Here is a 1,153,433-nt window from a genome sequence, read left to right on the forward strand (position 1 = left end):
CCTCTCTAAGTCCCTTCCCTTTTACTGCTTCTTCCTACAGAAAAACATTATGCTGGATTTGTGACACAATTTTCATGACTGCAATGCCACACACAGGATTATGACTTAACCAAAGGATCAGGCAGAAAATAAACTGTGAGGGGAGGCTGTGAGCTTTTCTGCTGGATTAAAGCACAAATCTTCAGCAGTAGTGCAAAGAGCATCAAGACTGCTAACCAAGAATGTTGCTTTTCCTATCAACACTCTCACCCAGACTTGCTCCACCATGACAGCTCACTTGATCACCATCCAGGTAGATAAAATTAGAAATGCCACAGACAGCCTGACTACACCTATTGTTTTTTTTTTCTTTGCTACATTTTTTTGACCCATCTGACAAAGGATTGTTCCTGCTCTGCAGGACAGAGAGATTCCTTCACCTCCCAGTTCTTGCTTTACCTCAATATCAATGTACAGCCAGGACCTTCAAGCACCTCCCATCCTTGTACTTCACTACAGATTAAAATCTGGACTTCAGCATTTGATAACTAATAAAGAAACTGTAGCAAATTACCTGTCTGCCTATATAATTTGTCCAAAAGTAACAGTCACAGAGATTTAAATATTTACTTCTGTCTTTAAGGGTAAAAAAATAAATCTGAAGTCTTCATTTGAAAGTGAAAGCAAGCTGTGCTCACAGATAAGAATGTTCTGTGTTATGAATACCTGTGCACAGGGTTAGAGAGACTTTACACACCTATTAGTCTCCTTCACAGGATTTAGAACAGAGGAGCTGTGGGTCCAGAGAGACTTTCCCAGGCTGTCACAAGTAAGAATAGATGCTGACATTGAAAACTGGTGCTTTACAAACTACAGCATTTAGGTTTAGCATGAGTTGCCAGAACCTGCTTTGTCAGTGTCTCGAGCAGAAAGGACAGCACAGTTCCACTTCTGCTGGTATAATCTTCATGTGCAAATGGCTGCTTATCACACTATGAAATAGCCTGCATACTGAGAATTTACAAGGAGGTGTCCAATAACAAGCTGAGAGGTTTTTTGCCATGTAGGATTACAGGTGCATTGGGATAGAGGAGGCTGAGCAGGGTCATAAAAATGGAGAAATGAACCTACACAGAAAAATGGAGATAAAATGCAATGCTAGATTTCATAATATATGTATTAAGTATCCTGAAGGGTGCACGGTGATCCAATCCAAAAACACTTGTGCAGTGTCAAGTCAACAGCTGAAGGGCATTTTTTTGGGTACTCTTATGAGATTTAAAAGGAAAAACCCAAGGTAGATGCTTTATAAACTTTTAAGACTTCAAACCACCCAAAGAAGGTAATATCAATACAGCACAAAATTGTCTGCTTTTCACTAAGCTACCATGGGAAACTTATTGAGGAAAGTCACCATCACTAGGCAAAGCAACAGTACTATGAATTAACAGCCCTATTGTTAAACTCACATATGGAAGAAATTCCAATACTGAGGTAATAGAATCAGTTGCAAGTCATCAAAAACTGTGAATTGTTACACAGGACAAGAGGGTTTTTTTCCTATGCCTTACCTAGTACCAAGGAAAGTAAGTAAGGTCTCCCCAAAAGATATTCAGAGATTAATGCAGTGAAATGAGTCCTATTTGCAAGGAATTAAACTACTGTTAAAGCTCCTAGGGTCATTCAAAAAACTTCAGACAAAAAAGTCAATTCTAAAGGAACCACAAGCAGAAACACCGAACTCATTTTAAGTATCATGCAGTGAATGGGTAAGTAGGAAGGAAAAATGGAGAAAGAGTAAATTTTTACCCCTTGAAAATTATAGCAAGAAAGATCCACAAGTTGACCTTCTCTAAAAAAGATGCATTGCTTCTAAAAGGGGACAGATATTAAAACAACAACCCTGAGCTTACACACCTCAGAATTTCAAGATTTTAAGAATTTACTAAATTGCAATAACAACAACAAGACATAAGGATTGAAAAGATTCCTGTAAATAGAAATACATGCTTTATAGGAGTTTTTAGTTTTGGTTTCAAGGATTTTACTTACTCCCAGATGAAGACTCCACAGCGGTTTTCATGCAGAAAGAATCTCCAGGATATCCTTGTAAACATTTAACCACAAGGGGTTCTAAAAGTCCAGCTACAGTAGTGCAAAACAGCAGCTAATTTGCTCTAACCATGACCTTTTCCATCTTATTGTACACAGATATAACAAGAATGAAAAAGGCTCTTACTGCATCTTCCCCTTCCCAAAGGTTTTGGTAGCCCCAGCTCAGGGCTAAATAGAAAACAAAAGCAGGAGAGAAAGCAGGTGAGCATTAACAAAGTCCACACCCCTTCCCTGGGATCTGCTTTTAAACTGAGGCTCTCAGGATTGGCTTCAGCTGTAGATAATACACTACACCTGTGTTGCAGACTTACCCCAGCATATCCATCCATCCATCCATCCATCCATCCATCCATCCATCCATCCATCCGACTCTGTTCTTGGATCTGTTTTATCACTCTAACGTTTCCCCCACCCAGGAAATACGTGTGACTGTTCCCTCCCCTGATGCTATCCCAGCCCAAGGGCTGATTTTGGGGCTGAGCTCAGGGCCATCATCAGGGCCTGGCCCAGCCCAGGTCCCCTCCCTTCAGTGGGTGCTGTCTGGGGAGTGTGGGCACTGCACTGTCCCCAGGCTTGGCACAGCAGCCCATGACGTGGACCCTGGCACAATCTGAGCACTGCTCATCCCCAAATCGTCTTCTGCCGTGGTCTGAAACTGAACCCAAATAACACCATAAAAATTGAAAATAAGAATCTGGCAAAGACTTCAGATTTATCCCTGATGATGAGGAAAGGTCTAATGTGCCAAAAATATTGTTCCCTAAATCCCTGTGGATACGTATCTGCCTCAGTCAGCAGCTGGACTGACAGGAAACCATTTTCCCACTTTCTTTGGCACAAAAAGAGTGCCACTGTCATAAAACTGATAAACCAGAATTTCTTTTGTTTTATTTTATACCGAACCAAAATTGCAGACCTAATAAAAGCCACAGAGATGTACTTGACAGGATGATAGTGAGTCAGTGCACCATTCTCCTACCTCCAGAAATATGAGGGAATGCCACGAGCTTAAGCTGCAAGTTAAATGAGGGCAGCGAATTCATCCTTGTCTACTCTAACTCACATGATGCATTTCTCCTTGTACAGCTATTTAAACTCCTGTACCTCCATTCACTTCAGTAGATTTCCTCCAGAATCACAGTGGAGAAAGGCACATCTAGGCTTAGGATTGAATAGAAATGTCAACAAAGGCAGTCACTGTAGCCAGTATATAATGGAAGAGTTCCCAAGGACAGTGTTCAAAAATGGGCTGCAATGGTTCATTTCATTGTGGTGTAAACTAGAGGGCATCCAGCTTGCATTAGGGTTGAATTTGTCTGTCAGATTCAGAAAATTATTCAAAGAAAGATGACGTGCAATTGCTGAAAGACATTGCTTGTAACTCCTGAGAAACTGAGTGATGCTGATCACACAACAATTTATCTTAAAGAAGAATTTGATCTGTAACTTCCACAGATAATAAGAAAAGCATCACCAGTAGCTATTATATTGCGGCATTTGTTCCCATTAATTCGATGAAACAATTCACTATAGCACATCAAATAAAAAAATATATCCAAAAGCCCATATTTTAAAGCTTAAATACTTTTAAAAAGACTTCCAATTTAATTAATGGGAAGAAACTGTAGGCAGATTTGACGTGCTAGTTTAAAGGTAATTCCATACAGACAGCCTTTTGGTGCTAATATGCAATTTAAAACACATGCTCTATAAGCTTTAGCAAGACTGGGTTTTGAAACAGAGCACAGGCATTTTGTTTTTCTTCCAATTAACCTTTTATGTAGGTATTTGGTTGCAAAGCCCAATATGTTAGAAGAGTTTTGTGTCTAGAATGGGATCAAATAAAACGACAGCAATGTATATTTACATATTTAGAAATCAGTTTGGGTGAATCCTACATCATATCAGTTGAGAAAAATATTGTATTGTTTTTGGGGCTAATAAGATCAATTCCAGGCAATCATGTCTTATGTTTCATTGTAGAATCAGTGGTTTTTCCATGCTGAGTCTTTGCACAAAGTGTGTGAGATGCTGACACAATCAATAGCCTGTTCCCTACAAAAAATAGTTCAAAAGCCAGTTTATGTGAATAAAATTGTCCTATTTTCTCAAAATCCTTCCTACCATCAAGTAGTATGGCTGCAGAAAGGGATTCCAGCTGATTTTTAACATTAAAACTAAATAAAATATGAGGGCTCAGCAGACCAGCCAGAAGCAGAGAAATTACGCACTCCTTCCTGAAATTCAAATGATTAAAGTCAACAATCTCAGATAATTTAGGGTAACTAAGCCCTAACTTCTTAGCAATAATTCTTGAAGAGGTCTTCACTCCTAAAAGACCAAGTAACATCTGTCATCACCGATAAAATGAGAAGGAAGGAAACCTGTTTCTTTTTGTTGGTTTTATTGTGGGTTTAGGGGTATTTTTTGTTTGTTGTTTATTTTCTAATGGCAAAATAAATCATAAAAAAATCATAAAAATAAATCTCTGGTCTTTTTTTTTTAAATGTATGCATTCAACTTTTTTGTCAATACTTATAATTTTTTTTATTTTGCTGTAGGTTTTTTTTAATCACTTTTTTGCTATAATTTTTGATTAGACATGCTGTAGAGACACTTTTGATTCTGAAGTAAATAAGGGCTTCTTTTATTCCCCTGTGTGTATCTGGACTTAACTGCTTTGTGAATGTACATGGGCTGATATTCCAAGCTAAATAGGTCAATATTTAGTCTAAGTCTAAATCTATATGCTCCTTTTAATGAAAATGTTTGCCATATTCATTACTAAAGCATGACATGATTTGTCCAATGAAATTTTTTATTGATTTCCTTAAAAAAAGGAGATAAAGAATCATCCAAAGAATGTTTCAAAGCTATTTAAAATATAATATAGTTATTTAAGAAAAAAGGAAAGAGGGAAATTTTCTACCTATGGAAGATTTAATTTGTTTTGAAATTTTTTATTTCTCTCCAAAATAAATTTGTCATGTTTTCAGTTCAACAGAAACATAAAATTAGACACAAAAGTTTGGTTTTAGACATAGAAATTATACAACTTTTCACTGCATGTAGTGATGATTGTCAGTAATAAATGGCAATTTTGTCTACAGTTGAAACTAATGATGATGGGATGTATTTGGGAGTTTAATTTTGTGCACAGGCATATCTACTCCTTCTGTATTCTTATATTTTTCTAAATAAACCTGGACAGAGTTGCTCAGGGGGAGAGTATTTCAGAGACCAAATGGTTGAGCAGGCTCACATCAAGATGCTCGTACTAATAGGGCCTTGATTGGGTCATGAAGAGCTTCTTAGGAATGAAAGGGAATTGGGAACTCTTTGTTGGAGCTTGAAAATCCTGGATCTCCTCTAAGCAAGGATTCATTGGGCAGGGGAAAATGGTACAAAACCCATTATTATTCCACTTTTCTCTTCCCTAATAGACGAACATTCTCTGTTCAAAAAGGTTAAATAGTCTACCTCATTTTCTAGTAAAAATACTTGAAGTATTTCACAAGCCTTTGATCACCATTAATTCATTTTCCAAGGGACTGGAGAGGCAACTAGACATACATTTCTCAAAGTTTTGACCAACTTAGGTATTACAGGAGTTGCAAAATCACATTAGGGGAAAAAAAAATCATTAACATTGTAGTAGCTCTTTCCAAACTAATTCCAAGGCCCCAAAAAAATTCCAAGGTCCCAGGATAGTTTCAAACCTAAAACAGGTTTTCTCAGTGTGTGATGTCAGGGTGTAGCCCCAGCCAGCTGCTCCTTCACTCCTCCCTGGTGGGATGTGGAAAGAATCAGAAGAGTTAAAATAAGAAAACTTGTGTGTTTTCTTATTTTAGGAGAAAATAAGTTTTCTTATTTTAGAAACATTAGAAATAATGTTTTCTTATTTTAGAAGGAAAGCAAGGAGTTCATCCACCACGTCCCATGTGTTCAGCCATCCCCATCACTGGGAAGAGAAATGCCATCAACTCTGAGCCTCTCCCCTGCTTTCCTCTTGTTTCCCCAGCTGTATACCCTGAACACAATTCCATTATGGCCTGGGACAACCCTTGGGTCGGTTGGGGTCCCCTGTTCCTTCTGTGTCCCCTCCCACCTCCTTGTGCCCCCTCAGCCCACTCGCTGGTGTGGTAGAGGGAGAGGCAGAAAGGGCCTTGGCACTGTGTAAGTGCTCCTCAGCAGAAACAAAAATATCCATGAATTATCCATGCTGTTTCTATTAAAAATCCAAAGCACAGCCCCACACTAGCCACTGTGAAGAAAATGAACTCTATCCCAGCAAAACCAGCGCAGATGATAAGTACCAGAACTAGCATGCAGTTAAAAAAAAATCCACCAAAACTCAAACAAAAAAAGACCAAACAGAACTAACACTACTTTTCATATCCAAGCTACAAAAGCTGTGTCACTTCACTTTCAAAAACAAAATTACACAAGACAGCTTGAGCCAATCTAACACCTTGTCACTGCTCCCTACTGCATGCTGTCTCTGTTTACCTTGCTTTAGCTGCAACATATATCAGGCCTCTCCATGAGGCAATTTCAGATGGTTTTCTGCTGGGCTAGTGCAATCAGTCTTTTGAGCAATGATCTTGGGTAGAGCCTAAAAAGGAGCAGAATGACACCGTGTGTGGGAGGGAGGAAGGGCTGCTGCTGCACCCATCTGGCAGTGGTCAGTTGTGGGACCAACTCAGGATCTCACATGATTCCAGCTGGAGAGGAATCAGATTATTTGGGAACTTTAGTGCTCAGTTTTGGGAACTTTAGTGCTTAGGATTTACAAGCTTGAGAGACACCTAAATAGGTATCATGACGTTGATATAAATAGTGATGTCGTGATATAGATATAATGGATATGTTCATTCTGTTGACTAAATTAAATTAATCCTTTTGCTGGTTGATCCTAGCATACAGAAAGACCATCAGATGCCAGGTTTCACTGCCAAAATTTCAAGAACCCCTGAAGACTGCTGTTGGTTATGAGTAATATGGCACTGCTGATCTCAGAAGTGTAAAAAGTTATTTGTTATGAGAGCATAGTAGAATTCGTGCTGCCTCTTCCATGGGCAGCTCTCAGAGGGCAAGAGCCTCCTCTGTTTTGTAACCATCAGACTCTCTCAGATGCACAAACAGTAGGTTGAACTTGCAATGCCACAAGGTACAACCTCTGCTATCTTCCCACAGCTCTATACAACCACCCAGCAGTGGAAAAATCATGAGAAGAATTAATTTAAAAAATGTGCTAGTAGAAAGACAGAAATATGGAAGAAAGGAGTATCTATCTTTATATATTTATGTCTAGATATGCCTTTAATTGCTAAATTGCTAACATTGCTTTTTAAGATTATCTAGATTTTTTGTAAGCGAAAACAAAAATAATTTATAAGATGTTACGTAAATTCTGTATTTATTATTAGTGAAATCACAGTTTTATTAAAGTTCTATTGGTACAGGGAAGGTGAACTCACTAAATTCAGGTGACGCAATTTAAAAGCTCTTAAAAGATACATGATGGATTTCAGAGGAGGTTAGCTTCAGAATTTTAAAATGTTCTTATAGCATAGAAAAGCTGCAACAGGCAAAGATCGAAGATTATACTGAAATGGATTTCACTGAAGAGGTTAAATCACAGCTTCCCATATTAATTTATTTACCTCATATCAGCACAGCTGAGGGTATACCTCTTTAGATTATGTCAGATCATGCATATCTCAAGAGCAGAGCCTCTCTCATAGACCAGAGGACTGATCTTTTCAGAAATGCAAAATAAAGTGATGCGAATATGTCTGGGCATAGAGTGGGATAAAGAAGGCAGTAACTGATGATGGAAAAAGTAATTGTAACTATGCATTTTTTTCACTGTCTCAATGGCTCCCTATTAAGATATTTGCATACTGAAAAGAAATGGAAATAAAGACACTGAAATACAGCCAGATTCTTTAATGTGTCCTCGTTTTCTGAATCTCATTTTTATTGGGATACATACACAACATTCTAGAAAGAAAAAAACAGCAGCCCAAATACTTGATTTATAGAAAAAAAAAATCTAATTTTCTCTATGCATAATGGTCTTGGTCCCATATAAATCCAAATAATGTCCCCAGGAGTATAGTGCAGAAATATTTCAGAGGGAAGCTCACCTTTCATATTCAACTCTTGGAGATATACATTAAAAAAGACACGAAGAAATCTCAAAATCCACTGCCTAATCAACCATTTTGCTTCACAGGAACAATCATATCTGAAAATCACCATGTCTGTTTCAGTCACCAGGTGGATGTGGCAGTTACCAAAGGCACAGTCAGCCCTTTTTCCCTCCGTGGGACTCCATAACATGCAGCACAGTTTCCTGGCATAAAACTCTAGAACACTGTGACACAGACATATCTGTAAAAATGAAGTAAACCCCACTTCCCAGCTGGCAAAAAACAATTTCAACATTTTCAGAATTCTACAAAGGCTTTTTTTCTCATTTAAAGCTGTAAATAACTAAGTACACATCCATCTTGGCAAGTGGAGGCTTTTGCATTTTTTTAACAACACCTGCAAAATGAAAGAGAAGAATGACAAACTAAACTATGTGTGGGTTGATCACATGTTAGAGGAATGGTTTTACATCCACTATATGATTTTTAAGAAATGAATTCATTTCAATTTAAAGTGATAAACATTTCTTTCAAAGAAAACTTTGACAGAAAATATCATTTAGATTTCCATGTTCTAAAGTTATTTTACTCTGAACTACTTCTCTGCAAAGTTACTGCAAACAGCATTTTACAGTAACCTAAACTAAAATATTTATTATATGCAACTGATCGTTTGTGACCTATTTCTGTATAGGTCTCCACTTTGTTCACCTATCACCTTAAGGTATATCCAGAATTTTTTCCTTTTATCTTTCACTGAACATGCCCTAAACCAAAAGACACTTATATAAATCAGAATGATCAAGAAATGTGTTTGAAGTCCAACATTTTTAGCATCCCTGACATAGTTTGTCCATATTAATATTAAAATGAAACAATCTCAGTGAACTACAATTCAATTCATGGAATAATTTAACTCCATAAATATTTTAGGAAACAAATTATTAGGTCCGATATGTAGCTTATGTATTTGTGTGATCAAAATAATTCTAATGCTCTGGGAAAATCTGTGTCCTCCTGAAATGAATGATTTGCCCTACTTAATGATATATTGTATGTTATGGAATTACAACCACCTTATTTTGTCCCTTAAAAACAAGGTAAGAATTCACTGCCAATATGCAATTCCTTTGCTATGTCAGTAACCTAAATCTGCAACATAAATTGTTCCAGATGTTTAGCCCACAAAGTTGCTCTAAATCTAGAGCGTGGGGTATTAAATATTCAGATGGAAAACTTCTGATGTACTAGACTGGGAGTCAAGAGATTCAGGTTCTGCCTGTTTCTATGTCACTTCAGATGCTTACCTGATTTTTTTTATGTTGCCTGCCTGACATGTCCTCTAAACATATATGATGAGTCATGCTTGCCCATCAGGAAGGAATGATTTTATTATTGTTTATTCCAAAATGGGCTCCACATCCGGGTGTTACACAAGCATCTCAGATATGAAAAAAAAACCCAAAAACAAACACCCAAACATTCCAAAAAAAATATCCTGCAAATCTAAATCAAAATGTGATATATGCTCAGATAGCAAATTTTATTTTACATTGTCATATTTGCCTTTCTTCCATAAGCCAGCATGCAATCAATAATTAAAGAGATACAAAACCCACTATTTTCTTGTAAGTAAAGCATTAGCCCATTTCCCTTTTTTAAACTTAATTTGATTTACCACCACTTGGCAGACCTGCTTCATTCTTTCACTAACTTCAGGCTCCTGAAAGTGATGTTTCTCTCATTTACTGATCTATGAACAAATAGAAGCTGTGATAATTGCCAGGATGCTCCAAGGAAAGAGCATGAATTCCAGAACAAAACAGCAGGGTAAGAATTCCTAAGTGTCTGTCCTCCTTAATGTCCTTGGCAATAAAAAGGAAACATTACAAACCAGAAAATGTTGATGGGATTTGTTGGGTTTTGCACAATGCTTTTTGTTTAATTTGCATTCCACATCCTTTCCTAAAGCTATCCTCAACTATTTAACACTTACAGGTGCCACAGTCCAGTTCCAGCCAGCCTGCAGAATCACAGGGACTGTGATAGAATGGTTTGGGTAGGAAAGAGCCTTAGAGATCATCCACTCCCAACCCCTCTGCCATGGGCAGGGTCACCAGGTTGCTCAGAGCCCAATCCAGCCTGGCCTTGAACACTTCCAGGGATGGAGCAGCCACAGATTCCCTGGACAACCTGTTCCAGTGCCTCACTGCCCTCACTACAAATACCTTTTTATTAATATCTAATCTAAATCAACCCCCTTTCTGTTTAAAACCATTCGCCCCTTCTCCTACCACTGCAGGATCCAATAAAAAGTCCCTCTCCAGCTCCATTTTAAGCCCACTTCAGACACTGGAATGCTGCCATAAGGTCTCCTCTGAGCCTTCTCTTCTCCAGGATGAGCAGCCCTAAGTGTCTCAGCCTTTCCTTGCAGGAGAGATTCTCAAGCCCTCTGATCATCTCTGTGGCTTCCTCAGGGCTCACTCTAACAGGCCCACATCCTTCCTGTGCCAAGGATCTCAGAGTTGGATGCAGAGTATTCCAGCTAGGCTAGTCATGAGAGCAGAGTGGAGGGACAAAGAATCGCTGGTCAAACTTCTTTCAATGCCATAAAAAAGTCTCTTTGGAACTGGAAAACCTTCAGAAGTGACATTCATCAGAAATATATCATTTTCAGGTGAAGCCTCAAGGGCAGAAGGGAGGGACTGTTGCAGTTCTACCACTCCTTCAATCACCCTGGAAGATTCTCCTCACCTAATTTATAGTCATTCCAAACCTCCCCTGACTTATTACCTTTGTGGGGCTTTTCTCAGGGGCTGCCTGAGAAAGGTCAGTTCCTGCATCTGACAACCAGCTGTTCAGCAGCAGAGAACAAATGAGATGGGCTTAGCTGGCTCTTGAATGAGTTATCCTGGAAGGAAACTAGAAGGGAAGAAAAATGGCTGAAACTGGTGTGCAAAAGCCACTTCTGCCAATCCATTCTGAGTGGTGGAAAAGGAGGGAGAAAAACTGTCCCTCCTGCAAGGGTCAGTTGTTCTCCCACCTCCTTTGTCCAGCTGAGGAGCATCTCAGCGCTGCACTGCAGATGGCAAGGGGATTATCAAGCTGCCCACTTCTCCTCCACATGCTGGGTAGTAAACTTGAGCCTAGACCACCTCAAAGTACCTCAGCAAGTCTGTGTGTTGCACCCATTGCTGTAGCCTCCCTCAGAACGGATTTTAGCAAAAACTGCTGCGGTCACTGCTGCACTCTCACCTTGGAAGTGTTCATCCTGGATCTGTGGTATTGAGAGGCTTTCCATAAGTTCTAACAGTTGTTTTCTTTATGTACAGCAGCTGATGGCTCACCTAATCAATTCCCTGTCAAACACAGCTCTGTGAATGGGATCTTACTTCAAAAGTCACCAGGAACAATCTCTCTTACTTGGCTTTAACGTTTCTCTGACAGTGAAGGCTTTTCTCTGCATAGTATCTGCAGCACTTGTTACACAAACAGAAAGTCAATGATTGATAAGACTTGACTTATTAGTTGTGCAAAGGGACCAATTATAATAGATTATTAGGATGAACCTTCGTCCCTGAAGATGTTGAGACTAGAATCACAGGAAGTCAAATATTATGACAACTATTCTTTTGGGTTTGGCTAGGAGCTTGAAAGTTATTGAAATAAAATATCAATGGCTAGACATGCATATAATGTAATTAAATGTATTAAAATAATGCAGAAGTTCCCAAAATATGACTCATACTTCCGAGCTACCAACAAAAGAAAAGAACTGCTGCTACTGGAAGGAGCAGTTGGCAAAAAGAGTCGGTATACAAAAGCAACCCAAATAAATAGATAATCTTCTCAAACAAGAAAGCATGCAGCTGGATTCTTCTATCACTTTATGACTAGTGGCATAATAGGGATGAGGAATGGGATACAGAATTCTTTGCCTTATACTTCAAAATCTTAGGAAGGATTTCAAATACTGAAGAGCTGTTGCTGAGATGAAAGAAGCCCATGTTCTGCATTATCATAATGCATCAAATAAAAAAGTTATAGGTTATTATATGTTATAATTAAATTCAAACCAATCCAACAGCTCACTTGAAATTGGATAAAATATCACTAATATAAACTGATTTCTCTACATGCAAATCTTAAGTGCATAGATCACAAACCAGTGTGGTTCCAGAAGGCATGTTCAGTCTGTAACACCGTAACCACCTAATGTCAAGCAATATACAAAATATTACTCACAGTACAGTGATGTTTTGATGCAGAGTGTGCATTCATGAATTTTTAAATTAATTAAATAATTTTAGTACATAGGCCTTGCCAATGCCTCTGTTTCAATGGCTCAATATGCATTTTTCTTCCTTTGTGGCTGCATTTCTTCTTTTTAGTTGACACTTCATGGGTACACAAGTCCAAAAAGAAAAAGTTGTTATGCATAGAACTCTGTGATGGACAACCAAAAATATATTATCTCTATGGTAAAATAGAAAATGAAAGCTAGAAAGATGGAAATATAGTCAGAATGTGGCATAAATTTATTGGACCTTGCCATGTAATTCCTGTCAACAATTTGAATGTATATTCCAATGGCATAAATGGTCCAGTAACAGCATCTGCTTTTGACTGTTTACTCAATAGGTACATAAATGTGTTTCTGAATAGGAAATTATTAATTTTTTCCTCTTATCTTTTCTCATATGCAAATAGTTCTGAGAACCAGGCTGCATTCTGAAAATAAAATTTATTTAGTACCTTGTAAAAATTCTCTATAAAATGCAAAGGAAGAGTCATATTAATCTTAAGAGGATTTATGAATATGTTCTTAAGTATTTTTCTTTCTCATTGCTAACTGTAAGCTTTAGTGACCATAAACCATTCATCTAAAAGAAAAGCCTTAAGGTTGCATATCCCCAGTTTTACTCTGACTTACAATCTTTTCAAAATTGAATTTGAAAATTTCTGAAGGAAATGCGTGGACAAATATAGCACAAACTTTTATCAGAAAATTATAATGGATATAGTAAAATCTTATCTCATTCATCTTGACATTCTTGTACCTTTTTTTCTGTTCCCATGTATGTGACAATTACCTTTTGTTATTGCTGTTGCTGTGAGTAAGACAATAGAGGTCACTGCTGACGGTGTAAGTTGAGAGTTGGCCTGAGGTTCCCTTCTTGAGGAGACACTATCATCTGTCCTTTTCAGAAAAAAGGAAATGCTGACATTTTGTAAACAAAATCAACTGGCTAAGCTGACAGCCCCTACAGTGCTCTGTATTCAAAGATGCTTAAAAGCTATTATCTGATGAACATTTGTGAAAAAATGAATATTACGATATGTAGCATTGTTTTACCATTTTACTGAGGATATTTGCATATGGCAGAGACGGGGAGGTTTGTACACAATGTGAAGCTGACATGTTGGCATCACTGAAAAGATAGGGACTAGTCACTTTTGAAAGGTCATTCTTCAAAGGAAATTATTTTTCTCTGTTATCTCGCACAAAATTGTTTAGTTTTCAAACTTTCCAAAGGCATTCAGATTTCAGTATAATCACAATAGTGCATTCCATTAACTATGAAAAAGATTAAGAATGACCTTTCATCAGGCAAAAGACACAGCAAAACTGGCAGCTTTATGTATTTGTTTTCAATTAGATCTAAAAATGCAGCAATGTTCCAATTTTCAGCTACATTCTTGCACAAAGGCAGGCATTTCAAACTATGCAGGTACTCAGAAAGTGTGAACATTGAATGAAAAATAAATGTATATGAAAAAGTGAGGAATATTTAAAGAAAGAAATGAAAATTTGTTGTGCCAGCAGTGAGAAGATATGGTGTATTTAAACAAACAAAGCAAAGAAAGTAAACATCTATTTATGGTCATTGCCTACAGAACTTGCCCTTTTTCATCAAGGTGCTCCCTTGTTTATGCCTTTTTTAGGTACATGTAGCATTCAAGTAAGAAAAGCCAAGCCTGACCCACAGACACCCTTTATTGATGCTCCATCAGAACACAGGCTTGATTAGTCCTGGTATCTCCACAAAGTTTATCAGCTGGTCATAAAATACAGATTTGATGAGGTGTGGGCTGAGGGCTCCCATCTTGGCACCTTGATCTGGATGACCTCTTCTCACCTCCCAGGGTTTTTTTGCAGTGGATGCCTGTCTGGGAGAGGATAGGAACAGAATGAAGGGAGATTAAGGAAATGGTGCACACCCAACTCTTGTCACACAGGTCACAGCTTCCAGTTTCAGGTTGTATCTGCAGGGCAATAGCTCCTTGCAATCTGCTCCAAAACCTCTCAGACAGCACTGGGTACTCAGACAATTAGCTGTGGTGGCATGACATTCCTCTTTGGCAATATTGAAAACTTCATTATCTTTGCTCTGTAATCAGCTACCACTGCAGCAAGAACACACTAAAGGGTTTGGTTATGAAATCCTTCTGGATCCATCAGATTCATCTCAACCAGTATGCAGACTTCTCTCAGCTTTCTCTTCCTTATTAAAGAGTTCAGCCATAGGCAGGGTAGGGAGATTCCTTGAGTAAAATATTTTGGGTTAGTTTGCAGCTCCAAGCTTTTCTGGAAAAGATTCCACAGCCATTCAAAGGAGTATTATTATGAAATAAATCTCAGTAAAACAGTGGTCAAACTGAATCTGGAGGCACATGATCTGCATGGCAGGAATGACCCTAAATCTTCTGAACTTGTTTGATGAACACCCCCCCTGAACACCATCAATGGCCTCTGCAAGGGGCTCTGCTAATTGTTTTTGGGTTCATGCAAAGAGTGATGAGCACATTCTGAGTCAGGGGAGCCAATGCCAGCCCAGTAGCACTTGTTCACTGTTCCCTGGGTTCATCTTGCAACAGGCTGGGATTTTCCTTGTGAGAGAATCATTCATCTGAAGTCGTCATTCTTTATGAAATTCTAAAAGATCAACTGTGATATATTGTGAGTATTTTGCATTATTGCTGTCATAATACCAGTTTGGGCAGCAATATAGGATTACAACTGATTCAAAGAGCAGGAAAAATTCATCTCTGCTGGAGAGATTTGTTTTATAATAACTTCCTTTCTTTTCTGACAGATATCCAACAGAGAGGAATTCAAGTACTTTTTAAGGATCTCTGTCAAAATTAAACTGATGAAAGCAACACTGAATTAGTCCATTTCCTGGATGACCTTTATTTTTCCTTTTGTCAACTCTGCCTATTTGTAGAGCACTGAAAAGCTGTTCTGACACTGTGATGGTGTTAGTACTGTTAGACACAGGCAAAAAATATGTGATTTTCTTTGTAAGAACATCCTAGCTCCAAGGACTGGAATTCAAGCTGTTTAAACAACACAAAATTCTAAAAGTAAGTTGGTCAATGGAGTATTATACCCAATATCCTCATTATGTTATCATCTAGCACTAACACAAATGAATTGTGATTTATCAGAAAAAAACCACATATATCCAACTCCTATATCAGACTTTGGAAAGTTTGGTTTTTGCATATAACCATAGTGGACAATTTCAGAACTCGTATTCTAAGAGTTTCTACATCAGCAAATGTAGTCAGTAGAAAAGAATAGCTCAAAAAAGAACACAAACATTAAAAAAAAATCCCAGTGTCACTATCCCAGCAGTAGCCAGACACCTTCCATATAAAAGGATGGCTGAAACAGATGCTGGCTTTCGGTCTGGCTTTTCACAATTTAAATATGAGATCTTTACTTCAAGGAAGCTTTTGGTAGAGAATTTTTTTTTTAATTTAGTTAATTTATTTGTTGTAGAAAGGGGGGGAAATTGCTTGAAATTTTCAGGTTGAAGTGAGTGACAGTGGTAGCAGTAGCAAGGCCTCATAGAAGGTTTTGTGTTTGCTCTGAAAACAAGTCAGAGTGGATTCATGTAGGGTCCTGGCCAAATGTGTTCCCTGGCAACTTCCCTTTGACTACAAAATAAATAAAGAAAAGAAAGTGCAGTGAAAGCCTTTATACTTTTAAATTTCAAATCAGTTCTAAGCTAAATTTATTTTGTTGTATCATTCTGCTCTGTCATATGTCAGCATTAGGTGTACTACTTAGGATAAAAAAAAAAAGAGCATTTAGCCATTTTAGAAGCTCTGTAGAAAACTTTTTTTGGTTAAAACGACAGGTAATAATGAATGGACTCTGATTTCCCCTAGAGACAAATTCCTTGTCCTTGTGCCAGACCTTTTGCTGTAGCAGTTTGATATTTCCTCCAGTGGCACAAAGCTGGCAGGGCTGGATGGCTCCCTGCCCTGGACTGTGCACTTTGAGGCACAGTAACCAGGACAGCACAAAGCTCTGCTCTGCCAAGGCAGCCTTGGTGGGGTGGGAAACGTATCCACTGGGGGTCTCAGTGGGCTGGGAGTGTCAATAATAGCAGCAATAATAATAATAATAATAATAATAATAATAATAATAATAATAATAATAATAATAATAATAATAATAATAATAATAATAATATCTGTATTCTATACGAATTGCAGTGGAAATCAGGGTGGGACAGCCAGCTTCTTGCACACCCACCAGCTCTTCCCAGACCAGAAATGATCTCATGACACTGTTTGCAGTGTTCAAACAATTTTATGCTTATTTGTAAAAGTGTAGCATAACATGCTCTTGCAGCACTGTCTAATCTTTTGTGTATGTGTTAAGGTGCAGAGACTTCTGCCTAGACATTCATCAGCTCTCCCTTCTTCCTCTCTTTCTTTGTCATTCTTTGAACTGGAATTTGATGATTCTTTAGGAATCCAAGTCCCTGATCAGGATTTTGGAAATGTGGTTTATTCCTATCATAACACCAAATTATTTATTTTTTTGGGCTTGAAATACACTTTTTCAGCATTACTAATAGTAGAACTCCTAGTTAATTCCATATTATGCTCCATCAAAATTATTCTGATAATATTACAGTTTCTACCTACGTAAAATTTTCATTTATATTTATGCAATATTACCATTTCTACTTATATACAATTTCCAAATATTCTGAAATCTTTTCCTCTTCTAATCATGGCTTCTTTTCTATTAAAGCAGGATTAAAGTGCCAAATTTCCCTTAAAATGCCTGTTCTATTGGTCTTTTATTCAGAGATCAAATAGTTATGTTCTACACATACACACACACACACAAGGGATTTAATTACTCACTGCCTTGCACCTAGTTTACATATTTGTGCAAAATAAGTGATACATATGAATGAGCAGAATTGGCATATACTGATTTTCATACAAATAAATGCACACACACACACACACATAAACAAAAAAGGAGAATCAAAAGGACAATACTTACAAAAAATGCAGGAAAGTATTACCAAGAACACAGCCACCTTATCTAGACTGATATGAAAGGACTCATCAGAATTAGCCAACAAACACATTTATAACAGTAATCCTAGTCTAGACAAGGTCTTATAATTTAAAAGAAGATTTTCAGAATCATCTAAGAGCTATTAGTCCTCTTAAGTATCAAGATGGGATCCCAGAGGCAGCAGTTTCAGGTAAGAGCAAAACAGTTTAAAGAGGTCAGTTTAGAACAAACAAAGTGAATAAGATACTTTTAGCTTTGTGCTAAACTCAAAAACACAAAAAACCCCACCCAAACCCAAGCTAAAACCTGAAAGATTTAAATATCAGTAAGAAATTTGATTTTTAGAAAATCCTTGATATGTGTAAAAACTTTGTACCTGTATTGAAGACTTTTGAAAACAAACCCCCCAAAATTTTTATAGGAGATTTAGTTTCCTAAAATAGATTAAAGCAAAAATTCACCTGTATAAATCAAGTTAAGACTAAAGAAATTATGGAAGACAATCTTTTTTCCTATAAGTAAGTTGCCAGTGCCTGACAGCTTTCCTATTGATTTTTATTTTAGAAACTGCTTAGTTCCCCTCTAGCAGTCACAGGTATGGAGATCTTATTCTCAGGATGTTTCCTAGATACTTTTTTCTCCTACACTATTTTTCAAAAAGGGAAATATATCAAGGAAAGCAATTCCTATAGGGTGGTGTCCACAGTTAAAAGAAAATCTACATCCTTGCTAAAGTAAATGACACCATCAGAGACTTCTGTTTCTGGCAAGAGCAGGAGAGATAAAAATTACTTTATTTAAAAAGAGACTCCTCACATTAGATGGACATAGAAGATGATTCAATCTCCCCTCTACAAATGCATCCCCAGACACACTTGATTTAAATCTTACAGAGGATGAAAGAGTTACTGAAAGTTATATTAACCACAAGGTTTTCTCCAACACCTGAGCTAAAATGCTTCAGTGCAAAGAACTGATGAGTTTCAGAAAATCTGGTAATTTTAATACTAACTGAGACTAACAAGTGCTGTGGTTACGGATGGGTACAAACAATGTGCAGAAGGAAGGAACCAAGACAGAGTGTGGTCAGGGTTTCTATCTCATCTCTTTGCTGCTCTCATGAAAAATGAGCATGCTAGACCATTTTTTTCTGTCAGAAGTTTCTTGCTGCCACCTTGCTTTATAAAAGTACATTTATTTAGTCAGGCAGCTGACCTCAGGAGAAGGAGAAAAGGCTTGTATAAATCTAAGTGTGAGGCAAATATTCCTTCTTTTATATTCCATAAGATATTTTCAACAAAATATTAAGTGGATGAACTTCCTCTCAAATTATATTTTGGATAACACACTAATTTCATTGTGGTGCCCTTCACATTCCATCAGTTTATGCTATGTTGAATAGTAAAACATTAGGCACAGGTCATTTATTTCCACAATAATCATCTGTGTAGCAGCTGAAGAGAATGTTACCTCTTTAACAATAGCGACAGGATAACACATCCCCCTTCCCTTTCATTTGGCTACAGAATTGTTGCTCTGCACTAAAAGGATTAAGCATTGCATAATAATTGCAATATCAAGATAAATGTGGCTAAGGCAAAGCACATTAAGGCTGTTTCAAGGCACACTTTCTCATCTAATCCTTACAGAGAAACTCAGAAGCTCAGCTCTTGTAACACATACAAAACTGGGAAAGATTTTGGAACATTTAATAGAAAATATAAACGTAAAATTTGCATTATTGCACGTTAATTCTGGACATGCAAGCCGCCTAAAAATAATTTTTGAAAAAAAAGAAGTATTAATAAAAAAATATTTTATCTATTTGGGCACCACGTGTAATTTTAATATAGTACCTGATTTGATAGAACTGAAATATTTTTTGCAAACTTTTTGATCAGTCATCAGTTCCTAGAGATAAGCACTAGCAAAGTCAAAGGCTTATATATTCCAAAACTTTTGGATCTTAAGTACCTATTTCACAAAACTCTTTCCAGTGGTTATTTTTTCTCAAAAATAAACCAGGCCTTTGAATTTTAATTAAGTTCTTATTTGAGCAAAAATTACTCCTGCATCTGAGATTTTCAGTAGGGTCAATATAATGATTATATCAGTGATAGGTTATTGTATTTCCTTTCCAACACATTTTTACCTAAAAAATCCAAATTTTCTCACATTGGCCCAAGAGCTACATGTTGCATTTTTGAAAAAATTGACTGTGGTGTTTTTGTGAGAGAAAACCCCACTTTTTTCTTGCAATCACATCATTCAAATAGAAAACCAAAAGTGAGGAACCTGTTGAATCAGAATTTTTACATTTGAATTGAAGAGGCTTGATTCAAATTTTCTTTAATTAAAATGACTGTAATCTTAACCTACTTAATCCTATATATGTTTGAACAAAAGTATAAACCACAAAGGTAGTAAAAATTGTCAAGTGAATGATACATTAATGAGAGAATACTAGCAAGATGACAACCTTGTAAAAATCACAATCAGTGTAATTCTGAACTATTTTTTTTAAATTATTCATTCAAAATTCTAGATTAAAACTTTAAAAATCCATGACATAGGAATACAACATATGGGAGTGCTGGTCTTTTTTTTACCTGTTAACTATTTCATTCTATACACTCCTTAATATTGTTTTTTGTTGTTTGTTGTTTTGTTTTTTTTTCTTGTGAAGAGAGAGAATTCTTCAGGACCTGGGGAATTTCATTGATACAAAATTACAAATTTGGCATGACTTTGGAACTATGATAAAATCCAATAAATACCAACATTTCCGTTATGAAAGTTTGATGTTGTTGAGAGATCTTTGAAAAATACATTTCTCTAAGATCAAAAATCCCTTTTCCTGTAATGCATCAGCGCTGAATATTTTCACTTAAAAGATTTGCCAGTTGCTTCAAACACAGCCATGAGCCTTTTGTTTTCAATACCTCTGCAATACCAAAACCTTCCACAGCCAGTGCTGCATAACTTATTTCCATGTATGTGAGTTCTGAAGAAAAAACATGTTGATAGCAAACCTGCTAAGTCACCTAAAGGAATTTTAGGGGGTTTTGAGGAGGTTGTGGTGTGGAGAACTTGAGACTCACAGGACAAAGACAGCACCTGATGACAAGGCCATGGTGAGGAGCCCAACGCCAGCAGTGTTGGGCTCCTCTTGGAGGACTTGCCTTCAAGAGAACCCATGGACACTGGGGAGTTTGCTACAGTGCAGAAAACCACAGCACTGAAGGACTAAAATGAAGTCCAGACCCACAAGAAGACATCCTGAATAGGAGAGGAGTGTATGAACCCATTTTACTCTGATCTGGTCAATTTTAAATTTGAAATCTTACTCATTTTTATAGCAACAGCTGTCTTTAAAAAGCTCCTGATTTTAGAACCTCTTTTGTCTTCCTTGGGGATCCAGGACATTTAGTTTTGTTCATCTCAAAACAGGGGCAAGTTTCCCATCTCGCCAGGCTGCATGTTTGACAATTTTTGGAGTTTTATTTCTATAATATTTTAGCTTTACTTTCCACTTTGTCAAGGAGACTCTCTCCTTCATAATATAAATCCAGGAAGCAAAATACTCTTAAGCTGTTTGCCAAGACTTTCAGAAAACTGTTCTAATGGTGCAAGATGGCACAGAGATATTCTTCTGTTAATTATTAACTGTAAATTCTTTGGGGAGGTGGGAAGGAAGATACTAATATTAAACTATATCTATCTATGAAATTTAAATATATATGCTGAATTTGGGCTAGACCTTCATTTGGTAAGGTCAGCATAATTCTTCTGACTTCCCTCCAATCCATCCAGCATGTATAAGTTGATTAGCCTGTTCATTAGTGTTCTTTTCCATGATTACATCTGCCAAAGACAGACTCCAACCACAGCCTCCATGCACTCCATGCTGGGTTATTCCCTATTCTCCAAGACTGGCCATGTAAAGCCCTAAACTTGTATATCCATCACTTTTGATGAGAAGTCACACAGGCATAGGGGTCCTTGTGCCCAAATGTCTTTCTGGAGCTGGAAGAGATTTTATGTTTATTCTTTACAAAGTCGATACTTACCAAACTCTACAGATTGAGACTATTTTGTTTTTCAGAGCAGCCCTTGTCACATTCATCAGAGTAGCTGACTACTTCTTCACTCTTTCATTCATCTTTTTCTGTTTTCCAGACTTTTCATTCCATTGTAGCAGTTGCAGTGGATCAGAGCCATATGGCTCTGACTTTTAACTGCTGCAGCAGGCTGCTCTACCACCTGGCAGAGGAGTGATACAGACTCTGCTCCTTATTTCCAGAAATTCCGTGTCTCCTTTCACAGTGACTAGGCTTTTCACAAAGCAGTGAAAGGAAAGAATTAATCTGAACCCACTTAACAGAAAACATACAAATTTTTATATTGATATTTATTGAAAATATGCGTCTTTGAAGACTGCATGCAGTACAGGAATTAATTTCTTTTTTAACATCTTAACAGTGCAAAAGTCAAGGATAAATATAATGATGACCAGAATGTGCTTTGTAGATATTTCAAGTAATCTTGCATCCAAAAGCAGATGTGGCATTTGATCTTCAAATACCATATATTTCAGAAGATCAATGGCAATGTCTTAAAAATAAAAAATAAAAAAGAAAGCCCTCTCAATTTTTTTTTTTAATTTCTAAGACAGTGCAATAGAACCAATGTTTATCCCTTCACTTTAGCCACCTTTCCATATAAAATGCAAAGGTTAGACCATGTGGTCTATCTCAAAATATTCAGTAATGTTTACACATTTTTCTTTTTAATACTTCTAAGTGAAATCCATGTGTCATTAACATTTGTACTGTAACTGAGGAGCAGCTTGAAGATCCACATGAAAAAAGAAATCCACCAAAAACACCACAAGAGCTTTTCAAAAAAAAAAAAAAAAGGAATTAAATAGAGGCTCAGTGTCTACTTGAGGGTGCACTTTGCTGCACATGGAGCAGTGGTAAGCTTCATAAACGGCTTAAAATATATAAAGTTTCTCTACATGTGTTATAATGTCAAAGCTTCACATTCATCAACATCAGCATTTTGTGGAATTGCATTTTCACCCTTGGAAAATCTGGATGATCCTTGATTTTATACTATGCAGATTCCTTGGGGCTTATTTTGTTTGCAATTCATTGGTCATAACCTAAAGTAACTGAGTAACAGTCCTACTGATTGAAATGCATGCCACATGAAGAGGAACTATTTGTTTGTTCTCAAAGATTCAACCAAACTGTCATTTCTTGTGGGTAAGAGAATACTTGGTGAGTACATCTTCAAGGAGTCAAAGGTGAGGGTGGAAGAGTTCAGTGAAGATAATTCCTCACATTAGACCATAAATCACTGACTGCATATGTTTTATAACAAGCCATTTGGGGAAAGAATAAAAAAAAAAAAAGAAGAAAGATGAAACATGGAAAGACAGAAAAAGCACTATGGAACAGAAGGAGTGTGAGGATAAATAAGGAAGGCAGGAAGGAAAGACTACAGCTTCAAGAAATGGAGAGTCCTGGCTTGCCTCTCAGGAAGGGAACTGTTTATGTTCTAGAGTCTTGGTGAAGGAACAGAATGTGGACTCTGCTACAAACAGTTTCATATAACCACAAAAAAATGACATTACAGTGACTTCTAACATCTCCAAGAAACTGGAGGTCCCTAAAAGAAAACCTCATAAGATTGGAGGAGTGGTGCAGGGCAAGTTAAACTCCTAAGAAAATTATGAGCCCCAATGATTCTGATTAACAACCCATCTTTCATTACTGCTTTGTCGTGTGCTACTGAAGGCTCTTTTAAATTTCAGCTCACTGCTTGCTGCCAAGTTATAGCATGTTTTAAAGGGAGTTTTGACTTGAGTGAAGCCAAACAAACTGAGAAATGTAGAACCCTCCCTAAGGTACAGGGGAGTTGCATTACATGCTGCTGCACAGTGAATTTCACCAGCTCCTCGCGATGTGCTGTTAAAGGACACAAAAAGAACTCAGGGGCCTTTTATCCTCTGGAATCCAAGCTGAAATCCAGCGTCTTTGTGACACCAAATAGAAATAATTCAGTAGCACTTAGGAAGTGGATACTTTTATCTACTGCTCTGACACCTTCTGGTCATAAGTAGCCTTGACTTTCAGTCCTTGTTGATTTGAAGGAGTTAGATACTGTCCATTTGTACTGTGACAGAGGAGGAGCTTTTTAGAACTTGGTTTTAGTCTTCAGCACTGCAAAATGCCTATTTTAATGATGTCCCAATGGAATGGACGAGGCAATTAAAAGTTTTTTTGCTGAAAATCCTGCTGTTAAATTATTAACAGGTGGCATTCACATGGAACAGTGTTATAAATTACCCTGTCCAGTACCTGTCATTGACTTCACATGCACAACAAGTTGTTTTACTGTATCATTCTTGACTCTGATGCTTTCATTGTTAAGGAAGATGACTCACAAAACAAAGATTTCCCTCTTTTGCTCCATCTCCAAGTTCTTCCTTCATCCCATCCTACTCCCCTTTCCAGAAGCATCAGATTGATCCAGTGTCCAAAAGCAATATACACAAAAGATGAATAGATCTCAGGAGCAGAGATTAAATACCTGACTCATTTACACTTGCTCATTAGCTATTTAACTGGCAATTTAATAACTGTTTAGCTAATTTCAGTATTTGTGATTTCTGTTGTGAACCAAATCATTGTCATGGTTACCACGCATTTGATACACTTCACACACAAACCTCAATTTTTTACAAATTTTTTACCACATCTGGGAAAGAATATCAACAATAATGGATTGGTGTTCCAATCCAAAATACAGAAAATCCCCCAATACAGGAATGTTTCTCAGGTGGATTATCTTCTAGAATCTGGTAACTACCCCACTTGCCACATTCAGTAAGCAAATTATACATACCAGATGATTTTTCAAAGCATGAAATAGGTTCCTCCAAATGTACAGGCCACAGGGATGTTTGAAAATAATGAGGAAAAAATGCAGGATGCCCAAAAGACAGAAGAGGCTATTTGCAAATTAAAGGGTAAGAACAAAATACTTATGGGAAGCAAATGAAAGTTCTGCCATAACTGGGCAGAAGTGGGCAATGATAAACTAAGGTTTTTTTGTAAAGGCTTGACACTATTATCAAAAGGAAGAAAAAGATGCAGTAATATAAGTTAAGGATGCATGATGATCACTGAACTCTAATTATGGCATGCTTTTTTTTGTTCTTTCTTTTTTCCCCTATTTTAGGCAGAGAGAAACACACATTGCAAAGTGTGAAGAATATACATTTAGAGGATAGAAGTTAGAAAATGCATGTCTAAACTTGCTGATGCAGGCAAAATATTAGGTGCTCATGCACCTCTCTGTTAGCCTAAGAGTTTGGTTTGGATTTTATGAACAGATTAGTGTAAGTATTTTAAAGGAGACATACATTATTTACTTCATTCAACTACAGCTTTAAATTGTACAACATGAAAGCCAAATGATTTTTTAACGTCTCAGTGTCACTATAGCACTGACTTATGGTAGCAAACTGACAGATGAAAAATATACACACTTGCCTGAGTCAGTGAAATAAGGATATGATAAATATTAAAAACTATAGCAACTTCACATAGGCATGGGTTTATGGGTCCTTGATCAGAAGGGAGGAGAGGAAGTAAAATCACCCATTTGATTATTAATATGATGTTTCTATAACAATACATATTTTGAAATATAAAAGGAATAAAACCTTCACCTTCAGAGATGGCTTCAAAGTGAACCTTACTCTTGTGTGTCCAATAAAAAGCAGATACAATATAATTTAAAACATAAGCTTGTGGTCTTGCATTATTATCATAATCAGCTGTCTTAAGAGACTGTGAGGGGTTTTAATCATCCAACATGAAACAAATTGGCTCCTTTATTTTCTTGCTGATCAGTGCTTTTCCTTCCACTGTCAGTACCTCATGTATTTTAATTTCTACTTCTTATTGATTAGATTAGTGCACAAACAAAAAAAAAAAAAAAAAAAACAAAAAAAAAAAAAAAAAAGAAAAAAACCAAAACAAACTATCCCTTTCTGAGAGGCTTTCTGCTGGTTTATGAGTTCCAGGTTCATACTTTGGTGTAAGGAAAAGCTTGACTGTCAGTTTCTGACAGAGGTATCCCACTCCTTTTTTCTGGTATCATTGTTGAGCAGCAAATGCAGTTAAAGAAATTTTTTTTTACCCTCCTTTTTCAGACAGCAAAAATTTACTTCAGTACAGCTGGTGACTTGTTCTTTTTTCTGAATTTTTCAGCACTTCTTCATACTATATTTTTTCTAAGCTATGGTTTGGTTTTGTGGCCTGTGTTCTCCTAGCGGTGGAGATCTGAACTGGAACTCTGGGAAGGTTCCCAGATGGAAGATATGCCTGTCTTCTCAGAAAACTTCTAAATCCTTCATTCATGTCCCCAAAGATCCCAACACCATTTCATTCGATGTCCATATCCTCAATCTTATTTTTTCTTCCCTTAAATTTTCTCAGTGATTTCATCTCTGTCCTTTCCAGGGTCCTTGCTAAGTTACCTCTCAAAAACCCTGAGGTAGAGTTTTACAAAATAATCCATTGGGCAGCTTTGTCAATAATGCACTTCTTTTTCCAGACAGTCTTTCTTTGAATCTACTGATTTCTCAGGAATTAAAAGTTCCAAAATATCTTCATTTTTGAGAAAACAACTACTGGCTTGTCACACTCAACCTGAGAGGCCTTTGAAATAATATCCAGCTTATCTCACATAGCTCTGCTTTTGAAAAGAGTAGAAGACAGACCTGAGGACCACATGGAGATTGATCTCATCTTTATTTTAAGGGTGCATAAAGAAAACTTAGTCTGTTTTATGATCTGGAAGACAGTTTTCTGAATACCATGGAATTCTGCACTAAAATTTCCACACGGAGATGCAAGAAATTCTATCAACAATTATTTTTAAAAATTTTTTTTAAACCAAGATAACGTTAAAAATTCTCATAGAAAATTTTTATATTGAATATATGTCATCTATCAATAAAAATACCTTCTGAATGTAGCATGGGGCAAAGCTTTTTGGTGAAAATGGTTTTGTATGTGCATATTTAGTATTTCAGCAAAACTGCATTCTCTCTTACCACCAGTTAGTGCTATGACAGTTTGAAGAATGTCAAACACACGTAGAGAAGAGGGAATTCATCAACTTTACAAAAGTGTAAGCTTGTTTTGGCAAAGGTCCACACAAATGGCCATGAATTTATCAGCTTTAAAAAAAAGTCACCTAATGAATCAGATATGAGCAGATTAATGGTTCTTCTTCCCTTTTTGATAAAAGTCCAAGCTGCCACCAGTGCCAGGCTGGCTCTCACCTAAGCAATCTGCCACCTAGGACTAGGAAGGGGAGGTTCAGTGAGAGGGTAAGGGAGATCCTGCTTTGGAGTCATAAAATTATGTTTTCCTCACAAGCAAAAGACTTCCCAAAAAATGAAATACACAGTACAACGACTGCAATGTGCATTGGAAGAGAGCTGATGGACAGTATATGACAATTCCTGCAGTAACCTATTGCAGATTATATGTGAATGTAACTAGCTTTTTTTCAGATTGCTCATCCTTCATTAAAACAGCTGTTCAATAATTTGATATGTATTACAATATGAATATTACCCCTATCAATCTTACTTATCTCTCTGATATCTAACTGATCTGATCTGCACAATGTAGAAGCTGAACTATTGTTTGAAAAAGAACAGGTCTGGTTTTGAAAAAATCCTACGTTGGCACCTTTCCGTGTTTTCCAACTTCTCTTCATTGCAAGAGTACTTAGATAAATCATAGGATCATGTGATCCACGAATGGACCATATCAAGGATACATTTTAAATACAATCAGCTAACATACAATCATGTAAAAACACAATCGTGCTCTGTCCTGTCTGTCAAGGCCTTTCCTTTCAGAATGCAAACACTCACGTGTTGAAACACCTGCTCATCTTTCATAATTCCATTTGATGGGAAATTTTTCCAATCATATTTATTATCATATTTATTATCCGCAGAAAAGTAATCTTTCTTCTCCCCCCACTTCTTACCCTAAGTAAGAACAGTATGACAGATACACCAGGATTTAGTCTACATCTAGAATAAAATAAAGCAGCCAGAAGTTATTGCTGCTAAATGTGTGTTTATTACACTAAACCTCCTCAATACTTAAAGTAATGAGTACACATCCTCTCTTCCAGTCTAGAGGGATATCTTTGCAAGCTGATCTGTCTGCAAAACCTCATGGACCATGCTCAGCTTCCAAAACAGATACCTAAGATAGTGACCACACACACACAAATCCTAATCCAAATTTGCCTCTTAACAATAATCATGTTAAAGAGCACTTTCTGTAAATAACCCAGTTAGACGCACGGCTACTCCAGTCAATACTACCTGACAGAACAGTCCTTTTAAGACACATGGGGAAGTAATCATTTGAGCCAAACAAATTAAAGGGAATTAGACATCTTAGAAATCGGTGGGAATTAGTGTTCGTACCGTTACAGTTTCAGGGGTTTTTTTTTCCTTCAAGTGTTCTACACTCAGTGGAAAAGGGGATTTATTTGTCAGCCTATAGCATCAAGGTTCCTCGGTCTGTGAATATCTAACAGGAGATTGATTGCAGCTGGATGTACAGATTCATTACAGAGGGATGTTTAAAGAGAGTCGTGATGAAAAAAGTCACTCAGAACAAACAGTAAAGCCGGGGAAAGAAGGATGTTAACAAGATAACCCACAGAATGTAATTATATGGGCACAAAAAAATTAGAGGATCACAAATACAGAAGTTACTTTCATCTGTTGACACTCTTTAAACACCAGTCAACTGAATCCCTAATTTCCATCTAACTGTGGAGCTTGTTGACACCAGGTGACTCTGTGTAAGCACAGGTGCTTTTGCCTGGCCAAACAGAGGTTAATACCCTGAGGCTTTACATGCACAGGAAGGCTTTTAAAATCATATGAAAGAAGTTATGCAGAAAACCTGAGTAAAAAAAAAAAAAAAAAGTAGAAATAAAAAGCAACTAGCACTTTCAACACATTAAGTACACTAAATTTCAGTAGATGATGACCAGAAAAGCTGAAGAAGGAGATTTTAAAACTTCACTCAAGATTTGAATGCCTTGAGTGTTCTGCATCTTTGCCACTGTTTAAAGACTGAAAAGTACCAAGGACATAATACAGTTATTTTCCCTACTTAACAGAGTTAATTATTTACGTCTGATACTTTTTATGTTAACATTATATTCTTGAAGTAACACTTTGAATTCATAAGAGCTCTCTGGTACAAGGTCTCTCTCAATTGGAGAATGTCAAAAACCAGCCCCTACTTAATCAACATTGAATTACTAAAGCTTTATTCTGTATTGAAAACTACCATTTCTGCAATCAGGAGAATAGACAAGCAAGGAAGGGACACTAGATGAAAAAACTCTCAGAAAAAAGTCTCAGAAAAAAACTAGCATTTGTCATGACCAATTTTTCAAAACAGATAATAAATGCAAGCTTTGGCAAGACTGGATGTCATTAAGCTTGCATAAACCAAGGATTTATGAACTAGATGGGCCAATGTAAAAGTTTCTAGTTATGGAGATAAAGCGTGGATCACAGCTAAACAAATCTTACAATGTAGGAGTATTTGTTAATTTGTGATGTTTGGTCTTTCTTGAGAATACAGGAATTTCATAGTGTTTTTTAAGTAAAGTGTCTGAAATAATTTGCATATCATGGCTGCCTTTTGAGCTAATAAATCTTTCCTGTCCTTCTGCTAACTGAAATGACGTAGCAGGTGAGAATAGAAAATGTTCTGTTCCTCTCTCCCATGCAGACATAAAACAAGATATAAACTGGTGATTAGATCACTGCATAGAAAGAAAAAAATTGGAGTTTGGACACTACATCTTCTAGAGAGTCTAAGCTTTTACACACATGTGATGCCTATTCTGACTAGATGAGACCTCTTGCAAGATCCAGAGGGACAAACATCTATGTCAGGGGCAGATTTAACTGCTATCTAGCTCAGCACTAAAAAGACTGAATCAGTTATAGGTCTGAAATGAAACTCTGCCTAATCCCATTACATGTAAAAAAGTAGATTATGTATCTATCTATTTTATCTCCCCATTTTTAATCTGTGCCTTCACATTAGGCTTTAGCTTTACTTGCTTTGAAATCAGTACTAAAATCCTTAGACTGTACAATTAACCTGCTAAAATTCAACTAGGCCATTAGAAAACATAGCAATTACACCTACTTTACTAAAAATGTTCTTTTGTATAAGTATAAAGAGGTTTTAGATACATATTTTGCCTTGCAATCTGCAATCAGAAGAGAGGCATTGGTAACGAAGCCTCAAGAATAAGGAACACATTTATCTCAGATATAAATTAATTCATTTATATTTGGCTTCCTATGTTCTGTCTCAACAGTTTTTTAAAGAACCTCTCACTGTCTTCCATGTTCCCAAAGAAAAGCATCATTTTGTGAGCAGGGGGTAGATTGCTTCCACACGGAAAAACTAGTGAAGCCTCTCGAAATTGCTGATTCACAAATTGTAGTGATTGAAAGTTAATCTCAATTATAGTCCTGAGGTGTATTGTTGCACAGTGTGATAATGGTATTTGCTGCCTTAAGTGGATTTTGATTCAAACACCAGCTTCAAATAAAGAAAAGAGAAAAAAAAGAAAAAAAAAAGAACCAGACATTTACTATAAGCTCATTGTAAACCTAGTAGACAGGGCTTTTTTTATATTTACAGAAGGTACAAGGACACCTGCACAGAGAGCAAAAAGTTGTTTGATTTTTCAAGGTATTTTCTTAAACAGCAACTTTAAATATTTTTAAGAAGAATATGTTGCCATACTAACTTGAAACTAGTTTGTAATCATATAAAAGCTGTGTCTCAGTTAATTATTTGAAGAAGCAGAAAATAATCTACGGATAGCTTGACTGTTGTGTACAGAGGTCAAATAGAGGAAATAAAAATAAAAGCAAGATTATGCCCTAAGCTAAACGTAGTTTCTAACTCCAACAGAAAAAGTTTTAAAAAGGAGAAATCCCAGGAGCAGTTCAGCAGTATTTCCTTGCAAAACAAGTGTTAAAATAAACAAATAAGTGTTGAAAAGGCACAACCTGGAAATAATGCAGTACTATAAAGTTTACTACAATAGGGAATGTAGGAAATATTGCTGCACTCCAGATACAGTACCCAATTCACAAATCCCCAGAGTAAATGGTCAAATAACCTACTATAAAGAACAAGCATTCACCTATTTTTGGTCTTTTTCTCGGAGATTTTCTTTTGCAGTCACTGTCAGAGAAATAACATGGTTCTTGACACATCTTTGGTTAAAATAACTATTTTACTGGAATATTTTAAGCTGAGCATGAATCAAGTGTGACTTTGCTTTTTGACATTCATTAGAGCACATTATATTATTCATCTTAAGCGCTGCCAGAAGAGCCTCCTCCTGTCTTCCAAAGCATCCCTGCCTTTCCACCTTCTGAGTGAATTTTTTCTCCTCCTAAACAGATATTTGGTACTTTTGAACTCAGTCCCAGACAGTGACAAGATAACTTGCTTAGACCCACAGTATCTCCCTGCAACACTACTGCCACCAGCAATGCTCTCATACATTAGCAGGCTTTAAAAGGGGAACACATTGTAAGTGAATTAATGGAAATTTCAAAAGATGGATTTGTCTTCAGGTGAGCAGCCAGTGAACTAAGCACACTCTGAATTTCTCTGCAAATATGAGTTAAGCAAGAGAATGGAAAAAGAACATTTTCAACCAGATTAATTCTGCTGGATACTGAAGTAGCTCCCAGCAATCCATCAAATGAGGCTTCATTTCACCACATGAGGATCCATCCCCACGAATACAAATTTAAGGTACTTTAAATGTTACAACAAGGAGAATAAATTTGCAAAGGACAGAAGGGCAAATCATGGTCTGGAGAGAGAAGTGAGCCAGGTGTTTGAATTCCTGCAAAGGAGGCCTAATTATCCAGAGCAAGGAGCTTGTCTTAAATGTCAGCATTCATAAACCTGGAATGTCTGTGACTGAGGAACTCTTTAGAAGCTCTGCAGCTGAAATGTATCCAGAAAAATGTGTCTGGAGAGCTAGATGTCATTTTAAACAGTATTATATATTTGGGTGGGGGGGGGAGAGGAATGCTGTTGGTAGGAAGTTAAATGCTAGAAAGTCTAAAGTGTTTTTTGGTCTGTTTTGATTTGTTCATTTTAATACCATTATTCTACTTTTACGGAATGGCAAACAAAATAATAAGTCACTAAACTCCATTGTTCTTAACAGAGGAGGATATAAAATTGGTATTCTTCCCTGAATTGAACATATTGTAGCTGATTATCATTGCCAGGCTGAAATCTGGATTATTGTTATAAGTAGATACATGCTACCTTACCACCTTCACAGAAATTGCATATAAAGAAATCCTATTTTACAATCATTTCAATAAAGAATCATAAGGGTCTAATATAGATTGTGTAACAAATATCAGAATTAAGTACAGTGATGCAGCCTTCACTTGCCCTGCTTGGCAAAGCCAACACATTGCTGGGAAGTGAGTCACATTCACAGTTAGAGTCAATGCAGGCAAGGTCAGAGATCCAACATTTTTATGCAGAAAAGCAGTGGAATTGCTTGCAGAAGTCCTTACATGTCAGAATCCTGCTCCTGTTCCTGCCTTTGCCATGGATAACTTCATCACATTTTAACTTTATCAGTGAAATAGGGCAGCACTAGGCTGAATCTTCCCAATTCCTTAACTGTAATTATAAGACTAGCACAAGGACATTTTCTTAACCAAGATGATGTTTGGACAGCAGCTAGAGGGACAGAATGCATTTTGTGAGTATTTAACTGTGCACAGACTACATAGGAAACCTGGTGGAGTTTGGCAGCATTTTCTCTGAATCTGGCCTGTACCAAAGCCTTTGGTCCTGCAGCAGCTTTAGTGAGGATTCAATGCTCAAAAAGATCTTATCAGCCCCTGATGATGCCCTACTGAGCACAGGTTAATTCTGATTGTCAGAGGTTTATACCCCAGCCAAATCAAAAGGAATCTTCATAGAGATAGAAAAAGTCTCTTTGACCCAATGACTGTTCTCTGCCCAATTTTGGGTACCTACTGCAAAGCCAAAGAACCACACTTCAAAGAAATTATTTTACAAAAATCTGGTACTGGCAAAAGGATCTACTTGGCTTAAGCTATTGGGCAAAGTATAATTGTAAACTATAATGGCACAAGGTGGGAATACATTTTTACATCAGTTTAAGATTCACTGAAAATGGAAAATTTCAAGGTGAAAAACTGTCAGCAACTTTATGCTCATCTTCTCAAAATAAAAAGGGTAGGGGAAAAATTAAACTCCAGTAATCTTTTAGTATTTCCTTTTCCCTTTTGAATTGATAGCTTTCCATTTCATTTTGGGAATGTTTAAAATATGGTCTGTGTTTAGCATCAAACTTTACAAGGAGGTGGAAGAACATTAAATAATACCAACATTAAATTAAATAGTTGATTCTTACTTGTATTTAAAATCAGTTCATAAAAAACCCACAAATTTTTACTTTCTAAAAAGGAAAAAAGCTTCTATTCATCCTCTACTATTTCTTTCCTTATTTATTCAGGTTATCAAGGAAGCTCACAATCTACTTTCGTGACACCTGGACGAGTGCCTTGGTACATAATTTCACCAGGAAATGCAAAATAGCTTCTCTCAAAACTGCCAAAAGTTGAGATCCTTTCCCTGCTCTTAAATACCTTGTTTACCCAATGCTGGCTCTGGTCCTTGCCAGGCTGCTGCACTACTCCATTCACTTCACTAAAATGGCATAATACAAACAACTGGGGGTGAGGAGGGGTGGTGAAAAAAAAGTGGTTTCCTACTCATTTAGTATGTAAAAGAAACCATCACAACTGCTGAGCATGTAAGCTTAGGTTTTTTTAACATTTTTTCTGAACTTAATAAATTAGAGGTTAAATTATACACATTCACTTGTAGAAAAGTAAATTTCTAGAACAAAAAAATGAAATTCTGGGTAAAAACAGGGTTATGTTTTCCAAAAAATATTTCCCAGAAAAACATGATGCAAGTAGCTATTTTTACACTTTTCCAGGATATACTTTCATACTTACTCAAAACATGCAAGTTACACATTGTGTTAAATGACAGCTCCTAAGAACTTTTTATATTTCTCACATTCCTGTTACAAATTTTTCCAAACTGAAGTGTGGCAAGCCTTTTTCCTTCACTAGGTCTTAATTTCAGACACTTTGTTTGCAGTGATGGGTCTGAACTATTTGAATTTGACATGAATATCTGGCAATGGAGGCAAACAATCATATGTCCATCAGCCTGAACCAATAGTACCAGGCACTCTGTTGTGAATTTACCAGTTTCTGCAGTCTCAAAAGAAAGGTCTCTGTGCTGAAGCTGAGATTATACACTGTAAGAGCCACTAGGGATGATGAATGCCCAAGTGAGCGCTTGCTGTTGGCCTTGGACTGTGAAGCTGCAAGAAACACTGATATGAACAAAGCTAATGCAATTTCTGCTACTTTAGGAGCATTCAGCTGTCTGCTGATGTGAGCAGAGAGTTGATGGACACAACAATCTCTGGCTACTTGCTCCCAAGAGGCAAATAAACTTTACTTGCAGTTCTTTATTGTCCTAAATTTTTAATCTGAGAATAGTGGTACAGTCCAAGAATCCCCCGGAGGATAATGATTGAAAGTGAGAAAAGTACAGCAAGTTTATTAATTGCTCAGCCGAGCTGGGATGGTTTTTGTTGTAACTGTTTTCTTACATTCAGAGCTTCCAATGAGTAGAAACGTGACAGATGTTTACAGGAGCTGAACAACACCTCTTGCAATAGTTTAAAATTAAAGAATTCATCATGAAAAGTTGTTCCCACCTGAAGTCCAGCAGCATTCTCTGTGTCTTTACTTATGGCTCATAATCCTGGCAGCTGGAGGTTCAAGGTTCAGAGGATTAGTCCCCTGTCAAAGCCTTAAGGGAGTGTGCTCCTTTCAGCAGCATTAGACAATCTGAGAAAGCCCAAAGCCTAATTGCATTTAGGACCTCAGCATCGTTATCTCTGTCTGAGGAAAGAATAGCTGTCTCAGGCTCCCACAGGTGAGTCCCACAGACAATGCAGTCACACAAACAATAGTCCCACAGAGAGCAGTCACCAGGCTGCTGCACAAAATCCATGCTGCAAAAGGCACACAAACCATTCAGGCTGTCCCTCTCCGAAGGGAGCCTTGAGGAGCCAAGTTTTTACAGTTCTAGCACCAGCAGAGCCTGGCTTATCCCTTTTACAGTCTCCCAGCAGTCTTCATTTGTTATAGGAATGGTTCATGAAAGCAATTTGAATGCAAAAATAGATTAACCTCCATGTGACTGAAAACTGTACATAAACCATTAAAAATATTTTTGAAAATGTCAGTTCTTTCTCAGTTACTGTTTTTTAGGTGCATGGGTGTGCTGCTGGTGTCTATCAGATGTGAGTGAGCAACTGATAAATAAATTATTTGGCTTTACTATTTTGCCCTATAGAAAGTCTGTCTTGGACTGTGTTAAATTTTAGCTACTGAACAGACTTGTGGGGGTTATTTTTTCACATTGTTTAAATATTGTTCACAAATTATAGGTATGAGCCATGGACCAATATAGCCAAAAGATGATGATGAAATCTCCTCTTTCTTTTTGATGAAAGAAGGGATTAATTAGTGCTTGATGACTGCTCATGTAGCTATATCAAAGTCCAGTTATTTTTAGGATTTCAGAGGATTTTTTGTCCTTTGGGTTTGGAGATTTTTATTCAGCCAAGCTATCAACACTGAGCTCTTGTGTTCCTCTCGCTACTTTTACCATTTTTCATTTGTTTGTTTATTTTCCCCTTATTTCTTCATTTCTTAATTATATGGGTGAAGTTGAAGCTGGAAGGACAGAAAACAAACATAATGGCACAATAAATTGTGAAGTGACCAAAACAGTGTGGAGAAAGACCATCTGCAAGCAAGGAAAAAATTGGCCTCAGTAAATGTAAAATATACTGAGAGAAAATAAATAGCAGAGATACTGAATGAAAGGATATTAACAAGCTGCAGAAACAAGTGGATTTTTGTTTAATTCTGTTTTAGTAATGCTTTTTCATGTCACCAAACACTATTAACCACAGGTAAAAGTGGTTGGTGTTCATAAAAAGTTTTGTTCTTTACTTTCTGTGGGAACCAAATACAGAAATAACAGAAGAGTTCAGAGATTTTAGTACTGGTTGAGATCTAGAAATTCATTCTTAATCCTGCAATATTATTTGTAGAAAACCAAAGTGCAGTTAGGCCACTTTTATCAATGTGTTATTTTTTTAGATATAAATAGCTTTCAGAAATATACTGCATTTGTACAAGTATTCAGAAGTTACACATAAAAGGAGGTTAGGCATTTCCAACTTTATTCCATCTGTACATCCCAGGTCAGCAGGAAGAGTGTTCGGCCACCAAATTCATCAATTTTGTGCCTATTATACATCCTTGACAAATTTTCTGCTATTTCTGTGGTGTTGTGATAAAATGAACTCCAGTATGCAATATATTTATCTCAAATTTATTTACAGCATAGAGGCTGGCAAACAGCTTTCTGATGATAGCAACATTTTATTCAATATAGCCTTGTGAAAAAGGTTAACAGCTTCCAGATAACTCAGTGGCATTACTCCAGCAGATCTTGCATCCCAGGGGTTTATGAGTGAGTTTAGTAGATTTAAACTAGTACTTTTTTCCTGGCCTTTCCAATATGTACCTTATCACACAGATGCCTTTCTTAGATGTCCTCACTTACATGCCCTTAGTCATTTAGGCTCTGCATTGTAGTCCCTGGAAGTAAAGACCCTAAGTAGCCTGATGGTGGTTTCTCCTAATGCCACTTTACACCCTTCTAATGACAACAGAGCCATAAAAATGATGTAAATATAAATTACTCCTGTTTTAATGCCTCCTTTTATTACCAGAGTGATGTGGAGTGCCCTTCTCACAAATGAGAATGAGGTCTTGGGAGCCTGAATTGATGCAACTCTCATGCTGATGGGTGAGATGGGAACAAAGCAAGCAGATTTAAATCTCTCAGTTCTGCTCAGGGCTGGTTTAATGGGCACCTTCTTGTACTTTCCTTTGGCTCCTTGGGCAGTACCTCAGATGCCCTCATGCTCAGGCAGCTTCCAAAGAGGATGGATAAGGAGTATGATTCTCGGGGCCTTTCTGGGTTGCTGTGACCCCGAGATTCTTAAAAGTCTCTTTTCCCAGCCTGGGCGCTTGAAGAATGAGTCAAAGTTCTTCAGTTCTCATTCTCAAGGTTGTTTATCGTGTCTTATCTATAAAAAATTTTCCTCTGCCCTGCTGAGGTCCATCCAGCAGGACAGTTCCAGGCACTCTGCCTGCCCCCAGGGTGGTGTTATGTCTTTATACTAAAAACTACCTATACAATGCTTACAATTACTTTCCAATACCTATCAACTATGTTAGACAGTGAGCTTCTACTCTAGACCAGTGAACTTCTACTCCAGAATGTCTCCATCACAGCAGAAGATGGAGGCCAAGAAGAAGGAGAAAGGCTGGACACACCCAGTTCCCTCCATCTTGCCTCCTGAACCCTCATACCAAAAATCCTAAAATCTACTTTTCCACTCTGTGATAATGTCACTAATATTCTACCTAAACTGTTGAGGCTTGCTGATTTTCATATAAGGTTGTTAATCTGCTCCACGGGTCATAATCAAAACCATAGGCATCTAAGGCTTCATGCCAGGGCTTTGAGCACCCTGGCAGGGGTCTTGGCCATTCTGGACAGCCAGAGGGATGTTCTGGGTTCCCACATAGGATGAGATCTTCACCTCTTGAACACAGCTGTGATTCCAGCCCAGCACCTCCTCCCCTGCCACAGGTCCCAAGAGCAGAGCTGGTGATGAGGAAGTGCAGATATTTTGGTGCAGAAGCCAGGGTTTGCCTCTCCAGGGGCTGTGGGATGGGGAGGAAGTGCAGGGCCTCTGTGTTCTCCTGATGGTGATCTGTGATTTATCCCCTGAGGGATAAATCACTGTTCCCTTCCTCAGAACCTTTTCTATTATTGCTTCCATTGAGAGAAATTGAGTTCTTTGCCCTACTAAGAGTAACACTTTGAGTAGGTGTGTTACACTGCTCGTTTTGTCAACATTCACCCTTTGTGTTTGCTTCCTGTTTAAACATTTGAAAGACAGACAATATCTTTGGTCACAAGTGTTCTGCTCCATAACAATATCAAAGAGTGGCTGAGTGACTGTTGAGCTGTAAATAGAAAAATGCAGGTATTTTAACTAAGTAATTAAAGATTTTATTTCATGCAAAGCTTTCCATTCCAAATACAAGTTGTCATTAAATGTTTATTAAAGCCAACCACAAACTCATAGGAAAACAGCAAATTTTGATATTTCCACAAGTAGTGAAACTTTTTTTTTCCCAAATCTCACAAATTTCAAAAGCATAATGCTTGTAAGTGTTGGTGAAATATCAACATGTATTTTGATTATCAAATCTACTTGTGCAGTGTAAATATACATAATTTATTATATATTAGTATTAGCCATCATTATCATCCCTTAAGAGATAAAAGCCCTGATAAATCAAGTCTGGCAAAGTAATGAACAGATACCATCACTTTCTCTGTTCAAACAGAATAAAGAATGATATCACGTCAGTCTAATGCTAGAGAAATGTTGTTTCCTCTGAAATTGCCTGTCATAATCGTTCTTTGAAACTCTTTTTTTTTTTTTTTTTTTTAATAGCAATGCCCTGTGGTGTCACTACAATTTGCCTGGCATACAGAGAGCAGCTCAGGAATCAGGGAACTTCTGTGCTTTTACCACATTCCACAGCTTTTACACAACAACTTCAATATTGCAAATTAAACATGGCCTGTTTAAGGATTGTAGCTGAAAAATTTGGTTTCATACCAACCAATGTTATCTTACCACTCTTCTTTTAAGCAGTCACAAATCAAGAGACAACTATTCCAGCAAATTATTTGGGAAAAGAAGAGCTCCTATCTAAAAACTGTTGGTCTCAGTTCAATAATTTTAAAACATTGTTTCCATAAATCAAAAGTTATCTTTTATTTTAAAAAAGTAGTACTTTTAGGGGACAGTACTGAAAGTCAAGCTGGTTTTTTTTTAAAGCATTTTCCAGGGGGCTGCAACTGCAATTCTGTCACCGTATCATGCAAAATATTTTGGAGTTAAATGGAGTCATTGTTCCTAAGGTTAGGTGAGTGTTTAAATAAATCAAGACATGAGGTACAATGTTGCAGTTTGCAATGCTGAGCCTCATAGACATGTTAGGAATGTGGTGCTCATCTTACTTGGCTATTTAGGCAAAATTCTAATGCAGCTACATTTACCCATATTAATAGTGGTATCCTAAGAAAATCAGATTCACGGTAGGGGAGGAGCAAGTATTTCCTGTGCTCAATAAAAACTTAGAGCAGACTTGGGTCAGTTTCATTTTTCCATATTGTATTCAATGTCTGAAAAACTGTAAAATATGCTTGTCTTTTTATCTTTGCAAGGACCAGAAAAGAAAGGCCACATTTCTCTTTTGTGACTGTTGGCTCTTCACTCTGATCCAGAGAATAATGTGATGAACCTCTGGACCACTGTAAGAGGTATTTTTATAACAAAAAGCAAAATTCAACATAAATCAAACGTATTATGAGATTCTAAATTGCCTATGTCTCTAAAATGCCTTGAGCATGAAATGTTTCACCTTCAATTTTGGAGATAGTATGTAAAATATTTAGGATGTAAAATGAAGACTAATTCTGGTTGCTAACCACGGTACTTAAACAATTTACTATCTAATGTCAGCTTTTAATTGGTCTCTAGATATGTCAGCCTGTATAATGATATGGTAAAAACAGGAAAGTGTCAAACATGGGGAGCTCATCTGGAGACGTTTCAGGTCTAAGGCCTTGACAATGCAAACTTTGTGCATTAGTAATTTATGAATCTTTGAAACTGCTTTGGCGTCAAGGCCAACTGGAATGGGGCAGACACTGCAGCACATTTTAAAGACTCTCAGCCTCCACAGCAGCCTGGATGCCTCCAAAGTGTCATTTGAGAACATTTCCTGTCCAGGCTGATGCCTGGGCTGTGCCTGGGGATCACTCAGGAGGGTGCTGCATGTAAAGGACCAAAACCTTGTAAGGGACAGGTTACAAATAGCATTGGCAGCTGAGATTCCCATGGTTGATAAGGTTCCCTGGCATTTTTTTAATTGCTTGTATAATAGTATAAACTTATGCCAACAGCTTTACTCAAAGCCTTGAAGAGAACAAAGAAGGTACATTTCATATTACCATGTCTGAATCAATTGTTTAATAAAATTGCTATTTAACTTCTCTTTCATAAAATATGTAAATTATATTCTTTGGTTCTTTCATTTTAAGATACATTTTCCACTTCTATAATAATTGTCTTAGCTTTATGAAATCTTCTCAGGCTACTGACTTTTTTTTAAACTGGAATCAATGAGAAATAAAAAAATTATTCCTGAAGAATTACTTCAGTGCCAAAGACAAACAAACAAACAAAATCCCAAACAAACAAACAAACAAAGCAAACAAAGAAAAAAGCAAAGGAAGCCAAGATGGCATTCATACAATGTCTCGGTCCCTCTGCGAGCCTCTCAGGAGCCCTGGGCCCGACTCGGCAGACACCGGGGGGCAGCCCCGACACGGCCGACAGCGGGGAGACACTGTCTGTGTGTGCCCCGAGGGTACTGAGGGCACCTGGGCTGGCAGGGAGACACTGTCTGTGTGTGCCCCGAGGGTGCTGAGGGCACCTGGGCTGGGGGGAGACACTGTCTGTGTGTGCCCCGAGGGTGCTGAGGGCACCTGGGCTGACAGCAGGGAGACACTGTCTGTGTGTGCCCCGAGGGTGCTGAGGGCACCTGGGCTGGCAGGGAGACACTGTCTGTGTGTGCCCCGAGGGTGCTGAGGGCACCTGGGCTGGGGGGAGACACTGTCTGTGTGTGCCCCGAGGGTGCTGAGGGCACCTGGGCTGGCAGCAGGGAGACACTGTCTGTGTGTGCCCCGAGGGTGCTGAGGGCACCTGGGCTGGCAGGGAGACACTGTCTGTGTGTGCCCCGAGGGTGCTGAGGGCACCTGGGCTGGCAGCAGGGAGACACTGTCTGTGTGTGCCCCGAGGGTGCTGAGGGCACCTGGGCTGGCAGCAGGGAGACACTGTCTGTGTGTGCCCCGAGGGTACTGAGGGCACCTGGGCTGACAGGGAGACACTGTCTGTGTGTGCCCCGAGGGTGCTGAGGGCACCTGGGCTGGGGGGAGACACTGTCTGTGTGTGCCCCGAGGGTACTGAGGGCACCTGGGCTGGGGGGAGACACTGTCTGTGTGTGCCCCGAGGGTGCTGAGGGCACCTGGGCTGGCAGGGAGACACTGTCTGTGTGTGCCCCGAGGGTGCTGAGGGCACCTGGGCTGGCAGGGAGACACTGTCTGTGTGTGCCCCGAGGGTACTGAGGGCACCTGGGCTGACAGCAGGGAGACACTGTCTGTGTGTGCCCCGAGGGTGCTGAGGGCACCTGGGCTGGGGGGAGACACTCTCTGTGTGTGCCCCGAGGGTGCTGAGGGCACCTGGGCTGGGGGCAGACACTCTCTGTGTGTGCCCCGAGGGTGCTGAGGGCACCTGGGCTGGGGGGAGACACTGTCTGTGTGTGCCCCGAGGGTACTGAGGGCACCTGGGCTGGGCCCCTGTGCAGCACAAGAGACACCAGAGACATCGGTAGAAGAGAAAGGGCCGACTCTTAGCAGGGGTTAATCCAAGATTTTATTAGGATCCCAAAGGAGCTCCTGCACCTCAGGGGCCTCCTGCCGAGAGCCCGGGAGATATGCCAAGGTCACATTTAAAGGGAGGTGGAAACCGAAAGTAGATAACATCCTTACAATAAGTAACTCTAAGGGATGGGTACTGGGGGATGGACATTTAGGACAGCGTATGGGGCAAGGCTGGGGGGGCTGACCCCTGGCCTCTGGCTGATCACTCGACGACCTGGACCAAAACTTCTGCATGGAGGGGATGGGAGGCTGAGTGATTGACAGAGAGCCAGGGTGGGGGTTTGGGGATGATCTCATCCCAGGAGAGGAATTACACAGGTAAAGGGAGGGGAGTACAGTCTGGGATAAACCATTTGGGAAAAATATGGGAATACAAAACAAAACTACTTCAAAGTATTACAAAATATAAAAACGCAATACAACAATACAACTTGATATCTCTTTCAGACTTTTTCTAAGCAATTACATAGCAATTGGAGCTTGATTTCAACTCATTATTTATCAAGAATGCAAATTTTTTGCAGTTTCCATCCTCCGGATATAGTTACATTTTTTTTTATTTTTAAAGATACAGTTTTATATTTTGACATACAAAAAAATGTGTTTCTCCTTTGCAGCCATTTTACTAACAATGACATATTTGTCATTTTTACTGCATGCTAGTCCTCTGGCCCTTGTCCCATCCAAAGATGTTATCAAGAATGATATTTTATTCTAATTAGTTGTTCAAATTTTAAATTGTGTAAAGAAATGAACACACCCTTTTGGGTCTTCAGCAGAAATAGGCTTGGAAAAATTTAAAAAATATTAAAAACCCAGGGATATAACTTAACTTTTCTGGATATGACATGACGTTGGATACAGCTGTTTATTTCTTCAACAGAAATGATTTGTTGAAGATAGAAAAGTTATATTATTGAAATATATGTAGAAAAATGTTTACATTCAAAAACTATGTGTAAGCCTCTCCATTTCAAGTTTCTACATCTTGAAGCAATAGCACTGATATCAGCTGGAAAGCTCACAAAAAAAGTGTGTGTTATATTTTACACAGTTAGTAAAGAAAAAAGTTCAGTCTTGTATTCAACCTCATTTCCATATGCAGAATAAATTGAGGACATTCTTCAGATTACTTTCAAACAGGAAAAAAGCATAAAATCTATACTGAAATCTGATATTTATTTTAATAGCGTGTTGCTAAGAAAATTACCTGCTGGCATTATTTTTATGAGATATTATGGAAAATAAATTCTAGTTAGGTTGGGTTTTTTTTGTGTGCAAATTGCAAAGCTAAACCAAGAAAACCACAGGTTTTGAATGTGTAAACAAGGTCTATAATTTCACCATGTGTGCCACACCAGCTGCTCCATAGGGGAAGGGCAGCCAGGGGACAATCAGGACAGGAGTGAGAGCACCCACAGCCAGCCCAGGGCTCAGTGTGGGTCAGACAATGAGGATGAGGAAGAGGAGGGGGCAAAGCAGTTGAGTGGCAAAGAGGCAGAAGTGGGCACAGGGAAGGGGGGACACATCTCTCACACAAACCAGAGCCAATGCTGAGGAGCCACATGCCAGCACTGACCTTGAGCAGGCAGCAGAGGAGCAGACGTGACCTTGACTCGGGCAGCAGAGCCTTCGGGGTGTGCTCTGGATCTCCATAGGCAGTACAGACAACACAACCCTATTTTAGGAGGGAAAAAGGCTGTGGGGATGCAAGCTGTGTCATGTCACTTGCCCTCTGGGGCAGCAATTGGTCACGGGGTGCTTGCTGGCACAGACAGAGCCTCCAGTAGTTGTTTGCTGAAAAACTTGTGCAGCAGAACAAGTTTTTGTACAAAATGTACAACCTGTACAATTAAAACATGGTCTGTCCAGGTCCTTGCTACAATTTCAGTATGCAGAACACCCATCTGATCCATTGAGCAGATTTAATTCTAGCCCACAGTCAGGGGAAAAGCCTGCAAAAAGTTGAGGTAATCATTCAATGGATTTCTTGCAGCTTGTTATTTGTGGGATTTTTTTAAAGAAATGCCTCCCAAATTGCCTTGCTATCCAGACGGACACGACTGCACTGCTCGTTTCACATACACTTGGCAGCTTACCTAAGGTGAAAATAGATATCTCAAGATATCTCACACACCTCAAGAGATGGATGTGTTGACAAAGAGAAGATGCTGGAAGGTACAATACCTTTTCATACCTCCACAATCTGTGATTTGTCTGTTTTTGTCTCTGGTTTTGATCTTCGTTGTCATGTACCATATTGAGCAAGAAGATCAGCAAAGAGCAAGCAGTGCGTGGCTTTCATCAGCACATAGATGCAATTTGTCAGTGTTAGCATTTCAGGACTCATCTCTCCTCCAGGTTAATCTGATTAGACTGTGTGTCAAAGCTTCCTGTAAGTCAGCTTGCTGCCAATAGAGTCCAGCCAAGGAAGAGTTCATTCCTGCAAAGTGTTCTGCTTCTCTTTCAGCTGGAGTTCCAGTGTGTCATCACTGACATCAAACCAGTTTTCTTCTCCTCTGGATAAAATTCAATAATGTGCATAAATAATCACATTAAACTTGCCAGTTTCCAAAGCAGAGTTTCAGTTTTAGACAAAACTTGGAATGGTTTTGAGCACACAATTCTTTGAACATTTCCATGCTTTGTGTTTTTCCTGTTATGCAGCTGTTGTGAACGGTTTTGGGCAGATCGAGTGACCTGTGCAGCAGTCAGCTGAATCACAGCAGAGATTTAAAAGTCACTCCCATGGGTGATGAACAGGCACAACACAGACCTTCCTAATTCCTCTTTGTCCTGGCTGGCTGCTGGAACATGGTGCTGGGTCACAGCTCATATGGGAGATGAGGAGGCAGATAACTCTGCCATCAGCACAATCTGCTCCTTATCTGCTCACAAGGCAGAAGGCCCTGTTCCCCATATGCCCACTGAAGCCTACCAGAGGGAGAAACCCCTCAGATATGAAGACATCCAGCTCCTGTTATACAGACTTTCTCTTTTCTCTTCCAGGACTGACATACTGCATGAATTGCACTCACATTTAAGAGGCATCCCACAAAAAATAAAGATCATATGCATTCAATGATGATTTATACCTCAACATATTTTTTATGGTGAAGTTTTGCTTCCAGTAATTAATTTCATTCCATTTCAGAAAGCCAGACACCGGAAGATTATGTTCTTTAGAAGTGATTACCTCCACAACAATTGCATGCCTATTCAACAAGTTGATTTTCCATCAGTACAGTAATGTTTATTGCACTTGAAGCTTGCTGTTTGCCAGGGAGGTACAGAGATTCAGCTGGCTTTGGACTAACCAATACTCCTTAGGCATTCTAAGTCATGCCAGTTACTTCCTTTGATCACCATTGCAGCACTTTATATTTGGTTAAATAACATCTTTATGTACATAGTGCACTATCCTCTTACTCCAAGTATGGTATAATATCTTCTTTTTTTAATTAAACTTACAATTGCTTTCAACTCTTAACATCATACATTAAGTCCTTAAAGTACCTCAAGGAGCAATAACATTTTGTAAAATTATTTCATTTCATGAAAAAAAAGAATGATACTATGTGATAGATATGGAAAAATGATGAAATCCCTTCAAAATGTAAGATAGAATAGAATTCTAGAAACTATTGTTAATTTTTGGTGATTAATTGCTAAATTTATACCAAACTATAAAGCAAGAAGTAATTACTTTTCTACATTAACTATTCTATATGTGTATGTGTCATTTTTCCCAGTATGGTGCTGATCTCATTCTCATCCAGATCAATAGTAATTTTTCAACTTAGTTCAATGGGTGTTAGATAAGCTTTTCTGGGAAAAGTACTTTCCACAAACCTATTGAAAACAAAGACATTTTCCATGTAAAAAGATATCTACATGATTATCCATTAAAGTAACAATGCAATTCTTATATTACAGGTCACAGTTCTAAGAACTTGCACCCAAAGTAGCTGCATTCTCTTGAGACATATCCTCTGCTTTTTGCAATGCCATTTTCTAACATTTCCTTGGCCTAAATGCACAAAAAATTTAGCAGCAGGAGTCACAGTCCTAGAAGTGTAGTGAACACATTTCAGGGTTTTAATGGTAAAGTACCATTTTGCTTCTCAGTGGAGAAGCCACTTCAGTATATTCCATTATTAATTTAAAAATTAATTCAGATCAAGACATCTTCTCTGAAGGACTCTTAGTTGAAGCTATAAATTGGGGGCTTGTTACATCTGTTAAAAAAATATCACTTCACTTTCATCAATTTCATCCTTCATTAAGAATATTTTTTAGACTTTAAGAAAGAGAAAGGGAACTTATCTCTATGTATCAGTCATCTCTTAGTATGTCTGGTACATGGATTTCTAAAGCAGCATTTATCATAGGTTTGACTTAGAAGGGACCTGAAATATCTCCCAGTTCCAAACCCCCTGCCCTGGTCAGGGACACCTTCCACCAGACCAGGTTGTTCAGAGCCCCATCCAAGCTAGCCTTCAAAACTTCCAGAGATGGAGTACCCAGAACTTCTTTGGGCAACCTCAGCTCTTTCAGCCTGTCAAGTCTTTCCATCTATCTTTATGCCATGCTAATATCCAATCACAGACCCACATGCTGACTTGATAGCAGACTTGAATACAAGAATTTGGTAAAGTCACTACCTTAAAATGAAGATGTAAGAGTCAAGAGACTGACAGATCCTTCACGATGTTCATATAAAAATATTTGTAGTTGGATTTAAATATAATATAATCCCAGTCTCTGATGCTTAAACCTCAGGAAGTTTTTTATCCAATACCAGGTGGGTGATCTGGTTCTGTTTCTTATGAGTTAAATATTAAAACACTCCAGTATCTCTCCCCAGATGAAAAGGGGGGGTGATAAAATGACTTTGGCAGGTACCTGGTGTACAGGTAAGGTCAACCCACCTCACTCCTTTAAAACTTGTATGCTATTTGGGACAATCTGTCCAAACTCCTCTAGGTCCCAAACACACCCCTGAGCCCATCCTACTGTGAACCACAAGTCTGAGCAAACTTATTCTTGGATTACCGTACCCCTTGTTATCCAAAAAGAGGGAGAAATAGAGTTTTCATTAAGTGTCTGAAATAATATTTTCAACTCAATTCAGTAACACTGAAGCTTCAACTCAATTTTCTCATTAGCACCCTGACTCAGAGGGGTAGGTTCAGTTGTTAGATCAGGGAACTGTGACACCAAGGATTATAGCTTTGTTTATGGATTAGGTACTCCTGTACTTAGTGTGACATGAAAAAGGCCTTTGTGGAGTTAATGATTCATCCAGTGATTTCTGAATCACAGAATACCACTGATAAGCACCTAAGAAACGACAGTTCCAGAGGATGAGGGAGTATTCACAGTGTAATAAAAAGCAGAGTAAAGTGCAATTTGGGGGGTTGTGTGGTGATATTTCTGTTGATACTGCTTCTTCAGTGCTGAAACCCAGCTCCATAATCTATAGCTCCTTGAAGAAGCATTTTTTTTATTTGGCATTTCAGTTTTGCATTCAATTAACAGGCTGTTTTACCCTGGAAGCCAGACAAAGCCAAGGCATTGTCTCTGGAACCTGCAGGTTTTGATGTGATATATTTGATCCGACCTCCATTCCCCAAGCAGCATTATCCTTCTGAAAACAAAACAATCCAAAAATCACGTACATGACAGAGAGACATTTTCCTCTCATAATAAAGTGCACATCTTAAAGCTTGCTGAGATGCTATTTGGCATTGTGAAAAAAAACCCCAACACTGCAGCACAGTAGGCATCTCAAAGAGAAAAGGGACATTGAAGGCAAGAGAAAACTGTCTACAAAATCAATGAGACGAAAAAATAAACACTCCAGCGAAGCACTGAATGTTCAGTGTGTCTTATACAATTCTTTTAATATAAAAACAGAAACTGACATTTGATTTAACTGAGGAATTAGATAATTCTGACTTCAAAGGAGGAGAAGAAGATTGAACTGACAGATGAAATCAGCTACAAAAGGGTGTTCTTTACCCATCATCAGTAGAAAAGGAACTGAGGATTGAAATCCCTTCCCAGAAATCACTGCTGGCCAGAAAAACCCAGTTTATTAGGAACATTCTGATTTTGAAAGTGCCCTAGTGTAATGTTTAATCTCATTAAAAATATTATTTTATTCTTTTTTTCTTTTTCCTAAATTAGGACTGACACCCCCACAGCTGTATGTTCTTGTCTAGCTCTAATGCAATCTCCCTGTTCGTTTCTCTAATTTTCCAAAAAGCATTCAGCACCTAGCAGGTATCTACCAAAAGCTTTCTTTACCTGTCTCTGAAAAATGAAGAGTCTTGAAATTCATGAATGTAACTCAGTGAGCTGTTACATTATCAGAATAATTATAAGAAAGTCAGCATAGGAATCAAATTTCTTCTATGCATGGCAGAAGTAAGGAAAACTTAAATTCCCTGAGACATTTGATTTGCTGCAGCTGTAATGATTCTTAGCTAGGAAAAAAAAAGGAACAGGATTTTTCTGTTTGGCATCTACTTAGAAAACAATAATGCTACTTCAATTTAGTTTTTTTAATATTATTGAATTTCCAAATCCTATATGAGCAGAAACAGGCAGGGGGAAAGACAGATAAAAAACTTTTTCTCTATTCTAACTTGTGGGTTTATTGATTTTACTTTTATCTTAACATGTGTACTTTCATTTGATGCAAAAATAAAATAACTTCCACATAATCTTAGAAACTGATGCAATGATTCAAAAAGAGCTTTTTTTAACACATGTAAGAAATAATTATACCTTAATTTTTCAGGAATGATGGTTAGTTGGCTTATATTTTCTATTTTCATAGCAAGCACAGAATATGTTTTTCTCCACAGTTTTGCTGACATCTGCTTTGTATGCATCACATCCATACATCTTTTTGACTTGTCATCTTTCTCCTCCTTGTCAGAGGTGAATAAAGGACCTGACCATAAACTTAACTTTAATATTAAATATTTGTGCCAAGAATCCCTGCTCTGATTTCTGAGCACTGGAGAGACTAGTCCAAACCCAGGTCTTTTGAAAAGCAGTGCTGATTCTTCCTAGGCTGCAGAGTGTCAGGGATGTTTTCCTGCCTGACATTAAACAGCAGTTATGTTTTCTTCTACTTCTATTAAAAATTAATGAGATCAGAAGGACATAAAAAGCTTTGTTGTTCTAAATTGCTTCTAAAGTACTTCCAGAACATGGCTATGTGAGAAAGCCTTTTAGCAGCAGAAATATTGCCATTTGAGAATCTAGAACCCACTTTCCAGAGGTGGTAATGACATTTCCCAGAAGAGTGAAAATGTTTGAGGAAATTTTCTTAATTAGATGACAGATAATATGCTCAAATTGTTGGGAGATAGTTTGTGCGGGAAAGGGAATGAGAGAGGAGAGAACAATCCAGAGTAGGTGCAAAGTAACACAGATAAAACATTTCCTCCAAAGGCTCTCAGAAGTTAGAATTTGAGATCTTGTATAATCCATGGGATGCAGGAGGCTGCCCACAGCTCTTGCTTGATGGAAAACAGCTGGGGAGGATTTGATATCTCTATCCTATCTTATAAAGAAAGGATTACTTATTGGGCTGAATTTTGGGCACTAGAGAAGAATAGAGTGCTTAATTTTACATATTAGAAAGAGATTCATTGGTTATACTTAGAATTATTTTAAGCTGCTTTTACGAAAAATATATAGCAAAAAAGATAGATGTTAGACTGGAGATGCATATGTTCTGTAATAAAAATCCTACATATGATAATAATTAAGGTTTCTTTAACTCTTAATTTCACACTAAGTAGATGAGAGCACTTCTTTATCTTGCACTGAGTAGTTTTACCAACAGCAGCAATACAAACAGTGCAGAATTTTCTTTGTGTTAACCTCCTGTCAAACCAAAACTCTCTGGTCCATCACCAGGTCTAATTCATGCAGTGAAATTAATATACAATATTTACTCATAGCAGTTCTGAATTTTCGATATTAATTTTAATTAGAAAATCAAAAGTGAAGACAGATTCTTCATGATGTAAAGTAAACTGACCACAGTAATTAAGAAAACTGACATCTTATGCCTCATGTGCAAGTCACAGAGGATCACAGAGAGAAATCCTCCTTAAAATAAAACTGACAGAAGATGCTGTAAGAGAATGTAATAAAAGTCTAGGAAACAATGAAAGTGCACTGTGCATCCTTCCCAACAGGAAGAAGCTGGTTCCTGCAGATCTTCAATTATATCTCAAAACATAGTTCTTCAAGAAGAAGCACACTTTGAAAGATCCACAGAGGATGTTTCTGGGAGAAAGGATATCTAAGATCAAAGTTTTGTCTCCATAACTGAGTCTAAGGACACAGATAAGAATCTACAGGCAGAAGACACAATTAGAAACAAACCTGAAGGTAAAGCAAGCCACTACATTTTGTTACGGGAGTTAATTCATGACAAAGGAACTAGGACGATTTTCAAACACTTAGAGATGAAAACCAAATATTATGTTTTGCTGCACTGTTTCTGGTCATCCTGAAAGTCTGATGGAGTTGGAAAAATCTAAACCACATGGAACCATGTTGAAAGAAAAAAACCTCCTAGATAAAAAAAGACAGACAGACAGACAGATAGATAGATGGATAGATATAGATAGATGAATAGCTCTTTGAATTACCAACAATTGGATATTTATTTTGATGATAATGAAAGACCAGCTTATATACAAAGGATATTACTCCCATATTTAGTTTCAACATTTTACTACCAGAACAGGCAGCATTAACTTAGACAAAAGCAGTGTTTGGCTCCAACAATACTGACCACTATTGATATTTCCAGACAATAAATAATAACATGGTTTCTGCTCACAGGATGAAAAGTGCAACTCTTTTTTTGCATGGCTGATGAATTCTCTTTTGCCTTCACACAAACATGAGCATTTTCATGATGTGTAGTTCTACTTTTTCTCTGTATGGCATGTGCTTAGAATTCAGAAGAAAAGAAATAATAACTTTAAAGAGAACACAATCACAGAATAGTTTGGGTTGGAAGGGTCCTGTGGAGATCACCCAGCTCAACTGCCCTGGCAAGGAGGGGTCACCTCAATCAGGTGACACAGGAATGTGTCCATACACATTTGGAATATTTCCAGAGAGGGAGAATCCAGGACCTCCCTGGGCAGCTGTTCCAGTGCTCTGCCACCATCATGGAAAATTCTTCCTCTTGCTGAGATGGTGCTTCCTGTGTTTTATTTTGTGGTCATTGCTGCTCCTTCTGTCACTGAGCACCACCAAAAAGAGTCTGGCACCAACCTCTTGGCACCCACCTTGGTGGAATTTATGTGCATTGATGAGATGCCCCTCAGGTTTCTCCAGAGGAAACAAGCCCAGCTTCCACAGTCTCTCCTCATTAAAAGTCATCCAGACAAGGATGAGTTAATTAATTTCTGTTAATTAATTGCAAAGCTTGTGATCTTAGGGAAACTGCTGAAAATTTTTCAAATCTGAATCCTCACAAAAGAGCCTATTTTTCAAAACTCAAACTCTTCATGGGAGAAAGCAATTTTAGAACTCTTTTTTTTCCTGTGTTCCAAAATGACAGTTCAAAATTGTTTCCATCTTGATATATCAAAAGGAAATAAAAAAATCATCATATTTTAAAGTGTATGATTTTTTTTCTTGTGGGGGAAAAAAATCATATTTAGATATTTTAAATTTGCATCCTAAAGGGAACAATGAAAAGGCAGCTACATGGAAGGGATTCATTGGACAAAGATTTCCAGGGGAATTTGAGGGAGCTATGCAAGTGGCTCCAAATGAAATTAGGATTCAGGAGCCCTGGGGCTGGCAACTTCCAAAGAGGTTGGGTCTGTAAGAGATTCAGGAAACTTGAAGTTCCTTTCTTAAACTGCATTAATTCAAATACAGGAATACTTCAAGTATTCAAATACCTCAATATTCAAATACTTCAAGCTAATTTCATAGAGCTCTATCAAGGAAAGCTATTTTCAGACAGATTAATTTGGGCACATAATAGCACCAGAAACACTGTTGGTAAATCAATGATAATGGTAATTATGCTGCCTTGACTCTTGTCACAGTCCACTACCTTTTGTACAACTGCAATATGTCAGTCTCCTCACTAAAACAACTTTCACTGCTCTGTGCCTTGCTGACCAGAATTGTACTAAATGTGGGATGAAAACAGTGTCCATGTGGAAGCAAAGAAGTGGCTGTGGAAAAACTCCAAATTGTGTTGTTACTAAACAAATGGCATTATCATAGGGAGTAAAAATATAACAATAGCTTTTGTTTCTCAGGATTAAGCTATGTGCAAGTTTGTTACTATGCTGATATTGTGTATCTACAGGATTTAAAACAAATGCAGCCTTGCAGGATTGCCAGTGAAATCACTTGTTCCATGCTCTCACTGCAGGATGCAAAACATTATCTACTCAGTTACATAAATATATCTTACATACCCAACCAGATCCCAACATGGGTACAAAAAGATCTTGCCTGTTTTGCTTATAAGTTTCTTTGTTTCATTTTCAGCATTAAGAGCCCAATTTGCAGTATACATACTGTTCTTAACAACAGCAAATGTTTGCAGCAGCAGACACAATTATAGAAATGTATTAAGAGAAGGGTGTTTCAGAGCCAAATTCCCTGCTTCTTAAAAATGTCTGGTTGCTGGATCAGGGCTTTATTGAATGTATCTCTCCTCAGTGTTGAATTTGGGGACAGCATAACCTATGAAAATAATGATAAAATATAGTTTACCCATTAATAATATAAAGATTAACTAACCAGAAAGGAATTTCCTTTCTGATTGCTAATTTATTCTGAAGTAAGAGCTGGCGCTTCCAGGACGGCTGAAGCCATGGGATGTTCTGTGCTGCTCCACAGACCTGATGGAAATAACCACAACAGCACACGTCAGATGCACCATGGTTGTACAAGGAGTGGTGCAGCCTTCTGCATCACACTCAGCTGCCCACATTCTCCCAAAACCAGGAAAATTTGCTCTCAGCCATCTGAAAATGGCATATGTCTACACAACAGGTTATGGCAGAGTGAAAAGGTACCCAAAGATACAAATGGGCTGCTCCAAACCCATCGGCAGCCCGGCTGCAGCGTTCAGCAGCTCACTGTAACTGAAGTTATCCTTTTTGTTTCCAGACATTTCCTGTGAAAGCTCATAGAAAATCAAAGTGTCTCAGAGACATTTGCTTCAAAACAAACTGTCTCCTCACACAAAGATCAATATAGCATAAAGGAAGGAGTGAAATCTTGTTTATAGCTACCAAAGATTGAATACGTATTTCTGTCTTTGCTGTATTTAAGGCACTCTTGCCAAGTTCTGAAAATCAGTTTCCTTCATTACTGGTTTGGGACTGAGGACTAATCATTGCAGGTTTTGTGCTTCTAGCTGGCAGAATCCTCTCTAGGCATCATGGATCTAGAGATTTTATTGTTCTAGTTCATACCTATTTCACTAAAATGTGAAAGCCTTTGAAAATAATTCAAAAAAATATTCTGTGTGATGGTTGGACTACTGTTTTATTTGTATTTACTTTTGTTGCAGTTTGAAAGGCCAAAAAATATTTGAGGTTTTCCATATCAACAAATTGAACATATTTGGCCTGGGTAACAAGGAGCACAAAAGAAGGAAACACTGATTATGGCCTGGCAGATGAAAATGCCTTGAGCTGCCTTCAGCTAGAATAGTAAATGGTTGAATAGCCCAAGGCTCTGTTAAACAAATGACCAACAAAACTTGTCAGCACAAGTAGGTGACTTTTATTTTCAAATAATTAAGTATAGCAAAATAAAAATCAGTGAACAGGTATGCAACATGGTTTTCCTGATATCTTCAAAAGACCCAGTGAAAAAGGATTGAAGAGAAGGAAGAAGAAACAATGTATACTCTTCAAAAACATTCAGTAGCAAAATAAAAATTTTGGGAAAAGAATGAAAGAGAGAGTGAAAAGTGATTTTTTTGTCCAAATGTCAGTCATGTGTTAAGAGAAAATATAATAACAACTGTGCAAACTTCAGCTTATTTTTAACTTCAAGTCTGTGAAGGGGGGGAGAAGATCACACTGTGAGATAGAACTGTTTGCTAGGAAAAAAAGTTAACAATCAATCTGCAATAATAGTTCTCATGGGCTACAACTGAGAAACTGCTATCCCATTTGCAGCATGTTTTCAAAAAAAAATCTCATTATGTCCTTCAGACAGAAAGAAGTATTGAACTTAAAACCCAAGACTGAACTCTTGGAGCATATCAAAAAAAGTGCAGAAAGGGGAGTAGCATAAAAGGTGTTGGTTGGATGAACAGATACACATCTTTCCTTTTGGTCCTTCATGTGTATCCTTCTATGTCAAGTACATATTTCAGACCAAATGGGATTTCAGTCTTCAGTCTTTCTATCCAGTACACAGTTCATCAGCTGCTGGTTTTTGTTTTAAGGGAGAGAAAACAAATGAGCAGACACAAAGCAGAATTACGAATTTTTATTCACTGAGGGTAGTGGTCAGCTTAAGATAAGTAATTTTGCATGAGAAAGATCTTGTATTGCTCTGTGCATCTTAATCCTCCAAAACTGTGAAACACAGGAAGGGATATGCAATCTTGCTTCTTTCCTGTTGAATTACCTGTCTTGATGGGGAAAAGCCACTTATTACAGATGTTAATTCTTTGTGTGGAACCCATAAAATGTTTCTAAAAGAACCAATTAATACTTACTGAGGGCAACATATAATTTGTATCATAATACTAATAATAGAGAAAGAGAAGAAAGAAACTAGAAATTAAAAATAAAATCATTATTTTAAGTGGGCATTATTCCATTGAAAGCCTATGATGATATTTCTAGACTCTGCATTCAAGTGTTATTAAAGTGTTGAAAACAACTAGGAAAAAAATAGGTTAAACTTCCTTTATTACCCCACCAGCTTTCATAGTGACTTTTTTTTCCTTGCCCCCTATTTTTCACTGTTTATGCCCCTCAAGAGTGATGCCTCAAGGTCAAAGTAGTGCAAACTCATGCTCACTTCACCACCAGTTTTGCTCTTCCAAGCAGTTCAAAGTAAGCTCCAATTCTAGTTCCAATTTGTCTCTTGTGGGAAGGATGTTGAGTGTCATTTTTTTTTTCCTCAGTACTGTGATGTGAAATAGATGTGTGTTGTCAAGCTTCTGAGAGATTTGAGGAAAGGAAGCAACTGATTTTTAAACCAGACTTGTGCATTTATTACCCATCAACATGAAAGTCACTGGGAAAAAAATGGGAAATTCCAAGATATTGCTGTCCTCCAAAAATGCTGAAAATTCAACACACTCATCACAAGAATTCTGTGGTTTCCACCCAGTTACTTGGTGTTTTAGGAATTTCTGACTTTTTTTGTAATAGCTACTAGCTAGTTGGGGCAGATATTGTTTTGCTTATTTTTGTGCAAAGACAGTTGTTTGGTTTGAGCTTTTTAAAAATTTTTCTCAGGGCACTGTTCCTTTCTTAAGTGTTTAAATGTTGGAACTATCAGCAGCCATATGCATAAGGATGATGGGCACTTGCCCTTTTGCTTTTAACTCGCCTTATTTCTCCAGTACATGTTCTTTTTAGGAATTTTGCTCTTAAATGACCTCTGCCTGTCTTTCTCCAGGCAACAGCACAAACAGGATTTCCCCAATAAATTGAAAATTATGCGAATATGGCCCAACAATTCATTCAGTCCAACAGGTAGGAAAATCATCATTCTCCAGTGTGACAAAAAGCTGTCTTTTGTCTTCTGTGTCACAAAATGAAATGACTTCAAAAAATCAGTGTCAGGAAGGAATCTCATGGGGTGTTCATGAATACTGATCTTGATTTTTTTTTTTTTACTGATTCCTTTTAATAGCACAGCCTTATGCTCCTTTACATGTTTTGGACAGAATTTACTCTAAATCATGGCACCTAAAAAGCTGGAAAAGGGACTTGAGGGTATTGGTAGGCAGCAAGCTCAGCATGAGCCAGCAGCATGCCCTGGCAGCCAAAAAGGCCTCCAGCACCCTAAGCAGCATTAACAGGAGCACAGCCAGCACAGCACTGCCTGAAAAGAAACCCCAAGCATTTATTACTGTATCAGGCAAAGACGAGGGTTGGCAAGAGCACAGGACAGTGCATTCCACCAGCAATTCGCTGTCTCAAAAAGCCTCCTGGTTGTAAATGCTGTCATGTAAGACACACCCCATGGATCATGTCCTGCCTGGTGCTCTGCTGGTGCAACCTCTGTAGTTGTAGATGGCATTTTAGTTCAAGAGTTACATAAAAAGCCACGTTTACACGGCCATTCTCACACATTTCTTACCAACTGAGCAACAAGAGCCATTATGATACAAAAGGCAGTCATATCTGCTGTTAGCATATACAGGCAATAAAGAAGTTCTGAGTATTGGATCTTACTGATTTTTTATTTAGCTAGATCAGCTTGGATACAATGGGCAGGCTGAATAGGTAGAAGGTATAGCAATTGCAGTTTTTATGTCTGTTTTTCAAAAATATTATAACATATTTCTCATAAATAGAATATTACATAAAAATATTGTGAACTGATAAAAGACAGAAAAGCTTCATCCTAAGATAAGAGATTCAGACAGAAGTATCTTCCTCTGGTTTCCAGCATTGGCTTTTCCAGAAAGGATGCATGACTGAGACCCAAAAGGGGCCCAGAAGTATGGACACAGGCCCACGGTGAGCTCAAAAGCCATAGCCTAATCTCTTAAAGAGATGCTAAGATACACCAGTATGAGTTCCTACCTGAAAAATATTTTATAGCTCATATTTATATAGCTTTTAGCTTAAATTCAACTGAAAAGCTCCAAGGACTGAACTGGAACAACTCTTCAACCCTTACTGGGAGCCATTTCTGGTCATCTGGCTAATTATGATGATAGTACAGAAAGTCTCTGACTTCTCAATCAAATGTAAAACTCACAGCACTTTGCAGACATAATTTTCTGGAAAGAAATAGAAGCACAGTCAGCAGTGATTGCCATTCAAATTAAAGGTGAAACATGGCAGGAAATATTCTGGCCATTAGGAAACACCCTGACAGCAAAGATATCTGAAAATTGTTGCAAATCTAGGCATGCCATTAAACATATATTTGTGATAAAGACAGTGAAACAACTACAATTTTCCATTTTAGAAGCTCCAGTATGATTTCTTTTCATCTTTTCTGTATTGTCAGATTACAAAGTTCGTATTCTCAAACTATTACTTAGCAGTCTGGTTTTGGAGTTAAATCAGAATCTAGTCATAGCGACAATCTCACCACAAAAATTTTTAAAGACCATTTTAGCAAAGGATCTTAAGTAAATGTTTAGCTTGAAAAAATACTAGAAACCATCACTCTTTCCAAGAAGCTGTATATTGTAAAATGGTTTTAAGGAATATATTCTTGCAGACTGACTTCTGCCTCCTAAAGACATGCACATATGGAATGATGTCTTATATAAATACCAGATTTGTGTGCACAGATGCGCGTGCGTGTCTGCAAACTCAGATCAGTCTTCAGTTTTCAAAAATTCAGCACTGGAATTCGTGCACTAGATTGAACCTTTCCTATTTCTGCAATGCAGGGTTTCATTTCAGAAGTGTTTTTTTCTAGGCCATTGTTCCCCAAACAGGTGTAGTGGTGACATAAGTGCCTCTTTGCTCAGGCACATTTCTTTCTTGGGAATAATTTCATGGATGCAACATCTCATTTGCCCACTTGAATCACTGGTAATGAGAAAGTGTGGAATGCAATGTTATTTCTGGAACAGGTGTCAGCCACCCAGAGCCCATTGAAAGACTCTAAGAAGACTACCCACAAGCTATAGTTTTATTCCAGTATACAAGGACAACTTCCAGTTCACACCATTATGTGTCCTAGTGCTTCTTGACCTCTTGTCACCTCAGCTCTTCACACTGATATGATTCCATGGATAGAGAGCTGCCTTGTCTATTCCCTTATAGGTGGAAGAAAGAATGGTTCCATGACTTATATCTGCCTGACAGGGCTGGTGATAAGGTCATGTCTGCACAGTAAAGAAGTTTCTTTTTCTCCTATCTCCTACATCCCTTTGTGCAGATGATCAAGATAAATCCATTTCATTTGGCTTTCTAGAAAATAAGTTTATTATAAAGCTTGGCCAGAAATACCATAGCTTTTTCTATTATCTCCCACATGTTCCCATTGTCCTTTACCCTTGCACTTCTGCTACTTTTCACTTTGCTAAATCCTAAACACCACACCATAAAACAAAAGGAGCTACAAATGTTCATACACAAATGATCAGCTGTTATATTTCTAAGCTAAAAACAGGTGATGCCACTTAAATAAGAATACAAAGTTGCGGTATAACAGTTTCAGGCAAGTAAAGACATGGGAAATTAAGGAAATTCATTGGACAGGGTTTGAACCTTGCAGCTGGATGAACAAGATAAATGATAACAAGCTTTAGTGAAAGCAAGACTAAACAACAGCCTTCACCAAGGAAAAAAATATTCTGAATGCTGTATATCAGCAATGCACAAAGTCACAGAACAGATGATCCAGGAGTTTAACAACAATAAAATTAGCTTTAGAATCTCCAGAGCTTTACAAACAACATTATAATAAAAAACAACAAACCAGATAAGGTATTTCTGCCTGCATATAAACAACCAATGCCATACTACTCCTTTCTTAATGTAGAAGTTATGATTTATTTGTAAAATAAAGATAGAATCCATATTCATGGAAGTGGAAACACTGCTATGCATATTATGAGAGAGAATTTGTTTATTTAAATGGTGAAAAAAAACCCAATCAAAGCTTATGCATGTAAAACATTAATAACTACTCAATATGCCACATGCACCCAAAACATTTGAACCAAACAGAATAGTCTTTGCTGGCCAACCCAACCATCTTTGTGGGATGATATTTTTTAGTACCAGATCCTGCAGATTCTCACTTGAATGGCATTTCAGGTACACTAACTCAAAATGAAACAACAACATCATCAACCAGGATGGTCTTTTAATGCCTGTTTTGTGGCCCACGTTAAATCTTTGTTGGTCTAAAAATATAGATAAAAGACAAAACTTGTGACCAACTTCCATTTCCATTGAGGAAGCCAAAGACTATTGGACAGTTTATCTTTGCTCACACAGTACTGTGCCTTCAAAAGCAAAGTACAGATTGATTAAAACTTCTACAAAACGCTCCTTAATTCTTGAGATAGAGATAATTACTCCAGAGAAGACCTGAGACTCACCAGTAGAACAGTGTACAAAAAAACCCCCCAAAATGTCATTACTTGAGTTCAGTGTACTAATTAAATAGAGAATTATGCTTTTCACAGCTGTTAGTCCAGTACCTTTCAATAGAACATTCAGCTCAGGTCTTGTAGAGAGAAAGAGCTCCCTTCACAAAATATGGTACTCAATTTCAGAAAAAAAGTGATTCAAATACGTAGAAAAAATTAACTGTCCATTTGTAGGATTATTTCGACAGGCCTTCAATGACAATAAACCAAGATTATTGGCAGAAGCTTGACTCTAGCTTCAAATTATTTTTTAATAGTAATCAGATAAAATTTCCAATTTCATCATCCTTTATTTTGAAATCTGGTTTCTTAGCTATGAGGTGGCATTTAAAACTTTTGCCTTTCTCCTAGCTCACTCATGTTCATAGGTTTAAAGCGTTTCAAAATAAAAGAATGATTGTCACTGGAAAATGAGGTTTTTTTGCATAGTCATTGTCCTTTTTATTTGCTAGACAATCTCATTGTGATATGATCACATCTTCCCTTGAAACTTTCCAGGGACACGAGATCATGTTTGTAAATGCTTTCCATTTCAGTGTTGTAAAGCCAAGTCAAAGATACAGGGATAAAGAATATGTGGAAGCATAATAACACTCTGAAGGCACTAAACAACAGCAGCATAAGAGATCTTAGAATATTAACTATTTTTCTTCAACCCAGCAGGAAGATTTTTAAAGGAGCCATGTTGTAAAAACATAGATCTTGAGAGCTTTTCTGGCTGAATTTCTAGCCTTTTCTTTTTTCTCACAAAGGCTCTTAGAAAAAAAAAATCTTTTCTAGGACACAAAAGAGAATTGAGGACTAAAAACTGAGTAATTTGTTTGACCCTGCAGAAATCTTGCATTACTTCTCCAGAAAACCTGCTTTGTAGGAGGTTTTCACTTACCTCATTACATACAGGGCAAGATGCATCTTTGTTCTGAATTTCATTTGAATCTGAAAACACCATTCATAAGTTTCTAGCAAAATACCCTCTCTTCATCAAATCAGGGACATAGTTGACATGACTTGTGGTTCCACAGTTATTTACCTAAAATCAAAATTGGGAAATGATTACAGGAAGGTTCAAGCTGGAGATGTGTCCACAGAAGCCTGAAAAAAACAAAAAAGCACAAAGTGAGGCAAATCAAAATTAAGTACAGTAAGCAGGCTACAGTCACAGTGAGTCTTTGAGTTGTAGAGTGAAAAATAAGTATTAATACTAAAACGTGGATATTGATGGAGACTTACAGGCAATTTCATTTTTTGTTTGCATAAAAATGGAGACTAGAAAAAAATCAAATAAAGGAAAGGGAAAATAGTCACAAAAGCAGGTTTGCAGTTACTGGTGATTTCCTCTCACAGGTTAAAGAAATCATTAGATGTGGAAATATTATGGTTAAAAGGACAGAGTTCTAGTGTAATGGCAAAGAAAATTATCTTCCAAGGACTTTGGAACACAAGTTCTGAAAAATAGTGCTGCTTAAATGTTTCAACATTCGTTTTCATTCCCAGTACTACAAAATTATACCTAGAAATGTTCTTTAAAAGTTTAAGTCTTATAATGCTATTAATAAACTTACTGTACTTTATTTTATATACTTTGAAAAGCAATGGAAGGAAACAGCTTGCTAATAGAGAAAATAAACTCATTATATATTTTTGATTTTTTCACACACACAGAAAAATTTCTTATTTCTTTAAATGTACTTGGTTTTAGAAAGAAAAAAATCATTAATTTAAATCTGACAAGCAAGAAATCATACACAGTTTTCAGGGCCTAAAATGTTACCCAGTCTGGGGGTGTATAGAGATCACCACCTCCCCTTGGAGGTGGTCCATGTCACAAAGCCTGGATAGAGTCCAAACTCTCACAGAAAGCCCCTGAGGAGCATTCAACCCTGTTTAGGAAAAGTTATGTGCAGCATGGAATGGGATAAAAATTAAGTTATTTTCATAACACAAGAGGGTGTAGGACGCAGCACTTCGAGCGGTCAATAGATGCTGCTAATTTTGATTTTTCACCTCCAAGAGCCAACACGTGATTATGTTTTCTGTTTTTTCAGAGCAATTTGATTTTCCCAGACTATTTGCCACTTGCTCAGATGATAAATTACTGTTGCAGTTCCTTGTTTATACACCTCTTGGTGGCATCTCTGGGTGCCTCTGGCATCTAGATTCCCACAGTTGTCATTCACACAGTTTCCAGATGTACTTCTCAAGGACTTCTCCAGGAAGTTTCCAAGTCACAGAGCTACTTCCAGGCCCAGCTTTCAAGCTGAGAGGCCTCCCTCTGTCACTACTTTTCAGATATTTCCCCCAGTAATTTTACCTATTTAACCAGGCCACCTTATTCCTGCTCACATCAACATGTTCTAGAGGGCTTAGGGGTTATCTTGGAAGCATTTTCTGCTGCCATCAATACTTAGGTAGCCCTAGCAAGGCCTGATCACCTAAGACAATCCAGAAAATCTAAGAGGACGGGAGGGAAAACTGAAAATATTTTAAATTGAAGGTGCACAGATTAAGTAAAAGAAACTCCTTCCCATATTGATTAAGCCATTATTAGAGACTCAAAAATTTTTCTTTTCCTTTCAGTAAAGACTTCAACCCTCAGCATTTGATACTGAATTTTCATGAATTTGGAAATCCCACTGAACCAGAGACCGGCCTATCAGAAAAAAATCTGTGTCAGCAAGTTGGAAGAATGAAACTTTTTTCTTTCTATAATCATCTCAGCATTAACAGGTGCATGTTTGACAATTTGCAGACAGAATAAAGACTAAGGAAATGGAGAAGCAATTGGTCTAACCATGCAGTCATTTACCCAAGCAAGCTATTTCCATTTAAATCAAAAAGCTTTGCTTACCTGAGCAAGTATTTCCCACCTACATAACAACTTGCAAAAATGGAACCGAAGTCATCCCAGTAAAGTATTACTTCTGAGTAAAGGGAAAACAGATGAATAATGTTTCAATGAGATAAGCAAAATTTTAACCAAATTTTATATTTGACAGTATATTAAATGTATCACAGAGCAATCCTCCTGAGGAATCAACATTTGAAATAATCTCTAGGCAACAGAGCACTTTCTCCCTGCTGTAGTTATTGTGATGTCTGGTTTTTGAGTTGCAGTTTGTTTGTTTAGACAATTTAATTAAAGAGCTGAGTTTGAAACAAACTTTTCTCCATTGTGAATTCTGTCTAGGATACAATTCTATCCAGTTTTCTTGTCTTGAAAAATCTACTTGGGAACATAGCTGGAATGAACATGTATATACCTTACCAAGTTTGTCTGAGCATATAGATCTTCATCTACTGAAGAGTTTCTAACACTACATGAAAACCATTTGTGTTCAAACAGTGAACTAAGGAGGAATGCAATTGTGAATTTTGGCAAGAATGGTGTTTCTGTTTTAATAGAATTCCCACAATAGTTGCCTAATTAAGAGCTAGCTTGAAACAAAAGGCACTAATATTGAAAATATGGAACATTAGGAGTTTCAGGCATAGGAACATTATGATATACTGGCATCAAGGGATGAAAGTGTATTCTTTTTGCTGTCTTATTTTCAGGAGGTTCAGGAAACCTGAGGGCTGCTTCTGGCAATTCACCTGGATGCCCTTTTTCCCTTTTATCAGTTTCATTGTGTTTTACAGAATGTACAACGGCCTGTGGTGGCATAAGATCACCCACAGCGCCTAAATCTGAGTCTAGCAGTGCACAGAACACACATATGCAAGGCATCCATCTCAGGAGGGACAGAAAATAACTTCAGAATAAAAAGCAGAAAGGCAGATTGTGACACTGGCCTGCACCGGAGGGGGTATGAAATGCCATTTTCTTGTGGGAAAACACTGAGCCTTCCTGATTTCCATAGGAGTTCCCAGTTCTTTTTAGATGGTGTGCTTATACCATCATGCCCTGGTATTTTAGTCAGCTCTTCCCCATGTATCAAGCCAACCATAACATCAAAGGCAAACCAGAACAAAGAACAGCCTGAAGTGGTGTCACACACACAGGTGGCAACAAATCCCTTTTTGCCTTCTTCATTCCTGTGGGCATTCATCAGGGCCAGGAACAATCTGTTGTTTCTCAGGTTCAGCTACACAGGTTTTTTTTATTAAAAAACCCAAACCCCACCTACTTAGAAATAAACCACAGCAAACTAAGTCACCATGAACTCTTTACATCTGTTCAATACATAATAATGAAGTGCAGGCTCATGGAATTCCCTTGTTTTGCCAAGTCATTAGTTACATTGGCAAAGATGATTTCAGGGAAAGGCAGTGGTGCTGGATTGAAAATGATGTTTACACTTTTGTTCTGTTACAGTGTTTTATTATTACCGATGTAAGTTCCTAAGCCTCAGATTTCTGGTGTCAGAAAATCCACATGGACAAGTGGGATGGAGGAGTGCCTGTTGCTCCTTGGGAAAAGTAGGATCTTGCTTCCACTGCAGAATGAAAGTGTTGAGAGGAAAATTAGGTAAATATATAACAGCATGGAACTTCATGTTAGCAAATTCAGGAGGTTTCAAAGTAAACTGGCAAAAGGTCGGTACCTTAAACAGCTGTGCCTTGCTGGTGAAAGCCCTTGATTTCACTAATGGCGCTTCCCACTCAGTCAATTCAGGCATTTGTCATTTTGTGGTAAAAAAACTCATGCCTTTTCACTCAGAACAACAAAAAGACACACACAAATTTTGATAAACAACAAACAGGTGAGAAAGTATGTAAACAGCAAAGCACAGAACAAGGAAGCCACGCAGTTATTTGTAGCTGCAAACATCTTACTTAGAATAATAGAGGTGGAATCCATTGAAAGACAACTCTGAAGGGCAGAGGAGCCAAAAAATTGGCAGGTCTTTAAAGACAACCTCCTCTGAGTACAGCAATAGTCCATTCCAACTGGTAATATAAATAGTAGGCATTATGAGTTGTCATTTGATCTGTAAATTAGTTCTAACAGAATGGATCATAATTACCTTTGTATTATTTAAATAAACAAACTAATCAAGGGAATGACAGAAATACAGAAAAGAAAAACAAAAAATCTCCAAAACAAAAGAAAAAACAAATACTCCCATTCTACAAGGCAAGAAATGTTGACTTTGGATAATGTAACATCCTGGTTTTTTTCTCCAGAACATTCCCCAAATAAACAGACTTGAACTCCTCTATCAGTAACTCTCCACCTTTTTTCCCCCCAAAGTTTGCTCTCACTGCTGGGTTCTCCACCACCCCCATGCCAGCACCTGAGCTTCTCCACCCTCCCTGTGCTGTTGCTGTGACCATGGGTGCTCCTCCCCCAGCTGCTTGGCCTGGCCCAGTATCCCAGATCACCGACCATCACTCCACAGTGTTACACAACATGCTTCCAGGTGAAGGGTGTCTCCTCATCCCAGAGCTCCTCTTGCACCCACCACTGTCTTCATAACAAGTTGCGTCAAATTTGCACCTTCCAACTAACTCAAATTGACTGTGTGCTCTTTCCAATCCAAACATGAAGAACTACCTCTCATTCCCTACACAATCTTCTAGACATGTTGCCTTTTTTTTCCAAATGGCTTCCAAAACCTTTGGGGTTTTTGGGTTTTGATATATTGACTTTTTGGATGTTTGGTTTAACACTGACAGCTGAGACAAATTTATTTTAGCACTGGACCCAAGAAAGTCCAGGAGTTGTAAAAGACCTACAGATAATATATTCTTTAATGAATTTTGTCACTTACATCATTCTGCTATAGGATCTTACAAAAGCAGACTTAAATGAGCACAACATAAAAACTTCTTCTATGATGACTATTACAGTATTATTAATAAAATGACATTCTTATTTTTCAGTCGCAGGAAGAGCACTTTTCTCCCCCATATATTCTACATATGATACATGTTTAGATGAAATACGTTTCCTATTTCTATAGTTGTAGGATTAAAACACATCCTCCATCTGAGGAAATTCACTCTAAAGGAGTTTATCAATCAAAACAAAAAAGCCACATGTAAGAAGTCAGCCACAGCAGAACTGATACACTGTTTGGAGTGGTTGTCTTTAGATAACAGTAACTTACATGGATTAACATTTAGAGTTTGATTTTAACAAAAGAGAATCTTGGAAGCAAGTGTTTGATGAACTATTTAAACCACTGAACTGGTTTTTTAAGTATTAAAAAAAAAAAACACCTACCACAGAACTCAAGAGAAATTGAAGCACAGAAATCTCATAAGATGGTTTACACTGGGGGGAGGAAAGAAGAAGGGGCTAAGAAGTTCAAGACAGAAGAATAAGGTCCTGTGACTCACAGACTCTTCCTCCAAAACCCCTATGTTTGATTCATTCGGTTCCCTCTCATCCAGGGAGAAGATCACGATCCATACTGTGCAAGCCCTATGATCCCAATAATAACATCTATTGTCCTAACCAAGCTATCCTAACCAGGCAGGTGATGACAGCAGGGGCAGGAAGGGAATAGCACCGCACATAAATCACACAAGACTAGCAGAGAAAAACAAATTATTGAGGGATTTGTTGCAAATCCTGTGCACTGACTTCTCTCCCAGTAAGGAAAGGGATCTTGGAACTGGTTCTGATATTAAGGGAAAGGGCAAGAGTTGAGTTACAAGGCAACAAACAAGGTGCTGCAGAAGTTCCATCAATGGAGGAACAAGCTCCAAGGAGTTGCAAAAAACAAACAAACAAAAAAAAGCTACACAAAGAAATTGAACTGTTCTATGTATAGCATGATAGCTAGAGAGTTTAACAAAGTGTTGGAGGAATAAACATTTTTCCCTAAAGCAGAAATGTCAGTGTATCCTCACTAGACCTAGCTGTGTGCCAAGAGCTTCAGCAGTTTCAAGAAAGTGCACGACAGTATACAGTCTATCATGTTAAATATAAGAAGGGATTTTCCATCACTGAGGCCCAATATTATAATCTGAAGGTCAAAAGATTATAAAAAAAATACAACATGCATTACTTCAGGTAAGAGGTCTGAAAAGGAAACAGAGGGAGTGCAGAGAGAAAGGAACAGCACTGCATGGATTGTTATGAGTTTTGAGTATGAAAATACCAGTAAACACCAGCAAATTTATCTTGAGAAGTTCTCTGTGGCAAAAGTACTCTGCAAGGCAGCAAATAGATGGAAGGTGTATTTGTTGTGAAAAAAGTTTACAGCCTAAATGTTGACACTGCATTGTGTCAAAGCAAGCATTGTACAAGTTACATGACTATACAGGAAAGACCATAGATAATTAACTTACTCTGGATATTAATAAAAGACTAAATATTCATGTATGCAAATTATTAATATTTAAAAACATGTTATTACCTGCTTAATTATCATAGATTAATCAATGATAATTAACCAGTGATTAATCAATGGATCTCTATAGAATTGAAAGAAAACAAGTTCCCACCTGAAAACAAGAATGTAGCTAAGCAAACTTCCCAGAAACAACTGAACACAGAGATGGTGTTTGGCAAGAAATATAATTGAGCCCCAATCCACAGATAAGTGTGAAGACTGATATCCTTCCAGAGATCTGTGGAGTGGAGAGAGCATGGCAGAGGCACTGCCAGAGCACCAGGCAGGGCTGAGATTGCACAGAATTATATCAATAATTCTGAGAGCAGGGCAGTGGAGACCCTCACGCCAACCAAAGCTTAGTGCATTTAAATGTGAAACTCAAACTACTTGACCCAAATGGATGTCAAGTGTGCTCAGTGGTACAGTACAGTGGCAACTGCAATTCATTCCTCAAAAAAGGCACAAAGTGTTCAATTTCCTGACAAATTTCTATTAAAAAAAAAGAAAACAAATCAGGTTATGCCATAATATCTGCTGAAGCAGCAAAATGGCTTCAGATATTCAAAATAGGTGCAGGTGCACAATTCAACAGCTTTCCTTCGAGGTGATACAGATGGTGCTTGGCAAAAACTCTGGCATGGTAGCCAGGGGTCAGGCAAGGCCAGCTGAGAGCACACAGCAGCCCCAGGATGCAGGGGACACGTGCATAACACAAACAGCAGGCAGGGAAGCACTGGGTGATGGAAAGGGGCAGCAGCTGACCAAAATTGCAATAGCTCTTGGGGAAGCACACAGCCCTTAAGAGAGCTACATAAGAGAAATCTGCAGCTGTGATGAAGACACAGAGGACCCTAGGAGTCAGTGCCAAATCAACAGCAGCCAGCTTGCACTGCACCCCCTCCTTCTGACCAAAACGAAATAGAAAATATTCCCTATGTAAAATACAAATCAGGAGGAGAAACCTGAGTGGGTCAAAATCAATCTTCTCAGTGATGGCCATAGCAAACAAAATCCAGAAATCATATTTTACACATCCAAGTGTTTTAATAATAAACTCTTGTATGAATACAACAGCCACCACTATGGGCTGCCATGCTAAGACATTCAAGTTTCTACTCAGTGTAAAATGTGAGCAGGTGATGCACTGGCAAATGAAGCTGGATTAGAGATGCAGCCTGCTAACCTGCAGCACATCATTTGGCAGCTGCTGGTTCTTCTAAATGCCCTTTGCATCTCATCTGAACAAAAGGGGGATTCTCCTCTTGCTTCTCCAGAAGGAAGCACATGAGGTGCTTAAAGGACTGCACAGAGTGCAAGCCATAACTGACAAAAACCCCAAGTATAAATTCACAAGTCAGCAATACAACAAAAAAATTCATAGCACTGCCTCAAAGTACTGTATTTGCTGCATACAGCTGAGTCTGCACTCGTGAAAAAGCAAGAGGGAATCACACACTTCAAAAACATTTTAGGGAAGGAGAGATCAGACACAAAGCAAGATGAAGGGGAAAATAATCATCAGATTTCCCAACACATCTATAACTTGTTAAATATTTTGTAAGAGAGTAAAAGTGCCCAATGACATGACTTTGTCACATAAAACTTGACATTTGCCATAGCATCAATACTCAATAATGAAAATGCCCAAAAGTTTAGCAGTTCTTGGTGTATCCTGTGGTCCAATAAACATCATTGTCTCTGCAGGTCTGTGCTTCCTACTTTTTGTTACTGCTTTCTACACATGGCATAAGAAGCAAGGGCTGAAGGCAGAAATAACACTTTGACTTGTGCACTGCTAGAACAGTGACTTCAAAATACCTGGTAGACTTTGGGGTAAAAGGATACCCCAGAACAAATTAGCTTTGTTAGGCTCTTCCTGCAGAAAAGACTACTACAACTGTTTTTCAAATGTATAGAAGCTTAAAACATTTCAGAAGTCAGGAAATTTACAGAAATTTGGATTCTGCTGTTGCATAATTACTTTTCACAATCTTTATCTCTACCATACTTTAAATTTAAACCCTATGCTTCCTAGATTAAAGAAAATAGATTAATATGCCAGCCCTAAAGAAGATTTTCAAGCCTGTTAAATCCCATTAAATTAGACAATCTTTTCCAATGTATATCACAGTATTAAGTAACTACAAAAAAATATTAGTTGCTGTGCCATAGATTTAAAATTATTTCAGAGGCTAGAGAGATTAGCATTAGCTTTCTGAGCAAATCCATCATTGAGGGTAGCCTTAAAAACATTCGGTTGCAAATAAAAATTGGAGAAGTAGTGGTTTGTCAGTCAAAAAAAAAAAAGGATTTGGAGGAGAATTTGGCTTCTTCCAAAGGAAAGGTATGGATTCATAATCAGCATTCTCTGGGAAGATGGGCAAGTTAACAAGGAATAATTTCCATTTCCAGCAAAGACATACATAGGACATCAGGAGAAATATTTTCCAACAAGAAATGTTGAAATACAAAAACAAGTCCATAGCTCAGAAAAAAACCCCACAGAGATGGGTTAGATAATTTCTTTGTCATTGAATAGACTTAAGATAATCACTTGAAGCAATTTTGAATCCTATGTTACTGTAATTCCCAGAAGAAATTCTGGGTTTGCTACATTTCCTTTCATTTAATAATTAATCTTTTAATAAGGCATTTTTTGTTGTATATTTGAGGATATTTCTCTGCTACTGATTAATGTTTCCCCTTTTTAGCTATATCTTTAAACATGGAGATTATATTAGAGTTAAAAATACTTTTGTTTTGACTTTTCATTTTTTTTACCATCAAATTACTAATAAGTAATTCTACTTCTAGGTTTGTCACATTTCTTTCTGAAAAAGCCTCATATTTCTGAAAACAGTTTGCAAGTCTATCCACTCCTTATGACCTTTTACCTCTAAGGGCATTATTTATTACTGCCTAAATATATTCTCCATAAACCCATAAATATTCTCATTAGCACATACCTTTGCTTTTAGTTTCAATTTTTGATGGTTTAAATTATCATTTGTTTACTGGTAAAGAGAAAAAAATTATTTCATTATCAGCCAAATCTTAATCTACTGCTGCAGCTTTGTTAAACTTGGCAATAATCTGTGTACAGATTTTATCTACCCATCTTTGAGTGCATCTCAATTTCAGTATTGCAGTCATTCACTCTGAGTGTAAATTTATTTTAATTAATTTATTTTAGTGATATAAATGTAGTCATGCAGCCCTGCTACCGCTGATCTTTGTTGTTGACATGTAGAGAGTACTTGGCAGAGAGCTGGCACAGAAGAGAAACTTAGCAAGGCAATTTTGTCTTCTTTATTTTTTTTATATGTAAAACTCATAGAGACAGAGCAATCTCACTTGCAGTAAAATTCTGGATAGCAAGATATAAACACAAAATAAAAACTTTTTTCGAGTACTCCAAGTAAGACCTCACCTCCAGAGGAAAGGAGAGAGCAAACACATCCTTGAGCAGAGAAGGATGACACCAAAACAACCAATTCCACAAGAACAGCTGTTATCCAGAGTGAACAGCAAAGTCAACACAGTCTGAATCCAAAGGAAGCAAAATGTTAAAAGAAATAAAAGTGTTTGCAGAGCCAGGGCTATTTTTCAAGACTGTGAAAGAAAGGAAATGGATTAATAGTAGGTTTACTACAAATCATACCTAATGCTTTATTCTTCCCTATATAGAAGATTCTCTAGAAAATGATGATGAAGAAATTGAGTGAAGGATTATGTTATCTGTATATTATTACATAGAAAATCAAGTTTAATGTTCTATGACTGTATAAGATTATTACCAATAGAACACATAGCATGCTTAAGGCAGGTGCAACCAGTACTGGGGCATGAACAGCTTCTGTGCTTGTCACAGGGGCTGGAGAAGCCACAAATAGTTGCCAAAGCCTAAACAACATCTGAATCACATTCAAAAACATGCTGGTTCCCAGCAATAAGGCCATGCTGGTTCAACAGTCCAACAACACTCAAATTTTACAAATTCTCAACTGCTATTGCAATTAGCCTGGAGAAGAAGGGGGACATAAAAAGAAACATTTCATGTAATACCTAAAATTATGATAACTTCAAACAATACGTTACAGAATAGCAAATCCTTCAAGACTTAAGCCTAATAAAATCAAAGGTACATAGACTTAAAACCACTATTCACATTCAGTCAGCCATACTATTAACTTAGTTGGATATTTTTCATGTTGAATAGATTCTGCTCATAAATGTCACCACAGGGATATTTATTCACCAGAACGCGTGCGAGCAATTTCAAACCTTTGAGCAAAGGTCCCCTGTTGTGGCACTTCTGCTGCATTCAGGATGTCAGTGGGTTTTGGGATTGCAGCTAAAATCCTGGGTGGAGGTGAAGATTAATTTACCAGTTTTTAATAACTCAGAAAGAAAGGAAGAAAAGACAGATTGACAGAAAGAAAGAGCAACTAACTTCCTGCATTGAGCAGAAAGTTATTCCTTAAAACAGTGGACACATCTCAGCAAAACATACCAAAGTCCCTTACCTCGAGCACCTTTCATTTTGAAGCCAAGTGACCCAGATATCTCACCACAAATAGGAATTGTCATTCAATTAATAATAGGCATAAAGATGCATAAGACTGTATAACAGTTACCACAATGCTTGATTTGTCTGATTTATTCTCACTGTTTTCTAGTCAGTGTGGAATGATGAATTCCTTCTTTTCATTATTGTCTGCTTGAAGTTATGCTTCTAATTTTCTCTCTCGACAAAAGGTGAGAATTCATGTTTAGCACAATTGAATTATCAAAAAAAAAATCAAACATGATTTTTAACTATAGATGAATGTACTATTCTTCTTTATTCCTACCTTCTTTCCCCCTGTGAACCCCTGCCAGCCCTTCTCCCACAATGACAGCACCTTCTTTGCATGAGCAAAATAAAATAGAATGAGTTACAGTTTTGGTTTTTTTTTTTATTTAGGGGGATTTCTAGTTACAGAAATACTTAAAACAGCTGTTTTAGACTTAGGGTTTAATCTGCTGTGAAGTTTATGCATTAAAAATTCTATCAAGAAAGAAAAGGGTGATTTTTGGTCTTTTGGTCTATCTTTTCTGGTGATTTCACTGGATGATAAATTCTCTCACAAAGATGATATTTTTTATTCAAGTGATCCAGTAATTGAAAATTTTCTAGTCTTATAAATAATTTTACTTCCAGCCTATGTGTGATTTCACAGGGCAGGCTTCATGCAAATTAGGTGAGTGCAAAATCAGTTTCCAAATTTTTCAAGTCAGCCTAACTAATGATTTTTGTCTTGATCTTTTGCTGAGCTTCATGCAATGAATTCTCAGCATAAACTAAGACCCAGCAGTATTAGCACTGGCTTGGGGGCTGTACTTGTTCTTCAAATCATTGTGCACTACTGCCAATTAAATTCACTGGACTGAAATCAAGATGGCATTTCGAGAAGTTGGTATGGTTTTCTGTGCTTCAGAAACCAAGTGAGAAATTCTGAGAAGGGAAAACAAATGAATAGAGTGCAGTGTGAGCAGCAGCAGTATTCATCATCTCCTCCTTCAGTTTTCCTCCCGGTGTTTCTACAGCGTGTCCAAACTCCCACATAATCCCCTCTTTGACTTGAACTTTTCTGCCAACGTTCCCAGACCATGACATCTTTTAATCTGTCAGTACAGTCTCCAATTTTTGAAGCAGACTAAATACTGGAGACGTAGCTTTCGTTTTAAAGGAAACAAAGGGAAATGATTCCTGCCTTCCTAAGAAAACAGTTACCCCTTTAAAAGAAAGCAGAGTTGGGATTTGTCTGCATAGTGCCAGGGTGGCTTTGGTTCTGCTGAAAGCTGCTTACAGGACAGGTAACATTCTGTGACCGTGCCTCTCTGTGTGGCTGCCAGCTTTGTGGGAGAGATTGCCAGGGCTGGCTTGCAACAGAGCTGGAGGAAAGAACCACATAGATGTCAGAAGTTTAGGGGACATTTCTACTACAATTTCTTGAAAGGGAATCCTTTAGGCTTTTCCTTGGTTCTTCTGCTACAGTTTAGAAGTTCCAAACCCCTCTCTTAAAACCAGCACAGAAGGGCTGAAAGTCCCCTTACATTTCTTGAGGTGCCCCTATGCAAATACACTGATAATTCCATGTAACCAATTATAATGTCTGCCTCAAACATATACATTTAATTAAAAGGTCAGCAAAGAGTATTTACTACTAACTAAAAAATGCATAGCAAGAATTCATTGCGTCTTTCCAATCTCCATACTCATGCCAGCTGTTTTCCAATTACCCATGTCCACCACAATCTTTCTTAGTCTCATTTGCTCAGTCCTAGGCACACTATTACAGTATGAGTTACTCTTCCTTTCTGCTTGTAGGACAGAGAGATAGCTACTGCCTCTTGATCTTTTATCCACTGCTTCTTGTTCCCTTTTTGAAACCGTAACAGAAGTTCAAGGTTCCACCTTTGGGATGATTTAAACACCTGTAACTGCTGTCACTGCATTAAGATGTGTGACTGCCCCTGCTGTTCCCTAACTGTTGTCCAGGACTGTCATCCCTCCACCAGAGAGTGACCCCAAAACACATGCTGCTGACAAGAGGCCCTCATTTAAGCACTTAGGCATTAAATTACATGCCTTGGAGGAGGCACAAATACAAACAGCATTACAACCTCTAGAAAGATGGATCTCAAAAAATCTATTCCTATTCTTTCAGTGAAAGAAGTCTGTCTCAGGATATAATGGCCAGGTGCATGGTTCAGAAACCAGAAGCAGGCATACAAATGGATTACAGCCACCTTGTCAGCATCTGTGATGTCCCACCCTGAACGGGAATGGAGCACTGAAGATCCATAGATGCTCAGGGTTGAAAGGGAAAACACAAGTGAGAGGGTCCCAAATAACTCAAAGTTTTGTTAGCAAATTACACACTTGGAAATTGCTAGGTGAGTCCCTGAGATGCTACTTAAGGGGTTTGGATAAAGGGGTAGGGCAAAGGGAAGAGAGTAAGTAAGAAAGGGCTTCAGGGGGTTTTGGCAGTCCTATTCCTCTCTAGAGTGCATGCCTACTTCTTGATCTGATGCCTTAGAATCCTGGAATTTAACTGAGGTTATATGCCTGATATACCTTTTGTATTTTTCAGATTCTGTGCTGCTTTATTGTGTATTTCTGAGCTTCTTACTAAGGGATGGCAAGCTCTCTTCACAGAGCAGCTAGAGAAATAAATTCCTTCTCTAGCCGGGGACCAAGGACAACCAACCCAAATTTCAGGCCCAAGAGCATAAACAATATGGACTGAAAAGAGATAAACAAGAAGGATGAGACTTCATAACCTACAGCTGTAATTGGACAACTAAATCCAATATGCAAATGAACCAGAATTTATAAAAGTGCAAGACCCTGTGACCAGTCATCCACTTCTGTGACCATTTTGGGAGTAGCCCTGGCTGGGCTCTTGTACTGCCCAAGGTGGATCCATTGTGGCCTTTTAATTAAAACCTACTTTATTCTTTAACTCTGTCCAACCTCTGTTCTAGGTCAGCCCTTACAAGGCATCAGATCTCATTGCTGTGCCTGTACTGTGTTGTACTCATCTGTAGGAACAAGAACAGGGTGTTCGTCCCAGAAAAGTGCTGCGCTTCCTCCCAGTGGCTCCTTTCTCCAGCCACATCCTGCTCTCTCTCACAGTTTGCTATTACCAACTATTACCTTGGCTGCTGGTTTGGTAACAATTCCTGTTTGGCTTCACAGCCATCCAGCTACTGCTGTTTGAGACATACACAAAAGTCTTCTGGGCTTCCACAACATCTTAACAAGACACGTTGGTATTGAACACCAAAGAGAGTGATGATGCTACCACAAGAATTGTCAGTCTTGACTTTTCATATGATGTATCTTGCAGGCAGGTAATGTGTTTACATACACACTCCCACACAGTGAGCACACCAGGCATGTAATGCAATCCTGGAATTTAACTGAGGTTATATGCCAGCTTTTTAGCAACGCACAGTATCACTATGAAAGCCATCTGTTAAAACTGTGCTAAGATTATAGGCAGTTAAACGGCTAAATGTTATTTGTCCGTCTTTTTTAGTCCCCTTCTGTTCACTGAGACTCACTGGAGCATGTGCAGGTGCTGCAACTCCCTGAAATAGGAGGGACTGCAATCAGACTAGTCTCCTATCAGGGGAAAACTATCACCATGTCATTTCTCCCAAGATTTTTCCTTAAGGCTCAGAAAAAATGAGAATGGTGCTACCTGCAGGTTTCTTGTCCCTCCAGCAACAGCCAGCTCAGAATTTGACAACTTACATGTCATTACTCATTCCAAATATATGCTTGCTCTTGAGGCATGAAGAAAGGGTTAAGTCAGTAAAGAAGCACTGGTTAAAGACTGTTGTAGTTATATTGCAACAGTTCTATTGTCCTTACATTGCAAAGGCTCCAAATTGCTAGAGTTTCATACCTTCTTGATGTTTCCTGTAGGCAGCTCCTCCAGGCACTGACTCCTCCTTGTCCTCCAGTTCCCCTCAGCCAGCCAACCCACTCTTTTATAACACTCTTCTGATTTGGCTACAAGTGTGGTCTGTTAAAATCAGGCCTGCTCCCAATCTCTAATAATTGGCTCAGCTGCAACTCCTTAATGGGGTAAGATTACTTGCTATACTACCTTTATTTACCTATATTCTATTCCCCTATACAAGACATATCTGAACTGCTGGATATCAACTCCGCTCATCTCATCAACATTTTATTCATATGGCAGTTCTCTAGAAAGACTGGTGTAATCTCCTTCAAGGAGATGGGTGACCATCTGCTAATTAATCAAGGTAGCTCAACAAAACCAAACCAAGTTGAAAGGAAAACAGCACTTCAAGAGGAAAGCAGTGCAATTCAAAACCAGCACATTGTGAGTTTTCTTCTCTGTATCTCAAAGGAAAACTCTAAAAACTAGACAATAAAAGTTACACAGAGCAGTGACAGCTTTAAGACTAAACTGTGCTATCTCTAAAAACCAAGGGCACTTATGGAAATTGCTGCACGCTTCCCATCTAAGAAGCTCTAGGAGGTTTTATTTGCTCCCCAAATAAATTACACTTGTAAGAAGTGATCACTCTTAAACATTCAATCCATCCAATGCTTAATCTTAAATCCATGCTTCTGTTTGAATTCCTCTACAAGATAGGTGAAATATGCTTAAAAAACTGAAACCTCATTCTCTTTCAAGATATCAGCTAAACTATGAGGCCTAACACAGAATCCATACTTTGTAGGTAAGATATCAAATGTTCCATCACCAGGGCAGTTGTAAAATATAAAGCCCCACATTTTGAGTGTCATAATTAAAGTGAGCCCTTTCAACACTACTTGCAAGTTTTTTTTTCCCAAAACTTAGTATCACAGAATCGAAAGTTAATGCAAATCTGCACAAAATGCATTGAAAGCTTAGTTTTTAATACAGATAAAAAAAAAAAAGGCTGATTGCATTCATCTCCCTTTTAACTATGGAAAGAAAACAAGAAGAATGTGAAATAAAGACATGGCATCTTGAGCTAATTTCAGATTGCACTAGCTACCTCTTCAGGCACTGCCAACACCAGCCTTGCTTCAAATGTAGTCTGCAGACTACTTTTTACAATTACGTCTTCAAACTGTTTGAGCACATTTCCACTAGAAACAGACCAAAAAAGGCAGGTTATAGCTACATTCTATTTGAGTCCTTCAGTAAAGGGACACCTACAAATGTGAGTCACTGAAACAAAAGAGCATTTTCCATCAAGGTCACAGGATTTTCACAAAGACCTTGCCAATTGCTACAAACCAAGGCCCTAACCTCACAAATTTTAACACAGTCTCAATTTCACTCTTGTGCATTCCATTGAAGTGAGTAATGCTTTCTGAAGTGGGAAGTAGATGCATAAATATTTACAGGATTGTTGACTAACTCTGCAGAGGAATACTTGTTAGATAAGGAAAGAAGAAAACAAGCACCCTTGTAGTCACATCTAGGCACAGAAAGTGGTGACATATATCCTAGTAAACTCCTGAGAAACAGAGTGGCACAAGCAAGTTTTATAGAACCCCTAAAAAAACCACCAGACCTGTTCTCTGACAAGACAAATAATAGGCTTATGTTTGCCTGAAAAGGACAGGTATGGAATTTGAAAATAAGCACCAGAATTGAACAAATTTCATATGCAGAGGGATTGGCAGGGTCTCTCTGTCCACTAAACTCTGTGGAAGATACAGCAGAGTACACGGATTTCCTGACTTTGTACAAAGATGTTTCTTTACGTAAGATGAGCCAGATAAATTCCAACTGTTCCAATGAGAAATTAAATTCTTTATATATACTTTTTGGATAAGAAAGTAGCTCTGGAATCCTGAAAAACTTTAATGATTAATGTTTATGGTGTCTATACATGTACCTCTCAAGGGCAAATTTTTTGCATGGTTCATTATTAATGGAAATTGCATACCTAACTCACTGTACACCATGCAGAAAATGTACTTCTTTACAACTATCCTGATACAAAAAGTAGGAAAATATTTATTATCCTATTTTAAAATTATATTCAAAGTACCTCTGATAAGAAGCTAATAAATTTGAAAAAACAGCTGGAGAGAAAAATAAGCAAAAGTGGAAAGAGGTTCTAGCAACAATTTATTCTTAACACAATAAGATGATGTCCAATATCTTAATGTAAATAAAAGCATTCTTTAAGGTTGTGTCTTCTTATACCTGCCTAAGACAGTATATTTTCTTGGTTTCTCCCTTAGTAATTATAGGAAGTTAGATAATGCATATCATGTATTCAAAATTACTCTTATAGAAGAAAAAAAAAGCTATCTTTTTTAAGTGTTACTGAAACATGGGAGCCTTGACAGACAAAGAAGGGTGTAGAACCTCTTTTTTTTTTATTAAGTCTCAGTGTGAGGGAGTCGCTTATATTTTAAACATGTTGACTCTTGGATTGGTCAGGTTCCCCTTCAAAATACTAGTAAGTGATTTAAATGTTCAGTTTCTCAATAGCACTGCTGAAGTCCAAACCAAAACTTATCACTGCCTTACATATGAAAAAAAAGTGAAAAAAACCCCCACAGAACCATGAAATATCTCAAGTAAGAAGAGACCTGTAGGATCATGACATCCAACTCTTTGTTCCTTACAGGACCCCCTAAATGTAAATCATAAAAAGACTGTCATCCAGATGGGTTTTGAACTCTGACAGCTCAGTACTGTGATGGCTTCCCTGTGGAGCCTGTAGTAAAATAAATGTGAGGTAAGTGCCACGAGGTAAAAGAATGTGTCATTTAACTGACAGAAACTGCAATATCACAGAACATCTATCACAATATTAAGCAGAACATCAAACATATGGCCTGGGAAAAGAGGTGTTTTTTCAGAAATTAATAAAATATTGTTTACAATAAGAAATACGCACAAATATACCATGAAAAAAATCAGATAAATGACAGTAGAGGGCAGAAAACTATTCCCCAAAAACTAACACAGTAGCAGAAATAAAGACTCAAAGTGGGATACCCCAGGACCAACTAGAATCAAACCATGGTCATGATTTTCCTATGGAGGATGGGGTGGGGGAATGATGTGGAAAACTCCCTGTTGTATCAAAGTAGTGAGAAGAGGCAAAGCTAGAAGAGATTCCTTACAATTACTGCAAACCTACTGCCTGCCTGATTGCCAAGCTACTGCCAGACATTGAGCATCACTGCCCAGAGAGGGATTCTTAAAGCTGCTAAGGATGATTCTGTTAGATGCTAATTAAGGAACCTCAGTGTCATCTTCACACTCTCCTATGAAGTTCCCAGCTCCGATAAGAGCAGGCTAAAGCCAAATGTTTTAGCAAAATCAGTGAGGAAAAGGGAAAGGTAAAATAACAAAGCTCTCATTAGGGTTTTGCTTAAGAAAATCAAGTAGAACTCAGTAAAAGGTATGGAAGTCATTGATCTGTTCTAGAACAGAACAGATCAGTAACCATGTCTTGTAATAAGCCAAGTTTCTGGATGGCCTCTGTATGTTACACTGTGTTATATAAACTATCGAATCTTGAAATATCCAAACAAATCTTAGGCTGGCTTTATTTTCTTACTCTCTGGATACCCAAACACTGGAATTACTTAATTGCCCTTTTTAAGTGACTTCTGGTTATACAAAGCAAATGAGAAAGTTCAGTCATAAATTCCTCTAGTTTGGAACTCAGCACTACAAACCATCTTAACTTCCACAGCAAACAAAATTAATTCAAATTACTTATTTTGACTAAACCCATGTAGTAACTTTTCATCAGCTTTTTTTTTTTAACATCATTAAAATTCTGTTTGTGACAACTTCTATGAAAGTACTAAGCAGCATGAAATTAAACAGTAGCTGTAACACACGTGCAAAACTTAATCCGCAAAAAGTTGAAGAACCTGATATTTCCATTCCAATTTCTGTCCCCAAAAGTAAGCATGGTAGTTACCCTCTTATTGCAAAGTTCCCATACCTTCCTGGTGATTTCTCATGAGCAGCTCCCTCCAGCACTGACTCCTTCATCTTCATAGCACAACCCACAAACTCCAACTTTCTGCTCACCCAGCTAACCCACTTTTTTGTAGCACTCATCTTATTGGACACAGCTGTGACCTGTTAAGGGCAGGCCTGTTCCTAATCTTTTGGGATTAGTACAGCTGCAACTCCTCAGGTGTGAGATTACTTTCTGCACAATCTTTATTTTCTTTCATACTACCCCCCCACACATGGTGGTTGAATGATGAAGTAATCTGGTTTGATATGGAAAAGGCAAAAATTTCTCCCTGTTTCTCTTGAGTATTCCAGAGCTGGGAAAGTAAGAAAAAAAATTGCTGAGAGTTTATTATTTTATCTAATTTTTCTCTCTACTATACTTTGTCAGAACCCTGATTGAAATATGGTCTCTTTGTTACATGAATTTATTTTTTGGAACTAGAAGTTTTGGTTGACTGAGAGACATTGTAAATGCCAGATTCTCTGCACAACCAGTCCCAGTGGTTATCTAGAGCCTCCATTCAGATTAACACAGGCTACATGCTGGATTTCTGGCTGTAAAAAAGTTTAACACATCAATATTTAAAACAGTCCACAGCCAGCCCACACCTGTAGAATTTTCCTTTTCTGACTGAATTTCCCATGTACATCTCCACCAACATTAGGACTTAAATGTATTTTAAACCCACACCCCAGTCCTGACCACTGCTTGGTCTTTAACTGGAGCAAAGGAAGGTGCAAGAAGGAAAAGTAGCAGCAATTGCAGCATCCTCCTTTTCTTGGCTCTAGTTTCCCATTCTCCCACTAAATTCCAGTACCAGCCTGGTTGGTACAAAGGGCTTGAACTCCACCTAAGTGGGATGAGGATGAAGACTCCAAAAAAGCACCCACAGCTACAGAAATCAGCATTCCTTCTTTTTCCTGACACTTAGGCCCTGGGAGCTGTGCTCTTCTGCAAAATCTTCGTCTCAGCATCAGCCCCGGCCTCACCCCGAGCCCAGGGACACCTCTCAGAGCTGGTCCCAGCACGAGCCCATGTCTGCAAGTGCCACATCCACACAGTTGTTAAACCTCTTTCTGAACACTATTCTGTGAGTGAAAAAAAAGTGTACTGAATTATGTACTACAGCCATGGATGCATCACAGGTAATGCAGAAGAAATTTCTCTGTGGTAGGATAATTTCCAAACTGTACTTGAGTATTTTGTATAGCCCTTGTCCCTTTCACTAGAACTGAGAAATTGTGAAGGAAACCACTGGGATGCAGGGAATCAAAATTATTTTTCACTCAAATAGGTAAGAAAATTTACATCTTACTTAGGAAAAAACCCTAAAAATCAGGAAAATAAAGTATCAGCTAGTGTAGTAGCAAACCAGATGAATTTTCTTTTAATGATCCTCTTTCTGCCATGTACCACTGCATGACAGTGGCTCTAATTCTTAGGCAATGCTTTGAGGAAATGAGGAGCCCCTTCATACTTGTAGGGCTCCTAAGTAAGAAACACTGAATACCTGGTTTAGAAATGCACAATTTGCCTCAGTTTATTATTCTTAGCTTTGGAAAGTAATATCAATACCAAAAGCAACAGGAACTTTTATCACTGAACACTAACAAGATAAGTTTCCTGACAAGGAATTTTTAGACTACAACATTATTGTGCATCATTTGTAGGGCTGGAATTCTAACACAACACATTCCTTCCACATGCTGAGATCCTCAGATGGGGAGCAGAGAAATTCTCAAGAAACATAAAAGAGCAACTTCATAGCAAAAAAGTAATTAAATACTCAGAACCAGATGGGAGAGAAGCTGGTAAATCGAAATGACAGCTTGATCATGGACAAATGTACACCAAAAGAAGAGAGCTTAGCAATTTCAGAGAAATTTCTGATTGTTTAAGCGTGAACCTCAATGAAATCGTGTGGAAGGTGGATGATACATCTGTGCATCGCTGACTATGTATTGCTAAGCCTTTTTCAAGAGGGACAGATAGCAAATGTCAGCTGTATTATACAACAGCCACATTCAGGACATGCTTTAACAACACTCTTCCATAACAAAAGGTCACAAAGACATCACTTCAAAAGGGAGGCCCTTCTTAAAGCATTGCAAAGAAAAATCGACTCTGTCAGTACAGCAGACAAACAATTGAGTTGCACAGTCCAGTGTGAAATAATGGTGCCTTATGCATCTAAGAATGCAAATGTTAAACATTTAAAACCAGAAGTACATTTCCATAGCAATTATTTCCTAATAAAAAAAAAAAATTCAAAAGATCCCAGAACTAACTTATATAGACTGGAAGCATCACCAGGGACTACCAATTGCTCAGTTATGGACTATTACATCCTATCCAGTAAATGTTTCTCACTATTTTTTGTTCATGAATTCAAATATCTCAAATGTACATTTCCATAGCAATTATTTCCTTCATTAAAAAAAAAAAATAATAACTTATATAGACTGGGAGCATCACCAGGGACCACCAATTGCTCAGTTATGGACTCTTATTACATCCTATCCAGTAAATGTTTCTCACTATTTTTTGTTACTGAATTCAAATATCTCAAACATAATTTTATTACTTTCATGCAAGGAAAGTTCATCAGTCTTAACTTCTCAGTATAAATCACATACTACACTGAGGTCAATATATTTCAAGAGAATGAGTTTACTTCATACTACTGTATGAGCACTTGCATGTCAAAATTCATGCTTTCAGAAATCTGAAAAGTTGAAAGAAAAAGAGTTATATGTACATTACAAGGCTAGATTTTTTTCAAGACAAATTTGTATTTTCCACAACAAAAGGAAAAAGCATTCCACATCTTGACTTATTAAAATTATTCTAAAAATTGCAATCCAAGATGTTTTTCTATTGCTGGTTTAATGAGGTTTGTTTGGATTTTATAGAAAAGACTTATGGGCATATCAGCTGGTCCACTAAGTGGACACAAGTGCGTGGCAATACCTTGAGTATCTGAGAAAGAGAAATTAATATAAAAGCAGAGAGAGAATGTGTGCCCTAACAAGTAATTTGTAAATTTCTCAGTGGAATGGCAGTCAAACCCTGCTGTGAGGACAGTCATAATTTCTGCAGCAATGAGAGAAAGAGAGATGAGAGATATAGAAGGAGAAACAATTGCCACCTGAGCTACAGATCCCGTTGGATACAGTTTTCAGGAAATAAATGAGATTCCAAGCCAGAGGATCACAAAATTCCCAGTGTAAGTGAAAGGGGGCTTTTCTCCATTCTTTGGTAAACTAAAGAAAAAATATTTTGCTTAAACTGCTCAGTGCCACAATATCAAAGCTTCCACCCCACAACAATCAGCCAGGGTCATCCCATTCCCTGTGGGAAAAAGCCAAGGTGAACACAAGCATCAAGTGATGTGTGTTTTTCTTATAAATATTCAGTACTTTCACTTCAGCTTTAAATTCTTCCTCTATTGAGCTATTATGGCCACACATCTATTATTTGCTTGCTCTAAGTGATATTTGTTAAAATTCTGTATATTAGTCTTAATACTCCTTGCCAGTTTGCAGGATTTTAATCAGCTTTCCAAGACACTCTGCTTCTGGTGGAGTGAGTGATAGTTTTTTCCAAAGAGGGTCCCAGGCAGATCTTGGTCACAAGTTGGTCGTGCAAAAAAAACCAACAACTTTCCAGCTCATGATGACCCAAGCAGCACAAAGAGAAGAGGGAAAAAGCTTAGGCTAATTTCACTAGGTGAAGTAGCAAACTGTTTTCCTACTGAGTCTGACATGAATTTGAGCTGCTACTTGGAAAAATCCAGCATCTGATAGTTCTTGATTTTCCTATGTTGAAAATAAGGAGGCATTTAACTCATTTGCAAAGTCCCGTGGTCTGTGAAAAATAAGAAACCAAGGAAAAACATGTTTTGAAAAGAAATTAATTTAATACAACTAACCTTCTGAAGGCAAAGTTCAACTCACAATGAAGAAAGAAAATTTCCTACTAGGTCCCACAAAAATCTTTGCAAATCTAATGCTTTTTTTGTTCCCCCTTGAATTTCTAAAAAGCACCAAAACCCCATTATGCTTTCAATAATGAAATTTATACAATACAATTCATTTGAAGAAATCCCTGTAAGTAAGGATAGGGTTATGCCACCAAGCAAGAAAACACAATAAGAATGGCTCTGCAGAACAAAACCATTCATTTTGAAAATAAGCACATGGGTGCAGGGGGGTTCCTTAGACTAACTGTGGTTTTGTGTATTAAAAAACTCATGAGGTGGTGAAGTGTGTAAACTGTGTTCTCAAGCTTGCATTGTGATTTAGTTTCATAAAGAAGAAATCCAGCTTTTATAATTCCAAGTCCACTCTCTGAAGCTGCACAATAACTGTGGATGATCTGGAGGTTCACACAGGATCAAAAATAACACAAACCAAGGTAAGCACACCCTAATGTTTCTAGACAGTCAGAATTTAGAAAAAGGTCAGCATAGCTTTAAGTACATGAATGGTCTCAATAGTCTTAGAAGAGTTTGGCTAAGTTTATATCTATATGCTTTGTTAAAATACAGATTCAGTTGGTTAAAACGTTTTTTACATTGCAAGCCCATGTAGAATTTTAAGCTAAATTATATATTTTGAAATTCAGAAACACCCTGCCCTTTCTTAAAATTTATGTAGAATGTTCAGTTACCCAGCTATTATATTTCCCTTACAGTTCAGAAGTACTTTCAGGACAGAGGTCTTAACAAAAACAGGCATAGCAACATCCTCCTGATCTTCTCTCAAAATTGTTAATGGCACAAAACCTCAAAATATTTCAATTTCAAGACACTCGGGGAATAAGGGAGATAAGTTTCTTGTATTTCTCCTTTTTTCATCATCTGTAGATTCATGTGGACTAGCACAGTCATCAGGGAGTATAGCCAGGAGTATAATTCAGGAGTTTAATTCATCCTGTTCAATTAGTTTCAAAATGGTAACATTGTGCTGGTGAATGTCTGTAGGTACAGCATTCAAGTCTCCAGCTTTGCTACACCAAAAAAAAAAAAAGTGTTACTTTATACTACTGATCCATATAGCCAGACAATGAAACTGTGGAAACACTACAAAATGAAAATAAAGACTGAGAGTGAGCCATTTCATGGTCACATTTGGAAGTGCAAATTATGGTCTTTGAAGACAAACAAAACACTTTTATTGGCACAATTCAAAGTGTCAGACACTTGATTTCCATATGCTATGACACAATAAAAATTGTAAATCTTCAGCCTTACTCATGACTGTAACCAACAGTGAGTGACTAATGATAACACATTAACATCACAGTTTCAACTAAACTGACTTTATATGATAATTTATGTAGTTCAGATAAATGTGTTGGCTAAATGTAAATAAATTGTTTCATGGAATAAGTCAAAGACCTAATGCTTACTGGAACTTGCAAAGTTTCATCTGGGTCTCTTTTTTCCAGAATACTATCCAAATTGTAGTTTGTCAGAAGAACTTAGATATTTTTATCAAATTAGACTGTCTAACCTCTCAAAGAGGTGGTGGAGTCCAACAGTCACAGGCCAGAGAGGTCAAAGAGATTCCTTAAACAGCATGAACTGCAAAACCTCACTCAGCAAACATATCTCTATAATTCCTGGAGAAAATCAGGCCAAAATATACCAGTGAGCATAGCTCTCATAAGGTCAAACCCCTGGAAACTCCTTTGCCTTTCTAATTTTGTTACTGTTCCCAGTATAAAAGAATAGTGAATGATGTACTTAAACTACCTGAAACTGCTGGATGTGATAACCTACACAAAAACTTAGATGAAAAGTTATGCTTTTTGCAAATATTTGGCTGTGAAGGCCAGGAAATTCCTGAACATGCTTAAGCTAGGAGAGAAAACTAGACCTAGCAGCTACAGTAAAATATAAAATATAGACAGCTTAGCAGCTGTCCCAGATTGTTCTGGTGCTTTCACTTACAGAATCCTTACAGTCATCTTGAAACAAAAGGGGTTTTGGTCTTGGCCTGTTCCTGTATTTTGTTAACATCCTCAGAGTATGCTTGCAAATGGGAGTCACAAAAGGAATGTCTCACATCAGCCCAGATTCTGATGAGTCATTTAGCAAATTTCATTCCCATTCACAATCCATCATCACTTGTGGAAATGCATGTGAAACTGTTATGAGAAACAAAGAGAATCCCTACCCCATCAGTTTAATCTTCATTAAATATCTGAAATAAAAATAATTACTTTTTTAAAAGTTTAAGCCTGTGTTTCATAATGTTATATTACTGTGTTAATGTTATAGTGATAATTAGTTTCGATGTGATGAAGCTTTTTCATATACCAAGCTATACTTGGAGTATGAATACTGGAAAAATATCCAGTCTTACCTTCTATTTTCCACATATAAAAGATGCCTTAACAGAACATAAGAACTGAACATAAAGTTTCTTATTTTTCTTCTTCAACTTACCTTTTATATAGTAAACAGTTATTGTATACTGTTAAAGTGAAATATTGAAATTATTTAATTAACCTTTTTTGACCTCTGTAAAATGTAAAAGCTATAAATATGGAGCAAATCAAATTGAGTTCTGCTGTAGGCAAGAAACCAGCCTCCAGTGGATTGCCTGCTGCTCAGATAGCATTTGCTAATTTCAGTCTTTATACTTCCACAGGAAAAACTGAGGGTACACACGCAGTACAGTTGTGTTTAGTGATTTTCAATAGTTTGGTGTTATAAAAATTATTCTGATCTTAAAAAAGGAGACATAGCTTAATCCAATTAATTCAGGCACAGTTAAATCTCTGTTGTAAGTGAAAAGTTTCAGACAACTAAAATCCAGGAGAAGAATTTTTTAAATGACATTTTGTATGTGTGTCTACTTACCACTATTTCCATACACAGCCTCTGGCAAGGGATAATTTTCAGCTCATTCTAATCTTATCATCTGTCACTGGGAAAATCACTGACAATAGGCTACAACACAGTCCTGATATTAATAAAAAAACCTCAGGACCCATAATTTAGAGCCTTAAGAACAAAAAAATCTTACTTTACATGTCATTATTTTAAAGTTAGTACCATCTTCTAACAACTGAATTATTAATGGCAACTGAATGCACTTGCCAAAAGCCAACTTTGTGATTATTAGAGAATTTAGATTTGCTTTAACAAGTGCAAGCACCTTGAAAACCTTTTTATGGTTTCTTCTGCTCCTCTGTCATAAATATGTTCCTTTCTAACTCTTGTATCTCACTGTTTTAGAAACTTGAATTTTGGAAGCTAATCCATTAAACCTTCTGTGTTATAGTTTTTTATGGCTGCAACACACTTTTTAAAAATTCTTAATTCTGTTTTTCACCTAGGAGCAAACTCTGATTCCATTGTCCTTTATCACAATGGCAAGTGATATAATAAATCACTTTACTGCATTGTTATGTTTTCAAAGCATTAAAAACTATGCTGTGTTCACTTCTTCATAGGCCATGTTCCTTAAACAACACATTAGCAGGTCTAGAACCACATTTCATAAAAAATAAATCTGGAAAACTTACAAACTTATGTATTCCATATATTTCTGTGACTCACATGCATTTCAATGTGATCTTGAATAACAGCATTCTGCTTTAAAATTTTTTTTTTAAAAAAAGGTTTATCTACATGTAAAATAATGTAGCAATTACAGTAACAAACACCTCTCACCTACTCTGAGACAACAGTTAACAGACTGACAAGTTGTTGAATTTTGTATAATTCCTTCTGGTTTACTTCTTTCCCAATATATTTCCACTGTTTCTCTTCCAAAGATGGGTGAAGTCAGTTCCATAGTTTGAGCCAGTAACAAGCTGCAATGTAAGTCATTATTTATCTTAGTAGTCATAATGTCTGTGTCTATTTGTGATTTATTGGATTAATACAAGAGATGCACACTCTTCAGGGTAAAAAAAAAACTAATCCTGGAACTTTCACTGACATCATTCATGCTTCTGAGATATAACAGATTTTAAGCGTTAGGCAAATATTTCAGAAGAGCAACTACATCAAAGCTAGTAAGCTAATTAAAAAAAAAAAAAAGTAAATACTTGAATCCTAATAAATGACCAATAGGTATACAAAGCCATATTAACATCACTAAAATTGAAAAATCAAAGGCTTAAGAAATGCCAGGATTCAGAATTGCCTATGCAACTTTAATTTGTCCTCGTTCTGCAGATACATTATAATGAAGTATTTAATTAAGATTAATGTCAAAGGTAACCACTAATTCCAAGTGGCCAATTTTCATTACACAGCTCTGCGTGTTCTTAGTCCAGTTCACACTGGCTTTAGGATGTCTGCAGTACTTCACATTTCTGCAGATAAGACTCTTTGGTACGAAGTTAGGAACTGAGAAAATGAGCATTAATATCAATTTATTAGCACTGTAAAAACATTTGGTCTGAGTGACTTACCTAACATCAGAGAGGAACTCTGAGGCATAGTGAAACATAATCCAATTCTCAAAGGCCTCATTTAGTTACTCAGAGACTGTCTTTTCCTCTTTTCTCAGACCTCTGCCATATTGAATACATATTTTCTGTTTTTTCTTCAGTTAATGAATTAGAGGTTCTATCTATCAGTGCCTTCCTTCTCCCCAAACCCATGAATCATCCCCAGAGCCTCTTCTTGGGCTGACTGAGCCCAAGGCTTTGTGTAACGTGGAGGAGGGGTAGAAGAGGACAACAGATGGACAAGGCATGGAAGAAAACAGACGGAAGAGCTGCCAGGCAGTTTTAGTTCATCATATAAAAATGCAAAAGCAACATAAAGTTTGTATAACTAACAAGTTCATTTCTTTCGTTATGACCATCTCCTAACTGTAAAATCCTTACAGTAAATCTATGTATTTCCCTAAAATGTATGGAAGTGAACAAAGAAGAAAAAATGTTAGCACATTGATATCCATGCAGATCACCAGAGGGCATAGAGCCTTTAAATCTACTGGACATCTCTTCATTTGAGCTCATCAGTTAGGGAGTGGTATAGAAAATTGCAGTTTCCTAGAGGAGACAGTAACTTCATAAATACTTGATCATGAATCTCAGATATTTACTGAAAGCAGATGCATTATGAAAGTGAGACACAATGAGTTTCAGGCCCTGCAAAACAATTTGGATACCGACATTTCTTCCTTTTATTTAAAACCTGAAGTTTTGTTATTCCCCTTGTTTATCTCATCTATCAGTAGCTACTTTTATCATTCCCCTTTCCATTCCTCTGGCTTCTCATCTCATGCTAAGTTGTACTATTTAAATCTTGATTTTTTTTTCTTTCTGTGCTTTGTGTCTTCTTTTTTCTGCTCTCACCTTTTTTACTGTTGCACTTTATTTTCTGGTTTTTCATCACCACACAGCTGCCTTTGTTATTTGTTTTCTGGTCTTGACTCATGCTCCCCCTCCCATAGCTCCTCAGTCAATTTTCTGGACTCAGGGATTCTAAGTTCCTCTTTGAAGCTTTACTCTGCCTTCAGATTTATCTTATCCTTCTTATTTCCTAGATAATCTGGTCCTAAATTCCTCACCTGGATGACACAAACTCCTTCCATTCTGGGGTCTCAACATGTTCTCATCACCTTGGTTGTCCTTACTAACAATTTATCTTCCCTCAGATTTCAACCTCAGTGTTATGCCAGCCTTTTCCATACATTCAACCTATAATTTAAAGTCCTAATTTTACCCTGACCTTCCATCACACTTGTACTTTTCTAGAGCTAGTCTCCCAAAATAATTTGTCTGAACATACTTTACCTTCCTCCCTGGTGGATTTTTCCTCTGTTCTTTTTTTTTTTTTTTTTGTACCACATGACATCCTTTTGATTCTGCCCAGCGTCAGCAGATCAAAAGATGACACAAATCTCTGAAACCAAAGACCTGGATCTATTTCCAACTCCTTGGGAACTGTGGTCTCTCAGACTACATCTGCTGGGAATTAACAGGAGCAGGACTGCTTCCCAAGGAAAGGTGAGCCAGGAACACAGGGATGCTCAGCATCCACAGTCCAGTCTCACAGTGCTGGAGCAAGGACAGACCCAGAGGTTTTAGCAGAGCCCAGCCAGGCTGTAAGGCAACATCAGAGTACAGGAGCAGGTCAGAGATCATACTGAGAAGGCCAAGGTTAGGATCAGTGCTCACAGCATCAAGAAATTGATTGAAATCTGGCTCAAAGTCTTCCATAACCAAATAGGAGCAGGACTAGCTGGAGACATGCACTGTCCAAGCACAGCTCAGCTCAAACAGAGCTCCTGAGTGTGGGTGGAAAGCCCAGGTGAACGGGATCATTGGGGGTTATTAAAGCCCTCGGAATCCTGACTGAACAGAAGAGCAAAAACTGGAGCACACAATTTCTCCTATTCCCTGGTTTCTTTGGTGTGCAAGCCAGGACACAGTAAAGCAGGTCTTCAATAAGGGTGATGGTGGCATCAGAGCTGGTTAGACACAGGTCAAACAGAGTCTGCTCTTCCTGCTCCTAATTGTGGTACCTAACACCACCCATCTGACAGAATTACAGTCTCATTCCCATTGCTGGAAAGAGCACTGGCAATCCAGTCTAGCTGTATTTCATTGCTAGATCATCTAATTCTTAGGAGACTGTTGAGCAGAGGCAGAATGCATAGAAATAATAAAGGCTATTATCTTTAAAGTCAGTTGTGTGCATTTTTTTATTTCCCTGAGGCTTATGCTGTGGGCCAATTTTTATAGAGACAGCAAAAGAAATGCTCTTTTCAGAAAGGTCCTCTGAATTCTTACATCCTGGTTTTAAAAAGCATAGATGTGCTTGAACAAATATTTTAGGAGTCTTTAGTATGGGCAAACTGATGTATTTGTTCAATTCTATGAGTCTCACTCTGGATCAGTTAAAATACTTTGGCTTGTATTTGAAAACATTTTCAATTTAGGATGCACTAGTATGAAAATCTTAGTCTCAAAAAAACCCAAATGTTGGATCTAAATATCTAGAGCCTCCTTTTTACTATCAGAACACGTGAGAAAGTCATTGTACTGGTGTCAATAATTGGAGCTGTTCTTGAGAAAGTAAAATGGATGGCATGATGTTCTACAGAAGGAGCAACTCCCTTCTTACTGAGTTTTTGAAAACTCTTTTGTCACGTCAGCTGCGTGCAAGAGAGGTTTTGTGCAACACATCATATAATCTCTGCATATGTAATAAAAGGAAAAGCAATTAAAAATTACAAAATATTAGAAATAAAAAAAAATAATTAGATAATTGGATAAATACATGTTCCAAAGATATTAGCTGGGATGTATTCTAAACTATATGTAAATCTGTTCAAACACAATTATTGTCTACTTAATTCCATGTATAATATGTTTTTGTGGCTAACTGTACCATGCATTACACAGAATCATAGGAATATCCTGCATTGGAAGGGCCCCACAAGGATCATAGCACCAGAAAATCAGAGAATATCCTGAGCTGGAAGGGTCCCCTCAGGGTCCTTGAGTCCAGCTCCTGACCCTGCACAGGACACCCCAAGAGTCACACCATGTGCCTCAGAGACTTGTCCAAATGCTTCTTGAGCTCTGTCAGGCTTGATGCTGTAACCACTGCCCTGGGGTTCCAGTGCCCAACCACCCTCTGCATTCCACAATACGGCTGGAATATTTTAAAAATCACAAGGAAATAATGTTATAAAAGCTGTTAAAGTTGTATAACTCCCAGGTTCTGTCGTTTTGGGTAGGGAAGTAACATTTCTTCAAGTAGTTGCTTCTTGGCTGACGGTGAGAAGGCATAGGAAAGCACACACTTCTGCTAATTATCAAACACTCTAGGAAGAGGGAGACCTAACTAGAATTTATGGAGAATCATGTTAACAGCACCATTTTTTCTGTGTCTTCATTCCACAAATTATATGGATGAGAGGTCAGGTAATGAATAAGATAATTCTGCCTCCACTCATCATTGGTAATTCTCTTCTGCAATTATATTCACCAACTCGAAATGTAGATTAGGTATTTTTCAATGAGAATGATACCAGTGAGGTTTGACCTTGGTTTACTTTGCATTGGCATTGCATTGACAGGGTTGTTTTATAGACTTTTTTCTACTCCAAAAGTCTGTGAAATATCTCACATTTATAATTGCTTTATAAATGGGACTTCATCCCACACATATTTTATATGTAGTATTCACAGCATGCAATTCCTTTTACTTGCTTCATCTTACTAACTAACACAGAACAAAATTTCACTGAATTCATAATATTGCTCTGGAACTGATACATTCTGTATATTTACACACCAATATGTTTTATGGAAATGAACACATTTCTTCTCTGGAGCATATTTTCAAACTTCAATTGCTCTTTACTGAAGCCAATTTCTTTTTTTTTCAAACAAAAAAAAATGTGCAATGCGTTTCATGTCTATATATTTTTATTCACGCCAATATATTTTCACAGTTGGATAGATTTAACTAAATTAGTAGTTACAGTATTTGTTCAAACCATTGCATTTTTGCTGGCATCTGGTAAGTAAATGTTATCTGGGCTTTTTTTTATTTTAGTAATCATCCTCCACCAAACCTAAACCATTAAAAACAGCAGCAACTTACCTCTACCACTCAAAATTTCTCACCCCAACGAGCAACAAAAACAAACAAAACTCCAACTCTTCTGCTGCAGCTGCTGAAACACAAGGTAAAAGGCAGTGCAAAAGGGAAATGCACAGACTCCAGGGATGAACCCTGGTGCTCTGATTTCCACATAGGCCAGGAATGGTGCACTGGGCAAGGAAATGCCCTTCCTGTGATCCCTCCTGGATCTAGGGACCCTCCACATGAGGGGAGCTCATGGTGGGGCAAACAGAAGCATTAAGCACGTGTTAAGGACCAATGCAAGAGGCTGCTATACAGCCAGAGATTTCTTCAAGGCTAGGGGGCAGCTGCAATGGGGTTTCCTCACAAGATTTTTTTCTACTGAAACATGTAAATAAATCTTACATTCCAAACTGCTGTTTCAAATGTGATCATGAGTGATTAGCAGTTTTGCAACTCAGGATAGGATCTGTCTCTAACTTCTGTCACTAGCAGCTTGCCTTCTCCTTATTTCCTGTGGGGTGTTTTTACTTGGTTTTGGTACTCTGCAACCATATTGTGACTACTTCTTCGCTACCCTCTAGATTTTTTTAAAACAAAATTTACTTTAAAGCATATATTATAGGACATGGCACAGAACAATTGTTTCTAGAGTGATGTTTCCCAGCTTGTAACACTGGAAGTTTCTTTCTCCATAAATTATCTATACATCTTCCATAGTTTGATGAATTCCACAAAACCATAATATTTTGCCTAATATGTTTTCCTTGGGTTTCCCCTCCCTAATCACTGACTAGTGATGCTATCAAGGAGCATCAATAAAAAATCATGATTATCCCTTCAGATTTTGTTTGTCCTCCAGGGCAGACTCTAGAGGTTCTCTAGAAGAAATGGAGTTCACCTGTTGTCTTGGGGTGGTTTTATGATAAGTTGGGGAACTTGCTATTCACCAATTAGTAAGAGGAAATACCTGAGAACTCCTTCTGATCATGTTTGGGCATTAAACTATTTTGCATCAGGAATATTTGTACATGTCAACTTGATGAATAAGAGGATAAAGCAGAAGAACATTTTTCTGCTTGTGCTAGAATGTTTGCCTTCTGCACCTGATTTTCAGAGTTATCTCTTATTGGTATTTTAGGATATTACTCTTTACACTGTCCTGAAGTGTGTTTCCTGAAGAATCCCTCTTGCCATTTTGGTCTGGATCCAAGGGAGCCTCTGGCCATGCTGCCCCACAGACCAATTGCAAAGTTGGTTTAGATATCAGCTGCCACTGGATGTCACAAGATGCGCTACTATGCCTACAGAAACCATCAAATTAACACAGCTGAGTTAATTAGGAGAAGTATGGCATCATATCTGGCAGCTGTAATGATTTTAATCACACATGTTTTCAGATATATAGTCAGTAAAAAAAAACCAGGGACTTTTGTTGGGAATTTTTTTTTATTTATCAACATGTTGCTAGCTCATTTCAGACCCACCTGAGCCAGAAAAGAATGGCAAGAACCAGCATTTTTGGTTATGCTCCTGACACGAGGTGTGACATTACGTCCATGTCACTGAATCCTGGTAAGAAAAGGTGTTTCTAAATACTCAGATCAGCTTTTCCAAGTGTACTAATATGGCAAAGACTTGAAAATCCTACTAAGTACAGACAGGCACTTCATTCCTAACCTGCCAGAGGACCCCTTTCTACAGCTTTTAATCACTAAGTTAGGAAGATTCTTATATCTTTCCTATAATGTTTCCTGGAACAAGACTACAACCAAAAGTATGTCTTGTCAAAAGTACAGAGCTATCAGCTGTCATAATTAATGCAAAAGCACTTCAGGGTGGATTACAGTCCTGCCTTAGTGAAGGATTTGTGGGAATTGTTTTTTAATTTCCTCCACCACCAACCAAAAAAAAAAAAAAAAAAAAAACCCCACACCAACATTTGCTGACATTTATAGGGCTGCCTTAAAAATGATGACTTGATCCTTTCTGTAAGTCTTCTAAAATATTTTGATAATCATGCCTCATTCATTGCTGCTGACCCTGCACTGAACTCTAAGAGTTGTAAAACCTTTGCCCGTTGTGTCTTTTTTCACTAAGAATAAAAAAAAAAAAAGAAAAAAAAAAGAATAAAGAAAAAAAAAAGTAAAGCAAATGTCTACTCATGCATTAGAGGAAGACTACCAATGCTTCCCTGTCCTAGGGGGCATTCCAGTGCTACATCCTCTATAATGTTAACATAACCCTCCAAAGGCATGGAGATGGATGTGATGGTCCTTTGCTCCCAAACCATACGAATGCTAGAACTTTAAAAGGCGATTCTTTAATTTGATTCTGCATTTTATGTGAGCATCTTTTTGGAGATTGGGGGAACTCGGTAAAAATCCTGATGCAGTCTCAACTGCTGCCAGGCATAATCATCACTTGCTAATGAACCAAGTGGAGGATATGACTGCAGAATGCATAACTTCCCTGATCCCACTCCTGTGCAAGCTCTTCAAGGTGAAGTTGACAACTGATTGCACTTCCTTGATGATCTGAGACCGTGCCCCCTTCAGAGAAATGAGCTTCTAAAGAGCTTCCCTCTCCTGTAGGGAAGACTATTTCACCGCTTATCTCCACAAAGCTCTTTGCTGTCAAAGCCTGGGACATCAAGGTGGGAATTCAGAGTTACTGAGGGAAACATGCTGCATGGTGTCGGAGAGAAAACCTCAACAGGCAAAGGATGGAACCAGACCTGGAGAAATGCCTGGTCATTATTTGGGCACAGGGAAATTCTGCTTTCTATGGGATAAAAGGCAGCACAATTCCTCCACTGGGTGTTTACAGAGACATCCAGCAACTTCCAACCCAGATATTCTGATTTCACTTGTGCAAAATGCTGTGCTAAACACCAGCTACACAAAGGTAGGGTGGCTGCCTGCCTTCTTGCATTTCTCATGGCATTCAGCGCTTTATCTTTCGGAACATTAGGAATTCCAGACCACCAGCTGAATGCCACCAACCCTCCCGAGAAACCCTCACAGAAAAAAACTTTCTCCACGCTACGCAGAGTCCGCCCAAAGTCCAGGGAGATTTATCGCCATTGCTCGGGGCTGGATCTCATGGCCGCCGCGGTGAGGGCACCTGCACGGGATTCGCCCCCACGAGCACGGAGACTCAGCCGGCGCTTCTTTCATCCGCTGTTTTCGGGGAGGAAGAGCCGAGGGAGGAAAAGGGGCTTTAGGCACGGAGGGGCCGAAGGGGCCGCGTCCCCCACCGAGCCCCGGCCCGGGTCCGCGTCCCGCCCGGCGCTGCCGCCGCTTCAGCACCGGCCCTGGACAGCGCCCGCTCCCGCCCCGCCCCCGCCGCTCTCGCCGCCCATTGGCTGCGGCGCCGCCGCGCGGCCACCGCTCCCCGCGATTGGTCCGGGCTGGCCGTCACTCAGCGGAGCGCGAGGCGGGCCCGGCGGCGGGGCGCGGGCCTTTGCTTTGTAACGCGGCTTCTCATTGGCTGTCCGGCCAGCGCCGGGCTGCGGCCATTGGGCAGCGCCGTGCGCCAGTCACGTGCCCGCCCGAGGGGCCGGGCCGGAGGTGAGGGGCGGGGCCTGACCGGCGGGGGCGGAGCCAAAGGGACCTCGGGGGCGTGGCCGCGGCGCAGGGAGGGCCGGGGTGTGGCGGGAGGGCGGGTCCGAGGCGGGGCCAGGCGCAGAAAGGGGCGGGGCGAGCGGAGGTTGCCCTTGTGTCTCGCGCCGGGAAGCGGCTGGAGCGGAGCGGGAGCGGAGCCGGAGCCCCTGCGCATTCCCCCCGCCTCCGCCGCCCCGCGGCGGCACGGCACGGGACAGCCTGCCACAGGCCAGCGGAGAGGCGGACGGACGGACGGACACGCCGGCAGGGGCAAGGGGAGCCAACGGGGGCACCTGGCACCGCTCCGCGGTGGGAACCTGAACCTGCCCAGCAGCGCCGGAGCCAGCGGAGAGAGCCGCTCTTTCCTCCTCCTCTCCTCCTCCTCCTCCTCCCTCCCCAATCCACCCCCGCGACCCTGGTCCTCCTCCTCCTCCTCCTCCTCCTCACCCCACTGGATACAGCGAGGGAGACACTGCGGCGGAGGCGGCGGCGGCGGCGGCTCCTGCGGGGGGAAGGAAGCGCCCGGAGAGCGGAGCGGCGGGAGGCTGCGGATCTGCGTGCCTGGCGCCCACCCAGCCCGAGGGGAGCCCCCAGGATGCGGCTGAAGCCCGGCGCGCTCCTGCGCTTCTACAGCCTCTGCGGGATCCTCGTACAAGGTACCGCCTCCTCCCCACCCCTGCCCCACGCGCGGGGAGGGAGGGACGCCGGGGGGGCACCGCTGCGGCCCGGGGCATCCCAGATTTTCCCCCCCGCCCCACTCCTGACCCGCTCCCTCCCTCGCCCCTCTCCCGGCTTCCCCCCCCTCGCCGTGCGCCCCCAGCCTCCCGCTCGGGTAGCGCTATCCAGCGCTGAAGCGCCGCACGGCTGTTAACCCTTCCTGCCCTTCCCTCAGCAGCCTCTTCCCGCCCTCCTTCGCCCTCCGCGCTTCTTCCTCCACCTACCCCGACCCCTGCAGCCGCCCCCCGCCTGGCCGTCACCTCGTCGCTCGCCCGCCGCGAACGTGCCCCTGAAAGTGCGAGTGCGGCCGCGGCAGCGGCGTGTGGGCTGCCACGGCATCCCGAGGAAACGTGCGGGCTCCAGCCGTGCTCCCCCGGCGGGGGGCGGCGGGATGGGGGGGTGCCCGCGCCTCGCTGCGCCGCCGCCGCCGCCGGGAGTGCGTGTCTGTGTGCGAGGCATCGAATGTGCGCGTAGGGTAATCGGATGAGCCCGGATCCCTTCGCCATCCTGCTCCAGGCGGCTCATCCTGCAGCTAGTTTGCAGACTGGATGTATTCCCCTCTCCCTGCTGCCCGCCGCCGCTCCCCCTCGTCCCCGTTATCCGGCCAAGTGCGATGGAGCGGCCGCCGCGCAGGGAAGCCCCGCGACGCGCTGCGAGGTGACCGCCCGCCGCGGCTGCCTGCGGGGGAGCCTCCGCCAGCCTCCCCCATCCCTCTCCCGCTCCATCGGGAGCCAGGCCGGCCGCCGAGCCCGCTGAGCTGCGCTGCCGCCGGGAGTTTGCCCCCTCGCTGCCGGGATGGCGGGCGGGGAGCGGCCCCGCGGCCCGGCGGGTGCGGAGGGGGCCGGGGAGCCACCCCGCTGCAACTCGCCGGCGGACCCCGCTCCTCCGGGAGGATGCGGGGCATCTCCCGGCCCTTCCCTCGGTGTTTCGGTGTGGCAAGGAGAAGCGAAGAGTCCATTAAACTAAGTGGCCTTATAGGTTTTTTTTTTTTTTCCCTTCTATTCTTTTTTTATTTCTCCCCCCGCTCGCCTCCGTCATGCCATTCCACGTCAAGTTTAATATATTTGGCGTTTCACATGGCTGCGTCATGTGTCGGGCGATCTCTCCGGAGGCAGCCGCGGCTGGCAGCCCGGAGCGCGGGCACCGGCAGCCGCCCGGGTTCCCGAATCGCGGGAGCCTCCCCCGCTGCCATCCCCATCGTCCCGACCCCCCCCGAGTGCCCCCGCTCCACCTCGCGGGGAAGTTCCCGGCCGAGGAGGCGAGAAGGAATGGGAGGGGAAGGGAGTGCGCTGGGCAGCCGCGGAGGACGGGGCCGTCGGGCGGATTATTTGTATTCTTTCCCGATGTTTATGGGTTGCCCGGTACGTCACCGCACAAGGAGCCGCTGTGTTGGTGCTATACAGGATTATTTATGGGGGCATGTGCGGCGCGCTGCACCTGGGGGCTCCTCTCTGCCTTTTACATTTCCCTGTGAATTGTCAATTCATTGCCCTGCAACGGAGCTGGGGGTGGGAAGCCTCTGGACTGACTTTCTGTCACCAATAAAATCAGGGTTGCTGCTGGAGGAGGAGGATTTGATCTTTCCTAAGATGCAATCAGCCGCATTCAGCGCGGCACAGCTTTAAGAGTAAACCAGTGATTAAAAAGTGATGTCTTTCACTGCAGTTTAGAGAGCGTGCCAGGCAGAATGTAACTCTGTGAACTGCATCAGGTAAAAAACGTGTTGCAAAGAAATGGGGTGTAGTGCAAAAATCTGACTGTGACTGTGTGAAAATAACCAGATTGGGCCTGTCCTTGCAGATGGGGAAAAGTGATGCCTAACACATTACCCAGCTTGCCCTCTGCGTGTGTAAAACATCTCCCCTCCCTTCAGTTTCTCACACAATTATTTTTTCAGCTCCTGATTAAAACTTCAGTCAGAAATGCTTAGGCTCTCTGTGTACCACACTTCAGCAGAGTGTTCTTTCAAGGGGATATAAAGAACCTGTAACACTCAGGCAGAAGTGAGAGGAAGTAATTTCTCCAACCCTTGTTTCCTGAGGTAAAGGAGAATGGAGGAGATGAATAAATATATTCCGTAGGACTGTCCTCAGTGGCAGCTGTATCCTACAGAATATCAAATTCCTTCAGTCCACCTTAAAGTGCAACTTTGTAAACGTTGTTTCGGTAGTTTCTGCCATTTATTTTGACAGAAGTAGCAGACACAGTTACCATTAGACACATTTCTTGGTGATAGCTTAATAGCTGTATTTAAAAGTAGTTTCCCCTTTGGCTTGATTTACCTGCCCAAACTGTATTGTGAAGAGGCTCAATGGATTTATTAGATTCCTCCAATTTTTTGTTTGTGGGCCATGGGACATGCAGGTTTTTCTGTCAGCTCTGATGGGAATAACATCTTTGTCCTGAGGATCTGCAGCACTTCTGAACGGTAATTACCGATGGTTTCTGGTGGTGAAACTGAAGCTAATTAAAAACAAGGTGACAAAGAGTCAAGCTGACACGTGTCCTGTATGGAAGTTTTCCTTTCTGGCAAGATCTGTGGAGAGACTTGCTCAAGGAATCTGTCCTGAGTATTGATGAAGCATCAGCTGAGGGAAGAGGACATAGAATAATGCTTCTCAGCTTGTGCATGGAATAGCATTAGCAGCAAGCAGTCCCTTCAGAGAGGAGGCAAACAAGAAGTAAAAGAGCCCAGTGTCAGCTGCTTGCTGTGAAAGGGGAGCCACAGAGGTGGGAGAGGGAGTAAGAACATGTGGAGCTGGGGAGAGGTTTGTCAGCTGAGTTCGGGGATGGTATTTGTCTGCTCTGCCCTCTCTGGTGTTTGCCGTGAACAGAGTGGGGATCTCTGGCTGCTGCTGTTCTTAACTAGAGCGCTGTAATGAGCCTGGCGTACTTAAATGATGTCCCAGGAGGTTAACCTGTTATTTATTTTTACAGACAGCCTTACTTGTTTTTTTTTTTTTTTCTTTCTGTTCTGATTGTCTTTTGACTTCAAGAATGTAGTCTGAAACAAAATTTAACAGTTGTATGGGAGGCATGTTTTTAGAATAACCAAGTGCTTCATCTGAGCTGTTTTTATGCAACCTGACGAGTAAGCTCGTCATTGTCAAGAGTGGCCACGTGAGAAACTGCTACAATAAAAATAGTTCTGCTGGATTCATAGGATACAGATACAGGTTAGGATTATCCTGGAATTGTAGCTGCTGTAGCCCCCTGCTGTGTGATAATGCAAATGGCATCTAATGCCTTAATGTGCTCGGCTCTGGGCAGTGCCATGTGTGGGAGCAAACGATCCACGTCCAAGATTTTGCCAGCACTGGGCGAATCTTCTCAGTGCGGTTGCTTCAGACACTTCAAAGGCTTGCAACCTGTCTACTAATGAAAATAATATAGGGACTCTTTAATTTGTCAGAAACTGTGGCCACTGATGCAACAAATCAGCCAAGACAGGTAATTGCTTGCGGGTGAGACTCTTTTCATTAGCCCGGATCTGTTACAAGCAGAATAAAAAAAAACCTGCAAACAAACCTGGACAAACATGGATATGACTGCTTACGAGATGGTCTAAGCTGATTTAAGATGAAGTTGTTACACATCACTCAATATCTTGTGTGTTTAGACTTTGTTTTCAATTTTCAGTTGGATTTCTGTTAGCAAAACCTTGGCAACCCAAGGCTGCCTGCACAGGGGTTGTCTTGACAGCTAGGCGTTCATATGCTAATACAGTGTACAGCAAGTCAAATGCATGGAGTTTTAATTCTGTTGGTACTGTGAGGGCATACAAAATTGCATAATAAAATACAGTAGTAGTTCTAGTACAGTCTCTATGTGGAATATTTTAAGACACAAGTTGAAACAACATTTTTTACTCGACTTGGTTGTGTCTGTCTTTATATGACTTCCATCAATCTAACCAGGGCTTGGTAGGCTTATTAGCTGCTTAGTTCTCAGGTTGGTTCATATTTTATGAATTCTTTTGCTTGATTTCTTCGTGGCTTTTTATTGTTAGTCATTTTATAGCAGTTCAGGTTTAAAACATGAAGTAACTAAACAATCCATATTCCCATTGATGATGACCCACAACTTCCCTGTAGAGTACATGAATAGGGATTACTCACTCAAATATTTATCACTCTTGCACTCCAAGTATTTATCAAGTTTCTACCATGAAATTAGCAATAAACAGTTTTGAAGTTTGTCACCAAAGAAATAACTCCATGGAAGTGCTCATCAACAGAAGCACCTCTGTTGAAGCAAATGCATTTTTCTCTTCTACTTGCCTGTTAGTTTTTTGATTCTTTTTAAAAAATCTTGTTTCAGAAATGTAGGACAGTGAATCTGCCTGCTTTTAAATTTACTTGTCAGTTGCAAATCCATGATAATGTACTGCAAATGTCTCTAAGTTATAGTTTATTGTTACAGAAGCCTTAGTTCTCATAATTAGCTTTCTCATCACTCTGGCCTGATCCTACTATTGACAAAATGTGTTGAATGAGATGACCCTTATTCTTTCCAAAGAATTATTCTCTTAATAGGAGTTATTCTTTTAATATTGCTATATAAATTGGAGCTTGGATTTTGAGGTGGTTTTGGTTTGTTTTTTTTTTTTTTTTCCTGTTTCTCTCCTGTGCATTAGACATGTTGATTAAGTAACTGGTAACAGCAGTTATGTATGGTATGGATGTGGACATCAGGTGCTTGCCAAAAAGAATAGCAGTATAACCAACCAGAATGTGGTTGACTGAACTAGAATAGTGACTCCCTCTCCATCTAACACTTAAAAATGTACAAATAGGAGATGTTGTTGTTGTCCTCTTAATGCCTTCTCCAAGAGAAAGAAGGATTACTTTAATTTTGTTTTGAGTGGAACAGCAGGCAGAAACTCCCAAAAGTTAGGGCCTCTCAAAACAATGCAGGGTCTTCTGTAAAGAGATTGCCACTGACATGCTTTTTAAAATACACATCCTAAAACAAATGCAGAATGGTAAAACTATTAGACACAGTTTAGTGTGTGTATCCTCTGGGATTGCATTGATATTAAGTATGATCTTAATGAGCATATCCCACCTTCCCAAGGAGTTTTTGCGGTGTGTTTGAAAGGAAGAAAGGCAAATATCACATTTCAGTGGCAAGGAATGAATTGTAAAATCATGATTTCTCTCAGGAATTTGCCCTTCTATATAATGAAAACATTTTGGAAAGAACTGAGTATTTTCAAAAATGAATGTGTGTCTTTGCCAAGATCCTTAATGTTGTAGGGTTGGTTTTTTTTCCCTTTTTTTCCCCTCTGAACCTATTTCAGGGTCTTTTCCCTTCATTTTATAAATGAAAATTAAAGACGAAGCCCAAATGTTTGCAGTTGCTCTTATGTTAATGCATACTAAGCTCAGGATGGGTGCTTTAAATATCAATGCATAAGCCACTATCATTATAGCATTCTAAGGGGGTTGAAAGAAGGAGAGAACATTTATTTCAGGGACAAAAACACTGGGGGCTCTGTAGCTGTTCTTCTGGTGCTCTCTTTAATGCTGGAGTTTGGTGCGTAGGACTTTGGAGCATGTGGAACTCAGAACAGCTACAGAGGGGTTAGTGAACAATGTAGGTGGCATGTCTACCTATTTTCCCTTCTCCTTTCTCTTTAATCTATAAATGTGAGAAAAAAAAAAAATCATACTTGCATCCTTTGCTGTCCTTTTATTTGCAAAAGAGAGACCTTGGGACCTTTGTAAGTCTTATTTAGGAATGCTTTTGCTGTCTTGACAAGTTGAGGATTTTTGAGGGAAAGACAATTTCCTCCCAGCAGTGAGTTGTGTTTACTGGTTTCTAGTTTAATCAAATGGCTCTTGGGGAGTGTGAGTGCTTCTATAACTTTTGCATTCAAAGTAGCAGCAAATCAATTTTAATATAGATTTACATTACTATAAATTCATGCATTCATCTTTTTTTTCTGTTTTTTTAATACTCAATTTAGATTTATCCTTTTTTCCTTAAACAGCTGATAGAGATTATTAGCTGTCCATAGGCAGCTGCTCTTCAGTTTCAGAAAAGTAATTATAGTGTATGTTTCTGAATTCAAACCCCTCAAGTTCTTTCAGAGCTGAACATTTTGCTGTATAAATTTTGTTCATGTGGAGATACATTCCTGAACTACTCTACAGTTTTTCCTTTGTTTTTTTGAATGGATTTGGCAAGGTTTAGGTTTTTTGTAAAGCAGTGTATGTCATCACATATCCAGTATGGTTGTTTAAATAGCTTTGATATTCCCTCTATCATCATCTTTGTGTAAACAGTTTGTTGGGAAGGATAGTGCAGGAGAGATTGTTTTTTATGTTAGAGGTAAAAATATCCTGGTGATATTTTAAACCTCTTATATGCCACAGTATTAATCAAACAATGCTTCTAATCATGGTAATTCAATTACTAAACATTAGGTGAAGGAACCAGAGTCTGCTGCTACATGCAAAAAATATCTGTGACCACTTATGAAGATACAGTTACACCTTTATCATCCAAGTATGATGCACTGCATTATTGCTGCTGCTTCTGGCAGAAGCTGAATAGGCAGTGCAGCTGCACACACCCATTGGAATCTTAAAACTTTTGGTTTTTTTCCCAAGTTCAGCACTGGAGATTCAAGAACTGCCACTGACTGACAGCTCTGAAGAGAATTACTTCACAGCAGCAGTTGTAGTAGGCACGGGCACTGTGGTATTTTCTGTCTGTTCAGATATTTATCCCAAACTGACCTACATTTGCTGGATTAACAGTGTAACTTGACCTGCTTTTATTCCTGCTATGCTGTAAGGCAGGAAGGCTGTTCTGGTTAGTCCCTAACCAGGGGAAAAGCTGTACTAGGTGAAGCAGAAGCAATCAAATTTATTTTAATTAAAAGATTGTAAAAAGTATGTTCTAGCATCAAGTTCATTTCATATTTATCCTTTTTAAAGATTTTTTTTTTTCTTCCCTGGGTGTTAGTATGTTTTTATATGTGAAGTTAAATCTTGACATGCCAGTTGGTGCTTTATTGTGGTACACTGGAGAACAGTGAAGAATTCTCCATTGATTTGCTCAGTTTATACAGAGAAAGAAAGGCTGAATTTGATAAATGAAAACACTTATTTTCACTCTTGAGTTTCTTTCAACTGAATGAGATTTTTTATGTCTTCAAATACACAAAAACATTGAACTGCAGCCATTTGCAAATTGGAGAATAAATGCAGTGACTAGAAATATTACTCACTAAACTGATTACTAATCAAGGATTAACAAAGTATCCCAAATCTGTGACAAGTCATCAGATGGTATAATATGTTGAAATATTCCATTTATATGAATTCTTTTGTTAGCAACTAAGATAATAGTAGTGAGAATGAAAGAACTTCTTGTCTTTGGAGGAAACCTTAAACTAACATGCCACTTCTTAAATGACATGTGAAGCATCTTCTTGGCATTGCAGTTTTCTCTTAACTTCACAGTTTTTTAACTTTTCCATTGCAGGTTTCTAATATTGTTACTGATGTCTTCAGGCTTGTATCATGTAGCCCTGTAACACTATGAAAAATAGGTGAGATTTGGGCTGATATGGAGCAAGACAGGAGTGCCACCTTGTTCAGTGATGATTGTGGTTAATGACAAATTCCATGCGTGCAGTCAAAAGGGAATCCCTTCAATTTTAATTTAAAACCAATTGTAGCAAAAGTGGCAACACCCAACACTGAGAAGCTTTTCAGAACTTAAATATCAAGTGAAATAATTGACAGGACGTTGTATATTCAAAGAGTGTCTCTCATCTTTTGGTATAAAACCAAATTAGCAGTGAATTAGCTTTAAAGACTGTGTTTTCTCTGAAGGCTGGAGTCCTCAGCCTAACATGTCTTAGGCCAAATCTTGACTGCTGCTTATATAAACACAGTCAAGATAGTGTGGTTCTGAACACAGGCAGCATATAAGTAATTTAAGTATGGGTTAAAATGACTATTTGCCAATCTTCTGCAGAACTATTTGCCATTCTTCTTATTATATGGATTTTTTGTCAAGTATGTGACATATCTCTCCTCAGTAAATGTAAGGGTTTTTGTTTACCAACTTCTGGTTAATGCTTCTTTTTGGTGTGTAAAATGCAAAATTGGTTCTTAGAGTGAATAAATATCATTAACTCCTTAAATAGTAGTCCAAAGCTCACATAATTTCAGTACTTCCCCCATAAGATAAGCCTGAGTTTTAGAATTGGATCAGAATAAAATTAAAATATTTTCAGCTTCCTAAGCCATCTTTGTTTTGCAGATTATAAATCATTACTGCTTTGCTGCATTCTGAATGGTGAATTTGGGAGCCACTGGGAAAGCACATAATCAATAGAATTATATGGGCCATTTGTTTTTATTTATGATAGATAAAAAAACCTCACTGGCTTGTAGACTTATTTATGGGACTTTCACATGCTTAGCACATAAGATTAATGTAATTTCAAATAGTTTGGAATATAACATTGGTTTAAGTGACTAGACTTATATATTTTGTGGAAGCAATATCTGGGGACAGGGAGAGGAGAAGAATTCTTGAAAACAATGGGATTGTTGAATTTCCCAAGCTGTCTTTGGATTGTGAGAAAAAGAGATACGCCAGATTTTGTACAGATCTGCTCTTGTCTGTTAGAAGTGATACTTGTGTTCTACAAAAGAACAATTTCTTCCTGATATGATGCAAAATGGAATAACAGGAAATCTGGATAAAGAAGGCAGTTGAACATGTGCTGTGAAGGATATTCTTCATTTACTGTGGTAGCTGTACCACAGGATTTGGAAGCGCAGATGCACTTAAAGTTCATTAGACTATGCCTGTTGCAAACTGAAATATACCAGAAACCCCAACAGGAAAACAGAATCTAGTAGTCTTTATCATTTCAAGTAAACAAATGAAAAGTTTTTGTTTAGAATTAATATCATAGGCTTTTTTTTTTTTCCTTTTAATTGGTTGAACTTCTTATAGAAAGTAAATACCTTCAGAAATAAATGTCAAAATATGTGACTGGCTGGTCACAGATAAATGCAGATTAATCTCCCTCTAGGCCTTGTCTGTGCAGGATAACTGCCAATAAAAAAACAAAACAAAACAAAAAAACCAAAAACAAAACAAACCTTTTTTTTCCTTCTGCTTGCTGCTTCAAGGCTTATGGTGAGGAAACAGCAGTAGCCCTGCTCAGTATGCATGAGGGATTTGCTTTCTTAAGATTGTGAGGATAAAGGCCTCAAACTTGGATCCTGTCTAATCTGTTTACATTGATGTGTCAATTCTGCAAGGAGTGAGCTGTGCCAGGACAGAGCCTGCGTGTTCCTCATGGATGATACATGGATGGATGGATGGAGGACAGGGCATGTGGACAGCTCATTTTCTTCAGGAATTAAACATCCCTTTCTGCAGTTAACACAGAAGCTGTGAAGGACCAAGACATCTGTGAAGATCAGGCTGGAACAATCCCCTGTATGACTGCAGGTTTGCAGGATGCATGGGACTCTCCACCTGTCTCCTGCTGTGATTTTCCACCTCTTCCCCTCTGCAGGAAATGGAGAAATGGAATGAAACAAGTCAAGATTTTAGGGGAAGTGCATTCTGCAGAAGCTGTGAGAAGACAACCTTCTTCCTACTTTGAGGAGAAACTACCTGAGATGGATGTGACAGCAGGATTAGAATTATTTCCCCTTTTTTTTCCCCTTTTTTTGTCCTTTTTTTTGGGAGTTTGGTTTGGTTTGGTTTTATTTTTAATTATTGGTGTTTTCTGCCCACTACTTCTCTGCCTTCCTCAAATGTGTACTGACAGAGGTGAGGAGGAGAGCCAGTTGGAGTCAGTCCCTGGCACTGGAGCCTGCCTCCTGCCAGGGACACTGGTTTCAAATGCTTTTTATAGGGATGGTCATAAAGCTCCAGTCTCTTTTGTCCATTCACCTGATTTTTTTTTTTTTTTTTTTTTTTTTTTTAATGTCAGCAAAATGTGGAAGATTTCCTGCAGGCATAAGTAGGACAGGGTAAATATGAGAACTGAAAATACTTCAGAAGTCACCACAGGAAAACCAGGAATTGAGATGAATTTCTGCAGATTGGTACAAATGTACTGCATGAGAGCATTTCAGCATTTAATTTTCCTCATTCTGAGTTAAGAGAGATCAATTGCTTGATTTGAGCATCTCATTCAAATGCAGCTAAAGCACTTGGTAGGTGCAGTTAACTCCCATTTTCTCTCTAATGTTACAAGACAAGCCATTTCACTGTAGAATGCAGTAGGACCCAGAATGCTCAAAGCATCAATGTCACTTGTGCTCTGTTTGAATTAAGAGGCTTACAGAAAAGATTCAGTGAAATATATGTTAGTATGAGAAATTGGAGTTGACTTAGGAATATCAATGTCAAAACAGAAGATAGCTTCAGAAATACAGTTCCACTGCTATAATGTCCTCTTGATCTGAGTGAGAACTTAGGAAATCTAGCATGCCTAGAGAAATGGAATTACTGCTCTGCATGTGTAGCAACCTGCTTATCAAATTTAAACCTTAGCAGCCAGGCTACTTCACCTTGGTAAGATGTTTGAATAGAAGGAGTAGGCAGTTTCTTAGGTGCTGCTCTTGCCTCCTGGTAAACTTCTGGATTGTCTCAATACACACCACTCCTTCTCTAAAAGGGGAATTTTTCACATGAAAAATTCAGTTCAGCTAACACCTGAAATGTCCACCCCATTTCTGAAAGGCTTCTGTTGCTTGCAGAATAGAGAAGTAACTGTGAAGCAACTGGCAACAAGTTTTTTAAACACATTGCTGAGGCTGTGGGGCTGTCTGTATCATGAATATATTTTCTGTATCTGGAACATGTGGAACACTATTAAGTGTCAGGCTATTTTACAGGGGAATCAATACAAATGCAGTGTTTTGCCTAAATTAGGGAATAGTCCCAAGAGTAGAGTTAAGAAAAGATGAGCAATCCATCCAGTGTTTCTGGTGCTTCAGAACAAGATTTGTATTATTGCAATTCTCTGCCATTCTTGCATGTGCAAGTTGGTTTTGATTTTTTTTTTTTTCACAGTATACCCTTGTAAAGCATCTACATCAGATGCTTTAATAACTCCTGACAAACTTGTTAGTATTGTTTCCTGTGGCAGTGTGACAGATTTTATTGCAGAATACACATGCATATGTGAATTTAGATTACAAAAATAAATCAATGGATGATGATATTTGAAAACTTTTAAATAGAGAACTAGGTGGTGCTGTTCTTTCATCTTTGTTGCTTAGCTGAATTCTTAAGTATGGACTGAGAACACCAGGCTACTACTTTTCATGAATTTAGCTGTCTTAAATGTTAGAAGAAGTTATTTTTTCAGATTTCATTGAGAATGCTACTTCAACAGCTAATAATTTCTCAGTGTTACACTTTTTACTTTATGGAAAAGAACTTTTGCATTGAACAAATGATGTAGTTTTATTCAGCCTGGTGATATACTTCCTTTTGTTTTCAGTTTGAATGACTTTGGAGTTAATTCAAATAACTTTTTAGACTCTATACTTGGTGTTATATTTAGGATTGTTTGTTCTAATCAGTTTAACTTGTTTAGTTGTGTGAACCTTTTTAATCCTTTTCCATTGTTGGTTTCTTAAACACTTTGGGACTAATTTGCTAACAGCACAATGAGATCATCAATAATTGCTGGAAAAAATTTGTTGCAATTCTGTAGTAGCAGTATATAAACCACAATTAATTAAACAAGAAAACCAATTTATTAAGTTTTATTCCATTTACAAAAAATATAAATTTTTAATCACTGTCTTGTCTCAATGCCATTAATGCTGCAGTAGGAAATAGTGAAGCTAGATTATAATGAACTGCCTAGGAGCGAGATAGATTTGTTTTATTAGTGTTCAGTGTTGCAGCAGAATAATAAATGTCTAATTAGACTCCAACTCCAGTATGTAGCACTTCTGTAGAGAGTGCCTCTCATTGACCACTGCTTAAACTAAAACACTGAAAGAACAGATGGAAGATAAAGAAATAAGGGGAAAATGTACTTCTGCACTGAAAGAGAAATGAAAATGTGCTCTGGCTAGGTCAGAGTTATAAATGTGTTTGCTCTAAGTATGTAATTACTTACTCAAAAAATAAGCTGCAGCTGTTAATGGAGGAGTGTGAAAACACTTTCTCATGGCATTTGTTTCCCCTATTCCTCTGAAGTGCTGCAATACAGAGTGGAATCTGAAACAGAAAGTTGGATTTTTACTTTATGCTTAATAACGAACCATCAAAAAATGCTTTTACTTGACACAAATTAGGGATTTAGTCAAATATCTAAATAGTACCCATACAATTGCAAATTCGTATCTACCAATGTTAAAAGCAAAAATTCATATTATGTTAATTTTTGTGAGATTTTAGTGTCACCAAAGTCGTTATTCCAATGTTTGAAAAGCAATGGAAGAAGTTTTGATTTATTTCTAAAAACAGGACAGGAACCCAAAACAACTCCAATTCACAAAGAATTTTAAAAAGTCCGTTTTTATTCCTGACAAGCAAATATTCTTAGCTCTGAAGCAGGAGTCACATTTCATTATGCTCTGTGTGGCAATGGCCTTGGTACAGTGTTTTTGGTTTTAGTTTTTACCATTAAAAGCTACTAATAAAAACTCACTGCAAGAGTTACTTCAGGGCTTAGTGTTTGCTTATTGCAGAATTGCATCTCAGAGATAGTGCTTCCATTTGCATGGGTTAACAGACTATTTACTTTTAAAAGGGGTGTGTTTTATAGATTTAGTGTTCCTAACTGTAATTGGGTACAAATGTGCATAAGGTTTCTGAATGTGTATTATAAATTTAAAATTATCAAACCAGCTACCTTCAGAAGTTTCCACTTTCTCCCACAGTCCATAGTTTGGCCTGCAGATCAGCACATACTCACAATTATTGCAAATACTTAATTTTTACAGCATTTTCCTCTTTTTTTCTCAGGAAGTGTTGGACCCCTGAATCAAGTGCTTCTATGTGCAAGTGTTCTCTTAAAGAAATATTTGACTGGAAAGAGAGAGAATTGATCATCTTCTTTTCAAGTGTTGTGATTCAAAACCACCAAAATTTATTATTTATGTACTGTGTTGGAGGTGGGGTGTCAATAAATAAATGAAGGACCACTTATAAGTCTTTCTGCACCAGCCCACTCCTTTCAAAGCAAGCCAAGCATGAACATGTGAAGGAGTGAGGTGTTAGAACTAGAGCTGCTGTTGTTTCACTGATTTTTCTAAATTAGAGATGCTATTTAATAATCTGATTTAAGCCAGGTGCTCTGAAAATGTCCTGTGATTTCTACAACATTCTGCAACACTCCAAATTAACTTTTAGAAAATGGATGCTGCTTGATCCTTAGATGGGAGGGAGAGAGAGGGGGGTATTATTATTGCAAAATAGAGAAAATATGATAAAAATGATCTTTATTTCTTTTGTTCTGCTTAGGTTCTGGGAGGCACAGTGATTCCAAAAGCATGAGAGGTGTCCTTGCCCATGGCAGGGAGGTTAGAAACAGGTGATCTTTCAAGTCCCTTCCAACCCAAGCCATTCTCTGTTCCTGTGGTTCTGTGATCGCTAACGCTCAGATTTGCTTTCTTAGTACATTAAAATAATACCAAGTTCTTCTTTTGTTTTCCCTCCCTAGTGAGTGTTACCAGTATGGGGAGAGAGCTGAATAAGGTGCTGAGTTTTAGGTAACTTCTGTTTGAAATCATTTAGATTGGCACAGTAGGTTTTTTCCCTTGGCTTACATTGCAATCAATAATTTATACATGAGGTGCAAGATGACACTGTATCTAAGGTTACTTTTCTAATCCAGGAAAATGCCACAATGTAAAGGAGCCATAAAATACTTTGCATTCCTATTTGTGAGAAAATGATATTGTTTTTTTCCAACATTCTTTGATTTAGGTTTTGTATTCTACTTTCAGGTTTTCTTCTCTTTTAATCTGTGACTTTATCTATTCTTTCTCCGTTGTCTGAGCTTTTACTTTTTTGTTCTGTTCTATTCTTATGTCAATTGCCATGAGCCCTGATATTTTAAATTTATTCAATCAGATGAAGAATAATTCTGATTAAACATGAAATTGCTGTGTGTTTTGGGCCAAAAGCATGAGGAGCCCATTGTCACCTGTCAGTAGTGCGGTTTTTTTTAAATTTTGGTGTTTGTTGTGGTTTTTTTTCCTTTTGTTTGGATTTAAGTAAGGATAATGGGGTAACACTAAACATTAATGTCTGATTTGGTAAAAAAGACAACTACACCCAACTTAACTTCCATGGTATCTATGGAAGGGTTGTAAGAGTGGGACAATAGAGAACTACCTCATTTTTCATAACAATATCTCAGATTTTGCTGCTTCTGCACCACTTTGAAAAATTTTTTGATACTTTCTTTTGATATTTACAAGTACTTCCTCTTTGTTTTCATCATATTTCAGTTGCCACAGTTACAGTAACTGTTTTATTTCAAATATAGTCAAAGCAAGACTCTCTATTATGACTTCAGTGTAGGGTGTGACTCTGGTTTATTTCTTCAGCACACTTCTGGACAGCTCACTCTTCAGAGCTCAGATGAAAACTAAACAGATGTGTAAATAGAGAGAATTTAACCTCAAGTCTTTCTTCCAAGCATGGAATTTAAAGGAAATAATTAATATTTAGAGTAAATATTAATTTATGTAAGTGTTTACTCCTCTTTTTCCCTAACAATGGGATCTCAGAACCCTTGAATTTAACTTTTTGAAGTTAACACTAGCTAAATTGAGTTCTAAGGCTACTCTAAGGTTTATGATAGTGATACAATTTTTTGAGAGTTGTTTCATAGTATTTGTCATGATTAATTCATCTTGAAAACCTCTATCTGTGCATACATTGCAGAATTAAATGGAACTTATGAGATAGGCACAGAATTGTTTGTGTACATCTGTTTATATCCATAATGAAAATAAGTGATCAAGAAGATAAGGCAATTATTGCATGACATTTGATGAACCTAATTCAGGTTTGTATCTGACTCTATGCAAATATTTCAAGTAACCAGAAAAGACATTTTTGGGATATTTTTTTGCCAACCACCATTCTCTACTTCCCTAAAGAATTTGAAGTGTGCAAGAAACTTTACCAGCAGCACTTAAAAATACAAATAAAATTCTGAAGTCCAGCTCTTCTACCATGAAACAAGTTATTTAAGCTGGAGCAAAGATGATTGTGTTTTTCATCTCTGTAGGACTGTATTATTTGGGATTCTCTTCATTTTCATTGTGAAACATGTAAGTAATAGCTATCAGTTCTCAGATAATATCAAGGTGATTTTTTTACTGTAATCTGTGTGTTTTCTATGATTTTTGCAGTTGGAATTGTAGGCATGCCCATGTTTCTGCTCTGTGAAAATCCAAAGGTGCTGTCGCAGCATGTGAACAGTCATTCAGTCCCACAAGTGTGTTGGCATTTTTCTCAACTTGCTGAGGGCATAGGCTGTAAATTTTAAGTAATTGCCATGTAGAAACCTCATGCATATAACAGGACCATTTTATCTATGCCTATTTGTCAGCAGCTGCATCCCAGAATGGATTTGTTAAAAAGTACCACTGTTCTGCAGTCTGCACTTGGACGTGCTTTTAAGTTGCCTGATGATCTCAGCAAATCAGAAACTCTTCCCCCACCCCACCAAATAGTCTTCTGAGATTATGGAGGTACTAAAATTTGTTCAGAAAAGTGATAGAATGTTTTCAGCCACCTATCTTTTGACTTGCTGCTGGCTCTGCTGGCAAGTGTCTTTCAATATTTTCATTTTTGGGCTTTCTCATCACAAAACGCCTTGACAGACAAAGTATCAAGTAAAGTTGAGCTCATCCTTCTGCACTAACCCTTTGAGTTGAGCCTGTCTTACTCCATATGAAGTGCATCTTCTGAGCAGTTACATTTTACCAGCTTATAGCAAGGGTAAGGGGCTGAAAGAGGAGTTCTCCAAAGAAGTCCTTGAGCTGGAAACATCATGGGGCTGTGGCTGGGCTAATTAACCTTGTGTAATTCATCTTCAGTAGACTGGTTTTCCTTACTCTTCTCTTTGCAAGCACAACCATTTACCTTTTTGGTTAATACATATCCCATTCTTCTCAGTGAGAATTTTCTGTATCATCTGATCCTAGCACTGTACTAAACTAGATCTACTCAATAGTCTTGGTGTAGGCTGCTAAAAATGAATCTTGATATCCAGAGTTTTGTGTGAGGTGCAGTCCACTTAAAAATGCAACACCCACTGTGGTTAGTAGAAATTGATATTTGCATGTTTGGAAAAAAGGTTGTGTTTTCTGTTATTTAAGGAAAAAATACATGGTATAGAGGTTGCATTTATTTCATATGTTTTAACTATATTTGTATGTAAACATTTAAACTGAGTTTAACTCTGTATAAATATATATATATATATGTATATATTTCATCACTTGATTTGCACTGCATTCAAAGCTAATAAATAAAATGTCCATGCATGAGTTGGCTTCTGGCGAGAAAGTTGCCCAAAACCAAAGACAAATTAACTGCACTGACTGAAATGTTCTGAAAGTGAAATGTGAAAACATCCCCCCAAAATGTGTGTTTTTACTCTCTCTAAATGGAAGCCACATTAAAAAGAAATACGATTTTTTTTTTTTTAAGTGTTAATGTCAATGCAGCTGAGTTATGGAAGACCTGGTTGTTCAACAGAGTCAGAATTATGCTGTTCCAGGTCACTGTGGGTCGTCTGGTTAATGCTGGATGTGAAAGGCTGTGCTACATTCCAGCCTTTGTCCTACTTTCCTGAAACAGATGCTCCTCACTGAGGAGACACAATTCATTTCTATGAAATGGGTGGGTGTCTGCTTGCCATTCCTTAAATGCAACCATTTCAGTTAGTTTTGCTTAAATCCTTTGCTGTTTGTAGCTGCAGGAGTTCATATTTTGAGGTTGTCAATTGCTTAGACTCCAAGAGAAACGGAACAAACGGAAATACAAACACCTAATATAAATACTTGCGGTGCTTTTAAGCTTTTTGCTTATTTTGCAAGCAGTTCAGCTTATTAACCCTGAAAAAAGTAATCTGAAATGGTAACAAATATAAGTGTTAATATGCAACCTCCTCTTTCACAAAAAGAACCTGAAATTTGCAACACCAGGTCACTTGAAAGACCTCTAGTTCCACACTGAATGTAGTTTAATGAACGTTTTCTTTCTTTCTTTGAGTGTTTTTTGTTAAGCAGCAATTCTCCTGTAGAAGATTAAGCTATTTACTAGCAAGAATAAACGGTGAAACATCTAAAAAACTTGATGGCACGAATTTCCTTGTGCATGTGAAGTGCATCCAGCAAATTTTCAGTGGCAGATGTGCTGCTTTTATTGTTGGCTTCCATGGGCTGCAGTGAGGGGAGCTGCCAAACCAGATCTGCTGTGGGCAGCACCTTGCTGCCCCTGGACTTTCAAGGCTAATCTCAGTCACCTACAGGGCTGAGTGTGCACATCTGGGTGGGGGAAGCATCCAGGCAGGGTGTGCGAGGCTGGGAGGCACCGGTGCAGTCGTGTGGAAGAGGCTTCAGATGGAATCTGGGCTTGGATTGGTTTTTTCCTCTGCTGGGGCAGCACACAACTGGATTCACACTGCAGCTTTGGTGGGATGTTATGGTTAGGAAATGGGGAAATTCAGAGTTCTGAAATGCTGGATGGAAAGGAGAGGGATAGGACTGAGGTACAATAATAATAGGGTAGAAGGGAGAGGAACAGGACGTGTGAGTTGAGGCATGAAGGGTGGACTGCCTGTTGTTAAAAATAGGGAAATAGCATCATTTCAGATGTGTGCAAAGATCCCTGCCACGTGTAACTGGTTCAGACTCACTACACAGTTTAGGCCTAATCAAATTGCAACTTAAAATCTAAGTTCTTAATTAGAATTAAGAAATTGCATGTCTCGAACATGCTTTAACTTCACATATTTTCTGTAATAAAAGAATGAAATCCTTTTCAGGGTGAAACATTAAGTATCAGTGTAATGGCATTAAATACCAATGATTATAAATAGATTTTTCTTTAACAAATATGGTGCAAATTTATATTATCTCTTTTATCCACCTTTTTTTTTCTCTGTGGAATCTCTTTAATAATATTTTTGTTCCTGTGGTTGGTTCCTCCTGTGCCTGATTCTGAGTGACTTCCTCAATTCAGTTTTTATATAGTGACAAGTATCTCATGCTTCTAATCCAAATGCTGTGTGCTTGACTAGCCTCAATCCAGAGGGTGAATATCCTGCTATGAACAGAGCCTATTCTGATAGTTTTCAGAATATATATCTGCACTATTGTGCTATTCTAAGCTGCTACATGCTATGGTCCCTTTTATGAACCAAGAATTCATTTATAAATAAGATTAGGAATTTATTGTTACTAATCCTTCCTTATTGTTAGTGTCCACTGCTGCTGGATTACTCTGCTTGTCATTTACAGGAACTGTAGTATTTGGAGCTCACATTTTTCATTGTTTATTTGTTTACATTTTTGGTTTTTTTCTTTGCTTCTAAGTCTTAAACCAGAAACTTAAAACAGGGAACTCTCTGTATCATGCAGAAGGAATGAACAGCTATCATTTCTCATTTCAGGCTGCTGTACTGCCCAGTATTTTAAATCATGAAGGTTTTTTTAGATGTTAAATTGTGCTTTTTTCTCTACACTGATAGTTCTACCAAGTGTATCATCAGTCAATTCAATTAACACAGTCCTACCTATTTGGTAATTGTTGCTTATGGGAATGTTAAATTAATTTTAGCCAAAGATCAAGCTTAGGTTCTTCAGAAATAAGTAGAAGCCAGTAGAGTTTGATTTCCATTTCATATATGGAATATTTATTGTCTTAGGAAGATCTGAGAATATTTGATTTCTACCTTCTATTTGTGTTAAAAAATGATAAGTTGGTTTTTTTTTCTTTGTATGTCCAACATTGTTATTATCACACTAAAAATATTTGTCTTCCGATACACAACTTGAAATTTACTTTATTTTTAAATCAAAATTTCATTCATGTTGCATTAAAAAAAAAATATACAGATGGGAGTATTTTTCCTTCTTCAATCTTCCTTACATATTTGTTGCAAGGCCTTACTTGTTAACTGTTCTTTTCATCCTCCTTGTGAGCATTAATTTATTCTTGCCTTGTTTTATTTTTATGATTACATTTTTTGTAATGTATTCAACGGGTTTTGGTGAAAATTTATCAGAGAGATCTCTTGATATAGTTGTCTGTCTATTCATTAGAGTCAGAAGCTTCTCAATAGGTTTTTGGGTTTCTGCCCATGGACTATGATAGTCTTTCCAGACAAGCCCTTGTGAAAGTGCTGACTTTGAGCATTAGCTGCATCTCATTCTAGATGCTTCAAGTCTTCATTTTGTCTTTCTAAAATGAAAAGTTTTTTGTTTTTTTTTTTTTGTTCTAGTTTATCAGAAATGTTGTTTCTAGTTGTGCAGTCCAAAGTTATGTATTCTGTCCTCTGATTTAGCTACTTGACAAAGCAATGTGTGAGATAAAATCAAGTCTAGTTGATGCTTTGTGGCAAAAAAACACCAAAAAAAACCACCCAACAAATCCCATCTCAATCAGATTTCTGTATTCCCAGTACTGGTACTCAATGTTTTTGAATGTATATCTGGAGAGTTGAAAATATATTAATTTCTAGTGGTATCTGCTGACAGACCAAACCCGCCAAGCAGTCAAGAGATTGAACTTGAAAAGGAAGCTTTTCTACAAGACTTGCCAAGTTCTTCTGTGTGTTGAAGTCACAAAAGAGAGAGAAGAGTTTGCATTTTATTTTTGCTCTTCAATTAACTTTAAGCATGTAAAAAAACACGTATAAACATGTAGAAACTTCTGCCTTTGAATAACATTTTTAAATATGGCTTTTGCAGACCTGCAAAATTATGGCTTTGGAATATCATGTAGAGTTATTTCACAGCAGAATAAAGAAATCACTCCTTAATATAATTTTATTCTTTTTATGAAACCAAAGCACTTAACCTGAAATATTATTTTGGCATTTTATTCATTTAACAAGACTTCATTGAGTCTTAGTACGTGTAGTTTTGAACTTGATTCTTGACTGTCTGTAGTTGTTTTGTGTAAAAAAAAGTTGAGTTGTAAATTTATAAAAGCTTCTTATGATAGATATTGCATTAATGTGGTACATATATATGTGTGTGGTTAGGAATATGTGTTATATTGAATTACACTTTTTTTCATTTTCACTCTTCTCAGAAAGGAAAATATGTCTTTGAATCTCTTTACTCATGGCAGTTTCATGTAATGTGACCAAGGCTGAAGTTTTTTTGGCTTACACTTCTTCCCCAAAAGTTCTTGACAGTTCATGAAGAGTAACTTTTAGAAAGCAGGTAATGGACTCAAATAATTTAAATAACTCTAAAGTGCTTGTGTATCTTCTGTAGCATACAGATATGAAGTGTGCATACATATGTAAACTCTCTTAGAATATTTTGCAGGCATATTATTGAACATTTAGTTTAATAGGTATTCAGGAGCAGTCTTCTGTTTCTGCTTTGCTTAGTCATACTCCTAAAGTGCTTCCTCTGCAGAGCCTATTACAGCAAATCTTTTGAAGTGTTTCATCAGAAGCTGCAGGTGCCTAAGACAAGTGAGACACCCGAATAGCTGCCTTATGAGATCTGCTCATCATGTGGTATTCACACAGATTCATGTTTGTTTACAAGCCAATTTAAAATTCAGTTCTTGCAGTAAGCACCAAGACAATGGTTAAAGATTTATTTCCATCATAGTTACTGAAGAAAGAAAAACCAATAGGATCAGCTAACTGATCTATTTCCACTACACTCTTTTCAAAGATTCACTTCACTGTTGCAGCAGATGAGGAAGCAATAGCTAAAAAAGGCTCAAAGTTGTCATTGTTTGCTGTGTTTACCACAAAGGGCACATGCTAAAGCCTTACTAAATCCAGGTGCACATTTAAGAAGTCATTTAACTTATTTAAATTATTAGACCGAAGATGACAAATTAAAAGACCGATTCGTTGTTTATTTTCACAGCGCCAGTTGCCAGAAAAATTGCCATCCTCCTAACATTGTTTCTAAACATTTTTCCTTGGGCGAGTGACCAAATTTTTCATCGTTTCTGACTTTGCCAGGATGCATTTGTTCTGCGACTTAAAGCTGTTAGATATGCTCTAAATACTCTGGAAATTACAGATCGCTTGGATGGCACTGTTAGTCAGCATCTTCAGCTGCCCTGGCTTCCAGAAGCTGCTTCAGGGTGGAGCACACAGCCATGCTCAGCTCTTGGCTTTGGCCCTGTGCCTCGGTGGGGGTTTTCCTGCTGGCATCCTTTGTGTGCCTGGTAGCTCTGAGAAACCCAGAGCTATCCAGAGGGAGCAGGTTGCTGCATCTCTGTCCCTCGGATCGCCCATCTCTGTCCCTTTGGATGCCCCATCTCTGTCCCTTTGGATGCCCCATCTCTGTCCCTCGGATCACCCATCTCTGTCCCTTTGGATCGCCCCCATCTGTCCCTTTGGATCGCCCATCTCTGTCCCTTTGGATTGCCCATCTCTGTCCCTTGGATCACCCATCTCTGTCCCTTTGGATCGCCCATCTCTGTCCCTTTGGATCGCCCATCTCTGTCCCTTTGGATCGCCCATCTCTGTCCCTTTGGATCGCCCCCATCTGTCCCTTTGGATCGCCCATCTCTGTCCCTTTGGATCGCCCCCATCTCTGTCCCTTTGGATGCCCCATCTCTGTCCCTCGGATCGCCCATCTCTGTCCCTTTGGATGCCCCATCTCTGTCCCTTTGGATGCCCCATCTCTGTCCCTTTGGATCACCCATCTCTGTCCCTTTGGATGCCCCATCTCTGTCCCTTTGGATTGCCCATCTCTGTCCCTTTGGATCGCCCATCTCTGTCCCTTGGATCCCCATCTCTGTCCCTCTGGATCCTCCATCTCTGTCCCTCGGATCGCCCATCTCTGTCCCTCGGATCCTCCATCTCTGTCCCTCTGGATCCTCCATCTCTGTCCCTCGGATTCCCCATCTCTGTCCCTTGGATCCTCCACTTGTACATATGCAGCTGGGGTAGGGGGAAAGAGGGTGGAACAGCTGCCTTTGGGGGGTTGGGAAGGGTGGGAGAGGAGGTGTAGGGAGGAGGAAACACAATGGTGCCTGCAGTAGAGGAAAACGGAAGAGGATATGGCAGTGGGACGGGATGAGAGCAAGAGGAAGAGAAGCTGCAGGAGGGTGTGGTGAGGAAACAAGGCTCTGTGGAATAGAAGGAGGAGGAGGATGCAATGGCCATGGGCCTCTTTAGAGAAAAGCAGAACAAATCACTCAGACACTGCTTAGAGCTGTGTTAGAACCCTGCTCCATTTGTGTGTTCTTGCACTGTTGTTGTCATCAGCATTAAAGTCATTCAAGCAAGAGCACACACAAAGATGATGATGTCTCCTTTGTCTCTTCTAGCAACATGAACAGATAACCCCAGCCTTGCTGGAAGTTTAATCCCTGACTTTGGAGTTCAGGACACAGCCAGCCTGCTGTTGTCCTGGGAGTGTGTGTCTTCGCACTTGGAGAGGGTTCTGGGACACTGATGGTTTTGCTCCAAATTTACATCCTAAATTATCTCTTTTCCTGGGTAGAACAGTTTTACAGCTGCCAATATTTTCAAGCTTCACACCATCATAGAGTTCGTTTCACATGTGCATTAACTTCCTAAGTGTATCCTAACTAGGAATGCTAAAACTTTATATGTCTGTATGTCCATCCTTTTTTTTATTTTGAATTGTATTGCTTAGACTGCTTCACACAAAAAATTCGATGTAAATGAAAAGCATAGTTGAATTGAGACTTTGGCAGTGTGCCAAATATGATTGAGTTAAAAAAGTATTAAACCTGTTTCAAATTTGGATCTTGTATTAATTTGAAAGAATATAATACATAAAATAAACCAATATTATTGTTTCATTAATGTATGTATAGAAAGAAATTATTTCTATAAGTGTGTATTTATATAAGATTCTGAGACCTTATGCCATTCTAAACTGTGCAGTAAACACAGTCATCCTGCAAAAATCAGGAAGAATTTCAGTCTAGCTCTTTTTTCATCTTCACGTCTGGCTTTTGCATGAGCTAAGAATACTCTAGTTATCTCTCCTTGGAGCCTGTCTGAAATTGTCAATTTTAAAAGTTAAAAAACCACAAAACATCCAAAGCTAACACTTCCCTCTCCTTCCTTTTTTGCATAGCTTAGATGATTTAGGTGAAAGTGAAAAATACAACCGTAGAAGACAGAGCAAGCTCCCGTCACTGATTTTCCCCTCATTTATCAGTGTGATATTTGGGAGGGGACAGAGGGAAGCTTAATGTATCCTTCTGTGAATGCAGCTTCCTCCTGGCTTATGAGAACTATTTTGCCAGTTTTATTTCTTCTTTTAGCTGCCTCCAAGTTTATGGCCCATCTGTTGGACATAAACAAGCCAACAAGTTGTCTTGGGATGCAAGAACTGCCTGATTCAATGGCAATTTGAAGCAGAGCCCGCTGTTGGACAGGGAGGATGTTGTGTGCAAGGATTGGATGTGTGCAGCATTGCAGAGGCTTTTGTAATACAACAGGTATTGGGGAGTAGCAAGTTTGAGTGACTTGTGGATAGAAAAAAGGAGGAGGAACAGATTCTGTTCTTTCTTGCCATGGTCTGTTGTCAGAATCTCTAAATCAGCCATATGCAGGCATCCTTGCAAATGATTACCATCTTGAAGGTCCTGAGGAGAAATAATTGAAGTATTTTATTCAGTTGCAGGGCATCAGGATTCAGCAGCTTCATAAGTTTTATGAAGTCAAAAAGCTTTTTGCCATTGCTCCCTGATGTAAAGAATTGTATGGATTATGTGGAATTTAGCTGCAGCTCCAAGGCCCTGTCCTTCCCCGTGGTGGCCTTGCAGACAGGTGTTTTGATGCTGAAAGTGTTGATGCTCCTTCTGCTGCATCTGTTGTCAGCTCCATGTGCCAGCACCTTATTGGGCTGTAATGCAAGGCCTGGAGAGTTTTATTTATGAAATAGCCTAATTTTAATACTGGTGCTTACTTGGTTTGAAAACTCTCAAATCGTCCTTTGAGAATGGTGGTTTTTTGCACAGTAAAACTGCTATAGCAGAATAATTTTATGTAAGAACATACTCCATATTTGTTAGGATAAATGTATTCAGTACACTGACAATGAACACTATTAGCTTTGATAGTAAACACTTTTAGCTTTGTTGCTGGGCCCCAGTGGTTGTAGGCGATCTTTTTGGACATTAAGCTTTTGTGTTTTGGGGTTTTCTTAAGATTTCAAGGTTTTCTGAGTCACCTTAAAAAGTGCTTCAACCTGCTATCAGTTGGTCGAATAAAATACAAAATACAGATAAGTAAATTTAAGGTAGTGCAGATCTGGAACTTGCATGCCTGGGACAGAGAGGTCAGTATTTACATAACCTAAGAAATCAGAGGTGCCTAAAGAAACACGTCAAAGACTTACTCTTGCATGCTAGAATATGCACTGATTTCTCATCATTGTGCCTGAATTTGTAAATTTTGATTTGATGAAAAGTGGGCAAGAACTATTTGCTTATTCATACAAAGGCAAGCTGATGTTAGCACAGTCCAGAAAAATCATTGCTTTAGGCTGATGTGCTCATTGTATCTACAAGTTTGAGGCAAATTCTGTATTTTAAAACTTCCCTTATTTTCATTGGGGTTTTTTTATTTGTTTGTTTTGGTTGCTTAATTAGTTTCATTCTTCTGAGGAATTTCTTCCCATCAGGTGTAGTATTTAAGCAGACAAAAACTAACAGGGACATTTTGTGTAATCTTGAGTTTTCTGTGCAAACCAGTTTCCTTGACCCATTTCCCAAGTAGTTAGATCTCTTCTTTTAGTGTTTTCAGGGGTTTTGTTTATTTGTTTGGGATTTTGCTTGGTTACTTTTTGTTTTTTTTTTTTTTTTTTTTTTTTTTTTTTGTGGTTTTAATACTTGGCTTTTACTATTCTGTGCTATCACAGCAGCACTGAGAAAATTTTTAAGCTACAACTTGCCAAAACAGAAGATCATGTTGATGGTTAAGTGCAGAAGTGGTGTCTCATCTATACTTGCTACTGTCAAATTGGTGTCTGTAATTGTGTATCAATTCACCTTTCTAGCTTTTGATATGGAATTGACTATGTAGTATTTTGAGTGGCTTTCTTCCATTTACTTCTGTTTTCAATATTCCATTTAATTACTTGGCTTAGACTAATACATGGTTTTGTTCTTACATCCAGAAAGTATAGTTTTACTTTAATTGTTATATCTGATTTCACATTAGTGTGCTGTATCCTAGCAACTTAATTCTGTGGTAATTTTTCTTACTTTGTTGTTATTATTTCTGCAGTTTGACCAACCTTTTATTTTCATTCTGTTGCAATGAGAATCTAAATATGGTTCTGTCTAATGTGCCATTCATTTCTTCAATAAAATGGAGAATATCCCGCTATGAGAAATGGAGTCTAGATTAGTCAAGTCTACTGAAAACTGATGCAATGTGGATCTTCTTGCTGTGTTAATGGATTTCTATTCTTTATTGTTTATTCAGATGAGGTAAATGCAGCTTTTTGCCCTGAATTCTCTCTTGACCCTGAAAAACTGTTTTTTTTAATCTTTGGTGCATACAGAGTTACATTTTGCAGAACTGGCATTCCCACTGGGGAGGTTGTCCTCACAAGTGTGTGTTTATATCTCCAAGGCTGTTAGTTTGGGAAACTAATTTGAAAGAACTCTTATTTCTGCATATGCCTGATGTGGTAGCAAATAGGTTCTGTTTAGTGAGTATCTATACAGGTTTCTGTCAGACTGTATTTTCATTTTTTTTATCTTGTAGATTTTGCATGTTTGTAGTGATTGAACATGTCTATTGTTGAAGTGACACATATATATATTATAATTTATTTAGCATCACTTTTCTTCTGGGCAGTCCCTTTATCAGAGTACATTTTGGGAAGAAAATTGTTTACATTTTGCAATAGAAAGCAAACATCATCCTGGATGTAAGATTAACATCAAGCTTGGAGAAAATAGGATTGGAGTGCTGTGAAGCTGGAATTATTTGAAAGTGTATTGGGCTGAGGAATTAAAGGACAGATGTTCTTCCATGTAAACTAATATGGATGTATTAAATATGAGAGCAGTGTTGACATGTTTATAAAAATAAAAAGTACACTATATATGCATTTTTATACTGAGAAGAATTTTGAACCTTTTTTGACATTACAAAGTTAAACACCAAAATAAATAAAATTTGTTAAACCTATGCAAAATATATTGTTAACAAAGTACTCACTAATGTGGGGCTCATCTTCACAACTGTAGCTTGATTTATTGAATTTCACTCTTTGGCTATAAGGAATTTATAAATGACAAAGGGGACAAAGGTATTTCTGGGAACAGGGAGAATGCCTATGCTGATTGATAATTTTTGAGAAATAAAATTCAAAATATCTTTGGGGAAGGGGTGCCTTGTTAGAAAAAGCACTGCTGTAAATACCTGTTACCTCAGTATACTTGTCCTAGAGGCTGTCAAGTCAGAGACCCACAAAGACTGGAGTTGTTGAGAATCCCTGTGGTCAGAAGCAGATGTACAGAAAATCCCAACTGCCCCTCCTGGCTGCTGTGGGCATTGGGAATCCTGGGGGAAAGCAGTAAAGCATAGTAAATTTTATGTCACAAATCTGCTGTGGAAGGGATAAGGCACTGCTTCAGCTTGAACTCTGCAATTCTGTGCTCTGCAAACGTAGACATGACTATAGTTTGCCTTCCCTATATCCCCACTTTCCTGAGATTCTGGATTTTTGTCTTTGTGTATAATATCTACTCAGTAATTAATCTTTTCAGTTGTTGGATTGAATGCTTGTGCCAGTTAAGGAGCAAAGTAATTTTTTTTTTAATCTCCCCAATGGAAGACTCCTCACCAGTCCCTTCTCCTTATGTTTTCAGTACCAAGAGTATTTTAAAAATGTGTAGTTATTATTAGAATTCCCAGGAAGAGAAAGAAAAGTTTATCTGCATGTTAGGATAAGGATAGAAAATAGTCAAATAAAAAAAAAATAATAGCAATCAGGATATTTGCACTTCCTAAATTGTGGCTTTTACTAATGAAATTTAATGTAATGTATCAACATATTTTTCCAGGCACAAATGAAGAAAAATAGAGATCCAGTTTGTTTTAATCAATTTTTATTAATTCTGCCCTGAAGCTCTTCATGATTTCAGCATGGAACACAAACATGCAGAGCAGCAGACAGAGGGGAAATCTGTCTCATTAATCTCTTTTGGACAGAGCATGGTGGAGAGTCATTTAGGATGCAGACAGGTTTTATGGATAACATGCTGTCTGTGTTTCCACCAGGGCCAGAAAGGCTTCTGTGTCCTGGTCCAAAAAGGTGCCAAGCTGTGAGTACAGAGAGTGCAGTCAGGGAAGGGGTGAACAAAGTTTCCTGTCTTCATCTTGGGAGGTGGGGGGAAAAGGCCAAGGTCCCTGGATTTTTCTTCTATGAAAGGAGTTATTGATATTAAACTATGTAACTGTGTCTTATCAGAGGCCTTCAGTGCTAGTCACAGGCATCTTTATTTCTAATTCATGAGAAATATTTGTAAAACTGTAAATAGCTGGTTTTAAAAGGTTTATTTGTTTAAGTTTTGGTTTTCCAATTTGAGATTGAATATTTTCTCATGTTTGCTTTTAGGATTAAAAACTCCAACAATAATAGAAGAGAAAAATATTATGGGAAATAGCTTTAAAAAGACAGAAAATCAAAGCCAACACAGACCCCCAAACCTGGAGGAGATGGCAGTCGGTGTTTTAATGAATAACAGATTTTAATGTGCAGCAGATGGGAAGAACTTGATGTGCTGAGTACTTTGAGGCTTTTTAAAGCAGTTTGCTCAGAGTTATCTACAAACTAGAAATCTCCCAGTTCTTCAGCCAGGGGCTGGAAATCTTCATATAGCAGGCTCCAGCTCTGAGCTTTCATGTGCTCTTGAGCAGAGGCACTCTCAGATTTCTGTGCTCCCAAGTGCATTTGGGCTCCCTGTTCCAGGGAAAAGGGACACAGCAACTTGGGCACAGAAAGGCTCTTCCCTGCCAGTTCTCATGAGCTGATAAATAATTGCTGATGTGATGCCACCATGTCCAGGAATTGCCAGCATGGGAAGGGCAACCTCCCCAGCTTGTGTGCCCTGAAGTTTCTGATTTCATAAAAGGTTAATCAGCTTTGAGACATTTTGCTAGTATTTAGAGTTTTCCAGAAATCCATTAGAAAATGAGCAGCTCTGTTTAGAATTGGTACTGAAATGCAGCATATTACAGCTGTGCAAAATGAGGTACTAGCCTGTCTCTCCAATGTGGAATACAATTTATATATTACATTTTATAAGTATTTTCTGAAGGAAACTAATTTATGATTTAGCTACAGAAAGCCTATCTTCTGTAACAGACCACAAAACTCTTCTTGTTCTTACAGGGAAGCACAAATTGAAACTTTGTGTATTATTGTCTATACACTGTGTATTCCTAATCTCTACCCCCAAGAAATAGCTTTGCTTCATTGAAAGTTAAGGTTAGGAGGGGGAAAATCCCAGCTGACAGCTCCCTTTTAGTTTGGCTTTATAGATAATAAACTGGTTCTTAAGTATCTGCTTGTTTGTTTCCCTCCTCTGATATTACTGAGTTCATTTTTGTTTTAATGAGGGAGAAAAGAACCATGAGTACAGTAACAGTTCCTAGTTTGATAGAGGGCAACTGAGTTATAAAAGTAAACCACTGAGAATTTACATGGAAATTTGCAAGAAATTTGCTTTTTTTTTTTTTTTTTTGCTATATCTTCTGTGTTACAACTTGCATTTTGGCTTTGGAGACTGAGTTTGCTGTCATAATCAGCCTTTTTTTTTGTAATGTGACTGAGTGCTAAGTCACCATTTTAAACCCTATTTACTGCTACTCTTCTAAAAAGTTAATGTAAAGGAGGATTACAGCCATCATCTTTTGATGTTTCACTACATAATATTATAGAAATTGGCTGTCTGAGTTCCCTAAGTGTCTTTCCTGCCAGATGAAAGTCATCAGGAAACTTTAAGTGTACTTTTTTGGTTTAGTCTGCTGCCATCTCTTTCTGGGCAGGAAACTCAAGCCCAGACTGGCCGAACAGTGCTGGTGTAGGAAGGAAATATCTGAGGGATGATCTGTAGTTCCTTGTCCAGGATTCTGGATATGGAGGAAAATCAGAGTGCACTAGATGAGCTTCTGAACCATCTCCTCCTGTACAAGAGAAGGGACCACCACTTTGATATCTCATTATCTCTTTGATGCCAAATCAGAGAGCAGACTCCCCCATCAATCATCAGGGGCTCCTGGCAGGTGCCACCTGTCTCAGATCAGTGCTTTAACCAGAGGGCTTGGAGAATGCTGCTCCATGAGCTCCCTCTCTAGAACAGCAGGTTATAAAGTGTTAGCTACTCAATGTTACAATTCTGAGAAGAGTGTGAAGTAAAATAACTTACTTCACTTGCTAAAAGAGCTTCATATTCCCTTGGTGAGACAGGATGGATTTAAACTCTTCTGTCTGAGTAGTGACTCTCTTCTTTACCATTTTTTGATTATTTAAACCACTTCACTTTTGGGATTCCATACATCCCTCATAAATGGCAGTGGATCAGCAATACTCTGTTCCCTTTGGCTTTTGGTGATGGTTATTTGAAATACAAAAAGGTTCTTCATTTTTTTCAATTCCATTTCTAGTGATGGCAAATTCTAGACCTGCTTATTTGACAATGTTTGATTCTCAAGATAGATGCTTAAACCTCCGAGACCTGTGGAATGAAATGAAGTGTTTGCTGTCATCCAGCTTGTATATTTTCCTCTAAATTGCATCCTCTGCTCTTAAATTGCTCTTTCCCCTAATGCTCTATGCAAATTGGACCCTTCCTGTTGACTTGGACACCACACTTAAATAATTGCAGTGTAAATGCTGAGTAACATTACTCTGAAGTACCATAGTTACCTGACTTTATTAAAGATGGCTTTAGCAAGATTTAAGGTATTAGCTATTTTCTTTTGTTTGAACTTGAGAAGTTCTTCATAATGTCTTCATAGTCTTCTCAAATTTTACATTTTTCATATTTTTTTTCCTGAAAAAGCTAATACCTACCTAATGAAGTGGTGTGATTACTCATCACAGCTAAGGAAAAGAATTGTCTCAGTTCAGTGCAAACCCCAGGTAATATTTGTACAAAGAGAGAAGCAAAAAGAGAAATGAGGAGTTATGATAATGGAAGTTCTGAAAGGCATTTGAAAATTCAGTCTACAGCTGTGATGTATTGGGAAAAACAAATTAATTTTCCATAGAGCCTGCTGTAATGGTATAAGTTTTTTCTTCTGACCACCAAAGTGAATGTTCCAGGCTTATGTTGCAGCATGATTAACTCACTGGAATATAAATTTTCTTGTAGAGGTGTTTTTAAATAGGTGCTGGCAGCCTAAAAATTACAAACCAGTTTTAAGTGAGATTTCTGTGACATTTTTCATGGTTCAATACCTTCATTCTCTACAGGTTAGCTATCCACCATGGTTTGTGCACAATGGAAGGACACTGAGCTGAAATTGCCTAAATGAGAAAGAAAGAAGAGCTCCTATGATTTTTCTTTGGGAGGAAGAAATTCCTATCCTTTGGAATTATTCTTCTTTTCTTTATGAGGCTCCTGATTACAAAAAACCCTTTCTCTAGCCAAGGCATTTAAAGGAAGCAGTCAGTGGACTTCTGAACCAAACTCAGAGGGCTTATTTCAAGGATATTTTCATTATTGTTCTCATTCTTATGTTTTCAGCAATAAATATTTGTCAGTATGTTTCAATTGAAATAATTTACCTGACTGTTAACTCGAGTCTTTTTTAGGTGTTCATGTTGGTGGCTTGCACTAACTTACTGATGTGGCTTCAGAATTATATATATTTTGTAATTCCATTTGATCTAGATGTATTCACAACTCTCATAAACAATATCTTGGTATCCTAGTTGGCTGATTAAAAATAAATATGAATGAAAATTCTGCCACTCTTCTCATATCCTTAATTCATACAACATTCTAAAACCATTCACTTCCTAAATATTTTTTAAATTAGTTGGAACTTGCAAATTGTGTGTTAAGTTTATGCAATAAAGTCTTTTATATTAGAAATGCTCTATAATTACATTTTTTCAGTCGTGAAAAATGAATTAGTGCTGCATTTTATGTGATGACAAATTTTCCTGTTTGTTCTAATTTTACTGAATAGCATGCTGTAACTTCTTGGCACAGCCTAGAATAACTCTATTTAGCCATGAAAGTAGGAACTGTGCTTACTACCAGAAAAGGCCAATATTGTGTGTAAACAATTAACTTACATGAAAGCAAAGCAGAGCTGCTGTGAGAAGGATGGCACGGGGAATTGGCTATCAGACACCAGTACACCAGTTTGTCCAGGCAACTGGGATCAATGAAAGTGCCTGAAATGGAGCTTCAGCAGCACTGAGGGGCAAGTGGTGCAGATACTTTCTCTTCTGGGAATATCACTTTATCCCTGTCTCACTTTGTTTTGATGGTGGAGAAGTAGGAGATGGAAGACATCAGGGCTTTTTTTCTTCACTGCTGAAAAATCTGATTAGAGACATAGCCAAGCTTATGTTTCATTTTGTCCTATGGGAAAGTGTTGTTTTTGTTTTGTCCATTCCAGATGAAAACGAAAAATACCCGAGAGACAAATTCTCAAAAGAAAACACATTTTGGTTCTGTCAAAACACTTTGTTTTGATAAGTGTGCTCTCCTGTTGTATTGTTTTTAACCTTTATTAAAGATTGGTAATCAGGTTGCCTGCTATTTGATGTAGTCTCTGTAGCCATTGTTCTTCCTGACGCTTCCTTGGTTCTTGTGAAGTGTCAGATGGAGCCAACCAACCATGTTCTTGTTGAACTCCAGAGAATTGGGAAACTTGTCAAACAAATAAACAAACCCACCAGTCTGGGAACACCCAATCACCTCCATTTAATGCAGCTTTCTGAACTAGATCCAGCTAATAAGTGAAAAGGAGGATTTTAGACAGGAGAGAGAAAGAGATAATAATGACTATTAATCTGATTCCTCAATTAGACTGCTCTTCTGGTGCTGCCTTCTAATGCTCAGGTTAATATCTAGTTATTTGCTTTTCTTTCTGCCCTGTGTGTGCTTTTTGCCATTGAGACACCCTGCTTCTTTGTAATAAATATATAAAGTTCAGAACGCTTTTGTATGTTATTACTAATGTAATAAATGCATCGTTCAAATAGGACAGAATATTCCATGCCTGTGTATATTATTTGTGATGCCAGATGAATCTCGAGTCACTTAACTCAGAGTTTTGACTTGTCAACTGGAAGGCTTCCTCAGCTTTTAAGTGTGAATGCTGTGTCAGACGTTCAAAAGCTTTCCAAAAGTCAATGTACGTGGCATTCACTGTGCTTCCCTTATCTGCATAGACAGTCACTTTGTCACAGGGGGAAATTAGGTTGGTCGAGCATGATTTGCTTTTTGTAAATCCATGTTGACTGCTCATGATTGACCTTTTTAAACATGTTTTGAAATGAATTGTGAGGATTTACAATCTGTGGCTTATGCCTTTCTTGTTATCTCAGGTGGTTGCCTGATTTCCTTTTAAAACACAACAAACCCAAACCCCATAATGAATGATTTTGGCTTTGTTTAAAAGCCTTTGAAAATCTTTGTAAATTCCTTAGATGGAACATCATTAACCTTGTGCTGTTGTTCCTCACAGAACTGCATTATTTTTCCAAGCTTTTCTTCAAAATCCCATGTTGACTCTTCCAATATAAATCACATTTATCCACACATTTTACTAACTCTACTCTGTGTTCCTTGCCATTTTGCCTAATGTAGCGATCAGGATCTTGGACCTACAATTCCCTTAATAAACCATGGAATAATTTAAAGATTTTTTTTGTAATTATTTTTTTAACAACTGTCATTTCCACTTTATAGATAGGAAGGTAATTTTAAATGTCATTTTATTGTGCAAGCTGTGATGTATTGCACAGCAAGCAATACACTCTGCTAGATCGGTGGTTCCCTACCAACTTCAGCATTTGTGGGAGTATCTTTGCTGGGTTTTGAAAATTTTTTAACTGAAAAATATAGTTTGGACTGCCTTGAGGATCCATTATTAGTTCCTGGTGCTTATCCAGACATTCATTTGATCCTGGCTAAATATGATTTTTAAAAAGTAGTTTCCATCCTAATTTAGCAGCTTCAGGCTGTTCCAGCAAGCCTAAGGTGAAATATGTGATGCAGTTATCCAGTATTAGTGACCAGTGGAGGACAAAAAGTGCTTTGGACAGGAAAGTTTATGATGTATTTAATTTTCACAGACCAGAAGAGGCTGTCAGCACATCAGACAGCTCAAGCACTACAGAAGCAGAAATCTTCACAGCACAAAACCTGTCACAATATAATACAGCAGAAGCAGTTTTGTAAATATACTAACTAAAACAGCTGTCTCCATTACTCTAATGTGACCTCTCTACTAATATATACAGTTTAAACTGAGTCTAAATTAATTGGATAAGTAGCCAAATGATGCAAGCAATTTGAAATTCTCTAAGTGGTGCAAAAGCAGTCTCACTGCAATTAGGTGCCTGCCTTGCCCAACGTAAGACACTTTTTTTCATCTTTAAATATTTTTTTTTTCTTAAAACAGGATGCATATTTCTAGCTGAGTTTAATGGGTAGTCACTTGGGAATTTTGTGCTGCTCCAGCTGATGTGAATTCCAAATCAGAATCTGTTGGTGGCTTTTCCATATGGAATTTAAGACTGGTTGTGCCCACAACAGGAGTAAAGAAAAGATGGCAAAAGAAATCAAAAGCAAGGTGAACATCTTTGGTGAAACTTCTCTGGAATATTATCCTAATCTCCAATAAATTATGATTAAGATAGTACCTGTGTTACAGGTGGTATTTCCTCTTTAATTAGGTGTTTGGTTCATGTTCAGTCATCTTATCTTCAAGAGCTGACTTTAATCAGCAAACTTGATTGCTTTCCTATTCATCTCTTCTTTGAGATAATTTAATAATGGACCATCCAGTTACTATCTTGGAGCACTTAATTGAATATCTCCAATTTCAGTAGCAATCCTTGCAGAGCTCCACCAGTGACTTCTCCTTGCTGTGAACTGTGCAGTGTACTGCCCTGCTCCTTAGCCAGATATTTCCTCCTCCTGGATTTTACACCTGGTGGCAGCTTTGTTCCTTTAAGCACCTGGGCAAGGGGCATTTTTAAAAGCCTTTTGTATAAATACACCTCTGTCTAGTGCTTTTTGACGCCTTGGCAAGACCCCAAGAGCTTTCTGAAATATCAGTCCCCTTTACAAAAGCCAGGAATATCTGGCTTTAAATTAAAATAAACTTCAATTTTAATAAGATTTTCTATTAATCTACTCAAAAATCACATAAAATTCATGAAGTTATAAGGGTTTGTTTATCTCTATACTATCTGCAAGGATGCACTCTTTTGAGCTTCCTTTCAGCTGCTTTATTTTTTTTTTTAATCAAGTGCTCTTGCTCCTTGACAATTAGCCCTACAGGAATATTGCTGATAAAAGATTAAGAAAAATACATAAAGCACTCTTTTGGTGCTAATCCTCATAGTTCATCTGCTTAATGCATGTTGTGGTGTTTAAATGGCATTTTATTTCAATATTAATTAAACCCTGCTGGACAGAAAGGTCCCCCTTTAAACAAATTTTGTCAAAACTCACTTTAATTAGTGGTGAGTGGAATAAGCTAAAAAAAAAAAAAAAAAAAAAAAGAAAATCTGTCGGGGCCCCAAGGGCACTGAGAGCCCTTGATGGCCCTGAGCAGCCTCACCTGGCACTGCAGCCCCACCCTCTGCCCCTGAGCCATGGAGCTCCATTTAAGCTCAGCCCAGCACCTCACCCTGCTCTGAGTCTGATCCCAGCTTTGCTCCTGGGCATCAGGGGGATTTTTCTGCTTGTTCTTGGCTGGTTCCTTTCCCTGCTGCTGCCTAGGGTGTGTTGGTGGCACCTGTGGCCACACTTTGTGTCCCTGTGTGCTGTGTCCAGGCACTTCAGGGCTTTTCTCTTCACCTTTTGTGCTGGCGTCGTCCACAGCTCCTTGCTTGGTGAGTAGCCCAGCTCTTGCTGCTTTTTGCCAGTGACTTTGGTGAATTTTATGGATTTAAACTAACTGAACTGCCATTAAATTTGTTTGTTTGTTGGTGCTTTTTTGGTTGGTTTTTTTTTGTGTTTGTTTTTTTTTTTATTATTATCAAGGAGGATTAGCTTAAAAAGCAGCTGTGGCAGAGTGTTCTGTGTCCTGTGACTTGAATTAGTTTTTTTTCCCCACTTTCCCACCCACAAGCTCTGGGTACTGAAGCTTAGTTTACTTTTAATTTTTCTTATGGATGTCTTTTGTGTCCATTTTGGGTTTGCCTTAGCATTGTTACTATTTATTTTTCTCAGAAATTTAACTGAGAGTGTATCATAAGTGTATCGTTTTCAAGGGCCTCTATCAAGAGTTTCTAGTTTTGGGCTCTCATTTTTCCTCCTTTTGTTGTCTGCATTTGCAGCTTCTGTAGATAAATGAAAAGGTTCTTGTGATATTCTCATCCATACAGGCAGTTATGTTCTAGGTTGTTCAGATAAGAAGCTATTGGACAAGAGGAAACAGTCTCAAGTTGCACTGGGGGGGTTTAGATTGAATATTAGGGGAGCTTTTCTCTGAAAAGCTGGTCAGCCATGGGAACAGACTGCCCAGGGAAGTGGGGGGATCCTTGTCCCTGGAATTGTGCAGAAAATTGCTGATGCTTTTCACAGCTTAGGGACATGGTTCATGGATGTGCTTGGCAGTGTTAGGCTAATGGCCAGGCTGGATGATCCTGGAGCTCTTTTTAAACCTAAAAGTGTCTATGATTGTGTTTGCTTTTAATTTTTGATGTAATTAATTTTTTTTTACCTTTTGATATATATATAACCTCTGAAGGGTTAGTGGTTACACAAAAGGCTCTAGGCATCACTGAGAGTGGAAAATCAGGAATGTGCTCTCCATGGAGTCCTGTTAACTGAGCAGTGAGAGCAAGAGCTTCAACCCTGTCCTTTATTGAGAACAGGTGAGCAGAGGTGCTGATCCAGTCTGCAGGATATCTCCTGGCCTCTTATGATAGTGCAGGGCAAGGACTGTTTTCCTCTTCATAAACACACCTTAGAGAAGGTTTCAGTGACTTAAAACTTAGCACTAGTGTTTTTGACCAGTATCTCTTAACACTTTTTTTTCTTAGGCAACACTGCATAAATTGAGTTTCTGTGTTCTGTATGTGATACTGGGCTGTGTAAATTCAAGGATGTATATTGTGGGCAGAGATGAGATGGACTTTGCCTGCTCTGAAAACCAGCTGTAAGCAATGGATGTTTCAAGTGATGTGTCCTGTGTTTCAGCTTGAATTACTGCTTTTGGTCTGACATTGTCCATCTGCTCAATGGGCAGAGCTAATGCTGGCAGAGGGAATAAGCTCATATCTGCCCACAAAAATCCATTCCAGGCTGGGCTGTTTGAGTTGTGTTGTAAAAGTTGACAATGCAGAGTGAGTCAAGAATAACTTTCTGTGTTTTATAGTAATTAAATAAAAAAGCTTGGGTTCTGTCATGATTGGTCCATGCTCAGGAAATGCTGGAAAGTATGTATAGCTCCAAAAAAAAAAAGCTGCTGCTGTTTAAAACATGCAGGTGAGCAACTTGGATGCACAAACATCTCTGTAATTGAATAAATGCAGCATTAGAGGCAGTAGAAGATAATTGAAAGATGATGTTCCTTTTTTACCTTTTCCCTCTAATTCTTAGTTTTTAGCTTGGCAAAAGTTTTCCTGAGTTCTCTGAGACTTAGTTAAGCCTGCTTCAATTTGGGAACAATCTGCTGCTTCATCCTGGTCCCAAGCTTCTCCCCTGGCTGCCTGTGCTGCTGCTCTGTGTGCTGAGAGAGAGCTGTGTCTGTGCAGGCAGGGTGTGAGCGCTGCCTGTCGGGCTGTACTTGCAGCAGCTCCCTGCAGGGGGAGGTTGCACAGGCAGCAGCCAAGAACTTGCACTCTCTGAGAGATTTTTGCTGTGAATACTGCAGAATAGACCTGACTGAATGTGCGGGCTGAAGTTGGTGCAGTTGCAGGCTAAAAATAGCTTAATCTTTTATTGTGAACTGGACAGTCTCCTTATGTTGCTCCCAAAAGTAATGAAACAGTCCAGGTTACACCCTATAGTGTAACCTCAAAAACTTACTTTTTGAGGTAAGTTTTGTGGCTTAGGCTTGTTGTTGATATTTTTGAAAAGAACAAATTTTGCAGGGGTGTCACACAACTACCAGAAGAATGGACTACAAAGCAGTTTGCTCTGTTTAAAAAATTATGTCATATGCTTGTCTGAAATCAAGGAGTAAATCAATCTGAGAGTAAATATAAAGTTAAAATGAATGTATTAAAGCAAGCATACAACTAAAGAAATACAATAAAAAAAACCCAAAACCCTGCAACTTTAAGTGAGGTGTGTTTCTACTTGTAGGAACTACTGGCACATGAACAGCTCTGCTTTTGAGTGCTTAGACACCTTTTGCAATTCCCATTGCTTTCTAACTATGGCCCTGTCAAACTTGAAGAGGGATTACTTAAAATGGATTACTTAGAATAGCAGGGTACTTTTCATTTGTTTTCCTTCCACATGGAGTTGTCAGAGCTTCTCCTTGCATTGCAACCTCTGCTGCTCAGAATTAATCTGTGCCCATTATTAAGGGTTCAGTTGCCAGCAGGAACTGAAGTTAAACTGGTGTTGCTCCCAGTCATTCATCAGACTAGGCTTTGACATTCTGATAAAAGGCTAGTGGAAAATTTAGGGAAATTCAGTAGAAAATGTGACTTCCTGCACTAAGATGTGGAGAAGTCTCTTAATTTATTCTGGCACCACCTCCTTTTTACTATCACCTACGTTCTTCTCCAACTCCTTACAGCTGTGGAGAAATCCCTTCTCAAGCAAGAGATTTCTCACCCAGATTTTTTTTTTTATTTTTCAGTAGAGCTAGGGATTTTGAAAATACTGTATTATATTGCAAAATACTTGCTCTCTTCAAGCTCTTTAGGTTTTAGTCCTTATTTCAGCTAATGAGTGAAGTATTTTCAGTCAGTACTCAGTGATGCTGTATTTGTTTACATAAATTTTTAAGCATGAACTATTTAATATGACCTTTTTTTGTTTCTATGAGTTTATTCAACTTCCCTCATTAATGGGTGGGCATTTCAGTAGATGTCCAGTAAAACCTTGTACAACTCATGCTTTGTTTCAGTAGTGAGAGCCACAGCTCCTACTTACCTCAGACTGTGCAATGTGCTAATACTGCAGCTATGTAATTGTGGAGGGACAGAATGTAAGAAAATAAAGATGGTGCAGAAGGTGGTCCCACACCTGAGGAGCTGCAGCTGTACTCAATCACCAAAAATGAGGAACAGGCCACAGCTGTGGCCAATAAGATGAGTGATATAAAAGAGTGGGTGAGCTGGGGGAGAAGGGAGTTGGGGTTTGTTGGCTGTGCTGTGAAGAAGGAGTCAGTGCTGTGAGGAGATGCCCATGAGAAATCACCAAGAAGGTAGGGGAGTTTTGAAATAAGATGGCAACATGTAATTTTGACATGTGTGTTTCTTAGAGGCTCATTATGATGTGTATTTGGATTTGGTGCGTGGCTCAGGGCTTTAAATATAAAAGGTTAGAATCTGGCAGCCCTTGCTTCAAAGACAAATTATATTATGAAGTGATTTCATGTTTATTAGCTATTGTTTCTTGGCTGTCACTGCTGTGGTATAAAATACTGTCTTTGAAGATTATTTCTTTTAATTGAACAGTTCTTCCCCTTCTCTTGAATAGTTGTTTGGAGGTCTTTAAACCTATCATAGATGGTTGTTTCAGTGGTTTCTTTGATTTAAAGATGCTTGGTTTAGGTCTGTGTGTACAAGCAGGATGACCAAATTATCTGAGTATCAAAAGCTGGGTGAGAATTTCTTACTTTGTATATATGCTTCAAGTTTTAAATGTGGAAAAATATGTTTCTTGTTGTCTTGCATTAATTGGAAGAGCAAATGCCATCAAAATAAATACAGAGTTAAAATAGAACATGAAAACTTGCAAAAATGTGATGTGTAACTCTGGCTTTTTTTCACTACAATCACAGACACAAGCTTTTTTCCAAGTACAGTGTTTGGTTTTTTTTTTTTTAAGAAGCATTTTTGGTTGGTGTTCCAACAGCAAGGCCAGAAAAAGTATTTCTGTGATGGCACAGCTTCTGAGAACTTGCAGATTAAAGCTAATCATTCTGCTAGGTTATTTTGTGTCTGGATCCCTTCCACAGTCCAGAAGCCAGCAGCCAGTGTAGGTGGCACAGCAGCAGGAATGAACAAAATGGAATTACAGGGAGAGATGGAGTTCCTTATGGTGTCTAAGTTGATGTGGTGTTACAAAGTAAAGGAGACAGAAGAGCTCATCTGACCTGCCAAGTCAACACTTTTAAAATATGGGAATGCCTTACATTTCTCCTTAGGATTTTATTTCTTTCTGCCTTTGAAGATTTATGAAGAAATACTTAAATTTTCCTTTGATAAGGGCGGCTGGCAGCTTTGAATTTCAAATATCCATTGAAGGTGTATTTCAACACCTGATACTTGCAGTTAAATTAGGTTTTCATTTGCTCAGGCATAAGTAAAGACTTGGACATGTTCTCCTCTGATTACTGGTTGGCATTTTTTATTAGTTTGTTTTATTATTTCTTCTTCTTTATTTAAACAATGCAGCTGCATTTGAATTGTAAATACTCTGGAAGACATCCAGTTGAAGCAGATGTTTCTACTGTAATCTGTTTAATTACAAAAAAAAATAGTTTAATTGATTTTTAAATTTGGGAATTCTGAAGTTTTAATTGGCCTGGTCATAGTTATTTGCAAATACTTTGATTTAAAACAAAAACCCAAAAAAACCAACCCACTTAAAATTGGGAAATATCAAGAGACAATTGAATATTTCGTGTTCATTTTCACTACTTTAATGAGACTAACAAAAAGAGGATGTCACTCCCTTCAGTTAGTCAGCAGTTTCAGTTTATTTAATACTTGTAAATAAGAAATTGCTGTATTTAGTCGTATTAAAAATGTCCTGCTCCTCAGGTATTGCAAGTTAATGGATAGATGACATTCAATGGAGAAAATATTTTGTACCTACAAATTCTAATATGCTAGCACAGGGTAGGATACTTCCAGTTGGGAGGTTCCTTTGGAGGTTTCTAACTCATCCTCCTGCTTTCAAAGCAGCATCAGCTCTAAGGTCTGACTGGTTACTCAGCTCTTGGTCCAGCAGGAGCTTGAAAGCCTCCAAGGACTGAGATGGCACAGCCTTCCTGGGCTGCCTGCCTGCCATCATCAGGAGGGAGAGTCTCACTGTAGCCAGTTTGGACCTCCTTTATTTTGTCCCTTTTGTTCTAGCAGGCAGCACTGCCTGCTTTGTGCATCTGCGTGCTCTGGTGTGGGATCCTCCCCGGGCTGCAGGTGGGTCTCTGCATCCCCGAGCCCTCCCTGGGCTGCAGGGGCATCTCTGCATCCCCGAGCCCTCCCTGGGCTGCAGGTGGGTCTCTGCATCCCTGAGCCCTCCCCGGGCTGCAGGGGCATCTCTGCATCCCTGAGCCCTCCCTGGGCTGCAGGTGGATCTTTGCATCCCTGAGCCCTCCCTGGGCTGCAGGGGCACAGCTCCCTCACTATGGTCTCACCAGGGGCTGCAGGGGGATCTCAGCTCTGCCACCTTGGAGCACCTCCTGCCCCTCCTTCCCTTGGTATCTGCAGAGTTGTTCCTCATCCTCGCTCCTCTCTCTCACGGCTGGTTTGTGCAGTGCAGGTTTTCCTTCTCCTCTTATTGTGCAGGTTTTCCCTCTCCTTCTCAAATCTTTTGCCTTGGAGTTGCTGCTGTTCCTGACTGGCTCAGCCTTGACCCCAGTGCATCCACCTTGGGCTCACCAGAGCCTGGCATTGGCTTTGTCACACATGGGGGAAGGAGCTTCTGGCAGCTCCTCACAGCAGCCACAGATGTAGCACCCCTGGCTACCAAAAACCTTTCATGGTTTTGGTACCCAACACAGGCAGGTATTTGGTTAGCTCTGGCCAGTTGTTTTCCAAAAGGGAAGAATAAAACTGCTGAAGTCATTTGTGTGGGTGGTGTTGCTGGGTCTCAATGTACATCAGGAAAGGTGGTGTGTTGTTTTAATAAGGATATTTGGTGGTTTCTGGGAGTCTCTACCTGAATTCTGTGAGGATAAAAACAAGAAAAAGACTGCTGCGACTGTAATAATGGAATAAAATCTTGAAATACGCAGTAGAATGGGGGCTGGAAATTACACAAAAGAAGCATCAAAAACCAGTTTTGTGTAAAAGATTATCACAGCCTCTGGATGGGAGCTGTGTCTCCTGTGAGAGCATTTGGTGCACGCTGCTTATTACAGCACAGTTGTTGTCTTGGAGCTCCAGACAGGAGTACTTGAAGCTGCACCATCCTCATAGAGGCTGATCACAAGCAGGCTTACTGCTTCCACAGCTGCTCCTTGGAGGATCAAGTGGTATGGAGGTGGATTAATGAGGGTGTAGTGCTCCTCTGGTTCTCCATTCCTTTTGCCTGCTAAGACAGCTTCATAATAGGGCATCTGACTGTGTAGCAGCCCTGTGGCCCCATGGCTGCATCATGGCCATGGCTCTCTGTGTTTGTCAGCATTTTGGAAAATATTTGGTATTTCTAAAATATTATGCAAAGTGATTTAAATAAGCTTTTTCAGTAAGCTATACTGCCCATTCTAAAAAAAAAGAAGAAATCATGACAAATGACTGTAATGACTGTCATGAAACACAGAATTGTTGAGATGTATTTATCTTGTGTATTACCTCTTCTGAAAAGCCAAACTCTGACCTAAAATACAAGCAGTCAAATAGATCATGGTTATATTTCACACTGCTTCATTTTCAAACTCAGTGAAAAAATTTATGCCAGGTTCTCTTTATGAGAAGTCAAGTTTAGTGTGTGTGTATTTATTTTTTTTGCTTCATAGTTTGCTACCACTATACACTTTTTTTACAATCAGTTTTTTTCCCCACTCTTTCATACATGCAAAATTGCATTGCCTTAATTGTTACACGCAGGTTTTCTTAATGAAAATCATCTTTGAGGAGTTATTGAAGCAAAAAATGTCAGGGACTTCAACTTGAAATCAGTCAGATTAGTTGCAAAAACAAGTGTGTTCATGAAAGTTTAAGGTTTTGTTTTTTTTTTTTTTAGTTTTCCTGCCTTTTCAGTGGAAATGCATGTTTTATTGGGTGATTATCTTTCAGTGTTGTTGGATGGTGTGGGAACAAAGTATATTTCAGTCCCAGAGATGTGTTCTGCATAAGTTGTTTGGTATTGTCCAATACAAGAGAGGTAACTTGCTTTTTATGACATAAATCCGAGAAAACCTCTTTGTCACTTTTTTCAGTGACTTCCCCCCCGGGCAGTTTTTCAACCTTTTTGTACTGGATGCATGGTTCTGGGGTTTGGTTTTCATTTTTTCAAATTTGCTTCTGCCAGTTTTTAAAATGGTGTCTTATGCTAAAATTGCTGAGAGATAACTTTTTAAGGAATAACAGGAAGTAAGAACACTAAAAGACAAACAGGGAAGGAGAGACCTTTGCAGCACTTGTCCAGATCTGCAAGTGGCTGTGTTTCCCTAAAAGCCCTACCTCTGCTTTTGCTGCCAGCATCTGTGGATTTATGCCACTTGGATGTGTCAGCCTTCTTTATCAGGACTTCAGATCCTTTTCCTGCAGAAAGGAAAAGGCTGTGTGGAGTCAAACCCTCTGCTAGTGCAGTATTTAGTGCAGATGAACCTGTGCAAGCCCTGGAATTCTTTTGCCTGCTTGTGACCCTGAGTGCTTTGGGGAGCTGCCACTGCCAGGCTGGGTGCCCAGTCCCAACCTCTCCACAGGGCTGGGGACAGCCTGGCCTGTCTGCCACCTGGGAATAGCACAGCAGTTTGCACCTCAGACTTAGGGGTGGCATTGCCACTGAAAATTTGTCCCTATCCGTGGCACAAGCTGCCAATGGTGAACTTCTGTGGAAGCCTGGGGAGAAATGAAAAGCAGGAAAAGGGAAACAATCAGCACTGCACTTTCAATATCACTTCATTCTAACTGGGATGAGTTTTAAGTTTTATAGGAATGCTGAAAAAATTGATTTAAGATGGAGCTGGTGACATCAGATGTAGGAGCCTGAGCCACAGTGCGAGAACACCTGCTGGGTGGCCAGGGCTGCCCTGTGCTGGCCACAGCTGGTCCCAGCTGACCCCACACCTAGGGCACAGTTGAGCTGAAAATTTATAAATTAATATATTTATATTAATAAAATATATTTTATTAATATAAATCCTCAGCTGCAGTGGTCATGCCTCAGGGACAGCTGGATTAAGGGAGGGCAGCACTGCCTGGTGGTGAAGGGAAAAAATATGAGGAACAACTTGGAGAGCCCCCAACACAGGGACAGGGAGAGCAGGAGATGCAGGAATTGCTCTCTAACTCCTGGTGCAAGTGTTGGGGGGACAAATATTCCCTGGCAGCTGTGGACAGACCATAGCAGAGTAAATCCCCCCATGGCATCCATGGTGGGTCCCCACAGGAATATTTTTGTTCCTGCAGCCATTGGGAGGGTCCCATGCTGGGTAAAGAGCAAAGTGTGAGGAAGAAGCAGCAGCAAAGAGGAGCTGGGGACTGACCTTAAAATGCTGTTCAAGCTACTCAGGGAGAGTGGAGATAGAGGAGTCAGGAATGAGGGAGCAGAGGTGAGCAATGAGGAGGGGAAGGTGCTTAGTTTTGGTCTTTTTTCTCACTGTGTAACTCTCATTTATTTGCTAATAAATGAATTTTCCCCAGGAACAGTCTAGTCTTTGTGATAGTAATTTGTAAATGATCTCTCTGTCTTTGTCTCAACCCATGGGCTTTTCCATTTTATCTTCTCCACTGGTGAGAAGGGGGAATGAGAGCAGCTGGGTGGGTGCCTGGCAGCTGGCCAAGGTCACCTCCTGAGGAACTTAAAATCCATATGTGCTCTTGAGGGTATTTAGCACAAGGGTTTAATTTCAATTGCTTTCCTATTAAAGCATTTTCATAATTCGTGTGTTCTAATGTAGCATATCTGTGAGATCAGCAAAATGTAAGTGGTGTTTATTTAAAATTTTGAAGAAGCTCTTGAACAATACATCCCTTTCCAGCTAAGGCATGGAAAAGGCCATTCAGTTCTAGGGTGCTGTGCCAGTTAAAGTTTGTTCAATAGAAGCAACTCATGTGTTTTCATAGCTGATTCCAACAAGATAAATTAATATTTGGCAAATGGAGAGAACTTGATGTAGTAAATAGCTTCTGGAGAGGTTTGAAATAAATATTGTAATAAAAAATATGTTGAGAATTGTCCTAGAGTGTCTCCATTTACGGAGAACAGATGGCCTGGAGATTATTAATGGCATACAAAGCTTTTTACCTCTTGGTCCTGAGTTTGAACTGCCATGAGGCTGGACACGATTGAAAGTTGTGGCCATCTGTCTAATGGCCTACATGAAATGAGTTACTTGTCCAAATCCAGTTGCTGAAGAGCATCACCTTCATCATCACACAGATAGCACAAAAAATATCCAGTTTTGTCTTTGATAAGTTTTCCTTTTGAAAAGTAAATAGCTTTCAAAAATAGCCGAATCTCCTATGGTTTGCCAATTTATTTTTGCCATAATTTAACTTTGCTTTGTTTTTTTATAGATGTGACTGAACACTTTAATTAAAAATATCCTGGTTTTAAGGAAATATATTAATGTGCTGGTTTATTATGTTGAAAGAGGCATTTTATTTCTGTTGGCAGCTGCCAAGAGTCTTAATCTGACTCTGATCCCATAGTGATGCCAGTGCAGTACCTTTGCTGTGCCCTGTCTCCACCCAGATGGAATGCTCCTAAGGTTTTAAGGCGGATTTTATTAACTTTCAACTTAAATTTCTGGCTCTCTACAACTCAGAATGATATTAACAAACTCTGTACTTGGTTCACCTTGCAAAGCAAATGTTGCTGTTTTTCTTTTGAGCACTTGATTGGTGTCAAACAAAACCTTTTTTTCTAAGCAGATGTTTGTAAAAAAGCCTGATATAAAAATCTGAGCCTTTTGGTTCTTTAGCCTTTATATCATAGGCTTAATTTGCAGACAGGAAAAATTCATAAATGGGGAAAAATACAGCCTTGAGAAGAAAAGCAACAAAAAAACCTTTGCACCCCTAACTGTTGTCTTTGATGTGTTTACTGTACGCACTGTTGAGAAGGATTTTTATACAGAGATGGAAAATTTACTAAGATATTTGACATATTTCATTATAAATAGCTTTGGAAAGGCTTGAAATGCTGACTGCTTTCTTTTAGAGGATTATAAAAACACAACAGGTCATGCTGAGGATTCCTATGTTCTGTCTGGAATGCTGATATGCCTGTGCATGAAATCTATGGACTTCACTACTCATGTGCATCAGTGCTTATGTTTTTCCTGTTTTTTAGTGACCTGCTTCTTAGTAGGTTACCACATAGTGAAGGAAAGAGAAGTTATAAGGGGATAGGGAGATTAATATAAATCCACTTTATCATAGCCAGATGCTTTTATTTCACTTCAAATATTTGTGAGCACTTGTTACATTAATGAGTGAAAAACACAACTGAACTCAATAGATGTAATCCCAATTAATAATTTGTTCTTTTACAGTTTGGTCCTAACTAACTTGTGCTTTTTCACTCTCATTAAGACAATTTTGTAAAATATGTGTAGCATACTGGTTTTGGGCTCAATAAGTTGATGCCTGCACTGGCTATGCATAGATGGAAGGAATTCTGAAATAACCAGATTTTCTGCACCCTCAGTGTCTTCCCTTATTTAGAGTTGAACTTGTACCATATCCAGTGAAAGGGAGGCTTTTCTGGTGTGCTGAAGAATAATTGCTTCAAATAATATTGCTTCAGATAATAATAACACTTCAGATAATATTGCATGTTCTGTAGCCACTCTGCATTATGAAGAACAGGGGGAGAGCTGGGGATGAGCTTGCTTATGTTATCAAAACTAAAATTGTTGCTGGAAAATACATGGTGAAGCGAGGGGTAATTGAGTGTTTCCCCCTGAAAAGTTGAAATGCCTATTTCAAAGTTACCATTACTCCAAGTGGGGAAGAATACTGATTACAACCTAGGCAGAGTGATAGTTTCTTGCAGTCTGAAACCCCTTTTCTCTATTTCTTCTTTTGGCTGTAATTCAGTCAAAAAAGCTCCAAAATCAATGAAAGAGGAGTTTGCTGAAGTTGTAAAGAAATCCTGCCACAATGCTGTTAGTTATGTCCATCCACTGCTTCCTCTGAATCCATTCTTAGGATTCAAGATCATGGAGAGGCAAAATACTGTTTATTTGTTCTTAAGTAGTAGACTTGGTAGCTGCAGTACCATGAAAGGGAAAGCACATAGCTGATTTTTATACCAAATGAAAGCCTCTGATGTCACTGTTTCTTTGTCTGTCATGATACTCATGGTCAGAGATGATGTTGGTTGTACTTTGCTAGTGGTTAATGTACTTCAAGTTTTACTCTGGAATTAATATGAGAGGGACATTGCTTGGGGGGCATCCTCCTCTCAACTCCAGAAGCATCAGTGACATTGTCACAACAGGACACTTCTCCCCTAGTCCATAACAAAATAAAACCTGTGTTAACTGCCTAGATCTAACATTGTTAGTACTTTTTTTTTAATGGTCTATTTGTAGATCAAGTCTAGATGGTTTTCTAATGTTTGTTTTTAGTGGTTATTGATCAAGTTACAGGCTCTGTTAGGGACTTTGGCATCTTATGTGGAGCACTCTGAGGGAAGGCAGATCTTAAAGGATTCCTTTGGTTTGAGCATGGTGCTGATAATGCCAGAGTTGTGGTTTTGATCCCTGTATGGGCCATTCACTTAACAGTTGGACTTGATGATCCTTGTGGGTCTTTTCCAACTGGGGACATTCTGTGATTGATGGCAGGTAAAACTCCCAAATGTGTGTGTGTTCACTTTTCTTTGTGTACTCCTCCTGACTAGAACGGTGCAAGCAGAGTTTCCCTGTGATCATGTGCAGGATTTCTTTAACCTGGCACTGACAAAGCTGTGTGTCAGTGAGAACCAGCTGTTTGAGTTTGCAGGAAAGAAACTCTGTGTCATTATCTGGGAATGTTTTATGAGGCTTCTGAAGCAGCATTCAGCAGTGCCAGGCAGCGTGCTCCGTGCTGTCTGCAGCGTCGGTGCTGTTCTGCAGCTGCTCCGAGTGTCAGCCTTCAAACACACTGCAACTTCATCTGCTGCTGGGACTGCAATAACACAGTTTTGTTGCTGCAGGTGGAATGTTGGCCATTAATATGCAAGCAGATAGCCAGTTATTATTTGTCCTGCTGTGTTGGGTTCAGGCAGGCTGTCAGTGCTGGGATTGGGAACAAGCTCCGTGGTGTGAAAGGTCTCTCTGATTTGTGAGCAGCTCTGACATGCACACTGGCTTTGTAAGCCTTCTTCAGTTATTAGGCAGAGTTAAATGTATTGCTTTTTTTGGTAATTTTGAAGGTGTTTAAAAATGAATTTTGCTACAGCATTTGAAATAATAGTGCTAATATCTTTGAAGGTACTTGATGTGTTGCTATTTTTTTGAAGTGACTTAGAAAAGTATGCTGATAAAATGAATATAAACTAGGAACAATAAAAGCGTCTCAGGTAGTTGAAAAATACAATTGGGTTTTGGCTGAGTCTTAAAACTGCTTAATTAGAAGTAATGCAAGTTAATATTTTACAGTTCCTTGTGAGCTGTGTCTACAAAATTATCAGCTTCTGTAAAAATGACTAACTAGGTGATGCAGAAAATACGGGTTAGCTTATTAGGAACTACTAGTGGGGGAAAAAATCTGATGCTAAGCAAAAATACTTAGTCTTGGTCTAAAAAGCACATGTAAAAAGTTTCATTTGTCTGCCTCATTTCCAGTCTTGAGCTGGACTAGATGCATGTGGGCTTTTTTCAGGTTTTTTACATTGTTCAGTGGTTTCACTGATGTTAAAACTTGTTTCCTTCATGCCAGCAACAAATTTACTGGGTAAGAGAACCAGCCTTGTACGTCTGCAAACATAGAAATAACTTTGTCCATGTTAGAGGACTTCAGGCAAAGATAATTTTTCATTTTAAGTTCTTCAAGTAACTTTTTAAAAGAATTACTGTATTGGCTTAAAACAGATAGTTGATTTTTTTTTTCTTGATCAAGGATAAGAACTGTAGCTACTAAGCATGTTTATTGTTCTTCTGTCAAGCCTTGTCTTAGACAGAATTGCCTACCTGAGAGGATTTTCAGGGTGTGGGATATTTTTTTCTTAAATGCACAGCAAGATGTGGATTTTACTTCCTGAAGAAAAGGTTGTTAATTTATTTCACTTGGGAAAGAAGCTGATGAGGCACTGGTAGTCATTACAACTCACCCTACACTTGTACACAGGAATCCTAGTAACATTCCTCTGACTGATGAGTTTTGCCCTGAAAGAGTAGTTTTGTGGCCAAAGTTTGTCATGGTTTATTACCACACTTTCACAGAAGCTTTGGAGGGCATTTTGTATATTTTAGGTTGATCCTGGATAATGACTGAGGCATCTGTCTCAGTGATTAAGCTTGCCAGACCTTCCTGCTAAAAATGTATTTGTGCTATCTTGCTTTGCTGAGGAGATGTACTTGTTGGGATTTTCCAAGGTCTTTGAAATTTGAGATCAAATAGATTGATAAATAATTTTGGAGCTGAGGCTCTGCTGGGTTTTCTGCAGCCCTTACTGAATTAATGGGAACTTTGTTAATTTTGAATTGCATTGAAGCAGGTAGGCTGCTATTTGAGAAGGAAGTGTGCTGTTTGGGAAGCACTCCCAAATGTGTCTGATGTTTTATTTTGAGCAGAGTGGAGCATCATCTGCTGTAAGAATGCATTCTGGCTCTGGGCTTTCACAATTCATGATGCTGTTTATGGTCCCCAGGTAGATCCCTAAAGAATTTTATTTTAAGGCAAAATTAAATAACATCATTTCCTTTCCTCTTGATGACTTTGATTCCTGTTAGAGCTGTGAAATGTAACCCTCTAAGAGAAGTTTGATGTTAATCTGAACTCTTGATCACAGTGTTTACAGCATTCCCAAACTATTTATAGTGAGCAGGTCTGTTTATCACATTCTAAAGTGATTTCCTTCCTTATCAAAGAGGTTCTTGAGGTTTTGTTGGAATGATCAGTAAGTAAAGCAGTGAGATAGTGAGGAACATAAAGTTCTCTCCTATCAAATATGTGATAAGGTGTTACCTCATGTATATAAAAGGTTGTTAAACAAATTTGGCTTACCATGGTGAGGTTGGCCCCATTTATAGTCTTACAGTTTTTGCATCATCTTTTGGCTTCAGATGAAGCAGAATGTTAAATTTAGCTGTGAATATCTTCTGAAACGTGGTAAAATTCAAGTGATAAAAGGCACTTTTTTGTGCCTTTTTGTGGCTACATCCTTTTTAAACACAATGTTGTCTAATTTTGGGATATTTTTAAGCAAAAGTCTAAAAGATACCACTACACAAGAGCATGAATGATATGATTGAATGATATGATTTCTTACTTCATTGACTTGAGGTGGTGTTTTTTGTTTTTAATTTTTTTAATTTAATTTGAATTTAACACTGCTTTCTTTTTAATTTAAACAGCATCATGGAATTTAACACTGCTTTCTTCTGAATTAGTTCAGAAACTTAGTTATGTTCATAGAATGCTGGTCTAACTCAGATGCTGAATCTTGTCTGGTAATCTGATTTGACTTCTTTAGTTTCTCTCATAGTACTTAGTTAAATGGATATTTTTTTCTTTTTGAGTCCAAAAGAGATCAAAATAGATTTACGACTCAAGGAGAAAAAAAGAGAAACTATATCATTGCAGCTTTCTAGTTTAGAGAACTCATGAGTGGTGATCTGATATAGTTCATAAATCTATAAAAGATAATTATAAGAATATAAAATAATATATTTAAATATTAATATGTAATAATATATTTATATTATAATCTATTCATAATAGATTATATTTTAAATATAAGTAATATTTATGTCACCTATTTATATAAAGTCTAGATCCATAATCTATTATTTATATAACTATATAATCTCTTCATGTTTGTCTAAATTTCATGTCACGAGATGGCATTGTGACAGAAGGTGCACCTGTCTCTCTAGGCTGGCTCTACATAACTACAGCATTTCTAACTCCAGTCCTCTGTGGTGAAAACCTTTCAATGTCTATCCTGTTTCAAACATTGCAATGAGCATCAGACATCCTTAACTATCACCATTGTATGGCTGACATGTTTACCTACAGTGTTTTCCCCAGAAAGATCAATTCCAAATGAATTTCAAAAGGAGCTAAATCATGTGGAAATTGGAAAGGATTTATTTGCCCTTTTTCTGTTGTGCTGTCTCTTGCTATGGACAAAAAGGAATTCACCATGTGCAGACAGGGCCAAGAATTTGCTGTTAGTCCTGATAATATTATAAGCAGTCTAATAACCCAAACTACTTAATACAGGAAAATCTCAAAAATAAATGCTGTCTTCATCTGTATCCATGTAACCAGTAGCCTACACCTATCAGAAAAGCAGCAGTGGATTTGGTTTTGGTGTGGTAGATCAATCTTCATCTTGCAGCTCTTTTAATGAGCTTTATTTTATAATTTGTATGGTGCACTTATGGGCTGGGGGCAGAGAGGGTTGAGTGAGTGATTCTGGCTTCTATTGAGAATTTATGAACATAACAAATGAGGGCTTGTGCTGCTGCAGGTAGCAGCAGCCTGAGAGCTGCAGCTCAGTGCAGCTTGCATCCATATTTGAGGGAAGAGAAAAGAATGATGGAAATCAGACATTCAGGCACAAAGTGGGTAGCTGCTCAGGTTGTCATTGTGCATCCACAAAACTTCATTTGACTGAATTTCAGTGTGTGACTTACTAAGCAGATGTTATTTCATGGGAGCACACCTTGTTGGTATGGTGTTGGGTCAGTTTAAAATAGACTGTTTCAGTTTAGATTTAAGTAGAAAAAGGTAAAAATTGTGTGTTTTTCTGTTATACAACTCTTAAACTTATCAAGGTTGATGGTGCGATGGAGAAATCCTATTCTCTCAATGGTAGAGACATCAATATAAAAAAGGACCAAGTGTTTCTAGTTTTTCTTTAAACAATCCAAAATATAATTGAAACCTGTACCAATGTGTAGTTCTGTTTCTTCCTTGAAAGAGGGTTGGCACAATAGGTTTAAATTATTTGGGATGTTGTGCCCTAAGCTTGTTGGGTATGTGGAATGAATCAAACTTTGTCTGATGAATCCCTTGACAGCTGTGGAAGGTACTTTTTTCAAGAAAGAATTAATATATGAGTGGGATCTGAATCTTGTACTTCCATTATTTAGGAGAATGATTTACTAAACTTGTGGCAGGCCTTTCAGAAGCTTCATGGCCCCTGTCTGTTGTGACCCAGGTGGATCTGAATTTCTCTGTAGCTCACCAGGATATGAAGAAACTTTTGGAAAGTAATAGATCTTGCTAGTTCTTGACTATGTTTCTGCAGTAATATAAAACAAGTAAGAGGAATATTTCTTTAATTTCTGTTTGGGCCTTTTTTTTTTCTTTTGAGTATTTGGGATTTTTTTCTTCCTGTGGTGGTTTTTTGGCTTTCCAAACCTCCATTTTATAGTATGACCACTCCCCAAAACCACTAATGGCCATGTGGGTTTATGTACCATAGTTGTGTTTTCAGTCAATGGTTAAAAAAAAGAAAAAGTTGAATTCTAGCACGGGACAAAGAAGTGTTAGTAAGGAAAGAAAAATAAGAAATATGCAGATTAATTTCTGTAGTTGTTAGAAGTCATTTTCAAAGGGAATAAAATGGTCTGAAACAGAGGGATCAAATGGCAGGAGCAGTGGTGTGAGTTAGGGAAGAAAATAAAGAGTTAAAATGTGTTGAATTATGTGTGTTTCAGATGTTCAGGTGCATAGGTTGCAGCTTCAATTTCTGAAGTAAAGATAAATTATGCCAACTGAAATAACAGGGATCAGCAGAGGAAATGCTAGGATTTTTGAGCTATGAAGAGTTCTCAAAATAAGGCTTGTGTATGACCTTTGCTGTAAGGGAAATATTTTTAGGGTGGTATTATGCTGATTTGGAATTTATTTTTATGAAGCAGTGAGAAATACTTGCTGGGATTTAGACTTGTGAAAGAATGTGTAATGAGCAGTATCTACCCAGACAGTGGCATCACACTCTGAACCTTAACACTTAACAGGATCACTGAGTGTGGATACTGAGTTGGTAAAGGAGAGCTGGCAAAGAGTATTTAATATACAATTATTAGCTTCTTGAAGCTCAGACACACTAGTTTTGTTGGCTGTTAGCCTGCAGCCATAGTTAAGGTGACAAGGGGCACTCAGGATAGTTGAGAAGTGCAGAGAAACTTTGTTTACTCATCAGATAACACTCTCTGTAATCTGTACAACTGTACTGCACTGAAAATCAGATCAGTGCTGCTGGCACCAGTCTGTCAGGCAAGCACAGAGAACACTGGCAGAGCTGGTACTTGGAGGCAGCTGGTGACTTGCTGCTTCATCTGAAATTTCAGTGAGTCACACCAAGGAAAGTGTTGAGCATGTAGTTCTGTGAAACAGCCTCTGATGATGGGCTGCAGCATGTTGGAGAGCAGCTTCAGAACAGCAGGGTCAGCATTGTTTTACTGAACTTAAAATGACAAAAAACATGAATCAGTCAATTGCATAGAGTTAGCTTTCACAGCAAAGGTTGGTGACTTAAAATCTATGTAGAAGATTTTAGACCATTTACTATTTAAATAATGGTTATGGGCTTAGTCGGCAAAGGATGCTCTCATGAAAACAGAAGACTCAGTTTCTCTGTGCTCTGTCTGATCAGACTTGTTACTAATAATTGGAGATGGCAAATTTCAGTCTGGATAATTCAGTGAATAATGCCTCCCTCATAGGTTGTTTGTTTTATTGACTAAAAACATGAATGTTGACTGAATCTGGTTAGCAAAAAATTTGAAGATCCTTTACATATAACAAGGAATATGCACAATTGTCTGATGATTGTTGCACAGCAAAAGTGATGGTGTGCTTAAGGCTTAAAGCCAAAGTTGGAGTCATTAAATTGTTTGTCTCAGTTGGAAAAGATGTCAAAGGTCATAATCTTCCTTTTTTGTGTGTATGATTATAATAAAAATATCACGGTTGAGGTACTGGGTGGGGACTCTTCATAAATGAACCACGCTGCTTGATATTAGGTCTTGAATTGCATCAAGAAATTCTGAGCAGAAAGAAAGAAAAGCTCATTTGATGTAATTAGTGACTACTAGGGAATCCTCATTGAAAAAAGTTACTGTAGTACTGCACCTACAGAAAATGTCTGGAACAATTGCCAAGATTGCAGATGTTTTGCTGTGAGAAGAAATGAGCCTAATGAGAGACTGTCTCAGCTGACTGAAACAAAGGAAACTTCCCAGCAGGTAGCAATTGAGGCAAATAACAGGGTTAACATGTGAGAACGTGTACTGAGGTTTGCTGGGTGAAATGAAGCAGTGCAGTCTATTTCTGATTTCTCAGTTTTCAGATGTTAAGGTGTGAGATCAAAATATTGGGTTTTGCTTATCCACTAGGAGAAGTAGTACTTGTATGGATACAGTGGAGCATTAAGTACTGGAAGTAGTTGCTAAATTTAAAGAATATGGAATTCTTAGGTATCCCTTTTTTCTGAATTGACATGGCCACAATATAGTCTAAATTAGGAATATGTTACAGAGTTGACAAAAACCGCTATTATTCATTTCTCCCACTTCTTTTTGGGTGTCCATAATTTTTTTTCTCTTGTATTGAGCTAATAGTAGGAAACTTTAACAGAGGGTGTCTTTAGTTCCAACTGTGTTGCCAGGTTACACAAAAATACAGGAAAAAAGGAGGCAGAAATGCAGAGATGAAATTCAACCTGCATTTTTCCTTCAGCAACTCATCCCAGAGTTTTATCAACAACTTTATCAAGCCAGCACAGTCCTTCCACATCTACCTAGAGAAGAAGAATTCAGATGACCTACTTTTATTTGGAAAATGGGGAAGTAGGACTTGTTAAATGCAATTTTGACCTAAAGAATAATTACATTGTCATAGGAATGTTCTACATTTGGTTTTTTTCAGAGAAGCTATACGAGAGGTCTGAAGTAGTCAGATGACCTAAGTTTTCAAGGCAAACTAAAATGTTTAAGCAAGAAAGGTTGCTGGGCTTTGCTTTCAATCAACAATGTGCTTGGGAGAAATTCTGTACTCACTTCAAAAAAAGAGCCTGTAAAACAGAAGCCAAGCAAACTGACAAACTCTGTTTTCATATGGTTATAGGGTTTTTCAGATAGATCAGAAAAAGCTCTTTGGTCTGAAAATTGTGTGGGTTTTTTTTTTTTTTGGATTAGGACAAATTGTTCTGTTTGTTGACAAAGACTAAGAAAGCACAAGGTGCACAAGGCTGCTTTTGCTTAGTGATTTGTAAATACTAGCAAACTACAGAAGCTGAAAATTGTTTACTTTTTTGATATTTACCTCATGTAGGGCAGTTTGTGGTTGAAGTGGCCCATCAGTCTGCGTTTCACTTGAGACAGGAGCTGATGCTGATTTACAGCTTAAATTTTTCATCCTGCTTTGTGCTCCTAACTACCAAAGTACAGCAAACTTTGTAACTCAGATACAGAAGAACATGTCTGGATTGAATCTGGACCATCTATCATTCTCCTGTTTGCAGCAGTGAGCACAGTAGCCTAAGTATTTGACATTTCCCTTAATATCCTTATCTTAATTTCATAAATTTCTAGAGCCAGATGTGGAGGTTTACATAATAGGCTCTTCTCATTTGATTGTCTTCCATGAACTTGCCTAGCCCCTAGTGTAATATTGAGCTTTCCCTTATCTTTTTGCAGGGACTACAGTGAGTTTATCACCCATTGCAAGCAAACTGCTTCCCTTTGTTTTAAATTACAAATTCATTTTGATAAGTACTGGCTAACATGTTACAGTGTACAGTGATACTCAACTGCGCTCTGTGCCATGGGTGACTATGGAGAGTTGTAGCCATGGCTTTTAAATGAATTAGCTGCTGCTACTGCCTAATTTTGTCTTTGCTGTTGCTCATGGAGTTCTTCCCAATATTTTTCCCCCTGTATCCTTGCAGATGAGGTGATCAGAACTTAACACAGTAGTCAAGATGCTGACAAATTTGGTTTAGACTATAGTTCAATGATAACCTCTGCTTTCTTTGGTTTTTCTAATAATCACTAGCATTTAGTTTATTGTGAGGAAAAGAAGACAAAAAATACTGGCTTGAATTTTTTTTAATAGTATTATTTAGCATTATACAAGAGCCTCATTCTGGAATGGAAATAATCAATTTAACCTCCAAATGTGCTAACATGAAGTTTAGGATTTTTGCCATGTGTATAATGACTGGTACTGAAATTCATGTACTGTTTCACTGGAAGTCACAAGCTCTCATGAAGAGAATTTGCAAGTCTGTGTTTGCCCCTTGTACTTACTGTTCAAAGTAATAGCAGCATTTGTTTTCCCCCCTTTGTCTACATCATTTGTGTGCATTTTGGTTTACTGCTCTCTATAAACTGGACTTGTATAAACCCTGGGATTAGACTTGTCAAGATGGTAATTTACGAACTTTATGGCATGGGTCTCTGTCCATGGTGTTTGTTCAAATCCCTGAGGTTGTTTTTCCTGGTTGTTCCTGCTCAATATCAAGGTTTCTCTTGGCCCTTTATACTAAGCCAGCTCCATTTCCTGGTTGTTTGCACTTAGAAACTTTTTCCCTCACTGTTCTTCAGGCGTGTGAGCAGCTCTCCTTCAACATAAGGCAGCTGCTTCACAGCACTGCTCTCAGTTGCAGATAAGTAAAATGCTTTTCCAGTGACTCCTGGAAAAACAGCCTTTGACTAGTTTCAAGTCATTACGTCTTTATTCAGCTTCTGTGAAATTGCACTGAAACCTCTGCCTGATATTCTGTTCACTTCTCCTCAGGCACAATCTCTTTTTTGGCGTTTTAAGTTTTTTTAATTTTTTTTTTTTTTCTTGGAGATGTGTTAAATCAGTAGGCATCATAGTAGGAGCCTGGTCTGTGTTTTATGAACTCTCCTGCCACAGGTAAATGAAGTTATCAAGAAAGCAGCAGCTGCCACTGAATGTAGGGGAAGACCTTCTGTAATCATGTGCATTAATAAGGATGCTTAGTGTAGTTATGGGAACTGAGATTGTAATTTTATCTCTGTTGTGCCATTAGGCTTTCAGGTAAAGTTAGAAAAAAAACCAACAAAACAATTAAGTGTTTTCTCTAATTTGTTTCCTAAGAGATGGTGATGTGAATTATGAACAGTAAGCATGGTAGGAGCTTGGTTTTATTTTCCTGCACTCTTGTTTTTGGGGATTGGCTTTTTACTTGATCTGAATGCTTAAATGTTAGTAGGATTCCTGAAAGATGCCACATTCATTTGTAAAGAAAATCAGCCATCTATGAGTTCTATGTTGAAGAGAGGAAGCTGTTGGACTGGAGTGAGGCTGCATTGATGTTGGAAGTCAGGTTAGGTGGTGGGGTGCTCTGATTTGGGTGAGGAAATGGGCCTGCTATGCTCAGCTGAAGTGGGGAACATAATACAGAAGGGAGTAAGCCACTAGGAATTGAACAACATTATTATTTGGGAGTGATCATCTTTATTAGGAGAGGCAGATGCAAAAGGTCTTGAACTGCTTGAAGAATCTGGAAGCCAATCCAGAATTCCTGAGTGTCAGACTTGGTCAGGTGTTGGCAAGTAGCCATGAAATCCACTAACAGCCAACACGTGCTCCATTTCTCTCTTGCTGGTTCACACACTTGCTGCAGGTTATAATCTCGTGTCAGTCAGGACTGTCAGCATTCATGTGACTCCTTCAACTTTAATTTGCCCCCCATTTTCCCTGTGAGTATGTATTATAATTGTCTTTAATTACATGTTCACAGCTTGCCTTGCATTGGATCCTTACTCAATTTAATGGGTGGTATTTGGAGAATGAGAGCTGTACAGTTAATGAAGCTGTTGTCTCCAGGGTTTCTGCTGTAGCTTGGGGTGGGAATAAAGTCATGCAGTGAATGAAACAGATGAATTAGGGAGAAGAAAAATAATGGTCTTCCAATATAAAGCATTCCAGGTCACTTTTCTCATGGCTTCCTATTCTGAAGCTTATTTTGCTTCCTATTCTGTAGAAACCAGTTTTTCTGGTTATATGTCTCCAAAGCACTGCTCATAAAAGTGGCTTTAATATCTTGTCACTTCCATGGAAGGTGTCTTGGAGTGGCTTTCCTCACAGGGAGAAGGACTTCAGTTACCTTGCTGGATATCCGAAGGAAAAAAATCTTTGCACTCACAGCTACAGATGGTGCTGTGTTGTGCCAGAGATCACAATCTTAAACTTGTGGGATGCTGATGAAGCCATATCCTACTTCAAGAGGGAAAGGGGCTTCAGGGATTTCTAAATCAGAACTGTGACTATTTTTTTTCTTTTTTCTTCATATCAGTTTTGAAGGAAACTCTAAAAGTGTGCCCCATCCTGTTCTAGGCTGGTTTATCCTTGAGGTGTTTTTTCATATAAATCCAGTGGAAGGCAATGAGAAAACACACCTGTTCATTACCCAGTTTTTAATAGTAGAGGGTATTTGGTGCTTTTGTACTCCTTGTGAAACAAGTATATCTACATGAGAGTGGCATGAAAGCTAAATGGTGGATAGAATGACTCTTCTCATCAGATTTAGGTATAAGCTGCATTTGCATGATAAAAACAGTAGTATTTATGTACTAAAAATAGATTTCTTGATATCCCTTTGGAATTTTGTAGCAGCTGTGCTTTTGTGCCAAAATTTTAGGTTTAGAAGTGCAGAGGGCTACCCAGCACTGTTCCTTGGCTCTAATTCTAGAACCAAAACACTGCCAGTCTGGAGTTTGGGTTCTCCAGCATGGATCCCATCACTCTGGGGCTTTCTGGCTGGAGGACACTTGTTACCCTGGCATGAAGTCATGCCATGCTAAATGGAAGCACAGTACCCTTCCTCACCATCCATGTCTGATCCTGGCTGAGCTGAATTGAGCTGAGACTGCGCTGACATCCCAGCATGAGAAGGAAGGCAAAATAAGAGTGGACTGTACATGTTACATGTTGTGAAATTGCTTTTAAACTAGAGTGGGTTTTTTTCTCACTTTTTGTAAATTCTATTTTAAACAGTGTGTGGAAAAGTACCTGGTAACGAACCAAGCAATTGTTAAATCTTCCTGAAATGACCTTCACAAAGGCCTTTTCTCTGGCAAATTTTTAGAAATGCTAGCACATTTGTACCAATGCATGTTGAGTGTTCATAACTTTAAGAAAAGTTAAATCCAGGAAGATGTTTGCTATGAACACAGAAAATAGGTTCTCTGTAGTGTTTGTATATTTGCATAGTTAGTGGCTGTGAGGTTACAGAAATTTTAATGGCCAATGTGAACATCTTCCCCAGTATTAACTGTGATGTTATATTTTCCATATCTTTGGAGGAAGTTAAATCAACATATACCTTTAGTTAATGGGAAATTTTGGTGAAAATAAATAATAAATAAATGAAACGTTTCCAGAGTGCTGAGATGCATCGAAGACGGATAAACACAAGTGCTTAATTCAGAGAAAGACAGTTATTTTTCAATAAATGATTTATAGGAATGCATATAAGGATGAAGATAATTGTAAGGTTTATCTGTTTTATGGTCTGAATTTTCAAGGTTTTCTTATGCAATAGTCTTCTATTTTTAACAATTAATGTGTTTTATATAACACACATAGGTGTAAGCCTTTTTAAGAAATTTTTCTCTAAATTTGTGCGGAAAAAGCAAAATTTTGATGATGGGTAGTTGGGCTTGATGACATGCCTTTATTTTAAAGGGAACATGAACAGAATGTATACTTTTTAATGGTACCTTATAATTTTCTTTTTGATGTCATTTAGAGAAGAAATAAATAACCCCCTCTTGTAGGTGAAAATGTGAGGAATTTTTGCTTGCAAACTATCTTTTCAATTATTTTCTTTAGATAAAATTCTCAACTATTTTTAACCAAGTTGGAAGAATAGACAATAGACAGACAGTAGCACATGGAGAATATAAGCAATAAAACAGAATGTAAATTTTCAAATATTTACAGACTCCAACTGCTCAATTATTAGGGGGCTTAGAATTTTTGTGGATGACCTTTAGTTAAGTTGTTAACCAGTTCTATGCAGTTTTCCTCTAATTAAATGAAGAGCACTTCCAACCTGATATTTCAAAGTGTGAAAAAATCAAAGCTAACCTTTCACCTTGTTTTAGGCTTATTTTTTATCATTAATGATTTTTGCTTTTTCTCAAATTGTCTTCTGAATCACTCACTTGGTTTCAAAGCGATAATACCATTGTGTATTGACAAAGTGGTTTCAACAGAGTTGGTGTTAACCTGCTCTTTGTTACAAGTTTGAGGAAAATTAACAGAATAAAGGAAGGGGCTGTGGTGTTTTGTGAAATGGAGTTTATTTTAAGGAAGGAACTTTACTTTTGCCAGGATTTCCCTCTTTTCCCTCCACAAACAGGAGTGTGTTTGCATTCCCTGTCAAATATATGCACAGCAAACATGGCTGTGCTCAAACTTTGTGCTTTTGCTGGAAAAATTGTCTGTATAAGAGAATTTTCAGGAGTTGCTTGTCGTTTAACTTTTTAAAGCACACTCAGTCCATTTCAGTTCAAGCTAACTGGAAGTTCTGGCCACAATAACCACACTGAGTACCTCCAGGTCCCCTGTGCAGTTGGTGGCAGGGGACATCAGCTCCTGTGCCTGCACGAGCACTTCCAACTGGAGTTTTCAAACACCTTCATCCTCATTAGCACAACACACTCTGGTGCATTTCCTGGGAAGATGGAAAGGGATGTGTAGTTTTCCTCAGTGTGTTAGGAGTATTTTCCATGTGTATTAGGCTCTGTATTTTAATTTCTGCAAGGCTCTCCCAGAGAAAAAGTGTTTTGCATTTTGGAGCTGTCAAAGGATGCCTCATCTGAAGGTGTGCTGATTTTTCAAACCCTAGATATTTATGGGGAGTAAGCAAGTTGATTATTCTTTACCTCAGAATCCTGTGGTGGCTTTTTTGGGTCTGTCATGTCTTTTTCAGTCTGAAGGGTCATAGTTATTTATTCTGCAGAGAGAATTTGGTACCTAGTTAATCTGAAGTATATTTCCAGCTCAGCTGCTGGAAGAACAAACTTTCTTAGTTAAGATGCATCTTAAGATGCATCTTTGGCTGGGTCAGATTTTGAGTACAAGTAGGGGAAAATGAGATGTAAGGCTTACCAATGCCTTTTAGCTCCAGCTGAAGTCAACAGTCATAAAAATATATTTGTCATTTATTTTTCTTTCACCCATCCTATTCAGGATATCACTATGGATTCTGATGGAAGCCTTATCCACTGTGAGCCAGATCCTAATGTGGCAAGACTGGATCTTTAGCATTTGACTTGACCACAGTAACAGATTGGAAACAATACTCTAATTTTTTACTGGAACTTAGTTTAGCCTTGTTGCTTTACCACCTGTGAAAGACTGAATTTGCCACTGAGAACATTTGACTTCCTTGGCTAAAAGTTTCTGATATCAACATAGGTCATTTAAAACCCTTCACAGGAGTGAGCATCTAATAACCAGTGAAGTCCATAACAATCAGTGTTTTTCCTGAAAAAATTACTACTGTACTTAAATGCACTATAGCATTTTGATTTGTGATGTTTTAGGAGAAATAAGAGCACAAAATATGAGACTGAAGTGCTTTGTGATTCTGAAATGAAGGTAAACATAGACACTGTACTGCTTTTCATTTTGGAGTAGCAAGTAAACAGAAAGGGAGGTTAAGGCAGTGAAGGTGTGCCACATTTTGTACATTAAATATCAGATTAGCTGCAAACTAAGCAGAAAAACCAAACTAAGATATGGTTTTTCTTTTTCCTATAGTTGTAAGATGAAATTTAAGAAAATCTTTCTGAAATTATTCTTAATCTCTGCTCCACCATTGTTATCATGTTGCTTTCCATTTCATAGTTTGCATTAGGACCAACAAGTGATACAAGTGAACTATTTCCAATTTCAATATTTGTAAGGCCTTGAACTGTTAGAAAATCAGATGAATGTTGAAATCTAACAGGAAGAAAATGAGATTTTAAGTTCCCATGCAAACTTCAGCTTTCTGGCTTTCCTGTGTTGTGTTAACATTTTACTATACAGGTACTGGGGAGAGGTGAAGTGCTCAGCCTCATGTCCATGTAGCATGTGTTGAACTATGAGGTTGTATCTCTTCTCAGCCTCCTCTTCCTTCTAAACATCAATGTAAATATTGCTTATGGGAAGATTTATGTGCAAAACAAAATTTTATATAGCATTAGGAATCAACTTTGAGGCAGGCTGGTAATTTTCAGTAATCAATCTGCTTTTAAAAATGAAACCGTAATGTTTCTTCTATTAAAATTCTTTGGTTTTGTTACATTTTTGTCATGACTGTTATGCTCTGAAATAATTTCAGTATTCAAAATTATTTTAGTGAATCTGCAATTGAGCAAGTCAAATTTATCTCTTGTCCTGCAAACCAATTATAGTAAATTACAGTCATTCAGAACCTAAAAACTGTAATAACTCTGACAGAATTATGAGCAAACTAATGGGTCATTTATTATCAGATAAGTTTGCTTTCATTGAAAATGAATATATACTTGGCTATTTTTCCTTCTAACTCAAGAATGGCTGTTAAACCAAAAAAAACTTGAAGGAGGATAGCCTGCTATATTGCTGTAGTACAGTTCTGCCTCATACAGTGCTAACAAAGATCTATTAGATTGGAATGATATTTCACCTCTAACAGAACTGACCAAGTTAATTTTTATTTCAATGGAGCACTTGTTAATACTTGATAGTTTTCTGTCAGCCTGGATAATAATACCCAGGGGAAAAAAATATGATCCAGTTTTACTGTTGCTAAAAAGTGTATTTGTATTAAAGACTCTTCTTGCCATTGCAAATTGTATTGCTCACCAGAAAGGGGAGGATGGTTTTGTTTAGTAGCTTTGCAGGGTATATCTGTGGAGGGAACTATCAACATCAAAGCAGTCCTCTTGGAGGTAGTATGGGATAATTCCCCTCAAATGTGGCAAATTAAATTATCATTGTTTTTGTAGATCAATTTGAAAATGCATGTATTGATAGCAGATAGGAGTGACTCATTGTTTTTTATACATCACCATGTGTAGTAACACATGCAAATCTGGATATACATTCTCTAACATTGCTTTGTACAAAAAGCTATAAGACACATAATTTAGGTTCTGAGTAATGTCAGTGTTTCTATCCATATTGCTTTTTGGGTTCTGGACTTTCCTAGGTGCATACTGGGCTGTTACTTTAAAATTCAAAAGTTTTTCTTAAATCTGTGATGCCTTGAGATACATTTCAGAGAAACCTGATGCTTCTTTGATCAATATATTTGACCTAATTTGAATTTGAGGTTTGAGCTTTGTGTTTAATTGTGTGCCTGGGAGGGCAAGAACATCAGTTGTCTATAGCTAGAGGCAGTTTTGAGCAATGTTTTAATAGGGTAATCGATTGATGTGATCAACCAGCCTCATCTATAAAAGCTCAGGGAGATGGAAGAGGCTTTTTGAGTAAAGGATAGGTAACAGGAGGGTTCAAAAAGATCAGCCATCATGATTAATATCAGTAAGTGCCAGGAGAATCTAAGCCTCAGAGTGCCAAGGAAATAGTTTGCTGAATGTAATCCAAGGGGGCTTCAGGCAGGATGATAGAATTTGGAGTTGTTAATAATTTTTTAGATTCAATTTATGAGACAGCAGGAAAGTAAACAAGGGGTAGAAGGAGGCATGGGGATGTAAGTAATCAAAATACCTTTTTTTTTTCTTCCAAATTATTGGAAGAAATAAAGGACTTGGAAGCACCAAAATACTGGGTATGGAATGATACCCAAACAGTGCTTGAAACTAAGGTGTCTGACCATCACCTCACTTGTGCCTAAGAGCAGGTACAGAGGAAACAAAAGCCTGGTTCTTATTAATTGTGGCACTGAGACATCCAGCTTGGGAATGCCGTGTGCTGCTGGATGTGGCAGTGCCTTTTCCTATGTAATAATTCTGTGTATTGCTGATAAAAACTCACTGAGACACTGTCAGTTTGCCAAGATGAGGGAAAGAAAAACACCTCTCAAGAAAAGTAAATTTTAAGGGACAAGAGGCCTGTGGGGAAGAGGTCTATGGTGAAATGGTTGTGTTTATCAGCTGGGCTCTCTGGGTAACTCAAGTCTCATCTGACCTCAGTTAGCTCAGGCAGAGTGATGCCTCTGGTACAGGTGTATTTGCACTTCAGTTTTGCTCCAAGTTCTCTTTCTACTTTGTGTTTTTTTTCCTGTTCTTTGTTTCTTTTTTTTTCTTCGTGTTTTGGGCTTTTTCTTTCTTTTTCTCCTCTGTTGCCCTTCAATACTAGGGCTCTCAAACAGCTATAATGTGTGTAAATGAACATATATTTTATGTGCTCTGATTTTTGACTAATAAATTTTTTTCTTCCTCTTAGTTTTATGTGGCAAAGTAACCTATATCAGTGTCACATTGTGGTAAAGCTTTTTATGCAAGTCTGTGCATTTTTTTAATCACATTGGTGTTTTTATTAGCATCATTAGCTGTTAATGATGTAAGTGGAAAAAAATCAGGGAAATTAGAGTTTAGCTGGTATTAATATTTAAATATTTTTCATAAAGGCATGGTAAAAAAACATGTTACAGACCACTTTCATAAGCAATTTTATTTTTGAAAGAGAAAATGAAGTGGATGAAGTTTCAAAATTGATAAATTCAATCTCCAAATCAATATGAAACACCAAACTTATCTGTGGTTAAATTCTTTCTTGCTGATAATTGGATATTTGCGGTGGTTTGCTGATTACACTTGAAATTAATTTGACTGTAACATTTAGATAACTCTAACTATTTTCTGCAATGATGATGAAGCACGACCTTAGTCATCATTTAGTCATTCCAGTAATTATTGTTATGTAATATTCTGTATCTTGTACATAAAACTCATCATTTAGCTTATAATGAAAGAACAAGGGGTTTTTCTTTTTCCTTTTACTCTTTGGAGTTTTGAACCATTCTTCAAGTGTTTACTTAATTCAATGATTAAAATAACTTAAAGCTGCATTTCTGGTTATTGACACTCATAGCTTATGATTTTTGGGAATTAGTTTTCATTCACAAAGAAAACAAATACTAAGTGCCAAGCTCAGTTGCAATATGGATCTTGAGTTTCATGGGCAAATCATTTACTGAAATGTCTGCAAAATATTTAGTCCTCAAATGCAGTGTAAGCCCTAGGAGAGTATAACCTTTGATTATTTTACTAGCTTTTAAAGGCAGGAAGGCAGGAGGAATCTATTGCTAAAGCTGGGTTTTTAAAATGATGAGTGGATAAACTGACAAGAATTCTGTTGCTGTAGGGACCATGGGCTATAGTGAAAATATATCCATATATTAAATAGGTGATAACAGGTGTAAAGAGAAAATTAGGCTTTGAAGGAAAGCAAGGGCCCTTGCCGACTCCAACTCTCAGATTTTGCTATTTAGAATTGGGCAAGCTTGTGTTATGCAGCATTTTCATCATTAGATAACTGAAAGACAATTGAAGATGAAGATACAAAAACTAATAATATAAGAATTAATTGAATAGGAAGAATTTAAATTATTACCAAGAACTTAGGGTTTTTCAATGGACATTATTTCAAGTTTTTGAGAAGAGCAAGAATATAGATGTGCACATGGTATCAATGTTATGCGTGTGTTTTTGTGTTTTAGTTCATTTAATGGCTAAATTCATTCAGAGTCCTTTATTTCAGGTTTTTGGGAGACTGGGTGAAGTATCCTACATAGTGTAATTATTTTCCCACTCTTTTATAATTATTATAGTTATTTATTTCTATCTGAATACATAAATAGCTAGAGAACCATCAAGTTGACCTTCTTCTCTGCGGTGAAAAAAGCTGAGATAATATTCCAAGCCAGAAGTAAGAATGTGGCTGTCTAAATTCCAAGTCCATGGACCAAACACTGGTGGTCAGTGCCATCTCTGTCTGTGTTTTTTAGGCATTTGGAAAATGCCCTAAATAATGTGTTTTCATGTTTGCTCTCCCTGAACTGGTCAGGCAGTTGGACTAAGAGGTCCAGCTGAAAAACGCTTTTCTATTCCAATTAACACTGTTGTTATCTAACTCATAGGCTGAGAACAACCTTGTTGAGCCATGAATTACCTTTAAAAACAGAAGGGGATGCACAAACATGCTGACATGCCTCCAAAGTGCCTCAGGCTTGCTTAGTTTTCTTTCTTACCTTTTTCACAGTATATTTATCAGCAGTGATGTCATTGTATGTGTCTTAAAATGACAAACAATGCCGTTATTGAACTGTTTTCTTCAATCAGAACTGCTTGCAGAGTGGTAATATAGCTTATGGTCACTTTCTCCTCAAGCTGTCTTATTTTTTTTTGGTATCTAAACATCCATAATTGCAGCTTTTCTGCCTGACAAAAGGCATACTTAAAAATGGAAGAGAAAATGGAAGACTCTCACTGAGAGCAGATAATAAGTACAAGTTTTGTTTTCTGCGCTTTTGGTTTAAAATAGGAAGTGAACAAGTCTAAGATGACTATAGACAAAACTTATTTTAGGGCAGAAATGTAGAACTTTATGCTCACACTAGATCAATACATACAATCAGAATCTCTATTAAGTCCCACTACAATCAACAAGTGCATTTTTTTTCTTTTATTAGTCTCTTCTGTTTGACTGTAAGCTGTTTTACTTTTTCATACATGGCTGTTTTTCAGCAAATCCTCTCTTGATACCATGGATCCAATTACATTTTCCTAGACTTCTTGTACTTTTGTTTCTTTTTCAGAAGTCTTTTTCCTTCATATTTTAAGAGGTCAAGTAGCATTAAATTTGTTATTATTTTGATGATGAATTAGTTGTGTTTAGTCAAAGAATTTCTATTTTAAATATTGCCTTGCAGTTTTTGCTATTACTGAGAACTGTATGCAGCCTATTAGTAATTGATTATTTCTTGTCTCACATTGACATAAGTATTATTCTTTTTGTGTCATTCAATAATGAGTTAAGCATTTTGCAGTCAAAGGCAAAAAGGAAAAGCTTTTCAGCAATGGTTCTGTTGAGTCTTGTTTTTTGTAGTCATTTGCTGAAGTTTGGCATGACTTGTTTATTTCAAGTTCCTGGCACTGTTCGTACATTTCTAGGTGTGTGCCATTGAGTGGATAAATATTTTCAATAAAGTTTAGTGTGTGGATAAATCTTCCTCTTTATGTAACATATTTTTAGTGTATTATGTGTTGTTAAGAGCTTCAAACTAACTTTCTTTGGTCAGATCTGCCACGAAGCAGAAACACTGATGCACCTCAAATAGATACTTCAGTGAGAGTTTAAAGCAATTATGCAAGACATTAAGCTCTAGATTACACCAAAATGCTGATCATAACCTTGTAGCAGGACTGTGTTCTGATTGCCACAATAAAAACAGCTTCTGTTAGTCAACCACAAAATATTTTTAGAGAAAAGAAAGATGCACATTTAAGCAAAGCCAGAGTCCCAGGAGAGATTATGTGCATATAGGAAGATCTAATCTTTTTCCTTGGGAACAGTAGATATGGTGTTTTGCAGTAAACAGAAACACTAACATTTTAGTGCTTTTCATAGTTGATATACACTAGTTGAAAAAAAATGTAGAAAAAGAACATGATGACTGTGCTTTTACTTTTTGTATATTAATCTTGTTTAATTTTAAGAACTGAGGTGTCATTCTGTAAACATGGGAAATGCTGTGTTCACTGTTTGGGTTCTTCTCATCTAAGCATATAAACAGCTTTTATTTTTTTTTTAAGCAAGTCACCTACCCAAGTAGCTTTTTATTTCTCTAGAAGATGGCAAAAGATGCAAGGACTCATGGCAGAGTACACAAGTGGTGAGAAAGAGTGGCTGCTGCTAACTGCCTACATGAAACAGCTTTACTGAAAGATATTTCCATGAAAAAGCTGATGCCTCCTCCTGTGAACATTTGGTTACCTGGATAAATGCCTGTTCTTTGCACTTAAGGCTGCAAAACCTGCAAATATATCCAATTACCCATTGACAGCCTCTAATGGCTATGCTAATATGATTAGTGAGATTTGAAATTTTTAGTGGTGTTTTAATGGTTTTTTGGCAGGGCTTTTGGGCTGGTGACTCACATGCTGTGACTGCATTACTTTTCTTTCGTTTGGGTTCCTTGAGAGGTCTCTGGCATACATAAATTCAATGCTGTTTTGTTTTCAGGTCCCCTTTCCACGTGTGTTTTTCACAGTTAACAGTGTGATGTGACCTTTGCATTCCTGCACATGCTGTTGCTGACACTGTTTGGGTTTCTCCTAGGCTGATCTTGAATCTCAAGGATTCTGCATAGGTAGCAATTCTCTCTAGAGTGTGATGTGTGTATTATTAGCCAACAAAGCATGTTTGTCTGCAAAGTCCTGACACTTCTGCACAGTCAGCTGATTTATTTTTTTCTTTGACCTGTCTCTCCACTGTGCCTTAAAAGAGGAGGTTAGAACACAAAACTGCTGGGTAGCAGTGCCTTTGTCAAACTCGCTTTGTAAGTTGTTTTTTTGCACTGTTTAGCTGCATTTTGTATTGGCTTGCTTTTAGATCAGCTTGGAGGGATCTAGACCATTGTTTGTAGCCTGCAAACCATTCCCATGGAGCACAGATCTTGTGTGGAAGCTGCTCACATCATGTCAGCATGATATTGGTCGGTGTTCACTGCCCCATGGAGGCAGGTGGTCACCTGGGGCTTTGCCTTTGTCATGGCATTTTCAGGTCAGAGTTGTCTTGTGTGAGCCTGGATGTGATTATGTTATAACCAGGAGCAGAAGGAGTCCTGCCAAGGAGCCCATTTGAAAGAAAATTCTGATTCTGAAGCAACTGAGATATTTTTCTAATTTTAGGGGCTAATTTTTTTTTTTTTTTTTGTGAGGGCTACTTGCGTATTTTGATCTGGTATATGTGTAATAGGAGATTCTGAACTCAGACCTCTTGTTTCCTTTAATCCGAATACTTACTATAACTTCTGTCCTCTGTCCTGAATTTCTGGTTGGTTTTGCATGGGAATTAGAGTATTACAGGGAAAACATGCTGAAAAAAAGGCTGTGTTAGTTTGGTGCATAGTCTTCCTCCTCCTAAATTACTGGTTTTTGCTCCAAATCACCTCTTAGCATGTTATCTTACATACACTCCTGTCTCTTCTTCAGAAATCTGTTTCTTGTGTCCACACTGCCATTGATCTGTCTTTAAGAACAGTTGTGAGGCTTGTTGTAACAAAGGCAGAGCAAGCACAAACCCTGTAGGCTGTGTTTTGGGAAGGTTGTCAGCTGCTGTTGTGCTTCAGAACAGATGTTGCTTCAGTAGGCAGCTCTTCTGAAAGGAATGCCTTTAAAAAAGGAAGTAAAATGAAGTGCTTGGAGTGAAAAAAAAAAAAAAAAAAACAAACCCAAAAACCATTAAGCTCAATGCAGTTATGATGAGATTGCCTGATAGCACTGGGAGGAAGCCAGGCATAAAAATTAAATGCCTACTGCTTTTTGTCTTGGAGAAATATCTTAAAAGCTGGTGTGCTCGAAATGACCAGAAAAATGATCCCGAAATGCACCATTGCTACAAAAAATGGTCCTTGCTGCCTTCTTCCTAGGAAAGAGCTGCTTTGCTGAAGCTGTGTTAGATTTTCTTGTGTCGTGCCTCAGCTCAAGTTCTAAATGTGTCAAGTACGTGGCTTCCTTGGTTCTCAGCCTCCCACAAATGTTCCCAGCCTTGTGCAGAACAGTGGCTTCTTCAGGGAGACAACATTTTCTAGGTTACTACTTGTACAGACCTCAAGCTAATATTATTTAGTGAGATATAAATATCACTAGACAAAGAACTTACAGTACTTCAGGAACATCTATCCAGCTGGTTTTTATAGGCATTGCTTTAGTTTTGTGGATTCAAAAAAATAAATTGTTACCCGTGTGTAATATACCTCACAAAAAACATCTTGTTGAATGGCTTTAGACTGTATGTCCAGGTGAACAGATTTTAGATTTCATCTTGGTCTAGAGAAAATTTAAATAATTTTCAGGTTCTTGAGACTATAATTATCTGTTTCAGAAAGAATGAATCAGAATTCTTCTGTAGTCCTGTGCTTCTGTATGTGGTAACTTTTGCGATGAATTCTGCAAAAATATACAGCAAAATGGACATTATAGTCAAGGAATTTCTACATCCAAACTGGGTACATCTCAGTTTTTCTGCCTAACAGATTTGCTGGGTATGGGTTCTACCAGAGCATTTCAGGTTCCTAATTCTTTGCTGGACTTGGGTTGTCCATGGTGTGTTAGAATTGCCAGTGAGATAAGTGTGGGGAACGTACCCAGATGACTTAAAATCATTTGTACAAAACACATTCCACACATTACATTGAAATCCAAGGTAACAGAACAAAAGCTTTGCTTCAACAGAAACTATAAAAAAGAAAAAGTAAAAAAAAAGAACAAAAAACCAAACCTGGGTAAATTAGTTTGGTTTTTGGTTATTGGGTTTTGATTTTGTCTTGGTTTGGGAGTGTAATTTTCTTAGTACTTTTTTTAAATGTGAAAGGTTTTTATTTGGTGGGGTTTTTTCTTTTTTCTTTCCTTTGTAAAGACACACTTCAAGTTTAGTTCTTGCTTCTCTAATGAGCTGTAGTTTATGCAAAGGAAACTAGTGCAAGGGTAAACACCCCAGTATTGAAGAGATCGGAGAATGACCCAGTCCAAATTAAAAACAAACCCCTTTTATTTGTTGAATATACTCTAAAAATTTATTATAACACCCTGCTTAAGCGTACTTGTATTTACCTGAGAAGCATCAGATGTGTGCTGTGAGATGTAGGCAGTTATACACCGAAATACCTAAATACATCTTTCAATACCTTAAAGATAAGGTTATTATCTTTAAAAAAGGGAGGAGAGGAAGGAAGTAGCAGAGGCTGGGAGGGGTTTCATGGGCTCAGTGTGTGTGGTACTACACCAGTACAATGTGATTTGTGGTGATCTGATTAAGCCTGAAGATCACTCCTAGGTAGAAGAGGAGGGAAGTGTACAAGAGTGTAGTGAAGACCAGCTCTACACAGAGATTAGGGCTGGTAAATGGGAATTCTGTCTCCAGTTCAGAAGCTTTTGTGAATATTGGGTTTTATAATCCCATGAGAATTTGTAATAAAAATTAATTGGGAGAAGACATGATCAGTGGCTTCTGTTAGTAATGGTTGGCCATAATAGCTACCTGAGTAAATGTCTGCAAATTGCTTCATTCAGGAACTACACAGTACTGGAAAATGCCCACAAATGTGAACATGTACAAGAATATTCCTCCCTCACTTTGGTGACTGATGAAGAAATTTTTTATTACTGTGTGAAATGTGTGATAGTGGCTGCTAAGATATGTCCAGTGCTCAGCATGAATCCTGAATTGCTTGATGGCACTGTAAAGTTTTCTGTGCTAAACATTTTGAGGTTCTTACTCCATAAATTAGGGTACTAGAACACTGAAAACAGTCTAATTTCGTTTTCTATTCCCTGAAAATATGTGGAAGTCCTGTGTATTTCCTTTAATAAGTTTGTAATTGTTTTTGTTTTAACTTTTAGCAAGATATGCATGGTAAATGATCTTTCTTTAGTGGACTCAAGCAACACTTTAGGTATTGAAAGGATTCCTGTGTGTTGTGTGGACAACTTCGATTCAAGAAGTAGAAAAACAGCTTAGAAGTTTTTGAGTAAGAAAATCTGAAGCTCATGCTAAAGAAAGCAAGTGTAAGGAAATCTCTATTTAGTATATTTTCGTAGTTTGCTTGGTTTGTGATGATAGTGTGTTGTGGGGTTTTGGCTCTTGTTGGCTTTTTTCAGGGGGAGGAGGGGTGTTTGAGATTTTTGCTTGTTGTTTTCTGTTGATTTCTTGTTTGATTGGGTTTTTTTTTTTAATTTTAGGTTGAATTATAATAGGTTTTTTTCCAATTCTATCTAGTCTGTAAGCCCTAGATTGTCTTTTCTGGTCAAACTAGACATTACAATGAGCAAGAGGAAATAAAGAAATAGAGACACTGTTCTGTCTCTTGATCCTGCTGAAAAGTGGGCCTAGCATTTTTGAGTCATTTCCCAGCAGAGTTAGGCTGTCCTTGCTCCTATCCCTACCCAGGCCTAATTTTTTCAACTTTCAAAATTTAGTATGTTCTGAGGTTTTTTTTTCTGTTTCAATAATGAATTAATCAAGTGAATTCTTTAATGTGAGTATTGTAGATGCAGACTAAAATTAGCAGTTTTTGAGAACTATTACGCTGTTAAAATTACAAATACTAGTTTAATGCTTGTATTTTTACAGTGTTATTAATCTCACAAGTTTTCACTTGAAAATACTTAGTCTTTCAGTATTGAAGTTCTGAGAAGCTGCAAAAGACCCCAGAAGCACTGTAGTAAATGTGTGAATAAACATGTGAAGGAGTTTGAAATCCTGCTTAATTAAATTCTGTGACTTGTGTATTCATGGAGAGGATTTGTCAACGTTAATTAGTTCATTTGCAAGACAGTCATATTGGCAAATTATTCCTTTCTTTTTATAGGGTCAGATGTTTAAGAATAGGTAGGGGAAACCTAAGACTGCAGCAGTAGTTTAGCAGACCTGTTAAGTCCTGGTTCTATGCACTTACTGCTGGACCATAGCCCTGTATATTTTCCATGCTGTGCCCTGTTTTGATAGTGACCTAAATCATTGGAAAACTTTCCTTTTTTATTTTTTTTGACAAGTAAGAAGTTGAAAACCGAGGTTAGTTCTGATATGCTGAAAAACATGAGCAGCAGAGTTTCCTCATTCGGCACACACTTTATAGAACATTTGTACCAAATTTGTGGCATCAGATTAAGAAACCATGGCTATAAGTTTATAATAAAATAGCAGGAAACAATTTTAGTTAGTAGTTGTAAATCATTCAGAGGCTGCTGGAGGGAAAACCTTGTGCCTCCTAATTTTGTTGGTTTGTTTTTTTTTTCCCCATCCCATGATGATTTAGAAGTGGAGAAGAGTTCTAGGGGAAAGAAGAAACAGGTTGCTTCTTCCTTCATTTAAGGCTTAGCACATTTTTTCTTGGAATTATTTGATATCCATTAACATGTGTGTGTTAGTACAGATGGTGATTTAATTTGCCTTCCTACTTTTCACTGAACCAGCCTGCAGTGTTCAGGTCAGAAGAAGCAGACCTAGGCTTGCCTTGAGCTCCTCTGAGTGCATGGCTCCAGTCTGACAACCTGAACCAACGTTTTCCAAGTCAGCTCTTGTACATTCCTGCTTTGCAGGAATTTCCAGTGGTAGTTCTTGGATTTGGGGCAACAAACTGAGGGTTTGTTGAGGGTTTTTTCTTAAACTGAGGATAGATCAATCCCCTTCCTTTCTCACCATCTTTATTACTGTTTCTTTTTGTCTGGAAAGCAGTGTTCTCAAATTGATCTCTTCCCTCCCCCCCCGTAAACTGAATATTAAGTAAACAGCACAAGCACATGTAAAAGGAATGTTGTGTTGCAGCTGTTTCTTCTTACTCATTGATGTAGTTATTTCAGACCAGAGAAAATCAGATTACTTAAGCAATACTATGCTTTCATTATCAGATCTGTTTTCATTTTGAATATGATGGTCATTTATCAGCATCCCTTTTTTCAATAATAAACCATGTTTCCTGTTTTTCAGGCTTGCTTAGAGTCTTAAACTGTTTTAAACAATTATCAAAACAGTCACAAATTTTGAGACAAGGGGGAGATGAAGTGACTTGACTGTGGTGTCAGGAACAGCAAACTCCTCTCTTGAACACTGTGTGCCCTTTCTTCATTTAATGCATATAAATACCAATTTATTACTAAAGATGAGCTCAGAATACCAGGAAAGAAACCCCCCCATACAGAAAATGGGAGGTGTGTACATTTCTGTGCTGTCAGTGCTTTAAAAGGAGGGGATGACAAGAGGCAATGCATGCTGAGATCAGACAGAGATGGTGTTTTTAAGCACAGGTGAAAAGGTGCAAGGTTTTTTCTCTAAGTGTGAGTGGGAGGCTTGCTTTTCAGAGCTCCGACCTTCAAAGCACAGTGACTTGTAGAGCCAGGGCTGTTGAGTGCCACCACTCAGAGCTGATCAGGCTTGGGAAGGCCTTTTCTTGCCTGGCACCCCAGGGTGGATCTAGCTGTTAACTAGTTAAATATGCAGTATCAGGTTTTCTGTCCACTGCACAGGCAGAAAATGAAAGTGGCTGGTAGCAGGTTACATAGCATCAGCAAAAGCCAGTTAAAAGAAATTTGGACCTTTAGGTAGGTCAAAAGTAGGGTGGGAAAAGAGAAGGAACCAGAATGAGCAAGAGAAAAATGGATGGGCTGCCATGTGGCCACTGGGCTCTCAGACTGAGAGGTGCATGATGGAGTCTTGCCCTGATTTGTGATTGGGCTGTGATAAAGGTATAATTGGTCAGGTACCTAATTTTTTTTTTTTTTGTTCCTTCCATCATTTTGACCTGCATTGACATTGTCTATGTGAAACTATTTCCTGTCACCTGCAGGAGTTCAGAGTGGACAGATCTGGTAGTCCTTTCTGGACTTCAAATTATATATATAATGTGTATAACTTAGATCTATAATTTATATATTATTATATGTTTATATATAATATATATTTTATATATATATGTAATATATAAAAATATATCAAATGCAAATAAATTAAGGGCCCTTAGTGAGACTGAAGAGTGCACTGCAGATTAGACTAAGTATTAAATGTGGATGTTTTGGCTAGGAAGCCTCCTGAAATTAGAGGAGGGTTGTGGGTTTAGTGGCACCATCTTCATAGTTCTGAACTCAGAAAGGTCACACAAACATTCTCAAAATAATCATAGCATCTCAAAATAATTGTGGGTCAAAAAGACCTAAAAACATGATGCTGTTAGTGTGTTTGGGGAGACTCAAGCCTTGTTTCCTTCCAGTGTGTGACAGAGCTGCTGTTTCCCTGCAAAGGGATTTGTTTGCTCCTTGAGCCCACGGCCACTCCTTCACTTACCTTGAACAACACAGCTGTTGTGTTATGTAGCTGTGACTACTGAACCATGGTTCCTTCCAAGAGCAGAGGGAAACCCTGGAGCATATGTTATTTAGGGATTAGTTCTTGTGTGAGTGTTTGTTTGGCACCTTTTATTGTAAATCGGTGCTTTTTGTGCTCTCCAAAGGAAGAGCAGGGTAGGTGCTTGTTGCTGCCTGGAATTGTGCCTGTCAAGTATGTGTTTACACATGGAATTATACCTGTAAAATGATGTGTTTACACATGCAAGTGTCGACTTTCATCCTATAGCTTTAATATACTCTGTTTTATCTTGTGGTGTTGTATTTGTTAGTGTTTTTGCGTTGCGTTTGTTTTGTTTAAGTTTCTTTCAGGGGTTGTTCGTTTCAGTTCTTATTTTCCTTTTTTTTTTAGGTCAAGTACAGGTGATGTTCCACTCTCTTGGGTCCTTTACCATCAAGTCTTTCAGCTATAGCCAAAATGATTTTACAGACCTTTGATAAGATGGTGAAATTGTTGTCTTGCACACTTAACTAAGGATGGGGAAACAAAAGGTTACGATGTGGCACTTGAGCTGCAGGGATCTCAGAAGAGTGTTGCCACAGATAGAAAAGCAGTTTGTAAAATGGGGTTGCTCTTGGGAGGCTCAGAGAATCTAAAGAACACAGTCAAAAATGGCATTTGGATGATAGGAATGAATGACTGGGAAACAGATTTAAGAGGATGGAGAAGGAACTCACTATTTTCTCCTTGTTTGTTTCTGGCAAAATAAGTTGGAAAATAATATCTGTTCTGTAGGAAATCCTGTTTTTTTTAGTTGTCACTCAAATTCAGAGCAAGAATTCTGTTTATCATGGAAATAATACACCAATAACTTAGTTTTGGGTCTGTTGAAGTCTTTTTGACTAACTGATGTTGAATCATTGTTTTAATTTTGAAAAAATCAAATCATTATAGACTGAAATACATGAAAAATGAAACAGAAAAGTTTATTGAAACTAAAAAATCCTAGTCAAGTGTTTTAAAACTTAGAAAATGTTTTCAAGCTGTACTTGAACAAAACCAATTTTGATAAAAACACTTTTTTTTTATGAAAAAGTGTAAACTTTCTCTTACTGTTTTTAAGTCCTGTAGGCTGTATCACACAGAGATGAAAATGAGGTAGTGGAAACTGTTATCAGACACTTGTAGCTAGAAAGGTGGGAGGCTGAGATGGCATCCTGCTTCTGCCACATTTCCATGTTGCTGCTGAGCATCATTTAAAAAGGAACAACAGTTCTTGTATGGTTCACAATAGACATCAGCTCCATGTTGTAAAGGACCTGACTTGCAATGTTGAACTGAAATTTTCTTGTCACAGCAAGAGTTTCAATGGATGACAATCAGGCTGCCTGTAGAGAGTTCCACAGAGTTAGAGTTTGTGTTTATGTTTGTCAAAAACAACTCGAGGTGAGCGAGTGCTTTTTTTGCCTAAGCAGCTTTTAAGGGATTAATGTAAGGAGATCTCCTGCAAAGCTGACTGGAGAACTGACACAGAAACAATCAGTTCTATGTTTGTGTACTTTTGCATGGAGTTGCACTGTCAACAAAAGCAGTGAAACAGATTTTCCAAATTTGTACAATCCCTGAGGAGTATGCAGAAATTGTACAGTGCTGGTGATGCACTTAATGATGTAGGTGTATATGCAAATAGGAGGAGCAAGTTTTGTATCCCTGCTGTAGAAATAGCAAAAAAAGAAGAAAAAAAAACCCAGGTAAGACCAAGAATTCCTGCCTCTTGTTTCAAAACAAGGTTGTTGGTAGTAGATGGTATCTTTAGGCAGCAGTGAAGAAAAACACTTTAGAACTTTTCATAGCAGGTCAAACTTCAATTTGTAGAATGGAGCTTCGGAATTTATTTTGGGGTTTTCTGTATGTGTTTCTTTTCTTCTGTGTTGATGTAGTTTGCCAAGATTGCTAATGGAATACATTGGTGGGAAATAAACCACCAGGTATCACTCGGAATGCTCTGTTATCTGCCCATTCCAGTCAGGTTTCATTAATGTTTCTGTGCTGAAATTTTAGGATACAACTTTGGGTAACTGTCATTATACCTTGTACTATAAAGATAAGACAACTACTTATATATATTGTGTATGTGACTTCAGCCTATGTAACAGCAATCAGATAGAAATGCAAAGAAATTCAAGTGCCCACAAGTACTGACTTGCTTATAACTTGGCTGTAAGTATTGTATAAGCAGACAAATAACTTCAGATCATGTTGATAAACCAGTGATGATTGTCTTTTAGTCTGTCTTAAGAGAAAAAATAGGTGGTAGAAGCTTATTTCCCTAATTGTTTCCCTAAAATATCGATTATTTTGAGTGATTAGCAAGCCTTTATTAAGTACTAAACCCTATAAAGAAAGCCTCAAATCCCAAAAGTTGAAATACATTTCAAACATTGAAATGTACCATAAATTAACACAGAGTCTTGAATATGGTTCAATTCTATATCAGTTTTTGCTGTGTTGGTTTCTGGGGGGGATTCATGGTAATTTGGTGTGTTCTGTGTTTGGATTTCTAGAGTTGATACTATGGGTGAGGAGTGTAGTATTAAGGTGATGAATGATGTTTGCTTATATTCTTCTCCAATTTCTCCTAACTTTAATAAACTAATAGGTATACCTAGAAAAAGGCAAGCTGCCAATCCCTACCCTGAACACAGTAATGCTGTGTTTGTAGCTTTTTATCAATCTCAAAAGATAGGTAAAGGTCAAAAATATTGTTTTGCCCTGGGAGATATCTTTATTTGTTATGTCATGGGCAACCTTACAGTCCTGTTATTTCAATAAACTGTCTTTGATTTCAGTAGAGATTACACTCATTTCAGGAAGAAAATGCACCATTGAAAAAGAATTTATGTAAGTAGATATAAAAGAAGTGGTGCTTTACTCTGTTTTCTCAATAATTAACCAATTTTCCCACTCTGAAGCAAAATGTTACTAAATCCTTCCTGGAGCATTACTTTAAAACATTCACACTCAGTGTATCGTTCATTTATATAGCTCTTGTTCATTTATGAACAATCTCTTAAGATTTAATAAAAAATATTTTTGATCAGTTGATGATTTATAAATAACATTTCTGAATTTATTTAGATTGAATCGGGCAACTTAGGAAGCTTTTAGTAGACAGCAATTATTTTAAAGTTAAGGTCTTTGGTTGTAGATTCCCTAAAGAAGAGAGTGCATTAATCTCAGTCTCTTCGATTGCTTTATTTTTCTGTTCAGAAAGTCAATTTTTGAGAGCGTGCTTTTCTGAAACATTCAGCTAATTCTGCAGAGATGTTTTACTGATAATCCAAGTCCTTTTCCTAGCTGACTTTTTTTTTCTTTTTCTATGTGAAAACCTTGATTCTGAGCAGAGGTTTAACCTTCCAGCATGGGAGATGTTAAGGGGTTCAGCCACAGTCTGACTTTTATTTTCTCAAGAGAAGTAAACCCTTAGGTAAATAACAGGAATAGTAATAATATATTGGAAAGCCCACTAATACTTTTGGAATTTTCTGAACCTTAATATTTTGAATAGCCTGGCCTTCAAATGCTTTTCATACTCTGTTTAGTCATTATGAAATTCAAGACTGTTTATTCTGCCTATATAATTTTACAAAGAAATACATAGAGTTTTTCAGTGTGATTGTCACACTTGTTAAGTGAATTGGACCTTTAATTGAAGTACCTATTCACTGCTAATGCTGGTCTTCCTAAGAGATGTGGAGGTAGAGAAGAAAAAGTTTCTACTGGATCTTTTGCTGCCTAGGATAAGCTGCATCAAAAGGACAGCTCTAGATGTGTTTTGCAAGTAAATCCTTTTAATTTATTATCTTTTATGTATTTTGCTTGTTCCACAGCCACACTTACCTTACCACAATCACACTGAATGTGTGGAAAGCAGTAAGATTTATGGTTTGGTTTTCATCCTTTTAGTTGTTTTGTTTGTGGAGTCCCAGTGCAAAATTGAGCGGGGGCATTGAATTGTAGTCAGGGTGTGACACATTTGTGGCCTTGTTGGTGATGCTGCCCCAGACCTTGCACTGCCTGAGAGGTCAGACTAATGTGTTGTGACTCTCTTGAGGATGGAGGTGGTTGGACTGTGAGAAGACAGGAGTAAACATTGTTTCTGCTTTACCTAAATTGCATTATTATATATATTTATTATTATTATTATTACTGCATTGTTATGTCTGAAAGTGGCAAGTAAATTGTAGCTGGATCCTCATCATGGGGGAATGCACACTCTCATTCTGGGAAATGTGGTTTTTGCAGAATCTTTGGAAGGAAGATTCTACTTTTGGAAGGAAGATTCTACTTTTACAGTGATATCTCTTTTCCTTTGTTACGTCAGCAACTGGGCTTTCTGTTAACTACAGCAAACTTTAGATATTTTTCTCCTGCTTTACTAGAATGTACTTGTTTGCTGGGAGGTGGAGGTTAACTTGATTTCTGACTTGAATTGAAAATCAATTCAACTACCCCTTAGTCATAATGCTATAAACTACATTTGAGAAGCTGCTCTAGTGTTGAATTATATGTGAGTTTGTGCTGGGAATTGAGTCCTAGCTTCCTGAAATGGAAGTTTTCATACAATGGCAGGCTTTTTTCCCCCCTTTTTTCTTTTAAAAGCATCTGCCTTGATGAGAAGTAACTATAAATTATATTTTGCCAAAAGATGGAGGAGGTAGAATTTTATGACTGTGCTTAGTTGCAGTTTTTGGGGTTTTAGTTGAGTTTTGGTTTTGGTTGTGTGGATTTTGCTTGCATGGATACAGATTATTGCAATTTTTATTTTTTAAATCCATATGTGTGTGAGCCTTTTCTGAGGGTCTCTTCATTAAATGTTTGTGGTCAGGTTGCAGCTCATAAAGACAAATTGAGTAAACAAGCAGAAATACTAAATGGAAGAGTAGTACTTGAATGTCCACAATACAGATATTTTTAATTTGGGGGGGGTTTCTTGTTTTGACGATGTTCGGGCTTTATTACTTGAACTTGTCAGAGACTAGTTTTCCTGATGAATTTTTTTGTTACTTCTAAAACAAATCTGAGAAGATTAATTACTTCTGTTGGTTTTTGTTCTTTCTTTAGTCTCATCTGCCAGTGACCCTGGAAGTGAAGTTTATGCAACTCAGCCATTTGAGTCCTTTCCCTTTCATGCCTTGCTTGGTTTTTTTGGTCACCTTGTGAACTGGCATAGATTTGAGAGAAAATAAATACTCCTCTCAGTTTCAGTGGAGGTCATAGTTGTTGGCTGTGTTGGCTGCTGTCTAATTGCATCCATGATGCTCCATGATCCAGGATATCTGTATTTTTGAGTGAACTGTGGCAGGCAGAAGGTGCTGCACTTCAGGGTGTGAGTATGAGTGGTGGAACAGATGAGGATGACATGCAAGCTGGTGGGAATGAAGTGTGTTGAGGTGGAAGAGTTGATGGAAGAAGTTGTTGGTTTTTTGAGTGGAAATACAGGATTCAAATCCAGAGGAGGCTGAATTACTTCAGTTTGATTGCTTACACTTGGTTGGAACTGTGGAGTGCCTCTGGAGAAGTTACAAAGTCTGTGTGACAGTGGGCATCTTTACGGTTTGGGTACTCTTCAAAGTGTCTCATTTCTTATACATGTGTGGCAGTGAGAGGCACAGAGCATAAGCATGAATAGCATGGGGAGCTTTAAAGAGAACAGTGTGTTCAGTTTGCTCTCTAATTACATCATGTTTGTATCAATATAAGTCAAATTTATAGAAGAAATGGCAGTCTTTATTGACTTGATGGCAGTCTCCAAGGATATATTCTCAGTTTTATGCTTAAATGTATTCATAGTCAGCTATGATATAGAATATGAATTTCTGCTGATTTTATTTGGGTAGAACAGAACAAAAATATCAAGCACTGATGAAGTTTGCAGCCAAGTGTTTAGCTCTGACCTGTTTTTTTTTCCTGATTTCTTCAAACTGTGATCTGGAAAATCAAAGTTACCTCATAGATCATGGTGAGCTCATGCTATTAAAAAAACCACAGCGGTATTATCATGAATTTGTTGTGCTGTTGAATTCATCTGTTTTGCTCTAATATTTTAGCTGTGACAGGCAGGAATTAATTTTTGTTAGGTCTCATTACCACAAACTCAACTCACATTCTGTGTTTGAAGGCACCAGAAGTTATACATGCATAAACTACTTGTATAGCATTTCTTTCCCAAAAATCCGCAAAAATCTACCAAACTGGCCAAAGCAAGAGACCAAAAGTTTTGGGTTTTTTTAATTTTAATTTTCTAATGGCTGTTTTGTCTGTATTTTTACTGATTCTCTTGTATGGTCGATTCTCTTCTGTTTTTTGTGAGTTTAATAGCAAGAGGTAAAAAAAAAAACCAAGAAATAGCTAGCCCAGATATGTTAAGATGATTTTCTTTGGTTTAGTAAAGTCACTCTGATTTGATATGTTGTAAATGAGGACAATTTGGTCTTTATGACTAGGAAAAAGCCACTTGATGTTTTTTGGTTTCTCATCTGTTAAGGGATGATTGCTGCCTTTTATCACCTGCAGGACAGTAATACTTAAAATACATCCTAAAACATGTGCTTGTCAAGTATTCTATGGACTTTTGTGATTTCAAGCACCATAAAAATCCAACTTAGTTATAGTAGTTATAAGAATGAGAAGTGAATACCTTTATAATGTTGGTAGCATATGGTTGATTTAGAGCAGTGAGTAGTTTGAGTTTTTTAAATGGATTGCAATACTCACTTGGCCTAAACTGTGTTATCCACCACTTCTGTAGACAAAATTTTGTGCAGCTACATGAAATACCAATATAAAAGGCAGTTATTTCATCTTGGCCTTTTGTCAATTTGTTCATATTAGTGAAAATCATAACCACATCTCCCTGCGTTTTTCAGGCTAAGAAAAACCTTGGTCAAGTAGTTTTAGGTTGTTTTTGTTTTGTAGGTTAGTCAGGACTTTTTGTTGTTGTTTCTATTGTTTTTGCTGAGTAGCTTCAATGCACTTGTGAAGTTCTCTGGGCCTTAACAATTTTTGTGTACACAGTTTTGATTGGAAAACCCTTTTCTTTCATGAAATAAGAATAAAAAAAGACGACAACTGATGTTACTGTATATTCTTGCCTTATAAAAAGCAATTGTATTGGCAGACAACCAGTGCAATGACTTTCTGCTTTATTACCTGTTTTGGCTTAGTAATGTTGATTCTATCCCCATGCAATCTACTTGATTGTCTTTTTAGGACACACAATAAACACAGAAAGCCATTTGCTATAGAGCTTTATAAGGGAACACTTGTGGTAGTGGTATATCATACAACTTCAAATACTGTTTACTGCATAAAGCACAAGATTTATTCCTTTAAATCTCATAGTAAGTAGAAAATGCAAGTGATTACAAAACTGAATCTTGATCATACATCACAAGGTGACAAGTTCTAAAAAAGACCAAATTTTAGGATTTTATTATGCAGGATGTGTTCTGAAATTTTAAAATAGTTCATAGGCAATATCTTCATTTGAGTCTTCTTTGTAGAGCTGAAATAACTGGCAGTGTTAGTATTTTCTCATGTTTACATGGTTTTAGAGGAGTTATGTTAAATAGCTCTTTTTACTTAATGAAAAGAATAATCTTACTTTTGTTTTTTTTTTTAAGAATGGTAGTCTCCTTTCTCCCAAACTGTAGAGCCTGCTAGGAATTGGAAGGAAGACAGCAGTCTAGTCAAAGTAACCTTCTCTCATATGGTTCATATGAATTCTGATTCTTTTGTCCCAATTATCAGTGACAATCAATGACCACAGGAGTCAGGTTAGATTACCCTTTAGAAAGTGGTGGGGGGGTTTTGTTGGTTTTCATTGGGTTTTTTGTTAAAAGGGAATGTAGGCCATATTTTTTTTAGGAATATTAAAAAATAATGCAAAATCCTCTTGAGCACAATGTGCAGTAAGTGTCCTTTTAATTTCAAGAAAGAGATGGTGAAATTAGAGAAAATGGGGAGAAGCTGGTAATATTATCAAGGGTGTGAAATAGCTGCCAGTGAAGAGAGGAGCCTCAACATTTTAGTCTGAAGTGAGGGATAGGACTAAAGTTGTTTTTGTTTTTTTTTTTTAAATCATGTAAGTGGTAAGGCAAATGCAGAACTGATTGGGAAATCATGTCAGTACTGGGGACATCTGATGAAATGAGCAGGGATGTGTAAAACAGATTAAAAAAAAAGTATTTGTATTTACACTGACTTTGTCCTTCTGGAAGTTACTGCCACAGGATGTTTGTGGGAAAAGGTGCCAGTGTGTTCAAAAAATGATCGGATGAATTTGTGGGCAATTGGTACAGAGGGGATACCAAAAGGCCTAGGCAGGGGGATATACATAGTCTGGAGTACACCACAGAATCATCAGGTATGGAAAAAAAACCTCAGAGATCTAGTCCAGCTTGTGACAGTGCCATGCATGTGAAGCCATGTTGTGAATTGCTGTGGTCACTTGCTTTTGAACGCTTCCAGGTGAGGAGTTGAGTATAAGAGAGGAACCCTGGGTAGGGGTTAAGTTGGTGTGCTTCTGCTGCTGACAGAACTGGGTTAGCTAAGCTATTGGCTTGATCCAAGAGAGAATTTCATAGGTAACAATCAATACATAGCAGAACTTCAACAATGAGCTCCAATTCTTTTGTCTTTAATAAAAGTTTTTCAGCATCAGGCTGCATGTTCTGTTTTTTTGAATACTAAGACATCTCAGGTGTCAAAGGAAAACTGCTGATGTTTGAGCCAGAAGTCTCTGAAAAATACCAAACCTGCTATTGATTCAGTAGGAGGCTTTCTAAACCTCTTTCCTAACAATTCTACTTAATAAGATTTGGCGACACCAATCTGGGATTTTACAGTAGGCATTGTTCAAGTTCAGGTGTTGGGAGGTGAAATTACTTCTCTTTCCTTCTCCTATTTTGAGGCTTTGATTTGTGGAAATCTTGGAAGAAACCTTGGAACCCTGTGAGCTTTTATTTATCAGTGCAATGAACTCACTAGCGGGGGAAGACTGCTCTTCATAGCCCCAACTGCAGTGTTCTTGCAGTACGTGACATTTCCTCCTTTTGGGTGGTTTGTTTTTATAGCGGTGCTGTGGTTTCACCCCAGGCAGCCACTTGCTCACTCCCCCAGCAGTGGGATCAGGGAGAGAATCTGAAGGGTCAAAACTGGAAAACTCATGGGTTTAGGTAAAGGCAGTTGAATGGGGAGAGACACAGCTTCACACACCAGCAGGATAAAACAAAGAATTGATTCCCCACTTTCCATGGTTGGGCAGGTGTTGAGCTGCTCCAGGGGAGCAGGGACCCATGACACATAACAGTGACTTGGGCAGACAAATGGCATCACTCCCAATGTCCCCCACTGCCTCCTCCTTTCCCCAGCTTTTACACTGAGCATGATGCCACATAGTCTGGAATATCCCTTTGGGTCACCTGTCCTGGCTGTGTCTCCTCCCAAGCACCCCCAGCCTCCCTGCCAGAATGAAAATCAGAAAAGGCCTTGGCCATGTGTGAGCTCTGCACAGCAACAGCAAAACCCATCTCTATATTATCTACCCTTGTTCAGCCCAAAAGCAAAACACAGCCCCATACCAGCCCTTGGGAAGAAATCCAGCTCTACCCCAGCCAACACCAGCACACAAGGCCTTTTTGATGGGTATTATGAGGGCAACGGCCCCTTTTTGTGATCCCTTCCCTGTCAGATTAATTTTGGATCTATTAAAGCTGACCTGTTAGTTCCTCCATCAAAGTGGAGCCCAGGAGCTGCAGAACAGGATAGAAAGAGTTCTTGCTGGGCTGGATTAGCAGTAGGCTGTTTATTGATTGATGCTTCCATGTGGTACATTATTTAAGTTAAACTGCATCCATACTATTGTCTGCCAGTGTGGTGTTCAAGGCAATGACTAATTTGAACCACTTGCAGATATGTGGTTTGAATTTATTAGCAGTGTTTTACCTGAATATAAAAGGATTCCTGACTCAAATGGGCGTAGTTTGAGAAGCTGTGTAACTGTTTTGTTTGTTGAACAGTACATCCTATTTTACTGTATTTCCTTTCAGTGTCTTTTGAAAACCTTTTCAGGTGTTCAGTAGGAGCACAGCCAAATCTACACCAGACAGGAACAGTAGTTGAGTGCACTTAGACTTGTTGTTGTGTGCAGTACATCAAATATAATGGGAACATAACAATATACTGTTGTATACAGTGATTTCTTTTTTTAAAAAATTCAGCCTCTTTAATAATAACTTTTAATGTTGTGGTTTTCGTAACTTAGGGTTTGCTGTACTATTCTTTTTCTAAGTCTAATACTTGGTTCCCTATAATTTCAAGAATTTGAAATTGCATGCTGTGTGGTAGGCTTTTTGGTTTGTTTTTTTTTTTTGTAAACAAAACCCTCTCATGTGAACAAGTCATTAAAATTATGTATGTAGGTGTGATGTGTTAGTGTTGTCTGTATTTGATTTAGTGGCTTTTTCATATTTCATGTGCCCTAATGATAAAGAAAAAGAAAAGCTTATTTTGGGCAGAGGGTTTAATAATGCTAAATGTGGCCTCCATTCTTCTGTTAGAGCCGTGAGCCACTGGGGAACAGAATTGATATCAGAACTGTGGCAGGTGTCTGCTTGCATGGAGGTTACTGCAGAAATGGAGCCCTAATATTTTTTCAGTCTTCACTTCTTCATGTATTACATGGGTTTATTATTTAAGTCAAATGTGGTTTTTCCATGTTCTGCGTCAGGCACTGTCAAAATCTGTTGTACATTAGTGTAACACTTTGCTCACTTAAAAGCAACTTGCTTTGGGGACTAGATTTTTTCAATCATTCTAGAGCACTACCACTGCTCACTAGTGTAAACATTGAATTTCCATCTCTCTTTGTTTAATTCTCCTTGAATTGATTTTGGATGACTTTTCCTTGCTGCTTCTTAATTAATGTTTCCTTTATGTTTTGGATTTTATTTTTTCTCATTTTGAGGTTCTTAATTTTCTAGGAGTTGGTTTCATATCAGATGTGTTCAAAACTGTTTTTAATTCTCTTTCTTGAGATCTACCAGAGGAACCCTTAGTTCTGAAGGGAACTCACAAATATGAAGCTGTTTATTTCAGCCTGCATTTTAAGGCTTGGTTCCATGCAAAATAGAAAAGATTTGCTTCTATCCATTCCTCTATTAAATACCCTCCAATATTTACAGAAAAGACCAAGATATGTTTGTGTCACTGAGGCATTTTAGGCAGTTTGGGTGGGAGGTAACCTGTATGTGGCACAGATCCCAAAATGGGACTCTGGCCTTGGAAAGGGATTTTTTCTGTCTCCTCCAGAGACATCAACTTTCCAACTGTGTGTGAATTGTAAACTTCGAGGGAGTGGTCAATTACAGGCAGAACAGCTTTGATCTTTTTAACTGGAGGATTTTTTTCTCTGAATGTCACAGCTCTGAAGGTGAAGGGGAAAACTGTTTCATTGTGTGATAAACTAAACTCTATTAGTGTTGAGACCTTGGGTATGTAGTAAAGCCTGAAGGCAGAATTGTAAAAAGAATGGACATGACTCAGAACTCAAAAGAGAAATTGCTTCATTTGGCATTTTTATCATTTTTAACCTAATCATGAAGTTAAACTGCTGGGAAAACTGCAAAATTATTGGACTATGGGAATCTTAAAATATTATATTACAAATGTTGAAACAACTCACACTTGCTCAATGGGATATTTTTGATCCCTGAAGCCTGATGACTCCAAGATGGACCCACTGTTGGCCATGGTTGAGTCCATCAGCAAGGGTGGCAGCATCTCTAGGATGAAATATTTAAGAAAGGAGAGGTAGAAAAATGATGTTAAAGTAGGCTTGATAATAAGATACTATAGTAATCAGTCTCTAAATTAGCTGCTGTTATTACTTGAGGGAAACCCCCTTGCAGACATTATAGACAGTTGTCCAAAAACATCAGCCTAGTGTTTAGCTCCCCTTACTGAATTTCATAAGGGAGCTGGAATCAAGAAGAAGGGAAGAAAGATCAGTACATCATTGGAGATTCATGAGCAACACTATCTTGGAAAGTCATAAATTAAAAATAGGGAAGTTGTGCACAGCAGGATAAGGAAGATAATTTTGGAAAGGTTTCCATTTCAGGTGAGATTAAACACTGGTATGCACTATGACCTGGAGGAGGGGCACCTGAGAAGGGTGTAACAGTAGTGTGCAACTATGAAGTACGTGGAAAAGAGGAGCAAAGAAATTTTATTCACAAAATAATAGCTATGATAGAAACAAAATATCAGGCAACTGGCTTCAATTTACAAGTGCCTCTTCACGAATTAGGCAATTATTGTGGAATTCACAGATTCAGAATACTACTGTTGCCCAAACACAAACTCAGAAAGCTATTATAGAAATGAACACAGACATCTGCTTAATGAGTATTCATACCAATTACATGTGTGTAACTGAACTGCAAGTTGTTTTAAGTGGGGGATAATGCAGAGCCCTCTGTCACAAACGAACTTTGTGTTTTAGCTAATTTCTTCTTTGGGCACCTGTCAAGGCATGATTGAGAATGTGGAGGTTGGTTTTCAGTCTGTTCCTTGTAGAGGAAATTATGCTACTTAAGAAGAATAAGTGTTGCTCTGAATTCCCACTTCACCCATACTTTGGCCACTTAGTATAGATTGGTAGCTATTCAAAAGCAAAATCTGCCCATTATTATACATTCACAGCTTTTGTAGGACTGTGGTGCTTGAATTTTCTGTGCAGAAAAGCCAAGAAAGCCTAAGAAAAGTTATTAAACTCCCAAGGCAAAATAGTATATGAACGGCATCATTCAGTTGTAACCTGGTGAGCAGGACTGTCAGTCTTCCAAGTATTGCTTAATGAGCCTTAAAGTAAGTTGTTTTTCTTGTACTAGATAAATCTTGAGTCAGTTTTATAGTTCTAAAGCATGCTGCAGTAAAAAGAAGAATTGAAAATTTCATTTGGGAAGCAGAGAAAAACAATCATTTGCACTAAGTTTGCCTCAAAAAAATTGTGTGCTGGGTGAGAAAAGGTGTTTGGTTTCTGCACTTGTTTAGTTTACTGCTGTACAGTTGGAGGTTCATATAACAGCATAAGATTAACTGCTCTGTCAATCTTAGTTTATGTAATTGTTTCTGCATCTTTCTCTTGATGAATTCAGCTCTACCAAGTATTTTCTCAATTGAAAGGTCACCATGTTATCTATTCACCAGCTTCACTTCCTCTAGTGCTAATAAACCAGAGAGCCCTTCAGTGTGAACACAGCCTTGCTGTTGTGTGCTGGTACAGAACACAGCTATCAGCAGCATCAAACTCCCTTCCTGAGTGGGAATTTCAAGCATTGGCAGAGCATGGGGGTCGGTAATCACTAATTTTTTTCAATGTTATGTATTTAAAAACAAACTATGTATTTATTTTATATAGCTTTTACAGATCCTGAGAAGCCTCTTCCTGAATATAGAAGACTATCTTTTATTTGTTCCTTGTAGTTTGCATTTTGATGATATGAGCATGTTCGTAAAACCTAAAATATGAAAATCTGAATAACATTTTCCCTTCTAAGTGATCAGAAAAAGCCTAATGGAGTACAGGAACATTTTAAGACTAGGACTAAGGTGTTAAGAATAAGTAGATGGAGTGCTTTTTGAAATGTTTTAGCATCTGTCTTGTTAGCTTGGGTTACTATGATGGTAGTAAGAAAATAGAAATACAAGTATGACTTTTTGAATTCCTGAAGCTCTGGGAGAAACACTCCATGTCAAGGAAAGACCAAAACTTTTTTCATTGCAAATAGTTTAAAATGAATTTGCCTTGTTGTAGAAGGGCACTTAGGCAACTCAGTCGGATTCACAAGAGTAAAATAAAACTTGTGACCAAGTTCTTAAAATGGAAGGAGAAATAAATTAGAAGATTAGACAATTGAACTGATTGTCTTAGAAGTGGTACTGAAGCTCTTAGAAGTGGTAAATGATCTTCCCAGTTTCAGTAGGAGTAAGATTTCATCTTCAGCCTTCGTGATAGTGGCTATGTTGTAACAAAGCAAACCTGTACTTAGGTTGAGGAAGTTTATTTGGCATTTTCAATATAATGAAAATCCCAATGATTGCGTACCTACTACTGGTAGCAGATGTGATATGCTATACTATGGACAAATTTGTTTTTGTTCTTTTTGGTCTTTAAAGTTGAAAACTGGAAAAAGGGAGAACATTTGATAGGCTTATCAGAATAAAGGAGTTATGTGACTGCATTTTGGTATGCATACAAATTCTCACTTATCACTGAGAAGACCTTGTAGGTATTTTTAATATGCCTGCATTTCTGGAGATAGTGTTTTGTGGTTTTTTTGTAGTTGATAATTGGAATGTCTGATCTGTACCTGTTTAAAAAAATAAAAAATTAATTCAGCTGGATCATATAGACTAGCAGTTGGAATATGTTTTCAAATTTGTTTTATAAATTTTTTAATATGTTTTAATTTGCAAAACATGATCCGTCAAGGTTTTTCCCAGATGATACAAACAAAAATTATTCTTTCAAATTTAAATATTTAGCTTAGCAGAAGTTGCAGCGTGGATAGAGGCAGAGGATTAAAACATTAGAGGTTAGAATCTGTCAGATTTGGTTAATCAACAGACTCATTTATTGAACCATGAAAACATGTTTATTTTCCATGACAGAATCGCTCATTAAAATTAACGTTGTACATAAATAGCCGTGTCACACAGAAAACTGTAAAATGTTTGTTCAATATGTAGTGTTTGGCTCATAATTGTAGCATTCAGTCAAATATTGTGTTACAATATAATTCCAAAAGAAGCACTGCTCCAGAATTTCTTGTATCCAATGAATATTCTCACTTGTTTACAAAAAGGCTGTAAAATGACTTATCTTTCATTATATATGCATACAATACCTACATGTAATTTTCAAGAAAATGCAAAGCAGAATGCTAGGCAATATAGTAAATTAATACAAAATTTTCAATCACTTTTGAAAGAATATCAATAATATATGTTTTGAACTAATATCAATAATATGTTTTATAATTTTTATCATTTAAATAGTAATTTTTAAAAAATTATTTATTTTTATAATTTTTATAGTAGTGTATTTTTATGCCAAAGGTTAATAGTTAAGTGGAAATACCATTGGAGCAGAATATATTTAATTTGGCAGTAAGCAAGCTAATAATTAAAGATCATGTCCCCTAGTTGGCCAAGGGTAATTAAGACAATCGAGCTAATACCAACTTCTTAAAAAAGAGGTGCCAAACAAAACAAACCACCCAAACAAGCAAACCAAAACAAAGAAAAAAATAAAAGAAAAAAAGGGGGAAGGACAACAAAACCCAAAGCCTTGTAAAAACCAGAAACCAACCTCTAGAAAATACCTTATTCTCTGCTGCTTGGTATCTCTTTGAGTGTTAATCAAGTGGGTCTCAATAAAATGCTTTGGTAAAACTTCTTGTTTAATGTATTATAAAAACAAATGAAAAATAAGTTGTTCTGATTTTTGTTGTTGTTGTTGGCTGGGTTGGGTTTTTATTTGGTTGTGTGGTTTTTTTGAGGTTTTTGTGTTCTCAGACTTTGCTGTCACTTATTATTCGAGGACATTCTGGAAACCCTTGTTCATAACTCATTTTAATTTAGAAGAATGTTTTGTAACTTTGGGAGAGAAAGGAAGAAATGGAAACTTTGGGCTTCCAGGAGCTGCTTTTGTTACCCAAGCACTTCACCCCTTGTCTAATGGGTATTTCTGGTGTCATCTCTGACGTTCAGCTGCTGTTGTGCAGTGTGTTCCAGGTCACTTTTGGAAGCTGATTCAAAATGCCTTTGACTTTGTTCAGTTGGACAAACTGAAGAGGTGAACAGCCCTTAGATTTGGGAGTTCTGGATGCTTTGTCTTTTTTCCTTTACAGAGAGTTGTGTGGAAGTTGCAGAGATGTATGGGGAAGGGTAGGAAGAGTGAGGCTGTAGGGCAGAGAGGTGAGGAAGGCACTTTGAGTGGTAGATGCCTGGGTGGGAGGTTGTTCTTCAGGGCCTGCCTTTCCTGTGTGTTATCAGATTTGTGGGTGTTTAGTGGTCTATTGTCATTCTTCTGATAAATCCCTCAGTGTGTACCACCAGGACTATGTTTCCAATCTTTGTGGAGCCAGGGGGCTTCAGTGATTCTCATTTACTTTTATTCATTGCTTCACTGTGTTGGAATTTCAGGTACCGAACTGTAATCTTGAATCAAATTAAGACGTCTCCAGGAGTTATGAGGAAAAAAGTTTTTTATAATGTACAACAACATTTGTATTGTTTTTTTTTTCTCATAGAAGGTGGCAAAATAGCACATTTCTCGAAAGTAAGCACTGTGGAAATTGTGACGTTCGTTCATCGTTATTAAAGTCAGCATTACAGGGAGGAACCATGAAGCTGATATTAAAATAACTTCAATAATTCTTTTTGTTAGAAACTGCTGGGTTTTTTGTCAATCTCAGAAATTAGATAGCTTTTAACTTTTAAAAAGTAAAAGGAAAACTGGCTCTAAAAGGTAAATATTAAATATAAACTATATGGATGTGCTTTACCACTATCAATAACATTATGTTAATTGAACTACAGCAGCAAATTAAAAAGTTCCCATTGTAATTCTTTGCTGCTCAACTGTCAGGCACCACAGTAGAGATCTGTTCACTTCCTATTTGATTCCTTGGAGCTGGGTGTTTTAATCTTTTAGAACATCATATCCATGTAATAAAGAATTTATGAAAAAGAATGCTTAGGAAATTTGAAGGAACAGAAGATGTCACTAATTGTCTGTGGGGAAGATAAGAGGTTACCAAGTCCCACGACAAAAGAAATTAGGGTGAATTTTCCTTTACATACAAGACCTGGTGTCTTGTATGACACCAGGTCTTGTATGTAAGACATGAGTCTTATATACATGTATGTATAGAAGAAGAATCCTTTAAGTCAACAAGTTGGTACTCTTTAGTAGTTGAAGTAAAACTGCAAAACCAAAATGAGTTATTTGTTAAAATATTGATCAGTAACAATATTTCAGTATCACAATGTGCTCAATTTTGGTGGCAATGAACAATCAATTGTGTTACCAACATATATATGTGAAAAATTCTATGACAAGAATCCTTTAAGTCAACAAGTTGGTACTCTTTAGTAGTTGAAGTAAAACTGCAAAACCAAAATGAGTTATTTGTTAAAATATTGATCAGTAACAATATTTCAGTATCACAATGTGCTCAATTTTGGTGGCAATGAACAATCAATTGTGTTACCAACATATATATGTGAAAAATTTGCACATGGGAGAAAATAACATTTCTTTAGCATGTTTTGTGGTTTTATAATGGTAAAACTGTGGGATGACATTGGGTACCCAATTGCATAATATTATTCTACCCAAGCTGTTAATGGATTTTTCTTCTCTAACATTTTGAGTCCTATCAAATAGAAGGAAGTGTGATTCTTATTCTGTACACAAATATGGAAGCAGTAGCAAGAAGAAGGTTAAATGAGATGATTTAAATATCTAGGAAATCCTATAACCCATCAACAACAAAAAATAACAATGAAAAAAGGCCTACCCAAATAAACACAATCAAGAAAATCATAAAACAAAAATAACCTCATACAGGTAAAAGCAGCTATTTCCAAGTATTTCTGGTCAGGTTACAAATAAAAATTTTGCATGATTAATTCATAGTCCAAACACAAAAGATAATATTTTTATTTTCTTTTCAGACTCATTAAAGAATTATTCATGTCCTTGCTGAATTACACAAATACTGTTATATTAAAACAGAAAAACAACAGAGAATTTCTAAAACTCAAGTTCAGCTTTTTTTCCTTAACTGTCCCACCAAATGAGTAGCATTTTGTGATTTGAAGTGATACATATTGTCTGATTTCATTTTGAAAATTTCAGATGGTGTTTTGCCTGTTAAAATTTCTTATTGTAGATAGTTTAACTTGTGTGTTCTTGGAAGCATTGGTGTGTACTCATGGCTTGCTGGTCCCCTGTATGAATTGAAGGTTTACCATTTTGGTAGCACATTTCTCCCTCCCTGTGTAAAACATAAATACGTAGTAGTTGGAATAATTCTTCGTGGAATAGTTCTTAATTATTTTTTTTTATCTCAGGACTCTAAAGGAATCTGAATGTAGTTTTAGGCGTGATGAGCCTTTGAATTATCTCTGTCATATCAGCATGTTAATGCAGTTAAACTTCTAATTTGAAGGCAAACAAATGTGTTTACTGAAGCTTGTTCTCACCTGTTGTGGTTACTAAACCAGAAATACATGAAATGCTTGCATGCTAAATGACATAAAGACTCTGTGATAATGATATTCATGGAGTTTAACTCTTGAGCATGGTGAGTGCTTTGCTTGAAAGGCACAGGTGCAAAGAGGGTGTGTAACATCAGCTTTGCTCTGTTCCAGTTGCTGTGCACGGTCTTTAACACAGTAAAAAAAAAAAATCTGTGAAGCTGTTGACAGGGCAAGAAATCTATATCTGGAATACTATGAAGTAAAAAAAAAGCTCAACTCACCTTTTTGGGTTGAGAAAAATTACGTTCAAACTTGCAACTGTAGAGGTAAGTTTTTAGGGACTTGGTATTTCTACAGTTCCTGTAAAGAATTAAGAGTATCTAAGGTGAGAGATGTAAAAGTGTAACTATAGACAGAAAAAAGCCTGTGAAGGAGTAGAACCTTTTCCACTGAAATCCAGACTTAAAGGCATGCAGGAAAATGCAGTTAAGAAAACAGCAGCAGAAATGTAGATTTGATCTAATGTGTGTCAAAATATTTCTGCATATTTTCATTGCATGCTTTTAATTTTCCTCAAATACCATTAAAGAAAAAGTCTATGTGCTTTAATTTCTGCACTTAGTTTGTACGTAAAATGTTGACTTCTTTTGGCAGAGATTTCATTATTCATGAAATTACAATATACTGCTTATAACCTTTGAGTCGTAGAGTATCTTAACTTATAGAAATATTAAACAAAAGAAATGAAAATTGAGACTAAAATATATATTTTTAAAATAGATGTTTTCTTTTTAGTTAACTTGAAGTGGCTTGGCCATTAAAGAGCCATGAATTTCTGTTGGTCCACTTGAATTAATTTGTTGGTGTTCAGAGATTCAGACCCATTCAGTCTTAAAATGGCTCTTCCCCTATGGCATTTAGTTCTAAGACTTCTCCATTCAATAATGGAAGGAAATGAGAATTGGGAAGGCAGTGATTAAATTTATTGCTTTCCTTCATGGTTGAACTGTTAGGGATTATAGAAAGTTGGCATCAATGCTTGTTTTCCTGGAACCGTGCATTGGTACTAATTCAGTTGATTCTTTACATTTTTTGTGCGCATCTATTTATTTTTGTCAGGGAATTTTCAATTCAGGTTTTCAAATTTGTCAGAATTTTCAATAAATTTGGCACAGAGCTAACAGTGTTTAGATGTTCCACTTGCACAATTCCACCCTGATTTGGAGACTTTTTTGAACAAAATGACTGTCTTCTCTGATTTTTAGCTATACTTTATCACTGTTTTTGGAATCCATGTAGACATTTCAGAATGGGAACTTGTCATTCTTGCTTTATTTTTTTAAAGTATCTTTTTACATGTACAAACATGCATATATATATTTGCAGTCTGAAGATTGCTTTATTTCTTATTCAGTGTTTATTGGAATTACAGGTTCTCAGTTGTTGACAGAGGTGTGTTGTGTTTTTGGGTTTTTTTTTGTGGGAGGCACAATGTTATAAATGACTTGGGATGAAATGCAGGTAACTATTGGAGAGTCAATTGTTTTTAAATTGCTGCCCTAATTGTGTTCTGGATGTTGTCCTGGAACTGCCACAGGAACAAAATGCATTTTATTACTACATCTCAGGGCTCTTGAGGGTCTTAAATGATGAGGTCTTCCCTGACTAATCGTGGGATTGTGTTCTTGTTGCATGCCTAGATGGGACCCTGAACCAATTTCTGAAATGGTTGTTCTAAAGTCTTGGTTTAACTGCTCATGCTCAAGTTTTTTTTCTGTCTTTATCAAGGTGTTGTTTGAATGGTCACATTGAAGTATAGTGGTATCAATGAAGCAAACCTCTAAGGCCCTATTTACCAGAACTAATAGGAGTTCTGGAGCTCTTCCCTTGGAATCCTCAGTTACAGGAGCTGTGAATGCCTAGGGTTTCCCTATATTGACTTGCTTCTTGGCAGAGCACCACAGAGATGATGTGCTGGCCAGCTGTGGCCAGTTGGTTCCTTTTTTGCTCTTTTCCCAGAGTACTTTCTTTGACTCCAGGTTTGTGCTTTGTTTGGTCCTTAGTGTGATCTCTCAGGCTTTAATATCCTTGTCCATAGCCCTTACTTAGTCAATAGTTGGAAAAAATGAAACCACCTTTTATCAATCAATATTTTTCTCCTTGTTGACTATCCCTTCATAAAAGGGATTTATAAATCCAGGAATTTTAGAACCTTTCTATTGATAGCAATTGAGGGCCTAGGATCTGTTCCAATGTATTTAAAATTCTCATTGTTTTAGAAACTCACCCCAAAGACCTAGATTAACTTTTCCCCTTTTGTGGATTTTATTATTAATTTTATTTTTTAAGTTGTTTTTTCAAGTAGGAAAATCATTTGATAAAATGTTAAGTCATGATCATGTTTCAGGTTGGACTGAGTTTCCAGCCTGAACTGACCTTAGAGCTTTTTGTCCTATTGTTTCACCCAAAATAACAAAAAAAAGCACCAAAGAAACCAAACTAAAAAAAAAAAACTCTCAAGAAAATCCCTGAGTCAAACCCACTTGAATAAATTTTTTTCTGACTACCTAGAACTTTTGAAATATCATTAAAAAATTAATAAATGTGATGAAATTCTGAAGGTGATCTATCAACTCATCATAATATATTCAGTAACAATAAATAGAAGGAAAAGCTAATGAAATTTTTCACTAGTAGTTCACTAGGCTCTGTGTTGAATAATGGATAATTTAAACATCTGCATGCTCAACAGTAGGTTCAGAATATGAGATCAGCTGTGCTGTTCTTACATGTGCAGGGTGGTGTAGCTTGCCTGCTGTGAGTTCAGACACTTGATTATACTTCAAGCCTGAGTAATATGTCCAGAGTAATTGTTTTAAATTCATCTTTCTTTTTTTTTTTTTTACTGTGTTTTGCCATTTAGTGAGGCAACCATCCTGCTAAGCAGCCTTTCCACATGGATATTTCAGTGACTCCTTTCAGCACTTTGATGTGAAAATGCCCAGCATCTTAAGCTTAGAAAATGTGCTTACTCCTTTGTTATTTTTTGATACATTTCACAATGAGTTTTTTTCTACTGCAATACGAAGCCTGCAGAACTGACTTCAGCCTTTTTTTCTTGGTTTGGCGTGGCAGAAACTTGAAGGTTATGTCAAGTTGCATTTTATCTGTGATAAATAAGCTCTTCTAAGTTTTCTGGTTGGATTCAGTACAGGGGACTTTCCAACTGGACACGTGGCTCATGCAGTGTGGGTTTTGGACTTGTCGTGAAGATAAAGCTTTGAGATCTTCCCCAGTGTGTGTGATACTGGAAAAAAAATGAAAAAGAATGATCTGGAAGTCTCTAGCCTAAAAGCTGCCATCCCCAACCCCACAAAAATTTCTCCTGCCCAAAGGAAGTTCTAGAGGAATAAAGAAACCACGAGTAAAGGCATGTGAGAGAGAAGCCAGAAGCAGTGCAGCAGGTTCATAGATTTAATCTAAGGTTTCCAAGTCTCTTGTGTGACTCCTGAAGCTTTCCTTTATTATTAAACTATTTTTTTCCTACAATAATGACTTTTAAGAGTTTATTTCAAAATCTGGAGACTAAAAGTTAAACACACACTCTGTATGTGTTATATGGATCCAGATCAAGTGAATTGTTACATTTTTGAAGGTGATGTGCTGTGGCAGAAATGAAATAAACCAATCAGCTGGGCTGCTTTTTGTGAGAGGCAGATGTGGAACAGGGAATAAACCAGATGTTTGGTCCAAATAGTCACTGCAAATACAATGGAAAAAAAGGTAGAGTTTTTTTAGTACTTGTATGAGAGTGCAGTAAATATGCTGGTAGTATCAAACCAGGTTAAAGTAATTAAAATTGCAGAAGAAAATACTAAATTTTAGATTCCTATTAAATTTAGATGTAAGTGAAGAGAAGTAAAGGAAAAAAAGATCATGTGGTGCTTCTAAGTGGTAAATTTCAGCTGTGACAGGCAGTGGGGGGGACAGAACCTCCTTCCTGAGTAAAAGATTTTGTAATTCTCTTTAGTAACTTTGGTTTATTTTTCTGGGGATTCACTTGTTTGGGTTTTTTGGATGGAGGTTTTTATTTCCACCTGTTCGCTTTTTGTGGAATGTTAATTCCTTGAGATTGAACTTAGAGACTTGCAAGCATACCAAGAAGAGCAAAAAAAAATTGCCAATTAAATCTGTTAGCACGACTCATATTGCAACCAATTTATTTGGGAAAACTCACAGGATAGGCCAAGTCATCATGTACTATCTGTGGTGGAGGTGGTGGTTCTTCTGTGAAAGATCTGGTTTTGTTTATGTTTACATTTCACCCATTAAGATCTTCAGTTCAAAAGGTCTGAAAAGTAACCTGGCCAGTGATTGGAACCCAGTTTTAACAATAGGAGGGTGGAGGAGTACAGAGGAGGAGGGGTTGTTAGAGATTTGTAAAGAATTTGGACAACAGAAAGGTGCAGAAATATTCTGAAGTGGCGAATAAGGAGTGAAAGGTTAAGTGATAGGCATATCTGTCGCTTTCCCATACAGGAAACTAACTTTTTTACTAGCTGGCTCACCAATATGTACACAAAGTAGAAAATTAATGCAGCAGAAAGGCAGGTTTTTTGGGGTTTTTTTTGTTTGACCTTGTTTTCAAGTTAGGTTGGACCCATTTAGTCACGTCTTTTCAAGAGCTTATAACTGTAATGTTCATATGTGAAATCACTTGAAAGAAGGGACCTCAAAAGTTAATTTTTTCCCATTATTGGGGAAAAACGACATTTATCTGTCAAAGCTATTTCTCTGTATAAAACATTGCTCTAATTTGGGTTTTTTATAGCTTTTGTGGTTTTGCATGGAAATGTTTGAAAGGGTGTGAACTTTATAAAAAGAGAACCAAACACAAACAGAAGAGCAGGCAGCCTATCTGGGCCTGCTGTGCTGTGGAAATGGCCAACAAGGAAATTGGGGCTGAACTATGTAAAAAGGCATCAAACCAACAGCAGTGAAACCCAGGGCTGGCAGCAGGATGACAGGAGCAAACAGGAGCAGTGTGATGTCTGTGAAGATTTTACTAGATTAATAATAAATAGCTATACATAAATAATTAGATTTTGACAGTTTCAATGACAAGTCATCCAAGGGAAAAAAAAAAATCTGCATATTTGAGTTGAAAAATGACAAGTTGGAGATGACAGAAGGAAAGAGGTGGTTGGGAACAGAGACAGGCAGCTTGTCTAAATATGTGTAATGCTAAATACAGGTGATTATTTTATTTGAAATTAAAAATAAGCTTTTGGTTCAGTTATTTTTAAATTGTTAGGCCTTCTCAGCTGCAAATTTTGCCAGGTGCTAGAAGTTCTAACACCAAGCACATTACTTATTACTTAAAAGTGACATTCCTAGGCGTCAGTGAATATCTTTCTACTCATGAAATGCTGTTTAATGTGGTGGAAAATAAATTTCCCTTTTTTCCCCCCATGTAATTAAGATAATTTGTGGAAGTGTGTGATTCAGAAGCAACAGCAAGGTTTTTAAAATATTGCCTTTTTCTAATTAATATATCAATCAATTTGGTAACTTGTATGTGCTATGGAATTTTTTTTTTTTGTGGCTATCTAGAGCTGAATGAAGAAATACCTTTTTTTAGCTTGCAAACAGTGCTTTAAAACATCACAGCCTGACAGAATATCCAGAGTTGGAAGGGACCCCCAAGGATCATTGAGTCTAACTCCTGGCCCTGCACAGCACCATTCCCAAGAATCACATGATGTGCCCAAGAGTTTTGTTCAAGTGCTTTGGGAGCTCTGTCAGGCTTGGTGCTGTGCCTGCTTCCCTGGGGAGCCTGGCAATCTCACATAAATTTGTAAATTTAACTTTGTTTCCCATTGTTTTATCTCAGCAGTCTCACTCATCTTACTGAAACTTAAAACGCTGTGAAAATCAATAGGCAAAAATAGAAACCTATACTTAGCATTGACACATGGCTCCTAAAAAAAATAAAAAAATCTAGGTATGTAGAGAACACTCTAAATATGTAAAACCCCCTTTGTTATTCCCTCTTTGGCCTGTTACCAGTGGGATAAATTGATTATTGTTGGAAAGTGAAGTCAAGAAAGCCTCAGGAGTTTCACAGGAGTGCAGGTCTAATGTCTGTGCTGTCATGGAGCCAGAAAAAGAGAGATGTTGGAGCAGTAGTGGTGGTAGCAGGTGAATCTGCTCCTCATTATATTACTTTATAATGCCCAACTTTGATGATCCCAATGTGAGTCTGACAAAAAAGGAGGAAGGTTTTGTTGCTGTCTGGAAGATGATCGTACCACCTCATGTTGCAGGAGGTGGTAGTAAGAATCCTCTTCCAAATTTCTTTTTTTTTAAATCTTGCTATTGAAAACTTAAGAGGCTTCTAAGGTCTATAATGAAATAAAAGAATATCTTTTATAAATACCTAAATACTTAGAGATTTTTAAAAAAAGTACCTTTTAGGTAATGATGGGTGAATATGTTATCACAGCACGATGCAGTATTCCAGCATCTTATCTCAAGACACTGCCCTCAGTTTTGATTGGCAGCAAGTAAAAAGGTCTAATATATTTATCTGTTGGAATTTTTAGTAATGACTTCAGGTAAGCTTGTTTGGTTATCATATGTGTCAGGCCTCCAGTTAGCTGAGGATTTACTTCAGGAGGTTTGTTGTTTTACTTAGAGATGTGTCAAAAAATGAACCTGTGAAGGTGATACTTCAAGAGCCACCACCCATAAACTTCTACGTGTTTTATTTTTGTGTCTTGATTTGAAATGTTATATAGTAAATACTAAACTTAGGAAGAAAACCTGGGCTCCCTTTTAATCTTTGACTTTAAGTGCTGTCAACTTTCAGAGAGCAAAACCTATTGAATGTCTGTGTGTGTTTTTGTGTGATGCTGATCTCACTGTGGTTGTCACTAGACTAAAGGTTTTATTTAGTGATACAGAGATCTTTCAAGTATCAGATCTGGTGTGTCTTAAAGAATTCCTCTGTAGCACTGTGTGTGTTCTTCTGGCTGTGTCTGAATATACATGAGCTCTTCTGTATTTTTATGTTGTAGAGTGTGTTTCCAAATAGATTTTGACAAAATTGTGAAAGCTTTGATCAATACTTAAATTTCATCAAATATTTGATCTTTTGATAATTGCAATTTTTTTCTAGTTTACTCATATCCATGTTGTGTAACAGATGAAAGAAGCACGTTGTGTTTGGAAAAGACAGCACAAAAATAGCCTTCTATCTCTGAAGATTATTATGCAAAATATAAGGAGTTAATATTCACAAAATTATATTTCTGAATAGTTCTGATTACTTTTAAGCAATTATTGCAAAGGATTTTAATGTTTAGAAAGTGAGTTAATGTAGCTGAAATGCAAAGCTTTCAACTTGGAATGGGTTTCAACTAGAGTGAAGTAAGAACTTTTTATTTTAGGTTTGTGTTGATTTGTCTAACCACTTTGTAAAACCTAGATGACCTTCCCACAGAATGAGTTAGCTAAGTAATGAATTTACTTTTTGTGGTTCTGTCATTAACCACCAGCTTCTTGTGTCATAAGCAGATGACCAAAATGAAGTTGATTTGTCATGGCCCACAGCAAGCCAGGCTTTCAGTTCCTGTCATGCACCTCAGCCCTGCTTGAGGGGGTTTCCTCCTTCTCAGGGCAGTGGTCTGTCATTGCTGCTGGTGCTGCATTCCATGGATTCTGAATATCCCATAACACATGACAGCAGTTCTGCTGTGGAGCTTTGCCAGGTTTCTTGCACGAGTGAAAGAGGAGCTACATCCGTAATGGCATATACCTCTTGTTGACTGAAAATTCTGTGTTTAGTGTTTGATAGAAAACACATAGTTAATTAAAAAATCCCATCCTTGCTACTTGTTGCCATAAAAATTAGTATTACAGGCAGATGAAATCAATAGTTAAATTATGCCTGATCCAAGATGACATGACAAGAGATATTATCCATTTTGGAAGAGCATTGGTGTGTGGAAATTGTGTGAAGAATGTCACTGCTCAGCCTTTTGTGAAGGATATATGTTATCTAGGACAACTAAAATGATATTCATTTGTCTTTAAATCATTAAAGTTTTCATTAAGCTTAATTGCACTGGAAGTTTGAAGAGTCTGTACAAAGATAATTAGAAAAGAAATGTACCTCTTAACAATTTTTCGCGGTCTTATAAAGAACTTGCTTCAATTAGTTAAATGATTTCTTAAATATCTAATTGACTAGCAAGTTTTTGGGAATTAACCTCTGCCATTAATATGCAACTGTCACATCATTTTTCATATATAGACAGCTGAATTCTGGCTTTGAGGTGTGCACCTCAACCTAAATTCTAGATTTCTGCAGTTGAAGGCCACATAACCTGGAATATTTTCTGTTCATATTTCCACATTGCGTCATCTGTTGAGTAGTTAACTTTTCTGTCTTTTCCACTGAGCAGATGTTTACAGAAGGTACCCTAGTGCTTTAATGACTTCCTTAACTGCCTCTACACTTTGTGAAGTTTAAGTTTACAGATTGGTACCTGAAAAAAAACCCAAAAAACCACCCAAAAACTGTCTGGTTTTGATCTAAGTTACAGCAGAGAGGGAATGCTGTCTGTCTTGCTCTGGTTTTACTCAGAGTGTGATTCCTTGTCTTATATGACCTAGACTTAGAGCAAGACAGTGGGGCTAGAAGATGTTTAGAAGCAAAACAAAAATCCTATGCCTTAAGATGATGGGTGTTTTTTGTTTTTTTGGTTTTTTTTAAGATCAAAACTTGAAGTGTCACTCTTTAATGCTGCATACAATTACTTTTAGATTAAAGTAGTAATGTAAAACCTAAAGGAACTGTCATTAGAATTAATTATGTTTCTTTGTTGTTTCTTTCAAATGCTCAACAATTACTAATAGTGACCTTTAAAAATTATTGTCATTTCCTTATAACGTTATAGATGTCTTTAGCTCAAGTATCCTTTCATTTGAAAGCTCATTTTAGCCCTCTGGGTGTGGAATTTATCATTGTGGCAATAAGATTAACTGTAGATATGTGTCTCTTCCTTCAGTGAAATTAGACAAGCAATATTTACTTACAGGAACACAAAGAGAACTGCTAGATAGTCCAAAAAAACCCCAAAACGTTTGAGAGAAGTAATGTCATACACCTCTCCTCTCTGAAAAGTTACACAGACACAATTTTGTGCTATCACTTTTTTTTCATCATTTGCCTGTTTTCCCACTTGCCCAAGAAGAAAAGAAATAAAATTACTGATTTGTCATATTGTGTCCCCTTTCCTCCCCCATCACACTAAGCTACACAATTAATTGAAGTTTTGATTAGAAGTGTGAAGTTGAGCCAGGTCTCTGGAATTTTTTCTTTGTGATAAGTGCTTTTGGAATTACAAGGCTTTTATATAGTATTCCAATTTAAAAAATGTGTGGATAGTTAAAATTTTAATGTATTATTATCTCATATTATAGCAATGCAATTGCTGTGCATGCACCCCAGTAGCATGGTAAATTTTCTTGATCATCTTTACATTTTCTGAATATATCTGTGTGGCTACACTTCAGTTCAGATTTCATATATAGTCCCACATACACTGGGAAGTTAAAAGTGAGTACAGAATTTTAAAAAAAGTTATGTGTGAGGTGTAGTTTAATTTTAAATTAAAGTATGATTTTATTTAGTCAGGAGCAATCATAAAACAGCAATTGTTTTGGCTATCAATATTGTACAAGACAGTCTCAAGGTCACTTTAAGCATGTAAACCATTTTATTCACTATTTTTGACTAATGACTACAATTTGCTGTCACATTAGTAGTCTGACACTGGGAAATCAGGAAAGCATAACATTGGAAAATTCAGTTGCTTAGGAGATTTTTCACTGCAGCACTGATGTAATTTTAAGGACTTTATAAAAAAGTTAGAGGGGTCTTTGTCTCTAAATTAAATTACTGTATAGCTATTGATTTAAAGAGTGAGTTTTATTTAAAACAATAAAAAACCTATCTCCTTGTAGTAATATTGCATCAAAAAAATAAATGTAGCATATATTAGAACCTCACAAACTCTTTCTTTGCTGGTGAGTGACTTTTTCTTTGCCCTTATGGAAACTGGATGTAGAGCACATTTCATGGTTTGGTTTCATATTAGAAATTTGATGTATAACATTGAGCCACGTGGTAATGGTGAATAAATATTTTAAATGTTTTTCTCATTGGTTTTCAGTTGCTTGTGTAGGCAAAAACTTTGTCTCACTAATGCTTTATACAACAGCCATGAGTTTTTAATGCTCTGAAGTTAGATAAGCCTTTTCCTTGCAAACTTAGATTACAAATATTGTGGTTCTGGAACATAAACTGGATGAATCCACAATTATGCTGGAACTGACAGCATTTGAAGGACTTTTTGCACATAGTATTAAACAAGTTATAAGGAGTAAATAGATGGTTTATGGGTACCTGTTTAGTTACGTGATACATTCAGAAGTTCCACAGCCATCGGCAGAAATTAATTCTCTCTGTATGAACAGGGCCAAGTTCTGTGCTTAACTGGATTATTACCTGTTCAAGTGAGATACTCAGGACTCAATTCCCTGCATTTTTAAGATTTACTTAATAATTGCTTGAAGTTGTGCCAAGTGAGTTTCTGGTTGGATATTTGGCAAAATTCCTTCACTGCAAGAGTGGTGATGCGTTGAAACAGGCTGCTAAGGGAGGTGGTGGAGTCACCATCCTGTGAAGTGTTCAGAAAATGAGTGGATGCAGCAATCCATGCTATGGTTTAGTGTCCATGGTGGTATTCAGTTGAAGGTTGGACTTGATGATCTTGGAGCTTTTTTTCCAGCTATAATGTTTCCATGAGTCTCTCTTGGACTTTTAGCCGTGCATTTTTTCTGCAGTCTCTTCTTAAACAGTGGAATGGTGTGGGCCTGATCTCAGTCTAGACCTAACTTATGTTCTTAGGTCTTAGATCTTGAGATGCATCATTATGAACCTTATTAAAGATTATCTCTTGCCCTGCAGGAGTACTTAAAATTTCTGTCATGAAACATGCTATGTCCTTTTTCATATGTTTACTACACTATTCCGCTCAGCAGTTATGCTCTAGAAACATGTAAAATAAAAAGAAAACTGTTTTAGGAAAACCTTGGGTGTGTAAGAGCCTACAGTGGCATCTAAGAGCTGCTGTGATGGAAACTTTTGTTAGATTATCCACAATGTTTTCAGGTTTTTTTTTTGCTGAAGAATTTCTGCAAGAGAACTGTGTTTGTACAATGAAGGATGGCAGGGGTACAGCAGGACCAGTTTGAACAGTCCTCTCCACACCACTGGAAATTCTTGTGGATTATGCAAAGCACCAAGTAATCCTACTTGGTCTGGATGGCTTTGCATCTCACTTTGCCTTCAGCAGTCTGGGTGCTAAAGTGGGATTTGTGAGATGCACTGGAATGTCCAAGTGTGTCACGAGTGTCTCCTGAGTGGGCAGCTGGGATGCTCTGGGGCTTTGTGAGTGACATTTCTGAAAAGCTATGTTTTAGGTTGCCTATGGTTATGACTACACATTCGACTAATGTGATGTAGTTAGGTTTTTTAGATATGCTCAGTTTCTAGCAACTTCCAATTTATTACGTCCTTTGAAGTTTAATTCATTGGCACATCTCCCAAATTTGAAGGCACAGCCTTTCCTGAAGCTAATGCAATTTTGTGTAACATACTGTAGGAAGATATTCATGTTTTTGGTAAAGGTTTTGCTGTTTATTTTTTTCTTTCTATGGTAAACATGTGAGATCCCAGACCCTTTTTAGCACATGTAACTTATGTGTATACACTGATGAAGAAAGCTGTTATTCTTATATTTATAATTTCTTTCCATTCAGGCTACTCATTAATAAATGCTGAATTCATTAAATCTCTGGAAGAACATTTCATAGTTAAAACTCATTTGGCATTACCTAAAGCACAGTGTGTTCTGCTAAAGAGAGAATACACTAAAATATGTAAATGTGCCAGTTCAGAAAAGTTGTCTTAATTTTATCAGGCAAAACTTCAGATCTTCCACCAGCTTCCCTGAAAACCTTGAAAGTGAATATGGTAGTCACAAAAATTAATTACCTTTGTAACTGTGTTCTGTTAAAATGTTGCTTTAGGCAGTGTGTTCTGAGCTCAATCTTTATCCATTTTGTTTTTCAAAGATTTTGGCACTCCTCTTGTTGTAGCAGAACAGAATCGTGTCAGTGCTCCAGCTGAATGAGCTGCTTGGATTTTACACAAATGTGACTTCTACCAAATTGTTGTTTTGTGATCCACTTTGCTGTGAAACATTTCCATCTCCATCCTTTAAACTTGAATTCAAAGACATTTTAATTCAAAAATCTCATGAACATGGAACTAATGTGCTTTCCAAATTAAGTCTGTCGTGTTCTTCCTTCCACCAAGTGTGCTTATCCCTTTCTCTTCTTTTTCCTAGGTGAGTAACTGAAGGTTAACAGAATTCCTGCTTGCCAACTGTGCTCATTGCTTTTTTGTAGTATGTGGTGGGTAAGTAAGCAAGATACCATTTATTATTTTCTTGGCTTTTTTTTTAATGAGTACACAACCAAAAATGAATAATTTATAATAACTCCTGCCATGGCATTTCAATCCTTATTGGTGTGTGCCACAATTGGCTGCTACATGAACATGTCATAAAAATGTGCAGAAGATTTGAAAATACATTTTATATGGGGAAGGTTGGCTTGGACTGGATACTCATTTTCATGGCGTTGTCTGACTGTGGTGTCCTGTTGTTGTTTAAAATATGTGCATAGGGCAGGCTTGCAAACTTTTACAATTGTAGATGTGAAAATTGTTTGTATAGGAACAAGTGTTCCATGAAAGACTAAGATTCACAGTCATAAAAACTAATTCAGAAAATTATTTCACAGATTTAGATAACTATTTTGGGCTTGTGGCTGCAAAACGTATGAATAAATGTGATGTATTTTGAATTTAATTAATGTTTAGCATTATGCTTTGGAGTTATATTTCCTCTGCAAAAGCTATTAGGAAAAAAAATTGTTTGTAGGTTAATACTCAATTTATATATTTCTTCATTGGGATTTGCATAATATATATTTTTTTATAATTGGAAAAGTTTTTATTTTTCTTTTTTTTTCTGGAAGACTTTTAAACAAAGTGACTTGCCTATGCTGGATTTACTTCTTATCAAGAACTGAGTGTATGATGGGAAAAACTGGCAGTAAAAGACTTTTGCTGTAATCCCAGCCCTGCTGGATTGAGTTGTACAACATTACCAGGGTCAACAGTTGTCATTGGAAATGTCTGTTATATCAGTCAGAAATGACAATTAATACAAACATAGTTGTAGAGAAAAACACTTAAACATTGCAAACTCATAAAAAAATAATTGACTTCACATTGGTGGAAATAGTTCTGACTTCAAATCGTGTTTATTTCAATGTTTGTTAAAATGCTTAGTTTGTGGGATTTGAATTTTTTCATGCTTATTTAGTGGTTCTTTTTTGTCTGAAAGTGTGTTAGCAACATGGATGCTTAAATTGTCAAATGCCCAGTTGGTTTAAATGATGGAAGAAGGAAGGAAGTGTTTAAAATAAGCCTCAGACGAGGTTCCAGATTCTCTAGGAAGCCTGATATGTGTTCTAAACTGGATAGGGTTTATTCAGTTATACCTGTACAGTGATATTCAGGAAGCATGAAAAAAGCATGCTTCTAGGCAATGAGACTTTTGAGGGGGGTTTAAACCTGGGGAACTTTAGAAGTTTATTTAGAAAATGCTGAGTAGTCCCATGTGATGCATATCATATGTATAGAAGGATGCATGAGTAGAGCCAAGAGCACAGAAGCCCTCAACAATCATGGATTCAAATCCTCAAGGCAGAGGATTTATATTAAAAATGTAGTGAATGGGATAAATTCAGGATGCCAGAGAGCCATTTTGTTATGGCTTTCTTATTTGGGCTGTACCACATGTTGGCACAGCCATGACTTACTAGACTGTTTAACTTTTTCTTGAAATGGTTTAAAGCAATTTTTACAAAAGGTGGAAGAAAGGTTATAGAGATATTTTATGTCTGGTTTTATATTATTGAATAGCAGAAGAGCTATTTCTTTCAAGAACTATTGAAACTACTTCAAAGTTCAGATGTCTTGCAAAAACAATAAGCGATGTTTTCCTCTAATTTCAAGATTTTGGTTTTGTAAAACTTATGCTACCAAATCTTAAAATGATTGCTTCAATTGACAGACAGAGAAGCCAGTGATAAGCTTTATGGAACTGAATGGAAATCTTGATTTTGAGGGTCATTAATTCATCTGATGGGAAAGCATTGAGTGGTTTTCCTTATATTTTCTTTGTTTTTCATTCAATGATTCCTTAATTATTATCTACAATGTATAGAATATGTATGGAACTAAAAATGTTTCAAAGATGACAGTAATTTATAGACTCGAAATGTGTTTTTGAATAATTTCCATCTGCCTGGGTATCTCAAGCTACCAAAGGAAGTAACTCAAGTGTGATTTATTGTCTGCTCTCTTATCAGTTCTGTCGGGAGCTAGTCACAGTTGCATGGATCTTATGAACAAACTTAAAGCAACTTCATGAAAGGAAATATGAAGACCATTGATTTATGTTCTAGGATGGATTGCATTTAGAAGCATGGCTTTGAATATGGTAGTCCTGGAATAAGAAAATGAATGAGGAACAAAAATCTATCTTATTCTAAGAGTAATTGCTAACATAAAAGCAGGACTTCAAAAAAGCTGGAATTTTAATGTCAGCATTAATTAGCTACTGGAGAAGCCTCTGATAGTATAAGCATAGATCCAGTTTTTGGTGACTTAGACCTCTTGACTGTAGAATAGACTGTATTGATCTTCTATGCTGTATTGAAATAATGTGAATTGCATTTAATGAAGTTGAAAAGCTAAGCAAAATACAGTGAAACTTTAACATAGATATGTTAATAAACAGTATTAGGAACAAATCACTTGCAAAATACCAATGCCATTTTCATTTTAAGTAACTACTAAATGTGGATGGATACCATGTGTAATCCAAATGCAGAATTTTATAAATAAGCTGAGTGGCATTTTTAAAATAATAGCTACCTTTAAAAGTTTCTGTAGGAATATCTTCTGACACCTTGATTCATTGCATCAGCTTTGCTTACATACTAAACTTGGTCTTTTTATCTTTCTATGAGTTGACTTCTGTTACTAATTACAGCAGTAATGGCTTTTCTAAGTACTGGAGACATTTTATTGTCTTATTTAAAAAAGAAAAAATAGTTTCAGCTCCCATTTTTGTAGCCAGGTTGCTATTTCTCTCTACATAAAGCTTCATGTGAACCCTTCATTGGCTTGTAGTTAACCCTGCTTAGATCTTTGGCTGTATAAACCAGAGCATATCCATCCTTCCACCCTACTGTTCCTGTTCTCTCTCCTCCCCTAGCCATTTAGGCTTGGCTTGAGGTATTAATTGACCCATAAAATGCCTGAAAATGAGAATCACTGATGACAACAGGAGCGTCGTCCTAAATCTTTTGATGAGCAGATTTAAAATTCAGCTGATAGAGAAACAGGCATGGCACTTGCTATCAAAACCCAGAGGCATTGCATTTCTGCTAACTCCCCTGCAGCTACAAAGTCAAGGTGCAGCCAACCTGCACAATTCCTCAAGTACCTCAACCATTTGAGCAGTCAGGACCATGTCTAACAAATAAGGTGTGTTTCAAATATACCTTGATAAAGGATTTTCCCATCTGCAGGTAACTTTAATACTTCATTATTTGCCCCAGTTCGAGATGAAATTTGAATTTAATAGGGTTTTGAGTACTATGACTGTGCCTTTTGTTGTATTCTGACTGAAGGGAAATGAAACTGCAGAAATAATGTTTTGATAATCTGTTACTTTTTCTTTTCCTCTTGTAGCTGGCTTTTTGCTGATTTTTTTTTTTTGTTTGTTTGTTTGGAGGTAGTTTTTTGTGTCTTGGTTGGTTGGAGTTTTTCTCCCCCCCCCACCCTTCCAAACAAATGTGCATTGTGCATTTAAAACAAAGACTCCCCCTCCACCCTCCCTTTTGTTCCTAGGGCAAACAACTTCTTTATAATGCCAGCATTGTATTTCAAAGTGAAATTATAGAATAGGAAGTCTAACACTTGAGACTTGATAGGGTTTTTTTTATATATGCAAGTGCTACTTGTGGAGCAATTCTGAGATCTCAGCAATTACAAACCAAATTATTTATTCAATAGTATCTGCAAGTCCTTTGAAAGAAAAATCAGTTTGAAGCTTCTCTCTTTTATATACTCTGTAAAAGACAACTTTGACATGAGTTTTGTTTGTGTATTCCTAAATAAAAGTTGTTCTTTGGTTGTATTCTCTAAGTACTTTTCTGCTAGTACATAGATGTACAGAAGAGAGGTTTTGTAGAGTGCTTAAAATCAGATTTGATTCCTTTCAATTGCTGCTTTGTGCATTCAGCGTGGTTTTCTTTGATTTTTCTTGTTTGTTTATTGTCTTGATGAGTTTTGTGTATACAGCAGATAGAATATGGTAGCACTGGTAATTCACCATGTGGACTAGCAAATCTAAGCTTGCAGGAGATTTTGTGGCTTTCTGTTGAAAATTGACAAATCAGCCTTTAACAGTGGCAAGTTTAAGCTGCATGGAGATGAGCTGTTTGTGTATTATTTCTTATTTATCTGAAGCTGACTCTGTCTGGGGTTTCATGTGCATGATGTAAGTGATGTAAATGACTGAAGGCAGTCACACTGGCCTGGGAAACATGGAATACAGCAGCTAAGTGCAGCTCTAAATATTTTTCTGTATCAAAGCTGCCATGTAACAACAACATGAATTAAGCAGGGTAATTACTAAGAGGAACTTCACCAAGATTTGTCATGACTGCAGCATTTTTCTGTGCACTGAATGGGAGGTGTTGCTACAGGGCATGTTGTACTTTGTCTATGATCTGCAGCTTAATTAATGGAACATGTATTTTCGTTTTTTGATTACTTACAGTGCAGAAAACCTGCTATGTGACTTCTAATATAAATAAAATATGTTGTCTTTCCTTCAGCTTGCAAGATGTAGTGTAGGGCAGGAGATAAAAGAAGCCAGGAAAGGGAATATAAGTGAGGTACTATTCTTTGGGAGCTCAGAGTGTGTAGTATTGATAGAAAAACTCTTGATTTGATGTTCAAGAAATAAATAAGTGAAAATCCTTGAGGTTTCTTTGGTTTCAGAAGTTACACATCTTCCAAAAGACAGATGTTAACCTGGTCCCTGTGTTAGCTCAGCAAAGGCAGCAGAGCAATTAAGCTGCCACAGAATATCTTGAAGCTGCTGCTTGTTCTTGCAGCTAACTCTAGTCCAGTTTGTGCTTTTTATAAGGATAGAATGAAAACTGCTTAATGAAGTTGCCAGAGGGTCTCTCTGGATACCTGCATGCTCTTTTTTATGGTGCTCATACATTTTGTTTGCAGTGGAGACAGATACAAAGCCCAGGTGTCTGTGGATAGGATTGTGATTGTTAGGTGTCTGTTCAGTGATGGTGAGTGAGCTTTTTGCTCACATTCCTCACTCCAGGCCCTTCCTATTCTGTTTTAGCTTTCATCTAGTAAAACCCTTGTTGTGCCTTCTTAGTTGCCTCCCATGCCTTAGTTTATATGCATTATTTACTTGGCTTTGTTTGCTTGTTTTTGAGGGATTTTTTTTAAAGGAAGGAAGCATAAATGAATCTCTTTTGGCAAGGAATCAGAAAAGACTTAGTTTATTTCTGCCCAGAAATTTCAGTCTCCTCTCTTCTTGTATAGCTCCAATCATGTGAGGCCACATAGGAAGATGGAGCAGATAAACAGTTTGGTACTTTGCTTATTTGTGTTGTGTGTGGAAACTTTGAGACAAATAAAATTTTTTAGGAAGTGCCAGGTGCTTCAACAGGAATGAAAGAGGCTTTTCAGAGAACAGTCAGCAGGTCCAGGCAACCTGTGTGTATGTGGATATCTGAGATTTTAATGCCTTCCTGTGTCCCTCAGAATAGGAGCCAAAACATGGTTTTCCAAAATTCAAGATCATGAGCAACTTGGTGTTAATGCTGGCATGAAGTAGTTTTATCTGTGCTTTTGGACAGAAACTGACCAAATCTAGTTTTAATTAGAGAAAGATTTTTCAAACTGCTACATTTTCCAAATAGCAACAGCAGTAAAAATTATTGGAATTCAAAAAATAAATAGTATTTTTTTAATGGAAAAATCATGGTTGATTTAATTGTCATATTCCAACAACAGTAGTAAAATTATGCATGGAGTTGATCTTCCTGTCCTACTATGCTATAGATACAGTATATGGGGTATTCTATATCTCTTGATTTTTAACATTAGAACAGTTAAATATTTTTACTCTGAAAATAATTTAGGCTTTTCCATACCATTTTCAGCTGCTTACATTGGTGGTTTTTTTTTGCAGGCTTAAAACCATGAGCTAAAAGTAGAAAAATATAAGCAACTTAATTTTGTGTTATCCAGGTCCCTGATTTCTTGCACATAATTGTTTTCTGAAAGGCATCTTGATGTTGTCTTGTTCTACATACTTGAAATGTATCTACTAAGCATGACTGTTGAACCATAGTCAGGAGATGAGCTGTAATTTATTGGCAAATCAATGGCGTATTTATGTTATCTAAGTTACTGTTTCGGTTTATAGAACTTCCAGGAAAAGAAAATAATAAAAATCACTATCCAGTATTTAAAAGAAAGAGACCTATGCTTTTACTCATGTGCAACAGACTTGCTTAAGGTCAATTGTTTTTTTTCTTTCTCTGCTACAGGCCTGCATGGGTTTGTTGGTGGTTTTTGGCTTTTTTTTTTTATTGCTGTGTGTCAGGTGGCTTTACTGACTCTTTTTGTCCCTGCTAAATAACCTGTATGAATGGCATCATTTCACTTACTGCTATTTTAGGGAAGTAATAACAGGTTTCAGATATGATTGTGGTCTCTTGAATAAAGTCCATTAAACAGAATGAAAACCAGGGCCCTCTTTGATAATATTATGTATGGTTTATTAATAATATGTCACCCCCTTATTGTGAATATACTCAGGAAAATTGCCTTGAGCTCAATGTGGCTGAATAAAAGCATTGACATAGCTTCAGATGTATTTACTGAACTGGGTTCAGCCTAATGAACTCCTGAGCTTTTGTGGGACAGATAGAAAAAAACCCCAAGTGACTCCATGCAGATCCAGTTTGTAATTAGTTTCTATTATTATACTTCATATACTTATTGTTTTTTACTGGTTGGAGGAGGTTCTTTTTGCAGTCAATTCTTATTACTCCTTCTCATAAGGTAAATTATTCTAGGTATTTCCTGGCTCTTCATTTAGACATTCAGTATTTCATTTTTGTCTTTGAGATGACTGCGCTTGATGCAGTGTTATAAACTTATATATTGCAATTATATTTTCTTGTGATATGTTGTAGCTTCTTAATCCAGTGGCTCTATTCCATTTTCTCTGTACAAATTCTGACACATACTTCCCTGGCTTTCTGAGTTCCTTCTTTTATGCTTTGTAACAATGCTCTTTCTGCTATTTATTCATCATTGCTCCCTAGCAAATTTTCATTTTCCTTTCTCCTCTTCTATACGTGGTGGCTTTATTTTTCTAGACTGCTTTGTAGTTTCAGCAGACAGTGAGAAAAAGTAATTGAGACTTTGATCCTGCATTAAGCAATTCTCTCATTATTTGAGGGGGAAAGTGACTCAGTACAGAATAAAGCTGCATAATATTACATTTATTTCATGGATTAAGTAGTGCTGAAATGTTAACTGTGTTAACACTAAAGATCACTTTTTCAATTGTTAACTTGCTTAGTCCAATGTCAACTGCTATCATACATCTATTTTTTAAAATTATTTCAGCTGCAACAATAATATTGGGACAGTTGACAAATCAAGTCTATCTTGAAATGTTTCTTATCACATTTTTGAGGCAGAGGTGATAATTTTCTGGGTTTGATTGTTCTATAATGTAAGACAAGTCTTGCTTTTGAAGGCTTTCTGGGTGGTAAAAGTCTCTGTGAGCTAAAAACTTTTTTTTCTGATCAAGGATTGTTTCTTGAAATTAGAATAAGGGAAATTGATAAAAATTACAACAGAAAGATGTTTTTGTTTATGCAGTCACCTATTGGCAGATTTGCTTAGGTAACCAAAGCTTAACACATGGTTTTTCTACAGACTGGAAGCCAAGGCACAGAGTTGCCAAGCTCAATACATTTTAGGGTGGAGACTGATTATTTCTCTAAAAGTTAAATGTATTTCTTTAAAATGTCTGCCACCTTACTGGTGATTAACACCTTTGTAGCTGAATTAACCGGTTGTCTGAGTTTTTGTTCCTCAGATCAGAGTACAGCTCCTAGCAAGTCCAAATAACTTTGTGCTGAAGTGGCCAGACTCTGTAATGAGCATCTGGTGCAGTAAGTTTTCAATCATCCCAGCTCACTGTGCCAAAATTCATCTTTCTATGCCCTTAGTCATCGATTTTGCTGGGCTTTTTGCTCATTGACTCATGGCAGTGTTGCAATAGAAAGCCCTGACTGGCTAAATCAAAACCCTTTTCACAAAGGTAGTCATGGAATGAAAAGATGAAGAAAAGAGGAAAAAAAAAGAGATAAATGAAGGGGAATCTGAGAGAGGGCAGAAATGCTGGTGTTAAACTCTGGATCAGTTTCAGAAAGGAGCAGAAATCAATAGGAGCTCCAAGTACTTTGAAAACCTCTGCATCCCCCTCTGGTTTGTTTGATTTGGACTAGCACAAAAGTGCCAAAGACAGAACAGCTCTTCCTCAAATCCCAAAAGATGACTGAATGGCAAGAAGGGTCCTCTTTCTTCTGCATTTTAGATATGTTTTCATCAGTGCCAGCCTGGAGTAATTTTTGTTTGTTTACATCTGGGACAAAATGCCAGATTCAGGGTATTCAAAACCCATCCTACTCTTTCTTCTCTTGACTCACTACTTAGGTCACATTTTTTTAACACTTGGATCATGGTTTTTTGCTAGTATTTTTGCTATTATGCTGTTTTTGTTGCAACCACTTTTCTGTTAACTCAGACTCAATGGTTTTTCAATAGGAAAAATTCAATCTATCATTATTTTATTGTGACTGCTAATTGAGAATTTTGACTAGTGCAAAGTTGAGTAGCACAGGTTAAAAGCAGCCATGCTAGTTCCCTGTTAAGTGACTTGGTCTACCAGCTTTGACATGATCATACATTCACCTCACGTGGCATCCCAGAGATCAATGATACCTTTCTCTTGCCTTCCTTTTCTTTTAAATGAAGATTTACTCCACAAATAAAGTCAAAGAAGGATGATGCTTTCCATTGCCACAGTGAACTCTTTAAGCAGATTATTCTCTTATGCTCTGAGAATCTGTTTTGGATTAGATATTCAGTAAATAGTCTCTAATGCATCATACAATTGGTAATGTCGAGTGGCTTTTCAGCAGTTTGGGTTTTCAGTCCCTGTTGTTAGTTTGGGTGGTTTTTTTGGTGTTTTTTTTTTTGTTTTGTTTTGTTTTGTTTTCCTGTGGGTTTGTTTTACTTTTGAATTGGGGTGTTTTTTCTAATAATAATTCACTGTTTGAAATACCATGAGCATGCTTTATATAATCAAGACCTGACTCCATCTTAAATTTTGTATAAATGCCTACTATAAATTTGCATGTTCCTATGCTCCTGTATTCTCTTTTGATTGCACTGTCTCCTCTCACTGGAAAAATCTCAATTTTCTGGGACATTTTTATTTAGGAATTCCACTAGACTTGGAAATATAAGGGAAACTAATGTTCTTAAATCAGGCAATTACCAAATTTAGCCAATCACTGATAAAAAAAAAATCTTAAGGTGTGTTTTTTTTGCTTTTGTTTTTACTTCTGAACCGATGTCTGTGGTGTATATGTATGCATAATGAATTATACCAAGTTTGTTATTTTTAAAGGGGGCTCTTTAGTCTGTTCTTTTTCTCTCCTAATTTGGTGTACTAAACTTACACTAAAACACCACTTATGTTCTTTGAGGTTGGTTTTGTTTTTAGTAAATCAAAGAGAAGGAAGTTGGATGATTTTGCCAATGCTGTGTTGAAAAAGATTTTTTTAAAAAAAATATTTTTGTGGCTGCGATATTGCAAAAAAAAAAAAAAAAACAAACAGAAAAAAACCCCAAAACAGTTGTAGTTCTACTCTATTACATGGAAGAATTGCTGTCCACTGCATGGGTGGACTTCTCAGTTACTTAAAAAGCTGAGAAAACAATTACCTACTGGTTTCCTCCTTTAAGCACTTCCATGCACTACACCCAGGGAGATTGTTCAGCACACAGTGAGCACTGCAGTTGCTTGCAGGTGTCTTCATTTAACATCCAGCACAAAAAAGACAAACAAGAACAACAACAAAAACCCACAAAAAAGCCAAAAATAAATAAAATAAAAAAAAAAAAAAACAACACCCAAAAAACATCAAGCAGTTTGACACATCCATCCAGAACCAAACTTTTTAAATATAAATATATGTCTGAGACTCTTAGTAACTTCAGGATACATTCAGTTTTGGATGAGTTGGTGCTGTTATGGTCTAAAGGTTGCATTATTTGCTGTGTCTGTGAGAGGACTTGTATGTTGATGGCTACACACTGAACCAGTTTTTCACTAATCATCTGAAAGAAACTTACTTCAAAGGCAGGTGATTTATAGATGCTAAATATCAGGGGAGTCCTTAAGTGTCATGGTCAATACACCTCAGTGGCCTCTGGTTCAGTTTGTGAAAATAAAGGGCATGTTAGGACAGCCTGAGGTCTGCTGACTCTGTCTCCTGAATAGGCTTTGTTGTAGTATTTGGGAGACAAAAATTGTCTGGAAAAATGCCTCAAAAAAATGTATGAGATGGAATGAAAGGATTCATCCAAAAATTGATCTGGCCCCGAGAGTTGCTTGTCCTCCCACGGTGGGGAAAAAAGCTGAATTATATTGTTCTTGCAGAGTAACTTATTAAAGAACAGCAGAGCTTGGGTATGTGGGGAAAATTATTTTCCAACTGAGAAATTTCTCAAGAAATATTTACCTCTGATGGTTACTGAAAGTAGTTTTAAGCTCCTATGATGTGCTATATTATAAATAATTGTTCGTAAGGAAGAGAGTATAAGAGTGTGACTTTTTTGGTACTAAAGTGGCTGAGAGCCCTCTTCTTAAAGAATAATAACATTTTTATTGAGCAATGAAAATTATTTCTGTATGCGGAGAGTAGGCAGGGGTTTATCAGCTCTTTTTATCCTTCTTGGAGACCCAGCTGTTCATGGCGGTCTTTTTGTTAGCAGTCCTCATTTCCATTAAGGAAAGAAAAGGAAAACTTCCAATCTCCCTGTGCCCATACTTGAGAATGCTTTTATAAGGAGTAGAAAATGTGGCTGAGGGGTATTTGCCTGTGGGATTTAAGGGCTGTTCCAGAGTGGTTTGACAGGGAGCAATAACTGGAACTGTCGAGGGAGGTGGATTGGAGACCACTCACTCTCTTGCTCACCTAAGGTGTTTCTGCAGCTATTCCAGGTGCAGGAGTTTATTCAGAAATAAACTCCCTGGAATACTTGCAATTCCTGAGTCATCGAGCATTGGCCTCACTCTGGTAATCCCTCAGGAAATCTAATTGCTAGCAGCTTCTTAGAGGTCAATATTATAGATTGCTTTTTACAGAAAGATCAAGGAAAAGATCAAGCTGTACTTCTTGTTTGAAGATGGGAGGGGGGAAGGACAGGTAGGAAAGGGCAGGGAGCTCAATAAGAGAATGTGATCTGTGCACTGGGGCACTGAAGCAGCTTTTCATTGTAACCTTGTATTTGATTATGGTGCTTCAGAAGTAAAGCCCAAGGGTGAAAACAGGAGAGAATGATTAAGCACCTGCTCTGTTAAACAAATAATTTCCCATGGAGAAAGAGTTTAATGGTGAAACTTTTTTGTTTTCTTATTCAAACAATTTTTTGTTGTTGTTTTCTGCATCCAAACTGTATTTTCAAGCTCAGTATAATTTTTAATTAAAAGCAATTTAGATCCTGTTAGTTTTTGAGGAGGGGACTCTACCCTCTAAGTTCTGTTTGATGTGGCAAATATAGAACATACGTAGATTTATTGAACACTTTCAAAATTATAATACCAAAAATGAATTACATTTATTCTTGCTCTAAAATTATGAGGAATAACTTATTCCCTAAGTTAGATGTGGATTTTGTGGTTTTTTTTTTCCTCTTCTGAATTTTTAGTTCATTTATTGTGGGAGTGCTTTAAGTAACCATATGGGTTGTGCACACAGTATTGAGCAGTAGTGGCAAGCAGATAAAGTGAGTATGCAGCACAGATAAATAAGGCCACAGGAGAGCGTTTTTTAAAGTTACATTGTTAATAACTGCCTTTACTTCTCCTTATCTGAGGCTGTATTAAAAGGTAAACCAAGTAGCAAACTTAAGCTATGAAAGTGGTTGCTTTGTAGAATCTCTTCACTGATTAAGTATTTCAAGAATAAAGTACTAGTAGGTAAGTACTTGAGTTTACATAACCAAAGTGAAATCATCTCCTGCTCAATGGAACAAAAGAGCAGTTGTGATACCAAGAGCACAGATGCTTTGAGTTCTGCAGCATGGCCAGGCCAGCTCTCAGCTGGATTTTAGTAGAATATTTTAGTAGATTTTAGTAGAATATGTCTGAAGAATGCTAGAAAAACAGTTTTAAGCTCTGTTTTCTGTCTAAAAAAGAGTATTTGTAGAATGGATTGATAAAGCATAGAGAAAGATGCTCATGTTTAATCTTGGGGTTTTTTTTTAGCTTTTATGGTGAGATAACAGAGTTTGATATAGGTGTAGTTCACATTTAAGGGGACAATTTAATATTATGAGGCCTGTTTTCTTGTCCATATAAGAAAGCACTGAGCAACACAGCAATAGCTCTGTAATACCAGAATTGTGCAAGTATCTTTTGTTGTCATGAATAATTTTGATTGTCACTGCAGTTTTGAGATAACTGGAGTGCTAATCCTGGGGCTCAATTGCCCCTGTCTGGCAATATCTGGCCTTTTATGCCTGATTCCTTTTCTTTTTGCCTATAATCCAGCCTGGAGGAATGAATGCAGCAGCTTCTTTGCAGTGAGGGGCTGGAGACAGATCCACTGCTCTGGCATCACTGCCTGCCTGCTTTTTCCTCAGAGCTGTGTCCCTCTACAGCTGTTGTGTGTTTGGGACTGAGCTCCTCAAGTGGAAGGAAGAAAGGAGAGGAGGGTGGGATGTGATGAGCAGGGGGATGTGGTGTGGGAGAGATCAGTACTATGAAACATTTTCAGTTTTTACTCTTCAGTACAATGTTTGGTCAAGACCCCACCTTCATCTTTTTTATGCTGCCCAGTGAAATTAGAGTCATACCATGCTCCTCCTGAAAGTCTTAAGAACCTTTTTCTTAATGTTGAGGTGTACCATTCAAGTTTGACCTAAAATAAATTAAAGAATATAAAGAAGTAAAGTTTTTCAGTGTGCACCTACTTGGATTTGAGAAACTTAAGTCCTCAAGGATCTCATAACAAGCAAACAAATACAAGGTGATAGGTTTGAAAGGGTTCACAGGACATATCACCAGACAATACCACAGCTCCTCAATGCTCTACAATCAATTTTATTAAAGCCTGAAAATCAGAAATTTCATGGGACAGTAAAGAGAAAAAGTACAAAAGGCCATCATTGGTATCTTGTGTGCCTGCAGATCCAGGACCCCATTAGGAAAATCAGAGCTCATTTTAGCAAGGACCAAACAAATCTGCAGGGCTGAGTCTGTTGTGCCAGAACCACAGGGAGGAGGCAGGGAAGGCAGGAGATCCCAGTTTATGAACAGTTATAATTTCAGGGGCTTCCCTGGACATTTGCTATGCTTTGCTTTCACAGTTAGCAGTGCTGTCTTGCCATCCCAGGCTTGATCAAATCTTTCCTTGAGTGAACATTTTTCTATTTGCCATTTTGTTCCAATTATCTTTGCACAGTGCATCTTAAATAATGCTTCTCTGTAAGACAAATATTTTTCAGGTACAGTGATCTGTCAAAAAACGTTAGGATATCATAGTGTAAATTTTATCACAGGTGTCTTACATGCTGGCTTAACTAGTTTAGCATTTATTGTGCTGTAATGATTTCCATTTTCTGCTTGTTCAAATAAGCTTTTCTATTTCATGCATCTAAGTTTTGACTGATATTGGATATTTACTCTAATATGCATTTTGATCAAGTATAGAGCAATTAGAAGGAAGATGACACTTATGAGAGAAGACAGGTAGTTTTCACTAGACAATATCATTTATCATGCTTTTATTAGAAAAAGATAGAAAAGCTGTGTACAGTTCTGGACTGAGGGCAGTGGAGTGTAGACCCATGTGCCCCTGTCAAATTGATAGAGTAAAGATGTTGAGGGAGATAATGGAAACTTTCTGTTCAGTGAGGAGTGGAATAAAGAAACCATTTCTAGTCATTCTTCAGCATTGGTTGCCTTCATGCTTTAGGCTTAGATCAGAATTTGCACATAATAAAGAGAAAGTTGAACAAATATGGAGATCCAGTTTGGAAAATGTAGTTACATGAAGCTGATCCTTTGGTAGGGAGACATCAGGAAAACATTTAGCATGGAACTTGATTGCAGGTGGTAACTACAGTGGTGATAACACAAAGGAATAAGTGCAGGCAGTAGCACAGATAAAACATAAAGCATTTAGTGTGTAGTGGAATAAATGGTCTAGTGCAAAACATATGGTTCCATATTTCTGCTTTGACCTTATTGCAAGGCAGCAAAGCCACAGAATAAACCTACACTTCAGCTGTAGCAGTTCATAGTGGCTCTGTATTTGGGTATGTCAGGATTCACTTCAGTTTCCTTCACAGCTGGCTGTACCAGTCAGGCATTTGCATATTCTACAGCTGCTCCTACCTTGCCTCTGCAATCACTGTGGCAGTGATTTGTATATTAAATTAATCACTTAGCAATTTTATTATGCAACCTTCTGAAGCTTTAGTGTACTATAATCTTCAAGCAGTGTCATTATGGTTACCTGCTGGGGCATTTTATGTTCAGTTTTTATGATGCCTTGGTATTCATTATTTGTAGTTTAGGGTTGTCCAGGAGACTGGATTTTGCAAGGCTTTGTAAAAGAACACAGGAGCACAAAGACTTGGAGTCAGAACATCGGAAAGCAAATGACAGAGAAGAAAGCAATCAGAACATCTGTTGCTGTAACATGCTCAAGAATTTGCTGTTCCTGCATCACACTTAGATTATTTGCAAAATATTAAGTTGCTGTTAATTGACACTGGTTTTATTAGCCTGGGGTCAGAAATGTTCATTACAATAGAAGTGGTGATTGCTGTAGCTGAGAATAACTTAGAATTTCTCTGAGTCACACAGTGCAGATTTCATCAGTTGCCTTCTTCTACACAAAAAAATCTATGAGTTGGTGTGTAAATGGAACAGAAAACCACCTTAGTATTACGAAAAATATTTCCTTTTTTCACTAAAGGGTGAATCTTTGAAACAAGATTAGAAGAAACAATTGCAGGTAGCGGTAAGAGAGTTTTTCACCAAAACCTGTTTCTTAATGGAGAAGGCTGAAACTAGAAAAGAAAAAAAAAAAAAGAAAAAAAAGAAATTGTCATCAGCAAGTGTTAATAATCTAAGGGTGAAATACAAGTTGAATTATTCAAGTTTTGTAATTCTTCTGAACTATTGGGTTTTTTAGTGGAAACAGATCAGCTGGTTTTTGTGATCTTTCTTTTTCTTTTTTGTCCTTGTCCTCCTCTTACACACGACAAGATTTTTTAAAAACTGTAGGAGATAGCAAAATTATCCATAACCAAATTTGTTACTATGTTCACCAATGGATCTATTTTTATGTTGTTTATTTCAATTTGACATTGGAGGAAGTAAGGGAGAGAGGTGAATTGTCAGACGAGTTTCATGCATGTCTTTTGTTCTTTAGCCTACCATTAATTGAGAAAACACGTCCTTTGGGTAAATCATATTTTGACAGCACACTTCAAATGGTTGTTACCCACCAAAAGTTGCCATTTCAAGTGTCTATTTCCCTCTTTTTAGGACCAGCTGTTTTTATTCCTTTTTTCGAGTCAGAATCGGGCCCTGTCTCACTTGTATGCTGTCTTTTTCTGCATTATTTTCAATATTTGCTCTTCAACTTTGCAAGAATTTTTATGCTTTCATGTTTCAACTTGTAGGGTTTCTTCCCTAAATTTTAACTGAAAAATAGAGTGTTTCTAATAAGATTCAGGCTACTGCAAGCAAGCAGTATTTACAATATAGCTTGTAAATAGAAATATCAGAAGGAATGAATTTTCTATTACAATCTCCCATTAGCAGAAATTCTTGTATTAGGCTAAAACCCTTGTTTCCTAGCATGTTTTTCACTGTCTTATGTATTCCTATTAATTAGTATTTTGTTATATGCTAGGGTATCTCTGTATATGTGCATGGAATGAAAGAAATGAGTAGCCTACATCTAATTAGTTCCTGTATCTAAAATCTATTTGAGAAGAAATTATTTTAAGTGCAAAATAAGCACTGAGAATCAGTACCCTTTTAAGCATAATTATGAATCATGGCAATGGGACAAAATATTTGTTGAAGACGTGATAGAAATACTAAACAAGTGGAAATATAGTAATGAGACCCAGTATATTACCCAGGAATATCCACTCTTTTTGCTTTATAAAATTACTTTTTCTTAAGTAGCTTTATGCACTTCAGCCTTGTTGTGTCTTGTTTACCTGTTGCTTTAGTAGCATGTCCCTTCTACACTAAAGGTTACTCTGCAGGAGATGCATAAGGTTAACCTTTATATAAGCCTAATTTGTGAACAAAGGTATTCATCTCCCACTAAAACAAGCAAAATATATCAAGGAATAATACTTGATATTTCAGCTGTTTTCATTGAATAGTTTCCTTGGAATGCCTCATAATGCTTCCATCAGTGATGGCAGCTGGTATTGTTGGAGTACTAACACATACTGAAGAGTAAAGTATACTAGAAAAAATCATGTTTTATGAGATACTTGGCCTGGTTTTGATGTCCTTGAGATACAAAGAATCAACCTCCTGAAATTGTTCAGTGTGTAAGGAGGGAGGACTTTCAAGGTGCAACTTGGGGGGACTTGTTATTTCTGAGAGCCATTCAGTAATTAATTCAGTTGCTAACAGTAAGAAAAACAGCCAGAAACAGGAAAATGGAGGGAGAAATGGGGGGGAAGAAGTAACACAATTTTGTTCTTGAGGTAATATTAGCTTTTTCATTAATTTAATGACTTTTATTGTCAGGCATAGTGTGTTGTGATAGTCTGAGTACAATGTGTCTGTTGCTAGTAATGACCATTACACCTGTCACAACCTTAAATCTGAGTTGGTAAGCGAAATAAAATATCCTTTACGTAGGTATAAAAGAAAAGTATTTGGAACACAGGAATAGGAAGACAGATTGACTGAGTTCTGTTTTGTTTAGTTTTGCCCAGAGGAGGGGAGTACTGAGTTGTTAACAATAGATTCTGCAAGAATTTTAACAACTTAATACTAACAGTGTTTCTCACTGCTAAAGCATCTCCCCTTGATTTGAGGGAAGGCCACTCTGACAATCATTTAGTTCTCTGAGATCTCTGAACTTTATCTGTTTCTAAGAAGTTGGGTGAAAAATGCATTTGCTGACCTCCACTAAGATGTCATTTGGCTTTTTCTTTTTGATTGTTTGTCTTATTTTGATGGGATTTATAAACTACCAATTCTATTTTATTGGACTCTCATCTTCCACTTACCCTATCTTCTTTTATTGGACTTTTACCACCCTGCCATGGTCTTTATTGGATTAAATTATTTTTAGCCTGAATGTTTCCCTCTTGTAAAGGAAGGTGGGGAGATGGCACGGGGAAGAACATTTTTAGCAGGATGAAGATGTGTCTCTGTCCTGATGTGTTGGGCTCTCCTGGGGCAGTAGATCAAAAGGAAGCTGTTTATGTGAGCTTAGTGATTTCCTGACAAATAATGAAAAGTTAGCTCTGTGATGTTCAGCAGAGCACGTTGTCAAGTCCTGAGCTTCTTGTGACTTGTCACAAGTGTTCCTTGCCACCAAACTTGGTGTGAGTTGAACTTCTCTTTCTGGGGGAGCACATCAGCATATTTCCCCTAATGTTATTTGGAAGCTAGACTAGCAGAATACTTCATAAGACTTGAACTGTTCCTTTATTAGCTTACTCTAAAGACTGATTTCCTCAATTTTTTTGCTACTGTTCTGTATTTTTGGCCTTGTATTGGCCAAGGTGACTGAGATAGAGCCCTCTTGAAATAACTGGGAAAATACTGGTAGCAGTTTGCAATTGTGAAGAGACACCTGACTTGAGATTTTTCTCTCTCAATTCTACCAGCATCTGAATTTGTTAAGCTGCCAGAACACAAGTTCACTCTCTCCCTTCCCTCCTCCCTGTTTTCTCCAGCCCAGCACGTGTAAATACTCTTTTTGTGTGTTGATGAGGAACAAGTGGCTTGAGAATATTCTTTGTTGCAGGCAAATTGCTTTGTGTTTCTATTAGTTTAATATAGTACAGACATGTGTTTAATGGCAGTTTTTTAATGGATTTGGGTAGCAACACAAACTTCTGAAGAAAGGAAAGGGCTGACTCCTTTCAATGTGGGGAATTGATAGTCTGGATTCGAGGAGAGGGGGAAAAGTGGCTTTCATATGTGTGCTGTCAATCTGATCACATTTTCAGTGGGTAATGAGTGACAGTTGTTACCAGCTGATGGCTCTGTGGTGACCTGAGTGAAAGCAATTGCAATTGTGTTTGATTTCAGAGTCTACAGGTGCCCACACTGCAGAATAAACCAACAGAACTGACAGTAATTGGCATTGGTTTCAGCAGGCTCTGCAAGAGGTCAAGGACAATCCTACATTGCTGGGGCAGTTTGGAGCTGTTGTCTGAGAGAATTTCTGTGGTTTTTCCAAGCTCTAGCTCCACTGAGGATCAAGAGTTTTGGTCTGATGAATGTCAGTTGCACATGCTTCAGAAGGACTGTATTTCCTTTAAAAACATAAACAGGGAGGAGGGCAAAATAATGATCTCATTATGAAAGTATTGATTCCTTTCTATAAATACCCTATTGGAAGGGTATCTTTCACTTTCCAATAAATCAAATTGGAAACTAGCTTCTAATAGTGGTTTTGATTTCCATTTTGCTTAAGAACAATGAGATAGAATAGCTGGTTTTGTGAAAATGTGTATATGTATGTGTATGTATATGTGCAAACACACGTGGGTTTTGTGCACAGCAATTAAGCTCAGCATATTGTGTGTAATTGGTGATTTACTACAGAAAGTGGCACAATTAATAACAATTAAATGCCAATAAATGCTTAATTGCACCTTATGCTTTATATAATTGCTCAGCAGTTTCCTTTTGTATTTACTGAAGATTCAGCTATCAAAAGAACTTTTGAAATCCCTCATGGACCTGTGTATTTTGTGGGTATAAAGTGATTTTGGGAAATTTATTTTTCTTGGGTTGGAGGGCTCTTGCTTTGAGTTTCAGTTCTGAAAGATGATTTCTTGGTTATTTTAATTAGAGAATAGATTAGGGGTTTTAGCCTCACCCTTGTTGTCTTGTTCAGTGATAGTTGAAGAAGTGGTAGCAGAATTTGCCATTTTCGTATTTAAGTGCATCTATGTTGGACTTGTGGCAAGGACAGATGGAAGAGACTCATCTGGTGTCTAATGGATCATTCTGCCTTCAAATACTTTTTATTCTTTGAAGAGAAAGACAGACAGTAGAAAGAGAAGTGAGGAACTTGCTCCTCTCCAGTATAAACCAATGAGTTTGAATGAATGGTTGCATCAGGGTACTGCTGACCCAACCTCCTGCAAGATGATCAAGCCTGGGATCTTTTCAGCTGAGAAATCTTCCTCTTTTCCAGGTGTTTGGATTAGGGTTGAGCCTAATGGTTACAGCCCTCCCCCTTTGTGCAAGACAGTTATGGGTGCATTCCTTACTCCAAGAATTTTATGTCATAAAAATTCATGTGACATTTTAATAGAATCAGCCAAACAGATATATTAATTCATTCATTATGCATTTATATTTTTCTTTTTACTGCTGAGTACCACAAATATTTCATCAGCTAGCTGTAAGTACTCTTTGAATCAAAACTTGTGCCAACTCTTAAATCAAAACATACTTTCAGAAAAGAAGAAAAAAACAACACCATTGGAAATAGAAGTTATATCTGTCACAATGATTATCTTTTATGGCTTACCTTTCCTCCACAATTTTAGAATCCCAGAGGTTACTGCTAAATTGGCAGGGCTTTTTAAAAATCCTTTTATGTTTAAGAATAAAATCCATCTGTCTTTCTACTGTCACGAGTTATCTTTGGTACATTTTTTTGTCACGTAAGTTGAAGATTTTAACTTGAACATTTAGCATATAATTATGTGTTTATAAATAATAGTATTAACACATAATGCTAAAAGATTAAGCTTTTACTGAACCAGGATTTAACTCTGAATAGAATTTGGTGTTTGAGTCCTTCAGGTGCCTTACATAAATATTAATGTAGCCATTTAATAATTTGGAAGCAGTAACTTCAATTTTCTTCCTCTTCCTTCCTTCTCCCAGATCTTTTCTGTCTTTGTCTTCCTTCTTTTTCCTTTTCACTTTTTAACTGAAACACGTAAACATTGGTGGGCTTTTGTAATGGAATAGTGTCATTAGAAGGGATTTTATTAATTTCTAGTCCCATGGCATACGAAACAGGTATTTGTGCTAGATTGCAATTGAAGCAATAAAGCAATTTTGGCACAGTCTGGATGCTTACTCACCTTCCCAGACCTGGCATGAATTTTATTTTGTGTTAGTTTAGACAACTTAGGATGAAAACACAGTGCATCCAGGTACTTCTCACTGTTAAAGAATTCACTGAAGAAGTACAAATAGCTGTAGGCTGTCAATGTTATTAAACTATTGATGCATCTAATTCAAGTGATTCACATCAATTTTATCTCTCCCTTTGTGTTTCAGTGCTGAGCAACATCTTATTTTTGTTACTATGCATTTACATAGAACTAATAAGTGCCTTCTAGAAGTATATTAATGCTGTGGTTTTGAAAGATATTTTAAGAATTTGCTCTATCCTATTATAAACAGCTTATAAACAAAACAAAGAAAGTGCATGAAAAAGAAGCATTTTCTCCTGGTGTTACTACCTGTAAGAGATCTATTTTAAGATATTTAAGATTGACCCGGGGGACAGGTAGGGAAGGAGAAATGTATTGATGTAAGAGAACAGAGATATTTCTAGAAATATAAAGCAGTGCTCTCAAGCCAAAGTAAGGAAAATGAAATATTTGGGAAATACATTAAAAAAATCATTGAAAGAAAACTACTTTGGATGCATGTCCAGTCTTTTCTGTGTGCAGAACTAAGGCGATAAACTCCATTTCAGGGCTCAAGAGGAGGTTTGGGGAGCTTGGATGGACTGCAGGGTTTGGATGGTGGAATAGAATTCCGTCCAATGGCAATTCATTCCAAAAATAGCATTTTAAGAAGGGAAGGGAGTAAGACTTTGTTAAATTGTGTTACTTAAAATGATGCATTCAGAAGTCTGTTCTAAGCCTGAATAGCTCACCCAACAAGAGAACTCTAGGGCATGCTAATCTTCTGTAGGGGCTATTGGAGAAGAAAGTGCTATGATCATCCTTTGATTTCTACAGTTAAATAAGCAGGCTCTCATTCATGTGTGGATTAAAAAGGAATAGTTTTTCATGTAGGTTCAGAGCAAGGCTGATGCATGAGTGACTTTGTGGTGAGATGCATTTAACTGCATATTACTGAGATAAAAAATGAGTTTAAAGGTAGCACAAACTTATTGCAGCCCTTTTCTAATTGAACTGTGTTTGCAGAAATTTCAGTCACAAGAGAAATAAACTGTTCTGATTATGAAGTGGCATATTATAAACCTACCATGGATCAGTACAAAGTAATACATGATATAATTTGTAAATATGTGCTCTGTCATCACATATAAGTGTTAGAAGAGAACATCTCTTTGCCTAACCTTTGCCTTCTTCTTTATTTTTATTTTGAATGTTTGAAAAAATATGTTTTATGTTGAGTAACCTCTTTGCTCTGATAACAGGTGTTTTACTTTCTTTAGTTTTCTGTGTTTCTGTGTTAGCTCAGTTCTGAGTCTTTGCCAGTTTTTTTCTTTGCCAATTTATTTTCTGTTTCTGACCAGCTGATTTGATACATAGCTTGTATTTCTGAATATCTCACTTGGATTGGAGGAAACCCAGGTGAAATTCATTTTACTGCTTGCATGCAAAGGCATTTTGATTCTTGTTATATTCCTTGAATCAATTGTATGTTTTTCTCTGTTTGAACTTGATGCTACATTTTTCTATAATATTTACAGATAACCTGAGAAATCTTTGATCATTATCAATTTTGTTCCCTTGTGGACTGGATTCTACCTTCTCTGAATGTACCACAAAATCAATCATTACATTAAGTGGTCTTTTTGGTTTTCATTTTATGATGAGGGAAAGCTGATTTTATCACAATTGAGACAGACCTGATGACATTGCAAACTTGATTATGGAGGATCTTTTTCCCCTTCTATTCATATGGAAACATGTTGTTTTGGAAAAAGTAGAATCCAAGTTTAAGACTAACAACTGTATAACTTGGATGTGTTTTCAAGTGGGTCTCTGCTATTATGGTAGAAATTAAGCAGTCAGAGTTATATCTGTAGATGAAGGGATTTTATTTGAGTTGAAGCAGCCCAGCCTTTGTTACAGGTCTCCCTCTCTTTTGTGGTCTCTGAAGGAGAGGTAACCCTTGTTCAGCTGGTGCTAGAGCAGCACAGAACAAGAGCTGCTGAACAGCCCAGTAGATTTTTGAAGCAATTCGGGGTTTTAGTAGCTGGATATTCTTCCTGTGCTATGCTTTAGGAATTGGCTGCTAGATATTTTTGTTTTACACAAGTGGTTTCATTTACGTGGGTCTAAGTGGTATGGGGCTGGAGAAAAGAGTCAGTACTGCCTTTTCTCTGTTAGGCAGCATCTTTAGAGGAAAAGTCAGACTTCTGAAATCCGTTGACTTAGTGTCTGAGGTTTTCCTTTTAATTTTATTAACCTATATGTTTGATTTTTACTTTGGATAAAATATCACGTGAGAAACTTAAACAATTCCTCATCTTTTTTTATTACTGTGTGTGAAATTTCAAAATTATTTACAGCAAGAAAATAAATCTAAGCTACAGAGGTTTTTAGGTTTCTTTATTCAGTATTTGAAGGAAAACTTAACAGCTCTTTGTGCTGTTTGTGAATCAGAGTGTACACATGTCCAAATATATATATAAATATGCATATTGTGTCCTACTGCCTAAATGGCTGGAAGACTATAGAAGTATTTTTTTGTAACCTCAAGTAAAATGTTTTTAGAACATATGAAGGTGATTCCCTATATATTTTATTTATACTCATGACTGAAGTATTTTATGTGCAAGGCCCTTGATCATCTTCCATGATGTAAGATATGTTAAAGGTTTAGGACTTAACTCTCCTCAAGCAGTGCCAGTTAAACATGAAATGTACTGCAGATATTGCTAATTAGTCATTATTATTCTCAGATGTTACTGTGTTTTAACTATAGCAATGCTTTGAAAAGTTGTGGTTTCCCCACTACAGTCATCCATCACTTTTTATGTATCATCTTCTTTCATTGCAGTTTATTGTGACATGTTTACTGGGATGTCTTAGCTCTGATTGCTATCATGCCCTGCTTGTGAGTTGATAGCTTTTATTGCATTGAAGATTTTTAGGTTGGATGTTATAAAATATTAGCCACAATTGAAATATTTCTTCTTTTAATTTCCATTTTTAATGTGAGTGCTTGATCCTCTGAAGGCTAGAAACAGCTGTTTGCAGGCAAGGACATGGCACTTGGGCTTATTTCAAGACACAGCCCTCTAACTTCCTGCCATGACTGCAGTCACTCCTGCTGTGTGTGGCTTTGCATTGGATAACTTCTGAATGTCCCTTCCAGTTTAGTCTATCATTTTTTCCATGGTCAGGGAGTTGCCAAAATCCTTAAGGAATTTAAGCTTGTACACACTCCTGGCAGTAAAAGCAAAAGTTGGCACAGGAATTCTTCATCTAGCCCAGGTCAGTGCTCAATTGCCCTCAGTTCTAGATATTTTCCAAATTCTATGGAATAATATTGTTTAATGCAGGAAATGTTTACACACAAGAAGTTCAGCCATTCTTTTTCTCTCATTCTTCTATATATTCATCAGGATGATCCAGATTTTGGAAGGATTGTTGTTTCGCTGCTGTGATTTCTGTTTCATTGTCATTTCATTGCTGTGGTTGTCTATGGGATTCTGAGGAGAAGTTTAAAAACATGAGGTAATGCCTGTCTTTGAGCATGCAGCATTTTTCCTCTCTGGTAATAGTTTTTGAAGTTTGAAACGGAAGTTTCCTGCCCAATATTTTTATTTATGGCACTTTATCTCTTATAGGTTTTAACTTGTTATCTCTATTTTATTCAGAGTGGTTTGTACACCTGCTGTAATATGCTAGGCTAACTGATTGAGACTATTTGAAATCTAATATTTCCTTAATGGCTTATTTTAAAATAAAAACTGTTGAAAGACATGATGGGCACTGCAATTTATTTTTGACAAATAATACTTATTATAATGAGCCTAGAGGTCATTGTGTGTGAGGTAAAATGGTATATAAATGTCTACTACTTTTTTTTTATTACTGAGGAATTTACAATTCCCTTGTCAGACAGTGACCCATGTATGAACATCTCTGTATACGAGTCAAAGCAGATCTCTTCTTTCACAGGAAAAAAAAATCATCCAGTTCTCATTGCTTTACAATATTCTCTGACAAAAGACATTATCATGAAATAATTGATTGTGCTGGAGAATTACAAATGTTGCAGCACCACCAAGGTCATCTAACCCTCAGCAATGTGGGCTACCCAACGATAAGACTGCTTTGTTCAGAAATATTGCTATTGCAAAATGGTTTAATAGTAGCCCAAAGAGGATGTTCAGGATTTGAAAAAGCTGTGTTTTGAGAGAAATGCTGCCCAGAAGCAAAACTCATCCTGACAGTGGTAATGGTTTAGTGGGACACTATGGGCGATGGAAATGCTAATGACTACAAGTTAAGTATCCTATAGCAAGTCCATGCAGTTTGCAGTCTGATCTTAGCCTTTTGAAACAACTTGGATTTATGAAGAATCAAGCTGTATACCAAGGTGTTCCAGGGGCAGAATGCATGCTTAAACTTTCTAAATTTCAAATATTGAAATCCAGTGTGCCAATGATTCTAACAATAGTCTGATGACATTTAAGAGGTCAGAATAACTTGGTTTAATTGGCAGGATTTCTGTCATTCCTGAGTAGATAATTTACTCTAAGTACATTGTAATAGCAATTCAAGCTGTGGCAGATTCATCTCTTTGTCTGTGGCAGCAGAGAGCACAATGATTGATTTTAGTTGTGTCATTAGAATGTACTGATAAAAAGGAAATGTTATAACCAGGACAAACTTGGTGTGCAAAAGCATGTGTCACAGGAAACTAGAGGAGAGGTGATCCAATTCATTTATTTCTCTTTTCAAGAGACAATTTGTCTACCTTCCATATACTTAGAATGGAAAATTAATTTAGCTTGAATATTCTTCTGTGTAACTAATACTGCTACTGCCATGAGCATCTCTAGTGGGGTCCTGATTAATGTAAAAATACTTTAGCATTCAGAAACTTATGCTGATATATGGTGCTTTTGTTCCATGCTTTCTGCAGCAGGTGCTTAAACAGTTTTGAAATTAAGAATTTATACATAATATTTTTTAGGGTCCTTATTTATGCCCTTAGGACTCCTGTGCATTGATCTTGTATCCAGCAATTAATCATTTTCATTGAGCAGCTTTCAAAGCTGAGTTCTGAATTTTTTTCAGAGCCTGTATTTTCACCTTTCAAGATCTGAAACCAGCTTTTTATCAGAGTCTTTCTGAACAGAAACTATATCACTCTTTAGTCCTCATGTAAGACAATATGTCAGTTTTCTGATGTTCCTCTTCACTCATTCAGGTTGGGATGTTGTGGGTTCTCTCTTGGCCAGTCCTGTGGAGTTCTTGCTGATTTATTTGCAGTCTTGGTAGGTGTGGAGAAGATGACACAAGGGCTGAGTAGACCTTATTTAACTTGATGTGCCGAATGCTCCATTAATCGTTGTGCTCACATGGAAACTTGAGGTAGCAGGTTTCTTTGGGAATGGGATTTTTTTTTTTTTTTTGTCATTTATAGTATTGGGAAGCTTTGTCTTATTCTGGGGAGGAAAAAAAAAGCGAATAAACAGATCAAGCCAAGATGCCAAGAAAAATGACCAGACTGTGAAGCTGAAGTGAAAACCTCACATGTTTTAGCTCTTTCTCAGGTATAAATTACTTATTTTTGTTTATAAAGGTAATTTAAGGGGTTGTCTCTTTTTGTAAGCAGTGGTGGAACCATCTTTAAAAAAAAAAATCATTACCAGCATGCAGGTTGAATTTCTGTTATGAGAGACTTGACAAAGATAGTGGGTTTGTATGGCAAAAAGTAGTCTCAAGCTTGAGGCTTCTGAGATGATTTCTGATGGCAGTAATGTTGATGGTACACAGCCAGGTAGCAATGGTGAGAGGGTGGTCACACACAGCCTCAGTTATTTCAGCAGTTACTGTTAGCAGGGTCTGAAATCACTCATTTCTCTGTTTGTGTTACTATCCATTCCCACTGTAGAAGTCTTCATTCCTCCTGATCTTCTACCTTGTAGGCTGCGGTTTGAAATTAGAAATTTTACTGGTAAAATATTTTGATTAGCAAAATCTTGAAAACCATGATTAGCAGTAAAGGTTATGAGTATTTGTTTCATTGAATTTCTAGTAATACTTTTAAAAACTGCAGAAATCACATGGCTGGGCAGTCACCGGCCTTATGAAGTTTAACAAGGGCAAGTGCTGGGTTCTGTACCTGAGATGGGACAACCCTGGATGTGTGAATACCCTGGGGAATGAGGGGCTGGAAAGCAGTGCAAAGGGCCTGGGGGTCCTGGGGAGTCAGAAATGCCCTGGCAGCCAGGAGGGACATCCCTGTCCTGGGGCCAATATTATTTCCTACGTTCGTTTTTCAACAAAATCTTTATTTACTCTTGGAAAGTCTTACTGAATTGTTATTCTGTCATTTTTCTTTACAGTGATTATAGATGTATTTCTTTAAGCATCTTGACCCTATAAGTTGAATCTTCATATTTGTTTTAACTTAGTTGTTTAATATCATTTGATTATCCCAAATAGCAGAATCCTTTAAAAGACATTTCCTACTCTTTTTTTTTTCTGATGAGCTAAAATTGCTGGAAGATAAATCTTGGAAGATTGCACTGTTTAGTTACTATACATGTTGACTGATTATATATTATTTTCTTTATTGTTATTCATGGCAGAGATGACCCAATAGAACGTATGCCTTCATATGTAGTGATCCACTGGAGTGGAATTTCATCCTCTAATATTCTATGATTACACAGCACTTCCCAGAGTGTTTTGAACTTTTTATCTGTAGAGTTCAGTGGGAATACAGCCATGCTCATTGCCATCTTGGTAGAAAGGCCTTCAACGGAAGATGGCTTTTCACAACAACTAACAGAAAGCAATATTGCTTTTTGAACCTTTGGCAAAGAGTCAACACTTGTGAGAAGAGCTGCTAAACGTGCTTTATCTTCTGCCAGCAGAGGAAGGGAAAGGGTAGGAAGTTGTCCAGATTGATTGGAGCTCCTTAGGAATGATGTCCACACCAATAGGACTGGGGAGTCTCCCACCAGCCAGCAGGTGCTCAAAGTCTGTGCCAAGCCATCCAGATGACCACATGGGTCCACCTTTACCAATGCCAAGTCAGTGTGAGTTTGGTGGAATTAATCCTGTGTTTATTCTGGAGTTCTTAAGGGTTAGCAGCCTATGCTGAGTCAGACTCAAGGTTTCTGAATAACAGCCTTTGTGAGCTCTGTCGCTCGGTTTCATACCAACACCTGTGCACATCTGCCTTCCTGTACTCTGACTCCTCCATCTACCACCTCAGACTAAAGCTGTCCTTTATGGGAAAAAAATACCTCTGAATACACTTATTTAACAGTGTTTCTTTTCTCTAAACACTTCAGGACTAGAAATAAATGCCTTTTCAGTAGCTGAAATCTGTTGCCATTGTACAACAAAGCTTAAGCCTCTATTGTGACTTTGCTTTTCCCCTTTGTCTTTCTCTGCAAGCTGGAATAAACCAGGTGGGTTTGCTGTGCTGCATCTACTGATAGGCCACCATCTTTGCTTGTGGAGGACTAAAAGCTGCCACTGCAAATCTGTCACTTGGCCATTCACTTGTTGTGTTTTACTAAGCTTGTGGAAAAAGGAAAAGTTACCAAAACCCAATGTAGCTCCTAGCCTTGAGATGAATTCTTATCCCAAAAGGTGTTTTAGAGCAAGAAAACCCTTTTGAAATAAACTACTGACAGTTTGCTTTTCTTATTGGAGCTTATCCTTCCCTTTTGCAGAGACAGGGAAAAGTTTAAAAATGTTTGTAGACTGCCGCAAGAAGCAGTGTTAAAATGCTTCTCATGACTTCAAAACAACCTTAAAATACTGTCATTCAATAATATAAAGCAGAGTCACTTTTAGTACAGAGGTAGTATCTGTTGTTCATGTTCCCTGTTTTGTTAATGTGAGAACTATCAGCTTGTCTTAAATTCTTCCTTTTCCTTAATGTGAGTGAGAGAAGAGTCACAAAAGGTGATTCATACATTCATATTCATGTGTACCTTACCTAGACTGCAGTAATTCATCCCAGAAAGAGTTGTTGTTTCATGTTTACTCAGTAATGGATACAGTGTTTTTAGAGACTGAAAAGCCTAAAAATACTACAACTAGAATTATAGAATGCAGTTTTAAATCAAATTTTAATGTTGATCAAAATAACTTTTGTTTTGGCAATATACTTAATTTCAGTGAATGTGGAAAAAGATGTGTAAGATCCATTCAAGGATTTTTTTTTTTACATTATGTACACTAAAATAATCTCTCTAAGCAAAGATTAGTTTGTCAAATAAAATTCGTGTTATATGGATCTAGTAGCTTTCATCCAAAGCAAATTATCACTTGTCTAGAGAGGGGGACAGGAAAATGGGATAAAAGAAATCCTGAGATGCAGGCGAAAATAGCAGTTAGACCATTTTAGCTGATTAAGAGAATATGAGGACCTGTTTCCTGAGTTGACATCTGCCACCAGTGAAACAAAATCCCTGCATGTGAACTATAGGTGCATCCCTAAAACTGTCAGATCACATATAACAGGTGCTTCCAGATACCTGTTTCTCAGGGTGTAGGGAGAAGTATGAATTCCAACTTTGCAGACAGAAATCAGCATAGATCATCTTTAACATAAAGGGCAATAAATAATAAAAACTTACTGATTGAGAAATCCTTAAGACTAGGAAGAAAATGAAGCATTTTTCTTTCTCCTGTGCAAGTTTCACTCCAGAGAGGTTTTGTGGCTGTGGTCTAGAAAAATGAATGTCTCTCTTTCTCTCTTCTCTCTCATAGTTTTGCTCATTTAACAAAACAAGAATCTGAATTTGCCAGTCTTTTTACCTTGTTTTTTTTTTTTGTTTTTTTTTTTTTTTTTTTTTTGCTTCAGCTTTGTATTCACTAAGTATTTTGCTCATCCCCAAAATATCTGTAGTTTGCATGAGGGGCAAGTTTCTCCTTTTCTCCCTTTTTCATTGCCATGATAAATGAAGCCTACTTGAGGAGTGATTCACTATAAGAAGGGGCCTTTGGGTTATGACAGAAATTTCACCTGGAATTGCTTTTGGATTTTGCTGCTGCTCCCAACTAGTAATGTGGGAGCACCTAGAAAATGTTTGTGTAGTGTAGTCCAGTTACCAACCTTGGTTCTTCAGCCAGTTTTGGTCCATTTGGTCTATCAAAAGTCTCAGACTTAAAACAGAAGATGTTGTTGTTGGGAGACACCCATCCAGATAAATCCCTATTTGTGGAAAGCAAAATTCTCAGAAATGATCCTACACCAATCATTCCTCATTGCTGCTAGAAACCAAGTTGTATTTTGCAGCTGTTGGAAGTCGTTTTGTGTGGAGCAAGGCTAACTGCAGTCAAGTTCATCCATAATTTAAAATTTCTTGCATTACTTCAGTCATAAAGTCAGAATCAAAAAAGAAGCAGCCTTTGGGTTAGGATTAATGAGCATGAAAAGGAGCAGAAATGAATCAGCAAGTAATATTGGGATAATAGTAAAGCTTCTTTTTTTACTGAAGTTGTAAATATAGCTGTAAGTTTTTACATTAATTTGAAATACAGCTGGATTCTGTATTATTTAGATGCAGAATTTTAATTCTCCTATCTCTAAAACAGCAATATGTAAAAGCTTAGTTATCTTTGTTATAATTTGATATCATGGACAGTTTTTAAAGAATGAAATATAATTGAGACAAGTTCTCTCATGTAACATGTACCAGTTGATGAAAATATGTTTTGTGTATGGAAGCTTTTTGTGAACCACAAAAAGGACTAATTTATCTTTTTTTTTTTTTTTCTCATCCTCTAAGTGACCTATACTGAAAAAAATTTTGTGGAGAGTTTCAGGGTTGTTTTTTCTTAATTTTTTTTTAAGAAAATGGCTGCAATTTTCCCATACTGTATGAAACATGAAAACTTGAAGAAAATACCTGTCTAAGGGAAAAAAAAAGTGTGGGTTTTTTTCCATCATACTTTAATTATTGAATTTTCTAGTCAATATACTGTAACATGATGAAACCCTTAAAATATAAAGGCATAAGAGCCAAGTGGTGGAATATGCATTATGTTGATGTTCATATGCCTTCATATAATAGACACATAATTTTCATTCTATTTCTCCATGCATCCCAATTCAGAGTTTCACATATTTTATATCAGGATAAATTGCCCAAAGTAGTGATTTACAGCCTTTACTAGCTATGATTTATTTCCCACAAATTTCATTTCAGTGGAATGATGTGCTGTAATGTGGCATTTAGCGTCACCTAAAAGATCTGCTTTATTTGGCTAAGAGAAATAACATTTTCTGTATATCAACTTCCATTTTTAATTTTTTTTTTTTTTCAGTAGCCTAAGTGTTAAAGCCTGAAAGGATTTAGAAAGCTGCAGTGAATGTGTTAAGACTGTTAATGAAGCCTCTGAATCTAAGGACAAAATTAGCTCTCACACCCACACTGCGCAAAGTACAGCAACTGTCTGATGGAATTGCATCATGACTTTTACCTGGGGACATGGGTATTATGTTCACTTGAAATGATGAAATTGGGAAGACAGATGTCCCCAGCGGACACTTTAAGGAGTTTGTACCTACATAAATTGCTCACCAAAAAACCCCTGAAATTTGAACATGAAACCTATGCAAAAATGCGTATTAAGTGTGAGCGGTGGGTAATGCATTCCCTTGTGCAATATCTGCTTTTAAGAGTGTACAGGAATATACTTTTGATACTGAATAACCTGAGAAAGAGAGAGAACAAAAGGAACTTTTGACAGCAAGGACTTTGAACTGCTTTATTTTGTTGGAGGCAAAGATAAATCTGCATATCAGACTCTGATTCCTCAGAATCAAGCTCTAGAGAATGAAAAAGGATCAGGTTCTCATTTCCTCCATTTCAGTGAATGGGAAGGATGCCTGTGGCTGTAGTCATGGAGAAGGAGAATCTCCAAGATCTAGAATATCCTCTTCTTCTCACCTCTCAGCCCACACAAGTTCCTTTTTTCAGGTGTAGCACAGCCATCAGGCTCAGGAGATGAGTTAAAAACAAGACCAGGAGAACAGCTATTCCCTTGAGAGCACATTGCTAGTCCTGTGTTGCTGATTTAATCTATTTCTTCTTGATTTTATATAAGTTGTTTGTGCAAGATCATGACTGAATTGCAGTTGGCATGATCCTGCAATGTAGGCTTGGAATAGGATGTGAGAAAGCAGGGAGGAAGGGATAGGACCAGATTGCCACAGAGAGCACTGAAATCAAAATGTTCTGGGTAGAGGTCAGTGTTGGAAAAGGAATACAGATATGCCTGTGGTGATAGGTGGCAGTATAAAAGCATAAAGTGAAATTGCTAATTACAAGAAAAAATTACGATTACAATGTGTTTGTACCTGATGTTCTTTGCAGTAAGTGAAATGGTCCCTCTTCACCCACTTGACCCAGAAATGCAGGAAGTGATCTGCAGATCAGATGCTTGCCAGCAACACAGTGGTGCTTGTTGTCCAGAAGAAGCTCACAGATAAGCAGAAATGATAAACTCTTTTTTTCTCTTCTTTTAACAGAAAACTTAGTTGAATGGGAGTCTTAAGGAGGCAGTAATTAAAAACCTTAGTATAGATTAAAAAAAGGGGTATTTATAGGCACTTAAGAAAATTAAACAAGCAAATTTGAAATCGTCAGCCTTCAAGATTAAGTACAATCTTCATAATGGGGTAGTGAGTATGCTGATGACAAGAAGGAAGCACTTCCTAAAGAAAAGTTTATGTATTTCTTCATGAAGTGTGTTGACTCCAATGGCACAGAACTAAACATTTCTGTATCATGCCTCCTCACCTATCTCCAACTTCCATAGTACTGAAAAACCCACTGGCTGCTTCCTTCTTGAAAAGGAAAAGGTGTTGCTTTTAATCAAAGTAGCTGCATTTCATGTCCAATAATTTGGTAATTCTTTTTGAGAGAGTCTTATGTGTATCAAGATAAAATATCAGACCTTTGTTTTATTCAAGTGAATATTATTAAAACTACATAGCCCATCAGGGTGAGACTGGAGTTCTATATCTGATTCTTGTGGTTCTTCTTAGAACCCGGTATAAAATTAAAGTGTGTTTGGAGCTACTGAATGCTGTTTGCAGTCATCAAAATTCAGGGTGATATTGTATAATGTAATACAAGGACGTCAAAGTTTAGACATTTGTTTCAGAAAAATTTTAGAAATATGGAGTTTAGGACGGGAGAATAGTAAAACTCAGATGTTTTAGAAGAAGGTGATAAATGATGACTTATCACTGCTTTTTAGATGTAGTATTTCATAAACATGACAATAGGGTGAAGTCAACTAAAAATCTTCAGAGATTGCTTTTACAAATTTGGGTTAAGGCATGAGCGCACAAAATCCTAGACAAGTTATCAAATATAGGAAATCTCTCACCAGGGATACTCAAATCAATTTCATGTAGGACTCTTTGACAAGGAAAATTGAGAAAAAGCATTTATGATTAGAAAATGCTTAAGTTAAAATTGTGTAAAATAATTCATAATTTACAAATAAAAGGCAAGAAATTGAATAAATTAAAAATGCCTGTTAACTACATGTACAGTCACACAGGAAGGTGCATATATTCCTGCTATTGACATATATTCTGACTTTTGAAATTTACCTTTACCATTTCTGACATGAAGGCTGGATCTCATTTACGTTGAAAATGGATTAGTTTGGTCTTAATTCCATTTCTATAGAGCTACAGTATCCTACAACTTATTCAGAAATCCTGTCAATGGTCATACAGATGAATTTCCTAGCTAAACCTTCTTTTGCTTTCTCTGAGGAGCCTGAGGCTATAGTCCTTACCACTCTTTAGTCATCAGATCAGTACTTGGCAAGGTAGTGTCTACTACAGCACTACCTATCACTTCTAAAATATGAGAAGCTATGAAGGAAATGTAAAAAAAAAAGCAGGTGTAGTACTAAAAATTGTGTACAAATTCCAAAGGGTATGATAGAACAAATATAAAGCATGTAGCTGTCAATTAAGTTGGTGAATAAAGCTTACTCTTTTAATTGATTCAAAAACCTACAAAATACTTGGGGGAGGCGAAAGTAGAAGAAATCAGTGCAGTAATTTTGGATTTTTACAAAAGCTTGGGTGTTGCTTTGCTAAGCCTGACTTGCAAAATTAATTCAAATTGACTTGGATAAGAGCACTGTCATGTGGATTAAAAGCTGGCTGAAACACTACAAACAAAGGGTGTCTTGAGGGTACCACAGGGATCACTGCTAGAACCAGTCATTTTTAATGTCTTTATTAATGATCAGGGAGAGTGTTTAACAACATGCTAATAGAATTAACATGTAGTGCTAAACTACGAGGAGATGGAAATACTTGAAAGTTTAGAAAAAAGAAAAATATGCCAGGTCCACAGAGAGATGAGGAACACTGCAGAAGTACCACAGTGAGCTTCAGCTTCAAGGAAATGCAGTCCAATTAGATCTCAGGAGGAGAATTTGGAAGATGGATAACGCACTTAAAGGAACTTGGAAGCAGTTAGGTAGGGGGGAAAACAAAAGGCTGAAAGGAAGAGTGATAATCAACAGCAAACCCAATGTGCATAAACCATGTAAGAGGGTGGCAAAGGAGGGTGTGATGGCAGCTGGAGCAGCCCAGGAGACCCTGGGGCTGTGGCTTGGGCTCTCAGCAGCTACTTTGGAATTTTTCAGTTTGTTAGAGCAGGCAACTGGTAAATGCTGCAGTGGGGAATGGCCATAAAAGGACAGATTAGTTGTTTGTGTTTTCTTCCTACTTTCTTTGGATCTGCTGTGGTGTTCTAAAGTGCACATTGCTTAAATATTGCAGCTGTGACATATGAGCATTTAAGCTAATACTGAATAGTGATGGAGCTAAATTATTACTCCTAAAGTACCAATGGGTAAGTATTTGCAGCATCTTCAAGTAATAAATCAAATCACAAATAAATAATGGAAAATACAAAAGTGTTGAATACGCCTGGGAGTGAAAGCAATTTTGTGCACATAGAGCATCAACTAAACAATCTTCAGATCTCAAGAATTTGATATTTCTGTATGTGAAATATAAACACTTCTTTTATCAGAATAAATGATGACTGATTCATGGTTACATGACATAGTACTAAATTCTTGAAGAAATAGATTGATTTTCTATATATGTTATTCAGATCACCTCAACAACTAATGAACTGCTTTTGGAAATCTTCACTTGCAGTTTACCAATTTACAAGTCTTTAAAATTGTATTGTGAAAATTTCTCCCCCCACTTCAACTGTGTTAGTGTGGACCGGCAGCTTTTGTTCTATTATACTACATATTTATGAGATTGGTGTTTATAACTGGGAAAAATAACTTAATGTATTGGAGGCTGAACTATCATATAAAAACATATAAATGATTATATCTGCATTGATCATTTAACTAATAATGTCTTCATTTGAGACTTTTTTTTATTTGGATAAAATTCTACTTTGTTTCCAGCTGGAATAGCTTGCATGCACACTGACAATGAACTTTGCTTGATGGGAGCAGGTGCTTCTTGCTGGTTGTTCTCTTAGTTATGTTGAAGGAATGATTTCCAGACTGTTTGTTTTCTCTCACAGACCTCCACAAAATTTTGAGCATTCTGGGTTCTCCTTATTTGTAACCTTTTTTAATCAGAGAATCAACCCATCTACGTTAGTAGTCAATTGCATAAGTGTTTTTTAAATATTAGTGTTATTATTTCTCTTTGAAAGAATCTTTCGAATAAGTTGTTTGAGTTGCAGTACCAACAATCTGTATAATTCTCTAGCAGTGTTCAGTGTGGCTTTCCAGCTTCCAACAGCTGATGGGAGGCAAGATTTGTTGTGGACATGTGTGAGACACAGATAACAGATCTTGTTTGCCAGCTGTTTCTTTTTACATATTTCCTTCCAGTTGGCCCACACTTCTTGTTCTGGACATGGCCAAACAGCCCACATTGTTGGAAAAGCATTTGCATTGATTTTGAAGCTCTTCATTCACGAAAAATGTTTGAAGGAGCAGTGATAGGCTGGGAAACCTTTACTACCTTAATTGTTAGTGGAACAAAAGGTGAAGTATATTGAAAAATTGATCTGTCTGAACAGTAACCAGTTTTTTTTTTAATTTTAAAGCAGTTCATGTAGCGTGGTTAGGCATGAGATATGGCCTCAAAGAGAGGTTGTCTCCTGTAGCTCTGTTACTTAATGGAAGAGAAGCTGGAAGTGTCTGTCACCTCTGATGGGATATGTAGGCTCCATTGAGGCTTTTTGGGGTACAGGGATGGAATTCTAAGGATTTTTAACACATGCATTACTGTGAAATAGCGAACAGAACCTAGAGAAGAAAATGCTAGGAAAAAAACCATTAGTGCTAGCTCATTTATCAGCTCTTGGTAAAATAGCAGAAGTTTCCATCTTGTGTAAAACCCTGAGAATGAAGTCGGCACCGCTCGGAGTGGCGTTGGTTGTGGTTCCAGTCATCTGTTTAGTATTCTGCTGAACCCTGAGGCTGTCTGAGTGCCCTCTATCAATAACAAAGGCTCAGTTGTTTTATTTGCTTAGCAGTTTGCACCAGCTTTAGTCAGCACATTGAAATCTACATTTTGAGTGCTTTTTTGAAACATTTGTGAAATAGATTTTTGCCTTCTGTTGATGATTAAGGTAACATGGTACACTTCCAGACTGCAAGAAAATGCAATGGGTTTTATTTGTGATTAAATAGATGCAAATCTGCATATATACTTTTTCACCATATTTTTTAACTTCAAACTGTGAGGCTACTTGGTCTATGGGCATATTTATTCCACTGTAGTACTGGTATAAGCAAATAAAAAGCTGGGCATGAAATTAGATTTTGATCAGAAAACGGAGTTCTGGTTATGTATTTTTTATGTGTGCAGTAGTATTATAGATTTACAATATTTGAGGGGACAAATATAATATGCATGCTAATTTCCGAAGACTGAAGTATATCTTTGTCACACCTGTAAACATAAACAAATTGAGTTCATGAAGTGAAGTTTGTAAACAACTCAAACTTGCAAGGTCACTTTGCAAGTCTTTTAAAAGTTGTGAATCTTTTACAAGTTATAAAATATTAGCTATCTAATCCTTTCAGAAGCTCAGTGAGGAAAGCAGTGATTACAGTCACACCGTTGAGCTCCAGACAGAGTGAGGTTCCACCACAGCACCCAGCAACTTGCCTAACTCTGGATTTAAGCCCTGAGCTGGTCTCGGCTTACTGTGGCATGGTGTGATTTTGAGGTTTCCTGGTTTTGGAGCTTGCCTGACTCTGGTTTCAAGCCTGTGCCCCGATTCTGAGTTGTCCTAGGCCTACTTTGATTTTAAGGAGGGCCAGTGCTCATCGCAGATGGCAAAAACCATGGAGCATCCTCCAGAGAGCAACACCAGCCCTTCCCACCTTGGAGCCTCATCCTGGCTTAAAGTTACCCAGGGCAGATCAGAGGCAGCCAGTGAAATGAAGTGTCATTATTCCTGTTCCAGTGGAGGGTTTTTTATCCAAGTGTTTAAGCAAGGAAGCAATCACTAGGACGTTGTGCTTGTTAACAGCAGTGATTGCTCTTTCTTGAAGACTGTGTATTGCTTTTACACACTGACATACTCTAGAAGTATGACCTGGTATTAATGAAAAGGCACTTGGCAGAATCAATTAACACAGATGTTTGTTTGATTTATTATTTGTTGCTCTTTGTTGTTCCATCAGTTATTTGCTGAACGTGGTTGATTAGCCTGTTGTCCTTTTTTTCCATTTACAGCAGTAAAATCTTCTGAAGAGTTTGTTTAAACCTTTCACTTTGACACATAAAGCTAATAAAACTAAGATGATGCGCTGTGCAAGATCTCTTCAGAAAATTCTCTGCTGTACTGCAGAGTTGAGGAAGGCAGGTTAAACCATCTGATTTTGCATTTAATTCACAAAGGAGAGTGCCAGACATTGGTGGTTGTCTGGAGAACTGGTGATAAAAACAGGATGATATTGCAACTGATGTGCCAGATAAAATAAAACATAGGAGGACAAAGACTGGCATCTCTAGAAGGAATACAGATTACTTAGTTTATCACTGGAGAAGACACCATCTGTTTTCTCTTTTCCCTGCGAAGAGGTAGGAACATTGTATTTGTGGGTTGGATATTTATAGTTTTATATACGTGAAAATCTTCCTCCAGCTCTTTTTTTAACATGAGGTAACATCAAGCCTCAAAAAGGGGAGAGAAAAAAATTGACAATTGCTTTGGCTGAAATTGGTAATAGAGCATTGCTTCGGTCATTTTTGTAATGTGAAGAATTGTACTGTGGGCACACTGGTGCTGTAATGGTTTTGGATTTAAGGAATTTTGGACTTAGCCATTGTGTGCGAGGTGTGTTGTTGCTTTTAACAAGTTTTTATAGGTTTTGCTGTTTGATAGCATTTGCTAGTAATTTCCTTTGGTTGAAAGAACTGTGTAGCATAAAACCACTTCATATTGTATTCTTTAATTGACTATAATCAACAATTTACCACACATTGTTTGAAAGGGACTATGTAATCTCAGCTAAGGATATTGCTTATAGGATGAAGCTCCTGCACAAATTGCTTTCTCAAAATTGTAATCAGTTTTAAATATCTACAACAAATTTTTTGAAATTATGTGGTGTTGTGCTCACTGTGTTATAAAAGTACCTTATTTAAATGAGTGGGATATTTGAATGTTGGTAGCACCTCGTGGGGAATTTTATTACAGAGTAGTTGAGAACTTGGAGGTTAAGTGGTATTTCAAAATAACAATTAAGGTACTGTCAAAAATGATGGCTACATTTGAAAAACAATCCGAGTTACCCATATGGATAATTTGTGGACAGCCCTGTTATCCATAGGCTCCTCAGGCTATGGTTTATGTAGGAAGGACTGGAAATATTCTTTCTTAGTCTCCAGCCTGTGTTTGTTACCTCCTGGGTGCTGCTGGACCAAGGGGCACCAGGTCTGTCTCACTGTCTGTCCAGATTCCCTCTGGAGGAGAGAGCTGTGCTGTGCCCGAGGTGGCTGCTCCCAGGGGTGAACAAAACATCTTAAATACTCCTAGGCTTGAAATAATGAAATGCAACCAGATTTAAGTTGGTGGAGAACCAGGGCAAGGCCAGCGTTTTGTGCTTCATTCACTTTACATGGGTGTTGTATTCTTTTTACGAGGGTGGGTAGTTATAAAACAAAAGGTAAGGTTTTCAAGCTTAAAGAGGGTGGGGTTTATATTAGATATTAAGAAGAAATTCTTCACTGTGAGGGTGGTGAGGTATTGGAATAGGTAGCCCAGAGAAGCTGTGGATGCCCAATCCCTGAAGGTGTTCAGACCAGGTTGGGTGGGGCTCTGAGCAGCCTGGTCTAGTGGAAGGTGTCCCTGCTCATGACAGGAGAGTTTGGGACTAGATGATCTTTAAGGTCCTTTCCAGCCCAAACCATTCTATGATTCTGTGATTTGTGTCCTGTTTGGATGATGGCTGCTCTCCAGCCCTTAGTATCAGTACCAACATAATTTGATAACCAGTGTACTGTAAATAAGAAGGGGAAATCATTTCTTTTCCTCCAGGTCTTTGTTTCATTGATTCCATTGGTCCTATCATGCAACAGCAGGCAGTTCTGTAAATTTATGTGTTTCACAATAAGATAAATAATACTCTAAACCCTAGGTGAGAAATTATTCACTGCTCCTTGCCATGTCCAGCAGCCTTTGGTAGAAGGATGATGTTGCCTTCTCCATGCACTGTACAGCTCCTTGCTGCTGCATTCAATAACAAGAGATTCACCGGTGACTTTTTCCCTCTGTCGTGTTCAGCGGTGGAACAATTAATGCTGACTTTTGAATCGTTACCGTTTTGCATTTTCATTAGCACCTGCCCTGGCAAACAGGATGGGTTCACACCTCGGAGTGGCTGTGCCAGCCTGTCTGCAGCCCTCTGCAGGTACCACTGCAAACCCAACCCTGTGACTGCTGCTGTCTCTGTACACACTGGAGAATCTGGGATTGCTGCAGCTAAGGCTGTGCAGTGGAATTGTGAAGGAACCTAAACTAGGAAGGATAATTAAGAAGGGCTTTTCTGCCGCTGCGTAATTGCTTTGTACAGCAGGTCATGGCTGTGCTGCAGTAATAAATTGTAATGTTGTCCATGCCTTTTAAAACGTTATCTTTGCTTTTGCATGCGAGGAAATAACAAATAAGATGTATTCCAATTTGCAGGTAATCCAGCTCATTTAATTCTAGTTTGCATGCATCACATTTTAGTTGAATTTATCACCGCTACCAAAATCACTTCTTAGAAGGACAAGTCTGAGTAATTCTGCCTCATCTTGGCCATGGCACAAGCAATGCTTTTATTTACATTTGGTTTTGTTGCTACATCTAACTTCTCAATTTTTAAAAAAATATTTATTCAAGATTTTTTGTATTTATTTCTGCAGCTTATAGAATCAATCTCTGTTTCACAATAAACCCTGTTTTCTTAGAACTGTTGTTTTTAGGATATTTGGGAGCAGTTCACTAACAGAATCTTAAAAGCAAAAACCCATACGGTTCCACGCCACCCATGGCAGCATACTTTTAGCTATAAAAAATTCACTATAATTTGAATTATTTTAATACATATTTTAGGATAGTCTTACTATCACTTATATCACTTCTGTGATATTTTTCTTTTCTAAAAGTGAAATTGTTCCTTTTATTTTAATAGAGTTTTAACTATTTAACAAATGCTTTTTCTTATTACTGAACATTTGATTCAAAGCTTTTGCTTTAGTCTCAAAGTTAATAAAGTTCTGAAATAACTGAATTTAAATGTGAAATGAAATTTCATAATACGTGACTATTCCATTTTCACTGAAGAACTCTACAGTGGAAAAGTAAAATATGCTAAATTATCATCTGTAATTTAAAGCCAAACCTATCTCTAAGTGTTGTCTTGTGGCATTTAATTATCAGAGCTAATGTCTGTGCATTTCCCTTGGCAAGCTGTATCAGAAGAACCAACAGGGACTTCTGTCCAAGCGTGCAGGAATTGTTTCTGCTGAGAGGGGCAAAAATAGGGCTGTGTTGGGGTATTTTTGTGGTTTTTTTTATTTTTTGTTTTGTTTTTCCATGTACATGTCATCACTCTTTTATGTCCTATTATTAATTTCAAGTACCTAGTTAAAATTTTTCTCTTGTTGGGTTAGAAAGAGCTTTCCCCATAGCAAGGGAACCTCAAACCTTTATTGGTTTCTATAGAGACTATATATATGTGTTTGGTTAAAAAAGAAATAAAAATCCCCAAAATTGAAATGAAAGCCTTTACAAATGGGTAAAAGACTGCCTTGGGGAAAATGTGAGTTTGTTTGCCTAAATACTCAGCATTTGTATGGTAAAAAAATAATCATCATTTCTGCAGCTTGATAGCATGGGTAGGCTTATCACTGTCTTATCTTTCTCCTATATGTGTGCTAAGTCTTATCTCTCTCAAAAATTAAATTAGACAACCCAAGTTACTTTTCTGGACTCCAAAGAAGCTCTGACCTTTTTTCTTGTTGTCTCCTTAGTATTCAATGTTCAAATGTTTTTAAGCTTCCACGTTTTCACTAGGCAAGTGAAAAGGAAATTTAATATGGAAACATGAGACTCTGTGTCCATTCTTGAAGTACTTAATGGATTTAGCAACTCTGCTTCAGACTGACTGCCCATTTTCCAGTAACTTCTGCATCCACTTTCTTTCGCCCTCGAAGGGCAGACACCAACTTTCCTTCCTCCCTTGGCAAAGACTGAAGAGTAGGTGCTTAGATTGAAACTGCTTTATTTGTTGTTTTGCTGTTGTTTTTGGAGTTTCTTTCCAGCAGTTTTAATGCAAGTAGTATCTGTTTGAGGGGTCCTGCCCTGCTGTGGTTTCCAGGTTTTCCCAAAAGTTGGCAGACCTCCCTCTTCCAAAGAAATGCTCATTTATGAAATGGATGGTTAATTTGCTTGGTTTGTCACAATTATTTTAGAAAAAGCCTCATCTTTTAAGAACTGCCTTTTCTGTGGATGAGGGTCAAATCAAATTGCTACTCTGCAGGTAAAATCATCAGTTCATCTACGGCTTAAACTTTGCCCAGCTGTAATGCCAGGAACACAAAACTGTGAAAGAAAACATTATTTTTGTCCTCCTCTTCCTAAAATTTTCTGTTCCTATATCTACTGACTACACAATTTCAGATGCTGAATATAGCAGACTATCTTCCTTCACACTAAGAAATAAACAATTAATTTTCTTTCAGTTTGTATAGTGACTCTGTCACTGAGTAATTGAATCTGAATTATTCATATACCAACTAGTGGCATGAAGTGTGTTACAAGTTTTCCAAGTATATATAAAATATATTTTTCCAAGCTGTATTGTATTAATTTGTGGTGAAGGTAACAAATTCAATTTGCCTCACTGAGAAAGCAAAGCAGAAAGTTAATTCTGGTTTCAGTTAGCATGTGAAATCAGTGGAATAATAAAACATAGGAAGGAAAAGCAAATCTAAAAACTTGTTTCAAAACTAGAGAAAATACTCGAGGGAGAACAACTTGGGGGTCATGCAGCTAGAAAAAGTACATATCCAATAAAATGTGTGGCATATTCTGGGTGAAAATAAAAGATGAGGGGATTTTGGAGAAGACATGGGATGCTTGTGGTGTTGGGCTGCAGTATTGGGGATTTTGGAGAAGACATGGGATGCTTGTGGTGTTGGGGCTGCAGTATTGGGGATTTTGGAGAAGACATGGGATGCTTGTGGTGTTGGGGCTGCAGTATTGGGGATTTTGGAGAAGACATGGGATGCTTGTGGTGTTGGGGCTGCAGTACTGGGGATTTTGGAGAAGACATGGGATGCTTGTGGTGTTGGGGCTGCAGTACTGGGGATTTTGGAGAAGACATGGGATGCTTGTGGTGTTGGGCTGCAGTGTTGGGGCACAGGGAGCAGTGACAGCAGCCCAGCCCATCCATGTGGCTGCTGGGCCACATGTGTGGTGGCCAAGGGGTGCTGAAGCAACACTTGAGAGGGTTGTGATTAACACAAGTCAAAGACAGAAGCCTGAGAAAGAAATTGTCTTGTCTGGAGGAAATGCAGATTTGGAGACAACTGGTGTAGATAAATGTTATTTCAAAAATAAGGTATGGACTCCATTGTTGTTGCTCAGAAATCCTCTTTTTCTCTTTAATATGACCATATAGGGGTTTTTAACAACTCATCTCTTTCATAGAGGGGAAAAACATAGATTTGTTGATCCTAGGATTTTTGTTGTGTTACTTGGTTTCTTGGACTAAGTGAAAGAAAAGGGTAATTAACCATGTGCCAGAGTGAAATGGACTTTCTGAACCAACAGAATTGATGCTGTAACATACACTGAACATGGGCAAAGGAGAATCTCAGTCAAAACCCCTGAAAAGTCTGACAAAGAATCAATGTGTGTGCAAAGTGCTTGGAGGACTAAATGGATCTGGATGGAGGGATCCATTCTTTTGACTAAAGAATGGGACAGATTGCTCCAGCTCCTGCTGTTGGGGATCTGCAGACAAATGTTTTGGAAGGCCTGTAAGGCCAGCTCCAAGAACAAATGCTAATTTATATCCAAGTTGTTTCTCCTTCAGATTTCTCTCTTAAAAAATGCTGGGAAAAAAAAGTTAATTTAACGTGCTGGGATCTCTTTCACAGTGATTAAAGAAGAGAAATTCCCAGAGTAAAGAACCTCTGGTCAAAATTTATTAGTAAAGTTTTAGACTTATATCTAAGGAAATGTTTGGTTTTGATAAGTGGACATCATGTTGTTAGGAGAGATAGTTATTTAATAAGCAGAAAGTTGGAAACATTCTACAGTGGAGAAAATAACTGCTTTTATCATCAATGAAATCTAAAATGTAAATTGTTGCAAGAATTTTTTTTATTTTTCTCCCTCTTTTTTTATGTGTGAACCTGAAGCTTTACAAGTGCTGCCATTTTCCTTTCCTTGTAGACAGGTAGATATTTAACAGAAGTAAGAAATTAAGCAAACCAAACTCATTCAATACCAGATTGAATGCTTTTGTGCCTGTCTCCTCTGCAGCAGCTGAAGTAAAACAAATGGAGTGTTTCTGGTCGCACTCAGTTTGTCAAGCATAACAAACTTTAACAAACTTGTATTTCAAGTAAAATAAAACTGGCACCAGAACACCATAAGCCAGGATGGTGCTTGTCTTGAGCTCCATGACATTAATTCTAGCCCAGAAACATTGTCAGTTCACAGGTCCTTAAAATAACCTCTTTGCCTGTGTCTCTGACTAGATGAAACTGCATCTGCTTATTAGTTTCAGCACAGAGAAGTGAAGAAAAGCTCAGCCAGAGTTTCTTTTGGTGGCTAGCTGTGAAACACTTCAACTGTGTTCTGCCTTCCCTCCACCATGAGCACTGCTGGGAGCTCAGGCATCTTGATTGCAAAACTCCTGAGAGGGTATCAGAGATCAGGTAGACCATCATATCATATTCAAGGGAATTAGAATTTAAGAGGTAATATTTTTTTTTGAACTGCACAGACCATTTATTTGTTTTGTCAGTGGCTGTATGAGGTGTACCAGGTATTTAAACCATCCTAGAAATTGGATGTGATTGACTTGACTTTAATCTGCCCCAGTGGTTAAAGTAGAAGTTCAGTTGTGTGCCTTGCCAGGTGGTGACTGATGGGATGTGCAGGCTTGTCTTGAGTACAAGCAATCTGCCCAAAATACCCAAGGCAAAGTAATTGGCATTTCCCTCTGTCTGCTCAGTCTTGTGACTGCTGGGCCCAAAGATCCATCAGCAGGAAGGCAATTATGTCAATGCCTGGAATCCTTTCTGCCCAAAGTGGTTTTAATCAGCATGCAAATAATGGAAATAAATGCAAATGTGAGCCACTCAAGAAAAGAAGCCTCACCTCACTTGTTTTTTTCCTATTCATTTATTGTTATGCCTGTGTTTATGCCATTATGTACCCATATCATACCATTCCTTTATTCTTTTTGATTTTGAATGCTTTAAATTTGGCAAGACAAGTTTGTGCACAAATTGCAAAACCAGTATGACCTGAACTAATAAATTTTCAATGAGCTGGGCTCACTTTCTTACTCAGCTGTAAGAAATCTACTCAAAATATGCTTTTTTTTTAGTGTGTTGTGCTAAGTGTAAACCTTTGATCAGACAGTACATGAATAAGGAATGTTGTTTTTCTGCATTAAGTGGAAATGAGGCCTAAGGCAGCCTGCTGTTAGGATCATAAGTACTAAATAAAATATGAACTAGTTAAACTTTGCAACCTTCTAAGGACAGGCATAATTTAATATATTGAAAGAAATCTTATGTAATAAATCAAGCTATTTGTTTTAGATCGTGTCATGTTACAGCTTCAAATACAAGATGGAAATTTAAAAGTGCTACAGTCTTAGAATATAGATTTATTTTTGTAATCGACTTCCTCTGTACTAACTTTTTTTTAAATTATCATAATATTTTTTTACCTTTGTATTTTTTGGTCATCTTTAAAGAAAATGCTTTGCAGTTCTGCTTGTATTCCGTTCTTGGCAGCCTAAAGGCCTAACAAAAAGAAAAGGAGTTGATTATTGAATATTATTTGTGTTTTACATTCTTTTTTCTTTTATTTCCTGTGGCTTGCTGCTCCAGCAAATTGGAGCAGAGCTGTGTCTTGAAGATGTGATGACCAAAAAGTAAATGAACAATTTGGCAACATTTTTTCACATTCTTGAAATAATTCTTGAAACTATTATGATTTTCAGCCTGGGTATTGGGGAACCATTCAGAGTCTTCTCTTTGAATTTATCACCTTTGCATTCTTTACATTTTCTTAATATTCCTCTGCTGTTGTTTTTCTTCCTCCTGTTTGATGGTCTTTATATTTCAGTTTTACCATTCCTCAATATATCAGCTATTTTGTGGCCATCGGAATTTTGGTGTCAAATGCTAAGATTTTTCAACTTTGATGTAAATTATTCCATGACCGTGACAAGAATAGAGCAACTATTCTGTACAGCTCCCCACTCTCCCTTCACATATGACCACAGGCAGCACCTGTTTTGTTTTGGTTTTGTTTTATTTTATTTTTTTAATTACTTTTATTATTTTGATTACTTCATTTTATTTTTTCATTACTTTTTATTTTTTGTTTTCAAATTTTTTTAATTCTTATTTTTTATTTATTATTTAATTTTTAATTATTTATTTTTTATTTTACTTTATTTTAATTTTGTATTTTATTTTAATTTTTATTTTATTTGATTTATATTTTTATTTAATTTCATTTTCTATTTTGATTTTATTTAATTTTTTTAATTTTTTAATTTAATTTTCTAATTTTTATTTTATTTTGCTTTATTTTCCCAGGTATGGTTAGCTGGATACATGCCTTCAGTGTCTGTATAGGCTTACACAAAATGAGGTGTCACTGAAATCCCTCAAGACAAATCCTCCTGTATTTCTTTGGCTACTCAGGTAGCTGGAAATATTCTGGTCCACTCTTTGCTGCCTTGTTTCTCTGATGTGGTCTTATTGTACCTTGTTTCATCAGTTTTTCACCTAATGCATTTTAGGTATAGTTTGTGGTTTTTTACCAGCATTCTAAGTATGTTCATTCATTAAATGCTTTATTAGAAATATTTCATTTTTAATACAGAACTTTCAAACTAATAAGTAGAAACTGCTGCAGGTGTTCTAGCTCCAAACTGGAGATAATTATCTGTAACTTTGTGTCCTATTTTTATTCTGTGCACCATTTAGATAAATTATTGCCCATTATGCATGTGCTATTTTAAAAGATCAGTAAATATGTGCAATATTTTCTTGTGCTGCATTATCAATGGCAGTTCATAGAAGCTATTTCTCATTTCATATTAGAGTTTTTAAAGTTTCAGCCTCCCATGAAAACATAGCCCATAATTGTAACTCATATTAAGTTTAGTGTTTTTCTAATGACAGACATGTTAAAAGGTTTTCATATGCAAAGAAGCTTTGCTTGCTTAATCTAATAATCCCACCTTAATAAAATACAAACCCACTTGAGACAGGGCTTTATCACTTAAAGGAAAATAAGATAGCTTAGGTATTGATTAATATTCCTGTATTGTTGTCAATAATGCCAAAATATAAGTACAAATTAGCTTGTCATCTTTAGGTGTAACTGCCATTTATTATGTTCTCTGAAACTGCTATCACAGCCATTTTATTTTATTTCAACATTATTGCAGTCATTATACTCTGGGAGCTTTTCTGAGTGTGGAGAAAAAACACATGTGGTTGTAAAGATGGTGACAGTGACAGGGCTGCCTGACCTTTCTGCCTAGGACCCCTCCTGCTACTGCTCCTCTGTGGAGTTTGATACTGTGGTGACAGAACAGTGTGGGACAGGGGATGAGGAGACTGAAACCTCTACAGATGGTCATTAAAACCTAAAATACTGCCTTTATTCGCAATTTTGATCTTTTTCAAACTAGTACAAACCAAATTAAACCAGTTTAAACTGATTTGAATGCTTGGATCTGGTCAAAACTGGATTGAATCTTTCAGAACTGGTTGGATGTGATCTGAACTGGTTGGATGTAGATCTGGTCCAAACCTGTAGAACTGGTTGGATCAGATCCGAACCAGTTAGAACTGTTTTGAACCAGTTAAAACCTGCCTGAAGCAGTCTGAAACGGTCAAATCTGGTTTCAACTGGTTCCAACCAGATTTCAGAGCCAGTTTTGTTCTGGGCTGAACTGGTTTGATCCTGTTTGAAAACAGTCTTAGCTGTTTTGAACTTGTTGACTCTGGTCAGAACCGGTTGGATCTGGTTGAAACTGTTCAGTTTTTCATTACAGATTCCATCAGGGAAGAGATATAGTTCTTGGACACTGTTTCTCTTAAGGAAGGTGTTCTGGAGAGCAGCCATCAGCTTTTTCTTCTAATTCATTAATTTGTAGGGTCAAAAGGATAAAGATCTGAATTGGGCTTCTGAGCAAGTTTATCTCATCTCAAGCCACAACTTTGCGTCTTAACTATAATCTTTAAGGGCGGGGTACATGTCAAGCACCCTGTGTTCATGTGGCCTAAAGAAACACACTGTAAATGCAAAACTAGCACTTGTTCTTCATCTCATTAAAGTCTTAAGTCTACTCAGAGAACTATTTGTCTTGGTATAATGATATTAATTCTTATAAACCAAATGATGCAACTGTTAGAAGTCATTCCCAATAATGGGACAATCAGAACTGATAGAAACAGACATTCTGTGTGTATTCCTTTCTCTAGCGTTAACCTCACCTTTCGTAAAAAGTCTCAGTGCTAAGATTGATGGTAATAATTCAGTAGAAAAGGAGTATGGCATTATAGGGAGTGGTCAACACCTCACTTTCTACACCAGAAATCACTGATATTGATCATTCTTTCTTCTCTTGGTTGGGAAGAGTGGGGTGTTGACTTAGAGTATTTCTTCCCCCATGGCTGGAATCTGATTTGGTTCATTTATATTGTTTGGCAAACATAGTTTATTAACTTGATTTTTATTGACTTGTAAAACCATTCTTTTTTTTTGCTTCAGCTCACAAACTCATGCTCCCTTAGTGACTATAATTGACCATTTCTGATTTGTGTTTGGAGCCCTGGCAGCTTTGCCATTGTCTTGTGCGCTCTCTTTCATGGCCTTTGCTGTCACCTGGTGTTTGTACTTTTGGGAATCTGTTCTTAAATATGTTTTTTTTCAAGGTGTGGTTTTCTGATAGCCTAAATAAGGTGTCACTGTTACAGACTCATCACATGTACATCTTTTTTCCTAACACCATGAGAGGGACCAATGTATTTATGCCTCAACAGATGTTACACATGAGGTAAAAGTCAATGCCTACCAAGAGCTGGGGTTCTTGTGGTAATGCTGTCCCTGTCTTCTTTCCTCCTCTCTCTGCTCCTTTTCTCCTTTTCCTATTCCCCTTTAGTAGGAACACTTATCCCCTTTTTTTTTTTTAAATAAATTGTTCTCAGATGTAATATTGCCACATTTGTGCTTTATATTCATCTGAAAAATCTAATCAAAAGAATCCTCCCCGACTCCTGCTTTTATAGCAGCATGGGACACACCAGTGACAATCCACTTGACAACAATGATGATCTGTTTGAAGACACTCATCCACAAAGTAACATAAAGACTTGAAAATATTTTTTTGCCAGCATTGCTCAAGCCATGCTGTTGTTAAAAGGAATACGCTTGAACCACACCTTTATTCTGGTCTCGCAAATGTCTTCACCGGTGTTTAGCATGGCAGAGAAAGTGCAAAGATAGAGAGCACAGAATATGGGCAAGGCTCCTGACAGTCACAGGGAACTGTCAACAAGTGGAAAGCAGGGGTGGAAGATTTTGTGCTAAGAAAAGTTTGCAGTTCTGAGATGACTTTGAGATGCATTGATTTATAGGAAAACTATGAACAGTGACAAGTGAACTAGAACAGTAAGAAATGCCATGTGAAAATAACTTTTTTTTTTGTTTTTTAGTTGCAAGGTGATAATTTTGTGCATCTATGTGTGTTTTGTTGTTTTTCTAGGTTCATATTTTCCTTTATGCTACTAGGTAAAGCTGTACTGGGTTTTGTAGGTATTGTGTTTTCTTTCACACTGAATCTAAAGCCAATGTGGACCAGAACTTGTTGTGTATTATTAGAAATAAGGTCAACACTGGTCTTGGAGGCCTAAAACAGTTTTCCTTTTGGACTGCTTTCCAGCCAAATATTAATTGGCAGATGTCACAGCCAGGAAATATGCCAAGAGGCTCAGGATTGAACAGGGGGACAGCTTAATATAGTAATCTTGTACACTGTGAGACAGCTTTGGAGTCGGAGGCTTTGTAGCTTCAGACATTTTATCCTCAGACAAAATTATGGGTGTACAACCTGAACTAAGTATCCTTGCTGGAAGCAGGGCTCCATGGCTCCTCAGAGCACTGGGAGATAGCATCAGCTCTGGCCTTACCATTCCCGCAGAGCTTATTTGGGAGTTGAACTTGAATTGGCAGGAAGACACCCATTCAGTGCTGCCTGCAATCCACAGGAACTTCAGCAGCTCTGTGAAACAGGAACAGCTCATCCATCTGCTCTTTGTGTTGGAAGTTATGAGGAGAAAAGGGAACAAACAAAGGTCTTGTGGTGGTTCTGCTCAGTACTTCCAGCTTGTTCAGGTTCAGGCAAGCATGGCTGCAACACTGCAGTTGAACTGTGTCTTCAACCAGCTCTACATAAGCTTTATTTGTGATCAAGGAGCCTTTAAACATGTTTGGGGTATTTGGTTTTGCTGGCAATATATTTGGTGTTGGTAACGTGATTTGTAAACTGCAGATTGAGGTGCAGCTCGAGCTCTGGGTGTGGGAGCCCAAGACACAAGGCCTTGATAACAGAGGGCATGAAGATGTGTGTCCCAGCCAGGTGGATGGACCCTGGGAGATATAGAGCAGGAGAGGAGAAGAAGAGTAAGACCATGGCAAGCTTGGACTGTGAGGGGATAAAAGCCCAGGGGTTCTTTTGGGATCTCTCCTCAGAGGAACCAGCTCAGGCTGTTTGTGTCTTACTGCAGCTTTATGGAATGGGATGGCTGAGACTCTGCTTTGGGAAACCTGGGATCAAGCTGGTGAGGAAACCTGGCCTGACTGTGTGAGTGGGGAGACCTGTGGGAACCCACCTGGTCCTGGGGCCACCACTGTGAGGGGGCTTTGGTCCCAGCAGTGAAAATCTGTGACATTTGGGAGTGTGGCAGTCAGGGAGTCCTGTGAATGTTCATAATGGTCATACTGGTCACACTGGAAAGTTTCCTTAACAGTTTTGTTGTTTGTTTTTTTGACTTGGTTTTTTTTTTTTTTTTCCAAAAGCAGAAGGATTTTTAGCGTTTTTCAATGTCTATGTAATCTGCAAGTTTTTTCCAAAAGCTGCTCCTACATCAAGATTTGAGCTTGTGTGTGTGAAGTGACTCACTTTGAGCAGCCTGGCTTTTGGCTGTCCCTGTGGGACAGAACCTCTTCTCCCCACTTGCTGCTTTGAACCACAGCAACACCAGTAATTATGGGTCACAGTGTGAAGACCTAACATTATAACTGTCTGTGCAAGTAGAGTGATTATAACTGAGTCACAAGTAATGTTGGGAGTGTACCTGAATATTTTTCTGAGAAAACAATAAAAAGTGTCTGAAGGATATGTAAGGAACCTTTTGTTTTTATGCTTCAGTAAATTCTTCCACATTTGTCTTCATTTTTTCTTTTTTTTTTCTTTTTCAGATATTTTGATTAGCTGATATTAAATGGGACACTCAGTATTATTTTTTGTGTTCACTCAGTATCTTTCAAGCAAAGGTTTTAAAGGGCATCACGCATTTGTGGCAGAACCCATGACTGAAACTCAAATTTCCTGGCACATTTAGCATCTAATTAGTGGCCTTGGTTTCAAATGGATGCATGTGGGTAGGATAATACACATGTATTAAACTCTGTAGAGCAAAACAGATCAGAGCTGAGTATTTACATTTGTATTTGCAGGATCAGGTTCCAAATTTGCTTTTATTTTCTCAAATATTGTATAACAGCCACTGAGAACAGGAGAAGCAGTTGAATATGATTAACCTGTCATTGTGTTAATTCTATACGGTGCAAGATTGGATGGCAGCAACAACTCATCAGTTTTGTTTCCAACACAAGTCCTTCTGACAAGTGAGGATTTACTAAGTTTTAATTCCATCACACATGCTGAGGTTAAGCTCAGTTGGAAGAACTTTATCCCTGAAATTTTTAGTCAAAGCTTAATCACTCGATTAACTTCCTGAAACTAGAGGATTGACCTCAAATCCTCATCCTTAATAAGAACTTTGCAGTAGATAAGATTCAGCAGAAAACACTTCTCTATCTCCAGAAAGGCTTTTCTTTACATTTCTAATGAAACTGGAATGATGCAGTTACCCTTCCATTATCAAATCAACCTTCACTGAAATTCAAACTTCATGACTGGTACCACTGAAATTGAAGTCCACTTGTTATTTGACTTTTCAGACTTCTTACTGCTTCTCAGTGTGAAAATACAATTGCTTGCTTACCAGTTAATGCTGCCTACCTCAGTTCAGTTTAAGGGATGCAGCATTCACAGTGCTCTTAGTCACCAGTTCCTTGTTGAGACTGAAACATTGCTATGAAGGTTCTTGTGGTGCCCTACAATATTCATCATGACTAAGCTTTGGGATGCTTTTTGTGGGGGAAAAAAAAAATCAAAACTATTACCCACCTTTGAAAAAATGTGTCAGAATCCATATTTGCATGTGTTTTGTACTGTTATTTCCTCAGCTGAACTGATTCTCTAGGATCAGATGAGGCTTTATTCAACTGGAGCTTTTTCAGATTTGATGGCATGCTTGGGGCTGCTCCTTCAGCTTGAGATTTGCAGAGCAGAACGTTGGAGTTCATTTGACAGTTGGGTAAATGATTGCCTTTGTTTACAAAAACAGCAGAAGGGTAGCTTGGCCTGAGTTGCCAGTAAAGCAGTTTTGTAGTATTATCTAGGTTTTCCCTCTCCATTTTCCTTGTTGGTTTTGGTTTGGTTTTTGTTGAGAATATTCTTGCTATTTTACCTGAAGTTAAAACTTATTCTTAAAAGTACTTTGCAGTTGGTTTTAAGTTCCATTATGTTCTCTTCTTTCCCGTCTCTGTAAAACATTTACTGAATCTTTCAGGTTTGATGATCTGTTGCTTCTAAAATGCAGAAAGGGAGAGCAAGATCTCTCTCCTTAGTTTACTTATCTTTCTTTGGAGTTACACTTCTTTTTTTGGAGTTAGCAGCTTTTTCTTGTCGTCCTTTACAGTGTGGTGTAACGTTTGGAGTGATCAAAAATCCCTAACTGTTAGGTACTTGGATTCCACTTAATTACGGTGAGATTTTTATTCCTAAATCACATAGTACAGATTGCCATATTCCCAGGCATTAACCCAAACCAGTCAGCACATCTGAAGAAGCATCTACTGGGCCAGAAACTGGACTTTTTCCAGCCAATTAGCAAATGCTAATTAGAAGATGAAGTAGGTCAAATGAGAATGAATAACTTCTCGTGCTCATCTTTGCTCAAGTTCTTTGAGTGGGCTCACAGGCAAGGCCTGGGAGGTATCACAGCTTCCACAGGCAGATGTTTTATGTGCCTTGGCTCATTTCACTACAGCTCTTCTACACCATGTGCTTCCTGTCACCAGGGCTCATCTAATTTTTTGTGTGACTGATAATTCCTCCCAGAGTCCCTTAATTCACACTTCCTTCTAGTATGGTACTGGTAATTCCATAGGTCATTCCTGAGTGCCTCCCAAAAGTTGAGCCAGACTGGAATTGGTATGGGAAACCAAATTTAGATCCAGTAGAAAATAACACCTAAACTTATGTGGTAGTAAATGAGACAAGGAATGCACTTCTGTGGTTTGTGGGCTATGTACAGTTTTAGGAAAATCGTCTTTATCCATCCAGTGAATGATATTCAAGAGTGCAATTTGAAGTGTATAATACTGAGTTTGCTATGGAATTTGGGGTATTTAGAAGTTTTGATGTTTAGAGGTGGTCTAGTTGTACAGAAAACTTTGAATTTCACTCATCTGTATTTATGGAGTGAAGGAGTGCGGAAGGTGTTGGAGCTCTGTAAACAACTGAAGCTTTCAAGATGTTGTCTAAAAAGTAACATAAAAAATTAGAGTAGGTTTTCATGCTTTTTAGTTTAGATTTCAGTTTCTGAGTTTTATTTTCAATAATACTAAGGTTGTTTTCTGCTAATTGCTACCTATATAATGCCATTTCAATAAATTACACAATTTTACAGAGTTCTCCCACTTTTATTTATGATAGCTCTTTATACTCCTCAGGAAGGCCAAGACCTGTCCCTCCCAGAAGGAACACAAAAATATAGTTTGGTTTTTTTTTTTTCCCTTCTGCTTTTCTTAAATCCTGATCTTGTGAATTCCTTTGGGGATGGTGGTTTTATTTGGGTTTTTTTTTACATTTTAACTCTAGTAGTTCTAAGTAAAAGAATTTAAACTTGATCAACTTTAGAACAATATTCAAAAAGAAAGGTCTTGAAGGGAAAATGAAACAGATGTGAACACATTAAATTTCAAAAATGATATCATTTGTCTTTAATTTTTTTTGGAGAGAAAGCATGACATCTGTTAGGTGCCTGGAGTTGGGAAGAAAACTCCCCTTGAGACTTTCTTATATCTTCTGTAACACCTTATGTCAGTGTCACAGATGAAGCATCCTATTAGGCTTCTTATACTGTATTTTTTATATTTTATCTGTGAAATGCAACTCTAAAGGAATCATGGCAGGAGAAAAATAGCACATCTTGAAATACAATGAGCTCATCAGTGTGTAAGCCTTTAATAAGATTAGAAATACGCATAAATATCTTCCTGAATAAAGTCCATGATATGTAAAATAATGTAAAAATCCTATTGAAATCCTTCCTGCGTGAATGAGAGATCACTTTTTTTATTTAGTACTTGGCATTTTATTTCTTTGCTTGGCACTGTTGAAATATCTCTATTTTTAAATTTGAACACTTTTTAAATGGTAGTGTTTTTGGAGCATTTTGTTGTGTTAAAGTAGGCGGGGAAATTAGTCCTCCTACAAGTTCTGTCACAACAAAATTATGGGTTTTTTTCATCTGGAAGTCTAAAAGCAAGGACTGAAGCTTTCTGCTTTTATGATGAAAGGCAAATGAGTTGTTATTCTAATTATAAATTTAAAATATCAATAGAAGTACTCACTAAGTAGCAATAAACATCTCTCTTTAAATTTCCTGTTCTATCGATTGTATCTCGTATGATAACCCATTAACTGATTGCTGTTGATCAGCAAAATGAAGTGAGATTATATTTATTGCTTTTCAGTGGTGGCTCTCATAATAGATTATTATGGTAAGCGTGAAAGGCAGAAAAGAGTAATTGCTACTTCATTTATGTTAATTATTCATTATTTTCAATATCAAACTCTTAAAACATATATATGGAATAAATTAAATCACCGGTTTATTGGACAATTAAAATGCAACAATTGTTTGCTTGTTTTAGGCTTTGAAAATAAGTGATTTTTTTTTTTTTGTCATTTTGCTTCCTACAGTTCTGCAGCTCTCACATTACAGGATAGGTCAACTTATTCCTATGTCAGGAGCCAAATGCTAAGAATGATAATGCAGCTGCTGTGCATATGTGTAATTGTTGACCTTGGTGACACTTGAGTTTTGCACTGACAATCCCGGCTTAGAAGGTCAGCCTGCTAATTTCCAACACTGGCAGAACATAAACTTACTCTGAGCTTTCTGAGCTACTTTATTAGCAGGCTGATTTGTGGAAGAGGCTCTGTTGCCTTGATGGATCCATTTTTCTGTTTTGCTCGGTCTATTTTATGTGCTATTGCTGTCGTTGCAGTCTGCAGAGATCCTTGTATTACCCTCACCTCTGTCACCTGAATGTCACCGGTCACATTGCCAGAGTAGCCTGTTTTCCAGGCACTGAACTAGTGCAAATGCAAAATAATAAAATATTTGCTTGGCTTTTTGTGCTTGGGTCAAATTCAAATGTCCTGCAACTGACAACAGGAAAATACATGACCAGGCCATAGTGAATTTAACTTGTGATTTCAGTGTTGTGCACTTACCCATGTCTGGTGTATCAAAAATCATTTTGTGTACTGTGAATTACCATATTAATAAGGTCTTTTAGAACAGAAACCAGTAGCTAGGTCTTCATTGTCACCTGAACTGGTTCTGAAGCTTTTCACAGTGAGCACTAAAACTGTTATTTATGTCTTTATCTTCCATTGGAACTAGATGATCTTTAATGTCCCCTTAGTTGTGGGTAAAATTGAAGCATAATTCCTATATTTCACAGTGTAACTGGTGTGCCTGTACCTTTCTGACAAGCAGAACAAACAAATAAAACCATCACTTATGTTGAATTAGCACTTACCCCAGTGGCAGCCAAAGGTAAGTGTAGTTTTATGTCAGCTCTAGGAAATCCCTCTCTGTGTGAACAGCAGTACACCATGGGCTGTAATGGGAATTTTACAAATCCCTCCCTGCAGGGGTTTACATTGTCAGTAGTCTCCTGCATATAATATGCTGTAATTGAAAGTCAGGTTTTTTCCTCCAAATTATACCATAATATTGTTTTACATGTCTTGTGAAAGTATGTGTTTTCATGGTTTGTGTATATCTACTTTCAGCAAATCAGAAAGTGGTGGTAATTTTTTTTTTTTTTTTGATGCTAAGTATGGTTTGTTACTTCCTAAACACTGTGTTTCATGCCACGAGGGTGTTTTCCATAGCCTACATAGCACTCTAGCTTAGTCAGAAACAGATATAGCACTGAAACCAAAGCTGGCTGGACTGAAAAGAATGGACTATCACACAGCTAATTTTCAGTGATGTGTCAGTCAGGGTCTTTTACCATGCATTTATTTCTGGCAGAAATGGATATTTCCAAGCTACTGATGGAATAATTGTATTTCTTAAATTGCCGGAATTACGTATGCTTACAGATGATGAAAGTGTCTAGAAAACTTGGTAAACCAAAATGAGATTTAAAATGGTAAGAAATTACTGTAGAGGTTGGAAACCTTGACATATTTGTGGTGATCACAAAGATTGAATTCTTGGTTTGGCCTATCAAGGCAAAACAATCTTGCAAATTGAATAACATGTTCTGAAAATCGAATCACTGATGGGCCACATGGCCCTTGTGGTTTGTCATCAGTAATTTCTGTAACAGGTTTTTCCTGCTGCTGAAACCCCAGGATCATGTGAAATTTGCTCGGGCTCCAAGGAGGAAGCAAATCTCAGTGGAACAATCTATCCACACACCTCTGAGGACAAAAGATTGAGAGCCAAGCACTGGGAAGTCGTCCCCAGCAAGCTGTGGTGGTCTGCAAGTGTGCAGATTTGAGGGACACATTTTAGAGCTGTCCTGCAGGAACACGAGCTGGGAAGATGCTCCACAGCTCTGGGCTAACCCTCTGGTGCCAGATTTGGCTTTGAAATTTTCTTTCCCAACAGCAGAGTTAGGAGAGGTGATGTTGACGTCGTGCCATTTTAGTGTGAACCACCTCAAGGGCACCTGAGAGGGGTTTGGGAGAAAAGAAACACAGAAGACCTGAGAAGAAACTTGAGGTTTAGATCTTTGCATTTTACTGTAAGAATTGCTAAAAAACAAAAGGCCAGATCTTGGATTTCCTCCTGGCTTGTCAATAAAGGGTTTAGATGACAGTAAAGGAAACAAACTTCTCAGATGGCTGAGTAGTTTGCCCTGTCCTTTCTGGGTTTCTCAGCACCTTGGAGTTCCATCAAGAGCCTCATCCAATGAGGCCTATTGTTACTGTTCTGCTGGATAATCCACTGTGGGCCTCTGACCAGCTTTAATTGAATGATATACAAGCTGAAGGCTGGTAGATGGAAATTAGGAAGGTCATGTTGATTTTGCAGGTAACTGCTAAAGCAGTTACTGTCATGATATACCTATTTTTCAGTATCTACTCTTAAAAGTCTTAAGAAATTGCAAAGGTGACAGAACAGAATTACAGAATTACAAGATGTTTTAGGAATGGAATTCATTTAACTGCAGTCTAAGGAAACTCCGTGCTCAGTTTATCAAGGGAAGGAACAAAATATCTCTTTTATAACCATTTTTCTGTGTATTCTGTGGTGCTGTATGTGTAGACTGCAGTTGTCTCTCCTGGCTTTAAGGTTTTCTGAATTTTATTTAACTCAAAAAGACCTTGTGGCAGGACGTTTTATACAAACTCTCCTATCTGGGAGTATTTCTTGACTTGTAAGGTGGGCTTCTCCTTGTGTGTAGAAATTGCCTGTTGAAGGCTGAGGGGAGGTGCTTAAAAGTGTATTAATGAAATAACTTTGGAATAAGAAACATGCTAACAGAGGTCTGGAAGCTGCAATGCTCTGTCATTCCTCATCTGCTTTCCTGGTCTTCTGCAGAACTGTCTTGTTTACCCTTAATAGCAACAATTCAGTGTTTGCACATAAATGGTTATATTTTCTTCAGCAGTTTATAAGCTGATGTTACTTTTTTAATTTGCTGACTTTGCATTAAAAAGAATCTTATATGCAACACTTAAGGCAAAGAAAATAGAACTGATTTTTTTTAACCCTTGAGAGTTCAGTTTAATTGAATTTTAGATTCAAGTTTGTGATCCATGTAAGGGAGGCCTTTCAAAAAGTCTTCAGTCAAAATGAATATTGCATATCTATAATACTTCTATCTATTGCATTTCTATAATACTTCTCCACAGGGACTTGTGTTTAGATTGCACTAGTCTCCTTTAAAAATAGGAAATCTCAGAACCATAGAATCATGTGGGGTGAAAAAGACCTTTAAGATCACTGAGTGCAGCCATTAACCCATCATTGCTGTGTCCACCGATAAACCACGTCCATAAGTCGCATGTTTGTAGATCTTTTAAATACCTTCAGGATTGGTATTTAGGACCTCAGGACTCAGTCCCCTCCCTTGGCAGCCTGTTCCAATTCTTGACAGCCTTTCTGGTGAAGAAATTTTTCCTAATGGCTAAGTTTCCTCTTGAGATTATTTAGTCTTGTTTGTTACCAAAGCCCCACACCATGATGAAAATAAATGTGTTGAGCAGTGAAGAAGTACAGTAATTTCATATTGGGATAAAAGTAGGAATTTGAACTCAGCTGCATATGACTTAGAAAAGCAACATATCTGTTCTAAAATGTATTGCAAGAATAATTGGATTTCTGGGCATTAATTAGTTAAATTCACCATAGGGGAAAAAAAAAGTTTTTAGCTCAGATACAGGCTTATAAGATTTAAAAGATGAGTTGGCATATCTTGTGCACTTACCTCAAGATTGGTACTTCAGTAAAGGAAACACACTGTTTTTCCCCCAAAGTAAAAATAAAGCAGAAGTTGTGGCAGATTTTTAACAATGTTTTATAATCTTTAGAAATAAGAGGATTGTGATACGTTTTCTACAAAATCTGTATTTCCTCACAAGAAAGTTTCTAATTCACCAGAGCATATTTTAAATAAACTCCTTTAGCATAGGGATTACTTTAAGCCCAACATAAAATGAAAATGCCATTCATATTTTTCAAACACTGGCATATTACATATTTTATTTTTAAAATGGTATTAAATGCATGCTACAGGCAAAGCAACCTCTAAAATGCTGAAATATGCCATCACAGGAAAAAAACACACTTTTTTTTCATGTCAGAATCTTTCTTCCTCAATGCCAGGAGCAGCCAAATTATATTGGTAGGAGACCTTTCCATATTTTTCCCTCACAGTTGGCTGTTTTAGGGCCAGACTAATGTGGTGGCATGCCAGGCAGTCAGCAAGAAAACAGCGGACAGCATAAAAAACCTTGAAAATAGCCACGCTGTTGGGATGTGCAGCACAGCCCAGCATGAAAGCTGTCATATGGGCCCAGCTTATTAGTGCTGGCTCCGTTCCATGCCAGCAGGACCCAGGCTGGCTCCTGCTGGCTCATCCCCCCGTTCCCTCTGTGTTTTGGATCCAGAAGGAGCTTATTAGCTCAGGTGCATTGCCTTGCAGGGCCAGGTTTTGCCTGGGATTAAGTGGAGGCTAATAGGAACCCGGAGCTCTCCGGAGTCAGCTGAAGCCTTGCCAGGAGCAGCTGTGCTGCTGACCTGGCCCAGGCATCTGCTCAGAGCTCTGCTAAAGCCTCCTCCTGCTCCAGGGCTGCCTCTGTGTGCTGCCAGCTCTGATAGCTCAGCAGCTGTGGTGCGCTGTGTCCGTGGTCCAGAGGAGCTGTCCGTGGTCCAGGGGAGCTGTCCGTGGTTCAGAGGAGCTGTCTGTGGGGATTTCTGGGCTGAGGGTGTTTTAAAAGACCTTCAAACACCACTAAACCATCTCTGACTCTTTGGTGCCTTCCCCTTTCTCCTGTTGGCAGTTTGTAGCTTGACTGGGTGGGCAGTGAAGGCTGGGCTGGGATCAAGGAGGCTCTGGTCAGTGCCTAATTACCAGCTAGTTCATAATTACTCCAAGCCTGTGTCTAGCTGGGAGTGCTTGATGTTGCTTAGTCATGTTTGAGGCATTTTGGAAGCTGAAATTCATGTCTGATCTGGATATTGCCATGAGCTGTCTGCTCCAAACCATTTTGAGATCAATAAAGTAAAGGTGTATGTGACAGTGTTCACAGGGCTCCGAGGATGAGGGAAGAGAGGAGGATCTGACTCCATGTTTCAGAAGGCTTGATTTATTATTTTATGATATATATTATATTAAAATGATGCTAAAAGAACAAGAAGAAAGGATTTCATCAGAAGGCTAGCTAAGAATAGAAAAAGAAAGATAACAAAAGCTTCTGTCTTGGACAGAGTCTGAGACAGCTGGACTGTGATTGTCCATGAATTAGAAACAACCACATGAGACCAGTCACAGATGCACCTGTTGCATTTCACAGCAGCAGATAATCAATGTTTACATTTTGTTCCTGAGGCCTCTCAGCTTCTCAGGAGAAAAAAAATCCTAAGGAGAGGATTTTTCATAAGAGATGTCTGTGACAGTGTATTCGCCTGCAGTCTGCTAAACCATGCACAGTGTGTGGATTCATGTGCCCACGTACCCTTGTCATATTGTAATAGTTTATTACTTCAGTAAATCTGTGATTCAGAAATTAAGCTTATCTCAGTTAAATGAATAAAACTATCTTGCCACTTTGGTAAACTAGGCAGCTCTCAACTCTGGATGTTAATAGAGAGAAGAGCAAATAAGGGTGTTACATTGGTGTTGTTGAGTTAGGGATGGAATGAAAGATTTTAGTTTTTATAAGGTGAATTAGAAGGCTGAAGGTTAGTTTAATCAAATTAGTTGTTTTTTTAATAATGTGACTTGTTGAGGTGAGACTTGGTCTCAAAGTAAAAACTTCTTCCACTATTGGTGAACTATGAATAGTACAGTCTGGAGAACTGTATCTATAAGTAACATTTACAGCAGGACAGAGAATAATTGTTTTAATTTTTTTTTCTAAGTTTCTCAGCTTCCCAGGAAAATCCTGGGACAGTGATGTCTCTGTTTAGAGGATATGTGATTACCACATTACATTACTTCAGTAATGCAAAGATGATCAAAGGGGATGTCTTCTACCCCTTCAATGATTTAAAATCTCCCTGTCATAACATTATGTATTATTGTTGGCATAAAATAATATTATATATTATTATGGATGCCTAATAATAATTACTAAAACCAAGATTAGTTAGAGGAGAATAAAAAAAGCTTATAATTATGTTAAAATTAGTTCTGTTTTTCTTTTAAAGCACTATTAAAAATAGCTGGAACTTAGTAGTTAAGGAGTATGAATAATCATTTTTACTCTCCCTAGCTTCTCTTCCAGATAACATTTTCCTCTTGCCTTTAGGGAACATTAGCTTTAAGAGTGATTTGCTCATTTTTCTCTGCTTACTGTGCTTTTGAGAGTACCATGAGACATTAAACACAGGGCTGATCACAGCAGTTAATGTTTATATTGGTGGTTTCTGTTGTCCTGCCAAGTCTTGCTGAATCCACAGGTGGCCTGAAAGTTTGGACAGTTTTCATTTTTTTTCAAAATCAATATTTTATACTAATGAATGCATAAAATAATGTAATTAGATATATTTTGTGAATTATTTTCCGCATCCTGCTAATTATTTGTTTCCTAAAAAGATACTTAAATTTTCAAAAGCATGTCTAAAAATAAACATGCAAAAAACTTATGTTGAGGGGATCCAAGTCATTATTTTCCTTTGATATAGAGATTTGCTGTATACAAAGTGTTTTCTGTTTCTATTCATAACCATGGGATTCTTAGAAGGGGAATCATCTATTTCAGATAAGATGGTAAAAAAAACCTGTCTCTTGTTTTTAAAATTGAATTTTATTATTGTAGACACCAGTACAACTCTCATTAGCAGATTTTCAAACCAATTTGCCCATTTTTGTTTTGCAGACTCCTGTATATTCTAGTTGTCATTCTCAGTAATTTTGGAAAAAAAATCTTGTGAGAAGGAAGGAGGGAGAAGCAATTTTATTTTAAAGTGTGACTCCTAATAACATTTCTGTGGGTTTTTCCTCCTTTTTTGAATATCTCCTGATGTTATACACTTAATATAATGTGAGTGCCCGTTGCTGCTTCATTCTTTTCTCTTCCTTCCACCTTTCATTATCTAGTTTACTTTTGTGAACATAAATTTCCCTCTCTGCAAAAGCAGTCATGTCAGAACACTTCCTACTAGGCACTGATCTATGGTGGGATTCTATTACAATCCAAGGGATTGCTCTTTTAAGAATCTCATTAAAGTCTGAACAAACAATATGAAATGAAAAATCCTTCCCCAAGGCACAGAGGCTATAGACAATGCTGCATTGCAAGGCCAGATAGGTGAGGTGATACCAGACAGGTGATAATGAAAATATCACAAAGATTTCATAGCTAAAAATGTGTAACAATTAAGGTCAAGGAAGTGACCCATTTTCTGATTTTAAAACTTAAATATAATTCAGAGATGAGAGAGCATAAACACAAAAAATCTTTCCTGATGTGGTCAGAGGTGATGTTTCACACAGATTTTTTTTTGTACATCTACTCAAACTTTTACAGTGATCTTTACTTTAAATATCCCCACCAAAAAGATACCAAAAGTTGGATTTTAATATCTTTTTTTTAAAGAAAAATAGTTCAAACAAAAAATGTTGTTATACTAGCATTTTCAAGCTCACATTCTATAAATACTAATGATTCATGCACTAATACTAATTTTTCTGAGACATGGACATACTATAGAAGATCTTGCCAGTCATTAATCTGTGAGTAACTTCTGCTAGTCTTTAAAAATTTGTATTTAAACACAAAGACTGGTCTATAACTGAGACTTTAATAAAATTTTATCTGCACTCAGGATTTAACTCAATTTGTCTTCCTGAATAGCTGTTCTTATGATAGCTGAGCAGTTTGTGACTGTAGTTGTTTCCTGAGAAGGAAAGAAGAGCTTGAAAGCTGTTATTCCTGAGAGGGTGGTGGGATTAGATGGATGCTCCAGAGACAGTGGGGGGAAAAATATGTGTTTTCTACATTAGACCCTTTGTAAATTGTTGTGTTCTCTTGGTACTGAGAGTTTTAGCTGTGGGGTTGATGGCAAATCCTGGACTCTCCTGGGTGGCCAGATTCTGGCACTGTTCAGAGCAGACCTGTGAGTTGTGCATTTTCCTTCTGTTTGCAGTTTTGGGTGGAAGGCTGAGTGCTTTGGTTTTTGTTTTGTGGGGTTTTTTTTTGTTTTTTTTTTTTTTTTATAAAGACCTCATTACAAGTATTCATTGCCTCTATCATCTCCATGTACGATCTGCTCTTGTTTCTGTAGCTATTTATTTGCCATGAAGACCCCAAGGGAAGTTAATCTAAAGCAATGGTCCCTAAATTAAAGCTTGAAAAAAGTGGTAATGAATGTTAAAATCCATAGCTTTTGAATAGGGATACATGCAGCTTGCTCTTGTGCACTTTGGACAGTTAGGATTTTTATTTTGGGGTAGAGTGCTCTTTGTCTCCATATCCCACTAGTGTGGAATTTCTGGATTTACTCTTAAAATATAAACAAAGCGTTTATCCACAGAATTCATTCATTGAAAGAGGGAAGTTCAGCTGTTTGAGACTTACACACTGTCAATTAAGACAAATAGTTATTGGCTGGTGGGAAGATTGTGAGCAAATAATTACAAGAGATGCTCCCTGTTGAACCACCACATATAATCCATCAGATTTCACGTGATGTGGATTAGGATGATAGGTGCAACTGATGCAACTCAATTTTTCTCCACTAAGGGCTCTTGCACTTTTAAAATTTTGTTTGCTTTTGCAAGTGGGGAAGAAAAATTTTCTTAAGCAAGTCATTTAAGTTATTATGAACTGAGCTGAGAAAATTATATGGACTCCAAGTTCCTACTTAACACCTGGTTGGAGGCTGGGCTGCCCATGTGTGGCTAGGAAATGCCATTTGCTCCCATCTCCTGTAGACCAGAGCAAGGGCTGCAGAATAATCAAGATGTGGTAATTGCCTCTTTCCAATTAATTTCTTAGCACAAGGCAGGCACTCCAGGGAAGGCAATTCTTTTAGCCAGGGGCCATGGGTGAGTCAAACCAGGCAGTGACTTGCTCAAAATCCCAGAGTGATTTATTTTTGTCTGCTATTCACAGAAAAAAGGTGCAAGTAGAGTTTTGAATCTGCCCTGTGAAATTTTCATGCTACACATCAGTTTAAAGATTCTATGTTTCCACAACCAAATATATTAAAATCATTTTATATCTTTAAAAGGAAAAAAAAAGTAAAAGAAATATTGACAATATTAAAGACACACCAGTCAGAAATATCACTGAAAGTACAAAACTGTAAATTTTTTCTATGCCCTGACAATTTTTTTTCTATTTAGATAAAAATCACTGGCCATGTAGAATTTGGACATGAACATATCCACAATCATTATCAGTCCCATATAAATGAGAAGATATGATGGCATTAAATGCTGTCTCACAAAGGTTATTTCTTTAGTGTTCATTGTTGTGGCTATAAATGGAAATAAAAATGAACTTATGTGCATTCATGTTGTGGAGTAAAAGAAGTAAATATTAAAAACTAGAATTGTAAAAAGCAGAGGATTAAAAAAAAAAATCAAGTGACAGCGAATGGATACATCTGGCACTAATGCGTTAAAGGTAATTTAGTTTTTGTTTGTAGTTGCAAGTGAAAACCCAGACCCCACCAGTCACTCTTCTATGTGACTGTTCACACATCTCACACCGTGTATGAACACAGCATACAGGAAAAGGAAATGTATAATTTCATGGTCAGGATAAGAAGTCTTAGGCCAGACTGGAGCCTTTGCACTTTTTTTTTTTAATCAGTGTTTAGAGCTTTGGGGACAATAAGGAGAAGAGAAATGCAGGCAGAGACTCATAGCACACCTCTTGGCTTCAAAGGGCTGCTGCATTTGCCATAGATATCTTGGATTTTGCTTAAGTGAAGACAAAGTCAGCTGTGTAATCCATCCATGAAGCTGAGCTTAAATTTCCCAGTGGTTCATTCTCTGCTGGCACTGACAGGAGTGGTGTGAATAGAAAAGATGGCCTTGATTCAGGGTATATTCACCCAGACTGTGGGACTGCTAATTCTTAATGGCCTTATAATAAAGTTTGAATTGTTTCTGACTAATAGTAACAATTCTGTAATTTCTAATTGTTACCAACTAGTTACTCTGAGGTTTTTGGTGGGGTTTTTTGTTTGTTTTGTTTGTTTGTTTTTGTTTTGTGTTGTTTTAAGGGTGTTTGTTCATACCTGCCTCTTACGATGCCAGGTCAAACTGTGGTGTCTTGATTAGATGGAGATTTTTTTTTTCATATGTCTGATTAGGAATACATGGATAAGGGCAAATACAGAGTTTCCCTTGTTCTATTTTGTAATAAATCTGTTTCAGGAATGTTATTCTGAACTCTACGGGCCATATAATACTGGATTATTTGCATGGTATACAAAATATCTGGTTTTTTTTAACAAGACACAAATCCTGTAGGGCTGGATCAACATGACGCCTTTGATTTAAAGGGGTGATTTTCTAAAAAAGAGAACTTAGGAGATGATCCATCTGTGTAGGCATATTTTGTGTCCAATAATGCAGTACAGTATCAATATATCTGATTTTTAGTGAGAATGAGCTATACTTTGTGTTTAGACCAATCTATAAATGTATATTTTTTTTGTCTAAGCTACCCTGTTTACTCTGGGAAGTTGGGTTGTATAAATGCAATGCAGTGGATCCACCTGCAAGCCATACTGGAGCAGTTTGTGGCTTCTGGTTTGGAAGTTAGGTTTTTTATATTCCTTACTTTATTGAATAAACGGATGCAATTTGGTTGAGCTGTAGAGACACCTGCAACTAAAAGTTACCAAAAACTGGATAACTGAGAAATGAGGTTGTTCGTACCTTTGAGTGAGATTTGTTAAGGTTTCATTACAATGTTTTCAGGACTTTTCCTGTGGTTTTGGGAGCCTTGGTTGATTTTAATTCTGGAGAACCTGAAATTGGTGCCTTGTTACAGAGGAATCTGCCACACCAATGATTAAATTTAAGGCCCTCTGACACTGTCCTAGGATGTTGAACCACCCAGCACTTTTCCCTCCCCATGTTTTGTTGAGTACATTAAAAGGTAACCAAACACGCTTTCTCCACGTGTGATAGCAATAACATGTCTCCATATACTGTAGGTATTTACATTTTCAGAGTACTTTTTTATGGATCAGACTATTTTCTTCCCCCCCCACCCTGAGTTCTATTGTGAAGTGAATTTGGATATAACCTGAGTACATAATCAGTGTGTTGTTCAGTTTTTTTTTAAATTAAAATCTTAGTCAGTTAGATCTCATTAGGCATCTTACATGTCATTAATTTATAAAGAAAATACTACATGTATTAAAATGTAATTCTGGTTAATGCATAGCAACTAAAATTATTAATGATTTTTTCCTTACAGTAATTTCTTTTTGAACCTCTTTCTCTGTGGAAATTTACAGCAGCTGAAATAACAGCACACTGTGTGAAGTACAATATTTGTCAGAAATTACTGAGGATGTGCCACAGCGATGACAAACATCTGTGATAAAGCTCCACCATCTCAGTTCTGCTTCAGCAAAGCAGGCAAACATCTGTACACTGATTTTGGTGCATTTATTTAGATGTGTATGAGTGCTTTGCACATGGCTAGATAGGAATGCATTTAGGAAAAACAGATGAAACTTAGACTGCAGTTTGGTGGAAAACAGGTTGATGGAGAAGTATGCAGATGAGGAAGAAAATTACTCTATTCCAGAGTGTTACCATCATAGTTCACTCTGTGAGGTGCAATTTCAGTTCAGATTGAAGCTAACAGATACATAGATGTAAAAAGGTATAGAGATAAACCCAGCTCTTGCAGGCTGCCTCCCATTAGTCACAAGTGAAATACAGAATATCCTGTCCTTTTTACATAACCCCTTTATTATTTCAAAAATGATTTCAAAGTTTTTCACAGCTACTTCGACCAGGCTCTGTTTTGTACATCCTGGTGGAGGTGTTGGTAACATCATCACTGACTTCAGCAGTCCAAGTGACGTCTCCTGCCTCCTGTTTGGAGATAAAATATTGTTCCAGCCGCTCACTTGGAACCAGGAGATTGCTTCTGCAAAAACAGGCTATCAGCATTTATTAGCATGACATTCTTCACAAGCCTAAGATAAATGAAACATTTAAAAGGAGCTGAGCATGTTGGGTTGCTGGTTCCTGTTTCTCCTGAGAGGGAGAGGAGGCCTTTCTCTTTGATATACATATATATAATGTGCTTCCATGTATGTGCAGACCAGGTAAAACTTCATGTTTATAATCAAGGTTTCCTTGTTGGCGGGTTTTACTAACTCAGAATTGTTGTTAGATTGTTACATTTGAACACTTTGAGCTTGACCGTGGTTTTGAAATTAACAGTGCATAACTGTTGGAAAGGAAGTAAAGGGAGTTTATGCCTTAATTGCACTGTAATGTTCATATTAAATATATTTATATTTTAATATTCCAATTTTAAGGAGATTTTATTAGAAGCTGAAGCTGATGAGGCAAAGCAATGCAAAAAGGCTGTTCCAGATGGCATTCATCCAGAGGGACACATTTGTGTATTGACAACGGTGGCAATATATGAAAAGAGAAATAAACAGTGAGTGTGAGACTAGTGAAGAGAATCCAAGTGAGAATAGTCCAGGACTCAATCTGTTGTTGCAGGGAAAGGAGTAACAGTATTCTTTACATGCTATAATCAGATCCCAGGGAAAGATACTGAAAATAGTATTTCAGTCAAGCAGTAGGGGAGTGGAGCAGTGAGTCAGCAGGACAGTCTGAAATTCCAGTGGAAGAATAAAGTTTTGCAAAGCTGGGAGAGAAGAGGGAAGAGGAACTTAGGGTGAAGCTCAGTTCTGAGTGATGATAGATCATTTTATGGATTTCTTTCATATAAAGATGTTTTTTATGGGTTAAAATCCAAAAAGACTACATTATGTGGGGCTTTAGTTACTCTCGTGGGTAATTTGGTGAATGGGGGATCTAATCTGGCATGATGGTTATTCTTCCCTGTGTTGGAGGATACTTTTCTTCAGGGGAACCTCTCTGCAAAGCAAAATGTTTACATTTGACTTAACTGCATGTAGTTAAAAAAATAATTGAAAGAAAGATAAAAAATATATTTAGTGCTTAAAGTCTTTCCCATTCCTTTTTGATGTTGTTTCAAGTGACACCACCAACTCTAGGAAATACCTTATAACTAGCTCAGGCAAAGGTTAGAGCTAAATATTGTGTCAAGGAAAGCAGGCTTTTTAGCTAAAAGCAAAAGCCAGCTGCTGCCTTTGATTTTAGAGGAGAGCTTTTCTTGCTAAATGCCTCATTATAGTGTTGTGTATCTGCTCCCCTTCCATGCAACGTTTGTTCAGGATCCCTATTCTGAAGTTCCTTAAGAAATTATTATTCAGTTTTCAGCCCAGTGCTATTTGGATCTTTTGCTTTAGGTATTAATTTCTTCCTCGTGTGCTGATTTTCCTCTGTGCTGTAGAGAGCCCTCAGTGTCATGCCACAGGCACAGTGCACCAAGGGAGGCATTTTTCACCTCCCCAGTGACTAGCCAAGCAAAGGCTCCCTGGGAAGACTCTTGGGAGCATGGGGAGTTTCATAAATTGCAGATTAATTAAGAATTGCCCTGCTTGAGAAAATACATGTGCTGCCTTGTACTTGTATAGCTTCCATCTGCTGTCTCCTATCCACCAGGGCAGCATCCTCACACTGACTCTGCTTGGCTGACCAATTCTCCTTTGCAATTCAGATTAACAGAGAACATGGAGTTTTTGTAGTCACCTTCTGCAAGTAGTAGAGGTTTTGGTTCTGCAGTGGAAAGTAGGTTTACTTTGTTAAGTGCAAAATTTAAAAGAGTAAATGCGGTGAATTAAAGTCTGCAGTTTGTAACTTGGAACTTAAAAAATACTGGAGCCTCTTTTTTTACTCTGCCCAAAAGAGTTACATCCCTTATGAAGTTAAAGCAAGTCTGTTTTATAATGAAAATAGTTATGAGGTGGTAGAGACGTGGTTCAGTGGCTGTATAATTGCCATCTTATCAACTTTCTGAAAGTGCTATCCATCCATCAGCTGCTGATTCATTTTTTCCTTATTAAAAAGACACAATGCAAAAAAATACACTGATACATTAAAAAAAAAGAAAAAATCTGCTAAGAGAGTGGATTTTTTTTCAATCAGAAAATGTGGGTTTTGTGTTATCCTAGTTTATTGTATATAATAGTGTTTATTATATAGTATTGTGTATAATAGTGTATGTTATATAGTAGTCCTGAATTTTTAGCACATTTCCTTAGTGCAAGAAATATGAAATGCAGCAAGATTTGGTTGACAGAGTTTTTTGCAGAGAATGGACTGTTTGAGAAACCATTCTGAGCTTAATCCATTGAGCTTTTGAAGGGGAAATGCTTCAAGGGCACAAAGCGAAGGGAAGGAGCTCAACTGTCCTGCCATCAAAGGGGTTGAATGGAGGCAGGGTTGCAGGTACTGCCCCAAGTCCCACATGGGCAGGGAAATTGTTTCAGCTCCCCTTGGGAATCCCAGGGCTACTGATGGCCCAGACATGGGAAGGAAAAAGGAGGGTAAGAAACAGTATCCATTTATAGTGGGGGAAAGAAACCACAGAAAAATATTTTTGTTGATATTTGCTTAAACAGAGCTGTTTCTTAGAGGACGATGTCTTCAGTGTCATGGCGTGTTGGATATGGTTTTCAGTTTACACTGATGTAAGCTGTAGGGTCTAAATTATTATTGCTTGACTGTACAACAAAAGTGGAGCTGCCCTCTGAAAAGAACCTACTAATGCAAGCTTGTAATTTCAATTTTTCAAGCATTTTTCATTCTGTGTTTCACTAAAAATCCAATCTACCCAATCATTGCTTTAGGCTAATAGCCTCTAATACAGTATAGTTCAAAAATGTCAAACTTAATAAAAAAAAGAAAAGAGAGGAATCATAAATGTTCACTGAAACCACTTCTTTGAATATTTTTTTCCAGAAGATCTAGGTTTTGTGGAAATATGTACTAATCATATCTGAAATAAAAAGGGAAAGCTGTACAGCCATGAGACTCTCCCATGGCTAAGGTATGTATTAAAGCTATAAATCTACAAAATCTGTTTTTGAGCAATCATTGACAGAAAACCTAGTAGAAGGTTTTATGCTGTGCACGTCAGATATAGTTTGCTGTATCCTTGTTGAGAACTTCTACTTGACCTTTTTCAAATGAAAACCTGAATTTTTTTGCCGTCTGTTGGGCAAGGTGGTCGAATTCTTTGCTTTTAAAGCACTTCAAAATTTCTGTTGGAAATTTAGAAGGAGAGAAGGAGTAGATTCTACAGTATTCATGCTATTTAATTGCAACAAATAGTTTAATTTCCTGACTCAGCCGAGTATGACAAACCCCTGGAATCTCTGAGGTGCTATGATGGTCCATGTGAGATGAAACACCTGCATGTCAATAGTTGGCTCCATTTGCATAACTCCCTTAAACAGGGAGGCCATGGAAAAATCAGCAGCCGTGATTTAACCAGTCTTTGTGTTCATTGCTGTCCTTCCATCTCTCCCATTAATATTTGTTTTGTTTTTCTCCTTCATGCTACAGCAGTAATGCTGATGATGCAACCCCAGACAGTCATTTCTGTGTAATAGCTTTGGGCATGAAATGCTTGATTTGCACTCCTGAGCAGCTACCATGGGCTCTGCTCCCCAGGTCTGGATGGATGAGGCATCAAGGAAATGAGGAATTATCGTGAACTTAAGGGTGGGGGATGTAATGCACAGAGTAAAAAAGGAATAGAGTGAAGGAATAATGCCACCACAGCGTGACTGAAATAAGGAATAAGAAACTTTTTGCTTAAACTAAGAGATATGTTTGATTCAACTCTTGGAGAAAAATAAGCCATACCAAAAAAAAAAAAAAAGGAATATTCTTATACCATATACTTATATATAAAGGAGTATTCTTATACCACTACTCTACCATATCTAAACTCTTAAAAAAAACAAAACAAAAAAAAATCCCAGACTGTACAAATAAATAATAACTTTTTTATTTTCTGGGCAAGGACTGTCTGGACTCATGGCAGATTTCTCCTTAGTTATTTAGGTAGTAAATGCAGAACAGATTTTTATATGTCAATACATTAAATATTCTACTTTTGAAAACTCTCAAAAAGGTCAAGAATTATAGCACTGACACTTGTGGTTTTTCTTTCATTTATAATTTCACAACTTCCTCCCCTTCCCTCCTTCTGCATATGTGTTCAAGAGATTTTGAAAGTTTCCTTTAAATCCTCTGTAATGGTCTTAGCTAATACAATAAATGTCAAGTGTCTTTGAAAAAGTTCTGAGAAACTTGTGTCACAAAATGTATTTGAGGCTGAGGAATTTGAATCTTTTTTGCTGTCAATGTAATTGAAACTTCAGCAGAAAAAAAATGCATAAATAAAAATTAAATTGGCTGTTGCAATACATCAAATCATTTGACCTTGGTGAAAATTAGTCCATGTGCAGAGGGAAGAGCACCTGTCATTTTGCTTGTGGGTCAGAAACAAGGCATGATAACTAAGAGTGTGCCAGTAAAATATATATTGCTTTTATGTCACTCTGCTCCTCTGCCAATACCGAGGAAAATGTGCTGTATCCCCAAAATGCCCTAATCAGCAATCAGCAGAATTTAGTTAGATTTGTCCAGGTTTTTGGGTTCTTTGTTTGGATTTTTTTTGTTTGTTTGGTTTTTTTTGTTTGTTTTGTTTTGTTTTTGGTTTTGTTTCGGGGTTTTTTTGCCCCACAATAAAGGGTGGTATTTTGAAGAAATATACTTATATAACTATAAGTGAAAGCATTCAGTATAAAAATTCAAGCCATGGGAGTAACACAGTATACAGACATCAGTAATACCATTATTCTCCACTGATGGCATTTCCAAATATACTTTGTTTTTATTTAACAAGGCCTGAAAATTGCTCTATTTTCACTTTTCTTGGAAGAAATATCCAGACTTTGGTCTTGAGCTTGGTTTTATGAGCTTATCTCCAACCCCCATCCTCATCATTAGTTCATCACTAATTGGGAGAGTTGTGAAAAACTCAATGATGAGGTTATTCTTAACCATCTGCCCAAAATGTCTCTTCCTTGGAAGTTCACACGTGCATGCACTGAGATGCACACCACAGGGTCACTGTCCTTCTATAACAAGCTACTTAGGCACAGCTGAATGAGCAGGACTAACTGCATTTCTCTACAGACATTTATTCCTGCTTGAAGTTAGATGCAAACTCAACTGATATCTTTATGAATTTAATTCAGTACTGCTGGATTTCCACAGAAAAAAGTTTTTGTTTGCTTTAAAACAGAGCTGGCTGCGTTTTCTGTAATTTTAAAAATGTTTTTATTTGGTTAAAGGGCACACTTCTGAGTAGGAGTTCCTTGGGGGGACTGTTGTTCCAAGAGTGTTGCTTCATCATGTGAAGGTATCCCACCTTCTTGACCAACAGGCATTCACCTGTTAAATAAATAAGTTTATAGTCAGTAGCCTACCAAATAAATGGCCTGACTTTGGGTTTTAATGAAGATTTCCTTTTAGCCTTTGCTAAAAGGGAAGGAGGCTGGTTGAATAATTTCTGCATCTTTCAGTTTATTAAACTGTTAGCAGCATTACTCAGATACTGCTTTAGAGCATTACTTATGGTAGTATCAAAATGTTGTATTCATTAAGAAGTGCCCAATAAATTCCTTTGACTTCAGGGAAAGCTAGGGTGACTCAGCATCTGTGGCAAACTGGCTTTAAAACATGCCTATGGCTGTGTATTTATGTAGAGGACATCAGAAACCTAAACCATGCCAAATCCATGGATCATTACATGATGGTATTTTAACCTATTTTCTACTAATTAAGACCATGAGCATTTCTAAATGAAATGCATCTTTTAAGTGAAATCAATATGCCAGAGTCTATTATAGAATGCCAAAGGAAAGAAAAAAGGGATTTGTTACTGTTTTTAGGTTGGGGTTTTTATTTATTTGCTTGAGAAATTGTGGTCTAAAATGAAGAGCCTCTTTTCACTATAGTACTTTGTAGCAGGAATGAGAAAAAAAAAATGAAAGAACTAGGAGGTTCATATTTTGACTGAGGCAAAGCCTTCACGTTTTTCTTAACAAAAAAACCAAAAAAACTGGTGCAGATAAAAAGGAATTTGATCCTAAATAAAAATTTTAATATTATACTTTTAATCCTTATCTTTTAAATCATAAATTTAAGAAAATTTCAAAAAGAGGTTTTATTTTAATGAGGTATTTATCATTTTTTCTTATGTTGATATGAAAGGTTAAAAGCAATGAGAAACTTTTTGTTCATTAAGGATAATGTAATTCTTGTCAGAACTATCTTAGTCTCAGGAGGCAAATATAGTTATCACTGAATTCTTGAAGAGTGTTGGTGCTCTTCAGTTTGTTCATAGTCCTTTCTAGTTCTTCATGGAATTTCTTTCAGATATAATTAATGTATATATGATGACACCGTACACAAACCTGTTGCAATGTAGGAAAAAACCTGAAAATAGAAAGAACTAATTTTTAAAATTTTCTGTGGCTGTGAACAGTGGTAACAGAGCAATTAAACTGTGATATCAATAGTGTATCCAACAGAAAAAGAATCAATCAAAGGCTGATCAGCACCAATATGTTTGTTTGTGTTTTGTCAGTGTTTCAATTGAAATATGAAAATTTGTGTGTATATGTATATATCTCTTTACACTAGGAGGGCATTTTTGTGCTGTAACCATTGTGTTGTTGGGAAGAACATCTGAAATTAAGTTGGCAGGTGTGGAAGTATTCAAAATATGAGCTAAGTAAATGATTTTCCTTCTCATCTAAAATAAAAAATAAACAAAAAACAAGCATACAAAAAAAAAAAAACAAGCAAAGAAAAGTCAAAACAGTTGGTGTTATGATTGCAAAAAATACAAATTAGGTTTCCTTTTAAATATGGACTCAAATGCAGCTTGAGAATGCCTTCAGTCATTTTTCTGAAATCACTGTTGCAAAGGCATCGATGTTTCCTACTTCTGTGGAAAAATATTTTTGAGTTAATTTCTTACTGAAGGATGGGATTTATTCTTAGATCTGAATAAAGTTTTGGGATGAAAAGGTGAGGAGGTTGATTTCCTGTCTGAAGTACAAGATGCAGAATGTAGGCTCAGTTTTATTTTTTCAATTTTAACTTAGATTATATGGTTTGACTTGATAGTCATGCCAACAAGATGCCTTTTTATAGCTATTTAGAAGTCACTTTACAATACTGAAATCTTGGTACAAAACCACATAATTTCAAGAACAAATGCTCATAAGTGCCATGGCATGTTCTTTTCACTATGTAGGATGCATAAAATGTCAAATTATAAAATTATATGCATTATAAAGTATATGTTACTAAGTAGAAATTATAAATGTACCCTTTTGATGTATAAGTATCATGATGTGGGTGTGTTCTGGGGGATAGGAGTGATGAATTTTTTATTTGGTGCAGTGGTGATCACCGAGTGGGAGACTTGAGCTGAGGATAAGGTGCTGCAATGCCTTTGTGTGTTTTGGGGTGCTGGAGATTTTGGTGGAGGTGTCCTCATCCTTGGATCAATTGAGTTATTCTCCTGCCAAAGTGTTGGCAGAATATGAGTTCAAAGACAGGCTGAGATGTGTTCCACAAAATTGCCAATAATTTTACCACTAATTAAATCAATTTAATCAATCCAGTGGTTTTGAAATTCTGTTCTTCTCTTGATTTCAGGGACATTGTTGAGATACCATGTTAAAAGAATAAACCTGGTAACAAACCCCCAATATATTCAGGTGCTTTTCTCTTATAAGGATAAAATACTTATAACTTGAGGGATTAAGACAAAAATTTCTTTATTTCTCTCAGGTCTTCACTTCTATCATCTAAAAGAGAAATCATTAATAATTTATTATGACTGTGAAGAGGTATTAAATTACCAAGAATTTCTCTCTTCCATTACAATAATTTTATTACTTTCAACTGTGTTTAAACCTGAAATTTAATTTTTGAATAAGTAAATAAATGTAGTTTTTTTTAAGATTTCTATTTTTTTGTGTTTGATGCAATATATTTCAAGCAATTTTGGAAGGTGTAGGGTTTTTTAATTTTTATTTTTCAGACAGGGCTTTCAAAAATACATGTTACATGCCGAAATGGATGGAGAAATATTTTTACTTTTTAATGAGAATGGGCTGTGAAATATTTATAGTTACAGTTTTTATACTAGACACAATGTAGGTTTTTTTTGGTTTTGTGGGTTTTTTTTGTTTTTTTTAACTCTTATCAAATATGTAATGCACTAAATTTTTGCTGTCAGGAATTATAAAAGAGCAGACATCATTAGATGGACAAAAATGGCAAACTATGGGCTTTGGGAAGTCTTCAGTTCTGGGGTGCAGGATCTTCTTTACAAAGAAGTGGAACTTGTTCTGGGAAGAATGATCCAATCATTTCTTCTCTCCTGGACTTTCTCTGCCCATAGTTTCGGTTATCTGGAGAAATTAGAGTCTGTATTACAGCATTAGAATTAGGGAAATAAATGATAGTATAGCAACATTAGCAAGCCAGTTGATGGTGGGGTGTTTGGGGTGGGGTCAATTTAGATTAAGTGAAGAAACTCAGGATTTTTGCCACATTCTCAATTTTCTTCAGTCAGCTTCCCAAGACTGGTGTGTCCTTGCCTGTCAGTTGTTACTATGTATTTATACATTGTTTTATAAACATAAGGACTATATAAATTTGCCTGAGGAAAAAAAAGAGATGAGGCTTAAGCTGACACACAGAGAAAGCATAAGTAGACTATAGGATAAATAAACATTTTATGTGCTCTAACATTATATATGTATAAATGGAGTCTGTGTTTCTGTGACATATCTATGAACCTGAATAGTTAGAACAGTGTTGAATCATTTAGGGGCTGAATCTTTTGCTTTATAATAGCACATACATAACAATATCAATTGTCATTCTATGAGAGAATGCCTACATTGGTCATTCTTTTTTGAGATTTAGCTGAAATAGAAAGGATATTGCTTAGATAGCCAAAAAGGAAAGGTGTTAGAAAAATATGTGGAAATTCAGGTTTATAGAACAGCCTCTCTAAACTCCAGGAAGATTGAAGTTGAAGAAGAAATATAAATCCTAATCAGGTTTCATCCCAACATTTCTTGTCTGTGATAGAAGTACTGAGAAGTATTTCAAAATAATGTTTTAGTCTTGTGGCTGCCCTCCAGTTTCCTAAAAATGAATCATGAACATTTGTGGCTCTTGCTAAAATTCAAGTATTGGTGCTGTTTTGTTCAACAAAGAAGTAGTTTGGGCATTTTCTTCTGGTTGTAGATAGTTTAGAAATAGCATGTTCAGTCTCCATTCTTCCTGTACCTCAAGTTTGCTTATAAAAAAGAGTACAGAGCAGTTTTCAACTATGAAGTAGTAAAGTCTGTTGGATGGGTTTTTTTCCACTCTGTCTTCTCTACCTCCTGTTTTCTTTTTTGCGTGTTTGTTCTTTTCCTCCCGTACATCCTACAGGTCAAGCTACATTAGAGTGTCTGCTAGGAAACATCAGAGGAAAACCCTGAATGCTTGTTGAGTCAGATTAAAGACTGTTTCCGTGGGGCTGCAGTAGCCTCAGGTCAGCTCCTCCTGATGAGATTTATGGGATGGTTCTCCTGAGCTCGCTGCACGCTCTCATTAAACCCGCTGTGCTGACACGGTGTCATGGACAGAATCGAAAGGTGGGTGTGCAAGAGCCACCACAGCTGTTTTCTTGTCTGAAACTCCCAATTCAGCTGACCCTGGGCTTCACTCCCATGCTCATGAGGTGTCTGGGCAGCATTGACACAGTACTGGACAGGCTATGGCCGTTGGGTGGATTTGGCAAGGAGTTGCTTGCTCTGGGCTCCTGGATGGAGCAGCTTCATCTTGTTTTAGCTGACAACTTTCTCTGTGCTTGCATAATCAGAGTGATTAACTGGGTGCCTGCTTCAGAGTTTCAAGACTCTTTCTTGGAGTTTAGCTATTTTAAGTTTTGAGAGCTAGCAGAGGGACAAAATACCAGCAGAAAGTGGTGTGGCCATTGCTGTGAGTGCCACATCAGTTGTCATTGTCATCATCATCAGGTAGCCTGTGGTTTCTAGGTTTTCTGAAAACCTTTTCATGGGGGGTACTAAAGTCAGCACCACAAGAGCTGCAGTAAGAGAGAATTCTAACAGAAGGGTATATATTATATATGATTATATATTATATATGATATATGTATATATGATTATATATCTAATGATGCCACTAGTGTTACCTGTAAGAGAACTCATGAGAAATCGTGTCTTCTATGTACATTTTTTTAACGTAAAGGTTATTTCTAAAAGGAATTCTCATCGTTTTATAAATCAGGGATAGCTACTTTGTAGAATTAGCAGGGCATACAGAGAGATTTTTTACATCAGAGGAAAAAAAAGTCTGCTTTTAATAACTATCTTCATTAAAAAAAATGCAGTACTTGAACCATTCTAGTTTCAAACTACACCCACTCAATCTATGCCCCATACCCTGATAAATAATTTTCTGTGGGGATTTCCTGGTTAATTTTTTTTTTTTTTGGTGGGGTTCATATTTGTGTCTTTTGTGGGGGAAGATTTTTAAGCTTAAAAATATGTCTTGTATCAGTTTTGCATAGGAAGGAAATTTTAACTGTATGAAATCTGGGGTACACAGTAACCTGCAAGTCTTGACAGAATTAAATCAACTGTCTGGCTGACATTGATGGTGAGGATTAACATTTCTGTTTGCCCTGAAATAATTGTGTTACTTGCAGGAAAGGAATTTTCCTGTCTGCATCTCAAAATGAAATACAGCACATATTGTAGTACTAAGCTATGTTTATTTTTCACAAATTTAACATGGAAAGCATTTGTAATAGTTAAGCATCAAAATGTTTACGAAAGCTGCACATTCAGATCTTTTTTCAGTAAGCCTGCACCAATGGAAAATCCCATAGGTAGCTGTCAAAATGAAGCTTTCAGGGACATGAGTCATTATCAGCCAGGAATCTTTATAGCCTTTGGATAGTTTGCAGTCATTTGGATCTGCAGTCTTAGTTCTTTATTCAAGATCATACATATATTATTTAACATACACCAAACAGCCAGCTTTCTACGTTAATTCTTTGCTCTCCCCAGCTTCTCAGTTTCTCTGAAAACAAAGCATTGCAGAGAAAGTCTTTGAGATAAAACAAAATAACTATGTGGGAGAAGTGGTGCCAAGTAAGGCCAAAAGTGTCTTCAGGCGAACTGTATTGATTGGCATTTTTAGAGTTTGATAGATAATAGTTTAACTTTTTTTAGCACAAATCTTCTGATTTAACATGACAGCCACATTATTAATTAGCAGAAATTGGAATGAGCAACTTCAACGAACTGCTAGATGCATAATTTATTAATTTATATACAGTATTAATAGTTCTGGGTGTATGCCAAAGGAATTAATAATCATAGGAATAATGTCACGGAACATTCATATCAAGGAGACATGGTAATGCTTTATTACAACATTTGAATTAATGTGAAAAATTAACATCCTTATTGTATTCTATGTTTATTATAATTTAGGGAGAAACTGATAGTGTTACAGACCTCGAATCAGGAGACTGCAGCTCTGGAAAACACACACAAATGTAAAGGTTACCTTTCACTTTGCAATTGTGGAATATCTGTAGTGGAAGGAAGCCTAACATTATGTTCTTTGGTTGGATGCCTGATGATTAAAAAAGAAAACCACAAAACCAAACCAAAAACCAAACCCAAACCTGCTATGAATGGCCTCTATTTATACCTTATTGAGCTCCTACATGTCTCATAATTTTGTGAGTATTAGGGAAGAAAGTTAATATTTTGCCACACATGCTTAGCTGATAATTATGCTAATAATATTTGTTATTTAATGGGTGGGGGAGATTGGCATATTTTTGTTGTGTTTTGCATTCTCTGATGTTTGAGTCTGTGACACTTCAATATTCTAATGAGTTCTGGTTATTAATTTCTGCTGTCCAGATTTAAATAACTCACTTTTGAAGTTCTTTGCCCATTTAATTATTACTTCTCCAAGTAGACTATATGTAGAAACAGGACATGTTGCAGGCAGACATCACCTGGGCTTTTAATCTGTGTTCTGTTATATTAAATCATTATTTTGCTCTCCTTTGATGGCACACAACAACTTTTCACATTCTGTTTTCGTCTGCTCTGCAAGACAAAAAATTTTGTCGGCTCTTTTCTGTCTGGGCTCTCTCATATGGTCACATCAGAAGCCATACAATGGAGTTGAGACCATATATTAAAGTTGTGTTTTGTCAGCATCAAAAATAATGGCAAATAATGGCTGCCATAACACTCCTAGGAGTGCTATGAACTATCTGTGGTCAGAACCAAGTCAGTATATGATGATATATTGAAAATCTACTTCTCAAAATCATGTGCTTATTACTTTCCCAGCTGTTATCTAATGGATGGGTGAGGTTTCTTTGTAAGAGTGCACTTCAAAGTTTTTATCTTGAGATTCTAAGAAATTCTCATTGCAAGGGATCTATGCAGTCTTTTTCTTTGGGAAAGACTGGAGAAATCGACCCTCAGTAGGTGGATTTTCAAATGCCTTTTCTTCTGTGGAGCATGTCTTTTACCTCTTCTCCTGTTATGCTGTGATTTTACTGTGCTTTTTTATAATTTTTAGTTTGTCTCCATAGAAGAATTACTTTTGTTTCAGACCTGTTTAGTGCTGTATTTTACTGCACTGTTTCCTTAGTATTAATTAAATCCTTGCATGGAGTGTAATTGTAGCAACTTTGTGAAGTTTGTAGATTTCCAAGAATAGCGAATAAAATAGCTTTTGTTACTTGGCTATCTCTTAAATTCCCTCAGACTGACAACATTAGAATTCATGTAGGGCACCAAAGTCCTACAATTTTAAAGAAAAAAATTACAAAATATGGAATTCTTAATAAGGAATCAGATGTGGCTCTTTTATTCCAAGGCCTGGTGCTGAAGCTGATAGAAATAAAGAGAGAGGTAGAAGCATCCAGAAGGCAGCAATCTATTTCTCAGCTAAGTCAGGACAGCTCACAGGGTGATGCTCCTCTGCATGACTCACTCACACCTAATTATTAAATCATCACCACCTTTGCAATTAAAGACTTCTAACAGACCCTTTGCTTAGTTAATCCGCGTCTAGTAAAGAGCAATACTCAAGACTGTAGTCCTTCTAACCTTCCTCTTCTGGTCCATTTGTTTGGCTTATTCCTTCTGATCATCTCAGAATCACATAACACCGGTTTGGAAGGGACTTGGAGCATCATATTCGCAGAATCACTGGGTTGGAAGAGACCTCCAAGATCATCGTGCCCCAACACCTCAACTAAGCCATGGCACCGAGTGCCACATCCAGTCTTTTTTAAAACACATCCAGGGATGGTGACTCTGCCACCTCCCTCACCTGCTCCAGTGTTTTTTGGCAAAAGCACAGTCTAGACATATTGGCCCAGCCTCTGTCCAGGTGGATTTCAAGGCTTTGGTGTTGGAGATTGCTGCATTTCCCTGGGGAGGTTTTTGCAGTCACTGATTGGGCTCTTTTTGAATAATTGGCCTCTTGTGCCCAACAATAATCTCTCCAGAAGTAATTAGCATCCATTACCCTTCATCTTCTCCATGGGACTCCCTGTAAAATAGAATTTCCTTCTTCTTTTTAGGCACCCTTTGAGCATGGTGCCAAGGCCTCCCCTAAGCCTTCATGTCTCAGGACTGCTCAAAACCAGTTCTCTCACTCTCTTACATGCCAGGCTTCCCAGCCCTTTGCTCCTCTTTGTGATTATGCTTTTATCTTTGTGGTAATGTTATTTTATTATGATCAGGAAGATTATTTTATTTTTGCTCTAGAACAATGGTTTTGACTGAACCTTCAGCAAAATGGTGTGTTTTCCGTGGGTTTATGTTGTACTGCAATTACTCATTTTGTTCTGATGAGTATTTTGAAGCTTTGAATATCAGGTTTATCAGTGAACCTTGAAATTAGGTTTATAATTTCTGAGGGAAAATGGAAATTTTTAGGGTACTACTTCAGTCTTCTTTTAAGATCAGACTGTTTGGTCCCATATTTAAGAAGCTATGCTTTTGAAGTTGAATTTGAAACTAAATATGCCAAAGGTCAAGAAAAGTGCCACTTGGGATAGGAAAAAAACCTTCTCCAAGTGCTTATAAAATGCAGTGTATTATATATAAGGGAATAGACTTTCAAGGAAAAACAAACCACAAAGAAACATACTGAGTGATTGTCTTCATCACTTCTTAATAGAGATATTTAATCATGAAATATGTTTTTGAAAGACAGAATTTTCTATTAACGCTTGTAGAAATAAATATTATTTTGGGGTTTCCCTCTGGCTTTTTGGGGTTTTTTTTTAAGATGTAAAGAACTTGAAATTGTAACCTGAAGTTTACCTCTCCTTCAGTATGTTCTGTGCTACTTTTAGACAGGTAATCACAGAAACAATTAGGATGTTGTCCTGAGCCTCCTGTGCTGCAGGTGCAACTGTGTGATTGCTGCTTTGTAATTACTGTATAATTTTAACCAAGCATATGCATCAGATAAATTGTACAGTGTGCTTCAAATAAGTGAAAGCCCCTTCTCAAGCTCAAGTAAGTACTTAATAATTTAGGTTGCTCTGTTATTAAGTCTCAGATCTACTCCTTGCTATGCTTTTTTGGTTTGTGCAACTCAGAGCTAATGGAGAATTTGTCATGCAATTGGTTAAATTGTTGCAGAAAACTGTTGAATAACAGTGCTGATTAAAACACTGAAATTAAAATTCCTTGAAATATGCAAAAAAGCTTTAAATTATTACAGAGGCAATGCCAACTTTAGTATTTTTGTTTTTGAAGTCTTTGAAGTCTGACTTTGCAGAACAGATTGTGAATCCCTGGCCCATTACACACCTGCAGAGATTTTGGTGTTTTATTTCTCTTGGGTGAAACAGCAGAAGCCCAAACCATGTTAATCACTGTCAGAACCAGTTGTATAAAATGCCAAAATGCAGTGAACCAGGAACTTCATAATAAATATGACAATGCAGTTTAAAGTGTTGTTTTGTTAGGCTTGCAATTTGTTGTAATTTATCACCTATGATAGTACTTGAAGGGGAAAATATCTGGGACTTTGAAGTGATCCTTTCACTTGGAAGAAATGTTTCTGTATCTGTATGCTGTTTTAAAGGTGAAGGAAGGAAAAAGGAAGTGCAGCTATGAGATATGTAACACATGGGTTTGAAATACATAAAATTAAAATTCACTACAATTACCTGTTAATATCTACTTAACACATGGTCTCTATTGCATCTTTTTTATAGAAAGGGGCCTATATCCTGTTATCCTTTTAAACAATCAGCAGATTTATCATATGAGAATATTGGCTTTTGTATTACAAAAATGACACTACTAAAAGCTGAAAAGAGGAATGGTGCACAGCTACACGAACAGAATCTGCTCTCTTTTGTAGCTTCAGTATCTGTACTGCTCTGTTAAGTGAATTAGTTTATCAAAAGTTACTTCTCAATGTAATTTCGGTGCAAATTATAAAATAATATAAATTTATATAAAATATATATAAAATTATAAAATAATTTTCAGAAGATTTTCTGGAAAAGAAATTGCTCCATTTCAGCTGCTGTGACAGGGAGTGACAGTGTTGTTCTAGAACAGAACAGGATTGTTTTCTTATTCCACTGTCATACATAAAAGTACAGTTCTTATCCTGTGGCATGGTGAGTTCTTGAGTTACCCGGGTGTTTACCCAGGTTTTCTTCAGGGGTGTTATCCAGTGGTGACAGAGTGCTCTAATACAGATTTCAGTGAGAATTCAGATGCTTTATGGCTGATTCTAACAATTTAGATTCGGATTCTGATCTTTAACGAGCACATGTTTATGCAGATATTTAATTTAAACCACAAGAGTGAGCTGGTTTACTTCACTGGAGTGATATCTGATTAGCTAAGAGTTTGCCAGATAAAATTTCTAACCTGCTTTCTCCCATGCCTTTGCTCTTGGCTGTTGGCTGCACATTCCAAAAGTACCTTGCAGGCAGCTGTTGAAGTTTCTTGCTTTGTTCCTGCAGGAAGTTTTCCCTGTTTCTGGCATAGTCCTAGTGGAACTGCTGGCCACAGAATTGGCTCTGTCAGTACCTCTGTTTGTTGTTCCTCCTTCTGTGACAGCTTCTTCCATCATTTAGCTGTGCTATGCTCCTCCTGAAACCCCTCTGATGACTCTTGGCATCATTGTAGCCCCTGAATCAGGTCATTGGGAGTTTAAGCACTAGGGTATGGCATAATTTCAGAGGTACTTGTAGCTCCTGCTCTCAAATAAGTGATCAATTGCATGTTTTTTTAAGTAATTTTCAGTAGGGAATCACGACACAATAAGAATAAGTTAAACGTGTCTTGGGGAAGAGTACACATGATTGCCCTGGGAGGGAATCATAAGAAGAAAAATTGTTCAAAACTTACCCCTGAAATAGATTATCAGGTTGGATGATTTTTCTGTGCTTTTATTTTTGTTTGTTTTGGTTTGGTTTTGCCTGAGAGGGTTTTCCCAATCAGTTGATCTTGTTTCTCTGCAAGGCAAATAATTTTTTTTTAATTGTTAGAATTGTTACTTTTTGTGCTGCTCATTTCCATAGACTATATCCCAAACAGAGCTTTGAAATGGATACAAATGATTTATTGCATCCTGAGTTGACTAGGAAGGATATGTCCCTTGGAAGAGTGGTGAAATAAGTTCCCATATCTATCATGCTTCCCAGTGGATCTGTATTAGTCATGTAGTAGAATCCATCACTCTTCAAAACCTCCGGCAAGTCCTTCATATGAAGCCATAATATTATTTATGATACTTAGCTGAGTTTTTTTGTGGAAATCACCTGAAATCACTGATACTTGATGAAAATATGACTAAGAGTTTGCACTGTGAGCATTCTTGCCAAGTCCAAATTCAGAATTTTAGGTCAAAAAACAATATAGATTGAACAGTTGGCCTCACTTAACTACATTTGAGATCTACAACTTTTTCAAATATATCTCTATATTAGAATAATCCATTTGGCTTCATGTCTAAGAGCTCTGGCTTTTAATGCAAGAGATTGACAAGATATTTGTCACATTGCATTCTTGAAAAGAAATGCCCCTCATGAGAGCCTCATGTTCCTGGGCTTGTTTCCCAAAATTTTCTTGACTTTTGAATGTTGCTAACTTCAAAACTTTCTTCTCCCACAAGAATAATTGGAAGGGTGCTGACTTTCTCTCAGACAGTCCCTAGAAGAACCAGTCTATGTTCACTAAAGAATGGCCCAAGAAATCCCCCTGAGGAAGCCACTGCAGTCATCTGACTCTGTCTGAGGCACATGGCTTTTATAGTTGTCCCTTTTAGCATCACCCGTCATTATGACTTTTAATAGTTTCCTTCCTTGAGAAATAAGTGCTTTCTAAGCCAATAATTTGTTACCAGAATTATTTGAATATGCTCTGAACAGGCAAAGTTTTCATTTTAGGAAGCTTTCATATTCACAAAAAATTCTTCTTGGTTTTCCTACTAGGGTGAGACCTACCCTTACTTCATTCATGATCAGACCAGTGAAAGTAAATTGTGTTTCTGTTGTTTTGCTGAAAATCTTCTCTCCTAACAGAATAATGGGGTAGAGCATTCACTTATTACCTGAACATCTGTTCTGGCATGGCAGGTTCTTTGTGATTTCTCCTGAAAGCCAGAGAAGATTTTGCTGTGAAGTAGATCTCTGCTGAATGGAACTGAGTTGTAACAAGGTCTCAAGATAGTGACTTTAATCTGGTTCCCTGTTTGCTTCTTGTTATCTACTTTTATCTCCCATTTTGTCAGAGGTGTGATTTTTTTTCCCCTTTTTTCTGTTACATCTGCTGCACCTGTGTGATAAGGTCTCTTATGTTTGTTTATCTTTTGATGAATGAGTTCTAAAAGTCTTTTGCTTGAAAGTCAAACAACAGTCTTGTTTGAAAGTGTCTTGTCTGAAATACCATTTTGGGATCCTGCTGTTCTCTTTGAATTTGGCTTTAAATGAACTCAGGAAAGGGTTGAATATCTATGCCAATGGCTGCCTGACTTTTTCCTTGTTTTTTTCTGAACCTTTCACTGTTAAAATCCCTCACTTCAGGGGGGTCAAAAAAAAAAACCTCTATGTGATATGCTTATGGAGTATGCATGCAGTCTAGGATTTACATGTTTAGAAAATATACCTGTGTGACAGAAAGCATGAGCCTGTTAGGCTCTATAACCAAGAAAATCAAAGGGGAAATGGCCATAGGGTACTGAACTTCTCTAACTTGGCCTCCTCCTCAGCAATCTCCCTCTTTCTAGAAGGTTCCTGCCTCAGCATGGGCTATAAAAGCTGAAGTGAAGCTGAATTGCAACTCTCCAGCAGAAATGTGCTTTTAAACCAGCACACCACTGGTATGAGGACCTCCTTGCTGCAGGGATTTGTAGATGCTGAAAAGTTTGTGTAAGTTAAAAATGCAGCAGTTGAGTTCAAGATGAGAAAAGACTCTCAGAGCCGTTAGATTGAAAGATACAAACACCAGCACAGCATATCCTGGAGTGACACCTTTCTGTGTGATTGCTGAAAATTCTAGGAAAGCTTTAAAATTTAAGTTCTTATTCAAACAAAAGGCATTTTTTTCATTCTCAGGTGTGTTTCCTTGTGTACCTCTAGAAATTTGCAATGATAGTTGCGGTGGTCATGCTGAATTTTCAATAATAAGCCTTAAACATGGACCAATTCATACCAATTCGTAAAGTCTGGCTTGTGGTCCCTACTTTCCAATAATAAATCAGTAACAGATTGTTCAAAAATGTAATTATTTACAGTACAGTATGTAAAAATTGATCTAATTTAATTTATTCTGAGTGAATTAATGTATATGAAAGAATCATCCAATTGAAGATCAATTTGAATGTATCCCTAAATGTATTTGCATCTTAATTCTGACTTTCTAATACTTTATTAAAGTGATTATTAAAACACAATTTTCCATTTTAACCACGTCTTGAATACTGTTACTGTTCAGATGTCTCACCTGCACTCCAGTCAGGGTTTATAAATCTACTGTTGAGCTGTGACAGGACTATTGTGCCCTTCACAGGCCACTAGCTCCTGATAATCTCATTTTATCTCCAGTGCTTGTGTACAAGAAGGATCACATAACTGAGGTGCTATTGAGGGATGCCACGATGGCTGAGGAGGAGGTGTTTGGGGCCAGGCTGGTGCTCCAGGATGAGGATGGGGAACACTCCTGTGTTAGGAGGGCTGAGATGGGAGGCTCCCCAGTTGCTTTTTCAGAGTTAATTCTTTCACTCAGGCTGTCTCCCTGTGCTCCCAAAAGGCTTCACATCCATGGTCTTTTCTTCACAGCCTCTTTGGAGTCATCCTCTGCATCTTTCCCGCTGTAATCATGGTGGAGTCTGACATTACTCTGACATTGTTTTTCTCCTTTCTTAAATGAGATTTTAATGTCAGTTACCACCAGTAATAGATTGATTGTTGCTGATGCTCAGTGCAAGTAACAGTGAACAGCAGAGAAGTGTGGGCTAAAATAATTTAATGTCAGTGTTTCAGCATGCTGTATGACTTGAGAACATCTTAAACCCTAAACTTTGGTACAGAGAGGACTGCTGAGTGAAGGGAAGGTGAGAAAAGCTTCTCAAGGACTGAAGGCAGCTAAAGGTAAAAAATACAGTTTACTTGGGTGGAAAACTAAGTTTGGATTAGTTATAGCATTATTCAAGAGAGTGGAGTTTTGATGGACTCAGTTCTTTTTGTTCTTGCAATCCTTTGCCAAACATTTGTGTAACGAAAGTACTGTTGGTATAGATGGGGTGTAAGACCTAAGCACATGTCCACATAGACACTGAAACACTGGTGGAAGGTCAAGTTGATCTAATACTGTGGTTTTAAAGGAATATTTGACAGTTTATGGGATGGATAATTTGATCTAGTTCTTGAGAGGAAAAAAAAAAAATGAAGGCCGTTACTATGGCTCTGGAATCAGAAAGAGACAAGAGTTGTATCCTGATATGCCCTCTGTCTAGAGGGAAAAAAAAACCCCAAAACTTAGGGGAGAAAAAAAAAAGAGGAAGAAAAAAAAGTAGAAGGGGTAAATGCAGACCAAAACCAAATTTTAGCCATCAATTTCTGGGTAAAGCAAAAAGCTGAATGACATAAGTAGGTTATAAAATAGGTGATGTAAATATCTTTCAACCTTGAATTAAAAACAGACCAAACAAAAATCCCTATTCTGTAAATATTAGATGTTGAGCATATAATATATTAAACCTCTCAATCAGGGAATTTTTTTAATGCATTTTCTCCCTTATGCTCCCTTGACACTATAATAATGAACAAGTTATTTAGTTAATGAAGAAAGCATCTTGTATTTAAAGATCTACATATTAATGTGACCTTCCTTTGTTCATGGCTGTTAATATTTATTGCCTTTTCTCATTGAGATTTTATTTGGTGTTCTGTGACAAACAAGAGTATGATTAGTGAAGCTGTAAAGTTCTCATGGTGGCTGCCTGTGCTCCCAAGATAGCAGCATTAGTGTCTGCAGAAGCAGTTAATGCTGTTTATCATTAGTGACAGAGGCTGGGAAGGACCTTCTGTAGCTTTTATCTTTCACCTTGCCAACAGAAGTTGATGAGCTCTGTGATTTAAATGCATAGGTGATATTGTAATATTTATATTCATTTCACACAGACAGGAGCACAGGTAAACTGATCTTGTTGATGGAGATTAATTAAAACCATGTTACTGTACAACTGGACCGGCTATGAATTGATGTACTTGGGAAAAAATAGCCATCAGCACTTAATTTACTTTTCTCTTTGATTAGGCTGATGTTTTCAGAGCTTGTAAAAAAGACAGGTTGGTATTTTATACCTGTTCTTCCACTGGTTTTGGGTTTAGAATCTTGAACTCTTCATCTCACATCCACAATTTAGAATAAAAGAATTTTAGCAACTTGTTGCAATGGACTCTATGTTGGAAAATAGATAAAATGTCACATAAAATTATGTGCCTTATGGACCTTCATATTCAGAACTCCTGTTGTATGTAAATGTCTGGGTACCTTGCATTTCTTCTGTCTCCAATTCCATGCAGGATGCTTCAGCATTCAGCTTGCCCAATATTTAACTGTGCATATCTGGGAAATAGATGATAAACACTGCTGTTGTGCCAAAGTCTCATCATACAATTCTCCTTAGTCAGAAAAAGTTGACATTTTCTGAGCCTTTTACTGCACTCCTGAAATTCCTTTTCAAAGTAAAATGTCTGTCTACATTTAGTAGGATCTCGTTTTCAAAGGAAAACTTGTAATTTAAAAAAAAGAAACTGAAAAAAACCAAAACCACCTTGGATAACAAAAATAGTTGCATTGTTTGTATACATGTTAATGTAGACTTCAAAACAATCCTCGAGCTGTTTCAAAAATGCTTATTTGGAGAGGAAAATTCAGGAGGTAGCCTTTCAGGACTGCTGCCCAAAGGAGGTACAGACTGATAACTTTGCTGTGATCCTTACTTGTATGTTGGGAAGAACAGGGCATTTTATTGGTTCCATAGTAATGCAAGAAGATAAAAGGTGATATATAGGTGATAAAAGGTGATGCTATCTACAGGAAATGGTCTGAGCTGAGCTCCTTACCAAAAGCTAAGCATAAACCTGTATAAAGTACATGGGCTGTTCTTATCAGCTCAGAGAATAAGGTACCAGGGTAGGAGACCCCTTTTGTACAAAGTACCTGTTTTTGGTGATAGTTATCCTTTTTCTGGGTGCAACTGCTTCAAGCATTGATGATGTACAAGTATTTCTAGTTTGGTGATTATAATAATCCAGAGTATGTCTTGTGCTCTTTTTTCCTAATTATTTTAAGCAGATTACAGATGAATTATTTAGCCACATAAATAATGTATTGTTGCCTATAAATTTTTTGTGTCTAGCTGGCTGTAGCTGCTTTGATAGTCAAGGTGGAAAGGAATTAATATGATGCATAGGGTGGAGGATTTAGTGATATTTATGAAGCAGCAGCACTTAAAAATGAAAATTAATAGTAATGTTTCTTGCCAGTTTACATTATTACAATATTTCTGAATTTGTGTGAAGGACAAACTTTAAGGACCAAACAGTACATCTTTTTGTAGCAGCTCAGTTTGACAAGGCAAAGTATAACAAAACAGTATTGCAAAAGAGAGAAATGGGGTGAAATACACCTAAATATAATTGCTGATGTACTGTATTATTACAGGTACTTCATATTCATTTCTTCGTATTTCCAAATGCTTCTCCTTGCTTCGATATTTTAAGAGTTAATGTTTTAATTGCCTCTTCTGTGATGGCTTTCACAAGGTAGAAATCAGGCTGAGTGATCTTCTAGTGCATCCCATGCCAACTGCAGAAGCAAGGCAAGCTTTCCAACCTGACATCCATAAATTAGAGTCTCATCTTTGCTTAGACAATATAATTCTGATGTTTGAGGGGGTGAGAATTTTTCCACGTTCCTCCTTTTGCTGTTAAACATCCTTGATTCTACACAGTCTTCCAACTTTTGCATTTGTAAGGGTAGTTTAGGCAAGAAGCAAAAGTTTATTTGCAGAAGCTCCTTTCCACCAAGAATGCCACTTCCTGCGCTCCTGTTGCAGTCAGTGGTGAAGTGGAAGCTTCTCTATTGAATTACTTAAAATATTTGAGTTATGCCATCACCTGGATATTGCATTTTTTGGGTTTTTTTTTCCTCTTTGGGGAAGACAGCTCAGTTAACCTGTCACTGTATTCAGAACTCATAGCCAAGAAGAGAATGAGGCCTACATGTCTTAAATATGTTGATAAAACATTTTAAGGCTGATAACATATATGTAGAACAAAGAGTGCATTTACATGAATAGTAATATATCACTACAAAGGCAATCAGAAAGATAAAAAAAAATTATATTCTAAGCTTGGACATTTACCTGTAGGATTACTGGCAGATGACCCTTCTGTTAAGGGAAAAACTGATACCAGCCTTACCTAAATGGACAGATTAAATGGCAAAGAAGGTTTTAAAGTGTTTGCGGATGGAAATCTTTGCTTTAATCTATCTTTAATGCAGGAGGAGCAGAATATCAAGGGAAAGCCTGTTTTAATGATCATGTCGCTAATAAGAAATTGTCTAAATTTTATAGAGAAGACAAGCCAATGTTACTAAGCCAAGCTTTTACAATGAGCACCTTGCCTCAGTCAGCTTTTCTGTTGAAAACTCCAGTTTGATTTTCATTTTGGTTCTTTTGATTTCTGAGATTTTTTTCAACGTTCCTTTTTTTTGCTAAGCCATCAGTATTCCTTTTAATCTCTTTCCAGTGTTATTTCATGCTGTCTAATAAGCCAGGGATGAAAGATTGAGGTTAAGAATGTTCTATGCTGCTCTGCAGTTTGGTTTTTCGCACTGAATCTTCTTCTAGACAGAAGGTGAGGGGAAAAATCTCAGTCACAGTAATCTTTTTTTTGAGTACCCTCACTTGTGGGCTCATAGGGTCATGAATCCAGTACCTACAGCAGAAGTAATTTCTTTCCAAGTGGTAGAAGACCTTTGGTCACCTCAGCCACTTCCTTCAGCTTGCATGAAAAGGCCGGTATTGATAGGGGATGTTCTGTTCTTTGTTTGATAGAAAGAGGACTGAGAATTCCTAATGGCTAGGAATTAAAAGACCATTATGATAATTTGTTGAGCTTTGACTGGAAAGTGAATTATTGGCATTTGCAAGTTTAGAAAGCGGTTGAGTTGACTGAGGATAAATAAATGTAATAAATTTGCTTCTGAACTCATATAACTAATAATAGCTAGAATATAAAATACCCATCTGGAGGAAAATATAGCATAGTCTTACTGCATTTTCTCACAAATATTTTTTGTTAAGTTCAAGATAAAAGTCTGCACCCGTATGCCACAATAAATTTAGCTGCCAAAGACTCCAGGTATTTTACCATCCGGAGCAGAGGCAAATGAAAAAGAGCATTATTCTCTGGTCTCAATTTCTTTTCCCTATTGTAACATGGAAACATTTGATTCTATCTCTGGCAATGAACTGGATTAATAAGGGTAATTATTTTATAAAACATTTCCATAATCTTTGTCTTTCACCTCCCTATTCCACACAAATAAATCTTTGTTTCTTTCCTTGTTCCAACATAGGCCATCACCTAAGTTGTTAAACTTTGCTCAGTCATATGACTAAAGGGTTTATGGAAAAAAGTTAGTAATTTGGTTTTCATGTAGAACTCTTTAATCACTTTATATTCCATTGTTGTAACAGGGATTTAAGGTCTTTAATTATATAAGCTTTTTTTGAATAAATTACCTCTGCTCTAATCTAATTTAGAAGACTTTATGTGGTTGGTGGGGGATTTGTAGATAACAATTAGTCTAGGTAATGCCAAATTTAATGGTAAGAGGAATGGAATTCTTTAAGGTCAGTGCTAACGCTATATTAGTTATGCCTGAAATTGATACATAAGGGGAAAACACTGAGTTAAATGAAATTTTAATGTCAGTTACCACCAGTAATAGTTTGATTGTTGTTGATGCTCAGTGCAAGTAACAGTGAGCAGCAGAAAAGTCTGGGCTGAAATAATTTAACATCAATTAGTATTTCAGCATGCTGTATTTGTTTATGACTTGAGAACATCTTAAACCCTAAACCAAATATAAGCAAATTTTAATTCAGCAGGGACAAGGGAGGGAGTTGATGCTTAAGCTTTTCAGCTTCTACGTTTTTTAACTATTTCAATACAATCAGGATTATAAATAATGGTTCAAAACCAAATTTCTACATAATCTGAGAAAAGTCAATGCTCTGAATGTGATACTTAGATTTTTTTATTAAAGTACCAGCCTACTCTTTCTCCACAGAGAAACCAAGATGTCGCCCATGCTGCTTTGTTTGAAATTATCTCATTTCTTTATCTGGCAGTCACTTTGGCAGTCCATTGTAGGAAGAATTTAATCTTATTTACTTCTGGTTTTTTTGTGAACCCTTCAGTCACTTTTCCTTTTTTTGACGAGTTCCAAAGCCATGATGAAGTTCATACTGTCTCTTTTTTTTTTTTACTTTTTGAATATAGATTTATGGTGCTTTTAGTGTACTTTCTGCATCTCCACTTTGTGTGAGGTGTTATAAATAAGAACCTGCTGCTCCTTAGCTGGTTTAGGGAAGGCTCTGTGGAAGCCTCCACCATCTAACCTGGAAGGGCTTGCGCTCGCTTCCCTGGCGTGTTTGCTCCGGTCACTGCCCTGATGTGGAGGAGATGGCAAAGCTCTTCTGTCCCAAGAAGCTGCTATTGATATAAATTATTTCCTAGCTAAAATTCATAAAACATGCTGGTAAATAGAGGAGCATTTGTGGGCTGGAGTCTAAGGAAGTTTCTTATTTGTCAAATCAGTTTTATCAGGATTTGCTTTCCACTCGTGTTTTCATGGGAGCTGACTGTAGCACTTATTTAAGGAATTGGAGAGGAAGGAGGAAAATAACTGTCCATTATCAGATATTAATAGTTTGGGGGGTTTTGTTAAGTTTTTAGACATAAATGGGAGAGGAAGATGATGTCTCAGTGATAAAAATGCATCGTATATCTGAATGTGGAAAATTGCCAAATTGTTGCTGTTTATGGTAGGATGTGTTCTCTTTAAGAGGAAGCTTTCTTCCACGTTGAACCAGTGTCTTACATTTTTTTCTGCTAAATCTCCCCAGGATACTCTTGGAACAATGGTGAACTTTATTTTTCTGTTAAGTACTTTAAACAATTTCCTTTGTGCACAGGATTAGCAGAATGCCAATTAGAAAGAGTTCTTCAGAGGGAATTTTTTCTTTTTCCCTCTGCATCTTTTTGAACCTGTCATTGCCCAAACACAGCTGCTTTTTGATGTAAATACCTTTTGTTTAAAATGATTGTATAAAACTGCCAGTCAGCAACATTGTGATCAAAGAATAAACCTGAGCTCTGGGTTTTATTCCTGTCATCTCTTTGAATGGCACATATGAGTAGCTTCAGCCAGTTGTGGATGCTGATTTTTTGTTTGAGAAATGTGCTTCGAAATCAAATACTTTGTGATTTTCTTAAAGTTACCATTTAGAGGAGTCTTTGTATTAGCACACATTAAATTAAGTAATTCAAGGTATAGTTATATTTGATTTGGTTATATCATGTATTTGACTTTGTCATGTTAAGAAGCAAAACTTTTTCAGAGCCATATGAACCACTTGAGGAAAAGAGACTGCAGAATTGGATGTAAGATGGAGACTTATAAATAACTGTAATCTTCTGGTCTGCATGGAGTAAAAATCCTTTTAGGCATATGAGACTATTTTGGGAATGCCAGTAATTGATATATAACCAAAGCTGACTCATTGGTTTGTATTTTGGAAGTGAAATAAATTTTTAGAAACATGCAATTCTTCAGAAGCTGATACCAATACACTATTTCATGTTTTATCCAACTAATGACTTTAATGCAGGATTGTAGAATAATATCAGTTGGATGGGGGAGACCTCAGGAAGTTTCCAGTTAAATCTCTGGCTCAGGCAGGGTTGGTTATGGGGTCAGACCAGGCTGCTCAGGGATTTCTTCAGTCTGGACTTGAAAATCTCAGGCTGTACAACCTCTTTGGGTAGCCTGCTTCACTGTCTGACTGTCCTCATCACTGATTTTTTGTTTTTTCTCACTACTCGATGGAATTCCTCAATTAAATTGATGCCTGTGGGGGGAAAAACCCAAAAAACCAAACCAAACAACAACAACACCCCCAAAAATAATAATAATAAAAACAAACAAACAAAAAAACCCCAGATATCATTTAAAAATCTTATATTGCAAGTCTTTCTATTTAATGTAGAAGTGAAGAATGCAGGAATAAGTTCTAAGGATAAGTAGAGTTTGAGATTTTTCTTTTTTCTGCTTGTGGTGTTTGTAGTTGGTTTGTTTGTGGTTTTGGGTGCGTTTTTTTGTTTTGTTTTCCTAGTTGTGTGTTTATATGGAAAGGCAATATATTTCTATGTTCTTCTAATATTTGGTAAGACTGCCTAGAGTACATACCTACGGATGTAGATTCTGTTTGCTCAGTGGAATGACATTTTGGAACTGTTTCCTCAAGTTTCTAGATGACTAAAAAAACACCCTCTAAAACCATTTAGGAACATCTTTCAGTATATTTTATTTTGTATTGGTACAGCCTGGAGTTTTACTGGTTCATTAGAGTTCATAGGCTGGTCCTTCCATGTTAGAAAGCTTTGGTGTATGTAGCAGAAATGATTATTTTCAAGACAGTAAACATTTCAGAGATCTCAGTACATTTTAGGATTCCTAGTAGAAATCAAATGGTACATAGAGTTAAATGAGATTAAGCTGTCAAAAAAAAAAATTACAAACTCATGAATGAAACTGCTGTTTATTTGCTAAATGGTGGGGGGGAAGATTTTATCATGATCATATAAGCCACAGTTTATTTGTGGGGTTTTTTCAAATCTTTATGGCAATTTGATTGGTTTTCCTGTATTTTATTGTTTGTGAGGACTTTAATTGTTATTTAATATTTGAAACAGAAGGCATCTCATATAATTAGAATTTGGGTTTTTGCTCTGGGGTGTGAGGAGGTTGAAAGAAAGCCAAACTTGCTTTTTTTCCTCTCCTAATAATAGGGTCATGATATATCTTGGGTGAAGCCAACAGCTATAATTCTCTGACATTAGTTCATTCATTTGAAGCCTGCACACTGTCCTGGTTTTTCATGATGATCTATTAGCTGTCTGTAGTGAATTTGAGTTCAGTGTGTATTTTTTCTCAATTAGATTCAGATCATTTGATCTTGAATAATATTTATGGATCTATGGTACCTATTGCTGTCTGTGTTCTGCAACCTATGTCTAAAGAGTAACCAAAACAATTAAAAACACAAGAAAAATAAGTACTGGCAGTCCCTCTGAATTGGGATATAACTGTTGAAGGGTGCCTCATATTTAAGTGTTCTCTTCAGAAGAGAAGAATGTCATGGCTTCTAAGTAAATGCAAGTTTTTGGTTTGGTTCTTGCTAACCAAAAAAGCTGCTGAACATTCCCCCTCACCTCCCAGAAGTGGAGGATCCTACATACACCTGTTGTGGTAAAATCTCTTGCCAAATGTAGAGGATGCTTAGGAAATACCAGGGGCAAACAGTCAAACACATCTTTTTACAAGCTCAGATTCCTGGGATGCTGCAGTTTAGGATCCTCCTGAGGTAGAGAACATTTGCCTGCACCTTAGTCTTGGAGAGATTTTTATGCCATGACCCGAAGTCAATTCTCTTATGAATCTGTGGCTGTGTTTGTCATCCAGAGCTGTGTGAATGACCATGACTTGCAGAGTTTGGCTCCACATTGTGTAGAAAAAGGACTCACTCCCACCCTCCAATACTTGTTGATTTCTTATAATGGTTTCCAGTTTTGCATTGTGGGCAATAGTGAGTTGCTTATTTTCTCATTCAGTAATAAAGATGATATACTCTGCCATATTCAGCATTAAAAATGTTAAAAAAATAAAAGAAGTTATGTTAAACATACCAGGCTTTGAAGTGAAAAGACCTTCATCACATAAAGGCTAAGTATAAAGGAAGTATGCTTGATTATTTTTGAAAAACCAATTTATCTGGTTTCATATTGCTATGCATTATTTTTAGATAGTGGTGATCTCAGCAAAAAGTGTGATTAACTCAAAGCTGACAGCCATTATTTATATGAAAATCTACTTGTATTCAAGAGTGGCATCATCTCTCATTGTTCCTGGGATAAGTGCTGCTTCAGCAAGCCTCAGCAAATGAGAATTTCCACAATTTTGCAAAGTACCAAACACCCATTGTGGTGGTTGTGCTTTTGTCTCTGCTGGCTCTAGCTGTTGAATTAAATGAGTTTACATTTGGAGCAGGATGAGATCTTGTACCCCATCAGCTGCAGAGCTCCAGGTGACAGGTGGTAATTTCTGAAGCAATAGGAAGTTGCATGCCTTTGATCCATACCCTTTGCTTCCCTGACTGCTGCAGTCCTTGTTGGAGTCCTCCCAATTTCAGATGTCTATAAACTACCCATTTCTCACAGTAAAATCACAGTCTACTTTTCCCTGGACTGTAAGTCCTTTGTACTATGCAAAACATATTCAGAAGGTCTAATTTTGGGTCAGGACTTCTTCTTTCTGCAGGATTGCATTAACTCAAATTCTCTTACAAAGGCTAAACCATGTATTAGTAAGACAAATTATTTTGGAGAAAACATATCTTGAAAAAGCAAGGGAAACCAAGGAATCCTAAATCAGTCTGTACAGACACCAACACCTAAACAATGGCCTTTTTTGCATAAAGAAACTGGAGAAATTGAGATACAAGGCTATAGAGGGGTAGTTGGATATCTAATGTAACTAAAATTAAGAGACACTTCTCAAGATGTTTTAACTCTTTACAAACTTCTCTTCAGTGTTTTCCTGGGTCAGCTCTTTCTCAAAATTTACAAAAATGCCTTTGAAATCTAATTCTCCTTCCTCACAAGGATTTGTGTACTTGAAGGTTTCTCCCTCCTTATGCTTTCAATGTAGCAAAACTTATTGGTTTAATATATAGCTAGGGAAAATGATGTTGTCTTTCAAATCTGTGCTTGTCAGTTGTTTTCTTGAAAGAGGTGGCAGTGTCTTCCTGAGCAGATTGCATTCATTTTAAGAATTATAGGCATATGGTGAGCATCCCAACTGTTTTAGCATAACATATTTAAACCAAAAGTGTTGGTGCCTCATCATAGTCACATAGTTATCTCACAGACTACATTCATAAAATTGTTATATTTCAGTATGCATAATGCTGCTACAATTTCCATATCCATTATCTTTCTATATAATACAGTTTACAAGAATCCTGTTTTCAATATCAGTGGAGAGGCTTTTAACATTTCTGATAAAAGTATAAAGGTAAAAGGAAAGTCTAGAGATTTGTCTTCATGGAACTATGCAAGACAGTCAAAAGAACTCAACAAAACTAAGAGGAATACAGATTACTTTTCAGTGAGAGGGAAATTTTTAGGCATTTAAAAATGCCATTTTGGAGAGGGAGACAGTAAAAACATCAAGTTATACTTGTTTTTGTCAACTACTTTTAGTTATATTTCTTAGGGGAGTGGTTCTGATTTCAACTAAGACTACTGAAGCTTTGATTGCAGTCTCACCTGGCCTGTGGCTGCTTCTCTGAAAGGGTTGGAAGGGTGAGAGCCCCTACAGTCCTTTTATCATGGGCAACAGAGGGCAAATCCCAGACTGGGGTGGGCAAGGCAAAGGATGCTTGATGCCTGCAGTTCAGGCTCTAGTACTGCTTCAGGCTGTTTGTCAGCAATTCATCTCAAGAACATCACCTGTGAAGTCTTTTTTTTAAATTATTTTTCATATTGATGGTTACAACACAGCACAGTCCCTCCCATCCTAATTCACTGCAGGGAAACAGAGAATATTTCAGCAAGTTACTCAGTTGCAACAAATGTACACAGCAGATGTCGTGTGAATTTTCACAGAACAAAAAGAGGTTGTCATGTTTATACAATCAGAGTATCTTGTAAATGACCTGTAGATGGATGGGTTCAATTTTAGAAGTGTGTATCAATTTTAAATATCCCATTTCTTCTTTATAGAATAATGCAATGATTCTGTTCTACATTAATTACCTGTGTATTTATCCGGTGGTTTCTATGTTAACAACCTACAACCTATCAACCATTAGGATTAAAAAAAAAAAAAGGCAGGAAAGGCTTTTGTAATTTTTTTTTTTTTGTGAAGAGTACACAGACTTTGGCATAGTCAAAGTTCTGAGCTACAATATTTGGGACTCTTTTAGGACAGGGGTCACCTCTGACTGATTGCATGATTTAAAGGAGACGGGAGCAGGGATTCAGCACATAGAACAAATTGCAGTACTCTAGTGCTGGGGCAGAGGAGAAAACTTTGAGTGTCAAGATTTGCTGTGGAAATCTAAAGAACCAAGAGGAAGATTTGTTTCACAACAGCTGCTTAGCACAGAAGATGATTTCTTAAGGCATGTCTCGTCATGTAAAGCTTGACCGTTGACTACATTTTAGGCCCTTTAAAAATAAGAACAGTTATTGCTAGGTGTGCATCCAAAATTGGATCACAACAATGTTGAGCCTGAGAAGCAGGCAGACTATTTGATGATTTCTTGTTTCTGTGCCTCTTTGAAAAGCAAAGCAGTGCACAAGTCCAAAGTGAATTGAATCTGACATTGATATCCATCCTCCTTTTTCTCCTTAAGTCTACTTCATGGCGACTATTGATGTTCAGAAAGACCCTGCAGATTTATGAGTTCAGACATTTGTGAAACCACTGCAGAGTGCTTTGTCTTTAACTCACCCAGAACCTTCCAACAGTAATGCAAAGGTTATTTGGAACTTGGTTCATGAGAATTGAATCTAAGTTGTGAATCAGGCTGTGGTTGCTTTCCTTCCTGCTTCGTCACTGGGCCCTGACCACTTCATTGGTGACTCTGAGCAGGAGTTACCAGCATCCTTCTGGAATTAGAGCAGTGCTGTTGAGCAGGGTCCTCTGAAATGCAGTTTCCACTGGTCTCTCAGGAGTGTGTTTAAGAGAAGGTTTTGTTGGCAGTACTGACTGCATTCATATTCTATTCCTTTAACTTTTTCCAAAGGCATGAGACCAAATCACTGAACTTTACTTCATTAGTGAGGGGGGCCATTGAGCTGAATGGAAGATATGAGGCAAAAATTGTTCCCAAGGGATTTCTAAAGGGGAGAGGATTTAGAAAAATGGCATTAAAGCATAAGTTTACACCCCAGTGTCCTCAACTGACTGCAAGGCTGTGAATTAGCAACATTCAATTAAGATTATCATAGATATTTGGTTACATTATTTCAAAGTTCTCTTTTTTAGATCCCCATCAGTGACATTTTACAACATAGAGAAGCTTAAATGAAGTTTAGAATCAAAGTTTCTGTAAGTATATAAAGCTAGATCCCACAAGATTCATAGAGGCGTACAGCTCATCCTGTCTGGAGTCCTGCTGCTCCCTCTGTGGCTCCATGTGACAGTAGCATATCCCCCATTCAGAACACAAGATAATGTCTTCTTTATACCAAAGGAGATATGATAATTAGCATGATTTATGTCACAATTTAATTTGACCCCCTCAGCTGGTGGGTATGAAGCTGTAATCCATTTCAAGAGGGAATTTTTAAAGTCAGACAGGATTATTAACCCCCTTACTACTGCTGTGCTAAGTCAGCCACCCTCACCTATCACCATGACTCCTTTCCCATTTCTCCTTTTCCTTTTCTCCAATCCCAGGGAACTCATCACCTTCCTCCTCTTTTGTGCAGGAAAACAAAAAATCCTGAATCATGCAATCTACAACCAAAACAAAATCAACCCAAAGCAATCAATGTGGACTCTGAGTGGGAAAGGGGGAATAGAAAGGATAGTAAAGGGTAAGGATTAAAAAGGAATATGGAGGATTCTCCTGGTGAGTCACAAAGTTCAGAGTAGACCCCTGGGCTAAAATGAGCCCCCACTTGCCAACAGTTTATGCCTAAAGTCCCAACAGCACTTAATCCTTTCCAGAGTGGGGGGTGATCAGCCAAAGATCCATTGAAGTCAAAGGAAGGTAATGCCTCATTTATGGAATTTGATTATTTCTGCAAAGCATTTCCCATGCTGCTGTTCACAACTTCCATTTAGCTGACGGAAATTCCTTCTGACATGCCAGTTTTAAGAAAATAGCTTTAAAATTCTGTTCATAAGTGGTAATCTCGTCTGGTCTTTCTGGGAAGTCTAGTCCTAGCAGCTCATTTGAAGAGACCCTGAGATACAGGTGGTGCTTTGAAACTGAGAGCAGGAGAACTTGCAGATACACTGTTTAGTGTGATAGGAATTAATTTCATTATGTCAGAAAAAGAAAACTTTGAAAAGAATCCATTGCAAAAGGCATACTTATGGATTCACAAATTGATGAATTATTGATTATGCCTAGCAACGCAGAAAACAAATTAAAGACAAGGGGGAAAATGTTTGGAAAGCATGCTCATTCCAAATGCATTATAATCATGGTGTAAATACTTAGAGAAAAGCTCAAATATTTTTAAAAGGCAAGACAGTCACACTGCTTCAGATCCATCTTTCTGGCAGTTGTTAAGACAGCTGCTATACATGAAAATGCATTTTGAAATGGTGCGTGGATATTTGACAGGAGAAAAGGCTTAATGTTAGAACACAGAATACAAGACTATGAGAGTATAAAATTAATTAGAAGTGAGAAGGAGGTGGTTCTTTCTAAACAGGCATGCACGAGAACAAAGTGTGTTTGCAGCTTCCAGTCCCCAAAGAGTTTGGTTATGGAAAGAGGCAGGCTATGAACATTTGAGAAGTGCACTCTGAAAGTGATTCCAGTATTCACTGCACTGTGATGAGGCCCACACAGGAATAAAATAATTACAGAGGGAAACTACACCAGTACAAAGAAAAATGGTAACCTCTTCTCATCTATTATTTGCAAGAACTTCCTGAAGTTCCATCGTCAGCACTTTTTTTTTTTTAAACAAAATATTTTAAGTGAAATATCTTTAATATAACTGACATAGCTTCATTTTAGTGCTGTATGTTAAATAGAAATGTCATTTATAATTAATATATTTGGAAAAAATCCTCCTTTTTGCAGTCAAAATGTACTTTTAAATATGTCCATTTGTCTTACAAAGTCTTTCTAAGCAATGTCAACCAAACTGATTTGAAACCTTGTCAAAAAAGAAAATACCTTATTTTAGTCTGTATTTAATTTAATTCTATTTACACGGAAGCTGCTAGAGCATATGATGGTTTCAAGAGTGGGAATTTTATAACACATCTGCAAATTATTATGCATAAAATCCATCTCTTAACTAATTAGCAGTCTCAACATGTCTCCTGAAGTATAAATGAATTATTAAATGTTGGCTCTGATGAGGAATGATTGAAAAGAGATAATTATTTCTTTAGCCATTATGTGAATGAGGATCAGAAAAAGGATAAGCTAATTCTACATCAATAAATAAATAAAAGGAAAAGTGTAGATCAGTTTGGTTTTGTTGATTTCCAGCTGTGCTCCCCAAAAGAAGCATTCTGCATCTGTCCCTTTGACAATTCTGCCCAAAGAAAGGGTTTCACACAGAAATAAAATTACAAAATTCTGAGTTAATACCATAGCACTCATTTTTACATATTTTCTCTTATACAATTAACTTTTTATAGAGTTCACTTGGTCTTTTGAATACAAAGAGTAATAATTTGGCTGCTGCTACTTTTTTTTGCCCATATTTCAGAGGGTGAAATATGTAAAACCTCATAGCTTTATGGTTGTTCTGTACAAGGCTGATCTCCACATTTCCTGCTTGTTTGGTCAGAGGAGCATACTTTTCTCAATGAATACTGAGCTCTGGCATAAAATGATAATTTTATTAAATACATGAAAATGAAGGCTGGGCTGTGGTGCAGAAACAAATCTTGACTTTACACTTGGGGTTAGGGTCTCACCAGAGGTTGTTGTTAGGGCCCAGCTCACCTCAAAAATGCACACTGGCTTTGAAGTAACATCACTTGATGTCCTTGCCTGTACCATAGCTCTGATCAAAAATCTCTTTGTCACTCTGTATTTGGTGAAACATTCGATCTGGATCCCTTGAGGGGTGATCTTTGGCAAGAAACAGTGTTCCACCACCAGTAAATGGCTTTCAAATGGGTGTTGTTCTAGGGCAAAGAGAAGAATTCACCCTGTAAAAAGTATTCATGCCAAAAAATGCACTGTGGGAGAGCAAGCTCTGTTAGAAGGCATAGTTTCAGTATGGTTATAATTTCAGATAAAGACTATATATTTTAAGGTAATGACTGTTGGTGTAAGTGGCACTGCGTATTTTAGTACATTATCCTTGTTCTTACTAAACTTACTTGATACTTCATCTTGATCTGGTCATTTATTGTTATCCTCTTTACTCTGCATCCTTATGTTGTTTATCAGCATTGCTTTTAGTTATGATTGGCTTTAAGGGGAAGCACTGGAAAAAAAACTCAGTTCCTCTAAAGTAATTCTCTAATTCATTATTAATCTTAGAAAATTCAAAGACTTGCATTTTTAACTTTTTTTTAACCTATAAACTTTCATGTAAACAATATATGAACTATGTTCATTTTGCATTGATTTTAGATCAGCTGAGGATAATCAGGAAGGAAATCATAAGGAAATCATCTTACTTGAACTAGAGACTTGTAGAGAATTTCTATGTAATTTGGAGAAACTTAAAGTTTTGAGGAGTGTTGATGTAAATCATAAAGTTTGATTTTCTTCTTGATTTGATAAAGGGATGTACTTCATATTTTAACAACTTTTTTAAAGGTGCAAGAGGTCTCTAAAGAATAATGTAGTAAATGTAAGTGAATCTTATTTTTGATCAGTTCTGTCATATTCTGTGTGAACAAGGAAGAAGGATCTAATGCCACTTAAGCATCTAAGCTTAGTTAAGAAGATTATATGAAGGAGAAATACAGTGTAGCTGTCAAAACAATCTTGCTGCTGATCTTACCTTTGAAAAATAGAACTTTTTGGATTGTTCAATATTTTTGGTCATTTTCCTTTCTAATAAGTCCAGGCAGTAAATGCAAAGTATTTTTATTTGCTCTCTCATACTAGGTAAAGTCTTTCAATGCAGTTTTTCAGTTTATAGGTTCTAGCCAACATTTGGCTTCCTTTTATATAATTGTGAATAAGGATTATTAAATATGCTGCTGGGTCATGGTAGAAATTGATTTAAAACATCAACCACTCTTCTAAGTTTCCGGGTACTTTTTTGTTTGTTTCATGTTGTATTTTTCTTTTAATAATTATATTTGGGTTTTGCATTTTACCCTACTAACAAAATTTTTTATGACTTGGATGCTATTATATCCAGCCAGAAGATGCTTGCAGTTTTCTCTTCCTTTTCCCATTTTCAGTTGGAAATCCCCTCTGTATTTTGGGTTAGCAGTTGAAATAAACCACTGTGGCCTGGTTCTGAGTGTGAGGTGTTGAGCTGCCTGCCAGGTTAAATCACCTCAGTCTTTCCAGGAGGGTTTTCTACCCCAAAGTGACTAAGAGGGCACTCTGAGGAGCTCCAGGTGATGCTGCCATCCCAGCAGCCTGCTTTGCCAGGGTAGGGTAGGCAGGGAGGATGGGGGAGCACAGCCATGGAATTTTATTCCAGAACACAACAGCACAGTTATTTCTGTGGAGGAGTCATTTTGTGAGTCCTGGGCACGTGAATCACTAATTATGAAATCCAGCAGCATCACGTTGATATTGATGCAATGGTGTGCCCAGGGTTGTGCTGTCCAGAGTGGAGCAAAATAGAACAGAGTATCCACTTTGGCCTATGGAAATCCTTAATGTGCAGGCTCTAAAATATGTACAAAAGGTACCAAAGATAACAAAGTGGTTCTGTCTCTACTTCTGTTATTCACATGAGCTACTCATGCAAAGAAAGCAATAAAAATAGGAAAAAAAAAAAAACCCAAAGAAACAAAAAATAAAAAAACCAAAACAAACAAACAAAACAAAAACCAACCAAACAAAAAAAACCCCAAAAGGCATGGGTGTAGTCCCCATTATCATAGGCAGGACATGTTTTCACATTTTTCTTCCAAGGCATTGCACTGAGTGCTTTATCTTGGTTAGCTGAGGTGGAGTGCTTGTAGAGCTGTGGGAACAGTGTGTGTTCAAGCAGCAAAGAAGTCCATGGCATTTTGTGTGTTTTGTCCTTTCAAGAAATAATTCTGCTGGTGACCAACTTGTGTGGCCTGGTTTTTTGTGGGTTTTTTGACATTTCAAGATAAATCGTCAGCCTTAAGAAATTTTTTGTTTGGTTTTTAGAGAGAGAAGGTAAACTTAGGACAAGGAAATCATATCTTGCTCACCCACAGCCTGATAAAAGTTGTCAGATTTGGGAACCTTAGGAAAAAATGTAATTTTCTTGTAGCTTTTGAGGTATTGCTATTTCTCTGTAAGCAGTAGAAACCAAAAAGCAACATATCTTTTTGAATTCTTTTCATTTCTAATGACCAAGAGACTATAAAATATAAATACACCTTCCATTTAAATTGTAGAGTTTGACTCAGGAAACATAATAATCTCTTTAGAGGAGTAGATAATAGTTATTTTTGCATTAAAATTTTTTTGTTTGGTTTATTTTTAATTATGTATTAGTAGGGTACATTCTGTAAAATCTGAGGTAAAATTTTATTTCTGTAGCCATTTTCATTTCAGATGTTTGAATGCTTTCTATGTAGGGGAATTAATTATATTTTTGTTTAGCTTGTGCATGACCAGCAGTTGGCAACTCTGTTCCTATTCCTTCTCTTCCTGAGCTCATTAGGTTATCTTTGGCAGCCCATGCTTCTGTCTACAACCACCACTGGATTGCTGAGGCTGGTCTCAATTTAGGACATTCGGGTGAAAGTGTACTTCCCTCAGAATTTATTAATAACAGCAGGAAAAATAAAGTGACAATAAAAGAAAATAATTAAGAAAAATAGCTCTATTTGAAAAAAAGCAAAAACGAACAACAAAAAGTTTTTGTACGTATTTTCAGAGTTTCTTCTATGATAATTTTATCCAACTAAAATTAGAGTAATTTTGTGGCTCGTGGATCTTCCTCATTGTAAATGATGTAGTGAATCAGGATATGTGCTTTATCAGCACACTCCTGTCTTCAGTGGGAATTTATGATACAGCTGTTAAGCCTCAGTCTCCTTGCAAACTTCCCTGAATAAAGGATTTGTTTTTGTGTTGGAAGTTATTCCATCCCAATACAAGCAAACCTTTATTCAGTGATTTTGTTTGTGTAGCACTGCATAAGAGATTTTAAAAAGTTTACTGTGAAATCTTTTGGGAGAATTTGCATTTTTTTGTCTTCTCAAAAAGCCACAAAGTCCCTGACTGGAGAGGGAGCACCCCCGAAGCAAATTTTTTTTCTGATTAATTGGTTTGTCTCAGTGAAATGTTTAAGGAAAGGGGGAGGAATCAGCCTGCTGCAAGGAAGAGAGGTTGTTCTTTTGAACCAGTGCTTAATGTGACACTATATCACACCATCTGTTTTATGAGCAGCAACTCCAGGAGAGCAGATTGTAAAGGTACTGAGGGCTGGGGTGTTCAGGGATGGAAAAAAAACCTGCTAAGTTTTGATGTCTTGGGGGCTAATCTTCAGATGCTGTGAAAGCTGTTTATTCTTTTGACTTTAGTGGAGCTCTAAGGATGTCTATCAGTTCAGGATCTTGTTCTCTTTCCTGTCTGTATTTCGACCAAGTCAAGTGAGAAATAAATCCTTGCTGAAGAGGCAAGCATTCCCTTTTATTCCTCTCTTGATTTGGATAAGATCTGGCACTTTGAAGAATTTATTAGGTTTATAATGTCCTTTGGTTCTCTTTTATGTATGGCAAGAATGGCATCATTTCACCTCCATTCCTGTAGGGTGTTTTGTTATAAACAATATGTGCACCTATTACCAGGTTAAATTTAAGCTGAGATGAATATTTTTCTGCCAGCGTGTTCTGTTGTTTGACCAAGGTTTGAAAACAAAAAAAAAAATCCTCATCTAACCTCTAATTTAGGAAAGAGGAAACAGTGTATAAAGGATTGCATCAAGCACAAAGCCTGCTTTAATAACAAATTATTCCTAACTGCAAGAGTCCTATAAAAAGATTTTCCACACTGCAAAATGTATCACAATTAAAAGGATGTAGTTGGTCAAAGTCAAAAACGGACATTTACATTCAGGGAGGAAAATTATAAACAAAATTATTAAATACCAAATAATCTGTTTTTTAAGGGGAATATATGGTAAATGTTTAAATAGTCTCTCAGAAAAAAAAAAAATATTGCAGAATTTTCTTTTGGCAGGATTCATGTAAACATTCTTTTGCTTAAAATAAGGTATCTAATGCCACGTGAGATGCTTTAATGTAGCCAAGAGTTGTGCCTGGAGTAGATCAACATGACACAACATTTTTGTGAAGCTTGAGACTGTCTGGTCAAGATACCCCTGGCTCTGTTTTATGGCACAGTACACTTGTGTTTGAGCAGCAGAACCACTCCCAGAATAACTCAATCACTGGATAACCCTTTGTGTCATCTCTGCATTTTAATTTGCAGAATATTAAATAGTAAATTGTGTGGTTTAAAATTAATTCAGCTTTTAACATGTGTTCTAATGTTCACTTTCTTGTAGTCTCAAAGTGAACTTAAAAAAAGCTTTGGAAGTCTTTGGATTTCCCAGAAACCAGGGCTATAGAGGAAGCTGTTTTGATAAATGAAAGCACAGAGCTGAAAAGAATACTAGCAGGACAGAAAGGCACAAGCATTGTATCAAACCTGAATGAGCTGATTAAAGTGCTCCCTGTGATGGGGATAACTACTTTGCAAAAAAAAAAAAAAAAAAGATGAACCCTGTGTTCTGCTCTCAGAACATATCTCATCATATTCATCAATATCTCTGTGAAGATAGAGCTTCCCAAAAAATCCTAGTCCACTTTATGAATTTTGAGTTTTGCAGGCAGTTTTCATGCTGCTTAAATGGTGTTGTTCATTCATTAATTGAAGAAGTGTGAAAACCAAACTATGGCACTTTCAGATGAGAGATATTTTCCTATCACTAATACTTTTGATGTCCTAGAAAGCATCATAAAGTTTCCTGCCGATTTAGACATGTGAGAAATGTCTGTTGACATGGGAAGTGATATATCATCTGCATTAGCGGTAGTGGAGCAAGAGAAAAAAAAAATAAAATGAAAAAATTTTCTTGTCAAACAGATGACTGTCAGAGCAGTCTCTCACCACATAAAAATCAGGGAGGCACATGAATTATAGCTGCCTGATCATATGTAATTGGGTCTGGACAAACATTTTGGAAGAAATCATATTTTAAATATTGAGTGCTATCTGTCTTCTAGAAGAGAGGTCCAACCACAATCCAGCTCAGAGCTTGGTAATGTGTTAGCCCCCCTCTACAGGTAATATATTCTAAATCTTTGTTTCAGTTCCACAAAGCATAATTCTTATGAAACCTGGCACTTTTTTCCCCCAAAACATTTTCTTCTCAAGGTATTGTTCTATGCCTAATAACTGTCATTTGTTTCTCATGTAAAATTAAAATATTCCTTTCCCTTTATATTATATTGAAATATTGATGAAATAGTGTTCACTGGAACGCTGACATTTCTTCTTACAATAATTTTAAGTTTCCATGTTTAGTCAGAACTCACTGTGTCGTCCCCTAATATTTTATTATTTTCAGAAGAAAGAAGTAAGACTTAAGTCTGGTTTAAAGCAATACTTTTCTTTAAATGAATCATAAGTTTTCTAATTTATTTTAAGAGAAAACAAGTAATACTTTTGCTTTTTTGGTCATAAAGAAATGAATGTATTTGTGTCTAGATGTGAATGTGAGAGCCAGCATGCACGTGCATGAGCAACAGGAATTGTGCCCACTCTGTATCCTGGTATCCTCTGTTTTGTTGATTCTTCATTCATTATGTGCAGTCAAATAACAAGGGAAGTTAGTTAATTAACTATCTGTAGAGAGTAATTATAACAGTGAACAGGAAAAAGAAATAGAAAGGTATATTTTTTATTTTTTAACTACTGCTTTGCACTGCTTACCATTCCTCTACTAAACATTTTTGTTTTCTGTTTTATCTTCAAGTGTAATGTTTCTGCAGAAACCTTTTTTGGATTGCCTTATGCATAGTGGTTATTATCCACCTGTCTCTTTCCTGCCTGAGTAGGGAGATTGCAGAAACATGTTTGACTCTAAAGTTTTTCCTACAAAAGCCTTCACTCTTATTTGTAACCAGGCCCAGGAGTTCTTATTTGCAAGTGTCTCTTGGAGACACCTTTTTTACTTTGGGTTGGCTTGGTTTTGCTTTATTTCCTATGCTGGAATATTTTATAGATTACATCAGATTGAATCACAGACTCAATTAGGCTGGAATAAAGTTCTGAGACTATCACAGAGTCCCACCCATGCCTGAACACCCCATGTCAACAAAACCAAGGCCCTGAGTGCCACATCCAGTCTTTCCTTGAACACCTCCTGGGACAGTAACTCCAGCACCCCCCCTTGGCAGCCCATTCCCATACCTGATCACCTTCTGTGTGAAGAAATTCTTCCTAGTGTTCAACCTAAACTTCCCCTGCCATAGCTGAGCACGATATCCGTCATCCTGATTTTCTGACAAATGATCAGTTCTGCTTTTGGAAAGTATTTGAGTAACAAGCACAATAGATTTCTTATGCAGAATGAAAAAATGAGGAAAATAAACTGAATTTCTGACACCTTCAGATATGGTTTTGAAGAAGCAAGCCTGGAGAAGTACAAGGGAGCAGTAGATTGTTTGAGCATCAATCTCAGGAAGCCTCTGAGACAGACAACTAGCAAAGAGTATAAACCCAAGGGAGCGCCAGGGACTGTTCATCCCTTGATGATTTATATTTCAGAAATGAATATTCTATCTTTGCCTGGCATCTTTAGTCAATTCAGTGCAAATAGCCCATGAACATGAGTATGAAAGACTGTATATATCTACATAAAGCCTCATGAAAATGTGCCCTGCTCATTTTTTTTTTTTTTTTGTTTTTAATAATACTGTTTATGCCTTTAACAGAATAGAGAAGAGGGTTCTTTATGTTTCTTTAATGTGCCTTCCATTTTAATGTTGTTGCACTAACAAATGCTAGCAATCCTTCTTTCTGGAAAAATGATAGATAAACCTATGCAAACCTTTCTTCTCTGTCTCTGGATCTTTCTGGCATTTGGGTTAACAAACAGGGCCATGTCTTAGCCTGGCACTTTATTTTGATAAACTGTTACTTTTGTCTTGATTATTAAGTTATTTTAACCTAATGTACCCTTATCATCAACAGCAAGTATCAATAATTCCTCTGTCACTTTGGCCTTGGAGACACCGGTGCCAGGGTCTGTAGTCACCAACTGAGTGATTTCTCCTGGCTTCAGCACCTCAGCTCCCCAGAATGTGTTGTCACAGCTGTGCCCTGAAAAATTATTTGGAGCACCCCATGGCAATGATTTCATAGGAATTATGCTTGGAAGAGGTCTTCCTTGTTTACAAAGAAGATTGTGTTCAGAACTGAGGGTATCATCACCAGAAGAAATATAATTTAGGTGTGAGGGGCAAAGGCTTCTGTCCTATCTGTTCCACTGATCTGGGGAAGGGTGGAGAGATATTTCTCATAAAGCTTCTATTGTTTTGTTTATTTTTTCTTTTCCTTTGGACCAAGGTGATTTTTAGCCTGATAACAGTTCCATGATTTGAATTTTAGAGTTTATATCTCCCCTTCATACCACTAGCCTTTTCAGAGTTTATCCTCATACATGTGCACACCCTACAACCCCTGGGGCTGACGCCAGAAAATCCCTTTGTTGCTGAAGTTCAATTTCCAAAAAAAGATCATCTCAGACTGCAAGGCCAGTAAAGTCCATCTCTCTCTGTCCTCAGGCTGCAGAAAGGCCCTGAAAGGCATGGGAAGGAAATATTGTCCCACAGCTCTGTCAGCTGTGACAAGGGTGGGCTTGCTGATGATTTGGCAGGTCTTACAGGAGCTGATGGATTTGATGCAGGTCAGTTCCCAGCTCAGGCTTCCAAGTTCTCCAGACACCAACACTGCTTGATGGAGGAGCCTGAAAGAATTCAGCTCAAAAAGAAATCAACCAGAACAACTTTTCAACCTAAAGGGAAAAAAAAAAAAAAAAAGGTAAATATTGAGAGCACTCTCTGGAATGCACTTGATTATTTCAGAAATATGAAGGAATGATAACACTAATTTAGCTTCTGCTTTTCAAAGGCAGTTCAAAATTATGCTGCAATTTGGAGGGTAGATGTATTAGGTAAATTGAAAAGTAAACAAAGTTTAACATGTATTAAACAGGGGGAAGTCTTTATCAACTCTTTCAAACTGAGGACAAATCTGTAAGTTTTGCCTGGGTAATTAATAATCCTTCTTTTTAGCCATTATGGAAAAGTGATTTTAAGGCAGAGAATACAGTGAATTTAAAATTGGGTATCGAACAAAGCAGATGAATCAGTCTTTGTAGTCTAACCCTGGAAATGAGATTGTTACAATGCTACACAGAGGGTCCAGCTGCAGGAAGCTTTTGTTGGATACATTCTCTTTAAATTGTAATCCTATATGAACTCCCAGTAAACTGTAACTAATTCAATCATCGATTATTTGGAAAGAAAACCGCACCCTTTATTGGTTTTCTGCAGGTCATTATTTTGTCAAAATGAGCAGGCATGAAGGAAAGGGGGTAATTTTGATGCCAGCATTCTGGTAGTGCTGCAGCCTGTCTTGCTGTGCATGGCTGTGAGCTGAAGAGGTTAACATGAAAAACAAATTACTGTGCTTTTCTGTACTCTTCATTAATGATGTACTTCACCAGAAAAAGAAAGCGACAACAAGTGGGAATGGTACCAGCTTTGCAAGCTGAATTGGTATTCTGCTCTGCACGGTGCTTTTTACTCACTGGCAGCAAGAGGACTTGTTTTTTCCAATTTTTGGTGCTAAAGGGTCAGGAAACAGCATTAGCTAAGGCAAGTGATTAGAAAGAATTAAATTGAAAACTTTTCTCTGCCCAGCAGAAATCAGCATGAAAACTTGCTTGCTTTGCTCAAGAGTGATTTATCATTTCTTTCTTCCTCTCCCCCAACCCCACAATGATAAAACCCAAGTGCCACATGCACAAAGGATCTAATTTGATCCTCCAAGTTGTTGCTTGTTATTCAGGCAGGAAAATGTTTCTAATAGCATATTTTGAGGTGTTTCAAATGTTCATTTTCTTAGGTGCAATAAGCCTTGCTTTAGATCTTATAATTTTTAAGGAATGATGTAATATATTTCATCATTCCTTGTATATCTAAAAAAATATATTTTTTCTGACCTCTATATTGTCCAACAACTCAGCATTCTGAAGACTATTTGGGGAAGTCAATATGGCAGCAGATACAGAAGAATAGCAGCACTGGCTTCCTTAACACTCTACTGTTTCTTTTCTCTCCTCAGCTTGCCAAGACTGGCACAAAATTTTGTGCTTTGTCCTCCTGACAGTTTACATTAGACATTTTCAAGTTTCCTTTGTCCCAGATCCTCTTTAGTAATGGTCTTTTTAGAGAAAAACTCCAGGAAGTTTAATCTTTTATTTTTTCTGTCAATGTCAGTATTTTGTTCTTCTGTTTAAGGTGAAAAATGCACAGGGGATTTACACTGGGTTTTCCAAACTTTACTGTTCTTGTATAATGAATGGCAAGGTTATTAAGAAATATTGAATTAATGCCAATGACACCTTTTACAATCTTTATATGGCAGGTTTTATTAGGGTGCAAATTTCACCTTTACAAATTATAGTATTTTGATTTCTCTGTTTTCCAGGAAAATACTTTTAATGGAATTACCTTTTCTCATTTGATTTCCATGTTTACATTCTTTGGGTCATGGAGGCAGGAAGGGTATTCTTTGTCTTTTCCTTCTATTAGGATTTAGGTTCAGTATATGCTGAGGTGGACGAGTAATAACCAGATCAGCTCTTCTAAAATTCAGTATTGAAACAACTAATCTGTTTGGTTTTGGGTTTTTTTTGTTTTGTTTTTTTTTTTTTTTTAAACTGACTACACTCTCTACCTTTTAAAATTACTTTTTTGGCACCCGCCACCCACACACGTACCCCAAATGAACATTTTACAAAATTAAAGCATATAATGAAGGAAGAAGTAGTTAATCCTGTCAGTCCTAACACTTTCAAGAACATAAAATTATAAAGAACATTTGTGCTATCAAATAGTCTTTTTCAGTAACCATGGGAACTAGAACTCTGCAGTATTCCCCTTAATGCATTTGGGGGTGTCCACTATAGGCAAAAAATAGATAAATAATAATGTTTGTCGTTCTTTTAGGAAAAAAACCCACTTTTTTGTTTTGTTTTCTTTGTTTGTTGTTCAGAAGAGTCCTCAGAACATTTGATTCCCTGGTGGTTTTGCAAATTAAAATTTTCATTTGTGAAAAGGAAAATCAAATTCTTTAACAAGATGTTAGGGAGGAATTTTTATACTGTGACTAGGGAAAGAAAACCCCAAGTTTTCAATTAATGATGAATATTTGTTCAGAATTTATACCTATAGATTACTAAAGATGGTGCTTCCTCATCAGTTTTTGTGTATAATTGAGCAGAACTTGAAACGTGAAGAGATGATTTTATCAAAACCTGGTCAAAGAAACACTTTCACAGACTGTGTGCTGCATATGACTGTGTGAAACAAAAGCATGGGTGCCTTCTTTAGAAAATAAGATTTTACCAGGTTGTCTTTTAGTGCTTCTTGTCACAGATTGATTTTAAAAATGCAAAACTTATTTGCTGGTTTGTCTATTTATAAATACATTGCTCTTAAAAATTCAAAGCTGAGGAACTTCATCTCCTCCTAACTTCTGTTTAATCACCAAATAAAGCCTACAATGGATTCTGTAAAAGAAAGCTTCCCAAGCAGCCCCCATCACCTCATGGATGCCCAGGCTCACAGCAGATCTGATGGCTGCCAGTGGAAATGAGAATTTTCTCTTGCTGTTTATACTTTGCTTTCCCATTGTGTTGCTTACTAAGGGGTTCCTGGACACCTCCCAGGCACAAATACATAAAGGTAAATAGAGAGGGGAGTCAGTTAATGCTGAGTTCCATTTAAATGGTTTCCACTTGTTCAAATCAGAACCAAGTGGTAAAATAAATTCAGCAAGGTCCTTCTGGAGTATTACATCTTGCAATTAAACTGTGGGTTTTGTTAAGACTTGCAAATACAATTGATTTTCTTTTAGTAGCATAAATTAAGGACTTTCCTATTAAACTGCATTTATTAATAAGCCAGTTGACACGTTTCTAATAAGAATTTGCATATTTTAGTCACAAGTTATCCTTGCTGTGCCTAAACAAACTACCTCTAAATAGGAAAAGCACTACAAGTTTCAGAAGAGAATGCTGAACCCAAATTTGCTTCATTTCCCACTCTGTCTCTTGAGACCCTTAATGACTGCTCTCAGGCACTAAAACCATTTTTCTGTCACTGTTTTGCCCTATTTAAAGAAATAAATCACCTTGCATAGCCCATACAGACATGCCATTTAAACTTGGGATTCTTTTTTTTTTTTCTCATCTAACATTTTAGTATTTAATAGAATTATCTACTGGGTGCTTTCCCAAGAAAAAGCAATTCTGGGAAGGCTTCCAATTCTCATCACCTCTTACTTGTGGTGGCTACCACTACTGAGAAGAAGGATAACATTACTAATTTTGTGCCAGTCTTGGCAAGCTTCCATTAGTTCTAATGTAGTCATGAGATTGTTGTGGATACATAAGCTGCTTTTTACTTCCCTTTGTAGTCTTTTGGTCTTTGAGTCTATTTCCTTCCTCCCCTCTCCTCCTCCCTTTATGTCAGGTAAATTCAAATTATAGCTATTATGATCATCAAGCTGTGCTTTTCTGGTGACCATGTGTATTAAACAGTTTCATTCAAAACTGCCACATACAAATCCCTCCACAGCAAAAATTGACACATTTCCCCAGTATGGAAATAATTTTTTCCAGATGACTTTATCTAAGGATGTGAAGATAGCAGAAAGTTGACAGGTTTGCTTTGGCAATCTGACTCCGTGATGCAAGTTTTCATTCATGAGGTGCAGGTGTAAACAAAATTAGTCAAATTAAGTATTTTTTTCTCCAGGTAGTCAGTACAAACACTTTCTTCTTCAGGCATTCTTGTTTTCCAGAAGTTGTTATACTTGTGAGTTTAGTTTGATGCATAATGCCTGTATTCTCAACCCATGTTTCTTCTTAATGAATAAAACAAAGCAATAGTGCCTTCCTTCTAAGTACTGGCTTCGTCAAGTAAATTGTAAATATTATCAGATAGTGTGGAAGATACAGAGAAACTGGGTTTTATCATGAGCTTGCCAAATTTCTGCAGTAAACCTGAATTTTGATTTCATATTTTTAATTTTAAAATATTGTTACTGGAATATACTGAACTAATTTTGGAAGCAAAGTTTTAGCCTGCCTCTTTTCCAGTGTGCTCTGCATGACTTCCACCACTTCTGCCCAAGACTGAGGGACATGAAAAAAAATTCTTAGCCAAGAAGGTTTCATTTTTTCTGAGACTTGAGAGCTCACAGGGACAGATGTCATGCATGATTTTAAGTGTATACAGAGTTTTAGAGAAACTTAGCTAAAAAGACACAAATATTTATTTTGAAGAAAAAACAAATAGATTTTGGAATAGATTTTGGATTCCATGATATCTACTGCAGCAAGATAATGCATCATGTTATTTTAGAGAACTTGGGAAATTTTGCAATTCAAAAATAATCACATTCTGAGACACTGTTTTGTTGATCTATTTTAATCTCTTTTTAAAATCAGTTCAATGATTTGGATATGAACACTCTATGCTGCTATTGTGCAGAAACTGCAGTGTCAGCAAAGTTATCAGAGAGGTGAAGCTTGTGATTAGAGGTGGAGATTTTCTTCCAAAACCAGATCTGGATCACTAAGGTGATAAAGAAGCTGAAACACAAAGTATTAAAGCTATCCTAAAATTAAAGTCCAATGTACTTTTGTCTGGGGTGCTGAGAAATAAAAGAAGAGCTTTAAGGCTTTTGGATAAATGTGATTGCACTTTATCACCAGCTGGTCCTAAAGATAGAGTTCAACAGGTAATTAACACTTAGCAGTAACCCAAAAAGAGCTTTTGGAACTGTCTTTGGGGGTTAGGAGCTGAGTTAACACACAAGTGACAAACGAGTGGGTTGCAGTTAGTTGGAAACTCTGACAATATATTTATGTCTCTTTACATTTTCTCCAATATGCTTGAGCATGAGGTTCACCCACCTAGTAATATGTATCTAAAAAGAATAAAGTAAATGAAACTTTTCTTTTTTCCCCCAGCTACTCCTCCAAGTGGCTTTACTTTGATGCTGCAGTGGCTATAAACTTGCATAGAGTAAAGTAAGATCTGTCTCCTCATCTTAGCAGAGATCTTCTGTTTCCCTCTTCAGATTTGTCATCATGTCAAGGACTCTCGTAATCTTTAGAGATGTCTTCACTTCATACATCACCAAAATTTTTGCCCCAAATGTAGCACAGGTCTGTAATGCTATACAGAAAAGACAGAAAAAAACCCCCCAAAAAACAAAAACAAAAAACAAACAAAAAAAACCCCCAAACAAACCAACCCCCCAAAAAATCCCAAACAAAACTAAAACAACAAAAATAGTGTAGATAAACACTGAATTTTTACATTACTCTTTTTACTCTCAGGTGGAGTACAGATCTCCAAAAATGAAATATAAATTGTTTCCTGAACCTACAGTCTACATCCTGGAGATAATCTCATGAATAAAGGTGATTCATGTATATTTTTGTTACACCCTTAGGAAAATGCATTGTACTGGCATCCTTCTAGAAGGGAAAGTGCAGCACTGCTTAATGAGACTTTTGAATATACAGACACAGCATTAAAATAAACTAGAAAGACTGTTAGCATTGCCTGCTTTACTTCAGAGACAGAATAATGGTACACTTTAAGCCATCATCAAATACACATTTTCTGCTTGGCAGCTGGAGATATCAGACTGTGTAGAGCTGGTGAGGTGCATTTGGGAGAGATTTGTCTGGGTGTAGTAGGCAGCTTCACAGCCAAGGGGGTTTGTGGCTGGAGAAAGGACAGAACTGGAGGACAGGACCAAAAGCCTGGTGAGCAGGCAGGCAGGGGGAGGTGGAAGGGTTGCTCAGCAACTTAACAGAAAGAAGATGCAAATGCAATGATGAAATTCATACCCCATCAAGGGGTGGTGCAAAAAGAGTGGGTGAAAAGTTGCTTGCTGTCCCTGGAAGTTAAAACATAAAAAGCCCCACGTGATGCAATTTCTTTAGATATTTCTAGTAACAAATGAAACTGTTAACATTCCAGAATCAAATTGCTGTGCTTGTTTGTGGAACTGAATTATGCCATATAATTGTGTTTTGGTTTGCATATGTTTTTGAACAAGTGTCAAGTGCATAGAAAATATCTATTGTCCTGGCTGCAGAGTAGATGATATCCTTCTCTTGAAAAATGCTTGTGAAACCTAACTTAGTTTCTTCTTAAGAGTCCTCTGGGTTTTTCAGTAACTCTCATATTTGTAAATTTTCTGCCCTTTGGGGGATATATAAAACCTTTTTTAGAGGACAGTTAGTGTTTCCTACTCACTGTTCTCAGTCACAGCTGGGCACAGTTATGTGAAATAATGTTCAGCCTCTGGACAGCTCCAGATGTTTGTCTGCAATGGAAAATTACCTATCATTATAGATGCCTCTCTCTTAAAATTGCTGTGGGAATACTTTTATTTGTGACATTACAAAAGTATTGGTTATAATGTGCAAGTTCAAGTGTGATATTGGCACAGATTAAAGTTTGTCACTGACATTGTGCCAGAGTTGCTTTTGTTCTGTTTTTCCATACATTATAGCCACACTACATTAAGCAGTTCCTCACTTTGCAAATGGTAAGGATAGAGCATATCTGTTCCAGTTTCTACGAAACTTGAATATTTACACCCAGTGAAAACTGTTGATAGCTTCAGCAAACAGAATTTATACATTATTAATTTGCTGTAATTAACTGGCTACTAGCCAGTGATGAAAGCAAGAGATCAGACAGCGTGTCAAAATTTTGCTTTATTTCAGTTAATAACTTTGGTAAACAAGCATTTTATACACCACTTTAGGACTCAAAATATTTTTCCTTACTTTTTGGTGCTTTACACTCTAACAGGGGATTCATGACGTTGCTTCCTTTGTCTAGAAAATATCAGCTCTTTTTGGCCCTGCTTTCTGTGTTCTTCCAAAGTCTGACATGTAACTGTTGTGATGTAATTGCATTCCTTTACTCCCTGAATGTGTAATCCCTTTCAAGACTCTGATGGGAAATATTGGATCTGGAGTTGTTAAATGGTCAAGTGTATAATCATATACTCTTAGTGCACCAATCTCTTGATTAGGCCCAAAAATTGGCACTGGTAAACAAAGTTCTAGAGATGAAGGATGAAGTAAAACAGCATGGAATTGTAATTATCTGCTCATGACCCTGAACTGTGTGTTCTTGTCTCTGAAGCTGGAGATCACTGCATTTATGTTATGATTTGTACTGGGGTGTTTCCTGGGAGCTGCAGGGATGAAATTGAAGTGCTTTGAGGAGTTGATAGTGGCAAAAATTAATTTTCTTACCATGGGATAGAATAGAGACCTGTCCTTACCAGCTGAGAAAGAGGAATATTCCCAAACTTCCCCCACAGTGGGTGACATGGGATTAGGACATGTCTGCCTTGCAACTCAGTGTCACCTCCTGTGCCAGGTGCCTCTGTCCCTTTGCTTAAGTAGCTCTTCAGCAGCAGGGCTGCCTGCTAGTCCTTGTAGCTCTTTCTACAGCTGCAGTGAGAATGAGAGGTGTTGAATTGTCCTTTTTTTTTCTTCCTCTTGTCATACCCTCTATATTGAATGTCTGGGGTAATGCCTGCCTGCCTTCCTTGGCTGCTAAAGAATCCCTCCTGTGGGAAATCTTGTTTTGATTATGCACTAACTTCTTAAAGCAAGCAGCATGCAAACTAACCCCCTCCCCACTTTCCCTAAAACCTGAAAGTTGTTAACAAGGTATTGCTCAGCAAGTCATCTCATCCATACATGTTACTGGAGGACAAAATAGTCTCTGGAGCCTCCTTCCCATCAGTTTGTATTTCCACAAAATTTCCTAAAAAGAAAATGAGACTGCAGTTGCAGAAGAAAAAGCAATCCAACTTTCATGCCATGTCTGGGATTTTTTTTTTTTTTGTTGTTTTAATTATGTATTGTCATGGAAAAATGAACAGTCCTAATGATATTCAGGCATCCAAAATACAAAATCAGCCCCACATTTCATCTCAATTACACCAATTCTGTTTTCAGTAGCCCTGTCTCAACCCTGTAATAGAGGTTTTGGAAGTCCCAGGTCAGGCAGGCTGCAGAAAGCACAGACCAAATTGTGATCATGTCTGATGAAGCCTTTGCAGAGTGCCTGTAAGGAGGAAGTCCCATCCTGGCCTACCAGGAGTGGAGATCTGATAGTGAGAGCACAAACCAAAGTTACACATGGTTCCAGTGTAAACACAATTCCAGTATTAGCAGATGCATTTCCCAACAAGATAATTGTCTTCCAAACTTCTGCCTATTTTGTCTGAATTAAAATCCATTTAATATTGAAATATTAGAATATGAGATTACTTTGGAAGTCTGAGCGTTTGTTTTAGCTTCAGATCACTAAAGGAGTGACCTTGAAAAGAAATAAATCTGCCTAATCTGTTCTCCTCAGTATTCCATAAATATGTGAAGGAATAAAATGGCTGTCAGAGATATGAGACTCTACCAGCAGTATTAAATGCACATAGAAAGCCAGGAAGGAGGTTTTGGAGCTTTGGTTTTGCTGCCTCCTTTGCTTTTTGAGGGAATGAATGGACCGGTTTTAACCTTGATCTCTTCTGCAGGATGGTTCAGAGTTGGATCTTACTGATGTTTAAATTCCTGTTGTTTGATAGTCTTGCACAACGCCTACTTAAATTATTTTTTTAATGGCTAATAAAAAGAGTAGTATTTGTAAGATTTAAGTATTGTTTTTACTGTGATGCAGATTTTAAATGATTAATGCTATTTTAACTTGATCTCTGCATAATGGCATGAATACAGAATGAGCAAGGAGGTGAATTTAAAGTTCGACATCTATGCTGCATTTACAAGGTAGATTAACCCCAGCTAGACAAGGTGCTTCTGGGTCAAAGTAAGAGCTGTGAGCCATGAGCTCTGTTGAATCCTGATGAGCAGATGAGGAGGATCTGGCTGGTGTCTGTCCTTCCTGTCCCACAGCTGGCAGGTTCTTTCCCAGGAGTGGGGCTGAGGGAACAGTGAGAATTCTGCTCCAGAGCCATGGTAGTATTTGGGTAAACCAAGGGACATTTCAGTTTTTATGAGAGACAATGAGCCATGGCACATGAGAGGCTGACTCACAGTCCCTGCAGGATTTAGCTGGAATGAGGCAAGAAATTAAGTTCTGCATCCTCTTCATTTGTTTGAACTCTCTGATTGGGATGGGACAGTAACCTCTTCAGCTGCTGCAGCTTCATCAGGCACGAGTCATGAACCAGAGCCACAGAGCTGCTCACCTGGCAATTAGGGAAGTGGGGCTCATTTACATTCTGGTTTATTCACCCAGCCTTGGGTGGACTTGCCCCAGATCCACAGTACCCAGTTGCTGGCTCAGGGAGCAGCAGCTCCCTCATGAAGCCAAACTTGCTAGCCTGTCAGCCATGCCAGATTGCAGCCCTGCAGGAGAGAGGGATGCAACTTGTACCAGCTTCAGTGGGCCAGGAGCAGGCACACAGGGGAAGGGGACAGTGTCTGTATCCCGTGGTTTTGAATGCTCTGGGTTCTCCCAGAGGGGCTGAGCTTTGTGGGAGATCAATCATGCAACCATTTACAGTGAAAAAGACCCCTAAAATCACTGAGTCCAAGCAGAACCCAGCACTGCCATGTTCACCTCTCAGTCCCATCCCCAGGCACCACATCTACACCTCTGTTGAATGCCTCCAGGGATGGTGATTCCACCACTGCTGCCCAGGGCAGCCTGTTGCAATGCCTGATCACCCTCCAGTGAAAACCTTTTTCTCAGTACCTAATCTGAACATCCCCTAGTGCAACTTGAGGCCATTTCCTCAGTGACCAGGCCACTTCCAACTCTGACTAGGTTATTGACTGCCTGCCAGGGTTGAGTGAGACCTGTTTCAGAGGAGCAGGTCAATGGAGAATCCTTAAAGAAGGATCTTCTATCTCTTGTAGAGTGACTTAAGCTGACAAAATGGTTTTCTTATTCTGTACGTGCATGCTGAGTGTGTCTGAAAGAAAGACTTGTTTGGAAATTCAATGGTTTGGGTTTTTTTTCCTCAATTATTTTATTTGTATTGTACAAAGACAATATAAAGATTCAGGTGCTGTAAATTTCACATCACGTGGTTCCGAGATTGAATTTTTCTTCTGTATCATACAAACTTTTTTTTTTTTTGAGTGTGAGTAGATGGGTTCTTGACATGGCATTAAGGAAATGTCAAAGTAGACATCTATTCCTAGTCTATAAGTCATTATTTAACAACTTCAAAGGTTTGACAACTACAAAGAAATGAAGCACAAACACCTTGGTATTGATTTTGTCTTTTGCTTTGTATCTACTCCATTAAATTCTATTGGCATTGACAACTGCTGAACTCTTCTTCAAAATTCTGTGAGCTTTCAGTCTTTAAGGACAGCTTTATTTCATTTTTCACACCTTTTTCTTTCTAAAATCTCTCTGTCATTAAACTATTACTGCAATCTCAAGAAGAACTCTTTGAAATGAAAATTCTTGAAGATTTTCCTTTCCTCATGTCTGTGCTGAAACATAAGGGCATGGTACCATGTCATTGTTGAGTTTAAGGGTGCTTGCTATCAATGGATTTTTTATATTAGATTAAGTTACCCAATGTAAGGACTAATCATTTGTCACAAATGTCTGGTTGCATATAAAATAGATGCTGTAATGAATAGTTCCTTAAAAAAGATGTTTTCAACTGTATTCCAAAGTGCATATGATAATACTAGTTGGGAGGGGGAAAAAAAGTTATACTTAACTAGAAATCATTACAGTAGTTTATAGATTGCTAGCTGGGATTATATTTAATTTTAAAATGAAGAATAAGTAAATATGAGTAAGCACTTTCAGATATATCACCTCACAGTGCAGGACAAGATGACCATCAAAAACCAGCCAAGTCCTTGTATACACTGCAAGCCATTTTGCTCTGGGTCTCCTCCACAATTTACAGTGTCTGAATCTGTAGACAGAGCTGGTTTTTTACTGCCTAAGGTCCCACTGCATGAAATATCAGGGCTCTTTTGCACTCACCAACTTTTCATTTTGCAATATGAATATCAAAGTATGTGGTGCTCTGTGCTGTGGCTGGAGTCAGAGGACACAAAATGTGCCAAGTTGGTTTTGAGCGATTCTCTTGGGTGATGGGAGGCAATTGCCTCTGATGTTGCCTGTGCTGTGTCCTGAGAGCAGAACTGGGAATAAATTGTCTGGAAAAAAAAAAAAAAAATGGACAGAGGTTTTGCTTTGTGAATAGCTGGGTGTTTCCTTCCAGAAGAGAGTCTGGGATAAAAGTAACAAGCAGTGTGAGTGACCAGGGATGATTCAATGCTCAGTGTCACTTCTGGACGTGTTTTATGTTCACTGCAGATGTCCCTTCAGGGATGTCTACAAACAATTTTAATCTGGAGGAACTCAGAGTGCTGCAAACTATTGATAAAACAAGCATAAACCTAGGGGTAGTCTGGAAGCTGTGGCTGTATTTTATTTCTTCTTGTTTTAGGAGAAACTAAAGATGGTTTTGCACTAAGCATCTATCTCATAATATGCATGTTATTTCACAAACCTTGACCTCTATAAACAGGAAACCCCACAACATTGTCACTGAGCTGGTCTCACACTGCTCACTTTTGGAATAAGGAATATGGTGCATATGCAGTAGGAAAACCAGAGATTTCTCATTCTGAGAGGAAAGAGAGATGAGATGTATGTTAAGGTGAGCAAAAGTAAATATTTCTTCCTGGGTGGTGAGAAGAAAAGAAATAGCAGGAGGTGGTATTTGCAGATTATATTTTAACTGCCAAGTTGAACAACTGTGTCTGATTTTAATTTTCCCAGCCCTGGAGATACTTCAAATCATCTTTCTCTAGTTTTGTGAATCCAGAACTGCCTTTGCTTCCATTTTTCACATTTAATTTCATATCAACTGGAACATATTAGGAAGGGATAAGCCTTTACTTTGGAAAGGTGAAGATGAGAAGAAAGAAATTAGAACTTGTAAACATAAGTGTGATCTGATCAAAAATTATAATTGAAGTTTTTTATTTGTTTGCAGATGAAACAGTAGTAAACAGAGACCTGCTTACAGCTATAGCTTCCAAATTCCTTCCAAGTTTCTTCTGAGTGAAGATTTAAGTGCTCCTTATGAATTTTATCATTCTTTATTTTATGGAGCGACATTGGAGTCACCAAGAAAACACTGTAGAATGGTACAGTAAGCTGTGTTTTGAATTGCAGAATAATTTTTAAAGGGGTTGTTTTTCTGATAGTAATATTTATGTGCAATAGGAAACACTTGAATTTCAGCCAATAACTGACTGTATTTCAACAGTTTCTAGCTATAAGAAATGTAGGCATTTTCATTTCTGTTTTGGGTGAAGTTTCAGTGACTGTGGATGAAAAAGAAATTGCTTTTTTTCAATCAGTGTTTTACCTGCATTCCAGCCAGAATGAAACAAAAGTAGTGGAATGAACACTATAATGTCTCTTTTGTATACCTACCTACATGATTAAAACACTGTGAATGAAAAAAATGCCTTATTTATCCATTTGTATGGAAATGACCATAATTCCCCATTTCCTTGATCTTTTCCAGATAACAATCTGTAAGGGCTCAATGGATTTCTTAGCAGACGTTTCTGAGAGTAAACTTGTATTGGGTACTGAGGTGTCAAAATCTTTGAAATGTTTCTAGTAGTTTAGGACATAAACATTTCTGTGTGCATTTTATAACATCAAATTAAATAAGACAAATATTTTTAAACCTAACTGAAGCCATTGGCTTATCTCAGATTTTTTTTTAAATTTATTTCTGAAAAGAGTAGCTAGCTAACAGAATGAAGTTGCTGGTATTGGCAGCTATATGGAGAGTGTAAATTGTTTGTGATTTTTTTTTATTATTATTTTAGAGGAGAATCTGATAACCTTTCCTTATTTTGCCTATTATTTTAATTATTCTTCAATTTAATAATTGATAAAGTGACAAAATCTAATTTGGATATTGTCATGAAGTACAAAGCAGTTCAATCATTCTGCCTAATTCTTGTGTCCTTTAAGAAGGTGCCATTGTTTGGATTTCCAGAAAGGAGGGAACTGTAAGCAGAGAAGCAGAAGTTTTTTCAGCTGTCAAATGGAAACCTACCCTAAAATCTCTTAGGCCAGATTCAGAATCATTTAAGTTGAAAAAGACCTCTAAGATCACCAAATCCAAGTAAATCTAACCCTCTCAAGTCCACTGCTGAACCTCATCCCTAAAAGCATCACTTGAGAAATATCAGTGAGGAGGTACAAAGGCAGACCGTCTTGAAAAATGTAGCAGAGTTTAGAATTACAAATATATAAGATCTAAAAGTAACCTAAATTTGATTCTGTGTTTTCAGATAGTTAATTTGAAACTAACCTGTAGGAATCAAATGCTTTCTCCTGGCCAGATGAGTTCTTGTCAAGCTGGTTGACAGATGAAGGGCTGCTTGTTTTGGGAGGCAGGAAGGAAGAACCTAACACTAAGTTTTTAGGGGGGCTGATTTAGCTTTCCTCCCAGTAGCTTGGCTAGAAGCACTTTGGTGTTCATCTGGCTTGAGTTATGCTTTCTACTTACACCTAAAACTCCTGCCTGCATCTCATTCTGCTGGAAAGATGCAGAATTTACTTGCAAGCAATGAGCGACGGGAAATTGGCTCTTAAAGCAATTTTGTTCTGGCATTTACATTTTAGGGACCTGAGGGACAGATACTCATACATGTCACAGCATCTAGAAAGTAGTTTGCTAGTTCACACACCACTTGATAGACTGCCTCATCAACAGGAACTTGTGTTGCTGTTTGTCTAATGAGAAACATCATCTCTTCTTAGACCCAAAATCCAAACTTGCAGCAGGACTTGTTTCAGTTCCTTTAAAACGTGTAGCTTTGCACACTTGCTTCTCTATCATACAATGTTCACAATCAAAGGCATGCTTTTTTCAACCTAAACAATTTCATTCTAATTGCCTGTGAATAATTCCTGCTTATGGAGTCTGAAAGAATAACATTAAATTTTACTGCACTTTGTTTTGGTATCACAGTTTTTGTTGGTTTTTTTTCTTTTTTTTTTTTTAAGGGACTCAGCTGCCTGTAAGAATTACAAAGGAATAACCTTAATAAGCTGCTCAAAATATCAGCCCCAATTTTAACATTCAAAAGCTTCCTTCAGTTTTCTAGTATAGAAGGCAACCTAATATCATTACAGAAGAATCAATAAATCCAGGCTGGGGAGCTAAAGGGACATTCAGTTTCTGAGTCAAGGGGCTTTAACAGTGAATGCCCTTCTAGGAGGTCTCACTTCACTAAATTGACAGAACTCTAGCACAAATTTCTCTGCAGACAATCACACAACAGAGCAAATGCCCCTCAAGTACCCTTTTTCTAGTCATTTAAAGGTCAGAACTAACTCCTTTGGTTTCATTTGAAAGCCCACAGGTGTGGTAAGCAGCTTAGGTTACAAAGCTAATGACTGATAAAGTTGACTCTGCATGACAGAAGGAATACAGAGATTTCTCAAACAGGCTTTAGTTTGTTATCTCCATTGCTAGCCCTGCTATTTTGACCTCCAGTAATTATGTGACAGCCGTCCAGATTTGCTAACAGATGTGTGAAAGTAAAGCAACTTCTTGCACTTAAGGCTTGGCTATTGAAACGAGGCAGGGGTGTGGAGAGGATTAGGGGAAGAGATACCACTTTCTTTCTAGCTATAAATAGGTGTCATACACAGTTGTGCAATGCAGAAAGTTTTCCTCTCCTCCATCTGGGCTTCTCTGTTTCCTGTCATGGTTGGTTTGCCACAGGGCCTCCCACCATGGTTTGGTTTCTCAAGTTTTATCTTAAAGAAAAAAAAAACCAAAAACACAACCAGTAATTCTTAGAGTAAGGAAAGCATGAAGAAGAGGAAACCTTTCTGTAAAAATGAAGTGAATTCTGGTCCTGAGTCCCCTGGTGAGACTGCTGGGACACCTGGGGACCTCAGCTCTGCACGGCCATACGAGGCTCAGAGCTTGGGAGCTGACCACTTCCACCCTGGCTGTCAGCAGAGCTGGGGGATTTTTAGAACACTGGGAAGTGAAATTCCTCAGGGGCTGGATAGACACTCTGTCAAAGGGCCAGAGAGGATAACTGTCAGGAATGGCCCAGCACTGCATTTCATTTTGACAGCTGAGTGCCTTGGCTCAGTAGTGACGGACCTGCAGGGTCTGGTGGGCAAAGTGTCTGGTGGAAAATCCATCACCAGTTCCAGCAGAGGGATGAATAGGTGGGGAGGGTTCCCCCCTTGTAGAAGTGGCAAATCTGCAAAGCCTCTCCCCTCTCTCTGGGTACAGTTGTGCTTTTTCCTGAGCCAGTCTGGAAAGTTAAGATCTCACTAAAAATTGCTGAGTTATTGGTTGGCAGGAAGGGTACAATGAAATTTCACCCGGCAGGCAAGTTCACTTTTTAATCAGGGATTGTGATTGAAGAAATCTGTTAAAAGTAGTCTAAGCTAAAGGCAAAAAGAGGCAGAAGTTGCTTGGTGAATGGATGAAAACAGAGGAGGAGAAAAGAACTGCAAGAGGAAGGATTCAGTGAGCAGAAAGGAGAGCCAAGTTGCAGTTAAGGAGGCAATCTGAGTCCTACCCTCTTGTCTCTTTGTGTTTCCCTAAAAAAATCCTTCTCTGTCCTTTAAAAGTTACTAGCCTTGTTTTTTCCAAAGTATTGCAGCCTCTAAAATGGGTTACCACACACTGAATACAGAAACTAATCTTTGTAGTAATTTTCCATTTTGTTAATGCTTTCAGTGATTAGCAGACTACTTTGTTTTCCCAAGACAGTATTTTAAGTTGAATTTATTTTTATTTGAACATGGCTGATTTTTTTTTTAATATTAAATCCTTTTGTGGTTGATGGTGATTGGACATTTGAGATTAAGAAACTGCAACAAGGGTCACTTTTTTCCTAGTTAGTGTCATTGGTTTTTTATTGCAATGCAATTTCATTGAGGATACTTAGAATTGTGACCATCACGGATGATCAATTACCAGAAGTGGTGACTGACCAAATTAACATATAGAAAATCACAATATTGTAAATACATTGAAGTATTCTTATAATGGGAAGTGTTTAAACATAATCCAATGACTCAGAAGGCAACAGCCAAAAGCACCATAGTAAATGAAAATGTAGCATTAACAAGAAAGTGTACCCCAGAGCTGTCTGTATGGAAAATCAAGGCTCACCAGAGCAACACTAGCCAGTAAGTTTAATTACTTCTCATGTATTTCAAACATTCAGATATGACAACCAAATTTTCTTTCACCACATTGTTTCTGAGTGTATAGATGTTTTATCCTTGTCTGAGAAGCATGAGGTTGAGAGGTAATCAGTATCTTTACAGCTGTCTTTGCCAGGTGTGAAGGCTTGAGATCCATTATATGGGCTTTAATACATATTTATGTGTATTTCCCACTTTTTATATACATTTTTGTTGTTGTTGGTTGGTTTTTTTGTTTTTGGTTTTTTTTTTTTTAATGTTCTGATAGTTCTTCTTTGATTCTGAAAGAGAAGTGTGAGAAGCACCACAGAAGAATTTGTTTCCTTATATTTAATTTATTTAATTCAAAAGCCTATAGTCTATTGGAGATGTTCTGGTGATGGAAACATCAGAAATGCTGTATGTGATGGCTGGGAATCCCATATGAAACAGAACACACACCGAGTGGCCTAGCGTTCTTATGTTTGCACATAAATTAGATTTTTGTTGAAGATTGCAGTGTAAGTAGAATGATGTGAAAGATAAGAATGAATGTCAGCTGAAGGCAAGAAAATTAATAACTCTTGGTCAAAATCATGGAATAACACAATTTTTCATATGCTACTCTAAAGCATATATGTGAGTATGTGTGCACGAATAGTTTGTGTGCACTATTTTATTAATGTGCATCAGAAACAGATTAAATGCCAGCAGTTGGAAAAGCAAGAGTGTTGTTTTTATAGTGACACTAAAAGTCACTATAACGACTTTTAGGGATCAGTCAGCCTTTATAAAGATTTGTGTCTCCAGGCTGAGCTGCAGTATTCTTTCTGTTCTGTTCCTGAATTAAGGCAGGGGAAGGTTTCAGCTTTTTTAATTTCCTCTCTTCCTTCCCTTAACATTGTTGGCACTGATGTACAGCATCTCTGTTTAGGAAAATCCTATCTGGTCTGTATGGTCATGACACTTGTTCCAAGATGATTCATTGGTGCCTTTTCTTGAAGAATATCTCCACATCTCTTTTTTAGCAGAGCTGGCCATCCCACATTGTCTTTCCTAACAAATTCTGACTTGTAAGGTAAAACCAGCCTTTTGTTGACCTCCCATCCTCAATTCCAGGGACTGGGCTGCTGTCTAGAGCCACAGTGATTACTTGAAGCAGACAAGGTTGGACAGGAATATATCTTTTCAAGGGAATGTGGGTTTGCTGGATGGCAAAGGGAGGGAATTCAAACGAGCTCTGGAGAAGCCAGAAGCAGGGCTCATCAACATGCTGCTCATCAGGGGGAGCAGGGGTGGCCCTGCAGCTCTGGGCTTGTGCCAGCACTGCCAACAAAGGCAATAATTGTGATGAGCCCCTTGATGGGATGAACTGTCCACCAACACCAGTGAACAAGCAGCTGCCACACAGGAAGGATTTTAGGTAGCTAATACCTGTGGCACCATTTGAAATTACAATTAGCTGCATTGTTGGGAAGTGCTTCCCAATTCCAAAGGATATCTACTTCCTTTTTTTTTTTCCTACAATTGCTGACATGTGGTTATATCATGTAATTTTTCTGAAATTTGTTTTTTTTTATCAATGCATGCTAATCATTTACTAGGTCTGCTTTTGAGGAACTAAGAAACTTTTTTCTCTGGATGTTGAACGTGGGTTTGATTTTTCCAGTGGCATAGCATGAATTGAGATGTGTTTTTTCTTGTTAGCATGTTTGAATCCTTTCTTTTCTTAGGCCATGAAGCATTTGCACTTGTGACAGAATTGTTTCATTTCAGAGAATTAACACATTTAAAATATAAGTGCATCAATGAACTATAGGCGGGCTATAGGCTTTCTGTTTTTCTCACTGCAATATCTACAAAAGGAAGAAAGAGAAAAGCAGCATTTTCTTTCTTGCAGTGTATACCCTTTAAATAAGGGCCAAAAATGAAGGTACAGTAGCTGAAATGTCCACAATTCTGGCACTGAAGGGGAAACAGGTGGGTTTGAGAAGCTGTAATGAGGGAGTTTCACAATTAGACCAATTGAATTGCAATATGTTTGTTTGGTTTTTAATTGTTGCTGGCATTTTTCCATTTGACATTTAGTGATTTGTTAACATCCAAAGAATATTCTAGCAAGCGAGCATCTCTCCAGGTCGTGAGATTCCCTTTTAGTGCAGGGACAACTTGGAGGTCCTGTGAAGCAGCTGCATGACCTGCTTGAATTGGTACCTGAAAGCAACAGCAAATCTGAGCTGAATTCTGATCTCATATTTCTTCATCTGCATCTTAAATTAACTCAGAGCTGTCTCAGCGTTCCCTTGCAATTTCTTGTGCGTTCCTGAGTGAGGTGTGGCAGGCTCTGTACCTGGGCTGAGCTCAGTGGGACCTTGGAGCTCCTAAGGCTCCCAATGGATGAGGAGCTGCAAGGAGTCAGTAAATACAAACAAAGGAGAACTCCTCACTCTGAAACTTCTTGAGCTTCCAAAAAGATTTTTTTTTTTCCCCCCTCACTGGGACAAATGAAACCTTTTCAAAATGGTGTGTGTGAGTTTAGGGGTGGGGAAGTAATTTCTGTTTTTGTTTTGCTTTGATGTGAAGCAAGACAATGAAGGAAATCCCCCTGCTGAAACTGTGAATTCATAAAGCAGAAATGGTAACAAATGTTCACCCAAGTGCCTGTCTTAAAAACTGCTTGCTTGCTGACTAGATGTGGGTATCCCCTTTTAAATTTGAACTTGTTAATCATTTGGAGATAGTAATTAGCAGATTAATCTTTAGAAAATCAGAGGTATTAAATAAAGTAATATAATTGTTTCTATAGTAGAAGTCCTGCTTTAAAAAATGTGGTATTAATCCAAACTTAATAATGGTGTGGAGCATGAAAGTTCTTTAAAATGAAACTTTTTGTGTTTTAAAGCAAATACAAAGCAGTTTGGATCTTGTTTTTATCTCGGTGCTCTGTCTTTGGGGAAAGAAAGTGGAAAACAAACATGACAGTACCTTAATTCATTGTTTCAGTAAAAGATCAGATACATTCAAAATGCACACTTGTTTTCCTTCTTTGACTTTATTCAGTGCAATAGGGGAAAAGACCAGCTTTCTGGTACTAGATGAATGTTGCAAGTACATAATAAACCCAGATCTCTAAACACATCAGTCATGTGTCATCTGAAATATGCATTGTGTCTCACATTGCAATTGCTTCCCCAATATTCATGAAATATTCATGCTGGATATATGCAGTACGTGCCACATGGATGGATGTGACACGAAGCAGCAACAATAATCAAGGGCTTGGGTAGAAGGAGGCCAAAGCAGAAGCAGAACAGCTTCCATTTCACCTTTGCATAAGGAAGAAAATGGGTTAGAAATGAAGTGTGAAAGGCTTCCCTTCTTACACCTGTGTGTGGACACAGGAATACACAAATACAGGGGCACAGAGGGGCTCTCTCTTCTGTCAGTCAAGTCAGTGAAGAGTTCAGTGTCTAGTAAGATTTTTTTTTATCCCTTACTAAAAGGGGATGATGTGGCTCTCTAATCATGGAGCAATCTTGGTTGTTAATGGTGAGTTTAGCTTCTTAGTGCTCATGGAGCAATTGGATGTAAAAGAACATGCACACCTTAAGCCCACTATTTGAATTGCAGCTCTCTTTTTCCTGTTCATTTAGTCTGTCCTGTTTATTTTGCTTGGAAGCTGAAAAGAGAAATGAGCCTGTGCTGTGTTTTGTCATCACCCATAAATCCTCGGGAGGATGGAGTAATAAATTTCATTTCATAGGTAGATGGTGGAGTTTGTTTTTATTTAAATTATTTTTATATAGCTTCATGCCTAGATGCCAGGCACATTTGGGTGACCTGAAAGAATTTCCAGGTGTCAAGGTCTGGTCAGATTCTGTAGGCAAAGCCCAGGGGAGCTCGACTCAGCCCAGAGGGGTAGAAATCTTTGCAGGTGTTTTCAGTTATAAATTTCTAGTTTTGTTTTAGAAAACCAGAAAATAAATCCTAGCACTGAAAAAGGGCTCTGAGTCATGGCATTTTATTATCCATAGTGCTGTTGCCTTCCTTGAGTGTTCAAATATTTTCTCTGGTTTTATCAAGTGATCTAGGAGCTAGAACCTGAGCTACTTGTGAAGTACTTGAAATTATTACATCCCATTTTAATCCTTTTTGCAGATAAAATAGTGAAATGGGATAGGATTGGAAATGTCTCTAATAGTGACAGCTGATGGGCACCAAACATGACTGCCCTAAAAGAGACTTGGAAACCATCAAGGGTGACCTTCCAGAAGAGAAATGCAACACTTCCTAAACCAAACTTTTATTGGTGGCACATGGCCTTTTGAAGGCCAGGTAACATGGAGGGGGACCCAAGGTTTTATCTGTCTGTATTGTTCAGTCCTTGTCCTCACAGCACATGTAATGCTATAAGTGTAGGTTTTTTTAACACAGTCTATAATCTAATCCCCAAATCCACATTTAATAAGAATTATTATAGATTTTACCTTGCAGCCATGAATAACAAAATAAGAAATAATAAAATATTTGTGAAGCATTACTTACTTCAACAAGAGAATATTTTTTTTCAAGAGAAAAGTGTTAGTATGACTTTTTCAGATGTATAACCCAGCCATTGATTTTTACTCCCCCAGTGGACAAAGCAAAAGAGATGTTTGCTCATTTATACCACTGAATTCATAATAAGGGGCTTCCTTCTATGTGGAGAAAAGTTTTCTAAATGTTGAGTGCTTGTCATTCTTTAACTGACTTAGGGAAGGCATTATTTTGAAAATTACCATGTCAATTTAACTGTGACAGTAACAGAGGCAGGTACCAGCAGTTTTCTTCTGATTATGTTAAAATCTCATCTATTATTTAGTTTGAAACTGACAGCATATATTAAGGCTTAATGAAGGCTTTCAGTAATTTAAAAGATGAGATTTATCTTTGCAGATTTTGGGACATTTCTATCATTTATGAGCTCTAGGGTTCTAACAAAAGCTAATCTTAGGAGGAGTTTCAGCCAAATTATTTTTACTTTGAAATAAGGAACTTTTAATTTACTAAAAGAAAAAGGTTTTTCAAAAATTTCTACCTCTAGTCTAGTTTGAAAACCCACCAAAATGGTGGCATTTTTTATCCTTTCTCTTTTTTTTTTTTTTTAGGGATATATTAAAATAACATTAAAAAGTAATAGAACAACATGAGCAAAAGTTGGAAGTTCAGACTGGTTTATGAAAATGAATCTTCTACATAGACTTCATAGTGCTCATTAAAATTGACTGAATTTAAATGAATATTTCTCCTGGAGTAAGGAGAATTTTTGACTTTCATACTTCTGAAGCATAGCTCAGAGGCAAGACAGTTTCCATTTTATTTGTTAAGGTAACATTGGTTTTGTTGGCTTGGTTGGTTTGGGGTTTTTTTAGTGGGATTTGGTTTTTAAAGGAAGAGTTGTTCAACCCTTCACTGTTTGTGACTTTGCATGGCTCTGTCTTCCTCTGAAAATATCCAAAGCTTTTGGCTGATTTCAGTCAAATTTGACAGAAGGCTGCAGGTCCCTGAGGTAATTACGTTTATTTCGATTTCATAAAGACAGTCAGAAAAAAGAATGAGCTTTGAACTATAATAAATTTGCCTCAAGAACTTTTGTTCTTGTTTTGGGAGAGCAATTTTAAGGAAATAGGAAGTAATTATATTGGGAAAAGGAGTGAAATGTATAAGCATATGCAAAATTGATGAAAAATCTTTACACGATAAAGTGAAAATGAAAACCAAACAAAAGCCATAAAGTGTTAGGAAAGCAGGGGCTTTTTTCCCTCATTTTACTGCATTGACTTATTTTAGCAGAGGAAAGGGAAAAGTTAGTGCAGCTGCCATAAAACATCATTAACTCATCTTATGAGAGAGATAAGAACTGAGATATGGAGAGGATGACTTTTTTATGAACTGCATTTCTAAACTAAGGCAGTACTTGACAGAAAAATAAATTCCGCTTTTGAAGAGTGTTATCTTGTTTCAAACACTCAGAATTCCATATCTTTTCTAATTGCATACTTTGTATGATGGCAGACATATGTATTAATCTTTAAAATTGAGCAAGAATTATGGTTCGTATTTAATTTTTGCTGTAAGCTGCGGAGAAAAGGAGCCACAAGTGGTTATGAATCTTTAAGTGCTTTTTATAAATAAGCAATTTCGAGATTAATATCTGGGAAGAAGTGAAACCTGCATTTATGTTGTACTTCTGCATATATTCCTGGCATTAGCACTTCCTCTTTTGCACAGCAACGCACAGCTGAATTTCAACCTTATAGACACTGATAAATCATCAGAATTGACCTTGCATGATGGGTTAAGAGTGTTGTAATTAATGTGTGGCCAGCATACTCCTATTTTTTTATTCCTTTTCCTTTTTTTTTTTTCCTAAGCAAAGCTGAAATTCCTTGGGAGTTTGTGTAGTCTCAAACCTTGGAAACAGTCAAAAGCCATCTGAACATGGTTCTGAGCAATTAGCCCCAAGTGGTGCTTTTTGAGGCAAGGGGTTGGTCCAGATGACCTCCAAAGGTCAAAGAGATTCTGTGATTCTGTAAAACTTATGTGGTTTTTTCCTTCTCTTGTCTCAGTTTCATTTTTATTATTCAGCAATGAAAGAATCAACCATAAAATGCTTGGAATATTTGAGATTTGAAAGGGAAATAGCAGCAGTCAAGAGGAGCTGGGGCTTGTGATGTGGATTGTGTAAGGTCATTTGCTAATCCTGCTGGTAGCAGGTATCTGGGATGGCAAGTAAATATGGATTAAATATGCTGAAATATCTGTAGAATGAATGCAGAAACAATGAGTTTCACTCACATGGTAAGAAAATATGTAGGGCATATTTTTAATTTTATCTTATTTGCTGTACGTTATAAATTTCGAAGTTGTATGTTTCATTTATTTTGTGAAATCAAAGAGCTGATTAATAATTGAGTTATCCTGTGAAACTTCTTAATGAAAGGGCAGCTCCCTCACTGAGCAGCCCCTCTCCCAGAAGTGGGAATATCAGCCACTGCTGCTCACAGGTAACCTTCACATCATGCCAAGCTTCAGTGGGATGGCAGCTCTCTTTCCCAAAGGCTCCCTGTGTCTTCTGAGGGATTAGGGAAATAAAAAGGATATCATCGTCTGGTAGGGACCAGTTAGTCCCTGCCAAAGCTGCCTTTGTGGACAAGCTATTGCCTTCCTTGATCATGGACAGGAGTGGAATAACTACAATTTCAAGACAGTCAAAATTTTGACTATGATAAGGAAAAAAATATTTTTGATTGTATTTTTACTAAGTGCTTCAGTTATTTCAAATTATGCAGAACACTGGAAAACTAGCAATTTGTTAGTGAAAGAAATAATACAGAAGTGAGCAGGCGCAGAAGCACAATTCTTATGAGACCCTGTGTTTAATTATGTTTAATTCATAAGCTAAGTGACAGATTTAGTTAAAATCCTGAGAAAATTCAATCTTTAATTACAGTGTGTCCTTTGAGCGGTGAAGGTGTTATAATATATCCTTCAAATAAAACAAAGAGGATAATTCCTTTTTTTTTTTTTTTTTGAATACAAATATCTGAAGTCAATCTTTATACAGGGATTGTTTATATAATATGACATTAAAAGGAATGAAAATTAACATATGCCAAGGCTACTTCAAGGTGGCAAGGCAAGCTCTGGCAGCCTAGGAAACACTGATGAGGATTGCCTATGCAACCCTGATTTGTCCCCTGCAGGCAGGGACACTAATTCAGCCTTTAATTACCTGCTCACAGACTGGTGTCACCTCACAGCGTTTAACTTCTGCTGAGGACTGCATGAGCTGCTATTCAGAATTTCCTTGCAGCTTCCCCATTGCCTTCCTGCATGTAACATTTACAGCTCTCAGCCCAGCCTCCACGCTGAACACAGACGGAATTATTGATTTCCTTGTGTGCTTTTTTCCCAAGTATTTCAGCTTTTGTATCTTACAACTAGATCCTCAAAGGGACAAAGGTATTTTGCCTAATTTGCAGGTGTCTGGCTCTCTGCTTAGCTTGTACAACCCCGGCTTAAATTCCCTTTTCAGCGCACGGACACCTCGGGGTATTGCTGCCACAGGCTTTTCCACAGAGCAGGGAATCCTTGGCTGGCTTTAGGTGACAGGAATACTTGCACTGGTGCAGGCTCATCAGCACACATCCAGCTTCCTCTGCTATCCTTAGATTTAGCTCCTGGTGCCCACTGAGGGGTTGGGAGGCAATTCATTTCTGCATAGGTTGACCATTGGTGTTTGTACATATAAGGGATGTTTATGTGTGTTGGGTCTGAACCCAGGTGTCTTTAGCTACTCCTGGCTCATTGAGAGATAACACATCCAGGGCTGATTGCCTGAAGTCTTTATTTGTATAACAGATTGCCCAGGGAGGTTGTGGATGCCCCAGCCTTGGCAGTGTTCAAGGCCGAATTGTTTAAGACAATGAGCAAACTGGTCTGGTGAAAGATGTCCCCGGCCATGGCAGAGAGGATTGGGGCTAGATGATCTTTAAGTCATCCTTAACATTGTGTGATTCCATTTCTGCAGGAAAGGAGGGTGATTCTGGCTCTTTTCCTGTAGGGATGTTAAAACCTCTGTCCTCTTGCTCACCTCTTACACATTGGCTCCTAGTTAGACACCCAAACTGCAGGACACCAAGGTTTACTTCTCACCTTTTTTGGATGAGCTTTCCTATCTGCAAGTGCAGCCTTCTGGGAATAATCTTGTTAGTAATAACCAGATGCTGTTGGAGTGGGAACCCTGCCAACACCTCCTACCAGGTGCCAGCAGAGACCACTGCTAAACCTGAATGGGGCTGGGCATCACTTGCAGCCTGAAGGTGTGGGGTAGGTGTGGGAGTTGAGGGACAGCAACAGAGCTGGAGGTGGGCTGGGGATTAGGGTCTGGGGGTGCTTGGCATCAAGCCTGATGGTTCTGGGGTTGAGCTTTGTTCCCCCTGAAATCTTCCAAGTGTCACAAAGAAGAGATCATGAGCACCTCATTGCTTGTAAGGAAGCAAACCTCAGCTTTTCTGTTGCAAGAGAATTTTATTGTAAAATACATGTCCGTATGACAAATCCGCTTTTAAAACAACTCTGTGATTTGAAGCCATATTAAAATTATCCTTAAATTGTGCAAGGCAAACACAGGCATGGACAATGTATGTCCAGCAACTTAAAAGCATTAGTTGGGTATTTATTGGGACACTCCTAGCACATGTGTAGAGGTTTATGGGCTGATAGCAGCATTCTCTTTGTTTGTGGTGTAGTTGTGAGTGTTTGTGTCTGCAGATTATGTCCCAAATTAATTGCCCCCAAATACAGAACAGACAATTAGCAGCTATGAGGAGGACTTTGGATTAATATTTGTTGATTACAGGGTAGAGGTAGAATAGATTGCTGCTTTCAGCCATAAGATGATTCTTCTATGGTTATTACTTCTTTCTTCCTCACTGGACAGCTGTGAGCTCCCTTATGGATGTCAATGTCATGTGGATGGTAGAGGTTCAGTCTTTCCCAGGTGATAGTTCTGCTGTAAATGGGCAGAATTCCATGTAGGGAATGGATGGCTTGAACAGAGGCAGTCCAGCTCTCAAAGGAGCTGAACCATGACTGTACAAAGGAGCATAGTGCTGGTGTTTAGGTCAATAACCACATATTGTTTAAAAGTAGTTGTTTTACATAACAGTAGGTAACGTCTTCTGTGTACAACAGCAATCTGTTCTTTGTTTCATTATTGATATCTTTTTGGGGGGAAGTTGTATAAAGAGACTTATATACCTCAACATATATAGAGAGAAAGACACAGACATGTAAAGGAAAAGAAAGTTTTAAAGGTGCAAATAGAAGATTCACTCATCACCAAGACTTACACAGCCCCACCTGCATTTTACAGGCCAAAAACATAACTGCTGAGACCTACAGCTCTGCCAAGCACTGTCTAGAAAAGTCTGAGATGATGTAAAAACACGGATTTTCAGAGGGGTTAAAATGTTAATTGCATTACAATAAGAAGGGAGAGTGAGAGAATTGGAAATGCCCTGGGTATGTATAACGAGTGAGTAATGGGAAAGACTGAAATGCATTAATATTAAACCTTCACTATATAACTCATCCTTATTGGACACAGCTGTCGATAAAATATGCCCTTACTCTTGACAAGTAGCTCCTGTGTTTTGCTTGTAGATTAGCTTGCAGCCCTGCTCTGTATTCTTTATCTTCATCACTGCACCAGTCCTTTAATTAGGCAGTGAAATCTTCTGCATAGTGATTAGGAAATCACAGTTAAGAAGGTGTTACAAAGAGAGCCTCTGGAAGCTGCTCAAAATAGCTTTCAGCTTTGGAAATTCCTCCATCTACTGTGGGAATTAAATGCATGTAGGATCCAGAAAGATGTGGAAAGTAACCTTTGCTGAGTTGCTGCAGAGAATTGTTGGCCTTCAGTATAAGGATATCATGCTTAATAAAAATTATCTTTGTGTTAGGAGCTAGCAGTTGCTCACTCAGAAATTAATAATCTTAGAAATTTTACTGAGATTGCATATAGGAACTAAAGATGTGTTTAACAGCTTCGTGCTGATGAAGATTTTTTTGATTTCAAGAGAAATCATCTGGCATTCTATCCAAATTTATTCAGAGCTTCAGCTGTTGGCACTTAAGTAAAATCTAGATTTGTTCTTCATAGCACTGCTTCTGGTAATGCAACCCACTGTAATTGGTTGGATTTATTTTTTTGCTTTTGGAAGCATTCGTACTTCAGCTCCTGGCAATTGGCTTCTGTTAGTTTTCTAATTCCCCAACTTAAATCATTGCCTACTGGATATGAAAATTTACACATATATGGAGAAGCAGAGGAATTGGATATAAAGAAAGTGCTGTCAAAAAAAACCCAAGTCTTTGCTGTTGAGCTTCATGCTCATATTTTGAGAAAAAGGCATACCTGTGTGGAGGCAGAAGATGATGGAGATCATTTGTTGAGGGAGAAATTCATGTTCTTGCTTTAAGTATATGTGGAGAAAAAGAGGAAGCCACCATTTTACAAGTTATCTCCTGCCTTGCTTTGTTTCATGTTCTTATATCTACATGTTCCCTGTGATTAGGAGCATATAAATGTCTGCCTTTACCCTTACTCCTATTCTGTGCCAGAATATCTCAAATCAGAAAACAGAATGCTAAAATGCACATTTAGCAGTAGAGAATTCTGGAATTCTCTGCATTAATCATATCTGGTATGAAACACATTCTTTGTCACATAATGTTTTAAATTCTATCACATTAGATGGGGAATTTGGACAATAGAGAGTCTAATTTAAGGAAGCAACATGCTGAGCAATAAAGTATAGCTCAGAGTTGGTGCATAAGACCTATACTTCTGTGTTGAAGAGGAAAATATGAAAAAGCGTTGAGTGGAATAAGAAAAAAAGAAAATGGAGAAGGTGCTGATATTTTTTATCCATTCCTGGTATTAGTGCCAATTTGAAGACTTCCTTTTCCTCCTTTCCTCCTTTCCTTCCTATTCCCTGCATTATTAGAGCTACTGTAGGTAAGTTGCATTTCATAGGAAATGCTCATTTCTATCATTTTCTAAAGAATGTGCCATTTTTTTAAAATACTATTAGTAAAATACATAACAATAGAGATGCCAAGAGTTATGAACCAAGACTTTATATTTAGGCTTCTGAATAATAGTGATTTTTTAATAACAAACTTCATCCTACAGAAAATGTTGATTTCTGGTATAATTTGCATTTAGTTAATGCAGTGTGTGTTGCAAAACTTAAAAAAAAAAAGCCCTCTTAACCAAAGGAAAAAACAAAATCTGATTTTTGAGGCCAGAGCTCATAGAAATCCTTGGACTTTTTCTCTAAAGTTACACAATAACTTGTGGCAATTTTACCTTCTGTTTTCATTAACCTCTTCACCAGGAATGTTAAACATCTGAAATATCTTAGTGTGGGCAGAGGAGCATAAATAATGTTGTGCTGTTTTACAGCTTGAAAACATAAGGTGTTGAGATGTGATGTCTTGGCCAAGAACTGATTTTTCACACTTGCATTTTAGGATGGTAGTTTCTTTTTGAAAAGAGGACAGTCAGTGCCAGACTGCCTGAAAGCTTGATTGCCTGTATGGAGTCTGTTGGAGGAAGTTGAGGGCAAATAGGGCAGGGTAATTCTGCATACACTTGGTGACAATGCTCATAAGTTTTTCCTTTGGAATGATGCATTAGTTGGATAACCTGGGAGTATCTTTTTATGTTGCTGCTTTACTTCAGAAAACATTAGAAAACAAATGAAGGAATGCTTCATGGCAATGTATGTTTCTGTGTCGAATTAATTTCACTTTCTCTCTGAGATTGAAAAGGAATAGATAGTGGTAGTGTAGCCTTGTAGCAGTTAGACATATATATTGACAAAAAAAAAAAAAACAAACAAACTGTGTGGAGTCCAGTATTCCTGAAAAAAAACTTTGCTCTACTGTCTGTCATTGAATTCATGCACAAACAGATTTTGTTAAACGAAACATTCACACTCAGATATTCACAAATATGTTCTGAGGCTGTGTTTTTTTCCACCTTTCCCATCAATATTGTTCCTTTTGAAGCTTGTCCCACATGCTGTTTTCTTTAGTAGGTACTTGTGTGGGGTGAGGGTGAAAGAGCCTGATCTTCTCATCTTCCTTTTAGGATGCACACTAGACCTTGATGACATTACTCCAAATCTTATCACATTTCTAAGCCAGCCTAATGAAAACATTTTTTGCTACTCATTCAGCTTGATAAAATTCAATCCTTCAAATATTATAAAACCACATTGTCTACAATAGATCTTCCATGCAAAAGATTCGGTTATGTTGTCACACTCAGCTGCAGCCGTATTTTATTTTAAAATTTATGCGTCTTTTTGAACACGCTGTATGAAACATAATAAATTTCTCTTAATTAGGCTTTGCCAAGTTCAAATTTTCCCAATAACAGAAAAAATAACTTCATTTGCACTCTAAAAAAGTACTAAATTGAAGCAGTCAGCTGCTCTGCTGAGTCATAAAAAATTATGTGAAAATGCTCTTTGGCCTCTAGCAGGCAACAGTGGAAAATAGGTTTGTCACTCAATGAATTGAGACATTTTGCCTCAAAGCACAAGTATTAGGTGTGCATTTTGCCTGTCTTCAAGGTTAGGTGCCATGTCACTTAATACTCTGGTTCTTTCTTTACTAATGGCTGCAGTGTACAGCTTCAAGTTTACTTTTTAAAGTTTTGTTTCCAGTAGTTGTTGATTGTCCAGCTTTATTTGCCTGGTTTTATTCTTCCAGTTATTTAAGTAATATCATTACAAGTCTTTCATCTCTACGTGTCTTGACAAAGTAAATGTAGCAGAAAAAAAGACATTTTTCTCTAAAAACTCAGTTAAACTAATTAAAAATAAGCCATATATTTTATTTTTTTTTTATTGCAATGTGCCAGTCACTGCTGTTTCTCATTGCTATATAGCTCTTCTAGATAAAAGATCCACATGGAGTAGTCATTGGGCCAGAGTACATGGAGTTTCTAGCACTGCAGGATGCACTGAATGGCTTAATAGCTTCTGGAGAATGCTTAGGGCACTTTCAATAGTGCCATTAAAATAATTTTATGTTTAAAGTGAATTCCACTCCACACATCAGATTTTAACCCTGAGTTGCTCCCACACTTTGAATGTAAGCCTGCTATGAAAGCCTGAAACTGGACAGTGGAGTTTTTTCCTTGGATCAAATGAAAAGCATTGGAGATAAAGTCAAGTCATTGTTGAGGAATTATTTTCAATAGATCATGAGAAAGATGTGACAATTATGGTAAAAAGAAAGGGTGGTGAAGTAGAATGGATGATGGCACAACTATTCTTAGTCCTAGTTCATAGCCCTAGTGCGTAGTGGACAAAATTGGCAGAACAAGTCACTAAAATGGCTTTCTGGTGGGTTTAACTCCTTGTCCTAAATCTGGAGGTGAAGATGTTGCATAAATGAGGACGATAGATAATTTATTTGCATATTTTTAGCAAAGTGGTTTTGACAATTAAGACTGGAACTAAGTGCAGCTGAAATTAAATATTCATGTGCATTTAATGGCTTGATCATTATTGTTACAGAAATGATTTAACCCTTGGGACGTCAGGTATTTCTGGCATTTCCATTACCAGCCAACAGCAGGCCAGTCAGCTGCCACTGCAAAGTATTTGTGTGCCAGAGATAGGATTTATTTGGTGCAGACATAAATATCTGGAAGTCACTTTCTTGGTTTTTTTAGGTAGATGGAGACTCCTCTAACCACTGAGATATAAAAATGCAAGCCTAAGTTCTTTTACTTCCTCCCTTCCCCCTCCCCAAAGGTACTAGTTCCCTATTAAGCATTGCAGAATAAATTCAGATATTTTGAATAATGCTCATTTTTAACAATAAACAGAGAACCTTGGCTGTGCAGAGATACCTAATAAGCATTTACTCCTGGAAAAAACTTAGCTCCAATGGTTAATGGCAAAGCATCTCATGAGGCACTCTAAAACTTTGGTTTTATTCTGGGTGTGGTTGTTATATGTGTCCAAGTCATAGGCAAATTAGAAGTAGATTATCTTGAAAGCATATTAGGGGTCATTTAATGTGGTGTACCTCTTTGTATCTACTCCATGCTACTAAATCACCCCAGAAACCATTTGGGGTTTTCTGGGGAAAAAAGCACTGCACTATTAGGTGGTACGCGTGTCTATGCCATGCTGGAGGTTTTGTGCTGCCAGTTATTATTTTTCAAACCAAGCAACTTTTGTTATAACCTCAACTGCTGCTTCCATGAGCAGTTTCTGTCGACATGAGGGCTAGAATGGTGAGATAAGCTACAATAGAAGCAAGTATTTGCTCCCAAAAGCCGCCACATTTCTTAACAATTTTCCTTTTCAAGCACATAAATCCAAATCTAAGTACTTGTGCAGATGTACTTACAAAAGGAGTACTTAAAGAAACTAGCATGTGTCCTGAGAAAAAACAAACTTTTAACAGTGGAGAGAGAGGAAAAAGAAGGAAGAATAAATTCACTGCACTCTTTTTGTGTCCTGAATATAATTATGATTCATTAAAATGCCCTCATGGTGTATCATGGTGAATGTGATACACCAAATATCATGTGAATCCCAAATATCACTAAGTCTAAACTATGAAACCCACAGTCTGTGTTCACAAAGCCACAATTCCACAATCTGGAGGAGGGAAAGGGGAGAGAAGAGAGAAAATTCATCATCATGGTGAGATTCTTGGGGTGCCCTGCATGAGGCCAGGAGTTGGACTTCATGATCCTGTTGAATCCCTTCAAACTCACTGTATTCTATGATTCTATGTTTTTAAAAGTCTGGGCCAGTGAAAAGAAATAAAAACAGTTGCTAAACTAGGAAGAAAAAGGATTTTTTTTTTTTTCCTAAAAGCAGTGTATCTAAAGCTAGCAATGGTAGAAAATTTGTAGAGAAAATGAGAACATAGTGTTTAAGCAGCAGCCAGCAAGGACAGTCCAGAAGGAGTTTAAACATATTAGGAGCTAAAGGAATCCTAATGATTTTTATTATAAATAGTAACCTGTTAAGAAGGATGTGGAAGAGGTAGAAGGACTAGATAATGCATTTGCATTTGGGGGAGGAAGAAAAGCAGACAGCTAATGCAGTCACATTACAGGCTGCTGAAATACTTTGCATTCTAGGAGGTAAGGGATGCTAATGGCTGTGCAAGTAAAACCCTACTGGGTATTGCTCCCAAGTGCCTTAAGGGGAGATGGGGTTGGTCACACAGTCGTGCAGCCAGCATTTCTCCCTTTCCTTCATTCCTGTGCTGCTTTGCTCTATGAGTTCAGCCTAAGAAGATCTCCAGGTCTCTGGGAAGAAACAGCCAGAAATCTCTCTCTCTTTTTCTCCCCTGCACACTGGTTTTATCCACCTTTGTGTGAGCTCATCCAGCTTCTCCAGCCCCAGCCTGGATCTGAAGGAGCTGCCTCTAATTGGTGATTAGCTTGCATCTATCAATCTTATTGTTAGGAGGATTGACACTTGAGACAGATGTCCAAGCTTAGTCAATTAAAGCTCCAGTGGCATCCATTGCCAACCTTATGTCAGGTCAGTCCCTTCAAATGCAATTTGCAAGGCTTCAAGCAGCAGCTTTTTACATACATTTCCAAACCTGTTCTCTAAACCATGTTTTTTGCAATTTTCCCTTAATTTTTCTGAGTGTGGCTGGAATCTAAATTTAATTTTGTCTTCATTTTGTTCTGTGCTGGTCTAAAGCATAGATTCATTATATTTTTGCAGCATGAACTCACTTAAGTGTGCCAGGTTAATGCTTCATGATTCCGTAGTCAATATCCATAGATGGCATTTCCAAAGGTATTATTACCTACTGCAGGTAAACAATGCCTTTTATTTATTTTTAAATTCAAATCCTTTATATGAATCCCACAAAAGAGATTAGTTTCTCATTGAAATAAATGAATCTCTAGCAAGATAAAATCTACTTGCAGCGTGGCTATTAAGGTGGTGAGTAAATGCCTTTTGAACATAAGAAGGATTTCATTAACAAGTCAGAAAGAGCATTTTGACTTGTTTCCAACTCGGTGGAGGTCTTTTTCATTCTAACTGATCAACACAAAGACAAGCAAGAGGTTTTTCTTCATAATGTTTCAGAAAGCCACAACAAAAAGGTGTATGTGTGTATTTTTTAAAAAAATTACATTGGAAGGGGGGGGTGGAGGATGAATCTAGCTCAGTTTTTTTCTCCTGAAAAATTTTGAATTATTTCAAAAGCACTGTAATTCTTTTGCAAATGTTTTGTTACAAATGTCCTCATGAGCAGTCTCTTGATGTCATTAGCCCTCTTTGTGAGCTGGAAGGAAGCTGTATCTCAAAAGAAGCTGAAAAGGATTAAAAATGCTAAAAGAAAAATAAGTAGAGATTAGAACATCAATGATTCTTCTTTTTTGTAGAATGCTGGAGTGCTACAATTGATGAAAGTAAAAGATGCAGCATAACATTGCCTAACTCTGAGGGAAGTGATCTAACAGGTAGCTGAACTGAGAATAATAATTCCATCCAGAGGCATTCAGATCACCATTTTAATTCTTCTTTCTTGTGTTCACTGTAGCACCATCACATTGTTATATTTTCAGAAACAACAAAAAGCCACATTTTAATTTGGTCTTTTTGCCTTCTTTTCTACTGTCCTTTCTTCACTCAAGGGGGCTGCAGAGAAGCAGAGAGCCTGTATATGTAAATTATTTTAAGGGTTTGAGTGTCTAAAGGAAGGGAAAGGAGTTGAAAGAGGTGTTTAATTTCATCTTTGTACTGGTACCAGGCAGTTCAGCTGTATCTGTAAAGCAGTCACTGGTATGCCTATGTTGGATAATTGAAATGCTCAGTGTAAAATTCCCTGCACAATGTATTTGCAGCTATTTCATTTTCCTTTATCACGTTTCCTTGAAAATCCGGTTTCATTTCATGTCGGTGTTCTAGTTTGGGTTTATGGGTATATCTGCTTTTTCTTTTATGTGATACAAGTGTTCTATTTTTGGAGACTCATTTTTCCTTAGACTGAACTGGAGCTCTAATTGGTTCCATAGCTCATATCTAGCAACATCTTTCAAAACTACCACAGAAGTTATGACTATATCCGACACTGCTGCCCGCTGGACTTTAATCAAACTCAATTTTAAATATATTAAAAATACAATATGCATCATGCCTTAGCCTCTTTAACTTTTTAAGTTGTATCAGTAATAATGTCTAGATGAGTTAAAAAAAAAAAAAATCCCTTCCTTGTTGATATGAGGTTTTTTTTTTTTTCTCATGAGTAGAAGTTTTTTCTGGGTTTTTTGGTTTTTTTTGTTCTTCACTTTCAAAGTAACCTTGAAAATTTATAGGCTGAACAAGCAGGGCATACTTACTGACAGTGTTCAGGGTCAGAAATTGAAAACTTGTTGTTTTATAGCATCCCAGGAGTTTATGTAGAAGTTTTATGTCTTCCTTTATTCCAGGGTACACAAAGCTGCCTGAGTTTTCTGTTAAAGAATAACAGCATTGGATTTTTGTGCTTTTTTTATCCTTGTGTACAACCAAAGCTCAAAGGCAAAAGAGATTTTTGGATTAGTTTTGTGAAACACCATGAATTGGTTTACCTGGTTATTTTGTGCACATGTGTGTTGCTTCTAACCTCTCCCTGTGATGTTCACTATTTGCATGGGCGTTGTTTATGACAGGCAGTACCTGGCTAGGGACAGTGAAGAGGTTAAAAAAGCTCATTGGCATTTCAATAGGTCCATTTGGACACCACAGTGGATAATATAGGGAAGAAGCTGGCCAAGCAAAGCAGCAGCTTTGCCAAGTGGGCCAGCGACCAGCTGAGGGTTCATCTAGCGCGCTTGACAAGAGGCATTCTGACAAAACTGGCTGCCAGGTTATTTGACAGGGACTGGACACGCACAGTTTGGGGAGGGGAGAATGCTGGACACAAGCAGAGGTGCTAAGAGATCCTCCTGTTTTAGAAGAGAAAGCAGGATGTGCACCAAAATGAGGAGAGTGAGCACATTTACTGATTTTGACCACATGCTGCACTGCAGCTGGGGGTAATGAGTGACACCAAGGTAGCAGTTGTAAATGTGATATAGTTTGATCACATCTGAGCAGTATGGCTGCATTAAGTACAACTGAAATGAGAACATCTGAAAATTACTCTCTTTAGATTCAGTAGAGGCTCAGAAAATTTAGCTACAAAGCCAGAGCTCTGGTTTGCAGTGCTTAGTTTGCTGAGGTTTGTAAGTAAATACACGAGAGTCCAGAAAAGCTATTGCTGGTCTTTTTATTTTTTTTTTATCTTGTTTTGTTTGATTTATTTTGTTTTTTATGATACTGGGAGAAACTGAAAACTCTGTGGGGTTGTTCTTTTGTTTTTTTTGTTTGCTTGTTTTTGTGCATTCTTTTTCATGAGAATTTCTTCTTAAAAACTTCTCTGGAAATCCCAAAGTCAGAGACTGCATCTGATCTCTTTTCACACTGAGGAAGCTTAGCAGTAACTGGATCCTGTCTGGGGCACAGGCATAGCAGCACAGCCAGATTCAATCACAGGGAAGCTTTACTAGAACTAATGTCAGGCAGAGGCAGAATTAAGCTGCTTGTTTCAGCTCTGGAACAGAACATTCCGAAACGCGTGGTTTAAGACTTGTAAATTCCCAACCTCAGTCGAGTCACTTATTTTATCCAGTTACACTCAGGGCATTCTAACTTCAAAAGCTTTATTGGCACAGCAGAGCAGCATGCTAATGTGGCCAGGCTGCTTCCAGAGCAGGACAGATCATTTCCAGCAGTGCTGTGTGGACTTGCTATTCTGGGACCTCTCTCCTGATCTTCCTTCCGTGCTCTAATTACATGGCCACTAATTCATCTGCATCCTTCATTCCGAGAAGGGCTCTGTCGTGCCACTAATTTAATAATATACACTGCTTCTTCATCATGTTTAAGGTGCTTCAGTCAGTACTTCAAAATTTAAGGAACTGAAATCAGCTGCTGTAACTAGAAACCTGATCATTTTTAATGGTTTGGGGTTTGTTCAGGTTGGGGCTGGGAAGGACAGTGTGAGGTGCTGCTCAGGTTGTATTTCAGCACATTAGAACTGCAGGTGGTCAGTCTGTTGATACACAGGTGACAACATAAGGGTCTAGGAATTTAGCTTTAGGCCCTGTATTTTGTATTTCTCTGTGTTACTTTTTTTTTTTGTCAATTATGAATGAGAACACAATGATGTAATTCACTGGGGTGTTAATGCCAAATTCAGGGATGCTTTTCAGTGACAGCAGCAAGGACAGTGCAGTGTCTAAGTAAATAGATATAACTTCTGAGCACTGTCTGCTCTTGTAGAACAAGAGGGCACTTGCATTACATGAACTTGTGTTTTAGCTGACACTATGTACAACTAAAGTTCAAGAGGGTTCCAGTCACCACTGCCTGAGTGCTTAATGGCCACATGGTAAAGATAACATTAATTTGTCTCAAAAAGCCATCAGCTTAGGCTTTAAGTATGTTTTTAGTTCAAGTGAGGGAGAGCACATGTATCTGAAATAAGGTCTAATTTATTTTGTAAGCAAATTGAGTTTGTAAATTGAGTTTTTCCTCCCTTTTTCTTCAGACTGCTTTAGAGTTCTTGTAATATCTTGCCACCAATGAAATCTCTCATTAAAAAAACACAGGGATGGAAGAGTGGAATTCGAAAGGATGGTGCCAAGATCATTTTGTCTCCTGTTATTTATACATTTTTGCACTGCACATATGATAGAGTTCACAAGTAAAAAGTGAAGCATTTCACCTGTGGTAAAAATCTGATAAGATTGAACCGTGAGCTTCTGGGTTTCTGTGACTTAGCTGGGCAAGAGCCAAAGAAAGAGCTTGTTTTGCATTTATTCCTCCCTACTGTTCATAATGCCAGCTTCACAGATCCTGTGAAGAGAGAGAACTGTGTAAATGGTAAAATGTTAATGGTAGGGTGGTAAAACAGGCTCTTGTATCTGAAAATTGCTCACACTTTTTATAGTGGAGATTGCCAGATGTATAAGACTACACAAGTTTGAAACCAAGGTTTATGATTGCACTGTTTTTGCAAGGACAGTATTTTGAGGGGGAAATGGAATTTTCCCCTGCTAAACCCAGTGCCTCTTGCTGAGTGGAAGTTGTCATTTACTTTTGGTCCATGATTTACACACACACAGGTATAAGACAAAAAAAAAAAAAATGGAGAGCTTCCTCTAAAGGTGATTGTGGATAGGTCCTTGAATCTCATTATGGTAATTTTCTAGTTAACAGACAATTTTCAGCAAGCTTGTGCTGTGAATAATATTTGGTAGAAGTGGCAATTGCTGAATGTCTGCGGTCACTTCTGCTTTGGTCCTGAAGAAGGCACAGTCTGTGCCAGCTTTACTGAATAGCAGAGGAGGTTTGACTCCTTCAGAGTTTTTGGCTGTTTCTCAAACCACTGCACACCCTCTAGTTCTCTGTATTCCTGCCCCATGGGAAGTGGTTGCTGCCTCATCACTCTATCCCTGCATAAGGACTTGCCTTGAGTTGGAGGGAGTGTTCAGGAGGGAAGGTTGTGAGCAGAATGCAAGGTTGCTTTGCAGCTGAATTAGTTCTTCATTGAATACCAGTGAAGCCACCCAAGTGCTGGTTTTGATACAAAATGGTGTTATGGGGGCCAGAAGAAACAGGAACAGCAACTCCTTTAGAAGAGTTCATTGGAGAAAGAGCAGTTTCAGCCATCACATAAAAAGGCTTGTTAGTATATTAATTAGTCTATTGTTAGCTTTTCCTTTTCTTCTGTCTTAAAAGGGCACTGAAACTGTTCTTGTTATGTGGTCTGGCAATCTGCTGCTGGGGGTTATCCATGAATCCTCATTGTCTGCTGCCCAAACCACCTCCACCTATTTCTGAGGTGTTTGGCTTCTGCCTAATTACTCACCAGTTCTGCTGATCCTCCTCCAGTGCCTCCAGAAATCCAGCTTCTTACCATAAGCTCCTGCTTTACCTTAATATGTCCAGACCCTCTCAAGAAACAAAAAATTATCTTTGCTTCTGCTTCTTTTTCTCGTTTGCCTGCGGAATTTCAGCCTTTCCTGAAACCCGCTCTTCATTATGCAGGTTGAGGCTGCTTGTTGCCTCAGCCTCTCACCTCAGCTAACAAGCTGGCATCCATTTACTCCTTAGACACCTGCAGCTTCCATTTGCTCCATCCAGCACAGCTTGAAGCAGTTTGTTTTGCTATAAATTGGAGTTTATGGTAACATACAATGCATTTGCAAATGTCACAATATTTAAATAACAAACTTACATAGCCGTAAATAACTAAAAGAACTATAAGCAGTGGTAACAATAGGACCCTGTTTCTGCAGTCTTAATGAGTTACATAGGTCTTTGTAACTGAAATCTCTTTAGGAAACCATAAACTTTTGATTTATTTCTTAGGTCTCAGATCAGGCCATATGGTTTTAGACAGGCTTCCAGACCACCCACCATCCATCTTCATCTCCTATTTGTTTGTATTGTGACAACTTCAAATTACATTTTTCCTATTTTATTCTCAGAATTTACTTTGCTTCTACAACAATCTCTTTAGATAAAGTATTTACAAGGAAACAGATGGTGGTCTTATTTTCTGTGCTGTGAAGGGACAACAGTTCTTAGTTTAGTGAGCCGAGTGAGATCCTCGGGCATTTAGAAGTTGTATTTAGAGGGATGAATCAAGCATCAGAATGGAGATAGTCCCTTTTCCATTAATCACTATAGCACCAGCTATATGTTATTTCTGCAAAATGGCAGAGTTGCATCTTGCCAGTTGATACAAAGCAAGAGTCAGTGAAGCCACACTGTTCCCACTTACCACTGATTCATTTTCAGAAGGGAAAAAAAAAGAACATTTGTATTCAGGAACTACCACTAAAACTATTCCATTTAAACCAAAAGAGGGCAAATTGGCTATCAGGGACAAATTCTCCTCTGTGAGGGTGCTGAGGCTCTGGAACAAGTTTCCCAGAGAAGCTGTGGATGCCCCATCCCTGGAAGTGTTCAAGGCCAGTCTGGGTGGGGCTCTGAGCAACCTGGGGTAGCGGAAGGGGGGTAGAAGTTCATCATCTTTAATGTCTCTTCCAACCCATGTCTTTTCCTATTCCATGATGATTTATGACTCTTCCCTTTCCTATGCTGGGAGCACAAAGCATAAAATACCAGTTCACCATGGGGTAAAGCACCTTGTGGTGTACAGTATCTTTACAGATGGCTGGGTTAATTCTGGTATTTTCTTTATCTTAAATTTCAACTAGGGAAATAGAGATCCCTCTGATCATGAAATATAGCTTATAAAGAATGCTGTTTCTGAAAGTCTGTTCTGTAAGAGGAAAATCTGGAGAATGAAGATACTTGATCCTTTTTTTCCAATTAAATCACTTAGATGTTTATTCATACTAAATAAATTATGTTATAGGGTTTCTTTCTGGTTTTGTTAACTGCTATTCCACATCTTGAGGTGATATACTTTAAAATAACTAGGAAATGTTTTTTTTTTTTTATTCTTGCTTTCATCTGAAGAGTGTCCTTCTTAATAAAAACTCTAAAAAATAAAAAGATGTAATGCTCTTCATGTTTTTACACGTATATAATTATATATGAAAGCCTAACATGTCTATTTAATTTGGTTTTGGTTTTTTTTGGGGGGGGAGCAGATTGCGTGTTTTAGAAGTCACACCAAAGGCAGCTTATTGACTAGAATGCAGTTCCCAAGTGTCTGAAACTTAAAAAGAAAAATTAGGAAAAGGTCTTTGTTTTTAAAAAGAAATATTTTAAACCAGCCTAAAGTTAAACATGAGCTCCTGTGATGGTGATTGTGAAGTACAATAACTGCAGATGATAAAAATAATAACTGCTTTGCATAGTTATATGTGATGAGAGACATTGTAATAAATATCCCAGCACATTCAATAACAACAGTAGTTGTTATTCTTGGAATAGCTACTCCTTCTTTATTCAAGGTGAGATTTAAGAACAGTGTAAATATAAGTTAGTGCAACAAAGAACTGTGCTTGCTATCCCAGAAGATGTGTTTGTGTCAGTCTAAAGTCAGTAGGATTTTGTATTTAGTTTCAGCAAAGATCTTGAAAGGGCAATTTTGCAAAATCATGGCCTGTGACTTTACCAGCTTTGACTAGTGTAACATATCTGATAAACACTGCAGCAATTGCTAAACATGATATTAAATTGAAATATATTCACAGGGGTTTATTTCCTTCCTGTTTGCAGATCACTTATTTTTTATATATGTCTTTTTTTTTTGTTTATAATTCAAGACTGCTGCAAGGCAACAGAAGCATTTTTAGAATAGACATCTGATTTTTGTTCTTAGGTGCCCAAACCTTATTACTGAGTTTGGTTCTTCTGCTGAATGTGGCTGACAAAAATATGGGTTTGTTTTGTTTTTTTTTTTTTTTTTTCATGGTCAGGACTATTTATACAGACCCAAACCTTTTGTGCATGTCTAATTTTATAGTAAAATTAGTCTAAAGTGCTCTGCTATGCCTCTGCCTGAGAATTTGCAGAATAACTCCTGCAAGTTTATTTTTTTTTAAGTTAACTTATTTATATAGTTATGGACTCCATAGATTCCTATAAACTGCTTCCACTAGTGGCTGGATAATTACTTCTAAACTTTTAGTTCAAATGCCCATTGACGAAATAAGGGAATAAGGAGAAAAAAATAAAAGAGCTTAGAATTTTATTTCCTGCTTGTCTGCATGGTATTAATCACTCATCTAAAATTGTTGACAAGTTATCTTTTCTGTCTGACAGCAGAAATGGAACTTATCTCAGAGTTGTGTATGCTGCAGTCACAATTAGCACGTGAAGTCACCACTGTTCTGCTGCCTGTGTTTAACTGCCTGTTATTTTAAATAATTTCATGAAAGCATATGTCAAGTAACACTTAATGCAAAGTCCAGCAATGACAAAGTGGCAACATAATCACCTCATTATAATATATGGTGTAGCTCCTGGCCTCAGGAGAAATGCAACCAGTTAATTTGCTTAATGTATTTTTCTGACAAAAAGATCTGCGGGAGCTCTGCTAAAGAAACTTAGGAATGGTTAAAGGTGCTAAAAGATCACAGAAAATGAACTCGGCGCTCTTGGGATCCTGAAGCTTTTGTCAGCTAGAAATATGATGATATTTACTGTAGCATTTTATTTTTTGACCATCTTTTGCCTTTCTGGGACTGAACTTGATTTGCCAGTCAGCAGAACTGCAAAAAATGTTACCTTGAGATGTGTGTTTATGCACTTTAGAAAAGAGGAATTGTATGAATATTACCAACACAAGGTAGACAATTTACTTCATAAAGTAGAAAATTGAGTATGTATTTGCTTATTTTATGCTACTTTATAGTTATACAGATGTGTGCATATATCCACAGCATTGCTTAGTAAATGCATTATGTGTAGAAATAGGGAGAAAATGGACTATTTTAATGTATCAGTGTTTTTTATAAAATGTATTGATACATTAATAGTTCATAAAACAGTATTTCTCAGAGGAAAGTGTTTTAACTTGTTTTTTGCAGTCTTCTGCCTTTACCCACTGAGTTGTAGTCTTGAATATAATAATATATTATCTTGTACTTATTTTGTTGAGTATGAAAATATAATTTATAATCTTCTGCCAATTAGCTTTTCTCCTTAGTTGTATTTCGAAGGCATTCGTTGCTGTTCTAAAATTCTATTAAGATAAGACAATACAGACTGTTGGACTTCTTTGCTTAATTTTCCTTAAGATTATGACACAGTGCTTCTCCCAGTAAGCCAGGAGGAGAGAGAATGTCATTTGTACTTTGCAATGCTTTTGATTTGAGCTGATTGGTATATTCTTTGCAAAAAAGGCTGAGTAAGTTTTATTACAGTACAAACATGACCTTCAGGGAAAAGTTAAAGATAACTTCACCAAACTTCTTTCCAAAGCACTTCTAAAGAAACATCTGAGAAATGGCTGTGCTCAGCTCCTCAGGTGAGCAGCCCTCGTTGGTTGGCTGGTACTGGCACGATCATTCTCATCAAACATTTGCTGTTATTGACTCTGGAACAAGAACACACAATCAACAAATGAAACTGAAATGCCAGAATTAAGATGTTGCTAGTTAACTTTTATAGCTAATGGGGAGATTTTTGTGGTCGCACTGGTAGTTGCAAGTGGTTTAATGGGATCCTTTCTGGGGTTTTATAGTTACAAGATCATGTGGGTAATTTATTTCAAGCATGTTAATGTGATCTTCATTCTTTTCACCTTTCACACGAGGAGACTCATTACTTTTCTCCAGGGATCCAGTATGATAGACAAAATGTCAGAAATAATTAAAACTGATGATCGCCACTGACAGAGAAATGTTGAGTAGGGATTCAGTCTATCTGGCATCAAGAATTCCCCCTGGAAACTTGAAATGGAATTCTTCCCAGTTGAATTTGGAGGCTTTCTCATCAGCCTCATGGTTTCATCACTTTGATAGTGTGGTACTTCTTTGGCACCCTGATTTATTGGCTTGTGGGAAAGAGGTCAAACACTTGATGGCCTTGCATTGTTTAGGCTGTTTTTATAACTCCCTGGATAGAATGATTTTTTTATGACAGGAGTGCCTCCAGTTTAAAATCCAGCATCCTGAAATTTGTTGTCATGGTCCCCAGGTCCCTTTGGCAATAAGAACTATGCTTCTCTGTGCTGTAACTTTGAAATGGCTTTTATATCAAAAATTACTGTTGTTTTAAAACATAAGTTGGGATTATTTGCAATTCTGACTCATTGTATGTACTCCAGCAGTTTTACCTTCATTAGAGTCTGGGCAGATTTTCATAAAGTCCATATAAGCAACAAGGTTTTCTATAATACTAAATAGTTGCAACATAGTACTCCACATATAAAAAATCTTGACTTCTGATTATTATAATTCTAAAAAGGAATTATAATAAGATATTGTCTTCAAGTGGAATATGAACACTTGGCTCTCAGATTTTTGAAATCTTTCCCTGAAATTGCTGATCCTGTTTCTTAGCGCTGCTGGTAGCTCAGGCAAGCTGTGATTGGTAAGAGCAACCAGATTAATAAAACCAACCAAAAAAACCCTATGAGTTGAAAATGAGAGGCTCTGCTGGTTTTGGGTGGATATGCTGGGCCAAGGCCATTCAACACAAGGTAGTTTTCATTTGCACTTCTGAACTTTTCCCTCACCTCTGAGAGACAGATGCCACTTCATTTGGTCATGGGATAGGGAAGAGCTGCAATTTACAGCCAAGATTTTCAGGACATCTGCTTGTCTGGCACATCTGTTTGCTTCAAGCCTGGAACCACAGTGTGGGCAAGGAGTGATCCAGCTGTGGAACTAGGGATGAAGAACAAAAATATCAATTTCTGTTGATACTTTGAGGTGAATTTTGTCCCTCAAATTTTAAGTGTTGGATGCTCTAGTTAGATTGATTTGGATTTAATATTTGCAATATGAGCTGTATCTTGCAAAGCATAATTGTTTCAGGATCTCCACTGGAAATCTTGTTTCTGTGATTTCTTAGCTAATGTGAAAAGTCTAGGAAAAAGAACGAAGCACGACACTACTTAAATATTGGTTTTGAAAATAATGTTTACTTTAGCTTCTGAATCTCCCTTCTCAGGGACCAAAATTGAGAAACTCTAAATCCAAGTGAAATGGTTACAAATGTTCTTAATTCCAAATGCATAAGAATCTCTGAGTGCATAAGTCTATTTTTGTCTTTTTAAAATTCATTTCACCTGTTTCATATGAGACCCATACAAACAAAGCTCAGAAGGTGGAGTATTTTTGAAGACTGAAATATTACCAACTTGGTTCCTTGCATACTTAGACTTCTTATTTGTAATATCTGTCATTTTTATTGAAGACTTATTAATACAAGTGAAGTGAGCGTTAAGAATGGTCCTTGCTTCACCCAGAGCTATCAGGGCTCCTTCCCTTTTCCAGTGTTAGGAGTAGTGCTCATTTATCTTGTGATGCTGAATCCCCATCTTTCACACTTGATGAAGCCTTGCTTCAGGATAAATCTTGTGTCACCCTGCCTCTTCTTTCATAAATGAAATGCTGTTAATAAACCAAGTGCACCCAGGTTGCATGGCAATGCTAGCAATCTACCCTATGTATCTACCTGTGGGTTTAACTGATGTTACTTTTAATTTTGCTTATCAGATCTAACCTCTCTCCCTGTCTTTCTGATGGCTGTGACTGCAGTGGAAATTGATTCTAGCTTTTAAGATCACTTTGTCATTAGGTTTGTGTTGCTATATTGAAAAACCACAGATAAAAGGGTCTGATGGACGAGGTGCAAGGATTAAAACTATGCCCTGTTTGTGTGTGAGGCAATAGATCTAAAAGATTGAGTTTATTTTCTTCTTGCTATTGTTAATGCTGTTCTGAAAGATGAAAATAGAGCCTGCTTCTTCTTCAGTAGTTTTTTTCTTCAGTGCATTTCCATTTGTGAGATTGTTCACCAGTGCTGAAACTTCATGCCTTTTTTCTTTTTTTTTTTCTGAACAAAAAGCAGATTTAAAAAAAAAAAATATTTCTATCTGAAGAGCACTACCAGAGAAATGTAAGAGAAAACACAGGAAGAGTATATGAAGTTTTACCCTCAGCCTGAAGGTGAAGCACCAAGCTTCCAAAAATGGAAAAAAAAAAAAAAAATTAGCTTTGACTAGAGAATATACAAAAAAAAAAGTATTACTGACAGCCTAAATAGCAAGTCCCACTTGCACCCACACACTATGAGCCAGCATTGGTTTATTCTTCTTCCATTTGGAAGCCTAAAATCTTAGTTCTCTTTGCCTTCAAGTAAAGCTTTTGCCACTGCAGTGCTGAAGAATAGATTGTGGGATGTGGTTGAGTTCAGACCTTGAAAAGAAAACAAAATTGCTCAATTAGACCCTCCAGAACAGGTTCATTTGTTGTAGTGAATTACATTGGTCACTGGCTACCAGTAGGAAAGGGAAAGGGAAGGAACAAGGGATCAGACGTTCAGAACAGGTCAGATTAAACCAGACAGAAAGGTTCATGGTGTCATAAACATTGCAGAGAGTGAAAAAGGACTTTGATAGCTGATAACTTAATTATCTGCCACCATCAGTTTGGAAGGGCTTTTAAACATGTCCAAAGTGTCTACCAAAATTTCCAGCAGGAGTGACAGCAGATTTTTAAGTAAGGATAAAAATGCAGCAGTCTTCCTGGAGTAAGAGTCTGGCAGACTATGATGAATTACCTTATTATAGTTGTTCGCATGACAAATGTACTTGATCAGTGTTTCTTCTTGGGAATAGTTGAGCTTATCCAGAGGCAAAAGTTGAAAGGAAATGGAAGCTAACTAGTAATCCAAAGTGTAATACATCAGAATTTCTAGCAACAGAAGCTGAGAAACCTAATCAATTATTGTGTATGTCAATAAGAAAATAATCTTCGTGTCCCCCATAGTGTTACTTCTTCCTTCATCTGTTTAGTCTTATTGATGGAAATTTCACATACACATACTTTTATAATTGACTCAGAGGTCCACTTAAAGCAAAATGCTGGATAAATAGAAAGATTTAGCTTTTTTTCTCAGCTGCAGGAGCAGTCACAGCACTAACTCAGAGTACCTATCTTGTGTGCAGAGACTGACAGAGGAGTTGAGATTTGTCATCTGCCTGATGACAAATTACAGCTGACTGTGCTGCCCAGCTCCCCCAGAGAATTTGCAGAGAATCCCGGTTATGAAGCCAGTTTGGGGCCTGCAGGTGGCCAGGCTCTGGCAGCCAGAGCTGCCCTTTGCTGTACCCAGCAGGATCCAGCTGACCCAGAACAGGGCACAGATGAGCCCACGGCCAGGATTGTGAGGAAAAGTGTGACAAAGAGTCCTGGGAGAGCAGGAGGAGGTGATCCATGTTCCCCTGTAGACCCCATGGAAAACCCCATGCTGGAGGCAGGGAAAAGCATGAGGAGGAAGGAGTGGCAGAGAGGAATTGTTGTGGAGTGATCACAGCTCCCATTCCCCAGCCTTGCTGCAGTGCAGGAGGCGGAGGATTTGGGATTGAAGACGTGAGTGCTTTGTGCTTTTTGCCTTTGTTTCTTACCATCCAACTCTGTTTTAACTGCCAATAAATTAAATTAATTTTCCCTGAGTTTTTGTTTGTGGCAAAAAAAACAACAAAAAAGAAAAGAAAAGAGCATCTTGATCATCTTCCTTCCTCCCTGTCCTGTTTTGGACATCATCAGCTGGGTGGGCAGCTGGCAGCCAGCCAAGGTCACCTCATCACAGCTTCTCTGTGTTTTCCTGTGTCTTGCTATTGCATCTCAATCCAGGCCTGTATCTAACACACACCTATTTCCTCTTATTATTTCCCAAGTGTTTCTACATTAACATAAGCCATAGTGTGTAATCTAGAATCACATTCAGACTTTGCAGCTGCCATTTCTTAAAGTAACTAAAGTTTGTATATCAGTATAGATGGGACACAGTAGTTATTACTGTTTTAATTTCTGTTACTAATACTGTTTTAATCCTTTCAGAAGGAACTCATGGCATAGGACCTAATAGGTGATTATTAGAATTATCCTAACCTGTAGTTTCACAATTTGCCTACCTCACAATTTAAGCATGAAAGTAGTGGAGATCCTACTCCAGAAATAAGAGTTGGCAAATAAGCTTTTAAGCACTGAATTTCTCAAAAGGTTTGAATTAGGCTGTTACCCCAAATTACAGTTGAGAGCCTACATCTGGCCCATCTGGCTTGGAGAAACAAGGCTACAATCCAGTCTGTCAGGACACAGAATCCACATAACAGAAGTGTGAAGTTCAGATGGAGAAAAATACCAGTATTTTTGACCAGTTAGATATTTTGTGTTGACTCTACTTTTTTTTTTTTTAACTTGGCATGTGCATTTAAAATACTCTCAACTTTTTTGTTTGGTTAATCCTTAAGCAAAGAATATCTGGTTCTGATATCTCCTAACACTTCTGACAAGATTGTGCCATAGTAAGTTGATTAATATACTGAAGGTACATTTTTTGTGATGCTTATATCTTTGATATTTGTTTTTCTCTTAATGTATTATTAGTGTTCCTCTGAATTAGTCATTGGCAATGTTTTCTAGCCAGCAGTGTGAACTGGGGGCATTTTCCTATGTTTCTAGTTATATATAATTATTAATTTGTTCCAAGGCATGATTTGAAAATCAACCATGCATGCATGCAAAGAAAAAAGCTTGCACTGTAGTTTATCTTAGCTTTAGAGGACAGATAAGTACATCTGCATCCAAGCTTTCAAAACTCGTCAGAAAATCATTTAATAAAGAAGAATTACTTCTGTTAATGCTTACTTGGCAATTGTGGAAAATAGGAGTTTGTTATTGCATGTGCTTTGCAATACTATGTAAAGTGCTCAGCAAACTTTAATGTCCTTGATTACATTAAAATAATAGAGTTAATGGGAGATGTAGTCAGCAATTTTGAGAGCAACATTGATGGTATAACACATTTTTTCTCATTGTTTTCTTTGATTTGTTCTAGTGTTTCTGTGATTTAGAGGACAGGAGTGGGACAGTATTTGGATCAAAAGACAAATCTATTTATCCCCATGAGTGTCTTTGCAGACTTTGAGTGAATATGATGCCTCTGAGAAAATTAGCACCTGTCACCTTTTCCAGGAAGTGACAAGCTATAGGTTTTACTAAGTTTGCTTGATTACTGGAAGAATGTCTCCACAACAACAAGGGATTCTGTGGGAACATAAGCAGAAAGTGTTTACTCAAGCACACTGTTGGTTTTACCTTTATGGGGAGGAAAAAAAAGTGGAAAGAGCAAAGTATCTTTTCCTCCACAAAGCACCAGACTGATCATCACCCTTCTATAGAAACATACTCCTAAAGGTTTACTGATCATCTGCTTTAGACTCACCCATGTTTTGTCTTACCTCTTTTCCTCTTACTCTAGGTAGCTTTAGGAAGTGAGAAGTGAGTTCTTGCATCCTTTGGTTAAAAAAGTACAGTTGCAGCAGCTATCATCTCTACTGAGACGTTAGTACATATCTATAATAATTAAAAAATCTGTCTGAAAACTAAAATGTTCTCTAGTTTCCATACCAACATTTGATTGGTGTTCTTTTTTGATCCCTATGCATCTCAAGCAACATTTAAGGTGGATTGAAAGAAAGGGAAGGCAAGTGGGGGTTCCTTGACGTAGCTGAGGACAAAACTGCAGCACTTGACCCTGTTTAGGACTGTTTTCATATCATAATTGGGCTCACATGTTATTTGGGTTGTTTCTATAAAAGTACAACAACAACAAAAAAGAATTGTTAGCTTCCTGCAAGATCTCCTATGCCTTTTTTCCAGGAAGACTTTTATAATTTATACATTTGCTCCTTCTTTTAGTTCTTGAGTATTTTTCTGTCTGTTTATGTAGGGGATTTTTTTTTTTTTCATGTGTTTATAAAATAACGTTTCAAATTGCCAGTAAAGAGCAAATGCATACATTTAAAAGTGAACCAGAAAAAGATTGAATTAGTTTGTTTGTTTGTTTTTAGTGGGTCTTGTTGTGCAGAATTATTTATTTTGTCCTTTATTTCAGATATTTATCTTACTGATGTGTGTAGCATAAATTCAGTCATATGGTACTGCTGTTGAAATTTTGACAAAGCAGTTAAACAGAAGAGTGGGTAAAACTGCAAATTAATTGAATGGATATACTTGGGTCTAATGCTTCTTTAGCTGTCATTTGCTTGTTTTGTTCTGCTTAATTTAGCTGCTTTTCAGCTCATAAACTTCAAAGTCAACTCAAAGTCGAGCTCAAGGAGAATTCATATGATGCAAGCAGGCCTGATCAGCCTGAGAGCTGTGAGCAAGGCTTGGCTCTGTGCAGTCTGCATAACTGTGGTGAAGATGTAAATATTTATGGTTTTGTATTCTGTATTTGAGCTCAAAGGATTAATTTGTAGTAAGAAATGAAGGAGGCTGCGAAGACAGAATATATAAAAATCACTATTTTAAAATTTTAAATGTCATCTGTTTTAATGGAAGGTAATTTAGTCATTTGACTCATTAGTAGTGATCACAATCATGAGTTTTTCCCACTACTGTGGATTATTTTATTATGGATTTTCCCAGCTGGGTTTTTAGAGCAATGTATCTGTTTATTCAAGTCTACCCTTGTACTCTGCTATTTGTGTAGGACTGCTGTTGATTTCTGACTGGTCAGATATTTGTTGAACTCAGCTTGTTCCTGGTTCATTGATCATAAAACATATAACTTTCTATTTACACCTTAGCTGTAAAGCTCTGATCTCTCTAAATCATATGGAAATTAACTCTAAACCTTTATAAAAATATCCAGTGATGCTTTATCCTTATGCCATTCCCTGTTTCTTCAGTGTACATGACACAGAATTCTTATTTGGTCTACTTTTCTCTGTTCCCTTTGTGTCAAACCAAAGCATGTCAGTGCCATTTTGCTATCCCACACTAAAGCTACTTTCTTTAGTAATTATTGAAATTCTTTTCTAATACATTGAAATCACTTGCTGCTTAGTTTCACAGCTGAAAAAACAGGCTATAATATTATACTCTATTTTTTTTTTTTTTCTCTTACATATGTCCCAGCTACTAAAGCCTGCAGATGTTTTGGTATTTCAGGTGACAGCAATAAATCCCTGTGTACACCCTTAGAATCTGCTTCTCTTTTCCAAAGACCATTTTAAGTTTTCTTTCACACGGCCTGAAAGAGACCGTGCTGGTGGCTGCACTTGTGAAACAGAATAGAAGCAGAATAATACACACAAATCCTAAGTTAAACACATATTGGATTCTGCAGATTGATAAGAAGAGCAGAAAGGAACAAGAAGAGGGATGCAACAGAAAGAGTCTAAGTCTGGAGCTCCTCTTTTTCTTTTTCCTCTTTTGTCTTAGACAAATGGCACAGCCACTGAATAGGGAGGATTTTTAGAGCTGTGACTACATTGGCACTAGCAGAACTTCCACATGGCAAAGTCTTCCTTTCTCAGAACCCTCTTGGCTTGCCCTGATGGAAGCCCAATTGTTTTTTAAAATCTTGAAATATTTTCAGATGACAGCACTTTTGCATCCTTCTTCCAAGTGTTTCACAATGTCTAAATAAAATACATTAACATTTGAAGATGTAAATACTTCGCTGTTTAACAAAACCTAAGAGTTGATATTCTTGACAGAATAATCTATAACTCTTCAAGTGTAGTAAAACCTTTGCTGGAATTTGTGAGGATGAAGCCAAGCAGCTTTTCTCTGGAATAAAATCTGATAGACACTAGAAACCATTTACCATTGGGAATGTTACCTTTTTGCCTCCCCTCTTCTCTATCCCAAGACCATCACTCAGCCCAACTGAGTCACAGTTATCAAACAAAATCTACAAAAATAGCTAAGTTAGTTATTAAAAAGATAATGAGCTCAACAGAGGGAACGGGAAAGGAATTGGTTTTAAAGGAAGTTCTGTTCCACTGGTTTCAATAGCAGAGGAGAAAAAAAAAAAGTTAGTTTTGCTGTCCCATAGCTGTTCACTGAGAACATCATTTGGATTGCCTAATGGGTAAACAGAATTAGGTTAAAGGAAAGGTTGGGATCATCTGCCAGCAAGGCTTTCTCCACTGAGAGTTGTCACACTCTCTGTTGTGCCATTTCAAGCATTGCTATTACCAGAAACTAACCCAGAGCTGTCTAAATGATCTAGTTTAAAAAGTAAACAGAAAACTGTTTTTCAAGTTTAAATGGTTTGAAGTTTAGAGTGGGGAATGTCACTGAGAAGTTTTGGGTCAGTGCATGGCTGCACAAACAGAGCATGGAGAAACTGCAGCATCTGGGGGGAGAAAGGGAGAAGCAGATCCACAGTTGTTGGTGCTGGAAAAAAAGCAATGTACCCAGGCTGTGCTTGCTGGATGTGTCAGTGATACTGGGCCAGGACCAGTGATAAATATTGTACTGCTGGATTTTAAATCATCTGAAAACCTTTGTGTGTTGCAGACATACCAAGTTGGCTGGATTTGTGTTCATTTTTGCTGTGTTACTCATAAGAAGTTAAACTAAATGTCAAACTTAAAATTTAAAATCATAAATATGATATCTGATGGTTTATGGCTGCAGCTCTAAACTAAGATCTTTTGTTTCCTTTTTGTCATAAGGAAAATGTCTGTGAAAAGTAAACAGTTCTGTAGTCTTGCTTGAGACTCCAATAATGCACACAAGTGTTAATAAATAGCTTGTAGGAACAAATTTTGAGTTGTTCCAGGAATCCATATATTCCATAGTTCAAGCAGTTGGAAGAACTTGTAATTTCTTTGTTGTTGGCATCATCAAGGTAAAATCACTTTGCTTAGAATGTATACCATCTAAAGGTTAAATTGCTTGAAAACATACATATTTACTAGTTTATAAACACTTTATGAACAGCAAGTGCCACTACTACTTCAGACATTCCTTTAGCTTCAAGGTACTGCTGACAAAAACTTAGAGGACCTTTGTCATGGTTGAAAAAGCAAGTGGAAGATGAAATTAAACCCAAGTATTATGATAGTATCGTTACCCCAGAAAAACAAAACCAAAACCAAACAAGCAAAACAAAAAACCCAAACAACAACAAAACCCAAACAAACAAAAGAACAAAACAAAACCAAACCACCAAACTGCTCTAGAGTGAGGTTTATAGAAGCCTTTGAATATCTATTTTCAAAAAGCCCGTGTATATGTATGTACGTTTGTACAAGTGTACATTGGACAAAGTTTGAAAGTTAAGAACCTGAATCATACCAAGATAAATGCAAACATGGAACTTGGATTTTTACATGGTTTTTAACTTTCCTGGATGGAAGAGACTGAGATTTTAATCATCTAAGGAGAAAAAATGGCTAAGGTGTGAAAGAAGATGATGCCGAATATCTTGGATTTATTTAATACTAAAGACTATTTACCACTAAATAGTCAAAACCGAATTTGTTGGTTCTATGTAGTTCATTTTTCTTTTATTTGCGAAATGTATGATTTGAACAATGCCATAAATTAATCTAAAATTCTCTTTTGTGTTCTAGGTAAGAGAATATCAGGTTTCTCACACTATAATCAGACTACAGCAAGGTAACATATTTCAGGTATCTGAATCTTATGATGGGAATATAATTTGTGAGTGTGTGTGTGAACATCAGATTCCCTTCCATATGGAAAGTGTCTGAATCAGTAAAATATTTGATTTCCAAATGAGAAGTAGCCAACCTTAGCAAATATTTAACAAACCTTGAAAATAGTTTTTGAGCTACTGTGTCATATATGTAGCTACTGTTATAAATATATATTCTGAGCTACTGTTCTGCTTTTCTTCTGTGAAAATGATTTAATTCATATTGTTACCATACTGGATGTATTTTGTATGTCTATATATTTACAAAGCAAGGATAAGGCAGCAATAGTGTCACTTTGTGAAGTGATTTTGAAAATTAAAAGGAAAAAACGAAGAAAAAAATTGTTTGATGCAAATAGTAACAAAGTAAGGAGTTGCACATGTAGTTCACAATATCAAGATTAATGTCAAAAGATCCTGAAATACCATTGTGCCATAAGGATGCTTCATACTCATTTCTGCTTGTAGACACTATTTATAGGCTGACATTTTGCTAAGAGGTGGGATTGGCACAGCTTGGCTGTGCTGCATAGACTGATGTGCTCAAGCATCCAAAATACTTTTTATTTCAATTTAAGTTAATATTGGACATGGACAATTCGAAAAACAAACCAAACAAGCCTGGTTTCCTTTTACATCCTAGGTGTTAATCAAGATTTATGGATATTAATTCTGTAAGAGTCTTGTATTTTTAGTTGACAACTGAACCTCATTTATTTATTAACCTGTGATTATTGACACAAAATGCAATGGATTACAGTAGGTTCAGCCAAGATCCAGTACTAGAGTGTCTGTCATCTACAGCTTTCTAAGAGTCTCCTGGAAAACGTAATTAAAATTGTTTCATGTTTTTCCCCTCACCAACAACCTGTGCTTTTGTGGTCCTTGATGTGGCTGTTTTCCAGCAAGAGTAGAGTGTAGCCTCTTGAAAACAACTGGAACATTCAGAGGTCTTTGTTTCCTTGATTGCATCCTGCCTTTAAAAATGCAACTTTGAAATGGATGATAGTGCTGGGGTATCCTTAATAATGTTGTATTCACATTTGAGCACTGATTTTTTTTGTTGTTGTTGCTGCCAGTATCTGCACTGCTGGATACTGGGATACATAAAATCCTGCAGCTACACAAAGACAAGTAAACAACATAAATCCTTTACTGCTAGACAGAATGGTGTGATGAATCTAAATGGCTTTTTAAAGGTAAGGTTTGCTGGGATGTCCAGAGGTTTCAAGATTTTCGTTAAATCACCCAGAGTTCCATGAATAACTTTGGGATGGGAAGGTCTTTCCTTGTCCAGCTGCATTTTGAATGCCTTGTCAGTGCCACTGGATCAGCACAAGATTGATAATTATTTGGTGTAGTAGCATCTGTTGTTCTGCAGTGTACTTGGAGCAGATGCTCTTGCTTTAAATGTAATAAGCTATTTGTTTTAATCTTGGAGCATGTTACCTGTAGCAGATGAATGGTGCTAAAGCTGAGGTGCAGCTTTGAAACCATGGATTGTGTATCTCTGATCAGATTGATACCTGTAAATTGTGCAGAGCATCATTAAGTTGGATAAGGATGGCAGTTGGAACAGTTTCTGATTTATTCCTCAAATTGGCATAGCCAATCCTTCTGACTGTAGGGGAATTTGTGCTTTCATATTTTCTTTTTATTTCCTTCTCTCTCTGCCCCTGGTAGCCATTCTTCTTTTTGTTCCTGGTGAATTCATGAAACTGCATAGGCACAAATTTGTCACTGTTTTTCCCTCTCACACCATATGAAGAGCAGTAAAGAGAGAAATGTTAAATGCTCAAATCTGTCACCTAATTGACTTTGCATACATAGTATGCTGGCAAGTGGTCTAGACTAAGATAATCATTTTAAGATAATCAGTGTTTCCTTCTTTATGTAAATGCATGATAGTGCATATTTATTTAAGATCAAATGGAGATGATACCAGGCATTTCTGTAGTAAAAGGAAAGTTTTTGGTTAAAAAAAAAAAATGACCCTTTTCCGGTGGGAACACTTCAACTAGAATATTGCACAATGCAATGCTCTTAAATAAGTTTGCACAGCAGGCATCCCATATTTCTTGGTGTTAACAAGTCCACTTTGGAACTACCATTTGCTTTTTCCAAAGAGTGGCTTGCTATTACTTGTATGCAAATCCTGTTTTCTGTTGCAGAGTTACAGCAATCAAGATAGTCTCACATAATGATGGCATCTGCTGAATGTTGTTAAAATTCTTCATTCAAGCACAGAAAAAAAAAAAGGAGTTGATGTAGATGTTTCTTTGAGTGTTGCTGGCTATATCACCATTGAGCAACCTGAAGTTACTTTCCTGTTTAAATTTTTTAGTGACTGAATTATTTTTAGCCATAATAACTCTGCAGGATTGTGTTTTACCCAAAGAGAATGCAAGAAGCTGTATAAGGCAATTTAGCAGTTCCTTTTCCTGTGTCTTTCTCCACCCCAAAGTCTTTGCTCAGTACACTCCAATATGTGTTTTGAAAATTTGATCTCTTTTAGGGCTCTGTGGGGAAGCAGAAAATTCTAGAATTTCTTTGACTGTAGGTAGCTCAGTCCAGGCTTTATATGGGTTTGGTTTTTGTTGTTGTTGGGGTTTTTTTTTTGTTTGGATTTTTTGGTGGTTTTGTGGATTTGTTGTTTTTTTTTTTTCTTTGATGAATATTAACTCTGCTTCTCAGTCAAGTAGATATTTATGTTATAGGATCTGTCTTCTTGGGCTAAATAGTCATCTACCATGTTGTAGTCTAACCCCAGCCAGTAACTAAGCATCGAGCAGTCATTCATTCACTCCTTCCCTTCCTCCCAGCAGGAATGGAGGGAGAGAATCAAAAGGGTAAAAGTGAGAAAACCCGTGGGAGTTGAGATAAAAAGAGTTTAATAATTGAAATTATATAATAATAATAATAATCAGATCATTTGTAAATAAAAGGGAAATAACAAAGACAGAGAAATAAACCCCAAAGAAGGCAAGTGATGCCAACAGGAGTAGTTGCTCACCACCACCTGACTGATGTATCCTCTCCCAACTTCTTGTGCACCCCACCCAGCCCTCTTCTCTGGGGTGGGAAGCAGAAAAGGCCTTGGCTCTGTGCAGGCTCTGCCCAGCAGGAAGGAAAATATCCCTGCATTATCAGCACTGCTTCCAGCACAAATCCAAAACACTGCCCCATGCTGGATACTGTGAAGAAAATGAACTTTATTCCAGCCAAAAGCAGCACGCCCATACCAAAAGAGATGTTATTAAAGTTCTTAGGAGATCTCTTGCTTTGGGTCCATTAAGATTAATAGAGGTTTTGAGCAGTTTGATGAAATAGCATATTAATGCAGTATAATGTTATAGAAAGCTACATGATGCCTAACCAAAAGTACTCAGGATAATTTGTGACAAAGACTATTATAATCCATTAGCCATTATTTCCAAGGCAATTCTCAGTCACTTTTAAGTTGTGACAACAGTTTGTGCTGTAAATTGTTATATGAATTACAGAGATTCTGGTGTTTTTGTATCATTTTCACATACAACTGTGCTATAAGCACTGATTTTATAGGTGAGGTTATGTTAGCACAACTTGGTTTTTTTTGTCTCTACCTATTGTGAATGGAGGTATGGTCTCTTTGTGATAAAAATGGGTAGGGATAATGGATAATCCCTCCTTTCAAGCTGCATCTCTAGTTTAGGAAAAAGTCATTAAATATAAGACTTGAATTCACAAGTAAAATAAATTACCTTCAGTCTATAAGATTTCTTGACAGTGCAGGGCTTAAATGAAATTTAGGAACCATAAGTAGATTTATGAGGTTAAAAGCACATGGAATTTCCCCTTCCTGTAAACTGTCTTTGCCATGAATGAAGAGGGAGTTGTGCAGAAACGCTAATATAAGATTAAATTGTTAAAGCACACACCTGTATTAAATATTAAATATGTATCACAGGGCAGGTTATGTGGGAATTGTGGGGCTTCTTTTTTGCAAACCTTATTTTTGTACTTTATTTTTCAAAATTTAACATTTTGCATGATGGTTTCTGTGCGCATTTCTTAATTCGATCACCAAATTAAGGTTTTCTTACAGAGGATGAACCATTAAGAAGGAAAAGAACAAAGTTCTAAATGGCCTATTATATGAGTAACCCCAAATCCTTGGCCAGAATTCCTCCAAAAGCCATGTCCCATTGCATGGTCCTTGACATGGGAGACATTATTGTATCCCATTTTAGCTTTTAGTGAAAGACCATGAAATCCTAATGCATGTACACACAAATCAAAAGCAAGCTGAAGCAAAGCTCATTTCTAGAGTGATCAAATTATTCAGTAGAAAAGCTGGCAAAATTACTGTACTGTTGTGATAATAAAGAAAAGCACATTACTTTTCAAACTGCACAATTTTAGTAGAAATAAAGCTAGAAAGCTAAATCAAAACTGTTTTCATATCAATCAAACACCAGTTAATTTTTAATGAGATTATTTAAGAAGAAACCTTCACAATTAAGCTGCTATTAATGTATTAAAAAGTAAATGCAAATATGTTGCTTTCCAGATGATAGAGTTTCAAATCAAAAAGCAAATTCTAGTGGAATGCAGTCAACTAATTTTTCCTCATCTGAGTAATTCAACTTTTCATCAGTCTCTTTTTGTTCCCCTTGATTTGACTATTCAAAAATTCCGTTGCTGTCACCCAGTGTAATTTTTGTGCTCTTTTTCCTCTTTTTTAAAATTTTGTTTGAAGAAGTTCAGTGTAGTAAAGTGCAGCACCATGGTGTGTTTTTTTAAGCCTTTTGGATGTTCCCACACAGGTGACACTAGGATTGAAGGCATGGATATCTGATGAAATTGCTCTGGCCAAACATGTGATGTTGGTGGTCTTTTTTGGGTTTAAATCAATGCAAAATTATTTGTGAATGAAGGCAGAAAATATCTTAGCAGTCTTTTCTAAGGATGTTTCCCTCTACAATTATTGTTACTCATGTGGAAGATGAGTTGGACAATAAAATGATTTACAAATAGGTGAATAAAATGCTCTAAGAGACCCAACCCATAAGTTTTTAATGTTATATTTCATTATCTAAATCTGCATACCCAGAGCTTTTTTTTCCCAGAATATTCTTGCTATTTTTGTTGAAAAATTGGCCAAATATTTCAGTTATTGACCAGGAATATATCAGGCTCCAAGGAAACCTACCAATAATTCTTGCATTGTCAGAAGAAAATCTGATGAGTTTATCAGAATTACCACTTGAAGAAGTAAAAGGGTTTTTTTTAAATTTTCTTTTTTTTTCTTTTTTATTTTTATGTTCTGCTCTAAAATACCAGCAAGACTGTGTGCTGAAAACTCTTCTGCAAAATGTTGTTCATTTCTTCATTTCTCTTTGGTAGGAATTAATCTAAAAAGAGTTGAGTTCTGGTATAATATGAAATATCAAAGAATTGAAACCTGGAAGGCGGCTACTACTCCTTAAGATGAAAACTATGCATTGAGAACTAATAGCAAATGTTTTACATTATGGTGCAGAACTCCTCCAATAGTTCCACTCTCCAGTCACCTTTCTTCATTAAGTATTCTTTGTTGGTATTTTAGAGCAGTGATCCTGGCCCCGTGCAGCTTCAGCACTGACAAAGGAGCAAATGACAGCTCCTCAATGATTTTCAGTTAATCAGTCTAATTACCTTTCACTCCCTTGCAGTGGCAACATCAAGCTTGTGAAGGAAAACTCTTTGAGGAATATCCAGGTTTCTCCTGTTGTGCTTTCTTCAGGCAGGCTCTGTTGCAGCAATTCATTGTAGCATTTATTTCATCCACTCCCCAAGGTCACAGGAGTTACCAACCTGTTTTGATGTCCTCTGAGGGATGGAGCAGGGTACTGAGGAGATTGCCTGAGCTGCAGTCTAGTAGTGAGGATGGAATTAAAACCTTTGCTTCACAAGTCATGGGTGGGCCAGCACAGGATTAGAGAATCATTGAACATTTTTTGAGTTGGAAGGAACTCATAAGGATTATTCAGTGCAAGTCCCTGCTTCTCACTGGCGTCATCTTGTCTTTGTGTCCCCTTATCCTCACAGAGGCTGAGCCTTTGGACAGTGAGGCAGTCTGGCGCTGACCTGGCACGTTTTAAATTCAACCAGCAGTAATTTAAGTCCACATTTTTACATTAGACTTGCCCAGAGGTGATGAGGGAGGGTTTTCAGAGTCTGTGCTGTCTGTTCCAGGTTTGGCCACATTTCATTTTTGTGGACGCTCACAGTGAAGCCGCACATGGCAGCCATTGGCTAATATGTTTGTAGATATATTATCTGTGTTTTATATTTTTTCATATAACCTCACAACCTTCATTAGTATCTCCTGGTTCAGTGGCAGCTCATAAAAAATTATTTTGTCCTTTTTTACTTCTGCGGCCCTCACTGTTCTTTCACGATTCCAGCAGATGTTTGTGTATTGCTCCCTTAAATCTGCCTTCTTCTGTCATTTTAATTTTGCTGTAGCTCAATTTAGTGATAACAGTTAGAAAGGAAGTAAATTTTTTGTTAACAGTGCAAAATCAGAGGATGAAAGCTGGTCATAGTAAACACAATTGCATAATTTGTGATATTCAGACCAAAGTTAGAAGATTAGTAAATAAGCCTGAAATCAGAGATACTTCTCTTTATCATTACCTGACCTGTTCTGGATAGTTAGTTATTTTTAACAGTTATTTTTGAAAATTGATTTTCTAGATGACTAAAAAAGCCTATGGCAGAAACCAAATGATTTGTGAGTGTTGTAAACTGTCTTTGCCATGAATGAAGAGGGAGTGATTTCCTGAGTGTTGTATTAGATCCACATTTGTCCCCATTTGTGAAATCTTTGCTTTGACCCATTTATTTTGATTCTCTTCTCAGCATGTTTTCACAGGCACATAAACAATTCAAATAACAATAATATGTGTAAAGAAAGTACAACAAGATACCTCAGGTGCTCTATTTGGATAGAATATGCTTCTAAATTGATTCAGAAGTAATATGCACTTTGGCAAAGTGCCACGACTTTCAGACTTATCTGTAGGAAGAATCGGCAATGAAAAATAATCAAGAGGAAGAGAAGACAAAGAAATCTAGATTGTCTTTTTGTGCATGCTGAATTAAAAAAAAAAGTGTATAATTTTTTTGGAAATGCACAGTGATGCAACCCAGCATATTCTGTTAACCATCAGCAATACTAATTCAGGCTCTTGGTGTGATGCCTTCTGTCCTCTGTATTTGAGTCAGTGGTGGTCAGTTTGTACGTGTAGATGCAGGGAAGTCCATTTGGGACTATCCCACCCAGCCCACTGGTTGTGCATCACACTGGACCTTGCACTTCTGCCCTCAACAATCCCATAATTTCCAATTAGAAGCTAAGGATGGTGCCAGTCCCATGGTCACCATGGGAGAACAACTCTGCAGCAGTGTTGCCCCTGTGACTGCTCATAAGCTGATGCCTGTGACCTGCACATTGTCCCCAGGCTGTTCAACACCCCATGGCATGGGCAACTCTCTGCCTTTCCTCAGATTCCCATTCCTTCTGTTTTTTACCTCCTTGGGGTAGAAGATAAACCTGTGCCAAAACCTGGAGGATTTACCAATTCTGCCACTGTCTTAAAAGAGGGAGTGAGTCTTTGGGAGCAGTAGGAAACCTGAGAATAAAAATCTGTCAAAAGAATAATGTTCTTTTTAAAGAGCTCTGTGCACATGACAAGGTGATAACTTGCTCTGTCATGCACATTTGTGTATATTGTCTGTCATATTTGTTATACACTTTAAATCCCACAGAATGTTTTTGTCTCTCAAGGTGCTCTTTTAAAATGCTAACAATATTTTTAATTTAAAAGTGTTTGAGATAAACCCTCATCGTTTAAATACTATATTCAATGATAATTTTATTAGCTTTGCAAGGCCTCTTAATTCAATATAAAAATCATAAACACTACTTTTTTTCCAGTTTATACTTTTGTGTAATTCCACAAAAATCCTGGTAGATTTTATGAATGCTGTTACATCTGCAAAGATATGTATCATAAACAGTGCAGAAGGACAAAATCTCAGTTTCTATTGACTGGCACAGCCTAAGTGAAGCTAGAGAACAAGTGGCAGCATGGGCTGTGGCCCAACCATTCTAACAAAGCAACTTGCTGTATAAAAATCAATTGTTAACTTCCCTAACTGCACAGTCAGTATTGCTGATGATTTAAAGTTGGGTATAATGTACTTCAGTCACTGATCAGCAGACAAAAGTAAAGCTCCTTAATTTTTTGCCTTCAAAATGAAGCATGCAAAGGTTCTTCTTATGCTCTTTTTTTTGATTTTTTTTTTCTGACTTTACTGTTACTGTATTTTACTCTTTGCAGTCTATAAAACTGCAGTATTCACTGAGAGGATATTTGTATCTTGAAGTGTTTCTCAGTTGAGATCTTTACCTCTAATTTGTGATTTTTGCAGTAGTTGTCAACTACAAGATAGTCATACATTAACATGAAAAATAGGCTGTAATTTCCAAGAAATTGTAAAGGATTTAGGTCATTCTTGTTTGCAGATTAAATTCATTTCTTCACAATTACTTGAGATCCTACTTACTGGGTTTTTTTTTGTCATTGAGTACCTTGTGTCTTTAGTGCCTTTTCTCCTCCCCTAAAGGTAAAGCCTGATAAAAAAATGGAGTAGAGTTCATTAAACTTCTGTAATGAATTGTTTCTCTTGAAAACAAGAGAAAATTGATGTGTCCTGCATACAAATGAGATCCTACATTTATACAAGCAAGTTTAGGTTTTATCAGAGGTTTCACTCCAGTAATTTTTTTCATTATTCCAGTTAGTGAAGACTTCAAGGGCTGTGTTTTTTAGTAAGTTTTTTTTTAGTAAATACCTTTGTTTGGCTTTAACAGAGGCCATCTGTCTTGTCATTCTTGTTTCCAGTCTTGTTTGTTGTTGATACTTCTTTCCATGTGTGAAAGAGACATCCTTCCATTTCTGGAAATGCTGAAGAAATCATTTCTTCACATGCAGAGCATTTAATGCATTGCAAGCCCCAGCTTTGGGAGAAGAACTTTTGTAATTTATAATGAAAATTAGTCTTATATTTTGCAATTTCTACTGCCTTTTTTGCAGTTATAAAGTGCCCATGTGCACGTGCAGGACATACATATTCCCTATTCTGTGTTTTATTGCCCAGACTCTGCTTCTTTGACCCTTTTAACCCTGAAAAAGGTGCACTGTGTGAGAAGCTGGATACTCTGTCCTGCTCTGAAGCGTGCATGTACATTCAAGAACACATTTTTATCAAAAGTGAATAATTTTCCTTTTTTATAGCATTCATCTCTCATTCATTAGGTCATTTGTTTCTGTGTTAAGGCTGGCACCGGGCTTTAGTGATAAAAGCAGACTGAAGGTGAGCAATCAAAGAAACACAGGTGCGTGTAGCTAAAGCAGCAACTTTGTTCTCTGAAAAAATGATGTGACTTTGTAATAGCAGATTTAGCATGTCTGTTCAGTAAAACAAAGTGACTCCTGCAGTGATAAGTCCTGTAATGGTAATGAATGGTGTTTGAGGGCTCTTGGGTTTTCTCTCTGCTTGTTGAAGTACCTGGCATGGCTGAGCACCTTGTGAGTGCATGCCTGCTCCCGGGGAGGGAGAGGCAGAAGGAAACAGGAGTCTGCTTAATGGGAATGTTTACTGAATTTCCTCAGTCAGACTTTTCTGTGGAAGAAAGTGTTGCAGGTTGAGCTATTCAGACCTTGACAGGTTATATAGCCCCTCAGCTCCCATTTAATTAACGGAAAAGAACTCGGAACAATATTTTGGTTTCAGAACCTTCACAAGAAGAGGTGTCAGAAGCCAAGCCTATTATCCACCTTATCTCCTCTCTAATCTTCTGTCTCCTCTGCCCATCAAGCACAGATTCAGTGCCTCATCTTTCCCTTTGGTGCATCCTTCTGACCCACAGGGTCTGCTTCCACCGTGCTATGGGTCAATCAGTCATGGATGGATTGCTGACTGCGCTGCAGGAGGTTAAAATGTTTCCCAGGCTTCGGTGGTGGGATGAGAGAGAGGAGGCAGGGGAAGTCTCAGGTAACATACATTAGTGCAGAATTTCACTCAAAGGGGTGTTTTAATTTAAATACTTCTATTAAGAGTTTAATAGAGTTGTAGCTTCTATCCCCACTGTGCTGACACATAACTATTTTTCTCCCTGTCTCTTCACAGAGACGCTATTTACACTCACTTCTTCTCAAAAAATGTCTTTTTCCTTGGATTAATAGAGATATACTGAAATTGCTGTGTATCTCTTGTAAGAATTCGAATCATAATAGGAAATATTTTGGCTTTCAGAAACAAGCATGTGGAAGAGTGATGCTTAAAAATCAAAGAGGATTTTGTAGGCTTCAAGGACAACTCTGTGAGGGCAAGAAGTATGCAAAATTGTGTTTACTAAAAGGAATAGAATGAAAATAGTAGAGACAAAGGTAAAGAGTAAACATGCCTCATACTTCCTTGAAGATAGAGTCAGTTAGCTCTCATTGAAAAGAAGGCTGAAATTAAACGGAGCTTTTCTGTAAAGTAGATAGCTAAAATGATAGGTAGCTGCTGCAGAAAACATGACTTGGAGGTAACAGTGAGATAGTATGGAAATGTAGGGGAAAATACTGGCAGAGAAATAGGAATTTTAGGAAATAAGTAGAAAGAACCTAGTAAGAAAGCCTGTCAAAGTGTCACAGAAACACTTGTACCATTACTGTAAGTGGGTTAAAACAATTCTGCAGATTAGTATTTCCTGGTATGTTGTTTTCTCAAGACCAAATGTGAGGTTCCTGTTGTATTCAGAAAAAAATGAGTTTTTCACAGGCTCCCTGTACATATCAATGACTTCTGTATCAAATAAATAATAATTGGATCTTCAGCTTCCCCTCCAAACATTAACTGTCTGGAAGATCCCAAGCCTTCACTGATGCTCTGACTCAGATCTATCAGCAAATTCCTAAACACTTGTACATTCAATTACCGTTTTCAAAGTTTGTTTTAGCTGTTGGATAATCTCATCCACAAACATTATGCTTATACATACACCCCTGAAGTACTCTTAAAAAGAACTTGTGTGTGAGAGACTAAATTTGGTCTTGTTCCTGTAACCATTCTGAAGCAAGTGTGGAATTCAACTTCCAAGTGCCTGCCTTAGCGTATCTAGCCAAATTCTGAATAATTATAAGGCATAAAAGGCCAACATGGGGCATTTAAAGTCATTTGCTTTGTGTCCCTGTAATGTTTCAGTGTGATCAGGTAGATTATAGGATGGAGTTTGTCAGTCTTCTGCCTTGTTTGACACAGGTAGTCGAATATATATATTGTTATGGAGAAAATGTTTATGATATAAATTTGGGGAGTATTCATTCTACTAAACCAGTCGTGTTCCTGGTATGCTGAGAAATAGGAATTACAGGGCAAAATTCTCTTCTGCTACAAGGAGGGAAATGAGGGTTGCTCATTTTGAAGCAGAGGAATAGTGGGGCAAATTGTTATATAGACTTGGGTCTTATTTTAAACAGACTTGAGTGTCTGCAGAAGGAGCTGTGCATGCAGTTGTGAAGAAAATGTGGAATTTTTCAAAAGATCTACAAGTGATGTTTAAACACCAGGTCTCCTGCAGGTGGCCTGTGCTTCTAGGCACTGCCTGCTATTCTTCAACCTAAAACTTGCCTTTGTTTTTCTTTCTTCTTTTTGTACCTCCCTGTAGTATTTGTTACCTCTTTACTCATTTTTCTTCTTTCTGACAACAGCATTTTGACTTGTAAAGAAGTCCTGTGTGTATCATGGGAATGTGCACATGAACAAAAACACCAATAACTCTTGAACCCCCTGTGCAAAGCCAAGCCAAGCTGAGCTACAGTTAGCACTACAGCTCAGCTCCAGCTGGCTAAAATGTCTGTATTTATGTGAATTCATGCTGCATGTTAGAGTTCCTATTTCCCAGCTTTATGTTGCATCTTTAATTAGTCCTAGCTCTCTTCGAGTCATAAATTAAAGGCTGCCCTTTCTTCTGTTGACAGGAGCACCAGTTACAAATTTCAGTAGCTGAATCCTGTTGCACTGTAAATCAACATTAGGCAAATAGGTTTTCAATTATTGACTGACCAAATCAGCTTATTTTGCTTCACTGTATTGTTTCACACACTGGCAGCATCATTAAATTTGAATTAGTCAGTAGCCTTGAAACTCCTACTGCTTAATTTGTGAATGTGACTTTCCTGTGGTACATTTTAACACAGTCTGGACAGTGTTTTTTATTCTTTATTCTTGGTAGATGTGTTAATTTGCTCTCTCTTTCTTATATGGAGCCCCATGCCATGTTTGCCTTACCTTTCATTAGGAGTGTAGTCCTGCAAAGTGGCCAAAGGGTAAGATAGTGTCCTCTCCACCAGGTTTTCAGTGATCTCCGTGGAATTCCATGTATGTCTCACTCCTTTTACATAATCAGACCTGGAGTTCACCCTTGGAAAATACTTTGGGCACTGTAAGAGCATTTCCCTCTTCTGGAGGGCAGATCAGAGGCTGCCTCTGCAGCTGATCTATAAGGAGCTCTGTAGGTCCCCTACAGAATGCTGCAGCCTGGTATCCTGTGTGCTGTGATCCATGGAGAGGGAAATCATTATCTCTTGCTCTATCTAAACTACTGCATAAAACAGCAAGAAATTCAGGGGTCTAAAATCTTTCTCTGCAGTGTGTGTGTGTATATATATATATATATACACACACACCTACACATACACATACATACACAGAGAAATATAAGAAATGGAGTTCATTATGTCCTCAAGCATTTGGAGTTCATTTCGTATTTACAGACGCTTACATTTTAGATGCAAATGACTCATTATACTTTAGAAAATGAATATATTAATTTGATTAATTTCTTGCCTTATTTAAATCTTTGGAAATGTCACCTGCCATTCAATCTACATGCCAGTTATGACAGAACAACAAATATGACAAAGAGGTGAAGCATTAAATTTCTCCTAATCACAAGACAGACACGACAGGTCTCAGTTTATGCACACAGACATTGCTGAGTGTTCTGAAAATATGGAGATATTTAGCTCTCTTTACAAAACTCATTAGAATAAAACCTTTGGTTTTAAATCTGTAACTGAAAATGTTTTTTTCTGTCTTGTGGAAAACAAACACAGGGTTCTATAAATTTTCTGGTGAGAGTGTGGACTAGATTTGAGGGTTTTTTGGATAAAGCAAAATATACATGAACTACTGAATATCTGGAAAGTTGGGGAGGGGATTGTTGGGTTAGGGTTTTTTAAGTCTATGCTTTGCTGTGGCCTTTTAGAAATTTTGTGTCTGGAGTTTGATGTCTACTAAGAAGAAATAAATTCCTCTATCCTTGTGTCTTCCCTGGGGTATCCAGTGGGTAGCCTGTCAGTTCCATTATTGCAAGAAGGTTTAGCCCAGCAGTCATTAGCTATCCCTTATGCTTTGCTGTACAATTCTCTTTAAAACCACTTGAATTCACCACCTTCTCTATAAGAAAACAATATTTTTAAGCTTTAGTCCAGTATTTAGAGCTTTAACATCTAGATTCAGTTTTCCATACTGGTTTGAGACAGGGCAGAGTAACTATTCCAAAGCTTTATTAGTATGGCATAAATTATTACAGGAATTTTACAAAATTTTAGGAATTTTGTGAAACCTAATGACTTTTAATACTTCCAAATTAGTTTGCTTTTTTCTATGCAAGTGATGCACAATTCTAGTGTGATAATAGTATTATTGTGATGGGTTCTCTACTCCACTGGAGGCTTGTGGTGCTAAAACTCACTGCAATCTTCTGTTCAAGACATTTGAGTCACCAAATGTTTCCTGAGACTGGCAAAATCCAACATGAACTTGCATTTAAGCTTGATACATGCATGTAGAGATTTCTAACCACATATAAAACACAGCTGCTGACTGAAACAATCTCAGAGCTTTTGAGAAAGTGATTCTAGGTTTGAGTGTTTTATGTATTATTTTCTTTCTTGAACAACTTACTTATATCACTGAAAATATAAGTTAAAATGACCTTGAGTAGAAAATATGCAAAGTTTCCTTAGTTAAATATGCATTTGAGAAAGTTTACTTCAAAAACTACTCCATGTGAAAGTAATGTCTACCTACATTAATAGTTTTATTATTAATGGCTTTGCACTATATTATATCATTTAATTGGTGTTTATAAATAGCTTCCTTCCCTGTGGTTATGAAATATAACATTTACCAAACTTCTTCTTTGATGGAATTTACATATGGCACATCATGATGATTAAAAGCCAGCCGTCTTTTCACAGCATGGCAAGAAATAGGATTTGATTTATCTGCGTTGCTCGCCTACCACTTGCTGTGACTGTACTTTTGAAATTTTAATATTCTCATTTCTCAAAAGGAGCTTGTTATGTAAAGTATTATGTAAATATCTTTTATGCTTTGTTTTTTGCCTTTCCGTGTAAAAAAATTGAAATTTTAATGTGATGAGCAAACAAAGCATGAAGGTGGGAATGAAAAGTCTCAGCCAAAGAGATTTTGTGTCAAAAGAGGCAGATTTATTTATACATTCAAATCTGAAATAATTTAAGTACAGTGTAATGTGAACAGTGTTTTGGGTCCCTTTCATATTGAACTACTGATCAATAATCAGTTGAAATGTGTCACTTCCAGATTCCCAATCCTTTTATAGATTAGTACAGGTACAGTGTGGTTTTCCAAGACGAACAGGGGAGTACAAACCTATTGTGTGTGGGCAGACAGATCCCTTTTCCTGCCCTCCTTCCTCATGCTCCCCTCTCACAAATGACTCCCCAGCAGTAAATATGTGAGTCCAGAGCTCAGGCTGGTCAGGCAGTGATGGGATGACCTTTATGGGATGGAGATGCAGCAGCTCCATCTGCATCTGTTAGAGCAAAGGAGATTTAAAAGAGTAGGGATTGTGTATTCCTGTTGCATCTGCTCAGATTTTAACACTCCCCCTTTTAATGTTGGCCTTTCCAACACAAGAGATTTGATCAAGGTGTTCTTCAAAATTCAGTACCACACTGGGAAAGTCTAGTATAAACCTGTTGTCTGTCACCTCCTAATTCTTTTTAAGCAATTAAGCACCTGCTGATTCTCTGAGGTTACACCAGAATTTTTACTTTGATTTTTTTCTCCATATTTTAGCTCAGTTCTTTTCTTCTGTTGATCAGTTCAGCAAGGGAGCTAAAACGACTTTGACTCTCCTCCTTTCCCCTTCTTGTGAGGCAGCCTGAGCCTACTAAACATCTGCTCCTTAGAAAAATTAAAATCAGGATGAATTAAATGTACTCAGTGCTACAGTTTAGAAAGCTGAACACAAAACTATGTATCCAATTTAAATAGAATATTGTCTAAAACTGCACACAAGAGAGAGAATTAACCAACGCCTGTACCAAAGCTTTGAAACAGGAGGTGTGCAGTAGGTGGTTCATATCAAATGCAACCCACAGATAGATTGGGATTTTTAAAAATTTTTTTTAATGGATGGGTTTTTTTCTGGGTTGTGTATTTTTGTTAATTGGTTTTTTTGGGGTTTTTTTTGTGGTTTTGTTTGTTTGTTTGTTTAATGTTTTGGACAACCTCCTTAAAATTTTCAACGTATTTAATGTGCCAAGGAAGTAGGAATAAGTAGACCAAGGGCAAATTATATATATACACACATATATAAAATATGTTTTAGAGATGTATATATACGCACATATATAAATATATATATATATAAATATATATATATACGTATATATCCATATATATAGTTCTGACAGTTTGAACTGGTAAAGGTGAAGAAATACTCTCCCCTGTAGAATACAGTCCCACTCTGATACAGCATTACAAAATAAGAGGAAGCAATCCTATCCCTCTCCTGATTTTTAATAGAATATTTCATATACTCGTCAGTTTTCTTTGCCAATTTTTAGAAATTAGTATGGCAGCATGAGTAATTATCAGTTCTAAAAATAACAGATAAAATCATCCCAGAAGTGGAGGCCTGCTGGGGCTGTAAAGCTGGTTAAAATGGGGTTTGTCTTGGAATGCTCTCAGGCCCTGCCCCATGAGATGTTGTTAAATCCTGTTGGATTTGAATGGTAAAAGGGATTAAATATTCTGCAAGGCAGAGTAAATGACTTCCTGTCTCAGGAAGAATAAACATATAAAATGAGTGAAAAATGTCTTTTTCTTGCTCTGTGCATTGTTATAAATGCTATTTTTTGTGATAAACAATATATACAAATAGATTGTAACCACATTACCTTGACTGAAACTTGTTTGCTAACTATAGAAGAAAAAAAAATGAGGATTAGGTAGGACTCCTTAGGATTTAGTTTACAAACTGTAAACTGTAGCAAATCTCCATTTTAATAATTCTTGAAGAAAGCATGACACTCAAGAATTTAAAATTCAGAAGTTTCTCACTTGCTAGCTGGGTTAGCAGCTCATGCTGTTTCCAAAGAAATAAAAATATTAAGCAACAGGCTGCTCTGTCTTGAATGCTAAAGGCTTCCAGTCTCCAACATGGTAATTTCAGACACTTCAGATTTTTTTTTCTATATCTTTTCAATTAAATAGTGGTATAGAAGACTGTAATTAAGCAAGAACCTATGAGCTGAACTATTTACTAATTAAGCTAGTAAATAGATTGTCATTTATTGTCTTCAACACACACTTTCAAATCATAGTGAAGACTTTCAAGGTGTTGGTTGTGTAATGGTAAATTATAAGACACTTGAATATTTTTCTGTGTCCAAAGGATATGCTATAATGGAAATAAAACAGTATAAATGACCTATGGTTGATCTTTTGTAGTCTTTAAAAAGTGTTGTAACAAATTAGAAAAGCCTTTCTTTTGTCTCCATTGTAGTTTTATACGATGACTGTTAGGATGCTGAACTGGAAAACATTCAATTTCTGTGCAGGCATTTTAAAAGTTGTTACATAATCCTAACATTTAATCTGGGATAAATATCTTTTTATTCCAAGCATACATTCATTTTTTTGTTGAAACATAAAAAATGAGCTTATCTTCTTCTTGCAGAACAGAAAAATTTGTATTTACCATTACTGAGGAGGGCTTTGATTACACTTGTGCAGATTAAGATGCTGATGAAAAATGAAGGGCCTTTTCATTCCACATGCCAGGTAGGGCACAGACTGCACAAGCATGCTCATGGTGTTCCACTGCTGATCTCAGCCATGCCCTGCTCCAACAGAGGATTTCTTCTTCCTACAGAAGAAAAAATAGGTGCTGCAGTGTTTCTGGTAATTCTGAGCTTTGTACGTGGGGAACAATGAAGTGCATGTGGTCTCACAGCAGCAGGAATAGTAACAAACAGATGGCTTTAGTTTACCCCTGCACAGGCTGCCCCGTGAGCACAAGTGAGTTATATTTTGCCTTGTTTTTATAAATCTGTTTCACTGCATTTGTTCAATATGTGAGTGGGCACAGAACAGCAGTAACAAGAAATGTATAAACAAAGCAACAAAACAAAAAATGCAAGCAACCAAAGGACAACCCCCAGGCCTATTATTTCTAATTGTGGGTTGTTAAATGAGTGTAGTGCTTCTCAGGACATCTGTACAGTGCTACTAAAATAAGAGTATTGCCTGGCTTGGTCGTGGTCTGGATTCATGGTAGCCATCAGCTATCCTGACACTTGGATGTGTCCCTCGGGTGTAATTGTCACCATCATATTTTCTCAAAAATCCCTTTGCCAGGATTTCTTTTCCTGGGAAGCCGAGAAGCCTCAGAGAAAAATGAAACCAACAATTATCTGATTTGCTTCTCTTGTGTTTTGCTGCTTTGGAATGTGGTTTGGACATTGTTTACTAACTGGTCATTATTTGATTGGTTTCATGTGAGTTGTTTTAACTTAATGGCCAATCACAGTCCAGCTGTGTTGGGACTCTGGCTAGTCACAGGTTTTTAATTAGTATCTTGTTAAGCTTTCTGTATCTTCTCTCTATTCTTTAGTATAATATTATATCATAAAATAATAAATTAGCCTTCTAAGAAAATGGAGTCAGATTCATCCTCTCCTTCCTGCCACGGGGGACCCCAAAAATACCACATGTAATGAAGTGTTTTACATTTCATTGCTTTGCTTTGGGATTGAAGCATTGAGTGTTCTGACCTTACAGACACTTGGTTCAATCTGATATGTTTAGCTAAAATGAAAGTTGTTTATCCTATGGCTCATCTTACAGGTAAAATCATGCTGAAGAGAGCTTAGTATTGATTAAAAGATAGAGAGAAGAAGGAGGAGAAATACTTTTCCTGCTCTTGGAAGCTTGGGAGACACAGGTAGTGTCTAGCAGTTGTTTCTAAATCAGGATTATCTTTGGCAATTTGTTTTAAGAGTTTTGCATTGCAGTCTCAATAGTCATATGTGTTAAGTGGTGACACTTCCTACACCTTCTGCTGTGCTCTGATGGGACATTTGCCATCCCCTTTCCCTCTGGGGCCGTGACAGGTTCAGGCAGGAATGGAGGGAAGAGTGGGTTGCAGTGAGTCATCAGCATTCTGTGCCCTTTACTAGGACAAGTATTTTATAAATGCTTTTATTTCCCCCTCTTGCTGGAGTTCATTTGAGGCTGATAGAACTTCTTGCTGCAACATGCTGCAACACCTTATCCCTTTTTCCACTTCTTTACATCCTAGCTGATATGTTTTACAAATATTGTATTTTTGTTCTTTTTTTTTTTCTTATAATCCAGATCTCAAGGTTGCATCTGTTAGTGACCAGTAATTGATTATCAAATATTTTTTCTACAGTCCTGGATATTCTGTCTGTACTTTGAAAGCCTTTGCTCTCGTTTCATGACTTCACTCCTCTATCTGCATTTTTATGCTAGATTCATAAAGAGCTTGCTAGATGAGGACTAACAAGTAGCTACTGTTTGCATTATTACTGAAAATATTTCAGGGTATCAATAACAGTGGGGTTGCACCCCACCACTGTACAAAGCTAAACCAAATCAAGTGGGAGTTACCTGATAATGAGAGGGCTGCTGTCACTGTTCATTATGATAAAATAATGCTCTTGGTGAGCCTAAAACAAGCCTAGACAAAAGCTGTTACATCCTTGCAAAGTCACCCAGCAGTGGTGACAACTTTACTGGGTTGGAGAGCTGCAGAGCAGCTTCATGACTTGAAGCCTGCATTGCCATTCAGTACTGCTATTCACATTATTTCATCATGAAATCACATCATTTTGTCCATCTTTGCTCCTCCCTCTTTGTAATTTTTGGTGTTGCTTTTCTGTATTTGGAATTTCAGATTGCATTAGTCTAGTTCCTATCCCATTCTGAAAACATTAGATAGCAAGTCAACCTAGGAATATGTCTGCTGTGCCTTAATTTTTTTGGGGTTTTTTGTTTTGTTTTGCTTCAAATTGGTATATTTCAAGCTAAATCAATGCAGTAATACCTTGAAAAGTTAGTCCCTCCACAGAACCTCAAAGAAATAATAATTGGAGGTTGCCTTCTCAGGTTATTTCAGTTGCCTCAAGCTGACTGTCAATAGAGCTACAGCCCTTCTCCTTTCCACCCCAAATAGGCCAAAAAACTCCCTCTGTGGAAATTCTCTTAATGTGTTTGTCAAAAAAAAACCAAAACCAAAGCAAACAAAAAAAAAAAAAAAACACAGACAAAAATCATCAGCCTTCACTAACACAGAGTTTAAGTTACCTAATTGCATCACATCTCAGGACACAGTTCAGAGAAACTCAACATCAGGAAGAAATAAATGGGCAAAAGTATAACAAACAAACAAAAAAAAACCCACCAAGAAAAAAAAGAAAAACCAAAAAAAAGTACAAACACCCCAACTTTAATCCTATGCCTCTTGAAGTCAATAGGGAGCACCTGTGAGCAATCCAGCCCTGCATTCCAGGTGGGAATTACAACAGCTTGGCAAATCAGGATGTGATGGGAAACACATGAGAGCATGGTGCTTTGTATGGTCACTAAAAAAAAGGTGTGTGCCCCTAAAAGAGATTTATTAGCTCATTTTCAGAGCTGCTTTGTGTGTCTTGGGCCAGGGACTGAGGCTGCTATCATCTTAAGAGCTTTCTAGCAATTAATCTCTGCATTCTGGAGGCTTAATGCTTGGTAAGTGAAATTACAGATTTACATGGATTATGTGCTTATGGGCAAGGAAGATGTAGAGTGGGAAAAATACTTGGAAAATATCTTTTCTGTGGAGTGGGCTGGAAATGAGAGATGAGTGAGGGAGGAGCTGTAACAGAGAGGAATATTAAAATACTGAGTCCTTAAGAAGAAGTAGTAATGTTAAAATTAAACTTTATGGTTTACTTTGGGTGCTGAATGATGATTTCTTGGTTGTTTAGGAAATGGGCAATTAGGAAAAAAACAAAAGAGTACTTTTTTTCTGTTTAAAGTAAAACTATTACAACTTGTTGCTATAGAGTATTATGGATGGTCAAAATCTGGCTGTACTGGAAAAAACTCTAAACCATATAGATAATGGAAAGGAAACACAAACTCACCAGGGTTTCTTAACAGAAAAAACTTTTTTTTTTTTTTTTTCCTGGGGACTCCTTAGACCTCAGACTGTGTGGAAGCTACTAAAAACTATTTTATTCTTACAGTCCTCCCCTGCTTGTTACTTGTGGTGTCTAAGACTCACAGCTCCTTGTTCTCATGGGGAAAAACTGAGATGCAGGCAGCTTAATATTCCCCTCTTTATTTTTTAACTTTTATTTATCCTCTTTTCCAAGATTTATTCTTTAGTCCTTGGCCCCTAGTCCCTCTCCATATGTTCACCTGTAGTCCTATCTCTCATTTCAGCTTTCTGAGTGCCCTTCCTTTTTTGCCTGCCTGTGTCCAAATCCTAATTCATAACTGGATAAACGAGAGCTATTTTGTTGCAAATAACTTAATGAAAATTAGCTAAGGTTTCTTTGAAAGAAACTGTGTGGACCCCTTGTTTTAAGGGGGAAAAAAATCTGTAAAATATTTGTGAAATAAGGCAAGCATTTTCCCTCAAAACCAAGAATTCTTTCATCAAGACTTGCAGAGTATTTTCACAGGGGCTGAAATCTGTACAAGCAGGTTTTCAATCTTTGGCACCTGTTGCAAGATTTATGAAGTAGGTTCCCATTTCATTTTAGAAATGCCTGCCAAAGGTAAGGCTTGGGTAGACACTTTTTTTTTTTTTCTGAAGTAAGCTGGGACACATCAATGTGTGTGGGTGAAGCAATTTACACTATTAAACTTTTATGTAACAGCACTGAAAGTGGAAGAATTTTGTGGCACACTCTTTTTTTTTTTTTATTCTGCCATAGGCTCCTTCTTTTGGTAATGAGCAGAATCTATCCGCTGCAATCAATGAACTTGTTAAAGAATAATTATCCACATCTGTGTTAATGTACTTGGAGTTAGTTGTGTGTTTGTTAGAGGTGCCACAGTATTGATGTCTCCACTATATTAAACAGAGGAAAACTAAAATAATAGACAGCATTTTAACTGTATTGAATTGGAATTTTGCTGACCTCAGGAAAGCAGAAAAATCCTCCAATACAGTGATAAAGTAACAAGGCATTTCTGTATATTTGAGTGCTGACAGTTATTGTTTAGACAATTATTATTAGAGGAATACATTATATACTGTAGGAGTTAACTTGTCAATTGCACGTACAGCACATTACATGTGCTTATTACTTAAACCAAAAATAAAGGCAGAAGGAGCAGTAAATGTCAAGTTGGGATTTTTTTTGCAACTATAAATTGGTTTATATTTGGAGATGTATGCAGATATTTTGCATGCTCAGCTTAGGCACCAAGCTAGTCTGCTTAACCCACTTCTACAGGTGATGTATGTGGACTATCAAATGATTGGCTCTAAGTGAAAATACTAATCCATCAAATAAAAGGCCTAATTTTCTAAACAATAAACTTTATCTCCCCTTGCTGGCTGTCATTCACAGAATTCACACATGGGCATGACTGCTTGCAGAGCTTGTGTGGAAAAAAATGAGAGGAAAGGCTCTACTGCCTGTATGGTTTTGCAAAATGATTCTTCAGTGTTTGGACTTCATGCACATCTCGTAACAAACCAAAGTTTATAAATGTCGAAATGTTGAAGCTGTTAAAAATGTTGTATCCAGCTTGACAAGTAACTTGGAGTCTTTTGTTTGTGGATTGAGGTGTTAGTTGAAAGTGCTGTTTTAAGATATATGTAAATGGAGGAAAGCACCTTTTCCAAATCAGGAATAGGAACTAACCTTGTAGTATATACTTGATTGCCACTCTTACAAGTTTGAACCTGGAGTTGGAGCTGAGTAGAAATTGCTTGTGTTACCCTCTGAAATTTCTGACATCTTGGGGCTTGTGGAGTCTGTTTCCCCATGCTAAGAGAGGCTGTCAGGCCATTGAAAGCAGTTTCTTTGTGTAACTTTTAGTATTATGATTGATTTGTTTTTTATTTTGGGCTTCCTTTTTGCAAAGATAGAGCTCAAGATCCTCATGATGTACTGGGCCAAGTCACTGGGGGTGCTAAGTGTGTCTTTGTTGGCTATGATAGTTGAGCAGAATCTTTAATGGTGGGGTTAGTATGTTTTCATGCCTTTTTCTTGTACTCACACTTAGATTTAAGTGACTTTTTTTTTTAATAAGTCATGTCTATTGACAAAGATAGCTTTGAGTAATGGCCATGATATCCTTTATATGGGGGGCACATCTGTTATTTGGAATCAAGGCATCTGCTACCTGCTGGCTTGTGCTGTGCCCAGAACTCTTTGTGGAGATTCAGTAGGAGGCCTAAGAATGTCAGGTCTTGGTGAGCAGCACTGTTTACCAATGCAACTCAAATTTGGCTGAAACAGGGGTTTCTTCCCAACCTAACAAAACAGGAAAATGTTGGGCTTGATGCTTGAGCCACTGCTTCTATTTGGATATGTCTGGCTCCCCAGAGCTCTCTCATTGCTTCTCTGCTCAGCAGCTGAGTTTCTGACTGGGTCAGTTTTGCTTCATTTCTGCAGCCTCTGCCTTCAGTTTTTTCTGGCCTGATTGCCAGCTTACACATCTTGGTCTAATTTCACATGTGAACACATGATCTCAACCTCTGTACATCACTTCCTTTTCTCTTCTCTCTCCCATCTACTTATGACTGCAGCAGTTTTGAACAAAAGTTGATAAATTCCATGAAAGGGATTTTTAACGTGTATTAATGTCCACGATCTTCTAATCATAGCAGGCATAAGAAAAATGACTTTTTGTGTCCTCATCTGTGCAAATAGGTGGTTACTGCTTGTCCTTCCTGTGCTTGCTCCCTTAGTTCTGAATTCCCTGGGTTTATTTATGACCACGTGCTCTGTGCTGCTGTTACAGCACATCCCAGGCCCTTCAAGGGATCAGCTTGTGTTTGTACATCTGTTGGCACAATCAGGATATGGAGCAGAACTGTCTGCACTGGCAGGATCCAATCTGATGGGCAGTTGGGTTTTTTTAGGCCATTTTTCTCAGCAAGATATTGAGTGAATAAGTAAGTAAATTATTTTTGTTTTCTTCAATGTGTTTTTCAGCTTTTCAAGTCTTTAACTTGAAATAGAACTTGTAAAAAGGTGAAATGGAGAGGATAAAGCCATACTGATATTGAATGTGTATTTTAATCTGAGGTTTTGATAGTACTGTACTGAGAAGAGTATTTTAATAAATCCAATCTCAGCTGGATTGCATGGTGGGTGATGAAAAAAAAAAAAAAAAAACAAAAACCAGAAAACAGAAAAAAAATACCACAAACATTTAACCTGCTTGTTATGTTGAAGAATTTCAAGGCATATTAAAACAGAACTTAGCATTTACTTTTATTAGACAGCAACTAAAACTGTATTGTGCTAAATAATTAAAAATCATAAGTTTTCAGTAATTTTAAGTTATTTTGTAATAAAAACCCAAAACCTAGTCTCATTGAGATGTTACTAATGGCTTGACCAATTGTTCTTATTGGCTCAGTAAATATTTTTTACTGTCTGACTATCTCCAGTTATTTGCTACACTTGGGTGCCCAGCATCAGAATAGTGCAGCTCCGGATATGACTGATAGGAGCTGAAAATTGGTTTCAATGAGTTTCATCAATTTAAGGACACTGGTGTTTTGTCTGACAACACAGGAACTTAAATTGACAGCTATAATTTCAGCTATAGCCCGTTCAGCTGCAGAACAATGAAATCCTGCTGAACGTTTCTTTATTTTTTTTTCCCCAACTGGCTTTGCTTACAACTTTAAGTGTTATGAAAGTGGAATATATTTCTCAAACTCTAATTCAGCAGAAGCACTGAATAAAACAAGTCTCTGTTAGATTGACAAGTGAAGTTAGCAGCTAAAGTCATTATGTGGAAAGGCAGCAGACCTTTGCAGCTCTAGCAAGGCTCATACTTAAATGGTTTGGGTGTTTGTTGGTTTTCTTGATTGGTTTGTTGAGTTTGTGCTTGGGGATTTTACTGGGGTTTTGTTTGGTTGGTTTTTTTGTGGGTTTTTTTTTTTTCTGTTCTTTATTTGGTTGGGTTTTTTTGCTTTTTTTATTATTTGTTTTTTAATTTTCTATAACTTTTTCCACCTGGGATATCAGGACAGAGACAGACCACCTGAATCTTTTTTTTTCTTGTGTATTCTGTGCTAAGGCTTTGTCTGTAATGAATAGGTAGATCTACCCAGCTCAACAGAATACACGAGCTATTGAACATAAATATGAATATTGCATTGTAGATATGTCCAGAATGCAAGTGACACTTAATGCAATGAACATAGATCATGCTGATATAGTACCTCATATTTTATTAGAAACTTAGACAAATGGACTTAATGAGTACTACTTTTAAAGTTATCAAAGTGTGCACTATTAAAACCAGGAAGTTCTGCTAGAGAGAACTCAATACTAAATTGGCTTTCATCAAAACTGTGCAAAAAAAGAAAATCAATTATAGCAATCATATTATCTTTCAAGTATGTCCAATAACGTCAGTTAATGGATATAATTTATTCTTTATGGAATTACTCTTTAAATGTACTGGAAGGCACTTAAACACAGGAAACACTAAGGCAATTAAGATTTCACTTTGTATGAAATTCTCAGTTTATGAATGCATAAACAGCCTAAACTGGATTTAAGAGTTCTACCAAAGTAAGTTTTGTTTCAAAGAAAACATAAAAAAAAAAAAATCCACACAATCTGTAGCTACCACTTCCTTTGCTTGATTAAATATCCTTAATTATTATATATTGCCTCAGGTAATAGATTTTGACAATTTTTCCCACTTGCACTCTTCTCAGTCTTCCTAACTTTTTCCTGAAATAGTTACAAGTGCATTTATCAAAGTATGTCAGACAGTAAATTACTTAAATATTTTACAATTTTTTCCTCCTTTCTCTTTCCCACGCCTCTTTTTCCAGGTGAATTGGGAGTAAAGTGAAATTAGGCAGCCTCTTGTACCAATCGTGTTTATATTGGAAGCTAGGAAGTAGATGAGAACTGTAACTACTCTCTGGTTTTTGTTTGTTTGTTGGTTTTTTGGGGGGGCTAAGGTGTTCAAACTGATTCTTTGCTTGCCCCATTTGAAATATTTTCTGGGTAGAAAACCAGTCACATTAGAAAATGTGCAAAATTAAGATGTCACGTGGAGTGACTGCTCTTGGAATGTGAGATTCTGTAGTGTGAACAATAAGGTCAGATAGTTGAAAGACAAAGCTTCAACAAGGAAAAAAAATATTGAAAACGGGCTAGGGGATATTGAGAAATAGAAGGGAAGAAGGTGGGGAATGAGAAAAGCTCATCAGGCTGTAAGTAGGAGTACAATGATGCCATGTCCACTTGAACTTCCTGGTTTTATGTTCATGCTTAAAAAACATATATATTCATAATTATAAACAAGTAACAATAGATGTTGTCAAGCAGTGGAGTCCAAACTTAATGAAAAGATTACTTATTATTATTATTTTATACTCTATTGACAAAATATGCCTCCCACAGTCCCTTATGCAAAAGGTAAAGTGGCAAACACACATAGCAGAAATGCATTAGTTTACCTTTTTCATTCTTCTGCTGGAATGTATCACTGCTTCTGCTCAATTCCTGGGAGCTCTGAAGTTCACAGAAAGGCCTTGATACCTGTTCCTGCACAGAAGTTTGCCTGGAGATTTGCAAATCAAGATAGGCACTGACATTTCCAGCCTTAGAAAATTGCTGCTCTGTGTCCATGTGAATAAATTTTGACCTAGTTTCCAAGAACAAACTTAGTCCAATGAAGCAAGGGTTTTATTCATGAATACACTTCATCACTGCTCAAGAAATGTGCCTAATATAGGAAATATGCCTATTGAAATATGCTATTTGGTTGATATTTCAGCTTTTTTATCCTCATGTTGTTTTGTAATGTGCTGCTGACTGCACAAATCATGTAAAACTCAAGGGACAGGGAGAAAAAAATCTGATAAATAAGTGTAGGTTGTTTGGGTTTTTTACTTATATCAGTTTATTTATTTTTTTCTCTATCCATGTTCTGCAGTATAGATTACTTGTTGAGTAGATTTATATTACCTTTGCAGACTGTAAAGCAAGAAGAATGCATAGCAACAAACAAACCATTGAAGGGAAGTTGGTAATCTGCCCCATACTTTGGTTTTGCTTCACAGTAGAGTATTACTAACACATTGTCCTACCATTAAATAGAATTATAAGAGTTTAACAATGAAGGATATATAGTCTCAGTTATAGCTTTTGAGCGGTTTTGTTTTGTGTTGTGGTTCTTTTGTTTGGTTGGGTTTTTTTAACTTTTAGAGGGCCGTGGTTTTTATGAGCATTTCTGGAGAAAGCAAAGCAAAACATGTAAAATATATGACTGGACAAAGATGATTTTTTTTCCTTCTCTTTCAGTAGCCTTAGTATTCTGTATAAGGTCTTCATTTGTAGTATTTGCAGTAAAATATACAATTAAACTGAAAGATGTTTACAGTGCCTCATGTAGTGTACAGATGGCATCTTTACCCCAATCTGTATCCTTGTCCTTTCAAGGATATCCCTCTGGGTACCTTGCCTTCATAGAAACCAATTCATTTTTGGAAAGAGGTGGTCTTTAAAATTTAATTTTAATCAAAATAAACTGGATCTCTTGAGTCCACTATGTTTGCCAGAAACTAATTTTATTCATTTTTCATTCTTTTTTTTTTTTTTAATTTTTTTTTTTATTTTGTAGCCAGGCATGTTTGTAAAGGCCAAGTAAACAATTGCTAACTGTGCATGATATATAAGAGTTGGATAGAATTACCATTTCTGTCTTGGCTGTGGAGTGTTTTGGCCCTAATCTTCCCATGAATTCCAAATAGATGGACAGCTATTTCCCCACAGTGGAAAATGAGTCTGGAGCAAAGTGAGGTCAAGTTACTGTCAGTTCATTTCTGTGTCATGGTTTTTTTTTAGGGTTTTCTTTTTTTCATGTGTGACTTGGCAAAGTTGGGTTTGCTTTCTTTGTCTTCTATTCTCCTGTGATGATGTGGTTATAGATTTTAATGGTTTGAGACTCTGATATCCTGAGGTTCCTCTCAACTGTTTTTAGCAGGATGCAGGTGTGTAAATTTGACTTCAGTTCAGTGAGGAAATAGGGTACAACAGGAGAAGCAGGTAACCTCTCTATTTAATAGACAAATACTTAGTAGCTAAAGCTCTTTCATCCATAGAAGAAATAAGTTTTGAGCTGTATTCTGGTCTGCTGCTGGTTGAAGTGACAGAGAAGACCAAAAGTTGATGAATTTCTAAAAGGGATTAAATCTTACCTGTAATATTTCGAGTTCATGTCTGCACAAGGTGCAAAGACACAATGGCAAAAAGGCTACGAGTATCACAGACTTCTGGGACTGTGGGAATTTGTTTCAACCATGATGAAATGCCAAACAAGAGAAATGTTTGTCAAGGAAGGATCAGCAGACCTACGATGCTGAGGTTTGGGGGAAAAATGTTATATCTACAAAATGTATCACAAGCCTGCTTGCCCCAGTGAAAGATCAGGAACTATATGTGGAAGGAGATGCTAAGGATCAGTTTATCCAAGCCATCAAAATAATGAAGTAGGGTCAAATAAGTGGAGAAATTATTATAATTTTTTTATCAGCATCTTTTTTTTTCAATTTCTGCCACTACCTCTTCTCAGCAATTCAGTTTTATTCACTGATCTCTGTTTCCATTTTGGAAAATTTCACTGGTGAAGAAAATCAAGTTGGTCTCAGACACTTTTTCTTGATACTGACTACATCTGTAATAATCAGTGTACTCTTAGAAAAGGGTTTAGCATGTAACTTCTGTTTTCTGGAACAGTGTTCTCTGACCTTGTTGGAAGTGTAGTTGCTGCTGATGTAGGAGTAGACCCTGTACACTACATATTCTTTTGCCCTTCTGAATAATTTAATTTTTCATTAAGTAGAGTTTGTTAAATCAACTCAGCTTTTTACGTGAACGACAATAAAGTCCTATTTGAAGAAAATTAGCCTCTTTATGCTGAAAGAAATTAGGATGCCAGGAGATGAAATAATAAATCCACAAACTCTGCATGAATGCTTATGTTTGTGCACAACCATAGCACTGCAAAACTATTGAAAAATTGCTTTGCTGGAGAACAGATTTCTCCCAGTATGATTTTATGTATGTTATAGGAACATAATTATTGAGATGTAAAGGCACAAACCCCTCAGCCCAATCAGACAAACAGCACTAATAAATCTATTCAATTTTTTTTCTTTTGGAACTGTTCTTCTCTCAGTTCTTAAAGAAAATGGGCTTCAGATTGAAAGGAAACTAGGCATCAAAAGCTGTGGGCTGGTCTGGAACTCTTGGGTTGATGTCCTTCATGGCTGGGATAAGTGGAAGACTTACTGTGGGCTTGCTCATTTTCTTTCTCTAGAGAATTAATTTACTAAATTAAATTGTCCATGCCAGGAAACACAGAGAATCTGAGATGGCCTTTAGTAAACACTTGGGTCTGCATTTATTTCTTTGCTCAATGCTGCTCTGAACTATCCCACAGTCTTGGCATAGATGTTTGGCTTTGTTACTGTTCTGTGTTTCACATACTGAGGTCATATTATAGGGTTGTGGTGTTCTTTTGTTGTTAATGCTTGTTTGGTTTGGTTTTATGTTTGTTGGGGTTTTTTTTGTTTTTTTTCATTTTTTTAACTGCATTATCAAATTATAGGATATGGCTTAGTTTTTTTTTTTTTCTTCTTAGTCAAAATTTGCACCAGGAAGCCTTTCACAATATAAAGCTTTACACATTTAGCGTTTATACCATATATGTAATGTGTGGGTGGTTTTGCATTTGACATAATATATATAAAAATTATTTTCGAGGGAAAATCACACAGAAAGATATGCCAATAAAGGGCTGGAATTTCAGGCCCTGTGGCTGCAGAACAGGTCAGTACAGTAGGCATTTGTATATTTATAATGTTTGGATTTTCAGCATTGGTTATTTTAGTTAATTATTTTTTAACACACAGATGCCAAAATATTGTTTTGGCACTCATGGTGTTAGGCAGCAGAAGTGAGTTTTGTGTACATGGCAGCAAAGGCCAGTGGTGCCTCTCTTCCCTCACTATCCCCCTGCAATCTTCCTGCTCAGCAGTTCTGGGATCAGTACCTGGCACTCCCTAAAGAGAAAAGGAATTAGGATGTGCTGCTGCTTCTCTTTCTGGACAGCCTTGGAGTAACAATTGGTTTATCCAAAAAAAAAGTCCCTTCTGATAACTGTAAACTGCACTGGTTTTACACTCAAACTAGCACTGATTTCTTTAATAAAGGAAGAAGCAGCACTGCTGGATGGAAGGAGGGTGGAGGGAAAGATGAAATGTGATTTATCTGCACCTTTCCTGTTTAAACTCACAAAATGCAGAGGCAATGCAGCTGGAGATCAAGTGCCCATTCCCTGGTAGGAAAGTAGCAAATTGAAAGTAGCAAATTCAGGATCTACTTCTGGAAAAAAAAAAAAAACCAGATTTCATGTTGTCTGTGCTGTCCATCAGGTGTGTCTCTTCCTTATTGGTCCATAGTATATTCGAAGTTGAATCCTCTTTCATCGTTCCTGTTCATCTTGTGCTTTTTTCCATCCTCGGTTGGCTTACAGTTACAGTGCTCTTTGTAAACAAAAGCAGAGACTGAGGGTTTTATCAATTTGAGATTACTTATAAAATGGGTACAGCAGAGGAAAATTTCTGATATTTTTCCAAGGCTTCATTAAATTAAACAACTGAGTGTAGGTGTCTTAATATCTTGGGCATGAGGTCTGTGCAGGTGACCTGAAAGAATGCTGCAGTGTTCTGGGTGTGTTTTAAGCTGTAACACTCAATGTAGTTTGCCTTATTGCTGAACAAAAATGATTATTTTTGTCCTTGAAAATCAAATGTCAGCTATAAAATAAAAATAACCACTTCTAGGGAAGGCCTTCTCTCTGCCACAATTTATCTACAGCCCAGAAATGGAAAGAATAGGGCCATAGTTGGGGAGAGAAGGAAAATATGAAGAATAATTCTGTATATACAGAACAAGTGGGGTTTTTGTGGTTCTGTCTTCCCTTGCTTTTGCAGTGCCAGTATGTTTCAGTATCTTGCAAAATTTTCCTTTGAGAGCCTGAAAACAGAAGCACCAAGTACCTTCTGGGTGACTTGTTAAAGCTCTGCAATTCTTACAGTGTCTTCCTGTTAGAAATGATAAATGTGCTCAGAGGAGTTGAGTGAAGATGCACCTTCAACAACCACAGAGCTCTTCAAATTAAAAAAACAAAACAACACAACAAAAAACCCACCAAGAAACACGAGAAAAAACCACTGCAGTAGCCTGCTGAAACCAAGTCCTAACTTTTTACTTCTGAAATATAGATGTATTCAAATCCTTCCAGAGTGTGTGGACAGAAGTTACTGGAAAAAAAGAACAAGCAGCTGCTTGCTTACCTTCTGTTATCCCTGAAACTTTAGTTTGACACTCAAAAAATACCTTGAAACACATCTGGTTGAAGGAGGCATCTTTGTCTTGGCAAGCTGTCACCTATCAGTTGGCTGTCAGTGAAACCCCTGCACCCTGCTGTAGGTAAACATGTTTCAGTAAATAACTCCTGCAGATGGGGGGAGTCTGAGGCAAAGAACACAATTCTGTAGATGTCCATGCCTGTTCCTCTCTCAGGATGAATGTGATGACAGTCTAATGGGAATATGGAGCACAAGGCAGTGAAATATTGCTCAGAAAGAGGGCCTTTACTGCAGACTGTACATAAACAAATTTTTGACACCTTGTGTAGTTGTTTCCATTTTGATCAGTTTGTTTTGTCATTATATGAAAGGTTCTTTAAGTTGAGTTTATCTAGAGATTTTGGGGTGGTTTTTTTTTGTTTTGTTTTCAGTCATGCTTTACCAGACAATCTGGAGGAGAAGCACTATTTTTTCCCCTGACAGTTGTGAATCAGCAAATGTGACCTTACAGCAGGAAAAAGTACTCTTAGTGCTAGAATCTCCTGTGAATTTGTTCAATTGTTTGCTACTTTGACTCTCAAATACAGAGGCCAAATGATGTATACACCATAAGGCTATTAGCTTGATTCATCCTTCTGACTGGTTGTTAGAGGCTTTTGGAGAGAGTAGTATTTAAGCCCTTGGTAAATGGAAGCAGTCAATGGATAATGTTTCTGGATGTGAGGGGTTAGTGGTTTGTATCAGGAAGGCAAATCTAAGGAAAATCAACAATGCAGAGTGAAGTTGTTATTCTTTTGTATATGGAAAAATCATAGGCTCTATGAGACAAATATTTTAACCTGCCCAGCCTCTAGATTTTCTGTCTTTCTTTCCATGGTAAATGTGAAAATGCAGATAATGAATTCTTTATTTAGCCATGTTTTCCAAAGAGGCCAGCTGAGCTCAATCACTGGAAGGCAGTTCTTGTGATTTCTGTCAAGATGTTGCCTGAAACCTGTGGAATTTTAAATGATTCTTTGCTGGCTGAAATGCTTCCTTCCTTTGCTGGACATGATAGCAACAAAGGTCAAATGGTGAGCTGGCAGTAACCATCTCTTTGTGTATCCTATGAAAAAGCAAAATGACAATTTGCTTTTAATGAAGGCATGGTTGTCAACTCTGCCACGTCTCTTCTGTGTTTGTCCATCTAATTGCAAATTTGTTTTTACTTCAGACTGTGGTAAAACACATTTTTGGTCTGAGGTTTAGACATGGTAAGAAAACAGAGAAGATAATACCCTCTAGAGAACCTGCCCATAGGGAATTTTTTAACTAAGTTTTATTTGATTCCCCTTCTGTCTTATGCAAAAGAAATTATAGAGCAATGTCAGGGGGATGATTATAAAAAATACAAATGAAAGTATCCATATGATCAATGAAAAATCACTTAGCACTACTCATGCAAATATACATGAGAATGTAACAAATACCAGCAGCAGAGCATGGGGGGGAAGAATGATTCAGATTTGCTTTATTATTCTCTTAAATACAACTGATGCATTCAGTCTTACAATGTAGAGGTAGAATTTTTTTTGTGTGTGTGTGTGTTTTTCCTTGATGATTTTTCACTCATTCTCTTGTACAGAGTTTGAAAAATTAATATTTGATCACTTGCACTACTACCTAGGTCAGGTAGCTTGGCCTTCTTAGTAACTTACTAGTGGAATGCATGTTAGCAGTACACCAATTTTCAGATGGTTATTTTGGTGTCATGATGGACTTGGCTTGATTCAAGGCCACCTCAAGTACAAAAAAAATCAGTCACAAACTGCAGACAATGAAAGTTTTTTTTGGTTTTTATGGTTTGATTTTGTTTTGTTGTTGCTGTGTGTTTGCTTGTCTATGGGCAACAGTTGTAATGGATCTTCTGGAGGAAAAGGGAAACATTTTCTTAGGTTATAACTGGCATAAATAGTTAAAAGCAATACTTTAAGTGAATTTGAGGGGGCTATGCAAATTTAAGATATTTGACAGTTTCCTAAACCCCCAAATGTAGTTAAATAATTTGTTTGACTTCACATGTTTTTATTCATCTTAGTTGGAATTCCTTTTCATAGCTTGTCCTATGCTCTATTTAGCAATTAAATTGTACTGAATGCATCATGAGAAAAATGCCTGGACAGAAATAAACAAAACCCTCTTAATATAAGCAAAGATGAATGAGTTGTATTAACAAGTTCCTTTTGGCCAATGTTCTAGTTTAATTTGGGAAATGGCTCTTCCTTTGGTGATCACCAAGCCTTGGTTTCCATTTTTCCAGTGCTATGTACTTGAGGAACTCCAATGCACAGGACATAAGCAAGAAAAGAAAGCTTTTCTCTCACACTGCATAGGAAAGGCCAAACTGAAAATATGTGCACATTATTGCTGTGAACTCCAAGGCCATCTCTGCCTTACCAGGTGGGATTAGAGAAAGGGGGCAGTTGATTGAATGGGCTGGTACTGGGACCTGCTTTGTGCCTTTTTGAAAGCTCTTGTTGCATGGACTGGAGCATCTGTCAGAGCTTGGAGAGCACTCCAGGTGTTCATGGAGTAGATCCAGTTCAGTTTCATCCTCAAGAAATCTATTTGTGCCTCTCAGGAATGCTGGTAGATGTGAACCAAAGTAAATGGGAACGATCAGATTTGTCCTGAGAATGTTTATATGAGCAGCACTAACACAGTTGCATAGGACTCACCCAGAGATAGATGTGTATGAAATTGGATTCCAATCCAATTCTGTATTCAGATTACAAGCAAACAGGTGAATGTCTGAGTTTGAATTTCTGCCTGCAGGAAGCAGGTTGCCAGCCAGAACATTTTCTCAGCCCATCTAGATAAAGACCACTTCTAGAAGAATTGTCCTGATCTATTTAGTGTTTTCAGTGAGCAGTTAGCAGAGGAAGCTCAGAACAAAGGATGTAAGCCTGACTTTGCCCAAGTCAGCTGTGAACTATTGTTGACTTGAGAGGCTTGTGCTGAGAGATGAGTTCTGCCCTTTCTCCATCTGCTGTGGTTTCAAATGCCAGGAAAGTGTCCTGGTGGCTGACTGGCCCTATTTCAGATGTTCTGGGGGCTTTACTTTCACAGTCCTGATGGAATTAGGGAACCATTCCTCCTGTCTGCTAAAATTTAAGGTTGATCCTTCCCCTCGCATTTCTAAACTTGAAATAATTTGAATTTACATGTTGTTGTTTATTTATATTTTTCATATTCAGTCTTGGCTTTCTTTTTCGTCTCCCCTCTTCTTCCCCTTCTCTGTTTATTATTAATGAAATTTTTTTTTTGCTAGGAAGAATGTGCTGTGGTTTTGGGCTTGTTTCTTTGGGGTTTTTTCCTGAATTATTCCGTGGGATTTTTTACCCCTGGAATAAGTATCAAATCTCAAAGGCAGTGTAACTAGATAAAGCCAAAGCGCTGCCCCTGTACTCTGTGTCAGTTTACATAGTGCAGAAATAGATGATTAGAGGAAAGAAGAGGCTCCTTTTGGCTTCTTTACCACTTCCTATATTTTGCATCCAATTTTGGCTACATCAAGACTTGTGGAAGCATTGAATCATGATATAATGGAGAAGAATCTGCTCAGAGTTTCCCTGATTGGGAATGTTTGAATGTTCCAAGTAATGTTTGACCCAGGGATCGGATAATGTAAGGGATGTTTCTCAGGGCCTCAGTTTGATGGGAAATTGTTTCCTCTGATTATAAGACTCTGTCACTGATGTGTGACATGACAGTATCATTGGATCAGGCTTCCTTTTGAGAGGAGGTAATATTGGGAAAGTTTAAAATCTATCTTCTTTAGTGCATTACCCAAAGTGTTTAGGAAGAATGGGTTTCCTTCCAATTACATCTTCAAATAGAGAAATTTGTGTGAGGAGAGTGTAAAATTTGTATGTGAATACAGAATGCAGGCAGCTGTCAGCCTGAGCATGCTTCAGGGAGGCCTAATATTCACATTTTGGTTCTGCAGATTGGAGGAGCCTGCAGAAAGTCAGTCTCACTGGGTGGTAATATTAAACAGTGGAGCCTACAAGCCCACTGATCTCCAGAGACAACTTGAAATGCACAGGGAATACACCCATGTTAGCTGTATGACAGTGCCAGCTGAATCTCTATCATGAGAAAACTGAAACTTGCCAGATGTTTATATCTGAAACTCACCCCTAAGACATCAGAGTGATTATTGTGTCAGAGCAAAGGCCTTTGCAGTATGTGAAATATGCTTTTACCATCCAGGTGGAGGTATTTCAAGAAAGAGTAACTGATTCTAGTGGGGTAAAGTTGCATTTTCTCATTTTGTAGGGAGGGAGGCAGTGGAAATGGATGGCCTCTAGAATCAGACTCACCAACTAAAAGCTGACCTCCCATGTGTTCTGCTGATGTGGTTTAGGACACATTGTTGGTAATGGGGAGACTTGAATGGAGGCTGTGCCAACACTTGGACTGCATGTGCTGACTTGTACAATTAAAGGATTTCCATGCCTTGCAGGAGGAAGGGTGATCTGGCAGAGAAGTTGTGTGTGTCAGCATAAGGATTTTACCCAGAATATGCTCAGCCTGATTTCAAGGTCCCCTGGCCCATGCCCATTTACTTGTTCTCTTTCAGGGTACCTTTTGTTCTTTCTGTGTACCCTGGGAATCTTGGATACCCCCAAGTTTAACTGAAGCTGTTCCCTCTGTGTGTCTCCAGGAACACTTTGCACAGTGTCCACTCAGTTTTTCTCCTGGGGAACCTCTCTGGCTGCTGTCACTCACCCATCTGAGTGCTGTGGTACCATGACAGTCCTTTTTTGGTTTTGATGCCATGACTAAAGACTGGGAACTGGGCTGGCTTCAGCAGTGATGATGAGATGCCCTGGCAGCAGCTGGCTCTTTCTGGGGGTTCCTGTTGCAGGGGATTGAGGTGGCTGGTTCAGTTTGAGGATCAGATTCACATCCCCTTGTGCTTCACTGGTGACAGTGGTGCTCCTCCAGGCCTTCTGTTTGTGGGTGAGAACACTGTCACTCAAACAAATGCAATGACTCAGGATCTCTATAAAACCTGAGTGCACTGTAGGGAAGAGGAAGCTAATGGAAGATGAGGATGCCTCTCAGTGAGTTCATTGGGCCTTGAAAAGAAATGCTGTTCAGTTTATTTCTTTTCATGTGTTTTAAACATCTGTGAAGGCATAATGCTACTAGCAGGTATAAAAGTGCTATCAGTAGCCAAAATTCAGTTATTTAATCCCCTTTATGGAATTTGCAGTAATTTAGTTTAGAACTGTTGACTGTTTTCCAGCAGTGACTGAGTTGTTACAATGTACCCATTAGTGTGCATTTTTTTGTTGCTGTATGAACAACATAGAAACTCTTTAATAAAACAGTTTCACATATTAGTCCCCTTTAAGATAATAAGTTATTTATTAGTTGAAAAATGGTAGGAAAATGGACCAACTGAAGTATAGGCAGAAGCTGGTTCTGTTTGTTCTGTCAGTATAGCAACAGCTGAATTGCAAATGCAAGTGATTGAAGCAAAGCTAAGTGTGAAAGTAATAACAATTACAATGGTATGGTGTGTGTTTATGCTTCTTTTATCTTTGGTTCAAAAGGTCATACGCTATCTCTGTAGCTATGTCTTGAAGAGTTTTGAAATATATTTCAAAACCCTTGGAAAGGGAGTCCTCTGAATTGATATGAAAATGTTATTTATTGTGACTGATACAGTGTTTTTAGTTTTTTGGTGGTTTTTTTTTTTCACTATCCAGAGTATAACTTCAAGAGATACCTGCTATAAAGCTATTTTTTTCAGTGTTTTGTGTTTTGAAGTTATTTTGTTTTCTGCTATTTGATTTAAAACAGGATTAAATCATCCATGACACTGCAATTAAATAATGAGGCAGAGAAAGAATAAAAGGCAAAATGAGGTAATCAATGTGTATAAACAGTTAATCATGCAGGTGTCTGATAGGGACTGACATGGAGGGTTTCTGCTTTGGGTGGCTGTGGCTCATAAAGAAGGTTTGCAGCGTTGGATAGGTCTAGAATTGAGGATGTAGGTTTCAGGTGAGGTTTCCTCTGTAGTGTTTTAATCACAGCCAGCAACCAAATACCTCAAAGCCCCTTACTCCTCCCTCCCAGACAGCTGAGCTGCCCTGGTCATGGTCGTGCTCCCTTCCAGCCCCTTGTGCCATTTCTCACTGGCAGAGCGTGAAAATTGAAAAGGCCTTGATTTAGATTAAGCACTACTTGCTAACAGCTAAAACATCAGCATATTATCAACATTATTCTTACTTTAAATTCAAAATGCAGCTCAGCTACAAGGATGAAAATGAACTCTATCCCAGGTGAAACCAGGACACCCTACAGATGTTCCATGTGGCTGCCAGAAACTGGGACTTAGAGCACAGCTGTAACACAGATTCAAGAGTAATGCTAAATTTCATAAAAAAGGTTTTGAAAATGAGTTTGTGAGGTTTGTGAAGTTCTTAAGTACATCAGCAGAACATGGTAGGAATGTTCACAAAGAAAATAATTTTTTTTATGTACCACATAATAGATACAGGTTTGTGATTTTAGGCACAGGGCTGCCTAGTGAGCACAAGGATAAAAGTAAGTTTGTAGGGATTTCTTGCACTGCAATATGCAGGAGTCCTGGTGACACAAGGTAATATTTTACTCTTCAATTAAAAATAGTATTATAGTAGACAAGATTTTTTTTTATTTTTATTTTTCAGGCTACCTTGAGTCTGGCATTTCCTCCTTTTGAATATTTTGCTTAGCAACCATTTCTTTATATGATTTTGTGGAGGCAATTTAATATTTATGTAATGGTGGTGCCCATGGGCTTGATCAGGATCAAAGACTTGTTGTACTAACATGCATATAGACACAATTTCTTTGCTCTTAACTGTTTCTCCACTGAAGCTTCTAATTCAGTGTCATCACGTTAAAGCTCCAGGGAAAATATGTCACCTTACAGCTGGTTTTTAAGTTAACAAAAGTGCATTATGACTTTTTAGAGAGTAATATTTACATTCTGTGGAAGGGACTTGGGATAGATGAACTTCCCTGAAGGTGAAATTAAGGAGTGCTGAACACAAAGGTTCCCCATAAGAACAAAATGACTTTTTTTTGGCAGGGTTGCACAGGGACAACTATGGATGAATATCTGCTTTAAAATTTTTCTTTCCTATAAGATGGTTAGCTGGAAGATAATGGGCTGCAGATTTTCAACAAAATGGCAGTGTGGTTTTTTTTTTCTCTTTGCCTGCTTGGTACAGCATGAAGTTGTATAAAAAACTTATTACTGCAAGTAGAGTGAAAAAAAGGTGTTTGAGCTTCATGTACATTCAAAAGACAGAATCCTTAGCTTTTTGGATTCAATGTTTAGATCAAATCCCAGGCTGAAGTTTTCAGTACTGATCCTTAGATAATTTCTCTTCAGTGGTCAAAGAGAAGAAACGAAAAAATCATACCAGGCTTCAAAGATTTAATTTATGAAGGAAGATTAAGAGGCTGACTGAAAATGAATATATTTTATGGGTATTTTAGTGAAATTTATGTATTTGAGGGGAGGATGGTTAATGTTAAATGAATTCTTTATTCATGCAGAAAGCAAAAGGGGGGAAATCAAAAGGTATTAAGAAAGGGTAAGAAAAAGCTTGAGTGAAAAATTTTTACACGTAGAACAATAAAAGTACAGGAAAAAATACTGGAAAGTTTGAGGTGCAATCATTGATGGATTCTACAGGTGTTTAGTTTCTGAAGATGAGAAAATATGGAAGCAAAATAATTGAGTACCAGTGAGGAAAGCATAAATAAGATGCCAAGTTTAAGTTGTGTCATTTGGGTTTTTTTACCTCTTTTCTTGAAATTTAAGTATTTGAATTAAGGGAAATGTATTTTAAAGAAAATTGTTCTGTTTTTCTCACTTTCAAACCCTTCTTTAAAGATGGAAGCAAGATTTGAACCTCTCATGCTTACTGTTCTTTGAACCTTACCTCTAAATCTTGGCAACTGCCATAAAATATTATGACAAATTATGACACAAAGTATAATGGAAGACATTTAAAGAAGATTTTAAATTAGCTAATTGTATTTAGTTACTTGCAAGCTCTATGTGAATGGAGTCCAGTCAAAGTTTTCTGTATTGTAATAACACATGTAGGCCCATGACACTGAGAACCTCAAAATGCAAAGAAAAATCCACAAAATGCTTAAAAATAGGCTGCAATCAAAACTGTGTTTAAGGAACATACTGAAGTAAGTAGTGGTATTTATATGTGAAATATTGGCACTTGACAGCAGTTTTGTTGATGCAAGATGTTTCAGTGCAAGGTTTAAATCATTGGGGGTTGTCTTGCTTCTCTTTTTGGGTGTAGTAACACAGATTTTAAGAACTTGATACGTTGTTCTGCTTGGTAGACCAGCAGAGCAATGTAGTTCTCAGTTGATATCGTGATGTTTTGTTGGTCAGGATGTGTTTGTTTGCATGAAGTGGCTGGAATGGGGTGTGTCTGGACAGCAGAGTGTGTTTGAGGTCAGAACTTGTGAAGAAATGCATTAAATTTTTGAACCTGCTGCCTGATTTGTGTCTCCCAGGGGCTCATGTAATAAGGGTCTTTGAATCCAATGGAGAAATCCCAGATTACAACCTCATGGTTTTAGAGTTTTGAAATGTCCTCAAAATGTTTTGTCAGCTATTCAGATGTGCTGGAAATCAGCACTCAGACCAGCATCTTCTAGCCATGGTGTTAATTTTGGACCTTTCCTGTCCCTTGCCTGCACATAGAGCTGAAGTAATCCATCATCACACTAAAGCCAGGGAAATTCCATCCATCACTGCTGGATTCTGATACAGGGCTGTAAGGGGGATGCAAGTCATCTTCCCAGTAGTAATCAAACAGCTGTGATACATGCCACTTTAAGCCTGTATCATCCCATAATAGATGGGTTTCTTCTACATGGGAGCCTGCTGCAAAATCTTCTGACAGATGGACTGTCTTGCAGAGGTTTCTTTTTGCAGAATTTAAGGCTGTGAACTAGTTATTGACAAATACTACATCATCAGTTCCAGCTGAAGACACAGACTAATAAGTAGAACATTGGCACTAATCCTTATTTAATCAGCCTTAAAATGGTAATTTCAAATTGATGAGGGCATAGGGAATAGATTTTATACTTTTAAAGTGCTTCTAAAAATACCAGGAATGTGTGTGTACAACCCAAGGATGAAATTAAAGTGCATTCTGCATGTATGGTGAGTGAAGCATGCTACAGAAAGCTGAGGTTGGAGTCATACTGGCACCAAAGAATTTCTTGTTTTAAAAACAATGCATTCCCACTCTGGGTTTCAGAGTGTCTGAGGGAGCACTGTTAAATTATTTTTGGTCTGTGGCTTTTTGTTATTTACTCAAGCCCTTTCAGAAGCTGTTAAAGCATGCTAAATCATTAACAAACTTGAATATAAAAAGCCCCAAAACTATGGCCAGCTAAAGCACCAGAACTCATTAATGGGAATTCAGTTTTCTGTCTAATACAGCCTCAGTATTGACAAGAATTTCCCACTTGTCTTTACTGTGTATTTAGAGAATCTGAGACTGATAGCTAAACCTTTGATTTTTGCAATTGAACACACTGATTTCTATAATGCTTTTTTTTGTTTAATAGTGGTACTGGCTATTATTATTAAATATGGCCAATTCATATGAAAGCATAAATTATTTGTAGCCACTTTGAGAGTTTCAGCACAAAGAAACACAGTGCAGCAGGAGATGATTTGCTGTTCAGGTAGAGTAATGCAAATATTTAATAGGCCTTACCGAGTGCATTAATGTGCAAACATCAATCTCAATCTGTTTTGAAACTAAGGAAAGTAAGCCATGGAACATGTATCAGCCATGCAACTGCTTTGGTTGGTTTTTGGGCATTATGAGCTTGATTTAGATGTGAGATTTATCTACATACAGTTAATTAATCACCTAATGATGAAAAGTAGCTTTGTGGAAACTGAGACCAGGGGTGTTAACAGGCACCAAATTAAAGGTGCCCACAAGATATTTAAAGTATGGGAGTTGTCATTGCATAGGCCTGAGCTATTGGAGTGCAAGTATTCACCTAACCTGAGCAGAAAAAGACTCAATCTGGGCTGCCTTGCTCTGGAAAGTGCTGGGGTCAATTCATCCAGTGCTGAAGTCTGTGCCCCTTGAAGAAGTCTACTCTAAGCAGACATTAATTTATTTTCAATTTATTTTATTTTTTAATGTCTTTAATCTAGGTTAGAATAGCTTGTTACACCACAGCACAGAGTCATTCTGGGGTAAGGATGGACAATGCAGTGTCTAGAAATTACATTAGTATTTTTATGTAGAGATAGTTATATGGATAACAGATCATATTGCTGTGGACAATATTTTGCCTGCTCTGTGAGAAAATGAGACTAAATCAGTATTAACTTTTGCAACCTTTTCATTTAGCAGCAGTTCAAAACAAAGAATTAAGCCAAATAATTTGAAAAAGCAGCAAAAAAATGGGGTTGTGTTAATGAACTGAACCCTCTCTTTTCCTTTTAGTTCTTGTTCCAAACCAGCAAGCAGAGTTAGAGTGTTTTTATAAAGCTTCTGATCGTTGGTAAAGAAAATCTGCTGGAGATCATTCTGAGCTCTTAAAATATATTTAAACTGTATCTTTTTTTCTTCAGTGAAATAACCAGTAGATTTACTTGCATAGATTTTTATCTATGTGATAATCTCTCCATCCAGCAGTTTTGGAGTTACCTTACAGACACAATTACCAAAAGAAGAAAAGGAAGTGCACCTGAACCTTATTTTCAAAAGATTGTACCAGGAATACTGGGAGATGGAGAAAGCCTAAAGCAATTGATGTGACACCTGGGCTACTGAAGATAACCAAAGGAGATAGGGAGGAATGGGTTATGCCCTTTGGTAAGCAGCAGAATTTTGAAGGCCTGTTATAAGCTTATGATGTGCTTTTCTCGCTCTCTCTTTTGAAAACACTTCAAACCTAACAAACATCCAGTATGCAGGCAAAAAAAAAAAAAATCCACAAACTAGGCACTTGTATTTTGAAAAACTCTTGGAATATACAGGATATGACCACCTTCTTTGGCAGTATCTTGCTGTGAGTAAAAACAGGTAAATGCTGCCCACAAACAAGTATAAAACCCCTTTGTTGTTGTGGGTATATTTTTTGAAAGTCTTTTAGAAGTACAGCCCTGGTGTATCCATTTAGACCATCACCATCCCCAGCAATTTCCCTCTATCTTCTGCCTCTGATGTCACCTCATGAGAGGAAACCTGAGGCACTGTGTGGAATTATCCTGCTTAGGGTGTTATCCTTGTTTTGTAGAAAACAGGAGTTTGTACTTTGTAATTGCTTTCTAATCTTTGAGGTGAGAGTTGGTTGTGTGTCCTTCCAAATAGTAAATGTAGATCAAACAGCTTATGGGAGCTGAGGGAAAGGATGAAGAAGGAAAAAAATGTGATACACCAACTTTGTGTTTTACAGAATGTTACAACTGTAGCAGTGGTTCTGGTAGAACAGAGGAAAAACAGTGGCAAGCACTTCTGAAAAGATGTTTTAGTACTTAGGGCATAACAAAAAAACTGGGAATAAAGAGGAGATGATTTGTAAGAGCAGATTCAGACTTAAAGTGAGAGCAATTTAGGCAGAATATGTATGTTGAGTAAGCCTCTAGAACTAACAAACAAACTATGAAATGTTTTTAGCAGTAGTACAATTAGGTAGGAGACACACCGTATTTCATATTCATAGGTTGGAGTTCAGGAAAACATACTTTTCCATGCTGTAAAAAAATTAACAAGTGAGTGAAAAATTTCTTCCGGGTCTTTTCTGATCTATGTTGGTTGATGAAAGCTAAGGCTTTACAATCTATTATGCAATATTAACATTTTTTATTTTCTAGGTACAGTTTTCATTAATCTTTTTAATCAGTTGTCATTGAAATTTTTCCTAACACAAGTATCATAAAATAATAACAAAAATTATTGCATGCTAACCAAAATAGAACAGTTCTAGTGCTTTTTTCTAGTTTGTTTAAGCCATAGGACCAGAATTTTAGTAAATTGGTTAGATACAGGATAGTGTGGTAAGTTGCCTTATTTTGATGTATTCTATCATGAGTTTATATGAGCACTGCACAGGTTGGTTTTTCTACATTTCCTGTCCAAAAAACTTGAAGTCACATGATGTTGAATACTAAACAAAGAGACCTTGTTACCTCATACCACACTTCAAGGATGTTATGAAGATTGATTTGTTCATAACAGTCTCCAGTTCCAAGTATTTGTGTATTAAAAGGTTGGTTTGAGCTTAGAAAAGGGCAAATTAGCTTTTATCAAAGGAAATATTCCAGAAGCTGTAACAATTTGCTCACAGAAATTTAGACCTAGGCTTGGCCCTGATCCTGCTTTATTTGGGTTTTTGTTTGGGACAATACCACCCAAGTAAAACCTTTTCTAAAGGTAGGTTGATGTGGTCCTCAAAGGACACATTTGAATTCAGTGACAACTTTAAGATCTTGTGGTTTACTTTTTTGAGAACATCTTTGAGGTAGTAACTCAAGTAGAGTGGTAAAAAATATTTGGGGTTTATGTTTAAAATAAAAGCATATATTTGAGGTTTTGTCCTTTGCTGCAATGCCTTTTTGTAACCATTCTAGGTTGTGAAGTCAATTGATGACTTTTTTTGTATGTGTTTCCAGGCACTAAAAAGGCACCGTCTCTCTAATAAAAAAGACAGGAAAGCTTCTTCCAGAGTCTCCTGAGTTGCTCTGACATGTCATTTATAAACATTAAGCCTTATTTAGTAGGTCTAAAAGTTCAAGCTTTTGAGAAAGCTTCCAAATTGCTTCCATGCCTAACTCATGAAAGGCTTCTTATAATCTAGAACAGATAAGACAGCTGCAAGGAGTGCCTGCTAGCAAGGGGAAGGGTTTGATTCCAGATAATGTGCTTGGTGGGAACTGCCAGAGATCTGGCTCTCCCTCCATCAGGAAATATCTCCATCAAGATAAGATCATGATAGTCAGCCTCTGAGCCTGCCAGGGGAAGGCTGCTGGCTCTCATTGTTCATCTTTAGAAGGAATAACTTCCAAGAGCTGCAAATATTTCAGATTAGCTATCAGGGAGCAATACTCTGCTCTTTTTAGTCTGACTGTTTGGTGCAATTTCCCTGTTAGCACTGTGAAAGTCAGCAGTCAAATTCATTTAAAATTTCTGTGTCTGCATAATGTCTTAAGAGGGAGCAAAGAAGCTGGAGAGGTTCTTTACCAGCTTTGGTGGGGATGTGTTACCATCTTAAAAGTAAATTCAGAGAAGTTACTCACATCTTTGGTAAGGATCCTTTAGTATTAATAAAGCTTGTTCTAGCTTCCTCTAATCTCTAATTGTTTGGTTCAACTGTGTTTTGAGAACTCTCCTATGACAAATCCAGAGAAGGAAGTTTGAAAAATACTAATGAGTCCTGCTTATCCACACTGAAGATAGTTCGAATGTAGATGAAAATATCAGCACAAAGTTTGAGTGCCAAATAAATTCACTTCTCCTAAGCACACTCACTTCCATCTCCTGTCTGATGAAGTAAAGTTAGGATAACAGATGAAATGTGAGTGCAGGGATGACTTTTTAGAAGCAGCATTTATTTCAGGTGTCAATGTAACTAATACTCTAAAGCCTTCACTTTCATGTAAGACATGCATGTCTTCAGCTGATAGTTCTCTCTAATGGCATAAAGAACTCTCAGTAATTAGAGGGAGTGAAACTTGAGTGTTCTGAAAAATGAATTTGGTTTATGTAGAAAACTCTTGTCTCTTACTGACAGTTATTTTCTGTGCTGATTCATAGAAGTGTGTGCTCCTGTTGGAAAAGGTAAAGGCAACAACTGTTGATGGGAAAAAGATTGGTTCATTAGTTTCACTGATGCTGCAAAGTTTACATCATCTTTCTCAGGAGCACCAGCATAGTATCTATATAACCAGATGTCTTGCAAGAGCCTGGCTGTTAGTGCTCTATTATTGAATAGATAATCTACATATTAACTGGATTTTTTGTTGTTGTTGTTTTTTTTTTTTTTGTTCTTGTTGTTTGTTTTTTTTTTTTTAATTCAAGTTGCTCAGTATGCTGGAAACTATCTAGGTGGGATCTCAAATAGGCAATATGGTTTTGCAGAATTTCCATTTAGAGGTTCTAATTTTCTTTGGCAAGTCCTGCCCCAAATCTCCTCAAGCCCTCTGACACCTGGGCTGTTTATACCACTGCAACTGTACTGAGATTGTGGAGGAAGTGCCAAGAGTTGCACTGTAATTAAACCTGCATATAAAGTAAGAAAAGGTTGTAGAGGGGAGAGAGAAATTTTGGATGAGAACTCAAATGGAAAAAAAGGTTATTTTTAATATATTTTACTTCACTTATTTATAGCTGCTGTGAAATACAAGAGGCAGAGGGACCCAACTTTCACAGTGTGCTGTTTGATGAGCTGGTATTTCTGTGCTGCATTCCCTTTGTGACCCTGTCCCCTGGTCACACAGCAAAACTCTGACTACTACATGTTCCTTCAGATCTGCATGCCAAATTGGTGATGACATTTTATCTGAGTGATGGAAGTCAGGGGAACAAAAAAAATCATAGAGAAGACTGGTGATTGTGTCTGTCACACAACCACTGACTTTTCTTGCTCAGAGTCACTGTGTTGGGTTTTCTTTGCACTTCTGAATTAGAGCATCTTTATGAGCTGCAAGGCTGAGGACTAGGATGAGCTGCCAGGTATTTGACAGCTCTTGAGGGAGAAAATGAGAACTGCAGAAGAGGAGGAGGAGAAGGAAGATCCAACTTTGCATGATCTATAAGTTCTCTGGAAATATAAGTCTTTAAAATTTGGTATTTTTGCTCCATACTGACTAATACCCAGATTAGATTTCAGAAAATTAATATCCTCATTACAAGATAATTTAGCAACATATGGGGAAACTTCAGGCATTGGAGATCTTGTGAGCTGCAACCTATTGGTAGCTCAGTGCTTAGTTCCTTCTTACTGGCTGTTCCTCTTGCTTATACAGGATGTGGAAAATGTGCATGGTGGAAATTGCATTCCAGGGAGGGATAGCCATTTATAAAGTGCCTCTTTTAAATAACTTTACGCATTTAAACAAAGGAAAACTTTCTTCATTTAAACAAAAGAAAAAAAATACTTATATAGTGTAGTTATATTAGTCCTTGGCATTCTTAATAAGTCACTGCTTTGAAGGTCTAAAGAGCTATCACATTGATTTTCTTCATTAGCCATTTTTTGGTCTTTGTCAGTCTAAGCATTGTTTAGCATATTTATATGAATAAATATTGTGTGTATATATTAATCGTGTATGCATACAAGTTTTAGAAAGTCCAAGTTGTAGAGCCTAAATGGAAAAAAAAGTAAACAAGAAAAATCTAGTACCAAGAAAATGCAAAAAACCCAACATTATCTCTATCTCTGCTGGGAGATGGATCTTAGTTTATTAAATTGTTGTGGTCTGTAATTTTTTTTTTTTTTTACTTCCTTTGAGAGTCAAGTTTGAGGGGGGACCCTGTGTTCATCCATGTGGGACTACAGTCTTTGATAAAATCAGGAAGTGTGAAGGATGATCCTCATAGCAGAACAGCAAAAAGACGAAAAAATGCTACGTGGTTAACCAAAGGTACAGTAGTAAAAGGCTTGTTCTGAATGCTCCAGCTAACAATATATGTTAACCCCAAAGTGTTCCTTTCCCCTTCTCCTCCCCTGGAACTCCTTTTTCATGTTATCTCTGCCTCAAACCTCTCGTGTCTGCTCCTTAAGCTTCAGCATGGAAATCATAAAAAGGCAGGAAGCTGTGGCTGTAGAAGCTTGAAAAGTGCAAGAGAATGAGACTAATGCAGTCATAGGGACAGAAAGAAATTATTTCCTGGGGGAGTGAGCCCTGCCCCCATGTTTATTCTTAAAGTTGTTAGAGGATGCAATAACTCACTGGTGAATTTGATAACAATTTTATTACCCAAGACTTTAAACTGACTATTTAGGACTTTCAATAATGTTATGCTAGAGATGGTGGTTGCTTTAATGAGGAGTGCATAACCTTTTCCCCAGATAAAAAAGATGTTACATCTGAGTGTGCTCTTTTTATTAAGAACTTGTTGACAGTTAAAAGTCAGAAAGTCTAAATCCAGAGGGTGTTTTTCTTATTTTTATCTTGGTTCTCTGGGGGGGAAAAAATTACTTTGCTTAGTTTTTTATGTACAGATCATCACTGCAGAACTTAGTTATCCTCCTGCAATGCAGCAGAAGCAAATAGGACCCTGTGTACTTCATGGTGTTAAAACATTCATTTGCATCTTTTGAGAACAGCACAAAGATTACCAAAAATTGAGTAGGATGAGCTGAATTAAAAAGTAAAAAATGGTTTCCATTTTAGCTAGAGAGTTATGCCTGATGCTGTTTTTAATGCAACTTCTAATGTGATCATTGCTTTTAGATAATTCAAGTTCTAAATTTGTAAATGTATAATGACTATGAACAGATAACCTGGTATTTACTGTTAGATTTATCTAAGAGTTCAAAAGGAATAATCTTTGAAAAGTCGTCTTTAATATAACTAGTTTGTGATTGTTTGTTGACTCACCTCTTCCATATAATGATAATGGGAAAAGCCTTAATCTTTTTTTTCCATCTAGCTAGTTCCAGGGAAGGGCAGATTTTGCTAAATTAAAGTCCTCTGCACTCTAAAAAACACCCATATATTGTGTGCTTTACATGCATTTATAAAATGTAAAGCTCTGCATACAAACACAACAACAGCATAAAGAAGATTACATAACAGTAACATAAAGAGGGTTTCAAGAACTCTCCCTAAAAAAAAAGAAAAAAAAAAATAGAGAGAAAACAAAAATTGCAAGCAGAACTGGAAATGAAAATTTACTAGTCTCACTGTATTTGAAAGTTCTTAATAATGAATGGTAAATTGTGCTTTTCTATTAATTGCAAAATAAACATGATTTAAACAGCTGTTCCAGGAGGGGAATCTGCAATTTGTGATGCATGATTTCATTGCTCAAGAAGAAACTATCACTTTGAATCTTCTTTCTTGAATCAGCTTCACCAGGCAATCCCAGCTTGAAATTACTTGTTTATTTTGTTGACAGAGTGTTTTGAGAGGGCAGTGAAATGAGGAGGAGCAAATATCAACACAGAGATCAAGTGTTTGCTTCAATCTGTGGTCTGTAATAGCCACAACCCAAATTTTGTATTGTTGAAATTAAAATTAAGATTATCTGTAGTGGCTAGATCTCCATTAATGGAAGAAGAACAGAATATATTTCAACAACAAAAGTATCTCAAAGAATTTTTACTCAGATCATATCAGAAGATCCCAGTAGTTCTCCAGTCTTTAAAGAAAATTGAAAAGCACAAAAGTAGCATCAAAAGTATCTTTGGTACTAAAAAGCAATCTGGCAAGAGAAATATGGCCTTGTACACAAATTTTGAGCTTGCTTAGCAAATGACCTATTATATAATTTTTTCAACAAGATCAAGGAAATTAAGTGTGACATTATTAGAATAGCGCATACTGTGGGTTTAAAACAGCTACAATAACCAATATTTATATGCTGACTTACATCAAAATAAAAATGTGCAAATTTAAAAGTTTTAATTTTGACACATCAAAGCCTTTTCATTCCCGGTAAGTGTTGTTTCCTGTTTTGCACTAATCATCACTTCCATGGCATTTTAAAAGTTATTCTTTCTTTTAAAAAAAGCTCAAAATAATAGTAGCCCGCAGATATTCATATAATTGCAAGTGTCAGTCACCTTGTCATGTGTATCAAATTCATTTTGAATCCAGAACCTTGTTTTGAAGTTGTAGATTTAATTCTCCTGCATTTTTCTTTTTGCTGCTGTTATGCTGAATCCAGCTACCATACACAGGGTTCAGAATTTGTGTATTGTTGGATCCTCAATGTGCTTAAAAATCAACAAAACTGTTGCAAGTAAAAACTATTGTTAAGCAAGTAATAACTTTTGGCAAATTAATAGTATATCAAAAATGTAGCAGATATTAATTACTAACCTGACCTTCTCCTCAAGTTCAGCCCCCAAAAATGAAAGAGTAGCTTATAAATAGGGAAAAAATTAAAAATCTGAATTTTCATTTAAAGCTTATAATTACATGGGGGGGGGGGGGAGGGAAGGAAAGTAAATGGTTTTTACTTTAAAATTTAATCTAGATACTTTCATCTTTAGGAAAGTTTCTATTTCTGCAGATGGCAAGGGATGGCAGTGGCACTGGGACTAGGAAACAAGCCGAGACAAACTTGTGGGCAGAGGCAAATACAGACTAATAATAATAAATATATCTGAAAAGGGTGATTTTAGAATCATCATACATACCTCTAGTACTGTGTCAGGAAAATGAAGATTTGTTAAAAAATCATTCTTGTTTTGTTGTTTTGGTTTTTTTCCCAAATACGGTGCTCAGGCTTTGTCCTTTTTTTCCCCCTATTTTGTTGTTCTTTTAGGGGTTTTATTAAATAAAATAATAACAGACAGTGGTTGTTTCTGAAATGGCAATTTTCATTATGTGAAAATTAAATATATTCATTTAGCCTGATGATAAAGTGTCTGTACAGCACACTGCCCACAGGGAGACCAGCTGCCACATGAATTATCTGTCTCCCTTTGCCTCTTCTGGGGAAAGCAAAGCAAAGCTGTTCTGTGACTGGTGGAGGAGTCTGAAAAGATTTTATCTCCAATGAACACTTCTCAGTCTTGAAATGGCTATCTCAGATATAAGGGAACATCTTGCAAAGTTTTGGGGGTGGGGTATGTCTTAATTTTTTCCTGAAAATTATTTTCTTCAAATTGGGAATCCAGAGAAATGTGCCACTAATACAGGGAGCAATAGAAATGCGAGACAAATATTAAAAGCAAAAAGTATATTTTGTGTTTTTCTCAGAAAATGGCCCTCTTTCCTGAGGGAGAGGAGTTCCAAAGCAAAAGGGTTTTATGCAGTTCCAAAATGCTGAAGAAATAATCTTCTGTCCAGCCAGTGACTGTTATGGAACAGTGCCACATATAGATGGAAAATGGAGAAATAAAACTCTATAGGACCTATCTTGGTAAGCCTTATTGTGTGTGTATATATGTATATATACACAAATAAGGCATGTATGTATGGAACAGCATGGCATGCTAGAGGAAGAACACACAATTTCCCCCATGGCTCTCTGTTTGGATCTACAGTAAGCTGATTCACTTGTGTTGGCTCAATCCTGTGGTAATCCTAGAGACTTTCACTTCCTCCATAATGGAAAAGTTATTTTCTTCACCTTAGTAATGTGATGTGGTTTGAATGGGTGCTTGTTTTTAAAGCAGTCTGGGATTGCATGAGTTAGAAGATTCGTAATTGTTTGACAAAAAGGTTAGAGGTCTTCAAAATGCTGCTCAGAATACCACGAAAGGCACCAAATTTGTACTATCTGACTATGGCTGAGGTGAAAAGAATAAATATTTATATTTTGTAAAAGAATCATTATTTGTATCATTATTTGTTGGAAAGAAGCTGCCTCACTGGTCAGTATAAATATCCCAGGTAGAAAATCAGCTCCTGCCTAACTAGGGCATGTGTTGGATCTCTCTTCAAGTGGGTGTTCCATGGATAAAGAAATTTCTGTGTCAGAGGAAGGAGATTTAGTAAGAAAAAAACAATTCTGTAGGAATACAGTTAGTTTTTCTCTCGAAAGAAAACTTGTTTAAATCCTTTGTGAATTGGAACCCTCTGGAAAATTTTATTTGGATTTTTTTTTTAGGAGAAGGGTAGAGTTATAATTTAAATTGGAAGGAACTCCCAATGGCCATGAGGTCCAAGTGCCTTTCCCAGTATCTCATTAGGTCAGGTTGCTCAGGATCAGCTTGATGGTCCCACAGTGATGATCATTCCAGTATCTTTCTCATACTGGGAGACTTAAGGACTATTTTTGTGTGGCCTCACATAGGGAAGCGGGCTCGCTTATCTGCATTTAGAATTCTCTAGAATTCTAAAAAATGGCCCACTGTAAAAAATAGCCCATGCTGTTCTTACACAGGAAATAAAAAATGGAAGTCACTTCTCTTTTTTTTTAATTTGGTGAAGGGGACCTTGGACGGATTTTTTATTTCTTCTTTTTAATTTTGCACATTTGACTTGTTTTAATTAAATTTCTGATAAATTTCATTCTATCCATTTGTTGGTGGAACATATTTTGTATTCTAGAACGGTCACCTGCAGGCATGTGGGAGATTTTTTTTTTTAAATATTCTTCCACCCCAGTGTGGATGTAAACCACATCAGAGCATTACAGTGTGTTCTGTTTTAGATCACAGGAGCAGTAAATTACTTTTAAGCTGATGCTGGACACCAGTTTGTTTTTTAACCTTAAAAAATGCTTACTTTATGTGCTTAAGAAAATACTTCCAGTGAAATCATACTCTGTGTCTGATGATTTTTTTTTTCCTCCTTTCCTCATTATTTTTACCTATTCATTAAAATCACCAGCTGGGTAGCTTCTTTAATTTACTTCTGAATCTCTTCGGAAAGCTCTTCTAACAGTAATACTTCACCTCATGCATATATAAAAGCAGCTGCTGACCAGAGAGCAGCTTATGGCTGACAGAGTGTCAGCCTTATGTGCAACACCTGCCTCAGCTTTTTATGTGCTGTAAACAACAAGGTGAGAAATAAGCACACCATGGAGCAATTGAAACGCAAAAGGAATTCTAATGCAGTGTGGGTAACTCAGACTGGGGGGGAAAAACAACCCACAAAGGTGCAAAATAAGTCAGTAAAAACAAAAGGAATGTTTTGTGCACTCTCCACCTGCATTTTCCACTGTAATGGCAAAGTTAGTTTACTGTATCTTTTAATCCTGGTATATAGGTAGAAGACTAAATTCATTTTTCTAACAACAAATGTTACCGGTATTTAGTGTAAGTCTTTTGGTGTTATTTGAGGTTTTTTCCAAACCTGGATGCTCCTCCTGAATCACAAAAAGTAAGAGTTGGATGTGGCTTAAATGTTTACTTACCTTAACCCCCTACATAAACATGGAACCTTTATATTGGTTGTCAAGAACATTCAGGAAGAGAGATTGTGCAGTGGGTTGAGATCATCTCTTTGATTGCTTTAGTTCTTTTATAAATGGATTTTCCTTCTCATGTCTTCCAGGCAGTCAAAAAGGGAATCTTTTATTACAAACCAGGTCCGTCTTTTTGTGCCCTCCAACAGAGAAAGGGCAAAGAATTGAACAAGTGTTCTCACAACTATTTGTGTATTGGGAACCTTTGAGTCCAAAAAGCAAACATTTTGAAATGCACACATACATAAAAAAAAAGGTTTCCTTTACCTTTTCTTGAAAAATCATACCTTTTGATGAATGTGTAATTTGAAAGCTTTTTCCTACGTAGATTTACATTTGCTTCAAGGAGTACCACGTAGAATTAATATCTGCTGTGTTGGTCAAAAGATTACAACATTAAAGGGTTTTCTGCATGTTTTGCACATAGTAGTGGACAGTCAGCAAGCCATGAATAAAGAATATTTAAGGCTGACTCCTACCTTGAGAATCCAGATCAGATTGAATAATTTTGTCATGATTGATGCCAGCCTATTGAGTTTGAAATTTCTTGATTGAAGACATGCTAGTTGCTAGTTCAGTATGCTCAATTCCGAACTTTAACTGTCTGATTAAAAGCTTACTCTGTGTAGCATGGATATTTATCCACAAATACCTTGCCTATTTTTTTCTTTCACCAATTTCATTTATTGTGGTTATTTTGTTTGATTTCTGTCTGTAAAGCATTTTACCTGAACATACTTTTTTGGAGGCAATGCTGGGGTTGTTCTTTTTCTATATGTAGATGCCACTTCTGTGTAAAACCAATTATAGTAAAATTCCTAATTCTAGGAGCCTCCTTAAATATAATTTCCTATAAACTTTTTCCTCATATGTATTTAAGAAATCTGGCTCAGTGGCAGATTAAATGATTTTCAGATTAAATGAGGCTCTGGCCTCATTTAAGAAATCTGGCTCAGTGGCACATCAGGTACACATGTACCTGATGTGCCACTGAGCCAGATTTCTCTTTTGAATTCATTTCCATATCAGAATCTCCATTCAGGCTTTCAGTATAACGGGGACAGCACCAAAATCAGTGATTTATTGCTAGTCAGAAGGTAGTGTGACCTATCCAAGCTGTTGCATATCTGAGCAGTTAAAATTAGCTCCTGTCTGGCCATTTTGGCAGGTGTGTGGAAATAACAAAACAAGTTCAGACTCTTTCTGGGTCTCTGGTAGAACTTCCCATCTTGTGACAGTATTGCAGACTCATGCTTACATTTCTGTTTGTATCACTGGAGAGCCAGTAAACAGTACAGATTATTAATTTAAGAGACGTATTTATATGCAATCTAAATAGCCATTATTTATTACTGAAACCTCAAATAAACATGATTAGAGAGGCATTTAAGAAAGGTTGTAAGATTTCTTAGTGCCTCTGCTCAAGTCTAAAAATCCTGTTCAGTGTGAAACTTATCTTATTTCTAACAAAAAATCAAGTATTTCACATTTTATTGTTACTATTATATTTTTCCACTAAAACATTTTGTGTCAGTACCAGCTCAAGTGTTTTCAGGACACAAAAACCCATGAAGAACTTGAGAAGCATAGGGCTTTCAGAACTTTCATTGATTCTATTTTTTCATGTCATTTGCTTTATCTCCAGATATTTGCTAATGAAAGTCCTCAAAGAGTTTGTGGGGGCCTGAAAAGAATTTTTCTGTGTGGCTATCATTATTTCAAGGGTAAGAAATATACAATGGCAAAAAAAAATTTACAAAATATGCTCAATCATGCCTTTTCCTGCCACTCTTAGGGTAATTAGAACATTTTGCACGCTCTTCATATTTTTCAAAGCATTTCTTCTAAAAAATGTCAAGTTCTAAATCAGTCTCAGTACTTTTAGCTCCAAATCGAACAGGTTTTTGTGTACATTTCTCTAATGAGTAGCCAAAATCTGGCACTTGTTTTTCTTCTTTTACAGCACATGCTTTTTATGAACTTCAGGTAAACCTCTGCACTGAAGATTTTCTTAGACCTGAAGTAACCAAGAAATTCTTTGATTACTTCAGAATTCCTATTGATCTTCAGGGTGTGTTTTCCCTTGCCTTGTAGGGATTTGCTATTTTGTTAGGGTGACACAGTAATGAGATAACATTTTCATTTTTGACTCTATGGTGTGTGTTCTTACAGAATGAACATGATCACATCCTGTGCAAAATGAATTACTGGTGAAGTTTTGCTGTGTTTAGAAGCAGCTATACTTAAAAAATAGGAAAAAAAAAAAGAGCAGACTAACATTGTCAGCATTGCATTTCTGCTTTTGGTCAATGTAAATGAAAACTTCACAGAGATTTTGTATTTTTGTTTAATTCAATCTACTCATCAGTTCTATTGAAAGTAATATAAAGTGACAATTAATTCTATCATATTTGGCTAATATGTAACTCAGCTGTCATGCACCCAGAGAGATTCTTTAGGGTGTTCAGCTGTCATGTGTAATTTATAATACATTTCTGTTGCATGACAGAGGCAAATTTAAAGCTGAATATATTTGGTTTTGTTTCTCTGAATGGAGAGGAGGGATCTGATAACAGTCTTTTTAAAACTGGATTTTCCTATATTTGCTTTGATAATACTGACCTCGGACTTCTATAATGACAAAAAAAGATTCAACAACTCAACAAAAAAGGATTCTTGCAAAAACATTCTCTGTTACATGCCTGCTGTTGGGAAGAAGAGGTCAGAAACAGTAGAAGAGATCAGATTATATCAAAGTAGCCACTCACCTAATGAAATAATGATAAACAAAGTCATTCATGTCATTCACTGAGAGTTGGATCTCTTTGCCAGCTCTCTTCGTAGGTTTTCCTATGTGTCCCCTCCTATACTTAGTACTCAAAATATTGATCTGAACAGTATAATTTATGATCAAAGGAAATTAATCTCTGTGGAATAAATCAAGTGTGTCACCCATGAAGGGTAATCATCTTTCATTTTATCAGCTCTTGTTCCATCCTGGATTTCTTTCTTCTCATACTTGTGAAGTAACAGATGCTACTTCTATATACAGTAAAATAAACATTTCAGCATTTTAAACACATTAAAATTATGTTGAATGAGGAGAACTGATAGAACTTCTAAAATTACTTTATTTTTACAATGACCAACCTGTGTTATTTATAAAATTTTCTTTTTTTGTTTTAGTTTCTAGACAACTTTTCAGCACAAATAAACCAGACTCTCATAATAATGTATTTCAAGGTTCTTTTGGTACTTCATTCCTCTGTTGTGATTTTAACAATTTATCCAACCTCAAGAACAATGTCTGTAGAAGCAGCATGTAAGAAACTACATTTCACCTGTCTTTCAAATCATTCTTGATAAGCAAGACTAGTTTTACTGATATCACACCACGTTCTGTGTTCCTGGAATGACAGATTTAGCATCTGAGTGATGGCTGCCCTGACCCTTCATACACTGCTCTAAAACATCTTTGCTTCTTAATCAAGGAAAACAAACAAAAAAACCCAAACCCACCCAAAACAAAACAAAAAAGACAAAACTGGGAAGAAATAATGATAATACCCCCATTTTAGAGAAATAAAATATAGGATATGTTTAGCAATATTGGCATTGTTTTTTTTTAATTTCCATGACAACTTTTGCGCTATGTTACTCAGATTTTTAAATGTTGTATTTGCATTATTAGTCAGGAAGAAAACACTGACATCATTAAATGTGCCAGGGGTGTTTTTCAGTTGCTTATTCCAAATGTAAAGGGAAAAAATACAGGGTATTTTTGACAGCATTGTAATATTGAGTCGATATTCATGTTACATTTATAAAGGCAATTAAATACTTTTCCACTGAAAGTATAGATATCTGTGGGATTTCCAGAATAGATTGTGATGGATTTTTTTTACTGATATTCAGTGTTGAAATGAGATTTCAGTTTTGATCTTTTTTTATGTAGTTATTTTTTTACTTTTTGCCCATTTAAAACCTATATGCAATTCATAATCTGTGTTCTCTCAGAAGTGTCTCTTTTCTACTGTGTTTTCAAGTATGTTTAGCTTGGGTAGGCTTCACTTAGAACTTCTATATTCTTGCAGATAAAAATCAGCAAAGCAGAAATTGTTACAACTTCTGATTTGGTGCCACTAACTGCCGAATGAGGAAACACTTCCATTCTCTTAATTTATGTCTCAAAAATTGTTTACATATTTCATATACAGAGGAATAATTATAGCAGGTTTCAGCTCAGAATATCTTCACACATGTTAATTAGGACAATTATTTTGCTGTAGTATGATTACTCAGACCTTCATGTTCTGTTAAATGAAAAGCAAAGATGTGATATTTTCGTGAAGTTAAAATATTTGCGCTGATTTCCAATAATATTTTTGATCAGCATTTAATTACACGATCAGATTGTTTTGACATGAGGCATCTTGCTAGATACTTGAGAGATTAACATGGATGTGAGCAAGCAATTTATACAGCTGCTAAGAACTGGGTGACTTACTGTGTTAACAAGTGTGTTAAAAAATTAATTTGGAAAGGAGGAGGAGATCTGTTTGAGGAGGAGATCCTTAGCTTGCTTTCAATATCACAGCATCATGTTCTGCCACACTGTAGAACAGCCAAACAAGAACACAATGAGATCTTATTGGAAAATAACTGATTCACTAGAAGTAAAAGTATTTAGAATTTTCTCTCCTAATTTCCTGCTACATTGAACCTGTGATTTCTGAGTAGAATTGCCACGTGTGGAACAAAAACCCACAACCCAGTAAAAGGTGTAAAGGTTGTTAATTTACCTCTGTTCAAATCTTGCTCATAACTTCGTCATTACCAATCTGATTGCTATTGGGAAAAATAGTTTTTTGCGTCTTCCTAATATTCTTCAACTTTATGCTCTGGTTTTTCCTCCAAGTTCCTGAAGGGAAATGTTAGAGATTAGGTTTGGAGGCTTTGTATGAATTTTTGCATGCCTCTGGCTGTGTATTACCAATGTATCTCTTAAACTAGAAAGCTTCCATTTGATTAGTTTAGGCTGTTAACAGGAAATTGGTTTTTAACTAACTTAGGATTTGAAAAAGGTTCATTGGGAAACAAGGATTTCAATTTGAAAAATTGAAAAAGTCACTTCACCTCAAAGGATGTGCAAGTGTTTAATGGAGAGTAATGTGAGAAAATACCTGAGGCACTGAAGTATTTGAATTTTTTTTAAATCCAGGTGAACTCTCAGAATCACCAGAAATATTCATCCAACCAATGTATCAACAAATGTGCAGTAACATGAAAAAGAGTTCCATCATGATGTTTATAGACACAGATGCATAAAAACTAAATTTTTACCAAACTTTTAGTCACTAGTTTGGTTGCTAATAAGTAGAGTGTTTATTTGAAGGTAAGGGAATCATAGCAAGCTTCATTACTTCTAAATTTCCTATGAAATCTGATGTATAATTCATGATAAAGGGTCTGAAGTTCATATCTTGCCTTAGCATAATTTCTTTGTTCTTCACAAGTAAGCTTGTCAACATCCTGATTCCTCACTTCATTTAAGTTATGATTTTTGTAATAGATTATAGACACAAATCATTCCAGTGATTTGTTATGTGGACTGCCAGAGGGAATTATTGGAGCAATGGCTAGAATGAAGACTTGGGAGAACTGTTTTTCTCAACAAATAAATTGAATTGGCTGGGAAAATTTGTTTCCCCTACAAATACAACCCGTGCTTTTCTGTTGTATTCTGGCTTTCTACAAGAAAAAAAAGCATAAACCCCATCTTTTACTGCTTTTCTGGTTTGATACCAGATTCTCTTGTTTAATCTTTTTAAAGTTTCTTCATAGAATACATCCTTGTTTTTCAGAACACATTCATTTTTTGCAAAGGAGGACTAAAGTTGCAGAGACCAAATAGATGGATTGAGTTAAACCACTGGTGTTTGGCACTTGATCACTTAATACTCAAACTGAATTGTAGAGTTGTTTTCCTCTTTGATGGACAGGAGTGCTTGTGTTCTAATTTCAGACAGATACAATCTTGAGTTTTATTTCCTTGATGTTTGAAAAGTAGCTGCTTTAATAGATATCATCTCATCTCTATTTTTCAAGTGCTTTGAAAACTGCGCCTCCCTCTGGAAAATTTATTTCTTCCTCAAGTTTTACTTCAGTAAGAATTAAGTTTTTAAGTTATACTTGCAGTGTACATCTAATTTATACTATAACTTAAATTTGAAAAGACACATTTTTTCATTAGTTGGCTTAGACCTGGGAGTTAAGGTGAATGCAGAACATTTCATCAATAGAATCAGCAAAGGAGTTTATGGGAACAATATTTCTTGAAGGGCACTGCTGGCAAAACTAAGCAGCACTTTCTCATGTGGATTCCATTGAAATGCCTTGATAATTTTCTGACTGTGCTTTTGAAATAACTGCCAAAATCACAAATAGCCAAGTTTAGACTGTGCCTGTGATAACAGCAAATTAAAGATTAGGTATTGGTTTCCAAGTCCTTTAATCTTGTGTTTTTAAGGATGTTTTGGAAAGCTTCTGGTATTTCTGTTCTGAATTTTAGATAGGAAATATGCACTTGATTAAAAATAAGTGTCATATTCAATACTCTGTAATGAACAACACCTCTAATATTCTATCAGAGGGAAAATGTTTAATCCATTTCATTTGCACTTGAAACTAGCTTGTGTTTTTGTTGTAGAATATAATATAGGGTATGTCAAATGTCACAAAGTCTGCATTTCCATGTTTTGTGAAGTTTCAGAGTTACCTTTATTAGTTTCTGTTCCCAAATTCAACTTGAGGAAAATTAGGAATACATTTTATGCATAACTATTTTACAGAGGGAAATTAAAGAACAGGCAGGCAGAATGTGCTTGCCATGATTTCATGGCAGCTGATAAAGAGAATAGAGATTTCCTCACCTTTTAGATTTTGATTTTTATTAAGATATAACAAATGCTGTATTGCTGAAGCTGCAATTACTTTTTTTTTTCTATAATTATTATACTGATGATGAATTTGTAAAACTTTTGACAGTAATAATGGTTATGAGTGATCAGTCATTTTTGTAATGAGAGACTCCAAGGCAAGGGTGCTACTCAAAATTGGAAATCCGTGACACCAAAGATTTGGTGGCACTGTTAGTGTCTTTAGGGTTTACTTTCCTCTGTCAAAACCCTTCCACTTCTAAGGTTCCAGCATTCAACTGAAAATCAGAATGGATAAATGAGAGGAAAAAACCAAAGAATTAATAACAATTCAGTTAAATCAGCAACTTTTAGGAAATTTTTCTAGAGACAAAGATTATAGACAGAAGAGACACTTTTTACATCCCAGTATCAGTTATTTTTGTTTGCTAGTTGCAGCTGGCTAGATAATTTATTTCAGGGGGGATCTACAAAAAATCATTCAAGTTTGTAACAAAGCCTCACGATTTGAATTTCTTCATCAAATGATTTATAAATGAAGTATTAAAAATTTCTTTATAAAGAATCATAGTAATTTTTTGGGCTTAATGACATCTTTCAAAAGTCTATCATACAAAACCAAGATGTTTAAAAATGAGAAGTAATGGTAAAAGAAAAAAGCTAAGTGTTTTGTAGGAAAAGCTCCAAGTAAAATGTTTTTGACAGGCTCTGAGTATGTTTTTTTTCTTTGAAATGTGTTTTCTCTAAAATCAACCCATTTATTTTACGAATTTAAGCTGCACTTTATTTAAGATTGAGCCTCAGTTGTTTCTGACTCCTTTTTTCTCTCCCAGTATCTTATGGGTATTTAGACCACAGTGGGGTATTTAGACCACTCTTTTTTTAGTAAATCAGATATAAATGACTCTTGGTGTGCCCCTTTCCCCATCTGAGGGAGCTGCAGCAGTGCCCCCTCGTACCTCTTTGTCCTTTCCCCTTGCTGTGGTTCTGCTCTGCCATGGTGCAGACCTGCAGGTCTGGAAGGGTGGAGCTGGAAAGGAAGAGGCAAGCTGTGCTTGAGGATTTCTCCTCACTGAGCACGTTCTGTTCCCTCCTCTGCAATGCCTCCCAAATGATTTGAAGCTGCTGTTTATGCCCTGCTGCTGCTCCCCTGCTCATGCTCTCCCCATGAGTTGTGTTGGAATGGAAGGGAGTGTGCATTGCACGAGGAACTGCATAAAATGCGTGGCTGGGGGGAGATGGGGGTCTGGAGTGATAATCCTTGAAGACACAGGATGGCTTGAGTAACGTCAGTCTGGTGGCTGCATCACGTGTATGCCAGAGGAAACATAAAGAAGGGAACAGGAACTATATTGTGGCCTTCAGCTGCAGCAGGGAGGTTTAGGTTAGACATCAGGAAAGAATTCTTCACTGGAAGAGTGACTGGGCACTGGAATCATCTACCCAGGGAGGTGGTGGAATCACCATCCCTGGGTGTGTTTAGAAGCAGACTGGATGTGGCACTCAGTGCCATGGTTTAGTTGAAGAGGAGATGTTAGGTCATAGGTTGGACTTAATGATCTCAAAGGTCTTTTCCAACCTGGTTGATTCTATTATTATATTGTAGGGAAGGGGTTTTGCAGGGATATGCCTAATCTGAGTTTTGTCTATCAGAGCATGTTTGGACTTTGGTCAGAAACTGGTGGTGTGGTGGCTGTAATGATATATTTTTCAGGGCATTAGCTTTCCATCTATCTCTTAGTGAAATTCATGTAGGAAGGATCTGCAGAAGCCAGGCAGTGAGGAGCAGCAGAGAGTTAGTGGGTCTAGAAGGCTGCCCTCAAGTCAGATAAGGAAAAATACATGTAGATAGTGCATACTAAGAACTCACAGAAATAAAATAGAGCATAAATTCATTCTCTTTCCTATTTCTCTTTTATTTCAAAAAAAAAAAAAATTAGTCTGAAGTTCATGATTCTGCTTGAACATTATCCTACATAATGTAATTTCTTTTTTTTTTCTTCATGGGATGAAGTTCTACTTCTACAAGTTTACCCTGAAAATTCTGGTTGTTAAAATTCTGGGTTGCTTTGTTCATCCTTTTCCTTTTTTTTTTTTTCCTATGAGAACTTATGTATTTTAATTGCAATGTATTTGTTTAATGTAACATTACATACTCCTTGATCTTTAATGTTAGTAGTAACAGAAATTCTATCTATGTTTTGTTCCCTCTCAGGCCACATACAGTTCTATGGAGTTTTTATTCAGAGTGCTGCCACAATAATGAAAATTAGGATTGTTGTTAAAAGTACTGAAATAGGAAAAAAAAAATAATTATGAGGATGTAATGCACAATATCAGTTTCTTTACACTAAAGTCCTGATTTTCAAATGTGAGTGAAAGATTAACTTTACGTTTCCAGAGATGATTAGCTGCCAGCTCTAATCAAATTGAGAAGTAATTAGCAAATCAAAACTTGATTAGCTCCCTGCTTGATTTACTAAAATTACAGTTTATGCAGTTTAAATGATGGGGGAGGGGAAATGCCTCTCCTCTGCATGCATCCCACTGCTCTGTACCAGGGGAGCAGGGGATCATGGCTTGTGCCGCTCAGCTGTCAGCTCCCCAGCACCAATACTTGGGTGAAAGTGATGCTGGAGAAGCAAAGACTTCATCCCTTTCCATCTGTGGAGTAGAAGTGTTGTGAGCAGCTGTGGAAAGTTGCTGGGGATGCAGGTGACCCAGATAACCTGAATTTGCATTGCCAGTGCTCTTCTTCCTTCATGAAGTGCTTCAGTGTTCTTACACAGTTATTAAAATGTGAAACCTGTGCATATGATTCTGCAGTGGAATAAGTTATCTAATTGATGCATGTGCTGTAACAATACAGGCAAGGTTGAAAGTGACAACAACTCATCCTGACAGTGTGAAAATTCAGTTTTCATCTCTGTCACCTGCTGGTTGTGGGATATTTGCCTTTGCTTAATCTCTGTTTTTCCTCTCTGTGGGGCAGGTAGCATACATTTTGTTCTTTTACCTTGTTGAACTTTGAATTTCTGATGGAAAAATAAAGAATCAAAATGTAATGAAAAATGCTCTAATAGGCACCCCTCTAGCTACATAAATCAAATACAAAATATTATAGTTCTACCTTCATGAGACCAAAACTATGTCTGTTTTTTCAAGTGTGCAGTTATTGGAATCTTCCTTGTCTGTGTTCTCCTTGAGATTACATGGCTGTAATGCTCTCTGCATTTACATTGGGACCAAGACACGTTTTAATGCATCTTTTATACTTGAGTCTTATTTGTTACTGAAGTAACTGCAGTGGAGAGCTTCTCAGAATTAATTTAATGGCAGAATTAGCAGGCAAGCTGTAATCCCATTGAAGTACCTAAAATCTGCACTTTTTGGAGGTAGCTTTATTGAAAAGCAAGAGGTTTAAAACAAATTCAGAATCGAGTGTAAGATGCTATTTTTTCCCCCCCCGGAACTGCTGTGCCAAAATCTTAAAAATAAAAAGTACAATTTAATTAAACAGAAGACTAGAGAGATAAGCCTAGTGATATTACAGAATAGAGTATTGCAGAACTGCTGATAGAGAGCCCAATTCTGCTCTTAAATGCTAGGTATGAAGCACTGATTAAAGCAAATGGAATCTTTGCTGTGTTTGTATATCTGAGAGCCAAATGGTTTTCTCATATAGTATACATTTCAGAGTACATTCCAGAAAAGTTGAAGAAAAAAATGGATGCTCTTTTCAAAGGACTTTTTTTTTTTATTTTATTTTTTAGGGCACTTTATTTTCAGACATGGGTTGTTTATATAGCAATTTAATATATTGAGTATTTTTGCCTCAGGCTGCAAGGTTGTGGCATGGCAGCTGATCTATTTCTCTTTTGGATTAAGTATTTAATCCATAAAATTTTCCTTACTCTAGGGGACTTGAGTAGCTTTAAACATTACTCTTGGGCTTTCCAGCCTGTATAGACTATTAAATGAACTGCTGTGTATTTTTTATCAAAACCTTTATTTACTTTTTCTTGAGCTCTCAGGAACTGCACTGCACTTACTTCCCCTGGCTCCTTTCCTCCTGTAGACTCAACCTGCTGTTAGGAACATTTTGTCTTTTCCTGCATCTGCTGATAAGGAAACCTTTTTCCCCTAGGGCTGAAGAGTGGCCCCACCATCAGCTGGCAGGGATTGTCACAGGATGTCACCTCCAGGGCAGCCCTGGCACACAGGGAAGCACAATTTCTTTACCTCCAGCTGGAATGTGCTGTTGGAGGAGGCAGATCTCAAGAGGAGCAGGAGTGGCAGGAATCCTTGACAAGCAAAGCTGATGGTTGATAGCTCTATGAATGGGATTTATATGATGTGTGCTGAGATAGGGGAGGGATTAAGCTGATCTCTCTGATGGCCCATCCAATGCTCAGTTCAGGTGCCTGATAGCTGGAACTTCAAGCTGAGAGAATTTGTACACTTAGAAGGAGAACATTTCACTTAATAATTTTCAGATTAAGTTCTTAAAGAAATAAGCAGAAAAAAAACCCAAACAAAACCAAACCACCAAACCACACTTTTTCTGTTTGTTTTTTTGTTTGTTTTTGTTTTTTGTTTGTTGGTTGTTTCTTTATGTAAAGGCAATGGATCTGTTGCAACTGTGTTGCTGTCAAGGCCGATTTTAGTTACAGAAAACTGAGTTTTCATTTTAAGGCATGTGGAGTTTGTCTTATTGCCTGGAAGTGTTGTGATGGGAGACAGCAAGATTGAATAAAAGTATGTATTTGTCAAAGAATAGAAGATAGTGTTTTGACAATGAGAATGAGGAATATGTAACTGAAACTAATTTCCAAAACTGTTTGCTATTGTTTTCTCTCAGTTAGTTTTATTTGCTTACATTTCCAACTGCTTACAGCTCTTGCTCTGAATTACACTGTTTGTAGTCATTGTTTTACTGATAGACTTTTTTTTTTCTTAATATAAAAAGAATAGTTTAGCTAATTTCACTTTTTTAAAATAAAAGGTTGGTCAGAAAAGCTTTGGAATTAATCTCAACTTTTCTTCCAGGCTTTGGAGGTCTGAAGGACAATAAGAGATCTAAGGAATATTCTTGTCTCGTGGGTGGCTTGGTTCAGGATGTTTCTATCACAGAAAGTTGCAATCATTTAGGCTGATTTTTGGCATTGTTTTCGTATAAAGGTGGCTTTTTTGAGTTGAATGACTGTGTTTTCCATTAAATTTGTACTGGGACAAGTAGCTTTCTTCAGAGCAGCTCATATGGTGCTGTGCTTTGCGTTTGTGGCTAAACCAGTGTTGGTAAAATAGTGATATTTTGGTGTTGTTTAGTGCAAAACCTTGGTTTTATCCAGCCCCACAGAGACTGGAAGGCTGGGAATGGGCAAGAGATTGGGAGGAGGCACAGGACAGCAGGGCCTGGCTCACCAAGGGGATATCCCATCCTATCTCATCCCATCCCATCATTGGTGTGCTCACACAGAAAAGCTCAGGGTAGGAGGAAAAAGGGACATTCAGGGTTAAGGTGTGGTGGTGAACATCTGCCTCTGATGGGAAGCAGGGGATTTTGCTGTATTTGCACACAGTTTTTGCTTTTCCCTATTAACCTGCCATTGTCTTGTTCCACGAGTCTTCTTGCCTTGCTTCTGTTTTCTCCCTACCCCGCAAAAGAGAGGAGTGAGCAAGAGGCAGGGTGGGTGTTTGGCTGCTGGTCAGGGTCAGGATCTTGCTGAAATGATGGAGGTGAAAGAAGTTGCTCTCCTTGGCTGGCTTAAAGGAGGTACTCACAGCTCTCAAGGGGACATCCCTGGGAAGTTCCAGGTCCTTTCCTCAGTCTCCAAATTTTATTTTTTCCCTAGTATGTTATCAATATGCACTTCAAAATGTAAACTCGAGTTCTCCATCAGAAAATCAGCCATAGTCAGCACCAGCTGTAGCTGCAGCCATGAAATTGTAGTGGCAGAAAAGGTCTGATCTGTTCTGATCTGCTCTGGCCCTCAGGCAGCCACTGCTACAGCAGTGCTGTGGCCATTCTCTGGGACCTTCTCCCTGGATGTTCTATGGTTTCAGTGGGAATTCTCTGTGAAATAAGATGATTCCTTGGTAAACAATGCAGGTTTAAGGAAATGCCAAACTCCCATTTATAAGTATTGCATTACAAGTCTGATTGTAATGGCATCCCAAATTTCAAATATGAGCAGCAGTTAAGTAGGTAGATAAAAGTCTGAGAGGGTTTCAACCTTACAAACATTGTGACTCAACAGATGTGATGCTGCTTCTTGTTGTGTGTTGCCGTAATTAAGAAGCATTCAGAGGCTGTTTCTCTTTCAGAGATTTCAGACATGTTCTTGTGATTCAAATTTTAGTGAGGATCATAACCTGTACTCCAATAGCACAATTAAGGTAATTGACAAAGGCAAAACTAGTTTGCAAAGTTAATTAGATTTTTCCAACTCCTCACTTTCAATTAAGCTTGTTGGTCTGATGCATTTCTTCCTGTTTAATTGGCTTTTTTTTTTTTTTTTTACACAGTATGCAGGTTGTAGTAGTCAGGTAAATAGTGGTTATTGAAATAATCATGAAGCTGAACTATTTTTTCCCAAGTTCTGATTGTCCTCCTCTGTTTGAGCCAGCAGTTTCATAATTAATATTTACTTCATTTATGTAGCAATTTTGATTTGTGCTTTGAAGTACATTAGTTTTTTTGTTGTGTGAGGATTTAATTTTATTTTTTTTTCCAGACAACAAGAACCCTACTGTATTGCAGAAACAGATATAGCACATTAAAACAACTACAATTACAGCAGATGAAATATTAAGAGACTACAAATCCTTTAAACTGTTCATGGTTTAGGTTAGAAATTATAGCAGAGCTGAATGTTAAACCTGACAGTGTCAGAAAAATATTTATGGCTTGGGTAACACAGCAGTATTAAAAGTTGGATTGCTGCCCTGCAGATCATACAGTTCTGTCAAACACTTTTCATGGGCAACTATGTTAGGATTCAGCTGAATAATTCACTCCTTTCAGAATATGTAGTGGTTTACAGCACCATTGATAAATTTATTCTTTTGATTGTCATGCAGGTGAAAGGAGGACAAATACAGCTAAAGATTAGATGCAGATCACAGCTAGTGTTCATAAAGCATGTATAAATACATATTTTAAATCCAAAATGTTTGTTCAGCATGTGTATACAAGCATCTGTCCAGTCCCTGCAATCATGAGATACCAGAATACCTTGGTTCAGTTATGTACCTTGCAGAGAGCAAAAAGTAAAATTCATTATTCTCCTAAACATGATGCCATTTGGGCATTTTAGTGAAAATCTGTGGTTTGACAGGTTTGAGAACAGAAACAGCAATTCATATGGCAATATTCTCCACTGTGCTCTTCTCTCCTGTGTCTTACACCTCTCAAGGCTGCACTGAGCTTCCCTGCATGCTGGTATCCCTTCATTTAATGCACCTGGAAGGGATATTTACCCTCCTGTAGCTGACTCCACGTACACATCTCCATCCCAGGGGTGACTCAGCATTGTGCTGTGGCTGCAGCTGTCCTGGCTGTGCCACAGGCCAACTCTGAGGCTGCTGCTGCAAAATGCAGTCCTGTCATGTCAGCTTTATTCCACAGGAGTCTGTGGGATGTGAGCCTTGCCATCCCATGGGCCATGAAGTGGCTTTCTGCTGATAGTCTGGAGTTCTCACAAGGGGTGGGAACTGCAGCTGGGCAAATTAATTCTTGTCATACCACTGAGTGGCTTAAGATCCTAATGGAAAGCACAGCTATGTGTTCATGGTTTATCACTATTTTATTTTATTTTTTTAAATTAACCTGGCTTTGTGTTGTTTCATTTGTAAACCCTCCCAGTCTAGCTCCCTAAAAACTGTCGGATTACTGTCGTACACATTGGTCCAGGAGTCAGCACAGGTGGAATTGAACAATCTTGTGGGTAAAAGTACCTTGATGTTTGAGTAATATGCCCTTTCCATTGTCAGAATCTGAATAGTTTCTGAGTCTAATCTTACCTAATAGAAAATTATTTGCATCTTTGAGACTAGTCCTCTACTCAAGGTGGTGTAAGAACACGTAAGGGCAGATGATTTTGATATTTATAGGCATTTGCAGGGATACATACATCTTTAAAATAATTGAGTGTTGGCTAGGCAGCTAGATTTGTATTTCAGCTGTTGTCCAGTACAATTTAAGGGTCTGGATTGCTTCTTTAGTCAGTAGAAGGGACTGCATAAGACCATAAGAAGGCCGATGGTTTTTATAAATGTTTCCCTAGATAAGACGGATGAAAACAGGAAACTTGATATTTTCTGTTTCTCTGATGAATGCAGAGATCTTTCTCAGTCACAATGTTGACATTCATGGTGATCCATTAGGCAATTGTCTTGCCTAATTATATGTTCCAAATATGTGTTGACATGTCAAAAATATTTAGCTTTCATCCTACATTTATTCAGCTTTCTGAAGGACTGTGATCTTCCCTTCAGGAGGATGTGCTGGTCAAATTAAAAGGGCCAAGGACAGTGGTTTTGAAAAACAATTGGGAAGTGTACAGTTTGCGAGGCTTTTGGTTTATAGGGTTTTTTGTTTCCAACAAACATGTTTGACTTTCCATGCCAGATAGCTAATAGAGAGTCCTCAGGGAATTAGATGTACAAGCAGGGGGAGCTGGGAAACCTTAGAAATTTTTTCAGACTTTTGAATTCCTCTTGGGCAGTGATGATAGCTCAGAAGTGGATTGATCTGTGGCATGCAGGAGGGAAGGTGTTTCTTAAATTGGACATTTTGTGGAGTAAAAACCTAACCTGTTTTATTTTGGGGTATGTGAAGGTGAGAGGGCACATCTCCATAACACAAGTCAGTGAGCATTCTTTTCTGCAGATGATATCAGCTGAATCTATGTCAGCTCTTTTTCCAAGCTGAATTTGTCATGCCCTATATCTGTGCTGTTCAGACGGCTGGTTTTGTTTTCTTTATAGCATTGATTAGATGAGAAGTTGAAACTCCATAAAGATCAGCAAGATGAAAACCATATTTCTCAAGCAATCCCTCTAAAGATGGAAATGCAGGGGTTCTGAATGCTCAAACTGTAATGCAGGTAATGCACTGCTAGAACAGGCTCTTTCTCTTGAGGGCACCATAAATGGACTGTGCTTCTGGGTCCTGCAGAAGAGACCATTCAAAAGATTCCAAACAGAATATTACCTTCCTGTTATCAAGGTATCAGTCTGTTTACCTCACTTAAAAAGGCTTATCAGTGTGTGATCCACTGACTACTTTTCCTCAGAGTTTACCTGGCAGACACTGCTGCTATTTTATGGGTTGAGGGAAGGAGCACCAGCTTGTACACATTCCTCTGGTGGTTTAGTTTATTAGGGAAATGATGCATTTAACACCCCTACAAACAAATAGGCTGTGTCATGGGATATTAACTTTCTCTTGCCTGAATTAATGAAATCTGTTTGAGGATATTTTTTTTTTGCCCAACCTCAAGTGCCTTAAACAGAAGGTTATTTTCTGGCAGAAGAAAATGCAGTTCACAGACGCAATAAACTGCAAGGTCTAGTGACTGAACCACAAAATATTAAAGCTAAAATGATGTTGAATGTTAATTCAGAATTCTCCTCTATGGAGTAATTCCATGGCAATCTGGCAGCCATGTCAATATTTTGTTTCTCTGTGCAGCAGTTTTAGAAGAACCTGACTTGAAAAAAGAAAGCCTGGAGGGAAGGGGAAATAAGGCAGAAAGGGATAAATCTGTCAATTTTTAGGCAGACAAATGCAAATATCCAGAAAACAAAGTGTAAATTTTGTGTTTAACATTACCTTCTGCACTAGCCACTGCCCAGGGAACCAGTGTAGGAGAGAGTTGGTTTCTTGTACTTCTCATTGATATTCCTGAGTGATACTCATGCTTGTAGGTCAAGTAAAAGGTCACTCAGCCAAAGCAGGAGAGAAGATGCCTGCCAGCCTCAGGTTAGTACTGCCTCTGGAGGTTTATATGTCAGCCACTTGGATTTCACTGTATACCTTTGGTAAACACTAGAGCTGCTATGCAGGCATTCAGGAATTAATGAAAATTGTGTCATCACTTGTAAATACTCCAGGTATGTCATAGTTTTGATGTATGTGACTGACAATGTGTCTGAAGTTTGAACTGCAGGAATTCTGTATCCCTTTGTCTCTTTCTCAAGAGCTAAACCAGAGATACTTATTTAAATACCAGACTGAAACTTGTTAATCAAAGTTCTCTGGAAAAAAAACAAAACAGACAGATTTCCAAACTGAGTATAAAGTTTGAGATATCAGCCAAGCCACAGCTTTTGACTTTTTGTTTTGTTGCTGCCATATTGTGTTCTTAACAAAGCTGGGAAATAGATGGAGCAGTCAGCTGCCAGCAGAAATCTCCAAAGGATTGCTTATGTTTGCTTCCTCAGCTGCTGCCAGTGTGGGGTTTTCCAGTTTGTCTCTATAGGAAAAGGTTCAAAAAGGGTGTGAGAAGAAGAGCTGGTGTTAACAGTGACCTGTTTGGGTTCTATTCTGTTGAAAATAAAGCCTCCAGCATTTATATTTAAAAGTTACTGCATTAAAACCAGAGAAAACATACAAATGCATGGCAAGAAATCACCAGGCTTTTAATAAGCCTTTGAGAGATTTAGGAATAGCCCCAACTATTGTAAAAATACAATGAATTTTTGACTAATCTTTTAATGAGCACCATTATTCATAAGTACTTTTTACAAACTTGGAAATAAATTTGAAAATCTCTGTTAATGTCATGTTTATGAGTAAACTCAAACTGATTTTTCTTTTCTTTAGAAACTTTAGGGGCTCTAAACTCTAAGTCAATGGAGAAAAAAAAGCATTAAAGGGAGCAACAAAATAATGGGAATAGAGGAAAGCTAAAGGCTGTCTGTGTTCTAATGTGCCATTGCAAAGTTTAGGTTTTGGTGCTTCCACTACAGAATGAAAACATTAGTATCAGTGGAGAGATTTCCCTCAAGTATTCCTGTAATGATATTTGCTGTCCTTGGGAGGTACAGACTTATATGGGAAATAGGAAAAAGAATTATGGCTGTAATGATAGAACTGCTTAAGGTGATGAGAAGGACTATCTTTACCTTTGCTTCTTTCTTAGTGCTTTAAGTGCTTTATGCTATTTCAATCTCTGTGTTAGTTTGGGATCAGGATTTTTTTCCCCTCGTTCTGGGTTCAACACAGGAAAAAAAATATAAAATCCTTTTTTTTTTTAATGATTATTGATGTCATATTTAAAAGAGGAGAAGGAAGCATAATAAAGTAGTACACAACTTTGGGTCACCTACAGAGGCCCCACCTCTCAGCTTTCAAAAATCCACCTTCAATTTCATTTGTGAAAGAAGGTTTTAAATATCTGCTCCCGTGATTAAAAAATCTTTAAGCCTGCCTTTTCAAATATACAGAATTCGAGAGTCAATTAAATTGTTGTCCTTGTTAATGAATTTCAGGATACCATTTCTGTATAGATGTACATTATATGTTCTATAAACTTATTTCTTGTTGTATCAGCTCAGATTATGCTAATTGCAGTTAAAAATAGGGCGCATTTATGGTTCAGTAAGAAAGAAGATATAGCTTGTACAGAAGATGGACTTCCCTCAGTTCTTCACTTACTTGGATTCATTGCAGTGTTCTTTTATTCTTTTAATAGCAATGTTTGTTTTTTTGTAGTTTAAGTGTTAGTTCAGTCCTAGTTTTGCTACTATATTCATTGAACAACACTTATTTTGAATTTTTCTTCATCCTGACTCTTATTCCCATCAATACCAAGAGCCAAATGCTGTATTTTGACCTCTTATTAGTATTCTTACCATACTAAACAGAAGAGTATTTCCTCAATAATTGATAAGATAAAAAAAAAATGTAATGTTCTGCAACTACCTCATTTTTCCTCATTTGGCTCCCTTATAAAGAGGCTGTGCAGCCATCTTCCTAAGCAGAGAGCACATTCCTTGCCTAAGGCCAAAACAATTATCTGCCATCATAAAGAAGTTAAACCAGTGTGGACGAGGGGGAGAAAAGGCTTGAAGTGCTACTTATAAATTCTAGCAGCAAATCTGCAGGAAAGTGAAAAGAATCCATAAGGGTACCTCTTGAAAGCAAAGCCATGTCCCATTTGGCATAAAAAGCTCTGGGCTGCTGAGTTAGGACAAGCTGAAAGGGTAAGCCTGCTGCAAGGTCTTTGCATGTTTGCTGTTTTAAATGACTTGAGAAATAGTTTGGCTGAAGATAGACGTGGTTTTAGATCTCTCTGTCAAGTTAGGCTTATAGAAGAGTAGCCCTGCCAATGAGAAACTGTGTCTTCATGTATTATGAGGCAGTATTTTGGCTTATGAATCAATTTGTCCTTTACTGGTTTAAGTTGCTGTGTTATTTTTGTTTCTTTTTCAGTTCGAGCATTTGAAAGAATGCCTTTGTCACTGCTCTTAGGCATAGGCTTGTATCTTAATGAGCAGTACTTTGTGAAACAGCAGAGTTACCAAAAATACAGTGTTGCTTTCATCTATATGATCGTAGAAACTGAGGTCTTAAGAGACATTTGTGTTCTTGCAAAATTTGTCTGCTTTTCTTTAAGCCATGTATAAGCATGCTAATCAACTTTGTTTCTTTTTTTTTTTTTTGTGAAGGAGATTTCTCGGTAGTCCATTAATTTTGTTGTCACATAGCTGATCTCATGGATAAACTGCTTGTTTATGGATGCTGAATGTCTAAATAATCAAGAGACCAGAATATAAAATACATGATGAAGAACTTTTTTTTTTTTTCTTCCTTGGGATAGAAAGTTCTCGTATGAGCATAAATATTAACTGTTGACTACACTGTCAGCTAGACATAGCTTTGAAGAGAAAATATTTAAGAATCATTTTGCTACAGAAGAACACTGATTTTACAAAATTCTTCCCTTTTCCCCCCTTCCTGCCCTCCCTTGCCTGTTTCTGATATAAATGTGCCTAATATTTTTATATAGCTTTTATTTTTAAATAAGAGGTTGTAAAATATAAGTCATGCTCTAGCTGTTTCTCAGACTGGTTGTATTTTTATTGAGATTAAGCAAGGTCCTGTCACAGTCAGTTTTTTAGTTAATTTACATTGCTATTTTCCATTCATTCACTGTGTAAGTGAAAAGGCTGTGCTGTACTACTTGATCTATAAACACAAAAAGGTAATAGATGGTCTGTGTCATGCAAGAATAGAAGAGCTAGCTAAAAAGTTAAAAAAAAAAAAGATCAAACAGAGAAATAGACTCAGTAAAATGGTGATACAGTCCTGTTTGGCACAGTGGGCTGTAGGCTGAGTGGTGTAAGAACCTTTGTTGTGATCCTGGCAGCATGAGCAAGGTGGATTTAAGGGGCTGTTTCAAGAAGACCAACACTTTAGGTTTGTAGAACTGCCCTTTCTATTAAAATGGGTTTTGGAGTCTTCCAGCTTTGGTTGAGAAGTAGAAATTGGTATCGGTGTTGAGGTGGAGAAGGGGATAGGACAACAAGGCTTAGAAAATGAAGAAAGCTTGAATTTAAGCAACAAAGAAAATTATGTAAGTGTCTTTTCCAATGCATTGATGCACAGGTGAGATTCCTTGGGGCTCTACTTAGTTCTAGTGGGGTTTGGAATGCAAGAGTGTGCTGCTACCCTGAGCTGATCCAGAGGACTCTCACTGGAGCAGCCACTGCTAATAGGGTACTGCAGTATTCATCTGCACTGCTAAATCTTTTTTTTCTGGTGGTAGCCACATCTGGAACAGATTTGAACCAAGCAAAACTGCACTGGTTTAGGCCAAAGCAAGGAATGCAGCCATGCAGAAGATGGGATGAGCTTTCTTTCTTTTCTTTTTTTTTTTATTTTTTTTTTCCTTTTTCTCTCTCCAAAAAGATTAGAAGGACTATATTTCAGAGATACTATGTGGCAAGCATCTGTGGACCAAAATGGCAAAGGATTTATCAGAAGGTATAAAAAGTAATTTAAGTCCAGTTTAGAAGGCTGAGATGCAGGTGGTTATTACTATAGAAAGTATTCATGAAAGAGATTTTAAAAGGGGGGAGGTGGAAGGAAGGGATGGCGCAGAATTAAAATCTTCAGCTGAGGTGTAATATATCGGAAATATATGCTAGACATCCATAACAAAAGGCCAGAGGAAGAGGCTAATGAGATTTTAATTTGGATGTGGTGGAACAGAGAGGGAATAAAGAGGTAGATTGGTGAGACAAGTAGTTAAAGCTGTTACATGCACTCGTGTCATGTGAGTTTCTGGGTGGGATTATGCACAGGAGGACTCTGTTAAGTACAGTGGGCTTGGAGAATCCTGCTGAGAGCTCGGGGGAAATAAGGAGGCTTTTGATGAAGGTCACCAAAAAAAAAAAAAGAACAGAACACAGAAATGAAGCAGTGAATAAACAAGGTGTGACAAAAGTTTGTTTGTTTGTTTTTTTTTTTTTTTTTTTTTCCCTGAAATTTAGATTATCTAGACTTGAAAAACTTGGAGAAAAGTGCTGCAGCTGGAATTAAAACAAAATGGGAAGAGGTAGTAGTTGAGTAGTTAGCTTTTTTTTCTTTTTCTTCTCTTTTTTTTTTTTTTTTTTTATTTCAGAGGCAAGAATTGGAGCTCTTCACTGGCCCTCAGAATTCAAGATAAATGTGTAAGGAACAAAGGCCCTGCAAAGGAAGTATTTTATGTAGGATTAGGAGGGAGTTTCATATTGTTCAAGTAATAAATACTTGGGGTTTGTTTGATTTAGGAAGCAAAATGATTATTCTGAATTTAATATTTATATACCTATAATAAATTTCCATAATTATTTTTATTAGCATCTTATTTTGTACACAGCCTCTCTAACTGCTGCAGAGAATCTTGCTTATATAATGAAAGGGTTTCTCTAAGTAACTTGGCTATGACTAATAAGAAATTTGCTTGTTTTCCTGTTACACTTGTTTAAATAACCTCTTAAAATACAGTTGCACAAGGCTTTGCCAATTTATGTGTAAGCCCATAGGATATCTAATAGGTTATAAATACAAAGCAAACATTAGAAAAGCTTTCTCTTGGTATTTTTCTATTCCCTTTTTAATGGGCTTCATAAAACCCATCAATAATAATGAAGTCCAGAATTTGTTTTACAAAGTATTTCTTCAAGTTCAGCTATGAATTCATGACTAAATATTCTAAAAGCTCTTAAAATTTTGTAACTGCAAGACTTTACATTGGAGCAACACAAATTTATGTATAAACATATCTGTATATAAATATATGCATATATGTAGCATATGTAGAATGCATAAAAAGTCTGTCACATTCAAAAGACAAAGACTGCAGAGAAAAATACCAGATTTTCATGCTAATAATTTCCTCCCAAATGTGAATGCTTTGTCACCTGGAATACAACAGATATTAAAAAGTGAGAATTTTAGAAGACAAAGATGAAATAGTGAATAAATGCAAGATGCCTGTTGTTCTCATCTGTCAGGAAAAAGTAATTTGAAGCATGACAGTGATTGAATTTTTAATATGCACTTAATTCAATAAATTGTGTTAATGTGTCCAAAATGCATGTCAGACAAGGCAACAAGTATGATTATGTCAAATTTGGTTACAATAAATATTTTCCACCACCCTAATACAACTGGCATTACATAAGCCTGGCTCTTCTGAAACTCCTGCTTTTAGAACTGAAAATGTCTTTTCACATAAGATAACTGCACCTGGGGTTGTTTACCTGAGATTTTCATAACAATTTTACATCAGAGTTTCTGGGGCAGATTTGCTGGTTTTAAAGTCATTGTTTGGCTTAATATGTTAATAGTAAATGTTTGTGAGTTTTACCTTATTTCTGTAAAGTGGTCAAAACCTTTGTCTAAAGCATTATCCCAACCTCTCCCTTTCTCAAAACCAGTGTTTTGATTTCCAGCTATTTCAGCAGTTTAGGGTCATCACTACCATATTATCAGGTCACCAAGATTTCTGGTTTTATAGTTGTTTTTTTCTTTTTTTCTTTTTCCTAATTTATTCTTCCATTTGCAAATTAAATTTTATGTGTGGGCATGAAAATTACTACATCATGTAATGCTATCTTGAGGCAAGTCATCATTTGCTGATGCTGTCCAGTTGCTCAGTACTGGAGCTGGAAATGTCAGTTTTTCCTTCCATCAGCACAAACCCTATTTTTTATTAATAAGCATGGTGTGATTAAGACACAACATGAAATTAAATGCCTTTTCCAATTTTGTTCTTTTAACACAGGGAGAGCAATCTCACTCACCAGTGCTGAATGCCAGTGCTGTTCCTTTGGTAGGGAATGGAGACCTGATTTTCTCTCTCTCTCTGCACGTGTAGAGGGAGGCTGAGTGTTTGCCCAATTCCTTTGCCCCTTGTTAAGTTTTCCTCTGTCAGTGGAAAAAATGGATCTGCTCCAAGAAAATTATTTTCCCCAACTTAGAGGGGAGGGAAACAAAGAGCTATGATTCATTCCTCCAGGGGTTCGTTAAAATGCATTTTATATGACTGTGGTGGTTAAATATTCCGGTTGCAGTTAGTGGAAGTTCATACTGGCTTTGGAAACTTTCAGGTAATAAATTTTTTTACTCTGAAAAATCCTTCTTTAGTTCTGAGTATGAAGTTCAAAGTCTTTTATTACAAGCATAGTGCTCCTGCAGGGAATTTGTTAGAGCACAGAACCAGGCCAGTGAGGAATGCAAAAATCCTTTGGTTTGGTGGGCAAACAACAGGTTGGGGTCGTTTGTGACCCCTCAGCCCAAGCCTGGCCAGGACCCCATATCCTGGCTGCCCTACACCAAGTTGGGGAAAAAAAATTCCTACTTGTTATTTTAAGCTTGTTATGAGGAGTTAGTTTGCAGGAGAAAACATAAAATTAATACCCAAACTAGGTTTTATAGCTTCCCTCTAGCTTCTGAAGTGTTTGCATGCAGATGAGAGTGGGATATACGTTTTCAGCAGTTGGCTTCCTGTCACTCATAAATATTTTTTCTCCTCAGGGTATCCTCAATCAGTGTATCTTCTTATTGAAAAGTTTGCTTTGGATGTCTGAGCAGGAATGTCAGGCTTAGTCGGAAAAATCTGATGCCTGTTGATTTTGATGTCAGAAGGAAAAAGCAAACTTATCTGTAGATGCTTTTAACAAATCCATCCGATAGTTTTGGATTGAGAGTTCCTGAGCTAATGCAGTATGAAAAGAGAGAGCCATCAAATTGGGTCTTTGGTGGAGATGGATTTTATTTTGTGAAATGTAATTGGGTTTCCTCATGTCAGCCATAGATGATAGTGCCATTGCAAATTAATGTTTCAATTTCCTTGACTACAATGGTGAGAAAATCAGTGGTTAACTCTTGTTTTGGTTTTTTATCACAAATATTTTTTTTAAATATTTAACAGAATTTTTTTTAAACTGTAAATTGCAAACTGATTTAGGTTATGATGGTAATAGTATTTTCAGAAATATCTTACAGAATGAACAATCAAGTGACTAGAGCTCTTATATCAGTAGTCAATTTACTGAAGAAAAAAGTCAGGTAATTTACAGTATACCATAATATTGCAATTTTTGTTAAATTCTGTGGTTATTCTGTGCAAATAGTTATCAAAAATTTTGTATTATTAAAATCTGCTTTGAATCTAAGTGTCTTTCAAGAAAAAAAAAAAAAATCACTCTTATACTCTATGTAAGGCTCCCTTGCCAGAAGCCATTTAATATCACCTTGACTAACTCTGAGCTTTGCATCTATTTTATACTCAGTGAAATTTTGCTGGTTTTCTACTGGTGGGTGTTCCAGAAGTACAAGTGGGAAAAAAAACCCTCTTTTTTTGTCAGATCTGCAAGAACAAGAATCAGTAGCAACAAAAATTTTTGGTGACCAGATGCAACAAAAATTTTTGGTGACCAGATATCTTTTTGTTGCTGAAAAAGATATCATGTAGCTTATTACAAGGTCTCATAAAGGTTTGGTTTAATGGAATAATTAAAGCTCTCTCTACAAGGTGGTGCCATGGAGCAGGAGTACTGGTGCAGGCACAAATGGATAGCACTGAAGAAAAGGCAGGAATCGCTTAAGAAATACTGGGAAGAGTTGAGTAAGGAGCTGAAATCAGAAGCATGATTCTGTGACATCTTGAATAATGAAATAGGCAGCCTAACTTTGAGATTAGGTTGAGAATTTATTATGATTATAATAGATTTCATACACCTGGAAGGAGGCTTTGACCTCAAGGAAGAGACAAGTTTCTATATTAAACTGTGGTGCAAGCAGAGTGTGGATATTCCCGTTAGAATAAGGTCATTCTTTGTGGCTTCCTCATGTCAATGACAGGCAAAGCAAAGAGCAGAATCAATATTCTGAGCCCAGCTGTCTTTATGGAGCAGATTGGGTCACATCTCTTTCCACTGATCACATGGCTTTTCACTTTGCCAGTGCATCAGTGTTGAAAAATTAAAAAGTAATTTTGGACTCTTGTTGTCAGTCTCTGGCTTCATGTGAGACATACTCAGACTTTAAATGTGAAGAGAAATATTAGACAATTATGGCATCACCATTTCATATTACTTAGGAGTATAGAATTTATACAATAGTGACCAACTTGTGAAGTGGTAAACTACTGCTCCCTTATATTTCTCTTTTATTCTCATCTTCCTCCTCTTTACATTGTACCAGTAAGAACAAAGCCAATAAGTAATTTGATTTATTACCTTCAATTTGTGCATCAGTATCTTTTGCCTCATTTCCAGTAATGGATATTTTTGGGTCTTGTCCTAACTGTAATAAACATTCCAAAAAAATACACACTGTGGCTTCCCCATTCAGAATTTTTGAGGTGGAACTATGACAGATTACTTATTATTTTTTCCACAAAAGAGAAATCCTCCTACCATAGCCTGTTCCTTTGATAAATTTTACCCAATGAAATCTCTTTCCAAGCTATTAATTTGCTTGCTGTCCTTTTATTATTAGAGAAGTTTCACTGGGGCCTAGCTCTTAAGGCTCTGATATTTTACCAGTTTTAGTAATTCTTAGTTCCATTTATCTTTTTTCTTGACAGAAGATTTATAGTTTGGCTCTAGATAGACCCTTGCACCAGCTCTGCCTGGCTTGGAGTTAATTTTCTTCATAGCAGCCTTTATGGTGCTGTGCCTTGAGTTTGTGACTGAAACAGTTTGTGGGCTCCTACTGAGCAGTGCTTGGTTTGCAGTTTTTTTCCCTTTTCTCCAATTCATTTGGAGCTTGGTTTGTTCATTTATTTTTCTTCCCTAAAATGTTTTTATTTCAATGCACTGTTTGTTTGTTTTTTCTTGCTTTTGTGCATCCTTTTCTCTCCCCCATCCTGCTGGGGAAGAATGAGCTGGATGGAGGCTTAGGTGCTGTTGGGGGTCAACCCATCTCACCATTCTTCAGACACCTGGCATAAAGGATGATTAGGGTGCCAGAATCTGGAAAATTCATCCATTTGTCTTCTCCTCAGAGAACAGTTTATCCTGCAATCATATTTAAGAACAAAGCATATCTTTGGTTATTTGGTGGTGTCCTTCATCTTACTTGTTAAGGTGGCTAATACATTTGCCTTGTATTATGGTCATTTGTTTGAATAAATGTCATCATTATACTGATTAATGTCCTGCCTTTCAGAAAACCAATAAAATTTCCTGTCTAAAATCTCAGTGTCCTATCTGCAGTGATGCAGAGCTACTATTTTTCATATTTAACACACCGAAAATCAGCTTGGGAAAAGGACTTAAAGGAAAGGAACAAACTTTTTAAAAATTGTTTTATTCTTAGGAGATATTGAAATAAGGCCAAAAGGTGAAGAATATAGGCAGCTGCTAAAATCTGGGCAACAGAGGTTTTGCCCTTGTTGCATGCTGGAGTCATGATGGAACACCCACAAACTCCCTGGAGGTAGAAGGTGCCCAGTGTAGCTGAGCACAGATTTGAGCAGACCTGAGCTGGGCTGCAGATCTGGGCACAGAGGGATTGATGTGAAATTGGCCTGCAGTTGTTCATGCCCCATTCTGCTGTCTGTGATACTATTCTCCACAGAGCATATCTGACAAGAGACATAAAGTCTAGCATGTCATTTCAATCCAGCTCTCTGGCCCTTCTGCACTCAAGGCAGCTCTGGAGTTTAGTGTCAAGAGGACCAAGAGTACCATAATCGAGCAAGAGAAGAGTTTAAAGATTCCAAACCTGTCTTTGACATGTTTATAACAAAGGAGCTAAACTGTTTACATCTCTTTGTACAAACATGTATTGTCAGATCTTTTGGATGACATGATAGCTTATGACAGTTTCAGCAAACAAAATTTTCCCTGATCAATTTGTTGTTTTCTGCAGAGGATAAGATTTTAATGTTTTCTGTCTCTTCTCAAGGACTTCTGCTAAGGACTGAGCCCTGAGTCCTTTGTGTCTCATGCCCTACTTTCTAATGTCCAAATATATAAATGAGGAGAGAGTTTTAGATAACATCTGAACGGTTTTAACTTCGGTGGATCCTCAGTGGTCTGAAGTTCTTTGATGATGCTTTGTTCTTAACCAGTCCTTTGAGCTTTTGTTTGCTTTTGTAGCACAGTGGGACAACTGGGTCTCATGGCTTACAGATGGCAGCAGCAAATGCTTTTCTTGCTTCAGGGAATGGCTGCTGACCATTTCTCCTGGGTCAGCTGCTGAGTCCAAAAGCATGGACACAGGCTTCTCTCAGCAGCTTCTCCTCTTTGGGCTGAGCTCCAGTGGTACTGAGCTCCTCCTGCCAGTGCTTTGTCAGCACAGGCTCGAAATTGCTCTGCAGAGGTGTCAGGCAGATTTTGCACAGCAGTTCTTGCTGCTCTTCTCTCCTCTCCTCTCCTGGCTCAGTGCATGGGCTCAGCTGCTGTCAGCACTGTTGGTTGAGCTCCTGCTTAAAGCTGTGTGAGCTCCCCTGTCTGTCTGGAGGGCAGGGACACCCCATTCACACATTTCCATGCTGGCATTTTCAAAGCTGCTCCTCAGCCCCCACTTGGCTGTGGGCTTCCACCTCTAACACTAATTAACCATACCTCTGTGCTTTATTCATGTTCCCACTACTGTTTTAATTCTGATGGTTCTTGCACTAAAGTGTGTTTTATTTCTTCCCTCATTGCTTCTCCATAATGTGCCTCTCTTATAATGCCTGCCTGCATTTTTCTGATCAAATTGGAACTCTGCTCTTTCAGATAGGGATATATAAAAAAATTATGGAATTGGGTGCTTACTGTGATTATAGCTCCTAAATTAATTCTTCTGCTTTTTTTCTTTCATGAAATGACTTCCAATCCAGAATATGGTTTCATAAATATTGCTGATGGTAGTTATTCTGAGGATAATAATTTTTTCTACCTATTTATTGAAACAGAAAGATATCCTTGCTTGCTCCCTTAAGAATGGTGAAGATGTATTCTAGATCAGATGGTTTTAAGGAAGTAAGAATAACTTGAAATTTCAAAACTTCAGAGTCTGAAAATTGATAGTCCTATGATAGATTTCTTTTCCTGAGTAGATAACCTGTTAGTATCTTTGTAATTGGCCCTTAATTTGTGCCACTTACTTATATCCTTAAATTGTTCTGTAAATGTCTGTCAGTGAGAGTGTGTATGAATATGCACTGTTTTCCTCAGATTCAACAGCTTTGAATATTCTGGTTTTGTTAGCTAATATCTTTGTTTGTAGTTTGCAATCATTTAAGTGTAGTTGACAAATTCAGGATGCCATTTTTTTGCGTATTGCATTGAGCTTTGTCTCATAAAAAGTAGTTGTCTGAGTGCAGATATTAAATAATTCCTCAAAATATCATAAATAATTACTGCTGCATATGGGGATCATTTAGGGATGTTCATACATGAAATAGTGATTTTCATAAAAGTATATCATAAATAAATAATTGCACTAATAGCAATTCCATATGAAGAAATATCAATCATGGGCAGTGTTATTACAGTGTGTTGTGTTCATGCAAGCGGCAGAAGTGCATTATAAATGCTGATTAAGCTGGGAAATAAACTAAGAGGAAAGCCCAAAGCTGAATGTCACTGCAAGCATATTTATGAGAGTTTTTGATTGAATCTTGCCCACTAAGTGCTGCAGGTGAAATGAGAGGAGCTTCCACCTGTAGAGTTATAGTGATATTTAATGAACACATTGGTGTTTTAGTCACTGGAGGTCCAATGAATTTCAGTGTGTTAATCTTTATAAAGCAGAGCTTCCAGGTGTCTCCATGTTGCAAAGCAGTCATTGAAAGGCTCTTTAAAGAAATGCAAAAAAAAATTCAATGATGGTTTTAAATACATTTTTACTTTCATAGGTTTTTTTCCCCATACATAAATTTTATTTTCCATCTTGTAAATAGTTAAAATATAGGATTTGGCAGATTATATTTTTCTAAGTGCAACAGCTTATTTTAGCCACTTTAGAGTTACAAAGATCCATCATACAACATATGTTCCTCTATGCTACAAATAATATTTGTAAATAGAAAGCATTCTTCAACCTGCTGCCACTGAAAATGGTATAGCTGGCTGCAGCTTCCAGTGAATCTGATTTTTGTCAGGCAGGAGTAGAGGAATAGCCCTTTGTCTCCTGTTCTAAACATTTCATTCCCTGTGCATATCTGATGGACATATGCAGACAGGCTGACAACAGATTTCTTATCTACAGGCCAGCAGAAAAATTAAATAATACAAGTAGGAGTCTAAAGAGGAGTGAGTGTACAATAAAAACTGACAAGCCCTGAAAAAAGAGCTGAAAGAAAAGGGAAGCTCTTTGAAATCCTGGCCTTTGTTGGCCTACTTTTTTTTTTTTTTTTGGATACAAATATTATTTGAACAAATAGTTAAATTAAAACTCTATATAAAATGTTTTGCATTTCTAGAACAAGCATACTTTTTTTTTTTCTCCCTCTTATGTGCTATTTAGAAAAAAATCTTAAGCTTTATTAATGCATTTAAGTATTGTCAACCTCTTGGCTTGCTGTGCAGTAAAGGAAGTATGAGCAACAAAATGGGGATGTGCTTATATTCAGTTGTTGTTAATTCTGGGACTAGTGACCTTTAATTGGTCTAAGGGTCTATCTGTATAGATCTTTGCAAGGAGGTGCTTCCTTTGCCTCCTAACTTGACAGGAGGATAACCTGTCCTTAGAGTGTTTTACTTGTGGTGATTATTGCACAATTTTATTATAATATTTCTTAGCTAAGAAATATTTTTTTTCCAAATAATAACTGGTTAAAGCAGTCTTAGAGGAAACAAGTTGCTATATAAGACAAAACATCTACAGAGGTAAAACATACACTTGTTTCCTGATTTTTTTCCCAGTTTCTGCTCAACATTCCTTTGCCAGGCACAGGAAAAAAAAGAAAAAAAGGTAGTTCATGAAGAGATGCCAAAGGATTTCAATAAAGAAATGGCACATGATTTTCAAAGATGAACTTGTGTATGTTGTTTTGGATAATTTTGTAGTAGGAACCTAATTAAGCAAAGGCATGCTGGCTGTGGTTTTTAGGCTTATCATGTGTGAAAGTGAGGTGAAAACTGACTTAGAAAATATGGATTCACCATCACTTACATTTGTATTTATTATTTTTGCACAATTTCTCAGAAGTTTCAAAAATGCCATGACCCCTCTTCAGTAAGTTTATTTGTACAATGTGTCCAAATCATTGCAATAGCACACAGAAAAGATCATATTTAAACCTGGGATTGGTGTTTCCATGCTTTGATGCTGCCCTGGCTTCCTTTGATGAGAGTTGAAGACGTTGTCAGGAAGCTAAGCAAAAATTCTGTAGGAAATTATTTCATGTTGCTCAGACCTCTGTTTTCTACTGTGTTCACCCTTGTTCCTCCCAAGAAGAATAAAGAGAAAACCTTGAGAGTGACTCAAGAGAGGCTTAGACTTCTCAGGAACATGGTTAGGGGATGAGCTTCTAGAGCCTGACATTATTCCACTCATTATTCCAGATATTATTCAGTCTAATCCAAGTCCAGGATTTCATTAAGGGTTTTTATTAACTCTCATTTGTTTGGTCACTATTGAATCTGAATGCTATTGAGTCTCTTTTTTTTCCTAATCCATTTACTGGAATATCCTCAGCCATATTTATCCTGCTCATTTTCTTGTGTTCTTCTCTGCTTTGCTTTGTAGCAATCTTCTGCTGTTTTCTGCACCTCTTTTACTCAGAAACACCCTTCTCATTGCCCCAGTCATACATTCTGCTCCTTTCTTGTAAAGAAACATGTGCTAAGGCCCTACAGAACTTTCTTGATGACTTGGCTCTTTTGGGCAGTGTTAACAGTTTTTAACAGGGATTAACAGTTCTATGGACAGGGATTTTCTGCCCTGATGTTTGTAGAGTGCTCAGTGTAGTAAGATTTGGAGCCATAGTGAGATCCTTACCCTCTGCTGTTTTGCACATGGAAGTGAGCATCCAAATTCCAGTTTACAGCCAGCCATTTGTTGCTGGTTTAAAATCAATTAAGAAGTTGCAGCCTGTTTTAACCAACCACTTCAGCTGTGTGCATGTATTTCTTGCAGTTTGATGTGGAGACCACATGACAGGCATTTTTTCAAGGTCTTCCTTCTTTGCTAGAAATTGGTATTGAATGGTGGAGTCCTCAATGTCTTAAAAAAAATTAAAAATTAAAATAACCCTTTAATGCCATAAGCACATTTGAGGAAGTATCCATGTCACTTTGCCATGAGGAGGAGGAATTTTGAGAGATCTTTAATAGACTGAGAGACAGGTTCTTCTGAAGGGCAAATTGGAGAGGAAGCCTAAAATGAGACTCTGTTTTTCCACTGAGTAAGCCACCTTTGGTTTTGGGGGAATTTGTTTGTTTTTGTGTTTTGTTTTATGTTTTGAAAGTCAGGCATCTCAGTGAGGTGGCTGAGTTTGAGTGGCACAGACAATGCTCCCCTTTCCACATCTTTCCATCCTGCTCACCCAAAAAAGTTCCAAGCCTGGCCCCTTATTCCCAGAGCAGCCAGAGTTACACTGGATGAGGATGAGTAAGAAGCAGGACAGGGATGAAGCACGACCATAGAGACACGTGGGGCTATGCTCAGTGCTGGAATCTTGCCTTTGCACCCAACAGGGCAATTCCCCAATCTGCAAAGAAAATGAGCAGATTCATCTTGCATCGATTTCTACAGCCAGGAGACTCTCCTGTCAGGTTTCAATATATTCCAGGTGCTTAATCAATATCAGTGTTAAACTGCCACCCATAACCATTTCCAGGGATATTTTTCTTTGCTTTTCTGACTTTCTCACATAATGCCATATGTGTCTTAGTGGATTAAAAATTGGAAGAATACATGTGTATATGTTTTTGATGAATAGGATCTTTAGTAGAAATTTAATAACCTCAAATGTAAAATATTGATCTTGTTCCTGCTCTTATAAATTCTTTTAAAACTTAAGTTTTTGGGGTTTTTTTGGTTGGGTCTTTTTTGGGTTTATTTTTTAGTTGCAAATACATAGGAAGACAAACACAGTCTTGCTACCTGTAATCTAGCATGTGGCTTGATGCAATACACATTTTTCAGCCCTGAAGGTCAGGAACTTGAATGTTATTTATTAGGGAGAGAGAACGTGTCAGGAGGGTGTATTTTTAGAGAGAAATGGAGCAACAGGGAGAGAATTCATGACATTTTCAATACCATGGACCTTGTTTAGTGGCTTTGGAAATTAAGTACATTGATGAATTTTAGTAAAAGCATTGACAGAAACATTAAGAAATACTTGAGTAGTGTGTGTCACGTATGCTGTGGAAGCATTTGATGATGAGCATAAGTTCCCATAAAATTGCTAATAAAATGCAATGCTAAGCAATGCTGTGTTCTGGGCTGCTGCTGGTCATGGCATGAGAAGGGATTCTGGTTTATCTGAGCTGGTCTGGTGGATCAAGTCAGCCTTTGAGGCAGTGCAGAGCATGCTGTTGGGACAGTATAACAATTACAGCAGGGGCAGTAGGTGAACTTTGCTGGAGTTTGTTTTGTTTCTTATTTACTACACCATGGAATGGAACTGTTTCAGGTCTCTGTAGCTGAAGTCTTACCTGTGGCTAAGTGTTACCATCCTTCTAGTAGAATTCTCCATCACCAATGCCCAAAATGGCTTGCTAGCACCCTTTTATACTTGGCTACTCTGAGGAACAGTTTGATGCTATTGGCACTGCAAGACTGTTGAGTCTCTTGGGTCTTCAGATTGCCAGACTTTTGGCTATGAGATGCCTCAGTGTTTGCTTAGTACAGTAAATCACCCTTAACATAAACTAGTTTGCAGTTTTGTGTAAAATGAAAAATGATATAAAAGTTCTAACCATGGAGAACATAATTACACTTTAACAGAGCAAATACCATTCTTATCTCTTTCTAATCTACTGAAACTCTGTATCATCTGTCTAATAACCTGTTTGTAATGCAAGAGAAAAGGCTGCTGCTTATCAAAATTCTTAATTTGCCACCAGAGGGGGAAAAAATTCCTTTTATACGCAACCCCACTTGAGGTTCTGTGCCTATTAAAATCTTAATTCAATCAAGAATAATATCTCTAAATCCTAATATAATTCAGGAGTGGCTTTTTTTTTAATCTTAAAGTGTTCACAAATCATGACAATTAGTAAATATTAGAACTGTAATTGTATAGGGAGATAAAGTATTCTTTTTCTACTGTGAACAAAAGTCATATTAGTGTCTCAGTGTACCTAATATATAATTTATTAATAAAATACCCAAGGCGAAGAGTTGAAGATGAGTTCATTGTGTGTAAAATGAAGTGTCTCTAAGAAACTGAGGTTCTTGAGTCCCTTTTGCATCCTGTTTCAGTGATCAACTACCCTCATGAAGAAAGTTTTCATTTGCTGCAGGAACAGCCCATGATAATGACATTTTGTGAGGTGAGGATTGCCTGGAATACCCAGCTCCTCTCCCACCCAAGGATCCCATGATGGCACATGTGTAGAATTTATTAAAGAAAAAACCCTTAGCACTGATGGTTCCAATGCTCTCAAGCCATGAGCAGCTTCCCTGCCCTGGGTGTCACTGTGCCAGGATTGAAGCTGGCGTGTCTGCAGTCACACAGTGCTAAGAGAGAAATAATGCTTAGAGTTTAAAAAGAGTTATAAAACTCAGGTGGAGATTAAAGGATGGCGGTGCTTTCTTATGAGCCACAGCACAGCCTGGATATTCTACCACACTCTGCTGACTGCACACTGATTTTATTTTTTAAAGCCCTCACCAGCCTCAAGAAGAGCAAGAGTGAAAACTCTGAGCTATCCCCACTTGACTGATGCACTTTTATTTCCTGGTCCTTTTTTTTTCATTAATGGTGAATGCATGTTACTTTTTTTCCATGTCTACAAACTGATTTTAAAGATGATTTTTTTTCTCTACCTACAAATTAGAGGAAATTCCTCTTGCGTTGTAACAGAAACTTCATCAGAGTCACAGAACAGTTCAAATTGGGATAGACTTTGGGAATCATCTGGTCTAATTCCTGGCCAAAATATTTTCAGTTATGCAGCTGTTGTCAGAGATATATGAAATTAAACACTAAAAATAAGTGTATGTGTGTTTTTCTTCTATGTTTGACATAAAAATAATTTATAATCCCTAGAATAAAATTAAATAATCAGCTGCTATAAGAGAAAATGTTTTGACCAAGCTCCTGAATTTTAGTCCAATGAATGGAGTGAACAAAGCTCTGAATCTGGGTGTCTGCTGAAAACTGTCTTTTATATAGATCTGATAAAAATTCTGAAGGTCACTCTTAAGCCCAAAATAGATAGGGTAACAATTAGTCTGTTAGAACTAAACCTATCATTATTGCTTTCAACAATAAGAGGGAGGTGGGATTTCAGATTTTTTGTTGTCATTGTAGATAACTTCTTTTAACTCTCGAGTAAAAGAATAGAAGGAACTATTTCAGAAAACCTCTTGGTTTTGTTTTTTAATTTTGTTGTCTTTCTATAGTTGAGTTGAAAATTCCTCAGGAAGAAAGTGAGTTCCTGTGGTTTTGCTTTTGTTTTGGTTTTGTTTGTTTGGTGGTTTATTTTTTTGTAGTTTTTTTTTTTTACTATATGAACTCTGAACATAGATATAATTTATAGAGTACAGAAACTGCAGACAGAGTAACTCAGGCACATTGTGCTGATGTGGCTACAGATGGCGACTTCTGAAAGCCTTGGGGACATGGGAGAATATTGAATCTAACTTGAAATGCATTTACTCAGGCCCTTGTTATAGGGGTTCTGCAAACTGTTTGTAGTTGCTGGTGCTGCTGTCACTTATTTGTGAGAGCACACAGTGCCAGAGGTTGAGGACACACATGGCCTTGCTCTCAGAGTGAGCAGGTCTCTCCTGGCTGCTCGGTGCAGTAATTGGAAAGAAAACAGCGCTGTGCCCGTTCTGAGCAGCCTCACTGACGCAGTCCAGTGGCACCTCAGGAGTCAGGGATTTTCAGCTTTGACTCCTTAATGATGAATGTCTTACCCGTGGTGATGAGGGAAGGATCAATAATGCAGCAACCTGGATTTCAGGTGTGGGTCAGCTGCCAGTGGGTTGCAGATCTTTGCAGGCTGTCCTTGGAATTATTGCATTGCCAGGTATGCAAAATTCTCATCACCAAGTATGGCATGGACTTTACCTACTTTATTGGCTTCGTGCTGCTTCACTCACCATTTCTTTAAGGAATGGTGTTTGCCATTTTTGGGAATGTATACTTCTAGGGCTTAGTGGTTTCAAACAATATTGTTCAACTGCTTTTGACATTTTAGTTTTAGCATGTATATTCATGAAAATAGGTGCCTAAAAGTAATCACAATTTGGCATCATATTTTTTTGGATGGAATTCTGAAGCTCTCCAATTGTTTATAACTAAGTACAAGATGCTATTAACTTTTTGGCTTTGTCTTTTCTTTGTCTTTTCTTGTCTTGCCACTTACTGTGAAGTATTATGAGATGTGTTGTCTGGACTCATTATTTTTGTGCTAAACACATGGACAATGAAAGGTCAGTCAAATTTTTAACAGTTTTATTACTTTCCACGTATGCGTCCTTCCTTCCACTTTACCTCCTTTTTATTGTTGCTTGATTTATTTTTTTTCTGGATAAAAGTATCTTATTCACATTTCTAAAGTTTTAGTTTATTGAAGTTTTTTTTAGCAGAGAGGAAGATGTAGAAATATTACAGCAGGAAATAATGCATGCATGTTACACTGCCAGTGCCCAGATATATTTTTAAAAATGGAAACACAGCCACTTCCATACTGAGTTAACCCATGCATTTCTCTTGACACTGGCTAACATGTTAAAAGGTGGCCAAATAACAGAGCTGACCTAAGAGTTAACATTTATGAGTTGAAGAAAATGCTATTAGTAATAGTTCATGCTGGACTTGGAGCAAAGGGATTCTATTTGGTACCCTGAAGCATGAGATTTAATTACTCTTACAATCATTGTCTTTGCTTAAAAAGCTGCCACTGTTGTTTATCATCAGAAAATTATCCAACCCTCTTAAAAAACAGCTTTAGTATTTGTCTCAATGAACTTTCACAGCAGTAACTCCATAAATTAATTAAACACTGCCTTGGAAATTGGCTCCTTTTTGCAGTGGAAAGTTTAACATGATTTCATAGTAACAGATTTTTCACACTCAGGGAATAAAGTTCAAAAGAAATTGGGTAGTTTAACTATGCCCTTCATTATTTTTTTATACTTTTTTCACAGTTGATAAATTAATTGACCAATTACTTGCATTAAGTGGGCTTCATCCTCCCATACCCCCCTCCTCCCAGTCTCGCACATTCTTTATGGTCCAGTTCAGTCCAAATATGCAAAAAGTCTATAAATTACAGTAATCTTGTGATCTGTCTTAAGTTGCTGTATTACTGATACCATATTTATGATCTGTCAAAAGTATGTTCTTCTAAAGCTAAAACTTGAAAGTTAACCTTCAATCAAATTCAGCAAATTCACTGAGTTAATTATCATCTTAAGCATCTCCTGTTTGCGGATGCTGAAAGTTTCAAGTTGGGTGCTATTTTAGTTTGTTTTTCTCATGTTAGCGTCAATTTCTATTTATGAGACAAAGTGTAGATCACATCTGAGAGCTATTCAGCATCCCTGATATTAACTGTAATGCATTTTATAAAATATTTTCAGATTGAAGATGTGAGGAGAGGTTAGTATTTTTTGTGGGAGTGAAGTGCATCTCAGTTATAGTTAAGTACAATGAAAGAAATTTAGGTGCTGATTAAATTCAAAAAGAGAACCGAAGCCACAACAGAGATGCAAAGAAATGGGTTTCAGCTACATTGGTTTCTTCATTAAATTCTCCACGTAGTTTGAAATGTACTGGCATAAAAGGGGAGGGGGAGTCACAAGTGCTTGGGGGTTGGACAGAGGAAAGGAACATTCATTCAGATTTATGGTCACTTAATTCAAAATGGTCCCAATGTAAAAAGGCTTAATGTTAAAAAAATGTATGATGTCAAGATGATTATCTTCTGGTATTTAATGCTCCTTATTACTATTATACTTTTATGTCTCTAATGTCTTCTGCAGTGCTATGAGCTTCATGTTTTTAAATTACCTGGGATTATTGTTAATATAGATTTTCATGGAGTTTTGATGACTGTGCACTCAGTGTGGCACTAAGCTTGAAGAGGACCTTCATCTGTCTTTCTTACCTATAATTAAATATGTACAAAAGACCCTGTATTCATCTAAAGCAGGTGCTTTAACCCTTCCCAAAATCTAGCATAGCAAAGAGTTTTCTATGATTGAATGAACTACACAGCTTTTAGCAACTTAATTCCCTGAAAAAACTGCGTGTCACTTTTTAGTATACGCATTCCTGGGTTTCAGGGTGAAAGTGTGAAATGGCATGTGGCAGTTTGGGGAGTAAAATCATGGCATTGACAGCCAGTGATCACCTTCCTGGAGGTTCCCTTTTAGCTAAACTGGTTTCCAGAATAACTGATGTGAGCAACAGCTCAGCCACATGTGATCCCTGTCAAGAGACAGACAATGTCATGGCTGCTTGCTCTGTTTCTTAGAAATTCCATTTTATTATGGTTTTCTCCTATCAGCTTTGTGAGGTGGCTGTTTGCTGTGACAGTGTTGGTTGTCTGTTGATTCCTGGACCTTACTGTGTGAGTCATCACTTTGTCTGGGCAGCAAGTCTTTGAGGAAATTTGGTTCATTTGTTGTGAATATTCTCTCTGATAACATTTCTCGGTTAATTTATTTTATCAGGAGTCTATAATGTACAATAATCATCCATCTTGGCTGCTAAGTATATAATAATATGTGCATGTGACTACTGATAATTGCAGCATTACAGGATGCTGAAAAATGCAATTTCACCTAGCCAAGGTTGATATCAGATTATATGGGTTATTCTGGGGCTATTTCCTTTTTTCCATTTATTTTTTCTAAATCACTATTATTTTTCTTTCAGTAATCTAATGGTATAATTATTGCTTGATTCATAGCTTACTAAAGTCGATAGAAATATCCCTGTCATATTTAGTGGGTAATAGACTTTTTTAGCTTGAATTTGCTTCTACCATGAATACTTTTTGTTCAAATACTTTTCCATTCATTCGTGCTGCACAGGCCATTTTTTTTTCTTCTTACCCTTTCTCTTTGAATGGCAGATTACAGTTCTGATTGAAAACCATATAAAATCCATTGCAAGACAGGTTGTTTTCTTTTGCTTGGAAGACAAAACACAAAGGAATAGGAAACTTACATCATTAAAGGAAACAAAATATTAGAATTGTAGAAGGAAAACCTGTGTTAACTAAAAAAGTTAGTTTTCAACAAATAAATATATATATTCATATGATTCATGGTAGATGGATTTTTTAATGGCTTCCAATAAATTTTCTGATCAACTGTCATTGATATGTACTTTATCCATATGTTACATATTTCAGCTTATGCAGAGGAACACTTGGTAGCGAAAATATCTCTGGAATTGTTTGCCATGTGGTGAAATATGGAAGGTCATGCAGTGCTGTCCCGGTGCAAATGATATTTCTGTTCCTTACAGTATTAGAAATGCAGAATTAAAAAAAAATACTGAGTCTGATAAGGATTTAGCACTTGTATATTTGCCATAAGTTGTTTTAGAGCCCAAATGTTTATACTTGTGTTACTTTGTGGTTGACAGCTTCTCACAGAACTGATACCAGCATTTTACCTTGAGTGACACTTTTTTTGTCAGCATTCTTTTTGTTTCTTTGAAGGGAATCTAATTTGAAATTGCAGTTTGAAACAATATTCATCTTAGAGTACTTGGTTCTCAGTGTAGCTTGGTAGACAGTGTGCTGACTGTAGAAGCTCTTTTGTTTTTCTTTTTGAAAGTATTGTTATGAGCTGAAACTTGTCAAAATATTGTTTAAGCAAGGAAAATGCCATGGTAATCTCTCTTTTCTGTATGTGTACTTCAGTTGAGGGTTAAAGCAGAGAGAAGGAAGGTGGAATAAAATAGTCTTCAGATAATGTTTGTGTAGGTTTCAGAAATTGTGCTTTGAAGCATCATCTTTTCCATATTATTCTTTTTATCCTAGAGCTACTTTTCTCCTTACTGGGATTCAGTACTAAAATACATGAGAATGTATTTTATTGTTAATGTGCTGCCTGACAGTTTAACCAAGTGTTTATGTGGTTTTCATAGTGATATGAGGAGAGAAACTAGAAATACTCATCTTTCATGTGATAACCAGCAGGGTGTCAAGTCACTGTGTCTGTCTTGATCCATTCCCTGACTTCAGAACAATATCACCAAACTTGGTTTAGGTATCTAGTTTTTGTCAGTCTGTTCTTAGGCAGACCTGATGCACATATTTAGAAGACCAGTGTTTGGTGTTCACAACACTATTATTATTATTATTATTATTATTATTATTATTATTATTATTATTATTATTATTATTATTATTATTATTATTATTATTATTATTATTATTTTGTTTTCAGAACATCACTTGCCAGTTGTACAACTCAGTTGTACTAAGGTGATGATCAAAAACTAAACTTGATGGACAACAGAATATTTCTAAAAGTATATTTTTAGCTGTAAAGATTCCTGATTAACTTCCTAGAAAGATGGAAGGCAAGGGTTTGCCTGAACAACACAATCTTATTCTTCTCCTTTAAAAAGCAAACAAAACAAGTTAAAAAAAAACCCTTTAAACTGTTAATTTCTGGTGTATGCAGGACAAGTTATGGCAGTGCAGTATTTGCTTTGCCTGTTTTGTATGTAAAATTTGATCATGTATTTCACAAACTTCAGTTTATAACACTTAAATTATTCAGTCATTCTGACTAAACTTGCAGTCATCCACTCTTTTTGCTTTGCCAGTGGTATTGGCTATAATCATTTGATAATCTCATTGTGCTCTTTCCATGCTTTCCCAATTATAATCATATGCTTCAAATATAAAATAGTAAAATCAATAAGAGAATTTGCTGAAGGAAATCTAATGAATATAAAAGGAAATATCAGAAGGTAGCACCTTTTCTGTTGCTAAAGCTTTTTTTTTTTTTCATTCAAATGATATATTGGTCTTGTGACAAGACAGCCCTTGTTTTATTTTTGAAGTGATGAAGCAATGGCAAAGTTAGCTTTTGGTATGCAAAAGCATAACAAAACACAACTGGACAAAATAATGCTGTAAAAGTTTGTTTTTTGACACTCTTGGAGCTCATCAATCCAAAGTATTGTTTTCCTTTATTTAAATAATTCTAACTTACAGATTCTTTGCCACTGTGTAGTTGTAAATCTAATAATGTGATTGAAATTGCTCAATAATCTCCTGTCTGGAGCTTTTCTTCATTGTGTCTGTTATTAAACCCAGCTGTTGATGCTTTTGAACAAACTGATTTCTGAATTAACTCTGCATTGTGTTCTATAATAACGCCACTTCTGAATTATCATGGGCTGCTCCCAATTTACTTTTCGATAATTAAAGGCTGTCTTTATTTCTATCCAAGTTGCCTGTTTTATTTCCCAGAACACAAGGATGTGATTTCACTCATGCTGCTCTAGGGGGTCTGAAGTTGATAACCATTTTTCTGCATCTGCCCCCATCAGTGTCATCCTCCAATATCTGATGCTCCAGCATTTTTCCTTGGCTTTACTCATTAGCATTCACAGAGTTGGTGCTGTGCTGTGCTTGTCTGCCACAAGCCATTCCCTGTTGTTTTCCTGAGAAGTCTGTAGAGGACCTGTGGAATAGTCTCATTCCTGGAGTACATTCCTCTTCTTCCTATCACCTTTTGCTCACATAAACTATTCCTTTCAAAGCTAGTGTTACCTTAAAATCATGCATTGCTAAAGTATTTAAATAGATTGTGTATTAATTAATATGAGCATCATTGGGCTCTTTGCAGTGTGTCTCATGTATGGTGCATATTCTAATTGCTAAATTAAATTTAATACTTTAAAATTAAGACCTCAATATATTTTGGATAACTGATTCATGTGCTTCTCATATCTGCCAATAAAAATGATATTTCTTCCTTAAAAAAAAAATTAGTCAAGCCAACCAAACAGAAAAAAAACTCCAAACACAATGGACTTCAAGTAAACATACTGACCTGTGACATGTTTTAATTTGAGGTCATACATAATATTTTGCTTCTTTCTTTCTTTTGTCAAAACATGTCATTGTATTTAAATAGAAAGAGTTTCTCGCAAAAATTTAGGAAAAACAAAAGGAAAAATGTAAAGGATTTACAGTAAACCCCCATGACATTTTAAAAGAATTATCTTGTTTATCCCCACTAAGGTTCATTTCAGGACATTCTAGGCTCTTAATAGTCTTTTTAAAATTAGTATTGACCTCAATTTATGAAAGTTGTATATATTTCCCCTTGGCAAGAGCAAGAATTTTAATCTAATCCTACAGCTTTTTCCCTTGCTGACGTAAAATTCTTCTCCATTTGCTAATTGAGATCTTTGTGGACTCTGGTTTTTTTTTTTCCTTTTTTTAAATTCTTTTGAGGTATTCTTGTGGTAGTTTTCAGTGTAGTAGCAAACCTGAGTATTGGACCTGGCAAACAGTGATCCTCACTTTACTAATCAATAGGATTAATAAAACAGGGAGAAAATTTGGTGTCCAAGGTGTACCTATTTGCTTAAAAATGTAGTGGCAAGATCTTTCAAGTTGGTGTTGCCTTCACAAAGCAACTGCTTTTACCTACTTGATTTTAAAGTTGGGCTCAATGATCTCAGAGGTCTTTTCCAATCTAAATGGTTTTGTGATTTCATGTAGCTGTGTATGAGTAGATTGAACCTTTGCACTACTTGCCAGTGGGTTTTCTGTTTACTTCCTTCCTTTTTATATAGGATTTTCCTCTATTATCCCTCAAGAGGCAGCACTGTTAGGATGCTGTGTAAAATTTTCAGACAAGTGCTAAGGCCCTCTTAACAAAAACACGCGTCTTATTTATGATGTGTCAAATTGCTGTTCTGAGAGTAGACCTTTTAGGTTGCATTCAGCCTTTAATTTGACTGAATTTAAATAGCATAAAACGCCTTTTAGTTGGAACTTGGCTTGCATATTACGTCTCTCATTTCAATGGAAAACATTCAGATGCAAATACGGTTTGTTTGGACTGAGTACAAATGCCACTATCATGACTGATGAAGGCTTTTGATCACACATCTACAAACTGAAGCCTTAAAAAGGAAGAGGCTATTTGGACTGGCATCTGCAGTGCCATGAATTATTTAGTTCCTATTATTCATAAATCTCTTTGAAGAGAAGGCGTATGAGGTTTTTAAGGAGGAGTAGTCATAGTTGTGTTGCCAGTTTCTATTTATGCTGTGACTGCGTGTGCAAACTCCTTCTGAACTGCAAGGATTGTGCTGAATGGCAAGGAGTTGTGTGGCTGAAGTGATCAGAAATGGTCTTGAAAGGCTTCTTTGGTTTCCTGGGATAACTGTGGATGTTCTGTTGTTCCTGTCTGCTTTGGTGGGCTCCAAAGCAGACAGGAGGTGTGCAAGGCAAGAACATGCCTGTAATATTTGCTGAGCAATGCACTTAGTAGTTAAGGATCTGGTTGATTCTTGCAGAGCACTTGTGAACAGCCAGAGCTTGTTCTGTACTCATTCACAGAACTACAAATGTCTTTGGGCTGTGCCCTGACAGCCAGGCAAAAAGAGCAACACCTCTCCCCTTTTTCCATTTTTTCGCTCGGTATCTTTTATTGTGCAGTGTTGGTGCTACAAACAGGTGCCATTCCAAAATATTTCCTCCCTTTCCACTGCTGATGGCAGCTAAACACTGGGTGTAAACAGTATTTCTGCTCTAAAGGGAGTCTGTGTGCTTGTTTAGCTCAGTGTAATTGTGTAATAATGTTGTCTAGAAGATGCATGTTGGCAGAGATGTCAAGGAACGAGTTAGAAATACCCAATAGTGTCTTGTTTATTTGCCTTGCAGACTAGTTTGGTGTCTGGGGGAGTGAGGGATAGGGAAGGGGGTGTGTGTGTGTGTATCCATCCGTTTGTGGGATTCGTTTGTTTGTTTTTCCAGTAGGATTTCAGACTGCATTGCTGAGGAATACCTTGAGAAATGATTTGCCTGGCAAATGTCCTTGCAGCACGTTATAAAATTCACTCTGGCGGTCAAAGTACAGTGAAGACTAAAATGCAGCTGCTGTACAATTCAGAAATGTACAGAGTTCACAAATCATTTCTTTACCACAACACATTTGTCACTGAAGGAGTAGTAAGAACAGTTTAGTTCCTTAGTCCCAATTAAGAGGATTAGCTGAAGAATCACATAATTTTCTGTAAATAATAACTCTAACTAGACTTAGACTATGATTTCCTAAAATGATATTTTTGTGATAATTTTCAAAAGTTTCTCAAAAATGTTTCATCTTGTCATCTTTCCATATTATCATTTTCTATTTTCAATTGACTGTACACATTTTTTTACCTCCCTGTATTTTAATTTTTCTTGTTGTCTTTGAAGAACTGTTTTTATTTTTTTGATCATCTATAATTTTCAGCTTAGTGTATTAACTTGCCTCCTGTCCTAGACTCAGTTTTTAAAGATCCTGTGCTACATACAAACTAAAATCCTCATTCTCTTCTTTTTAATTCCACCAAAGCAGCAGAACTTGCAGAATGTTGGTTTTCTCCCTTCATTTTTTCCTAGCAGTCACTCAGAAGTTCTTGTTTGCTGCTGCATTTACAGTGGTCCATGACCATTGTTGATGTGTCTGTTTGCCAGCTGCTTGTGCTGACCACACTTTCACTCTGAATACACACACCCCCTGCTAAAAATCTTCTCTATTAAATCCTTATTTTGATGATTCTCTGGCAAAACGCAGCTGTCCATGAGATGTATCTGCTCTGGTTTTGAGCTATGAGCAATGTGTACATCTGCTGTAAACATAGATCAGTTCATAAATGACTCCTACCTACAAATAATTTCAGTACAGTGGAAGCATAATACAAGGAGGAGTGGAAAGGCGTTTAGTGATCAGAGCAAATCAAAGTATAATATGTGGAACAATTATGGTTTGGGTTTTTTTAACTTTAATTTCTACGGTTTCTAAACAATGTTTGAAATTATGAATTGATACTGTTTTGTTTTTTTTTTCTCTGAAAAACATAATGGCTGTTTTATGAGTTTTCATATTCTGAATTGTGAATGGTATTCATTCTTCCATCTCATTGTAATTATTGGCTTGTGTTGCTTTATATAAAAAAGTGGGCACAAAATCTTAAGTCTTGAATTGTGAATTTCTTTGATTTGTGGTAGTTTTGGGTTTTATTTTTTATTATGAGTAATTGATTACTAAGTCAGGTGAAATTTCAGATGTGCAATGTAAAATGGTGTCAGGTCATAAAGATGAATAGTAAGGATGAAATTTGTCTCCAGACTGTGAATTTCTATAAAAATAATTCCTCGCTTACATGTCTCACCCAATCTACAAAAGTCCTGCTTAGTAAGTCTTGCCAAGGAGGCACCAAATTTGCTATTGGCTGACAAAATGGTGTGGTGTTATGACTCTTCTGTTTCTAGTATTGAAGTCCTTTGTTGTAAAGGTACATAAAAGGAAAGAGATAGTAGTTTTCCTTATTTTTTTTGCATGGTTATGGGTAGCAGATGATAAATTGCAGTTAAATATTTGAACTTTGGGTATGGCATGAAGTCTTAATGTTTTTGGGTTTTTTTTTTCCACTTTCTTTGTGTTTCTTTAACTGTTAGGAAAAAATAGTCAAAACCCAGGAAATTACATTGAAAAACGCAAGAGTTTTGATTTTTTTTTCTGTCTTTTTTTTTTTTTATTTTATTTTAATGTTACTTCCCTAATAGCATTATGATAGAGTTGAGATATTGACCTTATGTTGCCCATTATCTAAACTGGGATATATATAATATAAATAAATCATATACAATGCAAAGTCTTTTCCTACCATGTTTATGAGGTTAAATGACAAAGTGTGTGCTTGAAACAGAGTCATTTGACTGTGGTTAGTACTATTTTGGGGTAAGGGATTATATTTCTTTGTATTTAGGGGTCTGAAAAAATAAAATATTTGATTTGTTGATGGATCTGAAATTCCAGTTCTTCAGTTATAGAAGTAATTAGATTTAGGTCATAGATGTCCATTTTTACCTTAGAAAATCCAATTGTCTGAGCTCTGCACTGAGTTTATGATGGTATTTTTTTTCATCAATCTTATCTGTTGTCTAAGTTTGTCTCTTAATATCTGGAAAAGTCTAAATGGGTAATATCTGGGGAATAAAAAAAAAATCTTATGCTTCTGTTTAAGGTTTTAATTATCTGCCCTTTAAGATATGTGCTTGTCTCCACATGTTTCAGGCATTGCCCCAGTGGTCCTTAGTACATAGATTAACCCTATTAAAAAAGCATTTCATACAGATTTTCTGTATGGTTGTTCTGTAACACTTATACAGGGATACCAAAGGCTATAATTTTAAATAAATAAATAAATAAGGAAAGTAACCATGCAAAAACCACCAGCTGCCTTTTGATAAGCTTCTTAGAGCTTCCAGTAGATGATTCAGTTGTAAGCAGAGGTAATATAAGGAGAACCCCAGCTGTGTGTCTGCCTGCATTGCTCCTTGCTCTGGATGGCACAGGGGTTTTTTGTGGTGTCTTTTGTTGCTGTTCTTTTTTTGTTTTGGTTTGGTTTATTGCTTTGGTTTTTGTGGGTTTTTTTTGTTTGGTTGGTTTTGACTTTTGTTGTTGCTTTTTTTTTGGTGTTTTGTTTTGTTTTGGTTGGTTGGTTTTGTTTGTTTCATGCAGGTTGCAGAGGAGCTTATTTTCAAATACAAGAACCTTTAAACTTCTGTGGGTTAACAAACCTGTGGACTGTGACCAGAAAGGAATGCACATGAGCATAGTAGACCCAGGAAATTTCTATTTGTGATAATGTAGGATAGCATATTCCTTCATTGAAAAACAAACCTACGTGAGACATGAATGTCACAGGTTGCTCTTGGATTGGGTAAAATGGACAAGGCATTATTTGAGATATTTTGTATGTATTGATCTGCAGATGTGAAGAGACAAAACCTCTCTGCTTACAGCTGGTTGTGCCCAGTCACAGTCACCTAATGACAGACAAATTCTTTTCCTTTCTCTTTACTCTGGAGACCTGACAAAAGCACAGAAGCTGGACGTGTTTGTGTGTATGGACATTCTGTATGACTAATAATTTTCATAGCTATTTTGAGGGCGTGGATGAATGAGTATTAAAGCTTTTCAAATATTTGGTTCAAGTTTTGAAATAACTGTTAAAGTGATCTGAGCACAGAACTGGGGACTTGTATCTCTGCCTGACACAACCCTGCTTACAGCCTATTGCAGTGCTTAATTCTACTTCTCCAGAGTTGTCTTTATACATACTTCTTAAAGCATTCTCTTACCTTGGTAAAACGAAATATAAAAATTGTATTTTCTCTTCTTCATGAGTTGAATTATTGATTGCAAGTGAAATTTCTCTGATGTTTTATGCAAACCCAGCTTATGATAAAATTGCTTAGTAGCAACTTGCATTGCTTGTAGGACTTACACGTCCAGCTGCATTAAAACATGCAAAAAGCTGGCATTTTGGGATGGGCAAATAGTCTTATCTCAATATTTTTAAGAGGGCCCTTTAGGACATGATTATATTCATCTTCTATTTTTGCTATCCTGTAATATACTGTGTTATGTGTTTCCAGCTGCTAATGTGAATCAGCTACAGCTGGAATCCTGAACTCTAGTGATGTTTAGATTATAAGATGCTTTGCTGATCTCCATCATGCCAGTCATAATGAGTATTGAGAACAAAATTACTATATTTATACCCTACTTTTCAGAAAGAAAATACAGCTTCATGTTTTTCAATATTTTGTGATTAGTACTGCATAATAAATGTTGTTGCATGTGATAATCTAGTCACAGTGTTAAAACTGAGGGAGGCAAAAAAAGTGCAACTTGGAAAACTTACCTTGAGAAAGTTTAGATCATTTTTAAGCATACAACAGGAATAATAAATTTTTAGGTTTGCCAAGAATTACATTTAAGAGGTATGCATTCTGTAATTTGGACTCGTGGAAGGTATGAGAAGGGTGAAGGAATTGTACCAGTCTCCTAACATATAATGGTTAGGTTATACAACAGCAAAACAATTTACTGTTGAGAGAGACAGCTGTGCATTGAAAGAGGTGATCTGGAGAGTTTTTGAAGTCCCCATCACCAAAGGTTTTAACACTATATTAGGTAATCTGTTAGGAGGGGTCCAAAGATAACTCATGATGCTTCAAACCCACAGGATGCAATGGCTGACATCCTCAGAATCCTTCCCATTTGCATTTTTGTCCCTTTTTCAGTTGTACCTTCAAGACTACTTTATGTTTCTGGGGGAAATTACATGATGTCATTTTGGGAACTTGTGTTGTAGATACAATGATGCAGAGATAGAACACAGATTAAAAGAAGGTCATGTGTTTGAATTCCATTAGTTACATATGCATGACTGCACAGTTTTTTAATGGGTATATACACAAAGAGAGGAAGGCTTATCTAGGAATATATGGATTCTGGTTATATCTGCAAATGCCACCATCTGATATTTTAGGGTTCTCCATGAGAAGAGTATGCAGAACTTCTGTATAAAATTTATATTCACTATAAAATGCAAAGCAATAGCAATAAAGGGAATCAAAGGAAAGATCAGAAAATGAGAAGCAAACAAATTTAGATCCCATGTTTTTGTGTCATCTGTTGGCCACTCTTTGAGTCTAAGCAGCAATGTCTTCCTGAGTTCAGGAGACTCAAATTCCCACCATGACTATCAGGTGATGGTGGTGGTTTGTTTCTCCTTCAGTGGCTTTTGGAAAATGCTGGTTTTGAAAAGGAGGATGGGAAGGATTCTGCATTGCAGCACATGTGGGTATCTTTGTTTGAATGGGTCTCTAGTCTGTGAGAGCCCAATAATTTGCATTATTTTCTGGAGGAAATGATCCTGCTAAGGCCTTCTGTCACAAAGAGGAGCTTTTCCAGTCAGAGATTCAGAGCTGGCATTTAGGTGACCTAAATGATCAGTGATAATCCGTCTGTTTATCCAAAGGGAACAAATGCAGTTGTTGTCATCATCATCATCATGCTAAAATTAAAAAGAAAATTCTAAATGTCTGTAGTGTAAAAATAAGAAGTTTTTCTGGTTTTTTTTTTGTTTTTTTTTAAGTAATCTGAATTATATGTTGGATATGTTGGGGAACAGGGCTGTGTTGTTGTTGTTGTTTGTTTCCTCCTACTTTGTGGAGTGGGGGATGTTTATTTACGCTGCTTCTCTGATCATTTTTCATGATCCTAAAAGATTTTAAGGCTGGAGTAAAAATACGGATTAATAAATGCTTCCATGTGACTGCTGATGTGTTAATTTTTTATTGAAGATAAGAGGACCTCTAGAATTGCTGCAACTGTGGGTTATTGAATTTGGGAGAAAATCAAGGCAATGTACTTCATGAATGTGGCTTTCTTGTTTTTTCTTGAATAGAGTATTTACTCATTATAAAATTGAAATATTTTACTGTTTGTTCCTCTATCTGCAATCTTAGTGCATCCAGTAGGAGAAATGAGAACAAGACTGGCCTCAAACCTTTCACTTTTCTTTTTCTTTCCCCTTATTTTTTGAAATAAAAAGGTTAGGTGGATATCTGGGGGAAATGCTTTTTCCCTTTTTTTATTTTATTGAGCTATTGAAGTAATTGGACGGATGTGGTTTTCTCCGAAGACAAAAGACAAAACTCCAAATCGAATAATAAATCACATATAAGAGAAAAATAAAATAAAAGCTATATCAAATCTGTCTAAAAGTGTCTACAAAATTGAACAGTGTAGAGCAGCTGAGTGTGGAGAAAATATTGAACAACTTGTAGCCACCATTTATCAAAGAATGTAATTTAACAATTGTTGGCATACAAAAAGCAAGAAGTCAGAAAGATGTATCACAGAAAATAAAGCACAATATATTATTGATATTTGAGAGCAAGGGTATATTAGGGTTTTTGAAATTTGAATCTAAGTTTTTACATTCAGGCAATGATTTTTTGAAAGATCGTTTTGACAGCACAGCTGCAGCAGGATTACTTTTCTGATTTAAAAATGCCCTACAAACATTTGTTCTGTGAAATTTAGCTGTGCCTGGCAGTTTTCCTCCCCTTTCCAGATCTCTCATAGTAGGACTCCCCTGAGATCACTGACCTTGGGTTCTTGCTGTTCTGTGATGCCCTCACTCACAGACCTTTCCCTGGTGGCCAACCCTTTTGTTTTACATATGCTGTGACCACAAGAGCCTTGAAAGAATACAATACTGTTTAACCTTGCTAGAGGAAATAGAGGAGATTTATTTCTCGGCCTTACCTAGAAATCTAGTAGCTCTGTCATGCCTTTCAACCTGACTTCTGAAAATTTGGTCTTTGTTCCTGCTGTAGTGGTTTTGGTTCACTAATTTGAGATTTCTCAGCCAATGCCCCAATTAATGTGGTGGGTTCAGTGCTGGCTAAACACCAGTGCACCCACTGGAATATATTTACTCATTTCCTGGTGTGAGATAGGATTGGGAGTAAGGCAAAGCAGGCTGAAAACTTTAAAAGGGATAAAGAAAAGTTTATTAACAGTACCTAAAAGAAAGAATAATAAGAATCAGAATAAAACCTTTAGAACACCTCGCCTCCCCTCTACAACCTTTTCTTTCCCACTAACAGTGTACAGAAACAATTCTAGAATAGTCTTTTTTCAGCTCACTGAAGGAGAGGAGTTCCTCTTGTCAGTTTATGGAGATTGCTCCACAAGAAAACAGTTCTCTTATGGTTTCAATTTCCACAAATAACAGCTTCCCGGGTATCTGCAATCATGGAGTCCCTCCCATCTTTCACGGTTTTCGCACAGCTGTGTTTATGGGCCATGTAAAGTTATGGGGTACTATTTTACAGATGAGCTGTTCAAGAGCAAAGGTCTTCTTTACCTTTCTCTGAGATCATCTTCATCTCTGAGAACAGAGATCTTCTTCTTCTCTCCTTGGGGGCAGAAGGATCTTAATCACTCTTATCTCTCTCTCTCTCTGTTCAAACTTCTCATGAAATCACAGCTACTTCAATATCTGCTTACTTTAGCATGGAGGCCTTTGCTCATATCTACAATTGGAACATTTAAGTCTCCCCATACCGTCAACCAGTTTCAGGGAAAAAGAGTCTAATGGATCAATTGCATTCTTCTCCATTGCTTTCCTAGAGCATTTCAGCCCCAAAATCAAGGCATCTCCTCCTATCTGGACTTGAGTCTTTCTTCACTGACCTTGGTCTTCATGTTGTTCTTCTACATGTTCTCACTCTGTCCTTTTCTCTCAACAGAGGGAGGACTGAAGGTCTGCAAATCTTATCTGTGCACTGAAAGAGTTAATGTCTTGCCTGGGGCCTGCAGATTGTTATGTCTGAGATGGGAGCAGGGCCAGCCTTGTAACCTCCTCTCAGGCAGGAAGGAAAAGAGAGCTTCCTAGGATTTTTTCATCTTTAACATAGAGGCACGTCCAGCTTTCTCAGTGGTTTAACAGATTGTCAATTCTCAAAGCTAATTGCTGATTGGTTTTTCTGTCAGACACAAAGGAAACTGCGAGCAGCTTCTCTTAGAAAGTCACTTCCATGAATGGCTCCAATGCATAAGCAGCACACCTGCTTTGTCTTTCTTTCTTCCCCAGTCTTTAAAAATTTTCCTTAAGTTCTAAAAAGGTGACAGTTCACAGTTTTCTGCAGTATGCCTTCCTGTCCAGAAAAATTTTCCTAAGAATGAGAAGACAGCGTCACTAAATGGAAGTGCCCTTATAAATGTTCTTTTTTTTACAGATATCCCTGACCATAGGGAAATATCAGATGGCATTCCTTTTTATCCATTTATTGATTGGCTTCTTAACTTAGACCAAGAAAGTATGCCAGACATATAGAGCAGATTTTAGGTTATGTTATGCCCAAAAATAATTACTGGCCAGTCCTAAACCATTTATTTGTATTACAAAAGTCTCAAATCAGTGTCCTGAGATAGTAACATATACATATCCTACTTTAAGGTGAGGTAGACTCACTGCCTTGAAGAGTTTTTTCTTCTGTCAGGAAGCAAGGAAGTCTAGGTTGGAGAAAAGAGAATGTATTATGTGAAATGTGGATAAATCAACTGACTTGCTGAAGATTTAAAGCAAAAGTGGATTCTTTGACTGTAATGTTATTTTTTTTTTGAAGTCTACAGTCTTTTGTCACTGACATGGGGTATAAAAAGCTAAGTTTTCCCATATCTGATGCTCCAGCCAAAATCTCAACTTCTCAGCTTCCATCTGCTAAATTTCAGTCTTGATGATGCTCATTCAAAACATTTGTCTATGCTTGTCTTCTATGGCTTTTCATGTAATAACAAGGGGTAGGTAAATTTTTTCAAACATAATGTATATAGGTTGAAAATTGTCTTCTTTTTACAGAGTGACAAGGTGAGTAAAAAGGGAAGAGAGGAAAATTCTTTCAGCTTTGAAAGAAAAGAAAAACTTACCTCAGTGATATCAATGAAAGGGAATTTTCCTTCATGGTTAGTATCAGAAAGATGGAAACAGCTGTAGCTAGTTGCCTTCTGTAGGCAGAATTATATTTTGTAAGACCATTTTCAGCTAATTTGGCTGTTGTGCAGTTTGAACTTTATGAATTGACTTGTAATTGGACCATGCTGTCAATGGGAAAATTTACAAGTATTGAACATGACATTTTTGAGAAGGTTACTGTCATCTAGTCCTCTATTAGTGGGTTTGCAGAGAGTTATAATTGGCCTAACAAGCCTAGTAACCTGTCCTACTTCCAATTATAATGTACAATCTCATTTAATACTTTTCTTTATTTACTGATAGGTAATAATTCTCTGTCTAGTGCACATGCTTCAAAATAAAGTTGTCTCATCATGGAATGTGTGGGTTCTTTTAATATGCATGCATATGTGTGTCCATACACATAAATTATACCAATTACATATGCATATAACAGTGTGTATATATATTCTGAAGAGTTTAAGTACATATATTTTTAATATATGTATTTATTTATACACATATGTTTTTTTATTCTATTTAATTAAGTACAAAGTCTCCTGTTGCTTTTAAATTTCTGGTGGGGACAGGGAGATAGTGTTTTCCCAGACCTTTGTTAAGTTTATATGATTATTCTGGCTAGAAGTGATAATACATTGAGGTAGATGTAATTCTCAGGACTGGAAAAAAAAGGGGGAAGTGTAATAAAATGAACAGGTTGATGAACTCAGTGCATTCATTATCAACTTAGATTTGCATGAAGGAGAAACTGTTCACTTCTTATAAAATTAGAATGGCATCATTAATTTTGTTTATTACACAAGCAATATTTAGCTCGTGTAAGATTTACGGGCAGTTTGCAGGTGAATATGTCTTGTTAAACAGCCCTATGGAAAGAGCTCTGCAAAAGCATCTGCACTCATTGTACCTTCCCAAAGCAGAATTTTTTGTGTTGTTTTCACTGCAAGGAGAATGTTGACAAGTCACAATGGTGAACTTGGAAGTAAAGGAGGGACCAGTGAAAAACTTGAAAAATAAAAGCAGCTAGGGAATCGATACTTTGATGCATTCATAAACCTAAAAGTTTCAGGTTTTCAACAATTTCTTCATATATGGTAAATTGGTCTTCACTGCTATGCACTCCTTGCTTATTTTAGTAAAGACTGACTGGTGAGACACCAGACCAAAAACGAAAAAAAGCCAATCAAGCAAAGATTGCCTTTTAGACATGAACAAGAGAAGCAAAGCCACCAGAAAAGGGTTTGGTCTTTCTCTTCTTTCATATCTTTTGGTCTCAAGCATAGCTGCCTTTGAATTGTCAATGTAGTTGTGCCCTACAAAAAGGGCCAACAGAAGAGAAATATTTACATATTTTGGGGTTTTTTTAATGGAGAGGCTCTTAATTGAATGCCTTCTCAGAGTGTGCTTGAGAATTTAGAGAGGTTTGGATGGCAGCTTTTTGAGTAATTTAATTAATTCCATTAACAGAGTGATTCTATTCCAACTTTGGATTCTGAGTAATATTTTATTTCAACAACATTCTTCTTGAGCCTCAGAAAACAATGGTTCTATTTATTTTGGTGATGGTGTGGTTGTTAGTGAAACATTTTAAGCTACAATGTTTGTTTTTGTTACCCTGCTGGGCATGAAATACTACCAGCATGAAACTGTGTGGATTCAGGATACTCAAGGAAGGCTGTAGTGTCTGTCCCTATTTCTGTGACTTTGAACGTTGGTTACTGTTGGTTAAAATATCATCTGTTCTTTCTGGTTTGCATGTTCCATTAGGGTGCAAGAACAATCTGAAGTTAGAGGTTTCAATGAAGAAAAATAGTGATCGTATAGCAGATTGTAAATCATTGGAGTATCTGCAGATTACCTGATGCTTATTTGCATTACCTTTACAGAAAAATGATGTATCAAGAAATAGGAGCAAGGGGATGACATAAGATTTAGGTTCTTCAGAATGTACTTTTGGGAAGCCAAATTGTGCTTTAAGTTTTAGAATTCACTAATGTGTGTGCATGTATTCTCACCTACTTGTGACTAATGATCCATGATTTTTCTGCAATCCTCACTGTGCTTTTTTGAGTGTGTATTCTGGTGTGTTTTCCAGCTTCTCAATGCAGGGTTTCTGACAGAATCATAGATCTGAACTCTCTCGCAGCACAGCAGTGTCTCTAATAAATAGGTCAAATAATCTTAGAAACGGTGTTTGTTAGCCTTGAATCGATAGTGATGAAGTTTCTCTGTGTTCTTGCTTGCTCAAACTTCTGTCTAATCTATCTTTGTTCTCTTCTTCTTGTGCAATCTTTTCCTTGCTTCCAGTGGCTGCTACAAAGAACAAAGCTAGAGGTGAGTTTCTGCCTGCACCCTTCAATTTGCATTGCATGGTTCTGCAGCCCACGCATTTTCTCCTAAGGTTGTTTCTGCTTCTCCAAACAAAGAAAAATATCTTTAGGTCCTGTGGTATGCCAGATTAGTTCTTTACCATTTTGAATTTACACCTAAATGCATTGTTTATCAATCAGCACTGCTCATGCTGTATTTTGTTAATTGCTTTAATTTGGGAAGTTTTCAGGAAAAAGATAAAACTAAGTGCATTGTAGTTAGATTTCTGACTTTCATTATAGTAATGTAGGGATATTGATGGCATTTTAATCAAAATGAAGATATTGCATAAAAATGCTCATAAATATGTAAATGTAATTTATATTTTTTATCTCTAGTCATAGTCATAAATATCTGAACAGAGAACAATGAACTCCTAAGTGTCTCCTAAGCATTTCCTGTCTTTTCACACTAGTATAAATGATCATCACTGTTCCTGATAGCATAGCAATATATAGAAAGACATACTATGATATCTGCAGAGATTTATGGCTTCAGAGCAGCAAGGTGATTGCCACAAATCAGTGTGACAAAGAAGGAAACCTTTCAGAACTAATCATGTAAGGTCAGCAGTGCTGCAAACCATTTCCTGAATTTCAACGAAGCAGTGATGTAGCAAATGTAACCTGAGGAGTGTATTTTGACTTACAGATACACATGAATCAATGGATACATGTTTATATATACAGATGAATGTGCATTTATACGTATGAACGTATATTTGCATGGAAAAACATGAGAACATGTATTTTAATATCATTTTTATATTATTTCTGGTAGATAAATTTGAGTTGTCTGATAATTAAACATCAGATTTTAAGGCAAAAATCTCTGCTAGTTTAGATGTATTTTGGAAGTCAAGATTCACAAGGTATGCAAGGTTCAGTTCCATACATTGCTTAGCTTGAGATCATAGAACAATAATAATAATAATCAAAGAAAATACAGCCAGTTGGGAGTGTTTATGCATTAGAAATAATTAAACCACTAATTAAAATACAGCTCAGGTTTGTATTTTTGTTTTAAACCCTTGCATGGCTTTTTGTAAGATCTTTTTCTCAGAAACTTTGCATGCATTGGGTGACATGAATGAGGGGAGTGAACAAACTCAAGTTCATCTATTTGCCTATGCATGCTTTAAAATTTGCTTTACTCTTTTCTGTACTGTTATGTATTCATCTGTGGTGCTGTGTAACAGCGGGTCAAGACTTTGAGACCTTCATAATTAACGAAAAAAGCCCAAGCTAAGGCAACATCCACAGAAGGGACTTTTCAGCACAAATGAACACAATCTCATCAGTATTCAGTGATTAGCTGATACTCCCATATATTGCCATTAAAACAGAAATTGCCCTGGAGGCACAGGAATTGTAGGATGACTCAGAATTACTCATGGGTACCACTCATCTGTGAGCATTAACACGCACTTATTTCAGAAGTGCACATGCATATTGAATGCATAGTTGAAACTCTATATCCTGAAAGAGGTTTGACACTGTGATCTGCGTTATCTCTGGCGATCTCTTGCTCAGCTGCACAGTGCCTTCAAGAAGTCCTAGGCTTTTCCTTTGGAGCTGAACAGCCCTGGGATGAAAGCACCCAATATCCACAAGGAATTCAGTCCTGCAGTAGCTCTGTCTTTTACCAAAAGCATAGGACCTATTTTATGATCTCCTGTGGTGGAAGACATGAAGTAGAGGATGCCTTACTGCTTTTCTCATTACTCTGTCTAAGCAGTAAAGAAAGGTCTGTTCCTCCTTTTCAAGTCTAACACTTAACTGGAAAACAGTTCTCTAATATGGCACTGGAAACATCAATTCAGAACTGAGAGAATTCTCAGGAGGAGTTTCTCTTTTGGCACTTAGAATATGAAATCCAGCAGTCCTTTATGTCTTTGCTCTTATGTATGGGTCTTCATCTTTCCTTTCTGAAACTCTGGAATTTGTGCTGCCATTTTCAGCAAGGCACAGTTGACCTCATGCCTACCCTAAGATCTGAGAGTTCCAGAGCACATTATTAAATGATATTCTGTGAGAACACCTGTCTGTTGTTTGTGCATTGTTAGCATGGGAAAACTCCTGCTGGTCTCCACTTCCCTCCCCCTCCTTGTGGCATTGTCTGTAAGCTGAACAACAGAGCCTTTGCTCTCAAACATTGAATTCAATGCTATTTCCTGAAGTATTTTCTCAGTCTTTGTCAAAGACTGCTTGTATTAAGTGCTGTAAAGCAGCTGTTGAACTCTCTACTTTAGCCTTGCTTTGAGGCACTCAGAATCAATCTAGGTTGAAAGGTCATCTGGTCTGCAGGTCATTTGGACTGAGCTACCCTGTAAGTAAAACCCACTTAAATCTGTTTGCTCACAGCCTTCCAGTCAAATTGAAGTATCTCAAGGATTTCACAGCTCCAGGATAGATTTACACTATGATTGCTTGGTTTTACCATGGTTTTCTTTCTTAGACTTTTGATGACCTAGAAGAAGCTGCATGAAGTTTTTTTGTGGTAAATACTTAGATTTTGCACAGGCCAGATCTTCTTAAAATACTGGAATGGTCTGCCTGGGGAGGTTGTGGAGTCACCATCCCTGGATGTGTTTAAAAAAAGACTGGGTGTGTCACTCGGTGCCATGGCTTAGTTGAGGTGTCAGGGAACAGGTTGGACTAGATGACCTTGAAGGTCTCCTCCAACCTTGTGATTCTGTGATTTCCTTGGACTCCTGGGCAGATGCTGCCACAGGATACTTATGGGCAGAATACTTAGGACATTTCCAAGAAGTCTAGTTCAGATGGGTTTGAAAGGGTGAGGAGGGGGAAAAATGAAACATGGAAAAGTATTTATGGCACTTAATTATGTGAAGCAGAAACTGAAAATGCCACCTGAAAATCTCAGGCTATCAGAGGTTTTTTCAGTGCATGAATATTTTAAGGACCATTTCTTAATGCACCAGATGAGATTTGTTTAACTTGATCTCCATAAATGAACATTTCCTCTAGCAGAGCACCTGTTTGAAGACTGCCTTGACCTCTTAAGCCGTGCTATTGTGACAATTTTGAGACAATATTCTTGCAGATCTCTTCTGGCAGCCTTTAACAATGGTTTCCGTCCTGGATGGTCTTACCAAATCTGCTAATGATGTGAGAATTTTCAGCCAGCAAGTGGAAGAGAGGGCCAAGTGTCTTCATTCAAATGTAATTAGTTGAGAAATTGAGTTCTGTGCTCCTCATTTTCACTTCTTTGATACACTCCATTTCTGGCCGATGAGCATGACCCAGGATGAGGACAAGGACTTAGATCTGTTTTACAGAATAACTCTCTATTTCCAATTCTTTCAATTTAACCCAGGCCTCATAAGGCCTGTTCTGCTGGATGGTCCACCCTTATCTCCAAAACAGAGAAAAGTATAGCAAATCCCATTCCCTGTTCCTAACCCAAATGGGATTTTTAAGTGTTTTCCTTGAGGTGAATGTTTGCTCGTGCATAATCTATGGCATGTCTCATGTTTCGTTGTTCTCCACAAGGTACAGATGGTTGATCCTTCTGTACAACGCCCTCATGTCGAACTGCTCTCCTCACCACTGGTCCGGCATCTTGTTGCTGGTTTGGTCATGGTGATCTTCTTGCTTGTGAATTCCACAAAGATGGCAATTCCATTCACAGGGACCTTATGTGGAGAGCATTCAGTCAGCTGGAGCAGCTCCCAGAACAGGAGCCAGCCGTAGCAGTCATCCATGACTGCTGCGTCTTTGTCTTCCCTCTCACAGCCGTCCCGCCATTCACCGCGGGCCCTGTGGAACTGTGACCCCTCCTGGGAGGCGGCCCAACGGCTGTTGCCTCCCTCTGGTGGGCCAATCAGCACGCAGACTTCAGTTTTAAAATTGCGCGGTTGCTGGCCAATCAGGAGGCTCAGATCTCTGAGGCCACGCCCCCACTTGACATTGGCCTCAGGGAACTCTCGCGTGATTTCGACCATTTTAGTTCCGGCCTTCATGGCGGCAACAGCTCCCATGAGGCAGCTCCGGTACCCTCAGCCCACAGGGACCCCCACCCAGCAAAACACGTCACATTCTTTGCTGCAGTACTGCTTGTTGTCTTCATGGGACCCACAGGCAACTTCCAGGTGAGCTCAGCAACACTTTTTCAGTGCTGTCAGTCTCTCTTTCTTCTTCAGGTGCACATAGCCTTGAGGCCATGAGGAAGCGCACATCATAGCCTCGTTTCTGGCTGTGAGGAAGTGCGCTCTGAGGGCTTCAAGACTCTTCACGGCCTGGTAGTCTGCTTTGGTTGGGTTATTTACAGTAAAAACCCACTTACATGAGGGGTGGGGCATGACACGAGACGCCTTTGGCAATGGGACACCCGTGGTGGACACGCGGCCTTTGGATTTCGGCATTATGCCTCTGTCCCAAAGTGTGCCATGTCCCGAAGTGAACAACAGCAGTACTGCAGCAAAGAAAGTGACGTGTTTTGCCAGTATTTAATAACAGTGGCATCTGTTATTAAAAAGTTATTGTCAGATCTGTCCCAAACCTCCTGTAGTTAGGCAATTAGCTTTTAACCCTTCAGAGTTTCTGATAATTTTGATTGTGGGATTTGTTGTTGTTGTTTTGTTGTTTTGGTTTTTTTTTTTCTTTGATGGCACTTTTCATTGTTGTTGAGGAGGATGACTATGGCAACTTCTTATAAAGAAAAAAAGAATATAAAGGCCAACTTCTATTGCAGGAGGGGAAAGCAAGCCCTCCAGAAAGATCTATCATCTGCTTGTTTAGAAATACAACATTTCTTCCTCTTCCTAAGTCTCCTCTGGCCCCTGGATTAGAAATGGTGACATTTCCAAGAAGATTCCTAAGTCACCAAGAAGAGACTTCTTGCAGAGGGAAAGTTGTGACTGCTTTAATTTGGCAGGATTCATGCTGTCCAGTCTTTTTAAAAAACTGTTGGATTGGTAGCTATTTCTGACATGCTTCTTTCTCCCATGTTAGCTGTGTATGAAGCTCTATTTTTAATTTTTTTCTCAGGGGAAGTCCCATTCATATCATAGTGCCACTACTTCTCACATAGCAAAGTTCTGCTGTAGTACCAACACAATGCTATATTCTCTCTCAAAAACTGGCATGAAATCTGTACTTATGATGGTTCTAGGGAATGTCTTCTCAATGGGAGATACCATCAAACTAATTTTTCTATTTTAGTATTATAGATTTAAGTACTGTAAGTGCCTTGAACTCTATCTCACTTGCCTCATACCTTGGGTATAACAGGACTATTTTCTGCAGCCTGGTTGACAACCAGGGGATTTTTCAGTTGTGTCTTTTACTTGAGTTTCTTTGCATCTGTATCCCAAAGAAACTCTCTTTATTTTTAAGAACCATGGAAAAGCATTTTTGTTCTTTCAGTCATTTCTTCTACAAATGAAGAATTATATTGTTTCTGCCTTACTTTTAAAAGAAGAGACTGATTCTCTTTCAGAAACATAAGATTAAATTTAGCCTTAACAATGCTACTTAAGGCTTACATCTCAGTCTGTAATATAAATCATCATAGCAGTTGATGCACTGTCTAAAAGCATCTTATCCAGGAGGCAAAGATCACTCTGGACTTTATTCACTTGATTTACTTTGTTTGTTCTCATTATGTCAATGAAATTGGTATCAGCTTATTTGAAGCTTAAGTCAGGAGGGATCATGTGAAGAGTGTTGAACCAACATACTCTGTTACTGCCTGGATAGTTGTGCAATTACTCACGTTGTCTTTTAGTTAAGAATCAATTTTTTTCACTGGACTTCAACAGATCATCATTGGTCATGTTCTACCTAGCCATCTTTGATTTTCTCACATAATATGATAAAATTTATTGTGTATATTCTACATAAGTATATTTGTAAATATGTAGGTAAAGAATAGGTTTCATTCATACCAGAGTTTTGACTGAAAACCATGCAAGCCAGGAGAAATTGTGTTGGCCAGAACTAGACAACACAGTTGCAAGGCCTACAGGGTCTAAACCCACCACTTTAAGTCCTCTCTTTAGTACATGTAATTAGCCAAGGATATTTCTCATTCAGCAAATTGTCATAGAATTAAGTCAGTAACACAGCAGCTGCCCATGTAAGGAGCAGGATGAAATAAATGTACACAAAGAGACTAAAAAAAATACTATTTTTGTTATTTGCATTATCTTCACAAAGTTCTCAGCTATTCAGTTACTGACATTAGTTAGGAATTAGCTTTGCTGGTGCTTTTTTTTCCCCTTTTTTTTTCTTTTTTTTTTCTTTCTTTTTTTTTTTTTTTTTTTTGGTTGAGGAATGGCTAACTCAGGGTATCATCTGCAAAAATGACACTCTGCAACATATGATGGCAAAAGTTGTGAACAAGTGGAAGTGTATAGATGTTGAAAGTGTGAATCCAATATAGAGCCTGGGGAAACTCCATAAATCAGTAGTTTGGAGGAGCCTTTATTTATGGTTATAAGCTTTCACCCCTGAGACATGTAGAAATAAAAACCTGTCATATTCCACCTTTCCTACAAGGTCATTACAAAAAGCTTGCCTAGACTGTTGTAGTAGCATAGCAGGATTTGAAACCTGATTGAAATTTTTCAGATATTCTAGTACTATTGAAGTAGAGGAGCTCTGCTTTGTAAAATCTTATGATGTTTTTATTCAAAGTACAGTTTGGACTTCTAAAGGTAGAATTTTCATATGTCACTTAAAGGTATTAAAAGCACCTTTAGTATTTGTAAGTGATTGTACTTTCAGAGAGAATAACAAAGCCAATCTAGCCTTTATAACCATTCCTTTACTGTCTCTTTGGTATTTCCTCCCCTGTAGTTTAGTCACTGCTTCCAGCTTATAAAGCCTGTGCTTTCCTCCGAGGATTAAATTCTGTCCACAGGTTAAACTTGTGAGCCTGAAACATACGGATTTCAAGTTTTCCTCCATGATTTCTTATGGATGTTAAGGGTCAGAGTTTTCTTATATTCAGCATTTCTGATGAGGAAGAAAGTGGTGATGTAGAACCAAATTTCATGCTTGTCTTTGAAGACAGTCCACAGAGAAACAAAAAGCCAGAAAAGTTTGGAAGTGAAAAAGTTTTGAAATGGCCATGTTAAGAGTGCAGAAGGACTGAGAAGGTTTAAATTTAAAATTGTGTTGGGTCTCGTTGAATGTTTTTTTTTTTAATATCCTCTTAAATGCAAAAATCACATTAGATCAAGACACTAGATTATTTCATGGTTTGGTTTTCCGTTAGATAATGGAAGACATTATAATTTTGTCTCAAAAAATCATGAACATCTACTGAAGTATGTCATATGTATGCTATTTGTCCTTGAAGATTTGGGAGAGAAAGCAGTTGCCTGAGTTCTGGAGATCTTTTGAGAAAACTCACGAAATACCTTCCTGTCCTTTTTTCTTCCTTACAAACTCCAGCAGTGATCCTCAGGGAGAAAAGCTGGAATCATAATGATGATAATAGTTCTTAACAAAGTTGCTGACTGTTCTTTACTCTTTGTAATTATTCTTGGGAAATATTTGGCCCTTACATCTGTAAGATGTTTCCAATATTGAGAGTGCTGATGTTTCCACATGATGTCATGTGTATGCAGTCAAAATGCTCACCATTGTAGTTCTGTCAGAATTATTTTGCCATTCAAGCTCCCAAATCCTGCTACATAATAAGGAGACCAAAAAAACATGAATCATTTTTTCATTTTTTACATGGAGCAGCTCTGGAAGCAGCACTTTGACAAGCCTACGTGTCCTCTTACAGCTTTTAATGCATTTTATTCTGTTTTCCAGAACAGATGCAAAAAACTCAGTATTAACAGTTGTGATCATGTAACACTCACTAAAGTTGCAGGTTATTATGGAATAGAGTTGCTCTAACAGTACAGAAATAGCAAAGGAAGGTACAAAGCCCCCCAAAATGAGATTTGTAGGGGCAGGCTATTGCTGTCAACGTGTCCTTTTTATTTGAGAGGCATCTACACTGAGCCAATGTGTCAGTCATTTACTGACTAAATGTTTTTATTAGTCAGTGCAGAAGAATTTGGGTTGGAATAAGGACATAATAATGTCTGTTTTCATGCTTGTGAAATGCAGCACAGCTGTGGGAGAGGGACTCTAGGGAGGATGTTCCATTCTCAGGTGGACCTGGTTATCATTGACTAAAGCATTTTGTCAGTTCTTCTTCCCCAAGTTTCAGATAGGCCACTCTTCCCTCCACAGTGGTTAATACAAATTCTGATTGCCTTTTTTTTTCCAATTTTTCTGTGCTCATTTGGGTGTTAAGCATGTGAGACTGTCAAAAGCAGTGTATTAGGAGAGCTTGCCATACTTGAATAGAACTCTGCTGGAAATGTGGTTGCTTTATTTGCTATTTGAATGGATGTGCTGCTGTAAATCTGGTCATGGTTTTGAGCATTGAGCCCTTATGATTCTCTGCAAAGAATTTCCAAAGGCAGCACATTGCATTTCAGACACATATTGCTGTGTGCTGGCTCAGTTAAGTAATTTGTCAGATTCTAGTCAGACAAAACACTTTGCTTCAGAGTCTAGACTGTTGATTTAGGCACAATCTAAAAGGATATAGTGAGTTCCCAAGATGCTTTCATCATATTTTCTATGTCCTGTGGAATTGTTGGGCATGAGTGCCTAATATCCGGCACTTGGTTGGAGCTGCTGCTCTGAGGCAGATTGTCAACTTCTTTGGCCTAAATATCTAAATTTCTCAACTTCTATTGAAGTTTGGGGTTTTTTTTCAAAATTTCATTTAGAGAAAAGGGATAATAATAATTATATCAGATAATAATACTGAAATACAGGAGAAAAGATAACAGTTCGTGTACAGGTTAAACCCATGGTCGCTGGTTTTTATTTTTCTGAAGATATAGACACTTTTAAAAATACAGGCTTTTCCTTCAGGCTTGGTTTTGTTCCCTGTGCTTTTATAACAAAAGGAAGTGGAAAAGTGTTTTAAGTATAAGGATTTTTTTTTCTTAAAATTCCTCTTTTGAAAACCAGAGGGCTTATAATGATTCTCCACATTAGGTCAGATCTCAAGATTTGTTCCTTAAATCTCTGTATGGGATCAGATCTTCAGAGAACTTGTTTTACTTTAGTGGTCAGTGAAACACACGGTGTTTAAATGGCTGAGGATTTACCATTACTGCTACCATTTGTGGTTTTATGTTAATTCTATCTTGGTTTCTTAGATGAAGCATAAAGGCCTAAATCAGCTAAGACTTTTTCATGTGTGCTGTTACAGTTTCATAGGGATCTCTAGTTCTTTGTAGGTAAGCATTATGCTCAGCATTCCTCTGGGATTCTTTCATGGGCTAAAGACTTCAAGGTTTTCCTCACATTTTCATTATGGGCTGCATATAAAGGAAAGGTAGTGGAGAACACTTGAGCAGTGTACTTTGGAGGGATTTTTGTTCCTGTGCTGTTCATACACTACTATTTACAAAAATCTGCTGTGATTAGAGATGGTCGTGGGATGATTTTTGCTGGCCCATTGACCACAAGGTCTGATGGATCATTAGAGATAAAGGAGAGAGAAATACTCAGTGTTTGTTTACCATGCACCTTAAACTGTTGATTCTGAATTAACATCCTCACCCTGTTGCAGAAAACCCAACTCCTTCTCTGTTAAGCTGATAAAGTGAAGTTCATCTCTTATAAAAACTAGCCGGCAACTTCACATTGTCTTTATGCATCTTCTCAGCTCCTGTAAAAGAACCAGAGCTCTGTTTGGAGTATCAAAAATAATTGCAAATTTCAGAAGAGACCTCTGCCGTTTATGTTTTGGAAGCTGTTGCTGGCTCCCAGGAAGCTGAACAGATGAATTTGTTCTTCACAAATTTCTGCAACTCCAAGTATGTCAGTACTAGCACTCCAGGAAAGAAAAAAAACTCAGGTTTTTCTGTCTAGGATCCTGATTCTGTGAATCTATGATTTTATGAAATCAGATCTAGAAGCTAAATAGATAAACAACATGTAGTAGTTTAAAAAAAAAAAAAAAAAAAAAAACACTGTACATATTGGATCTTTTCATTTGTTATTTTAGCATTCATGGGCTCCTTAGAGGCCTACTAGCTAAAAGTCATGATTCCAACTTAGTCTTCTAAGTTTAAAAAATATTATACAAATCTTCAAAACACTGTAACTTGACAAAAATTATTCAAAGAGAAATAAGCAAGAGAGTGAAGGAGTTAGAAATAAAACTGAGTGTAGCTGTCAGGAGGGAGAGAAACACTGGAAAGAAGGCCATGGAAAGGAATAGTGCAGTTGGCCTTTGCAGCAGCCAGCAGTGGAGATTGTTCCTAGGCTTTTCAGGTCCCCATGTGTCACATTGAAATCACTGCCAGTTTGCAAAAATCTGGTTTAAAGGATGCAAACAGAGGTAAGGCTATAAACTCCTGATTTATGTCAGTACCTATGCACAGAGAGCACATCCACCTGGTTTCCCGCAGACTCACTCTTCTTTTGCTAATTGGTACTGGGAATACTGCAGTCCTTTTTTTCTTTTGTGAGGTGTGACTCTCCTATTTTTTTGTTTTTTCAAGTAGTCATTCTTATTTCTATATGCATATGTTATATGTGCTGTGTTTGGTGTATAAGGAGAAAAAAAGATTTTTTTTCAGTTGATGAAGAAACAATTTACATAACTAAGTTTTTCAAGGTAGAAAAACTTTTTGTGCTTTTTGTGTAGTTTCCCTTTTCATTCAAAAGGCCTGTCATTGGAAATCCCTTTGTTTCGTTACTTAATTTCCTTCAGAAGTAGCTGTTTTCATTTGTCTTGGGGAGCAGTATTTATTTTGTTTATTCATCATTGATTTCTGGAACTGTAAAGTGTGTCAGCTAATGCTTTCCAAATAGAAGCTAAGAAATGAAGGGAGAATATCAATCCCTGCATTAATGTCCATTTGCATTTTAGGAATTTACAAGTGCCTAACACTAATGAGCTGATAATTCAGTGTTCTTTTCAGAGAATGTTATGTACAGAAATGAATAGAATGAATGGGCTTCCCTACTGTGGTTGGGCTTCTCTTACAGAATTCAATTTTTGTAATGATTATTGTAATGGACTACCCATCCCAATCTGACAATAAATATTCCCCAGAAGGCAGACAAGTAAAAATGGTTTTCCACAGCAGACATAGTAGAATTCCTCTGGTCTTCGGCTTTTCCACTCTTCAAAAACCCAGGAGGAAAAGTGGGCCTTGGAGCTCTGTTGAGAGCTCCAAGTTTCTGGTGTTTGGGACACCAGCAGTTATCAAGGTCCAGTATTTCTCCCTAATACCTCATCTAAACCTACTCTCTTTGATTTGAAGCCATTCCCCTTTATCTTATCTCTACATGCTCTTGTAAATAGTCTTCCTTTATTCACCTGCCATCTTGATCTGATCTAAATATATTCCAAAATATATCCATTCATTTGTGTAGGTGACAACTATTTTAAGAACTTTACATTTTTAAAAATAAGTTCTGCTTTCTTTAGTGCCTCTGTGAAGAGCAAAGTGTTATTTCCTGTCACAATTACTCTAAGGAAGATGTCATATCAGTGATTTTGGCTGTAAAGCTGTCAGTTTTTCCTGAAAACTGTTCACATGTTTCCCAAAAGATGTGAGTTTGGTTGAGTTCTTGAAGTACAGTATTCAAGCCCTTTGGCTATTTCTAAAATGCAGGTTGAACATGAACAGCTGTGGAGGTATTCTTGATCATCAAGACCAATCTCTGTAGGTATCACATATTTCCTTGTCTGTTTTCATTCTTCTGAAAAGCAGAGGATTTGCTGGTTTTTCTTTGGTGTTGGTTGGTTGGTTTGATTTCTGTTTGTCCCCCTCCTCAGCTGGTAATTTCATTAGGGAAACTCTGAACCTTTCCTTTACAAGGACAGGTGTATTCTTCTAATTTCCAGAAGCAGCATATTCACATAATTTTTCTTTTGTCAAGATTATCTTTAATTATAAACATCTTCCTGCATGTCATTTTTTTATCACTGTGAATAATACACATCTATAATATTTTCTCCCAGTCATCATTTTCATAGACAGACAGATATTTTTCAGTCTGTTCTGTTTCTAGGATGATATTTTTCCAGTGTGTCATGATGTAAATTGCCTGCTGTTGACTGAAGTGAGCAGAAAATTCTCCAGTGTTTTACCTGGGATTCACTGCATCTTTTCTATCCAGCCTTCCCACATCTACCAGAAATACTTCAACTGTCTTATAACTGCTTCCCTTGAAGCTGCTCCATCTTGGTCATTCATACTCATCCAGTGATAAATTAGAAAATGTGTCTTCTTCTTGCTCAGTTGTTCTCAGCTAATGAGATTCTAGGGTATAGCTGAAGTTTCAATTTTTAATCCCCAAGTGCATGGGGATTTTTTCTCATTTCTATTACTGCAGTCCTAAAGGTTGTCCAGCACTTTCTGTGAGATGTATCAGCCCTCTTCTGTATGAATGATACTTTGAGATTTCATCTATTCCTGGTCATTTGCAGGGAACAAATTCACTTATCCTTCCCCGTCTACACAAGGTGACTTGCTTGTGGATTTGTTAGCTGGGTTTTTTTGGTCAAGACATGGATATTTAGCAATTGTAATGCTGCTAAGTGGTGGTAAAAAGGCAAGCAGCAAGATACAAAAAAACCCCATAACAATAACAACAAAAAAATTTCTGATATCACATAAATTATGCCTATACTACATAGATAATAATTTCCTGATAGGTGGGTTTTTGTGGTTTTTTTACCATAATCTTTTGCTGGTCATGTTTTCCTGAACTTTTTAGTCATGTCATTACCTTATCTGTACCCTAAGTACATAAAATAATTGTGGTCTGTGCCAGCAGAATTGTATTTGGACTAGCTATGTATCCTTAAAAGACTTTATTGGACATTTCCTGGGTTTTGCACCATTTTGTGTTTAATTCCTGAAGTGCCTTATATCTGTCTTCCAGAGCATTCCAGTGTGCTACAGATATTGTAAATCCTAGTCCATGGTTCCTGTTTACTTGTTGGTGACATTCTCTAGCTTATCAGTACCTCATTGATACACTTTAAAATTATTATAGATCTTTTTCTCTTTTTCTTTTTTTTTTTTTTTTTCCTTTTCTTTTTATCCCCCTAGGCACTCATGGCATTATTTGATATTATAAAAGCTTTCCCTTGGGAATTCTTGGTATTCAGGCATGCTCCCTGTTTTTGCAGTGATCCATGATGGCCAGGCAATGATTTTTTTTTTCCCCTTTTTGAATATGTGCAGCATCACTCAGTACCAGACTTGCTGCTCCTGCAGAGGCACAACTTGTTACTCTGTCAGCAGCTTGGGGAGCTCAACACCTGTTCCAGTGACCAGCAGAGATTAACATTTTCTATGTCAGGTCATTTACTTGGCTTGTCAGAGTGCAAGATTATGGCTGAAAGGGTATATTGACCTGAAAACATAAGTTTATGAATTTATGGAACAAAGTTGCAAAAGTATGAGGCATAATATAGTTTTGAGTTGCAGAATAAATGTAACAGAGTCTATCTTGCCTTCCTCATTGGCAATAAAGGAATCTGTTATGATCCTGACTTAGCATTTCTTCTGATTGGACTGGCTTTAAGATGCTTTCTCCATGCTTAGGGCACAAAAGAGATCTTTTCATGTCTTAGAATTTCACTAGTTGGATGTGTCTTTTCTAATATCTCAAGTTACTTCCTAGGAAAACAGTTTCTGTACCTTGCTGGTTTTTTTTCACGAGATAGGGTTGTCCGAACCCTTTCCTGGATTCTGGTCAAAGCCTGTTACAGAAAAGAGGGCAAAACAAGAGTTGGATGTACATGAGGCCAGTGCAAAGGGTGATGGCAGGAAGGAGCTCCTGAAAGGAGTAAGATGGCACTGAATTAAGTGGGAAATGATTTTTAATTCAACACAGAAATTTTGCATAGCAGTTAAACTAAACCATATTTCTACTGCCCAGCTTGCATAGTGATTTGAATTTCAGAATTTCTTCTGGTAAACCATCCCATGGTCTCCCACTGCCAAGGATTTTTCTGTGTTTTGTTTTTTTTTTTTTTTTTTTTTTTTCCCATTTTCAGTGTTCTGTCACTTGTGTCATTCAAGTATTAGGGCCTTATGGCTAAAGACGTCTCTGTAATGGAACTTGCTGGGTTGTTCATGGCAAATTATTTTACAAACAGGTTGTTTCCCTGTTTCTCTCTGTTGTGTTTCCCTGAGTGTGTGATGTGAACTTCTATTACACACAAATTGTGTACCCTGGGGGATCATAATAGAAAACCACGAATCACCAGTCAGTCTGAAACATTTTTGCAGCCATGCTTAAGATGTGTATGGGACAAGTGGGGATTCTTAGAGGAGGAACTGCTGTGCTGGAGGAGAGATCTGGGCTGGTGACAGGAGGATGCCAAGACAAGGCTTCTAGACTTGTGCCTTGTGATTGAAATTAGCCATTTAGACTTAAAACCTGTTGAGCTTTGTGTTTCAGCCATTGCTCTTCCCTTATCTACAGTATGGCAGTGATTAGGCTGTTGGATGCCTTACAGTGTGAAGTCAGATTGTAGCCTGAAAGTTCACTAAAATAGGCTTGCTTTTTTGCCTAAATCAGTGTGAAACTAAGCAGAATTTTTTTGGATCTTGAACTCTGTGAGCCTCCAAAATGCACAGATGCTGCCTTAGATACCTTTAGATTCATTCTTGAACAGGAGAGACTGGCAGCTGAGACATACTTAGGCAGCCCAGGAAGCCTAGCAATTTGATATGAAACAGAAGCTGAAGAGAATCAGTACCTTCAATTTATTTTATTTTCCACTGGTTTAAATTTTCTATCAAAAAGTAATGATCACAGTGTTTTCTAGTGGGGATTGACATCTATTTTTCTAAGAATAAAGGGCAAAAATGACATTTGGATTCCAGAAGAAATGTCATATAGCTGTGTCAAAGAAAGTATCTGGGACTCTAATGACCTACTTTCCTGTTAAGTCTCTAGGCCATTGCTGAAGTTAGGAGCATAGGGAAAATACATTTCATCTTCAAAGACTTCAAGATGAGGTTTGTAACTTTCTTAAAGAGAAAAAAAAAATGAATCCTCTCTCCTGAATTGAGACAGATAAAGTTTCAGCCCAAGATGGATATTTGTCCCTGAAGATTTGAAAATTTCAACCACCTGTGTTAAATGAGAAGTTAAAAAAAATGCACTGTGTTAAACTAGTGTATTCACTTTGAAAAGAAGGTGAAAATTATATACTTCTCTATAGCTCTAAATAAATAGAAAAGGCTTTGGGTAACGCAAATAGCACAAGGACTGAAAAATACTCTCATATATCCATGGGTCCTAAGGGTAGTGACAGATGAAGTGGCTAAGTCATTATATTTTAGAAGTTGTGGCAAGGTGGTGAAGTTCCTACTGGCTGCAGAAAAAGGAAATATAACCCTCATTTTTAGAAAAAAAGGAAAGATCTATGAGACTTGAATCTGGAAGAGGGTAGTTTTAGATTACATGTTAGGAGGAAATTCTTTACTGTCAGAGAGAAGCTGAGCATGTTCCATCCCTGGAAGTGTTCAAGCCCAGGCTGGATGGGGCTTTGAGCAACCTGGTCTGGTGGAAGGTGTCCTGCCTGTGGCAGGGTTGTTGGAAGCAGGTGATCCTTAAGGTTCCTTCCAACCCAAACCACCTTCCATTCCAACCCTTACCACATGGTGTGATTCTATGATACTTGAATTTGAATCAGAACTGCTTTTGAGTATTTGGGGAAAAATTACACTTCATATTTTCCTGACATAGCATATTAAGGCAGGTTGAGTGTCAAGTGTATTTCACCATACTTTTAGCTGAATCTGATGACTTCCCTACAGACTTTGATCCCTCTGTCTTAGGAAACAATAAAGTGCTCACAACCACAAATCCACACGTGTATCAGGTAACCAAGCAGGCTCACAATGACCCTGCATGTGTGTGTGGGGGTTTCAGATGGGTTTCCCATCTTCTGGAATGAGCCACATGACAGACTGCTGTGTCCTTATGTGCTTCCAATTTGGCTGGGAAAACCTGCCCTTGGTTTTGATTGTGCCTGCTAAAAATCCCTGCTCTCACTCCTTGTGGAGTTCAGTGAGGCAACCAGAGGGAGATGCTAACTTAGGTGTTGAATCAGAAATAGTACAGCTAGGGCATAGCTGTGCATCAAAGGCACATGGATAGAAGAGGAGCAGATGGCTTCTGGATCTCACTGCCTCAGAGGTGGGAAGAGCTGTTGCATTGTGCCTCATTGGGCCACAGAGATATTCCCCACACTTCACTACTATTTCAGATTCTTTGGAGCCTTTACTATAAATTAACCTTTTCTGAAGCCATCCTTATTTTGAAAGAAGCAAAAGGGTTTTTTTTTTTTTTTTTGGAAATTACCTGTCCATGATGGAGGAAATATCAAATTGACATACCATGCTGGATCTTGAATTTTCAAATGCCTTTTTTTCTTCATGAAATTTTGTGCATCACTGCAATCAGTACTTCAAAGCTTTATGTAGCTGCATCACTTGAGGAAGGGCTGTGTGATGAGGAGTAGGTAGATGAGTAGAAAAAAAAATGGAAGGAGGTGGAGAAGACAATAATTTTTATTACTTTTTCAATATATTCATTTTTGTGTTAGTGGCAATTACTCTTCACAAAATATTGGACCTGAGTAAAAGGAAAAGGAAAAAAGGTAATATTTTTGTCTCCCACTTATTCAATGCTTCTCAAGCCCTTCTGTACCTGAACTCCAGCACCTTAGCACAGTTGTGTTGGAGCTTCCTGCATAATTCATCATAAAAGAACATGAGGCATTCAGCAGTCAGTGCTCATTCAGAGATGTTCTGCATTACTAGCAGCACTGGTAAAAATGCCTGCTCCATACATAATTTATGGTTCTCAGCAGAGATAGTTTTATGCTTCATAATAGGCTAGCTTTGATCCCTTAAAATTTGTTTGTTCAACTTGGGGTTGGGTGCAAAACAAAGACTTGAAAATCTCTTTCTTGCATTGCTTGTTTCAACAGTCGTCATTTCCCTATCCCGTTAACAAGGTTGAAATTGTTTCTGACCCACTTTTGGGGAAATGAGCCTTCCTGTAATGGATTTTGTGTGTAAGACTTTTTATTAGCCAATTCCCTCCACACACAACTTGAAGTAGAATGAAAATTGGTTTAGAAACCTTAGTATAGTCTATTCTGTGCTTCTGCTTAAAGAATTTATTGGTATTTCTTGTGATCTGTAGGAGGAAAATGTAGATAGACCTAGTGTTCTGTGAATCCCTCTTTTAATGCTGCAATACAGCTAGAGACTACATATAAATGTGTAAATGAATGTATTGAAACTCATTGAGACAATTCCATTCTTCAAATTCAGTAAGTTCTTAAGGTAAAAAACATAACAAAACAAAAAGGCAGTTTTAAATGTTCCCATTTCCAGCAATATTTCAAAACAAGATAACAACCAGCTATGCATTTGTAAATGAAAATTCTCATTGCTCCTCTATGCATTTTAAATACTGTAAAGTCTGGGGATTTTTTTAAACAGAGTATCATTAGAATTGATGAATTTCTGTGGCATGTATCAGTTTGTCATTTAAGCATTTTCTGATGGAGTTGTTCTTTCATCTTTCTCCTGCTTGATGCAATTTTCCCTGTCCCATTCGCTGTTTTGTTTGGTTGAGATTTTTTCCCAGTGATTGCTATACTTTAACCTATTATCATTCTTTGTTTTTAAAAGCCTTGTTCCTACCCAAGCTATTTCAGCGATAAAATTTCAGAATTGCTAAGTGGTTTTCATTTCTTCAGCAAATAGTACCACCTGCCCTTTGGAAATTTGGTCCCTTTTATACATGTCAAGTTAGGCACGTTAAAGACTGATTTCAAGTTGCTTGTCACTGCTCAAACTTCCTGTTATAAGCTTTTTTCCCCCTCCAGTTTCTGATGTTTGAGTCCTTTGCAGGTAGTCTGCCCAAAGGAATGATTTAAATATTCTCTCTGTCTGAAGTTCAGTTTTTTTTTTTATTTTCTCCCTACTAGCCCAGTATTCTGACCCTTGCTGCATCAGATTCAAGTCGTGTAGTGACATCTTCAAGACATAACAAACTTTTAGTCCCTCCCTACTTTTTGCTGTTTCACTTTAGTGTTTTAAATATTGGTGGGTGGTTTTTTTTTTGTTTGTTTCTTTGGGTTTTTTGTGTTTTCTTTTGTTGGTGGTGGTGTTTTTTTGGGTTTTTTTTTACATAATGTGGATTCTTGGCTATTTTTAATGATATTAAATGAAGCCTATACATACACCATAAATTCAAGATGGAAAATGGGGTAGAGAAAGCTTTTTTACCATCCTTTTGTCTTTTCTTCTGTAGTCATGAATCTGTGTGTCATCACAGACAAAAAAAAAATTTAGGACTTTTTAGGAATGTGATTGCTTGGAGAATGGGCACAGCTTTTCTACCTCATCTTTAATAGCACAGTGACACTAGGAAAGCTACCTTCTACTTTTTGCCTCCATTTGCTATTTTAATACTTTTGGCTGACTCATCTGTAAGTATAAGGGAGAAGAAATAAGAAATTTACTTACCTAAATTTCTTGTCTGGCAGAGCTAGAAAAAGTTCCTTGTAGCAGTGAGGGGGAGTCAGCTTCTCATTGTATCTGTTCCTGTGTTGCAACAGATGTTGTGAGATGTCATGATCTATTTCATTAAATGGATACAGTTTCTGTAATTGTGGAGAAAAACTTTGATTTAACCTCTCTCTTGCAATAATCCCTGTGTTTGCATCCATTCATGCAGAATGTGCTGCACGGGCTCCAAGGGCTTTCTGGAATCACAGGGTTTGCCATACATTTTGTTCCAATCTATTGGAACAGAACTTCCCATGTCCAAACAAATGGGATATTGCTTTGGGGAGTGAGAGGGATTGCTGGTTTTGTTGATTTTTTGTTTGTTTGTTTGTTTTTCTTTTCCTTCTTCCCCATGATGCTGGCCTTCTGTATATGAAGCCTGAAGCAAGGGTATTTGTAACAGCAGTAGTTAGAGCAGTCAAAAACAAGTGAGTTTTCTGCATCATTGTGCTAGTTCTCAAATACAGACTGGGATAGAACTTTTGGACTTTTCCTTGCCCTTTTGCCAGCATCTTAGTGCATTTGATGTGGCTTTTGGAACAGAAGAATCAGATTGCAGCAGCATTACAACATACAGTCATTTCTTTCACATTTTCGTTTGTATCCAAAAAAGAAAGTTCTTATGTCTTGCTGCTCTGTGACAGGTTTCCTGTTGTTTGGTGTTACATTTGTTTTTTTTTAATTAAAGCTCCAGGTCTCAGAATTGCTGGATTATATTTATTTTTTTCCCAAATGGCACTGCATAAAAAATTAGAAATATTTATATATTTATATATATATATGTATATATGTGTATATGTGTGTGTGTGTATATATATATTTATATTTATATATATTATTAGAAAGATTTAAATCAAAAATAATAATTTTAGTTGTTGGTTTTGCCACCTTATTTTCATCCTTTCTTGGAGCAGATTCATTGCTTAAAAGATTTTTTTTTTGGATAGTATTTTTGGATGGAGCTGTCCAACCTATTTTAAAGTCAAGGTTAGTAAAAAGAAAATACTCTTTATGGTCTAGTGCAGGTCTACAAGAACTGTTTATAAATGGTCTTACTGAAAACCTAAGGAGGGTCTAGGTGGTTTTTTTGGTTTGTTTTTTGTTTTTTTTTATTTCACTCTTATCTCAACACAATGCCATTAAAAGCTATTTTTACAGAAGGCATCTTCTAAGAAGCTGTATATACTCCTAGAAAAGAAGGTTTCTATGCATGGGGAATGAGATGCTCTAGCTACAGTGAAGTTATTATTTTGAAATAATTTCCCAGAAGCAGTGTAAATCATGTTAGAGTCTTTCAGTGAAACAGACTCTGCAATGTTGGCTCGTTTGGAGATCATAACAGTTACCTTGTTTTGGTTTGTTTTTTCCTGTGAAAACACAGAGCCAGAATTATGTTTAACTGAAAGCTAACCAATTATTCTTGGCCTTTTAAATATGTAAACTCCCTTTTTGAAATATTATTGTGAGTTGCTTCTGTAAGTGAATTTAGTGTAATATTTTGGAGAACTCTGGCCAAGTTTTGACTCATCTTTTGTAATCCTACTGCATTGTTATTCAGCCCCATGCATCTGTTTGCATATAAGTAGTTCCTGCACACAAGAAATCCCAGATATGTGGTTCAGTAATGATTTTCTTTCTTACAAGCTGATATCAGAGAAGTTCTTCCCAGTCCCCATGACCTGGGTTGCACTGATTCAGCTGTCTGCCATCCAGCCTGGGACAGCTGAAACCCACTCATTTCACAGATTCAGTTCAGGGTCTGGCCAGCCTGACAGCTGAAATGGTACAGCAGCACACAGGCAATGGAAGCAGCCCTTGGCAAGGGAAATAAGCATCTGGAGGGAAGCAGCAGAGATATTCTAGACTCTGCTGCCAGTGACAGGGGAAGGTGGATTTACCAATCCAAATCTCTCATACAGGAGGAGCGTGCTTGACAAAAGGCTTCAAGGCAATTGCTTTCCATGGCTGAAAGTATAAATTCTAAGTGGGAGGATGTCTAAATTAGACATGATTTAATTACACATCAAATTAATTGAGAAGATCAACTTTTCTTTTTTGCCCCTGAATTTTTTAGACATGGATTACTTTACAGCAAGAAACACTTCCAAATTTTGACTCATATTGGCATCACTGTGCTGATAAATCCATGTTCATCATTCTGGGAGAGCTGAAGAATGGGAAGCCCGAAAAATGCTGTAAGAAAGATTTATAAGTGCATGTAATAGCCTGTAATTCCATGGTGCCCAGGAGAACTTGCTCAGGCTTTTTATACAGTGCATGATAGTAAAAGATGTCTTCACTGCTATCATTCTTTGTGTTCCTTTGATTCTCAGAGTCGAGCAGAAGGAGCAACATCTAAAAGTGAGTAAAACAGCACTTGAAAGCTAGGCTTTTACTAAGGGTTTGGAAAGAATTTGTTATGGATTTTCTGTACCTTCTCGAAGTGGGGGATACATAACTATTGAAATTAAGATTAAAAAAACAATACAATGATGTTGCAGAGGACAGTGAACTCTCTTGTACAGCTGCCTGGCCCAAAGGAGAAATATGGAAGATATACACTGGTGATAGAGTTCAACTTACCTCAGCCATTTAGTTGATATGAGTTTTTTTTTTCTTGTGGTTCTGTGAAAGAAAGTCAGGAAGATCAGTAAAAAGTGATGGTCACACTGTGAATTGGGGTACAGTGTGGAGATAGCTTTGCTTGCTCTAGGTCAGAAATGGAGAAACAGAAAAATGAACCCTTGTAGGACTTGTCCTGTGGCCACTTTGCACTGCCTGTTTTGAAGAGAAAACACTAAGCACTGCACTACAGTGCTGAAAAGAAAAAGAGTCCAAGTGTGACAGATGCCTCGAGCCTGAGTATTGACTGGGAAGAGATTTGAATCATGGGCAAAGTCACCCTTTCTGCTGTTTGGTGTGCTCTGTGCTCAGAGGTGTAGGACTTTGTGCACTCTTTTTAAGCTGTGTGGCTTCATCACAGAAAATCCCCCCTACATCATCAGCTCCCCTTTCCAAACAAAACATTTTTCAAGTCTTTATAATCTTCACAAACTACTCCACAAGAAAACCAGTTACTCTGCAATGGCTGCAAAGGAGTCTGCATGTACAAACTTGTAGATGTGTGTGGGTATAAAATCTGCAGTAGCAGTGTTAATAAAGCACATTGTGTTCTAAGCACTTGCTCATTTGCTTTGTCAGTGTTCATAAACAAGTGCGTGGTCTTGAGAACACAGAAATCCTGATACTCAAAACAAAGGCACTTGGTGAACAGGATCAGTTCTCTTGCCTTCCTCTTATATATGGTGTCTCAAGCAGGGATTCTGATAGCTCTGTGGAAGAATGCCAAGAATGAGATGCTTTGTGCAAACTGAGAGGAAAAAATTAATTGAATGAAAGCAGGCAACAAGATGTAGAAATATGCATGTTGCATGTTCTTCTCTGTAGGTCTAAAAAACTAACAAAGACCAGCTGGGGGAAAAAAAAATTATTTTACTCAAATATAGGACAGGCTGTGCTTGAAAGTTACTAAAATTCTTATGCTCATACTGAAGAGCTGTTGTATGTTACGAGTTTTCAAAACTTAACCTTAAAATTCGTAAGTTCAGAAACTCCCATTTAACTTACATTACTCCACTTTGAAACACATTAATTCACTGTAATGATCTTTTATTTCTTCACCTGAGAAACGCACTCTGCTGTCTGGAAAAAGTCTTGTTATCTCAATCTGTTCAACAGATGTTAGTCATTGTGTCTCCTCCTCCCCTCTCCTGCCCTCCCCTGATATGCAAATATGGTCTTTGACATTTATATTTCCCTAATGGGGAAATCTATTTCCCTCCTTAGGGTAGGTGTTGCAACTGTTTAAAAAGAGATTAAAATCTCTATATTAAAGCTAGTATATCAGTTTTGTAAATTTTATCATGCAGCCTCCTCTACCATGTAATTTTTCCTGTAAAATACAGGAGGTGAGGTAATGTTAGTGTGACCAGGAACAGAATTTTTCGTCTATCCTGCAAATTTTACCAGAGAAGACATTTTATCAAGCATGAAGAAAGTTAAATGTTTTGGTTTTTTTCTCTTTTCTAGAAGACAACATTATATTAGGTACCAAATAACCTTTATAATAATTCAGTAAATTATAAAATAAAAGGCTTCAACTAAAATATTGTTACAGCCAAGTAAGGAATCTAGTCAGCCATTACTGACATTGATTCACCGACCTAGAAAATTACTTTAATGCACATATCAATTTACTTGCTGATTTCTTACATTTCAGTGGATTTAAAAAAAAAATATATTACTTTGTAAAACTGTTATTGTTGAGGGCCCTTGTGGGTCAGGTATTATAAAATTCAGTAATTTTTTAAATATTAAATCAATTATAGAGTTATTGTAGCCTCTTAGGTTAACCTTTTTAATTTTTTTTCAAGTTGAACTTAGCTGTACAGATATGAGGGTATTTATATGGAGCTGATTAATTTGCTTCTTTGCTTTTTGAATACAGTTAATTTAAGTGTGATTCTCCTTCCAGATCTGTAAGGGATTCTTTGTGCAAGAGGACATACCTAAATATGATTTTAAGGAATACACAAAAATTTCCTAAGAAAGATGCAGTTTTCTGATTGAAAGTAGTTGATGAATAGAGTTATTTTGTCAGCCTGTTGGATAGAAATTAGTCTTTTTTGTTAAAAAAAGACAAAGGTTTCAGCCCAGATAACACTGAAACTAATGCTAATACCACTTGTGGAAATTCAGAAGTCACTTCTGAGTCCCTGGTTCTGCCACTGACTTCACACAGGTGCCCCTATCCTGTCCCTTTTTGTACTTTCTGAGGAGTCATAATTTAATTGTCTCATGAGAGCGGAATAATGAATGCCTATGTCTAAAAATATTTTTCATAAATGCATAAAGTAAAGAAATTGGGATTTTTTTTGGCTGATCCCTAATGTTAAACTAAATTATTACCTTTAAGAGCAGTAAAGGCAAGAATTTCAAGCAAATATGATATTTGGGTTGAAGCTTTTTATTCATAGACAACTGGAAATGACAGACTTCATGTTGAATTCTCACAAATAAAAGGGATCCAAAGGTCAAAATAAAAAAAGAAACACATTCTAGAATAAGAACTTAGAGATTTTGAATAAGAGACTGTTTCTACCACCCACTGCTAAAGTGAGGTCAAGCGATGAAAAAATAAGGTTTCAAAAAGCAGTTTTTGAGGACAGTGACAGAATTCAGGAATATAATTTCCTTTAAATTACCATATAATCATAGAAACAGAGAATGGTTTGGGTTCTAAGGGACCTTTAAGTTCATCCAGTTCCAACCCCCCTGCCCTGGGCAGGGACACCTTTCACAATCCCAGGTTGTTCAAAGTCCCACCCAGCCTGACCTGGGACACTTCCAGGGATGGGGCATCCTGTTCCATATTTTAAATTAAATTTTAAAAAATTTCCTTTTTCATGTCCTAAATCACCTTAGCCGTTCCCATTGTCACAGTATGTACGATGTGTTTAGGGGCACAATGCTGAATGCAACTTGGATTTAGGCATTTCTAAATTTATGTTGGCAGGGAAATAGAAGACCAACATATGAACAATCTTTCTAATTTATATCTGTGTATTAACCTAAGGTTCAATAGCACAACAGGGGAAGTTTAGGGGATGTTTTAAAGAGGCCAGGTTTGTGTTTAGCTACATGTGAGGAGCATGGCATTTGTAAATAACGCTCTTAGAGAGGACTGGAAAAAAAAAATACAATCATTATACAGCACCATGCTCAGTGAAGCCACAGCAGCTTTTTCCTGTCCCTGCTGCTGCGTGGCACACATCCAGGTATCTGCTGTACTAACACTTGCTCCTGGGAGGAGGTGAAGAAAAAAGGGTCCATAAGGTTTCCATTGGCCTAGACAACTGAAACATCTGCTAGACTCATGAGCAGCTTGCTGGCCTAAGTCAGCAGGAAGAACTGCTGCAGATCAGCACTGCCATACCAATGGAGATTTCATAGACCACAGGGAGGAAAAAAGAGAGTCAAGAGAGTAAGTGATTTGATTTCAGAGTACACCCAAGTCTAATGCAGTTTTACATGGAGTGATATCTAAATTGCACAAAATTAGAGCCACATCTACAACTGATCTGCATGCTAGACTCATTAGGGAAACAGGTACATGAAAGAATAGCAGGATCCAATCCTAATCTTCTAAATATCTGTTAATGGGAACAATTGACCTGGTTCCCAGATGAAATTTGCCAAAAAGCAATCACCTGAGAAAGCATTCTCTTCACTCAGAAGGTTGCACAGGAAGAAGCCTCCTCTGTCATTCTGAAATACTGATAGTGTTGTTAGAAGGGAAAGGGCCATTCTTTGCTGGGACACAGAGCAGAGGCAAAGAGCAAGTGTTGAGGCAACAAGGGGAGAGGGCAGAGTGGAAAATCCATCCTTGTTTGGTGTAAACTGCCTTTCATTTTTGTAGGTCAAGCCTGGCTTCTGATGCCTAAAAGTGTAGTCTGGCCGAAGTAATTTTGTTGTTTATAGTTTGGTGCCACTAAGGCTCAAAAAGGCTGCTAGAATCGTATAAAGCAGTTATTCTCCAGACCAATTCCTGGCCTTATTTTATTGTGTAAACCAAGGGAGGGGAAAGCAACCCATCAAGTACAAAGTCAGTTTTGAAACCGTTGTTTTGTACTTGAACTTTGATGAGCTTAAACTGAGCTGTGCTGTCCTCTGCACAAGAAAAAAAAGTCCAACATGAAAGAAGGTAGATATCGACAGGATGGTGAAACCATCAGGAGTGAAAACTTTGTGAATATACAGATGATCACAAGTGGAAAACACTTTATTAATCATTCTGACTTCTCCTTTGTGAGAATCCAAACTGCTTTCTTCAGGGAACATTCCCAGCTGGCCAGGATGTGTTTAGGTATTGATCAGCACAAGGTCATTAAGGGAAGTGCTGGTTCAGATCAAACTGCATGCACCATATTTGCCACCTTTAAGACAGGGTTTCGTTTGTGGGTTAAAACACAACTCTTCAGAATAGTTTTTATGTTTATGAAAGGGATTTTTTCAAAAGTATCTAAGTAAGCTTGTCCATATTTTGTTCCATTGACAGAATTCAAAGGTCTGACCCCTGTATATTGATCCCCATTTACTGCTAGGATAGTTTTATCAGTACTACTTACAACTACAGAGTATTTCACTGAAAACCACCAGTGATGTAGTAATCAGAACAGAGAAGTCTCTGATCAAAATCTGTTTTCCCCACCTTTGCTCTTTTCTTCAATTACCTTTGAGGATGACATGTCACCTGAAGCAAACTGAGCAGTGAAATGTTGGAAGTCCAGGCAGCAAAGATTTATTTAGTGTACTGGTGCATTGACAGGTTATTCTTATTCAGATTGCTTCCAAACCAGGGGTGGTAAGATCATGTTTAAATGCGCTGTGCTAGTCTAATTAAAATATACCGAAGTAAAAAGAAGTTAAATCCACAGAAACAAGCTGGGGTTTATTAGCAATTTTATCACTGTTCTTCACTCCCCTCTCCTATGTGGGCATATATGTGTAAATATGTACAAGACGTGTTTAGTTCTAATTTTTTTAACAAGAATAAAGCTACGGTGTGGGCAAATACAAAGGGAAACCTAGAACAGTTTTATTTTTCACTTCTGCTCAGCTGTTCAATACAGTGAACAGTTCAAGCTTCCATTTAAACACAGGAGGTTCCATTTGGTGAGCGAGCTCTTGCTATGTGTGTTTAGAACTAGAAATAAGCAGTGCAGTTATGGTGCATTCTGGGGGATTTCTGAATGCTTTCTGAGATCACAAACATTCAAACAGCACTACTTGGAGCTGATTTGTGTAGCTGCCTCTTCTCTGTCTTTTAGCTTCTCTTTGAATGACATTTCAGAAGTTGGTGAAACAAAGTTAAGAGTGGAAGGCCTTTAAACCTTGGGTGTGTTCTGCTCAGATAGAAAAAAAAAGGTCAAACAGAGAACAAAGATAAATAGGTATGCAATAAGAAAGTCCTTGCCAGGTGGGTTACCTACATGTTGGACTTCAAATACCATGATTTGTCTTTAAGGATGAAGGAAGGAGGAAAAGTATTCCTAGAGGAATGCAAATATCTTTTCTTTTATAGAACTCAATAGCTGGAAAGCCTAAGAGAACCTTTTCTTCCAATAGATTTACAATTTTTCACAAATGAGAGAAAGGAAATCAGGAAAAGGATTGTAGCAAATTGAGGAGGGAAAAGATGAATCAAATCTACTGATACATTTTTTCTTCTTTGTGTAATTTTTCTTCTTTGTGTAAATTTTCTTCTTTGTGAAATGAAGTGAAATGTTTGATTTGAAAATTTGAAAACCAAGATATTTAGATTTTTGCTGAAGAAAAATTGTTTTCTTTGAATATTGTGTGAAAAGTTAATATTTCTAATTATATCAGTCCATCTTCTAGCCAAAATTTTCTTAATTACTTTGGAATTTCTAGTAATTTCCATATTTTTTACACATTAGTTATTTGCAATAAAAGTATTATTTTTCAAAATATTTGCCCCTAGCATTAATGTTAAATTCTATTTATATTTACTCTGAAATGACTCTGGGCAATTTGCCCAAAGTATATCAAACCAGGATTAAAATAGAGGAGAATTCTGGGAAAGGCTGTGGTTGGCTTTCTGAATAATTGGGAGATTAGCAAAGGTGTCTTTGGTATATATTACAGATTAGGAATAGAAATATGGTGACCCAGATCCTGAAAGAAATTAAAGTGTCCAATTCCTTACTCTTCATGTTGGGACTGGATGCTGTCCTGCTTTTAGAGAAAAAGGAGTTTTCAATTTGTTAAGGCACAAAGAATTGAGCATAAAGCTTTAAAGTGACAAGTGACACAAAGCTCTGAGCCATATCTACAATTATGAGAATGAGAAAATTGGTCAGTTTGTTAAAACTTTTGTGGGAAGACGAGGTTCACTTCAATTATGTTTGGATTTGTAACTTCCTCAGGAATTCAGAGTGTTGGAAGAGAATGCCTTTTAATAAATAATAACTGAAGAAAATCACTGGCTACTCTTCTCCATTCACAAGCAAGTAATACCATGGTGATAGCCTGAAAAGAGTAAAAACTAGGCACTTAGGCAAGGTTCCTAGGAAACAGCATTGGTTTGTTTTGGTTTTTTTACCCTATTATCTCTCTCATACTTTTTTCCTGTTTATTATTGTGGAATAATTTTACTTCAATTTTTTGTTCCAATTTATATCTGCAATCTCTTTCACTGTCATATAGCCCAAATTAGTGATATTTTGAGTTAGCTGCTGGTTTGGAAACATACACCTGAAACACATGGAGTGAAAGAAGGAAGAAGTGGCTTCTTCCTTTTCTATTTTTGCTATCAGACATAAATTTCATAGTCTGAAATCAGAGACTGCACTCTTGTCCTTTGCCTTTGCATTATTTTAGTATTGCTGAAACATTTAAAAAGGTTCAGTGACCTTGAATGCACAATCTGGGGTTAACAGTTATTCACTGCATTATTTCTTCTCTCTCTCTGAAACCTGTCATTCTGTACTAAGTTTCTGCAGTGTTCTCATTAATTCCAGTGTTCTCTGCAAGAGGTTTTGTTACTGGAGTATCTAACAGCTATTGCAGGACACAATTTTGTTTGTTTTGTTTGGTTTGCTTCTTTTTTAAAATGATGTTTCTGCAGTGAGCAAACAACTTAAACTCAACAGCATAACTGCATAAACTCAGAAAGTATTTACCATCCAGATATAGAACTAAATTACTGTTATTTAAAACAGCAAGTTCAGGAAGGTGAATTCATCCAGTCAAGGACTATGTGTATCAAATAATGCTCAGGCAATCTTTTGTTCTTTAAAAATGCTGTATGAATTCAGTTTAACATGCATGCACATGGCTGTATTTTCTTTTAGAATAAAGCAAAGCAGGTAGTTATGCATCAGGAGTTAAACTGCTTTTTTTAATCTGTCATCGATATTTTTACCACACTCCTAAGGACTGTTCTAAAAAAAATTTAAAAATACTAAGGCAACAACTTGCACAGTTTCTTCCTTCAGAATTTCCAGGACATGAACCTTCAATCTGGTCTCCATGCTGACAAAAAAGAGAAGCAGATTCATTCCCATTGCAAAGTCAGAAAAAGCCCACAGTGCACAGTAATGCAGATCACTGTTTATTCCTGCTGAAATGCAATTCACAATATCATTACTCTTTAAATTAGGTAAAGACAAGCTAATAACACTTTGTCTCCTTGGAGAGATGTTTGCATTATTTCATATATAAATTAAGTGAGAAAGCCAGAAAAGTGATTCAGTATATTAGATATTTCATCATAATGGGTTCTTCCCCCTAATGTTTTAGTTTCTTTACTAAGAAAGAAGGCCAAAATTAATCTCGTCTCCCTACAGATGTAAGCTGCTATTTCAAATAGTAAGCTGCTTTCCCTCCCACCCAAATATTTATTTTTAGGGTCTGGTCCTGTTAACATCAATATTAAAAATCAGACTGTTTTGAAAATTAATTTGCTCAAGTTTGGGCTTTTTTTTTTTTTTTAATTTCCTCTGCTAATCCTTTGCATTTTATGGGCCCTGGTTTTGGCTGACACCATGCTATGGAGGTATCAAATAAAAAGCCCATGGCTCTGTGGTTCCATGCAAGACTGAAAAGGATAAATGTCTGCTATAAAACTTTAGACTCTGCTTTTTCCCTCTTGCATGCTGATAAACTTAATTTACCTCATGGGGACACTGGTCTGCCAGGCTCTCAAAAGTAGAACCAATGTGGCAAAACATGGATAATTCACTGCTGTCTCTCTCACTTCTTTTCCAGGCCATGCTCTCTAACTAAAGCCATTTCTTTTTCTGCCTTTATGATACAGAGTGGCAAAGTTTGCTGCCCTGATAATGTGAAATACTCTTAATTTGTGACATAGCTGTTTACTTTACAAAAAGAGACCTTTGCAGAAACAAAACTAAAGAGAGAATTATGTTTTCTCTGTGCTTACAGCCACCTAGTCACATTTATAATTAGCCTGGTAAATTGATTAGAATGTATCACCTAAGCATCAAGTGGGAGTGTTAAACTCATTAAAGAGCTTTCATTGTAATTGCAAAAAAAAAACCAACAAAAAACCCCAAAACAACAACAACAAAAACAAAACAAAAACCAAAAGCAAAGCCACAAAACCAAGCACAAAACTTAACCCAAGCATAAACAAAAAACCATGAGGCGAACTCACATGATGAATGTTTACAAACTGGACCAAATAATGATAATTATTCTACATAGACTTAACACATAGTGGGATAAAAATCAGTGCTAAATGTAAAAACAGTTTAGCCATGATTTCTGGGTGGGAAAAAAAAAAAAGCCTTTCTTGACAGGGAACAGCTTGTGGCTAATGAAATATGAGAACTGGTCCTCCACAAAGCATTGCAGAAACAACCTGTGGTAGAGTATATTTAAACATAGCTCCATCTAGTCCAAAAAGTTGAAATAGTGCTGCTAGCAAAGCTTCTAAAATGAGCAGAGGGGCTGCGATACAACATGATGCCAATGATGTCTGGATGCAGCCTCCTTTCTGCAGTAAGATCACTGCTTGTTTACCTTTGCATAACCTTGTAGTTTTTTCCTTTTCAGATGCAAGGGAATTATTAATGTGGGCCATCAGTATTTATTTTTAAGTCTTTTTTAGTGTATTCCATACAGGCAGTAAAATAGTTTGTCCTCCCTCTAGATTTGATTTTGGAACAGAATGTAATTTTACATAGTGTAGTGGATAAATATATATATACATATATATGTATGTTTGTTTATTTATTTATTTATTTATTTATGACTTTACCTGCTGGTGGAGGTTAGAAATGTCATCCATTCCCAGCCATTTGTTGGGAGGATAGCAAGTAAGCTGGATGGCTAGCCCTGTGTTTAGGATGGTCAGCCATAATAATCCCTGTCATATTCATTTTCTCAATTATACCTGTCAATCATCTCAGTTAATAGTTAAGTAGGAAGCAAATTCTACTGAACTTGCCTAAAAAGCTGTGTTAAGTGCAGTGAGGAGAACTGGAAGGGTGTGTGAGGAAAAATGCCAGCCCCATGGTAAACCTTCAGCCACACCTGGGTCTGACCATGGGCCAAGGCAATCTTTTAAGTGTGCAAACAAGAATCCCAAAAACTGGCAGAAAAGTGCCATCACCTTTGGATTTCTGCCTGCTGTGGCTGCAGCAGGGGGGCTTCCAGGTCTGGGCTGCACACTTCAGAAAGAAGAGGACACATGGAAGAGGGCACACAGAGGCACAGACTAATTAAAGGATTAGAAAAATGAGATTTCTGCAGAAAGACTTAAGAGCTCAATTTATTTAGATTATCAAAAAGAAGGTTAATGGGTGATAGGATCACAGTCTCTAAGTACCTACAAGAGAAATTTGATAAGAGAGGGCTCTTCAGAGCAGGGGAAAAGATACAAGAGCCAGTGGAAGCTGGGTGCTAAGCAAGACAAATGCAGAGCAGAAGTAGATTTTGTGGTTTTGTTTGAACAATGGGGACTGTTGCTCTCTGGAATAAGTTACTGAAGGGGCCACTAAATTTTCCACTGCTGGACTTGTTAAGTTAAGATGGAATGCTTCTTTTTAGGGGACATTAACAGAAACAAGACCTCTGCCACACAATTTTGTGAGATGCTCAAGAACCATAAGGAGTCTCTAGTAGCATAATCCACTTCTTTCACACTTTTACTGCAGTAAAAGGGCAGGATGGTGGTGCTTGCTTTAGTTTTCACCTGTTTCATATAGAGCTTTACAACTTTCTCCTGTCCTTCCAGCCCTACTTCAGTATCCCAAGTTAGATACAACAGTAAAATAAATCTCATAAGTTTTTCTTTGTCTTAGTTTTCCCATCACTTGCTAATAATTTTTGTTTTCACCTAGAAGAGTGCAGTATCCATTCATTTGGACTTGCTTTATATAGTTTTCTCTGTCCTGCAAAGGCTCCCTTCTTTCTACTCAGGCTTTCTATATTAAATTTTCTCTCATTTTCTCTGTACCTCTTTCTCCAGTCCAAACTTCCCATGAAGCTCTGTGCATCTCCTCCAGAACCATACAGATTCTCTGTTGGCAAGAGATACAATGAACGGTTTTGTCTTAGTTTTATATCCTAAATTAATTCTTGTTTCCAAATCATCAGCAATCACTAGGTTGATCAGAGAAAAGAAAATTCTTCTGACCTATTCAGGTTATGGCATCTACAGTTTCAATTTATATGGTTGATCAGAATAGTTTACTTCTTGACCAGAGATGGGTCTGAGTTGGCAGTCATTAACAAATGATGGAGTGCACGTACACTGACACCTTCATGATAAGAGCTGTAATATCAGACAGACAACACAGGGTAATTATGGGGAGATCTCCTCATCTGTGTTAATAGGGTCCTGAGTCATTACAGCAGGTTCTTTATTAAACTACCTCCCATTCCAATTCTTTAATGTAAGTGACAGATTTCTCTGTGCTAATCTCTGGCACTAGGTTCTGTTTAATGCTTCTTGCAGGCAGAAAGTGTTTTAGCCCACATAGCCTCCTATTCACAGCTCATACTTTAGAAGGTTATTCCTTTGGTAAGTTGCCTGTAATTTAGTGGAAGTAATAACAGGCTGTGTGCATTTTTCTGGATTTAAAAAATTCCAATTTAAATGATAAGCAATTTATGCAATATCTTGAAGTTCCTTGACACATTGGAATTGAAAGAGGAGAAGTGGAAGGAAATTACAAATCTTTTCTGTTTTCTTTTTTTTCCATCCTTGTTTATGATTTTTCTCTCATCATCTATTTCTCAATGTGTGGTTTTCAAGAAGCAGGGTTTGATTAATGAAGTGTCAGATATAGAGGATGTCATGAGAATTTTGGCATTTATTATTTGCAGCATTTAAATTAGCTATGGTATTTTTAGTATTCCTATTTTTTTTTTACTATATCTGTTATCCTGTTGATAGTAAATATTCTCTTAAAGTAAATATCAGTACATGGTAAATCTTGATCATTAGACAGCTGTAGTTGATATTTATACGAAAAATTATACCATTTATTCAGATCTGCATTTTTATGAAATTATGTTATTTATTTCACTGATGTGGGTGATTTTGTTCCATGTCTAAGGCCATGAGGATTATTTTACAGAGGGAAATCAAAATCTGACTAGAATTCTGGTTTGTGCAATATCAGTAGGTCAAATAGAAGTTTGGTAGTTAATCTTTTATTTAGTACTTTCTTACTCTGGTCATCTGCAAACCTGTATCCTAGGTAATAGATTTTCATATTTTCATGCTTTTGTATAGAAGACATGCCTCAGTTTAACTTACTTGGGAACAAGTCTGATGAGAACCACTAAAATAGAATGTTTCTCTGAAGGTTTTATGATTTTGTATTGTATCATTAATGGATATTGTATATATTATTTCCTTGATGTGCTTGTGACACATCTATGAGCTTGTTCCCTCCTGTAGGACTGTAGAGAGGTTTTTAATTTCTGACACATCCCACTTGAGTGTCAATCTTTGCATTACACTTCTTATGCAAGCATCTCTACCTACTCTTCAGTGCTTCTTTTAATAGAACTTCTGTAAAAGCAGGAGAAGAAAGAAGCATATCTTTCACTTGGAGTGTGAGGTTGTCTTTCTTTTGCATTGTACTCTCAAATAAATAATATATCTCCTAGTTAACAATCATATGTTCAATGTGTCTTGCTTTGATGATTATTGAAGATTTTTTTTTCTTTCCCCACCCATGTTAAAACCCACTTCCATGTTTTTTCTGTGCACCCTTCTTGCAGTCCTGTTTTGTCAGAATGTGTTGTGCTGCTTGACAAGGGGTGTGCTATAACACTACATAAACACTTTAGCCTAACTATGCCATTGGAAATGCTTGTGATTCAAGAACCTGACTGATACTGCTCCTCTGTTGTGTAGAGGCATTTGGAAGCCTTCCCAGTGACTTTTCAGCAAGCACTTAATGTGATTGATAATGCTCTGGGATAGAATCAGAGATGTGAAAGAGACCTACTACATCACCTCTTCCATTTTCATCTGAAATCAGGTTATATTCCCCCAACAGAGCATGCATCAAGTGTTAGATTCACACTACATTTGTTCTCCAACAACTTTCCAAACCTGACACAGAAAGCATCATCCTGAGAGGTCTTTAAAATGTATAAAAAAGAAACAGAGAGTCAAGGTTGCCCCATCCCTCTCTGTTAAAAACTCTGTGGACTTTTATGTTATGTTTTCAGCAATGATTTAACTGTATTGTCTGCACTGAGTTGTCTTTGGTATGTCTGAGGAGGCAAAAATGCTGAGTATTTCTTTGAAATTAAATAGTATGACTCACAGAGGAGGACAAAGAAGGGGGAAACCCCTTATTTCTTAATTCATCCAGCTGTTTCTTGGTTGTAATGAATATATTGTAAATGCAGTTGTAAAAAATTTATTATACTACCTTTCTTTGGTCAGACTAGATCACATTGAATTCCGGGTCTATCATCTGTGGGAAGCTGCTGCAATAAGTTCAATCCTGGAACTTAATTTTTTTTTCTCTTGTTCTCTTCCTTCCTGCATCCCTTCCCTCCCTCCTCAGGCAGCCAAGGGCAGTTTCCACTCACACAGAACGTCACAGTCGTTGAAGGTGGAACAGCAAATTTGACCTGCAGGGTCGATCAAAATGATAACACCTCCCTCCAGTGGTCAAATCCAGCTCAACAGACACTGTACTTCGATGACAAGAAAGGTAAGTTGTTTCCTGAACTCATGCTTCTGCACTGGTTTTTAATAAGAAATAAATGTTTAAAGCCATTTCTCTTTAATACTCTGATGTGAAGGTATTTCCCATATATTTTAGGAATTGATATCTTCCAATATAATTATTATGTGATTTTTTTTTTTGACTGGGGTTCACTGAAATACTCTCTTGCACATTATATTATATTTAAATTATTAAAGAAAAAGAATAGGATTTGAAAGGCTTACTTTAAGATAATTTTCATAGAAAGGCTTATTTTAAGATAATTTGCTTTGAAAGACTTATTTGAAGATAATTTTGCATTGTTGAAAAATATATTGGAAGAGCATTTATGAGTGGCAAGAGAAGTAACAGCCCATAAAACTTTGTGGCTCTTTTTTATTGGTGTGTATGCATAAATATTCTATATATTTTTACATTTATGTATATAATCCCACAGTTTGCCACTAGTGTACAGCAGTCTGGTTGCTGGTGCAATGCACAGTTGCTGTGGTAGCCGTTCTTAACAGCTAAAAAAAATGCTGGGATTTTGTGTCCAGATGTCTCCAATGTTTCCATGCACAGATTTTTTTTTACATTTTAATTAAATTAGAGAAGAACAAAAGACCAGAAAACATCCATTCCTTACAAAAATAAGGACATTATTTTGCAGTACTGCATATTTGTAGACATTTAATTGAACTGAAAAAGTGTTGCATTTTACATAATAGAATGTTAATGTCAAGATTGCAGTACATTCTGTAAAGAAATTAAAGTTAGGAGTAATAAATTCATCACTTGGCTTTAAAAAATGTAAAAGCTTTGGTGTTGATTTCAGTAGTACAAAAGTTCAACAGTTAATTCTGGTGCTTGAATTTATTTTGAAAGGTGCTACGTATTCTAGAACATATTTTAACAAGTGCAGTTATTACTCTGCTCAAAATTAAAGAACTGCTGTCCAAATGCTTTGCTGAATGATTACAAGAGTTTAAAATACCTTGTAGGACTAAAAACGCTCTGTGGATCTGTGCACTTCAATAAAAGAGAATCTAAAACCTGTCATTTTATACCTGCAGAAGCTGCAATCAAAATATGTTTTTTTACTATTAATATAATAGCTGAATAGAATCTCTTGATGGTGTTGAAGTGGTTCCTTTCTCTTTTATCTAATTTCCTGTAGCGTGTAATCATTTGATTTGCAATTTCTTTGAAATCATAAGTACCTTTTGAATGTAGGATTGAAGATGAGAGGTTTTATAAGGTGCAAACTTTCCAGCTGTAAGTCCTGTGCTGTCACCTTTGCCCACATGCACCCCTTCATTTTAGCTGTAATCATTAGTGATTTGGGGTGGGTAAGTAATGTCTGCAAAACTAAAAGCAGAGACACTTGTCTGTTGATAGGGCACATCAATACTCAGAAAATCTATATCTTTTATAAAATAAGTGACATTTTAAAGGATGCTGAGAAAGACGTGCGAGGACTGCAAATACATTAATTTAAGCATTGTAGCCATTTTGGTGTGAATTGAATTTTCTGTGTGCTTTAGCAAAATCTCTACTTTTACAACAAATAATTGAAGTTTGTATTAGTTTTGAATTTAATGAATTAAAGCAACAGAATTTGAATGGCATGCAGAGTAGTAAGTGCTAGAAGCAATTTATATTCCCCACAGGAGATGTGCAGAGCTCAAGTGTGTGAATTTAAGGGACCACAGTCTTTATTGAACTTTTAGCTCGTCCCAAGACTTGAAGGAATATTTGATGATTAATTTTATGGAGGAATTACTCTGCATCTAGTGCACATGGAAATGTCTTCATGTGGTGAAGAAAAACTTCAGATCCTTTAGCTGGAGATTTTAAGCCTTATGTCAGCAGCGGTTTGCACTCTGTGTGATATTTCCAGTCTCAAGTATTCTGAGGGGTGTGAGCAGTACATCCAATTCCTGCATGGAAAACATTCTGCCACTTCTGAGAGGGAAGCTACAGCTTCCACTGGCAATTTTTCCTGTTTGTATATGTATGGGCTCCTATAAGTAAGAAATATATTTCCTTCACGTTCTTTTGATGGTTGCATTATTGAGCCAAAAAGGAAAGAGATATTTATTAGTGGTTTTGTCAGGAAATGATGGCAAGTGAAACTGTATAGGCTTCCCCTTATTGTCTTTCCTTGTTTCCTACTTCTCCCAGCCAGGCATACAATTTGGCTATAAAAAGCAGCTTTCTACTAGAACCAGTCATTGCATTTAATTTATTGACAGCAGTGCCTCTGCCAAAGTCTATTCAAACCTGTCTCTTATTGTTAGCCAGAATCAACCTGCAGGTCTTACTTGTCCTTTCAACACCATGAACATTGGTTTTTAATAGCTGTGTTTCTCAAGCCCTGAAAATTAATGGAAGCTTGAACAGCTATAGAGTTATGTTCTGTTGGAAAGCAGAAGCTAAGACAAGCAGCATCACCAGCAGCCTTTCATCACCATCAGAGCTGAGTAACTCTGAGAGTTGCCATGTTCAGAAATAAAACAAATTTGCTTACTTTGAACTTTACTTCCCTTCAATAGTTTATTTTCTATTTATATGACTGGTACATGTAGGAGTGAGTGTGTATTTCTTTTGTGTCTGGAAGCATAAAAAAAATTCAAGAAACCTGTTTTTTTGCTAGCTATATATTTTAATAATTATGAGAGAGTCAAATAGTAAAATGAAGGAATGAACCTAAGTGTCAAAGAGGGTTGAAAGTCCAACAGAATATGAGAGAAATGAGAGCTGCCAGTATATATAATAATTAAGGTTAGAAAAGACCTTTAACGTCTCATCAAGTCCAACCATAGACCTTAGGATCACCACTACATGGCAGAACTGGTGCCAAAAATACAGGAAATTGTCCATGCAGTGAAAAGCTCTTCCTTGCTGGATTGTCCTTGGCGAGACCCCTTCCATGCTCATGCTCTTTTCTCAAGCAAGTTGGTTCCCCTGTCTTGCAAAGCCATTTTCTGACAAAAATAGAACTTGTGCTGAAAAAGGAAAATGAGTCAGTCACCTGGAAGAAATGTGCCCTTCAAATTCCTGTTCCTTTCCACAAGGGGTTAATTATTAGTCTCCAGTTTATTAAAAATGGATGACACATATATTGTAAAAATCACACTAATATAATTTTGCATTCTTCTGAACAGTGATGCAGTCATTGATGTTGAAGTTAGGAGTCATTCTTCCTTTTCTCTTCTAGAGATTCTACAGTACAGAAGTGTACTGAGCCAGGCACACTAGTACCAAAACCACATTATTAAAATTACTCTTCTCCTTCTCCTCACATACTGCTTTGGCCACCTCTTTCTAAGAGGGTTTTTTCTCAGTTAGGAGGATTGTGTGGCTGGTAAAGAACACTTCCAACCACAACCTTCACATCAAATTAATATTTCTTTATTATTTATGAAGGAGACAAGAGCTATTTTTAGCTTGGGACATTTCTGGCACTTGGCCTATACAGCCTTAAAATGATATAGACAAAAAAATCAGGAGAGTCTTGTTTTAGAAAAGGCAACACTGAATTTAGTCAATGTGAAATTAGAGTTCAGAGTTGTTTTCAGGTCTTCATCACTTGCAGTACTTTGTTTTCGTTGTAAATTTAGGCTTAAAATGTGTTTGACTCATTGTGGTGATGGGAATAAGGAGGAGAAAGAAATCCTATTTTCCTACAGGAAATTAAGTTATAGCTTTTTTTATTATCTAACCAAGGCGAAACTGCTGCTTCCCTCCAACTCTTTCTTTGACACTCTAAAATATATTAAGATCCGAAATAACTTTCTCCTCATTATTATTCTAACACAGAGTAGCTAAAATATATGAAAATAGAAATGTTTGATCTGGTGGACTTGGTCTCACTGATGACCTGTCTCCTTGCTGTCCTTTTTGGTACTTCTGTCCTTTTCTGGTTCCTCTACCTCAGAGATTCAAGGGCATTGTGTATCAATTGTATTTTTAATTATTTCTCTTTCATTTAAAAGATCAAATCTTTACCAGACAGTAACAAATACTGTACTGAATAAGTATTTATAAAAAGACATATTCATATATATATAATAAGGATACATGCTTCTAAATGTTAATAAGCTTTACCCTGGTCTCCCACCCCCTGCTCCCCCAAGAGAATTTTAAAGATTGTGTCTTCCTGAAAAATAGGAATTCACAACTCTAAGGAAGTCCAGATTCTCTGGAAACAAATGCAAATTGTGTGCTGCACTTGAAATGAGTCTTTCCCTACACAATTTTCAATTAAAATGAATAATTGCCATAGAAACCTCCGTATCACTTTATGCACCCAAGTACCTATAATTGCATAGCTGCCTTTGGAAGAAGCACAATGTGCAACAGTGTAGAACTGGCAGATATTATTTTAAATTAATATAGGTTATTTTATTTTATCTTCACTGGTGTTACTTCTTAAGGATTTTGAGAGGGCAATAAATGCAGAGAGACATAAATATGAATGCAGAGCTATAAGAAAAAGGCCATAGCATGGAAACAGAGATATTTGATAAAGAGAAGACTGAAAAGAACCTTTATGCAACTTCCTATAGCAGCCATCTTCTCATATTCCCATTCAGTAGGGAATATAGATAAATATGTAGCAGGATATTGAGTTATAAAGGAGGAATGTACAACGGAACAATGGCTGTTGAGATCAAAGGTGTTTAATCTCCTCAGTATAAAAATGTGTAATCGGACTATCAAAAGGAAGAGAATCTGTACCTGGTGTGTACAGACCTAACAGTTTTGCTCAGTCAGGCAAGTGCAAGTGTAAAATACCCGCTCTCCACCTTAACAGGGAAGTTTTCAGGTCTCTTGATAGTAAAACAAGGGTGTGTTGACATTGACCATGATAAGTTTGCCACAAACTGACACAGATTTTGATGAGACATGTGCCTGATGCTAATCGTAGGTGGGTACATGTCCCCTGTGCTTTCATCAAGTAGTAGCACTTTCATGTCTTACTGAAAAATTAGAAAGGGTATTCCAGCCTCAGAATTATTCATCCCTCAGCAGCAGAATATGTTTCTTTAGATGACCTTTGATTTTTCACGTGTAAGAGTGCTTGGCATTTATGTAGCTCTCTATCATCTCAATACCTTTCAGAGATAGTGGGGTACTAGACAAGGGTTGTGAGAGGCCACTGATTTTGCAAAGCCCACGAGAGCTTCCCTGATAGGCACAGTGCCTCAGGTGATCTTGGGAACACGTTTGGGTACAGCAGCAGCCTGGGAGGTTCAGCATTTGCTCCCTCTCAGGGGTGGCAATATTGTGTTGGAACTTGCATGTGTGTTTAGAGAGTTTAGGCTGTGTCTCTAATCAAACCATCGTGACTGTTGGGATGTGCTATCAGCTTCATACAAACAACTCCTGACCTTTTTCTTTCTCAATAGGAAGATATTTAGAGAGACACAGAAATTCACTGTGTATAAGGCATGGGATTTTAATTCCAGTGGCATGTATGTCAGTTTAGAAGGACTCATTACTGCAGCGAATTTTTTTTTCTAACACTAAAATGGTGATTTAATTGCCACCCAAAGGGCTGGTCCTTTCAGGTAGGAAAATCCTGTCTTTTTGATGTTATAGATACTGAACTCCATCCTAGATAGCTGTATTTATTCTTTGACTTGTTTTGTAGCAGCCAGGCTGCCGCTATTGAATTTAAGTATCAACCAAATCTATGCCATTCTCTGGTGATTCAGCCTCAGATTCTAATTTGCATAAACAACAGAGGTACTTGTGAGTTAGAAAAATAATTTGAGGATATTTCTGACTGGGGAGAAATCGTGAACTTGCCTCTTGTAGACATTTAATGATTCTAGTAAGCAGTTGAATTTAAGATGTAGGTGAGCATGTAGACAAAAGGAATAGACTTGTACAAAACATGAGTCAGAGAAGCAAAGAAAATAATGTTTCTTTTTGCAGTAGAAAAGAAAGCAGAACGTACATGGTTTAAATTAGTTATGCAAGACAGGGAGGCAGACAAGCTGTATTGTTGGGAGTATGGAGAGCATTAGCATTTAGGTAATGTGAAATCGAGTAGTGATGATGAATGGACTTACGTCTCCACCTTCACATGCTCTGCTTCCTGTTACATAATTGAGTGGAGATGGTATCAGACAGGAGATGATGACCAAGCTTAACCCCATCCTAGGGTACACATATAAATTAGATTCAGTGTTACTTAGAGTTTAATAGACCTTTTCAAGGAGAGAATACCTTGCAGTCAACCTATGAAGTAGCATGAAAAGCAATGGGAAAAATGCAAGAAAACTATACAGATAATTATTGAAGGATTTTTTTTTTGGGAGAAGTTAGTGCTGAGGGATAGGATTTTATTTTATCTTCTTTTTTTCTTCCTGACCTGAATAACAATAGTCTTTAAATACTTTATAATATTTAGGAAGTTTCTAGCACTTACAAAAAAAAAAAAATATGAGGTAGAAATACAGTTTTCACAATGAGCTTTCCATAAAAATCTTTAAGAGTAGTCATTCCAAGGTATGGAGTTGAGATCATCTTTTTCTGTCGGTCAGATCTGTTGATTTCGCATCTGTGCCAGACAAATATCAGTAGCTGTCCGGCCAGGTCTTATCTTTCCTTGAGACCCACAGTATGACATATAGGGACAGATAACCTGGGTTAAATTGTTCAGCTGCAATTTTCATTCTTACTAATGGGTTCTTGCTCTTACTCCCTTGCAAGGGGATAGGGGAGAGAATCAGAAGGGCAAAACCAAGAAAACTTAGAGATCAAGGTTAAGAGAGTTTATTAAGAGAAGGAAATAAGAATAAAAAAATTCCAATTAATGGGAAGGCAGTCACTCACTCTGTCCCACCAGCAGTGTCATGCACCAGCCAGTCTCCAAACAGTCCCTGCTTGGGGGAAACAACTTTTTATTGCTGTGTTTATGGACTATTCCAGGTCAGATTGGGTCAGCAGTCCTGGCTGTGCACCTTCCCAACTTCTTGGCCACCCCCCAGCCTTGTCACTGTGGGTGCAGAGTGAGAAACAGAGAAGGCCCTGACAATGCTCAGCGATATTCAGTGCGCTGATCTGTTTTCTGCACTGTTTTGGTCATGAACCCAAAACACAGCACCACACAAGTTGCTACGAAGAAAATTAATTCCATCCCTACCAAACCCAGTACAGCTTCTCTCTGGATCATGGATAGTAAACAAGCTCAAATCATTTTGGTTGGTAGTTCTGTAGTGCTCTGGGGAAGGAAAGAAGCTGTCTTAGTGCTTTTGAGATCAAGTGTCTCACTTTATCCTTAAACCCCATGTTTCAAAACCAGTTGCCACTTTTGAAACCTGGAATGTTTGTGTTCATGCGTCTTAAAAAAGATAAAGTGATAAAAGGGACCAGGAGTCTGTTAAAATATCTTGACAGCCATTGTCTGCATGAATATGAAAATTACATTTTAAAAATGTATTATAATGCATTAGAATATCATTTCATTGCAATAAATTAGTAGAACTACTCCCACTTACAGCATTTATTTTTCCATTTCTTAGCAGAATTAAGGGAGTAAATGGCTGTATTGTAGAGATGGTTAGAAAGTGTAGGAGTTTGCATTATATTGTGCTGAAGTGTCGGTATGTGCAGAAATTGAGTTTACCAGCACTCAAGCTAAATGGAGAATGAAGCTGATACATTGGTATATGATGAATTGAAGCAGTAGTTGTGATGACACTGCTCAGATTACTCTGTAATGAAGTTTCATGATACTCAGGCTGCTGGCTCTTTTTGTTTTAAATGGCAAAGAATATTTTATGAGTGAGAATTCCTTTTTTTGAGGGGGGACAAAGTTTAAAACAGGTGCAAAGAGAAATTTCTTATATCTGCACTCTCTGCAGTAGTTGTTTGCGTGGATGAGCCAAACTTCCTGGGATTTCTGGAGAAAATGGATCTGTTACATTAAATTCTGAACCTGTTGGGGTTTTTTGAGACAACTCTTAGAGCAAATGAAAGTAAGGAACAATTGAAATGCAGGGAAGGGCAAGTGGGACAATACACTCGCGATGATAAGCGGTAGATCCCGGAGCACTGGAGCTCAGCATTGTACATCATAAGAAACGTGAAGGTAGGCAGAAAAAAGACATTTTGTTTTTAATCAGGAGCACAGCAAGGAGTGTTCCTTAGGGAAGGTGAAGGTTATTTTTTTGGAGAAACTATGTGACAGGCAAGAATGCTGATTGTTATATCACAGGGTATTCAGTACAGCAGAGTTATAGGAATAAGAGGGTCACCAGACAGACCAGAACATGACTGTTTTGTCACATAAATGATTGTTAAATCCAAGAAAACTGAACTATGGAGAACAGAAAGAACTGACTTTGAATTTTCACCTGATATTTTCATGTCTGGTGAAAATTATACTTCTCGGAGGAAAACGGCAGCATTGGAAAATGTTGAAGTGCAAATATTTAGAAACGACATATCAGTATATAAATGAATAGGTTTAGGATAAAAGCATAAGAATATTTATGATTAAAAGGGAAAGACAATCATGGAGCATTCAGATATTCCCCAGACAGAAATGTGTGATGTTGGATACAGAAATAAGAAAAAATTCACACCACAAGTGTAGTCATGACTTTGCATCTGGAGGACAAAAATCTTCCAAGGGCAAAGCAGAAACCCCTGAAAACATGACAGTATCTGTGTGGCACAGTGCCATGAAGAGACATCTGAGCTAGCTAAGATATTGCAGACAGGTCTGTCCAGATTCCACAGGGTTTCTCCAAGCAAATTAGATCAGCTGAAAAAAACATTTTTAGCATGGCTCATAGAAACAGATGTAACTTAACACATTTAAAATTTAAGATTCTGCACCACTCTGGGTAGTGGTACTGGAAGCAGTCAATCAAAAGCTGAAACAGGAACTGAAATGAAATGCAATATAATCTCAGCAGTCCTACACTAACAGCAGGTGGTACAGTCACTGCCATTCCAGCTGCTTTTAGAAGGGTTAACGTGGAGATTAACAGTCAGTAAATGTTGCAGGAATAAAAAACACAGCAGGTCAAGGAAAAGTGTAGTTCACAAGAGTGAGTCAACAACGCATTTTTAGAAAATTACCCAAGTGGATGGGAAAGAACTCCAAAGGATACGACTGAAGGACAGTGACTGCCAGGTAGGAAAATACTAATGGAATAGGAAAAGCCTCTTTTATCAGCATGATTCAGAATTCCCACTTTGCCTTACCTAGGCCTGAGACGACTAGATTGATTCCAAACCTGCCTCAGAAGCTGGTCTGACAACAGAGTTCTAGCTGTGGGCTCCAGCCCTGTGCCCTCTGAAATTACAGCCTCTCTGGGGAGGTGGAGGCTTGCCCGATTGTGGAGACATTTCCATCTTGCTCAGGCAAATAGGGTCGAGACATCCCAGGGATGTTCTGTCCCCACAGTGTTGAATTAGCAGGGTTTAGGAGCCTGTTGGCTCAGGGAGATAAATCCTCTCTGAGTTAGAGCTGGCTGCAATACAGTGAGTATGAACATCTCTGTAGCAGGCTTGTCTCCACACACTTAGCCAGGGTGAGGACAACTTGTGTCTCTTTTCACTGGGTACAATAAATATATGTGTAATATACCCACTGAAACAGATTTGTAAAAGATATGTACTAAATCTAAGAGAAATTTTTAAATGGCTCCTGTGTATTAGATTCACACCTTCCCATGTGGATAGAAATTCTGCTCTATTAGCAAAAATAGAATACCATATTTAAATGTCTGTCAGCAGTGGGCAATAAATTAAAGGCAATTTTTACCAAATCTAACATCAGATGTTATGAAGCCAATCCAAAAGCCAGATGAATAGCTTACAGGAGGATCACAGTATTAAGGTCAGGCAAACTGAGGATTTTAATATATCCAAAGATTTAAATAAAGGCAGTAAATGTATGCTTTCATATGCCTGGATGTGCCTAAAAATAATACTGTTTTCAATTTCTGAGGTGGAAGCATGGGATCTCCCATTATTAGAAGTGTTCATCTTTCCTCTCCCTGTCTGGTAGAAACTTATTTGAGGAACATGATTGTTTCAGCACAGAAATTGTAACAAATCATCGTGTCCTGGATCTTTAAGGATCTGTGTGCAGAAAAGTAATTGCTGATGAGCTGCTGATATGGGGTGAAAATCCTCAATACCTCAGTGAGAGACTCCGCAATGTTCTGCTGTGAGCCAAAGAAAATAACTTTAAATTTAACTGAAACAAGAACTGAATCAACCTGAATGAGATTACTTTCAGAGGCTTGTTCTCTGGGTAAAAGGAGCTTGAGGAAACACAAAAACCAAAAGGCAATTGTGTGAATGGAGAAGAGGAATAAACAAACCAATAGCAGAGAGAGTTACACCTCATATTAACAGATGTAAAAAAATAATTAAAATGCCTGTAACAGTTAATCTATAGTAATGAAAAGACAGTTATTGTTATTTATATATCCACTGTCAAATATCAATAGGTTTTCAGTATGCTGTTTAAATAATATAAAATAATTACAAAACTGGGTAGAAAAATTAAGCTTCTAAAATCTAAAATAAAACCAAGATGTAATACTGCTGTTACTGTCTATCCATTTGTATTTTTTGAAAGAAAAAATGCAGATGAGAATTTCCATCATGGAATCTGAGATGGTAAAAAGCATTTCTTGCATGTGATAGCTATATTAGGTCCGGAGCAGCATCCAAAGTGCCTTCTAATTCACTGAGATACATCCAAAGTGTTGCAACAACCATTATCTTTTCCTTCCTTGAACCTCAGCTTAGCCTTGGAAGCACAGGCCCATTGATCAGTCTGATCAAACATTTTAAGTATAACCTGTCACAAGCTGTTACTATTTTATTTCTATCTGTAGCTCTGTTGTCCAGCAGCAGCCTAAGAGAATAATACTGCCACACAATTACACTGATGGCTCATGTGTGTGTTAGATGGAAGCAAAGCAACTTAAATAGAATTTCTCATTATCTAATATAACATTTAGAAGCAAAAAATACAAGATGGGTCTTCCCATCTTACTAGATTGATCTTCCCATAAGGGTTATCTGGTCATGATTTAGTTTATTCCAGTAAACAAAAGCTTAGTATATAAAATGTATGATGCAATGTACAGTCTTAGCACATGTGTATTTATTTTTCTTCATGCAGCATGTCTTTCCTCTCCTGACATTCTTCAGATTTTTCCATTCTTCTTTTTTCTTTTTTTTTTTCCCTAAAAATAAAGCAGGTGTCATTTGTATCTTCCCATTCCTGAATTAAATTATCATTAGCCTCAGTGCAAGTCTCATTCTTTCTATTTTAATATCATAGTTGTGCTGCTTATTAGCACAGAGGAGAAAACTTGTCGGCATTGAACTGTGTTGAGAAAATGAGTCAAAGTTGAGCAGACTTACATGATATGCGTGCAGAGAATTAGTACCTATATTAATTGTAAATAATAAAATAAGTGCAGAAAAGGCTTAAAATCTGCCTCATTAAAAGGAAGAAGAAATTCCAATGACTTGCAAATCAATTCATAGCATGTGAATCTCAGAACAGTACCCTGAAATCCTTTTTACCTCAGTTACAGAGACAGTAAGTTGTGTCAGCCACTACAAAAGCAGAAAGGAAACAGTGGCACTGTTTATACTGGAATCAAACAGTTTTGGGTCTGCATGCTGTTTGAGCAATTGAGTGGTGAGCAAGCTTTAAAAATGTTATTATATTATTAAAAATACATATGAATAATTCAATCTCTTAATTGTCAAAGGTTGCTAAGGAGAATCAGCGCAGTCACATTCCATTTCTTTTAACAGCATGATAGAAAGTTTTTGTACACAATTAATGCAATGCTTATCTGAAAATGAGAGATATGGTCTGAGAAGTAAAGAATTGCCTCTGTTGAGTTGAACCATGGGGAATTTCTGGAAGATTTACAATTGTATTGGCTCATTGCTTAATCGGATGGCAGAAAGATGTTCTCAGTATGTATTCCTTTCTTTAATGAAAGAGGTGATTAACCCATGCCAAATGCTATCTTTAAAGACTCTTTTTCTCCAGCTACCTAGCAAAATTATTTTTAATCTGTCTGCAGATGCACAGTGTGTTCTGCTGATGTAGTTGATAAAAGACATTTTTGATCATTTTTAATTTTTGAACGGTAAATGTTTATCACAGTCACATCTTGTGAGAAAAGCAGAAGAGACATGAAGGACTCTGTACAGCTGAGCTCTTGGCAGGTCTAGTAGCAGCACTTGAAAATGCTCCTGTCTCCAGTTGTCTGCCCTGCCCCACTGCCAGATGTTATTTAATGGCATTGTGAAAGCAGCAGCAGAAGGGAATATGCTCTTTGCCAGCTCGTTTCTATCTGATTTTGTTCCTTTGTTCTGATTCTGTTATGGGAGTGGTAATTGCTAGTGCTGGGAATAGAATCCGAGGCTGCTCCTTAAACCACCATTACTAATTCCATCAAAGCACTTACGCCACAACTCAGACTGCTACAGAATAGCTCTGCTCTGCAATCCTCTGCTCTGCCTGGGGAACTCTCCTGACAGTTCTGATCCACTGGAAAAGTAGAAATGTCAACTTAAAAAGTCAGACTTGTATCTGCATTAGTCAGAGCTTTCTTAGCAACTGACTCACACACACGGAATTTTCTCTCTGTGCAGATAAGCCAGGATTGTGAATGGGTATTTTTTTCTGACCTGTTGAAGGCTTCAGTTTCCTCTTATTAGCATAAAAACATTTTCTTATCATTTTCTTCCTCAGCGCCTTGATGCTGCCTGGTCAATGTTTTGAATTTTAAATGGCTGTTTCCCCGTGCATGAGCATCTGTCAGGGTGGGCAGGGTGGTGGGGCACGGAAAGGGGAGGGCTTGTTCCTTTTTTTCTTTGCTGCAGTGTACAGTTTCATACTGGAATTATCCTTGCACTCAGCTGGGAGGGTCACCTTAGAGCTGAGGCAAGTAGGAGCCTTGAAATCGTGCGAGATGCCGTTCCTCTCAGTAAGGAGGCTGAGCACCACCTGAGGTGTTCTTGTTAAAATACCTGTGTCAGCCTCTGTTCACTAGTTCTTGGGGAAGTGCTTGAGAGACCTCATGGGTGTCAGGTCCTTCTATCTGACATGGATCCCTCCTGTGTGTTTTCCAGGTAAATTGGTTGCTCACCAGTCACAGTAAGAAACTTTTATAAATAAAGTATCAAGGCTTCACATGAATGACACCTGCATGATCTTTCACCCTGAATTAACTTCTGGTAAAGACTAGGAAAAGACAACATTTTTGACAGTTAAGGACAGAAAATATTTGAAAAATAGTATTAGACCACTGTACCCACACTTTCTGTAACAAGCATCCTTAGTCATCAGAATGTTTGTCTTTCAGGCATAGCTGTGCATTGATGCTTAACAAGCTTCTTTACTGAAGCTTTTGAGTGTTAATAATGAAAACTTCATGTCTCTTTTATAGCTATTCTCCTTCAGAACTGAACTGCGGTGAGATCTGGATTTGCTGTTTTTCAGGAAATGTCACCATTTTAATATACTTCTTTTCAAAATGTAGCATTAAGTATCAAACTTGATCTGGGGGAGGGGAAAGAAATTGCCTAATGTAAACATATTATCTTTTTAAAATAATTTAAAAGTGTTTATTTTGATTCAGCTTTATAGGTATGGAATGGAAACTTGTTCTAAATGAAAATCTCAATCTGTGTTCTGCACAAAAACAAAACACAGCCCTATTCCAGCCATTGTGGGGAAGCTTAATTCCACCCTGCGTGCAGCCGAAACCAGCACACCATTCTAGCATCACAATTATTTTTTTAAAATTAAAAGCAATTTTAAAAGAAAGTTTTAAAATAAAAAGTAGAAAATGAGGCATTACTACCTCAATTAATTAATGATTTTCTCAAGAAGATGGTTTTGTCAATGTCGGCTTTTTGCCAGTTTTGTGTAAAACACATCAGCCTGTCTGCACAGATCACTGATAAAGCATCTTTCCTTTCATTGGCCCTATTCAAGAGTCTCTGATTGAAAACTGAATGTAATTAGGGTTTGGTTTTATTGCCTCACATACCCATAACAAGGGAGGTACATTGGAACCATAGAAAGGTCTACTTCAAGAATCAGGCTCATACGTATAAGAGTTGACCTAAAACTGAATTTCAGTCTCTTGGGAAATAGGAGTAAGGGATGAACCTTGGCACTGCAGAGCACAACACCACCAGCACAAACTGCTTCTTAGAATGACTCTTCCCCTCAAGGATTACCTTACTGTCAGAACAGAATCCCATTCTGACAGAGGGGAGATCAGGGCCCTGGGCCAGAACTGTGAGCTCATTCCCTGCTCCATCACAGATCTGCTCAGGCCTAAGGCACCTGTGAGGGCCTGGCTGCAGAAAGTGAAGGGGCAGCATTACAAGGTAATGTGCTACTAAATAGCATTACTTTGTGTTGTGGAAAGAAAGCTCTGCTAGCAGGATAACTGCATCTTTTGGTTTCTTTTTTGTGCCAGTTTCTGGTGAGATTTGTTCCAAGCAGAAGCAGAAAAGATGTTTCCTGCTTTCTCTCTGGGGCATCTTGAGGTTTTTTATGCTTATTTTCAGAAAGCGAGCAGCCTCAGTGGGCACAAAATAAAGGTACAGTTTACAAGTCCTTTAAACATTTTTTTCCTTGCTTATGAAAAACTGTGCACACCTGTCTTCTAAAATAGGAGGATAAAAAAGCAAGATGTATCTTTGTTTTGATGCCCTGCTCTTTTGTTGAACTCTTGTACTTCAACTCCCAAGGAAATGAAAACTATGATATGAAACATGCGGCTTTGTGTCAAATAATCCACTTCTGTAGTGAGTTAGACTTTTAAAATCCAGTTTGGTTTGAGTGTTGAAGTTACCAAGGACGTGCATACTTTTACCCATTTATAGATGAGAGTGTGCTAAGCAGAAAGATGTATTTTACCCATTCTTTCCAGCTACATCCTTGCTTTATTACTCACATTATTCTCTGTCTGACTGTACTGCAGTTAAGGTGATGTAAGAAAAGTTTATTCCAACCATATTTCTCTCTGTTCTGCCTTTGCTCCTCAAGCCAGAGTTCATCATCCCAGGATGATGCAGGGCCACATCAGCACACAATGCAGAGGCTCCTGAGGACAGTGTAAATGCTCTCCTATCATGTTATGTTTGAACCACTCCTTTTGAGAGGCTATAGGGCAATTCAGCAAAGTTAATGCAACTCAGGTCAGCTTGTGCTATTTCCAAGGTTTTTAAGCCTGGATGAGCTCGGACTCATCCACCAGATCGATGTGTCCTAAAGTGTATATCATTGCTTTTTCAAAAATGAGAGGATTTACTGTCCAAAAAATGTCAGCCTTGCTGCTGAAGGCTTTAAGAGGTACAGTTCATCCGTGTTTAACAAAATCTCCTGGCAATGATGATGTCAATTTGCAAGGAGGTAAGTTAAGGGGGTCTATGTACAATCTATCAGTGCACTGCAGCTTCTTCAGAGGATGGTTTTCACACTGGTCAGTAATAAACTCACTTTGCTGAAAAAAACCCTAACCCCACACCCTTATTAATATAGATTTTCTCTTTCTGATTGTGACAGAATCTTCCCTTTTCTCCTCAGACAGTCAAACAGCCTACATCTGTGTTTATGTTTTCAAACATGGAGAGAGTAGCAAAGGAAAAGATCAAATGGCAGTGATATGAAAATGTCCTTATTCATTTTTATGTGCTTTGTAACAATTTTGAAGAAAGATATTCATGCAGTCATATTTCCTTTCCTTCTTTTATCTACAATAATAAATGGGTATTTTTTTACATCAAACCGATCAAGGCACAGTGGATCAGAGTTGTCCTTCAAGTTGTTATGGAGGCGATAAGGATTAATTTCTTATTTTAAAATGTGCAAATTACTCTCCTTGTCTGAGAGCAGTATGTCACCCAACCATCCCCCCATTACCAAGGTTTAACTTATGATAAAAAGGGCCTTGCATCTCCCTGTACAGGCATGACATGAAGGAGACCTATTAGTAAAGATTTAATAGGCCTGGAATAGAGGGCAATAGAAATTGAATTGATGTAATTTATGTGGCACTGAAAACAATATGATCTGAGAATCTTTAAAAGTTTTCCTTTCCTTAGTGGCTAGAAATGATCAGGTATTTTCAAGTCATGTTCCTGCAAGGGGTGTACTGTCAGTGCAGTTTTCTTAGACTTGTTCAGGAATTTTGTGAGGGCTGGAAGAAAAAAACATTTTTAGCTGGTGTTCATAGTGAATTGTACCATATGATTGCACCATCATTTAACTCACATTTTCTTCTTCCAAATGCTCCCTTATTATTATGTTGTCCAGTTCCAATCTGTTTTAAAGAAAGTATGAGTATCAAATATCTATAAATCCATGGGTATTAGGAAAATGAAAAAAGGTTATCTAAATATATTCTGCCACTGCAAGAAAGGCAGGTAGAATTTTTTTTTTCTTCTCCACTTGAAGAGGCAGAGACTGACCAGGCAGCTGAGAGAAGAGAGTGAGGCAGCTCTAGACCAGGAGGGTAAGTCCTAATTCTTTCTTACGCAGCAGGAAAAGATGGAGAAAAAAGCTGAGAATTTTTATAAAAGGGACAACTTACTATAGACAGTACAGGTGTGAATTCTTGGGGTTTCAGGTTTCAGAAGATCTTTGCTGAATAATTGACTAAAAATACCTGAAAGAGATAGTTCTTTAAAAAACTTTGTGTGTTCAAGAAATTAACATATAATTAATCACCCCCAGCAGTTGCCTCATAGACAGGTTCTGCCTGTCACAGACCAAATCATGACACACAACAGCAGATACAGCTCTGCCCTCTGCAGCAGCTTTAACTTGCTCTTGCAAGGAGTTAACATGGTGCTGCAACTTTAGGTGTAAAGAAGTTCTGCATCAGGCTGCTGAGATCTGTAACACACAAACACGAAAATGTTCTCTTTACTGGAGCTCTGCTGGAACCTTATTCACCCATTGTTGAAGTGAATCCCTGCAAGACAGTGCTTATTTCCAAGATAAAGAAGAGTTTAACATCTTGACTCTCCTTCTGAAATTTTAAGCAATTTCACAACAGACTAGGAAAAAAGGATCCATTAAATATCCATGTTAATGATATAAACTGTCTCTGAAAGTAAAATAGATATTTTGACAATGTAAGGCTGAGCATTTTATTAAAAAAAAAGTACAGTTGAAAGACTGTGTAAGTAATGAGGATTTCACCCACTGCTAAAAAGTCCTTGGGGGCAAAACAGAAAATCAGAACCACTGAACAGGCTAACTCACTATTTTATGCTTAAAAATAATCAAAACCTACCTTAGCCATGTCACTAATACCAGATTGCAGCTTTTTGGAATTGAATACCAGGCTTCAGGCATTGCTTTTGATATGCCCTACACCAGAAATGGGTAGTTGTCCTTGTTGTTATTGTTGTTATTATTATTTTTATTACTATTATAATCTTAGCATAACAAGTGGGAACCTAAAAGCATTAAATGAATTATAGGAAACTTAACTCCTCAGCTGAGGATATTATCTTTTTGAGGTTAAGATAACAAAGCAAATCTGATTGTTTGCTTTGGATCTGTGCTACACTTGGCTGTGATATCATGTTTTACAAGACAGACTTTTATTTGATCATTGCATGAATGGGAGCCTTGTAAGAGTTTTTGGGAGGAGGATGATGATGATAATGTTGGAGATTTACTAGCAAGAATTTTGAAAGCCTATAGGGCTCACCAATTTAAACCCAATTTGGTTTTAAATGATTATTTCAGAATACAGGTGCTGGAAGTTGAGTATTTTGGATGAGATTGACATTACTGGGACCCTGGCTGTGACCCTTCCTGCAGCATTTACAAGGTGCAATTTTAGTTAAACAGAAAGCTTTTAAAATACTTTAGAATCTGTGAACACCTATTTTTGTCTGAATCTTTTTAAATATAAATCTGAGATGCTGATACAAAAGATGTACAACTACATTGGGAAAATTGAAGTGCCTGGCTCTCATTGCAGACAGATCCACTTCACTATTCCCCACCAGGACCTTCTTTAGGAAAAGAATTTCTGGCAGTTGGCCATACTTTAAATGGTGCTTGACATCAGGAATTGAGTTTTGCATCCTAATCCTAAAACAAATGGACTCCTAGATGATAATTACTTGCCCCAGGCGCTGAGGCAATGAGTTTCAAAGACAGGATGAAAAACCAGGAATCCCTGCTTTGTAAGTACCCTGTTACACAAGGTATTCTCCCAAATATTTTTCAAATAATAGTTTATAGAAGTAATAGATAGAACAGTAGCAGTGCATTGTTTTTGATTGATGAATCATATTTGTTTATATGCAAGACCTAGAAATTACTTACAAAGTTTCTGTATTAAGGCCCTTTTTTTCACAGGCAGTTTAACACAGCATGTCAGTCCTTTTGTCTTTTGAGGTAATGACTTGAATCTTATTCTGTAAGTGTCATCCAGAGAATAATTATCTTTGTGTAACTATTCAAAAACAGAGTTTGGTTGATTTCTTTTAGCTTGACAGCCATGTTTCTTTGGTTCAGTAAATGTTATCAGGCATTCTTTGGCTGCTCCTATTGCATCAACTTTAATTAGTTTTTGATTGCTGTTAATTTCACAGCTTTTTCTCCTTAATAAATTGCATCAAAAATGCTTGAGTTTTTTGTTGCATCAAGTTTAATTAGTTTTGTGCTTTGCTTACTTTATTTTGCTTGCTCTTTTTGAAGGAACTCCCCCACAGCTTCTCCCTCTGAATACATCTGAGTCACTGATTCTGATGTTGATGATTAAAGGAGATTTTAGAACCTCTGATCATTGAACCTGTCTCTCTCCAGAATGATGAGAATTCTCCTATCTCACCAGGTTTTTCTGGTGAATGTGGTGTGTCACAGCAATGTCACCAAAGGGCTTTGCACACTGGTGCCATTTGCAGTGGCGTTGTCACAGCACACCAGCAAGCAGAATTCTTGGGCTCCTGATCTCAACAAATTCATGCTGCAAACTTCAAGTTGTTTACTCTACACAACTCAGAAGGATGGCAATGCCATCAAAATGCAAAGTGCAAGGGAACTGCATGTTCACTAACTTGTGGCAGTGATAGACTCATGCTATAAATCCTTTAAATATAATCAGGTGCTTTTGGAGGCCCATGTTTGGTGGGACTGATAGGATATTTCATGAGAACTATCAATTCACCCCCTAATGTTCTAGTCCTAAGGAATTTAAGTTCAAATGCATAGATTTGGAATTAGATTCTTGTCATTCTCTAGTTTTTCTAACTCATCACTTTATGGATAAAGTTTAGTTCTCAACAAGCTCCATTTAACCCATTTAAAAGATTGTCTTTTTAACCTCACAGCATCTGGAAGGCTCTGTACTCTTTGTTGCTCTCTTCATTTTTGCAAAGTTTTCACTGAAGATTTCTGTAGGACTCAAGATTTCAAGTAGTGAGTGTCCAAATGGTCCTCAAAGAACATCAGGAGGTGAGATTTCAGTACTCTGCTTCTTTAGGCTCCTTCTTTCTGTAGAAGAAGGTGGGGATTTCAAAGAGAAAAGGGACTCAGAAGCCATATCTGGGAAGAAAAATGGGAAACGAAGAAGGAACATAGATGGCTTCAAAGATCAGAAGAATATCTAAAAGAACACTGTCAGAAAGAAAAAAAACTCATCTTAAATCACTTGTGGTACTTTAGGTATCAGTAGCAGAATGATTTCTCAGTAAGACACTGAGGGCAGAAGCTGGCTGAGGAGAAACTGATAATTATAGAAAAATTCTTTTTATATCTAAAGTACTGAATTAGGAGTCATGAAATGTGGTGTTGATTTCTCTTTCAATCAAAGTTTTCTTATGTAGCCTTTGGTAAATAAGATGGACTATCATCCATCTTAGGATGGATGGAAGTATTTATGTCTCACCTTTTTTTTATAGGGTTTTTGTTTGTATTAATGAAGGCAATAGTAATGTTTAGCCATATTTCTGCAGCATTTCTCTGGTTCAAATATGAATAAGCATTAAAACAAATCTTACTTTGATGATTTAATATTCAATGCCATCTTCCATCTGAAAGTGTCCAAATTTACATTTCTAATTACACAGAAAATATCCTTGACCATCAGATAAAAGATTTTGAGGGCTTTGATCACTTCTTTATAACAAATATCTACTGTTTTCAGTAACAAGTGCTCTTTGCATCTGTCCCTTATGAAATTGTGGTCTAGAGAAAATGAATGTTCAGGATTTTTCATAAGGGTTTTTTGGGGAGGGGGATTTGACAGAGAGTGAGGAACCCTTGCCTCTCTGGTAGTCTAGGGAGATGGTCAGGTGAGAGTTTTGTTTTGTCAAACAAGCACTTTTGCAAATGTGGCCATCAATCTCTTTCAGCTTCTGTCTGATGCCTGTGCTTTGCAGGATTGAAATGTCTGTTCCTTCTTTCTCTGCTTTGCCTCATATATATATTATTATATTCTACCTTTGAGGGCAGGGTATCTTTATCTTTGTTAGTGCCCAGTGACTCTAAATTAAAGACGTGGGTTTAGGTATAGTGTAACAACCAGATCAAGCAGTAATTGTTTTTTCCTAGCAGCTGCCTTTGAGACTGCTTTGTGTTATTCAAGTGGAAAGTGTGTAAATATATTGGATAACCCACAGCAAATGTGATAATATGGGTTATCTTCCACATGAAGGTTCTTTCACAGTTTCTGTAGTTTCAGAGAGGATAGATTGTTTATTTCACATACAAGGCTTTGCAAGTAAGCTTTTCTCCTTGTGAATTTGAGTTTCCATTTCAGTCTTTCCCTTAGCAACATCATGTATGGAATTATCTCCAATGTTTAAGTTGCTGACCAATTCTGAACGATGGCAACAAGACCTAATATTTAAGGAGTAGAACTGGAATTTTGGAAGCCATACTATTACCATGAAACTGAGTTGGCATTTCTAGCATCCAGAGTCCAAGAGCATTTTGTCACAGGCTTCACTTAGGAATGAATGGATTGTTCACAGGAGTTTTCAGTATGTGTCTTGCAACACTCCTGTGTATCAAATCAGGGAGTAATCAGATGTATGCGACTGACCTCACAGTGCCTGAAAGCAATGAAGCAGTGTAGGTTCTTCCTGAGTTAGTTGACCAGTAGATGTAGGAGAAAATTCACAATAAATCTGTAAATAACAGAATTAAAAGAAAAAAAAAAAAAGAAAAAAAGAAAAAAAAAAAAGGAAAGTACTCTGTGTTTCAAGTTCCTTCTCAGAATTCTAATTCCAGGCTTCTGGCTCCTAATGTCTCCTGATGCCACAGAGGAATTGCTTAACGATGGTTTCTCTATGACAACCCTTTTGAAATGTGATCATTTCCCATCAGTGAGGTTTCCAGGCTCAGCCATGGCACTTTTCATTTGCTTTCCACTGTTTTCCCCTCCTGTGTTAAATGAGCTCAATTGCCCCATGACCAGACTCAGCATGCTGCCTTTTCCTCAGAAGTATTTTGGCTGTGTCACAGAAATTCTCTTTTTGTTAATGAAATTGAGTAAATAATTTGTAGCAATTTTAATGCAGCAGTTTGCTAAAGTTGTTAATTGAAATACTTCCTCTGATTTTGCAGCAGATGTTAAAGGTCACAGCTGCTTCCATACCAGAGATTTTTCTTCTTGATGTATATATAGGATCAACGTTTCCTTTTCCAAATGCACTGTAGATCTGGCTATAAGCAAATATTTTCTCAAGGTAAAAAGAAATTTTCAGGTCACATGCAAGTAAGGTGGTTATAGGCTAAGCTGCTGTTTGTTTGATGGAAACAAATCAAGCAGTAGCTGAATGTTGAAGGTGTATATTTTTATATTTGGGGATTATTATTTATGGTGTTTAGCAAAAAAAAAAAAAAAAAAAAAAGAAAAAAAAAACCCAAGCAGGATAAAAAGTGGAAAGGCAGTGGTCTAGGGAGGTTTCTTTTTTGTCTTACTTGCAAGCTGTACATGTTTGCATGATGTGGTTAGAAAAACAAAATAACATTCTTCACAAATTCTTAATATTGCCATCCCTGAAACACCAAACCATAGATTAAAATGCATTATTAAGTAATGATAACGGACAGGGGGAGAGGAGTAATGTTTATTATATAATTTCAAATATACTTTTGAAAGAACTCTTTAGTAGTTGGTTTCCTAGGCAGGTCTGTTTGGTTTTTTTTCTTTTTTTCTCTCATGCTTTTGAGAGGGGTAATAACTTGAGATAAGAAATGCTCAAAGAAACTGTATATACTGTAGCAAAAGTATTAACACAAACAAAGATTTGCTTATTTTCCTGAAGGCTATTTCTGGGGGTTATCATGACATCCTTTCTTCCTTTGACCAGTCATAATGTGTGGAGTCTATTTTCCCCCCTCCACTTCTAAGCTTTGGCATTATATACAATTTCTTGTACAAACAGGATCAGAAAGATTTTCCTGGGTTTTATTTGTAATGGAAAGTTTATCCTTTTTTATTACTTTCACTATTGACTCTTGGTGTGTTCTTGCCTCTACAAATGCTGCTGAAATAGCTGTTGTCATCCATTCTGTGATAGGTTTTGGCTGGACAGGTGCTTTAGGGTCAAATGATAGCTCATTCAGTCAAAACTGTGGTAGCAACAATTGCCAGCCTCAGGCCAGTTCCTGAAGTTTACATTTTCAGGGTTGCACTCCATGATTGCTCGTAGTTCTGAAACTTCCACCAAAGTTTCAGTCTTCCAGTCTTCATTAATTTTATAAATTTTTTATATATATATATATATATATATAAAGAGTTCTCTAAAAAGCTCTGGTGATAAACTTTCATCCATCCTCTAAACCAGAGGATGATTATGATAGGGCATAAAGTAGATAAAGTAGCTGTCAGGAACTGATTAAACTTCATTGACTTCCAGGATCTCAGGGTTCAAACAAACACCTGGTATTTTTAGCTGCTGTTTGTGGGATTATTTCATAAATGAATGAATGAATTCTAGAAAGTTAATCCATAGGAGATGACAGTTCCACAAACTCAAGCACATGATGTCTATTTCCTTCTTATGCTGAAAAATTCCCTTCTTCATCAGAATATACTATTTTAGAACTTATTTTATAATCTATTCATTTTAGTATTTTAAATAATGACAATTTTTAATACAATTTCCAAAAGTCAAGAGTTGATTTTCTTTTTAGAAAATCAGAAGGCCCAAATGACCCTGTCGGTACTTCAAAAATTTTTAGTTAAATTCTAATATTAAATCATTCTTTGGATAGCTCATCAAGTTGTTGGGAAATTGTATCCAGCAAAATCAATAGGATTACACATTAATATCCTAACCCTGAGAACTTAGTTGATAAAATCCTGGCCTATTTTTGATTGCAGTTCTTGAATTCTGAATTTCCTAAATTGTCAGCTCAAATAAGGACAGAATATAGTCAAGTGTATGCAATTTTTGCCTCTCAACTTCTTTTTTTAGAAGTGTTAAAAGAAGCCTCATCCTCTTATCCATTTCCCCTTACAAAACACTCATTTAAATTTTGTACCAACAGTGTACATACAGATGATGAAGCTTTGCTTGTCTACTGAATGAGTCACTGTTCTATTTTTCCACTAAGTCATATAAACAGGATAATATTTTTATATTCATTAATATTTTAATGAAAGCTTCATAATTGTACGGACCATTTTCTTTTCTTAAAATATGCATTTCCTTAACATTTTTTACTGACACTTAGTCAAGTAGATAAAAGAAAGTAATACAACTCACAAAGATGTGCTCTTTTGAGAAGAGCACAATATTTGAGAAGTTTACAACTCAAATTTGAATTTGATGTCATAATATTTCTTATCTTTACTGAATGTTGTTTATGTTTGTTCCACCTTCATTGAGTTATTTTTTCATAAATGTGGTTACTGTTATCACTTTCAAGACTAACATGTAAAAGTAGTGACAGTGACATAAGAATTGCCATGGGCTCAGAAGGATTTTGTGACTCGATTATCATCCTGGGGTAGGGCTTTTTCTATAAGTTTAACATTTCAAGTTTATGTGCCCATTTTAATGTTCTTACAGTGATAATAAGATATCAACCATACGAGTAAGTGTTTGCATGATGTGCTTTGAAAAACTGGCACAGCTGGCTTGGACCTTATCCTCTGCCATTAAATAGCTTTTAAAACATCTGCTTCCCAGCTGACTGAAATTAAAAGGGAAGACTTTTCCACAGGCTTTTCCAAAGCTTCATTCTTTCCATTGTCTGAATGGTCCTAATGTACTTCAGTTAAAAATATGGATCCCTGAAGCACTCAGGAGCAATGACTTTAATTTTTGTAATGAATTTAAAAAAAATTTTGTTGAGCATTAATAAAACCTGCGTGACTCATTATGACTTTAAAATATAGCAGCCATTGTCATAATGGATTTTTTTGTGTCTAAATACAGATAAAATAGTAATATTTTATATTGTTCCCTCCATTATTTTAGTACTCTGTACCCTCATTTATCCTTTTTACAGAAATTAAGCATGCTTTTAACATCTGGGTATCCAAAACTTGGATAGACTTATAGTTTTACAGAAAAAAAAAATCCAGATGGATCATACCTGAATCTAGGAATTCTACTTTCTTAGTAAGCACTGAAACAGCCTAGTATTAATTGCTAATGCAAAAAGAATTCCCCGCTCTCTTTTTCAGAAATAGGTCTGTCAATATTAACAGACCTTTTTATCTACTTCTCAAAGTCCCAGATCACAGAATGGCTCCAGTTGGAAGGGACTACAGTGGCTCATCTGGTCCAATGCCCCTGCTCAAGCAGGGTCATCCCAGAGCGCATTGCACAGGATTATGTCCAGAGAATTCTTGAATATCTCTGGTGAGGGAGACTGACTAACAGGAGAGTGAAAAAAAAAAAAAAAAATTATTCTACATCAGCAAGATACTGGTACGTCTTTAAACTACTTCTAAAATGTATGTCTCAAATCTTTGAGTTATAATTTTAGAATAGTTGGCATCTATAACAAACTCTGTGCTGGCTCAAGGCCAAGTTAAAAGCACTACTTTTTATTGTTTTTTCCACAATCAGACTGTAATTTTCAAAACCAAAAGGCTGCTATCCCCCCTCCATTCCATGAACAGGCAGAATCCTTGTGTCATTATCCAAGTGCTCTTTGAAGGGTCCTGCAGTCACCTGAGGCCTGCCTGCCTGGAGTTAGAAATACAGGATTTATACCTTTATGCCCTCTTGGAAAGAACAGGTGAGGGCACTTCATAGCAGGTGTTAAACCAAGCAAGATATTAAGGGTTTACTCACCTTCTGTAAGGAAAGATATTAATAGATAGATAGATATAGATGTTGAAAGAGAGCATGGCTCTCATGCACGAGAGAGCATCTGAGGTAGAAAGTATTTGTGTAAAATTGCCTTCTCATTGCCTCAGAGAAATAAAGAATTAAATGGCAGCCAGCTGCAATGGTAATTGATAAACAGCTTAGCTGGTGAGCTCTCCTCATCTATGTGGAAAGAAGCAGTATGAAAGAGCACATGCATTTCATTATTTTGGAAGCAAATCTGTAGTAGCTATCTTAATTTTTGTAAAGGCTAAGGAGAAAATGATGAGTCCAAATAGTCACATTTTTTTCCTTGTAAAATTTTAATAGCAAAAATAGGAGCCAGGGCAGCTATAAATACATAGAAGTTACATGCCCATTCTTTGCAATATTCAGTGCAGTAAAACAGTGCTGTTATACAGATTATGGGACAGTAGCAAGTCTTTCATAGATTTTTGCATCAATGGAGTGTTATGAATTCCTGGGTCTTGGATAATAGCTAGGAAAAGGTTTTAAGTTGAGGACCAAGTATCCAAATGACTTGTTGAAGGGAAGCTATGAAAGTTACTGTGAGCTTCTGAATTGCAATCCTCATTATAGTCCCAAGCAAATCAACTGTTCATCTAGAGTACTTGTATGAAAGGAGATTTCTCACATAGGAATTAAATTTAGGGAAAATGAAACGAATTAATTCTTTCTCTCCCTGCCTTTTGGAGCACTTCAAACAAAAGAATGAGGAGATGCTAACATATGCATCAAATGTCACCTCTGTTTCAATTCTCCAGTCTGCTTAATGCATAATACTTATCATTAGGTAAACCATTAGGGAAGGGGTTGAATGTATGGAGATGGACCTTTTCATCTTCTTTCATTTGGCAGCATGAAGCATGAATGCTCAATGCCCAAGTGTGTCATTCATCTGACAGGTTCTGCTGACATGGAATGAATCAAGGCTGGCTCATCACAAAACAATTTTAGAGGACAGCAGTTCATTCAGTGTTCTGTGATTCCAGTGTTTTCTCTAATCACATCTGAGGATGCCCCTCTGCTGCTGTTTTGTTTTTTTTTTTTTTTGATAGATGCCTGTAATAGCCCAATGCAGATGGCCGTGACCATATCCTGTGTGACCTGAGGCAGCTGCACGTTTCTTCTGAGAGCATGACAGCCTTGTTCTCAGCTCCACCTTATTTCCATGGATTATACTCTTGGTTTGGCAACGTCTTACTTTAAGAGCTTTAGGCACAAGAAAATGTGTCATCTATTGAGTAGGGTTTTTTGGGCAATCTTAGGCCAAATATGATGTTAGCTGAGGCTGGACAAAGGCACAACCATCTTCACAGAATCATTTAGGTTGGAAAAGGTCTCCAGGATCATCAAGTCCAACTTTGACCAGTCACCACCTTGCCAACCAGACCATGGCGCTGAGTGCCAGGTCCAGTTGTTTCTTGAACACCTCCACGGATGGTGACTCAGCCTTGGTGAGCCTGAAGACCTTGCCCACAAAAATATGACCTCTGGATATTCATGAAATATAATTAATCTTTTTTTTCACTGAATTCTGCATCCTTTCTGGTTCAAGATTTTTCTTTTTTTCGGAAATAGTTTCCTTGTGTTTTATTCAGTTTAATTTTGGATTTTACCCACACAACATCATCTGGTGTTTTTCTACAGAAATATTCTCTTGCCAAACTCATTTCTTTTATTTAGGAAACCTTCTATTCTTAGGCTAAAGATGTAATTCATCCCAGAAAATAGCCCTCATTTTAGCTATGGTTAGCTAAAACAAGGGACAGACTTATAGCTGGAGTGAAGGAAATGTTATCAGCTTGTCATTTCTTACAATCCCAGTGTCATCAGCCAGAAACGCATCCATTATCACACATCGTGTCTTGTATGTTGGATATTTAGGAGAGCAGACCAAAGGATAAGCTGAAAATGCATCACTGAGCTCCTTAATCCTTAGACAGTTGTGGATACTAGAAATATGATAAGAGAATGAATAAGAATCAAGTGTGCATTTTTATTCTAGTAGAGGACATTTAATTTATTTCTGATTAAATTGTGCCTGATTGAGTCAATCAGAAAAATCAAATGTGATTGGCAGGGAACATCTCAGAGATTGTGTGTTGTGATGTAAGATTTTATTTTCATACACTTAATATCTTCCAGTGAATTGAAGATCTCATTAATTAGTAAGAATTTTACAAATATTTAAAAAAGAAAAAAAAAAAGCTGGAACTTTTTCTGTGGCTCTGTTACAGACAATGCTTTTTCTCTTACTTTTAATGTACTAAAATTTTATGAAGAAACAAAAAGAACAATTTGACAGAACATGCTGTTTTCATGGCATAGTATAATTGCATAACAGTCTCAGAACAGGAAGAAGTAATTAGACTACTAGTATAAGTATCATCAGAAATAGGAAACTTGTCAATTTTCATAACATTTTGAGAGTAACTGAAAAGACTGAAGAAAATTAATAAATGTAAGAGGGAACTGGGACTTTGCCTCCCATGGTTATTTTGCACTCTAATGGAACTATAGATTCATAGCATTAGCAAAATAATTATCATTAGAAAAGGAGGTAAAAGTCAAGAACCTTCAGTCAAAAAAAAAAAGGAAATGGTTCAATAAACTGAATAGTAAGCTAATTTTTTTTCACTATTTGGTATATTAAATATGGATTGTAAAATTGTACCTCTGAGATGGTGTTATCAAAAAAAATCAGAACAAAGCCCTGCTACTTTATTTATAAGTATGAAATCAGAGCCAGACAGAAGTGAATTATTTGCCACTCAGTATTCTACTCATGGGGTCAGATTCATGAAAACAATTTTTTTATGTGTAAAAACAGACCGTTTAGAGCAGAAATACGTTGCAGGGGGAAGGAAGGACTGGGGAAAAAAAAAACCAAACAGATGGGAGAAAAACAGGAGTGAATAAAGATTCCTTAAAATACCTGCCATGAAATTATTTGCTCCTGTTCTTGTTGCTAATTAGAAAATTGTTGCCTTTTGCAAATTCTGAAAATGAAGTGGGTTTAGGAAACTAATTCTTTAAGGTATCTAAAGGTCTAAAGAGGAAATTCAGCATTAACACAGGTCTACCAGACACACATTCTTATATAAAGGAGGAGACTGGGCATCTTCCCTTGCTGTGCAGTCACCGTGTCTGTGTCTCATGCAGGCAGCATTGCTCTGAATTCATTGCTTCATCTCCTTCCTGTGTCACACCACAAGAAATTTGATTGACATCTGAAATAATCCACTTTAAATTACGAAGAGTTAGTTGTTAGAGTGTTTCAGTTGTTAAAAGATATTTCCATGGATTTGTATTTTCAACATAAATAAAGCAAAAAAAGAACATGTGAAAATATGAGGAGAGAGAGAGACAGGGAATCTGAGCCATGATATGTTATGTGCTTTTCCAATGTCTTTAATGCAAGTGTCCCAGAAAACATGCAGTTATTTACTATTTTGTTTCCTTTGTGTTATCTTTTCTCCTAATGTGCTTGTCACTCTAGTGTGATCAAATAGCAGTGTGCAATGTATTTAAATTTTGTGAAAGCCATGGCCATCATTGTCTTGGCCACCACCATTTTACAAACCTTGCAATGACTATTAAATGGAAAGGGTAATGTAATAATTGTGTAATTAAACTAAAAGCACAATTGAGTAATTACCTTGTTACTACAGAAAAAAATTTAAAAAAAGAAAAAAAGCCCAGATTAAGACTGAGTCCTTCCTCTTCTAAATTCAGACACCCTCCTTAGAATGCATGGTGGCTTTGCTCCTACTCTGTACTTCAGCACACTGTAACAGTGCAGAGACATGAAAGTAGATAAAGGGAAAACAAAAGGAATAAAAGAAGCAGAACATAATAATAAAGAGGCACAATAAAAACCAGACTAGCAAAACCATGTAAAACAAAGCACATTTGTGAAGTACAGTGACATAAGAAAGGAAAAGAGAATGAAAACATGAAGCAGGAAAATAGCGTGTGGAAAGGAGGCTTGAAATAACTGGAATAATCATAAAAATTTTAAGGCTTGATTTATCAAATCTAAAATGGCGTGCCAGCCAGAGAGAGCAAAAAAGAAGAGGCATTATTATTCAAGGAGAAAGTACCTCAAAAGCTTTTGAGCAGCATAAATTGCATTGGAATAGAACAGGACTACTCTAAGATTATTGATGAAGGATTTTATGTCACTAACTTCCTATTCAATGAAAGTAACATAGTCTAGTATACCCTTGAGATGTGTTTTGAAGACTATTTCTTGCAAAATCTGTGCTACCAATATTAAATGTGAACTAGGAAAGTCATGATTTTAACTCAAGGAAAAAAAAAAAAGTTGTTTTGAGCACACCTACAAGTACTTGAGGGTTTTTTATGTATTTATATATCCATCTTAGAGATTGCATGTCTACTGTGCCTTGGAGTTTGAAAGATAATGTCATGTTTATGATGTTTTTTCTCCTAAGCACTGTCTTCCTCAGTGGCCCAAAACATTTGCATCATGCAGGTCTCCATCTTAGATAAAAACTAGGTAGATCTTGCAAATTCTCTTGATTTGCCAGTTAATCTAATGATAATTCATTAAAACGATGCCCTTATCCCAACCTCAGTAAAAATGCTGCAGCCCTCTCAAGGTGCTTTTCCCTTCCATTTGGCTCAAAAAACGAGAAAACAGTTAAATGAATATAGGCTCCCATAAATGTAATTTCTAACTAAACATGTCCTGTCTCTGCTTCTCTGTGAGTTAGGCTACCTTAGAGTACAAAAATTCTGCACAACGCTACCTGCCATGGGGCTAATATGCCCAAGGATCTGCTACTTGAGCTGCGAGTCCTTGAGGATATGTGTTATGCTGAAATTCTCCCGTTGGGAGCAGGAGGTGAGTGAAGGTGTCCCTCCCAGTCAAACTGTGACATACTTGGACCAAAGGCTGCCACAGGCAAGAATTGCCAGGTAATTGATTGCAGCAGGGCTTCCTGCTGATTAAGATGCTTCTTGATGTGAATAATAGTGACAGATTGTCTTTGATTGAAAGAGTGTTTTGTTGGAAATGTTTAGTGTCAGTTTTAGAGGGCTCTCAGTGATCTTAGTCTCCCACCAGGTCATAGAATAATAGAAAATGTTGAGTTGGAAGGGACCCATCAGGGTCATCCAGTCCAACTCCTGGCCTTGCAGAGACACCCCAAAAGTCACACCATGTGTTCTCAGGAGTGTTGTCCAAGTGCTCTCTGAAGTCAAACAGGCTGATGCTGTGACCACATCCCTGGTTCAACCACCTTTTCCTGATATCCAGCCTAAACATCCCCGACTCAGCTTCATGCTGTTTCCTGTCACCGGTCACAGAGTGAAGAGAGCGGTGCCTGCCCCTCTGCTTCCCCTCATGAGGGTGTTGAAGCCCACAATGAGGTCTCCCCTCAGTCTCCTCCAGGCTGAACAGGCCAGTGACCTCAGCCATTTGTCAGAAGGCTTCCCCTCCAGTCCCTTCAGCATCCTCGTGGCCTCCTTTGGACACTCTCCAATGCTTCGTGTCTTTTTTATATTGTGGCACCCAAAACTCCCCCAGGGCTGGAGGTGAGGCTGCCCCAGCCCAGAGCAGAGCAGGAAAATCCCCTCCCTTGCCCAGCTGGTGATGCTGGGCCTGGTGCCCCCAGGACAGGGATGTCCCTCCTGGCTGCCAGGGCACTGCTGACTCAGATTTAGCATCAACCAGGGCCCCCAGGGTCCTTTCCATGGCACTGCTCTCCAGCCCCTCATTCCCCAGGCTATACACACAACGAGGGTTATCCTGTCCCAGGTGCACAGTCTGGCACTTGCCCTTGTACATCTTCATGCAGCTGGTGATCACTCATCTCTAATTATTTAAGTTTTCTCTGCCCTCAAGAGAGTTGATAGCTCCTTCCAATTTAGAATTGTTGGCAAACTTAGTATTCCTGTGTGTCCTGCATCCAGGACATTCATGAAGATGTTGAAGAGAACTTGGCCTGAGCCCTCTAGAACCCCCCCTCGAACCCAGATCCAGTAGTGTGGAGGAAAAAGTGAAAAGAACACTGGTTCTAGCACTGCTACAGTGGGTAGCTTGCCTGTGCCTGGCAGAAGTCTTGTAAAATCCAACCATGTCTGAGCTGCAGAATAGTAGCAATCAGCTCTGCTCATGTCAGGTCAATATGAGACCTGTCTGCTATTTCACAGAGCGGTTTTCTTTCCCCTTTGCAAAGTAATTAAGCTTATCTGTGATGTATATTCTCTGTGTCAAACGATCTTTTATGGTGCATTGGCTCAGGTGGTCTGATTAGCAAAAACATCACCTTGCAATGAAAAATGGAAAATAATTTCTGCTTTATCTTTCTGGTTATAGACATAAGAGTCACTTTTTATTCTATGCTGTAAAAACTTATTTGAAGAACTATTCCCAATATGATTTGCTGATATAACGAGCATAAGAAAACTACTTAAATCTAAAATAAATATTGCAGTAGATGAATGATGGAGACTGATCAAATATTTAGGCAATTAATGGTCCTGTAAATCGTTACTGTGAATTCTGATGCACTCTTGCTAGTCCTGCTGGACAATTATAATCCACTTTGTAATGGCATACTACAGTATCTGAAGAATAAAAGGTTTCCTTAACGTCAAGGTTACACATAATTAGTTACAAGAATAAAGCAGTTCTCTGTCTTGTGGGGTTTTTTTCAGCAATCAATGTGCCAGTAAAATCAGATTCAACCCAGTAAATAGGAAAAAACTTGGAAATTTCCCACAGTGAATTACAACGTTGCTGTGTTAGTGAAAGAAAAGCCTTGCAAAGAGCCTTGAAAGATATCTGTATGTCAATCAGGAGGCAGAGAAACCAGCTGAGATATGCAGCCAAGGGCAGGACTGTGCAGAAATACCAGCACAGGTACTTGGTGTGGTATAACCACATCACTGTGCTTGCGTTGCTGAATTCAGCTGGTGCAGCTGGACTGATGTCAGATCCCTCTGCACCCTGCCATTAGTGGCATGCTGGCTCTGATATTCCTCCTGTGGTACTGCATTTTTCCCTGCAGAACCAGCTTTGGTGGGGACTGTACTGTACTGTTCCTTCCTATATCTGATGTGTTCTTTGTTGCATCTTACTTTGAGGGTGTTCCGAAGGTCACTAACTCAAGCCACAACCACCAAGAAGTACATTTGTATGCAGAAACTCATTTTTATTGTTTATTACATCCTGTGTCTCCTTCACTTCTGTGTTAGAGCTTAGCCTAGCTAAGTCTTTCAGGGGAGTCTTTTAGTCCAGCTGTGTCCAGTGACATTCCACACTGGCAGTGTGTGTAGTTCCTGTGCATCCACAGGGCACCCTGAAGTGGTACCTGCTTTAGCCAGGTAACAAAGAGAGTAATAAACTGCTTCCCAAGGGCTTCCCTCTCATCATATTGAGCATTTCAGATGCCAGGTGTGCCCAAACCAAGAAGGAAACTCTTCTCTGGGACTGTGCATATACGGGATATTTCTTGTGTAGCTGAGGAGCAGAGAATGGCTGGTCCAGAGAGTTGTCCTGATTCAACAATACCATGCATATCTGTGGCAATTGCAGTTTATAGTTATATTTAGGTACAGGCCATGGAAAAATGGAATATCCAGAATGTCCAGGTTTTCCCCAAGGAGCTCCAGGTATTGGAAATGGCTCCCAATTTTTATTAGAAATTTATTTAATTTTTATTAGAAAAAATATAATTCTACCAGTCCTTAAAATATCCTAAATTATGATGGGTTTTGCTTGTTTGATGTGGGTTTTTTTAATTATTGTGGAGTTTACCCTGTGAGATAATAAGTTGTAGAGCACTGAGATAGTTGTGATGCTACAATTTTTTTTTTCCCTACTTTGAATCTGGTGTCGTTAATTTACTTGATTTTAAATGCATTCTCAGATTATTTGATTGGCAGTAAAATTAATTTCCCTAAGTCAAGCCTGTTTTGCCCATGATGGTAATTGCTTAGTCATTTCTCCCTGCCCTTATCCTGACCCATGAGCTTTATGTTATATATTCTCTCCCAGGAATAGAATGTCACTTAATTTTTGGTTATAAAAATAAATCATGTTTTCTTTAGCTCTTTCCTCTTTTTTCTATTAATGGACCCAGTATCTCGTGGGCTGCTAGTAAACATCATCTACTTTTCTGAAATAGAAATAGAAGGTAAAACCCAGGTTTATCAAAGACTTTGGAAACTGGCATAAATTTTGAGATAAGTGTGCAATTCCTACCTCTTAGGCATTTTGTTCATGCCTCATTTTTCTCAAAGCCTTTTAGACCAGTTTAGAGCTGTTTTCTTCAACAGTGTTTGTTGACATGTTGCACGTGGCTGTGAGTGTAATTTCCATTTCTTATTGTAGAAGCTGTTATTGTTACTTTAGCAAAGCACTTAAAATTTTGAGCTAGAAACTTAACTGATACAATGTCATCTGAGAATCTGTTTATGATGAGCAATGTGTTGGAGCAGGAATTACATCTGAGTAGTTCTGACTGAGTGATTCCATTCATTGTTATGTTGGTCAAGATCACATTTTTTCATAGTCAGAATAAAGCAGCTTTGACAGGAGGCTGACATCAGAGTGTAAAGGACATCATGCTTTCAGGCTCTCCTGCAATATTTTAAGGGTGCCCTTGAAACCACAGGTTTTTTTTAAATGCATTAATTTAATTGTTGGTAAGTTTCACTGTGGAGTGTGGCACAGACAGAAAAGTAGAAAAGAAGTAAACAGTTTTGTGGCTGTATCGTGTTTCTGTTTGAAATACAGGAGACTGAAATGTGTTATCAGAAAGTTTTTTGTTATACTATTAAAAATAATAAGTACCTATTTTCTGGGGAAAAATGCAGACAAAATAAGGACAGATCTTTATATTAAAAGGCAGAAGTCTCTCCATTAAATTTCTGGGGATGTGCTTGTAAGAGCTGCTGATCTCTTAAGAAGGTTAATGACTATGCTACAGTAGGAAGAAGCATTTCAGCTAATGCATACTTCAGTAAATTAAAAACCCCTCTATTGCACTCAGGTGTTTTATTCACATATTTTTCTCTTGCTTTGTCCCAAGGAACACAAGATGGCTGAAACTTCAGCAGATTCCTGCACCTAAAATAACAATAAAATCCTCTGTTGTCACCAGAAACATGTGAGTGGAATGCAGGAGAAAGATGTGGAGGAGGAGTTACCTGCTGCCCAGTTCAGTGGCTAGACAGGTTTCCTGCATTGCTGAAGTAATAAGACATGATGGGGTGTGCATTTCTGAGCTTTGGGGTTTTCAGGTACTGTGTTGTGATGCCAGAGAGAAATAACTTCAACAGCTGCAATAATGTGCCTGTAGCACAGTGGTGCACACTGACACGTCTCATTAAAATATATATAACTGCATTGTGATGCAGGCGTAGTGCAGGAAAGAGAGGGGAGTTTTGTGATTGTCCTTCACTTTATGAATTGTTCTGCTTGCATTGCCACTGCTAAGTATAGTGCTAAAGCGCAACCTTAAAGCAAAATGATTTGTTGGAGGTTGTAAAATAAGAACATTATCAGTCAAAATCACTGAAATAAGGGAGAGGAGGATGCACTGGTTTGTAGGCAGTGAGGAGAATGGAATTGAATTAATCTCAAATGCCACAGTAGCAAGCACATGGACATACAGCAGTGGAACTTAAAAGTGTTTTCAAATGCCTGTTCAGTTCAGCTATTCCAGACAAACACTTTGTTACTGCTCTTGTTGCTGCTGCCCCAGCACTCAGCAACCAGGAGATGAACAGAGCTGTTAACACTCACCCAATTTGTGTTTCTGTGTCAACAAAGCAATGTTTTCCAGCTCACTCTGGAATAAGAACTGAATCTCCCTCCACCTTTCTTGATTCCCTTACCTTTTCCCTAATAACATTTTACAGCAAATGTGTAGATAGAAGGAAAAGTCACTGTAAGTGCATGGGCTTAGAAATCATGGGCTCAGTGAGGTAAAAATGACTCCAGACAAGGTCAAACCACAAACCAGGAACCAAAGTAGAAGCAGTTCAGTGTTTCTCAGGAGCACATTTGGTGCTTTGGAGAGGAGCATGCCAGCCTCAGTGGGAAATAGATTGCTCACTCCTCAGGATTGTGCCTCTCAGTGTTAGTTTCTATATGAGAGGTGGATGAATCAGAAATTAAAGGTCCTGGGTATTTGCTTTTAGAAGAGAAAATATCTCTTGTAAGTCTTAAAGGTGTACCTTGCTAGTATAGGTCTGTGCAACCCCTCCGGTGAAAGGAATGGATTGCGAGGCATTGTGGCATTATAGGGTCCCTCCTTCAATTGTATGATGTTCTTGAGTAATAAAGAAGAGTGATTTGAATTTCAGTGGCATTGCACCCTTATGTGGGAGAATTTTGCAAATGCTGTCTCCTGTATTTTTAATAACAGAGAGTTACTTCCCCCTTGAGTTATTCTACAGAACTCTGAAAAATACTTGGTTCATCTCAGAGTATTTTCTACAAGTTGTTTCTTACAAAGTAAATGGGGAAATAACCAGAAAAGCCACTTTTTTTCACCAACACTTCACTGTGTAGATTGTTCCTCGTTCCTCTCTTTGTAGTTTTACCTGTCTTAGAAGATTTATGTGCGAAAATTAAATGGTGCTGCTTCAGTGTTGTGCTCTACAGAGACCTGTGTCACTTACCATTTTTAGTAGTTAGGAGCTGATGTGGCAGGACACATTTAGGCTTTGTTTTCTGAGACAGCTAAAAATAGAATTGTTTGATAATATTACATTATTCACCATGATGCTACCTAAGGGGTTATGCAAAACTTAGTTTTGTTTTCAACTAAGTGGGACAATTGTCCAGAAGCTGAAACCTAATTACTATGGCATTGCAAAATCAGCAAATATAACTTCTGAATTTGAAAAAGCAATGATAGCTTAACAAGAAAGTTATATCAAAAGTTTGTGGGAGCTCACAAAGGTAATGCAGAAAAAGGCAATAAAAATAAGCCATCCCTAAATCCATCAATACATTTTTCAGAGTGCAAACTGAATGCCTAGGACTGTCCCTGTGTCTGTTCTGTCAGTCTCCAACCTCCTTTTATTAGTCCTAGATAGAAGATAAACAACAAGACTGACAGCTTTGTGTCCTTTGGCATTTTTGTGTCACCATCACAGAGTAAGAGGGTATTATGTCATCACTCAAGCCTGTCAGGTTTAGTTTAGTCTGCTGTTTGTCTTAACGATTGTTTTCCTCATTTTTTTCCTCTCAGTTGATACACATACCCTGTATAGATTGTATATTGTTGATGTTACCAGAATCCATTTTTCAGAGGAGAGCTGTTTTAACTTCACCACAGAAATGTCACCTTTTTTTGTTCCTGTACACCAAAATAGAAATTAGAAAAAGAAGCATCTTCTGCACTCCATCAATTCTGGTCTGTGCAGAACTTTTTCATAACTCATAAATTCAAACATTATTTGTACTAATATTACAAGCAACAAGGACTCTTAGGTTTTTATTAAGGCTTTGTTTAGGAAAGTTCATGATGTATAACTGCTGTGGAATCTCTGTAGGTTTCAGCACTGTACATTGATGACTGGTGCCCAGTACCTACCTTTAATTGTATCATTTATGGATGAAATAAAAGAGAATCTTAGCTGAGGTTTGTCTATTGAAAACAGTCAAATAGGTGTGGTGGGAAGAGTCAACACTTGGCTTTTGTTAATGACTTTGTAGCATTTGGAAAGTACTGGTTTTCCTCACAAGGGAAGCCATAGGCTGCTTCCACAAAAAAAAAAAGCAGAGGTACCTATAGGAAGTATCTGCCTCAGATTATACATTCAAACTCTCTGAATAATGTCTCAAAAAAGCAAGAAAAATTAGGAGCAGACTACTCTAAAGATAAAAAGCTGAGGAAGAAGACATCTTAACTAAACATTATGAAGTCCTAATGAGGGGGAATAAAACCTGGACAGCCAACATCAACCTAAAGGATTCTGTTCAGTGCTCCTTGGGACTCTCCACTTTTCCCTAAAAGTAACATGTAAGCCAGGTCAGATCTTGCTCATGCTGAAACAAACACAGAGAAGAGGCTGCTTAGTCTAGATGCTAGCCAGATAGCTGGCTCAGTCAGTGTTAAGGGATGGGAAGGAAGGGACAAACTTATAGTTGTCACAGTCCCTAATACAAGCCAGTAATAAGACCTTTTGTCCATCAATCTTCTCAGAAAATGAGGTACCATCTGGGCCTTGTACTTTCTTAATAGATTTTGCTCATACCTGTATCTACTGAAGCTATGCCACTGCAAATATTCACTGTAGGAAAAAAAAAAATGAACTAGCAGGTAGGAAACACAAGAAAACACCTAAATTTTTCCTTCAATTAGTATGTCTTTATTCTTATAAGTGTAATGTCTGTATTCACATAAAGTTGGACAGTTTCAAAGGAGACTTTAAATAGCAGATGCCCCAAAGTCCAGCAGTGATGGCATGCAAATAGATGGTCAAGTGAGGTGGAAATTCTGGAATCTGCCCCTTCTTAGCAGGGTTGTCTAACCAGGCCCTTGTGGGTAGCAGCGCATGTTTGGGACAGTAACAGGCAGGTTTGGGACAATCCTTTGGGACAATCACAGTTTGCCAGAGGAGATCCAGCAAGTAATTCTGGGGATGTCTGGTGGGTGAGCTCCTGGGTAAAATCAGTGGAACAGCACTGTCTCTGGGAGTTGTCCTGATGCAGGAGCAGGACCCATCCTGCACTCCCAATCCAGTTAAATGACCCAGGAGAATTCAGGCAGTTGCCTGGAGGCATTTGCACCTTCTGAGAGACTTGAGTTCAGCAACTCAGCTAGATACTTGTCATTGAATAATTGAAGAATTTCAGCAGAGCCCAAAGGTTTTCCTTAGGCACAAAGATTCATGTTTCTGTTGTTTGCTGAAGGTTTTTTTTTTTTTTTGGTGTTAAGTTCATCCCCAGCTAGAGCTAGGTGCCATTCTTTAATAAATTGCCAGAAATATCAGAGACCAAATAATAGTTCAGAGGGCCATTGAGCCTCCTAGGTATTGCTGTAGTGGCTTTTTGACACGTCTGTCACTGCTGTCAAATTTATTCCAGTAGAGATCGCCTTACAAGATGATACTTGATTTACATTACCTGATTTGTTCTGTAATGGGAGAGAACAGAGTCGAGTCCTTGATTTCATTTTCACAGGGAACAATATATCTTTAATTTTAAAATGGATTATCAGCTCCTACATTCAGAGAAGTTGGCTACTGCAATCCCCATTGCAGAGCAGTGTAATCATCATTCCCATCCTACTTTGTCTGTTGCAGTCAGAAATGTTTCATCTTGCCTCATTTGTAGCTGTCTGTCTTGGATCTAGACAGACACACCTGGGCCAGATCCTCAAGCAGTCCCACAGTTCTTCCCCTCCCTTCCCCTTCCTCTGAATTTAAGCAGTCTCCAAGGAGCCTCATACTCTAAAGTGCTATTGGGGGAGACAGAGACATTTTTGCCCCTTTTTTGGCTTCAATCCACTTATTGTTTTATGTCTGCTGGCAGAATTAGGAAGATGAATTTGCACTTGAGGATAAAGTTTTGTCTTCATTCCCTGGAGATAAACCTGGTTGCAGACTCTCTAATTATTGGTGTAAAATTCATGATGGAGATTTTACAGTAGGAAGCTCCCCGTGGTCTCCTATACAACTTTAGAGTGCCTTTGAGTTAGTGTTAATCCATATGGCTCTGATTACCCTTCACCTGTGTGTGAAGGTAAATCTGCTGCTATTCTTAAATTTATGGAATTGAAGTATTCTGTGCAAGAATAGTTTTATAATTTTATTTCATGTTATTTTATTTTATTGGTGGCAGTGGTAGTAGATTGTTTAATTCTAATCTATCTGTTTGGTGATACTTTCTAGGATTCAACTAGACAAAATTAATTTGAGAAGGAAGTTTAAAATGTAGGAGATACTAGAGAAATTAGCTCTGAGCATTTTTTTACAAAGTTGTTGGTTGATTGTGTTGGGTTTTTTTTGTTGTTTTTTTCTTTTTTTATTCAGCTTTTTAAGCAAGGGTTTATTGAGTTCTGTATAATGTAATTTTTCCTTTCCTGATCTCCGAATGGACCTCTTGGAAATAAAAGTAATACATTATGATTCTTGTCTGTTCAAGCATAGAGAGTTCAAAAATGTATTCAGTAAGTCAGCATTTGAAGATTTGAGTTGCCAGAGCTTCCAAAACTCAGTGGTGGTTTTTATTTCTGTCCATGATGCTGTAATTCATTGTTGATGCAGAAGTTCTCTTGGGAAGCTCAAGCTTGTGCTATATCCTCCAAGTGCCAAAAGCAGCTCAGACCAGATGACAACCCCATAGCACAGGATCCTGGAGCATATGAGAGCTCACCTGTGTGTACTCAGACTAAGATCAGGCTCCTTTTTCTTCACCTTCTCACTTTCTATTGTTCTATCTGGAAAGATTTTCACTAATTCAATCAAATGTTTTTAAAATTCTTTTTTATTTTGGAAAAAGACATGTCTGTGGGAAGGCCTACCCAGAACAGCACTCAATTCTAGAGTTGATCACATTAATCTGTCAACACTTTTTCTGTAGCAGGTAAGACTAATTTCTATGGATGGATAGTCCTCAAACAGTTTTCTTTATTACAGTTCAGCAGAGTACTCTGCAGGGTATCAGTTCTTAATTATAAGAAAGCAATTTCATTGCCAAAAAGGTGGAGAGTAATGCCTGAGAAATTTTTGTTTGTTTGTTTGTTTTTCTGTAGTATTATGATGCACATAAAAGCTCTATAAATTAGAGAATCCTCGAAGAAACCTCTGGAGATCATGCAGTCCAACTGGATGAACCAGGGCATATTGCCCCAGACCATGTCCAGTCAGATTTTGAGTATGTAAAGCTGGAGACTTTACACCTTTTTGGGATCTCATAAAATGCAGTGCCATAGTTCTTTCTGCGATTAAGTTTTAAGTTTGTGGAGGACTGTCTCCAATGCTGGAGCAGAAGTGTGTGAGGAGCCCTCCCCCTGAGGAGGAAGCAGCAGCACAAACACTGAGTGATGAGCTCCATAACATTAACAAGAGAGACTTCTCTCCCTAAATGAACTGAAGAAAGACTATTTTAGAGGTGGTAAACTGACTGAAATTTTAGGTTTTGTTTCTTTATATTGTCAGTGGCAAAGAAAAGGTTGTAGGGGGAGAAGTGTCCTGAAGATTTTGTTCTGATTCTTATTACTCTTTCTTTTAGTTACTGTTAATAAATTTTTCTTTATACCCTTTTAAAGCTTTGAACCTGCATTGCCTTTCTCCTAATTCTATATCACAGCAGGAAATAAGTAAGTACATTCTAGTGAGTGCACTGGTGATTAGCCAGCACTGAACCACATGAACAGACAACAGCCCCCATTCTGTTCCTCTGTGCTCCTGGGAAAGAGGAGTTAAGAGAATATTGGGAGAAAAATTATGCCTGGAAAAAAGGGAGGGTTGGAAGATAGGTGTTTTAATATTTGATTTTATTTCTCTTTAGGCTACTCTGATTTGATTGGTAATAAATTAATTTTGCCAAGTCAAGTCAGTTTTGCCCATGACAGTAACTGTTGAGCAATCTCTCCCTGTCCTTATCCTGATCCATGAGCCTTTCATTTATATTTTCTCTCCTCTGTCCACTTGAGGAGGGGAGTGATAGAGAAGCTTGGATGGCACTCAGGTCCCACCAAAATGATTGATGTTGCCTTTATGGCCCTGCTCCAGTATGACCCTGGCTCTGTTCCACTGGGTGAGCCCAGAATTGGGCACAGTCCTTGAGGTGTGATCTCTCCAGTGCTGAGGAGACTGCAGGGATCCTCTACTTGGACCTGCTGGCAATGCTCTTCCTAATACAGCTCAGGATGCTGATAAGTGTAAAGTAATTTAAATTTACAATTGCTACATTTTTGAACTTCTGCAACAGATAAAATGTACTTGGGAGTTTATATTTGGAAATATAAATTAATAAGTTAATTTGATGTACTCTTCCCTTTTAAAGAGTTTCTGATCAGTATTTCTCATGTATTTTGTATATGTAATTGGTTTAGCCCATTCTTATTTTTTTTTCCAGTGGCCTCGTTCTTACAGAGAACCTGTCTAGTACACAGAGGAAATGAAATTATTTACTACAGAAAATAGGAAAAATGTTACTAATATAGATGACAATAGAGTTTTTTATCAATTAAAGATTGATGAGGAGAAGAGAAAGAGACTAGATGGATTAAAAACTGGAGTAAAGGACAGTTTATTCCAAAGATTGGCAAGATCCACTTATGTGTGTGATCAGGAAAGATTTCAAAGAAAAGGAACAATGAGGAAAAGTAAGAGGAATGAAAAAATGAGGAAAGGAAGGGATCAGTGAGGCAGGAAAAATATTTTCTGTTTGAAAATAAATGTGTATTGAGTATACTAAAGGCTGTGACAAGGGAAAATAATTAAATACAAAATCTTATTTAGTTTTTGTTAAAGAATTAAATATATTTAAAAATATAAAAATTAGCCACAAAAAATGATCACTATTGGAAGAACTCCTTGCATTTTTTTTAATTATTAATTGCTTCCTTTCATATGACAATGATGATGTGCAAATCTATTTTTCACAGGTAGCAAACTGAAGACAGATTAGTTTAGGTGTTTTCTTAGTGAGTCTTCAAACTGTATCAGTTAAACAAAGTGTGAGAACCAATAATAATAATAATTAATTGTTGCAAACGGGAAGGATTAGTAGCATTCTCTAGCTATAAATGGGTGTTAGTGTCCATATTTCTTTTTTCAAATTAATGTCTTCTGTCCCTTACCTCTTGCTACAATTTGAACTGCAAAAGGGACAGGCAAGAAACAACAAGAAAGAACCCACAACCATTTTTTCCCAACTCATAAGAAAAGGAAATTCCTCCAATAAATGCTTAATTGAAAATTTCAAGATACATTCAACTGCTTTTTGTCTAGACATACATGTTAAGCATGGACAAGTTTATTCTGGTATACTCAAATGTATCTGGTGTATGTGAATGGCCCAAAAAAATGTCACATCTTGGGGATAAATAGTACCAATGGTAACAGGACTCCACACATCTGTTATTGTCAGTATCTACTGTTCAGTAAATATATGCATTTGTTCACAGTAGAGTTGGTTTTTTTTATTCTGTGTATCTATCAGTACTTGGTATGCTGTCATATGTCAGGTGTTCGTTTTTATTTATTTACCAAATAATATTCTCTAGTACTTGGTGAATATATCTGGCCACCACTGTGGATTCCAAACATTTTATTGCTGCACTTGTGTCACCATATTCTTGGTATATAGCTCCTGAATAAGTGCATTTACACAAACTAAATTTAGTCTAGACAAGTTATTTTTTATCTGCCTCTCTCTCTTTTGTTGTTGGTTTTTTTGGGTTTTTTTTCCCCCCCATTGACTATAGAGGGGAGAGACTGGCAGCCTCTTTTTCATAGGGACTCAAATCCACATCCTCCATGAGGGAGAAAAATGCTGAGGAAAAGAAAAAGAAGATTAATCTTTGTGAATACCTACCAAAGGGTTTTTTAGTTGGCACTTCAGGATTGGTCACACTTATGTATTTTGTGATATGCAGGTTTTTTACCCCAAAAACATCCAGAATGACAAGATCCCAGAATGTTTCACATTGGAAAGGGCCTCTTGAGGTCATCTAGTCCAGCTTGGTTCTCTGACTCTTCTAGAGCAATTTCCTATGAATATTAGAGGTCTAGATCTGCTGCCAGTTTGGTTTTTTTTCTTTTGACTTTGGATTAACTCTGGGATTCTCTGACCTTCTTGCTAAACAATCCTAAGTCTCTTAGCCTCAACTTGTATGAGAGAGGCTCCAATCTTTTAATTATCTGTTTCTGACACCATTTCTCACTAACAGGCTCCTTCACACCACATCTGCATATGGAAAACTAAGACAAATCCCACAAAAGAGGGAGCATCTGTGTTCTTGTGTTGGAGAGACAGATTTTCTGCTGCTGAGCTGTGTGAGAGACATCATAAAACTTTAAGGGCTCTATCATATAAGATGTTGCAGCCATCAAAGAGCTTTCTGGAATCCTCCCTGGAATTGCACTAGACTAATTTCGAATGTCTCCTGATACTTCCTTCCATATTTCAATTCCCTCCTAGTGAGACATGTGAGTCATCCCTAACAGCACTAAAATCTTCAGTATTGATGTATACATTAGGCTTTGACTCTTCATTGGTACTGGGATCAATTGCTAGGTCGATTGCAGATACATTCATCAATCATTGATGATTTCTTGGCTGTTTTGTCCAGGTTCTGTAATATTTTCAAGGCAGTGACCTGTTCTTAACTGGCCACTGGAGGAAGATGACTTGCTCCACTGGCTGCAGCAGGAGTTTAGGGAGCCTGAGTGCTTAATGTAGTTAGGAAGAATGAGCATTCCTGTGTTGGCATCTGTAGCCAACATAGCCATCTGCTACAGGAGGCATGATATTCATTTCTGTATCTACATGATCAAGAAGTGCAGGGAGAACAGGGGCATCTTATAGCTGTTCTCAGGTAGAGAAAAATCTCTTAGAATATCAAAAGGTGAGAAAGTCTCTCCGTCTTCTGCTGAAATAATATGTTTGAGCAGGATTGCACTCTTTAGAAATTAGAAGACTCTGATTTTCCAAGGAATATGAAGCAGAACCATAAATATGACTCTACCATGAGTAGAGTCATATTTATGCTGCTAAAAACTCTTCCAGTGCCATGGGATCATTAAGCTTAGCTAGTGAATGGGCAGAACTGTAATGTCACCGTCTGCAAGGTCAGGGAAATCCAGCTTCCTTGAGGTATGGTCAGCTGAAGACACACACAGAAAATGCATTGCATTTGGGCAGGACTGAATAGAACCTGGTTGTGCAGCAGTGCTAAAAGTGTAAAGTCTGGCTGAGTTATTCTGTGCCCCCTGTCCTTTAGGAGTCCTTTCATTCAAAGCTGACTAAAGCCAGTGCATGAAGGTCACCAGCAGTGACTGTGAAGAGCAGTCTCTTGACAAGGAAAAAGAGTATTATAGAACTGATGTTCTTTAAAATACATCGATGGCCTTGGTAGAGCTCTGTGCTGTTTGGCCAGACAGTTTTTAATACCTACATAAGCTTAACTCTGCCTTGGTCAGGAGTCTTTAACACACTGGTTAGTATCAACATCTGTAGCATGAAGAAAAACTGCCTGGTCTGATCTTTGCAGAAGGACAGACTTGGAAATCTGTGAAGCTTTGTTTTAGCTTGCAAGAGGGTTGGTATTTACTTCTCACTTCTACTTCAGTAAAGTCATTATCTGACATTTCTGACTCACAGTGAAGTCCCATTTAACCTGAAGCATATAGAAAAAAAATAATTTCTAATTTCTATTAGTCTTTCCTTAGGTACATGTGGACATATTACAGCTCTCCATTGTATTATTATCATTTTCTTAGTATTATTTTTGCAGCAGTAGTCCATCAGTAGACCTTCAGAAATTCTCTTCCCAACTGAGAGACTGTTTCTGTCTGTAATTTACAATATATGGCACAGTGTGATGTATGCTATTTTTCGGAATGTTGTAGCATTTTCTTTTACCATAATTGCAAGGCTCAGTAAAACCCAGAATAGGATTCATCTTTTTAGAGTGGTGTTGCATTTGAACATATAGTTAAATAATTTCCTCTATAATCCTCAGGGCTCCTTTACAGCATTACTGTTTTCAAAACATTCATCTCTAACTTGGTACATAACACTACCAATTACTTTTATCTATTGAATCTCATTTGTTTTAATTCTGTCCATCTCTAACCTTGCCAGATCATTTTGCAGTTTTAAGCTTTGCAGCTGTATATTTGAGAAGTATGGTTTTTAAATATTTTCTAGGCTACTGTGCTGTGGTACATGTCCAGTTGCATTAGGATAATAGGAAATCTTGTAATTCCCTGTTGAACATGGAACCAGATGAACAGACCTTGTAAAGACAATGTTTCATCCTGACTAATGTGATTTTTGTTTTATTGTTTGGAGGTACGGTTAAATATTATTCTAACACAGTAAAACAGTAAAGCATCTTCATAGTTCAAAGCCTGTATGCTTTGCAAAGATTTGAAACTTAAATTTCTTATGGGAAAGAGAGTCAGGCCTCAGTCCTTCTCAGACAATAAATATCATCCTTATGATTCTCAAAAGACAAGAAGAAAACAAGTTCACTGCTTCTTTAATACAAGAAACAGGCATTACAAACACCCTAGATGTCAAGTTTTTCCTCTCTTTTTGCATGTTGCAAGATTTCTTTTTTCTTCAGAGCACACATTTCTTGAGTGCTCTGAAAATTAAGCCAATACAGAACATGATTGTGAGAGAAAAAGTAGCTCAGTGCAGAAAATCTGCCATGCAGGAAAGTTTTCTTTATTCCATCCATGAAGGGCATGTAGTCATCCTGGCCTCCGTTTTTCACTTGGCAACAGTTGGTGAAACCTCAGCTCAGCAGCTGTGTTCAAGATCATAAGTCCTTGTAAGTCACCTTAAACTTTGTTTCATTTTATCCAGATTGCAGGAAACAGAGAATCGTTGTTGTTTCACCGAAGAAATTACCTTTCTGTTTGGGTTTTCCTCGTAAGCATCTAAGGCTGCGCGCCCTGATAAATAATAGATAAGGCTGTACAGGCAGGTTCTGAGTCCCCAGTGCTTTGGCCTTTTCAAGGCAAGCCCAGAGTAGATGCCTCTCTTAGTGAGGCTGTCAGCACCTCTCCTGATGAAGGGAGTTTGCTGCATATCTTTGGCAGATGCATTATGCAACATGCAAAAATTCTGAAAAATTTAAAAAGGAGGAAACAGCTTGCTGTGGAACATTGCTCTCTAAATAACATAGTCAAATATTTCAGCAGTGTATCTCTGCTGAAAACAATCTAGTCTTTTCTTATTAGACTGCAAGCCACAGCATAAAGCAGAAGATAGCCAGGTGATTAGAGATGGAAGAAGTATATTTCTATTGACCCCACTATTTCTTCCTTTTGATCACCAAATACTTTGAAAGTAAAACCTATCTCCAAGGATTCTTACATAGTTCTTCAATTTCTAAACTTTTACTTAATACCTTTTATGAAGCTCAGTATGCCCCAAAATTATTAAGTACGTGAATGGGTTTAAAAATTCAGTGATATTGAAGTATTCTCAACATCCAAGCAACTGAAAACTGTAGAAGACACTGTTTGGAATGTCTGTTTGAACTCATCTGTGTTATTAATCATTTTCCTAATGGGGGAAAAGCCATCATGCATCTGCACATTGATCAGACTGTTCCACAGCCAATTAGCCAAAGATCCCTCCACAGTATTGCAACCTTCAGTTTATGTGATTACCACTGATTTTACCTATAAATGATGCCACCTTTAAAGGACACCAATGACACATATGTCAGCCAATTTGACAGGTTGCATAGAAAATCCTAATTCTTTTCCCTCTACACTAGCATTTCCTGAGAAAGTAGACTCAGTTTGAGGACATCTGTCCCGGGGAAAAAGGTGATAGCTTCACAAATGCAGTGCTGTGGACATGTAAGAATTGCCTCCACTGAGAGATAAAAACAGTCTCAGCACGTGCCAAAGTAGAAATAGAAAACATGGGATTACTAAAAATTCACACTGCCACCCTTGTGTACTTGCATGAAGGTAATCAGCTTGCATGACTGGATATGAAAGAGGAAGGAAATGGATTTTCTTTCCACATGAAAAACAACTGAGAAGTTTTAAAGTCTTAGGAATTCAGATACCATGCAAATATGGACAAGATAGCTTAGGTATGAATAGAATAACTATGTATCAGTCCTTTTTCTTTTTAAGGAAATGTGAATGTTTTGAAAAGAAATATGAATGTTTAGAAGACACAGAATAACAATACTAAGTTGGTTTGTTCCATTTATTCCCGTTCTGTCTGTCTTTTTTCTTCCTCTGGTGGTGGTGGTTGATGCACAACTACAAGCAAATTTTGTAGATCATCCTATGGGAACGTGGTATATTGAATTCTTAAGGAGCAAAGAAAAAAGGCCTTCTCAAGTATACCCAGAAACACAGCTTAAATCCCTTTAAATCTCTTTCAGATTATGGTACAGCATTCAGAAAGCTGGAATCTGAAAATCAGAGGGATTGTTGCAGTTTCATAAATATTAGAATTCTGGGAGTTTGGCGTGACCTGTAGAGTATCAGAAATCCTTCTGGCTCCAACTAATGGTTATGTTATTCCCATAAGAGAGGGAAGAGCTTCAACATAAGGAAGAAAATTTTGTTGAGCAAATCCCAGGATGACAGCATATGTCAAGTTAGTATTCTCAAAATATCAGCAAATTACTCTAGAGAATTTTGGGATTTTGTTGTTTGTTTTTTCCCCCATTCCTCAAATATATCACTCAAAATACTACAAAGATGTGGTCATTTTAGATGAAATGGCATTAGAGATGCTGCTGGGTGGCTACTATGTCTAACAGGTCCATACTGCCTTTTCCTCATGGTATGAAATGTGGACTATTTTCTTCCATTTTGGCAAATTTCTAAGGTTCCTTTGTCTCTCTGTTATAATTCCCGTTGCAGGGTTTCTCTTTGGTAACATATGACCATTATATTATTATTTTTTTCCCAAAAATAAAGTACAGCAGTGTTTGTGAACAAGGAGGCCAGTTTATTGTGATGGTCATCAGTCTCAATAATTGCTAATTAATGCAGCTGAAATACATGACTGTATCTCTTACTCATAATTACCTAACCTATACAAACTATCAAGGTTGCTTGTTTCTGTGTCAGAGAACATTCTGAAAGGAAATCTTTTCCACGGGAAAAGAGAATGACAGGTAAAATAAATGAAGTGTGTCTGCTTAGGAACAAGTGTTTTATGCATAATTATTTCATGCCTTGCAAATTAACTACATCATATGTGCCTGGGAATTACAGAAAACTGAAGTCATGTACCTAGGGCATATTGGAATTGACTATGTAATTATATTTCTTGTTGCATTTTGTATTTTTCAAACAGCTTGCAACATGAGAATCCAGCAAAGTGATGCCAGTGCTGGTATTCTCTGTTACTGCTTTTGGCATATGTGTATTTCCCAGAAGTCAAATAAATATTCTGTTTATTTTTCTTTTTTATAGTATCTCTGTAGGTATGAATAGGATAATGATTAAGCAATGTAGGTTAAAATCCCCAGGAAGAGGCCAAAAGGGTCTGTTTGGCTTCTAAAAAAGTGATTTTTTTTTGAAAGGAGTTTCTAAGAAGGTTCCAAAAGAGCAGTGTTCTACTTTTTTTGTGTTAAAGTGCTAATTAAATGTGATAGAACATTTTGTATTTTTCTTTATGGAGCTTTATTTGAACTACTGTGGTGGAGCTGCTTGCCACTTGTACCTTTCAGTGGCTGCCTTCTGTCCAGGCTCCGTGGGCTGCTTTGCTTCATCAGCCAGCCTTGGCAAGGTTTTCTGCCATGAGCAAGACCCTGCTCCACTCACTCTCAATGCCTGGATATCATGTGTTGCTAGAATTGTCCCTGCTTTCTCCACTGTTGCTGTTGTTTCCATCATCCTTTTAAGCAAAATGTACCCAAGACAGAAAATGGAAACAAACCAGTTCTGGCATCCATCAGAACTATCAATTTCATGAAGAGAAACTGGTATATTTCTAAACAGATGAGGATATAGAAACAGGAATACAATTTAAAAATAAGATTCTAAAAAGTCTCTGTGTAAGTGCTTACTTTGTCTGAGCCATAGCAGTAAAATTTGGTTTGCTTGTCATCTGTGTAGACCAGAAACTTACAAATATTCAGGTTTGAAAATGATGGAAGAGATAATTGTTTTTAAACCCAGCACTTACAAAAATGCTTCTGACAAACAGCTTTCCTGCAAAGCAGTGTTATGTTGGTGCTCTTTGCAGCATTTATTGCAAAGGCTGGGTTGATATTTCCGTTACAAAACTTTCTTGCAGTTCTTTCGATAAAAATCCACTCCGTAACGAAACATGGAACATCTGATCTCATCTCTTGACCAGTGGCTGTTTTTACCATCTTTCCACAAAATTGACTGAGCTGAGGTTTTTATATTTTACAAAGGTTAAAAAAGGTGTGGAGGGGAAGAGGTGAGGAAGGGGAGCAGTAAGCATGTAGTTGATGGAAACAGTTTGTATTTCAATTGTAGGATCAAAATGATGTGCTGTTGGCATCTGTAGGCCAGTTGTGCTGTAGTGGAATTCATTACTGTTCTTCTCAGGGCATGAAATTCTACACGCTGTCCCATCTGTAGGAAAATATTTCAACAGATTCATAAAATCTTTATCACAAGGCAGTAACAACTGAAAATTATAACAAAGTAAAATACTATGTAAGATGCTAAAGTGGATTATTTTTTAAATAATTTCAGATTACAGAGAGGAAAAAAAATCGCCACTTCCAAATGGAGTGCTGAGATACTTTTTGGTTTTAGTCTGTTTGTTTTGTTTTCCCATTTTTTCTGCTGTTGCCAAATTATATAAACAGGTGTGGTGGTGATCAAACTGTTAAAAAGAACTTGAATAATTTTTTTTAATTTTTTTTTTTTATTTTTGGGAAGGTCAGTAAAATGAAATAAGCAACAATTCTTATGTCTGCTCATTTGCATCTGACTAGAATTGACAAGCTGAGAAAGGAATTCTGAGTCCCCATCTACTTGGTCAAAGATAGCAACAGCTTCACTATTGTGAGGAGTTTAGGCTGCTAAAGCCACAATGATCGGCTTTGCTGCCGTTTGGGGTTGGTAGATGCTTTCTTTGTGCTTTTTTGTTTTCCTGAGCTGGTTTTTCTCAGCTGTTCTGTCAGCTTTGCATTTTTTGGCTTCTGTTTTTTTCTTGCTTTTTCCCTTTAAGCTTGTTCCTCTTTTCATCATTAAATAGACTTGATATGATAAACTAAATAATGGTGGGTTTTTTTCTTGTTGTGGCTGGCCATATGACATCTCAGTTCTGTTTGGGATGTGTCCATTACACACAACCTCAGTCCCTTTGATGTTCCTTGAAGTTCATGGCATGCCTTTATGTTATGCATGATTAAGCTGCCACCTTTCAGTCCTCAGACCCTGCAGAAGAAGAAGCTGAGCTTTAGCTGGCCTACCCTGAAATAATCAGCAAATTCAGCTGAAATTTTCTGGTGAGAACAAACCTAAATGGCAGCCTTAGAAGAAGACAAATTCAAGTGATGCTTTTGCTGACTCTTCACTGTATCTTCTTATTTTGGTGTAAATCTACCTGGATCAACTTGGACAGCAATTGGGCAGAAACATCTAGGTTTAGTAGCAAAAGGACTACAGTAAAACTCTTTTTTATTTTTTTGTCATTAGAAGAGGTATACTAGAAAAATCTAAGAGTCTTTGGAGAATTTAGAAATAGGTGAGAGAGAACAGCAATAGGGACTTGAACATCTTTGTTCTTCTCACAAATGCAGGTGCAACTGTCTTGACAAATACCATAGTCCCATTTTACTTTTGACTTTCAGAGGTTTGTTGTAAAAATAGACTCACTGAAGTTTCACACACTATCAGGCCAGACATTTCAATCTAGAGGTATACACCTAAACTTCCTGAGTTACAGAGGCTTTTTTATTGTTTGCTTAGGAGAATTACAATATCTGCTCACTTATGATATTAGTATTTCTATGCCATGGAAAGGCTTGTATAATATATACAGATTCCTGAAGCAACTTTACTGCAGAAAAATAGAATGTTTGGGAATGTTTTGTCAGTTTTTCAATAGAAAATGAAGGTTAATCTGAGTGTAGGCTATAAAATACTTTCAATTTTAAATCATTAACTAAAGTGACATTTTGAATTTAAGTGAACCTACATTCTCCTTCTCCCTCATTGCTTCCATGCAAACAGAAGAGATCATATTTTTATTCATAATCAAAAATGGAAAGCCACTATATTCAATTACCTCAACTTGTTAAATATACTACATATGCATGTATAAGTGGAACTTTCAGTCTAGTGGTAAAAAATAAATAATTATTTCCAGAATTTTAGAAATCTGATAGTCCAGTTCTATATTAGTAGTAATGGACATGAGAAAAATCTGTAGACAAACTAGGCAGGGCTAGATGCAGGGCAAGATACAGGATTCTCTACATCTGTAAATACATGAAAAACAGGCTGGTTTTGGGAAGAATTTATTTTAGACACTGAACAAAACTTTGAGAGGGCAGAAATCATAGTCATTGTTGGGATTTTTAGAGGCAGGCTGGAGTTAACTCAAGTCTTGTAGTTTCTAGGTTTATAAATGTTAAAAATCACTCAATTCATCCTCCAAAATCTTGCTCAACTTTATTCCACAGAGAAAACTAAGTGCTCTGCATAGACCACTGTGTCCACACCCCTGTGTTCTAGGGCCTGGTTTCCGTAGGAATCATCATGGAGCCTCTTGTACAGCACCCCACTCTTTGTTCACATACCAGATCCAACAGTAATGCCAATTTTTTTGTTGTTGTTTTTCAGCTCTGAGGGACAACAGAATCGAGCTGGTGCGAGCGTCGTGGCACGAGCTGAGCATCAGTGTCAGCGACGTGTCCCTGTCGGACGAAGGGCAGTACACCTGCTCCTTGTTCACCATGCCTGTCAAAACTTCCAAGGCTTTCCTCACCGTCCTCGGTAAGCACGCACTGAGCCGAGCAGAAAGAAGCAAGTGTTCAACTCCTCAGGCTCTGGCAAATTATGATAAGAATGAACTTTTCTAAGGCTTGGCAGAAGATAAATGTAAACGTCTGATCTGGTTTCCCCTGATGTTTATTGTTTCGTAGTGCTGGGCTGAAAAATAACATGCCTCTTCCTGTTTGCAGCGTGGCAGGATAACGAGTTAGGGAGCACACAAACACCACGGAACGAGTGCTCCATAAAATGGACATAACCTCTACATCCCGAGCACCACCAGTGCACAGAAGGTGCATGTGTTCATCTCCTGACAATCTATTGGATAGGGCAAAGGGGAGAAAATCAGAAAGCATGAAATCAAAACGGGCTTTAGAGCTTTATCATTTTTCCTTAGCTGTGCATTTTTTTGGCTCATTCTCCTTTCTCTTTTTTTTTTTTTTGTCTATAAAGTGCAAATTTTCACTGGGTTTGCCGCTTCTTTTATGCTTTATCCTCTAAGTGCTCTGCTGTTTTCCCCAAAGGTTATAGATACACATAGAAAAGCAATAGATTTCAAGAGATGCCCAGGAAATAAAGTTTCTGCTCGAAGCTTTATATGATTCTCTGAATGTCAGTAGCCCAATCAGCCAAAATTGCTATAGTTCACTAAAACACACCTGCGAACCTAAGAGGCTATATGATTTTAGAGATTGATTTTTATTCTTTTTTTCCTTTTTTCTGTCCCTGAACATGACTCTGCCTCTCTTTTTGTCTTATTTTTATATGTGGATGGGCAGGCAGTTGAATTTAATAGAACTAATGTAAGATATTCTCTGTGGCAGTAATATTCACATTAATCCAGCTAGGGAATTGGTTTTGTGCTTAGGATATGAAATACATCTCCCTTTCAGTCCCTGTGAGACTATTTTACAAAAATCTTCACAACTTTGCCATTAAGGACAAAAAGTACCCGCTCAAAGCAAAATATTCTGGAATAGCCACTGCCTATGCTTATTCTTCCTTCTGTAGAGGGGCATTTCATGATCTAAACTGTTGAGGAGTGCACCAGTTTGACCTTTTAAATGGCAGAAGGACATAGGTGTTACAAAGACAAGAAAACCCCCAAAATATCTAGGCAATATTTATTAATAAAAGTAGCTTGATCCTTAACAGTCCATTAAGCTTGACCTTCATTTTAGGGGAGGGTTTCATGAAATTTTCCCAACATCATTTACTTACCTTCCAAGAGGGAAAGCTGCACAGTTTAGGATTCCTGCCTTTTTTCATTTTGTATTTGTAATTTCCTATTTCAAAGGAACCTTTTAAATTCCTAAAACATTTTCTGCTGGAGAAGGGGATCTTTGCCACTGAACTGTATTGCATCTTTTAATCAGATAAACTATCCTTTTATGTACTTATAATCTCTTTATTGACTGCTCTGCTTTCAATTAGAAAATTTAAGTGTCAGGGTATTGTAGTAGACACAATTTTCTGTCCTGACAGAGAGGACTAGGTTTATTAAAGAGATGAACTATGCAATAGGTGATGCTGCTTTGCTTTTATGTACATAATCTGTCATTTTGGAAAAGAGATGTAGAAAAACTGAATTATTAAATACAGGGCACAGGATCAATTATTGTGACTTGAGCCCTTGATCTTGCCACAAATGTGAATGCACCAAAGCAGTGTAGCTGCAAGATATAACTGACATTTTTGGAGATTTTTAAATTACTGTCATCAGTATTACTTTAAAGTAAGTTATTCTTGTGTCTTTATAAGTTAAATGGATTTATGCATGCATACAGTGATCAAAACTTTCCCAATTTTCTTTGTGTTTTCTTTTTTGTTGTTTTGTTTGTTTGTTTGGGGTTTTTTTTTGTTTTGTTTTTTGTTTCTGTTCTGTTGTTATATCTTCCATGGTTCATTAAAAAACAGACATTTCCATATTGAGTATTATGTGTATGGTATGTCCAAATCATAGGATCTGCTCTGAAGAACTTGTATACAGCAGAGGACCCTCCACAGTCGGTGGAGCTGTGATTATACCTCTTGGTGTTTTGGTTTTGTTTCTCTGAAGATAAAGTGACTCCAGTATTTATTTTCACCTTCCCTTTTCCCTGTTTCTTTATTAAAGTCTTCATTATTTAGGTGTAAATATCTGTTCTCAACTTAGGTCAGTTCAGCTTTTTGTTGCCAGTTTAACGTTTAATTTTCACAGCTGTGCTTCTAATGTGCTTTGTCATCCTGCTTGCTGTGCTGAGCAGTTTAAATATTGTAACAAGTCAGACTAGACCTGCATGCAGAATATACAGAGATAAGGTATTTATTAAAATTCAATCTGTTTTCTCTAGAAAATTAGGTAATTCCTGCTTTCTCTATTTATTTAGAATCAACTACCATTCAGATTGATGGATAATTTACAATAGGAAAATGGTTTAACTGACAAGGCACGAGGAATTGATTATCCTGTTTCTAGAATTTAGAGCATATGAAGAAGTTAACTTTAAATTGGTCATGCATTCATGGCAGTAGCTGACACTATCAGAGACATTCTGCTTGTTTGCTTGTTAGGTGTTCCTGAGAAGCCACAAATTACTGGATTTACCTCACCAGTTATGGAGGGAGAGAGGATGCAGCTCACTTGCAAGACATCTGGTAGTAAGCCAGCAGCTGATATCAGATGGTTCAAGAACGACAAAGAAGTTAAAGGTATTTAAAAGGATTTTGGTGTCATTTGGTCCAATTGTCAGGCATATCCATTCTGTAGAATTATGTTGGGGTTTTTTTTTTTTTTTGAATTTATGTTTTTAAAGTTGCTCCTATTGGGTCATGAAATGAGTAGGGGATAGTACACAGATGAAGAATTGTACAAAGAAAAAGCAGTGGTCATATAACCATCTTTGTATTGTTTTTTCAAACAGTAAAAACTGATGTTTTGGATTGCTCAGAATTCTGTGCAGCATAATAAAGTCAACTGTGAGGTTTCATAGAGAAATGTTTTCTGGATTATTATCACAGTCAGAACCACTCATCCCTGCTATTTTCCCTTTTCATTTCTCTTTTGCCATTCCAGCATGGGGTATGTCTGATTTAGTTAATTCCCAGATTTAGGTTACACTCCCCTAAAAAAGGTGACCAGATGAGGCAGAACCAGCTGGAGCAGACAGAGAATGCACTTCCCATAGGAGACCTATGGAGCCTGCTCTGGTGAGGAAGTGCCAGGTTGTAGCAAATGAGAGAATCTCAGCTGGGAAACTCGGAATCTCCAGCTGAGGCAAGGATGCTGACAGTCTTCAGCAAGGAGGAGGAGAAGATGGACTTTAGAGGGGACCAGTAAAACTTCCCAGGGGCTGGGGGGAATTGGATAAAGTGTGCTGTAGCTGAAAAGCCATCAAGTGACTAAAACCAAAGCTGACAGCAAGGCTTTGCCTTCAAGGATGCAGTGAGCTAGGAATGAGCTGCATATAAAAAGCTGTTTATTTCCTTTCCATCTTCTCTTTCACTTGGTATGTTCTCTGCTTAGAGCTCAGTTTTCTACTCCATATTCTTAAAAATGCTGGAATAGTTTTAAATCCTTGTTGGTGAATGAGTGAGTGAAGAAAGATTCCTAATGCAGAAGGCTGTCACAGCTCCAAGCCAGCTGAGGTGCCCAATTTAAAGTAGATGGATAAAAAGGATAAGGTATTGGTATTTATTCATATCACCTCTATTCATTCTGCTATAACACCAGATAAATAAATGATCCAAAATCCACCTTTTCTGTGCAGCTTTAAAAAACAAAAACAAACAAAAAACACCCTTCATTTATCTAATTTGTCTAATATTTTAGATTTCATTAGCTCAATAAACTGCCTCAAGCAAAGTTTCACAGTTAATTACAGAACCATTTATCTTCCATTCCAAGTGCAATGTGCAAAAGCAGAGCTCTGGTATAAAATTGCTAAATAAAGGAGATTGTAGATGATTGCCTAAAGAATCCTGTTCATTCTAGAGGTGTTCTTATATTTCTAATGAAAATGAGAATGGTATTGAAAGGAACAAACATTTTAGACTGGAATAATTTGAAATGTGTAATAAGGATAGAAAATGAGTAAACAGAGATTCTTTTCAGTACTGGGAAATTTCAGGAAATTGATGAAAGAAAGGCAGCATCTAATCAAATGCAAGTAGAAAGAAGAATTAAACAGCACAGCTAAGACACATGGCACAGCATAGATTGTGTCCTCCAGAAAAGATGCCATGATGAATATACAGATTGAAGGCATGTTAAGATTGGAAATAACTCCAAGCCATGTCAATACTATAAGATAAACACTGATACAGTTGGCCTAACAGCAAGGCCATATTTAAAATATGTTATTTTAAAAATTATGGTTTAAAATTTGGTGTAATACCTTTGCATTTCCTTCAGCTGACAAGTAATTGAAGCCAGCAAGAAATTTGTTGATTTGACTCTTTAACTATTTGACTCTTTATTTTTCTCAAGAGTTCCTAAAGGGATTTAAAAAAAAACCACAAAACCAAAAGAGGATGGGGAAGAAAGGAGTATAAAAGGAGTATGAAAAAGAACAGTAATGGGGAAAAAAACCCTGACAACCAGAAATAGGAGGAAAGTACTGAGCACATTCATTTCAGTTCAGTTTTCTAGGTCTTCTGAAGAGCACATTGCCATTTCTCAAAGGTTAGAAATAAAATAACCTAAGCAGTCTGCAGTGGCATCAGCAGAAGTTACATTAGCTTTGTGCAGTGTAAAAGGTGAAATGATAAATCTGAGAAAATAGATATGAAATGATATGCTAATGCAACTGACATTAAAGGTTAGAAGTTCGTCTGTCTAGCACCAGTAAATCCAATTGTGTTCCACTGTATTATACATGCTGCAAACGAATATAAATGATGCACTGAGATCAGAGTTGCACCAAAGGGGAAAAAGCCACTCTAAAATTGTAGCTCCATTGCTATGACTCAAAAAAGGAATCATCATCTGATAAAGGAATAGTGTTTGATAAAGTAAGTGTTAGTAATGAGAGAGACTGAATGTGAAGCACTGGGTGCCACACATTTTAGTTTACTGTTCTGTCACTCATATATGCACCAATTTAACAAAGGGATCTGCAGTTTAGCATTCTGGTGACATTTCTGGAAGATTATTAAGAACAAAAATACTGGAGAAGCTAAACGCAAATTTTTAATTTACCTATCTTTTTCAACAAAATTTGTTACATGCTCTTTGAACAAAATTATATAAAGAATTTTTTTTCAGGCTTCAGGAATATTTTGAATGGATTTTCTTTTTCTTTTTTTTTTTTTCTTTTCCTGGGTAGACTTGATTTTAAAACTAAATAAGTTCGTTTTGTTGCAACAGGTTTAGATACTTTGAGTAAGTTTCTTTAATTTTAGTATACACAAAGATTTCAGAGAGGCATTGATCACTGTCTTGAGAACCCTCTAAAGCAAGGATGATTTTTTTTATTTTTTGATAATAAGGCCATTTCATGTCAGAAATTGAGTTTAAATGTAAGCAATAATTATATCTGCCATGTAAAACCAAAAAAACTGTCTTTTTAAAAGATGAGTATTTGTGTGTGTTACAGGTATGTGTTTTTATAAATAGCTTGCAATGAGCAATAGATGATGGATATTCCATCATTTCCATTTATTATTTTCCCTATCAAACATCTACACTTATGAGATATAACCCTGTTTTAGTTGAGACAGCCACATTTGTATGTGCACCTGTCTGAAAGTCATGGAAATGTGCCTGAAGCTGATCCCCAGGTTTCATTTGGCCCAACATCTATTCCAAGGTTAAATCAAGTGGCTAAAGGTCTTCTCCAATTCAGGTTTGAAAAGTCTCCCAGGACAGAGATTCCATAGAAGCCTTTCTGTCTGGGGTAGGTACATTTTTCAGCATTCTAAAGCCCTCTTGTTTAGTGTTTTCATTATTTGTAGATATTTCATGATACATAATCCAGATTTCTCTAGGTGTAATTTGTGTTTGTTGCCCATGAGCTTTTATTGTACACCTCTGAGGGCATTCTGGCTTTTTTTCTTTATGGCCATAATTGATTTACTTTAAAGCAACAGTTTGATCTGGTTTTAGTCTTCTCTTCCTCAGGTTAGATAATATCAACTTTCTTAAGATGTCCTTGTACAGCTCCACTGACCACAGTGTTTTTCAACAGGTTTGTAGTACATTTCTTCTTCAGAAAGCCCAGAACTGGGCCTGGTACTCTCAATGTAGCCATGCACGTGCCAAAGAGAGAAGGATCACTTCCCCTGACTTTCTGGCTGTGTTTTTACTAATGCAAGGCAGTGGGTTTTAGCTTTCAGCCCTGCAGGGGCACTCTGTTCACTAATGTTCAACATGTCCTACTACCCCTAGGTCCTCCTCTATAAGGCTGTATCCCTTCAGCCTGTGTCATTACAGTGCTTCCCACACAAAATACTTGTGTCATGGATTTCTTTTCAACGTTTTCTTCAAGGGAATATTCAGGAGAGAGAGGAGCAGCAAGAAAACTAATGAAACATTAGGCTACAACTGACATATTTAAAAATTCTGTAAAATATCCTGAGTGATGGTAGCTCAGTAGCTGATCTCCACCATTCTTACATCCAGTTGGGTTTGCACTCAATTAGAACATACTACAATCACACCTTCATTTGCCATGAAGAAACATCTAAGAAAATACAGCTGGTAAGGAGGACAAGGTAAAAAATACCTGTTGGTGAGGATGCTAACAGTTTGTAGAATATTATCACTGCCCTTTTTGCAGAGGAAGTTTATTCTGAGAGTCTAACTCTTTCACACAATAAATAACTAGAGAGGGACTTCTCAACATCAATTTAGGAAATTACCTGCTTTTGTTTTTCTAAAGGATTAAAAATCCACAATTTTTCAATAAAATTAAAGTTGTTGATGTTTCCAGGAGCCTTCTGTCCACCACCTAAAGTCAGTAAGCAAAGGGATGTGCCCATTACTTATAAGCAGAATGTTACCTATATATATTTAATATATAATATTAAATATTAATAGATGTTACTTATATATATTTAATAATACCTTATTATTAAATATGGAAACCTAACTCTAGGAACAATATCACATGTGTTTGCTTTAAATATTAGTGAAGACACTTGTTTGGTTAACTCTGCTTTAGCTCTGGTCAATATGTCTCTTACTTACTAATCCCTAAATATTAATAGTGACCATGGCAGAAATGGAAATCTTTTAAAGCTTAGCAGCAAACAGGCATAAAAATTCTGGTATGCAAGAAATAAGTATTTTTTAGGGAGGAATGGAAACTGTATAACTACACGGTGTCCTTGTCTGTCTGGAGACAATGATAAAGACCACCTCTCTGAAGTCAGAGGTATTTTTAATCTAAAACTATGTAGCTTAAGCCATTGAAGATTTGCTTTCTAAAATTGATATTTCATGGAAATTTTATTTAGGTCATTCTGTTCTCTAATGGGATTTAGTATAATTTGTAAAACTGAAACCTCTCACTTTTTTTAGGGCACAGAGGACATATGAAATCTCAGTGTAATTTAATATATATGTTTAAGTATTTATAGATGTCTTTTCAAGCTTTCACCGCAATAAATCAATATAACAAGCTTACCATTTTTTTCTGAAATAAACTAAAATCAATAAGTATCACAAGTAGTTGGGAACCAAGTGAAACAATTCTAAAGTATGTGTAAGAAGATCTCATGTTCCAGTTAATACGTTCAGACATTTTAACTCAAATTCTCAGTCTTTTGGATCTTCATTTCTGATCCAGCATGTATTTTTTACAACAAAATGTTCTGAATGTGAATCTTAACCTTGAGTTGAGATGATGCTTCCTAAGCATAGCTGAAAAGTCCCTCCACTGAAATGTCTGTGCTGAAAACTAAGATTTTTAACTGGATCTGCAAGTATCATGTATCAAGTCAGTTTAGAATGGTGTAAAGCAGTGAGTGGAAGTTCTCTGCAATAATCTTATTTCTGGTCTTCTTGGGACTCGTTTGTATATTCCAGTAAATCCTATGACATGCCCTATTTACAGTTGTTTACTACCATTGATGACTATACCTGGCTTTATCAGTAAATTAGCATAATTCTAACCAAACACCAGAATAAGCAATGAATAAAGTAAGCACAGGATGAATCTGACTCTGTGCAATTGGCTTCAGTAATATCCATGTATTGCATTACTGTGAGAGGCTGTAAGAATGGACTTGGGAAATTTAATGTTCAGTGACACTGTGAAATGTAAGGTGATGAGGGTGGGACAAGGTCACAATCTTTTTCTGATGACCTACAGAGAACATTTATATCTAATATGCACCTAAACATTTAAGAGGTAATAATGAATGGAATTTCTGTTTGAATGCAGTATCATGGAACCAGTTTTAAAATTTTCTCTTTCAAATCTATCTGCTATTCTCACAATGAGAGCAAATTGAGGAATAACTGCAGTCTAATTACTTTTATATTAAAGAGACCAACAATGAAAGATGGGGTTTTTTTCCAACCACTGTGATAGAAAATTTAGCTGTCTAATGCTGGACTACTTTTTTCCAAAAAATATTGTAAAGATAACTAACTGTTTATTCTTTCTTTCAGATGTTAAATATGTAAAAGAAGAAGATTCAGCTCGTAAAACATTCACAGTCAGCAGCACGCTGGATTTCCTAGCAGATCGCAGTGATGATGGTGCAGTTGTAAGTTGCAGAGTAGATCATGAGTCCCTAAACTCTACACCTCAGATAGCAATGCAGGTTCTAGAAATACACTGTAAGTAATACACATTATACGTGCTTGCTTTTATAGTTTTGTTTTGTTTCAGAGTGTCTGTTGGAGCAAAGTTCTCTGGTGTTTTGCAGATAGATAAAACCAATTTCTTTTAGCAAAATTCTGTGGTTTGTATTTGATTGGTGGGGTGTGTTTTTTATTTTATTTTTACAGGAGTGACTCAAAAAAGTTTACAGGAAGCTTAACATTGAGAGTACTGTGGGACTGAGTTCTTGGTTTTATTTGAGAAGTAGTGGAAAGAAAATGCATTTGTGATTTTTGGTTATCACTGAAGCAATGTAAATGGGTTATTTAACATCAAGAGCATCCTAATTCACAGTTTTCCTTGAAAGTTTCTAGAAACTTGAAACAAGGGTATAAATAAATAAAGTTTGTAGCAGATCGCCTCAATGACACTGAATCCTGCTAAAGAAACTCACTAGCATTTTTAATAGCACAGACTCAGGAAGAAAAGCTCTTTAAGATTTATTTTTAGGCCTGGCCCACAGAAGTTGTTAATCTAGGTAATCCAAATTTCAGTTGTATTACATCTTTATATATTGGCAATTTTTTTTCTTTCAAACAGCATTTCTGGACATGATGTTTTCCACAGTGCATTGTTCCAAAGTTAAACGAATCTGGTTTTCTGTGTGCCCTACTCTGAAGTCAAATTGTCCTTTGAGTCAGTGGGTTTTGGTCTCTTATAAACTGTGAGAGACACCATCAGCTGGCATTTTCATATTCACTTGTATTATATACACCATATTTTGGGGTCCAGCTGTTTTTGTTTTTTTCTGGAGAACGTGTACATATCATTGCCTAGCTAGCAACAGCAGGCATCTGCAAAATGTCAGACCAAGAGAAGGCAAAAGATCTTTCACGAATCTCTTTCTAGGCCAGGTACAATCAACTTAAGGAGACAAGGTTGTCCCTGAAGCAGGCAAGTGTTCAGTGACTGCAACCAGTTCCGGAGGAACCATGTCAAGGACTGCTGCCATATGTAACTTGTTTATAAGCAGGGATATTTCTATAAACAGGAATATTTCTATAAGCATCTAAGACTTGCAGCACATGTAAAATGCAGGAATGGCAAAAGCACTCTGTACACAGAAGCTGACAACTTTGCTAAAAATGCCATCTGCAAAAAAAAGTTTGAAAATGAAGAGAATGTGGATTAGCATATGTGCTAAAAATGTTTTCTGAAACATTCTAGCCATCATTTTACTGAGGGAGATCAGGGCCTTTCTTCACCAAATGGCTGTTAAACACCTCTCCTAATATATTCAAATGCATCTGTGCTGGAGACATGAATCCCTAACAACTTTCTTTCCTTGAATTCTAAATTGCACAGCCATCAGCCACTGAACTTGCCCATGTCTTCACTTCCTAATTCTTTGCTCTTTCTTCAGTGCCTTACTCAAGATGTTGGCACCACAGGAGATGAACCAAATTTAATGGAACACTAGATGCAGAAATTGGACAGCTAAAAAGTTTAAAATGGCTGCAATGTAATGTAATGTGCCTGAAAGTAAAGGCAGGGCCCCGGTTTACATGAGCCTCATAAAGCAAAAAAGCCTTTTTGTGGCCTCTTGTATATAAAACTTCCTGAATATTTGTTGTTCCCTTCCAGTTTGCACCCCTGTAGCGAGGCACTTCTTTGCTAAACAGCAGTGAGGTGCATCTTCCTCTATGCTTGTTTCTCCAAATTTTGAACAAGACCCTTCTTCCTCTTCTCTGGCCTCACTGAAGTTCTCTGACAAGGTCAGACTGCACTGGGCATTTCAATTACTAGTGTGCTTTATGTTAGTGCCCCCTCAGACTGCCAGCTTATCAAAAGCCATAATGCACAAGTAATTGTTCTCTATCATTCCCGTTTGCTCCATTAATTTTCCACCAATCAATTTAATACTCTCTAGCACTGCTATGGAGTCATTATACATAGAAAGAGAAGTGATAAATGTGCCAAAAGAAGCTGAAGTTTAGGGCAGAGCGTGGAAGAAACATTTAAAGCTATGGAGAAAGAAGTATTCTGTTACTGGGGACAAGAAGACTGAGATCAGTCTTTTGTTGTCCTTGTCCTTGCTACCTACATTTCCATGGTCAGCATACAAAGAAATCATAATGCTGGTCAAATTTTGAAAGGAAACTTGACAAAAAGAGAAGATTCAAGGAACTGATGATATGGTTCATCAGAGAGCCTTAAAGGAAAAAGAGATGTGAAATTATTCACTGGAGCAATCCCAAATACTCCAAATGGAGTACATTACACTGGAATTGGGCTCCTTGACTTTATTCTCCTTGTGTTGCTCACTGTTGTCATGGATATTACTGCAGCCAGTGGAAGCTGGGGTTTTTTTCCTGTCAGTCCATAAGATTTCAAACATATAAAAGTCATCCTGTTTGTATCAACAAGAATCATGCTCACAGAACCCTGTGTGGAAGCTGATCCAACATATATCCTCAATGCTACCTTGCAGCAGGGTGAAAATAGTGCTGGCAAAGTTGATGAATTATGGGACCTCAAAGTCAGGAGAATCTGTTAATCTGACAACCCGTAGGCTCCAAAAATCACAACCAAGTTAGTGTGGCATTGCCACATGCTCTTAATATCCCAGAGATCTATAAAATTAGCAGACAACTGTGAGAGAATGATAAGCAAGCCTCTTAAAAAGGTCAAACAGAACAGCACAGGTGAGCATCAGTTTTGCAGGCAATGAATGTACAAAGATGAGGCATCACTCACTAGAACTGCTCTTGAGTTTTAAACTCCTTCTTAAAATCTGAAAAGTTAAAACATGGATTCTCCTCATGAATTATCAGTGTATCATTGCCAGTTAGAAGGAAAGGGCAATAAGAACTTGTTGAGGCATTTCTGCCCTGTATAATTATGCTTGAATGTTGAAAAGCCTGCTTTGTTTCAAGCAACTGGCCCCTGACAATGGACAAAATTTGTGGCTCCATCAAAACAAACAAACAAACCAAAAAGCAAAGGAAAATAGAAGAGAACAGTAGGAAGTGCAGGATTTTGTTTGGATCCAGTGGATCATAGGTAGAGAAAAAAGGAAGCAAAATAATGGAATGAAATGACAGGTTTTGATATATGCCTAATGAAAGATAGAATAAAATTAAATCTGCCTTAGATGCTGGGACTGTATGAAACAGATATTTGTAATTAGTCCATGGAGAGATGTGGATAGAAGTGCTTATGAGTCCACACAGCTGTTTTTATCATCAGCTTTAGTAGGAAGTCAACTTAACAAAATGAAAGCCATCAGATATAGAATATGTTTATTCCCTCATCTTCCCCTTGCACAAATCTTGTGTTTTATTATTGTGATAGAGAAATCAAATAAGCTTTCCCAGTAGTGCTACAGTGTATGAAATGAAGCTGAGGACTAAACTTTTACACTCAAAGTTGGTTTTTTTTTTAATTTTCTATTATTCATATTTATGTGTATGTGATAGAAATAGTGCCTAAGTTCTTCTGCTGCTCTTTGCTTTCCTTTCTTTCTTATAGTTCAGTCTGACAGTGGAGATAATCTTATTATTACTTTAAAGGAGAGAGTAAAAACAATCCTTGTTTTTACAGGGCTTCACAGATTAATTTTGCAAACTCAAAATATTAAAATAATAGGGGAAAGCATAGCATATCCCCACTCCAGACTACAGGATAATTAGCTCCTCCAATCTTTTGATTTATTTGTCTGTAATTTATGTTATATCTCACTTGTGTTTAATCCTGTTCATCCGTATGTTGTGCTCTGTGCACTGCAGGGCAGTCCAATTGCCCAAGTCTTTCTGCTGTGCTGAAAGGTTGGGCTGTAATTTAGTTTCTGCTTGGCCAGCAGAGGTTTGTGGTAGCATGACACTGCTTGCTGAGTTTATTTTTCCTGTGACCCTTACTGTCAATAGCAAACCTAAAATAGACTTGTATCCCCTCTGGCTTTGCTCTGAAGTTTGCTTGTCAGCCCAGCTGCCACTGATTATTAGGAAGTGCTTCTTGTAAGTGATAAATACAAATCTCAAAGGGATACTTAATTTCATTGTTTACTTATGTTTTCAGACTAAACCAGGAATGTATTCTTTGTTCCTGTATTAAAGAATGATGGGTACAGTGCTTCAATTTTGAAAGCTTCTCAGTACAATTTTTAAGAGATTGTCTAAGTCCTTATGCATGCTCCTGAAAAGACATTTTGAGGGCATGTACAATTTCTGGTCCACAACTGGGAAGTCAGTGAATTCTTCTCATCCCTCCTCAGTGTTGCAGACATGTTGTGATTCCCAAAAGCAGCATCTTCTCTTCCTTCCAGGTCTTATCTGAGCAGAAACCAGCCAACATGTTGCTTCGTACTGAACAGAGTGCCATAAAATTACCCAGTGGTAATTACCTTACCTTAGTGAAGGTTCTCTGACTACAGTAAATTACCCAGCAGACCTCAGTAAAAATTAATTGTGTAAATCTACCCCAGAGGCTGCTTTTGAAGCCTTAAAGTGAAATCAAATCATTTGAACTTCAAACCTAATCATGGTGCTTCTAAAATGGCAGCTGCGATGTGATCCGTGCTAATGGACTCAGTGAGATTTTGCTTAAAAGCTGACCACACTCCCAAATGACAGCACTAATAAGCTAAATATGTGTTATGTAAAGAAGTGTCTAGAGAGGCAATTTTGAGTAAATTCCATATTGGCAGACACAGATGTGCAGTGAATTGTCGGCCTGACAAATCTATAGCCATCAGCTAACTTGCTTCCACAGGCTATTCCAACATGTTTGTGTGATAGGCACACTTCTTCTTTTGTGAGCTGTTATTAGATTCTTTTGCAATGAACATCTGGACTTGACTTTAAAATTAGGCAGCCATTCCATGAGAATGTTGGGATTGTTATCCTGGAAATAAAGGTATTGATTTTGTATTAAGTCAAGCAAGCCCTGGGAGTGCAGCAGGCTGCGGATCGGATCAGCCACGCACTGGTGCGGCCGTGTAGAACACGGGGTGTCTGTGTGTGCACGTGTGTCTGACAGCACCCTGCCCCTCTCACTCCTGATGTAACAACAAATGGATGCTTCCCTGAAGGCAAGATGGGTCCAGAATTTCTGCTGGTGCAAGCAAAGGCATTTCATCAAAGAGATCCCTGGTGCTCACCAGGAGGGTTTAGCACACTTTTTCTGCTTGGCTGCTCTCAAGTTTTTGTTGGAACAGAGTTTCTAAAATGCACATTCTGAACAAAAATGAGTAAAAACTGTGTGTGAATATATAAAAATTTATTAATTGTAGTATATAATGTACTGCACCTTCATATAGCACTACATGAAATAAGGCACTCTAAAAACAGGCAAGAAAAAGGTCGTGAATAGTTGGGTGCTGGACTCTGTGTCTGTGATGAATGCCTAAAAGACTCAGAGCTGCCCATCAGAACAGTATAAAGAGACAAAAAACCCTGTCTCTCTTAACTCTTAATGTTAAATTCTAATGAATGTCACATGTTAAATATGTTAGTGGCTCTTCAAGGTGCCTGTCTCTACCCAGACTTGCTGACTTTTTGTAGCTCAAAAAGGGCAGATGTATGTCCATGCAAAAGCAAACAAAATGGGATACTTCTTAGCTATGATAAAATAGGGGAAGAAAGGAAAACTCTTCTCTGCTGCCTACATATGGTCCTTCAGTACTGTAAAATGTGTGCCACACATTCATTTTCTTTAAGCTGTGTGGCCATTTGTCTTTTTGAAGCTGATTCCAATTTTCTCTTCATGCGCTCCTTTCTTTCTCTTTACTTACTTTAGTTGTTTCCCCCCATTTTGTGCTTAAAAAAACATCTTTGCTTTTGCACTTTGGCATATCTCCTCTGATTTGCCTTTTTTTTTTTTCTTTTGATTTGTGGTATGTTTTCCCAGAACTCTCCCAGAGTTAAGTGACACCTATGCTTTAGGAACAAGGGCACATCTCCCTTTTTTTTTGGAAGCAGCTTTTACTCCCTAGGCAGAAAATAGGTTTTTCTGAAGTGAAGAAAATATGAGACTTAAAAGAAATTTCCTTCACTGATGCTCATCTGAAACTCGTTGGTTTCTGATCAGTCAACAGAATTGGTCATTCTCATTTGCTTGTGACCATGTCTTCATTACACTGTATGACACCTCAACAGACACACTGGCTAGGAGTAAAATCTGGTAACAGTTTGGTGTGATTACACACTGCCACAATCTTTGTATGGACAATCTGGCAAGAGATGCATCCCCAGATTCAGAAAATGCCATGTTAACTAGGATGATAAGGTGTCATAGCATCGCCTTCCATTTTTTTAAAATTTTTTTTTTTGGGCATCACTCCAAAATACTAGGTGAACTCAAACAAATAGCCTGTGTGTTGAGTCAGGAGTGTAAATAATTGCAATTCTTGTGAGAATTGAAACTTCTTTTGATGTTGCCAAGAGAGAAAATGTCTGTGTCATGATGACTTCAACCAATGAGTTTAACCATACAATTCTCGTATAACTTCTGATACAGTGGAAAGACCTGGATTTTCCAGGCACATAATTCCCTAGAGTCACAAAAACAAACCAAACTCACCTGAGATTTGCACATCCAGGGCTTTGCAGTTCTCTATTTCAAGCTAGCACGTTTTGTTCTCTTCCTACAACCATTTTATCATGGAATAATTTGAGTGGTTTGGAGCTGTGATACCTCAGAGACCTCTGGAACTTGTGGAAGGAGGCCAATATTTGAAGCTTTGTCTTATTGATTAAAGCCACCTTTTGTTCCAGCTTAAGAAGCAAGAGTGGGCTGTATTTTCTGTCTGATGTGCAGACAGGACCTTGGTCTCTCACAAAGCCTCTGATCACAGATGATCTCTGTAAGCCTAAGCAAGCAGGGATGTCCTTCAGTTTAAGTGAAAACCTGTGAGCTGTTCAGGTTCCCAGAGAGCAGCTCATGAGGAAAAGCTGGACATTTTCAGAAATGTCTTCCTGAATCTGAAAGGAAATCAAACTTCTGAGCACTGTTCCTGCTTTTCTCTTTCACTGAAGATTTTGCTGGATTGCTGTGAGCTTGAGAAGGAGACAATTCTGGTGTCTTCCAGTTGACTCTCTCTTATTTAAGTTTATCCTCTTTACACGTCCAGGTTCCCACCCAAGACTCACCCATGTTGTGATACTCAACCAACCCAAACAGGTTTGGGTTTTGTTTTTTGTTTCATTTTTGTTCCTGAATTCACCCTGTGAATGTTAATATGGAAAAAAAAATATATCTCAATACAATACTTTGAGGACCAGCTGCCAGTCTATCTCCCTTAAAGTATAGAAACATACATACCAGTGTAAGATGCAGATGAAAACAGTAATAATGAGAATGCAATTTAAAAGCTACAGTTTCAGTACTCTACATCTCTTCATATTGAATGAAAAGTAAATAAAATATTAATTATATAGCTCAATAATTATGTAAGCACTTTGTTAATTAGTGCAGTTGCATTTATTAAACTTTTCATACTGGTGAATGCTTGAAACAAATGAAACTTAAAGGATAGTTACTGTACACAGAAAAGGATAATATCTGTGAACAGAAAAGTTCACTGCTACAATTTGCATGTTTAAATGAGATCAATTAGGTTAATGATGGATGAAAATAAGAAATCCATTATTTAAATGCAAAATAATTCATAAACTTGTAAGTCCATCTACTGCCAAACTTTCATCTTTCAAAGGGGATATCCAGTTCAAAGGGTTAATGTACAATCCTGACCTTTACCATCTGGAGGTTTATGTTCAAATATGGTTTGCAAGTGAAATAAAATCTAATTTGTTTCTCTGTAAAATCTTATGTAGAAAATCCACAGGGTGGCTTGTCTACTCTAATAAAACCTTTGAAATCTGGTGTGGGCAGGATATTCCATGTGCCTGTTGTGTGACTGAGAGGGCTCCAGAAGGTTTTAAAGGAAGTTTGGGAGGGAGAGTTTAATAATATTAAAAGCAGGAAAGACTAGCAAGCAGGTGAGGCAGTCTGGAGGAAAAGATAAAAAACAAATTTAGAGATCATTACCAGAACCACCCAAGGAAGAGAAGTTTGCCATTCACGATGGTGGGATGAATATTTGCAAGAAGCAAATCAAATTTTCATTTTCTGATGCTACTGCTTAGTTATTTTTATATAGACTAAACTTTTATAGTGTCTAATATCTGATATGAATGTCAGAGAAAAGACTGAAGAGATATTTGGAAATGCTGAGCATCCAGAGCTCTTATTTCACTTCTCTAACAGTTATGGATGTGCTACAGTTCTTAAGCCATATTCAAGATGATTTAAGTCAGACACAACAGAACAATGAAGGCTTTAAACAAAAGAATCTGAGAAAGCAGAAGATAAAGTTACACTGAAAGGTCACGCACTCTCTCAAAGTTCAGCATTTCTTTATAACGTGGTTTAGGCAGAAGACTTTTCTTTGTCTTTTCTTTTTCTCCTTCTCTTAACAGAAAAAGTGAGATAAAACATAAGAAAGTTGGAGAGAGCACAGTGTAAGGCAATGGAGATGCTAAATGAAACAGATTTTACTGTTTACTCTGAAAAAGTGGCATGGCAAAAATAATTAAACAAGATGAAAGTTGTAAAACCAAGCTTCATCACTTGCATTCACTGGAGAAAACAGAACTGATTTGCAAAGAAAATATTGTTTCTACCATATCATTCATGTGTGGATGGGACTTAATGCATAATTCAGAAACCAGTGACCCATTTGAGAAGCCATGTAAAGGGGAGTGGCTGTTGTCTGGTGCTATCTCCATGGAGTGGTGCACACTCAGAACTGGGGTGACAGTGCCACTCTGTCCTCCACTTAATTCAGCAGGGGCTACTGATGTGCTCACATTTATCTCTGCCTGTGTTAAGGCCAAGCACAAAGTAGGTAAGAATGATCAAAGAACACATTAGGTGACAAAGGCAGGGTAAATCTGTGAACATTGAAATGGAGCACAGGGGAACTGTGGAGCTTTGGTGTTGTACTTCCAGCTTCTTTTTCCCCTCCCAAAACCCCAAGCCACATGTTATGTACTACCACATTTCACATCCTTTATTGTGTTTCAGTAATTGTGGGGAAGGAGCCTGGCATGACCAGCAGGTGAGGTGCTGAAACAAGTCCAATGGATATCTTTAACAAACTACCACATAATCAATGCCCACAGAATCAGTAAGCTAAATGGTTTCCTGCCAGGTTGGTGCTCAAATTGAGGCATTCATGTAATATGAGTGTCAGGAGGGAATATTTGACTGATCAATCTTTTTTTTCCCCCACATTGGCATCCATTTTCATGTTTTGCATCCAGGAGAGTGCATTTACACTCTTCTGTTACAAGCTGTTACTACTCTTTCCTACAACAAACATAATTTTTAAATAAACCAGATGAGATTAAGGATGACACAACAGAATTCATCAAAGAATCTCGGGTAACAAAGGGACCATATGCTGTTTCTGGTCCTGCTTAACTGTAAAGCAGTTTTAAAGGAGTACAAAAAGAAGACATTGGAATATTCATTTGGATATGGTACCAAGTATTCACTTCTGTCAAACCTATGTATTGAAGTACTATCATAAGGCTTAATTTCTCAGTGTTGTTGAATACTTTTATTGAAATTAAATGCCATTGCCGTGGCACAATTGCTTGAACGAGATTGACCCATCCACAAATATTACTAATTGAATAATTTTTCAGATACGTAATATTGATTGTTTTTCTCTCATCCATTTAAGCAAGGAGTTACTCATTCTTTTCTGAAGCAGAGTAGCAAACTTCCTGCATCTGCCAGGCTACTTTGGTGAAGTTACCAAGGCAGATTTGCACCTAAGTGCTTATTCAAGGCAGCAGTGCACAGACAGAAGCCATGCTGCTTGCCATTTACAAAATAAGCCAAATTTGGGGAAATGCTGATTCACAGCTGTAGGATGCACAGCTGGTAAGTGTAAAAGCTATTAAAAATGGTGAGCACTTGCACAGAGCTGATTAAAGTGCTCCTCTCTCCTCTTTCTCGTCTCATTTAGGATATCCAATCTGATGCTTATTTTTGTGCATGCTGGAGTGGTTTGTCCTTGGAATTTACTTTTAAAGTCTCTTCTTTCCTAAGCTTATTTTCTTATATTTTTTAGAAATAGGAATGAAATTATGTAGGACTACAGAATTTTCAATGAGCTTTGTAATTGCTATCCATGTATGAAAATTATAATCTCATGGTTTCTGAAGTGAAAAAAAAAGTTCCTGAAACTTGCCTGTGCTCACTCCAGTGCTAATTAATTTAGAAAGTAGATACATCATCATTTTCAGAGGTATCTGCTTATTTTATCTTTGCATCTGGAAATGATGGAAAGGTTCCAAAGATATAAGAGAGAGAAAAAACGCAATGAAAAATGTAGAAGGCTGTGACATAAATAGATTTCACAAACATGCATTTTGAAGAAAAACAGACAAAAATGGGTAGACAATAAATGGATTAGTCTCTCAGGAAAACTTTTAAAATCTTATCATCTGGCAGCCATTTATTACCAGGCAGCAATAATCTTTTATTATCAGACTGTTAGATTTTTATAACATTTTTTAAAATTATAGCACCAGAACTGTTGTTGTGCACTGCCACACTAAAATATCTGAGAAATTTATGAAAGCTTTTCAGTATTCAGAAGGTTTGCAGTCATAAAATAAAACCATGAAGTAAAGACATGCTGTTGGTAGCTCATAATTTAGCTAAACCTTTAAGAAGAAAAATGTGTTGTAATGAACCAGTTATAGTAACTTGCAGTCTGGTACAAAGACAAAATGGTGGTTTGTGTTCAAATCAAAAGACAACAAGGTAAATATATTTATTAAAAATGGCATAGTAAATCTGAGTATTATAGATCCAGGCAGGAGGTGCTGCTGCACAAGATTAAGTGATTAATTCAGAACTTGGAGTATTCTGGAAATAGTCAGTGGGTAATGGGAGGAAGGTGGGGGTTATCCTTTTCCTTGCCAGATGACCCAGCAGCCATGACATGGATGTTACACCACAGAAAAGGTCTGTGTGTTTTACCTGGGCTGCCTGGAGCTCAGCTGAGTATATTCTGAACTGGCAAGTAATTAATAAGACATGTTCCCTGTGTTGCTTAGGGTCCAGGAAGGTAAAACCTGGCATCCATGGGATGCTCAGTGATCACAGTGGGAAGAACTGCTCTGTCACACAAGCACAGCTTTCTTCCTGAATGGATCCTTCATCATATTCCACACTGTTGAATGCAGTGCTCAGCTAGGTTGTTAAACAAAGCTTTTACTTACTGGCAATACTTTTAAGGCTTTTTAAATCGTTGAGTATAGCAGAAAATTTCTAGTGACAAAAGGTAATTAAAACAATCTGCACATCATCCTAAAAGATGAAATAAGGAGGTGGTTTCAGTGCTTTTAGCAGGAGGAAAGTAAGTAACACTTGTAGCAGATCCTGATGTAACGTGAGCGCTTGCTTCCCCTGACAAACACAGCCAGCAAAGTGTTTGCCCCTCCCTGGACCTTTCCTGTGTCTTTCCTTTTGCTGTTAACATAATTTGCACTCAAACAGCCAGTCCAGCATGGATCACAGGTTTCATTCCAACAAACTCAGCTTCTTGCTGCAGCTGGTGAGATGTTCATAACATAAACTACAGAGAGAGAGTCACTTTTAAAGGAAAGATGCATCAGAATCAAAGTATTCCAGCGGAGGCCTAGGGTCAAATGTTAATGAGCTGCTTTCAATTATTTATGACACAATTAGGGACAGGATTGTTTCTGTCCTGGTTTTGAGATAGACGCCTGACAATTTGGCTGCATGGAAACTAATCAGTTAGAAGAGCCTTGTTTTGGAGGTTTAATATGTTTGTTGTAGTGCTGTGTTGTGTAGAGCTGTTAAGTTTTTGTTCATCACATGCAAATGTTTGACCAGCTGTGCCTCCTTTTTTCTACAGTTTTTACAAGGTTTAGCCCTTTTTACTAAAACTTTCAAGACTAAGTAGGACATTTGTGGTAAAAAAAAGAGAAAATAAGCACAGAATCACTCATGTTTTAAGAAAAAAAATATTTAGGCAGCATATATCACACTGATGTGTGCCATGCATACGGGAAAGAACCTGACCAATGGATTTTTCCTTTTGAACCCCAAAGACTCATAACCTAAAATAATTCAAAAGATTTATCTTTCTCTATGCACCTTGTATATATTGAACATTATTTGTTACTGTCACCAAATAGGACATTTTTTTTCTGTGCCAGATCTTTAAATATTCTACAAACCAGAAAAAGTGTTTTCTTTGGTGAAGGAAAAACAGAGGAAGTCAAGAGAAATGTGATTTCTGCTTGACACTATGTCCTGGGTTCACTAGTCCACCATTATCACCCATTTCCTTAAAATTATGTGAACCAGACATCCAAAACTAAAAGTTGAGACCAATACTACTTTATGAATTATTACTTAAACAGTAAATAAAATACTTTTTTTTGGTTTTAAATATTTTAAAAGATTTTAAAAAAATCTTTTTTTTTTGGTTTTAAATATTAATTATTGGATTGCTTTGATCTTGAGAAAATCATGCTAAACATGTACAAAGAGAAGATCCAAACATTTGGCAAAAGTACTGTATAGCATGTGAGACCTTAAATGGATACTACTACAGGAGATTTTAATTGAAATGTGGAAGAAACCACATCTTCTGTCATGCCATTTTACCTGGGGAAGTAGGAATCACAGACTTCATGCAATAAATTAGTTTATTTATTGCACTTTATATGAAATAAGTGTGGAAATATAATTGCCCTAGCTGAGAAAATATTTGTCACCAGTTTGGACAGAGTTTTCTTAAGTTTGTGTTGGTATTAGTATAATATCTAAGATCTGCTTATGGCATTGTGTTTATATTTACTTATTTGGTTTTTTAAAAATAATTATTTAAACATTCAAAAATATTGTAGTCTTTGACACATAAGGTTACTCTGAGGCCACCAGCTCAAAAAGTACTTTAAAAAAATAAAGTCATTTTTTGAATGCAAAGCCCAAGAATGGATGCACCAAAACTACTCAATGCTAAGGATTGACACATTCTTAGGAAACAGGTGGGGATTTTTAAAGTTTTATAAGTTTTTCTTTTTGTGAATATCCTAATCTGGCTCTAGAAAACTTTCCTAAATGTAAAATGAAGGGTATATTCTGTGTTATGTTGACACTGAATGTAAATAGAGACAATTTGCATGGTACTGAATTGCTTGAGGAATTCTAACTCATGATGTGTGTTGGGCTAAAAATTTTCTAGTACCTGGCTTTTTATTTTTTGTGTGTCAGAATATCCTGATTTATCCAAACTAGGAAATAGGTAAGAGAAAAAGCCTTTTCACATTCAAAGTGAAATCTTAGTTCAGTATCTGGCTGGAAGGGAGACCTTAGCATTCCTGGCTGATTTCTGCTCTTGCATGAGAGGTCCTTGCACTCTGAACCACACCAAACCCTTAATCCATGAACTCCAAAGGCTGAATGTTCTAATCTCTAAATTATCGCCAAATAAGTATTTTGATGGATCTGATCAACATAGAGTGAACACTTCAGTACTCAGTGGAGTAAGTAACCTCTTCTACTCATAAATCACTGCATGGGGTCTAATAACTGATCTTGATGGATTGATTAGCACTTCTCACAAAAATCAAATTATGTCTAAGTGAGGGAGTGTAGAAGTGGCTTCCTGAGTCATGGAGGTAGAGCAGTCCTCTTAAATGTAGACTGCTGAAGTACAGGACCCTTGGGATTAGTAATTCTACCCTTCCAAGGGAAAAGGAGGAGGTGAACTTGTTCTGTTCTGCTCTCTGAAGATTCAGCCACATTGGAAGATATTTGGGGTGCTAAGTTTAAACTTCATAGTACATTAATGCATTTATTTCTTTTTAAAAAAAAATCTATAATTCAGCAGAAAATTTGAAAATTAGGAACCTTGACTTGGATCTGTACATCTGATACAATATTCCTGTGTAAATTTCTGCTGAGGAGAACCACTAAGACTTTTTCTGTTAATCCTCCATTCACTGGAATGCCAATGGAGGCTGAGATTTACCTTTTCACAGAATGTGTAGAGAAATCCAGTGGCAAGAAGTTTATATTACCTCTAAAGTAATGGGTATATCAAAATTACCTGGAGGAAAGACTGCTGCATGGTTCTTTGCATAGGTGCATTTTCAGCACTCTTGGAATTCTGATGACTAAAAGATCATGAATATTCCTACTCCTCAATAGTCTACTGCTTCCAATTGTTTTTTCTTAAAAGTGCCAATGAAATATATGGGCTCCACCCACCCTAACATCTGCCTAAGAAGAAGGGTGGTGTTATTTTCTGTTGCTGGGATTATAATTACGTTGACTGAAGATGATTACATTACGGAGGGATTATTTGATAAAACAGGATCATAACCTGTGTTCCTATCATAACCTCATGATAATGCTACCACTTTGTCTCACAAAATGATTTTTCATATGCTTCTTCCTACACACCTGTTGCTGATTAATGCCTTAGGATGCAAAGGATTATACTTTGATTTAGTGATTCTGCCAGAGCTGTGAGTTCCATGAGAGGTTTTGCTGAGAACTGATGGGACCAATGACTTCTGAAGATACATATGAAAAACAGGCCAAATTCCACTTTTACTATCCTGGCACCAAGAAGAAACTAGTAGAGATTGTCAGATTCTGTTGTTGGCCTGTTTCACAATTCTAGCAAATTTGTTTACTTTTATGAATTCAGGTTTCCATTTTTACACTGTGTTGTCGAGGGTTTGCACATGAAGTATAACATAACTTATCATGAGGGATTTTTTCCAGCAGCTTTCATGTGATTACTTTATATGAGTAAATTTATGTGAAGGAATTTATTCCTGCATGTAACCTTATAAAGGCTTGGTGATAAAATAATATAAATATATACTGAAGTCTATTTTATTTCAAGCAGTGCAAAAGCAGCTAGTACATTCTGAAAGTAAACACACTTTAAGCATAGATCTGATTAAGAGCAAAGGTCTAGTCACTGATGAGAACCACCTTTATTTTGAAAATAGCTTCAAAGAGATTAAATCAGTCAGTTATGCAGTTTCACAAGGTATGAATGTTGCCATTAGTTGCTGCTAAAAGTAAAACAAAAGTTGTGTTGAAGTGTTTAATTTCTTCTTGTATCAGATCAGATTGTTACTGGTATAAGCTGGTATCAATTTTCTACATGTTCACTGATTTTGTGTCTTGCTGAAGATGACATAGCCTGATCAAAAATCAATAAATCTTCCCAAAGTTTTGGAATGAGTTTCCCAGGCTTGTGAGATGAGATGAGCCCAAATCCTAGAAAGATGGATGAAGCAGAATCACTCAGGGGAACTTTTGCCTTTGGTCTGCTGAATCACGAAAGGTTATACAAAAAAAAAAGCCCCATGCCATAATTCTTACCTGTAGCTGGTATGTCCAGAAACAAACTAGCAGATTCTGTGCTCGTGGAGGGTAGAAGATATGTTAAGACCTGTTTGAACCTTAGGTTGGTGGAAGAAATCAGTTGCAGCTCGTAAGTACCTCATAACTCAAACTAAAGACTGGAGGGCCAAAGAAGTTCTCTCTGCTGGAGATGGATGTAACTAAAAAAATCACTGGGTACTGAATGCATTGTGTTTTACTGAGAAAACTTGCTGTGGTGCTTACATCCACATAAACCACTAGTTTTTTATAGAATTGGACTTTCCCAAATCTTAGTCTTTTTGGAATACTTATCTCCTCCATAATATTCTTAGAACTCAGGATAAGGACATATTTGTAGATATTGTAGTGAAACTGTAGTCACCACTCCCTTGTTCAGAAGAATTTTACTTTGAATACTGGCCCATGGTATTTTATTGTCATGAAATGGCTGGGCTAAATACTAAAAAAATATGCAAGTTATTAAAGTTCAGGTAAGTTCAGCTTTGTACACATTGTTATTTTTCTACTGAGTTTAGAGGAGGAGGACAAGATTTGACCCACATTACTCTTGACTCTACTCCTTTTTTCTGGTTGTAGAAGGAGATTTTTTTTTGACATATCTCCGTTATTTATAACAAGCTGATAAACATATCTGAAAAGAAATCAACATCTTTCTGTATAACAGTTCTTGATTTTCTTTCTTTAGGCTGTTTTCTAATGTTGTTGTTTGCCTGAGATCATGTGATGTTCCAGTTGTTATGATTAATATTTTAAGTGTGACAGGTCAAAACTCACAGTATTGATAGAGTACATTTATACTTTTTAAGTTCTTCCAAAATGAGAGTCACAGTGGGAGGTAGTGTTTTGTAATAGCATCTTGTGTTCTGGAAAAGTACCAGTCAGCAGGGTTCTATCATCTTTGTAAAAATAAGATATTTAGGTTAGTTTTGATTCAATTCAACTATTCTGAAGATTTCTTTTCATTTAAATTATTGATGTGAATGTGAAGATAGAGGGCAGGTTTATCTTAAAAGTTTTTTCCTTTTTAAATATACACTTTAATTCTAGAGAGAAATCAAGCATGGCTTAAAAATAAAAAGTAGAAATAATAATACTGAGAATAAATCACTCAAAATAGAGCATCTAGTTTTTGAAAAAGAATCATTAATAAAATGTGAAAATTTTCCATTGTTGTCTTCCCTAAAAATGATATATTGAATTAAACCCTGTGTTTCCTGCTTTAGAGAAACAAGTAGTTACTGTTTAAGTCAACTAGCAGGGAAAACCACTAGGGAATGTCTTTCCTACACCACTTTGTTGTGCCTTAGAGGGTGAAACCTCAATATAAGACCTTTCTGTGTTTGTAAGCTCCATTTAGAAGTGTGTGGAGAACAGAGAGCTGCCTGGTGGATTAAAGTAGGAATGGGAACTTCAAGTAGGGGCAAGCAGCACTGTATTGATCCATGCAGATGAAAGCTTAATTGTCTGGAATCCTCTCTTCAATTTTATTTGGGTCATTAACAGTATTGCAAAAAATGCCTATAATTTTTTAAAATATTTAAGCCAGGAATAATAGCTGGATTGCCCTTTAATTTCTTCCTTCACCTGTGGCTGTCAGGATTACTTCCATCGAAGTTTTGCTCTTTTTCATATTTCTCTGGAAACCTCTTGATCTCATTGCATTAGTTGTCTCCCTCCCCCAGTTAAATTCTTCATGTATTCCTATCTGATACTAATTTGCTCCTCTGGTTCAATGTATAGTCAAGAGAGTAATTTATTCATCTTCAACAGCAGCACTGAAATCACAGAAGTACTTGATGCCCTGATTTATTAAGGCACTTGAGGTCAGTGCCTTAAGCATGTGCTAAAAATGAAGCAAATGCCAGCCTGGCCTCCAAAGGATTAGTCACCTGCATAATGGTTTGCAGGGTCCTTAAAAATATGGACTTGTGGAACAGATTTGCTACTGGTGTAAGGTTAGAGCAGCTATTCTGGAAAGCTGAATGATGCTGAAAATACTTTCAGTGGAATTACAGAGAGTCTACACTAAGCCTTTCCCTCTTCTTGTCTTGTGCTGTTACTCTGTGGTGTGCAATAATAAAAAATCAAAAGTCAGAACTTTTTTTCCATCATTTTAATTGTTCAGATGCCTTTTAGGGTTCAGCAGGACTATTGGCATCTCAATAAGAAGCTATATTGTGTCAACTGCTAAGGATAACAGCAAGTGAGACAAAACTTAGGTATCCTAGATTTGCAGGATAAAGTGGTTTTTATTAGGAAGCTATAGACAAAGAAACCATGAGGAAAAATATACATTTTTCAATTCAATCTGATTTTTTTTTCCACTGTGACAATGAAATTTGGTTTTCCTCTTCCTAAGGAAAAATGTGTTACAGTCCTTTATTTATCATCTCTTTTTTGTCCTTTGTAAAGGTGGCCCTCTAAGTCATATGTTTACTATGAAAATATATTCTTGCAAGCCAGGTAGTAAATGTTTTAAAAGTTAAAGACCTACTTCAAATGCTTTATTTGGCATGAATTCACAGTAGCTCTATTGTGTATCTTTTTGCAATTAAAACTATAAAACTAATCCAATCACATTGGACGACAGATTGCAGATTCTTCTGTAGTGCTTTTTGCAGATATTTGAAACATTCTCTTTGCAAATTCTGTTTAAGATTGTTATGGTTTAGGGGCAGCCTTATTGCATTTCAGAAATAATATCCTGTAAAATGTCTGTAACAAGGTATTTTATCTGAAAGCCCATTGTATCTTTCTTATTATGACTTTCAAGCTTCTGCAACAACAAAAGGGTTCTTATTCAAATGTACACTATTGCATTCATTCCTCTAATAGCAGCATTCCATCATATCAGCCTAAAAATAGGCAAACAATTGCATGGAGTACTTGTTATTCATCATAGATGGGTTTTTTTCTTTATTTTGTTGTTAGATATCAGACTTTTGGATAGTCATATGGAGTATTTGCATCGAATACAGAAATAAAAAATAGTTTTCTCTTAGTATACACATGCTTTCTATCTGTGTCTCCTAGGGATATAAAAAGTTACTGGTTTAGTTACATTGGTCATTTTTATTGCCTTCCTGAAGACAATGGAAATTGCACAAGGCTCCATATGAAACTGTCTCCAAGTGTAAATTAAATCTGTGGTTTAGACTGTTGTAAATAGAGAAGAATGTACTCTTAGATAATAAATCTTTTTTGTGTATATCAACAAGTTGTCTATTTTTTTCTTCCTAGATACACCTTTAGTTAAAATCATTTCTTCCAATTCATGGCCTGAAGAAGGACAATCTATAATTTTGACTTGTGAATCCAAAGGAAAACCAGTGTAAGTGATTTAACAAGTAATATGTTTTTTGTTATTTTACTTATTCTGCTGTGACTGCAATCCTCAGCTGCAGAAATCTACTGGTTTTGTCTCCTCCTGGGGTGTAAAGTACTCTCTGGTATAGAAAACCCCTTGAAGCCTGTCTTCATTAAGTGTCTATAGAAGATTGCTCTTTTACTTTGTCATCTATTTTAGTTTTCAGGAAGAATTCCTGCTGTGAGATTTTTTTTTTCCCCCCATCAGGTATATCAACCTGAAAGGTGTGCAGGTTTAATCTATCTCTGTTTACATCATTAAATTGATGATAGAGGAGAAAACATCTCATGAAAATCTTCCTACATCAACCAGCCTCAGAAAAAAATATATTGAACTTTGGCTGCCATTTACAGGGGAATTTGAAGTTTAATTGTATGTGCAAGTTGGATGCCTGTTTCTACCAGGATTTGGAAAGGTGTAGCCTGCTTTAAGAATGTAAATTGTTTTCCTTGGGAATTAACATCTTTTCTATTAATATATTTAGAGACAAATCTGCAGAGGTTAACCCTTGCACAGAATCTACTACTTAAATAGACTTGACTCTTGAAAACAGTTAACTGCACAGAGGGGCTGTTATATATTTACTCATAAATATATATAATCTATATATATATATCAATAATCCAATTGCTTAATAGTAAGTCATTATGAATCAAGTTTCTTAAATATTGACCTTCTGCTCAAAAGATCAATATATAGTGTTGTGATGATACACAGATTTAGAATGGTCTTGAAAATGGTAATGGAATAATATTTTGAAGCTAGAAAAGGTGTAAATTGCATGACAAAAATCATGTCACTTATGGCTGAATTTCTCCCTGGTGTAGCTTTAGTGACTTCATGGAATTGCTTTATGTAGGAGCCTGAAGTCAGATTTAGGTCAAGTAAGGCATTTAAGTCCAAAATTTTTATTTTTAAAAGCTCTTCTGAGTTATGCCTGGCATAATTTAAACTCCATAGGTACTTTTTTTTTTTAATCTATTATGTGCCTGCATCATTTTAAAGCAGCTTCTCCATCCAGATCTTGACTGGGTGAGCACCTAGATCGTGCTTCTTCCCTGCTTGAGACCAAAACACTGGTAGTTCATCTAATTAGTCTGACCTGATGCTCCATGTAATTGGTCTTTTCTGTACCTGTGTACTTCCGATAAGTGTGTGTTGCTGAGAAAAGTACTTCTGTCAGTAACACAAAATTCCATTGTCAGCCCTCTGTTGCTTTTACAATGTACCTGAAGGAGAAGGAGTTATCATTTTATCTCATATTCCTTGAACATTCCCCCAAGTATGAAGAGGTAGAGTCTGTTTCCCCCTTATTTTCAAAATCTGCTGAAGATGTGCAAGTGCTCAATTTTAGGAAAGAGGTCAGCACTGATTGTGCTGAGTGCACCCATAGGCTGGGTGATATGTAGCATTTTCCTTATCTCAGTATTTTCCTCATGACTTAACAGATGTAGTGCTCTCTTTGGCTAATAGACTTGAAGCATTCTAGGCCCACTCAGTTCCTCACTCACAGCAGGATCAGGGAAAGAATCAGAGGAGTAAAAGTGAGATACCTTGGCATATGCAATATTTATTATTTGGTACACATTGTATTCTGGATATACTTTAAACATTAGGAGGCACTAGTTATAACTTAGTAATTAAAAGAGAGCTTCAATTAAGGTGTTACTGTTCGTTTATTTATTTTAAGTAAAGCTGTGTTCTGTCCTTAAAGGATTCAAGTGCAAAACTTGAATGTGGTTTTGAAAGGGAAAGAAAAAAAAATCTTCACATGACAGAATTATCAAGATGGGACCTGTACGTGGTAGCCTTTGGGGCACAAATATTTTGCCAATAAATGCACCTCTAATTGTCCAGGCCACAGGCACTGCCAACTTCAGCTGCTCTTAATTGCTTCATTAGGTCAGTCTTTCATGGCACAGGGCCAGTAATAAATAGGCATCCTCCTGGGAGCAGTTTGCAGTGGCTTAGCTTGAGAAACAGGAAAGTCATGCTCCCAACCTGCATTGTGAGTACCTCTGGCTGGGAGAGAGAGAGGAATTGGAGAGGTCCACCGAGCCCAGATATGTCAATGTCACAAGGTAAGTGATGAATTGTGGGCTTCATGGAGAGCTCAGGGCCAGCTGTGGTCCGTCACAGCCGTTTGCACGCCATGGGTTAATTTCTGTATACTTTATGGCACAGTCTCTCCTGCTTCCTGCAGGCAGCAGTAAATGAACACTTATTTAGAGAAGCATTTCTCTTGCATCCCAGAGCAATTTTCAGAAGCTTCCAAGTGGCATTTGAGATGAAAACTGAGAAGGGGTGAAGCCAGGTGGTGGCTGTGGTGACATTGATGATACTGGTAGCTGCTGCTGAGGAATTCTTTTCCAAAGGGGAAAAACAGGATGAGGCTAAATCTGGAATGTACTTACAGCATCATACAGCTCATGCACCATGATAAGTATGATACTTACAGCATCATACACCACCTTACAGCTCATCACCCTGAAAGGTGAATCACCTTCCTGGAAGGGGATTCTGTCCCTCAAACCATGTGCATCATCATTACACTGATGCTGTGTTTCCAGTCTACAGTCCTGAGGGAAAGTCCTTCCTAACTTATTGCCCTGTAGCAGGAAATGGGAGGGAAGACTTGCTGAAACCAAACCTCTGGGAAATCAACTGCACTTTGCATCTCTTGTTGAAATAGCATCCTCCAGGGATACAGCAGATGGACAGAGAACAACTACAAAGAACAACTGTACTAAAGGTTAAATCTAGGGCCCTGCTGAGGTTTCACAATTTGAGGTATAAGATTTCTCTTGCCCAGTCATTAGCCATGACTTTGGACAGGAGAAAAAATGTCTCCGGCCCTTTTATGTGAGCAGCATCAGCTATCACAGCATGTGAGGTGGGCTGGGATTATCCCAGCCTCTGGGGTTCCCACTTGCTGTGGATGGGTTCATGGTCTTGGTAAAGGGATCCCAGTGTTGGAACAGGGATGCCGAGAGCGGGCTAAGGGGGAGAAGCTGGGGGCATGGAGAGGAGAGCAGAGAGGGGTGGAGAGGAAGATGAAAATGTGATTGAATGAGGCAACATAAGAGGGTGTAAGACAGACTCCACTATTTCTGTAACTGTGCTGTTTTACCTCTCTGGGTAAAACAGTGATGGCTCATCACTGGGAGGATGAGGACAGCTCTGGCTCCAGTCAGGCCCTGTGCTAATTTCTGTTACTTCCAGGCAGGAGCTGAAAATGACCTTCTTTTGGGTAACCACTGTGTTGCTGCTGTGGAAGTGGGACAATACCATTAAAAGGAGCAAGCCAGGCTTTCTGCCTGCCTGTTCTGAGATGGTTTTGCAGAGGCAGGCCATGTGGATTTGGTGATGTTCTGACCCAGTTGTGTAGCACTTCAGGCACCAGCTCTAAGAAACAGCAGCAGAAAGCTGGTGTCTGGAATATTGCATGAATAAATCTGTGACATTTTCAATTACATTTTTCTGTTGATGTAAAGGAAAAAAGGAAATATATTCATCAGTTTACTACAGATAAACATGACTCACTCTAGGAGTATACCCTATTATGTGAAATATTGCAAGGGATCTTGAGATATAGCATTTGTGAGGATTTTGTCCAATTAATAAATGCACAGTTGGCATAAAAAATTTAAGAGTTTTCTTTTGGAAAACTTTGAATATATGTATTTTTGTTAGCTTAGTCTTTCCTTTTGCAAGAGTCAGTTGCTGGTTTCTTCACGCTGTTGATGATTTTGCTAATATTGATGTCCAGGGTTGCTGTGTTTTGGGCTTTTTTTGTTTTCTCCAAATTACAGGTAAAAATGTATTTAGCCATTTCTCTGCATAACCAAGTTCAAGACCCTCTGTACTTGATATGACTATTCAGCAGCACTCCTTTTTTTGGAGGTACTTTTGCGCAGTTTCAAACCAAATTGAATCTCTTCCCTTTTCAATTCTTAGCACTGCTTTCTTTTCCATTGTTTTTGGCTGGATCCAAGGACAGCTGTCAGTCTGTAATATTTTGATCAATGAGCTTGCCTAATATATATGTAAGGTGTTGTTACATCTTAATTAATTTCTTCTTTTAGCATAATATAGTTTTACCAAGACTTTGTTTATTTTCCAAAGAAGGAAATGTAATTAAACTTAAGAAATCCTAGACATCCTTTTTATGTAATGTCTAGACGTTTCTGAAATCATATTGCCTGACAGTATTTTGAGTATTTTAAAATAAACATGAGGTAGCTGTAAAAAAATATAGAAAGTAAAGAACAAAATGATCATTTACAGTCATCCATGCTTACAAATTTTTTTAAAAGCCAGTGTTTTCTTATTGCAACCTGTAACTTCTATACACTGTTGTGTCTTAACAGTTTAGTCTAGTGACTCAAAGCTGCACTAAAAGTAAATTCAAAAACTGACCATAATGAAGAAAGGTTCAATATTTAATATTCTTAGTCAGTACTCTCATCAAAGCATGCATGAAATATGTGAGTTTTTTAAGTCAGGAGAAAGGACATCAAAATATAATGGAATAATTAGGGCACAGGAAACAAAGAAAAAGTTAGCTGTCTCCTGTGTGCTTTAGAGAAATGTCTTTCCATTCCACGAACCTCAGGGGAATCAAAGTATGCTTGGTTGACTAATGTAAAGTGAATATTTGGCCTTGTTTGAGATAAATAGGGAAGATTTTTATTTCAGAAAACTCACATAGGTATCCGTCATTAGAGTAACATTATTTGTGAGCTCATGAAAATTATAGAGAAAAACACAACCAAAACCAAACACAAGTATGTACAGAGTAGTATAAAGTATGGACAAATAAACATATTAATGTAAGGAAAGGTGTTCACTTTTAATGATGAGTGCACACCAAAGAGCCAGGCTTGGGCTATAAAGTCATTGTAAATGATGTGTGCAGTATCTCCACACAGTGTCATGTCTTTTCTAGCATCTGTTTAAAGAAGACTCCCTTGAGTGAGGCAAACATTTTGTAAAGGTTGGTGGAAACAAATACTAATGATAACAAGAAACACACACCACCCAGGGAAGCCAGCGAGAGAGTGGCTGATTCATTTGAGAAGGACCTGGCAGGGCTCTGAGGAGCCTGAGGAAAGCCAGTGAAGGGAATTAACTCATTTCCAGTCACCTGAAAGCAGCAGAGCCTGGACTCAGGCTGGCTCTAGTTAAATTACTGTTAGCCACAACTTCCATGTTCTTCTCAGCTTACATGCAGGATTTTATATCCTTGCTGAATTCCCTGCCTCCCATGAGAAACCTGTTGGCCCATTCCTCCAGTGTGGCATCCCCTCAGATGTATCCGTGCAGCCAGCTTAATGAACACATTCCACCAGGCCTTTGGTATTAAAGAGTTAAACAGGAGCAGGACAGACTCCTGAAGAAGTATGGTTTTAACCATCCCCTGGGTAGAGTGTTCCTTCAGCTCCATCAATGGTGCAGACAGTTTTTCACCCATGGAGTGGCACAAACATCCAGGTGACAGTGACATCCCAGCCTGGGTACAATGAATGTCATTGGAGACAGTCACCAAAGACTTGCCAGAGTCAGAGTAGACAACATGCACTGTCTTCATCTACAGATCCTGCTATTTCTGCAGAATTTTCACATGTTTGGTAGTTGAAAAAATTATAGAAAAATTTATCTCATGAATCGTTTTGTCACAGGCTTAAGGATGAAAGGTATTGTAAAGAAAAGAGGATAAAATCTCTTCCTTCCTCTGAATACTTGCCTTAGTTCAAACTAGTTCAAAGTGGAAAGACATCTGAGCCTGAGGAAGGCATTTTGAGAAGTACTAGGAGGGACACATTCAATTTCCTGATTTTCTTTGTATTATTTAGGAAACTAAATAGGTATCCTTCATGAGAATAACATTATTTGTGAGCTCATGAAAGTTATAGAGAAAAGCACAGCAAAACCAAACATGATAATGATTTTCTTGGCAGAATATAACCTTTGAAGAGGATTCTTGACTCCTTCAGTGAAACAGTAATTATGAATGGTAGCTATGAATGACCTGTATGCTTTATTTGATGTATACCCTCAGAAGAGAGAATTAGACTTCCTTCATGCTGTCCATATGGTTTTTAGATTTTTTTTTTAATTTTCCATCGTATCTAAGAACTTAGAAAATATTTAAATATTGTTGTTTTTTTTATTTACCACACCTTTGCATGATTAGATTATTCACTTGCCTCAAATTTACAGCTAGGAACTGGAGCAGCAAAAAGTCCTAAGTTCAAAACTGAAAAATAAATGGTGTATATTTCATGTCTAACATTGATCACAGTCCCTATTTTCCCAAGAGTGTTTTCGAGTGACACAGCATCCCACTCAGAAGATATCTCATCCTTGGTTTGAGTTGTAACAGTGAGTTCTTAGCATGCCTACAAACCTGTGCTTGGGAGTGAAATCAGAATCTGGGGCAGAAAATTGTGGAAGCCCACTTGACATTCAGCCATTAATATTCTGGTGTGAGCAGTTTGCCAATATTGCTTTGAAACTGCATCCTAATGGCAGGTTTACCCTCTGATGGCCAGCCTTTTGTCCATGGACAGTTTTTTCTGTCCTACTTTTATATGATGCACTTCCTGGCCTCTCTGGCAGGTGAGATGGAGGTTCTGTAAGAAATTATCTCATTTTCTACATAGATTTTATTCACTGCTGCCTGGGTTTGTGCCATGAGTACCTAGCAGCCTATAAAGGAATGCTGGTATCAAGTCTACCTATATGAATTATCATAATGAATCTGGAAAAGCATCCATGATTCTGTGTCTATTAATCACTGTGCAGAATGAACCCACAGCTCAAACTGGAAGTTAAGGCAGTATCAATAAATATTAATGATTTGGAAAATTGGATGGATTTGTCCATATCCACAATGAAATATTACTCTTGTAAAACATGAATGTGGTATCAAAGCATTTCTCCCTTAAGCTTCACACACATTTGTACATAAGAAATCCTGAATTTAAGAGTCTCTGGTTTCTCTGGAAAGGACCACCTACAAGTGAAATCAAGTAAGTGAAAAAAAAAAAAAAGAAGGGGGGGAATTTAGGTACTAGATACTGGAGTTTCACTGCTTTATGTTTAGCTCTTTGTCTTAGCAGAAAGGTGGACAGTTTTGAACAAAACTACTGCGTATTTAACTAATCAGGAGTCTCCCTGATGTTCTCTGCCTTGATCCCAGAACTAGCATTAGCTGAAATATCTTTATCTGATTTATGCCTTCTGAATGCTCTGACTTTACAGTGAAGTTTCCAGGGACACATTTCACACACAGCTTTGAGCAAGGCTCTGTAGATACATGCTTGAATAAATGCCTACATATATAGGGACAGGGTATCGTATCTGTGGATATAGACTTGGAGAAGGGTACGAAACCCGCCTCACAGTTCTCAGCCCTGTGTTCCTTGTCACTGGGAACAGCTCTCAGGATAGCTCAGGCTCTCCTAGTCCTGTCTTTTGTCTTGCTTTCTGTCCATTCCAAGTTGTCTTTCCTTGAATTTGGCTTGTTCAGCAGTTAGATAGAGGCTATCTTCTGCAAATACTTCTGGTATCTCTGTCCTGCCTGTCTCTTCACCCTCGTTATAGTTTCTTGAAATGTTCTTGGTCTTTTTTTTTTTTTTTTTTTTAACATTACTTTTTCATTTCTGTATCTTTATCCCATTTAGGCTGTCTGTATGCTTTTTTTTTCTGTTTGGAGAAGTGTGAGCTTCTATTTCTCCAAAAGGAACTTAGTGTGTTTGAGTAGGTGGTTGTTAACTCAAACGCAGCCTCCTGTTAATTTGATCTGATGTGATACATCCCATGTCAGCTGTGGTAATCACTCTGTCTCCTGTGGTTATTTTTAACCACAGAGAAATGTTGACCAATTTTTGAATTATTGTAATTTTGAAGGAGTTAATGCTAATGATATCTCCTGCCTTGATTTAGTGCACATCTATTATATGTTATATTTAATGAGTACTCATTTTCAGTAAAATATTCTAAAATCTTATGAAGAATATCATATGAATTGTAGGAAAAAATCTGCTTGGTGAAACTTTCCACGTAGGTAGTTTGTCTTTGCAGGGTAAAGGCAGTTATTTTAAAGGATTGTGTGAATATTCTGCTTGAGACTTTCTACACCAATATTTCATTGATATTACACCTCTACTATAGAATTATGCCATGATGCAGTAGATAACATATTATGAAGCAGGTAACATTTTTGCTGAGATACAGTATATATATTCAATAGATAAAATTTCATTTTGTATTAAACATCCTGTCCTTCTGGGAGCTTGTACCTTCTTCTCACAGCTGGGACATTCTACCCTTTTTTGTAATTTTTCTTTTCCCCAGTATTTTGCAGAAAGCAGGTAAATTGGTGTTATAAAAAGTGTGACACAAAAAAGAAGCAGGTGGGAGCATTAGTGGCTGTCTGAAAATTACACTTTACAATAAAGCCTCCTGCAGTGCTTAAGAACTAGCCCTTTAGTGTTCTGTAAAATGATCACATTGCTTAATAGGCTCAATTCAATAATTGCTTTTCCTCTTTTTTAAGCATCCCTTTTTTGCAGTGTTTACCCATAAAAGTGCAGAAAGTACAGTATGAAAAACAACTGCACGCAGCATTTTTAGTGCTCGTTAAATCCATTTTGCATGTGTATGGCTTTTGAAATAATTCTTTTCCTTGCTCTCAGGTGGAAACACATGCTAAAATAAAAAAGGCCCGTGGGATAGAATAATAGATAAAATTGAAATACAGAGCAGGTAATTCTAAGTACTAGACTGCAAGTTGAAACATGAGAAAGAAGTTTTGGGAAAGGATATGACATTTGGCCTTTTAGATACTTAGATTCTGTAGGCAAGTGTTCAGCTACAGTTACACATAAAATTATAGAGATTTTAAATCAACCACTAGCAGTAGAACACAAAAAGGCACATTTGTATAACTTTTTCCGTGTAAGTCATGTTGGTTATACTGATTATGTTTCACAGTTCAGGAATTTGTGTAGCAGATGTTATGTGGAACCACCCAATGTCACAGGGAGCACCTGCTCGTTGAATATCTACATTTTTACCCCACATTTACAACAGCAGAATACCTTGAGAGCATGTATGTGGTGTAAGCTAGCAGGATAAAGCACCATCCTTCTAGAGGAGCTTAACACTGCTCTTTGATGAGCAGAATCTCAGAAAAAACAGCGATGACAAGATAAAAGTGCTTGTGGTTCTGACTGGCATGAGAGTAAACAGTAAGAGAAGTAATAGATTGGGTTAATTTATTATTAGTGTAGCAAGTTATTCATTGTTTGGCTGAGCTAGTCTTTGCATTGCAAGGAAGATCTTGGAGATTTCTCAGACCTGAGTTTGGCTGGTTAAAAATTTCCACATCCACACTGTTCTAAGCACCATGGTAAACTGTTTCCAAAACATATTTAATTATTATTATTTAAGAGCTGAGGAAAGACTGAGTCTGAAATTTGCAGTCTTGCATAGGAAAATGCTGCTCCAGAGTATTTTCCTCCAGGGGCTGCAGGACAAGCCCTCCTCCTGCAACTGGATCACCTCTTTCCATTGCTTTAGTTATTCCTGCTTAGGAACACTGGATTGGTCACCTCTAAGATGGAATTGTAAAGGTTTACCAAGGGTTAAGAAGTGCTGGTGGGAGAGACTGTGATACCCTGTGGTAGGAGGGAGGTAAGTGGGAGACACATCAGTGTTTCTACTTACTATTGCTTATTGATTATCATTTTTTGTTGGGTTTGTTTGTTTGTTTGTGGGGGGTTTGTTTGTTTTTTCTTTTGCTTTTACTTTCTATTGCTCTTGAATATTCCTAACCTACCTTTCTGCCTCATATACACAATTTCTAGAATCTTCCAAAGGGTGGTACAGACTGAGGGAGCTCTCAGCACCATTTTCATTCAGCTTATTCTTTAAAAAGTATTTATTTGCTGTTTGCACCTAGAGGCAAAAAATTAAGGTCTGGGCAATTATATGGTAATCAACATCAAAAAAGGGGAACTACATAATAATGAAGAATCTTGTTAAAAAGGAGTTATAAGGGGCAACTAAGAGAATTAAATCTTTCCAGGCAGCCTGAGGACTATGTTAGAAAAATAAAAAAAATAGTTTAGAACCACATATCACCTAGCAGAATCCCTTGAGAAGAAGTTGGTGAGGCTAAACAGAAGAGAAATCAAAGTAATAATAAGGGCAAAAGCTATAATTTGAAAAGCTGAAATTATCTTCCAAAGGAAAGAGAAGATTCTTAGATCTTGGCAGATTAAATATAAAAATTCAGTAAACCAAACCACCAAAAAAGCAGGAATATTAAAGGAATAACTAGAAAAGAAACTTGAAAATGAAAGGTTTTCTTTTTTTAAATTAAATAATGCAAAGTTTGTCAGTACATTTTTAACTGAGAATCAAGGTTTACAGAGAAGCCAGATGGATTTGCTACATCCATGTTTTCTGTGGCAGAGGAAACTGGGTACATTAAAGACTGATTCCCTCTTTTCTCAGGTGCTCACCAGCAAGATTTAAATGGGCTGTGGTGGTGGTTGTGGTACAAACAGGCAAAATGAGCAGTAGGAAGTCAGCAGGACCAGAAGGTTTTACCCCAGCATTCAAAGGGAATTCAAGGATGAGATTGATGAATTATGAACTGTGACTGGAAACTTAATGCTTAACACCACTTGGCTAGGTTAGGACAACAGAGCTTCAGGAGAGATCCCAGAATCTGTAGAACTGACATCTTCTCAAATACTAAAATTTATAAAAAGGACTAGAATTAGCAGACTGAATTTAAATTTCAATCTGAATTAAAAAAAAAAAAAAGTTTCATGGGGTTTTAATTCCTTTTTCAGAGAGAAAAGTCTATTTTATAAACATTTTTAAATGATCCTTGAAGAACAAATAAATACACCTTGTGGGGGCCTATTTGGTATAGAAGGGAAACATTGCAGATGTTTCCAAAATTGTAAATGGTACAGAGGTAGTTGTTAAAGACTGCTAGTTCATTCTTGCTACAAATAGCAATGTTTAAGAGAAAGTCAAACTAATAAGAGCCAGCTTTGTTGCCAAGCAAGGACATAATTTTTCATAAAATGACTGGTAAACTTGGGGAATTTGTTGTCGATGGATATGACAGATGGTGAAAATTTGTAGTAATTCAAGGGAAAACTGCCTAAGTTCATGAAAAGGCAAGTCCTTAAGGTTTACAGAGTATTTTTAAACTGTGCTTGGTATCAGAAATGCCTGAGATCTGTGCTTGGCCTGTTCCCTAGACATCTGCTTATCCCTGGTGTTGGAGATAAGGGACTAGGCTAGCTGAACTTTTTGTCTGACTCAGTATAGCTGCTCCTTCTCTGCTAAGCACTGAACATAGGCTGTTGTGGCTTGCTGGGACTAGATGCTAATGGAGCTGGAGCCCATGGAGAGCTTGAGGATATCTCCTTTACAGTGCTAAAATTATTACCATGAAGGTACTAATGAATAATTTTCTGTATGAGAGAAGTTTGTGTGAACTAAAGCACTCCCCTCTGTCTGGAGTTAATAACACATTTGGGAAAAGAAAACAAACTTCTCTAAGTAAATAATGTTTGTCTCTTTTTCCCTTTATTGTATTACTATTTCAGAAGTTATTTTTAAATGCAAAAGAAATTGACACAAACCATGGTATAGAACTTGGCTCTGAAATACAAATACTCGTGAGTTCACAGTGTATTGTTGTTAGGGTATTGTTATATTATCTTGAAAGCATAAAACATTTTATTATTCATTATGGTTCAATACAATGTGCCTCAACATCAGCTTTTTTTGACAATGGTGAAAAAATAACTGAGGTACAAAAATTTTATGGTGTATTTTCATTCCGATGGTGCTCCTATAAACTGTTGTATATAGCAGCAAATATTTACTTGCTGAGAGGACATAATTCAACAGAAGATCTTGGAAATGTCATTGCTCTGGCTAGTTATTAATGGTTTCTTATCTGGTGAAAAGAAGATACTTTGCTTCATCTCCCGGACTTCATGATGTTCTTACACTCATTGAAAGTCAAGAAGTGCATACCTTGGTTAATGAGGGTTGGTTCTGAAGTCCTTGCTTGTCATCCTAGACGCAGCACTGGTGCTTTTATCAGCTCTCTGGGTGTTGTCACTGCACCTCAAGTGCAGGAAGGAATTTTAGTTTAATGAGGCTTCCCTTTGACTGTGTCTTACATCAACAGCAAATGATTTCAAACAAGTAGTATTTGGACAAGCAAATAACTGTGAATGAGATTTTCAACTGTTTACTTAATGGAAAAAGCGGAAATGAATCAGCCACTCTTCATTTTCCTCTTTGATTCTTGTGCCAGCAAACATTTGACCTTAACTCAGAAAACGCAGCTGGCGTTTCTTAGATGGGATTTCTCAGCTTATTGTAATAACAGAGACAATGTTTCTTGTGAATGTTGGGACACAGTGAAGGCAAATTCAAAACAGTGCAAATTAGGCATGTGAACATCCGTCAGTGTGGCAGCCTGAAATATCTAAGCAGTTGAAAATCAGGATTTGTCAAAGGGGAAAAAACCCCTCGTAATAATATTTGCTCATTAATTCCATTATATACCCTTCAAACCTCAGCTGGCATTGAGGATATGACAGTAGACATGGGGAAAAGGATCTGAAAATGTGGTGTGACAGCAGTTACTGCCTGCTTCTTGTTTTTTGCAGTCCCAACCATTATCTCTATGTGGCACTTCAGCATAACCTATGTAAACCAGGCTATCTTAAAAAAAATGTACCTTAATCCTGTAACATGAAAATGTAAAGCATTTAAAATCAGTGGTGCTGAAGCTCTTTCTGCTATTTTTTTTCTCTTTTATTTCTGATAAATCACTATTTTCCTCAGTGCTTGTTCCCCTGGCTGGGGATGCAGCATGCTTGTAAACTGCTGTGAGGAGACACAGTGTTAGAAACAGGTCTGAAGATGTGCCAGATGAGAAGATGTTACTTTCCTCTGTTCTATGACATGCATAGTAACTAAGGTGTGCACATCCTATCATTATGCTTTGCTGCAGCATTCCTATCCCCAGCAGTACTTCATTAACATTAAGAACACAGTTCCTGGTTAATCCCAGTAATTTTCAGCAGCCATTCTTATGCATCCACTTGAGCACCATATTATCTTAATACTGCTGACATTTGCATGTCTTTGAAATACATTTTTTTCCACCTACTGGAAATTCCATGGCAGTTTTCCATCATCCTTTGTTCTTATACTGGCATTCCATGGCAGTTTCCATCATCCTTTGTTCCTATAGTCATGCTTTACTTGCAACTGATGAAAAAGAATAATCTACTAATTCTTCAATAGCTCTAAAAGGTTAAGAAGGAATCAACAAGGTGTAAACAGCAGCATAGGAAGCCCAAAGATTTACCTGTTTCAATACTGACTGCATAATTAGAAACATATAGAGTTAGAATTATAGTGAAACCAGGCTATTGAGATTTCAATATTTAATCAACAATTTTTCATGTGAATAAAATTGTTACATGCCATTTATCATTTCGGCTGTAGTCTGACAGGAAAGAAAAAGCCTTTAGGAACAGCAGTAAAATATTTAAGGAAAGTTTGACAATTATTCTTTAATATTCACTTATCTGTTTATAGTTTCTCCTCTCTTCCTTCCCTGTTCTTATCTGAGAGTGTAGGTCTTAGTTTCTGAGACTGAAAGGGATTTGTCTTTGTAATTTGCACATCAATATATGGCACCAATCCCAGGCAGAACAGGGGAAGGGCGTATATTATCGATGTGCTCCAGTGCTGATCCAAAGTACTTTCAGCTCCAGAATTTTAAAGAAGCTTTCAAGGCATCGTTGTTTTTCTGTGAGTGGACCTCACTTCTTTCCCTGTGTGAGATTGCCTGGCCATCAGCTTGGAACTTGGCTCTGCTGGATTTCCATTCTCTGGATGAGGGGGCAGCTTCACGGTTCTTCTTCTGCTGCCTTCCCCTACTGCAGCAATAAAGGAGATGCATCTTCTAGAGGTCTCTATCCCTTGCTGTCTTGCACAGCCTCCTGAAAACAAGGCTGTCACTTTTCTTTAATTACTGATATGTCATTAGGTGTGTCTTATCCATTGCCTGTGAGAGCTGCTGAAGGACTGCATGGCAGATAATGCTTTGTGCATCCCCCTGAACAGGTGCAGCATTGTGCAGTACACCCCTATCAGCCTTCAGTACAAGAATTCTGATACAAAACCAGCATCCTTGCTGCTTTATAGGAATTGGAAAACACCTTATCTAATCTGTGGCCGAGTGCAGGCCAACCTGCAGATGTTTCTGTGAAGTGTTGCCTACTGCTTTGTCCTTGAGCTATTGCCAGTTAGCTCACAGTAGCCATCACTTCTGAAAGGCCTCTGCTCCCCAGCAAGTGAGACAGGATTTATGGCATAAAATTGTTTAATGTGGTGGGGGTTTTATGTTTGGGGTTTTTTTTTTTTGTTTTGTTTTTTTTTTTTTTTTTGCTTAGTTTTTGCTTTTGTTTTTGGAGTTTTTAAATTTTTTTATTTTTTCTCTTTCCTGCTGCTGTACTGGCTTGCACCTCTCCTTCTGCCTTTTTAGCCTCAGGAATCTTTTTGAAAGACATGTTATACTTCTGTGGAGGACTTTTCTTTTTTCCTGGTTAAAATTTAAAAGGAATATAAATTATTTATAAACTGGTGACATAAAATGAACGGTATAGCCATACATACCATTGTTTTTTAAAGACAAGGTTTTAAAGCAGACTTCTTATTAAAGCTGTTCACAAACTGCAGAGGTTATAGTGTTTCCCCTGAATGTAAGATGTTTTGAGCCTCAAACTTTAAAATACATATTAGAAGAAGTGTGGTTATTAGCTGCCTACTGAAAGTGTTCCAAAATACTTGGCATTTTGATTTGAACTACTAAAAATGCATTGAAATGCCCAGGGTTTTTTTCAGATTTACTGTGGGAAAAAAATAAAATTAAAAAAAGAAAAAAGTCAGTGCCTATTCCCTGACCTGATAGTGCATTTAAAAGAGGATTACCCATCTTCTTTATGGTATACATAAGTTTAACAGTATTCTTCAGTTTTGTTTCCTCCTAAGTGGTGGCCTGGCCTTGAAAATTTGGAAATATGGCAATCTCTTCCTCCTCCATTTTTTGCTTCTAGATTCATAAGTGATGGGAGGCATAAATTAATTAGTTTAGCAAATTTTCCCTTTCATGGATACAACTGTTTGCCTGGTGGAGAAATGTCTGGAGAAGTAACAAATGCAGAAATGCCCAATTTTTTGTTTGGGAAGTTGATCAAAGAAATAAAAAAAAAAAAAAGGAGGAGGGATGAAATGAGACAGCAGAAGTTTGACAGCAGGTGTAGTGCATGACAAATATGGGAGAGATTTGTGTGAAATACCAGAAGGACAGGTTATAGGATGGCAACTCCTTCCTATGGCATCTCCCTTACAAACTTTTGTTTGGTTTGCTTTTGTTGCTGGGTTTTTTTTTTTCTTTTTAGACAATCTTTGTCCATTTCTAGCCTCCCTGCTGCTTACAATAGTAGAATACAAGGGATATTTCTGGTGCAATTCACCGATAAGTTGTCTTCTGATTTCACATAAGTTCTCTTGTTGATCTGTCTCATGACTATGAGAAAGCCATTCCCCAAAATGTTATTCACAGCAGGGTTTTTATGCTTCTCTGAGAAGATTGTGAATAATACTGGAATTAGGTAAGAAGCTACACATATATATGTGGATTAGGCACTTTTCAGAATATTGATCTGATATTGCCTTGCCTTCTTGAAAATGACTAACAAAGGAAATGGAGGCATTTGGGGGGAGGGGGTAGGGAGGGGGTACATGATATGCACAAAGGAAAAAACTAGAGTTAAGTAGCTTCAAATAAGTTTCAATTATAATGGCTTGATGATCAGTTGGGAAAATCTCTCCAGAGAGCAGCAGCATTGCACAGTTCTGTTAAAGGTGGAAAGCCTTATGTCAAAGGGTGCCCTAGACTCTAAGGGTACTAAAGGATAAAAAGGAAATGGATTATCAGCCTGATGAGAGGAAACACAAAAAAGAAGGAGAATTAATGCAGAAACAGAACAGTCAACTTCCCACAGGCAAAGGTTTTAGACCTGAAAGGAACCTTGATACCAATTGCAAGGAAATATTTGAATGTAGATAGAAGGAAATATGAATATGAAAAATTACTCTTTTACCCTCTAACATGATATACTTTGTATCTTTGGGTAGAAGAATAAATACCTTTGCTTTGAAAAGATTCGTGATGCACTTTAATCAGTTGCTGTCACAGTCTGCTGAGGGATAAGGACTTTTCAGCTGCAAATTTAGTCTGTCATATCAGCATGGTTAGCACCTGTAATCCAGCAAGGGTGAGAGGACTGCCTGATTTATCCAAAGCAAGATCCAGGCAGGGAGGTCTGTCACCTAAGTAAAGTTGTGATGAACAAAGCAAAGGCTTTATCTATCTTGGACAAAAGGTAAGGAATGAAGAGTATTTGGGCTTTATCTGGTTTGGTTTCTTTGTTTGACTGCTTGCTTTCCTCTTCTGCTATATTTTTCTTTTTTTTTCTATTTTTTAGTGTTCTCTTTTTTTCCCTATAAATGATGAATATTAGCCCCATTTGAGATTTGTTTACCTCTTTATGTTTATTATTTAAGCACCTTTTTTACATAATCACTGCAGCTGTCTTCAGTACTTCTTGTTCCTGTTGTCTTTGTAGCTGTAAAATCCTTTCAATTTTTTCATGATATAAAAAGTTGAAATCTGTATTTAAGTGACAGCTCATTTTTAACACATTTTGGTAATTAAATTCTTGACCATTTAGAAGGCATTAGTATAGAACATTATAAATATTTTTTAGGCTACATTATGTCTGCTGAGAATGCTTAAAACAGAAAAGTAGAAGAAAATATAATAATAGTCAATTCAGATATTCAAAGCTTCTTTCTGAAAAAAATAAGGGAACTTTATGAAAGGTATTTTGGATATTCTTTATTAATTCTATGCTGAGAAGAACACTTTGTGAAGGTTACTCAGGTTTTGCAGAACTAGAAAATCACAGAGAGTTCATATCTCATAAAATAAAATCCATCTATCCAAGCCTTTTATGAAAGGCTAGAGATTATGGATATTGATGTTTTTGATAGATGTAATGCTCCCAAACCAGCTCATCCCAATATGACTCCTCAGACTGAGACTTTATATAAACAAGGGGTTCCCTCGGGGTTTAGACTTTCAAGTGGGTGATTAACTGACAAAGCTAAAAAATCCAATTTCTTGATATAAAAGAAGTATAAGTTTCAAATTAATGAAGCAATCATTCCCTTAGATGACTTTTAATGTTGCACCAGGTTTTCAACAAGAAACACTCTGATAAATCTTGTGATACCTTTTCCACTACTCATTTGAGCATATGCACTAGATTTTGTTTTTTATGGACTTCAGTAAATACAAGTGTACCCCTGTTTGGAGAACTAAAAGGTATTGTTGGAGAGGGCCCTACTCAAAAATATGAATTTGTTTTTATCTTGTTAGTGTTCCTCAAATTCTTCTTCTTCTATCTTTATTTTTATCCACATTGGCTACAAAATTTTGGCAGGGTGCCTAGATAGCCAGTTGGATGAGAATATCCCCAGTGAGACTGGACATGTAAAAAGATGGCTTTGGGTTTTTTTGTCGTTTTGGTTGGTCAGGGGTTTTTTTTTGAGTGTGATCTTATGGAAATGAAAAGGTTATTCTGTGCTGTTACGATGGGTCAGTAAGTTGTCCAAGTGTTGTTTATTAAGGACTCAGAGAAGAACACTCTGTACATGACCTTTCTGTGCACAGAATTAAAAAAGGGCAACAAAAATGCATAGAGCCAAGAAGTTTCAAGTGAAAATGGATTGTGTTGCCTAAATTCACTTTGTTCAAAAAGGAAACATATAGATACATTTATAGCTATAAAACATATATCTACATGTCTAAGTTTTAAATGGAGGGTAAGTTAACTACAATAGTTATATATAAAGATATCATTAGGGAAGAGGATTATGAGAAAGCACCCAAACATCACTGTCCTTGGGTTAAGGGTGGAGAAAGAGACAGAAAATTGCCAATGTTGTCTTAAAATATTCCTGCGTAATTCCAAAGACCTCAGCTAAAAAAAAATATATATTAATGTGAAAAAATATAATTGTTGACTTTCATATTATGTAAACACTTATTGAAAAGGTAAGGCTGTGCCTAGGTGTTCTTTTCTAATCAAGAGTGTGTTTTTTAAATTATTTTTTTCCAACATATTTCAGTTTGACCCTACTTTCTCTCTAACTGGTTTTGAAAGAAAAGGTTTTCTACTCTCAAGGCCAGAAAATAGTTTTGCTGTATTTACCATTTCTTTGTTCAGTTACTTGTAAGAAAAGTACCACAATATAAAACATGGATCATTGTGGAACTTCACACCAGTGTTTTATACCTTTATTTCAATCCCATTTCATTCTGACTGGAAAAGAATACCCAATTTTCTTGATTCTGTGTCAGGTTTTGAGGCCAACATGAAGACAGTTAACAAACTCAGATTTCTGTACTAAAAACCAGTTCCTTTTTCTAAGGCTTTCACTGAATGCACAAATGGAAGGTACTGTTTGTACGAACATCCCTGTTTGTTCCAGTTCAAACAAGAATTGATAGTGTTGTGGCAAGTCATTAGTATTTTAAAAAAGCTTAAATTATGCAGTGTTAGAGTTGTATGCAATAGAGAAATATGTGCAATATTAGGAGTGTACATGTTTGCCAGGTGTTTTAGCATGTCATACTTAAGTATCCCTTTCAAAATGTTGGGTAAGAGAAGAAGCTCTGTCTGGATGTGCAGATGTGGGCAGGTTTCAGTAGGATAAACTGTGGGGAATTCACACTTGTCTGTGCCTTGTGACAGAGAAGGAAAGCTGTTTCAGGGTTTCAGCTTTGGACAATGAAGGTACTAAGGCAATTATGAAAGAATGCCCAACGTGCTCTAAAGTTAAGATTCCTTTCCCCTTTTTTTGTGTAGTTTTTTTTTCCCAGCTGATAATCTCAGAAGGTATCAAATTCTAACAAACAGAAAAAGGGGGAGAGACAAGCCTGCTAAGTTTCTAGGCTATCATAACTTACAACAAGGTTATAATAGGAAGGGGTCCTACTTACCATGTCCTGCAATATTCATTGCCACTTCTAAGAGATCAGTGAAGGACAGATATAAGTAAATACCATTTTGCATGGCAGGTAGGGAACTTCCAGAATTAGTTGCTACAGGAGGTATAGTTGATGGACATAATAAGCAGAATACACAAGATACTAGAGACATTCATAGGCACAGGTGGTCTAAATAACAAGTGGATGCAAAAGAGAGCAAAAGACATGGCCTGCAGCACCCCTGACAGGATGATTGCTGTTGCTGGCAGAGTGCAGGAGGAGTGGACAGCACAAAATGGATGTACTCCCATGCTTCCCTGAAAAGCCATCCTGCTGCTGCTGACCACGGCAGCGTGATGGCCTGGGTGCATGGGCATGTCTCATGTTCTTAGCTCACTTCTGCCTAACCAGTGAATTGTGTAGACCAAGTGTCTCAAAGCTTCCCAGCAGTGCAGGCAGAATTTAATTCCCTGGCTGTGACAGAATTGCTGCTTTAGGCAGTGGTGAGGTGGAGGGAGAGCTGTGCCTGGCCACCAGGGTGTGTTGGCTCTGGGCCTGCTGCCCAAGACTTGCTCTGCTGCTGCCAAAATACAGCACAGGATGGCTAAATATTCACTCTGGATTAGCAGCTTCCCCAACACTCAGAGAATGCAGATCTGCCTCTCTCTAAGCCCTGGCTTTTCTGCCACACGTTGTTTTGCAACCACAGCTAAGTGCTCTGTATAAGACTAGAGTCGGTGTATTATAATGTGACAGAGCTCCCTGAATAATTTATATCTATGCCTCCATTTCATACTTATTTGTTATCCTATAGGTTTCCCCCTAGGATATGCCATCTAGTTTCAATTTAAAACCTAAGTTCCATAAATTACAGCTGTACAGAAGTTGCTTTAACACGCCATTTATGCAGGTAATGGTGCACATTGTAGCAGAAGTGTTTCAGAGTCCCCACTCCTGGGATTGCGGAGCCACAGTAAGCTGGTAAATGGGAAACAATGCAGAGTTGGCCAGAAAATTGAACAAATCCACCTTAAAATATCACAGCAAATCACACCTTAATGCTGGGAACTCTGTAGGGCAATGTTTCTACACCAGCATGGACATCTGGATTCCCTGCTTGCATTAAACAGAAAGAAAGTGTGTACATTGTGTACCACGTGTGTGTGGATACCAGTTCATAAAAATGAGCTTAGGAAGAGGATTAAGATATATTTATGGCAAGGCATAAATAAGGCCCATCACACTATCGGCTCTTAATCCTTGCTTTCATTCTCTGAGCGTATGATTTTCTGGAAAAATTCAAAACTTTGGAGTATAGCCAGTCTAAGTACTAAGTTCAACAACACTTTAACAGCGTGTCATCCAAAATATTACTAAAATCTGTGTAGATTTCTTATATTTCAGAATAAATATTTTTCTTTAAAGACTAGTTTGAATTTTATAGAAGTGCATTTCAGAAAAAAATTCTTTCTGTTTACATGAGTTGCCTAACTCAAAATCATGTCATTATAGCCATTAGATCTATTTTTATTTTTATGAGGCCACACTTTGGCTAAACGTTTCTCCTTAAATATTTAGGTTTAATTCTTTTTCTTAGCACTTATTATATCTAATAGGCCTTAAACACCTGCTTCAAATTAGTGAAATTAAGTGTATCTGGAGTGCTACTAGGGACTAACCTGGCAACTGCTAATTTTATAACAGTGTATTATATTTTGGTGTATTACTGAGTCACACAACTGTAATGTTTGTATAGAGATTGATATGTGGCTTATGCTGCACAAAGCTACAAGCAAGGTAGCATTGAATCCCCAGGCTGTGAATATGTGAATATCCTGCTGAAGTGACTGGTGTAAAAGGGCCTGAGATGCTCTGTCTGCTCCTTACATAGACAAGATTCAGTTAACCAACCTTTCATTACCAGTTACAGTCCTGTCTTCTTGGTGATTTCCCTCATGTAAATTTGGAAATATACCTTGTTACATGCAAATAAAGGCTGTGTGCCAGTAATAAATACATCCTGCTGTCTGCTAGGCAGATCTCATGGGCTATGGAGCTGCTTGAGAGTCTCTAGGAAGGAGTTAGGTATGCCTTGCCAGAGGGAAGGTGTATGTGAACCTTCAGGACTGCCAGTTCCCTTCTTTGTGGTGCCCTTACTTTGCCTGGGGGGTTACCACCACCGCCTTTGGCCTGTTTGATGTGACTGCATCAGGCAAAAGAGGAAAGGTTTCACAAGAGGAGAAAATCCAGGATTTCAAGTTAAATCTTAGATTGCTTGTGATGTGAAACAAGGAATTATTTAAGGGAAGGATGAAGAAAAGGTGGGAAAAGGGATGGGCTGTGACACAATGCAGCAAGAGAAACAAGTTTAGGTTGTGTGTCACATGTGCTACTTTGGGACTGATATGCCTGGTTCAGGAAAAATACTCAGTGCATTCAAGTTCACTTGTGAATATGAATGGCCTAAGTAATTTAAGAATCCATTTTCAAACCACTTAAATCCACATCATCCTATTTGCACTTACCTTGCCAAGCACCTGTGAGCCCTGAAACCTCACAAGAACTATTTTTTTAATTTAGGAAAGTTCTTAGCCTGTTGCAGTACCATTCTGCTTCCTTTGTTATTTATCTTCTTTCTTATTTCTCTGCTTGTTCTTTCACTTTCTTTAGCAGTTCACATCCAGGATGGTAAGGCTGAAACAGTGACAGTTCATTAGATCCAGTAATTCAAATATTCTTGGGGTGGTAGGTGACTATTTGTAAGTTTTTGATGGTGTTATTTCTGATGTACATGTTGCATATACGTGTTTCATGTGTCTAAATAAATGCCACACTTTGATCCAACAGGCCAGAACCAGTACTGTGGACCAAGGATGGTGGAGAACTACCAGATCCAGAGAGAATGGTTGTCAATGGCAGAGTTCTAAGCATCAGCTTCCTAAACAAAACAGACAATGGCACATATCGATGTGAAGCAAAAAATCCCATTGGCCGGAACAGCACAGAATATGTCCTGATAGTACATGGTGAGTGTGCTCTCCTTGCTGCATTCCATGCATATTTAACATTTCTAGCTGATACAATCAGGTTCTTATGATCATTATAGAAAGAATAGCAAGAAAATTTGGATGTATAATTGCACTTTCATTGCTGCTATGGTCTAGCTGTGTTTTTCTTTTATTGGCATGCCTCTCTTCTTACAGTTTAAACAAAATGTATTCACTTCTGCTGTGAACTTTTTGCTAATTAAGCACCTGTAAAAATGTTTTGCAGTGTGTGGGTACTGTTTCATAAATACTTGCCTCAGGCCCAGCTCAGATAAAGCTGGTTACAAAAGGTTATATGAAGAGAAATAACAGACAGATGTGTGCTTGAGGTTTTCTGCTTAGCTTTTTATACACCACCAAAGACAGGACATTGGATACTTCACACAAGTTAGATCCTGCTCCTGAGAAAACTCAGCTCATACAAGTTAGCTGATATGACCAGGCCCATCATTACAGTCAGACCTCAAAACTGTGTCATGTCCTAAATGCATTATACTACTTCCAATAAAATGGAAAAGTAGGAAAGTTCACATTAATTTACAATTGTTTTGGGTTTTTTTCCCTCAATAAACAATATGTGTCATGTGAAAAAACTGCCTTCCACATTGATCATGAATAGATTGATATAACTCAGCTGTAGGGGAAACTATAATATAAAATTAGAATTTGCCATTAATACAGCCTGGAAGTTCGGATCTAGGAGCCTCAAAACATGATGTTCCCTTATCAGAGGTAATTCCTGGAAGGTTGCCATTTCCATAATTTCAATTTTAATATTAGAGAATATAGAGGCAGAACTTCCACTTCAGTTCATGATGGTACTTTATCCCTTCTTTTTTTTAATGCAATTTCTTATAACTATGACAAAATAAAATGAAAAAATCTAATGCAAATTTTAGTCATTAAATAGACAAGAGAATTTATGTAGATTTTATTTGCTCATGATGAACTCAGTTACAACAAGAATACATTTCCTTGGTAGTTGTAAGATATCAGAAACATTTTTCACTACAGATTTACCTGCCTCTAGGAATTTGGCATAAAACTTCTCGTAAGTGTTGCTTTCAGTAATGAGATATTTATTGGCACTGTTGATAAAACATCATTTATCAAAAGAAACACTTAGGTTACTTTTCATTTTTCTTAAAGTTCACCATTAGTTTATGTAGGATTAGTGACACAAATAAGGAGGATGTCTTTGCATGAGGAACACAGAGCCTTTACTGCCACATGAGTATTTCTGTGCTAAAGACAAACAGAAAAACTAAACCCTCTAACTTCTATTTACATTGTCTGCTACAAGAAGAGGAAAAGAAAAAATGTCTTTTTCATCCCAGAGCCAGTGGTATGGTGGTTGTTGGCTGCAGGCACAAAGTGCTCTGCCTTTGATGAGGTAACGGCTTCTGCACTTGCCATGTGTTGAAACTTCTGTCATTTGTGTTTTCTGCCCAATTTATTTTTGTCATTATTTCTGAAAATATGGCCTTTTATAATGGGGGGTCTTTTTCCATCAGCAGTGACTTTGCAATAGAACTCTATCAAAGAATATTTCACCGTTCCCCGTCTTGCACAGTGGTGTGTCCTCTGGTGATCTGATTATCTTGCATCAACTTCCTGGCAGTCTGTAAAATCATTCATTATCAGGGAGGCATTTTGTTATGTTTGGCAGAACATTAGACATGTTATCAGGTTTAGCTTGCTTATTGCTGACCTTTTCTGTTATGAGTACCTGAGTTTTCCTAATTGCATTTCTGCAATTCCAGCGCTGGAACTGGAGAAGGTAAATGTCAGGTGCTTCCCAGCTTTCTGAAACAATCAGAGTTCTGTGGCAGAGCATGAGATGATGTTTAGTACTTAACAACTTACTGGGCTTCAGAGTTGTAAGGTTAATTTCAAGTAAAAAGGAGACTGACGCAATTATTTTATCAAGTGTAGCACAGTCCGTTGTATAGATAAATTTAAGCAGCCTTACCCCTTCTTTAGCTCATTACATTCATGAATGTCTCTAGTGAGCCATAATCCTCCTAAAATTATACAATATTTTTTCTCTCTCTCTCTGGGGGCTAGAAAACCTACTTTTTATCATTTTCTGAGATGCATCCTTCTATTTAATAGAGGATGTATTTTTTATCTTCCTAAATATATCAGGAAGAATCCTTTGATTTCTCATCCCTTCCCCTGTGCTTAACATGTTGACGTAATTTTTTGTCCTACTCCTTTGTTAGAGATCATTAATCCTATGACTTCTTAGCTTAAAGTATCAGGTTTCTAAGACAAGGTACATGCCAGATTTCCCACAGGAGCTTGTGTGAGGAAACAGGGGACATCAGTGGAAGGTATCCTCTGCAGAGGCAGGGAAGGGCAACATGATTCACAGCTTTCCTTTTCTTATATATACTGTGATTTCCAGACATTTTATTCCTTTTTTTTTCACTTCAACAGATTTTTATCTCTTTCTGTGTGTTAATGGTGTAAGAGCTTCATCTGGCTTCTCTCTTTTATTTTTGTCTCCCCCTAAGAAATCCTCCTTTCAGTGATACTCAATATACTAATTCTCTCAATTCTTTAAGTTATCTTCCTAACTCAGAGAAAGTTTTGGCAGCTTTAGAGTAGAGAGAACATTGACCAAAAATGGAAAATGTAGTTTATCTTAATTAGATATTAGGTATAAGCAAAGTATTTATACATATTAATTATACATACCAAGCAAAGAGTGTCTCATGCCTTTAACTGGACTGATCTAAACACAAAATTATACAGAAGAGTAGTATTTTTTCCACTGTGAGTGGTGATGATGAGGTAATACTGCTTTGATGTTAACTGATGGCAGAGAAAATAAATATTACTGTAAGCCAATGAATGGAAATCTGTCGAATAAAATTAGTATCTGACAACATAAAAATTATTTTTAGATTTTTTTTGTATAATTAAAGAAACCAGACTTCAGAGAAATTGAATCTATTTGAATAAGGTTAAAGGCTTGGGCTATTAAATATGCTCATGCTGCTTTGCCGAATCAATGTGACTGCTAATTTCCTTTTTCTTAACTTTATTGTTAATAATAAATGTCAAAAAGTACTCTGGGAAGCAGGAAGGTGGGTACAAAGTCAGAGTTTATAGGCAGAAGCACAAAGGCAAGACATGTCGTTTGCTCAAGCATTTGTTTCATGCAGTAACAAAGGCAGAGGCTTTAATGCCTGTAGCTGTTGTCATTTCTGTATTCTAATTGGCAAGCTTAGTGCTTTAGAAGTGCACATTCTGGCTAGATATATTACACCCTTTCTTTGGTAATGGGCCCCAGGCAATTTTCACTCTCTTCCAATTTATTAAGAATTTTTGTTTACCTTTGTCCAAATACTAGTAATTAATCACCGGCAAACAGAGCAAACTGTCAAACTCGTGTTGCTCAACTCAAAAACATAGACTCTGCTTGCAGATCGCCAGTAATAACTGCAGTGATTTAGCTGGAGTGGAGGAAGGAGGTGCTCCATCATAATCAACCTGAGGACACAGCTGCTGTGTTTGGAGGAGTAGTTCAGAACCTCTGGGTGCTACTGCCAAAGACTCAGTTCAGCCCTGCCTTGGAGTGAGTGACAGAAGTCCACATCATTGAAACCTCCTTAGTGCAAACAGCAGCAGTTGATCATTTACAGCCCTGTTTGAAACAGAGCACCTTGGTGAAATGTCCTGATATGCCAATCTGCAGCCAGGCACTAAATTAATTGAAATATTCAGAGCTATAATGTGTTGTGCAGCAATTATATGGAAGAGCAGTGTGGAAATGAACGTGAATCAGCAGCTGTGGATGGTCAAGGCAGTTCTTATTGCCCAAATTTTAACTAGGAAAGCATTTGAGCCAGCAGCTTAGGATCTCTGAGGAATAAAAAGTGGCATGACATATTCCTTTGTCTTCAGCCTCTCAGTTTTGTATTTTTTTCTTGGGCAAGCAATATTTTGCAAATAAAAGCAACTGAAAGACTGAGTTACAACCTCATTAGATCTCCTACAATGTGTAAGACCAGAAGTCCCACTGCACCTTTCCTAACTACAGCATTAGTTATATTCCACCTGCTTGTCCAGTCCCATTTCAAAACATTTGTCATCTTAGCTTCCACAGTAACCTGTGGCAACAAGATTCTGAATTTAGTTGTGTGCTTTGAGGGAAAAGCACACTTTTGTTTGTTTAAGCCTGGTGCTTGGTCTCTTCCAACCTTACAAGTTATTTGGCCTCTTTTGCTGTTTGTGCTGGAAGTTTGCATTTAAAATTATATTTGCTGCCTCCCTTCAATAGATTCTCAAGTATTTCCACATTGGTCTCTACTTCTCATTAATTGTGATCTTAAGCTCTGCATTTCCTGCAATTCTCTCCACTGTATGCATTCTCCTTCTTTCATGGTCTTTTTTTCCCTCCCCTTTTTTCCTTCATTTTTTGGTCTAGTTCTAAATCTCTGTGACTGACTGCTCTCCATATCTGGAACATCACTATGCCAAATCTGCACCAGACACCTTAGTTTATTAAATCCTACCTCTAAATATATTTATAGATATTCACCTTCTGTGCCTGACAATAATTCCAGCACCATGCACTTGTACATCTGTATAAGTCTGGTTTTTTGGTTTTTTCAAATTGGTGGAAACTCTGTGGAATCCAAACCACGTGAAATTAAACTCAAGCTCTTCTACCTCTATCTGTTACAGATTATTTTGTCTTTTTCAGTTCATTTTCCAGCAATCAGATTTGTTATTCTATTTCATTTTTGTTTTGATGTCCTCACAGGGGGACTTCTTTTTTCATTTATTTTTTGAACTCACTTGTGCATATCTCTTTGTAAAGGTAGAAACTGAATAGAGCAGAAAATTGAAAAAACCTGAGGAGGTGAGGATATATTCTGCTTTCTTTCAAAATTAAGCTTAATGAATAGGCAATAGATCTTTCAGTTTGCAAATATTTTCACTACAGACCTCTGGTAAATCTTGCACAGTGTTTTTGGACACTTTATAAACCTTTATAAATGTGTAACAAAAGCCACATAAAATTTTTGGGAAAGAAGGGAAGCACCATCCTTGTGGAGCAGCACACTCATCAGTAATCTTGGCTGCTCTGTGTTTCAGTGTTAAGGACCTACAAGTTGAGGTGACTGGACTTGTTTCAAAGTTTCCTCCTTTAAAGTTTTCTGAGCTGAAGTGTCTCATTTACACACACACACCTCAGGCTTTCTTTGCCTATGGGAACATTTTGCCTTTATGTGAACAAAGCTTGGGCTTTATAAAAAGAGAATTGAGCAGAGCCATGGTGTGATGTAACAATAATAACATTTATAGCTGCAGTTATGGGGGGATTTGGTGAATAACCCCAACATTGCCCTTAGAGCAATCTCAAGAATATGAGACTCAGAAGACTTCTTAGGCCTTTTAACTGGAAATTCACTGTATGTGACTATGTGTGCCTTTTAGTTTGGAGATTATTCTTTTTTTGTATCTTTGTTTGAATTAAAAGAAAGAAGTCTCAGTACTGAGTCCTTAAAACAAAGGTGAAAAGTTTTGACTATTCCCATTTTATATGAAGTAAAAATGAATTTAAAAGTGCAGAAGATAACTCGTAGAAAGAAGGATCCTGGGCTTTCAGTTGGAAAGTAAATAAATAAAAGCATGCTTATGAGTGCTTTCTCAGTCTCAAAACCCTTCTTTTCCCCAGTCTTCTTCAAAGCATAGCCCATCAAACTGTGTTGAAATACTCTAATTTTACATCAATGTTGTAAATGACATTAAGGCATTAAATCATTACCACAACATTAAAGCTGACTTCTCCAGATGATTTTTGGTTGGGCTAGAAGAGGTGGTCCAGACTTTAAAGCACAATGCAGATGAATTTCCTGCAGTCAGATGAATTAAGAAATTGTGCAATTGAGCTTTTGCTATTGGGCTGAAGAAGAATAGTGTATAGTTGACATTTTCAGGTATGAGAAGTCTGTCGAGAAACTTGGTGGAGTTGTTGGCTTAATTTTATGGATGAATTGTCCAGCTATTATCCCTGAACACTCTCAAGGCAGCTACTTTGAAATTGCTTTTTGTTGATAAATACTTGAATAGTGGGGTGTATGGTTGAGCTGTATGAACTGATCTTTCTTCATTTATGGTGACTTTAGAAAAATAAGATACAAATTTCTTTTCCAGATAAGCTTAAAAGTATTTTGTAAAGGTCAAGAAAATAACATTCCAAACCACACTAATACTTCTGAGGAATATGTTTGGCACTTCTACATTTTTATATTAAAATACTGTTTCTCATTAAAGAAAACTTTTTAAATGAAGTGATTTTTTAATATAACATATAAAAGATTTTTTTAAAATTTCGTACTGAATTAATCATTGAAATGGAATGCGCAGTATTTCAGCAGGAAGAAATCTCTCCCCAAGCCCTTTCACAATGGAGCAATAACAATATACACAATATATCAATATAACCTTTAACATTATATTCTAACATGTAAAGCTCCTTCCTATTTGAATACATATTGTATGTGTTCTAAAATCTGTGGTTTTGGATAATGCCTTTAATAAGACATAACTCTTGAAAATATTTGATTTTCTATGTGCACATGAAATGTTATATGATAGTTCTAATGGGATTTCTGAAAAGGAAAAGATTGTGTGGATATACCAAATATGTCACTCTTACTTTTATGACTGTTTTAACTGATCTTCAGTACTGTTGAGTTTATTATCACTGATTTGATGTAGTGGCAAAGATTGCTCTCTAATTTTTCACCCTTTTCTATTGCTGATACCCACAACTTTCCTGAACTTTACTTCAATTTACCCTTTTTTTTCTTTGAGATGCCAGCTTGTAAAATTACCCTATGAACACCATATGCAATATTCATGAAGAAAATATTAACTCAATGATTTCACTTGAGACTGATGATAAAATTATGATCTAACAGTTGCTAATTATCTTCTGTTTCCATCTAGACCATTTATTATTCAGGAAACTCAAGCCAGAAAGATAATATTGAAGTGACTTTGTGATTTTTTCTAAATTGAAGCCTTTCCTGCACCATGAGGTGGTGGAATGCAGATAAGGGTGTCCTGTCCTTGTCTTTCTCACATGGTGTTTCCATTACTTACATTTCCTTTGAGAATAGGTTCCTCAGTGTTTTACTCCATCCAGGAAATAAAATAGAACATGACCTAAGTGATATTGCTTAAAATGACCACTGGTCATACCAGGTGATACATCAGAACTGTGCTTTGCTCCCCCTGAGATTGTGAATCCTCTTGGAGATAGATGTAAATGCCTTGGAGGCTGAGAGGGGTAGGGAAAAGCTTCTGCAAATATGCATTTCTCCTAGTGAGTTTTGAGAACTTTGCTATCTGAGCCTTCTTGATATGAAGGTGAGCATGGAGGCTCAGATAGAAGTAGTTAGCTTATCTCAAACCATTAATATTTCTAACATCCATAAGTTGATATTAATAATTGTTAGTACTTACTATTTTATTTTTGCTATTAAATTTTTAATTATTAATTTTTGGTGAATTTTCTGGAGTTTATCTTATTCTGCATTTATATGCTATATAAAAGAAAAATATTCAATAAAATGTTTCTTGCATTAATTAGCATTTTTCTTAGAGCAAGCAAGGTATTCCTCCACTTGATTTCAGCATTTAATTATTTCAATATTGAAACTGATAAGAATTTGAAATATCCCTAAAATCTCAAACTCAAAAATCTTCCTAACATCACTGTTCACAGCATAGATTCAATCTAAATATGTGATGGGACCTAAGGTGTCTTTAGCCCCTCCTCTATGCTGCAATCACAAACTATTTTTTCTAGCTCTTACTGCTTGAATTCTTGATGCAATATAATAAAATTCTCTTAGCTTTGTAATTAAGGTCATGTTTTTTATTGCTGAATCCGATCACAGACCTTCTGCATTGGATCTAACTCTGACTAGTTATGCCTTAACATGAATCACTTTGCTTTGTCTCAGAGATTCCAGTGTGTTTTGGCAGCTTTCACAAAAGCTCAGGGCATCAATCTTTCTCTAAGATTCCCATAGAAAGCGGAGCAGACAGCAAAAATAACCAGGAGGCCAGTAAGGGTGTATCTCAAACCCATCCTCATGTTCAAGGAGAAAAAAACAAAGCAAAAAGCCATTAAAACCATTACTACCAAAGCTGGTGAAACTTGGAATCTGCCATATGAGGATGTCCCAAAATGCCCTGACTTCTTTGACCAGGCTGGGGTTCCCTCACAAGCACTGAGAAAGTTCTAACCCCATGTGAAGGGACTTTCCTGGCAGGTTCCTGGGCAAAGGTCTCCAGATATGTGGTGTAAGCTGATGTGTCATTTGTGACAGAGACCCCAAGAGTTTTCAGTCAGGACCCCTTGCTTTCCCTCCACTGGTATCCACACTGCTTGTTTACTCCCTTGAAGGAAAAAAATGTTTTCCTTGGTAACCTCATGCCTGAGGCAGATTTTTCTTCCAGCTGAAACTACCTTTATTAATCCTCATGGCAAGTGTAGAAACAAACAAATCAAAGGAGAGGAGGAAGGACAGAAGAAAGTTTGGCAGGGAAAAACTTGAGGAGAGGGCAAAGTGTTTATTCTTCAGATATTACTGTGGGTCATTGCACCAGTGGATTTGTTTGTACCCCTGTGGTTTTGTAGTTTACATTTTCTGCAGGTTTCCCAGCCCTTGATTGGTGGGGAGCAGGGAGGATTGAGGGATGCTGACACATTGATGTGCCTGATGGAGGAGAGCTCTGGGTGGTTTTCACCATTTTGGAGCAGGAACTGCAATCTCTTTGCACTGCTTTGTGTATCACTTTGTCTAAAATAAATTAGCAGATATGATCAAGTATTCTTTATTAAAAACCCCTTTGATTTCCACTGGTGAACTATCCTGCTTGATGGCATAATTGTTAAGGTACTAAATGTCTGCCACCCTGAAGCTGGGTAATTTTAACAAAATTAAGTCTTGACAATATTGACAACAAGGGATCCCACCGTTCATAGTTGTATGTTATATAAAACCAAAGAATCATGGTAGGAATTCAACTACATGTATAGAACTCTTTTGAGGACAAAAATCCCCCAAACCCCCAAAAAGCAAAGCAAAAAGATTGACAGCTGGAAAGATAGAGCCTTATTTTCTCAGGTAGTGTAGTTTGGTGATAGGAATGTGAGAATTAAGTGTATTAGTCAGAGACAGTGCAATGAAGTGCAAAAATCTATGTTTTTAGGTTGCACAGTGCCAGTCACTTTCCCAAGGTGATTTTCAATAAGATACAGCAATCCCACTGTGATAAAGTGTTTCAGATTAGTGTTGGACCCTTTGATTTTATTTTGAAATAAACTTATTTAAAATAAATTACAGTCCCTGTTATCTCTCTTTACTAACCTTAGAATTATTGCCATGAGTTTGGAGTTGTTAAAGCAACTTCAGTGATCTGCCCTGAATTTCTCAGAGAAATGAAAGTAGCAACTGTAATAAAATAGAGATCAGCAATCTGTTTACCTCCATTTGGTTTCAACATGTACCCATAATAAGGAAATTTTGGAAAATTCTCTTTACTTTCTTTCTTTCTTCTCAGTGCAATTCTGTCAGAGCTTTTTAAATTTGTGTGTGTGTGTGTGCAGAAAGAGTCAAGTGTCATTCTGAGAAAGCTGTCATCTTTGTTCAAGGCTGCTGGGTGTCTGAATTTGTATTGTGCATTAGCTTTTCCTTATAGGTTTTCAAGGGCTAGCTGCCAGTACTTTATTTCATTTAATTTTGAATACTCCTATTTTATGGCTTGGGAAAACAAGGAAATATGGCTTGTCTGCTTACTTAAAAAGAATAAAAATGAACATCACAGCCTTAATGTGATTTTTAAGCAGTGGCAATGGGCCTAGAACACCATATTAATAGTGATAGAATGGTGTGCTTCTGGAGAAAATTGTGCTGGCTTTATTCATACAAGATGTTTGGTGGCTTTTGTGGTAACATTTTGTCCTGAATGCAGTGAAATTTGCACTGCAGGTATAAGGACAACTGCTTTTTTAAATGTTTTTTTGTTTTCTTTTGAGGTTTTGATTTTTTGGGATTTTTTTAGCAGAGTATTAAAATGAGCCTCAGGAGATCTGTTCTGAACTCCCCTGTCAAGCTCAGAAGTCTGTAAAATATAAGACATTCCACTTAATTCTCCTGTGTTCATTTCCCCAGCTGTGAAATGGGAATAATACTGTCTTTTTTTTCCTAAACTTTGGTCTGTACTGTCCAAAAAATGGTCTTACAAATCTTTAAGGCAGAGGTCCATTCTTTATTGTTTCTGTATTTGTTAATGTAGAGCTGTGAACAAAATCGAGACATATATGTGTGTGTGTGTGTGTGTGTGTGTATATGTGTGTATATATATATATATATGCCTTTTTATAAGTAAGATATCTTTATTTGAGGCTGTGGTCTCAAACAATGCTCTAAAACTTTTCCTTTTTATTTATTTAAACTGTTGAATTACCAAACTCAGGCAAGTTGCATAAGCTTCAGTGCAGTATTTCTAGCTACTTTAATGAGAATGGTGATCTTTTATACAATACAGATTGACTCCTTTAAAAAAATAGGCTTTGTTATTATTACTACTATTGAACTGGAAAGGACTTTTTTTAACTGCTGACAAAACTTGAGCTAAGTTTGGGGGAAAAAATTAGGTTTTACAGTGCTCCAGGAGTAAATTTGTATGTATTATATTCATATAAATCCATAACATCAAAGCTCAATGTTTATGTTGAATACTTGGTTTGATTTGCCCTTAGAGGTAAACCTTGCACTAATAACCATTAGAAGGCTTAAAAAAGATTCTTCAGTATTAAATAATTTTTCTACTTGAGAATTTCAATTTTTCTTGCAGTAAAAGAACTTTCAAGATCTAATTATTGAAATAATTAGGTATTGTTTTGTTAAATTTATCCTTTTTTAGAAGACTATGTGTGTCACCTGGTTTTAGCATAACTAGAAATTAAGAAATGAGGCATTACAGCTTATTAGCTTCCTACAGTCCAAATGCTGCAGATAACAGTTTTCCCCACCAAAACTGAGCAGCAATAGGTAAATATATTGTGAGACAGTACATTATGTCACATTTTATTCTTCTGCTTCACTGGGAGCAGGGACAAGGGAGCTTTTTAAATGGCTGGGCTGGTGACAAACAATGAGTGTGACGGGCAGCGAAATGGGAGCGTGTTCCAGCATCTCCAGGCCTTCATTGCAAACTTCTCTCCCTGTTCCAAGGGAGCTGCAGCCAGAGTGCTTTTGCTGATAGCAAATTCAGTGTAGTGCTGTGGGGAGCAAAACGATCCCTAAAGTAAGCAGTGAGGGCTTCAAAGGCCAGACCCGACATTTGGAGAGCTATGAGCCACCAGTGCAAGTCTCAGAGGTTCATGTTAGATGCTTTCCTGTGAAATGCTCAGTTCAGGTTTCCTGGGGTCCCTCTGTGCAGCTCCGCCAGCTGTGAGTGCAGCACACTGCTCCAGTCTCCAGGTGACAAAGCCAAATTTGTGGCAACATCTGGTGCTGTGCAGAAAGGTCATGTCTTAATATCCATTAAGAAAAACAAAAGACCTTTCCTTTCAGTGTTTATTGTTACTATTAGAATTTTTAGCAAGCACCCACGAGCATAACAAAGCACATAGTCCCAGTGTCTACTAAATCTTGGATCCTGATTGTGCAAGGAGGGTGGGTGCTGCCTCTACTTAGCATATTCTGCTTGTTAGAGTGAAGGCTGACCTGAAATAGAGACTAGACAGAGTTAAAGAGTAAAGTAGGTATTTATTAAAAGGCCTCTTGGGTAATAGAGGAGCCTGGCCAGGGATACACTGAAGATGAATCCAAAATGGTCACAAAATGGACCACCGATCACAGGGTCTCACACTTTTGTAATTTCTGGTCCATTAGCATATTGGAGTTAATTGTCCAATTATAGCTTTAGGCCATGAAGTCCCATCCTTCTTGTTTATCTCTCTTCAGTCCACATTGTTTATGCTCTTGTGCCTGAAGTTTGGATCATTTGTCCTTGGTCCCCAGCTAGAGAAGGAATTGTTTTGTCTCCCTGCTCTGTGAAGAGAGCTCTCCATCCCCTAATATGAAGTTTAGAGCTGCACACTAAAGCAGTACAAAATCTGAAAAATATAAAAGCTAAAACCTGAGGCATCAAGGGTGCCCACAGAAGGTGGCAGGGGTGGGTTTTACCTAAATACCCTAAATACCCCTCCTGCCTTCCTGGCCCAGGGCCCCACAGCTCTACTGAGAGCTCACCTGGATCTGGGCAGATGCACCTTGAGGGAGGAGGGAAGACAAGGCCGGTCACTGCTCTCAGCCCTGCAAGCTTGTCCTCCCTTGCCATGTCTTCCTACCACCCTGAGGTACTTTCATCCCCCTGCTTCTTCCTTCTCACCTGCCTGAGATCCACAGCTGTTTTTTTTTTTTTCTGGCAGCTCTCACATCTGTCCTGAGCCTGACCTGGCTTTACTTGTGGAAAATCAGCCTTTCACACACCTGTGGTCTTTGTGAGTCCTGCTGTTGCTTTGGTGCACAAAATAAATGAGATATTCGCTACAGGAGTTCTTTCTAGACAATTTAGGGCAGCTAACTTCTTCATATTTCAGTGTCAAATGAGATGGCATAATCAGAAATAACTTGCTACTACACCTTGTTTTTTCATATTCATCACATTTTTTATTTTTTCATAAGCAATTCTGGTCAGAGCGTGTGTTGTAAAAGGTGCCACAGTGTGATATCAGGCCCTCATTTTAAGTGATTTGGGATGACACCATACTGCCAGTACTAAATACTAATATTAAAATGTGCTTTGTTCGTCTGAGTTATAGTCTTAACTTTCTAAGGACAGAATTTGGGCCAGAGATTTGCAGATTTTTGCTTGGCTCTTTGAGAACAGAAGGACACAGGCTTTTTTGCTGTATATTTAATACTTCATCCTCCTTCATTTGCTACTGAAACCGATTGCTTTTGAAATAGGGGAAAAAACCTGAAAAACAAAGCACAAATGAAGCAACAAGCTGCAAAACTTTCCATAAGAAGAGAAAATTATTGTTCTTTCCAGTTAGTCTAACTGTATATCTTGCAATATGAACTCATCCACTCGAAGATTTTATTGGTATAACTAAAGATATAGATCTACATGGAGCTTTTGTTAAAAGGGTTTGGATATTTTTAATGACATCTGATTTGCGAGCAAAAATGTCAAGCACATAATTGCCATTTCAGAGTTTCATAAATCTGAATCAATTAGTAAAAAGAACCCCTTGACCTCGTGTCCATGAGCATTCATGATCATTCAGTCTAAGTGCTAAGGAGCTATTGGCACATGATGTTCAAGCTGAGTGATTCTTTTGTTCAATCCCATTTTCTTGAAGCAAGGTAAATGCAGCTCCCTTTGAATTTAAAACCTTGCTAAATTATTTAGTGCTACATATCACAGACTGATTAAATTTTTCACAGAGTAGTGAGATTGTTTCCCAGGTAGGTCATCACTCAGTTCAGTTTACCACTTAAAATTTCTTTCATTCTCAGTCAAAATACAGCAAGGACCATCCATCATTATCACTCTGTCCTTTAATTTTTCTGTCAGCTTTTGTCAGGCTTCAAACAAAAGCCTTTACATTTTTATCAGCTGCAGCTATTGTTGTCTGATTTGTGCTCAGTCATGTCAAAATATCGGTGGTGTTTTTACCAAAAAAGTCAAATATTTTCAATAGGTCAGATCTATCTTTCACATAAGCCCGCTAAACTAAACAGAACCATTTCTCATTTCTTTGGAAATGGAGAGTAAAAATGCTCAGGGCCAAATTGGCAGGGAGAGTAAATTATCCAGAGTCTCTGCACTTAAATGGATGGATGTCTTCTGCCTTAGCAAGGAGAACACTGCATCAATTCAAGCAAGAAGGAGAAGCAAACAGGAAATTTTGAGCAGGTGGGGCTCAACACTGCTTTGAGCCGATCTGGTCCAGCACTGCCCTGCCACTCCTAAGCAGTTTGCATCTGTGCCTCTGCTGTAGAGCAGCTTCCACACCAAGCCCAGCTCACCTGTTTCTCCTTTTTCCACTAAAAATCAGCCTTCAGGGTGCCTGCTGGCTGCTCTCCCCTGGCTCCTGCCTGTGGTGTGTCAGCAGCAGCAGCGCCACAAGGAACACCTTTCCAGAGCTTTGCTCAGTCTGCTCTCTGCAGCAGCTCTGACATTATGCCAGGGCCTCACTGAAATGAGGGTTCTTGGGTGAGCATTTGCAGCTCAGCTCAAATGTGCCACCAGAGAGAGGTCAGGAGCCCATCTCTCCTACTCAATGTCCAGTTCAAGCCTCACCTGTTTAACCAGTGGAACAGAAGTGACAAAGAGTCCATGGGAGTCTCTTGGCATGAAGGTCAACCCCTTTTCTATTTCCAACAGCTTTTATGGAAACAATTAGTTCTCCATGAGTTGTTTGCATTTCAGAGCTAGCAAGATGATGAAGTTAATACCAATTTAATTACATTATTGGATTTTTGACTGAATATCTGTCTGTCAACAAACATCCAGTTTAGAAGTGAGGTTTCAAAATTAATGGAGACAATTATTGCTTGACTTCTAGATCTCCTGAGCATGGCTTTTCTATCTACTTTGGCTCCCCATCTGCAAAATATAGCTATTTTCTGCTTCACAGGAGGCTAAGGATTAATACCTTAGTATTATTGAAATAGCAATCTGGCACCGTGATTTGGGTATGGCTACTTGAATTAAAAAGTTCCGCTCTGCAAGGTCTCTTGGTCATAATGATCCTTGGTATTTAGTGGCATGAGAGGCATAAAGAAAAATTCATTTTCAGCTGAACATTGTGTACAACTAGATTCAGAAATTGCAAGACAAGGAAGTAGAAATTAGTTTCACTCCAGCACAGATTTCTTGGGCAGAAATCTGCAAATCCATTCTGCTAAGATCCTCCCTGACAAGAAAGCTCAAGAGGATAAATCTACATTGTCCCTATGATAGCATGTTCTGAGTAGCTGCCAGCAGGGAGCTCTGGGTGACAGCGTGTGCCTTGCAAGTGAAATAAGATAGGTTTGCCTTGCATTCAAAAAAAAAAAGAAAAAAAATTACCAAAAGTCCTGCAGGACTAAAAACAGGTCAAATTGTAATTCTCTCTTCTGGCATGAAATGGAGCAGCAGACCCTCTATGAATCACAGTGATTCTTATGGCTTAAACAGAAGCCTGTGCTATTAAGTATAATTTTTTTTTTTTATCCATAGTCTGTGTGCTTTTGGGACCTCCCAGACTCATTTACTTCCTACACCTGCAATGCAAGATGAGAGACTGAGGAACACTGGACATTGCTTCTGGTTTATTTCTTGAACTGCATATTCTGTATTCTCTTATGCAGAAGCCTTTTCAAGGCAAAGACAAAGTTTTCACAAGAATCCATAAATCTTGGAAGAACTGATAGGAGTCGTTCTGTCCGACTCAGCAGGTGCCTTACACACAGGTCTTTTCAATGTGGGGATCATTTCAGAATGCTTGGATCAGTGCTGTCCAGAGTAGGGTTTAAGGATGAGATACGATCCAGGCATTCCAAAAAGTGTTGTCTGGAGAGCTCTGAGTTATTTGGTTACATTCCTGTTGCAGACTCTCCTGTTGTTAATGGAGTATTCCAATGGGAAGAGCCTTGAATGTAAGCTGGTACAAACCAAACCTTTCTAGAGTCCTGAACAGACTTAAATTTCATTGCCTGGACAATGTGATGCTCCTCAGGCTGCTGATTCCTGGTTTCTCTCTTATGCTGGGGTCTTTAGGAGCAAGTCCTGGTATTGCTGTGAGCAAAGCAGACAGACTGCAGTAGTTTGCACAATGAAATTCACCTCACTCTACAAAAAAACCAAATGCTTGTTGGCAAAAAAAAAAAAATCCTTCTTTTTGCATCCCTTTTGAGAAAACACATTTTCTGGCTTCTGCCCGGCTTCCATTTTGTCGTTTGGCATGACAGTTTATGACTTTCATCAGGAAACTAATATCTGCATAAGTTTTCATTATTCTTAATCTGATGAGATCACATCTGCATAAAAACACTGACATATCCTAGTTCATGTTAGCTAGAATACTTCCTAAGTAGCGTTTCATTTAAAACAAGAAATCTTGTTTGAAATGCTTTAATCTCAAGAGAAACCAGAAAGTTCTAAGTAAACCAGTGATTCATGTAAAGCTATTATTTGGTAAAATAGGTAAACAGCATGCTTGCAGTTTGGATAGCTCTGTCATAGAACCATAACTTGTCATTGCAGTCTTAAGTAATTGGTATTTTAGAAAAATAATGAATGGAACCATGAGTCACACTAATTAGTTTTACGTACAAGAATGATGTATACAGCTTTCCTAATAAGCAAGGTTTTGCTCTCCTTATGAAGTAGGTGGGGTTTTTTCTCTTTGATTTAATTTTTAACAGATACCTATCAGGGAAGGAGTTTCCCTTTATGAGAAGAAATTGCATAGATCAGTACATGTGACATGTGTCTTTTTAACATGTTAATTTATTTCTAATGCTTGTTATACTCAGTTCTATTTCATTATTGTGGTACACTCCAGGTAATATTATCATTATTCCTGGTGATTAATATGGCTACAACTGTGAGGGTTTTAAAAAGCCTGTTCTAATTTTTCTGTCTTGAGAATATTTTATACTGGGAATTAGATTAAATATCAGTGTACATTAGATTAAAAATCAGTGTAGAGATGAAAGATGGATCTTTGTTTTCTGATGGCTTCAGAAGTAGAACATCACACAGGTATAGAGTCCAGAGAGCATAGTGATATTTTTTTATCAAAACTAGAGGAACACAGAAAATAGTAGGTGACTTACAGAATAACTAGCAAGGAGACTTTTAAATTTGGAAAATGATCTGTCATTCAGCATGGAAATAAGGTAAGCATGCTACTTTGAAGCCTTAAGAGAGTAATTAAGCAATGCTGAACTCAAGGATTCTGTGTCTGAAGTGTGTTCGTAGGGCCCAATACTGAAAAGCTCTGAGCTACTTCAGCTTCCATTGATTTCAGTCTGAATTGATGGTACTCAGGGACCAATTGCATTTCTTTCCAAAGCAAGGGAAGACAGATTGTGGGTCATACTTTTGCTCTTTTATTGCACTGAATAGCACCCTTCAGAAATATTTTCAGTGAAATCAGTATGGAATGGGTTACTCACCATCAACTGCTGCGAAAAGAGTCCTTCCCTTTCAAACCTGCCATATAAATAATCTGAAAAATGTCAGATGCTTTAGTCTTCTCAGAAGTGCTTTTCTCTACTTCTCTTCAGAGCTTTTGTTTTTTGTTCTTTAAAACCTTCAATCACCTTATAGGCAAAGTACTATTGGTTTTTATTGCTTTTGGCAATGTAATCAAAGTATTTTCTATGTGTACATCTGGTTATGATCTGATCTGTTCTGGAGCATTCTGCATCAGGTGTTGTTGCTTCCTCTGCAGAGAAGCAGTCATGCTCCTATTTCTGGCAGTCCTGCACTTGCTTGAGTAAAACCTGAAGCGTTTTATAGATGCTATCATCATTTTTTGTATGAATTTTTTCTGACTTGCATGCATGCTTTTTTATCAATAATATTATTATAATTTCTGATTTTTAGTTTGAAGGTGTTTTAGAAAAATACCGATGTGTACTAACAATAAATTGTAAGTATTAAGGATGACTGAAAGATGACTGTGCCTGCAAATTAGGGTAAAGATTTTGAAATATACTCTGCTCTGGATCTTAGCAGACAACTGTGTCTTAAGCAAATGTGTGGGAAGAAGAAAAGCAATCCGGAAAAAGCAGCTCTTATAGTTAGTAGAATTTTCTCCCCTTTTTCCCTTCATTGAGTCTGTCTGAAAGTGGGTGTTTTAACATACAGCCATTTCTCGTTAACATGTGTGTGTTTATTTTAGCATGATGGTGTTGTTTTTTTTCATCTCCCACTCTGACACAGCATGTTTCATCTGCATATGATTTCTACTATGTGAGACATTTAAAAATGGCTCAGTGAAGAAATGGATTCTTGTCACTTAAACTGTCACTCTCTCGTTCTGTGGAAATGTGGTCATTTTAACAGAGTTTTAAATTCTGTGTACTCAAAGATTGACTATAAAAATTGAGAGTGATAAATGTCAAGAATTTAAAGGTACCCTGTTGTACCTGTAATAATTTATGTTAATCATGTTTTAATTTAGTCATTTTCAACATACTTGTATTTACAAATTACACCACTGTTATGGTTCTCCTTTGTTTGCATGATATGATTTTATTTTATATTTTTTTTTTCCACTCACCAGATGTTTTCAACACTTTGCTTCCCACTACTGTCATCCCCTCCCTTACCACTGCAACAGTCACAACCAATGTAGCCTTAACAGCCAGCACAACCACATCGGCAACAGCCACCAGCATCAGAGGTACAGTATCCTTCTTTGTTATGGCCTGGGAAGCACATGATAAAGAGGAAATTAGAGCTTTGATTTTGATTTATTTTTTTTTTTAACAAGGATAGAAATTGCTGAAGAGAGGGTGCAAGTGTTCAGCTGAGTACATATTTAACAGAATAATCCAAAGGGTGATAGATAGGTGGCTTAAGAAAGATTTCATATGATCTTGAATGTTGCCATTACTCTAGCAGTGTGTATGTGAACTTTGACAGGATGCTTAAATTATTTGTATACATTTGCATTTAATTTTTTAAGGTTAGTAAATTAACTTTAATGTAAAATGCAAGCAAGCTATTTTTAAATAAACGTGACCTTTTTAAGGCTGGTTATTTTGGGTGCTACCATTTAAAACAGGCTAGGTGTCTCAGCACTGAAATTTCTGTTGATGAAATCTTGCTTGATAATAAAGAAGCACTGTGATGTTTCACCCTTGTTAGCCCTTTACAGTTTAAGGCATTCCTTATTTAGGGGTGTTGTTATCTCACTAGAGCTAATGAGCTAAAAGTTCTCTCTCCCCTCCCTGACCCCCATCTGTTGGGGGTTTTTCTGTTACAGCTTTTCATATGTTTCTAGTAATGCTTCGTTTCTTTATAAGCAAAATATAAAGGTTATTTTACTCTTTTATTCAGTGGCTGATCAGATAACTGTTAAATAGGGAAGATGTGTGCAGAAGGTTTTGCAGATTATCATCTTCTGGGTAGCTACAAATCTCTTGTGGTAAATGAAATGGCAGAAGGTTCCTATGTGGTCTCTTGAGAGCTTTCGTTGCACAAGAAGAGAGGAAATTGTATTATTTTACCAGACTGCAAGTATTGACATGATGAGGTGCAGTTAGGCCAGGAAAGTTAAGACAGCTATGACATCTTTTCTTTCTGGATGTGTTGTTATTAGTCAGTTGTAGTGGCCTGCCTAACTAGCAAGAATAAAAATTGTTGTAGTATCAAATCACCTAAATTATTCCTCCACAGGGCACAGATATTTTAATAATGTGACCTTCATGTGGTAACTGACATCAGACCTAAAATTACATTTTCTAATCTTTAATATTATTTTTTATGTGAAATTGCTAGTTTTTTTAATGGAGAGAGAGGAAGTGTTGTGGTTGTCCTTTTCCTTCAGAAAGAGAAAGCTAGACCATGGAAAACAACCTAGGGTCTAAGAGGTTGCAGGAGGAACATTTCCTGAAAAGGATCAGAATGACAGGAATCTCTGTGTCTTTATAAAAGAGTGGTTTGTGTAAAGCACAGAAGCTTCCAACTTTCTGAGGGCTCACATCCTGGAAGGACGATGCTCTTGGTGGGCTGTGCTGAAGTTTGCTGCCCTTCATGAATTGTTTTCTTCTGCTTGGTATGTGGTCATAACTATGTCATTGTTTTGATTGTACTGATGTTTTTAATGCATTGTCTCATATCCTAACTGTGGTTTAGGGCCTCATTTTCTTTCCTGTGGAGTGTTCATTTTCACTATTTGTGTGTCCAGCATCAATAGAACAGTCTGAAACGGGGGAATTCTCTTCTAAGTTTCAGCTCTAACGCATGGGAGAATGCATGCAATTTGATGCTACACTTACAGAGATGCTGCTTTAATAGCAAGTAAAAGAAAGGAAATTGGGTGATCAATTGCTGAAACATGAGCACTCACTTTGCCCAGAAAGAAAGAAGTGAATGCAGCAAAATAGCTGAAAAGATGAGACCACTTCAATCTCAAGGAAGTGGTAGATAGAGTCTGTTGGGAAGATAATCAAAGGGACAAATGAGTGTGGGAAGTACATTTCCTCAAAATCTTGTATTAAAAGGAAAATGATAGTTTATCCCAAAGCAGAGAGAAAATATTTTATATATTATTTTTTTCTACTATACATGTAGTATAATTTTATATTATATAGTTATATTTCATATATTATTTTATACTACTATACATGTAGTATAAAATAATATATAAAATATAAAGTCTAAAATAAACTAATGAAATTAGGTTTTTTAACAGTCTAAGGTATCAAACCTCACTAAAACACAAAAAACAAGGTTACTCTAAGCAAATAATGTGGAAGAAACATGAAAACGGATATGAAACTGGGTGCAAAATGAATGAGCAAGTTGTGAGAAATTTAATAAAACAAAACTGTTTAGAAATACACTAGATGAATAAAAAAATAAATAAATTAATCATGAATAATGAGGACAAGGCCAAAGTAATTGGTGTTTTAGCCAACAGTGGAAGACAACTGGAGTGCTGTTTCTAAGGGGGGGTAGCAGGGGATGTCACAGAGAAAAATGAGCACAAAGGGAGACAGATCAAAGAACAAGGACAGCAAACTTATAGATATGCTCTGCAAAGAAGCTGAAGGCACCACCTTGTTTGGTTTTGCTTTCAAAGCAGAAGTCAATATGACTGATGAAGAGCCATTTTCTAAGTTCAGTGGGGAAAATGATTCCCTGTATTAGTGGCAAAGACATTTAGCAGAGACACTGTATATGCATGGGAGACAGTGACTTCAGATATTCAGCTATTTAAGTTTTATTTCCTTCATCCTGACTTTCTTTCCAAGTACTTTATTTGCATGGCAGAGGGAATTGGACAAGGTGCATCTCCTTGGGTCTCCTCATCCCCTATCTATCTTGGACCTGTAAACAAATAATGTTCACAGATTTTCAGTGCCTGTTGTGGAGTTCTGCCATCCTGAAATACAAGACTGAACCTCATCTCCAATGTCCACCCCACCCCACAGAGGTACAAGTGACATAAGAGCCATTGCAGAGAAGATCAGGTTTTTCAGTACTCTCTGTTGCTAGCTGAGCAAAAAGTACCACAGAAACATATTTTCCTTTGACACCTAATACACCTGTATTACAATAAGATTTTTGACATGAAAGAATATATTAAGTTGAGAAACTATCCATAAATTCTCAAACATCAAAACTTTTTTGTTTTTTCTTTGTCTTGCTTTGTTGGATCATGTCTTAAGGAAACACGTTTTCCACAGACCATAGTAGTGTATGCTATTTGGTAATATCTTTGAACTGGGTCTCCCATAGCTGGCCTAATAAACTTTCTAGACAGATTTGACTATTTTTGTTATGAAATTAGTGCTTAATACTTAAGAATCTCCTCAGGTAAGTTTTACAAGACATTCCTCTTTTCTTCATGACTTTTACATAGTTCACTTTGAGTATGCATTGCTTCACATCCAGTCACATGAAATATCTACAGGTATAAGATACAGGATGTAAAAAGCCAATGGAACCTGTGAATCCAAGGCATTTTGCATTCTGATTATTGTACCTCCTCTTTACCAAAAGCCTTAATTCATGGGAAAGAAAATTCTCCAAAAGTCATCAGTTAATTCTGGAACCATGTGATTCATTGCTGCCCTGATTTGCCTGGCATTTAGTAAACAACATGAAAAAGGCTACTGATCCAGTTGGATGACAGCATGATCATTCATAAACTTTCTGTTTAGTTAAACTTTTCACTTTCTCAGAAAATGTATGCTTGTTTTTGTGCACAGTCCTTCAGGAATTAATTATTCTTTTACTGGTACATTACCTACTAAGTCAAAAAATCCTAAACATAATTTGATGCCAGTGAGGAATATTGCCCTTTATATATTTGTCAAGGGTATCTTAAAGCCTAATAACCATGATAAGGAATGTACAACAAAATGAGAATAAAATGTATGAGGAGAAGAAACAAATCTGGAGGAATACTGAAGGAAGGATTATACACTGTATGAGTAGGTACATCAGTCTTTCTATGAAATTTATGTAATGTTATTTGTGAAAGCTGTGCATGGATCCATGCAATTTTTTCCCTTTTATGATTGGGAAGAGGCACAAGAGGATTGTGGATTTGCCCCAACAGTGAAACAAGGGATGCTTGCATTGGAGAAATTCTTTGTTAGTGTAAAGTTAATTTAAGTGGTGCTGTGCCAATCTTTCCAAGTCCTGTAGGGGGAGAGGGGGTGTGATTAACAGTCTAGGAGAAGCCACCTCAAGTCAGAACAGCTCTGTGTTTCTGTATTCACAGAGGGAAAAGAGCCTGTGCACACAAATGTACATAAAACCTTCCCATGGGCTGTCATTATGTTAATCACACACACACACAAACAGAGCATTTTTTTTTATTCTGTTTTGTTTAAATCCTATTTCTATCAAGGAACAAAAAAAGTCAAAGTGGTTATAAAACTTGCTTATTTTTACTTATTGCTGAAGACTGAAACCTCACCTCCATCACCAGCACCCAAACAGGTGGAAATTTAAGAATGTCAAACCCAATCTCAAAAGACAGATCCTTTCAGTTTGATGGCACGTATCAGAGTGACTCAGGCTCAGCTGACTCACTTGGATGGTGACTGTACCAGAATGTTCAAAGCTTTATATAGCAACGCCTGAAAACATCTCCAGAAGTTGTTGTGTGCAGCACAGACGCGATGCTGCTCCCAGGCAGCTGCACTGGGGAGATCGAGAGTTTATTTGTCAAGGTGACCACAAAGCCAAAAGATGCACACATTTATATATCAGTGAAATCTCTGCCTTATTATAATCCACTTTGCTTTTATTTGGTTTAGCTTTGGTATAAAATAAAGATTTCTTAAAGGAAATCTGTGGAGCTAAACTTAGGAGTTTACAGTGGCATAAGGAGGGGTTTGAGCATGCATTCATTTTGAAAACTATTGTGACTTTAAGTGTGAATCTTTCTACTTAATAGTGTAAATGACAACCATCCTAGCTAAAAAATTGTTACTTTCTTTTTTTCCCCAAGTTTTACCTTAAAGTCTCTATTAAAAAAAAAACTAAACCCAATCCTAATAGAATAACTGCGTCATTATAGGCAACTTAAATGCAGAAACTACTTGAACAGTACTTGTAGTCCTCATACTTTTTCCTATCAAAAAATGCTAAATATCACCAGTTCTTTCCTTGTGATTTTATTTTTCTTTCTCATAATCTTATTGATATAACTGAGCAGGCTGAGATATTAACAAAGAGAGAAACAACAAAGCAAGGAAAAGCTATAGAATATGTGAGGGGCAAAAGAGATAAGGGTAGACTTGTACTTTAAATATAGTTGTGCGTGCTTACTTGCATTCAACTCTGATAATAAAAATGATCCTTGTCTAACGTTAAAAGCAGTTTCCTATGACAGCCAGCTAAAAGCCAGTTCATTTATATACTATTTTATAGCTGTAGCAGTAACATAAAACCTAATTTGTAGCTGGGTTTATTCAAACGGTGTAGGAAAAGTAGAACTTTCTAGGTTTTATTTCTTCTTTCTCCCTACTTTTGCACTAGTCTCCTAGTGGCTTACCCAAGGTCTAGGTTTGTCTGAAGGATGAACAATTTGAGATTCAAACAGTGCCTTAGATTTTTTTTTCCATTAGACATTCAAGTCTTCATCATCCATCTTTCAAGAACTGCCATCTCTTGATTTTATACTGATTTCTTTCACTACTATTATTTTTACAATTTACTTGTTCCTCAGCTGTATAGATGGTGTGTTAAAAAATCAGGATAAACATATGTTAGACCATGATGAGATTTCAAACTTATTTTCCAGCCCTCTTTTTCAAAATCTCTGAGCAGGGCTGTCTTGGTCAGAGCTGTTACCCAGGAGAAACATCCACAAGCTACAGCTGAGTAATGGCTGGATAATCTTCCCTGGCATTTGCAACCAGCTAGTAGACCAAACTGTTGGATATTTTTATATCAAAATATACCTATTGTGAACAGGACTTGGAGTTTCTTAAGTTCTACAATAATATTTTTATGAGGCTTAGTCATCCACGGTGCCCGTTTTAGGGGTTGCACAGTATTTGTTCCTTTTCTGAAGCACCATTTAATTAGGGTTTCATTCCACTAGTCAGGCTTAGTGGTGCAATTAGTGCTGTGAATTCTCAAAGCTCACAGATTTAAGATCAACAGAGGAGCTTGTAGCATCTGTTCTAACTCAAAGAGCTCTTTGGTTTTCAGGTCTGATAGATACAGAGCCAGGAACTTCTTATAACATAATCTGGGAAAAAAAAGAAGCATTAAACCCCTCCCTTCCACATTCGTCCTCCAAAAAACAACACAAAACAAAAAAACAAGATTATAAAAAACCAAAACCAAACAAATATTCTCAAGCAGTTTCATACTTTATTGGCAGGATTCCTACGGATTTCTATGTCCCCATAGAATTAGAATAATGGCAAACATTATGTGTTTACATGCATAGTGATCACAGACCAAAACCATGCCAGCTCCAAGCAAGAGGTTCTACAAACATAATATGAAAATAGCCTTTTTTTTAAAATTTAAGGCGAGGAATTTGAGGTATTGGTGCATGCACATGAGATATCTTCCTGTGTCTCAGAGGTAACAGGGCAGTAAGTAGCAGCAGAATGTGGTTATGGAAGGAGGAAATTTTTCATGCAGTGTGAAACTAAATATAAAACTGCATCATCACTACATGCCGAAAAATGGAAATAGAAACACCCTGATGTCTGTTGTGAGCAGACCCAAATCAAACCCAAATGCTTCTGTGTGGAATTTCCAGTTCTCAGATGCTTTTTAAAGATGTTGTATAGTTGTAATATCAATCCAAAAGTAATCCTCAAGGCAACATGTACATTCATTACTCATACAGTCTAACCACCAAAAAAAATTCTGGCAACATGACCCACACGAGGCTACTTACCTCCATTGCCATGAAAAGTACTTGTGCTTTGCAATTTTTACCTTTACAAACTAAAGCAGAGACCTGTGCCATTTATAACATGGCAATTTTCTCTGCTTAACAGCCATTATGAAGTAAGATGAAGACTGTCGTCATTATTACACATTATTTGGTCATATTATTCATGAAATGAGGCTGTTGCTTTCTGGAACAAATAAAGATAGATTTCATGATCTGAATAGTTTGCCAAGTAAATGAATATCATAAATGAGACATAGATTAAGCTACAGGCATGCTGAATACATGAAAGAAAATATCATAATATCATATATTAGGAACCTGCTCTTTGTGTCTGGGACAAATATTTCTAGTGCTAACAAATCCATCCAGCTGTCAGCTTGCAGTAATGAAGTAGGCAACTTAAAAAGTACACAATGATTTCCAGCCTTGATGGATTATCACTTAACCCAAAATGCAAGGCTGTGCAGATAAGTATCACAATTGGTTGATGGTCTGATAAAGATTCCATTATACAGCTGAGCTCCGGAGAGGCTTCAGCAATGCGTCAGGAATTCAAACATTCCCAGCCTAAGCTCTGATCACACTAGGGGTTTTTTTGGCTTTTTTTTTCTTTTTTGTCTATGAATTATGCAGTCTGACAGTCTCTATTGTAAACTGGCAGTGCCAGAGGTTCTCCAAATTAAGAGTCCCTTCTGCTGGAAGCGTTTTTACTGCCTACCAAGAGCATCCTTTGCTCTGAGTTCAGCCTCAGACCTCACCTCAGGTGCCACAGGCTGTAAGGTGTTAGCTCTCCTCCTGCTCAGCCCCCACATGCAGCTAGCAGGGAAGCACAGGCATTTCCAAAAAAAGTCCCTGGGAAGAAGGACTGAAGTCATGAGTGTCACCAGCTCTGTGTAAAGGGCTACACCAGAGTCAGCATGTACTGATGTCCCACTGACCATTTTCATCTGACCTCTAGTTGGGTGCTGACCTCAGGTTAGTGATTTTCAACATTTGTGTGTAAACAAGATATGAAAACTATATTATTCATGCTAACTTCCTGCTCTCTTCAGGCTTAAAATATGATTTTCAAAATAATAACTTTTTAAAAAGTAGGCTTTTGTACCTCTTGCTTTAAAAGCCAGAATGCTACTGATTTCAAGAGATTTTGGTGACCTAGTATTTGCATCTCTACAAGCAGTTTGGTTAAATGAGTTTATCCCATCTCACTTGCATGTAGCTCTGAAGTGGATGTATCTGGATTTTCCAGTCCTAAGAGAGACAGGCAATTTTTAGTGTATTGTCAGTGCTGCTCCATAAGCTTGACAATGGCTTGCAGACATCCAAAGAATTTCCTCCACAGAAAAATAGGCTGTACTTTCCTTTCTTCCAAGTAAAACCTTACATATAGATAAGCTCATTAATTTTCAGTAGGACTGTATGTAGTTTTAGTGTGTTATTCACAAATATAATCTGTGATCTGCTCACTCCAGAGGGACCTGCTGGGTCAGTAAATTCTTGTATAGTTGACTGTCTCATAGATTTATGAGACACAGAAACCTTTATTTTATTAAAGAGCATGCACCAGGACATATGTAGACTTAATTTAGGACCTAAGGAAACAGATTCCCCTTGGTGTTTCTCTTCAGCACTTAGTTATCCTCACTGGTGCAAACTTGAGCCTTGCTTCTCACTTCAGTGTCTTTAAGGTTAACAACCACAGACTGACTCTTGAAGGTTTCACATTCCATATGCATTTTCTTCTCAAAAGCAAATATTTATTGTAAAGAAGGCTTTGCAAATATGCTTTGAAATTGATTCTTGAATTTCATTTAAAAGAACTGAATCTATGATCTTTAGGATCTTATTAGGATTTTGATTTGGTTTGTTTTAAAGGTGTTGTCAAGCACACCTTTAATGTTGAGTTTTAAGGGCAATATATTGGATTTCTCCCAGCAGGGAGAAGGATTAAGCAAATGGTTGCTGTTGAATGTCCTTCACTGTTCCTGTATATATATGGGATCACAAAGCTTAGTTTTACTTTATTTAGAGAGGTGTTTATGGTATTTTAAAGGAACTACCCACAAAAACTGATTTTTTTTTTATATTTATTACTGGGCAAGGCAGATTTTGGCAAGTTCTGTGCTGTCAGGGTATTGATGAAGTGCTTCACTGTTACAAGCAAAAGTATACAACTAAATATTGTTATAGCTAACAACAAGGACATCTAAAGCCACTGTTCCAGTGCCATGTAGGATCTTAAAAAAAAGACTGAAGTGGTGCCAAGTTCTAGAAATGAGGAAAGGAAAGAAAAAAGAGAGAAAAATGCCTATAGTTTCAAATGTATTGCTAACACCTTTAATAAAAAATGCACGTCTTTCTCACTAACCAGTGAACTAAAGTCATCAACTCTGCCTTTGAAGCTGAAAAGATTACTCTCTCTGCCCTTCGTTTCTCTGACACTCCACTTGAAACACAGTTAATAACTTCCAATGTGAGCCTCACAAAATGTAGAATTGATACTAATTATATTAAGTTTTTTGGATGAAAGATGACCTTGGTGAAACTTGAAGCTATAGCATTCCCAGAACAAAAGAAAAATAAAAGCAAAATCTGCAGAGAGTGACTTTGGAGATTATTTAACCCGACCTATTAATTTTTGCATGTGAAGGTATTCAGAATGTGAATATAAAAAAGGGTATTCTTAAGGTAATTTTTTTTTTAGCATTTTTCAGAGCATTGAAATAAGTTGCTGAATCACATCACACGCCTGGTTTTGTTGTTTTTTTTTTTCCTGTGTTAGTCATTTGAGATGTCTTTTCTGTGTCAGATTCAGTGAGTGCACTGTGGAGAAAAGTGGGTGCCACAGTGCTTGGAGGGGCTGGCATGTGTGTGTGTGTCAGCAGTCAACAAAGGCAAACAGGTGAACAAAAATTAAATGCCAGTGTTTCAAAAGATTAGCTTCAAACACACCTTTAAAGGAAAGGTGTGGAAGAGAAGTCTGGTTTGAAGTCCACGGTCTCGTAATCACAGCTGAGTTCATTTTTGTAGCAGCAAAATTGAGAAAAAGAGAGAATTACAAACTCATCTACTCTGAGAAATACAGGGTGGAAAACCTTATTCAGTAACACTTGACTCACTGTTTGGCTGACTATAAAAGACCGAACAGGGAAGCAGAACTGGAACTGACTGAAAAAAATGAAATTCAGAACCAACACAAGGAAGTACTTTTCACTCAAAAAGAAATACAATTTTTCAATAGCCTACTGAGCCAAGTTTGGAATTGGAGGCACTGGGGTCATTAAAGAAGAAGGGAGATACTATTCTGGAAGAACTGTGTTAACCAGGATGACTTGCAATGGGCTGAATGGCCTTTTCCTTTTCCCCAAATTTATGTTCTTTTTGAAAAACTTTGATTACAAGTCATCCTGCTGTGATTTAGATAGCATGAATTTGAAAAGAATGTATCAAATCTTTTCAATCAAGATGCTTGGGTTTCTTTCCAGTCTGAATTCTTGCAAGCCTGTAAGCCTGTAATAGAAAACCATCAGTCAAGGGAAAGAAGTATCAGGAGTAGCAATTTACCTTAATGTACAATTTCCTTTTCTGGCATAAAGGGTAAGAGACGAGGATCCCAGACAACGAAGGCCAGAATATAAATCTTTTTGGGAATATATCAAAAAAAGGGGAAAAAAAGAAAAGATAGAAAAATCCCCCAGATTGACAATTTGAGGAAGACATTTTATTTCTTTTGTATGCTTCTTTTCTTGTGGCTAACAAGTCTCTGCTGTATACACATCAGGTCATGAAGTGCATTCAGCACCCAACAAAGAGACAAGTTTCATTTTAATGAATTCAAAGTGCTGTAATGGACTTTTAGCATTGACTTTGGACCAGGTCCCTGGACATACTTTACAGAAGCTGGCTTTTAAAACTATATTAATTTGTTATACAATGGGAATATCACAGAAAATGAATATGTAAAGCTTTTTTTTTTTTGGTGCAGTTTTCTGTGCAGAGGAACATTTCTGATATTTAGCTTTGAGTTTCAATCAATTACTGCATCCAGTGCAGGAATCCACTCTGTTACTGGGCTGAATTGCAAATATTGGGCACATTTTGAGATTCTTTGGCACAATTACTGCCACCAATCCTGAACTCATTTATCATCTACAATGCAGTTTTGTTAGTGTGAATGCTGAGTTGCTATTGTGTCTGTGGACATCCATATGTCAGACTGTTGTTATGGGGTTTTGGGGTAAACTGTGTGGTTTTGAAAACAATAGCAGCCCTGGGTCATTTAAGTTTTTAAGGGTTGCCTAATTCCAGAGCCCTACCCCCTCCAGCTCATCTCAGAGGCATCTGTTCCCAATATTTCTGGAGTTAGTAGCGCTAAGAAGAAATTAGACTTATATTGCATTCAGGTTGGCTCTCCTCCACTACAGGACCTTGTGCCAAGTAATCTGTGAGTGGTTTTATGTATTCCCAGTCCCTATGGGATTTTTTGTTGTTTTTAGTGTAAGTCCCTGTATTATAGCATGACTGTGGGGAATGTGTTAATTGTTTTTGTCTGATGAAAATTTTCACCTTTTTACTTTCTGGGGCTTTTGAGTAGTATTCACTAATTCTTACCAAATCATTTCTGTGGAAAATTTACTTCAAATTACTATATGGCACTCAGAGATTTCAGTCTTGTTTTCCCATGCAGAATGTGCTTCTTTATATTTATTAAGAAATGTGAGTAGACTATAGGATTTCTGCATAATTCTACTCAACCGAATAAGCATTCAGAGGAATAATTCATACACAACAGAAATTCACAGTAGTGTGGGCTTGCCTTCAACTCTCTAATAAAATAGATGGCTTGTATGCAGTCTGAAACATCTTGCTCCTGCTATTTTTGCAGTGTTATGGAGAAATTAAGAACATCAGGAAAGTTCAAGGGCAGGAGACTTTTTCTTCTGTTTTTCTTGGTTTCATTTTTTATATAGGCAATGCCTGCATGCACTTGTACATAATAACAGAAAAACAATGCTCATAACATGAACAACACATGGGTCAGTCTAAAACACATTTTCAAATGTGTGTTTTTTATTAAAAAAGTGATGAACTGTTAAGCTACATTTGGAAGACAGAACATAAGGAGCAGATTCAAGGGCTTTGGAAGTTAATGCTGCTCGAATACATTCAAAGGGTTTGTTTAAAATTGTTTTTTACTGTTGGCAATGTGTTGCCTTTTTTTATAGGCTTCTAAACCTATTAGTAACTGTCCTGGTTTCTAGACAAAACAGTTTTCAAAATCCTACCATATTAAACCATTTTGTAAAGAATTCTTTTAATCTATAGTTGGTTGATATATGGCAGTATTTGAGTTTAATTCAGTATTCAAACACAATCCTATATTACAGTTTTGTCTCTAGATGTAAATGAAATTAAACATACTCAACACCTAGCATTTAAATAGAGATCATATAAAACAGTCTTCATTCCTTTTGGGGTCATCTGATTTAGGTTTTATAGGATTGGACATGTCTTAAACCTTTCTCTGTCTTTTGTTGGCTACAGAATGATGCTTCTGATTCTTCATGATTTCACAAACTTTAGTAAAGAATCCAGGGTAAACTCTTAATGAGTATTTAAGGTCACAAGTGTCTAGAATTCAATGGGTCTGTCATTGGCCAAGATGGTTGAGGAGGGCAATAGGAAAAACAAAGCTGGATAAAAGAAAATTAGTGGCTTCTTCTGTGCATTGTAACATCAAATTCCCTATTGTTGCCCATTTCATCCTCATAATTCTCTCACACTTTTTCGTTTTATCATTCACTTTTTATTTATCTCACTTTTACTATTGATTAACTAATTTTAAAAAGGAATGTACTCAGGGTAATACTGTGGATATGCCATATTTCAATTTCCTTCTTCATTCAGAGTCAGAATTGGCATTAATCCATTTAACTGAACTCTGGGCTTGTCTAGTCTGGAGAAAAAGAGTCTGATCCAGAGGAGGGAAAGTGGAGAGGGAAGTGCCGATCTCTTCCTTAGCATCCAGTGCCAGGAATGGTTCAGAGCTGCCACCAGGAGAGATTCTGAGTGGGCATTAGGAAATATTTCTTTACCAAGAGAGTGGCCAAGCGCTGAAACAGCCTTCCTGGAGAGAGAGGCAGTAGATGCCCCATCCCTGTCAGTGTTTAGGAGGCTTTGGACAATGCCATCAATCAAGATTTTTGAGAGTCAGGCCTGAAGCAATCAGGCAGTTGGGCTGGATGATCACTGTGGGTCCCTTTCACCATGGCTTTTCTGTTCTGTGCTATTTTGTTCCATTGTATTCTATTCATCCCTAGCATTTATATCATGGCAGCCACAGCAGATGCCTAAGATTGCACTGGAACTCGCAAACCTCCAGTTGAGAGAGGTTCCTGGAAAGATCTAAGCTTTACATTTAATATCACACGTGAAAATTTAGGTCATCTTCCCTTCCAAATAAATTATAATCAAAGGGTTCAAGCTATGGAATAATGTAATTTTTTAAAAGGCACACAAACGTTTAGAAGGGTTACAGTCATACGTTTCCCCATCTGTTGCTGGATCTCTTCAATAAATGGCTTTTTAATGCTTGAAAAAGCTATTTTAATTCTCTTTATAAGGGTTAGAAGAGGGTCTTTTGTAGTGTGTTCAAAAGACCAGTGTTGGAAAAGGGCAGTTATTTTAGCCATATTGCAATATTAAAAGTATGTTAAAAGGATGGCTGCTGGAAAAGGGAAAAAGGAAAATGGCTGTCAAATAATCTCAGTCTTGGTCAGTTGAGAGTTCCAAGAATTGGCTTCATTAGCCCTGAACATCAACTAAAGCTTAACTTCAGACATCAGATCTAGGTCAAAAATTACTGTGGATTAGTTATTTATTAGCAAATGTAGTAAATGGAATTTTCCAAATGGAACGAACACTTTTTCTGCCAAAAAAGCACCTTTTCTTTATTTTTTTTTGTAATTGATTGGCCCATGTCAATAAGTTTATTCTTTCCATCAACATGTTATATCTTAAGATCTCAGTTTTATCTGCTGATATTTCATTAGCATTAATTATTATTTTTACATTTGCCTGTATTGTAGTGAAAGAAAAATACAGATAAAAACCCAAAGATGAAATGATATAGGACTGGAAAAGTGGGGTTTTGAGACTGTAAGATGCTAAGTCCCAGAAAAACACGTGATACCCACTCACTGTTGTTGGAATGTGAGCTAATCCTGACTGCATTCCACAGCTTTTCTTTGAGCAATCAAAAGGAAAATGATGTATCAGCAGCAGAGCTGTGCTGCATTGGCAGCACCCCTTACATACATAGCAGGGCAAGAGCATGGCAAAGAATGGCACCTGCAGACCAGCAGAGTGTTACTCAGCCTGAACTTTACATTTTGTCTGGCCTGTACTAAAATTTAGGAACTTTTTGTCAGCTTTACATGACATTCAACATAGATTAGGATTACATATTAATTGAATTAGTTTGTGACTTCATAGAAATGCAAAATATTCTTAACATTAACACTTTTCTAGGTGCCTTCCCATGACCTGATTTCTTGTGTTCTGGACAAGGGGCAGTAGTCAGGCTGCAGATGCTGCCCTGATCCTGCAAACCCACCCACTTTGTGCTGTAGCAGCAATCCTGTGGAAATCAGGGAAGCTACATCTGTTTTTTAATTCAAATGCATGTGTGTCTGTGGGATATTAGGACCCTGCTTGACATTAGGGATAAACTCCATTCTTTGAACTTCACTTCAGAAAGTTTTTTTGGAAGGTTGTCTAGAAGGCACCATAGTGTAATCATGCCCAAATATTCCATTAATTTGCTTTTTTTTTTCCCACTTACTCATTGCATATTGAGACAAGTAGAACAAAAATGAGGGGTTTTGGTTTGTTCTTTTTTCTTGGCACCCAGTCTGTGTTATTATAGATAAATAATTTTCATGATAAGCTTAAAGCATTTATATTGTTATGTACTTATCAAGCATTTACTCTATTTGCTCATTTTATGTAGCACTTCACAATTTGATAAGGTGTGAATATTAAGATAAGACCCAGTTTCTGTCTGAAGTGTCCACAGAACCTGCTTCAAAGAAAGAAAAAGTAATTTGACTTCAAATTTTTACTCATTTTCCAAATATATATCTGAACATCTGCAGTACTGTAGTAGATAATGCTAAATACTACTGCTGCTAGAAAGCAGTAGTACAACTATATTTTTAAGACAGAAATTTAAAACAAATTAAAATTATTTACTCATATGCTGAACATTCCCATTTTCTATTCCACAGATTTTTTTTTTAATTTTTTTTTTTATGTAGTGGGAATATTTAGCAAAAAGGCATGGTCATCTTGCACTTGATGTAAAATTTATGATTAAATTTGGAAAGGTTCATATTTTCAGTGTCAGAGTATGTATAAAAATCTATGAGAGATTATGCATATTTTCCTTTCACATAATAAAGGGGGTAATGCCCCCTAATCCCTCCTGCCCAGTAGGGCTATTTTCACAAGCCACTTGTAAAATGGCTTGAGATATTTCAGGACTGTGAAGAGCACAAAAATCTTTCATTTGGCACCTGAAGTGGTATTAATTATTCCACTACCAGGAAACAAGTGGTAGAGCTCTACAGTGTCATTGTCACTGTCACTTGACCCTGCAGCATTCTTGCATTTTGCTGGAGAGAAATAATGATTTTCAAGGGAGGAGAGGGGCAGAAACCCAAACAGAAATCATTGCTTTGTCACTTCATAAATGTGGGGTGGACCTTAAGGAGTGCCCCTTCGGGTGTGCCTTCCATGCTTTGGAAATACTGCACCTCTGCTTTGGAAGTGCAGCGTGGAGTTCTGCTCATCCAGCAGCCAAAAAAGAAATGTGATCGAAATGAGGAGGGAAAAAAAAAAAGTGAGAAGGATGGCTGATCTTTGAAAATGGTGTCTGTGCTAAGAGAGATTAAACACACTAGCACTCTTCACCTTGGAGAAGAGCTGGAGAGAGAGGTGGCAGCAGTTAAATTAAATTAGAAATGACATGAAAAAAGTGAATGATGTGAATACAGTCACCAATGCAGAAAGTTTCTAGACTCTGGAGTCTAAAAATGGGTGAAGTGAGCTAGGGAAACTTTAAGTATTCCATTTTTCATTTGGTTGTAAATTAAATTGGGCTAGATGATGGTGTTTTCCCATCTAGTACAGCCATTCCTATTTTCTCAGATTTGTCTGCACAGGAAAAAAAATTAAAATGTCCTATTTGCCATCATTTAAATGATGAAAAACATAACAAGCTGAAATCATAGCTTTAATTACCACTCGAAACAATAAAATTGTTAAATCAAAATATGCCTTTCCAGAAGTTGACTAATATAACTAGACTATAAGGCTATTTTTGTTGCAATGTTTTTTAAAATAAATTTAAATCTACTAATTTTCTAACCACAGATAAAACTACTTAAAAGTGCAAGATGACTAAATCCCAACCATAATATCCCTCTTCATTCATCCAGTCTAGTTAAAATAAATCTTGTAAGAGTATAATTTATTATTAAAGCAGCTTTGGTGTACAGGCAGTGTAAATATGCTGCTATCCATAGCAGAGTTCACAAACCACAGCCAACATAGGTCAAAACCATTTGATACAGGTCTTAAAAAGTCAGACCAAGGCAATCATCATTACACAAATCATCAGCATTTTTAAAGACCACTGTGTACTCCCTTTTTTTTCATGAACTTGCCCTTTAGAAATTTCTGTTGGCTTAGGATATTTTTTAAAAGGCTTCCACCATTTTTTGGCAAAGTGAGATTTAGCAGGGAGAGACAAAGTGAGAGAGAAATGCTAGAGAAACATCTTGATACAACATGGGAACATTTTTGTCATCCTGCCCACTCTGGCTCTAGCACTACCTAGAAAATGTGCTCTCAGTATATTGTTTGGAACTCTAAAACAATTTCTCTCCTAAATGTCTGGTAAAAAGAAAAAAATGTTGCAGTCTCCATTGGAGGCTGTCTTGTTATAAACCAGTAAAGCTAGGTTGTTTAAGTAGTCTATAATATTTTGAAAGATTATTTTTACAAAGTTACATTTATTTGCTTGTGTGAAATTTAAAGACTAAGACATGGCTAGGACTGAAAAATAACAAATGCTGGAACTTTTTGTCATGGAGAATAATTTCTCAAAGGTAACATGGTGTATTTTAATTAGGCCTCAACCCTGAAAACATAAAAGTACACAGGCAACTGATTATGCATGTAGTCATAAAAGTCTTTTCTGCTTTCTTACAGGATGTTTTTGAATAAAGGATGTTTTCTTTTGTTGTTACAGAATTTGCAAGTTTCCCACCTAAATTTAAGATTGCATTTGTAAGCTAAATAAAAGTCTAATGGTTGTGAAGGAGACAGAGATGCTTGAGAGTGCAGCTTAATCCCCCCATTATTGCCATCAATAATAGTGATGTAACACATCTAAACAAAATGAATTACTAATTTGGACTCTTTATTGCCAAGTCACTCAGCTTCAAAGACATTGTAAAATCATAAAACCAAGTTATGAATTTTCCTCCTTCCAAATAATGCAAATAAAAATTACAGATGAAAAAGGCATTTACTCATCTTACAATATAATTCACTTTATCAGGGAAAATAAAGATACCATCTGATGAGAATGCTCATCAAATGTGAGTCTTATTGCTATAAAGGAAAAAACAATTTCTCTCTATGGCCAGCTACTGTGTGAGTTGAGTGGTAAAATGATTATCAAACTATTTGGCAATTGCACTGGTGGTGTGTGCAAAGAAATACTGTCTGGGTGGCTCAAGGTTGTAATAGCAGTAATGGCTCCACAATTAACAGAAGTGATAGGGGAAACCCAAAGAGCATCTGTTACAATAATGGTAGGAATAAGGAACATAAAGCAGAGAGAGGGGTAGTACAAATTCAGATTTTATAACCACAGATAAAAATACAGGATATTGCGAGATGATTAAATCACAACTGCTACAACCCTCTACTTTAATCCAACATAGTTAACCTAAATCTTCTAGCAGTATAATTTACTGCCAAAATCCTCCTGAATGTACAAACCATGTAAACATGCTGCTGTGTAAGTCACTCTTCATTTAACACAGCAAACACAGGTAAAAAAATGGGCACAGTTTTTACAGAATCACATTAAGTTGGTGACTATTAGACAAATCTAAATTTAAGCCTAGTACCAATGAAGGAAGATTTATATGATCTCAATGGAGGAAGATTTATAAGGTCATGAAGTACATTGTGAATAATTTATACATATGCATTGTTTTTCCTGCGAAAAACCCCTGCATTTTTCAGTATTCAGAAGTTACAAAATACATGAATGGAACCTTAAAAATAAGAATTTTATATAGTGGGTTAAAGGAAACGATACTGTGAGTTTTCTTTGGGTTCTGATGTTGGTTTTGGTTTTTCTATGGGAAAATATGCTGTGTCATTTGTGGTCTTTTTCCTCTGGTGATACACATAAAATGCAAGCTGCTTTTTGTGTTCAGGAAGGTCATGGAGCCCATATGAAGATGTACCTAGGTTCTTTGGCCAGAGAAAGGAGAGCCATGCTGCTCTGCAGATACCTCTGCTGGAGACCAGCTGTCATGTTGCTGTGGTTCTTTCCTCTTAGCAGAATGTCATTTCTGACCCTGCATTTCCTGAAATGCCTGGTGTGGAACTCCAGCTGCCAGGAGGATCCACATCCTAGTCAGTCACACCTCTCCCTCTGCTACAGGGCAGGAGAAGGCACAGCCAGTCATGAATCAGGAACACTGACTTTCAGCCCTGACAGTGTAAAAGTGTGTGGATTTTACTCTTGTTTTTTGTCAATGCTCACCAGTTTATGAGTGAGAGAAAAATGACAGGAAATAGCTAGAGAGGTGTCAATGGGTAGAAGTTCATGATCTGTGGAGACATTTTCATCCAAGTTATTTCGTTTTGCATTCCCTGAACAGGCTCTTAGCTTCTACACATCACTGAAGGCTGTTAAAGAACAGTGGCTTTGAGGGCTCAAGCTCTGTGAGTCTAACCTAGTAAATCCATGTATAAAATATTCCATGTGTAAAATTGTGCACATTACATTGAATATATGAAGGGAATATTCAGGATTGGACAGTTTGGGGGAGTTAGGGTGAGTGGGTGAAGAAGTTATTGAGTTGATTCTGGGGCCATCCATTAAATGTGTCCCAATTGTATCTCCTGGTGCTAAGGAAAAATCAAAAGTGAAATCTCAGCTTAATGCAGTGCTACAGCTGTACTAATACACAGGGTGCTTGAGGTATGTTACAGGATATATAGCAGACATTTATCAGCACTTCTCCTGCACTGGGTGATGCAGAGAAGGCTCTGCCCCTGTGTGTGTATTCAGGCAATTGAACTCAGCACACATTCTCAAAGGCACACTTTGGTTTGCAAGAGGGATGTTAACATTTCATTTCAGCAGAGTCTCTTGCCTGCTTCAGGCAAAAATTGCAATCCTGGCTTGGTCCCAGAAACTTGAAAAGAGTCTGATGCCTATACAAATAAGCATAATGGCAGTCTTAATCATTAGGAATTATGTTATTTTTCTGTTTCTCCAGTAGTGTTTCATAATGAATCAAAATGAGCTAGATGGTTTGCTATCAGTTTGAATGCTAATTAAATGGAGACCTTCAGCAGTTTGTGACCACTTCTAATGCTTCTAATTTCTGTTTGTTTATATTTCTCTTTATCACTGGGGCTTGTGTTGTAGAAAACCCCAGAATAACAGAAGAATCTTAATTTCTTGCTTTTTCTTTCCTTTTTGTCAGAAGCAAAGCTTCCAAATCTACAGTAAACTCTTCCGACTCAGACATCAGTGCAACTCAGACTATGCCAACAGGGTTTTTTATCTCCCTGAAGTAGGGATTCAGAATATTAAGCAGTTTGGAGTAGGATTTACAAGGATTTTACCTGCCTAGTTGCCCCATCATTTTCTCACTTCTTTTCTTCAGTTTTGCTTCAGTGGTCAGAAAATTAAATTCTGTGAAAACAAAAGGAATTTAGCAATAGCAAAGCAACCAGCTAATTGGGGAAAAAAGAGAAGGAAAAAAGGGAAAGCATCCAAAAACATGTATTGTTTGCCCACCTGTTTTTTGCTAATCATGCTAGAGCACTGACTGCTGGTTGAAGTTTCCTGCTGGCCTAATAGGGCCTGAGTTTGATCATTGGAGCTACTCTCATCCTCACTTTTCTCAGAGAGGATGTCATTCCATGTTTCAGCACCCTCTCACTGATAATACTAAATACTTGGGCACACCCAGCAAATCCAAAGCAGAGCCTCTGTTCTTCCTTGTATTTTATTTCTTTGTTGGTATTCTTCTGTCTTTAAATGCCTTAAGGATAGAAAGGGGCAGTAGTGAAAACCAGGGAAAGATAAATACTTTATTTCCTATCACTATTTATAGAACCCCTCATAGTTTATTTTAAATGGTGGGCAAAGGGGCAGCATTTGGAGGAATCAAGCAGAAGGCCAGTTTATAATACTAATTCTATTTTTCCCAAATGGTAAAGAGAGCTATATACATTAAATACAACTGGTACTCCTGCTGCTAATACCAACAGCAATAACTAAGAGAAGGGCATGCTGATTTTAATTCATTATTCTAAGGAACCTCTGAAAATCTGCCTTTCCTTTCCCTACCTCTGCCAAACAGAGAACAAATGTACCCAGTACTTTTTTTGGTCCTGGCTGGTGTCACCCACAAAGGTACAGTGAGTCTTTCTGCTGAATTTTAGCACTTTCTGTCATGTAGGAAGCACCAAAAGTCATGGTTACATCACTGTGACTCAACAATCTTTATGAACTAGAGTGAAGGAGAATGGACAGAAAGAGGTTTGCATTCTTAGGGAAGATTCTTTTTCCCCCTTTCATAGTCTTTCCAGTCTCTTCTGTTTTTTTAAAATCTCCTAAAATATTTTATGTTCTGGTATTAAAAAAAAAAGTTAATAAGCACAAAATACTGGGAAGGAAACATTACTTTGCTTTTTCCAAAATTTCCACAACCAGTGTAACATTTCTTTTGTTATAATTGATTTTCAAGTTTGTTTAAAATGTTTCACAAGCTGTAACATATTGGAATGAGTCATCCAGTTTTCAGGGTGTTTTTGGAATAAAAGGTTCCTGTGCAATATAGGTGTAAAAATACTATTAAAATGTTAGCAGTAGAACAACTCTCCCTAAACATGTTGAAAATGGTTTGATGGTTTGTTTTGGTTTTTTTTTCTTTGAAAGAACAGTTCAACTCACCATCAATTACACTCAGAGCTCATTATGTTTCTGCTGTTATAATTATCAATCCTTTTATGTCTTGGGCCTTTCTTGTAGCTCCTTGGAGGAATATTTTGGTTTTGATGCACAGCTGCTTGTTTCACACAGGTCCTGCCTCAAAAAGCCAGATCTGATATCAAATGCTGTTGTCAGTTACAAAAAAGCAATCCCAGCCACCATTTTTTGTGTTTCCTCAGAAGGCACATATGAGACATTTCAAAGTGTTGTATTGGAGTGCTTCACAACATTTTTTCCTCTTTAAGCAACCCACCGAACGTGTACTTTTGTAGTGCCATGGATCTCCTACACACTGTTGCTCCTTTAAAGGAGCATGCTCTGGAGTTCTTTTAGTACTCCAGTAACCCTATCCATCCTGTTGGCACATGAAGAGATGGAATAATTTGAAGTCAGATTCTGGGAACTGATAATTAAGAGGAGAGATTTTATCTGTCGTTTCCCTCAGTATTTGTTTCTCTGAGTTAGTCTATGGACTAAAAAATTATTATTCCTTTTAAATTTTCTTTTATGTGTCAGATTTTCAACAAGGATTTCTGGAATAGATGATTACAAAGCTTGTCTCTAAAAGAAAATTAAAAATCACTCATCCACAAGAAGGAGTTATACCAAAATATATGTGATTTAAAATGATCAATATGATCTTTCCTGAAGTTCTACTGCTTAGACCTGGGGATTTACCAGCACAAGGTGGTTCTTTGCCACCAGGCTGGAGACAATTCAGGAGTTTGTTCTCTAACAAGACAGACTCCTATTAAAGATTACAAATCTGGTTCAAGAAGCCTTCTCAGTGACACAGTGTTTATAGACATGCCAGGCAATCACATCAATATGTGCATGAGAAAAATACCTGTTCAGTGCTTTGCAGAATGGGGATTGTATTCTCCATACAAAGAAACACATCTTTGAGCACTTCACACTAAGAAGGTCCCAGAAGTAGTTTGGATTTGGAAAACCATCTCTGTCAGCCAACAGCTCTTAGTGGTAGTTTTAAGATGCTTTAAATATTTAAAAGGTTGAAATGTATATTGAGTCAGATGGGACAAGGCTGCATCCTTAGATACTGAAAGTAAAGCAAGCATGAAGCAAACACAATGTTAAACTGTTCAGTGCTAAGCCTCTGATGAGGGACTCAGTCATGATTGTATTTGTTTAAAGGGTTGGCTGGTGTAGTTCCTTTTGGATGTGAAAGAAAACTAAACTATTTGTTTTGTTTGGGCAAGGTTTTTTGGGATTTTTTTCTCCAGCATATTTTAGAAAAAGGGAAGTCAACTTCTTTTCATTGCATCTGTTCTGTGAAATGACAGACATCTCTTCAGGCAAAAAAATCTTGCTGTAATTTGTCTGACTCTCAGCAGACAGGTAAATACAGCTTGAAAAGCAGATGTTTCAAAGAACAAATTTAAGCAACACTAGACAATGTGATTTACATTTAACTGTGCATCTTGGCTTCTACAGATTGCCTATTAATAACTGGAAGATAAATTCTGTGAAAAAGCAGTGCTTAGAAGAAAACCTTCCAAGGTTTCACATACACTGCTTTCTTCTGTGTTCTCATAAAAGTGTTAAGTTGTTAATAGTATAGAAAATTAGTCAATTAACTATAAATCCCTGTCATAAGATGCTAAAAGGGAATTGTTTAAACTAAATAGTGGTGAATGCAAATGAGTGCTATACCCTATCAACTAAATGTACATATGCTTCAAACAACATGTTTTAAATCAACAGCTGTGACAGAAATGCACAATCCTGAAGAGATGCAGGGAGGATTTTAACTGAATGTATTCTCCTGAATGCACAGTGAGGCATCAAACTAATCATTACAGAAAGGAGAGGAACATATTGATGATGCCATGTGCTTCACATGGGATATCTTCAAATGCAGAGTTCAAGGTTCCACTTCATTCACATGTGAGCTGTTGTTAAGGAGCCACTCTGCTGGCTGCAGTTTATTTCTTGTTAAGAGTTCTGGAACATTTTGATCATGGGCAGGACTAAATCACACCATTGCTGGTGAGTGTGCACTTGCTCATGCACCAAAGGGAGATGAGATAGGGGATGTGTCACTGCATCCATCTTCTGAGTCATTTTCCCAGGAGGAATTTGCCTTTCTAGGTGCAGCCAGTCAAACAAGGACAAAGCCAAGGAGACATTCAGTGCCTGATGCTAGGCAGCCAGCTAGAGAAGGGAAGTTCAGTGCTGAATGAGGCATTTCAAAGAGGCCTTTGGGTACAGTGATGCCTTAAGTTTTAGCTTTCATATTTTTCAGATTCTGTACTGCATTAGTGTGTGACTCTGAACTACATATAAAGTGTTAGCAAGTTCTCTTCGCAGTTTAGTTAGACAAAACAATCCTTTCCTAGCCTGAGAACCAAGGACACCATTTGGCAAGTGTCAAAAGGCCCAAAAAAGTGTAAACAGTGAATTGAGGAGAGCAAACTGGGAGGATGGGACTTCATAACCTGAAGCTGTAACTGGACAATTAACCCCAGTATGTAAATGGACCAAAACTTATAAAAGTGTGAAAACTCATGACCCATCATCCATCTTGGCCACCCATCCAGCCTTGGCCAGGCTCTTGTACTGCCCAAGGTGTATCCTTTGAAGGCCTTTTAATAAATACCTACTTTATTCCTTTAACCCTGTCTAGCCTCTGTTCTAGGTAGCCTCTCTAGCCACCAACAGTAACTCCTGTGATTATCCAATGCTCCAAGACAGTTTCACTCAAAAGGGTTTGTTTTTTTTTTTTTTGGTTTTTTTTTTTTTTTTTTTAATTAAAGTCACAAAGCCCTACTTCTCCCAAAACATCACTGTCCATTTCTGGGGACTTGATTTCTGTCTCTTAGTGCAAAGTTGGTCATGCAACGTCAGTGTAATTGACATGTAATTTTGTTGTGGTGGTTCTCTTAGTATTTCAGGGGGTTTCACCCTCTTTCATGCATGGAAGAATTGTATTTATTTTAATATTTTTGTTAACTTCTACATCCCTAGAGAAAGATAATGATTCTGTTCCCCTTCATGTTGCATCTCGAATAAAATAACTGTGGTTAGGACATTTTGGTTTGAATTCAGTGTTTTCAAGTGTGTATTTAACACTCTTGAGGTAAGACAAATTGCTTGGGCCCTCAGGCAACTTAGGGCTAGAGATACCTACTTTGTGAATGTGAAACAATTTTTTGGGGCAGGCAGGTCCACAGGTGCAAAAAAAGGCATGCTGCCTCTAGGCATGTGTAGTACAGCATATCAGATATCCAAGGATGTATTTTCAGGGATGCATTTGTCTTGCTGTCCTTTAAATGGCTTAAGCCACTCTTCTGTGAACACTCTTCATGACTTTGCTGCTCAAATTTGCCTGGAGATGTACTAAAGATACTTAAATGTCCATTTGGTTCTCATCTTGAGTACACATTCACATTGAATAGAAAAATAGGTCTCGTGGAGCCTACTTTTGTGGGACCAGGAAAGGTTCTTCACTTCCAAAACAGTAGCAGAAAGTAACAGAAACAAAATAATAAGCAATAACAGGATTTGTGGAGGTGCTTGGGACACTGCTGAAGTAATTTTAAATGACAGCATTGCTGAAGCTGTACGAGCATCTTTCATGGAAGAGTAGCAGAGGAAAAAGGTGGTGAGAGAGAGCTGTGGAAGGCAGGAGACACAGAGAACTGTGTGTAAGCACACACCTAGATAGAGTTGGTATGCAATATCATTAACAGATGTTCTGAGAAATTTTCCTCTCCTTGGAGTCAAGTTATGTCACCAAAGAGGAAGGGATATGAGAAAGGGGAAGGAAAAGAGAGATGGCTGATGCTCTCCAGGATGTGTTCCCACAGGAAACTCAGGGGAGAGGGAAATTTCAGGCTAGAATTTTTGCAGCAGGATTTTTATCTCCTCAGGTTTGGGGAGAAGATTTGGACCATGTATTTAGTTGTCAGATTGTTAGATGAGGGTTTCCATGTGGTAGTTCCATCGGCGCCCCTGCTGCGTTTGGGGTCTGCAGTGTACTTTGAAAAACACGTGCTCGCTGTTATTACATGGAGATAAGATTCAGTATATTTTTATCTGCAAAATGTTTTGTGCATTGAATATCAACTCTGACAGGCAGAGAAGCAATTTCTGTGGTTGTTGGTTCTTACTCCCTGCTATTACAGAGAGACACCACCATCCAGAGTTTTACTTGCATGACAATTTCTCTGCTGAGTAAAGCAATAGAAGATATTTCAAATGAGTTGACCTCACTATAAATAAACCTAGATATACCTGAGGAAAACAGAATTACACTAGTTTTGTCAAGCTGGCCATAAAGCTGAAATCCTGACTGAAAATACTGCAATTGCCACAGAATGCTGAAATGTCAGCTCATTTCTTTGCAAATCTAACCTCTCAGTAATTGTAAACATAATTTGATGGAAAGTCCATTGGAACAATTTGCTGATCTCTGACATTCTCATTATGTATAATGCTGTGTAAAATATTCTCTGAAATAATCTGGTGTAGAATTTACAGTTTGTTTGTTTTGGGTTTTTTTTCCTAGAATTCTGAGACTCTGTTTGTGAGATTAAAACCAGATTATTTTGAGAAAAAAAAATGTGACAGGAAGACAACGCCCCATATATCACATAGAATTTTCCTCTACTAATAAACATCTGCTTTCTGTGGTATAATTTCTAAGGTTTTATGTGAACTCCTGCTCCCTGATTCATGTGTGTCCATCACTAGAATATAGGAAAAAAGTAATTCTGGAGCCTTTTGAATTTTTGCAGTATGGATATGACAGTGATGGCAGCAATGTAAGACAACACAAAAAGAACAGGATGATGTAAAGCAGTAGCAGGATCTTGGCATCCTCCTGGATGCTGGTTTGTTATTAACTGTTCATTTTAAAATGCAGAAAACTGCAATTTTTTTTTTTTTTTGCATGTATTCTTCATTTTGGTGCTTATGGCCCATTTCTTAGAATTGAGAATGATAAAAGTTTTAGCAGACCTCTGGAGATTAGCTGATCCAAGCTCAGCTTAGAGCAGAGTCATGATGCATCAGATTGCTGAGGGCCTCGTTTAGGTGAATTTTTTCTATGTCCATGCATGGAAAGCCCACAGAATTTATGGGTAACTTGTTCCAGTGTTTGACCAACCTTGTGGTGAATAAGAATTTCTTGACAGTTTGAGCTTTTTATGTCCCAGCTTGTGTCCACTGCCTCTCTTCTTTGCACGCCTCTAATGAAAGCCTGGCTCCACTATCTCTTCGCCTTCCCCTGTAGCAGAAGACAGCAAGAGTGTTTCCTCCTTCAACTCTCTCTCCTTCAGCATGTAATTCTCCCAGCACCTCCTCATTCATTCTGTGAAATATATTGTATTATGGCTTATACCTATAGAGTTGTGGTAGCTTTTGGAAAAATAGTGGTTTATGAAGATTATCCATGAAGATTTAACCATGTGGCAGCAATGAAAGGCACAATGGTCTCTATAAATACATAACCTGTTCATGCCAGAATGGTTATTAAGAGAAGTCACTCTACCTGTACACACATTATTCTGAAACATTAACATTTTATGGCTCTTTTTTTGTCACTGCTGTGGTTGCTTTTGTTGCTCAATGGTGACAAAAATGGCAAGGATACCCCATTGTTCCACTTGTCCAAACCTTGACCACTAGATGGATGTTTGATTGCTTCATGTAATTTTAAAGTTCCAAACTGTGTTGTTGCATTTGATTACCATACAAATAAAGCATTTAATATTTGATTGTTCCACTGAGATTTTAGGTAACTCTGTGTAGCCAAATAGAAAGACATTTTAATCATAATTTTCTAAGTTTAATTGTAATGCATAAATTATTAGCACTTGTGGGAAAGTAGACATTACTGGGATGAAAAACAAAACTGAAGCCAGGAGAGCATAGCTGTTCATTGTTTTAAATATTAATTCTACGGTACCTTCTTGTATCAGCTGACATACATCTTCAATGATTCTATTACTAAAATGGAACATCCTTTCCTATTAAGTTCAAGGTGGTTTATGAACCCAAGGGTTCATGTTGACCTGTTTAACTATGTTTAACAGCATCCCTAGTACTTCTCTGTTTGTTTCCATAATCTGAAAGTAGAGTCATCCTATTTCTGGCTTATTCCCATATTTCTGTTTATTTTTATCTTTATCAGTTATCTGGTGTGAATTACTTCCAGTGGCGTAGCTGCATGAGGCTGTCTTGTTCAGTCTCACCTCTCTGAAATAAAAGCATTTAGCTTTTAATTTCTTCATTATGCAAAATCATAATAATAGATACTCAGTTTCCTTTTATACAAGAAAGAAAATATATGTATATATCTCCAACAAAAAGCTTAGTAAAAATTAAACCCACAGAAGTTAATTTCAAATGTTTTAAAATACTATTATATAGAATGTTGTGTGTAAAGGCAGGTGATGTGCCTGCCTTACCAGAAGTACTCTAATATCTAAAATCATTCTTTTATAATTCCTTCTGTGAGTCAAGGTAATACTTTGTTCCTGACCCTCACTTTGTTTCAGAGGAACTGAGGCTCAGATAAAAAGAGAACATTTTGCCAAAGCGCATGTCGAGGCATTTGTTGAATGGCAAGGATTTCAATCTGATTTTCCATGTTTATTTCCTGAAAAACCTTGCTCTCAAGGGGTGCCACCAGCAGGATGTCCTGGAGGAGCACCTCCCCACCCTCTGGGCCTTAGGTGCTGCTGTGAGCCGACCAAGCACAGCAAGCGCAAGGTTTCATGATTTTGCTCAGCTGTGAGGTGCAAAAAACCCCTTTCCACCTTAAGTATCAAAATAGATATTGAAGGAACAGGCCCCGTGCTGCCTCCTTGGCCCAGGTGACAGGAGCAGGGCTTTGATGAGAGGCTGCTCCCAGCGAGGGGGACTCTGATTTTGCTCTGCCCAGCGCCACGGGCTCGCTGCTGCCACTGGCGCCAGACCCAGACGTGCTGGTGTCAGAGAGAAGCTGTCACAATGAGCTCTGAATTCATGAATCTCAACTCCACGGGAGGAGGAGTAGCCTGCTAAAGGTTTCCAGAAGGCAAGAAAAGCTAAAAACACTGCTTCTCACAGCTTAAGAATTCTTAGCTTTTTCTTTAACTTACCTGTGTCTCCTCTAGCCAGTGTCAACTGGAGCTTGGGTCTAACAGCCCAGTTCCAAATCAACAAAAGCACGAAATCATGTCTTAAGTCTCAAAGCATGATTACATGTTCTACTGAACTAAGGGCTGTAACAACCTTGAAATACCCACACTTGGCTTCACAGCTCTCAGAAACAATTTCTATTTTTCAGCTGAATGTAGTGTCTGCTACTGGCATGTCGGGAATGGTATAGCTAGAGATGTTGGTTAGATAGTCATATCCAAAATTTCAGTGACTAACAAAAGCTTCTGCATCAAAGAGGGTGTCATCATGTTTTTGAAGGGCATCTTTATTTCTAATCAGTTTGAACATTCAGAACACTTCAGAGAGAAATATCATGTCCCTTACATGGCTATAATGTAAAGGCAACGGACTTATTAGGAAGGAAAGGGAGGAAAGAATAAAAGTTTCTCAGCAGTGGCATTTGAAAAAAGTTGTGTTAATTCCAGATTTGTTTAGCACATTATCTTCTACTTGCACAATTTGTCTTCTTGACTTCCTAAAGGGAGGACTAAGTTTTTAGAGGTCTTTTAAAAGGAAATGTCATTTAATGAACCACTTCAGTTAAGTAAGAGTGGATGCTAAGTGATGCAGGCTAATGAGACAATTTAAGGTGAAGGGTTTATATAGCAAATCTCATGTAGTTAGAATAAGAACTGAGCAGGGAAAGAAAGGAAAATTTGTTGTAATGATCACATAGGAGATGAGAAGAATATTTCTAGATTTTTCTTAGGCTCATAATGACTCCCAGAACTTGTTTCTGGACATATGTCTAGGTGGAAACAGATTTTAACCACTGCAGTACAAAGATGCTGTTCTTTTAAGAGCTATACAACAGTAAGGGTGTTTTGCTCATCTTTAGAGCAAGAATTTACAAGGCCAATACTCTCCTTGATTTATACAGAGTGTCCTGCTACACTTTCTGGGCAGAATAAATGTGCAATAAGAACCATGACAATGTAATAGGGTAGACCAGAAATATCCATCCTTTGACTAGGAGATGATATTTGGCTTTTTTTTTAATAAGCCTTTTATTCTCAATTCTGAATTATTTTTCTTGTTGATATGTGAGCAATAAAGCTCAAGAAGCTGTAAATCATAAGAAAAGCCCTTCAAACCACAATTAGTTGCTCTGTAAATATCCTCCAGACATTTTTTTCCCCAATCTTTCTTTCTTACCATAAGTTTTGAAAGACCTTCAGTAATGTACTACATTTTGACTGCCTACATGTTGCAGCCACCATTTCAAGGAGAGCTGTAAAGTAAATCGTGAAATGGCAGCTTCATTGTCTATTTTTTCCATGAAATTTGTGTTATTTTATTTTTGAAGTTTCTGGTTAGGATTTCTCTTAAATGGAAGGCCCAGAACTACTGATTTTTTTTTTCTGAAGATAGTGTATGATTTGAAATTATTGACATATTTTGCTGGTTTTTTCTGATATTTAAAGTTTTCCTCTAGAACACTACTGATACTTATTTCCCCAGTGTTAGACTTTCTGCAGCTTTCCAGCATCTAGAACAAGATCAGGCTGCTATTAAATTGGGTCTGCCATCTTCAAACAGTGTGAGCACAATCAGTATTTAGTAAAATAAACATGGCCCCATTATTTCTTAATGCCTTGCTTAACAGCTTTAAGATTAGACCACGTCCCCCATGCTCCCAGTAGGCAGCACTTTAACAGTGAGTAATATTTCTGTCTGCCGTAGTCAAGTAATCCCAAATGTAAGTAATTTACAGGCTGGCATTAGGGACTGTTACAAGAGACATATTGTAATATGTCACTGAAAATCAGCCTGCCTCTGCACATTTGATCAACAGCCAGATGGAGGCTTTTATCACATTTATTTAATCTGAAATATACATAGTAATTACAGTGGACCTCTGGATTCTCGGTCCTCGTCGCTGTCTCAGGAGAAGGTAGGAAATGAATCTGTCAGCTGCAGGCTGGTGGGGATGTGACCCCCTTGGTAGAATCTGGGTGTGTTACAGCTAGTGCTGCTGACAGTGGAGATCATGCTGCTGGAAATTAATGCATGTTGCCAAGTTAAAAAAAAAAAAAAGAGGCCCATAAACCAAAGACTGTGCGTAACTTTATTTTTTTTTATGAATACAGAAAGCCTTTAGGAGAGCAAAGACCAATGTTACTCTCAGCAAACCCATTACCAATCGATGGCTTTAAGAGCAAACAATCTCTTACTAATAGCTGGATGGTATTTAACTTAAAGGCATGTGAAAACAACAGGCTTAATGTTCCCAGAGGAGAATTTGGTTAAGAAATTGAATTCCATCAAGCATGTCATTATTAAAAGGGGAAAATATTGTTGTTTCCATTAGTACAGGGTTGGCATATAAAGAACGGATAGCATTCAATTAAACCACAAGGAAAAAATTCAAACAAATTGAAGGTAGATTTATCTCTTGGGCAGGAACTTCACAAATGGATGTTGCCATTGTCACAAAGAATTTTATAAGATTTTGTGCCCTAATTAGAGCAGCCATAGAAGACGCCTCACATATTAATGGTGGTGCTGACCTTATAAATAATTTACCCCTCATTCCTGTTACTCTGTGCATTTACAGCAGGCTATCTCTGCTAATGTCTCTCACATCTCTCTTTCTGAGATGAGCTGGACCAGTCAACATCCACTTTTGGATCAGTTACTACCCTAACCACAAGTATGCATGGCTAATCTGGAGATACATTGACAGATAAAATATACTATTAACTGCCAAAGAGGCTCTTCTATTACAGTTACTCTCACTGAGTAGTCCCATGACAGATTAAATTGCTGTTCAGCCTGAATAAGGTGTCAGATTCTGGCTGTAAGTGGCTGGTTTACTGGGGTGTTTTGATGTCATTATAGGCTTATAATTAGTCTAATCTGATTTGGTAAGAAAAAAATTAGTATGACAAGCATAAAGAATTCATTTGAACAATAGGTTTTCTTCCACCACAGAACTAAGTTTTAATTAGAGCTGTTCTTCAATTAAATTAAATCTGCCCTTCTTGGTTTTAAAACTCTCGTGAACATATTCAGTACAATGTACCTTGTACAACTGTGAATCTGTTGCTGCCTCTCTGATCTTTACCCATCCTTACCTGTTCTCAACTAATTTCACGTGTGTGGCTCTGCCTTACTGATGACAAAACTTCTCCCCAGCTTCTGCCATCAGGACCAGCTCTGTCTCTCTTTGTCTCTCTCTGTGTCTCTCTACTAATCCTCCCCATCCATTTGTTTCATGTCATTTCTTGACTGAAAATGTGCCATTTTCCCACTGCTTACTTGTGGTATTTATTTTGAGCTCTGCAGTGATGCTGATTAGCTCTGAGAAGCAATCAGTGAGGGGGTTCATGTAACAGCATGGAAAACAAGGTGGCAGAAAAGCCACAGTGGAAATATTTATGCCACTTTCCAGTGGGCTTTAGCTCTTGGGGCTTCCTTCAGTTAGAGGAGGAAGCTTTGAGCGATCCCTTTAGCGCTTTGAATGATCACTGTCTCAGCAATCTCCCCCTAATTCCTATCATGTATTATGGTGATAATGAGTTGCTTTCTCCTGAAATGTGAGTGCCAAGACTGCCAGAGACCATGTGAGTCTGGCCCCAGCCCCTGTGATGGCAGCCAGCAGCAGATGCCCACGCTCAGCCAGCTCTGCGGAGCACAGGTGCCACACTCCCTTCCCGCACGTGCTGTTTCTCCAGCAAATCAAAGCCTGTGGGAAGTGACCAAAAGGCACAGATTAAAGACACTCTAAGAAAGGGAGAAGGAACTGGCATCTCCAGTTTCTGTACTAATGAGAGAATGGTTTATTATTTATATAAATAGTTAACTTCTGGTGACAGGAAAAGGAGCTGTGTGCACACTAACTCCATCTGGTCTCTGGTCTTTTTTGAAAAAGAAAACCAAGAGCAGGGATCTTCCTATATTAATTGATGGAAAGTCATCAAAAGAAAGATGACGCTTCTGGAATGTGGTTTTTTTTCTCCCAAAGTAGGAAGTCATGATTCTCATTTTTTCTAGATAGAGATAAGGTCTTCTTTGTTCTTTTTTAAGTATCTAATAGGTGGATGTTTCCAAAGTTCAATCTTTTTTTATTGCAATGAAGGCATTGAGCATTCTGGAGCTTCACAAGAAAATGAAAATTAAAATGCTGGAACAGTTGACTCATTCAACTTAACAGGGAAATTTTCATGTCATCTGTGCCAGTTGTCTCTTTTCCTACAGCCTACAGAAGTTATAGCTGGATGGATAAGTATTTCTTCAAACCCAGAATTGACTTAATTATCCTCTACAGAAAATAAGAGGAAGGCAAAACATTGCAGATTTCAGTTCTTTTTTTTCCTAAGACAAAGTCTGAAGCAATTAATGAGTTTATTGACAGCCAAAAATATAATGTTGTCAATAAGAAAAGTCTTTTATGTGCTCTAATTAGAGGCACTGTTCCCTTCAGGAAACTGGAGCTTTTGCAGCAGCATTAAGGAAAAAAAGGAGAAAGGAAAAAAAAAAATCTTTAAAAAAATGTGTCAATGACACAGGCACAAAATATGGAACAAGGCTCTAAGGACCCTGAAAAATATTGCTAAACTTTTCATCTTAATGTTGTAGGTATACAGCTCTCTTCTAAGCATTAAAATAAAATACATTTGCAAGATAAATAGGCATGAGTAATGCTTTTATTCACTTTGACAAGGGCTACCTGCTCACAAATATATATCAGGACACATTTGCATTTTTCTCTCCACTGAAAGAAGTCTTGGCTTCATGAGAACAACAGGAGCTCTTCGAAAGGAGCTGTGGTTTCAGCTGCTGAAATATTGTGTGGGGCTTTTATCTATCTGGGACATAGGCTCTTCTTAATAGGAATGTATATAAAATTCAGTAATGTGAAAAAAAATCAAAAAAACAGAGGCAAAATGGGCCAAATGTGCTACTGCAGTAGCATGAGAAGAAAAGGCTATCAATTCCTTTGAAGGTGTAGAAGTATTTTTTTCTGCCTGTCTTTGCTATGGTTGATGATGTTCTACTGTTAAAATAGCAGTTTATATGTGCTGTATATTAGTGCAATGTTTTGTTCTTCTCTGCTTCAGGCACTGAAGGATAAAGAAGCTTGTCACATATTTTAAGTTTGGAATTGGTTAATAACAGAATGCATTTTCAACAAATTTCACAACCAGCCCCTTTGGGCAGCTACTCTTTGCAATTTAAATGAAGGTGCAGAAAGTTTCTTTCTTTTCCCTCTTAACAATAGTTTCACAAGTTTGGCGTACAAGTACTTTAGTGGTTAGTAGTATATTACAAAAAGAGATTAAAAACACCTGTTTCAGCCTTGCAGGCCATGCAAGAGCAATTGAACTCTGGGGTGCCCAAATTAAGATGCTAAAATGGGTAAATTCTAACTTAGCAGCATTTATCACAGACAGCACTTCTGCCACTTTTCCTAAAACAAATACCTTGTCAGCTATCACTTCAGTCTAACCTTCTATCCATAATGTGGTACAATTCCTGCTTTAGTCTTTTTTCCTACTGATGTAAAACCAGATCTTTGAGGTTCTGTTTTGATGGTTTTGTTTTGAGGTTTTTGGTTTGAGTTTTTTTTTAACTTGTTTGTTTTGATTTTTTTTAAGTTTTACTTTTTTTCCCCCCCAAACTTGCATTGGTGGGACAATTAAAAATTTTATGAACCCTATGGCGAAATCTTGGCAATGACATTAGTCTGAATACATTTCAGAACCCAAGTTTGTGCCATAAGCTGCAGAAAGAAATCTTCTCTGGTTTCCCTGAGATTGTGCCTTGCGGCTTTTTAACTGAATTATGGAAATACTGCAGCGTGAGCTGAGACAAGAAGGAAGAGAAGCACGAAGGGTGGGCTTTGGGGAAAGGAGAAAAAGGTGAGGAAGCAAGGGCTCAGAGGTTATAAATGCCACCTAGCCATGTGAAAACTTCAAACAGGATCTGTGCCACTGGACACCAAAGTATTTGCAATGGAGAGAAACCTCTAATGAAAAATTGATTCTTGGGCAGAGATTTTCACAGAAGCTTTTGTCTCTATTAGGGCTTTTGTAAAGGCATCCTTCCTACACATTGTCTGATATCTAATAAGCTCTGAGCCCCTGCTGCAACCTGTCCTCTCAGGTTAGTTACAAGAAAACAAGACTCTTAAGTTCTTTACTGTCTCTTAAAACTTGTTGTAATGGAACCACGTTTCATAAGTAATTTGAACAGAGTGAAAGAGAATATTCACATAAGCTCTTGTCTCCTTGGGAAATTAAGCTGATATGAAGAAATAAATCACTGGGGAATATTTCTAATGTAATTTACATTCACTGATGGACTTCAGAAATCCTCTAACTACTCTCCCCCCATAGTTGTTGCAGTTTGTTCTCTGCTGGTTAGGACACTTCAAAGCAGGTTTAAATATCTCATGATTTGAGGCTCCTTGCTAGATTTCCTCCAAAAATCTTCACAGTCTCCCACCACTCATTTTCATGCTCACCTGCACTGTTTCAACAGCCTTTCAAATAAGACAGAGATATTTATTTAAATTTTGTATTTTTGGGGGTTTCCCACCCTAAAATGCACCTTGCTTTACTGATCTGGCTTGAGCAAAGCCCTTAAAACAATAGCTTTTTTTGTAAAAATATGAAATATTAGTGAGTTGTACTGAGGGTTATAGCAAGTCCCTGAATATGGGGAAATAATCAGCAGTCATTTTAAGAGATTTTTCTGCCATATAAATTGTAACACAAAGCCATGCCACAGGAGCCCTTATTGGAGCAATTCTACTTTGTAGCAGCATTTGATTATTCATTAAATCAGTAAAAGTGACTGTAGGCTGGTGGTTTCAGTACTTGTGTGAGAAATGGGACAGCCCTTTCTTTTCCCAGCCTTAAGGAACAGTAATTTATGAATTATACATATACTTAATAACTCTTCACTTTGTGAATGCTATTAAAGCTCCACAGCAAATTAGGATATTTCCAATTTTTTGTATAGCAGAAATGGTCAAAACAAATTATTGTTTTGGATGCCTCAAAACCTAGGTCATCTCATGCTCAGAGTGATTTTTTTAAAAATTCGCCATATGAGCCAAAAATGCATATTGATAAAGTTCTGCAAATGAGAGGGCTACTTGAGCACATATTCCCCAAAATATGCCATTTCAGCATTCACAAATGTGCTTGTTTTGCCTTTGCTCAGGAAAGGGTTATCTGACCCTTTCCTGCAGCCTGCTCAGTCAAGTCAACTCTGCATAAATAAGAGGGAAACTTATGCATGAAGAAAGTGAAATTAGGTGAATAATTAACATACACTTTATGCAAAAGTATGAAAAACTATTCCAAAATTTCTCTGCGTAACTAAAGTGTGAATTCATATTAAAATATTCTACATTGAAACTTTGTCAGCAGGTCATAAAAAGTACATATCAAGTTATTTATTGGGTCTAAGGTTTATCTGATGTGTTTCATCTCTTAAAAAATAAGGCACTTTTATTTTCCATCTTAGTCACTTTAAGAGTGTTATTTAATTTAAGTGTATTCACAGTTTGTGAACAAACAGTAACAGGGAAACCCCAAAAGCTGAAAATGGTTAAATTTTCACATCATTGACAATCAGTATTTTGAAGAAGCTTTCTAAATTTAGGCAGGGGGGGAAAGAGCAAATAAGAGAGTATAGTGAGGTTTTGTATCATTATGTTTTTATAAGATTCTCTTAGTTTTATCAAAGGATAACGGATCTCTGAAGATCTAGTCTGATTGCAAAATTGTAATTCCACTGTTTCAGGCCATGGGTACTGTAGCTGTCTGTGCTTGCTCATGCAGTAGAAACCAGTATGTATTAAAACAGTAACAGTATCATCTTTTTTCTTCTTCTTCTTCTTTTCTATAGAAACAGCTGAATTATAAGTATTTATTGCACAGTTGCATACCTAATATTTCATTTGCTGGAGTTGTGTGTATGGCAGGGTAGGATTTACTTGGTAAAGTCCATGAAGCTTAAAATGTGAATCTTAAAATAATCTGAATAGTATTCTGCTTTTTGGTAAGCAGACTATGGAGTGGTCAGTGGTTTCAGAAACTTTATTGGCAGCTGCTAAGTCTTGTGCCCAAAACACTTGAATGATTATGCACTTTCACTGTATAATGCCTAAAATACAAAAAAGTGTAGCTTCCAAATCCCTGTATTTCTGTGTTTCAGATACTGCTCGGGCACATTTTGAAATAGTAATTATTTATACCACGATAGAAAGCCCCAGATCTATAATTCACTCATGGGGCTTAGGTCATTTCATGAAAGGCAAAAGTATAGTGCATTACTCTGTATGCATAATGTAGAGTGTGTTTATATTTAATGCTAGCATTATTTTTATATGAGGAGACTATTCATGAGGTATGCTTCCTGTTCAGAATATTGTTTATGTTGTGCAGATTTTCATTTTGAGATGGAAAAAAATGTCTGTTTCCCAAGAAAATGTTGGCCACTTTTAAGAATCTATCTTTATTTCTTTTGCTTCCATCTTTTCCTTTCTCTCCTTCATTTCCTTCTTCCTTTTCAACAAAGGAATTGTTCACTGGTAATATAGTAGTAATAGGTTATGTATAAGTTTTTGGGGTTTTCTCTGGACAAACTTCTCTAGCAATAACAACCAATCTAATGTGGCTTTGATAGCTAGGTTGAAATTAGAGCAAAAAATATGCTGCTACTTTTGCAGTCCAATGAATACCTATGTTAATTTTAATGTTAAAAAAAATTCAGCCTATGGAAGTATTAGAATCTCATTAATCCACAGTAATAGGTGGAAACCTTGTGTTGAGGCTGGGTTTGGGTCACTTCCTGTAGTCACAGCAGGTGTGTCAGAGGAGGAGTGAGTCACTCTGAAGAGGATAAAAACACAGAGATGTATTTATCTCAGTGTATTGTGAGGATTTTTATCTGTAATGTTTATTACAGCTCACAGAGGACATGCGTTGTAAGTCTGGGTATTGAGCTAAGGCTGTGCGCTTCAATCAGCTTTGCAAAAATGCCTGTAGATAAAGTTCTGTGCTAACCCTTCTCTGGATTATGCCCTGCATCAGGAAGTATATTATCCCTTAAAAGATCTCCTTTTATTCTTCACTGTTACTAGCAGCACATCAGCAGGAGCCAGTTTTTAGTGGGAAAACATGTTCATGCTGCTCCTGTCCCAGTGCTGCCAAAGAGCATCTCCTGCAGGTCACACACTGCAGGGCCTGGGCCCTTGGGTGGTCCTCAGAGTCCAAATGGGTCCTGCCCTTTTGCTGCAGGGAGGAGCTTTACTCAGCATCGCCACAGGCACCACAAAAGGAGGAATCTTCTAGATGGCTCAAGCAAGCTGGCATTCCTGCAGCAAGCTGTCACCTTCCATCTTCTCAAGCAAGCAGCCACGTCCTCCTTGCTCTGCTCAAAAAACAAAGCCCCTGCAAGGCAAGGGAGAGGAAGGCTGAATGCTCCAAGCTCCTACTTTTGGAAGGCAATGCTTCAGCACTCTTGCTTTCCCCTGTGAGTCTGCTGGTGCACAGGATTTGGGGTCAGATTTAATGACCAAAATGGAACCTATGTCCCGCTGGTGCTGTGTACTCAGCGTGGTGCCACCACCAGCAGCACCATGCCAGGAGGATGTGGAGGTGGAAGAGGATGCAGGAGAGCTTATAAGGTGTTTCTAGCTTTTTTGAGGGCAAATACCTATTATTTGCCATCATATCTACAGAAGTGCTATGACCAGCTTCCCCAAAGTCCTTGTGGCAGCTAGAAGAGAAAGGTGTGGGAGCTTGGAAAGCCAGCAATAAGTGACAAAGTCCTGCCTGATGAGTCCAGTGACTGTTATGAGCAGAACTGGGTTTTTACCAGTGGCCACACCACTCTGTGCTCCGGCAAGCCTGAAAATGCAGTTGCAGAATGCTTTGCAGTTTGCAAAAGGAAGGGAAAACAGGATTCTTTTCTTTCATCTATGGAACATGCGTGTTTGTGGATCTTGAAATCACAGAGTGGCTTGAGTAGGAAGGGGCCTTAAAGATCATCTAGTTCTATGGGCAGGGACACCTTTTACTAGACCAGGTTGCTCAGAGCCTCATCCAACCTGGTCTTGGACACTTCCAGCGATGGGGCAGCCACACATTCTCTGGGCAACCTGTGCCACCACCTCACTGTCCCCATAGTGAAAATTTTTTTCCTAAAATCTACTCTAAACCTACTCTTCGTTTAAAGCTATTTCCCCTTGTCCTATCATTACAAACCCTTGTAAATATTGTCTCTCCATCTTTCTTGCAGGCTTCCTTCAGGTACTTGAAGGCCACAATTAGGTCACCCGAAAGCCATGTTTTCTCCAGGCTGAACAATCCCAATGCTCTCAGCCTTTCCTCATAGGAGAGGTGCCCCATCTCTCACATCAACTTGGTGGCCTCTTCTGGATTCACTCCAGAGGTCCATGTCCTTCCTGTGCTGGAAACCCCAGAACTGGATGCATTTCTCCAGATGGGGTCTCAGAAGAGTGGCTCAGAGGGCCAGAATCCCCTCCCTTGGCTTCTGCCCACGGTGCTTTGGGTGCAGGCCAGGACACATTTGGCCTTCTGGGCTGCAAGAGCTCAAGGCCAGCTCACCCAGCAGCACCCCCAAGTCCTTCTCAGCCAGACTGCTCTGGATCTGTTCATCCCCCAGCCTGGACTGAGAACAGGGTTTGCCCTGACCTGGGTACAGCACCAGCACTTAGCCTTGTTACACCTCATGAGACTCCCATACCAGACATATCCATACATCTTATTGCCATATAGCAATCCTGGTCAGCAGAATGTAATAATGGTATTATGGTATCATCCCTCCTCAGCATTATCAGAGGCCTTTCTATCATCTTCACAGATTTGCCCCCTTTTATGTGTAAATATTTTTCCTGCCTTTCCCTTTTGCAAAGCAAAGAAGTTGTTTGCAAACTATTTGAAGAACATAAACAGCTCCTACAAGGGAAATGCCCTTGAAGCAGTGAGAGTGGAATAATTGCAGCATACAGTACATGCTAATAACATCTTCAGAGAATTACTATTACTTCATAACAGAGGCATTTTCATTATAATAGGAACCATGTCATGATCCTCAGATTAAAACTTTGCTTTCTACATTTATCTGTTGAGTCAACAGTCACAGGTTACTGGTTTATGGTTAAAATCTCTGAAGAATTACTCACCCCAAAGTTGTGCCATTTCTCATGATTGTCTCATTGCAATTTTTGTGATGCATCGGGCAACAGAACAGCAAATGACCAGCACAGAACACTTGAATCTGTCAATATTCCCAGTGCTCTGAGCTGGAAAGTGGAACTCGCTGATTCACTCTGCCATTAGCAAATGTGCAGATGACACCAAGTTGCGGGGGAGTGTTGATCTGCTGGAGGGTAGGAGGGCTCTGCAGAGGGACCTGGACAGGCTGGGTTGACGGGCTGAGTAGAACAGCCTGAGGCCTCACAACACCAAAGTGCAAGCTGTGCCAGAGGAGGTTTGAGTTGGATATTGGGAAGATGTTCTTCACAGAAAGAGTGATTGGGCATTGAGATGGGCTGGTTAGGGATGTCAGTATCCCAGGAGGTGTTTAGAAGTGACTGGATGTGGCACTCAGTGCCATGGACTGCTTGACAAGGTGGTATCACTTCATTGGTTGGACTCGACAATTTCAAAGGTCTTTTCCATGCCAGCTGACTCTGTGATTCTGTGATATCTATTACAGCTTGTTGTAATAGATATCACACACTGGGTGTTGATTGAACATTTGTAGTAAATTCACAAGCTGATGCTTGAGTCTGAATGCTGAGTTTCAGGTTGCCTGATACCTTTATCTAACCAAATCCATGCAGACTCAGCCATGTGCAGAGGAACTTGGCATGGCTGCGCTTTATCTGCCTTTTTATTTCTGGTGCAAGAGGGTAGGAATGAGAGGAAGAGAACGTATAAGGGTTCCCCACTGAGAATCAATTCCATAAATTATGTATTGTGCAGACACTATTCTGCTGATGCTATCCGATCCCCAATTCTCACTTCCTTGTTTTTCCTTCTATAAATAGCTGTGGCCAGGTTTTCAGTTGTAAAGTGACTAGGACAAAGCTAGGAACCTTTTTCATTTAATAACCTCTGCCAAAGAAGAATAGGGTAATATTTTTCATAACTGTGATGTCCTCAGGGTTTTAACAATCTGGGAATACAAGCAGCACTCTGCTGTCGATAAGATACTGGGAGTAAAAGTGGGAATAATGGTGCTGAATATTAAAGAGTGAAATGCCCTATTTTCAGGATGATCACTATAAAACATGGTATTGTGTATTTTTCTGTCTTTTTTTTTTTTTCTCAGTGTAGCAGCGTAGAACCACTTTTGCTTTTTTGTCTCTCCCTCTAGATCCAAATGCTTTGGCTGGACAAACCGGACCTGATCACGCTCTTATAGGAGGAATAGTGGCTGTAGTTGTCTTTGTAACACTATGCTCTATAATTCTCCTTGGTCGATACCTGGCAAGACATAAAGGTAGGACACATTTAGTGGAAGTTCAGTCACTCCTGGAAGCAAGGCATGATTTTATCTGGGAGTGCCATTCCCTTTCACCTTCCCCCCCTCTGCTAAATGATTGGAACAAAAAATAGTTCTCAGTCTAGTCCCAAGTGAAGTCCCTGTGAATTTTCACCAGTTTTCCTGTGGGCTGGCAAAGGCAAAGGACATGGAGTTAGGGCATGCCCAAGGTCATCTTATAAGTCAGTGATTTAGGGAGGCAAGATTGCCCCTTGGTTTTGGATCCTAACTCCTGATACTTGATTACATGTTCTCATCATGTTTTCATAGTTTTAATTACCATATCAATTCAGCAGAATATACATGCATTGAGTGAACAAAATTTACATTTTAATGGATTTTGCTAATATTTCAAGTATATGTTTAAAAGATAATATTGGAATCCAGTAGTGAGTTTTAAATCAGTTTATCAATGATCCTCCTGGAATAAGGGGTTCATTCCTGGGGCTTGCTTTACTTTATTCTGTGGTTTTACTTTAATAATCCTGGTCCCTTCATTTTCAATCCCCTCTGCCACTAAAGATAGCAGGAATGGAGTGACACTGACTTCTCTGCAATTTGATTTTGACCTAGTTAGTTCCAAAATCATGCCTTGAGATTTAACCTTTGTACAGCTTGTAGGTCTATTGCTAAAACTCAGCTGATTCCCTTTCCATACCCCCCCCCCCCCAAAAAAAAAAAAAAAGAAAAAAAGAAAAAAGAAGAGAGGATGAGTGTTGGTATTTTGGTATTAACTCTCATTTTAGACAGCAAAATCATATACCTAGCAAACATAAATTGATAAAAAACATCTTTATTTGATTATACTACCTGGGACAAAAGCAGATTTTTTTTAATGAGCCAGTGAAAGTGTGTCTCCTTTGTTTTACTTTCCAGAATGAACAGTTGTACATCTCATGCCAGCATAAATAATGATTTTCACAAAGGGAAATTTGACTATTGTACACATTTCTTCTTTTTATTCATTCATTTCCAGAGCATAAAAATAGTTGCGATAGTATAATGTGAGTTGGTTCACTTAATAAAATTGCCTCAATTTTGTAATTCTTGGAACCTACTATGATACAATTCTGTAAAATTAAAGCATAGATACGATCAATATAAAACAGAAATACAAATGATCAGTGGCCATTAAAAAAAAGCACTTTTACGAATCTCTAGTTCTTCAAAATTGCTTTGTTTTTGATAGATAGCTATTTCATGAAATAAGCAAGATATTATCACCTATTTTATAATTGAAAAATGTATTGCATATTACTGCAGTTAGATAAAATGGGGTTTTATTAAAATATTTCCTTAATTTGTTGTGGATTATACTATAGTTTGTATATATGCCTTTACCAGGATAAGTATCAGTGTAAATATTTCTTAAGCAAATTAGAAAGTTGAACACACCTTTATGATGTATACTAAAAACTGTGTAAAGATATTTTTCATTAATTGAAAAATTTGAGTACATTGTTTTAAATGTACTTCCTATAATGCAGTGTAAAAAAACCCTAATCATTCTATTTTTCTTTTCTTTTCTCTTGTATTGATTCCTACAGGAACATATTTAACAAATGAAGCAAAAGGAGCTGAAGATGCACCTGATGCCGACACAGCCATTATCAATGCAGAAGGCAGCCAAGTCAATGCAGAGGAGAAAAAAGAGTATTTCATTTAGATGCAGAGCTAGAATCTTGGAGTTTTACTTATCAGGCTGACTGCTGGAGAAAACTGGCTATCATTTCTCAGAATTCATTTCTGCCATCTTCTGCTATCTTTATTAACTCGCATACCTGCTATAAGTAGCCAGTTTATGCCAACAATCAGCTGTTGACATCATCATTCTATAATTACAGTATCATGCATAAAACAGGACATTTCTTATTGCCTAAAAATCATATCCACTGCTCTCTTAACATACAGTGCTTGAATATACAGCCTTAACAATGTTAATCATCATCTTAATCCAAGTTTTCTACATATTTAAGTGTTTTGCAGCTTTCTTTTCCAGTTTTCTTTTATCATGTCCCTATTAGTATGTCATAGAACAAAATTCATAACAAGTACTATTAGGTAAGGTCCTAATTTACTTACAGAAAATGTTAAGTCTAAGATTAGAGGTTTACAAAGAATATTTTATACCTGTCTATCTATAATTCAAAAAGCAACTTGTTTTTGAAACATACACCCTTGGAAACACAAATTGAAATCTGTTTAGTATAGCTTCTCATATGTTTGGATTTGGTGGGAAAAAAGATCAGTCCAGTGAATTTTTTGGGGTGTTTTGCTTTGTTTTGTTATGATTTAAATGGTACCTTGACAACAGTGCCATGGTTCAGTGGTAAAAACATGTGAGTAGCTATACAGATTCTGCAGTTAAGTAATAGAGCTTCTTTTAAAACAATTTGTCCTGCCCTTTTATTGGCTTTTGGGATCACAAAGATTAGAGAACTTTCTGAGTAATTTATGTTTTTATAATTTATTTGCTAAACATGAACTCACCTGCCTACTCAAATTTGACGTGTTCATGGGACACAATTGCAAGGCATTTTAGTATCTGTATATAGTGCATATAATAAATTCAATTAAACATTATTTGATACATATTCAACTTTTTTGGCGGTAGCTAAGTCAGTCACAAGTAAGCATTTTCTAATGTCCATTATATCCCTTTAGATATGACTCAACATCAATATTCTGAGTAGATAACATGTGTTAGTATTTTTTTGTCTGTATGTCCTAGCACTGTTCAGCAGCAAACTTTTCTAGTTCTTGTTAATTTTTTCTTTGTTATACAATGGAAGCACAATGTTATATGGAAAGGTAGTTTTAAGCTAACAACCAGTGCACAGCCTCAGGTTTTAAATTACAACCACATTTGATTACTATCCTTAAAAAGTACTATTGAGTTGCTAAAATTCTCAATTTTAATTTGGCAGTTCCAGAGCTGCTTCTCTATGTTGGTTTGCCAAAAAAACAAAAAAAAAAACTTTAAAAAAAAAAACAAAAAAAAGAAAAAAAAAAAGAAAAAATAGAAGTGTTAAAACAAAAGATATATGTTTTGTGTATACAGTAAATGGACTAATTCTTTATATTAAATTCCTGTCTATGCATTTTGTGAGGTACAAACTTATGTCACCGTGAATGATAGAGAATTCCTGCCATGCTTTTAGCTCCACAGTGACGGTCTCTGTTTGGATTATTTCTGAACTTTTTTCTTTTTTTTTTTGTGTAATTGACAGCTGAAAAATCACATGCTCTTAAATATGACAACAAAACACTGTAAGCCCATCGGCTTATTTCCTCTTCCAATGAAAAGAAAAGGTTGCCATAACAGGTCTTGGAAATGATTCTACACTGGAGAACGCAAGTTAAGTCTAGTTGGAGCTCGCTTTGCTCCTGTGTTTTGCACCTTTGACAAAAGAAGTATTTCTCTCTGGTTGATGTGTTCGTGAAGCATAAAAGCATGATGGTCTGCTGTAAAGGACTTTCTCCTGGGATTTTATTTTTGTGTGGGGAAGGGAGAATTTGGAATAAGACATCATGTGGTATGGTAAAATGGAAGATAAAGGTGCTGTGACAGATTATTTATCAGAAGAATATAAACCTTTTAAGGACAATATTAGAGTATTTTAATTGTTTTTGTTGAAGCATCTATCTTGTTACTTTCTAAGAAAAAAGGGTGACGTCAATCAAAGCAGCACTTTTTTTCAAAATATACAGACATAAATAATATGATGTGGTTGAGTGTTAACATAATAAATCATATACAGTATGACATTTTAAAGAAATAAGTCTGCATTGATGTGATTGCATGCTTGTTTTTACAGTTCACTCCATACCCATCTGTGGAAAAATGCAATAATATGTTAATATAATATGGTAGTTTGAGAGAACCAGGTAGGTGCTACTAGACACATTGAAAACTAGTATAGGTTTACAAGATATTCATGTCTTTCAAAACATAAACATGTAAAAGGCTGGCAAAGGAAGTCATTCAGTTTAATACCAAAAATATGGGTTCTTGTCACAGCAGTGAGTTACATTAGCTGTAGTACAGTATCAAAGTTTTATTTCAGGACCTGGGGCCCAGTTCAACAACGCTTTTAAGCTCATAGTCAGCTTCAGGCATCAGAGGAGTTCCCTTGGAGTATAAGGCACTGTTCATATGCTTAAAAACGAAGTGCTTCCCTGGATGAGGGCCTTATTTGCTCCAGTGGAATTCTCCACCAGCGTGGTGTTTACGCCTTTCTTCATCCTTCCTAGCTCCAGCTCGCTTGAGTAGTAGGGTTGTTACTTGAACCATTACCCAGCCAAGGTCAGGCAGGGCCTTCAAAAGCAGGATTGGCCTTGTGGTAACCATTTCAAACCATATTCTCCAGTGGCATACAGACAGCATTTCAACTTGGGAAAAAACAGATATAAACTGTACTGTTAAGACAGGTTTGTTTGGGTTTGTTTTTTTTTCTTCATTGGCTTTCAATTAAAACTGCTCACATATGCTCATTTTTAACCCATTTGATCTTCCATTGTCTTGCACCTGGTGATGTCCCTTGCAGCTGTGCACAGCAGGTGTGAAAAGCCCCACACAGAGCGTTCTACCTGGATAGCACTTTGCAGGCCTGTCAGGTCTTCACGGGTTCAAATTACTACACTGGGTGTAAAGAGGCATCCCTCTTTTCTGTCAGCAGAGTCATGGCTCAACACTAATGACATTAAGTAGGCTAAAAGCCAGTTGTCCATTCCTTTTGCCCGAGTTCCCATTCTGAAAAGAAAAAAGAAAAGTTTTTATGATGGTGTGAGACACCAGTGAGTGTGTAAAAAGGAGGCTCTGAATGGGAACCACCTTCACTAAAATATATGTGACATCCTCTTCCTCACTCACTTGCAGAGTAGTTTTCTCCAGACCAGGTAGCTAGTTTCTGCCAGTGTACTGTTTACAGTGTCGATTGCTGATTATTTTTAAACTTTTTGATGTAGACTTTAATTTTTTTGTTGTTTTTTTTTTTTTTTTAATGCTTCAAGAACATTCTCATGATTTGAACAAGAAAGCGGTGCATCAGAAGACAAGGGGTGCATCATCCCACTCTTTTAGTGTCATCTGACAAACCAAGAGACAGTTTAAGGAACCTGATGTTTAACTTGAGGCTCAGAGTTTAAGCTAGAACATCTCAAAAAAGTTTCCACATTACTTAAGGATGGTTCGTCTTGCACTGAGACTCCCTCTCTAAAGGAACACATGAAGAAAGCCAACTTTTCTGAGTGAGACATGAAAGTTAACATCTTGTGTGTTTTCATTGCAGTATAATATATATATAAATATATATATAGCTATTTCAATGAAAAGAAAGGACAGAATCATCTGTAATTATGTAATTCATGATTGTAACAGCACTGAAGTTACCATGTACGCACATGTACAGTAGCTCTTTCAACAGTTACAGTGTAGTTACATGTAATTCCCTGTAACATAGCAGTTCTAGTGTAATTTAGTGCCACTTATTGTAAAGTGTTACCAAAAGGAAAACGGACTTCTTACCTTTAGAATTCCGTTCCAATTAAAGGTAAGTTTATTAAATTAGCATCATTAAATCTGATATTGAGTTTCTTAATTAAGGAGATGATTTAAAACTCTCATGTTCACACTGCAGCTTCCCCCCATGGCTTACCCAGACTCCTCCAAATGTCTAATCTCTACACTCCTAGGGACTGGTAATCTGTGATGAGCATACCAAAAATTCCAGCTACTACAACTTTAATTGAACAAGCTGTCTAATAAAGAAAAACAGCAACAACAAAAATGATGAGTAATGCTTTTTATTAAGTGGCACAAAGTACACACTAAAAACTATGCAAAAATATAGGTAAATACAGTGTACTTACATGTAAGTATCTTGTACTTGCTGTGTATGGATATTGGAAAACCATGTAATTATAATATGCATTTTGATTATTTCAAGCAAGGGGTGACCCCCAACAGTCACAAGGGAAAAGTGGAAGGTACATCTACGAGCAGTGGATATCCTAATGCAATATGTGTAATTCCTCTACTTGCAATGACAACTAATTTATGAATAATACTGCTCCTCATTCTTCACCAGCTTTGCTTTCCATTTCTTGGAGCACCATTAAATACCACTGAAACACCTTTAGGCAAAGTAAGACACCGACTCCTCTAATGGCTTTGCTGCCAGCACTCTGAGTGTCTGGCAACACTGTTCTATAATCTTATTGCTGGCTCAACAGCACAAGTTTCATCTCTTTTTCTGTCCTCAAGGGAGCCTAGTATGTTAAGATGCTGAAATATGCTGCCATATGCCCTGGTATTTTTAGCATGAACACCAGAGAAAGAGAGAGAGAGAGAAAGAGAGAGAGAGAGCTGCATTCTTCTGACCCCTATTTTGCTGAATCACCTCACCTGGAATTTCCACTGCTTGCTCAGTAACACCAGGTAATCTTAAATTGTAAGTACAAAATGCTTCCATTACAGTACAGAGGATGCCCTAAATGATAAATCTAATGTTTTTGTAAATGTGAGTTTTGTATTGTAGGTCTTTTTCCTTCTTGACACTTTTCTGTCATGCCCTTCCAGAAGGAATGCACCAAAAGATAGATAATATAGAATAGCAAAAGAAGACAAGAATTTTTTTGTAAGCCTTCTTGTGGTTGCCACTGCTATCACCCTCCTTTGTGTCCTATGTAACAGGCAAATAAATGTATTTAGCAACTGCCATTAGCATCATTCCACACTATACTATTCCTAGAATATGACATCTACCTCTTAGTCTAAGTACTAGCTATGAAATATTTGTATACATTTTAAATACTATTGAATCTTTGCTTTAGTCTTGAAATGAAATCACTGTATTATTTTTTTTTCTGTTAAAAATAGGTAAAAATATTTTCTGGGTTCATAATTCTTGCCCTGTTCTTATTAATTTTGGTAGAGTTTTAGCTTTTTAATGGGGCATAAGGACACAGCCTCAGCTGGTATAAATCAGCTTCACTCAGTTGCCTTAAATGTGGGCCAATTTACGCTGGCTGGGGATTCATCCCAAACAGCTTAAAAATAAACTGCTATAACACATCAATATTTAGTCAGCTCTAGATAATGATTTGCAATCCAACTGCAACACAATTCTTCCAAGTAAGACATGCACGTATGAAGAGAAACTTTAAAAAGCACATGCAAGCTTTTGAATTAAATATGCAATATCTACGCTGTTGAGATATCCTGACTTGTCTCTCACTTATTTAAACATAATATTGCCAGGGCATGTTTACGTTAAAAAGACTCAATGCGTGAGGAGCAGAGAAGGACTATTGCAAACAGCAGGAGAAAATGAAATTAATAGAGAAGCCTTTGATGTCAACAGAACAGAGTAGAAACTCTTTTGAGAGTAGGACTTCCTACAGGGTTTTTCAGGGTGGATCTAAGGCCTCTAAAACACGTGGAAGTTGTTTACTTGGCATTAAGAGAAGCTAGCACAGGTCCTTCTTGCTGTCAAGGAATCCTACCCAGCACTCTGCACTTCTTTTAACTCAGGAGAAAATAAGGGTACAAACATGGTTGAACAGCACACTTCTGTATCACTCCACATCCTCAGGATGCTCCAAGCCTCGTGCGCTTCCAGCAGCCCTTAAGAGAATTCTTCCAGCATCTAGGAATCATCCTGTTGCCGAGCTGTGTTCATTTTCTTCAGCAATGTTTAATGTACTCACAAGCAGACAGAAGGTGTGAAGCCAATTGGAATGAGTCTGCAGTTCTAGGGGCTTCCAGAGCCTTGCAGTAGATGGGGAAAAAAATTTAAAAAAAAATAAATTCTTCATGGCTTCTGTGTTTACTGTAGGTCTGCCCTCCACATTCTGTGTCTTAAGTCATTTGTTCTCTGCTGGGCTAAAAGCAGCCGTCTAATTGGAAAGGAGGAAGAAAAAGTATCTCCTCTGAAAGGAGCAGTCTGTGCTACTATTAAAGAAAAGTTCAAGGGTTTTTGTTTCTTCCCTTTTTTAAGATTTCAGGTGCAAAGCCAAGCCTGTTGGGGTCAGCACTTTAGCACTTTCCCTGTGTTCAGGGTCAAGCCAGCAGTGTTTCATGTGTGAGCTCTGATCTCATGTTTCAGCACAAACTACAGACAGCCTTAGCCTGCCCTTATGCATAGTGCTGAAAATCACCAATGCTATTTTCTTCTACACATAGTAATTTTCTCAGTCTTGTTCTAAAATGAAATATTGAAGGGTTTTTATAATAGGTGTAAAGGGAGGGAGTTTAAAGTAATAGCTTGTAAATAAGATTGTAAGGATGATCATCAACTCTTTATGTTGATTATAAAGAGGAGGATAGTCTTTAATTGCTGGGCTGATTTCTTTATCATTTCCTCTTTCTCTCCTTTCTATGCATATTGATTAATGTTAGTAAATATGCACTTGCACATGTTGTCCTTTTTCAGTGAATGCAGATTTGCTTATACCCCTATATAGCTTTCATAGAAATATGCAAATATAACCTACAGTCATCTGCTTCTGCCAAAACAGTGAGCCAAGAGAGGGAAATCATGGATTACTGGATTCATATATGTCCTGCTTCCATCAAAATTGAGTACAGTACGCCTATTGATCTCAAAAGAACAAGGCTCAAGTCCTTAATGCACATGTTTGAGTTGCTATTTAGCTCTTTTTCAAAAGAATTATAAAGCAATCCTTGTGCATCCTTTACTTTTAGCCTAGATATTTTATAACTACAAAACCCCTTCAGTTCACCAGGAAGTTTCCTAGAATAAATAAGGCATAATTTGTGAAAGGACTGTAACAAATTCATCGATTCATGGTCAGTGTAAGTGTACTCTCCTAGGAACTCTGGTGTACTTTGCTCTTACACTGGCAATTTATGGCCCTGAGAAGGATATATTTGAATGGTTCAGAAATACAATCACTAACCTGTGAAAAAAAAAATCCATGGGAATTAAACATATTGCACTGATGATGAGACACATCAACTTCATTTTATTTCCTCATTAATAACTTTAAACAGACAAAATGCATATTGTAATGTTGGGTACATGACACTTGCATGTTGCTATGCCTATATACTTACAAAGTATTCAATGTGTACTTGGTGGCGCTTAAAAATGTCATGTACAATTCTTCTAAACATTCTTACAGGGTTCCCATTTGCACTTCATCTTTCAGAAAAGTCTTGTCAGAAAATTGTCTGATGAATATTATTGAAAAAAAAATAAAATTTCAATTTTAGTTATCTGTTGGACATTTCTGAATTGTCTATTCATTTTATATATTACCTGGTGCTTGCCAGTTTGGCAGTGGAGTTGATTTAGACCAGTGGCTGTACACACAGACTGTACACTGAGCAGATTTTGCTGTTTCCAGTAGAATTGTTGCAATCAAACATATTCTTCTTGAAATATTAATTCTGAGATTTTAAACAGTGATCCAAGGAAATAATCTGTGAGACAGAGTTACAAAATCCATTATTTGATTTGATGTTTATATAATATTTATTGTGTGTTGCTTTATAGTTTTGTCTGACTGACAAAGTAACAACTGTCGGATGCCATCCTCACTGTAGGGGAAATTCATCCTTGTGAAGAGGTGAAGTGATGAAAAGCATTTAAACCGGTGGGACTTAAATGTTGGATTAGCCCTCTTGAAGGAGCTATGGAATTCATGCAAGGTTTTCTGCACCACTTAACCATGTTTGAGTTGATGTTGTAAAGGGCAAGAAGGCCACCAGTCTCAAAGGGAGAGGGACAAATGTCAGAGGGAAGAGGATATTCTGAGTGTGTCTGTGTTTCTGAAAAAGAAACCAGTTCCAGATTGGTACCCCTGTGCAGAGCATTTACAGTGCTCTTGTACATCTCAGTTTTCCTGTGACCTGAACCAAGCACACATTTGACAAGTGTAGAGTCTTGTTGGATTCAGTGGATTTGTTCTTATCTTTATTGCTTCTTTTCACTAAACCAAAATATGTCCACTTCACCGATTTTTAAAGTGCAATAAGAAGCTTTTTAAATATAGCAGCAATACAGATTTTCACTTTTTCCTTAGTCACATGCCCATGATTTTTAGGGCAAAGCATGCTGGAAGTCTACAGTGTACCCAAGTAAAATGGCACAATCCAAAAATGATACAGTCCAGGAAACTATGCAATGCACCCCTGGATTAATAGTTTTCTGCATTCAAGCTGTAATTTTAGTACTGTCCTGGTTTCTGTCCCCAGCCAAAAATTTACCCAGATGTAACTGCACTTTACTCTCTGCCTTTCCTTGGTTGAGAGAAGATTCTTCCAGTTATCACTTCAACCTGGTATGTCCCTCACATGGTTCCCTTAAAAAAGAGTCCCAAATCTTTAAATGCTGCTAATAGATTTTTTTCATCAACAGCAAAAAAGCCAGCCCTCTTTCCCACTTTCTGTTGTAATAAACAATGAGAGTCCCTCTTTCTATTGGTTCGTGTTTGGTTTGGTTGGTTCTTAGTTTAGAGTTTTGTGGGGTTTTGCTTGTTTGTCTCTTTTCAAAAGGGAGAACAAACAGGCTTTCTTTTAAACTGTAAAGGCTCACTGAAATTACACTGAATACTGAGAATAATTTCATTGAATGCAGAGTCTCTGTACCAGCCTGTCATGGCATTATACACATTAAACACTGATGTGTAAGAGGGGCTCCTTGCCCCCTTTAACAGTCATCAGGCACCTGCATGAGGATACACAGAGATTTTCAAAAGTAATGTTACAGAGGAACACTTGGCCCAGCCCCTTTGGTAAGTGTGAGGTAAAGGTAAGTGCAATTAGTGAAATTCAGAGATAATTAAGTGGGGATAATGAAGATGATTCCTTGCTTGACAAAGAGTCATAGTGTGCTGCCTTCTGGTCCTGCTCCAAGCACTTGGCAGCATCCTGAGCCATGGGAGGGCACTTTTGATTATCTCTGGGCTCCTTGCTTGCCCTAGCTCTTCCTCCTGCTGAGTTTGCAGCAATAGCTTCTCTGCTGCTCAGGGCTAAGAGCTGGGGCCTTATTGATTCTGCAAGCTGCACACAGGAAGAAAAGAAGACAAGAGAGTGTTTTTAAGCAAGCCGGAAAGATTTTTTAGAAAGAAGCCTCTCCTTTATTCTGTGGCAACTTACAGGAAATTAGCACTGATGTCAGCTGGTGAGGATAGCAACCATCCCTGCTTGGAGTGTTGAGGGGGAGGACATCCTCGGGGCCCTGCCAGCTGGGTGGAGGGGAGAGGGAGCAGAGAGAGGAGGAAAACTGCACATGCCAGGACCATGGGAGGCAGGTTTGTCTCTCTCTAGTAGCAGGACCAAAGGGGGAGCCTGTGGCTTTTCTTTTCAGGCTGCATTCATGGCTAGAGGTGCAAAAAGAAACTGATCCAACCAGGAGATTTGCAAAGCCACTGAACAGCAAGAAACATTTCAAATGCTGATGCCATCACCAGGCAAGCAAGCAGTGCTTCCCACTTCAAGGAGTTTGAGTTGATTGAACTTAGAGACAGGTGGGAATTTACAAAAGACAAAGAAAAGAAAAGAAGAAGAGAAGAGAAAATCAGAATTGGAACCTTGACAGATAAGTTTGGACAGAAAGTGCAAGCCACAGAAAAGAAAATAGTACCATTTGCAAGGGCTTTTAGTCCTGTATCAAGGCATTAGCCAGCCCTGTCTCAGGACAAACAAAATATTTTATATAATTCTGTAATTCTTCCAGTGCATTTTCTTTTTTTCTAGAGCATCTAATGGTAACCTCAGGGACAAAAGCACATACATCATGATGTGATCCAGTTAAAGTACATCATTATTTTGCACTCACTCACATGGGATGAGATTACCCTCCAGAACAGCAGTAAGGAACATGACTAAGAGCTGTCATATCTATTTCCTCATCCACACCCCATGAAGGAATATGTGTGCAATGAAGCATTGTGGTTTAGTTTTTTATTTATTTATATATTTTCATATTTTCCCAATGTTTATGTAAGAACTTTATATTTTTAAAATCACCTTGTACTTGAAGATGAAACCAATCTGTGATAGAAACCAATTTGTGATAGTTCCTTCTTCCTATGAGTTTCAATGCTCCAGTTTTAGCAAATTCTCTCTGTAAAGACTTCAGCAGGATAGAGGAATAATTTTCTTGATGATGATCTAAATTTATGATCTCCAGCAAGACTTTTAACTCTACTCAAATCCAGCCTTTAAAGTAAAGTCCAGGACCTTGGAATGAATTCTGAAAAGCTGATGTAGGCTGTGGGAAGCAGGCTGAGCTTGTTTATTAAGGAGAAGATGCATCCAAGTTTTCCAAGCCTTTGAGGGTGCGTGAGGAGATTCCTCATGGCCAGCCATCCTGCAGAGCTCTCCCCCACCTGAGAGGTGACACAGATGAATTGCTGCCACCAGCTCCACATTAATTTATTGCCTGAAGGTGGTAACAAGTCACAGCTTCTGGAGAGGAGGGAAGCAATCCTCCTGTTGGGAGTGTAGCAATGTCTCTGTGTCTGCGTGGGGCTGGTTTTGGCATTCCCTGGGAGCAGACTCATTCCTAAATTTTATTTACCTGGACACAGGTGAGGCTGGTGCACTCTTCATGCACAGGACTGCAGTGCCTGTGACCGAGCCTTGTCTGCGCATGGAAGCTGAAGGTGATGTATGAAAGGGTTAATCCCATAGGACTGGACAGCTTGAATTTCTGAAATATTAATACAAGGTCTTCTTCTGGTTCTGCATGAAATTAGTGGTGGGCTCTAAGTTAGGGGGCTTATTTTTCAAGTTAAACTCATAAACACCAGGCACAGCTGCACAGAAATGTGCACACCCACAAGCACAACACTTCCTATATTTTTCTATGCCTTTTTCTGGCCCTAGTAGACAAGTTTAGCATTCTCTGCTCCTCCAAGTTCACGATTTTGTAACTACCATAGTCTCTTAGGACACAGCTTCCTCTCTTCCCTCTTGGTTTTCTATCTGCACAGCTGCTAGTGATGCTTTGTGTGGCACAGGCAAACTAACTCTTAAGTTTACTCATTGATCAACAGGTTTGGCTGTAAGTTTTTCACACATATTGAACCTTTCTAAGGGAAACCATAATATATAAAATGGGGGTGGTGGTGATACCTTTTGGTTTTTGCCTTTTTTCTTTTATGTGCTCTCTGAATTCTTCACACATGTATTTGTTACTCTGTCACCTCTTAGTAGCCAGTCATTTTCCACGGCCTTTCCCTAGGCAGAAAGACAAAACAAATTCAAGAGCCCCAAGTCCCACGAGGTGCAAGGCTGAGAACAACTTTTTGAGATCCATTCTCATGGACAAAGCACAGCCAGTGCTGAAGAGGGGGGCTCCAAAGGGGCCTGACCTGAGGGGGAATTGCATCACACTTGTCCTCCTAATTGGTGCTTCTTATCAATTATGCTAATTTCCTAAAACCTATGAAAACATCTTTACTAAAATTGTCTCGCATTTCATTTCCAGGGTGGGGAGAAGGAAACAGTGGAAAATATTATGGATTTTCCCACTATAGTCAGTACAGCTAGGCAGTATCCACTGACGTGGGAGGGAGATTCAGCATCAGTTCCTGAAGGCAAACCAAGGGTGGGAAGGAAGCTGGTGTGTGGCTGGTTTTGGCTGTGCTGCAGTTTGGCAGTGTGTGTATCAGCAGAAGCACCAGATCAGGGCATTATATCACCACCAAATCACACATATTTCTCTGCCAACACCACTCTCTATTTCTTTCAGAGTGGGAGGGAAATAGCCAAGCTTTTGTCAGTGCCCCTGTGGCATTGAATCTACATTTTCATTCGGGAAATGAATCATGATCATTGTGCCCTTTTGTAGGGCAAAACCAGACAAAATGGTATTTCCCTTTAATGCTCAAAGCTAATAATACAGAACCTGTAAGGAACTAGGAACAAGGGGAAGAGAATTATATAGGCTGTGTGGGGTGGAGAGGAATGAGAAATGCAACAAAAGTGAGAAAAAGAAAGGTGTTGGCAGGAGGAATAGCTGCAATACCTCTCCCAGCACTGAAAGTCTCACAGTTAAAATGTGAATGGGAGGTTCACAGTTAAAGGAGGGGAGCACAGCTAAAGATTCAGATACAACAGCAAAAACTGTTAAGGGTTCAGGGAGGGAATGAAAGAAATTTCAAAGCAAAGCCCGAGAGAGGAAAAGGCCTCTGGAAGAGGACGATGGCAGACTGAGAGAATGTCACTTTGACACTGCTGAGATGCCCTGGAGTCCCCAGAGCTGGGACTAAGGAGGCATCACATCAGATTCCCAACAGAAAGGGCTTCCACTGTCACTCACAGGCAGCCTTGGAGCTGATCAAAGGGTACTGCTAAAAACCCACACTGAACTCAGGAGCCCAGGAGAGAGCAGATTGCCTACAGGCAACACCTTGAGCAGAAAATCTGTAGGAGACAAAAAGGCAAAAGGGAATAGCTTGAGGTTCCTGTAGCCACCAGAAGCCCTCTCCCCATAACTAATGGGAAATGATGATGTGGTCTAAAGCATTCCCTACTCTTTTGGGGTAAAAGTATATCAGCAGCTTCATCTGGAATGGGAATATTTGATATAAATATTTACACCTTCATAACTCCTCTCTCAAAGCTCTACTGGAGACACTAGAAAGTCAGCAGCAACTGCTTCAGGCCAAAGCTCTGCTCCAGCTATCACAAGAAAATGGCAAGTGCAGTCACAGCCTTTGTGACCAGCTGCCACCCACTTACTCGGGTGCTTGCAAAAAAGAATGACAGACAGTTACTCCCTGACAATGGCAGTGGCATTCTCACTCCTTCCCAGCTAAAAGGAGCTCTAAAAAACCCCTCTGTTAAATTCATACTGAAAGAGGTTAAACCTTGATGCACTATTAATAAGCTCAAGAGACAAAACTTGGAAATCTCTCACCTCCTTATATACCTCAGGCAGGAATTTCCTTCCCAGAAATAATCTCCTTTATAACCAGCCAATGAAATTTGTTACAATTAACCAAAAGAAAGGAGTGAAGACCATTGTCAGGGTTTCATGAGCTGTAGAGTTCATTGTACAAGCCATGAAATTCTCTTGCAAATGGAAATTAAGTACTCTGTAGAAGCAGGGATCATTATATAAGAATATAAAGGAAAGCCCTTGCTGCCCTATATCCCTAACGAGCCAGCTAATTTAAGGTTTAGTTTTTCTAATGACCAACAGTGATTTGGCAGACATCACCTATGTACGAAACAAGGTGAAACTGAGAACCACAGAAATAAGGCTGAGTTATACCAAAGCTAGTTCAGTTTAAAATCAGCCTAACTCCCCCAGACCTCTGTGAAATTACTCCTGATTCATGGATGGCTCTTAAGCACAGAACCCAATTATTGTTTTGGCAAAGTGTTGAATGTGGTGTCATACTGGGGCAAGGAATGAAGAAAGGCTTGTTTCAGCCTTTTTTATTTCTTTCCTCATTGTTTTTTTTTTCTTTTTTTTTTTCCCTTTGAATGACTTATGCCAAAGTTCTCATTAGGCAGCACCAGAGATGTCAAAAAAACTGCATGAGGTGTTACAGTACTGACTCAAACCTCATCTAGCCTCTGCAAAAATGCATGTTAATGCACTGACCTCTCCCAAGAAGCAGGGACAGCTCCACAGCCTGTTTCTGAGCTAATGCATAGAAATTGGAGTGGGAGGATATTGGGAAGGATCAGTGTCTGGCACAGCCATATACTGGTAGTGAATTGCCCATGTATCAAGTTAGAAAATGTGCAATTACAGTTGGACAGAAAAAAAAAACGGAAAGTAATGCAGAGATTCAGTATTTACTTTTTGTTTGTTTTCTCTGAAGGCCTATATATTTACTAGAAGTCATGAGAATGCAGGGTAGGGTTGTTTTTTTTTGTTTTTTTTTTTGCAAGAGGCTACAGGAGGATTTGTCAAATATGATAAGGGAAAACCATGAGCAGATATTCCTAAGAAGTTGTTATGTGAGTGAAATGTGGGCCTGCAGGGAAAGGCCTGGGAATTAAATGTCCTCATAAAATTCACTGGGCACAGCTGCTTTCAGTAGCTGTGCTAAGCTGCAAGAAATGCAAATGACTCATTTCTAAAGGAGTAGGGCCCCTGGTAGAGTGTGACTAACCCACATCCCCTTGCTGGCCAAACACTCACTCTAGTGCTCAGCTTGCTGTGAAAAACCAACCCCTTTGCTGGCACAGAGCTGGCACCAAGAACCAGCTAAAATTTTGTCTTGTTCTGCTTTGTTGTTTTTTTTATGGGACTGATCCAGCAGTTTCATCTGGCTGGTACAGGACTACAGCAGCATTTCCTCAGTGGAGAACTGGGCTTTAAACCAAAAGCAGAAGTGTCTCTGTAAGACTGCTGTGTGAAAAGTCCCTTTGCAAATCATTTCCCACCAGAAGACTTGCCTTTTCCCATGAATTGATAAAAACATGGGAATAATGATAAAGTTCCCATGTTTTTATCAATTCATGGCAATTGATAAAAACATTTCCCATGCTTTTATCAATTCATGGGAATTGATAAAATCATGGGAATAACTAATAATAATTTTCAAAACATTATTGAGATGATCCCTTAGTTTCTTGAACTTGCCTATTCCTTCCTAAATTTATTTTACCAGGTAACATTCTTTAGCAAAGGTCTCATCATCAAAAGGGGAAAAAAAAAGAAACCAAGAAAAATGGGTAAGAAAGAAGGGTTTAAACAGTACTCAAAGTTTTGCTTTGAGGATAGAATATAAGTAAGGAAAGGTAGTATAGAAAGTAATTGTATCCCCTAAAGAGTTGCAGCTGGGTTCATTATTAAAGGTTGGGAGCAGGCCTGACTTTAACAGGCCACAGCTGTAGGCAATAAGAAGAGTGTTAGAGAAGAGTGCATTGGTTGGTTGAGGGAACTGGAGTCAGTTGGCTGCTGTGAGGACAAAGAAGAGTCAGTGCTTAGAGGAGCTGCCTACAAGAAACATCAAGGAGGTACAAAACTCTAGAAATATGGAACCTTTGTTATATAATATAATGACAATAGTAAGAAAGCAGGGTTTAAACAGTATATTCTAAATTTTGATTTTTTTTTTTTGGTTTTTAAACACAGTCTGGAAGTACCTGGGTTTCTTACTGCTTCCTACTGTAATTAATTAGAAAGTTGAAACACATTTTACAAACCAGCATTTCAGATGATGCTTGATCTGTGATGAGTGAGGTCAAGGATTACCTCTCTCACAGTGTGCCTGGGCCTCTTGTTAACTAAAAGTCCCATAACAACGTGGCTAAAGAATACAGATCTGCATCTGATCTCCAAATATATTTGAGGTGTATATATATATACTGAGATCTCTATATTTATTCATATCCCTAGGCACCTTTTGTCCCTGACTCTCTCTGTGTCAGCACAAATCTATTATGTTGTCAATGTGTTTGGGTCAGGAAGAGTTACTTTAGGGGGTTTTCTCCTCCCCAAATCCCTTTAGCTGATAGGAGCAAAATCAGTATCAGGTTACCCAAGTTGTACTGCCTTTTGAGCAAGTCTCGTATCCATTCCATGTTTTCCATGTATGAAATGGAGTTAATATTTCAGGCACATTTTTAAAACCCTTCAAAGATTGTGTTGTTAAAAATTAGCCTTTGCCTCTTACTAATATGTTAGTTTAACATGTATTAGAAATCCCATTAGATTTGCACTTAGGTGGTCTCAGGGGAGCAAATGTCTGTGACAGCCGCCGATGTAGAAAGAAACCGAATTCAGCAGCATGCACTGAATTTGCTAATAAAGCCAGCTGAGATGCCTGTCAGAGCTGGAATGGCAGCACCCAGTCTGGAAATGAGCAGCATCTCTGCATGCTGCCACTGGAGAAGAGAGTTCTCCACAGGACAGCGCGGCTCCCGCTGCAGCGCCTTCCGCGCCCTCGGCAGCGTGGAGCAAAACAACTCTGGAAACAGATGGGCTGCGTGACAGGCAGATGTGTCAGCAGCTCCACTCAAGAGAATGGGAGGTTGTAATTAAGGTTTTGCTTTAGAGCAGGAGTTTTAATAGCAGAGATATTTTCCTTGGTATTTGTTTCAAACAGAAATCAGTAACTTACGGGGAGCTGACAGTAGTGACAGGAATTGAAGAGACAAAACCTGCTGGAGACTTCCCTCTGACTTTTGCTGCTTCTATAAAATGTTTGCACAGCCTGGTTTTTAGGGTAATGCAACCCTCTTTGTCCATTCAAGAAAGATAAATTATTGTGTGAGTTATTAATAATATTAATTATTTAAAGATATTATCTGATACTAAGATACATACCTAATTGCATAAAGTTCCTGTACAGACAAATTTCTCCAGTTTTTGACTTTAGCTCTGCATTGTTCTGTGCATTATTTAAAAATTACAAAATTATTGTTTTCCACTCTGTCTGTACTGTAGTCTTTCAGTACTCTCACTGATATGGACTAAACAACTTATTAGAAAACATGGGGTTATAACAATGCATCCTTATTTGAGCTATTGCCACTTTAGAAATCCTGCATCAACTTCTATCGCACTCTTAAAACTTGAAAAGTAGTGTTTCAGCCTGTGTGGCTAGTTCAAAAGACTGCAAATGCAAAGTTTACAGAAGTGTGTGACAATGATATATTTGCCAGCAGCAAATTAGTCCAAGTGAGTTGTAAAGCTTGCTCTGACATATATAATTCTTAGCAGGTTTCAAACTGTCTCCTGCAGGCTGTGATTAATTTCATTAGATATTCTTAAAGTTAAGGAAAAAAGGAAGAGTAATAAGGTAGTCTGTCAATCACAAGTTCTAAAACAAGAAAATATATCTCAGATTAAGTAATCTTTCCATTCTGCAGAATTGATTCTCATCTCACTGACATGTAAATGGTTCTGCTGCACTCATAACCCACACATTTAAGCAGATGAAGATTTAATTTTAGCACCAAGCACTGATGTCTGATGTGTTTATCCCAAAAGATCTCCTCCAAAATGGAGATTATGCAACAAAGTGTTTCAAATTTACCTCTCCCCAAATAATGTGAAATGTCATATAAATGATAAAATAATGTGCCCGTAGAAAAATGCCATCACATAATCAATATGGAAAATTATTTATATTGTGAATAAAGAGTATTTACATCATAAGTGAAAGATGTAAACAGTAATTTAAAGCTAGAATTATGTTTTATTATGGTCATGTTATGAAACAAATTTTTACATTCATCAAAAAGATATCACAATGACAGAAGTTATGTGGGAGGGCAATTTGCAGCCTGAGCACCTAACAATAGGAATCATCATTAAGGTGGCTTGTGGCTAATGACAACATGGCTTTTGTTAATCCTTGGTGATTAAATATTACTCTGTTTTCCTCTGGTGATTCCATCACTGATTTGAATTCCCAAAAGAAGCTTGATCTAATGACAACAGTGTTCTTTTTTAAAGAAGAGGGACACTTGTTTCTCTCCCTGGTAAGGCCCAGCTGTCTCCTGCGCACAGGTTTTGCTCATCACTTTCTGACAGGGCTGATTTACCTCTCTGCTCAGGATACACAGTTTTGGTTTTGCCCTGGTGATGTCTTGCACCTGGCTATCATTGGCCTCAGCTGTGGCCATTTCACTAAATGTGCCCATTTAGTGGGTGTGGGAGGAGAGAGAAAATCAGATTGCCTATTTCTTACCTCTGCCCACCCTTACTCAACTGTTGTTCTCTACAGTTTCCAGCTCTCCCTTCTGAAGGCAGACAGCAGCAGCATGGCAGTGAGTACCAATAACCTTTATTCAGTGCAGCATCCAAATTTTCTAGGAGATTACTGCTTTTATTCCCCACAGACACCTGTGATAAAGGGTGGGGACACCTGTGATAAAGGGTGGGTAGTGAATTCATGTCACAAAGAGGAATCTGAGAACTAAGAGCTGGCTTGGTAAAGGGGCTTAAGGATTGAAATTGTGTGGGTTTTTTATCTAATTTTAGTGCCTCTCTGCCACAGCAGAGTCCAGAGCTCTGTTTCAAATCTGTGTGGATGCCTAGGGCATGGATCTGGGTGTCTAGGGTGTAGCTGCTTAGCTACAGGATGCATTTAAAATAGTTGTGGAGAGTTGGATGGCATGAGATGCTCACAAAAGGGATATTTCTGAACTTTTACCTTTTTTCTGAGGCTTTGCCAAGTTAGCTGAGTGTATCATAAATCAGATATTCTTTTGGGCTCAGTACTGGAACCTGTTGCCTGAACTTCTTCCAGCAAGCAGGTCAAACAGCAGACTTACCAGGAAGGGTAATGGGGTTGTGTGGTCCCTGGTGTCAGTGCTTTCAGCTCTGGCATGAGTGCTCTTCTGTGAAGTGATAGGGCTGCAGAGATGCCCATGTTTGCTTCAGGGTTTGTTTGTCACCACTGCTAGCTCTCAGAAGAATAAAATCACAGCTTTATTAGGTCAATGATGATGAGAATAACTCTTAAGGTTAACAGGTAGGGACCTAACCCATTCTTTTGCAAAGTCACATCACCATAGACAGAAGGGGAAGAACACATTCCTCCTCTTTGCCAGCACAGCTTTGTTTCAGCTCTGTGGTTGCGGTGCAGGAGCTTGAAGGTGCAGGCTGGAATTACCCCAGGCAGAGTAGCCTTCTCCCAGATCTTTTCTGAAGCAAAATGAGACCTTTTTCACAGCAGGTGGCTTCTTTACCCACTTAGACCTATGTAAGGTGTGAAGGCACTGTTGTTGCTGCTGCTTTCTGTCTGATTTCTGAGACCTAATGAGACCTGACTGTTGTTCTCCACCACACTAAAATGTACAAAGGACAAGGCCATCATTCTCTTGCCATCTGTCTCAGCTGTGAATAGTTTAAGGATGACCAGAGTGTTTCTCACATGGGAAACACACCAGTCAGCCCAGAAGAGAGTTTTATACACCCAGCTGAGGCAAACTGCAATTTTCCACTTGAGACTTGCCCCTAGTGCCAGCATCAGCTTGGGGACTGGCTCAGGAAAGGGGCTCTACTTTGTACATCCATTTGCACCCCCATTCAGGCCCTTCTCATCACAGCAGAGGCTTTTCAGTCCCCCATGGCTGCTGTCACATGGGTACCAGCACAAACTTATTCTTTTGATTTCTGTGTAGGCCTATAGCACAGTGGAAAAAACAAGAGCTAATAGAAATGCTTGGGCAGACAAATGGGAGCTGGGCTTTTTGCCACTTTCTCACTCTAGTTCCTCCCATGCCTCTCACTCCTGCTTTGCAATAACCCCTGCTACTCCCATCACGTGTATGTTGATCAGAGTCTGTCAGTCATGGTTTCAGGATGCCAGATGTGATGTTATGTTATGCCAAATGTAGCCTGAACTGAGTGCTAGTGTGACTCACTATCGAACCATTTTCTCCTGTGAGACAAACAAGATTTAATAAATATGTAAAAAAACCAGACAAACAAAAAGAATCTCAAGGAAAATATGAAGAGGGAGGGGAATGGTGATTTTAGACATGACTGTTTTGTGTGTTGGTTGGGTCTGTTGGCTGAGCTCCTATACAAGTTAAAAAGAAGTATATTTACTAGTCTTTGTCTTAACACAAGTTAATAGTGAGAGGCTTGAAATAATATTTCAAGGAGGAATATAGCCTGAAATGGGGATTTTTTTTTTTTTAATTGTAAAAGCACATGGATTTTTGGGATTGTCTGGAGCAATTTCACAGAAACAAGAGCATATTAAAGGAGGTAATGACATGTTTGTAATTTCATTCCTAAGGCTCATGGTGTCCTTCCCTCTGCCTAGTTTTCAGCCTGGAGATAAATCAAGGGCTTCAATTTCCAAATCTGTCATAGAAGCTTCACAAATAAAAACGCTGACAAAAAATATCTGCTTTTAAATGGCTACTTGCAAGCACTGACAACTAGCAGTCTATAGATCTTTCACCTTACAGGGAAGAGAAGCAGTGTGTATTGCCAGGAAAAATGGAGAGCAGAAATGCACTACTCCTAAAATTAAAGTAATCTAAAAATATGACAATAATAAACCATTTACAGTCATGTTTTGAATGCTAGATGAAAATAGATTTCAGGTGCTATATTAACAAAGTCTCTCAGCTGCCTGGTGTGGAAAAAGAATGGATGTGGCATTGGAATAAGAAGTAGAGAGGCCATGTGCACAAGAAAAATTCCTTCCTGGCTGTTCTACATGTGCCCCACTGTGCCCACAGAGTGCTTGTAAGTGACTGGGGAGGAGTGGGACAGAGGCAGCATGAAAACCAGTGCAGATTATGCTGCCTAATGCTGAATAATTTCCTGTGTCTGTTAGCTGCAGGCTCTAGCTTTTGCAGGGTATGAATTGCAATTATAAGCGAGAGCTGGAGCAGTGGATAGCAAGAGGCAAACTAGGCCAGTTATTTTGCTGAAACTCGGGGTGATGGAGCTGAGGAGTGCTTCTCCTGGAGCACTGCAGAGTCCCTGACCCCACAAAAGGTCCCCACAGAGGGATTGGTGTCTGCTGCTCACACCTATTTTCTCCTTGGTCTGTGGGATTCAATTCTGTCAACAAAACTGCACAGCCACACTGTGGTTTTGAACACCCCCCCTCAAACTCTTGCTGATTTTAGAGGCAGAATAGGGTGAGTCAGCCTCCCCATGCTGTGGCTTCCTGAAATATTGGACCTGCCTAAAGCCAGAGAATAACCTGGCATGCAGACTGTGTGGGGTGTGATGGTGCTCATAGGGGTCTCAGGTTGAGGGAAGAGATGAGGATCTGACTCCATGTTTCAGAAGGCTTGATTTATTATTTTATGATCTATATTACATTAAAACTATACTAAAAGAATAGAAGAAAGGATTTCATCAGAAGGCTGGCTAAGAACAGAATAAGAAGGAATGATAACAAAGGCTCTGGCTCAGACTCTCTGTCCAAGCCAGCTAAGCTGTGATTGGCCATTAATTAGAAACAACCAACATGGGCCAATCAAAGATCCACCTCTGTTGCATTCCACAGCAGCAGATAATCAAGGTTTACATTTTGTTCCTGAGGCCTCTCAGCTTCTCAGGAGGAAAAATCCTAAGGCAAGGATTTTTCATAAAAGATGTCTGCGACAGTGGGGCTCTGGTCTGGGTGCAAGAGCTGAGCTCCTGTGGCAGAATAATTGCACCCACCCATCCAGGAGAGTGCTCATTCTTCACCCTGGGCCAACATGCACCTGTGGGTCTTTGCTGCCTTTCAGTCAACTCATCTCTTTAAGGCTGCAGCCTGGTAAATTCTGAAAGGAGATGTCCAGCAGCTCCCACACCCAGGGGGTGGAATGAATGAAACATGCTTTAGGCAGTTGAAGTGCCTCATGTAAATTTATTTCATGCATAAGCTTGTTATCTTTGTGCTGTGTGGCCCCCAGGACTTGCTGTGGGCAGGCTCTGTGGTAGCTGCAGCCCCTGCCCCAACAGGAGCAGTGCTCGTGTCCTGCCTAACAGGCAAATGGCCCCAGCTGGCCTGAAGGTGATTTGTAAGGCAGAAAAAGAGAACATGCCAAGGGAAACTTGTGTCTAGCATAGCCCTACAAGTGAGAAAGGATAAGACATGAAAGATAGAGGATCATGTTGTCTAGCTAAAATATGGATTTTTTTGAAATGCATGAGAACTGCCTGTGGGACGTAATAGCTTTCTAGGGCAGGGAATTTTACACTTGCCTCTGCCATCCATCTGCTCAAGACAGTGATTATCTTCATCACTGCAGCCTTTGTCAGCTGGTTGGATTCAGAATGAGTCTGGAGAAGGTGGATGCTCTCATTTTGCTCCTCACGATTTACGCTTCGAGGTCAACTGAGCACTGTGAACCTCACTGCTCTAATTTTGTTTCTGGTTTTATCACAGTTGTAACAGGAAGGGTTAGAAAAAGTTTTTGCTTCAAGTTGAGGACTTGCCACCTCAGAGCCACTGAGAGACAAGGCTCAGTGAGAAGCTACTACCAAGGTTTTTATTTCAGGGAAAGTTTTGGAAAAGGAATGCTTTAATCTGTTGGTCTGGGAAGTCATCTGTGAATAAGGGCAAAAAGGGTTAGTATTTTTAGGACATATTATCTGTTCAAAGAGCTGGGCACAGTGCTAATGCACAGCCATTAACAAATTGATCTTCAGCCCCTGTGCACAGTTAAGTAGGAATATTTTACAGCTGGGGAGACTGAGACAAAGCATCTTGCTTCAGGCTGCCCAGCAACAGCACTGACTTTATAAGTCAGCATCTCCTGTCTCCCTGTGTCATTCCCCCAGACAGCACTGCCAAGCAGCAAAAAGCTGAATCAGAGGCACCTTTCTGTGAGGCTTAAAGAGCATGACCATGAAATAAATATATAACAGGTAAGGCAAAAGGAAATCCAAACATTGCCACTGCATTTTGAGTGCTGGGTCTGCAGAGCAAAGCCATTGACAGTTTGGTAAATCTAACACCAAAGACATTAAGTTTTATTATCAATATCAGATCATTGCCCATCTTGGTAATCACTGGACTATGTGTTTGATAAAAGAATGTTTGAGAACAGCCAGGGTGTTATTATATATAATTGCTCTTTACAATGACTGGATATCTCTGGTGAAAATGAATCGGTGATCTCCACTGTAGCAGAATCTATTAAATAATTGGAGAGCATGACTGGTATCTTTGATGTTGAAAGGAGGAAATTCAATAAGCAGTCTCATCAGGCTCCCTAACACAGCAGAAAAAAAGGGCTGCAGGCAGGAACACACTGACACTACAGGTCAGTGAAGGTTTATGGATTTGTGTGCCTTAGAAAGGAGGCAGAACCTACTGTACAGGACTGTTGAACCATTAGATACCTCAGGGTGTCAGAGTATTTTTGTATAGCCTTCTAAAAATATAAATGGTAGGGCCAGACATCAAAAGTCTCTCCCCTGCCCACGTTTTATGAGAATATCATGCGTCCTGAGGAGATGTCAGAACGGTGCTTCAGCTGTTGTGCTATTTGACAGTGGAACATTATCCTTAGATGATTCATTTTCACATTTATTAACCCATCTCTGCCTCACAGACTCACATCTCTCCATCAAAGAAGTGCCTGTTTGTCTTTGAATTAATAGCTTACATGTATGTAGTGGCCTTCATTGCAAAAAAAAAAAAAAAGGCATTCAAAAGCATTCAGCTCCCTCTGCCAAATGTAAAACAGCTGGCAGGTACTTAGTACATCACCCTGGGAGGAGAGCTGGCTAAAGAAAGCACAAAAAAAAGTCCTTATTCTCTTCTAACAAGAGGTACCCAGGGACATTTAATGTGACCATGGGACCAGCTTTTACTGCCTCCTCTGACAAAACTGCACACAATGCACCTCATGATGCACTCTTTATCTGCAAGGCTGAAGGAGGGAAAAGGGATCAAGGGGCTTTGAGGATCAAATTATACATCTCTAATGTTCATAGCAGCAGTTGTGCTGGCATTAGGCCAGAGAAGGGATATTTGGTGAAATAGTTGACAAGATGGGGTTGGTTGGTCATTTCCTCTGTAAAGATGTGCAGTAAGAGAGAGCTGAGCACCCCTGGTGCAGGTAGATAATGCTTCTGCAATGCACCGGGGGTAACTGGTGCAGGATGCTGGGACAGTGTCAGTGGCCCATTCCTCACCCATCTCATTGCTCCCACCTGAGGAGTCAGCCAAGTTGAAGGAAGCTGGCCAGGAGGAAGCACAAACACTCTGTGCTGAGCTCTCAGTCTCCAGGGCAGAAGGACAACGTCCCTTGTGATGCTGATCTGTGCTCGGCGGTGGCACAGTGGGGAACGTGGTGTTCCCAGGGTGTGTGAGAGATGGGAGAGCTGGACAAGCTGGAGGGACCTTATCACTTTTAAATCCCTTTATCAATCCCAAAGCTGTGTGGCACAGGCTTGGGTGCAGGCAATAAAATAGGGTCACCCATTTTAGGCAGACATCCAAATCCTCTGACCTGCAGGCTGTTTGTGGAGCTGCTGTCTCAACGTGGCATTGAAAATCCTCTGGACAGCATTATGCACTATCCAGACTTCTTATACAGCATTTTTCAGTATCTCTCAAGGAGTCCACATCATTGTTCAGTATCTCACATCCATTTCCTGCTTGTTTCAAAAATCATAAATACATAGCAAACGTTGAGTGTAAATTTTTCAGTAATAAGGTCTAAATTTATTCTCTTATTCAAAAGGTTTCCACCTTTAGTGAGACACATCTCCTGTACAATGTGATGATTTAATTTTTTTTTTTACTTTATGCTGAACTGTGGCAAAGGTCTAGAATATGGATTTATATTATATAAGTTAATGCATTTTTAGAAGTCTCAAATGAAGTTGGTTTGCTGTGAAACCATTTTTCTTATAAAAAATTATTCTCTTCCTTGTCCACCTTTTTCAAGCTTAAGCAAATTAAATGAAGAATTCATACACAGATCAAAGAGAATATTAAAGAGTAACTTTCCTGGCTTACTTTCTCTTTTAGGAGAAACTAGTAACTTTTAGGAGAAAGCAGTAACTTTTCATCTCAGATGTGTCTTGATTAGCTTTTTTCCTGCCTCTGTGCTGTGCCACAGTATTCCTATTAAAGTGTCTTTGCAGCTTCATAACTCCCCAGTACAGGAAGGAGCTGAAGGCTCTGTGCTGCAGAAGTGAAGCTTTGCTTGGAGTACGTGGTTAAAAAGAGCAGATGAGTAAAAAGCAAGATGAGATAGCAAAAAGCCCTATCAAGTTTCAGACAATCCATGCTTTGGACACTTGGAGAGATCCTTTAAAGCCTTTGGATTCTGTAGGAAAAGGGTAACAGGTTTGTATTTTCAGGCCAGCTTCCAAGATCTCCCAGCATTCTCACACTTGAGGTTTTCCAGTGCATGCTCAGCCATAACAGGGCTGATAATCTGTGTCAGATAAATTTGGGATTCAGAGCTTGCACTTCTTGAGGGTCAGGGCTTTAAATCTCCTGTGAGTCTGAGCTGAACACAGAGCCAGAAACTGGCCTGTGCATGCTCAGCTTGTCCTGCAATGGGCTCTGTAGTGCCCAGTTGCTTTGAGGCATCCGTGCTCACTGCATTGCTCAGCATTCCAGCTATTCTCTCTCCCTCAAACAGCATGCTCCCATTATATTTCTATTTTTTATCACCTCTGCTGTGTCTTTCAACTGAAAGAAATGATGGCCTGCATTTTTAAATTTGTACTTGGACATGTATTTTTCCTTTGATGCCAAACAATGGATTCTTTCCTGTCGGTTCCAATTTATGAAAACTAAAAATCAGATTTTGATTCCTGTTTGACCCCGTGCCACCTCAGTGTCCTGCAATTCTCACCTCTCTGGTCTGGGTTAGAGGTCAGACACCAACCCCCAGCAGCACTGAGGAGGAGGCTTTGGTCTCCCTTCTGTTTGGGAGACACTGGATTAGGAACAGGACGAAAGGAGACGAGCTCCACCCGTGCACCACAGGCCTCTGCCATTCCCCCAGCAGGATATTTTGGGAGCCACATTGCTCTGGCCACTTGAGATGAGCCTGGCTGTCTCACATTGTAGTGATGATAAGACTGCAGTGCTCAAAAGCTGCTCTTGCTCCTCTGCCCCAGCTCCAAAAGCAGAGCAAGGCCCTTGTGATACCTTGGCTGATGGAGAAAATAAGCCTGTGTAAAATGGCTTTTCTCTCCTTGGCTTAGAAAATCACTAAGCAAAAATTATTTTAATAATTTCTTAGAGGTACCTTTTCTTAAAAGCCTGTGCTTTCTGTAATTCAGATGTGCTTTTTATCTCATCAGCACTTCAGTACAAAGACCATCAATGTTTTAAATTGGCTCATTTTATGTTTATGAAGGCTTTCTATATTTTAGAAAAAGTCAATTAGAAAGCTCACTGGTATATACTACTACTTCAAAAGGACTGGGGAAAGATGTATGTTTTAGATGGTCAGGACTCCTGGGGTGAGTTTGGTTTAATATTTTGACAGGGAGAGTTTCCATTAAATCCATATAATTATCATGAAAAAAGGTTTTTCTCCTTTATTAAAAATATTAACATTCTATCACCTTTAACAAGAAGGTGGATTTTTTTTTCTGATGACATCCACGTTATATTTCGACTATTGAATGTGTAGTCCTTGCTATACTCTGCTGCTGTAATATTAGTGTGCACCCTCAGTCTATCAGAGAACATCTTGTTTTCCACAATCTCAGCTCACTTGCCTCAAATAGATGATTTGGGGTGGGGATTTCATGATTATCATTTATGCTTTTCACATCATTGTATCATTTTAAGGATGTTATAATGTGAAAGATCACCTGATTTTTTTTTTAATTTTAACTTATGAAAATTGAAATTAATTAAAATAGAGGCTCTGTCAAGACACTGCTGAAAATGAGCAGCACCAGCTGACCTCGATGCACATTCCTAATGCCACATAGCCTGTTTTTATGTCAGTGATAGAGTCCATTGATGTGGAAAACATGGAGCTGCAATAATATGTGCTCAGCTGGCTCCTAGTTCATGGGCACAGTAATGTTGGCTTTGCTTCTGGCTGCCACAAAGCTCCTGCAAATTAACCAGTCAGAGTGGGAAGAGCTTGGCCCTTTGGAATGATTTAAGATAAAGAAAAGTAGAAAGGCGACTTTAAGCCCCAAGCAATTTAGAATCTGATTTCAGAAGAATATGATACACAGGATAAGAGTAAAATTGTAAGATAGGGTGTGATACTGACAGCATTTAGAGCACTACTGTCAATCTCAGTGAAATGTAGGTTATATGGAGGGATTTGAAGGAAGAAAATGAGAGTGCTTTGCTGGCAAGGGAGAAGGGTGTTTTTTTTAAGTAAAAGAACTTTGCTTTGAAGAGGACAGCAAGTTTAGAAGAAGAATAAAGAAAAAAGGCAGATGTATGAATGGTGGTATTATGATGATGCTAATATCCGAAATGTTTAAGAAATAATGAGCTTAATGGCATATTTGAAAATTCTTTTGAAAAGTATTGCAGGGAAACTTAAAAATATATTTTTATTTGGTTAGCAGTTGCTAAATCCTACTCTCTGCCTCAGAGTTTCCTTTAATGGGTTACAGAATCAGCTATTGCTCCTGAATGTATCAGGAGTTTAAATAATATTTCTTCATTATTTTCCCTGCTGAAGAAAGGAATCACAGAGGAAAAAGTCAAGGCATTTTGGAAATTATTTTAGATTTGTATTTTCAAAGCAGTTACACACAGGACTGCATAAAAGTGCCATGTCCTTACTCATCTACTTCATCAAATCACTACATTTGCTTGTTTTCTGATTAAATTTAAAATCTCTCAGGGTGGACCCCTAAACTGAGTAATGAGAGAGAAAAATACATTTGTATTATGTTTCTGTATCAGAAACTGAGCAGTTCTTTGCTTCTTTATTTAAAAAGACCTTTCCTTATCTGCGCTCATTAGCCACAATGATGTAGAAAAGAGAAATAGGGTGAGCTAGAAGTATTTTTAACCTGGTTAAGTTGGGCAGGGAGCTGTGAAGAGTGAGAGAAGGGTGGGGTTCTGGAGAGGCAGCCTTAGAAGCCACAGTCAGTCCTAGGCAGCCATGCAGGCACTTTGTCTCATTGTCCCTTTGTAGTATGTGATGCCTGGCCCTGTCTCCGTTTGTTCAGAGAGGAACTTCTGCTCTCTGATGCTTTGTCTCCTCCAGCTCAAGTTTTATGCATTTGGGGATGAATTCATGCCATAAAACCTTAATGAAATGTTTTCAGCTGGGAGGTGCCTAGGAAAGCCAAGAGCAAGTTATGAGGGAACAGCAGACACATGGGACCTGTGGGAGCTTAGGATCCAAAATCATTTTGAGGATTTCAAATTGTGCACCAGAGCTATCCCTGCAAGCCTGCTTGGCTCTTTCTGGTACACTGGTGTAATAAAAAGAGCAGCAAAACTTTGGCTACACCAGATGAATGTGTTCTGTGCTGGTGAGACAGGCATTATGTCTTAATGGCATAAACCAGCCAGCACTATTGTCACTTGTTCAGCTGCTCCTGGTCAGGGTTAGAGGACTGCAGAGTGAGCCCAGGCAGTGGGAAGCCTCTTAGGAATACAAATAACTTAATCAAGGCTGCTTCCTGCCTGACAAGTGTAGTGGCCAGTGTGGAACAAATGGCTGGCACAAAACCCCTCAATTCCACCCAGGCAGTTGCTCCTTTAGGGGAAAAAGGATGTAAACGTGGGACAACGAGAGGATCCTGCTAATTCTGTAGGGATACAAAAGTTCCTTTCTCAAAATACTATCAGACCAAAAAGTGGGAGCTCAGCTAGTTTTGAAGACCCCAATTTCACAGAGCTGAAAGCAGAAAACACATGGCAGCTTTCTTGCAGTGATTTCTGTGACTTTGTCTCACTGATTACTCTGGTTTAATAGCAGCCTGGTGCTCAGTGCTTCAACCCACCTGTGCACAGGTGTGCAAATGCTGAGCTTTTACTCAGTCTTCAGCTGTTGTTTATTTCTTATTAATTTTTCCTCTTGGTTTGACACTGAATAGATCAATCTGCTTCATTCACATCTGCATTTCAGATCTCTCTTTCTGAGCAGAGTTGTTTCAGATATGGGTGAACTTTTATGCAAGAATGAGCCTAAAGAGCAGTCAAAAGGTTTAAAACTTCCTCATTTTTTTCTGACATTTTAAAAAGGAACAGGAAAATTAATCTAGATTAACTATTTTGTGGCGTGCATGTGTGGCAATTGAACTACTTGAACACTTGGAAAACTTTTAATAGAAACACACTGAATTTTTTAAATGGTTAATATTTTGTGGGTTTTGGTTGACATGTTTTTAAGTGGGTTGATGTTCTTTCCTAGTCCTAAATGGTTTTAAATGTGTTGTCCTAGTTTTGCCTCTAAATGTGAGGGAAAATCTACTCTGACCTTGAAACCAGCAAAAGCATTGCCTTTAAAAGTTTATTTCTATGTATCAGTCATTTATTTGTGTAAATATGCATATAATGCCTTCCTGTATGTTGCCTTTCTAATCTGTAAATTTTCCCCTCTCCTTTCTCTTCTTTTGATGCAAATTAATTTTATTCTTCTGAGTTGTCCCCTTGGAGAATGCTGAATGAGTTTGCAATTCCATCCTGATGAATTTGCCTTGCTACCTAAGTAATCTTCACTTTCTCTACAATGGATGCTGTGTCCCAGCAATGACTCTAATTTCTAATATTCCTTTTTACTCACCAAAAAAAAAGGAGGCTAAACTAAACACATGACTGATGTACCTGAGAATTAAACATATTCTCTCCTCTACTATGAGTTTATAATCTAGAACTCTGTGATGGGTGCACAGGCAGGGTTGCCTTCTTTCAAGAAGGTGTGAAACAGCAAGGTGTGCATTTTATAGCCACTTAAAATTGTCATGCTGGACATCCAGCTGCCTTTTGCTAGCAAATGGAAACTTCAGAGGATGTGATCAGCCCTCCTGTGACACATGGAGCAAAAGTGATTATTTGAATGCAAACCACCCAGTCCCATTTCCTAAGACCTTTAGTTTACAGCTCCGGACTAAGGCTGCCCTCTAACAGGCATTTACTGGAGGAGGTGGAGGGTATCACTTCCTATTATCTAGTAATTTAGGGTGTACTATCATCCTCTGCCTGAGGGAATGAAAATGGATGCTTACCTTTTACCTGAATGCTGCCTTAGTAACTGCTCTCCTTTTCTAATTTGTTTTCACACCTCCAAAATCCTTTGGGACAGAGGAAGCAAAAAAAAAAAAAAAAAAAACCCAAAAAACCCTTGTCACTCTGTGTGAACATGTTTCCTGGAAGTGGAAGAGCTGAGGCTTGTGGCCAGCAGCTGTTTGCTCTTTTTGGTGTATTATGTGGTGTATAGAACTCTGGTGAGAAATTATTGCAAGAGACAAATCATTCATCACCTTTCCCTCCCTCTGCTAAGGAGCACAGATGGGCTTCCCCTTTCTCACACACGTGAATTCATCTCTGAACTCACAGAAGATTGGTTATTTGTAGCTCCTTCTCCTTGACTCCAAGTTTTGGGGTTTTTTTGGGTTGTGTTTTCTCCAAAAAGGCGTGGAACCCTTTAAATGTTTTAGCCACTGGCTTAATGCCTCTCTCCCTCTCTCTCCCCCACTTCTTTTTTTACTAAAGAAAATGAAGAGTAATGCTTTAGATGATTTCTCAAGGCTGAGTTTCATGCCTGGAGTTTGAGTTGGGTTTTGGTTTGTTTTATTTCTGTTCAGTTGGCTCATTGGGGCTTTCTCTTTCCTGGTAATTAGTTTATGTACATGTTTGTTTCATGCTTTGAAAGATATATCTGACCTCAAACTGGTTTGTTTTTCTGTCTTATAAGGATTGTTCCTCTGTGTAATGCTACTTTTTTTTTAATTCTTGAACCTTCATATATTCATGATGTTTTGAGGATTGCATTTTAAGTGCACAAAAGACCTACAATAAGCCTGATGTGAAGTCTTAACAAAAAATATTCCCTTTCAAACTTCTTTCTGAAGTTTAGCTAGTTTTATTTTATAGGAATGAAAGGAAGAGCAGGGATTTATTGAGTAAATGTGCTGTTAAGCTCCTACAGCTTAAGAATATATCTGATGTTTACTGTGTTGACCAATTTGTTCTGGCAGCTCTAATTCTCTGGTCATAAGGAGTTTTGGCTTTACCCTTTGGAGAAAAAGCTAGGGCATAAAGGCTTACTACTTGTGTATGGTCAGTAAATATCAATTAAAATTATTCTTGAAGATTTTTGACATTTGTTTTACACCCTTTACAGTCAGATTGACATGAAAGACTATAATAGCTCCTGAGCAGCTGTTAAATTCCATTGCACTGATGATCTGTGAACTAAACAGAAGTTGACTGATAGGCTGTGGCTCAGTTTGGAGGAGACCATGGGCCATTGGGTCAAAAATGGTCTGTTAAGAAGGAGCCCAAGTATAAATTCATAACTCCTTGAAAGGAGAATTAGGCTGCCTCAGGCCTGTTTGGATTGTGTTTCAAAACTTTAAATGCTTTTCAGAGAAAAACCTTAGAAATGGTATCAGATATACAGATACCATAGAAATGGTATCTGTAAAGCACCCAGCATGTCTGCAGTGAACAACTACCATCCACCCTGGTGGTGTGTGAGCATCTACAGCTGTAGGAGGGGTTGGTCCCTCACCCCAGGGCTGTGTGTATCCCCTGGCTCATGTGAAAATCTGCACAAGGTGGTCCTTGGACCTGGGATTCCTCTGGGTCCCCAGCACTGCTTTGCTACAAAATAGTTTGTGTGGCTTTCTCAGTCTGAAATATTTCCTGTCACATCCAATTGTAGCTGTCTGGAAAATTGGTTTTCTTTGTCATGAACCCTCTCACTGGTAAATAACTGTAGAGAAAAGAATCCAAGTCCTGTGGGATGCCATCTTTGTCACCTCTGGAGTGAGCTCCATCCCTGGATGTTCTTGGGCAGTGTGATGGATGTGGATAATTGAAATACCCAAACCAGGTAGAAAAGAGCCAGCCTGGATGGTCAGGGTCCTGTGCCCCAACTTGTTTCCTGGTCCTTTTTTCAGGAATTACACCACAGCTGTGTGTCTCTTTGTGCCACCCCCCTGCCTGTACAGTAACAGCAATAGAGTTCTATTCAGAAGGCTGCATTATTGTAGGATTTTTATTTGTTTCTCTGCATTACTGAGTAAAGCACTTGGTGAGTGTCTGCTGTCATACACTCTCCCCACCTGGCCTGTTGTATTTGGAGCCAGCTAATGAAATTCCCATTCAGGGCTGTCTTGGGAAGGTGTAGAAAGGAAACAGCTGGCTGTGACAGACAGTGCTTTGTGTGCTTCTGAAAGGTGCTAAGCATTACAGAAGAGCAAGGGTTGTATGGGGGGAAAAAAAAAATCACAAATTGGATGTTTTGCTAAATGAAGATGGGAAAAGGAGTTTTGCCTTTGGCTGTTGCAATATTCCTTTAGGTGCATAAACCAAGCCAGTGGGTAAGCCTCTTGGAAAACTGGCAGCAGGGCTCTGTGGCAGTCACTGCCGTAACACCAGGAATCCTGTGCCTGTGCAGCTGTTGCAGACCCAAAGGATAGAAAGATAGTATAGTGGGCTATGTGTCAGATTATTGCCTACCCCAACAAAATTAGGGAATTCCTCTTTTTGCCTTGTTAGCTGTCATTTTTGTCTACCCTGGGATCAGAGAAGTGTGCATGTGGGAGCAGAAGGGAGGTTCTGCTGACCTGTGGCAGGTGCAGTTTAAATGACCTCAGCTGTCTTTGATGCAAATTCTCAAACTGGGCTTTGTTCCCCTCTGCTATGTGTGGTTTGTAGTGGTTGTAGAGAATGAATTTTCCATTCTTAGCTGTCCTTCTGAAAAGGAATAACATGTTTGAGGCTGGAAGAATTGTCCCAAAGATCAGTTATTTATTCCTAAGAAATGCTGTGAAAGGAAAAAAGTCAGTGAGATTAATAGTCTAAATTACCCACTCTAATTAATAACCACAGGGAAATTTTCCCTAGCTACTTGCACAAAAATTTGTTTCAAAGTACAGAAGATCTCCCCATAATGCTAATTGCTTATGAGTTTATGCATCTAGAGTTGCTCATCCTTGGACCTATAATGAGGTTGCATCTGTGTGTTGAAAAGTGGAGCAAGCACTTCCTTTTTTTAGTAGAACCACATAAAGCTGATGAATGGTGAGTGATTTGCTTATGAAAAATATCCTGAAGTATGACAACTGACAAACAAAACTTTTTCTTCTCGAGTCCTGTAGAGAAATCTGAGAAGCAATGAATGCATGCTTTTGTTCATGACAATGTATTAAAAAAGGAAGCTGCTGAATACCAAGAACAATTTTCTCCTGAAGATGTACAGAGAAAGCTGACAAATGCCAAATGGATTCTTCTGTTATAATGAGATGAGGAGAAAGCTCACAGCTACAGCATAGATGGTTTGCCCTATGCTTATTAAAATTTATAGAGGAGAAACTAATTGTTCACTTGCAGGGACTCAGTCAATGGGCCAAAAATATTTGCATAATTATGAATATTCTTGAGCATGTGGTGTTAGTATACACTCCTTGGTTAGGCTAAGGATCTTACCTGGCTGCTTGTTTGCCAGAAGAAGGGATGAAACTGTTTTTGCTCTTGGTTATGCAGAGATGTTCCAGGAGCACCTCACAAAAAAAGCCTTTTTACTAACTTGCTGCTTGGCTGAGTTAGAGCACTATGAAAGCACAATAATGTTCAAGAGTTACAAGCCTGAATTAGAGCACACCAGCTGATCTAAACTGGGTTTATGCAGCTTTGCTTAACCCATACTGTTAAGGTAGTTTGACAGGCATGGAGGGGGATGGAAAAAGGGTTTCCAGAAATGGTTAGAATTGTTCATTGCTGTGGGTTTGACAATGAAAAATCCTCCATGAATCTCTGGTATTAAAGTCACTGCAGTCTGTAGCACAGATGTGTCAGATGAGAAACAAGGATTGCTGAAGATGAAAGGGCAGGATAGGAAGTTGAGTCCTGCCTGTAGTGCCCCTTCATCCTTTGGAGCAGACAAGATTTGACTTCTCTGGTCCACAGTAGATCTGTGACTTTAGGGAAGGCATTAAGTGATTTAAGAGTTCAGGCTTATCTCTTTCTGAGTAGCATTTACTTCTTTTCTCTGGGGTTTCTGCTAGAAGTCTTTCATTTTTTGGATGCTCGTCGCTTATTTGGGACTCTGATGGAGGATATGGTTTTTATTTTGCTCGCTCTTTATTTTGTGCTCTGGGAAGGGGCTCATTGTCACCTGTGTGGATTTTGGAGGGAGGGTGGGAGGCTGGTTTCACTGCAGTGAGCAGCAGATGGACCATGGAGGGGGCAGAGCAAGAGGTGACCAGAGGAAGAAAGCAGAATAAAGACAAGGATATTAGTTAGGGGAGCAGAAACACAGTTGTGCCAGCAGCCTAGCCCAAGAGGATGTAGAGTGCAGGAAAAGTCAGAAATGAGTTTTTTTTTGTTTTGCTAACCAGTCTGTCACTGGCAGATCTGAGCTCTTAGAGGCAGTGCTTGCTCTGATAGGACATTCTGTTAGCACTTGCTGTTAAGGAGAATCTTTCATACCTCAAAACTGCTAACTGAGGATAGCAACACTGCAGCCTTTAAGCTCTTTCAGGCAGAGAAAAGACAATTTTTTTTTCTTAATTTATCTCTTGACACATTTATGATATTATATTAATTTTTGTTTGTGTTAAAGCAAATAGAGAACACTTGGAGCACTCCATAGTCGAGATAGATTTTCCAGATCATTTCCAAATTATTCAAGACACGCATAAGACTTAAGGAATGAAAAGAAGAATGGGAAATGCCATAAAATTTTCTTCTAAAAACAAAGGTGAATTTTGTCTCTTGGTGTCCATTCTTTGCTTGTTAACTCAGAATGATAATATTCCAAAATAAAGGATCTCCACCATCACCTTTGATCCAAGGCTTGTATCCTCCTTGTTTTAGGTAGCCACTCATGCTGTGCAGCCAGGAAAGGGATGTGTCAGCTGTCTGATGATACAGCAGTGTCTACTATGCAGATGTAAAATCTGCAAGAACAATAGCTCTAACAGTGTTTGATCACAATTTGGTCATAAAATATGGATTGCATAACTGAAACAAGTAGATCACAGCTCTGCTGTTCTCAAAAACTGAGACTCAGCTACTCTTAAATGCATAGTGGCTTGACATAAGTATCTGCATTTCTTTTCCTTTCTTGCTAAAAATGAGATCACTTTTATAAGGCATAGCCCATCCCTTCCTCCACCATCTTAATGCCAACTTTTCAGTTCCCCTAATATGGATTCTGGGGAGCTCCTGAAATGTGGCTGTGTCTTCTCCAGTCACCAGTCTGCCCTCCTAATGACATCTTTTGGCTGTGCCATAGGGAAACTTGTGAGGGGGCTCTTTACTGGCACCAGCTGCCTCTGATGCTCTGAGTTAGGGAAGAGAGGGATCCACGTCCTTCACTGGGAGAGGAAGATGGCCTGGTGTCACTGCACTGCCCTGCCCTGTTTAAGGCAGTCTTTGGAGGCTCCAAGATTGTGTCTGCCATGTGCAAGAGCCATATTCACACAGACATTTCTTCTAGTGTGTTCTGGGCTGTTCTTTCAAGCCTCTTCTCCCCTGCAGCATGACAGCTCTGAGTAGCAAGCCCAAGAATGTACACTGGGGTGACTTCTTGGAAGAAGGAAATCAGCAGGCAGCCTCCCATCCTGCAAATTCATGTGCCCCCTAACAGTCCCCAGGGGCATCATCTTTTCCTAAAAGCATCTGTTTGACTTCTTGTTTCACTTTCATAGATACTGAAAAGGGTATTTCTGTGCAGAGTTCTTATGCATAATTCAATTTCCAGTGTTGGTTTAGAAGCTGCCTTTAAATCTGAAGGCAAATCCATTGCTTTTTCTTTGCCCCACCTGCAAGGAGAATTTAAATTTCCTCTAGAAAAAAAACTGCATCCACTGGATTGGGGTCACTCCTGCCTTATTATTCTCCCATCCATGTCTCTGCAAAAGCATGTAAGGAGAGCTGCATTAGGAGAAGCCTGTAATCCAAGTCCCATCACGGAAATCTTCAGCCAGTCTGTCTCATTCTAGGCAGCTCCTGGTATTTGGCCATTTATTTCCTTTATTCTTCCTCCTGAAATAACACATAATGGATGCACCTGTCCAGTCATGCAGAGAAAATGAGGCCACTGCTTGTAAGTTAAGTAATGATTCTCTCACCCTAAATGCATCCCCTGGTGCTTTGGTCCCCTGCATGTAGTGGTACTTTTTATTTTTTTTGTCTCTCTCTTTTAAAGCAAGACTCAATTTAATTCCCTCTGAAGTGTCAACTGCTGTGATTGCTTTATTACACAATCCTATGCCACTCATAGCTTATCAGATTTTAAATTACCATATAAATCTACATAGTTTGACAATAGAAGAAACATCTAATCTCATTTTCAAAGTTAGATAAGAAACAATCAACACTTTAGAATGAAAGTGATACCCCTAAGCTAGAAAACAGCAACCTAACAAAATTATCTACACTAATCATCATTAACTATAATAATGCTTGCAAAACAAAAAGCAGTGGTATAATTAATTGCCACACCTAGAGGGCAAAAAGGACCAGACAAAACCCAAAAACCTTGGATTACATGTTGTTTGCTGATTCTACAACATGGTAATATGAGGGTTTCCTAATTATATATGTTAATGGTGCTGAAGTTTTAGCAGAATATTTGTAGTGTACTGTATGTATTATAATGTAGTAGGCACAGCACAACCTCTGTGAATTTGAACTCCCTAAGTGGAGGAAAAAAACTAAGCCAGCAACAAGGCTTGGCTGGAACTCTGTCTACAATTACCTCGTGGTCAGCGAAAAGCAAGCCTGCTGCAAGACCTGGGGGTAACGCTTAATTAACATGTGGGAGGAAGATGGTTTGGAAGAAACTTTTGCCTGCCTTGGGAGGGGAGCTTTGGCAGGAGCTGAACAGGGAATACTGTACCAAAGAAACAAATCAGGAGGCCTTGTTTTGAATTTTATTAGTTGTTTGAAAGCAAGCTCTCCAAAGCCCCATTACTGAGGAAGGAATCTCTGAATGCCTGGGCGAGGAAAGGAGCAGAGATAAACAGGCCTGAGGCAAGAGCAGCCAGGATGCCATGCAGCAAACACGACTTGGGCTGTGCAAACCTGAGCCTTAGAGCAGGGTCTCTGAGGACTGGGAGGTGCACAGACCAGAGAAGCGGCTGCCTGGTGAAACTTGACCTCGTGTGGTCCCAGCAGGGCTGCAGAGGTGCAGCATCAGCTCTGTGCTGCCCTGAGCGCTTGCTCGTGGCCACGGCGCTCAGGGAGCACTTCTGGCTGCTGTTCTGTTAAATCCTGTTCTGAACACACAGCAGGGGATTGCTGTGCTTCCTCCACTGCCTGCAGGGGTTTGCCCACCTTGGTTCTGATTCCTAAACATTCAGTGTGTGTCTGGGCCTGCAAAGCTCCCTTTTGTTAAAAGGACTGTTCAGCTGTGTGCATAAGAATTGATGCGGGTGATTGAAGCTTAAAGTAATGTGCCTTGGCGCCCAACACATGTGAAATGAAAGAGAAGTAAGCTGGAAGGGATGGGACTTGTGAGGAGAGCTGGTAGTGCTGCCCATCAACTGGATGGATGCCTTTGTGCTACAAAAGCCTATCTTATAATTTCTGTTATAACCTGTATGGAACTTCTGTTTTTAGGAGCCATACAAAAGGTTTCTAAGACTTACATCTGCTTTAGTGTGATAAATGTGTGTGACTGCATTTAAAAGTTTCAGATGGTCAATATTTTGCCAAAAAAGGGAAAACACATTGTTTTTCTCTACCTAAGTTAAAGATGAGAGCCTGACTGAGAAACTGCAAAGCCCTATGATAAAAGGAATAAACCTGCTGGGTTTACTCAGGGGAAATTTCTGAATTCTGTGGCTGATGCTCCAGACAAGAGCAGCTTATGGTCAGATGTCTGCCTCTTGAGCCCTGGGAGCTGAATCTGCAGCAGGTTGCACTGGGGGCTGATTGCTCCCAGTTAACTTCATGGGAGGAGAGCTGGAAATGGGAATGCCAGGTTTAGGCTTGGCTGATTAGATTGTGCCACACAAAATCAATTTCTCCTTTCCCACCTCTGCCTCCTGGAGCTGCACGTGGGGCATGAAATGCTGGACAGGCCCTGCCCACAGAAGGAAGAGGGAGGGAAGGAAGGGAACGGCCAGTCATGCCTGACAGGAGCTGTCAGCTCTCTCCTCTGTGCTCTCCTGCACTGGCACCTGCAGAGCCTGTGGGCAAACAGTGCTCCCTGCCCTGCTGGCTGCTGTCAGGGAGGCTGGGAGAGATCCCTCTGCCATCCCCACTGGCCAAAGCCTCTGTGGGGCTGGGGCTTTGCCAGGCCCCAGTGCAGCCTCTACCTGAACTAGAAAGGTCACCAAACAATTCTGGAAGAATACTCGTAAGGGTGGTATGGTCAAGCCTCCAAATGCAACTGGGGAAAAAAACACCTTTTTTTCCTGATTGTCACCATGTGAGGCAAAGTCCCCAGTGGCTCTAAACTCATTTGGCTCTACTACTTTATTGGAACTGTGCTGGTTCATCCGGGCAGATGAACTCATTCAGATGCAGATAGTGTCCAAGTTTCAAATTACTGGGCTTGTAAACAATTGGAAAGCACAGGTACTTACAGTGGGGAACACTTAAAATCAGTTTTAATTGTGAGAGCCTCTGCTCTGCATTTTAGCAGTTTGTCTTGTCTGTGGTTTCCCAGCACTTCCAACTCAGTTTCCTTTTGATAGGATGTATTTCATAAAGATAACCACAGTTACTCTAAAATCTCAGAGATGAATTTTTAAAGGTCTTCTGCTGTACTTTTTCTTTTAATATATTTTTCAAAAATAAGGAGACCCTCTCCTTTCCCCCTCCTCCTTACTGTTCCCTTTTTCCCCTCTCTCCTTATAGTGGAAATTCTGTGTATAAATTGCTGTTTTACAAAAGTTATTCTGGCTGACTCCATCCATTTTTTCACTTATGATTATGCACTGTGTTTGAAAATGCAAACCTACTACAAAGTGAACAGGAAGCTGGGCACTTTTTTACTTTGATGTTAGTTCTGCTTTTTGGAAAACTTGCAGAACATGAGCTCAATCTGTCTAGCATGCAAAACTCAGTGTGTTATGTGTATAAATTTGTATAAAGTTTCTACTGAAACCTAGTAGAACTTATGAACTGCAAAGTGGTCAGCCCCTATCTTAATTCTAAATAGCAATGTTGATTAAACATTCTGAGATGAGAAGTAAAAGCCAAGTATAGAGGGATGTCTAATAGAAAAAATAAGTTATTAGAGTGATGGTTTCAACAGAATAAAGTGGGATAAGGTCCTGTTTGGAAGTATGTGGCATGTCTGCTACTTGGCATCTGATGAATGTTTCATTCGCATCTTGTTCGCCATCTCTCTGGTCATCATGAATCATTGGATTTTTTTGTTGTTTTTGTTCTTGGGTTGTTGCTTTTTGTCCCCCTTTCTGACCAGCTCAGATGACCAGGCTTGGAATTCAAGAGACAAAAAAAAATCAAGGATACATATTGCTCTAGTCACTTCTATTCTGTATTGTGACAGATTTTCCTTCTGATATTCATTTTCTTTCTGACACCTTATGAGATTACTGCAACTTATTTTTAGCCTGGGAAATTGAATGAAAAGTTGAGGCCACTGTGTGAAGTAGCCCTGCTTTTTAACTGGTAGTAGGTGGAAGAGGCACTTGCTATGATGTAAATAATGTAAGTTGCCTCTACTGCTCAGCCACTTTTCAGCTTGTCCATTCCCAGGCTTTGCTGCTGCCTGGAGTTATTTTCTTCCAGGTGCAGAAGTTTCTTTATATCCTTGTTAAACTCTGAGTTTTCTTGTTGGCCAGTCCCCCTGTTATCCAGCTCATGGATGGGAATATTTAACACTGTCCCCTCAGAAGTCAGCAAAGATCAAAGGATGGCAGAAGGGTCCTTGCCACTGGCTCTGAAAGCAAGCCTGTAAAGAACCTTCCTGGAAAAAAAAGCTGAAAACAAAAACAACCAGCTGCTTAGTCTAGTAATACCTGAGCAAAGGAACTGTCCCATTATTGGAGTCTATTTTACTGCTTAGGCAGGGAAACTTTTTGTTTTGTACTTAAAACCTCAAAGCAATCAAGCCCCAATTTCAACAAACTTTTCCTCCTCAAGTATCTTCCTGTACTCTATAGGTCTGAATGAGTAATTCCTTAATTTTCTTTCCCCACTATCCCTTCTGTACCTTCCCTCCTTTTTCTTGTTGCTTTTTGTTTCTGTTTGAGATCAATGCATGGAGTAAGTTTTTCTGTGCTGCTCAGGTGAAGTGGGGCCAACATAGTTTTATATCAACATTCCTCTGCATCCCCAGCAGGGAAGATGACTGGGTTGCTCTGTTAATGTATTCTTGCTGTTCTCAGTCATCAAAGAATCCGTTTGGGGTCATGGACATTTTGGGCACAAACAAGGACTGCTCCCAACAACCCTCAACAAGGAAGGGGGAGCAAATGAAAGTAACATCTCAGGTTAGACTGATCAAGAGCTGCTCATCACTCTCTTGGTGGTTTTTCTCCCCTTAGTAGTTCTTTCTGTTTTAGAAAGATCTCTTAAATACCTTAAATGAATGCAACTGTGATGTTATTCATACTCAGGCAATAACATAAAAAATACTTAGGTAATAACAAAAAGAAAAAAGTGTGACTTGTGGTATTGTTTGTTTCTCTGGGGATTCTTTTCTTTAGATTTTTTGCTGGATTTTCTGGTTTGCATTTTCCCTCCCCCCTCCTCCAAGTCCTAGGACTTGATTTTATCTCTTTTAAACCTAAAAATTTAACTTTTGGAATCGTAACAATACACTTAATTGCAGATTCTTTTCCACAAACTGAGGTTACCAACCTGAATTGTAATTACATGAGTAGTGAACCTCCAGAATGTCGATGTGATGAAAAGTAAATTTCAAACTACAGATGACTTTCCTCCACTTTACCAAAGAAATTTTTTTTTGGAGTTGGGTTTGGGTATTTTTCATTATAGTGTGTAACATAATATATAGGATGGAAAAATATATTTTGACAGGTTTTTTTTTTTAGTGGAATTATGGGTGAGGGATCTCCTGTTTCTAGGCTTTTCATGTAACTGCAATTAGTACCGGGTACAATGTTATTTTTTTTCCTGCAATATATATTGCTTTAACTATAATTCATTTGCAGATTGACTTTTATTCTATAGTTTTTTTCTAATTGTGCAGAGATGTTTCAGATTAGTGCGTGCATGCTAACATTTAACAAAGGTCTGACTATCTCCAATATATGGTCAAACCAGGTGGGATTTTGCTTGTGGAATTTTGTGCCTGATTTCATTAAAAGTTTCATAGAAAACAATGCAAATAACCCTGCCACTTTTGCTGCATAAGTTTCTTTTTTTTTTTCTTTTTGTTTTCATAGGACATTCTGATTATTGATATTTATACTGTTGAAAGAGATCCAATTTCATTTCGATGTTTGAAAAAATTTCTTCTCTGTTTTCTCTGTAGTCAGTTTATCTTTTTTTTTTTTTTTTCTTTATAGGCTGTTAGCAATGTGGTTGGTCTTTCAGCACATCTCTTTTCTCTCTGACTTCAAGGACTCATAGAAGGGCTTGGCTTGGAAGGGACCTCCAAGCCAAGTGCCAGCAATGGAGGTCTCACATTGACTCCAGCCAACTGTGACTTATTGATTGTTTTTAAAGATTATATGCCATGGCTGTGCGAAAAGCAAGAATGTTTTTATGCTTCTACCCTAACCTCTGTTTCTAGAGGTTGAGGGACATACCCTTGCTCTCATTAGCCTGGCTGCATGATTGGGTTTAGCTTGTTGTTTTGGGGGCACAATGGAAATGGCAGAGGGGTCTTACTCCTCCACAAAGAAAATACCTGATGAATATTTTGCAGCTTTTAGGTCTTTCAGGTGAGACACTGCCAGGCTTTTCTGCCAGTGTTAATGCAATTGGAGCATTCTTTCCCAGCATAGAAATTCAAGCATTTATTTCTACTGATTAGGAGGGGGAGAAGTCTGCGTGCTCAATGTACCAATTTTTCTCTTTTTGCCTGGCGAGATGACATCTGCCATGTTTGCTCTTGGAGCTGATTTTGAATAATAAGACTTCTGCCTTTTTTTTTTTACCTGAAGGTTAAATGTTAATGTGCTCTGTATGGGACTGTACCTTGAAGTCATTTGTAAGCTGGATACAAGCTCCAAACCTGTTGCTTATTATGAATCGCTCTGCCCACATCTAAAGACTTATCAAGAATTATGTCAGCTATTTTTCAGCTATTTTGATGTTAAGGTTTAAGCTAAGCCTCTAAGATTTGACTTAATGCAATGTTAGGCCTCCCTTTGTATTAAAAGTAACAGAAAAGAGGGAGATCTCAGAGGACCTGTGACATGACAAACAATATCAGTTTTTCCAAAGCCATTATCATTTCTCATGTCACTGCAAACAAATAAGGAGCCTCTAATCCAAGGGCAAACATCGTGTAACACTTTTATCTGTCATCTCAATATACATTTTGATATTTAAAATATCACTCAGCATTAGCAAGCTATTGTGCTGCATACTAAAAATATTGTCAAAAAGTCATCAGGGCATACATTAACTGGCTGTGAGGACTCATTGCTTTAAGTGTAGTTAATATTTCTAATTGTAATTGATTGTTGATTTCTCTTGTTTTTTCATTTTAAAGGACATCTACCTGTAGAGGTGACTTATAACAGTATATGTTATGTAATACAACAGATCAAAAACTTATTCAAGAGAAAAGAACATGAATTTGAGACAGAAATCTTATTCACAGATTGAGCAAATAAGGAAAAAAGTCTTTTTTTTTTTTTAGCAGGGATAAAACTTGCTACTGCATTTGACATTTGTTTCCCCTTATTGTGCAAAGAATCATAAGAAAATTGTTTACTTTTTTAAAAATAAGCCAAAGATACATGTTCAATAATCTCTTAAACTCCTTTTGGCATCTCAGTAATGACCTCAGATTCACAGCTCGAGGGATATAGTGTTTCTTCATACAAAATAATAGCCTGGGTCAAGAAATCAAAGAAATTATTGTATTCCCTATAATAATAGCCTGGGTCAAGAAATGAAAGAACATATCTGTCCATCTCAACTCAAGAGAGCAGCAATGGAATTGATCTTGATGTTGAGCAAAAAATAGCAGCATTTTAGGGGTAGCTTGAAATAGTGCATGACTAAGAAGGTACAGAAGTCACTGTGATCTAGACAGTTCTCTGAATCACTGCTCATCCTGCTTGTTTGGAGGGGATAAGAATTTACTTTTAACCTAGTGAAGTAAATTGCGAACTTTTTCACCAACTCTTGTTTGCTCAGCTGCTTTCATCAGTGAGTTGGAGGAGGGATGCAAAGGGGACAGTCAGCAAGTACTCTTTTCTCTTCTAAAACATGCTGATAAGCCAGGTAGCTTGAGGTTGATTTCCCTTGTGTGACTGTACAACCTGAGACAGAATTGAGTCTGACTAAAGGTATTCTCAAGAACAGAAATTATTTACTCTGCTTTTTCCAAAAACAAGCGGAGCTGAAAATTCACAGTGGATTATCTTTTTCCTACTGATTTCGTTTGTTGGGTTCTGGGTTTGTTTGGTTTTTTTTTTCCCCTCAGTTAAAGAGAAAATTCCCTTCTGCATCTCTACACTGCTGCTTAGCCTCTAGGAAATGGAGGATAAAGATATCCATCATAGTTCTTTCAGCATTTTCAAGTCACTGCTTCAACCATGGAAATTCCTCTCCATTGCACGATTGCAGCTGGGAGCTGGTGTTTGTGTTCTTGGACCTTAGTGTGCAGATAGCATCTGCTGTCACACAAACCACTTCATAGCAGTGGAGTCATTTTGAGCCTAAATGTTTATAGTTAGTGAAAGGGAAGGTAAATAGAGTCCTGGACCACAGGTGTACTCCACCAGTTTATTTTTCACTATCTGCTTTAAAAAAAGGTGTATTTTTGTCCCTTCCTACTTTTTTTTTAATATGTTGTGGTGTTTAGTTTGCTCCCACTTAGTCTCCCAAATGTTGTCTTTTTCCTCCAGTAATAATTTTGTTACAAGCAGAAAAAAATGGGTGTGGTATTTACTGGGCCCCCAGGATGAAGGAGGAGTTGATGAATCTGACTCTATATTCTTAAAGGCTAATTTATTATTTTATGTACTTATATTAAAGAATGCTATACTAAACTAAAGAATAGAGAAAGGATACAGATGGTGATTGGTCATTAAGTAAAAACAATTCACATGTTGGATAAACAATCTCCAGCCACATTCCAAAGCAGCAAAACACAGGAGAAGCAATTAGATAATTATTGTTTTCATTTTTCTCCGAGGCTTGTCAGCTTCCCAGGAGAAGAAATCCTGGGCAAAGGGATTTTTCAGAAAATATGATGGTGACAAACGGGTGGAATTAGGAGCAGTCCTTGACACTCTGAAACACTTCCATGATCTGTTGGCATTCCTCAGTTTCTTCTTCCAAGTCTCTCTCCTTTTTTTCTTCAAAAGCCTTATTCTCACCCATGTTTTCCCCTTATTCTCACTCAGTTTATCCTTGGCTCCTTATCTCACAAGTCTTGGTGTTTTCTCACTGTCATTCCCCTGCCATCAATCTCTTTTTTCACTTTTCCTTTCCCTCGGGGTTTTTCTCTTGCTCATTGCAGATTTGCTCCCCCTGTTCCCACGTGGATGATGTCCTGAGGTGTGGATCTGCAGGCACCAGCCCCCACAAGGAGCTGTGTGAGAGCTCAGGGGTGAAGGGACAGGGGGATCAGGGACCTGCAGGGCTCTCTGTGGCTGCCTGGCATCTCTTGAGTGTAGCATCACTTCAGTAGCCCAAGTGGGAAGAGGGAGTTGCTTGGCTCTTCCCACAGCTTCTATTTCCTTCCCATACCTCTTCTTTTCTCTTCCCAGCCAGCAGGAGTAGTCATTCATGTCCCCAAAGCAGAAAAGGGTGTGTAGGCAGAGGAAAGAATTTTTTTTCCTCTGCTTGACTCCCTGTTGTAATATTTAGATTCTGAATATATTTTGCTGTAATAATCAGTGTGCAATTCCTGGGGAGAGGGTGAAGAACATTGAAAACATGATTTTTTGCTTCCCTGGGGTTGGGTTTGTCCTCTATTGGTCTTATACAGTAACATGAATACATGATGCAACACGGGGAATAACACTTCAGACCAACACCAAAATGATCTGCCTTTGTTAGGCTCTTGGCTGAGAACTGGCTGACAGGAATGAGCCACTCTTTCACTTACAAGTGGGTGCCTCCAGCTGCACAGGAAAGGAACCTGTGCTATATTAATTCTGTGCAAAGATAAAGAGCCTCACTCTTCAAGAGCCTTTATGATTGTTTTAAAGAGGTTTGGCGTTCTGAAAAAAAAGAAAAAAAAGGCAACAAAAAACAAGCCCAACCCCTAAAGCAGCAAAAGATTAAATATATTTGAAGGGAATGATGGAATGTGAAGTGAAGGAAAATAGGAGTTAAGTCTTGCTTGTTGCCACACTGTGCAGTATGTAAATAGGCTATCTGTAACATGGAGTTTTGTGTTCCCTGCTCTCCCTACCCCTGGAGAACTAGAGTGCTATTCTCTACTAAAAAAAAGTGAAGTTAAGTGCCAATTCTAATTAGCCACTGAGAGTTTTGCTGTTGACTTCCATGCTACCAGAATGTCACTCCATGTGCTTCCTCACAGGAGCAGGCCTTCCAGAGCTGTGGAGAGAAATAGGGGGAAGAGAAACTTATGAAAGAGATAAAAAGACCCCCTAGTTTCTAGTCAAGGTCAGGAACTATTCTTAGGGGGCTTTCCCAGCATAGAGTGACACCCAGATATTCCCAGCTCCATCACTTTGGGAAATTCCCTGCTGGCAATAGGATCAGGAGGATTTAGTCTCTTTTTTCAGCATCCTCATAGATGTAAGAGTAACGTCCCTATGCTGAGCAAGGCAGACTCAGAGTTCTAACAAAAACCAAGCTTTCCCTGGGAGTGTTTTGCCAAGGGAAGTGTTTTGCAGAAACAGTGATGAGTTGGGTCATGATGGTGGAGCATCAGGAATCTCACCTGGGACCCAGATCCTTGGTGTGAGACAGCGAGAGGTGATGGATCTTACCTGTTCCTGCTGAATTCTGAGTGGGGTTGTTCTAAACTGAAAACCCATTAAAAAAAAGTATAATTTGCCACAGCTGTATGCACTACTTCAAGCACTGCACAGTGAAAGAGAGACAATAGTAGAGCCAAGAACCATATCTGCTAAAATACAGCCTGCTGCAGAAGTCTGTGCCCTGTGGTTGACTCAGGCTGCACTCCAATAAATCAAATCTGGCAGTTTTTTGTAAGAGTTGAATTTTGCTTTGGAAGGATGAAATTTTACCTCTTTTAAAACATTCTGTAGTGTGTGATTCTTTGAGAGAAGGAGGAGGGGGAGAGTAAGGCCATCATGCAAACCTCAGTCCTGAGGCTGAGAGTAATGACTTTGAATAAATCCTGGACTCCTTAAAACCATAAAGGGATATGAGAAGGTTTGGTCTGAAATTACATGATCCCACCTCTGTGAAAATGGAGGTAGCTAGCTGAATGAAATCTTCTGTCTCATACCATTTATTTTTCCTGCCTCAAAAATATACTGAAATAGAAGAACTGCACAGGTGGTGTCCTTTTCTTTTATTTCTGTAACAAAAGACCTGATGAAATACAGAAAGAAACAAGACGAAGCAAAGATGAGCATGGTCTTTGTGTTCCACAAATTGCATCTCTCCTGTATCTCTTCTGTTCAATAACTGGACCTAGAACCATCTGCCTTCTGTATTTGAGCAGTTTTAGTATTTTTAGTCACTCAGTAACAACACTGTAAAATAAAGAAAACCACTGAAGCCTGAGTAAGCCAAACCCTGTTCTCACCATCTTGAAGCATTCATCAAGGTTTTTCTTGAATTATGTGGAGCAAATTTCATCTACGACCTTGCCAATTTTCTGTTTCCAGAGATTCCATGTTGAAGTTCTCAAAACTGTTGTAAGAAAAGTTTGCCCTTGTATGAATTTAGTGTAGAACTCTTCTGAACTCTGGAAATAAATGCTGTCAGAAAGCACCCTCTTGCCTTTCATTTTTAGTTTTTCCTTTGTGTTTGGTGGGCATGGGTTGCAGCACTCCTTGAATGAAAAAGGGCTGCAATTTGAATTGTTCCCAGCAGCACCTGTGAAAGCTGCTGGCATCCAAAGCAACAGCACAAAGCTCTGAATGAAGTCTTCTCACTGCTAGCTCCTGGCTTGTCAATAACCAGTGAAGTGAGAGAGAAACTAACATTTACATTTTCTCTCTAATTTAATGAGAAATGAAAACACAAGATGAGGGAGAGCTTGGTTAATTTTCCATTCAGCATTGACTTCAATGCTTCTACAAGGACAAGCTAAGAAAGGCAGGAAGCTGTAGAGGGTAATAAATCTAGAGCTGCTTGGGTAGCTGGGAGAGGATTCTGTGGTGCTGAGTTCTGGGGTATAATCCTGTAATTCAGTGGCTCCAGCCCAGTGAGTGCCACATTGCCTTCCAGGAAGCTCATTTATGATCCCAAACAGCTCTTCGCTGTCAGTTCCTATTTGCATCTTCTCCTCACCTCTGTTTTTTCCTTTCTCTGCTGTCTCCCCTGTTGCATTTCATCTTAATTCTGATTTCTTGTCATCTTTTTTTGAGCTGCTTCAACTTCTTTTTTTCCTGCTATCACCCACCATTTCCATCATAGAGGGGCTAACAAAGCAAACCACCTTTAGCACCAGCACAGGCACAGGTTCTTTGTGTACTTGCTATTTCTTATATGCCCAATTTTTTGCAGCTAAACCAGGACCTCTGCTTCCTCCTCACATCAGGCTTCCAACAGGAGATTCCCAGTGATGGAATTGTTTTAGGAATCAGTGGAGCCCCATGGCCAGTAAATGTTCTGGGACTGGCACAACTGGTAATGGTTTTGTGCTAGAGAGGGATATAAGCTCTTTCAGTCTGATATTTCTTAATCTCCCTTTTCTGTTTAATACTTTTACACTCTTGAAGCAGTCAGATTAATCTTCATCTCTTTGTCATCTACAGTTTCTTGAGACCAGACACTCATTGCAAATTGATTTTCCTCTGAGTGTCTCTGGGTTATTATTTGGCTTCATCTTCTAAATAAACAAGTGGCAAATTGTTGGTTGGTGTTTTTCTGAGCCTGAAACTTGAACAGGTGTGTGCCATTGCTGGTTTCTGTAATTTCCTGCTTGTTTTACACTCTTCTTCTTGAGCAAATTCCATTCCCATCCCCACATTAGTCATGTGTAATCTTATCACCGTGAAACTTTCCCTTGGCTTGGTCAGTGACCCAGCCATCTAATTCTCCTTGGCAATCCTGTCACTCACTGTTTCAACCAGCACGCTCTTTCAGATAATATATTCTTCTGTCAGAATTTTCCAGTGTTTTTCCACCACATCTCACTCGGTGGGTTTCACAAATTTTCACATTATCTCATCCCAGTCCAGCTGTCAGCACCTTTTTGCAGTCCTGCTCACATTCTTGTCTTTGCATTCTGTGCCATAAGGTACAATGAGGTACAGCAATAGCAGAAGGGTGGAGTTGGGTTTTTGGGGTGTTTTTTGATAAAGACATCCCCAGCGCAGTACTGCTGTGGGAATTGATGGGCAGGAGGCACAGTCTCTGAATCCTGATAGTCCTTTTGCTCTGGTAGGCATGACCAGCTAAAAAATCAGCTGCCAGGAGTGGAGATTCTTTGGAGTGCACCATTTTCAGGATCTCTTCCCCAAAAATCTGTATTTCAGTAGCGGGAGGGTAAGAAATTTCCCAGTAGTTAGCACCATCATGGAGTCATCTTGTATTTCTGCAATAACTGGCAGTATCATCAGAATAAATTTCATTTCCATTGGACAAAACATGTTGTTACAGTTAAAGAGGATTTTTTGGTTTTGTTCAAGTACTTCTGGAATTTTTTGGAGTGATATTGTTTCAAGTAAATTTTGTGCACAGATTAGTACAAAATGCTTTTTGGCATGTTGTGTATTGGTAGGTAAACTGGGAGGGTTGTCTTTCTATAACATTTAGGGAAGGAGGTACTTGGGAAGAGTTTCATGGTGATGTTACTGATTGTATACTAAAATGTGAGAAATTATTCCTGAACCTTTAAATTCAGGAATTCTTTAAAAGCATGAACACGGTATCTGCTCTTGTATGGAAGTTACTCCCCATTGTGTAGAAAGCCAACTCTTTAGGTTATGTTCGTTCTGGTAAAAATTATTTTGGAGATATATTTTTGAGATGTTTACAAAGTGTGCAATGTGACAACCTCCAGGGAAGAGTGGAGGAAATTTAGGATATTTAGAAGCTATGAATGAAGCATTTCAAACAAGGAAACACGGTGGCTAATAAAATACACCATGTTTGGCATGGTGTATCTTATTTTTTTCCATTTCTTGTAAATTTTATTCAGTTTTGTCTTCCAGATCTCTTGATAGCCAGTAGTGGTATGTTCTGGGTGGCCCTGTCTTAGATTTCTGTGTATAAATAGCTTTAGAAAACCAACGTAACAAAATCAAAATCATACACTTTGGTGTTGCTTTAACCCAAGTGACAGGAAAGAGACAATATGCTCCCATTTAGGCAATATCTCTGACTGCATGAAATACTCAGGACTGAGTTGTGATTACCTCAAGGTAGAATACAGGAGATTTTAATCACATAAATATTAAGAAAGATAAGAAATTTCATTGATTAGAAGATATTTCCTGCAACAGATAACTTTGCCTTTTGCTTTTGTAAAACAGAAATCATTCAGAGGCCAATATTGTCAATGTTTGAAAAATACTACTCTTTCTAACTTATTTTTTTTATTAGTATTATTTTTATGAAGTTTTTTTTTTCCTCAGCTAGTAAATGCTACAGTAGAAGTGGAAAGCCTCATCATAAACAGAGCATGACCCAAATCAGTCCAGCAAATCCTGTCTCACTCATATCTGACAATCACACTAATTGGAGCAGTTACCAAAAAATAAAGCCTTTTAAAAAATATTTCCATCACATTTTTTTCAGGGTAGCAAAAGGAAATATTGTGACTTAGTAAATTCTTTGAATGGGCAGGGAACTGACTTCAAATAATAGATTATAGGTTTTAAAGGGATTTCAGAATGCCCTGAGGGAAGACAGTGCAGAAAATTACAAGACAAAAGTTTGTCTGCATTTCCTGAAAAATGCTTCTCTTGCCTGTTCTTAAAAAAATCTGGTGATGGAAAGTGGATTTCCATGGCTGCAGTTGCAACCTGTTTCTGGTTTTTTCCTTCATGGACATGGAGGATAAATTTCTCCTTCTCTCTCTGCAAAAGCCTGGGATTTACTTGAAGACTTTTTCAGTTATCAAACCCGATTTGTTTGGCCTTTCCTGGTGGGTTATGTGTCTCAGACCTCTGATCCCCAGGGATCTCTGCAAGCAACCCACACTTTTATGGTTGGGTGATAGCCAAAGCTGCACCCACTGCTCCAGCAGAACTGTGAAAGCTGGGGAAGGCAGGAGCAATGCAGTTTATTCCGTTGTCTCTAATCCTGCTTCCATGTCCACCTTTTTTTGCTAGTGAAGGGCATTGTTGATTCATGTTCCTCCTGTGATCCACTGTAATACCAAGTATTTGTCTGGCTTTTGGCAGCTTGCCCTCCAGGCTGAGCTTGTGCAATCTTTTTATTTTACTTTTTTTGAACTGTAGCTGTCTGTGTAAAAAGCCATTCTCAAGGGGGACAAAGAAGGCCCTCGTATATATCTATGTGTGTATGTATATATATATGTATACACAAAATATCTTCTTGGTGCTTCCTGGACTTCCCCATAAGCAGCACAGAGTCATGACTTAGCAGTCTTTCTGTCACAGAAAAGTTAAGGTCAGAAGACCTGTTATATCACCACATAAAGGTGCTGGATAGATTTGATAAGAGTTGTTCTTCCCAATTTCCCTTGTCCTTGTTTCCTTGCTAGGTATTGAAAGTTGTTTGATTGTACTGTTAGGTTAAGGTGGCTGATGGATAATTTCTTCTGTTTTTCTTTTCCATCCCAGAAATATATTTTATATTTGATCTCTTCTGGTTTTCTAGAGTTCTTCCATTTCCCAGGGCTCCTGAAAGAACAGCCATTAATGGGAAAGTTCTTCCAACTTTCAGATGTTTTAAATTCCCCAAAATGAAGTTTATCAGGCTTATGGAATCTGAAAACAAATCATAAGTCTCTCTGAGCTGTTTATTCCCTTTTTTAGCTTTTTGCTGCCTACTTCAATTGTGCATCATTTCTCTAGTGAAGACTGACAGCCAAGAAGGAATGCAGTGCTTCAGCTCTGTGGGCATTCTCTCACTACAAAAAGGCCAATATTCTTATTGTTTTTAACCTTACATTAGTGTATTCTAGGATGATTTCTTGTTACCTTTACCATTCTTTGCCTACTAAGCTCTGCTTCACATTCCCCCCTATGTATTAAAGCTCTTCTTTTACCACCATCTTTGGTAATCTTGTGTAGCTTCCTCTAAAACGAAGTCAATGAAGAATTTTGATTTACACAACAGGGGTCTAATTAAATTTTCTGTCCCTCCTTTATACTGGGTTAGTTTGGTTTTGTGCTTTTGTTATTTCTTTTAGGAATTTTTAGCTGCCCAGAATTTCTTGAGGCTTATCTCATCCCTGTGAGTGCATTATCTACCAGTTCTCTGAGAATTTTACCACTCTTTGTTGAATTTACTATGCTAATTTTTTTTGTCCTTCTCAAAACCTATGTTTTTAATAAAAGTTAATTTTTCGATTTTCAGCCCCAAATTACTCTCTATTTATCTAGGTTTTTTTTTTTCTTGCTGAGTAGAGTTGCATTTAAATCACTCAACTTTTCTCCATGTTCTGTAAAGAAAATCAAGAATTCTCAAAAGTAACTTTAAGGAGTGTACTGATCTCCCTTAATACTCAGCAGCTCACAGGATTCAGTCTCAAGCTGCTTATACAGTTTCTGCAGGCTTTGATTAATACCTTGTGTCTGGAAGAATACCAAAGACCTGAAGCAAAGTATGGCCTTAAGGATTTGGCATCATGTTGCCAAGCAGAGATCCTACAAGATACTTTAAACAATTATATCTTTTTTTTGTTTGTTTTGGTTTTTTTTTTTTTTCATTTTAGCACAGCCATCTAATATGCTGTTCTTGCTTCTCCTCTGTGTGTTTTTTTCATATCATGGAATCCCAGAATGGTTTGGGTTTGAAGGGACCCTAAAGGGTATTTACTTCCAACTCTCCTGCTGTGGGCAGAGACAGTTCCCACTGGAGCAGTTTTCAAAGCTCCATCCAGCCTGGCCTAGGAACATTTCCAGGGATGGAGCACCCACAGCTTCTCTGGGCAAACTGTCCCAGTGCCTCACCACCCTTATGGGAAAGAATTTTTTCCTATTATGTGATCTAAATCTATTCTCTTTTAACTTAAGGCCACCCCTCCCTTGTCCAATCCCTGTCTGCCCTTAGGAAAGCTCCTCTCCAGCTTTGCTGTAAGTCCTCTTTAGGCACTGGAAGGCTGCAGTGAGGTCTCCATGGAGCCTCCTCCTCTCCAGGCTGAACAGCCCCGCTCTCTCAGCCTGTGTGCAGAGGCAGAGGGGCTCCAGCCCTCTGATCACTTCTGTGTCCACCTCAGCAGCTCCACATCTTTTCTGTGGTGAGGATCCCAGAGCTGGATGCAGCTCTGCAGGTGGGGACTCTTGGAAGAGCAGAAGGGCAGAATTCCCCTCCCTAAAGTGCTGGCCATGCTGCTTTGGATGCAGCCCAGGATGTTTCTGGCTTTCTGAGCTGGGAGCACACTCTGCCAGCTCATGTGAGGTCTCACCAACCAACAGCCCCAGTCAGGGCTGCTCCCCATCCATCTCCTCCCAGCCTGTTTGGAAAAGCATTACTGATTAATTTTAAAAAGAGCAAGTGACACAGTAACATCTCTAAATCTATGCAAAGTCCTAAAAGCAATTTCCAGATGCATTTCCCACATATATTTTTCTAAGACAAGATCTTTTAGCTTTCTTGATTTTCTCATGTACACACATGTACCATCATAAGCAGTCTTCAGTAGAATCAGGTCAGTGATGAGGACAGAAGTAATAAATTCTTTATCTCTGGATTTTATGGAAGCAACACCTTTTAAAATACATTTTTTCTCTTGACTTCTTTCATGCTATGTCGCTGACTGATTTAGGCAATGGAGCACTGTGGTCAATTGAATTCCCCAAAATCTAATATTAAAAGATGGAAGGGAAAGACCTTTGTGTCAGCAGAATAAACTGAGGAGTGTTCAGGAAGCACCAGTAATCCTCTCTGAGAAAAGCAGAAAAATTTATTTGTATTTTATTATTTTCTTCCAATGCTTGTTACTGACTTTGATTCATTAATGCTACAGCTTTTTTTTTTTTTTTCCTAATGAAGATGGTGTGTGTTCTAGATACTTTTGATTTGAATGGTAGAAATGTACAGTAGAGACATTTTTCTATATTGATAAAGATCTCCTATTAAAGAATATTTTTTGCCTTGTACAAAGAGAACCTAACATTTCTCAAGTGAAAATAAATCTGAGACAAGAATGAAAATAAGAAGCAATTCTGTGGCAACTGGAGAAAGCTAATTTTTACTTTATTCAGTTTCAACCCATTACTGAAATTTTCCCACAATGCCTCCCTTTTAAATGCACTGATACTGTAATGCAGTCAGAAGGGTCTGGTGTGCTTCTGTTTTGTAGGCAAGGTTTTTCTAGTTACACTTTTCAGATGAACCTGTTATAGTCAGCAGAGATTTTAGAACATATTATGAGAAATTCTGAGTTGGGTGGGACCCATCAGGATCACCAAGTGCAACTCCTGGCCCTAGGCAGGACACCCCAAGGGTCACACCATGTACCTGAGAGCAGTGTCCAAACACTTCTTGAGCTCTGTGAGTCTTGGTGCTGTGACCACTGCCCTGGGGAGCTGTTCCAGTGCCCAACCACCCTCTGGGTGCCAGTCTTGTTTGATACTCATTTTGGCAGTGAGCAATCTTCTTATGTTAATATTGAATTACTAAAGGTGCTTCTATGCAGACAAAACAAATCCAGGAAACTCAGCACACAAAAGCCTCCAATTTCTCTGATTCACCTCTCATCAAAAGCAGTGTTTCATTTCCATTTATCCATTTCAGGCTGAAAAATTTTCATATTCATTTCCTCATGTGCCATTGTGCATAGATAAGTGACTACATTTGTTTTTACTGTAAAGATATTAGCAGAACAGCTTGGTGCACTTTTGCATTTTTCACAGAATTTGCTCCCAGGGCTACTACTTTTTGGGGTGGTTAATTTGTTGGGGTTTTTTGGTTTTCTTGTTTTTTGGTTGTTTTTTTTTTTTTGGTTGGTTTGTTTGTTTGTTATTGTTGGCCTTATCTTCAGGGTTAGTTATGACAGCACATAAATTGGTATTGTGGAATGAATGGCTTGATTTGTCCCTTACTTTCTTGCAAAGCAGAGTCCAGGTTTGGTTCCTATTTAGTGTTGATGCTTAAAATGTGATACCATTTTAAAATAACAGCAATGGCTGCTGTGAGTGTTTCTTCTTTGATGAAAAGAGAGGTGTAATAGGCTGGGACATGTATTTCCTGCAGGCACTGAAGCACATATTTTCTGACACATCAGGGCTGCAGATTTAGAGAAGCTCCATGCTAACAAAAAGCTTCCAGCAGATAATTTCTGCCTGTGACCCTGGTGCAGAGTGCAGGCACGTTCTGTGTCACTTTTTCAAATCCATGTACACCAGCTGGGAATAAGGGAGCATTTGATGACTTTCCTGGAGACTCCATCCTGATGGAGTTCATCTTCCAGTTTACAAGCTTGATATATTGGATGAGTTTTTAGACAGGCCTTCTAAGTCCTTTAAAAGAGAGATTGGAAGGATGACATCTACATCCTTCCAATCCCAAAACCAAGGAAACATCACATTTGGTGTTTGAGTACTCTTGGTCCTTGTAGTCAGTAACTGCATGAATGAGAAGTATCCCTTTCCAAACAAATGTAAATGAAAGATTTATTTTACTTCTTACTGTGCACTTTGCTTATGCCAGTATTATTTTTGGTGCAAGGACATCCTATTATTCACATCTGTGCAGTAGAACAAGGAATGCCTGGCTGTGGGATCCCTTGGAAAGGTTGTGGCTCGGGGAAGACTAATTCATACCGAACCTCTCTGAGACATCCCTTGGCAGGGTGAGACTCCACAGTGTCCCACAAACAATTAATTCTGGGTGACCCTGGGCTGTGAAAGGAAGGTTTCTTTTCTGTACATTCCTCAGCAGAGCCCTACTTCCCTTTTGGGTTGCTGGCCTTGCTTTGGGAAGGGAGAGGTGGCAGCTTCAGGGGCTTTGCTGCTGCATTTCTGTGAGTGCAGAGCCTGCTCTGGTGACTCTTTTACACTCAGGGAATGCAGCAGGGGCTGGTGCCTTTCCCTGCTCCTCTGCCTCCCTTCACCTGGGCCCCAGGACACTCCCTGGAGGGCCACTCATGCTCTGGGCCCCAGGATTTGCTTCCAGCACTGTTGTCTGAGCACAGAGGTGCTGTATTTGTGCATGCCAAGGAATTACAGTTATGCATTGCAGCAGATGCTTTATGGTAGTTCTGTAATTAGCACTCTGCACTATTATGCCAGAGGCACAGATTTGATCTCTTGCTCTCTGAGCTGGCAGGGGATGGGAGCACTGCTTAGGCAGTGTGCAAAACCCCAGATGGGCAGGGAAAAGGAATATTTTTTCCATTGCTCTGCAGTGGCCCTTACAGCTAATGATGATGGTATTTTGTGCTCTTATGCCTTTCATTTAAGGATCTCAGAGTGCTCTGCAGGCATTAAGCAAGACATTCTGCTCCCCAGTGGAACAGGCAGCGTGGGGAACAGGGGGATCTCTCCATCAATTACCTCTGGGCCATAACACAGCAGCTGTCCAGCAAGGCACAGCAGAATCAGTCAATATTTTAGGATGGACAGTAAGCAATACAGCTTTCAATTAAAACCACAGGCAAAATCGTGGTGGGAAGAGCGCAGTGGAACTCGTACTTAGCTGGAGCATTTGGGCCAGCGTATCTATTTTGAGGGGAGGTTGCTGGGTTTCTTAATCCAAACACACATCTTCCATCAGCAGCAGCCCCTGACAGGATGATGGCTCTTTGGCTTAGTGATTCAGTGAGAAAAATGCCATTCCCTGCCTGACCAGAGGCTCACAGACTGGCAGTGGGAATTTCAAAAGAGCCAGACAAATGATCTGACACTCCACCACTCAGAATTCAAGATTTGCATCAGCAAATATGGATTAAGGCCCTTGTGCTGCAGCCGTCTCTCAAGCTTCCAGCTCCATTTAGCAGCTCCTCGTTTTGCATTTTGTTGATTTTTTGTTGGCTTACTCCACTATTTCCTTCAAACTCTTTAGGCCTGTGTTATACTTCTTATGCTCAGCTTAGGAGTTTTTCCAACTCAGATGTTCAGCAGCGCTTCTTTGGTAAATTTAGAAAACTCCGAGATGTTCATTAAATTTTCTGAGCTAAAATATCTGTGTGAGGGTTTTTGATTTACCCTTTCTTTCATTTACTACCCTTTTCTTTCATCTATTATGTGCCTGTCTTAATTTCTCTCCTTGGTTTTATTTATTTTTCTTGCATAGATTATTTTATTAGTAGTAGTATAACTAATAACATTCTTTAGCCATAGGTCAAAAAATAATTGTCTTTTTTTTTTGTTTTATCTGGAATCAATGCAGAAACATATATTTTATACCTGCCATGTTTTTTTCTCCTATATAACAGATTTTGTGGCTGTGCTGATGAAGCCATTTGTGCTGTACTGTTTTGTCATTCAGGATTTTTGAGCTTTTTTGTTTCTGCAGGACTTTTTTTTTATGTAACACTTGAATGTTACATTGAAAAAATGTTATAATCTTCACTTTTGTGTTGTTACTGTGTGGTTACAAGTGGCAGTGTTGATTCTTTGTTGATCTCTGCTGTTCAACAAGTGCAGCAGCTGCAAGCAGGTTGGTATTTCCATCTCAAATGCTTGAAATCCAATACAAACTGTAGATTGAAAAGCCACTGTATTATCATTTATTTAGCTAAGTTGTTGACTACTTCTCCAGAAACAATCAGCAATCAGAGGGCATTGCAGAATTTGAGTCTGGGAACTCTGAATGCTAAATGACAAATGTAGCCATTGAGCGCAGCACATCAGAATCATATTACCACTGGCTACCACCAAATTTTCCTCCTGCGTGTCTAAAGCCTGGTGAGGTGATCCAAATTGCCCATGCTTGATTTGTTTTGATTATAATATGAACTAATATCAGGCTTGCTGTCTTCTGAAATGGCCTTGTTGTCTTCAATGCAGAGTGATGATGCTGTAGCATTTCCTTCCTCTGGCGTCTCGCTTGCTCGCACTGTGGTCTGGTGGAAACAGAACACAGATGCTTTCTTTGCACATGGATGATTTGGGAATAACTCCATTGGAACCTCATGTCAGTTGTAGATCAGCAATTGTACCAACAGCAAAAGGTGCCTCTGCCAGGTTCCTCTGCAGGGGAAAAAAAAAAAAATAAAAATAGCCACTGTGACATTTTAACCTTTGCTTTCTGTAGTTTTCCAGTCATCTGGTGAAATCAGAGATATTACTGTGTCTCTTTCCATCTCTTCTGCATGTTGTCATGAATGCATTTCTCAGTCAGGGAACATGACATTGTAAAATCACAATACCAATATATTTTTACTCTGTAGCTCTGCTCTGAGCAATATTGGTACAATTGCCTGGCAAAGTTTTCCAGCTATACTTTCAAGAAAATGTCTACGCACTCCTCTGAAGGCAGCCAGCTTTCATTCTCTTGTCTACCTTTGCATGTTATTTTTCCTGCAAAGCCACAAAAGAGCAGCAAGATCTGAAAGTGCTGCTTGAAGATACTGTGGTACAAAGTATGCACAAGACTGTGGCTATCCCATTAATTCTTTCTGCTATTTCCAGTTGAGATGTGACAATCTAATAAATACAAAATCTACTGCATGTCTATCCATCTCACACGGTCGTGTTGCTCTCTGTGCAATGGGAAGGAAGTGACTGTGCTTAGAGCATCTTTTCCTTCCCTCAGCACCACACACCTTGGTGAGCAGGCTGCACAGATCTGTGCTTGAGTGCTGTGTCTGAATGCCTCCCGTTGTTATGCACCACTCAAATACCTCTGCACAGGAAACACCAAGTTCAATTGTTGTTTCCATGGATGGTGGATCACTTCCAAGAGAACGCTGTTCCTGCTGCTGAAGCTTTATCAATCCAGGAAAACTGCTGGCATTTTCTTTGGTACCTGGTGTGGTTCTGCTGAAAGGGATGAGAACTGTAACTTTTGGGAGCAAGATGTCCCCTGTTGTGCTGTGCTATGAGGTTCTGATCCAGCTTTGCAGGGTCCTGGCACTGAGGCACAGCATTTGATGGGCAGGGCTTGGTGAGCAGCAGCTCATGGGCCACCAACGGGGACCTGACCTGCAGGTGGGCTGGCACCTTGCTCTGTCCTTGTCCTAGGGATCAAGGAGACATTTTGGGTTTCTGGATCCTATTTATAGATATTAAAGGCTGCCATGGTCCCCTTGTCAATACTTTGATAATTTCAATATATTGATCTACATAATAATCAGGGCTCCTGTGGGTTCCTCTGTGTGAAAGTGGGCCATGCTCCACGGGGAGAAACTGAGCTGTTTTGCTGCAGAGTGTGATTGCTCTATAAATATAATGGAGTTTAATATTCCACTGGTGCTACCTTTGCCATGCTGTAAAGCATACTATTGTAAATATTGCTGGCTTGTAATGAAATAATTTCTATCCCTAAGGCAGCATCACGAGCTAGACAAGTAAGGGTTAAACAGCATAAATACACTTTTATCCCTTCTTTCAAGTTACCCATGTATTTGATTTCTTTCGTGTTATTCTTTCATTTCCTTCCATGATTATTTATATCTGGCTTTGGAGCCAGAGCTTCAGTGTTCTGGGCATTGCACAAATACAGAACAAAGGCAGAGCCCCTGTGACAGAGGCTTTGCTTTTATTTCATCTGTTTGTTGTAGCCTCTCATGGAAAGGCTGCCTTTTGACAGCTAAAGACAAAGTGTGTGTGCACCTGGAAATTAAATGGAAACTTGTGTTCCTCCCACCCCCTATCTCAGCCCTCACCAAAGTAATTTGTTTTAACTTTGGCTATAAAGAGAACAAACTTTCTTGGCATTTTTCAAATTCAATTACACAAGATATGAAATTCTCCTGTTTGCTTTTAGAAGGAAATAATTAGGAGACATTTCTGTTTTCCACATGGATCTTAGTATTCTGCAAAGAAGCTGACATTATACCTGGGTAAACAGCAAAGTGATTATCAAAACAAAGTCAAATAAAACAAAGGAGAATTTCCCTTGCTTTCAGAAACTCCTGGTACTCTGCAGCAGCATTTCATGTGTAACTGAATCTTTTCTTCTCAGATTAATTTCTGTTGTTGACATGTGGCTAAATATAGAATAATTGAAGCAGTTTTACGTGAAGTAATTTATTTACAATAATTTTATTTTCCTTAATTCCCTTGTGATTGCATTGGGTTGAATTTGTGCTAAAGCAGCCTGCATGCAGAAAAATAGCTTTAATGATTTTTTGCTATGGAGCTTTATTTTACATCGTGCTTTGTTCTTTGGAATTTGGCAACGACCGTTCCTCCTCTTCCTAAGGTCAGAGTGATTTGAGCTTCAACTAGTTATTTAGAGAGATCTGATAAAGAAATTTCATCTCTGTGGGTGCTGGCCAGTGATGAACAGAACCCTGGGTTTCAATAGAGACTAATCTCAACTCAGGAGGGAAAATTCGGGAGGGGAAAAGCAATCTGCTCTTCAGTGACAGATCGCTGACAATTTGCTTCCACTAGCCACCTCTCTCTTCCTGCCTAAACTGTCAGAGTGCCATGGAAGAAAAAGCCCTTTGTGCCTGTCTGCAGAAAGTGACTGTCATCACCATTATGAATGGTATTTTACATAGGGCTTGTAAAGATCAGCAATTACTTCATCCTTCCTGCCTCTCCTTTGTGCCGGTTTCTCTTCGTGCTGCACCCAGCTGAGGTTCGGCCCAAAGCACATCTGCTTCCCCGCTGAGTGAGTCCCCCTAACTCTGCCTTGTACTCCAGCTCCTTCTTTCTGCTCATCTTCACAAATCTGCAGGGGGGGACAGCTTCCCCTACTCTCCCAGGAGGCTGGGACCAAGATTTGTACCTCTGTTTTTGACTTAGAGCCCTAACTCCGGCTGAGGTGCTGTTGTTGCTGCCCATGGCTGCTTCAAGCCCCAGGAACTCCTGCTGGGATGGGAGAGATGATGGTGGGAGAAGTGACAATGGGTGCATTTGGGGAGGACCAAGGGATGGAAAAGAATGGGTGTGTCAAGGATGGGTGACATCGTGAACGGCCATAGGGGCATAAAAGTTGGATGGTACCCAAAGTGATGAGAAGGAGCTTGAAAGTTGTGGTTGCAAAATCTTGGTGTTTTTCCTGGATTAAGAGGAGAATAAAATTATTCTTACAGTAGAAAACCCCCCATAGATTTGATATTTCAAAACTTTTTAGGCTGGGTGTTACACTGTGCCTGCCTGAGCGGGGCCAGCACCTTATGAAAAGTAAAACTCAACTCCTTGTCTACTTGGGCTCAGATTTGGGCTCAAACTACATCCTCTCTCAGGCACTTAAGTCTTATGAGTCAGTCAGTGTGTTTAAGAGTTTCATTGGAGGAGTTGCTATGGTGTGTAAATGTATCTGGAGCTCAGTAAAGGTACCTACAGGGAAAAGGTGAGCTCTAGAATGAGCAAATTTCCCTGGTGAGGTGTCCTGGCAGCTCTGGGAAACTGAATATTGATGAATCCAAAATGAAGGTGTATGGTTTGGTTTAAAAACACAACAGTGGTTTGTTTTTTTTTCAGATAAAATTTTCTCCAAAGTCCTCCTTTCTTCCTTCCATCCTGAACTAGAAAACATAAACAATTGACATAATAAAGATTTTTCTGTATAAATCAGCTGGGTTAGGCAGGACACTTTGATTTCTATGGAATAGGTTTGTCACTGTAAAATTCCCAGTCCCTGCTAGTCAGTGAGTCAGACAAGTGAGGTGGATAGGGGTGAATAAGGGGTTTTATGACACAGCAGTGAGTAGAGATTGATGTGGTGAAGGTACCTCTGGTGTGGGTGAAACGGGTGTTGAGATGACTTGGTGTACACAAAGCTTGTTCTGAGAGGGATGAGAGGGATGTGTGTCCAAAAGATACCAGGAACCTTTCTTTTACATAAGAAAGGACAGTCCTTTTGTACAGCCAGGAAAGATTTTGACTGCCCACGTTTTTCAGTAGCTCTTTCCCATACTCACTTTAAACCTCATGAATTTTAAGCTAATGGCATTTCTTGTTTTCAAGAAATCATTTAATTTGTGGGTGTTTTTTTTAAATTTTAAACAAAAGGTAGCCAGTATATTTACAGATAGTTACTGGAGACCCTCTCAGTTACATGAAAAAATTGTTTCCCAGGTTCTGTGCATTACAAAGAGAAAGTATTAAAAGCTTGAATTATCATATGAATTTAATAAAAATCTTACAAATTAGGAAGCTGCACATTACAAACCCAGAGGACAGGAAATCCTATGATTGCACCTTTGGGTGCAATTCCTACAGTTAAGAAAAGCAGGATCTTATCAGTCAGGCTGTTTACCTGTGAGAATCAGGGTTTCACTGGTGCTTCATGTTTTTCTGCTATTACAGTAAATAGGTTGTGCATTATTTTACCCTTATTTAAATTTCATCTCTTTATTCTTTCTGTATTGTATTCATTCTGTGGTATTTATCTCATTTCCTTTTTAATTATTTGAACAATTGTCCTTCTAAATATTCCTGTTGTTGTTGTTGTTTTAATTTCTTTGGAATCCTTTAATGTTGCTCCATGGTCTTTACTGGTTGTTTCCAAGGAGATAATTAGTTTCAATCTCCCGCAAATTTTCTGGATTTTTCTTACTAATTTGTAATACAAACATAATTATTTTTAAAGTGTTTCGTGAGACTACTTACTTTTTTTTTAATTTGCAAAATAAATTACTGTTCACATTTATCAAGTGCCTTGACAGCCTCTCTGAAGTAAGGGCGAATATATTGTGCAATCTGGAGGAGAAAAGAGGTCATCTTAAACACTCTCAGAACTGGTAAATTTGTTTGCTAGAGTGCAGCATCAAAACAAATTTCACTGTGTAGTGTTTTAAATAGAGAGAAGGACTTCAGAGCAGCAAAAAAACCATGATTTGCATGTACTAACATGTGAGGAAATTGCGGTGACATTCTTCAGTCTAAAATAAGTTTTTGTTTTCTGTTCAGGAGTGCAAAAGCCCTGGTTGTAGTACAGGTGCTGCTGAGTTAAACGTTAGTGCCCTCTGAGACACGAGCCTGAGGACACCCTGCACTGCCACAAGTGAACTCCAAAGTTCCAGCAGATGGGGAGTCCTGTGTGTGTGCTGCCCTGTGCTCAGAGGAGAGCAGCTTTGTCCCCCGGGCAATAAGCAGTGGCCACTGAGCCTGAGCTGACGTGTCCAGCCTGGCTTGTGCCACCTGGGGCTACTGCCACCAGCAGGTGACACCTCCAGGGTCCTCACACCACACCTTGCTGGGGGGAGTTCACAGGAGAAGGGTGTGAAGGTCCTTCAGAGCTCTGCAGAGGGGCAGGAACTCATTCTCTGCTAGAAAGGATTTCATCCCTCGCCGTTTCTCAGTGCTTGAGATTGCCAGCACCTACAGTTGCCCTCCTCAAGCAAGAAACACAGGGTTCCCTCAGGGAATATCCACTGCAGGTCTAAAGCAAGGTGCAGCATTTTCACTCCCACTCAGCAGGTAATAAGCCTAAAGTTCTTTGATTCCACTGGGTTCTGGTTTTTTTTTCTATTTGTTTGTTGTTTTGGGTTTTTTAATTGACTCCATGATTTTGGGCAAAGCAGTGAGCTCACTATCCTGAGGTTTTAGCCCTGTAAAACTTAGAGGACTGAAAACAAGCTTCCTAAAGTTTGGGGGATTCTTCTTTTTGAGGAAAGTATGACTATTTTATGTTGTATCATCCTGTCTTGTAAGTTCTTAGTGTTTACTGCATTAGCACCAGGTCTCATGATATTTCAGATTCCTTTTTCTCTTAACATCCCAGACACGTGGCTGTATAAAAATTTCAACTTTAGCTGAAATAAGTTTCTAGCTCTTTTGGTTGTCAGGAAAGAGAAACCTCGATCAAGCCTCTCCCTGAAGACTAAAATAAAAACTAGACAGAAATGAAGAGGACCCAAACTCTGTTCCTTCTTGAAATCAGTAATACACTGGGAGTCTAAGCTCTATGTGTGTGTGTCAGGTCTGGCAGCATTACAAACATGAACAGCAAGGTGGGACTGTAAATGTTAAGTATGTGCAGCCAGGCTGATAATTAGAAAGTTCTCAGCAATTTGTCTTCAATTCAGAGGAAACATTTCTTGATCAGAGAGTGTAACTGAACAAAGATCCAGGAAAGGGAAGCAACAGAAAGCATCCTTTTTACCCCCTCCTCTTCCTCTGCTCTCTATCCCCTTGGCATATTGTATCACAGGTGTTAAGTGCAATGTTTTCTCTCCTTTTTTTATGCAACTTTTCATTCTTAATAGCAATTAGAAATTCATAGGCTTATTTTCCTTCAGTGTTTAAATTTTTTTATATGCTCAGCACTATTTTAAAACTGCATCTATTTGACCTGGGTAACCTTGCAAATGGTTAAAAAAACAGTGTATCTTTACTGTGGGTAGAAAGAAGTAGCTTTAGTAATGTTCGTTTCATAGCATTGCTTTTTGTTTTCCTTTTTTTTCCCCAACCGTCTGTCTGGACTGGATCTCACATGTTTTAGATGATAACTCAGAAAAATACCTCCATCCTTGTATGTCCACTAGTATTTTCATGGTCATGCTGTCAACATAATTGGAAAAATGGAGCAAATAACATCCTGATGTTTAACAAAATAATATTAAAAAAATAATAATCTCTTGCATACATCATTAAAATGAAAAAGAGCATAAATGACTTTCAACATTGCCTTTAAAACTTATTAAATTAAAGGGACAAATCCCTGTGTGGAATAAATTGAACATGTACCATTGAAATCAATGGAGCTACACAGATTTAAAGCAATTTGGTACCTGGCACTCTATTGGAAATGCTAGATTAAGTTGGAAAGACACGTACTTGAAAAAGCACACCTTTTCACTTGGGAATCTATAATGATCCAAAAAAAAAGCTGAAATACTCCCTAAAATGTGATTTGCACAAACTCCAACCAACTCTGCTTCATATCTTTGCACTGCTTTTACCTGGAAAGATATACTTCAAGTAGTTCTCAAAATGACTGAAGCAAATCTGACAATTTATCATAATTGAAAGTGTCTTAGGAAAATGTCTTGGAGGCTCAATTTCCTGCTGAGAAGGGGAATGTCACTGTTGCCACTGACCTGTGGCTGTAAGAGACACATGATCAAGACTTATTAATTACAACATTAAATGCCAAGTGTATGAGACACCGCAGACATTTTATTGGATGTGGGAACTAATCAACTTGCTACTGAAGTAATTCAATTCCATGCAGGTTTATTATTCAAGCACTTTAAAGCTCAAGGAATGACAGCTGATATATATGGAGGAAAACTAAGAGAGACAGCAATATTTCCTTTTAATTGTATTTATTGTATTGGATAAAAGTGATGTACAGCTTTCCTTTCTGGTCTTGAAGTGATTTGTCTCATGCTTAATTATCACTTAACTGTCAGTGACCAGGATGGAGAAAGAACAGCCGTGCTGAAAACCACAGAGCTCAGAGTGAGTGGGTTGCACAGGTGCCCTGCTGGCTTTAGGTCACCCAGCTCCACTTCCTACAATTTTCCAGGGCTCAGCAGAGCAAGGAAGGGGGTGAGCTGAGGTGTGCCCTCAGTGCCATCACAGCCATGCCCATGCTGGGCTCCCCAGGCAGGATCTGAGCACTAAATGTTTAATTTAGCTCCTGGCCCTCTGGAAAAAAGCGAGTGTGTGATTTTTTTTTTCCTCCTTGCACACAGAGAAATTTCTGCAGCCAAACTCACATTTGGTTACCCAAGGATCAGTGCTGTGTGCTGATGGGACCAGTCAGCCTGGTGAGCTGGAGCCCTCTTGTCAGCTGAAACAGTGTTTTCCACAGGCTCTGTTTGCTTGTGAAGCACGTGGGATTTGGGTAGGTACACAAAAGGAAAACTGCTGAGTTATGTACCTCTGCAAGCACAAAGATCTCTTGCTTGTGGAGCACAGGTGACCATCTCAGTAGGACAGGATTCTTGGTGGTAGATCTCTATTTTTTTCCCCCCCATGGAAATGTATTACATGGCATGTGTGAGAAACTGTGCAACTTAGTGAAAATGGAATGATGCTCATGTTCTGGAAGGATGAACTAGATGGGGTCCTCACAGATGATGCATCTCCTTCAAATGGGAATAATATGACTTTTTAATAGACTAAACCAGACAAAACTGATTCTTCCCCAGTCCTCAGGGAGTGGATGGTTATGATTTGAATTCATTAAAAACATTTCTTATTTGTACTTTAAGTTTGAAAGCAAGACGTGTCCTTGGCTCAGGAATGAAACTTAGCAGGAGAACATGCATTTACTTAGCCTCTGAGGCTGAAATTTAATGCAAAATTTGTTTTGTGCTTTAGTTTTGATTTTGAAATGCAGACTTCATTTCTGTTTACCCTAAGTTCAATCATTCATGGTCATATTGACACAAGTACTAAAGCTATGGAAACAGAGAGTTTTGGGGTCTTTTTTAATGTAACTTAAAAATACCCTGTTGTTTTTCTACCTAGCATTGCAGTAGAAGGACTGAAATTTTGTTAAAGGCTTATTTTGGTTTGGAGTTTTTAATTTTTGTTGTTGTGGGGTTTTTGTTTGTTGAGTGTTTTTTTGGTTTTTTTTTTTTTTGGTTGGTTGGCTGGAAATATTTTGCTTGTTGGGTTTTGGTTTTTTCCTTTTTAGTTTTGGTTTGGTTGTTTTTTTTTTAATGCAGTAGCAAGTCCAGAGAGACCAACAAAACAAAAATTCCTGTGGTTTTATTTTTTGTTATGTTGTGGCTGTCCATCTCTATAAATCTCTATAAATATAGAATGTCCATTTGTTTGCTGTCCAACGGTTTTTCTAAAACAAAATAATTATGGTATTTGTAGATTTATTTTCATTCTTTTCATACTGGTTTGAATATAACATCTCTTTGAAAAATTTATAATCCTCTTCGTGTTTAAAATGGGCTACCAAGTTATTCCTTGTGTTAGTACCTGAAGCATTACCTGTAGATCAGGTAGGAGTTGGGAAAGAAGACAAATATTCACAGCAGTGTTTAGGGCTGCAGAAAATCCTTGTCGCAGTTAAGTCATATGCTTGCACAGATTAGCAGTGTTAAAAGTAAACTAGAAAATGATAAGCAAATTATTTTTTAACTTCTTTTTACAGGTGATTAAACCACAGGAAATAAGGAAGAAGTGCTAGCATAATTAGATAAGCATTTCACTTGTAGTTAACAGTGATAAATACAGTGATACCAGCTAAATTTTGAGTTGGAATTTTAGGCAGCATGCTAGCAAGGGGAAGTGTGCCCACGGGGATATTTCTGTTACTCATTCCTAATGGAGCTTGGCTAAGGAAGGCAGTGGGTGTCATCCTTATGCAGTGCCTCCTGGCCAGAACCAGCAATAAAAATACATAATAGATTTAATGCAGCTTGGCTGCCCCGTGACCAGCAAGTGGCCACTGGCAGGAGCAAAAAGTACACTGAAATTCTTCAGCCTTGGTCTTGAGGCTCTTCTCAGCATCATCTTATGCAGTGGACATAAGCTGGGCTGAAAGTGACCCACTGAACACACGAAAATGCAGATTAGGATAATGGTGAAAGCATGAACACTACCAGAAATGTAAGCAATCTTGCACTGAAAAAGAATTTAAAAATGTATCTGCTAATCATATCCTTAAGAACAATGCATTAAATTATCTACTCCCCGAGTGTTTTCTATCTGACAGTGTCAAAATTTGGTATTTTTGAAGAGTTGGAAGGCAAAAAGTTCTGGCCCCAGTCTGAGATATTTAACCAAGGCAGAGACCTTGATGATATTAGCATTGAGCAGGGTTGCTGTAGCCATGAATGGGTGAAGCTGATTATAGGAAAATTTAATAGCTAAAGAAATCTAGAAATAAATTCTTTAGATTCCAACCATCAGCATCTAATGGGTAAATTACAAATGAATTTGAATGAAAAAGGCAGACCTTAGTCACCCACCAGAAGAGTACAATCCAAAATCCCTCTCTAATACCAAAATCAGAACAACCGTGCAGACTTCTCTTTCATACAGTGTTAGTTTCTTTTTAAATGGAAATGAGATTATTTCTGATTTATGCTGGTGATGTCTTGAGCAGGTTTGTGCCCATTTGCTTACCTGGTTTACAAGAGGTGTATTTTTCCTCTGGGCCAAATGTTGTACTCCCTGTAAAACAAAGGTTATGGCACTAACACAAGCTATTTCCTTGAGGCCAGATTCTACCCACAGCTTCTTGAATGCAAATCACTGGCATTACACACGGGTAACTGAAATCTGAATTTACCCTTGAGTGCTCAGTTCAGTCAAAATTATTTTGCAGCTTCCCTGCTGATGGCTAAGAAATCATCCAACACCAGTAGTACAGCTACCTTTTATTCAGAATTCCCTTCACAAATATAGCATAAGAGTTGCTTATAAATATACATGCTTTTGTTGAAAATTGCTGTTGAAATTCACTGCTCTGTATGCTACAGGTATAGTGAAAGAAATCTCTGAAAGCTCATAATTAAACATTCCTTTTGTTCAGACAATGCAAATTGAGAGAAGTTCTCAGACATTATGTACAAGGTGCCATATCCAAACTGTTTTCAGCTATTCTTCACACAGTTTTGATTGGTTTAGAGCAGAGCTGTGCTAGTTAACATTCCTGGTCATCCTCATCACTGCCAATGCATTGTCATGTGCTTCAGATCAAATCCTGCCTTGCTCTGAGCACAAATAATTCAACTCCCCACTGTAAATCTTTTCTAATTAGGTTATTTTTGTCTTTTAATCTCTTACTCTGAGAGCCATTAATGATTTTGAGCTGAGACGTGTATAATCTGTAACAATTTAGTTTATCTGGCTTTTTAAGACCATTTATTTTGCTTTTAATCTTTAACAACCCTGTTTGGATTTAAGACTATGTGCGCTAAATGACAAAAGTAGAAACAGTTTTGGCATCATTATGCAGCTCTTAACCTGATGTTGAGGCCTGCAGCTGCAAAGTTTTGATGCCATCCATGAATTAAAAAAAAAAAAAAAATCAGCTCCAAGCCAAGAAAAAAGGTTGAAATCTTAGATGATAAAGGTAGGAGTGTGTAATATGTTCATTACTTGTTCTGCTGCTGTACCAAATATCAAACTTGGTGGCTTTCTCTTGCCTATTTGAACTGGTAGGTTTAGCCTAATTTTTCTTGATGAAATGATGGGGACTAATAGAATTTTTTTGAATTTAACCTTTCAGAGATCTTATGGACTTCAGGCTAAACCAAATAAATTGCTATTAGTGTACCTTGTTTGATTAGCAACACAGAAATTTGTTTTAGTGGAAAAAATAGTGCATTACCTCAGTCATATATGAGAATATGATCACTACACTGGACAGTAATTGGAAATCAGAGTAGAAAGACCAAGGATTTAATTGATCTTCATGATCCTACCACATTAGGTTGCTAGATGCTCCTCTACAATATGAAATATGGATATGGCAGTCAAATGGAGTTTAAAAGCCCTGGAGATGTACAATATGTTTTAAAGGGATGGGTAGAATTATTTTGCAGTGTATTATATGTTACCCTCTAGTGCCTGTCTGGGATGTTACTGTGCTATGAACAGTTTTGATTAATCAACCACTGCTGTTAAGAAGGGATGTTTAGCAAAGCTGGATAAATACCTCAGCAGTGGAGGGCTCTTTGCTAAAGTGAGCTGTAGAAGGGTTTTCACAGTTGTATCACAATCAGCTAGCCAGTGATTCTTTTATGAAAGGCTTGGTTGCATCTAAGTGGAGGCATTTTTTTGTTGCAGTGAAATGCAGCAAGGGAAGAGAAGTTTCAGATGTGTTTGGTTTATTTAACCTTCCCACCACTTTTGCTCTGCACAGTCAGACAAATGCATGCTCATGAAACTTTAGGAGCCATGAAGGGTGCCAGTTCACATGAAACAGCACTTAGACATGGGCTCAAGCCCACTGGATTTCAAGTCCAGCCTGGGAAGGATGAGCAGTTTTCTGTTGCAGTTGCCCCATGACTCCCTGGAAAGGACAATTTTACCCACCAGTCAAATGGAGTGGATGAATGTAGAGCAACTTGAGAAAAAGCAAGATATGACATAATGAGCTACTCATGCCCATCTGTGAGGAATTATATTGATTTCTGACTGATCTAGCTCTATGTGAAAAGCCCAAATTGGTAGGACAAAAACAATGCTTTGTAAGCAAACATCTCCCAGTTTCCATATTTACACTGTATGCAAAACCAGATTTACAGTAGAAGGAAAGACCAGGGAGTGGAAAATTATGTTAAAATGGCTTTCTGGGCTGGGGAAGACTTGGAGAAAATAGGTTTGAGGGAGGATAGATGGATCAGTCCATTACCCTGCTGCTCAGTTCTCAATGATTTCCACAAAACACAAATTGCCTCTCATCCCAAATCCATGTTATTACAGGCTTTCACTGGATCAATTCCTTCAAATTCCAAATCTTGTTGGAGTTGTAAGGTGAGAAAAATAGGAATTTAAAAAAAAAAAGGCAGAAAGTTTTTTTTTTTGGGTTTGGGATTTTGTTAGATTTTTTTTGTTTGCTTTTTCTTTATCAACGAGGAAGCCCGATGATAATTTTGGTTCATTGGGATGCAGAATCTGTTCCTATAACCCCACCTGAACACACCAGCACTGGAGAGCTGTCTTGAACTTAGAGGAAAACAAGGATATGTTCTTCATGCTTGACAGTTCAGAGAAAATGAGCTGTGCTGGTCACAAGTGATTTTCAGCCCCCCTACAGGCTCCAGCAGGGCATGGTGCTTCCTCTGGCACCACACAGGCCAGGCTTTCTCTTTGCCTCTCCATCCAATTTTATTTGCCTGTGTGGCAGAGACTTTTCTGAGGACTGAAGTCCTCTTATAAATGGCAGCTTTTCCCCTGCTTGAAACCTAAGAAGGAGCTTAACTGCTGCCTTCTGTGCCCATCCTCTTAACAAAGAAAACAAGTCTTATTCTGAAAATCTCCTTTTTTGCTGGAAGGTCCACACATGTTAAAATCCTCTGGTTTAATAATATCTTTGGTCAGAGCTTAGTGTCTAAATTTGCTGGAAATAAGCAGAAAGACCCTTCTTTAAAATGGGAAGAAAGTTGGCTTAAGAAGTAGACCTTAATGTTCTAGAGTCTTTTTTTATTAACTTCACATTTGAGGAAAAAAAATATCTTATGACTTATGTCAGGATCTTTTGTTCACTTAATGAATTTTTCAAGGTATTAAAAATAATTTGTGCAATGTGATGACTATTAAGCTAGTAGGTGAAGATGGGAGTAGAATATAATTTCAATTAATATCCCATCTGAAATAAAAAGAACATTCTTAAAGATTTAAGGAAAAAAAAAAAAAAAAGAGGAAATCTTGACTTAGGCAGAACAGAGCCTCATCTTTGTTGGAAACTAAGCCACAGGACGTGGCAATAACAGCTCCACAGGAAGAGTGGGAAGCACGTTAAAGCTCAGTCTTTGCATTTAACACTTCAAAAAAATAAACCTCAGTGAAGGCACCAGGCAGCCATGCTTCTCATGCACTCTTATGTGTGTGAGGATATACATAAATATATACATAAATATATATATACATATATATGTATATATATTTATATATATAAATGTATATATATTTATATATAAATATATAAATATATAATTATATATATGTATATATAATTATATATACATATATATATATACACATAAATATATGTGTATATATATATATATATGTATATATATATATATATATACACACATACACACACACACCTCCTCATCTGGCTAATTTCTGTGGGTGTTATAATCACAGACCAGGAAGAGATTAAACCCCAGAGCAGAGCCACACGGTGGCTCTAAGCAAGTTTACTTTGGAAGTGTTAAATGGGTGAAGTGATCTCCAATATATGCAAATGAAAAGCTTCTGGGAGTACTGTGCATGCAATGAAAAGGAAATATAGCCTTCTGCAGATGGAAAAAGCTATCTTATTAGGAATTAATAACTGTCTCAGTCCTAGGGAAATAAGAGAAAATGGTGCATCTATTCCTCACTACAGCAAAATGTAATTAACATGAAGGTCAGAGGGCAAGGACATAGCATGCAATTAAGTCTTCCTCAATCTTCACTACACAGGTAAACACAATATAAGTTTAATAATGAACAAATCCTCTGGTATCTAGCACACATTTTTAGAGCTCTCATTTACATGAACTCTGTGGGGAATCTTGTTTCTTGCTACAGCATATTTTGCAGTTCTATATAGAAAATTTAGGAGGACTCCAAGGACATTTCCTTCACATCTTTCTTGAGGTTTCCTCTGATCCCCCTACCACTGAAGCGTTGCTGTAGCTCATTTTTCTGCATGTTACTTAAGATTTTGTGCTACTGCAGATAAGGCACAGCTGTAAGAAGGCTGCTGCTAACATGTGAAAGCTGTGCTTTGAAGTGATAGTGTAATGAATACCTATGTTAGCTACTGCTGGATGCATCCTTTACCTTGCAGATGTCAAGCTACTTTAGGATGTGAATTTTTTTTTTTTTTTTTTTTTTTTTTTTTTTTGTTGCTCTTGGACCAGGACACTTGCTTGAGGATATGGTATTCATTACATGCCTGTTCACAAATGCAGAGTGGGAATGGATTCAGCTCTGACTGTGCTTCGAGCAGGAGGTTGGAGCAGATGACCTCCCAAGGTCACTTCCAACCTGAATTAATCTATAAGCCTAAGATTTGCATGAGGGTCTCTGTTAGATTTTTACAGTTCTTTTAGGAAATAAAAATATTTCTGCTAAATATTGGATTTCACCTGCAGTATATTCAAGTTCTCAGAAGAGGTCTGTTTTTTATTCATGCCCCTCTGCCCTGCTTCGCTTTCTCTTGTCTCATTTTCTGCCAAGAGCTTCCAGTCTTGCCCTTGATTTCTGCCTCATAGCAAATCTGACTAAGACCCACTTCCCTTCTGGTTTCCAAACTCTTTTCTCCATGGCTCTGAGCCCAGGGAGCACGGTATGAAATGCTGCAAGCCATGACACAGAGACCCAGCCCCTCGCAGGCACGGCAATGGGATGCAGCGCTATGGAATGGCACCAGCAGAAGGAACTGCTCTGTTGTGGGCTTACCTTTCTGGGCAGCACCAGTTAAGATTTATGCAAAGGGGTCTCTGGACTTGAAGACATCAATAAACAACTCAAAAGGGCAAATAGATGCAATAAATCATCCCCTAGCCCCTCACGTCAGACCTCCCAACCTTATGCTGTGTATAACTCTGAATGGCAAGGTAGGAGCTAATCTGAAAACTCTGTAGTCAGATTAAGGAGGAGTGCAAAACTGACCTGATTCATCTTTTCTGTCATCAGTGGAGAAGGCCCTTGCCATAAATGCCACATGAATTTTTTTCTTTTTTCCCCCATGGACAAGATTCCCTGGGAGAAGATAGGAGACTACAGTAGGGTCAATGCCCTTCTTACAGATAATCTGTGAAAATCACAACCTAAAAGAGAAAGGGGGGAATAAAAAAATGAAGCAGGGACAAGTAGATGGATTGATTAGAAAATTAGTGCAGATAGTATGACTTTCTCAAAATAGCTCTGGTTTTTGAGCTCTCAACTTGTAACCTTGGAGTAACAGTAGGTGATCATTTTGAAAATTGGGGGAATTCCTGTTCAGTCTAAATCCTCCTGAGATGAGAATAAAAGCCTCTGCAGAAAACAATTTTGCTCTCAATTAAGATGGAAACACAGGGAGAAGAAGAAGAAAGGCATTTTTGTCTCTTTAGAAAAAGCAAGCCTGAAATTCAGGTAGTAGGTCCTATTCTGCCAGGGGTGTGGGATTTGCAGAAAAATAAGTGCCAGTGTGTGATATGAGCTTACCCCTTCTGCACTCCCTTTTTCCAAATGCTCAGATGTGAACTGAATTTCGTGCACTGAGCTGCTAAAAAAGGTGGGGTTTTCTTTCCCAGCCAGTCATGCCTTTTGCTGCTTCAAAGCGAGAAGCAATGAAGAGCCAATGTAGCAGCCAGCAAGGAGCAGTGCAGAGGGTGAACTGGCGTTACCTTTTGAGAAAAGGCCACAACAACCCTGTGCAGCACATCCACCTCTACCCTGGCCCCATCTTTGCTGCCTTGCACCTGCCTGTGCTGCCTTGGATATTGGGGGGGCTTGTCTTCTTGTCTTCTGCTTTGTTGGCTGCCAAAGGGGGCCAGCGCTGGAGGGCACCTCTCCTCCCGTGCAGGGGGTGCCCTGGCTGGCTCCTTCCACTGGCAAGGCTGCAGGAGCTGCCAGAGGGGCACAGAAGCTTGAAGAATACAGCCCCTAAGTGAGGCAAGAGCTCTGCAAAGCCTCCCTTTCCACTTTAACTTTCAAGCTCATTTACTCTTTCCATACGTGTCAAAACATGTCAGATATTTTGAGCGCGATCTCTTGAGAACATGCTAATTCATGACTCCCTTAATATTCCAGCTCTTTTTATTGAATGATTGTGGTGTATTTTACCCTCATCTTTTGCTCACTTGCTTTCTCTGGTATAAGCTGAGGTTATGTTTGTTTTCAGGGGTATGACTATATTTTGTCTGACAGAAAATGGGTGGTTAGTCTGAAATATCTGTAATTCTGAACATCCCCCTTTTCTCCCTGAGAAAAATAGGGAGGTAGAAGATGATTGTACTGCAGTGCTTGCATTAGCAGGGGCAAGAGTACAGGTACTCTTGGTTTACTGAATACTGCATTCAGGAAGGATTAAAAACCCCCAAATGAATCATAAGTAATTTACAAACAGAATCAGAGTAAAATTATAATGAGCTTGAGCAATCCTAGAGAAGGTAGCACAGATGGATTCAGTATTTTAAAATTAATGTGAGAAAATGTTTTCTTGAACTTGGAAATTCGTGGGGAGAATGAGATCCTTTAATATTAATAATCCCCACATAGCTCCATAAAACAAATGGTGATAGGGGAAATAACCTTACCAGTACTTGCTAGTGCATATAATGAGACTGATATTTACAGTTCTTTAGACCTATATTAATTTTACAGAGGAAATCTTGTTATTTTTTTTCCTTTTGTGTTGGTATTTGCAATTTATTATGATCACTAAGAGCAAAATTAGACTACTGCACATATGTTTTTCTTGTGAATCTCCTAGCTGAAGAATGATAGAGATAACATGACCACGCTTTTAATTTTTGCATGCAAGCAAAGCTCAGTTTCAGTCATTTTACTTATAAAATGAATGCTGATATTAGGGAATGTTATTCTCTTAATTATGGCTCAGACATCATTCTGAGATAGCTGTACAGAAGTGTACTGCACTTCTTATCTGAATGTGGTGACTCAGAAAAGAAATTAATAATAACTGAGAAGTTTTCTTCTTATACTGACTGAGGGACTTGTGCCTGCTTGTTCTATCAGAAAGAAAAAAAAAACCAACAAAAAACACCTGCAACTCACTGGTAGGAATTTTGCCTGAGCAAAAAGTACAGGTTGCAGTCGAAATGAGACTATTTATTTCAGTGCACATTGGTTTCATTTTCTGAAGTTTCTATATTTTGATAGCACCTATGGGAGTGGCTTTAATTCGAGGCTTAAAATTACTGTTTTAGGAGACCAAGCTGCTGCAGTGATTGTTGAGCTCTTAATCTTTTGTTAGGGCTCTGCTCTGCTGCCTACCTGAAATCTTGGAAGTTGCTAGTGTTTATCTGAAGTCCTGGTGAATAGCTGGGAGGATTTTATGCAATGGGGAGGAGGAAGAAATAGAAGCTGCATCCATAGAAACTTTTACTTCATGTAGGGACATCCACCCTCCACCCCAGCACGGGACAAAGGTCGTGCTAATGATGCTCCTATCCAGGGTGCTGAAGGCTTTGGGCACGCTGCACAGCTTCAGGTTGGCAAGGACATGACACTATTAATCAAAGCTGCCTCTCACATCCCAGCTGACCTCAATACCAGAGTGGAACTTGCAGCGAGTCCTTGCTCCCTCCAGGTGCTGATCAGTTCCCTCGGAGTGTGTGGGAATGCAGGGTTTCTTGTGGCACAATTCACAAAATGCATTACCCAACACCGAGAAATTGAAGGAAACTGCACAGAATGCTAGATTTAAGATAAAGGAGTGCTTGATCGCTTAAGTGTTTTCTTTTAATCTGTATGTTTTTAAGTGTGTGCATGTAAGTAATATATCTTTCTATGTATAGATGTTTCTGGCAGATATATATATGTACAACTAGTTCATGCAAATCTCGGCAAAAGATATTAAAAATGGCTGTTTATAAATATAAATAGCTGAAGCAGATATTTGCTTTACCATTACTCCACCTACTGGTATTGTGCTAAACTGACTGAGGTCTCAGAGCTTAATCAAATGAAAGAAATACATGTATCCCCAGAGCATGGGCACTGAGTGATTAATTAAACAGCAATTTTGGAGAATGATGGTTTTAAGGAACAAATCATGATTTATTTTGGATGGGTGGAGGTTGCACTACACCTTTCTATCCATAAATATATATTAGTAGTTTCTTTGCCATTAAAAATTAATTTGAGAAGAGTCAATATTATAACACATGTATCTGACAATATATTTATAACAGAAATGTGTGCACATATATTATTTGAATAATGGTGTAGAATTACCTTAGAACAGTAAAATATCAATTAAAATTAAATCTTCCAAAAGCCACAGCAATGTGAGTAAATAGAGTATGACAGTGTCTGAAAAATTACAGCAGGGAAAACAAACACTGTCACAAACGCACTATGAGCAGCTACTTGGGGCTGAAGTTTACAGGAGATGATTTCTTATCACAATGTAATTGCTGGAGGAGCCTGAGCTCCAAGATGTGTTTCAGACAGCCCATGGAAGCCGTCAGGTCTGTGTGTCACATGGACTCTCTTCGAGGGCAGTGGCTCCTTGTGACGTCTCAATAAAGTCAGGTAAATCAAACACAACTGGAGATCCACCCTGGGCTCTGCAGCAGAACAGAAAATGCAGCAGTGTTTTGCTTTCAGAGAGTCTGTATCTCCAAGGTAGCCTTGTGGTTTCCTGGTTTTTCATTCTTTCCACCTTCCCTGCACTAAAGTAATGCATCCTTGTGGTGGAGCTATCATAAAGATCCCACTGGAAAAGCAGAGAGACCTCTGGGAACCTCCTTCATCAGCATATTTCCTGGAAAAGTTTCTCTGGTTTTTCATGTTTTAGGAAGAAAATTAATCCACTATTTTTTGGCAATTCTGCCTGTATTATATGTCCCCATCACAAAATGTACATCATCGATATGCTCATGGCCACTGGCCCCATTTGCTTTGTGTCAATTTCCATTTTGATAGTCACATTTTCTTAACAGCTGCTAAGAAATGTGCTTATTTTAGCAAATTTTGTAGTAGTGTAAATATGCAAAACATATTTCTGTGGCATGGTTTTCCTGCAAAGGCCTGGTAATGAAACTTTTCCTTTGTTTTTGTGGCTGAAAGGGTGATGAGGCCACAGTTGCCTTTTACTCTGCTGGACCTCCTGACAGCAACTCTAAAAGACTATTTTTAGAGTTGGTTTAAGGAATACTTATTTTCCTTTTCTGCAGAGGTCTGTGTGTGTGTAAGTAAGAGCAAAGCAAACCCTGATCCCTTCTTCAAAGTGACTGGGAATCCATGACGGATTTCCACAGCAAGGTGTAGCCAGGTAGTTCCTCAAAACCAGACTTCTCAGCTCAGCCTAAATCAAGGGTGAGGGGGAGAGGACATTCTCCTTGTTGTGGCTCTGTGTGCATCTTCTGAACACTGATTACCAGTAGAGAAATGTGGATATCTGGAGCAAATGGCAGGCATGCTGTGCTCTGCTCAGGTCCTCACCCATGTGACAAATCCCCAGGACACTGGAACATGCTGTGGTTCTGGATTCTCCTCTTCTTCCCAGCTTCTCAGTCATTTCCTTTAGTTAACTTCTCTGCAGCCTTGGGGCAGGAACTGGCCCTCAATTTCCTAGAAATCTTCCCAGGGAGGTCAGGGAGGGACCCGAGGAGAGGAGTGTTCAATGGCTCCTTTGGAGTGGGAAATATCCCTCCTTCAACCCTGGGAGGAAAACTGCAGGCTGAGCCTCAAGGAGGGAGCAGTGCTTTGGGAGGTGTCACTCAGGAGGAAGCATGAGGGGCTAATTAGGTGAGTTTGCTGCTGCTACAAGCTGCACATAGCCCTGCACGGGTCTGAGTGGTCATCCAAGGGATGGATACACAGTCAGCCTGAGCCACAGAGCTCACACCTGTAGGTTCCTGATGGAAAAACCCACTTGGATGAGCGTGGTCTAAAGGGAGATCTTTTTCTGAGGCGCACAGATTGCGCCTCAGGTTTTATTTTTTATCTTTTTTCAGATTCTGTACTGATTTAGTGCATACTTTATGAGCTTTATATCAGGGGATGGTAAGCTCTCTTCATAGAGTAGGTAGATAAACCAATTATTTATCTAGTTGGGGATTAAGGATAAATGATGTAAATTTCAGGCTTAAGAGCATAAACAGTTGTGGACTGAAGAGAGAAAAACAACAAGGATGGGATTCCTTAAGTTAAAGCCATAATTGAACTATTCACTCCAACATGCTAATGGACCAGATCTTATAAAAGTGAGAGACCCTGTGACTGGTCATCATGGATCAGTCATCCATTTTGTGACCATTTTGGGCTCATCTTGGGTGTAGCTCTGGCTGGGCCCTTGTGCTGTCCATGGTGTATCCACTGAGGCTTTCCAATAAATACCTGCTTTATTCTTTAGCTCTGTCCAGCCTCTGTTCTAGGTCAGCCTTCACAGGCATCACAGAAATGTTGTGTGCTGAATACCAGAGGATCAATGCAGCTGGCTGCTAGCATCTTGGTTGGAGATGGGTGAACTAGTTTGGATAAAACAGCAAATGGTGTGACTGTGCACAGGCCTCCAGCTGAGCCTGACTTTGGAAGGGTCAAAGCAATACAAAGCTTATATTATTATTTTCATTCTTACACATTGCCATTTGTCTGTAGTTCCTGGCTGCAGCAAAACAGCTGAAAGACACTGGAAGGATGGCACATTTCTTGGCTGACTGGAAAGAAAGGGATCACTTGGTCTCTGTCACCAGACATGTTTCTAGATAAGGGATGTTTTTCTCTGAACCCAAGCACCCATCAAAAACTGAGAACATTTGCCCATTTCTATTGTATTCAACCTGCAGCAGTTGAGACAAAAGTCCCTACCCCTGATAGGTTTTCTTTTGCAGTGTCTGAATTTTCTGTACAGAGGGTTGGTCAGGGCTGGAGCACTGAAATTTTCCATGTGGGCCCTTGCCAGTGGGTTCCACACGTGCTCAGGATGCACGAGGCACTTGGCATGTCCCTGCCCAGGGGAGGGGGAGCCTCTGGCTCAGTCCTGTGAATGGCATCTTGGTGACACTCAGCGCTGTGGCTTTGGGGGAGCACCGTGGAAATGTCTGGATTCTGATTTAAAGTGAGCAGCCACCCGGCAGTTGTGCTGGAACATGCGTTTTTTGAAAGTGCACCCCAGTATTTTGCACAATAAAATACTGGTTTTGTCCAGAAGATCCCTTAAAATACAGTAATAGATAAAATTTTGTATTCTTACTGAATGTATACATGTAGGCCTTTTTTCAGTCTTTTTTAATTTCATGAAGATAGAATGTAGGAAATCCTGTTCTGTAGTCCTTCATTTAAACCATGGTTAATCTTTGGAGAGCTATATTTTACAGTGAAAGCTCCTATTTAACATACATAATAAGATTTTTTTCCCTTTAATTGTACAGCAGGGATTGTTTCCAGTAAATTAAAATTTCTTTGACACCAATTATTTGGCAATATGAAGATGTAGTATTTTGCTTTCATTTAATTTCCTCTCAATTAATCTAATGATGATTAGATTTAAATAATAAAAATAATGAGTTGTTTCCCTCCCTAAATTACTTCTTTGTCATGTGTGTTTCCTTTTTTATTGAACTTGGTGACTTATTTGCTTTTAGTAGTTCTGAAATATTCTGACACTAATTGCATTTTGAAATATAACCTTCCAACTATGTTGCTTGTGTTTTTCACTCATTTCAGATTGGTTTAGAAGCATTGACTTGCTATATTATTGCTGAATATGGAAGCTGAGAGCCACATTCCATATATCAGTGTGCTTTCTTTTCCATCTTTAGCTTTGTTAATTAAATCCTGTGTTCTCTATATTGCTCATGATTTGTAATGTTTGTTACCAATTCCCAGGCACTGCAACGTGAAATCTATTCAATGTAAATATTTTATTTGTCCAAATGTTTTTTTAAAACTAGTTCAGCCATAATCTCTAGCATTTTCTTTCCTTGCAGTGTACTTAACAACCATTACACTATCTAAAAAATCAAAAGGAGGTATTCTGACTACTCCGTGCAAAAATAAAAGATTAAGCATATATTTCTCCTGCTGCTAGTAAAAATGGAGACAGTTGTGTTATTAAGGTTTCTGGGACAGAAATATAGCAGATTATATAGCATAAAGCAGCCCAACAGATGAGATCAGTGTTCCTTCTGGCTGAGCACTGGGTATGGGACAAACCCCAGTACTGAGTGATAGGGAGTTACAAATAACTTTTCATTCTTCACTTGTGACATATTTAATACACAGGGAAAAATATTAATATGTTTCAGGTTCCATGCCTTGTAGCCTAAAGCCATAAAGACAATCACAATGGGTCAGACCAAAAGTTCTGTACCCTGACCCTGTAGGAACCTATAAGTGAATGTTTAGGGAAGAGTAAAAGCAGAGTAAAGATGGGGAATGTTTTCATTCACTATTTCTGACTGAATTGTTTTCAGTGAGAAAACTCTGTATGCCAAGTCTATCTCTTTCTGCTTAGTAGCTGTCAGTGGATTTCTCTTCTAGGGTCTGTCTCCTCTTGAACCCAGATTTTGCATCCCACAGCATGTGTCAGGAATCTCCTGCTACCTTAATTTCATGCCCCTAGTTCTGATTCTGTTGAGAAAAAATTCAACAGTTTATTCCTAGCCACTCTTCTTACCAGCAATGATAGTATAAATTTTTCTCATATCCTCCCTCAGTCACTTAATTTCCATGGCAGAAATTCTTAGTTAAATTGTGTCCTATGTAAAAGCTGACCTACACCTTTGATTCCCTGCTGATTTTTTTTTTCTCCACATATTTCATATTACTGTATTTGTTCTGAGGTTAAGGAATAGCCAACATTCAAGATATGGGGATACCACGGGTTTATACAATGAAATCATGGAGTTCTCCATTTCATTCTCTCTCCATTTTGAAATAGTTTGTAACTATGATTTGTCTTTTTCAACTACTATTGAGCACTGAGCAGGCATTTTCAGGGCATTGTCTATCACAATTGAAAGATCACACTCTGAAGCTGCAATGCTCAGCTCAGCAGCCATCACTTTAAATGTGGAGTTGAGATTATTTTTCTCCTGTCTGACTAACTGTACTTTTACCTATATTGAACAGCATCTGACATTTTATTGCTCAGCCTCTTCTCAGCTCAGTCTCATAATATCCTCCTGCAATTTTTCATGAGTCTTGTCCTCCTTACTTTAATAACTCAGTATTGTCAGCAAACTTTGTCAGCTCACCACTGGCCCCCTTTGGGAGGCTATATTTATGGCCATATAGAACAGCAGGGGTCCCAGGGAAATTTCACTGATGATTTTCTTTCACTGCTTGAGACCCAGCCCTATTACATCTTCATCCCATCATTAACCCTATTATCAAGCCAGGAATTCTTCCCTTGCATGTGTCCACCTAGTTCTCAAAAAAATTTTTTTCAAAGACTTTGTTGAAAAAATTTTTGCAATGCTAAATAGGTCATATATTATCTTTATCTAGATTTCTGCTGAAATCCAACAAAGAGAACCTAAAAAGGTCTTTAAGGCACTGCCTCTTTGAAAAGACACATTGCCTTTTTCCAAGTAGATCATGTTTGTTCAAGTTTCTATTAATCCTGTCTTTTATTAATGCGTTTACTAATTGGCCATGTGCAGGCATCAGACTTCTATCTTATTCTCTTACCTTATTTTGTTTGCCTTAATTTTATTTTATTTTCTAATGACACCCTATTTTTATCTTCACATATTAGCACAGTTTTATAACAATTTATAACCCACTGTTTGTCTGCTTCATCCTCAGGTTCCTCTGAAACTCCTGGGTGGACACCATCTGGTCCAGGTAAGCCCCTCCTGCTCACGTTGTCCATTTGTGTCTTGACTTTTTCTGCAATGATTCCAATTTCATATTGACCCTCTGACAAGTCTCACAGTCAAAAGGACTTGGCTGTGGTGGTCTGGGGTGTTTTCCAGATTAAAAATTAATTTGGTTTCTCTGCTATGTTTGCACCTTCACTGAATGTACTTTTTGTTGCCTTATCATTAATTGGTCATGAAGTCATTTTGTTCATTTCATGTCCCTGCTGGAGGAAGGATTTATTATTAATTTTTGCTGCATGTTTATATTGAGTCTGTCACTTTGATTTGTGCGAGTATATGTGTTTTCATTAGCAGGGCTCAGCCTGTTTGAAGGAAGTCTTATCTCAAACCCTACTGCCTTCTTCCTGCTCTTTTAGGCGTGTTTTTTAAGAGGGTTTAAATGTGTTCCAGAAAACTTTATGCATTTGGTGGGATGTTGAGTTTGTTTGAAATGCAGTTGCCATGACTGTTGAGTAATCTGTGACAAAATCTGCACAAGCAGTTAATTCTTTCATCAGATATATAGAGCAGCCTGTAAGTTGTGTTTATGTATTTGTTTTCAAATTAATCCAATTGTAGTAGAGCTAGTGAGAAGTATCTAGAATTCTAATCAGGTGATTTCTTGTTAATTTGAATCAGTATATTAAAAAAGCTTTAAATGAAAAGAGATATGGAAATTATTCAGCAAGGGAGACGCACAGAGACTTCTATGATTGCTGTAAACATGAGGGATTCCAGATGGGGTCCCCCACACGAGATAATGTATGGAAACCTGAACACTGTGCAGGTTCTGTAAGAATTCACTAGAGTAAAGGTGCTTTTTTTTTTCCTTTTGTTGCTTACCCATCTCATTGCAACTTTAAAAAAAAAAAGATGAAAAGAGGATAAACATTGTCAAGGTTAAATTCCTGTCTTGTCACAACTGAAAAATTATTGAACACCCTTGGCAGCTCCACAGAATATTGTTTTTTGTATGGTGCATGATGTGTAATGAGATCATAACGTGGGCAGCCTTTCCCCCTGTTTTGGGAGGCCATTTCCAATTGGAATTTCACATTATATTGTCAGTTACAAAAATTATTCATTATTTATCAGGAATGCAAATGGGATTGTTTTTTGATTTTGATTCCAGGAGAGAAAATAGGGAAGAGAGATGGGAAGCAGCCCTAGAGTCCAAGGCTGTGGGAACAAAGGTTTAGGAAAGGCTCTTGTGCAGGGGATGGGCTAAGAGAAAATTGAAATGAAATGGAAAGGAAGACTTTCCTATCCCCTCTGGGGAAAGAGAGGCACAGAACTGGGCCAAGAGTCCTGAAAGCAGCACTGCTAATGAAGAAAGGGATGAGAGTGGATGTGGTAACAGCATCCACTCCATGTTATCTGCAGCCATCTCTCAGAAAAGCACTTCAAAGAGGAGCTGGTTGTTCAGACTTCTTAGCCCTCAAATCAAATTAATGAGTCTTGCCTAATCTGAATGGATAAATCTGAAATCCAGAGGGTCACTTTCAATCCAGATAGAAATGCTTCCACAAACACAACCTGAGATTTGCTTAGTTTGCTCGTTTACTTGACTTGTTCTCTTAAACAGAATAAAGGTACTTCAGAAACCTGTAAAAAGGGACATTACTCAATGAGAAGTGAATGCCTAAACTTCTACAGAGTGAACAATGGCATCAATCACTCATTTTTGGATTAGGTTGTTTATTGAGCCCCCAAGTATGAAAAAGATTTGACTGTGGCATGAGGGTGAGCAAGTCTGCCCTGTTAATAAAATGTCACCTTTAAAAACAGACATAATTGTCGTATTTTTAGGCATGCAGTGAGTTAGATTCACGTGTTGAATATTGTCAATGGTTGCTGTGTTCCCTCTACAAGATGGGAAGAGGCTAAAGATTATTAATGCAGCTCCCAGCTGAGGAATACTTAAGTGCCATGATGCTTCATTTTTTATCTCTGTTTGATTTTTTGGGGTTATTTTTGTGTGTAGTAACACTCATAAGTGTTTTGAGTTTTGCAAATGGAACTATAGAGGCTCTAATTAGTCCTAGCTACATCAAAATTAATTCCTATCAGGGCATTTTTTTCCTTCTCTCTGAAGAAAAGCTAAGCAGTGTTAGTATCAAACTTGGAAATTAGCATGAAATAAAAGGTAAAAAGCATAGGTATTTGTTGGTTAAGGTCACAAGGTTATTAATTTCTCTCTCCCAAGTATCTGTGGGAAAGTTCATTCCTGGGTTCCTCCATTTGCAATATTATCATTTAGAAGCCTAAATAATAGAAGTGTTAAGAGAAGAAGCAAAGTTTTCTAGTAAAAAACCCCCGCAAAAACACAAGTGAGAAAACTGGGAATATACCTTGGGTAACAATAACCCCATGCCTTGCTACAGGCTTGGGTAAGAGTGGGAAAAGCGGCCCAGTGGAAAAAGGCCTGGGGGTGCTGCTTGGCAGCGACTGAACTGAGCCAGGCATGGGCAAGGAGGCCAATGGGATCCTGGCCTGGAACAAGGAATAGTGTGGCCAGCAGGAGCAGGGCAGGGATTGTCCCTCTCTGCTGGGCACTGGTGAGGGCACACCTCAAATCCTCACTCTGGGAAAGGCATTGAGGGGCTGGAGCAAGTGCAGAGAAGGGAAGGGAGCTGGGGAAGGGTCTGGAGCACAAGCCTGATGAGAGGCTGAAGGTTCTGGGGGGCTTAGCCTGGAGAAAAGGGGGCTCAGGGACAATCTTATCACTCTCTACGACTCCCTGAAAGGAGAATGCAGTGTGGTGGGGGTTGATCTCTCCTCCCAGGTAAGAGGGATGAGAGGAAATGGCCTCAAGTTGCACTGGGGAAGGTTTGTACTGGACATGAGGAAAAAGAAAATTCTTCACTGAAAGGGTGGTCAGGCATTGGAACAGGCTGCCCAAGGAAGTGGTTGAGTCACCAGCCCTAAAGTGTTCGAGAAATGACTGGACATGGCACCTGGGGACATGGTTTAGTGGCAACTTGGCAGTGCAAGCTGAATAATTGGACTTGATGATCTTAAAGGTTTTTTAATAAGTGTAATGATTCTATGATTTCTGAAAATTTAAATGAGGTAAAATGAGGAAAGCAAGACAAGCAGAGAAAAGCAAAATCATTCTCAAGGCAGTCAGTGAAGTGAACACTAGTTAAGTGCTAACATGGAAGAAGATACAGCATTTCATTGATTTCATTTTACTGGTAAAAGGGAGCCTTGTGTATGTGTGTATACTACATTTCTGCAGGTTAATCTTGGGGACATATATTTTTAAGACATATGGGAGCATGTATGAACTGTAAAATCAGAAGAAATATAGATATTTCATAGAGAATAACTCTCCCTCCTCTGCTACTCAAGAGATAAGAGCTGAAATTCAGCTTGGAGAGAGACCCAGGGGAGTAACGTGCCTTGGAACTTTATGTACAGGAGCAAGCACAAGTCCCATTTCAATGGAAAGTCCTCTCGCAAGGTTATGTTAAAGAACGAGGTCATTCCACATTTATTCCAGTTAACAGAGCACTCCAAAAGCTCCTGAAGAATATGAAGCATAAGATTAATTAATATACTAGGGAGAGGTGCTTCTGTCTGGAAGACGAATAGCACAACTTATGCAGGGGCAGCAGCAGGCAGGCTGTCAGTTTTCTATTCAGAAAAGGAGATTTCTTTGAATTTTCCAACTTTTTTAAATAAATAACTGCAAAAGAGGAATAGAAGTGCAACAGCACCAACAGATGCCTGCCCACAATGCAGTGTTTGCATACATTGAGGACACCTACTTACCCTGTTGCTGGTGCTGTGTTGATTTGTGGTTTAAGCTGGCATTAGGCACCCACTGGATTTCGTGTGTAGATAATGAGGAATTGAGAGAATTGGCAGCTCGCAGAGATAACACCAGAGCTCCTCTGCAAAGGGCTCTCTGCTGGCACTGCAGCTTGGCAAGCAGCACTGCTCTGGTGGAGAAGGGCTGCACAGCTGGAGCATGGCCCTGGGGCTCTTGCTCCCGTGCCTGGCAGGATTCAGATGCTTCTGGGATGACCTGCAGCAATGAAAATCAAGTTCTGACTCTTCACTGGCAGTGCTGGGTCTGTGCTCAAAAGTGGGCTCCTGCCCAGCCTCTTGATAGGCTTCAGAGGAAGCTGCTTGCTGACTCCTCCAGCAAAAAAAAAAAAAAAGGGAAATTTCATGTTCATGCTAATCTAAATTTCTGGAGATGTGGCAGAGGAAAAGGGGTGCGAGAGAGAGAAAGTTCTCATGTCACGTTCACACAGGCTGTTGATAAAGGAAGACTCTAGACTAGTCATAGCCAAGAAGCCTTGCTTCTTGGGATTTCTCCAGAAGTCCCTTCTGGAGGATGAGTTGATTAAAACCTTGTGTAATCATATTACACCTTAAATTCTCTCTCTACCTCTAAATTTTTCACATCTTCAGTGTCAAATTACAGTTAAAAATCACTCCTTTTCATACAGGATCAAAAGAGTGGCTTGTCTTGTTTTGAAGTTTCTTGCATTAAATCTTACTAGAATTAGTGTACCTGCTATATGGGTCCTGTGAATACTGCTCCTCATAACATACTAGAATCTTATTTTAAGAAAACTAAAGGGATTAATTTGCTTCCAAATGGTGGGTTTCCATTGAACAAAGGATTAAAAAGTTGCTTTGTAGGCTCTTTAACTTTTCTTTTCTTTGTTTTTCTCTGGTTCTTTAAGAGGACTTTAATTCTTTAATTTGCCCTCTTTGCCTCAGTAGATCATATTTTTCACTTGCTCTCCTCTTTCCCCTTCTAAAAGGATGATTGGACATGATTGGATTAGCCCCAGAATATTGCCATTCCTTTTCATGGGGAGATTGCACACACAATCATTGAGTAATAATCTTCTAAGCTTCCCCTAAGTGAGGTGTGGATGAGAATCACTGTGGTAATTGGAATGTGATTAGAGGACACTGTGCTCCTTATCAGTTGCAAAGAGAAGGATAAGAGATTGGAGTGTCTAGGCTTGAACTGAGGAAAAGACACTACATTTGTGCATGTCCAGAAAATCATCTTCATCCTCAAGGGGTCTTACACAATGGAAGGAGAAGGACCTTTTATACAGACAGATAGTGGTGGTAATGGTTTTAAACTGACAGAGGGCAGGTTTAGATTAGATGTTGGGAAGAAATTCTTTACTCAGAGGTGGTGAGGCCTTGGCTCAGGTTGCAGAGAGAAGTTGTTGGCTGCTCCATCCCTGGAAGTGTTCAAGGCCAGGTTGGATGGGGCCCTGAGCAACCTTACCTAGTGGAAGGTGATCCTGCCCATGGCAGGGGGATTGGAACTGGATGATCTTTGCTGTCCCTTCCGACCCAAACTCTTTTGTGATTCTGAGAGTGTAGATCTAAAAAATAGATTGGAGTATAGCAGTGCTTTGGCTCAGCACTGATTTCAGCTCATATCTCACACATTTGGCTGGAAAATGAATCCAAGAGATTTGTTTTGCTAATCTTAAAAACAGTATTTCAAACCACTGCTGTCATCTCTGAAAACAGGACATACATATTTATGGCAGAAATAAGCACTGTCTGATTAATGGCATGCCTAATGCTAAAGGGGACTTGTCCATGACTTTGTATGGGCTCCTCCCTCCTAAAAAGCTCCTTCTCTTCATGAACAAATAAATAAATCCCCATCTGTGTAAACTGTATTATAAGGCAATTAATGGTGTTGTACCACTGAGGTCATTCATCAGCCTATGAGCTTCTCAAAAATTTAGCATATTGATCCTTCTTTGTTCCATTTTCCTCTACATCCAATATCTTCCGCACAGTTGCTAATTATTTATTTTGGTAAAAACACAAATGCTCCAGTGATCATCGCCAACAGTTCAGCACTAATGAGCAGCTCTCTTGTAATGAACAAACACTGTGTGCATCCAATATGAGAAGCCAAACTGGTAAGGAAAAAGCTCTAAGCGACGTTGTGTTGTTGAGATAATAGAAAGGAGTAAAATCTTATCTTTGCAATTATTAAAAAGTATCTATCATCCTGAGAACTGAAACTTAATGGACTATAAATATTATCGCTGCTGGTACTATTATTATTGTTATTGGGGCAGGAATCTTTTGTTCATGGTGAAATAACAAAGGCAGTGGAGAAGCACTAACACTGCAGCAGGTACTTTCTGGCTGAACAGAAAATAAGGAAAGCTTTTATTTTATCTTTAAATGCAGTTCAAGATAGCCTATAGTTCCAAAACACTTATATCTGTCAGATATATCAGTTGTGTCAGAACTCTGTAGCAAATCTTTGAGGTGTGAGTAGAAACTTGTAAATTTCCAGAAAGTTAATTAATTTAGCAGAGGAGAGATTCGGATAGCAAATGGTTTATTCAGCTTCATTGGAACTTTCTTCTTCAGGGTCTGCACTAGAAGTCAAGACCCCTTTTTATCACCTGTTCTGACCACCCACATATCCTTTGACTTCAGTGTTTTAGCAACTTCTATAATAAGGGGGTTCTGAGATGTGAGTTCTTATAAGATGCAGTGGCTTGAACCCAGAGTTCAGCCTTTCAGCAGGACCATCAGAAGGATTACATTCCTTGCTTCCTTGTTTTCATAGACATTTCAAGAATTAATCTTTTTGAAGCACATTAGCCAATTAATTTGAAATGCTGTCACACAAGCCACACACCCTCATTTTGAGCTCTCTAGCATTCCTGTATCTGCCATGAAGAATGCACTGGGGCTGGGTGCAGGAATTCCAACAGCTGTCTCATCCACGCTGGGACCACTCATCTTCTCCTGTCTCCAAGGACTTCATTAGGGCTTTTAACAGTAATATTGTGTTCACAGCTGATGAACAGGCAATCTCTGACCTCATCTTCAACTGAATCATTATTTTCATGGCTGTGATCCCCAAATGTTTAAACCTCATCCTGCAATACACATATCTGGGTATTACTCTGAATTTTTGGCTGACTCAAATATACACTAATGGATGACTATTGTTTAACCAAGAGCTACATTTCACTCTTTAATACTCTGCTGCATCTCGTTGCTACCCATTAATCCTTCTGTGCTCTGCAGATTCTAGTGTTTATGCCCCTGTCCAATAATTAGCATGGATGCTTATAATATTTTAAAAGTGTAGCTATTTAATTTTTTATTGTAATGTAGGAATCCTGTATCCCTGTACACCACATTATTTCTTCAAAGTGTTCAAAGTTGGGTGTAACAGCTTCAAAACATAGATCTGAAGGCTAGCTGAGATCTCTTTCCAAAAGAATTTCTATTTATTATTAATTCAAATATTCCCTATGTTTGTGTTTTACAAGAATGTGGCTACTGAGATGCTCCCACAGCCTGTTTACTGATGAAGATGACATATGAGTAATTCCTCAAATCTTAGTGAAAACAGAGGTTGAGATATATATTTTTTTTTTTTTGGTAACTTCATCCAAAGATTCTTTCTGAGTGAATTTTAAATATATTATACATTTCAGAAGTATTTGTCTAAGTGGGTTTTCAATTATTTATTTTTGCATCATTTTTGTTTCAAAATAAGTGTTAATTGCACTTAAATTAGACTGGACCTTTCATGACTAGGCATTTCATTAGTACAAAAGTGTTACAACATCCCAGCTTTGTTCAGATTATCTTTATTTCCTTCAAATGAACGGCAAATGGCAACTCTGAACTTAGTCCCACTTTTTAAGAATGTCATAATGTAAAAATCTTTTTCAGTTATGATCTTTTCTTCAGCCTGGATGCTAGTGGATATGTCCTGTAGTGGTGAACGATGCTGTAGCTGCACTAGAGAGAATTTCCTTCTACAGGTGCCAGCAGCCACCTGTAAGCCCTGGAAAGGTGGCACTGCACTCAGATAAGCTGCATTTCTGCCCCTTTGTGGGCTGAAGCTGCTGTATTCAGAGCTCCCCTGCTTTCATTTATTAGCTGTGGTGCCATGGATGTGTTCTCAGGGACAACCCTCAGCCCTCCTGCTCACAGACCCACAGGAGTAGCCACTGCCTGTTCAGAGTGTCAATGCATCGCTGAAGGTGTTAGTGGAAAAATCACAAAGTTTTAAACCTGAAAAAATACAATGGTTGTAGGAAAAAGCTTTGCAGATTTGTGCTGATAATGCACAGCTTTGTTGCAAGCAACATTTCCAGAAATGATGCAGACAGGCCTTTCAAATGAACTGATTTCCCTCCCCACCCCACCCCACCAAAGAACCATTTCCTAATCTCTGTGAAAGCAGTGGGTTTACAGAGTTTAGGATAAAGGATACTTGTTTATTCTGCTGATTTTCTGTGTGGCAGAAGTGACTCTCAGCATGCTCCAGCCCCTTCCTGAATATCATCACAGCTGCAATACATGCTTCACCCACAGCATCTCTCTGGGTCCTGGGCATCGTTGTGGTTCAGCTGGCACTCAGCCATGCTCACACAGAGAATGAAGGCAGAGAAATCAGAATGTTCCTTGTAAACAATGAATTGTAATGGTTTGGGGTGGGTGCTGACCTTGTGATTTCTGTCTGCTGTCATGAATGTCAAGGTGAGGAAATATATTTACACAGTAGTGAATGGATTTGTAATTCTGATAGAAATGAGACTTAATAATTATTTGGGAAAGAAGAGATGGGGCTTACCCCATTTTTATCCATTACATTAGAGAGGTCACTGTGGAAGCCCTAACATAAAGAAGAACTCAGATCAGATTTGGGTTTTCTTTGCAAGTTCTACAAGGTCAGATAACATAACCTATTTAAGCATAACAAATCATTTTCATGCTGCAAGCAGCCTTTTGTCCACATTCTCTTTGAACAACTTCTGAGTTTTCTAAGAATATTTAATAGACTCTGTTAGGTTTTGTTGAATTGCTGTTTTAATAATTTAAATTGATTAGGGCTTAGCATCAGCTTGTTGAAGCTGTTGCTGTGGAGCAATCGGTATGAAGAGGAATTCTTGTTCACCTTAGGCAAGGAGAAGGAATATAGGTTTTGGACCCAGCCCAAACCCATCAACTATTAATAGCTCAGATACAGACATTGGTATCTAAAACATACATTGAAGGAAAAAAAGCAGGCTTAAAAGTTTTTAGATGAAGCAAAGAGACAAAAAATCTTTCTCAGGTCCTTTGTCATGCTTTTAGTCCATTGAGGCTTTTTAACCAAAACAGCTTCTATATTCTGTTAAGCTTCAGATTAAAATAACCCTGAAGCGAAAGCATTATAAGGAGAAGATGTGCCTTTGTTAAAGACAGTTCCTGCTGAGGAGCAGTCTGGCTCTCTTCCTGCAGTAGCTTCTGTGGGCACACAGAAATGGAAGCATTCCCTCAAGTTTGAATGGGGTGGAAGAAAGCGCAGCGGGAGGACGGCAGCATTCACCTTCCCACCCTCGCCAGCCCCCTGCTCCCCACGTCCTTACCCACCCCCACGGATGGAAGCTCTCTCAGGGCTCGTTTAACTGAGCAGATGAGAGGGTTGATTCTCACTGTTGAAGCCAAAACCTGGCTTTTGTAGGGTTTTCATTCTCAGCCTCCTACCTTTACTGTAATATTTTCAGAGTTGTAGGTGTTATCGAGAAGCTTCTCTTTGTCTGTGCTGGGCTGGAGACTGTGGAAGCACCTGCCTGGATGCAGAAACTTCCCTTGTGCCTGAAATATCCCTGTTGCATAGGCACATTGTCCAGCCTCTCCTCTGTGTTATGGAGAGAAGGCTGCCCCCAGGAGCAGCTGTATCTGTGTGGCACTTTCCTTGTTGTCTGGTAGCCTGCTGCTGCAGCATCACCTCACTCTGTGGCTTCTCCTGTGATGGCTCACAATCACAGGATTGTGGAACATCCTGAGCTGGAAGGGACCCATGGGGATCATGGAAGTTCAGCTCCTGGGATCCCTCTCAGCAGGATGCAATTAAGTTGAGCTGCAGGAGATGGCGTGAGCTTGGGGCCACAGTCTGGGGTGTAATAGGAGGGAGAGGGGATATCCTGGCAGGAAGAGTAAAGAAGTGAGGTGGGAAAAAGACATTCATAGGCAGCAAAGGTCTCCTCTTTGCCCTTTTTGCACATTTACAGGAGCTGGGGGTGAGCACTGCCAGTGATGGTGTAACATGCTGCAGCCAGTGATACCCAAGCAAAGAAAGCTGGGAAACCTCTTTCCGAGCTTTTTCATCTTTGTAGAAGAATTTCAATTCTGTTTCAGCCTGAACAAACTCAATTCTGTACTTCCCATCTCCTTGAGGAGAGTCAATTACAGGCTGTTCTGGGGGGAAAAAAATCACACTGCAACTCTTCATGGTGAGGCTGTTCCAATTTTCAGAAAACACTGTAAGCTTTCTCAGACCACACAGAAGAAGAGAATGACATGTACAGCCTATTTGTTAGGCATTCCATGATAGAAAAGAGATAAAAGTTTTGGACCCCGTTTCACATAGTGTCACTGCATTTCCAAGTACCCTAAAATAGATTAAAACACAAATCTTCAGGATGAGTCCATTATTTCTAGTCAAGATAATTGATCTTGAAATTCTGAACCTAATAGTTTACAGGGTTAATTGTTGATGTGTCAAGAGCTGCTGAGATTTCTTTTCATGCTGATGTCTTGTGCTTGTCTTTAAGTCAGTAAGAGATATGGGGCTAGGGCAAAGACACAAGAATTCTTTGAAAAATGTTTTCTGAGGAACTTCCTAAGACTCAAAACTAACAGTGCTCTCTTAGTTTTGCAGAATTTTTTCTTTTTGTAATACTTCCTTCTGTAATACTATTTTCTGTTTTCCTTCCAAAAAGATTATTTTCACTTTTTTTTTTTCCTTTGGCTTGGATTATTTCCTCCCATAGAAATATTTAGCTGTGCTTGGCAGTGTATGAGCCTAACTTAGAAACTCTTTTAAGATGCATGACTTTTTCTACTGCCTTATGTAGGAAGCTTGGGAGGATTAGGGTTTCACCTCATCAAATTGCAGATTTCTACAGTATCTACATCTGTGCTAGTTCTCTAGACCCCACTTATCACCAGGGGAGAGAAATGTCAGTATAAGAAGTTATTTGACTCATTCTAAGTGACAGAAACTGGATCAGAGGAGCCACTGCCTGGAAGTAAATGCCTCTGTGTACTGAGTGTGAATATTCCATGTCCACGTAGACCTGTACCAGGGTGTGCTCCATTGCCAAATATCTGTGCTGGCAGTCAGGGGGAAGGGCAGAGGGCATAATTACCAGTTTAACAAGAACCTCAGGAGCACAGCAGCACATGCCAGCTTCTATCAGGAAAGGCAACAGCTCCCCAGGTACAGGAGCTCATCAGGAGCCAGGAGGGGCTGCCTCTTGCAGAGTAAAATGCTGTTAATCACCAGCTCTCTGGGCTGCATCTTTGCTGTGCCCAGAGGAGCCCAGGAGGCCCCTAACTCTTACCTGCCTGTGTCTGTGTGAGACAACAACTCTCTCCGAGTTTCTGCACATCTTCCTCTCCTCCTCAAAATGCAGCGCCCCCAGAAAAGTTGAATACTTTTTGTTTGTTTTCTTTCCAAGCATGTATCCAGTGCCTCTCTACTTGGTGTGTGTTGAACCAAGTGGAGGTCTGCAAGAGCTGAAGTTGCAGCTGTTTTAGGTCCTGATTTGGCTCAAAGTCCTGCTGTGCCCTCAAGTGCAGACTGAGGTTTGGTTGCAAAAGGTTGAGTTCCTTCTGTGTCCAGGCTGAGGGCATACAGTGTGTGTGTTTGAGGTTCTTTGGACATCTCAACAGCCTTGCACTGCACATCCTGAGCAAGATTTAAAAAGCTGTCACGGTGGCTGGTACCATGCAAAGGTGTTAATTAGGATCCCAAGGGGCTGTAACAGGCACTCTGACTAATAAACTTCCCCAGTTCCAATAGGATTTGTCATTCTGCTTCCAGCTGCAGACCCTGCAGCAGCCAGTGCCAGCACAGCGTGTGTGCATGACCTTCCCACAGTAAGTGGCAAAGGGAAACAAGGCACAGTAACTTCCAGGAGCATTCAAATATTGCTTCCAGAGCTTCAGAAAGCACAGAATGTTGTGTAGCCAGCCATGCAGTGTCTCCAGTTGAAGTGTTGAGGCCAAAGTGCTGACTGTGAAAATTATCTTAGAAAATTTCAAACAGGAAAGAAAGATGCACCACAGCCTAAACTCATCTTTGCTTGAGAAGAGGGTGAATAGTAGAGTAGCCTAAAAATCTGCACTCACACGGGGAAAGAGGGAAATGGAATCTTACTGAGTGGCAAATTTAAATGTATATCAAGAGGAACAAAACAAACAAAAAAAAAATGGACTAAAGCCTCCCTAGAGACACATGCTATAAATCAGAGTCCTTTTGATAGCATCAGTTCAATAACTACAACAACAAAGATTATTTTTTAATAACCTGGCCTCCAACTAGGCCAGTACCTTGTAAAATCAAGAGAACGACTGACAGACACAACTATCTAGAGCCAGTTTTTAATAATGCAAGTTTAAATTATAAATCATTTCATGGTCTTTGCCCAGAGAAATCCCATGTCACAGGCCTCACTGAGAGTAGCCTGTGGCTCAACACCTATGCTGCCAACACAGCTGCTCAGATACAAGGTTTCCCTTTCTTTGTGTGTGCAATTTCCCCACCATTTATTCCTCTGTCAGTTTGTTTGGAGACCTGATTCCAGATCAGATAGCCCTCGTGGAGCAAGCCAGACAAGTGGTGCTATTACTGCATGCAAGGAAACCATGGGAGCTTCTTAGGAGGAATTACTCTTCTTCTTTAGGATCCCTTTAAAAGTTTGTCAGATTGCCTTTGGGCATTATCTGTGTCCTTCGAGGGAAGTGAATGTGTAAAAGTAGTGTTAACCTGATAGGTTGTGCAAGTCAGGGCAGTCACAACCTCTGAGCTTGACAATTCTGAGCTTGATAATTCCTCCATCCCCCCTGTGTCCCATTGCCAAAGGACACTGGGATTGTTCATGCCCCTCATGCCTTCTGGATAAGCAGGGACTGGATAAGCTGGGCTTTCTCTGAGCCCACTGTGCTTATTCTGCACTTGTTTACTGTCCATGCCAACACTACCCAGAGAGGAACCTCCTGCACCCTCTCTCCTTTCAGAAGACCAACTTCTGAGGAGCTCACATTCACCCTTCTTCCCTTCAATTCCTCCTTAAAATGCTGCCTGAGGTGCTCAGTATGGAGAAGGAGGACATGCAGAGGCAGTCCCTCCTGCAATCGTGCTGCAGGATTCCTGATTTGAGGAAAGGATTCCTGATTTGAGGAGAGCAAGGATGGGAGAGCATTTCCTTGTGCACCATTGCTGGGAAGACAGCAGCATCTGTCAGCTGTGATATGCTTGAACAGGGACATATGAGTCTTCCTTGGCACATGAGTACTTGACAGTAAAAGCAGCTGACAATAGGACAAGGCAGATAGTAAATGAGCAACTTTACACATCCCAAGCATTAACAAATCTGGAGGATATCATAAAGCACGAGTCATACCTTAAAAATAATACTTTGAGGTTTGGGTTTTTTTTTGTTTTGCTTTCTCTTTGCTCCTCATTTCTGTGCTGTTAGTTTGCATGATAATTGTGTTTTATTCTTCTTCTCAAAAATGTGTTGGCTGGAAATTTGTCTTAGAGAAAAGAAGATAGCTGACATATTCACACATTCTGATAATGCTGGCACTGAGGACTACTTGGAGGGATAAAAACAAAACCAACCAAAAGGAACAGAACCATCAGGTCTCCATGAGACTACCAAGTCTCCAAGATTGTCAGTCTTGCCTGAGCTCCCTCAGTTTACATTTCTGGAACCTTTTGCTGTCTTAGTGAAAGTGTTGCCCAGCAGTAAAGGAAGAAATGACATATTTTTAGTTAGCAAGTGTTTGAAGTAGCATGTCACTAACAAAATCTTTCTTACCTCTCTCAGCCAGTCCCTTTTTCCTTGCTCTACTTAATGAGCTTGAGACTTACATAAGTGTGTAGTCAGTTCCCTTTCATAAGATGGGGATGCCATGATGAGCAGAAGCACATTTTCTGCAATGACAAGCTTTGATCCAGATTTCACTGCACTCCTGAGATTAAATTGTCTATTTTCTGTCCTTAGTTGAGGACTGCAGTAGTTTGATTTCCTAAGTGTTGGTTTATCCAGCAGTATTTAAACCCTCTCTGTGCATGTCTGTGTGAAAATGAGAATATTGTGTTACGCAACTAAAGGGTTTAAAGAAATTTAAAAAGAAACATATTGAATATACAAAATGCATGGGTTTTTTTCTCCTGAGGGTTTCTTGAGCATTTCTGTGAAATATAATCCCCCCAGAAAACCCAAAAAAAAATGAAACGCCACTTTGGAAATTTAGAGCTGTTGCCTGACTCGTATAGGGAAAAAAAACTAAAAGATATACTGAGGTGCTGTATTCCCTCAGCCAGCACATGTTTCTGAGATGTTTCTAGTGGGTAATAGTTTGTTAGTGGGATGATGTATGTTCCCTTGTGGAGGCAACAGTGTGCTGTCATTTGTGCAGTTTGTCCAGAGAATTTTTGCCAACCATACTATTTTTCTGAGCAGAGCATAACTGCCCCTTCCAGTCTGACAGGGCAGGATGTGCTGATACAAATCACAGTGTGCTTCCTGAGCTCCAGTGGATCTCATAAAAGGAGAGAATAGTCTGTTGTAATTAAATTGTGCAGCAGTCCCTATAGAAAAACATACTTCCCTTAAGGTATAATATGCTTTTAATAAAAAGGATAGATCTCAATGCATCCCATTCTCTCCTAGCTGCCTGGCAGTGTTTAGGCATTCAGGATGTTAAATCAAACCCTTGCAATAGCAAAATTAGAAGGCTGAGATGCTGTATTTCTTTTTGATGAGGAACTGATTGTACCATATCACTGACATGCTGGAAAAATGGTGCTGAAAGATCAAGTTCCAACATCAGTAAGCACTTTTTGAAGTCACACATTTTCAGCTGGGAGAAGAGGATCTGTTTGTGATCAGCCTGTTATGTTAGGTAGTGATTTTCAAAATTACAGCCAGAAATCTATTGAGATAACCATTGGAAATATGTTGGTCTTTTCAGGTCTGATTGCTTTACTTATTAATTTTTAATTTTAATATGCAATCTACAGAATCATTGAAGATGACTGATATAAAATAGTTCCTATAAAGCAACCTGGCTAATTAAAAGCTGTAAAAAATCCTACAAACAGCCCAGCCAATATCTATCACCATCAGAGGCCTTAATTTCATGAAAAAGAAGCCCTCCAGTGAAATTCCAGTGGTGACTAAGTGAACTCCTTAATTTACTTGTCTCCTTTGAGAGTTTTAGTAATGAATGCCACTCCAGCACCTGGAAATGTTCATTTGTGCACATGTAGCTGCACACACACACACACATGAGAAATCCCCACAGAAGGAAAGACCTTGTGGAGGAAACAACACATGGAATTTTGCGCTTGAACATGGCCCTTCTTTCTTGTGTAAAGGCCAAAACTAAATTCATGTGTGCAGCTGGAAAGGAATTTTCCATTTTGACTCTTCGGTAGGTTGTTTTTTGGTTTTATTCTTTCCCATCAGGGCAGGGTAAAAGGCTGAATCACTCTTATCTAAGTTGTCTGAATTGTAAACTGCATCAGGATGCTTCACTCTGGCTTCCTACGAGGCCATGCTTAAGGAACAGCACTGACTCATCCTCAGCTGGCTGCCCAAAGTGCCAATTCCTTATGGAACCACAAACCTGAGGGCAGGATGGGGGCTGCCTGTTCCCAGTGTTGTAGCCACTTTCTCTGCCCTTCTCATGGATTGTACTTTCTGAACATTGCCAGTTGGAATAGGAGGGTGCACAGTTAAGAAGGAAGAACAACCCTGTAGGTCTCTCTATATCATTGCTATGGTGTCTGAACAATTCCTATTCTCTACCACATTTAGCTTCACAAACCTTTAGTGTGGAACCTGCTTTTTGCCTGCATTTTACTGGCTGGAGCTGAGGACCAGGCAGTGTCTATGTGCAGATGGACAGATTTCTGTTAGGGCTGCCTTTGATGCAGAAATGCTTTGTTTAGAGCACTTATATGGCAAATTCAGCCTGAAGAGACTGATTTTTCACCAATCTAGCTCTCCTGGGAGTGCACAAAGGCAGCACTTGAGTAGCTGGGCTGAGATGGGAGCACAGACTTTGCTCTCCTGAGGCAGGGGACACAGGGTGTGCCACAGAGTGAAAGATTCAGGATTCTAGGGAAAGATATTGAGAAAACAGTGACCTGACATTACAGCCTGGTGAGGACTGGTCTCTCTCAGAAGTCTGTTTGAGGGTGTGCTCTGTGCCCAGGGGCCTGCACCAGAATTTCTCAAATTGAGCATCATGGAATGAAATGTATGAACTGGTCCAATTGCAGTGCTGAGAAGCAGGGGTAGCTCTGCTTGAACATATTTTAAATGAGGTTAAAAATAGGCTGACCAAAATCACAACTGAATTGGGGGTGTGTTATGATGGACTGCCTTCTCTTAGTTTCCCATCAGGGTTCCTTGAGGCAAGGGTTGAAGAAGTGGGTGCTTTTACCTCATCACTGCTGTTAGTTTGGGTTTTTTTGTGGTTTTAAAATCCACATAGCCATTAAGACAGAGCTGTAGTGCCAATCAGTGCAGATCAAAAATACCCCAAACAGCAAAAGGAAAAACCAAATTAGATACTGAGCCAAATCCAGTGCAATTCATTCTGAGCAATGGTTTGTGAATGTTCTTCCTGGCTTTGCCCTTTCTGTCCCTGTTTTTCCAGCTGACGTTAAGGACTGTGCTCCAGCACCTCAGGGCCAGAAGGCCACTGAGCAATGCACTATTTATGCTCTGTTATGCAAAGAACATTGTTCCATCAGGACTTGAGTTCTAAAGAACCAATTTTTTTTAAAATTTTTAATTTTTTTTAAAATTTTTTATTTCTATTTTTTATTTTATTTTTATTTTTTCAATTTGTATTTTTTAAAATTATTTTATTTTTTATTTTTATTATTTTTATTTTTTTATTTTTATAAAGTTTATTCTTTCTTATTTATTTATAATTTTTATTTTTATATTTGATTTATTTTTATTATCTTTATTTTATTAATTTGTTTTAATTAATTTTTAATCTTTAAATTTATTTTTAATTTTTAAATTTTTGATTTTTTATTTTATTTTTAATTTTTTAAAATTTTAAAAAATATTTAATTTTTTTGTTGGTTTTTTTAAAATTTTAAAAATTTTTTTAAATTTTTTTTTTTTGTGAGGAAAAAAGGTTGAGAGACCAGCTGTTGATGATTGATAGGCATAATTGGTTTGGGCTGTTATTATTTACTTTACATCATGACTGGAAGCACAGAATATGTCTGTTACCAAGATGCTGTCTCTCAGCAGAGACAAAAAGCTGTATTTCAATAAAGAAACATTGAGCTCAGTCTCATCCTGCTGCTCAAAATACACTCATAGGCTAGCCACAATATTCTGTATATTTGATTAGTTGTTTTCAATCTGCTTAATTTGATGGATTTTATTTTCTTTAATTGTGTGGGGACCTAACTTTGCAGACATGCTGATATGAATTCATAAACCTTGAGGATTAAATCCCTGCTGATGCTGAGTCTCTGAAGTTGCAGCAGCTTTATTCTTTTCCTGTATTGTTGTGCAGTGATCCCCTGTGCTGCTAAACCTCTTCCAAAGCTCATTGCAGCCATGTCTGTGTTTTAATTGTAGGTGAAATGATCCTTGCCTGCAGTTTGTTAAACACTTTGACCTCCTTTTGATTTAAAGGTGTTATAAAAATGTAAGATTGTTATGTGGCTTTAGATTCCCAAACATCTCCTATAAGTATTTGAATATTGATAAACTCATGGCTTGAAAATGCTGTGATTGCAACTTCATAAATTTCTTCTGTTCCAGTTTGTTTAAGCAAAGCTTGTTTAACATTAAATATTTAGCAAATTTCTTTCTTCAGATCAGCATACTCATTAATAACTTAAAATATAAACTATCATACATTAAAGATGCAAATCAGACTTTTTATTCAAACTGGATCCTCAGTCTCCTACACATAGTTATGATAAATAGCACCTTCTGCAGTGAGTCACAGCTTCTGTCAGAAATTACCCCCTGAGCAAGCAGCAAGGCAGAATAAGGCAGCAGTCTGGCTGTATATGTGGCTGGTGCTGACTGCCTGTCACAACACACCTTTCAACTTTTGGCCTTTGTTTCCCAGTTTCCAGGCTCTGGGAATATCCTATGTTTAACTCACTTCAGAATGTCTTTACACATCAACAGTAATATATATATATATATATATATATATATATATATATATATATATATATATATATATATATATATATTTTTTTTTTTTTTTTTTTTTTTTTTTATCATGGGTTTTTTTTGGCAGCTTGATCTGTGACACATTCACCAAATTATTACTACAAAAAGCCCTGATATTTGAATGTTATTATGAGCATGCTGTCCATTCTGGGAGTAGTGGAAGCTGAGGACCAGCCAGGCTGTTTCAAGCTATAGTTTTGTGAGAGAAAGAGACAGTGGGATATGTGGATGCCTGGGAGAAGAGGATTTCATGGAGCTGGAGATTGCCTATGGGTAAATATAAGACAAACTGACTATCTTAATCACTGGCACAATAAGAGACTCCTGGGCATTCAGGGAAGATAGCAACCTCACATGGAAATTGGAAGGGTCATGGTGAAATAAAAACAAGCTACACAGAGTTTTTCCTCTGAGTGAAGCATTTTTAATAGGTTTTTGAAAAGGGTTCCCAAAGGATTGTGAAGGATTGGTAAAGACTACAGGAGCTATCCAACCCTTGGGGGACTTAGATACTGATGAAAATAGGGATAGACACTGAATGGTGTTGACTTTGAAATAAGCTACTATTTTGTATAAACAAATTAGATCCTGGAAATAGTAAGTAAGTCCATCCAATCCTATTAAATAAAAATTGATTGATCTTTTTAGGGGAAAAGGCATTTCAAAGAGACATTTAATACAACCTGCCAATTCAACTTGTTTTGGCAAGGAGGAAAACTGAGGCAAAGCTTTATTCCAGCTCTAAAATGAGCAAGCTCCTGGCTGAGAGCATTTGTTGTTTGTCTTACTAAGCCCTATCAAAATGCTGAGTTTTCTAATCACATCACTTCAGGATTTAACAAATATGCTGCTCTTCTGCACAGCCTCTCTGCTTCTGTGCACTGCCAACAGGCCAATGGTGAACGCTCAACAGGTTCTTACATTATGTGATTCAAAAAAAGGAAAAAAGTAGTTTCACACTGACACCTTTTTTTTTTTAACATGAAACAATTTTTCTCAAAGGATTTTTAGCAAGAATTACCTTAAAAGAGCAGAATTACTTGAATATGTGGTTATTTCATTCTAAAAATGATGTGGTTTTAATACTTGTTTTGGTTGAGGCTCTGCTCTTTTGTAGAATCCTTATTTGCAGAAAATTTCATCAGCTTTAGGCAATGCTGCATCATATTCTTATATTATACATTAGTATACACATTAAATTATGCATTGTCTTTAAGTTTGTATGGACCAGGCTGTAAGGCTAGAAGACAGAGGAAGACTCATGCAAGGAAGGAAAATATTAGAAGGACATGAGCTGTATTAGATCTTTACGCAGGATTTTAATTCAAATGTGCTTCCTGGTAATTGGCAGTCTTAGTTTGACTCTGGCATGCTACTGGAAAATGTCACCCTCTAAATTCTGAAAATTCTGCAGTCTACAAGGTGGGGACTTGATTTAGATCTGAGCTCTTTGTTTTAAGCTGTATGGGTCTCATCTGGTTATCTTCTTTGTCCTAGGTTTCATACCAGTGTTATTTATTAAAACAGAAAGGATTTGAGCATTGCCCTTCAGCTTTCAGAGCATTTGGCTAAATGGCTATCACACTACAGGTTGCCTTTTCTTTCAAGCTATTTGTATTGCATCTGAGTATAGAAATTGTTTAGTGCACCACAGCCGTGTGAAAACTGTTGTTTTCCTTAATTCTTTATTTTCCTTTCATCCTAACTGATTACCACCTCTGTCAGAATTTATCAGCACTGCTCTGTGCACTGGACTGTGTGACCTAAATTTTATGACCTTGCGTCCAAATCTAATTCTCTGGTACACACTCATATTTCTTTGTTGATCTTTTAAAGACATTTTCTTCATTAGCATGGCAGGAAAGCATGTGGAAGCCAAGTGAAACAATATGCAATTTTGCATTGCACTCAAATTCCTTGCTGCAGTGCACTCAACTAACCTTCTATTAAAATTGTATTTCCCCCCCATATCCTTGCTTTCTTTTTTTGCCAACAAATAATCTGTCAGTGCTAAGGAGTTATTTATTTTGTTCATCTTTGATTAATCCTGTTGCCTACCAACCTTCAATTTGTCCATTTTTCTATGGCTACTCAAGTAATCACAGTGCCATCAAAGCCTTTCCAGGATTTGAAAAATCCCAGCAACTGTGTTTCTACTGCAAGGGTATATTTATTTAAAATTACAATATTAGCAAGAAATTAGATACAGTAACAAAATAAATTTCACCCTCAGTTGTGCAAAAATCTGATAAGTGATTGTAAGTGGCAGCTTTTTTTTTGTGTTCCATAATAATTCTTCAATAATTTAGATTATTTTAATAAATATGAAACTAAGGACCTCTCCCAGGCATTTATATATCCATTCTTAGGCCAAAAAAATGTGTTTATATGTAGCTGTAAATGCAATTTCATTTGGCCATGTCATGTCCTGCTAGACACACAAATGCTTGTGGGTCACTTGCAAAGCTGTGTAACAAATATCCCTCCAGAAATAGCCAGGAACATCAGATGAACAACTTAAGATAAAATGCAAGACGTTCTTTAACGTCACAATATCTCCTAAACCACATCCAGTCATGAAAAATAGGGTTTGTACTTCAATTTCTGTAGAAAAATCACCCTGGTAAAATTTGGAGATAAAGCAAAAAAGAGTGAAGGGCATCTAAAGGATTTCAGCGTGGTGTAAACTCAGGCTGATAGGATTTCATTTTTACTTCTTGGAGAATTTACTGTTGGTATTTAAATCTGATGTCAGTGTCACACCACCTTCCAAACCACTGAATTGGGAGAAAAATGTTGCTTCCTAGCCTTGTGTTCGTCTCTAAGGTATTGTCTGGCTCTGGAAAATAGCATGTAAGTGTTGTGATCCAAGTTTTCTTCCTGCCCAATGCAGCACAATTTACAGGAACAAACAGAGGTGAGGTTTATGCTGCCATTTATGTATGGAGACCACTTTACTTGTTCTGTGGTACATACAGTATATATTGAGTCACTGGAAAAATTCTTAGTATTTGAGCTATTTGGGGGAGATGAACACACACTGATGGTGAAAATACTTGATGTTTAGACATTTCCATTGTTACAAAGAATTGGCAGATCCTGAGGCTCTCTACAAGGTGATGTGAGAATTTTCTAGACAGTACAAATTAGAAAGTTAGTGAAGCCTAAAGCACAGCCCCCTTTTCCCCCCTTTTGTTTGCTGCCCTTAAAATCTGTGCAGCTTTACGAGCTCCAGTGAAACTTTTCACTGTTCACAGTTTATTCAGCAGATGATAATGCCCTTGATTATATGTGACCTCCTGTTAAATTAATTGACTCTTGCAGAGCTAAGGAGGGTTGACTTGTGTGAATGTTGAACTTGGGTACCTTTGTTTTGTATTTTAGTAATTTTCACTAAGTTCTGTATCTCAAGGTTTCCTGCTGTCACTCAGAAGTGACAAAAGCTCCTTCCTTGTTCTCTGTCAAACGTGGCCTGTGAGGCCCCAGCTTCCATCATCTTTCCTATCTAAAAATGACTCTCCAGTATCTTGCCAACAACAGCACCCCAGGATAACCCTGCAGTGGTGAAATGCAAGTACTGATTTAGCTGGAACACACTGGGTTATGAATTCCAAGATCCACAGCTTCATTTCAGTCTCAAGAATGCAAATACCTCTGTTTTGAAATAATTGCCTACAGAATCTTTCAAAGCATAAATAATAACGAGACAATGCACAGTGTTTGCTATGGCAACATGAGTTCAAAAGCCAGCAGTGCAGTAATGATGCCTCTGGAAAGGAAAATGTGGAATTGCTCTGGAAGGCAAGTGTCTCAGCACTGCTTAGAAGCTGATCCAGACCTCTCCTGGGTCCCACAGCTGCACCTTAAACAAGGTTGTTTGTATGTGAGTGGCTTCTTGCCTAATTCAGAAAGTCTGAAATATTGTTAAAGACTATAAATGAAGTTTGTTTGGCTTTTTGCTAGTGTGAGAGCCAAAAGTCTGCACTGCATGCTTTGGAGCACAACAGGGAGGGCAGCCTTTAGGATGCAGTGGATACTGTGATATAGTATTGGAGGACTACACATAGTGAGGAGAACCAAAGAAGCACAGTCTTATCCACAATAGTAAAATAATAAAATGCAGGTAACTGTCCCTGGAGTAAAATATTTGAAACAACTTAGTTTTGTTTTGGTAGAAACTGGTAGGTTGACTTCAAGAACCTAGAATTGAATTGATTTGTGTTCAGTTTGGACAAACAGGGGCTGAACTGTCAAGTTGATCTCTAACTTAGGGCTGAACTGTGAAGTTGATCACAAAGACAAACCCTTGGTTATGTTTTCTTCTCCGTTCAGCTGCAGAAAGAAAGCATTTACATGCTTCTATATAAAATTCAGTCTGAGTGTTGCATTCCCAAGAGGAGCCATTTGCAAATGTTTTATGAGCCTGGATAGAAATCAAAGGCCAAAAGCACATCAGAAGCTTCTGATGTATCTTTCTTAACTTCTAGGGCCACGGTGTCTTGAGTGACAATAAAAATTATTTCAAACACAGCTAACATCAGACCAGGACTTTGTGCTGCAAAAGAGAGAGTTGAACAAGTCAGATTGTTCTGATAGCTGAATGATCACAACCTCACTCGTGTTGACTAGCGTGGCATTTCAGCAAGATTTGAAAAATTATTGTCAGAACCCATCTGCTTCCACAGATAGTGTGGTTCACGTGTTGACTGCAATTAAAGAAGCAGAGCTGTCCTCTCCTATTAGATGCTTTACACACTCTCAGCTCAGCCACTGAAAAGGGCCTCAACATGCACCAGGTGAGCAGTGTTTGCATCATTTCTCCAAAGCATCCACACAGCAAGAACTGCTGGAAAATAAACAAAGCAGCTCCTGCTGGCTCTTTAGCAATGTAAATTAATAACAGATGTTCTAACAGAGTTATGACATGTTATGTGGATAGTTAGAGCAACAATCAGCCATTAGTGCTGTCAAAACAGATCTGGAGAAATGGATAAAACCCCATGATTTCTTTGAAGGTGATTTGACAGGAGTTGAAAGTGTCACCTAGATCCTAGAGCCCATCCTCACAGTTCTTAGGGACAAAGGAATGCCCAAACTTCAGGGGACATTATGGAATGATATTAATGTCACTGAAAGTCACCTGGACTTGGCAGCTCATTGATAACAGCAGTGAACACTTGAGAGTGGCTAAACACCTAGATATTGTGAGCTTTAATTGTTTTGTTTCTCTGGGGACACACACACGGAGGGCGGTGGTGGGAAGGAAAAGATGTTCATTTCTTGCAGGGAGCTGTGTGTTCAATTCCAGATGCAAGATCTGTTCCCATGAGGAAGCCCAGAAAATTAAGATTAATGGTGGATTCTGCAATTCTAGGTCTATAATATGGCAGGGACAGAGAGGCACACAGGTAGGGGGTAACAGCGCTTCTGATAAACCTGTAGAAGGCAAATCCTTGCAATTTACCCCCCACCTGTGAAGTCCTCAAGTACAAGGGTTTGAAAATGTGTGCTGGAGAAGATATTAGTGGGTGTTCTGTTATAAATCAGAAGGGTATTAAATATGCTGGTGTATGAGATTACCAGCTGAAAATTGAAGACAGTAAAATGTGATTCCCCCATGTGGTTGAAGCTGTGCAAAACTAGGTATTCATTACTGTCAGCACTAGCAGAGGAATACCTTACAATACCCAGCAATTTCAAATGGTTAGTGAAAGAATCTGCTCAGCTGCTTGTGATATTATCAGTGTTCAGAAGTCTGCCCCTCTGGGGAGGATGTCAATCAACTCATTATCATTAAAAAAAAGAAGTAGAGAGAAAAGTTTGAAATGTGGATTCTGCCACTCTGAATTTACCATGTTTTTGACATTGGCTTTGTTCATTAAAAACAATTAATTTGGTTCTGCTGGAGCTGATTTAATTTTGAAACTCTTGTAAATATCTTGTTTTCTATAGGGGCACATTTTATTGCAATATGTGTAATATTTTTGGGGATGCTTTTTGTCTATTGCAATTGGCTAATTACCTTAAATAAACTCCAAAATTCACAACAGTGTAAGGAGATAGTGACTGTTTTCTAAGTGGGTTATCTGAAGCACAGTTAAGAGGTGTGACCTTTGCTCAAAAATATCGTGGAGAGGAGTAGGCTCATGATTACCAAAAGGAAGAAATCAGAATATGTGGTATATCCAAGAATATGTGTATGTTTCATGAAAGCTTTGTTTGATAAACTTTCAAGAGGATCTATAAAACTCCAAGATTAGGATACTTCTGAATGTGATAGCTGAGATCAAAGGGAAAATCATAATGTTATGTATACAAAAGCACTTCTATCTCTGAAATATATTACTCAGTCATGGTAAGCAGCCCACTTTAGATTCCATGATTACTTGAAAAACACTTTGTGGCTTACACAGAGCAGACATAGCACTTGAGATATTCTGTCATTTATGTATTGTAGGAAACAAGCTTGGAATTGCATAAAAATCTTGCACATATTACATAGGAAATCAGCTAGGAAGCTTAACAGTAGAGATTGCATTAAGATGTCAAAGGCAGCTCTGTTCAAGGATCTTTTAAGGGTTTCATTTTAAACTTCACAAAATAGAGTTCTGAGACACAGAAGATAATGTGTGTTCTGCTGGGTTAATGACCTTGGTCAGGGACAGGAGGCATTAGAAAGTCTTTAATTTACATCCTCACAGCACTTGTTACAACAGCAGATAATAAAAAGTACAGAGAGAGTTCCCATTTGTATCTTTCTCCATATGAAAAAATACTTGGAGAATTAAAGTAATAAGAATGACTAGGAAAAAAAACCCTTTTTTTTCCCATTGGCAATTGTAATAGGGAGTGTTTAGTGATTTCAACATGCTAAATAGACATTTTGTAGGACATGGTGATGTTACTTTTGAAGACCATGTCTACATAATTACCTGTGTAAGAGGAGAGAGTGGGAGAAAAAAAACACCTCATTTTTTATAGTCAATGTTTAGTCAACCAGTCATCTATTCTTACCTTTTATAAAGTTCTTTACAAGCTTAAATCACTAAATACTGAACAATCTGTATTAATAAAAGTTGTTTTAGCTCCCCATGGGCCTTCTGGATAGTGTTAAGATATGTTATTGTTGTTGGGTTTTATTTTCTTTGATGGTTTGGTGTTTTTTTTCCCCCCTTGCAATATTGCAGTCTCATAACCTTGTACGATTATCTTGATCCATTTTACCAGAAGAAGTATTTTTTCACTCGTGTCTGATTAGTCATTTATAGAAACATGTTGACCGGTTCTTGTGAATGGAAAGTTCAGTTTGTCACTCTTTTCTTCTTTTCTGTCTTGTGGGTTCTACCAACAAACTTCTCTTATGGTTTCACACTTCAGTGGTAGCTTGTGATGGATTTGGAGCTGCTTGGTAAGAAGGATGTGGTAGATTTGAAGCCAGATCTGGAGCTGTTCAGAAATAATGTATTACTTCAGTGAGGAGAGTAGTGCATTTTCTTCTTGATAAGAAAGTGTAATCTCAGCTTCTCTTCATAGGAGGCACTGTAATGGTCCATGACTCTGAAAATCTTTCCTGTATGGAACTGGCACATCCATTTTCAGTCTGGTGATTTCTTCTCCTGTCCTCAGCACTGAGAGGCTTTCTCAGTGGAGCACAGAAATCAGTCCCCTTTTTACTACATACCCTATTTCTTACTCTCTTATAAATTCTATTTATAAAATTATGAGTTTTCACTAGTGTTTTTAAGACCAAAATCTGCATTAATAATTTCTTGTTTGCATTATGTGTCAATTTTAAATCCAGAGTGGCAAAAAGCTTTACTCTTTAAAAAGCTTTTGCTCCCTTCATTTCTCTTCCTGGCAGATGTACTAAGAGGTGTCCATAGTCATGCTACGTGTGGCAATTCTTTGTTTCTTTCCTTAACCTTGATTATAGTTGTCTCTTTCACCATTTGCTGGATCTAGTTTTAGTTTTCTTTCTCCTTGTCTTTTTTTTTTTTTCCTGTCCTTTTCCAGATGCTCCTAAAAAAATTGTATATGGAAATTCCTTTTCTCCTCTGTTTGCTCTCCTTCATCACTACCTGGCTAGCACTATTTCACATTCCTGTCCAGAAATGTGCCTTCTATATCTTAGTTCAGAGGCAAACAGTGAATCATGCCAGAATCTCTGCCTATAAATCTTTGGTGTACTTGAGTATCAGTGACATGTCCAGACTTGGCAAATTCTATTCCATGAAGTCCATTAAAGGAAAAGTTCACAGAGGAGCAGGAGGTTTCTGGTTGTGTACGCTCTTGTGCTCCAGAGGATTGTGTTTCTGTGCTGAATCACAGACTTAAGAGCAATGAACTCTTTTTTAGACATGGTCAGAGGGTCAAGAAATCTAAGGCTATGTAATGTTTTTCTTCACATGTACTTCAGCTGAATTAGCAGTACTGTACAGCAGGTGGTATAACTCCTGAGACTCTGCATCTCTAAGCAGTGCATCTGTGGGAAGCTATGACTTGTTTTCTACAGAGGGATGCTTTTATATTTTTAAAATGTATTTGTGGCATTTCCAAAGGGTGGCCCTTCTTCAAAGTAAACTACATGACACAAACCAGCCTATTCTAGTGAAAAAGTTTTATTTTAGATTTAAAACAACCTTGTGTTTCTGTGGCCAGGGAAAAGAAATCCTGGAGAGGGAGTTCTCCCTATTATGATGTGGGTGTTTATATCTGTTTTCTCATATTGCAATCTGAAGCCAACTATCAAATGGCCAACAAGCCAACTGGGGAATGGCAGGATCCTTCAGTTTTGAACTATTTCCCCTGCTTGCAGTGCTCAGGTTGCATAGGCTGCTGAGATTTCAAAAGGTTTTGTATTTACGTGGCTAACCAGAGACAAAAAAAGGATTCTTTGGCAGGTATCTCACTAAAAACACAAGTGTTGCTGCAAACTGCACCAGTGCTGAAACCCCAGCCCTGTGGAGAGTGGAAGTTTATGTAATCAGTGTGTTGCAGGCTTGAAAGCTGCTGGGGTTTGTGTGTTACACAGGAAACTTTTCAAAGTCACTGGGCACTGAACTAGCTCAGCTCCCTCAGCTGCTGGGAGCGCTTTCCATTCCACTTGAGGCAGTGCTCAGTCAATACAGTGCCTTTAAAGGCATCATCCATTCCAAATTTACCACCCATTTCACAGCTCCAGAATATCTTCTTTTCTCTCTCTTTTTTTTTTTTTTAATGTGTCTTTATCTTCTTTGTTGCCTTATTTAATAAAGATGTTCAGAGTTAGCAGTTTATCTGGAGATGTCTGGAGTTGGTTTCTCCACACCTGAAGAGTTTCTGGCCTGATTTTTTTAAACTTCACTATCTGCTTTGCATTTGCTGGTTTGGAGCTTCTTTTTTTGAGGTGTTTTCTTTGGTTTTCTGTGGAGAACATTCAGAATTAATATATCATTGCTACTCTGTTTTATGTTTGTCTCTAACTTGCTGGGTTTTATTGAACAGCTATTTCTAAAGACATAAACTCTTTTAAGGTTTGTGCAGATACCTCAAGTGTCTCAGAATTTAAAATTCAACAAATTATTTCCATATATATATATTTTTTTTTGCATGCACAAAGACACAAAACCTTTTCTGGCAGATTGAGGATAATGAGATCTCATATAAGTGTCTGCATGTAATATGGCAGCAAATTACTTTGATTTATTACAGTCTAATTGTATAGAAAACCAATGAATTGATATGTCATACACTCCAAGTAATACAATTTAACTACAACAATTATGCAGCTAAGTAGAATTAGAACTTGATTGCTAGTCTATAATACCTTCTCATAACAGAAAAATCTCTTATTTATCCTTTTTTAAGCAATAATGAAAGTAAAGGTGGTTTCTTCACATTTCAGGGAGGGAAAGCAGAAGGGGAAAAAATGAAAGGAAGATGGAGATTTGAACTCAAGAAATCTATTTTTATCCAGTGCTGTTTACTTTCTCTGTTTGCATGGACAGATAAAACCAAAACAAACAAAACCACAAAACCACCCCCCAAAACCAACCATAAACCCGCAAAAAACCCAAACAAAATCCAAAAATGAAAAGTTGGGATTTTTTTTCCCAATATTCGAGTTGAAGCCCAAGATGCAACCAAATCCAAAAACCTTAGCTGTAGCCTGAGTGGATAATTCACTTTGTGTGCCATTTTAATGCAAGGCTGTACTTAATCGGTGCTGACAGCTCCCCTAACTCAGGCTGAAGCATCAAGTGTGTGCTGGTGTGAAAGATGTATTGTGCAAGGCCTGTTACCATTGTGGTTAAAACTACAGGTTACTGTTGTACTTTGCACCAGAGGAAAAAGGCTGGGAAATAGCAGGGACAGGTTTTTCCAAGGTGTATTGTCAAGTTTCAGCAGCAACCAAGCTTGCTCTTTATTGGCAAGTCTGTGTTTTATGCACTGCCTTTTAAAGGAAGTGAACCTCGGGAAAAGCACCAAGGCTGAGGCAGGGGGCTGATGGACATGAGGACCTTCACCTCACTGTAACATCAAATTCTTTGTGACTTCTGTGACTCCATCTCTGAAGCTAATTTCTGATCTGTGGTGTGCCGCTGTGTTGAGGCAAAACAGGTTGCAATTATTCACAGCTACTCCACGAAATACTCATTTAACAGTTTTTGAAAGGTGTAGGGTCCCTGCTGATGTGTGTCACATACATCCTACAGCATCAATTTTGAGGCTGGTTCTGTGATTTATTCAGTCCCTCTGCGGGCCTTGATGGTGCAGGATCAAGGGGAGAAGGGGCTGGGTGTGATGCAGTGGAGTGAAGTGTCCTTGATTCCACATCTCCTGTTGCAAAGCACTGTGTTTCACCCTCTGCCTCTGGGAGGATGACAGGGAGGAAGGTTTTGTCTTGAGGCAGTGGAAAACAGAGAGGCACCCAGGTTGTTGCATGTCACAACCCACAAATGTGAGGGTCCAGCATCTTCCTCAAGATCAGAAAAATGAACACAAGAGGTGCCTCTTGCCAACAGATTCCCACTGAGCCAGTGGAGTAGGAAGGAAGCAATTAGCTGACATGTACTGCCAGTAATAGCTGCTCTAGGCAGCACATTAAGCAGTGCATTAATTGATGTATTAATTGATTTATAAACACCAGCTTCCTGATTAGCTTGATTATTGCTATTGTACTGGGATGAGGGGGGTGGTGAGGGTCTGAGTAAGCCTTAGTGGCAGTGTAATTAAACATTTCTTTTGTTTCACTCTCTGTGACATTCACTGGAACAGAACAGGAATGATGTGTTTTTCTCTGCTCGAGTAATGCACTGGATTCATTTCAGCAAACTTACAAACTTGCTCAGAATTGCATAAGGGTTTTCTGAGCTGTGACTTATCTAAAAAAAGAAGGTGTTTTAGTGAAATGAACAATGAAAAGATGCAGGGGTCTGGGAGGTAGAGAAGGGGTAAGAACCAGATATTTAACTGTAATAAAATGTGTAAGGAAAGTTGTTCTGCTCACTGTCACACCTTAGAATGTCCTGATGAGGACATTGAAATGAGGACATTTCCAGATCCCTTTTCTGAGAGGAGCATCAACATTCAGCTGGTCACAAGGAACTGAGTTATGGCTTTGTGCAGATGGATTCTACTTTTGCTTACAGTGCAGGTGCTGCCCTTCCACGCTCTGGGTATTTCCACTGGCAGCAGGCAAAGGGAAAACCAAGAGACACTGAAATCCCTGATCAATCCCTTCTCTGATGCTGGGCTCAGGGACAACTGCAGGAGTGTAAATTGTACCCTTCAAAGGCCTCAGGAGAGAGTGTGTGTTAGACAACACAGCTATATTTCTTCTCAGCAGAGGTTGTACCTCAAAGTTTGGGCTAAATTTCTGCTCTTTCTCTGCTGCATCCTTTGCTCACCTTCCCTCTGCAGCCTCTTCCTCACTGTCTGTCTCTGCAGCCTGCTCCTCCCTTCCCAGTGGACCAGCAGGAGCTGTGAGTCATTCCACATCTCATCCTAAACTCAGAACAATATTTAATCCCTTGACATCCCCCTCAAGTCGTTAATGGACTCTGTTCCTTCTCCTTTTGCCCTCTCATCACGGCAGGGGCAGAGAAGCATCTCTGGGGTCTGTCAACACTTTGCTCAGGCAGTTGATTGGGCATTGCCTCGGTGTCAGCAGCAGGCATTAGCACAGAATCCTGAGTGTAGGGAGCATTCCATCCCACTTTGAAGGGATGCAGTGTTGCAGCTTAAAGCACAGATGCTGCCCAGTGTGCAGATGGGGTGTCATGGAATCTCTGGTAAGTGGGTGACCAGGGAAATCAGAAAAAAAGTTGTATATGTGCATCCCTCTGCCCCGCCATACCACTTCAAACATCCCAGTGATTGTTTCTGAGGTGAAAGGGTTTGTCATTGCCTGAAACACAGCAATGAAAAGAAGCTGCAGTGGAAACAGAATAATAACACTCACATAAAAAAGTCTTTGTTCCAAGATTTTGAGGTTCCAGTGATCATGCTCTGTGTTCTTATGAGCCAGGTGTATTGCCTGTACCAGGGAGGTTTCATTCTCACAGGCATTGACATATCCCTCCCCCATGGACAAATGCTTGAGGGCAGCTTAGTCTGCAGGGCATGAAACTGCTGCAGCTGAGCTTGATCTTCCCAAGTTTCCAGATTGAATTAATATTTGGGCAGTGTAGGAAGCTACCAAGTCTAATTGTACATTGGGAAATGCTGCAGACATTTGTAACCGAGGTACAGAAACGGTGAAAATAATATCTTGGACTTAATGAGGAGAGTGGAAAGCAACTAGGAGAAAAAGTGCCATTCATTTCAGTGGAATTTGTGTTGCTGAAATCTCTTAGAAATTCTTGAAAATCCATCTCTAGCTTAACTAAAAATATTGGAAGACTAAACATGAGATATGTTTCTATGCAAAATAACTCTGCAGAGTCTACCTTTCCACGTTTATTGCAAGTGACAATGATTAGTCTTCTGTTGCTTGGGTCGTTGGCACTGTCTGAATAATTTGGGGCAAGAAGCAGAATAACTTCAGTAATGTTTATTTTTCATTTACTTTCATAGGATCTGTCCCCATAGGACTGTAAGAGATGTAAGAATGTTTCTTCTGTTGCAGCACCATTAGGAGTCCATTGGTGGAAGAGGGGTCCTGGCTACACAGGGATTGTGGTTGGAAAGCAAGGTTCAGAGGCTAATGCCAGGGTTCAGCTTGAAATGGAAGCACAGGGATGAGTCTCTGCTCTGTTTGCCGTTTTACTCCCCTCCAGACCTGGGCTATTTTTCCTGCATGCTTCATATTTCTGTTTTCACATTAGTAAGAAAGCAATAGCTTGAGCAACACAAGCATCTGGGCCCTCAGTAAAAGCACCATGACCCCTGATATTACAAATGAATAAGACACAGAACAAAGTGTGTGTAGCTCAATACCTTACACGAGGCGTCTTGTCTCTAGACAGTTCATTTCCAGCTCTGTTATTGTTGAGGCAGTTCTTCTGGCTCATTCTCTCTTTACAAGAGTCCTTCCTGTAATAAATGGTAACTGTCCTCCAACTGCTCACAATGATTGTGGTAGAAAACAAGTTTACTCTTTAAAAATGCCCAGAAGATAATATTAAGTTTAATCCTCTCATATTGTACCACTTAGTTTGTTTGGGATTTGTTTTTCTTTTTTTGTTTTTCTTTTTTGTTTGTTTTGTTTTGTCCTAAATGCTCCAGAGGTACTAAATTCTGGCTTTTCAGTACTACTAGAATGGTTTCTGTTGTATTAGTAGTAATCATCTGTTAATACATTGTTTGACTGACAGTGTCACTTTAGAGTGGCAGCTTTCCTGACTGTGGACATACATGGAAAACTTGATCTGAAATTAGGGGCAGGTGTGTGGGTTATTTTACATATGTTATTGTATGGATATCACATAAGTATTGCTGATCAATGTTCATTTATGTCTCTTAAATGGAATTATTAATGTATCCAGTCTGTATTCCTGTATTCTGTCACTAACATGCCCGAGGTGGTGCCCTTTAATATGTTGGCTGTTTATGTGTTGCTGCTGCTCTGCACTTGCCATACAGGGAGCCAGGTCTGTTCAATCTAGAGAACTGCTGGAATAACTCAGGGTCTTTTGAATTTGATGCTACAGTAATCATAGCACCAGTTCTAACCTGCTTAGCAAGTGATCCCATCTGAGGCAACACGTGGATTCTTTACCTTCAGTGGAGTGAGAATGAGCAGATTAAAGGTTGTCAGAGATTTAGGGATGATGGAAATGGGGTGTCTCAGATGGTTCTGGAAAAGTGTAATGCATTTTTTCCACTCTTCTGGGAATTGGCATTAGTGGCATTCATTGGCACCCAGTCTGCAAGCCCACCTGAGCCACAGAGCAGTGACTGTGGTTCTGACAGGCCAAAGGTGGGCACAGGGTTTGTTGTTGGGGTCCAGTTTCCACCAAGAGCTCTGCTCCTCGTGGTGCTCCTTATAGGTTTTCTGGAGTTCTGGACATTGTGGCACTCTTTCCTGGTGTGTGGTAGAACAGTTGCTTACCTGAGCTGTCCTTAATAAACAGCAGCACTGTTGGTATTTCAGGGGAATAAAATATAACAGTGATTCTTCAGCCCACCAGACACATTAATATGTTTTCTGATTATTAATTCAGTTTGCTGTAATACCAGCAGTCTCCTCTTGTGACAGCAGTCAGAGGCAAAGGCTCTGACTGTAATTACAATTGAAATTGTAAATGAGCTCCTCTAGACTAAATGGGCATTAGATCAGGTACTCTTTGAGAGGTAAACAGCAAAGACTGAAGGGCCTGATTGATGTCTTATCTGGTTTTGTCTCATTTTGCTCTCTCTAAATCATTGCCATTGTTATGCTCAGATTTTCCCAGTCATGGAAAGATTTGAAAGCAGGAACATTCTTGAGGGTTCATTGGTATGATGAGAAGTGCAGAAGCATATGCTGGTGAGTTAAGTTTTCATTCTCTTGGCTAGTGATGCAGTATTGGAGATTGTAAAAATGTCAGTTTAGGACATATAGCTCCAAATAATTACTCTTCTGTAAGACTGGATAAAGCAATATAATGAAATTACTGCTAATACACTGAATTATGGTTTAGATTAATGTTCACAGGCAATGTCTGTGGGTTTTTTTCTTTTTTTTTTTGTTTACCTTATTTGTTTTTTCTTGTTTCCCCTGTAAGCAAGGCATTGTGATTTCAGGCTTAATAATCTCTAATAGCTTCCTTTTTAAGGTCTGCTAAACTAACAGTGTGAGGTAACTACCATTGATCTTAGCTTGATTTATGGTCTATAGATGACCAAGCAAAGACTTGAAAAACTACTTTGCACTAAAGAATAGCTATAAACCCCACTTTTCCATCAGAATGAATTTTGTTAGTCTGAAGATTCTGGTAGAAAAAACCTTGATATCATGCTCACAGATAATAAATTATCTGCAACCTTTCCCAGCCTGCAATCAATATGTTATTCGCTATTTATTTCCCAATTTTAATCAAATCCAGAGACAGAAAACTCAGAAAAGTCAAGCCAGGACAAAACTGATGATAACAATGACATTTATTGACATTTCTGAGGCACAAGGAGATTTAAATGAAGTTAAAAAACCTCTCAGCAAATGACAAGGAGTCTAATGAAAACCCAGTGAACACAATAAAATATGCACCGTCAGCTGCATGCAGGTCAAAGATGGAATTTACATAAAAGTAAGATAACTTTGCTTTTGTGGCAGTTTATCCTGCTGCTGGACAGCTCCTTGGTTGATGCAAACCCCTGCAATAACATTTTGCTGCTCAGGCCACACAGCCTTACTTCTGACTATGTAAAAGAGAAGGACACAAAGGCAGGGTTGAGGGGCAGAGACGATACAGCAGCTGAAACTCAAAGATCTTTAGGTACTCTTTTATTTGTTTATGACATATATTTAACTGTATTTCTACCTGCTAACAGATCCCTTTATTTACTTCTCTGATCCTGGTGGACATGTGCATTTTAACATCCTACATGTTTGGTCTTTATGTTTGTGGTACATTTTATGATGGTCTTCTGCATGTGCAGCTGTTACCAAGCCCACTTTCAGCACAGAATTATTTTATTACCCCAATCTCACCAGAAACATTGCTTTCTGCTCAGTATAAAACCCTCAAAAGATCTGAAAAATTCCTTCCTGTGTTCCTGTGTCTCTTTTGGAGACACAGAATTGGAAGCAAGGCTGAAATCTAAAGCACTTGTTGGATTGCTGTTTCAATTATTTTATTAGATAAATTTCATGCTGCTACTAAAAAAAAAAACTTTGTGGCTGAAGACAGAATCAGGCACTATGAGGGGAAAATGGTGAATATTTTTTACTTGTGTATGTGAAAGCAGACAAGGTGACAGTCGACTCATGGAATTTCTGGGCTGATGAGGTGGAAGAGAATATGTGGGAGAATAAGTTTGCAGCACTTTCAGAGGTTTGAGAGACCATTCTCAGAGAGCAGGCTTGTGAACAAGAAATACATTGGACATTTGCACAACTTAGATTTCAGTTTACAGACTCCTCAGAGCAGGTGTTTGTCCTCCTGGTGCCTGAAGGTCTAAATTCTGGAACACCAGCAGTAATTTAGCAGAGTGGAGGAGTGGAGAGGTCTTCTTGATTAGATCTTCTGTGAGGGCCTTCCACATAGCCCTGGACATGCTTGAGGGAAGCAGCAGGAGAGTCCAGAACTCCAAGCAGCATTGAAATGGAACCAGGTAGGGCTGAATTTGCAACTATATTCAAATACCCCCAGACTGTACATCATAAGGCTCTGTCAAAAATTGCATTGCTATTGAAGTACGGCACAATAACAACTTTTCTGTTACAATCCCTCCAAACTGCTCTGAAACTATACTGTAAGTCCAATAAGAAGTTTTTAAAAAAACTATGGAAGTAGCTTCAATTTTCACAGCTCTATCATGGATGATCAGAGAGATTCAGGCTTTATTTAGAAGTGCAGTGGTGTTTAGAAACGAGCTACTACAATTGCAGACCTGGATTTCATGCTGCTACACACTAAATAACAGCAACTGAAATAAAAACAGGTCCTTGTCTCATCTCTAAATTCAAAATGACACAAAGAAATAGAAACAATACTCTGATATTATATTGGTAGCTGATGCAAGAAGATGTTCAGTAGACTTTTTGAGCACTGGATACATACAGCCACTCTATCTTGCTTATCAGTCTTTGTAGCTGCTGTCTTATTCTGTTAGTATCCTTTTTGTATGAATATGTAAAATGAAATATGTATAATTACTCCTTTGTAAACAGAGCAGAAAAAATATGCAATCAAGCAAAATTGTCATTTTACCTTTTTTTTCTAGGCTGGCATAAAATGCATAATTTTGTCATTTCAGTGGTATGGTTTTGATATTCTTCCATACAAATGAAACGAGCTGACGTAACTCAAATGACAGCTTCTGGAGGGATACCTCAATTTACTTAATTATGCCCTTTTTTTTTTTTTTTCTCTCTTTCCTATTGTATAGCTGATTACTTGCTTTTAAACCTGCTAATTTGTATGAATTGTGTAAATACTTTTAGTGTTCCATGCATCTGCAGAAATATTTTTACAGTTAGGCAGCTGGGAGAGCATTAGCTTTTCTTTTATTATAGGTTGGGCTTTTGCATTTGTCTCTGCTACTTTGTGCTCTCCTTCGATCTCTTTCTGTCCTGATAAGGAGGAAATCACAATCAAATAAAATTTAGATTGATTTTATATTTATACTTCTCATCCTACATCATACAGCTTGTCAAGAGGGGAGCTGAAGTAAAGCTGCTGCTGTACCTACTAAAGTCATTACACCACAGATCCCTTGTGCTGTTTTATGAGCCCATAATCTGCTTCCACATGAGGCAACCAGATTAGTGCCCCATAAAAATGGCAGGAGCATCACTATTACTGTTCTACAAGTTTTTATGCTTTGCTGAATTTTATCATTATTATTTTTATTTTACTGTTAGTGTGGCCTAGTGAAGTTGTGGTTGCAAGAGAGAGAATTCTTTGTCTAAAAAAAAAAACAACTCCAGCCCAGTATCTTGAGAGAAGTGTGACCCCCTTGGACAGAAGCAGGAGTTTTATCTGTAGGTTTGGGTTAGGATATCTGCCCAACCTGCAAGTCATGTCCATGATGCTGTTCATTAGGCCAGGTGGTTTGTGAGGCCAAATAAATTTGCAAGTCTGTGTTTTGAAGTGGGGTGAAATAGTTGACATCAAAATTGTTGAAATGATAAAAGGGAGCTAATGTACCTCCTCATTTGGTTATTCTAATATCTAGATCAATATTTGAATACTAAACTTCTATAGCTCTTATAAAGCCCCTTTCTTCTTCCTTTTGACAAACAAATTTGTTGGCATGTACCAGTGGTTTTAAAACTGCAGCTTGGTTTTTGGCATCTCTATTTCTAGGTAATATTCATAACAACAGAAGACTGAACTTGGAAAAGGGGGGGCATTTTGCTTCTAGTTGGGGGCAAGCAAGCAGAATTACGCCCATTTGGGCTGTGGAAATTCTCTGAGAATCTGAGGGAGTTTTATCTGTTTATTTGCATATGTATTGTATTGCTCTGAGAAAGTCATTAACAGTTTGTTTTCCCCTAAATGTGCCCTCAATTTTAGAAAAACAGGATAATCACAAGGACAGTGCTCCAGAAATTTTAATGAGAATTCCTGCAGATGCAGAATGATAGAAATTATGTTCTGTGTGCCAGGGGAGGGAAGAGAAATCCTTGGAATGAGAAGAAAGGCAATTTATCAGTCCCTGCAGCTTTTGAGGCAGAAAGGACATCTTACAGGGTCAGAGAACTGTAGGTTCTGGTGGGCAGCCAGACAGGGGGAACAGAAGCACTTGGGGGCAGGGGGTGATGCCCATGTCCCTGTTCCATGTCCCTGGTGCCGTGTCCCTTGCTCTGGGAACTTGGCCTTTGCCAGGACACCAAGCTGGGGCTGATCCCTGCAAAGGCTTTTAGATTCGAGGTCCTGGGATAGCCCCAGTAAATCCTCATGGCCATCCTGCTGAGTCAAAATCCAAGAAATGTCTTTCTTTGGAGCTGTTTTCTAACTGATGGGAACCTTTCAGTTATCCTCTGGTGCTGCTGTTTCTGAATACCTCATGTTATAAAGGTCATTTTTCTTCTGTTCTATCTGGTGCTATGTCTTGAGTATAAATTATAATTGCAAACACAAATAAGGATATTTATCTTGACATTGCTTTAAGTGTATTTTAGCAGAGTGGCTCCAGAGTGCCCATTCAGCAAAATGCATCCTTTCAGGTGGGATCATTTGCTTTTTCTGAGCCTGTCAGACAGAAGACTATTTCAGCTTTTGTCTCAATAACTCAGGGCTCTCTTAATTTAAATTTATTAGAAGCCAGGGAAGGTGCCCTGCTGCAGTATAACCTTGGATGTCTTACAGGTTTTTCAGCTGCAGTATAAGGGCAATGCCCTGAGTAGATACAAATTTAACTAGACATGAGAAATTGCAAAATCCTTTTTTTTATCACCAGTTTTCAAGTCCCTTGATTCGACCATCAGAATAAATTTTCTATGATCTCATAACTTCAAAAGCTCTCCTCGCTCCCTTCTTCCCCCATCTGTTTAACCAATAACCTATTCTCACAAACACTGAAAATCACATTATGAGCAAAGTTGTCTTGATGGGTCTGGAATGTACTGTGGATCCATGCTGAATTAAGTTATGTGTGTGCTGAGACTAGGCAGGATAGAGTCAAATGGCACCCTTTTTTTTTTTCTTTTCTTAAAGGTAGCCTTTTTTAAAAAACTCTTTTTTTCAACAAAGATAATAATAATGGATTTCGTGCCAACTAAAAAAATGGAGATGGTTTTTACTGAAATTGAGAGGGTTTTTATTAAAAAAAAATATTATTAATCAAGGAATATGGAAGCAAGACTTTCACCACCATTTCCTAGTACTACTGACAGGTCAGAATTGTAATTTTGGAGACTTGTATATATCGTTTCCCTAAATAATTTGAGGTGATGTTGCAGATAATCTCTCTCTTAGTGAATACACAGAGAGTATCCAAGATCTGAATCCACTTGTGGGAATGAGATCAGTGAGGTCTTGTCAGAGGTGGTGGATTTCATGAAGGATACCAAGATCCCTATTTTGGGAACTGAAGGAGCCAATGAAAAAAAACTATTGAAAGATGTAAGATCGAAGTTGCATTTAAAGAATGGATTTTTCTGGGGGGGAAACAAGTGTTTCAACAAACCTACTTTGCTTCTACATCATGCCAGGGAAGAAGCACTGAATCCCTTGTGCCTTGACTTTGGGAAGTCTTCTGACCCTGCCTCTCCTGATACCCTCAAAAACGAAGAAAGCAGTCTGCAGAGATCTGTGACTGTGTGTGTGTGTATGTGTGCATATATGTGTGTGTGTGTGTAAAATGTGTTGTTTGAAACTTCTACACAGAAGGCAATTATCAGATTTCTATCAAAAGAGTGGTGTTAGAGCTGCCCTGTGCTCCTGGTTGCTCATTAATGATCCCCACCCTCAAGGTGTGGGCAAGCTGGGAGGGAGGAAGCCGAGTGCCCTGGGCAGCCAGAGCAGAATTCGAAATGATCCTTGCAACCTGGGGAATGTGAGCTGAAATGGAAGAGGGGGAAGTGCACGATCCTTCACGTAGGCAAGCTGAGTCAACTGCATAAATAAAGTATGAGGAGCAGCTGGCTGGGAAGCTGTTATACAGAAAAGGGTCAGGGGTTGTGCTGAACCACCAGCAAATACGTCTGAGTCATGAGTTAAAAATGTCACGCTGCTGTGGTGAATCCAAATACCACACTGGGAGGCAGCAGGGCACTTGAGGAACTGTTTCCATTCTGCTCCACTTTGATGAAGATCCCTGGGCCTCAAGGCTAAAGGGTTATACTGAATTTGGGGCACTTGCTTAAAGAAAGATCTGGATCAGATGGAGACATTTTAACAGGAGGTTCCAAGAATTAATAGATTCCTAGAAACTGTTGTCTGAGTTCAGAGACCAGATTGAAATTGCATAGGGAAAATAAAAAAAGGAAGATGTTTTTTAAAATGTTTTTAAATGTTTTTAAAAATTACAAAAATTTCTGGAATAAAGGAAAAATTGATCTCTTCTCCCTGCTTATGGGCAAAAATTCCCAGTTTGTAGTGGGCTAACGCCATAGCAGAGTAAGCACAATTTATTGGAAGATGCAGAAATATAAGGAGGACTCTGAGAAGGGGAAGTGTTCAGGAGTTTATTGACTGTGCAAATGAGGATTAGGAATTGTTTGGTTTATCAGGCAAAAGGTAGCATAATGCCACTGGCAATCAAGTAAGAAGGTGGGATGGTTAATCTCCATCTTCCCCAGGTGTATAAAAGTTCCAGATAAGTTCTGCTGATGTGTAGAATATGGGTATTGGCAATTTGGAATGTGACAGAAAGGAAAATGTGACAAGGAACAACCTGATAGGTTAAATTAACCTGTAAAACTAGAAAAATAAAGGCAGATTATTTATAGAGGAAGAAGAAACTCAGCTGAGGAAGGAATATTGCTATATTGCAAACACGAAAAGTTTATGTGGAGATTCGCTTTGAACATCTCCCTGTTTTAAAAGACAAGGAATTAATGTGCTGCTTTTGAAGTTTTAGGAGCTTGAAGACACTCAGGAGGGAGTAGACCAGTCTCTGGCAACTTTTACTTCCTATTGAAAGAAGTAGTCACTGCACAAGGACGTGTATGTTGACACTTACTACAATTGCATCTTTGTTCTGCTTGGTAGACATCCCCTGAGAGAAAGGCCAGTCCCAGGGGGCAGAAATAGAGGACCAGGCAAATGTCATCTTTAGTTTATATCCCACTCAAAAATCATGATCTGTGTCTTGGCTTGGATTAGAGCAAATACCAAAGTCAGGAGGTGAAAACAAAACCCCAGGTTACGCTATCAGAGCAAAACAGAAAAATACGAGAGATAAACAAAACTCAAAAAACTCAGAAAAGCAAAACTGTATCTGACTGATGCAACAAAACATTTCTGACTCTTTGGTTGACTGGAGAAAGAGAGGTTAAAGGTTGGGAGGATAGATGGAAGAGGGAACAGGGGATATACTTTCTGTATTCATCTTGGACTTTGGCTGGGATAGTGAGTAAGAGAATTTGGACTGTGGCTACAGCAAGGAGCTCTCTTTCTCTTGTGAGATTTCTTCATTACCATCTTTCTTTTGTAAGGGTTAGGCACTCTTTTTTACCATTCAGCTATTGATCATCCAAGTATCAGTTTGGCAATGTGCCACTGATCTGTGTCCCATGCTGCTGTTTCCATGACTCAGAGAAAAAAAAAAAAAATCACTTCCAAGTCAGGTAAGGATGGGTAAAAACATAATGATAAAGCACATGGAGCCATCAGCCTGTGCTTTTTATGGAGACCTGGCCCAACCAGAAACCTCAGTCCTGAATAAGTTTTAATTCAGCCCTCTAGCCATGTAGGTTTTGGGATGGGTTGTTCTTTCTTAGATTTTTTAAAACAGTGTTATTTTAAAGTGCCTGGACACTGCACATCTCCATAAAGATTGTGTTCTTGCTGAGATGAAGAAAGTTCTACAGTCTCTAAAATAATGGCTGAATTCTAAGCAAGTAAGACAGAGAAAGGAAAAGGGGGAAATGGAAAAGAGAACTTGTCACTTTCTTGAGATGAAGATGCCATTTGTCACGAAACTATAAAATTGTAGAATGATTTGGGTGGAAGGGACCATAAACAACACCTGCTTCCTAACTCTCCTGCCATGGGCAGGGGCATCTTCCACTAGATCAGGTTGCTTAGGGCCCATCCAACCCATCCTTGAGCACTTCCAGGGATGGGGCATCCACAGCTTTTTTGGGCAACCTGTGCCAGTACTTCACCTTCCTCACAGCAAAGAATTTCTTTCAAACAGCTAATCTAAACCTGAAAGCTGGTGGAAAGGAAGGCCACAATGAGTTCTTCCCTCCAGAGATGTTGAGCTGTTGACCACACCTTTAGGTGCAACCATCCAGCCAATCCCTCCTACACTGGGTGGTCCATTCATCAAATCCAAGCCTCCACAGTTTATAGACAAACATGTCATGTAGGACACTGTCAAATGCTTTGCACAACTCCAGGTAAATGGCATCTCTTAATCCTCATTTGTCCACCAATGATGTTTTAGGCCACTAAATTTGGCAGGTATGATTTAGGCCCTTAGTGGAACCATGCTGGCAGTTACCAATGCCTTCTTTATTTTCCATGAGCCTTAGCATAGCTTCCAGAGTGATATCAGTCTACCATTAATCTTCTCACACTGAGGAAAGGCTGTGTGAAAAGTGGTAGCTCTTCAGCTCTTTCATTATCTTTTTAGCCATGTGTCTTCAGAGAAACTCCAGTGTTTTTCTGACCCAAACATAGCGGTGAGATAACCTCACATCTTATTAGCGCTGACAGAGGTACCTTGTCTCCACAGAGCCCACGGTTGCCTCTTCTTTTAGCATTGTACATCACAGAGTCCTTGCATGAACATCTCAAGGATAGGCAGCAGCCAGCTTTCAGCTGTGTCCTTTAAGGCTTTTCAATCTTTCATATCACTCCCCCAACCTTTGGAGGTGATGTATTATCCAATTCCTCACATTAAGAATTTACCATTCCTTGGGATGCCATGCTGGCATCCATCCCCTGTGATGCTTAAAAGGACAGCAGTATTTCCTGGCTTTAGTCACTGTGAGAGTAACCTACTTTCACACAATTTTAAATTGGAGTGAGCTTTAAAAATTATTTGAACTCACCCCCTGACCTGAATATTCACATTCTTGTCACATTAATCCATTTTGATATAATGATGTCGTAACAGATTCGGGGAAGACTCAGGCAAGTGTCTTTTCAACTTAAGTAAGTCTGGAGAATTCTTTCTTCATAAGACCTAAAGCACATTAAGTCACACAGTGCAGGAGTTGAGCAATGCAGCTCTGCGTGCTTAAAACAAAAGATTTAGCATTGAAAAAGCACTGGACACAGTGGAAAAGATGAGCTTTGGAAACACTCTGTGCCACCCACTGAAGACAAGAAAAGGTATTCAGGTCTCTATTATTGTGATAATAGTGTCTCTGGTGATAAAATCGAGATTATTTATCTACAATTTCAACCAAAAATCCTAAGAAATAACATGTGTTAGGGAGGTGCAGAAAAATAATGGAGTGCAAATAAAGGATAAATATAGTAACTTAATATTGGCTTTTTTTTTTTTTTTTTTACCAATATCCTGCCATTTAATTACACAGTGTCACTGTTCCTCGCTGCCATACGAGTAATTTTGTTTTCTTTTGGGGTATTGTACTTTTTTGTGGCTTATTGTAGACTGCATTCTGCCATCCATGTCACTACTGTATAACTCACATTCTGCCCTCCCAGTTACAGCAGGAATATAAAGGGAGTGAGAGACTAATCAGAGTGAGCACAAAAGGAGACAGAATGTGTCCCTGAACACTTAAACTCATCAAGAGGAGGCCTGCTGCCTTTTCTATTTTGAATGCACAGTTGCTGCCTGATATCAAATACTTTTCCTTTGGTAGTGAGGTCTGTGGTTGCCTGCACAGAAAGCATTATGATCCAAGCACTAATTCCTATTCCCTATTCTATTCTACTAAAAGTTGTCAGTGCTTGCATGTACCCATTGAAGTGGTTTAATCCTGCTGCCTTTCTGACATCTGAATGAAACCAGACTCCCTGCATGGCTTGAGGGGCTGAGCAGATGTTTCCACAAGGCAGAAATGAAAACAGGAATATTCAGGTCAATGGCATTGCAGAGACAGTAGTCAAGGGCCATGAGGGACGTGAGGTGTAGCAGCAAGTTAAAGTCAAAGGTCTCTGGCAACCCTACCAAATGTACATATAAAAATATAAATAAAGAGGTGAACAAGGGAGTTTCATATGTTACATATAACTCTACATTTATTTGCACATGCAAAAGGAGGAGCACACTTTCTCTTGGACATGGCTATAAAAGCACCAATGTACCACAAAAAGGTAACTTCACCAGAGACCAGGAAAAAGGAATATATGCAATGGATCTCTTAGGCTCATGCAGTGCTCTGAAATTTAGCAGGATCAGGCATAGGGAAGCCAGAAAAAGGCCAATAAACAAAGAAGCTAAGGTAGAGATAAAATATTTGAGTATTTTTCCAAGCAAAAAAAGATTGGAAACACTTTTCAAAAGATGGTATTCACTTCATGAACAAAGGTATTGGGATAGATTTTGAAAATAACTTTTTCATTTAAAGGCCTAGCAATAAAGGAGGAGAATATTAGAGCCATTAGTTATGCACCACATCTTAATATCAGTGATAGAATTTCAGCTGTCATAAAGCCACAACATCAGAAAATGAAGGTCATGGCAACAAAGACAAATCTACAGATCTAGGTAATTAAAATAAAACAGGCTGTATCAAGACATGTTTCACAAGCAGCAGTGACCATTCAGTATGGGATCCCAGCTTTTAAGAATAATTCTCATAAACCAGTCAAACACAGAAAATGTAAAAGTGAAGAAAGGTATAGCCCCATGTAGAAATGCAATTTAGCCAGTTCCAAATGTCCCCCACTTGCACAGCACTTTCACAGGGGTAAAGGAGCAGTTGCAATATCAGTGTACTTGATACGTTCCTTCTGCTTTGTTGCCTTCTGGTGTTATGTGCCAAGGACAACTCATCTTTCTTTGGGAGATAGCTGTGTTCCTGTGTACAGAGATGCCACTTTTTATGCTTCCTATTAAAAATCATCATTTTCCAGGAACAGCTCAAAAGCCTTTCCTGAGGTTTCTGGGAAGAAAGGTTTTCTTTTCTTCATCCTGATCAGATATCTTCCTGCATCCTTCCCTTAGCTCTTATGGGCATTCAGACAAATAACTGAGTGAAAGTGAGGCCCTCATGCCTTCCTCATGCCCCTTTCAGCCTCCAGAGCAATATGTCAGCCCCAGTCAGCAAGTCTGGAGTGATTTCCATGTCTGGATCCTCTCTTCTGTCACCCCCATAACCTGAGCCCCCTTGAGAAGTTTTCTTTTTCTCTGCACGCTTGGCCTTCCTGTGGGATCACTCCGATGTGACAGGCTCCTGGGGTGCATTCCAAAAAAATGCTTTCTCTTCAAATAATTTCTCAGAAAACACTTTAGGACTTGCTTCCTTTCCATGGAAATGTAAAACTTTGTGTATTCTCTACCTGGTTGGGCTGGCAGGGGAATAACTCCCCCATTTTCTGGCAGGCTCACCAAGAGCCAGAGGACTTCTGCTGATACCACAGGCTGCTTAGGAAAAAGGCTTTTGCTGGCCTGAGAGGGAAGAATGGTAAGGGGCAAAAACAATATTGAATTCTTAAGTGCTGGATAGAAGTACTGCAGATTATTGTGGGCTAAAATCATCTAAAGCCATTATCTCACCCCTTTTTTTGGGGTGTACTACCATGTCCATCATCCTTCTCTATTTGAAATGGATGACAGTGAAAAACCAGGACAACTGTGACATTCCCTGTATCCCTAAATCATGCTGTATCCCTAAATCACTATGCTGTCCTCAGTGAGGTCATGAATGACTATCTGCAGAATATATTGCTTTTTTCCTGTTTGTCCTGGAGTGCTTGGATCACTTCCTCTTCTAATGCTTGCCTTCAATGAGATATCTGGATTTATTAAGAAACATATTAGCAGACTTGTAAGTGCTCAAACAGCAAGCAGCCAAACTCTTGATATCAATTTATATAGCAATTTATATAAATTTATTATATAGCAATTAATGGCAATATTCTGGCCATCACACTGTAAAAAAGTGGGCAATTCAGTACCAGATATACTCTTAAGATCTTGTAGGGCCTCTCTGATTTGAGCAGACTCTTGGTAAATTTTCATGAATGCCCTTGTGTCTGGATGTTGAAAATTAACAAGGAAATTTTCTAGTTTTAATGAACTTTTAACCTCTGCTGCTAATAGTCACCTCAGCATACAGAGATGATTCACTGCACTGTACACAGCAATCAGAAACATTGATTTTGCTAATATCAGTCTGACTCAAGATACATTAAAATATCCGTTCAGAAAGCTAAAAATATATTAAATTTGATCTGTTCATGTTCCCAAATCTTTGAATCTTTGTGGTATTACTCAGATATCTCTTTTGTGAGCCCAAAATGAGAGAAGCTAAGACTAAAATTGCCCTTGATATTGCAATTCTGGAAATGTGGAGAGCTTGAAAAAAAGAAAAAAAAAAAAGATCTTCACTTGCATCTTCTGAAAATGCCTTCTGTTTCTAAGGATGTAAAGGTGGTGTTATACACCACTTTTGACCAGCCAGCACAGAGATTCAGTGAAATGTTCCCACTTGAGACAGGTGCTTACATAACTGAATAAAATTAACAGCTCCCCTGTTTATGTAGTCATAGGGGAAAAAAAAAAATCTCATTAGGATATGGATCCTATCTCAGCCTGCACTACACTTCAGGAAGCTGTTTCCTTCTGGCTTTGTACAGAAAAATGGAAGTACTGGCCTTGCTTAGAGTGCATGCAGAGCACCCCAAGGTGACACACTGAGGGTCTTTGCTGCCTCAGGATCAAAGAAATGAAAGGACAGATTCACACACAAATGCTGTAATAATGGTGCCATGAGGCAGTGGTGGTTTGCTTCTGAAGGGGAAGGAAACAAATGAAAATAGTTCCTAACTGGTGACTGTGAACTTAGCTGAACTTTTTAAAAGTAGAAAAAACATAAATGATGTTTCAGGCTTTTTTTATCTTTTTTTCCCCCCCCTTTTTTTCTTAAATCCTTTTGAAAGGAAACCATGTACCAGTTATAGTCCTTTAAGATAGCAAAATTCTTTAAAATAAATTGTCAGGAGAGATCAAAGAGTGAGCCAGGGATGTAGGAAAGGCTATGTCATATCCAATAAATAATGAGTGTTTCTTTAGCATGTTGCCAAAGGCAGCCAGGAACTGGTCTTTTACAAAAAGCACTGGAAGCCTTGGTGTACATGTTAGGCAAACAGGCTTGAGGGTATGAGGAGGGAAAAGTAAAACCAAGGTTGTTTTTAGCATCTTCTTTTGGTGATAGATTATTTTTCATAATCTGTTATTTGATCAGCTGCTGGGACTGCTCAGACATAGTAATATTGCATTATAAGAGCAATATTACAATATTGCTATTGCATATTACCATGGATGGAAGAAATGCCACAGATGGGGAAGGAAGGAGGTGAGAGCAGTGGCAGCACAAAGATGACTCATCTAGAAACAAGACAGGTAGTGGGGAAAACTGCTTGGCTGTACAGCTCAAATTAAAAACATAAAAATCTTAGGAGCAATCTCACCAGACCTCTCTCTTTTTTTTTCTTTTTTTTTTTTTTCCTTGCAGCTCAGGATTTTCTGGAGTTTTAGAGCTGTTTTTCTTCATCCTGTTACTTTCAGGTGTCCCACCTTTAGCAGGCCAGCTGTTTTTCTGTGTGTTCCACCTGACAGTGCAGAGCTCTTGTAGTTGTCTTGTGTAACAATGACCAACCTGGTCTCTGCCTCTTCCAAAACAGAGACATGGTTTGAAACACAAAATTTTTACACACCACCCCCACCCCATCCTCTCCTTTGCAAAAGGACCCAAGTGGCAGCTCTGGAAGAATGTGTGGGATGAAAGCAGACAGAATCAGAGAACTAAGTTGGAAAAGACCTTTGAGATCACCAAGTCCATTGCATCCTTGCAAATTTTTCTCTCTTTCCCCATCACACATCATCTTGTGTGTTCTGCATTTGCCAGGCACCCTGAGGAGACCCTCTGGAGGCTGCTGGTGGGCTACAGCATCACCCCTGTGCTTTGTGCACAGCCAAGAGTTGGTAGAAATCCCTGTTGGTGCTGTCCCAAAAAAGCAAAGCTGAATGTCACCACTGGATGCCCTTCTGGCTACCAAGATAAAACTGCTGATGTTAAGCCCAGCTTAAGCAGGGTAATATGAGGGGTGTATACCACAAGTCATTCAGTGCAGAAAGATAAACATGATTTAAATGATTGAATGCCCTTCTAAATTCAGCTGTGCACCAGAACCAAGACAAATCTAAAGCTTGGCCTTTGATATTTCTGCGTGCGCACCTGTCACAGGATTAGAGTAGGTTTGGGATGGGTAGCAGCAGAGTTTCTGTGGTTGCTGTGTTTCAGGGGTGTAGGGGGTCATTGCAGAGCAGAACAAGTCAGAAATTGTGATCTGTGTGTTTGTGGCAGGCTGCAGGGCTGGCAGTCTGCTGGGTGAGTGGGTGGGTGGGTGGGTGAAGAGCCTGGCAAATATAAATCGTGAGGTGGGAGTGAATGTTCCCATCTGATGATAGACACATCTAAATGGGGACTTTAATTAGCTAAAATATTAGTTCTTTTAGCACAATAAAAATAAAAGAGAAAAGAAGAGGATTAATGGAACACATTCTTATGAGTCAGTGGCAATATCCAGCTAGGTATAGAGGATTGGTTTTGGTTTGGTTATTTTTTCCTTGATGAGATATCAGAAAGCCTTTCCTCTTCTGATTTTCTTGGAAAAAGCAGACCTCCCCAGGGTGGGAAAACAGATTTTATATATATATATATTGTTGTGGTTAGAAAAAATAGAAAAATGAATGAAGACATCAATACAGTTTTCTTTGGCTAAATAGTTCCATTTCAGAATGTATATTTTGCTTAGAGTCACATAATTTAGTGTTGGTTTTGGCCTGGTGGCCTCTTCTCAAAGTAAATCCAGGGCTTAGGAGAAGAGCTAAGGCTGGCTTTCCAGGGAAGGAAAATAATAAGGCCCTGTTGACACAGGGAAGAGGGGTTCAGGTCATATGTAGAATTAGGAGGATGCTGGTAACAGAGGGATATTGAAACCTGTCTCCAGAAGGATCTGCTCATCATGGAGTTAGTTGTGTCTTCCCTTTCTTTTCAGCCCAGATGGTAAAGCCATGGAGATAAAATTCCCACAAGTTCCCACATGGAGATAAAATTATATTTCTGTTTCTTTTTTTAATTGTTTTTTAAAATGGTGTTAGTCCTACTTTACCATGGATTCATGGTGGTGAATTGAGGTCTGCACTCCAGAACAATTCCTTCAATTCCCTGTGGAGTTATTTCCATCTCCAGTGTTTGTGCACCACACTGTGGTAGTGTCATACAAACAATTCAACATTAAGCCTGTGAAGGAGTCTCAGTAGGAGATGATTAATTTATAAGCATGAAGATTTTATTAAATTTATTTCCTATCCACCAAAGACAAGTTCCCTTTTAATATCCCCTCTTAATTCTCTATGTCAATTTTCTGATATTGGAGTGGACTTTTCTGATATTAGCTCTTTCTTAAGTGGACAGAGGAATTTTTTGGTGCATCTCATTCATGTCTGGAGTGCCTGGAAGCAGGGAAAGTGAAAATCCTGAAGGCAGGTGGGTTCAGGGGGCTGGCAGGTTCTGTTTTCTCTCACCTGCTCTGCTCCATGAGCTGCTCTCACGTCTCTGTAGCTGCTGCTGAGCCCTGGCCCAGGGTAGGACCTGCTCTGCCAGAGCCTTGCAGGGACAGCTTGATGAGATGGCCCTGCAGAGAGGAACAGGGAGAGGAGCTTCAAAAAGCAAACAAACCAAGCAAAGCCAGGGCTGGCTGCACCTGTGTACAAAAGAGGATGGCAGGAATTTCCCTGCCCTGTTGGACCACTGGTCCATTGCCTCCCGTGTCCAGCCTCAAATCCCAGCCAAGACAGATGCTCCAAAGTGTGGAACAAAGCACAGTGCAGCTGGCAGCCATGCTGGCAGGAGGTGTCACTATTAATACTCACCTGTTTAATCTTTTTTTCTGCTGCTTCTCTTTTTCTCTCCTTCTCTAACTCAATAATTCAATTTCGGCACATTCTTTTCTCCTAACTTAGCCTCAAAACAAAGGTTTGATTCTCCTACTGTAATACCAGTTTCCAAGTCATCTTTGCTAAGCAGCTGAAGGATTCACTGTGTTCTCTTAATAGCACTTTAATTCTGTAGGTATCGATAGCTGGGGGAATTTATCTGCAGTTGGATCTGCTCTTTGGCTGTGTGTAGTAACTTCTCAGGCAGGTCATGTACTCCATTCCACTGCTATCTCCTGTTCCTCTGTATATTTTTCTGCATTTTTCATTATCATTTGTTAAATACATTCCAACCTGCAATTTATCTTAGTCAGCAGTTTTAGGACCTTTGTATCTCTCTGCACACACAGGGAATTTAGAAATAAATCACTGCTCTTACTGGTTGTTTTTAATGCAAAAAATGTTTTAGAGAAAGTCAAGAGGGGCTTGGTCAATATTGTCTGGACTCTCCTGTGCAATAAACCATTTTACATATGTTTTCCCAAGTGATAGGAGAATCCTGATTCAATTCAATTTTCTGTACTTGCTATTTTTAATTTTAAATATATATGTTTTTCATTGAATTCAAGCTCTGCTGGTTAAATTTCATGTGTTGGAGGTAATGCAGGCACTAGTCAAAATTACTTTTCTACTACTTATGCATTGATTTTTGTTGGCAGGTTTTACATAAAAAGAATCTTTCTGAAATATTTGGTAGGTTAGATAATGCAGAATAAGCTAGAGAAAACAAGAAACTCCATACAGCACAGCTTTGTTAGGCAGGGTTTCTTAGATATTTAAAGACAGAACCTGTTTTTAATAAGACATTTCCTATACTACATTGCTTTGCTGAGGTGGAAGCTGCATTAATGTAAGAAAAACATGTCTCTTCTTTAAAACCTGTCAAAAAGCAGGGTTCTTTGAAATGAGGAGAAGGATTTGCATAAAGATCTAGGTCTCCCTCCTGCACCACGAAACAAGTGAAAGTCTGTGCATGCAGGTCTGACTTCATGCTGGTGTGGGGTGGAGATCCTGCTCCCAGGGCAGTGAATTACCCTTGCTAGGCTTGCCTGCCTTCTCTAACTATTAGTGGGAGGTGTACAGGGGCTCCTTTGGTGCTCAGTGTAAGCATCCCTGCCCCTGTGCTCCTCTGGTCAGCACCAGGGCTGTGCCACACCCATGGCCCCGGTGTCCCTTGGCTGCTGTGCGGGGTGGTGGAGCACCTCTCTCCTCACCACACACTCTCCACAGCCTCAAATGAGAATGTTTAGGGGCAGAGGCTGTTTGCCCATCAATTTGTCAGCAGGGTGAGTCCTCTGCAGTGCTGGGAGTCACCGAGCACTCAGGTAATAATGCCTAATAAATGATCACGGAGTAAAAAATTGCTGTGAGGGTTGAGTAAAATTGATTCAAATGGGAGGCAATTGTCACAACTCCTTTCAAAAACAAAAGCAGGGCTTTTAACAGACCTGTGGCTATAATGCTTCATTATCACAATCAAGTTTCTGTCAAGAACTAAGAAAGGCTGGGAGCTCATGGGGACCTCTCTTGATAAAGAAGTAACATTCACTTTTTGTCTGTGATATTAGTCTACAGGTTTAACAAATTATAAATAATTGCTGAAATTAAAAATGACTGAATAATGCATTCAAGGGACAGTTTTCATATTAGCAAACAGGTCTGTTGTACATTCAGAGGAATTTTCTGCCATGTTATTTAGCAGCAGGGATCAGAAATATTCATTTCCTCACAGTAAGATGCATCTAACAGTTTCCTTAATTTGGAGACAATAAAGACTGGAATGTGGAGGGACTATTGCAGTGAAGTGACTCATGCTACACTTATTAGGGAACAATAAGATTACTTTACCTTCTGAAGCAAAACTAAATCTCCAAACTACTTATTTTTAAATAACTGAAGTCTATATATGAATAGGGATAATCGGATTCGAGAGATTTTTCTGTTACTGAACCAACAAAAAGCTGACACATCTATTTGCTGTGCCTGAACAAAAATGAAGAAAAAACCCAACAGTCTAGAGAAAATGACATAAGTTTATAAGTACAACTGATCTTTGCATGTTTGTGTTAATATTTTTGGGGTGTTTTTTGAAGTTCTCCAAGTGTTGGTAAGATGAAGTTATTTCAACTGAGGCAGTGGGCAGAACTTTGCAGCTTGTGCTTCCTTATCACTTCATCAAAAACACAGTCCTGATATGTACAGGCAAATTCTGAAAGAAGGCAGCTGTTATCCTGCCAATATGCCTACCCTTACCTATTTTTCATGTGGTAAGGCCTCTATAAAAATGAATTTATGGTACACTGCTACCTCTGCCTCCAGCTGGATGGACATCCTCTCCTCAAACATGTTCCCTCCTCAGGCAGACACAAGACTTTCAAATAGTCATCTTTCTGCCTGATCAATATAAAAGTCATTATCATATTTTGCCAGAAAGTTCATTTGCTCAGGAATCTGTCAAGAGATGCTTTTCAGGTTTTATGGATTTATTGGCGTAAACCAAATTTCAAACACAATTGTTCACGTGGGCTTCCAAAACAAAAATTTTACTGATGAAACTTCTCATGACACAAACAGATTTTGGACAGAATTAGGGAGTCACTGAAATAGGAGAGGCCACCAAAAATAGGGTTGAAAATCAGTGTGGGACTATCCTGTGTAGCCTTTGTGGCTTTCTTTGTCCTTCACTGAACTTCCACGATAAAAAATAAATTAGTAAGAGACTAGAAGGAAAGAAGAGGTGATGTCTGGACAGAGGAAGAGCTTTATAGAGATATGAGGTCAGAGCTTATGAAGTGGACAGGTGAGAGAGAGAGCAGGGGAAAAGGGCTGCAACCTTGCTATAGCCACAGCAAGGAAGGAAGATGAGCTTGTCCTGGAGGCAGGGAGGGAAGAGGAGCAGGGAAAGTGGGATGAGGATGAATTGTGTCCATTGCATAATGAAGAGCAGGCTTAGCAGTAGGAATAGTGGTGAATGATCAGCTGTACAACCCAGAGCCAGAGAGAGCTGCTGGGCAGAGGAGGCTGCACAGAGATAGCTACAGGGGAAGGAAGATGGAGAGATGATTACAGAGAAGTCAATCACAAAGCAGAATGTCTGTATAAAGAATTTAAGTAGGAATTCAGTAAAGAATAAGGTTTTTTAAATGAATTTCCAGATATACTTCAGATCGGATAGAATTACTTTAGATATTTGCTTTGTTTAAGGATGAAGGAGGAAATTCCTTCCATCACTCCTCCATCCTTCTGAGGGAGGAGTGTTGTGACATTTGCTAGGAAGTACAAGGATTTTTAGAAGACAGTTTGCCTGTTTACAGTCAAGGTCTCAAGAGAATCTGAAAGTTTTTATTGGATGCAGTGCAGTGGCCAGTAGCATGCTGTTTGAATTCTCTCAAATTCATTGTTTTTTGCAGATGTAATGGTTGGACACTGAACATGTTTTGAAAGTGTGTCCTTCAGTAGTCACACCATTTAAAAATCAGCTCCTCACCAAAAAATCTCCTTATTTTCTCCTGAGATTTTTTTAGTCCTTTTTTTCTTCAAATTTATTAAAATAGAAGAACCTAAGGAAATAGTATCCATTTTGCCCAGTGACTTCAGGGGATAACACTATCACTAGAGATTATTGGTATATACCCAAAAACACATCCTACCAGAAATGGAAGGGATACCTGGTAAAAAGTAAATTCAGCATGATCTCACAGTCATCTGAACAGATAGGCTGTGACAACCACAACTGGATTTATTAGAATTGGGGATGTTTTGAAATCACAGGAGAGTTGTTCACTGCTTTTAAAAACCATATCAGCAAAAGAGCTTTATAGAACAACAATAAAAAGCCATGAGTTGCAGGAGCTTTGGAATAACTTCACTTAAGATTCCTTTTTACTTGTCTAGCTGTGCTGATCACTGTGATCCTAAATGTAGAAGATTTTAGGAAAAGCAATTTTCTTATCCAATTTCTCAAGGGGGGGAAAAAAGTGCAAGAAAAATACTAACATCCAAAAACTAAAAATGTAGGGAGCTCATGACTCTGTTTGCATCCAGCTGTGAGCCATTACTCACATGAGCAGTCTCACTGATTGCAGAGGGTCTATTTGTGGATGCTGGAGCTTACACCTGGGAGCAGAGGCAGCAAAGGCACAGGAATCAGGCACCAGTTTGGGGAGGCAGGCTGGAGCAGGAAAAGCTTGTTCTGGCTGTACTGGAGGATGTGCTCCTACAGTCTCAGGCTCTGGTGGCTCCAACTTCCACAAGGTTTGAGGGCAGATTGTGCTTTACTGCCCTGGAGCCTCTGCTCTGCACCTCCTCACTGGCCCAGAGGCAACAGGAGCAGTAGGCAAAGGATTGTGAGAGGGCTATTTGGATTTTGAGTAAGAACAGCCTAACAAAGTTGAAGGTAATATTCCCAAGCTGGTCTTTCTTCTCCCCTCAATTATCTGGTTCTTCTACTAACAACCCTCTGTCCCTTTCTTACTCTACTCACTCTTCTCCACACAGAACCAACTCTCCCACCTTTCCATGCCTCTTTTATCCAGCTCTCTCTCACTCACCTGTAGTCCTTCCTGCCACGTGGAGAGATTCAAATTTTATTTCATTCCTGTTACCACACAGATATAATTTTTAGCTCCTTTTGCCCTTGCTGGCCCTCCAAGCACTGCCCTTCACCACAACACACACCCCTGTCAGCAGGTGACTCCTTCAAATCCAGCCTGATGCTCCTGCTGCTGAATTGAATTTGCTTGAAGGATCTTTGGAAGGACAAAGCTGAATTTGTAGCTGAAAAGCCTTGAGCTTTCCCATCTGTAAAAGAAGCTGAGGGAAGAATCAGATTTGAAATCCAGCTTTAAGTGATTCATATGTGAAATAAGTTTTTAAGTGGGGTATGGAATAAAGCTCAGAGATCTCAGCTAATAGCTCAAAGCCAAAAGAATAAGGCATGATGTGTTAAATCCCCTTGCTAAAATCTACTCACTTATTCTAATTACAGAGATGTCTCATCAGGACACTGACATGCAGTATAGAACCTACTCCTCAATTTTTTTTTTTATCGTGGAAAAAATTTTTAGTGAGTTCACTGGAGAAAAAAATGTGACAGATGAAAGGGAATAAAAATGCCCTTCACCCTTGTTATATTTCTTCCCTTGGATGTAGGGCTTTTGGTGGGTCTGCTTTTGCTAAATATGTATTAGAGTATATTGGGGCAGCTACTATAAATGCCTGCTGTCACATGACTGTGGAAAACTGGAAGGATAACTGGCCTAAGTTATCTTTGACTTTCCTTTTTTTAACATTGTCACCCCTAATATTTCTTAAAACAGCATCTTTTGCCCAATATAAAATACAACTGAAAAGATCAAAAAGGTGTGTACAATCAAATACAGTTTTGGCTGGCTTCAAAGTGTCCCAGGGAAACCAATATTCTCTTCTAGGAAAATATCTTCATTCAATACAATAACTACAAAAATACTCAAGTCTATGATAAAATAAATACTTTTATGGATCAGAGATCAAATCATCATAAGCACTTAGTTCCAATTGATTTTTTTTTCCTTTAGATGCTCAAAGTATATCTTCAGGGAATATGGACATTTTAAGGCAGATGTCACTTTATGTAAATTGTGTGATTTTAAAAATATTTTTTCCATATAATCTGAATTGTTCTTGTTTGTTCCTGGAATTTATTTCTCCATCTACAAAGGTGGAGATGATCCATGATTCAGTTCTCATGTTTAATGGCTTTTTTGGCATACAAGTCACTTGAGCTCAGTGCTCTGTCCCAGCTTAGAAATTTTCTGTTCTTTCAGGTGAGTGAATAGAGTCACCAGGATTTGTGCATCTCTGTATTCGTATTTGTTTTTTTTAAAAAAACAAGGTGTATGGAGAGCCCTTCAGAAAGCATTGAATAGCTCATTGAAGGTCTAGATTATTAAAAGTTTACCTCACAGAGCCTAATCTGATGAGGACTTAGCTCTGATCAGCTGTTTTGCAATCAACAAAGAAATGTTTCTTCACTCTCTTGCCTTAGTGGCCAAATCCACTGTGTGTCAAAGCAAATCTGCATGAAGCCTTTTTACACAAAAGATGGCAGATATACTATTTATTTTTTATTTTCTCTTACTATCAGGCTAAAAAGTAACATCCTCTCAGGCTTCCTCTCTCCCTTCCCTTTTCAGACCCAGTTACCAGTTATTTATTCAGTACAAACTGAACTATTTCTAGCACTGAAAGTGAGCTCCTCTGATCACCCCTGAATACCTGTCACTCACTGCTAGAACACCTTCCTTGAAGCTAGAGTGTCTCGGTCCCTCTGCGAGCCTCTCAGGAGCCCTGGGCCAGTCCCGACTCGGCAGACACTGGGGGGCAGCCCCGACACGGCCGACAGCGGGGAGACACTGTCTGTGTGTGCCCCGAGGGTACTGAGGGCACCTGGGCTGGCAGGGAGACACTGTCTGTGTGTGCCCCGAGGGTGCTGAGGGCACCTGGGCTGGCAGGGAGACACTCTCTGTGTGTGCCCTGAGGGTGCTGAGGGCACCTGGGCTGAGGGGAGACACTCTCTGTGTGTGCCCCGAGGGTACTGAGGGCACCTGGGCTGGCAGGGAGACACTGTCTGTGTGTGCCCCGAGGGTGCTGAGGGCACCTGGGCTGGGGGGAGACACTGTCTGTGTGTGCCCCGAGGGTGCTGAGGGCACCTGGGCTGGGGGGAGACACTGTCTGTGTGTGCCCCGAGGGTACTGAGGGCACCTGGGCTGGCAGGGAGACACTGTCTGTGTGTGCCCCGAGGGTACTGAGGGCACCTGGGCTGGGGGGAGACACTGTCTGTGTGTGCCCCGAGGGTGCTGAGGGCACCTGGGCTGGCAGGGAGACACTCTCTGTGTGTGCCCCGAGGGTGCTGAGGCACCTGGGCTGACAGCAGGGAGACACTGTCTGTGTGTGCCCCGAGGGTGCTGAGGGTACCTGGGCTGGCAGGGAGACACTGTCTGTGTGTGCCCCGAGGGTGCTGAGGGCACCTGGGCTGGCAGGGAGACACTCTCTGTGTGTGCCCTGAGGGTGCTGAGGGCACCTGGGCTGAGGGGAGACACTCTCTGTGTGTGCCCCGAGGGTACTGAGGGCACCTGGGCTGGCAGGGAGACACTCTCTGTGTGTGCCCTGAGGGTGCTGAGGGCACCTGGGCTGGGGGGAGACACTGTCTGTGTGTGCCCCGAGGGTACTGAGGGCACCTGGGCTGGGGGGAGACACTGTCTGTGTGTGCCCCGAGGGTGCTGAGGGCACCTGGGCTGGGGGGAGACACTCTCTGTGTGTGCCCCGAGGGTGCTGAGGGCACCTGGGCTGGCGCCTGTGCAGCACAAGAGACACCAGAGACATCGGTGGAAGAGAAAGGGCCGGCTCTTAGCAGGGGTTAATCCAAGGTTTTATTAGGATCCCAAAAGAGCTCCTGCACCTCAGGGGCCTCCTGCCGAGAGCCCCGGCAGATGTGCCAGGGTCACATTTAAAGGGAGGTGGAAACCAAAAGTAGATAACATCCTTACAATAAGTAACTCTAAGGGATGGGTACTAGGGGATAGCCATTTAGGACAGCATATGGGGCAAGGCTTGGGGGGCTGACCCCTGGCCTCTGGCTCATCACTCGACGACTTGGACCGAAACTTCTGCATGGAGGGGATGGGATGCTGAGTGATTGACAGAGAGCCAGGGTGGGGGTTTGGGGATGATCTCATCCTGGGAGAGGGATAACACAGGTAAAGGGAGGGGAGTACAGTCTGGGATAAACCATTTGGGAAAAATATGGGAATACAAAACAAAACTACTTCAAAGTATTACAAAATATAAAAACGCAATACAACATCAGAGAATACAGGTTCAAACAATCTTAAATGGCATTCCCCCTCTTTCTGTTTATAAACTTCAAAATGTCTGCAGACCCAACCAGGCTGTGCATCTGCTGAGCCCAGCAATCCCAGAATGTGTCAGATTTAATCTGTGTGGTATCCAGCACGTCTAAGGCATGCTGAACTCAGAGCACATTTGCTCTGAGTTGATCCTGAATCTACAGTGGCATTTGTCTGGCACTTTGGGGCATCCAGACTTATTGCTCAGATGTTCAAAATCCTCAGGTTCTGCCTGATGGAAAAATAATTTCTCTGGAAAAAAAAAACCTCGACTAGTTTGACTCAAAAGGAAAAATATTCTGGGCATGCCAAAAACCTCACTTTGCATATGCAAGGAGTTAAATATGTGTAAGACTCTGACAGATGATCTGGTGGACGTTGGCAGAAAAATGCAATCATTAAATTCAGAGCAGCCATTACCACAGCCTCAACTTTGTGACAAGCAGCAGATCTGGACACTTGTAATACCAAGATGAGGGAAAGAGTCTTAATCCTGGAGAGATAGCTCACTGAAGCTCATTATAATGCACCTGCATGTCTTGGAAAAGCATAAATGTGTGTTTTGGGAGGCTTTGGGAGGAGGTGACTCCTTCAGCAAACTGAAGTTGGTGAAGCCTATATATTTACACCAATTTCTTCCAACATCCTGCATGTACTCCTCACCATGGCCAAGGGATTGCAGTACACAGCAGAGAATCAAAAGTTTGGGAAATTCAGCCTGAGGCTGGAATTTATGGTCTTACAGGTGGCTGAGTTGATCTTGTGCCTTTCATCCAAAAGGAAGTGAGCTCACATTTTCCTCCTTCATACAGAATTTGGATACCCCTCAGATGCTTTTCGAAGTAGTGTGCAACCTCTCATCTTTTGGTAGAAGAGGACTTAGACAGCAGCTCACAAAATGTCATGTACAGCTCTACTCTGAGCTTCACAGTCTATGAACAGCAAGCAAAAATGACTTTTCTTAATGGATCTCCACACTAAAATGAGGAGCTCAGTTATTCCAGTAATGGAGATAGGTATTGCAGATAAAACTGGTTGGATTATTATCTGAGATAGATAAAATATTTCAGACAATGTTTTAGGATTCTGGAAGGCAACATCTTTAAATTTTATATTATGTGTTGATCACAGCTGATGGCAACTGTATGTATTGGCTGAACTGGGTAGCCTCAGAAAAGCTGAATATTTTTACACAATTATTGTATGTAGTTTTGTACATCATGCAAATATGAGTAATCCTATATGTGCCCTCACAGACCAGATGGGGATTTTCACATCTAAAAAGGGTTGTGTTCAAGTCAGATGTAAATAAGACTTTCTATTGTTTTAAATTCCCCAGTCTTACTAAGAATAATGAATATGGTATTGGATATCATGCATTAAAATTTGTTATTTAAAATATGATACATGATATACCCAGTGAAACTTATTCTGATGAGGGAAAATAATTACCAAGAGATGATAAAAACTGTAAGTCACACATGAATTACCTGGAGAATGAAACTTCCTTCTATTGTATATAACTTTTATAAAGATAGTGGTCCCACTGAAGATTTCATGTTGCTCGCTCTAAAATACAACTGCTCGCACGAGCTTATGATTATGTAAAAATGTTGGAAGGGGAGTTAATTCACTCCCTTATAATGGTGAAGTTATTGAGCTATGAGAATAATTTCTGTGGATTATATATTTATTGGGGGAAAAAATGTGCTCTGGATGGTTGCTTATTGGGCTGAGAGGGATCTGGGTTTATTCATTCTGGCTGTTCTCCCAGAAATAGATGGTTGACCTAGAAGATATTCAAATCCAAGGTTTTTTGGACAGAAGCCCATTTCAAGCTGCAGACCTTGCTGGTGTCCTAGAGCTTGGTGAGAGGGAAGCCTTGACCACTTGCCCAAAGTTTGCCACTTCTTGCCATGGGTGTAGGCTGTGCCCTGACAGCGCATGGGGGGCAGAGCAGTACAGCCTGCCCAAGCCTGCCCTGCAGAACAGATTTGCTCTTGGACTCACAGCAACTTCCTCTCCAATCCTTTGTCACTTTTCTTCCTTTTTGATCATTCATTCCATTTCATTGGTATTTATGTGACAGAGAGTACAAGAGCACTCGTAAAATGCCTACAGCAGATTCAATCTCATTGGAGTCTTCAAGGCACCACTCTCGCACAGATAAGTTAATAATGACATTAATAACCTCAGAGAACTTGTGACAAGGCCCTGCAAATTTGTAACCAAAATATCTAAGCCAAGACAGCATCTTGATTGTGGTTTAGTTTACCACAGCAGTGTGAAAGTGCTGTGTTTCTCAAATGCCCTTCAGTTTGAGGGCTCTCCTCATGTAAAATATAGTCAAAGCCATCACCATTCTGTATAGCTCAAAAGCTCCTTTTCCTCTCAATTTTCTTGCTGAAATTACCTTTGAGACAACACTTTACCTCTCACTCCTATTAAATGATTATACAGCAAGAGCTATTTCTTAAGTGGGATGAAGTTTGTGGATTTACAGCACTATTTTTCTCAGGTTTGTTTTTTTTTTTTTTTTTAGTAAATATTTGGAGTCCCTCAATTTGGTTCTTTGTTAGACATTATGCTACACATGTGGGCTCTGGCAAGTTGAGGGCTTTGGGAGCAATTCTGACCTGAAACAGCCTCTGGTAAACACAAAAATGAGTCTATACCAATCTCAGAACCTCTCTATCTGGAATTACCAAAACAAACAGCTTTGAAATTGGAAATGTGTTTACCCTGGCCCTTCAGTCTGGCAGAGCAACCTTGGCCCCATGGAATGGAAACGATGTATTTGAAACATCCCAAAACTATAAAGGTTTGGAGACCAAATATGGAGGGGGCTGTGAGCATTCAGGATTGGAATACATTAGGAAGGCAGGAAAGAGCTGGCTGGATCCACAAGATAATGTGAGACCCTTCTGCTGTACAGGGTTAGCCACAAAGCTCTTCATTTTTCAATGCAAACAATCACTGTTACTTCAGCAGTCTTGAATTCTATAGTGACACTGATTATTTTTCAGAGGCATTACAAATGTAATGGGAACTATAGTATGACTTTGCCTGTACTCTCTGTTTGTATTGTTTGCAATGAAATAAGTTACAGGATTTGTTTTTAACTCTACCGTTATCGATCTTGGAATTTTTTGGCAAAACCTAATCTGCCATGCTTAGATAATTAAAATTATAAAAATGTGAGTTAGAATTGCCAAGTTTGCAAATTAAGTGTCCACAGGGAAAAAAATTATGACCAATGTCTTTAAGGACTAAATAGTTTGATTATATCCTCTGAAAATATTATGGAAAATGCTAATAATCTGAAAAAGGTTAAATTAAGAATTTTTGTGCATGGTTAAAACACATGGACTTGGCATGAATTTTAAATGTTGTGTTGTTGTCAGGGCTGACAACTATTGTACACCCATAATGGGCTAGAGCTGACTGAAAATAGTTTATCTTGATATTATCTATGGACTAAGTGCTTAAACATATTGTAGCTAAATTCAGTGTATTTATGGGGATCCTAAGAAGCAGGTAATTAGTGCATTGCAATTTTATTTCCAACACTGACAAGCAATATGAGTCTGTGAGCCAACTTCACAGATGGCATAGTCAACTTTAACTCCATTGATTTCATTGTGATGTCCTTATTTAATCCTCTGATTATTTCAGAATCAAACAATATTTTGGAATCAATTCTATAATTTCATCTTTTTCTTTGATGATCCTGAACCATTCTAGCCAGTGCTGTCCCACTGATTTGTAGTCATAGCCTGGATTGCATTCAAGTTGCAGCTGGGAGCTGGTCCTATTTCTCTGCAGATACATTTAGGCACAGCAGAAAATTACAGTCCTCCCCAAAGTTGTGTGTATCTTATCAGGCTAAGTTACACAATGGAGAAGCTCAGTGTGGAAAAGCAGATGTGGCTGAAGACTCAGCATTCTTGTGTTTGCCTTTGGTCTGGCTCCAGACTGATCCCATGGACTGAACACCATGGCTGAAGCATGTAAGGAGAGCTCACAATCCTTTGGTTAATTTGATCCAGAATGCAGAAATGTGCGCACTGAGTCTGCTTTGGTATGCAGACCAAGGCACGGTGAATAACAAGTGCCAAGATTTAATTGCTGGCCTGAACCAAAACGCTATTGTAAGACATTCTATAAAATATATTCAAAATCAGTCTGAGCCTGGAGAGCAGTTTGGACAATTTCACCTTTCAGCAGTCTGGTTTCAAGTCAGAATCTACAGTCTAACTTCTATGTATCAGAGGTAACCCATGACACAGTTTTGGAATTCCTTCCAAAATGCTCCAATTATCTTCCCTCTTTTTTTGTTTTACAATGTCCAGCCATGCCTCCCTTTAGGGAAGGAAAGATGTACTGATTTGAGGTTTTTCTTTTCTTTAATACTGTCAAAAAAAAGACTAAGGTGTGAACATAATTTACTCCAAAAACACAGTGAAGGAAAGAAAGGCAATGAATCTTCCAAAGACATGATAATGCTATGGAAGAAAAATTAGATAGAAGAAAAAGTAAGAACTATTCAGGGCTTCTTCACCTAAGATTTTAGAGTATAGAGAAATGAATGGAGTACGGGATTTTTGTGTTTGTGGTGATACCCAAGCTGCAATAACTGTGTAAGTCTGCTGAGATGAGTTTGTAAGAAAAGCTTAGGCAGTCCTTGTCTTTGAATTAATTGCAGTGTTAATGAACAAGTCTTCACAAATCTCATACAAACACTTTAGCAATGATACATTTGAAATCTCTGAAAGGCTTTACTTTGCTGCAGCCAATGAGCACTTTAATTAAATATTGCCTCATACTTCTTCATTGAAGCAGTTATGAGAGCTTTGGTGACTTAAGGAGCACTAACCTGGTTGAGGCAGTGAAGAGCTGAATTTTTATTGTGGACAAACGGTGTCAAGTCCTTGACTCAAGGCTTTTGGGTGGATAATATCTGAAAAACTTTCTCTGGCAGCTCCAATATTCAACCTTGCATGTTCTAATATTCATTTTTGCATGTTCCATCTTGACAACACAACAATGAAGATATGTGCCCCATTTGAGCATGCACTGCCAAATCAAGCCTACCATTTCCAATACCTGTCAGACCTCTAGGATATTTTTTCAACTCTTTCAAAAAGCTCTGGGAATTTCTGGTAGAAGAAAGCAAGCAAAGCCAGTTCTTTAATTGAAGTAAAGTTTCCATGGATGCAGCAAGCAAAACCACTCAGCTCTATGGTAAAATAGATTTACAAATCTCATAACTTGTAAGGGAAAATTATTTATATACAGTTGCTTGCAAAGTAATTTGAGTTGATATATCATTTGGCACCTCATGAAATTCTTTTCACCATTATGTGAAAGTACAGTCCCATCAATTGTTGTCTTTTTCTTGGTCACTGCAATGTACATCATTCATGTCATTTTCATCCTATATTGCATTTTATTTTCCTATACATGATACATACAGGTATGTCCTTGTGTGTATGTATCCTATGCATTATATTTCTACATCCACATACATGTGTGTGTGTAAAAGTATCTATACAGAGATAATGTGTGTGTGTCTGTGTGTACAGAAGGAATTAACTTGAAATTAATGTTTCACAGTGTGGTTGTTGTTCTTTCTGGCACAAGGGATGATCACATAACACATTTGCAAAGATGCAGTGGAATAATTTCTTTGTGGGTTCTATGAAAGGCATGCCTGTATTTACCCTCTTTGTGAGTGTGTTCTTACAAACCAAACAGGCTGAAAAACACTGTAAATAAGACATGGCTTTCACATACTGTATTAATTTTACTCCTTGCTGTGACATCATCCTTTCTTTTTTTTTTTTTTTTTTTTAAATTTTGGTGATGTTTTGGTCTTTCTCTTCATGATTACAGTATAGCCACTTCCAATAAAATTTGAAGTAACTTTTGGACTTATTTAATATACTTAGGAAGGTGAGATCCTGCCTGCATTCTCCAAGGGCTTTTTGCCTTTTATAATTTTCTGCAGGATCATCAGTCACAGATGAGGTGAACCTTGCACTCTGCAGTGCCAGGCCTGCAGGCACCTGTTAAGGATTTCTGCTGCTGTTTGACTACATGCAGAACTTTTCATCACTGGGTGTCTTCCTGACTGCAAACTGGTAATTTTTACTTTCATTTCTCTTCTTGAATTCTATTCTTTTACAGATTTCTTTTCTGGGAGTGCCACGCTGGTTTCTAATTCTCTCTTTGAGACATGAGCTCTGTCACAGCTGAGCACGTATAGCATCCCTTGTGGTGTGTGAGACATAGAATGGTCACTCCTGCTTTAAACTTAGAGAGCTCAAATAAATCCTCTGTCTCTTTGTGCCTCTCTCTAGTTTCTCTGCAGAGAAACAGCATTGAGAGAAAGGAAAACTGCAGACCCTGACTGCAAACTACCATAAAACCTGTAATAAAGCAAAATGAACTTAAATACTTCAGGCTTACATTTTTCCAAGCTGCAGGAGTCCTCATCCATTATCTTTATAATTCTACCTGCTAATGAGTTCTGTGACTTGCTTCTGGACCAAAATGTGGCTTATCAACATTAATGAACCTTTATCACTTTTTTCTTAAGAAGTTTGTGATCTGAGCCTTTGGGCTGCAGGAGTGTTGCTGAGACAGATGCTTTACAAAGAGCTGTTAGTCTTGTGCAGCCAAAGGTTTGACAACCTAAGGGGTTACTGAGACCATTTTCCAGTGTCATTTCACATTCCTAAGGCATCTCCTTCGGGGAAAAGGAAAGATATGATACCCAGCTTAGTTTTCTCACTAACCTGAGAGACATTATGAAAAAAATATTTATTTTATTACAGGTCAAAACATGACATTTCATCTAAGTGTTTTCTAGAAATTATTGTTATACTATTGCATCTCAAGTCCTGCAAACATATCAGTATACAAACATGAATGGTAGTTGACATAAAAATGCCTGCATTTGTGTTTCTTAGACAAGCTACCTAATCAATTTAAGGAGTTATTTATTCAAACACTTATTCAGAAGCTGAAAAAATTTCAGGCTTGGAGATGCATTATTTTATGGATTGAATTTAAAACTGCAGCTGACTTCACACTGAGGTATAGGTCCTGGCTTAAAGAATGAGAGGCAGACTATACTTTTTCCTGACATTTTTGATTGGATTAACGTTGGGTACAAATACAAGTATTCTGTATCTCTGAACACAGGCATTTTTCAGAAGGACAAAAATGCATGCTGTTTAAATATTAGGTATCCATGTCAAATGTTCCTTTTGTACATATTCTCCCAGTATATTGGCATTATTCAGGTTTAACTTAGTGCATTTCTGCTTGAGGAATCCGAAAACCATTATTTGCCGGCTTCGGTTTTTTAACATTGATAGTTTTGTCACGTCATTCATTACACCCTTCTGCTTCTCCTTGGAAAGCATTACTCCACTGGAAAGGAGCAATAGGATTTCATGACAGCAGCACGTTAGCCAAGACAATCGATTACAGTTGTAATTTCTCACAGATGTTTTAACCCGGTGGGTTTAAATTGATATCCAAGTAAGTTTTAAGAGACTTCACGGAATGGAGGTGCATCTCCACTCTACATAGGCTTGTCTTCCTGACAGCACAACTTATTATCTGTAAGGAAGCACCATATGGCTTCAACTCAGAAGAGACAACACCACTGTGTACTAGATGGATTTCTCTGAAGCTGAGCAGCAAAACTATAATGCACCATGCTAAAGTGCATATGTGAGGAAAGCAAGAGTGTTATAAACACAGGTGACAGCCTGGCAGGCTTTCCTGGAAGTATCACCTGTCCTCTCAAGATGATGCATGATGAATAGATATTGGCTGCACATGTTCTTCATCCTTCCTTAGTGCTTGGTGGTGTTTATGCTACTTATGCACTTGGGTTCTTTGGTAATACAATTAATAATGTCAATTTTGGCCTCTAAAGACCTCTGCAGTAAATTATATTCCTTTATTTTCGCTGGTTGACTCTAAATTTGTGGGAAATGCATGTATTATAGAGAAGGTTTCTTAAAAGTTGTGTTTCCCACTGGGCTGTCACAACAGTTGACATATGGCCTCATGTTATGTGTGAAAGTTAGCACTGCACAAAACCCACTCCAACTCACATGAAATCTATTAACAACTGGCTTAAATAAGAAATCTCACAAAGAAATTCAAGTACAGGCATTTTTCCTGGGGTCATGGAGGGATTTGAGTTTTGCTAATGTTATTCAGTAAATTGCTCAAGCCTTGGCTTTTGTACACTGATGCCTTGCCACTTTTCACCAAAATATCCTGATGTTTGATATTTCGCTGAAATATCTGTGGAAAATTTTGTCAAAGTGGGCTATGGTGTAATCCTTCCACTGGGGAAGTAAAGTTTAAGAGAAGGAAGAAAATGGGTTTCTTAAATGAGACAACTTTTCTTTTAAAAATGCAAATAGCAAGGTCACTAAAGGCAAGTTTAACACTTACTTCTTTTGAGCCTAGCTGGTGACACTTTTGCAATGGGATGAGTTTCCAGGTGAGAGACATCCCTGCCTTTGCAAAAATAAGATTTTCTTGAGGTACTATGGAAAATATGCTATTTCTTTAATGCACCTGTTGGCTGTGGGTTGATTGATTTTGACTACTGATGTCTTTTTTTACCTTCATTTTTCTTATACACTAGAAGTGTTTGCTTTGCTGTTGTTGTTGTTGTTTTGACTCCTATATCAACTGTGATTTCTCAAGTGCTAGGGCAACATTTTCCAGTAGACTGAACTTAAAATTTTACAACTGGAGGTGAAAGCTGATCCAGCATTCAGGCTGTCATGTACCCAGTCCCAACACAACACACTGTCAAACAACTCTAATTTATGCAACCTTTGTGAGGTATGATGGAAAAATAGCACCCTGACACATCTGTTACCATCATTCTCCTTCATCACTGGCATCACCTGTGAAAACACAGTCCAGGACTTTGTTGCTCCCACCTTCTGCACAGAACCGATGCTAATTCCATTTGCAGAGCAGGGAGACATGGAGAAAAAAGCCCTAAAAGCAGTGTGTGTTTTCCCATTCTTTGCTGCAGTATTTCTCAAGAAAATGGTGTCATTATCTAGTATGTTAAAGCAGAAGTATAACTTAAAGTTGTTAACAATCAGACACTGAAAATTAGGGTACTGAAGACCTGACCTTGACAGGTTGTCCTACAGATCTGGCCAAGTTCATCTGTCCTCTGCTGAACAACCTAATATGGTCCAGAATCTTTTAAACTTTCTTGTTCCCCTGCAGCCACTGGAGCAAAAGACCTCAGTGCTCTTCTGAACAGCTCAATCATAAGCAGGCTTAGGCAGCATGGAAAGGAAAACAGAAAAAAGTGGTTTATGCCCTTAGTGAATGCTGGCTATTCACCTCAAATGCTGTGTAGTTTTCATGCTACCTGTTAAAAAACAGCTGTAGAAAATACTAAGTTCATTGGGGAATAAACAAAAGTCACACAAGGTGGAATTACAAGATAAAATTTGCTTAAAATTTATACATGTTCAGGTTTTTTTTTTTTTTGTATCATAGTGATAAACTGACCTTGGTTTTCATTGCCACAGGATGAATAAACAGAGAGATATTGATGTAGAAGCAAGTATAAAAAGATACAGGCAGTTCTCCATTTAGATGTCATATTGTTGTTTTCTGCTTATAGTAGCATAAATTCCTATAAAGACTCTCTGACTTTATGCTTCAAGAGAGGAAATAAATTTTATGCCTTTATTTAAAATACTTGATATACAGAAAACAAAAACAGATCATTGATTTGGTCCATGACATGATTATGTTTTACTCTAGGCATCATTGTGCTAATAATTCTATAATCTTTGAAGTGCCTCATTCAGGTTAGATGGGTTTTATTTTAATTGCACAGAATAATCTTAATAATTATGCCTTAATCATCTTTTAATGTCAAAAATGAAGTACAAATAATAACGACTTCATGTATAGCAATGAAGCCTTGTGATATCAGGATGTATATTTTCCTTTTCTTCTACTCTGTTAGGTGAAGGTCAGCACTAACAGACACTAAATTTGAAATTGTGTTCTCAGTCTTGAAAAAAATGCAATTTTTTTTTTTAATTAAAAAAGAGCACTAATTGAACAGCACTGACTGCCTCAGTAGGTACAAGTAAAGAGCAGAAGCGTCTGTCACAATAATTCCCACACAAACAGTAAGGAGCCAGAACTCTTCCTGTAGGTATATATTTTTATGACCATCCTTTGTGAAATGTTTCATGCTCCAATATAATATATCAAGCAAGCACAGTGACTAATAGCTGCACTTTTTTTGGATAGTTTTTGGATTTATTTTGACTCATTTTGAAAGGTGTTATAAAGGTGCTTGATTTTAATGTTTTGGGTTGGAGTTTGCTCATTTGGCTTCTCTTTTTCTAAGAGTTTTCTTTTTTTGTATGCAGCTTCTTTCAGTTGATTTCCAAAAAGATTAACATTTATGTTGGGTGTCTAAAGTGATGATAACATGTCTTCAGTATTAATGCATTGATTGCCATGAAAATTGCAGAAATTGATCATGAGGTCTGTAAATTGGTAGATGTATTAGTGGTACTCATTTCCTTTGGCTTTTAGACTCGTGAAGATGAATAAATTTTTCCACTGAGTTCCAAATAACAATATCTGCCTGCACTCTTGGGAAGTAACAATCTCAACAAGCAACAGTGGTCATGTAGGCAGAGTTCCCCTGGTCTTCCAAGCTGACAGAATTTTCTGCCTGGTATTTGTTTATCCATACACTCATGGCTGAATGAAATATCTTTTGAATTATGCAGTTTTCCTGAGTATCAAAAACGCATAGAGGTTGTCTCATACATTTACAACTAACATGTCTGGTGGTTATTACAAAAAACTCTGTAATCAGCCCTATTAGGCCAAATATTGCCTAAGTATTTTGGTTAATTTTCAGGTATCACTGTGAGAAAAGTGGAATCATTTAAAGAGAGTTTAGATGGGCTGACAAAATAAGCTGTATAAAATAAATAATTGCACAAATTTCTTTAATCTGTTTCCCCTTCCTGCTGCCCCTCCCCTTACAGTTCCTTGAGGTCCATTCCTTCATTTAATTTTTAACCTTACATTTATTTATGGCTTTCTCCACCAGTCTCTCTTCTCCTTTGCATCTCTCAGGTTTCCTCCAAGGAAAGCCTTCCTACGTTTAACCACCATTTTTTCAGGGCACACTCTCAACATATACATCGAGAAACAGAAAAGCCTCATTTACTGTCACTGTCTCTGCAGCCTATATGAGTTCCATTTATGTTTTAAACCCCCTTAGATTCATCTCCACTGAGGTCTGCTTCCTTTTGGGATCCCTGGTACAGCAGAAGAATGTGATTATTCAAGGAACTGCAGTTCAGGCTAACAGTGGAGATAAACACAAAACATTTCTGTTGAAGGCCAAAAAAGTACAGAGTAGAGAAACCCAAAGCAAGGAGTCAGGCTGAGGAGGCAAACACCAAGAACCAGCCCAAAACCCACAAATGGTCTGATTGAGAGGTTTGAGAGTTCCCTGCATGCCTGTGGCTGCATTTCCAGATAGTTCACTAACACACACATTCCATCTGGAATGGGAGCTTGTTTCACGAGAAACCTTTCACGAGGAAAATACTTTTTGTGCTTCCTCATCCATGATGCAGTAAAAAGCAGCTGGTAAATAGAGCTTGACACATAGTCCAAAATAGTTTCCAATGAAACATTTTTAAACTACAAAGGGTTAAAATATCTCATTTCTACACCACTGTCCCAAACAGTGCCACTATCTGTCTTTCTCCTTTATATATTCCTTATTTTTGTTCCTCTTTTTATTTAGGTTTCCAGTCCTATTCAAGGTGGAAAACACTCCTAACTGGGAAGCTGATGTAAAAAGACATTTCACATGACTATATAGGAGAAAAGAGCTGTAGCAGGTAGGAAAAACCAAGTGCAATATAATGCTAAAAAATATCTTTTGTTCAGGATGTCCACACAGTTTGAAACACAATTAAATCAGTTTCATATGGCAATTTTATAGAAAAATCACCTATAACTACCATTATGTTTTACAGTGCTTTTCAGTATTTTTTTTTTACTCTTGTGAGGGGGGATTGCAATCTTCTTCTGATCATAGATAAATATTTCCATTCTACTCTTGTTCACTTTAAATACATTTCACTGTTCAGGCCTTTAACCAGCTCAGTAAAACGTTTCAGATCTGAACTCTATCACTCCATTGACTGAACTTTGCAATTTAAAACTAATGTGCTGTTGCACAGTCTACAGGCACTCCTAATGGACAACTTTAGCATTGTTTAGATGCCAGGTAATTTGTTACAACCTGAATTTCCTCTTCTACTTAATGGCTGAAAGTTAAATGTTTGCCATCAAAACCAGTGGTCTGTTGAACATTGATCCATGTGAGAACAGTGAACCTATGTCTCTGCAAATTTGTAAGTCATCTAAGAGGCAAAGCAAAGCTGACCTCGTAATGTCAAATCCCATTTAGAGCTGGTGAATAGGTTGGAAAGAAGGTACTTGATATCTTTTGAGCAATATTAAAAATACACTGCTGTGCAGAAAGATGAAAGCCTCAGTAAATTAATGTAGGGAGTCTGGCCTTTCCAAATAATTTATAGTTAAATTTTGTCTTTTAGGAGGAATGGGATGCAGTTAATAAATGTTGTGACTTCAGTAAACAGTTTCTGAGCACACAGGTTTCCAGATAAGTGTTAGAAGCTGCAGCTTTGCCCTTCTGTATACACCATTTTATTTTAAATTGACTTTCCTTAAACCTCATTATTAATTGCTTTCTAACTTCACTCAAAAGTGGTCACTCACATCACTTAGATAAAGCATCCATTTGGAGTTGAAATAGATATCTAACTGCATTTTACTAAAGTATGAAGTTTTCATTTAGTCTGTATTTTACTTAAATTCTTCTTATTCACTGGTTACAGGCCACAGGAGCACCAAGGCATAGACTCATGAGGCTGGGGCTGATGCCCCACTCTAGACTAATGTTTCCATTTCCCTGCCAGGTGTCTGTATTGTCCTCACTCAATAAATTCACTCTCCTGGATGTCAGCTATGAAACTTTTGGGGCTTCCAGATTTGCACCTTTAAGATCGGACTCACACAGCTTGCAATTTGCTGCATAATTTACTGGATAGCTAACCACTTCATTTGGCTAAACTAGCAGGCATTGTTGCTGTTTAACATTCATTTTTTGCATAATGGGAATTAAATTTTTAACGACTTTTTTAAAACAGAAAAGCTTAATAACTGAAAACAAAAATGTTTAGGTAGTAAAGCTTTTGCTTACAGGGCTTGCAAAGGCTCTGAGCAAATGCAAGAAAGATCTGCATCCACTCTCTTTCCAGAGTGTCACTGCACTCTTTTAAACACATATATGCTGGCAACACCCAGGGCAGGATTTGAAATGGAAATCAAAAGTTCTTTTGAAGGGCACTAGCAATTTATCAGAATTGTCAGGGACCAGTGAAGAGGGTGGTTGCTGGATATAAAAACAAGATGTGACTCTGATGGTTGTGTGTGCTAATATATTTATGAATTTGGGCAGAAAGATGATCGGACACTTCATCTGTGCCTAATGCAATTTCATGCAGATTCTCACCAGTTGTGACCTCTTTGCATTGCTCCAGAATGTTATGCCTGAAATAGCTTGCCCTCTTCATCCCAGTATTTTTTATTAGGCTTCTGCTGTGGCCAAAACCTACAAAATCTAACTGTGCAGCCTGTGGAGTGCAATGCTTTCTGAGGAATTTAAGTGGAGCCAAAAACCAGGCTCCAATTAGACAGCTTGCTACATTCTCACCATGGAGAGGAGACAGCATGTAAACTACCCATATGCATTAATTATAATCTCCTCCCCTGCTTTCCATTTTTCAGCTTGCCAACTCTCTCTCCCTAAAATGAATTCTCCTGCCCTTCCTTTGTGGCTAAGATTAGGAGGTTTTGCCCCCTGAAATTAAATGGAGATGGGCACAGCCAAAAAAGGCTGGTCTGTGGGGACCCAATCAGGCTGGTGTGCTTGGCTTTTTGTTGGGCTTTTTTGGTTTTTTTGTTTTGTTTTGTTTTTTGTTTTTTGGGGGTTTTTTTTGTTTTGTTTTGTTTTTATTTTCTCCTGAGTCATTGGTGGTTGAGAGTGACAGTGGGGAACAATTAGTGTTTTCATAAAACTTAGACCTAGGGCTGAGGAGAGAGCAGGAAGCAATATATCTGTGGTGAGTAAGCCTCAAGAGCCATAATTTCCCTGTTTGTTTCAGTTCAGATGAGTGCCACCCTGTTGTTTGTTTTATAAACTGTTTAATAAACTGTAATGTTTATTAACAGTAATCCATTAAGATCATCTCCTTTGAGACCTTTCCTGTACAGCCAGTGCTCTGCACTGCAATGAGGAACCCAGTTTTATTTTCCTCTTGTTTTTTGTTTTGCACCAATTCAGAAACTTAAATGATTTTATCTGAACTTTTATACCATGCTGCATAGAGAAAGAGATCTTAAAGCTGTTTAGGCAACCTCTGCCAGCTTCAGACTTGTCATACAGAAAAATAATGAAGTCTAAAATATATGTATGTGAGCCCCATCGTCTGAAATTGTAACAGCTCAATTTCCTTGCTAGGATGTGGGAAAATTAGCTGTGCTGTGTCATGTGGTGGATCAAGGTGGGAGGTAGCACAGGTGGTCATAACAACTGCAAAGGTTTTATTACAGAAGGCTCTGCTCATTTTTAATAAAATTGTCCTTGAAACCCAGCTAGCCAGAAATTAATAGGAAGCTTGCAATGATTTTTTTTTTCCCCCCAGGAAAGCAACTCTGAAATTTCACATAGTGAAAATCACTTATCAGTGCATCTAAACCGAGTTTTATTTTAAAATACAGTTTTTAATTAAAGTTTGCAATTCTGAGCCTGCTGCTAGTACCTGATATCTTGCTAAAAGGTCACAGCATTGGTGGCATTAATGGCATGAGAGCCTGATATAGGAGATTATGAATGCTCAAATTGCCTTTCAGTGCAGGTTTATCATGAGGAGGGGCTGCAGGCATTCCTGGCTGAGGGCAGGTTTAGTGATGGAAGGGAGGTGCTTGTTCTTTGGCATGGCTGTTGTCACAGGAACCAGGCTTTTCCTGGGGTAGGGGTGAGCAGGGAAGGGGCAAATGCTGGTCCATGGTCTCAGCTCCCTCCTTTGAGGAGGGTGTTGCTCCAGCAGCCCCAGCAGAGGCTGGGAATGGTGACTGGGGGGCAATCATGCCCTAACCCCTTGAGATAACAGGGGTTAAACACCCCCTCCCTGCCCAAGCCTTAGGAGTTGTCCTTAGCAAAAGCAGGAGCTGCCTCTTTTGCCTCGCTCTTGAGGTGACAAAAGTGACTTTGACTGTACTCTTGGACAACTTTGAACTGGATTGGTTCCAGTTGTATCTTGAGATGTAAACAGAAGATCCTTGAGCTGCTTTACTGCAGCTGACAGTGATTCAGGGGGATTGTGGAGCTTTGGGCACTTGCCAGAGGAGAGAGGAGATGCAGCTATTCTCAGAGTGGCGTTGCGCAGAGCTAAGGAGAAGCAAATTTGATTTGGAAGCTGTGAAAGAACTTCACCAAGTGAAGTAGATGGTTTTTTTGCTGGGGGAGGCTGGCCTTGGTGTGTTCTGAGCTCCTGAGGGAGCCCAGTGTCCACCTCCTGCCCCTGGAGCACATCTGAAGTAAAGCAGAGCGATGGACTTTGCACAGCAACGTGAGTAACCTTGGTGCTGCCTGAGCCAGCAACCTGGAGCTGCTGCTGTGCAGAGCAGGCAAAGGACAAGACTTGAAAATCCTCCAGTTTGGCTTGAAGGAAGATGCTAAGGAGGCCTTAGAGCCAATGTTCTCCAGCAGTAAGCACCAGACTAAGCCATCTGCAAACAACCCCAAGGATAGATTGGGCACAGCCTTATTACTCTGGTCATAACTCTGCATTACTATTACTTTAAAAATATATTGGTCTAGTGAAAGCTGAAATTAAATGGAACATATTGCCACTGCCCTCAGGGATCTGGCATGGAACCACCACTGAAAGCAGAAATGATCATTTGCAAACAGAACAGAAAGCAGAGCTCTGAGAGTCAGAGGCACTCACTTCAGAACATCTGCCAGATGAGCCATGGCATAAGCTGCAGCATCAGATTATATGTGTTGGGCTGTTGGGTTTTGTTGCTATTTTCTTTTAAAATTGCTGTTTGGACTCGTGTAAAGCCATGAATCCTTGCCAAAGACAGTGCTAAGGGTGAAGATCCAGATGAAGTAATTATGTCTAGTACAGGGTCTCTGAGAAAACATATTTCCAAACTTGTGTTATCAATATGAAAGGGAGTTAGCAATAGCAGATTTTTCTAAGTACAAAGGTGGTCAGAATGATTCAGAAAATAAACAAATAAAAGAGCACCTTTAAAAGGTTGCCAAATCTGAGCCATGGCTTCAGCCGTATTGAGGAAACCACCATGCTAAAAAATGCTACCTGCAATTGCTAAAAGTAGCTATAGAGTGAGATTTTTAAAATAGTCTCTCTGTTTACTTTTCTTCTATAGAGAAAAAACTGCTTGTTATAAACAATTATTCTTATTTTTATGAAGTATCCTTTCTGTAAGAAGATAAACCAAGTAAACTTTCTAATTTGGAGCCTTGGGAACCACAGCATGTTCCAAAGAAGTCGTCTGTGGAAATTGGTGGTGACAAACAGATGCCTTAGGTAGGTCACAGTGATATCAAAAAGGGACTTTTGTCACTGCAGAGAAATTCTTGCTCAGGCAGAAGAGGTTATGTCAGTGTGAGGCAAAATGGGAGGGAAGGAAAGGTCTTTGTGGCCAAGACAGTTTTATATGGGCAATAACCTCCCCTTGATGAGCTGGCTGAGCCTGGGGATGTGATTTATCTGGTGCTAATGAGCTTTGTGCAGCCTCCAAACACCTGAGACAACACAGGGTGTCTCAGAGATTAGCTGACTACAGTTAGGAACTTGCTTTCTTGTGCTGGAGACTTTATTATGCTGACTGCCATTAGGGCTGTGTTTGGTTGAGGAAGGTGGAGGAAGTGGAAAACTGTTATTCTAGGAAGGTCTTTGTGCAAAGGTCTGTGTTAGAGGTTCAAGGCCAAGCAATAGATCTCAGAAACTGAATGAGTTTCTCAACACAGCTTTTGTGTTGCTCAGCAGCCAGGAAAACAACCTAAGGATAATAGCTTCTGAGAAAGGTAAAGACTAAATAACTTTCGGTTTTCTCATTAAAATCTTCTCATTATTTAGAAAGATATTCGCCTAAGACAGCAAAATACTGTTTTGTACTTCAGACTTCCTCTGAACTTGGGCCTCTGAAAAGTTTATACTGCAAAGCAGACAGAAAGAACAAAAAAAATGGAAGGAACTGCTTGCTCCAGCTAACAAAGCAGGAATTAAATCCAGGCTGGATTATTCCCCCACCCTTCATGCAGCCTGATTTGGCCAGTGCCAGGCTGCTCTGTGTTGGTGAGTGACACATAGTCTTTATACTTATGAAAAAAAAGTACAGTCACTGATAAGCCTCTCGATATGCCTTGTCCTTTCAACAACAAAGTTAACCACTGGAGGAGGCTTTGCATGTAAATGAGGTTCTCTTCAGGTTTCAAATCTAATCAAAGTGGAATTCAACTTTCTTCTAAAGGATATGCAAAACTAGTTGGTCAAACATCCTTCAGCCTCTAAGTTTATCACCAGCCTGATGTCAGTCTGGAAATCCCAACTTTCTTAAGAGATGATAAATGTTATCTGCCAATCTCTTCCACTGAATAAACTCTGTTTGATCTGCATTAATCACACTTGGCAGAAGCTGTTCAAGCCTGCTAGCAGCAATCCTGGTGAACAGCTTGGCATCATTGCTTAATAATGAAGTGGAACAGTATGAAAAAAAAATGTGAAGGAGCCTCCTTTTCATTGCCACCCCAAAGTTAATGAAACACACATTAAAATGTATGGTTTGAAATATTCAATAGATCTGAAACTGTCTTCTTCTAATCATATTATTGCTCTCAAGGGCAAAATATATCCCTTTCTTTTTCCCTTTTCTGCTATAATGCTATGTGTCAGAAGTGCACGGGAAAAAGAAATACCAGATACTTCTGTAATTTTTATACTTTTTATCATTTTTATAAATGAATCTTCAATGTCCTGAATTAATCTTCACAAATTTTGCCCAAGAATATTTGAGTCACTATTGCTTTCATTCCAATATGATGAAGCACAGCTCAGAGCTCAACAGTTCCTGCCATTTTCCTTACTAAGGAGAGAGGGCCTGGGACAGGTCTGTGCATCACTTCAGCCCAGCAAACCCTGTTTTGGGGTAGGCTGTCTGGATATTTAAGCAGTGAGTGGAACACAGTCACTTCCCACAAAATTTCCACAGAATTTCCACTAAAATGCTCTGTCTGCTTGCAGGTTCTCATCCAGCAAATGCTTCCAAACCTCTTTTCAGTGACTTTGCTTGGGTGTGTGGCTGCACTGAACTCAGTGGGACTGTTGACATGGGGAAAGCCTGGCACAGAAATAAGGAATTGATAGAAACATCTATTAGAAATAGATGAACAGAGAAATGTGCTCCTGGGGGGTTACACAGCACCTGCCTTGGTTTGGAATAAGTGGGAAGAGGGAGTAATAAAGAAAGTGAGTAGAGAGGGAAGTACAAAAAGTGGAGTCACAGCACTGAAAAATGAGATGTAAGAATGGAAGAGAAAAGAACAGAGGAGGCAAAGTGAAAACAGTGAAAGTATTTAGTTTGCTTGTGGTTAGATGGGGAAAATAAGGTTTTTTAAGAAGGGAAAGATCTTCTCCAGAACCTTCCATACACTTTCTGGGTGTGCAGGGCCTGCTCAGCAATTACTCACAATGTTCTACTGAGGAATCTCTCTTGTAAAAAAGAACATTGGCAAAACTAGTGTGATTGACAAAGGAAAAAACACCAATTAACTTTTCCTCCCTGAAAAAGATCGTACACTTCTCCAGAGACAATAAAAATATTTCCATGTTAGGAGTGTGCAGGGATGTAAGGATAACATGGCTGTTCTTCTTTATAAATGTCCATTCATCTCAGCTTAAGCCTTGAACTTTTGAGACTAAAAGACAACTTAAACACAGGTTTTTTGAAGCATCATCATCATTTTATGATCCTCTGGGCCTTTTCCTAAACTTTTATTTCTGAAGGTCGAAGTTGCTTTAAAATATATTAATAAGTTTTAAAAAAGCATATTCCATCTAATATTCCAACAAATTCAGTGAGTCCATCCTGTTAAAATATAAACTTCTTCCTCTAGCCTATAATATATACTACTACTGAGATTTTTCTAATTAAAAACTGTGGAATTTGAATTTGAACCCTCTGAAACCATGTAACATTGTAGTTAAAGTAACAATGAACCTTCTTCTTTTTCTCAGGAATTTATTGCACTGCACAAAAGTTTATTACAGAAGGGAAAGGCTTACAATGAGTAAAAAATTTAAGAAATTATGGCACAAACATATATTAGGTAAGACATTAGCATGATGTATGATATTTTTTCTGAAGTTTGTATATTCAGACAAAGAAATTAAGAAGGAATTAATTAAGTTATCACATTTTGGAAGATGTGTCTAAATACTTCAGTTTAGTGGTGACTACAGAAGCTACTTTCATTCTTAAAACAAGCAAGTTAATTTCTGAAATTTCACTTTGATGCTTGAACTTTCACATGAGACACTTGGAAGCCTATGAAAATATTTAATTAAATACTAGTGGGCCAAAATATTTCCTATTACTGGTAACATGTGTTTTGTTACTTGCAGACACCTACATTGATGTCTCATGAACTTACAGGGATTTACTACGCATTCATCTCCCTGGAAATACACTTTTGGCTGTGCCCACAAATAACTTACATTTTTAATTCTATTTCATTAAAGAATTGCAGTATCCATATGGCAATATATATGTAATGCATACTATATTAATTCAAATTACTCTCCCCTCCCTAAGAAACTGTCAGTTTAATGAGACATCACAAATAAAGTGCAATCTGAAAAAAAAAAAATCTCTCACCTATAATTGCTCAAAGCATGCATTCTCTCTCCAAGCTTCATTTTCACTGCATGTGTAATGTTTTTAAAGTGGTGTTGGATGTAATGCCTCTTACTCTGAACACTCTTCACTTCCTGGCTCAAGCTTCCTTCTTGATATAAGAGGCAAAAGTTGAAATTGCTTCTAGACATGTAGGGAGAGCACTAGAATACAAATTAAAGTCTTTGCAAGGTTTTGATAAGTCAGGAGTCCACTATCTCAGAAGCAGTTAGGCTAATCAATAATGAGGCAATGTTAATTAGTTCATGTGCTTGTACTGGAGCATCCTTTTACAAACATATGTATAAATATATGTTTATGTATATGTATATATTTATATAAATATATGAGGTGACTAAGGCCACATTCTTTTGTCTCTGTTATTCAAAGGAGCATTTTCTAAAGCCTCTACTGAAAACTGAATCTGACCACACAAAACAGGAAGAATATAATAAAAGGAAAGAATGTATGAACTGTATGAAAGAAGAACTATCAAAAAAGCATGGACCCAGAATTAGGGCCAGTATGGAAACAAAAAATTATGGATAAAATCTTCAAAAGCATCTTATTCCCAGGTTCCAAAATGGTAGATTACACTGAATTGAATTTTACATCCATCCCCTGGAATATCTTCTCTCAGACACATTTTAAACCCAGGAGTCTAAAAGTAACTATTGCCCAAATGCATTTTTGTCAGAAACTTTTGTTTTAAAATGTAGATAGTAAGACAAAGAGTAATTTACAATGGCATGATATATACATATTGGTAACCACAGTGTCTCAAATTCTTTTTTAAAATGTTTTTTTGGGGTTTGTGTAAATGGCAAGGTTTCTGCAATTTCAGTTCCCTTAAAAATACTGTATGGTTGGAAAAGGATAATTTATGAGAAGCAGTGTTGTTTTGGAAACATGCAGCTTTTAGTATCAATTTGAATTTTTCAGATAAAGGGTAAAAATTCTATTGAGTAATATAGAAAACAGAAGACCTTTTCAAAGGTTAATGTAAATATCAGGAAACCATTTAGACCATTCTTTTTTATTATTATTTTGTTTATTAAGATTAAAGGACTTATTGCTCTTCTGAAGTGAAACTTCAGTACCCTGGGGAAGGAGAAAAACCTCTGCTCAGGAATTCAGGTACTGCTTACAAACACGTGCTCTATGGTGTAAAATATCTGAGGATACTGCTACAGAGGATGCTTAAAAACTTGCAAGATGATTGGCAAGTTGGAAATCTTTCCTTGCTTCAACATAGCTTTTATTAGCCATGTATTTATACCCTGAGACAAAATGGTTATTGTTTATGAATCAATTCACTTAGCAAATCCAAATTAAAATGGCAAGTACTCTGCTGTATTTCTTTCAGAACATCTCATCACTGCAGGATAGACAGAACTGTGAAGGACCTGGAGATTAGGAGGTGACCTCAGGATAATGAACAATGAATGCGTGTGCATGCTGGCTAGATGGACTTGATCAAGATGTTACAAACATTGTCAAGGAGGTGTAAAAATGGTGGAAACACACTTCTGAAGATGGCTCATCAGGATTTCTGGTAAGCACATTTTTTGGCTTCGTTTTCTGCTGTAACCTTTGGTGTGGACAACCAAATTGTTCCCCAGATTTTAACTTCATGACTACAGGCAGCTGGAATGCTGAGGTAAATGTATTTATCTTCCCCAAGGGAAGAAACCAGGCATTGCCAATGAGAGCTCAAGGGCTACCAGTCTGAATTTTCCTCCTGTATGGATCTGAGACTCTGGGTAACCTACCAGGTCTCTCTCCTCACCTTTTTTTTTGTTTTTCTCAAGTCTCAAGTTTGCTGTTGGTGTTCTCTTGTGCTTGTTAAAACCCTGTCACTCCTGGTGACCATGGTTGTGTTTTCACTGTAAACTTATCTAGAACTTCTGGTGGAACTTGAAGTGTAAACAACAAATAAATCTGGTCAGAGGGATGGCAGATTCACTTGTCTTCCAGGTAGCTGACAGTGACTCATTTCTTTCCAAATAAATGCCGGCTTTCTTTGAGCAAAACCACATTAGAGTAGATAAAATGGCATGAGAACCTTTAAAAAACCCAAGCACAGCATAAAAATGCGTTGTCACTTAAAAATCCCAATTAAAAACGAAAAAGAAACATAGTACACTTGAAGTATTGTACACCTGCTGCAGATAAAACTAACAAAGCATCACCTGCCTTGTGGAACAGAAAAGAAATCTTGTTTGAACATAAACAAATGAATCTGACAGGATTATTTTTGGCCTGTTTTTAGAGAAACAGAAATGCAGACAGCTGACTACAACAAATTAATTCAGAAACAATGCTTAGAATCATTACTCTTGATAATTAGAAACAATTGCAATTTTTTTTTCAATATTGAGATATAATGACAAGCACCCAGGGGTAATATTTCCTTTTCTTTGACATATGGTAAATTTTTAACTTTTATTTTAACAGTGAGAGCTATACTGTGGAATCTAGAATTTGGAAGAACATGGATTTGAACATTAACAAAAGCAGTTTTAATATTTCTTTTAATACAAGTAGCCAAGATTCTTTTACCTCTTGGTTTAACCTTTACATAAGGTCATGGGTCGTCCTTGCAATTATTTTGTAACTTTATTACTTAGGGGAAAAACAAAACCAAACATCAAAATGTGAATGTGTCAGAGTTCTGATGGTGAATAAAGGGACCTGTCTTGGCAGTGTTATATCTTTGTAAATATGCTTGCCAAAAAGATGTGTTAATACTGCCACATCTGATCTCTCAGTCAACATAGATTCCCTTTAAGAGCCTTGGCTACTATTTCTTCAGGGAGTTGATTTGATTGTTTATAGGCCTAGGAGCTCACAGAGCAGATCTTCCTCTGTTTTTACTCATGAGATTTTCAAACACTCCCCAGTTTTCTGGAGATAAACTAGACAGATATATGTAAGCTAATTTGATTATTTGTTATGACAAGGTTAATTTGATTATTATGACTTTGAGCTTTTGAGATCCAACTCTGTCATCATTTATCTTGCCAGGTGATGGGGTTTTTTCATAAGAATTTCAAAAATAGAACCAGGCCAGGGTTAACTGTATGTTTGACTCCCCACAATGTTTATTCCAAGGTATCTCACTCAGGCACCTGACCACCAGCAATCTCCTTTATCCCTGTGGCCTTCATCCCTTGCTGTGAAGATGAGTTTATGCATTAAACCCCTTGCCATAATCAGCTTAACAACTCTGAATTTAAGTTCCTGTTTGCGGTTGCTGTTGTCTCTCGGGGCTGACGAGTTAATGGCAGCCTTCATAAAAAACACCAGTGTTTTTCCTGTAAGGAAATAATAACTGCAAGGAAAAAAAAAACAGTGAAGCTAAGAACAAGATGATTAAACAAGCATCTTTAAACAAGGCATGATACATAGCAGGTAAATAGCTGTGAAACAATTGAGACCTTGTTTCCTGCTTTGTCCTCAGATACATGTCCTGCTGTGAGCTCATGGCTAATTGTTTGAAATATTTCCCTCTAGCCTCTTCTTTTTAATTTTTTTTTAATTCCTTCTACATTCATGACCAGTAACAGCTACTGCTTCACACTGGTACAAGCAGTCAAGTCTGAACAAGTAGCAGACTGATCCATTCCTTGTAGTCCCTTATCCTTAAAGTTCTTATAGCAAGGGACACAGAGAAGTTTCATCTTTCACTGAATAAGAAAAGAGAACCAAGTTTTCCATGATGTAATTGCACCTGAGCTCTTTAATAGAGACAATGAAAGGAGCATGCATTTGTTATTGACTGGGGGAGGAAAGCTAAATGCTCTGCCATCTGGGGATTTTATTGAGCAGCACTTTGAAATATTCTAAAATGAAAGTGAGCAGCCTGATCCATATGTTGGCAAAGGAGAGAATGATTTGAATTAAATTTGCTATTCTGGGTTCTAAGAGAGTATTGGTCATCATAACCTTGGAGGTAAAAGAGGTGTAATTGCTTTCCTGCAATTATAGGTGGAGTTCATACAGAAATAGTTCCTAAAAAGACAAAGTCAACCAACAGCCAACTATTGCAAGCCAAATTATCTGCCCATAGAAACAGTAACAACCCCATTGACACTAGAGGAGTTTTATCCATTTACAATAGCAAAGATCTGCCTTCTTACTGAGGTTTGTTGTTGTACACAGTCTGGCCCGGGGTCATTCTGTAATTACTATAGAAAATAGTGTACTCACTTGATAACTTCTTCGAGCAGAAAAGCAATTAGCCTGCCAAGTGACTTGATGTTCCTAAGAAGGTGCTGGAGTTTTGGAGGCTGCAGGTTTTTAGCAGAAATAAGTGGAAGAGGGAAAAAGTCTGGCTGGCAGAGTACAAAGGAGAGGTCTGGCTAGGGAGATAGAGATGGCCACTTTAGGAATTACAGCTCCCAACAAAAACTCAAAGCTTTGATGCAGCACCAAACTCAGAAAAACACTTTGCTGCCAGCTAATGGTACAGGGGCCTTGCAGTAGTGGGAAAAACAACTGGAGATTCTGCCTGAACAATTTCCCCAGGCTGTTCTAGGCTGGCGAGCAGCAGCCACATTCTGCAAGATCAGTTGTCACATCTTTCTATCTAAAATATTATTGGTGCAAAAATGAAAGAGATCCTTCTGTTATTAGCATTATTATCTTATTCATATCATTTCTAATGTGTAAAATGCTGCTTGACCAATGCTTCAGCCAAATCCAAGCTTACTGGATTAGGATGGTGCTGGTGAAATCTCAGTTTACTGGGAACAAAGGCAGAGATGGAAATGTCAGTGGATATCTCAGATTGTTGCAGTATTGTTATCACAATAGCACAAAGTATTATTTTGTTATGGAAATCAAGACAATTTCTCTCAAACAGAAAATAGATGCAACACATGATGGACTGTGCAACGTCTGAAAAAACTACTCAGGCAATTGGGAATTGAAGAATAAATTAAAGTGCAGCAACCCTAAAGAATAATAACCATTTTTTGACTCTATTAGAGGGGAAAATGATTTTGCAAAGTGTGATTTACCTGGCTCCATAGAGCAGGCTGTATTGCAAGCCTCTGTTGCATTTTCTTTTCTCGTTATAACTCTCAAAAAACAATTTTGAATCAATATGATGTGGAATATTGGAATGTCAGTATCTATTGAAAATGAACTGGTTTATGCTGATCTGATCTAATTAAAATCAATGCAGATATCTTTAGAAAAATATTTTCTTTCGGTGATGAAGCCATATAGGGTTATTTGGTAAATAAATGCTCCCAATTGTCTGCTTTTTTAGATAAAATGTTTATGTGATTGAATCTCTGTTTATCAATAGCTAAAGGTCTTTTTTTGTTCCATGCAAACTAGATTAAAAAAGAAAATACTCATAATTCACAGTAAAATTTATTTTAAGAGATGTACATACATAAATGCGTAAAATAGTTTTTCCAGACCTGCACATTACTGACATTAGTTGGAAGAGATAGAATGCTAAGTCCATGTATATCTAAAAGCTTTGTGTTTCTAGATGCAGGAGAAATAGTAAGATTGTATTTCCCCATCTACTTTCAAAAAATGAAAACAAAACACCTGCCACTTATTAATACAAACTCTTTTTAAAATCCCAGTCAAGTTCCTAGAAGGCTCCTACCACCCTGATTTGAGTTTTGTAAAAGTCACTGTAAATACAAAAGAAAGCAAATCTGTGCAATGCAATGCCTCTGAGGAGACAAGGAAAGCAGTCTAGATCTAAGAAAAAGGAGGGTTAATGTTTTCTTCAGACTAGAATGCACATTATCTAAGTTCATAAATTCTTCTTGAAATCTTCACTTTTTAGGTAGAAAGAAAGGGAGGGGGAAAGAAAGAAAGGGGAAACAGTCTCAAGTTGATATTTTTTTAAGGGAAACTTTTAAAATTAGTTTTCACTTTCATTTTAAAAGGAGAAATATACTTTCTGTGTTCAAGAAAGTAAAATTTGGTTAAATTTAAGTGGCCATCAAGCAGTTTCAAGACAGAATTCACTTCATGTATCAACTCATCTCAGAGGGTGTATGACATCAGGAGCTCTCACTACTCCTCAGAGACTGCAGCTGGTGGGAGGCTTCCTGAGAGAACAAGAGAAACAGGAGCTCAGGAAATGTAGAATGTCTTATAAGCACCAATAATTTTATCCTTTCCTATTTTCTAGCCTTTGTTGGGACAAAATCCTGCAGATTCGTGTGCAGGGATCCTACAGATCTCACCTAAAAGAGTGAAATCTCCACGGTAAGGAGAAACACAGGTAAAGTTTTATAACAGATGCATATTTTTGAGCATGTATCACTTTTCAGGGATATAAGATGTAAGAACAGATGTAAGGAACTAGTTAAGTTCAAGTGTAAGCCTGTCATTGCTGCAAGCTGGGAGTAAGAGTTGTAGCCAGCAGAGTTCAGTCTGCAAGTATTTGACATCCATATGCAATGTCAAATAATTTTCTAGGGCCAGATAATCATGAATAAAAGTTCATAGATTAATTCCACAGTTTTCTCTGCTACAATTTTTAATGAGTTCTCTCACTTAGAGATTTACATAAGGCAGCCTGTTAAAAATTAAATTGAGATGCTTCCACCATAAATCTGAACATGCTGTAACATCAAACTCTACTTGGGCAAAGTAAACTTTAAGAGGTTTTTTTTTTTTTTAACAACATTTAGCTTTTTGCATTGGTTTTGGAATGAAATTTAATGAAAGTTTTTGATCTTGTAAAGGTTCTTTAGATACCTTGAAGAAAACTTTGCTTTCGGTCTACACTCTGCTGCAATGACTGTAATTGTATTTGTCCCTCAGCCCCTTCACTCCAGTATAAAACATTTAGTGGTGAGGCTGGTACAAGGCAGGCTGTGTACATTCACAGGTAAAAACAGTCTAAATGCAATTAAGTCAGCTAATTGTGAGAGCACAACTTGGAGTAATGCTTGTCCTGTCACTATAGAAAACTGTACCCAAGGGGAAAATGTCTTGGGATTATCAGAGGTGACTCCTGATACAAGGAGTCTTGCCTACTTTCTTTATTTCCACCCATGGAAGTTTCACCAACCCACCCTCTTGTAAATCACTGGGCTTGCTTTGATGCATCCCCTCTTTGGATTGCATTTACAGCAGCTTTTCTTCTCTCATTCCACATGCACTCCCAAATTACCCATCCTGACAGCTGTTTGCAGTGAGCCAGCATCACAGTTTTAATGAGCTGGTTTGTGAAATTTACTTTTTTTTTTTTCCTCTCAAGACATATCAGGCATTGCAGACCTCTAATTAGTGGTACTTATAGTTGAAGTTCAATAGTCAAGTCTTTTGAGGCATTAAGAGATTATATTCTTTAATAGCTCTGAAATTAATGAAAACCATCCTTTTTGCTTCTAATTTCTCAGCTTTATTGATATCAGGATATAATTTTGTGTCATGGAATGTGTGCATTATGTCTTCAAGAGGCTGTACTGGTGCATTGGCATGTCTGCAGAAGAGGGAAAAAGCTCTTGTCTATCAAAGAACAATGAAACCCAAAAAGTTGAGTGAATCAAAATGAATGTATGTGTGTGTGTGTGTTTGTTTCTGTCAGGGAGAACTTCTACTTTTTTATCCTTGGCTATGATCTTGCAATAGATCAAGTTGTCCCTTCTCTTTCATTTGACTGACAGCAGAGCCAACACTTGCTGAAACTTCTTTTTCATTCCTCACGTTTCCTTTCACCTTTTTTTTTTTAACTTCATTTTTCTCTCTTCCTCTCCAGAGATCCATCACAGCAGCATGCAGCTCCCAAGTGTAATCTTTGATTTGTTTGGCAGTGTATGTCTAAATCAAAGAGAAGGGGCAGAAAAGTATCCTGACTGATGTGCAACCTTATAATGATTTTCTTCCATAATCCCTCACAGAGTGTCATTCAAGGAAAAGCTAAATAATTACTTTAAAACAAGACCTCAGATTTCTGCATGTCAAAAGCTCATTCCGTACCTCGGTTGCAAGAAATAGTCTATCTTGTCAAACAGTCAGTCAATTAAAGAAAAAACAAACAACCAAACAACAACTCAAAATCCATAACAAAAAGGAGCCAAAAACTTGTAATATTCCTTAACAAATCAGTGATCCCAGCTAGTCAGAGGAGTCATAAAAATTGATGCCAGACACCCCAAATATTCCTTTCTGTGATTAATGTGTTAGAGCAAAAGTCAATGAAGACTGCCTTGAGTTACTTTCCCACCAAATTAAGAGTATTGAGTTGTCAATACACCTCAGGCTTTACAGATCTTATCAGATCTAGCTAAAATCTCCAGTGTAAGAGCATATTTTTTCCTACTGTATTGTTCAATTGAAGAGCGATTTCAAGGGTTTGTTGTCAGCATCAAAAACATTCAGCAAATTTTAGGCTCTTTTTCTTCAACGGAGTTGCTTATGTTTTGTAATTATGGAGTATATTTATTTATCTGTAAGGTTGGCAATTCTGCTTTCAACATGTCTCTTTACTAGATATATCACTTTATTACCCTATTGCAGCATATTTTGTCATATATAAAGAAGAACCCCTCACCCCCTGAGTTTTAAGCCAGTGGAAAGGAAACATCCCAGTGCATCTGCATGACCTACACTCCTGTGATAAACTTGTGGCAGAAGAAAAGGTGTCAATGGGTGCATTTCTTCAAAGGTGAATTCATTTTTTTTCTTTCTCTTGAGTTCTTCACAAATTTTTTAATGTACTTTTGGCTTTGGCCATGTACCCTGCTGGCCAGCCTCAAGTGACATATGAGAGCATTTATTAGCTGAGCCATAAATCCCCAAATGGCCATTTCAGTCTGGACACCCCCTTGGCACCCAAACTTTTATCTTCTAAGCTGTTTGAGTTCTGTGAATACCCAGCAGCACAGCCATCACACCTGAGCTAATGGCAGCAATTTCATGCCCAAGGACCATTTTCTATGCTTTGAGAAGTTTGTTCTGCTGGGCAAATGCAGAATATCACCTTTGCAATTACAGCAGTGACTTCAAAACTGTAACCAGAGGAAATTATATCAGTCCCTAATTTTTGAACAACTTAAAACATCTCCCATCTAAGAAATGAAAGACTTCCTTTCTTAAATATCACCTTATATTGCTTTCCTACCAGATAATCATCCTCATTAATAATTAGAATCACAGTTGTCTTCAATTCCCCTTTATTGTCTGCTTGGCCCTCTGAATCTTGGATATTTTTGTAGTATGGTGGCCATGAAGTGTTTCTTTTCCTCATATTAGTGAACATCTGTCTGCGTAGAGCATCACCTAGGAAGGGCAAAGCTATGAACTTAAACTGCTTGTGACCAAGGAAGATCAAGAATTGTACTTCTAATCTCAGGTAATTTTATCTTGTAGGGCAGCAATAACAAGTTGCATTGTTATCCTATTGTCCTGAAACCCAGTCATCCTCCTCAAAAATTCACCTTGTGTGTATTCCACATGCAGGAATGCATTTCCTGTATAGATTGTACAGACTATAGCCCTGGATCAACATTTCAAATGCACATTTCTTTTGGGAACACTTGTGCTGTTTGGGGTGTTGTGAATCTCCCTGTTAGTTGGAAGTGTCATTGTCTTTGCTCACTTAGGAGAGAATTTTGGCCCTATGCTGAATTTATGGCCACAGAATCTGGCACTAGATTGCTCTGGCCTTTTATTGTAAATGCAATCAGAAACCCAGATTGCTGAGCTATGGACATGGGCATCATCTCTGCCAGACTTGATTGTGTATTAAATAATTATGCAAGCATGAGAAAATAGCCATAGAGACAATGGTGAAAAACCTCAAAGTACCAAAGGAATGAAAGTTAATTTCCTTCTCTTTTCTATTAGAATATTCAGAAATATTCTGGAGTACTTTATGGAATCATTAAATACATGCTTATTTTATGTCCCTATACCATTTAAAATTATACAATAACATAATTATCAATTATTATTAATTTTTTTCATGCTGTGTATATATGAGCTAGACTTTGTTGTTTTTAGTGATTCAGCTTGTGTGTAAAACTATACAAGACTGAATAAAAATACAATTCAGCTTGTTGTAATGCTTTTTGTATTCAAATGATCCCAAAGTAGTATATAGAATATGTTTTTGTTAGGTATCATTAAAGACCTTCCATTAACTAGGAAAAGCTGTTTGATGGCTTCAAAGATAACTGAGATGAAGTTTCTTAACATAAGACTAAAAATAAAAAGCACTCTCAAACAAATTTATCCTACAGAGAAAAAGCTGGGGGGAGAACTGACTTTTGTCCTCTCTTGGTCAATAGATGCTATTAAAACTCTAAAATCATATTAAACAATATTTTAGGGAACTGACTTAAATCCACAAGGGGAATAAAAAAGAATGAAGGCAGATATTTATTCTGAAATTTCATACTGTTGCAACTGCATTTCAGAGGCTGATGATATACCATGAGCATGTTATTATTCACTTTGGTCAGACAGCAAGGGTTAAGATAGGAATATCATCCCAGGCATTAGCCATTAATCTGGGTATCTCATTGCTTTACTAAGGTTTAGGTTATACAGATAATAACTCCAGGCCATATTCTGACACCTTTATTCATGCTGAATGGCATCTGAGGCAGCATCAGGTCCCACAAAAATCAGAGGGTTATTTACAGGGAAATGCATTAGTCAATGTAGCAGAATATTGTCCTTTGGCAACATCTGCAGATGGAATTGTGCTGTAAAACATTACTGCACCAGCCAGAGCAGGGTGTCATAATGGCTTTGTATACAAATTTGAAACAGATTCTGAGATAGTGGCTCCTGATAATGTCATTTTTCTCTCTTTTTCAATGTGTGATTCCTTGCCACAGTGGTGTAATGACAGTACAACACTAATATTTTATCAAAGAATGACAGTCAAACCATGGATAGGAGTTATCAAAGTTATAACGTTGAGACATGTTTGGGACTCAAAGTCAGGAAGAAATTCACTGTGTTGGTCTTAAAAACTGTTTTAGTTTAAAGTAGACTGCTTTGTGATTCTGTGTCTTCTTTTCACGGTTTTATTGCTTTATTCTGCAAACAAAATCACAGACATTGTTTTAAAACGTACTTTAAACTTCTTTTGGAAGTAAATTAGACTGTTTTGAAGCCATTTCAGTCTACTTGAGTCTGTGTGATAGCCATAATATTGAAAAATATTATTGTAAGGCTTGTAACAGTAATATTTGCAAATGGTAAGTCCCACTTTAATAACCCCAAAGAACTACACTTACAAGAAACTGGCTTTTGGGGAAATTAAAATAGCAGAGAAAAGAAATGGCAAAAATTAGCAATGGAAAACCTGCACTTCAAGAGACAACAGAGAGAACATTTTATTTGATTTAGTCAGATATCTGGTTTTAGCACGATGATAGTAGTTTGTGTAATCAAAATCCCTCACATCAACAGCTAATAGAAAATAACCAAATGTTATTGTTTACTTCCTGATAGCACAAAAATGAGTGCACACCAAGTACTCTTGCCAGCAGATGATCAATTTTGACTTCAAGAACAGGAGCTCCAGGAGAACCTTGGGTCTGACTTCAGGCATCTCTGCCATTTGGATCTCCTGGTGCTACATCTGTGTCTTCAGCAAGATTTCTGAGAGAGAGACAGGTACCCATGCATGTGAGAGCATCCTAGGATGTCTTACAAGTTACTGAGGGAAATGAAGTAGAAAAAGCCCTGCACTGCTACCTGTGTCTTTCAGAGGTTTCCAGCCCTGCAAACACCATGGAGGAGCTGATCAGATGTTGGTGGGAGCTGCTCTGTTCTCCAAGGCAAGAGTTGGTCCTGTAGTGCTGTACAGCACATTATCAAGCTGCCGAGGTCAGTCCCTACATTGTCACTTTTGTTAACACGAGACAAAGAGCTTATATTGCTTGTGGCAGCTGGGAAAACCTTTCAGGAGCCTTTCCAGTGTTTTTGACCCAAGAGGTCTGACCTCTTTCCTGAGAGTGCTGAGCCCTGTTAAGATGTGTGGGCTCCTGATGGAGCTCTCTGGACAGAAGTTCACAGCCCAAGAAGTGAGGTATTTGAACAGTCCTCTGTATCTGAGCAGTCTCTCTGTCTGGAGTAAAAATGGGTTCTTGCTTTGAGGAGAGGTATAGTGGGCATGGGGACTTATCAAGCATGCTGAGGAGAGTCATCAGGCACTGAAACACTCCAGAGGACATCTCCCTCCCACTCAGACCAGAAAATCTGGGTTTTGATAAGGTGCTTCAGGAGCATTGCTTTTTCCCATGCTGAGAACTTCTGCACCACTTAGTGCATCAGTCATGGACAGAACGGATGTGGCCATGAAATGTGATCTCATCCACACCTTCCTCCATCAGAGAGCTCACCCAGCAGAACCTCTCATGGTTCACCTCCCTGGTTTTCTCATTCTTTTAAGGGAAAATGATCCTCAGAATGTTTGTGTGCTCCTTTGCTGTGCTGTCAGCCTCTGTCCCTGTCTTCTGCTGTTACCCAGAAACTGCTGTCTCCTCTGAAGGTCTTTTGTGCTTTCTGTCTCTATTGCTGCCTTCTTTTCCTTGTCTCCCCTCAAAAATTGCTCATCTAGCATATGAAAATGAGATTTTTCAGAAGTCAAAACTTGTCTGGTTGTGAATATTTTTGATGGAATAGCATTGAAGTGTCCATTACATGAAGGTGACCGTCTCTCCTGTCCCACTCTGTGCCATCTGCTACTGTTGTCACTTTGCCAAGTTTCTGCAGAGCAAATCTAAGTTAGAGATTTTCAACCCAACAGTGGGAAAGCCTTATCCAGCCTCTCAAAACAGCTGAAACAATTTGTCTGAAAATCCCCTGTCCCTTATCCCAAAGATGAAATTCCACATCAAAAATTAGTCCAAAGAAGACACAAGCAGTTTGGAAAGTTTCATGTTAAGTGACAGGATGATTACAACATCCAAAAATGAGAAGTGTTGTGCAGCTTTAAGATTGACTGAAACTAAAGGCAGAACTTTTAATTAGAATCCAGATAGTGAAAGCAGCACAGCTACTGATACCAGGTCTAAAATCTGCTCTTGGATAACTATTTTGTGAGGAGTTCCTCTCTACTTTCAGGAGAAACATTTGCACAGATCCAGCTATGAATTTCAGCCTGGATTTGCAGGAAGTCATGTTTGATTTTGATGCTGGCATCATTATCATTTAAAGCTGAAATAATTTCTGTCATTATATATTCCATGCTATGAGGAGAATAGATAGCAGCAGCATGTTAGGATGGTAAAAAGATGAAAAGTTTTAAGTATAATTACTTTAAAATATAATCAGATTAAACTATTGGGCATTATAATACTTCATGACATGCACAGTTCCACAGACGGAATTTTAATTTTTGCTATTGATAAATTATTACTTTATTACTTCCTTGAAATTTTTGATTCTCCTTATGGGAGAGTTCCATGGAAACAAACGTGAAGTGAACAGAATTGAAATGTGCAGAGTGGGTGGTGAAATGGCCAAGTTGATCACTTTTTCTGGGTTTAGTGGTTGTAGACAATTGTCTTCGATTTATTAAAAGTTAAGAATGTACATTAAAATAATTGAGACCGCAGTAAGTACAAGGGACAAAAGACAGGACTTCCTTTGGTAGACACAGAGGTACAAATACAATATTAATGCTTAGTATAAGTAAAGTAATAAATTGTCTGCTAAAGAAATCTGACTTCATTGGGAATCTGAGCCTTTCCAGGAATTGATACTAATGCCTAATCAATTGGTGTTCTATACATAATATGAGTAATAGGAGAGAAAAGCAAATTGAACACTTCTATTGTGGCCTAGTAATTAAATTCTGTGTCTAAGGACATTGTCCCACCACAAAAGTATTTTCAAATAAATGAGTGGCCTATAAGTGCAGCTTTAATAACATTGACTTAGCTACATTCCAGCCTACCACCTATATACCTGTGCTTTTAAAATTTAAGGCAATGTTTCTAGTTAATCCTCTTTAACACAATTGGAATTTCTAACACATTTGCTCTCAGATTCTGCATTAAAGTTTAGTTGTTGAACTTTTGTCTGGCAATCAAAGAACCACTGCATCATATTGATTGCTGCTGCCAAGTACCTCTCAGTCCTTAGGACTGAGCAATTTTCTTGGGGAATTGGAGCTAACTAGGGCTAGTACCAGCTCACCTCTGTCTCAGTCTCTGGCTGTTTGTAAAAGAAACTTCTCCAGTGACTTGAAGTCTTTGATCTGCAGTCTGCTCCTCACAGCAAGCAATAATTTAAGGGTTAATCTGCCTTATCTTCTGCCTCTCTTTAAGATGATCTCCAAGTTCAGCTCACAGATTTAAGCCTAAGAATTCTCTGACAGCGAGGCCATTCCTCAATCTTAACCCTACTTTACCCCCTTTATTCTTCTGACAGATCTACAGTGATTTGATTATAGGACTTTTTAATAGGACCATCTCCATCCTGAGTGTAGTCCTATAGTGCTGTGATTTTGTAAATACCTGTGATCTTTGTCTAAGGACATGAGAAGTGCCTGCTCTCATCAGAGCAGAAGAACTTAATGCACTTCAAAAATCCGATCACTTTTTTGCTACAGCACTTTCCCCAGTAAAACACATCCCTTCTCTCATGAGATCCTGCCAAGTTATTCTGGGCAAAGTAAGTTTCTTCAGTAGGACTTGTTCCTCTGATCATCAGTGTCAGAGAGCAGAGTGGCTAGCAAGAAGAAGTTGTATTCTCTACAATGCAGAGGCCAATTTAATCTTATGAGGTGCAGGCATCAATCTTAAGATGCCATGCTGAAAGCAATAATAGCAATTTAGTCAACAGGAGAAACAAACATATTTATGAAGTCTTGGCCCCATTGAAGTCAATGGCAAAACTTCCATTAACTTCAGAGTATTCTCTTTTCAAATACTGTGAAGTACAGAAAAATGGGCCCTGAGAAATAGCTGCAGCACCCAGACACAAAAGGCCAGCTGCTCCATTCCCCTTTAAGGGCAGTTTCTTTCATCCATCAGCTCCTGCCATCAACCTCCCCATTTGGAAGCTGTGCCTAAGATCACAGGTAACATTACAAACGATGTGATGTTTTCCCTCTGTTAAAACTCTCTGCTTTTGAACTGCCTGCCTGCACAGCCTGAACCAGCCTAGGACAGAAAAAAGGAAATTCTCCCAAAGGTACACCCCAGTCTGCAGTGCTGGTGTGAAGTAGGGATTGATTCCTGCTGTACACATCACCATCACTGCACATTATCTCTTGCTGTCCTTTGAGGCCAAGCCTCATAGCTCATGGGATAAAGGTGTTTGCAGGCAGCACAGGATCAGCCCAACTGAATCCCTGCTCTTTAACAGTGCTGTAAATAGCACTTTTGCTGGAGTTTTGTTTGGTTGGTTTGTTTGTATGTTTTATTTTTCTTTGTGGCTTGTTATTTTTAAATATCCTATATGTGCTTGAAATCTTCTCCTTTTAAATAAATAGCAGTGGCACTTGGGAAGTCAAGAGGGAGAACAAACAAAGTTTGTTAGCACTAAAGCCTTTATTTTTGTCATCCTGTCAGCTCTACTACATGACAGGGGATAAGGTTTAGATGAAACAGCAGGACTGATCCTACATCAAAATAAGGAATGAGCCCTTCTGCTTAAAACTGTGCTCATATGAATGCAACCATTGAATGGTAAGTGGATCTTTGAAGCTGAAAGCTTAAAAATAAGATTTCAGGAATTTAAAAATACACACACACACAAATCTTTCTGAGAATTTGACACTTTATTCCTACTGCATTGTTGGTGACAACTGGATGGCCAACCAAGCACTCCAAGCGCAAACATCTAAAGCAGCAAATCCATAAATAAGTGTGTCAAGCAGTGCAGAGAGGACTTGGGAGTTCTCTTCTCTGCAGACATCTCTAGTAGTTTAAAAACAAACAAACAAACAAAAACCCAAAAATACTTCCCCTACCTGCTATTGAGAATCAAAAAGAAGGATACATAAATCAGTGAAAATTTTGTAAGAACTTTTTGGCCATGGGTGCTGATTATTCAGTGACTTTCCTGAGAAGCTTCTTATTGCATTTGGATTGTTTATATATTTAGTGAAAGATGTTTTCATACAAACCTTCCTTTTTATGGTTGGCTGAGTCCTTTTTTCAAAGAGTATAGCATGGCAGTAAAGCAATAGATGTGGTGTTTATAACAAGCTCTACAATGAGGCAAATGTAAGTGTTTTGATCAAAGGCATGGCTGAAGTGATAAGAAGCCAGTGTCCCCATGATATCCAGTATAGGGTTTAATATCTTTGTATCACTTCTTAATCTCTGAACACAAAAACAAGGAGGAACTAGGTGATCAACTCTGGTTCTAATATCACAGAAAAGAGGCTGGATTTATCTGTAGGAGCTCAGTAAGGCTTGTTGCTGTTATCCCAAAGGCCAGAACTAGTGTCACTATTGCCATATCTGCTCTGTTAATATTCAGTCACACTCAGCCATTGCCACAGTGCTGCATGAAAGAGGGAAAGAATTTGGAGTTGTGCAGACAGGATGAAGGCAGTGGATGGAGAAGACAACAGAGAGGAAATAGAAAAGCCATGTCACCTTTCAGCCAAAAATGCTTGGGATGACATAAAGCCATGCCTACAAACACATAAAAAAACACCCCCGAAAAAAGAGAGACACTAGAAGGAGCAGAGTCAGGTGAAAGTTGGATGAATTGAAAGGATCCAAAAAATTAGAAGATATTGTGCCATTGTTAAAGTTTCCATTCTCATCTCTGTTTTTTTTTCCCCTGTTGCACTAGACTGGTTACTGACTGACAATGTGATTAGGCTTTTGGTCTTTTGATTTCACAGCAGAAAACGCAAAGTTATTTCAGTGCTTGTCATTTCCCACCTCACTCACTTCATATCTTTACAAGTTCAGGATTGTTTTTCTTCCTTCCCTTCTTTATCATAGCTTTCTCTATAAACAGTACTTTGCATACTGCAGTTCTGTGCCTCACTGATGTGCAATCTGCAATAATATACAATTAGGTGACCTTTTACTCCCTTTTTTTGGTAGTAAGATCTCTGTCTTATGATGATTTTTGTCTACTGCCACTGCAAGCATCCATGTTTAAAAGCTATATCTTTTGTAACAATAAGAAGAAATAACTGAAATCAGATTCAAAATGAGGACGTGTTAGGTACAACTGGGTCTCTTACATTCCTTACAAGTTTTATTCATTTTTACCATGGTTTAAGAGATTTTACTTCACTATGATTCTTCATCATAAATCAAAATTATTTCAACTTCGAGTTGGAAAAATAAATAAGGAAGGAAGAAATTACCTAAAATGAGAATTCATCTCTTTTTCCAAAAGATTGTTTTATGTACAACTCCCAGCAATTTGTCACTGTGCCACATTGCACTTTCATGTCTTTATAGCATTATTACTTAACTTTTTTTATTGAAATTTTTGATGCAGCATAAAGACAAGACAAGTAAAGCCCAAGGGACAAAGCATTTGATTTATGTATGCTTCTCTTATGTGTGACAATAAAGAAACAAAAAAAAAGCAAATATATTTCTTCACCAGATGTATGAAAGTAAATACAGATGAAGAAGTTTCAAAGGAGAACAGCATTAATGGCAAGTTAAACATAACCAAACCATCAAAGGAATCTCTGGTGCAGTATTTCTTTAACAAGAATAGTGAGGAACTTGCTACAAGGAAAAAACCACCCAACTTCTTGTCACAGTGAAATGATGACAGAGCCTGCAGAGCATGCTAAAAGGAGCAAGCTAAACATGGTAATTAGACTTTTTGCTTGTCAGTGCAGCCTCTGAAGACTTAAGCAGGCTGAGCTAAAATATCAAACCAGAGGAGAAATTGCCTGCAACAGCTATAATGGCAGAATGTCATTGGAACATGTTCAGGATTTAAGTTTTTGCAGGTTTTTTTCCTATTTTTTACCACAGTCCAAAGAGTTTACCTCTGTCTGCCACTGCCAGTGTTTTGGGACTTTCTGGCTCTGTGAAGTGTGGTTGTGTGGTTTGGTGTCCAGGAGTGGCACACACAAACACAGCTCCCCATGCTGGGGACTGCAATGTGGAAATGTCATCACTGCTGCTTCCAGCTGGTGACCAGAGCAAATTGCACACCTCTAAACAAGAGGACTGTGTTTCACTGCCACAAGGCCAGGCATCTGGAGTTCTGCTCACCTTTGTGTTCCACTGGAACAATTCCTGTGTCATGGTCAGACAGGTGACACCAAGTTTCTCAGTTATGTTTCCAGTTTAATGGTCAAATCAAGGAGCCATTGTAGCTTGCACCAACATACCCAGACTGGATCTTTAAAGTTTATTTATTCTGAGAGTCACTTCCCACTTTATGGTGATTATGTCGCAGAGGCATCTTCCCTCTGGTTGGAGAGTGAATCCCAAAGTGTTCAGTGGAAGCATTGATGTTCACCCTGGGCCACACACAGGTGCCCTGTGTACAGAAAAGCCCTTCAGCTGCTTGGAACAAACTCTGGTAGAAGTAATTTGTGCCATGAATTGCAAGAATGCTGAAAACATCTCTCCAATTCACCAGGTTCCTTGCTGCCAAGAGGATTTATTATGTCAATGACTCATTCTGCACTCTGGCCCATCCCTGTGAGTAGCTGATGTTTCTGCAGCAGCCTCAGGGCTATGACAGAGTGACTCCCAAAGTGCTGAAACCTTGGGTCCAGGTGATTCAGCCACAGAGGGGTACTGGTGCTCCTGCTCTATATTTGCTGAGAATTTAGGTGATCAAGTACATTTTAAAATATGTTTCTCATCCTCTGCTGTCCCTGATATTCTTTCTCACTCAGATCTATTAATGATGGAGGTTTTGTCCAGTTAGAGGGGGTTTTGTCCTGTTTTCTCTCAGTATTTCTCTGGGATCCCCCATGATATCAGCAGTTTTTCAGCATTTCACCATTAGCAGCCATTTCAGCCTCATTCCTTGGAAGTCCTGGGAATGCAGCCCTGTGGCCTCCTCCCATCCCTCCTGCCAAGCTTGCTCAGGTCTCTCAGCCATCCTTCTTTGGATGGCAAAAATGGAGTGGAATCAAAGCTCTACAGGAACAAATTGGCCCTGCTTTATATTTCATGATGTCCTTTTATTGCTTCATACACATGTCTCTCTTCTGACTCCTCACCCAACCACTTCACTTCTTTTTTTTTCCTATTCCCTTCTCTAATTGTAGCACCCCACAGTGGTCTTCTTCCTCAAAATAAATTTTTAGACACATTTGTGTCACTTCATCTGACTCTCTCAGGTCATGCTGACCTATGAAAACAGCTCTTGTTCCCTTTCCAGGAGCTTTTGCCAGAGAGATCTGAAGAATTTCCCCCCTTGACTTTAAATTGGTTTTGCATGTCTTGTTTTTCAGTGAAGAACTTGGACAAGCAGATAAAAATAAGAAGCATTGACATTAAGAGATTTTACTGCTGTGGTACTGGTCCTAGAAATCCTGAGATTAGTCCTCAGACTACAGACTGCAAGTCACTACTTCACTCTTTAGAAAATTAAAGTAAAGTATGAATAAATGCAGCAATCCATCAAAGCATAGTCAAGCATAAACTAAAGGCCACAATTATAGCAGAGTGAATTGTTTTTTCTGTCTCATTACATCTGTCACAGTCAAGAAGTTCATGAATACTGAAGAAGTCTTCTCATTTAAAATAGAGGGAATATCTCTATATACTGAGATATTACTTTTAAGGACAGTTTATATGGGAACTGCTGTACATCTATAATGAAATATATATATATATATATATATATATATCACATATTTCAAAATAATGACTTTTGGATTAACCAAATCTGAAAAATTAAATAAAAGGTGCTTATACCTTGATCTCGATCAAGGTATGTGGTCATGCCCCAGCTGCTTTTCTTGGGGATTACAGTAATGCACCAGTCAGATCTGTTTCTACAAATTTGCAACCGCTGCTTCTGATCTGTTCTGCCCTGATAGGATAAATCTGAATTCATGGTCTCACCCTGTGCTGCCACAGAGATGACTCGTGGAAACAGAGCAAAATGCAACAGATCCTGCCCCAGTGCTAATGGCTGTGACATGGTGTCTCCACTACAAGGTCAGTGAGTTAAGAGCTGAGTGCCTCTAAGCTTCCTCTTGCTTGTAAATTTATTTGCTTTGGTTGTTAGGTAATGTCCTGAAGAAAAAATAATGGAAAGGGTGCAACCAGCTGATTTATATTTATTTATTCTGTATTTGAATGTTTTACTGATTAAGAAAGTCATTGCCCGAAATGGTGAGTGCTGCTCGAACACGAACATTTGCAGTGCTGACACACCAGATTAGCTGAGGGCAATATTGCATTTTCAGTGGGTTGTCTATGCATGTCCTAATTCAAGAATCCACCAAACATTGCTGTCCTGACTGCCCATATATTTGGATGCTACTTGTGTTTACACTTAAGCGTGCTGTCCAGTGATGGGATGAGTTCCTAAAAACCTCCCTTATAAGCAAAGCAGGGACTGAGAGGCTTTAAAATTCAAATTATGGGATTCAAATGGATTCAGTTGCACTGGTTTGAAACTGTGTGGTTATGCATACTTTTTCTGCCTCATATACAGATGAGCAGGAGGGCAAGTGAAGCACTGAGACTATGATTTTTAAACAGTCAGATTTAATCTTTGGGGTTTATCTGAGTTCCTTAAAATTACCAAAAAAAAGAAAAAAAATAGTGCGTGCTATTCCCTTCCCAATTTATTTAGTCACTTGTAATGAAACCAAGCACTAAGATAGGTCTGGCCTGAAAATTGAACAATGAGATGATTTAAATGCAACAGGAGATGGTCCAGAACTGTGTATTGGCTTTGCTTGCAAAATTTTTTCTGTTGTGATGTTCACTTTGTTGAATAGTCTTGTACCTAGGCAGGAATTTTACTGCCTTGACAATCACTGAGGCCAAGTTCCCAGAAAGCTCTTCCAGCCACTTTTTGCAAGTTTGACTAAATGAAAATGTCGGTCACTTTAGTGACACTGTCAGGGGGAAAAAAAGTCACCCCAGAGACACCCCAGTAGATAGGAACTAATTAGCAGTGGGAAATGGGAGTAAGAACAATTTTCTTTTCACAGGGAAAACATTAGGTTTTTGTTTTTCACTTGGATATTAGTGCCATAAAGCCTTGATATGTTAATTTGTTGGATGTGAATGTGCTTAGGCTCCGTGATGAAGCTGTTTTGACAGTGGATGATGGGGCTGTTTTGATAGAGCATTTCTGAGGTTGTGCTGTTTTGACACAAAAGGCTTTGACAAGACATTTGTAAGGTCACTGTGACCTACCACTGCTGTTATGTGGAAGTGATGGAAATGTAAATGCTCTGATGTCTAATCAATGGAATGAAGCACTGTGGGATATATGTAAATTGAGATGTAAATCAGGTAGTTTGGGTTATAAATGAGCATGTTAGAAAAATGCTTGATGGGAGATTTCTTGGCCATCTTGGTTTTCCCATCCTTTGGGTAGAGGAGTATTTAACTTTAAAAACCTTATGAGGCCTTGTGGTGGCCTTCCAGTACTTAACAGGGACCTACAGGAGGGATGGGAAGGATGGTTCATCAGGAAATATGCTGATAGGAAAAGACGTAGCAAGTTTAAATTGAAATAGGTAGATTTAGATAAGATATTATAAAGAATTTTTTTACTGTGATGATGATGATGAAAGGATGATTTTTTTTTTTACTGTGAGGCATTGGAACAGATTGACCAAAGAGGCTGCTCCATCCCTGGAAGTGTCCAAGGCCAGGTTGGATGGAGCTTTGAGCATCCTGGTCTAGTGGAAGGTGCCCCTGCCCATGGCAGGGTGGTAAGAACTGAATACTCTTTAAGGCTCCCTCTAGCCCAAAACTTTCTTTGATTCTGTCATAGTAAGAAGGAAATGTTTGGCTTTTCATAGCTGCCTATTTTCACTGATTAAGACAGGGAAAAAAAAGTACATTTTTATTTCCATTTAAGAAAACTTGTGGCTGTAATAACAAATAATAACAACTTTGAATTGGAAAAAGCAACCAACTTTAACTGGGCCTTGCATATTCTCAGCCTAATTTCTGGGCAGCCCCCAGTGGGAAAGCTGGTTTAGTGCTGTAGAATCCACATCACAAAATCAGTTTCCCCCTCCCAGAAAAGAGGCTGCTGCCACTTCTGCTCCTGGGGTGACACCTGGATGAAGCAGGCAGAGTCAGCAATGCAAACTGCTGGGCTGGCAGAGCAGAGGCAGGCAGTGAGGCAGCCCCTGGGGAAAGGAGGCTGCCCTGAGCTGTGGGATGCCTGTGGCTGTCTTTTCTTCTACTATTTTGTGCCAGGCCAGACAATGGTTGGAGAATTAACAAGGGGCAGCCACACAAATAGAGCAGCCTGTTGTATTGTTTATTATGGGATTTAATGCCCTAACAGGAGATGGATCAATATCATAGCAGGAGAGGCAAGGATAGTCACAGAAGGTGAAAAGGGAGAAGAGGCTATAAGAGGAATGAAGAAAGGTTCCTCCTTTCCTTCAGAAATAATATTATTCCTTTTTATTTTTTGTCTTTTCGATTTGGCCTGTGTGCCTGAATATATTTGGGATTTGCTGGAGGGCTTTTGCCAGTGTATTTTTTTGTTTGTTTTGTTTTTTTTTTTTTTTTAATTTTTGTAATCATGTGTCTTCTTTATTGCTCTAAAACCTGCCAGGACTTGACTGCCCAAAGAGCTTGTACTGGCCTCTATTTCCAATCCTGTACAATCTCAGTTTAATCACTATGGCAGTCAGCTCAGAAGTGCCTGTGGGTGGAAAACATCACTGTAACATGATGCAGTTGATTTTACTTCAGCATGGCCTTGAGACAAGCCACACTGGCCCATGGAATATATGTAGTAACTCCTCTTTCTCTGCACCAGTTCACACACATTAGGAGATATAAAAATTGCCCTTTCTGAAAACAGTTTCAGAAAATGTACAATAAGCCACCATTTTTAGGAGATAAGAGCAAATATTAAACAGATTGTAAACAGGGCAGCCTAACAGAGAAACTTAAGATGGATATCCCATTAAGCAAACACATCATTCCTTGCTCCTTTCTGTGCCCTTTCACCAATCTTATCACTTCCATCAATCTTCAATCACTCTAATAATCTCTTTCCAAGCCTCTGCAACCTGCAAAGAGTTTAAAAAGCCCTGCACTGGCTTTGTGGTTTCATTTCTCTTCTCTTTGCCCCCAGCAGCACAAATAAGTGATTTCCCAACCATTGGGAAGGGAGAGCAGAGGGAAAAAAGATTTAACCTACCTCATCTAATCAGAAGCTCCTTAACAGATGGAGGGAAGCTGCTCCCCGAGCCCAACAAGGAACTGAGCCAGGGCTCTTCCCTCATCACCAACTGCTGCCAGCTAAACATCTGAATTTCCTCTCTCCTGGAAGCTTATAAAAGCTCTAATCCAAGAAATGGCACCTCATTCTCTCCCCTTCCCTCCCTCATGCCATCTCCTTCTCCCACAGCACATGGTGTTACACCCTTCCAGACAGATGAGTTTCAACATTGTGACAATGTCTCAGTCACCATTTTCCGCCCACTGTGAAATGGGTGGAAAAAACAGCCAAAAAAATCAAAACAAAACAATTTCCACAGGAAAAAAAAAAAACCAAAACAACAGGAAAAACTGTTAATGGTTCCTTTTTCTACATGTCTTCTCAAGGTTTCTTTTGTTGAAAAGGAGAACCATAGTTTCTGATTTATCATGAAGAACCACATTTTACATCAGGAGGGTAAAATTCAGGTGTCTCTCTGGCAAAAGGTAGCGTCTATTAGCCAGCCTCTTGCATTTTTGTGGCCTTGCCTCTCCTTTTTGGAACACAAATTTCATCCTGCACCTGACTGACCTCCAAAGCGAAGGTGGTACCTTGGTCCCTGTCAGAGCACCAACTTTGGTTGCCAAAATTCAATTGCCCATTACACCAATTACTCATTTCCAGCTAAGTGCTGTGTCTGGGCTGAGGGGAAGGTGGACATGTCAGCATACTTCAAATCCAGCTCCTGCCTGGTCCTCCAGATGGGAAACCCAGCCAGTATTCTTTGGCTCCTTTCCTACAAAGCATCACTGTGTGTAGAGGATGGGGATGTTGGATTACCTAAATGAGGGGCTTGGAGCAGTCAGCCCCAAAGGCTGGAAAGGCTGCAGTGCTCTCCAGGTGGGACAGAGCTTTACAAGTCATGGTAAGGAAAGATTTGTAGAAAATGGAAGCAAATATCATCAGTATTCAGCCCCAGGGAGGCCAGTGAGTTGTTAACTCGTGCACCTTAAACATAAAAACCAACTTTACCTTCTGACCAAGCAGGATCTCTGGGCCTTTATTGCAAAAGATCTGCCCAATGAAATCCACCTGCTGAAGTTAAAGAATGACCCTTGATAAAAATTCAGGTACAATTCACTTAATTAGACAGTTGGTCAGTATTTTATATTTCATCTTCATTAAAGGAAGGAGAACCCCTTTGAATAAAAATTGAAGGTAAAAGAACCCCTTGAATACCAGGGGAATGGTCAGCTAGGCCCTAAGGACTTTCTGAGGAAGGGTGTGAAACACAGAAGTTCACCAAGTTTTAGTTTTGCAATTATTTGAGTGTATCTTTTGTTAGTTGACAATGCTCCTGTTCAAATGGTGTACCAGAGACTCCTCCTGGGTTCTCCCGTGTTCAGTTTTGAGACTCAGACACAAAATTCTTCAAAGTTTCACCTCTGTTTTTTTCCAGAGACCTAACGTAGATACAGCTATATGCACATGCATCTTCACCTCTCACTGAAAAGGAGTTGAAGAGTAGGAACCAAACGAGTAAATTCTCCTAAAATTTTAGAAGAAGGCACAAGAACAATACAATAATTTCTCTCTTAATATCCACTATGACATAAATTATTCTATGGCTTTTTTTCCAACCTTCACTGGCAAATAATTCCTTTATTTCTGAGTGTATTTGTCATATACATTAAAGTGAACACACTATTTTTGTTTCACAAGGATTATGATATGTCCAGTGGTATAAATATCTAGGTTGATGTGACAAGTGCGCTTTGTCACCTTCTGAGGAAAAACAGGTGCACTTTTTGTAGCTGTTTTATTTTTCCTGCAGAATATACCTTGGCAAGAAATCTGTTTTGTGAGTGTAATGAGATGTGACTTTCAAAAGTAGTAAATGGGCAATACAAATTGAAATATAAAACATTCTTTTTAAACAAAAGAAAAAGGAAATCACTTCTGGCTTTTTTTTCCCTCTGTGGGAGTGCTTGAACACTGTCACAGGCTGCCCAGAGAGAGAGGCTGTTCAGTCTCTGTCATTGGAGATACTCAAACCCCAACTGGGCATGACCCCAAGCAATGCCTCTGTAGGTGACACTGCTTTGAGCACAGGGTTGGACTTGACAATTCCCAGAGATGCCCTCCAGCCTCAGCTACTTTGTGAATCCGAGTAGTTGTGTTTTCTGCACAGCCACAAAGGGGTAGTTTCTTTTTAGATTGTTGCATAAATTCCTCCCGTTGTCAGATTCAATAGCATCAGTCATCTCTCTGTTGTTGTGATAGCTGAGCTTATCAGAAATAAGAGGGACAATTCAGAGGTGATTTCTACCTTTCCAGGGGAGAGGGCTGAAATAAAGATTAGCTGAGAAGCTGTTACAAATTATGGATGCTGAGTTAGAGACAACAGAGTTGTCTCTAATTCTTTAAGTGGGAATTTTTTACAATCTTTCATGTTTATAGTCCTTCTTCTTAATGTTTAAAGACTCTCCATCCTTTGAATGCAAAAATCTTCCAGGTAAATTAGAAATAGGAAGAGTTAATGTGCTAAATGATTGAGACAAAACAGCCGAAATGAAGAATTGTGTTCCTCAAACTGCATCCTAATCTGACATTCTTCAAAGGATTGAAGCTAAAAAGAGAGGATGAAATGTGTTTGGATCAAATGTGTAACTCCTGGGTCAAATGGGTTCAATAAGCCATTGAAAGAGAATATGATAAACTGTGAAGGTTAATTACTAATGAAAAAAAATAAGCACAAAAAAGGGGGGGGAAATAGAAAGGGGAGCTCAGGAATTTGTAACGATTGAATGCAGCTTGCTTAGGGGACTATTGCCACACATCTGCTTTGTGACAAGTACAGTAAAATTAGTTATGGATCATCAAAGTGATTCCTAACACTTAACAAAATGAGACCAAAAGTGCCTTTTTTCCCCAGGTTCAGACATCTGGGAAAACATTAATCAAACATACAGATTCAGTGGGAGGAAAAATTTGGAAAACAGCGATGTTGAAAATGACTGAGTGGATAACATTAGCAGAAATTAGATGTGAATCTGCAATGCAGCATCACAGCAAAACAGCCATTTTTGCATTTTATTTTACTTTTTTTTTTTTTTAGTCTGCCTATGAAAAACCATCATAATCCTACTCAGGAAGGAACAATAATTCTGTTCTGTTTGAGAATGGTGAAATGGAAAATCTTGGTTGTTTCTGCAAGATGTTTGATGTTTCCTACTAAGTGTCCTTGGGTCCCTCTGATGCAGAAGGGAGCTGGCCCTTAGAACACAGAGTATGGGGCTGGACATCCCCTCACCTTGAAGCTGCAGAGCAGCTGGAAAAGAAATCAAAGAAATGCAGTGCTGGAGATTGCTGAGGGGACTGGCTTGCAAGAAAAGATTAAAACTTGTCTGATTACATCTGTGCCTGGTGGGATGCAGTGAGGATCTTCCTTAGAACTAGACAGATAAAATGAAAGTTCTGTGGTATTGGCCACTGCATAAGAGCTGATTCCTCATTTGGGAAAGAGAGTTGGCTGTTGTTTCTCTGGCATGTAGAGGCAATCTCTTGGGCAGAGATTTCATCTTGGTTTTCATCTAATTTCCTTTATCTTGGACACTTAACCTAATTTAAATTGGCAAATTTTACAGTCTGGATTTTTTTTTTAATCGATGCATTCAATTTATTATTATTTCTAGTGAGTAGCAGATGATATCAAACCATCAACAGTTACAAGTACAAAATAAGGGAGAAGAGTCACTGTGCAAATGGGTACAGGGAAGAGCAAGGGAATAATGCTCAAAAAGGGACAGTTGGCTTTGAATATCAGCAGAAATAGCTTCTCTCAGGCCTGCCTACATGACCTGCTTGGTTTGCACAAGAGTGTGACCCCCTTAGCAGTTGCACATTCAGTTCTTCACTATATCTGTCTCAGTGCACTTGCTTCCACCTCCCCACCCACTCTGAGCTATTTTTTTGTGTGTAGGCGATAAGCATTGTGATATTTTTTGTTCTTTCTTTGGTGTGCTGTGAATCCTCCTCTCTGCAACTGCAATTCTGGGACAAAATTCGCACATATCCATTCCTAGATCTGCCCATTTGGTGATTTGGTGGCATTGCAAGCTATTTTGAACAAAAAGCTGTCCAGAAAACAGCTAAGAAAGCAGAGAAATGAAGAAAAATTCCTTCCTCATAATCACATTTTCCCTGGACACTTAATCACTTAATCAGAGAAGACTCTTGTGGTCTATATAGAGGATGATAAAAAATTCAGAGCTATATGATTTCCCCTCCTTTTCATTTTCTTTTTTGTGTATAGCATTTTCTTGTGCGTTTGATCAAACTTTAGTACATTATTTCTCAAGGAGTTCACAGGCTATTTTTAAAGGGTCTTAAAAGACCTTTTAAAGTGGGGGAATGCTGCTTTCATTGTGTGTAATGTGGCTATGTTCCCACTGTTATCCCATTTTGTTTTAATATTAGCCTATTGGACCATGAAAAAATTCAAAGTATGAGAAATGTACTTCTTCTTTTATGTAGCTACTATTACGAGCCTCATAAAAAACATATCTCAGATGACTAAACAAAATATTTATTTTTGCAAAACACAATTAGGAAGACATAACAATTTAGAAGATATAACTGCTCCAAGAAACTGTGCAAAATTACACAAGTGGAGCAACCACCAGGTTGCTCCACATCCCTGGGTAGAAATGAGCCTGGGTTTCCCAAAGATCTGTGCACAAAGGCTGTGGGCTGAGCCACCCTGTCCTTCAGCATGTTTCAGTCTTCCACCATGTTTCAGTCTTCCACCATTTTCCCAAAGTTTCTGCATTTTTGAAGCCTCATGTTCTTGGTCAGATTTGGCTGCAATGCTACTCTCAGTTTGAGGACTGTGGAAAGGGAAGGAGGAAGGACAGACATGAAGGTGGAAAGAAAATTTCCTTGTATGAGCCTCCTTTCCAAAGGAAACCACTGAAGGTAAGAAAGGATCACAGGGGGCCATAACGGTGCTACTACATTTCAAAATGATCCATTCACAAAGAAAAGAGAAAAAAGGTGCAGCCTTTACACCTCCTGTTGCCATGAACTCTTCTCCTTCTCACCTTGGATTTGCTGTCCAACACAGTTCATGTCACACCTCTCAAGGATGGGCACAGGGGACACAGAGGCAGCAATTGTGCTTTGGAATAGCTGTCAGAACACCAGGGGTTAATGATGCCCAGAGCCTCCTGCCTCCCTGCTCCCCCGGTCTGTGCATTTCTTATGCAGAGCTGATTTGCAGCTGCACTGCTAAGTTTTATCCTGGGAAAAAGCCTCAAAAAATGTTTCTGTTTACAGCAATTCTGCCCTTTGTAATTGGGGAGGAAAATGCCTATGAAATATGGCATAGAGCTCCATGGTGCTGCATTCTGAAATGTGCTTCATTGCATCCCATGAAAGCTGGAACTTCAAGACCCATTGATTAAAATGAGAGCATTACTGTACTCTGCTAATTAGGATACAGTACTTAACACTATTCTTAGTTTGAACTGTGCACTGTAAGTATACTTCTATTAATAGTTTTTTGGGGGTAGGGAGACAGTGTTTATCTTTTTTTTTTTTTTTTTTTTAATTGCATGAAAAAGCAGGAGCCAGCAGTCACATTTTAAAACTGCTCTGGTAAGAGAAGATTTCCTGCTGGGAGAAGCCAAATGAGTGGAAGGAGAAAATATATGTCAGATGGCAGAAGGGGGGAACAGACCAGTTGAGGGATGGATAGCTGAGATACAGTGAACTACTGCATTCTCAAAATCTTTTTTTGAACCATTATTTCTGGGTTTGAACAGGGAAAATACTTACCTTTTTGAAGATTTAGGGGAAAGGGTTATCATCATGCATGAAATAAAATAGGGCTTGTGAAAATCCACACAAACACCCATTTGATAGTCAGAGTGGGAGCAGGAGATTTTAAATGCACAAAACCAGCAGCAAGTCTAAGTAGTGTTTTCTCTGCCACAGTCACTGAGGAAAGGTTAAAACTTCAAACAGCTACAAGTCTCCAGCAGATACATGGAAAAACAGGTCCTGGAGGTGTGTCAAAATATCTAATATTTGCTGCAACTAATAGAAGCATAAGGAAAGTTGAAAGAAAAGTAAAGGGAAAAAATAGCCACAAGCCCAGCTCAGTTTCTTGGTACTAACAAGCTGCCTATGCAAAGCGATGACAGGTTTTCTACCAGTGGTGTAAAAAGATTCATGCTGGGCTCTCACTTGAGTGCAGAAGAGCAGAAAAACCCTGCACTGACCCCTCAGCAAATCAGCCACCTGAAGTGAGAGCCTTGCAGCCACGTTTCCTCACCCAGCAGCCTGAACCCTCACCCTCTCTCCTCTGGGGTGGCTGTCCTCTGCAGGAAGATGTGCAAAGCTGTCCATAGGAACAGGGGGTGTCACCAAGGTGACCCCTGGGTTGCGTTTGCCCCAGCCAAGGGCTCCTTCCAGCATTCCAGAGGGAGAAGCTCCTGCTGGGGAGGCAGAGGCAGGAGCTGCCTGCGGCCCAGCTGCACCCAAGGAATATTAGCATGCTTTCACTTAATGCACTCTGAATCTGCCACAGCTCCAAAAGAAGCACAGAATATATTTTCTCTCAGCAGTTAATGCATGCTGAGATTTGTGCTGTGTGAATGCAGGTCATCCAGACGTGCAGAAACCAAAATGGAAAAGAATGTGAAGGGAGTCCCTGCTCCCCTGTGTAAACAAGTTCTTAATCTTTCCAGGCTCTACCTGAGAAAGGATTTAGGATGCTGATCCTCAATTTTTTCAGTCTCCTCTCCATCATCTGTGGGTGTTTACCAAAGCACCAGGTTGGTTACATAATGTTTCACATTATTCTCACAAGCTGTCCAATGTATGAAGTCTGTCTTTAATTGAAGTTTCTATTTGCATGCTTCACAACCCTTAAAATATTCAGCTTGGAATGTCAGATGAGGTTAATTGAGGACCCTCTTGATGATGGTATTATTGTAATTTGAACTTGGAAAATCCAATATTAATTCTAGGAGGATTCTGTAAGATTTATTTTTCCTCTTTAGGCTTTATCTTTGTATTGAGAATTAGCTTGTGGTTTAAATTCAAAACGATTTTCAATATAGTGAAATTCATCATGTTCTAATGAACTCTAGAAATTATTCTATTCCTAGAAATTGGATAATAACGTTGCATTTAAATATTACTATTTGGATTCTACCACATAGGAGACAGCATTATACCCTTTTTTGGCTGGTATGATTTGAGGCATTTTTATTTCTTCTTGGCTATGTGCAAGAAACTGTTTCTCAAATTTGGCTGAGATCAGCTGTAATTACTACTCTAAGCTGTTGCCTCCCTGTGCCTGGAGTTGTATATTACTTTTGGAAAACTGACTGTAAAAGTTTTTTACCTAACAATAATGTTGTTTAGGAGTAACCTGGTTTTGATTTTCCTTTCCATTTGTTTTAGCAGACAGGACATTCCATGAGGAAAGGTGCTTGCCCCAGTTTAAAATACTGAGTAAAATGAAAACAACCTCAGTGAAAGGCACCTTTGTCAGAAAACGGAGGCATCCATTCAGATCTGTAAATGCAAATTTTATCTCTCAAAAGTTATGGAAACTTTTTTTTTCTCCCTAAGCATATCTTGGCATCCATTTTTCTGTCATTATAGTAAGCCCATGTCCTGCTGAAGCATTTTTACCTTCTGTTGGCAATATTTCCCTTGTTCACACTGCTATGCAAATTCTGTAACAGAGGGAAGCAATGGCACATCATATAAATTTAAATTCCTTATCCTATTTAAAACTGAACCTTACAATGATTTCAAAGAATATGTGTAACAGCTTTTAGTCCAGAGTTTTGTGAAATCATTGAAAGCCTGATATAAAGTTTAGTTTATAGTTTAACAAATACTTTAAAGATGTCACCACTAACTTAATATCAACATATTCACTTCAGAATTTCAAAATCCTGTGATATAATTCTCAATCAATTGATTTATTTTAGAAGGGAGACTTGAATATTTGTTTCCTAGCACATCATACTCTGCTTCCATAGGGCTGAAATGCAATTTGGATAAAGTTGTGATATTCTTTCACTGAGTCATTCGACAGTGTTTAAAAATCAGTATTTCAGGCAATACTCTTACACAGATTTGTCATTTCAATTTCTGTGTCTGATCCCTCAGAAAGAAAAAGAGGCAGACTTTTACCTCCATATGGAGTCAATGGCTGTATTCCAAGGGTCATCTGCAGGGGATTGTTTCAAAACACCAATTTCATGCTCACGTTCCTATCAGTTCTTGAACCGATGTTCACGTTCATATCAATTTTATACAGTGTGGCTTTTCTTTGCTCTGCTGGACTGCTCAAGAAACTATCTTTCTTTGGTTTGTAACTTAATATTCTGGCCTTTCAGTTTTACTCCTCTGCACACCTGGATTTGAGTCATGAGCTGAGAAGAAATGAGACAATATTTTATTGTAGCAGCATCCAGAAAGAGTTCTCCTGCTGCCCAGCCATTCCTGTTGTTTCTGTGCAGAGGGTACTAATTATCCAGTATGTGAAATTACAATGGCAGAAAATAGTGAACATCTCAAACAGAGAAGTAATTGCAATGTAAGACAAATTATATGGTTCCATTTGTTTTTTAAAAGATGTTGTGAAAAGTTTTCTTTTTTTTTTTTTATTTCTTTCCTTTTCTCCTAAAAGCTCTGTGCTCACCTCTGTTTCACCATATTGGGAAAAGCAAGCTTGGAATGCTCAGATCCCCATGGGCCAGAATCCTGTTGGTATGAAGTGCAGATCACTCTGGAACATGTCTAGCCAGGAGCAAGAAGAGCTGTGGTGAGGGGCAGGTGTCCATATGGATCTCTCTGCTCTTTATGCAGGGCATTTCCCCTCAGATTTTCCAGCTGCTTCTTATCCTTTTCCCTTTAGATGGGATCTTACATTTGTCTTCCTCTGCTGGCCCTCTCCCTAAGGTGTTACAGCAGAGGGAGGTGATTTGTCCACAGGTTATTAGAGCAGACACCACATACACTAGGAATTCCCAGTGCATAAATAATGTCCTTGCTAATTAATTTATTTTTGTTTGAGCCTCTCGTCCTGTCCTGTTACTGGCACTTGTGATTATTAGAACAGAAAGCCCAAGTCCTTTCCCAGTCCTTTGTCAGATGGCTGCCTCTTGTGTTAACTAGTGAGCTGCTCTCTACACCATCCTTGGAATGAAAATTAGCTGCTCTGCAGAAAGGCAACAGCAGGGGAAGAATAGAAATTATGGAGTCTGAAACTCTACAAAAATTAAAAATAAAAAAAATATTGCTGTCGTGGTAAGCCTGGAGATAAACAAGGAAGTCATATGAAACACCAAACAAAAGTGTCCCCTTGTCCTTGGCCAGCCCCTTCCCAGCCAGGCCTGAGCAGTGAGGAGACAAGAGCTTCCCTCTGAGATGGGATATATAAACAGGGCACTAAGGAATGGCAGTGCTTGTCTGACCACTGATACCACTGCCACTACATGGATTGCCAGTAGCTACAAGAAATGCACCCAGATCTGCTCTGGCAGCTGTTCCAAGCACTGCAGCAGAGTCTTGTCCAGGTGAAAAAGACAAAAATAAATGTTTATCAAAGAGTTCTCATTGCTGGAGAATAGTCCCCCTGGCTCCTAATGGAAAGTTACATTTTGCAGAACAATCTATAGATGCTATCTCACAGCTGTCACAGTGAAATTACCTTCAGAGAAGTGAGCCAGAGTCTGCTAGGAGCCACAGAATGTGCAAATGTCCTGAATCTGAGTGCCTCAGAGGTGCAGTTATATCTCATCTTCATTAAAGAAAAAGTGCAGAGAGGAAAGATTTCACATCATTCTTTAAGATAACATGAAAACCACATCAATCCTGGACTGTAATATTCTTATTCTACCCAAAGGTAATTTGTTTTCTGTGCATAAGTAGAGCTGCTGCTTCTTTTTGTGCATCCTCAGAAGAGTGTTTTGTTTCCTATTCAACAGAAACTCTGAGTGAAAGCAAATATATGAACTACCTCTACCTCTGTAAAGTAACCATGCAGAGTGCCTGACCCACAGTTCAGAAGGCTGAGAAAAAAATGCTCTTTGTTTTATATTTGGGTTTTGGGTTGGGTTTTATTTGTTTGTTTGTTTTTTTTCTGAACAGTGTCTATGCTGAGAGCTATGGAAGTGATCAACAAACCAAAGAGACAAGCAACAATAGCCACCATAGGGAAGTTCAGAGAAATCTAACTGATGAAAATGTTTAGCAAACAGCCTGGAGAAAATACATGGGAAATGGTAAGTGTTTTTTCCCCTCTTTATTTTCTGTGAGTGATTAGCAGAATGATGCAAAAGTATGTGACTTGGGAGTTTTGTTTTCCCAGGGGCTGGACAAGTGCAAGAAGCAAAAAATGGCCTGAAATAAGGGTGAAAATAGTGGGTGAAGTCCACTAGACTGTCTAGTGGACACTTCTACAGGAAAGCATTTTGTAACTGAAAACTGTTAAGGAAGTAAGAAAACCCTAGCTATTGAATGTAAAAATGCACACAAACTAAAATTCCATACAAAGCCCTGAAATTCCATACACAGCCCTGAAGAAATCAGGAGCCACAAGTCTTGGCTTTAGATTTTTAATCTAAAACCAGAAGTTTATTTTCCATTTATCCAGCAATGCATGGGTTAAACTGGCATTCACTGTATCACATGCTCTAAAAGACTTGCCCAAATGGGAAAGAGGGAAAGATATGCATATACATGTATGTATGTATGTATATATAAAAGCTGTATATAATGTATGTTCGTGAAAAGTCCAAATCTGGGCAAGGATACTTTTATTTGCTGGTCAGATGTGAAAGAACAATTCCTCTCCTTGGTTTAAGACCAAAACTGCAACATTTAAAGTTGTTTTAGTAAGCTGTGGAGACAGAGAGAAGACTGTGGACTAACACAGTGGCTGAAGTTGCTGTACCTTAATGAAGAGCTGTCAGTACCATGTTATTACTCAATTTTTTGCTGCTTTGGGCAGAATATTCAAAAGATAGACAAGTCCTGACAGGCAGTAATCCTGTTCTTATACCCCAAGTATTTAGATGCTGCAGGACATTTATCACAGCTGCCAAAACTGGATTCACAATCAGTGGGTTTCAAAAAAGAGAGTGAGATTTTGCCTGTTCTTGCTTTGGGAAAATGGGCAAATATTTTCATTCCTTCTTCCCTTTCTTTGCCTACATCTTTTTCACCTACTTCTGGCTGGACTCAGCTCAGTGATAAACCATCCACAGGAGCAGCCAGGGCTCCTTGTGTCTCTTTCCTGGTGAGGAAGCTGTGCTGAAGCCACACCTCCTGTAAAATGCACACAGCAACTGAGCTTTCCTATCAGGCATCTCATCTTCCTCTCATTCTGTGCTGGGAAATGACAGACAGGGCTGCAGAGTGACTGGGGGAGGAGGGCAGAGGAGAGAAGACAGTGCTTTGTTTAATTATCCCACTCCAGCCCGATTGCTGCAGTGTTATCTTGAAAATGAAAAGATTTGGGATCCAGATTCCTGGTAATTAGCATTCAGAATATTTGTAATTCCAGCACCCAGCATCTTTCACTGAGGATTTACTCACTCTGGGGTGAAACAGCCAGGCTCTCACATCATCTGCTCTCCTAGAGGAGCAGCTCTCACAGGTGCTGGCAGACAGGATCTCTGGGCTCAGGATCGGGTAGCAAAGAGGGGACTCTGTGTGCAGCCCCATCTCCTGCTCCAGGAGGATCCCACACTGCCTATGCTGCACCAGAGCGTTTGCAGGCACTGCTGCCACCACATCCTGATGAAACTCTGCTGCCATTTACTGCCTTGGCTGAGGCTGGAGTCCAGGGAAGGAGTTTTAAGCAGGTAGCCAAGAATGAAGGGAGTGTGAGTGTGTCAGGTATTGATGACACAGGGTGCCCTGTCTGCAGCTGCACTACAGGGGGGAACGAAAAGAATGCATCACAAAAGCAATAGGCATCACAGATTGCCTTTCACAGTGGGAGGTGAGCTGCACTCTTACCTGGACAAAAGATATATTTAGGTAATAATTCACAAGGAACTAGACAGTATGAACTCTCTTGAGGGACTGTGCATGTAACAGAGCCAGTGGTAAAATATCAGCAAAAGCTGTGCCACTGCCTGCTGTCTGAGATACAGAGCAGAACAAACCACGTGGATCCCCAAAATGACCGCTCACATGAGACCACAACCTTCTGACCACTCCCCAGCTTTGTACCCATTTCAGGGGATGTTCTGGAGTGTATGTTGGATGCACAGGCAAGCATATGCATCAAAACCCAGGAGTCTGCCAAAGAGAAAGAGAGGAATCTTCCTACCCACCAGCTGTGATTCTGGCCTGGAGCTTGGGCAGTAGCACAGGAACACCTGTTTTCATTTGCTGAGTGGTGCTGTGACACTGGGGTGAGCAGTGACATGAGGCATTTCATATGGGCCTGATCTGCTTTCAAAGCTCTGCAAACAGCTCTCAGCTGAAAATATCATGTAGCATTTTTGTTCCCCTTTGTTGCATGCAGTTCGTCCTCAGAGGAAGAAGAGCCCCTGTGCTCATCTGGGCTTGGGAACAGCAGCTCCCTTGAACACAGCAGGCATTCAACCTGAGGCTGAGCAGGTTCAGGCACTGAGCCACGAAGCTTTGAGTGTGCATAAAGAGGGAATTATGAGCTGTGAGCAGGGGGAGATAGCTGCTAGTTGGAAATAGGAGAAAATGCATTAATAGAAATTCAATTTAAGTTAGAAAAAAAAAAGAGACCAACCTAGTTAATTTCATAAGGATGCATGAGTCAAAATGTAAGACCTTTAGTTAGGAAATAATTGCACACTTATGACCTGAGGCAACAGTCAGAAATTGCTGAAAAAAAGAAAACTGGCACATGTCATTAAATTTAATAATTTGTAATTATAGAATCATAAATATTTGAGATTAGAAAGGCCCAGCAAGTCACTTAAGTCCCCCTCCTTACCAATGCAAGGTTGTTCCCTCTTGCATATATGCTGGTATGTTTTCTGCAGATTATTGGAACTCATTGTCAGGAGGATTTGCCTTAGATTTCTCAATTCTCTATTTCTTAATTTCATCCCATTACTCCATGTTATACCTGCTTGTTTCCTGCTAAGTAATTCCTTCCCTTCCCTAGTGTCTGTGCCAGTCAAATATTTGTAGATGGTTGGAATGCCTCTCCTTAGTTATCACTTAGCCAAACTTGACATATTTATTTAGTTCTTTTAATCTTCCTCATAGGTAAAGCCCTCTAGTCCCTTAATTATTTTGTTGCTCTTTTCTGAACTCTCTCTTTCCAAACCTTTCTTGCAGTCATGTTAAATGCAGTATCCTGGTTCATGTCATCCAGAGCCATGGAAAAATCAGGGGTGCTGTTGCATCTCTGTTGCAATGTGATGTGTCTTTGTGTCTGACCCACTATAATATTTTTTTCCCCTGATCTGTCATGCTGAGCACCATGCAAGGCTGGAGAGAGGTCAAGACAACCTCTGTTTTTAAAATTCTGCCCTGCAGCTATTCCTCACGGTGCTGTCAGCAGGGAAGACATTTTGTCTTCTAAAACCTTACTTCTGATAGTTTTTCCATCAGAAGATGTTGTAACTTGAGCCCTCTTCTGCATTGGGCAATAACTTCACTTACACTTCTATCTCTCTGTGCTTCTTTACTGTCCTCTGCCCCATGTGTTTCAGAGATCAGTAAGAATGGCAGAACAGACAGAGCAAGAACAAAAAAACCCCCAAAATGTAGCTTACTGCACAAAAAGCTTTGTCTCCTGGGTTTATCATCCCACAGATTAGTAGCCCAGGATGAGGAAAAGGCTCTAGGGAGACACTGTGATGAAAATTCAAGAATGAAGACTGAAGTAAGGAGACAGAGTAGTACAGAAATAACTTAGAGGGCCAAGCTGTCAGGGGAGATGAAAACAGCAAAGACAGTGCATGTATTATCTCCCAGACCAGCACCCAGCAGCAGATTCTGTTCTGGAGTAATGGGTGCTACGTTGATTGCTTCAGAGGGCTCTGTTTTGACTTTTCCTTGTCAGTTTTGCTATTTCCATTTACACTGGAACACTTCCTTCTTCCTCAGACCTTGGTTCCATAGAGTTGAAGTGTGGGCCTTCAGACTCTGACTTTGCTTTCCTGGCAGGTCCTCTGCCCTTGCCACAGGGTCCCCAGATAGTGACATCCATCTCTTTAGGGTGCACTCAATGGGGAAGGGTTTCTAACAGCACACTGCAGAAAATTTAGGGGCTTTAGGATAACCTGGTTGATGCTCAGGGTTAGAAAGAGACAAGTCAGCATCCATTCTCTTGAGGCCTTACCTGGTTAAATGAAACCAAATATTAAATATTAAATAAAAAATATTAAATAGTAAGTAAATACTGCCCAAGAAGCACTAGATTAAAACAATAATCAGTTGTATCAGTGTTCAATCCAAGGGATTTTGTAGTGTTTGCTTTATCCTTATCTTTTACACTTTTCATTTCATCTTGTAAAATCTTGGCGATTGGCAGAGCTGTGCAGGAATGCAAAAAGTAAATGTGAAAATCTGCAAATGTAAAGGTATATATGTAAATATTCCAACAAAGGAATGAGGGTCTGCATAAAAGACAACATGTTTCTTCTTTTTTTTTTTCTGGAAGTTCTCATCTGGTTTGTTTTGTTGTGGTTTTTGTTTCCTTGAAAATAATGAAATTGTTGTGTCTCATACTTTTTTAAACAACTACTCATATGACAGTTGCCATGATATTTGTTACAATTAATAGGAAATACCTTTTTTTGAGTTATTTTTCTTGTAGCTGCCAGTGATCTCTGTTGCCTACTCTGATAAATCATTATCAGAGTAACTCTCTGAAATCATTCCATGGGAGGAAACTGACCCTTGAGAGAAATTTATTTCAAACAATAGATGAAAAACATAAACAGGGAGTATTTTTATCTTTAATAGAATAGTTTTCAACCCAGCCATCAAATGTTTTATGCATACAAACCCTACACCAAAGAGTGCCTGTGTGCACGCTCAGATGAATAACGAGTGCCTGAAGATGACAGGATCCATGGAAGCCATCACCTGCCTGTGGAAATCGTGGTGCTTAAACAGGGGCTCCTGGAGAGCTCTCCTGATCAAAACTTTGTGCAGTTGCACAGGTACAAGCAGTAGCCCCACTGCCACAGAGGCAGAGAGAGCAGCCTATTGTGAGACCGTGATTTTCCAGCGCGGGCTTGGCTCTTGTTGTCCACAATCCCAGGAGGATTCCCCTCCTGTTCTTTCTGGGTGCTACAGGAACATAAATAAATTTGAAAACTGAATTCCTGAGGCAAATTCAGATGATGGATCCTGGAAGCTTTTGCCTTTCTCTGACTTATCTGTCAGGCAGTCAGCATGACACAGAAAGAAAGGTGTTTATGCAGCATTTTTCCCAACTTACATCGTTTTCTCAGCCTATATCTAAAACAATCTGACACTTTAAGTTGTTTCTTCCCTGCTTAAAAAGGTTTTGAGACATTTTTGGGAAAAAAGAAAGTATGTAAAACATGCAGAGATTAAACTCCAGTCTCCAAATCTCCTTATTTTAGATCTTGGTTTTGGTGGCTCAGAAGATGAAGGCTATGGGCTCTTGGATTATGTAAACTGACATGGTACATTTCATTTCATTTTCTTCAGAGTGCATGCATCAACTTATCTATAAACTATTGATTGCAGGGGGCTGAAGCTGTCTGCAAGTGCTGGCTGATTTTAGGAGAGATTTTATTTGCAATCCTGCCTCAAAAGCAAGGTGTTTCTGTTACTTATAATAGAAAGTGTTGAAGACATGCAGGTGTCTGTGGAAGAGGGGCTTTCACTCCAATGCCCAAGTTTGTGTCTTTTTGCACAGTATCTGTGAAAACATGAGGAAGGCATCACACTTGAGTCATCCTTCTGGGGCCAGTTGCCTTCAGAGCTTTGTTTTCCCTGCTACATCTGCTATCCTGCTTGCTCTCTCTGTTTTCCACACATCTATATCTGCAAGGGATTTCCCAGGCAGAAGCATGCAGCTCCGTGCCAAACCCTTGTTCTGTGCACAAACAGCAGAGATAATGTTCCAGGGATGGATCACACACTGAGCTCACTCTCAGCAGATCCAGCAAACACAGCCTGGATGCCTCAGCCTGGGATGAGCAGAGCTGCATGGCACAGCCACACAAACCCTGAGCACCTCTGTGCCCGCCTGGCCCACAGCCCCAGAAACCCTGAGCACCTCTGGGAGGACCAGAGCTGTGGAAGAGCCCAAAATCTCAGAGTTCTGGGAAAAACTTCAAAGTCTTGGATGGAAGCTGCACAAAACTTCCTCAGACAAAAGGGTGATTCTAAGAGATCCACGGCCATCACGTGGATTTTGGTATGAGAGTTAATGGAGGGATTGGTCCCATCCTATAATTTCCTTGAGGAGAGGACCAACAATGCTGCCTCAGCCCTTGGTTTAGGGTCACAGCTGGTGAATACACAGGTACACATTTTGATTTTTGATCTGCTCCAGTGCCCTCGAGCACCAGGTGGCCCAACAGCCATGCCAGGCATGAGCTGGCAGAGCTGCTCCTTGCTCCCCCTTCCCCACATCCCATTTGTGATGTTTGCTCGCTCAGCTGGCCCTTGTGGCCTCCTCAGCCCCAGCAGAGAGAGGCAGGAGCACAAAGCACCTTCACGGGGGTTTCTGCACCCAGGGCTGATGCTGGGGCTGCAGTCGGGGGTGGGTTCCGGGATGGGCACTGCTGCATCACTGAAGGATGCTCGCAGCTCTCAAACAGGCTTTGTAATTATTCCCTACCTGCATTCAGGACAGGTCAGGCTTCTCCCTAGCGAGATAAACACGCTCTTGCCTGACTTCCAAAAAGGCGCTGAGCTTTTCTGAAGTTTCCTAGCGCTCCCGGAGATGGTGTTAGAGGGAACCGGCCGTGGCCGCGGGAAGGATTTTCCCGTTTCGGCGGCGCTTTCGCTGCCTTGTGGCTCCTCGGAGCGGCGGGCGCCGGCAGTGCCGCCCGGCCGGGCGGGAGCGCTCGGCTGACCCACATTTCCGAGCGGATTTGGGCACATTTCCTGCCAAAAAAAGGGACAGCGCCCATTAGTCCTGATGGCTGGGTTAGCAAACTGCTTATCTAGAGAAGTATCTGTGGGTTTTGCTTTGTCTCTGTTCTGTGCTTTATGTCTTGCACTTTCTCTATGCAGAGCATACTATTTTATTTTATTTTATATTTTTATATTATATATTTATATTATATATTTTTTTATTTTATATTTTATATTTTATTATTTTAATTTTTTTATTTTAAATTTTTCATTTTTTATTTTTTATTATTTGCATTTTATTTTTTTATTTTTTATTATTTTCATTTTATTTTATATTTTATTATTTTATTTTACTTTATTTTTTATTATTTTTATTTTATATTTTATTTTTATTTTATTTTTATTTTATATTTTATTTTATTTTATTTTTATTTTATAATTTATATTTTATTTTATTTTATATTTTATTTTATTTTATTTGATGCATCTTAATTTGTCACACCCCTGTCTCACTTTTTTTTTTAAAAAAAAAAAAGGATTTCTCCAAACCAGAGTGTTCTAGGTGATTAGTGAATCTCACATATTCTTTCATGAACACTCATTTCAGAATTTAATAGTGCCACATTGCAGCAGCTTCTTGTGCTCCTATTTTAGGGAGTCAGCGTTCGCACCACGAAAGGCAGCACCAGTCACTTTCTCAGGTTTTGTAGCCCATCTGCCCTACACTGGAGATCCCTGGAGGTGTCATTACTGAAGTGATGAGACATTCTGGTTTAAGTGCTCGTGGTCTCTGCAGAGCACAGGGTTGGGAATTAAGCATGCATCTTAGGAACACTAGTGCAGAACAGCATCAATAAATGACTAATCTCCTCCTTAATGTTTCCTTTTAGATTCAAGGGGGAGTACAAGCAACTCCTGATCTTTAATTCCTGCTCAGGCCTGGATTGGTACTGCTGAACTCCATTTTGCCTCTGGGAAATGGACACAATACTTGCACTCATCATGGAGCTGTTGTGCTGACCAGGTACTGCCCAGGAAGTTTTTTGAGTGTAGAAGTGCTGTGTGGGAAGAAAGGTTTGTGGTTGTAATGGAAGAGGGCTTCAGTAATGATTCTTGGCTAAGGTGAAGCTACCAGCCCTGTCCATTGAAATCCTGGGTAGTTTGCCAGTTGTCTCAGATTGATAATAATTCTATTTTTCATGTTATTTCTTCCACTGCAAATACCCCTGTTTCTCTACCAATATATGCAACGTGGCCAGTAAACGTCTGTGTGTGCTCTGCAGCAGCTTCAATAATTTTTGGGTTTTTTTGGTTTGGATGGCAGATTAAAACACAGGGGAGTAATCTGATGGTAAGGTAAGCTTTGTGTTGAGGCTAGCACTAACATATAGCAAGAACTCCTTGTGCTTAAAACACAACTATGGTAGCTGAATTATTGTCCCTGTGCAGTTTTCACAGTTATTACTTGGTAGGTTGCCTCTTCAGTGTCAAATTAGAAGTCGTTCGGGCAGAACCATTGCAGTCGTGCCTCTTGAGGTTTGTAGGTCCACACACTCAAAGTATATTACATATTTTTCTGAGCAGTTGTGCTTTCACAGGGGTCTGCATTAGAACAGCATGAAATCTGCTGCTGTTTACACGGGTTTCATCTAAGCCTCACTGGTGGGTTCGCTTTCTGCAGTGTCAGCAGCACTGAGAGTCAAACTCTTGTTTCAGACAAAGTTGAAACTTAAAAAGAAAACTTTGACTCAGCTGCTTGAATCTCTTCCAGTATCTTTCTCCTTTCCATTCTTTTCTTTAAGGGAAAATTTAATTCTAGCTTTCTGATCCTGTGTGAACACCAAGCAGTTTCTTTTCCTACTTTTCAAGAGCCATTTCATTTTGGAGTTTTGTTTGCACACACTCATCCACGTCACACACTTGCTGGGGTGTACAGAAAGCAGGATGGGAGGCAAGTATAGATTTAGTTTACCTTTTTTTTTTTACATGTTTCTGGCCATGGAGGATGAACTTTCTGTGCCCAAGTGTTTGTTAAAATGCTGGCTGGGGAGACCATAAAAAAAAAAAGGAAAGAATAGAAAGGTTGATGAAAACATTCAAGGAACCTCATTCACCTTATTCAGGTGAAGAAAAATTTCAGGGAAGAAATGCTTACACATTATACTGGGCATAAAGTTAGAAAGTCTTTTTCTGTCCCTTAGTAATTATTAATTGGACTGGTTGGTGAAGCAGAGAAGTGTTGTAGCTCTCATTTCACTGTCAAGGGGTCTACAGTTGCAAAAAATGAAGGCAGATATGAGAGAGATATCTAACCAGTTTGAATTTGTGTAGAAGCATGATAAAAGGGTTAAATGTGGAATTAAGCAAAATAGTGATGAATTTTCTTTTCTTCAGGTGCTTCTGCTTTTTTAATTGTATTTGGTCTCATCTCTTTATTGTAAAAATATTTTTTAATAAATAATACAAGCAGTGTCTAATCCTTTAAACTTTTCTGAAAACCAGCCTTATTTTCGTGTAATGCTTTTTGCCTGAAAATTGTCACTGCAATGTCTTCTGGCAAATGAGAGAAAGATTTGGGTATGGTAAAAGACAAATCTGTGTATGGATTAAAACAGAGATTTCCAGTCTCCCCATAGGATTCTTAATCTTAGAAAGTAAAACCCAGATGAGATTAAAAGGAATTATATAGCAAATAGAGTTAATGCTTTTATCTAATACAAAAGAGAGGTAAAATTTTAGACACAGACAATTAGTTTTAGTTAAAATTATTAAAACTAAGCATTTTATATGTATATGTTTTATATTCTACAATGCATGTTAAAATGGAGTCTCCAGGGAACCTCTTAAAGTTCAAGACTCAAAGTAAAAAACTGACTGAAATTTCAGCCTTGATCATGGTTATTAAAACAGATATCATGAACCTGAAATGGTTCTTGTAGAGTTTAATTCCTTTGTCTTTGTGTAAGAAGATGAACTGTCACAAACTTTGGTTTAATGCTCCTTTATCTTTTCTGGAGAAAAGATAATAACATTTCCCTGTACTGCAGCTTGTGTTTGCAAAGCATTATGGACAAGGGGGTTCAAAGTGAGCAAGATCCACTAAAATACTTCCATTTATGTTAGGTGTCATTTTTTTATGTGAACTCATAACAGATTGTAACAATCTGAAGAGAATCCTTATAACCCCTGTTCCATGAAAAGGAGAGGCATAAATATGGCAGTCACTTTGTTTGTCAGACACAAGAGTTTATAAAAGCAGCATCTCCTCTAATTTCTTTCTGTATATAACTACAGTTATATACATGTAGGAGCACACATCACATTTTTCTTCAAAAGGCCTCTCTTCAGTCCTGCCCAACATTTTACTTGTGTATTTTTCAATGAATTTGTTTAATTTTGCTGCTGGGAACTAATATTACTTGTGGATTGTGAACAGATCTATCCAGAGCAGGGATGGAGCTGTACTGTCTAAAAGGGAGTTGTGATGGATAAGACTGATTAATATTGAACGAGACTCTAGGGACAATCCTTTCAGAGCTTCTCTTTGGGTACACCCACACACCAGTGCAACAGAAAGAAGAGGGTCCATGGAGCAGCATTCTGCTGTTGGAGCTGGAAGTGCTGGGCAGGGAAAGTCTGGAGTTTCCTCAAGCCCCAGTGCAGATCCAGCAGGGATTACAGGAGACTGGGCACTCTCTCCAAAAGGCTTTGGCACAGCCTCGGTGGGAGCTCGTGGCTGCAGCTGCACCTCTGAAACCTGCCCAGAGACATTTTCTTCCATAACATATGATGTGCTGGCCCAAATCTTGGAAGTTTTACCAAGCATCTGCTCAGCCTTCCCAGCAGGGAAGTGATGCTTACACGGGAAGGTGCTGGGCAGAGTCTGCTGTGAGATTAATGAGGGTAAGCAGAGGTTTAACAGAAATGACAAAAAGAAGTATCAAATGAAATCTTCTCCAGGCCTCTCCTGTCTGCAGAGTGCGGCTCAAATCCCTCAGCCACATAAGAAACAAAAATAAATTCTTTCTAGGTCATTTTATTGTTGAAGATTAACTTGAGATCAGAGACTCGCATCACGCTGTGCCGATGCCTCTGTATTTTGCAATATAGTTATTGGTACAGATTTTTGAGGACTAAATTGTCAAAATAGCTCAGCAGTTGTGTGAAATCTAATAATTTTGTACAGATTACAGTACCTCTGTGTTTGAAATGGATTTTTAAATTCCAATTGCTAAGACTGCATCTTTAGCTGTTCCCTGATTGCTTGCAGATATCGTGAATGCCTTTGGATCATGCCAGAGTGATAATGACTTTGAGCACAGAAATGGACTTGCAGCTGGATTCCCAGGAGAGCTTTCTACACAGGGTAATAGCTCACATATTGAAATGTGCTCACCAAAGAGGTGTCAGGGAAGCAGCAAAGAGAACCCAGATTTGCCTGCAAAATGGGAATTACGCGGAAACAAGAGCAGGTAAAATTAATCCATTTTCTCATAGAAGTTCTAGTAAAACTCCAACCCCATTATTTGCATCACTAATTATAGGCCAGGGTCTGAAACCATTGCTGAAGGTACCCATTACCTTGTTCCCAGTGCAATTCCATATACTACAGTGTGTGTCAAAGAAACATGGACAATTGTTCTTCCCAGGCTAAGCTGCTGCTTAACACACGTGTCAGAAGTGTTGAGCCTTTATTGATTAAGATTCTAAGTTCTTTATATGATATAACCAGCCTAAGCAGAAATAGCCAATGTCAGTAGAATTTATTTGCAAAAAGAACAGCCTGAAAGGATCTGTGCTGCAGTGATGTCTTCTTTACTGTTGCTGTGGAGCTGAAAGCCCATCCATCTGTCCTTCTTATTATGTTAAATTCATTCTGGAGTCACTTAACTGAAGTATCCTTAACCCAGTGCTTCTGCAAACTAGTACATCCACATAGAAAATAGTTATTAAAATAAACATCTCATTATGAGCAGCCTAATGCAGTACCATTGTGAGTAATCAATGAGGTCTCTGGCAATCATGGGAATTATACAATATAATTGAGTTATTTGTAATAAAATTGCTGAAGAGTTGCTGACTTTCCCAGTTAAACATTTTTTTCTTTCTTTCATGCAGCTTGCTGATCTTGCTCTGAGTTTTCAATGCATTATATTTTCTTTTTGTCCTGTCATAACTTTAGAATAGAAATCTATTAAGCTAAGCACAGGTTTATAAAAGGTCATGAAGTCACATAACAGCATCACATTGTGTTCCTTAAGCTTTAAAAACATCACTTCAGGTAAGAATTTTATGCTATCCTCCAAAATGAAATAGAAGCTGAAAAGATACAGTGCAAATTTTTTTTTATTATGTGTTGCTTCCACCTCATGCTGACAGTTTATATTTTGCCCCTTTTGCTTTAGTCTCTTAGCCAGCCATGCAGTAAAATGGGTTTGAATCCCCTGCACACTCATTACAGAGAGCATGTAAGAGTCAGGGCAGTGCTGAAGCCTCAGCTCTGAGTAAATAAATACAGGAATAAGAAGCCTTCAGCAGATACCATAAAGGCATACAAATGCCTTTCCTTTGCAAGCCTCTGCTCCTCTCCCCATTTTTCCCTTCTCTTCCACTGGCATTACCCACAGACAGAAGTGCTGGTACAAAGTAGCTACTCCTCCTCTAGATATTTCTACCTTAGCTTAAACTGGTGATGAGGGTGATGTGAAATAACCTTGCAGATTTTATGCCAAAATGGATGAAGGAACATTCATGTTCTTCAGTTTCAGGAGTGATCTCTACCAGGTGGGTGTTGGTAATCATCTGGGAGTAGTAAAGTTATTAACCACATCCAGCACTGGGTGTTTGCCCACTCCTGCCTGGAAAGGGAAGGGATACAGAGGCAGCTGTGATCTTGCCCTCTAGGCTGTCTGACTGTGTGGAACACAAATGCACTGGGTAGCTCTACATTTATCACAAATATTTTCTTCTCTTCGTCAGATGCTCTGGCAAATATTTGGACCCTCAGAATAAGGTGGTCGTTGAAATTCATAGTTCAGGTTTTCATCAGCACAACTCAGTTGTGAGACCATTGATATCAGGGGTTTTTTTTAGGAGAAAATAGGCTTGTCCCCTTTCCTGTGGGTACAAGGTTTACAATGCTGTGCTCTGGTTCAAGATTGAGAGGTTAGAAGACACACAAGCCACCAGTGTGAAAATGAAAGGAATCAAATTCAGAGATCCAGTTCTGTGCCACAAAAAATATCCAGAGAGCAGCAGCTGAAGCTTGTGTGTTTATCAGGGAGATGAAATTTGTAGGTGAGCTGACTCCAAGGTGCACAGAAGCTGGGGAGCTTTTCTTTTGGCTGGCAGCAATGAGCTAGGGACACCTCAGAAGTCAGGTGGGGAAGAACTGCTCTCTGCAAGTACAGGAGTGCTCCCAAACAGAGGACACCATGTGTCTGTGGGGAGGAGGATGGGAGAGCTAAAACACGGTCACAACTGCTATGAAACTCGAGTTAGACCTAGATTCCCCCAGGTCTCCACCCAGCCTTAGAGACAGACAAGGAAAAATCACATGGAGGCTTGCAGGAGCTGCTGCCTTGCACCTTTTTTAATACACAGGAGTGATGATGGAGGAAGGCTCTTGCCAGCTTTTTTCCCCCTCATTTGAGGGGAAAGCTGTGCTGCTGCTGTGTTTCATTTTACTTAATGCAAAAGTGGCAGAAGGAGGGAGGCAGAAGAAAAGCATCTATATCAGACACAACAGAAGGAAATAGGGGAGGAGGGTGGGGAGGTGGGTTGGTGGTGTCTGGTTTATGGCCCTTCTGTGCCATCTGAATGGTACAAAAGGCTAAAAAACAGCCTGAGCATCTGTGTTACTCTCTGCACCACTATGATAATGAAAATCCACTAATGTGTAGAGGAATAAGCAACATTTCAAGTTTCCTGAGGTTATATAAAAGAAATATTTATTCTATCTGAAAAAGACTGTGCAGAGAAGTATTGGAGTTAAAAAAAAAAAGGTTATAATGTGTTCACAATGTGAGAGAGAAGAGCAGCACAGCAAGCAACCTTAACTAGGCTGTTTCCAAACTTTTGACTGCCTAACCATGCAGCTTTAATGCTCTGTTACCATATTTGTCATGCACACAGTATTATATAGATATATATAATACCAACTGTCTAGCTAGATATAGATATCTTATTTTTATTGGAATTTTATCCTCAGTCTCCTCTCTGCTTCTCTTTTCACAGTTTTTCTTAAGCAGAATGTGAAACTAATACTTTCAAATTTCAGCTGCACTTTTGAACTCGTGATATTTGAAAGCAATTTTTTTCTCATCACAACCTGAAACTGATATGTTGTTACACAGGAAATGTTGCACATCTCAAAACTCTCCCAGAAGAGGCTGAATGCATCCTTTTGAAGGTGTGGGATGCACGTGAAAAAAGTATCAAGATTACTTGGGGCTCCGTGGAAATTATCACTGCAACTCTTTTCCCTGCCTCTCTTTTTCTTTACACAAGCGCCAAAATTGTCTCCTAAAAATGCTTAGAATTCATCTTCTGTCATGTAGATGCTGGAGTTTATTTTGAAATGCAAGCTTGTTCTGAGAAAGCTGTATTATGCATGTGTTTATGCTACATAAAAATATTAGCATGAACTAAATCCAAACTCAGGTCCGTAATTGGATCTAAGAGAGGAATTAGCAAAGCACTGAAGTGATGCCCAAAGTTAAATCCTACCTGCCCAGTGACACTGGAGCCCTCCAAGCTCTGTGATGATCAAATGATCTTGGCACCCAAGTATTCTCAAGGATTTAGGTACCTAAATCTGCCATCTATAGATGGACAGTTTCTTCCTATTTTATTACAAAGGAATTTGATTTTGGTGACAAAGAGAAGGGACAGAAAATGGAGAGCAGTCCTCCAGCCCAGCAAGGCCCATGTCTTGAATTTGTGGCAGTTAAATGAAACTACAAAACAGCCTTCAAAGCAAGGAGAATCCTCATCCCGGAGGGAATATCAGGAGGGAGATTGCTTTTTGTCACCCCTGAGCAAGATAGAAACACCAGGGAACTTTCTGGGGAACATCCAAGTATCTTTATCCTTTTGGATGCCAGCGAGGTTAAGAAAGGGTTTTGTGAATTGTGGTTTTGGATTCAATGTCTAAATCTCACATAAAACCTACCCAGGAAATCTAACTGCTTCTGTTGAATTGATTTTGTTTCCTACTGCTTTTTCCTGATTACTTATATATATATATTTATATTCCTTACACGAGTGCATTTTAACCCCATAACTGCTGCTGTATTATGTGGCAAATCAAATTTTTATAAAGGTGAGACCAAACTCTTAATTTCCCTTCACTCCTAGGGTTCAGTAACTCTGGATAGGAAGCATTTGTCATCCATAAAAGTGTTGATTCCATCTCCAGTAATCACCCACCCCTCTAATCCATCATACTCCAACCTGATTAAATGTAAATCTGATTAGTTCACATAAGAACTAAGAACTTCTTCTTATTCCCTTTGGTAAACACATCAGTTCAATGACCTGGACATCAACAGAAATAAGCTTTACACTTTACAGGGGAGAATCAATAATCCTAAGGATATGCTGATTGTAAGTGCTCACAGCCACCAGGAAGGCTGTGGGCAGTTTATGAGAGAAATCCTTCATCTCTTAAACTGGCCAGACCCACAGATATGCTTGGTTAGCTGATCATGCTTTCTTCACAAGGCCTATCTGCTTAATGCAACAGCTCAATAAGGCAGCATTAATTTTAATTAACAAATTGCTTGTACACCTACAGCTCTATCACGTTGTCGCTGTAGCCAGGGTTAGGAAATTGTCCGAAGAAAATAAATTTGAAGCAACTCAGGCACAGGTAAATAGCCTGTTATTATCCACCAACCATTGTCATTATGGTCATTTCTGAAAAATCCTGTGTATCCCATGGTTCATTAAATCTGTTTTACTGCCTGGATAAATGAGCTGCTTTGAGGTGTCAGCAACAAGCCCAAGCAGGAGGCTTTATTCTGCTAAGAAAGATGGCAATCAGCAGCAAGAAAGGCAATCCAGAAAACATCTTATACAAAATTCATGGGTTTATTAATTCATAATGTTAAATGGTTTTGGCAGCTAACTAGTCACAGAATTTCAGCAAGATGTGCACTTATAAACAAAGGGAAAGCAATAGCTTCTCTTTAGCAACATTGCTCTGATACTTCTAGTCCTTCAGGGGAAAAAAAAAAAGAAAAAGTAACATTCTCAATGTGGAAATTTTCTATTTCAGCAAGGCTGTCTACCAGATTGTCAGAAAATGTCTTCAGAATGGCCAGCATGAGGCTTCCACCAAGATTTATCAACGAATGAGTCAGAAAAACCCCACATTTTGGAACCAGGACAAGGTAAGAAAGGAGAAGGGGAGGAGACAATGTGCCCATTTCAGCCAGGGATTTGTGCTGCCCTTGCCACAAAAACAGATTTTAGAGCAGGCCAGGCTGGTTAAGGTGGCTTTAGCTCCTCAGCAGGCACTTACACGATGGCACATGGAATTTATTTCATGTGATACCATTACGGAAATGCTGTGAAATGGGAGAGCAGAGGTGAAGGCTGGTGCTGGAGCCTGTGCTGTGGTTTGGAGAGAAACACCCCAGAAATAAGAGAGGAAGGGGAGCTACACCTTCCATTAGAGCATCCCAACATGCCAGACTCCCAATTCCTCTGGAGGGAAGAGCAGGACGAGTGGTGGGAGAAGTGGAAAGCAGGGAAAAGTCTGAAGGAGTGGGTACTGGAGCATTTCTGAAGGGAGCAAGAGGCTACTGCAGAGGAGGGCAGATATACAGGAAGCCTCAGAAATGGCAGAAAATGGCCCTGAGGACTCTAAAGAGAAGTCAGGGGAGGGGACACTTTATCTCAAACACAGAAATACTGAAAGTTGCTAAAAATTTGAAAGAAATCCTGGAGAAAAGGACCCATGCTTCTCAAGAGAGATATTTGTTTTCCAGCTTTTCATGTTTTAATCCTCACATTTAAGGTTCTGAATTTTTCCTGCTTAGCCTGCTATCTTGCTTTACTCTGTGTGAGGTGTTCAGAATGTTTCCCCCATAATTAATCCCAATTTAAAAGGTTACAGAACTATTAGCCTCAGATTAATAGGAAAGGTTTGCTTTTCATTCCAAGGCCCCACTGCTGCAGGTCCTGTGAGCAGGTAACCCTACACCACCAGTTGTAGCTGTCAGTACTGACAAACCCCACAAAAGCAGAGGATGGGTAAAGAATAATGTTGGATTACTTTAGGAGGGCTGCACAGGGACACGGAGAGGAAACTCTTCCCCCCTTCCTCTCTCTAAAATCTGCAAGCAGATCCGTGCTTATGTGCAGATGTGTAGCCAAGTGACAATGCCTAGCCTCTTGCATCTTTCAAAGACAAAAATCTAGCTGGCCTTGGACATGTGCATGCAGCAGAAAACTGACAATGAGGAGACAAGGAATCAGCTGCTAGAAATCAATGAATGACAGCCCTAAAAGCTGTCAGTGACTTACCTGAAGGTGTACAGTGAAAAGATTCCTGTTGATGTGCATCCATATTACATGGTGGCCTTTTGTAGCCTCCCCAGCAAAGCAGAAACCTGCCTGTGCCCCAGCACTGCCTGTGGGGCAGCCTGTCCTCCAAACCAGCCACACTCAGGATATTGAACACACATTTTTTTTCCCCCTGAGTGCAACAGGGTACATGTGGAATATTATATTGGTTTCCAGCCACCTGCCAGAATTTGATGGCAGGAAATTTGCACGGCTCTTGTTGTAGCCAAGTGACAGATAATAAGTGAGAGGTGCCATTGTTGGAAGTATCACTATCAGATTTTCTAATGCAGCCCTGGTGTAATGAGATCATACACATTGCTCAAGCTTCAATCAGAACTTCCACTGAAGGAACAAGCCTGAATAATAATAAAAGCAGAAAGCATTTTAAGTAAATAGAATTTCCCAGATACTGCATAATGGTGTTTGTTATTGCTATCTTTTATGAGCCTCGAGAAATATTTTGTATAAGAATGATTTCCTTCAATATAAGCTGTTATCATGAAGGTCTCCTATGTCAATTCTTATTTAAAATATATTTCCTTACAGTCCCAACATTATGAAAGCACAAATTAATGCGACCTCTTTGCTTCCATTCCATGTTCTTATAAAGCCTCGCCGCAGCTCTCCAAAGAACAGTTACGTGCTGCGCTGTACAAATGTAGCCCAAACCACTCCAAATAATAAGATCCATTTTGGCTGTAAAAATTTATTCTGTGTACATCTTTCCAAGCCCCTGAAAAGCCAAGGTCTTTCAGTGAGGACTGCAAGGAGCTTTTTTCTTTCTGTTTGTTTGTGGGTTTTTTTTTCCTTTTTTTTTTTATTCTGAGCTTGAGTGTTCAGAAGCATGGAGCTGATATCCTGCTCTGCTCTCCTGATAGAAAACCTCCACGAGCCTGAGCAAGCCACGCTTCTTCTGAAGAGATTATAGGAGCACAAACAGGGATCCTGGCAGGCAGTGCAGCAGCAACACCCCAGTAAATGTACAAGGGAGGGCAGGCTTTCCTCATCAACTGCAGTATTATTTCCTTCTTGCCTGAAGCTTGCCATTGGCAAAAGGACAAAGCCAAAACAGTGTGCACATTCCTGTTTGACATTCCCCTGTTAAGACCATTTTGCACAGTTTGCCTTTTGTTTTAGTACGTATTTATTATTGCTGGCAGCAGATAAAAATTATTTCATTATTTCATTATATGAAGTTCTGACCACTGTTTTCTGCTAGTGTAAAAGAGCTACATGATTTCAAAATTTCTCCCCCAAGTAGTTAAAATCTTGTTTACAGGCAAAGAGGAAACATGTCTTATACATAAAGTCAAAATTTATCATTAGTACAATTGAAATCCTAAGAGTCTCATCCAAGAATTGTTATTATTCCACGTATAATTGTTATGGAAAGAGAAAGAATAAGTCTGTGCAGAAAATATTTACTAATGAAAATAATAATCCAGTTAAATTTTTGCACGTGCACCTAGTTTCTACCTCTTTTCATGATGTTCTGCTCACCCTTCTGGTGTCCCTCTTACCCCTTGGGTTGGGGGTTTCTTTCCCACAGTGGCTGTGTTCCCAGTGAGCTGCCAGCACCCAAAATCCTTTGCAAGGAAGAATACAAAGTTCACTTTGAAATTTTCCTCTTTCAGTGTGTTGGATTCTTTTGGGGTCACTTTTAACCTGCTTTTACCGCCAGGCTTTATTTCACTCACCTGCAGCTCTGAGTTACAGCCATTTTTAAGGTGGATTTACATGTGCTAGATACTATTGCTTTCTTTGCTTGCTTATCCTAAAAAGCAGAGTAGCCCAGCTCCAGGCCTGCATTTCTTTAGCTGTGGGGCTTTTAGTGTCCAGTCTGTGTTCCATATTCCATCATCCCAAGTCTCTGCCCCTCCACACTGAACTCTGTGTGTCTCTCATCCTGCCTGGCCCACATTTACCAGAACTGGTGAAACCATGGTGGCACCACAGAAAGATAAACAAAAGTAAAGCAAATTGGTCTGAAAGTTCTAGAGAGCTGGAGAAATTCCTGTCACAACCAAACCAACTGAGAAAACGCTGCAGGCAGGTCAAGAAAAGTTCAGACAGAGCAAGTCCCGACACTTTGCAGACTCAGTGCCAAGTTTATGGCCACAGCAATGCAGTATTACAGATCAATATAATGACAGCATGTTCTTGCATAATATCTTTTCACTTTTCTTAGAGACATGATGCAGGTTTATCTTCTTTATGCTTTTAATTGTAAAACATGAATTTCACCCCCCAAGTAATTCTACAATTCTCATAAATCCTTTACTTTGTTTTGTGATCTTCAGTAAAATGACAGTGATAATGAAATAGTTATGTAATGTAACATGCATAGCTTGCAGAAATGCATCATAAGGGACAAGGTGCTAAACTTCTTGGTTGTCACCTTTCTAGACAGTGTTTCTTGGTATTTTAGATTCTAGCATTTTTAATTCTGTGATCCAATGTGGCTCAAAATAAACAAAGAAATTGTAACATATAAAGAAATGAAAAAAGCTGATAGGGGCTGAGCCTTGTATAAGCAAAGGCAACAACTGGTGAGACTATTCTGTGCACTTTACTTTAAAAAGCAGCAAATGCACAGAGCCCCTCACTGGATTATCCACAACATGTCCACCACAATTAGATTTAATGAAAATTCATACTCGTATTTCCTAAAGAAGGGCATTTGAAATCATGGTATCTCTATAAATACATTGTTTTGATCTGCTTCCTCTTCCTTCCAGTAAGTTTTTGGACTATTTCCCATACTTCGTCTATTTCAAAACAGGGCAACTCACCCCAGAAACTACTGATTTCTTACTGAGGAAACATGTGTTTAATCCTTATAAAACATAAGAATATCCCATCAAATGCAAGAAAAAAAATGGGCACAAATCTGCATCTCTCTGGTCTTTTGCTACGATGTTCTCAGGGAACATCTTGCTGGGATTGATGGATTCTCAGTGCTAACCATTGCAACAACCCTTATCCAGGTGGAAAAAAAAATTACTAGGAAAGACAGTGCAAAGCCATGCAGTAGCTGGTGGATTTTTCAGTCTCAAGTTTCCCTTCTGTTTCCTTGGGATTTTTGTTCCACATAATTTCCACTAATTTTCTAATTATGAGATTTCATACTGGAAAACATTTCTCTGTGGCAGATGCACAGATATCCTACCATCAAATACTGTATTGGTGACCTGTTCTGAGGGAAGAAAACCAGTTCCTTATTCTGCTGCCACTTCTCTACTTCAGCAAGTTCTAGATGTGCCAGGCAGAGGGAGAGAACAATACTGCAAGATGCTGCCAACATATACAGTGAGCAGCAGCTTCTGTTCTGATAAATCTATGATTATCCACTCCATTTATCTCAATGAGAAGTGAACTTTTAAATTTGCATGGTCCATTAGGGCCTCAAGTGAGCAAGGCACTAAAGCATGTGCTTAAATCCATCTGTATTCAGGAAACCAATTAAGTACATGCTTAATTTTAATGATGGATCCTGTACTGAGGGCTGTAAAGCTAAACTGCCTTTAAACTTGGACAAAGTCCCCTTTCTCTTTATTTCAAGAGAAAACAAGGAAGTTCCATGCAAGAGATGGTGTTAGTGCAAAAAAGGCTTTTCAATTTCAGCTATGAGGAATTGAAACAGTGAGGAGGAGCTGTAATAACTTTAACCCAGAACAAGTAGGGTTAATTCACAAAACTCTGCCTAATGAGACAGGGCAGTTCTGAGTGGTAACACAGAGACCAGCACAACCAGAGTGCAGCTAGCAGTCATTCTGGATTTGTGCAGCCAGGCCTAGAATTCCACATTCTCCCACGGGAAACACTATAAAAGTACAAAGCAAATGAGCTAACAGAACATTTCTTCTCCTGTGCATTTTCATCTGCAGCTTTAATCATTACATTAACAGTGTCATAGACGCCTCTATTTTGTTTTCTAAGCACCGCTATCATCAGGACCCACCGAAGCTATAAAGTTGTTATTTCACACTGAGATATGGATGATGCCTATTGAAGTCAAAATTAAAGGTTTCTGAAGAAGAAACAGTGCTGCAAAATTATTATTCATTCACTTAATTGCTCATCTGGTTTGAATTGGCTATGACATTTCATAATATATTCTATTTCACCCTCTTCACCACACTATGCAGGGCAGCTAAGTACTTTGGAAGCTTTGAGGAGGCATTTCTATTCATGAGGGCAAAGGCAATATGTGGGCATTCCTTAACAAAGTAGGTCTGAATCAGCATTAAAAAAAAAAAAAGTTAGAAGTGGAGCAGCAGCTTATTAAAAAGGAGCTTTATTGACAGATGATTTTAGCAAAACCACCAGTATTTGAAATTACTGGGAAGTACCCAGCAACACCAGAAAATTACATGAGGAGACAAACACCACAGCCTATCTCTGCAGGTGAGAGAAGTAACAAGCTAAGGCTGGCCTATCCCTGAAGGACTAATTTTGACCTGTATTAACTGCTTAATCCAGGGAGTTCAGTTTAACACCATTAGAAAAAGCAGAGCACACATTTAACAAGTGAACAGACAAAAAAATACCTCAAAGCTCCAGCTCAGCTTGTACTACTCAATAGAGCTGTTAGAGCAACACTGGCCTGGGGCACATGACAAGTGGTAGAACAAGAAGATAAAGAGGTCAGCAATACATTTACAGATACTAACATTATACTTCTGGAAAGTATTTTGTGTTCCCTTCTCAAAAGTACACATTGGTAAAAAGGTAAAGATTAATTTCTGAGCAGTGCATAGATGGGCTGATTTTTTTCCAGGAGACAACTATAATAAGAAGGACATTTTTAGTAGCATTTGTGCCCAAAATTCTGCAGCATGTGGATGCTCAATGGCAGAAAAATTCATCCTTACTTTGCCCCTCCCCTGCCTCCTTGTTAACTTTTCCATTCTGTACCCAGATTCCCTCTCCTTTTCCCAACCATCAGGTAAATTTATCCAGACCTACATGCATGCAGTGTTTGATGTCCTTGGCAGCAAGAACCTGTGATGGCAGCCAGCATGAGCCCACATGAGTACTGGGGTCCTCAATTATCCCCCAGGAACCAGCAGAGCTCTCACAATTCCCTTTTTCTTCTTTGCAGTCTTCAAGATTTTGCTGGGTTTGCAATGTGGCAATTATGCCCAGAGAAATGGAAGAGACTTCGTGTTTCCCTTGGTGAGAAATAGTTAAATATTTGCTGGGCCACAGACACAAAGCAAATGCGTGCTGCATTTCTCTTAAATTAACCCAAGGTGCAGAATGGGCCAGAAGAGAAAGAGAAGGTCCCTCGTTTCCAAGGGTGTTTATCCAATGTTGGCTTATTCCAAAGCATAGGAAAGATTCTACAGCCCTGGGAGCAGCTCCCATTTTCTTGTTTGTTGGGTGACTGCCCACACAATGAGGCTGCTGTGTGAAAAGGGGGCCCACCTCCTCCTTTGGCCATCTTTTAAAAGAAAACCACCTGTTGCCTCTGTATCCTCTACATGCCCTCCAAAAACCCACGGATCAGTCCTCATTTGGAGGGAGGTTTTGTTTCTATGCCCCAGCTGACACGAGCTCTGCATTGAGCCTTTGAGAAATGCAGCAATTCTTTATATACCTACAGAGAGGTGAGAAAGTTGCCAGTGCTGTTTGGGCAGGGCCAGAATTGGGATGCTAATCAGTGAGTTTGCTCCAGGGGGCTTGGATGTGGGTTTGGATCATGTCCCTGAGCTTGCACGTGGGCAGGAGTTGTGTGTGAGAGCTCTCATCAGCATTTCTCACTGCAGGAACCTTCAGCCTTTGCCACAGAATCCCAGCTTTTTTTCTTTTTGCCTTTTATATGTTTCTGAAAGAGTCCTAAAAACATATGCTTTTAATCTCCTTTGAGTCATCAAAGAGTTTGAAACAACACTCCTGAGAGCCTGGGGACAGAATTGATGCTGTGCCACCATGAAATCTGACATTTTGCTAAGGTACCACATGAGTCAGTGTTTTACTGCAGATTTAATTATTTTGCTGCAATCAGAAGTCTGAACACATTAACTTTTCAGAGCCTATTCTTCAATGAGAGTGGATATGGCTGCATCTTGCTCTGCATTCTTCCCTGCAAAAGAGAGATACATTGATGGTGGTGGGGACAGGAAAGCCAAAGCTGTGTCACTGAGTCTAGGGGAAAAAAAAGAGAGAGCACAGAAAGCAGAAATATCTTCCTACTAACCCTATTTGGGTTTTGGTGAGAGAGATGATAGCCTGACAAGCAGAGGAGAAAATACTCCTTAGCATCTGCTGTGACTGTAGGATAGTGAGAACAAAGGAAAACCCTGAGTATCCTTTCCCATTGCCCTGTGTGTCCATCCTGCACTTGGATTCTGTTGCAGCTCTGTCTTCACTGTGTGAAGGATTTGTTTCTTTGATCTTGGTGGACTTCTGTTCTTTGAACAATTCTTTCCTTGGGTAATAAAAAGCCCACATGTTTCTACGGGTAAGATTTTATACCTACCACTTCAGAACAGGTGCTAAATAATAATTACAACGTGAAAGAGAATGTTTGATCCTGATAAAGTCATCCAGTGGACAAATGACCTCAGAGACATGCCCAGGAACGTGTTGGATCTGCAGCCAGCTGGAAATTGTGTGGGTGCCATGGGCTGCTATTGAGTTGTGCTGCTGTGCTGAACTGCACTGGTGCTCACCACCTGTGGAGCTGCTCCAAGGTCAGGAAGGAAGAATCAGGGCAATAATTAGACATCCTGTTTTTCAATTAGAACCACACAGTAATGAAAAGCTTTCCAGAAGATCACTTACTGCATTATTGGGTTGGGGTTTTTTTTAATTGGCTCTTAAAATGAGTTCTGCTTTAGCAACTAACTGGGCAGTCACTGTTCAGCTTGGGAAGTGCAAACAGGCTGGGCTAACCAAGGCAAAAAGGACTGAATTGATTTTCATATTAATAGGAGAGTTCATTCCAGAGAGAAAAGGTTAATTTGCTTTTCAGTGAGTTTATGGAGAAAGTGCTTGTGGTCAGGGTGATAATTTGTAGCTAAATCACATGTTTAAAGGCAAAAGTGATTGCAGAAAAGCTAGGGACAGCATTTTCAGTATTCTGCAATGGAACTGTCAACAGTGTTTTCTGTGCTTTCTTCTTCCCCAAGCACAAAGATTCGAGAAAGAAGCCAGCACAATAGCACTGTCATCTGTGGCCTTATTTTTTTTCCCCTTCTATTTTTTTTCCTCTGCACATCAGATATCTTAACAAATGCAGAAGCAGAGACAATGCTGTCTCACCCAGCTTTAATGCTGGTCATGCTTATGGTCTGGGAGCTCTCCTCAAATACACATGGCTTTTGTTGGGCTTGTCTTCCCCACAAAGGTGCTGTCTGTAGATATTGAATTTGTTGTTGTTGTTGTTGTTAGCATGCTAATTATTGATATTTGTGAATTATTGGAGATGCAAGTGAAACAATTTATGCCTAACATGATGACTTGACATAGGTAAAATTATTGTGAATATGGGTTGGGGTTTCTTTCTTTCATTTTAGCTAAGAAGAATCTGTGCTATTTAAGCAACTGAGTATGAGATGGGTTAACTTGTTTCTTTGATATGTTTAGGTTTAGGAGTTGAAATTTTGGATAGTCACCTCCAAGGCTAAGTATGAGTAACAGTGGTAACTCTGCTGCTGATTTAAAAAGTGATGTGACAAATGTGACTTGAGGAGCAGTGACAGCAGCTTGCCCATCTTACCTTTGATGCTTTATTAAAGGCTTTAGCAAGCATGCAAACCTAGACAGGTAAACAAATACCAAGCAATGTCTGCCCTTTGGAAATTTTTAAATAAAAAGTGCTAACAGAGCACCTTTAGTGCTGTGGGGTTTGCTACACCTGATGTAGCTTACATGGGGGTGGAATGAGAAGCCCAAGTTCTTGTGTGAGAAGGGACAGAAATTTAAATTTGCAGAGTTCAAACTACTTGAAAGTAAACTTTTTGTTGTAGCTGTTCTGTGTCATCCTGATCCATGCCTGAGACTCATGGGCTGCTTCTTCCTGGTCTCTGCTCCTGTGTTGGGGAGATCAGAGCTTTGTTCCACTGTTCATCTCCTTGGCTTCACCTTTCTCCCCCACATCTCAGCTCTGCCACTGGGCTGCACAGATCACTCACCTGGTCACATCTTACACAGATTTCATCTCTCCTGCTGTCCAGTGCCATTTCCAGGTTCTGGCATTGCCTGCAGCCCGAGACTTTGGCATCTGCATAGTTTCCTGAGGGCTCCATCTGTGAGGTTATTTGAGCCTGGTTACATGGGGATACTTCAGACTAGAACCACTTTAAACTCATTTTGTAGTGCAGAAGCATCCCTGAAGAAATGAGGAGGAAAAAAAAAAAAAAAAAGCAGACCTGCACTTTATAAGCACTCTTGGATGACATGTACAAAAGTGCATGCAGATATTTTTACAGACTATAAAAGAGAGTTCAAACTGACCAAGACATAGATAAAACCAGTAATCTTCAGGATGCTATCTGCAGTAAAGATTATATATTTCAGATTAAAATCTATGCTAAAAAGGGTATCTTCTTTGCTGTGCCAAAAGAATGGTTGAACCTTCCACATTTCCAAGCTCACATGTGGGCATGATAAAATCTTAACAACATGCCATTAAATATGCCTTTACAACATCTTTTCTGCCTCAGCTAGATATATCTGTGAATCCTCCCTTTGCACTGGAGATTAAATAAACTCCCTGGACAGCTGAGAAGAATTAAAGTATGACCTGATAGTTTCTCTGCTTGACAATAATATTGTCTGTCAGTTTGTGCTGTATCCAAGATACTGTTCCCTGGCCCATGCTCAGAAAACAGATATTGATGGGTTTAGCTGATTAACATCTCTACATCATTTGTCCCTTCAGTCTCAAAATATATTTTACAAAATGTTGCAGCAGGTGCTTTCTAGACTTTGCACAGTGGTGCTCAATGCAAATATTTCCATGTATCCCCTAGCTAAACCCTTGAAAGTTTTTTTTCTGGCTTAGACAAACAGTAGTGCTGTCACATTTGGCCACTGGAGCCCAACATTTTAACTGAGACAGGTTTTGTATCCTGTAAGAAGAAATGGGAAGGTTGTCTGACTATTTCAAGCCTCTCTTACAGGACAGAATATCAGTTTCTAGCTGGTCTAAATGCAAATATGCTGATACCCCAGTAATTTTGGGTTAGGCACCTGGACAGGTGATTACACAGGAAATGAACTCTCTGCTACATGCTTTGAAGCATATTGGTGCTTCTTAAAAATAACCATGGTCTTACCTGTCACAAAAGTGGAATACTCAAATTTTAGTTTAGTGTTCATCAAGTGGTGACATGAGAAGGGAGAAGGTGAGTGGGAGAGGCTGGGAGTGTTCCTTTGGAAAAGGAGAGAGGAAAGCTGGAGACAGGGCTGCTCATGGACAACTCCCTGCCATGAGGTGCCTATAAGAAAATGTTTGCCCATGCATTGTTCATTTAATAAAACCTTCAGACCTTTCATTTATTTAAGCCTTACATCAAAATTACCCAGACTTCCTTTAAACAACAGTATTTAGTCCATAGATGAAAGGAGCAGGTAACTGTGGTGTGTCCCACAGGAATTATCCCTCACCTCCAAGGTTGGTGAGGAGAGAGGGGGGATGCAGATTTGGGGAAACCAAGAGATCACAGATGGGTTTATTATCCAGTACCTTTCTTATCCTAAACAGATGGCCCAATCCCAAAAATAAGGGAGTGCATCTGCTTTCAGGATTTGGATCTGTGTGCCAAAAGTGAAATTCACACTTCCCATGAAAAGGAAAACAGCGACAGCATCCTCAGAGACTTTCCCTCCTCAACCAGTCTATGGAAAATGGATGGAAATTCTAGGAAATAGGAAGTGTAGGCAGCAGGAACAGTTCACCTCCTTCCAGGCCCCTGGATCCAGCAGAGCTGAAAACCTGAGCATCACCCACTGATAACAACTGAGGCTGGCTCTGCAGGAGCTGGGGATGAAAGGCACAGCCACGAACTGCCCAGCTCCTGCACTAAACACAGCCCAGCTGGGGAGTGACTTGGGCACTGCTGAGACCCCTCCCAACACCAGCATTGGCCCCAGACCCCCAGAGAGGCCCAGGGCAGAGGGTGAGGGAGGATGCAGCTGTGCACCTGTGTCCTGCTTGTTCTCAGTTTATGGCCAAGATGTGCTGTTCCAGCTTCCTGGAGCCCACCCGTGCAGGTGGAACCTGCATGGATGGAAAGCAGTGAAAAATGGATAAAGTAGCCACAAAGTGTGTGGTGGCGTAACACAGATGATGAAATACAGTCATGGCTGCATAATAATGGTGTATGTTCTAGTAGGCATAACAGTGAATTAAGGCTGCAATGAAAATGCATAAATTCTCCTCTTTTTAATTTTTTTTTTTTTTTTAATTTTGTTTTCATTAACTTCTGCTGGCTTGGGAGCCATTCCTGTGCACACTTCCAAATGCCATAAAGTCATTTATGCACCACTGGAAAATATTTTAGATAGTCAAGCCCATGTTACTACAAACTGCCAATTGATGACCAAACTATAGCTTTGGAATCCAATTTAAATTGGCCATTTTAGCACAAAGCTACACACTTTTGTTATTGCAAATGGGTAGAGGGGTTATTCTCCATTGTAAAGCAAATTGTATTTTGTTTATCTAGCATTTAAGTGTTTAAGTGTCCAGTGTTAAAAGAATTAAAAAAAAAAAAAAAAACCAAACACAAACCTGAGGTAACAAACTAAGGAAAATCATAGATTGGCATTTTCCTCCAGCATGATGATTTTAAAGCACTTTTTTTCCTTCATTTTCAGACACATTGTAACTTTTCCTAGCAAACTGCCCATATTTGAATTCATCTTTCTTAGCTATGGCTGATTAAAACAGGAGACAGTATTGCAGTGGAGGTATAAGCAGTAAAATGGCATGAACTCTCCCTCATCCTTACTGAAAGGAACCTGTCAGAGGCATTTTTGGACTGTCATTGCCTTTTCACAGCACTGGTGGCTCTCAGTTGTCCCATGGCCAATACCCCCAGATCCTTCTCAGCATCAGCCATCCCTGGCTAATGATCTCCCACTACAGAGCAAAAAAGTGATAATGGTCCCCAAGCCCATTTACCCTCTGCACTATAAAATTTAATTCCACTTCTATTACTTTTCCCCTGAGGTTGTGCAGTTCTCCCTCCCGTGACAGGCTGGTGCTCTTTACACTGGTGCCTCCTCATGGTGCCATCAGCCAGTTTCATTTGTGCCCTTTGTGGCCATGAAATAAATATTAAAATAAATACTAAAAATATGTATATTAAATAAAACCAGACCTAAATATTAAAAAAAATTATATATATTAAACAAAACCAGACCTGCTCTCTCACTACTTTATTAACAGCAAACCATGAAATTATTAACATGAAACTAAAGTGAGTCCATTCCTTTAACAAGGATGTTGAACAAGAAAGGAGCTTAGCCAAGTACAGACATCCCAGACACCCCTACAAGGGCCACTACAAATCCACCTGGGCTCCAATCCTTACAGATCCAACAACATCACCATTTTCTGGGGGCCCAGCAGCATCAACCCCAGCTGGCTGCCACGAGCAGGGCCAACCCACAGCAGCCACAGTGGGAGCAGCCAGAGAAGGAAGCAGAGGTCCTGCAGGGGGTCAACACAACAGATGTCTCAGCTTTTCATCCTGATGATCTTCAACTCATCTTGCTGCTGGCTTGAAGTGCCCACGTGCAGGAGAAACCTTCATCCTCCTTCATCCTCCTCCAGCTTTCTCCCTGGCCATGCAATACACACACTTCCATCCGAGGGAAGCCCAAGTAAGTGAAACTCTTGTGGCCTTGGCTTTTATTCTGAGCACCCCATGCAGGTTTTCTGAAAAAGGACTGTTATAAAGATTTTCCAGAGAAATTGGGGTCACCTGCTGCAGTGAACTGAACATAATTGGGAAGCACTGTAGATCTCCTCTGTTTGGAAATGCATTGCGTGTGGATGTGGCTAGTTCAGTTTTATATGTGTTTCTGGCTTCACATGCTATTTTTAAGAGCTGTAAATGGAGCAGGTCTTGCCCCCCTCCTTCCACCCTCTCCTCCTACTCACTGATTTCTCATCTTAAATTAAATTGGGTACAAACACTGTAACAAATAATTTTCTCTCTACATTATAAGAAGATAGGCATAGACAGAAGTTCAGAAACATACAGCATGTAGCATCTTTATAAGATAAGATCAGCACTGTGGCTTTCTGTCACAGGGTTTGCCTTTAAAAATTGCAATCATCAGCTTAGAATGTTTATCACCCCTTGAGAGGGATACTCTTACCACTCCCTATGAAGAGAGATGTCTGGGAAAAAAGATTGTGTTTATGTTTATCAGAACCTTTTAATTGCCCACAGCAGGCAATCCTTGAGGATCTAAACAAGTGTGGCTTTACAAGAATTTACACCAAGAAAGAAAGATGTCACTATCATTTGAGAAGATGTACAGGTTAAAAAGGATACCTCTCCTCCAGCCTAAATTTACAAGTGGAACTAAGAGGCTGCCGGCTTCCCCAGCTTCTTTTGTCCTCACAGGAGAGAGGAGCTAGAAACCAAATACCCCTGCCCTGCTGGCTTTTGCTGTTTTCTGCTTTTTGCACCACTGAGGCAAGTCCAGCAGGATCAGGACACTGATTACAGCAGAGCAGACACCCCTCTTGCCTCCCCCAGCCTTTCATGAGTGTCACCCCCAAAACAACTTGCAGAAGCTGACGGATCCACCTTGCTGGTTTAGCTCAAACTCAATTCTTTCTAATTTGTGCCAGATATTGCCTGCTTTGATGATGCCAGCTGGAACTGGGATGTCCCAAACTCCTTGTGCCAATTCATGCAGAAAAAAGCACTGCACAGAAGAGCCTCCATTGAGGTGCAAAGAGTGCTCCAGGTGTCTTTAGAGCACATGTTGAGGTGATTGGGTGTTATTGCTGTAAAAAAAACACCTCCAAGCAGCTTCTGTTTCTTTATGGCTCTGCCCTGAATTCTTGACACTTTTTCCTCCATTTATCACAAGTCTCAGGACCATTTCCATGCTCAATCCAAGTGGTCAAGCAAAAGATTCAGGGTCTCACAGTCTGTTTCATCCAGGAGAAGAAATTGATGAGGGCATCAGATAACTTGGAGATAATTGTGCACCTTCTCAAGTAAAGGCAAGGTCTCCTTTTCTACCACTTCAGGGGAACTGAAAAACATACACTCAAATCTCCTTCTTCAAAGGGCCTCCCAGGGCCTTTCCTTGGGCCAGACTGACTTTGCACACCTGGGCAGTGCTGGTGCAACAGTCACTGACTGCCTGTGATGTCTGTGTGTCACCCAAACACTCCTGCTCCTTACAGAATTGAAATATTGAAATGCAAGTCCACTGTTCTGGCCAGTGGGGTTCCAGTGGCTCACATCTCTTGTTTGAACAGGGATGAGGCTCCTTCCTGGCCTTTGGAGATGACCATTACCTCAGCTGCCTGCTCTAGAACAATGATCTTTCCCACCATTTTGACCCAATCTACAGCAGCATCTGTGGTGCATGTCCCCAAAGCCACATGGCAAGGGAATGGCAATCCCTGGCTCTGTAACTTGCAGCCAGCTGGGCTTTCTACTTCTGAAAAAAATGTAGGTTCTGATTCTAGATAACAGGGAGATCATCCTGGATCTAAACCATTTCTTTGCTGTTTTCCTGAGGAATGGCTGAACAATTTGAACTCAATACTAAGGTTCTTGCTGCAATCCCATTTCAAAATGTGCAAGAGTGTTCTAATTCCCTTGCTGCTCCTCACACACACTGTGCATGTACTCACCATCTACTTGCCCTTCAGTGCTTGGCAGAATTTGCTGCATTCAGCCCAGCAAGGCACAGGTGCAGCCACAGCAGATGGTGGCAAGCCTCATCTAACAGAGGCAACTTTAAGGGCACCTTCTTCAGGAAAAGCAGATTTTTACTCAAGAAATAGAATATGAAGGGGTCCGGATACCGAGGGTTATGAATCTAGCAATAACATAGCTCTGCTGATAATGACAATGTTTTGAATAATTTTTATTTGAATAGATCTGCCTGCATTACCAATATCTACAGTGTTGCTTGGAAACTATTTCCTGATACCCGGAGACTGAAAAACATTTTTTCAAAACTAAATTACAATTCTGATATTAAATTTCACATTTTAGTGGTTCCAGTCTCCTCTGTATGGCTGTTTAGCCACAGCAATATTCCTGGTAACATTTTTTTATATTATCCACTTTTCTATTTTTTTTTACTTTCTTTCCTTTCCCAAAGGTACCAAGTGAGGTTACAAGTAAATATTTCATACATCTTCCTAGGAAATATGTTGATATTTTAAGAAGTGTCAGTAAAACTGTAAAGTGAGAATACTGGTGATCTCAGACTCAAGTTGCATAATTCAGGATGAGTTTCAAAATTCAAGTAGAAAGCAATTCTAAATTATCAGTGGGTGGAAATAAAATTACCACATAAAGCAGTAAAGCAAATGGTATTAAAGTGTTGCATGGAAAATAGGTGAATATGTTTAAATATTAGTCACACTTCCCTGTATTTGTTTTGCTGTTGGTGCAGTGCCAGCATTCACTTATTTTCCAGAAGCTGCATTGTGTGGTCATGAAGATAAAGGAAAATAATAAGAAGAATAAGAATAATAAATGTAGCACTGTTGTTGGGATCACAATTCAGTAATGAATAAAATACCACAATGCTCTACTAAATTACTTGTCAAAATTTACCTCAAAATAAAAAAGCAAATTAAAAAGAGGAAGGAACCAACCCCACTATGCTGCAGTTTCAGAAGTGTATCTGCTGATTTCCTCATGCTGCAAATTTTAGTTACAAAGCCATGCCTTCCCCATTTTTTGAGGATTAACAAATTCACTTCTGCCTTCTCTGCCAGCGAGGATGGCACTACAGAAGGTGGTAGGCTGCTTGTAAATGCCAGGGTTCTGCTGATTTGTGGATACTTCTGTGACTAAAGGAATGTAGCAGTTGTGTGAGACGACCCCTAATATCTCTTTTGCTCCCTGACAATGCCAGATTGTGCAGGGAGCTGTGCTTGAAAATTAAATTCCCACCTCCCCAAATATATGCACAGTGACTTTCTGGAACATGATTTTCACAACAAGTACCCACACTTTGTTCATTTGCTTTCTCAGTGGCCTCTTTTGACTGAAGGCTTGAAACTGGCAGCTCAGAACTGTGGAAGGTCAGAAGAAAGCAAATAACATTTGTTTAACAGCAATTGGTAGTAGAAAAAGTTTAGCTGATATATGGGTAAGTGATTGCATCAATTCTACTCCACAGCTCCTACAAAAGAAAATAGGTCTTGAGATCACTTTGGAGCACCCTTTATCTGGCTTTGAGGAAACAGCAAATTTTGCATTCTGGTAGATGACTGAGGAGTTCTGATTCCTACAAAAATCCTCAGTCACTCTTAGGAATGCACTTCCTAAGAAATCCTCAATTCCAGCAAACTAGACAATTTGGAGGGAGCTAGGCATTTCTAGACATTGTAAAATGTAGAAATGGAGAACACCTGTAGAAAAAGTTGCAATCTAAACCTTCCCCCAGTTCACTGCCAGGTGAAACTGACTCCTGACATTTTAAAAAAAGCAAATGGAAGGTTTGTTTGTCCCCAGGGCCCAACTGTGTCCCACGTGCCATGTTCCTATGGAGGCTATGGAACCTTCAGCACTGGAAATCTCTAAAAAACCAGATCAGACAGAGCTGTCTGGAGTGACATCTGCAGGCAAGCTTGCTGTAAGACAAAGGAACCCAAAAGTCCTGGTCTAACTCCTGTCATTAGATTTCTAATATTATTAATAGCATTTAGTAATAATTGCACTGAAAGATTTGTCCTTTACACTGCGAATATGGGAAGCATTTAAGCCAAGGCCAGCTACCTTCCAGAAGGAATGTTATATTTCACATATCCTGGGCTCCAGAAGAGACTCCTGAGGAGATTTTTGGTCTGTGCTACGGAAAAGGTCAAGCCCCATGGCTGCAATGATCCCAAATAATTCCAGATTCACAGAATACATCACAGCAGTTGTTTATTCATTGTTTAACTACAGATGTACTTAATATTGCCCAAAACCAGACACCATGGGTGTGGCACATCTTCAGTCCATCCCCTCTCACCCAGATTAAGGCATCTGTGATTCCTCAAATGGCTGTGGTGTGGTTTGTCCAATCACACAGGAAATACCTGGGACAATAAGATGTCTCAGCTGTAGTCTCCAGGGTATTGCCATCCCAAAATACTAAAAAACATTATGAACTCCATGCCAAGAAACAGCAGTTGAGAAATTTTGAGGTTTTTTTATTTTGCTTGGGGTGGTGGAGTTAAACTCCTAGGGGTCAAATCAACATTTTTGATAAAAACCATGAAGTTCTCCTGAGGTTTTATAACTCAGTCTGGTGGAGCTTTTCAAACAGCATTATCCTAGAGTGACCCATGCTGCTGAAAAATTTTTAAAAAAATTAAGTTAAAAAAAAATTGCCTTTTTTTCTGAGGAGTAAATGAGCATATTGTTGGGTGGCTTGGTGCTTCATAGGTGTGATAAGATAAGAACTCAATACTCCTCCCAGGTTCTGGAAATTTAACATCTCAAGGCCTCAGTCCCTGCAGAACCAGAAATTACTGTTGTTACTTTGGTGATCTTTTACAATTAGACATTTTCCTCGTGTGTTTTTATGCTTTTGATCACTAATATTGCACTATTTATTTCTCTGCTTTTTTTATGGTCAAGGCTAAAATAATATATGGGAGAGAGATGCACTCAGAAAAGACAGACTTTAGTTTTATTCCTCTGCTCACACTGCAAAATACAGCACACAACAAATCTGCAAGAAAATCTGGATTTGTGACTTATGTGGGCCATTAATATTTAATGCATGCAGCATCTACTCTTTTGCAGGTTTGTCCATATTCTATTCTAATGTCCTGTAAACAGTCTCCAGGTAATTTCTGACATCTCTGGAGCAAGAAACTGCTATGTATACAAAATTCAAACTGTGCTGGAGATGAGAAATGATGGCAGAAATAAGTGTTAGAGCCCTTTGATCCCCCTTCCTCTCTGCAGCAATAAATATATTCAGAAAGGCAGCGCTGTAGATTTATAAATGTTAGCACTCTGAGCGAAGTCAAACTAATTTACTCTATGAACTTCTCTGACATTATGAAAACTTTACAAAGAGATCATTGCATGTGAAGTATTAAAATACTATAATTTTAACTTAAAAACCCCACTCACCAGACCTTCAAGTTCCCTTCTGTATATCTGCTATGTTTTGAAGTGTTTTAGGAAAAAGTGGGAACACCATAAAGATGGCAAAATAAATTACACCTCTTGAAGTTTAGGAATAACACCAACATAAAATAAAATTGTGTGAATCCATTTTTATGGATTGAGACTCTGGCAGTGAGGGAGAGGAAGAGTAGAAGGGGATTGTTCTGAAGGAAGGGATGCTGATGAGGAAGGGACAAATAGCACTGGAAATGCCTAACACAGTGACAGAGGGGTTGAGCTTTGTCTCAAGCTCGTGCATCATTTGTCCTGGAGGAAAATTAATTGATTGGGAATTCAGGAATTGAGTAGTTGCAGATTTGAGAGTGGTGAGTACAGACACCTCCCCGTCAGCACTGGGCCACTTTTGAGGTTTTTGGCTTGGAGATGTAAGAGGCAGCACGTGGCTGCACCAACTGCAGTTTCAGACCTTTCCCTCTGCTGATAGATGGAACAAAGGGAGAATCTCAAAAGGAGACAAAGCCCAGAGGCTGGATCTGAGCAGGTGACCATGTCAGTCTGGAGGGAGGATAAATAATGGCTGGGGGAGTACTTTCCCTCCTGGTGTGAAGCTCTCTGCTGGCAACAATTTTAGGCACCACTTTCCTGGGTTCTAAAACAAATCATTGATGCCTTAATTAGTTCAGAGCAGTGCTCTGCATCTTTTGGCCTGCTACAGACCTGTAGGAGCCTTGCTCCCCTCCCTGTGGTGATGCCCCATCGATTTTAAAATCCTGTCCTACCCTTGGTTCTCATCTGAGAAGGTCTCAGCAGCCACCTGAGACTGAGCTAAAGGTCACACAAGACATCTCCATTTTCTGGTGTTTGCCTGCAGGACCTGACCTGTTCCTCGTGCTGATCAGAGCATGGCTCCCACCACTTTGCAACCCTTAGGGGAATAATTGAGTGCAATCCTAACCAGTGATGTATCCCTGCTTTGTTCAGCTAACAGAGGTGGCTATCCAAATTTCAGCGCCCAGGTTAGGCTGCTGAGCCTTAGCTTGGATCCTTTTCTTCACAGCACCATCTAGTGCTACTTATGCAACCCACAATTTTCTTTGTCCTTGCCTTCTCTCACATAAATACACAAAAACACATACATTTTAAAATAAACACAGAATGGACTCCAGACCTTTCAAAAAAAATATACTTGAATAAATACTCCTCCATACTGAGGAGTTCTTTTTCCCCTGAGGAAATAATGAGAGAAAAAAATCACACCAATAGATATGCAGGGACTTGAAGTCTAGAAACAATGCTGGTGAAGTTGTTACAAGAACCTCATCAAAGCAGGAAGCTAAGCTAAACTAAAGTATAAAATGAAATAAAATGCTGCTTCTTTAACTATGCCTTTTGCCTGGACTAAGAGACTGTGTATGGTTAAGTGTGGGTTTGCTTAGATGGACTCCCTTGCCTTTTATATGCCTTGCCCATATTTTGTAACCTCAGAAACTTTTTCTAACCTCTGACCTTTTGCTTAACATTGTTAAAATACATTTAACTTCACTAAATAATGAATGCCAAAGATAAAGATTGTCTTTGCCAATACCTCAACAACCTTCATCAATTGCAGTGTGAATCCTTGCAGGAAACTTTCCCTCCTTGATGATCATTGCTACAAGAGACAAAGATCCCACAACCTCTCCCCCAGAATTTGATTTGTCCTTTGCTATGGTAAAAGTAAATGAATAAAAAGGGAAAAGAGTCAAATTAAATTTAAAAAAAAAAAGGAAAAGATAAAAAGGACAAAAGGGAAAGGGTAAAAGAATAAAGGGAAAATACATGGCAAGTGGGAAAAGAGAAAAAAGGGAAAAGGAAGAGGACAAGGAAAGGGAAAGTGAGAAAAAGTAAATACAGCCAAGCAAGAAAACTATTTTATTATTTTATTTTATTTTTAATTCTGATTATAACAATTTGACTTTTTCAACCATTCTGAAAATTGCCAAAATATGGAGGGGGAAAGCAGCCAGACATTTGCCATGAGGTTTTTCCCATGATCACCTTGTACTGCTACGATAAATTCCTATGGAATCTCCTGGAGATCACAGTGGGAACCAGGTGGAGAAAGCTGCAGTGGATGCCAGAGCAGTGCATATTGATGGGAGTTGGATGTGCAAGTGTTCTCCCTCCACTGAACAGTGTCTAGTCGAGTCCCATATTCATTTATTGCAACTTTGTAATTCGACCTTGACAGCTTGTAAATTTTCAGGACACTATTCTTAAAAGCAATTCAGTCGTGTTAGGCTTTCAAATCACTGGTTTCATGGCTGGACTTTATGGGCAAAGGTGCATGTTTTAAATAGCTTTTGTGTAAAATCCCTGCAGGCTATGCCAAAGGCAAACTAATGACCACTGGTGGAGTTGCAAATGGAATTGGATAATATATTGATACCAGCAGTAAACAGTATTCGATTTTAACAGCACCTAGTATAGAATAACATGTCTAATTTAATTTATGAACCTAATTTAAACATTGGAGAGACTTGACACAGAAAAACTAGTTGCTATGTTGTTCCTGCACTTTTATTTTCTGCCCATCAGAAAAGGGGAAGGATGTTACAGCAGTTGATGTTAATTTGTTCATCTGCTTATGCTATTGGTATTTCTTGCCTGCTCATGGCACTTTTGCAGGGAACTCTAGCTGCTCTTAATCCTGATTCAAAGAAACAATTGATTTTCTTGTGATGATTTATTATCATTGATCAGGGTGCAAATAACACATTTTTGCTTTTGGCACTTTTTACAGCCACAGCTAAAGTCACCAACCTTTTTCCATTTCTCTCTGCAGGGAAGAACTATGGCTCCAGAAGTGCAAATGCTCTTTCTTTGTGAGCAGCCTTGCCCACACAAGCAAATCACGTGAGTAAATTCACATGCACAGGACCCTGACACCTGGGACCAGGATGGTTGTGTACAGCTCAACTCTAAAGTTTCTAATTCTCCTTTTCTTTATGGCACACATTTTTAAAGATGTTTAAACTATTTATATTAATAATTGAGAAAGCTGAGGGTCTGAGCCTGCCTGAACTGCAGCTGTAGCATAATTTTGAAAGAGAGCAAGGGGTCTTTACTATGAACAAACAAAAATATCCAACTTTGTTTTATTTGGGTATTTGAATGATGACCTTTTGAAGTGTATTGAAATGAAAGAAAGAAGCATTCTCCAAAGATTTTGTACAGAATAAAACAAGCATTACTGACTTCTGTCTCATTTTCAGGGCTTCTGTCTTGCTTTACATGTACCTCTGCTAAATAGAAATGGTCACTATGTTCTTGTAAAACATAGTTAAATGGGAAGATTGCAGTCTAGTAACCACTGAAAGACTATAAAACCATACCATAAAACCATAAAGTGCCATAAAACATAAATACATTCACTAGAAGGTACCTTTTACTGACTAATAAGGAAAATATTTCTGACTTTCATAGAGAGAATAATATTAATGCTTTTTAAAATTATCCTTTGTGCTGGTTAAATGTGGGTTTTGCTTGGCTTTAGGTATCAACCTTCTCCAAGAATCCTCCATCCTGTACAGAACTAGAATGCCCCCCAGTCACTGAGAGTGAAAGGGAGGAGGTTTTTGACCTTCTGTGCCCCCAAATAAGGGATCAGTCAGGTTTTCAACAGCAGCTCTTTCCTTCAGGTTTTTTTTTGGGAAGTGTGGGTGTGGGTCAAGATGATATTGATGAAGAAAACAGCACAGCAGAACAATCAAACCCCGCACCAGCTGCCCCATGGCATTTTTGGTGGGCAGTGTTTTTCTCAGTGGGGCTCTACTGTGGGTGCTTGGATACCTCCAAAGCCCAGCTCAGCAATGCCAGGGGGGTTCCTGAGATTTAGCAAAGCAGCTTTTAACTTTTTAGCTTTTAAAAGCATTTGCAGCTAAAGGTAGGTTTGCTAAAATCAGGAAAGGGTGACCAACATCTTGATGACCGTCTGGTTTTAATGATAGCAGCAACTGGCACAGCAATGGGAATTCTCCTGCAATGCTTCATTTATAGGATCAGAATTTTATGACCAAAAAAAAAAAAAAAGAAAAAACTTTGGGAAATCTTTTTATAGCTCATCTGCTTCTGCTTCCCAAACTGTGCCTAATGAAAAGAAAGATGACAATTATTCCCATTCTGAAAACTGGAATTTGTAACATTAAGAGTCTTTTCCCCTTCACTGGGATATTGAGAACTGATTCATGTGCACTATTTAAGACAACACTTAAAACCACAGGTATTTCAGACTTAGAAGAAGTAAAAAAAAAAAAATTATTCTGAATCATCAGTAGCTGACCGTAGAAATTTGTTGCGTGCAAGCAGAGAAAAATTAGATTTGGAGTGGAAACTTTTTTGACAAGTATGAGTCTAAGAGTATTTGAAGTAGATGAGATATTGATTCTCCAAAATAAATAAATAAATTCAAATGCCCAACCATTTTAAGCTTCAAAACTATCTGCAAAGTTAACAATTTCATGCTTAGAAAATTGGTAACAAAAGAAATCCTTTCTCTACAATTGCCATGTAAAGAGATTTCTGTCACTTTTCCTTTCTGAGGACAGCAGCATGCATGGCTGGAGAAAAAGTGCACAACCTCAGGAGCGGTTCCTGGGCTTTGTGGTCCAGGTCAGACCAACTTGATAAACAAAGATGTTAAAAAATCTGCAGTCAGTGTCCAGACTGGCTACTAAAATAGCAACAGCAGCAAAAAAAAAAAAAAAAAAAAAGAAAATCCCAACCCTCCAGCAAATCTCACTCAGGTGGAGTTTCAGCCTTTTCTCGGGACTGCTCCTGGGAACTGAATAGTGTTAATTTTACTGTTAATTTGGTGGCACACACTTGATGAGAGCAATGAGGAGATGCTTTCAGACTGACAGCAGATCTGAGCAGTGCTGCACACTCCCTGCTCTCCAGCTGTGAATCATTTCCAGCCTGCAAACCACAAACGTGCTCAAGCCCTAAGCTGGTGTCCTTTACCTTCCAGCTGCATTTTGTGCCCCACACCAAGCTCCATGTTCCCAGGCTGTACAGCTCAGAGGAGCTGCTGGCACCCAGCTGCCCTGGCTCGTGGCAGCAGCACTTTTATTTGCATTTTTATTATTCCTCTGCAGGATCCCACTGCTCACACAGAGTTTGTGTGCAATTACTCAGCTTGCAGCCAGGCAGCGGTTTGGAATCAGCAGCAGCTCTGATTGGAAACCCAGGAGCCAAAAGCCCTGTGGGTCACAGCTGCCCTCAGCTCTGCAAGGCTCAGGGCTGCTTCATTCCTGCCCCCAAGGCTCAGCAAACCCCAGGTGAGCAGAAATGTCTCCATATCTGTGGAGTTGTCAAAATCTTACAAAAAAATGTAGCTGCAAGTACAGTCATAAGTGAAGGCTTTGAATTAAGGGCTTAGAACAGATGAGACTTATTGGAATAAATAGTAACTACTACTAAATTTGACTTGAATAGATCAAATCTTTTACAGCATTAAAATTGCTGTAGTGTAAAATAGAAACACTTAAAGCAAGCAAGAAAAGTGCCTTGTAGAAGCAAAAAGAAATACATTGAGTATTGAGAGACTAAATTTTGCTGATGTGCCTTTGTGTAGAAAATTTGTAACGTGGTTTTGCTAAATAAAGAAATATGTACTATAGTAGAGCTGTGTAACACAAAGTAGTTAATAAACAAGAGAGTTTCTTTGTAGTTGTACCAAGAGGGGGAATTTTAGGAAGCATAGAAAAGGTAAGAAGACCTTCAGAGAGCTGTGAAAGCAGGCCTCACAAACAGAAAAAGCAAGGAACTTAAAGCTGCAAAGTCTGAAAGCAGGAAAATTACAATAGTACAGCAAGCAAGGCCATGAAACAATAGCTTGAGTTTTAGGCTTGGCTAAGACAGACCTTAAGACTGCAGAAAATATGCCTAGCAAGATAGTAGAGGATTTTAAGCTTAATAATGGAGTATTGTGTATTGTTAATAGAAGGCATCCAAGCAAGCATTGTGTGAAGCCGGTGTGTTTGTGCTTTTAGTGATTAGCTAGAACAATTGTCTGTAAGCTTAACAATAAGTTATTGGCTAGAAAGTTTTTAAAATGCTCTGTGACAAAGAAATCTTTGGCAGGAGGTGAGCTGTTGCCATCTTCCAATTGTTTCAATCCTGTAATGAGGCTGATGCTGCAGTAAGGCTCAAGGAATGAGCCCCAGCAGTCCTGTCCTATTTGTGCAAACCTCCAACACAAATATCTGTTAAATATATATTGAACAGATAGATCTGTTATTATTATTCATCAGATTTATATCTGACAAATCTGTCAGTTCTCAGACCAGAGCTCAAGGTTGGGATGGAAAGAAGGAGGAAGGAGAGGGAGAGAGAGAATGGAATTGCCATTAAAGCTCAGCAATCTGAGAGGGACACATCGTGTAGCTGAGCTGAAAGGCTCAATTAGTTCTCCCAGGTTTATTTCATTAAAAGACTGTAGAAGCATTTCAGCTGCAGCACCAAGAGGATCCAGAAGGCTTTGCAGGGGCAGGTTTTGGTAGCAGGGGGGCTGCAGGGGTGGCTTCTGTGAGAAGCTGCCAAAATCTTTCTCCGTGTCCAGCAGATCCAGTCCCTGGCAGCTCCAAAGATGGGCACGCTGCTGGCCAAGGCTGAGCCCAGCAGGAATGGTGGGAATGCCTCTGTGATAAGAGATTTAAGAAGAAATAAGCTGTTGCACAGATGTAATTGTGGCCAGAGAAGAGCAGGATGAGAACGTGTGGGAGGAACAGCTCTGCAGCCACCCAGGTCAGTGCAGAAGGAGGGGCAGGAGGTGCTGTGGTCCAGCTGAAAACTGGTCAAAGATGAGACTCGATGATCTCAGAGGATTTTTCCAACTTAAATTAGTCTTTATTTCTAAGTTTAGTTACTTAGTGAAGTGAACATAATATGCAATGAAAGAGAAAGCAGTTTTGAATCTTAAAAATGTAATTTCTTCTAAATTAAAAGCATAGCCCCGGCCAACACAAAAGTATAAGATGTCTCAGAAAGACAAGGAGGTGTTAAGAAAAAATATATCTGCATGCAAATATAGTTCAGGTTATGTGGAAAGACAAAATTAAATCAAATAAAATCCATTTAAGAAATAAACTGCCACTGCTGTTCTACTGGGGAGGGGGTGGATGAGGAGCAGGAGGAAGAGAATTAAAAAGTTTTGGGCCAGACTTTTGGATTTAGCTTATCAATGGACTATCAGTGGGGTTTTTTGTACCCAGGGACTTTTTAAAATTGTGTCTGATAAAAATGAAAAGAAAAAAAAAAAGAAATTACATTTATGAACTTGGGAAAAAAAAGTTAATAGGTGGGAGCTTGATAGTTCCTACAGAGCCCTGTGAAAGTTCTGTGGTCATGGTGAAAAATCCAGAGTTCACAATTGCACATTTAATGATCAATAAATCTAAGTGTGCTGTAAGACACCTGATGAATCATGCCCTTGGAATATAAAAGCTTTCTGCTGACATTTTTTCCCTTCAGCTCCAAAAATTGAAGTCTCTGTATCTCAGCTTCTGAAATGTGGTCTTCTCACAAATACATTTTCCCAAAAAAGAGAGTTAAGGCAGGCAAGCATTTCAGGTATTCTTCTTCAATAATCTCTCATGAAAAACTACAATTTTTCTGTCATTGACTCACTTATAAAGCAACTCTGGATGATTTATTGTGGCCAGTAAGCCTCAAGGATAAGTGGATGTTCAATTGTGAAATATGAAACAGAAATGAAAAAGGAAAAATATCCATCCAAAACATATCAGGAGGCACTGCCCATCGTACCAGGGCTACTGTGTGACAGATTGTGGTTTTCAGGGAGTGTGCTGCTAAATGGTCTCTGTATGGAGATTTTATAAAGTACATCTGGAAGCAGGACAATGAGCAGGCAGTAGGATGGGGAATTTATTTCTTTTTTTACATCAGAATTGGAGGAATGTAAAAAAGAGAAATCTGGCACTTTTTTGGTTTGTTAAGTTTCTGTTTCCTTGAAGAGCTGGAACCTGTCTCCCTGGCTTGTTACCTACACCTTGCTACAATGCACAACATTTTAATTATGTGGCCTCTTTGTCAGCACTTCAACTCTGATGTATTTCAAAAGGTTTTGTGCTTTTGAAAAGCTGCTGTTCAGCATCTTCACATCCACTAGATGTCACTCAATAGTCATCATTTCCAGCACTGACATAAAACACACATACACAAAAAAAAAAAAGGCAACAAATATTTCTTTTTCTTCAGATTCAAAACAAGGTTCTTTCAAAAATGTTTATTCACTGTTTAAAGTTAATGTGTGGTTTCTGAACGGTTTTCATCATCACTTCAAAAATTAAAACTTTTAGATTATTCCACTAGAAGCCCTGGAATTTACATATTCCTTTAGCATAGTTCTTTCAAATAAAGAAAGATTAAAAAGATAATTTGGAGGGTGGTGGACTTGATGTTAATGGATAATTGTGCCTCTGGACCATGACCACACTGTTCAACATTTTGATCTGCCTGATGCATAATGATATTTATCTTCAGTGATATTTTCTAGGTTCTTTGTCCATGCCTTGTGGGGTTTTGCCTTTAGGAGTTGCTTTGAATCCAGAACCCCCAAAACAGCCAGGATGGATGGAATTTCTCTTACTCTGCTGGCAGTGGTGGGTTTCTACCTGGGCATTCTCTAGCTCCCAACTCCAGGCATTTATTCTTGTATGCTGTCAGAGCTGCAATCACATCACAATGCTTTTCCTCACAAACTAAACAAAGAACAATTTTTCTAGCCCTCAAAAGATTTCCTTTTCTTTTTCCAGACTCCCTCAGGCTTCCTGGAGACAGATGAGAGGAGGACCAGGGGGGTCCCTGAAGAACCCACTGGATGTGATGCCCAGAGGGGGCACTGAGGGAAAGTCAGGAAGGATCTCAGCCAATCTCACTGGTGAGTGCAAGCTTGGGGAGTAAAACGTGGCAGGATGCTCAGGAAGGGCCACAAAGGAAAATTGAAAGAGGATCTTGGCTATGGGGATGATGATCCCAAAATACCTCTGATGGGTCTTTGGGAGAACGCAGAGATGGTTTGGGCACTCTCCCAGAGGTAGTTGGGGATGTGGATGTGCAGAGGGGACAATATGGTGCTGGTGTGGGAAAGGATTGCTCAAAGGGGCATGTGGAGAAATGTTGTTAAGGCAAATAGCAGCAGGAGGCTGTGATAAGGAAAGAACTGTGAGGACTGGGAACCTCCCTGCCTTATCTTCAAAATCTGCAGTCCAGTACAGGGTCAGCTGCAAGTCTCCTGCATTCCTGCCTTCCAGGAGAGGGAAAATAACCAGGGGAGTACTGTCCCTACACCCCCAGCCCTCCCTGGGCCGTTGTGGAGGCAGGGTGGAGAATTTGGGTTTGCTATTCAGGACTTCAGGGGGGTTCTCTATAGACGCCAGGTGTGAGAGATTCATAAAAAAAAAGGAATCAGGAACATAGAGAGAGAGAGAGAGATAGACAGAAATAGATAGATATATATACATACATATGAAAATATATAAATATAAAATATGTAAAAATAAAAATAGATATATATATAATATAATGTAATGTAATATAATATAATATATAGATTATATAACATAGATTATAGATTATATGTAATATGATGTATATAATATATAGTGTATTATATTGTATATTGTATATTGTATATTGTATATTGGAATTGGTTAGAAATGCATAAAAAATAAGGAATCAGGAACATAGAGAGAGAGATAGATAGAGAGATAGATAGATAGATAGATAGAATAGATAGATATAGATAGACAGAAATAGATAGATATATACACATACATATAAAAATATATAAATATAAATATAAAATACGTAAAAATAAAAATAAATATATATAATATATAGTTAATATATAATATATAATATATAATGTATGATATATGATATATAGTTATATATATATTATATTATATTATTATACAATATATATAATATAATATATAGATTATATAGTATATAGATTATATGTAATATAATCTATATAATATATAGTGTATTATATTATATACTGTATATTATATATTTTATATTGTATATTATATATTGGAATTGGTTAGAAATGCATAAAAAATAAGGAATCAGGAACATAAAGAGAGAGAGATAGATAGATAGAATAGATAGATAGATAGATAGACAGAAATAGATAGATATATATACATACATATAAAAATATATAAATATAAAATATGTAAAAATAAAAATAGATATATATAATATAATGTAATATAATATAATATAATATAATATAATATAATATAATATAATATAATATAATATAATATAATATAATATATAGATTATATAGTATATAGATTATATGTAATATAATGTATATAATATATAGTGTATTATATTATATACTGTATATTATATATTGTATATTATATATTGGAATTGGTTAGAAATGCATAAAAAATAAGGGATCAGGAACATAGAGAGATAGATAGATAGATAGATAGATATAGATAGATATAGATAGATAGATATAGATAGATAGATAGATATACATACATATAAAAATATATAAATAGAAATATAAAATATATAAAAATAAAAATATATAATATACAATATATAATATATAATTATATATAATTATATATTATAATATACTATAATATATATAGATTATATAGTATCTAGATTATAGATTATATGTAATATCATGTATATAATATATAGTGTATTATATTATATATTGTATATTATATATTATATAAAATAAGGCTCAGGAATATAAAAATATATGAAAGAAGAGATGAGGAAAAGGCAAAGGTTCAGGCAGCGATAATGGCACAGTTTTCACAACCCCCAAAGGAAAAAGTGCAGGGAGGCCAAGGCCGAAGGGAAGGGGGTGAGCACCAGGACAGTGACTGGGAAGGAATCAATCATTTGCAAAAAAGAACATTGAAATTGGATTGTTCAGGGTGTCAGAATTGTACCAGGGGCTCACCACCCTGCAGCTCTTGCTGGACCAAATATTTCCTGGAAGACACAGGAACTTCTCTGCCAGATTTGTTTGTATTTTCTGCCACAGGAGGAGCAATTTTTCAGGTGTTCTTTTGAGAAGGGGGAAAGATGAGCAGGAGCATTTGATTCAAGCACTGTTGGTGCATGTGTGTGCGAGGAGGACTGAGATATGAACAGTAATTTGGCCTGGGAACACTGAGTTGTTTTTCACTAACAATATTTATCCCCTTTTGGTTTTTTAGCCCAGCTTGAGACCCTGTACTGGCTGTGTGCAGCAAAACTGAAGGGTCTCAGGTGAACTGCTCAAGAAGAAGATGGATGGAGGGACCAGCTGTGGGAGAGGCAGCCTCACCTCCCTTTTTTTCTCTCTGTCTATCTCTAGCTCCCCTCATTCTTTTCCCATTTTTCTTCCTCTTGTCCTCTCTTTCTTAGCTCTCTTTAGCAGGGGAACTGCTTTGTGTTTTGGGGTTTTTGGTAACAAATAAACAGCTCTCAGATCCAATGCTTGTCTCAGCTGCCTTTATTTCAATTCCTGACCATCCAGCACTGGAAGAACTCCTCCAAGTTCCCCACAGTGCAATGAGACACCTGGGGTCACTGCAGTCCCTGGGAGGGCTTTCTGGACATCATTGGAGTCTTTTTTAATTGATCCAGGGGTTCGTTAAGGACATCTGAGGCCTGACTAAGGTCATTTGAGTTCATTTAGAGGTTACTCGAGGTCATTTCAGGCCCTGAGGGGTCATTTGAGTTCATTTAGAGGTTACTCGAGGTCATTTCAGACCCTGAGGGGTCATTTGAGTTCATTTAGAGGTTACTCGAGGTCATTTCAGGCCCTGAGGGGTCATTTGAGTTCATTTAGAGGTTACTTGAGGTCATTTCAGGCCTTTTGGGGTCATTTGAGGTCACAGGGGTTACTCGAGGTCATTGCAGAATTTTTTGGTTCTTCCAGGGGTTACTTTAGGTCATTTGAGACCCTGACTGGGGTTACTTGAGGTCATTTTTGACCCTGAAGGGGTCATTTGAGTTCATTTAGAGGTTACTTGAGGTCATTTCAGGCCCTGAAGGGTCATTTGAGTTCATGTAGAGGTTACTCGAGGTCATTTCAGGCCCTGAGGGGTCATTTGAGTTCATTTAGAGGTTACTTGAGGTCATTTCAGGCCTTTTGGGGTCATTTGAGGTCACAGAGGTTACTTGAGGTCATTGCAGCATTTTTTGGTTCTTCCAGGGGTTACTTTAGGTCATTTGAGACCCTGACTGGGGTTACTTGAGGTCATTTTTGACCCTGATGGGGTCATTTGAGTTCATCTTGGGGTTACTCGAGGTCATTTCAGGCCCTGAGAGGTCATTTGAGTTCATCTTGGGGTTATTCGAGGTCATTTCAGGCCCTGAGAGGTCATTTGAGTTCATCTTGGGGTTACTCGAGGTCATTTCAGGCCCTGAGGGGTCATTTGAGTTCATTTAGAGGTTACTCGAGGTCATTTCAGGCCCTGAGGGGTCATTTGAGTTCATTTAGAGGTTACTCGAGGTCATTTCAGGCCTTTTGGGGTCATTTGAGGTCACAGGGGTTACTTGAGGTCATTGCAGCATTTTTTGGTTCTTCCAGGGGTTACTTTAGGTCATTTGTGACCCTGACTGGGGTTACTTGAGGTCATTTTTGACCCTGATGGGGTCATTTGAGTTCATCTTGGGGTTACTTGAGGTCATTTCAGGCCCTGAGAGGTCATTTGAGTTCATTTAGAGGTTACTCGAGGTCATTTCAGGCCCTGAGGGGTCATTTGAGTTCATTTAGAGGTTACTCGAGGTCATTTCAGGCCCTGAGGGGTCATTTGAGTTCATTTAGAGGTTACTCGAGGTCATTTCAGGCCCTGAGGGGTCATTTGAGTTCATTTAGAGGTTACTCGAGGTCATTTCAGGCCTTTTGGGGTCATTTGAGGTCACAGGGGTTACTTGAGGTCATTGCAGAATTTTTTGGTTCTTCCAGGGGTTACTTTAGGTCATTTGAGACCCTGACTGGGGTTACTTGAGGTCATTTTTGACCCTGAAGGGGTCATTTGAGTTCATCTTGGGGTTACTCGAGGTCATTTCAGGCCCTGAGGGGTCATTTGAGTTCATCTTGGGGTTACTCGAGGTCATTTCAGGCCCTGAGGGGTCATTTGAGTTCATTTAGAGGTTACTCGAGGTCATTTCAGGCCCTGAGGGGTCATTTGAGTTCATTTAGAGGTTACTCGAGGTCATTTCAGGCCCTGAGGGGTCATTTGAGTTCATTCAGAGGTTACTCGAGGTCATTTCAGGCCCTGAGGAGGTTACTTTAGGTCACAGAGTTTACTTAAGTTTATTTGAGTCTTTTTTTTATTTAAATAAATTTCAGGACTCCTCTGTCTCCTTTTTGGACACAAACCTCTAATAATATTTATTTATGTATTATTCCGTGCAAATTACACATTAAACTCACAGTGTGATGAAAGGAAAACACATGGGAGGCAGAGAATTAAATAACTTTATTCAGCCTCTGTTTTTTTTTTTTTTCCCTTTCTGTTTTGTCCCCAGAGTTTTAACACACAAAGGATGCCCTTTGGCAAATCTATCAGAGGCTGCTAACAAGGGAAATAACTAATGGGCCTTTTGATGGCAAAGAAAAACAGATGCTGAAGTGAGCTGGATGCTTTGCTGCCACTGCTGTTTCTGGTGCAGCTTGATCATCTTTGCTCAAAGACAAAACAGGCTCAGAAAAGGACAGAAAATAAAAAGAAATGTGGAGATTAAAAAAATGCAGCTTCTGAGGCTGTGTCTCACTTGCTATCAGAGAGTGGCAAGTTCCCAGCACCAGGTCTTACCTTTTGTGGTCAGATCTGACAAACCCCCACAAATGGGACTATTTAAAATACTGCTCAAGCAGCTTCTGTGATCACAGGCTCTCTGACATGCTGCAAAACAGTCCCAGCTACTAAAAAACCTGGGAAAAAGGAAAAAAAAGTGTGAGAAAATGGAAGAAATACACAATACAATGGGAAATTGGGGGGAGAAATATGGGGGATGGGGATGGAAAGCAGGAAGGGTCTCATAGCTGGGCTCTGACTGGAATTTTTCTGAAGCCAATGGAGATGCTGGTGGCACATGGGCGCATTTTGGCTTCCCAGAGCAGTAAGGGCAGCTCAAGAGGAGCAGGCTGGCCCCAGCTGTGCTCTATTTCTGAAGTGAAGTCTCACTGTCCTCTGGCCCTGCTTCCTGGACACAGAGATGGAATGATGGATCAAACATCTCAAGCTTTCCTCACCCTGGTCACTGTTAAACTGAATTCTCAGCCTTCCAATATTACTCCATCAATTTTATCCACATCTCAGCAATTTACCCCCCTTAATATCACCACAATTGGGCAGCTTATTTTGACTGGAATAATTCACATTTGTCCACTTTGAGCCCATGGGCTGAACTGAAGCATTTTTTTTTGTTTTGTTTTACAAGACTTAAAGCAGTAGCCCCCAAGGAAGTACAGCCTGAGGCCACAGGGTACAACAACTGGAACTGCACAGTATTTTAATCCAAACCACAAAACTGCACTTGCTATCAGGCAAAGCTATTTACTCCTGTGGAATTGGAAGGAAAGGGGTGGGAGCTGCAATGTTTCATGGCTTTGTTTAAATGAGGCATATTTTAAAAGTTACCTGGAGACTCCAAGCAAAACAGAGTTTGGAAAAACAAGGGCAGGAATGGTTTCTCCTCCACAGAGTTATTACAGTACAGAAGTAGACACACAGTCAAGAAGCACAAGGAAAAACCTTCTAAATTGGCCCAAGGCAATGAGCCATTTGATAGATTTCTGATTTCCACTTCAGTGCTTTATCTGCCCCATACTGATAGGAAATAAGTACTGAGGGCAATCTCACTGCTCTTTGAAATAATGGAGATTTGCTTTTCTAGTAGTTAAATCAATGCAGAGTCTATTTTCTGAACAGCAGTAGATGTTTCATCTGGCTTACCTGGCTGATGGATTTGATCAGACACATCCCTTGTCCCGGGAAAGGCGTCGAACACCTCTCAGCATGGTCAGGGGAATTACTGCACTCACAAAAATGCAAGCAGAGAGTAAAAATCAACAGCTCAACTTTGCTATAATTCCTTTGTCACTACAGTGCAAGGTTGGGGAGAACAGTCAATGATGTGAAAGCCAGCATGTAAAAAATAATTACCAAATGAGCCCAAGTCTGAGATGAAGGAAGTAACTGAGTGAAAACTCTTTCCACTGAAGCAGCTGTTAATTGCATTCATCAGTCCAGTGAATGTAAGGGAAAATTTAATGAACTCCTGACCAACAACTCTTTGATTAATTTCTCTCTTCTATTCTCATTCCCAGTGCCTGAACTAAAAATGCCAAATTTGGTGCAGGCTCTGAGTCTTTAAAGTCTTTCACTGCTTTTTGGACCTGCACCATATTTTCACCACTTCTCTGCAGGATTTGTGCTAAGAGAAATGCAATCCAGCACTAAGGCAGAAGCCACCTGTTTCTTGAAATTATTGCCTCATACCTGCCCTGAGGACAGAGAGTGCTCCAGGAGCTGAGCCCAGCACAACTCAGAGTCTCTGGGCTGGTGCAGAAGGAAATAACTCAAGCTCTTACCTGCCTGTACTCCAAGGGGGGGCAGCACAGAGGGGACACACAGCTAATATAACAAGTGTTAACAAGCTAATTTAACTGCTTTAACAAGTGAGGTTTTGTGGCAAACCCCATTCCCAAATGCCATCATCCTTTTCTCCAAAAAACCATTTCCTCTCAGCAAAATTCCTCTATTGTTTCTGGTGTGCTGTTCATTTATAAATATTTTCTCCTTTTTTTTTAATTTCCTCTTTTTTTTTTTCTTATTTCTCTTTAATCTTTGCAGCACAAGGGCTTTATAATCTTATAACCAGCACAGATGTGAAGACATGCACATTGAGAGCAGGAAAATCTGAAACCAAGCCTTCAGTGACTGCCACAAGGCTTTTCCAGAGACAAGACTTGGCTACCACCCCCTGGGGACCCTGACAGCTCCCACCTGAACTCCAGCAGGATGTTCCCTGGGAGGAGACCCAGGCACCCCAGCTCTCCTGGCCAGGTAACCACACCAAGCACACACAGGCAAGCCCTTCACAGGTCCAGACACCAGAGAGGGAAAAGGCACTTCACAAAATAATTGCAGATGTAATTTCTCAGGACACCCTTCTTTCCCACCTCCTTTGCAGCAGTGTGGCACAGCCACAGTCTGCAAAACAAATATTTGACAGTGGAAAGTACCTCAGACCAGAGAGACCTCTTAATCTCTGCTTATCTTAGGTAGCTGTTTCTAATCTTAAAACCTGTAATAGCAGAGCATCAAGTTTCCCATTGTTTTTAGAAAGTCAGAGAGGAAAAAAATAAATCACAAGATTCAAACATATAACTGTTCCTAAAAGCTTCAAGAGGAAGGATATCAGCCTCTAAATTAACTCAAAACCTACAATAATTACACAAAAGGGATTAGAATATTATGAAAACCCAAAAAAGAACTGCAAAATTGATTATAAAGAAGATGCTGTCAAAAGGACCACTCTGTTAAAGGTCAGTCTTTCTTTTAAAAGGCAACAGGTTGGTGAGCACGAAATCAAAGCAGCTTTTAAGGAGCACCCTGGAACTCTTTCACTGCTGAGATTGTACAAGGGCAACAGAGATCCATTGGTGCTAGCTAAAGTATTCAAAGGACAGCTCTAAAATTTAGATTTACAGATGATTTCATTAGTTGCTCACTGCAGCAAGGTATACAGCAGGTATTGAAAGCCTATCTGTTCTAGAAGTACAAAAGAAAATCTCTCAATCCTTCTCTTAGTTAGGCAAATGTGTGTCTTTGCCATAGTCTGCATCTTTGCAGCAGTCAGTGGCAAGGGTAATTAAGTAGTAGCTAGGAATCTGCTGAGTGTTGCATGTCCTTAATGTGCTTTAAGGAAATTCTAGCATTACAGATGCATGGCACTCCTATTACTTGATAATTGCATTTTAAAGTCTGGCACTTTAATTATGCTAATATGCACTGGGTTATATTTTAAATTTAGTACTTTATTTTATGTTCCAAGTGCTATAAGTTCTTGCCCCTAGATAAGTAAAATTTCATGGAAATGTGAACTGTAACATCCCATCACTTTATCCTCGTAGTCTAATTAAATGCTGACATTGGTTAAATGAGTTAAATCGATTATTTTGGTTTTGTGTGTGTTTTGCCAACTCAAAGCAAATTTAAATTAAGAGCCTTTATGAGAGTTCTGTACTCCTTCTGGCACATGGCATTATCATATCATAATAGATGCAATTTAGAAGATTATATCACTCCCTAATTCATTCTCCCAGTTGTTTAGGAGACAAATTTGGGCCCATCAATTTGAGTTGAATGTTCTGTCTCCTGTCTCAGCTATGTAAGTAACCAAGCAACTCTCAGTGATTCACCCATAAAATCTGAACACAGGCAACTGCAGGATGCTGTGGTGGGGCCTGTGTTTTCAAAATGGACAGGTGACCCAAATTCCAATTCAAATCCTGAAACACCTGTCCTAAGAAACAAGCAAACAAGCCCCCTTTTTAGAATAGGGGTGCTTCACATTTTCTAGAAATTCACAGTACTCTCAGTTTTCTCAAGTCTGGCAGCAAAAATGATTAGCTGTTTCAAAATCCTAGGCTAAAAAGTAATTAAAAGTGAAATTCTTAGAACTGATTATCCTTCTTAAAATGGCTTACATGCTCACAAGCACTGGCTCTAGGCTGCACTCTGCTATCTACTTTTAAAATCTGCCCATGAGCTACAGCTGAAAAATAAACTGGGACAATCAGTTAAGTCCTGACTCTTTTAACTCTGCAATTGTATCAAAACAGAGGGATGAATAAAGATGATTTGGCAACAACAGTGTGGCACCACTTCAGTGGATCAGGAACTCTCAAAGGTGAGAGGAAGGGCAAGAGAAGGGGAACTTACTCTTCTATATTAGTGTAAGAAAAGCAACATACTGTAATTCTGTGGTAGTTTTAATCATACTAAAAAAAAAAATTATTAGTCCCTCTGGGTAGGAAGGAGTTGAAAGAAAGTAAATGAAAGCAGGGAGAAGTGGCTAGGAAGGGAGGATAGTGAAAAACAAGAAAACACTCTGAACAGCAAAAACACCACCCATCTAAGTGATTGATGAATTCAAATATGACACAAAGAAAAAACCCAGCAAAGCCATTCTGAGTGAAAGTAGATATGGAAGTTTCAGGTTCCTTTTGACCAACTGATCATCAGCTCTCAAGACCACCTAGCATGTGGAAGACTGTCCCCCACTGGAAGCAATTTCTGGTCTACAAGAGGGATGTTGAACCAAATGAAGCCAAATCAACTGTTGCCATCCAGGTAATGCCTGCATTCAACTATCATCTCTTCATTTCTTTTCATTCCTACTGACCTGAACCATGTTACTGGAATGAAAAAGAAAAAAATGAGGAAAAAAGAAATTTACCAGAATTTTTTTCACATTTTTGCAAATGTACCTTTGCATTTAGAGCATATTTCCCATTCCTCTCACTAACAAAAATCTTCAATGCCTCCAAACACGACTCTCTAAGCAGCTTCCTCCTACCATCCAGCATTTAATTGCAGAGGGAAGAATGCAGAACTAGGAATGACTGTGCATCTCTATCACAAGGGTTTCTCACCAAAAAACCTTAAGGAGGAGACTGAGAACAAGAACCAGGAAGCTGTATCACTTCTCCTTGCCAAAATGAAGAAGCTGAAACTGAACTTAACATGCTTCTATAGAGACAGAGCTGGTTTTTGTCTTCTCCCTGACATCCCAGAAAGAGAGGGAATGTTCTTCCTACCCACTGGCAACAGAGAAACTTCCCTTCTGCCTACTCACAATAGAGAGATACCAGCACTCTATTTCCTGGAAGAGCTGGCTCCTTGCTCCCAGAGCAACAAACCAGCCTGGAAGTCAAAGAGACTTGCACAAGGTGGATTCCCAAGGAATTAATCCCAGTAATCATCTTTTACCTGTTGGCCTTTTCCCACTGGCAGCAGCCAGTTCAAACCTAGGCCAACCTGGACTGAGCAAACATTTATCATTCATGAAAACTAGGCAGGGACAAAGTGGAACCAATCAAAATGCCCAAATCACACTTCAGTGTTTCCTGGCTTTTGATTACTTGATGAACATCTTAAACCAGAATGCAAACACTGCAAATGGTGTGCTAGAAATACCTGCATCCTAAACTCCTGGGAAAAATGCAGTCTAGACCCCACTGGTTGCCATTTGTGCAGCAGGTCTGAGCTTCCAGCCACTTTTTGGGTCACTTTATGCCTGTGATAAAGGTACAAATGCAGAGATACAGAGATCATCACTCCAGACCTTAATGGCAAGAGCTGCAATGCTTGTCCTGGGGTTAGAAGATCTTTTCCTCCTTTCATTCTCTTACATGGCCACACCAGGAGCACTCATTCTGTGGCCTTCAGTGCCTGAGCTGAAATTGCATTTTATTTCAGACTCCATAAGTAGTGAAATTGTCTGGTGTTCTACGTCTGTGTCTGTACCAACATTCATTCAGTCTTGCCTAATGCAGCTATTAAATTAAAAGACTGGTTCTAATTGGTCTTCCTGAGTCAAAGTGTTTCTCCATCCCACTTTAGGTAAAACTCATAAAGGGTCTATTTATAAATGTTGCCAACGTGGTTAATGCTTTTGACCTTTGACGGGGAGCAATTCTAATAATTGTGCAAAGCAACAGCAACATTTTTTGTTACTGTTCTGAATGTTCCTGTTCAGGAACAGTCTGATGGCCTCTATTTCCCCCTCTCTTTCTCTGTTTTTTAAAGTCTGCTAAATAAAAGGATTTATTTGCCCAGAGTGCAGACCAGCTGAGTTTAGCAGAAGCTCATGAGCAGTAATCCACAGGACAGTTCACACACCAGCTTCTGAGAACCCACCCCACCAAAACACACAGCCCTTCTGACAGGTACTTTAAACAATTAGAGCCAAAATGGACACAAGGGGAGGACGAGCACATGTGGCCATGGGATAAAGAATCTGCAGTTACATCTTTCTCATATGAGTAATGCAATTACCTCCTGGATTCTGACTTAGGACAGCTGAGGGGAAATGGAGGAGGCTCAACTTAAAATGCTTAAACAAGTCAATTGCTTAAAAATTGTAAACTAATTGTAAACTGGTCTACACCAAGCAAACTATAACTCAAATTTTGAAAAAAGTTATCCAATTATTCCATTATGTTTTCATCAACCCTTGTATCTTATTTTCATTCACTGCTTTAGAAGTGCCCTACATCTCTAACCTAGCTATGATTTTTTAACGTGTGATGGACAGGCTGGTGCATGCATGATTTCAGAGGGGTAGGAAGCAATAGTGACGCATCCTGATCAGCACAGAAATGGAGCTTTTGTGTCTGTCTGGGTGGAGAAAGCCTTGGAGAGCACAGGGGAAGGGTTTGGCTGGGCAAAGTCATAGTTTAAATCCCTCTGATGCAGGTGAGTGCAAGGGAGATGTGCTACAAAATAGATGGGTGTGAGGGGATAGAGGGATTCCTCCTCATCATCAGCACAGCACAGAGCATTTCCTTTCCATGTCCTCTGCAGTAACAAGAAAACTGAGTTCCTGGTTTCCTACTTTCCTGAATTTTTGGTTCAAGACTTTTTTTTTTCTGTTTTAGCTGTATTGGAATCAGATTTAAACCCTTGGTTTGAACTGCAGAAGAGGGAATTGGTGATGAAAGAAATGCTGGCAATCATCCTTTTTTGAGCTGCTGGAGTGAAGCAGGGTATGCCTTTCTAATTGTTTGAGTTTGCAGCAAAAAAACCCCCCAGGATTCCCAGCATACATTCAGGTCTGGGAAAAGGCCAGAGTCAGGAGCACCATGCCAGCCCCATGTCATCACTTACTGGCAATCTGCCACAGCACACTTGAAAGCTGTTTGGTTACCCCAGCAGTTCATATTTTCTTGCTGGAGGGAGGCTCATCTCCTGTACTGAGCATTTTAAAAAAAATGGAACAACTCTAACCCTGGTATTTTTCTAAGTAGGAGGATGGTGAACAAATAAAAATTATTTTTTCTATATAATATCCTTCCTAGATTGCCCCTGGAATTCTGGAGATAAGAATAAGAGAATAATACGTACCCTTTATGGACAAGTGAACCAAAGCCTGACTGAAGTAAGGACTACAGAGAAGCACTGAAGGTGCCACTTTTGCCAGGCAGTTCCAGAGGAGAGACTCTGCTAACACAGCCTGGGACTGCCCTAAAAATGAATCCATGAGTGCAGAGTACACCTGGACCCTGTTTCCTGCACTCACAGTTGGACTTTCCTGCCTGGCCTGCTCCTGCTGCCTGGAGCTGTCCCCTGTGCTGTCCTTTGGGGCATGGACCTGCCCTCGTGCACTGGGCAGGCACTTTGAGCACCTGCATGAAGTTGTTTCAAACTCCACTCCTGGAATTTTAGCCCCCTAAAATTTAAGTTCAGTAATGCTCAGCAAACTACTCTCAAACTCACTGGTGGATCTGGGCCAACACCACGGATCCAGATACAGAACCAAAACTAGGATTGAACTCAGACAGTCAAAATAAGAAAAGCAAGTGCCTAAATTATATTCTCATATACACAGGCCACAGATCAAGGTGAGTGCAGTAGGAGCACACTGCCTTTCTTTCATTTGCACAGAACAACCAGAAACAAAAGGTATTTTTCAAATGCCAGACTAGAATTTGGTTGATGCTGTTGTTGTTTATCTCCACCACACTGACAGCCCTTAATTCAGTGTGAATTTGAGTCCATAAGAGGCTGAGTGTGGCAGCAAAGGAGCCCAGATTGGGATCCTGATTCCTGACACACTGCTTGCAATATTTGGCCTCCAAGGATGCTCCTGCCTGATGTCTGGACCTCCTTCAGCTGGGAATTTCAGTGCACCTTCATCTGTAAGGTTACAGACAACAGAGTGACTCAGTCCACGTGCCCCAGTAATGGGACCAAGAGAATCATGGAAAAAGGAATAATTGACAGCATTTCTTCACATTCCTAGCCAGACAGCACCTGTTCAAATTAGATTTTGTGAATTTGAAGCTGTCTGAACAGCAGGTCTGGTCCATAAGCCACCAAAAACTCTTTTTCCTTCCCTCTCCCTTCTCTAATGAAACAACCAGCTCTGAAACAGATTCCTTGGAAAGAGATATGTGCAAATGGATTTTTTTTTTTTTTATGCCAAACAGAGCTTTACTAACACCAGTAAAATCAACACGGGTAGAAGGGATTGCTCATTAGAAGGTGGAATCTCTATATTCTGCTCTTCTAAGAACTGAAATATGTTAAAGACAAACATATTTCTTATTCATCTTTTCTCCCTGGTGACAAGTTGCTATTGGACACCTTATTTAATAGTTTCACAGACACTCCCTGCAAAGAAGAGTGAGAAAATTTATCTCATCTGAAAATGGATTTGCTTTGAGTGGGGAAATCCATGGATCCAGCTCACTTGGCATGAGGATTATAATTCTGAGACAAGCTTAAACTGTCACATCCATCCAAACAGGTTTGGGTTGGGGTCTTTTGGCCAGAATGCTTAGAAATAGAAAAGGTATGCCACAGTTTAAGCTTCCTTGATTTGTAATTCTTCCTCTTTCTTTCTCACTGAAGAAAGGAAAATTAAAGCAAGATGAATCTCTTTATTTAATTTTACTACTAAAATTCACTAAGTGCCACTTTCTGTGCCCCTTGCAGAAGACTTCCTGCAGACAAAGCAGGAAAATCTTATGCATGCATCAGAAATGCTGGCACATTTATTTAAGCTCTGTAAAATACACTCTGTTCCCAGCCATGTAAGAGAAAAAGAACAATTATACCAGGCCAGATCAAAGATCCATCTGCTCAGCCTGCAGTTTGTGAGAGCAGCAAGTACTGGATGTCTACAGATAATGCATAGAGTGACACTTCCCCTGCATTGTCTTTGGACAACAGGGCAATTAAAATCATTCACCATCTCCATCAGATGCTGCTAACAAAATTAAATTAAACTCTCACCTGGCCATTTGCATCCCACAAGCAGAAAAATATAAACCAAAAAGAGTAATTTCTCACCCTGATTTATTTGGTCACATCTAAAACTATTCCAATAGATGAGATTATCTACATATTTTTTTCTTAGCTGTAATTACACTGCACACAAAGCAAATTATTTCTTTCATGGTCAGCTAGTTAGAAGTTAGAAAAGTTAGAAAACTTCTGGGACATCTATAATCTTAGATCAACTTCTGAGGACAAGGACAGTTTCTCTTAGCACTTTAACAGGAATTATTTTCCCTTCTAGGCTAATCCAGAGCAGCAAATCAATACCACAAAGGTCATGTTATGCCTCCTTTTGCTGCAGAACAGCAAGCTGTTGATGTTTTGCTTTTTATAAATGGCTCATTGTATTAATAAAGAATCACATATTGTCTCTCTCTCCAATCACTGTGCCTTTAGGATTTTTCTCCCTTGATGCAGTATAGTGGCTCTTGAAGCTATTGGTTGGAAGGAAGTTTGTTTTATGGAAAAAAAATTCCAGAAATTTACAGATGATTTCATGCATATGGCATCTTTGTCATATTAGGATTGAAAATACTCCCCCACAGTTACTGGTGAGGGTTCTCATCTTTTGAAAATGCCATTCAGTTTTTCATTTTTTATGCTAAGCAAGGAATGTCATATAACAATAAAAATTAAGCTGCTTACAGGAAATGTGCAATAATCCATCCTCAGTCAAGATTGCTAATGAAAACCTGGGTTCATCAAATGCTGCTGATATAAGAGACTAACTGCATCCAGAACACATTCATGCAGCATTCTGGCAACACATAGCTGCACAGTCTCTCTTTTGATTAGAAAATCTGTCTCTCCCTCCTTGGTCCCATGAGGCATAAACATTAATAAAAAGTAGCAGCATTCTGTATGTGCTGACTTAGAACAGGAGGGACACTTCCAAGACCCTTTGGGTTGGCAATCAAGGCTTCTGTGCTACAACCTATTCAAAAGGGGGATCCCTAAGCAAGCTCATTATTAAAAGGACAATCTAATATTTAAAAATATTAGAAAATCATAATCAAAAGCAGTCTGACCTCTCCTTCTGCTGGTCACTACACCAGCAACACCCCAGCAGAAAAGGTGTGTATTTTAGGGACATTCTGAAGTGTGGGCATGAAGTCCACCTGCTGCCAAAGAATGTGGCCACAGCAAGGATAACAATGCACAAAGTGGAGGTGAAAACTCAAAAGGGAGCGGCAGAGCCACCATTTGGAAACACACAGAGTGGGGGAAGCTTCCCTGCTGCCACAACCTGGGGCTGTGGTGGAAGAGAAAGCAGCATCTGGATCACCCCAGAGCCGAAAAATGAAGCAGAGGATGTGGGCAAAAACATTTGGCCATTTCAGGTACAGCTGCTCAGGGGGCACAGAGCTGCTGCCCCTCCAGTTCTGCATTGCTTTGGGGGCCATCAGGAAGAAACACAGGAGCTGGATGCAGGTGGCTCTTGCTCTCTGTCTATTCTCTCCCTTTTCCTGCTTCTCTGCATTTATCTGTCCTTCCCTCCCTCTCCTGCTCCTCCAAGTTTTATTTCCTGGCTCTACCTGTAATAAACTGAGATTATTTTTCGTTCAGCTGCGCTGGAAATGCAGGATGTTTGTAATGTCAGGCTCAGGTGGGGATGAAAGAGTAAATGAAGCTGGAGGCCATCCATGCAACAGCCTGAGAATTTCTATCATAGATCCTATTGTTAGGAACAATAAGAGAAACTCCTTCTGCCCTGAATGAAAAGGGGGGAAAAAGGAGTTATATTACACTTTGAATTTGCAGCTAGTAGAGTAGGACAAAGAGATATTTTAGTAAAATTATATTTAAAAAAATTTATAATTTTACTAAAATTATTAAAAATTATAAAATTATAAAAAATAAACAAAAATGGGGTTTGCTGCTCCATCACCCATGGCAAATCAAACCCCAGTCTTACATCTGTTAATACATACCCTACATAGGTGTGTATGCATATGTAGGGAGAGAGACTATATTTTTTTATATATAGGGCCATTGATTTGGAATTGCTGGACAGATTTGATGAGAGGGAGAAAAAGTGGAGCCTTGTCTTACATTCCTAGACAAAGCCATTGCTGGAGCTGCAGCAGGGACCTGACTGCCTTGTGGTGCCCAGATAAATCAGATTTGGCAATGCCTGGTCTGACTGGCTTCCAGAAAAGCAGCAGTAAAACACAGCCATTAAGTTAAGAACAATGAAATAAGGCATTTCTAGACTGGTATAATAAATACCTCCTGACACATTGCATTGTTTTATCTGTATTAGCAAAAACCATAAAAACCAACACCTTTAACTGCACTAATCCATACCCAAGCCCCTTGAAAATTCCTCTAACCCAAGCTATAAACTTGATAAACAAAATATCTTACTGTATTGGCACAGAAATGTGCCAGCATACTGGCTACTGGACTATGGAAAGATTTCCATGTATTTTCTTCCAGTGACACTTACACAGTACCTTACAAATATATTTGGAAAAGATGAGAAGCAAGCAGATGTAGACAGTACAAATAATATATGTAATTGGAAATTTAATATATTTAATTGGAAATGTAAAGTGGTTTGGTTTTTTTTAATTGCTTGAACAAACCTTAGATAGCAACCAAATATTCACAAGTGAGACCTAACCTGGAATGCTATCTGATTTTAAGACCAAGTGCTGTTATAAATTCATATCTCAGTGGTTTTAAGAAGTACATCTTGGTTTCTGTGCTTTCAATATAAAAGAGGAGCTGTAAATCTCAATTCTAATTTCAAGTGGCTCTTGCTGGGAGACAAGTCTTCTAAACATGGAACATTTCCCCAGTCTCCTTCTTTACTGACTCTGACAAATTTTATGTGGTGACAGGATAATGCCACAGACACTGTGGCACTGTGCCACACACTAAAAGAGTGCACATGTTCTCTCAGAACACTTGAGTACAGCACCTGTAGGCTTTGGGGATGTAAAGCTCCAAGGCAATTCATTTCAGCAGAGGTGAGAAAATTTACATTCTGGAAGGTGGAAGCCAGCAATGATGGCAGCCTCAGCAGAAACTGAAATTTTGAATCCAGATTCTTTAAATGTGGCACAGTTAAATATGAGCTATGCAGATACCCAGACTGCAGATTCATAGGGAGAGGCAAGGATGGTGGTGATTTGTACCATTTTCACATTACTTCTCTGTAAATTAATGGGGAACCAGCAAAAAATGGTATCTTTACAAAGGGAAAAGCAGCTTTCACTTGATAAAAATTTTAATGACCTCCTGAGAATCTCCCAGTTAATTTCTTTCCTGCCCCAAGTTTTGATCTCACAAAAATGCTCAGTCATCTAGCATTTTTCAAATATTTTTCTATTAATTTTTGTATTACTGCTACAAAAGATGCAACCTAAACAGAACATAAATCAAAAAGAGCCCTGCTGCACAATTTAATACCAATTTCTCACAGAAATGCAATTATTATATCTTATAGAGGGAAAAGATATTTTAAAAGCACTGCAAAGAATTCAGGGTGTCTCTCAGTCCCTCAGGTTCAGTTCTGGCCCTGGCACCCCCAAGTGTGACCCTTTCCAAGGCACTGTGAAGCCCTCAGGTTCACCACCCTCACACTGGTTATCACACTATACAACCCTTATTGCCATCACAACAACTCTTAACCTCAGTGTATTCACAAAGAGAGAGCTACAATTTCATTTGCAAATCAAATTTCTAATGACAGAGTCGCAGGTCTCTCAGCAGTGTTCTGGCCAGCTAAAAGCCAGGAAAGGAATTTCCCTCTCATCTGTGCCAAGGTTTGGTGCACACAAATGTGAACATTAGGACAGAGAAAAGTTTATTTAAGGGTGTTGTGGCAAGGTATAAAAGGATACAAAACTGTGCTTGGGGTTTCTCATGAGAGATACAAAGGGTCTGCTTCAGAATAAGAACCTTTAAATTGTAAAGGAACCAATAAATTGTAGAAATCAAGATCTGAGGTGGGTTTTAAGCTCACTCCAACTCCTTTCTGATTTTGTGTCAGCCAGTACTTTTTCTGTGCTTTTTTTCAGCCACATGCCCATTTCTGTGCCCTGATGAGGAAAACAGACTTGATACTCCATTTTTGTGTCTCCAGATTGTTTTTCTTTTAGAAGTGCTTCATAAAGAGGGTCATTTCTACTCAGCACATCTCCTCACATGTGTTTCACCAAGTGAATTTTCGTGATGTGAGCCATTCAGCTATGGGCCAAACTCTTTTTTAAGAGAGTCCTTGACTCCAAAGCCTGTAAACTGACCCATTGAGTGATAAGAAGTGGAATGCTACCTAAAGTAGTGTTTCTGAAGCTGCAGAATACCTCCCAGCTGACTGATTGTACCACATGTGAAACTGCTACATGCCACAGAAACAGGAAAAAATGGGAAGTCTCATCCCTAAAGAAGAATGGAGGGAAAACAGGTTACTTCCCTCCTCTGCTTACTGAAAGAGAAACTAGAGTCTTAGATTAGTTAAAAATCAGATAGAGTTTTGTTCCTGCTCTTTAAAAACTTTGAGAGGAAGAATTGTAACTTTTCACTTTGGCAGTATCACATAAAGAGAACTTCCAGCTTTTCTTTGCCATTGAACTATTTACCAAGTTTAATCTGAGCTGACTTACTACTTTGCAGCTCTGAGAGCAGCAATTTTTAGAGGTAAATCTACCATTTCTCTGTAATGCAGTTTCCAGCATTCCATTTCAACATCAGCAGTAGATACATTGGCCTAAAAGTGAATTAACTTCTCTATCAATAATCCTGCAGCAAAGCTCATCAATCACTGGGACACAGGACAAAGGAAAGCTACACACTCATGTCTGGCTATTTTTCTCTGAGATGGAGTACAGTTCAAATATAGATTACAAGTTTGATGAAGGAATTACAAGGTGCTATGGTCTGAGTTAGACAGGAGATAAAATACAATTATGTTGGTTCACTTGAGGTTTTACTCTCAAAGCTTCTGTCAACCCAGTCTGTCACAAAAGGCAACATCCTATCCATGCAAATTAAGAATATCCAAACCAGGGGAATATTCTGGAAGATAAGGAAGCCACTGGTTACATTTCACTATTTAGTGGAAGCTGAGCACTGGAAAGTACAATTTTCAAATTACATAGAAACCTGTTGATAAATAGGGAAACCTTTTTGCAGTTACAAACCAATAAATTGTTTTTCTGGCATTTAACAGCATTGGAGACACACATCAAGGAGTTTAAACAAAGCAAACCGTCATGCTAAGGAATTTTAAATATTAAAAGAAAATGTGAATAGGAATTGAGGTAGATAAATTCAGTAAAGTAGATTCAAACCAAGAAGATCAATGCATTCAGAAGGCACAGGGCACAGTGCTTGTTTATTTACTGGTGTGACTTCAGAATACAGAGCATCTCTGATGATGCCAGTCACAAACAACATCAGCAGAAGGATTTGCAGCCAAACACACACTCAGGATGTGTTTCAAAACCTGAGCATCCCCACATTTAAGATATTTATTACAAAGCCTACTCAAGGTCTATGTGGCTCTCCCTTACCCTGGTACTAGTGAAAGGCAGCACTATCTCAGCCAGAAAATTTGCTAGCTAGGACTTGAAAGCCTTGTGCTGAGGGATTTTGTTTTCACAGGAGTTAAAACATTTAATTTTAAAAACTTTTGGATATTCAACTCAGGGGGTTGGGAGAAGTTTCCTGGGGAAGAAATGTAATTTATGGCATGCTTCTCATTACTTTATGCTGAAAAGGTGCTAGCAGGGAGGCTAAGATAATTTCACAAGTCGGTGGCTGTAAGGGTGAGGGCTGTGCTGCCTCAGGTTTCATAGCTGTAGGTCGGGAAAAGCTGTTTAGAGCCTTGTCCAGGAGGTGGCAGGAGAAGTTAACTTAAATTTCAATGGTCCTCTCCTGTCAAGCTCTAATTCACAGAACCGTTATGAGCAAAGAGTTACCATAAGGAAAGGTGATAAAGTCTGGTTACTGAAAAACAGAAAAGTCTCTCGCTGAATATTTCTACCTTGAATCTGATATCTGTGCCTGTGCAATTTGTCCAGTTATAAACACTCTGCATTTTAAAAGAAATCCAATTTGCAGCAGCATTCCAGCACTGTAATTAATACCTGGAGTACAATTTCATTTTTATTCCAATTTCATTTCTGCTCCGTTCTACAGAAAGAGCTTTTGCAACACTCAATTTACCCAAAAGGAGACAATTTAAAGGAATCCAGTGGCAAAACAAAACAAAACAAAAAAAGAAAAGAAAAAGAGAATAAAAAGATAAATCAATGGCCCCAACTGAAAACCATCCATCACTGATGTTCACACTTTGTAGCTGGAACATTGGAACACCAAGTATTTTTATTGAGAAACCTCATTAGTACTTTTATATTTAGCCACATTGCAGCAACAAGGGAGCCCAAGCCACAACGCTAGATTTGGTACAGAAAAAGCCATTCCCTAATTTGAGTTAAAAATAAAAAGAATGAGTAATGCAAAAATCAGCCTCTGCCCATATTTCCTAGAATCTGTGCTTTGTTCATCCTCATTTAATTATTTCAAACCCTATTTGTCACTCAGTGCATTTTCCTTTTCTTTCACAACCACTGTGCACGAGAAAAAGGATCAGTCTCTTGGGAAGTCTATACTGGTTAGACACCAGCCATTAATTAAAGTGAATCAAGTTTTCTGACTTTGCAGCATTTTTTTTTTTGCTCCAGTAGAACAAAAAGTAAGTTTAGAGAAATTACTCAAATTTAGGCAAAATACCAGCCTTGAGAAAAAAAAAAATACACAGAAAAATGTCTTCTATAAGTTGGTAACCCACACAAATGTACAGCCTGGAATGAAAATGCTTAATATTATTATTTCTTTAGACATTTAGGTGGTGATAATTTTTTTTGTTTGTTTCTAGAAGCACAGCTACTGTGGTATGCAAGTTGCAGCAGAAGAAGCATGAAGCAAACAAGTTCTCTTTTGTTCCATGCAGCACAGAAACGCTGTCCCCAAAGTGCAGTGAGCAGTTTAGGAAGCCAAAAGCCTTAGGAAATATCAAGCCCCCATGATGGCAGATCAAAGCATGCCACAGGGAGCCTGTGACAGAGCTCTACTGCAGATTCCTGTGTGCCCTTGTCAGAGAAAACTTGTTAGATGGTGGTGCCTTAGCAATTAGAAACTCTCACCCAAGTTAAATGCCAGCAGCCTGTCAAAGGGAGTGCTGGCACCTCTGTCATTGCAGGACAGGTACAAGGTGGCACACAGTGCTAGAGACCTCACCAATGCACTGCAGGGTCAGCTTTACCCACAAAACAACAAAAAGATGCAGTTGGAAACATCATGGCAGCAGTGGGAGCAACAGCCCTGAAACCAGAGATTATCTCCTTCAATATTAACAATCCATCCTGGGAAACAGGAATAAAGTCCTGCTGGCCATCTCATGTGCATCCATGGGCAGAAGCACTGGGTGTGAGGAGGTCACAAGGGCAGGAGACACAACTTTAACCAAAGCAGAGCACCCAGGTGGGTTCCCACTCTTCAACTCTGGGAATCCAGGTGGATTCCCCACTCCTCAGCTCTGGGAGTGCTTCACAGCCAGAGAGAAAACTCAGTGCTGAGCACTTGTGAGAGGGGAAAAAGCAGAGGTAGGAAAACCAGAGATGGCAGCAAGCCTGACATCCAGAGCAGAAAGTTGCAACTTTCTTTGCCTAGCCCAGCCCCATCTTCAGATCATCAGATGCTCCCTAGTATTTTATTGCATCATTGGTGCTTTTCTTCTAATCAGATGGATTTAATTCCCTCATTACCACTGCTCTGTCTGAGGAGTGCTGCTCTGGAAGTGCCAGATCCAGTGCACAGAGATGTGTTTGCCATTTACTGCATGCTCACAGTGCAGCCCTTTGATCCCAGCCAAATTGAAATATCAATCTGTAATACTGAAAATCTTGGGTTTTTTCCCTCTCATGAATTTACTAATGATCCTTAGGAAGACAAGACCTCAGCCTCACACTATACTGCTTTGGTCTCCCAATGACACCAGTACACTAAATTCAGTTCCAGAGGGGAGGGAGGTCATGAAGTATTCGGTTTTTTCCCAAAATATAATAAATGTGTTGTGTTTGCAGTGTTTTCTCCACTTGCATGAGGAGCTGAATGCAGTAAAGGGTAAACTGTTTTGCTTTGCCATTAACTTTAAAAGCATGCAATTTCAGTACTCCCCCAGAGCAGAGAGGCTATAAATTAATCTGTGTTCAGCACAGGAGTGGTGGCCACATCTGAAGTTCCCCCAGCTCTTGTGTCCATGGGAGACCTCTCTGCAGCTGCTTCTTGGTTGGGTACAGGACAAACCATGTCAGCCCTCTCAGAGAAGGGAATTTTGTGTCTGGTTGTTGGGAAGACACAATGGTGGCCTGGGTCACCTTCTTAATGGGAATGAGAACTGAGCGGCAGGTCCAAAGTGATGTACGTAAAAAAAAAAACCAAAAAAACCCAAACTCAACCAAATCACTGAAAAGAGTTATCAGTGATTTATTTTCTAAATGGAAGGGAAAGGACTGTGCAGGGAGCTGGTTTGGATGTGGTGCAGGTAGCAGTTATCTACAGAAACCTGAATAAGGTGGGACAGTGTCCTTAGTTTAGAACCTGGCCACCCCAGCAAGGACTTCAAATGCAAGAAGATAAATGTGGCACTAGGAAGTAGTCAGGTGGCAGAGGGGGAAAGCTTCAAAATACAGTGCAAAACTTCAAAATTCCTCCAAATGATAAGCACAGGGTGTTGTGTTTGGGCAAGGAGAAGCAAGTGCACAAAACAGGATGGGAGACTGGTCAGGAAACAGCTTTGGTGAAGATGGCCTGGGATTAGAGCAGATTACCTTATAAAACAAAACAAGATAACTCCCCAGACAAAGCAAACAAACTCTGAGATACAGAAACAGAAAGTCTAATAGTCTCATACAGTAAGTCTTCCATTTTATCCTGGACTGACAAAGCCTGTGCTGAGATATGTAGGTTTCAACATCTTGCTTAAAAAATAATGGAGATATATTAAAAAAGAGGTTTGACAATTATTACAGGCATAGAAAAAAATTATTTATGAAGAAAGACTTTTCAACAACTTTTCAACACTTTTCCTTACTTCCCCTCTTAGGAGAAGTGTATTAAGCTTATTAAGTGTATTAAGTCTTCAGATACAGAATGGTTTTAGCAATGCTATTTTGCCACACTGAGGCTTTCAAGGAACCAGAAAAGTGTGGATCCCTTATGCTAGATCAGATACGTATTAGACATCTAAGATAATATAGGTAAGGGTCTGTTACAAACTTCCCTCATAACTTCAGGGACAATAGTTTAAATTCTATCATTAAAAGGCATTAGCTTCCTCTGTGCAGAATGGAGAGCAAATGTAAGTAATAAAATGCTCAAAAGCATTTGAGCATAATAGAAAGTGATCTTTGGGCATTCACTAAGGAAACATTTTAGGTTAAGATAATGCAGGTTTAGAAACATTTTTGAAAGGTAACATAGCATGTACCTCAGAGAAAACCTGATTATAAAAATGGTCCTGAATAGGGCAACCACAAGTTTGTAACATAACAGATCATATAATCAAGCCTATTATTTCAAAAATGCAAATCTAAAAAGTCAGGGAATTCACCTGGACTGAAAACTCAAACAGGTAAATGAGAACTTAACCAAGTGCACCCTGAGGAAGGGGATCAGTGATGTGGCCCCAGCCTCGTGTAAACTCAATGCAGGACCAAATGCAATTACCACCAAAATGTGAAAAGGATTAGGATAGCAGAAATAAAGATACAGCTACGGAGATCAGCAAAGATGCTAATCACTAGGGAGACCCTTAAGTGGGGGAACAACACAAGAATTTTTAGAAGTGAAGTCAGAACTTATGAAGCAAATTACTAGCAAAAAAAAATGGTTCAGTAGCTGTACGCTGGGGAAAAAGTGATAAAAAGAAGTTTATTTATCATGTAGCAGAGGGGAAAGTTTAAGACTAAAATTAATCTACTCATATTCTAAGGCAAGATTAATATCCTGCCTCCATTTTCAATGAAGTAATTTTAATGCAGAATGCAAGATGAGGAGCTAGCAAGATGAGGAGTCATTCCATGTAATAGAGAAGCACATTGCCAAAGATTGCCATGCAACACATTCCCATCAGAAGGCTTGGATCCCTTCCTCTTAAAATGCTGACAGATTTTGTGTTTGAAATCTCAGATCATGTAGAAAGGGCTTGAGAGATGGGATTTTGTGCTTTAAAAGAAGTCAGACTAAAGGCAGCTTAAGAAAAACAAAGGCCAATAATACCTCTCCATAAAAAGGACAGTAATATTCAAGAGCTATGAAAAAGTCTTGGAGGAGACAATGAGAAACAGGGATAAACAAAAAGGGAGAAAATGCAGCATGTGTTCACTAAAGTTATTGTTGATAAGCAACTTCTATTTTATTAAGATATCAGTTTGACCAGAAAAGGAGGTGTTTTAAGCCAAAATATGCTCAGCCTTTTGGATCTGGTCTAACATGCACAAAATGTATAAAATTAATTGTCAAATGAAAAAAAGGTCTGGAACACTCCAGGACTGACATAAGTGAAACGAAACAGAAAATTAAATCAAAGATCATTGACTTAGCATTCGATAAGAATATTTCCTACAAATTCAAGCTCATGAACCAAGAAGGAGGAAGCCCTAAAGAATGACGAATCCACCAGCGATGTGCCCCTGTGAAAGGACAGATATGACATATAAGACTACATTTCCCACAGAAATAAGAAAGCACAAAACACTGTTGAGCTCTTTCTTACAGATATAAAAAAACCTGAACCATGATCAAGGTAACCCAAAACAAAACATGGCTGTAAACCTCTTGGACCACTAGCTCCATAATCAGAAAATCTGTAGGACAGAGTGATTCACTAGGCCTGCTAAGATGAAATGGTTGCTGCCTATCCTGATGAAGTAGAACCACCAGGGAAGAAGGAAACTCATTTAAGCTAAGGAACAGCATCACCCAATAAGCTTTAGGAGACCATCAATTAATTATAACAAACTTGAAAAAGGTCAAGACACAAGGAAAGTGATATTCTGAAGGAGGAGAAATCACAGTAGTATGGTTCATAAAAGAGATAAATGACATGAATGCCCATGGCAGAAAAAAAAATTGATTTCTTTGCCTAGGTGCTCTATTAGGGTGCACACTCCAGACTGGAGTAAGAACCTGTGCTCTTTTGTGTTAAGAAAAGCCAGCATAGTTGTGAAAGGTTCTCTGAACGAATCCAAGTTTTATAGGTTAATTTTGATTTGGGAGTTGGGTCAATCTTCTGTTCAGAGTTGTTTTTCTTCTCTTCTCCATCTTAAATATGATTCACTTATTGCTAACATGTGCTGTGTCTGAGTAGCAGGAGGAAACAGTTCTGCCTCTGAAGCACAGGATAAAAAAAAGTACAGCTGGCTTGTGTATACACTTGAAAAAAAACTGCTCTTGCTGTTTTTACTCCTTTAGAAGTGTTGGGCAGCTTGTACTTTTAATGCCATATCATTCTTTGAAGGCAGATTCTGATATCTGTGCCAGGAGAAGAAATAACTTTCATCTTTTAAAAGAATTAGTTGCTGGTGTAAGAGGTCATTACAACATTTTCCTGTGAATCATGAGCTGGATAATAAAGCCAATAGTCTAACAAGACTCTGCATCCCACTATTGCCCTGGGACTCTGAAGAATGCACATCGAAAAACCCAAATGCAAATTATCTGTGACTGCACTGCACACAATTGCTATTGTGAAAAAAATAGTAAAATTCTAGAGAGAGATAGAAATGCTTATCAGATTAGCAAGAGAGATACACAAAATGAAATGGACTGGAGAGCACCATTTTTTTTAATTTTGTTTTTATAAACAACTGGATATGATCATAAATATTTCTATCACTTTATGTTCATAGCCTGCAGAGTTGCAGTGGAGCTGTCTTGGGCCCTAGGAGCTATTAGAAGGTTTACTTACTCATGCAAGCATCCAACTAAGAGTGTCTTATTCACTGTACAATTTCCCCTCTAGTCAAAAATCCCGAGCTACACCACATCATTCAAACAATAACCTGCAGCAGAAGAAAAAGTCCAGCTCAGGGATGAAGCTGTGGCAAAATTTATTTGTGAGGCACAAGGTCGATAAATTATTATTTCGCATACGGGAAGAAACATAACTAAGATGTAGGAATCAAGGAACCACCAAAATAATAATAAGTACCAAATATAATATGTATCAAACCTGATTTTAATTATTAAAAAAAAATAAAATGCACAAACAACACTCATTCCCTCACACCTCATGTTTTCTTTGTGTTCCCAACACACAGGCCTAGATCCTGGCTGACTTCACCAGGAGCTCTCACTCCTCTTCTCCAACACCCACAGATTAACCCATGTGTGTGACTGTCACAGGGCCCAGAATCCCTCAGTCCTAAATGTTAAGAAGGTGACTAAAACCACCCAATCTGCCTTGCAAAAAACTCAGAAATGTGGCCATGGGTACACTGTAGGAGAATCCTGGATGGGAGCTGGAGGCGAGGGCGGCCCATCCTTCTCTCTTCTGATAATGTGTAGCTGCACCAAGAGTCAAACTACACTAAATCACCACATTTTTTTCTTGGCAAAATGCTTTACATGTCAGACATTTGACAAAAAAATCATCACAGCGAAAAAGAGGAGTATCAGCTGATCTTCCTAAAAAAATGATTTTTCAATCCAAGTTCGACTTTGTCTTCTCCTTTCAAAATGACTTTTAATGTTGTTAATATTTCCATCATTTCAGGGGGATTTTTTTAAAGTAATTTTCTTTTCTTAAAGGCAAAATTATCAAATTACTAAATATCCTACCACACCATGGCGAACTTATCTAAAAATTCTTAGCAACTAATGTTGGCAATATTTAAAATGCTGGAGCAGGATGTCACCCAGAGAAGATTTGCAAGCTTTCTTTTTTCTAATATTTGCTCATAACAGCAAAGATTTTATTTTAGGGGCTTTGATAAAATCTCCAAAGAAATAAGTTTTTGAAGGCTAATGTGTAAGATATGAAGCATTGATCTTTCTTCCCTTGTGTTTCTGCTCAGGTAAGCAAGTAGATGAGAAAACAGTGATTCTAACCCAGGCCACGCTTCATCTTGAGAAAAACAAAATCTGAAAAATGGAATTTTTCCTTATATGGAATTATGAATCCATGGCCAGCTCTCTCTCACAGTTTCACCCTCTTTGCAGGCACCATTCTCACAATGGTGTAAAGCACTGAGGCACAGCTACTCCTAGGCAGAACATCACAGGTTTTGCTGACTGATATTTCCATCAATCCTAGCTTTGATACAGATGCCTCACTGAATAAAATTTTCATTCTGTCTACAACTATGGCAACCTGGGCAGCTGCCAGAAGGCAGCTTTGGTTGACAACTCCTAAGAGTGATTCTCAGGCAAAACAATTAGTGGTAACTGCTCTTTTCCAGGGAGGCAGACTTCTTGGCAAATCGCACAGCTAAGTCAGAGAATTCAGACGAGCAGCAATCCAGCCTGCTCTGCCCAAAGGAAGGAATGCAGGTTTTTATAGCATGGAAGGAGGAATTCTTTTGGCTTCTCACTGTAGCTCCAAATAGCAAAGCTGCCTGTGGCAAGGGTCTGCCCTGGAGGGAGCTCCGTGGTGGCAGGATAGGCACCAGCAGGGCTATCCAGGGTGCCACAGCCCCAGCCCTGAAGCTTTCCTGGGGATGAATCAGCCCTGCAGTGACAGAATTGCTCCTGCCAGGCCTGGAACTGCCCACCCAGGCACACCAGCTCTCTCAGCTGGGTGATTTATCCCAGCACTGTGCTGCAGGAAGCACCACACATCATCCCCTGCCAAAAGGGTCAAGCCCATCCTTAGGGGGCTGGTTTTGGGTGTCACTGGCCCATCACAGTTCCCACCAGAGAGAGTGCTGCTACAAGAAGCTCTAAACCACCTTAGAGTCCCACAAAGCCTTTCCAACATCCCCCCTCTGTCCCCTCTGCCCTTTCTGGCTCTCGCTCCTCCAGAGCTGCCAGGCAGCGCCAGCTCAGCGAGGGAAACTGCTTTACCCATTACCAGCACAGTAGCAATTGCAGGTGAAACCCTTCCAAAGAATTTGCTTAAATCATGCTTGGAGAGTGGCTGAAATTGCTTGTGAATTGCTGAGCTTAGACCCAGGCTTTCCTCACTTCCCTGTCCTTGATTTGCAAATTGCTTTTTGGTCTGACTTTCCCCTCCTCTCATGTCCCCTCCACACACACCAGCAATTTCCAGCTTTTTCCATGAACAAGCACTGAGAGGCAGTGCCCATTTGTAAGCACCTCCCTGCTCTACATGGGATTCACTGGCCTTGCTGAAGAGACCCATGTGTTACATTTCTTTCATATATTTGTTGCCTTTTTAAATATCTCAACCCTACAGTCTTTTTGTTGGTATCTTTCATGAGATACCTCTCTAGAAACAGTTTACAAGTGCAGCCCAAACTTACAGGCCAGTTTAAACATGCTGTAAGGCAAAACAATTAGCAGGATTCTGTCCCCAGGGAGTTTGCAGTGTCATTCATATACAGACAGTGTTGGCTTATTTGGAGCTAGGAGTCAGAAATCTAATGCACTTTAATAAGACCTGCATGCACAGAGAAACTTTTTGTCCATTCAAATTGTCCTTTTTAAACAGGATGGATTTTTATTTCCCTTCCTATATGTTTTAATTTAATCATTTGCATAATTTTGCTGCCATAACACCCAACAACAGCTAATAATATTATTTGCTCTCCATTTGTTTTTGCTTCCTGCTGTTGAATGAACAACCCATGTTTACAGATTAGCAGCAGTTGTAAAGTGCCCTGACTTTCTCTCCCATTTCAAAGTTATGAGTGAGAAGCACATTATATTGGTTGCTCTGGCATTTTTGGAGTAGCTCAGGCATTCACAGTGCAAACCACTGTTATTCATACTGTTATAATTCCTCTGCAGTTAAGTCATTACGAGCAATCAGAGCAGGCTTGTAGTACAATTCCTTATTTGGGAATGTCATGTGAGATGCCCAGAGCAATATGAAAAAAATAAAGGCCAACTTGTCTGGCTGTGGAGGGATTTATAGCAGGCCCACTGGCAGAGATCTGCTGGGAAGTATTAAGAGCTCCTGCTTAGCTGATCATATAAACACCCAAGCCAGCAGGTGCACTACATTTGTACACTATCTTTTTCCTTCAGGTGCAGTATTAAAAATCCTGTCATCACAGCATGTTTATAGAAACGTGAATTATAGTGGCCTTTTCCTGCAGATGGTTGGGCTGAAGTTTTTCTCTAGGTAAACGTGAAATTAATTTAAAATCACTTAAATATTTTTGTTCTGCTCTTTAACAAATGGCAGTGTTGCTAAGAAAAATTCTTCTTTGGACAATATGTTTCTTTTAGCGAGAAAGAAGCCTGTCTTGGAGCAGAAATTTCTGATTAGTGGTTACTAAAGACAACATCTGAGGGTGTTTATTTCCAAACAGCTGCTCTCAAATCAGACTCCTTCCTTCCCAAAACATGGACATCTCACCCAAATGTGAAAATTTGGATAAGTCACTTTAAATTTGACTCAAACCTATAACTTATATTGTAAGCAAATATCCAGATTATTTTAATGTGCAGAACATTTGACCAGATTAAAATATTATCTGCTTCATAATAATCATACCCTAGAGAAAGCCAAGACTGAAGTTAATGAATGAAATTATTTGTGGTTAAGGATACAGAAATAATCAAATTATTAGGAACAACTTAAAAATTGCTATTTTACATGAGAAAAACCCACCCACCCCGTGTTAATGCAACCATCTGCTTGGACAGTCAAAGGATTATAGCCAGGAAATGGATAAATTAATGGTTTATATGTAATTTTAGCTTAGCTCCCCATCTCAAGTGCCCAAATACAGAGACTTTAATTGCACAATCACATTCTTTTCTGCCCTCCACAGCAGCCCTATGTAATACATAACTATTTTCTACTGTAATGCTTGATGAGTCACTACTGTAGAAGGAACTGAGTATGTTTGGGAGCATGTGTATTTAATGGAACTATAATCAAAAAATTCTCTCTTCCTGTAGTCTCCTTTTATGGAATTCAGAACAACAAAATAGAACAAAAGCTTAGGAGAGGGAGGAAGGATGATCCCAAATGTACAGTGTCATCCTCACCCTTCAAGACTTGCACTCAATCTCAAACCAATTCTGTTCAGCCACTGCTCTGCTGTAACCTGAGTTAAGACACTTCAGGAGAAGTTTTGCAGCATGGTTTCTTCCTTTTTTTTTCTTTTGAACAAGTGGGAGGGTTGCTAAGAAAAGCCCCTCTTCAGAAAATCATTACCCGTTACTAAATGAAGATTCACTTTCTATAACAAAAATAGCCCCACTTCTTGCATATTTTTTTGCTTCAAGTTGCCATCACCTCTCCTGCCCTCACCCTAGCTATTTCCTGAACCCCACTGACAGAAAATCAATCAGCAAGAGAGAAGAACACATTTCTATCAGTTTAGAGAGCAGAATCACCTGAACTCTTCATGGTGTGAGATGAATCCCAATACCAGCCCAAGGGAAGTGGGGAGATGATTTTCACAAAGCAGCAAGTTACCAGGTGGCCAAATTTGGTACCTTATTTTGGTCTCCCTGTGAGCATTCATTATTTTGTGGGGACTTTCTGAGGGTAAACATGCCATGGGTCACAGTGCACTTGCTACAAATACAGGAGCCCTACGCAGCCACGGGACAAATTGTTTTACTGCACTGGTATATCATGTTCTACAGAGGGAGAGTTTGCACATGAACTCATCTCCTTGCTTAGCTTATTGTGACATTGCTGGAGTTCTACCTCCAAGTTGTTTTCCATGATGTTTCAAAGATGTAGCATTTATTAGAAGCAAGAGGCTTGCACGTGTAGCACTGCTCAGGGTTTAATTTTCAGAGATAAGCACCTCTTTCCAAAGAATTTGGTACAAGGAAAGAAAGTCTGTGTCAAGTCATATGCGTTGCTCTAGAGCCCTCCTCACCAAGCACCACCTGAAGTATCTTTTCCCTCCTCTCCCAGGAAAAGCCATCCTGGCATTTAGCATTTGTGCTGCAGCAAAGCAGACACCCTCTCGTTCTCTAACCTCATATGTTATGCTGAGTCTCCCATCTGTGATCTGCTCACCAGCTGCTCCTGCTGCAGGAGGGCCCCGAGGAGCAGGCACAGGGTTCTGCAGAGTGGCCATGGCAGGGGCTGCACCCCAGCCTGGCCTTCCTCACATCCAGCAATGTTCCCCCACTCCAGTGCAGCTGGGAGTGCCCCCAGCACATGGGGTATCAGTTGCAGAGGGGGAAAAACAGCTGAGGACTCAGCAAAGAGTGCAGGAAAGACAGAAATAACCCAACACACTCCAGTGTGAGTCCCAGAGGCAGTGCCAGGTCAAGGAGTGAATTTGGTGACAGTGGAAGCCCTGCACATGGTGTTCATTAGCTGCCCTGTGTCTGCAAATGCTAAAGGTCTCGAACCTAAGGGATTTAAAAGGCATGGAGGGATTGAGTGGGAGCACAGGGCAGGTGGGTGTTTATGAGCTGGAGAAGCCTCTCTGTAGGAGATGATCTTCCTTGCCCAAGGCATTTGCTGGTGTGAGGACAGGGCTGGGTGTCCCCAGCCTGTTTCTCCCCCACAGACCTTGGATGACAAGTCAGGCCATCGGGGTTTGGTGACCTGGTGAGCATGTTAGATCTTTAACCTGCTGTCTCTTGGTTACACCAGCTAGAAATTGTCAGAACTGATCTTTCCCTGGCAGAAAAGGACCTGGGGGTGCTGGTCAGCAGTGCCTGACCAGGAGCCAGAGAGAGCCCAGGTGGCCAAGAAGACCAATGACACCCGAATCATGAATGGAGTGACCAGCAGGAGCCGGGCAGGGATTGTCCCTCTGCGCTCAGCACTGGCGAGGCCACACCTCAAGTCCTGTGTTCATTTTTGGGCCAAGAAAGGCACTGAGGGCCTGGAGTGAGTCCAGAGAAGGGAACAGAGCTGGGGAAGGGTCTGGAGCACAAGTCTGATCAGGAGTGGCTGAGGGTGTTTAATCTGGAGAGGAAAGGAGGCTCAGGCCTGGAAGTGTTCAAAACCAGCATGGATGTGGCATTTGGGGACACAGCTTAGTGGTGGGCTTGGCCATATGAGGTTTACAATTGGACTCAATGATCTTAAGCTAAACAACTCTGTGATTCTGTCTTACTGGCAAGAGATTAGAAGATCTGTAAGAGGAGAAGAAGCATTTTAAGGGATGTAATGGCAGAATCTGCACAGAAACGATGTATTTTCCAAGGTTATAGAAAGAACTGAATTCATGTTGGCCTAGAAGATAAGGAGAGAATTGAGCATGGTTTTCCTCACAGCAGAGGGAATGCAGGATAAGACAGGAAAGGTTTCCTTCAGGGTAAAAAAAGACCAACATTTTTATAATCTCTGAGACAAAATGATCACTGTTTGAGTCGGGCCAAAAGGAGTGATTCCTTGGCCTTCTTGTCAGGAAACAAGGACTAAGACTGGATCAATCAGGGACAGCACCTTTTCTACTAGTCAGTGGCTAGAACTGCATTCCTTTGGTGACTATTTTGTTCATTGTGCTAGTTCAGGTGAGCTTTTCTCTAACTTTCCAATAACTTTCAAACATCATCACCTCACCCTTTGCCTGAAGCATGTACTATACAAGTCCTAAGTGATAGATTACAGAAATTTCTCTATTTGAAAGAGATTTTTTTCCTTTCATTCAATATATCAAATTTATGTCACAAAGTGACAAGTGCTAACATTTTGCCCACATACAACTTTTAAGAAAGATTTTTTTACACTTCAGCAAAAGCTCTGATTTTATTCAGGTAAAGAAAAATAATGAGGTTAAAGTAAAATAAAAAAAAAAAGCCCACAAAAACTAAAGAATAAGGACATGAACACTACTTTTAGTCTGGAAAACTTTGTTTTCTCCCCATAGATAAAATGTGCAAAATTAATTCTGTGCATTGGGACACCACGCCCTTTACCCCAGAGTGGCTTTACTGGCACTGGTGGAGAGCTTTACAAAAGCACAGCCTCCCTGCTCTGCTTGCTGGGTTATCATTACCAATTTGCACTTGTGAGGGGTCCAGCAATCTCCCAGGCACGGAGCAAATGGGTGCTGGGGGAACAGCTGTACCCTGGAAGCTCCTCACATTTCACTTCACTTGTGTTCCCTCTCACTGGAGCTGAGCTGCAGGCTCCAGGCTTTCATTAACTGTTTTCCAGTTTAATGGTGAAAATATGAGGCTGGTGGTGGTGGCTGAGTGTGGACAGAGTCTCTGTAAACTTCCCTTTGGAGCTCAGCTGAGCTTCCTCTCGCAGCCCAAAGGAGCCCCAGCCTTGCACAACTTGGGGTCTCCTGAGGAGAAATCACAGATCATGCCAAACTGCAGACGGTATAATGGCAAGGTGGGGAAATACTAATTAGGTGTCAGGTTGAGACCACCAGCCTTATTTAACTGTGAGGTCAGGCTGACTGAAACTTTGTCTCCAAATTAGATATAGACAAACTGTTTTATGAGCGACATTTCTGATAAAGTCTCCTTTTTCTTCTGTTTACACACAGGAAGCAGGCTGAAACTCTCAGAAATGTGTTCTTATTTGTTCCTTGAAATGATTTTTTTTTTTTTTTTGTGACCAGAGAGGAATGAGTAAGGGCTAGACTGTCTGGTTTTCTTTGTCCTGTCAGCCCCCCAAAACATGATCAGATCCAAAAGTTAATTCATGCCTTCTCTGCCTTTCTAGACTCAAAAAAAAAAAGGTATTTGGAGAGCATTTGTATCCATCCAGACAGTACAGGGCATTTTGATCTTAACCCCTTGGCAGGAATAGATTGCACTACAAGCAAGTTGGGTTGGGCTTGGAGACACACTCTGTACTAACTTTTATGGCCCAGGAAAAAGCAAAAAAAAAAAAAAGCAAAAACAATCTGTTCTGAGGAAGTTTGCTTCCACCAGTGACAGAACCTCTTGTGCAGCTACTATGGGGATGGGTTTCCTGCTAAACACATCACAACTGCCTCATGTAAGGTAGCCATAAAGATCTCAACAGAGACCACATCCAAGTAGAAGCTCTGGGTGCTCAAACAAAGAAACATGCTTCCTGGGATAATGGAAGTGACAAGGGGGCTGCACAGGGCCATAAAGCTGAAAAGTCAAACAAGAAGAATATTGTTTTCTTCTTCCCTCCTTTTTTTAAAAGACTTTCTCTCAAGAGGACAGGAAACCAGTTTAATTCCAATGATATAATACTGCCTAAACTGGCTGTGGTTCAGCTCCTTGTAGTGACAGCACTGTAAAGCTATGCCTTTTTTTTGAGCTAAGCTTGTCTGACTTAAGCTTTCACTTCAAAAATGTTGACTGTTTAAAAGGGAAACAAACTATGTGAATTCTATTTTACAAGTTCTCTAATTATCTAATTTTAAACTATAATAAATGAAAGAATCTGAGAAGGAACATTCATGTTAACCTCTGAGAACCAGGCAAAGGAAGATTTCTCTTTCATAATAAGGTATAAAACCTTCACACACAAAAAAAAAATGCACCTATTAGTAAACTTTGACAACACAGGAGCCTTAAAATCCCTTCCTTCCAGAAGAGTGAACACATCCTTGAGCTATCTTTCTGTCATAAGTCCAAATGCTACTCAATTCAAAATTTTAAAAGTTACCAAACAGTCTGATTTAGTGTATATGTGTCTGGCATTTGAGAAATAGGACAAATCTCATAACAGACACAAGTAATTGCTTTCCTCATGAAATTGCCACGGGAGGAAAGCTTAAGGCTATTTTGCAGATCATTTGAACAAATGAATTTTCATTCAGACACAACTATTGCTTTCTCCCAACATATCAAAGGGAATAAACAGAGATTGTTTGCTTTGCTTTGCTGTGTGGAGGTATAAGGGCTCTCAGTTTTGATGTGTTTCCCTTGACTTAACTCCTTTTCAATTTCAACCAGTCACTGTAAATTGCATCTTTGAAGGAGAACCAATTTTACAACCACCAAAAGGTAAGGAAATGGGGTCTTTCTTTTTCATATGGTTATAAGTTTCCCATACATTTGTCAGTATATGTTGGAGAACTGTTACATGAAAATGAGTAAAAGCTAATTGGATGGCTCTCTCCTTAGATTTACAGACAAATAAACTGTCCAAACTTTGAAGCAAAAAATTAATTATAAAGTCAGAGTGTGCTTTGCACTCTGCTAAGATAATTGATGTAAGATCCAGCACTGAAAAGAACACATTAAAAAAAGAGAGATCTCCAATTTATTTTTGTATTTTCAGCCTTTAGGGGAGCAATATTATTGCCCAGACTACGCCCCTTGTTTTCTAGAACAGCTGTATTCATGAACACAAAACCAGAGGAACTAGTTGGAATTTCTTCCCCAGATAAAAAACAATCCAGAGAAAAATCATGTAAATTTCTGCCTTTTTATTTCTTTCACCTTTTGGTTGAAAAATGGAAAAAAGTTATGAACCTCTAGTTTTGTCACTAGTATTTTTCTATGGCAAGAAAGTGGAAGCTTTCTGTGAACGCTCATCAAATGAAAAATTGGAAAAAAATTGTCACCAATCATCCAAAACTTTATTGCCAGCTATTTGGCAACTTTTGCCATGGCACATGCATCCTCCTTGATTTAGAAACCCCCTCCTGACAGAATGGGAACTCAGCATCTCTTTAGGTGGCCCGAATCCTCCCAGCTACTGTACACCATCTATATTTTACATTGCTTAGGATCACCAGATCTCCATGCACCACTTCCCCGAGTCAATGCAGAAGGATTCTTGGGGCTGGTCTGAGGACAGTGGCATTTGGGGGAATCTCAGTTATGCAGGGCATTCACAAATGTATGTGGTGCCACTCACTGCCTGCCACAAAGGGCCTATTTTTTAAACTGTCAAAGAAACACTTGTGGCACTGCGGAAACCAGAGAAAAGCTGTCAATTCTATTATTAAATTGACATTCCACACATGCTACTTTGAGATGATAGTCCATAATAAAGTTGCCCTATTTCTTTGCCCTCTATTCATGTCACTACCTAAAGTTTTCTCTTGCATCTTCCTCAGACACTGAGTGATAGAGCATCAGACGTGTAAGCTCAACAAGAGGTCACCATTGTGGAGCAGTGACAGATGTTTACAACACCTGAAGAAAAGGAGGGGACCAAGGTCCTGAAGCACCCCTGGCACTCCAGGCTATTGCAATGCACGGAGCAGGGACAGTGACATCTCCCAGGGTATTGTCAATCAAGGAGTGCCGAAACAAAGGCGGACAACAGGGACCATTGTAATCCCATTGGAGGGAAGAGGGGGGAAAAAAAAGCATAACAAGGCTTTGTCCTGGTCTTCAGAACACAGACCCATCTGTGTGTCTCTCTAGCTGCGGCAAGCTAACAGGATAACATGAGTTGATCTGACCCTAATAGGAGCTGATACAAATTGGATGCTAATTCCATTGTGCCCAGTCCTGCAGTGAGGCCTTCCCAAAGAGCAAGGAGCTCCCACTTTCCATGCTTGTTTGTTTTTAGGCTTGTCTAAAAAAGATATAGGTTGCAGGAGCCTGGGTTTCCCAGGTAAGCTGCCCCACCATGCTTCCTGCTGGGAAGCTTCTGTGAAAATCAGAAGACAACAGAGACTCTCACCCTCAGGGGTGTCTGACTTAGTAAGGGCCTGTGATTGACAGCTGTTAAGAGGAATGACAAGATATTTTACATCTGTTTGGTGTCCTGACTGTCACCCATTCCTTCCCACACTGGCTATTGTCATTCTTCCTATATCCAGGAATCCTACTGCTGCCAATGCAAATGTCAGACCACTGTGGAGCTATAGTGCCACGAGCATACATTACACAAGAAACGAGAAGTGGATCAGGGTCATTGCGTGGGGAATGCAATGAGTCCAAAGTATGTCCATTATCCCAGACCTAACATTTTGGATCAATAATTGGACCACCAGCTACTCAGTTGTGCATATCAAATCAGAGAATAAATCCAAGACACATGGAGTTTTCTCTACATTTTTGTTCTTTTTCCTTGCAATTTATTTATTATTTACTCTGCAGCAAACCATGAGCCTTCCTCCAGTGATGATAAATGAATAATGCAGGACATCCACAGTGCTTATTATGCATGGAAAACTCATATTTCTCCATTCCTATAGCATTCATAGGGACTTTGGATTTCCATGGTTTATAAAAAATTCACATCAAATTTGCTAAGTGTGAAGCACTACTTTTGGTATCCTGACAGAAACAGCATATAAAATATGCTATAAGGAAAACCATACACTCATTTTGGAGAAACCACTAATTTTATCATGACTTGAAATACCACTGACAGTGACAGACAAAACTGAAGTACATCCTGCAAGGATGTTTTTTCCAATTAATAAAGACAATGGTTTTTACTCTAATTCTGGCCCAACAAACACAAGTGAAGAAAAGAATTAAGCTCACAATGCAAAACCATAAATGACCTGCCCATGGAGGCTATCCAAACTAGAAGAGATGTATAACTGATTAGAATAAATGGCTACACTGAATCCTTTCTATCTCCATCACTCTTCAACCCACTCCAAGCCAAAATACTGTGTAAATTGTGAGCTTTGCAGCATGTCTGGCAAGTTGGCAAACCTGGGCCCTGGAGCACTGGTGGCAAGTGAACTAGAGAGTGAAGGATCCTTCACCAGGTTTCAGACAGCTTCAAAAGCATTGTCACCCTTCAGCTAAAAAATATCTCAAGCTATTTTAAGCAAATCTAAATTCAGCCCACTAGATTTTCCCCCAGAAGGGTAAACTACAGAGCACCTGTGTGCTGCATTCTTGGTGCAGAATTCTAAAGCATGAGGAACACTGCACTTCCAAATTGTCCTTGCACCACAGGCATCATCACATCTCCAGCTAGAAGTGGCCTGGATAACACTTCCAAGATCTTGTTGGTGGCCTTTTCAAGCCAAGGAGTCATGTCAATATTGTTTATGTTAGGAGTTAACAATGGAATTGCTTGGAACAAAGCCTCTGGGATCTTGCACTCATGTTAGTCTGCTATGGACTAACATGGACTAATCAAATGAGACGCAGCCTCACTTCTGAAAGGCTGCACCTGGTGATGAAAAGGGATGTAACAGTCCTTTGAGCATAGCTGAAATACAGCATCTTCAAAGGAGAAATTCAATTTAGGTGACAAACCCTGTGGATCAGGTGTTGCGTAGCTACCAGTCAGCAGAAAAAAGGACTTTTCTACTCATTTCTATCTCTTTAATTCCTTCTCAGTGATATTCTTCATGACAGAAAGAAAAATATAGAAATTTTTACTCTTTTCTATGGCTTTTATTTATTTTTCTCCAACTTCTCTCTTCCCCTGTGGCACTGGGACTGATGGTGAAAAACAAAGCCCTTGAGCACAGGTGCAGTGGACCCTCAACAGGTCACTTGGTCCACACATTATTGATAGAGGTGCTACTGAAGACCAATTTCTTACACGTTACCAAAAAACTGTTGGCCAGGCTTTAACTGCTGATTGGAATTCCATTCAATTATTAAATCTGAAATAATCAAATATTTGGTACCAAAAGTTCAATGTAACTTCTACCTGACCTGCATAGTCAGATCTCAGCATAAACAATGCTGCAGAGCCTAACAACCCTAAATATGTTCTTATTGCTGCACCTACCAAACAGACTAAAGAAGATGAGTTCTTCTGAATGCACATATAAAACAAAATGATACTGAGAGAAGGCAGTTTTCCTCTCCAAGCCTTGAGGTCCACAGAGAACACTTTGGCTCTGGATTTATTTCTCCAGCAGGCAGCTTTGTTTTTCCCGTAGAACATCGCTGTTGGCGTAACAGAAGAACAGGAGGCTGGCAAAGTGGCATGAAACAAACAGCCCAGATCTTTTCCAATCTGTTCCTGCTCCCACTGCACAACCAAGGGTTTAATAAAATGTGCTACCAAGATGCAAACATCTTGCATGCATTCAAGCATTTTCTTTATTAACTTGAGTGATAAACCTGCCCATTCAATGCACATGTTCAAATGCAAGCAATCTCGACCATCTGAGCCAAAATCTAATATAAAAAGACAAAGTGATTTTCAGACAATGATAATAACATTCAACATACTCTGTGCCCAGTTCAAATATAAGATGGAGCAAGATTCCTACAATCTGCTGGCTCACAAGAGAGAAGAAACTATTGTGTGGATTTGAACTCTAGTGTGTTGCCTTTGAGCATTTGCTGGTACTCACTACTGCTTAAGAAGATATTTAGAATTCCAACATGAAAGGTCTGTTTCATATTTTAAGCCCAATAAATCTCGATCACAGCTCTCAATTGAGACAGCAGTCTGGCAAAACTACATGGACAGCAGACACTTTACTGTGGCTCTTTCTCCCCACTCAGCCTCTCCCTCCCCCACCTCCCTCAAATTTAAGTTTATTGTTGCCAGAAAAAACAAGAAACAGCATATCTGAAATTTAATCTTCCTTAAATTTGCAGAGCAAGCCTACAGAGAAGATTAACCATATAAGCAGGGCATACTTTCTTATTCCTCTTGGGATATGTGTCATGCTTTTCCCCCCACTCAGTGTTTTCTGTTGTTATTGATCATCGAGTTTTACCCCTCAGCCAGGCCAATCTTAGCAAAGTTACTACTCTTTTGTGGGGTGGGATTTTTTTCTCCTTTTTAATACACCTTTGCTGTGAAAATAAACTTGTTTGATGCAGCTGCTGCTGGGGAGATATTGTTGAGAGATGAATACGCTGGTAGAAGGCAGCAACTTATTTGATGCCTGATTAAAACCCACTAACTCCAGTGAAATCACCAAGGGTGTTACAAACACAACTTTTCAGTACAATTCAGAAATTTATCTAATTAAAGCTTTCAGCTGGCCCAAGAAGCAGACAGCTTTTCTGTCCCTCCCCTTGCCCACCAATGATGCATGAAGGGTAGCTGGGTGGTACAGTGGTTTTGACTGGTACTATTCTTTTTTGAGATGAAAACCTGCTTAGGTTCATCTGGAGCCTGATGAAGCTTGTAAAAACCCTCAGGTAGCCTCAGAGGGTTTTGGGAAATAGGTAGATTTATGGAGTTAAATCAGTGTTATTAATGGAGCACTTGATGTTCTTCCTGGTGATTATCATTTACAGCTTAAACAGAGAGAATACCCTGTGAGATATTGAGGTTCCCCTGTTCTCACTGGAGGGGCATTCCTCAGGAGAGCTACCAGTGCAAGTACAATCAAAATGTGGCAGCAGAGTTTGCCAGCAGACTGATGAAGTTGTTTGATTTCTAATAACAGAAAGTCAGCATTTAGTTAGGCAGGAAAAAATACAAAGATTGAGACATGTAAAATGTAAGTGCAAGTGAGTTTGCTTGCACAGACTCACTGCTGCTTACATGAGAAAACACAGCATTGAACATCTCACACTCATCACAGGCTAACAGAGGATACAGGTTTGCATCACCTAATTCCTAAATCAACCCTTTACCTTTCCTCTGACTGAGACCATTTCTCTGTGGAAGTCCTGGTTTCAATACCCTCAGAAATGAATTATCTATCAGAGATAAGTTATTACTACAATGGGGGCCTAAACTAAAAGCAGTAACATCTTGTGTAAGCATGTGTAGGGCCAAACAATTTTAATTTTGGCAGAAAAAAAAAAAAAGCAGCACACTAACTACCACTTTAAATGTTGGCTCTGTTTTGCCAGACCCATATGGCACACGTGAGAACACGTGTGAGTCCAAAAGAACAGGAAGAAAAGAAAACCTAAATCCAAGTAAGTTTTATCCAGTTTGTGCTTCAGACTTCCTTCAGATCTGGATGCAGAACTTCAGTTTTACTTGCATGACTGATTTAACAGTATGTGAGGAAAAACTCCTTCTATCCATAATTTTGGCAATTTTATAAGGCGAGCTATTTGTTCTCAGACAATAATCACAGGGGACAGTTAGAGAGGCTGCTCTGGATGTTAAGGGAAGGCCCCTACTCTGGAAAAGGGCCCATTCATAGCAGCTCTTCAGTTTGTGCTTATTTCACGCTGAATCCAACGTGCCGAAGAGCAGATCCCACAGCAAAGGAGATTTGAGCACGAGGCTTCACCCAGAAGTTATTCCTGGGACATTAATGCAGACACAAAAGTGGGAATGCTCAGAAGTATTTTGAAGTAAAGAGGAAATAGGTGATACCAAGACCTTGGGCCCTACACAGCTCCCACTGGAACACTGCAGTGCCATGGAGGGCTATGGAGAGAGCTTAAGGTTAATTTTCTAACACATGAGGAAGTTACACATAGGAGTAAACTCTGTATGCAGAGTGTGAAGAAAGTGGTCTGCTTTCCACCTGGCCTGATTTGTCATGTTCTTCAAGTGTCCTGAAAAGGGAGACTTGCAAGGAGGTGCAGAGAGGATTAATTACACATCAACAGGGTAAAAACCCAAACCAGATTACAACGACCATCTTTCTTCCAGTTGATGACTGAAAGAACCCTTCCAGCTTGTTTTGGGCTCTGGGTTTTGGTTCTGATTTGTTTTTCACTTGAATATATTGTCCTCAAGGTTTTAGTACCACACACAAGAACTTCAAGCCCTTTGATTTTATGGCAAATATCACTTCAGTCCAAAAAAGTGTGACATCTGCTGAATTCACTGTCTCTACTCCATCCCTGTCATAATTTGATGCAATTTTTATATTTAAAGTAATGCAAGGCCTCATTCAATGCAGAATCAATTTTTTTTTTTCCCCAGGAGAATTATTAAAATCAGAGAATGTTAGTGGGATTTTCTTTTTCTCTTAAAGGCAGAAGAGAATGAAGGAAGAATATGGAAGTAGTAGCTTTTTCCATGAATAGTTTTCATAGAAATATTCTATCACCTACAGGCTGTGGTTTGCAAACCAATTTATCTTTTAAACCATCTAATAAAAAGAAGGAGGCACTCCTCTTAGCAGAACTAAAGAACCCCAAAGAATTTTTTGTTCTGATCAGCAGCATTCAGAAGTCACTCAGATTACATGCTTTATAAAGCTGTTACAGTACCAGATTAAAGAGAATTTTCTAAGTCCTAGCTCTCCTTAGATCTAAATCTGCCTTTAGATGACCTTCCTGATTTAATCCAGATCATGAGCATGCTCAACACTCTTTTCTATATATTTGGTAGAAGCCAGTGAAATGGAATGCAGTATTGGAGCTGCCCTTATTTGTAATTTGTCTGGGAGGTGTTCCTATAGATGATAAGCACAGCTCTCCTTTTTTTTTTGTTATGCTTTTATGAAAGGCTCATCTAACTTATTGATATCCTGAATAGGTGTTCCATTATAAAGGACATGGTGTTTTTGCTATTGTAATATTGTGGATTTTTTTTTTCTGCAAAAGGTATTAAGTTTTTGAACTTAAAACTACTAAGAGGGGAAAAAAGAGAAAACTCAAAGAATTAAAAATAAAGAGAAACAGCTCTTTCTCTGGGATACTTCTCTCTTTTTTACTAGAATCATTCTATATTTAGATGCTATTGGTCCAAACACAGTCTTTATTTCTATACCTTACATCACTTTAATTGCCTTGTTCTCTATATCTGAGAGTCAAATAAGCAAGACTCAGAGAAATACAATATTTAGAGATGACAAAATATACTGTTGTGCTACTGTAGTGTTTACACAGAGGTTTTTTCTCACTTCCAGAACCTAGATCTTGCAGGTTGAAAGTTCCTCAGAAAAAAAATTGGTTTTTTTAATCCCTTAATTCAGCCTTGTGGCAACAAAGTGGGGATTACAAAAGACTTGGAAGAAACAGGACTTGAGAATAGGCAAGGATCAAATAAAAGCAGAACCCTGCATGTGATGCCCCTAAATTTCTGTCTTTTAGAAATACACTGTTTACAGATTAGTTACTGGTATTATTGTTTTTCCCACAAACCAACATTACAGATTTAAGCTTTCCCAAAGGAAGACCAACGATGCTCCACAAAGATCCACAAAACCCACAGATCCACAAGAAGGTGCTGAAAAGTTTTGTACCAAGTACAACCCAAATTAGAAATGGCCATGGCAACAAAGAGAAGGAGAGGCAGAGAAGTTAAATGCTTAATGCTCACTAATGCACTCAAACATATGATCATAGCTATTTTCCCCAGACTGCACACCATTTTCTGTCATTACAATAATTACAATATTAAATGTCTTTGTGTTGGACTGAGGGAATGCCTCTGTTTAAGCTCCTGTTTAAATGATTGTTGGGAGTGCAGTTCTCAGCCAGCAGACCACAGCACTAAAGCAAGTGTTTGCTGAGCACTGCATTTGAACTCTGTTAGGAACTATTTGGGCAAGACTTTTTAATACACATTTTAGACTGGGCAATTTTCAGAAAAGCAGTCCATGACCTTTTCAACTGTGAAAGGCAAAGGAAAATTTTCCTGTGAAGACAAATTTTGCAACCAGAGGGCTGCAGCACCCCATTAATTCTGAGTGCCCAGGATCAGCCCTGGGTATGGTTTATAGGAAAAGATTAAAGGTATCCCTTGGGAAAGCCAAGGAAAGAGATATTCCTAATGTAATTTCCTATATTGTCTTCAGCTCAGATATTAAATATATCCACGACAGACAGATGACCAAATATAAGAATTAATGTCTCAACCCACAATGATATATATAATATTTCCACTTACATCCAATGCTGACGTAAATTGGAATAAGAGTAAAGCTTCAACCCATTGTTCATGAAGAAGAATAGGGTGCACATCATACAAGAGAAAAACAAGTGTATTACTGATGGCAGGAGTTCTCTGACCCAGCCTTCAGATTTGAGCATCCAGCCTACCTTGACACTACAAACATGCTTGGAGAAGGCAGCAGCTGCGTCTAAATAACTGCAATTTGCTACAACACTGGAAGATAGAAAATATGAAAAGCTCTTCAGAAAACATCCCTAGTATTATGTCATTAAAATGTTTTTCAGTTAGTGATTCAAGAAATTAGGGCTCTAAAAAGATGGCTGTGGTGGAGGACCAGAGAACCCAAGTCTATTACTGAAACCCAGGAAGGAACCAGAAAATATACACTTGTTTTCTCTCTCTCCTTTCAACTTGCAATTTGCTTCCCAGCTGAAGAATCATCTTCTTTCTCAGCAGATCTATAACCTTGTCCCAGTGTGTGCCCTTATTCTTTGCCTCCTTATATACCTGTTTCATTTTTTTTCATCTTCAACTTGTATCCACTACCAGCTGTGCAATCCACCAAAGGCTGAGTTCACTGGGTGGGTTTGGTCCAAAGTGAGGGATGGAGCGAGTTCTTTCGCTAAGAGTGCTCATGGCAGAGCCAAGATGTCCATTGTGAACTTTCTATATTCAATAGAAAGTGCAATAATGCAGGGTAGTCACACTTTTTCAACCAAAGCACTTTTCTGCAAAAGAAGGGAAAGGCCTTTCCTGAAACCAATCCTTTTGGCAACATGTTTTATTCCAGTTTTTCTCTTTTCTATATGGGTAAAGGAGCCCAAAATATTTCCACTGTGTTCCTAAAAGACAGGATTTTATGGAAATATTTAAAATAATTGGAAAATAAAGCTGGACTTCTCAGTGCTCAGCTGTTCTAGCTGAACCTGTTGATATTTGCAAATAAAGCATTTCTTAAGTTTTTCTGTTGCATTTTCTTACCATTTTTCTAATCAATCCTAGGTCTAAGAGCTAGGCCTTTGGGCTGAGGAATCAAGGAACCTTCTGGAGACAGTGAGCCCAAAAAGGCCAAATTATCTCAGAGGCTGGCCAAAGATCCTTGCATTCTCACAGATCCCTCTTGGCTTCAACTTGCTGCTCCTCCAAAGCCAGCTCTTACCAGTTCTGCTTCAGAGCAAGCATGCAGACAGCACATCAAAAGAGGCTTTCAGCAGCCTGCTCTCGAGCTTGGTTTCCACATAGATGGGAAGAAAACATTCAGCTCTTTATTTTACACAACCGCAGGACTTGGGCCGCATTGTCTTCGAGAACCTCTTCAAGTACCGAGAGTTGTTGAAATTATCCGAGGCTTTCTGCTTGCTAAAATATTCCCTGCCATATGCTGAGTGTCCACTTTGAAAACCTTGCTCATTCTTTCCTGCATCTGGCATAGATTTCCAGGGGGGTGGGGCGGGCTCTGCGGTCGGCGTGAGACGAGCCCGGCTTCGCAGCTGCTCTCTCCTTCCTCTGACAACGCAAAAAATATCTTCAAGGAGGGAATCCCATTTAACATGCAAGTGCTGATACCAGAGATGCTTCAGCTTCCCATCCTCTCTGGGACAGGGTCCTGAAGCAAGCAGTGCAGCTAATACTAACCCATAAGTGCCCTCCTGCAGTCTGCACTCTTTCTCTCAACTTCTGTCGTGACTGAGCTCAGTGTAAACACCATAAAATTAAAATATAGTTTAGTAACTCATAGTGAACAATTCTCTTTGGTGAGCTTCATCCCCTTTCAGATATTTTTTTCCCAGACAGCTTTGATTTTTACACATCCATTCACATTCAGTTGGTATGTGCCAAGTAGAATTCCAGTCACAGACAATTTTTCCCTATTTTTAATAGTATTTCTGCATCCCGGCAAAACCGTCTGCATAGAATGTTTTGCAGTAGGGTAAAGAAATCATACAGGGGTCAGAGTATTGTCCATACCTATAATGGAAACACTGAATGTGATGATCTAAACAGAAGGGACAGAGGCACCAACAGATGTTAAAGTTTAATCAGAGTCTCTTAGAGAGCTTATGTAGCTAAAACTTAAACCCAGCTTGAGGACACTTGGGTGTAGCAGACCTCAGCCTTGGTATGTTCTGGATGGAAAGGGATCTGTTTGTTCAACTAGAATATAAACAAGATGCAGATTGCATTTAGCTGCAGGTGGGCAAGCATTTTTAGGAACATCAACCACAGCCACATTGTGCCCAAAGAGGGATTTATTTTTCCTATACTTTGCCCTAGCTCTTCAATAGAAACATTATTGGGTGATAAGAATTCACCTCTCTTTAGGGCTTCTGTGGAAACTGCTGGTGTGTGGTCTCTCTTTGTAGGCAGAGATGTAGCCAAGGATCAATAACATGGTTTACCAGGACCCTCTGTGTATCAGAGTTGAAAGGAACTCTCAAGGATCATCAAGTCCAAGTCACAAGTGAATAGCCCAGGACTGAAGCCCCAATCCTGGTGTTACTGACACCATGCTCTGACCAGCTAAACCCATCTCAGGGTCACATAATCACCTCCCAGAGCAGGGCACAAACAACTCATTTTTGACCCTCCTAAAAATTTCACAGACATGCTGCTGACCTTACCCAAAATACATTAATGAGATGAAAAAGAAGAGAAAATTAAGTGTATTCCATGCATGGGCTAAGAGATGGCAGTGCAGTGTCCCCAGTCCATGCAGAGTGAGGATTATCCTGAGCTTAAGGGACAAAACTGATGGAATGGGTCAGGTTTAGGAGGGGATGTGGGCTCTGCTCTGCCAAACTTAAGCTAGATCTCCCTGTCAAGATTAGACCCACAGCCAGGACACTTCTCTGGGCATTTCAACACAGCCACAGAGCAGCAGCTGATCTGGGCATTTCAGGGGGGGCTTAGGGCATGCTCAGGGAGGAGCAGTGAGCACTAGGGCTAAGGAGAGCGAGTAGGGCTTGCACAGCAGCGTCCTTGGCTCCTATTTAACCCAGTTTCTTCCCTGCCCATTCCTCTGCACAGCCCTGGGCAGTGGGGAAAGCATCAGCACCATCAGTCAGGTCTGACATCTGTCCCAGGACACAGCAGGGAGCAGCAGAGCTTTTCCTTCCTCGTGCTCCCCCAGCCCAGCTGGGCCCAGCTGGCCCTGCACGCTCACAGCACTGGGAAAACAGATGAATTACAGTCACTTAGACTACCTGAATTAAGCACTGAGGGTCCAAGTGCTTTAGAGGAGTTTTGCCTTTAGAATGGTTTTCTCTGCCTGTTATTTCTCAGCAAGAACATTTTTGATCCAACTGCTAGTCCAGCTTATTTTACATAGGGGGGCTACAATTTTCAGTGCCTTTCTACCAGTGCTTGTTATCTACTTAGATAGGAATGCCTGTTCATTTGTTTTCAAACAATGTAAAAACTATAAAAGCAACTGGATTTTATTCCAAATCAAAAAAAACTGGTACAAAAAATGCATAAATCTTAAGCTGCCCCTATGAACCAAGTGATCAGCCTTCATTACATCAATTGTTTTTGTGTTATTTGTGCCTGAATTTAAGCCAGAAGTATTACTATGGTTGACCAATTTTTAAGTGAGGAGTGACCATCTCCAGGAAAAAAAAAAATTATAAAAATCTTAATATAGCAATGATCAAATGCATTCAGTGCAAGGAATTACAATCTGCCTGTGAATTGCTCAGCCTGGATGGATCTCCATGAGTCCTGGGTGACTGAAGATAAATGTATTCATTTCTCTGTTTGCCTCTACTGGAAAGATTATTTGTGGATAATTTCTGCAGAGGTTTTCCCTCCTTGGCCCTTCCCAAGCTGTTTATTCTTAGCTGTATGGAATCTACCTCCTGCTATTCTGAACCTGGAGCAGTTTGATTTAACATGTGCTAATTACTGTATGTGGTTTCCTTATACCTAAACAAAATTAAAATGATACATCTCCCTTATTCTCAGTGACAGCATGGTCAGCTCTCGTTCAATAGCAGAGTTTAACTTATAAAACACACAGCTGAAGCAGAAATGAATCTTCACAGGGTGAAATAAATGCATTAAGAAGAAGATTAAGTATGGCTCAGTGTTTGTGGTTTTGGTTTGGTGGGTTTTTGGTTTGTTTGGTTTTTGGTTGTTGTTTTGTTGTTTGTTTTGTTGTTTTTTTTTTTTGATGGTGATTGTTTTATTTGGTTGGGGTTTTTCTAAGATATTCAGGTATTGAAATCAAAAGTAAAAAATTTATTCCTCCCTTTGACACTCTTCTTCCTAACAAAAGTCAGACCATTTCAAGGGGGAAGAAGAAGTAGTAAACAAAGAATATTTCTTGCTGATGGGTCAGCCACAGTTTTATGTAGGCTGAAAAGTAGATTGCAATCCTGTGAAACAGCAGCATACTTTTGTTCCTCCCTCCCTGCCCCCATCCTGAAAACACACATGGCTTGACAAAATGCCACTAGAACGTGCTTGAAAACAGTGATCTCATTGTGAAGGCTGAAAACTTAGGGCTCAGTATAGCTGGATGATTGAGAAGCACAACATGCTCAACAGATGTAAAAACTGTATAATTCATGACTTTCTCAAGTGGGGAATGAGCTTCCACAGCCAGTTACTAAACCACTGCAAGAGGTGTAAAATATCCAGTGATTTCCTACGCGAGCGCACCAACTATTCCAGATATGCACACACTACTTGTGAGTTTTGGCCACTGGTCACTGGGGTTATTTCTCTCTTCTCTGTTCCCTGCTTGTTTTGGGGTGTTTTAATAAGAGAGGAGAGACTCAGCATTTTATCCTTCGCTTTCCTATTAAATGGCAGGAAGGTGGGGGGAAGGGAACAAGCAAACAAGCTCCAAGCAACTCAAGTCCAGAGAAAACTTAAAAGGAGATTACAAACCTCGGACTTCCCACTTGTCTTAGTGAGCTGGCAGGAAAGCCAGTTTAATCCAACTGGGTTTGTTGCTCCCTTGGGTCTGCAATCCTGCATAGACCTCCCTGGCAGGCTCTGTAATTTTGGAAAGTTAACTGAGGCTCGCACGATCCCTTTTCATTTATTTTTTTTCCAAAGAGTTTCCATCCCCTGCTTTCTTCTGAACCTCAGAACCCAAAGCAATTCATTTCTGAAACTTTTTTTAAAATTTCCATATTTTCTTCCTTTAAGCAGCTCTCTCTGCTACTGCACATAGTTTCTGCAGGGCCTCACAGGGGAAGGCTGCTGAAATTTCTTGCTTCCAGATCCAGCAGGCAGCTGGAAGACATTTTACCTTTCCGTGCTACAGGTTAGAACCATGTCAAGGCTGTTCTAAATCATGCCCAGAGGACTTCTTGCTCACTAAGGACTGTCATTCCCATCCTGGCTGCACCTTCCCCAGCGCCAGACATATTCCCCCAAATAGGAACAGCCATCCCCGCCTTTCTAAAACTACTTTGTTTCAATGCTCTTAATAGAACTATGTGCCAGAAAAAAATAAAGAAAAATTCATTAGTGCATTAGTACAATCCTGGGTGCCAGATAGCCAGCATCTGGTCAGAAAATAGGGAATTAGCCTAGGAAACAGGAGAAAAAGAATATTTATCAACCTTGGCCCACCAGCTGTGCCCCAACATATATAAGTTTTGAAAGAGGATCTCTTCACAAGAAGAACATGGATGAGACAGAATTATGGCATTTCCGCCACCTCCCAGTATTTTGAAGAAGTCTTCCCAAATCAGCATACCTCTCTAACTTAGGCTGCAAAAAGCCTTCTAGACAGCTCCCCAGCCTTCATAGCTGTTGCTAGGTAGAAGAAGATGGAGCAGGAGATAAGGGTAGAAGAGTGAATGCTCCTTTTGGGAATACGCAGCCTCTGAAAGCAGAGGCTGATTTAGAGATTTCATTTGGCACCTGTCAGAGGTTATTGTGATGCTCATAATGGATGTCCCCTAGCATTAGTTTATCACTGCTGCCATGCAGTAGCTGTTTGGGACAGTATTGCCATGCAAAACCTCACTTAAAAATTTGTAGCTTCCCCTCCCTCTTTACTGTTTTGGGGCAAAAATTTCTCATACTCACTGAGTGCCCAAAGTGCTTTATTATTTCTGGCCACATCTGAACACATCCACGTGTAAAAAAGCATAGATAGTCCAGCTGTTATATATGGTTAAATTCTTTATTGAGATGGAATAAATCATCTTCCCTTCTGTCCTCTCTCTCTTTTTCTAAGGTTTCATTTGGCAGGTCCCTACTACTGAATGCTGAACTCCTGCCTTGTCCCAGTCAAAGAATTTTCATTTCACATAACACAGGAATAGCATGTCAGGTGTAGTGAAATTTAACTATGCAATTAGTTTTCCTTTTTTTACTTGGACCTCATGGAAACAGGGCAAGGTGCTTGACTCCAAGGAGGCACTGGGTCACAATACACAAACAGTCTCACTGGCTGGCAAAGCACAGCTTTCTATCCCTGTCCCAGGAGAACGAGGGGTTCCCCCTGCCCTCCTCCAAATAATCTCCCTGCTGCAGTTAAAAACACCTTTGCCTTTCTCATTTTGATCTCCTTCCTTCAACTCAAGAAGCAGTCATACACATTCATGCACAGAATGAACAACTACCAAAAAAACCCCCAAAGAATCAGTGAAGATCCTTATCTTTAAGTCAATATTTCAGAACTGTAAATATAGACAACCTCCCTGCCGACTTTGCAGTCATGAACATGCCACATAGCTGTAGGTGACAGTTTGGTTTTACCTGCTGAAGTAGCAGGTAAAAAAGGTTGCAGAGTCTTGGCTTTCCTGCAGATTTCACAAGTTAAGCTGCCTAGTTTGTCATTTGGAGAAGCGTTAGCAAAAACTAAATGCACATTTTATCCCAAGTTTGCATTAGTATTTTAGATAATAAATAAAAAAGGAAATTTAAAATATTTTCTTCTCATAAGATTCCTACCTGAATTCAGCATGTCAACCCATATTCTCCATGCCTAATTCTTGTATTCCATGACCAGGGACACTAACCAGAATACTGCCAGTTTTAACAAAGATTCTCAACTCTGTCAGACAAACAACTCAATGACCTACATCCTAAAACCTCTGACCTTTATAAACACATTTTTATTGTCACAAGTGACATGAAATACTAACAGTGCAAGATGCTATTACTTAGTGGTAATTGTATGAGAAAATCTGTTCTCTGCACACATTGCTCTCCAAAATTATAAAAACTTCCCTGGTTCAGAAAGGACAAGAAACCCAGAAAGAAAAGACTTTAAAGCACAACTTCATTTAGCTTACAATCAAAGTGTATTTTTTCTATGCCTTATTACTGAATAGTGACAACATGTGCAAGTCCACTGCTGAGGAAGTCATTGTGATCTTTTTTCCCATTTCAGTGCTTCTACAGCTGAGATGGCTTTCACAGCCCTATCACAGCTGATCCACCTCAAAGGGGTTTGCTTGAAGTGTAAGATACACTAGGGAGATGTTTATTTTCATCCTCAGGTTCACTGTGAGAAACCCCTTGAGCTGCAGTTTGGGCAAAAGCCAACTCATGTGACATCAATGGAGTTTGTCCACTCCATTGTGGGCAATGCCATTGACTTCAGTGGAGCCAAACACAATTTGTGACTATTTCATTAAAGGAAAGAAAAGACACACAAAGTTAGCCCTTTGCTGCACATTCAGAATTAAGAAAACAACCATTGCCAGAATTTGCTTATCATCAGTGTGATCTCTTGAGTTTGTCTCAAGAACAGGGCATATCTCTTTAATTAAGTAAAAAATATTGTGGCTATTGTGAGTTTTTGTTCATGTTTCCCCCTCTCCAGAAGAGTTGCAGTTAAAAATAAGAAGATAGATCATCCATCTCCATGGAAACCAGGAAGAAACTCAGTGCTGAAGGATATATTTCACATGGATTGAATCAGGTAACTCACACTGGTGCTTCACCCTGAAGCTGCTGCGTTTTCTGACTGTGCTACCTGGGCACTGGCCCTCCCCTGTGACAACAACAAAAGTTAAACCTCCCAGTACAGAATGCTTCAAGTTACATCTGGAGGTCTCTCTTCTCTTCCAGAGGCAGGGTTGACACAGGAAGGAATTCTAGGGGACAAAACCATACTCTGAAGATGTAATTTGACAGTTCTGCTGTGGTCTGGAGCTTGGCAGCTGTGAAATTACCTTGGAGTTACTGCTACAGTCCAAACAGGCGGGAATACCAATGTTACTGGGGTCCCTGCTGCAGAGGCACAATGGTAGGGGTGATGTTTCCATCCAGGGTCACTCATCCCCTCCTCAGCCATCTCAGGTCCTCACCAAAATCCATCCACTTTGAAGGAACCCTGCCAAGCAACTTTACCTGCTAAAACTCTTGGAAAGAGGAAAACTGGGGGGAAGCAAGGTAAATCAGAAGAGATTTGTCTTCTTGCTGGTTACTAATGTTTGGGAATCTGGCATAATCTGAAAGGCCTTGCCATTATTTATATTTTTCCTGTATTTATAATCATTTGTATAAGTATCTGGTGTTTGAGGACAGGCACTTTAAAAGCAAAACTAAACATTGGCTCAGACCCTATTCCCAAATATTCTAAATAACAAAGTCCTTCTGAAAGCATATTGTGACCTTGCTTGGCATTGCTGCAGCATGATTGCCCTCCGTTCTCTCAGAAGGAGAGGTGAAAGTTGGATACTTTAGTCAAAATAAGCAGCCTGGCTTGCTTAAAGACCTACTAAAAGTAAAGACTACTTAAAGACTTACTAAAGCAAACCCAAAATAATGAACTAACTTTGATTGTTAAATAAACATCTTTGAGATTGTTATTTTAACACATCTGGTAACATGAAATGACCTATTCTGAGTCGGTCAAGCATCCATGTATGTGAGTCCCAAGTCCTCATAAGCACAAAAGAAGCCACTTCACATTCTTATTTTCCTATTTGTCTTCTGGCTGGGATAATTTTAACCAAAAAGTGTCACTGAACCTACAGCACTTGTTTAAGTAGCTGATTGAAGAAGAAATAAGCATAAAGGACAAATGAAGAGTAAATCCCTGCAGATTAGGGATGAGGGAATAATTGCTGGGGTCTGCAAAACACTTCCATCATATGGGCAAACCCAAAAACAAATCAATAATCCTTATTCCCAGAAGCATTCAAATTCACAGCACCCATTCACTGCAGTGCAGTTCTGGGGAATGTCACTGCTGGTGTCCAGGTCTGGCAAGAAGGTAAGAGCTGCTCCAAAGGAGTTCCTACACTCAAGGGAACTCTTGTCTACCAAAAAAAGCCATCCAAGACCATCACTGCATGGTGCTGGCCTACAGTTTGAAGAAAAAAGTAAAAATTCTCAAACCCTGTGAGGGTACCTGACCCAAATTTCCTAAAGTGCTTACATTGACTGAATATATATTAATAATTCTTCTGAACTGAGAGCAATTCGTATATATGACTGTTTGTCTTAAAATATTCCAGAGGTGAAATTTCTTGAAAGACAAATCAAGAAATGAGTGTGTAAAGTTTGGGTGAATAAAAACTACAGGGTTCCCATTTGTCAAGAAACAATACATCAAATTATGGCAAATCAGATTATTGTAAGGTCTTTGTATACAGTAACATTACATTTTGCACTATTGGTCTCACACTCAGCTTCCTGTATTTATAATTTGGAGGCATTATAGGGCTATGAATTCCTCATATTATTTTTAGCTGTCCACAACTTCTGGCTTCTGTAACTCTCAGCAATCAAAACTAATCCTGAAGTCAGAAAACCAGTAGGTAGTATAGGAACATTATTCAAAAATGCTTTTGGGGATAATATCTTTTTAAAATATATATCAAAACACATATGCACACAATGTATACCCATCCCACACTAATCTTTAAACACACATGCATTGATTAAAAAACTCCAAACATCAATTTCTCCATTTCCTTTGTATATACATATTTATATATATTTTATAAACAAAGGCAATATTTAACTTTCATTCTGCTGTAAATCTTGAGGTTACTTTTACAGAATATTAAAGTGACAGTAATTTTTTTTACTTTATAATACCATAAAGTAAGCCTTTCTTCCCTGAAAACCCTAAATTTTATGTGACCTTGTAAATCCTATATTAATTTGTCAGATTTGTGGCCTGGAATAATATGAATGGCTTCCAGAAAAACCCATTCTTCTCTAGAATGGGTGTAATGAGCTTTACTAGCCTCAAACTCAGAATCACCTTTTTTGGGGAATACTATTTCAATACAGCTAAGGAAGAATCTGTTACCAAAATGCAAGGGGATATTATATCCTGAGGACTTCCAGACACTCTTTCCAATATTAATAAATATTCCCCCAAAAGTATTCAACTTAGTTATCCTAGCTCATTGGAAAAGAAAAAAAAAAAGGAAAAAAAAAAAGAATTATTGCAAAATCTTTTCCACTTATGCAGTGGAGCTGATACACAGAAAAATTCTGCAGCTCTTTCAGACAGATGTCTGCTTTGCCAAAAAGGATCAAACTTTAGATCTAGACAAAGCAGTTTTTTGTCTCTAATACCAGGGTGGTCTCTACCAACAGGCCAGGGAAAGATTGCTGATTTGTAAGATGGCACTATCAGTCCCCTGAACCATCCTCCTGCCTGTGTGGTGACAGTGAATCAGGGAAGAAAAGGGAAGTAATCCTTTGGTGGACCTACCAAGGACTGGCTGCTAGTGAAAAAGGAAAAAAGAAAGGAAAAAAAAAGGAAGAAAAAGGAAAAAAAAAAAGAAAAAAAAAAAAAAGGAAAAAAAAAAAAAGGAAAAAAAAAAGGAAAAAAAGATGGCTCTATTAAACAAAACCTGTGAGTTGTTCCAGGTGCTTCAGCCCAGAAATCTCACCACTTGCAAGGGAAAAATCATGATTGAAATATGAATATTTTACATTATTGTATTAATATTTCATCCCTACATAACAAGCAATGTCACTCAAGGATATCAACATAAAACCAGCAACCAGGAGCTAACCCAGGAAAGGCAGAACCACCTCCTGCCTTTTGTTCCTGGTCTGCAGCTACAATTTTCAGAATTCCCATCAAATCAGTCTAAAACAAGCAGCTGGTCCTCTGTGATCTCAGGGAAAGTTAATGACTGCTTTTAAACTGTGGTAATTGATAAACATGCTTTTCATTTAAAGGAAAGCAAGTATTTTCTTCACATTTCCAAGACACAGAGAATGCCTAAAGCCAAATCTCCTACCTAAATTACTGTGACTAGGTAGCTAGACCTGTTTCTATTGAATTTCCCCATCCTGAGTAGTTCCCATATATTACAAAATACAAGTCAACATGAGCAAAGGTGGAAAAAACTGGCTCCTAGGGCTGGGTCAATCCCTGCAGCAGGAGGGTTGAGATGCAAATTTATACCAGAATTTGGGCAGCCAACAGAGTAATTCAGGGCTGCTCTGGTATCCCTAAATAACACCTACACCTCAGAGGATGGCTGAGGAGTGCACAGAGTTGCTCCCTCAGCAGGAGGAGGAGGAGGAGCAGCAGATTGTTGCATGCTCAGTTTACTCTGGTTCAGGATCACAAGAGTCATGGAATGAGATCTCAAAGCCCTTCTTGGTTTCCTCAATGACTTTACTGCTCTGTTTTCAGGGGAACTGGGAGAAGAACAGTGATTCAAGGATGTTACTGGAATTCTGCAGTGACTTGGCTCACAGTTTAATCCCCATTACCCACACGTGCCAGGTTGAGATCATCACAATGAACAGAAATAATTGGCCAGAATCAAACCCAAGAAGGAATAAAGAAATTATGTTATGTTTGCAAAAGAAAGAAAATATCCTTTCTGGGAAGCAGTTGCTGCAGAGTGGTTGAGGGCGTGCACCAAGAGATCCTGAAGGACAGACCACAAGTTCAGGACCTGCATTCCTGTCTGACAGACTGCACTTCCTGCAGGAGACCATGGAAGGTCACAGAGCCCATCAGCTCCTCACCAGCAATGATCTGACTCCAATTACACCAGTTCTTTGTCTTCCCATACAAGATTACAGATGTGGAATTTAACAGAAGGAGAAAGCAATAACCTCAAAACAAGCTGCAAAACCTGAGATTGTCTCCTGTTGCTTCTCCAAGAATACTGAAGTCTTCCCTTTTGTGACAGCCTTCAAGGTTAGGCCTGGGTCTACCTGTGCACTCAAGTTTTTCATTGTATTCTCATTTGCTATCAGAAGCTCTATTTGGCACTGGCAGCACTTGAATAGAGGTGCCTCATCTTTGCCAGGCTCAGGACAAAATTCCAGGGAATTCAGTGGCAGCTAAATCCCTGCTGACAGCAGCCCTAAGGCACTGACACTTGGGTGGGTCTGGACAGAGACACAGCCAGATCTTAAACAAGCAATCAGGTAAGGAAACACCTCAGCAACTTTTCTAAGGAAAGAGATGGTAACAGAACTTCATCAACTGTGTTGGCTTTAAATTGACCAACAGAGGTCATCTGGTTCATCTCTAGCAGGCAGAGCACTCAGATGCTTCCATGGCAAAGACAAGACATTGCACAGATCAGGATTTTTAACTACAGGTGCTTGCCTGTCAGGATGAATTATATATATATTTTTGTTAAACACCCAGTAGTTGTTCTGAGGAAATTTCAAGTCCATAGCAGGTGGCAGCAGGAACCCAGGACCCCAGTGTTTCATTTGTTGCATACTCACTTTCTGAGATTTAAGAGCACAAAAGAACCACTAACAAAAGTCAGACTTGCCTGACAAAGCTGTCTATGCTAGATGTAGTAAAGGTGCATGCATGACTGTACAACATGTGTGAAATAATAAAAGAATATGTAGTCTTTACACAGGTTTTTCACCCACCCTAAAGCACAGGCCTTGGGAAGAGAAGAATGCACATTAACCACATATTCCAGGAAAGAACTTCCTTGGGATCCCAAGAGTTTTGGTTTTGTAAATTTGGAAGATGAATATCTAATTCCCAATGGACTACTTTAAAATTTTGAAAATATTTTAAAGAAAATATTAACAAAAAGCAGGGACTCCAAGCCTGTACTTCAAGGACCTTGACAAAATCAATATGAAAATCATACCCAAAATTAATTAGAAAGAATCAACTATGCACTCATTTGGGATTTTTCCCATAAAAGTCAAGCTAATGAGAAGGCACATATTGAACAAGTGAGGGACTGACTGATGTAAAAATAAATCACTCCTGGTATGACCAAACACCTTTTAAGGTGCCTGTGCAGTTGCTTTACAGTGCAGCTCAATTCTGATCTGTCACTTCAGAGGGGCATTTTTTAATGTCTTTTTCTCCATATTGCTTTCTGGAAATCTCAGTGTGGCTCCTTTCCTCAACACATGACCCCTCAGGGAAGAAACATTTTGGACATTTAGTTGTTGCTTCAGTTCTCTGTGATTCTCCCATGTTTGCAGAGTGAGGAAGCAGGAGGAGGAGGAGGCCTGTGAGTTCCTAACACTCTGAGTGATAACCCTCACTTCAAATGGGATTTTAAAGTGCATGGGAAAGGCTGTGGTTACATTTAAACCCTTTCCTGGCCAAAGGCCACTGCCACCATGTGTGCCCCTCTCCAGCAGACTGTGTCCGGAGTTACATTAAATCAGCAATAAATTCACCTTCTTTACTCATTTTTGAGCCTCATCCTACTCCTCAAGAAGAGGAAAAAACAACTTGGAGGCAGACCCAGAAATGCTGGTGCTCAGACATCATGCAGGAGCTGAGGCTACAGCCCAAGACGGCTCTGGTTTTTGCCATAATCTGCAATTTCTCAGCAGGAAACTGTGTCCTGGCTGTGGCTTTACCACAGGACATCACATGGGTTTTGTAGCTGGGTCTCACAGCTTCTCAGCACAGCCTCCTCCACCAGGCAAGATGCTACAGCAGATTTTGTAGGGCAGCCTGAACCAACACCTTTCCAGGATCATGCTCATCCTTGAGTCCACCTGTGCTCCAGGGTGGACAGGAACACCTTTTTAAAGTGTTTTTCCCCAAAGTTTCTGCAGCCATCCATTGTCATGGCAGCACCTGCACGTGGAGGGCACCACTTGCTGTGTTCTGCAGGGTCCCAGCCTGGCTGTTGCCCCAGTAAATCACCATGGCACCAGACAAATGGCTTTCAGGGAAAAGCACCCAGAGAAGCTGGCATGCATGTCAGCTCAAGCATTTTGACACTGGCCATTAGCGTGGGGTCAGACTGAAAGAAATCCAATTTTTCACAAAAAGGAAATCCTGAAAATAATGAGTCTGGCCCCAAATTAAATATTCATTTGGTTCAAGCAAAGCCCACTTATGCTGAATGTTGACTACTTTCCCACTTAAAGATAGGTTAACAAAGGGAAGAAGGAAAGAAGAAATTGTGGATGTGTATTTTGGGCAAAAAAATAAAGTATTTTAGTAAAAAAATGCTATACAACCTACCCACCTGCAACAAAGTCTGAAACTTATCTCTGCTAAATGCTTTTATTTTGACAAATGACCATTTTCTAGGAGAGGGTCAGCCACCAGCTGTGCAGAACTGTATTCACAGGACCCACTGCCCAGAAATAATTGCTACATTGGTACCCAGCACTGAAATCAGCAAAAAGCAGAAAATCATAGGTGAAAAATAGCAAAAGAGGAAACACTAAGTCAAGTAAATCTGCTACAAGCACTCAGATTCAAGTAGTGTCTGTCTCAGGTCAGACAAATAATAGTTTAAACTTCTAGCTCGCAAAAGGACTCGGGGTGTCAGATAATTAAGCCTTTATGCAAAAAGCCATTGATTTCTGACCTGGGCAGTGATTTCTTTTGCCCTGGAATGGGTTGAAACAGCAAATATGGATAGCAAATAATGCACCAGCAACATTATCAGATACTCTGGGACACGACAAGGACAGGTATTTCTAAAGGCCCACACAGGTAGCACAAATCACTGCACACAGGCAAGTTGTGCAGATGTCTTTTTTAAAAAAAAAATCTACCAGGCTGTGAGGGAAAAGGATGGCTTTACTTCTCAAGGTGTTACTTCTCTGTCTTCATTAATCAGCCTGCCAGAATTGCTGCCATCTCCACAGGCTGCACATCCAACAGCTCCACATCCCTGGGCACAGACCCACTGGCTCTAGAATTTAATGCAAAGCATGCTTTCAGCATAGTTTTGTGATCCTGAAGAAAAGTTGCCTGCCTTCTGTTCTTAAAACAAATGGGATTGTTCCATATTTCCAGAATATGGGGTATTTATCTCATAACAGTGCCATATTACAGTGATGTATGTTTACAATAAAAAAATGCTGAAGTGATGTATTTCCTAATTAGATTCTCAAAGAATTCACATCCAAAGCTAGCATCTGACCCCCCTCCCAGAAGTAATAATAGGGGTCCTCTCCACTGGCCTGGGAGGGAAAATAAGCCCACAAGTCATAGAAAATTATATTTATGATTCTTTCTAGAGGGTAAAGCGCCCTCTTAGGTGGCTCTTGAATAAATGGAAAGGAGCCCACAGGATTCCTGTCGTTAATTTTGACAGGGTTTGGATCTGTCCCTATTGTTTCATTAAAAACTGGAAATAAGTCTTGTCTACTCAGATAATTTGAACCATACTGTAGCTATGCAAGCATAATTCACTGCAGCCCGAGCCTCCTATGGGGATAGAGGCATAAATTCATATTATGTGAAAGGGACATAATCCATAAGTGCATCCACAAGATGGCTCTGGCCAGAAGAACATTTATTGATCAGAAAACCACCTGCCTTCCCCTTTCCCAACCCAGCCATGCACATGGCACAGCAGCTGTTGGTCGGGGCCCTTCTTTCCCACACTCCTCCTAATTTGTGCCTATCACCCATGAGCATGCACACAGAGCCCTTCAGCTCCCATTCGCAAGGGCTCGCTGCTAATCCAGAAAGTCGGGACATAAAAAATAAATAAATAAAAAAGAAGGAAAAAAAAAGGAAAAAGGGGGGGGGAAAGAGGGGGAAAAAGAAAAAGGGGGGGGAAAAGAAAAAGGGGGGGGAAAAGAAAAAGGGGGGGGAAAAGAAAAAGGGGGGGGAAAAGAAAAAGGGGGGGGAAAAGAAAAAGGGGGGGGAAAAGAAAAAGGGGGGGGAAAAGAAAAAGGGGGGGGAAGAAAAAGGGGGGGAAAAAGAAAAAGGGGGGGAAAAAGAAAAAGGGGGGGAAAAAGAAAAAGGGGGGGAAAAAGAAAAAGGGGGGGGGAAAAGAAAAAGGGGGGGGAAAGAAAAAGGGGGGGAAAAAGAAAAAGGGGGGGAAAAAGAAAAAGGGGGGGAAAAAGAAAAAGGGGGGGAAAAAGAAAAAGGGGGGGAAAAAGAAAAAGGGGGGGAAAAAGAAAAAGGGGGGGAAAAAGAAAACAGCTATAAAATACATGAGAAAAAAAAATAAAATAAAATGGCAAGCAGCCAAAATATTTCAATATTTCACATAGACTTGAACTGCCGATGCTACTTCTGGATATGGCCTGGATATGGCCCCTCACAATGGGCATCTCTGACATATTCCTTAAGAGTAAGGAAGTGCTTGAGTGCCTAACTGAAGGACATGTTTTAAAAGAAAAAAAAAAAAAACAAAAACAAAAACATAGAACCCAAACATTGGAAAAATAAAAAAGACCTTGGCCAGTTGCCTTCTGATCTGAGCAACCCAGAGAGGTTGTGGAGGTTTTCTACCTTGGAGATTTTCTAAAGCTGTCTGGACAGAGTCCTGAGCTGTCAAGTCCCGGTGATGCTGTTTGAGCAGGAAGGCTGAACAAGGTGGCATTCAGGGGTCCTTTCTAATGTCAAGCATTCTGTGAAAATGTGACTTAGCCCAAGTCCATATGGGTCTTTATAGCCATCTCTAATCTTCAGAACAAAAGCATTAACTGGGCATGTACTGTGATTATTTCCAAATCACCATCTCCTTTTCTCTCCCCCACCAAAATTCAAAGTTGCCTCCTATGAGCTTTAAAGATTGTTTTAAAATAACTGTCTAAAAATATACACATGTTGTGCATAGCCCTACAGAGCTTGCAGCAAAGCAAATTATAGTCTGGGGTGGATGAAGGAAGCTGAATCAAAACATATCTCTGTACAAAATGCTTGTGGCTTAGCAAAAGTGGTCTTTTTCTTTCCTCTCGTGGTTAAAATATATTGTGTTATGAGCCAGTGTCATGCTATGAAGCACAGAGAAGAAACCATGCTGGTCTTTTAAACAGAGAGTTTTGGGACCAAAGCTAATCCACAGAAAATTCCAAATACCTTTGAAATGGAAGAGCTACACTGCTGTCTCTCTTCAGATGTCTGACAAACAACCTCATACTAAATTTTATCATCATGCTCATAACATTATACTATGCACAACATTATGCATTTTAACAGCATTCAGAGACAGGGAGAGGAGAAAACATCTCTGAATTCTGACCAGAGTCCATTCCAAGCAAATTTAAAAGGTCAAGTTTTACTCTCAAACCAACCAATAAACAGGTGCAGCTGCAGGTTGTGCTGGTTCAGAACACAACCAGGTTATCTCAGGTACAGATTTTTGAATATCACAGAGTTCAATGCTGGCCAAACCCCACTGGTTCTTTGACCTGACCCCACTAAAACCAGTCTGTGGGGCTTCCAATGCCCTGACTACATCGTGGTCAGCCCCCAGAGAGGAGTTTTTTAATCCCTTAGGCTCATATTTAAGATCTAAACTCGGTGTCTCTGGTTCATCACCCAGACATGAAAGCCTCTGTCTTTCAGGAAGAGAAAGTTGAGGAATTCATACTGGTATTAGCAATTTCTGCTGTGAAAATGGCCTGGATGCTGTTAAGTTTCCAGGTATCTTCCATAAAATAATCTAAAGCATCAAATGCAGCTGGGTGCTCAGGCAAGTAGCAATAATTTTTGTATTGTGCACCAAACTGGAAAGAATTTGTTGTCCCTGAGAGTCAGGTGTGCCACAAGCCAACTTGGCTGATCCTCCTCATACAGACAGGTCACATTTTGAAAGGCTCCTCACAAGGAGTCATTGGACAACTTTTAATTAAAGAATTTGCACCAATCACGTGGCCTTAACTTCTGTTTTGGCACCTCACCTCCCTGCATTCCTAGTGTTGAATAGCTGGCTGTGATTTTCACTCCATTCCATAGGAAAAGGTGCCAGAATTCAGCTCCAGAAGGAGAGAATATGCAGTCTGCTCATTTTTAATAGGCAGATATTACTCCAAGTACAGTCCTTCATGGATTTGTGTGGCACTGCATTTGCAGAGCCTCAAAACAAGGAATTTTTCTAAAGTAAATAAATAAATATCAAATCTTGGACTTCTCTGGTACAGTCACCATTCTAGTCCACTTGGGCTAAAATCCATCCTCCCTCAGCAATCTGTGTTTTGCTTTTGATTTTTAAGCCTTAATAACAACAAAAAAAAAATCTTTCAGCAGAATTAAAAGAAGCCAAACCAAAATGACCACAGCTTAGCTTTAAGACTGATGTCTAAACAATTTAAGAGTTTCAATATTCAGCATGGCTTTCTCCAGGTAAACAGGGCTGGGGAGGGGGAGCTGCAGGGTTTTTTTTGTTTCTTTGTTTTTTAATTGGTGCAATAGTAGAGCAGATAGAGGAGCAAAAGCTTTCTCAGAGCATCTCATGTCCTGTGCTACACTATATGGTGTGCCCACTTCAGAGGCAGCCAACTGGTTTTAATCATCCCAGTAGGAGACCATCATATTCCTAGCAGAAAAGCTTCAAGGGAAAAAATATAAAAGGCAAAAAAATAATTTTAAAAATGAGAAAAAACTCCAAGCTGGCAAAGGCACTGTTACCCAGATAAAGTTTTACTCTGGGGTCCATCTATTTCATCCATTGCTGAATGCTGTCTTGTGGGACTCAGCTTATGCAGAGAAAACCTCGGGGTCCTCCCCAGCATCTCCAGAGCATTTCTTTGCTTGCTTTGGGCTGTGCATGAGCAGATGGACAGATGGATTTGTCTGAAAGGTGTCTCTGCACTACCCCCATGAAAGAGGCTGCTTTGGGCCAAACTACAACTTAAAGGCATTTAGCTCACAGTTAAATCCAAGAATACATATATAAAAATAAATATATTTATGAATTTATTATCCATAAGTACAGAATCCCTAAAAATCTCCTGCCACACTCAGCTCCCTGTCTCCCCTAATTTCTGTCTCTGTGGAGCCAGAGTTGGATTTCTCATCCTGAAATGGTGCTTAGGACACACCCTGGGGGCAAGGAAGGGCCAGGCCAGAGCAAAGGAGCGACACTGGGACACTGGTGACCCTCCACAACAACTCCAGCACTTTTTAAGCTCCTCTGATTTATGCCAGAGGCTTGGTTTGCCTTTGAAGGGCATGGCTTTAAAGTTCCACTCAGCCTTCCATTAAGCAATTAAACCACATCTTCTGTTCTCTAAATCTGTTGGATGTTTTAAACAGATTTATTTCTCCAAAAAAAAGTCACTGAGTCACTGAAGGTGAAATGATTTCCCACTCTGGAAAGTATTATCTCCCTAGAGTACCTACACAAGCCCTAGTGTAATTTTCTACACCCTGTGCCTGCAGTACTCTTGTTGAAACATCTGAGGCCCAAATTTATGCTGGAACATGTGCAATAGGAGACAACATTTGGCTCCCCAAGTGTGAAATAGCTCAGTTGTCTACTGACTCTACATCAAAAAAAAAGCAAAAACATCAGCTTCTTGGAAAGGATTAATTTCAAAAACCCAAAGTAATAAGGAGGTGAGGAGAGAGAAAAAAGAAAAGAAAAAACCACTTAATTTTTCACAGCCAATATCCATTTATAATGCTCTGTTGAAAACACTGACATGTGATAAACTTCTTTTCCCCCAAAATAAAGCAAAATATTTTCCTGCTATCTTGAATGTCTCTTTCATCTTCCTAGCTAATGTTTATAAAGCAGCTGTTGATACAATCAGGCTTAATTACAATTTACAGGAGCAATGCTCATCATACCATCCACATCCAGGTATCTCCGAGAACCAGCAGGAGCTGAGTTCTGCATTTGACTGGAGCAGCAGCAGCTTTTACGCTTATTTTCAGTTTATATTGAAAAAGAAACCAGACTTAGCCTCCCACTACTCTTACAGAAATGAAAGCAGAGATCATTCAACGAGATTTGAATCCAGTTCCAGCCAAACCAGAACCGTTGTGGGGTGACGAGGAGCGGCTGCTCCTGCTGCACATTCCCAGCCGGGCAGCCTGTGCTGTCACCCAAGCCTGGGGAAAGGCAGCTTTGCTAAAGGTGCAGCCAAACCTGCACCACAAAACCCCTGCTGACAAGCCCAGGCACTCTGTTCCAAGTGCAGTGACATTTTCCTGGCTGCTGTGTGAACATGGACGCTGTTGAAGGAGAGTAAATCACCCACGGCCTTCGCACGCAGCAGAAAATGAATTGCGGTGGGAGATGGGAGCAGTAGGACTGGCCCCTGAGCACATCCCTGTGCTCCACCACAGGGACACCTCGGTGTCCCAGTGAAGCTGATGCCAAAGCTGGTCCCAAAGCTCTCAGCCCTGGTTTTGCTCATCCCTGGAGCCTCCCTCCACACATTCCTCCCTCCCGGCACGAGCAAAGCCCGGGGATTTCTCTGAGCAGGGCTCGGAGTGCAGGGGATAAAGCTCTAGGACCCGATACCCCACTACATGAAAGCAAAAGATGCCAAAGTCTTAAAGTGCTTTGGCAGAAAGCTAGCTCTGAACAACTAAGAATGCAAGCTCTGTGGTTACTTTAATCCCTGGAATAGCTCTGCTGATTTCTGAGTAATATTGCACAGGGCAAGTTTGGCTGTAATTTTTTTTTTTTTTTATGTATCTTTAAATTACTTACTGGTGTATGGCCCTTTCTTTTCTTTATATGAGCTTTTTTCTAAAACATACAGGACAAGTGAGAAAAAGAAAAAAAGTATCTGTCTGAAAACAACTTCTACTATAGAAAATTTGAAACCTGGGAGAGAAATTAGTTCCAGTAGCTGCCCAAGCAGCCATGCAGCCCCATCTAGAAAAGATAGATCTGCTTAAAAAACAAGGAGTTTTTTTAAGGAAAGGAGCATTCAAAATATTTTTATTAGTTTTATTGCTATTTTTATTGTCATTAATTGATTCTGAAGTTGTCAGAGCTGCGCCAAGCTGTATTATTGTCAGTCTTGTGTGTCCAGAGAAATAATGTCAGGACAGAGATGGAATAGAAAGGGGAATTGGAGTTGCATGAATGGTACAGATGAGTTGGAGTTATTGCAGGGTATTGCAGAAATATTCTCTCTTTCCCCCCCTTCCCTTTCTTCAAACACAGGCTTAGCATCTGAATACAAAACTTTAGTTTAACAGAGAAAAGAGAGAGAAATGTTTTATGATTTCCATATGTTTTGGTACCTTTAAAATAAAGGCATGGTAATACTTAAATAGTATTAAGCTTCAAACAGCTGGTACTGTGTTTGTTACTGTAATCATCTCTCTAATTATAGTGGAATGTGACAAAAAAAAAAAGGTAAAAAAGGGGGTTGCTTTGACAGCTCTGCACTCAGGGCTCCCAACAGGCCACCAATTAGAACCTGGAAAAAGGAAGGAACTTATAAAAACTAATTACTGCTCAGCAATGGGATATAGGCCTATTTTTGTTATAAAAGTTCTTTTACCCCCTACAATAAATCCAGCCTCCTTTAGCTACAGCAACTTTATTTAGGTCATGTTCATGATATATAAACAAAAGTAAAGATCTTTTTGTCAGTCAACACTTCTCTTCTGTTTTTTCAATTATATCCCCTGGTTTCTATAACATGCAAAACCTGTCATGAGCCTAAAAGTGAGTTCCTGATGATGAATGAAGAATATTCTGATTTCCAGAAGTTCATGATCAGTCTGAAGGGATTTAGTCAGTGGTTCTGTGTAAATTTGAACAAAATGATCCCCATGCCACAGCATTCAGAGAACAGGTTTACAAAGCACTTATCCAATCTCTAAACAGCAGTGAAGATTTCTTTTCTCTCAGGCTCAGTGACACCTCTCATGCTTAAGGGAAAAAAACCCCAAATATATACACTATATAACATATACAGTAATGCTGAGCACTACCAATGTTACTTAAGGCAGCATGAAAAAGCTTAACACACAGAAGGAAACGTAGGATATGGTCCACTAAGGAAGTCAGTTATCCCAGTGTGGGGTTCAATCCAGCTGCACAGAGGTTAATGGGTATCTTTTCCCTCACTCCAGTGCAGCTGGATTTGGCCTAAAGTACTTTCTCTGTAATGAAAAGGGCTTTTTGCCTCTGCTGCATTTCTTTTGCTGCTGCTCTGTAGCTTCCATATCTTGTCTTTTCCACCACTCTGTTGCTGACATTTTAAAATAGAATTACATTTCCCATGTACAAGCATAATAGTATGTGAATTCAAAACTCATTTAAGTGAAGGTAAATAAAGCTTTTCAAATGTTTTCAGATCTTGGTTTTGGTGCTTGTCTGAGTCTATTCCACAATACTTGGCAATTCAATTTTCTGTTTTGAAATTGCACAGAATGTTTTTCCACAGACAAGACTTGCCTAGGAAGTTCAAAGAAAGCCAAGATTGAACAGGCATTTTTTTTATTTTTAAACCCCTGCATTGAGGTTATTTGTACCCAGGAGCTCTGCTCAATGACAGCTGCACAATGAGAGCCTCAGCTGGAGGAAGGGTTTTGCTGGTATTGTCTCTCATTTCAATGTGAGATGGTTCTAGCAAGAACCACTTATCTATAAACACACATGGCATACAAGTGGTCTTGGCCTCATAGCCAAATATTTTTTAATTTAGCATTTAGAAACACAGCTCTTGATAGGAGAGGTTCATCTTTTTTTTTTGGTTGGGGGGTTGATTGGTTGCTCAGTGGCTTAATTCTACTTTATTTAAGAGCAAGGACCCTGACTGGCTCAGCCAAGGACTCATGACTAAATACAATCACTCATATGAGCTGTAAAGTTGTCCCAAGTTTAGATGATGGGCTGAAAAGCTGAGACTTTGTAGAAGAAAAATACAGTTTATACTCAAATACATGTGGAAAAAAATGTATAGGGAGTAATCAAATTGACTTTTCAATAAGATTTTTCTACTATTTCCTTCAGTTCTTTAAGGCTCCCATTTTCCACTGAACTTCCCTCTACATATGATAAAGTCCACCCATCTTTGAATGCCTTGCAATGAAAATCAAAAGCAATAGCCTCTTGAAGGTGTACAGGGTTATTTTCAGTGCTTTCAATATTTGCATTAAAAGAGAGAATGTATAAAGAGATGAGAATGTCATCTTGAATACCTGCTACAATTTAGAATATGCTACAAAAGCCCCATCAGTTAGACTGTCTCATTGGCCCATTGGTTATTAGCATGGAACAAATGTTCAATTGCTCCATTTCTCTTCATGGCATACCTTGGGTCACCAAAATTTCTGTCTTTCTATCAGCAATTATAGCAGTGGAAGACATTTCCTGAGAGAAGTCACAGAAATTTAAAAGAGTAATAATTTTTAATGACTCACTATTTTCTTACCATTGCACATCATAGGCATATGGAGAATGCTTCCTTGACACTGCTGTAATATGTATTTCCCATTATTTCAAACATTGCAACAGGCACTCAGAAAGCCCTGCAAGAATCTCAAATCTTATCAGGATGCGTTCCTGTGCTGCAACATTCTTTCCAGTTTCTGCTGTGAGGTTAAAGCCTATGTGGTTTTGGAAGTCCAGCTTGTGAAAGCAGTCAATTAGTTAATGCAGTTTTTCCATTAACTGTTCCACTGAACAGACTGAAATTACTGTCAAAAACTAACACTGTATCCTCCCACACTCTGCAGCTTCTTTCCTGTTCCCATGCAGCACTGTGACTGGGATTGAAAACAAAAAAAAGATTTGTGGGGCACGGGAGTAAAACCCTTTCCTTCATCAAAAGATACCTTGGTCTTATTAAGGCCTTGCTTGCAAAGGAAGCTGCTTCTGAAGCTGAAGCAGCTTCATATATTTTATGAATATATTATTTTAATCTATATATAATAGAGATTAAAATAATATCTTATATGATTTTATAATATATGATAATAAAATTATATAATATTCTACAATAATTAATATATATTATAATATAATAATTTATATATTATATATTATAATTATATAATAGATAGATTTATATACTTCTAATCTAAAAGTGTAAACAGAAAGAGATAAACTCTTAACAACTACAAAGCAAACTTGAAAAAAGCCATTTGGGAAGCCCTATTTCCACTCAGACCCAGCAGCTGAGCAAGTGACCACTCGTGCCTGCCTGGTTGCCCCCAGGGATGTGCTGGGTGCTCAGCCAGGCACATCAGCTTAGCTGTGCCTGTCTCCTATCAAGCATTAACCCAGAGCAAGGCACCATCCCAATGGCTCACAGCCTTTCCTGAGCTCCAAACCTAGCCCTGGTGCAAGAGGTTACTGCCCAACATGAACAAAATGCAAGGCTCAAAAAGAGACAGATATGCAAAGGGTATTTCTTCCTCTTTTCAAACATGCAGGACTGGATATTTCCACTAAACCCCCTGGAGATGGACTGATTGCAACTAGTTAAATTATAGTTTCTACTTGTTTCATGCAGATGGAGCTATGAGAAAAAAATTTAAAACCAAAACAACAACACAGAAAACATGTCAGGGAGGAAATCTGGTCTGCTGGCCTTCTCTAACAGTGCTGCAGCCAATCTAAAGAGATTCAAATAGGATCTTTTCAGAACAAATAAAAAAAAAACCAAATCCAAAAAGCGATAATCAACAACACTGATATAAAATGACAGTGTGGGGAGGGTTTGAATACATTCTGCAAAACTTTTGCCAGAAAAGGCTGATAACTCAAAGAGCACTTGCAAGGGGACATGGTGACCCACACCCCACCACGATGGCACTGGTGGCTGAGCTGCCCCTTCCTTCAGCCTTCCCCAGCAGCAGCAGAGCTGTGCCCAAGCTGCTCCCAGGCACTTTTCCTGCTGTTGCAGGTCTAGCTCAGGGAAGCTTTCTTCTCACTTAAAAAGCCATACAACTTTCATTCTTTCCCCTGTTGTGTTCCCCTTCCTGCACACACATGCAGCTTTTGATCAATATAAAACTTTCATTTTTTAGGGCACCTCTGAGACCACGCTGTGCACCTCTACTGGCATAACGAGTTGGCTATAATAGCACAGATTTATTCTGAAGTGTTAAAAGAACAAAATCTCAGAGCAAACCAAAGAGAGCTGTAAAAGGAGATACAGGTAAAGCACACAGCTTTACTGAATGACCAGTCTGATAGTAAGGTACATCACTATCCCTTTCACCTCCTGCTCAACAGCTTTCCCCTGCCTTGTTTCACAGCTTGGACTCTTGAGATGAGATCAGCTGTTCATGCCCAGTTCATAAACAGCTGGAGAGATTTACCCTGCTGTGAAGGAAACTTTGGTTGTGTCACTCAGGACAATTAGCTCAATCTTAATTCCTCTGCTAAGGACAGAGAAGCAGCCTGCTGTAATAGTGTACCATGAAAGCTAAATACATATATACAGGTGTCCTTGAAATAGCTGGTAAATATGAGGGCCCATACATAGTTTTTAATGGTAGATTTACACTTTAAAATCACTAAACCTCAAAGAAATGAAGACAAAACCTCTATAGGTATATTCAGTCTAAAGCCATTTCCTTTCACTGTGGTTATACAGCTACTTTTCATGGTAAATTCAGCAAAAATGCTACTGCCTTCAATAATAATTAGAGAGGTGTCAGCAAGGGTTTTCTAATTAAAGCAGAGTTAACTTTTGTATGTTAATTACTCTCAGTTAGTATCAATCAAGTAAAGGAATAATGGGGTCGTTTCACATTTAAATCACAGAAGCTTCAAGCATAAGCTGCCTTAGAGGAAATTAGCTCGTAATTTAACAGTGTTATTAATAATTCCTTGTAAAATGGTAACAGCCAAGCTGCTGCACAGGCTGTGCCTGGTGGTTACAATTACAACCATCCACGCAAAAACCGACAGAGGTAAATTCTAAACAATCCCTTCTCGGGATTTCAACCTGCTCATTTGGTTTACATCTCCTGCCTTCCTAATGAACGTTATCATCCATCCCCACCTGCTGCAAGGCTTTGGTTTCACGGGGCACTGCCATGTGCGGCTCAGCACAGCATCCCTGCCTGTGCTCACCTGCGCTGACAGCAGGGGGACCTCCCTGTTCTCCCAGCTGCTCTCTACTGCACCCACGGGCAGCTCTCCCAGCAGAAAGAGCTGCTTTACAGGCAGCAGCCGACACAGAGCGAGACTCTGGTCATACCACAGCCCTAAATGCACCGTCACACTCCGACAACTAATTCATAATATTGTCCACTGACACATTTAAACTCCCTTTTGCCTGTGCAGTCTCTATTAATAGACTAAATACATAACAAATAATATATAAATATATGTATTATTATAGATTATATATATATATATTTATGAATATATATAAATATATGTTTATAAATATATAATTCATAAATATATAAATATAAAATTTATATAAAAATATATAATGTGTTTGTTATTTTCATATAAAATTTTATATAGGTATAATTTTTATATAAATTTTTATATATTATATATAATTTATAGATATAATATATAGAATTTATATATAAATATATAGTATATTAATATCATATATATTATATAAATATACAATACATAGTAATGAATATTCATATATAATATATATTAATATATATTATATAAAATAGTATATTAATATATAATATATACAGTTGCTTGATTATATATTAATATATAATATATATAGTTGCTTGATTATATATTTTATATATATATATAAAATATATAATCAAGCAACTAGTACATATTGTCCACATGGAAAAAAAAAAAAAAAGATACTTATCTTCATAAAAACCTTAAAGCCTTAAGTTTTGTGAAGTGTTTTCTGAAGGGGTGGACAGAATGTGTATGCACCTCCTCACAATGAGATAGTAGTAGTTTGAGAAAGCAGATCAAAATTGATATCAAAATGATGTGTACCTTCAGCTGAGCTATAATTTTACTCAAGGACTCTGGCAGCGGGAGATTTTGTGCTATGCCATTCCAACAAGCACACCTATTATTGTGCACCCACCAAAATAAAAGACTGCACCCCTTAAAGAGTTCAATTCAAATGCAATCTTCTCTAAAAATTGCCCAGAGGGAAAAAAAATAGAACTTCAAAAATGGTGGGGAGAACCTTTAATCCACAAGACTGCATGATTCCCTCAGTAAAGAAACTAAACACATAGGTACAACAAAACACATAAAACACATCATGCTATGCCTCTAAGCTTCCTCCTTCTTAATAATTTCAGCCAACTTTCCAAAGTTTCACTAAATGAGCAGGAGAGTTACTGCAAAGCCAAAAACATCATCAGCTTCAGCAACAGAATCACAGAAAATATAAAACCGACCCAGCTTTAGCTGATTTCAGTGCTCCTGACAAACCCTACAGAAAACAAAGAAGGCACTTTTACTGGTGAAAAATAGACAAAAACTTACCTGAGTTGTAAGCATTTTTCAGGAACAATCAGGTGAAACATCACAAAACTGCTTGTTTCTTTCTTCAACTTGCTCAGCAGTCAGCTCAGCTGCTTGTTTCTATGTAATTACCCTGACCTTCAATCAAAAAATTAATCTTTTCCTCATATTATAATACTCTAATCACAAAGTATAATGTTAATTTCTGTCCTGGAACTGATCTCTCCTTGAATAATGCTCATTCAGCGAGCCAACACCTATAAAACCAGAGCAGCATCCATCACTCTGTGTTTCCCAACCAGTTTCCTCCCTGCAGACATTATATCAGGGTGCTAAGAAGTCTGTCCACATTCAGCTGTGTACTGAAAAAGGCAACACCTGTTTCAGGGCTCTGATGTGCACAAAACAGCCAGAATCAAGGCTGGTACTGTGGGGTTTTTTTCGGTTTTTTGGGGGTTTTTTTTGATAACTTTTGGGTATTAAAGCACTTCCCTAATAGGACAGAAAGAACCAAGTGGAGGAATTTTTTTGCTGAACTTCTGGGAAGTTTTCATAGTCAGTTTCCCCTTAGTGAGTCAATTTACAGGCTGAGGGGGAAAAACATAATCTAAAACCTGTTTTCTTCTATCCATTTGAACTTTTAGGAGCCATGACTGGGTAGGAACATGGAGACAAGCACATATGGCGGAGGAGCAGCACTGACAGAGAGACTCGCACTCCTGTGCAGCTCCTGGCTCTGTGCAGGGGTGGTGTAAAGCTGTGTCTTTTCCAGAGGCTGAGCACTGTTTGTAGTAGACACAAATTGCATTTTGGATCCCACAACAGTTTCTCCTACCATTCGCTTTTGGATGGTCTCACCTTTTTCTCTCCTGAAAATATGATTTCAGAGCTCAGTGAGTTGTTCTCTCTTAGGCCACTTTTTCTTCTGAGATTTATTTCAAATGCTCCCCTTCCTCGAGCCTGTGGTGCTCCTCTCAGGGAGGGACAGGCAATGCTGTAGATGCACCTGCTCAGAGATCACAGTAAGGCACTTGCAGCTTCCCATGTGGGAATGAATCCCCTAAACCTACAGACAGCAGAAAAACACATGAACATGTACGGCTCTGAGAGACCAGGCCAGCCTCACACCACTGAGAACATTATTTAAAAATTATAATTTACAAAGATAGTGCTGGGCAGCAGAGGAATAAAGATAAAAGTGAATATTTGCCCCTTTTTTCCCCCCTTTTTTCAGACTTGGAAGGAAAGCAGTGCAGAAAGCAGATGTCCTGCTAGGCCGGCTGGAGGCAGCTCCCTCACCTCACTCACACGGCTCCCTGTGGGAGGTGACAGGGCTGTGATCCATGGCAGTGGCACACCTGTCCCCAGGAGTCAGCAGGATGCTGGGGATGATTTTCTGCCTTTTGGCCACTTTCAGACTCCTCAGCGTCAGCGTTGAGCGAGAGTGAATGAGCATAACCAGTGCCGAGTGGGGACATTTCACATCTACTCGGTGCAGGCGCAAAGCGCGGAGCAGGGAGCACAGCACACCCCTCACACAACCCCGCCAAATAATCCCTTGGTGAGAGGGAGTTTTGATGCTTTTAAACCTAAATCTTTTTTATTCTTTCCAACAGGAGTGTACATCCCAGATTAATAGAGTGACATGAGCTGGATTTGGTCTCTATTCTTTATGTTCTGCCCTTTCAAGGCTCCCTGTGATAATATTGCCAATACAGCTCTGATTTCTTGGGTTTCCTGTTGAAGTTAGGATCTTGGCCTCCAAAATGGGTGGGAGGAAAAAAACCCAAAACAACTTAAACTTCTCCAGACCTTTCCCTTTTTCCCACAGAAGCCAAATTATGACAATTGCAGCAGCACAGTTCCATTTTACCTTGATCCAAAGATGGATGTAAAGCTGGATCTTCTGAGCTATTTTGGAGGACAAGTACCCATGAGCCATTTCTAAAATTGTTTCCAATTTGTGCTGTTGTACAACATGTCCAGTAACCACAGAACAACAAGACTGCAACTCAATTCTTGTGCACTGCAAGGGTTCAGATGGCTTAATGATGGATAATAGCTCACAGTTCACAAATGTCTTATTCTCTTAGGTTTAGCTCAGCTCAAAAACATTCTGTCTACGGATATATACAGTCAAATTATTTGGGGGGGAAAAAATACAATGTGGATAAACACCAACATGACAGTGTCAGCCACAGGAGATGGAAATGATACAGGGCTGTCACTTCAGAGCAGAAAAATTCACCTCCCAATGACTACATAGTATTAGCACTCTCAAAACTCATGGTGAAAAGGACAAAAGCTTTGTTGTTAACTGTCTTAGCCCATGATGCTGATGTTAATATTGAAATACCTCCAAACAGCAAAGCAACAAACACCACCCCAGCAGAAATCTCCCATTAAATGGGGAAAAAAATCCAGATATCAGGAAGGCCTAGCAGTCATAAACTTCACATTGACAACAAAGAATTGCACTCTTCATGCAAATACACTGATGAGTAAGAAGATTTGAGTTTTAGACCACTTTGGAAACTCATTTATGGTTCCTGAAGATTCCCAGCTTGGTGCAAGCAGAAGGAATGCCACTCTTACAAAGGCTAACAACAAAAGCACCAAGAATGCACGAGCAACAAATGCAGCAAGATGCTCGAGCTTCCAGAGGTGGATCCAGCTGTCACAGGCTGAATCCTTGTGGGAAGGACTGCTTTAAAAAGCAGTAGTAGTGTTGGTATCCCTGAGGAGCCACAGGTGTTGGACATGAAGCAACAATCTCATCCCTGCTGGGAGGGGTTGAGTCACAGCTCCTGGTGTCCCTCCTAAAAAGCTCTGCTTCCAGCCCTTTTTCATCAGCTGGGGTTATTAATGATGGAGCCATAAATTAACCCAGATTATGAAAGCAATGCATCCTGACAGGCACTGCAGCCCCTGCCCCGTGGTGTGACAGTCACAAAGCACAGTCAAGGTGACAAATTGTGACTGTCAGCTGGGGAGCCACCCCCTCATGCCAAAACCAACAGAGCCTCACTGAGGCCCAGCAGAAGCAGTGCATAATTCAGTGAATAATTCCCTCTGAAAAGCCCTTGAGTATGGCTAAATAATGACCTTGTTTACCTCATTTAGCCCCAAGTTCTCCAAGTGAGAGCTGGCCATGAAGAGTTCTTGTGCTGTCTGATATCCAGCCGGGACAACGTGTCCTGTCTTTGTTTTCAGCCATCAGGCTTGTGTCAAACACACCCTGACAGCTGCAAAATTTTTTGGTGAAAACAATAATTCCACTTTTCCTTTCCATCTGCCTGCAGATGGTTTAAATCTGACCCATCAAACAGCAAAGAAAAAAAAAAAAGGAAAATAATATTCCAGCTGAAATGAAATTGTAATGATTACTGATTTCATACAAAGAAAACATGAAAATTCAGGACTAAGATTTGCATAAGAGACTTTGTAATGGTGAGTTAAGCTCTGCACAGGAGAACTGGAGGTTTTATCAGTTGATCTGGGTTCTCTATACTTCCTCTCAGACCCCTGCAAACTAGCAAACAGCAACATGAAAAATAATCAGCAATGTCTGTCATGGGTGACAGCTGCATCTTCTCCTTCACTAGGGAGAACCTTTGTTAGGAACCACAGAAATGCAGCCCAAAATATTAGAGGGGAATTTGTGAAGGCACAGATCTGAAGCTTGGGGAACCCATTCACTTTCAGTGTTAAGTTTCTCCATGTTTCAAATCCAAATAAAAACATTGATATGATTCCCAGTTTGTTATCAATTCCCTGAACCACAAACACTGTTTTTCCAGTGCCCACTGTGAATGGTGAGTTTGTCCATGAAGAACATCAAGGTTTTGCTGGTCAGGCACTGTCCAGCTGGTTCCAGAACCTGTTTGACAGGACCAGCACACACTGCAAAGTATCATAGACACAAAGCAACTAAAAGAAACTCCTTCCTCTCCCAGGGATCTGGGGGGAAGGATGAAATGCCATGCCTTGTTGTGCTGCTCTCACCACAACATGCAGGTGTTGGATGGAAGGGGAAAGAAAGAAGTTCAGTGTCCTATTCTTGAGTGTTTCTGCCTCTACCTCTCTGTTTGGCTCACCCAAATCTGGCACAAGTAGGGGATTCTGGTCTTTTGGTGTCTACCTTCATGCAAAAGCAACTATTTCTCCATCACTGATCAGAACAGAAAACCTGGCCACACATAAGCCACAAAGCAGTAACATTTTTTGAGCCACGGGCTTTAACAGTGATTTCAAAGACTCTTCTGCATCATCCAGACTGGTGGCAATTTCTGGTCATTTCCAGGTGAAACTGGAGGTGGAATATATGCAGTCACTGGAAGATTTTATGTGGGGTAAGAGCTGAGGAAATGAGTTCACTTGAGAACTCTGTAAAGCAGGAGAATGTAGCATTAAAGAATTACAAATTGCTACAGATTGCCAGAACATCCATCCCCACAGATGGGGACACAGGTAAGGTGACACTACAACCCAGGTCAGGTGATGATGAGGTTCAGTACTAGATTTCATAGAGATCTCCTCAAGGATGCTCACAGAGAAATGTCAGTGACAGCAAAGCAAACACTGCCTGGGAGCAAGGAGAACAAGCAGCAGCAGTTCTGATGCACTTAAGCTATTTCCCTGGACACTATAAATGAGACTTTTCCTGAGGAAGCCAGAAGTCTCCTGAGCTGCTCTACTTCCACTTTGTCCTTCACCCAGGCTGCTGTTCCTGCCAAGCACTTCCATTTGTTGTGAGCGAAACCCCCAAGCAAACAGAAGGAGCTTGCACTTGTTCTGCACCTTTGGACATCCAAATGTCCCAGCTGATGGACAGGACAAACTCAGTGTGCACACAGAAGTGTGACAGAGAGCTGCTGCCCCATGGGCCTGGACATCCACACTGGCACACAGCCAGGAGTTTGGAACACTGCCCTTAAAGCAGTGGGACTGGAAAACAAGAGCAAGGAAAGTAGTGGAAAAAAAAAAATCAGTAAAAACAACAGGTGGCTAAGTCACACCAAATATCCTGTAGAACTTGGAAGTGGTACAGTTACTACGCATAGAGGATGAATTACCCTCAGGAAGGGTGTCTAAAAAGCAGCAAAATGCTCAATTAAAATAAAAAAATGTTAAGAGTTTTGGTGATTTTATTTTTTCCTTCTCACTGCAGTGCTCCCTATGCCTGACATGGGGATGTAGGCTAAATAGAGGCTAAATTGAGGTTGCAAAACTTGTCCTCTCCTAAGCAACAGACCCAGCTCAGGAACTGGAGCTCGGTGCGCTGGTGACTAATGCTGCTGTCACGCTCCTTACACAGCTCTGCTCTCCCACTGCCCCTGCTCAAGGGCCAAGCCAGACCCAGCCCTGTCCCACCTCCAGGGAGAAGGGATTCTCCACCTGTGTGCTGCTCTCAGGTGCTCCATGGGAAGCAGCTCCACCGTTCACCAGGAGGTTCTTCACAGGGTTTCGGGCTGACTTCAGGGGAATCGCTCCGGCCCATCCAGCCTCCTCCCTCTCTGTCCAGGGGGAATCACAGATTGTCTTGGAACAGACACAGATGAAGAAAAAAGAAGACAGGATGATGGAAAAAAACATTACACAAAGCCTCCTCACGTGAGCAATGAGTACACCCCACAGCTGTCAGCTTTGTTTTGCATATTTTACATATTTACATACACAAGATATTTCCAAACATCCTTGTGTTTATTTAAAACTCCATCAGAAACATGTCTGGTAGAACAGATCCAGTGCAAATATATTTACTGGATGACACTTCCCTGCATTGTTTTTAAAATGCATTAGGGGCCCAAGGCTCAAAAAAAAAAAAAAAAAAAACCTAAAAAGAAAAGAAGTCACAGTTTTCCAAATGAGGAAGAGCTAACTCTGTAATCCTTCAGCATTCACCTTACAGCAAAGGCCTTCAGCCAAACAGTCTGCAAATGAATGAAGCAACACTTCTGAAAGAAGGACAGCTGCTCCATTAGAGAAAGGGCTTTTTCTGCTCACATGTCACACATGCCAGTTGCTCATGGGTGGGTGGTGGGGGGTGGGCTGGAATAGGAATAAGGCCTTCGAAGGAAAGGCTGAATAGCCCTCCTCAGATGGTGGAGAGAAGTTAAAAACATCCGAGTTCAAGATCAGAAAGGGGGTGTGGGTGTAGGTGTGTGCCTCCTCCCAAAAGCATATCCTAGCCTAAAACCAGGCAGCGACATCCATGTGCACGCTCATCTTCAGGGAGCATCAACTCCCATCCAAAAAAGGTCAGATCACCACCTGAGGAAGAGCTTTCGAAGAGCTTTACCACAAACATGTCTGCTTTTTCTTTTTACAGCATCCTTTCTCTCCCAGCCACGGGCCTGGGCAGCCCCACTGGGCACAGTCACTCTCTGAGGGCACAACACAGCTGGGAAGTCACGGGAAAGAGCACAGGGATGACTTCCCACATCCTCCCCCAGTGAGAAAACCAAGGGGGTAGGAGGGATCATGGGCTGACTGCTGCTGCACATTACCTCCTCAAGCTGCTTTGTCAGGTGGAGCAGGGGGCTGAGCCTCAGAGCCAAGGGATGAACTTCTCCACAAGAGCAAACCAGAAAGAAAAGGGTGCAGAGCGAGCAGGGGTAGTTGTGCAATTGGTGGCATTCCCGTTCAGCATGGGCCCTGCTGCTCACAAGACAGACAGGGCAGTGCAGGAAAAACACACCAGCAAGTAGGGAAGATTTATCCAGACTGCAACCCCAAAAGGGCTTTACTGATGGCATTCTACAGAAGCCTCCTTATTGGCTTCTACACTGATGCCAAAAAATAAGTGCATACCTTTTACACTGGCCATTTGAGAGAGACCAGGGAGTTTCCCACTGAGAAACTGGCTTCCTTAAAGTTGACTTTTCTCTTTATCCATCTCCATCAGAAAAGAATGGAGTGCTATTCTTAAAAGGGAACAGATTTTTTTGGTTTTGGCCAGAGATAGAAATCTTTGTTGCTATATTTGGCTTCCAATGCAGGACTCTCTGCTTGCTGGTGGGAGGAGGAAATTAGAGCTGGTGTTATTCATAACTAAATGGGCACGAAAAACAAACCACCTCCCTTTGAACCTCGGTGCTACTATGGGCATTCACATAACAAATCATTTTCAAAGCCTGTGATACCTCTGTACATGCAACAGCCGACATCAAAACATTATTACCCACTCATTTTCCCATAGTGATAAACTGTTGCAGATGTACAGTTATCGTCAAGGCAAACACATTGGGGCAGTTCTTGGTTTGTTGTTTTGTTTTTTTAAATATAATTTCTTTCTTGTCTTCAAAGAAAGCAAAAGTGATATTTTGAAGGAGAGACAGTTACTGGAAGGCTGTGGCATCCAGCCCCCCTCCTCCTCCTCCTCCCAGCAACCCCAAAAAAGAAATCAGCTAAATTACTCGGCATCCCAGCCCAAGGCACAGCTCAGCCGTGAGGAATTCTCACCAGATGTCTCAGTCCCCACCCGGCCTCCCACGTCACGCAGGCAGCATAACCCCTCCGAGCCTGAGCTCCTGCTGGGATGGCCAGCCCCACCACGCCTGCAATGTCCAGGACAGGCTGGTGACACCCCTGTCCCACCAGGGACACCCAGCCACAGCCCCAGGCCACGCTTCTCTGCTCCTCCAGCACAGAGGCCAGTCCCACTCCTCTCCTTTTTTGTGACCTTCCCCTGCTCCAGGTGGGCTGAGCACCCCTGGAGTCACCCAGTCAGACCCTGGCTCCAAGGGAGAGTCCCATGCACCCATCTGGGACCCAGTTTATAGCTGATAACACCCAAAACATGATTTATCCGGATATAACTGATAAGATTCTCCACGGGTGTTAAATTCAATAAAACCAACAGAGCGCCAGTGATTCACATTAATGGAGGACATGGATTTTCATTAATAAAATCAGTCACAAAATAATGTATCGCTTCCCCTGCTTTCATTTCTTGATGCAATGAGAGCATAGAAATAACCCCTGTGAGCACCTGGCAAGCCAGGTGTGGGGCAATGCAGCTGGAGCAGAAGTTACAGGGAGAAGAAAAAGCATTTCAGGTATCTGAATTCCCAGCTTAACACCCTCCTGCTTCCTAAAGTACATTTCTCTCTGGGTGGTTGTCTTAAAGCAAAGGGGGATCCCATGCCTCTTCTCACTGACTAAATCGCACCTTACTTCAAAGAAAGACATTTTCTGCAATGTTTATCCTGCGTTTTCCTTCCAAATTTCTAAGTCCCCACATTATTCTGGTATTTTTTGATAGCTTCCACATCCCACTCTAGATCATTCATCACGAGGCATTATTTGCTTATTTTCCAACAGTCAGCATCCCATCTTCATCTCCAGTATTGAGATTGGTCCTGTCCCAGGAGCTCTCAATCCCATTCTCTCAAACACAAAGATTTTTGAACCCTCTCCCTCCCTTTCCTGGGCTCCTTCTCCTGGAGTTTTTGGCTGCCAGCTCTCTCCATCCCTTCCTCACAGCCTGAGAAGGAAGAACACAGTGACTCTGCACAGAGTCCCGCTCGCTGTCTGCTCTGGGGCAGGACGGATGGGAAGAACCCTGCTCATCTCCCTGTGCTCTGAAACAGAGCACATCCCATATGGTCAGGATCTTCAGAGGGTTTTGCAACTAAATTCTTAACAGCTCCCTGCTGATTGCGTGCAAGTGGCAATTTTTCAAAAGCTGAGTGCTTGGCCAAAGCTTGGAGGTTTTTTTTTCCCCCCACTGCTGGAGCAGTAAATGATGTATCTGTGACCAAAACACCAAACCTTCAGCCCTCGAGCCAGAGGACAGACATGCAAACACTTCTTAATTAAACACTTGTAAAATAATTTTAGCAAGGGCAGTTACCTCCTTAGAGGGAATTACTGAACTTGGCCAAAAAAAATCAATTTGAGGTAAATAAATTGCATGGAAAATCTCCGCCTGATGACTGTCAAAACTGCCAGGAAATGATAAAATTAAAAAAGGGTCTTACACTAAGGAGTCTCAGGTTGTGATTCCACTAGGTCTGATTGTAAAATGGCGTTAATGTAATTTAAAAAAAGATGTTAAGAATTAAAGAGGACGTTGTGGCATAAGCACTTGACAGGGTCTGAGAAGGCAAGCCTGTGCCTTCATGAGATCTCTGCTTAAAATCCCTTCCAATGCAAGGCTTTCACTGTTTAATTTAGTACAGAACCAGTCTAGATCACTTGTTTTACAACGTTTTCAACAGAAGACAAATCCTTGGCTCTAAAAATTTATCTCATGCAAATAATAGAATCTCAGGATGCAGAAATTTACAAAGAGATTTATGAGTTCTTCAGTTACATAAGAATAAAAAGAAAGAATTAGCTAATTGTTGAGAAATACAGATCAAACTGAAAATGCTACATAAAAAATATAACAATAAAATTCACATTAAATTATTTATTCAGTAATAAACAGTGACACCTTTCTTTATACAAAGCCCCCCCACAAACCCCCCATCAGTTTTGATGAGAGGGGCAAAAATTCCAATGGAGTTTTGAGGGAAGCAAGGTGGGAAAACAGGTAGGGGGGAAGAGAGGAACCCTGATTTGACTGATGGTTTTAAACAACAGCTCCAAAGAGCCAGCAGGGAAAGTGCAGTACAGTTCTGCAGATACTTCACTCATTACTGTAAACCTCAAACTCCTATAAACACTGCTTGTCTATAGGTACCAAATTCCTGAGCCCCAGCTCACCTGAATCAAGGCTGGACCAGCCCTGGCCACCACTGGACTGCAATTCAGGCATTCAAGGCTGGTCCCAACCACCCCAATGCCACTGGAGGCTTCCAAAGACACTGAGAGGAGGAAACAACTTTCAGACCTCTGTAGGCAAACAGCCACAGTGCACAGCTGATTTATATTGGAGGCTTGAGCCTTTGAGCAGGTGCATGAAATAACTGGAGTGTTTTAATGACACCCATCCCTAAATTTTCTTTATTGGGAGCTAAAAAAAAGAAAAAATAAAAAAGGTGCATTTCCCAGGGAAGTCCAGTCCAGATTCCAGATTTCAGATGTCCCACCAGCATGGCATGGAGGCTGCAGAGCAAGAACTGGGACGGTCACAAGCACTGAGCAGACCAAGGGCAGCTAAAGGGGCTAAAACATGGCTTTCCAGGGACATCTACAGTTCCCCTTGGCAGCCATTCCGCCCCCTAAGTATAAACCTGCTAACACAGCCTAAATTTAGTGTATTGAGCAGTGACTGCCCAGCCACGTACCTACAGTTCTGGAGAGGATCTTCTCTGCTCCCAGCTCCACCAGCTCAACCTTTCCAAGAGCACTCCCACCTCTCCTGGATTTTGAACTTGCTCAGGCAAGAGAACCTCACTTTTTAAAGGGGCATCTTCCTGCACCACAACTCTCAGATTCTGCCCATAGGGCTCATTATGTAAAAGCAGTATTTATTTTTAAATACTTTCCCACTTTACATGAGATTTTAGTTCCAAACAACATGCATCAACTTTTTTTTAAAAACCCACACACAAACAATATTTATCATCCAAATACTCTAGAAGCTCAGAGGCTGACATACTAAAACCAAGAATTCCACTTGAAAAATATATGTATTTCTAAATTGTTTATAAGGAAATATATATGTTGCTGGTCCATTGATATGGAGCAAAAGCTTGTACCTGAAATTAATTAAAATAATCATATTCAGACAAAGGCTTGCCTGCTGAAACTCAATATATTGCACCTCTCTACAGAACTGCTGATTTCATGATCATCTTTATAGATACAAATCAGGTGATTTGAAAGGGCTTTTTTAATGTGTTTTTGTTGTGTTTGGGTTTTTTAACAAGTAGGGAAAAAATTCACTCCTGAGTTAACAGAGAATGCAATAAAATGCCTACATTTTCCATCTCAGATGAGATTTGATGAAGTCATTCACTTCATTTCCAAAGGACACACATTTGAGGCACGAGAGTGGAACAAAGGAAACCAAGTATAGCTACATGTGAATGTGAATAAATATATTTGTAGAAAAATATATCCGTACACATGAAGAATTTTGGGAGAAGGACAGCAAGACATGTAACAGCCTGGAAGCAGAAAGGCTGGGTGGGGCAAGGCAATCCTAAGGGCAGGTTGGAGGAAATGTGACATTCCCACCCCTCTGTGAATGCTGTGATGAGAGATCTGTTCTCCAAAGTGTTTTGATGCAGGTGGGGATGATTGAGAGAGAACTGTTATTCACTGAGGACCCCCTGAACTTGTGTGTCTGGTGAGAGAAGGAATCAGAACAGACTCCATTCTACTATTGCCAAGCGCAGCTTATTCAGCTCTCCAGAAATTCCAGAAATCCAATCTCCTGGGCAGTCAGTGGCTGCACTATTCCATCTTCTTGCTGGGATGGAAATGGACCACTGGAAAAAACTGGCATCTGCCTCTGAAAAACTGGTGGAGAACTTCAACCCTTCCAGTCTTCAAATGAAGACAAAAGTTGATGTCAGATTTCTCAACATTATCAGGAATAAAATAAAACCCTGGACAATTTTAAGGAGGTCAGTATTTTGAGTTTCTTGAAATAAAACAACAATTTCCCTATGTTCTCCCAGAAACAGTGACAGAGTACAACATGTTTTATAAGCCCTCTCAAAATGAATCATCCACTTTCTTGGGACAGCATCAGAACACACCACACATAAAAAGAATGAAACAACTCCTTTAGTAATGCATTAAGACACACAACTTATCTGTGACCTGATTTCAAGGGCCTTTTTTATTTTTCCTATCTGCAGAAACACGAGCAGGCTCAACCTTTCTGCTCCTTCTGGCTGCCATCGATTCCCCACCACTGCAGGCGAGTGCTCCTCTCCTCTTCCAAGAGCAAAACCATGGCAGCATCTGCTTCTCATAAGCACTTCTGTGCGTGTGTGTGAGTGTGCGTGTATGGGAGAGAGAGGGAGAAGGAAATCTGCTGAATTTAACTCAAAAGTTTGTCACAGGGAAGGGTGGGTTTGGTTTTTTCTTTCCTTTTCCATCCCTTGAATTGTAGAAGCAGGCCTACTGCTACACACTTTGGTTTTTCCTTTCTCGCTTGTTAGCTCAGGGGACAATCAGTGACTGAGGGGGAAAAGAAGAAAATTCTTTCACTTTTGAAGTTGACAGACTGGTGCATGAATGGCTACAGACAACAGCAGGTTTTTAGTGGCACTTTTCACCCAGAGTTTGCAGAAGTTCCACCAGCTCAGTCCCAGGTTCAGCAGCAGAAACTCTGTGCAGAACAGTAGTCCTGGAGGGGAAGAGGCAACAGCTTCCCCACTTCTTCATCTCCACTAACCAACAACTCAGAGATACAATCCAGAAAGAAATTCCCATGCAAACTGTGGGCCTGTTTTGTTCCTGTCCTATTTTGCTTTGACATCTATAGGGAACCAGAGGAGGTCTCCCATAGTATGAGATTGTGAAGGGGAAAGCAGTGAGCAGACTGCTCTGGTTAGGCTTTAAACTATTTCAGGAAGCCAAACACACCTCAAAAAGAAATGCTGTCTTTTCTTTTGCTTCCCCTGCCACCCAAACTCTCCATCCCTGAAGTTTAAAGAGGACACACCAGCTCTTTAATTTCCACTTTTGCCAAGTCCAAGGAGGGGGGGGGGAAGAAAAAAAAAAAAAAGAAAAGTAAAAAAAAAAGCTTACAATCTTTTTTTTTCCTCCCAGTATTTCTAATACTGTCAACATTCCTAAGTCAGAACTCTTTTTCTTGAGATATTTCCTGAACTGTACTGTCCTGATAAGAAAGTGAACTGTGGCAGCTGGTACTCCATTCCCTCCCATACAGTCTTCCCACTGCATTATGAATTTATTGGCAAATTGAGGAGCTAGCTCCACCAGAGCAGCAATAATATAGAGAACTGTCATGAGAGTGAAATTTATTGAGAGAAAGAAATACTGATGGACTACAAAGATGAGGAAAAAAACCCCACCACATTTAATTCATCATCCCAACACAGAGACTACAACCTTATTACTTTAAAGCAATATTTAAGCATAGTCCATTCAGCATTTATACACTGTCTCAAACTTCAAATCAGCAAGGTAGAGACATAAGGGTCTTGCCAAATTGTGATATAATCCTAATGCCTCCAGTGCCAGCATGTCAAGCCCTCTCCCCTGACAAGGGAGAATGCTCAACACCTCGTAGGATCAAGTTCAAACAGCCTGGAGGGAAGCAGCAGTGCAGGGAACCTCGGAGTGGCAGGCACTTCCCAACACCCCCCTCCCCTTTCACACACAGATCCATGTGGTTTCCACCTGACAAAACTACATTTACAATGCTCAGTGCCTTAAAATTAAACTCTTATCTCAGCCATGTGTTTGCATCTTGGTTTTTCCACTTGGCCGGCGTGTCTCTCAAACAGGGATGTCTGAGAACAGCGGTGACAGAAACATAATGCTTTGTAAGAGCCTTAGGAAATACTACAGAGGGACCCTGGGTGCACAGAGCAGAAGGGGAACATCTCCAGGCAATATCCAGGACCCAACAACCCAGGTGCTGACCCTGGGCTCCCCTCAGTCCCACCTAAGCCCACGCTAGAGTCCCCAAGGGCTGGGCACGGGGACCGACCCTGCAGGGACCCACGGCACCCTCACCGCCCTCACCCAGGATTCATGGTGCCCACCTTGGCTCCAACCAAAGCCTTTATTACCAAGTCAGAGCCAAGGCCCAGGCCAGGGGGGTTCCCAAGCAGAGGGGCTGTGGCTCCACATGGCCCCAGTGCATGCAGGCCTGGCAGTTATGAAATGCAGCGCTGCAGCTGGGTCCTGTGAGCCCCACGGCACAGCCCAGCCCAGGCAAACACAGCCTGAGGGCAAGAGGAGCTCTCCTTGTGTTCTCCTGGTTGTGACAACCTTTTGTTTCCACAAGCCACACATTTTTATAAATCTGGATTTATATTTTTTTGTTCATTTTCCCTGAATATTGATGTTGTAAGTGACCACCTTGAAGTGGCTTAGCTGAAAGTCCTGCCTCTAAGATTTTACTGGTATCTATGAGCACCATAACCCACAGAGAACTGTGTTCAACAGCTTCAGTGGATCATAGATGAGGCCCATATTCGTGTCTGATTTAAGAGTATTTGGTCCATTTTGAAAGAATGGATGGGTGGGAAATGCAGTTGCTGTAACCTCAAACTTTGCTCTATGCTAAAGGTGTTTGCAAGCTTCTGACAGTCAGCACAGCACAAAGCCACCTTTAGAAGCAAGAAAAACAAAACCACTTTTACTACAATCTAACACCAGGAAAAAAATATTTGGCTGAAACTTCAGGTGCGAATTATACTTGCTTAAGCTAGAACAAAAGGACAAAAACATCAGAATTCAGTAATGTGGAAACAAAGGAGTTTAGCTCTTTAAAAAGAAAAGAAAGATAGACATTTGAGGTAACAAACAAAAAAACCCAAAATGCACAAACACATCACAGACATCTAAAAATAGCATTTTATACATTTTTGCCAGTGCTTCTCTGAGAGCAAGTTCTTTAAACAGAACTTAACAATTTTACAATTTTTTTTTAAAAAAATATGTCATCCTAAAATAGCCCGTCAATCCTTACCCAAACTTTCTGTATTTCTACAAAAATAGATGCACAAAGAGCTACAAAATACTGTATTCCTGAAAGAAGGCGCACTGTAGTCAAGGGAGAGTCTTTTTCCTGACTATTGAGACTGTTCATAAAAATATCAAGCTGAACAAAATGAAACACTGTTAAAGGAGCAGAAAGGAGTTAGGTTGCCCAGCTGCAGCAGGCTCAGATGAGGAAAGAAAGAAAAGTTAGGTTTCTGGTTTTTTTCCAACACTGTGGGACCCATAAATGGCCTTACAAATAAAAGGCTCAATAGCAAAACCAGAATAGTTGGCTCTTCATCTTCATGTGTGTCCTTTGCTCCACGCAGAAGGAGTCAGCCACTGCTGTATCACCCACCCAGCTCTGCTGACTCCAACTCTAGCTGGTCTTAATTTCTCTGCACCTCAGAACCAAGCAGTTTCCTTGCTCTTGTCCTGATGCTGTAGACCTACATTTCAGAAAAAGAAAAGGAAAATAATTAATATCAATAAATAGTAAATTAATAAATCAGATGGTTTCTTCTTACCCCTCCCCAAACAACTGAAGTAAAGAAAAACAAGTTTTGAATTAAAAAATATTTTAAAAAAGAAAAAAAACCCACCAAATGACAATTAATTTATCAGTTTAAAGGACTTGTTAGCAACAGTGTTACTGCTCCAAACCTTTTGGTTTATGAGGGGTAAAATTAAACCATATTGAAGTTTGATTCTGGCTTAAGCATTTCAGAAGTGGTGATAAAATTCCTGCATGCGCTTCCTTGGCTTGAGCTCATGTGGAACATGGCATGGAGTGAAAAAACCCCCCGTAAAGGTCTGCATCAATTATCCAGTAGGCAGCAGAGCAGTATTTCCAGGCAGGGTCCAGCCACAGACACCACCTCCTCTAGAAAATGCCTGGGACACTTCAGTATTTCACAGTTTCTGTGGCATTTCACCTCGCAGAGGAGAGAGGGGAAAATGTTCCTGCAGCAGGCAAAAAATCCCAAATAATTTCACCTACAGAGTGCAAGATTTCCAGCCAAGAATGGCTAGTGCTTCCACATGGGAAAAATTAATGGTTTTCAGCTTGCATTTGTTATGAGTTCCTCTAACATTTTCCTTTGTAAAAAAGTGAGGACTATCTAATAAATGCGGTGCTATGCTGTGGCTCTAGCATTATAGACTTGGAACCTGCCTTATAATCTGGGATTTCTCTGCTCCAGAGGGATCCAATCTCTCTGTTCACACCTAAGAGGGCATAAACCTCAAATGCAGACAATAGAAGGGCAGGTGCAGATTAAATGTCTCAAAGAAGATACATTCTTGCTCATTTATAGGGAATGTAAAGGACAGAGATGCAGGCACATATTTTCAGAGGTAGAAAGGCACTCCTAGTCTCAACAATTTAAAACCTGTCCTTTGATGTTTTGAAGCAAGTAAACCACGTTTCATGAAAAGAAGGTACATTTCCCACTAAAAGTCATCATTCCTGCTATGCAATGTACCAGGGCACCTGCCTTGCTAAGAATTTTGGGTTAATTTCACCACTAATGTAAATAGGTGCAACTCCAGACCTCTGTGATGTTGTAACCACCAGAGCTCCGTGTTCATGTGATGTTTAACCATGTGCTAGGCATGGATCTCATTTCCAAATCCAGTCACACTGTGAATATGAAGGAAGACCCATAAGTTTTCAGAAAACTTACAGGCAGGCATGGAGGGTTCAGATCTGACAATTACCTCCTTGCTTTAAGATTATAAGCAGTTAAATATTTAATGATGATCAACGTTTCAGAGCTGAGCTGCAAAGCAATTAGCACTCACATAAAAGATGAGAGCATATGGCTCTATCCTTGTGAGGATTCCCAAGCAGGGTACAAACACTCGTGTGCTCAGCAGTGAAGAAAAAGGGAAAGTAGAGCCCACAGTTGTGCCCAAACCTTGTTTAGTGCTTTTTGCCCCATTTCACGTGCACTTGTACCTCTTTCTTCAGACTGGGAAAACTAGGATATCCCTCAGCTAGAGCATGCCTAAAAAAACATGTTCAGAGGCTCTTTATTCAATGAAGATGTCTCCTTGTTGCTTAAGAGCTATTTGTTTCCCTGGCAGCATCATACACAGCCATAATGAACTGCTGCTCCCTTCAAAGCTCCCTCAAAGCTAGTGATGACAATTTTGGGCTGTTTTTCCCTTGCTGTTTACAATTTTTTAAACAAAGATGACCCCCCCCAAAAAAAAAGGAAAACCAAAAAAAAGTTAGACAGCAGAAAACTTTCAGAGCATAAAGAAGTTGTTTAAGTTCACCAGTGGACCACTAAAGGACACCAGAGGCCATGGAAGCCTCTAAGAAGAGAAACAGGTTATATGGCTCCCAGCAGCTTAAAAAAATGACACACACACACACACATGTGTTTAAGAGATCTTCCATCTGACAGCAGCAAGTGGTAGAAAGGGAATAACTAGCTGAACAGACACCTCCCTTGGCAGGTGTCTTTTCAAGGCACAATTAGCTGTAACAAGGAGGTTTAAGGTATAGCTACAGACTCTAAACAGCAAGAGAAAACAATCCAAAAAACCAAAGTTGTCCTATTTACAGAACTGAATGTGGAACACTTTCTATGCCTTCTCCTCATTATATTCCCATCTCCTTCAAGGCAAGGCCATCTGCAGTCCTAGCACAGAATCCAAGGCTGGCTGCTCACCCAGAGCTTCCAGCTGCAGTGCTTTCCTTTCAGCAAGGAAATCCTCACTTGCACTGCTTGACCCAGCACTGCCACTCCAGCAAAATTCCCCTTCCCTGGGCCACCTACTTTAGAGCTAACTGCCACACAAATATTATGCAGGTTCTGTGGGAACATCTAAGCAAATTTAGTGAGTTGTGACAAACTCGTGGGATGTGTGTGAACAGAGACAAATGTATAGAAGGGACTGGATTGGCCCCTCAAACTCCAAATTCAATGTATTCAATGTATGTAATTCAGTGTATGTCAGCACACTGACACACAGGCATTTCCAAAAGGGAATTTTCCACAGTAAACCAGGACTAAAGGACGCTGATTAATTCACCTAAATTTCAAGTTATTCACCGCAGTGTGCATAACTTTATACGATGAAGAATGCACACCTCAAGTTTAACAGATTTACAGCCATCACTCATGCCAAAGTCCCGCTTTGCTTTTAGTGTGCTGGGGATGCAGGAAGGCTCCTCCAGCTCATCTGTCCCACAGCAGGACAGGATATCCTCCTAGGCTCTGCAGTGGCAAGGCAAGATGCTCTGCTCTCCTCCCCGTGGGCTGCCTGCAGCACAGCCAAACCCCACTGCTCACCTGAAGGGTCTGGGATGCAGGACACCTCCCACCCTGCTCCTGAGGGAAGCACTGATGGCTACAAGCACCAGCAGCACTGAGAGACAGGAATTCCCCTCCCCAGCCCCTGATCTGAAGTGCTGGAGGTGGCTTAAGCACAAGCAGGAAGCTTTAGTAGTGACACTGGGTTACAGCTGCAGCCCTGAGCCACAGGCAGAGCTGGGGACAGCCCAATCTTGCTTTGCATGACACCAGCAGGGCAAGGAGCTCAGGCTTAAATCCAAGCAATCTCTGCTTATTCCAGCGTGTTTATATCAATGCTTGACATGAAATGTACTCTTTTATTGAGCACTGTAGCTTGTGCACTTTGGAGAGACACTACACACCAGCAGACACAAACCTAGCAGGTTTTATTAACAGCTCTTGATGCAGACCAGCACTTTCTTTAATTGCACTTGGACTGATACAGAAGCTTCCAAAAGGGTTAATTTGCAGCCTTCAAGGTGAGGATTAAGCCACATTTAATGGCAATCAGGTAGCTAAATCCTCCTTCATCCCCTAAAACAGGACCATGTAAGTTCAAACAGATGTGCCAGACAGATCAATAGTTTGTCAGCTCTGTGCTGATGTCCCACACAATGTGTTCTGAGCCATAAATTCCCAAACTACACCGTGCATGCAGTGGGAACCTCCTCTTAACTTCTGGAGGGATTTGGCATCATCTATTCTTGAGATGGATTATTTGGCTTGGCAGGGCAGAGATGCAACAATGTAGCTGGAAGAGGGTAAGATTACAGCCAGCCTGCCCTGATCCCAATACCATCATTCCACATAATTCAGCGTGAGGAATTTTGCAGATGTTCCTACAATCCATGTGACAGCAGCACAAGAAATGTGGCCCATGATAAAAAGAGGGAGAATCAGTTTGTAAGTGAAGGACTCCAAAAGGCAATGTCCAGGTATAGACTAAATGAACTTTTTTAACATAAATCACCTGAAACTTATGGAATCTGATATATTGAAAGCTCCATAGGCTATTTTCTCCAGGGATATATGAACAAACACTTTCAGAACTGACATATTCTTGCCACTATGTCCTTACCCTACTCTGGAGAAAGCACTTTATGTCACTAAAAGCCAGTTCACTCTTCCAGGCTCTTGAGTTTGTAGCCTCTCTCTTAAGATTGCTCTTTGACATTGAGGTTAAATGTAACAAAATGCTGTGTGATGTGGAGATGTATCCAGTATAATCTGCTTTCCCTCAAGTGCAGATGAAGCAAGTGCTGGATGTGACTCCATGTGGTACTTGAGCAAACCCTCCTCTCCCCATACTTTCTCTGGGATGACTCTGCTGGATGTGCACACAAAACCCTGAGGCAATTAAGCTCCCTCTTCTCTCCATGCCATGAGTGCTGTAACCAAAGCACTTGTCTCAACTGCACAAGCTAAAGGCAGGGCTGAAAAGGGAGCTCAGCCTTCCTGCCCTTCCCAGCAAGCCTCCGCTTGGAAAGCATGGGAGAGATGAGTGTGCAGGGCAAGAGAGCAAATAATTGTAATGTCACAAGTTTCCACTACCTGCTGTGTTCCAATGCTTGCACCCTTGTTTCCAAAACTGGGGCTGCCTGACAGGGTTTTGCTGTTGTGTTTTAGTGTTGTGACCCTTTTGAATAGTGTCAAATTAGTGAGACAATGGTCTGCTGAGATTCTCTGGTTTTTTCAAACCAGTCACACATTTCCCCTCTTTCCCCACAGGAACTCAGAGACTAAAACCCACACAACCAAGCATGGGTCAGAAGTGAACAGCTCAGATCCTTCCCACTGTCTCCCACAGTGGGAGGAACCAAGTGACATGCAAGGCACTGCCAAATCAGGATCCTGACTAAATTTGCACCCAGCTTTACCCTTCCAAAGGGATTTTCACAAGGAGCAGGCAGCCAAAGCTGTGTTTGCTCTCTAAGGCAGTGCTAGGACCCAGTCCTTTTTGAGGTACTTGGTCTTAAAGAGAAAAACAACTCACAGTCTAGGCTGGACTTGCACGTAAGCCAGGCAGAGGCTTCTCCTGACTAACAGTTCCTTACACAGTTCTCTGTTCCACCCCCAAAAGGATAAGCCAAATACCAGGGCTCTGCAGGTGGGGCTGGGTCCAGGAGGGCTTGTCCCTTACCCCAGTGACAGTGACACTCTGCTCATGCTTCAGAGAGGGCAGCTCACTCCCCTTATGGCGTTTGTCACAAGGGAAAAATCCCAAGATCCCAGTCTGGTTAGTTTAGCATTCTGTACCCAAAAGCATAAAATAGAATTATTCTTGTTTTGCTGCTTTAGCTAGCAATGTTATTTATATATATAAACTGTCCACTGTTAAGAATACTGATAAGCTTTTTCTTAGTTTTATTGGCATCAAGACAGCAAGTGGCATAGTATTTAGAGGAGATTACTGGTTCCCAATTGCTTTAAAGGGAAGAGACAGATTTGAATTAGGTTCATAGTATTTCATCTTCAACAAACAGCCTTTTTTCCCCCATCCATTCTTGGCACTAAATCAAGGCAAAGAAATGGTTCTCAGACATTGAATCAGTCAGCGAGAGCTATCAAAAATGGAGACAAATAGATACTTTAAGGAAAAGGGAACAAAGATACAAACCTAGTGTGTCCTTAATCAGATAACATACTGTCTTTAAGAAATACTGATCTGCAAGGATTGCTGCTGGTGAGATAAATATCAAATGGAAAAAGGAGCCCTCAGTGGGGCCCATGAGCTCCAGGACAGATGCACTGGAACTGTCAGTCACCTGATGGCCAGAAACTTCAAACCCTGAGGGCTGCCAGACTGCTTCTGGTACTGAGGCGAGAGACTGCCACTCAAAGCTCACAGACACAGATGGAGCTCATGCTCTGCCCTTCAGACTGCAGACCCTGCAGTGAAATGAATTTCATTCACACACCTCTGCCTACACCCTATAGAAAGATGTTTAGATTGATGGCAAGCTCAGCTCAATCAGCACCTCTGTTCTCCATGTGACACCAGGATACTACACAGGAAGGAATGCTGAGCTGCTCCACCTCAAGATGCAGTCCTCATGTACTGCAAGGTATTAGTTCATTGGAGCTAAATACTGGTGGATGCACATATGAACTAGCTGAACAAGCTGAGAACTTCCTCATGGAAGCATAATTAACATTTCCCCACAATATTTAAATAAAAAGGAACAAGCAAAAAGTGCAGATTGTGTCACAACCCATCTGGCTTGAATGGGACCAAGGCAGATAAAGGTCTCTCAGCAGAAGGCACATATGAACTAGCTGAGAACTTCCTCACGGAAGGATTTCCCAACAATATTTAAATAAAAAGGAACAAACAAAAATTGAAGATGGTGTCACAACTCATCTGGCTTGAATGGGACCAAGGTTTCTCAGCAGAAGGCAGGGAGAGCTGCCCTGACAGCAATTACAGGAGGGATTCCCACATTTGTGGGAATCATTTGGACACGTTTTTGTTTAGTGCTTTCTGCTCCATTTCACATGCACTTGTACCTGTTTCTGCAGGTTGGAAAAACTGGGATATCCCTCAGCTAGAGCATCCCTATAAAAACATGTTTAGAGGCTCTTTATTCAATGAGAATGTCTCCTTGTCAGGAGCCAGCCCTGCTTCAGCTGCGGGGAGTTCATGTCTGCTCAAACAAGTCACAGACGACAACAACAGCAACAACAACATAAAAATTACAAACAAAATTTAAAAAAAATTTTAAAAACCACAAAAAACCCAAAAACACCAAGCCATCTTACCTGTATCAAACCCAAAGCTGGGCACGATGTCCACGGTTCCGTGGAAGGCTCCGGCCCAGGCTGAGGTAGCGCCGGCGGCGGCAGCGGCGGGCTCGGCCTTGGCCCCGTCGGCCCTGGCGGCGGCGCGCACCGAGGGCACCAGCAGCGAGCCGTAGCGCGGCTCCCGGTGCTGGGGATGATGGTGAGGATGGTGGTGGTGGTGGTGCACGTGGGCATGGTGAGGGTGGTGGCGGTGCACGTACACGTCGTGCATGTGTGCGTACGAGGGGCTCACCTGAGACGCTAAGGGGTAGGGCCAGGCCTCGGAGGCGGCCGGCGGAGGAGCCGGGGCAGTCTGGTGCAGGCCGTGTCCCGGCCAGCTGCTGGGATCTGCTGCTGCTGCTGGGAAGGTGCCTGGTGCAGTCACGGGGAAATCGGGGTGCACGCCGCTCAAGCAGGGGGGAGGAGGAGGAGGAGGCTGGTAAGAGCTGGTCCAGAAGGAGGTGGGGAATCCGCTCCTTTGGCTTGAAATCGTGGAGCTTTCTGGTGGGGAGGAAAGAAGGGAAGTGTGACTGAAGCTGAACAACACATCCCAGAATAAAAACCCCACAATGATTTGCTGCTCTCTGAAGTTTGCAAGGCTGAACTCAGTAAATACAGAATCACTGGACATTTGAGGTAGGAAGATTTGTTGCTCTGATTTGTTAAGTTTTTCTAAGCCTTCCGATGTTTACATTCTTGTAACGAACTTTCTCACGCGCTTTCTGTAAATCATTTATTGTTTTGCATTCTTTTACGGAGGAAATTTGATGGACTGTTGGTTTGTCCAGTGCCACTGGAGAGGTGGCACTTTCTCCCTCCAATCTACTGTCACTTTTGGAAAACTCTGAATGTTGGAGTCAGAAAATAAACTTCCCTTTTTTCCACCTTCAGAGCAGCGGTGTGTGCGCTCGTGGTGTTTCGTGTCCTATTGTGACAAAGATTGCCTAGTCCAATTCCCCTGTTCAAGTGGGGGTCACCTGGAGCAGCTGTCCAGGACCACATCCAGTCAGATTTTGAATGAGCTCCAGACTCTGCAGCCTTTAAAAAAAAAATAATCCCCAAAAGCAACAACCAACCTAAAAAATCCAACAAAACAAAAAGTTTTCTTGTATTCAGATGGAATTTCCTGTTTTCTAATCTCGGCCTATTGCCTCCTGTTCTGTCAGAAAGAATTGCTGAAGGGAGCCTGGCTCCCCCCATCTTCATTCCCTCCCATCAGGTTTTCACATACATAAGATTCCCGCCTCAAGAAGATTTTTCTTCTTCAGGCTGCAGAGTCAGAGCCCTCTCAGGATCTTGGTACAGAAATTGTGAGCAGATGCTAACTCTTGCGCAGACTAGAGCACATCATTTGGAAAGGCAGCTGCTGTGGCTGCAAATGCTTCAGAGGAAAGAGAACCAGCTCACACAGCAGAACAGGAAACATTTGGCTAAAAGAATACCTGATTTTCTCAAACTAATTGCATGCTTTGATGGGATAAAGGTCATATCTAACAGCTTATGTTATTCCTTCATAGAATATATCATGATGCCCTGTACCCAATAGGATCCTACAAGCAGAACCATCTATGTAGGTCAAAAAGGTTTTTGTCAGAACTAAAAGACTTGCTGCTTCTTACAGCTAGGGCTCAGCTTATATTTAAATGGATTCCAATACCTCTACATTATGAAATCACATTCTAAAAATTCCTCTTTTGAAGGAGCAGTTAGTGTTTTTGATGTGCAGCAAAGTCTTGGCTTCTCCATTCTCACAATCCTCTTGCCAGCTCATGCTAGAAAGTACTGCTTCATGCAATATTTCTCAGCTCCAATAGGACTTTTTTTTTGGTCAAAGATGGAAACATAAAAATACAGAACTTCACCTCCGATGAAAGAACAGTCATAAAAATGGCCTATGGAGAAATAAAGCCAGGGAAGTTTAGCATTTGATGAGGCGAGGAATCCTCTGTTCCTCATAACTTTTGTAAGAGTTTTTTTTTTTTTAAATCACCTTTTGTTTTGCTTTGTTTAATAAGCAGCTGGAATGAGACTTGGGTGAAGACACCATTGAGAATGAACAGATTCTTCAAACACTCCTGCCTCTGAACTTTGCTTATACAAAAATATTTTGGAAGTAAAAACTTGAAAGTGTTTTCTGACTGCATCACTAAGACACTCGTGTCTCTGTTTTAAAATCCATTAAAATCATAGAAATTTTTCCACACATCAGTTGGCTTTGATTTAGGCAGTTTTTTGAGTCTGATTAACTTCCGATATTGGAAACAAACTTTGCAAACATACCATGGACAAACATTGTGGATGCTTTGTGCCAAAATGCTTCAGAGGCTGCAAACTTATCTGGCAAGCTGCACTCCATGGGTTTCTTCAAAAGGTTCGGCTGCTTTTAGCCATGTATTTTTATTGCAATTCATGCTTGAAGACTACAGAGAGCTTCAAGCATATTACAGAAGCCTCAGCACTCCTCCAAAATTGGTATTGTTCCTTGTTTGTAAACCATTCCTTGTAAAAAGGGATTACACTGAGATGGAGAGTATGTATGGCTTGTGCTGCTGGCAGCAGGGCTGATACAAAAAAAAAAAAAGCAAACTTCATGTCCAGTCTGTTGTTTTCCACACTACTTAACAGAAGAGCATAGCCTGACAATGCTCTGCCAGTATTCTGGAAAATTAACCTCTGTAATCGAGTTTTTGAAAACTATCTGGCTGTTATCTGCATGGAAAAGCCCTAAATCCAAAGCTCTGCACTTCAAAAAAGCACAGAAAACCACAAAGTATCTGCAGGACAGCTTTAGTAACAGGAGAGAGCACTTTAAACCACAGAATCTGCCAACGTGAATTCATCCCAGATTGCATAACAGCTTGGCTTTACCAGTCATGCAGGAGGTCCAGGCCATAGCAAACATGTTTGGTCATCTCCATTTTCCAAACCTGTGCAGGTTTCACAAAGCCATCGCTGCTGCCTGACACTGTCAGGGGCCAGTCCCCACTGGCACCACTGAGTGTGGCCATTCTCACTGGGAAAGGTCAGTTCTGCCACTGGACACAAAGGCTCAGCCCATGTCACATAAACATGCAGGAAAATTTCACCCACCCCGAGTGCTCAGGGATACCTGGCCTCTATGGCACATGGAGAAACAGCCATGTTTCTCCACTACACTTGAAAAAGAAAAAAATAAAAACTCAAAAATCTTCCATGGCCTTTCAGGAGGCGTTTAACAAAAACTGCCAAGAAAGATACTACAGTCACCACAACTTCCTACCCTAAGTACAGGGAGGCAGGGACAAGGCAACATCCCAGGGACCACGAAGCTGTGGCTTATACAAATATTCACAGTGGTCAACCCAAATGTTCACAACACACACTGAAAACACACCAGAAGTGCACACACTGGAAAGGAGACAACATATGGAGCTTTCTGTAGCACAACATCAGCTCTCACTTAAGGCAAGAGGAAAGAAAAATAAGACAGAAAAACAACCCAACACTTTCAGCAAGGAAAAACATGTTGATAAAAATACCATTAAAGTAACATTAGTGTCAAGGCATCATTAGCACCAGCAAAAGAATTCAGGCAGCTACACCTAAAATTCAATATTCACATTACTTGAGCCTGTCATACAGAACTGTGTTTTATAAAAAAATCAGTTTTCAAAATAATTTTAGCCCAACCTGATCAACACGCAAATGATAAAAAATTGCTCATTTCAGAACAACAGGTTCTGTTCTTATATGTAAGCAAAATCCCTCCTCAAAACAAGCAAAAAACCCCCTGCAATATCACCTGGATAAAAATCAGAGTTTGCATTTTTATCAGAATGCCTTAAAAAAAAAGAAAACAAAAAAAGATGAAAAAAACCTCAAAAACATTGCTAATTCCTCCTTTCAGATAAAGGAGAAAATGCAGCAAGCTGGGGAGCCAGTTTGTGCTCACACACTTTCCACTGAAACCTGCATCTCCCAAAACAGCTATTGCAAAATAAAATACTTTCTAGTTTATCTCTGAGTAAGAAATTGACAGCAATTCTGACTACCCATGAAGGTTATTTATGGAAGAACCTCAAGCTAATAATAATTTAACTTCTTTAGGTAATGGGACACAAGCTCACACTCATGTGCTGTAACTGAGCATCTCTGATACTATGCATAAACCAGAAGTCCAAACTGACAGTGTTGCTCCTTCCACCTTGCTTTCAAGCAGGAACATTTCAGAAACCCATTTGGGCCTGATAAAAGCTCCTGTCAGCTTCTCTTCTCTGGAGCAGCAAATGCTGTCATCTCCCAGCAGCCTCCCCAGGGATCTCCATGCCCCTCCAGCAGGTGCAGGGATGATATCTCCTTACTCTATTCCCAGAAGATGTTCAGGACATGCTGACCTCCATTCCCCACTGAGGGCATGGGGCACACGGGGTCAGGGGACAGCATGGCTGGAGAACCCTCACACCAGGCCACTCAGACCCCTCTGGGGATGGCTGTGAAACCACAGAGGGGGGACAGGGAAAAACAACAGGGTATATGTCTGAGGCCAAAGGGAAGACACGCGACCGCACCCACAGAACATCCCCAGGCTTGCTCAAGAGGGCTTGCTGTGGGCATGGGGTCTCTGGGGATTGCCTTGATCCTGCTGCTAAAACATTTATAGCCTGTCTGGGCCATTTATAAACGCTCCAGTCTCCTTTTTAGTAAGCATAGGTTCAATCCTGCTCTCAGTCGAGTCAATGGAAAATTTCCCATTAACGTTAATGGTCCCAGCTCAAGCCATAAATTCCTCCAGCTCCCCAGCCACTTGTGCTGACCTTTGCTTAAACTTCCTCGGATTTGTCATCATCCTTCTGGAAAGCAAGCTCTTCTGTGCTATTTTTCTCTTCACAGTTGTTTCCAAATATCCCATCTCTCTTCAGTATCTGTGACTATCATCAGCGCAGTCTCACCTCCACATCACTGATTAGGAACACCACTGCTCCTGCTCAGATCCTACCAGTACCTCTCTCATCAACCCAGTGTAAGGCCATTGCTCACCCTAACTCATCTGCTTAGTCTGCACCCCTCTGCCAGTCCACGTAAGGATGTGATCAGAAACAATGCAGCTATGGGGATCTTAAAAAACACCCAGACTGCCACATCCAACAAAATGGAAACAGCATCTTATTGCCACGCTTTTCCAATTTGGAAGTCTTGTCTGTAGTGTCTCTGGCAAGATCTGCTCACTGTCACACCAATACATATAAAGTATGTAAGTATTTATGTGCATAACAGGAGGACAGCGTTGTTAATCACTGTGTTAGGACAGCGAGTAAATACCTCGCAGAACCTGCCACATTTCTGCTCCCTGCTTGGAGGCAGAGTAATGTCATGGCCATTTTACACCCAGCAAGCCATAACATCATCTGTACCTCTCCCACAAGCAAGCTGCAGTGGAAAACACCACGTGGCTGCAGCCACGGGAACCAGGGCTTGCCCCCCAGCCCATTCCATCCCGCGCTGGCTCCTCCCTGCCTGGAAAGCAGCCGTGGACAAATCCTGATCACCTGGCAAAGCCACTTGAGAAGGCTGCATAGGTTTCCTTCACATCCAAGGCCAGCACCCCAAACAGCTTTGCTCTTGCCTCACAGGCCAAGTTTCACACTTGGAGCTAAAAAAAACAAGCCTCCAACCTCGCAGCAGACGTTTGTGAAGCCCTCTCCCTCCCAGCCCCTGGCAGAGACAGGATATGGCAGGAGCTGGAGATGCCTGCTTCTTTCATGCCTTTGGCTCCTCTCTCCCACTTTAACACCTCAGATCACTCAACCCAAGAAGCTCCTCAGCTCTTGGAGATTTGAGGGGGATATTTCCACTTCCACAGAGAAGCAGAATTTCAGCTGCAATGCATTGTGTGTTACTGCAATGCAGCCCAAGTAAGCCACGCCACAGAGAGCAAATTCCTGCCCCTCTTACCTCTCCACAGAGGATTCAGCCCTGCCTTGCTCTTGGAAAGGGCAGTCTCTGAATTGAAGCTACTGGCTTGGCTCAAAGCTCTCGAGAAGTGTTCATCCACCACAGAACCAATGTCTCCCTGGAAGTAAGTGAACAGGACACAGCGAGAGTTCAGGTACTCCATCTCGGCAGGCTGGTCTTTCTCATCCTCCTCTTGCTTGCTGGGAAGGCTCACTTCCAGAGACTCCTGCATCTTGTTGTACACAGCTAACTTCTTCTGGGATTAGAAACAAAACAAACAAGAGATGCATCAGTGATGGCATTCAGCAGAAGCTCAACATATAGTTTCCTTAACAAAAAATAACTGAATACACAGATTATTCATTTTGTAATTAAATTTGGACTACCTGGATACTACACACTGGCATTTCACAAAGAAGAGAATACCAGCACCCACTTAAGAGTCTATTCCTCTCTCACACAGATGGACCTGCTTCTCAGACATGTTTCCCAACAACAATTTATCAGCACCAGCTTTCACTCAAAAGAAAGCAGACAGGCTCTAACAATTCCCTCCTGATTCCCACCTGGGGAGGATATTCCATCAATAAAGGCTACAGAGGTCAAGCCCAGCCCTGTGGAAGGGTGGCCAGATACACAGCATGTGCATTTCACACATCCAGCTGGGCAAGCACCAGATTTCTCTGGGCACACTCCTCCAGCTGAGCATACAGGGCCCTCTGGATTCCCCACACTTACTGCTGAAGCTGTAAAGGTGGGAGAGTTTCCTGCTTCCTGAAAAATTTTCTACTGTATTACCAAAATCCACAAAATGCATATATTTTCACTCACTGATGACAGAATTTTTATCACAGGAAGTTATAGCTTGGGGTGGTGACTGGGGGCTGGTCAGGGGTTTGAGAGCTTGGCTTCTTGGTTGGTTTGGGGTGGTTTGTTGTTGTTTTGAGGTTGGGGTGGAAAGGGTTTCTTTTCCTTTTTTCTTTTTTTTTTTAACACCAGCTTTTGGGAAAAGGGAAAAAAAATTCAAGTCATAAAAAATTAAACATGTGATCTGGGGGAAGAAGGGGATTGACAAGTCCGCAAACACATGCAGAAAAATCCACCCCAAACCAAAAACACAGAGAAGCATATAAAAAACTAAAACCCTCACAAGCCATCTGTGAATGGCTATTTCAGAATATTCTCTCTCTCTCTCCCTCAAATCAAACCTAAATGTCAAAATAAATGTGTGTGAAGATCCATTTTGCATGGAACATATTTTTCAGATGTTCCACTTTACAACTGTTTTCACAGGGAAAAAAATCTCTCCCCACAACAGTCAAGCTGCAGGAATCATAGCTTTTAGCTAGCCAGCCATTTCCACAGCTGACTTTACACACAAGCACTTTCAGGAACCCAAAAACAACTACAGTCCATATGCAGAAGTATTTCATAGCATTCCTATAGAATTACAGTTTGACTTATCTTTAATGGCTTGCTTGGCAACACTCTAGCGCCATCAGAATCTCTTTAAGTTTATGGCTTTTTTACCCTTTTTCTGAAATAGTTGTATAGAAAAAGTCAAACAACTACACACTCTATAAAGTTCCATTTTTACAATAAATATGCTTGTACAATTTAGAAATAATCGAAAGTAATTTTCTGACCTTGTGTACCATCACTACATTTAAATTCGGTGCTTTCTAAAATCATATACTCTGACAGAAATTCTCTCACTGCAGTACAAAATAAATGCTCTGGGGCAAAGTCTTAATTATGAACAGTTATTTTAAAAAATAACTGTAAGAAAGAGCTATTGACAAGTGGAATTAAAACCTATTATACTTAAAGCTCACGGCAACTTAAGCAACGTATCTGACATTCCAGTGGGTTAACTGATAAATGTGATGCAGCTCAGTGATACCATTAATTCAGATGCTGTTGTACAAACTGCAGTGTGAGACACATACAATTTTATTTCAGTTGGGGATAGCCAGGCAATGGCCTGGATTTCCAGTAAATCAGTGCTTCACAAAGCAAAGTTATACTGTGGCTCAGTTTAGCCCAATATTACTCAAACTTTTGGGTGAACTGCTGGGATTCACTTATAAAAGTAAACAAAATAAACAAAAATAGATGTACAGCAAAATAAAGCAGTCTCTAGTAAAACTAGAACTGATGAAATGAAACAGTCTGAGGGTGTAAACATATTTTTGCAAATGCAGAATTTGGGGTAAACTACACTTTTTTTGGAAATGCTTTGTGCCTTCTGTAAACAAACAAACGTCTCAGGAAAGTTCTCCAAATATTTGTTACCCAAATGCTTACTAGGATATCACCCAAACTGAGCTTCATGGTTTTGTCTGAGTAATCACTGACCCCTGAGACCTCAGTAAGACAGAAACAGTTCTAGCAACACTGCACATACAGGAGACACGTGCACTGGAACTCTGCAATGCATCCACCTCGGCGACTTGGCCATTCCTGAAGCTGCACCACAACTCAGATCCTCTTAAAAATGCAGGACAAGTGGCTCGGGAGGGTGCTTTCCTCATTTTTGGTTTCTCCTGGGTGTTTTTTTCTAAGCAGAGACAAAGCTTGAAAGAGATGCTCTAGAGAAATCCCAGCATGCCAGACCTTGAAGAGAGGCAGCAGACATTCAGAGCTGACTGCCACCCCTACAGGTGCCGGCACTGATGCTGCAGTTGTGCAGATGCAGACACAAGCACGCAATTACAGACAGACACACACCGCTAACACAGCCCCTGGCTTGACTCGGTGATCAGGAAGGAAGTCTTCCAATGTTCCTATACAGGGACTGGAGCTCAGGAAATTAAAACTTATCTCCAGAGTGGCTTCTCTGCGCAGGAATGTTCCCCCTTCCACAGCTTAAGAATCTAATTCGTTTTCCATTTCAACTCTCTTCCCTCCCCTCCAGTCCACGGACAGTCATTACAAGATGCTCTGAGCACTTGCTCCTTTCAAAACCACCAAATCTGACCTTTTTTTTTAATGTAAAAAAAAAAAAATTCTAATCCAACAAAAAAAAGATAGTAGGACTGATGGACAAGAACAAGGCCTTGTGTGTGTGGATTATGTACAGTGCAAAGGTGTGGTTTGCAGCAAAGGATGAGGGTTCTAAATAAAAAGATTTTTCAAAACGGCAAGCCCGTGAACAGACACAGATCTAATTAATTGGCATTTCAGGAAGAAATTATCAGCCTGTAATTGCAAAACTCTTTAAGTAAGACACTACAGGGAGAGAAAGTTATTCAGCAAGTTTTCCTTGTTTGCAATGTATATACATTCTTTCCACTGTAAACATCCTTTGACAATGTGAGGGTTTTTCCCCCCAACTCACCTAAAATACTCTGTTTGCACATAAATTCCCTAATTTTTGTTCTGACCTTAAGAATAACCTTCTCACAGTATTTTTGACTGCAGTTGTGTGAGTGGAAAACTATGCAAGACGAATTTGTCCCACAATCATGGGGTGTGAGAGAACAAAAACAAAAAAACCCACAAACACCAGGGTAGGTTTATGGTCACTAACCTCAGCTAGCCCAGTTTAACTTGTACTTTTTCATTTGAACAGTTCTAGCATATATTTAAGCAGTCAACCGCATCTGTAAGGTCTTTACAAAGTATTTCTGACCAAACACAGTGTTATCTCTTGTCAATGTCCAGTACTTCAATATATTCATGAAATACACCTCTCCCTTCCTTACACTAGAGACTGATATTAAACAGCCTCTGAAAAACAAAGCAAACACCCAAAATCTTCTCTTGGCCAAGACACAGGATACAGAATTTAAATTCAGAATATATAATTTAAGGAGAAAACAGGGAAATTCAGTGTCTATATCCCTTAGATAACAGACCCTAGTTCATGGAGGATGAAACAGCACAATCTCTTGGTAAACTGAGCTGTACAGCCCAGGCTGAATTCAGCTTCAACCAACATTATATTATTTTTATTTCATATATTCACAAATAGGCAATTCCAAAGAAAATTTATACCCTGCACTTCAAATCGTACAACAAAAGGAAACTGAAGGCCAACACCATATCACTGCTGATATGGGAATATTAAAAAGGATTATTAGAATATTCTAAACATATTTTCTATTATCCTGTCTTCCTGAGCAAGAAAACAAGAAAAAAATTAGAAAATAAGAAAACATTTAGTACAAAATCTCACACAAAATCCTTGCCTTGAAGATTCCTGTTATTTTCTGACATACCCTACACCCAGAACCAAGCAAAACTGTTCTCATGCAGCGAAATGTTGGCCACATTAAAGCCTGTGGCAAAAGTCCAAGTGACTTCAAGGGTCCCGGGTCTCACTCAGAGTGTCTGGTAAAAATGTCAGAACATTCCTCTTTGCAAATCCAAAAAAATTCACTTCCAGCAGAAACCAGTTAGTAGCCAGCAAAATAACAACAAAATAAAAACAACCATACTTTGAGAGCAGAGAAGGTTTTACTTCAGCCAAGTTTGAATCGAAAATTCAGGGCAGCTCTTACTTTTCACATAAACTGGTTGCCTTTTCCTACAATTTATTATCTCCATACATGCCACCATACAGCATATGGTCCTTTATGCTCCCAAGCATGAAAGTCTGGTGTGCCTGTGGCCACCTGTTACAGATTTTCCATTATGAGAAAAAGAACAGCAACCAAAAATAAAGAATAACTACGCTGAGGAAACACTATATGACCCTACCCTGAGAAAAAGGCTGTCATTTGACATCAGCTTCTGAGAAGGAATTCCAGCAACAAACTTGAGGCAAATCCTCAGACAGCCCTCCGTTTGTGGAGCTGTCTGCCGAGCAGGCTCCTATTGATAACACAGAAAGTATTCAAGGAAGGAGACAATTCCAAGCAATCAGGGCACTGAATGCTGGGCCTGAAAGATGTGTTTATGGCACTGCCCTAAAAACATGAAACAATAATTTCCACCCACACAAATGAGCAAGGTGAGAGCTTCTTTTCAGCTGAGCCACTGGATTTGTAGAGGTAGAGCCAGGAGGTCTTGCTTGGCTCTGCTGATGGAAGGAAGCAGTGAAAAAAGAATGAATTTATGCACCTTTTGCTGTGTATGTAAACAGAGATGTATCCTAAACGTTTAAAGATCTAATTTTATGTAGCTAGAGGAAGATCAAGTAGAATTTGGTCCCAGTCAGAATGACAGAGTAAAGTGAGCCAAACTTTTCAAATCAGTGATGTCTCATGAGATTAAACCAAACAAAACCAACCAAGAAAACCTCACACACAGGGCAGGACCTAACCCAGGTTTGACACCCTGTGAATGTGAGAGTAGATGAGTTATATAGGTTATACAGCTTCCAGAGAAGTTAGTAGAGCAAACAGCAAAGGAATAGCCCTGAGAAAGAATCTGAACTGCAAAAATTGGATGTGAAGCCGTGCTCTGCTGTTACCTGCCATTAGACACTGCAGACTGCCACACAGCATAAGCAGTATATAACAAGCCCATCCTCAAAAACTGGGGACACATGGTGCCAAGAATTTCACTGAAAAAACAAGTTACAGTATGTGAATTGGGGTTTAGCCACAGCCAGCTGACACAGCATCAAATGTGACCTGTCCTTGTCTGCAACTCTGTCAGTTTGGAAGGAAGAGCCCAGTTAGTGACCTAAATTGCTAATAAAGACAAGGCCTTATCTGGACAAAGTCTGTCTTCAGCACTGCCAGCAGAAAGTCTGACTTGAGCATATCACAACTCCTTATGCAAGACTTGATTCAGCAAGGACAGCTTTGGCTTAGCTGTTGGCTTGCCTCTACATACCATGGAGAAATTCCAAAACTACCATTTACTGTAAGCTCCCCTTCCAAAGGTGGTGTGTTAGTGAGCCTGGGTGAGTCCTACCTGAGCCTCAGCCCTGCAGCCTGCTGTGCCCAGCCTGTCGTGACAGGACAAGCCATCCCTGTGTGCCGGGAACACAGTGGGATTCTGCTCCAATTACGTGTTCCCGAAACCTCTCCGAATCCCGTTACACCCATCCCTCACCCAACCCACAGGAAAGCCAAAGCTCACTATTCCAGCTGCACAGCCCCTCAGCAAAGTGGACAGCAAAGAGCATTTTAATTGTGCCACTCTGCAGGGTTTACCCTGACGCCTGCACAGCTCCCCACCAGACACAGAAACACGTTCGTATCCTAACACCGGCACACGCTCGCTCCGGCTTTTGGCAAAGGAGCACGGAAATCCCGACTCTTTATCTGTAAAATCAGGGCCACACCCCATCTTCATCAGTTCATTCTGGCACCATATGAGCATGTGTATATCCGTGTTTCGCTTACTTCCCTCCAGCAAGCACCCTGGACTTGAGCAATCTCAAAGATCTAAGGTGCTAAGCCTCCGCTCCCATTAACATTCAAGAGGAATTCAGGCTTCAGTCCACTAAGAGCTTTAAAAAAGAAAAAAAAATCCCATCTAAATTAATTTGCCAGTAAGTCCTTTCCTGGATAAGGGTGGGTGAAAGCTACATTTCCAGAAATTCTGCCTTTCTGTGCAAGGCAAAAATCAATTCCATGCTGATTTTAAGGGTGGAAAAAATACAGACACAGAAATGCGGGAATAACTTTAGCGTGGGGAAACTTTAAAAAGGCACAATGGATCACCCCCTAAAGCTACAACACTTCTGCACAACCCAGGTGCACACTAGTCCACCATTTAAAAGCAGTCTGAGACTTCCCATTAAAAATAAAAAATAAAAAAGGAGACAAGCATTTGAACCCACTTTGTCTTGTTGCAGGCATTTCCCCTGACCCAAAGAAACACGATGGGTTTGGCTCTCCAGAGAGATCCCAGAGCCCAGACACTTGAGCTCCACACCTGAAGAGCTGCTTTGCTCTTTAAAGCTCACAAAACTGATGTCCAAGGCATAACCAATTACACATTTGAGATGGTTCTACTACAAATACCTGTAGTGGAGATGCACAGGCTTTAGTTAGAGTGACACACCTACATCTCCTTGCCCTGAGAAGAAAAGGAAAACAGCACCAGAGCATGGAAGAGCCTTCTCTCTCAGAAAACAAACTGAAAGACACCAGAGTAGTACAATACCACTGAAAAATGCCTTGCTGGAGTCCTCAGATATTTTAAGGGTGAGCTCCGTTTTATCATCTCCAATGCAGAGACTTATTTTTAAGGTATCCCACTAATTCATCTTCCCTCACTGTTATTTTTAAACCAGTTTTAATTCCAGCAAAGAGGAACATTCTTTACAACGGTCATCATCCTCACAAAGAGTGCAGGAGCGTTTTACATGTTGAACACATGTGTAAGAACCAAAAACCTGGCAACAGATTCTTCATCTTTTTTTGTTACGTTCTCTACCAGTTGATAAAGCATCTCTGGCAGGACAATTCTGAAGGAACAGAGACTTGCAAAATGTCATTCATTACCCAAACAATAAATCTTGATGCTTGAGGGTCTCATTCTATGTTTACTTTTTTTTTTAAATTTAGAAAACATTGGATTCAGAGAAAATACACACACCACTCCAAAGTCAGCAGCTGTTAGAAGTAGAGGGTGCAACACTTTCTTCAGCAACAGCAGCTTGGCTTTTCAGTCTGGCATCCTAGTAGCTTGTGAAGACCCTTTAGTTCCAAGTGTGTCAGGAAAGCCAGTGCAACCAGGATTCATTAAATTAAACTGTCAGGAACACGTAGGATAGCCATGTTTTGAAAGCTTTTAGGTGGAAATGTGATATGTGGCCAACTCAGGACCTGTACTGGCTTATCAGAGCTATCTACATTTCTTGCCTTTCTTACCTACCTCTACTTAAACAGCATAAAGTTTGTTTAAAATAAAATCTCAAGAAACTTCAGTATTCATTAGGGTGCCCCAGTATTATAAATGGCCCTGCTTTTGGAGGAAGAAATTTCATACGTATGCTGAAAAATAAAAAGCACTAGCACTTGAACGTGACACGGTCATTTAATAGATTTCCCCATACTAAGTGTTCTACAGATCTGGAAGAGAAATACAGACAACCACTTCCAGAGTAAAATGTCAGGAAGTTCAGCAGAGTTTCAATTGCTGTTTTCTACTTCTAGGTCTCTCAGTCAGAGAATCAGGCTACTAGTTTTTATTTATTCATTTTCCCTCCAAAGCACACAGGCTGTGAACTGAACCTCCGGATACCCAAATACAAACTTTGTAAGCAAAATTACTGCATAGATGGAAGCTTTGCAAGCTCTGACCAAGATTAGAGAAGAAATAATAGCAAAGACACTCTGCAAGAGGCAGAACTCACAAGTTTTCCAGAGCTCGTGTTTAGAGTGAACATGAGCAACCTGGACAAGTTCACTGGGGTATCATTTTTGCAAACGGGCTCTGTCTCCCAACAAAAAAGAAAAAAACCAGCAACAGACGATCGGAATTTTAATGTTTTAGCCCATACTCGTGTCTCCCAGGCAAGTTGATACTAGGGGTCACTTCCCATGTACGGAGAAAACAATCTTCATGGATAATAATGATAAAACCTTATGGAATGCAGCAACAACCAAAAAATGTATTCTCAGATGACTACATTAGGGCCAAGTCAATATTAGTCCCACTTCACCCACGCACTGCATAGTCTAAAAATGCTGTCAGCCCGATAAGAATTTCCTGATTCACTTTAAAAAAAAAAAAAAAAAAAAAAAAGAAAAAATACAACATCTGATCACCAAATTCAGCTGGTGGAAACTCGCCGCAGACGATCTTCCAGGGGATGAGCGGCGGTGCGGCGCGCCCCGTCCGCGGGGAGCAGCGCGGGTTCCGCCGCTGTGCGCGCCCGCGGACCGGGCTAAGGCGCTGCTCCGCGCCCGCAATCGGGGCGAGCGGGGACACCCAGCAAGGAAGGCGGACAGAAGCGGGAGAGGAGTAAGGAAATAACTTTTCCCTCCCGCCTCACGCCAGCTGAGCGAGCCAACATCTACCCGCCAGATGCAAGAATTTGGGGGGAAAATGCTTTTTTCTGGTTAGGAAAGCTCTTACCAGGCTCCGCTGCTCCGGGGCACCCTCGGCAGCTCCCCGCATCTCCAAATCAGGCCGGGGGCTGCGGAGCGCATCGCTGGCTGGCCGGAGCGGAGGTCTCCGCCCAGGGCAGCCAGCGATGCGCCATGCACCCGCTGAGGGAGGGCCTCCCCAAAAAACCCTCGCACCCCCCAGCCCTCCGCACCGCACAGCGCTGCCCTCCCCGCGGCTCACCTGCGCGGGCGCGGCCAGATAGCGGGGCGCCCCGCACGCCGCCGCGCCGGGCTGCTGCATGGCCACGTCCGAGCAGCTCATGGCCGCGGCCGCCCCGCGCCACCGCCCTCTCCCCCTTCCTCTTCTTCCTCCTTCTTCTTCTGCTGCTGCTGCTGCTCCCGCTCCCCGGCGCGGGGCGGCCGCGGTCGGGCGCCGCGCAGCCCCGGCTGCCAGCGCATCTTCGGCGGCCGCCGCGCCCCGCGCCCGCACTTATAGCGCGGCGGGGCTGCGCGGGGCGCCCCGGCGGCCGCGGCGGCGGCGGCGGCAGCGCCGCGGGGCGGGGACGGCTCCGCGCCCCGCCCGCCCGGTCCGCGGGCGCGCAGCACCTGCCCGGCCCCGCCCGCCGCGCCGAGCGGCCCGCGGGTCACGGCCGCGGCATCCCCTCGCTGTCGGCTGCGAGCGGGAGGCGCTCCGGTGAGTTCTTCTGGAGCAGCGAGGGATCGCTGGAGTTGGTGTCACCTGTATGGGCCACGCTTCAGCTCCCCAGGATTCATCCTGGAAATTCATCTGGGAGGAAGGAGGAACCTACGTGTTCCACAGGAGGATGGATGGATGTGGGATGCAGGCTGAACTAGCCCGGAGTCACTCTTCCTTCCCCACATTTGAATGTTTAAAAAAAAAAAATTAAAAAAAATTAAAAAGTGTACTTCTCAGCTTGAAAAATAGATGGAAAACTCGGATCTGGTTGTAATGACTTCAGTTGCATTCAAATATTTTCCTGGCCTACCTCTGTGTGCACATTTCTGCCAGCGAGCTGCCCTGCTGCAGTGCTGTGCTTGGAGGCTTTCGATGCCATTCCTCACATGGAAAAGACTATGCCTTGTTAGCATTATCTCAGCTTATGAGCCTGGGAAGGATTTACACTTGTTTGCTCTTGTATTCTTCTCATCAGGTCTAAAGTGAATTATTTGAAGTTTCTTTTTCACAAAATTTGTTTTGAAGTTTACCTATATTTAATAGTGGCCAGAAATTGAAACCTTTCATCAAAATTTCTACATTTATACTCTCTCCCTCTCTTTGCATCTATATGCACACAAACACACAGACACATCCCCTTGGCCAGAACAGTCAGATGAATACATAAGGTTAAAATAGCTCTGTCTGACCCCAGTAGCATTCCCTGTTTGTAGAAAGCATATCTTCAAAACATTCAAACTGCAATACTTTGAACAAAGGTCCAATTTCCTGCATACATGTTTAGTTTCTTTTTTTTTCTTTTTTTAAGTTTTGTGCATACCGTTTTTAAGGTAGTTTTATGCTTTTTAACCAGCACTCTGATAGCCTGTTCTTGTTGCATTTTGTAGATCGATGTGAATGGACTCCAGCTGAAACTCTCACCTTTGCAGTCACTGCGAAGTTTCTGCAAGGGTAAAATGCACTTGCACATACCAAGTGCATGGGCTCCTGACCGGTTTCTTTGCCAAAACAGAAAATCCAGGTGCTGATTGCTATCTGCAAATCTCTGTGTGACCCCTATTAATTTGAGAGATCTCTTTCCCCTCCTTTCCTCCTGCTGCAAGCCCAAGGCAGGACATCATCCCGCCGGGGCGCTCGCAGGACCGCAGGCCGGCAATACCAAGCACCACCCTCTGCAGTTCGCTGCTCCTGGCCACCAGCCTGCTCCCGACTCCTGACCTGCAGGCTTTTACCGCAAGCACATGGCCAGGCTGCCTCCAGGCATTCCTCTGGCCGCCGTGTCTCCTGGCACCTGGCCTCCTCGCCTCTGGAGGACTGGCTGCTATCCACCCTCGCAGATCCTCCCCGGGAAGCACGAAGGATTGTGAAACATGTTTCCTGGTTTAGGGAGGGTGTGTTCAGCACCGTTCTGTCTGAGGTAAAACGCTCTCACATGCTGTGAAAACAAGGCCTGCTGTTAGTTTATAAAAAATGACACCCCAAAAACCCTGAACAAAACCCTCTTATGCTTAATAACACTGAGAAAACAAGTAAAATCACAAATAGAAACAAATTCTTTCAATACCAATTGATCATTTTTAGGAGAAAATCCAATATCGGTCCTTAAAGCAGAACGGACTAAAATAGAAAATGATTTATCGTTTATTATGTTAATGTGACACATTGAAGTGGGAGTACATTAGTGATCATTTTTCACCCAAGTACATGAGGCATTTGGAAGAGATTTATAAATGCACTAACACAGAGATCACTGTTTCCACAGAATGCTGAAATGCTCCACTATTCAGTTAGCACACATTTCTTATTATCAGATCCTGACAGAATTCCTATCAGATGCCTTCGGGCACGGTACGGTGGCATGATGCATCCTGTCAAAAAGCAGATCAGGACCATTATCAGGCAGATGTTTGACATGATGCATCATGTTACTCAGCCAGTGGCACACTGCCATTGCTCAAAAGGATTTTGACATGATACAGTGTGCCAATGCTGTAGCACAAAACCAGCACCTTCCAAAAATAGGGACAAATTCACCTCTGGCATAAGTCGAAGTAACTGCAGTGACTTCATTAGATTTGCATCTGCTTATGTCAACAGTGAGTTGGGTTCGTAATCTCAAATTTATATAAAAGAGTGGTAGGTGGCTACATTTTCAGGTATTTGTTCTATTGTTTTCTACTCCCAGCATTCAAGCATCATGAGACAGCTGGGGTGAAACCGCCACCTTTCTCAGCTCCTCCCCCTGCACCCCACAAGAAGCAGCATCAGATTTCCATTTTTAACAGTGTAACAATACCTCAGAGTACATAGAGGGACACTCTTTACAGAAACTTGGGAGGTTGTGAGTTTGGGAATTTCACAAGCAACAGGAATTTACAGAAAGGGAGGAGAGAGGATCTCTGCTTTCTGCCTCTGTAGTATTTCTCCACAGTAGCTGCAAGTGCTAGGTGCACAACAGCAGCAAAATAAATTTTGAGTGGCAATTAGAGTAACAGTAAAAGAATGACATCAAAAAGCAACCAGGATGAAATGTGAGATCTGATAAGATTTGGAGAGTTCTTAAAAGGCATTGTAATTTATTGTTGTTCCCTTTCATCACTCTGGAATGAAAAGCACAGCTTGCAGATGCCTAACACTGACAAAAGAAGAAGAGGGGAACCAGCTAAGGTATGACTGGTGTGAGATCTTCTTTACAGAAGAGAAACATCCCAGTTTTCTGCCTCAGTCTGTTTCTTTGGTGAGGAAAAGGACTGATTGGTTCTATTTTAAATAAAGTTCATTCATGTTTGCTGTGTGTTCTGGCTTCTTAAATCCATCAGGGTACAACTGATTCTTGGACCAGCTGAACTTCTGTGATGCTAAGAGTAACCAGAAGGAATAAAGACCAGAAAAGCCTCAGAAAGCACTCAGTAAATGCCACCACCAAACATGACTTGGTACAGCAGCTAGGTGGGTTGTAACACCAAGGGAAAATGGCTTGTCTGATACACTGGAGATCTGAAGGAGGCAGGAAGAGCACAGCAACATGGCAAAGCAATCTTCAAGCATTCATTTACTTGTCTGCTCCCAGATGAGCTTTACTGTTGGATTTAGAGGTGCTCCCATCCCTTCCACAGATCAGAAAAGTTATCTAGAGGTCTAAATAAATTCTGGAAACAGTTGCAAGCATCTCAAACTTTTTGAACAATACCAGCAAGAAGCAAGGGTCTTTCCCCCCTCTTCTCACCACTATACAGTTATTCCCAAATATTTCTTTGAGGAGACAGCTCTGTACAGTCCCCCAGAGGTTACAGCAACCAAAACTACCCCTTCACTGCTGTATCCTATGCCCCCTCCTCCTTGTTTCACCCTCTGGTGACATTCTATAAGTATTTAAATCATTGGAAACCACACTCCATCTAGCTGTGGTTGGTGTTTGCAGGCAAACCCCCTTGGCTTTGCTGTTATGGCCTGCCCAACAGCCAAAAACATAACGTGCTAGTTTTTCCTCAAGGAGACCAAATTGGAAGATACACATGGCACCCCAAGGAAATACACACTAGGCATTACTTATGCCTTATGTATAAAGGAATAGGAAGGTTAAAAACAATGTTTGTTCACAACTAGCTGGGGATTCTCTGATGAGATGGACAATGATTTTTCTTTTTTCAAGAAGTCAACTTTGGAGAACAACCAGCCTTGAAAAAAAAACAGTCTGTAAAAGAAGTTAAATTTCTGGTGAAATCTGCCATCACACAAATTTCTAAAGGTTTCACACCAAACTGCATTGTACTGGGTAGCCCAGCTGTGAAGTCTGTCTTGACCTCATGACTCAGGGGGTGCTAGGCAGGTTCCTCTAAAATTGCAGTGCCATCACCACTGGATCTACACTTACAGCAGATCCACTGCAAGCCCCAGAAGAGCAGGAGGCAACAGAGAGCTCAGAAACTCCTGGGTTGAGCTCTATCTTTGCTCATTCCCCAGGGAAGAAGCACAAGTTGTAGGCAGCTGCTTTCATTTCTGAAGGAAAGGAAGGGAAAGAGCCTGCTTCAAACACTTGAGGGGGGAGAGAAGGATGAGAGTTATTTCCATTCTGGAGGACAAAGCTTCTCTCTGTACATCCATCCTTATATTGCTCCAATTTGAAACAATACAGAAATTGAAGGGTTGAGTGTTTGAAGCAAAGTGTTCCATTCATGCAATGCCATTTTGATTCATAGAGCACCTTGTGAATACAGGAAACATCTTCCTTATGCCTGTAGCCATACACCGTCACCACCAAGGTTTTGACCCCACTGGAATAGGAGGCAGCAGCAGTGTGACAAATACATTACCCTGAGATTTTAGGATCTCTCTTGATTCAAAAAGCAGCAAACCACTGGCCAAAGTTATGAACTTGAGATGCACTGTGCTCTCTCCACAGAATGTGAGGATCTGGACACCTCTCTGGTCATCTCCTTCGTATTTTGTAATAAAACCAAAGTTGCAGTGCCAATTACAGCAAGTATCTTTCTTCAAACCACTAACAGCTTTCACATTTCATGCCTGTAATCTTCAGTAAATAGATCAAGGACTGTTATTCATTTTAATGCCTGAATGCATTATATTTATTCTTCTTATAGTATGTTCTGTTACCACAGAAAATGTTTGGCTCCCAAAGAAAAAGAGAGAATTGTGTCAAAAGTCTAAATTCTTCCTTAAAATGCAAACATTTTTAATGGCTTTAATGGAAGATATGCATTGGAATCCCAGGGCACAATCTGGCACTAAAATCCTCCATCTAAACTGGAATTTTTCACCATGTCTTTTTCATAATCTATTATTAAGCATATTTCCATCTCAGCAGCTGAAATGTGGGGCCCTGTTGCATCTGAGAGGGAAGTGCAGAGCAGCTGGAAAGTAACTAAAGGAGAAGCAGAAAACTGATTGAAACCCTGATATGCTGGATGATGCTGTTCTCCTCCATCCTTCTCCCCACAGGAAAAAAAAAAAAAAAACACATTGAGGTGATCCCAAAATTTCTAGCTGGAGCAGTAGCAGCATCTGACCCAGTGCAGGGCAGCTTCAGTGCTGTTCACAGTCACCCCAAGGGTTTCTTTGCTCCCTAACTGGCCACAGACTGAGCACAGTCCCTGTCCCTGCTTTCCTGATGGAGCTCTCAGGCTGCAGCAAAGGTGGATTTGGAGTGATTGAGGATGCAGCCCAGCAGCTCCTGGCTGCTGAAAAGCCTGGGAGAACTGGTTTTCCTGCTCTGGTGATCAGTCCAGGCACTGACAGACACCCAGCTCTGGCAGCAGTCCTGCTGTCAGTGTAGCCACTCACAGAATATCCCAGCAAATCCCCCAGGCTTAGGCACAGCCCCTGTAACTGGGGAATGATGTGTATGGACACCTTTTGGATGGATTAGCCAGAATATGACACAGAATGTCTGCCAGTTTTATGCATATGTGTGTAAATGGTTAACAGGACAGAGACACCAGTACAAACCAAGACTAATGTGGTGAAATAATGATCCCTTTGATCTTGGACTAATTCTTAGTTTGAAAAAAAACCCTCACAGTCTTAGAGTCTTGCTCCCCTCTGGTCAAACAATATTTAAATGTCCGTCCTACACCCATCCCTGCTGGCACAGCTAACATCCCTGGCCCTGTCTTGCATTCCAACACAGCAATCTTCAGAACAGGAGTGATTCTGCATTCCTGCTTCACCCTCAGACCAATATCACACTCCAACAGCTTGTCACCAAATATTGAATGTCCATCTTTCCCAAGTAACTTCTCATGAAACAAGGGAATTGCAGGACTGTGTCCAGTGGAGCTGCATTCACTTAACTTTCTCCTTCCCCCTTTGCTTGACATAAGTGGTTTCAATAATATTTCAGCTAATAACACTCCTTATGGTTTATTGGGTGTGAGTAGTGACTGTAGGAACATTTGATGAACACTCTGGTTTGCAGAAACAGGGCAGTGTGAACCCTTTCCTTGGCTTACAGGACAGAAAGCATTTACTTCAAGGAACACTGCCATGTTTTTAATACCACATACCATTTCCCAACTCTAAATAAATATATGTTAAATGGAAGTGAAAAGTTGTTTTGCTGCAAGTTTCATAAGTTTCATAAATGCCTTTAAAAATTTAACAATTGCTTGGTGGTTTTTGGGGTGTGGTTTTTTTTACTCCGTTTGCCAAGAGTGTGTATTAAAGTAATAATATAATTTCCTTCTATTATAGATTATTATAATAATCAAGACTGTCAGCATTTCCCAGTTTCTTTTCATATTGCTCTTGTGATTTTGTTATCATAGGCTTTTCATTAGCTTTTCTTTGCTCAAGAAAAGAACTTGTGTGTTTGGTGAGGGAAAAGGCTAGAAAAATACTTCTAGAGTAATACCCATCTCTTGATAAATAAAATACAGCCATCAGTAACACTTATCCAGCTCTTCTCTTTTCTCTGTGACATTGCTCCTTTCCCATCACAGTGGGAAAGCAAGGAGTTCATTCCTAGGTGAAATAGCACGTGTCATAGTAAAATGTGTAAAATATTTATACATGATTGCACTAATTCTCACAATGACCATGGTGAGCTATCACCACTTTTTCTCTTAGAGCTGGAGATAGAGAAGCTGTGGGCTTAATTAGCTCAAATCATGGCCAGAACTTTTTGTCATTCAGGCATGGGCTTCAGTCATGCAACTTGTTTAGCTTCTTGTAGGGAGCAAGATTCATTGTCATGATTATTTCCCACTCTATGGGTACCTCTGTGCTTAGGATGTGATTGCCTTAACAAGAAAAAAAGGAGGTCTTTAAGTGAGCAAAACTAGTATCTTGAAACTGGAAAAATGAACTTAGAAGGAAGATATTGCCCACAATGATTTGTCACTTCCCAGAAAGCCAGAGGAGGTGGGAAATGCAGGAGAATTTTGCTTGCACAAAAGCCAGAGCACACTATCAAATAGAGATAATAATCCCAAAGTCAGGGATAAGAGAGCTGAAGATTGAGCTCCATCTTCTTATTCCATAATGGAATTTTCTCACCAGTTAAACAGCTCTTGCCTCTATACACACACACATTAACATCTAGAGCAAACACTGTGCCCATCTTAAAAGTACAGACAAAGGTGTTCTGGAGGAGATGGGTCCAATGTAACAGTACTCAGTGTTTTACTTTGTTAGTGTAAACTTTTGTAGAAGAAAAAAAAATATTAAACACCTTCTTCTAAACTCATCTTTCATATTTCAAAGACAGAGAATTATCACCTCTGGAAAGATATGTTTGAGCCAAAAAACCAAACAGGCTAAGAGCTCTGGAATAGCCCCTGTAGCTCAGCATAAATAAAATATGTAATTCCCCAAGTGTATCAGTACCAGAGTTCACATTAATACCATCAGTTTTTGGTGAGTTTGAGGGTTTGGGTTTGGTTTTTTTTAAGCTTGCAGCAATAGAGAAATAGGAAGTGGATAACAACACTAAGAATAAACCCAGGCATTTGAATAGCACACTATAGTTTATTTTAGATTTATCTTTACAATTTTGGTAGAGCTTACTGGGGAGTCTCTTTGCAGCCTCAATTCCCTTAATTTAAAGAAGAACTAATTGCCTTCCAAATGAGAGAAAGCTGCACCACTGGTGAATCATAGCATGGCTTGGGCTGGAAGGGACCTTGAAGATCTTCTATTCCCACCCCTCAGTCATGGGAGGGACGCTCCCCCTAGGCTGCTCAAGGCCTCATCCAGCCTGGCCTTGAACACTGCCATGTCTTTTTGCTGGAAGCAGCTTATTCTTTGCAGGCCTCTCCCAGAGGTACCAAGCACCAACTTTGTTTGCTTCCTATTGCCCTCTGTCCCAGCCCAAACAAGCCAGCAGTAAAGAGAAATTGCCCACTTGTTCTTGAAATTCCTGCAGAGAAGAGCCATGTGAGAAGGATACACAGGCAGCAGTGGAGGAGAATTTCCTCTCCCATGACCAGGAGCACAGCAACACCCCTTCCAACATCATTTTCCTTGGAAGGAGAATAGCAGCCTGTTTGTCTCCTCTGTCCTTACTCCTAAACCCTGGGGTCCAAGTGTGCTGCTCTAAGTCCAGGCTAGACGTGGCAAAGTCCTTTCACTCTAACTAAAGGCAGCTATTTCTTCCATCAATGGCATCTGCATATTCCCAATCAGGGAATGCTTTAATAAGCTGCTGCATCTGAGAAAGGTGGGCTGCAGGGTCCTAATTAAATAGCAACTGACATATCGCTTTTCAAACTAAACATCCAGCTGGGATGCTCAGTGTGGCACACTTGGTTTGTAAACAACAGCACAGAGCACTCCACAGAGCAGCCCTGTGCACTTTCTGCCATGAAACACTGCAGAGGCTCCCTGCGCCCTTGTAACAAATGATCTAATGATTCTCAGGAGGAGGAAACAAGGCTGATTTGTAGCTCTCTTCAAGAGGCTGAGCCAGTTAAGCAAGAGTTTCTTAATTGCCTGTCCTTTATTATTTAATGCATTTAGGGCCAGATCCCAAAAAGGTATTGAGGCATCCAAGGCAGGCAGAAGTCAGCTGCAATTACAAACAGTGATACTAAAAACTTCTGCTCAGCTGCTGCCCAGCTCAGAAGGCTCTTAAACCTAAGTAGGTGTCTATTTCAATTTTAAAGTTCTCCAGGTGCCCAGCATTCAGCTCCTGCACATGCCAAGAAACATTTCATTCCTGACAGTGCTGAGGAAGCTCGTGCCGGCCCAGTGCTGAACCTCTTGAGAGCCAGGAGAAGCCCAAGAGGTTTCAGTCCCAATGAACGTTCACCTGGTGGCCAGAAGCACCTGAAAGCCTACCTGTGTCTCTTGAATGGGTTATAAATAATGTCAGCCTGACTACAAGTTAAAATGCGGCCAGCAGACAGGACTCCTCAAAGACACGTCACAGATCCAGTAGGTACACGAAGGAAAGCAAAGCAAAGCAGCAGAGAGGCAATCTCAATATTCTCAGAAATATTCAAAGCTGCAACTTATTAAGAACAAATGAGCCAGGTACCTCACCCACAGCAAGGCAAGAAACATGCTTTTAAAAAACACTGCAGCTTCTCTCTTCAGACTGAACTGTGGGAACACTGATCCTTTAAATGAGTTGCACTGAAGTCAGACTAACGATTGAGTTCATCGGCTGTGGGGTTTGAAAACAGTGGGGCAGCCCCTGTAGCCTTGGCCCATGCAGGCTCCTGCCAGGAGCACAGAGAGAGAGAGACAGGAATGAGAGCAGGAGCACTTTGTCCCCTCTTCTCACGCATCCTATCAGTGGTTCTATACACAGATCATTTGAAAAACCTCGCTTTCCCAAAGAATGGCATTCATGCCATGCAGTTTAGAAATCACCATTTTGAAAGAAAAGTTTCTTGTTCTCTTTTGTTGAACATAATCTTATTCTCTTTGATATCTGCTTGAGAGGGATGCAGCTCGCTCAGGAGAGCCATTGGGACTGTGTTCCATCTACAACAACAGCTAATAAGATTTATTGCCATATTTCCTTGCTTTGCTGTAAATTCAGGTACTGCGCTAATGGAACAATGAGAGAGACCCTTGACTTGGTAAATACGGAGTCAGAAGGAAAAAAGGCTTATGTAAGAGCCTATAAAAACAAGATGGTTCAGAACTCAAGCAGCTGCTCTATTCTTGATTCCTTTCATTGTGCCTCAGGATGGACAGACGTCAGCCAGCCAGATCTCTTACATGCATTATTGTATGCTGTGAAGTTTGGGCATAACAGAAACAACGGCAGAGATGAAATGGTAATGTTAACTTTTCTGTTCATCTTCTGACACACTTTAAATCATTTCATGTGGCATTGCACTCCCAGGAGATTTGATTACTTTTAAAATTAATATTGTGTAAGGAAAAAAAAATGTCCCTCAGGCCTGTTGCGGTATTTATAAAGGTAATTTCTCTGTTCTCAGAATATTTAACCTTGGCAAAGATGCTCCCCTTGTTGTGAATAGCATCTATAGAGCTAAAAAATACAAAAAAAATCATTCTTAGGGTCCAGGAGTCGTTTTGTTCTATGTCCCACCTGTTGTCATGGCCAGTGCCTGGAGATGACTCCAGCATAATGGAAATGCTAATGCTCCATACTGAAAATTGCTTGGAAGCAAAGCCTGTCTGCCATGAGGTTTCTGCCTCCTCAGAGTGAAGGGAGAGCTCCCATAGCTCCAGAACGAAGGGGACATAAATCTCTACAGAAGACAGAACTTTCTGCAGATAAAAAGGTGAAAGGCTGCACCAGACTCCTTGCAAATGTCAATAATGATTCCATCAGGTATGAGAAATTATTTTCTCGAAAACATTCACAGAGACAAGTATAGCTATATTGGTAATTCAACCAACTCTTTCCCTCCCCACCTTTACCTCTTTAAAGGGAATAAAACCATCACCATGCATGGCTGAAAGTTGCTCAGACATTATTGTAATTTTTATATTTCTGTATACAAGGAATAGAAATGGTGTTTTATGAATACTAGTAATAATTTCAGTAATTATATTTTTTCAGTAATTATATATATTTTTAATGTGCTAAAGAGGATGAATTTGTTGCATTCATTCATGGCTTCCTCTCAAAAAAATAAGAAAACTGAGTGCACATTTTAAATTAGTCAAACCAAGAAGTTAATTCATTGCATATAGCTAAGCACCAACACATCACTTACCAATTGTCTCACTATTTATTTGGCTTTTGAAATGTCCAAATGACACCTTGAGTAGGGTTTTACTGACTTTCTCTGTTTAAAACACTCTTTAAACATTGTTAGAATTAAAATTTGTTGAGAGCAGTGAGCATTTTTCATAGAGAATTGCCAAGTTGGAAACCATGAAGCTTTTGGGTAAAGATTCCCATTTCAGAGGAAGTTCCTTGCTGTAGCAAGAGTACAAAACATCACAAGAGGAAAATGTCTTGTCCATCAATTTTTAAGAGCAGTGAATGGTTGGGGATGCTGCTCTACTCATTGTACAGAGCATTAGGGACAGCACACTGGGTAGGTAATTAGCCTGATGTGGGTACTTGAAGGAGAAAACACACACAGCAGGACACTCAGTGCTCAGAGGCCATCAAAGCAGGACTTACAACCACACTCCAGTCACACTGTGGTTACTGCCCTTGTGTTAAACAGCTCAAGTGAGTGATCACTGTGCTGCTGGCTGGGATTCAGAAACATGGATCAGTTCCGTCAGACAGCCTCACCAGTGAGGAGAGGCTCCAGGGAGAAGAGAGGACTGCAGCACACAGGCATCAACAGTGCCACCTTTCCATGCTGACATGAGGGGAGGGTGTGAAATGCAGCAGGATTCCCATTTCTGGCAGTCCAACGCTTTGCTTTGGTACTGCACTACACTTTTGGATGGTTTTGATTAGATAGTCTCAAAACAATGTGACAGTTTCAAGAGGGTACTGTAATTTTTTTGCTTGTTCTGTGATCCATGGATTATGGTAGCCAACCTGATGAGGGACTTGGGATGCTCTGAATTATCAATAAAATTGATATAGAGCTGTCTGTTAATCATGCTAATTCAAGCTTTCACCTCTCTGTTTCACAGGGCTCCTATTTTTAAGTACAGCTCAGGTACACTGCAATTACATATGCCAGTTGTGCATCTCCTAAGCAGCAAGATCTAGTTGAGTAAAAAGTGAAAAGATTCACTTCAGTCTCTCAGGAATCTTTTCTGGTGTGATGTCTTCTAAAACAAATGGAGAGCTTTAAACTATTATTTTTAAGATTGAGCCTATCTGAATTTTTTGTTAGAATTCTGAGGGCTTCTGAGCCTTTGGGTTCATTCTGGTTTGAGCTTTATTTGGGTTGGATCATTTGGAAACACTGCTCTGATGTTTCCTCAGTAACTGTGAGAACAAAATTTCATTTGCATTTTAAATAAAAAGTAAGGAATATAAAAAATTAATAATCATGTGACTCAAAGAATAGATGTGCAAACCCAGCAAACATTGTGTGATTTGAAACAAGAATAAAGTTTTTTGGTGAAACTGTTAGAAGCAAATTTTCTTTCCTTAATGTTTGAGGTTCATATTTGCCATTAGACACTCAGGCTCTTTGGTAAATATATGGGAATGCATAGCCCTGCTTGAATTATTTCTAAAGAAATAATTTTCTAAACCAAGGGTTGAGCTATAAAAGTCCCTTTTGCATAACATGCAAGATAAGCTTAGCTTTATCTGAATCTCAGTGCTACCTGATTTCAAAATCAGAAGTAAACTCACCAGTGGATTTCTCCAAGAAATCCTGGAATACCCTGAACCTCTGAAAGTGGCATTTTGCAACAGCAGCATGGAAATGCAGGCCAGGCTTGAGGTAGGAATGAATGAACATAGTAGCACATGGAAAACTGCAGGATCAGAGAGGTGATAAACTCACTTTGTGAGATCAACCAGCAGTTTCTTACATGACTACCACTTCCACCTTCAGGATCAGGTTGTGGTTTGAACTCCCTGTTGGGGAACAACACAGAGCATCTCTGACTGGAGAAGTCTTTTTTTCTAGCAAGGTGCTAAGCAGCAGCTCAGCCCAACTCTGGCTCAGCCAGCAGGCTGGAAAAAGAACACAATGCCTGTGGGGACACTTGTTGGTTCTTGTGGAATAAACTGCATAATCCTGAGGATCATGGGACAATTCATTAGTGAACCAACATGCATTTAGCATGGTTTTCAAGAAAAGCAAACAAGAAGCTTTAACAAAGGGGCCGGTTTTGTTTCTTGAAGACGAAATATAAATACTGTGCACACCAATTCCTGTTTCTAGACCACAGTCATGCAACCTGCTGCTTAAATCAATACTACTCCGAAAGACAAACATGCATTAAAAAATGAATTAACATCCAGGCTGCAAAATTTTAATAAAATTAGATCTTAAATAGATAAAGGGCAAGACTTCCAAATCCCATGAAATTAAATTGCTTTTATATTTCCTTTTTCATCCTGTAGCCTACCTCAATATTTTCATTATAGTTCCATCAGCAGTTTTGTATTGTTCTTCGAAGTAAATCTTTCATACCTCAGGCTAGCCATGAATACTTTTTTTTCTAGAATGAAAACCTAAAACCTGGGCTATTTTAAGCGGGTTATATGACCACTGTTCCTTAAGGAAAATAGAAATACCACTCCTCACTCTGGTCCAGAGTCATACTGAATATGCCTTTCCATGCTTGGTGAGAGGAAGTTGCTCATCATGGGAGGAGAAATTCAGATGGTGACCTTAAACTCTAGAGTTCAGCAGAGCTGTGGAGTAATTGATCCTGACTCCTCAGTCTCCCAAGGCAAAACTGCATTTTTCTGGGAGCACAGAAACTACAAGAAACATAGAAAGGGGAACTACTAAAGTATTCCTCTCTGAACAACTGCAGGAAACACCTGAAAATTGTCTGATTTCAGTCTTGATAAGACAGCCTGAATTGCAAGAGGAGGCAGAATTCAAAAATGAGTCTGTGCCTTCTTTGACATAGGTAGATAAAGTCACTTCCGTTGAAATAGATCTGAATTCCTGATGGATCCCATCAAATGTGATCATAAAAAAGTCTCTTAAATATTGAAACTATGAGTAAGTTTTATTGTACATTGCAATAATTAATTTTTTTAAGGGGACACCTCTATAACCACACTAGGTTACTGACTCAGTTGTCAGTAACATTCATGCAAGATTAAGAAAGCCTACTGAGAATAAGAGCAGGTGCTGAAGAAAATGTCTTATCTGATTAAAAGTGAGTGATAAGGGCATGCCAAATTGCTGGGGAGCAGTTGCCACAGGACAGTCAGTGATATGATATCAATCAGGGGTGCGGCAGAGAAATCCACAGTGATGAATTAGTGATGGAAAGCCCAGAGAAAACTCCAAGTCTCTGCTAGGCATCAATAACGTGGATTTATAAGTACAAAATGAAATGCAAACTACCCAAGTTAGCTGAATTTTATTCAATCATGCCTTCTGTCTATTTACCTACTTTTATTTTAAGCATATTCATCTATCATTTTCATATTCATTCTGTAACTAGGAGCAAGGTTTCCTTTGAATGATGATTTCATTAGGAAATGTTCTGCCCGAAAGTGATGCCTCCAGAGTTATGTACTACATTAATTCTGTCACTTCTTATACCTTCTATTTTTATTTCACACAAATTATGAAAAAAAAACAACCCCTACATGCTGATAAGGAGAGGATGCTATTTTCATGTATGTGGCATAATTTAGATGAAAGTTGAACCTTCAAATAATACAGAGTTCTCAAAGTAGGACTGCTTACCATGCTAACTGAATGAGGCTGTAGCTTATCAGAAAATTATTACAAAATACAAGATTTACATTATTTAATGTCAGAGCCAAGTCAGTCCTCACTACCTTTAGGAGTTCTTGGAAAAGTCAACTCTTTCAAAATACCCTTTGGTGCAAGCTCTACGTGCTCCTTACCACGATCCAGTCATTCCTGCGGTTATATTAAACAGCTCTCTCCATACGAGAAAAACTATGAGAGAAAGCTTGTGATAAATCATGGAGTCACCAGAAAAATATGTAATAGCAACAAACTCAGTGTATCTGCCCCTCCCATCTGAAAGGGGATGGAAGAGGACACACTCAGTACAAGGACTATGCACTCAAAACATGCTGGAGCGTCTATGTTGCCCCAGCATGAAGAGGCACTTGCTGTCCAAAACCAAAAGTGACTTAGAGCCTACTTCTATCTCTATTCCAGCAAAGAAATTCTGCCCGTTGAGTCAGAGCAAGAATATCTGGATAATTTTCATGTAAGGACCATTTGGACCTTGCCAACAGAGCCTGTGGAATAAAATGTAGTGCACTGACCTATTTCTTCCTGCACTACAGCCTTTTCCCCACCAAGAATCCTGGGGAAAAGGCATAGTACGGGAGGAAACAGAATGGACAATTCATCACATTTCTCAGCCTTTTTAGGTTTTCACCAGCATCATCTGCTGTCATAAGTCTCCTCCAGAGAAGAGGGTTCTGACCACCAGGAAAAAGCACCAACCATCAGGATACCACAGTGCTGAGCTAAACCCAGCTGCCCAAAAGAAACATTTCACATTCCTGCATCAAGGACACTGAAGGCAACTCCGTACAGAAAAATGATTGGTCTTATTAGGAAGAAAAATAAGCTTGCTTTTAAATTTTATTACCTATGCTATATTAGCTTCAATTTGAAGTAGGAAAGAGAGATGATGGAATAAGTAAAATTTGTTGAAAACAGGTAAAGCATTTGTGGTTTTCCTAGTAGTAGCCAGGATAACTTGGGTACTCCTCACCCAGGCTCACACTTTGGGCTGTGCTAGAGACTTCTCCTCTCTGCAAGTACAAAGTGATGATTTTATTCTAAGCACACAAGATATTGAGACATTAAACACAGGGAACTGCATCACCCCCTCTGCAACTCTGCATCATCCCTGGATAACTGACAGACTCAACTCAAATTCAGTCTCCAAATGAGTGACATTTTCAGTTCAATGGGTAGGATTTTGTTTATGACACAGTACAAGATTTTGACCCTGCAATACATGGAAGCTCTTTCATTATACTAAAAAAGTGAAGTTTTAATGGGCTACAGAGGCTCTTTCTGACTTTGTGCCATGAAATCCCCAGGGGAGGTTTCACCCTGCTGTGTTGCTTCTGTTGATGTATGGGCATGGAGCAGGACCCAGTAACCTGTGGAGAACCCCAGTGAATGGCCTCACACCAACACACACAAACAAAGGGTTCAGAAAGCCTCTGGAGGAATTACTGCACCCTCCTCACCTGCTTAAACACTGCAGGAACAGGCCCCAGCTATTTGCTTTCCTCCTGTGCTGTTACATCAATGCTAGCTAGGGACAGCTTTTAGATTCTTCTGCTCTTCCCTCTCTGCATCCAGGCCACTGATCAAACATGGAAAGTGAAAAGTAACCTAAGAATTCATCATTCAATGAACTTGCAGAAACAGAATTTGTATTTCTTTATATTTTTCTCATTCTCTGGAAAAATAAGGTAAGATAATAAGACAATTGCCATAAATAATAAATGTATAAGAAATAACTATATAATAAGTTCAATTCAGCATCTGATGTGTCTTCTCATTTTTTAGGGTATTACACTGAGTACAATATGAAAAACAAAGTCTATGAAACAGTCAGACACCTCATTAATAAGAATATTGAGTCGAGCCTTACTGACCAAGCACTGATAGGAAAAAAACCAACTATTAAAATCCTTGTACAGCACTCCAGTGGAGATGAATCAGCAATCACAGATAGTTCTCATCAGAAGATTTTTGCTGGTGGAAAAGTTGTTTAGAGGTTGGCACTAGTATTTATTTAGTGAGGCCAAGGTCAGGTAAAGGTAAACACTGAGGTGTGAGAATGAGAGATGGAACACCTTGAGTAACTTCCATCTTTTTTATTCTAATCATGTGAGAATACTGGGATAAAGTCCTCAGCACAGGTGGGAACACATCAGCATGCTGATGGTAAATTACAGAGAGAGTCAAAGAGGAGGGAAGAAAATCCAGTGAGAAATACAAAGCAAGGCAGGTGAGACAGTGCCCAGCTAAGCCCTGACTGTGCCAAACCCTTCCAGGCAGTCTGAAGGTTGGCCCTTTTAAGTCATTCCTCAGAATGAAAACAACCTTCTGCTTAAAAAGGCTGAAGGTTTTAAATTCAGTCATTGCAAGACAGAAAAATGAGTAACAGTGCTGTTATACCCCCATAAAATGGTAAAAAAAATACCCTGCCCAAAACCAGTGCCATGTGGAAGAGCCCTGACCATTAGAAACACTAAATTTGCAGAGCTCCATAAGAAAATGTTAGAAACGTCAAATGTTTAAAACCAGGACAGCTGATGTGAGGTTCTTTAAACAGCTTCCATACAAGAGATTGCAGAGTCTTGACTCCCTTCAGAGCAGGAGAGAAATGGTTTCTTGTAGGATGTAGCTACTCACATCCTATGGTAGGTGGCTAAAATAGATTTGATATAATTGAACACTGCTGGGATATGAAGATACAGGTATGAATAGAAAATGCCAAACTTCTCTAAGTTTCAAAATAAACCCTCTTTCATTCAAAGTACTCAACCTTAGCACAGGTGGAAAAAAAAAAGCCTCAAACTTTCATTCAATACAGCATTTCTTTAAGAACAAAAAAAAGGCACAAAATTGATGCAGGTCTACAGATTGCTGCATTAAGTCTGCTATACACAACCCACGCACAGTAACATAAGGGTAATGTAAAAACATGCATTAGGGATGAAGATCCCTCTCTCCCCCTATGAAAGGATGAGCTGAGAGTCGATGGTGGGTGTGTACTGCTAGCAAAGCAAACACTTCACTATCTGTGGGTGAACATTTCATGCATGCTCTTTATTATAAAGCCCACTGAAAACTTGAAGCTGCTTTCCTGAAGGAGCTGTTGTGTAACTCTGACATCTGGGGTTTTCAGTTGCTGCCCTGTTTGAACTGGTTATGGAACACATTAAACCCAGAAGGCCCCACTTCAGCTGTTTACAAACCTTCCCCTCTCCTCCAGCAGCCCATCTTTTTCAGCAGGCTCCAGCTCAGTGCTGGGACTGAAGGCTCAGGCCTGGCCTTGTGAGATAAGCCACACCATGGACTGCAGAAGGAAGCAGGCCTTGTTTAAAACATCACATTTTGAAGAGTCCAGCAGAACCAGGACTGTTTTTCTCAGAAGTTTAATGCACTGCTATAGCTTTGGATCCACCCAAACAAGCTGCTCTGACTATAAAAATGATCTTTGATTCCACATGTATGTGTAACTATGTAAGCCCACAACTTATATAACTTGCCTGGTTACATACACCATTCATTCTTTTGTTTGTCTTTCATTATTATAGTCAGGAACCAGGCAGCAGGTCCATGCCTATCATGCCAATAGCCCTACTAAAAAATTCAAGTGAATAAATCAAATCAAACCAAACCCTCTTTTCTGTTCACAGCTCATAAACACACTTTGAATTTGTTGCTCACAATAGCTGTGCATTTATCTATGCAGTTCTCCACATGCACACAAGGTGCTCACAGCAACCCCATGCAAATATCAGAGCTTCAGAATTCCTGTGAAGGTAACAGGCTGCCACAAAAGAGTTTTGGGAGCTGAGACTGTAGGGATTCAACAAGCAGCTAGATAACGTCGCAAAGGAAAACCACCACAAGTTTCTATTAAACCCAAAGACTTTGGGATCTTTGAATTCCAAATCACTGAAACCTTTGGAAAAGTGCTGTAAAAGTAGTAGCATTATAGGTGTTCCCTCTGCTTATCATCACCTTAAGCAGCAAGGTGAGTCTTGGAAAGAAGTGACTGGATGAAGCCCATGACTGGCCATGCCTTTATCTGGCCCACCTCTGCCTTTCTTGTGTGTCAGTGTCTGATGACAGAAAAGTATCACTCTGCTTTTCTTATTTTTCATGTTTTCAGCTATCTGCTACACTAAAAAGTCAAACTATTGACATATATTTATGGTAGAAATTCCCTTTTATAAAACATTCAAAAACATTCTCTGTGTAACCATGGTATTTAAGCTGATTGTTTCCATTTCAGCCTTGCCATGAGAATTTGTGATAACAAAGAGTATCAATAGGCTCGAAAAGCAGCTGCACATAATGATGGGCAACAGGTCCATAAATGGATAATAAGAGGAAAAGGCAGGAATGTTCCCTTGATATCCCTAAACCCAAAAGTTTTGACTCAGGGACAGCAGGAAGGGAATGAATCTCAGGATGTGAGCAGACATGTCAAAACCTATGTCAGACTTTATGCTCAAAACCCTTATGGAAGTATTAGTTGGTCCTTCTGATGAGGTCTACAATACTCCATGAACTGTAGAGTGGCAACCCAAAGTGGATAATACAATGGATTAGCTAAGAGAAAGGAGGAATAGCACATTAAAAATTACTATATAAAACATCATTATTTTTTACAAAATTAAAAACTATGTTTAAGGAAGCAAGATTTTATATTTCTAAAAAAAAGTTAATACCTGTGAACAGCTGCCAAGGTATAATCATGTCATTAACTAAGACTTAACACTAGCCATACTACAGACAGGAAATTATGCAAATAATTGCATAGAAATTTATGAGCACATGGATAACACTGTGGTTTTCACAGCTATGGTAGGCACTTGGACCTGAGACTTCATCTACCCTAAACAAAAGGGCTTGACTGCAGCTTAGGTAACTCTGCCCAAACTGATGTAAGTAGGTCAGGTGGTAAGAGCTGTGTAGCTGCAGTGGCATGGACCTCAGCTGGAGGGGAACCAAACCTCCCTGGCAGCTGCACTGGGTTCTGTGCAGTAGCAGCTATTTTCTTAGAGGGACCCAGCAATTAGTCAAAAGCTAATTTGGGAGAAGCTACGTGAGCAGCAGTAACATCATGAAATAGCAGCGTGGTGTTTGGTACTGTGCCACTCCTTACTTGCCTGGTACTGGGGAAGAGGACACTTGGAACCAACAACTCTGCCACACAGAAAGCTTTAGGCCTACAAACACATTTATGGGTAAGGAAGATGAATTAAAATTTACCTGCAGATTTAAGAATTGTTATAGCTCCCAGTGAAGTGCAGAATACTTTGAGTCATTAACCATTAATTGTCCAGTCTCTCACAGTTTCTGCTTTGCCCATCAGCTCATCTCTGCAACTCTACTGAACCTGACTCTGATTTCACTTCTGTGTCTTTGAAGTAATGGAGATATTCCAGCACAGAGTCAGAGCAAAATCAGAATCGTGTGCTTCTCACTGCAGTGCCTACAGGCTGACAGGATGTTATGAAACCACAAAACCATTCCAAAATGGCACACAACACATTTCTTGGTCTATGAAATATGTTCTAGAATAAGCTAATTGTTGATAAAAGCCTCTATCATGTTGCTAATTTTATCTGTAGAAAAGCTCCTGAGAAGAATGAAAATCCTGACAGGTAGATTCTTGAGTGATGTGAAGTACTGAAGTATGTACAGGATGCTGGGCTTTTATTACCTAAGCACTAATGGCAATTTCAGAAGAGGAACTCAGGTAAAGTGGCACATAAGAGGAGATCAGCCAGAAGAGTAATAAGTCCTAAGTCAGGCTAGTGACTAACCCTGGCAGGAATATAACCAGTCAGCTGGCTGTGGTTTTAAAGTTAGGTAGTATATTTACTGCATAAAAACAAGATATTGAAGGATTTGGTGGAGCAAAAAGCATTTAAATACACAAGATCAAAGTCTATCATGTTATCACTCTGTTTTACAGAACCCAGGAGATGTGAGGAGTCTTCTAAAAAGTCAAGCAGAACATCAACAACAGATTCAAGATTAGTTCAGGGATCTTGCTTCCCTGTGGTGTGTGTGTATGCCTTACTTACCTGCTGACAGTGACAGGAGCTGTCCTTTGTGGAAAAGGGAGCACAATTTTCTACCTTGCCTGACATATCACAGGCTGTGTTTTCATACAGCTCATCATAACCTAGTCAGTGATAACCTAATAATAAAAAACCATATCTTTAAAGAAATTAAATGTTCCCTTCAACAACAGAATTCCTCATCAAAATGCAACTGGTTCCATATAGCAGGGACAAGCCCTGCAAAGTGCTGGATCCAGTCAGTCTATAAACACACTGTGTAAGCACACCTCTATTTTTGCCTTTGGGATACACAATTAAATTTTTCTCAGTCATTTCACAGCTGATTTTTCCAATGCACAAGAACTCAGCTGTCTTTTGGGAGTGCAACAACACAGCTGCCTTTTTATGTGGGGAGGAGTATAAAGTAACCAATACCTCTCTCATGCAGCCCTCTGTGTGGACTGGCTTTTGCAAACACATGGCCACTTAGGGCCCTAAGTGCCTTCTTTCATGAGGTATGTCCATGCCTGCCATGCACACACAGCAGGTCCTGATTTACCATGGACTTTCTCAGTGCATGGAATGATTCCACGGGTCTGCTGGAGCATGCCTGGCCTGTGAGGAAAGCAAAGATTTGGTTCACATGTGCAGCTCACTTGCTCCCTGCCTGTGTGAGCAGCACTTGAAAAGAAGCTGGCAAGGGGCTACTTTGGCCAAACATTCCTCCAGCCTGAGGTCTCCTAGGGCACAGGTCCTGTAAATACTTGTGTGTTTAATGCTCTCCAGAGCCAAGACATTTAATGCTGCCCTGCCATGGGCATCTTGTTTGGCCATCGTACATTTCCAAACAGCTCCTGTCCAGCTAAAGGCAGTCCAGGGCTTGGGGTCATCCTCCCTGCAGGATCCAGGACATAATGACAAAGCATTCACACCCTGTCCTTTATCCTCTACTCTCTGCTGTACTTGGTAAGCATCAGTGTTTTTACCAAATTGAGATCATGCAAGCATAAAATTAAAATGACACACTTTAAACGATGTGTGGCAGTTTCCCATTCACTTTCACAAATCGAAGCATTATAATAATTGTTTTTTACACAGTCAAAACAAATTCCAACCAAAGCAACAGATTTCAGTCAATACAAAACCAGAATGTTACAAAAAAGTTTATAATTCACAAAGATTAGCAAAAAAAACATTTTTCCCCTCCTGCTTACCTCTGCCCTTGCTCAGGTTAGGAAGCAGGGAATTCCATTGCTGCAGGCAGCCTGGTATCCAGCTTTGAGAGCAAAACCTGCAAGACAAGGGCTCTGTAAGGGAGTGGTACACGATAAAGAAGACACAGGAGCATAACAAATGCAGATTTCTAGAAACGTGCTGCAAGCTGAATTTCTTTCCCTGAGTTTATTTTGGGACAAACAGTGAGAGCCTTCGAGCAAACAGAAACCTTCCTCAGTGAAGCTGTAAATGCCATTTCCCACATAGATTGCATACAAATCATAAGAGGAGTTTTGAGCCATTCAAATCATTACCATATTATTTCAAGCATTCATTTATTATACTGCTTATTTAGCAAGTCAGTCTTCACACTCTGCAAATGAAATGCTTTTAGTGGGAATGGATGGGTAGGAATTACTTGATGAATTTAAGAGAGCCAAAACCTGTACAGTGACCACTACAAAGCAGTTTGCAGGGCATGACTGGTGATATGAGCCCTCAGTCAGGGCACAAGGAATTAGGATGGAAGAGGCAGCTTCCAGAACATCCACTACAATGCAAATCTGGAGCCTGCAGCATGCCCGGTGACAGTACAGGGGGCAAGATGATTTTGGCAAGTGTAATCTGCTGTGTAATGTCTGTGGTGGTGGTTGTACAGGTATTAATGAGAAAGTTTGTAACCACTTAAAGGAAATGACACTTAGGAATTTTAAACAGCTAATAAATCATGCCAGAGACCCTGACTAAGTACTTGAGCAAATCATAAAAATTTCTGAAACGGAAGCATAGCACATATTGTATGTAGATTTCATTAAAGAACCTGGCACAGGTAATCACACCTTTATATGTAAAACCACATTTTTCATTTAATGACAGAAGCAAGCACAGGGAAGTTTTATGGGTATAATTATTATTGCTCGATTGATCATGTTCAAAAATAACTGGATTGCCCACAGCAGACAGGGCTCCCTGACAGGAAGAAATGAAAGGTTAATTCTAAGTTAGAAGACAAAATTTTAGTAGAAAAGGGTACGTAGCACTACTTGCCTGGCAAAAACTGTAGAGTGTACATCTGGATTGCACCACTGATAGCTCTACCTTTTCATGACTGCTGTGGTGGGAAGAGATGCTGCCCTCTTGAAAAGCAGAGTGGCATCAGGTGGGATGACAGTGGGATAAAAGATATGGTCCACCCTTTTGTTAAGGTTGCAGTACATCAATTGAGAGATGAGTAACTCAGTAATGATGTATAAAAACAGGGGAAATTGATGATCCTTTCAAGGACAGGCCATGCAAGCAATGACTGAGAGTGATTTTCATCTGAGAGCTCTTTACATGCTTACATGAACTAAATTTTTCTCTTTCCAACCATGGGATGTTGCCATCCAGAAATCCTCATAGCTGGCAACTTCAGTAGAGTTCAAAAAGTAACTGTATCCAGAGCCCAGCTTTATCTGCACAGAGGTACTTACTTGGGGACATCAGAAAGGTAGCACAGGGAAATGTCTCTCACTTGTGTATAATGGGACTGTGTGGATAGAGAGAAAGTCATGGTTCAAAGCTGGTGTTTATTAAAGCTTCTATAATTAGAGAATACAGATGTTTTCTTTATGTGCATAATGTAAACTCTACATTGTGTAAATGCAGTAACAGTGAAGTGAAAGTTTCCAGCACATAATTTTTCTATGTGACTATTCTAAACTATTTTAACTATTATTTTCAAAATTCACCTATGAAGTTAACTTAGCAAACTGTCTACAAGGAAAGCTGATTGACTATGGTGCAGTGAATCTCATTCTTTTCATGCTGAAAAGATGAAAACATTATAGGTTTGCTATAAAAGCACTGCCTAAGTGCTAAGAAGCCGCCTGTATAATTTGTTTTTGTAACTCAGCGTGTTGACAGAGAATTCTTGGTCTCAAAGGATATGATTAATTGTGGGCTGAGGGGATGTTTCCTCAGTTTCACTGGTCCTGCAGAACACATTGGAGCAGGTTTGGCCCCATAAAAACTTCACTGAGCTCCCAAGCAGAGGCAGCTTGCATCCAAGCTGCTCGAACTTGTTGTGCCCTTATGGATGGGCTGTAAGGACTTGGCCACAGCACCAGAGGGAGTCAGGAGGAGAACAGGACAGTCTAACCCAGCTGCAGATGAAGCTGGTAACATAAACATCTGTCTTATGCTGGACTATTCCTGCCTTGCTATGATTTGAACTCACAAAAGAAAGACCACCACTGCCTGTAGGCACCAAGGTGTGGCACAGAGGTGTCCAAATCATCTTTCAGTGTAGCAGCTCTGGCACTGCAGCAGAGACATTACAATGCAGAGCCCTGGCTTCTCAGCAGGGGGATTTAATCTGCAAGGGCTCTGTGCTCCTGTCACTGCCAAGGAGGCACGCCCGAACTGTTCCTCTTGAACTTCGCCTGTTTCATATTAATGACTTTCACTGCTTGAGGTATTTTAATTGTGTTCTATTGCCAAAGGCTTTGTAATACCTTGATGATGTTTTATGTAGAAGCAGAAGTTTCTGGTTGCTTGAAGACTGAGATGACACCCTGAGTAATTGCACAGCTTAGGAAGATGATATTTGAGCATATGCCCGACAATTTCACATTCGCATTTGATAACCTCATAATTTATATGAATAATCTAAAACCACAACAGAAATGCCCCAGTGGCTCTGATGCATTTATTTTTAAAAGCAATTAGCATACAGGCTTCCCAACACTCCCAGCTATCTAGCCAGCTTTTGATACAAATTAACTGGATGCTGATAAAAGAATAAAACAGCTCCAAGAGGCTGATCTCCCCTGAATCGTGCTTTAATGGTCCTGTTTGGCTACGTGAGATTCCCATTGAATCATGGTCACTTTCTGGCAGGGTAGTATTTGGTGAGGTGACAACTTCAAACCATCTATTCTGCTTTATTTTATTGCAGACAGCACCCCAATCCAGGTCACAGGACTGTCCCACAAACAGCTTGGAAGAGGGGATGCAGTCTGTGCCACAGCAGTGGAAGCAAGTTGGGAAGCTGGCTGCCTAACATTGTCTAACATTTTGTCCTGAAAATCATGCTACATTAGCACAGTTCCTAAGGAAGGATTATATTCAAAAGAAAAATCTAGACTAGAGTATATTTTCCTGCCTTTTAAATTTTTTTCAATTTTATTTTTGAGGTTTTTTTATTCTGAGAGACAGCTTGTTCTGTAATAAAGCCATCTTAAAGTCTAAAATGGAAGACAAACCATGAATAAATTTAAGTGAAAAATATCATTTCTAGATCTTATGAATGAAGATGCTTTAATTTTCCCTTCCAGCACTGTTGGGCAAAATACACTTTTCCCTCATGGATGACATGGTCACAACTATGCAGCTGAGCAGCATTCCTCTTTGGATGAAGACTTCATCCAGTCCTGATAAAACTACTGTTAATTCATGCAACACAGATACTGCTCTCATTGAAACCCATCTTGTATGCTCATTATATTTATAATATATGTACAAAGCTGACCACAAAAGCCAAAGGAATGCTGTATGGCAAGCTTGAAATTTTATTATTTACAGAGATTGTGCCACTATGTAATTTCAGTTTTTACCTCTTGATGGTTTTTACAGACCTTTATGTGGAGATATACACAGATAAGATGCTCAGATAGTGGAAACCTGAGTGTCTGGCCCAAGTCAGAGCTAAATCAGTTACCTCAAAATTTGATCCAGGCTTTTGTTGTTCAAAAGCCTCTTGTTTCTCACTGAAGCCAGTGTTCAGAGTTTTCAGTGTTACCATGTGCTGCTTTAAAGATAGTCTGGTTGCCAGAAACAGGGAAGGATGTCTGTGTGAAAGAAATAAGCAGCAGGAGCAGAGGAACCTTTAACCCATAAGGGTTCATAATTTTCAGGAAAATGTACTTAGTAATTAAAACCAAATAGAAAGATATGATGAAAACTATATATTAACAGAACTGGCTTTTTAGAAATGTTTTCTTGGGGTTTTTTGCCCCCACTATTTATCAGCAATTTAAAACAAAAATTACTTAATTAAAAAATTATTTAGATGACTACATGAATTAATCAACACAGAAATAGATGACAAAGCTGAGGTAAAAACATATGATTGCTTAGTGAAAAGCATCCAAAAAACAGAACAAACCACAACATAAAAACTGACTTGATATTATTAATTGACATTTGTAGAGTCTATTATTCTCTATTCAGCTAAATATGACTTCAATTTTCTATTCCTTCCAAAATTCAAACTACTGTGCATTTCCCTTTTTTGGCACAAAAAACCCTAAACACCATTAAAATACACAAATGAGTCAAAGGTCCCATAGAGTTTTACTACATCAATATATTTTAAAGGATTCTCTTTAGTTTTGCATTTTAAATAAAGTTGATTTTTTTTCTGCTTAGAGACTGGGATGACTTTTCACTTCCAAAACTTCTTACCTTTGTTTGAACTGTTCCACTGGTATTAATCCTTCCTCTCTGGTTTTTAACTATTTAGGATCTTATTAACAGATTAAAAATGCTGATGATTTTTAAGTAGTTGATTCATTTTCCTTCATATCTTCTAACTTGATACGGATATTGCTCCTTATGAATAAGATATTGTGAAAGCTGTGAATTATCCTGTACTGAATCCCACAGTCCCCTTGGTAAAGGGGGATTTGAAAAAAGTCAATTTCTAAATAGTTATTCTAGTCCTTAGATGGACAGATTTATTTTGCTGAAGGAAAGAAGGGCAACAAAAGGTAAAAAGTAATCTTCAAATAAATACATTTAGTAATAAAAAAAATTAATTCTCTTTGATGTAAAGTGGCCATCCTCCACTGCAGGCACCAATAAACTTCAGGGTTTATAAATATAAGTCCACTTACTGACTAGAATTTAAATTTTAAGATCTGTCAATAGCAGGGAAATGTACCATATTTTAAAAGGCACGTGCATCAGATATATGTATATCTTCTCATGCCACATATTTTACTGTATTAGAGAACTAGAGAAGGGGCAGAAATGCTCATTTAAAAGAAATAGTTACTGCTGGTCATACACAAAGGACTGTACATTCTACAAGTTAAATACCATTAAAATATGTAATTGGGAACAACTTCTGCAACACTTCCAGAGGCTTAAGTTTTCAGAATTGTCCCAATGAAAAAATATTTTTCCATATGTGAGCAATCTTTTGAATTTCAGTAGTCTATAAACCCCTCCTTACCTTGCCAAAGTATGAAAAAAGGAAAGAGAACTGTATTCCATCTCCTGTTTTGATTTATTACTGGTTTATTTGACATTTCTTGTCAGAGTAAATGGCCTTCAGCAATACACACAACAGTTAAACAAATGCCAAGTAAAATCAGATAATTCTGCCATAGGTCCTTAGCTTTCAGTTGTGTCCTTGGCTGAAAAATTCTTCCATGTAACTGGGAAAGCAATAATGTCATCTCATCAGTCCTACTAAAAACCTGAAAATAATTTCCTCCTTTTAACAAGGATTTTATCTGCATTTTCATAGATACAAATAGTCACTGAAAATTCTGACTTAGGGGAAACACAAAGCCCAGTCTAATGCCATTTGAAATCTGTAGACATAATGAAATGCAAAACCAGATAATTCAACATTCCAAAAGCTGTATAAATTAATTTTTTAAATGCTGTGTTCTTTTATACTTCTTATAGAATAAGTCTATTTATTTTATTTAAAATTAAATTTAAAGTAGGACAACATACATTAAGCTTTAACAAAATTTATTCAAATTCTCAAAACATAACTGAGATTTAACGTCTTGAGCAGTTCATGTCTGTGTAATAGGCCAAACCTCAGCATCAATGGGCAAAGTCATTAAGTAGACTGAAACTTTATTGAAGGGATATTTTTGAGGTTTTGGCAGCAGCTACCTCACTTGCAGGTGTAAAGAACATTTCTTCAGTGCAATTATATAAATACCATCTCATACAAATTTGTGAGCTAATTGGTAAATTAGTTCAGCAAGAGTCACTTTTCTTTTTTACTCTAAAAACTGTAGTAAGAGGTTATCAGTTCAGAAAATGGACAAATACAGTAAACCACAATATGTCTGTTTACTAATCACATATAATGTTTCCTCTGGTGTAGAAGCAGAGCAAGTTGCAATTTGAGAACACTTTTTAATGTTTTAGAAATTTGATGTTATTTTTCAATGTTTTCTCTACATTTTCATGGAATCTACTTTTGAATGAATGTATAATTGGGTGGAAACTAAGTCAAGCTAATACCCTTTCAGTGTTTAACGCTCTTATTGGTGATTCTCAAACCATGGCAATGGACGTTCACAATTGTCTAATAAAATTAAATTATTAAAAAAGGCAAAAGGCATCTACCATATTTCATAATTTCTTTAAAAATACTCATAATATTTCCCATTGAATATTTCCCTTAGGAAATATGAGCTTTGTACTCACTTGCAATTGACATCTTTAATGGCTGCTAGAGAGAGGAAACCTACTTCCGCACAGAGAAATGATCAAGGCAAGTTTAGAACTATTATTTGATTTTTGTCTTCCTGATTGATTAGAATCATCAATAAAAGCATGACTTAAGTTGAACCTTTGCAGCTTTTTTTGCAATGCAAGCAGTGTTGCTTGAGTCACAAACGAGACATTGCAGTGTGGAGATGTCATGTTTGCAACTCACCTGTACCAAATCCCAATACTCAAGAAACTGAAAGGGTTAGATTAGAGATGCTCAGAAGAGCATTTTGGTTTGGGAGCTACAGACCAACACAAGCTTGGCTGGGGGACACCAAAGATGCTCAGCCTTTGATCCAATCTTAATTTTCCTGAGGCCTAGTTTTTCAGGCAGGATCCACCCATGAAATGCCCAGTGGATGAAACTTCTGCCAAGAACGCATATCTACAAGGTCACCAGTTTTAACAATTACATATCAGAGGAAAACATTTCAGCCAGGAGCTTAGCAAGGGGCCAATGCAGAGCTAGAAATGCTTTAAACCAAGGTCACTGCCAGGCCTCTTTGAGCCACAGCCTTCATTGGAGACGTTTCCATGCCACAAACAAATTTAAAAATAAATGCAGCTACCACACAACCCACCTCTGTGCCCCCTTCCCCCAGGAGATCTGGGTCCCGTGGCAGTGAGGCCACCTTCACCTGCTGTTAGGTAGCACATCCCCCTTGCACCACCCCCTCCCTGGCACGCCCCAAACACATCCAATGTGCAAATTCTGGCAGCTTCGCTAAAATTAACAGCCCGGGGGCTGGAGGGATGTAAACTCAGCCTCCTCTCTCGGATGTGGATCACTGATAACCCTCCCAGAGCTCGAACAAACAAACAAATGCAAGAAATGCCAGCCATGTGTCATGGAGTTACTTCTTCACGTAACCATGGCAAAGTGTGGGCAGCAAGCAAAGCCGTGATCGTTTGGAATGGTTTAAAATATTCTTATTGTCATGAGGGAGGCCAATGGGTGGCCAAAACACAAAGAGGGTTAAGACCAACCATGTGATACAGGATTAAGGACAAAACCGGGGCTGGTGTTTCTCTTTGCATTGGACCTTGTCAGAAAATGTCAATCTAATGAGAAAATTCAAAATTATGTTTCATTTTTACACAGCTCATTTCCCTTTATCCCCCAGGATCTAAATCTCTAAGCATCCAAGACCATGATATCAAAGTAAAAGGGACACGGTGCAGGTCCCTTTGTCCTCTCTTTAAACTTTAAAAAGCCATCATGGGCAGCCCGTTTGCTCCCTGGGCATAACTAAGCCAATGATGATACATTTAGGAAAATGCTCCTGTGAAGATTTTGCTGGTTAGCAGCTATTATTGTTATGAAGTCTAATGGTAAACTAACATTTAGTGTAATGTAACTGCACATTTTTATGGCTTCTTGAAAACCTCTTAGTACCTCATCCGAACCATGATTTTTCCATACCATTTCTATTTTAATAGCAGTGTCTCCACACCAGCTGACAACTTTTGCATGTTTTATTTTTCCCCTCTGTGTTGCAACATGACCAAGGTCATTGCAAACTGCCATTCTCTTCTTATTTTATTTTTACATCCATCTTATCTAATATTACTCATCCGTTACAGCTGCAAAGCCACATCAGTAAAGCAGACAGCTATGCAACTGTGCAGCCCAGCAGAAAGAACTTAAATTTATGTATATGAGGGCCCCTTGGAATTTTTTTCTTTTTTTTCTTTTTTTTTCTTTTTTTTTTTTTTTTTTTGATAGGAAGATGAGTAAAGCAGAGACACAGGTGCCTGCTGCCACTTGAGAAAATTGTGGCCTTTCTCTCAGCTCTGTTGAGTCACTCTGAGTCGCAGGACTCACGGACATTTGGCTGTGTGGGCCCTGCTCAACAGCATTCTGAGGAGGAAAAATGGCTGAATGGCATCCATATGGCTGACAGCTTGCTATGACGAGCAGCCAGCTCAACAATTTGTCAGCAGAAGAGGGCAAAAAATACATTCTGAATATAACTCTCTCAACATATTCATTTAGGAGGAGTAGGTAGTTATCCAACAGGCTGTACGTTCATCTGGTGGAGAATAACTACCAATAAAGCCCTTTGTTTTCTGGATGTGCAATACCTGAATAGTTTGAGGGAGTTGTCATCACAATGAGACCTACAGCCAGAAATTGGAAATAGTGATGTGACTTACAGGGTGCTGAGCTGTTGGTATAAAATCAGTAGATTGGAGGTAGAGAATAACGTCACTGGAGTGAAAATACTGAATACAAAAAAGGATCCTAAAATTTTCCACCATTTATGTCTTTCAAGAGATTGTTTCCATATTGTATAATGAGCCCTTGTATGCACAGCATGTTTATATAACTCACTGATGCCTCAAATGTCTTCATACATTAAAAATCTCAGTCTAAGATTATACTTGCCCAGCCTTCTCACTTATAAACATAGACAGTCCACCTGAAAATGTTACCAGTCTTTATTTTCTCAGTCTCAGGCAGTACCTGACATCTCTTACTCTCAATTATCTTTGCGCATTATCATCTATTAACATTATCTTCGTCTCAATTTTCTTTTGCATACTGGAGGTATGCAAAACACTTAAACAAAAATAAAGTGACACTGACCAACCTCCTCCTTATCTCTTTTCCCTCTCCACTCCAAGAAACCTGTGTCTTAAATGTTATTTATGGGGGGGAAAAAAGGTGGAATTCTTTAGTGATGTCTGTGATATGGAAGTAGTAATAGCACCTATGGGAACAATATTTTCTTTATTATTTTATCAAATCTGAGCTAGAGGGTGATCAACACTAACAATCTCTCAGAAAAAAAAATTACAGAAATAAATCGAGGACAAGTTACAGAAGAAGTAAAAGTGATATATTCATTTTTCTATCTTCTTTCCTTCATGGAATGCTATCCTTCTATTTATTACTCCTATCCCTCAATTATAACAGAACAGGAACCTGCAAATTAGAATGCTTGACAGAGTGAGTTATACTTTCTCTTCTCCATACAACACTGGATTAAGGACCTCTCATTTCTAGTGCAATAGCCTACCAATTCACAGTAGTTTTTAGGTCTGATTTTCATCACTGATATTTTTTGATACAAAATTTTACACACACAAGTAATTGCAGACATAGTTTTGCTCTATTCAGCAACCATTTTGAGGCCTATTTTAGAATAATCAGAATGACCTATTACTTGTTGTTTTGGCAATCAAGTATCTGATGCTAGGTGACCAAATTTCAGATGTCTGATCCAAAAGCTGCTATTATCCAGCTCGTTAGTATTTTCAGGAGTATGCCAGGTAAGTCCAAGAGATGCCACAAAGAAAATCAAGTTTCCCTATCAATTTGCTTGTCACCATGCAGGATGGCAAGGGAACTGCAGTGGCACTGATTAAATGTGAATTTGTGCAGGATTTGCTTTTAGTCGAAATCATAACAAGGGCACAAAAGTACAGGTACAGAAGAAGTATCACAGAATTGTGATCCTTAATCAAAGTGGCCTTTTACTGGATTCTCTCCCATAGCTTCATCTCTTTTATACTAAGAAAAAGTACAGAAAAATGATGCAAAAAGTAATTTTGATTTAAAAAAAAAAAAAGGCAATTTCTAATGCTAATTTCATACTCACAGCATTAGAAGAAGAATTGGGTTTTTAAATCAGCCTCTGAATAACAGGTGAAATCAAGGCAAAAAGTTATCTACAGTGAAATTAGAAGAATATTTACTGTAACAGATGCTGTATAAAAATGTCCCTTCAGTAATAATGGATAAGCTTTAGAAGCAGTGGAAGAGTGGTTTAGGCAATATATTCATGATTATTAAGAATAAATATTTAGTTTCTTGATACATTTGTCATGTTCTTATCCTTTTAGTCTGCATTCTGTCTTCTTATACAGCTTATTAAAGACACTAAAATCAGTTACTGAGTGCTGAGCCTTCAAAACCCAAAATTCCAATCCAGTAAAACTCATAAATGAAAGTCTAGACCAAGTAAAAAGCCCCTCTGTAATTCTGCACATGCACACGCCCATGTTTTACACAAGGACCCAGATCAGTCTGTTGTTTTCAGACATTAGATATGAAAGAACCATAATAAATTATTCAATGTAGCATCTAATTGCTACTAAATGTCCAAGTTTTATAACAAGGGTTATTTGACCTCCTTGCATGTTCTCTCAGCACTTGGGTTTTCACTGATTTGTGCTGTGTATTCTGTTTATTCACTAAATCAAAGCATGTGACTTTTAGAAGACAAGGATCTCTTATTTTTCTGAAGTGCAGAGGTTTGAAAACACAGAACATGTGTTACCCATCAGCAGTAGTAGAAAAGAATATTTGAAATTCTCCCTTTTTATTTGCCTGTAAGACAACACATGTAAACTTTTTCTCATTTGCTGTGCAACACTTAGATATGCAACAGCAAAAATGTTTTTGGAGTTAGTCACTACATAACAAATGGCAGATATTAATTCCAAATACTTTAAGACCATCACATAGCCATAAATAGATTTAAAAGTTATGCACAAATATCTGTGACCACAATAAATTCCCTAGGAAAGCTCTGAAGCAGCGTTAAGCACTGTGGGAACAAGAGAGTACAGGTGATTCTGACTGAGATCACAAGAAACAGAAGGAGCCCTGTGTGGCACTTGTTAATAGCAATCAGTGCCCAAATGTATAGAAATATTTGCCTTCAATTGAGCAGTTTAGTTGGATACTTCCCAGCAGTGCACAAGCAAAAAAAGGCTGCTTGCTAAGCTGAATTTATCAACCTCATCCCCAACTACAAGCCAACAGAATAGAAATAATCTTAGCCTTTGCCTGCACCTTTAGCAGCTGACCTCAATAGGCTCAGGTTTAGTTGAAAAAGCAAAAAATCAAAGTTATCATGGGCAAGACTGGTAAATGTTTGCTTGGGGACCTTCACAAAAATACCTTATAAATTTCCCACAATAGGTAGAGAACTATCAAATTCAAAATGCCACAGGTATCAATGACCCAGAGGGATTTCTTCAGTGATCTACATGAATGATAACACTTCAGTTATTGGGATTTTTTTTCCCTTTTAAAAGAAAAAAGTTCTGAAGGAATATAAAATATTATTTTAAAAAGGCAACATGCACCTCAAAAGACATGTTCTTCCAGTCTGGAAGCTTCCACAATGGATCAATTTAGACTTGTTTTTATTGTGACATGGATTCTGAGTGCCTAAACATAGGGAAAAATTCTATAAGAGACAATATTTTATTTTACCCTCTGAGGTCTCCTTTCACAGGAGTAGTCAGGCAGTGGAAGTACATTCATTTCTATGGAGGCTGAAGTTCTTTCTAGGACAAGGAAATTTACATCCCTATATAAGGCAAGTCAGGGCTGCTTATGCTTTGTTATCAGTGAAAGGCACCTTGTAAGGCAATTTTTCTGCTACTCTACTGCTATCATTTTGCTGGAAGACTTATTAAATCAAAATTGAACCTGAAGTCTCTCTACAATCTCTGAAACTATAGAGACAGTTCTATATAGAGCACTATAAAGTGCTCTAGGAGTCTTCTGGAAAACCAAGTTGAATGTTTAAACCATTAATGTTAGTCTGAATTAATTTTTTAACCTGTTTAATTAAATTATAGGCTGCTTTCATGCCCATAGTTATACACTGAGCATCAGGGAAACATTTCTATGCTGCCTACTGCATACTTAAAGAAAAATTCACATAAGACTGAGGCACAAAGTTGTTTTACAGTTTTTTTCCTCCTCATCCCTCCTCCACACTGTCCTTCCTTCTTGAAGCACAATAGGCCATCAGTCCAGAGCAGCTTATTCTTTTTGCTACACAAGGCACACTGAGCTGGTCCCATGTGAGAATGCAAAGATAATAGAAAAAAGGAACAATAAAAATCAATCTCCAAGTTATAGTCCACAAGGGGGAAATTTGCACTTGGAGATGCTTCCCTAGCCCTCTTTTTATCTTTGCTCCTACCATGGTGCACAAAGCTCTGGAAACCTAGTAAATTTGTGTGTAAATCAGAACAAGGAGGCCTGACCCTGTAAAGATTTGTGGTTCAATCTAACAACTGGCTGATAATGAACCAGGCAACCCCCAACTCCCTGTCCTCCTCCCTGCCAGTGTCCCCAACAGCTCACCCTTACTTGCTTGTTGTCACTCTTTGGTCACCGACAAGAAACTTGTGGCCACATATTCAGCTTATTTATCCACATCTGAGTTGGCCTGGCCTAGAAATGATTCATTTTGACCCAGGTTAGCAGGTGGCTCAGGTGACCCAGAGCCACAGGACTGTGAGAGTAACATAAGGGAAGAAGCAGCAATGCATTGTCTCTTCTCCCCAGGAACAGCCCAGGTTTCTCTTCAGGTTAAGCTAAGCTGGAAACTGTAAACATATCTGAAACATCTAACCTTTTGTCAAAATTTATTAACATCAGCAATAGACTGAAAACAGGAGGTAGGAGCCTCAGACATGATCAGAGAATCACAGAATATGCTGAGTTGGAGGAGACCCACAAGGATCACCAAGTCCAACACCTGGCCCTAGGCAGGACACCCCAAGGGTCACACCATGTACCTGAGAGCAGTGTCCAAACACTTCTTGAACTCTGTGAGTCTTGGTGCTGTGACCACTGCCCTGGGGAGCTGTTCCAGTGCCCAACCACCCTCTGGGTGAAAAACATTTTCCTGATATCCTACCTAAACCTCCCCTGACTCATCTTCCTGCCATTCCCATGGGTCCTGTCCCTGTCACCACAGAGCAGAGAGCGGTGCCTGCCTCTCCTCTTCCCCTCATGAGGGTGTTGAAGACCACGATGAGGTCTCCCCTCAGTCTCCTCTTCCCCAGGCAGAACAGACCAAGTGACCTCAGCTGCTCCTGACACAGCTTCTCCTCAAGGCCTTTCACCATCAGGAATGCAGAGGTTGCCTCGGGCTAACAATGTTTTGCGCAAAAAAAAATGTGAAAGATTATTCTGCTGTCCCAGGACAATAAGAAAACCAGACCACAGACTGAAACTGCACATCACTGCTAGCTGGCATGACTTTTTAAATAAATCTAACAAGATACTTAACTGTTTGAATCAGAACATTAAGAACTATGTATTTCTTGCTGCATGAAAAGGAAGTTTCTATCACTAAGAAATGCAAAAACGCCCTTAAAAACAAACTGACTTTTAAAGACTAATAGATTTTGGTATCTCAAATCATAACAGTAGGGCCAAGTGACCAATTTCCCTTAGGAAAAGGAGTAGAAACAAGACCTAATTTCTGAATGGCCATAGTTAGAAGTACCAAGCACATGAAAAGTTTAAATTTGGAATACTGTCACTCGCTTGACAGATAACAAAAAAACCACACATTCATAAAGCCTGAAAGTAAAGGCATGGAATTTCATCAAAAACAGGAAAGAAATTAATTTTTGGTCAATAAGCATTTCTAAACTAGCTGGAGCGCTTTCTGGAGCAGTTAATTTCTTGGTTACTGAAAACATAACATGTTTTTATTTTCAGCAGATGTTTAGTTGTTCAGAATCTCACTATTTTGAAATTCAAGGAAAAACAGCAACCTAGCTTCCAAAACTCTTAGACAAGTTTCAATGTCATGAAGTTTGTGATTCTTTAGCTTTGACTTTTTACTTCTGGCTTTTGAATCCACAGAATACAATCAATTCAATATTTAAAGAGCTCCTCTGCAAAGGCAGACTGCAGACAGTATTTATATCTTACAGTATTTAATCAAAGACAATGTTCTCAGTGCAATTTATTGATTCCAGAGCCTTTAGGGGAAACACCCAAATCACAAAACTTACAAACAAAGCTGAAAAGAACATTAGAGATTTGGGGGAACTTCAAATACTTGGTTTTATAAATGCTTCCACAAAGTACAAATTGACACCATCCAAGTTTTAAGATCATCACAATCAAATCACAAGAGGGAGACTGAACTGATTACAAAGGTTATCTCTCCCAAAAGCTGAACACCATTGGATATTGTGCTTTTATCACTTATTAGAGAAAACTGATCCCAGACTTATCATTTATTAGAGAAACTGCTTCCAGAGCACCTGCATTTGCATATGAAATTAAGGTTTCTTTCAAACTAACTTGAATATCCCTGAAAATATCCTTCCTATGAGTTCTATAAGCTGTTACACTTTCTAAGTTACACCTCATAGAGACAATGTTTTAATTATGTTGAATTCAACTGTTTAGAATGGGGAAAGGAAAATGCTATTGCCACTTCAAAACAGTGGAAAACCTCCTTGCAAGCCCTATATATTCCTAAATGCTCAGTCACTGTTGTAGATAGTCCATAAAAATGTCTTGTCTGAATGAAACCCTCAGCTCCAGAGCTCTCTAAACCAGAGATGATGTTAAGAGCCTTTATTGCGGAAATCCATGTGGTTTTGTTTTGTTTTCTTTCTTCTAGAAACAGTATTTTTTCCCCATCACAAAATGTGATAAAATATATGCTAAATCAAAAAGATATGCAGCTTCTTCTCCCTTTATTTCACAACATAAAATAAACATAGCGCTTTCTTTTTGCTAAAAGATGAAAAAACATATATAATAAATATAACTTCTTTATATAATAAATATAACTTCTTTGGGCAAAACAGTCTTTTCTTAAACTTCAGCAATGTTAGCAACCTCTGTCAAGAAATGGCCAACTTTATTTTCAGGGGTCAAAGCCTGTGTTTGAGATGTGCAGGTAAATTTGTAATAAAGTCTGTGCACGATTGACAAAGCACCTCTAACAGAGCCCACTAATCACTGTTGGCTGAATGTAAATTGAAATACATTGCTGAATTTCCAAAATAGTTTGAACCAACACTTTCCAGAGTTTAACCCACCAGAATATACCAAGAACAGCTTTTAAAAATGTAGAAAGAGCCACCAGAGGGAGCGTCTCCAGCTCCATAAATGTGATCCAACCCAATAAAGTCTGGCCAGGAGCTTGGCACCCTTGAACATTACCATACTTTAAGTTGCAGGGTTCAAGGTGCAATCCAGGCTTCACTCTGACCTTTGTTTATACAATCTAAGGTGTTTGAGAAATAAGATTTCATGTATTTTTTCCTTTCCTGTAAAAGCAGAAAGATAGCACCCTCCATCACATATTTATCTGTTCTTAATACAAATTTTTAGAAACTGTGCCACCACAAATGGTGCTCATGTATCCAAAAAGCTATAAACAGCTGAGATTGCCATGGCAACACCTTGGCTCCCCAATTTACATAAATCCTGGGTAAGATTCTGACAAATCCCAAAAGAAGCATTTCAAAGGTAGCAAAGGTAGGACTCTGCCAAAAGAGATCTTGGGACAGCTGTGCACAAGGAACAACTGGAATTATTACTACTCATGCCTGTCCCACTGGTGAAGTGAAGCCATTTAATCTCTGCTGAAGGCACCATTGGTTGACATTTATGACATTACAGCATAAATGTTAAATGCTGCAATTAGATTTTACACTGTTTATAATTCTTGTGCACTGCTTTCATCTTCTGTTCTAATTCTCACACCTGGAGCTTCATTTTATTTTTAAAGACAAGGTTATTGATGGCATTTTCACAAATGTTTCAGCCACTCAAAGTTCTTCTCTGAAAAAGCCCTAAAAACCCCATATGTTCTAGACAGTAATTCCAAAAGGGGGGGGTTCAGGGTTTGCTGCTATAACTAAAATAAAAGCCTGATCTTCTGCTTTCCAGAATTTCTGATTTTGTTACTATATATGATGTCACACACATACTTTTAATTGTAACAGCAGTCATACACCCAGCACAATGGGTGTCCTAAAGAACAGAGACCAACAAGCTTAAAAATTTTATAGAAAGTCAGATGGTACATGCACATAACATGAGAACACAGGAGTATGGGGCAATATGTAAAAAGCTTATTAATACAAGGTTTCTCCACTCAATGAATAAATTAAAAAGAACAGACCAATATCTGTTACATTTCTGTCAAGATCATGAAGAAGATAGTAAAAAATAATCCCTTACCTGTAATAAAAATGAGAGCAATAAAGATACGGCGTGTGAAAGCTCTCAGATCAGAGATTTATCCCTGGGAAGAGCAATAAAACTAGGTACTGCAATTTAATTATGAAAGGGAAACATCTTGGACAACAAATTTATAGAGAGGTTCCAGCACACAATTTAAGATACAATCTTTTGTATCCCACAGAATTACCTCCACTCATCATAAATCAATAGAGGATGAAGTTCATGTAAGACCCAGCAAAGCTAATCAGAAAGCTACCACTGCCTTCCTGGGGTTACAAAGCAAGCCCTTAACTCAGAAACTTTCCTCTAGATTCAGAGGAACAGGAACAGCTGCACCTTTTTACTCCCAACATATTCTCAAATAGTAAAGGAGTGCATGCAAGAGAACTGCTGGCTTCTTTCCTTCTCAAAAGGTCTCATTAAAGAGAAGAGCTACGACATAAAAGTCAAGGACACCTCACAAACCTACAAAATATTCTGAGCTGCAAAGTTTGGATTTTTTTTTTTGTTTGTTTTTTGGGTTTTTTCCTAGATTTTAGAAATGGTGTTTCTTTTTCTGAAGCTTTCACTCTGACCCTTAACTTTTTATTCCATGAACAGCATAATTAAGAAATGCTGGACTTCAGAATTCTGCTTAAAAATTTGGATTCACATTCACTCCTTTTGGACTCCTTAAATGGGGTTCTAAGGGACTCAAATTATAATTATGTGTGTGCTGAAGGAAATCTAAGGCTTTCTGGAAAACTTTTAAGAATGCAAAGGCTTGATGCTGCTCCCTGTTGACTTAAAGGAAAAATTCCATCAACTTTCATTGTGTCTTTGAAATCAGACTCAAATGAAGAATAATTTGTTCCTACACTACTGATGATTTCAGCTTGAAACAAAGTCAAATGAAATATCTATAATTTTTAATCAAACCCTATCTAAGCAAAGTATTGATGGCAAAGGACTAACAAATCTTAGCTTGATAAAGTGGGTATTTATTAACAGTTTCTGATTTTTCAACCTTTTCTTGCACATAACCCAGCCTGACTAGAGCTTAAGTACTTCATGAAATCAGACTGGATTTGAGCATATGCTTAAGCAGCATGTTGACACAGGCCTTGGGGATCTCTAAACAGGATTTATTATGGAACAATACATTTATTTCACTTCTGCTGAGGAAAGATTTGTCTGTTGTGGAACACACTTCATTATGATCCACAAGAGGCTTTGGATGGTGTTCTGGTTGCTGTCCCTCCATTCACATCCCTGTTGGATTTCCATCTTATTAAGTTTTCACTTTAAACTCTTCCCTAATCCAGTTTAAAATAATGTAGTGTGAATGGACAGCAAGTCAGTGACTTAAGCACTCAGTGAGGTGGGGAAAGCAGAGCAGCTGTGCAGAACTCAACTGCATCACAACAGACTCACTTTTTGCTACTTTTTATATTCTCTAATTCTCCCTTACACTATTATTCTAATTACCCAGCTACATATCCTCAATGACAAGCACTTATAATCATACAGCTTAATTAAAACATAACTGAAATACCTGTGGTGATAAAAATACCTCCAGGAAATAAAGGAAACAGAAGCATTGAGTGTAAAGGATGTTCACTCTGCATTTACTACTAGACCCTCCCTCTGCTTTTTGCACCCTAACAGCAGAGTTTTCATTGGTGCTCTGCAAGTTAAGCTTGTGCTTGTACTCAGTCACCACAAAGAATTTGGAATAATACTGCTCTTCTCCTGTGAGAAAAAAAAAAAAAAATTCCTGGCTCCAAATTTTACTGACATTTTATTTAGTCACATATTTTTGTGGATAATCAGCCAACAACTGGTGAAGCCAAGCAATTCAGAAGTAGTATTTTAGAGGCTCTTTGCATGGATCATGCAGGGAAGACAACCTTGGGCTCTCCAAAGCATTCAGGCTGATAAACATCTTTATACCATGGCTGGCCTTTCAAAATAAAAAGCTGTGCTCCCCACACATGGCTCAAGCCCAGGAAAGATGACTAAAGGACTGGGGCATCTCTCCTATGAAGAGAGGCTGGGAGAGCTGGGACTGCTGGGGCTGCAGAAGGCTCAAGGGGGATATTATCAATAGGTACAAATGAGGTGATGCAGGCAGACACCTCTCAGTAGCACAAATTGGAATACAGGAAATTTCATTTAAACAGAAGTAAAAAACCCTTTGCATTGCAAGGATGGTAAACCCAGCATAGGCTGAGTTTTCTCTCTCTTCCACACTACCTAATCAAAGCTGGATATCTGCATGGCTTAGCATCCATCCCTTCAAAAGTATATAATGGTTCCTTAAACCCTATGCTGAACTTTGTTTCCTTGTGACTTTTGGCTTTCTCTCCAAGCAGCTCTTATTCCTGACACATTCTCAGCAGTCTCTCATTCTGAAAATCTAATTAGCAATTCAGATAATACAGGAAAAGGTAGCTGCTATGTCATTATTTTTATCAGTTGATGGGGTGCTCTACAGATCCTGAGGATGTATCTTAAAGCTGCAGAATACAACAAAGTTACTGTAGATCTGAGAGAAGAGAAAGGTAGAGTTTCCAGAAATCAGTGCAGTATGCTTTTTATGTAATTTACCTCATTACACCAATTTTCAAACTGAATTTTACCTCTTCAATACTGAATGCATCTGTGCCTTTTCTGCTTAAATTATTCAAATTCAGCATTGACTTAGAAACCCCTTGAAAATCAAGAGTCATTTAATACACCAGCAGGAATATTACAGGTTAAATTATAAATATGTATCCTTATAATTTGTTTCACTGCTCATGTAGGCATGCACAGATCCTAAGCGCTATTATAAGACACTAGGAATTCAAATGAAATATTAATTAGAAAGCATTTACTGGATTTAGCAGCAGAGAGGTCTGGACAAGAGTTTGCACTAGGAGCTGTTTCTGAGCCACAGGAGAAAAGGGGACTGATGGTGCCATCTGTTGGTCAATTCAAAATGGACATCGATAATGGAGCTTTGTGGTCTCCTGCACCCGAGGTAACTCCACAAGTTCACCCCTGAGCAGTCCTAATTGTGACCCTCACTGTTCTCAGCCCGGGAGTGTGTGCAGAGCACAGCAGAGCCACTGCAGCCCTGCACAGCCAGGGAATTGCAGCTCTGATCCAACACACACAGCTGACCTCATGCAACATCCCAAAGTATTTTTTATGCAATGGAAAAGGTGAAGTGGCAGCCAGGTCATTATAGCTATGGAAGCACCCATGGAAATGTTTGTGTTTTGCTGCTTGCTTCACACACTATTTTTATGTATCCCTCTTCACACATCCCATTATCTCCTCTGCCCTGTCTCTATTCATTTCCACACACATTGAGAATCACCTTGGCACTTGCAGGAAATAAAAGTTTTCCTTTGAGCAGTTTTGCTGACCAGATTCTCCCAATCATATTTTGGCCTTTTCTCCTTAGCAAGCAGGTGTTTTCTTTGTAATGGAGTAGCAAGGATTTGGGGAAATGGAATGGGCTGTCATGAGGCTGCCACAGCAGAATCACTTTCCAAATAGATGTTTTTAGCCTTTGCATGGGAGAAGGGTGTGAACAGGTCAGCCAGTAAAGGAACATTCAAATCCAGCCATCCATAGAGGCTGTTGGCACATTGTCATAGACATCATGTCTCACAGAAAGGCAACCACAATCTGATTCCATTTCAGAATGAAATACAAAAAACCCCCATTTGGTTGGCCACGAGAGCATAAGTCATGGCTATGTCCAGACGTGGACAATTTCAGTACACAACTCAGGAAACCATGAGGAGTAGAGGTGTAGTCAGCACTTCCACACACTCTCTGAGCACTGTGGACTTGGGGATGTCTTCTGGAGACCCTGGTCAGACTTCTCCCGTGATAGGATTGCTCATCACAAAGGGGTTGGCTACTGACCACTGTAGGAGCAGTCTTTTAAACCCAGGAACAGATTCATGGAATTACATCTTACAATGCACCAGCTCTGGTGCCAGCTCACAGGAGACAGCATTGACTGGACTCTTTAGCCTGGAGTTCTGCTGTTTTCCCCACATCCCCAGGACTGAGCTCATTACCCAGGCCCAGTGTCCTGCCAGCTGAGGACACAGTAACCTCTTGGCAAGGACTTATTTTCAGTGTCCACCAGCCAACAGGATATTTAAGATGAAGAGAAACATCTCCTGAGGTGAGGGACCTTCCCAGATGACCTGCCAAAGCCTCAGAAGTGTTTGTCCAGGCAGCACATCTGTTTGCCCAGTGCCAAGACTCAGCATCAGAAGGTTGTTGATTGTGCCCTTTGTAAGGACTCAGGAAGAGAAGCACGGAACAACAAAAGGAAGAACAGAAATAAAATTTGTGTTGCATGGACATACAACCCATATGCACATACATAATTACAGCCAAACATTATTTCTCTGTCACATAGGAATTAAAAGATTAAAGAGCTAATGAATATTCTGGCAGCAAGTGTGAGCAGTAATAGGCTTAGGTAGGATGCTGGGCAGCAGCATGACGTGAAGACCGAGTGAGGATCTTTTACAGATTTAATGTCAAGGACATCACTTTTGAAATGCATTTACACATTAAGATTTACCACTGTCTCTGTTCTCTTTTCCCATCCATCGCCAATTTTTGCACCTAAGCCACTAACCATGGTATGGACAGGGAGGAGGGTGGAAAATTGTGATTAGTGAGGGAATAAAACAGACATTAACAAGTTATGAATTTCATTTCCATCTAAAAAAGAAAAAAAAACCACAAAACTAAACAAAAAAAATAACCAACCAAACAAAAAAAAAACCCAAAAAACCCAACCACCTAATTTCTCCTTAAGTACAATAATTTTTAGTGACTATTAGTGTGCCTGTCTATATAAAATTAAACCCAGCAGGGAGAGGGGGAGGAAACTTCTCTACAGAACTTCCTCTTTGTATGCATATGAAGTAAATCATTCCAAAATATCATGGGTTTGAATTCTCAACTCAAAATACATACGACAGTCCCTTGCACAAGAAACTGTGAGTGCACTCTATTGTGAAAAAGTGCAAGAGAGCACAGCAGTATGTTATACTCCATAACAGTTTTTGGTAAAATCATCAAGGTATACAAAGTATTTTCATAGTTTCACCAAATTCAGTTTGTTCTCCATAAGAATCTGACCTCTTCCATTTTCCATAGCAAATGTTACCAAGCATTTTTTTCTTTCTTTCTTCCATTTATTTAAATAAGGAGTAGCATAAATTGAAGAGGGTGGGGGGCAGAGACGGGGAGGGAAAGGAGCTGTAGGCAATTGAATTTTCCAAAGTGTTTGGAGAGATAATTGGAAAATGGATTGAAAATGCTGCCAATCACCTTAATAGATGCAAAAATCACAGGAGATGCTCCTATGGGACACCAGAAAGAACTTCACTCTATTTGTTTCCATTGAAAAGAAATTTCAGGCTACACCAAAATTTTACTAAGCTCCATTAGACTCCATATATGCTCCCAGTCATACTGTTAATTATTATTATATTCTAGAGCACAGGAAAACATTAAAATGTAAACACAAACCCACTCTGAATGAAAACACTTTAAGAATTCCGTAGCATGAAAACTTCTCTGATGTGGAGACAATCACAGCAGCCAAAAAAAAAAAAAGTGATAAAAGAGATTGCCTGTAATATTTCACTATTTCTTTACAATTTTCCCCTCATATCCCTGGTGTAAAACTGCTCCAAGTCTTTGGTCAATCTTCACTTTTCCAGTGTCTAGAGGACACTTTTCACCAATTGCAGAACCACTATTTTTCTTGCATCTCTCCATATACTGAAACCAGGGATACAAGATTTAAACAATGTTACAGACACTACCACAGTGTTTTGAATTTAAAAAGAATCATGGAAATTTTTACAGGTTCTTCTTTTCCTTCTAAGATTTACACATAGGAAAAAAAATTGAATTAAGAAAAACAAGTATTAATTCCATTATGTATTTGAATTAAGAAAAACAAGTGTGTTAAGCACCTACATAAAATGATTGAGCAAGCTATCTTCTAGCAATTCACTTCTTTTTCTACACAGTTTATCTTCACTTAATATTTGGAATTCACCATCTTATATATTTGGGTAATTCTTCTCTGGCTAAGTATAAAAAAAAGGAATAAACATCATAAAGAAATAGACCTTCCACCCTGATTGGTATGTTTTTCAAAAGAGATATTATAGAAAACAGAGAAGGAAATGGACAATGTGCTGATCACATCCAGCTGGAAGTGTAGAATTAAATCCAGCAAAGTGGCAGCACAGAAACTTGCATAGAATAACTGTTAATTTTCAGAAGAGCAGGTGGCTCACTATGTATGTATGAGAGTTCTGACTTAAAAGATAGTTTTCTCTAAGCCCTGCTGACAGTCAGCACAAGCCACATTTGTCAGTGAAAGCAAACCAGGGCACATCCTGCTCTTTATTCAGCTCCTGTAATCCTGTCTCAAGCCTTTGGTGCACATCAAGAGGAGTGCATTTATATGCCAGACCAACACGTTGTATAGGAAAACATTGTACTGAGCTGTCATTCTTCATATGCAAAAATGAAACATGAGATTTACCACTGCCATCCTCAGTGACCTGGAGTAGAGCAACCCCAACAGCAGGTGGTTCAGCTGTTTTGATTTAGCTCTTATCTAGGAAACTCCCATAAACTCCCTTTTGCATGTCTAAATCTCCAATAAGACGGTGCTGAGTAAAACTGTGGAGCAAAAGAGGGCTCCAGTGTTTGAGCACTGGAAATCCCTGGGCAGAGATGTTACCCAGGATCACAGGAATTACCCAGGATCACACAAAACCCTGGCAAATGCCAGGCTGTGTGTCTGCTGTCTGACAACAGCTCACAAACCAACTGCAGGCTAACACATTTGTGAGCTCAGGCAGAAGCTGTTTGGCTGCCACAGAACAAAAAGGCAGCAGCAGCACACATATGTACAAAGAGACCCACAGAATCCAGTCCCCCCTCTCCAATGGCAGTCTGAATGCCATCAGCTTAGTTTAATTTTTAATTAGATTTTACTGTAACAAATACCATAGACTGTGCTACAGCTTGCATACATGAGTACTGCTGCCAGGACTGCTAATAAAATATTATGTCTTTTCACGATTTAGATAATCACAAATCTGCCCTTTTCTTTCAGCCAAAACCCATTCTTAAAATTCAGAATGAAAGGTTGTTTTAACAGGCATGATGAAATAGGCAAGATAATTGCAGAAACAGCTCATTTCTCTCAGAGATGATAAAAAGGATACAATGACCATCCCTCACCCACAAAATCCTATTTATTATTGCTTAGGACATTTGCACAGACTCTGGAATGCAGCTTTACGATGCTATTTCTTTTTACCGTGCTGTTACATCCTCTTTCACACAGTGTTTTGAAACACATTCATGTTAGATCCTTTTGTCTTCAACACAGAATATTTATGGAAGATTTTTACTGCAAGTCATAAATTAATTAATAATTATAGACTGTAATACCAAGAGCCAACAACCAGCCCCCATAAAATACTACTTTCACAAAGAAGTTAATGACACTCCTTTAGACAACATACCAACCTATCAGAGATGATATTTCTGTCCTCAAAGAGATTGCTTAGAGTACCTATGGGGTTGTTTTTATACATTCAGAATCTTTAACATGATGATACACTCCCTGAAGGACATCTGAATAAAATAAGGAACTAATTTGGATGTGTTATTTCCCAGTCATGAAGTTGAACCTCATGTCTTTATGACAAGGAGAAACTTTGTTTCTGATGCATTAAAATAGTTTTGTATTGTAATTTTCTGAAGCTGCCATTTTTCAAATGTCATACAGATCCTTTATAGAAGGACAGTGGTTTCCAGATAATAATAGCTATTTCTGTGTCTTTCCTTCAAAATACATGTTAGTTGCCCACTAAATGCTGAAGTTTTATACTCCTCTTTCAGATAACTGTTAGGACACTCACATTTAGTTGCAAACTATAATATACTAATTGCTTTATGCAACTTATATCAATATTAAGAACATTTTATATGTTGATGCAAAGGGGTTTTCGGGAAGAAAATCAGTTTTAAATGTAAGATGATGTCACAGTACAAAAACTGGTTAACTGGTTAAATTGAGAACTACATCAGTTTAAAAACTATTTTTTTTCAAATATAAAATGTTTCTTTCATTGAGTTAATAAAACAAAGGGATTGATTTGGGATGGGTTTGTTGGTTTTGGTTTTTTTTTAAATTGTCAATGCTTTGCTGAGGTGATTAATAACTTTTATAATCACTCTTGGGTGTCTACACAGATCTGCTTTGCTTCAGTGGGATGGAAAACACGAGAGAGTTGGGATTGCTCAGCCTGGAGATGAGAGGGCTCCAGGAAGACCAAGTGACAGCATTCCAGTGCCTAAAGGGGGCCTGCAAGAAAGCTGGAGAAGGACTTTTCCCAAGGGCATGCAGGGACAGGACAAGGGGAATGGCACTAAGCTGAAAGAGGGCAGGTTTAAATTAGGTGTTAGGAAGAAATTCTTCCCTGTGAGAGTGGTGAGGCACTGGCACTGGTTGCTCAGACAAACTATAGATGCCCCATCCCTGGATGGGGCTTTGAGCAACCTGGTCTAATGGAAGATGTTCCTGCCCATGGAAGGGAGGTTGGAATGAGATGATCTTTAGGTTAAAAAGTTAAAAAAAAAACGTTGTGAGATTCACTGCTTTTAAATTAGGTGTAGAACTTCAAGGCAAATGTAATTTAGGATTTTTAAAATTTATTTACTGAAGAATTTTTTAAAAATAAAATATTCACAAAACAAAACCTCACGGTTTTCCAGATGTATTCATTTAGGGGACAAGATCCTTTTCCAGCTTCCACCAATCTAAATTAGAACAACTGAAATTAAACCAAATGGCAGCATTGTAACAAAAGCATAAATGAAAAAGGCTGTTAATTTTATTGCCACAGCCTTCAGAAAACTGGAGACAATACAAGAAACACAGAATGTGTGAAAAGCCCTGCATAATACTCCATCTTCCCGCCAGCCCTGGGTGCAATCTCAGCAGTGCTCTGAGTGAGCTGTGCATCATCTATCACTCCAGCACTTGAGGAAATCCAAATCACATCTCAAATCACGCAGCATCCCAGATGCCAGCGATTAACAGAGGTAACTGTTTTATCCAGATCTCTGCGGGCATGAAAACTGCACTCGTCTAAGAAAGCTTACTCCGGGCAAACAACTCCATTCCAAGCTGCAGGGAGGTAGCACAAGGGTTAAGAAAAACTTTACCAGCCCGTGTTGTATTGGAGCAATCACTGTAATGCCAGTGCTCTGGGCAATGACAATCTGTTAGGTCTTTTCTAAACCCAGTACAAGCATTTGTAATGCAAATGTTGGCACACTGAATACATCACACTGTTCCTACATCCAGTGATACTAGCACGGGGAGGAATCATGTGGCTCCCTCCGAGGCAGCTTGTTCCCTCTAGCTCTTCTTTACTTCCCTGTGTTTCCTCTAATCTAGTTCTAAAGGTCTTTAAGCACAGGGCTTGTTGTTGAGGACTAGTTACAGCACGTTAACCTATTTTCTCCCCTCTTGTGTGATTTTTAACTCGGTTTGTTAAACCTTGGAGCTGTGTTTGTGGTACCCCAAGTTCAGCACTCTACGAACAATCCTCCTGCTTAGAAATTGAAGGCAGGAATAAAGGCAAAGAGTTGTGAGAAACTTTTGGTTTGATTTCCTTGGGATCTGGTAATTCTGGTAAATCAAGCACTTACACTTGGTAAAGTACTTAGAAAAACTGGGAAACTGGGTCTCCAACTGAGAAAAGTTCAAAGACTATTCTTCTTTGTCTAAAGGAAAATTATTATAATTTGATCTTGCCACTCAGCTAGCTGCACAAAATAAACAGATAAATAACACACATACAGCCCTTCATGTGCATCACCAACTCATCTGCTCTGGCTCACAACCATTTTTTGTTCAGAAGCCACCATAAGAATTTTACCACAAAAGCGTTGAACACTTGAAAAACCAATTTAAGCCCACCACAGCTTATCTTTCTGACTGACTTTTGATGGATGTGCTAAAAACAGGCCACAAGTTTGTTGAGGGACCTGTAGAACGACTTGGAAACAAACTGGAAAGAGTTACATAAGAATATTTACTTTTTTCCTGACAAAATCACTCCACTTACACCCCACCATGCAAATGAACAGGAAGATTTTTTCCAGTTTCCCCTTGCCCTTTGTTAAAATAAAGAAATACACCTCTCAGGAATAAAAGTGAATCCAGCTACTTATCTTGGAAGAAATTAGCTGAGACAAACATATGACAAAGTACATTAGTCATATTCAACTGTTTAAGTCAGTTTAAGCCATAAAACTAAATTTTCAACTTATTTCTCCTTTCCTTTAAATGCATATTTGAAAACTAGGAAGCCACAAAACGTTCAAGGTCATGGCCATGTTCTTTCAATGCAGACACATGTGTAAGAGCAGTAGGCACAAGATCAAATTTCAGGGCTTTTTGCACCAGTGCTGAGATGGAATTCAGTTTCTCACTTCTAGTTCTACAGAGACAAGAGAATGATAAGTGATATGACCTAAAAATTACACTGGAGGACCTGCCAGGACATGTATGTGAGCTGAATAAAACACGAGAAAAAGGTGCTAAGTGGTCTGCACAGAGGGTGAGTTAAAATGTCTACAAAAATCTCACAGGGAGGGCTAGGAAGCACAGTATAGACAAGAAATGTGGGAACTGATCTTGCCCAATCCCAGTGTTCAGTAGCAGAAGAAATTCCCATTCTAAGTGGTGTATTTGCAAACCAGCAGGTACTCACAATCCCACTGAATTAGTACAAATCCATTGGACTGACTATTGGATAAATAAAAAGTAAAACAGCAATGAAAAGTAGAGTTTTACCTGATACACTAACTTAAATTTAATTTCTATCTTTATGTATTTCCTAGTTTAAGAAATCACCGCTTCTAAACATGAGGACAGAAAGTGTGAAGACCTATGAATATATTTTCCACAGTATCTAGCACCAGAGCTATTCACAAAATCTGAAATATTTAATGGTGAAGGCTAAAGTTAAACTGGCATAACCTTCACACATGGGCATAAGTAAAGCAGGAAAAAGTTTCATCTTCAAAACAGGAAAAAGCACCTATTTCCATTATGCCACAGGACTGAAGAGCTGTTTGTGATGATACAGTAAATTAACAACTTGAAGACATAAGTCTTATTTGACTGAACATCCCTTGTCCCTGTAATCAGGTAATAATCAATATCACCTAATCAGGTGATTATTATGAAAATCCAACACTACATGTAAAAGTTTTCAACAATTGAGAGAAGCACAATTTCTCAAGTTCTCTCATTGACAATCAAGGACAGTCCTGGGTTCTATTCAAAGTGATCCCCAAGCATGCTAGTCACTAAGGATCAGTATTCTTCATCTACCTGGCTGCATTTACTGAAAGCAAAATGAAAAACAGCCATTGCAGAATACAGGTTCGGCAGGACATTTATCTTTGAACTTTATGGAGTAAAATAATTGAACTCATCAAAAAAGTAACTTAGAGAAAAAGAAATTTTAGAATGGATAGCATGCAGCAACTTTCCTTATTGCATTTCTAAATGTATAGAACAATTCCATTTTAAATGGAAACAAATTATTAATACTTTAGAACAAAAAGTTCACATCTCTTCCTCAATGTATTTATTTAACATTGTTATCATTTCTTAGGGTAAAAAACCCAAAACAGATACAATTCTATTTAGCATATCAGTGAAATTAGAAGGGAAGTCCTATTGAAGGACTAACTCTCCTTAATGCCCTTATTCTCCCTTCATTATGCCACTGATGCCCCATGACAGCAACATTAATTTGACATGGATGAGTTATGACCCACAGTGTCTTGCACAACTCTCAGGAAGCCTAAGGCAGGGTTTTTCTGCTTTGGGTATTGGGACCAGAAGGACCATGCAGAAAACCAGTGCAATTGAAGGAGCAATTAAGCTACAGGTTGTTTTGCTGTCAGCAGTTAAGCAGCTGTGCCTAATAAATTATTTGATTATACAACATCTTATAGCTTTGACATCGATTGTAACCGTGCATAAAACTAACATTCAGTGGCTTTGTATATTTGCTTGTGTGATTATAACTTTAATTCCTCCTGCTACTCATTAGTGCAATCCAAAGCACTGTTGGGTTTTCCATACCAATGGTCAGCATGCTCAGAGCACTTTAAAAATGTGGATTAAAATACAACAATCTTGAGAAGGAAGTGGGAAAGGATTGCTATTACTTTTTGCTGCTGAAAAACAAGGTCACTCTCACCCAGAGCAGAAATGAGTAAGAGGGAGAAACTGAGGCACATACACATTGTATATATACAATTACACACACAAAACACAATTCAATAGAGGTATCCGAGAAATTAATGAACTAGAATCCTGATATATTATTTTTTAATAGGTAGAATGCCATGCTAAGGTACACAGCTTGTTTCTGGCACTTGCACTGCCTTCCTCAGGACCTCTCAATTATCTCTATATGCAATGCTTCCTGCTTGGGAGCTGTAACTATGGACTTCACATTCCTAGTCCCATGCTGACCCCATGCTACTCTGCATCCTCAAAAATAAAAGGGGAATTTGCTCTGTGCAAGGTCTTGCACAAAATTCAATTAAAAAAAAAATCACAGCAAAGCAGCCTCACAACCACTGCAAGTCTGAAGAGTTTCCCCCCACCATGACAATCATTTCCTAAAAAATGCTGGCATACGAATCCTCTCCTCATGTGGCCACAAAGAGCTGTGGACCCTGTCATTGTTCTCCAGCTGAATGTCCCAGTGCTCCAGCGAGGACTCAAAAATTGTCAAGATGACTCAGAGGACCATCACACATCACGTATAACAAAGCAGTGAATTAAGCACATCTCCAAAAAATTCAGACAGCAATTCATAAACTATTAAATGGAAGATTATAATAACAAATAGATGAATTCAGTCCTCCATGGATAATACATGTACAAAAATGCTAATCTTTGAGGCTAAATTATTCACAACCAATGAGTCAATCAGCCCTATTCCCTCACAGACCACTGTTTCCGGGAGCTATTTATAAGTGAGACAAAATTGATGTGCTTGTATCATCTATTTCTCTACAAGAGGAAAGTGCATGATAATCCTCTTTTTATTCCCCTTATTAAGGCAGTCCATGAATTTGAACAGCAACTAAAACCACAAGAACATCTGTAATTTATACTGCAGTGACAGCTAAACTGTTAAGTTAGTGAATTTGGCCAGCATTACAAATTTCCTTGGTTCTGATCAGGCACTTAATAATGAAATACCTCATTTATTAAGTGATGTAGTCAGCAGAACTCCGAACAAAACAGCCCGTGCCAGAATGCTGTCACTGTCTTTTAAAATACCTGGTATACAGGGACTATTCTTTAAACCAAAATACCTAATTCCCAGGAGCAGCTACAATCAGAAATCACTGCTAAAAAAAAAAAAAAAAAAGGCAAAGATATTTCTCTTCCCTGACTTTCCAGCCAGCTGCATTTGCCCCCTCCTACTTGGAGGGATTCAGATCTCTCCAGGACAGCAGAGAAAATAATGAAATAATACAATCCCAATAAAAGTGATTAAAAGATCTTTTCTACTGAAAGAAGGATCAACCCCTTGAGTGCAGGTTCAGAACAACTTTAAGGGACTGGGTCACCAGAACTCTCTGTGGTCCATGTTCTCCCTCTAAAATAGGAGCAAGGTCCATAACTGCCACACAAACTTTTTTGGCAGTTACGGCTCTATCAGAATCAAGGAGTAAGTCAGCTTAATGATGATATTTTATAAGCAAACAGTTGTCACATTACTCATTTTAAAGGAAAAGAGAGCCACCATAGAGAGATGCATTTCCAAAGCCAATTTAGAGGTTAAGCCAGACAAGTTCCCTGGATCAGGATCTAATGAGATTCCAAGGCTCAGCTCAGGAGACTTGATGCTGTAGCAGCAAAGCAGAGGCTGCTCACACCTCTTCTGTCAGTGACAGCTGAGCCTCCCAGAAGGATACTGCCACTTCCATGGATCCTGGCTACCTCATTTACCAATGAAACATCCCAATTAAACTTCTATAGGGATTATGCATTGAATTCTTGCTGAAATTAATGTGCTCAAATGTCTTGCCTGGCTTTGTGGGATTGAATCCTCATTTATGTGTGGCTGAGTGCCTCTCCCTATCCCTGGAAATGGCATTTGTTTTATCCTAGCTGGATAAAATGGCAATGGCATTAAAGGGTTAAGAAAGAAACTGTTAAGCCTGATGTACAAATACAGTTTAAGCTAATAAAAAATAAATTAAATGCCTTTTTAAACAACAAAAACAACATTAGTTTAATTTCATTTTTTTTAAATTCATTTGCACAGACAACAAAGAGAGCATAGATTCAACTAAAATCAAAATGAGATTCAAAATTGCTTCCAGTGTTGGTGCTGAAAACAAAGCATGCACAAGGGTCTACTACACTGCTCTCTTGCAAGGCATAAACCAGGTCTGCAATAAACTGCTTGATGCTGTCTTGCTGGTCATAAAGCTACCAAAAAAAAAAAAGGAAAAAAGGGATATGCCATTTTTTATGACACTTTAGGGTCCAATGCAATATAAAATACATCTTTCTGGTAGTGTATGCTTTCAGAGCAGCTTCTAGTGACTTTGAGGTTTATATACACTTTGGTCAGAGAGGAACTGAACATATTTTTTGTTGGATTGGGCCATAGGCAGCTATGGCTGTACCCAAAGGACAGTGTAAATGACAAGCATTCTGAACCCTGGGGAAAAAATAAATCATTACCAACTAGACCAAGATAAGAGTTCTTTGAACTGACATTTCCAGTTTTAAGAGTTTTCTATTCCCTTAATATTTAAAAGAAACGTTAACTTTCCTAAATATATTAAAATTATCTTCACATGAATTCAAGAACACCACCACAATACCACTCAATAAATGAAACCCCAAAAGACCATTTCTTTAGATCATTTCTTTGACCACATTGCCATTTTCATTGCCTCCTTCCAGGTGGCTCCTTTGGCTGTTCACCACAAACAGTGCAGGTGTCTCCAAGGCTTTTCCTGGCCTATCCCAAGCTCCACACCCTCACAGACCACACTGATTCCTTCAATTCTTGCTAAGCTTTTAGGACACTGTTATTAATTTTGCTTCTAACTGATGTTTTTTTCCTAAAGCTTAACTTCTTTTTACCTTGACACCTATGCACAGACAATATGTGAGGCTACATAAATTAACTTCTGCTTTCTCTGCACTTCAGTTTGTTGACATTCACACACTATTCCTTACTATTTTGGGACAATATATTCTCTGATGGGGATGGACTGATGTTTTTCCCCCCCATATTATACAGCATTCCAAACCCAAAGCAGCCTAGATAACGTGCTTAGATAACAATGTCAAACAAATAATGAACACCAATGACCTTAAGCTGGATCTTCTAGGTTTTAAGGTATTATTTTAGAACAACTACCTGTAGTGTCTTTTACTCAAAAAAAATTAAAAATGCATGCTCTCATCAAATCTGAACCAATATAACCCAAGCCTTAATGTGTTAAACTTTGATGAGTAGTGGACTCCAGCTAAATTAAATGTAGAAACTTGACCACTAATGCAGCTTTTTTCCTGGGCAAAATACACTGCATTTTACCTAAGAGACACATAGGGAGTACAAACAAGAATAGTATTTCCAAAAAGATCTTCTCTTAGGAACCTAAGATCTTCTCTTAGGATCAACAGATCTGGATTGCAGGCAAATTATTTGAAAACAAGTTGTTGAGGCAATATTCCATCAAAATGACTGCTATCAGCCATAAACATATGGGACCCTCTAACTACCCAGGGTAATAAGTCTTGTATATTATTGCTGGGAATTCCTCCAAAGCCCAAATCATTTTTAGTTTGTGAAGCTCCCTAATTTATTTTCCATGGTTGGGAGGAATCTGGTGCTAAACTAAAAATACAGTTTTACCCCCCATTATCTCTGCACATAAAGAGTCACAGAGCTTTGGGCTAGAATTAACATGAGATAGACTATTATGACTGCAAGAACATTTAGCAGTCCCTGTTGACTTTGCAGTTTGTAATAATAAATATCCTCCCCATAATATCTTACTCTATTTTTTCTGAACTCGATGCCTTAAGGAAGTCTTGAAGCTTGTGATAAAATGCTAACAGTATTTACCTATTTTGTTGCTGGCCTGGATTTCCTTTTCTCCCTGGGAAAAGTCATTTAAAGAAATGATATTTGCAAGCAAAAGCTCTTAAAAGTATAACCTCTGATTTCATGAATGCCCTACAGAAATATGATGTCCTACTGTATTTGATTACTGAAGCAAAACTGACTCTGCTGGTACAAAGTAATGGCACTATTTTATAGTGAAGCATTTGCTCTTCCACGAAGGAAAAACCTTGTAATCAGTAATGAAGGTTATAAAAGATGCAGTCTGCAAGTCAGAAGTGTCCTATTAGCACCAATCAAGGTGATAATTAAGACCAGATTTCTGTAAGGAGGGGGTAGGCTTTTAGGGGGCTTCACAAAGTACTGAACTTCATGCACATAATAAGCAGTTCAAAGTACTCTTACTTTACTAAGAAGATGCTCAAAGTGACTAAAAGGAAGGTGTACTCTTGCATACATAAGTATCTTATTTTGTTAGGCTAACTCTGTGCAAGAGAAAAAACTTGCCTACCCTCACATACATTAAGGATGTGGGAGCTTGGCAGTTTTCTTTTTGTTGTTGAGGATTTTTTTAAGGGTGGGAGTACTTTGGGTTGGTTTTTTTTTTTTTTTTTTGCCCCCAGAATTGTTCATAAATGCATTTAGGAGAAAAAAAATTTAGATGAAGACAACATTCTTTATACATTCAAGGTTTCAGTTGACTAAAAGCTTTCCAGCAAACCAGAGTAACGTTTCACATTTCAGGGACTACAGTTTTCCTTCAACTCATTCTTGCTGGTTTTTACTTATTCATAGATCTGTCAAGCAAATTCAGCAGAGTATCAAGCAAAACATGTACATCACAAATACCCTCTCTCATAAAAAGACAATCTCAATCAATAGGTGTCAGCAAGTACTCACAACAACAAATTAAATCAAGCCATGCTTACACACCTAAAGTGTATTACCCTCTAGCCCTTGCACCTTGTGTGGTGTAAGGCTTAGAAGAGTAGCAGCCTATTGGCAATTGATTCTTTTTAGGCAGGGAAAGCAAAAAACAATTAAGATATGAATATGACCAACAATGCTTCATACACATGGACACTTCAATTGTGAACAGATGGAAAGTAAAACAGTCTCATATATTTCAGTTTCACCACATTCCTCAATAATTTTTCTAGATCAATAAAATTACACTTTTTAAAAATTAAAATGTTTAGAATTATAAACTATTTCCAAATAGGCAATCCACTGATCTTTAGTTTACTGACTTGTTTCCCTTTGCCACCTCATTGATTGTGGCATTATTCTTATTGGACAGCAATTCACTATGGGCATTATTTGTAGACAGTCAATTTTCTCTTATTAAATAGATTTCAATAATTTTACTTTCAGCATTCATAAAGGTTATTTCATACCTGTGTATTTGCTAGGTGTGATGCCCCATTTTCCTCCTCCAAATGAGGTATTTTCCAGTTCTCGTGAGCTTTCCACAAATGTTGCTGGAAAGGTGTCTAATCTGTAAGGTAAGGGTGAGATATGCTGTATAAAACATGGTTTTTACACTTGCACAAATAAATGGGTGATTTCTTTTTTAACAAAGCAGGCAAATGAATCTGAACTTATTTGAACCCTCTAGAACTGCAGCAGTGGAGGAAACCTCCACCATCTTCAGCCACAGCATTTCCCCAACAGCTCCTTTTCACCTTCTCTATCCTCTTTCCTAGGGCTGTCTTCATTTATTGCTACCATTTCCAAATCCTTACTCTTCAAATATTTACACCCCGGTTTTGTGCTGGCCACCACCCTTCGCCTGCTCTTTTCTGCTTCACCTTCTTCTAATCCTCCCAGATTTTGTGCCTCTGTATTTCCATGGCCTCCATTCCCACCATGGAGAGCACACTCCCACTGCCAGGTTCCATTACTAATGGGTGCAGTTAGAGATAAAGGGATGACACACACCCAGACTTCAGCAGAGCCACACATTCAACACCACCACACTGAACACAGCCACAACATTGCCCTGGTGCCTCTGCAGATCCACATGTCAGGGTGAACTGCAGCCTGAGCTTCACTGGGATCTGGAATTTTCTCCATGCTTTTTCCTTTCTGTCCCCCTCCTAGCTCAGCCCACCTTCACATGACAAGTATAAAGTCATGCAGCCTTCAGCACAATCTCACAAACTCTTATGCAAGTAAATAGTTTGATTCCCATGGAGCTCCTCCAGGATAAGGTAAAGCATTGCAGAATTTGGAAAGTGGCCACTTGCTGAGGCACCAAAGACACTTCTCCTCATAACTTTATTTTACATGTAAAGTGCTGTGCATTTCATAAAGCAATAAATTTACAAAGTCTTTGATCAATTATCTTTCTCAGGCCTCTGTAATTTTCAAGTTAACCACTTCATTCTTCACTACACACAGCCTCATTTAATTTCCTTATATCTGCAGAGCAGGAATTAGACAGGCCCAGAATAGATCAAACAGTGCTGAATTTGGGTCATTATCCACAAAGTATCCCAAGACAGTCTGCCTTGGCTGTCAGTGAAAGTTCACTTGCAATATTTTACTCACACTAGAAAAGGAGATAGGGAAGACTGGCAACCTTCATTAGACCAGAAATCTTAAAACTATTTAAAGCATGACCTCAAGAACTTCTTCAAGGCTCACACATCTGAAAGCTCAGCTCTCCTTTTTTCTCTCAAGAACATAGATTTTTTTTTTTCAAATCAGACACTTTATCTACTAAAGAGCAGTACCTGAAAGCACCAATTTTTCTGGGTCTCTTCATAGCAGCCATTTCCTCTAACTACCTAAACATGCTCAGGTTTAAGCAGCCTGAACCTCATCACCTAGTTTAAATTAACTATGTGCTTAAATACTCCAGTGCCCCGGTGCCAGAATAGCTTATCTATACCTCTAAAAACAAACCCTCCCTCCTGCTTTTTTCTAAGTACAACTCTGGAACACTGAACACTAGCTTTAATCTGGTTTTGTCACCCATTCACTTTTCATATTTTGACTTGTTTTCATTTTTAAATTAATACAGGATATTGTATCCTCCTGCTAAACCAGTTGTTGTGTCCCAGTTTCACTCTAAAGCAAACAAACAGGAAACAGAGTCCCTGCTTTGGTTTGCTAGAGATATTTGCATATAGTCACTGAGGAAAGGTTATTTATTCCATCTGATTGATTTTTAAAATTTATCTGTAGCATAAAGAACTAAGGGTTTTTTTTTTTACATTTTGATTGGTGATTAGATCCTGAACCAAGTCACAATCTAAAAGAAACACTGATATTTAAGCATTAATAATTTAAAAGATAAATTGGAGGGCTTTTCTTATCTCTACCATCAATACATACAACAGCATTCCAGCATTCAGGCTTACAACACAGAAAAGTAAGTCTTGGCAAGCAATAGCTCAGACATACTGTATTTATTGCAGTCATGAAGCCTATTATGGACATCTTTGTTTATCTCATCACAATTAAACATTCATGAAGAAATATTACAGAAAAAAGCATTTCTGGTCTCATAGCTAATTAGCACAATTTAAGAGTACCCTGTAGTTAAGCTGCCCAGCCTCTCTCTCAAGGAAAGTGGGGATCTGAATCTAAATTACAAGTGCTCTCCTCCCCCTCATCTGTGCATTTTCAAAACCAGGATTTCAGTCCTGCTTACTAACCCATGTCTGACTGACCTAACAAATAGTATAGACATGCAGGAATAAACTTCTAAAGTGTATTTTATTTAACTTGCCTCATAGAGAAACACCAAATTTCCACAGTATTGATGCCATCACACATGGTCTGGATTTCAGCCTGGTACCATCGGTGAAAAATAACTAAAGGGACACATGCAAAACAATGAAAACTTGCTATTTGCAACAAAAACACTGTTTTCAGAAAATCAAGGAATACTGACAGGACATATATAGTCTGTACCTTCCCATGTCCACATACATCCTTACACTGCTATTACAATATTCTAATAGATTGTTTCTCCATGCAAGGTTATAAAAGTGTGGTTTATTAGGGTACTGCAACCATAAAGTTACGATTGTTTCTCAGGCTGAATTTATATCTAGCCATCAAAATGCATTACTACATTCCAGTCACTTCTTTTTTTTCCTTGCACATTAACATAATCATCCCCAACACTTCAAAGTAAGGGAAGTTATATCTAGCTGGCATTCAAACCTACAGCTCTGTCTTTTTTAATAAAGGCCCTCTTTCTATTTTCTAAGGGCATGATGCATATGTAGGCAATCGCCAATGATGAAACCACAGCTACATTATAAACTACCTTATTAAAAATTAAGGATTGTAATTACATATTGAAACCAAGAAAATTATTGTTCCTTTTTCCAAGGAAAAGGAACAATATAATATATTCTTGTGCACAGTGGTGCTTGTGACCCTCAGACAAAGGCATATCCAAGAAAACTAAAGTGCAAACAGCTCTCTAGACTCAGCAATGGCTTGGGGTGAGGGCCGGGATGCTCCTGAACAGAAAATCCCGAACCCCACGGTTCATCTGTCATGGAGAGGCAGCGACCCCACTCCCTAATTGTGTGTTTAATTGTGTGTTTAATAGTGTGTTTAATTGTGTGTTTAATTGTTTAACTGTGCCCAAATCCCTCCAGGTGCCCACGCACCAGGTTTCCTTCTAGAAGCTCTCTGAATTACCATAGTATCTGTGTACACATGATCTAGATTTCAGCCAGTGAAAAATAACTAAAGGGGCAATGAAAAACAGTGAAAACTTGCTATTTCCAACGAGACCGGTGTTTTCACAAAACCAAGCGGCGAGCCCGGAGAGTACCACGCTGCCGAATTAACTTTTGATATGTTTTCATTTAAATCTTTAGAGATTGCAAGAAGTAAATGACTCTCTTTAGAGAGTTCAAGAAGAGACCCCAAGGCACGGAGCGGAGAGCCGGAACGTCCCCGCCCGTCCTGGCTCGCCCTCAGGACGGCCGGGCCGGTCCCGCAGCGCCTCTCCCGCCGCTTGGGGTGCCCAAACCAGGGCGAACAGACAGAAAAACCCCACCGAGAGGAAGAGAAGCGGTGCCCGCACCCGCTCCCCGGCCCATGCCAGCCGCGCCTCCCGGGGCCAGCCCGGCCCGGCCCCGCAGGGTGGGCGGGCGCAGCGCGGAGCCCCGGCCCGGCCTGGCCCGGCCCCCGCCCGCCCCTCGGCGCCGGGAGGCGGAGCCGGGCGGGCGATCGCGGCCCGGCCGCTTCCTGGTCACCGGAGCAGGAGGCGACAGGAGCCCGCCGAGGCGGCTGCGGGGGTCCGGCTGCCGCCATGGCCTCGCTCTTCAAGAAGAAGACCGTGGACGGTGAGTGGGCGACCGGGGAGGCCCCGCCGCGCCCCCGGCAGCGGCCGCCCCCAGCCCCCGCACGGCCCCGGGCGCGGGGCTGGTCCCGGCCGGGGCTCCGGGGCAGCGGCAGCCCGGCGGGGATCGCGGCCTCGGGCCGCGCGTCCCGGCAGGGAGCGGAGCAGGAGCGGAGGCCCCGGCCCGCCCGCCGTGACTCACCGGCGGCGCTCGGGGAGAGCCCCCGGGCCGGGCCGGCCCTGGCACAGCGCGGCGGGGGATTCCTGCGCTCCGGGAGGGGTGGGAGCCGGGCCCGGCAATCCCGGGCCGTGGGTGAGGCAGGAGGAGGAGGAGCGGCATCGCTCGGTGGCGGCGAGGGACACAAAACAGGCCCGGCAGGAGTTGTTGGGGCCCAGGGGGAGCCGGGACGCGAGCGGTGCCGTGTGAGGGAGCCACGTCCAGGCTGCGGGAGCCGCCGCCGCCCGGCCCTGGGCTCCGCGCCGCTGTGCGAACAACTTGGTTCTTTGTGGCCAGGCTGGTACCAAAACGCTTAAACTTAAGCAGGAACAACCATCCTCAAATAAAGCCCCAAAGGACGGCTTAGCTGCCAGCAGGCCGCTTGGCGATGCTCGGCTCTCCACGTTGTCGTGCCCAGGGTTGGCGAGCCCCAGGTTTGGCTCTCTGGTGTGTTGGGGGCCCCGTGTCAGAGCTGGTGGTGGGTCGGCGTTTGAAAAGGGCTCGCAAAAAATGACGCTGCACATCAACCAATTGTGTGTCACAGCAGGGAACACGCACAGGTCCCACCTGGCTCTTCCCATTTTAGATGTGGCGCCTGAGAAGGGAAGAAGGGGACTTGGCATTAAGCTGCCATGACCAAGGAAGGATTGCAGGAGCCAGGTCAAGCCCTGCTGGATGTCTCTTGCCCAGCCTGTTTTAAGGAATGCTTCCTCTTTGCCCTGGTGTGTGTGACGACAGTGTGACACACAGGAGTGGCTAATGGCATAGGACTTTATCTCAGAATAACCTGTCATATTCTGTCTGCTCTAGCAGCTGGGAATTCTCCTCGGTTATCAGAAACAAACAAGAACCAAGTTCTCATCTTGGCCTTCACTTCTAAAAACAAATTAAACAGTCTGTAACTGCAGATAGTTGTTTTCAGTTTATTGCCATCCTTAGTTGAAGCCACTGTGGGGGATCAGAAACTACAGAAATAAGCATTGTGCTTACCCTTATTGTCTCCTAAGTACTATTCTAAGTTTGCTATCACCTTGAAGTTCCTACCTCTCCAGCTCACTATACTAAGGTTTTTTTAAAACTAGTGTATTTAGAAAAGCCAGTCTTGTATGTAGCTATTAAGCTTTTTCTTTCAATTTACCAAGTGCAGCTGTGCAAGTAATATACATTTATCTACCTTCAAAATTACTTGCCTGTAGCATTTTCAGAATGATTTTCTCTGCTGTTTTGCCAGTGTGAAGAATGCAGTTATATTCCATGCCATCTTTCAGTTCTTAGTTATTGTCCACTGAAAAGCATCTCTCCCAAGGATGCTTTTTCTGTAGTACTCACAGCAGTAGTAGCATTGTAAAAACAGGTGTCATTTTCACACCTTTTTTTTTTAATTATATATTTCTTTGCCCAAGAACTGGGCAATCTCCAGCAAGGTTGGAAATGTATATTCTGTCTTTAAAATGCCACTAAAGGTTTGGGATTTTTTTTCTGCTACAAACCTATTAACATCAATATAATTTCAGCAATGGATGTTTTACAGTATTTCTGACTTTGGGAATGAAGAATGCCAAGGCTTCTCGCTGTTTGTAGAAAAATTGCCTCAAACCTTAAAAAATGAAAGGGTGGCCTGTGATTCTACAATTTACCCTTCTAAAGAAAATTTATGTGACAGTGTGCTCCTTTGAGACTCCCACCCGAAGTGCAGGCACAGGAGCAGCTGAATCTCTCCTCCATAGTAACTGCTCCCCCTACGTGGGTCAGAGCATGCTGAGTCACACACAGGCGCCCTGCTCTGCCTTTGCCCGGGTGAATCACACCCAAGCACGTGCTCTAAATCCTATCAAAACTTAGTTGCAGCTAGCATGATTGATGCCTAGGCTGTAAATAATACTTGCTTTAATAAGAGGATGTTATCAGTATATAATTTTTAATAGCACAGTGCACACAACTCCTATGAAGGATGATAGGTTTCGCCTGACAGACCGTGTTCAAGCTTTGCTCGCTCTGTCAGTTGTCAGTAAACTGAAATTTGTTGTAAAGGCCTCCACTTTACTGCCTTACTATTCTTAAGCATCTCCTGATTGAAAAGTTTCAAACACTGTTGCTTTATGGACTGATTTGAAGAAGGGCTACACAGATGTGGAGGAGAGGAAGCTCCCCCAGAGCAGAATAAGGACAGAGAAGAGCAGGATCCAGGACTTGCAGCTGGGATTATTGTCACTGTTTTATGGAGCTGGGAGCTCCTCACCTGATCTGAAATCTCATAATTCAAGGCTCCTTCAGCTGCCCTACCTGTTGCAGTCAGGCCTGGCTTGGGGAAAAGCAGTGGGATTGCTGAGTTAGTGCTGGCCTTGCAGCAAAGTGTGTGTACAGATGTCTTACTGAGGGGTTAAGGCTCTTGCTGTGCTTATGGTGCAAAGTAACATCCCAGGTAAAGGTAAAAACAGCTTTGTTTTTAACAGGGTATAGCCCACACAGCTGACACAATGATGTTGTACACACCAAATGGTATTTTGCTAATATTTTCTGTATCTGAAATGTTGACACTTCACTCTGCATGTCTGCAGGGTGCTTAGCAGGTGTTTATGGAGTGTTGAGAAACTTTGCCCAGCTATCAATGTTTTCTTTCCAGATATAATAAAGGAGCAAAACCGAGAGTTAAGAGGTACACAGAGGGCTATAAGCAGAGATAGAGCAGCACTTGAAAAACAGGAAAAACAACTGGTAAGTATGACAGGGAACTTTATTTTGCTCTTTAAAACACACACATGCAATAAAAAACTTGCAAGATTTTAGAGATACCAGTCAATGCATAATAATGAAATACTAAAAAGACAGTTGTCTTCCCCTTTTCATTTCTCAGTTAAAATTGTGTTGGAAAATATTTATGGTCTAAAAGTGATTCTCAGCCTTTGCCATAGGAAAATCCTGAAACAATGTGTTTAGATAAAATAACCACTTTGGGTTTTCCCTACAATTCCCAGCATTCTCTGTCCTTCAGAAGGTTTTTGGGTTTTTTTCAAAACGTTTGTAAATCACTTGTCTTGTGGTGGAAAAATTAAAAGAAGTAGAAGTGCTGTCACGTGTTACCATGACTGTCCAGTGGGAGAGAGTACTTGGAAAACCACAGGATATCATGAGTGCCCCTAGAGTTGTTCTTTTCATTCAGACAGAACTTCCCTAAAATTAGCTGATAATAGTAGGACTGTTTGCCTAAATTAAGATGTATTCAGAACTTAACATGTGTGAGCCTTCAAGTACTCAGTGGCTGAATGCTGCACCTGTGTGGCACTGTAAGAGGAGAAATGGATGTGCCAGATGGTGGGGTTTGATGCATGAAGAATGCTCACACTGTGGGAAAAGCTGTGCGAATCCAGCCCGTTCCAGCAGCTATTGAGGTGGTGCTGCTGGTGCATGGCAGCAGGTTGCATCAATACCAAGAGCTGGGAATAATAAACTAAAAGATCAGAGAAACTGTTTCTGAAAGCCTTGGACGTGTAAAATATAGTAGGTTGCTCATAAATAAGGCATTTTTTCCCAGTATGAAATATTCCAGATATGGAAATAACCTTAATTTTAGTGGCTATTCAGGCTGAAGTGTTGATTATTTACCACACTAAGTGGTTTCAGAAATGTTGGACTTCTGAGAAGAAGAAAGGAGCAGTGAAATATGTCTTTGAAAAAGTTAAAATTTGCTGCTGGAATGAGAGTAGCAATGGATAATAAATATTCATTTTCAGTGTCAGATCAGGTGAAGAAGGATCAGGGGCTTATCAGTCAATCTCGAAACATTTCATTATGTGCTTTCTCTAGAGAGACCTTTTTTTTCCCTCCCTTAATTTTAAGGTACTACTCTGAGAAAACCAAGTTATGCAGTTGTATTATTTCTACAGCTAAAAATACCTTAATGTATGCAGACGGTTCTGTTTCAGTTCAGTAACCTGATATAAATGTACAAATTTTGATTTTTTTTTTCCCAGAAGAACATGACTGACTTCAATAAGCTTGCCCCAGACCTCTCAAAAGCAGATAATGTACACCAAATTGACCCAAATTATTTTGAATTAGGAATAAAATAATCTGTTTGATTGATAGGGTTTGATTTCTGCAGGTGGATTATCTGCAGTGATTTAGCAATGGTTTATATTTTGCTTTGAAAAAAATCAGGTTATGAAAGCTATGTAGGTCTTTCAACTAGTCAGAAAATCCCTAATTTCAAACATTTGCTGTTAAAATATGGGGTGCAGACTAATCCCTCCAACCTTCACAATGCTTTAGATACAAAAAAAAAAAAGGAAATAATATTCTGGTGATGTTATAGGAATTTTTGTGGCTTCTGTGAACTACTTTCAAGGAGCACAGCTTTACTTCTATTTCAGGCCTCTAAGGTTTGAACAGTCTCCTGCTGCTTCATTGCCACTCTGTACCTTCCTGGATTAAAAATAGTGTGTATGACACACCCTTTAGGAACTGTGACTCTGCAGAGGGGATTTTGTGCCAGAGCCATCTCTGGAATAAACTTAACTGTGAACTTTTCTGGTAGTCAGGGTAATGCAGTGGGCCAGTTTACATCTGCCTTTAGAGTTCACTGTTCTGCATGTCCTGGGGACTAGAATTTATCTTTTCATACCTTCTTAGAAGTGCAGTTTTCTTTTCACTGGATTACCAGTGCACATCAAGTGAAGCGACTGCATACCTATAGCAGGCATATTATCCTGAAAAATCCAGGAGAAAGCTGGTCTTCAAAAGCTGCTTTTACTTAATGGTAAAAACCAAAATGGACATGTACAGAAAACTGAGCCACTGTGGCAAGACCTGCTTAAAAAGGCTGTAAAGGAGAAAGTTGTTGCAATTTTTACATTACCAAGTAACAAATCAGAAGGCACACTTTGAAGAATCCCAGCTGACAAGATTATTTGTGCCAGGCTTTTTCCTGGTACCTCTGGGCTAAACAGATTGTTATTTCTCTTTGAATTGACAGATTGGGGTTTGGTTTTCTAAGACAGAAGTGTCTTTCTTACAGCATAAGCACATGTTAAATTATGCTATTTTTATTATGATTTAAGTCCAGCTAAATTATAAGGGTGAAGAGCCTATAATTATTGATCATCTAACTTTACTGGTCATCTAATTAACATCATTATTGGTCATCTAACTTTATCTACTTCTTCTCCAAAAAGGCTCTGAGGTTCTCTTGAGGCTGAAAAAAAGGTGAAAAGAAATCTCAATTTCTTACATGAGTGATGTTGTTTGATTGCAAGAAATCAAACTTGATTAGCATCGTGGCACCAGTAGTTGACTGGACATCAGAATTCCTTCAGTTTTTGGGGCTTTTTTTGAAGGGTGGCTGCTTATCCAGACATGGAATTGAATGTGCACATAGAAGTGAATGTGACATCATGCAGAAATTGAAGTCTTTGGGGCAACTGTGTGCTACCACACTATAATTCAGTCTCATTGAGTTTTTTCCTTGTGGTCAGATCATACCAGCATGACATTGATTCTGCTAAACAGCCTTGTTAAAAAAGCAAGGAGCTATTTATACAATTTAAATGTCTTAAAAGATTCAAGAGGATAGTTAATTTTGAATTTAATTATTAGCGGTAAGGCTTAATTATAGTCTTTGCGTGAATGGAAATTCTGTGGAGTCAATCTCACACCTTTTTTCACAGGAGCTGGAAATCAAGAAAATGGCTAAAACTGGGAACAAAGAGGCCTGCAAAGTGCTGGCAAAGCAGCTGGTGCAGCTGCGGAAGCAGAAGAACCGAACCTACGCTGTGAGCTCCAAGGTCACCTCCATGTCCACTCAAACCAAGGTCATGAACTCCCAGATGAAGATGGCAGGAGCTATGTCAGCCACAGCAAAAGTAAGGCACCACAAGATGTTCTTTTTTATATCCAGATGCAGCATATGGTTGCAAAAATTCTGTTATTTTGGGTAATTTTTTGGTAATTGCAGTACTAAAACTCACTTGGGTTTATATTTTTGTTTGGGCAATCTATCCATATAGAACCTACATACTTTCTTGGTCTAGACATCTGTCAAATGTTTACATGACCAAAATAAACTAATGCCAGTGAATGAACTCTTTTAGTAGATAAAAAAAACCCCAAACCCTGCTGCTACAGTGCCTTGCCTGTATTTATTGTCACAAGCAGTTTTTACTGGGAAAAAGTAGGGCATGATTTGTCTAGAAATCAAGGCACTGTGTCACAATAGCTTTATGGCTTTTGAAGAAAGTAGGTTATTGCTTTGGATCTAAAATTCCTAAAAAAATCTGATCTGGAGTTTGCTGTCATTCTCTCTGTGCTCTCTCAGGAAAGAGTATTGCATTAAGTTTCCTCCCAGATCTCATCTCATAAAAGAGTGAAAAATCTCAGTTTTCTGAGTTAGGTGTGAACTTTCCCTTATTTCCCTGAATTAATAAAGAGGGATTTGGCTTTTGACAAGCAGGACTGTTCAGCTCAAGGTGCAGGAAGCAGAATTATTATGCATCACTGTAGACCAAGCTGGGCTTTGATCCCAGTCCAAGTTAAATCCAGTTAAACACAGCAATGCAACTTGGTGCAGAAAGGAATTACCACAAAGGCTTGGCGGTCAGGTGCCTTTCAGACACAGCATGAGGGCAGATTCCAGCCAGCCAGTGATACAGAGCTCTGGCTCTGCAGCAGATTTACACATTGGACTTGTCTGACTGATCAGGTTCAACACCTAACTCAGTATTCTTACAGCAGCACTCATGTGAACAAGTTTGTCCTGCTTTTTAATTATTACATGGGTGACTTGTTTTTATCTAGGATAGATCTTGGATTAAATTTCTCAAAACCAGAGTCACTGGAGTAGTTATGAAGATTAGGTCAGTAGGAAAAAAAAATAAATATTTTTAAACAGCAGGCAATTATATGTACAACTTGTGTAACATTATTGGAAAAAGGGTCCTAAATTTTCTTTTGATCAATTTTAAAGTGAAGCTCAAAAAATTGTTAATCTCATAAAACTATCAGTGAAAAATATATGGGATCAGTTGCCTTAACAAGGCAAATATATATACTTTCAATATACTTCTTAGCATATATGTTGCTAATTTTGAACATTGTAAAGTCCAGTTAAGTTACCTGATTATTTTTTTCATGCATCTAACCCTTATTTTCTGAAGATATGTAAATAAACTCTCAATCATTGGAGATATTTTTGACATCCATTTATACCAGCACCTTCCAAGTCCAAAACAACTTCTTAAATTCAAATAATGCAACCATGAGCACAGTCTTTGAAATTCAAGTAACATTAGTATCATAATGCATTATCACCTTGAGAAACTCAGACATGAAGGCAGAAGCACTTCTGTGAAGCCTGTAGTGGCTTTATACCATCTCTTTTAATTAACCAAGTCTTTTATCTTCTCAAAGATGGTTAAATTTTACATTTGAATTGCTTATTTCTGTGTTTAGAACCTGATATCCCACAGTAACTTGCTTTTTAGGAAAGAAGGAAGTACCCATAGCAGTGCCCACAAAGGCAGTAAAATGGGTGAAGTTTATTTCACTGTCACAGCAAGATCTCCACCCAACACACAGGTGCTCCCTAAACAAGTACTTCCTCAACACTTGGATATTTTCTTTCCAGAGAAAAGTAATTTTTCCATTAAATTACAACATCAAGAAGCAATTTAAGGCCTGTCCTCCAGTGGTGGTTCAAATAAATGGTCCTTTCTGAGTAAGAACCTGCAGCCATTTACTTCTTTAATGTGTGTAGGTAGCCTTCAAGTTAGGAGATGTTCTCCATTCTTTTCATTCAGATCAGTTGGATTTTTCCTAATACAAGGCCAGAGGAGGGTCATGGTGCAAGAAGGATGCACACATTTAAGACTCTGTTTATGAGGACACTAGATAGAAATATTTCTTACTAAGTGCAGGCTGTACTATTGCTTTGTCACTTACCTAATGTTCCCATGGGATGTAGAGAGACAAGGAAAGTGAAATTTGGATTAAAGCATTTTTCTTAATGAATGCACTGATATTTACTAATGTCTCATTGTATGATTTAAGAGTTTTTTCCATATTAATAGACAATGCAAGCAGTTAATAAGAAAATGGATCCACAAAAGACACTACAAACTATGCAGAATTTCCAGAAGGAAAACATGAAGATGGACATGACTGAAGAGATGAGTAAGTTCTGCACTGCAGGGGACTGGCTTCTCTTGGCAGGGGACAACCAGCCTAAAAACACTGATGTTTGAAGTTTATTTCTGTAGTTAATGAGACTGACAGCAAAAATGTAGAGCAAACAAAATAATGGATGTCTGAGTAGGAATGCTGAGCCTTAGACTTCTTAGAAATTCTAGGTATTAAATCTAGAATCCATTCCTTCCCATCTTCTGCAGAAGATTCATCATATTTTTAGAAGGAACATTCTGGGGGGAAGAAGGTTTGAGGCCCATTCAAGGCCTTGATGGCATAACTGGTAGGGAGACTTGAGATTATCAGTTTAGATCTAAATTAAGGCAAAATTTCAGCTTTCTTCACATGATGGTTTGCTATGGTTCTGTCTCCTTTTTCTTAAATTAAGCCACAAAAAATTTTTTTCTGGAGGCAGCAAGTTCCTTGTTCCTGCATGTGCATGTTCACTGTCAGCTAATTCCTGGTGTTGCTCACAGTCTTCTCCCCATCCCAATCCCTGCCTTGTTGGTCATATTAAGTAGCATGGACTCAAACCAGTGCTGTTGACCAAGATGGAAACACCTCAGCTGCACACAAGTTATCTGAGTAGTTAACAATTTTGGCAACATACTTGGAGGAGAGGATTTTTATGAAACTATAGGTGTTTTGCAGAAGTGTTAAAATCTAATATGGGGGAGATACAGCAGCTGAACTCTTTAGGTGGAACTGAACATTTTTATAAAAACAGCCATGCCTTACCCTGTTGTTGCCCTGGCTGTGCTCACAGGCTTTGCAAGGCAGAGCTAAGGAAGCCTCTCTCACACCCAGGTGCCTTCTGCTGCTATCTCACACCGTGGTATTACTGCTGTGCTCTGGGAGGGTAGAAAGATAGTGCTAGGTCATGTTAGTCACCTTTTTGCTTAATGCAATCTGGACTTTTTTTTCTTTCTTCTAAGTTAATGATACTCTGGATGACATTTTTGATGCCTCTGATGAAGAGGAAGAAACCCAAGACATTGTTAATCAAGTGCTTGACGAGATCGGGATTGAAATCTCTGGCAAGGTATGGCTACTTTTGCACAGCTCGTGCTTTTTCCCCTGCATTCCATTTTTGAAACACAGTTTACTCTAAAAGTCAGCTTGTCATAAACCCACATTGTTCTGACTGAACTCGTGTCTCCTTGCAGATGGCCAAAGCTCCCTCAGCCGCCCGAGGTTTGCCCTCTGCATCGGCCTCGAGCGCCGCCACCATCTCAGACGAGGAGATCGAGCGCCAGCTCAAAGCCTTGGGCGTGGATTGACTGCTGGGGGCTCAGCCCTGCACGCCTGTGCAACGTGCAAATACTCTTTCAATGCAACTGATTTCTGAAGCCTCAGAAATGACAACTTGAAGATGAATTTGCAGAGAAACGTTCTTTTTTTTATCCATTGCATGGAGTCTTTTTGACTCTGGACTGACCAGGGGTGTAGTTCTAACAATAAATTCACTTACACCCAATCCAGAGCTGTCCTTTGGATTCAAAGTTTTCTTCCATCTCTATTCCTGATCTGTCTCTCAAACTGGCTGTTCTGTGGCTGGTCATGCCACTTCCTAGGACAGCACCTGTGTAATATTTATCATTTTTACAAAACTATCATTAGAGAAACATTTAGTCTGCCAGCTCTTAGCACAAATGAAACTTCACCTTGGCTCTTAGTTGGAAACTTTTTTTTTTCCATGAGAAATAGCTTTGAATGTCTAGATAATTTAGGCAGAAAGAAAAAGCATTTTTATGTATTTCTTCAAAATTCCTTTTGAGCTGATGAAATAATAACTTGTAATTCCTCTTACCAGAAGGGAAGGATACACTCCTTGTGCAGTTAATTTTTCTGGAAGAGGAGTTACATTTGTTAGTGAAATTTGTTGCATGAAAGGCACTGATTGAACTCTATTGTACTGTAACATAGCTGGTTTCAACAGAATTGCTGTGCCTTTATGTATATAAATCTTGTACCTTTGTGATTTTCTTTCAGAAGGAGTCTTTGAAAGGTGAGTAAACTTAATAATTAAGATGGTTTTACAAAATGCTTTGGTGAGACCTCGCTGTACACTTGATGGGACTCAGTGCTGAAGTGGAGAGATGCACTCATTCAGAAATGCAAATTGTGCACTTGAAAAAAGGACATTTGCCTGAAGCAACATTTGTATATATTTTACAGTACTTCTTAATGGAAGATAACTGCATAATTGTATTGTTTGCTAAGATGCAACTGATCACATTGATAAACTAAATCTAAATATTAGTTTTGAGAACAATTTTGGATCATAAATGATAACTACTTGTCATAACACTATAATAAAAGCATTCTGGTTCTGTGAAGGTTTTTCTATGGTCTCTGAACTGCATCAACACAATTCTAGCTTTAAGTGGAGCATGCATTGTGCTAAGGAATAAGAACTGTTGATACTGGAAATAGGCAAAATGAGAATGCAGTTCCCAGTTATTATTTTGTGGATGGTGTGATATTCCTCAGCCCTGACTCTGCTGGAGATATTTACCCCTCAGTGTTGATTTAGTGGTGCTGCTCATTGAGCAGAAACAACAATCATCTTGGCTTTAAAAAGAGAAAATCAAAATACCTCCCAAAAGCAAAACCAGGAAAACTGGAGGGGAACAAACCTCATAAAGAGACTTTGCTGCTAGGCAAAGTGTAGCAGGAAACCTCAGTGAATCTGCTGCTGTTGCACCATCTACTGTTTAGGACTGAAGTCAGCAAAGAGAACTCATAGGAGAGCCTTCCTCAGGTTTCAGGCCTAGAATTGCAGGTGTTCTTTCTCTTTCAAAGAAATAATGCAAAACTGAACCTGTCAGGTAGTGGGTAGGAATGTGTAAGTTAATATATTGCATATATCCAATATGGGGTGATTTTTTTTTCTTACAAGTTATTTTGTAAAAATCTAATAAAAGGCTTTTTATCCCACAATGACTTTGTCCTCTGTGGGGTTAGTCTTGCACATCTGTCTCTTACTGGGCTTTCTTTGTGAGCTCTGATAAATATTCCTTTGACTAGCTTTGATAAAGCACAAAATCATATTTATTGCAGTTGCTCATGGGCCTTTAATTTAATACTCAGCAAAGATTTGTTCAAGTTTGCATTCCCTTGTCTGGAACCTCATGCCCAAGTACTGCTCTGTGGTGTTGAAAGAGAAATCATAATGTGAACACAGGGATGAAATGTAATTGGTTGTTTGTAGTCTGGTTGAACACCAAGGCTTGTGCCCTTTCTGAATGAGGTGTGCAGTTGATTTTTAACAACTGTCAAAATTGGACTTAATTCCATAATGAATTCTTTCCTCTGGGTCTTTGAGGAACAGGAAGAAAGGTATTGCTTTTTTGGTGACATTATAACTGCTGACCTAGTGCTGGTGTCAGTATCAATCCTGTGGTCTAAATTACCTTTTCAATCCTGTAACTCTAACCTGTGTAAAGATCTTTGGGTAGCAGGGTGAGAAATGCTGTAGGTTTGCAGGCTTGTTATGTGTCTGCAACTATGGTCAGTATGTTGGATCAGGCTAAAAAAATAGCACCCCCTGCTTAGATACAAATTCCTTTTAAATCACATTGAGTAATAAAAAAAAAACAGTGAAACCACTCAATCCTTACCCTCCTTTATCCTTGCTAACACCTAAATAGGAACTGGATCTGAGTCTCCATCTGGGAGCAATGACACAGTTGTGCACACACCTAAAAATGGCTCTACCCACAGCCCTGCTCCTCAAGTGCCCAGCAATTCCCAGGGGAGCAATGAGAACACAATGAGCATCAATGATGCTTCCTCCCTTAGTACTCTTCCAATCTCTGTTTCAAAAATAAAGTATATCCAGAGCCCTGTGCAAGTTCTACACACACCAGCTCTAAGTGGCTTTCTCATCTGAGAACTCCATACAAAAGAGCTTCTGGCACCTACTTTTTTCCCACCAATATTTTTTTCCCAAGCATGTTAAAAAGCACCATTTTGTTTTGTTTTAAGCTTCTTTCCATCTTCCTCTATTTACTCCTAGTTCTTATATTATGAACAGCCTGCCTCCATCAGCTTTTTAGAGCAGTTCACACTTGAGCAGACTCTAGCATTCAATGCACACACATTAAATCTAGCAGAGAGTAACTTCAAGTTATTCACCTTACCTTTGCTCAGCAGCTTGGCCTGTGCTTGGTCAGTTGTGCCCCTCACTCGAGGGCTCAGCACATCACAGCTCTTCAGAGACAGCCAAACCTCAGATTTAAACATTGTGATAACACCTTGTTTTGACCTCTAGTGTCCTTTTAACACCCTGCCTAAAGTGACCATGGGAAAAGAAGAGCAAGGAAAAAAACCCCACAAATATCTCAAAAACAGCACAGCCCACCTTGGTTTTATGGCCAGCTAAACTCCTGCAGGTTCATAGAGCTGCTCCCTTGAAAATCCTGCCTTATATGCAGGTTGGGTCCTCCCCCCTCCACCCCAATCAAGAGTAATTGGTGGTAATTAAGTTGTTCCTAGAGAAAAAAAAATGATTTGTCATTTTCTGTAAGTAAAGCTCCAGCTGCAGCCATTGAAATTGATTTCATCCAGCTTTTCTTTAAATAATTCTAATTTTTTTTCTATTTCTGTGGCAGCAGGTAGGTGGGTTTAAATGGTGGCTGCTTCCCCCAGTTGGCCTTTTGTCATTCCTTTGCAAGACAATTTTGTTATGTGTCACCTTTCATTTTATTTTACTGCAATTAGCTTTCACTTATGAGACTTTTTGAGGGGCAAGAGACCCCCACATTACAGTGTGGTCACTCTGGAACTATCTGTTAGAGCATTCTAAAATACACTGCCACAGGACACACAGCTAAAAAGAGCAAAGTGTTACCAAAACAGATACAAACCATTGGCTGGGGTGCCAGTGTAGGAATACTTTATTGGATGAGGAGGTTGGGAAGTACAGGCTGATAGCATTTCTAGGAAGCCTTTTATAATTAAGAAAATAATTTAGAATATAAATAATTTTTATATACCAGATAGTGTTTTCAACATACATAACATTTGACCACATCACATGAAAGGCACACCAATGCTGCCACCACCTTTGCTGAGTGCTGATCCTCTCAGCTGAACTTTTTTTGTAAAGTTCATGACCTGCTGGTAATCTGTGGTGGATAAAAGTGTGCACCTTTGTCTCTGCTATAGCAATGAGCTATGCTAGTGATGAAAGCAGCCTGAAGGGAGTACATAGCCACAGTTTGTCCCCTTTGAGTTATTAAATTGAAGTTTTCTTCTCAGTTAAGGGCTTAGAGGGGTGCATTCATCCATAAAAATGGGGTTTTTTAGAAATCCAGGAGCCTGATTTCCATTGTTGAATATGCTTACGGTCACTGTAATAAGTATCAGAGATAATTTAATGTACACTGGAGAGTGAGCACTTAACTTGTACATGCTGCTTCTAAGTGGTCTTGAACATTAAACTCCCCTGGCTTTCTGTGGGCCTATTATATAGACATTTTCTAAATCATCAGGTTTGTTTTATGGAAAAATAAAATGCATCGGGCCAGTACTACTTGCGTGTGCTCACTTAATTTCAGTCCTGGGAAAACAGTCAAAATACTTATATGGTAATGGGCTAATTCCCATAACAATGAGCAGGGCTGATGAGATGGCTGGATAATCTATCCCTGGTGAGTACTACAGTCATTAATTCAGTTTTCTCAGTGCCTGCCTGATAGGTGGAGCTCTGGCACTGGTATTTTTTTCCCCTCCATTATCTCTAGGCAGGAGGATGACAAATAAGGGATTATTTTCAATTAGTGGGGTGTAATAGAGGGGGAACATGCAGTGCCATAAATTCTTCTTTTGTATACTTTTTAGCTTAACACACCATCTCTGGTGTAAGTATGTCCACACATGGTTTTAATCAGAAGAAAGTACAATGCAGAGAAAGGCCAATGTAATAAAAGCCCTGATAAACTATTTTTCTTCCCTTCAGGCCACAAAGTCCCGAGGTCAGATAAATTGTATTCCTGTTTTTATAGCTAAACCTACCCAAAACAAACTTTGAGGCACATAACAAATTAGCAAGAATTACCTTTGATAACAAGCATTATCCAAGCCACTTCTACTCGACACCGGGTCAAGGCGGTCAAATGTTGGGCTGAGGCAGAGCACGCAGTAGGAGCAGTGTGACACCTCTGTCCTGGCGAGCTCACAGTGCCTCAATTAATGACAGCAAAATCCTTCCCATGCTACAGCTGCTGGTAGCATGTAGGAGGAATGAGGGGTTTACTGATTTTTCTCTTTTTTAACAACACAGTATTTACAAAAAGCAAAACAGAAATCCACATGTGTACGTGGAAAAGCTTCACCGGCATTCGTGGTGCTCCTTGATAATAGAACTGAAGGCATTCTGGTGTAAACTGGTCTTCACTCTTTTTTCCCTTTGTCTTCTGTTGCAAAACCAAACTCTCACGACTTCCTTCTCAAGATTGAGCCCCTCAGCCATCCTCATGATTTCCTGAGAAGATGGCTTACTTTGTTCTCCAAAGTGCCTCTCCAGGGCTTCCTTGGCAGCGATGCTGGATACAGGGGTAAAATTTCACCTTTAAAAACTTTTCTGTACATTCAGGCTTTCACCACTAGGTCAAGAGAAAGATCAAGTAACAACACTGAAGGCAGTGACTTGGTTTGTTTCTCTTTCTCTACGTAAAGGGAGCCCAAAACACTAAAAATACTCTGTAGCTCTCTGCTGACACAAGCAGAGTGACATCGGACAGAATTGTGGCACGGGGTGATTAAAAGGCAACAATGGCAGCAAGCTCAGTGCAATTTCAGTGTTAATTATAAAATATTTGTGCTTCTTGGTATTATCTAGGAGGCACAGCTACAAACTAGTTAGGAGTGGGGTCAAAGGAATTGGAACAAGCCTGACCACCCTTCTATCCCAGAAAATGCACATCAGTGGTGTTACCTGGTTGTATCAAATCATTTGGGTTTACAGAGAGGAAGAGCTTTATCACCTAGATTTGGGAAACACTGTGTGTTTTGCATCTCACTAATTATAGAGACAGCACTAGGGCATTCCTAGAAATCACAGAGATTATGGCCAGCTGTTTTAGCCATCATCACATTCTCCAAATGTCTGCCCTCATCTGTTCCTCAGTCAGCAGTGATCAAAAGTGAGTGCTTCACTAAACGGAATAATTTAATACTGTTATTTTTTTCTTATTTCCAGATAGAATTTGCTTCCAATTTCTGTTACATACTCTGAAAAACCAAATATGTGACATGCTTGTGTGCCACTGGGAGGCATCCAGAAGTTTCAGCAGTAGCTGTAATTTCTTTGGACACGAGAGGGCACTTCATGCATTATTCTGGAAGTGAGGTGCAGGTATTTGCTACAGAAATACAAAGTCTGCTCCACTTCTAGTTATTTCATCTCTTGGTCTTTCTTTTATGGGTCTTCTACATTCTACATTTATAGTTTTTCAATATTTATTGATGTTTAACAAAACTGACTAATTAATAGAATGGTGTTCTGCACATACTTCTGTATGTGCAGTAACATCATTACTTTTGACTAACAACTTCTTAGGTTTTGAGCAAAGTATGAAATATAATACTTTGGAATTAATTGGGGGTCTGGAGTGTTATGCTGGTTTTTTTTCATTAGAATATTTCCAAATATTGGAACTTTTAGATGCCCAAGATGTAGATATTCATTAATAGAAAAGAGCACTTCAATTTTGACAGAAGAAAAAAGAAGCATCTTGGCCAAAATTGTTTCTAACCTGTAATAACCTAAATATTTATTACCTTATGGTGGTTCTGCGCTTCCTCTTCCGTTCATTCACCCCAACTTTCTCATTGTACAAAGCTGTATTAAAAAAAGAAGAAGCAGTCAAACAACAAAAGCTGGCAGTTACATTCCACAGGAACTGGAAAACAAAATATAGTCACTTTCTGTGAAGGAAGAGGGTACAGGAGAAAGTGCTGCTGAACAAGAGGAGTATCACACACAGGATCTTTCCATTGTTAGGATGGTTGGCCATTGTTTTACCTCCAATTATAAATGGTTATAGGCAGAAATGGTTAGATGCAAAAGGCCTTTGCTCATGAAAAATCCCTGTAACTCTGCTAAATGGGCTGTCCTGCAGATCCTACTCTACAGGACTGGAACTGGTTTGCTGGGTTGGGACTAGAAGAAATTTCTTCCAGCAGCCCAGGAGATATTTCTGCTATTCTGTACACTCCATCCATTTCAGTTTTCCCCTCCATGCTCACCCAAAATAAAAGATAACTATATTTTAACACAAGCACACCTCAGCATTTACAGCTGGTAAAACAAAATCTTTAGTCCACAGAAGACACATAATAGCCCTAAAATATTTACATGGGATTCTTCTTGAAGTGCAAATCAATATTTAGAGGATTTCAGTTCCCTACCTCCCACTTGTTCTGCTTCCTCCAGCCACTTGGACAGGATGGATTTCAGCTTGCACGCGTTCTTGAAGCTCAGCTGCAAGTTCTCAAAGCGGCAAATCGTCGTCTGGCTGAACTCGGAGCCATGCACAGCAGCCAGGGCTTCTCCAACGTTGGTTTGTGTATAACCTGCCAGAAACAGAGGAAAAAGCAGCTTTGAAGCTTTCTAGGGGGGTTACTTTCCTTGAGATGCTCAGCCCTTTGCTGCAGTGCCTCCAGGCTGAGCTTCCTGCAGAGGTCTCTGTGGCCAGCTGAGCTCACTCAGAGCCTGCTCAGTCTCCTGGTGGTCTCTGTGCAGCGTGACACTGATTTACTGGAGTTTTACACTCCAGGATTAGGGATTTGAGAAGGATCCAGACACACCATGTCTTTGTGTAGATGGTGCAAGAGCAATAATCCCTAGAGGCACTGTTGGTCTCCTGTTATTTGTTGCAACACCCAAGCTGAAGTCATCAGAGAAATGCTGCAGTTTCCATGCAGACTCTGACTTTGCCTCAGCAGCTCCCTGCTCATTTCTCTGAACATGGATCTGCCATGGCTGAGGGACTGGATCACCATTCTCCTTTTCTGCTTTGGTGCCAGGACAAGGCAAGATCTCTTTAGGCACTCAGTGTCCCATGAGGCACCTTTTAACCTCCTTTTTGACTGCACTAACCCTGTGTCTCTCAGACCCACAACCTGTTTTGTCTTGTAAAGCTCAAACGCAGATTATTTTGCCTGTGCATATTGCATTTCTCCCATTCTACAGGCTCCATGTGATTTGCTTACACCAAAGGAAGTTTTGTTCCCTCAAAAATTCCAGATGAAGATGCAGTAATTAACTATGTGTGGCCTGATAAACGTTTTCCATTGCTGTGGCTGACATCAATTAAAGGATATACAGGAAAATTGACCAGTTTGTAAATATTTTTAAACCCTAATTTCTTTTATTTCAGTTTAGACTGCAAATGGAACATACTGGCTTTCTAGCTGTTGAGATAGTGCACACATACCCCATATAAACTTATAATTTTATGTAGTTATTATTTTATATAACCTTATAATTTTTTAGATTTATAAAATAAAAGGATTGCCTATAATTCTGATGCAATGTTATAAGTGATAATGCCAAGAACGACAGGGCAAAGCCCACCTTTGTTCCCAGCAGTTATTTCACAGCAACAAAGATATCAATTGCTTCCCAACTGTGTCATGGCACAAAAAAAATAAACCAGGAAGAGCACCTTCCTACTGGTGTGAAGGATTTCCCATGGATGTCACTCAGTGTATACTGAAATGACAGCAGACCATCAGATTAAACAGTCGATGGGGAAAAGAATGGGTATGGGAGGTTAGATGGTTATGAGGGTGAGAGGAATAGTGGATTTGTCTTTACAAACAAGCTGTGGGTCTGCTGGTAGATAAAACTAGCACTGGGAGATAAAAGAAACAATGGGAAGGATTCCACTGATTGATGAAATGGAAAAAGATATTTGCTTTCACAAATAAACTTTAGGTTTGCTGATAAACGAAATTAGATATTGAAAGATGAAAGAAACAATGGGGAAGAAAAGCCCCTAAATTTAGTTAGAATTAAAGATTAAAAGGGAGGGTTGTACATTAGAGGGAAATCTTTGGTATCAGGCATATTGGGAAGTCTGTACCTCTCAAGTACCTCAGCCAATGGGGAAAGAGAGAAAGGAAATGCAGCAGGGAAATTGGGATAAAAAGGAGGCTGCGTCCTCCAAAAATTGGAGATCCTAGGGGAATGCCCCATGGCCTCTCCCTTTATTCATATAAAGTAAAAGGACTCCTCTGTCTCCTTTTTGGACATAAACCTCTGGTGTTTGTGGATTAATTTTCTTGACAAGGGCTATCTACCCTAAGTTGCAGATAATTTGGAGCTGTGCAAAATATTGCACCTGGCCCTGAATAGAATTTATTGAACATAAAAAATTTTCTCTGCGTTTAACACAAATAATTTAAGGGCAGGAAAGTTTAAAGTCCCCTTCTGCAAACCGAAAGCTGACGTTCATTAATTCCATGCAAGTCCTCTAGGAATGGAGGAGGTTTTGCACGGCAAGGCAGGATCAGAGTCATGCTGAGACAACAGCAGAGGCCAGACCATACAACACTCAGAAACAACTGGACTTTCACTGGACTCTTCCAGCTTTTTGTTTGTGGACATGAAGCACATACCCAGCTTGATTCTCCTCAGCTTGAACTCGTTGGCGAATTTCTCCAGCTCCCTGATTTCCGGGGAGTCCATGTCCACGGGCTCCTCCGCGGGCTTGCTCTTCCTGCGGAACTCCTGCTTGAACTCCGTGGCTGCGGGCTCGTCCGTGAGCAGGGGCTGGGGCAGGGCAGTGAAGCCGTGGCCCAGGGCACAGGAGCTGGCACCCAGAGCGTGCTCCGGGAACTTGTACAGGCAGGGGGTCAGGCCACCTGGGAATGCCAAAGAGAGAGATCATGGCGCTGGTTCTCTGCTGCTGCTCTGTAAAAACCTCCCCTCGCCACCCATGTCTGCAATTTTAATTCTACAGTACACGTGAGAGAATCCAGGAGTTAGAGTTTCCTAGGTTGTGTTTTCTCCTTTTTGTCCCAGAATGCCAAAGAGAGAGCTCATGGCACTGGTTCTCTGCTGTGCACTGTAAAAACCTCCCCTCGCCACCCATGTCTGCAATTTTAATTCTACAGTACATGCGAGAGAATCCAGGAGTTAGAGTTTCCTAGGTTGTGTTTTCTCTTTTTTGTCCCAGAACGCCAAAGAGAGAGCTCATGGCGCTGGTTCTCTGCTGCTGCACTGTAAAAACCTCCCCTCGCCACCTTGTTGTCCCTCGTCATCCCTGCCTGCAATTTTAATTATATAATACACATGTGAGAATCCAGGAGTTAGAGTTACCCAGGATGTGTTTTCTCTTTTTTGTCCCAGCACATGGAAACCTATCAATAACCCCCTTCACCAGCCACAGCCATATTATCACTTATTTAAGTGCTTCACAGTTTGCTAAGAGTCAAATGGCCAAAACTTACACAAATAAAAATCCATGCTCTAAGCTGGAATTAAGTGGCACAACAAGAGCGTTGGTTCTGTGTTATTTTGAGCCACTTAAAATTTTCCAGTCTCTATTTTCTGGCACAAAGAATACTTCCATGTAGATGCTATTTGATGCTCAGACAAGATACTATCTTGCCTTAGCTGCAGCACAAAATTTCTTTGAGGAAAGTACACAGGTAAGAGCGCAAAGGAAAACAAAAAACAACAAAAAAACTAGAACTCATTCAGAATGATCCTTCGAAAAAGAAATTGCTCAAGGATAAAACAGAACTGTTTTTCACTAACTTTTGTTCCCAAATGTCAGACTTAACAAGGAGATGCACTTAAAGAGTGAAGGCTGATTTTTCGCTAGATATTGTACATAGAGATAAAAAGTCTCTGACCTGAGGGAGGCATGGGGGAATTACTGGAGAAATATTAACAATCCTCAGTGTATCTGGAGCAGCCAGTAAATTCCAGGTTCTCAGGTCATCCTTTCCAATTTTCTAAACTACACAAAACCGTGTAGAAGAACTCAGAACTTCATTAACCTCCCACTGCTGCCTCCATTTATTAGAGCTAGGCTTTTCTTCACTGCCCCAATTACTCCCATCAGAGTTGGAGGTTCTAACCCCATAGAACTATTTAATACATTCCATACAGGATAACCACAAAAAAAAAATCTCAAAAAATAATGAAAAATGCTTTAAAAGAGGGGGACTTGCTTTGCAAGGTGCTGACACCGTTTACCACGTTGGGGTGGGGCATGCTGCACGTCTGTAAGATGCGAGTCTGGGAGAGACTTGCTGAGAGCATCTCTGGAGTTGCAGGCTTGATGCCTAAGAAAATAAAGAAAAGAAGGTGAAAGTAAGAGAAGAAAGGAGAAGAATAAAAATGTATTTCTTTTGGAATTAAAGAAAACTAATTTCTGAGCAATATAATTTATTATTACTTATTAACTTTCCCCAGGGACCTGGACAATGCCAGGAATTTTTTCAAAAGACACAGAAATGCACAATGAAATATAAGAATTTGGAAATTTGCATACCATGAAGGAAGCCTACACTCTGTCCCTATTAGTCTATGCTGATTTACTCTAGCATTTCTTTAATTCTTAAATGAAATAAAATTCTGAGTTTGATTTTGGATTATTTCCAAGTCCCATTTATTTCCTGGGAGTTCTGTTAACTTGGTTCATGTCATTATGTCATTGACTGCTACTTAAACCTGCACAGAACAAAAGTGCCTCACTCTTACTGAGCTTGGGACAGGCTGAGCAGGATGCATTCATGAGTGTAAAAATCCATGATCACATGGCTGGTCTGCCTGCTGCATTCACCTATCCCTTCCTTATGCCATCATTTTATTTTATAGCTTCAGCCAGGGCTTCATCAGCCCAGGTACTTGTCATACCCAGTCATACCCATACCTATAGACAAGTGAGTTTAATACTAAGTTTCCACAGTTAACACCTGCCTCCAAAATCTCATCCAGGCAATTGTCTGGAAGGCAACCTGTCTGAGAGCTCAAACAGAAGTCTGCAATAGTCAAGAACCTATAGCAAAATAATCTGAATTAATCTAATTCCCAGCAGTTGCACAGTGATCATTTGTCTTGATCTATAATGGGTGGGTTGGGTATGTCACTTCTGGCCCCTCAAAAAGTGATAATCACCAGGAGAAGCAGCCAGAGGTGAGCAAAAAGAACAGGACTTTCCCAGACTTGTAGGGAGACATAAGATATGGAGTGATTTCTCAAGGGATGCAGAGGTTTGGGGAACTCTGGGCACTAATTTCCAAACCCTTTTTCTAGCGCCTCAAATCCCATCTTCTTCAAAGGATTGTCTTGGATTTGCCCCTCTAAAGGACAACTGGCTAAGATCCACACTCTGACAGCTCAGCCAGCTGAGGTTTGGCCCCTTACCTGCCATCACCCCATAGGTGGAGGGTTGATTCCCATAGTGACAGGAGGGCACGGAGTAGTGCAGGCCTGGCCAAGGGTGTCCCGGCGTCGTCGCGGCAAAGCCAACGCACGAACACGCACGAGTTGGGAGCAAAGAGAAAACAGATGGGACTCGTAAGAATTCAAGATTTGAGACACAGTCTTTAAGTGTGAGGCAGGCAGTGCCTTCTGTGCCTTCAGTTCCTCTGAGGCAGGACTAGGAATTGTCGTGCTGTCCCTTGATGAGTTGATTTTGGTATAATCTATGGGCATAACCCAGTTTGCACAAAGTGCTGAGCAGGGGAAGCATTGCACTCTTAAGGGGAGACCTGTTCCTCTCCTCACTCAACTTCCTCACATTGATTCATTCAATCTCACACAAAAACTAATTCTAAGGTCCCAGGAAATTGCCTTCACTGTCGAGCAAACCCCACAGCGAATGAAGGCCTGGGTTTCCAAAGGCAGTACTTTGGGACATCTGCTTTGATGTGTCCAAAAATCAGAATTTCTTGAGTGCCAAGCAATAAAAAGCCTTTCAGAGTGCTTTGGCATGGTGGTAGAGAAACAAGATGGCAAATTCTGGATTCTTCTGAAGTCAGGCCTAAATAAACATTTTCCATCACCAGCACCAACAAACACACTGTTAATTTATCTCTTGTGTTTTCACAGGGGTATTTCAGGTCTGTGCTCAGTAATAGAAGAATGAGACCATTTTTGCTGAATGCAATATAGAGATAGGGCTGTTTCTCGTGTATAAGTAGGAATAAAAATGCATGTACTGCCCCCTCTAACAACTGCAATAAAACAGAATATTAAAAATTAATGCTCATGAACATTCAGATATGTAAGACCACATTTTAAAGAACGCATTCCTGTTGATCAAAACAGTCGATTTAATTAGGGATTAGAATATTTGGGTTTCACAACAGTAATCATAACAGTAAAGTGTCCTGTTTAAATATACTTGCACAGATATAAAATCTACTGAGACAAACATGCTTATACTAATGTAGATGCAGTGAAAATAAAGATTGTGTTAATAACTGTAATGCATGTAGAGCAATTCAACTTTTCTGTTAAGATCTGAGTTTTTACTGGTTGCATTTTTCCACTATTTCATAATCCACATGCTATAAATTTTATGCATGAAAATACAATTTTTGATTTGCTAATGATGATTTAAAATTAAATAGTGAGGATAATGCAATTTAAATGAAATAATGGCAGTCAAAGCGTTGAGGATACTGCAGAATATCAGCTGAATGACACAGCATAGTATTTGAACAGAAGTATTTTCACCTTTCTTGTGATGAAGAATTGTTACATCCATTTTTAAAACTTTTGACATTTAAAATAAGTTGTTATTCAAAATTCTTTCACCATTATATTGTACGCAAATTCTCCTCATGTGCACTCAAAGTGGCACTTTTTATGACAATTCCTTAATCTATGTACGAAATGTGTAAATCTTGACTCGTTATAGTTACCACCCTCTGTTTCTGCTTTCCCAGGGTGGTTCTTTCACAGGATCATCTTCTGGATGTGGTTCCTGAACCAAAATTTCCACTGTCTGCAGTGGCATTTGTCCTTGGATGTCAGATACAAAATAGCCAAACCTGAACCTGTGGCAGGCGAGCAGATGCTCTGGGCCAGCCCCCGTCGTGTCCTTTCCATTACAAGGCAGATGAATCTAGAAAATACTGCTGTGATACATACACATAAATCTGACCTCATACAAAATTTAAATTCTCCTATTCCCTGCCACTATTGCTAACCCACAGCTGTATTGGGATATTTTGAGCCTTTTACTTAATGTATAAGATGATCCTGTTTTCTGTTACCAATAACCAATTTTCACTACATACATGCTTTTTCTTTTCATTAAAATGCTTTATTACCAATGCTTTTCAGGAAAAATGTGCTTTCTTGTTAAGACTCCAAATGAAATTCTAATTTTAATGCAATTTCAAATAAATCAACTATTTCTTTTTCTTTCCCTGAAGGCTTTCTATCAACAATTCCTGTATTCCAGAATCCCACCTCTGCAGTATTAACACTGCAAGAAAACTCTCTTTGGCTCAGATATTTAGTGATGAAATAGTCCTAATATTTAAATGCATCTAATTGGACTATATACACAAACATACAAGATTCAAAAATAATGGCAAGGCTTCTCCTACCTATTTTGAACATCACAATTAAACCTTAGTATTGATTCAGTTTGCAATATGCCCTGCAAAGCAATGTTTTTCCTTGTTTAAAACTCCCCCTAGCTATATTTACACTTGTGGCCTTTTAAATGTATTTCCTATTTAAGGTAATTTATCATATTTTAAATTATGGTTACAAAATAAACAACTTTTCAATTATTTTACATGACAGTTGTCATTGAAGACTGTAGTAATACCAAAGACAGTGTTTGAACCTGTTCTAAGTTGGCAGCATATTTGAGTCTAATCTTGTAACAAACTTAAAGAAAATTACGTATTTAGCTACAACACAAACATTTGTGCTTTTCCTGACTCACTCATATGCAGAATTTTGTGAAATTGCTTCTACTTTGGCACAGCCCAGATCATACATAACACTGACACTGAACACTTTAAACACTGAGAATTCAATGAACTCAGCTATCACCCAAAAATTACAAATGAGAGCAAGAGTATTTTCAAAAAGTACCTGTAGACACAACACTGGTGGTGTGGTTGGAGACCTGCAGGCACTCTGCAGCGCTGTGGTGCATTATCAGAGGCAGAGAGGGAGAAGAGTCAGAATTCAAGGGCACAAAGGTGTCTGAGGAAGCGAATGTTTGGCAGCTCATACCCTCCTAGAGGCAAGAGAGCTGCCTGTCCCGTGTTCTACCAGAGCAGATCCTGCAGGATTAATGGCACCTCAAACGCTATTCCAGGATTTTACCAGGATATACACACAGAGGAGGGCTCCAGAGCACAGGGAGGTCGTGTGCAGGTATTTATACCACTAGGAAATCCCTTTATCCATTTTAATGTTCTTTTCCCAGCAATATTGCTACCCTGGTACAGAGCCTCCTTCCTTCCCACACAAACACAATACGTGTCCAATTAATGGAGGGGCGGGGGAAGAAGAGGGAAACCAGAGACATGATTTGACAGATATTTTCAATTAGGTCTTTTGTGGAGGACAATGACCAGAAAAAAAAATTAAAGTATCGTCTCCAAAGGCGGTGGCAACAGACAAGTGAGTTTAATACTAAGTAGGTTTCCACAGTTAACACCTGCCTCCAAAATCTCATCCAGGCAATTGTCTGGAAGGCAACCTGTCTGAGAGCTCAAACAGAAGTCTGCAATAGTCAAGAACCTATAGCAAAATAATCTGAATTAACCTAATTCCCAGCAGTTGCACTGTGATCATTTGTCTTGACCTATACCAGTATAAATCAGAGATGTGTAATATGAAACAGCTGTAGCCAGAAGGAACTTTGTGAACAGACAGCTTTCCATAAGCATGATGTGCTAAATGTTTATCTTAGATAAGCTCTTGACAGAGTCCATGGTGTCCCTTAAAACTCATTCACAGTTGCTCTTATTGGTTTATACTACTGCAGCATCTGAAGTCTTCTCCACAAGATCCTAAGGAAGATCAAGATCCTTACTCAAAGAAGAAAAATGATTTTTTGACATGAGACTGGAATAATTTTGGAACATGATAGAGAGCATACAGGTTACTCTAAAAATGATAAAAAATTCTGCAGTACACCATAGTCACATATTCTATGTAGATGCAATAAAGGTGGGCTTGGTTTGGTTTTTGTTACCAAAGATGTCTGGTCATATTTTATGTCAAGATGACAATATATTTTGTGTGTTTCATATTCCAAACTGGGTTAAATGTCTGAACTAGAATTTTGACTACACCAACTTCAGATATATGAGATGGGAGCAATCATATTTGTTATTACACCATTTTTCATATGTTACTGCAGAAAAGTGGCATTGCTTTGAGCCATTCTGCAGAATCCTTTAAGTGAGTCTTGGGAAAGGCTGTGACTAAGATTGTGAAGAAATTTCAGAATTAGTGCATAAGGCAAACTGCACATGTCTTTAACAGTGGTTATCTACGGCTTATACAGGTACTTTCAGATTGCAAAATATACCAAAAAATCAAAATAATTATTGCAATATTATGGAAGATACTGTCATGAAATGAACCCCATCTGCATTACTTTGGGCTTGGCTCAACGTATCCTAATGTCTGTGGATTCATATAAAAATTATTTTAGCTATTTTCCCCTCCTTTTCTCCCTCACCAAGGGGCATGATAAATCTAACAGGGGGTCCCCTCCACATACCAGAGTTTTAAGCCATGGGAGAAAAAGAATAACTTTACATCCCTGTCTTTGTCATTTTTTTTCCCAAATCCCAACAGGTGTCACTGTAGATAGTGATTCAGTAAACAGAAAATTTACAGTTTCACTGGAAACTCATGTCTAGATGCAAAGAAGTTGCAGCCTATCCCCAAGTACAGGATGGAGTTCATTCCAGATTTCCCTTTCTTGCCCAGGTCAGGAGAAGCTTATCCAGCTTTCCCAGGTGGTCAGGATTTCCAGAGCTATGGAGTTCATTAGAGGGGGTAGTTGTGGGTTCATGGATGCTGCTCACCCACAAAACCCAGAACTGATTTGGATTGGGAAAGTAAATTCAGTCAGGAGTGACAAGGCACTGAGCTTTCCTTCAGAGTGCAGTCTAAAGGTGTTCTGTGATACCATTCCAGACACCACCTCAAATGAGGTTTTTTATGCTCGTTATTGTGTTTTATAGTGCTGAATAAAAAGACATTCTAATTTTGCATATTTGTGCTATATTGCCTACCTCTTGCTAATAACTTCACTATTTTTCATTTTGATTACGACCAAATTTCCTTAGTTGCATTCAGTTTCAAATAAATAGTTTTTGGCATTATTTTTGAGGATCCTGGAAAGCTGGACTGTTACCAATACTAGGTATTGGAAAAATTTCACATTCATCAGAGCTTATTTCTAATACAAGTAGCACCTCTGATAAAGCTTTGTTACCACTCTCCCCAGATACTGTGCTAAGGCTGCAGATTGCCTGACTCAAAGCTACCCTATATTCTGATTTCTTCGTAAGTTTTAAGTCTCTGCTTCACAGCACACAGTTCAGCTGAAAGCTTCTGGCAGGAATTTCAGGCCATTGACTAAAGAGGTAATTCCTTCTCTACACTTACAAGCGCTCTCAAAAGTTCAGTGGGAGTTTTCTGCCCTAAAACCCATTCTCCATTTGGACGGTGCCATGATGCTGGTAAATGTCACAATCCCATCTGCTTCCTGCTGGATCCTCAGTTAAACTGGCCTTTTGGGGGGCAATTACTTCTATAAGGAAGATAGGAGGAAATGAAGATTTATTGGATAATTCTGAGCTTACCTTAATATCTTTCCTTGGGTTGAACTCCAATCCTTATTCCATGTCAGTAGACTGATTCTTTGCCCCATAAATCTCTTCTGATGGAATCCCAAAATAATGAAGAAAGCCATGAAAACCCACTGAGGGTTTTCAAGACAGCATTAAACTGTCTGTTTTAGAGGCAAAACAATCCCTTCATGTGGTTTTCTTAGCTCAGAAATAGTATCCCAGTGTAAGATCTCAGGTCTGGAAAGGGAAACACCATCATTTTCCTTCACAGGAGCACAGCATTTCTGTTCTCAAGAGATGATCCCATGCTGGTCAAAAACATAGATTTCCAGCCTCGCCTTTGCCAAGAACCACAAAATTACAAAGAAAATCTGGCACAGTACAAGCCTTGGCAGCATCTTTGATTCATTCATTCCTTTTCCCAGGTCTCCAAGCCCTTTTGTAGATAAATTGAAAACTATAAGGCTTGTACAAATAAAGAGCTTGCAGAGGTGGAAGTCTCTACAAGCCTAATCACTATGACAGTCCTGCAGCTGAAATATTACTCACTGAAAGAGTCACTCACACATTTACACTCTGGAGAGGAGTGTGTGTGGATGTCTGTCTGTCTATCTATCCCAATAATGCATCAAGTTGTGGTTCTTTGGGAAGAGCTTCATTTTTGCCTTCAGTGCACATTGAGAGGGTGATCTTCAACTTTGTTTTTTCCCAACAATACTGCAATTTGCATCCTATCCCCCCCATACACTTTTGTACAATGTACTTGTGTGTAAATATTTGTGTCGCACTTCATTTTATTCAGAATACTGAAATGCACAGGTTTTAACTCTATCATAATTTCATGGTTATTTTTCACTGGGTTAGGTAAAAACTATAAAACTGCTCTAGAGATCTGCACATTTCTGAAGTTTTATCCAATTCTTCCTCTTATTTTTTCTGTGCAGAAAGTCCTTGAACTGGAATGACCATGCTCACGCCATTGAAATCCCCACAAGGCAGAGGGGGTTTACTTCCCACACTGTAAATGAAAAAGACATCTCCAAGTGTGTAACACTGTGCACAGAGAAAAAAATTAATCTTTTTTCTTAGGTAAGACACAAACTGAGTCACAAACTGTCAGTGTATGCCAGGGATAGTTTCATTCACAACTGATGGGAGGAGGGAGGGTGGATTAAAAATTTTCAAGGAAGACACTTTCCCAGGGAGCAGCACAATGCAATTTGCTTTTTAAAAACCTATAGAAAGCTTATCCAGTCTTGCTGCCAAAGTCTGGCTCACTGGAGTCTGAGTGAAACACATGTGCAATTGCATTAGAGCAAACAAAAGCCTTAAAGCCTGATTTAGACCGAGTGGGACTACTTGATAAAGACCAGAAAGAATGCAAGATTAGTTGTTTCTCTGAGCCACCTGTCCTTAACTTTAGATCACCTCTGCAGAAAAGAGCCCCCAGAACGTGCAGGACAGACATGATCTGTTATCTGCAGGGAAAGGTGCTGTTCCCACGGCTCTCAAACAACAACCTGAGCCAGGGCAGCAGCTCCCATCAGAAAATATGGTTAAACTTAGCTGTAAGAGCTACAAACTGAAATTACAGATAAAAATTCCACTGCTTTTCTTCATGCTCCCTGTCAGACTGGTGGTCCTCAAAATGATTCACACTGTAAATATGCTGGTGGAGACCCTGACACCTAATGGAAGTGATCCAAGCTCATTCCAGCCTTATTCCAGTGAAAAACAGGGTAGGATCATAACTGCAAATAGTTATGACTGGGACCAGACAGGGGACCTATACCAGGAATGAGTTAATCAAGTATGTGGGAAAAAAATCAACTTGCACTCAACAACTTTGAAGCATTTACAAAATATTGCTACTGACAATGATTTCACATTTGTTAAAGGCCAGGTTTAAAACTCCCAGGTATTACAATTTACTCATTTTCAGTTTTTTCAGGATGATGTAACAACAATTTCAGTAGCAAAAGTGTTTTTCCCTGATGGTTTCCTTTGGAAAATCAGAACTTTTCCACAGAGAGAAAGAAATTTATATACACAGTAATAAATTTAAAGACACTTAATGCTATTTCTAGAAACCTAGAGTTTTCAGGGACCTAGAGTTTCAGTGCTTTTATTCTACTCCAAATGACTTTTTTCCAGTTTTCTTATGTCATTTCAGAAAGGAGATCTGTAGCCCCAGGAAGTTTTCATCCTACTACAGTAGCCAAACCATTAATTCTTTCCCGGTTTTGCTTTTCAAGCTACAAGTCAAACATTGTTTTCACAAAGCTTTGGTAAATATTCCCGTACAAATGCAGTGCAAGTGGTACTTTGAATCTTGCACATGCACTTTAAAGGTCCCTTCACACAACATAAAATGGAGCAAAATATGCATCCCCTGCTTCTGAGTCTATACTTTCATTAGCAAAACACTTTTTCCTTAAGTGCTGTTCATCAATGAGTCTTGTTTATTTAAAAAGCAAAAGATGTTAAGGTAAATAAGAGGAGTTCACCATTTCCACATCTGAAATGCTGCAGAAATGTCCCTTCAGACATACCCTGAGATAACACAGAGATAGAAGGAAGAGAAAAATTGAATGAGTGTAAGTACAGCAGGGCAAAAAAAGAATAGAACTTAAGGGAGATTGCTTGCCAGGGTAAAGCTGCTAAGCCAGATTGCTGAGATGACAAATCTGGCCCTAGAAAATACCTTGGAACCCCCCAGGTCAGCCATTTGAGCATCTACCATATGAATACTGAACTTCATCAACATTACACATCACCTAAGAACATATCATCCATCACTGAATATCTGCTATGAATTTTTCCTTTTACTACTTAAGTTGGCAAGAAAAGTTTCTGTCAGAAAAGCCAGAATCTAACCAGCAGTACAAACCAGTACTGCTAGTTCCCTTCCCACAAACCAAAAATCCACTGCACACAACTTTTTCTTGGAAACTGGGCTTACATGATCAAGCAATTGAATGGGGGAAAAAAAAAGGACAGTGAACAACCCCCCAGATACTTACAAGAAAAGTATCTTTTACTTCACATATCCCTGAAAGCAGAATTTCTTTTTAGTTCCCAGAAAGGGCATTGAATACCACCCTCACCATCTTTTGAAAGGGTTTCAGAAATTTCCTTGTAGAGGTCAAAAATCCTGAAAAGCTCAGAGTACATTTAAAGGCTCAAAACATTCTTCCATGGCTGTTTACCACAGCAAGATGCCTTTGGCATTACAGCCTATGCACCTTCTGCTTTTACCTGGGGAAAAGAACTTCATGGTCCCAGTGTTGCTCCAGCCCTTGGTGGGTCACAGAAAATTTTCTGCTGTAGCAAGACAATCCTCATGAGCATCTCCATGCCACATATGTAGCCCCATTTCCAGCTCTTAAAAACTAACTTAATTGAAAGGAATAACCAAGAAAATTTCCTAGCCCAGGCACTTTCCATGATTCACAGGCAGAGGTGAGTGTGTGCCTCACATGCCCAAGCCTCTCCAGGGAAGTCTGAGGGGCTTAGATAGACAACAACATAATAGACAACAGCAGAAATAAGGTTTTGTGAGACTGATTGATGCTTTTGCCCATTGGTCAATTTTATTGGAAGCCTGGGACAAGGATGTGGTAAAATTCACAGGGAATGTACTGAATAATGAGGATGCTCTTTTTTTCTCCCCCTGGAATAAAAATCAGCCTCTGCTGTGCTCATCTGTGCCTCCTGTCCCAACTCCCCACTCCTCCCTCGTTATGTGTCACACGAAACAGAAACTGGATGCTATGTTCCCAACTACATTTGGATATCTGACCAGCAAAAGTGATGAACACTTTTCAGCTCTAAAATTGTTCCAAAACTAAAAGCAAAATCTTCATTTCCAACAGTTTTGGCATAAAATCAAATAAACAAATTTAAGTGGAAGCTTTCAGCTTCGATGAAAAGTAATTCAGAATTACAAAAACTGTATCAAAGTTCTTTCCTAATGCTCTGAGTGTCCTTCAGGAGCTTTCATAAATTAATTTTTTTCTTTCTTTTTAACTGCCTGAGGTTATTTTAGAAAAAAATATCCAAGTTTTTTGATCTGCAGCATTATGAGCACTGGACGAGGCAAATTGAACAAACAGAATAAACTGTGGGAGGAAAACTTCCCAGAAAAACTGCAACTACAGAATAAACTGTGGGAGGAAAACTTCCCAGACAAACTGCAACTTCAGACATCCACTACTTTGGAATTTATCCAGATTTGTGATAATTTATACAATGTTACTTAATAAGATTTGCAGTAGTAAAGGCACAAGATAAAAAGAAAATCTGTGGATTATTTAAAATTCAACTGAATCTTTTGAGGTCTGGATTTTTAATTTATTTAGGCAACTTTAATACTTTAGATCACAACCTGTGCAGATACATCTTGCTCTTTTTTTACTTAGACAATTGTAATTTTCATACTTCAACCTGGAAATTTACTTACATTCCTCTAGGTTGAGTCTAATGAAAATGAACAATCAAGTAGGAAAAAAACCAAACAGAAAACAGCCCCAAAAAGACTGAAATTCACTCAAAACGTTTGAGTCAGACTTCAATATCTTCACTGAGCAGTGAATTTAGCAGTAAACATTCTCACAATACTTCAGAAGTATTACTCAGTAAAAGTACAAGATGAGGGCTAAGTGGGACTTTGTGATTTACTAAAATGATTAGTGATGAGAACTCAATTATTTTCTGTATTCATGGAGAGGAGTGATAGAGTAACACCACTTTCTCTCGTTATCGGTGTAAAATAAAGGTCATCAGCTGGTTACAAAGATCAAAACCTAAAGGACACCATTCTATGAGCTCCCAGAAAATCCTGGTCATCTATATTCATCCCTGAACTTTGCCTGCACACGCTGCAGGGATGAATATTACTGTCTTAGACAGACAAACAGCAGCAGCTCAACACGGTCAGCAGTTTTGTGTTTCATTACCAAACAAAACATCTTGCCAGCAAAGTGATTTCATTAGCATATTCAAACCACTGGCTGGCTCAGTCTGAAGGTCATTTAAAATTCCTTGAAATATGAGATAAAATTTTAATTCTTAAATCTCACATAACATTTAAAATGCATTATTCTTTAGGAAAGTATCTCATAACTCTCACTGAAAATTTAATCTGCACAAAACAATTAATCATCACCAAGCAGTGTTAAAACAGAAAAGTGCACCTTCTCAGGAGAAGAATAATCATCATGGTAAAGCATGATTTTTGCCCTTTGGTGTCTCCTGTCACCTAAAGATCTTGGTTTTGTCCCCAAAAGGTATGGCTTCAATATTTTGGGTGAGGAAACCATGTGTTAAATAGTTTGCCCAAGAGAATATGAAATCAGAGGCCAGCCTGGGGATAGCAGCCAGACCTATTGATGACATTTTGATCAGATCTTCACTCATAAAACTGTACAGCTTTAAAATATATTCCTGTGCCATGGGGAAAAGTGTGAAACTTCTCACTAGGCTGAGGTAAGAACTCAGAAATTGCACTTTCTGGGGTGTGTCCACAGGCAAAGGACCATGTGAGTCCATTCCTCAGAACTCAGAAACCATTGCCCAAGATCTGAGCTGCTTCTGTCTCTGTGCAAGCTGACAGCTGAGAGAGCTTTCTTCCTTTCAAATATAAATAAGAATGGCGGTTAGGGAAAGAGGGCTTTATGATTTTTTTTGAAGGTGAGAAGTAAAATTATATCATTTGTATATGCACATCTCGTAAATTATTGTTCAGGTAAAAGATGGAAAGTGGGAGCTTTCCAGAGCAAAACACAACTCAAATAATAGTGCTTGGAGCACCTGTTATTTACAATTTGCATGGGCATAGAAGAATTACTTACTCTTTGAAAACATTCAGATGTTTTCATTTCTCCCCAAGGCAAATATTTTAATGCTTCTCGTTGGAACTGTGTCTACAGCCCTTTCACAACATCACTGCTCTGCTAAATCCCTTTGAAGAGCCCAGCCACACAGACACCACAGCAAGAGGCAGGAACAACAGGGCTTTGAAATTTCCTTTTAAATCCCAGAGCTGCACTTGAGTCTGACAGCATGTACATTTAGCATATGGCTAAAAGCTTCTCTCCATCAGCAAATGTTCTGACCTGAAGAAGCAAGAATTAAAAAAGCCCACCACACTATTTTACAGGTGTTAAAACAAGAAAAGCACAACTGAAATACATACATGGGAGGGGGAAAGCAGAAGAGGGGGAGCCCTTCTGTTCTTTACATAGTTCCACTCCAGGGAAATGAAATCCTAGGTTTAACTCAACAGCATTTAGACCTTTGAAATAAATCCCCTTTCTTCTCATGCAGGGAGAGCAGGAGAAGCTGTAGGTAAGGAGCCTGATCCTCAGCCTGGCTCAATCCTGGTGACCTCCTGCTTTGTACCACACCTGAAGCTGCCCTGCAATGGCAGTGGTGCAGGAGCAAGGCCACCACACCAGGAAGAGGCACAATGGGCCAATTTCCATCTGCTCCAGCCTCTGAGGCCACAAGCAGCCAGGGAGCATCAGCACGAGACACAGAAACTCTGACACTTCACATGCACAGTGCAGCAGCCACAGAACTTACTGGGAATTCCCTTTTGGAGGGGGATTTTTTTCCCTTCCAGAGCAGCCAAGCACTCCCCAGCTTGTTCCTCAGTGGCTGAGGTAGCCCCTCAAGGAATGGATACTTCCATGCCACATCCTTTTCCTTCACCCTACAAATCACATCATCTCAGGACTGCTCAGCATCTCTGGAGCTGGGCTTTCAATGAGGTCTCTGTTAGGACATTCTTGCAGAAGCTACTTTAATTCAGGGGACTCCCAGGGTGCCAAGCACAACACACAAACCCCAGGGATTTTAAACACAATTTTTCTCTGTGCACTCCCTACGCGGGCAAGGATTTCACCAGAGTGAAATTCCTCCACCTGTCATTGCAGCCTGCCTGGCAGGGGAAGGAAAAAGAACACAAACTGACCACCATTCCCTACACCTTTTACACCATTTACCAGGACATTGCACTGGATTAGGGGGGAAAAAAAAGGAGTTATTGCAAGGAAAACATAAGCCAACCCTTGCTATAGCCTAAGACTTAACAGAAATAACATTCTTCATAAGTCACTGTCAAACTATTGGGTTTTTGTTTTACAGGAATAATAATTATTCATGTGTGATGCTGAATAACAAGGCAGAAGCAGAGGATTCTGTGCAGACTCCATGCTCCAGAAGTGTTATACACAGGGGAATACAAACTTTTCCTAGCCACATACCTGGGCCAAGGCTGGGCAGATGCAGGAATAAAACATAACACTGCCTTATCAACATAACACTGTCTAAGGAAGAATTCCAAGAGAATTCCCCTCCTCATTCACCCTCAGATCAGTATGAATGAGTATTTTCAGAAGCAAAGGGGAAGCAAGCACAGGGACATGATTTGTAATTTGTATTTAGACCATAATTCCATTATGGTCTCAAGGTCTATGCTGGTAATGGTGCCATGATCCCACCACTGCACTATAAAATGTATTTCCAGGTGTTTAACAGACCTCAACAAACTTTAACAAGTAACAAATCTAAAATAAAAGAAGAAAATAAATGGCCACTTTTACTAACCTTCCTGTGACATGATCCATCACAAACCACAAGAAAAACCTGAAGCCATACACCTGCACAAAACACGTTACCCTGAAAAATATAATTTGGCTGAGTGCATCTTCCCAAAGCTCCTTGGATGATCAAACAAACATGGAAAATTTTTGCTTTTCTGCCGTTGCCTTATTAATTCTCTTTGTTGTTTTCTCCTCTTTTCAGACATTGCTTTCCCCCTGACTTGGAACTGGCTACAATTCCCTTTCCAAACTCCCTCCAGCTAACTCAGTTGACTCAACCACATGGTGCAAAATCACTTGCTCTGGAGAACAACATGTTTTTCTTGTTGCCCAGTAAAACTTAAAACTACAGGTTGAACAAAAATATACAGCGTATTAAATAAAAGGTTGGCATGTCTAAGAGAAAGTCTATATTAGCACATTTTTTTTCAGAGATTTGGCATAGTCTAACCTGTTTATATTTAGCTAGAAGTGAGTTTGGGTGGTGTATTACTGTATCTTCAATAAGAAAGTAACAAAAAACTCAGCACATCCCCTTTCACAAGGCTGTAGTAAGGAAAATACTACCACCATTGTCTCTGACAAATTACTTTTATTTGACACTAGTTTTATAAAATCTAAGTGGAATTTCTCCAGAACTTCCCTTTGGATTTTCTCTGACTAAATATCTACTTTCCCCACAGGAGAGAGGTTTCCTTAGACTGAATAGACACCAAATTCCCAGTTCCAGTCCTGTTGGAGCTGTTTAAAATATCTGGTGCACCACCTGATTCTCCTTTGCAGAGAGCACACAGGTGTTTGCCTCCCTCTTTGCACCCCAAACACAGAGCAAAAGGAACATGAAATCAGATCTCCCTCCTCTACTTCAGTACACTGACAGCATGGTGACTTTTTAACATGCCTGGGGGGAAAAAAAACCCCAAAACATTTGAGTTTTCTAAACAACCCCATGCTGATATGATTCACAGCTATTGGTATTTCTTCTGTTTTACAGTTTTCATGCAGATCATCAGCCGAGCAACCTGAATGATTAATTAAGTCCTTACAATTAAATTCTACTTCTGCCCTTCATGACTTCCATACCAGCCTGAAACAAATTATCTTTGAGTCCCCAAAAGATTTCACAGAGATTAACAATGTTAATTCTCCTTAACAGAGAAAGATAATTAAGAAATAAAGAATTACAGAAAAAACATGCATTTCTAGCAATGCCTATGATAACTTCTCATCTCCACATAGCAAACACTGTACCTGAATAGAAGATTTCCACAAAGCCATCTCTTAATCTCTTTCTTAATCCAACACTCAGCCTCATCTTCATGTTTGCAAAACATTACCACTTGTTCTTTTTTTCCCTCAAACTGTTGAAATCCTGTCCCTATCACCTACAGAGTATTCTTCTAAATGAATAGCAAGATGTATTCCCAATAGCAAACCATTTTTCAAGAGGCAACAAACTTTATATAGAGAATAAATAAATTTATAAAATGAATACTTCATATCTAAAGAGAGAACTAATTGATATTACTAAGTGCCTCCACCTGTCAGAGGATTTTATTAATAGCTTTGTTTTAAATAATCATTCTCAGGTAAAGATTGCTTATTTAATTTTCACTGTTTGCTCAGTGGTTAAAAATTATATAAACCATCAAATTATGACACTTGGTTGTGTTTGTTTCAAAAACATCCCCTTTGTAGTGAAAGCTACAGAATGATATTAGAAAGGAATACTGGAAAGGAGTTATATTCTGACACAGAACTATTTGTCATAGAAAAGGGAGGCAAGACACCATTTTAGTGTGAGTTTGGATTTAAACACGTCAAAAATACAGAGAGAATCTCTATGTTCTGACATTAAATTGCATGTTAGAAATAAGATTACTAATCTAAAAGAAGTTGTGGCAGCATGCTTAGTTCTCACAAGGTGATTTCTGCAAGTCCAGAATTTTTCTATGATCGAAAATCATCTTTTAAACATAGGAAATCCATGGGAAAACTTACAAAACTTCTCAACATATATTTGTTTATATGCAAATGGATGCATGCACTTCACAGCTCTGCTTCAGACAGAGGGATAGAACTCACTGTGTGCTTATATTACTCTTACAGCTGAAACACAGAAGTTGCTCAATATCTGTACAGCCTCCTTCAACATAGAGATGCTTTTAGTTCCATGAAAGGACACTCTACATAATAATTCTCACAGTTTTCATAAATATTAGCAATTTTGAGTAAAGCTAAAGAAACAAAAATATTAGCAATAAATGGCATAGTGGAAGTTATAAAATATAGATCCTAGGGCACATTTTGGTCACATCAGTATGCACAGAACATGAGAAGCAAAGCCTGGTACCAGGGTGTGTTAGGTCAGGGTAACTGGAACAGATTACAAATATCCACTTGTTGTGCAAGGTGTTTTACTGTTCTTCTACCATTTAAAATTGAGTGTGGGTTAATATTTGAAGTAATAGTTTTTCACTACTGTGAAGAGGAAAGTCTTGTTAAAACCTTCCATTTTGGAAGTTTGCCACCCTTTAGTGTTCTCTGGTGGTGAGAGCTGTAGCTTTGACTATGGCACCTCAAAACATACTTCAAAAATGAGCAGGAGCTGAGGTTCAGTGTCATATCTAAGTGTAATCTTTAAATAAATTTCACTGAGGAATAAAATTGGTTTTTACAACATATAAAATTTTCTTAGCAAATGCTTTAACACAATAATCACAAAATTCAACTTATTTACTACCCATTTACTTTCAGATTTCTAATGTAAACTCCACATTAATTTAAACTCCCTCTTAGCTCCTCAAAAACACCCTTCCCCACATTAAATGTTTTAAGATATTTTTTATTAATGAACTAATTAATAGAACATGATGATGATTAGCACCACCATGGTGGTCAATGAAAAAAAGATGCTCAGGTACTTCAGTGTGAAGATCACCTCTAGAAAAAGCATGGACCTATGAACACATGTGACAGGCAAACTTTCATATCAAATAACTAGGAAAAAAATTGTGATTTGGGGTTAAATGAAATAAACTGAAAGGGTAACAAAAGTAATTGCTTAGATTTTTTTTTCTTACTAATTGAAAAATAAAGAAGCTACAAATCTATTTCAAAATTCATCTTTCATAAAAAAGAAGTAGCTGGGAGCATTCAGCATGCCTTGAATTGCAGATTTTACAACACACTGCATTCTGTCTAAAGAAAAAAATTAGCATAAAAATGAATCAGTTGTTATGAAGACAAAAATTAAAAAAGGTTATGTCCCTCACACACACACATTGTACTCTTTCCATAGCATTGGCTTGGATTTTTGGCACATCAGGAATCAAAAGTAAGGATTCTTTGTGTCAGCAGGCATTTTGCATCTCCATTCAAACCAAAGCAGAGTAGATAAATTAATGTTGTCATAGACAATCCAATGTCCAACTCCATGTAGGTTTCATCTTGTTTTTCCATAGAGGGCCAGAATAATTGCCCCACAGAGATTTTAGGTTTTCATTTGCACTATTATTCCTTTCATTCAAGAACAACAGGGGATAAAACAATTCAGCAAGGTTTCAGGGCTTAAATTCAATCAGATACCATAAAAATTAATTATAGGTCTGTTTCATTATCTTCTCATTTCATTGTATGTCAGCTTCGGGCAGAAGCAACAAATTCTTTGTGCTGTGCCAGCACCCAATGACCCCACAATTTGAGGAGCTGGTACCCAAGGGTTGCTAGAAGCTTCTCTTGAGAACTGAGGTTGTGATTCATGAAATAACGAGTGGGAGTCAGAAATGGAGGCTGAGATCACCCAGATGTTGACCTCCTGCTTCAGCAAGCGTCCCACACCTCCTCTTTCCCAGCATCCCCCACAAGCTGATCTGTCTGAATACGTCTCCTTCATGATATACAGGTCAAGTTCTTAGAAAGAAGAGGTTTTGGCCTTCAGTGGTAATTATTTAGGTTATTCACAGAGGTGCCTTATCTGCATTCAATGAAGGAAAAAATTATTCACCTTCCCTTCCACCCTTAAAGCACAGGTGAGAGTGCATGATATCCTCCTTAAAAAAAAGAAAAAAAGAAAAAAAAAGTCCTATCTTCAGGGCAACTTTTCTGGCGTATTAATAGGTCAGCTTGTATTGTTTAACACAGATCTAATAGTTACAGGCAAATCAAAGCCTTTTTCTGCTCTAGTCTAGGCACCTGCTCATCTGCAAAGTCGAAATTCAAAATGTGGGTACCTCAAAACTAAGGATGGCTTCACCAAATTACTTCAAAATAAACATATTCTGGGAAGACACAAACATGCATGCTCTTCTCTGTTGATTCTTTATATGTTTGACCTCTTTTTGTTCTGTATTCTCTAGCTTGCTCCTTTCTTAAATTTCAATATCTCTGTCCTATCATCATTGCTCATCACCTTCTTGAAGATATTAATAAATTTGGATTATTGCATGCTTTTAACATGCAGAGGTTTTGGGGTTTTTGTTACTGTGGAGAAAGTTACAGTCTTTTCAATCTTATTTCATTGACCAAGCACAGGCCAGTTTCCAAAGGCACATTAAAAGACATCTCCCCTTATTCCAAATTTTGAGTACAGAGAAAAGTAGACATAATTGAAGGATGCTTTTTTGTATTTGTGGGTTTTTTAAAAGATGATCAAAGCATTTTTCCCATGCTCTTCTCTCATAAAAGTGGAATTGGTGAAAGTGTCCATAAATATTCATCTGAGACTCCCTCTAAGCATAAAAAATCTGATCCTGAGATGTGAAAGCCAGGCAATAATAGAATAGCAAACAGAACAGACAAAGGCTAGGGCAGTCTTAACAACAGGTTATAGATCAACACATTTTTTTAATGAACAGACTTTTTCAAAAGTCTTGACAAAAAGAAAAAGAGACTTTCAAATGCCTTTAAAGAAACAGCTAAAATCCAAGGAATCACCTGCCTCATCTCCAGTGCTCACACGCCTCAACAGGGAAGGTGGGGAGGGAAGTAGAAAACAATTCTTTCATGAACTGGAGGGGAAAAAAAGCAAAACCAAACTAAAAGGAAAAAAACAAACAACAAAAACAAACAAACCCCCAAACCAACCTAATAACAACAACAAAAAATCACCCCAAAAACAAACAAAAAACCAAAACAGACAAAAAGAGAGACAGAGGGAACGTTCTGTGCTCCTGTCCTTATACCCATACAGAAAGGGGAGAAGTAGGCCCCCCTTGCAGAAATGTCCCATGAGCCCATACCCACAATCCAACTGAATCCACCTGAAAATGAATTCCATGCTGCTTAGGATCAAAAGAGAGGCACAGAAAATGGGATGGAGCAGGACCAGAGAGCACAGACCTCATGGCCTTCAGTAAAACCACTCTGCTATCAAGTCCCCTTCAAGCGCCTGCCCTGCAGTTCCTCATGATGCCATTTGGGTTTTACATGGCATCCTCATGATGCCATTTGGGTTACATGCTCTCTGTATTCTTCACACATATATTTGTAGTTCTGTAGCCTATTGGGACTAGTTTTCCCAGTAATTTTTCATGGCTTTTCCCTAGGCAGAAAGACAAAACAAACTCCAGTGCCCCAAGTCCCAGAAGGTGGAAGGCTCCAATGCTCTCTCTGCTCTTCTGGGAACCAAGGCTGAGAAAAACTCTTTGAGATCCATTCTCAGGGACAAAAGCACAGCCAGTGCCAAGGGGGGGCTTCAGAGAAGGGCCTTGACCTGAGGGGGGCATTGCATCACCACTTGTCCTCCTAATTGGTGCTTTTTATCAATTATGCTAATTTCCTAAAACCTATAAAAATGTACTCACCCCGGTAGGGTGGGGGAGTGGGCTTTTGTGGACATCTTTCCATAACTGCCCCTGAAGGCCTTCATTAAAGATCCCCTTTTATATTACTTCCTTACTAAAATTATCTTGAGTTTCATTTCCAGGTTGGGAAAAAGGCAACACTCACCTCGCATTTGAAGTCTCCCCTCCCCTCCCCTCCCATGCCACAGGGATGTCTCAGACCTCACCTACACCCAGCTCCCCATCCCAGGATATCAAATCCCATCTCAGGCAGCAGATGGCACACACTCCACAGGGTTTTACATCAGTAACTGCCAGGAGACAGCTGGCAATTCTTGTGTTGTGCCAAAATTCTTGTGTTGTGCCAAAATCCATGTTCTGCAGAAGACAATGAGATTAGCTCCTGAGGCAGGCTGGCAGTGGCCAGCACAGAGCTGTCACACACCTCACACCTTTTGGAGCAGGGAACATCTCCTCACCCCTCTGGGACTATTTACCTCTGAATTTGAACATGGATATAAGCTTTCAATGCCACATGGTGCAGAAAATCTTCAAGGCAGCAGAGGAGCTGTAGGCAAAGGGAGCCCCTGGAGCAGGGACAAGGACAGGGGCTGCAGCAGCATTGTTACTGTGACATCTTGCAAATCACCACAGTTTGTGTGCTTGGGTTTGAGACAGAAACAGCATGGGCAGTGAGGTGGACACATTTAATTCCAGGAGGAAATGCAGAGCACCTGCCTCTGTCTGCCTCCAAAGTCATGCTCTGGAGAGTGTTACATTGGGAAATTGAAAAATGAACAAGAGAGGCGTCCTCCTCAAACAAAATAAAGGCTGTGTATCATAAGATTTCTCTGCATGCAGACTTCAGCTCTGGGCGCAAAAACTCCTCTTTTCATGCTGACCAACTTTTGAAATGCATTCCTGGATGAGCTCTCCGAAGCTGCTACAGGCAAATTGAAAACCTGGAGTTTTAATGGGATTGCCGAATTCAGGTCTTTCAGGTCTCTTTGAAAAACCAATTGCTAAAGTGGCTAAAAAAACCTTCCATAAACTAGAACTGAGCCGTGGCACTTTATAAAATTTAAGCGTTGCTCTTTGAATATTTGGCAATTTGCATAATCTGCAAATAAACCAGCAGCACACCCACACAAATTATATTTGAGAAAAACAACAACTATAGCCACACTCAAAAAAAATTCCCGAGACAAAAAAAAAGAATCAAAAAACCCTCACAAAAAAACCAAAAAAAACCCCAAAAAAACAACCAAACCTCAACACGTTTAATCAGAGGAAATACTCCTGAAATACTCCTGTAGTTCTGCTGTTCATTTTGCTTCCGTGGAAGGCAGAAAACAAGTTATGGCTGTTCTTGCCAGCAGGGAGCAGTGCCAGCAAAGCATTTTCCTGATTTCCCAGCAGGATGAGGCTGCTGCAGCTGCATTTTGCGTGTGCACGCTGCTGGCACACCAAGAGTGCTCTCCCAGTGGTGTGGATTATTCCAGGTTGGGCTACACAAAATACCAGCAGCTGAGCCCAGAGCTCAGCCGGGGTGCAGTGTGAGCTCAGCCCATCAGAGCTGGCAACTCACAAGGATTTACAAGAATTTATTTGTCCAAACAAATGAACCATCCAACAACAAGCAGAAACAAACAAACAGCCAACTGAAAACCACCCCAAACCCTACAGTACAAAAAACCCACCAGACTGTAGGAAAGATAAAGAGCCAGAGGAGCAGAGCTTGGTTTCAGACCTCTGGCTAGTCTTGGGTGGGTACCTCAGGGTGGAGGAAAGCACAAAACCCCAGCCTAGTTGTTAAAATGAGAGTGAAGAATAGGAGGGCAGGGGGAACCAAACCAGCTGGTGGCCACAGTGGGATTAATTTTCCATTTATTTCCAAGGCTGATTTATCTCACTTAACTTTAGAGATCTGAAGTGAAGATGCCAGCAGCTGGGCCTGGAGCCTCAGACTCTCTTTATAATCAATAGTGAGAAATAAGTACTTGAGGGCACAATTGTCTGATCCATTTTTAGACTGCATTCTTTTTCACCCCAGATGAGTTGAATTGGAACAAGAAGTGCCAATTTCTCTCTATTGACCACAAAACAAATCCAAAACAACCAGGTCAGACATTGCAGGCTTATACACACATTTTCTCAGCGAAAGTTCCCTCCCTGGAGCTCTGAAAAGCCATTAACATTTCTTTGCACAATTAACATCACCAGTTCAGAAATAACCCAGCCACATGCTTATCAAATGCCCTTACATCTCACTATAAAAAATAAAAAAAAAATCTTCAGAAAGGTACTCCAAACAATAAAACTTGTCTCCAACACTCTCAAGCCATTTTCATCACCACCCACCCCTGATACTTTTACTTCTCTCGTACACTGGTTTAAAATATGAATGATTCCTGACCAACAGAAACAGCTTCATGCTTTAATTGCAATAAAAATCCATTTTAATTATGTTACCACCTGTTGAGAGAATAAGTTAACTGATGAGAACTGTATAAGCCAAGAACAATAAATCAAGCTGACTGATTGAGTAAAGCTGAGAGAATTAGCCTCTAAGTATTTTATTAAATCCTTTGATAGAAGCATCTCGTGTACACATCAATACTAAAAATTGTGAGAAAACAACAGGAAAAACTTAATTTTCTCATGGGTTAAACTCTCCTGCTCTTGATTCTGTTACCACACTAAGCTCTTCACATCTCCATCTTTGCTATTTTACCAGACAGGACTGCAAACAGAATTTATATACAGCAAAAAAAAGCATAAGAAGCAACAAACCTGTGCCCACCTCAGTAGTTTTTGTATTTACCTTCCTTATTCTGTAATATTTTTCTCATGCATGGCATCCATATTAATACAATCTGTCTCCCCTCCACTGAAGCGTTATCCAGTATTCAGTCATGGATTTTGATATTTGTCCACCTGGAAAGACATCAAAAAAGAGAAACCACTGTACTTCAGGCAGCTGTTTAGTGACCTCACCAGTTCAAGGTTCACTAAGCCAAGATCATCAAGCCTAAATATATTTCAGTTGATTCCATCTTGGCTAGATAATGACACTTCCCAATTGTCTTCCAGAATATAAAACATGGGAACAGCAAGGAGTGACTCTACATTATGTGACTGTAGATGACAACTTCCTAAGCTTCTGCTCCATGGACTGTTCCTGCAGATGGATAACTATCTTTATGATTTCAAAGGGCATGACCAGCTGAATGAGCTGGGTTTTTTCCAAGGAAATCCAGTTAGTTTTCCTGCTACTGGAGGGCCACTACCTCTCAGATGGATTGTGATTTCTAGTTATGGATCAGGGAAGCGTGACATGCTGCTAGGCACAGAGGAGAGTAATAACCAGAGCTCAGATACTTAGGAAATCCACAGCTTCCCAGGGTTTTAACAAGGAACACCATCTGTCCTATTTTTACCATTCTGATCCTCAGGTTCCCCCTGCTGAGCATTTCCTTAGACTTGAAAGCTCCTGAACCTTGGCTAATTTCCCCAACTCTTTCCCTAAGGGAGACCTCTTTTGCTTTTGCTTTCATTTGCACTGTGATCTCTTCCCAACTACAGAGTTAGAAACCTTCATCCTTTCTGAGCACTAAAAATAGATCTTGGACTTAAATTACTGTCCTGGTAATTCAGTAATATAATGTGAAAAATAGTACCAGAAAGGTACAGATTGTAGTAGCAACAATTGATTATGTCAAACCCTAGGAACATTTTCTGAATCTCAGTGATTTGGGAAAGTAACCAGCTCATGAAGAAAAGAATTAAAATTCCAGAGAGCTGCACCTGCATCCAGAATGCTTTAAAGAAAGAGAATCAGAAAATGAATACTCCTAACAAATAACCAGGTTTGGGAACTGGGAACTTAGTTATAAAACAATCCTCACTACTTAGGGATCAAAATCTGGATAAAACATATGGAAAAGGTCACAAGGACACACAGAGTAGTGTGTGTACCTCCAATAAACACCTCAGTTCTCATTGTGCAGGGAATGAGCTGGCTATTCCTCACTAGCCAAGAAATCAGGACTCATGGCACACCAGCAGATATGGTCAGTCAAATCTCTCCCTCTATTTCTCTCCAGTTTCAGACATCAGGCCAAAATTTTATCCTGCTGCTCTGCATGGTTAAACAGGGAGAGGGCTCCAGCCCAGTGTACTGAAATGTTTTTGAGCCTGTAGTTCATGGACTGCTGGTGGTTCATAAAACATAAGGTGGACTGTGAAATGCTTGCTGCATCAGCCACTGCTCCAAAAGCATATTCCCATACACAGGAGCAAAGAAAACAGCAAAACCAGGAATAAATAAAGATAAGAGAATGTTCCAACTTCTGCTTAATATTTTCTTCGTTAAAAGCAAATGCTGTGGCAAAGCTGCAAACATAAGTGTTTTCCAGAAGGTAAGCTATCCATAGATTAAAAAAACAACTACAAAACCAAGGAAAAGTACAAGATACTGTGTCTCTTAAAGGATGCTTTGTAGGCCCCTGGACTTCAGGGCTGTCAAGTCTCTAAAAAACTGCTTCCTCTTCAGGAAAACAGGAGAGGAAACATTGTAGAAGTAGCCTTCTGTTGAATTCTGTGTTAGGCTGCACTCACACACGCCTGTTTGTGATGTGCAGAAATAGAGCCTGTGCTGCTGCCAGTGAAACCCATAAATGTTATTCTCAATGAGTTCAGAATCTGGACTTTATACAATCAATTCTTATACAAATCAAAAAATACAACTTAAGCACTGATTGAAATAGACAGATTGTTTTTCTCCCTCAGTTCAATCCCTGTAAGTCCAAGTTGTTCCAATTAATTTCCTGACAGGCAGGTATCCAGATCACAAACAAATTCCAAATAAACATTGGCATTCTCACCAAAAATCTCAGCAGAGATCCAGAAAGCAGAGCAAGTTTGCAGGCCATCCCAGATACAGTCCAATGTGAATACAGCCCCAAAACATGAAAATAGGATATTCAAAGGGAAAAGCAAAATATTTACTATCTCTGCATGTGTGTTCCATGCTCCTCTAAAAACTTCTGGTTCCAAAGCACCACTCACTTCTTTTAGTGGCAGAGGGTGGAGGGGGGCACCTGAATTAGTCACTGGTGGTTTTTAGGACTTTTCTTGTACTCTCTGGAAGGGATTTTAACTGCATGTCTGGCCTTCAGTTGCTCAGTTTCTGAAAGGAAACCTTTATTCCTGACAAGCTCTAAGATCCCTGGATGAAGAGCCATTTGAGAACTCTTACTTTTTTCAGGAAAGATTAAAAAAAAAATACTTTAATTTCTTCAATAATTTCTGGTAGGATACTTACCTATTGCTATTTCCATCATTCATATTTAATTACAGTTAATAAGCAAACAATGGGAGGCAAACACAGGGAAAAATACCTGAGGTAACCCACAGATGGGACCCCTCAGCGCTACTGAAATGTGCAGGAACAGGAAAACTGACACTCTTAAAGTGTTTTTATGAAAAGGGAGAAGTACTCCTCTTCCTCTCCCCTAAACACAAGTCAATGGGAGCATCTGATCCTTACACTCCAGAAATTGAAATCTGTCACAGGAAGAGCCCAGGGTACTTTAACTGTCAAACTGGCTCTTTTCTGTTACTTACAAAGTAGAAGAAGCAAGGATTTTGAAAATAGAGGGTGAGCTATACCCCAAACTCTAGATTATATAAGACATAAATTTCAGGTTATTGATTCAAAAACATCAGAAAGGTTGAATTGGTAGTTTCAAAAGACTTTGTGCTCATGGAGGAACCATTTTCATGCAGGACAGCAAAAGCCTGGACTTGGAAAAGTTGCAAACCCTCTATGAAGAAGGTGGACAGACCAGCCCAGCAGGTTCTCTTGAAGAAGAGGAGGCCTCTCTGTGTGTCCCTCAGGAGCTCAGCTCCTGCCCTTCTCCTTTCCTGGGCCCCTGCTCATAGCCACAGCCACAAGGCAGCACCCAGAGGAGGTGACTCCAACCTGTGCTTCCAAGTTGCTACAGTTTCACATCATGGAATTCAACAGAAATGGGTTTTTACAATGCCTTGCCCCTGGAGGCCGCAGAGACACAGCAGTGGCTCTGCAAAGTCCATCAGTGATGCTCTGTATTGTTTGCCTTGGCTTCTTTGCTCATTATTTTTGTAAAAGCAGTGTTGCAGCACTTCACATCCTTTCAAGGGAGCTGTTAACTACAGCAGGGAAAACTTCCCACTCCACAGGACTACAGGGCCACAAATCTGTCTACATTTTCTGTTTGCTACAGATGAAATGCTCTTTGCTGTGCCTCAGAACACGGGCAGCAATGGGGAAACAAAGCAAAGCAGTTAACACATCTACTGCCTTCACTGTTATGCAAGGTAATTCTCCTAAATATTCAAGTTCAATACTGCAACGATTTCCTTTTGAATGAAGGTCACTCAAATACATATATATATATACACACACACAAACACATATGTAGACATATCAAGGAAGTCTTATCAATCTCATATCAATACAGAAAATGTTAACATTGGATGAATAATTTTTCTGGCTTGGTTTGGGTTTTTTTTCCAGAGGTCACTGATATCTGATGCATTTCCTTTAATTTCCAAACTTCATCAATTAAAAAGAATAAAACCACATTTTTTTTTTAAGCAGTGGTTGGGTTTTGCCTTTATCTTGTTATAACTGGATATATCAAGATAGAAGCCACTGTAATATTGAGAATGTGTGCAGGTTTCAAAGTGCCATGCTCTGGGTATGCTGACTGCTAAGTTTGTTTAGCATTACCTTAGCTGTCTTTTTTTTTTTTTTGCCAGTCATGTCCTGCCAGGAAATTCTCTACAAACAGAGATAATCCTGCAGAGAATTTGTAACAGCTGATGCCAAAAAATAAGCCTGCAAAATAACTTGTCATTCTCTTTAAGTAAAGAAAAATGTACTATACAGCCTGAGAATAAACCCTGATTTAATAGCAGCTACTGAAATTCCAATGAGCAGCTTCAGCAACAGGTGTCTGCCTGCAGTCATCTTCTGTGTGGGATGTAATAAAAAAAGCAATAAATAAAATTACCTTCTCCATTTTAGAGTCTTAGAATGCCAGATTTCACAAATGTACTTCTTCACTGTCTGAGAGAAAGAATACAAAGCATTGTTTTACACTGCTCTCTTCCTGAGCAGATTACCCTGGCTGGTTTCCCTCTCCCTTGCAGGCATCCTGGCCCTCAGGTTCCTAAACCCCTTTAGGCAGGGCAGTCCCAAGCCCCTGGCTCTGTCCTCACTCCCCCCCACAGGTACAGAAAGGAGACAGGAGGGCTCCCAGGGTGGTTCTTCAGCTGGTTTAAATTAACACTTCAGGAAGAGAGCACACATCAAAGCCAGGCTGGATGGGGCTCTGAGCAACCTGCTTTAGAGAAAGGTGCCCTTGAACACAGCAGGTGGTTTGAAACCACCTGATCTTTAATGTCCCTTTAACCCAAACCACTCTGTGATTCCACTTCTGTCACGTTGGCATGATGGAGGAGTGGTGGAGGCAGTTTCAAGGGTGGGATTTTCATTTCATTCTCTGGTTAAGCCATTCTCATCAAATTTCTGGGCACTCCAGGTGAGTAATGGGCACTCCAGGAATTATTTGTGTGTTACAGTTTGCTTCTACGATTTTGGTTTATGGTAGACACATCTTTGAATTTAGAGCATCTTCATTTTCTTCTAGAAATGTCCAGGGTTGAGCAGCACTGCCACATTTCAATTATAGGTGCAATTTCTCAAGTAGAAAATGGTGTTTCCCTGATGCCTAAGTGTGCCTGCCACTCGAGAGGAAAAATATCCCCTGTTAATCAGTCTTAGATTTACAAGTGCAGGCTCCTTCTCTCTAATGGATCTGAATTAACACATTAGAATTTTCCCCGTTCCTCCCAGCAAAATAAAAGTAACTCAAAATCCCAAACAAAAGAAAACATAACAGAACATTCTTCCACTTGTACTTTATAACAATATCATGCTTCCTGTTGAAGTCAACTGTACCAAATCACGTACAAAAGGAACTTCATTCCAGGTATAAACAGTATTTATATTATATATATATAGATATATATAGATATATAGATATATATAAATATATATAGATATATTTAGTAATGAAAAATCTCTATATTGCTGATGCACCCTGTCTTGTGATGGCACCTTACTGCCAGCAAGGAAAAGCCTGTGGGTGCTCCCCTGACAAAAACCCAACCACAAACCCAAACACAACACCCCTGCCAAAATCATGTCTGTTTGTCCTGTAGCACTGGATTGTGAGAGATGACTCCATGCTTTGTTGAAGAGTATTCATTCCCTCGTACTGCCTTTCAAAAAATTCATTTACTAACCCTCAGGTTTCAAGTGCTTCAGTCAAGGTGTACCTAACCACTCTCCTTTCTAGTCCAAATCCTCTCTTTTGCAAATGTCACTGTCAAAGCCTCTGCCTCTCATTTTTTGTGCGACAGCACATCCAAAAAGTTCCATCACGCCCTACTGAAACCTGGAATCCAAACCACATCAAATTTAGTGAACTGACTGCATCAGTCAATAAATGATGACCAGTACCTGCTTCCCAGGCTGTTAATGTTCATGTGCTTGGACAGAAATAGCTTTGTCCAGATTGTGGGCAGTGCTTTCTGTAGAGATCTCCTACATTATTTTACTCACCTCCCAGAAGCCAAACACATGGTGGTTTTCTATTTCCAGTCAGCTCTCTATGTCTAGACAAGCTGTGGCCATCTCCTGTTCATCACAGAGCATGCAGGAAAGTGGGAAACTCTCAGGATGGAGGCATGACAAAAGAGAATATTTTCCTTTACTTTCCTAAACTTGGCTGTGGTCAGAGCCTGCACTGAAGCAGGTTCCCTGCCTGCCTTGAAGTGACAGCAAATGTTCTCCATATGCCACACAGCCCCTCCCAACCCTCTCCAGACATTTCCTAGGAGGTAACAAAGCATTCCACTTGAGAGCTGTTGGGGACTTTTACACATCAGAATCTCAAGACAATCAGTTACTACTCACTGTGTTTTGGGTGACACTGGAAACAGTCAGCAAACACAGCTAGAAAGTGTCATTTTAAATTCCTGACAGGACAAATAGATGCAAAAAAGAAAAAGGTGTTAGGTCTAGTGGCACTGATATTTTTATCTGAAATCTTTCCATGGTTTTTAGGACACCTACCAAGTCTGTGGGCAAAACGGAGATTGTCAGAAGCTGAGAAGGGAATTTAATTCCTGTAAGAAGCAGGAGACCATAACATCCACTGATATTTGACCAAATAAAGGTCAGGTGTCACAGCCAAGGCCAGACTGGGAAGTCATCTACAGATTCCCATCTGACTGTGAGAAGGATAACCTTGTCCTTAAACAAACAAATCATTTCTTTAGAGGAGATAACTGAAACTAAATGAGCTTTTGTCATGGAAATGAAAATTGAAATTGACTGAAGGCTTCAAAATCAGTTATACTTACATAGCAGTGGTTTTAGAGGAATAACAAAAGAAAATGCTTCTTGTACATCTGTGATCACTCCTAAACTGCAAACCTGATTGTAGCTCTGTAAAATAAGGCACAAATAACAACTTCTGTCTCCCTGGACATTGCTGTAAATAACAGCAGCAGCAGGCTGGGGTCAGCTCATAACCATTCTGAGCCTTGCATTAGCAAGGTCACCCATGTTATTGCTTCCTGCCCTGCTTCTCTGGTGTAAATCTATTCAGCTATTCCCTATTTTGTTAAATCCAAGGTGGGGATATTGAATGTAATCCTAAAGAAAGATGCTAATATAATATTATTAGGATATATTATATATGCAAATATATTATATTAGGATTACACATTATATGTAAAAATCCTAATATAATCCTCCAGAAGGTATTATCACACTGCTTTAAATTACTCAAATTCTTAGCAATTATTAGCCAGCTAATCCACAGCTTGCTGGGTAAGTAAATTGTGGGCAAGGCACATCTCCTAGGTGGATCCTCTTCCCACACTTCTTGAAACCATTACTGGAAACACACTGATTTTGAAATATGAAAACTTTCTTTTACATCTGCAAATTTAAATGTAACACAACACACTGTTAATTATCTGTTCTGTGGGAAATCCAAATGAACATTGAGAAATACATTTTAAATCTGATTTTTTCAGTTTTCTGGTAGAGCTAAGAGTCAGAATTTTATCCCATTGGGGGAGGAAGTTTGAATAGTGTGATTCTAATGGACCACTTGGAACCCCATGTCCATACTATGGTTCCCACACAGCACAGGAAAATGGATCAGATCTATCCATCCAGCATTAAACTGACACTTTTTAAAGACAAACTGTCCTCTTGGAATGAAGGCTCAGATTCTTTATAAAAATACATATTTGATTAATAGTTGATCAGTGTGGGTTATTTCATAGCACAAAAATTCAAAGCTCTTACAGAATTTCTGCTTAAAATTGTGAGTAAAATCTTCCTCTTCTCTTAACGTACATTGGTTTACAAAATAACACCATGCCTAAAACAGCTCTACACAATCAAAAGAATGTAGCTGATTTCTTAGAATATTTCTTGATTTTGCCCTCTTCATTTACTAGGGGAGTATAAAACTTCCAAAATATTTGCTTCTGCAACCATTTCAGCACCCTATTTATAGGGTGAAACAGAAATATAAACTTGACATTTGGAGTCCTTCATAAGTTGTACAGCATTCTGGTTACTACTGTTTTGATTTAATTACTCCTATTTATGCTGCAAACCACCCCCAGGGAAAATTATGAATAACATATTTGATTGTTAAATTCAGAATTGGCTCAAATTCAAGCATACAAGCTAACCATTTATTTGTGTATTCAGACTAGTAAAAAAAAACAACTAAACCAAAAACAAAAAAGCCCCAACCAACCTCTTTTTGTCTCGAATTTTGAAGTGATTGCAAATCAACCCAGATTCCAGCAGTAAATCATTTTTGTGCTCTGTATTACTGTACAATACAAAGAGGCACCATGCAAAGAATTTTCTTAGAGAGACAGTATTTTTTTAAGCCTGGGTTTTCTCAAGTATAAAAGACAGTATCAAACTGAAAGTTTATATTGTAATATCATATAAGGTCCTGCACATTAAAATTGGAGCTCTGGATTTCACATGAGATATACATCATGGTAGACACTACTCAAAGTGCTGGGGAAAAAAAAAATTAAAACATCCATGTGTTTCCAGACAATTCTTGAAAAATTCTTGTCTTGCTAGCACTTCACCTTACTAACAATTTCTGCCAAATTAATTACTATTTTTTCACCTTCTCTAATGCATATTTCTCCTTTAATGCACTGCTACTGGAGAGTAAATACCACTGTTCTCTTGCATTAGGGCTCCTGTCTCAGTCCACACTGACAGCGGATTCTTTCTACACAAATTTTGAAAATATTATTTAATTCTTTGTCCAGGGATGTTTTTGGGCTTCAAATACCATGTCAAATGTCCTAAGTAAGCTGAGTGACACCTAAACATGATTTTCTCATACACATGCAATAAGAATTATTCTTACTGGCTTATACTGTAGATTATAAGAGCTCTGTCACTTCAACTTCACTTCTTTTTGCTACAGAGGCTTTAAAACATACATTCTGAGTAAGATGCTAAATTGGATGCATGTTTCATGCTTCTCTGCACTTAAATAATATTCTATCTTTGACAATAATATTCTCAAGAACTTTGCTCAAGACTTAAATACTCTAAACAGCAAAAATGTGAGATGTTTGCTGAGTATCTTCTCCCTCTCAAGTGTCAAATACAACATATCATGTGCTGGGAGGGGAAGACTGAGAAGGAGGAAAATAATTTCTCTGTGCAGCTTGGAAGGCTGCTACATGTCACAGCTAAGGATTTTTTAGACTCATAAGAAAAGTTGCTGAGCCTTGTACTCTCAGATAATTTTGTGAGATGTGTATTCCTGTGTCTGGTACTGCTGCACAGTCTTCTGCTACCTGCAGAGCTGAGGCATTGCCCTTCTACCTCCTTGTGAAATATTCTCATGAGCAAGGGCAGAGTTGCCTGCATGGAGAAGCCAATTTCCTTGCTACTTCAGTGGGCTCTTATGATCTTCCAGAAAGCCAGAAAAAAGAAAGGATTGCAAACCTGCAACACATCTGGGGCACCATTGGAGAACACCAGGGACAGACAGCAGGAGAAAGAGGAATGAAATGGCCAATATTGTGTTGCACCCCTAAAAAATCAAAAGATTGTGGTCTTTCATTGACTCACACAGGAGAAGCTGCATTCACTCCCATACATACACAGACAACTCTGCATTTCAAGTTCTAGTTTTGCTAGGGAAGAGACCCCAAAGAAAAGGCTCCCTCCTGTCTGTTCCTACCATCAGTTGAAACCCCAAATCTCTGAGTTCAGTACTTTTCTCATGTGCTAGAAATGTGGCCATGTCAGTCTGCCCAGCCTGCACACAACATACACAAATGCCATCCTGACAAGCTTCCTCTCTTTATCAAATGTAAAGAATACAATTTAAACCTGTGGCAGGGGATACAGGACAGCCCTAAGGCTGGAAATGGGTAAACAAAACTTTATCACTTTACAAACCAGATTTCCAAAAGATGTTTAAAGGCCAAAAGGCACAAAAAGACAGCACAAGGAGCCATCACCTGTTTTAAGTAATGATAGGAATGAGAAGGCAACTTCTCTTACTGATGCCAGAGCACAGAAAATCATGTTGTCAAGTACAAGGAAATCTCATCAGTCAAAAGCTTTGCATTTCACCAAGCCAGCAAAAGTTGTCTCTGTTCAAGTCTGTGGTCCTCCTGCATAAAATCAACAGCATTGTGCTAATTATATCTTTTTAATAGAAATAGACAGATAAAACCTCAACCTTTAACCACACAGAGCCTACTTTGACATTTCTGACATCCTGAGTGAAAAAAAAATTAAGGGTCCCCAAAAGACCATAAACAGTAAGAGTTGCATTTTCTCAATCAATTATTAATTGACAGAGACAGATTAAGAGATTAGAGATTATAGAATCACGTTTCCCCAAGAGGAGAGAGAGGACAGAGTTTGCTCTCAAGAGGAGATTCATTATAATGGAATTTTGATCATGAAGATAAACATTGGTACAGTCCTGATGTTTTTGCATGGTCTAAATCCTGATTATCTCCATTCACACCCAAAGTCTCGATAAGTTAGACTCCTTACAAAACAGCAAGAATGAATCTTCTCAGAAAAAAAAAGTATTAAAATGACCAGTATTTCTTATAAGGTCTGGTCTTCAAATGGCAAAATAATGCCTTTATAAGTTGAAAAACAAACAGGACAATATCACTGAATGCCCAGGCTCATACTTCCACTGGACACAAACATTCTTGATGGCACTTCATCTCCAAATATGAACCAGACCTGAAAGAGAAGATGGTTTTGTAAAAGACAGGAATGTAACAGAAAACTGTCAGAGTAGGAAGACAGACTCTGCTTTCCCTCATTCTGAGAAGGGGCTCAGAATGTGATGTGTGATGACTTTGCAGCCCATCCTGAAGATTTCCTCTCACTCCCATCCTGAAGTGCAGTGCTGCACTCCCAGACCAGCTGTAACCACGGTGCTAGCACAGAAGAAGGGGGAAACACTTGAGAAAAGCTCCTTGAGAGTTCAAAAATTTGCATGTGTGAGTTCTTCACACTGGAGGAGCTGCTGCCTCTTGAGGGAAGGCCATTACACACTTTCTCACCTGGCAGTTTTCAGAATGAGCTGGAAGTTAGGCAGGCAGCACTGGCAGGCAGGGGCAGGAGCTAATTAGAGTCAGCTCCCACATGGGGAAGGCTGGAGATGAGAAAGTTCCAGTGTGGAGCATCATCAGGGCAGTCACCTCAGACACTCCTTAATGCTGGCCCTCTACAGCAGGTCACCTCTGGTGCACTTCTGCCCTGTGGCTTTGAGCTGTTCCTCTGATTTTCTGTCCCTGGCAGTCAGATTTATTTTTTTTTTTCAGAGCTGGCCTTTTACCAAACTCCTCTATATTCACCCCAGGCTGTCTTTCTCTGGTTTGCTGACAGGTGATATCTTTGTGTTGGACTCTAACGCCAAATTCTGTTCCTGTTATGATATTTCAGCTATTTATGCCTAATGCACAGGTTTAAGCTGTGTCTTTCATCCACAAATCTGTGCCCACATGTGGCCATCAAATCATCAGGATATTTTCTTTGTAAAGCAACTGGAACTCAATTAAGATGCTTGGTAAGAAAAGATTGCTAAAAAGACCATGAAGAATACAACAATCAAAAACCCCCACTAAATAATGCCACATAAAGAACAAACAGCCAAGAGTTTCCCCCTCCAAAAAAGAAAAAAATAAATCAGAGATCAACCTAGGTAACTTTATAATGGAATTAGCCTTAAATGGGCTCCATAAATTAAACGGTTCTTCACACAAATCCAAACTACTCGCAGCCCACCATTCCCAGCCCTCTTGCCTCCTCGTCTGTGATTCTGCTTCCCATTTTCTTACTGATAGATGCTCCAACCAAAATTACTCATCAACAAAGTAAGTTTCACTTAGCAACAGTTTCCAGGTGAGATGTGCCATCCAAACCCACTGCAGAGGCATTTCTTTGACTGAAACAAAGGAACACCAAACCTATTAAAACAGTTAATAAAAAAATCTGTTCGAAATACAGCAGTCTTTCTCTATCCTAGCAACTGCCACTCTCTTAGAAAAAATATTTTCTGGGGAGACAAGCAGAAAAGTAATTTTTGCATCCCAGCAGGCAAGAGAATATATTTACTGGACAGCATTTGTCAGACAACCTGGGAAAAATACAGCTGAGGAAGCTGCAGCTCAGACAGGAAGATTTCAGCTAAGCCTTGAAACAGGAGCACACAATGTTCAAAAGTTCCCAGAGGATCCTAAACTACATGAGTGCTTCCCAGAATTCCCATCCAAGCACAGGACAAATGTTTAAATGGCAATAAGGAAGGAGAAGATGGAAACAAAATCCATGGACACTGATGGAGACAGCTAGAGGGGGACATGATGAATTCAAGGATTGGCAAGGAGAACCAAAGATCTTTACATGTGACACAGGTGTGTGGGATGAAGGGTGCCTTTTGTACCCTATCAGTTGGCTTTTGCATTTTTTTGGCTTCTGCTCAAACCAACACCCTGAGCTCCAGCGCTCTAATATATTACAGCATATATGATAAAAGATGGAGGCAAAATTATTGCATGCAAATATAGTCAGGTAAAACTGACTGAATGCCAAGGAAAGATTTTGTGAGGTTTTTTTTTAAAAACAGTTGTGACAATGGAAAAATGCCACAGCAGAGCTCATGCAAGCACGAGAACCTCCTTACACCACTGTTTGTGGTTAGAGTAGCATTGAAAGCCAAATTATTGGCTATGATGAGGACCATTATTGTTGTTCATCCAGCACCAGACACAATACAAAGGGTTGGGATTACACATAAACCTGGCTAGTACTGTAAACACCAGATATCTAATTACTGACTTAATGCTTTGTTTTTTTTTTTTTTCTTGGTTCCTCCTATTAAACCACCAACAGGTGACCCCCAAAATTTCACTTTATAAGCAGAAAACTTTTCTTAGGTCATTTGAATACAGAAAGAAAGCACTCAACATGTTTGGTTGCAAAAATAACAGACTTTTAAGGTCTTTAATACTACAGCATGAGCTAAGAGAGACCAGTGGATATTGTGACAGAATACAGAACAGCCAGATTTGAAAAAAATCTCATGACATTTGTATACTTTTCAGAGTATTTCTGTCCATGAAAAACAGAAAAGACAGCTTTCTTTTAGTTACAAATTCTGTCTTTTTTGTTGATTTTTGTTTGCCATTTGTTTCAGTTTTGCTTTAATTTAGAAGATAACCTGATTTTTATTTTATAAACAGCAATAGAAGGAAGTTTTTGTTTGACAAGCTCCAATTATATGCTTGGTAAGAGTTCTTCACAGTAGCACTTGAAATTCACTTTCATTCAAGACAAAAACGTCAAATTAATTTAATCACTGATAGACTCGAATGGGAAGTTCTTCTGTCTCCAGTTATTTTTTAATGAAATACTCCTACACTCCACCTAGTTATCACAAAGAAGAAGAAATGTAGGAAAAGATATTTTGGTGTAACACAAATGAAAATTTTTAATCAATATTAGTTTATATCTTCTACCTGCAAGAGTGTCTCTAGCCAACCTGGGGAAAAAATTGCTACTTTCAACTTGGCTGCCATGGCAACATGAAATGGTCCAATTTATTGCAGTTATCACAAATGCTATTAATCCTGGGGATAACTATGGGTGGCAATGAGCCATACTGAGGAGGATTATTTTCTTTTAAGCTTTGCCAAGGGATTTGGGAAGAAGTAGAATAAGCAGGACTGAAGATGATAGCTGAATAGAGACATTGGAAAAATGATTTAAAACTGAAGATCTAAGCAATTTTTTTGTTCATATTCCTATTCTGAATAGCACCAATCACTGCAAAGGTGAGGCACAAGTCTGCTTGCTTTTGGTAGAGAGTAGCAAGCTGAGACTTCAGTAGTTTCTTTTGCTGCTTTAGTACAGTTGGAAACAGTTTTCTGAATCTGTAAGTCTGGTTTCAAGCACACTTTTATTTCCCATGAGAACAAAATGAGAAATTTAACCGTCCTGTCTTTTCTTTTTCCTCTTAAACTTTTAAAGAAAGAACATGCTGGTGTATATACCCTCTCCCTCCCTGCCAGGGAACTTGACTACATGGTCCAGATATTTGAGATGAGAACCACAAACCATTCTGGTGGAAAGGTCTCTTAGAGAAAATCCAGTTAAATGTTCAGCTCAAAGCAAGACAAACTTCAAAGTCAAACCAAATGGCTCAGGGTCTCAGCCATTCAAGTTTTCCATACCTCCAGGTATGGAGGTTCAACAGCCTCCCTGGCCATCTGCTGCAGCATTAGAGTTCTCTGACAGCAAAACCACCCCCCTTTCCCCACAACTTCTCTTATTTTCCATTGGAGTTTGCCTTTTAATGACTTGAGTTTGCCTTTTCATGACTTACGGCTGTTGCCCCTTGTCCCCTTTGCTGTGTGTCCCCCTGCCAAGGGGAGCTCACATCACCATCTCTCTAATGCCCCCAAGCAAACAGAACCTGTCCAAATCCTTCCTTCTCTAAGGTGAATAAACCCAGGATCAGGCCCCACAAAGCAATTGCTGATCAATAGCAGTCTGAGATATTTTATTGATCTAAGCAAAAATTCAAGAAACACTTCAATATAACTCTTCTTACAGTAGAGTGTTTCCATGCTATATGAAAAGGAGGTGTCATCATAAGAAAAGAACTGCAAAATAATTTTCCAGCACAATCATTGTGAAAGCACAATCATTATTAGGAGCCAAGACTTGTATCCTGCTGTGCTCTTAAAGCTGGGGGTGACACAGATTGCAAGAAACAATCCATACCTTCTGTTGATATGATATTCCAGAGCAATAGAAATGCATGCATCAAAATTTGTAGGATCAGCTGAGGCACTTATTAGTGGACCCCAAAAATTGCCTCCTGCTGCCCAGGGACTGAGCTCACCTCTGAGTAAGGGTTTCAGGTCTGCAGAATTTACCAATTTCCAGACGTGTGACCACAGTGGAAGGTTTTCCAGTCAGGCCTTAAGGATCATTGTCTCACTCCGAATTTCCACACCCTCATTTCTGGCTCAATTAACAGTTTGTTAGAAGCTGTTCAACCTCGTATTTCACAGCCCGTTTGTACCTTTGATGTGAAATCCACAGGAACCTCCTTATCTTGAAGCCCCTGGTTGATTAAATATTTGCTGTTGACTTTTTTCCCTCTTCTTTGCTTGTCTACAAGCAAATTGTCTTTTGCCCCACAGGTATGACAACTGAACAACACAAACATAGGCAGCAGTACATAATTTTAAAAAGGCATCCCAAAAGAAGGGAAATAATTTCAAATTCTTTAGTCTTGTTCTGCCAATGACTGAAGTGTAAGATAGGTATAAGATATTTCACTAATTAAGCATAAGAAGCTTCTGAAGTGTAATATGCATGGATTTCTACAGAATTATGCAGAGTTTGCATGTGTTGTTTACTAAAATAAAAATAAAAATCACACTTATTAATGTACTTGGATATAAGGCTAATTGTACATTGGCAAAGGGTAAGTCTCACTTAGCAAGTGATTTTGTAGGGCCTTGGAACAGCCACCCTTGGAAATGAGTCTAAAGAAAATGCCTTTGCCTAACAAATACATCTGTACAGAAGCCCTGTTGAAACAATTAAAAGCATCCTACTGTTTGGAAAAGGCTATTCCTTGTCTTAATACTTTGGAATAGTGAGCAACTATATACATGACAAAACCAAATGTTATTCCAATCCTGGAAAAATAAATCACAAAAATGGAACTTCAAAAATTCAGCACGAGAAGAACAGGAGATTTCTCTGGGCTATATTTTAACTTCTCATTAAACAGATTTTTTTTTCTTTTTTAACAAATTACATTCCACATTTCCAATGCAAATAGAAACTTGTAGGGGGGCAGCTGGAATTAAAAGATTTAACAAAGGTTTTTAATACAGATAATTTTTTTTGCAAGTACATCTTATAAACAGACGACTTCACAAAGGTTAATTGTTGCCATCAAAAGGTGATAATTAGACATTTCTCACAGTTCGGCTTACTTAGAGAAATACATCTCTATTCAGGAATATAATCAATCATATTCTTAAGATAAAAGGGAACTTCCCAGCATGCACATTTACAGGAGAACATCTATCACTCACACCTACTAAAGAATTAATGATAGAAGCATTTCCACTATCCTCATATTACTTAATACCACAGATTACTTCAAATGGCAGGAAATCCTCATTAACATTTATTTTTGCCTAACTTGAATCAAAGCATTTCTTTTTCAGCCACCTGGAATAAAATGAAGACAAGAAATAAAGGGATGGGCAGCAGCTTTCTCTCCACCCTCAATATCAAAGGTGAATAGAAAGGAATGCTAAATTAGGAGACCCTAAAGAGGTTTGGACTAGGAATGCCAGAATAACCAATACCAGAATATCTGATATAAAAGAGATCAGGGAATTTTCTTTGGAGTTGGAGAGCAGTAGTTAAAATGCGTTTACAGAAGAAGGCACTGAACTTCAATATTCCTCACTATCTCTTATTGAATACATCGTAAAACTTGATCTTCTGGTGAAGACTTCTTTACTAATTAAGCCACTTGATAAGCATAATCTGAAATTAATGGGCAGTTTTGCTTCACCTAGAGTTTATGCTTTTCTGCTGATAGGACTGGTGGCTTAAAAAGTTCCAGCCTTGAACTACAACATTTATAAATATGCACAAAAATAAATCAAATATAAAAATACCTTGTTTTATCATTAGATTGTGTAAGGCTCTTTCGCCTTATTCTTCTATAACAAACAGATCAAATCATTGAGGCTGCTGCTATCTATATCATATTTCTTTCCAAAGTTGAATTTTTGGGGTCAGGAGGGTTTTTTTCTCCTTGCCTTGGGTGGTGTGGGGGTTATTTTTTACAGGAGTCAGCCATTTCAGGAAGAAAATCAGAATAAAAGAGTTCCAGTTCTTTTAGAAAGGATAAAATATTCCCTAATTTAAAACCTCTCATATCTACTTTAAAGGCGCTGAAGGATGGGTAGGAAGAGTGTGTCCCTGCTGTTGGAAACACACAATTTCATCTGTTCAAACTTGGCAAGGTAAACGACTTTCAAAACTCTGGGGGTCATGAGTAGTCAGCAGACACCGTGACAAAAGCACCTCATTTCCAGGAGCCATCAGGAGCATTATCCAAGCTGCAGCTCTCTGGGGAAGCTGGAGGCTGACCTTTTTACACCCATCACTCTCCTGCAGCGCAGAGACAGGGAGATGGGATGGGCAGGAATTTCTCTGCTTCCTTCACAGATGCACAGAGAGGTGCAGGAACACAAATGCCATTTAATGTCCTTGAGCAGCCTGCCACTTCTGAGCCCCCAAAAGGTGTGGAAATGAGGGGCTGTTACTGTGACAAAAGGCAAGGTGGATGGCAAAGCAGACAGGTGGAGCAGGACTAAATCCATGTTGGTGAAAAAGCCAAGGAGGCAGAACATGGCTCAGGTGGCTGAGCAAGGAGCCAGCTGGGTGGGACACAAAGTGGGATAGGTTTCACCCAGTTTGAGATGTTCATCTGTGGATTAGCCCACCCCTCATTCAGAGGGGAGTGCTAGAATGAAATGCCCTCGTTGTGTTTTAGATGCCATCTGTGGGAGTTCAGACACAAAAGCCTCCATTGTAAATGCCTCCATTGAGTGTGTGGTCCTCCTGAAGCCTTTTGTGAGCAGAGAGCTAAGAGGCAAAACTGGGATTCTTACTCAGCAGAAGACCACCAGTACTGGGAGGTTTTGGTTATTTTTCAGACAGCCTTCATTAAATAAATGTTCTCCAGTCTGAACTGTGTTTCAGAAAAGATTCCACTTTTTGTGGGAGAGAAATAGTAAATTAACATATTAATGAAATGCATACAATGTGTGGGAAAATAATTTTTCTTCTTAATAGATTTTTGGCCCCTGTCTCTCTCTCCTGTTTTGGGGCCTAAACCATTCATCGAAAATCTGAACAAGCTTGGTATTTTGTTCTTGGATATATATTATTGTCAGCAAATCCTTTAAAGATTAAAAATGCCATTAATTAATTCCATTAATTATTCCATTAATTAATCTGGTTCTCTTTGCAGAACACCTGCAATGCTGCTTTTCTTGGTTGGATAGCTTTTAACTCCATCTACAAACCCTGAAAGGAGCAAAGGCATTGCCCCAAGGGTTACAAAGTCAAGTAGGTGAGATTAATTCAGTAATTTATCTTCACATCGGTGGGTTTATACCCAGCCAAAAGATGAATAAATAATAAACTTTTTATAAATGCTGCCTAGAGTTACATTAGATTGGATTTATTCCTGAGAAATAATATATCTTGAGATTTTGTTATCAGAGAGAAACATCAATCCCAAAAATTATTCAAACAAAGAATAATGGGTCTATGTGCTCAAGTTCAGGATCTAAAAGAGAGCTTTAAGTGAGAAAAGGCCAGTATATTTGGATTATTTAGATATACATAAAACTGTAAAACTGTTTTCTGTATGAAATTTTCCAGACTTGAATACTCTCTCCATTCTCCTGAAGCCTCAAATAAATCTAAATCACACACTATTCAATGCTTAAGATGTACAGTGCAAGAAGACACACCAATGACTTCCATAAAAACACCATTTCCTCCTCCACTAATCAATACAAGTCTCCATCAAGTGCACTACATTCTCCATTAAGCAATTACTCTGCACATTGTACATTCACTTCTTCAAGGGTTCTCTAACCTCTGTGTACTTGAATGGAGTCAAACTGGCTTTAAATTGCCAAATGTGCTGTTCCCCCAGAGCTGAAGCTCATCCAGCTGATCCAGGGTGCTGAAATTACTGAGCTGCATAACTGAGCAACTCACGCTGCATCATTCCTTCAATTTATGGGCTGTGATTTGGACATGAACCAATCACAAATTTCTGGGCAACCTGACCAATTGCCAGTGCTCTTGAGGATCATGGAATAATCTCACTTTAAGGAGCATTAGAATCAAAATCTACTGTGTGCACTTCAGGGTAGGTTTTCCTTCTGCCCCAGGCCTGCATATTTGTTTCCTTAACATTGCTCAAGTTCTGCTTGTTTTCATGCAACAATTTCAAGGGTTTCCTTGTGCATGACAAAAAGCTTCATTAGTGTTTGTGACATCACAGATCACTTTAGGCTTTAATATCTTCATTAATTTTATCTTCCACATCTACTCTTTTTCCTTTATTTTACTACCCAAAATTTGACAAGCAGCTGAAAGTTTCAAGGATTGGAGGCCTTTCTTGTGCAGGTGAGTATTAAATAAAGCCTGGTAATGGACTGAAAATGCTATATGTACAATAAATATTTCAATATTAGCAAAACTGAAATTATCTATAAAGTTTGTTATCATATGGAAAAACTCTTTAATAATCTCTTCAAAGGCCTTCAGTGCTCTCTTCTTACTGCAGCTAAAAATACCAAAAGACATGATGCACATTTTATTTGCCTTTTAATTAAGCAAGAAATTCAGACTAGAAAACCCACCTGCACAAGCACAGCTGCCTGTTGCACCTTGGTGCCAATTTGCTAAGCTGGTACTGGGGGAATGCTCTTCCAGGCTATGCCATGTACAAGGAAACACCATTTTTGTAAACCTGGATTGGCTCCCCTAATGCCAAAGGGTTTAAAAAAGAGGTGGGGAGGAGAAGGAAAATTTTAAGTGAGTCACTTCAAGTTATGATAAAGGAAACGTTGAAATCTGAAATGTAGGGAATTCTCAGAACTTTGGGTCTGTAAGCCAAAGCTTAAAATGAAACACAGGATTTGATCTGAAACCTTAGAAAAGGTTCTAAACTTAGGTGATAGAAGTGATAATGTGGATTTATAGTTTAAAACAGAAACACGTTAATTTAAGAAGAGGAAAGTTTAGAGTTTTAGTTTAAGATATAGAAAAAACAAAAGCAGTTACAAAAGTAAACAAAAAGTTTAGAATGCAGTACTATAAATTTGTGTACCATAATATGATTGACTAAGAAAGCTTACACTGCAGAATGAATCCATAAAACAAAATATTTAAGGATTGGGTCAGAACATAAATATCCTTGTTGACAGTGTTTTATTGGTCAATAAATCCTTAAAAAGTCTTGTAACTAGGGGTCTTGTGACCTTCTGAACCATGCAGTAAAGATGTGAACAAAACTCACCTTTCCTGTCTGTAGAAAATAGGAAAATAAATTGCATCATCTAAAAAACTCAGAGGTCCCATCTCTAACTCATTCAAAATTCCTTCCAAAATCCCCATAGAAATGTCTGAAGCTCTGGAGAAGATCATTCTGGGTGTCATTGCAGCAATTTAAAAATTTGCTGCTCACAAACGTTTTTAAACTCCCCACTGATAATCTGCTCCAGGGGGTTTCAAAAAACTCCACATGGTTTCATTCAGAGCCCTAATGGGTTCACTGGGACCTGAACCACCCCTCTGACCTTGAGCTGTCACAGACTTGCATTCCCAAAGCCCCATGCCCATGGGATTCATGTCAGGTATCAGACTTGTTCAATGGCCACGCTAAATCTCTAAATCTGTGTTTATCTCTACCATTAAGAGCAAATGGGTCTGACACACCCCATCCTCAAAAACTGAAGTGGGCCTAAAAGACTAACAGGAGAAAGAATGAAATCTATGTTCCATATTTCCCTACATTCCCCTCCCCTTTTGGTATTTATGCCATTCCAGCTATTTCAGACAGGGCCATCTGGTGGTCTTTTAACTATCAAGAAAAATAATTAAATACCTGAGGTTGTCAAGAGAGCAGTAGTGAGCTGATGTTTGGGCAATGCACCATAAAGGATTTGTCCTGTGACAGGCTTCTGGGTACCAAAGCTGTCAGTTGTTCAAGACAAATTCTCCAAACAAAAGACAGACATGATTCATCTTGATAATCAGTTATGTTCCATTTTAGTCCTTCTGAAAACAAAAAAATTCAATAACACAAACTGTGCAGAAAAGTTTTTCTGTTTCATCTGCCATCTCACTCTTCACACTGTTCTGGCAAGGCTATTTGCACTCAGATGCAATACTTTCCCTTTTTGGTCTACAGATAGCTAAACCACTTACAGACCAGTCTGCTATTCCTTATTCAGTTTCATAAAATGCATCTTGTGTGTCATTTATTTTATAATAATCTGTTTTATTTATGTGAGAGTCCTTCATTGAGATTCAAAACAAGTGGGTTAACAAAGCTTCAAGCACACATTGGCATTCACAAGGCTGTGATTTTATCTCAGACTTCCTTTCCATTAAATACTATTGGCAGAAGTCCAAGGTACAGATTCACAGATCAATAAGAGCCAGGTCCTGTTTGCTTCACTCTCAAGCAGACACTACCTAATGGAATTCGTGGAGTTATTTAACCAAGAACAGTGGATGTTAATAAACTATAAGGTATAGAGCCAAGACATGCCTCTGACCCAGTTTTTAGTCATATTCTAGGTCATTATGGCATCAATGGTTTCAACAGCAGCCTTCAGCCATAAATTATAAAAGGCACCCAAAAATCATAAATGTTTTTGGCAAAAAAACTCAACCAAGTGGTACCATAAGTATAATTTTGCATCCCAAATTAATAACCCACCATGCTTTACTTTCCATTTACAAAACTGACTTCAATTGGGCAGAAGCAGCAAACAGCCTTTGCTATACATTTCAGTTCAGAAAAGGGCTTTCAAGAAAGTACTAAACACAAGGTTTGGCTCACTGATTTTTTTCACTCAGCAGCCAGCAGCCTCTTAAGGTTTAGGTTATGCTCAAGCTCTGTAGGAGTCAATAAAGCATAAGCCGAGTAAATTCTAGTGAAGTTAGGATGGATGCATCTGCATCAGAAACAGTTTAGCTGTTTTCTCATGTATAAAAAGTCACCTTCCTAGTCACTCTTTTCTTTGCTGAAGAAAGATGGTTTTCTATCACAGATAATTATTCAGCTAATAATAAGGAATTACTTAATACACATTGCCAATTTCAGTATAAGAAGCCTTATACTACTGGACCATCCATCACCTTAAACTCTTTAAACCTTGGATTTTTCTGCAGCCACTGCTACCTGTTTGCACATGGCATGTGTATAAAGAATTTGCCATCAAGAAGAACAAATGACCTCTTAGATTAATGCTTTATTGACTCATTTGTTCAAGAGGCCTTTCCTTCACTAACAAGGGAGGTTATTCATGCTGTCTCTTCAGCAGTTACGGGAACTACTGTCCTTGGCCACTGAGAAATGGTGAAATAATAAAGCTTTGGCATCTACTTTTTGAAGAGAGGCTTACATTAAATGGCTAACCAGAAATATGCTGTCAAGGCCTGAGTGAATGCTGGGCTCTTCAGAGTTCCATTTAATCTTAGACTAAAATCACTTGCTCTTTAAAAAGTTTTCTCAGCCTTCTCTCTTGTATAATAGAAAATTAGCTCCCGGACTTCCTGAACACATCCTGGGCAATAATCAATACACTGCCATATAATTTTTTTGTGGTATTTTTGTCTACAAGCAAGTGTTTCCAAAAAACATGCAAGTTTTCTAAAGACTATTATCTTACAGCAACCTTTTGACCTTAAACAGCCTCAGTGGAATGTAGAAGGAAAAACATTGAGTTTCCAATCTGCTCTTACAAGTCTCCTCCATTTGTGGGTGCAGGAAGTGAACAATGCAAAGCTGGGGGGAGGCCGATGAAGAAAATAATTATTTAAACACTATATATTTTGGCTTAAGAAAAATAATTACTGACTTGTTTCCCATTTTATTTCTCCCCCACTGAAATGGTGCTCTCAGGAAGCAGCAACTTCCCGTGCCCTGTTTCATGTTGAACAGACAGTGATCTCTGGAGTTTTTCTTTGCAAGTGATTGAACAATTATCAACATCTAAAAGACAACCCTGCCATCAGGTGCTACAGAGCCTCACTTGCAAAGGCTCTTACTTGCATTTGTAAAATCCTTTTCATTACAAAGCCCATTTGAGATTAGAAAGTTAAATCTCTCAGAACTAACAACATGATGGGGTATCAACTCTTCTGATAAAACAACTTGTGGTTCTGTAAAAGCCATTCCCTCCCCCACTTTTATATACTTATCAACTCCCTTGGGTATTTGTAGTCACTAAGTTGCATTTTATATAGAAATAAAATTCCTCTGAATGTCATTGTCAAAACTCCAGATATTTTCCTACTGCGTGTACTCAAAGATGTTTGGGTAGATCTGTGATCTTCTCAAGAGGAAATATCTATATTTGTATTGCAGAACAGAACTCATTTACAGTTTAGAGCATGTGCAGCATACAAAAGATTTAAAATTGGTCCATGAGAACATAAGACCCACAAGCTGACAATAAGATATCTGAGGACTACACTACAGAGCATAAAAATACATAAATTCATGAGTAGAATTGTTCTCAGTATTCATAAAGCATGTTTTGCCTCCTTTTCCTGACCTGATTCTATTGCCATCCCAGCATTACTTTTCCTGGTTTAAGCACACACACCTAGACATAAGAGTGGATATAGATATTTTTATCCCTGTTTCTGATCCATTTATCACACTTGTGATAAAAGAAAGCTTTTCCACTTCAGCTTCTAGCTTGCTCCTCTTGCCAGAATTGCCTGTACTTACTAGCTGTTCTTACTAGCTTACTTACTACAGTCCCAGTGACTCCAGACTCCCCAGGGATGTAGGCAAAATCTGGTGGAGGCAGCAGCACCAGCAGGGAACAAAGTAGGTGATGCTCATCTTCAAGGCAAAAAAAAAAAAAAAGGCATAAAACCTACTCTTTGGACTGCTGCCTACTCAAGCCAGCCTTAGTCAAACTACAAATATCTGAGCTATTTCAGACACCCCATCTCTTCCAGTTTCTTGCCTTTTCAATGAGCCAATGCATGATGCAGCACAAGAGCAGTAACAGAATTGGATTGTCAGCATAAGGGAAATTAAACCTCGTAGAGAGTTCATTTATTTAGGTGAAAAACATGATTTAAAGTCTGAATAAGTTAAGAACTAGTTGCTGTTTTTAACCAACATTTTGGCAAGGGACAAATGAAACAAATTCCATCCCAGAGCTTAGCCAGTCCCTCTGTTCTCACCAGGCAGAGCCCTGGCTGAAGCTGTTTCCCCTTTAGTGCAGAACCCACTTGGCAGCACCACAAACCTGCTGGAGAGGAGCAGTTCCTGCTACTGCAGCACATCTGAGGCCAATGGATTTTTGATCACAACTGCAAGCTGAATATCCCTTCATTCTGTGTTTTCATGCTAAAGATACCAACTTTAGCAATGTGCAATGAAATACCTGGGGGCTAAGCTGGACAAAAGCTGATAGGTGTCTCTCAGATTTCAAGCCTTCTGCACGTGGTGAGCAGATTTCAGAAGGAATCATCACCTGGCCTACACTCGGTGCTGTGCAGTTCTCACCTGCACTGCTGCCAGCCACTAGGTGGGAATGTTCACCCTGCAGACTCTCCGAGACAGCAGAAGCCCCAGCTGAAACCCCGCTTTCAAATAAATCCTCCCCTTGCTTACAGATGTGCAGCCATGCAGCAAACCAGAAATGAATTTGTTTCCTTTCAGATCAACTATTTTATTTATTTTTAACTATGCTCACTTTTATGCTAAGCACAGAGAGGCATTGTCACAACATCTCATGTGCATTTGCTGCTGTTTTTTCCTTGGACGTGTTAACTATTCCAAAGCAACTCCACCCACCAGAAATCAATTTCCTTCAGTGGAAATTTCACAGGGCAGATGCATATTGCATCAGTACCCTTCAAAGCTGATATAGCAGCATTTTCCTTTGTTTCTCTGATATTGGAGCTAAGAAAGAATGGGGATTTTATCCTCCCAAGTAAATTCAGGGTTTAGGATTTGCTCATAAGATGCTACATTGAAGTTACCATGAAAAGCATACAGAAGAGGTCAGAGAAATCATGCACTGAATTTATCAGAGACAGAATGTTTCTCTGTGCATCCAAATCCTTCTGTGCACTGGAGAACTTATGAGCAAATGTGACAGAAAAAAAAGGGCAGCACAAAATTCATATGCTCCAAGAATTGCAGAGAATAAAAACGAACATGGAAATATTCTGAACAGAAGAATGAAAAATTAAAGTTCAGATTCTACTCCCAACTATTTAATTACAGTATTTTTCTGATATTACAACTTCCTTTCATCTTACACCTGTTTTGTGAAGTTGAAGAAAAGAGGTAACTGCTGTAGTTGGTCACAGTGTTCTTTTTTTCCTTCTTTTCCCCTGAGGATCTGAGGAACAAGGATCATAAGATAAAACTACTTCTGTTAAAATGAAGGTTTGTTATACAGACCAAGAGAGAAAAGACAAAGTTAAAGAACCTGGTTAAGCTATTTTAGGGAGGTCCCTCAAAGTAGACTTATTCAGGGTTAGACCTATGCCTGACAGAGCAGAAACAGGACACAGAATCTGTCACCACACTGCAGTGTCCTTTCACAAAGTCAGCAGGACAGGCTCCCTGGCTCTGTGTGTCCAGCTAATTAAATACTTAGAGGCTGAAAAGGGAAAATATCCAAACAGCATGAGTGAAAAACAGAACTTATTTGAGCCACACTTGCTCCAGAGACGAAAGCTTCAAATCACTACTGTGAAATGAAGTGACAAACACTTCTGTTCAGTCTGGTCTCTTACTGGGAGCTATTTGGACCCTTGTGCAAACGTGTGCCCCATCCTCACAGATGTTGCCTACACTGGTGTGGGAGAGCCCTGTGTACAAATGCTTGCCCCACTAAAAAACAAACCATTATATTGGCTACAATCATCTCCTTGAAAACTAAAATCAATCCCTAAACCAGGCAGGAAGTTTGCTCAAACAGCAAACTTCACTCTTGGTTGCAAATTTTGGATAGATTTGTGTGAATTAATGCAATTACTTTGGAAAAATAGGGGAATAATTCCTCTTACCTAGATAATTCATCAGAAAAGACAGCCGCTGAAAGCAGGGGAGAATTGCAACACACAATATAATTTTATGGTTTTATTTCACACTAAAGAAATCTTTTTTAAAAGCAGTTAAGATAATTTGAATTGCAGATGAATAGAACTTTAGGTCTTGGATTGTTTCCTGTGTGGATAAACGAAAATTTCAAAGGTCAAATGGTAGAATAATACAAAGCAAGGAAAGTTAATGGACATTAATGGACCTACACCTACTTATACCAAGACATAATTTAAACCTATTTGTGGGGTTTTTTCCTTACATTTCCTCTCTGTCCCATTTAATGGGAACTCAGCAGCTAATTCCAAGTATTTGAATTTGTTATATCTGTGTCTTAGATTCTACCCAAGACTCCTCTTGAAGGATTCCTAACTCCTTGTCAGAGTCATGAGTTACCCTCGACTGTACTTTGTGCTGAAGCCTCTGATAAGCTCTTAGTAATATTGTCATGGAAAATAGGCTCAGACCTTAGGAAAAGGAAATAACTTATTCCTTTTCTTCCATACATCTTCATTCCATTTTCCTTAAATAGCTGCAGAATGGCAGAAGGGTCTGGGCAATGTCCAGTGAAACAGCCTGGCAGCTGAGCCATGGCCTGAAACTGTGCTCCACTAACATCAAACAGGAATTATTCATGTAATTGAATAATTTAATGAATTATTAAACACTCCTCGTGTATTCATAGGTTGTGCTGCACATACTACTTCACAGAAGCAGCCCTGCTAGCTAACACCAAATCTGAATATTCTCAAAAAGCCATCTTGGCCATCTGATCATAGATTTGTAGAATGGTTTGGATTGAAGGAGATATTAAAGATAATCCAGTTCCCATCCCCTGCCACGGGCAGGGACAGCTCCCACCAGAGCAGGTTTCTGAAAGCCCCATCCAACCTGGCCTTGGACACTTCCAGGGAAGTGACTTCTTTGGGTCAACACTGACCTTTATGATTTTAAAGAAGAACAAGTAGAAAGCCATGGAAAGGAGGACCTGTCCCCTTCCTGGGCACTGCTGGGCTGGAAGCGGCTCTAACAAAAGGACCTGGCCACAAGGCAGCACTGTGCTCTGGAGAAAAGGTGTCCAACAGCATCCTCAGGTGTCATGGCAGGAGCACAGGTGGCAGACCAAGGGACAAACTGGTGCCAACATTGACAGAGGTCACCAGGGTTCAGCAGAGGTTGCTCAGGGACTGGAGCTCTCGCCCTGAAGGAGAAGCTGAGGGACTGGGGGCTGTTCTGTCTGGAGAAGAGCTGGATTCAGGAATCTTAAGGCAATTTACCAGTGCCCAAAGTGTCAGGGAGCTGGAGCCAAACTTTTCACTGCAGTGCATGGCAGGAGGACAAGAGATGAAGGAGTGAACTGGAACATGTCAAGATGAGCCATAAGGAGAAACATTTTCAGAAGAAGTAATGTCCCTGTCCAGAGCAGTTTGCTCAGAACAATTGTGAGGATTTTCAACACCTGTCTTGATAAAGCTCCGAGCAATGTGCTCTGACCTCATGACTGACCATGGCTTGAGCAAGAAGTTGAACTAGATACCTCCACATGTCCCTTCCAACTTGAATGATCCTGTCGTCCTATGAACTCACAACTTAGACATTTAATATTAAATACTGAGGAAAAAAGTCATATTTTGGACCAGTTGTGATGAAAACCCAGATAATATAATGGGAGTTTTCCTGTCTCAGAGAAGCAAAAACTTTATGTCTCATTACAACCCATAATTTTAAGAGGATGAAATTTTTCCAAAAATTTTTAACAAATAACGGGAACCATAAAGGGACAAAAATACATTTGAATACTAAGCAGCCACAAGCCAACTATAAATATGTATAGTTTGATCAAACTGCTAAAGTGGTAGGAGAGATCCAAAGAGTTAGTGATGCAAAAAAAATCTAATTACTTGCTAGACATAGATTAAAGAAAATTTAAGAATTCTGAAAGTTCTTTATAAACTTCAGATAAAAGATTTGAATGCAAATGTTGTCAAGTCTCTATTTAAACTGTTAGCTTTATCTCTAAGATAGTTCTGATAATGATTTAGGCAGGAAGGAACTGGGTTCTTGCAAAGCCAATCAGGTTAAAACTTCATGGTTTGGCACCATGATTTGTTTTTGATTCAAATAAATATGAATTTTCACTTACTAAGCAAGTAATGAGGATCATAAAGTTATTTTGGCATTACAGACTTTTGTGAAACATGACTAAAGTCACTACAACTATTAGGGATTTTGATAGATTTGAGAGATTTATGATCCCAGCAATATGGCCAATATGAAAATGAGCTATTTTTTTTTTAGTTTAATAATATATACTCCAAGTAAAGCACGGCAGTTATACAGAAAAACATATATTTTTACACTGTAATTAAGTCACCTTATTCTGCCAAGGAAAGTAATACAGGTTAACAATCTTATTTTATTACCTCCTCCATATTCCAAGTTTAAATTAAACTTCTAACAAGAAAGAATATTACCCATACATCTGGGATTCCTCCTGCAACTTTCTTTAACAATTTAAGTGTGACAGAGAAGAACCAATCTTGAGGGGAAAAAAAAGAAAGCTTAAAAAGAAAAAGCCAAACAATGCATCAAAGACATTAAGTTTTGATTCTAGGATCAGCCCCACTGAGAAAATTTGCTCCAAGATATGTAGTCTGTCTGATGCCAAGAAATACATGGCTTTTGATGGGTATTTTTCAGTTTGAAAATGCAGTTGGGGATTTTACTTTCAGTAATATAGTTCTGTCTGAGGAATACTTAAGAGCACAATAACCTCTGTGTTGTACTAGATCATTGCAAATGCTAAAATAATGGAACATTCCCTTAATGGAAAATGCTGCAGCCCTAGATTTCATCCAGTTTCTAAAATAATGCTCACAAAATAATTGGCCACCCAGACATTTATAGTTTATCCAGCATTGTAACTTTCCAGAGAGAGACCTTATAATTCTGTCCTCTTGGTCTTTCTTTTTTAATATTTTCCTTCTTTAGTGTATTAATTGCTTGCAATCGAGTACCATCAGATCCCCATTTGATCAGCTCCTTCATTGTTTATTTTCCTAGAATAATTCATCTCCCTACATGAGAGGGCATGAGGCACTGTTAGTCATTTCCTCCTCTATCCATTATCCTGACTCTTATCTCTAAACACCGGATTTAGTCGTGAGCAATTTGAAACAAAGACCAAACCTGACATAAAAAGTTTAGGTTTTAAGCCAAGTCCCTACCAAGGCCAAGTTTATGTACTGAAGCATGAGATTTTCTCCAGAAGTAGAGATATAAAGTGAAAACAGGGGAATGCCCCAAGTTTCCAGTTTCTGGATCCCAGGTCCAGGTACCTGAATGGTTCAGAAACCCCAAGAAGAGGAATTGCAAGGTGTCTGTAGAGCCTCAAGCCCTTTAAGCAGCCTGTGCCATTTCTTTCTTTCTTAATCAAACAGTGCTAAAGAGAGGGATTAAATCCCTTGATATCTTGCCTGATACCTAAACCCCTTTTTTTAAACATCAATTTTGTGCAAACTTTAGAATGTTGGAAATTTTCCACATATTCACAATTTTTTTCTTCCCCCACAGTAATTGTAGGAAGTTTGTTTGAGCAAACTTTTGCTTTTCCCTTGAGTTTCAGGGCATCAGATATGTTATGTGCAGTGCCTTGCCTTCATTAAAGCCTGAAGGTGACCCTAAATTAAAATATCATGGGATATATACAGAATGAGCTGAATAAATGCTGACAAATTATAGGACAAAAAGTGAATAAAATGTCACTTGTCAGTGCCAGCCCTATGTCACTGATGCTGTTTAGAGAAGAGACCTGATTGAAACATCAGGCTAATCAAGTGACCGAGATGATGACTCAGATAAGAAATATTTGTTATTTTTAACCAAATCAATTAAGGAGATGGTTTGTCACAATTCACCCCTAAGACATCTACACAAAAACTGCTTTAAAAATGATACGAGAAATTCACACAAATCAGACTTTCACTATGACAAGTGGGCTGGAAGGGTTTGTTGCCTTTTCTTTTTTTTTTTTTTATTTAGTAGCAGGAAGAAATAAAAAGCCTCAAAACTTATCAGCTGTCCCTGTAAGTTTCCAGGGAAGGGGATCTAGTTGTAATGTCCAACACCAACAGATTTCTTCTGCACTGCAGAGAGTCCGTAGTAGAGGAGAAAGCCAGGAGTTGACTCAATCCATGCTTCAAATTACCAAACTCCCCCACCTGCAATCTTTTCCTCTATTTCCTATTGCATGGTCTGTTTTGGCACAGACCCTTCTCTGTCATCACAAACTACATCCCAAAATAACCAACATTGGCACCACTGTCAACAGCCTAACTCTGAAGCTTCATCTGTTGCTTTTTGCTTCCTAGGATTATTAAAAAAAAAAAAAAAAAAAAAACAAAACAACTCATTGGAAGTTTGAACAAACTGCACATTTTTTTTCTGTTTATGTTGCTTGCTAAATATTTTGGCCCAGCTTCGAGTAGCTTAGAGACCTCTACATTCCAAAATAATAAATCTTCCTTGTCAAAGATTTTTATCTCAACCCTCCTTGGGTAAAGAAAAAAGATTGAACATTTCTCGGAGTTTGGTAGCTTAAGGGGTTATTTTCTAGGGAAGTGTCAAAGTATTTTGTGTGTGTATATCTTAATAGAATGCACACAGCTTTTTACTACGAAAGCTCAAGTGCTTTTTGGAGCAATTCTTGCATGGTTACCAAGAACTGAAATGTAGATAATGCAGAAAACCCCCTTTTTTGTTAGAGACTGGCATCTATTAAATTTCAATTTTCCATGCATTCTGGTTTAAGCAACTTGTACCACAGGGAACCAAACGTGTTTGGCTTGGCACTTCAGTACCTTGGCACTTCAGAAGCTGCAGAACAGATAAAGAAGAGAGCCAGAGGGAAAATCTGTTTGCAGACACACACAAAACACTGATTCCTTTCAAGAGCAGGTAGGAATCTGTGTTATTAAATACACATTTAATTTCACTTTGTCGCAGCAACTCATCTCAAGAGCTGTTTTTGAGCCACAGCCAGAGCTGTGTAGCAGTAGAATAGTTTGTAACACCTAGGAATAAAGCGCTGATAATGGAAGATGTTGCCAGCCTTTGCCCCCCATCATGGTATCTTATATCTCCATGCTCACTTCTTGCACTTTTAATCACATTGCTTGAAAGCACACACATAAAACCTGTGTTCTCTTAATCATCTCTCACTTCCAAGCAGAAAAGAAGCTCCATGGCCACCAGGAGTGTAAAACACCTCAGATTTTACTGTGAAACTTGTTTGTGTAATTGAGCATCTCTGAGGAATTGGACATGTGCAAGAACAGCATCAGATTGAAATGTGTCTGCATTTTACCTGTATTTTTTTTCTCTTACACCATTAAGTCTTCTGATGCTATTATTTAAAAAAATAAAATGACTGGCTTATTTGATACTAACGAACATAAAAATTTTTCCAACATCAACTTGGAACAAACAGCATCCATGCATTGTAATGCAGTTGTAGTCCCCATTTCACCTTGTCACAGAACATTTCTTAATATTTCTATGAAGAAATCTATTTCTTAATAGAAATGTTCTTAATAGAAATTATTTTGAAAATTTACAGAAAAAATACATTATTAGGTTAGGCAATACTGTGTTTTCAAAACAGATTCATGTTTCAAACAGTTCCTAACAAAACACAAGCAGCAATACAAGCAAATCTTTATGCAAGCACCTCAATATAGACATGATACACATACATAAAACAACACATTGCAGGCTACTGGTAGATGAGTAGTGAATTTAACTATGTCATTTGTCTTTTGTGGGAGCATAATGGACATCCTGTGGATTAGGATATTTGGATAACCTCGTGCCCAAGCCTTTCAGCTCAATGATTTGAGGAGAATAATGTACTACTGGAGTCCTGTGTTGCCACGTGTCCATTTATCAAACAACAGGCAGTCTGTCAGAGTATTTCTATCCCACTCGTGACATAGCTGCAGGTAATTTTAAAGATTATTAAAATTTTAAAGATTATTACATTTAAATATCAGTAGAAGGAAAATACCCAGTTTGGACAGAACTTTAAGGCAGGGCAGAGGCCAACAAACAAGGGGCAGGAGCACCAAGCACACACTTTAGTAATATACTAAACTAACAGCAGGTACAAAATCTAACAAGAGGAAATGAACTACTTGATGAAAACTTCCATGAATAAGGGCAAGAGATACTCACTTCTGGAAGGGGCTAGAGAGAAAATTGTTTTCCAGAGCTCTCCTGAAATACAGTTCCATTTAGTGATAAGTAGCGATGCTACTGAAATGCCCTCTTTTCAGTAAGCTTATAAAACTCATCAGGGCATTTTTTGAATGAAATGAAATGCTAAATTTTGCACTAAAATTAATGTCATGACTAGGCTTATTCTCTAGTAATTTATGTGCATTAATTAATGAAATTATTTCATTGTGGTCCTGTTGCATATGCAGTTAAGGCTTTTAAATTTTTTTGTATCATCATGTCACTTACCACAAATGGAGAGTCCATGAGACTTTCAAATGCCCCAAAATGGAATAAAAATTTGCATTCTTTCTGCTAGTAGGCAAATTTGCTTCCTCTTTCACATGAATTCACATGAAATATAATTGACTGAAAACATTAGAGTTTTAAGAGGAGGCAATTATTTGACCTCTGACGTATTTCACAATACAAAGCCAAAAATACACTATGTACTACTAGAGTATCTTTAATTCATCTCCAATAAAGTAAAATATTTTTCCTATTGCTCTCTATGGTGGGTTTTTGTTAATTCATGCAAGCACCATCATTAAACCATTGAAAGACTTAAAATGGACAAATTAGTTTCAAATATGTCCCTGCATTTCTGCTAGGAAAAAGCAGCACAAAAAACGTCTTTGATCATCATTAAAGGCTGTCAGTTTGCTTAGTTTGGTGATCTAATATAAAGTCATTTTAGTTACATGTCACAAGTCAGAGCTAGCACCCAACACATACATAAAAAGAAAGGCTGGTAGAAAGACAAAGATATTCTTTAAAAACTATCTTGTGTTTAAGTAGTCAAACTTTTCAGAGCAACTAACTTACTTAGAGAAATTCTAGTTTTAGCAGTTAATTTGAAGCATCTGTAAGATCATGTAAAACCAACAAGATTATGATTTTTCTTTTAACAGGAAAATCACTCAAGAACTGACATAAATTCAACTAAGTAATGATAGTATGCATTTCTTTTTCTAGGGTCTGTTCCCCTATTCATATCAATGGACAAGGTCTAGTAACCCTGCCCTTTGTTCCTTGAATCAGGTAACTCATGAGACACTTCTGAGTTTTTCTCACGTAAAGATCAATACCTATAATTCCAGTCCTGATCATCATTTTTGGGGTTTTTTTTCTGACTGCAAAGAAAGGCTTCAAAATCAGGATGGTACATTTTACTTGGTGTTTCCAGGGACTGAGTTATTCAAGAGAGTCACCATTAAAAAAAAAAATATTTTCTACCCCCACAAAAGAGATTGTCTTTTTCTGGATTTAAGTAGGCTTTTTGAAGTGCTTGCATAGGAATTGTTACACCAAGACAGAAGGTAATGTTTCATTTCTGTAAGTTTCTACTACTTATTCTGGCATTTAAGTTTCCAGAACTGGCATTCTCTGTAGAGACCATTTAGGAATAAAGAAGGTGCAGGAAAATTTAGTCAAACTTTTCCACTTTGGAGAATGACAGAAATTTTCCAAAGCAAGTCCTGGATTCCAACATTACTTCTGGATTGACTCTTTTCTAATTTCCATGGTGTTACACAGGGCCTTTGCACAGCAAATGGGACAAATACAGAGATAAAAAAATTGAGAGCTGGGAAGGCATCCAAAGCTAGCTAGATATGAGTGGAACTGTTACCTTCCCAGGTGGGTAAGATTAGCCGTGGATGGTTTTGGAATTGCTGTATTTACCGCCAATTTTTGTTCACATTGTATTCTCAGCTGGGCAGTTTGCTAGCAATCTTCTATCATTTTCAATATACAGAGCCTGTTTTAGTTAAAAACAATAATGGTATTTCACAAAAAAGATAAGAGCCTCAACTCACCAAGTGCCAAATCTGCAGCTCAGAGATAAATTAGACGTTTATGTTTGCTTAGAAAGGAGGTGGGTTTGAAGACTTAAAAAAAAAACTATTCAAACCCTTAAGCTCCACAACCATGAAGCCAAGGTCCTGACCATATTAGAATGTAGGACAGAAAGGATATACCCCTGTAAGAGCAGCCAGACTTGAGGGAAACAGCTGAAACATAAATCTACTTTAAGGTTCCAGGTGTCAGAAGGTCTTCAGGTGGAGCAGCAAAGGGAGGCCACAGGCTCAGACAGGTTGCACATCAAATGACTCTATTACACCATGTAATCTCACACAGCTAGGACTGGCAAGGAAAAGTTGTATATTAGTCTGTCCTACAGAGCAAAAACACGAGAGGTTGCAGCTTTACTGCTCTAGCCACTCAAATTGCTTTTCCCTTTGAGCAAACTGGGCATTCAGGAGAATGTCCTGAAAGGTCAATTTTGATTTAAATAGAATGAAAGAGATAATTACCCTGCCCAGCAAGACCTGACCAACTCAAAGTTTTAATATCTTCAAAAACAAGTGCCACGTAACAAAGTTATTTCCTTCTGGTGTGAGGAGAATCAAGCTGTTTAAGCCATGGGAAAAATCAACTTTTAATATCATTACCCAGGGGGTGAAAGTCACAAAGCAGGAAACAATTATATAGAACACTATCAAGTGTGCAAAAGTATTTTTGGAAGCATTACCTGTCCATTTTCATAATTCAATAGCATTTGAAATAAGTACATCACAGGTTGGCTTTCAATTAAGAAGCTTGCTTCAGCTTTTGTATTTTTCACATTAGAAGAGTAAAAACCACAAGTGGTTACAGATTTTATTATAAATTAAAACACAGACAACATGGGGGAAAGACACAGTGAATCCTCCAAAAATACAACTGCTTCCAACATAATTTACAGTAATAAAATATCACTTTTAAAGTGTCATTGTTATCAAGGAACCTCAATAAAAATACTCATAGTAGGGCCAACAGTGGACCCTGTTAAAAAAAAATTATTCAGAGACTAATTTATTTTGCTCAGAATGAAATGCATCCTGGGGTGCTGTTTGTCTGACACTAAGTGACTTGTGGAAACTTTTTGGCATTTCTCAAACACTTCCTGCCCAGCAGCACAGATTTCCTCTTGAACTTGTATGGAGAAGAGAATCAATAAAAATCCAGCCTGCTGGTCAGTGAGGGATTTTATTGGCTGGATTCCTTGGAGAGAAGCCCAGATGAGCCCTACATTTCCACTTTACTCAGATGCTGCCACCTGGGTGCAGACTGTCCAGAAGAAGGAGCACAAGGGAGATGTGTGAACATGCTCTTGTTCTTGCTCTGCTTTGTTGGTTTGCTGCTTACCTGGCAACAGCAGGAGCATAGAGGGTTCATTCCAACAGATATTTACCTGAACTTCCTAAAATACATCACTGCCTCTCCCAGCAGATCATAATAGAGAAAACAAATACATACAAATAATGCAAAACAATCAGTGCAAATGAATTTTTCTCTCATTAAATGCCCTGTTTCCAGGCAGTTTTCCTAAATATAAGTCCTGTGTACGATCAATATTGCTTTTAAACACTTATTTCTGTCTGCTGTTTTTATTCTTGCTAGTTTACCTGCACTAATCCCAAAAGCAATGCAAGCATGATTCAAGTTGCATGAAGTGACCAGTCAAACAATGTCTGCAGCTCTTCCCCTGTTGGCAGGAGAAGCTCTCACACAAGCTAGTACATTAAAAATCAGCAGAGATTGCCAACAAAAGGAATACCTCCCCAAAGACTCCCATTTGGAGGCTGTTCCCTCATTTCTGGTGCTCAGACTTGTCCTTGGTGACAGAGGCAGAGCACTGACACCATCTCTGAACAGCAGCAATTGTATTTCCCACTGCACTGCTCTGTTCCCCTCATTACTGCTGGAGCACAGCGATGCCACGAGCCATCCTCCATCACCTCCTGCTATAAAGACATTATCTGGCTGCAATTACATTACTAATTCAAGGCAAAGCAGGTGGTAGCTTGGAAGTTAATGAGAACAGAACACAAGCAATGTTTTGTTTTCAGATTAAGAATTCCACAGAGAAATGACAACTTTGTCAAATCACTTGCAAAGCCAGGCTCTGCAGCAGCAGCAGCAGCCCAAAACCTGAGCAGAGCTATAGTGCTTTTGCTGGGATTATTCCCACAGAGCATGAGTTCAAACAGCAATCAAATAATCTAAAGATAATTGCAAGGGGAGACTTCATACATCAAATAAAAATGAGATCCTGGGAAATAATAGCTGTTAAGTTTTAGAAGATGAAAATGAGGAAGGAGTCCTACAGCAGCTATACCTGAGTTTTTCTCATTTATACCTAGGTTTGTTGTGCTTTTCACAAGGTCATCTTCCCAGTGCTCTCATTTCTTTCTTGCTGGGCTTAAAAAGTTCATTTTTGTAGGCCTCTTTTTGGTTACACAGAAGGTTTTTGAGCCTTCATCAGAAGTTGTTTCTCAAGATGATATCAAACTACCCTAGATAACAAAGTACCAAAAGCAGATTTAAAAGACAGAAGTTCCATTGTACCTTTTCAGTGAGAGCCCAAACATGTTTTTGGACTAAGTACATAATTCTTTCTATGCATGACCCAAGAAACTCCAAGAATTAATACATCTCACTTCATTTCTATTGACTTCAGAGTAATTATAAAACTATTAGAGCCTGCCCTGAAAACTCAGAATTTTGGGTTCTCAGTTTTTTAAAGAAGTGAACCTTTCTAACAAGAATACCTTCCACCACTGGGATATATATAAAAATCAGACACAGCAAAAGAAACGAACTTCAGCTTAATAGAACAGCTATGAAAAACAAAACTACACCATACACTAAATTAATCCTGGAGACTAGCTCAAGTTATTTCAAGATTTACTTTTTCTGCACCTTGTGCTGATCTTGCAGGCTATTTAGTATTCAGGGTAGCAGGGAGATAAATTAACTTCTATTCTGAGAAGGCCTTTGATTGCAATGAAGTACAAATTAATGGCTTAATTGACTTATTGCAAGTCAATATCAACATTATTACAACAAACTTCCAGCTCAAGACATAAAACTAGGTAAAATGTTTTCAAAGAGGAAATATAGGCAGTCAGAAAACAGCTGCCCAAACCACTAAGATGCTATAGTAAAATCAAATCTTACTTCTTGGACAGTGTTAAAATAGCTATGATAAATCACACGTAATAAAGACCTCAGTTTTACAGCTCCTTGGAAAAATGGTTTTTCTTTAAGCATAACACAGACAAATGACATCCTTCACTCACCCTAAAATGACCCAGAATACACAAGGTGCCTACTGAATTACAGCACTCTGTAATGCTTCCCCAGAACTTCATTCACATGTTCCATCCTCGTGCCAGGCCAGACTGCTCCTGGCTAAAAACAATTCTAATCTGGGAACATGGATGGATCGTGCCCACAGGTTTGTGTTTTAAATTGAAGCCCATAATCAAGTTTGTATTAAGCCATTTTCAAAGCCAAACTAACATGCATGAAGCAGAATTTTGCCTTCAGAGGTTGAAGCAAGCACTTGCTACCTGCAGGGAGAATCCCATCCACTGATCCTACTGCTGCTTTTGGACCTGTAGCAGGGAGAGTCTCACACAATATACAAAGTTGACATAAGGACTAATACTGAAGAAAAAGACTCAACTTCTGATATTAAAAAAAAAATAAAAATCTGAGAATGCACTGTCATTTTGGTTGGCTTTAAAATATGGTATAATTATTACTCTGCAGTGAAACAAAACTATTGCTTTGTTCTCTGTGCAAGAAGGCCCCATATTTAGAACACCCAGTTCTTATGTGCTGCTGTCAGCTGACCTGATCAAACATGATATTAAATATCTTAGTTCTATGCCAAGGAAAGGAGAGCAGCAGAACTTTCATGATCTAGGGGTTTAGACACTATGAAATAAGGCAGAATTGGCTGGAGTGAAAGGCTGTGATAGAGAATACCCTGTGTCAGTAGAAACAGAAATCTCTAAGTCCTATTTCCATTCCCAAGGTCTGCATGCATTTAAGATTGGCACAAGGTGCCAGCATTTTCCCTGGATTAGATGCAGATGTGTTCCACATGTGGATGTTCCTCACACCCCTCCCCAGATGCTTCTTGCTCCTCATCTTGTATGAAAAAAAATGAAAAAAAAAAATAGTGCCCTCAGAACATGTTTATGTTGTTGGTTACAGCTCAGCAACATAAAATCCACTTCTCCAAGACTCTAACCTGATATCTATTCATGCACTCAAAACAATAGAAGACAACTATGATGTACAAAGCCAGAAAAAGTTGTTCTTTCTGCAGTTTACTATTCCAGAACAAACCAGTATAGCCCAAGTTACATTGAGCAAACCTATGGGCTACATACAGACCAACCCAATTTCTTCCTTGTCAGCCATGCAATGGCCCTGCAAGGTCCTGTTATGGTGATAAAGTGTACACAGTGCCACAGAACATTCCTAGAGTTCTCTCCTTCCTGTTTTACGGTCAATCCTTTTCTCTCACTGTTCATTGATTCCATGAGTCATGCTACCTTCAGATTTAAATAGTCATAGAGAGCAAAGGCCTTTATCTTACACTATGGCACAGAGCACATTAAACACACACAACAGCACCCAACACCAAAAAAAGACAAATGCTCTCTAATCTTCCAACTGAATCACTTAAACAGCAAAACAACTTCTCATGAAATCTAACAGCACAATCTCTCCATTTTACTCACAAAATGCCACTGAATTCCAAGGCACTACTCTGCACTTCAGATTCTGAAGCTCAAGACTCAAAATAACTTTGCCCCAAAAATCTCTGTGAAAAAAGTCTCTGTTCTGCCAGTGAAAACAGATTAGCAGAAGATGCAGCAAACCTCATTGTGTTAAGCCTTTTAGAGAAAGAGATTTAAAAGTTACCTTCTTGTCCCAGTAACTTCAGCTATGTGGTTGTTTTCTAGAGACTACACATGATACAGCTCTGCTTGCCACAAACTTGTGTTGTGCCTTTATCCTACAGACTGCTCACTCAGACACAAAATAGAGCAGGCTGTGGAATATATAGAATAAAATCTATTCCATCTGTATTGATAAAATGCTATCCTAAGTTTAAAAATAGGAACTAAGTGTAGGCAAATCAAAAGGGGAATTTAATGATGAGAAGAGAAGCAACCAGCTGAACAAAACC

The 1,153,433-nt window shown here is 38.6% G+C and overlaps 5 protein-coding genes and 3 long non-coding RNA genes across 14 annotated transcripts; 5 read left to right on the forward strand and 3 right to left on the reverse strand.

The window, feature by feature from the left end:
* Nucleotides 1-54,047: 54,047 nt before the first annotated feature.
* LOC143693411 (uncharacterized) lies at nucleotides 54,048-63,785 on the reverse strand. Of its 2 annotated transcripts, XR_013181077.1 has the most exons (4): nucleotides 63,214-63,785; nucleotides 61,733-61,805; nucleotides 59,771-59,914; nucleotides 54,048-57,310 (listed from the first exon to the last, which is right to left on the reverse strand). It is a non-coding gene; the product is annotated as an uncharacterized LOC143693411 (long non-coding RNA). The 2 variants fall into 2 exon arrangements; XR_013181076.1 differs by having other exon boundaries at nucleotides 54,048-59,914.
* Nucleotides 63,786-94,960: 31,175 nt separating this feature from the next.
* On the forward strand, nucleotides 94,961-674,415 carry CADM2 (cell adhesion molecule 2). Of its 3 annotated transcripts, XM_054655060.2 has the most exons (11): nucleotides 94,961-95,539; nucleotides 469,657-469,683; nucleotides 503,992-504,141; nucleotides 555,991-556,143; nucleotides 558,694-558,831; nucleotides 564,737-564,907; nucleotides 583,614-583,704; nucleotides 605,777-605,955; nucleotides 624,317-624,436; nucleotides 664,998-665,123; nucleotides 666,713-674,415. In XM_054655060.2, the coding sequence occupies exons 1-11, from the start codon at nucleotides 95,479-95,481 to the stop codon at nucleotides 666,829-666,831; spliced, it is 1,335 nt and encodes a 444-aa protein (XP_054511035.1). In that variant the 5' UTR covers nucleotides 94,961-95,478; the 3' UTR covers nucleotides 666,832-674,415. The 3 variants fall into 3 exon arrangements, with proteins under 3 accessions (XP_054511035.1, XP_077030653.1, XP_054511036.1); XM_077174538.1 differs by lacking the exon at nucleotides 624,317-624,436; XM_054655061.2 differs by lacking the exon at nucleotides 469,657-469,683.
* Nucleotides 674,416-817,206: 142,791 nt separating this feature from the next.
* On the forward strand, nucleotides 817,207-832,146 carry LOC143693493 (uncharacterized). The gene is made up of 3 exons (XR_013181197.1): nucleotides 817,207-817,305; nucleotides 826,851-827,039; nucleotides 831,654-832,146. It is a non-coding gene; the product is annotated as an uncharacterized LOC143693493 (long non-coding RNA).
* LOC143693494 (uncharacterized) lies at nucleotides 822,807-826,131 on the forward strand. The gene is made up of 3 exons (XR_013181198.1): nucleotides 822,807-822,888; nucleotides 824,827-824,918; nucleotides 825,875-826,131. It is a non-coding gene; the product is annotated as an uncharacterized LOC143693494 (long non-coding RNA).
* Nucleotides 832,147-832,802: 656 nt separating the features above from the next.
* Nucleotides 832,803-905,266, forward strand: LOC143693412 (uncharacterized). 3 transcript variants are annotated; one of them, XM_077174539.1, is made up of 17 exons: nucleotides 832,803-833,008; nucleotides 833,993-834,140; nucleotides 834,728-834,827; nucleotides 836,942-837,106; nucleotides 837,201-837,319; nucleotides 841,015-841,131; nucleotides 845,445-845,565; nucleotides 854,099-854,298; nucleotides 855,514-855,600; nucleotides 858,941-859,074; nucleotides 866,749-866,882; nucleotides 870,129-870,330; nucleotides 875,139-875,253; nucleotides 896,561-896,631; nucleotides 898,872-899,054; nucleotides 902,553-902,677; nucleotides 905,007-905,266. In XM_077174539.1, exons 12-17 carry the CDS (start codon nucleotides 870,245-870,247, stop codon nucleotides 905,060-905,062), a joined length of 636 nt encoding a protein of 211 aa, XP_077030654.1. In that variant the 5' UTR covers nucleotides 832,803-833,008; nucleotides 833,993-834,140; nucleotides 834,728-834,827; nucleotides 836,942-837,106; nucleotides 837,201-837,319; nucleotides 841,015-841,131; nucleotides 845,445-845,565; nucleotides 854,099-854,298; nucleotides 855,514-855,600; nucleotides 858,941-859,074; nucleotides 866,749-866,882; nucleotides 870,129-870,244; the 3' UTR covers nucleotides 905,063-905,266. The 3 variants fall into 3 exon arrangements, with proteins under 3 accessions (XP_077030654.1, XP_077030655.1, XP_077030656.1); XM_077174540.1 differs by lacking the exons at nucleotides 832,803-833,008; nucleotides 833,993-834,140; nucleotides 834,728-834,827; ... (4 more) ...; nucleotides 854,099-854,298; nucleotides 855,514-855,600 and adding an exon at nucleotides 857,139-857,384; XM_077174541.1 differs by lacking the exons at nucleotides 832,803-833,008; nucleotides 833,993-834,140; nucleotides 834,728-834,827; ... (7 more) ...; nucleotides 866,749-866,882; nucleotides 870,129-870,330 and adding an exon at nucleotides 870,351-874,730.
* Nucleotides 905,267-984,458: 79,192 nt separating this feature from the next.
* On the reverse strand, nucleotides 984,459-1,011,156 carry VGLL3 (vestigial like family member 3). 2 transcript variants are annotated; one of them, XM_077174542.1, is made up of 4 exons: nucleotides 1,010,864-1,011,156; nucleotides 1,001,663-1,001,915; nucleotides 995,711-996,232; nucleotides 984,459-989,092 (listed from the first exon to the last, which is right to left on the reverse strand). In XM_077174542.1, the coding sequence occupies exons 1-4, from the start codon at nucleotides 1,010,942-1,010,944 to the stop codon at nucleotides 989,049-989,051; spliced, it is 900 nt and encodes a 299-aa protein (XP_077030657.1). In that variant the 5' UTR covers nucleotides 1,010,945-1,011,156; the 3' UTR covers nucleotides 984,459-989,048. The 2 variants fall into 2 exon arrangements, with proteins under 2 accessions (XP_077030657.1, XP_054484187.2); XM_054628212.2 differs by having other exon boundaries at nucleotides 1,001,663-1,001,918; nucleotides 1,010,864-1,011,155.
* A 59,586-nt stretch (nucleotides 1,011,157-1,070,742) lies between these two features.
* On the forward strand, nucleotides 1,070,743-1,081,644 carry CHMP2B (charged multivesicular body protein 2B). Its single transcript, XM_054655109.2, has 6 exons — nucleotides 1,070,743-1,070,917; nucleotides 1,073,754-1,073,845; nucleotides 1,076,794-1,076,988; nucleotides 1,079,191-1,079,293; nucleotides 1,080,241-1,080,347; nucleotides 1,080,472-1,081,644. Exons 1-6 carry the CDS (start codon nucleotides 1,070,884-1,070,886, stop codon nucleotides 1,080,583-1,080,585), a joined length of 645 nt encoding a protein of 214 aa, XP_054511084.1. The 5' UTR covers nucleotides 1,070,743-1,070,883; the 3' UTR covers nucleotides 1,080,586-1,081,644.
* Nucleotides 1,081,645-1,084,092: 2,448 nt separating this feature from the next.
* Nucleotides 1,084,093-1,095,537, reverse strand: POU1F1 (POU class 1 homeobox 1). The gene is made up of 6 exons (XM_054628024.2): nucleotides 1,095,396-1,095,537; nucleotides 1,092,699-1,092,848; nucleotides 1,089,938-1,090,183; nucleotides 1,087,724-1,087,888; nucleotides 1,087,094-1,087,154; nucleotides 1,084,093-1,085,856 (listed from the first exon to the last, which is right to left on the reverse strand). The coding sequence occupies exons 1-6, from the start codon at nucleotides 1,095,535-1,095,537 to the stop codon at nucleotides 1,085,643-1,085,645; spliced, it is 978 nt and encodes a 325-aa protein (XP_054483999.2). The 3' UTR covers nucleotides 1,084,093-1,085,642.
* Between the last annotated feature and the right edge of the window lie 57,896 nt (nucleotides 1,095,538-1,153,433).

The sequence above is a fragment of the Agelaius phoeniceus genome, chromosome 2 (genome assembly GCF_051311805.1).
Source record: "Agelaius phoeniceus isolate bAgePho1 chromosome 2, bAgePho1.hap1, whole genome shotgun sequence".
NCBI lineage: Eukaryota > Metazoa > Chordata > Aves > Passeriformes > Icteridae > Agelaius > Agelaius phoeniceus.

What these genes read in the sequence shown, in the direction of transcription:
- CADM2 (XM_054655060.2), top strand. Translation starts at nt 95,479, where the DNA reads ATGCGGCTGAAGCCCGGCGCGCTCCTGCGCTTCTACAGCCTCTGCGGG. An exon ending in TACAAAGAACAAAGCTAGAG is followed by an intron (nt 469,684 to 503,991) that starts GTGAGTTTCTGC and finishes CTCCCTCCTCAG; the next exon opens with GCAGCCAAGGGCAGTTTCCA. An exon ending in GTACTTCGATGACAAGAAAG is followed by an intron (nt 504,142 to 555,990) that starts GTAAGTTGTTTC and finishes GTTGTTTTTCAG; the next exon opens with CTCTGAGGGACAACAGAATC.
- LOC143693412 (XM_077174539.1), top strand. Translation starts at nt 870,245, where the DNA reads ATGTGCTCACCAAAGAGGTGTCAGGGAAGCAGCAAAGAGAACCCAGAT. An exon ending in CATTTTGGAACCAGGACAAG is followed by an intron (nt 875,254 to 896,560) that starts GTAAGAAAGGAG and finishes TTCTCTCTGCAG; the next exon opens with GGAAGAACTATGGCTCCAGA. An exon ending in TGCCCACACAAGCAAATCAC is followed by an intron (nt 896,632 to 898,871) that starts GTGAGTAAATTC and finishes ATTCCTCTGCAG; the next exon opens with GATCCCACTGCTCACACAGA.
- VGLL3 (XM_054628212.2), bottom strand. Translation starts at nt 1,010,944, where the DNA reads ATGAGCTGCTCGGACGTGGCCATGCAGCAGCCCGGCGCGGCGGCGTGC. An exon ending in GCTGAATCCTCTGTGGAGAG is followed by an intron (nt 996,233 to 1,001,662) that starts GTAAGAGGGGCA and finishes CCTCCCCACCAG; the next exon opens with AAAGCTCCACGATTTCAAGC. An exon ending in CAGCTTTGGGTTTGATACAG is followed by an intron (nt 989,093 to 995,710) that starts GTAAGATGGCTT and finishes TCTGAAATGTAG; the next exon opens with GTCTACAGCATCAGGACAAG.
- CHMP2B (XM_054655109.2), top strand. Translation starts at nt 1,070,884, where the DNA reads ATGGCCTCGCTCTTCAAGAAGAAGACCGTGGACG. An exon ending in CTATGTCAGCCACAGCAAAA is followed by an intron (nt 1,076,989 to 1,079,190) that starts GTAAGGCACCAC and finishes CCATATTAATAG; the next exon opens with ACAATGCAAGCAGTTAATAA. An exon ending in GGATTGAAATCTCTGGCAAG is followed by an intron (nt 1,080,348 to 1,080,471) that starts GTATGGCTACTT and finishes GTCTCCTTGCAG; the next exon opens with ATGGCCAAAGCTCCCTCAGC.
- POU1F1 (XM_054628024.2), bottom strand. Translation starts at nt 1,095,537, where the DNA reads ATGAGCTGCCAAACATTCGCTTCCTCAGACACCTTTGTGCCCTTGAAT. An exon ending in CACCAGTGTTGTGTCTACAG is followed by an intron (nt 1,092,849 to 1,095,395) that starts GTACTTTTTGAA and finishes AATTCTTACGAG; the next exon opens with TCCCATCTGTTTTCTCTTTG. An exon ending in GCTGAGGAGAATCAAGCTGG is followed by an intron (nt 1,087,889 to 1,089,937) that starts GTATGTGCTTCA and finishes TGTTTCTGGCAG; the next exon opens with GTTATACACAAACCAACGTT.